Source organism: Sus scrofa, chromosome 1 (assembly GCF_000003025.6).
Source record: "Sus scrofa isolate TJ Tabasco breed Duroc chromosome 1, Sscrofa11.1, whole genome shotgun sequence".
In the NCBI taxonomy this organism is placed as follows: Eukaryota; Metazoa; Chordata; class Mammalia; order Artiodactyla; family Suidae; genus Sus; species Sus scrofa.
This window is the reverse complement of record NC_010443.5, coordinates 128229362-129288463: the sequence shown is the minus strand read 5'-3', so window position 1 is coordinate 129288463 and position 1059102 is coordinate 128229362. Positions and strand designations below refer to the sequence as shown.

General features: G+C 41.6%; 18 protein-coding genes, 1 long non-coding RNA gene, 1 other non-coding gene and 2 pseudogenes across 73 annotated transcripts; 9 read left to right on the top strand and 13 right to left on the bottom strand.

The window, feature by feature from the left end:
* Positions 17512-36969, bottom strand: PLA2G4D (phospholipase A2 group IVD). The gene is made up of 19 exons (XM_021097313.1): positions 36617-36969; positions 36301-36437; positions 35390-35521; positions 34655-34695; positions 34227-34269; positions 32815-32899; positions 32344-32480; positions 31316-31426; positions 31170-31207; positions 30874-31009; positions 30466-30602; positions 28743-28965; positions 22028-22145; positions 21601-21738; positions 21254-21361; positions 20955-21131; positions 20528-20694; positions 19678-19864; positions 17512-18663 (listed from the first exon to the last, which is right to left on the bottom strand). Exons 1-19 carry the CDS (start codon positions 36963-36965, stop codon positions 18437-18439), a joined length of 2691 nt encoding a protein of 896 aa, XP_020952972.1. The 5' UTR covers positions 36966-36969; the 3' UTR covers positions 17512-18436.
* Positions 70047-87896, bottom strand: PLA2G4F (phospholipase A2 group IVF). Of its 2 annotated transcripts, none has more exons than XM_021097299.1 (20): positions 87252-87442; positions 85787-85868; positions 85084-85220; positions 84867-84995; positions 84289-84329; positions 84026-84068; positions 83495-83561; positions 81173-81342; positions 80968-81081; positions 80725-80762; positions 80418-80553; positions 78662-78798; positions 78178-78400; positions 77065-77179; positions 76702-76839; positions 76497-76604; positions 74866-75060; positions 74459-74625; positions 73757-73943; positions 70047-73463 (listed from the first exon to the last, which is right to left on the bottom strand). In XM_021097299.1, exons 1-20 carry the CDS (start codon positions 87360-87362, stop codon positions 73243-73245), a joined length of 2559 nt encoding a protein of 852 aa, XP_020952958.1. In that variant the 5' UTR covers positions 87363-87442; the 3' UTR covers positions 70047-73242. The 2 variants fall into 2 exon arrangements, 1 of the variants encoding a protein (XP_020952958.1); XR_002345366.1 differs by having other exon boundaries at positions 73201-73463; positions 74459-74596; positions 87252-87896.
* VPS39 (VPS39, HOPS complex subunit) lies at positions 89704-144126 on the bottom strand. Of its 7 annotated transcripts, XM_013993126.2 has the most exons (27): positions 143906-144126; positions 134309-134374; positions 127670-127702; positions 127090-127154; positions 126751-126793; positions 125241-125335; positions 123633-123731; positions 123080-123172; positions 120647-120830; positions 116182-116302; positions 115951-116071; positions 112105-112234; positions 109415-109483; positions 103136-103278; positions 99082-99225; positions 98479-98620; positions 98252-98338; positions 97881-97954; positions 97444-97542; positions 96748-96865; positions 95886-96014; positions 94704-94806; positions 94430-94475; positions 93366-93515; positions 93057-93191; positions 92711-92802; positions 89704-91908 (listed from the first exon to the last, which is right to left on the bottom strand). In XM_013993126.2, exons 1-27 carry the CDS (start codon positions 143976-143978, stop codon positions 91833-91835), a joined length of 2730 nt encoding a protein of 909 aa, XP_013848580.2. In that variant the 5' UTR covers positions 143979-144126; the 3' UTR covers positions 89704-91832. The 7 variants fall into 7 exon arrangements, with proteins under 7 accessions (XP_013848580.2, XP_013848582.2, XP_013848581.2 ...); XM_013993128.2 differs by lacking the exon at positions 109415-109483; XM_013993127.2 differs by lacking the exon at positions 127670-127702.
* TMEM87A (transmembrane protein 87A) lies at positions 146296-190076 on the bottom strand. Of its 2 annotated transcripts, none has more exons than XM_005659710.3 (20): positions 189830-190076; positions 188503-188563; positions 185398-185483; positions 181809-181922; positions 178978-179031; positions 178835-178879; positions 173846-173963; positions 169186-169247; positions 168213-168396; positions 166869-166968; positions 163850-163943; positions 163002-163073; positions 160124-160232; positions 158922-158980; positions 158081-158184; positions 150286-150359; positions 149345-149406; positions 148632-148687; positions 147815-147845; positions 146296-147556 (listed from the first exon to the last, which is right to left on the bottom strand). In XM_005659710.3, exons 1-20 carry the CDS (start codon positions 189986-189988, stop codon positions 147515-147517), a joined length of 1686 nt encoding a protein of 561 aa, XP_005659767.1. In that variant the 5' UTR covers positions 189989-190076; the 3' UTR covers positions 146296-147514. The 2 variants fall into 2 exon arrangements, with proteins under 2 accessions (XP_005659767.1, XP_001929255.2); XM_001929220.5 differs by lacking the exon at positions 163002-163073 and adding an exon at positions 162314-162382 and having other exon boundaries at positions 189830-190054.
* GANC (glucosidase alpha, neutral C) lies at positions 190151-267350 on the top strand. 10 transcript variants are annotated; one of them, XR_002345333.1, is made up of 25 exons: positions 190151-191065; positions 192544-192606; positions 194343-194520; positions 202780-202907; positions 209834-210016; positions 218903-218948; positions 221802-221868; positions 223880-223976; positions 225164-225344; positions 225574-225727; positions 234754-234989; positions 239352-239478; positions 241321-241400; positions 244012-244155; positions 245260-245356; positions 248407-248508; positions 250169-250412; positions 251101-251161; positions 252792-252856; positions 254814-254890; positions 257913-257987; positions 260833-260946; positions 262454-262566; positions 264606-264709; positions 265293-267350. XR_002345333.1 is itself a non-coding variant. In XM_021097209.1 (25 exons), exons 2-25 carry the CDS (start codon positions 191037-191039, stop codon positions 265400-265402), a joined length of 2814 nt encoding a protein of 937 aa, XP_020952868.1. In that variant the 5' UTR covers positions 190151-190378; positions 190776-191036; the 3' UTR covers positions 265403-267350. The 10 variants fall into 10 exon arrangements, 8 of the variants coding, with proteins under 8 accessions (XP_020952868.1, XP_020952875.1, XP_020952865.1 ...); XR_002345322.1 differs by lacking the exon at positions 251101-251161 and adding an exon at positions 264824-264897 and having other exon boundaries at positions 265293-265412; XM_021097209.1 differs by lacking the exon at positions 251101-251161 and having other exon boundaries at positions 190151-190378; positions 190776-191065.
* On the top strand, positions 195159-200260 carry LOC110256586. Its single transcript, XM_021071754.1, is given in 4 exon segments — positions 195159-195163; positions 195541-195863; positions 198294-198359; positions 198362-200260. Coding segments are annotated over 4 exon segments (723 nt in total). The 3' UTR covers positions 198691-200260.
* On the bottom strand, positions 265925-270230 carry LOC110261287. Its single transcript, XR_002345340.1, has 2 exons — positions 269906-270230; positions 265925-269290 (listed from the first exon to the last, which is right to left on the bottom strand). It is a non-coding gene; the product is annotated as an uncharacterized LOC110261287 (long non-coding RNA).
* CAPN3 (calpain 3) lies at positions 274956-328347 on the top strand. 10 transcript variants are annotated; one of them, XM_013993113.2, is made up of 24 exons: positions 274956-275571; positions 305067-305136; positions 307157-307275; positions 308723-308856; positions 309551-309719; positions 310531-310677; positions 312643-312726; positions 313604-313689; positions 315623-315700; positions 316456-316616; positions 317758-317927; positions 318550-318561; positions 319198-319406; positions 320085-320121; positions 321699-321716; positions 324210-324368; positions 325316-325393; positions 325748-325805; positions 325911-325975; positions 326448-326516; positions 326605-326683; positions 326887-327003; positions 327254-327312; positions 327709-328347. In XM_013993113.2, exons 1-24 carry the CDS (start codon positions 275263-275265, stop codon positions 327733-327735), a joined length of 2514 nt encoding a protein of 837 aa, XP_013848567.1. In that variant the 5' UTR covers positions 274956-275262; the 3' UTR covers positions 327736-328347. The 10 variants fall into 10 exon arrangements, with proteins under 10 accessions (XP_013848567.1, XP_020938571.1, XP_013848569.1 ...); XM_021082912.1 differs by having other exon boundaries at positions 274959-275571; positions 315576-315700; positions 324210-324323; NM_214171.2 differs by having other exon boundaries at positions 275040-275571; positions 324210-324323; positions 327709-328341.
* ZNF106 (zinc finger protein 106) lies at positions 331130-394499 on the bottom strand. 4 transcript variants are annotated; one of them, XM_005659708.3, is made up of 22 exons: positions 394336-394498; positions 375351-375436; positions 367657-367718; positions 361437-361637; positions 355607-357790; positions 353925-354555; positions 352669-352738; positions 350416-350570; positions 350271-350331; positions 349472-349810; positions 346674-347451; positions 346271-346326; positions 344258-344403; positions 343098-343232; positions 341362-341478; positions 338328-338519; positions 337799-337861; positions 336990-337109; positions 336125-336196; positions 335038-335109; positions 333433-333579; positions 332182-332775 (listed from the first exon to the last, which is right to left on the bottom strand). In XM_005659708.3, exons 2-22 carry the CDS (start codon positions 375402-375404, stop codon positions 332719-332721), a joined length of 5712 nt encoding a protein of 1903 aa, XP_005659765.1. In that variant the 5' UTR covers positions 375405-375436; positions 394336-394498; the 3' UTR covers positions 332182-332718. The 4 variants fall into 4 exon arrangements, with proteins under 4 accessions (XP_020952846.1, XP_020952857.1, XP_005659765.1 ...); XM_021097187.1 differs by lacking the exon at positions 367657-367718 and having other exon boundaries at positions 331130-332775; positions 394336-394499; XM_021097198.1 differs by lacking the exons at positions 355607-357790; positions 361437-361637 and having other exon boundaries at positions 331130-332775; positions 394336-394493.
* SNAP23 (synaptosome associated protein 23) lies at positions 399492-438999 on the top strand. Of its 11 annotated transcripts, XM_013993111.2 has the most exons (11): positions 399521-399600; positions 400588-400644; positions 401022-401172; positions 422030-422133; positions 422685-422726; positions 423148-423196; positions 424245-424362; positions 428830-428862; positions 434012-434170; positions 435447-435591; positions 437484-438999. In XM_013993111.2, exons 4-11 carry the CDS (start codon positions 422077-422079, stop codon positions 437547-437549), a joined length of 669 nt encoding a protein of 222 aa, XP_013848565.1. In that variant the 5' UTR covers positions 399521-399600; positions 400588-400644; positions 401022-401172; positions 422030-422076; the 3' UTR covers positions 437550-438999.
* Positions 442715-449327, bottom strand: LRRC57 (leucine rich repeat containing 57). Its single transcript, NM_001244811.1, has 6 exons — positions 449145-449327; positions 448948-449053; positions 448712-448850; positions 447158-447426; positions 443979-444164; positions 442715-443478 (listed from the first exon to the last, which is right to left on the bottom strand). The coding sequence occupies exons 2-6, from the start codon at positions 449029-449031 to the stop codon at positions 443437-443439; spliced, it is 720 nt and encodes a 239-aa protein (NP_001231740.1). The 5' UTR covers positions 449032-449053; positions 449145-449327; the 3' UTR covers positions 442715-443436.
* On the top strand, positions 449437-467913 carry HAUS2 (HAUS augmin like complex subunit 2). 2 transcript variants are annotated; one of them, NM_001243905.1, is made up of 6 exons: positions 449437-449543; positions 458260-458352; positions 459228-459297; positions 461232-461364; positions 463764-463872; positions 467153-467913. In NM_001243905.1, the coding sequence occupies exons 1-6, from the start codon at positions 449451-449453 to the stop codon at positions 467354-467356; spliced, it is 702 nt and encodes a 233-aa protein (NP_001230834.1). In that variant the 5' UTR covers positions 449437-449450; the 3' UTR covers positions 467357-467913. The 2 variants fall into 2 exon arrangements, with proteins under 2 accessions (NP_001230834.1, XP_020924021.1); XM_021068362.1 differs by lacking the exons at positions 449437-449543; positions 458260-458352; positions 461232-461364.
* Positions 469248-471697, bottom strand: LOC100624548 (annotated as a pseudogene).
* STARD9 (StAR related lipid transfer domain containing 9) lies at positions 479513-632089 on the top strand. Its single transcript, XM_021097164.1, is given in 35 exon segments — positions 479513-479662; positions 487158-487227; positions 489551-489667; positions 543197-543313; positions 544967-544999; positions 545088-545149; positions 546827-546939; positions 559413-559482; positions 560893-560965; positions 568683-568750; positions 569897-569994; positions 570393-570602; positions 570782-570879; positions 572540-572617; positions 573054-573125; positions 575585-575764; positions 579495-579546; positions 579877-580014; positions 580977-581059; positions 581198-581301; positions 590192-590382; positions 590811-591264; positions 596897-597171; positions 598009-603419; positions 603422-607131; positions 607313-607510; positions 607910-608093; positions 608479-608616; positions 627548-627665; positions 627819-627940; positions 628112-628176; positions 628328-628530; positions 628680-628759; positions 628989-629147; positions 629646-632089. Coding segments are annotated over 35 exon segments (13293 nt in total). The 5' UTR covers positions 479513-479615; the 3' UTR covers positions 629748-632089.
* On the top strand, positions 521428-523226 carry LOC102161038 (annotated as a pseudogene).
* On the bottom strand, positions 632908-647053 carry CDAN1 (codanin 1). Its single transcript, XM_021097154.1, is given in 29 exon segments — positions 632908-633692; positions 634270-634377; positions 634609-634790; positions 634960-635023; positions 635152-635259; positions 636388-636536; positions 636702-636780; positions 636972-637035; positions 637407-637565; positions 637820-637923; positions 638004-638137; positions 638354-638408; positions 638605-638694; positions 638946-639033; positions 640692-640858; positions 640969-641115; positions 641516-641636; positions 641935-642140; positions 642873-642948; positions 643628-643717; positions 644154-644263; positions 644447-644567; positions 644989-645067; positions 645150-645263; positions 645420-645589; positions 645768-645971; positions 646205-646380; positions 646382-646693; positions 646923-647053. Coding segments are annotated over 29 exon segments (3693 nt in total). The 5' UTR covers positions 647013-647053; the 3' UTR covers positions 632908-633566.
* On the bottom strand, positions 648370-798788 carry TTBK2 (tau tubulin kinase 2). 5 transcript variants are annotated; one of them, XM_021097126.1, is made up of 16 exons: positions 798386-798788; positions 770926-771061; positions 766854-767001; positions 757134-757245; positions 735880-735953; positions 728273-728413; positions 726397-726501; positions 711370-711435; positions 706858-706950; positions 705799-705924; positions 692202-692359; positions 682384-682600; positions 671959-672170; positions 669296-669884; positions 658037-659310; positions 649228-654994 (listed from the first exon to the last, which is right to left on the bottom strand). In XM_021097126.1, exons 5-16 carry the CDS (start codon positions 735889-735891, stop codon positions 654535-654537), a joined length of 3453 nt encoding a protein of 1150 aa, XP_020952785.1. In that variant the 5' UTR covers positions 735892-735953; positions 757134-757245; positions 766854-767001; positions 770926-771061; positions 798386-798788; the 3' UTR covers positions 649228-654534. The 5 variants fall into 5 exon arrangements, with proteins under 5 accessions (XP_003353431.1, XP_020952785.1, XP_020952781.1 ...); XM_003353383.5 differs by lacking the exon at positions 757134-757245 and having other exon boundaries at positions 648370-654994; positions 798386-798778; XM_021097122.1 differs by lacking the exons at positions 770926-771061; positions 798386-798788 and adding an exon at positions 751044-751132 and having other exon boundaries at positions 766854-766992.
* UBR1 (ubiquitin protein ligase E3 component n-recognin 1) lies at positions 814134-969153 on the bottom strand. 4 transcript variants are annotated; one of them, XM_021097089.1, is made up of 48 exons: positions 969013-969153; positions 956274-956611; positions 938938-939194; positions 935634-935712; positions 928866-928976; positions 919859-919989; positions 916162-916300; positions 915124-915186; positions 914779-914902; positions 914096-914203; positions 913362-913450; positions 911442-911540; positions 909623-909780; positions 900534-900633; positions 899487-899615; positions 896185-896365; positions 894685-894746; positions 894296-894406; positions 893243-893308; positions 892892-892993; positions 890105-890168; positions 886909-887033; positions 883898-883950; positions 882582-882684; positions 879766-879814; positions 879246-879400; positions 877347-877446; positions 876313-876422; positions 871677-871763; positions 870015-870196; positions 864354-864559; positions 860676-860769; positions 859460-859609; positions 856538-856635; positions 852956-853049; positions 851809-851957; positions 848905-848960; positions 847021-847117; positions 842067-842134; positions 840504-840654; positions 837440-837527; positions 835374-835507; positions 833825-833933; positions 831112-831168; positions 829064-829141; positions 818451-818621; positions 817058-817159; positions 814134-815375 (listed from the first exon to the last, which is right to left on the bottom strand). In XM_021097089.1, the coding sequence occupies exons 2-48, from the start codon at positions 956352-956354 to the stop codon at positions 815234-815236; spliced, it is 5262 nt and encodes a 1753-aa protein (XP_020952748.1). In that variant the 5' UTR covers positions 956355-956611; positions 969013-969153; the 3' UTR covers positions 814134-815233. The 4 variants fall into 4 exon arrangements, with proteins under 4 accessions (XP_020952748.1, XP_020952755.1, XP_020952750.1 ...); XM_021097096.1 differs by lacking the exon at positions 938938-939194 and having other exon boundaries at positions 969013-969139; XM_021097091.1 differs by lacking the exon at positions 969013-969153 and having other exon boundaries at positions 956274-957557.
* TMEM62 (transmembrane protein 62) lies at positions 982336-1018874 on the top strand. Of its 4 annotated transcripts, XM_021097051.1 has the most exons (14): positions 982345-982844; positions 983115-983226; positions 984680-984817; positions 987754-987799; positions 992574-992715; positions 995364-995488; positions 995639-995761; positions 999503-999658; positions 1003365-1003524; positions 1006949-1007062; positions 1009538-1009622; positions 1012844-1012948; positions 1014683-1014801; positions 1018028-1018874. In XM_021097051.1, the coding sequence occupies exons 1-14, from the start codon at positions 982665-982667 to the stop codon at positions 1018352-1018354; spliced, it is 1932 nt and encodes a 643-aa protein (XP_020952710.1). In that variant the 5' UTR covers positions 982345-982664; the 3' UTR covers positions 1018355-1018874. The 4 variants fall into 4 exon arrangements, with proteins under 4 accessions (XP_020952719.1, XP_020952710.1, XP_020952728.1 ...); XM_021097060.1 differs by lacking the exon at positions 1006949-1007062 and having other exon boundaries at positions 982336-982844; positions 1018028-1018871; XM_021097069.1 differs by lacking the exon at positions 983115-983226 and having other exon boundaries at positions 982735-982844; positions 1018028-1018871.
* Positions 983072-983143, bottom strand: MIR9838 (microRNA 9838). The gene has a single exon (NR_128525.1). It is a non-coding gene; the product is annotated as a microRNA 9838 (primary transcript).
* CCNDBP1 (cyclin D1 binding protein 1) lies at positions 1018930-1035353 on the top strand. Of its 2 annotated transcripts, none has more exons than XM_021097084.1 (11): positions 1018930-1019175; positions 1019396-1019455; positions 1019748-1019827; positions 1024327-1024408; positions 1025367-1025463; positions 1025637-1025704; positions 1026300-1026376; positions 1026943-1027223; positions 1029683-1029743; positions 1031240-1031286; positions 1031547-1035353. In XM_021097084.1, the coding sequence occupies exons 1-11, from the start codon at positions 1019067-1019069 to the stop codon at positions 1031656-1031658; spliced, it is 1074 nt and encodes a 357-aa protein (XP_020952743.1). In that variant the 5' UTR covers positions 1018930-1019066; the 3' UTR covers positions 1031659-1035353. The 2 variants fall into 2 exon arrangements, with proteins under 2 accessions (XP_020952743.1, XP_020952741.1); XM_021097082.1 differs by having other exon boundaries at positions 1018940-1019220; positions 1031547-1032033.
* On the bottom strand, positions 1034768-1056601 carry EPB42 (erythrocyte membrane protein band 4.2). Of its 3 annotated transcripts, none has more exons than XM_013993102.2 (13): positions 1056406-1056601; positions 1052507-1052692; positions 1051352-1051582; positions 1048617-1048735; positions 1047344-1047448; positions 1046310-1046487; positions 1045564-1045702; positions 1045192-1045295; positions 1043949-1044191; positions 1042319-1042618; positions 1039007-1039161; positions 1037809-1037942; positions 1034768-1036013 (listed from the first exon to the last, which is right to left on the bottom strand). In XM_013993102.2, the coding sequence occupies exons 1-13, from the start codon at positions 1056413-1056415 to the stop codon at positions 1035851-1035853; spliced, it is 2067 nt and encodes a 688-aa protein (XP_013848556.1). In that variant the 5' UTR covers positions 1056416-1056601; the 3' UTR covers positions 1034768-1035850. The 3 variants fall into 3 exon arrangements, with proteins under 3 accessions (XP_013848556.1, XP_020952703.1, XP_020952692.1); XM_021097044.1 differs by lacking the exon at positions 1056406-1056601 and adding an exon at positions 1055896-1055952; XM_021097033.1 differs by lacking the exon at positions 1037809-1037942.

The window sequence follows — 1059102 nt, the reverse complement described above, 5'->3', positions numbered from 1 at the left end:
TCTTTGGTGATAAGAATGTTTCTTTCCTTCAGGATAAGGAGAACATCTTCCACTCAGGAATTCTAATCTCTAGTCTTTAGGAAGGAAAAAAAGTTCTGCTCTTTTTTTAAGAGCCTTTAATTCAAAATAATCAATATGCAGAGCAGCGTATTTGAGGGCGAATCTGTTTCCTTTCGTAGCCACTATTTCTCTCTCTCTTTCTTTCTTCCTTCCTCCCTCCCTTTTCTTCTCTCTTTCTTTCTTTCTTTCTTTTTTTTTTTTTTGGTTCATTAGGGCCGCACCCACGGTATATGGGGGTTCCCAGGCTAGGGGTTGAATCAGAGCTGTAGCTGCCAGCCTATACCACAGCCACAGCAACACAGGATCCAAGCCACATCTGTGACCTATACCACAGCTCATGCAACGCTGGATCTTTAACCTACTGAGTGAGGCCAGGGGTTGAACCCACATCCTCATGGATGCTAGTCATGTTCATAACCCACTGAGCCACAATAGGAACTTCTGGCCACTATTTCTTAACAAGTCTAATTTCTGACAGGTCATTTTTTTTTTTTTTTATATCCTCAAGATATGCTTCTTTAAAAGATGCCATGTGAAATTTTAGTTATTCCTGGTTTTATTTTGTATCAGTTAGTCCTAAAAGTAATGCTTATTGGAAAGTGGATAAAAGACTGATTTTTAAAAATCTAATTATACTATTTTTTCCAGTTTTATTGCAATAGACTCGACAAATAGCTGTGTGTAAGTTTAAAGTATGTTGCTGTTCTTTTTTATTGCAAAAAGCATCAATAAAGAAAAGGCATTTTCCATGGTATGATTAAAATGGCATGATGCTTTGCTAGATGAAAATAATCATTTAGAATGTGGGAAGTCCTACAAGTGATAAAAACAGGCATCCTTAATTTCTGGGAGCAGGTTCTGTAAGGAAGAAAGCTTTCCAACAGGAAATTCCCCTTAAAACATGATGGAAGACAATATGAGAAAAAGAATGTAGGGAGTTCCAGTTGTGGCTTAGCAGTTAAGAACCCAACTTGTGTCCAAGAGGATTCAGGTTCAATCTCTGGCCTTGCTCGGGGGGTTAAGGATCTGGCATTGCCATGAGCTACAGTGTAGGTCACAGACGAGGCTCGGATCTGGCGTTGCTGCGGCTGTGGCATAGGCAGGCAGCTACAGCTCTGATCAATCCCTAACCTGGGAATTTCTGCATGCCTCTGGTGTGGCCTAAAAAGCAAAAGGAAAGAAAAAGAGAGTGTGTGTATATATGTATGCATGACTGGGTCACTATGCTGTACAGCAGAAATTGATACAACACTATAAATCAACCATACTCTAATTAAAAATAAATAAATTTTAAGAAGAGAAAGCCCCCTTAAGGGAGAAAACCATGAAGAGAAAGGGGTTGTCAAGTAGACCAAACATACCAAGCCATTCCATAATAATTTTCCCATTGGTGTTTATGTTACATTACATTCTGGAACTGGCTCCTTGCACAGTGAACTAGTGAGTCATATAGGGCAACACTGTGTCTTGAGATTTGGGGAGCTAAGGATTTATTTAATAGGTTTTAAGCTATTAGATTTTATCGCTTAAAAGTAAGCTAAGGATTTACTTAAAATTTTCCGTGCACCTGCAGGCCTCCAATTTTAGGGAACAAAAAAGAAAATGTTTGCCAACACAAACAGAATATGCAGAAAAAAATACATGTTGTTTAAATGAGCATTGGCTGTGGTCTCATTGTTGGGAACACTGTCTTTTCTCAAATATCTGTATCCAGTAGGAAGGACGAATCTAACAGAGTATAGCTGGGGGAAGTTATTGGGAAAAATCACATTGTTCCATATTTACTCCAGGAGCTTCTTCCGTCTGTAAAGGGCTCAGAGTCTAGCAGCACCTGGCAAGCCCCCAAGGCACAGTGGCTGTCGCCTGTCAGTTGTCGGTAGGCTCTCCAGAAGGCGCTTTGGTTTCAGGCAACAAAAACCCACTTCATTTTATTTGAAAAAAAAAAAAAAAGTGAGATGGGGCTTTATCGGAAGGAGCTGATTACAGCCAAGGAGACTAGGAGGTAATAATCAATTAGAGTATCTCCTTATAGGTCCAGGAACAAAGTATCAGGTGACATCAGGAGGCACAAAAGGCAAGGCACCTGTCCTGTGGTCCTGGATCCCCCACCGGACCCCCATCTCATCCCCCCCACCCACCCTGTGCACGTGGAGCAAGCCCGCTAATGAGCCAGTGGGGCTCATGGGCGGCAAGGGGTTTCCACAGCTCCAGAGCAAACTACTGGCAAGTTATCCAAACTTTCCGAGCCTTGGTTTCTTCATTTATAAGACAAGGACCAAGACGATGATGATGATGATGAGGGGCCTCATACAAGTGTGAGACTTAACACCTGCCTGAGAGTGGGCTGCCGTCAACGTTAATCCCTCTCCTGCCCAATACCATTACAGAAAGTGTGACTTCAGTAACCCAGCTTAATACCAGAACTGATTCATATGAATATTATAGACCTGTTGGCACCCTAAAGTGATCTCAGTATTACATGGCTCTTTTTTATTTATTTTTGGCTGCAGCATGCAGTGACTTGATGTGGGATCTCAGTTTCCAGACCAGGCATTGCACCTGGGCCAAGTCCTAACCACCAGACCACCAGAAACTCCCAAGAGCGATATTTTTGGCAAAAAAAAAAAAAAAAAAAAAAGATTATTGCCTTTTTTGGTCTTATCCCATGAATTGAAGGGCAGACATTTCCCTAACTTTCCTTCAAGAACGAGCTTTACGAGTGGTACACTTAGCACCCCCACCCTCACTCCTGTCCCGTCCCCCCTCCCCACGTAAGAATTCTTCATCGCAGAGCAGGAAATGGGACAGGGCTTGGCTTGAGTTAAAAGTTCCCTCAGTCCTGCAGCCAGAATGCAGACATAGGGAAAGGAAGATAGCTCAGGGCAAGCACAGGGCTGAAGCTGCAGTGCAGAAACTTTTTGGACCCTGCCACCCTGGCACACCAGGCCTTGGGGACAATGGCTGTGGGCTGGTGCAAGCATCATGCACTGAGGAACCCAGGGGGTTCTGAGCCAGGGAAATGGTGAGCAATGCCCCAAGGGAGACGAGCCTGTGGTGTGTGCCCTGCAAAGCCCTCTCAGCTTCATTCTCCGAGAGAGGCATGCAAGGGCAAACAAGGCAGCAGATTTAGGGGGGTTCCCCAGTCAGCCTACCCAGTTTGTCCAGCAGTGGGCCAAGAGAACAAGCCCAGAGTAGCTGGAGCACCTGCAGTTCGTCATCAGAGCTACAGGGCAAGAGGGGGGGATAGTGGCAGGTGCTAGCAGGGCCTGTGCTTCAACAGTGACATCATGTGGCACTGACTACACATAAAATAAACAACAAGGACCTACTGTATAGCACAGGGAACTATATTCAATGTCTTGTGACAACCTATGATGGAAAAGAATCTGAAAAGGAGTGTGTGTATATATATATATTAAATTTCTTTGCTGTACACTTGAAACTTTCAACACATTGTAAATCAGCTATACTTCCATTAAAAAAAAAATAGCGGAAACAATCCAAATGTCCATCGACAGATGATTGGATTCGGAAGATGTGGTATATATACACAATGGAATACTACTCAGCCATAAAAAAGGATGACATAATGCCATTTGCAGCAACATGGATGGAACTAGAGAATCTCATACTGAGTGAAATGAGCCAGAAAGACAAAGACAAATACCATATGATATCACTTATAACTGGAATCTAATATCCAGCACAAATGAACATCTCCTCAGAAAAGAAAATCATGGACTTGGAGAAGAGACTTGTGGTTGCCTGATGGGAGGGGGAGGGAGTGGGAGGGATCGGGAGCTTGGGCTTATCAGACACAACCTAGAATAGATTTATAAGGAGATCCTGCTGAATAGCATTGAGAACTATGTCTAGATACTCATGTCGCAACAGAAGAAAGGGTGGGGGAAAAAACTGTAACTGCAATGTATACATCTAAGGATGACCTGACCCCCTTGCTGTACAGTGGGAAAATAATAAAAAAAAAAAAAAAGAAAAAAAGAAAGAAAGAAACTTAAAAAAAAAAAAATAGCTCAAGAACTTGGCTGAAAGCAGGCTGTCCAGTTTCTTCTCCCCAGGACGTTAACGGCCAGGACCCTCTTCTTTGAAATAGAAAACATTCCTGGGTATTCTGTGGTCATCACTGATGGGAGAAATCCAGGAAGGAAAGACATTTTTTCTTTCTTTTTACCGCCACACCCACAGCGTATGGAAGTTCCCAGGCTAAGAGTCCAATTGGAGCTACAGCTGCTAGCCTACACCACAGCTACAGTGACACCAGATTTGAACAGGTCTACAACCTACACCGCAGCTTGTGGCAACACTGAATCCTTAACCCACTGAGTGAAGCCAGGGATCGAACTTGCATCCTCACAGAGATGACATCAGGTCCTTAACCCACTGAGCCACAATGGGAACTCCAGGAAAGACCTATTTCTGAGCTTGATTAGTTGGAGGCTCAAAGTCAATTAGATCAATAATTTAAAGGATTTAATCTCATTTTGAACCCCCAGCTAGAGGAGTGGTTGCACATTATTACTGTGGGGCCTAGTCATCAGCCCTGGTTTAGACAAAAACCAGCAACAACTTATGAAACCTTCTGACATCCAGAGGAACCCTCATCCCCTTCTCGGAGGAGAGGAACTCAAGGTGCTCACAGTTTCTCCGGGATTGGGTCCTCTTCCTCTTCCTGCTGCCTACCTCGGTGGGTGGCCCTGCCATCCACCCCATTGCTCAACTGATTAGTCAGAACTCCTTCAGTTGTAGGTACCAGGAATGAGCTTAGGCATCAACAGCAAAGTCTTGCCTCATCCATCTGGGAAAGATGCTGGACTGACTCACAAAATTGAGAAATGAATTACCTGGGAAGTGGACGAAGGAGAAAATCTGGGATTTGAAGCAGCAGGACATGTTCCCTGTCCTGCTTCCTCCTCCTCTTCCTCTGCTTCATTTGGCCCTGACATCAATCTCTCCTAATAGAGACTTCCCCCCTCCGCCTGCAGGGGATATAGCCATTAGCACCCCAAGCTTCGCAAGCCCCACATCATGGGAGGGGTCTTCTCACCAGGCGTCTTTATCCTATGGAAGGGCTCTAATCGGCTTGCTTGAGGTGTCTGCCCCTGGGCCACACACACACACACACACACACACACACACACACACACACCCGCCCCTAGTGTTGAGAAGATGACATACTGTGATAGGCCAGTCCTGGTCATACCCTCTCGCCCAAGGCCTCTGGACAGGGGTTGTGGGCAGAGAACAGTGACGGGAACTCTCACTTGCTGGGCACGAGCTGAAGACTAGTACAAGCACAGTCTACCCTGCAGATGCTGGTATCACCAGCATTTAAAAATAAACTCCCAAGTGGAGTTTAACCCACCTACAGAAAAGCACATGTATCAGAAGTGTGCAGTTCGATGAGTTTTCGCTATTGACCACACCCACAGACCCAGCACCTTGACGAAGAAACAGACACTATCAGTATCATAGAAATGCTCCTTATAGTCCTTCCAATCACCACTCTCCTGACCGCCAAGGGCAAGCACTATCCTGATTTCTAATATCATAATTCATTTGATCAATTTTGGAAATTTATATAAACGCAGTCATCTGGTATTCTTTTATGCCTGATTTCTTACACTCAATAGTATGTTTATGAAATCTATCATATAGTTTGTACAGAGTGTTCATTTCATAGCTGCAAAGCATTCCATTGCATGAATACACCAAAATTTATTTCTCCAACTTAGAGTCTATACTTAGAGTCTTTGAATGTTGCTCTGAATCATGTCCTTTGAATATACATGTAAGTGCTGGTTACTAATTAATATTTAAGGGCTCTACATGAGCTTACAAGCATATTTTGTGGAAAGGTTTGCAGAGCGATGAGGATGCTCTGCGCACATAGGGCCCACTTTTTCTCACCTTTTTGTCCTGGCAACAAGCATTTGGCAACACTGCCCTCTGGTGGCGATCACCTGAACTGAAACCATGGCTCGCAGAAGTGATCTCTGATACAATTAAGTGATACAATTAAGTGATCTCTGATACAATTAAGTATTCCGTATCCTCACAATCTGCATACAGGTCTGTCTCTAAAATAATGATTAAAAAATTTAAAATAACACTATTTATCAAGTACCTACTATGGTCAGATATTATGTCCCTCTTTTTAACTTTTTTAAAAAATTTATGGACGTATAAGTGATTTAAAAGGTTGTAATAGTTTCTGCTGTACAACAAAGTGGTTCAGTAATACATACACATGCATCCATTCTCTTTCATATTATGTCCATTCCTACCATAGAATATTCTATTTAACCCTACACCAAGGCTAAAAATTGGTTATCTCTGAGGTAAGAAAATAGACTTAAAGAAACTCAAAACTAAGAGTTCTCGTCATGGCTCAGGGGGTTACAAATCTGACTAGTATCCACGAGGATGCAGGTTCTATCCCTGGCCTCGCTCAGTGGGTTAAGGAACCAGTGTTGCTGTCAGCTGTGGTGTAGGTCGCAGATGTGGCTGTGATCGTGCCTTGCTGAGGCTGTGGCATAGGCCAGCAGCTGCAGCTCCAATTCAACCCCAAGCCTGGGAACTTCTATGCTGTGGGTGTGGCCCTAAAAAGACACACAAAAAAAATTGAATATACATGTAAATGCTGGTTACTAATTAATATTCAAGGTCGCTGCATGAGCTTTTTTTTTGTGTGTGTGTGTGTTTTTTTGCCATTTCTTGGGCCGATCGTGTGGCATACGGAGGTTCCCAGGTCGAATTGGAGCTGTAGGTACCGGCCCACACCAGAGCCAAAGCAACACGGGATCCCAGCCGAGTCTGTGACCTACACCACAGCTCATGGCAACGCCGGATCCTTAACCCACTGAGCAAGTCCAAGGATCGAACCCGCAACCTCATGGTTCCTAGTCGGATTCGTTTACCACTGAGCCACAATGGGAACTCCATGCCGCATGAGCTTAAAAGCATATTTTGTGGAAAGGTTTACAGAGTGATTGATGATGATGCTCTGGGCACGCAGGGTCCACCTTCCCTCACCTTTGTCCTGGCAACAAGCATTTGGCAACCCTCTGATTCAACCCCTAGCCTGGGAACGTCCATATGCCACGAGTGCAGAGCTAAAAAGCAAAAAAAGAAAGAAAGAAAGAAAGAGACAGAAAGAAAAGATTCAATACTCATCTCAAGGCACACAGACCAGAATTTGAACTTCTGCTCTCTCCCACATGTACCATCCCTCAGAATTCCCCAAATGGATGCACCTCAGTGCGTTCAGTACTCACTTAAGACCAGACTCCCCCTCCCCCTCCCTAGGGGGGCTGGGGTTGCAGAGGAGCAGGCGCCACCTCCTGGGCTCTCTGCTGGGAGGCATGTGCTTCTAGCTCCTCTTCTGCCATCTCCCTCTCTGCTGAAGAGGGAGGGACACTTGCTTTCCCACATCTGTTCCCACGAGGGAACACATTTTTGTGATTGGTAGAAGCCCGAGATGTTGACTGGTCATGCTGTACTAGCGGATGGATTAATACACCTAAAGGTCGAGAGTCTCGGGGGGAGGGGGGGTGGTTTCTCCATCTTCCGGCACCTGGGCAGCATAGGTCAGCCTGTTCTCTGCTAACTGCTCCAGGCCAGGTGTTAGGGAGGGTGACAAGCCTTTCCTGGTTTGTCGGGGACTTTCCCCATTTTTGCATTGAAATTCCAGAGTCCCAGAAACTGCCTCAGTCCCCAAGCAAGTTGACATCCCTTCTCACCCAAGTTGCACCACAGCGTCAGCTGTTTTAGATTCTCTAAGAGGATGAGACATGATTTAGGCCTCCTGGTTTGTGACACCTGAGCCAGTCAGCTGCCATCAGAGCTCTGCATCAGGAATGACCATCCCCAGGTGGGCTCTGGCAGCACGAGGCAGGACAGGGTTGGGTGGCTCAGCATGTTGTTGGGTTCTGCAGGTGGCCTGGGCTCTGGCTTTGTTGTATGCAGAGCTGCCAAATGAGGTATGGAAACTCCATCCTATTAACCACAAGCTGTGATAGCCTCCAAGGTATTGATCCTAAGTCTTCTATTTACTTTTAATTGACAATGTTTCATAACACAAAAGGATATCTATCATACACTCATATATGATGTAAAAAGTACTGAAATGTATAAACCCATGTACTCACCACCACTACTACCCCCGCTTGAGAAACAGAATTTTGCCAATGCTTTTGAAGCTCCTGCGTGCTTCTCTGGAATCATTACCTCCCTGTAAGGGTAAGAAGGCATTGGAATTTTGTGTTTATCATTTTCTCAACTTGTTATATGTTTACTACATACATATGTATCCCTAAATAATATCTTGTTAACTGTGGAATACTTGGGTACTGATCCACATGCAACCACATTTACTTTCCTTTTTCACTTAATGTTGTGACTTGGGGGGGTTCATCCACGTCAAGGTGCAAAGCTGGCAGTTGCTTGTTTCTTCCTTGCTGTATAGTAGTCCACTGTTTGAACATTCTATAATTTATATAGCTATTCCCCTATTGACAGACATTGAGATTTAGTTTTATGGTAACACAAACAGTGCTGCCACAGACAGGCTCTGTATGATTCCTGGTGCATGTGTGCACAGGTTACTCTGGGGTGTAGATCAGATCCTGACAGTCTTTACTGACCACCCAGTGGCGAAGGTCTCTTCTCTGGTTTGATTTTCCTTCTACCCCAGAGTGCTGAGTCCAAGACTCTCCATTAAGCCCTCCTTCCCTGTGTTTTATTTAAGATCCATGATTGTGAGCGACAAAAACCCCAACCCAGGTGAGATTAAACAAAAAAATGGGTGTCGGAGGTGGAGGAATGTGTGGGAATGAAAGACTGAGCGGTCGGGAGGGGGACAACTGCATCATCACTGTTGACACCGCCCAGCATCTCTCTCCACCACTGGGTCTGGAGACCTCTGTCTTGCCTCTACCCTCAGACAGGCTCTCCCGCTCTCAGTGCGGGTGGTAGCACTCACTTCAGACTCACAGCTGCCCAGGGTCAAGTCCAGTGGGAGAAAGCGCCTACCTCTGCAGCCCTGAGAAAGTCTCTTGGTGTCCCTCCAGCTGGTCACCTGCTCATCCCTGGGTCAGTCTCTATGGCAGGGAGAATGCAGTGCCCTGCTCCAAGCTGAGCCGCACGTCCAACACTGCAGTCCTATGCTTGTGGGCTGAGAGTGGAGAAGGGAGTTGCTTAGCTGGAAATGGGTACTGTTCCTAAAAGAAGGGCAATAACCACAAAGTAGCCTAAAACAGTGAGTGTCCAGCTCACCCTAGGCCTGCCCTGTGTCCCTGGACAATGTATGTTGAATCCTCGGTGTCCATTTCTTTATGTGTGTCTGAGAGTGATGAGCTAAGGGCCCTGTGACCTTGTCAGGCTCTGAGCTCTGACTGTGGCCTTTGGTTGCCTTGTGATCCTCCTCCTGTTTCCTCTCATGTCTTTTATGATCACACTCAGGTCTCCTACACGGTTGGTGGGATGTAAATTGGGTACAGCCACTCTGGAAAATAGTATGGAAGCACCTCAGAAAACTAAATATAGAGCTACCATATGATCCAGCAATCCCACTCCTGGGCACATATTTAGACAAAACTTTCATTCAAAAATATACATGAACACTAGATACTCATGTTGCAACAGAAGAAAGGGTGGGGGAAAAAATGTAATTGTAATGTATACATGTAAGTGTAACCCGACCCCCTTGCTGTACAGTGGGAAAATAAAAAAAATTATTAAAAAAAAATATATACATGAACCTGTATGTTCATCACAGCACAGTTCACAATAGTCAAGACAGGCAAAAAACCTAAATGTCCATCAACAGATGAATGGATTAAGTAGATGCAGTAAATATACACAATGGAATACTACTCAGACATAAAAAGAACAAAATAATGCATTTGCAGCAATATGGATGGAACAAAAGATTCTAAGTGAAATCAGAAAGAGAAAGACAAATGCCATATGCTATCACTTACACACAGAACCTAAAATATGGCACAAATGAATATATCTACAAAACAGAAACAGACTCAAAGACAGAAAAGAGACTTGTGGTTGCCAAGGTGGGGTCGGGGGGAGTGGGATGGACTGGGAGTTTGGGGTAAGTAGATTCAAACTATTACATTTAGAATGGATAAGCAATGAGGTCCTGCTGTACAGCCAAGGGAACTATATCTAGTCTATTGGGAGAGACCATGATGGACGATAATATGAGAAAAAAAAATGTGTATATATCTATACTATATCTATATCTATATATCTATATCTATATCTATCTGACTGGGTCACTATGCTGTGCAGCAGAAATTAGCACAACACTGCAAACCAACAATATTTACTAAAAATGAATAAATAAGTAAATAAAATCACAGATGGGCCGACCTCTGTGGAACTGCATGGTCAGCCTTTGCTGCTCCGTCTTCCAAGCGTTTCCCCATGTTAAGTTCTCAGAAATGCCACACTGCAGCTCTGAGCTCACCTCCACCAGCCCCTTCCCCTGGCCACACAATATGACTTCACAGAGGCAGCTCCCCTGCTGTAGGACAGTTTCTCAACCCAAGCCCATCACAAGGGCCAGAGTCTCTAAAGCACTTCATCTTGCCTTCAGGCTGCAACCTTCAGAATTTTCAATGGATTGTCACCACCGTTATGCCCCTGAATCTGACTTGTCACAGAATTTGATCATGTCCTTCCTTTAGACTGTCCCTGAGTTCCCCTCTCTCCTTTTTTCTTTGTCTTTTTCTTTCTTTCTCATGGATACTAGGCAGGTTTGTTACCACCGAGCCACAATGGGAACTCCCCCTCTCTGCTTCTTCCTTGCTCACTTTGATGAAGCCAGCTGCCATGCTGTGACCTGCCCTATGGATGGGCCCAGTGACAGGGAGCTGGAGACAGTCAACAGCCCATGGAGACCTGAGTCCTGCCAACAGACCCATGTGTCAACTTGGAGGTGATCCTTCCCCTCCAAGGAGCAGGCGAGGCCTTGAGCTTATCATGATTCCGACCAACACCTTCATGGCAGAGGGTCAGGCACGGCAGAGGAATCCAGCCACAGAAACCAAATCAGCTCCAGGCAACTCCTGTCAAGGAACAGAGATGATCTTGCTCCTGAGGCTTCCCATTTAGGGAAATGAATCTAAGTTTTCACCATTCAGAATTTTTTTTCTTCTGATACACACTGTATTAGGGTTTTTCTGAGAAACAAAAGAAAGAGAGGGAGAGAAAGAGAAAGAGGGTGGCATGAGGGTGGGGTGGGTGGGATTTACTTTAAGGAATTGCTCACACAGTTGTAATTCCAAAATCTGCAGGGTGAGCTGGCAGGCTGGAGACCCAGGGAAGAGCTGGCAGGATTCCCTCTTGCTCTGGGAGGTCAGTCTTTGTTTTATTAAGGCCTTCAGCTGATTGGATAAGGCCCATCCACATTCCATAAGGTAATCAGCTTCCATAAAGTCCAGCGGATTTAAATGTTAACTCATTCACAAAACACCTCCACAGAAACATCCAGAACACTGTTTGACTATCTGGACACCACCGTGGCCCAGCCAAGGTGACATAAAAGTAACCATTAGATATACTCTACAGCTGCTTAAATAAATGCCCTTCTAGTTCCAATTTATTAAGGGCTTTGCATAAATCCTGAGTTCGTGTTGAATTTTATCAAACAATACTTTCATATTACTATTCTCATTTGAGCTCTACATTGTGACTTACAATTGATAAGTTTTCTAAAAACCCTTCTTGCATCGTGGAAATAAATCCAACTTGATAAGAAAAAAGAAGTGTTTCTCAATTTACCCTTTGCTCACCATTCCAATTGCCACCACCCATGTTGGGCAATGGGAAGAGTGCTGGCCCTGTGCCAGGACTGGTGATGAGACAGCCTGCAGGGCCTTTCGGTCGTCCCTGGCCATCTCTGGGCCTGACTAGGGAGGGGCCCACAGGCCGCAGGCAGAGCCTTGCACAATCCACATGGAGCCTGTGGGTGGGAGCTGATAGCTGCCTGAGTCACAGTGCTCACCCAGATTGAGGTGGGGCAGATGGGGTGGACCTCCTGGTAGTCAGGGGGCCCAGGTAACAGCAGCTTGCGGAGGGTGGGGAGTGAGATGAACACTCATGCGCGCACACACACACACACACACACACACACACACACACACACACTCTCACACAGGACATGTGGCCCTGAGCCTGGGCCCAGCCCACTCTGGGGGCTGTGTGGCACTCCTTGGCTCTCTCTGGCTTTAGTGAAAATTCCTCCAGAGTTCCCATCGTGGCTTAGCAGGTTAAGGACCTGACCCTGTCTCTCTGAGGATGTGGGTTCAATCCCTGGCCTTGCTCAGTTGGGTACAGGATCCAGTGTTGTCACAAGCTGCAACATAGGTTGCAGATGTGGCTCGGACTCAGTGCCCTCAAGGTGAAGCTTGATTCAACCCCTAACCTGAGGAACATCCCTTAAAAAAAATTCCCCCAAAGGAACAAGTCTTTTTTTCCACTTGTCTCCCTCCTCACTCTCCAGAGCACAGGGGCTCTGAGTCAGCCCGACTTCAAGGTTGAGGGCACGGTCCTCCAGACGGCCAGGACTTCTGACCCCCACTTGAGGAGGAGCTAAGGGAACAGCCCATACAAGATTGCCGTCACCTCCGACGCCAGCTACAAGTTTGGGGATCCCTGGAACCAACCCTACTTCAGAGCAGCTGGCACCAAGACCACCCTCAGGTTTGATAATTTGCTAAGACAACTCAGAATTCAGGAAAGCTCTACACTTAGGATTATGGCATGTTTGGATTTATTTATTTATTTATTTTTTTGTAGTGAAAAGATACAAATTGAAGTCAGTCAAAGAAAGAGATCACAGGGCAGAGTCCGGGCATAGGGCTAATGGGAGCTCCCAGCTGTCCCCCCTCTGTGGAGTCACAATCAGCATTCTCACCTCCTGGTCCCAGTGTGTGACAATTGGCCTATTACCAATCAGGGGGCCTGAGACGTTGGTGTCCAGGGTTTACCAGGGTGCCACCACCTGCTGCCCGCATGGCTGACCTTCAACCTCCAACCCCCAACCCCTCTGGGAGGTCAGGCTAATAGCTTTAGTCCCAGTTCCTCTGGAGGTTGGAACTGACCTGCCTGTTCCAGAGGCCTCATCACAAATCATACTGACAAACTGTCCAGCAGCCAAAGCGGGCAAACAAAGACACTCCCATCACACAGGCCATTCCAGGAGCCAGCCCTCTCTACAGGTCAGGTTAATTCTTCACAATACAATAGGGCATGCTCCAGAATCAGTGCCCAAAGATGTGGGGTGGTGGGGCTGTTAGAAGCCTCACATTGATTTTAAAGCCTCCAGTTCCAGGTCTGGCTTTGCCACTTCTGAGTTTAGTGACCTTGAGCAAGTCGCCAAGGACCGCTGGGAACATTACGCAGGTGAACAATTTTTTTTTTATTGTCTTTTTAGGGCCACACTCCTGGCATATGGAAGTTTCCAGGCTACAGGTCTGCCAGGCTACGCCACAGCCACAGCTATGCGGGATCCAAGCCATGTCTGCAACCCACACCACAGCTCATGGCAACGCCAGATCCTTAACCCACTGAGCAGGGCCAGGGATCAAACCCTCATTCTCATGGATACTAGTTGGGTTCGTTAGGCGCTGAGCCACGATGGGTACTCCTAGCTGAACAAAATTTGGGTTTGTTGATACTCATTGCAACCGAGGAGGCTGCACACTGTGGGGAACTATGGGATGTCTTGGTAAGTGGGAGGCAGGAGGAGTTTATTGCAGGATTTGGGCTTGTGTGCGGTGATTTAGAGTGTTTAAAAAAAAAAATTAACAGAAGCCTCAGACAGAGTCGGGGAGGCAGAAGGGGGAGCTCTCCTGCTCTAGAATGATAGCAGAGCCCAACAGGAAGAAGGCAGATGTCTTTCCTGGCAAAGGACTCAGCCAATGAACAGCCCTGGACTTTACTGTAGCCTTCCCAACTTTCCTTTCCTCTCTGTAAAAGTGTCCTCCTCCCTTGCACATGGTTCACCATGGCCCAGAATTGCACTTCTCTGCAGATCCTGGATAAACCCATCTTCATTGGAGAAATAGCTGACGATCTGTTGATTTCAGGTCAAGAATGGAATGCTCAAGGAAGCAAAGTGTTGCTCTGGCTTGGGTGCTGTCAGAAAGTGAGGGCAATTCTGGAGTTCCAATTGTGACTCAGCGGGTAAAGAATCCCACATAGTCTCTGTGAGGATGCAAGTTCAATCCCTGGCCTTGCTAAGCAGGTTAAGGATCTGGCATTGCCGTGAGCTATGGTGTAGGTTGCAGATGCAGCTTGGATCCAGCATTGCTGTGGCTGTGGTGTAGGCCAGCAGGTGCAGCTCCAATTTGACCCCTAGCACAAGAACTTCCATATACCGTGGCTGCAGTCCTAAAAAGAGAAAAAAAGAAAGTGACGCTAATTCTATGACTAGGTATCTTAATTTTGATCTAGGAGGTGAGGGAATGGGAAATTCAACCCCACCTGTTATTCTCTGGAGAGGAGCTGGAAATTGAGTTTATAATCAATCATGCATATATAATAAAGCCTTGATAAAAATCCCGATAATAGGGAGTTCGGGGAGCTTTCAGGTTGATGAACACATACACATGGGGAGGGTGACACACCACAATTCCACAGAGACAGAAACTCATGCACTGGGAGGCTTCCAGACCTTGCCCTAGGTACGTCTTCAGGCTGTTCCTCAATATACAATAAACTGCTAAAGGTGTTTCTCTGTATTCTATGAGCCATTCTAGCAAATTATCAAATCCAGGACTGGGGTCACGGGAACCCTGATTTATAGCTGGTTAGTCAGAAATATAGCTAACCACCTGAGACTTGCAATTGACATCTGAAGTGGAAGCAGTCTCATGGACTGATCCCTGAACTTGCAGGATGTGATGCTCACTCCAGGTAGAGGGTGTCAGACTTGAGGTGAATTGTAGAACACTCAGCTGGTGTGGCAGAGAATTGCTTGGCATTGGAGAAAGCAACCCCTCCCACTCATTTGGTGACCACAAGTGTCAGAGGTGTTCTGTGTGAGAAGTAAAGGAGAAACAGGAGTGCTTTTTTCTCCTACTCAAGCCAGTAGCTACTACCACCGCCATCGCTGAAAAAATAAGAGTTTGTGATAAAATGGAAAAAATGTAGAATCAAAATAAAGACAAATAAAGAGGGAAGAATGTCCTGAGAAGAGGTCATCAGATGAGGGCCAGGGTCTGTCACTGTGATACCTACCTGGGCCCAGAGCAGCCAAAGCTATATATGAGTGTGTGTGTGTGTGTGTGTGTGTGTGTGTGTGTGTGTCCCCCTCCCTTTGAGTGTGGAAGATCCAGAGTGTAGTAGCAATATATAAACTGGATTATATATCACATGACCAAGTGAGATTCATCCCGGTAGTGCAAAGTTGGCTTAACATCCAACAAGGCAATTGTTGCAATATATCACATTAATAGAATAAAGGGGAAAAGCTACATAATTGTCTCCATAGATACAAAAATAGCATTTGTCAAAATTCAACACCTTTCATGATAAAAACACTCATATGATGAACAGAAGGGAATTTCCTCCACCTGCTGAAGGGCATCTAAGAAAAAAACAGTTTCCTTCCAATATTAAGCACAAGACAAGGATGTTTGTCTTTGCCACTTCTGTTCAACATTATACTGAAGGTTCTGGTCAAGGAAAAAGAAAAAAGAAAAAAAATAGCATTCAGAGCAGAAATAAAGAACCATCTCTATTTGCAGGTAACCTGGTTTCATATGCAGAATTTTAAGATAAAAAACAACAACAACAACAAAAAACCCAGAAAACTACCAGAGCTATTGAACAAGTTCAGCAAGATTACAGGATGCAAGATCAATACAAACAAAAAATCAATTATATTTCTTTATAATAGAAATCCAAAAATAACTTGATTGACAATAGCATCAAAGAGAATAAAATACTTAGATATAAACAAGTGTGAGACGTGTTCACTGAAAACTACAAAATACTGTGGAAAGAAATTAAACACCTAAATAAATGTAAAGAACATCACATATTCATGAATTGTTTAAGACAAAGTTAAGATGGAAATACCCCCCAATTCATTTACAGATTCAATTCAATCCCCATCAAAATCCTAGTGATATCCTTCGCACAAAGAGACAAGATAATCCTAATAATCACATCGAAATTCAAGGGACCCTGAATAGCCAATACAATCTTGAAAAGGAAAAAATTAAGTTGGAGGGGGTCACACTTCCTGATTTCAACTTACTACAAAGCTACAGTAATCAAGACACTGTGATATCAGCATGAGAATAAACAAATAGAGCAATGAAATAGAATCAGAGTCTAGAAACATACGCTCACATTTACAGATAATTGATTTTCAATGAAGGTGTCAAGAAAATTCAATGGGGAAAGAACAGCCTTTTCTTTCAACAAATGGTGCTGGAAAAACTGCATATCCACAAGCAAAAGAATGAAGTTGAACCCCTACTTCATATTACATACAAATATTAACTCAAATGGATCAAAGACCTACATGTAAGAGCTAAAACTATAAAACCACTAGAAGAAAATATATGTGTAGATCTTCGTGACCTTGGATTAGGCAATGGTTTCTTAAATATGACACCAAAAGCACAAGCAGCAAAAGAAAATATAAACTGGGAATCATCAAAATAAAAAATTTCTGTGCTTCAGAGGATATCAACAAGAAAAACTTGATATCCACATGCAAGAGGATAACCCACTGGATAACCCACAGACTGGGAGAAAAACTTTGTGAATCAAACAGCAAGTCAGAAAACATATAAAGAACTTTTCTAAATCAACAAAAAGACAAATAATCCAATTAACATGGGGAAAAGATCCAAACAGATATTTCTCTAAAGAAGATATACAAAAGGCCAAAGGTATGTGAAAAGATTCTTGACATTACGGACACACATGCAAGATACCACCTCACACCCACTGGGACAGTTATAATTAAAAAAAAAGACAGAAAATAGTAGGAATTGTCCAAGACATGGAGAAAGTGGAACACTCATAAGATGCTAACAGGAATGAAAAATGGTACAGCTACTTTGGAAAACATTCTGGCAATTCCTCAAAAGGTTAGCAGAAAATTAACATATGACCCAAGAATTTTACCCTTTAGGTATACATGCAAGAGTTAAAAATGCTGTCTGCACAAAAAATCATTTATGAACTTTTTTGTCTTTTCAGGGCTACACCCACAACATATGGAGGTTCCCAGGCTAGGGCTTGAATCAGAGATGTAGCTGCTGGCCTACACTACAGATCATGGCAACATCAGATCCTTAACTGGCTGAGTGAGGCCAGGGATCCAACCTGCGTCCCTCATGGATGCTAGTCAGATTCATTTTCGCTAAACCATGACAGAAACTCCTCGTATATGAACGTTCATAGCAGCATTATTCATAATAACCAAAAAAGTGGAAACAATCCAAATGTCCATCAACGTGAACAGGTAAAGTGTGGCAGAGCTACACAATGGAGTATTATACAGCCATAAAAAACAAGATGTCCTGACACCTACTACAAAGTGGATGAAACTTGAAAATATTATGCTGAGAGAAGCCAGACACAAAAGGCCACATATTGTATGATTCCATTTACTTCAAGTGTCTAGATTAGACAAATCTATAAAAACAGTAATTAGTGGTTGCCTAGGGCTGCGGTAGGGATGGTTTGAGGTTGACAGTTAAGGGTGAGGGGTTCCTTTTTGGGTTAATGAAAGTGTTCTCAAATTGACTACAGTGATGGTTTCACAACTCTGAAAATATAGAAAAAGTATGCATTGAATTGTATGCTTTAGACAGATATGGGGTAGGTGGTTTATATCACTCAAGTTGCATAAAAATAGTATAAAAGGAGGAGTAGAGGCAGTAAGAGGAACCTGTCAGGACATACTGTGACTCCTGTCACCTGAAATCTCTAGGGTAGACCATCCCGGCCCTGCCTGTCCCCGCTCCTGGTCCTATCCGCAAGTCTGGTCTTGCACCTCCAGATGGTGCCCCAAATCCATCCTGTTCAGGCGTGAAAAGAACTTGTGACTGCTTGGTCCAACCAGCTGTTCTATGCACTGGCCTGGTGAGGAGTTTATTTTCAGCTCCTCTCAAACCAGCTATGAAGGAGAAGGAGAACTAGGGGGTGTAGGGAGGTAAGACCAGCGGCAGAGGTAGCCCAGGCCTGGGAGAGCCCAGGAACTCCAGTGCCATGAGGGCCGCTGTGGCTGTGCCCGCTGCCGTGGGGTTAAGCCCCCAGCCCCTGGAGGGTCAGAGTGTGACTCTCAGGGTCCAGAGGCCCCCGAGCAGTCTCAAGTCTGTGCTTCTGGAGGCCTATCACTTGGGGCTCGGTGCTTCAGAGCCATCCTTAAAGCCTGCAGGATGGTGTCTTGGCTGTTTCGGATGTTGTAGTCACTGAGCTGCAGCAGACGGTCGAAATCTTCCTCCTTGTAGGTCATGTTGAATATGGAATAGGGGGAGGTGACCCCCGTGAGATCCACCTGGCCAGCCGGGAGCTCTGCAGGGCTGCGCTGGACACCTGACCAGGGGTGGGAGCAGGTTAGGCGCAGGGTCCGGAGGCCTCCACAGCTGGCAGAACTGTTCCACGCAACTGGAGCTCCACTGAAGGGGCTCCTTGCTTTCCTCCCAGCCCTCTGTGTCCTTTGCCCAGAACTCTAACTGTGGACAGCAGGATGCTCTTTTGAGATATGAAGCATGTGCTACATACAATTTCCTTGCAGCATTATAATTCTTCCACTGTTCAGGCCACCCCAGGTACCTATCTCACCTTTAGGGGGTCAGGTGGAAGCAGCAGAAAAACAAAGGCCACTAGGTTAGTGAGTAGATTCATACAACTCATGATGGAAGCATGAGTCTGAAAACCAAAGAGCTTTTGCTTTGCAAGAAACAGTCTCTGCTGAGAGCGAAAGAGAATTCCAAGAGGTGGGCTGAGTGGGGTTAGAATAAAGCTGGAGGGTTTGGAGTTATGGTGGGAACTGGAAAGCCAGGAAAATGCACAATGGCAGAATCAGTTTTTCCCATCAAAAGGAGGTGAAAGTCTGACCAGTGGGTGGGAGGTGAGGATTAGAAGGAATGTGCTGAAAGTTCAGATTTGGGGGTTTGTGGAGTAGAGGACTAGCTCCCTGAGGAAGGACCCTAGAGTGGGTTGAGATAGGATGACAGAGAGGCCAGATGTGATCCCAGATAGTTTTAGGGGAATCTGAGAGAGAGGGGTCACCTGGACAGTGACAGTGCCTTGATTCCTACAGCGCCTCCCCCCACCTCCCCCCAACCCCAGGGTGGGAGAGAAGAGCCCAGGAGTAGCAAGGGGCATTGGGGGAAGGGGAGGCCAGAAGAGCCTGGGGTCACGACACAAAGAACAGCAGTCCATTGACTTTGCAAAGAGAGGGCTCCTGCTGGGATGTGGGGATCCCCAAGAGGCCAGGGTACTGTCCCAAACTGATGGGATCACCCTTAAGACTGTCCTCCCTCTGCTGGCTGCAGGGGCACTGGGCAGGCCCAGGGCGATGCCTCTGGTGGGTGGGGTACTCACCAGGGGCTGAGTGGTCTTTGAAGGAGGCATTGACCAGCGGGAAGTGCAGCACGGCCGGGGCGTCGGGGCAGTCAGGGTCTAAGAAGAGGTGGCACTCCCTGGGCTGGCGCTGCTCCTCTGGGCTGGGATCCACACGGGGGAACGGCAGCCCCCGGCCCCGGCAGTCCAGCTCCATCTGCTGCAGCACCTGGCAGGAGGAAGGGGCCCCAGAGAGAGCCCGCTATTTCCCGGTCATCCCAGGTCAGTGCTCTAGAAAACGCGAGTACAGCTCCAGCCCAAACTGACTGCTCCGCATCAAGACAAGCGCGTTCTGTCCTGCTGGTGGCCCAGTCAAGCTACGCTGCACCACGGAGGGAAGCAAAGGACTCCGGTGGTCAGCAGTGTTGTTTGGCTAAAATCTTTCATGGGGTATAGACCTAACACCCCAGTTCCTACCTGGGATTGCTGTTTCTGGGTTATTCAATCTTAGAGCCTCAAGGACCTCAGTAGGGGACACACTTCTGTCTCAAAGCCCTACCCACCTGCTCCCCAGAGTTCCCAGGGTGCCCCGAGGGTGTGGATGTGGACAGGCCAGGCTTTTCCCCCACCTCTGTGCAGCTGTTCCTCTTGGGGTGGGCATGGCAAGGATGTGCAGCTGTTCCTCCCTGTCCACCATTCCAGGGAACCCAAGGCCCCAGCACCTCCACAGCCCTTCCCAACCCTGGCAGAAGCCTGTTGGTCAGAGCTTGTCACTTCTCTCTCTCTTCCCTTGGGACCCAGAAGATCTGAGCCACTGGCCCTGCTTCTCGCCCCTGGAGTGTGGTCTGGCTGGGCAGAGGCTCTGGGGTTCCCGTGGGGTGAGCAGAGGCACCTCAAAGGGCGAGGACAGAGAGTAGTCGAAGGAGAGGATGAGGTCCAGCCTGCGACCTGGCCGGAACATGGAGGGACAGCTGGTGTTGAGGAAGTAGCCGGCATCCACCAGGCAGAGCTGGGGCTCCTGCGGGGTCAGCTGACTTGGAGAGGAATCTGGCTGGCAGTCTGAGGAGGAGGCAGCGATAGTTAGGGGCAGCCATCCCAACATAGGTCACGCCCTCTGTGCTGCCTTTGCTTCCATGTCCCCTTCTTACTCCTGGTGTCACTCCCTGAATGTACACGTAACCCCAAGACCTTCCCCAAGCCACACCCCAGATGTGGATGCTATAAACTGACCCCCCTGCCCTGCTGCCAAAGCCTCTGTTCATCCCAGTCATGGTCCATTTCCACCCGGAAGCCCAACCTTGTCACCTGGGGACACTTACCTGCCCAGGTGGAGAAATCTTTCTGGGCACAGTAGTCCTGGTGCAGCTGGAGGCCCCGGAGGAAGTTGGAGCTGTGCTGGTAGAGTGGTCTGTCTGTCAGGAAGCCCTTAAACATCTGGGCCAGTGCCGTTCCAGGCTGCAGCCATGAGGAGGTCCTCGAAGAGGCAGGGGACTCCTCTGAGCCCAGAGAAACAGACACTGGTCCAGTGAGGGGCCTGGAAACACTTAGCCCTGTCCCCACCCCCTCTGAAGGAGAAGTGGCCTCATCCCAGGCTCCCCTCAGTGCCTCCCTTTCCTACCCAAGCTCCTGATCTTGTCCTTGATGTGCTGCTTCCAGGTGTCACCAGAGCTGGTGAGGTCATACCAAGCATCCAGCAAGTTCAAGGAGAAAATGTTACTCCAAATACCTGAAGGCCAAACCCCCAAGAGAAGTCAGCCCCTTGCCACCTATCCCTTGGAAACCAGCAGTTCCCAGCCTTGGGTGCAAATGGAAAATGGGAGTGGCAGCAGGCTGCCCTGCAATGGCCCTTCCCCACAGCCCACCCCCACCCTCACGGTGGGCTCTGCCCAGACCTGGGTACAGGTGTCACAGTCAGAGAGGCCTGGCCTGGGACTGGCCAGGGCCTTCAGAGTGAGCACTCCTCACCTTCCAGAAAGCAGACCCGAGACTCAGGGATCCTCTTCATCAGCCGCCCCATGAAGAACTCGGACCCGAAGAACTCAGAAGGGACAAAGGCTCCATACTTCAGGAATCCAACCTCGTAAGGGGAGAACTCGACCCACTCTATGCGGGCATGATGGGGAGGCAGGAGTGAGGACGGTGGGCTGGGGCGGGGGGTCCAGCTCTGACAAAGGCCAAGGATACTGCCCACCCAGAGACCTCAGCCTCCTCCCTGTCCGGCTGACTCCTGGGCTGACCAGCCCCAGTGCCCAGGACCACCACCCTTCCAGAAGGCTGACCATCTGTGTAGGAGTTTCCAGTGTGAATTCTCTGGGGACGCTCAGGGTGCAGAGGAGGAGTGCGTGCATGTGTGTGCAGGGGGAGGGTGGAGGGACAGGACTGAGGATTGTACCCTTGAAGTCGAGGGTCTGCAGATTGTGTTCTTTGACATTGAGGCTCAAATAGAGGGGTAGCGGGTTCTGGCCCCGCTCCAGCGCAGCTCTCTGTCCCGATAACTTCTGATCCATCACCTGGGGTGGGGACAGAGTTGCAAATAGGGTTCACCTCAAGCATCAGGGCCGAAGTGAGGTTGGGAGCACCCTGGAGGCAGGGTGGGTGCATGGGCTGGGAGGAGGGGGTGGAGAGGCAGCTGGCCCACTGGGATCTGGGTGGCCCGGGTGGGTATGCACATTTACTTTCTGCACCCGCCCCCCAAGTTCCGACCAGCCCCATACGCGGGATCGCCATGTAGAGCCATGCAGGTTGTGCCCTATCTGCAGAGGGTGCCATCCACGAGGACCACGGTGTCAGCAGTGAAACCCACCCCTGCGTCCTGTGGTTCCAGTGGCCCACGTTTATGGGCTGAAAGATGGAGGGGACATGGACCCTGATGCAAAGACACAAATATACATACACATGCACAAGTGCATTCCAGAAAGGACTCAGGAAACCCCTTCAGTGTACACTGTAAGTTTTGCTAGGGGCTGGGCTGTCTCTTCTAAGTTCACCTTGATGCCGTTCAAGTTTCAGCCCCTCCCAAGCACTTTCCTAAAATCCTCCCCTCCCCTCATCTCCTCCTTTCCTGCTTTGCACAGCATGAAGTTATACTCCACTGTTTATTCCTGCCTTCTGTTTCTAGTCTTCTCTCCCAAAGAACTCCAAGCCCCATTTTGATGGCAAAGACTGTGGCTTGCCTTTTAGGGGCGCCTCCAAAGAGCCTCGCCAAGTTCTAGGGGAACAGAGAGGCTTCCTTCTATCCCAAACCAGAGATGCAAAAAGGGTTCATCTCAAGCATCAGGAAGGTTAATGGTGGTGGCACCCTGGAGCCCTACCTGAAAAGGATCCTGCTGCCACAGGCCCTTGACTGTTTTTCACAGAACAGTACATGTACCACAAACATGCCACCTCTCTCTTAGGTTGTCTGAGCTGGAAGGCACCTCAATCAGCAGCTAGACCTAGGGGCTTCCCACCCCACCATATCAGCCTTTATCATTAGACCTGCTTAGAGTGTGTTAAATATACAGATTACTAAGTGTCTTCTGAAAATCAGCAGATGCCACTTAGGAACTTGCCTCTTTAAAAGTCTCCCCAGAGGTCCCATTGTGGCTCAGCGGAAATGAATCCGACTAGGAACTGTGAGGTTTTGAGTTCCATCCCTGGCCTCACTCAGTGGGTTAAGGATTCGGCATTGCTGTGAGCTGTGGTATAGGTCGCAGCTTCGGCTCAGATCCCGAGTTGCTGTGGCTGTGGTGTAGGCCGGCGGCTACAGTTCCAATTAGACCCCTAGCCTGGGAACCTCCATATTCCGTGGGTGCGGCCCTGAAAAGACAAAAATAAATAAATAAAAGTCTCCCCAAGTGGGAGTACCTGTTGTGACTCAGTGGGTTAAGAACCTGACTAGTGGAGTTCCCATCGTGGCGCAGTGGTTAACGAATCCGACTAGGAACCATGAGGTTGAGGGTTCGGTCCCTGCCCTTGCTCAGTGGGTTAACGATCTGGTGTTGCCGTGAGCTGTGGTGTAGTTTGCAGACGCTGCTCGGATCCCGCGTTGCTGTGGCTCTGGCGTAGGCCGGTGGCTACAGCTCCGATTCAACCCCTAGCCTGGGAACCTCCATATGCCGCGGGAGCGGTCCAAGAAATAGCTAAAATACAAAAAAAAAAAAAAAAAAAAGAACCTGACTAGTATCCATGAGGATGTGGGTTCAATCCCTAGCCTCGATCAGTGGATTAAGGACCTGGCATTTCCACAAGCTGCAGCATAGATTGCAGATGTGGCTCAGATCTGGCGTTACTGTGGCTGTGGTAGTTGTAGGCCGGCAGCTGCAACTCCGATTTGACCCTTAGCCTAGGAACTTCCTTATGCTGTGGGTATGACCCTAAAAAGACAGAAAATAAAATAAAATAAATAAATAAAATAAAATAAAATCTCCCCAGGTAGGGTTCCATTGTGGCCCAGTGGATTAAGACTCCAATTGCAGTGGCTTGGGTCACTGTAGAGGTGCAGATGTGATCCCTAGCCTGCTATGTTAAGTACGTTAAAGGTATGAATAGGTATGTGTGTTGAGGAGGGAGGGGGCTTGATGAATATCTGTGATTGCCCTTCTCAAAGTCTTCTCATTTGCCTGCTTTCCTACTACAGATGCAATTTCTGCCCTAGGAAAGGTTGGGAACAGGGTCAGCACATCCCTCTATCTACTCGAACAGTACCTGGTAGTCCTTTCCCTTTTAATAGCTCACCAGTAAGTGGTGGAGGCCTCTGGATCTCTAGTCCCCCATTTCCAAATGAGGGTGCCCAACCCTGCAGAAGGCCACTCTGCTGGCATGTGGGGATTGCGGAAGCTGGGTGCAGTGCTGGGGATGTGTTAACGCTGGTGATCTAGACCTTGTCCAGGGTGGGACTAAAGCATCTCCAAAACTTTTGTCCAGAGTTGAAGATAAATATGTAAGACCTTCTTAACTCAGGAAAAGATAGAGAAAAACTGTGTTTCTCCTTGAGGAATGATGAGCAGTTTCTAAGCTATTTAGTGCTTGCCAGCAAGAGAGTAATGACAAAAGTTCCAAGGAGATAGAGTTTCTGCTGTGACTCAGTGGGTTACAAACCTGACTAGTATCCATGAGGACACAGGTTCGATCGATCCCTGGCCTCGCTCAGTGGGTTAGGGATACAGTGTTGACCTGAGCTATGGTGTAGGTCAGAGATGAGGCTCGGATCTGGCATTGCTGTGGCTGTGGTGTAGGTCGGCATCTGTAGCTCCAACTGGACCCCTAGCCTAGGAAACCTCCATATGCCATGGGTGTGGCCCTAAAAAGCAAAAAAAAAAAAAAAAAAAAAGGGAAAAATTCCAGAGAGTTATTTGAGAAGTGCTGCCTATAATAGGTGTATTTTACAAGTGGGTTTTTGCAAAAGCTGAAGCAATATTATAAACATATGTAGACTAATTAAGTTGTTCTGAGCAAAGTTTCAGGGTATAGTATTTCTTTAATAATACTTAGTGGAATTGTGATTTGTTATGTATGGAGTTATATTTTCTGATAATTTAAAACAACTTTTGATACTGTAGACCAGTATAGTATAGAGTTAGTAAATACTTAGTTTTATCTAAAAACTTAAATTTGCAATCAACACTAAATTTGCTGAATAAAGAATTATTTCTAGAAGTATATAATGAATGTGAGTTTTAAGAGGTAAAGCATACTGACCTTAAAAAAAAGAAATAGTATATGAAAAGCTTTCATGTTGGGACAAAATTTTTAAAACCACATAGGTGCTCATTTTTAAGATTACATTGTTCAATAATACAAGGATTTTTATTCTTGTGAATTAATTTTTAAAAACTAATTGTCTTTTTAAAATGGCTATAAACTGTGTACATAAAACCATGCATTAAGTCGTTACTGGAGGATCAAATGGTAATTAAATATGTCTTCTTTATAGCCTAAGATCAAACTGCATTTTCTAGAACCTCATAAAGTGAACTGTTAAAACAAGCTTCCGGAATTTCCGTGTGACTCAGTGGTTAACAAATCCAACTAGGAACCATGAGATTGCGGGTTTGATTCCTGGCCTTGCTCAGTGGGTTAAGGATCTGGCGTTGCCGTGCGCTGTGGTGAGGTTGCAGACGCGGCTCGGATCCCGCGTTGCTATGGCTCTGGTGTAGGCCAGCGCTACAGCTCTGATTCGACCCCTAGCCTGGGAACCTCCATATGCCGTGGGAGCGGCCCTAGAAAAAGACAAAAACACACACAAGAAAATTAAAAATAAAACAAGCTTCCGTCACTTAATAGCAACAAATTGTTGCCGCCAAGCTGAAAAGTGAGTTAATACAACACAGCACCCTCAAAACTGAACATGAACAGTAGCTCCAAAGATACATAGGATATATTAATAAAAACATTTCAAGTAATGATGCTGGTTTTATAAATTCAATGCCATTTCAATAAAAATCCCAACAAGATTTATCATGAAACTTGACTAGCTGATTCTATTACATATATAGAAGGGCAAAGGACCAAAGGTAGCCAGGGTAATTCTGAGACCCAAAGTGGCAGATGGGGGTAAAATCTGCCCAGTCAGATACTGAGATATAACTAAGTAACTAAGCCAGTGCAGTATTAGCTCGGAGACAGAGAATGAGCCCCATTAGAAAGGAATAGAGAGCTTAGGAAAAGTCCTGTGCATGTATGATTTATTATATATTCATGCTGACACATGTTGACACATGACCAGAGTAATAATCCTAATCAGTGGAGAAAAAAATCAATAAGTGATGTTGGAGAAGTCTGCTATCCATATGAAAAAACAAAATAAAACTGAATTCCTGCTAACTTAATAAACTAAATTCTGGGTGGCTTAAAGCCCTAATTGAAAAAGAAATCTTTAAAACTTGTATAAGAATATATAGAAAGGAATTTTTTAACTTTCGGGGAGGGAAAGATTTCTCAAGGAACTCTAAAAGTACAGACCACAAAGAAAAAAATGACATGGATTATATTCAAAGTATGCATCAAAGTCTACTAGAACAGAGAAAGGATTATTATCCTGAATTCATAATGAATTCCTACAAGATATTTAAAAGATGAATAGAAAAACTGAAAAGAATTTGAGCAGTTTCTGCTGGGGCGCAATGGAATCAGCAGCATCTCTTCAGTGCTAGGATCCAGGTGTGATCCCCAGTGGCTTAAAGTATCCAGCGTTACCTAGCTGCATCTTAGGTCGAAACTGTGGCTTGGATCTGATCTCTGGCCTGGGAACTCCATATGTCATGGGGCAACCAAAATAAATAAATAAATAAATAAATAAACAAACCTTTTGTGTTTCAGATGTTTCAAATGTTTTAAAAGAAACTTTGTTCAGATAACTATATTGGTTAAACAACAATGTGGGGGAAAAAATCCTTATTAATTTTATTAGTTAATGCAAGACTCAGCAGTTAACATACTAAGCTTTCCTTATAGAAGCAATGTATAGAAGTTCCCAACATGGTGCAGAGGAAAAAAATCTGACTAGGAACCATGAGGTTGCAGGTTCAATCCCTGGCCTCACTCAGCAGGTTAAGGATCCAACATTGCCGTGAGCTATGGTGTAGGTCGCAGACATGGCTCGCATCTTCCATTGCTGTGGCTGTGGTGTAGGCTGGCAGCTGTAGCTCCAGTTTGACCCCTAGCCTGGGAACCTCCATATGCCGAGAGTGTGGTCCTAAAAAGCAAAAAAAATAAAAAAAATAAAAAAAAAAGTATAAACATTGTGTATGCTCAGTTTTGTCTTAATAATGTTAGGATAATAAAAAAGAAATAGAATAGCTAATGTTTAACGCTTACTCTATTCCAAGTCAGCACTGAGTGCTCAAAACAACCCTATACGGTAAGTACTATTCTCATTCTCATTGTAGAGATGAGAAAACTGAGGCTTAGAGAGGTTAAATAACTTGTCTAAGGACACATAGCTAGCCAGAGGCACTGGAATTTGAATCTAGGAATTCTGGCCCCAGATTTTTTTTCTTTTTAGGGCTGCACCTGCAGCATGTGGAAGTTCCCAGGCTAGGGATCGAAACTGAGCTGCAGCTGCCGGCCTACACCACAGCCACAGTCATGCAGGATCCAAGCCTCACCCATGACCTATGGCACAGCTTGTGGCAACGCTGGATCCTTAACCCACTGAGTGAGGCCAGGGATCAAACCCACTTCCTCAGTGACACTGTGTCGGGTTCTTAACCCACTGAGCTACAACAGGAACTCCCATAGTCTGTGCTTTTAATGCTACCATGAAGTTGAAGAATACATTTTATATTACGCATAAATAAAATAAAAGCTGTTCTGAGTGGGAGGTTGTGGTTAGCAGCTCTAAGCTATTGCATGTGGAGGGGATAATCAAGATCCTACTGCATAGCAGAAAAAACTACATTCAATGTCCTATTATAAGCCATAATGGAAAAGAATACTAAAAAAAGAGTATGTGTGTGTATATATATACACACATCTGCTGTACAGCAGAAATTAACACAACGTAGTAAATCAACTATACTTCAATAAAAAATTTAAAATAAATAAATAAAAGCTGTTTCAAAAATCTCACTGGTGGAGTTCCCATCATGGTGCAGTGGTTAACGAATCTGACTAGGAACCATGAGGTAGTGAGTTCGATCCCTGGCCTTGCTAAGTGGATTATGGATCCAGTGTTGCCGTGAGCTGTGGTGTAGGCTGCAGACACGGCTCAGATCCTGTGTTGCTATGGCTCTGGCGTAGGCCGGAGCCTACAGTTTTAATTGGACCCCTAGCCTGGGAATCTCCATATGCCAAGGAAGCAGCCTTAGAAAGGGCAAAGAGACAGAAAAAAAAAAAAAATCTCACTGGCTCCAAAAACAATGCTTAACTGACTTTGGCACTGACTGGTCCCTAGCTCTTGGGAGATCCAGAAATATCTGCTTCATGGCAATTAATTGAAGAATAACCTGGCCCAAAAAGCTGGCATCCCAAAGTTGGACAGACACTGCAGCATGGTGGTTTCCACATCTTTTAACCACTGGCCTCTTCTATCCAGCAGAAAATGCACACGTGTGTCAAGTAGCTGCAATGCTGCCCCAGCCCTGCCCGTGCACCCATGTTCCACCTCGCACATGCAGGAGCCCTACCTGACCGTGTAGCATGAACTCCAGCACCAGACCCCACAGGTCCACAAAGGTTGTGGGCTGGCCCTGCTCAGCCCGCTGCTCTAGCTCCTGAAGATAACTTGCCAGGCGCTCTGGAGAGAAGGCCTCCAGCTTGCTCTTGGTCAGGTGCTCCCGGGTATGTCTGATGGGTTCCTTGAGGTCCTTCTGTGACCACTCAGGGTCCCCGTACAGATGGGCCATTGTCCTGAGAGAACAAAGGAACATTACAGTTGGAGGCCAAGGCCCAGCACGGGTTGTTGCAACTCTATGTCACACCCTCTCACTTCTCCCAACAGGTGGCCCCTGCCACCAAGGCCACGCCTATCTGGAAAATTTCTTGGGGCTTTCTCATCTTCTTGATCAGCATTGTCCAAAATAAATAGAATGTGATAATCACATTTTGAAAAAGAGATCCAAAAAAATTAATTTTAACAATATATTTCATTTGATTCAATAACCAAAAATTACCATTTCAGCATGTAATCAACATAAAAGTTAATGTAAGTTTATGTTTTTCTCAAACTGTTTTCAATATTCATTGTGCATTTATTTATTTATTTGTCTTTTTAGGGCCACACCTGAAGCATATGGAAGTTCCCAGGCTAGGCGTTGAATTGGAGCTACAGCTGCTGGCCTACACCACAGCCACAGCAATGTGGGATCTGAGCCACATCTGTGGCTTACACCACAGCTCACGGCAACTCCAGATCCTTAACCAACTGAGAGAGGCCAGGGATTGAACCTGCATTTTCATGGATAATAGTCGGGTTTGTAACCCACTGAGCCACAATGAGAACTCCCTAAAGTCACATTTCAGTAAGACACAAAGGAATGAACCTCCAAGAGTAGAAAATCCGACCTCATCATAGGCAGGGTCGGGTGGAGGGAGACAATGGTGTCTTTAGGTAAAATAGCATCTCCTGACCTCAATTTCCTCATCTATACTATAGGGTCATTAAGAGAAACAGGAGTTCCCATTGTGGTTCAGCAGGTTAAGAACTCAGCTAGTATCCATGAGGATGCTTGTTTTGATCCCTGGCCTCACTCAGTGGATTAAGGATCTGGTGTCATCGCAAGCTGCAGCGTAGGTCATGATGTGGCTCAGATCTGATGTGGCTGTGGCTGTGGTATAGGCCGTGAACTGCAGCTCCAATTTAACCTCTAGCCTGGGAACTTCCATATGCCACAGGTATGGCCCTAAAAAAAGAAAAAGAAAAAAGAAAAAAATAATAACATTAAAATAAGAAAGACCACCCTGGAGAGCATAGTGAGGATTATATGCAGTAACAACCATTAAAAAAAAAAGAGCTACCAGCTTGGAGCTCCTAGTATGTGTCACATATGTTAAGTGTTTTACTTGGGCTGTCCCACTGCAGTCTATGGAGTAGGTACTATTATTACCCCCATTTTGGAGATAAGTCAGCTGAGAATCAGATAAAATAAGTTGTTCAAAGTCACCGAGCCGGTAAGTGGTGTTGCAGAAACTCAAATCCAGCTCCTTCTAGATCAGCTGTCTTCCACCTCTTCAGTAGTATGGCAGGACTTTGGGTCTGTTTCCTCCCTTTTGAGAAAGCCACTTGGCATCCATCAGACCACACTGCCCATACCCACTTGTCTTCCCCATAGAGAAGGTTCCTCTCATGTCCATTCCACCCCCTACCTGCGGCCTGATCATCTCTGCTCTTCCAGTCCCCAGGGTCCTCACCATGTAGAGCCCGAGATGCCACTGAAGTAGGTCACACAATCCAGGAGGCCCAGCTTCTGCAGGGCCAACAGGTGGCCGTAGAGAGAGGTCATGGCTCGGGCACCCCCTCCTGTGGCCATGATGCCCACAACGGGTATCTGGATTGCACAGAGACACAGGTTGGCTTAACACGGACAGGGGTAGAGCTGCCTCCTGCCTCCAGGGAAGGCACCTCCTGGTCAGGGCCTGTAGGAGTCAGGGTTAGAGCCAGCACCCAACTCCTCCCCAGACAGTGACAGCTCTTTGACTTGAACAGATCCCCAAAGAGGCTTCCCCACACCCTATATCTTCCCCCACATGCCCACTCCCCAGGGTCTGGAATAAGGCCACTGCAATGTATCTGCACCTATATCCTCCTGCCCCACAAACCTCATCTTCCTGCAGGTCACCATCCAGCTGCAGGACCTGCTTCAGGGCCTTGGCCACCACCTGCTTCCTCCTGCTCAGGAAGGCTTTCTCTTCTGCACACAGATCGAAGCCCAGACGCACGACCAGCTCCTTAGGGCTGTGGCAGTGGAGGATCCAAGGGTCAGGATGCACTGGCTGGCCAAGCCCACAATAACTGCCAAATAAACTCCCTAATCCCAATCCCACGGATCACCGTCTCCATATCCACCCCTGCCTGGTGACTACCCCTGTCCCCCTCGGATAGGAATGTCCCTTACCAGCTCTCAGCCTTGAGGTGCAGCTTCACTCCTGGGGCCTGAAATCAAAGCAAGAGACCCCACTCAGAATGCCCTAGACCCTGGGGGCCTTGGGCTCCTCCATCTCTCTTCTCACTGGGACCTCCCATCCAGCTGAGGCCACTTACATTTGTAGCAGGAACATCAACGGTCACTTCCTTCCCCAGGGCCAAGGCCCTCAGGGCCACAGTGAGGTGCTCAGCTGAGTTGCTTGAGTTCCAGCCATTGCTTTTAGAGCTCTGGAGGGAAAATTCATTCATTCATTCATTCATTCGTTCATGCACTCACTTGACCAATCCTTACTGAGTATCTAGACAGTGATCTGGACAGACACAGGCCCTCCCTGATAATACAAAAAATGTACAATATTGACAGTGGTTGTAAGTACAATAGTTACCATTGCTAATAATGACAAACATAATAGCTGACTAACTTTGCTATGTACCTGAAACTGACAGTGTTGTAAATCAATTATACTTTAATAAAAAATAGTATCTTATATTTATTTAGCATATTAATTGCTAACTTTTATTTATTTATTGTTCTGACTGAATTGTGTGCATGAATTTATAAAGAAACAGGTAATGAACTGGTGTTAGTAGATACCATCAAGGAAGTAGGCAGTGCGATGTGATATGAGAGTAAGCGAAGGTGGTATGTGGGGGCCTATTTAAGATGGAGGTGTCAAGGAGGGCCTCTGAACAGGTGCCACTGGAGCTGAGATCTGAAATAGGAAGTAGAAGGGAAGGAAGAGGAGCCAGTGGCCTGGGAAGGAACCACAGGAGGACAAGGAGAGCACTTGGTGTGTTGGAAAAACAAGAAGCGACAAACATGGCTCGAGCAGCACGAACAAGGGAAGCACAGAAGAAAATAAGGCAGCAGAGGTGGGCAGGGGCCAGGTAATGTGGGGCCTACAGACATGGACATGGGATTTATTCTAAGAGCATTACTGGAGGAGCCCTTGTAAGGTTCCAACAAAGACTGACATGGCATAGCAGCCTGGCCCCTCCCCCCGCAAGACCACCCACCCTAGGCCCCCAGTGACCAGCCCTGTCTGCCAAGGGTGTGCTACCTAATTGGGGGAGGCTGACAAGGCTACAGGGGCCTGGCCTTGGGAGAGGGAAGGCCAGGCAGAGATCTGTGGCAGCTGACCCACCCTTAGGCACCCACTCAGCTCTGCCTCTTGGGCTGCCATGTAGTGGAAACAGAAGGCTGAGGCTGTGCCTAGGACAGATGTCTGCGTGTCCTCATACGACCCTTTCAGCACCAGCTCCAGCTCCAGTTTGTCCTGATCTAGGGAAAGAGTGGGCAAGTCAGCAAAGGGGACCAAGAGCCTGGAACCCCAGCTAGGATCCAGGAAACCGGAGGTACTGCCCAGACATGGGGAGACCAGGTGACTAGACCTTGGCAACAGCACTGTGGGAAGGACTCACCCACAATCCCCATGGGACTCCCACCTCCTGTGCCCTCCCCCAGGCCCAGGGGACTCGCCTGCCCAGAGGAGACCCTTTGCACATGTGCTGAGTGGGCAAGGAGGAAGAGGGAGCTCTGCCCTGTGGCTCACCTCCTGCTCTACAGGTTCCAAGCCACCCCTTGCTCTCCCCAACATTCCAGGCAGAAACCAGACCTTGTTCTGAGCAGATCTCTCCTGTAGCCATGGCTGTGCTCCCCATGGCGTCTAGACGGACATCCAGGCGTGACAGCTCTCGGGCCTGGGGCAGACCATTTGTTAGACAGGGGGCTCTGTGGGGGAAACTGAGGTCCTCTCAGCCTCACCGTCCCAGATCCACCACCATGCACAGAGCCAGAGGTGGGGTCCAGAGTGAGACTAGACACAGAAACGCCTCACCCCACCTGTGATCCACTGCAACTGCGACGCCATGTATCCTGGAGCAGAGCCTCTCTGGTCTCTCTGAGGGCCCAGCACCCCATCCCCCAACCGGCCCTCAGACTCTGTTCTTTCCTCTGTATCATCCTCAAGCTGGAGGATGCATTCTGCTACAACTGCTCCCAGTTTATGTGAACCTCGGGTCCCAGGATGATGGAGAGGGTCAGAGAAACCCTTAACATTTTCACAACTGGTCTATCTCCTGACTGTCCTCCACGCAGCCAACTTGCCAAGTGAGCCTGCCGCATTCTCTCTGTGACGTGCGCCTGCTGCCCTCTCAGCTCTTGCTAATGACCTTCTCCCCCAGAACTGCTGAGTTCATCACCCAGCCACTGGTTTCCATCATCTCAGAGAAAAGGCAGCTGCCACAGGTGTGGAGGTTTGAAGGTGTTTTTGAAAAGGTAATACTAGCCCATCAAACAGGCATTCGTATGTCCCTGAGGGTGGGTGCCTGCTTCCATTCTGAGCTCTGACTGCCTTACTCACCTCATGCAGGGCCTGGCCTTGCTCTACAGTCATGCCTGTTGTGCTGGCTGGGAGCCTTACTTTGAGTAGAAAGTATCTAATTGTCGCTCAACTCCCCCCATGCCTGTCCATTGCAGCTTCAGGAGCATCCTACGGTTTAGGAGAGCTGACCATGACTGTCCACTGTCCTGAGGAAGAGCTGATGGACTCCTGGCTCCATCTCAAAGCTGCCAGGTTGGAGGCACAGCACGCTGCAAACTCCCTCTGAGGCTCGTTACCTTAATATTAAGAACCTGAACCTGGCCTGGCCTGCGTGCCCTCCTCACCACCTTCAAGGCTAAGAACTGTGAATTCAGCACACATGGACTTAACACCATCAGGAAGTGCCTAGAATTTGCCCAACACTCCCTCAGTCATCCTGCCACGGCCCAGAACGCCTCTTGGCAGAATCCTAACACCCACCTCTGCAAGTTCCCTTTAGTCCCAGGCCCCTCCAAGCCCTCCAGCCCCAGACTGCTGTCCCAGGCGACCACTTTAGTGAGGCCAGGTGGCCTTACCACAAAGCCCTGTCCTTTTCTTGTATCTTCCAGCCCACCCCTCCAAGGCAGCCACGCCCCATCCCCCTACCCAGTGTCCATTCTAGGGCCCCCCTCAGCTCCCCCTCACAGGCCTGGAGAAGTGGTTACCACAAGCACGTTGTTGGTGATGAGGGTTTCCGGGCAGTCTGACCTGGAAAAAAATCAAACCATCCAGAGTCCAGCCTTGCAAAGGCAAAGGCTTCCTGCACAAACATGCCCCCTTCTGGCTGGGGCTGCCCCCAGGTGGGGCTTCTCTGAGTGACCCTGAGTGTTCTCTAAGTCTTGGATGTGATTCAGGTGTGGGAGATGCTTCTGGTGCGTGAAAGGTGAGGAGAGATAGCGAGTAGGGCGGAGAAAACACCAGCCTTCCTCTACTCATTACTCTTAGGGGGTCTTCCCACCCCAAATGGCAGGGGTAGGAGATGCAGGACAGAAAATCTCAGCTGGACAGACTGATGGGAAGACCTGGGTCAAAGACATTTCCCTGAGAAAAGCCTGGGTCCTGAGACCTCCCTGGGCTGTGCCGCATTACTCACGTTTTCTCCATGAGGAATTCCACGTCCAGCTCCTCCCCTCTCTGAAATCAAAGATGAGCAAGCTGTCAACATACACATGTGTCTTGAGAGTTGACACATCTCCTTTACGTGCGTTATCTCATCCTCTCAAGCAGCCTCTAAGAGGCCCGGTGTTACAACCCTTGCCACTGTACAGATGAGGAAATGGAGTCTTAGGGAAAGCTGGGCCCCCTGCCCCAGTTCCCCGCAGCTAGCGGAGAGCAGCTGTCCTGCCCGGCAATGCCGAAGAGGAAGGAGAGAACACAAGGCAAAGAAGCTTGAAGATGCCCGAGGCCCTTTCCGTCTTCCTCCAGAAGGTGGGGGCTACAGATCTCAAAACTCAGGTCCTCCCCGCCCCCCTGGGGGCCGCCTCCTGGAGAGTGGAGATCTTCATCACCCAGGCCCTGGGCGGGTGGGGGTTGGGTCAGAAGCGGTGCGCAGGAGTGATGAACCCGCCCCCACCCAAAGGGTTGGTCACCCTCAGCCGTGTCTTGTGATGGAGGAAGTTTTCCATCACCCCAAACCTTCCTCCCCCATTAGGTGATTCAGCCGGTAACAGTCAAGCCTCCTCTCCTATCCAAAGGTAAATATCTCTGGGCGGGGCTTCCGGCTTTCTGCAAATGAGTTCAACGCGGCAGCGTCCTAACAGCTGGGAGAAACTGGGCAACTTCCTCAGCCTGGAGCTGCGAGGTGGGGCCGGTGGAGCCCCCCACCCACCTGGGGATGCTGGGAGAACGTCTTCCGCAGCAGCGTGCCAGGGAGGACTTCCGAGATGTCATAGAGAACCTTGAAGCAAGCGTCATCCTCCGTGACTGGGTCCTCGTCGTAGATACTCAGTTCCAGAACATTCTAGGGACCCAAGAGCCGCAACTTAGCACATTATTAACTCATAGCTCTGGCTCACACCTGTTGAATCCTCACGTAATCCCCAGGGTCGGAAGGGAGTACTGTGCCTCCACACCTTGTAATTCAAAGTAAAAGTAATGGTGAAGCCTAAAAGCAGTCGAAAGGAATGTCTGGAGTTCCCGCTGTGGTGCAGTGGGTTAAGAATCCAGCCGCAGTGGCTCGGTTCACTGCAGAGGTGCAGATTTGATCCCCAGCCCAGTGCAGTGGGTTAAAAGATCTGGTGTTGCTGCAGCTGTAGTGTAGGTCACAGCTGTGGCTTGGATTCAATCCCTGGCCCAGGAACTTCCATATCCCATGGATAAAGACACTAAGGGAAAAAAAAAATCCCCCTGCTAATTTTTGTTTTTATAAAGAATAAAATTGTTTCAAAGCGTTCCCCCACCCTTCCTGCCACTAGCTGCTCACCTGCTTTGCTGGGGCTCCATAGGTACTGGGAGTCTTCGTACATTGTGTCATGTAACCTCCCCACAACCCAGTTAGAAGGGACTCTCACTGCTGCCGCTGCACTGAGGGGCTTAGGGAGGCCCAGAGTCTTGCTGAAGCTCGGGCCACAGCAGCTAGTGGGCTCATATATTTTCCCGTACATCTAAGCTGAGGCACAAAGACACCCCCTACCCAGTTTCTCTGCCTGAGCCCAGGAGGACGGTGTGTTCTACCCCAAGAACTCTCCCTCCTCTGTGTGTAGGGGACAACCTGTCCTTGGTGGGTGGCCTGGCCTTTACCTTGACCTGACTCTGGATCAGGAAAGTGAAGGTCTCGTTCCATACAGGATGACTGCAGTTGGTGACTGTTTTGGTCTTAAACTTTGTTCCAGCTGCGGTTGGCAGCTGAAGGGTCACATAGGGGTCTGCCTCGCTCACTGCCAACATCAAGGGGAAAAAAAGAACGAAAGAAAAAAGAGCCTTGCCAGGTGCCTCCCAAGGCCCCACAGCCTCTGTGGGCAGCCCAGGCCAGCCCAGCCCCAAGGCACTTGTCTGGGCCTTTCCCACAGGACCTGGTCGTCCCTATACCCCAGGAGCCCAGGACATAGTTACTCACACAGGTCAGCCCAGCCCAGGCCCCGCGCCTCCAGGATCCTCACAGTGAGCCGCCAGCAGGTAGAGGCCTCCCCCTGGAGAAAAAGAGCAGACCATCCAGTCATCCTGCTCAAGAGCCCCACCCACTGGTGCCGAGGCTTCTCCTGAGCTGCTTGCTGATGCTGCAGGTGTTCTGGGGCCAGGTGGCCGTTGCCCACTTCTGTCCATGGGGCATGGTCTCGGGCCACCGCAGTCAGGGAATGGCAGGCCATGTAGAGGGTGGAACCTTGGGACCCCCTCCCTTCAGGGACAGTGTAGTGGTGGAGAAAGCGGGAAGCAGAGGACCAAGGAATGGCCACCACCTTGGACATGTCAGTTTGGGGTCAACCACCCCCAGAGCTCCCAGGGAGGGTGGGCCTGGGGTGAAGCATGTGACCCCACTGCCCAGCGTCCCCCCAGACCTCTGGACCGGAAGCAGACATGTGAATCCAGGAGGCTGAGCCCTGGGGAGCCCAGTGCCCCATGCTAGCCTCAGGTACACACCCCTACTGGGTGTGCATTAGAACCTCAAGGGCATCAGGCTGTTGGTGTTCCCGTTGTGGCTCAGCAGGTTATGAACCCGACTAGTATCCACAAGGATTTGAGTTCAATCCCTGGCCTTGTTCAGTATGTTGAGGATCCGGCCTTGCCCCAAGCTGTGCCGCAGGTAGCAGACAAGGCATGGATCCTGCGTTCCTGTGGCTGAGGTGTAGGTTGGCAGCTGCAGCTTCAATTCAACCCCTAGCCTAGGAACCTCCATATGCTGTGGGTGCAGCCCTAAAAAAAAATAAATAAATAAAAAAAGAGAGAGAGAGAGAGAGAGAGCATCAGCTGAGCAGGTGTTGAAAGTATAAAGATGCTGGCGAGGGCATGTCAGCCCACAGACAAGCCCAGGAAGAATGAAGAAACAGTGAGCAGAAGCTGGAAGAGGCCAAGAAGACTAGCGGAGTTGGTGGCAGGAGGAAAAGCAGAGGGCAGGTGGGGGTGAGGCTGAGTCTTGCGGGGATAGGGCCCTGGGGTAGGGGTACCCTCAAACCCCTACTGCTGAGGCCCTTGGCACTGCTGGGGTCCAGGGAGCCCTTGGGTGGGTTTCTGTTCTCCCTGAGGCCCCACTGGGTAGCTTCTTCTGGGTACCCTGCTCACATTTCTTATAATAAAGTCCTCTTGCCTGAGACACAGGCAGCACCACGCTCGCATGGTGGATGTTCAACATTGCATGGTTGGGAGACAGCGCTGTAATGAAACCAAAGCTCTTTCCCACTCTGCACCCTCCCATGACCAGTCTTATTCCCGAAAGTCTCGCCTCTCACCGGGAACCCGTCTCTCCTCTGCACAGGGACCGCGTGCCAGGGGCTGGCCCAGTGTCCAGGACCGGCTCTCTATGCCCCCACAGGGGAGCTTAAAGAACAGTGGGCCAAGGCAAAGCCAGTCAGGCTTATACCCCCACCCCCACCCCTCTCCCTGGGTCCCTGTGTCATCCCTGTCCTGTGGTTTCCTGCTGAGTATCTTTGTCATCCTTGTCAGCTCCCTGGCTGACATGTGACTGTCCCAGCAAGGCAGACTTGTTTCTCTCTTCATGAGGATTAATGCCAGTGACGCAGCAACATTTTAACTCTATAGGCCTTAAGCCAGAAGTTGTAGGTCACGGGGACTCAGTGACATTATAGACACCTGCCTCTGTTCCTCCCAGCACCCAGATTCCATCACCACCCACCGCAGAGACGGTGCTGGCTAGGACCTGGGTTCCTGTGAGGAGACGTGCTTCAATGCCCACTCTGAGCCAGGGGGGAAGGCAGAGGCGGCGCAGTCCCTCCCTCCTCAGGGCCAGGGCCGGTGGGCTGCTCTAAAGTCACTTGGGGCTATTGAGAATCGAGTCCCTGTTGCTCACTTTCCAGCCAGCACCATGCCCAGTTAGGTGCCCCTTTCCCCCTCTGATCACTGAGAGCCTCTCACCCACAGAAAGCCCACCATTCCCTGGAGGACACTTTTTCTAGGCTGAAGCCCCATTCTCCTCACCTGCAAGACCGCCACCAACACAGAGCACCCAGAGGATGGGCTGTGACATCATTACAGTGACTGGCCATTGCTGGGGCGAAAGCACGGAAAGGACGAAGCCAGGCTCCCCACCGGGTTGTCTGGATCTAAACCCTGATTCTCTGCTTCCTTGCTGTGTGACCCTGGACAAGTCACTAAACTTCTCGGTGCCTCTGTTTTCCCATTGCAGTGGGACAAAGAATAGGACCAACCCAACCCAGTGTTCTGAGGCTGAATGTGTGAATGCCTGTAGAATGCTTAGCAAAAAGTAAGCAGTTTCTAGATAATTGCTCTTGTTACTAATTATGAAGCACTTGTGTTTCTGGATGCTGTACTAAGCTTATTACATATTTGAACTTGATTTATCTTCCACACTCTTGCAAGATAGTTCTTTCATTTCCACCCATTTTATAGATGAGAGAATTGAGCCTCAGCAAGGTGGACTTGCTCTAGTTCCCAGAGTTAGTAAGTGATATTGTTAGGATTCAAACCCAGGTCTTCAAGGCCAGAGCTCCCACCCCTGTGTGGTTCTGCCTTCCTGGGACTTTGCTTCTTTGTAAAAGCCCTTTCCCCCTCTGCCCTATGAGTAACTAGACCTTAGAATATCAGAGATTTGTTTTAGACAGATATGATGATTGAGCCAACTAACATGTTAACTGATAGGATTCTTTTCTCCTGAGGGCTCTGGGACTCACCCTCCCTGTGGAAAGACCCTCCCACCTGAAATGCTGCCTTCATCACGACTGCCCCAGATGCCCATGGAGGGGCTCCCCAGCAGCGCCCCCCACCAGTCGGTTTTCCTACAGGATCCTGGAAGCACCTCTCTGCTGAGAGTCCCAGCAAACCCCGCCCCCGCCCCTTGCAAGGCCTCTCCTCCATGACTCAGTGCTGGCCCCTGCCCATCACGAGGGATGTGACCCAAGGAAGCTTGAGGGGGCTGCAGTCCTCAGAGGAACTATGACCATGAAGTCTTCGCCGAAAGAGGAAAATGCATGGGCTGCCTTTTCCCTCTACCGGGATTCAGTGACCCACCGTGGAGCAAAGCGAGGAAGTTGAGATATCAACCGGTGGAAGCTACGGCCACAGCCTTGGGCCCTGCACCTTCTGGGTCAGGCTGAGCTGATGCTCTCAGACAATGCAGGTGGCACTTCCCAGACCTAGTTCTGAATGCCCGGCCTGCCCTGCCAGCCAAGCTCCTGCTGCCAAGGCAGTCTCCAGTTCCCTGTACCAGCAGGAAGGAGGGGTGAGGCCGCTTCTGAGGCTTGCCTGCCCCGGGAGCTGACTTGAAGCTCTCAGGGACTCAGCTGGAACCATCAGGCAAGAGGCTTCGCTGGTGTATGGGCAAAATCGGGCTCCCAGGACCACTGAACCTTGAGCTTCAGTCTGGGCTGGGCCCAGAGCAGGCAGAGGGTGGGAGGAGAAGGATGCCCAGCCTTTTCTGAGGAGACGAGGAGGAAAGGAGGCACTTCGGAAAACTCAGACTCCTGACAGGAACAGCAGATGGAGCCAGGGCTGTCCAGCCCCTCTGTCATCCCTCTCTTGCAGCCTTGGGTTTCTTCCCACACCCATCAGGGCGTTCACACTGACATCTGCCTTGGGGAGGGTCCTCCAGACCTCAGGCCACATGCAGGGACAGCAGGTGTCCTGTGATGGAGTGGTCCCATCTGTCTTCCCCAGGAATCCCTGGTGCCTGGCCTGCCACAAGCAAGTCTTCTCCAGGAGCACTAGGATGAAACTGCATAAGGAGACCCAACTCCAACTGTGGGTTAAGTCTCAGGGCCAAGATCCAGGAGTCTGGCCAGTCTGTGAAGAAGGCAAATGCCTCACGACAGTGAGGTTGACCCACTTTGTGGCCACTGGGGCAGAAGGGGAGAACTGAAGAGTCAGTCCTTCTGGCCTGGTGAGGATGAAAACTATGGACAAAGGGGAAGCACCTGCCAGGGGTGAGGGTGAGCAGCTTGTAGGCCTCTTTGGCCTGGTTGCATCCCCCTAGCTCTTGGGCCCTGCAAATTATTTGAGGTGGATGAGGAGTTGGATTGTCAGAGCTCCCAAGACACACAGGGTGGTTCCTGGACTCCAGCCAGTTCCAGGAAGCCCACTGCCTGCAGCGGTGGGCTGTGGGGCTGGTGGGGTCTCCTTCTGTGACATGCAGCCACTGTGTTCTCTGACGTGGTGAGTGAGCCTTATGGGAGGAGAGAGAGGGGCTCTAAGGGGGCTGCTGCCTAGTTGTTCAAGGTGAGGACTGGTCTCCCCGGCCCTGGCTTCTATGGATGCTAATCGTCTGTCCCTCCCACCCCCATCCCTAAGAACGGATTCCCTCACCTTCTCTTCTGCCTCCTACCCTCAGCCTCTGCCTGGGCAGAGACCCCAGTCTTGGACCCAGGCCCTTCCCAGAGACCAGCATCACCTTGGTTTCAGCTCTGTCGAGCTTCTTGGAGTGCACCCTGGCCCCCAGCCCTACCCCATATGAGGCTCACAGGCTTGGTGACACTGTTACCTGGTGAGGATGGCCTGGTGGTCCCCTAGGCTTCAGTCTCTCCATGCCAACCCTTTGGCTCCACTCCAGGCCCAGCTCCTGCCAAGATGTCAGCTCTCTGGATGCCTGGCAGTGACGACTCCACTGGGATGAGACCGACTGTGAACCTGCCAGCCTCGGAGGAGCCACGATCCTATAAAGAGCCTGGGCCCCACCTCCAGGTCACTCCCTCAGCCCAGCATCTTCTCTTCCCCCAGAAGCTGAGTCAACCAGCATCTCCAGATACCTCTGGCAGGGCTCCAGGGCTTGCAGGTGGAGCATCCCTTCCAGAGCTGTGGTGTCAGGACAGCAGAGAGGGGTCGGGGGCAGGTCCAGGAATAGTGGCAGCAAGCTGGCTCCCCTGAGGCTGAGGGCAGAAGACAGGCTGGGGGCCAAGCTAGAAAACCCCTGCAGCCCAGCCCTGGGGAAGGAGAGGTGAGCACCTGAGAGCAGACAGGAGGCCAGGAGCTCTGGGGTGACAATAGGGCTGTCCCACGGGCGGGCACTAAGCAGACTCTGGAGACTGAGCTACAGAGACTCTGTACTCTGGTTCTGGGCCTCTCACCCCTTCCGTATAGCTGGTTCTAGGAGTTTAGAGGACTTCTGGTAAAATTGAATGGCAAGCTTTGTAATAAAGGTTAAGAGACCAGTCGGGAAAGTCTTATGAATATTATAGAAAAAAGCTTTGTGAAGTCATCCATTTAAACTATTCAGTATGCACAATATGAAGGGTTCTCTTGAAATGCCCTGAATTCAGTCATCTTACTGTCATTACATAATTGAACAATAGTAATTTGTTGTATGAAGCAAGTGAAACTGCTTTTTTTTTTTTTTTTTCTTTTTTAAGGGCCGCACCGGTGGCATATGGAAGTTCCCAGGCTATGGGTTGAATCGGAGCTACAGCTGCCAGCCTCCACCACAGCCACAGCAATGCTGGATCCGAGCCGCATCTGCGACCTACACCACAGCTCATGGCAACCCAGGATCCCTGACCCACTGAGCCGCAACCTCATGGATACAAGTCGGATTTATTTCCACTGAGCCACAACAGGAACTCCCAGGGGCAAGTGAAACTGAATTAATGGTAACTTACTCCAAATGGATCTAAAATGTATTATTACAGAAAGAGCTAGAAGAGAAAATTAGTAATGGTCTATGAAAAAGTGAAAAATGGGAGTTCCCTGGAGGCTCAGCAGATTAAAGATCCAACACTGCCACTACTGTGGCACCGCTTACAGCTGTAGCACAGGTTCAATCACTGGCCTGGGAACTTCTGCATGACAGGAGTGCAGCCAAATGAAAAAAAAAAAAAACAAAAAACAAAAAAACTTCAAAATGGGTATAAAATCTCATGAAAAAGTAAGGTAAAATGTAGAAAATGACAAAAAACAATTCATTCCAAAGCGGGTCATAGATGAAGCAGTGCACAAAGTCACCAGCTGGTGAGGGGCAGAACCCAGGATTATGCTCTCTGGACTGAAAGCCCTGCCCTCTCCCCAGACTGGACTCAGCCCAGCCTGGAGCCCACCCACCAGGACAGCCCCGGTCTTTGGTGGCCAGTCCCAGAGCAATCCTGGGACCACAGGAGTCTGAGGAAATACACCTCCCTGGGAACTGAATTCACATCTTCCTGAACTGATGCAGGATCTGGAAATACTCGCGGAGACTAGAGGGGCAGAACTGCAACTTCACTCTCCAAGTGATCCCTGGTGCCAGATCCCCACAGCCCTGGAGGACAAGGCCCCTGGGCTGAGCTGGCTGGACGAGGAGGGGAGCACGGTGCTGTTTCCCCATCTGTGCAGTGATGGTGTGGTAATGGCTGCACCTGAAGAAAACCATGAGATTCCTCATTCAGAGATTCTTAATTTAGGGCTAAGGCCCATGGATGGGATTCAGGGTCTTTCCCCCAGTTCCTGAAATTATATACAAAACTATATGGATATTCATGCATGTGAATGCTTCTGGAAAAGCGTCTAGAGTGGCACTGTCCAGTAAGAATTTCATGTGGCCTACATACGTCATACTAAATTTTCCAGAAGCCACATTTTAAAAAGTAACAAGATACAAGCAAAATGAATTTTAATAAACCACTTCATTTAACCCAATAGCATTACCAATTCAACATTTAATCAACATACAGAATTATTAAGGATGTCAATTGATTCAAAGAAGAATGCACAACCTGAGAATTATGAGTTCGTTTTATCCAAGGTCTTACTGAACTCTATAGCCCAGGAGAGTTATAACTCTATAGCCTAAGAGAGTTGCTTAGTAGCTCTGAATAAACTGCTCCAAAGAAGTGGGGGAGGAACCCATACATACATGAATTTTTGGGCTGGGAAATACATGTAATCAAGCATACATCTTGGTGAAAGATTACTGCTAATTACAAAGAACAGATATCTCATGGTAATGATTTTAGTCCTTTTCCGAGTATGGGAGATGCAAGAAACTGGGGTCACTGGAATTCTTCCTGAGGCAAGCATCTAACTATCTAGGGTTAGATAGAACCCCTTCATCCAAAGCACAGAGTGCCTCGACCTATTGTGTTTTTTGTCTTTTTTTTTTTTTTTTTTTAATTGTCTTTTTGCCTTTTCGAGGGCGGCTTCCCGCGGCATATGGAGGTTCCCAGGCTAGGGATCAAATTGGAGCTGTAGCTACCGGCCTACACCAGAGCCACTGCAACTTGGGATCCAAGCTGCGTCTGCAATCTACACCACAGCTCACGGCAATGCCGGATCCTTAACCCACTGAGCAAGGCCAGGGATTGAACCCGAAACCTCATGGTTCTTAATCAGATTCGTTAACCACTGCGCCACAATGGGAACTCCTATTGTGGGTTTTGTTTTGTTTTTTTTAATTCTGTATTCCTTTGAGAGTGCGGTGCTGGTGGGTGACTACAGTGGGTAGTGACTTAACCTCTGTACAACTGGATGAAGTGCAATGCTCTTTGGTCTTTTTTGTCCACAAGGAGATATTTTATGTATCTCTCATCTTAAGTCTTCCAGATCCACAGTGTCTTTTACACTTACTTTATAGCTTAACTCAGATGAGCTACATTCCAAGTAGTACCACACGTGGCTGGTGGCTACCTTGTTAGAGAGGGCAGGTCTTCAATGAGGCTGCAGAATCCTGCCAGGGTGAGAGGAGAGAGCTAGGACCCTCCCCTAGCAATTTGCCAAAGGTGCCAAGAAAAGATTTCACTTGAGCCCCAAGGTGGGAAAGAGGCAGGGCCAGGAGCAGGGAAGCAAAACTGAGGGCTTAAGTCTTGCGCATCTCCCCACCAAGACCCCAGAAAGATTGAGGCTCGGGGGGACATGATTGGGAGAAGTAAGTCAAGAAGGGTCAGAGTTCAGGGTGAAGTGACGGAAGAGAGGCCAAGGAGATTGGAGTGATCAGTCCAGTCTGAAGCAGGGCCAGAAGGCACAGCTGGCTTTGGCTGAGGCCATAGGTTGTCCATCTAGGCCAATGGCACCCTCAAGGGAGGGACCTGTCCACGGGGCCCAGCAGAGTAGGCCCTGCCCAAGCTGGAGGAGGTCTTGGGCACCTCCAGTTCCCATTCTGTCACCACTCTCTCCTCTCAAAATTTGCTCTATGCTCACAGTAAATGAACATCTATTTTTTTCATTCTGCATGCAGAGCTCATTTAATTTTCCCAAATGTTCTCTGCAGAACCAGCCCTCCCCTCACTCCAAGGCCCTTGGTTTGGGGGGGTGTCACTCCACCTCCAGCCGTAAGAACCCAGCAAATGGCTCAGACCAGGTGATCGGTTCACTGGACTCAGGACCCAGGCTGGTGCATGAGGTACGGAAAGAGGTGCTTCGTCTTTCCTCCTGGATGTGAACCCGGGAGGATGTGAAGCTGGAGCTGCTGAATGCAGCCATCTGTCCACCAGGAGAAGCAGGCCTGCCAGAAATGAAGCCAGTGATCACAGGTAGCACTCAAACTGTGTGCTGGCAGGAGTGGCTTTACAGTGAAGCTAATGATGCTCAAGACAGGTCCTGCCATGAGAAGACCCCAACAATAGGTTCTTGGGACCATTCAGACAGGTGAGTAAAATCTACAAAAGTCAGTGACTTTAATGACAGTGGTGAAGACCACTGCCTCCCATTCTTTTCCCTCCTCTGTTAGTATTGATACCACTGTGGTGTTTTGGGATCTGGCTAAGGAGAAGTTAGGTTAGAGATACATACGTTTAATTTCAGTTTGGTGGGACATAGTTATACAGTTTGCAGTCGGTTTCTTGTAGAGTGAAGTGGGTGCCAGCCATGCTGGTTTAGAAATAGTTTTCAAAATATGCCTACCACCCTCAGGGCCAATTCGTCTGGCATTGTGCAAGGCAGACAATATACTGTTGTCTAAGAAGACTAGGAAAAGACACAAGCTCTGAAACACAAAGACCAAAACCAGTCTGTGGAAAATTCATCCAATCGTGTGGAAAATTCATCCAATCGGACACACAAAGTCCTAAATGGAAGATTTAGTTTTCATTTGAAATGTGATCAAAACAGAAGTTCCCTCCTGAAGGAGATGCTTTCAATCACATCTTAAATGCTTTTTTTTCTTTCTTTCTTTATCTGATGGAAATGTCAAGAAATAGAAGTTATCAGAGTCCCCATTGTGGCTCAGTGGTTGTGGCTCAGTGGTAATGAACCCAAATAGTGTCCATGAGGATGCAGCTTCCATTCCTGGCCTCACTCTGGGCTAAGGATCCAGCATTTCCTTGAGCTGTGGTGTGGGTCCCAGATGAGGGTGAGATCTGGCATTGCTGTGGCTGTGGTGTAGGCCAATGGCTACAACTCCGATTCAACCCCTAGTCTGGGAACCTCCATATGCTGCAGGTGTGCTCTAAAAAGAAAAAAAAAAAGTTATCATAGTCCTGTAGTACAAGTAGCTGGCATACCTACGATAGCTCAGATGTGAGAGAAACTTAGATTTTACTTTTTGATGACTATCTTTAGTGTACTTAAGTTGATTTTTCTTATTTGTTTGTGTATCAACTGTAGATTTTTGGTTTGCAGTTATTCTGAAGTTTTGATATAAGAGTCTATATATATATACGAGATTGTTTTAAGTTGTTGGTCTCTTAATTGCAAGTGCATCTCCAGTGTCCTGCATTTGTACCCTTCTCTTCTCAGGATTTCTGATTTTGGTGGCATAATTGTGTGTGGATGATTTCGTATCTTTACTGTATATGTACCTTTACTGGTAAGCCTTGTCATTTGTGGAATTTTTGTTTCCTATTGTGGCCTTTCCTTTTCTGTCTAGAGAAGTTCCTTTAGTATTTGTTATAAAGCTGGTTTAGTGTTACTGAATTCTCTTAGCTTTTGCTTCTCTGTGAAGCTTTTGATTTTTCCTTTAAATCTGAGTGAGAGCCTTGCGGGTAAAGTAATCTTGGTTGGAGGTTTTTTCCTTTCATCCTGTTAAGTATATCATGCCACTCCCTTCTGGCCTGCAGAGTTTCTGCTGAAAAATCTGCCCATAACCTTATCGGGATTCCCTTGTATGTTATTTGTTTCTTTTCCCTAGGTGCTTACGAGATTTTCTCTTTGTCTTTAATTCTGGTCAGTTTGATTAATATGTGTCTTGGGGTGTTCCTCCTTGGGTTTATTTTATATGGTACTCGTTGCGCTTCCTGGATTTGAGTGAGTGGTTCCTTTCCCATGGTAGGGAAGTTTTTGGCTATTATCTCTTTGAGTATTTTTTCTGTCCCTTTCTCTCTCCTTCTGGCACCCCTATAATACAGATGTTGGTGCGTTTAACGTTGTCCCAGTCTTCTCTGAGACTCTCTTCATTTGTTTTCAATCTTTTTTCTCTTTTCTGCTCTGCATCCATAATTTCCACTCATCTGTCCTCCCGCTTGCTTATTCGTTCTTCTGCCTCCTGTATTCTGCTGTTAGCTGCTTCTAGTGAATTTTTTATTTTAGTTATTGTATTATGCATCTCTTCTTGTTTAAGTTTTATATCTTGCATCTCTTTGCTCAGTGTTTCCTGTAAGTTATCCATCTTTGCCTCCAGTTTATTTCCAATGTCTTGCATCATGTTCAGTATCAACAATCTAAAGTCTTTTTCCTGGAGGCTGAGAATCTCCTGAGCACTTAGCTGTTTTTCTGGAGTTTCTTCTTTCTCCCTCATCTGAGTTATAGTTCTCTGTCTTTTCATTTTTATAGGTTTTTGGTATGGTGACCTTCTTACAGATAATAGAGTTGTAGCCTCTCTTACTTCTGGTATCTGCCCCCCTTGTGGCTGAGGTTGGTACGGGGGCTTGCTGTAGGCTTCCTGATGGGAGGGACTGGTGCCTGCCCACTGGTAGGTGGAGCTGATTCCTATCCCTCTGGTGGGTGGGGCTTGTCTCTAGATGAGATTAGGGGCATCTGTGTGCCTGGGGCGGGGGGCGGGGCGGTTCTTTAGGCAGCCTGTTTACTGAGGGGCAGGGCTGTGATCCCACCTGGATTGCTGTTTGCCCTGGGTCTTCTCGGAACTGACGGGTGGGGCCAGATTTTCCCAAAATGGCCACCTCCAGAGAAAGGCACACTGCTGAATATTCCCAAGAGCTTTGCTTCCAATCTCCTTTCCCCACAAGCCACATTCACCCCTGTTTTCCCAGGAGGTCCTCCAAGAACTGCAGTCAGGTTTGACTCAGATTCCTATGGAGACCTTGCTTTGCCCTGGGACCCAGTGCACGTGAAGGTCTGTGTGCAGCTTTTAAGAATGGGGTCTCCGTTTCCCCCAGTCCTGTGGAGCTCCTGTGCACAAGCCCCACTGGCCTTCAGCGCCAGATGCTCCAGGGGCTCTCTCTCCCAGTGCCAGATCCCCAGCCCTGGGAGTTTGATGTGGGGCTCAGAATTCTCACTTCTAGGTGAGTCTCTGTGAAACAGTTACTTTCCAGTCTGTGAGGCTTCCCACCTGGGAGGTATGGGGTTGCTTATATCACGTAATTGCCCCTCCTGCCTCTTGATGTGGCCTTCTCTTTGTCTTTTGGAATAGGATATCTTTTTGAAAGTTTCTGGGTCCATTTGGTTGAAGATTGCTCAAGATTTGGTTGTAAATTTTGTTGTTTTTACTAGATTTTTCTTTTCTAAAATTGGTTACAACAAGGTCTTTTGTCCTCAATATGCTCATCTAGAACTTTGTCCCTCCCCCATCAAGGGCCGGAGGTGCTAACTAATAGGATGTAAAGAACTTGACACGGCTTGACTGAGGTTATGTCACAAAAGGTGATGCAGCTTCTCCTTAGGGGCTGGAGCCCTCCCACCGACAGCCACTGTTAACAGACGGCTAAGTCCCTGAGCTTCCACACTGTGATAAAGTCAGGCCACCCAGAGAGGCCAGGAGTCCTTGTCTATAAGTGCTCTCAGCACCAGTCCAGTCCTGGGGATGCATGAGCCTTCAGAGGCTCCCAGCCCTACTACTGAGTCATCTGCAGCCTGTGTCCTTTCTGAATTTCTGACCCACAGAATCTGTGAGCCTAACAAAGTGGTTACTGTGTTATGTCATGGAGCTTGGAACCCTCTGTTACACAGTCGTGTAATTAAATCAGAGGTTTTTTCAAATTTGGTAACAATCCTAAAGTTTTGCCTGCCACTACCAATGAAGAGCTATGAAGTGGAAAGAAATGATCAATATCAACAATTATTAACTATTAATAATTTAATAACTAAATTTTAATCAAACAGGTTGGGGGAGATATTGTATTCTATTTGCTTTAAAGAAAATTATATTGGGAGATCTCTTGTGGTGTGGCAGGTTAAGGATCTGGCATTGCCCCTGCAGCAGCTCAGATTGTGGCTCAGGCCTGGGTTCGATCCTTGGGCCTGGGAATTTCTGCATGCCATGGGCCTGACCAAAAAATAAAGAAAATTATATTACAAAGTTGCTGCTGAATAAAGAGGCAGTAAGGGACTATGAAACCAAACAATGAAGAAAAAGGAATAGAGGTTAATTAATAAAAATATTTTTCCTGAAGTTCCCTTCCTGGCTCAGTGGTTAAGGAACCCAACTACAATGATAAGGATTTGGGTTCGATCCCTGGCCTCGCTCAGTTGTTTAAGGATCCAGCATTGCTGTGAGCTGTAATGTAGGTTGCAGACGCGGCTCGGATCCTGTGTCACTGTGGCTGTGATGTAGGCTGGTGGCTACAGCTCCAATTTGACTCCTAGCCTGGGAACTTCCATATGCTGCAGGTGCAGCCCTAAAAAGACCAAAAAAAAGGATTAAAAAAAAAATTGTTCCTTTCAAATTTTTTGTGATAATTTGGCATTTGTCAGTCTTTTACAATTTGTGTTTTTACGTGATTTCTTTTATCATTCTAAATAAATATTCACTTTCTTATATAATTTTGTATCAACTTGTATAAACTTCAGGCTCCATAGACCATGGATCTAATCTGTGTGTCACACTGTTCAAAGCACTTTATATAACATAAATATATAACATTTTTATTGATTCCTCAAATCCTATGAGGCAGGTATTATTATTATCCTCACTTTAACAATGAGAAAACTCGGGCAGGAATCAGTTGAGGAACTTCCCCCAAGTCAACCCAGGCAGTGCTCTTCACCACCACTTCCAATATCTTCCCTCTGTGGCAGAAGTGCAGACAAGAGGGAGTACGAGAGAGTCCCTGGATCAAGCCTTGCCTGAAGGAGTAAATCTAGTTCTGGGTTTCTTATTTGGGTCTCAGCCCTTCCCCTTCTGTTTTAACTCTGGGAAGGAAGGTTCAGTCCCTCCCCTCCCTTTACCTTTCCCCCAGAATAGCACTCGATGACAATGTAATAGAGGAGAGGAAGTACTTACCAGGGTGGAGAAGGCAACAGAGCTGATACCCAGCTGCTTCTCAATCCAGGAAAAGCCCTGAAACAGGTTGTGGGACAAGTAGCAAGATGTATTGAGTGAGGAAGGGATGACACACACACACTTCAGCATTCAGCACTAATTATCATGTCAAGATCAAGGCACTGGCGGGTCTGTGCTCTTGCCTCATGAGGAAGTGGTTATTCATCCAGCTGGCAAGAGAGAAAGGATCATTTTCTGTCCATGACTGCTTGTGACCAAGCAGGAGAGAAGCATTTGCCCCTGCGCTCATTTCAGGGCTATTAGAAAGGATGAGCCTCTCTCTCAGCAAGGTGCAAGATGCCAACCAGCTAGTCCATTCATCCATCCAACAGCTATTTATTGAGTGTTTACCATGTCCCAGACAGAGAGCTGACTGAGTGGAACAGGCCTGATTCCCATCTGAGGAAGTTTCTGTCCAGTGTACAGTCTGCCTTCCTCTCCATGTTTCTCAGCCAAGGCAGCACATCAGTGTTTCAGAACCCAGGGAGTTACACTGTAGGCACTGGAGAGCTGGGGCGGGTGTCTGACCCAGAATAGTGAGTAGTTCCCAGGCTAGGGGTCGAATCAGAGCTACAGCTGCTGGCCTATACCACAGTCACAGCAACACGGGACCCAAGCCACATCTTCGACCTACACTGCAGCTCACGGCAACCCTGGATTCCCAACCCACTGAGTGAGGCCAGGCATCAAAACTGCATCCTCATGGGTATTAGTCAGATTCGTTTCTGCTGTGCCACATAGGTAACTCCAATATTATAAACAAATACTATCCAGCTAATTGATTTCTGTCTGGAGACAGTGGTGGCAAGTACATGAGTTTCAGGTAAGTTAAGAAAAAGGAGCAAATCTAAGAATCACTAATGGACCTGGACCAGTCTCTCTTCAGGATGCCTCTGCCTCCCCTAACCTGGCCTTCTCCAACTCTGCTGCGTCTCCCCGGCCCCCACTCTGCCCTCTGCCCTCCTGCTGTTTTTCTCTCTGATTCGTTTTTTCATAAATACATTGGAAATGTGTTCGAGCCTTGAGAATTTATTGTGTTTATAACTTTTATACTCTAGCTCATAATTTTAAAAAATTGGGCCCTTCATACATTTTCAAAACCCAAACCCAAACTAAACTGTTTTAAGCATGAATAAGGCCCTTTAATCATTTTTACTTCTATGGGTTGGTTTATCTCAGAAAAAAAAATCTAAATTCCAGTGGTGACAACCCCATGTCCAGAGTTTCAGGTATCCTGCTCTGTTTCCAGGAGTTCATGTGAAATCTATGCTTCTCTGTCCACCTGGCATTGATGCATCTGAAATGTGGTAGCTTTCCTGCAAACACCCAACCAACCTCAACCCTCCTGGGGACGGTAGGAGAGGGGAGGATCATGAGACAATAATTAGCTTGCTGGGGTTCAGGAGGGGTGTGGGCTACACCTCTGCCCACCTGCCCCCTTCCTGCAGCTGAGGAAGCAGCACCCAGGCTCCCCTCCAAGTGCTGAGGAGCCTTCCCACCCTCTGCTCCATGGAGGGGCCGCAGTGAGTGACCTGAGCAGGAGTTGAGAGCTGGAAGGGTGGCGGACAGGCCAGCCCCTCATCACACTCCCCAGTACCAGCTTAGCAGATATCTTGTCTCATGTAACAGGATTTAAAATATATACGTACATGTGCTTTTACAGTTTTGACCCATTCTCCTGTCTCTCTCCCCTCTCTTGACCAATGGCACCTGCTGTCAAAGCTTGAGGCAAGAGGGAAAAAGGAGCCTCCTTCTGCTGCAGGGCTTAGTGTCAACTCTCCAGAGACAGGGCTTGAAGGCTGACCATTGCAAGGAAAATAAAAGAGTTGGTAAATGTCAAGAGTTTCCTTTTTTTTTTTTTTTTTTTTTGTCTTTTGTCTTTTTGTTGTTGTTGTTGTTGTTGTTGCTATTTCTTGGGCCGCTCCCACGGCATATGGAGGTTCCCAGGCTAGGGGTTGAATCGGAGCTGTAGCCACCGGCCTACGCCAGAGCCACAGCAACACGGGATCCGAGCCACGTCTGCAACCTACACCACAGCTCACGGCAACGCCAGATCGTTAACCCACTAAGCAAGGGCAGGGACCCAACCCGCAACCTCATGGTTCCTAGTCGGATTCGTTAACCACTGCGCCACGACGGGAACTCCAAGAGTTTCCTTTTATGTGTCATGAGCAAAGCTTTGACATGGGTCTTGGGTAGAGAGCACTTTTATCTGCCCATCCAATTTAAGAAGAATAGAGAAAAGCCCTGTACTGCCAGGAGTGGAAAGGACAAGAGGTCAGTGCTGGGGGTGGAGGGTGCACCAGTGGGAAGGGATGAGACCTCTGGATAAGAATGAGTCTCCCTTTTGCCAACCCAGAACCTTCTGATCATGGAGAAGTTCTCAATCTTTGGTGGATCACAGTGGCTTGAGGGAGTGAAAAACAGGGAGAGAGAAACGAACTTGCTCAGATCACAAGCTGCATCTGAAAAAGAGCCAGGAATTCAGAACAGGCTCTCTCACACACATACACATACATACTCGTTCACACACCCCATTCAGCTTCCAGAAGAAGGAGCCTGTGTTTGCATGGGGTGGCAGCTATGCATCTGGCCCAAATTCAAAGAGCTGAATGTGGATAATGAGACAGGAAACTGTGCACACCTGCCAGGAGCAGTCCTGCCAGCCTGGGTCCATCACCCCATAGGCTTCAGGAGGCTGAGCAGTGAAGGTGCTGTGTTGGGAGGAGGGATTCAGGGAGGCTTCAGAGTGATGAGGAAGAGAAGAAAGGACAGCAAACCAGAACGTATGTGTACAAGAGTTCCCTTGTGGTGCAGAGGGTTAAGGATATGGTGTTGTCACTACTGTGGCACAGGTTTGATCCCTGGCCCATGAAACGGAGGAAGGTAGGAAGGGAGGGAGGGAAAGAAAGAACATGTACAGATGTAATGTTAGAAAGAAGTTACACTCCATGATTCTGTGTGTACCAGGATTTTGAACAGACAAAATTAACCTGTGGTGACAAAAGTTAAAATGCAGTTACCGGAGTTCCCGTCGTGGCACAGTGGTTAATGAATCCGACTAGGAACCATGAGGTTGCGGGTTCGGTCCCTGCCCTTGCTCAGTGGGTTAAGGATCCGGCGTTACCATGAGCTGTGGTGTAGGTTGCAGACGTGGCTCGGATCCCGTGTTGCTGTGACTCTGGTGTAGGCTGGTGGCTACAGCTCTGATTAGACCCCTAGCCTGGGAACCTCCGTATGCTGTGGGAGCGGCCCAAGAAATAGCAAAAAGACAAAAAAAAAAAATGCAGTTACCTTTGGTTGGGGTTCTTTTCTGGGAGGGAAGCACAATAGACTCTTTAGAAGTGATGAAAATGTTCTATATTTTGACCAAGATGGTAGTTGCTCCAGATATACACTTATGTAAATATTTATCCAGCTGCACATCTATGATCTTGCACCTTCCTGTATAGGTTATACTCAATTAAAAAGTTTTAAATAAACAACTAGGAGTTTGCAATTGGGGGTGAGGGCAGAGAGCTAAAAAGCAAGCTGATTGATGGTTCCAAACCCTAGAAAAGCTCAGGTATCTCTAAGGGTAAAAGTGTAGATGAACCTGAAAATAGGTTGATTGGTTTCAAGCTGGCAGAAGAATCTTCATTCCACAGATCTCCTGCCTAACACCAACAAAAGATGAAAGATTTACTCTCAGGGAAGAGGAAGATTCAAGGGCAATAGGCACAGCTGGGAGCAGGTAGATTGAGTCTACATACTGAATGTAAGTCACCACCTGGACTTCTTTACACTAAGAGTGTCGCAAGACATGTTTCTTTGAAAACTCCATCTTATCCTTCTTTACTTTATCCCATCTTCATTCATTCTTTACTTTATCCAATCTTCCTGCTTGGAAAAACAGTCACAGTGTTGGTAAATGACTTAAGCTTAAGAAATGTGCCTAAAGGTCAGAGTAAAAGCTTAACCTTTTACCAGCTAAGTGGCTTTTAATGTGGTAAAAGAACTTATATAATAGTAAACAAACCCTGTATCATCCACCCATAGCCACTCCTCACTTGATCTCATCTAAAGAGCACAATAAAAGGGTGTGGTTTCTTGAGGCAATGCTCTTGGTCCCTGAGACCTTGAGCCCCCCTGGTTCCCACCTTTACTTAAGATAAATGTCTCTGTGTCTCGTTTTATGTTAACTTTTTTCCTTAAGTTCTTCAGCACCATTCCTGCTGAGCTGGTCTCAGCATAAGAGTGCTGAGAGCCAACCTTATACCTCCCCTTCCAGCACTGTTGCCACCACCACCAAAGAGAACAGAGATTCCCTTCCAGGGAAATTGAACAATAAAAGAAAAAAAAAACTATCCCTATCTTAGGTAAGACTTGTACTATGCAGTTCTAGGTCCCCATCTGATCAACCTACAGTGAAGCCCCCACTCAATCAGGTCAGATTATCCCGTACAAGCCTTCCAGACATCACTTTATTGCTTTGCTCTTAAATGTGAACACACAGCTGGAAATCACCAATATGTGAAGAAATCTTCTAACATAATGACCAAAGAGCAACAATTACAAATCAAATAAAGAGATGCAGAGGAGACAGAGACAATAAAGATAGCTGGAGGAAAACTTTAAAAAAAAGTCTGCTGTACAGCACAGGGAATTATGTCTAGTCGCTTATGATGGAACATAATGGAGGCTAATGTGAGAAAGAATGTAAATGTGCATGTGTGACTGGGTCACTCTGCTGTACAGTAGAAACTGACAACACTGTAAACCTACTATAATGCAAAAAATAAAAATCATTTAAAAATAAAAATAAAAAAATTTTTTTAAAAAACTAATTAATCTCTTTCATGAGATTAAAAAAAAATGATGCAAGAACAACAGGGTGCCATGAAGTAAAATATTCAGAGAAGGACCCCTGTATGTTAAATATATGATGGCAGAAATAACTAAAATTAATAGAAGAATTAGTCAATAAAGTTGAATAAATCTCCTAGAAGCAAAACATAAATACAAAGAAATGGAAATAGGAGATTTAAGTTAAGAAAATTTAGAGAAGCATGCCAATATCTTCCTATTAGGAGTTCTAGGAACAGATAACAAAGAAAACAATTAGAGAAATTATTAAAGAAATAACAACAGAAAATATTGCAGAACACAGAAGTCTCCAGATTAAAAAGGTTCACTGAGTACACAGAGCAATCAACAAATAAACAAACAAAAAAGATCCTCACCAATACACAGTATCAAGAAATTTCAGAAACTTGGGAATAAAAGTGCCTGGAAGAAACATAAAAAAGTCACACACAAAGGGCTGGAAATCATAATGGAATTGAACTGGACACCAACACTGGAGGTTAGAAGACAAGGGGAAATAGTCTTGAAAATTCAGATAGAAATGATTTCAAATGTAGAATCTTATTTCCAAACTGTTAGTCCAAAGTGAGAATAGAATATTGGGATACATAAAAATGCAAGGTCTCAAATTATTTTTACCTTTCTCACAAGCTATTGGCACATGGTTTCTAACCTAAAAGTGCATGGGGATCACCTGAGGATCTTGTTAAAATGCAGATTCTGACTCAGTAGGTTTGGGGTGGATCCTGAGATTCAGCATCTCTAACAACTTCTCAGGTGATGCCAATGCTGCTGGCTCATGGACCACTTTTGGAAGTAAGGCACTAAAGGATGTGCCCCCATGAAATTGAGAGACTAAACCAAGATAGAAAAAGGAAGAGCATCCAGGAAATTGAGGAGCCAACATGAAACAAGTCAAAGGTAAAATCTAGAAGGAAGCCAAAGTGAAATCCAAGGACATTACCTAAAGGGCAACCAGCCCAAATAGAGACAACAAGAAAGTATCAAAAGAAGGAGGAGGATGAAGTGGAGGAAAAAATGAAATTGATGATGAGGTGACATATTGAGAGAAGACTTTCAATGCTAGTGGAAGGTTTGAGGATGAATTAGTGACAGGAACATAGAAATCTAAGCAAATGAAAAAGTGTGGCAAGTATTAATTTCAAAGAAAACCAAAACTTAAGAGTAAAAGAAATGTAATTATATACTACATAATCACAATAACATAAACAATAAATATGGACCAAAAATCATAACAAACATTGGGGAGTTGAGGAAGGGTAGGATATTAATAAAAATTGAGCCCTCATCTTTCATAGTAGGAGGTCATAAAAATCAAGAAAAACTGGTATAAGCATGTTGTTCAGAAATATGGAGGTAAATACCTAAAGAAACAACTAATGGAGTTCCTGTTGTGGTGCAGAGGAAACGAATCTGACTAGTATCCATGAGGATGTGGGTTCAATTCCTGGCATCACTCAGTTGGTCGGGGATCTGGCATTGCCATGAGCTGTGGTATAGGTTGCAGACATGGCTCAGGTCCTGCATTGCTGTGGCTATGGCAGGCAGCTGTAGCTCCAGTTTGACCCCTAGCCTGGAAACTTCCATATGCTGTGGGCATGGCCCTAGAAAGCAAAAAGAAAGAAAAGAAAGGAAGAGAGAACTAAAAGAATTCCAAGCAATTCCCTGCTGAGTGGGAAGGAGTGGGGAAGAGAAATAATGCTTTTTCATTATAAGCTTTGCAAAACTATTTGATTTTTTTAAATTAAGTACATGGATAACTCTGATCAAAATAAAAATAAAGAAAACTATTTAAAAACATGGATGCTTTGTCATTAATAATAAACCACTTATAGTACACATCACAACTTAATTGCCACTCTCCAGTGTTTCAGGACCCAGTCTTGCACACCACAGTTCAGAGGCAGTTCATTCCCTTCAGATGCTCAGTTCCAGGAGAGGCCACATGGCAAGAGATATTTGCAGAGAGAAAAATAGCATGTTCCAGAGATGGTTCTGAAACTTCCTGACAGCTAAGAGGATATCCAACAGGTTCCTGAATAAGGTAACCCTAAGCAGTGCCTACTTTTTCTAAAAGAGAAACTTTTCCTTCCTGGGTTTCCTATTTCACTAAGTAGCAGCAATGTCCATCCAGTCACCCAATAGATTAGTCAGGATTTTTTTCAGTTCCAGGTACCAGAAGCTAAATTCCAACTGGCTTAAGTGGAAAAGCAATTCTTGCAATCCCATGTGGCTCAGGGAAGGCCCTAGGGAAAACCCAGGTTCCAATCCTACCTTCAACATTCACCATCATGCTGCGATGTGGACAAGATAATTAAATCATTTTAAGATGGAGGTGATAATATTATTGTGAATATGAAATGCACTAACGTTTTAAAGTACTTTGGACTGTCTGGTGCAGAGCGAACACTCAATAGACACGGGCTATTACTACTATAAGCTATGGTGCAGGAATCACAACAAATCTGGAGGACAAATAAAAACGTCTATCCTGGACACATTGCAGTGTAACTGCAGAACATCAAAGATAAAGAAAAAAGTATCAAAGCCCTCAGGAAAGAGAGACAAGTTTCTTAAAAAGGATTGACAATTAGGCTGAAGTGGGCTTTTCATCAGCAGTCAGAAAAGCCAGAAGAAAGCAAAATATCCTCAAAATACTGAGAAAAAAAAGTGACAAATGAGAATTTTTAACTCAGCGAAACTATTCTTTAAGACAGTATTAAATGAAGAACTCATCAGATGAAAAACAGCTGAAGTTTACCACTAACAGCCCTCACCAAGCCCTTCTAAAGATTTACTCCAGGAAGAAGGAAATAGGACTGAGAACAAAGGATGAATGGGAGAAAAACTGGTGGGAAAATAAGTTAGTAAACATATGGCAAATGAAAATATTGTTTATACAAACAATAGTCATGATGATGACTAATATAGGGAATAAAAAAGAAAGAAGTAAACACAGAATGATGATCTATGAAGTAGGAAGATGTAACAGGAGCTAAAACATTCTGCAGACCTGGTATTGTTCTGGAGGAGAGTAAAGGAACTGATTAACTTTGTGAATTTAAGCAAACAGGTTAAAATTTAATAGTACTTATAGAAAATAATAGAAACATCACATAGATCCCAAAATAACAGAGAGAGAAAAAAAGAATCAAATAGAATTCAGGAAAACTTAGAAAGAGTGAATAGGAGGCACAAAATGAGATAATAGTAATGAATCCAAGTATTTCAATAATCACAATAAATATTGATGGACTAAATTCATCAATTTAAAAGCATAAATTTACTTTTCTATAAGATTGAAGTTTACCATAATAAAACATTTAAAAAGGGAGATCATCAGTGTAGAGTTTCTACCAAAAAAACCCACCTATGGTTGTTTTCAAGGGTACACTGAAATCATAAGGGCAAAAAAAGTTGAAGATAAGACATAAGAAAAAGCTATACCAGGCAAACACTGATCATAAGAAAACTGGTGTACGTAATAGATAAAAGAGACTTTAATGTAAAAGCCATTAGGGATAAAGATAATTACTATGGAAAGATAAAAAGAATAATTCACTAGGAAAATACGACAGTTTGAAACATGCATGTACCTAAATAATATCCCTGAAAATGTTCTAGTGAAAATTTGACAAAATTACAAAGATATTGACAAATCCACAATCACATCTCTCTCACTAATAAAAATTATAAAATATTATTAAAAATATAGAATGTTTGAGTTCCCTGGTGGCCTAGCAATTAAGGTCTCAGCATTGTCAGTGCTACGGTTCAAGTCACGCTGTAGCTTGAGTTCAGTCCCTGGCCTAGGAACTTTGGTATGCCATAGGTGCAGACAAAAAAATAAAAATAAATATTTAAAAACATATATAAGATGCAAATTATTGTATTTGGAATAGATAAGTAATGAGATCCTGCTGTGTAGCACTGGGAATTATATCTAGTCTTGTGATGGAACATGATGGAGTAATGTGACTGGGTCACTTTGCTGTACAGTAGAAATTGACAGAACACTGTAAACCAACTCTAATGGAAAAAATAAAAATCATTTAAAAAAATATATAGACGTTTTGAATAACAAAGTTAACAAGATTTATTTAAGGGCCTTATTTATATAGACCCCTGTAGCCACTACATTTAGAGAACATACAGTCTTCTGAAGAGCTATGGAAAATTTATGAACATTAATCATAAGTGAACCTTTATGCTAAGTCTCAAAAATTTTAAAGGAGTAGTGTAAGAGAAAAGAATAAACTTGACTTCATATTGGATCTATTCCTTTAGCTCTAACCTTTGTGCTCTCTTGCCTATGCTTAGTGGTTGGCTCTGCACCTTTGAAAAAGAATGCTGCCTATAGTCTGAAATATATCTAACAGCCATTTCTCAAGGCTCTGCCTCCCTGGCTTAAACACTTTTCATCATAAAGGAGTTCCCATCATGGCGCAGTGGTTAACGGATCTGACTAGGAACCATGAGGTTGTGGGTTTGATCCCTGGCCTCACTCAATGGATTAACGATCCGGCGTTGCCGCGAGCTGTGGTGTAGGTCGTAGCTCAGATCTCGCGTTGCTGTGGCTCTGGTGTAGGCCTGTGGCTACAGCTCCGATTAGACCCCTAGCCTGGGAACCTGGGAACCTCCATATGCCGTGGGAGCGGCCAGAGAAATAGTAAAAAGACAAAAAAAAAAGACAAAAAAAAAAAACAGTTGCAGAACAAAAAATAACACTTTGGAGGTTTACAACAATATCAGACCTGCGAAAGCAAAGGATGACCACATCCCCTCCAGAGTTTGGCTGGTACCAAGAAGTCTGCAACAATCAAAGCCCTCTTTCATTTTAGTATGAAAGAAGACTTTCATAGGCTTTCTTTCTTCTTTCATAGGCTTTCTTTTTTCTGTTTCTTTTTCAGCCACCCTTGTGGAAAATGGAAGTTCCCAGGCCAGGGATTGATTCTAAGGTGGAGCTGACGGCAACTACAGCATTGCTGGATCCTTAACCCAATGCCCCAGGCCTTCGATCTAACTGGTACCTCCAAAGAGACAAGTTGGATCATTAACCTACTGTGCCAGAACGGGAACTCCCTGAAGTCTGAATTCTAACTCAGGTAAATTGGTTACTTGGGACAATAACCTGTCATCTTCTCCGTCTGCTGGCTTTCAGGATAAAGTTGCTATTCCTTGCACCAATCCTTGGATTTATCAACGCTTTGGATTTATTGGCTGTCCAATAAGTACAAGCTTTGACTTGGCAACAGTAGTATATATAGATAACATCCTTTCACCAAGATGCTAACAAATTAGAAATCAATCACGAAAACATGTCTTTAAAAATCTGTGATTTGAAATTTTTAAAAAGCACATTTCCAAATGGAAACATAGAATAAGCTTACTTAAACTTCACTTTTTAGTACAGAAAAATTGCGACTAGTACAGAGCACTCACATACCTTGTGCCCACTTTTCCCTTCACCAATATTTATACATTATTATTAACGAAATCCATACTTCATTCAGACTTCCTTGGTTTTAACCTAGTATCTTTTTTCTGTTCCAAGATTTTGCATTACATTTAACCATCACATCACCTTAGCCTCCTCTTGGCCGTGACAGTTTCTCAGACTTTCCTTGGTTTTGACAACCCTGACAGTTTTGAGGAGTACTGGTCAGATATGTCCAGTACAAAAATGTCCCTTGACTGAGATCTCCATGACTATGCTATGGTTGTGGCTTTTGGGGAGAAGAATCACAGAGGTAAAGCATCATTTTCTCCATCAAGGGTATATACTGTCAAGGTGCCACATCACTGCTGCCATTGACTTTGATCACTGGGCTATGGTAGTGTTTGTCTGTTTTCTCTACTGTAATTTATTTTATTCCCCCTTTTCAAACTGTCCTCTTTGGAAGAAAGTCACTAAGCATAGCCCATACTTAAGAAGAATCCATCTCCCTTACAGGCGAGTATCTATATAAATCATTTGGAATTCTGCATTGAAGACTGATTTGTCTCTTCTCTCTCACTGACTTATTTATTCAATCATTTATTTCTATCAGTGTGAACTTATGGATATTTATTTATGCTTTGGGTTATATGATGTTATTTATTTTGTTGCTCAAATTTATATGTGTATTAATATATATTTAATATATTGTTTATGTATATACAAACCTGTGTGTATATACTTTAATCCATATATGTGCACAAATCCATAATTATTTTTATATGTATCTTTCAGTATGTATGTTAAGCTAAGCATATGTTCACACTCACAAAATCTCTGACTCTAATCCAGTACCACATACTTCATTTGTTCTTTTTAATGAATAATTAAAAAAAAATAACAACAACAAAAACAAAACTCAAGACCCAGATTGTTTAATGGCAAGCTTTATCAAGAATTCAAGGAATAGAGAGTTCCCTGGTGGTCTAGTGGTTAGGACTCGGCACTTTTATTGCTGCAGTCTGGGGTTCAATCCTTGGTGTAGGAACCAAGATCCCATATCAAGCTGCTGCACACTGCAGCCAAAAAAAAAAAAAGAATTCAAGGAACATAGACAATTTTAAATATGAATTTGAAAGGCATCAACAAAGACCAAAAAAAAAAAAGAAAAAAAGGAAAGATATCCCACATTTAATGCCATTCCAAATGAAATCCCAGAAACGTTTTCAATGAAATTTTGATAAGCTGAATCTAAAATTTATGTAGAAGGTCCAAATAACAATAATAGCCAAGACAATTCTAAAGAAGAACACAAAGGGGATTTGCCTTACTATAAATTAATTACAGCTGAGCCTTGGTGCAGGCATAGACAAAAGGACAAATATAACAGAATATGGAGCCCAGAAACAGCTCCATATTTGGGAAATTGCTATATGAGAAAAGTGACAGTGTGGCTCAGAGGAGAGAAAAAACTATTTATTAAATGGTGCTGGGGAAAACCTAACTCAGGCCTTATATTTAAAAGTAGAAAGTTTGGAGTTCCCATCGTGGCTCAGTGGAAATGAATCTGACTAGAAACCATGAGGTTGTGGGTTCAATCCTTTGCCTCACTCAGTGGGTTAAGGATCCCGAGTTGCTGTGGCTGTGGTGTAGGATGGCAGCTACAGCTCCAATTAGACCCCTAGCCTGGGAACCTCCATATGCCGCGGGTGTGGCCCCAGAAAAGACAAAAAGACCAAAAAAAAAAAAAAAAAAAAAAAAGTAAAGAGTTTGATATTTACCGCATCAGAATAAGGAAGGATTTCTTTCTTTTTTTTTTCTCTTTTCAGGGCCGCTCCCACTGTATATGAAGGTTCCCAGGCTAGGGGTCTAATCAGAGCTGTAGCCACCATCCTTCGCCAGAGCCACAGCAAGGCCAGATCCGAGCCACGGCTGCAACCTACACCACAGCTCAAGGCAACACCGGAGCCATAATCCACTGAGCGAGGCCAGGGACTGAACCCGCAACCTCATGGTTTTCTAGTCAGATTCCTTAACCAGTGAGCCACAACAGGAACTCCTAAGGAAGGATTTCTTAAACTAGAAACAAAAACCACACAAACCTTAAAACAAAACAATTATATACTCAATTACATTAAAATGTAATTAAAATATAAAACTTCTTAATAAAAAACACCTTCCAAAGTTGAAAAAATAAACCACAAAAGGTGGGGAAAAAAAAGAAAAAAAGAGGCACAGACTAAGGGAAGATATCTGCAAAATATTTAGCCAAAAAAGTATTAGAATCAAAAAATATCTTCATATATTTACAAAGCAGTCACGAAAACAACAACTACAAAGAACTGAGCAGAAAAAAATAGCAGAGTATATAAACAGGCATATCATAGAAAAGGAAACCAGGATAGCCAAGAAACAATAAAAAATATGTCCAATGCCACTAGTATTCAGGGAAATGCAAATTAAATTCACTACTTTGTACGTATTAGATTTGCAAAAATTCAAAACTCTTACAAGATTTTAAAAGGGTGAAATAAATTCAGCATTTTCCCTTCTCCTCTTGGGAAGTCCTCCAAAAGCAACAGGAGAAAATAATAACAGAAACACAAACTCCACCTTTGATGAAACAATTTGAATCCAAACCCACAAATTATCTGGAAGTACTGCCAAAAGCAATGAAAATTAAGCAGCAGAGGCAAGCAGAAGGGCAAGGATGCAGGCAATGGCTGAGCTCAAAGAGCTCAGAGTTACATACCAAGGTCTAAAACATAACCAAAGCCAAAATGAAGAATGGGGCACATGGGCTTGTGGCTGGAACTTCCCGGAAATTGGTTTAATTATGAGAAATATTGGAGGTAGGGCTGATTGAGAATTCCCAGAGACATGCCCCTCAAACACAAAGCTGAGTCTATTCCAGCACCTGAGCAGACCCACAGCTGCTTGTCTCCTTTAGCTGAGCAATGGTGAGTCAAGGAACTCATGCAGGCTACCCTAAGACATAAGGATGGTTCCTGCTGGGCACTAGTTGCTCAGGCCTCTCCTGGAGCCTTGAGATTAACTTCCTATAAATAGTTGGTATTTATATGAGAGTTCTGCAGAGAAACAGAACTAATCGGATGTATATATAGAAAGAGGCTGATTGGAAGGAATTGGCTCAAGCAATTACGGAGGCTGTAAAGTCCACAATCTGGGCTGGCAGACTGGAGACCCAGGGATGCTGATGAAGTCAGAGGCAGTCGGCTGGAGAATTCCTTCTCACTTTCGGAAGCCGGTCTTCTTGTTCTAGTCACTCCTTCAACTGAATAGATGAGGCTCCCCCACATTATGGAGGGCAATCTGCTCTAATCAAATTTAAGTGCAAATCTCATCCCAAAAACACTCTCCAAGGTGACACATGAAATGAATCATCACAGGGTCTAGGGTTCATTTCCTTAAAGGCAGAGTCTGAGGCAGGAGTTTGGATGCACTTGTTTTATAGAAGGAATCCTCTTGGGAAATGGGCAGTGATGGAAATAGAACAGGAAAAGTGGCTAAACAAACATGAACTCTAAGCTGCAGTCTAGCTTCAGGCTGATCCTTTGGAGACTTCTGCAGCACTTTCATGACACCAATGTTGTTTCCACTTTAAGCAAGGGGCCTGGGCTCTGAACTCCTGTGTCTGCTGGGTGGTAACTCTAGGCTACTCCAGAGCTGGGGGTATGACTGAGAACATCACTTTCCAGGTGGGGTGGTCAATTTTAGGTGTTAACTTGACTAGGCTCTGCTGCCTTTTGGTCAAACACCAGTCTAGATATTGCTATGAAAATATGCTATAGATGTAACTAATTTATAATCAGCTGACATTGAATAAAGAAGTCATGTGGGTGGGCCTCATTCAATCAGTTGAAGGCCTTCAGAGCAAAAACTGAGGCTTCCCAAAGAAGAAGGAATTCTGCTCAAGACTGCAACAGTGATTCTCACCTCTTGCCTGAGTTTCCAGCCTAATGGCCTATGTACAAATTTCAGACTTGTCAGAGTCCATAATCACATGCACCATTTTTTCTCTCTTTCTCCAACAGGTTTTAAACCCTCACTAATACATCAGGTGGGTGGGCTTTCATTTAGCCAATGGCAAATCTTTGGAGAAGGACTTACCTATGAGCCATTAGCAACCAACCCTCCCAGCAGCTGGAGGGAGGGTGCACTGGTCTGGTAAAGGGAATCTGGTAGGGCACCAATCACATCCACTACAATCCACTCCTGCACAGGCAGATCCACTTGCTTCCCACATTAAATTCACTCCATCCACGGACAGCTTCTCCAGGATTCTGGTCAGTCACAATTCCTGGGGACTCTCACAAGAGAAAAATTAGTGGAATGAACTACAGCTTGAACTGCTACAATTGATCCCATATCTGTAACTGATGCTGTCATCTTCCCCGTCCACACTCCCCCATCTGGGTTCTCCTCCCCCTCAACCAGCACTTGGTTGGTCCAAGTGGCTCCCATGGTAGAGTGTCCCCGACCCTCATGTCTGAGGGGTCTGGAGCTCAGGTTACTATGCTTTTATCAGACCGTGATTGCTATATGTGCACAGTTTACAATTTGTGTGAGAAAACCAAAGATCATCTGATGTCGGACACGCTCTGCCCTGCCTCCATGGTATAGCATCAGTTTTAGCTCCTGAGGATCAGAATCAGTTACTCCTACCAGTATGGTAGGTAATTCTTTCCTTTGCCTGCCGGTCCACCAGCATGAGTAGCCTGTAGTGACAAAGCAGCAGGCATAATTGTACGTTTAGTGGAATTCTTATTGTGTCCCCAAATAGAACTCTTCTCTCATCTCTGGAAACCAGGACCTCTAGACCCACAGAGCCTAAAGTTTCAGGAAGGGTGGGTCACACAGAGTAGTGGTAATCAGGGCCAGCCTATACCTCTTGGTCCCTGGACCCATGTATTCTACCTTTTATGAGGAAACTACCACGTAATGACCATTGACTTACGGTGTGTATTGCTTCTTTAAGATCATCCTAAAGGAGAGACTTAAAATAATCCCATCGTTAATCACAGGGCATATATAGAGTAGGCAGCATCTGGGACTGAGAAACAATCAGCTGACAACTGAAAAATTATCCCTAACTTTCCTTGGTGCCATGGTTTTCTCCTAGACACTGTCATTCTTTTTGTCTCAGGCTCACCTTGAGAGTCATCTTTCCATTTTCCTCTTCTTTGGACCAAGTGTCCCAAGTCCCTGTATTCTTATCCCTCAGAAAAGACTCACATTCTGACTCTCCATTCTCAAGGTTAGAGAGCCCCATCACTCAGTTCTTAGATTCCTCGTATTCTGTTTGTATCCATTCCCTTAACAATCCCATTCAGTCTATGGCTTTAAGCACCATTTATACACTGATGATTTCCAGACGTATAACTTCAGATACCCTCAATTCCAGATTCACATAGCCGTGTCATACTGGGGAGTCCTTCCTCCTGGGGATTTTTTTTTGTCTTTTTGCTATTTCTTGGGCCGCTCCCGCAGCATTTGTAGATTCCCAGGCTAGGGGTCCAATCGGAGCTGTAGCCACCGGCCTACGCCACAGCCACAGCAACGTGGGATCCAAGCCGCGTCTGCAACCTACACCACAGCTCACGGCAATGCTGGATCATTAACCCACTGAGCAAGGGCAGGGACCGAACCCACAACCTCATGGTTCCTAGTTGGATTCATTAACCACTGCGCCACGACGGGAACTCCCTGGCTTCTCTTTCTATCAATGAATTCCAGGCCCAGAAACATTGCATAAAGTAACATAGTGGAGTTCTGGTTGTGGTTCAGTGGTAATGAACCCGACAAGTATCCATGAGGATGTGGGTCCCATCTCTGGCCTTGCTCAGTGGGTTAAGGATCCAGCGTTGCCATGAGCTGTGGTGCAGTCGCAGACATGGCTTGGATCTGGGTTGCTGTGGCTGTGGCATAGGCTGGCGCCTGCAGCTCTGATTTAACTCCTAGCCTGAGGACTTCCATATGCCACAGGGGCAGCCCTAAAGGGCAAACAAAATAAAAAAATAACAAAATAGAGTCATATATATAGTATATATGCGAATATGTTAACATACAATTAAGAACATATTAATTCTACATAACATCTAAGGCAATTACACCTTCCTTTCTGTGTGATGCTTATCTACTTTGGCTATGTTTCTGTCAGATCTTTGGTCTTTTCTATTCTTGAACATTAAGAGTTCTTTATATGTTGGGAAGATCAGTCCTTCTTTTCAGCAAGTATTGCTGGGAAACCTGGACAGTTGCAGACAAATCAATGAAACTAGAACACACCCTCACACCATGTACGAAAATAAACTCAAAATGGCTGAAAGACTTAAATATAAGACAAGACACCATCAAACTCCTGGAAGAGAACATAGGCAAAACGTTCTCTGACATCAACCTTATGAATATTTTCTCAGGTCAGTCTCCCAAAGCAACAGAAATAAGAGCAAAAATTAAAAAATGGGACCTCATCAAACTGATAAGATTTGCACAGCAAAGACAACAAAAAGACAACTTACAGAATGAGAGAAAATAGTTTCAAATGATACAACTGACAAAGGCTTAATCTCTAGAATATACAAGCAACTTATACAACTCAACAGCAAAAAAGCCAACACCCAATGGAAAAATGGGGAAAAGACTTGAATAGACATATCTCCAAGGAAGATGTACAGATGGCCAACAGGCACATGAAAAAATGATCAAAATCCCTAAGTATTAGAGAAATGCAAATCAAAACTACCATGAGATGCCACCTCACACCAGTCAGAATGGCCATCGTTAGTAAGTCCACAAATAACAAATGCTGGAGGCGGTGTGGACAAAAAGGAACCCTCCTGCACTGTTGGTAGGAATGTAAGCTGGTACAACCACTATGGAGATCAGTATGGAGATACCTTAGATATCTATACATTGAACTTCCATATGACCCAGCAATCCCACTCTTGGGCATATATCCAGTCAAAGCTTTCCTTAAAAAAGACACATGCACCCGGATGTTCATTGCAGCTCTATTCACAATAGCCAAGAGCTGGAAACAATCCAAATGTCCATTGACAGACATTCGGATTAGGAAGATGTGGTATATATACACAATGGAATACTACTCAGCCATAAAAAAAGAACGATATAATGCCATTTGCAGCCACATGGATGGAACTAAAGACTCATACTGAGTGAAGTTAGTCAGAAAGAGAAAGACAAATACCATATGATAGCACTTATATCTGGAATCTAATAGAAGGCACAAATGAACTTTTTGACAGAAAAGAAAATCATGGACTTGGAAAACAGACTTGTGGTTACCAAGGGGGAGGGGGAGGGAGTGGAGTGGTTGGGGATCTTGGGGTTGATATAAACTATTGCCTCTGGAATGGATTAGCAATGAGATCCTGCTGTGTAGCACTGGGAACTATGTCTAGTCACTTATGATGGAGCATGATAATGTGTGAAAATAGAATGTGTACATGTATGTGTAACAGGGTCGCCATGTTGAACAGTAGAAAAAAAAAGTATTGGGAAAATAACTATAAAAAAAAAAAAGATCAGTCCTTTCTCCTGTGAAAGATTGCAAAAATTTCCCCAGTTTGTCATTTACTTTTTGAGCTTGTTAGTGATGTTTCTGTCATGCAAAAGGCTTTTGCATTTTTAATTTACATTTATAAATGTTTTCAACTTACTGTACTTGCATTTTGAATCATAATTAGAAATATCCTTAGGCCCACGTTTACTTCTAGTACTTTTTGGACTTCATTTTGTACCTCCCTGGCTGGTGAACCAGGACCAAGCGGTAGTGAGGAGGCTTTGCAGGGATGGGGGTGGGATGTCAAAATAGGGGTGGTCCTACCCCATAGGGAAGCAGATTTCTCCCTGCATCAGTCCACATCATAAACATGTTCCAGAACAGTCCTGGATCCCAGCCTGCTCTCTAGCTGCGGTTTTTCCCATCTACCCCATTCCTGCAGCCTTGAGCTCCTCCCAGCCCAGAGTAGGGCACTTTCACCTACTACTGCGTAATGTCCTCTGGGGCAACTGGAAACATCAGGACCTCAGGCTGGCACAGGCTATGACAGCAAGTCCCAGGTCACAAAACAAGAGGAGGGCAAGGGTTTATTGGATCCTAGGACCTCACCCTGCCTCTTAGTCCTGGATTCCCTGAGGTCAGCCTGACCCCAAAGCAAGCCCTCTCTGGAAGTCTTGATTGGAAGCTGCTTGTCTAAAAGCCCACTCAGGACTAAGTTTTCAGAGTCAAGGCCCCAGAAGCCAGACAGAGTCTGGGAATGAGAGAAGGAGCCTCAGGATCATGGCCCCGTCACAAACAGGCCCCCTCTGTAGCCAGCCTGTGGGACACAAGGAAGATCTGAGGAGGCAGTTTGCCCACAGTGGTTCTTGCTCAGAGGAAGGCACAGAGTAGGAAGGGGGCATCTAGGCCTAAGGTCATCAGGGACTTCAACTGAGCAGGCTACTCTGCAGGGACACCTGGGAGCTGCTTGCCAGCCGGGTGAGAACAGGGAGGGGTGCTTGCGTGAAGGCTGTGGCCTCAGCTGTTGATCCCAAGAGGCAATGCAAGAAGGTTATGGCTGAGGAAGGCCAGGTGGTCCCTTAAGCCTGTACTTCCCAGCCTGTCATGTTACAGTACCACGACGTACGAGTGTGCCACCCTAGGGTAAATGGACAAGTCTGCAGGGAACTGGGGGAGGATAAGCAAGAGAGGTACAACCCCACTCCCCAGGCCCTTCCAGCCACCTGGAGGGCTGAGGAACTCAAAGTGCCTCATTCAGGAATGTCAGAGAACAGCAGCCCTGCCCTTGGCTACCAACTCGCCCTGACACTCCCCTCCCACCCTGGCTCCTGCTCCACTTCAAGCCCAGCTCTTGACAAAGACACCAGGTCTCTAGGTGGTGGCACTAATAATTGTACAGGGCTGGGGCCTTGAATCTGCACAGCTCAGCAAGGCCAGGATCTCTGAGGAGATCAGGGTTCCACCCTCTGGGTGGCTCCCATGCTGAGGGCCTTTTTCCCCATCTTGTGGAGGTCAGCCAGCACCACCAGGAACCTCCGGTATAGCTAATAAAAGAAAGAAAGAACACACGTATGCACATGGGGGCACACAAAGGTAGAACACCTCCTTTCTGGCCAGGAGGAGAGAGGGAGAAGAGGAAGATTCATGGGGCAAAGAAAAGGAGTCCTGTCAAATTTCCCCAGGAGGCTAGATCCTTTCCCTGGCTTAGGGGAGAGATGGGGCCTGGGGACAGGTCAGTCTGGCCAGCATCGCAACCAAGCAGCCCCACCCCCAGCAATGTGGCAGAAACAAGCTCAGGTCTGAGCCAGATTCCTCTGAATGTAACTGACAGGATGGGGGAATGGTAGGGATCCAGTCATTTAGGACAAGCCAAGAGGCCACTACTTCTCCGCAGCTCAGAGCACTCAGCACCCCCTTTAAAAGAGCAACCAGCAAGTACTGACTGCACATAACACACCAGCCACTGTGCTTAGCGTGTCACGCACCTTGTCTCATTTCACCCCTCTGGCTCCCTGAAAATGGCCAGCAGCTCTCGGACCAAGAGGCTCCTTGCATATGTCAGAGTCCACTGGTCCCATATCAGAGTGAATGTTTGCTCAGACTGATGGTGCATTAGGGGACTAAAAAATACACTGGTGATTAAAAAAACTCAGATATTGTTATCAGAATAAAATTGTATGTGATGGAAACATATAACCTTTTTATTATTGAGGATAAACAATTGCTAATTTAATCTATGTTATTTCTTAAAAAGACAAATTCAGAAAATTTATGTTGGGGAGTGATCTTCGCCTGTCTTCTGTCCTTCATCTTGAAACTGGAATGCTCCTTTGTAATATTTTACTTACCTCCCACAACACCAAACCCATTAGATATAAATATAGATTAATAAATTCATAGCGTTATTTCAAGGCTCTGACCCATCTCTGCAACTGCATCTCTTTGGCTTCCTCTGCAAGTCCCACACTGCCACCTGAAGGCCACCATTGCCATTGCATGGCCATTGACCAACCCAGAGCTTGTACAGAACAGTCTCAGAGACGAGAAGACAACCAAGAATTACCAAATATACAAAGAAGGCCAAGCTCATGAAGGAGAGGCCACAAAGAACCTATCCCAAGGAAATCGTTTACAGAACAATCAGGAAAATGACATAAAATGCACATATTAACACCATCGGAAGTAAGGAGTGATGGAAGCATATTCGTGCAACAAGAACAGATCGTTTTGGAAGATCCAATTAGAGAACTTAAACAGGAAAATGTGATAGTCAAAAATTAAATAAAACCCCCCAAAAGATGCATAGAGGATCAGACAGGACATAGGTGGAGAATGTATATGTGAACCAGAAAATCATGCAAAGAAAATTTCCAGAATGCAGCACAAGTGAAAAGATAGAATGTGCAAAAGGAAACTGTAGGGATAGAGAGGATCGATTCATACATTTCAATATCCATTTATCAATATCCATTTAATAGGAATCTAGAAAGAGAGAATGAAGAAGAGTAGAGTTTTGATAAAATTGGAAAATAATTCCTTGGAACTTCAAAAAGACATGACTTTCGAAATCGAAAGAGCTCACTGGAGTTCTTGGCTCAGTGGTAATGAACCCGACTAGGATCCATGAAGATGCAGGTTTGATCCCTGACCTCACTCAGTGGGTTAAAGGATCTGTTGTTGCCATGAGTTGTGATGTAGGTCACAGGTGCGGCTCTGATCTGGCATTGCTGTGGTGTAGGCTGGCAGCTGCAGCTCTGATTCAACCCCTAGCCTGGGAACTTCCATGTGCCCCAGGTGTGGCCCTAAAAAGAAAAAAAAAGAGCTCACTGATTTTAAGTTCATACTTTAGAAAAATCAGAGTGAAACACGTGAAAATCCAAGACAGGGAAAACCCTATAATTTAGATAATCTTATCTACAATGGGACAGGAGTTTTCAGCTGACATCAGGCTGCTCAAAGGCAACATCCAATGCAAGGGAGCACAACAATCTGAGGAATGTGAAGCTCGAACCAAGAAATCTACCTTCATCCAGACTATAATTCATAAATCAGGACAAAAAAAGACAACTCCAGACATATAAGGACTCAGAATGTTTACAACCCTCCACTATAGACCTATTCAATTGCACACTCCAGGAAAGAGAAATAAACCCAAAGGGAAGATAGCAGGTCAAAGGAGAAGAGTCAGAAGGGTGTGTAAATACCAGCTCACCAGCCTGCCCATCCCAAGGGCCACTGGCCTTGGTGAGGAGGCAGGAGAGAAACAAGCTGCCCCCACCCTGTGCCCACCCACAGCACTGGCCCCGCTGCCTCAGTGCCCCCAGTCATGTCCAGTTGAAGGCCTGGGATCCTAGGCCAATACGGGATGTAGATACCTTCCTCCCAGCTGGGAGCTAGAACGAGGGTCTTCTTCCCAGAGTCAGGACAAGTGAGGCTTTGTCTCTTATTAGAAGAGAAAATGGGACTTTGGCCTTGGAGAGCATGTGAGAGAGAGAGAGAGAGAGATTGAGGCAGAGGCTGCAGCAAAAGAGAGCACTGCTGGCAGAGGGGAAAGAAATGAGCCAAGTGTTCCAGTGAGTGGTGAGTATGACAGGGCGGCCCCTGAAGGGCACCAGGTGGCTTGGCACTGGGTGGGGCCTGACGATCCCCATACCAGCCTGGTCAGGGTGGATCTCCCCTCCACAGACCTAAAGTCTGCCCATGCTGGAGAGGGTCCAGGTATTTGGAGGGCCCCGGTGCGTCAGAAGAAATGATAAACAGAGGGAGAGAGAGAGAGAGAGAGAGATCGCCCAGGTTGTGGGATTTGTTTGTGAAAAAGGCAGGAGTTTCCCCTGTGGTACAGCGAGTTAAGAATCCAACTGTAGTGGTTTGAGTCACAGCTGTGGCTCAGATTCAATCCCTGGCCCAGGAACTTCCATAAGCCTCGGATGTGGCCATTAACAAAAGAAAAAGGCGGGAACCCAGGCCCCAGTGTTCCCAGCCAGGGTCCCTCCACTTCTGCCCATCCCTGGCAGCTGACAGGCACTCACCAGCCACCCCAACTAGGAAGGACACAGACATGCTGGCTCACATCCACTCAGCCTCTGATAAATGAATATGCCCTCAGACATTTAGCTTCTGGGAATGGTGAGACCATTTGCACGAGGTGGCAGCTATATGACAAGAGAATGGCAAGCGTAGAGAGCGAAGATGAGTCATTAGCAGGGGGACCCAGGAGCTGGAGGCCAGCAGGGCAGGTTATCATCCCACAGCCTCTTGGAGGCTGAGCAGAGAAGGGTGGGGAGCTGTGACCAGGGACAGGGAAGCCAGAGGCAAAGGGGAGTTAGCAGGCAGGACCGGGGAGTTAGTGACCCAGAATGGCAACCCGTGTGGTCCCCCTTCGTTCCTGATAGGCCTTAGCACTGAATCCAGGAGTGGGGTGAGCAAAAGATGGTCAGGGCTGGGGCCATTTGCAGGAAGTGTGGATTGGATGGATTCGTCTTTGCTTCTGGTCTCGGTTAAGAAGGGTAACCTGCACCTCAGCTCTCACGGCGCCCATTCTGTTGAGGATCTGGAGACCTGGGCCCTCTGAGGTCTTTCTGTGTTTGGGGTGGACCCTGGGCTAGACTGTTGCCCCATTTCCCCTACACACTCCAACATCACATGAGCCCTGCTCACCTTTGCCTGACCTTCCCAAGAGCCCCTGGAGAGAGCCTCTCCTTCCAGAAACCCGTGGGAGAAGATCCCTGCCCCAGGTCCAGGCTGCACTCCTGCAGGAGATTCCCAAGGCCCGACAAGATGGGAAGCAGGAGCCCCAGAGGGTTCCCACCCCTCCCCCTAACCTAGCCCTGGTCTGGAGCCCACAGTCCTTCCTCTCTGTCACAGCTGCAGCCTGAGTCAGCCTCTAGCCCTGTCCGCAGCCTGTCGCCTGTCCAGAGCCAGTCGGAGGGCCTGCTTCAAGGTCTCCACATTGTTCAGAACGTTGTATCGACTCAGGGCCACCAGCCGCTCAAACTCCTGGGGCTCATAGGTGAAGTTCATCATGCTGTAGGGGGTGTCAGGCCCGCTGATGACAAAGTCCCCACAGGCTTTCTCCTCCGCAGTTTGTCGCTCCACACCTGTGGTGGGAAGCGGAGAGAGGCCAGGCTGGGGCACTCTGTGGCTAGGAGCTGCCAGTCCAGAAGTCCCCCTTCCCTAGGACATCTGGCTGGTTCTGTGGACTCTGCTTGGGCCCAGAGCTCAGCTCCCTCGCGCCCCCCACCCCAGGAGTAGCCAGGCCAATCCAGGAAGCAGTGGCCACCTCAGGCCCCCCAGGAGGCACACTTTGGTGTATTGTCTGGGGAACCCAGTCTCAGAAAGGCATCCTAGCTCCTGGGCCAGCCCCAGCCCCAGCCCCAGGGTTTCCCCTCACCTGGGGCCAGGTATGTGCGGAAGGTACGGTTGACCAGGGGGAAATGCAGCACGATGGGTGAGCATGGGTCCCCTGCCTTGGCAAACAGGTAGCACTCCTGGGGTTCCTTCAAGTCCTCAGGCCGCACCTCAATCTTGGGGAAGGGGATGCCTCGGTCCAGGCAGTACTGCTCTGTCTTCTGTAAGACCTGGGCGGGGACCCAGACCTGTGAGCTCCTGACCCTGCCTGGCCCCCTGCATTCACAAGGGCCCAGGCTTCAAGGCAGCTCTGCCTCCCGCCTTGAGCGGCTTCGGGCCATAAGAAGAGAACCCACCCCGGGTATGGAATGTGTCCATCACCCCTTAAGGCTTGAGGGAGCCGCTGGCTCACAGAGACTCCGTGAGGGAACCCTGAAGGTTCTGTTGTTACCACAGTAACAGAGGGACAGCAGACCTAAACCCAGGCCCAGATAGGAGCAGTAGGGTCCAGAACAGGGCTATCCTCTTCACCAGGATAAAGCACTCTCTTTGGTCTCCTTTCCTGACTCCCACCCTCTGCCATCACCTCAGCAATCCTCTTCCTCCAACCGGGAAGACCAGACTGCTGACGGTGTTTGCAAGGTGCCCACCTGTGGCTTAGAACCCAAGCCCCCCCAGGAGGCATGATCCCCACTCAGCCAAGCTGCCCCTCAACAAAGAACGCCCCCCCCCCTCCGCTTCTTACCTCAAAAGGGGCGTCCAGGGAGTAGTCAAAGGACAGAATGAGGTCCACGGCTCTCTGCGGCTGCAGGCTCAGTGGGAAGGGAGAGTTGATGGCAAAGCCTCCGTCCACCAGGTACAGCTGGTCTCGCATGGGAGTGAGCTGGTTGGGGAAGGCGTCCAGGTGCCTATCTGCACAAGGACAAGTGCTTCTCTTTGTGCAACCTCCTCTTCGCATCGGCAATGCCCTTCTCCTCCTCTCTGACACCCACGGGGCCTCCCACCCCAGCCCCCAGCCCTGCTCCCAGCATAGCCCTTCCCCCACCAGCCCCTGGGCAGCAGGGGCCCCACCCCCACCCCCCAGGTCAAAAGGCAGCACTGGCCCAAGTGAACCAGAGCCAGACGGAGGACCCCGCCCAGAACTGCACCCACCTTTCCAGGCCACAAACTCCTTGCCAGCCACATAGTCCTTGTGCAGGCAGAGGCCCCGGGTGAAGTTCAAGTTCTCGGCTGCGGTAAAGCGGGAGGTGAATATGTCCAGCACAGCCTGGGAGAAGGGCCCCTGGGGGGTGAAGAGCCTGGTTCGCAGCCGTGTGGGGTCGTGTAGCTGGAGCTTCTGGCAATCGTCTAGGTGAGGGTGGGACAGAGAAAGAGAGTGAGAAGTGGCACCCTCTTTTGTCCTGCAGTCCGTCTCCTCCATCCCCTCCTCCTCTCCCACTGTGCCTCCCAGGTCTCTGACAACTGCTTCCCAGAACCCCTTTTAAATGACTCTTTCTTCCACATTACCCATGTTTTGAAAGTTGCATGTGACACTGCAAGTATTAAACAATATCACATACTATTAAACAATAATTAATTAAACAATGTGCTATTCAACAATAGCACATACAACTTCTGATCAGAATCTCACCTGTTAAACACACTCTGAGCAGCTCCCATGTGCTATGTTGGGCACTGTGTTGGGCACGGGGGATGCAAGGGTGAACAAGACCCCGCCCTGGCCCTTCACAGCCTACTTAGGGGAGAGACACATAAGGAAATAATACATGGCCACAGTGCCCTCAGGTAAGGACAACATGGGAGGCGTACACAGTCCTGGGGGACCTTTAGGTCAGAACCTAAATCGGCCTGGAGGAACAGAGTGGACAGAGATGCCCCTGGCAAAACAGTATCTGAGTGGATTCCCTGGTGGCTCAGTGGGTTGAGGATCCAGCAATGTCACTGCTGTGGCTCTGGTCACTGCTGAGGTATGGGTTCCATCCCTGGCCTAGGAACTTCTGCAGCAAACAAACAAACAAACAAACAAACAAAAACAGCAGACCAAACCAACCAACCAAACAAAAAACCCTAAAAACAAAAAAAACAATGTCTGAGCTAAACTTTAAGTACTAAGCAAGAATTACCCAGAGAAGAAAAGTGGGGAAGGTATTCTACGCAGTGGGGAGCTCATAGGCCATTTACTGAGGGGGCAGAAAAGGAGCCCTGGGGTGGGTGGAGAGAGTATCAATGAGACACCTAGGGGTCCAGGGCTGAGTCGATTAAATGGAGCCCAAGCAGAGAATTAAAGGTTTATCACGGAACACTCACAACTCCCACTAGATTTTCTGCCCTATGCCCTCCCTACCCATCAGCACCCCCAGTGCTGCTCCCTCCCCACCCCTAACCACCTCTCTGCAAACCTTTGTGCATCCAGAGAACCTAAGCTGGAAGACACTGTCTTTTTTTTTTTTAACCCCCAAGGGCCAAAGATGCGACATATAGAAGTTCCCAGGTTAGGGGGTCAAATCAGAGCTGCAGCTGCCGGCCTCCACCACAGCCACAGCAACACCAGCTCCTTAACCCACTGAGTGGGGCCAAGAATCAAACCATGGATACTGGTCGGGTTCGTTTCTGCTGAGCCACAATGGGAACTCTTAGAAGTCACTTTCTTGGTACTTCACTGAATGCAGTGGGACCTCTGAGTCCTTTACTGCCCTCGCTGTCATTTCTCATGCCTCTGCCAGGGCCCTGATGCTGGAAAGAGGTGTGGGAGGTAGGGGGCAGGGCAGGGCCTCTGCACTCACCCGTGATGTTTAGGCTGCCTCTGTGCCAGTCTAGGAAGCCAAGGCCTGAGCCAGCGATCTTCAGGAAGATCTCATCCAGGCTGGCTGCAAAGGCGCTGCCCCATATACCTAAGGAGAAAGGCAAGTCCCCCAGCCCTCGCAACCCCTCCACCCCACATCAGGGCCCGGCGCCTGCCCTGTCCCCAGCCCCCCAGCCCAGACTCACCCTGTAGGTAGCAGAGCCTGGGCTCTGGCCGAAGCTGCAGCAGTCGCCCCATGAAGAACTCTGAGCCAAAGAGCTCCGTGGGAACATAAGCACCATACTTGGGGAAGCCGACCTCATGGGGGGTGAACTCGCACCACTCTGGGGGCCCAGAGCAAAGGGAATGTCACCAGGGGCTCCCCACCAGGACCCTGTGGGTCCCCCTCCCCACGGCTCTCAAGCTTTGTGGCCGAGCAGGAATCTTGGCCTTGCCAAGAGCAGGAGGCAACAAGCCCATTATGCTCCTAGGCTCCCACCTGTCCCCCGAGAGCTCTGGTGCCTCCCACCCTCCCACCTGCCGTTGCCTCCACCTGCACACCCAGACACCTGCAAAGTCTTCCCCACTGATGTTGGTACGGACGTTGATGCTGGCGTAGATGGGGTAAGGGTTCTGGCCCTGGCTGATGGCCTCCTGCTGGTCAGACAGCTTAGCAGGATTTTCCTGGTCAGGAGAGAGGGCCTTTTGGGAATTCCCTTTCTCCATCCCCATGGCCTGAGGCCTGGCACCCTGTGGGGTGTGGTGTGCCCACGAGTGACTCTGGTTGCTGAGGCCAGTGCTCTAGAAACAGCTCTCTAAGGGACAGCCTTTGGGCTGCAGCAGAGGTGAGACTGCTGCGGGGCCTATGCAATTCCAGGGGCATTGGGAACACCCTCCTCCCTTTCTTCCCATTCAAGAAATCTGTCAGAACCCAAGGATTTTGTATTTTTTTCTCAGCAATGAAAAATCACATCTACAACTGAGAGCCAGGCCCCAGGGCTGAGAACCTCAGTCAGCCCCAATTTCACCTCCCAACTCCTGCTGGACCTGCAGTTCTAGGATAAGCCACCAGGTGGTGCAAATCACGCCCACTGGGCCAAGGGGCTGCAGAAGTGTTCTGCATCCACTGCATTTGGTACACTTTCTTTTTTTCCAGGCCAGGGGTTGAACTGGAGCTACAGCTGCTGGCCTACACCACAGCCACAGCAACTCAGGATCCAAGTCAGGTCTTCGACCTACACCACAGCCCATAGCAACGCCAGATCCTTAACTTACTGAGCACTTCCTCATGGATACTAGTCAGGTGTGTTATCCACTAAGCCACGATGGGAACTCCTGGTACACTTTCAAAACACACCTGTACTAGGGCGCAACTGCTCACCAACCAAAACTGGTATTTCTGGAAGTGACGCCTAAGCACAGATGTGTTTTTTTCTTTCTTTCTTTCTTTGGCCTCACCCACAGCAGGCCTGGAACCGGGATTGAACCCACACCACAGTAGTAACCAGAGCCACAGCAGTGATAATGCTGGATGGTTAAGCCGCTGAGCCACAAGGGAACTCCCCCCAGGGGCCTCAGACCTAAAGGACAGCTTTGCAAATCTCAGATCTTAGTCTAAGGCTAAGTGTCGGTTGGGCAGGATGGAAAGGAGACACGTTATTACCTGCTCTTTCTTTTCTTACCTGCTGGCACAGGAAGTACTCAATGAGAAGGCCCCAGAGGTCAATGAGGGAAATGCTATGGCCACAGCTCTCCCGGATCCCAAGTTCCTGGGCGTAGTACTGCAGACGCTCTGTGGACATCGCCCCCATCTTACTGCTGCAGACCCGAGCCTGGGCACATTCGATGGGGCCCCGCAAGGCTACCTGAGACCAGGCGGGGTCCTTGTAGAGTGTGGAGATGCACCTGGGCATGGAGGGAATGAGGGACGGAGGGAGCACAGCAAGCGGAGAAGGGAATGCAGGTGTCTGTGAGTCACCCCTCCTCCTCCATCACTTGCATCTCCTCACCTCCACCACCCATCAGGGGCCCCGGGGATTCAGCCCCTTCCTGCCCTTCCTAATCCTTTTGGAGACAGGATCCCAGCTTCTCCCCACCAGCTCGCCAGGTCACATCCCTGCCCTTTCAGGGCTCTCCTTTATTCTGCCCTGTCCCCACATCACTTACCAGGTGGACCCTGAGACCCCACTGAGGTAGGTCACAGTGTCCAGGAGGCCAAGCTCCTGTAGCCCTGCCAGGCTGCCGTAGAGAGAAGACATGGCTCGGGTTCCACCTCCTGAACCCAGCACAGCCACCACAGGGACCTGGACACAATAATTGTCACCATAATATCTACCACCCTTTATCGTTTCCATGTCACTGCTTAGCATGTCTGAGAGCCTGACTTGCATTTTCTTGTCGAAATCATCAAAGCAACCCAATGACACCCCCACTCTACAGATGAGGAAACTGAGGCAGAGGAAGGTTCGATAATGTGTCCATAATCATAGTAAGTAATGGGCTGTCAAGCCGAAGCAGTGTGGCCTCAGAGATGGCTCTTAACCAGGAAAGCATGTACCTGGGAGGAACACTGCATTCCCTCAAAACAGCTAAAGCAGGGTCTCAATCTCAGCACTGCTGATAATTTTGGACCACAGAACTCTCTGTTGTGAGGCACCGTCCTGTGTGTCACAGGGTGTTTAGTGGCATTCCTGGCCTTTATCTAGCATTCCTCTCCCCTGTCCCCCAGTTGTAACAGTGTCTCTAGACATTGACAATTGTCCCCTAGGTGAGGGGTAGGGGGATGAAATTGCCCCCAGTTGAGAACCACAGAACTGAAGTGACAAAGTCCAGCAGGCAGCCTGAACCTGCCCCAGACATGAGAGGTGCCTGCTGGTATCACACCAGAAGCTTTTTGGCTGCTCAGCTTTCCTACACGAAGGTTTGGTTCACCCCACTCCAGATTTTGTTTCCTTTCCTTGTCCTTCCTTTCTTCTGTAGTCTTGAAAAAAATGCTCCCTGGCCACTGCCCAGCCAGGTCATGGTCCTTTCAGAGCACTGGAAGCGACAGAGCTCCCTGTAGGCAGGTCTGTGCCCTCTCTACCCTCCACCCACTCAGCGGAGATCGGGTACAGAGCAGGCATTACCAAGCGAAAAATCTAGGCTTGCTCAGCAGGTCACCGCTGGGCACAGGCTCTGTCTCCTAGTACATATGCAGCCAGGAGGAAGCCACGAGCTCATCCTGGATTTACCACAGGGTTCCCTTAGCACTGCCTTTCCTCCTGCCTCCCAGCCACAGGCTCATGAGGAGCCTCCACTCCCAAATCCCTTCGTTTACAATTATGGCCTCAACTGTGTCCTCCCCACATTCATAGGTTGACACCTGAGTGTGACTGTATCTGGAGAAAGGGTCTATAAGGAGGTAACATAGGCTATGTGAGCTCATAAGGGTAGGGCCTCAATCCTATAGCACTGGTGTTCTTGAAAAAGGAAGAAGAGAGATCCCCCCAAACCCCTGCACATGCACAGAGGAAAGGCCCTGTGAGGACAGCAAGAAGGTGGCCATCTACAAGTCAAGAAGAGAGGCCTCAGAAACCAATCCTGATGCCACATGATCTGGAACTTCCAGCCTCCCGGTGAGAAAATAAATGCCCAAGGCTTAAGTCGCCCAGTCTGTGGTATTTGGTTATGGCAGCCTGAGCAGACCAGCCACCTCCCCTGGCTGGGGCTGTTCAGCCCTCCTTACACATGGGGTCCCGACTCTCCCAATTGTGCCCATCAGCTTGGACACACTGGCCTGCCCCTTTCCTCCTCTGGTCCCCCACACTTCCCCAGTGCTTCCTGTCACCTCTTAGGCACACAGTCCTCTCAAGGAAAGAGGATGGGTGGCTGGGTGGCTGGGTTTGGTCCCAGTGATTCAGGGATCCAGTCCTTCATTCCATACCTGGCTACTGTCAGGAGCCTGGCTCAACCCCAGCACCTGCTGTAGGGCCTTGGACACGATCTGCTTCCTCTTGTCCAGAAATTTCTGTTCACCATCACAGAGGTCAAAGCCGAGACGCAGGTCAAGGTCCCCAGAGCTGCCTCAGATGGGGTACCAGGTGATTATTCAGTAGAGGAAAGCCCCCTGCCAAACCCATTCTTTTAGGAGCAGATACACGCTCCAGGAACCCCTCAGAAAGATGCCACGGAAACCACCCCCCAAACCCCAGCCGAGGCCAGGAGGCAGAAGAACCCCCACACGTGCTCACCTCATTTCTGCCTTCACATTCACAGCCACCTCCTGGCCCTGGAAGAGACAACAGCCCACCCCTGAGCGCACTGATTGGGAACCTGGCACCTGCAGCCCCAGTTGCTATGGTAACCCTGGCTCAGATGCAGACACCATGGCGAGCTCCCAGCTGACCTGACCCCCTCACAGGCCCTTTCCGCAGGCCTTTCTTGGTGGTCCCAGAGCAGACAGGGGGCCTTCAGGCACCCAGACAGAGCCTTACCTCCCCCAGGGCCACGATGTGCTGCTGCTCCTGGCCCAGGGCCAGAGAGGAGAGCAGGATGTTCCCCTGACCCAGCAGGCTCGTCTGGGCCTCCAGCTCAGCACTCGGGCCACTCTGCAGAGGAGAAACCACCCAAAGTGGAAAGGGGCCTCCTCCAGGCTGGCCTGACCCTGTCATCCACCTCTTCCTGGGCCCTGTCACCCACCTGTAGGACTGTGAGCGTCTCTCCCAGCTCCACATCCAGCCTGGAGCTGAGTGCTGCATTCACGTGGAAGGTAAACGTGGCTGGGAGGCCTGCCTCCCCTGGAGGCTGCAGAGGCAAGAGCTGAGGCTTCTCAGAGGCCCCAGGCACTGCCACCCGAATCTGCCTAGCGCCTGGGAGCAGAGGGCCCAGGTCAGTGCTGGGTGGGGGTGGGGGTGGGGGGAGGTAGATCATGATGGTGGCACCTGAGCAGCAACTCCCCTTTCCTTCCCCTTGGAAATGCTACTTATCGCCCTGCTCGCTCTCCAGCACTGTGTCCCACAGCAAAGGTGTCATGAAGGACACCTGAGGTCCCCGGACCCCTGGTCAGGACTGGGAGGTGGGGTGGGGGTGGGGCAGGAATCCCACAGTGCCTGGGCAAGGGCCCCTGCCCTGAGCTTGTGGGGCTATTGATTTTGAGACTACTAAAATGTAATTCTATAATTACATTATAATGATCCCACATTCATTATTACAGTAATTATCAGTATGCAACTGGTAGTTCCCCCTGTCTTGCCCCATTCCAGCGCTGTGCTTATCGCCTTGGGGGAGATTGGTGCCTGGAGAGAAAGCAAATAGACTGCACATTGTTTCTGAAGCACAAGACCTTGGGAGAACAAAGAGAGTTTGCAGGGGAGGTAAAAGCAAGAATTGGGTTCGTGGCACAGGGAGAATAGATGTGGAGGAGCAGAGAAGAGCAAGTCCTGACTAGGTGAGGCCAGGCTGCAAGGAGGCGGAGAAAGGCCTGTGGGCCCAGAAGCATCAGGCCTGCCCTGTTCCTGAAGCATTCTGGGGCACAGGTGAGACCCTGGAGAGAAATGGCTACGCATGACACTCAGGCAGAGGGGACCCAAGGCAGACCCACCAAAGAGCCCCAGAACCAAAACACCCCAGGAGCAGAGGTCCAAAAGGAATCCCTCTGCCTGCCTGCCCTTCTTAGTGGTAAATGAGATCTGGGGACTTGACATGATGCAGGGTGGGAGGGACTTTGAGAAAATTAGGAAAAAAGGAGTTCCTGTCATGGTGCAGCAGAAACGAAGCCAACTAGGAACCATGAGGTTGTAGGTTCAATCTCTGGCCTTGCTCAGTGGGTTAAGGATCCTGTGTTGTGGTGAACTGTGGTGTGGTTCACAGACGCAGCTCAGATCCTGCATTGTTGCAACTGTGGTGTAGGCCGGAGGCTGCAGCTCTGATTGGACCCCTAGCCTGGGAACGTCCATGTGCCGTGGGTACAGCCCTAAAGTGACAAAAGGCAAAAAAAAAAAAAAAAAAGTTAGGAAAATGGTATTTTGCACACCACAGTTTACAACCTGAGGTTGATCTGCACTGTTGACAGTCAGAAACAGAATCTGTGTTGGGGAGAACAAACAGGCCCCCGGCTGTCACACACTTGGGTCTGGTTCTGGCTCTGCCACCTACTGCCTCCGTGACCTTAACCAAGTTTCTTCCTTAAGCCTCGGCATCATGAATGAAAAGATCATGACAGTACCTACTTTATGAGGCTGTTATGAGGATTAAAAGATCAAATACTGTAAAATGCTTAGCCCCGAGCCTGACTCAGAGTAAGTGTGTAATATTACCTGGCAGGACTCAGCCTGTAGGCTCAGACTTCCAGTGTCGGAGGCGACCTTAGCTGTCACAAAGCCTCCATGCCCCTCCCACATCTGGACCCTCCTGAGTGGCTGCCTCCAGTGGCAGGTTGTGATGACCCCAATTCTTCACTTCTGGAAGGCTCACCCTTTGCCACGTGACCTTGCTCCCTCCACTGAAGAGGTCAGCCATATGCCTTGCCCTCCAACTGAGGGTCAGCCTTGTGCTCGTTTGGGCTAAAGAAAACATTAGTGTGTGGCTGTGACGTGACCAAGCACTTGCTTGAAAAGCACTGGCTCACTGGACTTGCTCTCTTGTGCCTCTGCTGATGCCCTGAGATCATTCTTAGGCTCCTCTGCTGGTCATAGGAGGTGGGTGAGGGACACGGGGAGAGCAGAGCTGGGCAGAACCAAACCCAGCCTAGATCAGCCAAGCCTCAGCTGATCACCAGACATGTCTGACGCTGAGATTTTGTGGGTGCTTTTTGTACCATAGAGGTTGGACTGATACAGCCTCTGCGCTTTGATACTTCCAGGAACAGGAATTCACTACTCTCAGAGACAGTCCATTCCATCCTTGGCCAGCTTGAAGCAGTGAAAAATTGAGAGCTTTCTGCTCCAGAGCCCTCTTCTTGAAATCAGCACCCCCCACCCCCCAGAAGAGAAGGCAAGACCCAAGGCCGCTGACCATACTCACCATAGCCTTGATGGGGGGCTGTCCCTTCTCCCCCGAGGGTGCCCTGGATTCTCAGACAGGGGTGAGCCTGCGGAAAGCAGAGGCCTATGGGAGCCAGACAGGGGCCAAGCCAGGAGGGAGGGAGGGACAGGTATCTGGGGCAGGGTCGAGCTCACAACCTTCCCAGAGCTGGTGCCTTATGAGCAGCGGTCTTCTGTCACAGCCCCCCTCCCAGGACTCAGAGGAAGTGGTCCCTGGTGTGAAAGGTGGAGGAATGGGGGGGCCCTGACAGTGGCTCCTTGACAGTCCCAGAAGCCAGGGGCCCAAGTGAGCAATGTTCTGTGCACAGGTGGGCAGGCTGGCCTCTAGGCTACTCCCTCACATTGGAGGTGGCTTCCTGCCCCCTAGTCCCTGGAGATCCCCTCCAGCACTGCTCCCCTCCGAGGAGGGGGCTGAGCATCCTTTGGAGGCAAGTGGCCATCATGGGCTCAGTTGTGGACTCCTCACTGCCCCCCAGCCCCAGGCAGCCCCAAGCTGGCCTCCCCTACTCACCACCAGAACCCCATTGGTGATAACTTCAGATGCGGGCACCTGGCTGCAAAGGAGGAGCGGCTCGTGAGACAACTGAATCCCTCGAGATGGCTGTTATATGTAACCAAAGTGGCCAGAACAGCTTGGGGGCATGGCAGGGTTGGGGGTGGGGGGCAGGCATCAAGACCAGGATGTCCCCTCTCAGGCCAGGCCAGCGCAGATGGCCAGAGCCGTGGAGGAGTCTCAAGGCACATGGGGAGGGCACGGGCTCCACCTGGACTCACCTGTTCTCCAAAACAAATTCCACCTGCAGCTCTTGGGAATCCTACATGGAGGGAGTGCAGGAGCACCGATTATCAAAGAGCCCCTATCATGCTGTACAGCACAGGGAACTATATCCAATCACTTGTGATGGAACATGATGGAACATGCTGCTTTGCTGTACAGCAGAAATTGACAGAGCATGTAAATCAAGTATAATTTAAAAATTAATAAAAAAACAACAAGCCCCCAAAGCCTCAGAACCCTCCCCCTGGCACTGTGCACAGGGGACCCAAAAGGGGGTGGCAGCATCTCCATGAGGAGCTCCATCTGTTCACAGCTGCAGGCAGGTGCTGTTCTAGGCTCGGGACTCAGCAGTGACCGAGACCCACCCAGCGCTCTGCCCTTGAGGAGCCATGTGCGGGCTTTACTCAGGGAAGAAGTATTGGAGGGATGGCTCTGTGGGTTTGGGGCTGCAGGATGGAGGAGGGTCTGTCCTGGAGGCATAGCCTGTGCTGACCAGGAGCCCTTCCTCGGTGCCCTGTGCTGGGGCTCTTCCCCTTGGGCTAGACCCACTGCTGGTGCAGCCGGGATGGCTCACCTGCTGGCTGAGTGGGAAGGTGTGTCTGTGGGGTTGGCCAGGCTTGAGGCTCTTCAGGTCAAACAGCAGCAGGGAGAGCTGGTCACTGCCCAGGACATCCTTGTCATAGAGGGTGAGCTCCAGGATATTCTGGGGCCAGGTCAGGAGAGGGGAGACTGAGGCAGGCACCCTGAAGAGACCTCTTCCTCCTCAGCCCCAGCCCCTCACCCACCCTCACCTTCACAGCGCCGTGGATCCGGAAGTAGAAGGTCTCATTCCACTCGGGGTCACTGCAGTTGGCCACCACCCTTGTCTGGACGGGGCTGGGGGATGCCGTGGGCAGCCACAGTTTCACATAGCAGTCAGCTTTGGACACTGTAGGTGGCACGGGGAGGGGTCCTCAGGCTCTAGCTCTTATTGCTAAAAAGGTTTCCTGGAGGAGGCTGGGGTTGGATGGGAAGGGGCAGGGGGAGAGAAGGCTGCCCTTGCAGCGGCAGGGCAGGGGATGGCCGAGAGCCAACGTCATCCTCTCCATCTCCACCAGTTATACCTTCCATTCAACTGACTGGAAATCCTCCAGTGGTCAGTTGAAAAGATCAGGTGGCAGCACAGACCATTGAGTAATTCCCAGAAAGAGCCTGATTCAGGACACAAGCTCCACCCATGCACAGGCATGCAAAGTCCTGGAGAGCAGATGGTAACTTCTAGCAATGGTGGGCCTCCCACACACACCCAGGCTGGCACCCCTCCTTGTGGGTCTCAGGGAGGAGTTGGTGGTCTGCATGCTTCCCTCACCTCCAGCTCCCGCCTGCCTGCCTCCTCATCAGAGAGGCCTCTGTTCAACCCACTACACACACACACGCTCAGACCAGTCTCTGCTGGGCTCTGGGGAGGCCCCAGGGAAAGGAAGGGAGAAAGTGTGGAATTGGGGGCTCACTCACGCAGGTCTGTGCCCCGGATGTTTCTGGCCCTCAGCACCTTCACCTGGAGGTCGTAGTACGGATGGGTCTCCTGCTGAAAGGACTGAACTCTGGAGACTCAGTGCCGGGAAGCTGTGTGTGGGGCCCAACCTCAGGTTTTCTTTGTCCTATCACAGAACAGCAGTCTGGCCCAGGATCACTGATATCACTGTGCCAGGGATCCGGGAAGACTTGGCAGGGCAAGCGCTGGGACTTGAGCATGTTGGTGATGAACCTGACCTTGGAATCAGTCAGGCTAGATTCAAATCTAAGCTACACAGTGGTCTAGCTAATTGGCCTTGGGCAAATTACTTCATTTCCCTGTGCTTTGGTTTCCCCGTCTATAGTGTGGGGGTTATAATGATATTCTCATAGGATTGTGGGTGAGGTTTCTTGTCTTGTTTTGTTTTTTATGGCTGCACCCATGGCACATGGAAGTTCCCAGGCTAGGGGTTGACTCTAAGCTGCAGCTGCCACCTACACCACAGCCACACTGAATCTGAGCCCCATCTGTGACCTACACCACAATTTACATAACACCAATTGCACTGGGCAAAGCCAGGGATCAGACCCACACCCTCACATATACTATGTTGGGTTCTTAACCTGCTAAGCCACAACAGGAACTCTGTGGTGAGCTTTAAGTGAGAAGTCATATAAAGTGCCCAGCATAAGCACTTCATACATATAGCCCAGATGTGCAGCTCCCTCAGACTACAGTGCTGCTGCTGCAGCTTGAGAGCTGAAGTGAGGGCTGGAGTGATGTGCTTAAGGAGATTAAGTATTAAAGGAGAAAACTGTGATTGATGACCTCACCCACTAGCTCCTGACAAAGCCAGAAGATGGCCCAAGAGGGGGCGGGCAGGTGAAAACAAGAGTCACTCAGCTGGTACTGGTCTGACGAGTCGCTAAGGAGACTGTAGCTTAGACCCAGGAGAGAGAACAGCAAACCGCAGCCTCCTGATCCCGGCCAGAGCCTTATTCCCCTGACCCCTCACCACCAACCCCCACTCTAGGGCCAGGGTAGGGCATTCTGGGCAACACCCCACCCCACCTGCCAGCTGCAAGTGTCACATGACCTTGCCCATATGCTCCTCGCCCTTCACTTCCTAATCAGGGGGTACTATTTTCAAGATTTTTTTTTTTTTTTGGCTGTGCCCACAGCATGCAGAGAAGTTCTAAGGTCAGCGACTGAACCTGCACCATATCTGTGACCTGAGCCACAGCAGTGGCAATGCCAAATCCTTAACCCACTGCACCACCAGGGAACTCCTCAAAATTGTTATTATTATTTGGCTAAACTCTCTAAGCTCCACCAGGTTATCTGGAGCAAACTGGTCACAACCCAGATTAAACCACAGTCTGGGGGCTGGCCCCAGTCTCCACCGGGACATGTGCTCCCAGGACTCCTCCTGTCCACACCCCTGGGGAAAGTCAGGTACTTTACCCGCCACAGCTTCCACTGAGGTCCTCTTTTCTCTCTCTTTCTCAGAAGCACCGCACCTAGGAGGGGCAGTCCCTTGCCTGTCAGCCACCTTGGCCAGAGTGTCCAGAGCATGGCCAGGCAGCCCCGCTCCCAGCAAGAAGCCCTGCCTGCGCTTGCGCAGCTCTGGCTACACTCACTGCTGGCTCAGGTCTGACAGGTAGCGCTAGGGTGGGGAGGGTGGAGCCAGCTGCTCAGCTAGACTTCTGGCTGGGGCTGGAGGTGGGGTTTGACCTGCTCCAGGAAGTGACTGAAGCCCCATTTCCTCTGGCAGGAAGGACTTTAGACCCTCTCCAAGAGGATGAGGAACTGGCACTCCGGTGCCCAAAGATCCTGGTTATTCCTGGGCTGCTCCCCAAAGAGCCATGCTTGAGACTTATCCTAGATGGTTTGATTTAGATGGTATGGGTAGAGCCCAGGTGTTCTTCATATTTCCAAGAAGGCTTTTAGGTAATGCTGACACAGGTGGTCCAGGGAACAGCAGCCAGAAAGTGCTGAGTCAGTGGCCTAGTCTCCCCCAGATGTCAAAACTACCTAAAACCAGGCATTTTTCCTGGCATTTCCATTGCGGCTCAGCGGGTTAAGAACCCAACACAGTTCCCATGAGGATGCAGGTTCGACCCCTAGCCTTGCTCAGTGGATTAAGGATCTGGTATTGCTGTGGCTGTGGTGCAGGCTGGCAGCTGCAGCTTGGATTGGACCCCTAGCCTGGGGACTTCAATATGTCTCAGATGCGGCCCTAAAAAGAAAAAAAAAAAAGCCTAAAACCAACAACCTCCAAACCCTACCTTCCCCACAGCCCTTAAGGAGAAATATGGAAATTTCTGCTTCCCCATAGTGGTTCACTGGACTCAAAGATGTTTCTAATCTTTCAGACTTCCCTCATTTTTTTCTCCAAACACTGAGAGGCTGCTGTGTGCCAGATACCAAACTAGGTAGGCCCTGGATCCAAAGCCGAGGAGGGCCCAGTCATGTCCTGAAGAAATTCAGACTTGTGACTCCCTATGGAAAGGGCCTATGCCCAGGCCCTTTCTGAACGAGTGGAAATACCTGGAGGATCCAGGAACAGAAGTAGGGATACAGTCAGGTGGTATCAATAAGGGGCAGGTACAAACCAGCCTGCCTGCCCTCAAGCTACTAGAGATAAAGGACTTAAGATCCCCTTTGACCATCATGAGCCTTAGGATGCAGATGGTGTGTAACGTCCCCTTTTCTGTGGACCGCCTAGGTGGCCAAGACAGGCACAGTTTCTGGAAGAAAGGATCTTGAGGGCAGTGAGCTGTTGGGAGATCTTCCCCAACCAAGACCCGATCATCTCCACTCTCCTCACCAAGACCTGAATTGGAGACTGAAAAAAATGACATCCTTAATAAGAGGTGATTCAGCTCCAACATGAACCCTGCAGGCAAGTTCAGACTAGAAACTACCAGAATTGCTGTTGGGCAGATTTCAAGGAGGAGGGCTGTTTCTGCTTAATTTGGAGCAAGAGACCAAGACCTCTGCTGGGGTCTCAGAAATGCAGATCTGTACACACACACACACACACACACACACACACACACACACACACACAGCCACAGTAGGGGAGCCGGATGGCGGGGGCATGGAGCTCGCTGGAGGCTTGGCATCCAGTGCTCCTGATGGATGTAAGTGCTTTCTGGGCTGCATCACTACCTCTCCTGGAAGTCATCAGCCCCAGGCCTCCCGAAAGTTCTGCCTCTTAGTTCCGTATGTTTTTCATTCCCAGAGAAAACTCAGGATGCCTACAGACAGCTCCTGAGAGGGGACGCAGAAAAACCAGGTCATCATTTTGAAGCTGGCCAAAGTGGGCCAACACTTCTCCACTTCTCAAACGTCCCCAGGTCCCTCAAGCCCACCAGTTTCACCCCTTCCACGCCCCTCCCAGTCACTGTGAGCTGCTGGAAGAGGCACGAGGCCCTAATACATGAAGTACAGGGGAAACAGTTTGGCTTAGCTAGAGCTGCAGTGGCCATCAGCACTTTGTGGTGCTGGAAATGTTCTATATCTGTGCTGTCAGTATGCCAGCCATCAGCCCCACCAGCTGTGCTGGACAGCAGAGATCAAGACACACATGTGTCCCCGATGTGGCTAAATGGGATCAGGGGCACCTCTGCAGCACCAGGATGCAGGTTCAATCCCCAGCCAGACACAGTGGGTTAAAGGGTCTGGCCTTGCTGCAGCTGAGGCATAGGCTGTGCCCGCAGCTCAGATTGGGGACTGCATAGACCAGGGGACAGCCAAAGAGGAGGGATAAAAAAGACACACATGACAGAAATGTTACACTGATTGTTCTTTTCTTAGTCATTTATGCTTTTCAGTTTTTAAACTATCTCTCATTGTTATTTTCATTAAATCCCACAGGAAAGGGGAAAAAAAGAGATCTAAACAGGCTTGGTTTCTTACGTCAAGATGTTTATTATGAAAGATCTTTGTCAGCCCTCACTACAGAGCTTTCATCTCTAGCCTCTCCACACCTCCGCGGAGGGCAGAGTCTAAGGAAGGAGGAGGGCGTCTGGGAAAACTGGGTCGTTTATGTATTCCAGAAGGGAAGGAAACACACATTCTTTACTGCTTCAAACACGTGTGCCACCCAGGAGGTGGGGGTGGGAGATAAACGGCAGGCCAGGCGGGCAGGGCGCATGGGGTGGGCTGGCCTGATGATTCTGCTGCTGCTCCTGGAAGAAGCTCCGTCCAAGCTGGTGCAAACTGGGCCCAGGGCAGCACTGCTTCTGGTGGAGGGTGTGACCAGTTGGGACATGGCTCTTGTGAAGCGCTGCCGGGCCTCCCAAACCTGAGCAGAGTCTCCCACTTCTGTGAGTGATGCCCTCACTCCATTCCTTCAGAACCTCCATGGAAAGCATGCCTGGAAGGGGCCTCATCTACACACCACCAAATCAGGCTACAACACAGGCCCCAAACAGCACAGTGCTGTGGTTTAATAAGTATCTTGGCATGTCAAGGACAGGCCACCAGAACAATGTCAGTATTGGGTGCTGTCACCCATCCTCACTACCATTAAGGACAGTAGGGCAACAAGATGGTGAATGTACAAAAGCCCAAGGAGGATGGCAGGCAGGGCCACTCTCCCTGGGTGTCCTCAGCCTGCACTCCGAGCACCTCACAAGCACACCTGACATCATGTCACTGTCAGTTCCTGACCTGATTATTCCCTGTGCGTAGCAGAGATCTACCTACAATATCCCAGCACAATTCTCCAAGCCCTGTGAAACAAAGCTGGGGAGCAATGGCCAAGACAAGCTGTAAGGAAGGGGGCTGTCACTGGCTGGAAAGAGAAAGGTGCCCAAAGCACAGAGCACCCGCTCACAGCCTGACCCAACCTGCCCTGGGTGGCTGGTGGAGGAAGCAGGAGCAGGAACTTGGGCAGATGTCAGCTGAGAGGTCACATACCCAGGGCAGTCCACCCTTTAAGCCACCATCACACTCAGGCCCAAGCACCTGAGAATGATGCTCTCCTAAGCTTCTAGGCACAGAGCATACCAAGGAGTCTATTTACAACATATCTGACAGTCAATGATCAATGTATCACCAGAGGAGTTCCCATTGTGGCTCAGTGGTTAATGAACCTGACTACTATCCATGAGGACAGGAGTTCGATCCCTGGCCTTGCTCATTGGGTTAAGGATCTGGCGTTGCCGTGTGCTGTGGTGCAGGTCGCAGATGCGGCTCGGATCTGGGGTTGCTGTGACTGTGAAGTAGGCCAGCAGCTACAGCTCCGATTCAACCCCTAGCCTGGGAACCTCCCTATGCCAAGGGTACGGCCCTAAAAAAGACAAAAGATGGAAAAAAAAAAGTGTATTCCCAGAAATTGGGACCTCCTCTCACTTCTCATTTGACCTTGTTTAAATTTATTAGTTATTCCCGGTGTCAGGAAAATGGGAGAGAAAGCCTGGGTAGAGCAGTGTCGGGAGGGATAGAGGAAGAAAATAAATAGAAAGAGGAGACCGGAAAATAAAAAGTCAGGTGGCGAGGCTGGTGGGGAGGACACAGGGACAGTGACTACAAAGTGACCAGCATTACCCAGAGGATGAGCCATTGGGCTTTTGCAGCCAGAAGAGCTCTGGCACTGCTTTCCTCATGGGACTCCAGGAAGCCGAGCTGAGGGCTCCGGTGAAGTCTTGCATGTATCTTAATAGAAAACTCTGAATAAACAACCCTGGGGTTACAAACACTTGAGACAGCTTCCTCACTCAGGTGATTGGAATGCAATGGCAGGACAGCACCCATTCCCACCGCCTCCTGTCCCAGCAGGTGTTAAATTCTCCAGAATTGTCTGTAACATAATGGTGTATAAGGTGTAACTAATCTCTTTTTCTATTAAAAATCTGGCAATGCCAGAACATGAGTCTGATTAATTCAGAGATGTTCCAGGGCGCAAGGTAGCCAGTAGTGTCCAAGTGGGGAGACACCAGGGGGTGGCAGCAGCCCCCGATTTCCAGGACTGGGGCCCATCCCCGCTCTGGGATAGCCAAGCTGTCCACTGCTTAAATCCTCGGCTTGCTGGACTCAGGTGTCGGCTGGGTTGACCTCTTTGGAGCAGAAGTAGTGCACGACCACTCCGTTGGGGTATCTTGCAAATGCACTGCAGGGAAGGCAAAGGACCCAGGATTAAGTGCTACTTTAAGACAGGGCTACTTCTTCCTGGAAAAGGCACCTTATGAGGAACCATCCCAGACACAGCCCACTCTACCCACAAAGAACAGCCTGGCCCTCTCTGCATTTATATAGCCACCATCTCTGTCAACTATCCGACCAGAGGACGAAGTCCAGGCCATTCGAGTGCATGGAGCTCTTACTGTCATCAATGAGCCGGCAGATGGGGCCAGCATACCAGCCTGGCTCAGCAGCAGCTCACTGAGGGCAGGCTGCTCATAAGAACAAGTTTCAGGTTAATTTTAAGAAGGATAGCAAGTCTTACTACAGAAAAGGACTCTTTCAGCACATTAAAAAAAAAAAAAAAAAAAAGACAAATCACTCTTCTTTGAAGGAAAAGGGATCTACTAGAGTATACGCCTTGAAATACAAGGATGCTGGCTCAGGCTTTTAGTCAAGTCATGAAGCAGCAGGCTGAAAGATCTTTTTTTGCTCCTCAGAGGCATATCGTTAAAAGACAAGGACTTCTTGCCCACAGACAGCTCTCACACATCCACTGGCTACATCACAATGTTTAGCGGCCAGAGGGGAAGGGCATTAAGGACAGGAAGTCAAGAGCCCCATGCCATACATTTCAAGCCTTTAAATTCCCACAGCCCATCCCCAATAGACAAGAGGGCCTGCCCTGCAGAGGCTCAAGAACTAAGAGTGGCTTGACAGCCAGCTCTTCAGTTCAAGGGCAGACATCCATCCTGGACATGACCTGCATCCCAGCTGTGGCTGAGGCTCACCTATTCCCAATTTTCTTCTTACACACCATGCACACCTTCTCCTCTGTGATGATGCACTTCACCTGCTGGTGTAAGATCCGCTCCTCCTGGACCTGAGAGCAGAAAGTTTGGGGGAGAAGCCCCACTGTCCAGCTGGCAGAACAGAAGGAGGGGCCGGCAGCATCTCACCTCCCAGCCCACAGAGCCTCCCCTCACTGGAATATTGCGCCTAGGTGCCCTGCTGGTTACACCTAGGCTTGAGCTAAGGCATAAAGGAGCACAAAGCTCTGCCTTTGTCTACAGGGAGTGTGGTTCCCGCCTTGCCCCGAGAAGTCCAAGGCCACCCTTGAGCCTGGAAGACTCCTACCCTCAGGAACTCTGCGTGGAGAAGGTTCTTGAGGACTTGATTGAACCGTTTCTTTTGCGCATTCTCTTCCAAGACCTTTTCCAGAAAGATGCGTATATCATTAATCTGAGTATTTGCTGGCAGAAGATTGATGGCCTGGGGACGGGAGAGAAAAGAGAACAGAGAAGGGAACAGGGTGAGATGAGATAGGAGTGTGACAGGAAATGCCTGAAGTCTTGGAGCCCTCAAAACCCCAGTCCTTCCTCCGGCCAATCTTCTCATTCAATGATCCCTGAAAGCACCCTCCATCTCCCCAAAATAACTCCTGACCTTGGTGGTGTCCAGTTTGCTGTGGTGCAGCTCGAGGACCTGCAGGGCAGCCTGGAGGTTGGCTTGTGGCTCCAGCAGTTCCAGCTTGATTGGTCCCAGGCAGTGGACACTGGGGGGTGACAGGTACATCCGGAGCAGGGACAGGTACACCTGTCTCGTACAGCACAAGCCACACATGTCAGGCCAGTAGCGACCCTCCCAGAGCCCCCCAATGTGACCACACCTCAAGGTGAGCCTCAAGTTCTAAAGGAACAGCTGTCGCGGAGCATTTAAAACTCATCACTTTCACCCTTTTAAAAAATGTAAAGGCAGTCGACTGAAGATGTCGAAAACTAAGGACCATGTTTTCCCTGAGAAAAAAATCAAATGCTTTGTATTTTGCATTATATGGTTGACAAAAGGCCAACCCTGCAAAATGACTCAGAGAGACCCCTCATTTCCTTGGGCTCTGAAGGCTGAGAGACCCCACCATGTATTAGCAGGTGACGGAGACCCCAAGATGAGATGCCATGTGTTCTGCTGATACCTGTACCACAGCACTTCTCAGCCTGGGCACTCAACACTCTGGGTCAGGGAATTCTGTGCTGAGGCTGTTGCCGTGCACTGCTTAGCAGCAACTCTGGCCTCTACCTCCTGGATTCCAGTAGCAACCCTCATCCCCAGTCACTGGCCACCATGTCTCCAGATATTGACAGATCCACATGCAAGCTAGACAGAGCACACACGTGCACCTTATCAGAACTCATCAGCTGTTCCCTCTCACCAGGCGGACCACAGACTTTATTATACAAGTTGGGACTCTTTTGAGGGTCAAGGGGCAAAGTAAAAGTAATCACACAAGAGCAACAGATGTCAGCCAGAACCATTCCAAGAAAACCAGGACCATGGTCACCCTGCCTCTCCCTCAACACACACATGCAAAGTCAATCAGCACCTTGAGCTACTCACTGTCCTATCTTAGCAGTTCATACCAGGGTCAGCTGTGGCCAAACCAGAGGGGTCAGCTATGCTAAGAGGGACAGTGCAAGGCACACATGCTTCATGCAGCCAGGCTCACTACTTACATCTTTGTTGCCATCTTTGTTTTGGTCATAATGCTTGTGGCAATACCTGCAAGGGAGAAAGTGGCTGTTGGACAAGGTCAAGTCTAGAGAGAGGACAGTGATGCTGCCTGCATGACCAGCCTGATGACAGCGAGACCGGGGGCCAGTTCCCTCTCCTCCTGCTGCAGAATGGAGGGGTGGCCTTCTTAGCTTCTCACACCTCTCATCTCTCTGGGGCGGGGGTATGGACGGACTCTTTTAGACCTTTGGGAGGTGGGTGACAGGGTCAACGTACTCTTCAGCCATCCTCGTGTCCTTCAGGATGTGGACATAGATGAAGAGAGCTTGTTCGTGTTTCCCCATGCGTCCCAGCAAAAGAGCACGCTCTTCTAAGAGGCCTGAGGGGGGAAAAGGAGCATGTGTAACCATCCACCGTCAGGCAGGCCTAAGGCTAGGGGCCAAGCTATTAGAGCAATGGAAATTGGGGAAATACAAAATTGGAAAAAGTATTTTTATTAGTTGGGATTTTTTTCAAGGAGAAAATTACTAAAATTTTTGTTTTGGGTGGGTTTTTTAAATTTTGGTTTTAAATTTTACTGAAATATTGTTGACTTACAATGTTCTATTAGTTTCAGGTATACAGCAAAATGATTCAGTTATATATATGTGTATATATATTTCTACATAGATATGTACATATTCTTTTTTAGAGTCTTTTCCATTATAGCTTCTTATAGGATTTTGAGTATAGTTCCCTGTGCTCTACAGCAGGTTAAAATTTTCAAAAGGGATGAGAGGAGGGAGCTATTTTAGGAGGTACTCTATCCCATCTTTTTGTGATCACTCAATAAATGGAGTAACAACACTCAATGATCAGCCAAGTGCACAAGCATTTGTGAGGTACCAGGTACTTCAGTGAAGGTAAGAAGACCCCTGGTCTCTGCTCTCATGGAGCTTACGCATCAGACAGATAGGTGTCTTTTACAGACAAATTATGCCCGATTACAAAAACTGCTAAACCATGAACTTGGCCAAGAACATGTACTGAAGCAATAAACAGGTTTCAACCTGGCTAACTATTGGTATGTGGTGCACACCCAAAAGAGACTCCTCTCAGTCATGGTACAAAAGTAGGCCTGCATCATGTGGTCTTGTTTCCCAGGCCTGACTTTGCGGAGGTCTGGGGAACCTCTAAAAGAGAAAGATCAGTTTGTTTGTTTTTGTGGTTTTTTTAGGGCCGTACCCGTGGCAGATGGAGGTTCTCAGGAGTTGAATTGGAGCTGCTGCTGCCAGCCTACGCCACAGCTCACAGCAACGCTGGATCCTTAACCCACTGAGTGAGGCCAGGGACTGAACCTGTGTCCTTATGGATGCTAGTCAGATTCATTTCCACTGAGCCACGATGGGAACTCCGGGAAAAATCAGTTTTTGCATCATCTTCTGCGAAAGTGGCTCTGGAACTAAGCCAGACACTCACCATCAAAAGGAAAATCACAGATGAGCCGGGCTGGATCATAGTAGCCAGAAATTTCCAAGAATAAGAGGAGCTTCCGTCGATATTCTCCCAGTTCTCCCTCTTCCTCACCAGCAGGGACTGGAGCTGTGCCTTTAAGGGAAACCAAGCTCAACACATCAGGAGGCTGTGTTGGGCAGCAATGGGGGGAGTTATCAAGAAAAACAAGGGGATGGGGTTCAGCGATGTCACCGCCATGATTGGAAAAGGCCCCCACAGTGGTTTCCAACTGGCCTTCTCTTGGTTATAGTCTCTACATGGCACCCAAACATCAGCTTGAGAGTTAAAAAAAAAAAGCAAACAAACTACTAGAGAGGCACTCAGACAAACAAACCTGTTTCTTTTTTTTTCTTTTCTTTTTGTCTTTTTGCCATTTCTTGGGCTGCTCCCATGGCATATGGAGATTCCCAGGCTAGGGGTCAAATCGGAGCTGTAGCCGCCAGCCTACGCCAGAGCCACAGCAACGCAGGATCCGAGCCGTGTCTGCAACCTACACCACAGCTCACGGCAACACCGGATCCTCAACCTACTGAGCAAGCGCAGGGATCGAACCCGCAACCTCATGGTTCCTAGTCGGATTCGTTAACAACTGAGCCATGACGGGAACTCCAAACCTGTTTCTTATCAGTGCAGTTGTCACTCTGCAGACACATCTGCTCCTTCCCCATCCGCCAGGGGTGCCAGCCAAAGAGGCTCACATGTGAGCTCCTGCATCTTACGGGCTGGCTTCCCAAGGCACTTCTGGCCCCCTGGGCCTGCAGAGAAGGTCTACTTCCCTACCCCACGCATGGCACCCAGGGCCACCCCGCTTCCTGAGGACTGGTACCTGCAGGGAAGGACAGGAGATATTCCTTCATCAGACCTTGCACCTTCTCACAGTACAGCTGGATCAGGCAGTTGTGGAACCGGGAGCCCGTCTCCTCCCAAACGTGGATGACGTGTTCCTGAGGTGAGACAGAGGTCTGCCAGTACCCTCTGTGGTGGGACCCAGCCCAGCCACCCAGGTTCCCTCACATTTTTAAGGCCCAACAGGTCCCACCCAGACTGTCCCCTAATTAAGTTGCACAGATTACCAGGGGACAATCTTCTAAAATCACTAGGACATTTCACAATACAACCCAGCAATACCAGGAATTATGTGCTTGATTTCCAAACTAGGCTCCTTTATTAACTCTGCCTCATCATCCTCCAAATCAGCCCATCTAATTAAAGTTAAATATTGGCATTCTGGTACTTAGGACTGACAGCATTGTCCTGTGGTCACAGTTGAGTCTGGTTGTACCAATGTGAGTTTGAAATGTTCTTCTCAAACATCTTTCTCTTCTATCCCTCTGTACATTACCTAGATTTAGGAAGTAGCATCAAAAAGGTCTCCTGGGACTCTGTCTTCAGAGGAGATTAAAAGAACCCTCTTCCTTACATCCCCTCCAATCCCCAAGGGACACAAACCCCAATCACTGACTCATGGAGTCCTGGATCCTGGCTTGGAAGATTTTTTAGTTCAGATCAAAAAATATCTTACCAGATAAGGAATAGCCAGACTCTTAAAATTCTCTATTAAGAAGCCAAGCACTCGGTCTCGTGGCAGAGACTCCACCTCTGGGAGGTCTTCAGTAAATATCTGTTGGAACAAAACCTGAGCTCCAGCAGCAGAACTATCTGACTGCAAGTCTTCCAAAGGCACATGTGCACCAGCGTAGAGGCAAGTGGACAGACAGTGTGGCAGGAAGGATGGGCATCTGCAGCCAGTTAGTGTGGGACAGACTAGGTCACGGGTCTCCTGACATCTGTCTACCAGGGCTCTTCCCGCTCCACCCTACTGCTGTCGCATGTTTCCCAGTCTTTGAAACACCAGAGAAGCTGCATGAATCCTTCTTGTCCCTCCACCACCACCACTGCCTTAGGAGAATCATGACCAACTGTAGTGCCAGATAAATCCAAGGGACCCCTGTGACCTACCTTCAGGCCATCCTCTGGAAAATCCCTCAGTACCCACACTGAGTAGGAAAAAATCAAGTGCAGGTTTTCTGTGCCTAGAGGGAAGAGTAAGACTTGTCAGCAGATGCAGCCCACTCTCTCTGCCCTCAGGACTGGGAAGGCAGGTGCCTGTCCAAGCACCAGCCACTCAGGGCTGTTGGGCTCACCAGGCTAGCCACACACCAAGGGGCAGTCATGGTTCCACCACCGGGCAACTTTCACCCCAGCTGAGGAACTCAGTTGGGTGAATACAAGGGAAGGAGGGGACTGACCGGCCAGAATCAGGAAAGGAGAGAGATCGGGTCCCCATGAACACAGCCCCTTCCCTATGCCTGCCCATCAGCTGGACTCACCCAGATGTTGCAGGTACTGCACTGTCCTTTCATGGCCTTTCAGAGGGGAATTTGCTTTCTTGGACTGGTCCACCAGCACCTGCAGAGCTGGCCATGAAACCCAAGAACAAGATCATGAGCCCCTCCCAGAAGGCGCATCTCCACACAGGGTCATCACACCCCAGGAGGCATACCCCGTCAACATGCAAGAGACCCTCCCCATCAAAGAAACCCCGTCCCCCAGCCACCTTTCTCGTGGAGTCCCTTCTTCTCATACAGGATGATCAGCTCACTGTACTTGTGAGCCTTCTTCAGCACGTGCTCACTCTCTTCGATGTGGCAGTGATTGTTCTCCAGGCGCAGCAGGGGAGCCACCAGGGCCACGTTCGTCTGCAGTGGAGGCAGGACTTCAGCAGAAACTGCTTCCCGGGGAGGCTCACCCTCACCCAGCCCTGGCCCACTTCCGGCAGGAATGTATGATAAGCAAGAGAGAGCAAACCACCCTCTTCCAGACTATGGTAGTGGCCTTACAGCATTTATGCTCTTTCACACAATGTGATAGGTGTTTTTTTTCCAGGGGCAAGGGGGAGAACAGGGAAGTTTTCTTTGGGGAAATACTGTCCCCTCTTCACCTTATAGCACTAACCTGTCTCAGCAGAGGAGACCAGCCTAATGTAAGATTTTGGGTCAACATCTCACCTTATCCCCTCAATTCCAAGAAGCTCACAGATGTCAGGCCAAGAGGAGGTGGTTCCTGTCATCAGGACTTCACACTTACTAGTGATAAGGACCCCAGAGTGGCACCTTCCCAGTTTCAGTGACTGGGGGATTGTGGGGACCTGAGAACTCACGTGCAGGTAGCACTTCAGCAGCGTGGTGTCAATGATCTGCAGCAGCTTCTTCTTGGATTTGATGGTAGGCGTGCCTTCCATGAGCGGGGAGGTGCTAGACTGGTGATCAGAGTCATTCAGCTTCTTCACCAACTGGCTTCGTTTCTGCCAAAGACAAAAATGTGGGGTCGGGAGCTCCCTTCATGGCTCAGTGGTTAATGAACCCGACTAGGATCCATGAGGACACAGGTTTGATCCCCGGCCTCACTCAGTGGGTTAAGGGTCTGGTGCTTCTGTAAGCTGTGGTGTAGGTCAAAGACACGGCTCGGATCTGGCACTGCTGTGGTTGTAATGTAGGCTGGCGGCTACAGCTCCAATTGGACCCCTAGCCTGGGAACCTCCATATGCTGCAGGTGCAGCCCTAAAATAGCAAAAAAAAAAAAAAAAAAAAAAAAGTGGGGTCAAGGGCAGGACTATATCTTCCTGTGTCACCTACCAGGCAATTCCAAAGCCCTCCAAATTAGCTCATACCTTTCCACTCTGATCTCACGTTGGCATTCAGTTTTTATCAGGGATCAAAACAGATGACCACCAAAATGCCAGATGAAATAATAACTATTTACTGGTATTTATTACCCTCCAGGCACTTCATGTATTTTCGTACTTTAAACCTAAGGCAAATGCAGGTATTATCACCCCCATTTTATAAGTGAAGAACCCAAGGCACAGATGTTACAAGGCACCTTGTGAGTAACAGAAGCAGATTTCAAATTATGGCCAGATTCTAAAACCCATGTTCTTTTATTTCTTTAAAAAACTACTTTATTGAGGTTTAAGTTATACACAATAAAATGTACCCTTTAAAAGTATACTATCAGATGTGTGTTGACAGATACATACATCTATGTAACCACCACCCTAATCAAGGAACAGAACCTACCCCAGAAAGTTCCCTTGTGCTCTTCCCAAAGAATTTCACCTACTCCTTCCTGCACTGATCTGATTCCTATCACTAGAGATTCCTTTTTCACCTATTCTAGAACTTCATATAAATGGAATCACCTAGTATGTACTATTTTGTGTCTGGCAATGCCCACGGTCTTACTTGTTCTACCATCTCTCTGGCACAGTGTCAGTACCAGTTGCCTTCACACATTCCAAGCATCAGTGGAGAAGGCTGGGAAAGAATATATGCTGGGAGTCCTAAAGTTATGATACTGGAAGTAGGAGTTCCCGTCCTGGCGCGGTGGAAACGAATCTGACTAGGAACCATGAGGTTGCGGGGTTGATCCCTGGCCTCGCTCAGTGGGTTAAGGATCTGGCACTGCCACGAGCTGTGGTGTAGGTTGTAGACATGGCTTGGATCCTGCGCTGCTGTGGCTGTGGCGTAGGCCAGTGGCTACAGCTCCGATTAAATCCCTAGCCTGGGAACCTCCAAATGCTGCAAGTGTGGCCCTAAAAAACAAAAAACAAAAAAAACCCCCAAAAACTGGAAGTAGAAGATATTTTGTGATGCCACACACTTGGGAGACTTTCTGCCTCAGGAATCTTTTTCACTTGGCACATGGGCTGTGCAACATGCAAAAAGAGGCGATATTTGTGTGTTCCCTGCAGGCTGCCAGCCACCCCTGGAGCCCTATGTCAAGGAAGTGCCAAGGCAATGGATGCCTGATTGGATCTGTGGGACACCCACTGAACCACTGACCCAGAAGTAGGTGGTGGGAAGCCAGCTCACAGTTCTCTTCTGTTTTTTTCTTTTCAGGGCCAGACCCGTGACATATGGAGGTTCCTGGGCTAGGGGTCCAATCAGAGCTACAGCTGCTGGCCTATACCACAGCCACAGTAACATGGGATCAAAGCTGCGTCTGCAACCTGTACCACAGTTCATAGCAACACCAGATCCTTAACCCACTGAGCAAGGCCAAGGATCGAACCCGTGTCCTCATGGATACTAGTCGGGTTCGTTAACTGCTGAGCCATGATGGGAACTCCCCAGCTCACAATTTTCTCGGGCCTATCAGGGGGAAACCCTCCAAAGCTTTGTAGAATACTTATGGGAAAAGTTAACAAGTTCTCTGACTCTGAGTGGGTGCAAATAATAACAAATAAATAATAGCCTTCTGCACAGAAATTTAGGGTTCAGAGGCTTCGATGGAGATATTAGTTTCAGTGCTGCCTGAAAATTTATCTGCCCATAACAGTAAATTGAAAATAATTTAAGTCTGAATACTCCCCCTAAAAAAACATGTCATAGAAGAATATTTAATGATAGGAAAGGACTTTCCTAACATATGGCTGAATGTTTTAAAAGTAAGCTGCATACAGCAGAAATTGGCACAACATTTATTATAAATCAACTATACTTTAATAAATTGTTCTGCTACATCATTAATCAAAGCACTATGTATTAAAAAGCAAGCTATATAGGGAGTTCCTGTTGTGGCGCAGTGGTTAACAAATCCGACTAGGAACCATGAGGTTGCGAGTTCGATCCCTGGCCTTGCTCAGTGACTTAATGATCCGGTGTGGCTGTGAGCTGTGGTGTAGGCTGCAGACGCGGCTTGGATCCCACGTTGCTGTGGCTGTGGCATAGGCCGGCGGCTACAGCTCCAATTGGACCCCTAGCCTGGGAACCTCCATATGCCAAGGGAGTGGCCCAAGAAATGGCAAAAAGATTAAAAAAAAAAAAAAAAAGTAAGCTATATAATGATAAATAATTTGATATTCATTTGTAATAAATAAACCGAATAAATAAATACACAAAAACTATTCACAAGTACATACAAAATTCTGGAAGAACAACAGTAGGAAAACCTTTTCTTTAGGTGGTAGAGTTACAGGTGATTTTCATTTTTGTTTCACACCTTTCTGTGTTTCCCAAATTTTCTGCATAGAGGAGGTATTTTTTCCAAAAATACGTATGTTCCCAAAAAGTTTGCTTTAAAAAACTAATTCTTAGGAGTTCTCATTATGGCTCAGCAGGTTAAGAACATGACATAATCTCCATGGGGATATGGGTTCGATCCCTGGTCTTGCTCAGTGGGTTAAGGATCCAGCATTGCCACAAGGTGTGGCGTAGGTCGCAGACGTGACTTGGATCTGGTGTGGCTGTGGTGTAGGCCTGCAGCTACAGCTCCAATTTGACCTCTAGCCTGGAAACTTCCATATGCCACAGGTGCAGCTACAGAAAAACAAAAACAAAAACTAATTCTTTTCTATCAACTAAACTTCTCTCTTTTGGGGAGATCCCATTGTGGCTCAGTGGGTTAAGAACCCAACATTGCCTCTGTGAGGATGTGGGTTCAATCCCTGGCCTCACTCACTGGGTTAAGGATTTAGCATTGCCATAAACTGCAGTGTAGGTCACAGATGCACGTCAAATCTGGCTTTGCTCTAGCTGTGATGCAGGTCCTAGCTGCAGCTCTGATTTGATCCCTGGCCCAGGAATTTCCCTATGCTGCAGGTACGGCCATAAAAAGAAAAAAAAAAAAAAAAAAAAAAAACTTCTCTCTTTTTAGTTCCTGTGGTAGCTTAGTGTGAATTTACCAGGAACTGAGTGTGTTTCCTGGTATTAGGATTTTGCAAAAAAGAGCTCAATACTATTGTTAAAAAGGGAGATAAAGCAGAACAAAAAGACCCCCACGCCCATCCGAGATTCTACAGCATTCATTTTTGGAAGACCTGTGGCATTATGGAAGGCCCTCAATTCCCTCCCATAGAGAAGCAGGTACTGGAACCCCCAGGTAAACTCTTCCATACATTTCTTTTTAAAATTATAGTTGATTTACAATGTTGTGCCAATTTCTGCTGAATAGCAAAGTGACTCAGTTACACACACACACACACACACACACACACATATATATATGTATATATATTTTATATACATATATATATATATACACACACCCATTTTTATATCATTTCCCACCATGATCTATCCCAGGAGATTAGATACAGTTCTCTGTGCTATACAGTAGGACCTTGTTGTTTACCCATTCTAAATATAAGTTGTTTACCCATTCTAAATATAATAGTCTGCATCTACTACCACTCACTTTTGTATCATACCTACCTGTGTCAGGTAGTCAATCAGAGCTAAGTGAGCCTTCTCCAACTCAGCCCCAGAGAGCACAGGCAGCGGGTTAGGATACTGCAGTTGCTTCCTGTAGTCTGTGGGTAGCAGGTCTGGGTACAAGCCCATCACATGGGTAGGATCTACATGGAAAGTAAACATGATCCCCAGAAAAAACACAACAATTTGAGGATAAACTAAAACAAGATTATTACTACAGCAAAATAAGTTCCAGACTGATTATTTAAAAGGAATGACTCAAGTTCATACAAACTACAGCTATACACATATATTTTAAGTAGTATTTATATGTATATTTCACTAAAACTTCTCAAAAACGGCATGACTCTATTTCAAGACATACACAGAACTGGAATTGAATATTCATTATCTCGCTAAAAGCAAGAGAGAAAAAAAATTTCCCAAAGAAAAATTGATAAGACACTGAAGTTGAAAGATCAAAAGGCTAAATAATTAAAAAAAGATGTCAAAAAAGGAACATAAGTAAAACAAAAAGACCAGGAAACAGGCTACAGAATATATTTGAAGCATAAAAGACTAATAGGTTGATTATATAAAACAAATTCACACAAACTGCTTAAAAAAAAAAAAGATTTCATTTGATTAATGGAAAAACTAACAAGAGAAGAATATAAGTGGGAAAGTGTTCTGCTACATCATTAATCAAAGCACTATGTATTAAAAATGTCAAAGGTAGCATTTTTATATGCACTTATTTTTTTATTAATTAATTATTATTTTTTGGGTGGGCATACCCACAGCATGCAGAAGTTCCTGGGCCAGGGATCAAACCTGTGTCACTGAAGTAACCAGAGCCACTGTGGTGACAACACCAGATCCTTAATCTGCTGAGCCACAAGGGAACTCCTTTATATGCATTTAATTAAAGTTATTTTTATATAATACTACCCAGTGCTTGTAGTAATGTGAAAATGAATCACTCTTATACTGCGAAGGCAAAAATATGGATACCTCAATCAGGAAAAAAGCACTCAGACCACTTCTAAGAGTTTATTCTCAGAAAACAATCCAAAGATGAGAGGACATGGGAAGTGGGGTCAGTGCACCCAGGGAAACCACAAGCTCACACCTACTCCAGCTCTAGCCATTCCATAAGGTAGCCCTAGCAGCACTTAGCACACCCCTGGAAACCCCCAGCCAGCCTGCAAAAGCTGGCCAGCATATGCCATATACACATAGAATGTTCCAGCACAAGCCCACACCTTCAAAACTAGGAGAGCTAACTGTTCTTACCTAATTCATAAAAACACAGAAAGTCAAACAAAACAAGGAGACAGAGGAATATATTCCTAACAAAAGAACAAGATAAAATCCCAGAAATAAAAACGTAAAGAAACAGAGATAAGTAATTTACAATAAAGAGTTCTAAGTAATGTCCATAAAGACGCTCAACAAACTAGGGAGGACTATGGAGGAATACAGTTAACTTCAATGAAGAGTTAGAAAATATAAGAAAGAACCAATCAGAGCAGAAGCATACAATGACTGAAATGAAAAATATACTAGCAGGAATCACAGATTAGATGATACAGCAGAACACATAAAGGATCTGGAAGACAGAACAGTGAAAATCACCTAAACAGAACAGCAAAAAGGGAAAAAAAATGAAAAATTATAAGGACAGTTTAAGGGACAACTGTAATGTTAAGAGTATAAACCTTCATCATAGGGTTCCCAGAAGGAGAAGGGAGAAAAGGGCAGAAAATCTACTTAAAGAAGTAATAGCTGAAAACTTCCCTAACCTGTGGAAGGAAAAAGATATTCAGGTCCAGGAAGTATAGAGAATCCCAAACAAGATGAAGTCAAAGAGATCCAAACCAAGACATATCATAATTAAAATAGGGAAAGTTAAAAATGAGGAGAGAATTTTAAAGACAGCAAGAGAAAAACAACTGGTCACACATAAGGGAACCCTCATGAGGCTATCATTTGATTTTCCAGCATAAATGCCAGAAGGGAGTGACATAATATATTTAAAGTGCTGAAAGGAAAAAAACAAAAAAAAATTACAACCGAGAATACTCTACCCTACAAGGTTACCATTCATAATTGAAGGAAGATAAAAGAGTTTCTCAGATAAGTAAAATATAATAGTTTACCACTGCTAACCAACCTTAAAAGAAATGTTAAAGGGTCTTCTTTAACTGGAAAAGAAATGGCCGTAACTAGAAGAAAAAAATATATGAAAGAGAAAAAAAAAATCTCACTGGTGAAAGCAAATATATAGTAAAGGCAGTGGAGCAGCCACTTTAAAAGCTAACAGAAAGGTTAAAAGACAAAAGTCATAAAACCAACTATAGGAGTTCCTGTTGTGGAGCAGCAGAAACGAATCTGACTAGGAACCATGAGGTTGAGGGTTCGATCCATGGCCTTGCACACTGGGTTAAGGATCCAGCATTGCAGTGAGCTGTGGTGTAGGTTGCAGACGTGGCTTGGATCCCATGCTGCTGTGGCTGTGGTGTAGGCCGGAGGCTGTAGCTCTGATTGGACCCCTAGCCTGGGAACCTCCATATGCTGTGAGTGCAGCCCTAAAAAGAAAAAAAATAAAAATAAAAATAGAACCAACTATAACCACAATAAGTAGTTAAACGATACACAAAGTGAAAAGATGTAAAATATGATGTCAAAAGCATAAAAATTAGGAGGAGAGGTAAAAATATATTGCTTTTTAGAATGCGTTTAAACAAGCAAATATAAGCTTAGAATAAACTGCTAATTTACAGACAGAAACATATGAACCTCATGGTAACAAACCAAAAACCCTACAATACCAAAAAATAAAGATAAAATAAACCAACAACAAAACCCACCAAAAACAAACAAGAGAATGGAACCCAAACATAATACTAAAGAAAATAAACCATAAGGGAAGAGATTAAAAGAAGAAAGGACCAGAGAAGAACTATAAAAACAACCAGAAAATAAATTTTTAAATGGCAATGAGTACATACCTATCAATAATCACTTTAAATGGACTAAATGTTCCAATCAAAAGACATAGGGCAGCTGAATGGATAAAAAAACAAAACCCATATAAATGCTGCCTCTAAGAGACACAATTCAGATCTAAAATGCAAAAGGAAATACAAAAAATGAAAACAAACAAACAAAATAAGCAAAAGAATAGGAAAGACAGTTCACGCAAATGGAAATGAAAAGAAAGCTGGAGTAGCAATACTCATACCAGAAAAAGTACAGTGGTTTTTTGGTTTTTTTTGGTCTTTTTGTCTTTTTTTTTTTTTAATACGTATTTTTTTTATTTACTTTTTTTTTTTTTTTGTCTTTTTGCTATTTCTTTGGGCCACATATGGAGATTTCCAGGCTAGGGGTCTAATCGGAGCTGTAGCCGCCAGCCTACGCCAGAGCCACAGCAATGCAGGATCCGAGCCGCGTCTGCAACCTACACCACAGCTCACGGCAACGCTGGATCGTTAACCCACTGAGCAAGGACAGGGACTGAACCCGTAACCTCATGGTTCCTAGTCAGATTCGTTAACCACTGCGCCACGACGGGAACTCCCTTTTTGTCTTTTTAAGCCCGCAGCCACAGCATATGGAGGTTCCCAGGCTAGGGGTTGGAGCTACAGCTGCCAGCCTACACCACAGCCACAGCAACGCAGGATCTGAGCCACATCTGCAACCTACACCACAGCTCACAGCAACGCGCAGATCCTTAACTCACTGAACTAGGCCAGGGATCGAACCCACAACCTCATGGTTCCTAGTTGGATTCATTGCCACTATGCCATGACAGGAACGCCCAGAAAAAGTACATTTTAAAACAAAGATGTTAACAAAGACAAAGAAATTGACAGTAATACAATAATAGTAGGGGACTTTAATACTCCTCTTAGATCAATGGATAGAAAATCAGTAAGGAAACAATGACCTTAAATGACACATTAGACCATACGGACTTCTTTATATATATATATACACAGAACATTCCATCCTCAAACTGCAGAATACATATCCTTTTCAAATGCACATGAAGGAGTTCTTGTCGTGGTGCAGTGGTTAACAAATCCGACTAGGAACCATGAGGTTGCGGGTTCGATCCCTGCCCTTGCTCAGTGGGTTGGTGATCCGGCATTGCCGTGAGCTGTGGTGTAGGTCGCCGACGTGGCTCGGATCCCACGTTGCTGTGGCTCTGGTGTAGGCTGGCAGCTACAGCTCCGATTTGACCCCTAGACTGGGAACCTCCATATGCCGCGGGAGCAGCCCTAGAAAAGGCAAAAAAGACAAAAAAAAAAAAAAAAAAAAAAGTCAAATGCACATGGAACATTCTCTAGGATAGATCACATGTTGAGCCACAAAACAAATTTAAAATTGAAATTATATCAAGCATCTTTTCTGACCACAAATGTATGAAACTAGAAACCAATTACAGGAAGAAAACTGGAAAAAACAGAAATAATCAAGATTAAACAACACTCTAGTAAACAACCAATGAGACAGTGAAGAAAGTAAAAGTATCTCTCAAACTATAAAAATGGAAACACAATTTTCCAAAATCTATGAGACACAGCAAAGGTAGTTCTAAGATGGAAGTTTATAGCCATATAGGCTTATTAAACAATCTAACTTTACACCTAAAGGAACTAGAAAAAAAAAAGCCCAAAGTTACCAGAATGATGGAAACAATACAGACCAGAGCAGAAATAAATGAAATGGAGACAAAGTAAAACAAAACCCTAAAACAAAACAAACAAAACCCAGAAAATGTCAATGAAAGTAAGAGTTGGTTCTTTGAAAAGATAAACAAAATTGATAAACCTTTAGCCAGACTCATCAAGACAAAGAAAGAGAGGGCCCAAATAAATAAAATCTGAAATCAAAAAGATATTACAGGAGTTCCCATCGTGGCGCAGTGGTTGGTGAATCCGACTAGGAACCATGAGGTTGCGGGTTCAATCCCTGCCCTTGCTCAGTGGGTCAAGGTTCCGGCGTTGCCGTGAGCTGTGGTGTAGGTCGCAGACGTGGCTCAGATCCTGCATTGCTGTGGCTCTGGCGTAGGCCGGCAGCTACAGCTCCGATTCGACCCCTAGCCCGGGAACCTCCATATGCCGCGGGAGCGGCCCAGGAAATGGCAAAAAGACAAAAAAAAAAAAAAAGATATTACAACTAATTCCACAGAAATACAATCAACAAGTGACCATTATGGGAGTTCCCATCGTGGCTCAGCAGAAATGAATCTGACTAGCATCCATGAAGATGCAGGTTTGATCCTTGGCTGTGCTCAGTGGGTTAAGGATCTGGTGTTGCCATGAGCTGTGGTGTAGGTTGCAGACATGGCTCGGATCTGGCATTGCTGTGGCTGTGGTGTAGGCCAGCAGCTACAGCTCGAATTCATCGCCTAGCCTGGGAACCTCCATATGCCGTAGGTGCGGCCCTAAAAAGACAGAAGTCAAAAAAAGAAAAAATAAATAAATAATTAAAAAGTGAACTATTATATGACCTTGCAATTCTAGTTCTAGCTAATTATTGAAAGAAAGTAAAAATACTAATTTAAAAAGATAAATGCACCCCAATGTTCACTGCAGCATTATTTTTTTGCCAAGATATGGGAGCAACCTAAGGGTCCATCAATAGATGAATGGATAAAGATGTACTATATATTTATGAATGGGCTATTAGTCATAAGAGAAAATTTAATTTGTCATTGGCAACAACATAAATAGACCTAGAGGGTATTATGCTAAGTGTGACACATTCTTTAACATGAATTAGCTCACGTGCAACTGGTTAAGTGGGAGAATGTTGTCAGTATGAGGCAAAAGCTGTATTGGTTGGTAAGCAATTTTCCCCAGCCTGTTAGTATTTTGATGTGACCAGGGACAAGTATTTTCACAATTAAAGAGAAACCTTAACTATACAGGGAGATCTAAAGAGCTGAAAATCCTACAAAAGTGCCCTCTTTTAGTTCAGTAGAAGCTAGTTAATTAGCAGCTTCAAGAACCAGTATATTTTCTATGAAGTTAAATCATCTGGGGAAGATGAGAATTAAAATGAAGCAAAGATGTTCTCCCCATATTAACTGTTTGGAGGTCTCACAAAGGAGTCTATACCCAGGATCGGATTTTTTTTTACTCTGATGAAACTAGTTTTTATTAGAAGAAAATATTGTCAAAGGAGAAAGCACAGCCCCAGGGTTTAAGGCTCTAAAGGACTATCATTACCAACACCAGTCGAAATTTATTTTAGGAGGATAATTATTTTTATTAGTGTTCCACTTACAAAGTTGTCTAGGTTTTCCAAGGTCTGCTCCAATGTTATTCTTCCCATAAATCCTGTTATTTTTCATATCTGTTATAGAATATAATGTGCAGGACCACATTCAAGGCATTAGAGTAAAATATGCCTTCATGTCAATACATATAAAAAACGGTGCCATATGAATATCCTGGCCATTAGAAAGGGATCCAGCCTCCCTACTGTAAACAAACAAAGGGATATTTTGTTAAGATATCAGTCTCATGTGTCAGGATCAGCCTGTCACTAGTAATCTGATGATCTCTGGACATATCAAGAATATCCACTTACAGAACCTAAGGACCAGACCTTAGATTGAGGTCAGTCAATGGAGGTGCTGCCCAAGAGAACCAGTCAATAGCCAGCTGCCCCCAGATGACATCACCACCAGCACACACCTCCTGCCACTGGGAAGGGTCCACTTGTGCCTTATCTTCTGTACTAGACTGCTCTTTGAAAAGCACAATTCCTGTCTGCTTACTGTTGCTTGGGGCCCAGCAGAGTGTACTGCACCCTCTGAGAGCTCAGTATATATTTGTGGAATGAATAAATTAAAAGGCAGTAGCTTCATTAAGATTGACCTAACAGCTTTATGATTGAAGTTCAAGTGTTGTCAGTACATGGGAAAAGGACCAAGTTATTACAGCAGATCTAGCTTATGATGCCAGTGTCTTCCCAAAGAGCTGATGGCACACTGAAGACAAATGCTCCAACTAAGTTCATTCTGAGGAAGGGTGCCAGGTATTCATGGATTTAAAATTATTCAGCTTCCATCCCCCTTCTTAAGAGGAACCTATTCTTTTTGGTGAGCTACCCCTCCTACACCACATGCCAGCTTGGTGGGAGAACAGTCCTAGGCACTTACCTTGGCCTTCGGAGGCAGGGGATAGCCACAACCTTTTTCCGCACCCCTAGTACAGTCAGAGGTAGTGAGACCATGACCTAGTCCCAGCCAATCGGATACCCTTGATCTTGAAAAAGTGATTTAAGGTTGACAAGCAGTATGGCACACACCAACATATATCCAACCCTACACACTTCTTTTATGCAATGACGATAATCCTCCAAGAGCTGGGGTCTATGCTCCCATGCCTTGAACTTGTAAAGCCTTTTTAAATCAACAGAGTATAGGAGAAGTAACCATCATAAAAGGCACTGAGGCTTCCTGCTTGGTCTCTTGGATTGCTCACTCCAGGAAAAGCCAGTGATTCTTCATAAAGACATTCAAACAACGTTATGGAGACACACCCTTGGACAAGAAGTGAGGCCCCCAGTCCACAACCAGCACAAACTTGTCAGCTATAAGAGTAAGTCCTCTTGGAAGTGGATCCTCCAGCCTAGTCAAGACTTCAGATGAAGGTAGCCCAGCCAGCAGGTAGTACAACTGCAACTACAAGAGAGCCCAAGCAAGAACTGCCCAGCTTAGCCCTCAAATTCCTAACTAACAGATACCAAGAGAGATAACAGATGATTTATTTTAAGCCACTAAATTTGGGGCTGGTGTTTGATAGCTAAGACAAACTGATGGGGAGCAATTTTTATTGAGGATGAAACAACAGGGGAGGTGGTAGCAGTGACAGCTAAGGAAGGGGCTGTGCCAGCAGAGGACTGCCCCTGCTGTCTTGGCTACAAAGAAATTACTGTCTGGCTCCCTGTTTCCTGCTGGGAGGGCCTCCAGAGTAACCTTGGGTTCTATCATTCCCAAGCCTGGTCCCCCCCTAATTTTGAAGGCTCCTCCACTTGCCATTCTCCTAATATTCCAAGAAACCATACTTGATTTAACCAGCTACTGCTTAACTGATCAGAACTGGTCTCCACTGATCACAACCAAGAACCTTCACGGATAAAGGGAGTTTCCATATTTTATTACTGGCCAAGGTCAAGGGAAGGTAGAAAAAAGGCGACACAAAGAGGAGGAAAAAAGAGGAGAGAAAGATATAGAGTCAAGCCAAGTATATATATAGCTTGATCTATAAGCAAAAATGGAATATACTCAAATGAAAAATTTAATAATAACAGCAAATACTTACCTGGCATTTATTAAGTACCACACACTGTTCTAAGCACTTTACTGATCTAAGCATTTTACTTAATCTTCACAGCAACACTATGAGCTGAGTAGTACTACTTGCCCTGCCTTACAGAGCAGAAAACTGAAGCACAGAGAGGTCTAATAACTCTGCCTGAGGTTAAGCAGTCTGACTCCAGAGCACCTGTTCTCCACCACAACGCTCTAATGTCTAGACAATTTTTAGGACACTGAGAAAAGGAAAGGCTTTGCAGCACCGCCCTATGTGGCTCTCAAAAATGAACTACTGTTGAATCCTACTAAGCTTAGGTCGGTGACTTTGGTCTAGAAAAGCATTCAGAATCTACTAGATGATCAAACACACATACATTGACTTGACTTTGTTACCTTCCTCTAACGGCAAGAGCAAAACATCCCAGAAAACTGGAGGTCTGGATGCATAGGTGAGACCAGAGACTGTAACATCAGAACTGTAAATATGTAGCCACGTGGCCACCTACAGGATCCTGCTATGTACGAGGATCAATTTGGCTGAGTGTAAACTTTCCCCATTCTCGGAAGTCTGGCATCATTTCTCCCTGTTATTTCCAGTTTCCCCTCCCTCGAGGTTTAAGTTCCTCATCCCAAGGCCGTGCCCACTTGTTACCTGTGCCAAGCTTAGCAAAGACCTGCATAGACTCATCAAAACGCTTCTGGCAGAAGAGGTTGAAGGCATACAAGTTCTTGATGTGATGGATCTGTTGCTGCTTTTCACTGTCAGAATCATCCTTCATTTCCTAAAAAGAGAGTAGAAAAGGTAAGAACTCATTCACTCAACCAGTATGTATCTGCATTTACTAGGTATCAGACAGTATCTAAGGCCATGCATATGCCACAGTGTACAGAGCAGTCCCACAGCTCTGCCCTCACAGACTGCCCTTACGTTCTAATCATAAGTAACTAGGCAATCAAAAGACAACAGGGTTTCTACAAAATATCTGACCAGTACTCCTGAACACTGCCAAAGTCCTGAAAAACAAGAAAAGACCAAGAAACTGTCATAGATCAGGGGACACTAAGAACCCATGACAACTAAATAAATACAATGTGATTTCTTTTTTTTTTTTTGTCTTTTTGCTATTTCTTGGGCCGCTTCCGCGGCATATGGAGGTTCCCAGGCTAAGGGTCTAATTGGAGCTGTAGCTGCCAGCCTACGCCAGAGCCACAGCAACGCAGGATCCGAGCCGCGCCTGCAACCTACACCACAGCTCACGGCAACGCCAGATCGTTAACCCGCTGAGCAAGGGCAGGGACCGAACCCGCAACCTCATGGTTCCTAGTCAGATTCGTTAACCACTGCGCCACGACGGGAACTCCCACAATGTGATTTCTAAATCTGAACCTGGGACAGAAAAAGGGACATTAATGGAAAACTTGGTAAAGTCTGAATAAAGTCTAGAGTTTAGTTCAAAAGCAAAAAATCAAAACAAAACAGGGAGAATGATGATGGAAGCGTATGGGAGAGGTATTCAGTCTAGTCTGAGTGGTGCGTCCAGGAAGGCTCCCAGGAGGATTGTGAGATACAGAGGACATGCTGGAGTTGGCCAGGCGAGGACAGGGAGGTGACAGGCAGGAAGAGAGGGAGAGAGGATGCTGCTGGCCAAGAGGCCAGCACATCTGCCAGGCCCGTAAATGTCAGAGAACAGGGCATGCTCAAGGAATGAAAGACATTTAACATAGCTGGCACAGTGGGGAAAGGTCCTGTTCAGAGTAAAATCCAAATAGATACAGCTGCTTATTATCTGTTTCTTCCTCTAACCTTCCTCACCCCCAACCCCACATCCTTTTTAATCAACCTTTACAACATTTATTTCTTCCTTCAAAATGTCTCTCCGTATGTTCCCTCCCTTTCTTTTCTGTTCTATTGCCGTCACCCTAATCCAGACCACCATGAGCATGATGTGGCCGCGCCTGGACTGAGGTCTACTTGGTGCTTTAAAGTCTCTCAAAGCCTGGAGCAGCCTCCTTATATAAGTTATTCCCAGATGTTCAAGCTACATCTTCTGTACCATTCAGGATGGGCTCCAAGCAGCCTGGAAATACTTGTTTCCACTTCTTTACCTTCCTAGGGCTCTGTAGCACTCCCCGTTTCCTGCTCCTCCAAGTCCTTAAAGGGTCCAACCTTAGGATGCCTTTTCCAGCTTAATACCAAAGTTTAGTATTGTAACTGCCTTCTGAAAGTTTCATTTATGCTCTCTGATTTATTTAAATAAAAGATAGGTTCTTTAAAAGCTAAGAGGATATCAAGCAACCTTCCTCATCACAGAGCAGAACACCTAGTAAATTCAAGCCTGGAAAAGAGAAGGGAAAATGGAAACCCACTTCCATCTTTTCTACTGAAGATTAAACAGTCAATCTGCAACAGAAAGATCACTGAGAAGACCCCAGACCTTCCTGTTGAGAAAAATAGATACTCAAAATACTATGTGCTACCTAGTACCCTTTTTGATAAAGTTTAGGAAGTAAATACATATTCAAGCACACAAATATACATAAAAGACTAAACAAAAATTTAAAGGGCAGGATAACATAAAATTTAGGAAAATAGTGTCTAGTGTCTATATCTAGAGGGTAGGCAGATGGGTGGGATGGGGAGAAGGTACAGGTTATAGAAGTTACTTTTGGGGGGCAGGAGAGTGAGTTCATGAGTATTCATTATTTCAAAAATGAAAATAAAATAATTTAGAGCAATAGATGAGTGGGAAAAAAATAGTAAGATGCTGAAATTATATGCCTCAACAAAGAAACAATCTTTATGGGATATTAAATGTCTGTAAATATTAAGATCGGATTTTTTTTTCTTTTTTGGTATTTTTAGGGCTGCACCTGTGGCATATGGAGGTTCCCAGGCTAAGGGTCTAATTGGAGCTATAGCTGCCGGCCTACACCACAGCCACAGCAACACCAGATCCAAGCCACGTCTGCAACCTACACCACAGCTCACGGCAATGCTGGATCCTTAACCCACTGAGCGAGGCCAGGGATCGAACTCAAGTACTCATGGATGCTAGTCGGGTTCATTAACCACCAGAGCCACTATAGGAACGCCTGGATTTTTGTTTTGAATCTATAACTTATACATCCAAAATAAATGTTGCTCTTTAAAAGTATCTACCATATATAATTTTAAATATACATATTTCAAAATTTATGACCACTGTTTTCCTTTCAGAAATAATTAATAAGATACTCTAGAAACTAAGTTTTCCTACTATTATCTGAATAAAAACCTCTTCTCTTTTACCAAATTAGCACTGTCTGGTTTAATGACTAAGTGAAGCTTGGAATGACTTTTAGTTGTTTCCTAAAATCAAATCCACCCTTTAGAGATGACAATAATCACCAGTGGGGATATTTAAATAAACAGACAGAGCTTGAAAGTCAAGTCCAAGAAGCATGCTGGCAATGGAAGCATCACTGAAGCAAGAGCATGGTCAGCACTCTGCAGTGAGTAACATCCCACACAAACATTCAAGGAGAGTGACAGTCACAAGAGTGCAGGCCTGGGAATGCAGCAACCTGAGGTGGGCTCAGAATACCTACTGAAGGCCTGCTTATCTGAACATAGGAACCCACCAGTGAAAGGGCTTTTGAGGGCCCTCCAGATATTGCATTCATCTGAACTGTAACCCTGACATCTGACTGTTTTGGTTTTTTTTTTTTTTTTGCTTTTTAGGGCCACACTGAGGCATATGGAGGTTCCCAGGCTAGGGATCTAAGCGGAGCTACAGCTGCCAACCTACACCACAACTACAGCAATTCGGGATCCGAACCACATCTGAGGCCTACACCACAGCTCACAGCAACAACACTGGATCCTTAACCCACTGATCGGGGCCAGGGATCGAACCTGCAACCTCATGGTTCCTAGTTGGATTCATTTCTGCTTTGCCACAATGGGAACTCCTTGTTATTCTTTACTTTTTCTCTTTTTATGGCAGCACTTCAGCATATAGAAGTTCCTGGGCTAAGGGTCAAAATGGAGTTGCAGCTGCTGGCCTACACCACAGCCACAGCAATGCTGGATCCTTAACAGGCGGAGAGAGGTCAGGGATTGAACCTGCATCCTCACAGACCCTATGTTGGATTTCTTAAGCTGCTGAGCCACAATGGGAACTCTTGATTGTTATTTTAATGTCTACATTGTCTTTAATTTTTCAAGGCGATACTATATCTATTAAATTATTTTACTGTCCTATTAATTCTATGAGATGCTATTATTATAACTGGCATTAATTGTACATTTGACAGATAAGCGAACTGAGACAGTGAAAGCATTTCGAGTTCCCTAGATATTTTATGGTGGGGGCAGATCCTGAATCCAAATCCCCTGACTTTTAGCTCTGTGATATTCCTCCAGTCCAAACTAAATATGAACATAAACTAAAATTACCTGCTCTGGAGAACAATGAGGAAGGCAAGCTCACACCCAAATCTCAGAAACAAGACTTACTGCGAGCTGCAGAGCCAATTCGAACTGCTTGTCCTGGAGAAGCTGCTGGATTTGGGTTGCCATGGGGACTGGAATGAGTCTCCAAACAAAATGGTTGCTGGCCACGTAGATAATGTTTGATCTGGAGAGAGAGTAAGAGGATGAGCAAAAGCGCCATGGCTTTATGGACACACAGAATACTTTAAGCTTTGGAATAATAGGGCAGCTACAGTAAAGAAAGCAGTTCCTTACCCTCCCGAGGTAATGAAACGAGGCCTTTGCAATTCAATGCTCTGGACCAGAAGCCTTGGCTCAAATGTTCGGATCTCTACGTATCGAGGCAACACTGCAATGATGTAGGGAGGCTGGTGCTCTGCACAAGAGAGAACATTCTGAGTTGTATTTCTGCTCTAAGGCTTTAGGTTTATGAACTGATTCAGCTTCTCATTTCTTAGCTGCATTTGGATCTCCAAATAGTCCACTAGTCCAATACCAAGATCCCATACTGTGATACACAAAGGAAAATGTCTTGTCTCAGCGACACTAAGAGAAATCTCATGCACAGAAAAGATGCATCCAGCTTTGTTCAGAGTGACCTGATCCCATTCCTGCTGTTTCCTTGAGCGAACTGGGTGAGAGCGTCACAGGCTCCTTTCTCATCAGTCACAAAACCAGACCAGACCAAGGCCAGCTGCAGCTGCTCCTAATGACACAGCAGCACAAGGTCACACAACTTCTTTTCTCATTCTTTTAGGAAGGTCAAGAAGAGGACAGTTTCTTTCTTCTTCTTTTTCCTTGAAATTGAAATTTCTGGCCAATGTTATTTCTGCTTTAGATTTTCACAGGGATAAGTCATAAAGCTTTACCTGATGCTCACCAGTTCACAGAGAAGGCAGCTGGATGGCATTCTCAGCGTAGCCATTTTCTTTTCTGTTTCTTTTGGCCACGCCCATGGTACATGGAAGTTCCAGGGCCAAGAATCGAACCCTTACTACAGACAGATCCTTAACCCGCTGAGCTACAGGGAAACTCCCAAAGAATATTTATGTGGCTAACTTGCTATAAATTTGTCTTCCTTGTTATTTATATTCTTTCTTTCTTTCTTTCTTTCCTTTTTTTTTTTGTCTTTTTTAGGCCTCATCCACAGCATATAGGGGTTCCCGGACTGGGGGTCAAATCAGAGCTGTAGACACTGGCCTAAACCACAGCCATGCCAGATCCAAGCCACGTCTGCAACCTACAATGCAGGTCACAGCAATGCCATATCCTTAACCCAATGAGCGAGACCAGGGATCGAACATGCGTCCTCATGGATACTAGTCAGATTCATTTCCGCTGAGCCACGAAAGGAACTCCATTATTTATTTTCTGATAAAAGAGTTTTTCAGGTTATATTTGAAATTTATACTCTAAATGAATACTGCAATAAAATTTAAAAGCCAAAGGGAACTCAGAAATGCGGAAACTGAGGCCTAAGTAATACCTTTATCAATTTGAATGCTGTTGTTATTATGTTGATATTTTTCATCTTACCAAAAAAAATAATTAAATAGCCCATGGTTTTGTATTAGATTCTTTTTTTAGGCTGGTCTCATTTTTAAAAGCTATTACAATTTTTTTACATGATAATTTGTATAAATATGTAAAATTTCTCTGTCCTTGTAAAATCTGGCCCACTTTTAATAAGGTCTAATTCAATAAAGAAGCAATCTGGAGTTCCCGTCGTTGTGCACTGGAAACAAATCTGACCAGGAACCATAAGGTTGCGGGTTTGACCCCTTGCCTCGCTCAGTGGGTTAAGGATCCGTCATTGCCGTGAGCTATGGTGTAGGCTGCAGACATGGCTCAGATCTGGCATGGCTATGGCTGTGGCTATGGCTGGCAGCTGTAGTTTCGATTTGACCCCTAGCCTGGGAACCTCCATATGCTGTGGGTGTGGTCCTATAAAGCCAAAAAAGAGAAGAAATCTACAATAAAAATCTTTTTGGTTGTCATATCTTATCATTTTTTCAGTCTCCCCAACTTTTTGACAACAGAGGTGGTCTGGATCTGTCTGCCTCTTCAACCTTGGCAGAGTGGCTGGTGTGCAGCAGGCATATAATGAATGGCTGACATTGATATGATTTGTATACTCAGCGAGCATTTACTAAGAGGCTGTGATATTTCAGGCACTACTCAAAGGGGACCAAGACATGAGCTCCTATGCAAGCAGAGGAGACAGACAACTCACTGGCCAGTGGGACAGGGAGGCTGCCCCAACAAAGAAAGCTGAAAGGGCGGTGGGAACACCAAGGGGGAAGTGACTAATTCTGCCTACGGGTCAGAGAAGACTTCAGAGAGGAAGTGCCACTGAAAGGCGCCTGGTCACAGGAGCATGACACTGGCTGGGCAGAGAAGAAAGGAAGAGGTAGTAGCTTGGAAAAAGGCACAGGGACAGGGAGGCCCTTCTAGAGCCTGGGAAAGTAGTGAGGAGGACAGCAGAGATATAAGCAGAGTTTAAAGTTACTCCATTCTAAGAAGGTTCATCTTCTTCCTGTCAGATGGTCCACTCTACCTAGAAAGAATGTCTTCGCCCCCAGTACTTTAAGGCACAAAAACGCTTTCGAGAAACACTGCCAAAGGTGCCGGGCACTGGCCAAGATTAAAACAAGAGTCAGAAATCCACTTCAGGAGTTCCCGTCGTGGCGCAGTGGTTAACAAATCCAACTAGGAACCATGAGGTTGTGGGTTTGGTCACTGCCCTTGCTCAATGGGTTAACGATCCGGCGTTGCCGTGAGCTGTGGTGTAGGTTGCAGGCGCGGCTCGGATCCTGCGTTGCTGTGGCTCTGGCGTAGGCTGGCAGCTACAGTTCCGATTCGACCCCTAGCCTGGGAACCTCCATATGCCGCGGGAGCGGCCCAAGAAATGGCAAAAAGACAAAAAAAAAAAAAAAGAAAGAAAGAAAAAAATCCACTTCCAGCGTATTTCACACACTTTCACCTCATCTCCCTCTTCTGAAGGGAAAACAAGGGTCCCTAGAATATCACAGAGCTTCTTGTGAAGCTCCTAAACATTCCCCCAATCCCCAAAATGTGTTAATATACATAATTTTGAGCCTTCTAAAATACTCCTTCTGGTCTATTCATCTCTAATCACCAGGAGAATAACCACCCTAGACCATGAGGCTTTTATCAAGACAATCTACCACTCAGGAATCTCCTGGCCACTCAGACCTTCTCCTGAGCCTCTAACAACTGGCCCCTCCTTATTCTTCCATAATCCAGACCATCTGTTTCAGCCAGCTCCATTGCTGGATGCCCTCTCACAAATCAGCATAGCTTCTGCCTTTCTGCTCATTGGTCAAACTATACTTTCTGCCTAGAATGAATGAAATTTTCCTTCAAGCCAGGTCCTAAACTCTCTGCCTGGTCTAGTCCAATCTTAGTGAAACTTCTTACTGACTAACTGAACAATGAATTTTCCCTTTCTAAACCATCAAATCTCAACTCAACACCTTAACCAGGCCCTTGTTTCATCTCTTTAGCCAAGATGTAATCCTTATGTCCTGAGCTAGAGGCCTTAAAGACAGCATGTCCTTATGTCCCCCAAAGCAGTAACTATTTCTTTTCTTTCTTTCTTTCTTTCTTTCTTTTGTTTTTTTTTTAGGCATATGGGTGTTCCTAGGCTAGGGGTCAAACAGGAGCTATAGCTGCTGGCCTTCGCCACAGCCACAGCAACACCAGATCTGAGCCATGTCTGTGACCTACATCACAGCTCACAGTAATGCCTGGATCCTTAACCCACTGAGTGAGGCCAGGGATCAAACCTGAATCCTTATGGATACTAGTTGGGTTTGTTACCACTGAGCCACTACTGGAACTCCAGTCACAAATGCTCACTCTTCCCAGTGAAAAAGAATTTCTGTGAGTATGGTCATATGCTTCCAGGCAATACCATCACAGAGAGCTGGGAGCCTGAGGCAGGTGTCAGAGCAGAAACACATAATGTGTAGGAGAGACACACCTGAATACACCCTGAGCGCTAAGCTAAAAAAACAAGAGCAGCAATTACCACCACGTCAAAGACCTTTGGATGTTGAGTTATACACATTAAAGGACTAAATAAAGAACTTCCAATACTTTCCAAATGTAGTCCATTTGGCAGAGGACACAATAAAACAATTAAAAAGAAGGTCAAAGAAAAGGAACTGAGAGGTAAAAATAGCATTAGACATTCACTTCCTGAGATGTACAATTCTATTACATGATTTCTCCTCTAGGGCAAAACCCAACTTCCTACAAAAACCAGAATATCCTTTTTTTTTGTTTGTGTGTTTTAGGGCCACATCTGTGGTATACAGAAGTTCCCAGGCTAGGGGTCGAATTGGAGCTGCAGCTGCCAGCCTACACTACAGCCACAGCAATGCCAGATCTGAGCTGAATCTGCAACCTATGCCGCAGCTTGCAGCAATGTTGCATCCTTCACCCATTGAGCACGGCTAGGGATCAAACCCACACCCTCATGGATACCAGTCAGGTTCTTAACCTACTGGGCCACAATGGGAACTCCAGGATATCCCATTTTTAATTATTCTAAAATATTTTTCTACTTACAAGAGGAACTGAGAGTGAATGACAGTGGAAACCACAGTCAGCTAAAGCTACCAATGGGGTTCCAATCTGAGGGTGGCACACAGCCCAAGCCCAAGGTGGGAAAGAGCAGTTATGGTGGTCTCACCCATGGCCACTGGAATGTCCGTCCAGTTGAGGGCACACTTCTGCGTGCAAATCCCCTCCTCATTGAGCACCACGGTGAGATCATCTTGACCTACGGCCACCTTTCCATCTGCCAGAGGTGCAACTAAGGGCTCCAGCTGTTTTCCTGTTGGGAAGAGCTCTTTGATGGACCCCTTTCCATCCACCTAAAGGGAGACACAGAGTGAGTCACCCAGCCTTCTCCAGCCAGAGGCATGAACACGATGGCATGGAAAAATCAAGTTAAAACTCCAAACCTACAGAAGCCAATAATATTCGTCATTTGGCATAAAGAAATATTACAGAGTTTGTTATGACAAATTTTGTCACCACAAGATATGCTTTTCTCTAACACAGAGAAAAGCATCTAGGCTGGCAACTAACAATGTCAAGTACTGGCGAGGATACAGAGCAAGTGGAATTCTCATGTGCTGCCGGTGAGGATGCAAAATGGTACAGCCACTCTGTTTTTTGGCATCTCATAAAGTTAAATACACACTTACCATGGAACCCAACAATCCCATTCCTACGCATTTGCTCAAGAAAAACAAAAACCTGCGTTTACACAAAAATCTGGGGGCAAATGTTTATAGCAGCTTTGTTTATAATGGCTAAAAATTGTAACCAACTTTGTCCTTCAACTGATGAATGGATAAACTATATGTAGTACATCCATACCATGGAATCCTATTCAGCCACAAAAAGGAATATACTGACACACACAACACAGATGGATGTCAAATGCATCATGCTAAGTGAATGAAGCCAGGCTTAACAGGCTACACGTTGTATGATTCCATTTATATGACATTGTGGAAAAAGCAAAACTGTAGCAGACAAAGGACAGATCTGTGGTTACTAGAGGCTGGGGTGCGAAAGGAGGGCTGGCTTCAAAGAGGCAGCATGAGGGAATTTTGGGGGGTGAGAGAACTGTTCTGAATCTTGATTGTGGTGGTGGTTATGAAACTCTAGACATCTGTGAAAACTCAGAACCGTAGATCCAAACGAATAAATTTTACTCTATGTAAATAAATGAGTATGTTTTGAATAACCTGGTCCTGAAGCAAGCTTTCCCGCCCTCAAAACACTGCACCCTCAAGAAGGTGATGGCCATATCTAAGGCAGAGAAATGAGAGCCTCCTCCAAATTGTGGCTCCGCCTCCTACCCCTCGCAGGCTTCTCTCAGGCACCTGTCTACCTAGTTGCTATGCAGTCAGTGGCACAGCAGTACTCACCTACAGGCCTGAGGTGCTGATGCTGATAAAACTGTGCTATTCCAAAAATAAAAATATGGAACCAAGATATTCACTGGATAAACAATGAAGAGCTAACACAGCACGGGGTAGGGAAGTGGGAGGTGGGGAGAGAGCTTCGAGGATTGCCAAGTCTGTTTTATGAGAGGGGTATGAAGCTGAGGAATTTATACTGTCCTATAAAATGAATGGTGCAGTAACCTTTTCTACATTTAGTATGCATATTAGAGGGTAAAACTACCAATGTCATGGATATTTACCATATAGGTTAAGAGAAAAAGCAGGGTATAAAACAATGTGTATAACACGATATTTTGGTAAACAGACACAGAAGCCCATTACCAAAAGGTTAACTGTGATTATTTCTGAGTGGGAGAATTATGGATAACTTGCCTGTCTTACTTTCCTTATCTACATTTTGTAATTTTCTACAATAAACACATGGCTTTTGAAATTTTTTAAAAAACTGAAAATAACTTTTACAACAAATATATTAAAAGATCTTGGGGGAGTTCACATCATGGTGCAGCAGAATCGAATTGGACTATGACCCAGGAGGTTGCGGGTTCAATCCCTGGCCTCACTCAGTGGGTTAAGGATCTGGTGTTGCCGTGAGCTGTGGTGTGGCTCAGATCTGGCGCTGCTGTGGCTGTGGTATAGGCCGGCAGATGTAGCTCTGATTGGACCCTTAGCCTGGGAACCTCCATATGCCAAGGGTGCAGCCCTAAAAAGCAAAAAATTGGGGGGGGGGCAGGAAACTCAAGACTTAAAAATACTTAAGTTAATACTACAGTTAGTATATAATTCCTGAGCTTTCAAGCCTCAAGACAGCAGTCCATCAGAATGCTATTAAACAGAGGCAAGCAGCCCTAATTATCTAGTCCAATAACTAGACACAGGACATGGATAATTCATTATATAAAGATCTGAGAGTTGATTCTGTCTGGCTTAAGTTACACCGACATCTTATTTGTGGAAGACGCTCAAAGCATGAAAAATACCCAAGCATACAAACACAAACCCTATTATGCCAAAGACTCTACTTAAGGCAGTCTCTTGACCTATAGTTCAGAAGCACATAAATTTACCTTCTCCCCCAGGTAAATTTATAATCACCTTCCCCAAGGCAAGCTGATGATATTTGCAAAACAGTTGAATTTTACCCTTATTAAGTAGTAGTCTCTCTTGAAGCCCACACAGATAGAATTTTCACACCAGGCCATGGACTTGGGTACATCTGGTACGCTAAAGTCCCCCTGAAGAAAGAGAGCAAGAGTTCAACTGGAAAGATGTTAAAAGAAAAAAAAAAAATGACCTTCTTGTTCTTTCACCTCCATTCTGCAAAATCACCCGCACCCTCATCTGAATACAATTTTATTAGCACAAGGCCAGGAAACCATCCATAATAAAAATATATGTCACCCATGAACTGGACAAGGCATATTTGGAAGAGGAGAAAACCCACTTTGAAAGAAATTAATCTGTACAGTTGTAGAATGATGTTACTCTAGCTTCTGAAGGCCAGGAGACGTAAATGTAGACAAGTGGGCACAAGTAACACCCAGGTACTCATACTAGCAGGGCATTCTTCTAGGGAGAACTCCAAGATGGAGCTCCTGAGCTTCATGAGAACTGAACAGTAAGTCTTTCAAGCTGTGGGTCAGTTTAGCAGCAGCTCCCATCCAACCCATGGACCAGATAACAGTGGACTTTTACCTGCAATTCATGAAATTCCCTGTCTTTCCAGAAATAGAGCTGCAGCTTCTTTTTCACGGCCACACACATCCGCAACACCTCGTCACCAGTCTCTGTGTGCTGGGAAGAGACACCCAGAGCGAATGAGGATGCGCTCATGATGACTCCGTAACTGAGTGACAACTGAATTAGAGGTTTTCTACCCTGAAATGGCTACTAATCCAAACATCCTATCATACAAGGTCACACTGCCAGACAAGTTGAGCCAAAGTACACTGGCCCCAGAAAATCTCATGGATGTTCACCATTTAGAGAGGAAAACCTACATAACTGCTTCCTCCTTTTTAAAAATAAACGAGTTCCTGTCGTGGCGCAGTGGTTAACGAATCCGACTAGAAACCATGAGGTTGCGGGTTTGGTCCCTGCCCTTGCTCAGTGGGTTAAGGATCCGGCATTGCCGTGAGCTGTGCTGTAGGTTGCAGACGCGGCTCGGATCCAGCGTTGCTGTGGCCCTGGCGTAGGCTGGCGGCTACAGCTCCAATTAGACCCCTAGCCTGGGAACCTCCATATGCCGCGGGAGAGGCCCAAGAAATTGCAAAACGACAAAAATAAATAAATAAATAAATAAAAGTTTCTTGCTTATGGCTGTCAATACACTCAGGGCCAGGGACCAGTCTGTGTCAGTGAAAGCAGGCCCACTTTCAATCCGTTAAAGGAATAGGAGGACAGAAAACATCTAGGTATAAAATGGATGCACCATCAATGTAGACCCTGAGTGCTTAAAAGTGATCAAAGCTGTGTAGAGGGGTGAGGCAGATTTTGAAGAGCGCGAGGATGATGAATTGGCAAAAGTCAGGAGAAATGTCTTTCCTGAATAATGAAAACTACCTAAAAACAAAGACAACCACAGTATGTTTAGAACAAGCATCAATTTTTCTTTCTTTTCTTTTTTTTCTTTTTAGGGTCTCAACTGCAGCATGTGGAGGTTCCCAGGCTAGGAGTCAAGTCAGAGCTGCAGCTGCTGGCCTACACCACAACCACAGCAATGCCAGATCTGAGCAGCATCTGCGACCTACACCACAACTCATGGCAACGCCGGATCCTTAACCCACTGAATGAGGCCAGGGATCAAACCCGCAACTTCATGGTATCTAGACGGATTTGTTTTTGCTGTGCCATGATGGGAACTCCCAGTTACTACCTTGATTTCCCATTACTGGTTTGTCTATGCCAAGTGTTTCATCTTTGGTTAGCTATCTCCTAAAATAGGGCTCTCTGGTGCTCTAATTAGCACACACACAAGGAATGTAAATGTTTCAACTTTGGCTCACCTATTAAGGAGGAAATTTCTCTAATACAATCCAAAATCAAATATTCTCCTTGGAATCTCTGCTGAGCTTTGATATCAATGTTATTCTTCCCATTTAATGGTAGGAATGATATAGGAAAGGCTGTATCTTTTTTTTTCCTTGGCAACGCCCACAGCATGGGGAAGTTCCCAGGTCAGGGATCCAACTTGAGCCACAGCAGTAATAATGCTGAAACCTTAACCTCTAGGCCACCAAAGAACTCTAAGAAAGGCTGTTATCTATTAAACACAAAGTCAGATTTCATCTTGCCTCCACTTACCTGGAGGTCACATGTGAACAGTGATGCTCCCTTTGCCTTGGAAACTGTGGTGATTTGTTGAAATGTCAGTAGGTCGTGGACATAAATATTATTTTCTGTTTGGAAAGAGGTAAAACACCAGTTAAATGATCAAAATTTTCTAGTATAGCCACCTTCAAGACAAAGAAAAAAAACAACTGTGTAACAACCAGAAGAACCAAATGGCAAGTGTTGGTTCAAGATGTACTTTCAGCTTCATTAACAATGACTTATTCTGGTCCATCAACAGTATAAAATATTTAGGAGGTCACTTAGTCATCTAAACTTGGATATTTTGTTCCTTTAAATTTGAACTGGCTTGAAAAAAAGAGTTCTTTCACTTCTAAAGAGCACTCTCATATTCTATCTTTCTCAAGTCTGGAAACTTGTGATGCAATATTTGTACAAGGAATTCCTTTCAAAGCTATATTTATATCAGGAGACTCCAGTAAGAAAAAGGAAGTCCCCTGTGGATTTGGTACAAATTTGGCAAGGATGTCTTGTCCAACAAAGCAAGCACAATAACTTCACCTGGGCCTCCTACCTCGTTTTAGTTGTATTCCTCTCTTGCCTAGAAATTAAGCTTAAATTGATTCTACCATTTAGGTCCTGGGCTGAACAGTACAGAGCAGGAGGCAAATTTCTAGTTCTGCTGCTTGTCAAGAAAAGGCCTCACTGGCTGCTTTCCATGAAAACACGGCTTTTCAAACCAGGTCTTGAACAGTCTGGCCCTGATCCCTCACCTGTCTCTCACCCTACACCCTAAGTCTGGTCAGATCTCAGCGCCTTTGCTTAAGCCATTTCCTCTGCCTACAATGCTCTGCTGACTTTGGTCTTCCTGTTGAAATCCCAGTCATCCACTGGACGATGCTGTCCCTCCCATTACTAATATGCTACAACACTTTTTATAAATATCCACTGTATCTTATCACACTGAAACATGCTTACTTTCTGTCATTTTGGTCTTAACAATCAGAATCTAAGTTTCAAAGACAGAAACTGTGTCTCATTCAACTTGGTACCCTCGATGCCTAGGTAGGACTCAACAAATATTTGCTCAATTACTGAGTGAATGAATGAATAAAGTGACACTTCTTGGAGAACAGAGCTCAGGATTATGGGGGATGCTGTTGCCTTTATTATCTGTGTGCCCTCCTGTATCTGGTTAGGAACGCATCAGTTTCAGGGTTAAGTAACAACTATCAAAGTAACCATGAAAGGGTTAATCAGATCATAGCTTTTTTTTTTTTTTTTTTTTTTTTTTTTAAGGCCGCACAGCATAGAGAAGTTCCCCCCAGGCCAGGGACTGAATTCAACCTGCAGCTGTAGCAATACCAGATCCTTTAACCCACTGCACCAGGCCAGGGATCAATCTCATGCCTCTGCAGTGACCAAGGTGCTGCAATCAGATTCTTAACCCACTGCACCACATCAGGAACTCCTTGCTTTTGTTTTATGACACATGAAATACAAATGCAACCCCTTTTCTTACCTAACAAGCTGACCAGAATCTTAAACTGGGAAACCACATGGATCTGGAAAATAGCAAATCATTAGATTCAAACATTTCTGACAAGGTTTAGCAAATGTTCATTTTAACTACAATACTTTTTTTTTAAGAGACTAAAAGGCTAATATCAACGACAGGGATCTGACATAATTACATCAAGCACAATTTCTGCTCATGAAAGAGGATCTCAGGTACATGATAGATGGACATTGATCCCAGCATAAATGGGAGGACAGAGAATACGAGGATGAATAAATAATGCTACAAAAGTTCTAGCTGTGATAGGGTCTCATGGAAGTCAAATATTCTTCCACTGCCTACCTGCTGAATCTTTTTGGAAAAGTTCTTATTGGATTTCTCTAGTGTCACTTCAAACCTGTTGCAACCTATGGGAAAGAAACACACACTCACATTTCCAAACACAGGGATACATGTAAAAATAAATACAAGAAAAAAGCTGCTCCATGCTCTTCTCCTACATGAATTGTAAAAAAAAATTCCTGAAAAGACTTAAAGTTGGAGATATAAAACAGCCAGCTGTCTTTACTGAGGAGAGTAAGCTGCTTTCAACTCCAATTTCAGAACAGAGGGTTTCATGCACCTTCACTTGGCATTAGCAAAAAGGACCACACCACAGAAGTTTACCGAAGCTGCAAGGTACTTAAAAGGATTTTATCTTACAAAATAGTACCTTGGCAAAGTATTTCACCAAAAGAAAAAAAAAGTGGGCAAAGTAAGAGTCAAATATAGGAGCCCAAGCAATGAAACCCAGCCCAAAGCATCCTTAGCTCTAGATAGACTAACTAAATCCCAGCGGCTACCCCATGTCCTGCATCACAGGATACAGCAAACACTCAACACCATCCCCAGAGCTAAAGCAGTTTAATGTGTCTACACTTACTGCCACTCTCAGGTGATGCTACATCTGCTGACACTGTTGCAAAAAAGGGGAAGAAAGTTACAGACTATAAAAACATGTGAAGCCAGCCTTGCTGGGATGAAAAAATATTCAGCATCAAGTTACCAAAGTAGGGGAGTGGGGGAATGAGGGATAAATTAGGAGTAGGAGATTAACATGTATACACTTCTAGATATAAAATAGACAACCAACAAGGACCTACTGTGTATAGCATATGAAACTATAATCAATATTTCATAATAACCTTTAAGGGAAAGGAATGTGAAAAAGAAAAAATACACAACTGAATAACTGAATCACATGCTGTGCACTTGAAACTAATACAACATTGTAAATGAACTCTATTTTAATTTTTTTTTTTTTTCTCTTTTTACAGCCACACCTGCAGCATATGGAAGTTCCTGAGCTAGGGGTCAGATTGGAGCTGCAGCTGCAGCCTATGCCAGAGCCACAACCACACTGATCTGAGCTGCATCTGTGACCTACACCACAGCTTGCAGCAGTGCTAGATCTTTAACCCACTGAGCCAGGCCAGGGATGAAACCCATGACCTCACAGAGACAACGTTGGGTCCTTAACCCAATGAGCCACCATGGGAACTCCATCTCTATTTTAATTTAAATAAAAAGTTTCACAACTTAAATGTCCATCAACTGATGAATGGAGAAGTTCCCATTGTGGTGAAGTGGAAATAAATCCGACTAGTATCCATGAAGATGCAGGTTTGATCCCTGGCCTTGCTCAGTGGGTTGGGGATCTGGCATTGCTGTGAGTTTTGGTGGAGGCTGCAGATGCGCTCAGATCCCACATTGCTGTGGCTATGGCATAGGCCAGCAGCTACAGCTCCAATTTGACCCCTAGTCTGGGAACTTTCACATGCTGTGGATGCGGCCCTAAAAAGAAAAAAAGAAAAAAAAAAAAAACAGTGAATGGATACAGAAGATATGGTACATATGTACAATGGAATATTACTCAGTCATAAAAAGAACAAGATAATGCCATTCGCAGCAACATGGATGGAACTAGAGATTATCATACTAAGTGAAGTAAGTCAGAAAAATAAAGGCAAGTACCATATGGTATCACTTAAATGTAGAATCTAAAATATGACACAGGAATTCCCCAGTGGCTCAGCGGGTTACGGATCCAGCGTTGTCATTGCTATGGCTCAGGTTCAATCTGTGGCCCTGGAATTTTTGCATGCTGTGGGTGCAGCCAAAAGAAAAAAAAAACTTTTTTATGACACAAATGAACCTATCTACAAAATAGAAACAGACAAGGGGTTGCCAAGGGAGAGGGGGTTAGCAGAGTCATGGAGTGAGAGGTTGGGATTAGCAGATGTAAGCTATTATTCACAAAAGGGATAAAAAGACAAGGTCCTACTGTATAGCACAGACAACTATATTCAATGTCCTTTGATAAACCATAATGGAAAAGAATATTTCAAAAAAGAATGTATAGGGAGTTCCCGTTGTGGCTCAGCAACTAGTATCCATGAGGATGCGGGTTCAATCTCTGGCCTTATTCGGTGGGTTAAGGATCCAGCATTGCTGTGAGCCATGGTGTAGTTTGCAGACACAGCTCCGATCCCATGTTGCTGTGGCTGTGGTGTAGGCCGGCAGCTGCAGGACTAATTCGAGCCCTAGCCTGGGAACTTCCATATGCTGCGGGTGTGCCTATAAAAAGCAAAGGAAAAAAAAAAGAATGTACATATATGTATAACTGAATTACTCTGCTGTACAGCAGAAATTAACACATTGTAAGCCAATGATACTTCAGCTGAAAAAGTTTCAGAATGAAAAAAAGTCACCTAGGATTCAAAGGAGAATAATTATTATAATAATAACAGCAGCTACCATTAACCAAGCAATAACTGTCAGGATGTAGATTTTAAAATTTATATATATTTTCTGTAACCTAACAACCACCCAGGACGTAGATATTATTAGTCTAATTTCGCATCTGAGGGACCTGACAGGTCAAACATTTAGGGAGTAGTCAGTGAGAGGGAGCCCAGAGGCATACTCAGGGCTGACTTTTCGTAAAGCCTGTGTGCCCGCTACCTGCCTCCCAGCTCAGGGAGAGATTGTCCACAACGTTGAGCAGGCAAGTCGGTGGAGATTCTGTGAGGCAGCCATAAGGGCCAAAGCCACCAAAGCTGGCCTTACTTCCTCCATGTGTCCCTCAAAAGAGGATTGAAGACAGAGCCCCAGAGTCATGGGAGATTCAGAAACCTGCCCTGTGCTATGTCATTAATCTTCTTAAGAAAAAAAAAAAAAAAAATCAGCCACTACTGCTTCACAAAGAGTTCTGTATCTGAAAAGGACTTTATTACCACTCTGCGGTCTCAGGAATCCTTCATAATTGTAAAAGGCACTGAGGACCAAAGCTTTTCCATGGATTATAGTTATCAATGTGTACCATAGCAGAAATTAAAACTGAGAAGTTTTAAAAACATGTAATGGAGTTTCCTGGTGGCTCAGAGGTTAAGGACTCAGCATTGTCATTGCTGTGGCTCACATCACTGCTGTGATACAGGTTCGATCCCTGGCCTGCGAACTTCTACATTCTGTGGGTGTGGCTAAAAAACCCAAAAAAAATATGTATTAACTGACTTAAACATAACAGTAATAAGCTCATTACATATTAGCATAAATAATATATTTTTGAGAATAATAACTATTCTTTCAAATTTTTAAAAAAGCATTGTTTTGTACTTTTATAAATCTCTTTAATGTCTGCCTTAATAGAATACAGCTGACTTTCACATCTGCTTCTGCATTTAATCTGTTTTGATATGTTCTTTGGTTGAGCTATATGACATTTAGTTGGAAAAGGGAGGAAAATGTTAATAGGCTTTTCAGATAATTGAGGATCTTCTCTGATGCTATACCAAAACTTGACAAATGGTGTTTTTTGCAGTCTAGAATCTGAAACCCATTAGTGACCTTTTCTGTTAAGTTATAGTCCATTAGTCTATTTTACACTTTGAATGGCTCTTTTATTCATGCTTGCTTTAGAAATTTCATGAATTGGAAAACAGTGGTTCACAGAGTCAGGCAGATTTTCCAAATGTTGAATTTTGTTGCAGGATTCAAAAAAGAAAAATCACATTATTATCACCCCCAATCTTATCAGAAAAATCCTTAAGTACTGAAAGGGGGTGGATACAAGTTTTCCACAGTTCTAATTTTCTCTTGAAAGCACTAGCTTCATTGTTAGTAACAAATATTGCCAGTTTTTTTTTCTTTGAAGTGACAGGCTCTCTTTGTTCATTTTTGAGAAAACATCTACTCAACAACCAAATGGTCTGAAAAACCAGTCTGTCAGTCATTCCTTCAAGCATAAATGATGCTTCATGAGAAAAGGGGTCAGTCACATGAGTACTTTTCCCAAGAAAGCCACTGTACTTCATACCTTGCACACAGCAGAAGTGCTTAATGCACACGTGCTATTTTATCACAGAGATTACTGAAAAGAAGTGTTCCTTTTTTTTTTTTTTTAAAGTAGCACATGGAGGTTCCCAAGCTAGGGGTCGAATAAGAGCTGTAGCTGTAGGTCTACACCACAGCCACAGCCACACCAGATCTGAGCTGCATCTGCGACCTACACCAAAGCTCACGGCAAAGCCAGATCCTTAACCCACTGACAGAGGCCAGGGATCAAACCTGCGTCCTCATGAATACTAATCAGGTTCCTTACCACTGAGCCACAATGGGAACTCTGAAAAGACGTGTTCTCAAAGGTTTTAAGATACAATAAAATTAATACCTTTTTACTGCCTCTTAAGTGACACTGGTTATTTAGAAAAAAAAAAAAAAAAGCACTGTGATTACAATGCTGGGAAAAAATACGACTGCTAGTACAGTGTGGTGCCAACAAGTTTGTGGACCACTGTCTTAAACTTGAGCTAAGGGGCAGAAGTTTTATCTAACATTTTTTTTTTTTTTTTTTTTTGGCCCTGCCCAAAACACATGGAAATTCCCAGACCAGGGGTCAAACTCAAATGACAACACTGACAACACCGGATCCCTAACTGCTAGACCACCAGGGGACTCCAGTTTTAGTTACCATTACTTTCGTAGTACCATCAGAGCAATGTCAATAAATATCAGTGAAAAAAATAGTAACATTTTAGTGTGATTGTGAACTTAGTTTTGAAGTTGTGGATCCTCTGAAAGTATCTTGGGACCTCCTAGAGTTAGAACCTGTCAACTGAAGGGGGTGGGGAGGGGAGGACAACCTAAAATTTGAGAATTATGTTTCATTCTGGGGACTTGCTGAGAGGACTTAAGCCTAGGAGACCGCTCTGAGGGACTGCTCCAAAGAGGTAAAGGGGGGAGTTCCCGTTGTGGAGAAGTGGTTAACAAATCCGACTAGGAATGATGAGGTTGCGGGTTCAATCCCCGGCCTTGCTCAGCGGGTTAAGGATCCAGCGTTGCTGTGAGCTGTGGTATAGGTCAGAGATGCAGGTCGGATCCCATGTTGCTGTGGCTCCGGCGTAGGCCGGCAGCTACAGCTCCGATTCGACCCCTAGCCTGGGAACCTCCATCTGCCGAGGGAACAGCTCAATAAATGGCAAAAAGACAAAAAAAAAAAAAAAAAAGAGGTAAAGGGGAAGCCAGGATATACAGGAGTTTTAAACAACCACAACAAAAAGCCAGGTGGTCAAAGTTCAGAAGATTATTGCTATTTAAGGAAGCTGGACATCTCAAGTTAATGAATTCAGGGCTTTTCTATATATGGGAAGATGCAAGAGTCTGGGTTCACTGAAATCATCCCTTTGATATGCACCTTAACCATCCAGGGCCAGAATCCTGTTTTTCTCCATCCTGAATCCCCTCAAGGTGCACAGTCCAGAGGCTGCAGTGGCTGATGGCTTGATGGCCACAACATCCTTTGTTTATTAATTTGGTAGGTGACTTTTTTCCTGCACAAGACCATATTTTGAGAACCACTGCTCCAGGGTGAGGCATCACTAAAGTAAACATAAAGTTGTGAAGACCTTAGATGAGATGTAATCTAAATCCTCTGTTTGGAGTTCCTGTCGTGGCTCAGCAGAAACGAATCTGATTAGCATCCATGAAGTTGCGGGTTTGATCCCTGGCCTCACGCAGTGGGTTAAGGATCTGGCATTGCTGTGAGCTGTGGTGTTAGGTCTCAGACTCGGCTCAGTTCCTCATTGCTGTGGTTAGGATGTAGGCTGGCAGCTGCAGCTCCAATTCGACCCCTAGCCTGGGAACCTCCATAGGCTGCAGGTGTGGCCCTAAAAGAAGACAAATAAAATAAAATAAAAATTAAAAATTAAAAAAAATTTTTTTAAATAAAAAATAAACCCTCTGTTTAGGACATGTGTAGACTGAAGCCTAGAACCCAAAGCAGATGGCTCAGCTCAGATCAGAGTCCAGGTCCCATTGATCCCAGTCTTTCTAGGACATCTAACTACTCTATCTCTCCCTTACCCCTGCTACAGGTTCCAAAGAAAAGGCTCTATTTCAAATATATATATTGAAAAGGCTCTATTTCAAATATATATATTGTCTTTCAGGGGCCTCACTGGCAGCATATGGAAGTTTCCAGGCTAGGGGTCAATTCGGAGCCATAGCTGCTGACCTACGCCACAACCACAGCAACAACAGATCTGAGCCTTGTCTGCAACCTACTGCACTGCTCACAGGAATGCCGTATCCTTTAACCCGCTGAGCAAAGTCAGGGATCGAACCCATGTCCTCATGGATACTAGTCAGGTTCATTACTGCTAAGCCACCATGGGAACTCCTCCACTCTTATATTAAGCTATTTACGATGGAAAGTTATATACTAAGTTGAAAGCTATGAAATTTTGCTTTTTCTAATATAGCCAAATAATGACATGTGGTTCAACCTTCTCTGGCATTAACAGCCAATTTCTAAACTCTGTAGCTCCAAAGTATAATATCTAAACATATCAATTTTCCATAAAAAGAATATAGAAATAAAACTAGAAAAAGGGAGTAGACTACTCTTTTCCCCACTGAAGTATGCTCTAGTAGAATAAACTTCAAATACTTTTATTTTCCTTCATTTTTTACTGACAAAGTAACATCTGATTGAAGCTTTAGTTCTCAGTCCTTGCATCTGATCTCAACAATTCTGTAAAATACTTTATAGAAGAGGAAACTACTCACAGTCATGTGGCTGAGCAGAACTGAAGTGTGACTCAAAGCCAGGTCCTCTCTCTCCTAGTCTACCCCTCAGAAGTTAAGAAGATCTTTTAAAACCAATGCCTCCTAATTTCTTTTCCTACTACCACACCATTTACATGAGAATCTTATTCCCAATGGCAATATTTTTTATTTCTGGCATGAGTCTCCAATAAGTTAGAAGGGAAAAGACATCCAGCCCCACCTCCCAGAATGGGTGGGTGGGTGGGGAGAGTAAAGGAATAGAGTCTTAAAAAAAAATGAAAACCCTGGAGATTCTCACAAGTTTCTCCCACTTTCCCACTGCACTACCACCAATCATTCTTTTAATGGTCTAGGAATAACCACTGATTTCACAGTTGTATACCAGCCAACTATCTTTTTCCTTTTTATGAACAGTGAGCCACTTCTTACTTGGTTCTGGAAAGATGCCACTTACCAACATCCTTCCGAATCCTATAGAGAAGAAGATGACCTTGTTTCGTTCCAACAAGCAGCCATTCCTCTGCAAAGAAAAGGTCAATGAGCTTTAGTTAAGATCCTATTTCTTTAGCTGGGGCTTACAATCAGAAACCAAAGGGTTGAGGAAATGAGTTGCTTTGGACAGTAGGTGTTTTGCAAAACTAAGGGATGTTTATATTCAAGAAATATTTGAGAATCAGCCAAATGAAAAAATATATATTGAACTAGACGAGACATATCAGAGAGTGGAAAATGTCCCTGGCATCACTGTTTCAAAACAAATGGAAGAAAAAAATGATGGAAGTTTATAAAATCATAAAATGGGTAGTATAAACATAAAACTAGGCATCTAATCTCAGAAGTAACAGCTAAAAGGCATCCTTTGAAGGTTTAATGATTTTACTGTAAGAAAAATAAGAAATGCCGTAGCATATTAAGCTTACAGAATGCATTATCTCAAAAGATGGTCTAACATGGAGAATAAACTTGTGGTTGCCAAAGGGAGGAAGAGGGAGTGGGATGGACAGGGAGTTTGGGGTTAGTAGATGTAAACTATTGCATTTGGAATGGATAAGCAATGAGATCCTGCTGTTCAGCATAGGGAACTATATCCAGTCGCTTGTGATGGAACATGATGGGGGATAATGTGAGAAAAAGAATGTCTATATATGTATAACTGGGTGAAATATGTATATAGGTGAAACTGACAGAACATTGTTAATCAACTATAACAAAAATTTTTTTAAAAAAGACGGTCTAACAGGTTAATAAATGTTGACAAAGATGTGAAGAAACTGGAACCCTCCTCACACATTGTTGACAGGAATATAAAGTGGTGCAGCACTTTGAAAAATGGTCTGACAGTTTCATAAAAGATTAAACACAAGTTACCATATGACCTAGCAATGCCATCCCATGGGCATACACACTAGAAATGAAAACATAAGTCCACACAAAAACCTGTATATAAACGTTTACAGCTGTATTATGCACAATAGCCAAAAGATGAAAACAACCCAAATATCCATCAATTGACAAATGGATAAACAAAATGTGGCATATTCATACAATGGAATATTAGCCATAGAAGCAATGAAGTGCTGATATATGCTACAATAGGGATAGAACTGACAACATTATGCTAAATAAAAGAAGCTACCTACAGCTTCTATTATTATTCTATTACAGCATGATTCTAATATATGCATGATTCTATTATATGAAAAGTCCAAAAGAGACAAATCTAGAGACAGAAAGATTAGTAACTGCCTAAGGCTGGTAGGCCTTTAGGGTAATGAAAATGTCCTAAAATTGACTGGGTCATACTTGCACAACTCTATGAATGTACTGAAAACCACCGAATTGTACACCTTAAATGGGTGTATTTTAAGGTACATGAATTACATCTCAATAAAGCTCTTATTAAAAAAAAAAAGGGGGATGTTCTAGGCTAGTGGTTCTTAAACTTCAGTGTGTACCACAATTTTCCCAGGATCTGTTAAAACAGATTGCTAGTCCTTGCCCTGGGTTTCTGATTCAGGAGGTGTGGAAGTGGGCCTGTGAATCTGCATTTTAACAAGCCCCCAAGTGATGTCGATGCTGTTTGTTCAGGGACAGCATTTTGGGAGACACTGGTCTGTGCTAAAAGTAAAAAAGGCTCTGAAAGAACTTAAATAATTATCCTGACAGATTTACATTAAATCATTAAGGGATGTTAAGCATGTTCAGATACTTCCTCAGCCTTTTGATGCTGGGACATAATGGTCACTCATTCCCTTCATAAACCCTTGATCCTCTGTGAAATGTTGGAAGAATGGCATAAAGAGATAAACTCTATTGAGCATGCATTGTGTTCCAGGAAAGAGCTAAGGACTTATCATGTTATAGCAACTATCCTTTGAAGTATGTCCTTTTCTTAGACCCCCATTTTACAGAAGAGGAAGTTGAGGCCTAAGGGATAAAAAACTGGTCCAGAGTCACTTAAATGGTAAGATGTGTAGCAGAGTCAGGACTCCAACCCCAATCTGTCTGACCCTTAGGCACATACTTTCTTGCACTTACTAGGGTATCTTGTCTCAAAAGACCAGGTGTTGGCCTGGGGCTGTCTGAAAGGCAATGATTATGCTTATCATAACAAGTCAGGAGCCACATCAGGAACATTTCTCCAAGTTGATGTCCTTAATCTTCCAGAAAAAGACAGTGACTCTGTCTTTTGTGTTTTAAAGTAAAGGCAGGACTCGGAAAGTAAGACCCAGTGAGCTCTCAATGACCTAAGTGGAAATCAGAAATAACACTAGCTCTGAGAGAACACTGGAGATTTATGTTGGAACAGGACATGGGGGGAAAAAAGCATTTAGCTCACAATGCTTACTTTGCAAAAGATATTATGTTTAGAACTTACAGTTATCACTGTATTGAGTAATTGATCCTATTCAATTTTTTGAAGACCCACTGATATTTCAGATATAAATAAAATGAAGTTGAAATTTTTTAAAAGATTTCATTTGTGACATACATAAACGTCTACAGCAAAAAGGCCAACACAATGTTCACCATCTTCCCCATTCCTCCCTCTCTACTCTGACCCCAAGCCCCTGCCAGTTTCTGTCTTTCTTTACCTCTTTCAACAGCCCCAGCTCCCACCCAGGTCTGCAAGGCCAATCAATTCTACTGCTCAAGGAACCCAGCACCAGCTCTCTCTGGGGACAGGCCTAGGCTGGTCTCACTCTGTGTCCTTCCATGTTTGCTATCAGTTAACTTAGAGCATATCTTTGATGCTGTCACACTGGGGCCTAAAAAATCCTCATGAAGCTGCACTACCAAAATATGAAACCAAACTCCTAAGTACGACTTCAAGAGTCTTTTCATTTTTATTGAAATGTTTATTTGCCAATAGACATTTCTTATCAAATGTCTACTCTATTGATCATAAAAAGGAATCAGATAAATTTGCTTAATTTTTTTTTTCTTTTTAGGGCCGCACCTACAGCTTATGGAAGTTCCCGGGCTAGGGGTTGAATCAGAACTGCAGCAGCTGCCGGCCTACGCCACAGCCCTGGCAATGCCAGACCCAAGCCACATGTGGGACCTACGCCGCAGTTTGTGGCAATGCTGGATCTTTAACCTCCTAAGGGAGACCAGGGATCAAACCCCCAACCTCATGAATACTAGTCAGATTCTTAACCCCCTGAGCCACAACAAGAATTCCTGCTGAAATATTTTTTAAAAATTGTTAACTGAAATTTTATTTGACCCTTCTCGAGCATTCATCTGGAGATGCAGAGGAAAATGCACTTACTATTCCTGCCAATTATAACAACTCTCTTTTAACTAGTAAAAGTGACAGGGATAAAGTAGGCACAGGTGGTTGCAGAAGTCCCAATAGGGGATCATAGATAAAGAGGGTAACCTGGGGGATGTTGGGAGACCACTGTATGTTCAAGAAAGCCATCAGAATAAGGCAGGCTTGCTTAACTAGTAGAGGTGCAAGAACTGCCTCAGGTCTTTGGGTTGGGGATGGGATGAGGCCTGCATTCAGATTCAGACCAAGGGCAAGAGTTTGAAGACCGCCCTTCAGCTGATTCGAATACACACCTTACCAGATACTAAGGAGGAGCTACTACTCTGGAAAGGAAGAGATGGGCTTTTCCAACCCCCACGCCCCTTGGTTAATAAAACTGTGGCCCACAGGATCCTCAGGCAGATCCTGCCTGCTTGCATCTCTAACAAGCGTCCTATCCTAATAAATCTGTTTCTTACCTATCACTATCTCTCGCTGAATTCCTTCTGCGTGGAGGCATAAAGAACCTGAACCTTAGTGAGTCCAGACATAGGATGAGTAACTCGAATTTAAAACTGTGGGTTTAAGTCCCAGTCTGGCTTTAGGTTGGGTTCGAGTTCTGGCACATGGGTTCAAGTCCCAATCTGTGTTCTGGCTAGGTTCAGGCCTTTAGTGTTGTCAGTTTCAAAAGCACCACACACACATACTCATTTCTAATCCTCAAACTCATAAAGAAAAATATTGCATCACCCAGACTTTGAATAATAACAGAACTTTGAAGAGGCTTGATTTGGTTACAAAAGCCAGTGGGGGCTCAGGTGTCATAGGCTGGGCATGCTCTATGACATGTCATCATATAACACAGCTGAGCATGAAAAACAGAAAACGAGACGCCTGTAGAGCAGGCAGAGCATGGGGTCGACAGTCCCTTCTGAGACTCAATCCTGCACATCAGAAAGTCAAACAAACTATACAAATGGGTAATACACACGAAAAACAAAGGCAAGTCAGCCCTAGAAAACTTTTGAAGGTCTAATCCTGAGCCACAAGGTTGAACTTGATTCCTCCTGGGAAGAAAGGCAGAGCCCTCTTCCTCACAATTACCTTAATGAGGCTCCATCCAACACTGCAAGCCACTCCCAACTCAAGTGACAAACAACCACTGCTGAACATGGCAGGGAGTACAGAGAGGAACAGGACAGTGGTCACTTCATTTCTCTGGGTCATAGGGCAAAGTACAGTGTTTCTCAAAGCATGAGCCCCTTATAACCACTATGGAAAACAGTATGGAGGTACCTCAGAAAACTACATATAGAACTACCACATGATCCAACAATTCCACTCCTGGGCATATATCCAGACAAAACTTTCATTCAAAAAGATACATGCATCCCTATGTTCACTGCAGCCAAGACATGGAAACAACCTAAGTGTCCATTGACAGATGAATGGATTAAGAACATGTGGTACATATACACAATGGAGTATCACTCAGCCATAAAAAAGAACAAAATAATGCCATTTGCAGCAATATGGATGGAACTAGAGCTACTTGTACTACTAAATGAAGTCAGAAAGAGAAAGACAAATACCATATGATACCACTTGTATATGGAATCTAATACATGGCACAAATGAACCTATCTACAGAAAAGAAACAAACTCAAAGACATGGAGAACAGACTTGTGGCTGCCAAGAGGAAGGGGGAGTGAATGGGATGGACTGAGAGTTTGGCGTTAGTTGACGCAAACTATTGCATTTGGAGTGGATAACCAATAAGATTCTGCTGTACAGCACAGGGAACTATATCCAATCACTTATGACGGAACATGATAGAAGATAATATGAGAAAAAGAATGTATAGATGTATAACTGGATCACTTTGCTGTAGAGCAGAAATAGAACACTAAATAAACTAAAATAAATTTTTTTAAAAAAAGCATCAGCCCTTGAGTAGCTGCACCAGAATCACTTGGACTTATTAAAAATGTACATCTGGGAGTTCCATGGTGGCTTTAGCAGGCAAGGGATCCAGCATTGTCACTGCTGTGGCTCAAGCTGCTGCTGTGGCATGGGTTCAGTCCCTGGGCTGGGAAACTTTGGTATGCTGAGGGAGCAGCCAAAAAAAAAAAAAAAAAAAAAAAAAAAAAAAAAAAAAAAATGAGCACATTCCTGAGCCCTGCTCCCAGAGATTCTGTTGCAATGATTCTGTGGTGGTGCCCTGAAATCTGCATTTTTTTAATTTTAATTTTGTAATTACATGAGACATTTACCTAGTTCCAAAGCTAAAACTAAGAGAAGTCCATCCTTGTCTAGTCCACCCTGGTCTCTTCCTTCTGCCATAGGTAACCCCTTAATCATTTTTATTTTTTCATTGGTTCTTTGGAAAATATAATTTAAAATGATTATGTACACATACATACTGATACACACACACACATCCTTACCTTTTTTGTAGGCTCAGAATATATATTAAAGTTTGAGAACCAGGTACTAGAATCAGATGTAATTTGCTGAATATGTCACCTTGGAAAAACTATGTAACTTCTCAGGTTCTTCCTCTACAAAATGGAATTATTATTTCATAACTGCTTAATACAGATTAAAACCCAATAATGGAAGCCATTACTACTAATTAATTAAGCAAATATTTAGTAAGTATCCATTATGAGTCAGGAACTGTTCTAAGCAATGCACATAAAGCTACAAAGAAAACAAAGTTACTGCTCTGAAAGAATTTATATTCTAATATGGAGAGGGATAATAATAACATACAGCATTGGGGGCAATCCATAAGATAAGGCTGAGTAAAAGAGTAGCACAATGGTGGATGAGGCAGTCTCTTTGATATAGAATAGTTAGGGAAGGTCTTATGTGACATTTCAACAGAGACCAGAATGAACGAAGGAATGAGCCATATAATATCTAGGACAAGCGAGTACCAGGCAGAGGAGACAGCAAGTGCAAAGACCCTGACCTAGTTACGTGCTTTGTGTGCTCATGGAACAAGGAAGACCTTGTGACTGGTACCAGAAAGAAGCAAGGGGTAAGACCATAGGAGATACAGTCAGGGAAGTAACCAGAGGCCTGAACATGATGGGCACTGCCAGTCATGGTAAGGACTCTGGAACTTATTCTAGTTGTGACATGAAGCTACTAGAGGGTTTTGAGCAGAGGAGAGATGTGTCTAGATTGAGTTTTCAAAGGATCACTCTACCTCTCTGTGGATAAAATACTGCAAATGGCACAATGGCAAACCCAGGGTCATCGGTCAGAACACTACTACAGTAATCACATGACAGAGAACAGTGCCTTCATCAACAATGGTAACAGCAGAGATAGAGAGAAGTGATGGGCTTATAGGTTTTTATTTGTTTGTTTTTTGGCTGTGCCTTCAGCATTCAGAAGTTCCCAGACCAGGGATTCAAGCCACAACAATGACAATGCCAGGCCCTTAACCTGCTGAGCCACTAGGAAACTTGGAGATTGAAGAATTTTTCAGGAGGTGGCGCAGACAAGATTTGTTGATGTACTGGATGTGGTGTATAAGAGAGTAACAGAAGAATAATTCCAAGGAGCAAAATAGAAATACCATTTGCGAAGATGTGGGATACAGGAGGACAGGCATGTTTTGACATCAACAACTGTGCTGGCCCATGCTACCAGATATCCAAATGAAGATGCTGAAGGGGTAGCCCAAAACCTACCACAGCATCCTGGTAGGCAATGGGCATTTCTCCTGTAGACTGGAGATCAAGACCAAAAGCTATCTACAATTTCAAAACTGTGTTTTCAGAAAGCACAAGTACAGGGAATCTTTACTGTGACAAAGTGGAGTTGGTGAGACTGAAGCATGTGTCCTACTAGTCTCACAGGGTATCAAAGTCAAGGATTCTGACAAGCTAAGTAAAGTGTGGTAAGCTGCTGCATCCATCCTCTTTATTTTTTTTCTATTTATTTATTTTTTTTATTTTTTTATTTTTTTTTATTTTTTTGTCTTTTTGCCATTTCTTGGACCGCTCCTGCAGCATATGGAAGTTCCCAAGCTAGGGGTCTAACTGGAGCTATAGCTGCCAGCCTACGCCTAGGCCAGAGCCACAGCAACGCCAGATCCAAGCCGCGTCTGCAACCTACACCACAGCTCATGGCAATGCCGGACTGTTAACACACTGAGCAAGGGCAGGGATCGAACCAGCAACTTCATGGTTCCTAGCTGGATTCATTAACCACTGCCCCACGACGGGAACTCCTTATTTATTTTTTTGACTGAACCTGCAACATGCAGAAGTTCTCCAGCCAGGAATCAAACCCATGCCACAGCAGCGACCCAAGCCACTGCAGTGACAATAGTGGATCCTTAATCCACTGAGCCACATGGCACTCCCTGCATCCATCTTTTTTACATCCTAGTCTGAATAGAATATCCCACCCTCCATCTTCCCATATTAGGCAGCATATGTCTCTAGAATCATTTATCTTGTAATCTGTTCATATTTGTCTGCCACTGTGTGTCTTGGAAGCACTGGCACTGTTTCTTATTCATCCTTGTCTTCCAGTCCCTAGCATAGAGACTGGTCCATGCAGGTACTTAACACATACTTGACGATGAGACAGGAGAATGAGCTTCTTTGTGCTGAGTGTCAGGTCTTTAATTTTTTCAATTTCTTTTTTTCTCTTCTATTTATTTTTAACTTTTACTGAGAGCATTTAATAACTGAAAATGAGATGGGTTTTTTATTGTTTTGTTTGTGTTTTTGTCTTTTTAGGGCGGCAGCCGCTTCATGTGGAAGTTCCCAGGCTAGGGGTCAAATCAGAGTTGCAGCTGTTGGCCTATGCCACAGCCACAGCCAACACCAGATCAGAGCTGCATCTGCAACTTTCACCCTAGTTCATGGCAATGCCATTTCCCTGACCCACTGAGCAAGGCCAGGAATCAAATCCACGCCCTCATGGATACTAGTCAAGTTTGTTACTGCTGAGCCACAATAGGAACTCTGAGGTTTTCTTGAAAAAACTGGAGGAAGCAGGATTCTCTCCTAACCCAAACAGCTAGGACAGTTTGCTGTAGAGGTGTGACTTTCAAGAGGCCCAGGGCTAAACAGTAAGGTCCTACTGTATAGTATAGAGAACCTGATAAACCATAATGGAAAAGAATATGAAAAAGAATGTGTGTGTGTGTATGCATAACTGAATTACTTTGCTGTACAGCAGAAATTATCACAACATCGTAAATCAAATATATTCAATAAAATAAATTAAAAAAAAAAAAGAGGCCCAGGGCTGCTAAAGGCAAGAGGGCACATATTAGCAAAATGTGGTAAAAGCACCTTACTGAAGAGGATATGAGAACTCTGACTGGGTGGCACTGCCTATAGATAATGAATAGGATGCGGCTACCACCAAGATTCCACCAGACCCATCCACAGGTACCTAGCTTAGCATAAGATTTAAGGATTCTGAGCCACCTTTTTATGGCCCTTGATTTCTAGGATCTATCTATACATTAACAGGAAAGATGGAAGTTCCTTCTCTTTGGTCTTCGGTTATCAGACACAAACACTCATAGATAGGAGCATAAAGTTCATAGTCAAGAGTCAAGGTTTATTTCAGAAATCAATTGAAATTCTGGAGCATTGCAAGTGAAAAGATGCTGACCCTGCTTTCTGCACTGGCCAATTCCAAGAGGATCATGCAAGCTTTTGTGGGTTAGATTTCATGACATCCTGGAACCCACAAGGGTTGGATAACCTGGGCACTTTGACACTAAAGCAATCAACCACTTGGTTAGATTAAGAGTGGAGAGTAGTAAGTTAGCTACAGGAATGTAAACTAAGCGATGAGTGATCACTAGGGGAAAAAGGCATACGTGTTAACTTATTCAATGCAAAAAACCGCCACTAAAACCAAAAAAAAACCACAAAACAATGTTGTCTTTCACCTGGAAAACACAAAAATCCGGACAAGTTCAAGCCCATGGCAGGCGGAGAACTTCCCACTGCTTTGTCCTCCCCAATTAAAGACTTCTTAGGGATCGAAATGAGCCAAAGCTGAGTACAATCAATAAGGAAACCTCCACCTCCAACCCTATACCGAGAGCAAGAGCATGTGAACGTCCCTAAAATACGTGGATCCCCGGCGACCACCCAAATAGCTCCACGACCCTCGTCAACAGTGCTTTGCCCTCCCCCTAACCCAGGCCCCTCTCGGACGGCGTCAGACCGGAGTCCACACAGCCAGTCGCCCGTCCACTTCCCTAGCCTCGTGAAAGGTCCGGCGCTGACCCCTTGGCTCACCCCAGGCAGCCAGACAGTCAATTTGCAGAGGCAGTTTTTCTAGGATCGGAACCGGCTCGAAGGCGTCGTGCATGGCGGCGAGCGAAATCGCCTCCGCGGTCTCACCCGCACTGTTCGGGGTCGGAACGAGGCCAAGAGAAGAGACAGGACCCCTGTTACTGGCCCGTAGACAACAGAGCCATCATCAACACCGGACTTCCTGTAGAGTGAAGCCCTCCCCTTCCGCAGTTGAAGCCCCGCCCCTTCCTCCCCGGCTTCCGGTGCAAACTCGAGGAATGCCCTGGTATCTGCGTCCTTTTTCACTCAGGAACAAGCTTCTCCATTGTGGAGCCTGAGTTAGCCATGGACTTAACGAGGAGGAAAGAGGATCTTAATATTAGAAATGTATAAGGCAGCATACTATGGTGAAAAATTCAGGCTTTGGTTATCAGACCTAGATGGGAGATCTGCCATTTAGGAAATTAGCTAAGTAGCTGTAATGTTTAAGAAACTTAATCTCCATGGGAGTTCCCTTCTTGGCTCAGCGATGAATGAATCCAACTAGGATCCATGAGGATGCAGGTTCCAGCCCTGGACTGGCTCAGTAGGTTAAGGATCTGGCCTTGTGGTGAGCTGGGCTGTAGGTTGCAAATGCTACTGAGATCTGGCATTGCTGTGGCTGTGGGATAGGCTGGCAGCTACAGCGCCAATTCAACCCCTAGCTGGTAACTTTCATATGCTCCAACTGCAGCCCTTAAAAAAAAAAAAAGAAAGAAAGAAACTTAATCTCCAGAAACCTTAGTTTTCTTTTCTGCAAAATGATGGTAGTTTGCATACCTCCTAGCCTTTTGAGCGATTAGCAATGCCTGACACTCTAAGCACCCAGTAATTGGTAGTTTTAATATTACCTTATAAGCCCAAATAGTTTAAGTACTTTACCCATATATTTTAAAGATTGTTCTAAAAGTGTGGTCCCTAGACCAGCAGCATCAGCTTCAACTGCGAACTTGTTAGAAAGGCAGTCTCATTCTCAAAAACTGGAGTAGGGGCGAGGAGGCGGTGTCCAGCAGCCTATTATTTAATAAGTACCCAAGGTGAATCCATGAAGGTTAAAGTTTGAGAACAAATGCAAGAATGATCTGTCATCTGGCAGTTTACCCACAAAAAAACAGCTATGTCATAAACGTAAGCATTTGGCTTAAAGCAAAATATAAAAGAAAAAGAGTGAGTCCATGATAGGAGCTGTAAAAACAAAAAAACCCAAAACAAAAACACCCTTGGTCACTTTATTTTTATACAGTGTCAGTTTCTTCATATGAAAATTAGGAATATTGTCCCATCTTTACCAAATGCTGTTTCGGATAATCAAATATTTTCAGGTAGTAAACATAAAAACTGTTAAAACTTTGTGTTGTGGCTGGTTTTCACTATAGAAACTGAACATCTTGAAAACTTAGAATTACCAGCTGCTGTGCTAGAAAGCCTAATACTTTGCTGTGCTGGAAGTTCCAGATCCAAGGACCAAGACCAAAATAGCAATGTAAACTTTAAAGTAACAGGTCAATATGATGCTATAAATTCTTTCTGAACCAATTCTAAGAACTGATGCACTGTAGCCAATCCTAGTAACACAAGAAGCCATAAAAGAAAGCAGAATTATCAGGTCCCAGACTATAGAATTTGTACTATACACTCCTGCTTAACACAATAGGTTTTTATTTTTGTTTACCTAGTCTCAAGTCAACATCTAGCCAGCCTAAAAATTGACCAACTATCTTGATGCATTATGACTATTACTCACTTGCTAAGTTTCACCGTGGGAAAAGAAAAGCAATTGGCAGTAATACCAACCTTCTACTAGTGGGTCAACCTGAGACTAGAGTCAGTTCTTCGTATTGTTCTTTAGATATACTGCCTAGATGATTTTTGTTGTTGTTGCTGTTAATCACCATACCAAACAGTTATAGAGAAATGTTACATAAATGTTAACACTTTCACTATAGTATGAGTTAGTGAAGATTGTGGTTGTGTGGTCACCGGTTTGAACAGAAAATAAGACAACTATGAAAACCATGGAAGGGGAGTTCCCATCGTGACTCAGGAGTTAACAAATCTGACTAGCAGGTTCAATCCCTGGCTTCACTCAGTGGGTCAAGGATCCAGCATTGCTGTGAGCTATGGTATAGGTTGCAGACGCAGCTCGGATCTTGTGTTGCTGTGGCTGTGGTGTAGGCCAGTGGCTAGAGCCGCAATTGGATCCCTAGCCTGGGAACTTCCATATGCCATGGGTTTGGCCCCAAAAAGCAAATAAATAAATAAATGAATAAAATAAAAACCATGGAAGGGAAATTCTACAAGAGAGTTTGGGAGAAAGAAGGGTCTTTAGGAAAAAAAGTGAGAAAATCTATCAATTTTGTTAAAATTTTTTTAATATTAAAAAGTGGTATGAACTTTCTATGCAGAACAAAAATCTTGGGAAGGCAAAACTGGACAAAACCATTCAAACAAATATAGTGCTTCAAATGAATCCCATCACCTTGTGATGTTTCTTATAAACAACCGCTGAACCAACACCAATACAAGAACAGTTGATCCTAAACAATGAGCAGCAGTCCAGGGCCTCCACACTATTTCATGCAGAAAAAATTGTTTAAGCCAGAAGGACCTGTTTCTTTTATATTAGCTCCCGCTTCTGAAGCACTGTAATCCCTTTAGCAGGGTGCTCACTCACATGCACTTAAGATGGACTGCCTCTCTGCATCTAGTGCAACACCCAGTGAAAGGCATGAAAGCAAACAAAGCACTGCCTAGAACTCCCGCAATGCCGTCCTTGGAGGCTTACAAAACAGTAGTTAAAAGTTCTGGAGTGTGCACCACATTGCCAGCAATGGGATGTGTCACAATAGCAGATGTCAAAAGAGTTAAGCTAATATTTCTCTCTAAAGTACATCTGAAATAGAAAAATCTTCAATATACACCATTTGTAAACAAAATTGCACTTGATTTCGCTTTTCAAATGATCTTAATTATACTGTAACAGTCTCTCTCTTTTTTTTTTTTTTTTTTGTTCTTTTAATCATTGATAGAACCGTGGCTCCTTAACACAAAAGGATTCTTTTTTTTTCTCAAAACTACGCCTGCAAGATTTAACCTTGGCTTCCCAGGAAATGCAAAAATAATTAACAATTTTCCCCATCACCTATTTAACTCCCTAAATAAATAAAAATTACAGGCAGTTGCTCCTGGATATTACATATTATGGCATTGATGTCGTAGTTCTTTAGGAGATGTTAAACTTTTTAGTGTGACAGATTAAACAATTTAAACATTATAGGAGGTTCAGGAACAACATATATAAAAGTTGCATAAACATCCACGTCAGGGTAAGGAAGAGAAAGGGGCATCAATGCTGCAAATAAAAAACTTGTAAGTTTTTCTCATCCTATGAACTTGTTTTCAATAGAATGCTCTCCTTGTTGCAAGACCTTTCGCCAGCTCCAATGCACAAAGATCAAGGAACAGATCAGGATGTCATTGCCTCCTTTAATCCCACGGAGCAGTGCAGAGACTGACACAGAAGCTGATCTCTTCCCAGTCACTAGCCATCTTCAACTGCGAATCTTCCCATTCCTACTCCATTTTGGACCTTTCGAAGTGCGTGATCATTCGTTCCTGGGGGGGCAGGGGTCGGGGGAAGAAGGTTTATTCTATGTGTATTAATTCAAATGGTCTACATTCCAAATATCTTTTACAAAGATGATCTCACACATTTTCTGTAAGTACTTAAGTTCATTAAATATTTACAGCAATGGTTCTTAACCATCTATGAAGATTCTGAAACACAAAGATGTCCAGGCCCTACGCAAGATTTAAATGAATGGAAATTTCTAGGCTACTGGATATCAAACTGCAAATAGTTTGATTACTAACCTCATCTGAATCCAGAAGGGCTGGAAGTGCTCTGCAGAGACAAAAACAAACTGAATGATGTAAAATATAGCCATAAATGGTTCATAAAGGACAAGAAAATAATGAGTGCATTTAAAGTTTTTATAATTATCTAAGATTTGCATTCCATTTCAGAAAAAGAAAAAGCAAATACAAAAAAATAAGACTCATACTTACTAGAACTATATGGACTTTAATAGGACCAATGTTTAATTAAAATTAAAGGCATGGAGGAGTTTCCGTTGTGGCTCAGCAGAAACAAATCCGTTGAGGTTGCTGGTTCGATCCCTGGCCTTGCTCAGTGGGTTAAGGATTCGGCATTGCCATGAGCTGTGGTGTAGGTCAGAGGCGGCTTGGATTCAGCATTGCAGTGCCTCTGGTGTAAGCCAGCGGCTATAGCTCTGATTCGACCCCTAGCCTGGACCTCCATATGCCATGGGAGCAGTCCTAAAGATACAAAAAAAAAAAAAAAACCCTACAGGAGTGGGAAGGAACTTGGAAATTTCAAAAGGATTATCTGATTTTAGGAAGATCTATAGCTAAATTTTTCAGAGCAGAAATGTCATCTAAATGAATAAGATATATTACTTTTACTTGTATATCAGTCCTAGTCTTTAATTATTTTTTAATGTCTTTTTAATATTTTTAAAATTATTTCAAGGAATTTAATCTTTGACTTCTAGAGTTAACTACAAGCATTCCTATTAGTATGTTCTTCCGTTCATTCATTTAAAATAATAAGAGTAACACTGACTTTGAAAAAGGCTATGGTCATTAAGGTAATGATTCAAATACTTACACATCTGTCACAGATGAAGGAACATTCTCTTCTACCCACTTTAAATCATCTTCCTGCTGAGAATATATTAATGCCAGAAGTTACTAAAATGCACCAAAAAATACATCTCAAGTAAGGATTTAAAGAGGTCACAATTTAATCTTTTGTCATTCTGAAGGAGTATAATCATGAAACGGGACTGCTAACAGAGAAGTCAAATAATGTAATTAAAAAACCATATAACCAAAATATAAAATATCTCACATCCTTAAAGGCTTTCTTCTCAAGAGTCTATTACCTAGAGTTCTGCTTCATGTAAGCTCTGCTCCTTAAAACTGAGATAAATTATAAAACCCTTTTAAAGGCATAGTGAATGCATAGTTCTTAAGAGAAAAAAAAGGCTGACTGAAAAAAATCTTGATCTTTACTACAAAGAAGATCACGTTAGGTTATTAATGGGGCTATGATTTCATTGATGAAAACCATTAAAAAGAATCATGAGACTGGTCTAGAACCTTTTCAGGACATAATAGTAAACCATCTAGTTAAAGATACTAGGTCCTAGACAGAATCTCTTGCTGTGTCTTATTTTTTAAACTGTTATGTAAATACATTAAGAGTTTTATAAAGTAAGCCTAATTCAGCATAGGTGAAAAAAATCATGAAGGCCTGTACATAACTGCTGAGCTCCACCAAGGGCTAGAGGACAGAGGAAAAAGAAAAGTCACACTTACTGCTTTGTTTACTTTACTATTTCCATTTGGTTCTTGTTTGGTACTTCTCATTTTCATTCCTTCTACAGAAGACAAAAAAAAATAGATTGGTTAACTCCATCAGGAGACCAGCAAAAATGTATTCAAAGATTTATTGACACTAAATTTATACTAAAGATAGCTTTCTCCATCTTTATATCTGTGCTGAGAAGTTCAAAGTTAGGTTTTCAGCTCATCTCCAGCAAGTAAACTGGATATTTATTTATTTACTTATTTAGCTGCACCCTTGGCATATGGAGGTTCCTGGGCCAGGGACGGAATCCTTGCCTCAGCTCTGATCTACACCACAGCTGCTGCAATATCAGATCCTTAACCCACCATGCTGGGCCAGGAACTGAACCAGTGTCACCAGAATGACGCCAGATTTTTAACCCACTGTACTACAGTGGGAACTCCTAAGCTAGATATATAATGTACCATTATTTATCGAACTTACCATGGTTTCAACTAAAGATCCATACCCTTACTTTCACTTCCCACTAATTTAACCACATACCAAACTGAAGAACAACATGTTATAAAACGATAAACAATGTACTTTATATCAAAGTCTCTTGGAGCTCCTGTCGTGGCACAGGGGAAACGAATCCGACTAGGAACGATGAGGTTGCGGGTTCAATCCCTGGCCTTGCTCAGTGGGTTAAGGATCCGGCATTGCCGTGAGCTGTGGTGTAGATCGAAGATATGGCTCGGATCTGTTGTTGCTATGGCTCTGGCATGGGCCGGCGGCTACAGCTCCGATTCGACCCCTAGCCTGGGAACCTCCATATGCCGCAGGTGCAGCCCTAAAAGGCAAAAAAAAAAAAAAAAAGTCTCTTGATTTTGATAATCTAAATGTTATACTTCATTTCTAAAAACCAGAAAAGAACAGAGCACAAATAAAAGCTGAATTTTATCATTACCAAAGCTTTCTTTCAGCATTGGTTCTTTTTGTTCATCCTCCTCCTCTTCCTCAGACAATGGTGAAAAGGCAAACCTAACAGAACAAAGGTAAAACAGAAAGAAAAAAATCAGAAAACTAAAAAAACTACTCCACTATCTGGATTTAACAGGACAAATTATGAAACCTCAACTATAGCCATTCAAAAATCAGTTCAATGAATAATAACATAATTCTTCCCCATCATAAAGCTCTTGATTGCCTACACTGGCAAGAGAAGCAAGACAGTATGATATTTACGAGTGCAGGCTCAGCCACAGACTACTTGTGATTTTAGACAAGTTGCTTATTTCCTCTGTGCCCCAGGTTCCTCATCTGTAGATGGGGATAATAATAGAACATTACTCATAAAGGTGTTGTGTAAAAAGCAGGTACGTTAATTCAAGTAGAGTGCTCAGAATGACAATAATCATTCAATAAATGTTCGTTTATAAGCATATGTATCACACAGGGGTAAGCAAATTCTCATGTAATTCAAAATTTCAGCCTTCAAATTGGTAGTTATAAGATGGAGAGCTTGGTCTTGTGTGCCCGAAGTAATTGAAGATCGCCATTTCCAAGTGGGGAGCTGAGAAGATGAGGGAGGGCCCAATCTGGTATATTTCAGTTTTCTTTCCTTCACAATTTGCAAGAGATTCAGCAAAACAGCTGGAGGAGAGGTAATTCTCAGAATGCTTTGGCTTTGAACTCATACTGCTGCCTATTTTTTTCCATTTTACTGCTGCCTATTATTTTCATTCTACCTTGTTTTAAAATCTCCCTTACCTGATAAGAAAAACTCTTAATAGGGAATACCTAAAACCTTTTAAAAGGTAATTAACAAAAATTACAGTAAATATAAAAGTCAATGTGATGCTTGAGATGCACTTATTTTAAAGTCAGAATAAGATAAAGAGGCCCACTCTCATTTCCTCTATTCAATATTATACAGGAAGGCCTAGCAAACACAAGAGTCAGAAAGAGACAAGAAGATTACTAATTGGAGATAATAACCAATCTAATGAGAAAATCTAGAAATTATTAGAACAAGATAACTTAGGAGGGCTGATGGATATGATAAACAAAAACAAAAGTATTCCTACCTTAAGTGGAAAAGCCTTAACTATTTTTTTAAAAGAGGTTGCATCCATAAGAGCCACAAAATTTTCAAAACACACTTAAAGTTACAGAACTGAAGCACTGAAAGGACTGAAAAATGGAGAGATATCACACTCAAAGATAAGGTTATCAAAAAGATATATAATTTCCCTCATTAATCCATTAAACTCAATTAAAATCCAATCAAAATCTGATAAGGGTTTCCTAAAATTAAACAAGCCAATTTTTTTTTTTTTTTTAAAGAGCAAAGACTCAGAGTTCCCGTCATGGCACAGCAGAAATGAATCCAACCAGGAACCATGAGGTTGCGAGTTCGATCCCTGGCCTTGCTCAGTGGGTTAAGGATCCAGCGTTGCCATGAGCTGTGGTATACGTCACAGACACAGCTTGCATCTGATGTTGCTGTGGCTGTGGTGCAGGCTGGCAGCTATAGCTCTTATTTGAACCCTAGCCTGGGAACCTCCATATATAGTGCATGCAGCCAGCATGTGCGGCCCTAAAAAGCAAGAAATAAATACATAAAAACAAAATTTGCAAATACATATATCTTTTAACCCAGCAATCCCAAGTCCACTGGCTAATATGTACTGAGCATCTGGTATTGTGCCACTGTGTACTGAAAATTTAACCTTATATACCCAAGGAGAGGTCTGGCCTTTGTTCTCAAATACTGGGAGGTAATCTCTGCCCCTGGCATGTCCTGTCTGATGGGGAGTATCTTTGGTCACCCACTTGGGCTTTGGCCACAAGACAGTCTAAGAGCATGACTTGTGATGAGGTCTCTATGGCATCACTTCCGATCTCCAGAGGAATTAGCAACTGAAGCAACTGGAGACTGAAGGTCAGCCACACAGGCAGTAGGTGATCCAGCCCCAATAAAAATCTCTGGACACCAAAGGCTCGGGTGAGTTTCCCTGGTACACTGCAACCTGGAAGATGAAACACTGTAACTCCACAGGGAGCAGACAACTTGACATGCTGCATTTGGACCTCTGCTGAGCTCTGCACTGTAAGTCTCTTTCCTTGGTTTTTTTTTCCCCCCTGTAGGACTGCATCTGCAGCACATGGAGGTTCCCAGGCTAGGGGTCGAATTGGAGCTGCCACAGCAACGCCAGCTTCCAGCCGTGTCTGCAACCTGCACCACAGCTCATGGCAACTCCATATCCTTAACCTGCTGAGTGAGGCCAGGGATCGAACCTGTGTCCTCATGGATGCTAGTCAGATTTGTTTCCACTGAGCCATGACAGGAACTCCTCCTCTTGGCTGACTTTAATTTTTAACCTTTTTCTGTAATAAGCCCTAGATATGAACATAACCGTGATCAGTGGGTTCTATGAGTTCTTCTGGTGAATTATCAAATCTCAGCTAGACTTGCAACTGGGGGTCAGAGGTAAGAACAGTCTTATGGGGACCATTCCCTCAGATTTTGCAGGGTGGCTAACTCCATGTAGCCAGGAATAGTTCTTTGCCCCCATGGAACTTACATCTGGTTTGGGGGGTGGGGGCTGGGGAGAGAAGGGAGATAGTAAATATTAAATATATAGATTTTAGATGATAATAAGCACAATGAGAAAAAAATGGGGCATGGAAGTATTGGAGTGTGTAAGAATAAATGCATGTAGCTTAGCCAGGACTCCATGGGGCCTTCCCAAAACAGATCCTCCAGGTCCTCTGCCTGTCTTTCCTACAAAGAAAAACTTTAGCCTCCAAGACCTTCCCAGAATTCCAAAGAATAAATTTAACCAGAAAAATGAGAGTAGTCAAGGGAGTTCCTGCTGTGGCTCAGTGGTAACGAACCCAACTAGAATCCATAAGGATGCAGGGTGCAATCCCTGGCCTCGCTCAGTAGGTTAAGGAACTGCCATTGCTGTGAGCTGTGGTGTAGGCTGCAGACTCGGCTCCGATCTGGCATTGCTGTGGCTATGGTGTAGACTGGCAGCAGTAGCTCTAATTCCATCCCTAGTCTGGGAACTTCCATATGCTGCCAGGTACAGCCCTTAAAAAGAGAGAGAGAGAATAGTCAAGCAAGACAAAATATGTTCAGCAATTAAACAAAGTCAAGGACCTTTAGTTCCCCTTCAAGAGCTATAGATAATATTCTGAGCCATGTCCTTTGAGCTGTTTTGCAGAGCCTGAAATCCCCAGCAGATAGAAGTTAACTGTATGCTGCCACAAACATAGACCCCAAATGGTTTGGAATCAGAGGGCTAACAGTGTTGACTCCAGATTACCTCACCACCAACCAATCAGAAGAATGTCCAGGAGCTGATCATGAACCCTAGACCACCCCATGTGACTCTGTCTTTTAAAATCTTTCTGAAAACCAAGAGTAATTAAGAAGTTTTTGTTTTCAGTTTGCTTTTTTCCTTTCTTTCTTTCTTGGGTGCCCCACTGTATATGGAGTTTCTGGGCCAGGGATCAGATCCAAGCTACAGCTGCAACCTACACCACAGCTGCATTAATGCCAGATGCTCTAATCCACTGTGCTAGGTGGGGATCGAACCTGCACCCTGGCACTGCAGAGACACCACAGATGGCACTACACCACTTAAGGAACTCCAAGTTCAGGTTTTTTTAAGCAAGCCTGGACTCCTTGCTTGGAGCCCTGCAATAACCACTATGCTTTCCTTCACTGCTGGGAGCCGTTCATGAAAGTCTGCCTTCTGATATGGTCAAGGAGACTGATGACCCCAGACTGCATGGCAAGTCTGGGAAAGCGACAGTCCTGCTGCTTCTTCTCTGTTCAGTCATACTGCCAATGCAAACTTTGGGAGCTGGGGAATTACAGCTTAATAAAAGATTCCAAGAAAAAGACCCAGGAGAGGGTAAACGTCAGGGATTAGTGCTTTCTCAGAAGCTGCAAGAAATCCCTAAAGTCCCTACAATTCCCCCTTTCTCTATCCCCCTTTCCACTTTGGGGACTGCCCCTTTCTAAGAAAGTCCCCAATAGAATGCTTTCTGATTACCAGTGCTACTGTGAGAACAATATGTTTAGGTTTGACAATAGGCCAAGACATGGGCCATTTAACCCCTATGTGTGAAGTTGTTTTCCCTACCAGGGAATAGTTGATAAATACAGTAGGCACTGGGCATTGACACGAGGAAAGCTGGTACAGTTTATACCTAGCAACTAAAAACAAGTTAGGAAAATATGGGGCTGCTGCAAAAGGCCAGCCAATTGTGAACTGATATGTCAGGTCTATTAGCTCTACCCCAAAGAGTGGAGATGTCACGGCCTCTATTTCTATTGTGATCTGCCCTTTTGATCTAACCACAAAGACTAAAAAGATCTTCTTTAGAAACCTTTGATACTATATAACTTTGCTAATGAAAAATAGAGCTAAACAAAGAGATTTCTATAGTTAACAAGCCTTCTCTTTCTGTTCCATAAGAATTAGGTCATAGTTATAAGTATATTAAATACTGAGAAGTCAAGTGGAAAGAACAAGAAAAAAAACCATTGTGAATATCCCCTTGATATGCAAATCATGAGGATATAGTTGGTGGATTGGAAAGTTAAAAAATATCACCAGATGTATGACGCATGCTAAGAAGAAATAAAAATTGTATATAAGCTTGGTCGATTCAATCAATAAACGAGCAGCCCCACACAAACGCTGGGTCTGTGTCCATTCCTTCGCCGACGCTGCCCCTCCTTCAGGAGGCCCTGGACCCGCTGGAGCGGGACTCTGGCACTTCACCACAATCCAGTGCCAGTAGACTGGCCTTATTGTACATGGGCAAATGGACCCAAGTTTGGTTCAGTAACATGTGCAAGGATATTTAATATATTCTTGTAGCTTATTCCTATTTTTTTGGCCCACCCACAGCATGCAGAAGTTTCCAGGCCAGGGACAGAACCTGAGCCACAGCAATGACAATGCTGAATCCTTAACCACTAGATCATTACGGATCTCCACTTATTCCTATTTTTAATACCCCTAAGTATAAGAGTTAACAGAGTAGGCCTTAAGAAGGGCCTACATAAAAGGATGCCCCATGGCTGATGTCCAGGAACTTGGCACTTGATCTGGTCCCTAAATGATTAAGGGTATATCACTGTGCCTAGACTGAATATGCAATTTATAATAAAATTTGCTTTGCTTCTGGGGATCTGGAATTTTACCGTATATTAGGTAGAGTGTGTTTATGCGACCAGCCCCCCCATAATAACCTGAGTGCTAAGTCTCTGGCTTCCCTGAGTATTTTTTGCTGCTGGGAAAAGAAGCATACTTGATGTACTTCCTTAGAGGAGGAAAAGAACATTCAGAAAACAAGGAAGTTCCTGTCATGGCTCAATGGTTAATGAACCTGACTAGTAACCATGAGGTTGCAGGTTCGATCCTTGGCCTTGATCAGTGAGTTAAGGATCCAGCGTTGCCATAGCTTTGGTGTAGGTCGCAGATATGGCTCGGATCCCATATTGCTGTGTCTGTGGCATAGGCCAGCAGCTGCAGCTCCAATTCTACCCCTAGCCAGGGAACCTTCATATGCCATGGGTATGGCCCTAGAAAAACAAAAGACAAAAAGAAAACACAGATTTTTCCATACTCTACCTGTGTCCTTTCTCCTTGCTAATCTCACCATTTTACTGTAATAAACCTTGGATCTAAGTACTTACTCACAACTATATGCTGAGTCCCATGAGTCTTTTTTTTTTTAGGGCCACAGGTGCAGCATATGGAAGTTCCCAGGCTAGGGGTCAAATCAGAGCTGTAGCTGCCAGCCTGCACCACAGTTCATGGCAATGCCAGATCCTCAACCTACTGAGCAGAGCTAGGGATTGAACCCACATCCTCATGGATACTAGTCAGGTTCGTTTCTGCTGAGCCACAATGAGAACTCCCACGAATCCTTTTAAACATATTGGTGGTCTTGGGGACTCTGAAACACTTGAGCTGGAAATAGTCCAAATACCCATAAATAGGGAAGCAAGTTAATTAACTTTATTACAGCTGTGCCATGTAATATACTGTCATCCATGAAAATAGATGAGTTTAATTTAAGCCAGTTGTCTTGGAAAGTATTTCCACAATGCACTGTTGAGTGAGTAAAAGAAGATTCCATATTTGAACAAGGAATAAAATGTGGAACAGCCTAATCAGATTAGGCTATTGACATGGGAATTACAGGCAGTGAGCACAATGTTTTAGAAGAAAAGGAGAAAGGAAAAGGGGAGGTAAAGCAAAACAATTTTTAAAAGACTGAAGAAAGGTGAGTTCCCATCATGGCATAGTGGGTTAAGGATCCATATGAAGCAACTCAGGTCACTTTGGAGGCATGGGTTCAATCCCTGGCCTGGGAACTTCCCATATGCTGTGGGTGCAGCCATTAAAAAAAAAAAAAAAAAGATTGAAGAAAGGAAAAAATTTTATGTACAGATATACTAGCAAGTAAGCAGAAGATGAACAGCTTGATGTAGAGGGAGGGGGCAGAAAAGGCTGGGAAACAGCTGCCAGAGGTGACGGAGCAGTGGGCCCCGCCTGGTGCGTGGGAAGACGAAGGTAGCAGATTTCAGTCTGACCCAGATTACCACCAATGGGGCAGTTGGCTGAGCCCATGGTCCCTGTGCTGCCTCATTAAAGGAGGGGGTAGAGCCACAGGCTTTGGGCAGCATCTGAAGAGCCATAGGGCTCCCACTTTTATTCCCACCCTAAGAGTTCTAGGAGCCAGCCTGCCCTTCAAGGAGTCACTGTGCACTTTCATCCTAGAATCCTGTCACACTGCAGTTGTTTCCTTTCTTCTTTCCTCCACTTGGGTCTTAGGAATGCCTCAACTTCAAAGACCCCAGAGTCTAAGGGCAGCTATTTTCCTTGAGCTGTTGTGAGATGGCTCCAGGAAAGCCTAATGGCAATGTTGGAAGGCTTCCTTTTGTGAGTTTTGTGGGGAAGGAAAGAGGATATAGATTATATAGAAAGAGGAGATATATATATATGTGTGTGCCTATAATATGACACTGGAATAAATCTATGAGAAGTCTATCTACAAAAAATAAATATATTGATCAATGTAAAGAAGGGTCACCAAACCCTTAGTTATAGCATCTCATCCTTTCCTTTCTTGGTGTAGTTGCATAATATAAGCCCTTAACTGTCTAAATGCACAAGAAGAGAGGGGAAAAAAAGGGAAACAAAGGCATGGCTAGTCACAAAATAAACACAGCCAATTCCTAAATAACTGAGATTTTCCTATAGGAACAAAGCAAACAAAGCAAATTCACAGTCAGTCACTTAAGTTTTCATTTTACCCTCTCTATTGTAACAAAGTAAGCTGAGCTTCTAACTACAGAAATTGTTCTTTCCTTTTGGATGCTAGTTAGGTGAGACTTTCATTACAACTGTCACATAACTATCCACCTCCCTTATTTACCCATAAAAATACTTACATTAACAGAAGATGTCAGAACTGAAAGGGACCTCACATCAATAGGTATCAATTCCCCCATATATGAAGATGAAAGAAAGGCCCAGAGAGGTGAAAACAGGCAGCATGCCAAAAATCAATTTAATAGGAGAGCTGAGACATGAACCCAACTCTCCTGATTTCAGGCCCAATGAGTATTATTTCCATTGTATGACATACCCCTGACACTGTCACAACACTAAATTGATGACATGGCTATTCAATGGTTAACAACATGAATAAAAAGTATCAAAAACCTCTGGTTGTTTGCAGATGGTCGCCACAGAACCATGATGACAAAGAGGATCATAGAGAATAGCAACCGCCAGATGGCATCGTCTACCCACAGCTCCCGCCAATCCTACCAAAAGGGGGAAAAAAATACTTTTATGCATTATCTTACCCCTTAAAGCCTCTGAAATAGAACGAAAACTATTTAGTCATTCAATTTATATTTACTAAGGGCTTGCTATGTGCTAATAAGCACTGTGCCAAGTGCTTGGGATAGAAAGTAAATGAACCTAATTTCTTTCCTTGTACTGTTCACTACTGTGAAAGAAAAGGTACTGAGTAGAGCACTTGTCAATGCTTCATTAGAGCTCTGAAAACCTTTAGGGAAGGGTTTTTATAACTTGGCAAGAGAAAGTAACATCAGGTTATTTTTTGTAATTTTCATTTATTTAGTTTTACCAAAATAGAGCCTAAGATGCCTCCAAAGAAGTGCTAATGGCCACAGTCTTTGTGCTCAGATCTTAAGGACATGGCTTTTACTCAGACTGGCATTATTCACACATACTTAATGTTTAGGACTCTTGATTGAGAATTTTTAGTTAAGGCAAGACTGGGTTATGACAGACCATGGTTATCACTTATAAAATTCTCTCGAGCTACTAGTATAGTTAGACCCTCTCTCCCCCAAACAAAACACAACAAACCTACCATACCAAGCACCACAGTAATGCAGAATACTCAGAAGAGATGCATTCTAATCCTCAAATCTAATTTTTTATAAGGTGCAAACCTTACTATCATCATCATCATCATCATTGTGTATAACAAACTGTATACTCTTCATAAATCCATGTGTTTGTAACTCACCGACTGACAAGTCACTATCCTGAACTTCATGGTGGTCCAGATGATAAACACGATAGATGCTAAGAGGAATTAAAAAACCAGATCAGCGTAAATGTTGCTTTACATCCCCAATTACATTCTCCAATTCTGGTTAAGTGGAATCACACACATCCCTAACCCCCAAACATCACATTCACTTTTCTGGTTTTTAACATATTTATTCAATACAGATTTACTTAACTACTGTACTTAAATAATAGTTTTGTTTACTATCTGATTACTTCAGTAACCCTGAGAATTGGAAAAGAAGATACTGGAAATAAGACTTTTCCCAGCATTATCAATAACAGACTTTTTCCCTTCCTTTATCCTTAGCACAGTAATGCTAATTTTTCTTTAGCTGGTCAGATGGAAAAAAAGGTTGATAAAATGACTATAAGACAAACACAATTTGTTGGTTCTAATCACAGGCTAGACCTCACTATTCCTGGTACAAGGGCCAAAAGGCCGGAAATAAGCCTACTCTGGCTATGTTCTACCTAATGCCTATATTTTACGCATGCTTAGTGACATACGTAAAAGGAATATAATGGTGGAGTTCCCGTTGTCACTCAGAGGAAATGAATCTGAGTACTATCCATGAGGATGCAGGTTTGACCCCTGGCCTCGCTCACTAAGTTGGGGATCCAGCATTGCGGTGAGCTCTGGTGTATACTGCAGATGAAGCTCAGATCCCTCGTTGCTGTAGCTGTGCTGTAGGCTGGCAGCTGTAGGAACTTCCATATGCCACAGGTGCGGGCCTAAAAAGCACACACAGAGAAATAAAGAAATATAATGGGAATGTAATCTGACCTAAAATTCTATAGCTATTTAATAAAACCAAATAAGCAAGTATTAAAGTCTTCTAAAAGGAATCCAAATGGTATATGGCACTCAAGCTAACTTGCCTCAAGAAAAAGAATGGAGACAGGATAGCAATATACTAAGAGCTGAAATTATACGCAATTAATTTTCAGTTAATATACTTAAAATAAGTGGTTCTCAATCTTTTCTGAACCACAAATGCCTTTGGAGAATGACAAAAGTTAAAGATCCCTTCCCTAAGTGAAATCCACAAATCTTTTCTACGTAATTTTAGAGAACCCACCCATGACCTCTTAGATTAAAAATCTCTGTTCTACATGGATCACATTTAAATATGAGGAAGAAAGTCCCCAGCTTACCTGCCACCGCCAAGATAAGCGTGTTGGTGAAATGTCGGTATAAAGAGAGTTTTACAATGTTCCTCCGAAGTTTTAATAGCTTCATTGTTTGAGTCAGACTAATAAATATGTGTTTGAAGGTCAAGGAAATCAACAGTCAGGAAAAAACAAAAGCTAGTAAATTAACCCTCACGTTACTAGGAGGATCTGGGGTCATAATGACAGAGCTATGGATCCCATAGGCCTTACAGCTCTCTTATTCTCAATCTCACAAACTCCCCAAGGTTAATAAGAAAGTCTGCATTTTCAATGAGATACTGAAGATGACAGAACCAGGATAACATGAGAACAGAAAAAAAATAAGGGAGTCCCGTCGTGGCTGCTCAGCAGAAAGGAATCTGACTAGTATCCATGAGGACACAGATTCGATCCTTGGCCTCGCTCAGTGGGTTAAGGATCCAGCGTTGCCATGAGCTGTGGTGTAGGCTGCAGACTCGGCTCAGATCCCCAGTTGCTGTGGCTGTGGTATAAGCCGGCAGCTGCAGTTCCGATTCGACCCCTAGCCTGGGAAACTCCATATGCCTCGGATGCAGCCCTAAAAAGACAAAAAAAGAAAGAAAATAAGAAAAAAGAAAAGAGGAAAATGTTAAATAGAGAAATAAAGAAGCATTTTTCTAAAAAACAAAAATGAAATAAAGACAGACAAATAGAAGAAAATGAAATGAAAATGAATAAGAGGCAAGGGAATATGACTTAGCATTACCTTCCCTCTTCCTTTAAGGTAAGCAGCTCTGTTCTCACAGTCCCAGCTAACTGAGGCTCAGGTCATAAATACACTCATGCCTACAACCTTCCAGAGTTCTACATTCAAACTACTTGTGCCATATGAATAAAACGGCCATCAGTTGCCTAATCAATGCTGAATTATAAAAGGACAGTACAATTAGAATTCACTGATGATTCTAGGCAGTTAGGCTCTAAAAGCAACGACTCCATTTTCAGAACATTATTCCCAAGTAGAAGCTGCCACAGAAGACAAGAAGGGAACTGATGACTACCAAAGAGGATATCTACTCTCATGTCCAACTTCCAGAATGAGCAAACACGAAAATGAGTGACTTGGAACTTGGTCCATGCTTTGACAGAGACTGAGCTGCTACCTAATCATTGGTTTATCTTACTTAGGGGTCCAGTCCCACCTCCCTCTCTCCACTCCTCCCAATTTATAGAGGGTCACAAAACACATCTGAAAAATAAGTGATCTAGAACAGCTTGGCCATTTGAACCAAGACTTCAATTTCAAAGATTTTGATATATGACAACCTACTCAAATTCACAGAATTGTAGTTGTGTTTACATTCAGCTTTTACAATCATCACAAGTCTATCGAGACAATAATATTGCACAGGAGCAGGGCAGGAGCAGAGCAGCCAGTGATTCAAAGTGGGGTGCATCAAATACCCCCATATCAAAACATATTAAAAAAGAAAATCCCAAAAAATAAAAATCCAAAAACTCAAATCTTTACTCCTATGGGCCAAGCCCCTAATAAACAATATTTAATTTTAAGAAGTGGGAGAAAAAAACTACTTAAATAGAAATTCATCTGTTATATGTTGGTTGACTTGGCCTGTAAATGAATCAATATTTATTTCAAAGAGTTGAAGCCTTCAGACAATCTCAAGTCAGGTTTTGAACAAGGATACAAAACATTTACCCTGTAAAGGTTTAAATCTACTAAAACCTACACAGAATTTTAAGAGCATCAAACAAACTTAAGTAGTTCCCAAAACAGAGTTTAAGAACCAAAATCTTTTCATAGTTTTCAAAGTATTTAATAATCCCCCAAAAGTGAAAGAAATGGCAGGAGCAGAGCATGCCAGTGATTCTAAGTAGGGTGCACAAATAAGTCCAAAGTAAAGTGAAATGTTCATTGAAAAAAAGAAAAGCCAGGAGCTTTTATCCTGTGCTCAGATCACAATCACCAATTTCTGATGCAATTTTAACAATTAAAAATAAACAAAGGAATGCTTACCTGAGGCCCCAGGGTGTTAGACTGAAAATACCCTAATCCAGACTAAAGGGTAATCAACAAAACTGGTTAAAAAAAAAAAAAAAAAAAAAAAAAAAACCTTGGCAGAAAGATCAATGAAAACCCATCTCCAAAGGGAGAAAACGGACCGCCATCAAACAAGCCAATGAGAAGGATATCCACCAGCACAGGGCAGTGTCTAGGAAAGCCAAGGGGATAAAGGCCAAGGAAGCAAGATCAGTCTGGGCCTGCAGACAAAGAAAAAGAGGTGGTGAAAAAAGAGATGTCTAGAAAGGAACAGAAAAGAAATCGGCAAATGATTCTGCATTTTTAATCATCTGGAGTGCTTTTGCATTTGAACTGAAAGAAAACAAGAAAGAGTAACATTTGGTGCCCTCGTCATTCTTCTCTTCTGACAAACCATCATGTAGAATATACAGCTGTACACATTTCACACAAATTGTTGATTATGATCTCAATACAATGAAACATGCTGCTAACTAACAAGGGACAACCACCAGAGTTCCTAGCATGCTAAGGTCCATATTAAGAAGCAACCACACCAAAACTGACATGGTGCTATAAGCTCCCCATCCCATCCTACTATTTCTAATTATTTTGATTTTAGCTCTATGTTTAAAAAGGCCCTCCGCATAATTAAAATCACCTCATCATTAATATACTAAGAATTACTGATTTCTAATATTGTACTACAATATATTTTTACAAAAAAGAGCTCACCTCAAAATAAGATGTAAGGCAAATACCTTATCTGTCCCCCAAACTGTGCTGCCTGCTTTCACAAATTTAAGATGCTATTTAAACAACCCTAATTACCCAATCGCCAGGGCGTTATTGAAAGGATATCCATAAAATAATACAGGCATCAATTGCTGAGAGGGCCAGGTTTACTATCAAAGCCAAGGGATAAGAAAAATGCTACAGCAGAAGAAGAAAATGAAATTGGCAGAGGATTAAAGTTGCTAAAAGTCTAAGGAAATTACATACAGAGAACAGTGTGGTTTGAAAACCAAATCTGTATCCATAAAGTATTTCACCTAAGGGATGATTTGTTGCAAAATTTATTGAGCCCAGTTTGAGAGAAAAGTCAAGTATATAGCATTTACCACCTTGAATCTAACAAGTTATTACAGAGAGTAATTTTTAAATAAATAGGAAAATAAATAGAATGACCTAAGGGGGTTCACTTCTTCACATTAATCCAGCTCTAATATAAATTTCTCCATCACTTACATCTCAGTGCTTTGGTTTCCTTTCCTGGCAAAAGGCATAATTATGTAATTCTCAAGAATTATGTGCCATTTTAAGAAAGCCTTTGAAATTTAAGTGCTGGTTAAGCAAAGAGCACTGTCACTTTAAAACAAAAATCCGATTAACCACTGTGTGCATGATTACAATGTTTGACACTTACACAAGAAGGGAGCCCACTGCTCCACCGCTGCTCCCCACCGAGGAACTAGTAAATAAGTAGTAATCTGAGTACTACAAGTGGGAAAGCATTCCCTGTCACATATTAAATTTAAAAGTTCTGATAGATTAAAAAGAAAAAAAATGAAATGGAGATCAATTTTGAAAACCAGAGCCAAAAGGTGCTTTAGAGGAATGATAAAGAAGTCCACATTTCCAATTCACCTTCTCAAGACAAAAACAATACATCTGAAATGACTACAAAAACTCAGATAAGCAATACTGACCCCAGTAACTCTGAGGACCCCTTCCATGCCGGAGAACAAAAGATAAAGGGCTCCTGCTACCACAACCTTGTGGAGGGTAACACCAAGGCGAGGCCTAAAGAGGAAGCAAAGACATAATTGAGTGCAAATGCAACTTAGCCTGAGACAGGCTAAGTAACAGAAACTCTATTTTGGCCTAATATAGGCCAAAAACTTAACAGAGGTAAGCCAGACATACTCGATTCACCTAAGGAAGAAAAACTCAAACAAACATATAGTCTTAAATCAAGACAGTGAATACCAGAACTTTAGACTTTGTCCTTGTTTGCTATATTTCTTTTTTTTTTTTTTTTTTTTTGCTAGCACCCACAGCATGCAAAGCTCCCAGGCCAGGGATCAAATGTGAGCCACAGCAGTGACAACACCAAATCCTTAACCACTAGGCCACCAAAGAACTCTACTTTTTGCTAAAACTTTTTATTATAGACAATTTTGAAACATTCACCTGCATAAAGGACCCCTATAAACCCATCATCCAGTCCCAATGGTCATCAACCAATAGCTAATTCTGCCCCACGCACACTTCCTCCACTTGCCACCCTCCCATATTATCCTGAAGCAAATCCTCAACATCTTACTTTTGATTGATATGTATTTCTGTATGCTTTTAAACAAGTACGGATTTTGAAAAAAACAACTACAATATCCTCATCAAATCTAAAAAGTTTAACAATTCTTTAATATATTGAAACTCAATAGATAAACTGAATGTTATCAAGTTAAAAAACCAACAAATATGAAAAGTGTATCTTCTGTTTCAAGGTAGAAAAATCTCAGATCCCTGATATTCAAAATACCACTGAATCAGAATCTACATTTTAACAAGATCCCCAGGTGATTCATTAGTGTGTTAGAGACATGCATGGCCTTAAATCACATCTACCTAAGCCTTTGCAATATCTGTTCTTTTATTTTGTTATACACTAGAAAAACTGCAAATGGGCAGGAATTTATCTCCCTACTGGTGTAACTCAGAAACCCAGAATTGGTCCTTGCATACAAGAGGCCATCAAATATGTTAAATGATTAATTTTAAATGAGGAAAACTCCCCTTCCCCTAACCCTAAAGCAACACTTATTCATTCATTCATTCACTGATTTATTTTGCTTTTTAGCGCCAAACCTGCAGCATATGGAAGTTCCCAGGCTACGGGTCGAATTGCAGCTGCAGCTGCAGGCCTAGACCACAGCTATAGCAATGCTAGATCCAAGCCGCATCTGTGACCTACACCACAGCTCATAGCAAGGCCAGATCCTTGACCCACTGAGTGGGGCTAGGAATCGAACCTACATCCTCATGGATACTAGTCAGGCTCGTTACCACTGAGCCACAAGGGAACTCCAAAACTCCTTTACATGAATGAATAAATTTAAAAAATATTAAATCCCCCAATTCTTCAATTCCACTTAAAATTCCACTTAAAAATAACTCTATACGTGACTAACTCCAATTCTTTCTTAAACTCACCCCAATCAAGCTTTTTGTCCTACTCCATTACCAAAACCATTATCCTTGGCCACTTCTCAATTTCCTCTGCCTTAATTCTATTTCATCTCACTGACTTCACTAATAGTTCAAGAGCTCAGTCCTTTCATCTCTCTGTATACATTCACTTCCTTGATGATCACATGCAGTCTCATGGCTTTAAATAACATCTACATCCTGATGCCTCCCAAATTTATACCTCTGCCTTAATCTCTCCCTCCTACTTTCCCCACATGGATATCTAACTGAACTCCTAATCTTGTCTCCACTCCCATATTATGCTACCTAAGATCTTCCTGACTCAGTAAACAATTCCATCCTTCCACTTGCTTAGACTGAAAGATGACATCATCCTTGATTCCTTTTCTCTTTCTTAGTACACATTTGATCTACCAGTAAATTGTATCAGCTCTACCTTCAAAATATAAGAATCTGACCACATCTTAGCATTTCATCCCCTGGGTGTACATACAGTTCCTTCATCAACTGGAGATCTTTGCTTAGATGTCACTAAGTGAAGCCTTCCATGACCAATATTATTTAGAACTACAAGTTCTAACTCCTGCCTAGAACTCTTTATACCCTTTCCCTGCTTTATCGGCTCCACAGTACTTATCACTGACATATTAGATATTTTACTCATGTATTTTTGTCCATGCATCACCCCTCCACAAACATAAACTCCAAGTCTTTTGTTCTCTTGCTATATATATCCTTTGGGCCTAAAATAATGTCTTACAGAAGGCACTCAAGAACGCTCTTTCCATAAAAAAATCTGATTTGCAAAAATATTTTGGAAGAGTAAAGTCATAGTAAGTTTACTCTAAAAGTTCAGTGTTTCACTGTCATTTGCTGCACTGCATGTTTTCATGCGTATGCTGCTTGAACTTTAAGCAGTGAAATGAAACACTAACATTTGTCTAACTTTTATAAATCTACAAACTTTCAGATACCTTTTTTTACTTCAGAACTACTTTTTTCTTTTGGGCCACACCCAATGTGGAAGTTCCATGCCCTATGTGGAAGTTCCCAGGCCAGGGACCAAACCCAAGCCACAGCAGCGACAATGCTGGATCCTTAACCCCACTGCGCCACAAGACAACAACTAGAACTACCTCTTTTTTTTTTTTTTTGTCTTTTTGCCTTTTCTAGGGCCACTCCCACGGCACATGGAGGTTGCCAGGCTGGGGGTCGAATTGGAGCTGCTGCTGCCAGCCTACACCAGGGCCACTGCAACTCGGGATCCAAGCCGCATCTGCAACCTACACCACAGCTCATGGCAACGCCGGGTCCTTAACCCACTGAGCAAGGCCAGAGATCGAACCCACAAACCTCATGGTTCTTAGTCGGATTCGTTAACCACTGAGCCACGACAGGAACTCCTAGAACTACATCTTATATCAACTCTTTCAGAACTACACTGGGAACCTGCAACATTGTTTCAATTAAATTAACATTTTAATTTGCTCTTCTATATAGGAAGTTAATACTTACTTGACAATGCCATATCCCAGACTGACTATGATGACCAAGGTTCGAGCCAGTGAGCGTTTAACAGCCGAAAGCAGCTCTGCAAGGATCAGGGCACCTTGGACTTTAAGAAGAAAGGGAGAAAGAGTGCAGAATGTAATCTAGGTTTGGGAAAAGGCTAATTCTAGAACCAGAATGTAGATTCCAAAAACTCTTCAGAATAAGCATTGATAATAGACCTACTTAAAAACAATACCTCTTCTGCAATGTTTACAAGCACAAGCTGGTATTACTTAGGATTTTATTCACGTGGAGAGCAATCCAGGTGTGCTCAATTTACCTGCTTACTACTTCACTCAAACTTTAGCAGAACACTTCACCCAACTTGAAAATTTTATAGCATCTAAGGAATATTCCTCTCACTTAAAAAAATTGTGAAATGTAGTTATACACAGAAAAGCACAAAACACACAGAGTTTTCAATTCATTTTCACATCTACTATTTTCAAGCCATTTCAAAGAGAAGGGGAAAATCTAATTAGTATATCTTGCAACCATTCATTAATAGTAAGTGGTCTAATGAGAGAACTAAAGCTATCACAAAATATTTCTGTACAAAACACTTTCTATCATTACCTACTCACCTTACTACACCATAAATACCCTCCTACTTTTTTGGTGTTACTCTATTTTACCAAATAGATACAAATCCCCATACCACTCACATTTTAACATCTTTGAAATTAAGATGTGTCTTACAATCAATGTCATCTTACAATTAAATTTACAGTACTTTCTTTCTTGGATGGATATAATAATAGTATCCTAAAAATCAACAGCAATTGATATTCAATAATAATAGTCCCCAAATGGCCAATACTGTTATAAACTTTCGTGAATATATTTCAGTAAAATTACTTTTTTTTCAATAACTATTTTTAAAAAATTGACTTTTTGTTAATTTACAATGTTGTGTTGTTTCAAGTATACAACAAAGTAATTCAGTTACATACAAATATATATCTATGTCTATTCTTTATCAAATTCTTTTCCATCATAGGTTATTACAAGGCATTGAATGTAATTCCCTGTTTTATACAGAAGATCCTTGTTGTTTATCTATTTTATAGATAGCGGTGTGTATGTTAATCCCAAACTCCTAATTCATTTCCCCCCTCAGTAAAATTACTCTTAAATCATTGAAACCACAAGTCAAGAGGTTAAAAACAAAGTCACAATCATACTGATTCTGCTTAAATTATCCTAATAATTAAATAACTGAAAAGTAAAACTTAATGACTGCTGACCTTAGAAAAAGTCTCACCTGCTAATCACTCATGAATTGGCAAACATTTTTTGATTACATACCAGATTCTCCTTTGTATCGGATATTCTGAAATTCTGCATAGAAGACAGCTTTCTCAAGCATTCCCAAGAAGATGACAGCACCGATCCAAAACTGAATTCTCAGGAGATCTCTCCAGTAGCAAGCAGACCATGCCAGCCACAGTACACCAAACAGGACATATACAATACACATCACCATAAAAAACTGTCATCCCAGTGGGTAAAAGAAAAAAAGAAGGATTAGGGCCAAGAGCCAATTTAGGTCAACATGCAGTCTGAACATATTACAAATACACACACACACATTACACTTTCTATTTTAAAAATAAATTATTTCTTTGAAGTTCAATTTAGATAGAAAAACTATCCCCTCTCGGGCAGAGGGAGACTACCTAAGAACCTGTCATCAAGAGTGACTGCTCTACTATATTAAAAGAGTTTTTTAGCTCACGGTTTAAAATAATTTAAATTAAGACAACACTGAAGAGGAAAAAAGGCATGGCAGGGTTAGGATATATATGACAGCAATGAAAAACAACAGAGTGGGAAAACTGAAAAAGAAAAACAACTAATCACAAACAAAAGAAATCTGAAAATAGATTAAGGATATTCTTGGACACAGACACACTGAAAAGGAGGAAGGAAGTATCGTCATTTACTTATACTAAGTGGGATTAGAAACTACAGGGTTTTAAGAAGTACCCCATTTTTGGATTCTACAGAGGACGTGGGAGATGAAATGATCTTTGAGGTAGTTTCCAACTCGAAAATTTCACAAGTCATTGTCTTCCCCATTTTACAATGGGAAAACGAGGCACAGAGAGGTTCACTGACACTCCCAACATCACGTTCCAGGAAGAAGTTAAGCATAGAACCACATGCAATATTTTCTGAACTATATGCAGGAACAAGTCTTTAATACTGCCACAAAACATGGACAATCTTTAAGGTTAAACTCATTTAATAGTCAGGTTAAGGAAAAAAGTTCACTTACAATCATCAGAGGATAGTCTTCAAGTGTGAGGTATTCATAGGGACCTTTCACTTCAACAGTCACTGCCAAAACACAGTCCTCAGAATTAATGAAAGGATGCAAACATTAAACAAATACCATTGTCTAATATTAGCTCGATTAAATTAATGAAAACTCCATTGGGTGATTTGCTTCTAATCATTTCAATCCTGGTGAATATTACATTTGTAAAGCACTTCCATGAAGTACTTTACAAATGTTCTCATAGTTCACGTTGTGTCCTGCACAAGCCTCCCTATGCCACTGCTCCAGTCAGTATCTTAGGTGGAAAAGCTTTGTTCCTATACTCTCGTCCTTTAAAGACAAAGCTGAGTGTATTTCCTCCACAAAGTCTGCTGAGCCGCCCAAATGAACTATTCCCCATCTCTTCTCAATTCCAAACACTTCGTACATATTTTTCCTTATAGTAACATTACTAATGTGCTTTGATAAGTACAGGACTTCATTCCTTCATGCTGCTGCCTTTTTGTCTTTTCTTTCTTCTCACCTCTATTTTTCTATTGCTTTTTTTACCTACTTCAATTTTATGTCATTTTTCCTAACATAGGAAACATACCATTTTCAAAAGGTGATTAATAACAACAAAGTATTTAAGGAAACAGAACAAATGCCAGTAACATCAAGAATCTAGGAGCTCCCATCATGGCTCAGCAGAAACGAATCTGACTAGTATCCATGAGGACACAGGTTTGATCTCTGGCCTCAGTGGGTTAGGGATCCAGTGTTGCTGTGAGGTGTAGGTCGCAGACACGGCTCGGACCCCACATTGCTATGGCATAGGCCAGCAGCTATAGCTCCGATTTGACCCCTAGCCTGGGAATCTCCATATGCCCTGGATGCAGCTCTAAAAAGGGGTTAAAAAAAAAAAAAATCTGAAAGACAGATTTGTCTTACTGAAGTAAACCTATGACTATTTTAAATTGTAACTGATAAAACTATTTGGATGGATTTTAGATATGATTAATAAATAAACCCATTTATCTGAGAAGCGACAGCTAACTCCACAAACTATTCAAAAATTTCCTACTAATTTTTACCAGACAAAAAGGAAAATCATCTCCAATATTTTTATGAAGAAAAGGAGCATTCCACAACACCAATTACAAAAACTTCATAAACTGGTTAGTAATCGAAACTTCTTAATAAAAGAGCAAGTAAAATAATCAGTGACTATATGTCACATTCTTTGTTTACTCTATTGCAGATGTCAACAAAATATAGCACATGGGCCAAATCTGGCCATCCACTTTTTGTAAATAAAGTTTTATTGAAGGAGTTCTCTTGTGGCGTAGAGGGTTAAGGATCTGGCATTGTCACTGCTGTGGCATGGTTTGACCCCTGCCTGGCCCAGGAACTTCCACATGCCTTACATGCCACCAAAAAATAAATAAATAAAAGTTTTATTGGAAAACAGTCACATCCACTCACAAATAGTCAACTGTATGACTATATTTACACCACAGTGGCAGAGTTGGGGAGCTGTAATAGAACATTTACTATATGATACTTTAAAAATAAGTTGGCTAATTCCTACTCTATTATACTACAATAGAACATAACATTTACAAAGCACTTACCATGTGACACATACTATGGAAAATATAGGAGATGGAAAGATGTACAAGATGTTTTCTGCCATCTAGTGGATTACCATCTACAAGGGGAGAGGGAGCTGGAAAGCAACAGAGAACTGTCCCCTGAGCCAGATCCAGAAGGATGTGTGTATTTTCCATGAGACACAAGTAAATAGCCATCTGGATAGAGGATATTACATGAACAAAGACAGGTGTGAAAATGCATGATCCATCTATCTATCTATCTATTTATTTATTTTGCTTTTTAGGGCCACACCCACAGCATATGGAAGTTCCTAAGCTAGGGGTCAGATCTGAGCTACAGCTGCTGGCCTACGCCACAGCCACGCCAGAACCAAGCCAAGTCTGCAACCTACACCACAGCTCATGGCAACGCTGGATCCCTGACCCACTGAGCAAGGCCAGGGATCAAACCCATATCCTGATGGATACTAGTCAGATTGGTTTCCGTTGCACCGCAAATGGAACTTCTGCGTGGTCTATTTAAAGGACATACAGTCTGAGACTGCACACACCACCACATAAGAGCATTTTGACACAAGGCAATAAAAGGTAAACTGTGATAATTTTGTAGAGTTTTATAAGCCTTGCTGTAGAACTGGATATTTTATAGGCAACAGGAAGACATCAAAGATTTTAATGAAGGTAAAAAGATGATAAAACTGTTTTAGAGAGAGGATTTTAGGACTTTCACAAGGTGTAGTTAAGTTTTAAGAACCATCTTCTTAGTTACAAACAGATAAATAAAACAAAAAGAGAGAGGAAACACAAAGGACATAAGCTGGAAAACAAGATAAACATCTCTATATATCAAACTGAACAAAAACTCAGAATATAGCAGTGCATGAGGCTGAATCTATGGTCATGCTGGACTCTGGGCCCCAAAGAAGGCTATAGTAGTTGGGCATGCAGCTCCTTGTGAGATCACTGAAACTAGTAGGTTTGTAAGATAAAGGGGGACCAGGGCCAGATTTGATGCATGAAGAGTCTAAAGTGGAGTACAGCAAGGTTTCTCCTCCATTCTTTTCAAAAAAAGGTTCAAAGTAAATGCTGGCAACTGCTACTTGAGAATGTTACTCATTAGAAAGCCACAGGGCTAGATGCAAGAGGATATACATAAGCCTTGGGTCCAGAAACTGCCAGATCACCTCTGGTCTTCCTAGATCTGCTACATCCCATATTACTATGGAGAATAAGACCCATCTCTGGATTGGGAATTAAACATTTAATACAAGAATCCAAAAACAGCAGAAGTTCAAAATTAAGCCAAATAAAATAAAGAATAAAGATAAAAGTAGAAATTAATGAAACAGGAAAATTAACAAAACCAAAAGCTGATTCATGGGGATAAAAATATAGTAAAATAGAATTCTAAAAAGGTTTAAAAATTGAAAAAGAAGGCACAAAAGCAGTAATAAGAATGAAATAAGGGGTTTTTTTTTGGTAAAGAAATAGCATTATTAACTTTATGCCAACAAACTAGAAATATTGGATGAAACAGATAATTTCTCAGAGGGGAATAAAATCTTATTCAAGGAAAAATAGAAAAACTATTTTAAAAATGAATCACTGTTCAAAATTTTTGTTGGGGGAAAAAAAGGATCATCAGGACAAAACACTATCATAAGTGAGTTCTAGCAAACATTCAAGGAATGGATAATCCTATCCTTACAAAAACTGTTAAACAAAATATAAAAATAGGGGACATTCTCCAATTCACTGTATGAGATAAGAATAACCTTAATGTCAAAACCCATAGAAGATATTCAAGAAATGAAAACCACAGGCTGATCTTACTCTGAACAAAGACAAAAAAATTCTAGACCATAGAACCCAGACACACGTGTGCATGCATGCGTGTGCATGTGTTTGTCTGTCTGTCAAGGCCAAACAGTGGCATCTCGGAAATTCAAGAACAGTTTAACGTTAGAAAACCAGTTAAGGAGTTCCCGTCGTGGCGCAGTAGTTAACAAATCCAACTAGGAACCATGAGGTTGCGGGTTCAGTTCCTGCCCTTGCTCAGTGGGTTAAGGATCTGGCGTTGCCGTGAGCTGTGGTGTAGGTTGCAGACGCGGCTCGGATCCCGAGTTGCCGTGGCTCTGGCGTAGGCCAGTGACTACAGCTCCAATTCAACCCCTAGCCTGGGAACCTCCATATGCCGCAAGAGCGGCCCAAAGAAATAGCAAAAAGACAAAAAACAAAAAACACTTAGTAAACCAAGACTAGAAAGAAACATCCTGAATCAAAAAGAAGAGTGTTTTGGACTCTCCTGGTGGCTCAATGTGTTAAGGATCCGGTGTTGTCACTGCTGTGGCATGGGTTCAATTCCTGGCCTAGGAACTTATACGTGCCACAGGAAAAAAAAAAAAAATTGAAAAATCTATAGTAAACATCATACTTAATGGTGAAGTATGACAATACTGCCAATAAAGTAAGGAATAAGGTAAGGATGACCATTATCAATGTTTCTATTCAGTATCTACTTGAGAAAACAGAAGGAAAGAAAGCTAAGGAGGAGAAAGAAGAAACAAAAAGAAACCACAGAAAATAAGACCAATTAGTAACTTACTATAAAATTCTAGGTAAGAGGTAATGACTCCCTGACTGGCTAGCAAGAGTGGAAAGAAGCACACTAAGAAAAATTGAGACATTAAAAAATTATCCAAGTCAATTAATTTAAAAATTTCCAAGTTTTGACTTGGCAATCAAGTTTTAAAAAGTTTAGCTTAGAATACTGAGAACATGATACTAATTAAAAATTTTAAAAGGAGGATCAAATGAAAGAAGATGAAATAAAGTATCTGTAATACATAATAAGAAAGCATATATGAAATGCCTAAGACTGTATCGCATACATAATGGTTGTAGAAAAATGTTAATTTTTCTCTCTCAATTTTTCTATGTCATAACATTTGTAATTAATTATTCCCTCCTCTAAATCACCTCCTTTAAATTCTGATGGGTCACTACCCACCATGTGACGCAACAGAAAATACAAACAATAAAAAGAAATGAAATGTACTTACTGGTAAAAAGACTACTTGGGGAATTTTCTTTTGATGATTCCTTAGAGGATGAAATGCCAACATGTACAATAAAAATGTATGGTGCATCTTGCCAAGTTTTCAATGGATCATGCATTACCTAGAGAGGAAAAAAGTCATCAAATCTTCCAGTCTTGAGAATTAAGAACACAGATTAAAAACACAATATGGGAGTTCCCGTCGTGGTGCAGTGATAATGAATCCAACTAGGAACCATGATGTTGCAGGTTCAATCCCTGGCTTCACTCAGTGGGTTAAAAATCTGGCGTTGCCATGAGCTGTGGTGTAGGTCGCAGGTGCAGCAAAGATCCAGTGTTGCTGCGGCTGTGGCTGTGGTATAGGACCCCTAGCCTGGGAACCGCCATATGCCGCAGGTGTAGCCATAAAAATGCAAACAAAACAAAACAAAAAACCACGATATGAAAATTTTGTTCCAGACGTGCCTGAAAACATGGTTGAGTCCTTCAGTTTTGCTCATTAAAACAATAACCTGCTTCTTAACAGTTCTTAACCTGCTGAGCCACAATGAGTACTCCAAGATTCCCATTTTTAAGTAAAAATAAACTTGAATACAGTCAAAAGACTAGAAGATAAATATGTTTATAGTCTATCAGTGTGTGGCAGTATTAGATGTTTACTTTCTTCCCTTCATTTACGTATTTGTTTTCTAAATCTCTGATAATAAGAAAAAACACAATGGATATTGTTTAAAAAAAAAATTAATGAAGCCTGCCATGCCTAACGTATTTTTAGGTTAAAATTCTGTACAACTATAATTAGGGCATGAAGAGTAAGTTAACTTCCAGAATGGCAGAATAAGGACCTCTGAAAGTATATTCACCTGTAAATGCAACAAAAACTCAGGCAAAAACCTTCAAAATCAACGTCTTTGGAACTCTGGAAATTAAAGACTTGCAACCCATCCTGGAAGTATTTCCTCAAGAAAAACAACAGAATCTCAGTATAAGAAAAGCAAGTTTGTAGTGTTTTGCTCACCAAGACCTTTTCTAAGCTCCCTGAAAACAAAGTTCTCCCAAATGTAACAGCTGTGAGGTGGGGTTGGGGGTAAGCAGTTTGACAGCCACTGGAAAACAAAAGTTTGGAGGTCCCCTGAAGCCCATTCACCAGAGGTCTTTGGTAGATGCTGAAAGTTCCAATTTCAGGGCTTATCTTTATTTTTTCTTTTATTGAAGTATGGCTGATTTACAGTGTGTTTCTGCTGTATAGCAAAGAGATTGAGTTATACATATATTTTTCATATTCTTTCCCAATATAGTTTATCACAAGATGTTGAAAGTAGTTCCCCATGCTATACAGTAGGACCTTGTTATCCATCCACACTATACACAATAGTTTGTATCACCTAATCCCAAACTCCCAATCCACACCCCACCCCACCCCCACAAATCTGTTCTGTTTCTGTTTCACAGATAAGTTCATTTGTGCCATATTTTATATCCCACATATAAGTGATATCATATGGTATTTGTCTTTCTCTTTCTGACTTACTTCACATAGTATGATAATCTCTAGGTCCATCCATGTTGCTACAAATAGCATTTTTCATTCTTTTTTATGGCTTTCCCAGACTAGGGGTCAAATTGGAGCTTCAGCTGCTGGCCTACGCCACAGCTACAGCAACAAAGGATCTGTGCCATGTCTGCCACCTACACCACAGCTCACAGCAACACTGGACCTTTAACCCATTGAGTGAGGCCAAGGATTGAACTACATCCTCATGGATACTATTCAGGTTCTTAACCTGCTGAGCCACAACAGGAACATTTTCTTTACCCATTCATCTGTCAATAGGCATTTAGGATGTTTCCATGTCTTGGCTATTGTGAGCAGTGTTGCTATAAACACAGGGATGCCCATTTCTTTTTGAATTACAGTTTTGTCCAAATATATGCCCAGGAGTGATCGCTGGATCATATGGCAACTTCATTTTGAGTCTTTTGAGGAACCTCCATAGTAGCTGTGCCAACTTACATTCCAACCAACAGTGTAAGAGAGTTCCTACTTCTCCTCACCTTCTCCAGCATTTGTTATTTGTAGACTGGCCATTCTAGACCAGTCGGAGTTGCAGTTTTGATGTGCGATTCTCTAATGACTGGTTATGCTGAGCATCTTTACTGGTGCCAGGTCTTATCTTTTACATGACCTAACTCACAGCTCATTCAGTGGGAAGGACTCTATACTCAAAGCATTGTCAAAAACACTCAGTAGCAACTGTGAAAGAGCAGAGCTGCCTGAAGTGACATTACCAGGTGAGGCCATTAAGAGGCTGAATAAAACCTTAAAAGGAAAAACTGGAAATGAGATGCCCATAAGAGTTTTGAAAAGCTCCAAAATATTCCTGGAAATCTAAAAGGCCATAGGACATGCAGGACAATGCACTGTGCCCAAGAGAGACCTGAGAAGGCCCTAACTGCTCAGCCCTGACCAACCTTAAGGCTCTGTTCAAGAAGTAAAACTTGGAGTTCCCTCTGTGGCTCAGTGGTTGACAAATCCGACTAGGAACCATTAGGTTGCAGGTTCGATCCCTGGCCTCACTCAGTGGGTTGAGGATCTGACGTTGCCGTGAGCTGTGGTGTGGGTCAAAGACACGGCTCAGATCCCACAGTGCTGTGGCTTTGGCGTAGGCCAGTGGCTACAGCTCCGGTTAGGGTTCCCTAGCCTGGGAACCTCCATATGCCGTGGAGCCCTAAAAAGACAAAAGACAAAAAAAAAAAAGTAAAACTTTTACAACCACTATGGAAAACAGTATGGAGGTACCTTAAAAACTATACATAGAACTACCATATGACCCAGCAATCCCACTCTTGGGCATATATCCAGACAAAACTTTCCTTAAAAAAAGACACATGCACCCGCATGTCCATTACAGCACTATTCACAATAGCCAAGACATGGAAACAACCTAAAAGTCCATCAACAGATGAATGGATTAAGATGTGGTATATATACACAATGGAATACTACTCAGCCATAAAAAAAGAACAAAATAATGCCATTTGCAGCAATAGGTATGGAACTGGAGACTCTCATACTGAGTGAAGTAAGTCAGAAAGAGAAAGACAAAAACTATATTGTATCACTCATATCTGGAATTTAATACATGCCACAAATGAACCCTTCTACAGGAAAGAAAATCATGGACATGGAGAACAGACTTGTGGTTGCCAAGAGGGAGGGGGAGGGAGTGGGATGAACTGGGAATTTAGAATCAATAGATGCAAACTATTGCCTTTGGAATGGATAAGCAATGAGATCCTCTGTACAGCACTGGGAACTGAATCTAGTCACTTATGGAGCATGATAATATGAGGAAAAAAATGTATACATGTATGTGTAACTGGGTCACATTGCTGTACAGTAGAAAACTGACAGAACACTGTAAACCAGCTCTAATGGAAAAAATAAAAATCATTATAAAACAAAGAAGTAAAACTTAAGCAGAGTTTTATATTGTGAAAAAAGCCAGACACAGACCATAAACTGTATGATTCCATTCGTACAAAATGAATAGAAGAGGCGAATCCATAGACAGATAATAAGTTGTTGCCTAGGGGAACAGTGGAATGGGAAGTAACTGCAAATGACTAGGTGATTACTTTTTGGTGTGATGAAGATGTTCTGGAATTAGACAGTGATTGATGGCTTCACAACTTGTGAATATACTAAAAACTTCTTAATTGTACGTTTTACAACAGTAAATTCTGGAGTTGTCATTGTGGCTTAGCAGTTAACAAAGCCAATTAGGATCCATGAGGTTTCGGTTCGATCCCTGGCCTTGTTCAGTGGATTAAGGATTCAGCATTGCTGTGAGCTGTGGTGTACGTCACACCTACAGCTCAGATCCCGAGTTGCTGTGGCTGTGGTGTAGGCCGGCAGCTACAGCTCCAATTAGACCCCTAGCCTGGGAATCTCCATATGCGAGAGCAGCCCTGGGGGGAAAAAAAAAAGACAAAAAAAAAACCCCAGTAAATTCTGAGGTATGTATGTTTTAATAAAGTTGTTATAAAATTTAAAACTTCAACCAGTCTTGTTAAGGTATGACCTAACACTGATAACTATCTTGTTTTCCTCTATGTACTTTTTTTTTTTTTTGTCTTTTTAGGGCTGTACCTGCAGCATATGTAAATTCCCAGGCTATGGGTCAAATCAGAGCTGTAGCCACCAGCCCACACCACAACCACAGCAACACCAGATCAGAACTGGGTCTACGACCTATACCATAGCTCATGACAACACCTGATCCTTAACCCACCAAATGAGGCCAGGGAATGAACCCATGTCCTGATGGATATTAGTCAGATTTGTTTCCACTGAGCCACGATGGGAACTCCTTCCTCTACATTTTTAACTGGCAAAGAAAGTTTCGAAGAATTAGTTACTGTGAATTAGAAAGTGAATTACAAAGGAGTTCCACTGTGGCACAGCAAGTAAAAGATACAGCATTGTCTCTGCAGCAGCAAGCATTCATTCAGCGCAGTGGGTTAAGGATCCAGCACTGCTGCAGCCGTGGCATAGGTCAACCCCTGGCCCGGGACTTTCATATACTGCAAGTACAGCCAAAACAGAAAATGATTTATGAAAATTTAAAGCATATTTATAGTCCTAAACCTTATTTCAATCTTCCAAACTCTTCCAAAGACATTCTATAAGATAATTTTAAATAAGAGTTTAAGGTTATTTCTTGAAAGTTTCTATTTATAAGTAATATTTATAAAGCGATAACTACAAAACAATATAGACTGATTGTAGCAAACATGGAAAATACAAAAACACAAAGAAAAAATAAAAATCACTCAAAATATCATCCAGAGATAACTATTATTTAACATTTTGGTGCAGAGCTTCCATTCCTAAGTTTCTTTTTTTAAATGTCAGCATAAGAATTCAAAATACAGAAATATTAAAAAAACTGAAATGTGTTCAATGCCTTAAATTCCCTACCACACTTACAGTTTTGTCTCCAGTAACGGTAAGATTTGTTCCATTCTCCTTAGACTTTAAACAAAAAAAATGAAATAAAAAAAAGAAGAAAAAAGAAAATTAATTCAGAATTTCGACTTTACTCAGAAATAAATAACAAGAAAAACAATTACCTCCTGTTTTTCTCCTAAGAGAGGCAATCGATGTATGAATTCCCCAGAAAAGCTCTATTAAAGAAATACAAAACAAAAATTCACGATGTATAATAGTAAAAGAAAAGCACAGCTGAAAATCCACAGAAATGGTTAAAGCAAAACATATTTATTATAACAGTAAACCTAATAACATGGCATTAACAGATAAAATACTTCCTTCCAATTAACCACAAACAAGCGAATAAAACCCTGCTGGGAACTAAAAAATGTCAAATCAAACTGGCCACTCGACTTTTCCATAAGGTCATACATATTTAAGAATGACAAAACCCTAGAGAGAAGATAACATGCTCAGGATAAAGACTAAAGGGATGTTATAGTTCCCTCTTTTTTTTTTTTTTTTTTTTTTGTCTTTTTGCCTTTTTCTAGGGCCGCTCCCTGGGCATATGGAGATTCCCAGGCTAGGGGTCCAATCAGAGCTGTAGCCACCAGCCTACACCAGAGCCACAGCAACTCGGGATCCGAGCTGCGTCTGCAACCTACACCACAGCTCATGGCAAAGCCGGATCCTTAACCCACTGAGCAAGGCCAGGGATCTAACCCACAACCTCAATGGTTCCTAGTCAGATTCGTTAACCACTGCACCACAACGGGAACTCCTATAGTTCCCTTTCTTTCTACAGAGTAGTAAAATGGGGCTCAAAGCTATAAAGCTCTAGATGAAGAAATGAGATCTGATCCTAAGATTCCAATCTCTGGAGCCCACTGCTCTTTTCAATACACACCCCATGCCCATACTAGTTACCTTTCTTACCAGTTATCAGCAGATGAAGCATTATTCCTCCTGAGGAATTAGGGCATGCGTTTCAACTCTATTACATTACACTGGAGGGGAGGAGACCTTATGAATACAGATTTATGCCAAAACCCTGGAAAGATTATAGCAGATCTAAAAGTACTAAGCCCTGGGCAACAGTATGCATACAACAGGACACTTTCCACAATCAAATCCAAGAAAGGCCAACCAATCCTCCTAGCTTGGGAGATAATTTTGGAAAACCTACCAAAAACCCCCTATTCAACCCCACATCGTGCCTAGCTATCTTTTTCCACCATTCTTCTACTATTTTAAAGGTATTTTCTTTTTCTTCCAAGTCCATAAAATCTACGTTATAATAAGAACTCAATCCTTGTAGTTCAAATATCAATTATTTCATCTGTTTATTACATAATTATTAAATTAAAGCTTTCTTATCAATAAACTTTACTTCTAGAAACTATACAGAAAACTTAGTTTTCCACAAAATCCTTGCCTCTTCAAGGCAAGCTGCTAAATATTCTGAAGCAGTATTTAAATGCAATAAAAACAAAGCAAAGGCTATAGTTAAAGTTAATTTTTTTCAACACCTATAAATATGTAAGTTTTTCTATCAAAATTCTGGGGTCAGATCCTGCTCCTAAGAAAAGGGAATTTTATATAAGTCCCTTGTAATCATATAAACCCCATTTATAGGATTACATACATGAAAGCATTAAAATACATAATATTGGAGTTCCCATCATGGTGCAGTGGAAACAAATCTGACTAGGAACCATGAGGCTACAGGTTCGATCCCTGCCGTCGCCCAGCAAGTTAAGTATCTGTCATTGCTGTGAACTGTGGTGTAGGCTGCAGACGTGGCTCAGATCCCAAGTTGCTGTGGCTGTGGCGTAGGCCGGCAGCTGTAGCTCTGATTAGACCCCTAGCCTGGAAACCTCTATATGCTGCAGGTACGGACCTAAAAAGTAAAAAAAAAAAAAAAAATGGTAATAATAAATAAATTAAATAAAATATATATTATTCACCTCTTTCCCTTTATTCAAAAAAAGATATAAAAATCAACCCTTTGATTTCAGGTCTATCTCAGTAAATTCTAAAAGTGCTGATTTTTCTGGGACATGTTAATGAAGTGAGATGACAAGAGAATTACAAATCAGGGGTTTCAGGAGTTCCCGTTGCGGCTCAGCAGTAACAAATCCAACTAGTATTCATGAGGACGTGGGTTCAATCCCTGGCCTTGCTCAGTGGGTTAACCCAGTGATGCCGTTGAGCTGTGGTACACATTGCTGTGCCTGTGGCACAGGCTGGCAGCTGCAGCTCTGATTCAAACCCTACCCTGGGAACTTTCACATGCTGCAGGTATGGCCCTAAAAAGCAAAAAAAAAAAATTTTTTTTAACTGATTAAAGGTTCAATAAAGAAAATCTGGTATATACCTACTTACAATGGGATATTATTTAGCCTCAAAAAGGGATGTATTTTTGATACATGCTATATACATGAACTTTGAAAACACTCTGTTAAAGAAGGCAAAAAATATTGTATGATTTTACTACAACAGCCAAATTCACAGAGAAAGGACGCAGAATTGTTGTTACCAGGGAAGTGGAGGTGAGGGCGGGACTGAGGGTTATTATTTAATGGTTGTGAAATATCAGCTGTAGGTGATGAGAAAGTTTTGGAGATGCCAATGGTGACAGTTGCACAACAATATGCATGAACGTAAAAGTCACTGAATAGGCACTGAACGTAAAAGACACTTAAAAATACTTAAAATGGTAAATTTTATGTTAAGAGTATTTTACTATACTTTTAAAAAATTGGGGGTTTGCTTTTTAAACACAAAGGAAAGTACATCCTCTCTTCGATGAGATTAATATTTAAGTGGCTGACTATGTACCTATCAGAACACACTTCTAACTTATTTCTGCCAGAAGAAGGAATTGAGGAATGGGAAACAGATGGCTTCCAAAACACCGACATCACATTTTCACCTCTTCTACTTCCCTTTGACTACTATCACACATTACCTGTGCTTTAAAGAGTTCACTGCAGTTCTGGAACAATTTTGATGATGTTTGATATTTCCCAGACAAGCCTTTTTTTTCCTTAAGATTTTCTAAGTATGTCTCCACTTCTTCTGTCTGAAAAAAATGAAGAAAATACCAAACATTTAACTTCCTTTTTACACGTAAGATATTTAAAAGATAACAAATAGATTGCCTATGACACAAATACAGTTTCGGATTTGCCATTTTAAAAAAATTAACAGCACCAGATAAAGACTCCAAGTAATAGTATTCAAGACTCTAATAGTATTAGACTCTAGAGTAGAGCATTCTAGTCTAACTCACAAAAGGTAGTTCCTCTAAAAATTCTAGGAAGACCAGGAACCTGTCAAGAGTCCAGAAGGTCTTGTCATAAGAAAATACATTTACAAGAGTTACTTGACTAAATTAACACCAATAAAAATATTTGTGCTCCTAAATAGATAAACTAGAGCACAAAAGTGCTATAGCCATTCACAGCCCACTAGTAATACTCTCAAAAAACTTATCATTTCTGGAGTTCCTGCCATGGTGCAGCGGAAACGAATCCGACTAGAAACCACGAGGTTGCGGGTTCAATCCCTGATCTCACTCAGTGGGTTGAGGATCTGGCATTGCGTGAGCTGTGGTGTAGGTTGCAGATGCAGCTCAGTTCTGGTGTTGCTGTGACTGTGGCGTAGGCTGGCAGCTGCAGTTTCAATCAGACCCCTAGCATGGGAACCTCCATGTGCCGCAGGTATGGCCCTAAAAAGACAAAAACAAAATAAAACAAAAACTTATCATTTCTGTAGTTTCATCCATCAATCAGTTCAGTGATTTTTCTTCCACACCAACATCCCTAATCTCATCCTGTTTTTTTCCTAAGCTCCAATTTCACATCTCCAACTATCTGCTTGTCATTTCCATAATTCTGGCACATGGCAGTCCAAAATAATTTTTAACTTCTTAACTTGTACTACCTACAAAGACTGAATCTTCTAAGCTCTTGACCATCCTACCACAAGTTTCAAACCTAAGAAGTTTTTAACTAAATTCAATTAGTTACCAATTAGGAAAAACAGATCAACTATATTCTGGAGATAGCATCATTTCTCTTTTAGTTGTTCAGCCCTGTAAGTCCTCATCATAGCAATCTTACCAAGTGCTGTATAACAAAAGCCAAACACAATCACAAACACTATAAAAAAGATAATGTAAAACTCTAATACTAGGCAGAAATTCAAAGGTTTAAAAAACCAACTGGAGGAGTTCCCTTGTGGTTCAGCAGGTTAAGGATCCAGTGTTGTCAATGCTGTGGCTCTGGTTACAGCTGTGGTGTGGGTTTGATCCCTGGCCCAGGAATTTCTGTGTGCCATAGACATGGCCAAAAAATTAATTAAATTAATAAATAATTTTTAAAAACCCAAGGGAGTGATGGACAATTTTTAAAGATTAGTCATATTATTTTTGAAAAGAAACCTCAAGAATAGTAGGGGAAATGTTAAAAAAAGAAAAGAAAAAAGAGAGAGGAAGGAAGGGAGGGAGGGAGGGAAAGAGAGCAAAAGGAAAGGAAAAGAAAGGAGCAAATAGGGGGATGGAACAGAATAGAAATGGCCTAAAAAATGTGCCTAGAAGCCATGTTTCTTCAATGTTCAAGTACAATGTCCTATGGCAATTCTGAAACTGCCCACGGGCAATTTCATGAGGTCTAAGAAGTCACAACTATTTTCATTTTCACCATGTACCTAACTGTACCAGCAGTCATTGTACTCTTCAGTCATAAAATTGCAGAAGGAAAAAAAAAGTCAGTTTTACATAAGAATGCCCTTGATGAAGCAGTAAAATTATTAATATCATTAATTCTGGACCTTTGGGTACATGACTTTTAAAATATTCTATCAGACAAAATAAGAAATATATAAAATACTATAAATGATTGACTTAAGGTAAAGCACTTTGCAACTGTTTTAACCTATAAGCTAAACTATTCGTTTTTCATTGACCTGAAAGAATGATCAACAAACTACAGTAATTCAGAATTGATTATTTGGGAGATATTTTCTTGAAAAATGGGCAAAGGGAGGCTGTCACATGGAGGAAGACAACTGACAGTATCCATTGTCAATGATAAAATTTGAACTTTCAAGCAAAAACTGGAATTTTGGAAAATTTGCATGTCCGTCACCATGAGGGTAATAGCTTCCAATACTTAAGGAGTTTCTGATGAGACCAAAAGGCGATATTAGCAAATGTAATTCTGAGGTAATTGTAAAATGAATTAATATTTGGAAGGTTTATATAATTCAGTAAACCAGTATTTTCTAAATGATCAATGAAAGAAAATGCAAAATCAGACAGGAGTAAAAGACCAAAGTATAAGACACATTAATATATTTTAACATAAAAGAGCACAAAAAAGTTCAATGAAATGGTTTCAGTTTCTACACTGCCACTAATCTCTAAAAAACTCCACTTGTTACAGCTGGGTATAGAATCAACAATATCCATAATTATTTCACAACACTATTAAAATCTCTTACCAGCTACCAATATCTGTGTGAGGCCCTATTTTGTGCATATACTTCAACCAAAATAAATATCACAACAGACTGAGTAAAGAAGGAGATAAAAGAATCCAGCTAGGAGTTCCCATTGTGGCGCAGTGGAAATGAATCCGACTAGGCACCATGAGGATGCAGGTGCGATTTCTGGCCTTGCTCAGTGGGTTACAGATCTGGCGTTGCTATGGCTGTGGCGTAGGCTGGCAGTTGCAGCTCAGATTGGACCCCTAGCCCGGAAACCTCCATATGCTGCAAGTGCAGCCCTAAAAAGCAAAAAAAAAAAAAGAATCCAGCTAATTTCCATCACACCAGATAGTAAACAAACAGAAAACAGATTTGCAAATACAAAATAACACCATGCTTCCTGTTTTTTTTTTAATATCTTTCATTTAAAAAATTACTTTTTCAAATATAATGGAAAAATGAAAATCACATAATTAAAATATATATGCTTTTTATATTAAAAAGCAGTGAGCTTATTATAGTTTTTTAAAATAAATATTTCTCTAGTTTTAATTTCTCTTTAATTTTTTTTATTTTTTGCTTTTTAGGGTTGTACCTGCGCCATATGGAAGTTCCCAGGCTAAGGGTCAAACTGGAGCTGCAGCCATCAGCCTACACCACAAACATAGCAACAACATACTGAAGCCACATATTAGAGCCAGACCACAGCTCACAGCAACTCCGGATCCTTAACCCACTGAACAGGGCCAGGGATCGAACCCACATCCTCATGGATACTGGTCCAGTTTGTAACCCGCTAAGCCACAACAGGAATTTTTTTAATTTCTAATACAGTAACCCACATGAACAAAGACTTTTGGGGGTTTGTAGTAATTTTTAAGAATATAACACAGTTCTGAGGCCAAAAAGTTTGAGAACTGATGGTACAAGTATGTCTGCAAATTGGGAAGCAAGATTCTAGTTTCAGCTCTTCTCCACAGCTACATGACACTAAATCTTCCACCAGTTTGGGACCCAATGATTTCTTAACACTAAAAAAAGAAGCCTGTGATTTTTATGTTCCATACCTTGAAGTTGTATATCTCATTATAACAGTCAGCACTTTTCAGATACCAGGTTATATTCAAAGATACGTCACAAGGTTCTCCATCAACTATAAAAGAAAAAAGCTTTGTGAATAAGACTATTCCCAAACAAGGATTTTTTCCTAAACTATTATCCACATCCTATTTATTTCCTGCTAAACTAAGACATTCAAAAGACCATCCCTTCTCCAAACGGAAAGTAATGAAGTAATAAATGTAAAAAGAACTGGATATTCTTCAGTTAAAAGTAAGAATTGCTGTTCATAGAAAGAAATAGCAGTTAAGCTGTTTTTAACCTTGAAACAAAATAAACAAAAAGCAAACCTGGCTGGGGAACAAAGGAATAGCAAAAGCCAAGATAAAAGATTAGATTATTCTCAAAACCAATCTCAGGGGACCTCATGAAATCACAGAAGCCTCATATAACTCACTAAACATAATTTAAAACACAATATTCTAGTGGACCAAAGCATTAGTCTAAAGACTTAGGAGTGTAAATCTGATTAGTTGTCTCAACTGGGGGAAATCAATATTCCCTTTTATATGTGATTCCAGGTGAGGAAGGGAAAACATACTAGAAATATCTACTTTGTGCAAATGTGACAAAGACAAGCATGACTGCATCTAGGAACCTACTTTTGGTTCTTAACAAAAGAAGCACATCTAAAATTATAATTTTCCCCTTTGTTTTGTTTTCTGAAACTAATTTTTATATGGCATAATTTTATAAGGCTCAAGTAAAATATACAAGAATTTGATGTGTTGAATTTATGGAAATGATAAAAAGGACACTGTAATCTTGTTATGAACTACTCCGTAAGAACCATACAAAGAGGGATTAAGTAAATAAAAGTGAGTAAGAAAATGCCTTAAACAGGAGATTTGCTGGGAAATGTGCCTCCAAAAATACTATTTACATTACAGACATTCTTTACAACTTTAAATGAATGGCTTTAAGAGGCATTAAAAATGGGTTCTGCCAATTTCATGGAAATCTATAGTATTCCATGCCCACAAAAGCATAAAATTAGAGACAAGGTTAAGTATGAGAAAACACAGAGAAGTAATATAGTGAAAGACAATGCAAATTTTAAGAAGCCACAAATCCTCCAAAAACAATGAAATGTAGACACTTCAAAATACGCAGCTTGGGAGTTCCCGTTGTGGCACAGTGGAAATGAATCCGACTAGCAACCATGAGGTTTCAGGTTCAATTCCTGACCTCGCTCAGTGGGTTGAGGATCCGGCATCGCTGTGAGCTGTGGTGTAGGTTAGACGTAGCTCAGATCCCTTGTTGCTGTGGCTGTGGTATAGGCCAGCAGCTGTAGCTCTGATTAGACTCCTAGCCTGGGAACCTCCATATGCCACGGGTGGGGCCCTAAAAAAGCAAAATATGCAGCTTGGGAAACAACCATTAGAAAACCAGTAGCTGGAGTTCCTTTCGTGGCTCAGTGGTTAACAAACCCGACTAGTATTTGTGAGGATGTGGGTTCAATTCCTCAGCGGGTTAAAGATCCAGTGTTGCCATGAGCTGTGGTGTAGGTCACAGATGCGGCTCAGATCCTGTGTTGGTGTGGCTGTGGTGTAGCCCAGCAGCTATAGCTCCAGTTCAATCACTAGCATGGGAACCTCCATATGCCATGGGTATGGCCCTAAAAAGACAAAAAAAAAGAAAAAGAAAAAAAAAGAAAAACCATTAGCCAAAATACAGATAAGAGGAGACTACATAATAAAAGGCTAGAATAGCAAAGAGGTTGTCAGGCTACTCCAAAATAAAAAATACTGCTATCCCTCAAAGCTACTCTTTATCTACTAAGCCAACTTCACAAGAAAGCCCAGTGTGTCAAGAGTAAGATTTGATTTAAATCAAACTTAAATCATTAGTCAGGAGATCATACTTCCATAGACGAAGTATATTCTTCATTGAAATTCTACCTGCCCCCTTCATCCCCATAGCACAAGCTCAACGAGATAAAGGGTTTTTCCTGTCACTGCCCTGCCATCTAAAACAGTGTCTAGCACATAGTAGGTTTTCTGTAACTATTTACTAAACGATTAAAAGAATAAAAGTACCCAACAATGACATAACTTTGCACTTTCATGGAAAGAAATATGCATAGCTGCACACATGGATGATCCGATCTTGAAATGAAGCTGCCTATCATCATTCATTCTCTAAAATAAAGCCTTGGAGTTCCCGTCGTGGCGCAGTGGTTAACGAATCCGACTAGGAACCATGAGGTTGCGGGTTCGGTCCCTGCCCTTGCTCAGTGGGTTAACGATCCGGCGTTGCCGTGAGCTGTGGTGTAGGTTGCAGACGCGGCTCAGATCCCGCGTTGCTGTGGCTCTGGCGTAGGCCGGAGACTACAGCTCCGATTGGACCCCTAGCCTGGGAACCTCCATATGCCGCGGGAGCGGCCCAAGAAATAGCAACAACAACAACAACAACAAAAAGACCAAAAAAAAAAAATAAATAAATAAATAAAAATAAATAAAATAAAATAAAGCCAGTTGCAGAAATAAAATACAGCTTTCCTTTAATACACAATGGGGTATTTTGGATTCAGATACATGGTTTTCCCACTGGACAGACTTGTTTTGTTCTACATAATCTCTATTTCCTGGTTATTATCTTTGAGCTTCCTCTTCCAAAGATCCAAGTAGTACAATACTCCTTCTGCAAACAAAAGCTTTACTGAACATATTTGTTCAGAGCCAATGGTCTGCAAACCTAGATCATGTGTCCAGTAAACATCTAACATGCACACAAAAGCAAAATCAGTGGTTCTTTCTCTGACTCAGGACAGATTAAAACACCATGCAGGCAATCAACCAACACAATCTGTCTAACTATATACTGTAAACACCAGAAAAACAAGAGAAGAAAATAAAGTTCACACAACTAAGTATTCTGAAGATTATTCAGTGAAAGGATCTTAGTTATACCACATATGTTTATTCTTAGACAGTGCTGGACTATTAAACTTCAGAACTTATGTTGCTCATCAGAGGTAGAAAACAGGTAATTTAAAAGTTTGAAGACCACTCAAAAACTCAATAAAACTTCATGAAATGCAAAAAACTCACATTTCAGGAAGATAGTAGTATTTTTGAAGAGGATCTTTCCAAAACTAAAATAATTTTTCCCCTGCAAAGATAAAGAAGAGAAAGGATAATTAGCATCAAATCACTTTAATCCCCAAAGCAGCATGCAACTGGTATAAAAACCTAAATTTATAAAATGTTCAAGTTAGTTTTCTTAACACACATACAAAAAATGCATAAATATCCTTCCTTTTAGTAAAATTCAACCATATCCAATCTGCAGGATTTTGAAGCTTGGTGCGGAGACATGATTTTTTTTCCACAGGCCATGAAGCAAGGACTCTGGAAGGAAGGCTCCTACAAATCCTCAGATAACTTAAATCTTCATGGAAGGTACTCTTTAATCGGTTCACTCCTTTTACTCACTGATCATTGTCTAGAATAACCAATCATTTCTTCAAACAAACTATTCTATGAGCAGATGGCCAAATTCAACTATCAACCATTATACAAGTAACAGTACCTAAAACCGAGAACCTGAAGATCTTCACCAACTGAACAAAAGCTATAATTCCTGCCATATCAAAAGCTCAAATAAGATTTGGGCATTACAACCAGTGAGCAGAGCAGAACAAAAAAGACTACTGTGATTTTAATAAGACTAATGACTTCTGGCATTTCCTGCCAGCTTGTGATTTATCAGCTCACAGGACTATAGCTCTTACTCAAAGGAGGTTTTAAAAGGGCCGAGGGTCAACCTATCTAGTTAATTTGTCCAGAAGAAAAACTAACTTCTCACAATAAATTTTAGAATACTGTTTCTTCCGTTTTGTCCACTCTCAAATTAGACTACATTTCAAATGCTTAGGCTTCCTAATCACATGGCAAAGCTTAGAATAACTATTTCAAAGTCCAAACGAAATCAAACAGCTTCACAAGTAGAATCATCTAGTAGCCAAAAAATGAAGAGGAAGAAAAAAAAAGATGTCTATTTACATATCCCTCTCATTCAACCCGGAGTCATAAGATTCTGCGAAAGTTCAGCTGAAAAGAAAAACCACTTTCCACATATACATCAAGTTTACATGCCTCCAGTCAAAGAAAGTTCTCTGACTCTGCTGATAAAGAACCGCTCCATCACCACTCTCCGTTTCGGAAACGACCCTGGCATTACTGCTAATCTACCCACAGAAGTGTGCGGCTTTCCACTCCAGGTAGGTGAGTCCACGTTAACCAAGGACACAAACGCTCCCGGCAGTCCCACCCCTTTGGAAGCGTACTTTGGCGGAACCTTCCTGGACCCCATGGGCCGCCGTAGCCCCACCCCCTTACTCTTCCAGGCTCAGTTTCTCCTTAAGTGAACACTCACCAACGATATCGGTATGCGCCACTTGGATCGGTCGGCAGCTGCCACGGATGCCGGTCCTACACCGAAATGTGACAGTGGGGACGTGGGAGCCCCCAGAAGAAGAAGAAGAATGACAGGCAACACCTGAAGCCACGCAGCCGACGCCATCTTCACAGCCATGGAGTGCCTACCCAAAGTATTTCACCTTCTTCCGGTTCGTCCCGCCCTCTTCCGGCTCCCCTCTGGGGGCGGGATCATCCGGGTCCTCAAAACCGCAGGGGGCGTGTTTGTTTTGCGACTCAGCAGCCCCTCCTTCAGGCATACGTCACGGCCTGGTGTGAGGCTTTGTACCTACTGCGCAGGCGTCATCTTGTTGTAACCTAGTCACCTTGGAGCGCTAGGTTCATCGCCAAAAGCCATCGCCGAGTCTCTCGACTCCTCTACCTTAAGGGTTTGGGGACCAGACAAGAACCCCGTGGGGCGTTTGGCTCTCTCCTCCTCCTGTTGGCCCCTGTCCCTCATTCCTTCTGAGTCCGAGTCAAATGCCGGGGCCAGGAGTCTAGGAAAGCCGTAAGTCTGGCTGCCTACTTAAAGTCTAGTATTGAGTTCTAGGTTTCCGGAGGTATTTAAGCAAAAACTGGAATTTAGCCGGGGTGGAGTATAAGCGATTCCTAAACTGGACGGTGTAACAGATAACTCCTTTTAAAAAACCCCTTCTGGCCCTTAAGTCTGTGATGTAGATGTTGGCCGGCGCACATCAACTTAGAGCAGCCACCCGGCCGGCACTTCCTACTCACAGCTAAAACCGGGAGAGAGTGGGTCAGTTTTCAGTATCTTTGGCGTGACCGTCACTGAGAAAGATCTGCAGAAGCTTCGCCCAAGTCACGCAGACCGTCTTGGTACTTCCTGGTTCTCAGTCTCAGGGTTTTCATCCTCTGGGTCTGAGTTCACGCCCCCTCTGTTGCAGAAACCTTTTCGGTTCCTAATGAAGGTAGTTCCTGACCAGCCACTCAAAACCAAGAAAACTTTGCCCCCAAAAAACTAGTAGAAAGACTAGTTTGGGCGTGGAAATCCCAGGAGCAGGTGTCAATTTGTCACTCCTTGAGAACCTGGAGCCCCAGAAACTTGACGGTGGTAAAGCGCTGGTGGTTATTTAGAAAGACAATCTAAGAGACCGCCTGGGGCCTTTGCCTGAGAGCTGGGAGCCTGGTGAAGTGACTGGGAAGCCATGGAAGCAGCTGGCAAAGAGGAAATCAGGTAAAATCCCAGTAGTCCAGCAGGAACTGACTCCAGGGCCCACGGAGGCAGGCAGAACCTGGAAACAACATTCTGGCTTTGAAGATTTTATTGACTTTGATTGCGCTTGTTTGCACGTTTGGTATTTGTACATTAAATTTATATCTTTTCAATTCTCCAGAGAATTAGGTGATATTAATAGCCCCGCATGAAGTATTTTCAAGATAGTTAACAAAACTGGAAGAATTGTTATCAGAACTCTTAACACATGAATTTCAAGCATGTTGCTTTCCAAATTCCGCTGTATACACCTCTTCCTGAAGCATTCCAGAGTATATTCTTCAAAGCTGGAAAGAATGCTAATTTCTCTAATCTTTGCACACTTGATCCAAAGAAACAGTGACAAAGACTCAGTGAAGGATTTGATTACTGCCATGATAAACCATGTCCAAGTGTGTTTGTCTGAGCTTGTTTTCATAATATTTTGAAATAGTATTCAGTTATAGCTTCCTACGTAATCATGGTCATACTGACTACAGATGTATTCACTGTGTCTCATGCATGAAAGTCAATGTGGGTTTTTTTTTTTTCATTATAGCCTGTAGTTGTTTTATTTTTTTGTCTTTTTGCCATTTCTTGGGCTGCTCCTGCGGCATGGAGGTTCCCAGGCTAGGGGTCTAATCCGAGCTGTAGCCGTTGGCCTACGCCAGAGCCACAGCAGCGTGGGATCGGAGTGGATCCTTAACCCACTGAGCAAGACCAGGGATTGAACCCGCAACCTCATGGTTCCCAGTCGGATTCGTTAACCACTGCGCCACAACAGGAACTCTGCCTGTTGTTTTAATCAGTATATATTAAATACATATACTCAAGTAGCAATATACATACATCTTGATCATGTTCTCTTCAGAAACAGCTTTTCTGGAAACTTGATTTTAAAAAACATTGGCCCCTAGATTGTCAGCATCATCTTAAAAGCAAAGGATTTTCCTTCTCCATTGGTTTCTATCCTTATTCTAGCACCTTGCACATACCTCATTATAGCATCTGTCAGGTTGATTTGTGATGTCAGGCTCCCAAAGAAAGCTTGAACACAGTCCTTGTGTTATTATGGCCCTAACGCATTTTTACAACACAGTGGTTTATGTGCCATGTTTAACTAGAATTAAAGAAGGTGCAGGAGTTCCTCTCGTGGCTCAGCAGAAACAAATCTGACAGTATACATGAGGACACGGGTTCGATCCCTGGCCTCAGTGGGTTAAGGATCTGGCTTTGCTGTGAGCGGTGGTGCAGGTTGCAGATGTGGCTCTGACATAGGCCAGCGGCTACAGCTCAGCTCTGATTCGACCCCTAGTCTGGGAACCTCCATAAGCTGTGGGTGTGGCCCTAAAAAGACAAAAATAAATGAATAAAACAATAAAAAAATAAAGACAGTACAAAAATTGGATTCACAAACCCCATGTAAAATAGGTTTCATAAAATATGGGGTTTTTTTTTAGTGTTGAAGATGAAGCTGTGGATAAAAACATTTTCAAAGACTGCAGCAAGATTGCTTTCTACAGGTAAGGAGAGGAAATGTATGACCTAAGTAAAAGAGTTCTGAAAATATTTCAAAACTGATGTTTATTAAATTTTTGAGAATAGGCTTTCTGAAGAAAGAGTCAACTAGGAAACTCAGTATTAAGGAGTTTATCGGATAGAAGACATTCACCTATACTACTTTAATGTGCTGTTGTATTTTATTATGTTCTTATTAATTATAATTAATTATATAATTATACATTATCATTAAAATTACTATATTAATAAACAGGTATTTTATTTTCAAAGTCAAAGCTTTTTTAAAGTAGTGTTAAAATTTTGAATCTTTGAATAGGTAATACTTTTACACGGTTCAAAAATCAAATAATATAAAAAGATACACATTGAAAAGTGTTACTGTCATTCCTGCCCCCTTCCACCCCATTCCAAATCTTTCCCTGTAAGTAACCAGATTTATTCATTTCTTATTTATCCTTCCAATATTTCTCTTTGTGGATGCATATATTCTTTTTTTTTTTTTTTTTTTTTGTCTTTTTAAGGCCACACCTGTGGCATATGGAGGTTCGCAGACTAGAGATGGAATTGGAGCTGTATCTTCTGGCCTATGGCACAGCCACTGCAACTCAGGATCTGAGCCACGTCTGCAATCTACACCACACCTACTAAGCAAGGCTAGGGATCAAACCTGCGTCCTCAAGGATGCTAGTCAGATTCATTTCTGCTGAGCCACAATGGGAACGCCAATGCATATATTCTTATATCACTGCCATTCTTATGCCAAGTAACTTTCAGTAGACACTCTTGTATAGGTCTTTTTTTTCTGCTTCATAATTATTCTGAAGCCCTCTACATGAGTATATGGATTGTCCTCCTTTTAGAGCTCTATAGTATTCCATTGGGTGGATTTTAGAATTTATTTATAAATTCTAAAATTTATTCAGTCTCTCGTCAGTTGCTATATGCTTGTATCTTTTTAAGATGTTTCTTTTTTTCCATTATAGTTGATTTACTAGACCCTTCGATTGTTTTCAGTCTTTGCTATAATGTCACTGCCACAGTGAAAAGCTAGGCATATGTCATTTTGTACACATGCAGGTATATTTTTAGGGTGAATTTCCAGGAGTGGGACTACTAGGTCAAAGAGTAAATGTATTTGAAATTTTAACTATTACCCGATATCCTTCCATAGAGATTGTGTCATTTTGCACACCCATCACCACTATAGGATTGCCTGTTTCCCCAGAGCCTCAAAAAATATTTCTTTAAAATCTTTTTTTTTTTTTGACTGTCTGCCTTTATGTGATCCTGAAACCGAAATCCCCAAAAGTTATACAATTTTCTACTTTATTCACACTATATAAATGAAGAAAATCGTATCATTTTAATTATGAACATGTACCTTAGAGGGAATTTTATAGTGAACTTCTGGTCACCTTGTCAAACCACTAAATTATGTTGGATAGCCACTAGAATTTAGAGAACTTCTATTACAGTGTACATTTCGTGGGAAGAGGGACGGAAGTCAACAAGCTAATAAATGTCAGCTATGAAAACTGCCCCACCTTCTCAATAAAGGGGACAAAGTACCATCCTTGAGCAGTATTATGTTGAACAGTTTCATTAGTATTCTTCTTTTTTTATTAAGACTCTTATTAATTTTGTTAGCACTCTAAAGTACTCCTGTTAGTGCTTTATTGAAGTACTAATACTGTCTGCCGAACTCACTATCAAAGTCACTTTTAATGACTTCCATAAGAATATATAGTCCTTTGGAGGCTGACAATCACCAGTGGTTCTCAGACATCTGTATACTCCGTATCTGTAGACGTCAGAAACAGCAGCTCTCCAAGAAGTCTACCTATCGGGCATTACTAGACTCAGTCACAACAGGCAAAGATAGCACCAGGTTCCAAATCATCAATGAAGTAGCAAAGGTAAGATAAAACTATTTTGTACAGAGAATTATTTATGTCTGTGTTTATTTGGGTTGAATGAAGTAAATTTCCACAAAGCCTAATTAAACTATGTATGCTTCAGAAGTAAACTCTGTGAGAGAAGTAATGTCATCTTTTTCATAGCTACACTAATACTACTTTAAAAGTCATATGAGAAGTTTCTACTGTGGCTTAGCAGTAACGAACTCAACTATTATCCATGAGGATGCAGGTTCGATCCCTGGCCTCGCTCAGTGGATTAAGTATCCGGCCTTGCCATGAGCTGTGGTGTAGGTCACAGGCATACATGGATCCTGCATGGCTGTGGCATAAGCTGGCAGCTGCAGCTTCAATTCAATCCCTAGCCTTGGAATTTCCATATGCTGCACATGTGGCTCTAAAAAAATAGCCAAAAAAAAAAGTTATATGAGTATCATATTTCTTTTTAAAAAACTAGTGCTGCTGCTTATACCACCCATTTTTTTCTGGAGGAATTTTCCCCCTTGCTTGGCATCTGTGAGACCTTTGAGTTCACAGCAGATGATACCCCTGAAGTCTTAGGTCTTTAACTGCTGATCTGAATCTCCCAAACTATACATCCCTTTGTAGCTAAGATTGATAGCTGTTTTTGGGAAAACATGGGGTAGCACTAATTTCCTTCCTAGAGAGCCATTTGCATGAAACCCAGCCAAACCCATGTATCAGGGTCAGCAGAAGCATTTGGTTCCAAGAAATGCCAGGAGTCCACCAGAGACCTTCCAGGAGTCAGTAGGCCTAATACTAGCAGTAAGACCCTTTCTTTTCTCATTTTTCCTGTCATTTGCTCATTTTCCTTCTTGTCTCCAATGTGTCTAACCCTAGAGAGCTATAGCTGTCCCATGGTCAGGGCAAGAATCCCTTTCCACCCTTGAGTAGGCTCAGTCTGTTGAACACCTGAATAATCCACTGTCATAATGACACATGCCAAAGCAGAAGGACTCTGAATCCCAGAATGGGCCAAAATGCAACTTCTTAATGCAGCTCATACCAGTGGATCCCTTCACATGGTCTTTTCAAGACTATAGGTCAGTTTCTTTATACATACCTCCCTTTGGGTCCTGAAAATGTGAGGGACAGTGCTGTTCAGGTCAGGTGCCAAGACCAGAGCACACCAGCTCTGGGTGCCTTCAAAGGAGAAGAAGCCACAGTCCGGGAGGACCCACAGGAGCTCAGCACAAGACAGCATGGGGCTCAGGAGGGAGCTGAGGAGCTGGACAAGCAAGGGCAATTTATGCAGAAAATCAGCAACATGGCTCCCAAGACTGAGAACCTTGAGGACCACTTGGAACAGACTCCATGCTCAGGTGCTGGAAATAACAGGGCTGCACGGGGAATCTGCGCACTGATCTCAGGCAAATGCATGTAATGTGTATGTTTGGGAAGATTCTAAAATTCTGAGCTCAACTTCATTTTAACATCTTCCTTGCCCCTTGGAGTTGAGATGACTAATAAGGACTTAGGCTGTGTGCCCTCTATCAGTTTGATAGGGACACCAAAGATCCAAACAGTAATTTCTGAAGTTGTCTGAACCTCAGACACATAGTCCTGCTCAGCTCACATAGTCAAAGAGCTTCCATTAGAGGTTGCTTTGGGGGTGAAGTGGTGCTTCATGGGATTTTTCACATTAGGATGTGGTATGGACATGGTATGGGTATGGAGATTTTTAATTTTATTTTATTTTATTTTATTTATTTATTTATTTATTTATTTGTCAGGGCTGCATCCACAGCATACGGAGGTTCCCAAGCTAGGGGTCTAATCGGAGCTCCAGTTGCCGTCCTGCACCACAGCCACAGCCATGCCGTATCTGAGCCGCATCTGCAACCTACACCACGGCTCACGGCAGATCGTTAACCCACTGAGCAAGGCCTGGGATCAAATGCACATCTTCATGGGTACTAATCAGATTCATTTCTGCTGCGCCACAATGGGAAATCCTAGAGATTTTTTTTTTTAAAGCTGCATACATCCACTTACTCAAAATGATAGCTTTTTATTTCAGGTTCAGAGAGACAGAGCCTAAAGTCTAAGGGGATCATATTCAGCTCACAGCTGCAGTTCTCACATTTCACTTATGAGACAGATTCTGACAAACCCAACACACTTAGTGCCTACCTGCCCCCACACCCTGAATGCAATAACTTTGTCATCAAGGTCTGTTGTTAATTTTTAAAATCCTTCTTCCCAATTTCCTTCCCCCAACTTGCCCCTTAATAAGCAACGAGGAAACAGAACCAAGCTTCATGCACCATTGTCCTAGCTCACACTGCCATAACAAATACCATAGACTGGGTGTCTTAACTGTGACATTTGTTTCTCACAGTTCTGGAATCTGGGAAGTCTAAGATCAAGGTCCCACTTCCTGACTTGTAGACTGCCACCTCCTTACTATACAGCTGACCCTTGAACAACACAGGGGTTGGGGGTGCTGATATCTCCACCCAGCAGAAAATCCAAGTGTAACTTCACAGTCAGCCTCACTATACATGGTTCTGTATCTGCAGAGTCAACTAACCAAGGATCATATGGTAGTATAGTATGTATTTATTGAAAAATGCCATGTATAAGTGGACCCACGCAGTTCAACTTCCTGTTGCTCAGTGGTCTCAACTGTATATTCACCTAGTGGAGAGAGAACTAAATGGTCCCTTCCTGTAAGGGCAGTAATCCCAACATAAGTCCACCCTCATGACCTCATCACCTCCCAAATGTCACCACTTTGAGGGTTAGGGCTTCAGCATATGAATTGGAGGGCTGGACGAAGAGGAGGGTTGGGGGAGGGGGGAATGACGCAATTCTTTCCATAGTAAACATGATGTTCCTGGGACACGGTAATGTTACAAAACAAAGTGTTGCCCTGTTGTCTCCAGGTCAGGACATCTAGATTTTGAAGAAAAGCTGGCTGCAAGTTCAAATGCTTCAGTTTTCTCACGTGGAGTCCTATTTCTGATGACAAAATAATCAGGTAGATATGTGATTAAAAACTTTCCAGAGTAGGTGTTCCCTTGTGGCTCAGCTGGTTAAGAATCTGGTGTTGTCACTACCGTTGCTCTGCTTACAGCTGTGGTGCAGGTTCAGTCTCTGGCCTGAGAATTTGCATGCTGTGGACACAGCCACAGCATTTTAAGCAACATGGATGGACCTAGAAATTATCATGCTAAGTGAAGTCAGTCAGACAATGAGACGACAACATCAAACGTTTTCACTGACATGTGGAATGTGAAAAAAGGACAGAATGAACTTCTTTGCAGAACAGATGCTGCCTCATAGACATTGAAAAACTTATGGTCTCCAGAGGAGACAGTTTGGGGGGGTGGGGGGATGTGCTTGGGTTATAGGATGAAAATCCTGTGAAATTGGATTGTTATGATCATTATACAACTACAGATGTGATAAATTCATTTGAGTAATAAAAAAATTTTTTAAAAGCTTCCAAAATAAAATGATAAAGGAGTTGTCAGTAAATAAAATGTTAACTGCTTTTGTAGAACTTTTTTTTCCTACTATCACCGGTTTTTTACCTTCAAGTGAAAATTTTACCTGGATTGAGAAACAAGGAAGATCTAATCACATGACATCAGAGTAGGGAAATGTATGCTGTCTTCTGAGTGTAGTTAAAAAGCTCTGCTAGCCAGGCTATCTGGAACAGATCTATCCTTGACCTACTTTATATTGCTGATTTTTATGCTTTTTCATGATATGGATGACCATCTGGCAAAATGTTTCTCTTCCAGCCTGTTTGCAGGTTTTCACCAGAGACAGCACTTCCAGCAGCGTCTCCAAGGACGCAGGGATATCTCTGAACAAGTACCTCTTGCCTCTTCATCTAAGCCTCAAGAAAATGGGACTGTGCCCAACCAGCCACCTCCTCAGCAGATGAGGAACAACTACCATTTGTTAACTAGGACTGTTTCTGCAGAAACGGCCAGGCACAGGCAGCTAACCTGGGAACTGGACAGGCTAATTGTCCTTGGGGAACAGGCTAATGCCCAGCATGAACTTGCCAGCATTCTCCATAGAGAATCAGTGCTTGCAATAAACCAACTAGCTGCCACAGTGGAAGGGGCACTTAGTGCCCTACAGCAATTTAGTAAACTCTTAAACCAGTCTCTGAATCCTGGGAAATATTGACCAATAGCTGAGAGAGGTCATTGTTCACTCTTCTAGGCCTTCAAGGTCAACTGTTCCTTATAGTATAATAGAGAGGCCTGGGCCAGAGGAAAAGCAAGATCTATCCATCAAGGAGAAGTTAATGGGGTCATAGTTTCCCTGCTTAATACCTACCACCATTTAAATGTATTCTGGGCTATTCTGTTAACTCAGTCACAGTCTCTACTAGTTTTGGGTGAAATTTCTTTAAGTTTTGTTTTGATATAGTTGTGATCAATCCACTGCTTGAGCATACAGACAACGCTGTTTTATCACCATGATTTTTATAACCTATCTGATATTTTTGCCCTTGTGGCCAAAAAAATTAGACTTATGGATGGCCAGCTACCAGGTTTTATTTTTAATGAGTAGGGAAGAAATAAGATAGGAACAGGTAATTTATATGCTTCCAGCTAAACCCATGCTGTCTCACATTATTTTAAATATTTAGTTATATATTTCTTCACTTATTTTGCATAAATCAATCTTGCTGCAAGTTGTACTTCTGTTATCTAAGTATTAACACTAAATAATTCTGAGTTTAAGGGTCTAACCTCTATAACTTAATGTATTTTTTTGCATTATTCTTTTTAATCTTCACTAATAGGAAGAGATTCAATAATTTATTTGTATATTATTTTAAATGTCCAGACTGGTCCCTGGAGAACAGGAATATCTAGGAACTCTTAATATTTTAGATAGGAGGATATAACATTCATGTCCAGACTTTTTGACAGCAAGGTATTGATGGAAGAATTAGGCAATAATTGGCAGTTAGGAAACCCAGGGAAGTGGTTTATAAACTGTCATCCACAGAGCTCTGAGGTTTCCATGGAGGTTTCTCAAGACTCATTGCAGGCTCCAAGCCCCTTCCTGCTGTCTTCAACCCAAGAAGCTTTTCTTATTGGACTTTTGAGAGTCCACTGTTGTTAAAAAAAATTTTTTTTAAGTCAATAAAAACAGCGTGAGCCAGATCATATGAGCAAATGTATACTAAGGTCCAAGGAAACTATGTGCTTAGAATATGAAGCTATGTTGATGATAATAAGAGATAAGAATGAATCTGGGAGTTCCCATAGTGGTGCAGTGGTTAACGAATCCGACTAGGAACCATGAGGTTGCGGGTTCGATCCCTGGACTTGCTCAGTGGGTTAACGATCCAGCGTTGCCGTGAGCTGTGGTGTAGGTCACAGACTTGGCTCGGATCCTGCGTTGCTGTAGCTCCGATTAGACCCCTAGCCTGGGAACCTCCATATGCCGTGGGAGCGGCCCTAGAAAAGGCAAAAAGAAAAAAAAAAAATGAATCTGAATATCAGCTTTGAAAAGGGTTACCTTTTGGCCAAATTGGCTTGCTTAATTAAGTTAGGATGAGAACAAAAGGGGGCTTTGACTCGGATTTTTTTGTGTTTGGTTGCATAAGGTCGTTATGGAAAAAAGCAGGCTTATTGCTACCTTCTCTCATATAATTAGGATTCTTTCCTAGGCAGCAGCCTCAAGAACAGAACATCCCAGACCAGTCTTTGGTTAAAAAAAATAAAGCATTCTATTTTACTAAAAATAGGAGGGTCTCTGTGTGCATAAACTAGATCCAAATTGTTAATCATATACGTAGGCAGACAGCCTGTGTGCCCTCTATGACATATGTGCTTCATCTTCTCTAAACTGCACTCTCCTTAAGAGTTTATCCATCTTTGGAGTTCCCGCCATGGCTCAGTGGTTAACGAATCCGACTAGGAACCATGAGGTTGTGGGTTTGATCCCTGCCCTTGCTCAGTGGGTTAAGGATCCAGCGTTGCTGTGAGCTGTGGTGTAGGTTGCAGACGCAGCTTGGATCCCGCGTTGCTGTGGCTTTGGCGTAGGCCGGTGGCTACAGCTCCAATTAGACCCCTAGTCTGGGAACCTCCACATGTGGCGAGAACAGTCCAAGAAATTGCAAAAAGACAAAAAAAAAAAAAAGTTTATCCATCCTTTTCACAGCAATCAGTACATCATAATATCAGGTGCCAATTAAATGTTAGGTGAATTAGATTTGAGAGAGCAGTGGAAATACATATCTAACTTGGGAAAGAATACATAACCTAACAGGATTTCAGCTTTACATTTTGGAAGCATTTTCAAATCTTAGAATTCTGATGGCACATTTGAAGTAATTCAAATATACAAAAGAATATTAAACATATAAGCAATGACTATAGTATGATTGGGGATGGGGGAAAGGGGGAGGTGCTGGCCAAAGAGTACAGACTTCCAACTATAACAAGACAAATAACTTCTGGAGATCTAATATACAGCATAGTGATTGTAGTTAGTTATATACTTGAAAGTTGCCAAGAGAGTAGATCTTAAATGTTCTCAGGACCAAAAAAGGGTAATAATGTGACTTGATGCAGGTGGCAGCTAAGACTATGGTGATGATCATTGTGTAATATCTAAGTATCAAATCAGCGTATACAGGAGGAGTTCCCATCCTGGCTCAGCGGAAATGAATCCGACTAGGAACCATAAGGTTGCAGGTTGGATCCCTGGCCTCGCTCAGTGGGTTAAGGATCCAGGCTTGCTGTGAGCTGTGATGTAGATCACAGACGAGGCTTGGATCCGGTATTGCTGTGGTTGTGGTGTAGGCTGGCAGCTGTAGCTCTGATTAGACCGCTAGCCTGGGAACCTCCATATGCCGTTGGTGCAGCCCTAAAAATTAAAAAAAAATAAATCAACATATACAACTTGAACTTACACAGTATGTCAATTATATGTCAGTAAAGCTGGGGAAAAATAATTTCTGTATGATCACTGCTATATCATAAATGTTTTAAGAATGTCTGTGAAAGCAACCACAGCGCATGTACAGCCTATTTACCTGGGCACTCTTCAGTGCCATGTCACTGTTTAAGTGCTCTGACTACTTTCCCATATTCTGAAGAAACAAGGTTCCAGTAACATCATTTTTGGGGGGTTCTTTGTTTTCATATTTTCGTGCTGCTTTGATATCTTCCCTGCTTCCTATATCTTGCTTGCATCACATTGTATCTGTTCTGTGTTATGTCACATAGCCTATAAGCTTAGCCTTTCATTTAACAGACATCATAGTAACAATGGACCCTGCCATAACCAGAATTTGGTATCACACCTGATGAAGGATTTGCAATCAAACATGTGGCTTGGCACACCAATTGAAAACTACTGTCTTAAGATATTTCTTTTATCTAGATGCCTCCTTTTGTAACCTATATCCAGCAATTTCTGCCCTTGGAATTTGTTTTATTTTTCAAATTCTATATTCTCTTTATAATTGTGTGCTGCTCTCATCTTCCATTGTAACTAAATTCTCCAGCCTCTTGAGAAAGTTCCTGAGAACTTATTCCTAGGTGTACAGGAAGTGCAAGAAGCCTCATTTATCCATGCTAGAGAACCCCAATGGCCATCATTCTCCATTCTGTTCTGTTGTATTTTGTGGCTTGTTGCCCTTGACCTTTTAACACCAAACTTTTTTTTTTTCTTTTTATGGCCACAGCCACATCACATGGAGGGCCCCAGGCTAGGGGTCAACTCAGAGCTACAGCTTCTGGCCTACACCACAGCCACAGCAACACAAGATCCAAGCCTCGTCTGTGACCTACACCACAGCTCACAGCAGTGCCGGATCCTCAATCCACTGAGCAAACCCTCATCCTCATGGATCCTAGTTGGGTTTGTTAATTGCTGAGCCAGGAAGGGAACCCCCACCAAACTCTTATTCTTAAGATCTCTCTAGTCTATCATAGATAAAGTAGGCCACAGGTCGCAGTTTTCCAAGAGCAGTTTCAGCTTATGCCTGTCATTCACTATAGAGACCCCTTTCACTCTTAATGGTCCTGGTCTGGACAAATCCTGTTTTCCTAGTCATAGAACACATAGGAGGTGACTAGAGTAGAGCCAAGCATATACATGTATAGACTGGGGAACTTTTTTCTTCATGATTGCCATTGTTCTCCAATTTGTTTGGCACATAGCACTTTTAACATAGTTTTCTAATTATCATAATTTGTAGAACTGACTTGGGTAACCCGTTGAAATTAATCTGGTGTGTGTTCCCAGGTTCCTCTACTGGCTGAAGTTTATGGTATAGAGGGAAATATTTTCAGGCTTAAAATCAATGAGGAAACACCCCTGAAACCCAGGTATGAAGTTCCTGATGTCCTCACAAGCAAACCAAGCACTGTAAGGTAAGCCAGGGAACACACTACTTTGGAAACACCCTTAATAATGTTCTTCTATCCTACTTTGAGTAGCAGCTTTTGTATGAGCCTCATATTTTATTCAAAGACAGAACTATTTGCAGAGTTAGTTTTCAGTTATTTGGGTATAAATTTATCCATGTTGGTGTTATCTATTCTGTTTTCTCCTCATCAGCCCTTAATTAAAAGGGAGAAGCAGAGCTTCTGATCCCTGCTCTTCCCCTTACAGAGTAAATAGTTTATCAAACCAGACTTTGGGAGCAAGCAGGTGAGCTGTTTAATTGACTCAGATTAGCAGCGAGGCTCCGGAGATGTAATACACTCACCGAAGTCCCATGCTTACAGTAATTTATACAGTTAGACTAACTCACTTTTAATTAGTCTCAGAAGTACAACATGCAATTTGACTTAGAGTCAGAGATAAATTAATAATCAGTGTCTAGGTGAAAAAAAGCCTTTGGGGATTAAAGCATTTTTCATGTACCTGCAGAATCTGTATCAGTTCTCAGCACATTTTCAGGGTTATTTCCACATGACTCTGTCAGTTTGTTAAATTTTTCATATTTATCTCACTTAGGAGATAGGAGATTATGCCAGATGCTTTAATTTTTCCTACATCATTATCATAGTTCTATGTAAAATAATTTCTTTTTCCCCTAAAAATCTGATAATAAGAAATTAATTCAGCTGTGGTAGAACTATCATAAATTTGTAATATATCACTGATCCACTATTATATGCCAAGAACTTGGGAACTAGGAATTTTTTGTTTGTTTGTTTTTTGTTCTAGTGGCTGCACCCACGGTTGATGGAAGTTCCTGGGCAAGGGTTGAATCTAAGCTGCAGTTGCTACCTTTGCCACAGCTGCAGCAATGCCAGATCCTTTAATCCCCTAAATTGGGATAGGGATTAAACCTGTGCCTCTGCAGCCACTGTAGTCATATTCTTAACCCACTGCACCACAGTAGGAACTCCAGGAAATAGGAATTAAAAGGAGACCATTCTCAAGGCTTTGCAGTTTGATAGATGAGAGTATGTGTATGTATCTGTGTATGTCTGGGTGACATTTCTTAACTATCCTGCACTATTCATTTTCGTAGTGGATCCTTTAACATTTTTGCATCTGGGTTCATAAGTAAAGTTAGCGTGTAGTTTTCTTTTTCTGTGTTATCTTTGCCAGGTTTGGGGGTCAGGGTAACATTAGCTTTGGGTAGTAAATATGGTATATTAGTTTTGCTTCTATTTCATCATCTTTCTAGAGGCCCTTTGGCTACTGTAGTAACTAGAAAGCTTAAAAACATTTCTCCATTTCCCAGATGTCCACGTAGCTAGTTTCTGATGTAATTCAGGTTCCACCAATTAGATGCACTTATGGTCATCTTGATTTCAGAACTGAGTTTCTCATTTTGCTGGTGTGTTTTGGCAGCTGTAGAGTGACTCCAGAGCCACTAATTAGGGCAGAGGTTTCTTGCTCTCTGCATTGCAGCTAAGGTGACATGATTCTGGAGCCCAGCAGTTGCCACACTGACTTCTGATTACACATCTTCCTTGATTCCAGCTGAGGTAGAAGTTCTGTTAGCTTCCAGTTATGCATATTGTTTTAAAGGCCATTCCTGGACACTCAGCCAGGCACCTTCCATGATATTGTAAGCTCCTAATTCCCCCCTCCCCCACCAACTCCGAATTAAGTCATTTATGTCCTGCTTAAAATAGCCAGAGTTGTTTCTTTTAACTACAGTTGAGTCTTGGTTGACATAGTCGTTGGTATCAGAAGTAACTACAGGCAATAGACCCTTAAGGATGGGAATATGAGCTTAGTTAGCTAATCTAGTTGGATTTGAAGGCAGTGAAGGCCTGGTTTTCTTTAGAGGGGAGATATTAGTGTTTGGGGATAATGTTATGAGTCTGGGCCCCCCTCCCAGACTCATATGTTGAAGCCCTACCCCTGCACCCTCCAGACCTCTATTCAGAGATAGAGCCTTTGAAAGGTAATTAAGTTAAAATGAGGTCATTGGGGTGGGCTTTAATCCAGTGTGACTGGTGTCCTATAAGAGGAGGAGATTAGGATACAGACAATATAGACAGAGGAATGACCCTATGAGGACACTGTAAGATGGCCATCTGCAAGCCAAGAAGAAAGGCCTCAAAAGAAGCCAAACCTGCGGACACTTTGGTCTAGGACTTCCATCCTCCAGAATTGTGAGAAAATAAATTTCTGATAAGCCATCCAGTCTGTGGGATTTTGTTATGGCACTTCTAGCAAACTAACACAACTAGCAATAAACCATGGCATTCTGTGGCAAAGTCATTAAATTACTACTGTGGTCAACTGAAATAGAGTACCTATTGAAAGCATGTCTCTGGCAGACCAAGGGATGGGGCCATAGTATATAGCATGGCTGTCATACAAAATTCAAAACTCTGCAGTGGCCTGACTGCTCTGGCTGCTAGTAATTTCACTGCAGAACTTGCAGAAAACAGCATTTTCAGAGTTTTAAATTCTTAGCTCAAGGTATTATCAAACACCTCATAGACTTCTATGACAATCCTAGAAGTCTCTCATATCTATTGCAGCTACAGAGTCCTTGTCACTGAAAATCAAATACAGCGTTAGATTCAGTGGTTTGCTGAATGGGACTGTGAGTTGACTTCACAGCCTCATCAGGTCTGTGAATTTAGAGCATCAACTGAGGAGTTCCCATTGTGGCGCAGCAGAAACAAATCCAACTAGGATAGGAACCATGAAGTTGCGAGTTTGATCCCTGGCCTTGCCCAGGGGGTTAAGGATCTGGCATTGCCATGAGCTGTGGTGTAGATCGCAGACATGGCTCAGATCTTCCGTTGCTGTGGCCATGGCATAGGCCAGCAGCTATAGCTCCGATTCGACCCCTAGCCTGGGAACCTCCATGTGCTGCAGGAGTGGCCCTAAAAACCAAAAAAAAAAAAAAAAAAAAGCATCAACTGAGAAAAGGTAGGGCACCTCAAAACTGAATAGCAACATTTGGGAAGATATGGGTGACTTAGTACCCAAACCTCAAAATTCTACTGACCCTCCAGTTTCAGCAGAGGAAGCTCCTCTCCTCTGTCCTTCAAGGCTGATTCTACCTTGCTTGGTCCCCTCGTGTTAACCTGACCTGAAATATGCTGTGCCGGGGCATTGCAGTGCTCCCATGCTTCACCCCTACCACCCTTCACTGCCTCCAGACCTACTATCAGAGTCAGACACCAGCATGCCTAGGGAGCCAATTACAGTCAAACCCAGGAGGAAAAGGCTTACACACTTCAAGAATTAGAAGATTTTATATTGGCGAAAACCTGGGAAATACACATAAAAATGGTTTCTGAGCGACTCCAAGACTGGAAAGAATGTAATGTTAAGATCACACTAAATATATTGACGTGGATACATATGCTAGAGAATCTAGATTTGATATGCTAGCTTGGACAGCTGAAAATGGTCTAATTATTTTCTTGGTTGGTTAACTATAACCTATACTCAGCTATGGACTCTGCTGAATGAAGTTGGGATATCAGAAGTTCCTTGGCATGGTGTAAAAGACCATAGACTTAGGGAAATAAATATAAAGTGGATACATCATATGCAACCAGCTCATCTATGCCCTAATTCTGTTCTCCAAAGGATCCAAAAATACTTCCTACACTGAGAAATACATTGGTGAGAGAACATTTGGAAAGCATTGTAGATAGTGAATGTCTTTTGTGAGCTAGATAATGGTGGGACTTGGTGCCATTAAAATGGGCTTCCTGATTTCAGTAGCAGAGATTCTAGATAGTAGAGTCAAAGCAGCAGCATTTGGTTGTTAGAGACAACATGGATGTGTTTTCATAATGTGCAGTAGGGCCTGTGTGGTACTCAAAATGGCTCAGCCCTCAGCACAGTGAACTGATGTATTCATCAAGGGGTCCATTAAACTTAAATAGATGGACTAAAATCCTACTCTATAGAGAAATCAAAAGAATTCTATTTAAAGTTTGATGAATGGTGAGATACAACCTCTCAAACAACAGAGTTAGTTTCCAGAACCCAAGCATCTTACTTGAGGGGGGAGGTCTGGAATCATGAAGAAGGATTCTGTAAGCATATAATATAATTACAAACTTTCCCTCCTAATCATCCCTAAAGAGGCCTGTGACCAGGTACCTGAGTGACTGTGCCCTAGAAAAAGAAATATTGAGACTTCGGTACTTTAAGTGCTACTTCTGAGTTTATGTAACTCCTCGAGATCCAAAACATCCTGAAAGTCTACCTGTCAAACTGGGGGCTGATGGAAGTCAGGTGATAAATAGATAAACAAAAGTTTGACCTTTCCATCTCACTGTGGACTCAGTGGATCAATAACACAATCTGTATTATTTTCTCAGTTTCTGAGTGTCTGGTTGGAGTGAGAAAGAAAATGAAAATGTTTAAATTCTATACATTTCTCAATGGTGAAAAGCTGAAAGAATTCCCGCTGAGATCAGGAACAAGACAAGGATGTACACTCTCATCACTACTATTCAACATAGTTTTGGAAATCCTAGCCATGGCAACCAGAGAAGTAAAAGAAAGAAAAGGAATCCAAATTGGAAAGGAAGAAGGTAAAACTATCACTACTTGCAGACGACATGACACTATACCTAGAGAATCCTAAATACCAGAAAACTGTTAAAGCTCATCAATGAATTTGGCAAAGTCACAGAACACAAAATTAATACACAGAAATCAACTGCATTTCTATATACTAACAATGAAAGATCAGAAAGAGAACTTAGGGAAACACACTCCATTTACCATCACATCAAAAAGAATAAAAATACTTAGAAATAAACCTACCTAAAGAGACAAAAGACCTGTATTCTGAAAACTATAAGATGCTGATAAAAGAAATCAAAGATGACACAAACAGATTGAAAGACCACCATGCTTTGGATTGGAAGAGTCAGTATTATCAAAATGACTATACTACCCAAGGCAATCTACAGATTCAATGCAATCCCTATCAAATTACCAAGCAACTTTTTCACAGAACTTGAACAAAATATTTTATAGTTTGTTTGGAAGCACAAAAGACCCAGAATAGCCAATGACATCCTGAGAAAGAAAAATGGAGCTGGAGGAATCAGGCTCCCAGACTTCAGACTATACTACAAAGCTACTGTCATCAAAACCCTATGCTACTGGCACAAAGACAGAAATATGGATCAGTGGAACAGGATAGAAAGCCCAGAATTAAACCCATGCACCTACATACAGTCAACTAATCTATGACAAAGGAGGCAAGAATATACAATGGAGAAAAGACAGCCTGTTCAATATGTGGTGCTTGGAAAATGGGACAGCCATATGTAAAAGAATGAAATTCCTAACACCATACACAAAAATAAACTCAAAATGGATTAAAGACCTAAATATAAGACCAGATACTATAGAACTCTTAGAGGAAAACACAGCCCACTCTCCAACATACACCACAGCAACATCTTCTCAGATCCACCTCCTAAAGTAATGACAATAAAAAAAAAATAAATGGGACTTAATTAAACTTAAAAGTTTCTGCACAGCAAAGCAAACCCTAAACGAAACAAAAAGACAACCCACAGAATTGGAGAAGATCTTTGCAAATGAATCGACTGACAAGGGATTAATCTCCAAGATTTATAAACACCTCCTACTACCCAATACCAAAAAAACAAACAAACCCATCAAAAAATGGGCAGAAGATCTAAACATAATTTTGCAAAGAAGACATACAGATGGCCAAAAAACACATGAAAAGATGTTCAACATCACATTAGAGAAATGCAAATCAAAACCATGGTGAGAGACCACCTTACACCAGCCAGAATGGCCATCATCAAAAACTCTACAAACAGTAAGTGCTGGAGAGGGTGTGGAGAAAAGGGAACCCTAATACAATGTTGGAAGGAATGTAAATTGGTGCAACCACTGTGAAAAACAGGATGGAGATTCCTCAGAAAACTAAAAATAGAACTTCCATTTGATCCAGCAGTCCCACTCCTGGGCATTTATCCAGAGAAAACCATGACTCGAAAAGACATATGTACTCCAGTGTTCATTGCAGCACTCTTTTCAATAGCCAAGACATGGAAACAACCTAAATGTCCATCGACAGAGGAGTGGATAAAGACTATGTGGTACATATACCCAATGGTGTATTACTCAGCCATTAAAAGGAAAGAAATAATGGCATTTTTAGCAACATGGATGGACCTAGAAATTATCATGCTAAGTGAAGTCAGTCAGACAATGAGACACCAACATCAAATGCTATCACTTACATGTGGAATCTGAAAAAAAGGACAGACTGAACTTCTTTGCAGAACAGATACTAACTCACAGTCTTTGAAAAACTTATGGTTTCCAAAGGAAACAGGTTGGAGGGTAGTGGGATGTGCTGAGATTTGGGGATGGAAACGCTATAAAATGTGGTTGTGATAAGCGTTGAACAACTATAAATGTAATAAAATTCATTGAATGATAAAATAAAGTGCACCTAAAAATAATAAATAAATTCTATACACCACAGTGTATATATTGAGTATATATTGAGCACTTATTATGTGCCAGGCACTGTGCCAGATACTTTATATGTGTGAGCTCATTTAATTCTCTCAAAAATCTCTATTTGTTATTTTATTATTTCCACTTTATAGATGCAGAAACACAGAAATAGAAAGATTGATTACCTTTTCCAAAGTTATACACCTAGTGTGTGGTGGAGCTCTGTTCAGCCCAGGCTCTCTGACACCAAAGCCTCTGCTCTCAATTACAGCTCTCCACTGCCTTATCTATTGCTCTGTCCCATGAAAACTGATTTAGTGATTTGAATTAAAGATTGCATTGAGCCATGAAAACCTGTTGCAACTTTTTTTCTTCCTGCTTTGTTTTCTAGGCTGATTTCATGCTCAGGAGATACAGGAAGTCTGGTATTGGCAGATGGCAAAGGAGATCTGAAGTGTCATATCACAGCAAACCCTTTCAAGGTAGACTTGGTATCTGAAGAAGAAGTTGTTATGAGCATAAACTCCCTGGGCCAACTGTACTTTGAGCACCTGCAGATTCCTCCCAAACAAAGGTACTTTTTTCATATTACTTGACACATAAAGAACTTAAGAAATCCTGATTGTAAATACCAGTAGCCTAAATAGATAATACATCACCATAGAAAATGAGTTTGCCTTATTTGCAAAATATTGTTCTGAGAAATTCCATCTTTTCACCTGTGCAGGTGAGTGCAGTCTTGATGACAAGAATGATTTCCAGACTTTTGTAGACATGACACTTTTAGCCCATCCTGTGTGTTGGACTGATGGCATTTTCTACTCTATATACATCCTTAACTAACGTCTTCAGAATTTCACTTTACCCCTTTATGATAACACGAGTTACCTTGGACTTGAATAGTTGTCTAGGAATTTTCTATAACCACTTGAACAAAGCTGTTTGTGTGTGGTTGCATGAATAAGGAGATAGTAGTAGAAGGAGATTCTTTTTCCATTTTTACAAATATTTTTAAATCCTCCAGTCTGTAGTTCTTTCTGTTTTTATCCTAATGATGCATATCTTGCAGAAAGCAGTCAACGTGTGATTTTTTTTCTTAATTTCAACTTATTTCTATTTAAAAAAATTTTTTGCCTTTTTAGGGCCGCACCCATGGAGGTTCCCAGGCTAGGGGTCAAATTGGAGCTGTAGCTGATGGCCTGTGCCACAGCCACAGCAATGCCAGATCCGAGCCACGTCTACAACCTACACCATTCGGCAACACCTGGTCCTTAACCCATTGAGTGAGGCCAGGGATTGAACCTGCATCCTCATGGATACTAGTCAGATTCGCTTCTGCTGAGCCACAACAGGAACTCCCTATTTAAAAATTTTAATATTAAAGAATCTTATCACAGAAATGTATTCATTGTAGGAAAAAAATAGAAAAGACTGTAAAGAAAACTTAAAATACCTATGATCTGCCACCTACTCCTCTAGTATTTTATGAATATTCTTCAATTACTTTTTTAACTGAAAATGGTAATAGTATAGCAAATAACTGTGTTTTGTTACTTATATTTAATTTATTATTTATCTACATTTACAACATTAATATTTAAAATATGTCTTCCTTTTAATAAACCCCCATTATTTTTGTTTTATTTGGTTTTAGAGGTGATATCTAAGTTGGTCCCTTTTGTTTTTTTTAATAAGCAAGTGGTACAAAGGTATATGTGATGAAGAGTCTCTCTCACCATTTGTCCTTGAGCTACCCAATGCCAGCCTTGAAAGTGATGTTTCCAATTTTCTGTGTATCCTTCCAGAGATAATTTATGCCTATACAATAAGATTGATATATTTTTTTGTTTTTTCCTTTCCTGATACAAATGATTACACCTTTACACATTTTTCTCTACCTTGCTTTTCTTTCTTTTACCAATGTGGTAGTCGGTAATTTCCTCAAAGCAGCTACATAGTTTTCAGTGTATAGTTCCACCATGATTCATTTAGCAAACTCCTTATTGATGGACTTTAAAGGTCTTTCTGATCTTGTTTTTCAACTACTTACATCATGAATAACCTTGTATATGTGTCATTCTGCATACATGCAAGTATATCCATAGACCAGAGTCACAGAAATATAATTTCTGATCAAATGTTTGTACATCTGTACTTTTGGTAGCTGTTTGCAAATTGCCTTCCATAGAGGCTGTATATTAGTTTACATTTCCACCATTTATATTTATATTTGTTTAGGAAAATTAGATTATACACCTGGAAAAAAATTTACATTAGATCCTAACCTCAGAACATTAGCAAAAATGAATTCCAGAAGGATAAAAATTAAACATAAAAAAACAAAAATAGGAGTTCCCATCATGGCGCAGTGGAAACGAATCTGACTAGGAACCATGAGGTTGCAGGTTCGATCCCTGGCCTCCCTCAGTGGGTTAAGAGTCTGGCATTGCCATGAGCTGTGGTGTAGGTCACAGACATGGCTTGGATCTGGCGTTGCCGTGGCTCTGGCGTAGGCTGGAAGCTATAGCTCCGATTCGACCCCTAGACTGGAAACCTCCATATGCCTCAGGTGCTTCCCTAAAAAGACAAAAAGACAAAAAAAAAAAGTAGTTTCCTGGTGGCCCAGCAGGTTAAGTTTCCAGCAGGGTTACTGCTGTGGCGTGTGTTTGATACCTGGCTCAGGAACTTCTGCATGCCTTGGGTGCAGCCAAAAAAAAAAAAAAAAAAAAGTTTTTTAAATAGCAGAAAATATAGAATATTTTTATAATCTTATTAGTGTAACAAAAACTGAAGAGCCATGAGGGGAAAGATTGATTGATTGGATTACTTAGAAAGTTTAGACTTTATTATAGCCACAAAGCCAAGACACAAATCAACAAAAAAATTGAACAAGGGAGTTCCTGTGTATTGTGGCACAGCAGAAACAAATCCAACTAGGAACCATGAAGTTGTGGGTTCTCTCCCTGGCCTCACTCAGTGGATTAAGGATCTGTCATTGCTGTGAGCTGTGGTGTAGGTCGCAGTCGAGGCTCGGATCCCGAGTTGCTGTAGCTAGGATGTAGGCTGGCAGCTACACCTCTGATTCAACCCCTAGCCTGGGAACCTCCATATGCTCTAGGTGCAGCCCTTTAAAAAAAAAAAAAAAAAAAAAAGCCAAAAAAAAAAAAAAAACTTAAAATGAAAAGGCAAGGGCTTGTAATTTCCTGTCTGGCATGTGAGGAACTCAGAAGTTGCCACAAACAAGAATGAAACATGAATCAAAAATTACTACTCAAAATATAATATAGACCTAAATGTAAAACCTAAAACTGTAAAACTTATAGACAACAAGGTAGAAAGAAAATTTTGACCTTGGATTAGGCAAAGATATTTTAGAGATTACATCAAAACTGTGATCCACAAAAGAAAAAAATTGGTTACATGGACATAAACAAAAGTAAAAACACCTGCCCATTCAAAGATGATATAGAGAAAATGAAATGAGTCATAGACTAAGAGAAAATATTTGCAAAGCATATATCTGATAAAGAAGTTATATGTATAATATTAAAGAACATTCAAAAGTCAACAAGAAAATTATCTAATAAATAAAATATTTAAACAGATATTTCACCAAAGAAGATAAGCACTTGAAAAATATGATCAGTGCCATTAGTCATCAGGGAACTGCAAGTTAAAACAACAATGACATACTACCACATACTATGAAAATGGCTAAAATTTGTCAGGCCAGCCACATCAAGTGTTGACAAAAAGAGTGACTAGAACTCTCATACAATGCTTCTGGGAATGTGAAATGGTTACAACCACTTTGGAAAATAATTTGGAGTTTTCTTAAAAAGATTAACATCCACCCACCATATGTTACAGCCATGACATAGATAGGAATTTTTCCACAAGGAATGAAAGTGTAGGCCCCTACAGATATTCATAGCAGCATTATTTGTAATAGCCAAAAACTGGAAACAGTACAAATGTCCATCAACCACTGAGCATGAACAAACTGGTATATCTATAAAATGAGATACTAGTTAGGAATAAAAAGGCATGAACTATTGAATTAGATGAACCTCAAAATAATTATGAACTTTGATCCAAAAAAATTAACCCAAAATATATTATTAAAAAATCCAATCAGCATGCTGTACAGTATCATTTATATAGAATTCTCAGCATGCAAAGTGGCTGCCTAAGGATGGGGGTAGGGAAACAAAGGAGGGAGAGGAATGCAAACAGAAAGGAAGAATTGCAAACAGACACAAGGCAACTTCTGGGGTGACAGGTGGTCATTATCTTTATTGTGGTTATGATTTCATGAGTGTATACATATGCCAAAACTTATCAAAATTGTACGCTTTAAATATGTTCAGTTTATTGAATGTCAGTTCTACCACAATAAAGTTTTTTTTTTTAAAAAAAGAAATACTGGAGAACAAAATCATTATAGTAAAAATGAAGAATGCCTCTGATGGACTTATTAGTAGACTGGATGCAGCTAAGGAAAGAATGTCTGAGTTGAGGATGTGACAGTAGAAATAATCAACTAAAAAGCAAAATGGAAAAAAGACTGGGGAAAAAAAATGAGAATGGGTTACCCAAGAACTCCAGGGAATCTACTGAAGATATAATATACAAATAATAGGAAGAAGTCTAGAAGGAGAATAAAGAGAAAGGAACAGAGGAGTGCTGGTCATGGCACACTGGAAACGAATCCGACTAGGAGGGTTCGATCCCTGGCCTTGCTCAGTGGGTTAAATACCCAGCATTGCTGTGAGCTGTGGTGTAGGTCACAGACGCAGCTTGGATCTAATGTTGCTGTGGCTGTGGTGCAGGCTGGCAGCTATAGCTCTAGCTATAGATCGGACCCCTAGCCTTGGTAACCTCCATATGCCATAGGTACGGCCCTAAAAAGCAAAAAAAAAAAAGCAAAAAACAAAAACAAAAAAAAAAACAAGAGAGAGAAAGAAAGGACAGAAGCAATATTTGAATCAACCATTAAAAAAAGTTTAAAATGAGTATAATTGATATATTAAGAAAAGAAAGAAATGGATTCATATAAAATGCTCAGTTAAAACCATAAAAGACAGGAGTTCCCTTCATGGCTCAGTGGTTAACGAACCTGACTAGGATCCATGAGGTTTTGGGTTCCATCTCTGGCCTCTCTCAGTGGGTTAAGGATCCGGCATTGCCCTGAGCTGTGGTGTAGGTTGCAGACACTGCTCGGATCCAGCAGCTGTGGCTATGGCATAGGCTGGTAGCTGTAGCTCCGATTCAACCCCTAACCTGAAACTTCCATATGCCATGGGTGCAGCCCTAAAAAGCAAAAAACAAACAAAACAAAACAAAACAAAAAAAAAACAACATAAAAGATAGACAAAGTGTAGAAGACAAAAGTGGAAGAGAACAAGGGCAACAAATAGAAAGCAGTAATAGGAGTTCCCGTGGCACAGTGGTTAACAAATCCGACTAGGAACCATGAGGTTGCGGGTTTGATCCCTGGCCTTACTCAGTGGGTTAAGGATCCAGCATTGCCGTGAGCTGTGGTGTAGGTTGCAGACGTGGCTCGGATCCCGAGTTGCTGTGGCTCTGGCGTAGGCTGGTGGCTACAGCTCCAATTCAACCCTTAACCTGGGAACCTCCATATGCCGTGAGAGCAGCCCAAGAAATGGCAAAAAGACAAAAAAAAAGTAATAAAAGTAGTTATTACTCTAGGTGTATCAATAATCATCTTGAACGTCAATGGTCTGAATATACTAATTAAAAGACAAATCATCACTATGGAACAACAAACAAGGTTCAATTAAACATTGTCTGCAAGAAACAGATGTTAAATATAAAGACACATATGAATAAAAGTAGAGAGGGAGAAAGACAACCATGCTAACACTAATCAAAAGAAAGTAGGAGTTGGAATTCCCTGGTGACCTAGCAGTTAAGGATTCAGCATTATCACTGCTGTGGCTCAGGTTTGATCTCTGGCCTGGGGAACTTCTGCATGCCACAGGTGTGGCCAAAGAAAGAAAGAAAGTAGTTAAATTCATTAATAGAAAGAGCTGACTTTAAAACAAGGAGTTATCAGGAATGAAGTTTACTACATAATGATAAAGGAGTCAATTCTCTGGAAAAAACACAACAACTTTACTATGTGTGTGCCTAACAACAGAGCATCAAAATAATTGAGGCAGGAATGATATAACTAACTGCAGGGAGAAATAGGTGAATCCACTATTATAATTAGAGACAACACCCTTCTATCAGAAATGGACAGACTCGGCAGAGACAAAATCAGTAAGGGCATATTCTAATTCAAAAACATTATCAGAGTTCCCATTGTGGCACAGCAAAAACAAATCTGACTAGTATCCATGAAGATATGGGTTCAATCCCTGGCCTTGCTCAGTGGGTTAAGGATCTGGCATTGCCGTGAGCTGTAGTGTAGGTCACAGATGCGTCTTGGATCCCACGTTGTTGTGGCTGTGGCATAGGCCAGCAGCTGTAGCTCCGATTTGACTCCTAGCTTGGGAATTTCATATCCTACAAGTGCAACCCAAAAAGAAAAACAAAAACAAAACCCACCATCAATCAACTGGATATGACTGGCATCAATAGACTTCTTCATCCAATAATACAGATTCTTCGGAGTTCCTGTCATGGCTCAGTGGTTAACAAATCCAACTAGGAACCATGAGGTTGCAGGTTTGATCCCTGGCCTTGCTCAGTGGGCTAAGGATCCAGCGTTGCCGTGAGCTGTGGTGTAGGTTGCAGACGCAGCTCAGATCCTGCGTTGCTGTGGCTCTGGCGTAGGCCGGTGGCTACAGCTCCAATCGACCCCTAGCCTGGGAACCTCCATAGGCCAAGGGAGTGGCCCTAGAAAAGGCAAAAAGGCAAAAAAAAAAAAAAAAAAAGAAAGAAAAGAAAAGAAAAAAAAACAATAATATACATTCCTTTCAAGCTTACATGGGACATGCACCAAGATAGACCATATTTTGTCTCATGAAATACATGTTAACAAACTTAAAAGAATAGAAATCACAAAATGCAGCTCTCAGACCACAATGCAATTAAAGTAGAAATCAATAATAGAAATATAGAAAATTCCAAAATACTCAAAGATTAAACAACATGCTTCTAAATAACACAAAGAAGAAATCCAAAAAAGAAAAAAAAATTAAACTAAATAAAGTGAAAGTACAACTTATCAAAATTTATGGGATGCAGCAAAAGCAGTGAAGAAATTTTGCTTTTCTAACATATGAATTCAGTGCTACAAAGATTTTTGTTGTCGTTGCTAAACTTAAGAAAAATAGAAGACTACGCAGAGAGTGGCTTGTATGTGTGTCCTGGACAGAGAAACTTCGTGAGCTGGGTTAATATTAATTTACATAGAGACTCAGACAGGACACCAGTTCCCTTGGGCAAAGTACTGGTAGTGACCAAAGCTCTTCCCTCTGACCCTCTCCTGAGAAACAGAGCTACTATCAAGACAAATTCATGTACACTCTGTGTGCCACCATGTCCTCAGCTCCTACCTTGAATGCTTTGAAGACCTGTCTGTAAAGCCAAAACTGTTGTTGGGAAGAGTTTTGCCTATGAAAGTCTTGATGATTTTAAGGATCAATCCATTTGCTGCTCTTACAACCAACTAATCCTGGTGACAGATCTGTATTTCCTGGTAGAATAGGCTAGAGCTGTCATACAGACCTTTGAAAAGTATTTTGGTCATCACATGAAGTCTTAGATTCACAACAACAAAAAATCCTATAGTGCATCCTTAGTCATGTTGACTTATGACATTGTGTGGTCACTGTTAGGGTAAGCTTAAATTCAGGAGACATAGGATGTTCATGTAGGTTCTGATAAGTTAGATTACATAGCCAAAATTTGGACATTTTTAGAGAATCTTGTGCTTTATGTAAAAACACTCCTAAGGGAAAAAAAGAATATCGTGATTTTTAAGATCCAAAGTTGCTCCTAAAAAGACAGTATCAATTAATGTACCTACTTTGTACTAAGCTAAGGATCCCATACTGTTCTGATCTCCTAACCTGGAAAAAGACATAAATACTGGATAATTAGACCTCTGGGACTGAATGATTGTTCTTCCAGGTTGTTATGTCACCCTACCCTAACAGCTCTAGCCTCTTCTACCAGGAAATACAGGTCTGTCACCAAATTATTTCACTCAAAATTTAGTAAAGTGTTTACCTCTGAAAGCTGTGGGAGTGTGCAGGGAGATAGATACATTTGACGAGAGGTACACAGGACCTCCAAAGGAACATGTCATTTCTGTTGCTTATGCTCACTGGTGGGTTCTTAGTCATTCAGTTTAGAATTACTCTTTAAACTCAGCACATAATAATATATACTCTTCTCTATGCATGCATTTGACACTAAAGAAAAAATTAATGTATAATGAGAATGAATAGGTAATTCACAGAAGAACTAAAAATATCTGTTAATGGATAAAAAGGTAGTCTACATCATCAATAATAGAAATTCAAATTGAAATGCATTATCTTTTCTAAAATTTTAGATTGGCAAAAGTTTGTTGTTTTTGTTTGTTTGTTTTTGGCTTTTTAGGGCCATACCCACGGCATATGGAGGTTCCCAGGCTAGGGGTCTAATTGGAACTATAGCTGCTGACCTGTGCTACAGCCACAGCAATACCAGATCTGAGCCGCATTTCTGACCTACACCACAGTTCATGGCAATGCTGGATCCTTAACCCACTAATCGAGGCCAGGGAACAAACCCACAACCTCATGGTTCCTAGTCAGATTCGTTTCCACTGGGCCATGGCAGGAACTCCCTAGACTGGCAAAGATTTTTTTAAATCCGTAAAGTCCAGCATGGAAGAAATAAGCTCTCAAATACAACTGTAGGTGTTAGAATAAGTTGTCAATCATTCTAGAAGACAGTGCATCATGTTGCTCTGCACTAGGGTAACAATGCCTGAGAGGAACTGTGTTCTACCTTCTTATGTTTTGTTTAAATATTATAAGCATGTATTACAATAATAATAAAAAACTGATACATGCATTTTAACTTTTTTTTTTTTAGGGCCACAGGTGAAGCATATGGAATTTCCCAGGCTGGATGTCAAATTGGAGCTACAGCTGCCTTCAACCACTGAGCGAGGCCAGGGATCAAACCTGCGTCCTTATGGATACTGGAGGGGTTCATTACTGCTGAGCTACAACAGGAACTCCCTGATAAATGCATTTTTAAAATGTTAACAAGAAAACTCAAATATATCTACATCTTTATAAGAAATCAAGCTATTAGATTAATGTCATAAATGTTTGTAAACTCTGTAACATTTTTATAATGATATTGTTTGTAATAAGTTTAAAGGATATAATTTATGGGATCTCAGACATTGAAAATCAAAATCTTTATCATTGAACAAAATTCTGTCAGTCTTGCCAGGAGTGAAACAACTTTATTTATATTAAAACAGAGCTACCAAGGAAAATGAGGAGGATGCATCAGTTGACACCACTCAGGTAATTTAGATTAAGCAATTTATCTTCTTCACTTTCATCATTATTACAGAGAATAAAATGGGTTCTGTTCTTCCCTTCTACAGATGAGTAATTGGCAAATGCTCTGTTACGTACAAATGGGACCACCTGTCTCTTCTGCTCACTTTATCATCACAATGATTTATTTACTCATTTGTTCATTCATGTATTCATTCCTAAAACAGATAATTCCTGAGTCCCTGCTTTGTGCCAGGCACAAAAAATTATTCTAGGCAAGGAGAATCAGCAGTGAATAAAGCAAATCCCAGCCTGTCCTCATGAAACTTAGAAGCTATTGGGGGAGTTCCCGTCGTGGCGCAGTGGTTAACGAATCTGACTAGGAACCATGAGGTTGAGGGTTCGACCCCTGCCCTTGTTGAGTGGGTTAACGATCCGGCATTGCCGTGAGCTGTGGTGTAGGTTACAGACGTGGCTGGGATCCAGCGTTGCTGTGGCTCTGGCATAGGCTGGCAGCTACAGTTCCGATTCGACCCCTAGCCTGGGAACCTCCATATGCCGCAGAGGAGCGGCCCAAGAAATGGCAAAAAGACAAAAAAAAAAAAAAAAAAAAAAAAGAAGCTATTGGGAAAGACACAACACTAATTAATTACAAACATGAGTGTTACAAAAGGATGCCATAGGAGCATACAACGAGGAACCTGACCAAGATGAGGGTCAGAAAAGACCTCCTGAAGGAAATAATTTTAAAGCTAAAACTGATGCATGAGGATATATATTAGCTAGTCAGAAGGTTGGGAAAAGAATATTCCAGGTAGAGGGAATTATATACTCAGCGATCATGAGTACATTTGAGAAATGTTGTATAATACAGAGACACACACATATACATATCTTTTAGCAGGAGAAAGGAAAGCAAGGGAAAAGGTGCTATATAACATGGCGAGAGAGAGAGGCAGAGGCAGTTCTGTGGAGAGTCTTGAATAATTCTTTTACTCAGTAAACATTTGTTGAGAACCTCCTGTATGCCAGGCACGTTGAAGGAGTTGATGATATATCACTGAACAAATCAAATTTCCCCATTATTATGGAGCTTACATTCTTGTAAGTCATGTTAACCTTGGTCTTTAAGGAAAGGTCTTAAGCAGCAAGGATGCATGGTCTGATTTCTGTTTTTAAAAGATAATTTTGGTTGACTTCTGAAGAATGGGTATTTCAGAAATCTCTTCATCCAAAGCCACATGCGTTTTTCAGAGAAGCTCTGACAGTAGCTCTGGCCGCCAGGAATGGTGAAAAATATTTCAAGTGCAGTAAGACAAAAGCTTTTTCCTCTTGAGAACTGACCCCTACAGATGAGTATAAGAGAGAGTAATTTTTCCACTTTCAGATAGGGAAGATAAGAACAATGAACACAGTTGTTGTGCCTTACACAGTTTTGTGATAATATGTTTGACCCACTTTTGGGAGACCTCTAATCAGATAGCTTAGATAGCAGTGAGTCAGACACCCCCTGCAAGAATCTAATGACAGCTATGAACCATCTCTGTAGAAAAAAAAATTTTTTTCATATTGTTTGAGGGAGTTTAAAAACTTTAAAGCCTATGTATACCTCAGGATAATAACCTCTAAGAATTCAGGTGTGATTTTTAAAAAACAAACACAGACTACTCACTTTAGAGAAGTTTTAAGTATGAAGAAACAACCTAGAAGTAAGGAAAGAGTTCATTTTTTTTTAAAGAAATGTGCTTTTCACATACACACACAGTTCTTTTAAAGCTTTTTCCATTTTATTGGAGAAAAGTAGATTTTCTTGAAGCTGGAAGTTTATAACTAGGTCAAAAGATTCTGAACCTGAGCAGTCCCCATCCCAGTTGACTCTCCACCCAGCACAGGAACATAGCTAGTAGCTAGCTAACTGAAGCAGGGGGAAAGTGCCCATCCCAGCCAAAATCTTTGCTTAGAGTCTCTCAAAAGAGACCCAAATTATTTGATTCTAAATGTTTTGTCTTCATGTGTAAAGACTGCATGTTTCAAAGGGCTTTCACATCATTTTGGCTCTTGTAAAGATATTCCTGTCAAGCAGTATGGCAGTTCCTAAAAAATTAAACATAGAATTACACTATGATCCAGCAATTCCACTTATGGATATATATCCAAAAGAGAAAGCGAGACTCAGACTATTTGTATGCCTCTGTTCATAGCAGCATTATCACAATGACCGAAAGGGAGAAGCCATCCAGCAATCCAAGAGTCATTGTCACATGAATGTACACACAAAATGGGGTTTATATATACGATGGAGTATCATTCAGCCTTTTAAAAAGTAAGAAAGTTCTGAGGCATGCTGCAAAATGGATGAACCTTGAAAACATTATACCAAAGTAAAATAAGCCAGTCATAAAAGGACAAATGAGTATGATTCTATCTCATATGAGATACCTAGAGTTGTCACATTCATAAAAACAGGAAGTAGAAAAGTGGTTGTCGGGAGCTGAGGGGAAGGAAGAATGGGGAGTTATTTTTTAGTGGGTGCAGAGGTTCAGTTTGGAAAGATGTAAAAGTTCTGAGATGGACGGTGGTGATGATTGCACAATAATGTGAATATACTTAATGCCACTTAAAATGGTGAAAAATGTCAATTTTATATTATGTATATTTTACCACAATAAAAATATATTCATGTCAGCTATAGGTCACAAGGTTGTTTAATGGGATTCATATAGAACATAGATCTAATTTGTTAAATGTACTGGTATAGTCTTTTAAAAGATGAACTCATTTCCTCAGTTTAATAATTTAATCAAAGAAATGCTATCGTGGTAACCACATTTGCTGCAATACATAAACTCACTTTGCTACCCTTTTTTGTGCCAACAGGAGAATCCAGAGGAACTAGGCCTGTGGGAGGAGAAATTTGGAAATTTTGTGGATGTCAAAGTTAATGGTAAAATTGAAACTGGTGTAGTGTTAAAATAGGTCTTTCCAAAATGGTAAATGTCTCTATCTAAAGGTACCTTGAGAAGTTCCTGTTATGATGCAGCAGAAACAAATCCAACTAGGAACCATGAGGTTGTGGGTTCTATCCTTGGCCTCACTCAGTGGGTTAACGATCCAGCGTTGCCATGAGCTGTGGTGTAGGCTGCAGATGCAGCTTGGATCTGGCGTTGCTGTGGCTCTGGTGTAGGCCTGCAGCTGTGCTTCCGATTAGACCCCTAGCCTGGGAACCTCCATATGCCATGGGTGCAGCCCTTAAAAAAAATAAATAAATTTTAAAATTTTAATAAGTAAATAAATAAAAGTACCTTGAGCTTTGGCACCTAAACATATGTCTTCTGTAAGGAGAACAGAAATCTCAGATTTGGGTCCCCTATTCTTCAGTAATGCACCAGAGAAATAGTGAGTGTCTGACCTGTGGGAAGTTTAAAACAGTTTAAAACAGGTATAGGCCTCACAGAGCTATGGTCTCATGGAAGGCCCTAGGTCAGCATACTGCTTGCACTATCCAGTGATTCAGACAGGTGCAAATTCCACATTTACAGCATTCTGTACCCCGCCCCCCCATTTTCCACATTCTATTTTTTCCTTGTTTTTACAGCCACACCTGTGGCATATGGAAGTTCCAAGGCTAGGGCTTGAATCGGAGCTGCAGGCCTATACCACAGCCACAGCAACAGTAGATCTAAGGCACATCTGCAACCTACACTGCAGCTTGAGGCAATGCCTGATCCTTAATCCACTGAGTGAGACCAGGGATTGAACGCTCATTCTCAGAGACAACATCGGGTCCTTAACCCACTGAGTCACAACAAGAACTCCCCAAATTCTATTTTTACGAGAGTCAAGTGACAAGAAACCAAGTTCTAGAGCTTCTTACCTCCAACATGTGCAGCCAGTGGTTCTGAACCTTTTCCAGGCCTCCCTATCATTCATGCAAGCATCATGTGTCCATCTACGACATTTCTTACTAGGCTTAGTGATGGTGGGGGGATGGGTGGGTCTAGATGGCTGGGAAAGAATTTGTCTCTTTAGGAGATAACATCAAATACTTTTTCCTTGTGTAGTTGGAAAAAATACTTTTCTGCTTCCTCCTCCCTAACCTGTAGAATAACAGACCTTCCCTAACTCCTTGAGAATCTCTATTCTAGCATCCTCTTCTATGGCCTAGTATAATGATCGAGACTGACATTGTGTCCAAAAATTGTAACTGGGGGGCCCTAGGGCTCTCCTTTCTGTAACATTATAATCTTTTTTTATCTTATCTATAACATCCCCTTTCCATAAACTCCTCCAAATAAGGACCATTTGATGTCAAATACGTTTCTCTAAGAGTGAATTTCAGCCAATGTTATCTTTCTTAGTTACTTTCATTTTCCCCATATTTCTAAAATAATTGTTAAAATAAAGGACTTTTGTTAAAGGAAATTTATTAATTTACAATCACAGGGAACTGGGGGGGAGGAGGATTTTGAGGAACAAGGAAAGTTTCTCCTGGTGTCCTTGACATTATAATTCTGTATGCGGTAAGTGTGAATGATCAGGCAGAGGACATGCAGTCTTTCATCCGGCAAAGATTAAAAATGCTCACTATCTTCTGCTTCCTAACGCAAAGAAGTATGCAATGTATTTCAGAAAAATTTAGATTAGGAAAAAATCTAGAATTTTGTAAACATATTTTACAGATAGAAAAGAGATTTACTATAAATAATGACACAGAGAACTTTAGCACATAGTCAAGGAAACATAACTAATAAGTGACCAGAACTTTGCCTTGTGCATTTTTGTATCCCCACAACACCTGAATATAACATCATACAGAGTCAGCGTACGTGATCAAGGCAAGCTCAGGTCTCTCGATCCTTAGTCAAGTCATCTTGCTACTCTTAGAGTTAACTGAATCTCCTTAGTTGATTGTCCCACTGAGAAGGAAAACTCAGTCACTGTCCTGGTCCCTGCAGGTCCTACGTCCATTGGTTTGGATTTCTCCTTGCATGGATTTGAACATCTCTATGGGATCCCACAACATGCAGAATCACACCAACTTAAAAATACCAGGTAAAGTGAAAAACAAGAATTCTTACCAGAGGCTTTGGTTTTTGGACTGGAAATGTTTGAAAGTAAAATGTGAGATGTCTGAGCCGTTGCTAATATGAGCCTCCCCTTTTCCTTTATGATATTGCTTGTAGATCTTTAAGTATTTTCCTTGAATGATTACTCAGAACAGTGGTTTTCAATTTTTATTTTTTGTTTGTTTTTTTTGTTTGTTTTTTTTTGCCAGGCCTGCAACATGCAAAAGTTCTCAGGCCAGGGACTGAACCCACAACACACCAATGACCTGAGCCACAGCAGTGACAATGCCAGATCTTTAACCCACTAAGCCACCAGGGAACTCCCTTATTTTATTTTTTTGGCAAAAATTAGACAATTATAAAAACTGTAATGTGGAACCCTAAAAATATAGAGTAAATAAAAATATGGAGCTGCTGTGGTTGAGTAGGGTGGAGTTCTTCAACACATTACCTCCCTGGGTTTTGCTTTTAGCTCTCAAGGCCTTTCTGAAGACCCCTTGGAAACACGCTGTGAAAATCACTGACCTAGAAAAAGGCTTTTACGAAAAATGGACAGTGAGCCAGAGAATGTAATCACCCTCAGGGAGGTTATTTCAGACTAACACTATTGACCAAAAAAATGCCAGAGGTATCAGAGGAAGTAGAACCAAATGAAACACAGTCTGATCAAATCTGCCAGGTTTAGGTGCTGCTTAGATAATAAGTAGACATAGTGACAAGTGAATCAGAAACTGTGTTGCTCTCACAGCAACCTGAGTTCTGTGCTCCCCACACCAATTCAGTTCCTAACTTTCCCTGCTCAGCACCGTAGAAGCATATTAGGACACTGGCATTCTGTTTTAGCAACAGAGAAATACTCACAAAATTTGTCAATTTATTGTGTGCTTACTATTGTGGAGGATTCACAGGAAACAGTCCTCACCTCCCAAGAGATATTCAGAAAAGATATCTCAGATATGAGCTCATGCGTGCCTAAAGTAGCATGAGGGGAAGCTAAAGCAGTCAACGGAGGGGAGCCATATCTACCCAGCCTGGGTCAGAAAACCTCTAGGGAAATGTTAAGAGTTGAGCTTTGAAAGATGTATAGGACCTAAGACTTTGCAGGGGAGAGTGGAGCTGTACTATTCGTTAATGTATACATGATGGTCATTGATAATCCTTTGTGTGTTTCAGAGATGGAGAGGCTTACCGTCTTTATAATCTAGATGTATATGGATATAAAATATATGACAAACTGGGCATTTATGGGTCAGTGCCTTATCTCCTTGCTCACAAAGTGGGCAGGACTCTAGGCATTTTTTGGCTAAATGCCTCTGAAACGCTAGTGGAGATCAATACAGAACCTGCTATAAAGGTGAGCTATATCTCATGGCTGCATGTCATACTTACAAAAGAAACAAAACCAGTGAAGAGTAATCATAGCTCTAGGTTTTCTAGTGGCAGTCATCTGCCACCAGAGTCTTCACAGTATAATCAGTGAAAATTATTGGTATGTAGTAAAGGGACAGACTATTACACACGTTCGGGTGTGTGTTGTGGGTTGGAAGGAAATTTTTCAGACCTTCATTCCATTCTTTTTCCAGTATACACTGACCCAGATGGGTCCAGTTGCTGCTAAACAAAAGGTCGAATCTCGAACTGATGTGCACTGGATGTCGGAGAGTGGAATCATTGATGTTTTTCTGCTGACAGGACCTACACCTTCTGACATCTTTAAGCAGTACTCATACCTTACAGGTATTTGCATGTGGAAGTACCCGTTTCTTATTCCATTATATTTCCTGTATCCCATGTATGATCACTGTAAGTTACTATCTGTTTCACACCATGTAGAATTTACAAACAATTACTCAAGCTTTTTAAGAAGCAAGCATTTCTGCTCTCAGACTCATCCCATTCAGCTTGGTTAAACATTCCACTGGGGCTTGAATTCTTCATTCTCTAATCCCTGATACTCACCATCTGTATTCCTTGGAGCCTTTAACCCCTGGGCTTTCTCTAACTTCATCTCAGATGACCAGTGTCTCAACCCAAACTCTTGTCTGTTCTCTTCTTCATTAAAACATACCACTAAAGCATTTTGTCTTTAAAAGATGTAAATGATTGGAGTTCCCTGGTGGCCTAGTGCCATTGGATCTAGCATTATCACAGCTGTGCCTTGAGTCATTGCTGTGATTCTGGTTCAGTCCCTGGCCCGGGAACTTCCACATGCTGCAGGTGTGGCCAAAAAACAAATGATAGAAAAGACTGTTTTAACTGATGCAGAAAAAGCATTTGACAAAATCCAACACTACTTCTTTTCTTTTCTTTTTGGCTGCACCTGTGGCATGTGAAAATTCTTCAGCCAGGGATCAAACCCATGCCACAGCAGTGACCCAGGAGGCTGCAGTGACTACATCGGATCCTTAACCCGCTGCACCACAAGGGAACTCCCCAATGCTATTTCATGATTAAGACTTTAAGAAGGTTAAGAATAGAAGGAAACTTCCTCAACATGATAAAAGGCACTTAAGAAAAATTCACAGCTGTCAAACTCAGTGGTAAAAGACTGCAAGGTTTCCCCTAAGATCAGAAACAAAATGAGGCTACCTACCTTCACCATTGTTATTGAACATTGTGGTGAAGGCTCCAGCCAGAGAAATTAGGCAAGAAAAAGAAAAGGAATCTAAATTAGAAAGGAAGAAATTATTTCTATTTACAAATGATGTGATCCTAAATAACAGTATTTCAAAGAAGTCACACACACACACACACACACACACACGCACACACACACACACACAAAACTACTGGAGCTAATACACATGTTAACCACAGTTGCAGGGTTCTTGATCAACACACAATCAGTGGTATTTCCAGCAATAAACAATCTAAAAAGTAATTGAGAAAATAATTCAATTTACAATAACATCTAAAAGAATGAAATCCCCAGGAATAAATTTAACCAAGGAGATGAAAGACTTGTATGCTAAAAATTATAGCACATTCCTAAATTTAAAAGGCCTGGGAGTTCCCGTCATGGCGCAGTGGTTAACGAATCCGACTAGGAACCATGAGGTTGCGGGTTCGATCACTGCCCTTGCTCAGTGGGTTAACGATCCGGCGTTGCCGTGAGCTGTGGTGTAGGTTGCAGACGCGGCTCGGATCCCGCGTTGCTGTGGCTCTGGTGTAGGTCAGTGGCTACAGCTCTGATTGGACCCCTAGCCTGGGAACCTCCATATGCCGCAGGAGCGGCCCAAGAAATAGCAAAAAGACAAAAAAAAAAAAAAAAAAAAAAGGCCTGGAGTTTGCGTTGTGGCACAGTGGGTTAATGATCTAACTTGTCTCTGTGGAGGCTCCTGTTAGATCCATGGTTAGATCCATGGTGTAGTATAGCATTGCTGCAGCTATGGCATAGGTCAAAGTTCAGGCTTGGATTCGATCCCTGGCCTGGCAACTTCTGTATGCTTCGGGGACAGCCTGAAGAATAAAGAAAAAAAGAATAAATTGAAAATAAATAGGGCTAAATAAATGAGAAGAAATCCCATGTTCATGGTTGGAACACTTAATATTGTTACCATTGAAAGTAATCTATAGACTCACTGAAATCCTTGTCAAAATTCCAATGGCCCTATTTGATAAAATGGAAAATCTCATCTTAAAATTCATATGGAATCTCAAAGGGCTCTGAATAGCTAAACAGTCCTGGGGGTAAAAAAAAGTTAAAGGAGACATACTTCCCACAACAGGGATCTTCTCTAGCCCAAAATCGTGGGAAACTAGAGGCTCAAATTGAAAGTTTGTGTAGAGAGAATGAATCTCTGCGAAAAGCAAGTGAACGTGATAATTACACACTAAGAATTAAGTGCAAAATCATAGAAGACCAAACTGAAACCATTGGAAAATTAAAAGAATGTTTACAGGAAAGAGAGGAACAAATCAAAACATTACATGAAAAGATCACTGAAATACAAAAGTGTACGCAAGAACAGCTTGATGAAAAATCTTCACAACTGGATAACGTAATTGAAAAACTAGAAAGACATAATGAAAGAAAAGAAAAACTAAAACAGCAGTTGAAAGTAAAGGAATTAGAACTTGAAGAAATTAGAAAAGCTTACAGTACACTTAATCAGAAGTGGCATGATAAAGGAGAACTTCTCTGTCATCTTAAAATGCAAGTAAAAGAAGTGAAAGAAAATTTTGAAAACAAAGAAAGGAAACTTAAAGCAGAAAGAGACAAAAGTATTGAACTGCAAAAGTAAGAATTAAGTCCTAAAGGATGCAATGGAAAAGCTTCATAGTATGGATGATGCCTTTAAAAAACAAGTTGATGCAATTGTTGAAGCTCATCAAGCTGAGATAATACAACTGGCAAGTGAAAAACAGAAATGTATTGATTCTGCAGATTTAAAGGTTCATCAGGTTGAAGAAGAAATGTGTGGACTTCTGGAGGAAACATGCAAGAACAAAAAAGCAATGGAAACAAAAATTAAGCAACTTGCTTTTGCTCTAGATCAAATTCAGCAAGATATGTGATGGTTCTGAGAACAAATTTAATTGAAATGGACTAGCAGACCTATTGTAAAAATGATTAAATATTGTAATAGTAGTAACTGCTATGACTTTGAAATGTCTCTTTCTATACATTTCATTCTGCTTATAGCTGATTATATTTTAAAAGACTTTTTGATCAAGTATTAATTGTATATGTAGGTTTTTTATAATAAATTGTTAATTATGTGTATTAGAAAACCTATCAAAATAACTAGACTTAAAACACTTTTCTTGTTAAAAAAAAAAGGAGACATACTTCCCAGTTTCAAAACTTACTGCAAAGTTAAAGTAATCCAAACTGTGCTACTAGCATAAGGATAGACATATAAGCCATTGACAAGGTAGAAGTGAACCCATACATCTCTGACCACTTGATTTTCAATAAAGGTTCAAGACCATTCAGTGGGAAAAGAATCATCTCTTAACCACATGGTACTGGGACAACTGTATATCCACACAAAAAAGAATGAAATTGGACCCCTATCTCACACCACAGACAAAAAATTAACTCATAATGAATCAATGGCATAAACATAAGAGTGAAAATCATAAAAACTCTTAGAAGAAAACAGGGGTAAATCTTCATGACTTTGAATTTGGCAATGGATTCTTAGCCATGACACCAAAAATATGAACAGAAGAAAAATTTAGATAAGTTGGACTTATTTAAAACTGAAAACTTTTGTGCATCAAAAACATTATCGAGAAAGTAAAAAGGCACCCTACAAAATAGGAAAAATATTTGCAAATCCCATATTTGATAAGGGTCTCAAATCCAGAATATGTGAAAATCTTAACAACAAAAAGGAACAGGTTTTTTTTTTGTTTGTTTGTTTTTGTCTTTTTGGTATTTCTTGGGCTGTTCCCATGGCATATGGAGGTTCCCAGGGTAGGGGTCGAATCGGAGTTGTAGCCACCGACCTACTCCAGAGCCACAGCAACTCGGGATCCCAGCCGTATGTTCAACCTACACCACAGCTCATGGCAACCCCGGATCGTCAACCCACTGAACAAGGGCGGGGACCGAACCTGCAACCTCTTGGTTCCTAGTCGGATTTGTTAACCACTGCGCCACAATGGAAACTCCCAAAAAAGAACAGTTTAATTCTAGGATGAGCAAAGGGCTCAAGCAGACATTTCCCCAAAGCAGTAGACATTTCCCCAAAGCAGATGTGCAAATGGATTAACAAGCATCTAAGATGCTCAACAGCATTAAGTATTAGGAAAATGTAAATTAAAGCCACAATGAGGAGTTCCTATTGTGGCTCAGTGGGTTAAGAACCCAATATAGTGTCCAGGAGGATGCGGGTTCGATTCCTGGTGTTGATCGGTGGGTTAAGGATCCAGCCTTGTCTCAAGCTGAGGCACAGGCTGGCAGCTGCACCTCGATGAGACCCCTAGGCCAGAAACTTCCATATGCAGCAGATGTGGCCATAAAAAGAAAAAAAAAAGATTTAAAACACACACGCAATGAAATACAAATACTGCTTCATAGCCACTAGGATAGCTAAATAAAAAAAGGAGAATAGTGTTGATGAAGATGAGGAAGAGTTAAAAACTCATACACTGCTAGTGGTAACATAAAATGGTTCATCTGCTGTGGAAACAGTTTGGCAGTTCCTCAAAAGCTAAACATAGAATTATCATATGACCCAGCCCGAAGATTAATTTTATGTGTCAGCTTACCTAGGTCATGGTGTCCAGATGGTTATACACTAGTCTCAATGTCTCTGTGAGGTTATTTTTTTCAGATGAGATTAACAGAGTTAAATCAGTAGACTCTGTGTAAAGCAGATTACTCTCCATAATGTGGGTGGGCTTCATCCAATCATTTGGAAACCTTAAGAGAAAAGGACCGAGGTGTCCCCTAAAGAAAAAAGAATCTGTCTTCAGACTGACTCCCTTTGTATTCAAACTGCAACTTCAGTTCTTCCCTGAGTGTCCAATCTGCTGGCTTACCTGCAGAATTCAGAGTTGCCAGCCCCCACAATCACATGAACCAGATCCCTAAAATCAATCACTTTTTCTTTGTGTATGTGTATAAATATGTACATACATACACACACCCTATTGATACTCTGCAGAACCCTGGGCATCTACTCAAGAAACTGAATAAGGACTTGAACAGATACTTGTATGCCAGTGATCATTGTAGTATATTCACCATAGCCCAAAGGTGGAAACAAGCCAAGTACCCATCAAAGATGAGTGGATAAACAAAAAGTAGTATATGTAGAAAATGGAAAATCACTCAGCCATAGCAAGGAATGAAGTTCTGATACATGCTGTAACATGGATGAACCTTGAAAGCATTATGTGAAATAAGCCAGACACAAAAGGACAAATATTATATGATTCCACCTATATGAAGTACCTACAGTGGGCAAATTCATAGAGACAAAAAGTAGGTTAGCAGTTACCTGGGGCTAGAGGGTGGGATGGGTAACAGAAAGTTACTGCTAATGCTTATAGAATTTCTGTTTGGGGTGAAATTTCTGTTAAAATTTTTGTAAAATAGCTAGTGGTGATGTTAGTACTACACTGTGAATGTAACTAATACCACTGTATTGTACACTTAAAAATAGTTAAAATCGGAGTTCCTGTCATGGTGCAGCAGAAATGAATCTGACTAGGAACCATGGGGTTTCGGGTTTGATCCCTGGCCTTGCTCAGTGGGTTAAGGATCTGGCATTGCTGTGACTGTGGCTTAGGCTGGCAGCTGTAGCTCTGATTAGACCCCTAGCCTGGGAACCTCCACATCCCGCAGGTACAGCCCTACAAAGCAAGACTTCACTTAGCAGTAATATGTTACATATATTTTACCACAATTTTTAAAAATTGATAACATACCCCCCAAAAAAACTCACATTGAATTGTATGCTTTATATGGGTAAGATGTATGGTATATGAGTTACATATCAATAAATCTGTTAAAACTCAAAGTAATGCAGCATCACTTCTGCTGCATTCTATTGTTAAAATTTCCTGAGTCCAGCCCATTTTCAAGAGAAGAGGAATTTGATTCCAGTTTTGATGGGAAGAACAAAGAATTTGTGAATATGAGAAGATACCCATATAGGAATAAGTACCATCAAGACCCACCTACATGAGTTCCCATCTTGGCAAAGGGGAAACAAATCTGACTGGGAACCATGAGGTTTCTGGTTTGATCCCTGGCCATGCTCAGTAGGTTAAGAATCTGGCATTGCTGTGAGCTGAGGTGTAGGTCGAAGACATGGCTCGGGTCTGGCATTGCTGTGGCCCTGGCGTAGGCTGGCAGCAGCAGCTCTGATTAGACCCCTAGCCTGGGAACCTCCATATGCCATGGGTGCAGCCCTAAGAAGACAAAAGACAAAAAAATAAAGACCCACCTACAGTCCCTTTCAGCATTTTTATTAGAATAAGCCTGACTTACAAGAAAGTGCTTCAGAAACAATGGATCTACCACTGAGGTCAAAGAAAGCTGATTTAAAAATTTATAGATTATCTGTTGACTCCTGAGGAGGATTTAGCCCAGTGATATCTCTCCAGTATTATACCATAATTCTCTGGCTAATCAATATTCAGTGTTTACATTTTTCAGATGCTCAGAGTAGCAGATGCTTTATCCATTCCACTTCCTCCCATGGAGATTTCCTCCCAGATCTCAGTGTGGACTGCTGTTTTCTAAGCTCCTTGCACAGCTTTCATCCTAGGACTTATCATTTTCTGGTGTTAAATCCCTCCTTTCTTGGATCCTGTGTTTCCTTTTTTATTATTATTACCTGTTTTTGTTTGGGTTTGTGTGTGTGTGTGTGTGTCTTTTTGTCTTTTGGATGGCACCCGAGGCACATGGAGGTTCCCAGGCTAGGGGTCTAATCAGAGCTACAGCTGCCGGCCTACACCACAGCTACAGCAATGCGGGATCTGAGCTGCGTCTGCAACCTACACCACAGCCACAGCCACAGCAGGATCCTTAACCCACTGAGCAAGGCCAAGGATCAAACCCGCAACCTCATGGCTCCTAGTCGGATTCATTTCAGCTGCACCAAGACGAGAACTCCTGTTTTTGTTTTTGAAGTATCTTCTGGTAGTTTCCTATGGAAGTGTGCGTTAGAGGTGTACTTTTTGCCTCTTTGCAAATATGAAAACATCTTTTCCTACTTTCACCCTCGTTTGATAATTTGGCTAACTAGATTAAAAGTTATTATCTCAGAATTTGAAGGCATTTCTCTGCTATCTTCTTGCTCCAAAATAGCACTGAATTCTGTTCCTTTGTATATGATCTTTTCTCTCTGAACTATCTTATCTCTTGAAATTTGTAATATTCTGAAACTCTTAAATTTTAGAATCAAATTCCTTGATAGAGACCTTTTAAAATAAACAGTGTGCTGCTTGTTCATTCTTGAGAATTGTATCCTTCAGTTTGGGAAAAGTCTTATTATTCCTTTTAAAATTTCTTCCCCTTTTTCTCTCTATACTGATTTTATAATCTCTTCTGTTTCTGAACAATTTTCTCTCTTCCAGGCCTTCCATTTATGCTATCGTATTTCTATTTTCTGCAGACTTTTCTTATTTAGCTTTTTAAATTAGAGTATAGGTGACTGCCAATATATTAGTTTCAGGTCTACAACACAGTGGTTCAATATTTTTATAGCTTCTACTTCATTTAAAGTTATAAAATATTGGCTTTATTCCCTGGGCTGTAGATTACATCCTTGAATCTTATTTATTTTATACATATGAGTTTGTATCCCTTAATCCTCTACCCTGTCTTGCCCTTCCCCACACTTTTAAGCACCTAGCTTTCCAGGAGCCTGAAATGTATAAAGGAGTTAAGAAACGTTTGTGTCCACTCTTACTACTCAACACCAGCATTCATTATATGGGGAAGGGAAAATGCAGACTCCTATCTTCTGATGGTCCCTTGTTTCTAATATCTTATACTTGCTTATGCTATCTGAGTCTTATTTTATGGTGCAACCTTTTTTTTTCCATCTCTCTGGAGATACAACATTTTGATGTTTACTTTGATTCCTTGTGTTGTCCCTGTTTTCTCATATATCCTTTTATTCTGTTTCCTTATGTGAGTTGCTCTCTCTAGCTTTGGAGCCTTTACTCAAATGTTGGATGATCTTTGGCTATCCATGCATATTAAGAATAAAGTTCTGCCTGGAAGCTCTATGTGCCTGGATGAGCTTTACACTGTCATGTCAGGTGGTGGGGGGAGTTCTCCTGTGTACTAGTGTTCTGAGAGCAGGGATGAACTCTTCTTGTTGGCATCCCCCTCAGAGGAACTCTGGTGAAAGCTTACCCAGCTTTGCTCAACAGTAACCATCCCTCCCCTGCCTGCTGCCTTTCAAAATTTTGTTGAAATTACTCCCCTCCTGTTCTCTTTCTTCTTGTGGTTTTATTCTTTTTCTTCCCCCCTTTTTTTCTGATCTTAGTAGGACTGTAGGGAGGGAAAGGAGATAAATGCAAGTGGTTGACTAGAAGTCCTCCATCTTATCAGTAAATGTTTTAGTAATAGTTTCTTAACAGTTCTTCTTGCCTTCACTCTCCCTTCAAATCTGCTACCTAATTTTTCTAAAACATAGGTCTGCTGAGGTTATAGCTTGCCAAATTTTTGAGACTTCCCACATGAGAAGATTTAGAATCCTTAGCCTGAACTATAGGACCTTTTACAAATTGATCCTCTCCAGGTTTGTTGTTTACTGGTCTCCCTCTGTGTAACCACCCTGGAATATTTGTTTTTCCCTAAGCTTATCATGTTCTTTTCTGCCTCTGTGTCTTTTCTGTTTCTTATGCCTGAATACTTTATCCCTTCCCCCTGTCTGATATGCTGTTACTTATTCTTCAGGTTTCAAACTAAGTGTTGTCATCTCTGTGAATCCTGTCAAGACTCCACATTTCACAACAGGCAGAATTTTTCAGACCCTGTGCAATCCCACAGCACCAGGCTGATGCCTTTAACATAGCAGTTCTATCTCAGAGCAGAGCAGTTTGTTCACATGCCTGCCTCATCAGCCAAACCGTCACTTTCTTAAGGGTAGGGCTCTGCTTTCCTCTTGATATTCTAAGTACCAGGCTCAGTGCTTAGACCCTGTAGACATTCAGGAGATGCTTATCAAATGTATAATTATGGCACAGCTTCCATGCCTGCCCGCTTGCATCTCTCATAAGCATCCTATCTTAATAAATCTATGTCTTGCCTTAAAAAATGTATAATTATCATCTCCCCCTTTTAGGCACACAAGCCATGCCCCCTCTCTTCTCCTTGGGGTACCATCAGTGCCGTTGGAACTATGAAGATGAGCAGGATGTAAAAGCAGTGGATGCAGGATTTGATGAACATGACATTCCTTATGATGTCATGTGGCTGGACATAGAGCACACCGAGGGCAAGAGGTACTTTACCTGGGACAAGAAAAGATTCCCAAACCCCAAAAGGATGCAAGAGCTGCTCAGGAGCAAAAAACGTAAGGTAAAATAAGCCAACACTCAAACCTTTTCATTACAAAGAACTTTTAAATGTTGCCTTGGCACATTAGTAGAAGAGAACCATCTGGTAAACAATGGCCATGAAAATAGAACCTTCAAGTGTATCCGTGAGGATGCAGGTTCAATTGCTGGCCTTGCTTAGTGGATTAAGGATCTGGTGTCACTATGGCTGTGGTGTTGGCTGGCAGCTATAGCTCCGATTCAACCCCTAGCATGGGAACTTCAATACTGTGCAAAAGAAAAGAAGAGAGGAGTTCCCGTCGTGGCGCAATGGTTAACGAATCCGACTAGGAACCATGAGGTTGCGGGTTCGGTCCCTACCCTTGCTCAGTGGGTTAACGATCCGGCATTGCCATGAGCTGTAGTGTAGGTTGCAGACGCGGCTCGGATCCCGAGTTGCTGTGGCTCTGGCGTAAGCTGGCGGCTATAGCTCCGATTCAACCCCTAGCCTGGGAACCTCCATATACCGCGGGAGTGGTCCAAGAAATTGCAAAAAGACCAAAAAAAAAAAAAAAATAGAAAAGAAAAAAGAAAGAAAAAAAAAAGAAAATAGTCTAACCGAGAGCTGGAAAGGAGATTGGCTCAGAGGTGGTTAGAGGGTTGGACTGTGGTAAGGATTCCTGTGCACACACCGGGGTTTGTGTGGTTTGAACTTCCTGTTGGCATCAGAGAAGGGAGCATCAGGGCCTGCTCTGCATGCATAGATGTAGGCAGAAGGGTAAGGGGTAGCAGTGAGGCTTGAAGCTCTTAACAGTCTCTTAACAGCTGTATTACACCATTTTTCCTGCTTGCTTTCCTGATGGACTCTATCTGTCTATCTGGTTAAGGAAAGAACTAAAATAGGAGTTCCCATCGTGGCTCAGTTCCCTTAGTATCCATGAGGACACAGGTTTGATCCTGGCCCCACTCACTGGGTTGCCATGAGCTGTAGTAGGGTCACAGACTCAGCTCAGATCCCCGTAGGCCGGCAGTTGTAGCTCTGATGACCCCTACCCTGGGAACCTCCATATGCTACAGTTGTGGCCCTAAAAAAACAAAAGACCAAAAAAAACAAAACAAAACAAAAAACAAAAAATTAAAGCTAGAAAATGGAAAGGGGGAGAACACATTGGAAAGTGTGTTATACCAGGGTGGTTGTGGTGGTAATAGCAATAATGAAAAGAGTGAAGGAGAAAAAATATGATAGAGGAAAATGGGGGCGCTTCATATGTATCATGTAAATGGATCCCTGCACTTAATCTCGCTCTGAGATTAAAGATGCCTTTTCAACCCATTCCACTGAGATTTAGGCCTTTCACGGGTGGTCAGAGCCAATGCTGTTAACTCCTAATTTCTCAATGAATAAACAGCTACCATTTATCAAGCATTCATTATGAGTCAGAGAGTACAATAAAACACATTATTCCTTCCAGTTGTCATAAAATTATGACATACATCTTTTTTTTTTTTTTTTTTTTTGTCTTTTGTCTTTTGTTGTTGTTGTTGTTATTTCTTGGGCCGCTCCCGCGGCATATGGAGGTTCCCAAGCTAGGGGTTGAATCGGAGCTGTAGCCACCGGCCTACGCCAGAGCCACAGCAACGCGGGATCCGAGCCGCATCTGCAACCTACACCACAGCTCATGGCAATGCCGGATCGTTAACCCACTGAGCAAGGGCAGGGACCGAACCCGCAACCTCATGGTTCCTAGTCGGATTCGTTAACCACTGAGCCACGACTGGAACTCCCCGTACATCTTTTTATATCACTTTTCAAATGAAGAAACTGAGGTTTAGAGTAGTTTTGTATTTTGCACAAAGGCATACAGTAAATAAGTAAGTAGCAGGGCAAGAATCTGAACCCTGGTCTGCCTGCCTCCAGAGCCTACATTCTTATAAGCAGTTATTTCTCAGGGCCTTCAAATGTCCAAGATGCTGTGCTAAAGATAAAGGGAATGAAGAGATAAGCTCCTTGGAGTCTTACAATAAGTGATGGAGAGGTAGGCATACAGAAACCACAGTACAGGGCAGTAACATGACAGTCAAAGAAAGATGGGAGCATCGGGGGGAGGCAGGAGGTGGACCAAGAGAAAGAAGATTGCATCCTGCTGGACTCAAGCTGGGCTTTCTGCATTTTTGATGAGCCCTGAGGATCGCGCAGGCTGGTTTGACCAAAAAGCAAGGCATGTACAAGGTCTGAATAGGTGGGAATCTGACCTTGTTGTAGGCTGCTTTGTATGCATTTGGAGACATTAAAAATTTTTGAATAAGGGGTTAATAAGCAGAATATACGAAGAACTACCACAACTCAACAACCCTAAAATGACCAGATTAAAATTTGGGAAAGAACTTGATAAACATTTCTTCAAAGAAAATATACACATTGCCAACAAGTACATGAAAAGATGCTCAACATCGCTAATCATTAGTGAAATGAAACTCAAAACTGTGGGGTACCACTTCATACCATTAGAATGGCTACTATCAAAAAAAAAAAAAAAAAAAACAAACCAGGAAACAACAAGTGCTGGTAAAGATGTGGAGAAATTGGAACATTTGTGCACTGAATGTGGAAATGTAAAATGCTGCAGCCCCTATGGAAAACAGTATGGCAGTTTCTAAAAAAATTAAAGGAAATTACCATATAATCTAGCAAGCCCACTTCTGAGAATATACCCAAAAGAACTGAAAGCAGAGACTGCAGCATAAATTTGTATGCCCATGTTCATATCAGCATTGTTCACAATAGCCAAAAATTAGAAGCAGCCCAAGAGCTCATTGACAGACAAATGGATAAAGGAAATGTGGTGTATACATACAATGCAATCCTTCCTTTTTAAAGGAAGGAACCTCTGACACCTGCTACACCATGGATGAACTTTGAGGACATTATGCTAAGTGAAATAAGTCAGACACAAAAAGACAAGTACTATATGATTTCACTAATCTGTAATACCTAGGGTAGTCAAAATCATATATAGAAAGAAGAATGGTGGTTTCCATGGGCTGGTGGGGAAGAAGAAATGGAAAGTTGTTTTTAATGGGTATAGAGCTTCAGTTCTGCAAGATGAAAAGAGTCCTAGACATTGACTATACAACACTATGAATGTATTTAACACTATTGAACTGTACACTAAAAATTGGATAAGGAGTTCCCGTCATGGAGCAGTGGAAACGAATCTAACTAGGAACCATGAGGTTGCAGGTTCGATCCCTGGCCTCCCTCAGTGGGTTGAGATCTGGCGTTGCCGTGAGCTGTGGTGTAGGTCACAGATTCAGCTCGGACCTGGCGTTGCTGTGTCTCTGGCATAGGCCAGTGGCTACAGCTCCGATTAAACCCCTAGCTGAGGAACCTCCATATGTCATCGGTTCGGCCCTAAAAAGACAAAAGACAAAAGACAAAAATAAATAAATAAAATAGGTTAAGATGGTGAATTTTATGTTATGTATATTTTACAGTTTTGTCATTTTTTCAAGTTTTTGAGCCATGAAATAAACTTTTAGTATGTAAAAAGATTTGAATCGATGTGAAGGATGATTAGAAGGTTATTCTGGGGGAGTTCTGTCATGGCTCAGCGGAAACGAATCCGAACCATGAGGTTGTGGGTTTGATCCCTGGCCTTGCTCAGTGGATTAAGGATCCAGTGTTGCTGTGAGCTATGGTGTAGATCACAGACGTGGCTCGGATCTGGCATTGCTGTGGCTGTGGCCTAGGCCGGCAGCTGTAGCTCCGATTAGACCCCTAGCCTGGGAACCCCCGTATGCTGCAAGTGTGGCCCTAAAAAGCAAAAAAAAAAAAAAAAAAAAGAGGTTATTCTGGCCAATTAAAAAGGCCAGTGGTTTTGAGGGCCCCTGACTGCAAGTAATGGTATGAGGAAGGGAGAAAGGGATGCTGGAGACACTGAGCCATGATCACAGCTTTTCTCAAACCTCCTTCCTGAATACGCCTATACCATTGGACTGGGGATTTTTTTTCTTTGTTTTTAATGTGCTAGTCTCTTTTCTTTAATATTTGCTTTTGTCAGTGTTATCTTATCCTCTAGATGTCTAGGAAGCAGGGCCCTTGCCTACTTAATGCTTTGTGTAAAGCGCCCAGCACCACAGAGGGATAGAAGCTTAGTAAATGTGACCTTAAGAACAGTATTGGTAGGGCAGCGAAAATTATGAAAAAAGATTGACCTGGTATCAATTTATATTCCCATAAGCACATGAAAGGTTATAGGTTTTACGGGTGTCTGAAATATTTCAGTAATAGTTGTAGTTGTTTTGAGTAAACTTTGAACTCCAAAACTATATGATTAAAACATATAAATAAAACATATGGCTCATATGAAACTGATGAGATCTTTAAACCTTTATGTCCTGACAGCTTGTGGTCATCAGTGACCCCCACATCAAGATTGACCCTGACTACTCAGTGTATGCTAAGGCAAAAGAACAGGGCTTCTTTGTGAAGAACCATGAAGGGGGGGACTTTGAAGGTGTATGCTGGCCTGGTGAGATATTTTATTTACCTATCACCCTCTGTTTAGTCACAATTATTGAAGGCTGCATGGCCATCACTCTAATTTCTTGTAGATGTCTCATGCCAGATTTTAGGTACCTTTCCTTAAAGATGATGGTATTACCTTCTTTTACATCTTGCATCTAACACCTGGTACAGTGTGCTTTGTATACATTTATAAGTCAATGAGTGAATGAAAAAAAAAAAACAAGCAAACCTCAATGACATGCTATTTCCCTAAGCAAACAAAAATTTAAAAATAGAGAATGAGAAAAGGAGAGGAGGAGAAACAAAGAAAAAGAGTCCTGCAATCTCTCTCCCTATGATTCTTCTTTGCCCTGTTAGGCCATAGTTTTGACTTCTCTCCAGACACCCCTAACAACTCTGAAGTCTTCATTTGGAAATTCTTAAAGCCTTGGTAGAAACTCCTCAAAGATTCTACCACATCACAGCATTCCATCACAAATCCATACACTGCAGAGAAACCCCATGCGTTCCTCTTCCCTTATACCATGTATAAACATGTCTCTGTTCTCTTTAAGAATGGTGGGATTCAGAGTTCCCATCATGGCTGAGCAGTTAACAAACTCGACTAGTATCCATGAGGATGCAGGTTCGATCCCTGGCCTTGCTCGGTGGGTTAAGGATCCAACATTGCTGTGAGCTATGGTGTCGGTCACAGATGCAGCTCAGATCCTGTGTTGCTCTGGCTGTGGCATAGGCTGGTGGCTACAGCACTGATTGGACCCCTAGCCTGGAAACCTCCATATGCTGTGGGTGCGGCCCTAAAAAGACACACACACACAAAAAAAAGCAGAGAGGGGTCACTCCAGGTCATCTACATCCTTACTAGGGCTGTCTGAGCTGGAGGGACAGGCTCTCCGCCTGGCCTCTGTGCTCCTGATTATCACTGGAGTCCAGCATTGCCTTCTTCATTCACTTCTTGCCAGATTGTGCCTCTGTTTTAGCTATTTTTATCTTTTTTTTAAAGATTCTTTTTAAATTTTTTTCTTTTTTTTTTTTTTTTTTTTTTGTCTTTTTGTTGTTGTTGCTATTTCTTGGGCTGCTCCCGCGGCATATGGAGGTTCCCAGGCTAGGGGTTGAATCGGAGCTGTAGCCACCGGCCTACACCAGAGCTACAGCAACTCGGGATCCGAGCCGCGTCTGCAACCTACACCACAGCTCACGGCAACGCTGGATCGTTAACCCACTGAGCAAGGGCAGGGACCGAACCCGCAACCTCATGGTTCCTAGTTGGATTCGTTAACCACTGCGCCACGACGGGAACTCCTCATTTTTTTATTTTTATTTTTTGGCTGTTGCATATAGCAGCCTGATGTGGGATCTCAGCTGCCAGACCCGGGGTGAACCTGGGCCGCAGCAGTGAAAGCCCTAATCACTAGACGGCAAGGGGACTCCCAGCTATCTTTTACATTTGATGTGAGGTGCCAATTGATTATCCAGCTTTCACATCTGATATTCTTTCTTTTTTTTAATTTTTTTTTTTTTTTTGTCTTTAGTTTTTTAGGGCTGCACCCACAGCATGCGGAGGTTCCCAGGCTAGGGGTGTAATTGAAGCTACAGCTGCCAGCCTACACCACAGCCACAGCAATGCCAGATCCAAGTCGCGTCTGCAACCTACACCACAGCTCACGGCAATACTGGATCCTTAACCCACTGATCAAAGCCAGGGATCAGACCCAGAACCTCATGGTTGCTAGTCGGATTAATTTCCGATGCGCCAAGATGGGAACTCCTGATATTCGTCTTTACAATACATCTTATCTTGAGAACTACTGTTCCTAACAGGCTGTCTGTTCTTCTGCCTCTATAGGTCTCTCCTCTTACCTGGATTTCACCAACCCCAAGGTCAGAGAATGGTACTCCAGTCTTTTTGCTTTCCCTGTTTATCAGGTTTGTGTTTATTCTTTTGCTCTTTCCTAGTTACTTGAAAGGATGAAATAAGGGAAAAAAGCGAGGAGCTCCTTTGTAGCACAGTGGGTTAAGGATCTGGCATTGTCACTACAGTGGCTCAGGTCACTGCTCTCTCATGGGTTCAGTCCCTAGCCCAGGAACTTGCACTTCCATAGGCCTGGCCCCTGAAAACGCTGATTAAATAGAACTACTCTGCTTCACCGAGTAGCTCTTGATAAATACCACTTGTATGAAAAGGCAAGGATGCCAACCATATTATAGACTTTGATAGTGCCAGAAGAGATGCCATGTGAATTACCAAATACACAAATCTGTGATTTTGACTTCTATTATGATAGACTCTATGATATTATCAAAGTACTTAATGATATAGATTTATTATCTTTTCAAGTTGTGTGAATTTTTACATAAACTAGTATTACATGATATATTTTTTTTAATTAATTTATTTTTTTGTCTTTTCTAGGGCCGCACCCACGGAATATGGAGGTTCCCAGGCTAGGGGTCTAATCAGAGCTGTAGCCACTGGCCTACACCAGAGCCACAGCAACTTGGGATCCAAGCCTTGTCTGTGACCTATACCACAGCTCACGGCAACACCGGATCCTTAACCCACTGAGCGAGGCCAGAGATCGAACCCACAACCTCATGGTTCCTGGTCAGATTCGTTAACCACTGCGCCACAACGGGAACACCCATGATATTATTAAAGATGATGACAATGATATATGTGAAGTATATATAACGTGACACTAAAAGTAAGGTGTAATAGGAGTTCCCTGGTGGCCTAACAGTTAAGGATTTGGCATCATCACTGCTATAGTTCAAGTTTGATCCTTGGCCTCAAAACTTTTGCATGCCATGGGCACAGCCAAAAAAAAAAAAAAAAAAAAAAGGTAAGGTATAATAATAATTCTTAAAATCATATAAGAACCACAGAGAGGACTGGAGAGGCCACTTCTGGAGCACTCTTTCCAACCAATAGGAGCAAGGCTAATAATGATACCTAATATACCTTGAGCTTGTGCTGTGTGTCAAGCCAAGCACTATGCTAGTCACTTCGTGTGCATTGTGCCATTTCACCTTCACAATAATTCTTTGAAGTTGGAACTGTAATTAACTCTAATCTCATAGTTGAGGGAATTGAGGCATGGACAAGTGTAAAAACCTGCTTGGAGTTACCATCGTGGCTCAGTGGTTAACAAACCCGACTAGCATCCATGAGGATGCTGGTTCCATCCCTGGCTTCGCCTTGCTTAGAGTTAAGGATCTGGCTTTGCCGTGAGCTGTGGGGTACATCACAGACGTGGCTCAGATCCCACGTTGCTGTGCCTGTGGTGTAGGCTAGCGGCTACAGGTCTGATTCAGCCTGTAGATCCCTAGGAAGTCAATCTTGGTCATGAGAAAACTACAGGGCGACAAGACCAAAAAAACCTGCTTAAGTTCACCCATCTAATCAGTGGTGGATCCAAGATTTGAACTCAGGTCTGTTTGTCTCCCAAGCCCATCTCTTTACCAGTAAACTCTCGTTTCTGAGCATCCTGTATTAGGACGTAGAAAATAACTCAGAGCAGGGTAAATACTTGGGCCAGTCTAGCCATGCTCATTTGCTTCCCTGTTGTCTATGGCCGCTTTCACATAACCCTAGCAGGGTTGGGTTATTGAAAATGAGGCCTTATGGCTCACAAAGTTGAAAATACTTACTATCTGGCCCTTCCAGAAAAAGGTTTCCAACCCTTGTATTAGAGGGTGCTAAAGAAGAACAGTCAAATTAGTTAAATATTTGGAAACCATACAGCCTTATTCACAGAAGTATATATGATTAGAAATAATTCACCGTAAAGAGTCAAAGAAAACAGGTAAGACCATCATGTGGGTGAGGCAGCAGGTGTATTCGGTGGTGTCCCAGAAGGCAAGCTAGGCCCTAGCTTGAGAGGATGTTACAAGGAGCAAGGCTTTCAGAAAACAAGGGGATGAGCTGCCTGAGGGCCTCCCAGTCATTGTAGCTATTGAGTCACATGCTGCAAAACCAGGGATTATGAAAAGGGATTGCAACACCATGTTAACTAGGTGACTCAACAGCCCCTTCTTACTCTGAATCCATTCTGTGTGGAACACAAACTATAGTCCATGCTAATAACAAACACGTATCTTAGCTATCAAATCTTTCAGAGCACTAGAGGGAAGGCGGAAGGAACGTTTTTATGAACAGCTAAACTGCCCTTAGTTAAGGGCTGTAGCAGATGGTGGATGATCTAGAGTCTAATTGTGAACATTCACAACTTCTCTGTAGGGCTTCTCCAGCAGGATCTCGGAGTGGACTTGCTGGGCAATGTGGGAATACAGCACAGCACTCTTTCCTTCATCAACAAGTACTTAACCAAGAACCCTCTGCGGTTCCAGTTGTTCTAGGTATTTGGAATTTATCAATGAACAAAATAGACAAAATTCCTGCCCTGTGGAACTTTTATTCTAACAGAGGACAGAGCATAGATAATAATAAATAATAAATTAAATGGAGTATGAAAGGGGAATATCATACACACCTTGTCGCCCTGTAGTTTTCTCATGACCAAGATTGACTTCCTAGGGATCTACAGATATCCTCTACATATGGAACGACATGAATGAGCCCTCTGTCTTTAGAGGGCCAGAACTAACCATGCAGAAGAACGCCATTCACCACGGCAACTGGGAGCACCGGGAACTTCACAACCTCTATGGCTTTTATCAGGTAGGACATCTAAAAAGAAGCCATGTGCCCTGCCTTTTGGGCTGAAAGTCATTTGCTTTGTAACAACTTTACCAGACCATTCATTTCTCTTTGTGTATCCTTTCTGACAACTGTGTCTTATCAGGTTGTAGCCAGTATAAGACTCATTATTTCCCCCTTTGCATCTTCTCCTTCTCAAATGAACTTGATGAATGATAGCATAGAAACATCTTCCTTGAGAGAAGCCATTAGTAAATCGCACTGGATACTACCTCAAAACTTTGACTGAAATAGGCTGTATATAAATACATAAACAAAGGCAATTAAAACGAAAGTTTTGAAATTTCACAAATGTCTAAATACAGCAAGTCTGATATTCATACCAGGGGAATAAGGTTTAGAACACAGATATACAACTTCAATAAGCATACTCTCTCAATGTAGAAAGCTTTCCTTTAGTACTCGCTTAGCCTTCTCAATAGAAAGTGATAGAATTGTCTTCCATTTGCCAGTTGCATCCAAAAAACTTGGCAATAACTTGCCCTAATTTATATCCATGCTTCCTATCTTCAGAATGTAACAGGGTTCCTATGGCTCTCCCACCAATTGCTGTTCTCCAGTGGGAGCTGCTGATTACATATAGCAGGGTTTTCAGATAGCATCTGTATACTTCTCTCACAATCTCTTACTATAACTGCAAACTACTTTATAGTTGGGGAGTTTTCTTATGTAGGCCAGGGCTGATCACTTCGTCTCTCTGAATCTCAGTTTTTTTGTTTGTTTGTTTGTTTGTTTTTCATTAACGAAAACTATCCCAGAGGTTATAAGAGAAAACCTTATAAAAATGCCTAGCAATAGTAAGCACCAAGTCAATGCTATTTTATTATTTACTATTATACATTGCTACTTTCATCGAAGAGATTTTTTTTACACTTTTGTGGGAGAATTAAAGTAGTTTCATTGCATCATGAAAATTATTTGGCAGATTTTTTGGCGGATTTTTAATATTTTTCCATTTCACATTCCCACCTACTATTTATTTTCGCCTGTAACATAGCTTACTGGGGATGTCTGTTCAGTGCCATAATCTAGTCATCTCTCTGAAATCTTTCTTTGACATTATAGCAAATGGCCACTGCAGAAGGACTGATCCAACGAGCTAAAGGGAAGGAGAGACCCTTTGTTCTGACACGTTCTTTCTTTGCTGGATCACAGAAGTATGGTAAGGACTGGCTCGTATAATCAGACTTAAAAACTCAAGCTGGCAATCTGTCTTTTTTGACCATCTGTGGTATATGGTACTACTGTATTGATGCCTTCCATTTCAGTAGCCATTGGTCAGGTCTTAGATTGTAGATAATGCCCTAAAGTAAGCCTTGTGTCCTGTGAGACAGAGTAAACCTATTGTTTGTTTTTTCTTTTTGGCCATTGCCCATGGCAGGCAGAAGTCCACAAGCCAGGTATCGAACCCATGCCACAGCAGTGACCCAAGCTGCAGCAATGACAATGCCAGATCCTTAACCACTAGGCCTCCAGGGAACTTCCAGAGTAAATCAGTTTTAATAAAATTTAGCTACTTGTTTCCTACTAAAGAAATAGCCACTTAGTTGTTGAGAGAATGACTTCAGAGTGTCTTAGTTTGCTGCAGTGGGTGTCCCTGATCCTATCTCTTTGGTTTATCAAAACCAGGGAAAATACACTTCTAATACATTCCTTCAACCACCTGTTCCAGTCAGTAATGTGGCTTAAAATAGACCTAGCTTTTGCCTGTGGGGTCAGGGTCATCTATAACTGGATCTGGTTTACTAGCTAATGCGGACCTAGTTCATCTAAACCACCCTGTGGCAGGAGGGCTATTTTAAGTCCCCTGACCTTGCATAAATAACCTGAAGCTTAGAGCCTTTATTGTACCATAGACATTATTAGGCCTCCTGCTCCACCCCTGAAAACCAGCCCCATTGGTACTCTGGAAAAGACCAAAATATTATCATCAGACAAAGATTCATGTACAGAGATGCTTACCACAGCATTGATCCTTAAAATTAAAAAGAAAGAAAATCCAAACATCTAACAGTAAGGGAATAGTTATAAAAGTATGGTATATTCACATGATAGACTATCATAAAGCTATTTAAAATAGTAGCCTTGGAGTTGCTTTGTGGCACAGTGGCTTAAAGATCCAGCATTGTCACTGCAGTGGCATGGGTCACAGCCGTGGCACAGGTTCAGCTCCTGGCCCAGGCTCTTCCACATGCTACAGGGCATGGCCAAAAAAATAAAATTAAAAAAAAAACATAGTTACCTTAATTGCATGAGAAAATTTTTATGACACGATAAATGAAAAAAAAAGGCAGAATGCCTATTTATATATTATCCTGCTTCTGTTAAAATGTGTGTGTATATATATGTGTGTGTGTGTGTGTGTATGTATATAATATACTCTCACACACACACACACCAATATATGTAGCTGGTAATCTGAACAAGTATTATACTGTGGTGATTATGAATGATTTTAATTTTCTTTTACTTATTCTTATTTTCCAAATTCTCTGCCAGTATCCTTTGTAATCACTATAAAAACCAAAGTATTTTAATGAAAACAGTTATGAACAGCAGTTTAAAAAATATAACAGAAGATATGCATACTAAGTAATCTTTGAGCTTTTAAATATGGGCCCACTGCCTAGTCTTCAGTACCCTGTGTGAAGTTGTCAGCTTTGCCCCAAAGTAGAGAGTAGAGCATTACTGGGCCAAGTCCTGTGCTGAGACCAGTAGCAGAGAGAGCTTCTGACTAAAGAATCATGTGAGACATGTCTGCATGTCTGCATGTTTGCATGAACTTTGTATCTGGGTAAGAATATTGTCCTGTGGGTTTCAAAATCATCATGTAAAACTATAAAGCATTTGAAGTCAAGGAGAAATTATGAGGTACTATTTTAAAAGAAAAGCCCCTTACAAGGACCTACTCTATAGCACAGAGAACTCAACTCAGTATTCTGCAATAACCTATATGAGAAAAGAATCTGAAAAAGAATGGATATATATACAACTGACTCACTTTGCTATATGCCTGAAACTAACAGAATTCTGTAAATTGAGTATATTCCACTATAAAATAAAAATTAAATTAAATTGAAAGAAAAAAGAAAAGTCCCTTGAAAATATTTTTCTTTGCTGGACATAGGACAGCCTAAATTTCTATGGAAGATTCAAACAAAAATAGCTACCAAAACTATTTTGGTTAAAGAAAGACAGAAATGTTTCAGGATTAATCTAGACTTGGTAAAATAAGGGTTTTTTTTTTTCCTTTTATAGATATCTTTAATGGTACGTATCTTCACAAGCTCTTATCAGCTATTCAGTGCACAAGGGCTCTGGCTTTAGAGTCAGACTGCCTGAGCTCCAATCCTGCCATATCACTGCCACATTTCCCACATCTGTAAAATAAAGTTAAACTGTGTTAACTGATAGGGTGGTTGTGATGATTAAGTGGAATATACAAGCAAAGTAGGATAACACCTGGCTTGGTGAGGGCTCTATTGTTATTGCCACTGTTAGTATGTCTCCCTTATATGGTTTATACTACTCCTCTCAAATCCTCAAATAGAGCATTTTTTAGGGGGTTGGGAGAACAGGCTTATAGATCCCTGAAACAGAATTGAGAATCCCAAAATAGTCCAACACATATGTGACTAAATGATGAGCAACAAAGTTGCCAAAGCAATTCAATAGAGAAAGGAGTTTTTTCCATCAAAGGTGCTGGAACCTGGGTATTTGTTGGGGGTAGGAGGGAGAACCTTGACCCTTAATTACCTCATACCATATACAGTAAATAACTCAAAATGGAATATAGATCTAAATTATAAAAGCTGAAACAAACAAAAAGCTTATAGAAGAAAACACAGAAAATGTTTGTGACTTTGAAGTAGGCAAAAATTTCTTAGAACATAAAAAGCATGAACCATAAAATTAAAAAGTGATAAATTGGACTTGACCAAAATTAAAACCTTATGCCCTTTCAAAAATATTGTTAAGAAAATGAAAGTTAAGCCACAGACCAAGAGAAGATATTTGTAATATACATATATATCCATCAAAGGATTTGTATCCAGAATAATATAAAGAACTTTTACAATTAAATATTAGAAAGAAATATTTTCCTTTATGTTAGTCTGTTACAAATTAAGAATCTACATATGCAATTGAGTACATGGGCTGATTTGTGATTTTTTTTTCTTGTTTTCTTTTCCTTCTTACTGGTGGCCAAAGGTGCTGTGTGGACAGGAGACAACACAGCAGAATGGAGCTACCTTAAAATTTCTATCCCTATGTTACTCACCCTCAGCATTACTGGGATCTCTTTTTGTGGAGGTAAGATAATATTCTCAGCCTTGACGAGAACAAAAATAAAAAGGGAGAGTGTTTTGTCAAAGCTGGTTACAAATGCCTTTTCAATAGCTGTTTTTGATAAAATGAAGAGGGTGAAAGCAGAGTGAAAGGGCCACTTCAGAGCTATCTGTGTCTTGTCTGAACTGAGGACAGTGAAATAAAATCATCAGAATGGCAGCCAGAGGGTTTCTTTCCCTCATACTTTTACTGCTCTCTCCTTAGATGCTCTTAATAACAGTTTCTCTTCTTGCCTTTTCAGGTAGAAAACATGACTTTTCTACTTGAAAATGAGAAAAATGGAGAGAACTACAAAGAATTTAGCAAGTCAGAAATCAGCCTTTCAGAAATCCTTTGACATATTTTAACTCATATGTATATAGCTGTTAAATATACGTGTGTGTGTGTGTGTGTGTGTGTGTGTGTAAAACAGTGAGGGAAGGCAGCTCTTTGGAAAGATAAAATTTATTTATTTAATTAATTTATTTATTTAGGGTTGTACTCGAGGCATGTGGAAATTCCCAGGCTAGGGGTCGAATCCAAGCTACAGCTGCCAGCCTACACCACAGCCACAGCAATGCCAGATCAGAGCAGCGTCTGTGACCTACACCACAGCTCATGACAATGCCAGATCCTTAACCCACTGAATGAGGCCAAGGATCGAAACTTCGTCCTCATGGATGCTAATCAGATTTGTTTCCACTGAGCCACGACGGGAACTCCAGGAAAAAGAAATTTACAATTAAAATAAGATTATTGGCTGAGCTTCCTTCCCTAAACTCCCTGCAGATGAGAGATCTCAGTATGCAACACAGCATGGTGGCAGATCCAGCTGCTCCTTGTTTTCTGTGAAACTAGAAGCATCTTAGCATCACTTCTTGATAGATGTGTTTCTCAATGGTATTGGTCTACATACAATACAAAGAATATATATCCTGCTTAAGGGCTAAGCATGAAATTCTACCTAAACCTCTAATTCTGATTATATTCTTCTCTTTAGTTCTTTCCGTAGTTCTTATCTTGTTTCAGTTGTTGCTTTCAAACAAAATCAATCACCAGCCCCCCACTGCACCACTAAATACAGACATATTGAATCAGGCTGACATTCTGCCATTTCCAGGTTACCTGGGTTCAGGACATACTAAGATATTGATTTTGCAGTTGTGCTCTGAAATTTTCTTTTTTTTTTTTTTTTTTTTTTTTTTTTTTTTTTTTTTGGCTGCAACCACGGCATGTGGAGGTTCCCAGGCTAGGGGTCTAATTGGAGCTACAGCTGCCAGCCTACACAACAGCCACAGCAACGCCAGATCCAAGCTGCGTCTGTACCCACTGAGCGAGGCCAGGGATCGAACCCTCAACCTCGTGGTTCCTAGTCGGATTCGTTTCCACTATGCCACAACAGGAACTCCAGTGCTCTGAATTTTTGACAGGAAAAGAATATATTCAAAGAGCATATTGTCAGATCCCCAAGCAGGCTGAGCTTTTTAGTATGTGCTCCCTAATTTGAGGCCACAGTTTTTTGCTGTCGTTTTGAGTGCACATACAGCACCTTTGCCCTGTCAGTCTTCAAGGCCTTATCTTACCTGTGAGCATCCTTGTTAGAAGCCTGGGTGTCTCACTCGGACTTTCTTTACTGACTACTCAGCGGATGTAGGCGGCTTCATTGGGAATCCAGAAGCAGAACTGCTAGTGCGGTGGTACCAGGCTGGAGCCTATCAACCCTTTTTCCGTGGCCATGCCACCATGAACACCAAGCGACGAGAACCCTGGCTCTTCGGAGAGGAGTACACCCGGCCCATCCGAGAAGCCATGAGAGAGCGTTATGCCCTCCTGCCCTACTGGTATTCTCTGTTCTACTCTGCACACGTGGCTTCCCAGCCCATCATGAGGTAAAAAGGCTTCACCGTTCAGGGGCCCCAGCAACCAGTCTCCACCAGGAGATCCTTTCAGCCTCTGGGAATGGAGTAATTACAATGATTGCAAGAGAGAAGCTTGGTGTTTGATCAAGTGTCAATCAGCTTATTGAGCACCAACTGTGAGCAGAGTCAGGCAGTGGAGGTCACAGAAAAACTAGATCAGCTACTTGGTGATTCAAGTGTTAATATTTGGTAGGAGACAATGAGATTTTTCAAAGGAAAAGGAAGTGACTTTGTAACTGAATTCATTCAGAATTTAACATATGTAGAAGAACAGAAGTTCCCTTTGTGGCTCAATGGTTAACAAATCCGACTAGGAGCCACAAGGTTGCAGGTTCGATCCCTGGCCTCGCCCAGTGGGTTAAGGATCCAGTGTTGCCGTGAGCTGTGGTGTAGGTCACAGATGTGGCAGGATCTGGCGTTGCTGTGGCTCTGGTGTAGGCCGGTGGCTACAGCTCCAATTAGACCCCTAGCCTGGGAACCTCCATATGCCGTGGGAGCGGCCCTAGAAAGACCAAAAAAAAAAAAAAATGTAGGGGAACAAAACTTGCCACCCCAAGATGTGTCTCTTTGGCTTGAGGATTATTTGGGGCTACTTGTTTTTAAGAAACAAAAGGCTCAGGAAGTCTTTCTTTTTACCTCCTCCTTAACTCCCTAAAAGAATTCAAAGGGCCTGGTCCAGGAAGTGCATTATCACTAGCGATATCTGCAAAGAATATGAGGTAAGCATGGGTAGGGAACGTGGGGACCAAAGTCCTCTCTATGTCCCATTGTCTCTGGCTGGCCCAGCAAACACCTGTTACCAAACATTTGTTTTTCCATCTCCAGGTGAATATCCTTTCCCGCTTTGATATCCCATACCCCACTCCTTTCTCCTTCTCTCAGGTGGCATATAAAGCCTCAATTGCCTATCTTGTCCTTAGGTGTCATATTTATGGAACCCCGTATGTACATAATTAAATTTAATTTTCTCCCATTAAACTGTCCCGTATCAATTTACTTTGTAGATCAACTAGGAGAACCTAGGAGGGTGGAGGGTTGTTTTTTTCATCCTCACACCCACAGGCATCCTTCCATGAAGTCTAAGCTCTATCTTACTGCAGGGTTTTCCCTAGTGTATAAATTATATTCTGGTTCTATTTTGAGGGCAGGATATGAATACCAACTCTCTGGGTTAGAGAACAGAACGTACAGAGACACACATAGTACATCAAGGCCTCCAGATCAGCAGGTCCTCAGCCTGACTCAAATCAGAATCACCTGGGGGAGTTCCCGTCGTGGCTCAGTGGTTAATGAACCCAACTAGTATCCATGAGGACATGGGTTCAATCCCTGGCCTTGCTCAGTAGGTTAAGGATCCAGCATTGCTGTGGCTGTGGTGTAGGCTGGCAACTACAGTTCTGGTTGGACCCCTAGCCTGGGAACCTCCATATGCCACAGATACAGCCTTTAAAAAAAAAAAAAAAAAGACAAAAGCAAAAATAGAATCACCTGGGAGCTTTGTGAAAATAAAGATTCCAAGGCCAAACCTCCAAACTTAGGTTAAGTTCCAGACATCTATATTTATTAGAAGTTCCCCTGGTGATTTTAGACATCGACCAACTTTAGACACCTCTGCTTTGTTACCTTGGAAAAGATAAGGAATGGTTTATTACAAAGGCTAGTGAATAAACTAAGTTTCTCTTACTAAAAAACACCTTATCCTCATGAAATTGAAAATAATACTAGAATGATTAAGTTGATATCCAGATACATAGATACTGAAAGTTTTATGATTTTTATAAGCCCAAATGCTTCCTAGTTAGTTGTGTGCAACAATAACAACAAAACCAAAAACCAAAACCACACGTTTCTGAAAGTTCCATAAATGTCGCCACCTTGAAAACAAACAAACAAAAAAAACTAATTCTTTTTATTTACATAGGATTAAAGATACATGAAAAGCAGTGACAGCATGAAAGAAATGGCACAGATTTTACAGCACTATAAAATACCCTTTTACAAATATTTACTTTGTTTTATACCAAACGTGTTAGGCATTTGGATTGGACAAAGCTCTGATTCTGCTTGTCAGAGTAGTATTCAGTGCTCAACAATGAGAAGGGGAAATTTCAGGTACCAAAATTCTCAATCTTTCATAGGACCATTTAAGCTAGTAGATAGCTTTTTCACATAAGAAAAATAGGCAGTAATCATTACAAGTGCTCATAAAATCTTGAATTATATGAAAAGAGTCTTGGCCTTTTCCAGTTTTCTTTGAATAGTGATAAAACTGAAAATATAAGTTATTGTATTATAATAAAACAGCTAATGGTGCTGAAGCAAAATTTCTTTTTTTTTTCCTTTCCTGAGGCCTCTGTGGATAGAGTTCCCTGACGAATTGGAGACTTTTGGTGTAGAAGATGAATACATGCTGGGTAAGCTTTTCTTGACTAATTGTAGTTATGATGAATACCGTAATTATGTTTTTCTTATTATATTTTCCAGTGTAAGAGCACTGAAAAAAAAAAAGCCTACTCTCAAGAAAGCCAAAAACAAAAATAAAAGGAATTCCGTCACCAAGATTTTTCGTGTATCACAGCTTTATTCTGTTGTCATGTAGCACTTCTCAGAACACGGCAGCTTCATATGAACCTATTCTATTTGTGGATGCAGTTTGGGATTCTTGTTCTGGGTCCACTTCTAAGCCTTATGATACCACCACAGGCAAGGGAAGTATTAAAAAGTAGACCAGATGGTGATCGTAAAGAACCAGAAGAGCTTATTTCCTGTGCGAGATAGGGATGTTTTAACTTCGTGTATTGTTTTGTTTTCAGTTGGCCTCTCTTTTTTTTTTTTTTTTTTTTTTTTTTTTGTCTTTTTGTCTTTTTGCCATTTCTTGGGCCGCTCCCGCGGCATATGGAGGTTCCCAGGCTAGGGGTCCAATCGGAGCTGTAGCCACTGGCCTACACCAGAGCCACAGCAACGCGGGATCTCAGCCGAGTCTGCAACCTACACCACAGCTCACGGTAACGCCGGATCGTTAACCCACTGAGCAAGGGCAGGGACCGAACCCGCAACCTCATGGTTCCTAGTTGGATTCGTTAACCACTGCGCCACGACTGGAACTCCCAGTTGTCCTCTTCTTTAACAAGGGTCAACCACGTTTGGAACATGGAAGTTTATCCGTTGAGGACTAGGGGTCAAGAAGCCAAGATGAGTGGAGCATTGCCCAAAAGGTGACTCGTGTTTCTAAAGAATGGAACCTCCCAAATGTAAAAAACCTGTCTCTTTAAGTCTCCACTCATCCTTAGGTCTCAGGTTAAAAAGCTGCTTCCTTGGAGAAAATTTCCCAGACCAAAATTGCCTCCTAATACCTAATTCCATCTACCTTAGTCAAAGTCAGTCCCTCTTATTACATAACTTTCATTCCATTTTGTACTTTTGCCTGTTTGGTATTTGTCTTAAGTGTAATTAATTTGATTTTTTCAACTCTATTTTTTAAAATTTTTTAAAATTACCGTTGATTTACAATGTAACTCTAATTTGTAATTACTTGCTTATTATCTGTCTTTACTGATGGTAAACTTCATGAGGGCAGGGACCAAGTCTGTCTTACTTGCCACTCCATCCCCAGGGCCTAGCACAATGCCTGGCACTCAGCAGGAACTCAGTGAATATTTGTTGAAATTAAAGAGAAAATTCATAGATGGATTTTTTTTTTCATCTTTTTGGGGTTGCAGGTGCAGCATATGGAAGTTCCCAGGCTAGGGGTCAAATCAGAGCTGCAGCTGCCGGTCTACGCCACAGCCACAGCAACGTCTGATCTGAGCTACATCTGTGAGCTACACCACAGCTCCCCACAACATCGGATCCTTAACCCACTGAGCAAGGCCAGGGAGTGAACCCATATCTTCGTGGATACTAGTTAGGTTCGTTACTGCTGAGCCACAACAGGAGCTCTCTGGATGGATTTTTACATATGATGGTACCCAGATCAAAATGAAATTAACAATCCAGATTGCCTTTGAGAGAATTATAGGTTTCCGGATGATATCACCCAAGGAGGAGGACCTGAGCACCCACGCTGACCACACTTCCAGGTCACAGTTGTGGGCTCACCAGGCTCAGAGTCACTTAAAGCCAACAAAAAAGCAAGGTTCCCCCTTAATCCTAACACACTTAAGTGGGTTAATGGTAGGTAATAATACAGTCCTCTTTGAGCACCTGTCTTCTAACAATGCATCTCTCTTTTGAATCACTTGTTCAACTCACCAAGATCTCTTCCTTCTATTCGGGTGGTCTTTGAAACCACAAAAACACACAATTAAAGAGAAGGGATGTTTTCAGACCTCCTGTAATGATATTCAACTTTATTTCTCTCCATTTTTCCAGGAAGTGCTTTATTGGTTCATCCAGTCACAGAACCAAAAGCTACTGTGGTTGATGTATTTCTGCCAGGATCAAATGAGGTAAAAGTAAATGAGAAATAGCCATATACCTTACATGTTTCATATCTCTTCCCTTCGAACTCGGTGGCTTAAAACGACAAAAATTTATTCTCTCACAGTTGATGTCTGAAATCACAGTGTGAGCAGGGTTGGTTCCTTCCAGAGGCTCTGAGAGGGAATCTGTTCAGGACCCCTCTCCTGGCTTCTGGTGGCTGCCTGCACCCCTTGGCCTTCCTTGGTGTGCAGCCACATCGCTTCAGGGTATCCTTCCATCTTCACAGTGTGTGTCTGGGTCTCCTCTTCCATCTTTCTTGTAAGACACTTATGATGATACTTTAGGGCCCATCTGAATAATTCCAGATAATCTCCATATCTCAAGATCCTTACTGTAGTCAGATCTCTGACCACAGAAGGTAACAGTCACTCCTTTCAGGGATTAGGAAGTGGGTGTATCTTTTTGAGGGGCCACCATTCAGTCCACTACGCTTGTCATTATTGATATGACAGTAACCAGACTTTTCTACAGAAGTTTCAAGATTTATGTTCCTCAGGAGTTCCCGGCATGGCGCAGTGGTTAGCAAATCCGACTAGGAACCATGAGGTTGTAGGTTTGATCCCTGGCCTTGCTCAGTGGGTTAAGGATCTAGTGTTGCCGTGAGCTGTGGTATATGTCACAGATATGGCTCAGGATCCACATTGCTTCGGCTGTGGCGTAGGCCAGCAGCTACAGCTCCAATTTGACCCCTAGCCTAGGAACCTCCATATGCCGTGGTGTGGCCCTAAAAAGACAAGAAAAAAAAAAAAAAGATTTATGTTCCTCTGCTTGGTTTCTCTAGTAATTTGTAGGTATGAAGGTGGGGGCTCTTTACAGAAGTTCCTCTCAAGTAGGAAACTGGAGAAAAGGTTAACTATAACAAGAGCAAAATAAATTGTCCTGCCAGGCATTTCTGCTGAGTTTCGAATTAGCTCCCTTTTCCAGCTTAGCTGCAGATTTCTATTAATGACCTATGATCATTGCAAGCACATTGTTGTGACTGGGTGACTTATTCCCTCAACACCATTGCCCAGAGTGTCCTGTGATTATTTTTCTTGCTGCTTCTTCCCAAAGCCTAGGTAGGAGAGACAAACCGTCTCTTGCCAGACCTTTCCCTCACTGGTAAGCTACCATGACATCACACTGTGTGAGGGAGCTATCTAAAGTCCCTTGCTGTCACCTTCCCCATATTTCTGTATGGCCCATTCCTTCTCCTGCAAGTCTTTGTCCCAGTACCTTCTCAGTGAGGCCTTCTCTGACCCCTTCTCTAAGATTACAAACCACTCCTACAGCCCCTGCTACTGTCCAGCCCTCCTTCATCCCTTATTTTTCTCCATGGAACATGCCATTTTAAACAGTCTATATATTTCCTCTTATGTTTTATTTATTATTCCTCTCTCCCACTAGAATGTTGGCTTCTTGAGGGCAGTGATTTTTATGTCGTAGTCACTGCTGTATCCCCAGCATCTGGATGGGCATCTGGCACATAGTAAGCCTTCTGAATACTTACTGGATGAGGAGCTTGGTAACTAAGCTCTGGGTCTGCTCTACAGCGGGTTTGGTACCAGTTGTACCTTCCCCGGCTGGGCTCTTTGAATATGGCACCAGAGCACACACTCTACCTCTCACTCCACTTACTTCTGGAAATGGTAGACAGGTAATCCCAAAATTGTGTTTGAACACTTTTTTTTTTAACCTTTCTTTCCTATCAGCTCTTTATATAAAGCTACTAGAATTCACCAGAGAAAGACATTATAAGAAAAGAAAGCCAAGACAATACTCCTTGCAAACACAGACACAGAAATCCTTCACAAAACATTAGCAAATTGAATCCAGCCAAAGGTAAAAACTTCATGGCAAGGTGGGACTGATCCTGTGGAATTAAGAGTTCACCGTAGCTAACAACAGTCAAGTCACAGCCCTCTCACATTCACAGCTGGACAGTGACAGATTCAGCAGTCCAGCTTTATAAAGGATGTGGCAATCCCAAGAGATGAATTTGTGACATAGACTGTGGCTGCCAGAAATTATATTGGACTAGAAGAGAGAAAAAGGTTTTGTTTTCATGCTGCTGATGATGGTATCTTAAGTATTAATCCCATCAAATGACTTCATAGGACCTTTTTGACACTTCAGCAAGTAAACCCTCTTGATAGGCATCTCAGATAAGAGCTTGAACCTCACCACTACATCGTACTCGGTTTTAAAAAAAGAAGACACTATAGTAGTAATCCAAGTTTCCGTTTGTTTTTCTCCAAGATCTCTTTCCTTGTCTGACCCTTTCTTTACTCACCTCATTTCTGATTTATTTGCCTGCAGTGTGTTTTTCTGCTTTGTCTGTTGCTGTTTTATCTCTTCCATCATCTTTTTTACTGCTAGGTCAATAAATTTTTAGAAGCCAACTGGAGTATAAAATCCATGAAGGCAGGAACTGTCTTTCTGTTCACTTGTGGGTACCCAGCACTGCTGAGCAGGGCACATGTTATGTTGTTCAATAAATAACTTTTGGATGGATGCATGGAAAAATGAATGGCCTTTTAGTCAGCTTCATCCATCGTAGTACTAGCTTAGTCTTTCGAGATTTTTTTTTTAGGGCCGCACCCATAGCATATGGAGGTTCCCAGGCGAGGGGTCCAATTGGAGCTACAACTGCTGGCCTATACCACAGCCACGCAACACAGGATCTGAGCCATGTCTGCGACCTACACCACAACTCATGGCAACACCATATCCTTAACCAACTGAGTGAGGCCAAGGATCCAGCCCGAAACCTCATGGTTCCTGGTCTAATTTGTTTCCACTGCGCCACAATGGAAACTCCTAGGATTTTTTTTTTTTTTTTGAAAGCCTATGTTCTTCCTAACCTCTCTACTCAAGGTTTTTCTTAATTATACTTATTTTGGCTTTCTGGTTATTTGAAATTCAGATACATGGATGTTTTATTGAATCATGAAATTGTGAGCAGAGTTGCTCATACACTCTTTTTCATTAGGGTCCTTTGCTTTTCAGGTCTGGTATGACTCCAAGACATTTGCTCATTGGGGAGGAGCATGTACTGTAAAGATCCCAGTAGCCTTGGACACTGTAAGTTATTTTCAGACTGCCATTTGTACCTGTTGTGCTGTATCAGTCTGCACAGGCTGTATAACAAAATACCATAGACTGGGTGGCTTAAACACCAGATATTTATTTTCTCCCAAGTTCTGGGGGAAATCACAGGGCCAACTATTTGGTTCCTGGTGAGGACTTTCTTCCTGGCATATAGACAGTCACCTTCATGCTGTGTCCTCACATGGCGGAGGGAGAGAGTGAGAGCTCCTGGGTCTCTTATGAGGACAGTAATCCTTTGGATCAGTGGCCTACTCTTATGACCTCACTAACCTGCATTACCTCTGTAAAGGCCCATATTGGGGGTTGGGGCTTCAACATATGAATTTTGTGGGGACACATTTGTCCATAGCATGTACCTTCATAGAAACAACCAAGGACATGAGTGTTCTGCATAATAACACATAGATGTAGAGACTGAACATAAATTAGTAGTTGCCGAGAACTAAAGGCTCTTTATATCAATAGAGCTATTAAAATGTGAGGGGGAAAAAAAGTATAAAAATAACATGTACTCTGATTTCACAGTATGGAACGTTAAGGACAAACAGCTCTTTCCCATATATTTACATTTGTATATCTAAGAAAAATGATAATAGTGAAAACAGAGTAAACACAGTGGTCACCACATACACTGAACAGAATATCCTTCTATACAACAGCAGAAATCATGAGTTTTTAGTTGAAGCTTTAGGCCCAGAGGAAGTCTGTGAGTTATGCTGTTAGACTCAAAGCAGCCCATCCAGACTGCATTTCTGAAGGGAAGTTTGTTCCTGTAGCTGAATCACAACCACTATCATGGGCCCTAAGTAGTATAAAGATTTATAAGTAGCTATCAATGCTATTTTTTTTTTAATTTCCCTATAATTATTTTTTATTTTTCTATTATATTTGGTTTACAGTGTTCTGTCAGATTTCTACAAAGTGGCCCAGTCACACACACATATGTATATACACACATTCTTTTTCTCACATTATCCTCCATCATTGATGCTGTTTTTAAAAATTCTCAGCAACAGTATGAACTCCATTATAAAGAAAATGAGGAGCTCCCATTGTGGTGCAGCAGAAACAAATTTGACTAGGAGCCATGAGGTTGCAGGTTCGATCCCTGGCATTGCTCAGTGGGTTAAGGATCTGGCCATGAGCTGTGGTGTAGGTCGCAGACGCGGCTTGGATCTGGCATTGCTGTGTCTGTGGCATAGGCCGGCAGCTGTACCTATGATTGGACCCCTAGCCTGAGAACCTCCATATGCCATGGGTGCAGCCCTAAAAAGCAAATAAAGAAAGAAATAAAATGATATTGGATGCAACTTCCAAATCTAGAAGAGACTTTGACATTCATCTACTCAAATCCCTCATGCTTACTGGTGCAGAAACTGAGGTTTAGAGAAGTTAACATACACGTCCAGGGTTGTGGCTAGATTATGGCAAAGCTGAGACAAGACCCAGGTCAACTGGACTCCCACCCCAGAGCCCATCCATGCTACTCACTGCCTCATCTGTGGAGGAAAAGAAAAAAGAAGAGATTGACTGATGAGGGTGGGAGGTCGATGCCACTGACTGCAAGTTGAGCAGAGGGTGGACATCCTGACTGTTCCACCCTCACGTCCAGCTTCATTTATATAGCAGTCCCCTTACCCATGCTTTCACTTTCCGCAGTTTCCATTACCTTTATCAGCCAACTGCAGCCCCCACCTGTGACCCAAAACATTAAATGGAAAAGTCTAGAAATAAACAATTCATGGGTTCTAAATTGCACGCCATCCTGAGCAGTGTGATGAAATCTCATGCCATCCTGCTCCATCCTGCCCAGGACATGAATCATCCCTCTGTCCAGTATATCCACACTGTATGTGCTACCTGCCCCATTAGTCTAAAGGAAAAACATTGCATTCATAGGATTCAGTACTATCCTTGGTTTCAGGCATCCAGTGGGAGTCTTGGAACATATCCCCCACAGGGAAGGGAGGACTACTTCATTATTGCTCTTCTCCCTGCTCTGTGATTCAGAAAACTTCCTTAGAGAGGATTGCACTTCAAGGCAGGAAACCTACTGGGCTGTCCCTGCTGGAAGTGCCATTCCAGAAGAACCATAAGTTGGGGCTATGCCTACAGCTCTGTTGTCAGGGTCACTTAAAGTGCCTTTGGTGGCTTCTGTAATTTCACAAATTTATCCTCAAAATTGAGTCAGTCATCCCCAGGAAGCCAGGAGCAAGAAGGGTATAGACAGAAGTCATTTTCCCCAAACCAAGAAAGTATTATCTTTTATAAACGTATACACACATATATCTGAGCCTGCTTGTACAGACAGAAAAATTCACTCTGTAGCAGAGCCCTAGAAATAAATTTGTTTATTATGTTGAAAGGATAATTAAAAATACAACACAGGAAAGGCTACTTAAAAGATAGGCAGAGTAGATAATAAATTAGTGAAGGGTGAGACATTTCCTTAATCATTAAAAAGTGAACCATCTTGGAGTTAGTTTTGTGAACTCAGCAGGTTAAGAACCCGACTAGCATCCATGAGGATGCAGGTTTGACCCCTGGCTTGCTCGGTGGGTTAATGGATCTGGCGCTGCCTTGAATGTGGTGTAGGACACAGGCGCAACTTGGATCTGGCATTACTGTGGCTGTGGTGTAGGCCGGCAGCTGCAGTTCTGGTTCGACCCCTAGCCTAGGAACTTCTATATGCCATGGGTACGGCCCTAAAAAGAAAAAAAATTAAAAAAAGAACCATCCTGTACAATGAAATATTTTTATTTACTTTGCAATTGCCTTACATAAATGCTCTGTCTCTGAAAGTGTTGCTCTATTACAGATACCAGTGTTTCAACGAGGTGGAAGTGTGGTACCAATAAAGACAACTATAGGAAAATCCACGGGCTGCATGAGTGATTCCCCATATGGACTCCACGTGGCCCTAAGCACTAAGGTATTTGAAAAATGTTACTCTTACACATCTCATTTGTTACTACTCTCTTTAGAGTGATAGCCTTTTGAGTGTGTAACACTGTGTAAAAGTGGTGAACCCTGTCTATGAAATAAGCGCTTCTGATATTTACCCAGAACGAAGCGTTGAATCATTGTCATCTTGTCTGACTTTTGTGGATTTGTTCTTAAGACTACTCTGAGAGCTAGAAACCATGGAAATGTCCCCTGAGGCATCATGACCCTTGGTGCTCTGCGCCTTGGCATTGATTACCACTGCACTGAAAGGCCATCGGGCCCTAGGCAGCCTGCCATGTGGATTAGCCCTGAATTTCAGTCTCGTGTAAAAGGGTCCCGTGTCTATGCAACATTCCAGGGACAAAGTCCCACACAACAACTTCTGTTCTCCTCCAATGACTCAAGCAACTAAAATATCCTTGGCTAAATGCCAGAAGGATCCAGAATTGATCTGTCCTTTTGAGGAGATGTTTGGAGCCAAGTGAGGCCTGTAGCCAATTCCTCCTCTCTCCATTTGCCAAACAGAAATTCCTACTCTTAAGCATATATTACAAAATAAATAAGCTTTCTTTTTCTTACATCTTTCTCTTCCTTCCATTTCCTTAGGCATGTCTTCTTGGGCTAAACTATGGTCCTTAGGCCCACATGAAGCCATGGAATAAATTCAAGAGACTTGAGGTTCATAGCATCAGGCATTGTCAGTAACAGTGAATTGTCATACGGAGTGCCGTGACCCTGTCTGCCATGCAAAGGCATCTTCCTACTAAAAGAAAGTAGGAACTAGACACCATTCTCTAAATGGAGGGTCTTCTAGAGATAGTTGACTGACCTCATCCATTATATACCAATTTTTTACTTTTAATCTGCTTCATTCCATGAACTCTTCTTGACCTGCTGTTGCATTCTAGGACAGTATTTTTGGAGAAGCCACCTGTGCCAGTGACTATACTTCATAGTTTTTGTTTGTTTGTTTTTTTGTTTTTAATTTATTTATTTAAGGCCGCTCCCGTGGCATATGGGAGGTTCCCAGGCTAGGGGTCCAATTGGAGCTGTAGCCACCGGCCTACGCCACAGCCACAGCAACTCGGCATCCGAGCCGTGTCTGCAACCTACACCACAGTTCACGGCACTGCCGGATCCTTAACCCACTGAGCAAGGCCAGGGACCGAACCCGCAACCTCATGGTTCCTAGCTGGATTCGTTAACCACTGCGCCACGACGGGAACTCCCTATACTTCATAGTTTAAATCTCTCAACAAGGCTTAGCTCTTTGTGTCCCTCTTGTGTGACTTCCGTATTCATGTTATTTCATAAATGGGTATTGAGTGTTTATATTGTATGCTGACTTTGCATAGCTTGAATATTAACCTGTGGTTGGTTCAACATAACTTTTCACAGACTTTTTTAAATCTATTACTTCCTTTAGGAGGTGGGCATCTTTTTCTGGAAAACTATGACATAAGCATATTCTCTGTCTGTGATTCACTCGCCAGGGTTCTGCCGTGGGTGAATTCTATCTCGATGATGGCCATTCCTTCCAGTACCTCCATCAGAAGCAGTTCTTGCACAGGAAGTTTTCGTTCTCCTCAGGTGTTTTGATCAACAGGTAATAGCAGCTAAAAAAGCTGTGTGCCTTCTTAAATAAATGATGCCATCTTTTTGCTATCCTCACATGCACAGCTGATATTTTAAGGTACTATTTACAGAAATTAACAGTGAGGGCCATTTGTGGAGTATTTTCCCTTTTTTTCAAATTCATTAACTGAAAAATAAAATTTTAATATAAACATACAAATATAATACACAAATACAGTTGTAATGTATTTATAGTACACAGTGTGATGATTGGATTTGATTGTATTCTTATCATTGTGAAAGTATTCTCATCATCAAATTAATTAACACATTTATTACCTCACATATTTAACCTTTCTTTCCCCTTTGATGTGGACACAAGTTCTACTCTCTTGGCAGATGTCAATTGTGCAATACAGTATCATCAACTATATTTACCATGTTGTACATTAGATTCTCAAACCTTATTCACCTCGTAACTGAAAGGTTGTATGCTTTTACCAGCCTCTCCCTGCTTCCTGCATCCCCAGTCCCTAGCAGCTACCATTCTACTCTCTGTTTCTATGAGTTCAGCTTTTCTTTTTTTACATTCCATATATAAGTGATACCATATAGTATTTATTGACTTTTTCAATTCACTGATTGTAGCCTTCAGGTCTGCATTTTGTTTGGTACTTTTTAATATTTTGTCTCTTTGTTGAAATTCTCAATTCGTTCATGCCTTGCTCTCTGACCTTGGTGAGCATCTTTATTTATGACCATTAGTTTGAATGTCTATCAGGTAAATAACTTATCTCCATTTCATTCAAGTCGATTTCTATGGATTAATCATATTCTTTTGTTGAGAACACATTCTCCCATTTCATTTTCCTTGACGTTGTGCATTGGTTTCCCACATTAGATAAAGCAGCCAGCTCTTCCAGTCTTGACAGACTGGCCTCATGTAGCTCCTTGTTGCTTCCCTGAGCTCCTTGTTGCTTCTCAGACCCTTGTGATCATCCAAGCTGCCACTTTATTCTCAGCAATTCCCAGGGGTTGAGGGTATGCTAAGACCCATCAGTGTCCCAAAGAGGCAGATTTTAGTCAGCTTCTGGATGCAGGCTGGTAGAAGCTGGACCCTCAGGCAGTATCTGGGAAAGTTGTGCAGTCAGATCCCTTCCAGGGAGAACCTGGGAGATGGATGTTTTTGTCTGCTCCCCCTGCACTGAGCCCGGGTGGTGGGGTGCGGCTTGCCACAGCACTGCCTATTAACAACTACTTCTTTATCTGCTGTAATTAACCCTGTTGGCTATCAGAGCTAGGTGATTTGGGGGCCCTTCCCTCAGATGGGAGCCTTAAAAGGTATGGCACTAGAAGTGTGATCCAAACCCCTCCCTCTCCCTGGAGAAGCTGGACATTGGGGATTCCTTCCCAATTATACAGGACTGTGCCAGGGGTGGGGATTGTATTGAGAAGGTGTCTCAGCCTCTCCTGCTTGTTTCGATGTGGGCATTTTCTCAGTCACCTGATGTGTAGGAATCACTCAGCTAGTTTCCAGATTTCTCTCGAAGGGATCTGGGTATATGTGGCTTTAGATTTAGTGTGTCTGTGGGAGGAGGGAAATCCAAGTGCCTCTTATGTTGCCATCTTGGTCCGGAGCCCCCAGGAGTATGTTTCGGTCACTCCATGAACATCCCTTCCTCAGTGTCTCCGTTTTCCTTTCCTTCCCTTTCTACATAATAAAAAAGAATTCAGTTTAAGTTCCCATTAATCCTATTTATTTCCTCCAGTCAGTCAGTAAGTATCTGATTTCTTACAATTTGATTGCAGTGTCCACGTCACATTTGAAACTTCAAGGTCCTTAAATTATGTCTCTCCAAATGGCTTGTGAAAGGAAGACTACTGGTTAGTGGGTCCTCAGCACCTAGAATCAACTTTTTCCATTTCTTCATCCTAGTAAATGTGACAGCTGTATGTTTTATGCCTCCATAGGGTAAGATGGGAGGCAAAGTCACCACTTGGGGACCTGGTCACCAGTCCAAACTCCCGTTCCTCTCCTTTTCCTAATGCCATTTGTTGCATCTGTTCCAGTTGTGCCGACGAGCGGGGTCGTTATTCCAGCAAGTGTGTGGTGGAGCAGGTCTTTGTCCTGGGCCTCAGGAAGCGGCCCTCTTCTGTGACTGCCCGCTCCTCCGGTGAGGAAACAGCCCATCTGTTTTTGTAAACATAGACGTATCTGCAGTGAAGAGATGATGAGTCTAAATCTGACATGATGTGCTTAGCCGAGCAGACTCTCCTCTTTCTGGCAGGAGTCAAATAGACTGATATCTAGAGAGAATGAGGCCATCCTACTTCTCTTCATCAGCTGGTCTTTCTGCTCATTGTAAGCTGTTAATACTCCTCTAAGGGAAATTATTTGGGACCTAAAATAATATTGTAGCTCCTCTGAATGTTTAAACTATAGATCCCTAAAGTCCTGGAGACACCTACTCAGCGTTTATGGAGTTTCTGAAAGGGCATAGGACAAAACATGTCATTTTGTACCTCCTGAATTTCTTGGACAAATCACTTTGTTCCTTACAATTTCTTTACAACCCGTCTTGCACACAAAAAAACGGGGTGTTTCATTTTTTAAAAAATTCACAGAAGTCCGTGGGTATAAGTGCTATTAGATTCTCCTATATGGGGTATAAGGTCTTATGACAGTCAGAAACATTTCAGATTCAAAGAAAAGATTTTTCTCTCCTACATATTCATCAAACATTCTCTTTTTTCTAGATGGTAAAGCTCAGCCTGTGGCTTTTTCATACTGTGCCAGAACGTCCACCCTGAGCCTTGAGAAGCTCTCACTCAACATTGGCAGTGACTGGAAGGTCCACATCCAGTGACCAAGCAGGGCACCTGGTGACAAGTGCTGGGAGCACCTTCCCAGGGCCTTTCATTGTGATTTGTGCTGTATGCTAACTTGTCTAGTCCGAGGTCATCTTTCAGTACTTAGCAGTTTACTAATGAACAATAGGTTTCAGATTTTTCGGATGTCATGTTTTTAGACGTGCTAGGAATACTCTTTGTGTCACACACCACCTCTTCTCCTACATGCAAGTGGCCCAGAGACATTCACATAGTTCATGCATCTTCCACACCCCTGGAGTCATGATCTGTGGCAGGCACTGTGGCCCATGCGTGGCTTCTCTCTGAGCACAGCTGGGTATTGGGCTTGCTTTATGTGAGAGGCGGGCCAAGCCCACCCTGTGGCCCACTTTCGGTAGGGCCACTCGTGCTGTAGCAGCTGAGATCAATCTCCGAGCAGACAGCAGCCCCTGGTGTCCCACCGTTATCTTTTAGCACATAGACGTGAGCAAAACAACCCTTTTCTTTTTTTTCTTTTTTTTTTGGTTTGTTGCTCTTTGGGGCCATACCAGCGGCATATGGAGGTTCCCAAGCTAGGGGTTAAATCAGAGCTGTAGCCGCTGGTCTATACCACAGCCACAGCAACTCGGGATCCCAGCCGCATCTGCAACCTACACCACAGCTCTTGGCAACACCAGATCCTTAACCCACTGAGCGAGGCCAGGGATCAAACCCGCAACCTCATGTTTCCTAGTTGGATTTGTTTCAGCTGAGCCACAAAAGGAACTCCAAAACAACCCTTTTCTGCTTGCACTGCATACACTGCAGCAATGGGGAGTTACTCTACCCTAGAGATTGACCTGGGAGCACAAATGATTCTTTGCCCTGTTGTGTTTGGGGGCCTCCAAGATTCCAAATTAATCTCCTTAAAATTCTAATTTCTTTATATTGATTGTTTTTATTAAATACCATCTACTAGCCAAAGAATATTTGTAGCATGAGTAAGGTATAATTAATAATAATAAACTAAATACTCATGTCCCCACCATCAAACCTTAGAAATAGAACACAGGGCTGGGACTAGGATGAGGCAGGTAAGGTACCAGCCTTGGGCACAACACTAAAGGGCATGCTAAAAATCACAGTAATCAAAATAAATGATATTTTAATGCAATATCTTTAAAAATCAGAAGTAATTCAAAAAAATCATGATGAACAAAATATCAAAATACTGGATTTAACTCTGTTTTGTTTGTTTTTGGCCGCACTGGTGACATGTAGAAATTCTCAGACCAGTGATCAAACTTGTGCTATAGCAGCAACCTGAGCCACAGGAGTGACAATGCTGGACCCTTAACCTGCTGAGTCACCAGGGAACTCCTGCTGGGTTTTACTCTTGCCTCAGACTCCAGGACACCTTGGCCTGAGCAAGAGCATTACACTACCCAGCTCCTCAGGGTACTCCCTGCTCTGAGACCCTGAGAATTCCTGCTGCCACAGAGTGTGCTGGAGCAGCTTCCAGCCCTCAGCACTCCTCCACTTGTACTTTTTCTTCTCAGGCTTCCATCCCTTAGCACCTTGCCAACTGCCACCTCTGTGCCTTCTGTTCCCTGGGCCCCAGTATCCACTGCCTTCCCTCTACCTTTACACCTCCTACCATCCATCCAGGCCCAGCTCAAACCCCACTTATTCATAGAGCCTTTCTAACTACCCTGACACCCTAGACTCCCCTTTACATGAGCCGTGATTTTGCCCTTCTCTGAAATGCTGCCCCACTTTTCATATGCACTCTGCTTAGCATTCTCAGGGATGGCCCCTTGGTGTTTCAGGTTTGTCTGTCTTATGCCCCTACTAGATTGTATGTTCTTCAAGATCATGTTATATTTGTCTTATATCTGCCAGAGCACCATTATACTTGGCTTTTAGTGATGATCGGCTTAATGGGCTGACTGATGGATTTGATTGATTAAAAAATTTGAGAATTGAGTTTGTTTCTGATTTTCTGACATAGGACTCTTCTCTCCACATAGAATAAACACTGCACAGCTCCTCATGGACACATGAATCCGTTGAGATTTGCACCAGACATAAGCACACATAAGACATATGCAGATTCCTTGCTCCTGTTTCTCTAAGTTTTGCATTCAAGAAGAAAGGAAGAAGCCTACAGTAGCTGAAGTCCTCTTTCCCAGCTTCAGATTTCCCTTGCCAACCTACAGTAAGGCAAATGATGGCTTTTAATAGTATTTAAAGCTGAGTAAGTAAGACCTATCTTCAGATTATGTCTATTCACCCACTTAAAATATTTTTGGAGAAAGGACTAAAATAAGAACCGTAGACTAAGTTGGTGAGGAACTGCTCTGTCTTGATCCAGAATGTACTGAAATGTTTAACGAGACACATTGAATGAAGAGAAGTACGGCCTGGGGGCTCTTAAATGTTCTCTGCCCTTCTTGCTTTTTCACCCTTTACCCACCTCCTACTGAAGCAACGGTCCAAAGAGCTACGTGGGGCTGGGTTGGCCTACAGTTACCTTGTTGTAGCTAATCCTCAATACGTTTTCTCAGGAAACTAGATCCTATGTGAGAAATGAGAATCATTTCAACAGAGGATATACAGCCCTAAAATGAATGTATAATGTGTCTTTCCTTGAAGTCTTAGATTTAAACGCCAAGGAATGAGTTGACAAAGCAGTTCAAAATAGAACTGCTCAAAAGAAGTATGGTCAAAGGTAGTTCATAAAAGAAATTGAAACAGGCAAAATAAGCATGAAGTATAGCATTCGGACATGTTAATACTCAAATAAATGGGGGGCACTTGATGGGCCAGCATTAAAATGAAAATGTCCAGTGCTGACATTGACATGAGACTAGGCATTCTCATGTACCACTTGTGGAACTATATATAATAAGCATAATCTTTCAGGATGGCAGTGTGGCAATGGCATCAAAATTTTATATTTGCACACTTTAACACAGCAGTTGCACGTCAGAAAAATTGCTCAGAGCTACTCATCGCACTGTGGCTTAGACTGTGGAAAATTAGAAATAAACTAAATGTCTTAATAGGGGATTGGTTAAATATAGCCCTTTCATACACTGGGATATCTTGCACCCATTAAAACAACAGTCTTTATGTATTGACATAGAAGTATGTTTTTGATAAAATGTTTACTGAGTGATTTCATTTAAGTAAATTATAATAAACAAACCAAAGTTGAATACATCCTGTACTGCTCAAAATATGAAGACCCTGAAAAACAGGTCTGAGGAACTGTCCCCGAGGAAGGAGGGACTAACTAGACATGACAACCAGTGTGTCACATTGGAACTGGGAGGGACATTATTGGGACACTTGGCAAAACTTGAATGAGATCTTTGGATTACATAGAAATTTTCCTAATTTTGAGAATTGTACTATGATTATATAACAGAATTTCCTTGGTTTTTAGGAAATACAGAAGCATGAAAGGATAACAGGCCATCGTAGTTCTTACTCTGAAATGGCTCAGAAAATTATTTACATACATATGCAAAAAAGAACAAAAATTAGCAAAATGTGTTAAAATGTTACAATTGAAAAATCTGGATGAAGGGTACCTGGGAACTCCTTATACTCCATGTTCAACTTTCTTGTAAGTTTTAAACTATATGCCAGGTCATATCTCCATAGATAGCATCTAATAACTTTAAAATGTTTAGTTTCTATCGCTATAAAGGCATAAAAGCTGTGGCACATAAAACAGGAGCAAACAAACGGAGTTAGGAATGAACTCCAGACCAAGAAAATACCTTTATTTTTGATGCAGCAGAATCTTCATCAGATCAGCTGTACTTCCCCTGAAAAGTGCTGGTGGCACTCTTCCATAGCACTCTGTGTGACTGACGGCAGGAGCTGACCAAGGAGGCTTCAGGAGGGCATCCGCACTAAGAAATAGAATGGAATACATATTTATGGCAGGCAATTATTTAGGGTGGATGCCCTGTGCAGTGTTCAGAGAAAATCCTTTGTGTGTTTTGGAAGCCCAGTTTGGTCACCTTCCCTCTTTTCCTAGGTCTAAGTCATCCAGCAGGTCATGGCTGTGATGGACCTGGGGTGGTCAGTTCCTGATAGGATCCCAGGACGTTGCTTCCAGTTTGACTAGGCACCAAGACATGCCCTGCCCCAGGAGCCGTGTTTCATTTAAATGGACCTATGGGGAGTTCCCGCTGTGGCACAACAGAATCAGCAGTGTCTCGACAGCACAGGGAGACAGGTTCGATCCCCAGCCTGCCATAGTGAGTTAAGGCTCCTGCGTTGCCACGATCACACAGTGGCTCAGATCTGATCCCTGGCCTGGGAACTCCATATGCTGTGGGGTAATCAAAAAAAGAAAATGGACCTCTAGGACTAATTATGTTCTAGGGTACAGCTCGCTTCAGGACTAAGTGAACTCCAGGGTCCCGGTCCTTTGCTTCAACGGGACCACGGCCAGTCCCATACTGGCCCATTCTCCCGAAGGCTCCCTAGAACGGAAAGCACAGCCTGCGCCGCGAGCTCACCTTAAGTCATGCTCAGCCTGTTAATCCCGGTTAACTAAAAGCTGCCTATCAGGTCGCTGTAGCTGTAAGGAAGACCACGATTCTGGAGTTTGGTCCGTGTGCAGAATTCCTTCGCATTTTCACGTTCCTTTCAGTACCAGTGTATCATCATGACAAGCAGCAGAAACACAGTCTAAACACATAAATATTTGGAGTTTAATGGGTTTTAGTTCATAATTGACCATCTTGCCTAAAAGCTTTCTTAGCAATAGGACTCCTATGACAACAGCAAGCATTCCACTCTGCTTTTAAGATTTCCGTCTAAAAGTTCCTAGACAGAAATGACTCTGACTAGTATCTATGAGGATGCAGGTTTGATCCCTGGCCTCGCTCAGTGGGTTAAGGATCTGGCGTGGCTGTGGCTATGGCGTAGGATGGCAGCTTCAGCTCCAGTTCAACCCCTAGCCTAGGAACCTCCATATGCCAAGGGTGCAGCTCTATAAAGACAAAAAAGAAGAAGATTTCCGTCTACCAAACCCTCTGAATGCTCTGCATAATTCCAGGGGTGGGGGAGGCACTCTAGACTAAAATAATTTCTCAGCCCAGGGGGTAGAAAGTCCTCAGCAACTCCACTGGAAACAGATTACCATACTAACCGTGAACAATAGAGGCCATATTACTTGCATTCCAGTAGAAATAAAGGAAACCTTGGCATCTGCTGGTCTTATGACCAGCCTTGCTCAAGACTGCAATGGCATGGCAAGGCCAGCCAGAATCAAACAGCTGCTACTTGACAGTTGTTTTCAGCCAGGCTAATGGTGTTAGATTCCACTCCAGTCCGAGCAAGGGGAAGGGAAGCCCTCTGTCTCTGCGAGGACCCAGAGATCTTCTGTCTCATTCACATTATTTGAATCTTGGTCATTCATTTTCCTCCTTCACTGGATAGCAGGAGACCTGGGGTTTATTTGGTTCTGTACCGAACTGACCATGTTACTTAATCTCTCTAGGCTTTAGTTTCCTCTTTTGTTCAAGAAACAAGATAATCTCTAAAATTCCGTGAGTTTCCTATGACTAAACTGTAAAAATACAGGGAGTTCCCATAGTAGCTCAGCAGTAAGGAACCCAACTAGTAATCATGAGGTTGCAGGTTTGATCCCTAGCCTTGCTCAGTGGGTTAAGGATCTGGCGTTGCTGTGAGCTGTGGTGTAGGTTGCAGATGTGGCTTGGATACTGCGTTGCTGTGGCTTTGGTGTAGGCCGGCAGCTGCAGCTCTGATTTGACCCCTAGCCTGGGAGTTTCCACATGCCATAGGTGTGGCCCTAAAAAGGCAAAAAAAAAAAAAAAAAAAAAAAAAAAAAATATTCCAAGTGTATAGGAAGGAAAAACAGTAACTTTCCAGAAAATCTGGTGGACACGCCACCTTAGCCAAGTAGTCAGGGTTGATATTACCTGTAATAAAACATCAATATCCCAAACCCTCAGATCTGATTTGATGAGAAGGGGGCATCACCTCTGTGATATTCTTCCCCCAAATCCTTAATTTCAGTCTGATCAGATGAAAAACATCAGACAAACTCAAGTTAGGGACATCCTACAACAGACCTGACAAGCACTTTTCAAAAGTGCCAAATTCAGTAGAGACAAAGACTGTGGAACCATCTTTGGAGGACACGAAGGAGACATGATAATTAAACGCAGATCAGATTCTGTAACAGAAGAAAAAAAACATTAGTGGAAACACTGAAGAAATCAAATATATCTTACAGGGGAGTTCCCGTTGTAGGTCAGCAGTTAATGAACCCGACTAGCATCCATGAAGACATGGGTTTCACCCCTGGCCTGGCTCAGTGGGTTAAGGATCCTGCATTACTGTGGCTGTGGTGTACGCCAGCAGCTACAGCTCTGATTGGACCGCAAGCTTGGGGACTTCCATATGCCACGGGTGCAGCCCTAAAGGACTATATATATATATGTAATCTTGCAGTTCAGTTAATAGTATCTTATCAACATTAATTTCTGAGTTTTGATCATTGTACTATTAAGGGAGGCTGTTGAAGGGTATACAGAAACTCTATGCTATCTTTGCAAAGCTTTCATACATTTAAAATTACTTTAGGCTTGGCAGATTAAGATCTGGCATCGTCACTGCTGTGTCTCGGATTCGATCCCTGACCTAGGAACTTCTGCATGCTGCAGGTGTGACCAAAAAAAATTTAAAAGTTTTTAAAACGGTGTAAAATGGCTAGCTCACTTAATGATATATAATTAAGTATTCTAATTATAAGGAAATGCATTGATTCCAAGAGTGTTGAATTAAAGAAATGTTGGTGGAAGACAGTGAAATGTAGTCATTAATTATGTTGTTGCTGCAGCAGAAACCATTCCACCTACAGATATTGCATGATGTTGGCTGAAACATGTTATAAAAACTAGTTCTTCTCCCTTAAAGAGGCTGCCAGGAATTGAATGTGCAGCTGTCTACATGCTTATTACTTGCCGTTCATGGGCTCAGATTGGATTTCTCACTGATGGTATGTTTCTACAGCTGTGCAGGTCCTTCTTGCCTTTGGACCTGCTAATCTAAGAAGGGCTTTTAGGCCACACAATTGGTAAAGCAAAATGAATCATAGCCCCTTGCAGTCTGCTTGTTCAATATTCCCATCCGGCTATGACAAGAGGCTGATGTCTACCACACACCAGCTTAGTTACCACAGATGAAGCTGGCTTAGCTGAGGAAAGATCAGCAAGTGTGTGGCCAGCAGACAGCTCCACCCCCAGGGGCAAATCAACCAAGATACTTTGATTGCCTTGGCAAAGCAATAAGAAGTGGAAGAAATTTTTCTTATGTAGGGAAATTTCATTTGACAAATATACAACATTTTTTTTGGCCACACCCATGGCATAGGGCCAGGGATCGAACCCACACCACAGATCAAACTCACACCATGGCAGTGACAATGCCAGGTCCTGAGCCCACTGTGCCACCAGGGAACTCCACAACACATTTATTAAAAGACTTCTGTATGCTTAACCTGAGGGCGGAGCAGGGACCCAGTTCCCACCGTCATGGAGCTTACAGTCTGTGGGCAAACAGGAGGCTCAATAAACAGAAACAGAAAAACATGGGTCAGTGCTGTGAATTTCAAGATGGTATAGAGCACGGGATGGGGACTGGAACATGTAATGGTGCACATGACAGTGGGGACAGGAAAGTCCTCCCTTTGCTTTCCATTCTATTAGTGCACTTGAGGGTTGAAGTTAGGCTTTACAGAGGCTCTTTCAGTGCAGGCAGATAGGCACACCTCTGACCAGACTCTGTGACCATGTGGTCCCTGGCAGATGCACCCATCCTGGAGCTATGCGCATGGAAGATGGCTGTCCAGTAAACACTCATAGAGTGAATGCAGATTTGCACACTGAGTGACTCTCACTCACCTTGATTTAACCCAAGAGTAATATTAACTTCGGTTCATCTCTAACAACATTTATTATATGCTTAAGTCAATCCTGGCACTATTTTAAATGTTGTATGCAATGTGTTTAATTTTTACAACTCTGTAACACAGTGACTCTCATTATACCCATTTTATAGGCAAGAAAACTGAGACCTAGGAAGAAAGTAAGAAGTGACTCACCTAGAGCTACACAGGCATAGCCAGTGAGCAGCAGCCTGACTTTGATATTTCTTTTTTCTTTCTTTCTTTTTTTTTTTTTTTTTTGTCTTTATAGGGCACACCTGAGGCATATGGAGGTTCCCAAGCTAGGGGTCGAACCAGAGATGTAGCCTACACCACAAACACAGGAACGCCAGATCTGAGCTGCATCTTCGACCTACACCACAACTCATAGCAACACCAGATCCTTAACCCACTGAGCAAGGCCAAGGATCAAACCTGTGTCCTCGTGGATACTTGTCAGATTCATTTCCACTGAGTCATGACAGGAAATCCCAGGAGCCTGACTTTGAGCCCAGACAGACAGCTTCAATGCTGCCCTCCTCTCTCCTGCCTCCCCAAGAGTAGTAGCAGAGATCCTTGGGCATTCCCTTAGAGGGAGGGAGAACAGGCTGATGGTTCCCACAAGCCACAACTCCAGACACAGGGGTCCTCAAAGCTGCTTCCCCAGGGATCGTGGGCCTGGGTAGTACTCCCTATTTCTGCTGTCACTTTCCACCTTCTCTTGTAGCCTCTAGCCTTGGGCTGAAGGGAGGGTTACATGGCAATAGGCAGGCCCGCAGTGGGGGACTAGCCTCCACTCAGCCACACCTGGAATATGGCCGTCTCCTTACAGCCTGGGTAGAGCTACCAAGAGTAGAAGACAAGGTGGAGGCCAGGCAGGCAGTTCCCTTCCTCAGAGCTGCATGTGATCTCCTCCAACAGACCTGAAGCCAACTCTTCGGGTATGACATGCTGGAACTCGACAGCCGACCTGGTTCAGTATCCATTTCCAACTTCTGACTCAGATGCCTAATGTGGCACGGTGGAATAATCTGTACTCAGGTGCACTTTTTTGTAGGTGATTTGGTCCCAGTGTTTGTGCTGGGGGTGGGGAGAGACAAGAGATGGCTAGGTTGGGTGGGCAAGAAGACACAGGGATTTTTCTCAACTGAGGACTCTGCTGAGTGGCATTTTCCACCCAGACAGTTTCACTGAACGCTGACCCTAGAACATTCTAGAAGAGATGCCAAATCCAGTTGAATAATGTTCTGATATCCTAGAATTTTAAAAAGTAAGAACACGTGTTCTCAAAACTGCCCAGAACATTCTCCTAGAATTCAGTATTTCCCACTCACCCTTGCTGGCTGTTTTCAATACTGTTCCCCACCAGTTTGGTGGCCAATAGTTTGACAGGCTGGATAAGCACCAATTCAATAATGTATCCATCATTCTTTGCTAATTCTCAGTGTCAGCCTTAAATGTTCCCCTTTCATTTCCTGAAGACAACAGCGCTTAAGGGCAACACAGCTGCACTGCTAGCCTCTCTCTTGCATTCGGACTCATGATATTTCTTCATGGCTATTTTTGGTTTTCCTGGCTCAAGCTGCTTCAGGCCACTGAAACACAACCCTCACTCCCTTTCTCTCCTCTGGCATGTACGCTGCTGGTAGGAGCCCCCCAGGGAAAAACTAAAAACTGCAGCCGAAATCCTTTAGGGCTCCTTCCTCAGGAAAACTGATGACTTCTAGATCACAGCTCAAGTTTTAAGACGGACGCAAGCTGGACAGTCTTCTGATGGGCTTTAAACTTTGAACTGGATGTGGGCATTTTTTTCTCTGATGACAGAATCACTGCAACTTCCCCTTTGCAGTTGCTTCCTTTCCTTAAAGGTAGCCGTATCTTGTTTTCTTTAAAAACCTTTCCCTTCCAAATTTGCCTGTCATGCCGACTGTCATTAGCGCGTCTATGGCCCCACGGACAGGGGCCGAGCCCAGGTCCCCAGGACCGATGCCCCAGGCGGCCCAGGGCAAGGGCACGGAGGCCGGGGTTGGAAACCCAGGTGGTAAATACTCAGCCATCATCAGCCGCAATTTTCCCATTATTGGCGTGAAAGAGAAGACATTTGAGCAGCTTCACAAGAAATGCCTAGAAAAGAAGGTTCTTTATCTGGATCCTGAGTTCCCACCGGACGAGACCTCGCTCTTTTATAGCCAGAAGTTCCCCATCCAGTTCGTCTGGAAGAGACCTCCGGTGAGTAGCTAACTGGTTGCTGCTTGGGTTTCCCCTCTGAGAAATCTGCCCCCTCAGCGCCTTCTGAAAGCTCTGCAGGGCCCTGTCCTCAGGTGAGGAGCAATTCTCTGTTCTTTCTCGCTTTCTGAAAAACAAAACAAAAAAAAAAAAAAACCTTGCATTAATTGGAACTCAGGTTAATTCCCCCTATAAAATAAATAGTCCTTTCCCACAACAAATTCCAAACTGCAATTTCCAAACAAATCCCCAGACTCCCACCTGGAGGGTAATCCAGACCTATCCCCTCCATTTAAGTAACTTTTTATAAGAGTCCTTCAGTTTCTCATTGAAGGGCTAAAATCGTGATGTTCTTTTTAGTTTGCTAGCAGCCATGCCTCTGAAATACAGAGCCCAGGGAAGAGGAGAGTGGCAGCAAAGACGGCTTTTTTCAGGCAGGAAACTATTAGGATTAGAAGAAACCCTAGCAATCGTTTGCATCCATCACCTCCCATATGAGGAGATAAAGACCCACCAGAGGGAAATACATCCAGGGCGCCCTCGACAGCCCTGATGGAGAAACACTTTCTCTTTCAGGGACTCTTCCAGAACCTCTGGGTTTCATTTACAGTCAGGTACCAGGGGGAAGTCACATTCCCCTGGCTCCCTTCTCTGATCACACCTCCAGTATGATTCTTTTTTTTTTTTTTCTTCTTCTTTTTTTTTTGGGCCGCACCTGCAGCATATGAAAGTTCCCAGGCTAGAGGTCGAATTGGAGCCATAGCCACCGGCCTACATCACAGCTCACGGCAACACTGGATCCTTAACCCACTGAGCAAAGCCAGGGATCGAACCCATGTCCTCATGGATACTAGTCAGGTTTGTTACCACTGAGCCATGATGGGAACTCCTCCGGTATCATTCTTGTTCATAATTGAAGAAAAATGTATTGAACCTGGGTTAGAGCCAGAAACCAAGCAAGCAACTGAGGACACAGCGTAAATGAAAAAAAAGAGCAATTCCTGCTCTCCTGGAGCCTAAAGTCCTGAGGGGAAGACAGGCTTTGAACCAGGGCGATGACTATCAGAGCAGGTTCAGGGTGCTCTGGGATCTGAAGGCAAGGGAGAGAAACCCTCCTGAGGAAACCATTCCAGCTCAGCCTCAGTGCTCCTCATTAGCTTAACCAGGTTACACTGAGGCCCAGGGCTGTTCAGAAGCCACGTGTTTCTCTTTGACAGGAGATGAAACATCCAACAACCCTGGGCTCGCCCTGCCTATTCCACGAGGGCCCTTTTCCTCTCCAGCCCATGACTGTCCTGAGGACTCTCAGTTTAGAAGAGAACTAGAAAGAACTTCATTCTCCAACCCCATCACTGCCCCCGCTGCTAGAACCCACAATGGGACATGTCACATCCCTGCGGAAATAATTTCAGCGACACCGTTCTCCCCTCCCCCCACACCTTCATATTCCTTCAAACTTCCTCCGCGGCCTCTGGGCCCTTCCCCAGCCAGCCCGGCCTCCTTGCCTGTCTCCCCCTCGCCCCCGCCCCTGCATCCTGGCACTTGCAGCTGCCTCACGGCCTTGGCTTGTGCTGTCTCTCTGTCTGTCTGTGGTGCTCTTCATGTCTTCATCTGCTCCTCCTCTCCCTCGCCGCAAATCCCTGCTCAGGCGTCACTTCTTTCCCAGCTCTCTCCTGTCTGTCCCCATGGGCTGAGAGCAAGGAGCACTCCTGTTCCTCCTTGGACCCCCTCACCCAGCAAAGGGCCAGGCCCTGTAGGTACTCAGCGGCTGGTGGTGAATGAAAATCCACACTGGAGGGCGCTGACCGCTCAGAGAGGAGGTCGGCCCTGCGTTCCCGGGTTGGCAATTCCGGAAAGCCTTTTCCAACAGTAACGCAGAGAAAAAACTTACTGCTTTCAGTGAAGTCGTTGGTGGATTTTAGCCTTCAAACCTAGAACTGCATATTCATAAAAACATTTTAAGGGTCTACTATGCTCTAAGCACTAGGTCAGTCCTGAAATTGTGTCAGGGTGATATGAGGGGCACCAGAAGGCCTGTTCCAAATGTCGCTCCCACCACTGCCACCATGCAAAATCCTGAACCATCTACTGTCAGGAAAGGTCCTGATAGCACGATAGCACAAAGCTCATGCTTGGTTAAAATATTATTTCCCCTGGGGTTAAAATTAGGGGAACATGGTTTGTTGGGTTTGTTAGCATAAATTAGAATATAGAATTAGGGATGGTCAGAGTTGGAATATCTGGGGATGTGGTCCAGCCCTTTCACATACAGGTGCAAAAATTAAGGTCTAGAAAGGGCATAGAGCTTATCTACAGTCACACAGCAAACTGACTGAAATTGAAGTACTGCAGTAGCTCTAGAACTTTCTGAAAGGTAAATCCCTTCTTGGAGACAGGAGTTTTTCATGCACTCCCTGGATGCAGTGATCTTTGGCAACCTTGAACAGTGTGAAAAGGGGACTACATCCTATGAGAGGCCCTTCCTGCTTTTACTATCAAAGGCACAGAGTCAGTGAAAAACAATCTGAACTTCTCTTCATAATCAAGTATACCTATTACAGTCAGATAATGATGATGATGAAGGGGAGAATTATTCGTGGCCAACTATGATTCTTGTAAAGATAACAGGCTGCACTTTCAACCATGTCCTCTTAAAAGAAGAGAGACCCTGCAGAGTTCCCATTGTGGTGCAGCAGAAATGAATCCAGCTAGTATCCATGAGGACGTGGGTTTGATCCCTGACCTGGCTCAGGGGGGTTAAGGATCTGGCGTTGCCATGAGCTGTGGTGTAGGTCACAGACACGGCTCGGACCTTGAGTTGCTGTGGCTGTGGTGTAGGCCGGCAACTGTAGCTCCTATTAGATCCCTATCCTGGGAACCTCCATATGCCGCGGGTGCGACCCTAAAAAGCAAAAAGTAAAGAAGACCCTCACCTGTTTCCTCTTGTGCCCTCTCCTCACACGCCTACAGAGGGGTCTCACTGCCTTTCCTCCTCTGTCAGGGAGCATCCTGCATGGCGTTTCCAAGCCAGACAACCTGATTCCTTTCGCCTTTCCTTATAGCATCTATTTTTAGGATCAGAAAGAAAACAAACCATACACTATTTCCCAATTGTTTAGCCAATTTTTCTTGATGAAAAACACCCATGCAGGAAAGAACGGCTCTAGAACAGGGCTTCTGGGAGACCGATGGCTCTGTTCCAGTATCAATGGGGACAGGTGTGTGGGGAGACACGTGTTTCACTTCATACAGTGCAGGCTGCAGGCACACAAAATTCCTGGCCTCTCTTCTCTCCGCCAACCCCCACCCCAGACTCTGGGGTGGGGAGAGGGATTTGTGAAGAGAACCTGACCTGTGAAGCCCAACACTTTCCTTCTTTTTCCCTCCTGGAACAAGCTACCTACTCCCCCTTGAGGCAAAGTTTTCCAGAGGCAGTTCCCCATGGGGAGTCCTGCAAAGGTTCTGGGCCACTTGCCACAACTACTAATAGCAGTGCTAACCGCCAGCCTTGACTGAGAACTCATCACATGATAGAACCTATTCTAAGTGCTTCCATATGTTAGCTTATTTCATCTCTACAACAACCCTGTGAGGTAAGTACTGTTATTGTCCCCACTTAGCAAATGAAGAAACGAAGTCTCAGAGGGATAGATAACATGTTGAGATCTCACAGTTAGTAAAGGGTATAGCTGGGATTGGAACCCCTCGCTTTAGAACCCCAGCTCTTAACAATGAAATCCATCTAATTTTGGGGTTTAGAAGCCAAGATCAGATTTATGAACAATAAATGTGGTATTTGGGATTCTCGCCTGCTCTACACTTTTGTCTTCTACATCCATGGGTTCAAAACTCTGGCATGGAAATGAGGTGTCACTTATTGGGCCTCCACAAGCCATAACAGGAATTGGGGCTCAGGGTTTGACCCCTGGAAGCAGCAGCCTCTGTGAGCTGGCATTAGAATAGCAGAGTGGCTGAGACACGGTCCCCACCACCACCATTGGGGTCAAGTACTGGCCCTCCTACTTAAGGCTCGGGTCATCTTGGTCAAGTAGTTTTCTCTTTGCTGGTCATAAGTTCCCCTCTGAAAAATGAAGGATAGTCCTAATGAAAGGACCCATCTCCTAAGCTTGTTGTGAAGATGGAGTTAATCCACACTAAAGGCGTACAGGTGCCTGGCCCTTGGGGGAGGGCCCAGTGAACACGGACAGCTCCCAGCACCACCTACATCCAGCTCCACAGCCTCTTCAGTGAGGAAACCTCAGAAATATCATTCCAGCTTCATTTGTGTCTAGACCAATCAGGATACTAATCACAGCAGTGTACCTGAGTACTTTATTTTTTTCAGGTTTAAGGTTTTGTGTTGTTGTTTTTAACTCAAATTGACCCAAAGCAAAAGTTAAATTACAAAGAAAGAACAAAGTACATTATGATATAACACACTAGGAGTTACAGGAAAGCCTCATCTAAATGAATCAGTGCAGGAAGTTCCCTGGTGATCTAGTGGTTAGGACTTGGCACTTTCCCTTCTGCAGCCCAGGTTCAGTCCTTAGCTGGTAACTGAGACCCCACATCAAGCTGCTACGCACCACAACCTAAAAGGAAAAAAAAATTAAAAACAAATGGAACTTTTAAAACAATGAATTGAGAGTTCCCATCGTGGCTCAGTGGGTTAAGAACCTGACTAGTACCCATGAGGATGTGGGTTCGATCCCTGGCTTCATTCAGTGGGTTAATGGACCTAGTGTTGCCATGAGCTGTGGTGTAGGTCGCAGATGTGGCTTGGATCTGGCACTGCTGTGGCTATCAGGTAGGCTGGCAGCTGCAGTTCCAGCTTGGATTTGACCCTTAGCCAGGGAACTTGCACATGTCATGGGGAACGGCCCTAAAAAAGAATTGGTCCAACCAATATGAGGATATGTGTGTGAACCATCCCCTCACAGGCAGGCAACTGTTGTAAAATGTGAGTGTATCACACGAGTATGGAGGTGACCACATAAAGGGGGTTCATGCTGGGCTGGGGTACTTCATCACTTACTCAATGAATGGTTATGACAACCTGGGAAATAAAGGGGTGACCAAATTCTGCCACTTTTCCATCTCTCTTTGTCTTGTGCATTCCAGGTTATTTCTCCACATTCTGCAGTCACTCAAAGTCAGGGGCAACCTAGATCCCTTTTGTTTTTGGAGGGAGGAGCCATAAGGGGCCAGCTGCAGGGCCTTGTGCATCTGGTACCCCCTTACCCTTTGGAAGGAAGGATCTCCAAATTGCTCCATAGCGATCCAAAGGCCCACAAGGAAGTTCTCTCTTGGGAGGTAGCATCTCCTGTCTTGGTGCCTCTATGTAGTCTAACACTTCCAGACCGGAGTCCTCCCATAGGAAAGTTGACTCACATCCTCTTTTGGCGCAGGGCACAAGGATTCTGCACAGAGGGTTATGTGCTGACCCTCCAAGTTAGCTCAGCTAAGGCCTGCAACGGCCAAGACTCATGACATGCACCTTGGTCCCAAGCCTCCTCTGTCTGGGGCCTTGGCAGAGTCGCTGCCATTCCGTACCTTCCATCTCACTCCAGCCCCGTCCTAACCTGGACCACAGAGAAAGCATCCACTCGATTGGGAGCCAGGTTAAGACAGACTTCAGTTTAAATTTCACTTGATGGATAGGGCCTCAGTGTCTCTGAGCTCTGCCGGGAGAGGGAATTTCCTATTAGGGCCTCCCATTCACAGCTCTGAGTTGAGGTCAAAACTGCATCATTGATACACAGCCACCCCTAATGTATCCCCTCAACTCTTTGCCTAGGAAATCTGTTTGCCCTTCCTCCTCTGCCCTCCAAGCTCCTGGGGCTCAGAGCTGGGACCCTATATTTTTCCCTGAGCCATTTTCTGCTCAGCTTTCTTTGTTTCCTCTGGCTGTTGGGGGGTGGGGGAATTTACCCCCTTCCCCTTATCTCCAGATCCAGGACCTTGCAATTTGCTGGCCACGGCTGGTCCTCTAGCCATAGGCTGCCTATTTACCTCTTCCCCTCAAATCCTGTCCCCATCACTCCATGTCTTTAGGGCCTGACCCTTTGCTAGTTCGGAGCAGGGTCTCAACTTCACCCACGTTTCTCTGGTGGACGCCCTCTCTCTTCTTAGTATCACTACAACCCCATATCCAGGTCTGCTCTGCCCTGCCCCATTGGCCTAAACCAGCTCTCACCCTGCTCTTCTGCACTCCTTGGGGCAGCTAGTCCCCTGTGCCAACACCTAGACCTGAAAAACCTCTTTGCCTCTATACTCTGAACAGTTGACTTTATTTCCTATAGTTGCCATGCCTGGAAGCCTCTTGAAACACACTTTTCTAAAGGATAGAGTTTAGATAAGTTTCCCAGGCTGTAACTTATCATGAACTGTATTTTACCAAGTCTAGAATATTTTGATGCTGGTACTTTTTTTTTTTTCCAGGGCTGCACCTGCAGCATATGGGCATTCCCATAGGGGTCAAATCGGAGCTGCCCCCCACAGCCACAGCAACGTCAGATCAGAGCCGAGTCTGCAACCTACACCACAGCTCACAGCAACACCGGATCCTTATCCCACTGAGTGGGCCAGGGGGCAAACCCGCATCCACGTGGATACTAGTCGTGTTCATAACCGCTGAGCCACAGTGGGAACTCTGTTCCTTGATCTTATCAGAGGGTATACACAGAAAGTCATGACCACTACCCAGCTGCATGCAATTGAAGGCAGCTTTCTAACGAAATATGTATCACAATTTCAGAGATGTTAAAATACGAGGGAGAAAAGGGCCTTTTAATTGGACAGATAAGACCCCTTTCACAGTTCTGCCATGTCCTGCCTACTCCTCTTCCCAAACCATTTCTTTCTCCCGCCTGCCTATCAGCCTGGACCCAACCCCACCAGCTGGGCTTTGCTGTGCCTGTCTGATCTGGTCTCCTGCCCCTTCCCCAGTTCCCACCATCCAGGCAGAACTAACTTCTCCCCTGTCCCAAGATGTTACAACAGACAAAATTTAAAAATAAATTATATCCTTCAGGTTAGGTCTTGTCCTCGCGACAAAATTATCTTTGATATTTGACACATACTTATTCAAATGTTCTTCTGTGTAAATCTTTAGCATGGCTGACTCTTCACCTTCTTGCTTCAAGAGGAAAACACATAAAGAAAAAGTAGGGAGATTCTTGTAATGACAGAAAGGGGGCTGTACATGGTTGTTTTCTAGGGGAGAAAAAAGGAAAAAACACGGCTGATTTACTTCCAAGAGCTAGAAGAGAAGCCAAAGTATGGTGGAGAAAGCAACAGGGCAGGAAGCCACCCTCTCCTTGACCTGACCCTCAAGAACTTGTGAAACACCAAAGGCACATGTGAAACTTTTCTTGGTAAAGGGTGGAAGTTAGTGTCTTGATTTACACGGGCAGGGTTGAGCCAGCACACCCGGAAGTCAGCATGTGGAAAGTGCAGGAGTTGGGAAAGAGCAGCATAGAGAAGCAAACTGCTAGGAACTCACTGAACTCTGCAGGGGGTGAGGAGGCTCTTCCCTTTCAAAGGCTATAAGTGGGTGTTCAAGATCTCCAAGAAACCCTGAGGCCTCGGCTAACGCCTGGGAAACATTCAGCTTAAGAGAAGCTGACACTTGCTTTACCAGTTTCATCCAACATTCAGGTTTAAATAAGCACCATCAGAACTTTTACAAGTTGATTGTGTACCCTCAGAACACCTACCACATATAATAGTATAAAAACTGCTATTAAGGAGTTCCCGTCGTGGCGCAGTGGTTAACGAATCCGACTAGGAACCATGAGGTTGCGGGTTCGGTCCCTGCCCTTGCTCAGTGGGTTAACGATCCGGCGTTGCCATGAGCTGTGGTGTAGGTTGCAGACACGGCTCGGATCCCGCGTTGCTGTGGCTCTGGCGTAGGCCAGTGGCTACAGCTCCGATTGGACCCCTAGCCTGGGAACCTCCATATGCCGCGGGAGCGGCCCAAGAAATAGCAACAACAACAACAACAACAACAACAAAAAGACAAAGACAAAAAAAAAAAGAAAGAAAAAAAAAAAAAACTGCTATTAAAAACTCCTTATAGGAGTTCCTGTTGTGGCTCAGCAGTATCCAAGAGGATTTGAGGTTGATCCTTGGCCTCACTCAGTGGCTTAAGTATCCAGCATTGCTGTGGCTGTGGTGTAGACCAGCAGCTGCAGCTCTGATTCAGCCTCTAGCCTGGGAACTTCATATGCCGCAGGTGCAGCCCTAAAAAGCAAAAAACAAACAAACAAACAAACAAAACTCCTTATAAATCATAGGACTGAAATCTTTGAGGGAGTTCCATGGTGGTGCATCAGGCTAAGGATCCGGCATTGTCACTGATGTGGCTCAGGTTGCTGCTGTGGTGCCGATTTGATCCCAGGCCTAGGAACTTCTGCATGCCTTGGGTACAGCTTTAAAAAAAAAAAAAAAGGTTTGGGAACTACTACATTCTGCCATTCCAAGTAGATGGGCTTTTTTCCTAATGTGAAGGTTTTGAAGGTAAAACAAATGCCCCTACCTTCTTTGTTAACCTGTGGTTAGTACCTTTCACAGTCTGAAAGTTCATCCTCATTTCTAGCCAGAACTCTTCCAACCACAATTTTAGCACGTTACATCTGGCTCTGATCCAGAAGACAGAGAAACAGTCAGCTGATTTCTTCTATATAATATTCTTCCTATTCATGAAGAATATGCCATCCTTCCTTAAGTTGCTACAGATCAAATAGTCGTAAAACTAACTACCCCATAGGTGTGACTTTCCCAATGCTTTGGATGTCAGTGCTGTGATCCATGGACAGCCAATCCCTATTCAGGGTCACTTGACCTGAGTTACTCAATTCCAAAAGAAGAAATCCTAGGTTGGCACAAAATAAAAGTCACTCCATTCCAATGTGTGATGAGAGGGAGGGAGCAGAGCTACAGAAACACAGAGGCTGAGTGCAGTGAGCTTCTCTCAGGGGTGTTAGCTTTCCAGTGAGCCTGTCATCTTCTGTCAGTTTTTGTTTGTTTGTTTTTGTTTTTCTATGTTGGCCTCCCCATGGCGAATAGAGTTACTGGGCCAGAGATCTGCTGTGCAACCCCAGATTCTTTAGCCCACTGTGCCAGGCCAGGGATTGAACATGTATCCTGGCGCTGCATAGATGCCACTGATCTCATTGTGCCACAGTAGGAACTCCCCGTCAGACAGTTTAGAGAGAAGTGGGATCCCTATACAAAGAGGAAGAACTGGGGCATGGTGCTGAGTGGTTAAGACAGCTGGACTTAGAACAAAATAGACCTGGTCTGAACCATGGTTCTACCAATAGCAAGTCACACAAACCTTCCAAGTTTCTCTTCTGTAATGTGGATGAGGATATTCTTATCATGTGGCTGTTTTGAGCTAGTAGCCATAAAGTCCTAGCAAGTGCTCCAGGTAAGGCAGCAATTACTATTAGGACAGGCAGCAGAGGACAGGAGCATAACACAGTGATGAGGTGCACAGGCTTTCAACTTAAATTTGATTCAAATCCCAGCTCTGCTGCTTACCAACGTGACCTCAGGCAAGTTAGCCATCATTCCTGAGTCTCGGTTTCCTCACCTGTGGAAAAAAAACTCTTACTTTCCTAGAGTTGTTGTAAGGATTAAATGAGATACTGTGTCTAAAGATGTGTGGTTCTGTTGCTGCACTCTGTTGTGTTCCATTGTGTCAGTAAGTCTTGACATCTAATAATAGAGCAAGTCCTCCCAACCTGTTTTTCTTCTTCAGTTGTTTAAGCTATATCTGGCTATTTGCCTTTCCATCTAAATTTTAGAATAAGGGTGTTGAGTTCCACAAAAAAAAAAAAAAAAAAAAAAAATTTATCGGGCTTGCATTGGATTAATCTAGGAAGAAGGCATATCTTGACAATATTGAGTCTCCTATCCATGAAGAAGGGATATCTCTCAATTTTAATGGGTCTCCTTTAGTATCTGTCAATTAAGATTTTTTTAATGATTTTCTCCATAAAGGGAGTTCCCGTCGTGGCTCAGTGGTTAACAAACCCGACTAGCTTCTATGAGGATGCGGGATCAATCCTTGGCCTTGCTCATTGGGTTAAGGATCTGGCATTGCCGTGAGCTGTGGTATAGGTTACAGAGGTGGCTCAGATCTCATGTTGCTGTGGCTGTGGCTTAGGCTATAGCTCTGATTCCACCCCTAGCCTGGGAACCTCCATATGCCACAGGTGCGGCCCTAAAAAGACAAAAAATGATAATAATAACTTTCTCCATAAAGGTTTTGAACATCATTTGTCAGATTTATTCCTAGGCATCTTTTGTTGTTGTTGTTGCTATTTTTATAATTGGCATCTTTCTTGAAATGGTACTATATTTCTCAAATATAAACATATGCTATATTTACTATACTCTTAGTAATTCTAATAATTTGATTGTCGATGCCAAGTTATTTGTCTACAGAATCTTTGTTTCTGTAGAGTTAGGTCACTTGCACATAATGACAGGGCTCCCCAGTACATTATGCACAACTGTATTCAGCAGCCTAATTCTTGTTTCATTGTACTTGTGAAACCCTTTAGCATAATGTTAATAACTAAGGAGATAGCTGGCATCTTCATCTGGTTTCCATTTTTAAAGGGAGTATTCTTCATGTTTCGCTGTTGAACAGATTTTTGTATAGATTTACTTGTAGAAACAATTTATCATTAAGGAAGTTCTCTATTCCTGCTTTGCTAAGTTTCTTTTAAAATCGTAAATGGTGGTTGAACTATATCAAATAGTTTTTCTGCATTTATTAAGAAAATCATGTGATTTTCCTCCTTTAAACAGTTAATATACAGTTACCTTAGTAGAGTTTTCCAATAACGACCCCTTTCGTTCTTAGAATAAAACAAACTTAGAATGGATTCTCTTTTATATATCACTGAATTTTGGTTTACAAATCCTTTATTTGGGTATTTGCATGTATAATCATTAGTGAGATTGGTTTGTTATTTCCCTTTATGCTGCTGTACCGTTTTGGTTTCAAGATTATATTAACCTCCTGGAGTTCTCATTGTGGCTCAGCAGTAACAAATCTGACTAGTATCCATGAGGACACAGGTTCAATCCCTGGCCTCGCTCAGTGAGTTAAGAATCCGGCGATGCTGTGATGTAGGTTGCAGACACGACTCAGATCTGATGTAGCTGTGGCTGTGGTGTAGGCTGGTAGCTACAGCTCCCATTTGACCCCTAGTCTGGGAACTTCCATATGACTTGGTGTGCTCTACAAAGACAAAAGACAAAAAAAAAAAAAAAAAAAAAAAAAAAAGATTATAATAACCTCCTAAAATGAGTGGGGATTGTTCTTTCTTCTATTCTGTGAGGGAGATTGTGTAAGATGGAAATGATGTGTTCCTCAAATATTTGGTAGAATTTTGCCAGTATTTTTTTAACGAAAGATTTTAATCTATTGATGCAACCTCTTCAATAATAATGGAATCATTTGAAATTGCTTTTCTTCTTAAGTTAGAGGTAATATTTATTCTTCTAGGAATATTTAGTGACCATCTTTATCTCTAAAAAAAATTTGTTTTGCTCTGAAGTCCATTACATTGGATATTAATTTATGTACACCAACTTTGTAGGTGTTTCTCTCGATTTTTTTTTTCATTATTTTACTTCCAACATTTCTATGTCCTGATGGGGTGTGTTTTTGCTTTTGCTTTTGCTTTCTTTTTTTTTTTTGCTTTTTAGGGCCGCACCCACGGCACATGGACATTCCCAGGCTAGGGGTTAAATTAGAGCTACAGCTGCCAGCCTACACCACAGCTCACAGCAACAATGGACCCTTAACCCACTGATCGAGGCCAGGGATCAAACCCGCAACCTCATGGTTACTAGTTGGATTCATTTCCACTGCACCACGACAGGAACTCCTGGGGTGTGTTTCTTATAAATTGTGTATAGCTTTTTTTAAAAATCCAACCTGAAAATTTTTGCCTTTTAGTTGGAGATTTTAGTCTATTTACATTGATTATAAGCATTGATATACTTTGAGTTTATTTCTATCATCTTAACCATAACCTTTCTGTCTGTGTTGCTTTTGAAAATGTTCCTTTTTTGCTCTTTATATCCTTTTAACTGATTAAAAGTGCTTTCTCTCATTTTTTTTTCCTACTAGTTTGGAAGGTATTGACTATTTATGTCTTTTCAGTGGTTGCCCCAAATTTTTAGCAAACATATTTATCTTGACAAGGCCTGAAATATCAATAGTACCATTTTTCTCATAAATAAGATGAGAACTCCTCTTCTGGGAGTTCCCATTGTGGCTCAGTAGTTAACAAACCCGACTAGTATCCATGAGGTTGTGGGTTCGATCTCTGGCATTGCTCAGTGGGTTAAGGATCCAGTGTTGCCGTGAACTGTGGTGTAGATCGGAGACATGGCTTAGATACCCACGTTGCTGTGGTTGTGGTGTAGGCTGGCAGCTGCAGCTCCAATTCTACCCATAGCCTGGGAACTTCCGTATGCTGTGGGTATGCCCCTAAAAAGACCCAAAAAAAAGGATGAAATAAATAAATACTCTTCTTGTAACCAATCGGCCATTGTTGTTCAGAATTTTAGCTCTAGCTTAATTTTTCAACCTTAAAAAGTAGAAAATACAATATTTGCTTAGATTTACACACATTAAGACAGTTTCTTTGCTTACTGTTCCTTCTTGAGTCTTAGACTTTCCCTTCTATAATGTTTTTATTTTTTTCCTAAAGTACATTGTTTGCGTCCCCATTGTGGCTTAGTGGGTTAAGATTCCAACTAATATTCATGAGGATGTGGGTTTGATCCCTGGCCTTGCTCAGTGGGTCAAGGATCGGGTGTTGCCATGAGCTGTGGTGTAGGTCGCAGATGTGGCTTGGATCACCTGTTGCTGTGGCTCTGGCGTAGGCCAGCAGCTGTAGCTCTGATTAGAACCCTAGCCTTGGAACTTCCATATACCCACAGGTGTGGCCCTTAAAAAGACATACCAAAAAAAAGTACATTGTTTAGACATTCCTTTAGCAGGGATCTATTTATTATAAGCATTTTCAATTTCTCTTTGTGTGAAATTTACTGTCACTCAAAATCATTTTCTCAAGTAATCAGCCCTGGGTTGATTCTCAGTACTGTCTGTCCTCTGGTTTACACTGTTGGATTGAAATCAGCAGAATATCCTAATTGGTATCCCTTAATAGGCCACCTGCCTTTTCTGATTGCTTATAAGATATGTCTACAGCATTCTGCAATGTTGTGTTTAAACATATATTTCTTAATATCTTTCCTGCTTAAAATTCATTGGGATCCTGGATCTGAGGATTGGAGTCAATAATCAATTGTAGAAAATCTCTTAGAATATTACTTTTCTCCATATTTTTTATTATCTTCTTCTAGAACTCTAAACATACATTGAGCTTACCTTGCTCTATTCCATACATATCTTAACCTCTTCTCTTTTTTTTAACCTCTTCTTTTTCCTTTTCTAAAAATTTCCTACCTCTCTGATTCTCTGTGTGGTGTTCTGGAAGATTTTTTCTGCTCTATCTTCCAACTCACTAATTCTCACTTTAACACCACTTAATCCAATTATTGAATTATTTGTTGAACATTAATTGGATACTGCTTCAAAAAACAAAAGCATCTAGGAGTTCCCGTCATTGTGCAGTGGTTGGTGAATCCAACTGGGAACCATGAGTTTGCGGGTTGGATCCCTGTTCTTGTTCAGTGGGTTGGGATCTGGCATTGCTGTGAGCTGTGGTGTGGGTCGAGGGCTTGGCTCGGATCCCAGGTTGCTGTGGCTCTGGCGTAGGCCAGCGGCTGGAGCTCTGATTAGACCCCTAGCCCGGGAACCTCCATGTGCCACAGGAGCAGCCCTAGAAAAGGCAAAAAGACAAACTGTATAAACTGAACAAAATTATTTACTTCTTTTTTTTTTTTTTCTTTTTGTCTTTTTACCATTTCTTGGGCCGCTCCCGCGGCATATGGAGGTTCCCAGGCTAGGGGTCTAATCGGAGCTATAGCCACTGGCCTACGCCAGAGCCACAGCAACTCGGGATCCCAGCTGCGTCTGCAACTTACACCACAGCTCACAGCAACGCCGGATCCTTAACCCACTGAGCAAGGCCAGGGATTAAACCCACCACCTCATGGTTCCTGGTCAGATTTGTTAACCACTGCACCACAATGGGAACTCCTGCAAAATTATTTCTTTAAAAAAACTGACCTTAAAAAATTATCTTGAGCTATTATAGTATCCTATAAAGCTAATGTCATGGTTTCAAACACCAGTGAAAATAGATTACCCAGTGTGCTTATTGAAATTGCATAATCCTATTGATATAATTTTAAAATAAATAAATAAATATAAATAAATAAATAAATTGCAGCGTCCCAGACCTCTACCAAGAGGTCTTAAATGTTTAGGTCTGCGGTGAGCCCTGGGAATCTGCATTTTAAACTGGCATCCCAGGTAATTCTGATGCAGATAGTCCAAAGACCACATTGTTTTATCTGGCCTTGCCCAGGGCATGTGAAAGTCCCCAGGCCAGGGACTGAACCTGAGCCACAGGAGCAACCTAAGCCGCTGTGGTGCCAAAGCCAGATCCTTCACTCGCTAAGCCACCAGGGAACTCCCAAAGACCACATTTTGCAAAGCACAGACTAGATGAAAATGGACAAGAGTGAAGAGCAGACAGGGAGACGGCATCCACCCTCCACCCATGGGCAGGTTGCCAGACCTGTGTTGCCACCTATCTCAGCTCCCTGCATTTGCACTGGAGCTGCCCACTTGAGCGCTGTGAAACTTCTTCTGGTAAATATAATTCTGACATACATTTATCCTCCTTCCCCATCCACCACATTCTCTGCCTCAAAGGTTCTGAACTCACAACCATGGATGTCTGTCCACTGCCACTGGGACCCACTCTGATGGGGACTTTCATTGGGAGTCAAGCTACCTACTCTCTGGGTCCCTCTCCCGGATTAGATTAAATGGCCAATCAAGGTCTTTGCAGGGATGGGGCAGGGACATGGGGAGAATGAAGGCTTCATTAACCTCAGACAATGGCCTGGAGCAGATTCCTCCTATGCATTCAGCAGCCTGTATAGGATTAGTGTATACAGCATGTTTTGATGGCCCCATGTTATATCCCATTGGCCGCCAGGGTTGAAGGCATGAATGCCTTTTGCTGAGGCAGGGTAAGCCTCTCTGTAACTATATTTTCTCTTTTTAAAGAAAGAATCCCAGCAAGGCTGATAGAGGTAGGCTGAAGGACTGCCGGCCTTGTGGCCTGTCCTGGGGCTGTCTCTGGCTCTTGCTCCCCTTGCCCGCTCCCTCTTTGATGGGCATGGTGTCGCCCCTTGACCATGGGCTCAGGGGCCTCCAGGCAAAGCTGCTGACTCTGACCATGGCCTTTCTCTGGGCCGTGTTCATTTGCATTGCGCTGCTGAGGGTGGAGGAGCTATATAGGCTCCAGGCCATTCACAGGAGGATTAGGCCTGGACTGAGGGCGCAGCCAGAGAGAGGCCGCAGTAAAGGCCCAGCTCTATGCCCTGAGCAGTCACCATGCCCTACCTGCTGCCAGGATTCTTCTGTGACCGAGTGATCCGGGAGAGGGACAGGAGAAATGGGGAGGGCACCGCCACACAGCCCCTCAAGTATGAGGGGCAGGATTTTGTTGTTCTCAGACAACGGTGCCTGGCTCAGAAGTGCCTTTTTGAAGACCGTGTGTTCCCAGCAGGTGTTCAGTCCCTGGGCTCCCTTGAGTTGAGCCAGAAAACCAAGATGAAGGCCATCACGTGGAAAAGGCCAAAGGTAGGGATGGGAGGGACAGGGCTTCAGGAGATAGCTCCTGGGGGCAGGAGGTCAAGTAGTCCAGAGCCTGAAGCCATGGACCCCAGGTCTGAGCAAATGGCATATCAACTTTTTCCTGCCCATGTGCCCCCCAAATACTTCCTGCTTCCTCCTGAAACCGGAGCTGTTCTTTTCTATTCCTGAACTAGAGATTCTTTAATACTTTATAGAGCCTTGAGACTGTAGCTATTTTTAAGCGAGCTAGTACACTGACTGTGTTCATAGTGAAATAGTAAGGAATGACTGACTGTCACACCTCTTCTGAGAAAAGCTATTCTGAGGGTGGGAGAGTGGAATGGTTAAGAGGACTAAGGTTCAGGGTTTCCAGAAGAGTTTCGTGGAAGGTGATGAACAGGGGATTGCAGGAGGCTGGAGACCTGCCTTCTTAACTTTTTGCCTAAGGCTGGCTCATTAGTGATGTGTGACTTCTGTTTAAATAGGAAGGTCCGTGCTGGTGCTGACCGGCCAGGCTCCTTATAGGGAGAAGCGTTGGCTCAGGATAACTTACCTCCTGGGCAACTGAGAAACCAAATTGTTTTGGCTGCATTCAGCTACTCTTTGCTTCTCAAAGTGTGGGCTTTGGACTATCTGCATCAGAATCACCTGGGATGCCAGTTTAAATACAGATTCGTAGGGCTCATCCCAGACATCTGTATTTCTGTATTTAACTATCTATATAGTAAGTGACACTTGAGTTCATACTGACTTATACCAAAGTATTTCTCCTTGTGTGTGTGTATTGTAAATGGATTTTTTTTTCAAGTTCCATTTGTTCGATTGCTAGTATATAGGAAAACAACTGACTTTCATATATTAATGTTCTACGCAACTGTGCTATACTTGCTTGTTAGTTCCAGAAAGGTTTCTTTTTTCTTTTTGTCTTTGGTATTTTCTCATAGACAGTTACGTCATCTGGAAATAAAACAGTTTATTTCCTCATTTCTAATCTTTATAAATTTTATTTACTTTTCTTGTTTTATTGCATTAGCTAGTTCAGTAGGATATTGAATAAGAGTGGTAAAGGGAGACATTTTGACTCGTTCCTGATCCTAAAGGGAAACTACCTTCTTTCTTAACATTAAATATGAAGATAGTGGCAGTTCTTTAAAAAAGTAAATTTTCTTTACCAACTTGAGGACATTCCCTTCTATTCCTAGGTGGTTTTTTGTTTTTGTTTTTTCATTTTGGAGTTTTTGTTTCATTTTGTTTTTTGCTTTTTATGGCCACACCCTAGGCATATGGAGATTCCCAGGCTAGGGGTCAAATTGAGGCTACAGCTGCCAGCCTACACCACAGCCACAGCACACAGGATCCAAGCTGCATCTGCAACCTACACCACTGCTCACGGCAACAACAGCTCCTTAACCTACTGAGAGAGGCCAGGGATCCAACCCGCCACCTCATGGATACTAGTCGGATTCGTTTTTGCTGTACCACAATGGGAACTCTGCTTTTTTGGTTTTGGGGTTGTTGTTTTTTTTTTTTTTATCATGAATGGGTATTGAATTTTGTCAAATGTTCATTCTGTATCAGTTGATATGATCATATGATTTTTCTTCTGCCTGTTGTGGATTGCAGTGATTGACTTTCAAGTGTTGAACTAGCCTCACATACCTGGAATAAATCCCATTTGTCTACAGTGTACAATTTCTTTTACATATTGTCATTTTTGAGTTACTAATTTTTTTTGAGGATTTGGTTTATATTGTCATAAGAGATATGGTCTGTAGATTTCCTTTGCAATATCTTTTTCTGGTTGGCTTATTAGGGTACTATAGAATAAGTTATGAAGTGTTCCCTCTGCTTCTATTTTTCTGGAAGATATTGTAGAGAATTGGTGTCATTTCTTCCTTGAATGTCTGGTGGAATTCACCAATAAAATCATCTGGGTTTGGTGCTTTCTTTTTTGGAGGGTTTTTAATTATTTATTACATTTCTTTAATAGGTATAGCCCTATTTAAATGATGTTTTTGTCCTTGTGTGGGATTTTGCAGCTTGTGTCTTTTGGGAAATTAGTCCATTTTATCTAAGTTACCAAATAAATCTGTGGGCATAGTGCTATCTGTAGTTTTTTGGGTTTTTTTGTTTGTTTGTTTGTTTGTTTGCAGGGACTGTAGTATGTCTTTATTATTTTTTAGTCCATGGGATGAAGAGTGGTGATCTCTCCACTCTTCCATTTAGCAACTGATGTTGGTAAACTGCATCTTCTCTCTTTTTTTCTTGGTTAGAATGGCTAGACAGGTATTGATTTTACTGACCTTTTCAAAGAACCAGATTTGGGTTTTATTGATTTCTCTATTGCTTTGCTATTTTCAATTTCAATGATTCTGCTCTAATCTTTTATTATTTCTTTATCTGCTTGCTTTGGGCTTAAATTTTTCTTCTTTCTCTATTGTTCTGAGGTAGGATATTGATATTGATATTGATATCAGATCTTTCTTCTTTTCCAATACATGCATTTAATGTTACAGATTGCCCCTCTAAGTACTGCTGTCACTGCATCTCACAAAATTTTTTTAAGGGGATGTGGATCAGTTATTACCCCTTTATTGCTGTTTTATTTTTAAATTTTTTATTTTTTTCATCTCATAAATTTTGATGTTATGGTTTCATTTAGTTCAAAACAATGTTTAACCTCTCTTGAAATCTCTTCTATGACTTGTGTGTTTAGAAGTGTGTTGTTTAGGAGTTCCCATCGTGGTGCAATGGTTAACGAATCTGACTAGGAACCATGAGGCTGTGGGTTCGATCCCTGGCCTTGCTCAGTGGGTTAGGGATCCGGCGTTGCCGTGAGCTGTGGTGTAGGTTGCAAACGCGGCTCGGATTCACCGTTGCTGTGGCTCCGGCATAGGCCGGTGGCTACAGCTCCAATTCGACCCCTAGCCCGGGAACCTCCATATGCTGAGGGAGTGGCCCTAGAAAAAGCAAAAAGACAAAAAGACAAAAAAACAAAAAACAAAAAACAAAACTTTCTAAGGAGTTCCCGTCGTGGCTCAGTGGTTAACGAATCCGACTAGGAACCATGAGGTTGCAGGTTCGATCCCCGGCCTTGCTCAGTGGGTTAAGGTTCCGGTGTTGCTGTGAGCTGTGGTGTAGGTTGCAGACAGGGCTCGGATCCCACGTTGTTATGGCTGTGGTGTAGGCTGGCAGCTGTAGCTCTGATTAGACCCCTAGCCTAGGAACCTCCATATGCTGAGGGAGTGAGTGGCCCTAGGAAAGGCCAAAAGAAAAAGAAGTGTCTTGTTTAATTTCCAAATAATTTGGGATTTTCCAACTATCTTATTGTTACTGCTTACTAATTTCATTCCACTGTGGTCTAAAAATATACTTTGTATGTTTTCAAGTCTTTTAAATTTGTCAAAGTGTGTTTTATAGCCCAGAATATGGTCTATCTTAACGACTCTTCCATGTGATATTGAGAGCAAAACGTGTATGATGCTATAGTTTGGTGGAGAATTCTTTAAATGTTAATTAGGTTGTCTGCTAGTGCCCTTCACGTCAAATATATCCTTACTGATTTTCTGCCTACTATCTATAATTACTGAAAGAGAGGTAATAAAGTCTTCAGGTATCATACTAGACTTGTCTGTTTTTCCTTTCAGATATATCACCTTTTGCCTCATGTCTTTTGACACTGTTGTTAGGTGCATCCACATTTAGGATTGTATGCTTTCTTGGAGAAAGTTTTCCTTTATCACTGTATAATGCAGCTCTTAATTGCTGACAATTTTCCTTGTTATGAAGTCTGCTTCATAACAGAAATTGATACAGCTACTCCAGCTTTTCTCTTTTTCATGAGTATTAGCAGGGTATATTCTTTTCTAGCTATCTGAGTCTTTTTATTAAAGTGATTTTCTTGTAGACAACATATAGATGGGTCTATTTTTTTTTTTTTTTGACCTCACTAGCAGCATGTAGAATTCCTGGGCCAGGAATGGACCCTGTGCCACAGCAGTAACCTGAGCCACATCAGTGATAACACCGAATCTTTAACCCACTGTGCCACCAGAGAATTCCTAGTTGGGTCTTTTAAAAAATCTATTCTCACAATCTCTATCTTTTCATTGATGTATTTAAGCCATTCACATTTAAGTGATTATGCTATGTTTGGATTAGTATCTACTATGTTTATAACTATTTTCTATTTGTTGCAATTTTTCCTTGCTTTTTCCCTCTCCCCTTCCCTGTCTTCTCTGTTTTAGTTGAGTATTCTATATGATTTCATTTATCTCCTCTCCTAGGTATATCAATTATACTTTTTTAAAAAAAAATGTTAATAGGGAAGTTTCCATCATGGCTCAGTGATAACAAACCCCACTAGTATTTATGAGGACTCAGGTTTGATCCCTGGCCTTGCTCAAGGTTAAGGATCTGACATTCCCATGAGCTGTGGTGTAGGTCGCAGACACAGATTGGATCCCCTGTTGTGTGGCTGTGTGTGGTGTAGGCTGGCAGCTACAGCTTCGATTTAACCCCACAGCCTGGGAGCTTCCATATGCCACGAGTGTGGCCCTAAAAAGACCCACACACAAAAAAATGTTCATGGTTATGCTAGAGTTTCCAATATACACTTACAACCAATCTTATTTCACCTCAAATAACATGTACCATTGCATGTGTAGTCTAGTACCTTATAATAGAAAATTCTCAATTCCTCCATTTCTTCCCTCATAACATTACTGTCATGTATTTCATTTATCCATAGGCTATAATTATTCAATACACTGTTATTATTATTACTTTAACCAAAGTTGCCTTTAGATTAAGCATAAGAAAAATAAAAGTTTTATTTTACTTTCATTTATTCCTTCTCTAATGCTCTTCCTTTCTTTATGTAGGTCCAGGTTTCTGATTGATACAAATTTCCTTCTCACTGAAGAGCTTCTTTTAACGTACATTTCTTGCAAGGCAAGTCTTGTGGAAATGAATTCCCTGTGGTTTTATTTGTCTGAGAAAGTATTACTTCTTCAGTTTTGAAAGATAAATGCTCTGTATATAGAATACTACATTAGTGGGGTTTTCTTTCATCAGGAAAAAATTTAGATATTCAAATATTTCAATCTAATCTTTCTTGTTTGCATAGTCTCTGCTAAAATTCTTGTTTTTATTCCTCTAGAGGAAAGATATCACCCCCACTCCCCTTTTCAAGGTCTTTTCTTTATCTTTGGTTATCTGCAGTTTGAATATGATAGGCCTAAGGATTGTTATATTTCCTTTCATTTTGCTGGCAATTATGCCACTGATGTGCTCTAGGTTTCCTGGATCTGTGATTTGGGATCTGTCATTAATTTTGGAAAGTTCTTAGGCATCATTGCTTCAAATATTTCTTTACTCTCTCTTCTTTTTTTCCCCTCCAGTATTCCAATTATGCATATGTTGCACCTTTTTAATTGTCTCATAGGTCTTGGATGTTCTACTCTGTTTTGTTGTCGTCATTATTGTATTTTCTCTTTGCATTTCATTGTAGGAAATTCCTATTGTCTTATCTTTAATCTCACTGATTTTTTTTCTTTGTCCATGTCTAATCTACTGATATGATCATCAAATACATGATATAGTGGGTTTTGGGTTTTTTTGGGGTTTTTTGGTGTGTGTGCTTTTTAGGGCCATCCCCATGGCATGTGAAAGTTCCTAGGCTAGGGGATCAAATTAGAGCTGCAGCTTCTGGCCTACACCACAGCCACAGCAACACAGGATCCCAGCCATGTCTGCAACCTACACCACAGCTCACAGCAATGCCGGATCCTTAACCCACTGAACGAGGTCAGGGATTGAACTCGTGTCCTCATGGATACTAGTCAGATTCATTTCTGCTGCACCACAATAGGAACTCCATTTGGGGTTTTTTGTTTGTTTGTTTGTTTTTTGCTTTTTGCTTTTTAGGGCCGGACCTACAGCATATGGAAGTTCCCAGGCTAGGGGTTAAATCAGAGCCACATCTACGACCTACACTACAGCTTACAGCAATGCCAAATCTTTAACCCACTAAGTGAGGCCAAGGATCAAACCTGCATCCTCACGGATTCTAGTTGAGTTCATTGCTGCCGCCACAATGGGAGCTCCCATGTTACAGTGTTTTTTAGTTCTATCATTTCCTTTGGATTCTTTCTTAGAGTTTCCATCTTTCTGCTTATATTACCCATCTTTCCTTGAATATTATGTACTTTTTCCATTAGCACTTTTGTCATACTAATAGTTATTTTATTTTTTTTTTTGCCATTTCTTGGGCCGCTCCTGCGGCATATGGAGGTTCCCAGGCTAGGGGTCCAATCGGAGCTGTAGCCGCCAGCCTACGCCAGAGCCACAGCAACGCGGGATCCGAGCCGTGTCTGCAACCTACACCACAGCTCATGGCAACGCCGGATCGTTAACCCACTGAGCAAGGGCAGGGACCGAACCCGCAACCTCATGGTTCCTAGTCGGATTCGTTAACCACTGCGCCACGGCGGGAACTCCCTAATAGTTATTTTAAATTCTGAGTGATAATTCCTTTCCAAGATCTATGTCACACCTGAATCTAGTTCTGATGCTTCCTTCACCTCTTCAGACTGCTTATGCTTGCCTTTTGACATCTCTTGTAATTTATTTCTGAAAGACAGACATGTTTTGTGTAATACAAACTGAAATAAATAAGCTTTTAGCGTGAGGATTTATGTTAAGCTGCACAGAAATTGTGCTGTGTTTGTTCCTAATAGCTGCAGGTGTCAGAGGCTTCAAATTCCTTTAATATCCTTGTTTTGTCTCCTCGCTTGACTTTGGGCTTTCCCAAATACTCTTCATTGGAGTTTGCATCTTGCAGCTCTTTCAGCTGTAAGTCACTGTTATTACACTGGAGCCCTGTTGATGAGGTGTTATGATGAGGGAGGGGAAGTGTTCTATAATCTTATGATTAAAGCTGTCTTACCTCTTTTTAAAAATGATTTTTATTTTTTCCATTGTGGTTGGTTTACAGTGTTCTGTCAATTTTCTACTGCACAGCAAAGTGACCCAGTCACACACACACATATACACATTCTTTTTCTCACATTATCCTCCATCATGTGTCATCATAAATGACAAGATATATTTCCCAGTTAAAGCTGTCTTTTTTCTTTTTTTTTTTTTTTTTTTTTTTTTGTCTTTTTCTAGGGCCACACCTTCAGCATATGGAGGTTCCCAGGCTAGGAGTCCAATCAGAGCTGCAGCTGCCAGCCTACACCACAGCCACAGCAACTCGGGATCCAAGCCACATCTGCCAGCCTACACCACAGCTCATGGCAATGCCAGATCCTTAACCCACTGAGCAAGGCCAGGGATCAAACCCAAAACTTCATGATTCCTAGTCGGATTCATTAACCACCGAGCCACGATGGGAACTCCAAAGCTGCCTTTCAATGGGCCTATCTCTCTGGGCTGTGACTTTCGCACACTTCTCATTGGTACAGCTTTTCCACTTCTTAGATGAGAAAGAAAGGCTGGAGGGTGCTGGAGTGGGAGTACTGCCCATTCCCAAACATAAGTAAGACTCTGGAAAAGTCTATCCCCACGTAGAGAGGATTTTTCTTGAATCTCCTCCATGAGAATTTGGAGAAATTTTGGAGGTAAAAACCATGAAATTGGGTGTGGGGGGAAATCCTCTTAAGACCGTGGCCTCCAGAAGTTTCTCACTCTCATGCCAAGTCCACACTTGGCTTCCTGGAATTCATCAAAATTACCGTTTAAGTGTTCCTCCCAGTTTATGGCTGAGGCAGCTTCTGTTCCAGATAAGCAAATCTTGGCTCTAACCCTTTGGTTTCACTTGTGTCCATATTTCAGGGTGGTCGATTGCCCTGCAACCTCAGTTCTCTGATGGGTCTAAGCAAAGTCATTGGCTTTCAGTTTATTTGGCTTTTTCTTATAGTAAGGATAGGAGTGATGACTTCTAAGCTCTTTATATGTTGGAGCTGAAATCAGAAGTCCCTTACACATATCTATATTAGCCCACCCTATTAAATATATGTTGTTTATTTTATAAGGCACATGATATGTTAGGACAACACACACACATCATTTAAAACAAATAAGAATACTTACCAGAGTTCCCATCGTGGCGCAGCAGAAATGAATCTGACTAGGAACCATGAGGTTGCGGGTTCGATCCCGGGCCTCACTCAGTGGGTTAAGGATCCATCATTGCCGTGAGCTGAGGTGTAGGTCACAGATGCAGCTCGGATCTGGGGTTGCTGTGGCTGTGGCGTAGGCTGGCAGCAACAGCTCCAATTAGACCCCTAGCCTGGGAACCTCCATATGCCACAGGTACGGTCCTAAAAAGCAAAGAAAGAAAGAAGGAAAGAAAGAGAGAGAGAAGGAAGAAAGGAAGAAAGGAAGGAAGGAAGGAAGGAAGGAAGGAAGGAAGGAAGGAAAGAGAGAGAGAGAAAGAAAGGAAAGAAAGAAAGAAAGAAAGAAAGAAAGAAAGAAAGAAAGAAAGAAAGAGAAAGAAAGAAAGAAAGAAAGAAAGAAAGAAAGAAAGAAAGAAAGAAAGAAAGAAAGAAAGAAAGAAAGAAAGAAAACTTACCTAGGGTTGCATGTTCAGAATGTTTTAATGATGGGAGTTATACGATTTTTTAAAAAATGTTTGGAGACACTGTGCAAACCACAATACTCAGAAAATGAGGAATGGTCATCTGTTGCTAATTGCTGGGAATCCATCATTGACAGATCTAGTTTCCATGTTACATTATAGACAAAGGAGTGACTGGAGGTCTTAGGTCCCCAAGCTAAAATGATAGAGCCAAGACCAGTTACCCTTTCTTCATGCAAACCAAGAAAAATAGGTCTCAGACATTCCAGGGGATGTTTACACAGTGGTTATAAGTAAGGAGAGAGGGAAGTCAGCAGTGGTGGTGGCAGCAAGGCGGGCAGTATCTAGGCAAATCAGAGCTGATGAATTAATCCTCAACTAGCTCAGTAACTCTCACCCAATCAGACATCTCTCATGAGGACAAACAGTTGAGGGTCTCTAGGCTGGGGGTTTCCTGGAAGGCAGGCCAGGATGATTTCCTATTTGTCCTTAAGTCCCCTAGGCCTCTACATACTGGGAAGCTTAATTAACATCTAGTGAATTTAGCTGAGATAGTGCTGAATGTAAGTGACATATTGGGGAATCTCTACTAAGGCACAAAACGTAGCACCATTTAAACACCTGGACCTCCAAACAGATGGAAAAGAAGTCAATGCATGTGCTACCACCTTTCCAAGGGGGTCAGCCCCAGAACCGGTGGCCAGTGGAGGATGAGGCGTGTGTCTCAAGCTATAGACCCAAAGAGAGGAAGCCACACCTGTGACAGTGAAAAAGTGTAGCTAAAATTCTAGTATTTGAGTCACTTTATAACATATTCCTTATCACAGGGGCTTAGTGAAATGTCTCAGCTGGCAAGTAACAGAGGCCCAACTCAAATAGGCTTTAACCCAGAAAAGTTCATATAACTTGAATATTCAAAGGTGATGACACACACAACCCAAGCCTCAAACCATGTCACCAAGACAAATATTATCTATTTGTCCATCTGTCTAACACCACCATCCTCTCTACCCACTGCTCCATCTGAGTCCTCTGAATTGTCTTCATTCTCAAGTTGGCTACCTTCACAAAAGGGCAAAGATGACCATCAGCATCTTCAGGCTGACTCTCTACAAGCTTAGTAACTCCAGCAGAAGAATATATTTCTTTCTCAAGAGTTAGAGCAAAAGTCTTGGCCCATAATTCATCGCCCCAGATTTTGTCATGCGCCCATCCCTAAACCAATCACTCACACTCTTAACTGCCCTTAAAAGCCATCTGGAACTGGGAAAAGCCCACAGGGGAAGCCCATCAGAACAACGTGGGCTGACAGTAGGGTTGCTCCCCAGGGGAGAAATGAGGTATAATGCCAGGAGAAGGGGGCAAAACACAGGGGAGACAAAAATAACATGTGGACTATAATTGGTTTCTTTAAGAGGAAGGAGTCTTGTTTGGAATAAAGAGTTTTATATTTTCTTAGGGGGAAATGGTTTTCAAAGATCATGATCTGGGAGTTCCCAGTGGCTCAACAGGTCTAGGATCTCGGCATTGTCACTGCTGTGGCTTTGGTCACTGCTGTGGCACAGGTTTGATCCCTTGCCCTGGAACTTCTTCCGCATGCCATCGGTGCAGCCCAATAAATACAAATAGGAGTTCCTCTTGTGGCACATCGGCAACAAATCTGACTAGTAAACATGAGGATGCAGGTTCAATCCCTGGCCTTGCTCAGTGGGTTAAGGATCCCGTGTTGCTATGAGCTGTGGTATAGTTCGCAGATGCAGCTCAGATCCTGTGTTGTTGTGGCTGTGGTGTAGGGCCAGCAGCTATAGCTCCGATTTGACCCCTAGCCTGGGAACTTCCACATGCCATGGGTGCAGCCCTAAAAAGCAAAAGAAATAAATAAGTAAATAAAAATAAACACTACATCCTGGATGTGGATGTTCTTTTTACTACTAGATTTTTACTGCTTTTTTTGTGTTTGTTGTTGTTGTTGTTGTTGTTATATTTTGTTTTAATGCAGAGAGATAGGGAAAATTTTTTTAGAGAAACAAAAATAAATCATGAGTTACATATCCAATTCAACTTTAACACTGCAATTTTAACATTAAGTTTTTCAATTTTATAATTTTACATATTTCCTCTTACACTAAACATATCCTGGTGCCTAATGACACTAAATACATTCTTATTTACTTTATCCTGCATGTCAAAGTTTTAAAATAATAACAATATTATTTTTATTTACTATGTTTCATATTTATCTACAGTTTGGGGTTTTGACCTTAGGATACACCCCAAAAGGACTAAACAGTCAAAATTTTATATTTTAAGTCAATGGGAATAATTCATTTTAGATGTGTGGTCATGCCACCAATTTGATAAGCAGTTAGGTTCCTTTGCTTCAATTTGCTTTCAGTTTTTATAGATTGCTTTTTTTTTTTGTCTTTTTAGGACCACACCTGGGGTATATGTAAGTTCCCAGACTAGGGGTCAAATCAGAGCTGTAGCTGTCGGCCCACACCATAGCCACAGCAATGCCAGATCTGAACCGCATCTATGACCTACACCACAGCTCATGGCAATGCCAAATCCTTAACCCACTGAGCAAGGCAAGGGATCATACCTGCATCCTCATGGATGTTCAGATTTATTACTGCTAAGCCACAATGGGAACTCCTTTCACAGACTGCTTTTTAAAACTATCTTGAATTTTGCCTTTTAATTTTGTAAAATTTCCATGGTTCCTAAGTCAAAATTGTTCTCAAACAGTTATATTCAGTGTTTTACTTCTGTCCCTATATTCACCTCCTTAATCCTTCACTCCCCTTCATCCTTCACTCCCCTTAATCCTACACCTTTTTAAAAATTATTGTTTTTGTACTAGTGGCCTCCAGACCCTCCAGTCCTAAGGACTAAAAGTGTTAACCCCTGTGATACTGCCCTGTTACTTCACCATCAGTCAGTCAGAGAACTGGGCGTGAGCTGAGTACATACCCAGACACCCCCCACAACACACACACACAACCCTCCCCTTGCCTTTACAAATGCTGTGCTGAAACCCTTTGAAGAGCTCAGTGTTTCTGGGCATGAGCCACCTGTTCTCCTGGCTGGGCCCTGCAATAAACCTTTCTTTGCTTGGAAAAAAAAAAAAAAAACCCTCAAACAAAAATATATATGTTGTTTTGGGTTTATCCTTCTACTAAGAGTTTCGAGTGGGAGGTGTGTGGGACATGGTCAAGGTAAGACTTCCCCTCTAATAGGAGGGAAAGATCCCTGAGGGCTGAGTTCAGGGAACTTCAGCTCACTTGAGGGTATCGGGTGATTGTGATGGAAAGATGAGGTAGAGGGGCTGGGTCACAGGGACAGCAATGCTCCTCGAAGCTGTGAAGAAGGGTTTTAAAACCAAAGCACAGGAGCTCCTGTTGTGGTGCAGTGGAAATGAATCCAGCTAGTATCCATGAGGATGATCCCTGGCCTTGCTCAGTGGATTGGGGATCTGGCATTGCCATGAGCTGTGGTGTAGGTCATAGATGCGGTTCAGATCTGGCATTGCTGTGGCTGTGGCGTAGGCCGGCAGCGACAGCTCCAATTTGACCCGTAGCCTGGGAACTTCCATAGGCCTCTGGTGTGGCCCTAAAAATCAGGAAACAAAAACAAAAACAAAAATCCCAAAACACAGAATCTACAATTATTTCTGAAGTTAAAAGACAAAGCATGATATATCTGAACAAAAACAAGAGCACCCTCTGTTGGCCACTGTTGGGATGAACATAATTGGTAGTGCCTGGATTTGAAAAAGGTTGGGGCCTGGGGAGCTATGTGGGTTAGCTTGAATGAAAAAATGCACTCTTGGGAGTTCCCATTGTGGGGCAGCAGAAACAAACCTGACTAGTATCCATGAGGATGTGGGTTTGATCCCTGGCCTTGCTCAGCAGGTAACGGATCTCTCATTGCTTTGAGCTATGGTGTAGGTCAAAGTTGTGGCTTGAATCCCATGTTGCTGTGGTGTAGGCCGACAGCTGCAGCTCTGATTCAACTCCTAGCCTGGGAACTTTCATATGCCTTGGGTGAAAGTTGGGTGCAGTCTTAAAAAAAAAGAATAGAAAAGAAATGCACTTTCCAACAGATGGGGAAGTCTTAGAAGCCCACATTGAATTTACTCTTGGCTCTTCCCAGCTCTCAAGTCCCGTGGCCTTTGGGACATGTGCTGATACTAAGCACCTATGTTACCACATCTTGAGAAGAAAGATCCTATTTTCCCTCCTTCACCTCTTTTCCTGGCATAGAAGAAAAAAAAAATCAAGAACCTTGTTTTCTGGAGTTCCTGTCGTGGCGCAGTGGTTAACGAATCCGACTAGGAACCATGAGGTTGCGGGTTCGATCACTGCCCTTGCTCAGTGGGTTAACGATCCGGCGTTGCCGTGAGCTGTGGTGTAGGTTGCAGACGCGGCTCGGATCCCACGTTGCTGTGGCTCTGGCGTAGGCCGGTGGCTACAGCTCCAATTCAACCCCTAGCCTGGGAACCTCCATATGCTGCGGGAGTGGCCCAAGAAATAGCAACAATAACAACAACAACAACAACAAAGACAAAAGACAAAAAAAAAAAAAAAAGAACCTTGTTTTCTATTATGCCTTTTCCAAAGCCCTCCCAGAAATGACACTGCCCTAAGGCTGAAGATACATCCTTACTCAGACAGTATATCAGTGTGAGGGAGCAGGGTGGAACAATGAGAATAGGAGACATGTATCTGGCTTTGCTTATTTACTAGCTGTGTGTCCTTGGGAAAGGTTTCTTAACCTTTCTGAGACTTGGTGTCCTTATCTAGAAAATAAGAATGACTATATCAAATTCACAGGGGGTTTTGGAGGCTTACATAAGTGATGAATGTAAAACTTTTTTTTTTCTTTTTTTTTTAGTAGCATCATGCAGCGGCTTAAGATGGGATCTTAGTTCCCAGACCCGGAATTGAACTCAGGCCAAAGTGGTGAAAATGCCAGGTCCTAACCACTAGACCACCAGGGAACACCCCTAAAACTCCTGATACGTGACACCAGTACTACAAAATGGACCTCAGTAAATAATAGCTACTACCACTATTATTTCCTTTTTGTTTTTCACAGGAAATTTGTGAGAATCCCCGATTTATCATTGGTGGAGCCAACAGAACTGACATCTGTCAAGGAGACCTAGGTAAGAAAGTCCCTCAGGTCACATCTAGCTGAACAATCAAGGGGTGATTAAAAGGTGTCATCCCTTTACAGGAAGAAAAGGATAATAATCTGGGTTTTTGTTGTTGTCTGTCTTTTTAGGGCCTCACCTATAGTATATGGAGGTTCCCAGGCTAGGGGTTGAATTGGAGCTACAGCTGCCAGCCTTCGCCACAGCCACAGCCGCGCCATATCCGAGCCACATCTGTGACCTATACCACAGCTCACAGCAACACCGGATCCTTAACCCACTGAGCGAGGCCAGGGATCAAACCTGCGTCTTCATGGATGCTAGTCAGATTCGTTTCTGCTGAGCCACGACAGGAACTCCTTGGTTTTGTTTTCAATGAATTTGGAGGGAGAGGGTTTTGGTAACATTACCCTCATTTGTCTAAGTGCTGAGGATTGCTTCATTTAATCTTTGTCCCTCACACCTTTCTCATTGGTTCTTTGCATCACAGGAGATGTGCCTCATTCCACAGCCTCCTCTTCAGGGCACTTACACACCCCACTCAGCAAGACAAAAGCCCTGCTTTTAGGGGAACCCCCACCTTCCTTAAAAGGCAGCTCTGAAACTGTCCGTGTACAACACACATCCCTTGGGCACACAGAATCTCTATGCTCACAACTGCTTCTGTAACTCCAACTCTTATTTAAATTGCCCCAGAATTGCTCCATATTAAAGGAGTCTTAATCATGCTAAGTGAAGTCAGCCATACAATGAGACACCAACATCAAATGCTTTCACTGACAAGTGGAATCTGAAAAAAGGACAGACTGAACTTCTTTGCAGAACAGATGCTGACTCACAGACATTGAAAAACTTATGGTCTCTGGAGGAGACTGTTTGGGGGGTGGGGGGATGTGCTTGTGCTGTGGGATGGAAATCCTGTGAAATCAGATTGCTATGATCATTATTCAACTACAGATTTGATAAATTCATTTGAGTAATAAAAAAAATCTGAAAAAAAAAAGTCTTTCAACAAAGGTGACATTTACCCTGTGGATGACAGTCAGTTTTCTACCAGGTTAGTTAGCTTGGCTGCGTCACCAGACCTTCCTCTGTCTCAGCCTCTTGTTCGGAAAAGTATTACTTTTGGTGTGGACTGCAGGAAAGTTCTGTGAAGTAAAGTTGGAGGCGACATCAATAGATTCAATTTAGAACTTGAGGGGAAAGGACAACCAAGACCAAATGAAAAGAATTTGTTCCCAGGAGCACAGGATGAGGAGGTTGGGGATAGCTGAGTTCCTGCACTCAAGGGAAGGCTGCCTCCAGAGCCTTGGGCAAGCTAACAATCTGGGCCTTCTAGTCAATACACTGTTTCAAAGGAGAGGCCGGCTGCTTGGGGTGAGTGGTGGAGGAGGGACTGTGGCAGCTCTCAGCCTCCCCTCTGCAGTCTCAGAAATGCCAGCACATCCCACACAGCACAACAGAGGCTTTGCATAACAGCCTGTGCTGTTAGTGTTCCAGGCCTGCTCCTTGGGCTTTAATACATGTGTGTGCATGCGTGCATGGGTGCACACACACATACACACACAAAGTGTCCCCTCCAACTACCAACTGGCTTTCCTTACAATATAAGTTGGCTGAATGGATGGCTCTCAGAGGCCCAGTCTCCACCAAGGTCAAAAGGGGAAATGGACTCCCATTGCAAAGGCAAGGGGCAGGCAGGTTTAGAAAGAATGACCCAGTTACAACCACCTACGGCTCTGTCTCCACTGAGGTCCAGTAAGAATGTGAGCTAATATTGCAGATAGAGGAGTTGCCTACAGCCTTCAGGAAAATCAGTCAAGTCAGTTATTTTGTTGATCACCTGGTCCAGGGTCTGCTGTCAAACTCCTTCCCTGGGTTGACACCTCTGTAAGGCCAGTTCTGGAAGTGGGACAATGACCGCCAACTGAATGCCTTCTCCAAAGAAGTGCAGCAGCTGATGGGGATAGGGTCTCTTTCTTCCCTGGAGGTGCCGGCCCTCCTGTGACCTGTGCCACGTGTTTGCCTGCAGGGGACTGCTGGTTTCTGGCAGCCATCGCTTGCCTGACCCTCAACAAGCGTCTGCTTTTCCGAGTCATACCCCATGATCAGAGTTTCACCGAAAACTACGCAGGGATCTTTCACTTCCAGGTGAGGTCATGAGACTGTAGCTAATAGGGCCAGCTGCCATCCACAGGTCTCCCAGCCTTGACTTCCCAGTGGCTCTAGGAAAAGTTCCACCCACCCTCCCTGCCATGTGGGCAGCGATTCCCTTCAGGCCTCAAGCCTGTGAGGAAGCAGTTATTTATTTTTTCCTACCCCCATTCCTTCCGCTAGGCCCCAGGAAGGCCCAAAGATATCCTGTTTGCTAGCCTGCGGGTCTATTTTTGCCTCTCCAGCTGGCTGGCTGCTGTGTTATTACCGGCAGCCCTTCTCAAGTTAGTCCCTAAGACAGCCGTGGGAATCCAGAGGGGCTTTAGGTTGAGAAGTCCCATCCACAACTGCCACTCCTGACGACCTGTGTCCTTTAAACCCCAAGGCCAGCCTACACCATGTATACTACTCACCCCTTCTAGGCTGCGGTAAAAAAAGTTCAATTAATCTGGAGACCAAACTTTTGGGTTGGCCCAGAAATGAGACTTTTGGTTCCAGAATCGATCCAGCCATTGGCAACGTTCTGGATCTAAATTGTCCTGGCAAAGAGCCAAACCCCGTGCTGGGCCAGAACAGAAATGAGCTTCATGTGTGGGCATCTAGCAGACACCAGGGTTCTAAGGCTTCCATCTGTCTCCAGCCCTGAAGGCTCCTAGTGTCCTGGGACTGACCCAGACCGTCAGTCGATCTTGTATCCCAGGACTGAAGGCCTCAGAAAAGGTCTTCTCTGCAAGTTCAGAATCATTGTCCTGATGCCATCTGAGTGCTGGCAAGACAGGTGGACCCTGAATTTTGTTTCCTCCCCATGCCATCAAGCTGCTTTACAAGGTCTGATATCTCAAAGGCCATAAATGCAAAGACCAGACAGATGTTTGTCCTCTTGTCCATAGGAGAGAAAATATCATTAAAAGAATCATCCATAATTGAGATTATTAGATAGTGTTCCTGCTTCAGCCAGAGTCGATTTCCTCTTCCACATCAATCCTTCTTCAACAGCAATTTCTACCTTTTTTGTCATCAAGAAACACATAAGTTGTACATCATCTTCACCTAGACCAGTAGTTCTCAACTCTGGCTACACATTAGGATCAGGTGAGGTACCTAAAAATACTGTACTGAGGCCCTACCCCAGATCTATGAACAGGAAAAGGAAAATTTCAAGCCCTCAGATACACTCGGAGCACCTCCCATCCCCCCTACTGGGTGGACTGTATGGAAGAGACAAAGTGGTTTGTAACTCACTTCCTGCCCTTGAGGAGTTCACAGTCCATTTAGAGAAAAATTCACACACCCCAAACCCAGAATAATATGAACACAGCACCAAGATGCAGAGCCAAAGAGATGGAACTGCTTTGGGATGAGCGACCACTAAGGATGTGGGGTAGGAACACATTTCCCAGTGGTAATCTGAGGATGTGACTCTGTGCTTGACGCTTCCGAGCAGTTCTGGCGCTACGGAGACTGGGTGGACGTGGTTATTGATGACTGCCTGCCAACTTACAACAATCAACTGGTTTTCACCAAATCCAACCACCGCAATGAGTTCTGGAGTGCTCTGCTGGAGAAGGCTTATGCTAAGTAAGGCAGCCCTTTGGGATGCAAGGCAGGGCTAGAGACAAGGAAGTGGACTAGAAAATCCAGTGAGGTCTCACTCACAAGAGGAGGCGTGTTACATGTGTGTGTTTGGGAGTGTGTATGTGTGTGTCTTCAACTCTGATACCAAGTCAGAGAAGATCAGGCCAACGGAGCAATGACTAAAACCACAGACGAAATGAGACGTGTGCAGGAAATACTTAGCCTCCCGTAGTGAGCTCCTTAATTCTGCAATCGTGGTGGCATTGCAAGTCGTGGATCTGAGCCTTGTATCTCTAGTGCTCAGCTCCCAGAGTCTTGCTTGGCTCAATCTCTTGAGCTTGCAATAGACGAATACGCTGAATTTAGAAGCCCCACCCCAGCTACTAGTGGCCTTAATGGAGCCCTATCTAGGGTTCAGGGTGTAGTGGAAACAGAGCTCTCAGGAAGTGAGAACAGCTGGGTTCCAGTCGCAGTGTTTCTCCTCTCTGTTTCCTTAGCTGGTCACAGTCTCTGGAGCTCAGTTTCTCCATTGTTAAAAAGGGGAATCACAGTACCTATTCCAATAGCTTACGGGGTTACTGGAGAATTGGATGAGGAACATCACAAGACCCAAGGGTAAAGTTCTGGCGATAGTGGTCCCTGGGTCATGTTCCCTGGAATCCTGCAACCCCAGGCTGGTCTTCATCCTCTCTCCAAGGCTCCATGGTTCATACGAAGCCCTGAAAGGTGGAAACACTACAGAGGCCATGGAGGACTTCACAGGAGGAGTGACAGAGTTTTTTGAAATCAAAGATGCTCCCAGAGACATGTACAAGATCATGAAGAAAGCCATCGAGAGGGGCTCCCTCATGGGCTGCTCCATTGATGTAAGTCTGGGGGTGGGGGGCAGGGGGCTGCCAACTGTTGGGAAGCCTTACCCAGTGAAGAGCAGTGCAGGACTTTCCTCTGGGACCGAGTGAATGTTTTGTTTTAGGAAGCAGGAACTGGCTCTCAACCCTAAAAATTGGGAATTCCTCAAGGGAGAGGAGTTTCTGGGGATCTTCAATAAAGATATTGAGCAAGGACCCTGCAAGCCTTGGAGTTAGGTGTACATAGGTCCAGAGGCCTATGTCAGTGTTTCTCAGCCCCTGCATGCCCCCATTCAGCTGGCCACACACTTGGCTATGGACCTGAGCCCTCCAGTTCCCTAAGAAAGCCTCCCAGCCATTGAGCTTTGCTTGCATCTCTTCTTGAGACACAGGGCTTTGTGTGGTAATCCCAAGAAGCTCAGCCTGCAGCCCCTGCTCTCAGTGCAACAAAGAGGTAAGAACTGAGGCCAGAGCCAAGGATAAGGGGATGGCAGCCTGGCCAGGAGACACACCTTCCTCGGGGGCTGCTTCATGTACAACAGTCCTGGCAATTTCCATTGCAGAGAAAGGGGCCCAGGCAGAATTCCTGTTCCTCCCCCTCCTAGTACACCCAGTAGACGGGGCAGCATGGGAAGATCAGCCAGCGGATACTTTTCTTTCTGCATCATTGTTCTCCACCTTTTCTCCATTCATGCTCTGCTTCTCTCTCCTCTTGTCCTTTGTCTGTCCCTTCCCTTCTTTCTGTCCCCTTCCCTTTCTGTCACCCTCCTTTGTTTGCTCTCTCTCTCCCTCTCTTGGACTGTCCCCTGTCTGCCCCATCGGGCCTCAGGATGGCACAAACATGACCTATGGAACCTCTCCTTCTGGGCTGAAAATGGGGGATTTGATTGCACGGATGGTGAGGAACATGGACGAGTCGCGGCTCAGGGACTCAGACCTCATCCCTGAGGGATGCTCAGATGACAGACCGACCCGGGTGTGTACGCCTCCAACAGTCTGGGCTGACCATCCCTGCCACCTGCATGACCCAGCCCTGTTTGTGTGATGTCAGACACCCCCGCCTCAGCTACCAGTGCCTCACACACACACTCCGCCTGGGGTCTTCTGAGGGTCTGGGCTGGGGCAACCTGCATGCTCCAAGACTCCTGGGAAAGGTGGGAGACAGCATTTGGAGGGAATCTCTGTCAGAGTTCCTCTGGGCTTCACGGTCCAGGCAGTTTCTCTGGTAACAAATGAACAGGCAGAAACACAAGAGAGAATTCACTTATTTTTAAGTATTTCTCTTCCTCTAAACATTCATTTCTGTATCCAGTACATATTTTTTGAGCTCCTACTAGGCACCAGGCATTCTTCTAGCAAAGAAAATTCTCTCCCCTTTGTTCAGGATTCTAGTGAACGAGCCAAGTCTTCCCTTCACAGATCTTATATTCTAGTACTTTCAGAAGTAATAAGTGCCAAATGGTAACGCAGAGAGGAAATTAACCCTTTTTAAGGATAATAACATGTTATATGTCCTTTTAGGATTTTACTACGCATACACTTAATCTAAACTTTTATTTTAAGAATGCTGTCACACTGTATGTACCTCTTTGCAGCATACTTTATATTTCAGTTAGCTCTATATGCTTAATGGACCAATGAGAATAGTATTCTTTTTGTATATTTTTTATAGTACTCTTTTTATATTTTTAATAGTAATTTTATTACTATTATTTTTGGCTGTGCCCAAGACATGCAAAGTTCCCAGGCTAGGGATAAAATCCTCACCACAGCAGCAACTCTCACCACAGCAGTGACAACACTGGATCCTTTAGCCACTTAGGCCGTCAGAGAACTCCAGAATTATATTCTTAATGTGTCTCCTATAACATTTTTAGTGGCTGCACAATATGCCAGCATACAGATATCATCATTTATTTACCCAGTACCTTATTATTAGGAAACTAGATTGTTTTCTTTTTCTGCTCTTAGCTATTGTTTTAAAAGGTTGGAATGGACATCCTATTAGATACATCTTTGTGTCTCTCTGTGATGATTTCCTTAGGACAGATGGCCAGCAGTGGAATAGCTAGGTATGCATAAGTAATGCTACAAGAGTCCTTTTAAGCAGCTTGAACTGGTCTAGAACTGAGAGATGTGTGACTCTCCTGTTCCCTCCCTTTCTACTCATCATGATCTAGGTCCGATAAAGGCGGAAATCTGGAAGAGGCTAGGATGCCAAAAGCCCTGGCCTCTCATCTTGAAAAGGACTCCAGGATGTTCCTCTTAAAGCTGTCATGTTATCAGGCAAAGTGAAGCCACAGGGTCCATCTAGGGTTCACCAGGCTTTAGGAATCCTAGCCCTCTGCCAAGGATCTCCTGTGGCAACAAATCTCAAATGGAAGAGCTACCCCTATTCCCTGAAGCACGGTCATGTCTGAGTAGAACTTGCCTCTCAGAAATCTCTCCCTGGGCACTATGACTTTCGATTTCTTGAATATCATGTTCTAGGAGGGTGTGGAGGAGGTGAGGGGTATAAAGATAAAAGGTTAGACCTACCTGTTTCATCTAACCCCTTTTCTTAATCCTTTTCTCTTCCAGGAATTGTTAACCCTGGGTGGGCTCAAGGGAAGGGGAGGCCAATCCAGGTCAGCTTCTATCTGCCCTCTTCCTCCTCTGAAAGGCCCCAAGGGATCCAGAAAGGAGGGCTAGGCACACTGTCACCCAGCTCGTGCCCCAGGCTCCATCCACAGTGCTCCCCGATGGTCAGAGGGCCAGCTTGAGAGAAAACACTGCCTGGGCTGCATCTTCTCGGCTCTCTTAAAGGGCCAGTGAGGATCTTCTCATGGCATCTTCCAGGATGTGAAGGAGTCCTTGTCCTCCCAGATCCCAGGACATGGACCAGTGTGAACTTGGTTTCAGACAGCACCCCCTGACGGCCTGTCTGGTTTTCACTCCACAGACAATTGTTCCTGTTCAGTTCGAGACAAGAATGGCCTGTGGGCTGGTCAAAGGCCACGCCTATTCGGTTACTGGGCTGGAGGAGGTAAGCCTGGCAGGGCCTGGTGGGACGGGACTTGAGGGCTACTTGGACGACCTTTCAAAGTCAGGATGTGGCTTCCTGTGCCCTCCACATCTGCAGAGTCTGCCTCCACTCAGGCACTCAAGCCCAGTGCCTGGGGTTGGAGGAGACCACTGGGACTTGCCACAGGATGGGGCTCAATTTATGTTTGATTTTAGTGCTAAACAGCAATTGCTCCAACATTTCCAAGGAGCCAACAGAAATCACTTTGGTATTACAAAGCTGATTTCATGGGCTCTTGTGCTGCTTGTTTTTCATGGTCAGATAGTTATGATGTTTTGCTCCCATTGGGATGTCTGGCCTTCGCTGGGTCACACTGGAGACCAAAACCTCACCAGGCTTCTGTGCACAGTTGGGCAAGTTGTTCCCTATTCACAGGGATGGGTAGACAGGGACAGTCATCTGCCGTGGTCCACGAGGCAGATGGGAGGAAGGGGCATCTTCTTCTGATTGATCCATCTAGAGGGGACGTTTTCTGTAGCTCCGCAGTCAGCAGGGTGTTATTTCCCATTCATGCAAAGACACCTAATACACTAGCAAAGCCCTACATTACATGCCCCACCTCCTACCCCAAAGCTCTTCATGGCCAGATGTTCCTTGAGAAAATCATTTCTTAGAAAATGGCAAGGTGATGGCCCAGTCTGACTTCTGTGAACTCAGGTTCTGCCCCATCACCCTGCCTTTCCACAGGGAGCTTCTGATCAGTCTCCTTGACCAGGGCCAAGCAGGACATCCCCAGTATGGGATTCTCTCCCCACTCCCACCCCAGCCCTCAGGGCAAGACAGCAAACCCCTTTCCAGAAAGGACCCAGAGTGAGAGAACTTTTTCTCTTTGCTCAAGGCCCTGTTCAAGGGTGAAAAGGTGAAGCTTGTGCGGCTGCGGAACCCCTGGGGCCAGGTGGAGTGGAATGGCTCCTGGAGTGACAGGTAGGTGAGGAGACCCCACAGGGAGGGAACAATGGAGCCTGGGGCAAGGCTGGGTTAGGTACCAATCCACAAGAGTACTACAAATGCTTGGTCTAAAATTATCCTTAACACCAATGATCCACAGAGGAGAAGTGGGGCTGTCGGCTCCGGAAAAGGGCAGTAAGATCAGAGCCAGGGGGATTCTGGGATCCGGAGAGCTCACATGGCCACTGGCTGAAAAAGAAAGATTCTAGAAATGGGCTGAGCAAATCCCTGCTTCCTTGGTGCACAGTGTGTGCCAGGCCCCATGCTACTGTTTGGGGACTTAGAAATGAATGCAGAGACTTAGACCCTGACTTGTAGGCTTTCAGATCCAATGGGAAAGACAAACACTAATAATCACTGATATAAATGCTAAGGTAAGTGTCACAAAGAGGGAGCCCCTCCCCTGGCTTGGATAGGAAGGCAGAAAAAGGGTACCTGGAGAGGGTGGCATTTGACCTAAGCTCTCTGCTCGGGAAGGCCCTCGGTGCCCCATCAGTGGGCCACGCCTCTGGCCCGAGTCACCCACAGGGATCCTCGCTGTGTCCTCCAGTCTCAGAAAGTGGTATCCGGCCTTAACTCACTTTCTGCCAACACCTCTGCTGCAGGGACTGCTGACAAGTGGGGCCCAGCCTCGATCACTCAGAGGGACTCCCTTTCCCCACTGTGTCCCTCCTGCCGGTCTTAGGACTCGCCATTCCCCTCAGCATTCCCTGCTTCCAAGCACTTCCTCAATCCCTTCCCTCTCCAGGGACAACCCATTTAGTTTCACTCTCCTCCACGTGCCTGAAACACAAATGTGCTTTATTTATGTCCTCCTCCTTCGGGAGAAAGAATGTATAAAGCTGCCCAACCTTTAAAAACACAAAACAGGAGAGTTTTGTGGGGTGGCAGGGTGGAAGGAGAAGTTGACATGTTTGGGCTTTCTCTCCGTTACTCAGACAGTCACTTTGTAGATGACGAGGACTGTTCTAAAAGTTTTTCATGAGTGATTTTATTTCTTGCTCATCACAGCCCTGTGCATAGGTGATATAATCATTCCCCTTTTGCAGCTAAGACAGAAGCAGAGCAAAGGTGAAGCGACTTGCCCAAAGTTACAACTAATATTATTACATTGAAACCCCAGTTTATCTACTTCTAGAGCCCAGAGTATAACTTTTAAAGTGTTTACGAATGGTTAAAGAATCAGCTCGGAGTTCCCGTCGTGGCTCAGCAGAATCAAAACCGACTAGGAACCATGAGGTTTCAGGTTCGATCCCTGGCCTCCTTCAGTGGATTAAGAATCTGGCATTGCCATGGGCTGTGGTGTAGGTTGCAGACACGGCTCAGATCTGATGTTGCTGTGGCTGTGGTGTAGGCTGGCAATTGTAGCTCCGATTGGATCCCTAGCCTGGAAACTTTCATATGCCACGGGTACGGCCCTAAAAAGAAAAAAAAAAAAAAAAAGTATCAGCTAGAAGAGTCCCCGCTATAGCACAACAGGATCAGTGGTGCCTTGAGAATACTGGAATACAGGTTTGATCCCTGGGCTGGCACAGTGGGTTAAGGATCCAACATTGCCATAGCTGCAGTGTTGGTTGCAACTGTGGCTTGGATCTGCTCCCTGGCCCAGGAACACTGTATGCCATTGGGTGGCAAAAAAAGGAAAAAAAAAAAAAAAAAGAACCAGCTAGAGAAGAGTCAAGCCCTTATAAACCATTTAAGGAGCTTGATCTTAAACCTGAGGGTGGTAGGAATCAATGACTGGATCTTACACTGAGGGTATCAGATCAGATTTGCATTTTAATGGGTCACACTAGCTGAGATGAGTTATTCTCTAACCTTCTTCCTGTTTCTCTGATACCTCCTGCCCTAACCTATACCAGGCCTTCCCTTTCTTCTTCCTTCTATAACGCCTCCATTGTCCCTCTAGTTGGAAGGACTGGAGCTTTGTGGACAAAGATGAGAAGGCCCGTCTGCAGCACCAGGTCACTGAGGATGGAGAGTTCTGGTGAGTCCAAGACCCAGGAAGACCCTGAGGGGTAGGCGATTGGGTAGGGGCTGAAACCCTAAACCTCAAACCCCAGAGGCCATCAGGTTGCAGCCCTTGGGACATCTGGGCTCTGTTCATCTCCAGCCAGTGGCCCCGGAAGATTGAGGTTTTGGGAGGAGCCCGAGAGTCATGGTGATGACTGTGCCCAGGACCAGGCCAGCACGATGTGGCCCCACCCTCTGCCATGCACACTGCTTCAGCCACTTGCTCCCGGCCTTCATGGTGCCACTTTCTAAGCCCAGGAAGCTCTACTTACTGTGCTCATCCAGTGCCACCCTTACCCTCACTCAGATCATTTCTGCTTAGCCTTCGAGTCAGATTCAACTTTTCTTCAGGATCCCCTTGTCTTCCCTAGGACTGAGATGAATTTCTTTGTGATACTCATCACGTTTAAAATTGCTTGCTTAATTGTCTGTCCTTTCCCATCTGTGTCTCTTTTCCCTGTGCCTGGCACAATGCCTAGGACCCAGTGGAGGAGCACACAAGAAACATTTCAGAGAACTAAACTGCTGCCAAGCAATCCCATCAAGGACACACGAGTTTGAGTCTTTATTTCAAGAGATACATCAGAAATGACCCTAAAAAGGAAGGACAGGGCTCTCTCTAGGTCCATGACCAAGTTTCTCTGGATTATTTCATTGTGCTGTGTTAGCCTTGGAGTCTTACCTTTCCCAGCTTCCCATATGGGTCTCTCTTTCCTTCCAACTTCTCAGGATGTCTTATGATGATTTCATCTACCATTTCACAAAGCTGGAGATCTGCAACCTCACAGCTGATGCCCTGGAGTCCGACAAGCTTCAGACTTGGACAGTGTCTGTGAACGAGGGCCGCTGGGTGAGGGGCTGCTCTGCCGGAGGCTGTCGCAACTTCCCAGGTGGGAGATGCTCTGAATGAGGGAAGGGTCCAAGCAGAACAAGTTCCAGGCAGAATAATATTAACCAGCATTTGCCGAGTCTCTACTAAGTCCCAGACAGACATTACCTTATGAAATAAGCCATCCCTATTTGACTGAGAAGGAAACCTTAGGAGAAGTTTTATATGAAGGGGCTGGTAACAACTTTTAGGCAGGTTATTGTGTCAGAACAGGACCGTGTTCATGATGCTGAGATGGGACTGGAGGACTACTAGCATCTATGGCAAGAGTTCAAGCCAGGGAGGATGAAAGCCTAGGCCAAGTTGGGAGCAGCAGAGATGGGAGGATGGGACAGGTTAAGGGGAGAGGATGTTGGGTGATGTGGAGAAGGAAGAAGGTAGAATGACACTGGGTTTCCCAGTTTGAGAACCTGAGTGGATGCTGCCTATGATGCAACATGAGACACCTAAGAAAGAAAAATCAGTGTGTTGTATGTTTTTGGCGGGGTTGGCTATGTCTTTGCAGGGAGGGAGCATGGGATATGGGAAATGGGATTTCTGAAGCCCCTGCAGAATATCCAAGGGAAGATGTGTGATAGTGGACTGGCTGCATAGATAAGAATGGTACTTGGCTCTATGACAGTGATTCAATACATATTTGTGGAGGGAAAGAAGAAAGGGTGAAAAGAAGAGAGGAGGGAGAGAGGAAGGAAGGAATGGAGGGAGGGAGAGAGGGGAGAAAAAAAGAAAGGACAAAGGGAGAGACAGATTGAGGCTGGGATCTACAGCTCAGGCATCATCAGAGTGTCGGGAAAAGTTAGAAAGTGGACAGGGTGAGAGAAGAGGCCCAGGAACAAACCCCAGGGACCAACAACGCTGAAGGGGCAGGTGAGGGAAGTGTAGCCATCTGCAAAGAATGAGAATGAAAGTGCAGAAGAGGAAGCCACACAGCCCATCAGCACAGCTCCATCTGTATAAAGCTATAAAGGCTACCACCCCCAACACACCAAATAACTAGACAAATGCTGGGATCATATTTTCCATACATACCTGAGCACCTATATGCTGGGGGGATAGAGATAAAGAGGTTCCCTCCATCTCATCTCCTGGGCTGCCCCCTTCAAGAGGCAGACCTGAACATACCATTCCTTTGGGGGGCACAGACACTTTCTGGACCAACCCACAGTACCGTCTGAAGCTCCTGGAGGAGGATGATGACCCTGACGACTCCGAGGTGATCTGCAGCTTCCTGGTAGCACTGATGCAGAAGAACCGGCGGAAGGACCGGAAGCTGGGGGCCAACCTCTTCACCATCGGCTTCGCCATCTACGAGGTATGCAGTCCCTAACTGGCTTCAGGCTACCTTTTCAGGGAGGAGGCTTTCATGGGGCTTCCCCAATACTCAGTGACCTCTCCCCCAAATCCCCAAACTCCCTTTATCAGGCCCCCTTGTGTCAGAACCTCTTAGAAGTTTGTAAGAATTAAAAAAAAAACTCATCTAGGGGAGTTCCCGTCATGGCGCAGTGGTTAACGAATCCAACTAGGAACCATGAGGTTGTGGGTTCGATCCCTGCCCTTGCTCAGTGGGTTAACGATCCGGCATTGCTGTGAGCTGTGGTGTAGGTTGCAGATGCTGCTCGGACCCCGCGTTGCTGTGGCTCTGGCGTAGGCCGGTGGCTGCAGCTCCGATTAGACCCCTAGCCTGGGAACCTCCATATGCCACAGGAGTGGCCCAAGAAATGGCAAAAAGACCAAAAAAAAACCAAAAAACAAAAAAAACAAAAACCATCTAGGGAACGTGAAGCAGGGCCAGGGTTGTCAGGTAGGTACAGAAGGAGCCAGATGCCTGCATTCACTCAGCAGTTGCTAGCATTCACTTCTGGCAAGCTTTTTGTCCCCCTTCAGATCTGAAATCCACAGAACCTGAGCATCTTCTCCTTCTCTTTCTCCCCAAGGTCCCCAAAGAGGTATAGAAGCGGAGCAGCCAGCTGTGTGTGCAGTGCCACCTGGGGTCCTGTGTCTGTGACACATCGGGAAGCTCCTGAGGGGTTTGTGGGCAGGACTGTGGTAGAAGAGGGCCTTGCCCCAGTCACTCAACTCCAGAGCAGATCCTCAGGGTGTGACATGGCCTCCTGACTACCACCCCCACCACCTGCCCTTTCTCCCCTCCCGCCAGAGAGGGAGTCACACACTCACACACTGAGTCACACACACACACGTCCTGAGGGTGACTGCCCTCTTTGGGTTAGAGGGATTGCCTCCCTCAGACCTAAGCCACAGCTCCACTGCCTCGCTGGGGTCCTATCTCAACCCAGAGGTGATCTGGAGCTGACCAGCGGCAGTTCTGGTTAAGTGGCCCTGAGCACAGGATGCTAAATTCGACCTTCACTTCTGATCACAACCAGAAAAGGAAGAGGGTATGGGGTAGGGAATTCCAGGGCTGTTGAGCTATTTGAGACCTTGGGAATCAGAAGCTGGTAGATCCTGACTGTGAGAGGGTTGACCAGGCTGTAACAAAGAAGGACTCCCCAGAGGAGGGCTGTGAGCAGGACAGGGTGTCCCTCCTGAGGGGCTCAGGTCCCTTGGGCTCTTCTCTCCCTCAGATGCATGGAAACAAGCAGCACTTGCAGAAGGACTTCTTCCTGTACAATGCCTCCAAGGCTAGGAGCAGAACCTACATTAACATGCGGGAGGTGTCCGAGCGCTTCCGCCTGCCCCCCAGCGAGTACGTCATTGTGCCCTCCACCTATGAGCCCCACCAGGAGGGGGAATTCATCCTCCGGGTCTTCTCCGAAAAGAGGAACCTCTCTGAGTGAGTCCCAGCCTGGCTTTCCCCGCCTGTTCCTAAGAGCCCACATGGCCCATTCCAGAGACTGGAGGCACGAGGCAGCAGGACAGGTCTCCTCCACATCCATCCATCCATCCCACAGATAGTTACTGAGCACCTACTATGTTCCAGGCTCTCGTCTTCTAGACACTGAGGATAGAGCAGTGAATTAAACAGAAAGAAACACCTGCCCTCATGGAGCTTGACATTCTAGCACACGACAGCAATGTACAGGAGGATCTTCAATTTAGATAAATGATAAGGAGAAAACATAAAGTGGGGAGAGGGAGAGGAGCAATTAGGGGTGACTGAACTTGTAGGTAGAGTGGCCAGGGGAAGTCAGCAAGGCCACATCCTGCCCTCTTGGTCACCACAGCATAGGCTATGCCACTTGGACCTCTGTCTCTAAAAGAAACACAAGGTCCGTGTGTAGGTGGCTGGGTCCTGCCTCTGAGGAAATCTGGACAAAGCCAGCAAGAGCCCCTGGGTCTGCACTTGGCTGCAGGGGATGGTAGCCACAGTGTGGGATGTCAATTCCTGGGGTTCTCTTGATTTTGGTCCCGACTTGGCTCCAAGTAGCCAGGTGACCTGAGCAAACCCCCTCTGTGCTTCCCACTTACTCCTGGTGACACTGAGACCCTCTCACGTTTGTGTTCCTCACAGGGAAGTTGAAAATACCATCTCTGTGGATCGACCAGTGGTGAGTGGTTTGGTTCTTACATGGGAAAAGGCCCAAGGCACAGGCTTTTGGTGGAGGGAAAAGTGGGTATGGGACGGAGGCACAGGAGTCTGAGTTATTGAGTCTGAGTCTGCAGTTACTCCGTGTTACTGCAACTTCTGTTTGGCATGGCCTGACGTCACAAGGCACTTATGTCCTGGGGCCATTTAGTCAGCCCAGGGGCTAGAAGGACAAGAAAATCCTAGAAGGAAGAGGGGTTTGAACTGTTAGAGAGAGGGATCAAAGCCACAGGAAGGGACGACAAGAGCAGCAGCTAATACTGGATTATGAGCCGGAACCCCACACAGAAGAAAAGCAGCACTACACAGGGTCTGGAGTCAGCATCAAAACCTGGGTCCCCCACCTGCCAACTTGGCACAACCTCTCTGACTCAAGTTTCCTACTCAGTACAATAGGGATGATAACATGTAAGCCTTGCAAGGCTTCTGTGAGGTTGGAATCAAGGAGATCGTGTACATGAAGGGTCTGGCACATCACAGGCCCTCATGGTGGTTACTGCTCGTTTTACATCTGACCACGTACTGCTCACATGTGCCATCTCACTCCATCCTTGCAAGGTTTCTGAGATGTAACCAGGTTGTTACCCCTGGCTTTCAAGTAAAGAAGCAGAGGCTCAGCAGGGTTGAACAGCTCCCCTGAGTTCACAGAGCTCATAAGGGGAAAGGCTGGAACTCACATCCAGATTCTCAGTGCCCAGGCTCAGGCCCTCTCCCCTACCCCATGCTGAGGCTTGTCCCCAGGGGTGGGAGGCCCAGCGTTAGAAGCAGACATCTGGTGTGTGTTGCGGTCTTCTTGTGTGAGAGTCTTATGACTGCCTTGGATGGGCTCTGGCTAATACATTGTCCCTTGTGCTCTGTGGGTGTGTCCTAGGCCAGTAAGAGGACAGCAAACGCCCCACTGAATTGTCTGCTGCGTGGTGACACTCACGGTTTTCATCCTGGCCCTGTGCCAGTGGAAGATTTCCCAGTCCCTTCTGAATTATCACAGACCTTGGTTTTAGTATTAAGTGCATGTAGTGCTATTCTTATCATTTGGACGTCGGTGATCAGGGTATTCATCAGGAGTTGCAAACTCAAAGGCTTATGGGAGCTGGCATGTCACCTAACTGAGAAGAGCTGGCAGGTGTGGGGGTTTTGGGCGTCCCTACACTCATCTACTTGCCTGTAGTTCTCAATTGACACTTGGCTTCACTGTCGGAGGGAAGACTGGTGTGGCGGTGACTGTGGCAATCTGGAAGGTGTGGAGAGCTGCTGCTCTTGACTCCCTGGATTGCTGTCACAGGGGGTCACAGAAGATCCCCTTCCTTGGCCATGTCCAATGAAGGAGTGAACTATGAAAACAAAGCCGTAGCAGCTGCCTATCTCTGGCCTGGAGAATTCACCCTCCAGCTCCCTTTGGCTCCACATGACCCAGATTTTCTGAATCCTGGGACCTCACTTCACACTGAGGACCAGGTCACAGGAAAGCCAAAAGCCGCTGGGTTTTATGGAAATTGCCTTTCACTTAATCTGCATTTACCATTTCCTTTCCTTGTGCAGAGAAAGAAAAAAACCAAGGTGGGTGTAACAGGGTGAGTGGGCAGAGAATGGAATGTGTGTGCGTGCGCATGCGTGCACTGGACTTGCCTCCTCCCCAGCCCTCCGCCTCCTTCCCTGAGCTCCTGTTACAGCTATGGGTGTGCGGCCATGACAGCGAACACTTGCCAGGTGGAAGCTATGCACCAGACACTCTTCTAGGTGCTTTCCATGAATTAACTCAATCCTCACAACTACCCTATACGATTGGTACAGGTAGACCTCGGATATATTGCAAGTTCAGTTCCACACCATCACAATAAAGCGAACATTGAAATACAAAGCGAGCCACAGGAATTTTCTTGGATCCCCAGTGCATATAAAAGATATATTTGCCCTATACTGTTGGCTATTACTAGCGATAAATAATAAATGTGTTCAGTACCACTAAAACTAAAAAAAAAAAAAAAAAAATACATACCTTTATGGCTAAAAAATGCTAACCATTCTCTGAGCCTTCAGCAGGTCATAGTAGTAACATCAAAGATCCTTGACCGCAGACCACCGTAACAAATATGGTAATAATGAAAAAGTTTGAAATATTGCAAGAATTACCAAAGTGTGACACAGAGACACAAAGTGAACAAATCCTATTGAGAAAATGGCGCCATAGACTTGCTCAACATGGGGTGCCAGAGACTTTCAATTTGTAAAAAATGCAGCATCTGCCAAGCACAATAAAGTGAAGCACAATGAAACGAGCTGTGCCTGTATTATATTATTTCCATTTTCAGAGGAAGAAAAGGCACAGGTAGACTGACTGACTTGGCCAAGACCACATAGCCAGTAAGTGGCACTTGGTGGTCTGGCTCCACAGTCTGGGCTCTGAATCACCAAGCTATACTATTGGCCAACCAGTGAAAATGGGCCTGAAGTAGGGGTCCTGCAAAAACCAAAAGGAGCCCCTCTTCTTTCTCAGAAGTGGGTTTGGCTAAGCTAAGCAAGACTTGATTCTTGGGAATGGCAAGGTGTTCTGTTCCTCAGGGTACATTGAGAGAGCTGTGTGAGGTTTTCCAGGGAGAGTCGGGGTCTTGTGATGCCAGTTGTTTGCTTTGTAGCTGGACAGCTCCTTCTCCCTCCTCTATTTCCCCCTGCCTGCTCCCCATTCCTTCTTTCTTAGCCTTCTGGGAAAGGGGTGGGAGAGGACACCCAGAGGGGCTGTCACTGCCAGAGCTCTTGTTCCAGGTGAAGCCTATTGCAAAGCCCCTCCTAGACAGTGACCTCTCTCTCTCTGAACTAAGCCCCTCTAAGTCAAGTGCCCTGATGGACTGGACTTGCTCACACATCCAGATGGCAAAGGGGAAGAGAGCTTCACCTCACAGCCCCAGGAGAGCTGCTCAACTTGACTGTTTCGAGGGGGAGCAATAAGGAGAGCTACCTGCGCAGCTTCCACTTCTGGGTCTTAAGGAATAGCGCCTCCTGGGTGCCCTGGTTAAGACCCCTTTGCTGTAAGGATGCTATTGCTCAAGGTGACAATGTGTGCTAAGAGCCTCCCAGGGACCTTGTAGCAAAGCTTTCATCTGAGACCACGGTCACTCTTTCCCTCAAGATTATGGTTGTAATCAACTCGGTCCTTGCTCCATTCACCCCATAACTTCCCTATGGTCTCCTAGCCTTCCTCCTCTGGCTATCCCTGTGGGATGTAAGCACCAGCCAGTACTGGTACAGCATGGCAGCTGCTCTCCACCCTGTTGTATCCTCCTCACTTGCATGAGCATGTTGGCAAATACCCTTGATATTTGGGTAGTATCTTAAATGTTTTTGCAGCACAACTTTACATTCATATCTCGTGTGATCCCCACAAGAGCCCTATGAGGAGGGCAAAGCAGGTTTTATCACCCCCATTAACGGATGAGTCAACTGAGGCCAGAGGCTATTTCTCTTAGGTGAGAAGCAGAGCTGGGACTCCAAGCCAGTGTTCTGACCTCACATTGACCGTGCCACTAATCAGGGTCCTTTTTCCAATCTGTCTTCTGCAGAGTCTGACAGGTTCCTTAGAGGTGCCTAAGAAGCTGCAATGGTGATGTGGGGTGCTAAGAGAAAAGAGCCCTGCTCTCTTCATCAAGCACAGAAGCTCTGTTTTTAATGGCTTCTGGGGAAGTTTTATTTGAAGGATTTCCATTCAAAAAAAAGAAAAAAGTCTATATAATACCCGAAGATCAATGTACTACATCATGCTGCCTTTTTTTTTTTTTTTTAACATTCTGTGCATTTTCCACACTAACTACCTTGTGAAATCCTCATAACTCTACCATGAGGAGATAGGGAACTGAGGTCCAGAGAGACTGAGCATTTTTCCCCCACACAATTTCTTAATGGCAGAGATAGAGCTTGAACCAAGGTTCAAGAGCTCCCAACTCTGCTCTTTCCCTCTTCACTGGATGAAGCTGCTCCAGGAGCGAGGCTGCCCATGTCTCGCTCAGCCTGTAATCCTTGCTTCCTTCCTGCCCCTCCCCAATTCCCTTCTCTCTCCAGCCCATCATCTTCGTTTCAGACAGAGCAAACAGCAACAAGGAGTTGGGTGTGGACCAGGAATCAGAGGAGGGCCAAGACAAAACAAGCCCTGATAAACAAGAGAAATCCCCAAAGGTTTCTGAGCATGTGCATGAATGGGGTAGCCAGCACACAACTGAGGTCTATGTTCTGGGGGTGCATGGGGGTTGGAGGGGCTGCAGGGGGTGGGGTGTTCCTTTAACATCTAGGGGTCTGGGTTTGTCCTACTGACCTCTCTTACCAAGTTCCCCTAACGCTCTGGGATGCTGCTTGGGTGAATGTCTTGGGGTTGGCTGCCATACCAAGTGGGTCCTAGGCCTGGGAAGGACAGGCTGAGCCTCTGCTGGAGCCTGTCCACCCAGGACAATGAAGGAAGTGGGATGCAAAGCCAGCAACAGAAGCAGCTTGAGAGTACTGAGACCGAACAACTATTTCCTAGTTTCACTAACAAAGGGAGGATGAAGAATAATACCAGGAAAGGAGGCTGACACCAGAAATGAAGTCCTCTAGAGCCCAGGGGAGGGTGTTAGACTGGAGTGGAGAGAAGGGGTCATATAAAGCTTAATGGAGGTGAGGCTAAGAGGTGAAAGTCCACAGATAGATCCAGGGACATTATCCTGTAGTGCCCATGCAACAGAGTGGGGGTCCTCTGACGATGTGGTCTTGAGGACAGAGGCGGCTGGAGGTGTCAGAATGGTCTGGCCCCCTTTGTCCTGCTGGGGCTGGTTTGGTTGGGATGGTCAGGCTCAGAACAGTGGAGAAGGTACCAGCTGGTGGGGATAGCTAATCGGGGGAGAGGACCAAGGGGGCTATCAACATGTTTGCACAGCTAATGTACCTCCTCTGGCTGGGACGTCTGAGCTGGGGAGGTATGGAGTGAAAGGTCATTGGGGCCTGGATGAGTCTCACTCCAGATCATCTGGTTCAGCTAAGAAAGAAGAGCATGTGCCCTGTCCTCAGCTCCTGCTGCCGCCTAAGGCTGTTTTAGGCATTCTGATTCCTTTGGCCCAGAAGGAACTTTCCTCTTGGGTCTGTCTAATCTCCATGGTCCCCCCTTCGCCAACCAGTTTTCCTTTGTCCTTCCATAGCCAGAGCCCAGCAACACTGACCAGGAAAGTGAGGAACAGCAGCAATTCCGGAACATTTTCAGGCAGATAGCAGGCGATGTGAGTACCTCCAGCCCTAACTCTCCTAGACACTCCTTTCCTTGATTAACAGCTTGATTTGCCAGTTATCTCACTACTGGTCAGCAGAGCTCATTCTGGCTTTTGGTGGAAACAGAAATCAAGTCCACAAATCAAGTCCTTGAGCTTTAGACCAACACCTCCACTGGGTGGCTCTGAGCTGCCCACTGCAGTTGAGACAGCTGAGGGTGCAGTGTCTTCCTCAGAAGAACCCCCACTTCCCCATGACAGAAGAGCCTTGACAGGGACAAACCCCAGAGCGCAGGCATGTTCTGCAAAGCCTGTGCTCCATCAGCTGCTATATTCTCAAACCCTCTCTTTTCCCTTCCTCCTCAGGACATGGAGATCTGTGCAGATGAGCTCAAGAATGTCCTTAACAGAGTGGTGAACAAACGTGAGTGGTTCACACTCTGGGGCTGTGGCGGAGGGGGGGGGCAGCAGCAGGGCAGTATGTGTCATTATCTTAATGTGGCTCCTTGCTCTTCTCCACGCCCCCCAGATAAGGACCTGAAGACTGAAGGGTTCACATTGGAGTCCTGCCGTAGCATGATTGCTCTCATGGATGTATCCTTCCCACCATTCCCTCCCCAGCCCTCTCATCAGCCCCTGTGCAGCCTCTGGGGGCTAGAGCAACAATAATGGGGATGCCCAGCCAAGCTGAGGGGTTCAAATTCGTGTCTGAGGAAAGATTTAAGGAGACCCTAAGTCAGAATGTCCTAGCTGCTGGTCTGAACGGGGCCATTGGAAGAGGCAGGGTTGGTAAGAACACTGGCCCCTGCTCTTACCTCAGGCCTGGGGTTCTGCTTAGGACTCTGCACAACAAAAGTTGTCCTTAGGAGAACTCCCTGGGTTACAGCCTAGGGAGGCCCGGTGGGGGTGGGGGGGTTGTTAAAATACCAGGATGGGGTGGTCAGTGGGAAATCCTGGGCAAAGCCCTCCTATGGGGCTACCTTCCTGGCAGAGCCCCCGAGAAAGCCCTCTCCCAAGACATGAGGATTTTGCTATGTGCCCTGTAGCCCTGACCTCCTTCCTCCAGACAGACGGCTCTGGAAGACTGAACCTGCAAGAGTTCCACCACCTCTGGAAGAAGATTAAATCCTGGCAGGTGGGATGAGAGAACGAAGATGGGAGTGGGGAAGGGACCGACGCAGAGATTCAGGGTGTGATCTCTGTTCTCAAATTTCTATTGCCAGAAAATTTTCAAGCATTATGACACCGACCAATCCGGCACCATCAACAGCTATGAGATGCGAAATGCAGTCAATGACGCAGGTGCGGGGAAGAGGGAGGTGGCCAGAGTGCGAGCTGGTGGGAGCAGGAATGGGAGGGGGACTGGGGCCCCACTAGAGAGAGGACCGAGAAAAGCTTCTCGTTTTCCTCTCCCAGGCCCCACAGAGTGACCAGGGGACAGGGAAGAGAGCAAGTAGGCCTGAGGACTCCAAGCCTACTTCCTCCTCCCTGTGTCTCACCCACAGGCTTCCACCTCAACAACCAGCTCTATGACATCATCACCATGCGGTACGCAGACAAGTACATGAACATCGACTTTGACAGTTTTATCTGCTGCTTCGTCAGGCTGGAGGGCATGTTCAGTAAGTGGACAGCTACCCTTCTGCTCTCCTGTGCCCCTCCTGCAGCGGCAGCTGTGGCAGCGGGCATCTCTGCCTGATCACCTTCCAGTCTGCTCTGGGATGGCGAAGGGAGGGTTACTGGTGATACCCTGCCTGGCTGACTGCTGTGCTGGAGGACAGCACTCAGCCCCTGGTCCTCTTAGGACAACGTAGAGTGGGTGGAGTGGGAGTGGGCCTGTAACTGGCCTCTGGCCTGTGTTCTTCCACACAGGAGCTTTTAATGCCTTTGACAAGGATGGAGATGGTATCATCAAACTCAATGTTCTAGAGGTAAGGCCTAATAGAGGCAGTACACTCCCCCTGCACCTTAAAATTTGAGGTGGAGGAGTCCATGAAGACTGGACCCCTGTGTGCTGCTCACTTCCCAACAGTGGAGGAGGGATGGAGTGGGAAAAGAACACAAAGGAAGCTCAGGTCAGCAGGGTGTGGCTTGTAGGGAACATGTACCAGGGGAAGGCTCCAATGAGGCCTCAGTTCCTAAAATGACTTTATGCAGGAAACCATTTACCTTCTAGGAAAGATCCGGGGAAGGATGCAGTAATCTGCTGCTTCTCAGAGAATTGTCCCGTGTTGCCAAACTGGGGCTGTCCCTTCCCTCCATCCTGTTAGACCCCTAGGGCTGGACTCTCATTCCTTGCCTTCTGAGCCTGGGACTTCCTCTTTCAGTGGCTGCAGCTCACCATGTATGCCTGAACCAGCCAAGCTGGCCTCATCCAGGGCCAGGCAGAATCGCTCAGGATTTCAGTGTCACCCAACAGAGCTAGAGCCCTTACCTCCAAGGACACGGCAGCTGCACCCCCAGCAGACCTTCAGGCGCCTCATCGGTCTTGTTCTTCCTCTACTCACTGCCCTGTCAGTCTCAGGGCATCTCTCATCTTGTCATGCCCAGCCTGGCCCTTTAGTTAAGGAATGGAAGGAGGGAGAACAACTGTCCCTCCACCACCTGGACACAAGGGTCTCTGTCTGCCTCAGTGAGCCAGAACCTGGTGAGAACTTTGCTCGGAGTGGCCTCAGCTCCAAAGCCAATGCTCCCCTAAGCTTGCCCTAGGCTGTTCGCAGAAGCATTTGCCAATGGCACTCAGCACTTCCTGGTGCTGGACCCCTCTATCACTTCTGCGGTCTCCCACCCCTGGGACAGTAACCCAGTAAGCACTTGGTTCTTCTGCCTGATTGTTTCAGGATGAGCCTGCTCTGCAGTAAACTAGCTCGGGGCAGAGGGCTGGACACAGTGGGTTACCTGACTCATAAGTTTGGCTGTATTCTAAAAAAAAGGTGATCTAAATAAAGGCACACGTATGGGTGGTTTGTCTGTGTTTTGTTTTCTCATATTTGGACACCAGCCATAGCAGGGCTGAGCAGCTCCAATCTTACCCATCAGGTAAGAGCCCTAGTTTCAGAATACACCAATGGAAAATACACACATACACAAATAAATCCTGAACCCCACTTTAATCATGCCTTTTGCTACCTCTTGAGCACAGGAAGTACTCGAATACTTTCCAAGATACATGAGGAAAGGAAAAGGAATAGCTGTTGGTGTCTAGAACATCAAGACAAAATGGATCACCTGTAACTAGAGAGGCCAGTTACCTGAGTATAACGGAACAGAGATAAAGTTTTTAATCCTCGTTCCTCCACTAATATGACCTTGAAAAAATCCTTAAATGTAGCTGTTTGCCAAGCTTATGTGGACCATGGTCTATGGTTTTATCTATAGTCACCTTGCATTTTCCACCCAGTTTCCTTGTTCTCTAGACCAACACGGTGAAGAAGGGTTTGGCTATAAATATGCAGATAAGGTAACAAAAATAAACAATTAGTAAAAGTACTTTATTTTCCTCTTATATTTGCTTCATAGCTTGCTTTACAAAGTTAGGAAGTTCACAGCTTTATACCAAAATGTAAGAAGGCTAAGCTATTTGCTTATAAACATTTTTGCAGTCAAGTATCATCTAATTTTATTATTCTAACCCAAATTCAGTTAAGAATTAAAAAAGAAAAAACAAATGAACAAAAAAAAAAAAAAAAAAAAAACCCTTATCAGACACCAAGGGTGCTGGAACAGCTCTAGGGCATATATTTCTCTTACGCAGGAGAAAGATCTTTAACAGCCTTTCCTCCTTGACTCCCTCCTCTCCCAATTCAGGTGGGCTACTCTTTGAATTTAGAGGAAATCTAGGAAATGTTAGTCACCATGTGACCCCACAGGGCCACATCTTGGGGGGTGGACATGAGCTAAGAGGTTACTGTCTGATGAGTAGGAGGTTTGGTTGACATCAGGATTTCCCACCCACTTGGATCTGGAACTCAGTATAACCCAAATCACCTCTACCACTGCTTCTATGCCTAACCATTACACAGCTTCTCTGAAATCCTGAGGATCCTGATGATTGGGGCAGGGTTAAAAATCACTATTTTAACAATTTGGCAGACATGGCCTTCTTAACAGTTTTAGGGGCTCTCCTTTAGGCAAGAGGAACACAATTTAAAAGTCAAAATTTCTAAGTATAAAAATTGCAGTTATTTGAGCAGACCAGAGGGTATGTGCTGTTTAAATCCCACTTCACAATATACTATGATTTCCCCTCCAGTGAATTCTCTTCCATAAAATATACCAGACCACTCTGCTAAGTGTTGTACACCTACTCCCACCAAATCATCCACATACCTAGTCACTAAGTTGTCCACTGTATAGTCTACCAAAAAGAAAAAAAAAAACCCTTTGTTAGGCAAACAATCATTGAAACAGCAATAATGCTGCCTATAAATTATAGGTATGTCAGGAGCTAAATACTCAACTGCTAACTCTTCTGAAGTGGGGGGAAAAAACTCCCCGTTAAAGCAGAAGTGTAGTAACAATAATATTCTCTCCAATTCAAGTAACGGCAAGTCAAGATACTTCTTTGTTTGCATTGTGTTTAACTGCTTGCTTGATACCAAGTAGAGTAGTATGCCAACATTTTGAGCCTGATTAAAAACTTCAGGATAAAACTTGAAGTGACTGATAGTTCATCAGAACAAACTGCTATTAAAACACAAGCATATGGAGTTCCATTATGGCCCAGCAGGAAGGAATCCAACTAGTAACCATGAGGTTGCAGGATCCATCCCTGGCCTCGCTCAGTGGATTAAGGATCTGGCGTTGCCATGAGCTGTGTTGTAGGTCACAGACACAACTCAGATCCCACAATGATGCGGCTGTGGCTTAGGCCAGCAGCTGCAGCTCCAATTTGACCCCTAACCTGGGATCCTCCATATGCCTCAGGTGTGGCCACAAAAAAAAAATAACAAAAAACCACGAGCATATGCACACAAAGGGATTTATGCTATGGTTATCTTGGCTTTGGCTGCTAGAAGTAGATACAAGTAATTAAAAATAACATTCTAAAAATGGCCTCCAATTCCTTATGACTTGCACTTTGTCAGGTCATGTAACAGTTCCTTCTTTAGTTAAGTACTAAATACCAGAGCCAACACCGGTGTGTACACGTACAAGGAGCCTCCATAACTGCACACACAAAGGCAGATAGACTGTGCACGATACTATCAAAATTAGGCTCAAATCAGTTTTTACTAACAGTCTGTTCATACCTTCAAGGGTTCCCCATGACTGCCTAACACCTCACATACCCGATTCCTGCTGTACAAAGGCTCCATCGCGCTCATCTTCTCAGATATGTCCTTAGGCAGGACAGAAGGGGACCTATGCAACAGAGCACGCAAGCCCTTCTCAGCACACTGCCCAGCCAACATGGAAATGCAGGTTCTCTATAGCCCAAAGGACAGAAGTTGAAGAATAAATCCAAATCTACTTTCCCAGGAATCACCATTCCCAAACCCACAGAACACCTTAGCTTCTCTGGTCACCTGAACAGGAAACAGTGTGAGAGATGGGAAAAGCTGCTTGCTCTCAGAAAGAAATAGCACAAATAAACTTTATGCAACCGGATCTTTTCTGTCCTCTCTCAAGCATCACATCACGCAAGTCTCAAGAATGTAGTCAACACACGGGATCTCCTATTCAGAAAAAACAGAAGTAGACACCCTGTAGGGCCACTCCTTATCTAGATGTAGCTCCTAGATTCACTTTTAACATTTTTTTTTTTTTTTTTTTTGGATCCAGTAAGAAACACTGAAGCCTTTCCTGGAAAAAAAGAACACCTCTTAGTCTTGCACACAATTCCAGGGGATTTGCACACCCCTGAAACCTGTCTACAAGGTGAAGTCGCCTTGCCTAGTGAAGACACGTGAGTGGAAGTATGTGTGCTAACAGAGGTGGAGAGAAACCTGATGCTCTGTAATCCCAGGAAAGAGTAGAGGTCATGTTTGAAGCTTGGTATGCGATGAAGCTGGGCTCTTTTCCCTTTTCTTCTCTTTCTCTGTAGAATCTTTCAGTTTTGAATCTAGAAACAAAAGGCTGGAAAGCACCACCTCAATGGCTTCTCAAGAGTCCAGAGAAAATCCCAAAACAAAGCCACCTCACGAAAGCTTTGTTCATCTGGCTGCTCTCAATGGACAGGCAGGGTCTTTCCCTTCACCCGACTCCACTCCCCTTCCTTTCCGGCTGGCGGGAAGGTGAAGTCAAGACACTGGTCTTTAAGACGCCTGCTTGAGGCCTTAAAAATGTATTCAGATGCTTTATTCTGACTCTCCCACTGGGTACTATGGGTGGGTAGAAAGCACCCTGTGAGCCCAGAGGAAGTATCTGACAGCTGCCATCAATCTAGGCACAGTCAGAGAGTAGGGGAGAGAGGGGTCAGCAATAAAGCAAACTAAAAGCTTCCAAACCCACAGCCTGCCGGGAGAGTCAGAAACTGGAAAGAGAGATAAAGGCTATACCTCCAGTTTGAACAGCCTGCCAATGCCTGCTGTGAGTGTCCACATCTAACAGTGAGACTTCCAAGTAGACACGAGGCTGGTGTACTGCACTGAACGGAGCACTCTAGCAAAACTTGCAGAGGTTTAATAGGAAGTACCGTAGGTAAGGACTTGTCATTATGTGATTTGTTGTCTGAGTTCCTAAAATATAATCAGCAGAGCAGTTACTCCAGCTGTTAAAAATCTACTGTGTGTCCCTTTAGCATTTAAAGCCAGCACTGCCCATCTGCAAAGTAAAAGAATACTGAAACGCACTGCACATAATTGTTAGGAAAGGAATCTATTTGCTTCCAATTTAAAAACCCAGTTGTTACAATTAACTGACTGTAATAAAGGACAAACCAAAATTGATCCTAAAAATCTAGCATTTGAGCACATTTATACTTTAAAAAATCTGACTATAGGTTTAAACCATCATAAGAACACAAACTAAAAATCACAAACTGAAATCAACAAAATATACGTTATGATTAGGGTCAAATTGGGTAACCAATTAAGATGTGTTTCTTTAATAAACATCTGGAGAACACTAGTAGCATCAATTATTATATGCCACACTGTCCCAGAGGAGTATGGTTCCTTAAAAACCTGTTTAAATCTGACAAACCTCCAGCAAGAACTTAAAAGTATAACCTATCATCCCATAGAGCTGCCCAGACTTATGCTAGGTGGTAAGCCTGGCTAGTAACCACTTTCTCTTCCCCTCTTTCACTGAGGAAGGGAAGACACTGGCCTATGTAAGGGGCCAATGTGAAATTACTTCAACTAAAGACTTCCCAACATGGGAGGCAAAAAACTTCATGAATCAATTTTGCTGTCATCCTCAGCATGCCGTTCAATGTGTCCTGCAGCATCCTAGGAATAAAGGGAAAAGGGCCCATGAGAGAGAGAAAGGTAGCAGGACAAGAGAAAGCCAAAGCCAAGGACAGCTTCATGGGTACATGCTATGATCCATATATGCAAGGCAGTGAGGACCTAGCACTTTCCTAATTCACATGGAACTATGCCCTTAAAGATGAGTTCTTGTCTTAACACAAGAGCAGTGTAACAAACCTCTGGGTTCAGTTACAGGATTGGAAACATGTGAAAACATTCTTTTTAGGCTCTTTTCAAAAACTACTGAGGAGTTCCCATGGTGGCACTGTGGTAACTAACCCGAGTGGTATCCATGAAGATGCAGGTTTGATCCCTGGCCTCGTTCAGTGGGTGAAAGATCTGGCATTGCCATGAGCTGTGGCGTAGGTCACAGATGCAGCTTGGATCCCAAGTTGCTGTAGCTGTGGTGTAGGCTGGCAGCTGCAGCTCTAATTAGGCCCCTGGCCCGGAACTTCCATATGCTGCAAGTGCGGCCCTTAAGAGACCAAGAAAAAAGGGAGGGAGGGAGGGAGGGAGCGAGAGCCTTGTATCTCTCTGTTCACTACAATCCTGTTTCTAATAAGGCAAAAAAGATTTATTGAACTCTGCTCTGGGCAGTCATATGATCCCAGACTGACCCCAAAGCCAATGATGTACCTGTTTGGATCCTTTCCTAGCAGTAAAAAAAGCATCACAGTTCTTCCAGCGACATTTCAGAGTCTGAAAGTTTGGATTTGTATGGTCAGTCAGCAAGTGTTGTTTTAAATGGTCTATAACACCAAATATCAGAGCACAACCATGCCACTGGAAAGAAAAAGAATGAAAGGGTATGTTATAAAGAGCACAGGAAACATGCAATGAAAACAGCCCTCATATGTATCTCATAAGCCCCTAATCCTTTTTTTTTTTCCCCCCCAAAGTGGCTTGATGTGGAATCTCAGGTCCCAGACCAGGACTGAACTGAGGCTGCAGAAGTGCCAGGCCTTAACCACTAGACCACCAGGGAACTCCAACAACATCTATTCTTTATTCTTGGCTAGAAAATTCAACAAAGTCAGAGGCAACCAAATTAATTATAAATATAATGAGAAACCTTGAAGAGACTGGGAAGTCTTTTGACACTTCAGCATTTTGAGAAGGTAAAGCACTAAGGCAAGCCATTACACCATGAGATAAGGAAACTATTACTGATAGCCAAGTTCCACATAATTCAATTTAAACCATACTTATCCTTGGAGTTCCCATCATGGCGCAGTGGTTAACGAACCCGACCAGTAGTAACCATGAGGTTTTGGGTTTGATCCCTGGCCTCACTCAGTGGGTTAAGGATCTGGTGTTGCCATGAGCTATGGTGTAGGTCACAGACTCGGCTTGAATCTGGCGTTGCTGTGGCTCTGGTGTAGGCTAGCAGCTACAGCTCTGATTTGACCCCTAGCCTGAGATTCTCCATATGCCACAGGTGCAGCCCTAAAAAGACAAAAAAAAAAAAAAAAACAAAAACATACTTATCCTTATCTTTCCATCATAAAATGAGTTTCTTAGTCCATTTATTTAAAAAAAGCAAAGCGGAGTTCCCGTCATGGTGCAGTGGTTAACGAATCCGACTAGGAACCATGAGGTTGCAGGTTCGATCCCTGGCCTTGCTCAGTGGGTTAACAATCCGGCGTTGCCGTGAGCTGTGATGTAGATTGCAGACGAGGCTCGGATCCTGCGTTGCTGTGGCTCTGGCGTAGGCTGGTGGCCACAGCTCCGATTAGACCCCTAGTCTGGGAACCTCCATATGCCGAGGGAGCGGCCAAAGAAATAGCAAAAAGACAAAAAATAAATAAAAAAAGCAAAGAGCTGGAGTTCCTGTTGTGGCTCAGTGGAAACAAATCTGACTAGTATACATGAGGACGCAGGTTCGATCCCTGGCCTCACTCAGTGGGTTAAGGATCCAGCATTGCTGTGAGCTGTGGTGTAGGTTGCAGATGTGGTTCAGATATAGTGTTGCTGTGGCTGTGGTGTAGGCCCGCAGCTGTAGCTCCAATTCAACCCCTAGCCTGGGAACCTCCATTTGCCATAGGTGTGGCACTAAAAAGCAAAAAAAAATTTTTAATTTTTAAAAAATAAAAATAAAAAAATAAGCTTATTTGTCCTACATGGAAGGCAAAAGCAGACACTCAATACAAAAAGGATAAACTGATGATAATGGAGATCTATAAGATGGCCTAAGGTTGAGCAATATCTAAGTCTAGTGGCAAGAACAGTTTCACTTCTTACCCAGCAGCGGTAATTCTGCATCAGATTCAGCCTCACGGCCTGAATACTGCCGTCATAACAGCCAGTATAAATCTAGAGAAAAAGGTTTATCACATCAGACCAAAGCTACAGAACACAAAACAACACACACACACAAAAATCCTCAAAATAATAGTCAAAGCTACCAGTCAGTAGCTGCCACAACATGAAAAAATAAACCTAAACCCAAAGCAGCCCCAGAGTACCACAATAGGGAGGTATCTTCTAGCTCTTCAGTCTGGCATTTGAAACTGTGCTCCTTAGAGTATCACTCTGGGGACTGCAGCTGAGAGCAGCAGTGGGGCTTAGGGGCATGGGCTTATACTTTAACTGGTGAAGCTCTGGCTTCTAATGGGCATTACATATTGGGCATCCATATTTCAATGGAACAAAAGGTTCACGTGCTTAAAGTCTGAAAAACATCCACTTCGGTTCAACTTCAAAATTTAAAAATAAAATAAACCAAGGATTAGCAGGGTGAATGAGTTAGCTTCTACTTTTAGGTCTGCTAAAATTATGCCACACTGCCCAAATCTCCTGATTCAATTCCAGTGTACTGCTCAGATCATAATGTACTGCTCTGAAAAATGCATTACTCCATTTCTTTAAAATATCTTAAATTTACCTTCTATTTAATGGTATTATATTTTTACTGCAATTGTCTTAGATCTTAATAAAAAATGAAATACTCAACAGCCTTACTAGGTTACTTCTCAGTATTAAAATACCAAGAGATAACCCTGCTGTATAGCAATGGGAACTATATCTAGTCACTTATGATGGAGCATGATAACATGAGAAAAAAGGATGTATACATGTATGTGTAGCTGGGTCACCTTTCTTTATAGTAGAAAATTGACAGAACACTGTAAACCAGCTATAATGGAAAAAATAAAAATCATTATAAAATAAAATATGGAGAGAAAGACATTCAATAATGAGGTATATCAAAAACGGGTGTCATTTTTGTGACAAGTGACAAGAATAAACACTTAACAGTTTGTAAAATTTTTAGCAAACACATTCAAAGATTCAAAGGCAAACATGTGACACAGAATATTATACTCACCATACTTTTATGGATGGTCATACACATAATCATGTCTTTGTGTCCTCCATAAACTTGCAATCGATCATGGGACTGAGGTGGAGGGGAAAAAAAAGAGAGAATTAAGGTTATGTATACTTTGTAGTTAATAAGCATAGTGCTTGAAGGCCTTTGACAGGTTTAAAATTACATCTGAGGTACCAGGCTGAAGCACCAGTAGCATATTAACAGAAACATAATTTAGCAGCAACCTTTCTAATAAATCCTCCTCTCTCAGGGAAGAGCTGGGAACTGGAAGAAATAAAACCAATGTCTGTTTCATGTCAAAATCTCAAACTTGAAATTGTACACAGGAGAACTAGACAGGTGTTGGAGACTACAGCTGCTCTCCAGAAATCATTAACTTTTTATTTCTTTTTTTAAGGGCCATACAGGCAGCATACGGAAGTTCCCAGGCTAGGGGTCCAATCAGAGTTCTAGCTGCAGAGCCTACACCACAGCCACAACAAAGCTGGATCTGAGCGGTGTCTGTGACCTAACACCACAGCTCACAGCAACACCAGATCCTTAACCCACTAAGCAAGGCCAGGGGTCAAACCCATGTCCTCATGGATACTAGTCGGGTTCATTAACTGCCTGAGCCACTATAGGAACTTCCAGAAATCATTTACAATTTGACATCTGTGAGCCTGACCAGGTATCTCAGAGCAGTGTTTCTGAAAGTGCTGTCCAAGCACCAGCTGCTTCAGAATTATCTAGAACACTTAATGCAGAATGCAGATTCCTGGATTCCACTCCAGTCTTTCTATTTAAGAAAAACCAAGACCATTTCCAAATAGACAATCTCCCCAAATCATTCAAGCAAAACACTGGATCTAAATTCTACCTGTAATTCATAGACACGAACAAATTTATCCAGGCAAGCCGTCACCATCACTTTTCCTAGGATATTCACCACAGTCACTGCATGATTGTGACCTTTATAGATCCGCACAAGCTCACCAGTCTGCATCAGAACAGAGGGAGAAGGCACTAGATTGATCTGAAAGATTCCTTCTGACTTTTGATATTTATGATTCTGTAAAAGTCGTAATTCTGAGACTACCTGTAGCTGTGCAAATTTTAACAGAGGAAGTACTCCGACAAGCATTGTTATATATACAAAATATATGCACTGTATTTTGATAGAGAACCTAGTGTCATAGAAAGAAGGGGCTACAGCTCCGTGTGTATGTATTTTATAGCTTTCTAAGTATTTTCACTTTTATCATTTCACAGGATCTGGACAACAAGTCCCTGAGGCTGGATCACCCCCAGGCTTACAGACCAGGGAACTAAGCTTCAAAAGTGGCCTCTATGACCTGAAGAGAGTCTCTTGGCTGTTTTCATTTGTGCTATTTTAAACTACCTATCATATCCACTCTCTTGAAGCCTCAGATGCTCAATTTATCTCATGTTCAAATGAGGCATTCAAACTAAACCTTATATAAACTTTGAATTTGTCTCCCACTAAGAACTATGATGAGGTCAGAATTTCTGTGGTGCTCAGTGTTATCCAAAAGCTTACTACGCACAGGGATTATTATTAAGTCTTTCACTAGAAAAAGGGCTCAATTTAAATTGCAAGAGGTCTGAAGAGTCCTTCGAGCTTTAACCACCATTCTATTAAAGATTTCTTTATGCAACACAACTTACATGAATGTTGTGGGCGTGGACTGACTGATCACTAGAACCACTGAACACAAGGTCATTCACCACCTTAAAGAAAAAAATTCAGGGAGTTAGAGTCAGTATAAGGTTCTGAGTTTCCTTCAATTTGCAATGCACATTGATAAGTTCTACTTTCCATGATGAGCAAGAATAAGTTAAGTTTCTCAGATAAATTTTTTGAATTGAAACTTCAGTCCTACCACTATGTACTCTGATGAACTGGCAAGGTGTTATTGGGTTTGTCACCTCTTCAGAATGATTACGAAGTAGCCTAGAAGGCATTAGAGTATATCTACATTCTACAATGAGATACACTTTTGTTTCTCAGTTAATATATTAAAAAAAAAATAATATGTCCCATTTTGATCCAGGCATAAAGAAAAGGACTGTAATCTCCTTGCACCTTTCAAGATGACTGTGCTCTACAAAAGGCATTAGACAACATGGGAAATTTCATTCAATCCTTTCTATTTGTGCCAGACAATGAACTCCTGTTCTCTTGCACTATACTTGCCTTCATGCAGAGAATGGTTTTGCTGTGGCCCTCCAGAGTTCTAAGGAGCAGTCCGTTCCGTGCATCGCGTACACTGATGGTACAATCATAAGACCCCACAACCAGCAGCTTTCGGGCCCCTTCCTGGGCTGTGGCAAGACAGCTGACAGCCCGAGGGCCATGGCATTCAAAGATTTCAAGTCGCTTGTTGTTCTGAAAATTAAGTTACTGTTATATGAAGTAAAAGCAATTTAACTGGAAAAACTCAACATCAACTAACCAAAATCACTACCTTTCTACAAACTCTAAACCCTAACACCCCTAGGTACTCACATCCACTCCCTATCCCTACCCCTCAGCCCCTGCCATTCCCATTCCAATTCTCTGTGCTCATGGTTTTTTTCTCCCTCATTCCAGTGGGGACAGTCTTACATTATAAACTCAATTCAACCTTCAATCCACACTATAATTAGAATTTGGTTCTCTTTTTATGTCCTCTCTCACTTCCCTGAAATTAATAATGAATGATGAAATTTTTTTCATATTTGAATATATTTTCTTTCCATGCCATAGACCTAAGAACTCTGTTTTTTGTCACCTAAAATTTATGCTTTCTCTTTGTCATGGTGTTTCAAAAATTCTATTGAGAACTTCTCAGACAGAGTTTCTCATTCTCCACCTTTCTGTTATTCTAACAGTCTTCTGATTTCTGGTTCTATGTCTATCTCTGACATCATTTAGTTAAACTACAGAATACAGAAGCCTTTATATCAGTCAGAGTGGCATGGCCACATCCTGAGTTCCCATTTCTTTACTTCAGATTTTAGACTTGCTTCCTTCATCCCTAAACCAGTCTTGTTCATAAAGGTACTTTAGGTGCATGCATGGGATAAAACTCCCAGGAGGAGTTCCCGTTGTGGTGCAGCAGAAACGAATCCAAGTAGGAACCATGAGGTTTCGGGTTTGACCCCTGGCCTTGCTCAGCAGGTTATGGATCCAGCGTTGCCGTGAGCTGTGATGTAGGTTGTAGATGCAGCTGGGATCCTGCACTGCTGTGGCTGCGGAGTAGGCCTACAGCTATAGCTCCAATTGGACCCCTAGCCTGGGAACCTCCATATACCATGAGTGTGGTCCTAAAAGAAAAAAAAAAAACAAAAAACCTCCCAGGAACTAAGCAAGAACAGCAGCTGGGAGCCTACAGAGCTGAGCATCAATTTCGACCATCTTGGGATGCTGGGGAGACGGACCAGTGGAGTTCAGGGCACAATGGTAGGTACACCCAAGTAAAGTCCTGGCCTACTGAGCCCTAGGAAGCACTGCATTTCAGGAGTATGGGTAAAACAGGAAAGGCCCAGCCCTAACAAGACTTCAAAATTCACATCTCTGCAGAACCTTTCAAATCTGTCTCGAAATTCACCTTCACTGGAGCTTTTCAACCATTTGAAGACCTTTTCAAAAAACAAAAAGACTACTCCCATTTGAATTTGTCATCATCTTGCCCCAAAAGTCTTGTTCTTAACTTCTATCTACCTTTGATTACATCAATCTCACAAAATATTAGAGAACTGGGTAATTATCAAGTTTCATCCTTTAAAAATACCTTAAACCTATTTTTTCATCTTCATTTCTATTGCCCTAACCAAATCTAATCTAGGCTTTAGCACTCTGCATTCGGAAAGCAAAAAGCTTCACTAATTACCCTTCTGTGATCTATTCATATCAAATGAACTGAGTAACTTGGTACTTGATTATATGTGCTATTTTCTTTTTACTTAATTTTAAGCTTCTTCTTCTTCTTTTTTTTTTTTTTTTTTTTTTTTTGGTCTTTTCTAGGGCCACACCTGCAGCATATGGAGGTTCCCAGGCTAGGGGTCTAATCGGAGCTATAGTCAATGTCAATGCCAGAGCCACAGCAACATAGGATCCCGAGCTGCATCTGTGACCTACACCACAGTTCACAGCAACGCTGGATCCCTGACCCACTGATCGAGGCCAGGGATCGAACCTGCAACCTGATGGTTCCTAGTCGGATTTGTTTACCACTGTGCCACAATGGAAACTCCAATTTTAAGCTTCTTAAAGGCAGAAATCATGATATATTTTCTTGCATTCCTTATAAGTAGGCCCAGCTAGCCAGTGGCAAGAGAGATAGTAGGTGCTCACTAAATGTATGAATGATAATATATAATTAGGCGTAACGTAGAAAACATTCTAACACACTGTTAAAAGATGACCAGAAGGCTTTGGGATAGAATACTACAGCAAACCAGTAACCAAACCTATCACTTCCACCTCCAATTACATCTTTTATTTATTCTCTTCTTGTCACCTTAGTCTAAATTCATGTCAGTTGCCATAGCAGAGCCTCCTAGTCTCCCTGCTTTTACTAATACCAGAATTTTCCAATCTGTTCATTCAGGGTGACTTTTGCTAAAATACAAATTGGATCATGTCTGTCATACTTTAAAGCTTACAAGTCTGACTACATTAATAAGGCATATAGGGCCATCAAGAACTGGCCCATATTCACTTCCTAAGCCTCATCCTGGGACCTAGCACTCGATAGTGCTCAATAAAGGTTTGCCCAACAAGTGGATTTGTCTTTGTCTTAGGAAAGAATAAGGCTCACAGGCATGAAGGCAAACTTTTGACTTAGTTCAGTTTATAGAACAGGCTACCCTCATGAAACCCTAAATCAGTTCCAAACCACTTCAATGTCATACTCAAAGGAATTTCAGCTCATTTTTCATGGCGTCATTTTTAAAATGAAATAGACTAGTTTAACCTATGACTCATTATCTGGCCCCAAATCATCAGGCTTGGTTTAATTTAGTAGAGTCACATTTTTGTCCTGGCACACTTGGGCCTGAGCAGACAGAATGCAGCATCTTGTTTCACTTACAACAGAAGATAAGTTTTTGAGGAGTGGCTCATTCTGTTGCTTTCTCATACACATACAAAAACAGGAAAATGTCTGCATTCTACTTCTTCCCACACACACTCACACTATTTTCAAGAGGCATGGAAATTCGGCCTTCTCTCCTCAGTCACTAACCTTTATGTTAAAGGTGACTACAGTGCCATTTGCCAGTCCTGCGTAGAGAATTCGCCACCTACTGTGGAGGCAGAGAACGCGGTCTTCCAGCTGTAACTGCTCCAAACACTCTCGTGTCTGATAAAAGTACACAACACCTGATCAGCAGAGGTTAAAGGCAAATAAAATGTAAAAAAATCTTCCTGAAAACTGAGTGTGAAATTATTTTTATGAGGACAAAAATGTAGCATCTTCTGTTGTAAAAGATTAGATTTTTTTCTGCTTTGAAATATGTGGCCAAAGACACTCAAGCTGTTGGTAATATAGTAAACAAATATAAGTTCTAATAATGTTACCCATGTTTCTAATTTGGAATGTGCAAATTCTTCAAAGGGCCCTAAGAACTGGGTTTTAGCTTCTTAACTAGCCAAGATAAAGTTAAAGATGCACCTGATAGAGTATTCTTGGTTCTAGTCTCACAGACATAGAGAGCAGACTTGTGGTTGTCAAGGGTAAGGTGAAGGGAGAGGGAGGAACTGGGAGTTTGGGGTTAACAGATGCAAACTAATACATTTAGAATGGATAAGCGATGAGGTCCTGCTGTATAGCACAAGGAACTATATCCAATCTCTTGGGATATAACATGATAGAAGACAGTACGGGAAAAAGAATGTACATATACATATGTATGACTGGGTCACTATGCTGTACAACAAAAATTGGTACAACACTGTATGGAGCTCTCCTGTTGCACAACAGCTTAAGGATCCTGTGTTGTCACTCAGTGGCTTGGGTCACTGCTGTGGTGAGGGTTCAATCCTTGGCCCAGAAACTTCCACATGCCACAGACGAAAGGAAGGGAGGGAAAGAGGAAGGAATTGGTACAACACTGTAAATCAATGATACTTTAATTAAAAAAATTAAAATTTTCTTTATTTTTGCAAGGTTTTTTTTTTTTCTTTTCTTTTTTTAGGGCTGCACCTGCAGCATATGGAAGTTCCCAGGCTAGGGGTCGAAAAGGAGCTGCATCTGCCAACCTACAACACAGCCACAGAAATGGCAGATCCAAGCTGCACCTGCAACCTACACTACAGCTCACGGCAATGCTGGATCCTTAACCCACTGAGCAAGGCCAGGGATCAAACCTGCATCCTCATGGTACTAGTCAGTTTCATTACCACCAAGCCACAAAGGGAACTCCTCTTCCTTTACTTCGTGTTCCTATTATCACACATAATCAATCTATATATGCTGAAACCTTAATGATTTAGTATTATAAATATAAGTTCGGCATCAAATAATTAAGTCTTTTAAAGTTAAGTATTCATATTATTCACCTATGTGTTTTTATGCAAACAATTTTCTCTTATTTTTCCCAACACATTCAGAAAATTCTGTCTCAGAGGAAATATCTACATCTAGGGCTTCAGGTTTAAAACACTTAAACATTTCTTTTTCTATCTAGTATTAATTTTGGCATATGATGTGAAAATAAAAATCACGAGTAATATTTGTTGAAAAGATCAAGGGAGATACATCATTAATAGGAGTAAGTGAAAAGATAATGGTGGAGAGAGACAGAAAATGTGGTTTACATCTAAGCCTCATTTCTACCAAGGTTATACAAGTGTACTGAAATAGGCTGACAAGCAAGTAAGTGAGCAGACTGAAGCATCTGTCTGTGTCTCCACTCTATAGAGTAAATACAGTCAAAGCACTTCAAGATTATTACTTTCAATTTCTCTGGATCCACTCACCTTAACATTATAGCAGCGAATAGTGTGATCACTAGAACCAGTATAAAGGGTGGCACTCTTCCCAGAGGTCTGAGTAACCAAGAGGCAGTTCACTTTGGAGGTATGGCCCTCAAAGACACCAATGCACTTCCGACTCTAAAGTCAAGCACACATCAGATCATTACTTGTGGATACAGATGGATAACAACACACTTCCTCAAAAAAAAAAAAAAAAAAAGTGCTGAGCCAAATAGGCACTGTTGCATTGTTGTATCCTCAGAATCTAGGATAGTGCCTGGTATCAAAAGATGTTCAGTAAATACCTGTTTACTGAATGTCCCGCAAATAGTCACTATACCTGCAAATCTATGTTAGCTGAGCCACACCAAAAAAATATCTAGGGCAATTCACCATAAGACAAATCAGAATTTTAATTAATGCCTGGGGCGGAGTTTCCATCATGGCGAATCCGACTAGGAACCATGAGGTTGCAGGTTCGATCCCTGGCCTTGCTCAGTGGGTTAAGGATCCGGCATTGCCGTGAGCTGTGGTGTAGGTTGCAGACACAGCTCGGATCCCACATTGCTGTGCCTCTTGGCACAGCTCTTGCCAACGCAGGATCCTTAGCCCACTGAGCAAGGGCAGGGATGGAACCCGCAACCTCATGGTTCCTAGTCGGATTCGTTAACCACTGAGCCACAATGGGAACTCCAAAAATGCCTCTTCTTATACATCCCCAATATTCATTCTATTCCTCCTTTGCTATATAGCAGCTATATGACTGACCTTGGCACCAACTCCAGGGCTGGGACCTGACTATCCCCAAGCCTACTGTTATAATTCCATCTCCTTTTGCCAAGTAACTCTTCAGGAAGGAAAACACAGGACCATATTTTGGTGGTGGGAAAGCCATGAAACTCCAATGGCTCCTGACATCTATCTGTGAGCAGGAGGAGAACTCACTTTAGGAAGTAGTGATACCAGAGAAGGCAGAATGGAAAGAAAGAAAGAAATTAAGTCCCCAGTAACCCCACTGAATCACTGGATCAACTGTATCTAAAGTTAGTCTAAAGCCCATTCCATCTCTCAACAGCAAATAAATTTCTATTTAAGAGAGAGCAGGGTAGAGTTTCTGAAACCTGCAACTAAGCAAAAACATTCAAAGTGATCTATCAACTTACCACCAGATTATAAACACGGACAGTTTTATCTGCTGAACAGGTATACAGTAAATTTCCAAATATCTGAATTGCATTTACTGCAGCCTGGTGCCCCTCAAAGCTCCCTTCTGTGGGTTCATCATCCTCTCCTGGCTCTGAGGATATTTCTAAAAAACAAGAATATGTTTCAGAGATGCGTCTGCTTGTGTCTCAAAGATATAAAAAATTAAAACCATCTTGCCATTCTCAATGAAATTGGTGGATATACAGGGTATTATGCTAAGTGAAATATGTCAGACAAAGACAAATACTGCATGATCTCACTTATATGAGGAGTATAAAAAACAAAATAAACAAAGCAGAAATAGACTCACAGAAACAGATAACAAAGAGATGGTCACCATAGAGAGAGGTGGAGGTTTGGGCAAAATATGCCAAGGGGGTTTGGGCAAAATATATGATTTTCAGTTATATAATAAATAAATCACAGGGGTATGATACATAGTATAAGGAAGATAGTCAAAAATAAGTAATAACTTTGGGAGTTCCCACCGTGGCTCAGTGGCTAATGGAACTAACTAGCATCCACAAAGATGCAGGTTGGATCCCTGGTCTTGCTCAGTGGGTTAAGTATCCAGCATTGCCGTGAGCAGTGGAGGTCACAGAAGAGGCTTGGATCTCGTGTTGCTGTGGCTGTGGTATAGGTTGGCAGCTGAAGCTCCTATTTGACCCCTAGCCTAGGAACTTCCATATGCTGTGGGTGTGGCCTTGAAAAGGGAAGAGAGAAGTAGAGAGAGAGGGAGAGAGGGAGGGAAGGAGGAAGGGAAAGAAAGACAGTAAGGAAGAGAGAAAGAGAGGGAGGGAGGAAGGAAGGAAGAGTTCCTTCTCAACACAACCCTCCCCTCCCCAGAGCCAACCAAAGCTTAATGTAGTTCCCTTGGGAATTCCCATCGTGCCTCAGCAGTTAATGAGCCCCACTAGCATCCATGAGGATGCGGGTTCGATCCCTGGCCTTGCTCAGTGGGTTAAGGATCTGGCATTGCCATGAGCTGTGGTGTAGGTTGAAGATGTAGCTCGGATCCCAAGTTGCTTTGGCTATGGTGTAGGCTGGCAGGTCCAATTCAATCCCAACCCTGGGAACCTCCATATGCCATGGGTTTGGACATAAAAAGACAAAAAGACCAAAAAAAAAAAAAAAAAAAAAAACAAACTATATATATAGTTCCCTTGGTATTCAAGGGGGACTGGTTCTAGGATCCCCCACCCGCTCCCACATATCCAAATTCACAGATGTTCAAGTCTCTTATAAACAATGGCATAGTATTTGCATATAACCTACACACAGCCTCCTATTTACAACAGACCCTTGAACAACATGGTTTTTGAACTATACAGATATACTTACACACAAATTTTTTTTCCAACAAATGTGTATTACATGATCTGCAGTTAGTTGAATCCACAGAGGTGAAACCAAAGATACAGAAGGCCAACGATACTAATTAATTGAACAGATAAGAAAGATGGGAGTAAGAAACTTAAATGCCAGGATTTGAGGATTTAGGGATACCGTAACTGCTGGTCAAAGAAGAATGATTTGACCATCATTCTTGGTGATAAGCCCCAGTAACCACCCTCTATTCTATAAGCATATTTAAGTAGATTTGAACTCTAATTTTAATACTGACAAAACTTTTTTTTTCTGTCATTAATTTAAATAAAACGGAACAACCGGAGTTCCCGTCGTGGCGCAGTGGTTAACGAATCCGACTAGGAACCATGAGGTTGCGGGTTCGGTCCCTGCCCTTGCTCAGTGGGTTAACGATCCGGCGTTGCAGTGAGCTGTGGTGTAGGTCACAGACTCGGCTCGGATCCCGCGTTGCTGTGGCTCTAGTGTAGGCTGGAGACTACAGCTCCGATTAGACCCCTAGCCTGGGAACCTCCATATGCCGCAGGAGCGGCCCAAAGAAATAGCAAAAAGACAAAAAATAAATAAATAAATAAATAAATAAATAAAACGGAACAACCAAATACCTGAAGAGTTCTTTGATCCTTTCATGGAAGAGATCACAGTCTGAGTTTCTGCCACACTACAAAATAATAGCAAAAGTCTTCTTAGCATCTGTATGAACAGGACAGGGAGTAATACTTATACTTTCCCAACACGAAAGATTACTCTAACCGATTGACAAAATAGCAATATATGAGATCAGTTTTTCCATCTGTATGAAAGGCAATAAAAGTATAGTAAATATTTACAACACAAATGAGAAAGCAGAAAATCTCCATTGTTAGGGTTTAAGTCTTCCATATCCATAATCCCTACTGATTTTCTATATATGATTCTTTTAGAAATTCTGATTAATAACCAAAAGTCCATTTTTTTAAGACAAGAATGTTGAAAGCTGTTCCAACTGGACCAACACAATACCCTTACCTCACAGGGACGCCATCTTCATAGCGAGTGCCAATCTCACTGGTAGAGCTAACTTCATCACAACCAGAGCGAGAAGTTTCTAAGTTTCGCTCTGTGGGGTTCCAAATATCCTTTTTAGATGGGCTGTCTGGCTTCTCTTCTCCAGATTCAGAAGAATCAATGGCTACCACTTCTAACTGAGGATTAGGAATTTCTAGGACTTCCAGAGACGAATCACTATCTGGTTCATCCCTGACACTCTCCTGCTCTGGGCCAGTTCTGCTATCTTCCCAGGTAGAGGTTGTCACTTTCCCCCCTTTAGCGGACTTGGCAGTTTTTACTTTCCTTACAGGTTTAGCAGTAAATACATCCTGTTCAGTGTCACTGTTCTCAGGAACATGGGCAGCCCGTAGAGTTTTCTTCTTCCGAAGTTTCTTCTTTTTCTTGTTCCCCCTAGTTTCAGCTGATGTCAGAGTGGACTCTGCCTGGTGGTCTGGCTGGTCAGCTGGAGAGTGGGGCTCTTTCTCTAAAGGGGTTTCTGAAGCAAAGGATAATCTTGGAAAAGAACTGGTACAGGCTTCAGACCCACTGTTGCCTTTGGTTGGCTCTTCACCTTCTTTATTTATGCTAGGAAGACCAGCTGATTGGGAAGAGGGGGTGTTCCCTCTGTTTCTGATATTTCCTTGCTCCATGGAAAACTTCAGTTCTTGGCTAGGCTCATGGAATCTTTCTGTTAGCTCTGATAAGGACAATGCTGTAGTCATGACTGGATAAACTGGACAACTGTCACTGATCTCTCCTGAATTGAGAAGGAAAAAAAATTATTGCACCTTTTTTGTGTCTATTTATAGTCAGAAACTGCAATTATCACTGACTGAATTTCTACCAAATTATGACAGTTCAATATGTTAACTAAACCATGACTGTTAAAAGTTATCTCACCTCTGAGCGTCCCATAACGTACACAAATTTTTACTACAGTACTTATATACTTAGCCTTGCATTAATCTCGCAAATAACATGCATGTCTTATTCCTTACAAAAGCTCCTTTTATTGCCAGGGATTGTTTCTTTTGATCCTTTTGCTTTCTTGTTTGAAATGTCCACATATTTAACAATGTGTTGTATTCTTAGTAAACATTTACTTAAATATCTACTTAGCTGAATGCTTTCACCTTTATTCCTTATAAGTTTCATTGTGCATTTTACCTGTACATCATCCAATTTAGTTATATACTAGTAGTTTAAAAGTCTGCTAACTTAAAAATGTCTATTTTCAGAGTTCTTGCTGCGGTGCAGCAGGTTAAGGATCCAGCGTTGTCTCTGCAGTGGCGAGGAATCTGACCCCTATCCAGATGTAGTGGGTTAAGGATCCAGCATTGCTGCAGCTATGGCATAGGTTGCAGCTGCAGCATAGGTTGCAGCTGCAGCTTGGATTCAATCCCTGGCATGAGATTTGCCCTAAGTGGTGGGGGTGGAGTCTGTTTTCTTTCAGTTAGTTATTTCATGTCTAAGAATTTAAAATGATGAAATAATCACAGACATGTTCAAAGATATATATAACACTCAAAGAAAATTGTATAAATTATTGTATATCCAGATTATTTTGTAACTTCTGAAATATTATGCAACTAGTAAAATAATGTTTTAGATGGGTTCCTTTTATGACACCAGAAAAATGATGATAATTAAGTGGGAAAAAATGATTTGTCCTTTGTATAAAGTCTCCATGTAAACACATAACATTTATAATTTAGGAAAGACTGAAATATATAACAAAACTACATTTTTATAGTTTCACATTGTCAACAATGAACATCAATTACTTTTGTAATCAGAAAAGGAAATCTAATAAAAGTTATTTTTGAAAAAAAAAAACCACTAGTTTAAAAGAACACTAAATACTATCCGTATAAAAGTAACATAATTCAATGTGAAAGATAATATAAATTTGATATAGATATCAGTGATCAGTGTTGCAGCAGGTAGCAAAATCTAGGGTGATTCTTCAGACTTTTTTTTTTTTTTTTTTGCTTAAAAAAAAAAAATCACACAATGTAAGTTTGTTTGCTTTTTATTTAATTTTCAATACAGCACCATTGTGGTTATGCAAACTGCAGATAAAGATTTTAAGTAGCTTAGAAGTTATACTAATATGGTAACCAGGTAAGAATTATTTTATGAAAAGAGTAAAAACCCTAGCTATTTCTTAAAACCACCCAAGTTCCTATTAGATGATTCCAAAACCCAAAGCCTTTCACCATGGTCACCTGCACGCTTAGGCCTTTATTAATCTTGGTCTGTACTTGAAATGATAAAGACAGTTAAGTGTTGAGAAACTCAGAGGATGTATCTTATCTATAAAATTGACTGAACAGCTTCAACAACGTTTATTTCCCCCCCACAAAAAAAAAAAAAAAAAAAAAAAATCAGCACCAATCCTAATAAATGGAACCTGTCAGGTGCTAATCCAAAGTCAATTTAGTAATCTTACATTAGAGAAAATTAGAAAAAAGTTACTGATATTTAAATAATCCTCCTAAATAAGAAAACTTCAAGAAAAACTGTAATAACTTCAGGAGGTTTTCTGAGCCGCACCTACAGCATGCAGAAGTTCCTGGGCCAGGGCTGGAACCCACGCCACAGCAGTAACCAGAGCCACAGCAGTGACAACACCGGATCCTTAACCCACTGTGCCACCAGGTAACTCCAAGTAATAACTTTAGTTTTAATGGGCAAGTATGACATTACATCACTGATAGGAAATTGTCCAAGACCCACCATAGGGTTGCCCTTAACCTAGAGAAAAGTTTACATACTATTAGCTTGCAGTAATTCCTTGGACACATTGCAAGCAGAGCCTTGTGACACAGCATTAACATTCTCATCTTGTTCAGGAGACATGGGTTCTTGTTTAATCTGAACTGATGAGTCTGGAGCAGGAATACTGCCGTGGCCTTGGAAAGTAGATGCGATTACTTGGAGAGGGGCACCAGTGGACGATGGAGACACATGGGAAGATGGAGGCTCCAGGAAAACTGGGGAAAAAGGATTCGGCAGCAGTGGGGCATCAGCAGACGTTTGAGGTCTAACGTTCCTTTGTTCTCGAGTAAGGGTACAGGGAACCTGGTCTGGACGCTCAGAAGGTTCATAGGTTTCTAAAATGGCAAACACACATACGAATGCAAAAATGTTTGTCTGAAAATCAGCCATTCATTCCTGAACCAATTTGTATTTTTAAAGATTACAAGAGAATTTTAAAGACCCTCATAATTCTTCAAAATAGATTGTTATACAAGCTATACAACCACCAAGGATACCAACAGAACAGGCATTAGTATTCCCATTTTTCAGATTTTAAATGACATCCAGTGTCAAATCAGTACTAATGGAAGAGTCAAAATTTGAACCCAGGTCTTGGGATTCCTAACCCAAGACTCTTTCTCTAACATATCTCCATTACTAAGCACTTTGGGGCTGTATTATGTACAGAACTATGAAACCAAAGAGACATGAGAGAAATCATATTAACTTTTTCAGGACTATTTTAATTCCCCTCTACAGAGAACAAAAAATAACAAGTTACAGGGGGTCTGATCCATCAAATTCTCTGAATACCTTGTAGTCCCTGTAGAATCTGTATTCTATGGGTCCTCAGGGCACTCATCTCCATAGTTATCTAAAAATAAAGTTATTTTGTTAAGCATCTGAAATCCAACTTCAAGATGATCCAATTTTCATTAAACCTTCCATGTGCTGTTACCTGCTGCTTGAGCATAAGTAGCCTCTGAACTTCAACATAAGCGGTCTGAAGTGCTGCACGGGCTTGTAGAAGGTTGTTATCCAGGCACTGCAATGACTTGCTTAGCTCTTCCTCCCTTAAAGAAATATTCAGCAGCTGGTCAACCTGAGAACGTTCTGTCAAAAGAAACCATAAGGTTCAGTTTAATAATACAGCTCCTCAGAAGATGGGGCTACATTAATTATCTAGGATAAGCCTTTATTTTCTTTCCAGTAAGTCACTGGAAGGAGACTCATCAAATTTCACAAATCATGTAGTTAAGCCTGATGTGTCAGAGCTAGAAACCAAGCCTCACAGGTTCAAGTGTACTACCACATGGTACCATCTTACCAAATCACCATCTTTTACCATGACCCTTCCAAGCAAAATCTCTGCCCTAGGCAAATCAACTCTTGTAGGTTTCATTTCCAGTCTTCTTTCATCTGCTACCCTCTTTACTCAAGGCTTTTGCTTAGATTGGGCCCCAGACCTGAACTGCCTGCACTCTCTTCCCGATTCATATTTTTCTAGTCTGTTAATTTAAAATAGTTCTCTTTATTAGAGAAGACATCCTGAAGAAAATACAGTACATGCAGGAGATCCCTGAGTTCACTGTGGCTCAGCAGGTTGAGAAACTGACTAAAATACATGAGGATACGGGTTCACTCTCTGGCCTCGCTCAGTGGGTTAAGGATCTAGCACTGGCACAAGCTGCGGCATGGGTCACAGATGTGGCTTGGATCTGGTGTTGCTATGGTTGTGGCTTAGGGTGGCAGCTGCAGCTCTAATTTGACCCCTGGCCCAGGAACTTCCACATGCAGCAGGAGTGGCCCTAAAGAGAAGGGAAGAGAAGGGAAGAGAAGAGAAAGAAGGTAGGTAGGAAGGAAGAAGGAAAGAAAAAGGGAAAGGAAGGAAAGGAAAGGAGGAAAGAAATAGTTTATTCAAGTTAATTTTTATTTTTTTTAAGAGCCACACCAGGCTAGGGCTTGAATCAGAGCTGCAGCTTCCTGCCCACACCACAGCTCACAGCAATGCCAGTTCTTGAGCAAGGCCAGGGATTGAACCTGCATCCTCTTAGATACTAGTCAGATGCGTTTCTGCCGAGCCACGATGGAAACTCCCATTCAAGTTACTTTAAATAAAATGTTCTACCATGTCTATGCATTTGTCATCTTTGTCTCTTTCCCATTCAATATGCTAAGACCTTTCACCTAAAGTCCAGACCCATATATCCAAATGCCACCCTGATATTTCCAGGTAGGAGTCTCTAAAGTCCTTTAACCCAAGGGATCCAGAAGGTAACTCACCTTCTTCCTCTACCCTCAACCTGCAATTCTCATGGAGTTTCCTACCTCTACAAATAATGCCATCATCCTCACAATTGCCACAGCCATAAACTGGGGTCATCCTTGACTCCTACCTTAGCAATCACACCCAATCGCCCCAAGTTCACCCAATCTCTTCCTGCACTAGCCCTTACACTGAGGAAGGTTAGAGTCAGTGGAAAGCAAGAGTCGTAGAGCTTATCACTCAGGAAGTCACACTAATAATTTCTCTCCTTAACTCACATGAGAAAAGCAACCAAGACGCCTCAAAAATAGAAAGTGAGAGGGAGTTCCCATTGTGGCTCAATGGAAACGAATCTGGCTAGCATCTATGAGGACACAGGTTCAATCCCTGGCCTTGCTCAGAAGGTTAAGAATCTGGCATTGCCTTGAGCTGTGGTATAGGTCGAAGACTCAGCTTGGATCCCGTGTGGTTATGGCTGTGGAGTAGGCCAGCAGCTACAGCTCCATTTGGACCTCTGGCCTGGGAACCTCCATATGCCATGGGTGCAGTCCTAAAAAGACAAAACAAAAACAAAAACAAAACGAAAGTGAGAGAAATGGCTATAAATGACCAACAGAGACAAAATTTTTACTATATGTCCTATTCCTCTCCATCCCACCCAAAAGGCCTGGTGAGACATTCTGGCTTTATACTGAACTCAATTTGTCCAAAATATGTATTAACTTTAGCTTACAGGTCTAGGAGGCATCATGTATTTCTTCTCTAATTTCAGCTGGATATGGAAGAAAATCAAATTTTTTCTATGTCCTTAAGCAAGATAACAAAAATATGAAAAATAAATAAATAGGCGATCAGTGTTTGATAAACTACACTTGGTGTCAAGTTTTAAAAAGGCTGAATTGCTGTAAGAACAATTTCTTTTTGCCAGAATATTCTATACTCTACCTTTCTTTCCTTTAATTTTCCTTCTTTTGTTTTTTCTCTCAAGACTTGGGAGTTCAGGAGAAGACCCATCCTAAGAAGATAAAGAAAACTGAATATTAAACATGTAAAGGCCATTATTGGGGTTTATTTGGGTTTATTGGGAGGGAAGAATCAATTCTAAGATCATCATACATTATTCTTCATTACTGCTACCATCTCTAACAGGACAGTAGGGGTCTCATGCATATGGTATGAATTCAAATATTAGTTGAATGAATGGATCTGATTTAAAAAAAAAAATCCAAGGTAAATTACATTCCTGGCATCCTAGAGGTGGCAAAGCCCACAGGGCTTAGGCAAAGCATTTCACCTGGGTAAAAGCTAGTAATACATTACCTGATTTCATAATTTCTACATTAGAATTCAGCAAGAAGATCTTCAAAACAAAAAGCTCAACAGTCTCAGACTAGCCTCAAGGTAACAGCTTTGTCATAATCCAACAATGCCCACTACAGCATCTAGCTCAAAGAGGCAGAGAGGTGGGGAAGTTAAACCCAGGTTTAGAACCTATGCCTCTTACTTTGTTATACTGTCTTGGAATTAAAGGAAATGGCCCATTTTCTCACAGTGCCAAACTCCAGACCATAGTACCACCAGCAACTCTTTCTTTTTAGAAAGGGTTCCACAAAGAGTTAAGCGCAACATTAGAAACAGAGGCGCCAAAAGAGAAGTGTCAGTGAAGTAACGGACCGGGATGGGTAACTGAAGTACAAAAGATACCGAGTGACAGGGACTAAGACTATGCTCACACACACGTACTCTCATGGTATTAAAACCTCCTCGGGGATAAGCCTAGTAGTCCCGGGGGCTGACAAGCACACATGCCCAACCAATTCCACACTAGAGTTTCCTTCTTCAGTAGCAGTACAGAATGTATCATGAAAACAGATAAAGTTACAGCTGAAGATATGGCTTATTCCTTGGTCAGTTGATACAAAGAATCATTGGCTTAGAGACTAGTTTTAGAGATGACTTCATAGTTTCCTAGTACTGTACATTCCTATTCTATTACACCTAACTTAGTAGAGCTACTCAGTGAAAGAATCCAGGAGGATAAAAATATGAAAGTAAGAATAAGAACCTCAGAAATCTTCTATTCTGGAATAGGGAGAAGCACATCCCCAGATATCCAAGAAAGATTAAACAGTTAAGTCTTTCTTATTATGGCCAAGTCACCACATAAAATGTTCTACAAACAGCACAAGAATCATACTTACCCCAGTGGCTCTTCGTTTTTTTCTAATGCTCTGGCCATCATTTTGTTCAGCACCAGAGGTACAGCTACTATCTGTGGCTGCATCTGCCAAACTGGAGATTGCAAGGGCTGAGGATGCACTTGATGACAAAGAGTTTCCTTCTCCATTACTCTCCTGGGCATTGTGATTTTCTGAAGGTGATGTGGAGCTCTCCTGGCTGTGCAGGTCTTTCGCCAAATGCATCAAAGGAATCGTACGGTCAGATGATAACTGGGCACTATGTCGCCTTTGAGTAGCATCATATTCAGCCCTTTCATCTATTCTTAGGGAGGCAGCCAGAGGTGTGACTTCCTGCTTAAGGACCATGGTTGTTTTCTGACTCTGTGTAGACCTCAATGAGTTATCTGGTGAAAAAATCTGCTGGGGCTCATTTTCTTTGCCAGTACTTTCCTCACTGAAGAAGCTATACACAGAAGCCCTATCCATGATCACACTACTCTCCGAAAGGCTTCGTTTCCTTGCCAACCCAGGGGATGAAGAAATGGAAATATCTTCCCACTGGAATCCTTCTAGATTGGACAGATCAGGCTCCCCATCCAAATCCAAGTCTTCTTGTTCATTTTGAACCAGAGGCACCATTTCTATGCCAAACCTCAAGAAATAAAAAGAAAAAAAAATCATAAATCAGACATAGTTGGGAAAGGGGGAAACCACTTAATGTGCCCAATTCTGTTTGGCACTGAGGTTACAAATACAAACAAATAACATGGTTTCTGCCCTCAAGGAACAGTTTAGTAGGAGTTCCAAACATAAAGTATGTAATGCTATTATAAGTATTATAATGTAATGAGTTCTAAATTAAATATTTTTTGTGTACAACTATATACAAAGGGGGGAGTAAAACTGAAGATTTAATGTGGAGTTCTAAATCAACGATAATAAATGTGTAAGTTTTAACAGCAAATAGAAGACAAACAATAATGTTTAGTGAGCATTCACAAGCAGGAGACACCATGCTAAGAACTTTATAATCTCAAGGATACAAGTTATGGGAATAGAAAAGGGGGCATAATAATTATGTTATTTCAACAAGGATAGAAATTTAAGCCTGGATGGCTATACAACTGTAACACAGCAGGATGATTTTCAAGTAGCAAACCTATGGTAAAGGCTGCTTTACCATTCAGAAAAGTTTAGTGCCTCAACAAAAGATGAATAGCCAAACTACTACATAAGTACTTCAGAGAAAGTATTTTGTGATTATGAATATAATGTCCAGAGTAAATACAGAAAGATAAGCATCTACATGTTCTAAGTAAAATGCAATGGAAACACTTACACCTAAAAGTCGTACCACTGATTAAGATCTACAAATAGATACAGATTTACAGACATACTTTTTTATGCTGCGACTTTATGGCCCCATCACCAAAATGCCGGATTTCTGATGGTTTTTTCCTATGTCCCCACCTCATTTCTCAGAAGCAGGTATGCTTCTTTTTAACCTCAAGTCCTTGCTAGGAAACACTTTATTTCATTTGTTACAGAGTAGGAGTCACTCTTGGATATTTAAACCAGACATCTACAACGTATATTTTTTGCAAACATTTAATTAAATTTAACAAGTAGAATTCTCTTGACCAGAGTCAAAGGGCAAGTTTAAAAGAAAAAAAGAGAAATGGAAACTGAAAAGAAGCACACACCTGGGTAAGCCTTTGCCTAGTTCTTGCTTTTTCTTGGTTACTTGCTGAATGACCTGTTCCCAGTTGACATTTCTCCGAGATGCATTTAGAATCTGCCGAAGGGTTGGCTTGAGTCCAGATTCCTTCTCTGTCTCACTCTTTCGATGACCACTGATATTGCGAATGCGGCGAGCACTATTGAGGTTTGGCTCAGGAAGGTGTGCTCCAGTTTTGCTCTTTAAGCTAATGTGCCGGGTTAGATCTCTCTGGAGTGAGGCAGGAAAGCCAAGCTTACTTAGTTCAGGCAGGAGGGGACCTGAGGGCTGACCTACATCGCTTTTTTGAAGCTCGGCATCCAGGCTGGTACTCTCGAAGCCTTCTGTTTCATAAGATACATGAGGTTTAACAGGGTCATCAACCTGTGCCTCTGCTAGAGAGGTTTTCAAATCTAGCAGTAAGCCAGAGTGTGGGCTGGTTATAGATGTCATTTCCAACTCAGATTCTTTCTGGTCAACTGTTGAGTTACATGGAGAGGTGGATGGTCTTCTAGATGTTTTCAGGTTTTGGTCATCCCCCCTTTTCTCATCAGCAGCATGAGTACTGCAGGATAAAACTTCTGTAGTTACAGAATCCAAGGTTCCAATTTTTGTTCCATGCTTTTCTGTGTCAGATATCTCTCCATCGCTTTCATCTTCTGATGCGTGTACTTGAAACTCAATCTTCAAAGATCCTTTTTCAGACTCTTCTACATTCCTACTTGCTTTTGCATAATTCCTGGTGCTTTTAGAAGTGCTAAGAAGTGGATTCTGCAATGATTCGTGACACTGTAGCACCTCTTTGGCTTTTTGTAATGTATCACTTAAATTTTCATCAGGATCTCTTTGGATTCCTGATGTACTTTTATTCCCTTTTAAAACACGAGGACAAGAACCCTGCGATTTGGATATTGAAGAAGAACCCTGATTTTCTTCCACAATGGGTTTGTCCAGGGGATTTGAATGTTCTCCAGGAAAGGAAGAATTTGTTTTGGTGGTTTTGGAGGCATTCTTTGAATCTTGTTTTTGAGAAATTGATTTAGTGGCTGGAATTGGAAGGAGTGGGGATTTTAATGATGGTGTTTTATTTGATTTATGTTCTTGTTCAGGTTTTTCTGTAATGGGACTTTCCCTCACCACCTCATAGGAAGCAGTGCAGCTGGAAGTGGCTTTGCGACTAAGAGACCCGGTATGTTTTTTTTTGTGTGTTTTCAGCATTGAGGGATTATTTGTTTCATCAACTTGGGGGTCTTTTGTTCCTCCAGTTATGAGGCTAAAATCAAAGAGAGGCTTCTCTATCACTTCTGACTTGTTACCAGTGACTTCTTTCATTCCTGATTGTAAATCCAAAGTCTTCTGGGAAGGGTAAGGAGTCCAGCGATGGAGCTTTTCCCTTGCTACACTGCCATTCTTCCCACCAATTTTGGAAGCTGTATTATCTGTTTGTTTAGTGGTTTGGCTTTCCAGCTGCTCAAAACTGAAGTCAAGTAAGCCTTCTGAAGGAAACCTATCACTTGTAAATCCTTCAGAAGGACCTCTGTATGTGGCAACTGTACCAACCTTGTCATTTTCTTGCCGCTGCCAACTGTATCTCCCTTGACTGTATTTGCCTGACTTAGATTTCTTATTCCATAACATAGTCATGTCCTCCATTTGACAGTTAGAATTTCTGTTTCTGCTTGGTTGAAATTTGTCTCCGGGGCCACTGTAATTCCAACTATTTGCACTACGTCCATTGGATTTCCAGTTTCCGTTACTGCTGTTCATATGCCAACTGGAAAAGCCACCTGTTCCTTCAGAATGCCAACTGGAATTCCTTCCTGCACCATTATGATTCCAATCTACCATTCCACTACTCGAATGCCAACCACCTCCAGAATTACTATGGTTGTGAAACCAGGTTGAGGAGCTTCCTGCAACACCCTTATGCCACCCGGAACATCCTCTTGGTCCACCACTATTCCTCAAAGAATGTGGGAAGCTGTTTTTTCTAGTATTATTAAAGCCATCTTTCTCCCATTTCCAGTCCCGCTGAGGAGGTCCACGGTGATGCCACGATGGCTGACTGAAGTTCTCTCTGTCTTGGTAAGGGACTCGGTCTTCTCGTCTCCTTTGGGGTCGCCTGTCATCAGAGTTTATTTCTTGGCTGCTATTGGAAGGTTCATCTTGTCTGAAAGAAAAACAGTCTTTCATTAGTGATTTAAAGGCGTTCTTATGGTCCCTTTAAAGGCATAACCCGCCAAATTTACCCTTCTGCTTCTCTCCTCTGTTACTTAGAATATGTAATAGAGTCTATTTTTATTTGAAATAGTGGTAACTTTCATATCTTTAAATGATATAAACTTATATTTCACAACTTACTGATTTAGAAATTAATATCTTATGTCTCCTATCACCCAAGAAATATTTAAAACTTGACACATTTATACTATCCTCCCTCTCCTGCTTCTGTTTTTCTTGGCATATTCTGGGATTTTGTTCCTATCATGCAATTCTTATTTTGATATTATACAACTTTCTGAAAATAAGAACAAGTACATTTTGTAGCTATGGCTAGCTATCACAGTTAACACAATTTTTAATTTCAGGTGGTCTTAATACCATGATTCCTTCAGTAGTTAGTTCCTTCTGAAAAACCCAGTTTCTTAAACTATTTTAAATGGTAAGATTTTACTTTGGAAAATCACTTTCATTAATACTTTATCAAGTACACATTCAATGACTGTTAGTAATAGAAGAACTTTTAAGCGTAGTTTCTGTTCCTGAAGAGCTTACAGCCTTAGCTACGGAAATAAGACCACAAACAAGAGTAAAATAGCACTTGTCAGTAAGTAGCACCCATAATAAGTGCTATAAGGAGCTCCATGAGCTACAAGTTTTTATAAAGAAGTCACAGATAGGAGTTCCTGTCATAGCGCAGTGGTTAACGAATTCAACTAGGAACCATGAGGTTGCGGGTTCCATCCATGGCCTTGCTCAGTGGGTTAAGGAGCCAGCGTTGCTGTGAGCTGTGGTGTAAGTCTCAGACGCAGCTCGGATCCCACGTTGCTGTGGCTCTGGCTACAGCTCTGATTCGACCCCTAGCCTGGGAACCTCCATATGCCACGGGAAGCAGCCCTAGAAAAGACAAAAAAAAAAAAAAAAAAAGTCACAGATATATGAACTATTCATATTAGACAAGGAGCCCACAGAAATGTGAACGAATTTAAGCAAATAACACAAGAATAAGTGCAAAAACTTTTGTGTGTGTGTGTGTCCTTCTAGGGACGCACCTGTGGCATATGGAGGTTCCCAGGCTAGGGGTCGAATCAGAGCTGTAGCCGCCAGCCTACACCACAGCCACAGCAACGCCAGATCCAAGCCACATCATGGCAATGCCACTGCTCACTGAGTGAGGCCAGGGATTGAACCTTCGTCCTCATGGATGCAGGTCAGATTAGTTTCCAATGAGCCACGATGGGAGCTCCTCTTTGTTTTGTTTTGTTTTTTTTTTTTGGAAAAAACATTTTTCTCTACAAAATGCCTATGGTATGCCTAGCTCTGTGCTTAGCATGTGGTAGGTGCTCAAAAAATTGAATAATACTAGTTAAAAGTTATTAAGTGCCTACTGTAAGATTATCTTGCTTAATTTCCACAACCCTGTGACAAGTATTCTTATCATTCCTACTTTTTTAGATAAGAAAACTGAGATTTATATAGGTTAAGTAACTTGCTGAGAAGAAAACAGCCAGTAACTGTTATTGCAGATTTGAAACTAGGCAGTCTGACTCTAGAGACTACACTCTTAACCCCTTGGCCTTGAGAGGATGAAAAATCTCAAAGTTTCTGCAACTGGGTTTTCTCCTCTGATCTTGACTTAAATCTTAAACTCAGTACTGACTAACTGGCTTCAAAAGTTTCTAATGTCTGTAAGATTTTGGATATAAATTGGAATTTCTTCCTTTTTCACAACATAGAATTAAAAGTTAATTTACCTAAAAGTTCGAAAATGCACTTGCATTATGAATTACAACCATTTCTAAATAGGAGACCCTAAGATCCCAAGTGACAAGTGTTACTACAGACAGTTGCAAGATTTTTATATCACCATCAACCAAAGTGCTTTTTTCTTGTTTCTAAGCAGTATGAAACTTTTAAAATCTAAAGGGATTACTGACTTGGCTCTACTAATGTGATCCAGATACATGAGGAGAATTAGGCCATAAATGAGTCACAAAGTAAAATTCCTAGATCATCATGCATTGGCTAGGTTGGGGAGGTGGGGTGGGGGGAACAAAAGCATGCAGCTAATAAATCCACAGCCCAGAAAGAACAATCTAATTAAAAACTTCAAGAAGGAAAAAAGAAAAAACCTCACAAAGAAATCAGTAAGTGATTTTATAAATAGGTCACCAAAGAGGCATGTTAAAATAATCAAAGAATAGTAACTATGATATGAGTGTCTAATGTACTGAGAAGCTCTTTCACTCTCTGACTTAATGTTTAATCATTTACACAGATAAGCTAATAATGGCACAAGAGTGTAGAACAAAAATAGAAGTTAGTCTCCTAGAGGTTCCAGCACTCTAAAACAAGAGTAAACCACAGCTATATTGAAAGTAGTGAGAATGTCACTTGAAGGATAAGCACCTAAACAACTTAAGAATCAAATTGCTACATACATTTTAAGACTAATAAGAAAGTCTCTTTCAAGGACTTGCTCAAAAAACTTTTAGCAGACACAATAAAAATTACTTCTCTTTTATATTCAAATCTCTAACTGAAAATGAAATACAGACCAGGTATAACTAGTATTCAGAAAGGATCTTTAAAAATTTTTGAATTTGAAATGTTTTTCATCATGTCCTAGGACTTAAAAAATTACCCCATCTCATAAATGTATCTCTTTTATTCATACCTAAAATTTTCTGCTTCACTGATTAAACACTTTAGACCATAAATCAGTAAGGGTGAAATACAAAAGGCTAATACCTGAATTACATAGATATGAAATTACATAGTACAAGCTATAAAACTTATATTTGCTGAGATCATCTTGACACTAATTTAAAATATAATAACAAAGGGATAAGTGAAATTTGGTAGAAGCACCATGTTAATTCACATCCAAAAAATAATTTTTTCCTAAGGGATGAAGTAAGAAATGCTATATAATATACTCAAATGAAGTTTCTTCGCTAATACCTTTCCACTAGAAAATCTGGATACCAAATAATAACAATTTATTGGTGCCAAAAATATTTGGAATAAAAACAGTTCTAAACATAGTTATCAATATGGTAAAAAACTTCAGATATGTAGCAGCTGTAGCTAGCTTTTATGTAGGGTCAATACTGAGGGTTTTTTTTTTTTTAAGCAGTTAGTACAACTGTTTAAGAAAGTATTCCGCTTATCCTTTTATGAATAAGACAGCAAATTCAAGATAAACTTTATAATTAAGATAAGTCTGAATGCTATAGGCTGAAAATAGTAGAAATGTAAATTGTATTCTCTACTACATTCTGTTTCATATAGGCTTTTTAAAATATCAAAATCGGAGTTCCTGTCATAGCTCAGTGGTTAATTAATCTGACGAGGAACCATGAGGTTGCGGGTTCCATCCCTGGCCTTGCTCAGCAAGTTAAGGATCCGGCATTGCCATGAGCTGTGGTGTAGGTCACAGATATGGCTTGGATCCCGAGTTGCTATGGCTGTTATGTAGGCTGGCAGCAACAGCTCCGGTTAGACCCCTAGCCTGGGAACCTCCATATGCCTCGGGTGCAGCCCTAAAAAGACAAAAAAATAAAATAAAATAAAATATCAAAATCATTACTCACCGACTTTGTTCATCCCTTTGTTTTATTAACTGAACGAGTTCCTTGTCAAAATAATCTTCTTCCTCTTCTTCTCCCTTTCCATCATCTTCTCTTTCCTGGGCATCAACGTTATCTTTGTGCAACTGGCCAGAAATGTGCTTTGCATATGCGGAAAGACCCACTTCTGTGACCCCGCACACTCGGCACTCATGACTACTGTCCCTAGGGAAAGAGGGAGATGAGGGACATTCAATTCTCCCCACTGGCATGACACACTCACCAGATCTGTTACAGTTTCCTCTGAAAGACACTGCACACTTTGGCACAGTGAAAAATTAGTGCTAATCAGTTTCAATGCTCCTTTCATCACTTTCAATAAGTTTGCTCATAAGTTACTTTTGGAATGAATTAAAGATTTTTTCCAGCAATCAAGAGGCAATACACTTCAGAATAATGTAGTTTAGGAGGAGGAATCTTCTTGAATTGCTGTACTTAAAATATTGCCAGAGGAAACATGGTGAAAGGGGAGGCAGGGCAGGGGGCTCAGAGCAAACAGAAGTTGCTCCAGAGCACACCCATGGTGCCAGCTGCACTCAGAACGCCTGGCCAGGCGCTTACATTTAATCTCTGGCACAAAAGCTTTCTCCCAGTGAAAATTAAGGGTGGAGAAAAGATTAGGCGGCGTAGCCAATCACAACCCAGTAACTAAATCGGTAACTAAATCGGAACAGCTGGAGCTCTGCCTGGAATGTGAAGATTCCGGACCCTAGGGCAAATGATAGGAGTAGTCTCAGCAAACTTTTTTTGGTCTGGATGATACATGTGATCTACATTCTGCTTCAAAAGGGCTTTATTTTAAAGGGAATGGAAAGCATTTCAGTTGTAGGAAGTTAACAGCTGTGCTAGGCAAATGGTTTTTCTCAGGTTTCAGAAAAGAATACCATTAAAAAAAAAAAGAATACCATTAAGAGAGAAGCAAAACTAAGTTCTCAGTTAAGATAACTGGGCAAAAGGCTTTTGCTTCTTTTACTTTACACACCTAATTGTATATCTCATACTTGGCCAGTTTAAGAAGCCAAAGTCTTGAATCAACGTCCAGAGCTATAGCAAATGAATAATCTCACTGCCTTTTTGGCTTCCTAAAATCTCCGATTGGCTCGGCTGTCTGTGCAGTCATTGACACATCTGAACATGATAGCCACATGTGTAATGAGTGGACAATAATATCCACTCAATAATCCAAACTGGCCTAACTCTATCATTTTATAATTTGTTTGGGGTTAATACTAGTGGTATTTCTGCACTTCCTATGCCATTCTATAACACACACACACACAGACATGCTGTCTTTGCTAATACAAAGACACACAATGCTGCTCCATCTTCCCCTCACATATATCCATCCAGACATGGGCAGAATTCATATCAGCCAACCAGAAGAGACTTTCATAATTAAGCACTTCATTTACTATAAGATGGTTTCTGTTACAGATCATCTAAACATCAACAAAATAAACAAATAAACCATACTGATCAGCTACTAAATTTCGGGGAGCATATGGTTAATGGTGACAAAGTATAAACAAATAACGCCCAGTAAGTTAAACAAAACAAAAAACACTTTTTTTTTTACTTGTAATAATCACGAAAAACACTTCAGAGAAACAGAGAAAATTAATAAGTTTCCACCTTTTTTACTTTGTAACTATAAATGTTCTGGATGTAATATATCTTTGACATTAAGATTCATTTTAATGAGTTCTGGCCAGATTTCCTGAAAACGTCATTAGCCAATTACCCCAAATATCAATATTCTAATTCCATCTAATCCTCCAGGAACTTAAACTAATTTCACCGAGAGTTTTCCACTCTACTTACTACATTTACACACGTGAAAAAGAATTCTCAATTTTCTGCAGTTTACCAGGGATATACACACTCCTCTCAAGCAATTAGAATTACAGTAGTTCATTCAAAGTGAACGTTAACTTGCAACAGAAAGCAAGCTTTTTCTCACAGCAACACAAAATAAAGTAGAAAATGTATATATAAATATAAATCTATCCCCAAAGGGCAGCAATCAGAAGAATCCAAAGACTGTAACAAACTTAGAAAACATAATTTACACTATAACAATGACTCAAATCAACTGGATTTTCTGGTTAGAAAATCTTTTTGGCTTTAAATTCTTTAATAAAAATGTCTTAATCCACTTTTCTACCTAAAAAATTTCAGAATGCTAAACTGTATTATACTGCAGTACAAGGGACATCATTCTAAAAGGTATTCCTAAATAAAATCCCTGATTTTACCCTTACTTCTAAAATGCAAAAAGGAGTTTCCAATGTGGCCCAGCAAGTTAAGACCCCAACTAGTATCCTTGAGGATGCAGGTTCAATCCCTGGCTTCACTCAGTGGGTTAAGGATCCAGCACTGCCACAATCTGCAGTGTAGGTCACAGACACAGCTTGGATCTGGTGTTGCTGTGGCTCCAGCATAGGCCGCCAGCTATAGCTCCAATTCAATCCCTAGCCAAGGAACTTCCATATGCTGCAAGTGCAGCCCTAAAAAAAAAAAAAGGACATAATCAGAAGGCAATGCTCACTTTTTAAAATATTAAAGAAGTAGTGTAAAATAGACAGTAATTACCTCTGTTAAAAATAAATATCCATAATCATAAATCCACACATTTTGCAATTTCCAAAGCACAAGTATATGTTGGGTATGTATCAGACACACACACACAGATTTCTACTTTCACTGCAAGAAGGAGTATTAACCATAATTCTGAAGTTATTTGATAGAAAAATATCTCAAGATCCTACCCAGAAGGGTACAGGCAATAAATGCAACATAAAAGTTAACACTGAAAAGCTTTTATCAAAGCATAGAAATCCTTAACATTTTTCCTACAAATCTAGTTTTGTTTTTTTTTTTTTTTTCAAAAAAAAGATAAGCTTTACAAGAAATTTCAAAAGAGAAAAGAGAGAATCTACATTTATATAGGGAAAGAGAAGTATAAGTGAACCACATCTTGTGAAAATTCAAGTGTGTTTGTGTCTGGTGTCAAGCATATTTCCTGTCGTACACACAATATGCATTCATGCTTCCACATAGGGTGTTTGGGAAACCACATGTTTTTAAAAGTCAGTAGCAAATTAAATAATATTTTAATGATGCTATGTTCCAATTCTTTTTTATCGGAGCTATAGCTGCCGGCCTATACCACAGCCACAGCAACATGGGGTCTGAGCCATGTCTGCTATCTATACCACAGCTCACGGCAAAGCCAGACCCTTAACCCACTGAGCAAAGCCAGGAATCGAACCTGCATCCTCATGGATACTAGTCGCATTTGTTTCTGCTGCATCACAACGGGAACTCCCAATTCTTTATCAAATAACCAGTGAAAACACTACTTTGCATAAATATATAAAGTAATTGTTGAGAAAAAAGTACTACTTCACTTCTTGACTAATAAAGGCAATAATTTTTCTCAGAACTTTTAACAGAGAGCCCAAATTAGCTTCATCCTGTTACCACACAATTTCCTCTCATGTGTGAAAGGCAAAGCCTTCAGATATTCTATCCATAAGCTCTTCCTTATTAAGCTTGCTCTAACTATACCACAACAGCTGGTGGATAAATTAAGGTTTGTTCCCTTTTAATAGCATCAATCTGTAGAAACTACTTACAGGCCATAGATCTGAACAAACACATTAGGAAAAAATAGTGAAATGCTTCAGATGGCCACAACTGTGAACCAAATAAGGTAAGTAAGTTACTTCCCAATCAAACTTGCATTTAAAACCTAAAATACGCTCTCTAAATTTCTTAACCAGATCACAACCAAAAAGTATAGTGATACAAATAAAAGCCAAACAGAAAGCCTTAACATGAGAAAATCAGTAATTAAACATGAAGTCCAGAGGAAATAATCACAAACTGAGGACAGGAAGAAGAAAGATAATGGCTGATAACTATTTGTCCTTTTGGTACAAATTACTGATGACTGTCATGACAATAAATGTCCCAAGTCAGTAAATGATTTGAGATTTTGTCCTTTTTTTTTTTTTTTTTTTTTTTTTTTTTTGTCTTTTTGCCTTTTCTAGGGCTGCTCCCACAGCATATGGAGGTTCCCAGGCTAGGGGCCTAATCGGAGCTGTAGCCGCTGGCCTATGCCCACAGCCGCAGCAACGATGGGATCCGAGCTGCGTCTGCAACTTACACCACAGCTCACAGCAATGCCGGATCCTCAACCCACTAAGCAAGGCCAGGGATCGAACCCGCAACCTCATGGTTCCTAGTCGGATTAACCACTGAGCCACGATGGGAACTCCTTGTCTTTTTTTTATATATAGTTCTGCCAGTTGTTTTCCTAGCTACCTGCTTGGCTTCTCCCTTATAATTTGTTAAAGGCCAAGAAAACTGATAGCACTGTATCTAAAATATGAGGAAATAAGTGCTTTCCTCTAAATAAAATGAGTTTGGGTGCAAAGGCTGACAATGTCAGCTCAGAGGCTTCTAACGCTTATTCCTTGATTATTTAACTATGCTCTAGGAGTTCCTCTATAGTGCAGAGGGTTGAGGATATAGAACTGCTGTGGGTTTCATCCCCGCCCTGAGAACTGCCACATGCCACAGAAGCAGCCAAAACAAAAAGAAAAGAAAACCATAAAGACTATGTATGCTCCAAATAAATGAAAACAGTAGACAAACTCTCCATTACACAGTTAAGTTGATGAGTGGAAGAGAGGAGAAATAAGTTCCAGAACAAAACATACATGCCATGTGGTTCAGCTATGTTAATAAGATGAAACAAAATATGAGTGTATATAAAAATATAAATTTATGTATACACACAAAAAAGAGATTTGGGTAGCTTATATACCAACCTGTTGATTTTCCTCTAAGAGAGGAATAAAATAAGGTGCAGTGGGAGGGTAGAAGTGAAAGGACCTCTACCTTTTTTTTTACTTTTTATGATTCTGTATAACTATGAACATGAATCTTAAGTTATCAAAATTTATTTTCTTAATGTTTTAAATAGCTGATTAGTGATCTATGAATAAAATAAGGCATTAGTTTTAGAATAAAATGGGCTTCTCTCCTAATGACTAGATTTACTGACCTCATTTGTTTTGTTTAATTTTATAATATAGTACAGGTCAGTAAGTAGTCCAGGAAAGGTAAATTCCAGAAGAAAGTCTGTTGGAAATAGGATCAGGTAATTAAGATAATCCACAAATAAGTAATCAAGGGTTGACCATATTTCACAGATTTTCAATGATAATAAGTTAAAAATCGTGTGTATATATATATATACACACACACATACAATATAAGGGCTCTCCACACAAAATCTCAGTAAAGCCTCTTTTACATAGTTGCCAAGGCCTAACCTTCACACAGTTAAGACCACTGAAAAATTCCACTAATATGCTAAACAGGTGTCTAAAGGTTAATCACATATTAATTTGCCCACACAACCTAAAACTGTATTATTTAAAATATAAATACTGTCAAATGGCTTAGGCTGGTACCCTGACCAAGCCTTGTAACCATTATTCATGGACTAAGGTATAAATTCCTAATTTCAGTTTACCAAAGTTTCTCTGTTCCACATGCTCAAAATTTCAAATTGACACATCTAAAACATCAAAAGAGGAAACTTAATTGGAAAAAAGTATGGAATATACATCCTGCTACATTTAATTTTTTAAGGTGCTAATTTATTAGATTTTCTTAAACTTTTTGAACATCAATTCACAAAGTAACATTCTTAAATACTCAAGGTTTATATATCAATTTTATTTACAGTAATGAGATTCAATGCTATTTAGCAGACTTTGGACTTCTTAGACAATTCCAGCAGCAGTAAAGGTTTATGGCATGCAATAATTTGAACAAAGTTGAGACAATAATATGAAATGTCTTAGATGCAAGGTTGGTGTGTCAGAATGAAATGGTTTACTAATGAGAGAACTAGCTCATCCCAACCCACCTTTGTGATAATCTATTTGCTAGAACTGTGAATTCTGCACATTTGAGATGCACAAAGATTTATCCCTTTTCAATGGAAAAAAAAGACCTACTGTACTTGTTAGTATTTCCAAAAGATAGTTCTATGTCATAAGACAATATTAACTTATGACAGATTACTATACAATAAGCTGACAGGCACAAGCAGCCCTCAGACCCCCCACACCCACAAGTTTATGGAAGACAGCCGTTCCCATACCTGCCCTTCAGGTTTTCAAGTTCCCTGTGATGCAACATGCTCCGCATGTGTTCATCCATCTCCTTCAAAATTAAAGAAAGCAGATTAAGGGGATTGCTTTGAGGAAAAAAATTCCTCTGTCCTATTCTATCAACAATTGGGGCTCAAGCTCCTTGAGTCTAAAGTGTTTTTTGTGGTTACTCTTCTCAACTCAATACTGAAATCAGTCATTAATTATTTAGCTGTGCTTTTGACATACTTCATTTTTTAGTAAAGGAATTAAGAAAGACCTCTAGGAGTTCCCGTCGTGGCTCAGTGGTTAATGAATCCAACTAGGAACCATGAGGTTGCAGGTTCGATCCCCGGCCTTGCTCAGTGGGTTAAGGTTCTGGCGTTGCCGGGAGCTGTGGTGTAGGTTGCAGATGAGGCTCGGATCCTGTGTTGCTGTGGCTCTGGTGTAGGCCGGCGGCTACAGCTCCGATTGGACCCCTAGCCTGGGAATCTCCATGTGCTGCAGGAGCGGCTCAAAAAATGGCAAAAAAAAAAACACCTCTATAAGCGGCTTCCCAAAAAGGTTACAAAGTATACTGTACTTAGGAGGTCAAAGATTAAATAATAAACAAGTAGGTTAAATTCTATCCTAATGTAAGGACTTAAATTCATTAAAAACAACAACATGGGAGTTCCTATCATGGCTCAGCAGAAACAAATCCAACTAGTATCCGTGAGGATGCCAATTCAATCCCTGGGCTCACTCAGTGGGTTAAGGATCCAGCGATGCCGTGAGCTGCGGTATAGGTCACAGACATGGCTCAGATCTGGCATTGCTGTGGTTGAGGCATAGGCCAGCAGCTGCAGCTTCAGTTTGACCCCTAGCCTGGGAACCTCCATATGCTACACATACAGCCCTAAAAAGCAAAACAACAACCAGCCTGAAATCACATAACTTTTCAACTACTTGGCTATTTTTCTCCATACTCTTTCCTCACTCGACTGAGAGTTTCTCAAGATTAAGTTACAACTATCATTCATGTCTTGGCCATGGCCTGACATACAGTTATTAATATCTGTTTAATAAAGAGATGGCTATATCAATTCTAGACAGAAGTTACAGATATAACAAACTTTTTCGGGAGTTTCCGTCGTGGCGCAGCAGAAACGAATCTGACTAGGAACCATGAGGTTGTGGGTTCGATCCATGGCCTCGCTCAGTGGGTTAAGGATCCAGCATTGCCATGAGCTGTGGTAGAGGTCACAGATGTGGCTCAGATCTGGCGTTGCTGTGGCTGTAGCGTAGGCCAGCAGCAACAGCTCCAATTAGACCTCTAGCCTGGGAACCTCCATATGCCAAAAAAGACACACACACACAAAACCCAAAAAACCAAAAAACACAAAATTTTTCTGTGGTAGATCAAGAAGTTTTTAAAAAATGCTTTGAACACAGCAGTTCGATCACGCCTGCACCTTCACTGCCCAATCCCCCTCCCCACACCAATGACTTGTTTGGTTCCAATGAAAATTTGTTTTCAAACTTCTAATGAAAAGTTTGAAAATGGACTGCATTCTCTCCTCCCTCCACCCCATCCTTGGTGAGAAAGAAAAAAATCTGCAGAAAGAGCTTCCACTTAAAAGTGAAAGTGGAGTTCCCTTGTGGGGTTAAAGGTGTGCTAAAGCTTGGGTTGCTTCCAGCCCCGGGAAATTCCACACGCCAAGGCCAAAAACAAGGTGCAAGTGTGCCACACATATACACACACACCTCAAAAAACTCAAAAAGTTGTAAATATCTCTTTTTGACACCAACGTACATGTATGCCATAATTAGAGAATGGTTACATAATTGCTTAGTATTACTATTAACTGCACCCTGTGTGCTAAGTGCCCCAAATATTTTCGCATTTGAACCACAAAACACTGCTAAGGGAGTAGTACTGACATCATAAGGCCACAAGGAGAAACTAACTTGTTTATTCACTAAATATTTATCAAGTGCTTATTAGGCGTCAAGTACAGAGTTAGACATTGAAGGGAAAATATTCAGTCCTACCCTCTCAGAGTCAGTGATAATCCAGTGATGAAACAAGACTAAACTCTAGCAGATCTGATATCAAAACCAACATTTCAAACACTGTGTAACATTGCAACATTTACTGCACTGAGACTTTATTATATACAGTTCATTTGTTAAAAAGAATACAACAACCTATTCTTTAAGTTGTCTAGGAGTTCCCTTGTGGCACAGCAGGTTAAGGATCAAGCATTATCACTGCAGCTGCTTGGGTAGCTGCTGTGGTGTAGGTTTGATCCCTGGCCCAGGAATTTTCACACACCATGGTCCCATGGTTGCAGCAAAAAAGAAAAAAAAAAAGTTATCTACACACAGCATGATACACAGTGTTACGATTCAAAACACTTCCCTTAAACGGTAATTATATTGAGGATGATCATCCTTTCCTTCCCATCTCTACAAATGCTTCATTCAGAGGGAAAAGCTTTGCATGTGACCCCTTCTAGCTACAACTGATTGGCTATTAACCGAATGAACACTGAGGTGAAAACTGAATTGAATTAGTGACAGGATATAAAATGAAAAAAATCCATGAACAATATACAACACCTGCTCAAATCCCTATGCTTCCTATTGTTTAGTTTTCATTCCTTGTTGTTCAGTTTTTCCTTGGATTATTTTTAATGTATGCAAAATCTCCTTTTTCTTTGAGCTAAGTTTAAGTGGGTTCTGTTTCGTGCAGTGACGCCATTCTTAACCAGAACAGTATTAACTGAAATGAATGATTTTTCTCTCATTAAAAAAAAAAAAAAAAAAACTAATTCTAGGAGTTCCTGTCATGGCAAAGCGGAAACAAATCTGACTAGGAACCATGAGGTTGTGGGTTCGATCCCTGGCCTCTCTCATTGGGTTAAGGATCCGGTCTTGCCGTGAGCTGTGGTGTAGGCCGAAGACACGGCTCAGATTCTGTGTTGCTGTGGCTCTGACACAGGTCGGTGACTATAGGTCCGCTTCAACCCCTAGCTTGGGAACCTCCATATGCCGCGGGTAGGCCCCAAAAAGGACAAAAGACAAAAAAAAGACGAATTCTATATTCTATTTCAGTAAAGATGTTATCATTCAAAACTAGTTTTGTTTAGAGTTTCTGTGTAGTGGCTCAGCAGTTAACGAACCCACTAGTATCTATGAGGACTCGGGTTCAATCCTGGCCTTGCTCAGTGGGTTAAGGATCTGGTGTTGCCATGAGCTGTGGTATAGGTCAAAGATGCAGCTCAGATCTAGTGTTGCTGTGGTTGTGGTGTAGGCCAGCAGCTACAGCTCCGATTCGACCCTTAGCCTGGAAACTTCCATATGAGGCAGGTACAGTCCTAAAAAGACAAAACAAAACAAAAAAACTAGTTTTGTTTGTTTGTTATTTACTGCTGTGCCTATGACATCTGGAGCTCCAGCTAAGGCCTATATCACAGCTTGCAGCAACACCAGATCCTTAACCCACTAAGCAAGGCCAGAGATCAAACCTACATCCACACAGAGACAATATCTGGTTCTTAACCCACTGAGCTACAATGGGAACTCCCAAAACTAGTTTTAATTTTTTTTGTTGTTTTTGTTTTTCTAGAGCTGTGCTGCAACACATGGAAGTTCCCAGGCTAGGGGTTGAAATTGGAGCTGCAGCTGCTGGTCTACCACAACCACAGCAAAACCAGATCTGAGTCACATCTGTGACCTTCAACACAGCTCAGGGCAATGCCAGATCCTTAACCCATTGAGCGAGGCTAGGAATTGAACTTGCATCCTCATGGATCCTTGTTGGGTTTGTTGCCACTGAGTCATAATGGGAACTCTCCAAAACTAGTGTGTTTTCGTTTTTGTTTTTTTAGGGCTGCACCCATGGCTCATGGAGGCTGCCCAGGCTAGGGGTCAAATCAGAGCTGTAGCTGCTGGCCTACGCCACAGCCACAGCAACTCGGGATCCCAGCCACGTCTGCAACCTACACCACAGCTCACAGCAACGCTGGAGCCTCAACCCACTGAGTGAGGCGAGAGATCAAACCTGCACCTTCATGGATACTAGTCAGATTCCTTTCCATATCCAAAACTAGTTTTAATGAGACATCTGATTGTCTAAAACACTTTACTAAGCTTTTTCTAAATTTACATGTGAAATCCTCACCCATTCCGTTTCAAGAAATGAATGCAAATAATGAGATAACTGAGTTTTTAAAGTAACTGAGAAAGATTCACAGGCACAGCCCCAAGAGCATACCTACTCAGTTACAAAGTACCTTATACTAGTATTATGAGAAAGATTCACAGGCACAGCCCCAAGAGCATACCTACTCAGTTACAAAGTACCTTATACTAGTATTATGGGGTTTTTTTGTTTGTTTTTTTGGTTTTTTCTTTTTTTTTTTTTTTGTCTCTTGTCTTTTTAGAGCCACACTCCACAGGATATGGAGGTTCCCAGGCTGGGGGTCTAATCAGAGCTATTGCTGCTGGCCTATGCCAGAGCCACAGCAACGCGGGATCCAAGCTGCGTCTGCGACCTACACCACAGCTCACAGCAACGCTGCATCCTTAACCCACTGAGTGAGGCCAGGGATCGAAGCCGAAACCTCAAGGTTCCTAGTTGGATTTGTTTCCGCTGTGCCACGAAGGGAACTCCTATGAGCATTATGTTTTTAAAAGGAGGGGGAAGAAGGGGGAAAAAAAGATTTGGGATTGAACAAAGTTGGCAAACACTAAGTAACACAAAAAAAGTTTTTAGGAGTTCCCGTAGTGGCTCAGTGGTTAATGAATCTGACTAGTATACATGAGGATGCAGGTTCAATACCCAGTCCTGCTCAGTGAGTTAAGGATCTGGCATTGCCATGTGCCCATGAGCTGTGGTATAGGTTACAGACGTGGCTCAGATCCTGAGTTGCTGTGGCTGTGGGGTAGGCTGGTAGCTACAGCTCTGATTTGACCCCTAGCCTGGGAACCTCCATGTGCTGCGGGTACCGCCTTAAAAAGACAAAAAAACAAAAAAAAAGTTTTTAAAATATTTTTAGACTCCAGGTCTTCTCAGACTTTCAAAATTTAATAAGCATCAGGATACTCGGGGATATAATATACAGCTATCCTTGACCCTTTTTTCCTCCATAGTATATTTGAAAAAACTAGGGTTATAGTAGTAAGGAAAATTAGAGGAAAGCACTGCTTTAACATAAGTTTTTCACAGTCTTATCTAAAAATAAGTATCAGAGTTTATCCCTTTTAATTAACCCATTCTGTTAATTTCTTAGACCATATCTTAATACCTAAATCACGCCATTCCTTTGCTTAAAAACCTATAGTTGGCTTTCCCTAAAGCAGAAGTAGATAATCTCAACCCTTCATTTAACTTTATTCTAAGTATGAAAAGACGAAACATGTTTTAACACAGAATAGAAGAAATTCCAGAGCTCCCATCATGGCTCAGCGGTAATGAACCCAACTAATATCTATGAAGACTCAGGTTCAATCGCTGACCTTGCTCAGTGCATTAAGGATCTGGCATCGCAGTGAGTTGTGTAGGTTGCAGACATGGCTCAGATCCTAAGTTTCTGTGGCTGCGGTGTAGGCTGACAGCTACAGCTCGGATTTGACCCATAGCCTGGGAACCTCCACATTCAGCGAGTGTGGTCTGAAAAAAAAAAAAAAAAAAAGACAAAAGACAGAGTAGAAGAAATGCAAAAAAAAAAAAAGACTTAAAATGGCATAACTATGAGACTAACAAGATAGGCTGGATACTCTATACAATTCTGACAATATGTCTCTGAGTATCTGCCTATCTACCTCACACCTCAATTTCCTATTTCTTATCTGAGAGTAGCCATAAGGAATTTTTATTTATTTTATTTACTTATTTTCTATTTTTTGTCTTTTTAGGGCCACACCTGTGGCATATGGAGGTTCCCAGGATAGGGATCCAACCGGAGCTACAGCCACTGGCCTATACCACAGCCAAGACTGCGAACTACACCACAGCTCACGGCATTGCCGGATCCCCAACCCACCGAGTGAGGCCAGGGATCGAACCTGCATCCTCATGGATGCTAGTCAGATTCATTTCCAATGAGCCATGATGGGAACGCAAGGAATTTTATTGAAAATCTGCATAAACCCTGCCTAAATTTTTAAAACTCAAAGAGTAGTTCTTTTACTTTTGTAAAAGGCAGCAGGTATATTCTAAACATAATTTAAAAATCTTAACTGATTTTTCCATCACTAATAGGAAAAATATTCTTTACCCTAGCCTAATAGATGGATCATAATCAAATCCCTCAGTCTGGCAGGCAACACTCTTTATCAGCTGTCTTCATTTAAATTACAATTAAGTTGCAGTCCTACTATTCTCAAGATCAAACTGTTTTAATCAGATAAGCTGTCTTTTTTTTTTTTTTTTTTTTTTTTTTTTGCTTTTTAGGGCCATTCATGTGGCATATGGAAGTTCCTAGGCTAGGAATCCCATCAGAGCTGCAGCTGCCAGCCACAGCCACAACCACAACAACACAGGAATCCAGTGGTGTTCGTGACCCATATTACAGCTCACAGCAATGCTGGATCCTTAACCCACTGAGCAAGGCCAGGGATCAAACCCACATCCTCATGGATACTAATCAGATTCACTACTGCTGAGCCATCACGGGAACTCCTCAGATAAGCCTTCTTACCAACCCTTAGAACTGTTATACTCCATTCTACTTCTGTTATCTTTGTACATATTTTTCTCCCACCTAAAACGTCTCTGCTCAGAGTTCCCATTGTGGCTCAGTGGTAACGAACCCGACTAGAATCTACGAGGACGAGGGTTCGATCCCTGGCCTCACTCAGTGGGTTAAAGATCCAGCAATGCCATGAGCTGCAGTGTAGGTCACAGATGCAGCTTGGATCCCGTGTTGCTATGGCGTAGGACACACTGGACCCCTAGCCTAGGAACTTCCATATGCTGCTGAGGTGGCCCTAAAAAGCAAAAAAATAAAATATCTCTTCTCCATTGCCTTTAAACCATTTTACTCCCAAACATCTTTCAAGATTCCCTCAGAATTCCCTAGCTAAGCTTGCTCATGATAGTCTTCCCAATTCTCTGAATTTCCAATGACAAGAACATCTTAAAAGCACAGGGAAAATATTGCTCAATATTTAACCTAGAAGCACTACTTTGAAAAGAAGGATATTTAAAAAAAAAAAAAAAAAAAAAAAGCAAAACTGTTAAGACAAATTGCAGCCAATTTCCATAAAGCATAGGAAAATTCTTTTGGTGCAAAAAACATGTTTTTTCTTTGAGCAACATCCCCACCTTGTGGATGTCTAAGGATATAGCTAATATCATTGCCACTGCTGCACTTTTCATAAGCACATACAGAAAGAGAATGCCGATACCTATCAGTTGCCTTAGCTAATCAGAAAGTTGTTATCATCTCAACCTGAATTTTAATTTATTTCCTCTATAACTGGTTACTAACTAAATTTCTCATTATCTTACTTTAGAGTAGCCTCAAATTCTGGGTAGAGGTTTAATGATACAGTTACTGGCTTCATGAGAAAGTAATGAGAAAGAAATCAATGAAATGAGACTAAGGTTTACGAAAGAAACATAAACAGGATGTTAAAACCTTTCACCCATCCACAAATTTTGTCTATGACAAAATGTCATAAAAGCCTCAGATTCTCCCTCTTCTATTATTACCTTTTTTGAGCTGTACACAGTGTTGCACAATATGCATTTTCGTTCTCGTACCATAGTGACCAGATCTGAAGCACTCAACTTCACACCTGCAATGAGGAAGTAACATTTAGTAACCTTTTCTTCCCAGATGTCTTCTTAGATTCCTCTTAACATAGCCCCAAATACAAGCCCTGCATCTCCCTCACCCCTACCTTCCTCCTCCCCCAGTCCTCCCATCTTGGTAAATAAAAATTCCAATTTTCCAAGTACCTAGGACAAAATCTTTGGGAGTCATCCTTGATCCCCTCTCACCCCATACTGACCACCATCAGCAAATCCCACCAGTCCCACCTTGAGTATATCTAAAACCACCCGTCACTGCTTAGCACCTCTATCATCTTATATGGCAACAACCTACTGACTTGACTCTACTTCCACTCTTGTCTATCCTCTCATGGTCTGTTCTCAAATTAGCAGCCAAAGATTCTCAGAATAGGATTCTCTTAAAATTTAAGTCCAATCATTTCACTCCTCTGCTCAGAATATTCCAATAGATTCCCATCTCACCTACAGAAAATCCAAAGCCAGAGTTCCCTTCGTGGCTCAGCAGAAATGAATCTGACTAGCATCCATGAGGATGCAGGTTTGATCCCTGGCCTTGCTCAGTGGGTTAAGGGTCTGGCGTTTCCGTGAACTGTGGTGTAGGTAGCAAACATGGCTCAGATCCTGAGTTATGGTGGCTGTGGTGTAGGCCAGCAGCTGTAGCTTCGATTCGACCCCTAGCCTGGGAACCTCCATATGCCTAGGGTACGGCCCTAAAAAGACCAAAAAAAAAAAAAAAACCAAAGCCCTTCTCCATGATCTGTTTCTCTCCCTCTGACCCCATACCCTATTACTCTCCCTGTACTGCCCCATTCACCACATTGCCCTCCTTGCTATTCCTTGACCCTACCAGGGATTCTCTCACCTTAGGGCCTCTTTCCTATCTCTCTGCCTGGAATAGTTTTCCTTAAGATGTGCTTGTGGTTCTCATGACTCACTATCTAATGTTTTGTTTTAGTTTTGGTTTCTTTATGGTCACACCTATGGCAAACAAGTTCCCAAGCCAGTGACTGAATCAAAGTCGAAGCTGCGACCTGCACCGCATTCTTAATCTACTATGCCACAATGGGAACTCCTCACTCTCTCGTGTTGCCTCACTGGGGAGGCCTTCCCTAACCTCCTATAGAATAACTATATTTCCTCCCCCCATTTCTTCTACTCCCCTATTAGGCTGCTTGAGTTTTTACTTTCTAATAAGCACTTTGATATAGAGTTTCCATAGACAGCCACAACATGATCTCCCAACCCACATGCTCTACTCCAATATGACACTGTCACCTCACCCATCAAAAGGTAGAGCCTGTTTTCTCTCTTCGTGAACTGTTTTGACCAAAACAATGCAATCAGAAATGGCAATGGAATTTCTGAGGCTGAGCCTTAAAAAATCTGCAGCTTTTAGAGTTCCCTGGTGGCTCAATGAGTTAAGGATGCAGCACTGCCACCATTGTGGCATGCGTTTGATTCCCTGGCTCAGGAACCTCTGCATGCTGTGGGTGTGGCCAAAAAAAAAAAAAAAAAAGGCAGTAAATAAGCAAAATTAAAAAAAGAAAAGTCTGCACCTTTTACCTTTGCACACTTAGAACACTCCCTCTTAGAACCCAGCCACATGGAAAGGCCAAGAGGAAAAAAACTGAGGTCCTAGCTAAGCACCCAAACAACAACTAGCACCATATGACAGCCATGTTGAGTGAGTAGGTCACATTGGGTGTTCCAGGTTCAGCTGCCAATGAGGGATTCTAAGCGAGACAAGCTGAAGAACCATGCAAAGAGGCCCTTTCAAGCCATAGAATTTTAAGACTCAACAGCTATTTTAAGCCAGTAAATTTTAGAATAGCTTGTTAAACAACAAGAGATATCTGAAACAAGCATCCTTTACTACCTGATGTAACATATATTTGTTATTCTATTTCCCACAATTGAATACTGGGGTCTGGATTAAGACCAGAGGTTCTCTATTCTATAAGCACTAACATACTTTCCTCCTATATACTGCAAGGATGCCCTACATGAGAATTTAATTGTACTCCCCAAGTAGAATTATTTTCCCTCCATACATATAACACCAAACTCTAACAGATTTAACTGCTTTCTGGCCTGGGTTTATTCCTTAGGGGACTTAACATTGTGAGGTAATGAAATTATAAGCTACACTGTTTTAATCTATAACCCCTAGACAACATAGCAGAAGGACCAATGAGAAAGAGGCCTAAGATTCTCTATTTCTCTTGTCACTGAGCAGTTTCCTTGCTATTGCAACCCAGTCCGTACCACTAATGAATGTCTGAAATAACTATTCAATAACGAAGAACGAAACACCAAAACAAGATGGTAAGGTAAAATTTTGGACATTTGAGAAAGCTGAATGTCAACTAATAAAACAAGGAAATGCACCTTTATAGATAGGTATAGTATTATTCATGCTGCCAGTATTACCACTAAATAATACTATCCTGGAGTTCCCGTTGTGGCTCAGTGGTTAACGAATCTGACTAGGAACCATGAGGTTGCAGGTTCGATCCCCGGCCTTGCTCAGTGGGTTAAAGATCTGGCGTTGCTGTGAGCTGTGGTGTAGGTTGCAGATGCAGCTCGGATCCTGAGTTGCTGTGGCTCTGGTGTAGGCCAGCGGCTACAGCTCCGATTAGACCCCTAGCCTGGGAACCTCCATGTGCCGAGGGAGTGGCCCTAGAAAAGGCAAAAAGACCAAAAAAAAAAAAAAAAAAAAAAAAAAAAGGGCGAATCAAAACCATAACTGCTAACAAAGTAATCAAAAAGACCTTGTATTTACAAATAATGAGCTGGTATGATTCCAGCTAAAACTTTAATTTCTAGGCGAATGATTTCCATTAAGCTTTCTGAAATACTGAAATTAGCTCTCAGCCTTCTATTTGGGAAGCACTGCTCTCTTTATAAGTCTTAACAAGGACGAAAAGTCAAGAAAATGAAACTATCTAGCTCTGTAACCTCAAAATGCTTGAGAGGTTACATTATACAAGTCAAGTAAACATAACATAACATACGATACTGCTGACCTCACTTTATTAACCATCTTACATTTTTTTCCCATATCACTTAACTTTTTTTTAGGTTTTTAGTTCTATTATAGTTGATTTACATTGTTCTGTCAATTTCTGCTGTACAGCAAAGTGACCCAGTCATACATACATACACATACATTCTTTTTCTCACATTATCCTCCATCATGTTCCATCGCAAGTGACTAGATATAGATCCCTGTGCTTTACAGCAGGATCTCATTGCTTATCCACTCAAAATGCAATAGTTTGGATCTGCTAACCCCAAACTCCCTGTCAGTCCCACTCTCTCCGCCCCCCGCCCCGCGTCGACAACCGCAAGTCTGTTCTCCAAGACCATGAGTTTCTTTTCTGTAGAAAGGTTCATTTGTGCCATAGATTCCAGATATAAGTGATATCATATGGTATTTGTCTTTCTCTTTCTGCCTTACTTAGTATGAGTCTCTAGTTCCATCAATGTTGCTGCAAATTGCATTATTTTGTTCTTTTTAATGTCTGAGTAGTATTCCATTGCCACATCATTTAAATATGATACCAATTATCAAATATCTCTCCAAATAACTATGAGAAGTATCTGTGATATTTATTGATAAGTCTAAAAAATCCTATAGTAAATACCTTTTCTCAACATCTTAATTACTATTCCTGTTAGTGCAATTATCATTCCTATAGGCAGATGTATACTACTGATTCTTTTCTTTCAGATTTTCATATTAGTCACCAAACACTGACAGATTTCGATTTTTTTTTTTTTGCTTTTTTTTTTTTTTCCTATTTTTGGGTTTTTTTTGCTTTTTAGGGCCACTCTCGAGGCATAGGGAGGTTCCCAGGCTAAGGATCAAATCCATACGGCACAGTCACAGCAACATCAGATCTGAGCCACATCTGCAACCTATACCACAGCTTTTGGCAACAATGGATCCCAGACCCACTGAGCAAGGCCAGGGATGGAACCTGAATCCTTATGGATATTAGTCAGATTCATTTCTACTGTACCACAGCGGGAAGTCCCTAATTTTTAAATTTTTATTTACTCTTCAGTGTGATAAACCTCCATGATTTGTACCAATTCTTCTCCCTTCACCCGACTGCTCTACTCACTAAAGTCTCCTGTCTTGACTTCTGTCCCCAATATATTAGCAAGTTCTAAACCCAAGTAGTACATCAGAATCACCTGTATAGCTTATTAATAAAAAGAAACAGCGATGTGTAGGCAGAGTATAGAATCTCCAGACACTCCATTTTGTACATCATCATGCTCTCCCCAACCTAATATAAGGGTAGCCACTCAAAGTGACAAACTGATCAGCAAGACTGCCTTTCAAGTTACCACTGTCTTATAACACTATGGTCTATCTCAAACATCAGTGTTAGACTATTTCTCTAAATATTTAGGTAACCCAAGGCTGGAAGACACCTGTTTAGCATAAAAAAATTTTATTTGAAACATTGTCACATTATCCTATCTTACTGTTAAAAATAGCCTGCGGAGTTCCCATCGTGGCACAATGGAAAAGAATCCACTAGGAATTCCATGAGGTTGTGGGTTCAATCCCTGGCTTCGCTCAGTGGGTTAACGACCCAGTGTTGCCGTGAGCTACAGTGTAGGTCACAAATGTAGCTTGGATCTGGTGTTGCTGTGGCTCTGGCGTAGGCCGCTGGCTATAGCTTCAGTTGGACCCCTAGCCTGGGAACCTCCATATGCCACAGGTGGTGTGGCCCTAAAGAGACAAAAAGAAAAAAATAAAAATAAATAAATAAATAAAACAGCTTGCTATATAAGAACAGGCTGTTTGAAGGTAGCCTGATCTTCCTGACTTTATCATGAGGTCCTTTTATATACCTCATAATACTGGTTACAATAAACACAGCAATACTTAAAGATATTTGAACTCTGACATACTTCAAGCCAACTCAGATTCTATATGACAATAATAAACACTGTGAAACACTGATTAAAAAAAGCTTCTTGGTTTGTTAGGGTTGGGGGGAGTGGTACTCAGATTAGAACCCCTTTTCTAAATTCCACAGGTAACTTCCTGTGTCTCCACCTTAACTGACAGAAAATTAATGGATTTCTGGTGAGCAAGACAGTGCAACAGAGAGACAATATTCAGTGATAGAACATGTTTTTGCCACTACCCCTAGGGAGCCCAAAAGGTTAGGGATCAAAGACGTGACTGACACTTCTGAAAATTCTTCACTTTCCTAGAAATTTCAAGGCTCCTAGCTAAGGAATGAGTTTTAGTAATCTGACAATGGAGGTTAGTAAGTATTTTGGGACACATCAACCTATAACCACAATTTTCAAAGGCTTATTCTGGGTAGCTGCCCTATTTTCTAGGTCTAAGTTCTGGCTGACTCTTGTTCCCAAGGCAAGTGATTGGTGGTTTCCTGCATCCAGGATTTTCTTTTTTTTTTTTTTAAGCCCACATCTGAGGCATATGGAAGTCCCAGGCTAGGGAACGAATTGGAGCTGTAGCTGCTGGCCTACACCACAGCCACAGCAACTCAGGATCCGAGCCTCATTGGCAACCTACACCACAGCTCATGACAACATCAGATCCTTAACCTATTGAGCGAGGCCAGAGATCGAACCCACATCCTCATGATACTAGTCAGGTTGTTTCCACTGGGCCACAACGAGAACTCCCTACATCCAGTATCTTTGATAGAGCATAAGTTCACAAGTATTTTACTCCCTGGCATTCCTACTTTTAATATTATCTGCCCTAACACAACACTTACTAATATAGATATAGATATATACCAACCACTCTCTATTAGCAAGCACAGAGCTAAAATAAAGACAGCAAATTAAGGCTGTGATTCAGGAAAAGGAATTAAAACTCAAACATCTGGCAAATGAAGCTGTTCATACTGCCCATCACCAGGCAAGGAAACAGACAGGGCAGAACATGATCTGATTCCTTACCTCGGAATTAGAACTACCGTCAGGTTCTAATTCCTCACTCAATTCTGGACATTAGCAAGCATTATATCCTAGAGGGAAAAATAACTGAGAAAGAACTAGGACAATACCAACCCTAACAAGGTAATAAAAATACTAGCAAAGGAGTTCCCGTCGTGGCGCAGCGGTTAACGAATCCGACTAGGAACCATGAGGTTGCGGGTTTGGTCCCTGCCCTTGCTCAGTGGGTTAACGATCCGGCGTTGCCGTGAGCTGTGGTGTAGGTTGCAGACGCGGCTCGGATCCCGCGTTGCTGTGGCTCTGGCGTAGGCCGGTGGCTACAGCTCCGATTGGACCCCTAGCCTGGGAACCTCCATATGCCGCGGGCGCGGCCCAAGAAATAGCAACAACAACAACAACAACGAAAAGACAAAAAAAAAAAAAAAAAAAATACTAGCAAAACTTAACATCATATAACAAAGTCATAAGCCCAAAGATAGCTTGTACAAACACTGTTGGGGTTTTTTTGTTTGTTTTTTGAGGTGGTTGTATATGGAATTCCCAGGCCAAGGATCACATCTGATCCATAGTTGTGACCCAAGCTGTAGCTGTGGCAATACCAGATCCTTAACCCACTGTGCCGAGTCAGGCATCAAATCTGAATCCCAGCACTCCCAAGATGCTGCCAATCCCACTGCACCACAGCGGCAACTCCTATAAACACTGATTTAAAAGTTTAACTTGGAAAAGTTCTCACTGTGGCACTGTGGGTTAAAGATTCAGTGTGGTCTCTTAAGGCTCAGGTCACTGCTGAAGCACAAGCTTGATCCCTGGCCCAGAGCAGTGGGTTAAGGATCTGGCATTGCCAAAGTTTTTGGGCATAGGTTGCAGCTGCAGTTGAGATTTGATCCCTGGCCCAGGAACTTTCCCATGCTGCAGGCGAGGCCAAAAAACAAAAAAAAAGTTTAACTTGGGAGTTCCCTGGTGGTCTGGTAGTTAGGACACGGCATTTTTTTCACTGCTGCAGCCCAGGTTCAATCTCTGCTCTGGGAGCTGAGATCCTACATCAAGCCACTGCACATGACAGGAGATAAAAAAAAAGAAAAAAGAAAAAAAGGTTTAACTGGGTAGCCTGCTGTATTTATTTAACAGTTTAAAAGGTGTGCATTCTTTTTTTTTTTTTTTTTTTTTTTTGTCTTTTTGCCATTTCTTGGGCCGCTCCTGTGACATATGGAGGTTCCCAGGCTAGGGGTTGAATCGGAGCCATAGCCACCGGCCTACGCCAGAGCCACAGCGGGATCTGAGCCAAGTCTGCAACCTACACCACAGCTCACGGCAACACTGGATCCTTAACCCAATGAGCAAGGCCAGGGATCAAACCTGCAACCTCATGGTTCCCAGTCGAATTCGTTAACCACTGAGCCATGACAGGAACTCCAAAAAAGGTGTGCATTCTTGTAGTCAATATCATTTATATATATTTCCAAACAGCTGCAAAGACCCACACAGTAATTTAAAATTCTGTGACGTGAATTATAATCAATGCAAGCTAATGACTAAGCCACGCCAACTGCTCAAAAAGCTTTGTTGTTCTCCATGCATCTTATTGCTAACAGCACGTTCAATAATCTTCACCCACTATATACAAGTATGACTACAATAGCAACAGTTTTCAGTATTTCTTCTTTTTATAGAATCTTTTAAATTCAAGGGTGACTACATCACAGTGTTGGTGTATACAGTAAAACATTTACCTTAATAGTTTTAACTGATGTTAACAGTTTTCTAAATGCCTCTGTCCTTTACTAAAAAAACCATTAAGTCTCTGAAAAGGTCAACATATTTTTTATTAGATTTTAAGGAGGAATTTATGTACCACTGAAGTAGTGGTTTTGCAAATTATGGAATCTGCAAAAATCTCATATCCCTATAAATGTCAAAAATGTCAAAAGTCTAATGTTTATTAAAAGCTCACAGGAGTTCCCACCGTAGCTCAGCAGAAACAAATCTGACTACCATCCATGAGGACACAGGTTCAATCCCTGTCCTTCCTCAGTGGGTTAAGGATCCAGCATCGTCATAAGCTGTAGTGTAAGTTACAGAAGCTGCTCGGATCCCAAGTTGCTGTGGCTGTGGCTGTGGCATAGGCCGGCAGCAGTAGCTCTGATTCGACCCCTAGCCTGGGAACTTCCATATGCCACAGGTACAACCCTAAATAGACCAAAATAAATAAATAAATACTCTCATGCATACTGTGATTGTGGCAGTGATATATTCAAAATCTTAGCAATGCAGTAAAAAAATACACTTACAAAGAATTAGCTCCTGTTTGGAATTCCCGTCATGGCACATCAGAAACAAATCCGATTAGGAACCATGAGGTTGCGGGTTCAATCCCTGGCCTCGCTCAGGGGGTTAAGGATCTGGCGTTGCCATGCGATGTGGTGTTGGTTGCAGATGCGGCTTGGATCCCACATTGCTGTGGCTGTGATGTAGGCCAGCAGCTGTAGCTCCAATTGGACCCCTAGCTTGGGAACCTTCATATGCTGTGGGTACAGCCCTAAAAAGACAAAAAGACAAAAAAAAAAAAAGAATTAGCTCCTGTTCAAAAGTACAGTATTCCACAAGCTTGAAAAAGTCTTACAAGGCCCACTTGATATGATCCTTCCTAATGTGTACTATAGAAGTTTGAGCTTCTTTCCCCCTTGATCTCTATGCACCAAACAAAATGGCATTTTCAGTTTTTCCCAACTACCATGCTCCTGCCACCAGGCTTTTTCTTATCCTGGTCCTTCTCTGTAGAATGCTCTTACTCCTTTCTATCTAGCTGACTACTCATCCTTCAAATCTCAGGCCAAATGTCAGATGCCTGAGGAAGTATCCCCTGACCTTTCAGACTAGCCACTCTCCTAAAATCCAGGACCTTCTTTATACCACTTGTCACAACTATGACTACTCCTGAGGCAGATAGTAGAGCAGCAGTGCTCAACAATATCAGATCAAATCTTTTTCCTAAAACCTTATGGGAATTTTCATTCATACATAAATATGAGGGATTATTAGAAGAAGCCCCAGTCTTGGAGTTTGCTCCTGACCTGGCCTAATGGTTAAGGATAGGGTGTTATCACTATTGTGGTTCCGGTTCAATGCCTGGACTGGGAACTTCTGCAACCCGACTCAAATGGCCAAAAAGAAAAAAATCCGGAGTTCCCATCGTGGTGCAGTGGTTAACCAATCCAACTAGGAACCATGAGGTTGCGGGTTCGATCCCTAGCCTTGCTCAGTGGGTTAAGGATCCAGCGTTGCCGTGAGCTGTGGTGTAGGTCGCAGACACAGCTCGGATCCTACATTGCTGTGGCTCTGGTGTAGGCCAGTGGCTACAGCTCCAATTAGACCCCTAGCCTGGGAACCTCCATATGCCGCAGGAGCGACCCTAGAAAAGGCAAAGAGACAACAAATGAAAAGAAAAGAAAAAAATCCCCAGTCTGCTTCTCTGTCAGCTTCCCCAATTGTCACCACACAACTATTTTTCTTTAAAGATATTTTTAGGAGTTCCTGTGTGGCTCAGCGGGTTAAGAACCCAAATGGTATCCATGAGGATGCAGGTTCTAGTCCTGCCCTTGCTCAGTGGGTTAAGGGTCCAGCGTTGCTATGAGCTGTGGCATAGGCCAGTAGCTGCAGCTCCAATTGGACCCCTAGCCTGGAAATTTCCATATGCCGCCAGTGCAGCCCTAAAAAGGCAAAAAAAAAAAAGATATTTTTATATCTTTTTTATTGTAAATATTTTATAATACCTCCTTTAGCATAACTTCCTTATATAAAATTCAGAGCTACTGTAACTTACACTTAAAAATGTTTAAATATTGTGCTAACTCTAATAAAAAAGAAAATTTATCATAAAACAATATATATTTCAACATATAAATGTTTTGGTATGATAAAAATAAGATATAAGACTATGAATGGCGGGAGTTCCCATTGTGGTGCAGCAGAAACGAATCCAACTAGGAACCATGAAGTTGTGGGTTTGATCCCTGGCCTTGCTCAGTGGGTTAGGGATCCGGCGTTGCTGTGAGCTGTGGTGTAGGTCACAGGTTCGCCTCAGATTTGGCATTGCTGTGGTTGTGGTGTAGGCCGTGGCTACAGCTCTGATTAGACCCCTAGACTGGGAAACTCCACATGCTGCGGATATGGTCCTAAAAAGCAATAAAAAAAAAAAAAAAAAGACTACGAATGTAACAGTTACAAATACAGACAGATATGTATATATCATAAACACATATATATATGTTATAACAGATATGTATAAATATATCTATGTTATATTGTTGATAAAAATACCATGAATAATATTGCTGTCTGTAATACGATTTTCAAAAATGGTGACCAACTCTTGATAAACTTTCTGAAATAACGAAACCTCAATGTTTTGATTTACATGATAACTATGTTCTATTAAAAAAAAAAAAAAAAAAAAAACAGAGGAGTTCCCATTGTGGCACAGCAGAAACAAATCTGAGTAGTACCCATGAAGAAGCAGGTTCAATCCCTGGCCTCCTGCAATGGGTTAAGGAGCCAGCAATGCCATGAGCTGTGGTGTAGGTCACAAACAGGGTTCAGATCCTACATGGCTAGGGCTATGGCTGGCAGCTACAGCTCTGATTGGACCCCTAGCCTGGGAACGTCCATATGCCATGGGTGCAGCCCTTAAAAAAAGCAAAAAATAGGAGTTCCCATCATGGTAGAGTGGTTAATGAATCTGACTAGGAACCATGAGGATGTGGGTTTGATCCCTGGCCTTGCTCAGCGGGTTAAGGATCTGGCGTTGCCGTGAGCTATGGTGTAGGTCGCAGACACGGCTCAGATCCCTCGTTGCTGTGGCTCTGGCATAAGCCAGCGGCTACAGCTCCGATTAGACCCCTAGCCTGGGAACCTCCATATGCTGTGGGAGCAGCCCTAGAAAAGACAAAAAAAAAAAAGCAAAAAATATATTTATATACTCTGCATTTATACCTAAAGCAAATTTGGTTCTAGGCTCAGATAGTCATAAATGGATTTTCCAACTATGTCAAAAATCCTCTGGAACATTTGAAGGTGATTCAAGATATGGAATTTTTTTTTTTTTTTTTAGGTCCACACCCACGGCATATGGATGTTCCCAGGCTAGGGGCTGGATCAGAGCTGTAGCCACCAGCCTACACCAGAGCCACAGCAATGCCAGATCCAAGGCACCTGCAACTTACACCACAGCTCACAGAAACGCCAGATCCTTAACCCCCTGAGCAAGGCCAGGGATCAAACCTGCAACCTCATGTTCCTAGTTGGATTTGTTTCCACTGCACCACAACAGGAACTCCTGAAAAATTTTTTTTTTACTGTACAGGGATGTTCCTTACACTGCAGGATATCCCGATCTGCATCCACTCAACTCAGTGTCACCCTCCCAATCATTTTGAAGCTCCTTCAAATTTCCAAACCTGAGGAATGATCCTTAACACATCACTGAAAATCAATGCAATAGAGTAAAGGAAGAAAGCAAGATCTCTATAGCCAAATTACTTGGGTTTGAAACCCAGCTCTATCACTTAGCAAGTGTGCAATCTTCGGCAAGTAATTTAATCTTTCTGTGCTTCAGTTTCCACATTTATAAAATAAAAATATCAGTATCAATGTCAGAGGGATGTTATGAGGAATTAATAAGAAAGTCCACACAGTGTTTTGTACAAAGTAAGTACTAAGCCTTTGTTATGTTTAGCTATTAGTACAATTATTAGTAAAATTACCACCTCTACCAATAGAGTGTAAACTCCATGTCAGCCGGCAGGAATGCCTGTCTTGCTCATCATTCTATTCCCATCTCCTGGAATATCATCTGGTACAGAACCGGTATTCAATATTTTTTTTTTCATCTTTTTACCATTTCTTGGGCCACTCCTGTGACATATGGAGGTTCCCAAGCTAGGGGTCAAATCAGAGCTGTAGCCACCAGCCTACACCAGAGCCACAGCAATGCCAGATCCGAGCCACATCTGCAACCTACACCACAGCTCACGGCAACGCTGGATCCTTAACCCACTGAGCAAGGCCAGGGATCGAACCTGCAACCTCATGGTTCCTAGTCAGTTTTGTTAACCGAGCCACAACGGGAACGCCAATATTTTTTGAATGAATGAATTAGATCAGGGAGTATGTTTGGAATAGATACATAATTTAATAACTGGAGTACAACCTTCAACAGTATTATTATTTTACATTATACTACTAAGACACTTAGATGAACGTCAGAATTTACCCTGATGACATATACACATGTAGAATATCTCTAATGGGACACTTAAGAAACTAGTAAAAGGAGTTTCTGTCATGGCTCAGCGGCTAATGAACCCAACTGTCATCCATGAGGTTTCGAGTTGGATCCCTGGCCTCAATCAGTGGGTCAAGGATCTGGCATTACCCTAAGCTGTGATGTAGGTGGCAGACTCGGCTTGGATCCAGTGTTGCTGTGGCTGTGGTGTAGGCCAGTGGCTACAGCTCCAATTGCACCCCTAGCCTAGGAACCTCCATATGCCATGGGTGTAGCCCTAAGAAGACAAAAAGACAAAGAAAGGAGACAGTCATTGCCTCTGGGAAAAATAATTGAAGACCTGGGTGGGAGTCAGGGATTTACTTTTCTCTATGAACTCTTTTGTGCTCCCCCAAATTTATGCAGTAACACACATATACAGCTGACATTTGAACAAAATGGGCGTTAAGGAGCTCTGACCCTCCTTTCAGTCAAAATCCATGTAGAATTTGTAGTCAGCCCTCCTTATACATATTCTACCAACCACAGATAGTGCAGTACTGTAGTATTTACTATTTTTTTTAAATATGCATATAAGTGGACCCATGCAGTTCAAAACTATACTGTAAGAGTGTATTACTGTTCTTAACATTTTTTAAACTTTTTTTTTTAAACCCATAATTTTTTTAAACCTAGAAGACATGAGGCCAAGAAAAAAAGACTATACAGTGTTTCTATGTAGAGAACTTATCTGGAGCTCCAGAAATCATCAAGAAGTTTGACATTCACATATTTTGAACTTTCAAAATGGCTCATTACAGGTTATCACACCACATTGATCAATCCCTATTTACTGATACTCCAAAAAAGTCTCATACAATTGGATATTGATTACCTGTCTAGAAAGATATGAAGAAGGAACAATAACAATTTTACCTTTATATACTAGTTTATGGTTTACAAAAAATGGTGGGAAAAGCATGACCTTGGAATTAGACAAAAATATCTAATACATCTATCTCCTTGGGTAAATTTTAATCTCTCCAAAATTCAACCTCTCTTCTATAAGAACAATGCCATCAAGTTATCAGGGTTTTAGTTAAAAAAAAAAAAAAAAAAGAAGAAGAAGAAGACGCAAGTTATTGCAGTGAGTTTTGTCTTTTTAAAGCTAACTATATTTTGCATAAACTAGTTTCAAAATTCTAAAGGTACAAAAGGGCCTACAGCTGGTTTCAAGGGGTGAAATGCAAGTTTACAAGGGAGGACTCAAGAATTATCACATGAACCCACTAATCAATCTCAGCATCATTATGGGGAAAACTAGAGTACTAGCCCAGTACATATAGTTCCCAAAGTGTTTACCTGAACTAATCAAGTTTTTTTTTGTTGTTTTTTTTTTTTTTTTTTTTGTCTTTTTGCCATTTCTTGGGCCGCGCCCGCGGCATATGGAGGTTCCCAGGCTAGGGGTTGAATCGGAGCTGTAGCCACAGGCCTATGCCAGAACCACAGCAACTCGGGATCCCAGCCACGTCTGTGACCTACACCATAGCTCACGGCAACGCTGGATCCCAAGGCCAGGGATGGAACCGCAACCTCATGGTTCCTAGTCAGATTCGTTAACCACTGAGTAAGGACAGGAACCCCCTGAACTAATCAAGTATTACCTCTACCTTCCAGTTTACAGTAACATGATAAATGATAACACTAGGTATCAATCAGATAAATCCAGATAACTGTACTAATCTCTTCAACTTATGACTGAAAAAAGAAAAGTGAAAGGAAAAAAGAAGTTAACTTCTAGATTTAAAGACTTCAACAGACATAACAGTCAAACGCAATACATAGACTTCAATTAGAAAACAGATCAAGGAGTTCCAGCCATGGCTCAGTGGTTAACCCCCGACTAGCATCCATGAGAATGCAGGTTCGATCCCTAGCCTCGCTCAGTGGGTTAAGGATCGGGCATTGCTGTGGCTCTGGTGTAAGCCAGCAGCAGCAGCTCCAATTAGACCCCAAGCATGGGAATCTCCATATGCTGCAGGTGCGGCCCTAAAAGACGGAAAAAAAAAAAAAAAAAAGGAAAATGGATCAAAAATGAGTTCTCTTGTGGTGCAGTGGGTTAAAAATCCAATGTTGTCATGGCAGCGGTTTGCCAATCCCTGACATGGGAACCTCCACATGCTGCAGGCTTAGCCAAAAAAAAAAAAAAAAAAAAAAAAGGTAAAAACAGACAAGAAAAAGGATAATTGGAGGAAATTTTAATAAGGATTGGATGTTACATGATATATAAAATGTATTGTTGTTCAGTGTGATTATAATACAGGGTTATGCAGGAAATGTTTATTAGAGATACACTTAGGGGTGAAATATCAGGAATAAAACTGTAAATATAGCAAAATACTAACAGCTTTTGAAATCTGAGTCATCAATTTACACAAGGTTCAATGCAGTATTTTCCCTACCTTTCTGGATGTTTAAAAGTTTTCTTAATTAAAAAAAACCTTATATGGCATTTCCACTGTGGCAGTGGGATTGCCAGTGTCTCTAGAGTGCTGGGACACAGGTTTGATCCCCAGCCTGGCACAATGGGTTAAGGATCTGACCACAGTTGCGGCACAGGTCGAAACTGTGGCTCAGGTCTAATTCCTAGCCCAGGAAACTCCATATGCCATAGGGTGGTCAAAAATAAATAAATAAATAAAATAAAATAAAATAAATAAAGTAAAATAAAATATAAAAAAGCTTGTAGAGGAGTTCCCATCGTGGCTCAGTGGTTAACAAATGCAACCAGGAACCATGAGGTTGTGGGTTGGATCCCTGGCCTTACTCAGTGGGTTAAGGATTCGGCGTTGCCATGAAGTGTGGTGTAGGTCAAAGATTTGGCTTGGATCCTGAGTTGCTGTGGCTCTGGTGTAGGCCAGCGCCTACAGCTCTAGTTAGACCCTTAGCCTGGGAACCTCCATATGCCATTGGAGCGGCCCTAGAAATGGCAAAAAAAAAAAAAAAAAAAAAAAAAGTTTGTAGACAAAATTATTCCACTCGCACTCCTGTTTCCCAGCTAACGTCACCTTATCACTGTTAACCAGTTTCTTATGCATTCTTTCAGAGACAGTCTATGCATATACATGAAAATACATATACTTTTTTAAAAACCACAAATGGTTGCCAACCAGAACATCCACTTTTGCCTTTTTTTCCACTTAACATATCTTGGAGATCACTCAATATTAGCACATAGAGGGCTGGCTCATTCTTTTTTTTTTTTTTTTTTTGTCTGTTTTTTGTCTTTTGTTGTTGTTGCTGTTGTTGTTGTTGTTGTTGTTGCTATTTCTTGGGCCGTTCCCACGGCATATGGAGGTTCCCAGGCTAGGGGTTGAATCGGAGCTGTAGCCACCGGCCTACGCCAGAGCCACAGCAACGTGGGATCCGAGCCGCGTCTGCAACCTACACCACAGCTCACGGCAACGCCGGATCGTTAACCCACTGAGCAAGGGCAGGGACCGAACCCGCAACCTCATGGTTCCTAGTCGGATTCGTTAACCACTGCGCCACGACGGGAACTCCTGGCTCATTCTTTTTAACAGGTGCATAATTTCTTTAACCAGTCCTCTACTGACAAACACTTAGAAACTTTCATTTCTCTTTTTTTTTTTTTTGCTTTTTTTTACGGTCACTCCCAAGGCACATGGAGATTCCCAGGCTAGGGGTCAGATGAGAGCTACAGCTGCAGGCCTACAAAATAGCCACAGCAATGAGGGATCTGAGACACGTCTGCGACCTACACCACAGCTCAAGGCAATGCCGGATTCGTTAACCCACTGAGCAGGACAGGGATCAAAACCAAAAAACCTCATGGTTCCTACCTAGTCAGATTTGTTTCTGCTGCGCCATGACGGCAACTCCAGGAACTCTCATTTCTTGATAGTCTTTCAGATTAAAAAATCAATGATGAAAAAAATCCCTGACTATAAAGTTTCAATGAGAGATTTAACATGCTGGATGTACAATTGGAGTATTCATATGTAACCCGTTTACCAAGTAATTCATTTGATATACGATATACAGATTAACCCTTTAACTTCCCATTAAAATAATCCAATCAAAAATTGGAGTTCCTGTCGTGGCTCAGTGGTTAACAAATCTGACTAGGAACCATGAGATTGCAGGATTCCTGGCCTTGTTCAGTGGGTTAAGGATCCAGCACTGCCATGAGCTCTGGTGTAGGTTGCAGACGCGGCTTGGATCCTGGGTTGCTGTGGCTCTGGTATAGGCCGGTGGCTACAGCTCCGATTCGACCCCTAGCCTGGGAACCTCCATATGCCGCGGGAAGTGGCCCTAGAAAAGGCAAAAAAACAAAACAAAACAAAAAACCCACAATATGGAATTCCTGTCATGGCTCTGCGGTTAACGAATCTGACTAGCATCCATGAGGACACAGGTTCAATCCCTGGCCTTGCTCAGTGGGTTAAGGATCCAGCGTTGCCGTGAGCTGTGCTATAGGTCGCAGACGAGGCTCGGATCCTGCGTTGCCGTGGCTGTGGCATAAGCGGCAGCTACAGCTCTGATTTGACCCCTAGCCTAAGAATCTCTATGTCTCAAGTGCAGCCCTAAAAAGCAAAAAAAAAAAAAAAAAATGCAACATGTATACTTCTCACTGAGCCTTTCCAGATCCCAGAACCAAATCAGCAAGCACCTACCATTATTCTTTGCTTTTCTTGTACAGCAGCCCTTAGATTACACGTACTCTAATATATAAGCACAATAACCACCACTCACAGTTTTTCCTTTTTAAATATCTTCCTTTCAATCAAAGCAATTGGTTCTGATGAACTAACCTGATCAGCCTGCACACCCCCTAACTCCTTCCAAGCCACTTTGAAGTTCTCTTCAAAAACCATCTAGTTGAGGAGTTTCCCTCGTGGTACAGCGGAAACGAATCCGACTAGGAACCATGAGTTTGCAGGTTCAATCCCTGGCCTCACTCAGTGGGTTAAGGATCTGGTGTTGCTGTGAGCTCTAGCGTAGGTTGCAGAAGAGGCTCGGATCTCGAGTTTCTATGGCTGTGGCATAGGCCCGCAGCTGTAGCTCTGATTAGACCCTAGCCTGGGATCTCTATATGCCACGCATGAGGCCCTAAAAGGACAAAAGACAAACAAAAAAACAAAACAAATCTAGTTGACAGAACACTGTAAACCAACTATAACCAATAAAATAAAAATCATTTAAAAACAAACAAAAAACATCTAGTGATGTAGGAGTTCCCATTGTGGCTCAGTGGAAACAAATCTGACTAGTATCCATGAGGATGAAGGTTCCATCCCTGGCCTCGATCAGTGGGTTAAGGATCCAGCATTACAGCAGTGTTTAGGTAGCAGATGGAGCTTGGATCTGGCATGGCTGTGGTGTAGGCAATTCAACCCCTAGGCTGGGAGCCTCCATATGCCTCGGATGCAGCCCTAAAAAGACCAAAAAAACAAAACCAAAAAACATCTAGTTATCTTTAATTAAGGCTCCTACCATTTTCCAGATTCATCTGTTAACTCTAGAAACTATAACTATAGCATAGTTACTTCTCAGCAGAAGTACTTACAATATCTAACTTGATGTAACAAGAAAAAGATGAGCTTTGTCATTGTATCTGATTTTCACGACTTACCCTAGTTAGGCTATCTTGAGCCAAGTACCATCAAACTCTCAGCGACCTCCTCTGAAATGTGCTCCAAAAAACCTACCTTCCATTACAATACCTCATTAATTTTTTTGTGACAGACCTGAGTGTATCTGGCACATGCGTAGTAAGTGCTAAATAAATCCTAGTTGAAGCTAAACATTATTTTCCATTGTTTCATTCACACCAAACTTAAGAACAGGGCTTGAAACAAATTTTAAGACTTCCTATGAGGCTTAGAATACTATGAGGTTTTTAGTAAGTGCTCAAAAGTTATTCTGGTTTGAGTAAATTCGATATGAACAATTACGGTGGATAAAGATTCGTTTGCTAGGTAAGATAACTTCTCTTAACTAGGATGCGAGTCCCAAAATGCTAAAAGCCATAGAAATCTTAAACTTCCTAACAAGATGGCTTAATCCGACTCTCAAAAATAAATTGAGGAGACTGAAGGGGGCTCCCTTCAGTGAGGCGCAAAGCATTTCCTCTCCATAATTATGCACTGAGATTTGGATTAAATATTTACACATAGTAAGCATTCCATAATCAGTAGCTATTATTAAGATGCATCCCACAGGGAAAACGGAAGGAGGAAAAAGGAGGCTGTCAGTCACGAGAGGTCGAAAAGTGTTCGTGGTCTGAGACCTGTAAGCCTTAAAAGAGCACTTGGGTCTCTGGGCTCCCTGCGGCCTCCCGGGGTGGGAGGGGCGCAAAGGAGGTCAGCGGCCTCTCCTAAAGGTCAAGACTCTGCAACCACGTTTCCTGCTGGAGCTCAGAACAGAGCCGGAACGCCCCCGCGAGAATATGTACCCCAAAGCAAGAAGCACCGCCTGCCCGTAAATCTCGCGGGCTCTGCGAGAGGGGACTACCCGGCGCCTCCGCGCCGCAGCAAGCAGGAGCAGACACCCGCAGCTTCCTACATCCCATAGCCTCCCTAAAGTGGCAGACTAGAGGGTCCCTGGGCTCCGATACACCTCTGCGCAGCCCGGCCATTCGGTACTCATACTCACAGCAGATCCCTCTTACTCCATCAGGCCGCCGAGGCCCCGGCGAGGGAGCTCGCCTGACGCCCCCGCCACCGCCTTGGCTTTGGGTCCGGCAACCCGCTTCGGACCCACTCCCGCCGGGTACCACCTCTGCCTCCGCCGCCGCCGCCGCCGCCAGAGCGCAGGCGCATGGTACTGGCGTCACACTCCTTCCCCCGCCCCCGGCGGTCAGCTTTTCTCAATAACCTAGCTTTATTTGAACACAGGAGAGTGAGCAACGGACACAGAGGAACGAAGCTTTACTCCAAAAGAATGAAAGACCGAAGGCGGGCTGGCTTATGGAGGAGTTAGTCTGCTGCACAGGACGCTGCTGTAACCAGCCTCCCTCGTTTCTTTTTCATTCTCTTTGCTCTTTCTGGGCCTTCTTCTCGTCTCTACTCTCTTCATAAGTCCCCACTATTCCGTGACACTGTCGTGGCTAAGTTTCAATCACTCCTGTGTAAAACTTACTGAAGCTTAATGGAAGACGCAAGAGCTTTAGAACAGACACACCTGAGTTCAAGCCGAGCTAGGTACTAGTAATTTGTGATTTGGGAAAAATTATAAGTTCTCTTGAATCTCACTTTCCTCAGTTAAAATTAGGATACTGATATCTCTCAAGGTGTTGCTGGGATTGAATGACATAACATAGATCCAGCGCTGTCCCTGAAATGGTGCCTATCGCAAAGCAGATAATCTAACATCAATGATTATATTATTAGTACCTAATGTATTTACCTTCTTCAATAAACTCAGCCCATATCCATTCCTTCAGGGTCTTATTTTAGTGACGAAATCTAGTCAGGTAAACAAAGTTACATTAAGGTTGACAATGATGTGAATTTCCTATATTATTGAACTTCTAATAAATAGCTATGTTTAAAAAGACCTTGAATGCTTCACATCAAAGTAAGCAGCTCCCTCCATCTCTGTGTAAGATTTACTTCTGGAGGATTGAGGAATTTATTCCAATTCTGTATTTGTGATATCACAAGTCCTTTAACTACCAAGGTGTGCGGGGTATGCTGCATATTCTTTTTTTTTTTTCTTTTTACTGCCACACCTGAGGTATATGAAGTTCCCCAGCTAGGGGTCAATTCCGAGCTGCAGCTGTGACCTACACTGCAGCTTGCAGCAATGTTGGATCCTTAACCGATTGAGTGAGGCCAGGGATGGAACCTGCATCCTCACAGAGACAACACTGGGTCTTTAACCAGCTGAGCCACAACGGGAATACCCTTCTCCCTTTTAAAGGTGTGCAGTGAAAGAACTGCTTTCTCCTATAAGCTTAGGGCCATAGTACAAGAGAAAGCTTATAGAAGACCAAGGTCAGCTGTTGGTGAGCATCAAGGTAATCCTAGATCAGGGTTTTTCAACTACGGCACTATTGATATTTTGGAGATAACTCCTGTGCTTTGCTGTGCATTGTAGCTATGTAGCAGCATGTCCGGGCACTAGATGCTATAGCAGCTCCCCTTCCATCCCCTACCTCCCACACATACACACCTGCCATCTTGACAATCAAAAATATCTTCAGACTTTGCCAAATGTCCTCTGGAGGGCAAAAATGTCCTTGGTTGAGAACCATGGCATTATACCAGTGAACATCCCAACTCTAAATGAATTCAACCCTACATTTTCTCCACTTCTCCTCTCAAGAAGTGATTACTGCTTAAGAAAATCACACAGGAGGGCAGAAATTGGTGAGCTCATTTTTACCAATCTTTTATAGGCCCTCAATGCAGCTTAGCAGTCACACTGCTTTTCTCTGGTCAGTTTGCTCCAGCACTTTCTACAACAATATTCCAAATCCTTTCCAATTTCCCTAAAACTCCTAACTCTATCAGCAGATGACCTAGTCTCCTACTTCACAGAGAAAAGAGACCATCGGATGAGAACTTCTTTAACTTCCTGTTACTAAACATACAAATTTACAAATACTCCCTGTCATTAAAAGTAATCTTAGTGGAGTTCCTGTTATGGTGCAGCAAAAATAAATCTGACTAGGAACCATGAGGTTGCAGGTCCGATCCCTGGCCTTGCTTAGTGGGTTAAGGATCTGTCATTGCCATGAGATGTGGAGTAAGTCGCAGACTTGGCTTGGATCCTGCGTTGCAGCAGCTTTGATTCGACCCCCAGCCTGGGAATCTACATATGCCATGGGTGTGGCCCTAAAAAGCAAAAAAAAAAAAAAAAAAAAAAAGACACTGCTGAGGAGGAGGGGGGGAGTGGGATGTACTTGGGAGTCTGGGGTTAGTAGATGCAAACTATTGCATTTGGAGTAGATAAGCAAGGAGATGCTTCAGTGTAGCACAGGGAACTACATCTAGTCACTTGTGATGGAAGATGATGGAGGATAATGTGAGAAAAAGAATGTATATATGTGTGTGTGTGTGTGTGGTGTGTGGTGTGTGTGTGTATGTATGACTGGGTAACTTTGCTGCACAGCAGAAATTGATAGAACAATAAAAAAATATAATAGGAGTTCCCGTCGTGGCGGCGCAGTGGTTAACGAATCCGACTAGGAACCATGAGGTTGCGGGTTCGGTCCCTGCCCTTGCTCAGTGGGTTAACGATCCGGCGTTGCCGTGAGCTGTGGTGTAGGTTGCGGACGCGGCTCGGATCCGCGTTGCTGTGGCTTTGGTGTAGGCCGGTGGCTACAGCTCTGATTAGACCCCTAGCCTGGGAACCTCCATATGCCGCGGGAGAGGCCCAAGAAATAGCAAAAAGACAAAAAAACACACACACACACACACACAAAAAAATATATATATAATAGAAAAAAAATAGGAGTTTCCATCATGGCGCAGTGGAAATGAATCCGAATAGGAACCATGAGGTTGTGAGTTTGAGCCCTGGGCTTGCTCAGTGGGTTAAGGATCCGGCATTGCCATGAGCTGTGGTGTGGGGTTGCAGACTTGGCTCAGATCTGGCACTGCTGTGGCTGTGGTGTTCCTGTGGCTATGGTGTAGGCCAGCAGCTACAGCTCCAATTGGACCCCTAGCCTGGGAACCTCCATGTGCCAAGGGTGCAGCCCCAGAAAGACAAAAAGACAAAAAAAGAAAAAAGAAAAACCTAAAAAAAATGTAAGGAGATATTCTCTTTTTTCCTCCCATCAGTGCTTTGGATTGCTTCTACTCTTACCTACCCAAGATCTTTACCTAATGACTAGCACTTCTCTTTGAAACTTTTTCTCAGTTGTGTCTTCCCTATCAGGCAGTTGGTTGGTTCTGTGTGTCTCAATTCTAACAACAACAAAACAACGGAAACAAAAAACTTTGACTCCTTGTCATCCTCTTTCGCTCCTCCCCTCAAGACCAAACTTTCCAAAGGCATTCTACAACTTGACCCCATTTCTGCATCTCCCCTCTCTCTGAACTATTGCATATGGAGGTTTCCAGGATAGAGGTCAGATGGGAGCTACAGCTGCTGGCCTACGCCACAGCCACAGCAATGCAGAATCCGAGCCACGTCTGCGACCTACACCACAGCTCATGGCCAGATCCTTAACCCACTGAGCAAGGCCAGGGATCGAACCCATAACCTCCCGGTTACTTGTCTGATTCATTTCCACTGCACCACAACAGGAACTCCGCAGTCTATCTTTCAACCTCATCATTCTATCACATGGTTTTCGCTAAGATCACCAATGACTTCTGTGTTACTAAATTGGAAGGATATTTCCCAGGCTTCATCTTCCTTGAACTTTTAGGAGTACACAAACTCCTGTGAAAGGTTTTTTATTTCCAGCACTGTGCTTTATTCTTAGTGATGCCTGGAAGCATTTCCAGATCTGCTTAAAATCTTTTTTTTTTTTTCCCTCTTTTTGCCTTTTCTAGGGCTGCTCCTTTGGCATATGGAGGTTCCCAGGCTAGGGGTCCAATTGGAGCTATAGCCGCCGGCCTACGCCAGAGCCACAGCAACTTGGGATCCGAGCCACGTCTGCAACCTACACCATAGCTCACTGCAATGCCAGATCCTTAACCCACTGAGGAAGGCCAGGGATCGAACCTGCAACCTCATGGTTCCTAGTCGGATTCTTTAACCACTGAGCCACGTTGGGAACTCCTGCTTAAGATCTTTTGATATTCTCAGTGATCATGGTAAAGTGAAAAAATGCAAGATCTTCTAAGATCTAACTTTTTTAAAAAATTGTAGTATGATTGATTTACAATGTTATGTTAGTTTCATGAGTACAGCACAGTGATTCAGATATATATATTACAAAATGTTGGGTATCATTCCCTGTGTTATACAGTAGGTCCTTATTAGTTATCTATTTCACATGTAGTAGTATCATTGCCAACTTTTTTTTTTAACAGCTGCATCTGTGGCATATGAAAATTCCCAAGCCAGGGGTTGAATAGGAGCTGAAGCTGCAGCCTGCAGCTCCAGATTCCTGGGGCATCTGTGAAGCTGCAGCAAGATGGGAGGATCCTTAACCCACTGAGCCAGGCCAAAGATTGAAACTGCATCCTCACAGAGACAACTGTTAAGTCCTTAACCCACTGAGTCACAGCAGAAACTACATCATTGCCAACTTTTAAAAACCCTTTCTCCCCTTCACCGGAAGGCGGCGCGCTTTAAGCCTCTCAAGTAGGATGAACTGCAAGGAATTTCCAGAAGGTGTTATGTTGTTCTTGGCACACTCTGTTCTCACAGTCTGGAAACTCCTATCTCCTTCCATTCCAAATTTCCGGGGGAACTCCTACTTAGCCTTCACGATTCAAAAGTCACTTCCTCCGGGAACTCTTCCAGATACCCTAAGAATAAAGCGCTTTGTTCACTGTGCCCCAACGGCGCCTCGGATTTTTCATATTCCAAGCACTATATTCTGTCCACTACAATTTGTTTACATATCTATGTCCCAGTCTAGGCAAAGGTCGGGGAGGCATTCTATTCGTTTTCTCTTCCTCAACATTCATCTCGTACATTGCCTGGTACACGGTTTGCCCTCGGTAAATGTTTATTGCATAAACACTTTCCATCTTGGGCGGGACCCGAATTGTCGGGTTAACCGGTGAGTCCCCAGACTCTTCGCCTGCGTGGCAGGGAGATTTAAACCGCCCCCCCGCCCCCACACCAGGGTGATTGGCTCCAGCTGCAGGGGTGTGTCCGCGCCCGCCGCGCCGGAGGAGCGCGCAGGCGCGCAGGTTCGGCGCGCGCAGGCGCAAGAAGAGAGCAGTTGGAGAGTCCGGCCTGCGGGTGTCCGATCTGCTGCGGCCGGAGAGGAGTGGCCGGAACTGCTTGGTGAGTCTCCAGGAGTGGGATTGAGGGAGCTGGCTGCCGTGAAGATTGGGTTCATAATCCCAAGGAGAAAGTGTATATCGTGACAGTTGAAAAACTGGTGGGGTCGGGCTTGAGGGGAGGAGGGGGCGCTCTGGCCCGAACTGAGCCGGTCCGGCCGGGCTCGAAGACGCGAGGCTCCTGGAGACTCTCTAGGGGTCAGAGGAGGAAGGGTGGAGGGATGTTGGTTCTCCGGACTTTCCTTGAAACCTAGCAGAGGTAAACTCCCACTCCCTGACTTCTCACCCTCGCAGTTGTCGGGATTAATAGACTTTATGGTGGCCACAGTGATCAGATTAATTTTCAACTACCTGTATGAAAAAGGTTTCTGAGATTCATGGCATTGGAGAGTCCATGCTCTCTAGGAAAGTCTGTACTTGGCTCGCGGCTTCACTGAAGACAAACGAAGGAAAGAGTTATTAAAAGTAAAATTCCACGGAGTAAATGGTGGTGGTGGTGGGGAAGTCCTGGAAAGTGCTGTTTCACCTGGAACTTTTTTTCATCATTAGTCACCACAATGCTAGACAAGGCAGATGGGGGTCAGAGGCAACGAAAGTCGTCAAAATTGGGAAAAGAAGATGAGAAGAGAATATAAATTTTGCCTTTTGCTACTTGCCCTCTCCTTTGGGGAGGGCTGGAGGCGATTATGGATACTGGCAGCTTATGACAGTGTTGCCTTAGCTTCCTGAAAATAATGTAGCTTCTTAGTAGAAGGTATTTCAAGAATTGAGAGTGATATTATTCCATCTGCCCTGGGACCTTAAAACTGGTTTGCAGATGTTCTGGTGAAATCCTGCAGGTTTGGCCAGATGGAAATGGTTCTTCCACTTTCTTGGTTAGCCTGAAAGATACCACGCTTGAAATTCATGAGACATCTTTAGCAAGAATACTTTGACATTTAAACTTAAAATATTTCATAGTAAAATTTTAAAATATTATTTCTTCCACCAGCAAATTTGATTCCTAAGGCATCCACTAATCACCTGCCTTTCATTCCTTTGGAAAGAGGTAATGAGAAAAAAACACTTTCATATAAATATTAACAAATATTAGGAGAAAACCCTCTTCCTATATGACCATGCTCCTTTGACAGGCCATGTGAAAGTAAATTAAATGATCATGTAACTTAACCCACAACTTAGATATCAGTGTTGCTAGGGATCTTTTTCTAGGTGCTTGTGACATGTAAATATGCCCTAGAGAATTGCTATTATCTTAGTTCCAGAATAGGAATGGCTTATTGTGTCATTATGTTTTTAACAATATTACACACTCTTTCCTATAAACAGAATTTCTGAATGCTTCTTAGTATTTGTTTCTTTTACTCTAAATTAGCTTTAGTAACAAGCTCACTGAACTGAAGGTCACATCTTTTTATCATTCAGAACCCACCCTTGAACCAAAAAGAAAGCAAACAAACAAACCTAAAAACAGACCCTGTTGCTGATGGGACAGCTGTTGTTACTTCCCTTGGTATGAACCATACCACCATCATAAAAGATTTCCAAAGTAATAAATATGTTAACTACTAAGCACGTACGTATTGCTTAAATAACAACTAAAATTTCTTTTTCTTGCTTTGCGCTTTGGAAAATAGTGCTTTGGGCCTAATTGCCTCTTTTTTTTAAATAAAATGAAGATTGGATTATCTAAACTCTAAGGGCAGAAGATTCCAAAATTCTGTGAGCCTTGTGATGGCATTCATTGTTGTGACATAATTCTAACAAACCAGATGAAAGTAGATTAGAATAGCAAAAGGGAAAAAAAGGATGTTCACTCTTTGACATTTTTGTGAAATCAACTGCCTTTGTTTTGTTTTCCTCCTGTAGTTGCTATTTCTCCTTTTTTTTTTTTTTTTTTTTTTTTTGCTTTTTAGGGCCACTCAAAGTATAAGGAATTCCCAGGCTAGGGGTCAGAATGGAATCAGAGCCACAGCTGCCGGCCTATGCCACAGCCACAGCAACGCCAGATCCGAGCTATGTCTGTGAGCTACACCACAGCTCATAGCAACGCCAGATCCCTAACCCACTGAGTGAAGCCAGGGATCAAACCCACATCCTCATGGATACTAGTCAGATTCAGTTCTTCTGTGCCACAACAGGATCTCATCTATTTCTTGAACATTCTGGAAATCTGATTTTTAGCTGGATTTGTACTCTAATTATGTATATGTTAGCATTTATAATATATGATGTTACTTGCATCCAAGAGTGCTGAACTTTTCATTCCAGAACCATGTTTTGTTTCCAGTTCTGTAGATTGACGGGGAAGTAGATGACAAGGACTGGTCTTTTCTTTGTCTTGGTGAGTAGGGGTGTGGAACAGATGGATCCAGTGCCTCTAACAATTGGAGGAAGTGGATTGTGGAGCCAGGAAACAGCATCTCCTGTTCTTTTGGTAATATTGAGCATTAGAAATGGGATTCCATTTGCAGTCATTTAAAGTTCAATTGGAGTTCCTGTCGTGGCTCAGTGGTTAAAGAATCCAACTAGGACCATGGAGTTGTGGGATTGAATCCTGGCCTTGCGCAGTGGGTTAAGGATCCAGTGTTGCTGTGAGCTGTGGCGTAGGTTGTAAATGTGGCTCGGATCCCACGTTGCTGTGGCTCCAATTCAACCCCTAGCCTGGGAACCTCCATGAGCCATGGGAACGGCCCAAGAAATGGCAAAAAAAAAAAAAAGTTCAATTACGTTTTGGTTTTATTGCAATTTAGATTGAATTGCTCCTAAATTTTTTTTGCCTTTTCGTGCTGCACTCTTGGCATATGGAAGTTCCCAGGCCAGGGGTCAAATCTGAGTTACACCACAGCCACAGCAATGTGGGATCCAGGCTGTGTCTACAACCTACACCACAGCTCTTGGCAATGCCAGATCCCCCACCCACTGAGCGAGGCCAGGGATTGAATCCACCACATGCTCATGGAACTAGTCAGATTTGTTTCCACTGTTCCACAACGGGAACTCCCAATACTAAATATTTAAATCACTGTTCACTGTATTTTTCTGGAATTCCCTCATCTTACTGATTTTTTTGAGTTCTTTGATTTAAAACTTGTTTAAAATTTATTATGACAATGTTTTGATAATTAGGTTTCTTCTTGATGCTTATAAAATAAAATCAAAACTTCTTGGTGTAGTATACAAGCCCTTCATGACCTATCTCCTGTCTGCCTTTTTTTTTTTTAGGGCCAAACATGTGGCATCTGAAGTGGTAGTTTTTTTCTCATTTTGCATTTTGCTGTTCTGACTGGGTGATTTTCACTGTCTGTCTTCCAGATCCTTTATATGTTCTTTTGTATCATCTAATCTGCTATCGACCCTTTCATATACATATATATATATGTATGTATGTTTTTTTTTTTTTTTTTTTTTTTTGTCTTTTTGCCTTTTCTAGGGCTGCACCCTCGGCATATGGTGGTTCCCAGGCTAGGCATCTAATTGGAGCCATAGCCACTGGCCTATGCCAGAGCCACAGCAACACAGGATCTGAGTCACGTCTGTGACCAACACCACTGCTCACGGCAATGTCGAATCCTTAACCCACTGAGCAAGGCCAGGGATCGAACTGCAACCTCATGGTTCCTAGTCGGATTTGTTAACCACTGCACCACAATGGGAACTCCTATTTTTTAATCAATTATTGTATTCTTCAACTCTGATTGGTTCTTATATTTTCTAACTTTTTGTTGAAGTTCTCACTGTGTTCCTCTATAGTCCTCCCTAGATGTTGAGCATCCATATGGTCATTACTTTGAGCTCTTTTTTTTGTTTTTGTTTTTAGGCCCACACCTGTGGCATATGGAAGTTCCTAGGCTAGGGATCTAATCAGAGCTACAGCTGCTGGCCAGTCATTGCCAGATCCTTAACCCACTGAGTGGGTCCGGGGATTGAACTGCATCCTCATGGATACTAGTTGGGTTCATTTCCACTGAACCATAGCAGGAACTCCTGTGGCATTTCTTTAATAGTCTATCTAAAGTCAGGAGTTCCCTTTGTGGTGCAGCAGAAATGAATCTTACTAGTAACCATGAAGTTGCAGTCTCGAGCCCTTATCTTTGTTCAGTGAGTTAGGGAACCAGTGTTGCTGTGAGCTGTGGCATAGGCCAGCAGCTGTAGCTCCGATTCAACCCCTAGGCTGGGAACCTCCATATGCCGCGAGTGCGGCCCTAAAAAGACCAAAAAAAAAAAAAAAAGGAATAATAGTCAGAAATCAAAATATTTTTAGAGTTGGTCCTACTTGGGTTTTGATTCTCAAATCAAAATTGTGAGAGATGCTTAATGATTATTATGAAAAATTGTCTTTTTTTTTTTTTGGTCTTTTTAGGGCCCCATTCATAGCATATGGAAGTTCCCAGGCTAGGGGTTGCATTGGAGCTGCAGCCGCTGGCCTATACCACAGCCACTGCAATGCAGAACCCGAGCCCTGTCTACAACCTATACCACAGCTCATGGCAATGCCAGATCCTCAACCCACTCAGCAAGGCCAGGGATCAAACCCGTGTCCTCATGGATACTAGTTGGGTTCATTACCGCTGAGCCATGATGGGAACTCCAGCTCCTGAATGTTTTTTGTATAATTTTATTGAGCATTACATTCTAGCAAAGTTCTAAATGCTGTGAATAATTAACTTGATCCTTAACACAACATTTGAAGTAAGCATTATATCCTCATTTAATGAGAAAACTAAAGAACAGAGAAGTTAAGTAATAGAATTTTAAACCTTGATGCTTCCAAATAGGGAGCGCTTAATCAGAATACCATATTGCTTTCTGTATAAACAACAAGAATGCCACTCAGTCTACTGCAGGGGGATATTCCTTTCTAGGGATCTGAGTGCTTTATGTTTTCCATCTATGGCCTCTGACTCCTCATATCAGAATATTTGAGGAGTTCCCATTGTGGCGAAGTGGGTAATGAATCTGACTAGGAACCATGAGGTTTTGGGTTCAATCCCTGGCCTCACTAAGTGCGTTAAGGATCCGGCGTTGCCATGAGCTGTGGTGGAGGTCACAGACTTGGCTTGGATCTAGTCTTGCTATGGCTATGGCTGTGGCATAGGCCGGTGGCTACAGCTCTGATTAGACCCCTAGCCTGGGAACCTCCATATGCCGCGGGTGAGGCACTAGAAAAGACAAAAAAAAACCAAAACAAACAAACAAACAAAAAAAAATGAGAAGCTAACCAGAAGTGTCTTGGATGGTTATGGTGAATATTTTACTCGGTCATGGTAAAGCCTTAGCTAGTCATCCCCACCTCAAAGTATTTCCCTAACAGATACCATACTTATGTCTGCCAGATTATGTCTCTCTCTTCCCTAGAGAATGAATGGTACATTCTCGATCCTACTTATCTTTCGTATAGATCATCCCTTTTCTGTTCCCACAGCCTTTTTTTGGACATAGTCCATGTAATTGATTATAATAACATTCAGATCATCCTCCTCGGGATTATACATTGGTCACTGGGGGTAGAATTGTGGAATTTCCAAGGCTCAGCAGGACTGGGAAACTAGGAGATGAACATCAAGTAATTAAGTTATAATAAGTGCTTCTGTAAAACTGAAAATTTCGGGAACTCCTGATCTTTTTGATTAATGCTTTTTAGTGGTACTTTCTCCCTCAGCGGTCTTGAATCATACGTTTTGGGAGTTCCCATTGTGGCGCAGTGGTTAACAAATCCGACTAGGAACCATGAGATTTCAGGTCCCATCCCTGGCCTTGCTCAGTGGGTTAGGGATCCGGCATTGCCGCGAGCTGTGGTGTAGGTCGAAGACGCTGCTTGGATCCCACATTGCTGAGGCTCTGGTGTAGGCTGGCGCAACAGCTCCAATTAGACCCCTAGCCTGGGACCCTCCATATGCCACTGGAAGCGGCCCTAGAAATGGCAAAAAGACAAAAAAAACCCAAACAAACCATGTGCTTCATAGCTCTTTGAAACCAAGATATTTAATAGATATGGTTCAGTGGTATACTTCTTGTGTTTGCATAGTTTTCAAGCCTTGGTATAAGAATAGTTAAAGTTGTTCCTGTAGAAGGAAGTAGAAAGGAAACTTGAGAGAGGAAGTAAAAGAAGGAAACTAACATTAGCATAAATAAGACTTCCTCTCATCTAAATGCCTTCAGGAAGAGTTAAATTTCCTAACCAGAACATGGATTCTTTTTGGCCAGACTGGAGTGCTTTAAGTATTTTGGAATACCGTGCACCCATACTTTGTGAGTATACATGTGAACATTTTTTCTTCTTTCCTTCCTTTCTTCTTTGCATGTGAATACTTTTTATGTTTCATACTAAAAATGGAATCTGAGTGAAATATATTCTTAAAAAGAAAGTAAGCCCTTTTATGCAGTGACAGTCTGTCTGAATTTCTGCTTCGTTCTCAGTATACTAACTTTTCTTCCATTCTTTGCGTTTATTCTCCATTATTCATCTTCAGCAGTCTTCATTTGGTAACTAGAATGGCACCTAATAACAGCATGAGAAACCATGTCTGAGCAAAATATTCACCCCAACCATCCAAGTATTTTGGCTCTGATTCTGAGTTTATCTAGAAGCTTTCTGATTAGTTTCTCAAACATTTGAACTAGGAGTCAAACGCCACAGGCAACATAACAAATAACATGAATAAAAATACGCAGTTCATTAATAATTGTCATTTAATGAGTCTACTCTGTATTAGGCACTGTGCTAAGCACCTTATGTACCTATGCACTTTATTTCTGAAACAACCCTGAGAGGTAGAACTGTTATCCTAAAGAATAGGGAAACAGAGACTTGAATAGGTTAAGTAATTTGCCTAGGTACCCAAGCTAGGATAAACTCAGGATCTGTCTGATGTCAGCATTTATTATGAACCACTACATTATGGTCATTCACAATTTCTTAAATTTTCTCATTTTATCTGAAAGTAGTAAGTTTAGTCACAGGAGAATTAATAACTGAAATTATATTCAGCCCAGCTGTGCTTTGACAATAGGTCAGATGGTCTTAGCCTCAATGCTAGCATGACTGTAGTCCTGCAGAGGCAGAATTTATTTGCATGAAACAACTGGAAGTTTAAGTGAAAAGGAAAACTATATGTTTGGAGGCAGTAGAGAAGAATGTTTTATTTTCCATATTCCAAATACAGTATAACATGAAATTCACATTTCAAAAGAAACAAAGGCAATTTTCTTGGCATAAAAATATGTTCCCTTACTTGATAGTAGATACTTGAAAAATGTTTGTGGAATGTATTGAGAGAGATGTATTCTAGGACTAGGGTTCCTTTCTGCCACGCCTTCAGACCAGGCAGGCTGCTGACTCCTCCTTGCTCTCCATCCGTTGGCATTAGGCAGTTTTCAGCTCTCTTGGAGAGGTCATCATAGCTAGATGGTAGTTTTCAGCAGTTCTCTTCTGACAGCACTGGCCTGTAGTTTCCCTCTTCATTTGGACCCTAATCTATCTTGTTCTCTTAAGACCACAGTCCTGTGCTTCTCCTTTTCAGATACCATCAAGTCTGTTCCAAGAAGTACGCCCCACCCCTGCCACTTCCCCATTAAGGATTGTGTATTTTAGAGAGAGCCTAATAGTTGCATATTATTCTCTTAGCATAAAGTTGGACTCGATGATCTCTGAGGTTTATTTCTATTCAGAGATTTCTCTGAGATGAGAAACAAACTTTGTTCATAGATAATTGGTTAATTAAGCAGAAATTTTTATAGGCTAGTGTTTTCCAAATGGTCATTCATGGAACCCTGAATTCTTTGAGATTAATAAAAGTATTCTCGGAAGGAAGGACTTTTTTTTCTGCTGCACTCATGGCATGCAGAAATTCCTGGGCCAGGGATTGAATCCATGCCACAGCAGTGACAAGGACTGGGTCCTTAATCCACTGTGCCACCAAGGAACTAGGATCTTATTTTTTTTTTTTTTTTTTTTGTCTTTTGTCTTTTTTGTTGTTGTTGTTGTTGTTATTGTTGCTATTTCTTGGGCCGCTCCCGCGGCATATGGAGGTTCCCAGGCTAGGGGTCCAATCGGAGCTGTAGCCACCGGCCTACGCCAGAGCCACAGCAACGCGGGATCCGAGCCGCGTCTGCAACCTACACCACAGCTCACGGCAACGCCGGATCGTTAACCCACTGAGCAAGGGCAGGGACCGAACCCGCAACCTCATGGTTCCTAGTCGGATTCGTTAACCACTGCGCCACGACGGGAACTCCTTATTTTGTTTTTTTGCCCCTTTTTAGGGCCACACCCATGGCATAAGGAAGTTCCAAGGCTAAGGGTAGAATCAGAGCTACAGCTGCAGGCCTAGCCACAGCCACAGCAACTCGGGATCCAAGCTGTGTCTGCAGCCTACATCAGGGCTCACCGCAGTGCTGTATCCTCAACCCACCAAGCAAGGCCAGGGATCGAACCTGAAACCTCATGGTTCCTTGTTGGATTTGTTTCTGCTGTGCCATCACTAGGATTTTATAGTAATCTACATTACTTTGTTGTGGGATCAACAAAGTTCACAGATTACTTCACTGCCTCAGGATTTATTTCCAACCAAGAATTTAAGGAGCCAGCCGGTCTATAATGTGAGGATAAACATAAACACTAACTAGAAGAAGGAGTTCCCATTGTGGCTCAGCAGTTACGAATCTGATTAGTATTCATGAGGATGCAGGTTTGATCCCGGGCCTCCTCGCTCAGTGGGTTAAGTACCCAGCGTTGCCATGAGCTGTGGTGTAGGTCTCAGACGCGGCTCAAATCCTGCATTGCTTGGCTGTGGCGTGGGTTGGCAGAAAAAAAGGAAAGAAAACTTGGAATTTTGTCCCTTTAGGGAAAGACATATTTTCAGAATTCCGAGAATCTGGCATGAAAACTTTAATGAAGAAGGGCTTCAGGTCTGTTTCTTAACATGGTTGTTCTGTCCTGTTTTCTAATCACCATTCTTCTTCCTGGAGAAGAAAGGTGGTCCATTTGATGTAAAAAATAAAAATAAAAAAATTAAAAGTTTTTTATTTCAGTGATGCCTACTCTATAGCCACTACCATTTATTTTAACTAAATCCCTTAGATTTTATACTACGGCAGAAGATTGTTTGGCATAGGAAAAGCTACAAAATTAATGTTTTCCTTCCTGTCTTCCTTTTAATTCCTATTTATACTTTTTTCTTTTACTTTAGTATTCTTTTTTTTTTTTTTAACTTTTTAGGGCTGCAAAGCAGCATATGGAAGTTCTCAGATTAGGGGTCGGATTGAAGCTGCAGCTACCAGCCTACACCATAGCCAGAGCAATGCCAGTTCTGAGCTGCATCTGTAACCTACACCACAGTTCACAGCCAGATCCTTAACCCACTGAGCAAGGCCAAGGATTGAACCCTCATCCTCATGGATACTAACTCGGTTCCTTACCACTGAGCCACAATAGGAACTCCACCTTAACATTCTTTCAAATAGTTTTTTTCCACCTTTAAGTCTTTTTTAAAATTTTTTCACTTTTTTAAAAGTTGAGATGTAATTCACATAACTTAAAATTCACCATTTAAATATGCCATTTAGTAGCTTTTTATATATTCATAGGGCTGTGCAGCTATCACCACTAATTCCAGAACCTTTCCATTTCCATCCCCCCACAGCAATCCCATACCTCCCCCAACCCTGGCAACTGCTAATATACTTTGCCTTTATGGATTTATCTATTCTAGACACTTTGTATAAATGGCATCATACAGTAGAGGGCCTTTTGCATCTGGCTTTGTTCACTAAGTATAATGCTTTAGAGGCTCATACATGTAGCATATAACATTCCTTTTTATGGTTGAATGATATTCCATCGTATGGACTTTTGAGTTTTTCCCTATTTTTTTTAATTGATGATATAGTCGATTTACAATAATGCTTGAGTTTCAGCTGTAAAACATAGTGATTCAGGGTTTTTTTTTCAAATTATATTCTGTTATGAGTTATTGTAAGATATTGACTATAATTCCCTGTGCTATACAGTAAATCTGTGTTGCTTATCTGTTTTATGTCTAGTAGTTTGTATCTGATAATCCCATGCCTCTAATTGCTCCCTGCTTTCCCTTTGGTAGCCGAAAGTTTATTTTCTATGTCTTTGAATCTGTTTCTATTTTGCATATAGATTGATTTGTATTACTTTTTAGATTCCACATATAAGTAACATATTTGTCTTTATCTGACTGATTTCACAAAGCATAGTAATTTCAAGGTCCATCCATTTTGCTGCAAGTGGCAATATTTCATTCCTTTTTTATAGCTGAGTAATATTACATTGTGTGTGTGTGTGTGTGTGCACACACCACATCTTCTTAAATCAGTGGTCTGTTCATGGGCACTTGGGGTTCTTCCATGTCTTGGCTATTGTAAATAGTGCTGTTGTGAACATTGGGGTATGCCTGTCTTTTCAAATTAGAGTTTTCATTTTTTCCAGAGATATACCCAGGAGTAGGATTGCTGGATCATATGGTAGCTCTAGTTTTAGTTTTTTAAGGAACCACTATGCTGTTCTCCATGGTGGCTGCACCAATTTATGTTCCCGCAACAGTGTGTGAAAGTTCCTTGTTCTCCACATTCTCGCCAGCATTTATTATTTGTAGACTTTTTGTTGATGGCCATTCTGTGAGGTGGTAACTCATTGTAGTTTTGTTTTGCATGTCGCTAATAATTAGTGATGTGCCTCTTGGCCATCTGTCTGTCTTAAAAGAGAGAGAAATGTCTATTTATGTCTCTGTTTAGCCCATTCTTTTTGATTTTTTTTTTTTATTATTGATTTTTATGAGCTTATTTGTATGTTTTGGATGTTAACCCCTTGTTGGTCGCATAATTTGCAAATATTTCCTCCCATTCCTTAGGTTGTCTTTTGGTTTTGTTGATGGTTTTTCTTTTGTTATGAATAAGCTTTTAAGTTTAATTAGGTCCCATTTGTTATTTTTACTTTTATTTCTTTTGCCTTGGGAGACAGACAGATCTAAGAAGATATTGGTAATTCCTATTGTGGCTCAGCAGGTTAAGAACCTGACATAGGAGTTCCTGTGGTGGCTTAGTGGTAATGAACCCAACTAGTATTCATGAGGGCACAGGATCAATTCCTGGCCTTGCTCAGTAGGTTAAGGATCTGGCATTTCTGTGAGCTGCAGTATAGGTCATACCCTGTTCAGATCTGGGCATTGTTGTGGTTGTGGCACAGGCTGGTGACTGCGGCTCTGATTTGACCCCAACCTAGGAACTTCCATATACTTCAGCTATAGCCCTAAAAAGAAAAAAACAAAACAAAACCCGACATAGTGTCTGTGACTATGCGAATTCAATCCCTGGCCTAGCTCAGTGGGTTAAAGATCTGTCATTGCCACAAGCTATGGTGCAGGTTGCAGACACAGCTTGTTTTGTCTGATATGAATATTGCTACTCTCACTTTCATGTTGTTTTCATTTGCATGAAATATATTTTTCCATCCCCTCAGTTTTAGTCTGTGTCTTTTGCCCTAAAGTGAGTCTCTTGTAGGCAACATGTCGCGGGTTCTTGTTTTTTAATTTAATCTATGACTCTGGTCTTTTTTTTTTTTTTTTTGTCTTTTCCAGGGCCGAACCTGCTGCATACAAAGGTTCCTAGGCTAGGGGTCTAATTGGAGCCATAGCCGCTGCCCTGTGCCACAGCCACAGCAACGCCAGATCCGAGCCACGTCTGTGACCTACACTACAGCTCACAGCAATGTGGCATCCTTAATCCATTGAGCAAGGCCAGGGATCGAACCTGCAACCTCATGGTTCCTAGTTGGATTTGTTAGCCACTGAGCCACAACGGGAACTCCCGACTATGGTCTTTTGATCAGAGCATTTAGTCCATTGACATTTAGAGTAATTATTGATCAGTATGTACTCATTATCATTTTAAACCTTGTCTTCCAGTTGTTTTTGTAGTTCTCTGTTCATTTCTTCTTTTAGTTTCTTCTTTTGTGGTTTAATGGTTTTGATTTGTTTGTACCCTGGATTTCAAGTATATTGACCCATGAGTATATCTGTTTGTTTTGAACTGATAATCATACAAGTTCAAGTCCCAAATTTTTATTCTCCCTCCTCTATATTTTGTAATTTCGATGTCCTATTTTACATCTTCATGCTTATTCTTTTGCTGTTAATTATAGTTATAATTGCTTTTATAAAATTTTTGGATTGTTTTTTAATCTATATATTGGCTTATCTAAGTGATCTTCAGTTCTTTTATATATTTGCCTTTCCTGTTGTAATTCTCCCTTTACTATAGCTTTTGCTTCTTTTCCATTTAGAGAATATCCTATTTAGAGAAGACCCTACTTTTTTAAACTATGTTTAGCATTGCTGTATTCTTTTAGTTTTTGCTCATCTGAGAAATTCTTTATCTGTCTGCCTTTCTATTCTAAATGATAATCTTGCTGGGTAGACTATTCTAGGTTACAGGTTTTTCCTTTCAGTACTTTCTTTTATTTTTTATTTTTGTTTTTGTTTTTAGAGCTGCACCTGAGGCATTTGGAAGTTCCCAGGTAGGGGGCAATTTGGAGCTATAGCTGCTGGCCTACGCCATAGCAATACAGGATCTCAGCCACGTCTGTGACCTACACTGCAGCTTGTGGCAATGCCAGATCCTTAACCCACAGAGTGAGGCCAGGGATCAAACCTGCATCCTTGCAGATACTAGTCAGGTTCCTAACCTACTGAGCCACAACGGGAACTGCCCTTTTCAGTAGTTTGAATATATCATGCCACTTCCTTCTGGCCTGCAAAGTTTCTGCAGAGAAACCAGAAGATAGTCTTATAGGGTTTCACTTTTAACTGATTCTGTTTTTTTCTTTCTCCTTTTCTTTAACTATGCCATTTTAATTATGATATATCTTGGTATGGGTTTCTTTGGGTTCATCTTGTTTGGGACCCTCTGTGCTGCTGTACCTGTGTCACTTTCCTCTTTACATTTGGGAAGTTTTCAGCCATAATTTCTTCAAATACGTTTTTCAGTCCATTTCTCTCTCTTTTATGGAACCCCTATTATGTGTAGATAGGCACATTTTCCATAGATCTTGAATGTTGTTTTCTTTTTCTTTTCATTTTTCTTTCTGCCTGCTGTTCTGGCTCAGTGATTTCTGTTATTCTGTCTTCCAGATCACTTACTTGTTTTTGTGTCATTTAGTCAGCTATTTATTGTTATTAGATTGCTTTTTATCTCATCAATTGATTTATCAACTTTAGACTGGTTCATTTTTGTAGTTTCTAGTACTTTGTTAAAATAATCTGCATTGCATTTCTGGAGTTCCATTGTGGTGCAGTCTGCTTTTTTTTTTTTTTTTTTGTCTTTTTGCCATTTCTTGGGCCGCTCCCGCAGCATATGGAAGTTCCCAGGCTAGGGGTCGAATCGGAGCTGTAGCCACCGTTCTACGCCAGAGCCACAGCAACGCGGGATCCAAGCCGCGTCTGCAACCTACACCACAGCTCACGGCAATGCCAGATCCTTAACCCACTGAGCAAGACCAGGGATCAAACCCGCAACCTCATGGTTCCTAGTTGGATTTGTTAACCACTGCACCACGATGGGAACTCCTCTATCAATCTTTTTTTTTAAAGTTTCTTCACGTAAATTTATTATTATTATTTTTATCAATCTTTCTTAATTCAGATCTTTTTTTTTCTTTTTACAGCCGCACCTGCAGCATATGACGATTCCTGGGCTAGGGGTCAAATGGGACCTGCAGCTGAGGCCTACACCACAAGCCACAGCAATTCGAGATCCAAACCACATTTGTGACCTATGCCACAGCTTGTGACAATGCTGGATCCCTAACCCACTGAGCAAGGTCAGAGATCGAACCCACATCCTCATGGACACTATTTCCAGTTTTTAACCTGCTGAGCCACAATAGGAACTCCTTAATTCGGTTTTTTTTGTTTTGTTTTGTTTTATTTGCTCTTTACGGCTGAACCAGCAGCATGTGGAAATTCCCAGGCTAGGGGTTGAATCATAGCTACAGCTGCTGGCCTATGCCACACACAACCACAGCAACTTGGGATCCGAGCCGCATCTGCGACCTCCACCACAGCTCACCGCAACGCTAGATCCTTAACCCACTGAGAGAGGCCAGGGATTGAATCAAGTCCTCATGGATACTAGTCAGGTTCGTTCCTGCTGAGCCATGACTAGAACCTGAATTCCTAATTCAGTTATTTTTATTACCACTTTTGAATTCAGGATCTGATGGACTGGTGAGCTCTGTTTCATTATTTGTTCTTTCAGGGGATTTCTCTTGCTCTTTCAGTTGGGAGTAATTCTTCTGCCTTTTCATTTTACTTTCTTTGTCTCTGTGTTTCTCTATAAGGAGAATCAGTTATTTGCTATGGTCTTGGAGGGGTGTTTTCATGTGGTAGTGTCCCTGTGTAGATTGTGTGTGTCCACTGTCTTTGGTGTGAGCATTGGTTATTGGTTTTTGTTTGACCAAGCACATGGCATGTGGAAGTTCCCTGGGCCAGGGATTGAACCCTCACCACAGCAGTAACAACCAGAGCTTTAATCTGCTGGGTAATGGGCCACCAGGGAACTCCAAAAGGAGTCTTTTTTTTTTTTTTTTTTTTTTTTTTTTTTTTGCTGACCCATGAGCATATGGAGGCCCCAGGCCAGAGATCAGAGCAGACCTAGGCTGCAGCTGCAGCAACGCCAGATCCTTTACCCCGTTGTGTCAAGCCAGGGATCGAAGCTGCGTCCTGGCTCTGCAGAGATGCCACCCAGCAGCTGTAGCTGTGATTTAACCCCTAGCCTGGGAACTTCCATATGCTGCAGATGCAGCCCTAAAAAGCCAAAAAAAAAAAGAAAGAAAGAAAGACTGCCTTCTTCCTCATTCTTCGAGTGGATGTCAGGCTTACCTCACTAGCTCTTCCTCACATTGGGTAAGAGAGTGTCTGACCCTGTGAAGTCAGATTAGGACTGTCATAGTGCTTATTCCAATCAGCAGAAGGGTAGTAACATGTGCTAAAATATGTTAAATTATCTCAGGTTTTCATTTAACGAGGATCTCCTACTTTGGAATGTCATCTTCCCCTTAAATCCCTGTCCTTGGTCCTAAGGATCATTGTCTTGCCGAACTTGAATGCAGGCCTCATTTTATCTTTCACTTGAGGCATATTTCATACTTTTATTTGTGGTTTTCTAGTTAAGCAAGATCGCTTAACTGATGGCTTTCTTGAGTGATTATTTACTTATTTGTTTATGTTTTGTCTTTTTTAAGGGCTGCATCTGCGGCGTATGGAGGTTCCCAGGCTAGGGGTCTAATTGGAGCTGTAGCCGCAGCCACAACCACAGCCACAGCAACACCAGATTCGAACCACGTCTGCAACCTACACCACAGCTCAGGCAACGCCAGATCCTTTACCCACTGAGCAAGGCCAGGAATCGAACCCGCAACCTCATGGTTCCTAGTTGGAACCATGACAGGAACTCCATTAACTTGCAGTGGTCTTGCAAAGTTCCCATGGTTTCCCTCTTTACCTATGGACCCCTACTGGGACTTTCTATATAGCTTCCTGTGTAACTATCCTATTCTATCCCTATTACTTATACTCTATATTTTACTCTATATGTCTTTATTTTTTGCCAGTACATACCTAGTACATTACCAGCCTAACCCTGTTTTGTTCAAGGGTCAACTGTACTTTTCTTTGGGCAAAGCTACTACTTTGAATATCTTGATAGCATGGCTTTCTACTCTCCATTTAATATGTGTAATAGCAACTAAAAACAAATACTCTGTGTACAGTCTGCTGTTTTTCCTCCTGGCTCTACTGTGTGAGCTCACAAAAGTTGCTTAACCTCACTGTTCTTTAGTTTGTACATCTGTGAACTGTGGGATTAAATCGTGTTTGCTTTGGTCTTATTGTTTGTGTGTCCTTCCCTCCAAAATTAAAAGTTAAAATCCTAACGTAATAATGTGATGATGTTAGTAGTTCAGGTCTTTGGGAGGTGCTTAAACTATGAAGGTGGACCCCTCACTAATGAGATTAGTGTCTTTAAAAAGAGACCCCAGAGAGCTCCTGGCCCCTCCCACCATGTGAGGATGCAGCAGGTTTGTGTGAGCTCTAAAACACCAGAGAGCCCTCTCAAGAACTTTCAAAACACCCAGTCTGTGCTTGTAAGGATGAAATGAATGTGTGTGTGTATGTATTTGTATATTTGTAAGTATTTCTTAGAATAGTATCTTGCATGTATAATGCTTTATAAGTATTAACTATTATAGTTACTTTGAGTCCTCTCAATCCCTTACCCACTACCTAGACTTTAAAAATCGTTGAGTAGAGATTATGTAAAAAGTTAGCTGCCATTTAAAATTGGTGTATTTTTGAAATTTTTTCATAATAGGAAGTTGAGAAAGTAGCATAATGACCTTTCATGTGTTATTCACCCAGCTTTAGCAGTCGTGGCCAACCTTGCTCCCTCTATACACCCACCCATTTCCCCACCTCCAAATTATTTTAAAGCAAATCCTACAGGCTCTCATTTAAATAGCCTCTAATTTCATACATTTTCTTTGAATCCCTGAGGGTGCTGATTGTCTGTAGAATTAGAGAACCAGGATACATTGGAGGTGAGGGGCCATGACAGGAGACTGACTGTATTCCTGAACTCCAGGGTGGGGCTGTTGTAAATTCTCTATTCCAGCTCAGTTGTCTGCTTCTTTATAGGATCTTCTTATCCACTTATTATTTTGCCATGAAAGTACTAAGAACTTATTCAGACCCCATTAGAACCCATTCCTAGCACCTCGTGTGAAATATGTTTCCCACCCAGTCAAACCATTACAAGGGCCTTTGCTCTAAACATCTTTTAGCAGGACATTTAGGACAGATTTTTCTACTATATTATTTCTATACTTTCATGGTTGGGATGGGTGATCATCAGTTAGTGGATGGAAATGTTGCCATAGATTACACTTGCTGTGAATATGTGCCAACTGGAAGATCTTTCTCAAGAGAGGCTAAGGATTGGGAGTTCCCATTGTGGCTCAGCAGGTTAAGAACCCAACTAGTATCTGTGAGGATGCAGGTTGGATCCCTGGCCTTGCTCAGGGGATTAAGGATTTGGCATTGCCGCAGGCTATGGGGTAGGTCGCAACTGTGTCTGGGATCTGGTGTTGCTGTGGCTGTAGTGTAGGTTGGCAGCTGCATATCTGATTCAACGCCTAGCCTGGGAACCTCCATATGCCATGGGTACGGCCTTTGAAAGGGGGGAAAAAAATTGGGAGGCTGAGAATTGATATTATGGTTATAAAGTAGGGTCTATAATTTATTCTTTGTCCTTAATTTCTCCAGCCTTATAAATCTGTTTTCTTGGTTGTCATAAGGTATCATATTTTTCTTTTTTTTGGTCTTTTTAGGGCTGCACACCATCCTTGGTTTCATAGTAGATCCAGGCTTGAATAATAGATCTGCTCTTGACTGACTCATTTACCTTGAGCAAATTACTTGCTTAAACTGAGCTTTAGTTTCTCCACCTCTAAAGTGGTATAACAAATAATGACATATACAAATACTTAGTAGGCTATATGACATGTAGTATGTACTCAGTGAACATTTCTCCCTCCCTTCTCCCCCCATCATCAAGGTTTATGATAGAAATTAAGAAAGGCAAATTAGGGAGTTCCCATCGTGGCACAGTGGTTAACGAATCCGACTAGGAACCATGAGGTTGCGGGTTCGGTCCCTGCCCTTGCTCAGTGGGTTAAGGATCCGGCGTTGCCGTGAGCTGTGCTGTAGGTTGCAGACGAGGCTTGGATCCCGCGTTGCTGTGGCTCTGGCGTAGGCCGGTGGCTGCAGCTCCGATTGGACCCCTAGCTTGGGAACCTCCATATGCCGCTGGAGCGGCCCAAGAAATAGCAAAAAGACGACAAAAAGAAAAAAAGAAAGAAAGGCAAATTAGGAGTTTACTAGTAAGCCCAAATGAACTATAGTAAGGGAAATATGGTATAGAAGCACTGAGAAAAATATGGCATTTTCATCTCAAAGGCACACAATTTGCATAGTATATTAGGTTCCCAGGAGCATTGGGAAAATGACATATTTAATCTATTAGATTCTATCTAGGAAAAAAAAGTTTAATGGGATTTTTGTACCAAGTGATGTTTCATTTTTCTTCCCCTCCCCATTCTGTAATTCTCTAACATTCTGGATAGCCTTTCCTGACTCCCTGAGAAAAACTTCTGGAGATAATCAATATGAATAAAACTATATAGCTAATTCTAAGTTGCACCTTGCCTGACACTTCTGAGCAGTTTAGTTAAGGCTAAAAGAGCCTGGGGAGTATTATTCTTTGTCTCTTTTGGCCTTCCTCTTACAATTCTGCTTTGTCTTTGTCCCATTTACTGTAATCATGTGCTCAAATCCCTGTTAGATAGCTCTGGCCTGATATCAGCATGTCAGACATGTGAGAACTTTACAGATCTGTTTCTTGTCTTGTGTGTCATCTGCTCAGGGATGAAAAAAAAGAAGTACTAGGCAGCACTTTGAGTTCCCTGAAAGGGTGTGGCCTACAAAATGATATCATTTGCTATGCCAGGAATGACTCTTCACATCCACTTCACAGCTGTATCTGCCTTTTTTTTTTTTTTTTCTTTTGGCTGCACCCATGGCATATGCAAGTTCCTGGGCCAGACCTGGAACCGAAGCCACAGCAGCAACCGAGCCACAGCAGTGACAACACTGGATCCTTATTCTGCTGAGCCCCAGGGAACGCTTATATTTGCTTTTTTTGGATAATTAAAGGCAGGACTCTTGGAATCTTCAAGTTTGACAGGTCAGTTTTGCATCCAAGCCTCTCTTTGAACCTACATGAAATTTTGCTCATATTTACTAAGAGAAATTGCAAATATTGACTTGTAATTGGCAAGAATCACCTCTTGGAGTAGAATTACAAAATTGTACAATTTGAGGAATCTGAGCCTCCTTACTCCCAAAATATCTTCCTCCCCATAGGAAAGTGTATTGGAAAACATGACTAGGGATACTAATTCCACATACTAATTGGTTAATGAGTATGGCCTTTTTTTTTTTTTTTTTTAATCACTTTCTGCTCTTTAGGGCATGTGGGAGTTTTACATGAGAGGGATAGATAACTTTGGAGCATACTCCCTGGGAAGGACAGACTTTGAAATGTTTCTTGTTGGGGCGCTAGGAAGTAAAAGAGAAGCATAAGGCTGCCTGGGAAGGCAGATGTGAATATTAGAGAAAGGAGGGATGTACAAGAAAGGTGAGAGGGTAGATAGCAACTTCCTTTTCTTTTTATAATTAGAATTATGAAAGATTGACAAAAGAGAACTATAGCATGAACATGTGTGATTAAAGCTAAAGTCTCAAACAATTAGCAAAGCAATAAATCATATGGTTCTATTTAGGCATCTATCAATGAATAGTTCTTAATTTAAGAAAGACCTTTATCTCTTGACTGTGTATCTTATATATCAGCCTTTTGCCAGAACTACAGTCCTGTTATGGCAGGCAAGACATGAGATTAAATTTTCAACTTTTAGTAACAGTAATTTTAATATTAATAATAATTTTATGAGCCTTAATGTCTTTAATCAAGCCTAAAAATCTTAATTAAATCTTGAAACAGCTGCGGCAGTGGAATTATAAACAGGACTCTTAATGTAATGCCTTCCTGTCCTGGGACTATATGATATTGCTGCTTTTTGTTTAGATAGGTCTTTTTTTTTTTTCAGGGCTGCACCCACGGCATATGGAAGTTCCCAGGCTAGGGGTCTAATCAGAGCTATAGTTGCCAACCTACACCACAGCTCACAGCAACACCAGATCCTTAACCCACTGAGAAAGGCCAGGGATCGAACCCTCGTCCTCTTGGATACTAGTTGGGCTCATTACTGCTGAGCCACAACAGGAGCTTCCTGTTATTATATAGTTCTAGTAAAAGTGTTGTTAGCTATGGATGCGACTAAAAAGATCTGTATGTGACTAGCAGGCCATTCCAGATCATAAATGTGTAATGGCAGTTTTTGGTTTGTGGATCTATTAGATGTAGCTTTGTTTCTAAGATCCTCTTCAAACACTTAGAAAGTACGCCTTGTTTTTCTACTTATTTATTTATTTATTTTTCTACTCATTTATTCATTCAGAACACATTTACTGGAGTACTAGCTGTCCGATCCTGTTAGGTGTTAGAGGTACGAAGATAGAATCCTTGCCAAGAGTTCAGTCTAGTGCAGTCACAGTTAACAAGGTTTCCTGTTTGTCAGTGAATGCACTCCATGGCACAATTTCTCAACCTCAGCACTTTGACATTTTGAGCCAGATAATTCTTTGTTTTGGGGGCGGGTGCTGTTCCAAGAAGTATTATAGGATGTTTAATAGCATCCCTGGCCTCGACCAATTAGATGCCAATAATACTACTCCTCCCCTCCTCCCAACCCCCCAACTCCTGACAATCAAAAAATTCTCCATACATTGCCAAATGTTTCCTGGGGATAAATGCAGAATGTAAACCAAGGGCTTTGGTAAAATTGGTTTTCAAAAATTTAATACAGGAGTTCCTGTTGTGACTCAGTGGTATGAACTTGATTAGTATCCATGAGGACACAGGTTTGATCTCTGGCCTCACGCAGTGGATCCAGGATCCATGTTGCTATTTGTTAGCTGTGGTATAAGTCGCAGACATAGCTTGGATCCCAAGTTGCTGTGACATAGGCCAGTGGCTACAGCTTCAATATGACCCCTAGCTTGGGAACTTCCATATGCCACAAATTTGGCCCTAAAAAGACTAAAAAAAAAAAAAAAAAAATTAATACAAAGCTAGCAAATGTAGGAGTTCTCTTGTGGATCAGCAGGTTAAGGATCTGGCTTTGTCAATGCAGCAGTTCAGGTAGCTGTTAAGGCATGGGTTTGATCCCTGGCCTGGAAACTTCCACATGCCACAGGTGTGACCAAAAAGCTAGCAAATGTAATGAAAACAACCTAGATAAGTCATACAGTGCATTACTCCAGTGACTGCTCAAAGAGGAATACTACACAGCAGTATCACTGTTGATAATTAGAAGGCAGGACTTCACTAAAACAACAAACAGTACAGTAGTTGGGAAGGGAGAGTCTACTTTTAATAAAAACTTTAGTTTTGGAGTTCCCGTCATGACTTAGCGGTAATGAACCTGATTAGTATCCATGAAGGATGTGGGTTGCATCCCTGGCCTTGAGCTGTGGTATAGGTCACAGACACTGCTCAGATCTGATTGCTGTGGCTGTGGTGTAGGCCAACAGCTGTACCGATTCTACCCCTAGCCTGGGAACTCCATATGCCACAGGCACAGCCCTAAAAACCAAAGAACAAAAAACCAAAAGCTTTTAATTATTTTCTGAGCTCCTTGTATCAACATTATCCTTTTCTTGTTAAGAATGAAGCATTTCGGGAGTTCATTGTGGCTTAGGGGTTAACGAATCCGACTAGGAACCATGAGGTTGCGGGTTCGATCCCTGACCTTGCTCAGTGGGTCAAGCTGTGAGCTGTGGGGTAGGTCACAGATGCGGCTTGGATCCTAAGTTGCACTGGCTGTGGTGTAGGCTGTGGCTACAGCTTCGATTAGACCCCTAGCCTGGGAATTTCCATATGCCGCCGGTGTGGCCCTAGGAAAGACCAAAAAAATAAAAAAGAATGAAGCATTTCATTTTCTCTGAGTAGCCTGGGCAGCTGATACATTTTAAGATTTTTTTCCTGTGTTCTTCAGGCACATGAATTTGAATTTTGTTATTTGACTCATGGAGTACTACCTAGCTTAGACTTCTTCACCTTATTTAATACTTTTCCATATTCAGACATTGTACAAAGTACGTTGTACCAGACGGCATTCATTTATTAGTTTCTTGCAGCTTGTCTTTAGTAATGCCTGCCTTTTCAAAACTTAGAGATCACTTTCCTATTAGAAACAGTGCCTCACTGGAGTTCCTGCTGTGGCGCAGTAGGTTAATAATCCTGCAGCAGCTCAGGTCACTGCGTAGGTGCTGTTTTGATCCCCAGCCTGTTGCAGTGGCTTAAAGGATCCAGCATTGCTCTGGCTGCAGTGTAGTTTGCAGCCATGGCTCTGATTCAGTATCTGGACCAGATTCAATACCTGGCCTGGGAACTTCCATATGCCTTGGATGCAGCCATAAAAAAGAAAAGAAAGAAACAGTGCTTTACTGGAAGTCCTGAAACCTGAGTTTAGTTTCATCTCTGGTACTAACTAGCATTTAAACATTTAATTACTGTCCCCCCAGCCTTAATTTCTATAGATAGATAGATATAGGTATTAAATAGATAGAGACAGGCTGTTTTACCCTGTTTTCCAGATACGTATTCTAAATTCTGTAAATAACCCACTCTGCTCAAACAGACTTGTTTTGTGTCCTTATTCTTAACAGAATATCTACATTTCGGTTTCTGCACCTATTAAGAGTTTTAATTCATCATGGATAATCTGTCAGCAGAAGAACTTCAGCTGAGAGCTAACCAGGTTACTGATGAGGTAAGTGTTGTACTTAGAATAGGCAGTGAATTCTCTTTTAATTTTCACAGTGGAAGGATGAGAGGACCTTCTTAGAAGACCGTTTTGGCCTGTTCCCAGTCTCTTTATATCAAAGAATGCATTTATCCTAAAGTGCCATTACTAGCTCCTTACTTTTAACTCACCAAAGTATTAAGTAAGTGAAAACAATTTGTATGATTTTTTTTTCTAAGATAGTTGTTACTGAACAGTTATTTGCAACAAAGATATCCTGGACATTAGTTTTAACAGAATTTTCTAATTTCTGTCTACTATACCTAGGTTTCTGCTTACATTAAATATTTATAAATCCCATTAACTAACTTCACCTTCCAGATTTTCTCTTAAGGAGCACCTGGTAGGAAGAAAATAGCTAAAATTATAGTGACCAACTTGTTTTAAAGTGGGAGATGAATGGGCTGGCAATCTTTAAAAATAGGGTCGCATCATAAATATGGCTTGTAATTAGATTTTTTGTAGGAGAGACAGGGGCTGCATGTTTTAGAATACTAAAACTCTGTATTTTTTCCTAGTCTCTGGAAAGTACAAGGAGAATCCTGGGCTTAGCCATTGAGGTAAGAAAGCGTTTAACCATCAAGTTAAGTATAGAAACTGTATAGAAGAAATTCTAATAGCACAAGTTGGAATTTTTGTTAAGAGTTAGGAGGGCTTGTACCAGTAAATTTGATTATTTGAAACCAGCAATTGCCAAAATTGTCAAACCATGCACTAATGGGTTTTAATTTTTCTCGTCAGTATTGGAATATGGCGGGGAAGGTCAGTTCACCATGAATTTGTGACGTAATTAATTTGTGGGGGTTAATATGTTAAACTGTGTTGGTTTGGGGAGATGAGTTTTCTCTGTAGCTCTAATCCTTAGAACTTAGGTTTCTAATGATTCTCTTTTGATGTTTTTCAGACCTTGTAGATTTTGTTTCTATTGGGTTTTCGTTGTTGTTGTTTTGTTACGCTCTCAGCTTTTTTCCCTTCTTTTAGTCTCAAGATGCAGGAATCAAGACTATCACTATGCTGGATGAACAAGGGGGTGAGTTGCAATCATTGGCACAAAATCTTGATTTAGGACGACAAAAAACCTTTTCAGATTAATCATGTATAAAATTAAGCCTTTGGGAGTACCTTCTCTTTGTAAGATAAGAATGATGTGTTCCTTTCTTTCTTCTGATTTGGATTATAATATCATGTTTGTTGCCTATTTGAAGTAGAGGCCACAGTGCCCATTTGTTTACCAAATATTTGTTACACATAGCAGGGCTTATTATATATATTGGTCATATGTGTATTAGACTTTATGATGTTCTTGCACCATTTTCAGAAATCAAGTCCTTAAACAGGTCTAGATTCATGTGGGCTTGGAAACTTTTAGTGTGATTTATTTGGTCCTGAGAAATCTGGTCCAGTTTTTATTAATCTTATAACAGCCCTCAGGTTTCAAGCCTATTCAATGATAGAAATGCTGGAGATAAAAATTAAATGAATAGAGGAGTTCCCATCATGGCTCAGCAATTAATGAACCCAACTAGTATCCATGAGGACACACACGGTTTCAATTCCTGGCCTCACTCAGTGAGTTAAGGATCTGGCATTGCCGTGAGCAGTGGTGTAGGTTGCAGACACAACTCGGATCTGGTGTTGCTGTGGCATAGGCCAATGGTTACAGCTCTGATTCGACCCCTAGCCTGGGAACCTCCATATGCTGCTGGTGTGGCCCTAAAAAGACCAAAAAAAAAGAAAGAAAGAAATGCTGGATCTTGTCTGGTCAAAATACACTTAATTTGGTTGCAACGGTGATCTCTAAACCAATCCTCACATGCTCTTATTATACAAATTTCTTTAGAAAAAAATCTTTCCATTTTTTTCAGAAAGAAAAATGGTCAGAGGCAAAATGCCTCAGAATCAGTATGTGAAAGATTGTTTTCATTTTGGACAGTATGTGATACCTTCTGGCACGATACAGTCACCATGATGGGTTAATGGTAGATTCAAGGTTAAAATTTTCTATTCCATAATAATAGTGTATTCTGATTGGGACCATGAAAATAATAGAAAGTGTAACTTCCACAACTTATTCTTAGAACAACTAAACCGAATAGAAGAAGGCATGGATCAAATAAACAAAGACATGAGAGAGGCAGAGAAGACTTTAACAGAACTCAACAAGTGCTGTGGCCTTTGTGTATGCCCATGTTATAGGTGAGTTGATAAATCAAGACCCTTCTCAAATAAATCTAAAGTGAGAGTGCGCGCGCACACACACACACACATACCCCCCGCCTCCATGTTCCGTAATAAGTGTGACTGGGCCTAAATAAGGAACTTTGTTAGATCAACTGAAGCTCTTTCTCCTTCAGGCAGAGAATTAGATCCTGGCTTTAGAAGATATATGAGAAGGAATGGCATAAAGTAAAAACTGTGTAAATCTACTGCTAGATCATGTGATATCAGCTGAGGCTAAGGATACAAAACTGATAAAAGTTGGTTTGGAGAACATCCTACAGGAGAGATAGGACCTGAGTTGGGCTCTGGATGATTAGAATGATCTGGATGAACATGGAAGGAGTGGGAGACATTTCCTGTGGAAGATTTAATGTAAATAAAGATTATGAAGGAGCTTGACCTAACCATACTACATGATTCATAAAGATGATAAGTGGAAAATAAGATATAAGTAGGCAGTAGAGAAGCTTGAATGCCAGCCTAAGGAGTTGATTGATTGGAGTGAAGTACATAACTGTACTACCCTAGGAGGCCAGTTAGGAACCATTTGTAATCTGGGCCTGTGGGGTATAACGTTTTAATCAAGATTAGAGAGAAAAGTGTAGATCAAAGAAAATTCACTTTAAATCAATTAATTGTACATCAGACATGAAGGAGGAAGAATCATAGAAGACTCTGAAGTTTTGAAGTCCAATAAAGTAGGAGATGAAAAGTCTTCAAAATGTTTACAGTGTATGAGATTGTATTTGACATAAAGGAATTCATTCTATTTGGTGACTTTATTATGGATATTTAAATTCTTGGAGTTTTCATTGTGGCTGAGCAGATTATGAACCCAACTAGTATCCATGAGGTTGTAGGTTCAATCCCTGGCCTCGCTCAGTGGGTGAACGATCCAGCGTTGCCGCAACCTGGCATTGCCGCAACCTGCAGTGTAGGTCACAGTTGCGGCTTGGATCTAGCATTACTGTGGCTGTGGTATAGGCCGGCAGCTACAGCTCCAATTCAACCCCTAGTCTGGAAACTTCCATATGCCGCAGGTATGGCCCATAAAAAAAAATAAAGTACTTTAAAAAAAAACCTCTCAACTTGGGTAAAACAGACTCCATAGTGTTGACAAATATATGTATTCAGACAAGGGTGACCATGTCACCCTTCTTCTCTGCTATTAGAAGAAATTCATCTTTGTTTTAAAAAGTCATTAAGAAAACAACTTTGAACTTTATCCTTGACTGAAATGACATTGTCTGGAGACCAAATGACTACCTTTTCTGCTGAGAGTATTCATTTTTTAAAGAGCTTTGAAAGCATTAATACTTCCATCCAGTTGTCTCAGCTGGTGTGGTAAACCAGGAATGGGATACAAAGGTTTAGAGACTCAGCATTTGTATTCCTCAAAGGAGTTAAGAATAGAGGAGGGTTTGTTCTGTCCTACTTTGAGATAAATGTTTTCATGTGACAGCATTCTCTGTGCCATTTCTAGTAGAGAAAATAGAGTTAAATTGTTTGTCGGTGGAAGTTCCTGACATGACTCATTGGAAATGAATCCGACTAGTATCATGAGGCTGTAGGTTCAATCCCTGGCCTCACTTGATGGTGTAGGTCACAGGCATGGCTCAGATCCCGGGTTTCTGTGGCCAGCAACTGCAGCTCCAATTCCACCCCTAGCCTGGGAATTTCTGTATGCTGCAGGTGCAGACCTTAAAAAAAAATTGTTTGTTGGTCAAATTTAGTGTTTATTTTGGGCATAAGAAGCTAAGAAAAACAATTCTCTTGATGTGTTCAGACCTTGGTTGACTCTCTCAAGGTGCATATTTTAATAACTATGACCTGTCAAATAGGGTTTAGTGGGTTACTTTAAGAATACAAGTTAGAAATGTACAGATTGTTTAAACTCTTTAACTGTGTTTTGTGATCTTACTTGTGCTTTTCTCCTCTGTTCTGTGTATCTTGGAAGAGAGCAGAGGAAAAGAAGCAAATTAATTTCCCTGAGATAGATACTAAGAGAAGGGCCAGAAAAGGGGATTCCTCCTTAGTACCTAGAGCAAAGTATCTCTGAGTCAGAGGTTGATGCATAGGAAGAGCAGTGACTCCTCAGATAGTCTGATATCATAGAAAATGGGAAATGGAGCTATAGAAGTATTAATTTTATTTTTCTTTGTGTGCCCAGCTAAGCATAGGCAGGATTTTCTTGGACACTGATGCAAGCGAAGGTAGACATCTTCTCTAACCTCAGCAGAGCCTTTACCTAGTGGGTCAAGAGAAGAAAGCACTTCTTAACAGATGCAATCAAGTTGTTCCTGTAATAGGACCGCTGTTCCCTAAAGAGGAGAGGGTAGTTTTTCAGTTTAAAGATTCTGATTTTAATTACCTTCCCTCCACCTGTCTCTCCTTTACACCATTGAGCCCTTGCCCTCTATGGTAGCTCTTGTCTTCTTTAGCTTTACTTATTTTCTTTCCTGCCCAGGTCCTGATCTTTGTAATCTTATCTGCTAATCTGTGTTTCAGTTAGGCTTATCATATAAATAGCTTTAACATGAGTTTCTCAAAGGCAGAGGCAGTTCTTAATTTTCTGTATAAATCTAGTACTAGTTCGATGGTAATAACAACTCAGCCTCTTCTCTGCCCTTTTGAAATCTAAAAAATTCTCAAAGCCGAAGGTTTGTTTTTTTTCAGAATGTAGTATCATAACTCATTTATTAAGCTATAAGATGTAACTGGAACTGAATCTATTTAATGATCCTTATCACACTTAGTGTAAATGTTAACCTCTTTCACTACAGAAATATTGATATGTGTGATTATGTGGTACTGCTCAAAATGTATCACATCCAGGGGTTTGAATGAGAGTTTGGGGCCTATAAGTTGATATAGGCTCTTACTATCCTGAGCACTTTAAATTCAATCTTTACAGTAACCTTAATATCAGGTATATGTTCTTGATAAATTATCACCATTTTATGTATGAGGAAACAGAGGCTCAAAGAGGCTACACTAGCAAGTGGAAGAGCTGAGATTCCAAACCAGGCAGAGCCCTAGTTTATAACTATGTGTGACATTGCTTGACTCTGGCAAGAAAAGAATGAATCTTTTTATTGTTGCTCTTGTTAGGCCTGTTGTTATATAGAAAACCTCTTGAGCAGATTTGTTCTTTGAGTTATGTTTTTGTGTGTGTGTGTCTTTTTAAGGCCATACCCTCGGCTTATGGAGGTTCCCAGGCTAGGGGTGGAATCAGACTTGTAGCCGCTGGCCACAGCCACAGACACAGCCATGCCAGATTCAAGCCGCATCTGCAGCCTACACCACAGCTCGCAGCAACACCAGATCCTTAACCTGAGTGAGGCCAGGGATCAAACCTGAGTCCTCATGGATAGTAATCAGATTCGTTTCTGCTGAGCCAAGACGGGAACTCTGAGATTTTTTTTGTTCAGTAGTATTGACTGAAGCTACATCAGCAAATCTTTTTTTTTTTTTTTTTTTTTTTTGATTAGACATGGAAATAGCTTCACTTAACAGAACCCTGTATTAGAAGGGAATTTTAGCTAATTTTTTTTAGGCTTTCGTACTTTTAGGGCTGTACCTGTGGCATATGGAGATTCAGACTAGGGGTCCAATTGATGTTACAGCTGCTGGCCTAAGCCACAGCCACAGCAATGCAGGATCCGAGCCACATTTGAGAACTATACCACAGCTCATGGCAACGCCAGATCCTTAACCCACAGAGTGAGGCCAGGCATTGAACCCGCAACCTCATGGTTCCTAGTCGGATTCATTTCTGCCATGCCATGACGGGAACTCCATAAACTTAGCCATTTCTTCTTAAATGACTACTAGAATTTAAAAACAGAGAACCAGGATTAAAAATTGTGAATTAATGTCATTCTTTTAGCCTGCTACTATTTGAATCCTAAAAGCAAAATAGCATAGATTCCTGTCAGTAACTTTGATAAGTTGTAATTCTAATTAACAAGAGTTTAAAAAGAAGGCAGGCTTAAAATGGAATGCCTCATAATAGTAAACTGCCTTGTGTCCCAGTTTAACCATTCTCACACAGGTATTCTTCTGTCTTAACTCTCCTCTTTTCAGTCTGTGCTTAAAATGTCAAACACAATGGAATGGCACATAGTTTGAAGACAAATTGGTACTTCGACCTCTTATTAAACAAGTTCAGAACTAGCACTATAGGTTTTATATTTATTGAGTCTTATGTCATATTAAGTTGTACATATTCAGCTCTGATTGGTTAAAGTAAATCCTGAAGTACTGTATTTTAGTCAACAATTGAGTATTTCCTCCTTCCTACTCTCACTGGAGATACTACACATTTGCCTTCTCTTCATGTTAGTTTTCATAATTTTAGAACAATATCATCATTCAGACATTATTAAGAAAACTGAGGTATGCTCTGGTTGAAATAGTTTTCTTGTTTTTCTTTTTATCTAGATTCTCAGATGTTGGTTGTTTCTGTGAAACCAGGCAGGAATTTTAAATGCATTATGTTTTGAAAACTCTAAGCTTGCTTTTGTTCTATTTGACTGGCATTCACTACTTTCTGCATTTCATTTTCTCACCTAATCTCTTCCTTTCTAATCTGCTTACTAAAAATGAAGATTTAACATCAGAAGCCGGGCTCAGTAACTGATCAAAGGAAACTTTAAGGTGCAATCTTGTGGCGTGACTTGGGCTGTTAACCTGCTATCTAAAGGTGATGCTTCAAATTGCTTTTCTGTGCATGTGCATGGATTTTGTGAGTGGTAGAGACTGCCTTGTGTGTGATGTAAAGTGAATTTGTCCTTGATGAGTGCTGTCTACTGGAAGATGGACTTGACAAAATGATCTTAATTTATAATATCACTCTTTGACTAATGGCTCTGATGCTAAGTTTTTGCTAAATAACACTTAAGATTATAAAAGTAGGAGTTCCCGTGGCGCAGTGGTTAACGAATCCGACGAGGAACCATGAGGTCGCGGGTTCAATCCCTGCCCTTGCTCAGTGGGTTAACGATCCGGCGTTGCCGTGAGCTGTGGTGTAGGTTGCAGACGCGGCTTGGATCCCGCGTTGCTGTGGCTCTGGTGTAGGCCAGTGGCTACAGCTCCAATTCGACCCCTAGTCTGGGAACCTCCATATGCCTCGGGAGTGGCCCAAAGAAATAGCAAAAAGACAAAAAAAAAAGATTATAAAAGTAAAAACACACCTGAAGTTTCCTAAGAAATTTTAAATAGGTTGATCTTTGTAGAGAATTACTGCATTCTGTTCAAAGGTAAGGGAATTTAGGTTCAATCCATCTTTCCATGGACTTTGATTTCAGCTATCTTCTCTTAAGTTTCCCTACTCCTTTTGGTTCTAGATCAAGATTTCCTCTACTAAAGTGTTGCTTCTAATGATTTTGATTCTCTACTATTTAGGCCACTACCAAATTGAGGAGTTAATTGTCAATGTAAGTCATCTTAAATGCCATTTGGAACAAGGTGGGATACTAATTTAAAATGTTACTATATCCAGTATCTCCTTTTTTTAAAAAAAAGAAGGGTTTGTCTTCTTTAATCTATGTTATAATCTGTTCCATAGTAGCTATTATGTCATACGTTAGCTTGCTATGGTTTCATATTGAATTAATACAGAGCTAACTAATCTTAATTTTTTATGGACATTAACCCTCTAGTCAACTCTCTGTTTATTATGTTTGACTCCTTAATTTTGGATCTTTATGGGAACTATGAAAAGTATGGTTAAATGGTAGCAAATTAAGTGTTTGATTTCTACCCTGTGTCTTTCTCTTTTTTTCTTCTTTCCTGTAACCTGGTATTCTCTTTTTCTCTCTTTCTCATACACACACACACACACACACACATACTATTTACTTGATCCCTTTTCTCCTTGATAAGAAAGAATTATAGCTTTCTTTTTGCTGTTTTTATTCAGTTAGTACTAATGTTGACAACCAAAACTCAAAGTGTTAAAATTGCAGTTGTTAAATTGTGATTATTGTTAAGTTACTGTTAAAATTCATATCCTGATACTCGTTTTCTGTATTTCCAGCACTTTCTTGAATTAAGGGATATTTCAAATTCTTGTTTCACTAATGCCATTTTTGAAGGTGATATTTATATGAAAAATGTGGTAAAGATTATTACTCTTCAGAACTGACAGTCAAGGGTAAATCTATCTAGATAGAGTTCTTAATTGGTTAAAATCTATCACAAATTTATCTAGCATTTTATCATGAAATCTAATTTCTTCCCAAAGAGGCTGTAAATTCTATTATGCAGAAGAGTTCTGTTGCAAATCAGAACCATTTCTTTTTTACTTACTATAGACCAAAACCAACCCTGGCCAAGAAGTCTTTTTTATGTAGCTAAATTCCAACTATATTTAGTTGTCTGTAGATCTCAAAACTAGGGAATGTTAATGGGCTAGAAGAATAAACATGCCATTTGGTAATGTGTACACTTAAAGGGATGAATTGTTAACGAAGGATCAGGTTGAAGTTCTAACCAAAGAACAAAAATATTTGTCTAATGCTTTATAAAGCAACTTTACATCTATCATCAACAGCTCCGTGAATTATTAAGTATTGTTATCTTAGTTTTACATATAAGGAAAAGATGCTCAGAGATGGAATTTTACATAAGGTTCTATAACTACTGAATGACAGGTCTAGGATTGAGACTCATGTCAATTTATTGTAAGTCTTGTGGTTAAAAAAAAATCCTTTGTGAATACTTAAGACTACCAGAATAATCTAAAATATCCCTTCTACAAAAGATTGGAAGTCTCATAGAACAGTGTTTCTCTTCCCTGATTGGGTAGCTAAATGACCTATTGATTTTAAATAAAGCAGTAGTTACAACAGAAGATTCCCAGCCTCCACCCCATATACACTGAAGCAGAATCTTCTGAGCATAGCCTTTGCATCTATATATTCAAAAGCATCCTGGTCATTTTGGTGCTCAGTCAGGTTTGGGAAGTACTACTTTTTAAAGCATTTATAACCTTTTGAAGGAATAAAAATTAGATTAAAGCCATTATTATTTTTATTAGGTACGCAGCTGCCTGACAGTGCCCTTAAAAACAGGTAACTGAGGGTTTTACAACTCAGTTGGAGAAGCTGCAGAATAATGGCATGCGGCAGGATGTTGAGCAAGCAAAAGGCACTACCTGGAGTAGAGGAGCTGAAAGAGACATGAATGTGTCAGGATGAAGATATGAAGTCAACAGCATATAAATATCACTGCTTTGTAAACATGCAAAACATGTCCTAACTCCATGAAAAAAAAGTGCAGGATTTTTGTTTCCCCAACCCTTTTGAAAGTAAAATGACAGCTCAATTAAGATTAGCTTTTTGGGAGTTCCCGTCGTGGTGCAGTGGTTAACGAATCTGACTGGGAACCATGAGGTTGCGGCTTCGATCCCTGGCCTCGCTCCGTGGGTTAAGGATCCAGTGTTGTCATGAGCTGTGGTGTAGGTCACAGATGCGGCTCAGATCCTGCGTTGCTGTAGCTCTGGCATAGGCTGGCAGCTACAGCTCTGATTGGACCCGTAGCCTGGGAACCTCCATATGCCGTGGGTGTGGCCCTGGAAAGACAAAAAAAAAAAAAAAAGATTAGCTTTTTGTACCTTTTCCACTGGATTTTGGAAGAACTTCTTTGAGGATCCAGTCCTTTTAAAGGGAGAAGGGTTTGATAACCAGTTTGACTCTTTGTTTATAAACTATGCCTTAATTGAACCTTATTCACAATATCATGTTAAAACAATGTGTTTCCATTTTATGCTCCTTATATCTAATTAAAGGAAGAATTCTCAGAAGTTGAAGGAATTTGAAATATTCTTTTTTTTTTTTTGTCTTTTAGGGGCACACTGGCGACATATGGAGGTTCCCAGGCTAGGGGTCGAATTGGAGCTTTAGCCACTGGCCTACACTAGAGCCACAGCAACACCTGGCCACAACAACGAGGGATCTGAGCCGCGTCTGTGACCTGCACCACAGCTCATGGCAGCGCTAGATCCTTAACCCACTGAGTGAGGCCAGGGATCAAACCCAAATCCTCATGGATGCTAGTCAGGTTCATTAACCACTGAGCCATGACGGGAACTCCGGAAATGTTATTTCTTAAGGTTAAGAAGGTTGGAGCATATATATATATTCACTCGTTAGACCAAGAACCCACAAGTCCTGTCCCAGCCTGGTAACACTGCCAGAAGCATCATGTCTTATTATTTAGTGACTTTTGAATTCCAGCCCTCACTCTTTGACCTGTTTTACAATCTGACATTCTTATAAAGGCCCCACCTACCTTATATCACTTCTATTAATATTTCTGGTTAACTTTGTGGTGAATAATGCATTGTTTATTTTGTTTAGTTGCTATTACTCTGCTTCTGAATTTTGCCTGAGACCCATCTTATTAACGGAGAATACATGTAAATGGGTTTCTACCAAACTAACAGATAATTATGTATATTCATTTAAATAATATTCATCCCACCTTGTTCCAGGAATAATTTAACATGGCTTAATAATAGATAGATTAATTAATTAAACATAATAGCATGAATAGGAAATCAGTTGCAAAGAACTTAAAGTGGAACCTGGAAAGGCACTTTGAGAACTAGCTCTTCAGTATCCATTGATTTATTTTTTCAGCACTTCTTAACCCAAACAGTAGTAGTAGTACCCTTTTCTGTAGCATTGGTGAGTAAGGTCTAAGATTCCATTCTAAGTTTGCCAAAAACAAATCCTCACATGATCCTATTAGGAAAGAAGCCATTGTTTTCATAACATCCCTCCTTTGCTTTTGCAATTTCAAAATTTATTCATTAAATATATCATGTGGAATGAATTAGAAACCAACATTATAACCATATACTACTTTTTGTTTATAGAAAAGCAAAAATTAAATTTTGTGAGTAGAGACTGTACCTAGCTAAATTATCAGTTAAAGTTTTATATGTGTTTTTATTTTCGTAATAGCCTTTTTAAATGAAAAAGCCCTAAACCAAAGGATTTATAACTGGCACCAGGGTACTCATTTATTGGCTGTTTAATTTGGAAAATATTTCATGCCTCTTCTTCATGATATCTGTTTCTTAAGAAACTTTTTTTTTTTAATTAATGCAAAATTCTGACTTAAAAAAAAATGGACCAAGGGGAATTACTACAGTTCAAGTGAGTGGGCAGCTGAAGTCTAAGTATTGCCCACTCAGTCTTCTTTCTCTTCCATCTTTCATCAGCCTCTGAGATGCGTCCAAGGAACCCTTAAGGCATCCCAGAGCACCTTTCCTAAGGAATTTTTTCCCTAGTGTACAGTACCCTCTTCTGGAGAGTGTCAGAAACTAAGGGAACATGAAAAATAGTAATTACATTATGCTATTTGCTACCTGCTTAGCGAATATTTGGTGGAAGTAGTTTAACTTTAAAAAAAATTTTAATGTCATCAGACTTAAACAGTTCATCTTTTTCCCATACCAGATTGTGATAGAGCATAGTATGGATAATCTCGATTTAGCTGTGTGTAGCATTTATGCTAAGGGTGGTAGGCCATCACCAAGGTAACAAGCACGAATAATGACAGTTCTCCTTCTTCTGCTTTTCGGTATCTCTCTACACTCCTGTCTCTCACACAGGACAAAGAACTTTGAGTCTGGTAAAGCCTATAAGGCGACATGGGGTGATGGTGGAGACAACTCTCCTAGCAATGTAGTATCTAAGCAGCCAGGCCGAGTGACAAATGGTCAGCCTCAGCAAGCAGCCACAGGAGCAGCCAGCGGCGGATACATTAAACGGTATGCTAGCTCCTCCCAGTATGTTTACCCTTTCCCTAAATGAATAGCTCTTTCTGGAGGATGGGTATAGTTATGCATGAGTCCTAACTCATCAATTAGAAATAGCATTTATTGGAATTCCCCCCGCCGTGATGCAGTGGGTTAAGAATCCGACTGCAGCAGGTCACTGCAGAGGTGTGGGTTTGAAATAGCATTCATTCTGTTCTAAAATTTGCCTTCTGACAAAATGGCCTTCAGTGATGAATTAACTTTTCTATATAAAATACATTTCTAAATTATTCAAGTAATCACGTTTTACTTCTGTAAATACAAAGACGTGTTTTAAAATGTATCATCCAGAGTTCCTGTCATGGCTCAGTGGTTAATGAACCCAATCAGGGTCCATGAGGACGAGGGTTTGATCCCTGGCCTTGCTCAGTAGGTTAAGGATCTGGTGTTGCCATGAGCTGTGGTGTAGGTCACAGATGCGGCACGGATCCTGCATTGCTGTGGCTGCGGCATGGGCCAGCAGCTACAGCTCTGATTCGAACCTAGCCTGGGAACCTCCATATGCCAAGGGTGTGGCCCTAAAAAGACAAAAGACAAAAAATAAATGTTCCCATGTGATGCAGTGGGTTAAGGATCTGCCGTTGTCACTGCTGTCGCTCTGGTAATAGCCGTGGCATGGGTTTGATCCCTGACCCAGAACTTCTGCATGCTGTGGGTGGGGCCAAAAAAAAAAAAGTGTCATCCAGAGTAGGAGTTGACCAGATCCCTATAAGGATATCTGTAAATGGTCAGTTAGTAAATATTTCAGACTTTACAGGAGTTTTGCAACCTATTTCAGAGCAGTGATTCTTTAGACTTAAGCATGCATCAGAATCACCTTTGAAGTTTAATAAAATGTAGATTGCTAGGATCCCTTCCAATCTTTGATTCAGGAGATCTGGAGTGGAGTGTGAGAATGAGCATGTTTTTTGTTTTTATTTTGGCTGTGCCCATGACATGTGTGGTCAGGGATTGAACCTGCACCACAGCAGTGGCAACTCTGGATCCTAGGCCACCAGGGAACTCCCTAGAGTTGTTTCTTTATCTTGTCTTAAGGGCTTTTAAGATATTGCACTCTCTTGGGTCAGTCTTTGCATTTTTTACTATAGAGTATTTCCCAAAAATGGTAACCTGCATTCCTTGGGTTCAACACTTGCTGAGGTCATTTTGGTTACTTATTTTTATGAAAACTAAATCACCCCATAATTCACCCCAAAGTACTGAATTAAATTTTTTTTTTTTGCGATAGTATAACAAATGATGCCAGAGAAGACGAAATGGAAGAGAACTTGACTCAAGTGGGCAGTATCCTAGGAAATCTAAAAAACATGGCCCTGGACATGGGCAATGAGATCGAGGCTCAAAATCGACAAATAGAACGGATCACAGAAAAGGTAAGAGCTTCTTAGTGCCACAGGAAAATGAGACATCCAATACAGTGTTTTAGCAATGGACATCTGTACTGGATACTTTGGGGAATAGGATAAGATCTTATCCTCACAGGTCTTAACAGTTTTGATGAGGCAGCAGGTCTAACACATTGAAAAACAAGAGTTGGAGTTCCTGTTGTGGTGCAGCGGAAACAAATCTAGTATCCATGAGGATGCGGGTTTGATCCCTGGCCTCCCTTAGTGGGTCAGGGATCTAGCACTGCTGTGAGCTGTGGCATGGGTTGCAGACACAGCTCGGATCCCACGTGGCTGTGGCTGGTAGCTACAGCTCCAATTCGACCCCAAGCCTGGGAGCCTTGGGTGTGGCCCTAAAAAAAAAAAAGAAAAGAAAGAAAAGAAAAACATCAGTCAAGTCCTCCTCTCTCACTCATTGTTCATTTTGAGACTAAGACCTTGGAATGAAGTGCCTTTATTTAAAATTTCACTCATGAAGCTTACTGTCTTCTCTAACTTTTGTGTGTGTTGTCATTTGTTTTACTTTCCCCTTAATGAGCACGTAAGCTTTTGGAATTTTATTTTGTTAATAACAAATTACTAAATTTCTAAGTCCTCGTGTCGTAAGTAGGTAAAAATCACTTTTGCAGAATGGTTCCTGTGGGGTGGACACAAAAACACAAGATAGAGTCCTATGAGTAATGAAAAAGTATGATTGCTATTTTTTACTTCACATGATATAAAAGAAACTGAAATTAAATTATGTTCAATATTTGGTTGTGTCATATCTAAAAGCTATTCTTACTTCTTGTTACTTCATTAAAATCTCTCCGTTAAAATTTGGGTTAATCTTTTAAGCCTGGCTCTATTGAATCACTTATGATGGAGTTCATTGAGGCAAACAGTGGTTCATAAGATGGTTTTAATGCTGTTATGTGTGTTTAGGCTACATAGTAAACCCATCATTTTAATTCACATATTGATGTGGTTGGTAATACATCTGTTCCAAACATCTTGGGGCAGGTTATTTCATTCTCTGAGTTAGACCCAGGGTAGCTCCAGATGAGATTCTTTTTTTTTTGTCTTTTTAGGGCTTCACCAAAGACACGTGGAGGTTCCCAAGCTAGGGGTCAAATCGGAGCTACAACTGCCAACCTATGCCACAGCCACAGCAAGGCAGGATCTGAGCTGGGTCTGCGACCGACACCACAGCTCATGGCAACACCGGATCCTTAACCCTCTGAGCGAGACCAGGGATCGAACTTGCATCCTCATGGATACTAGTCAGATTCATTTCTGCTGAGCTATGACAGGAACTCCTCCAGATGAGATTCTGTGTTCAGTTCAGGAGATTCCCACATGGTCCAGATCTCCAGCAGAGAAAAGCATTTTTATATTTTCATTGCATCTAAAATGCCATTTAATATAAGATGCATCCCAGTTTCAGACATATTCAACTATGAAAAAAGATGTTACAGAGGGAGTTCCTGCCATGGTGCAGTGGGTTAAGAATCTGACTGCATCGGCTTAGGTTGCCATGGAGGTGCAGGTTCAATCCCAGCCTGGTGCAGAATGTTAAAGGATCTGGCATTGCCGAAGCTGGAGCTTGGATTCAGTCCCTGGCCCAGGAACCTGCATGTGCCATGAATGCAGCCATTAAAAAAAAAGAAAAGAGAAAAAAGTTACAGAATTCTTGAAATACTGGCAAGTTCTTCTCTTATACCTTTGTCATGTTTATATATCCAAGTAGTTCTAAACGAGTTTGATATTCTATCACTTCTTACCCAAAATGAGTTTTGTAATGTGACTATCTCCTGAATTTTTCTAAGTATACGAAATTTAATGTTTATTAGAGCAGCTTACCTTGTGAAGTAATGCTGGTATCTTTCTCTTTTTTTCAGGCTGACACCAACAAAGACCGTATTGACAATGCCAATGCCAGAGCAAAGAAACTCATTGACAGCTAAAGTTACTGCTGTACTTCTTTATCATATGTTCACTTCCCTAGCTCCTCCTTCAAAGTCATTACCTTTCCAAAGTTTGAAATTTTGGTTCCACACTTCTAATCGAGAGAGGATGTGGAAGAAGATCTAGGAGTAACAGCCCCCCTATTATTTTTTTATTTTCTCTTTTTCCCTTGAGAGTAGACTCCTGCTTAGTGTTCCATCTAATATTTTTTCTCAGTTCATACTCTGAGATTGGTTTTCACACGTCATATGTAGTGTTTTTCATCCCTTCCATTTACTTTTAGCAGGTTCTTCTGCTTTCAAGATTTGGAAATGCTGCCAAAGATAGCCATGTAAAAGGGAAGCTGGAGGTATTGGGGGCATTCATGAGGAGGAGAGGCAAGAGATAAAAGGTTGTTATCTCAGTAAAATCTGCAGACCCTAAAGCAAAAAGTTGCATAACCACAGTGAAGATCTGGTTCGGTTTCATTTTTATTTAAGTTGCAGTTATTGCCAGTTTAGGTTGATGGTTAGTTTTAGAACTTTCGAAACAATGTTTTGGTTATACATCACAACTTTGCAACCTCTGCTCCAAAAAAGAATAGAGTGAGTTTTAATGTGAGCTTAATTTCTGAACTCTTAGTGATTCATATATGTACATAGATTCTATGATCCCATTTCACATTGCACCATATAGGAACACATGTATAAATAAATGGCTTTTTACTTCCATATTATTAATAGTATCATGGTCCCATCATAGGCCTATTAACCTCATAAATTTGTCATTAGTCTTTGAAGAAAAAAATATGTAAATATGTATGTATAGCATAAGAATTTCTCTCTAAAGCAGGGTTTTAAATTTTTGGAAAAGTCTGACAAAGTATATCACGTGAATTCAGATTTACCTCAATGCCAAGAATTATGTTTAGATAGGAAAAAAATAAACTTGTTTTGATCTCAGGTAGAAAATAGTTAGGTTGCTTTAGGTTTTATGTAGCTTTAGACTTTTAAAAACTAGAATTTGTGCTGTTTAAAAATGATTTAGAAAATTATGCATTTGGTTTACTTATTGATGATTGCACTATCGTTCTCTTACCTTTTGTATTGGACTTGCAGAATCACATTTATTTAGATCCTCAGCAGTGTTATAAGAATGATTAGTATTTGTCACTGTTTATTTAAAAACTAGCTTCTGCATACTTCAAAACTATTAATGTGGATTGGTTTGACCAATAATCACTCTTTGATCCTTACGATTAAATTTCATAACTAACTAATGGAATTGTTCTTTCAAATAAGTAATATGTTTCTGTGACTTCTTTTTTGGGGAGATGGAAGGCAATAATTTCATCAGCTCCTAGTTGACAAACTGAGTAAAGCGAAAGTCCATCAATCAAAAGGCACTCCAGCACAGAGCTGCCTTTAGCACCTTTCCCATTTTTATTGGAAATACAAGAATTTTCCCTTCTATGATTTGCCATGAGGTTCATTTTAATGACTTATTTTGAGTCTTTTATTCATTTGAGCTCGAAAACACTAGTAACTGTAAGGATAATGTTATGAGTGAAAACTACAACCCACTTACTGGAGGAGATAAGAGTTAAAATGGGAACTTTCAAAGGCTGAGAGGGAAAATATTTAAAGTGAGATTTAATCAGGCCCCCAATAATGACAGCCGTTATGCTAAAAGGAGTAATTTTGCAAGTGGTAGCATATGTATAAAATAAGAAGGTATAAACTTAAATGCCCTCCCTAAAAGCATTAAAAAAAAAAATTTAACACTATTATAGCTAAAAGACATGGTTCTAAGGATACCAATATGCTGTTCCAACAATATAATTGGGAGTTCCCGTCTTGGCCCAGTGGTAATGAGCCTGACTAGGATCCATGAGAATGCAGCATTTGATCCCTGGCCTTGCTCAGTGGGTTAAGGATCAGGCATTGCCATGAGCTGTGGTGTAGAACACAGACATGGCTTGGATCCTTCGTTGCTGTAGCTGTGGCGTAAACTGGCAGCTATACCTCCAATTCGACCCCTAGACTGAGAACTTCTATTTGCTGTGGGTGTGGCCCTAAAAAAACAACAAAAAAAAAACCCCAATATAATTAGAAGTGTGAGCTAAGGCACTAAATTGTATTTACACTCTAGTTCTGCCACTTTCTGGCTCAGTGACTGTAAATCCAATTCTGCTTGCTCAGTGACTGTAAATCCATTTCTGCATCTCAGTTCCCTTGTATGTAAATAGGGATTAATGATTCCTACCTCAGAGTTGTTGCAAAGACTGAATGTATAATGTGTTTAAGGCACTTAGAACAGTGCCCAGCAAATGTAAGCACTTTCTAAGTGATAGTTGCTGTTCTTTCTAGAGTGGAACTCTCTATTGGGTCAAAGAATTTGATGTAAGACCACTCCGGGGAAACAGACACGTGTATCATGCTTAAATGGGTCTTCAAAGCCCATCCATGGATCACAGGTCAGACTTTTTCAAAGCTTTTAATACTGAGAGTAGAGGAATAAGGACCTAGCAATTAGGCTCATAATGCACTAGAAATAGAAGCTGTTGACTTAAAACCCTTTCTGATCTTTTCCTGTAACACTATCTGGAAACTTGTTTCTGTTACTTTTGAAAGATGGTAACTGAAGTGGTTAGTACAAGCTCTGGGGTCTGACCATCTGGGTTCAATTTTTGGTTTAACTCATTTACTAGTTTTGAGACCTTGAGCATAAAACTGACCTATGATTAAGGAGTATCCTCCACAGAACTTAAAATTTTTCTTTTTTTACAATAACCTTCCGGAGTTCCCTTCATGGCACACTGGAAACAGATCTGACTAGTGACCATGAGGGTTCAATCCCCGGCCTTGCTTGGTGAGTTAAAGATCCAGCGTTGCCGTGAGCTGTAGTGTAGGTCACAGACGTGGTTCCGAACTGGCATTGCTGTGGCTGTGCTGTAGGCCAGCAGCTGTATTTCTGATTAGACCCCTAGCCTGGGGACCTCCATATGCCGAGAGTTCGGCCCTAAAAAGAAAAAAAAATAAAAACAAAACCCACCAGTAACCTTCATCTTCAAATTTCCAGACTTATAATGACAGTGATCTTTATTCCCTATAGTTGTGCCTGTTTTTTTCATCCTTCAAAATTTTAATTCATCCTTTGTTACCATACCTTTTCATGTCATGTGTGGATTATGAGTCACTCCTTAAATTTCTACTTCCCAGACATCCTATACTCAATTGCATTTAGAATTGGTTTCTTTAAATGCTATTTTTTAGGTTACTCTTGTACTAATTCTAAATTATCCCATTTGCATTCCTAATCATATTTATAGTTCTCATATATTCAAGTTCTTTCTTCTGTAGTCATTTATTTTTCATCCTAGTGTAGTGTTTGGTCCAAGTCTTGCATTTCTGTACAGCTTACTAAATTCTATTTTAATGTTTTACCGATGAAATAAATGGGACCTTTTTTTTTTTTTTTTTTTTTTTTTTTTTTGTCTTTTTGCCATTTCTCGGGCCGCTCTCGCGGCATATGGAGGTTCCCAGGCTAGGGGTCGAATCGGAGCTGTAGCCACTGGCCTACACCAGAGCCACAGCAACGCAGGATCCGAGCCGTGTCTGCAACCTACACCACAGCTCACGGCAACGCCAGATCCTTAACCCATGAGCAAGGGCAGGGACCGAACCCGCAACCTCATGGTTCCTAGTCGGATTTGTTAACCACTGCGCCACGACAGGAACTCCCAGACCATTTTTTGAGTCTTACCATGTCATGGGCACTATACTAAATGCTTTTTATATATCTTTTCACCAAATCCTTATAATGTACCTGAGAGCTAAGAGGTATTCCCCATATTATATAGATGAGAGTAAATTGCTTAAATTCATAAAGCTAGTAAACGATGGACTTTGGATTTAAACCAAGATCTTTCTGACTCCAAGGCCCATGAACTTACTCAGCATTCTACACTGACTTCCAAACAAGCCATAAAAGAAGGCAGGCAACTTAGGACTGGTGGACCACTAGAATCTACTTTGTAATCTCATATTTAAGTCTAAATACTTGTGTACTATGTCTTTGGGCATATTACTTTATTTAGTCCATGCCTTCAAGTAGCTCAGTCTGTTAAGAGACAGATGAATACAGAATGTGAGAAGTGCTACCCTAACAGATGGAGCAGTTAATTCGGATTAGATATCTAAAGAAAGGGGCTTAGACATAGGGAAGGGCAAGTTAGTAAGAGAGGGTGTTCCTGGCTGAGCACACAGTGTAAAGACAAAGGAGAGAGACACTGAACTATGGGTTTAAGGAGCAGAATAATGTGGTATAATGGGGCAGGCAAATGAGAGCAAAGAGGATATCTGGAAATAAGGCTGAGCCCAAGGTGTGAAAGTTAGCAGTCACTGATTCTCATGAGGGTGGGGATTTTATAAACTCTAGTTAATAATTAAATGTCTGGGGACAATAAGTTGTTTAATTTGTAAGTTCTAATTTATTAAATAAGTACTAATAAAGAAATGCTAATTGTTCCAGTAGATCAATAAGATTAATTAAGCATAAACAGTTTATAGAACAAAACTCAATTGATGATGATAAATTGGTACTGCCATCCCTCCCCAAATTGTGACAGAATTAACATGGGAAAAAGATTCCTTAGACCAGATTTAAGGTCAGAGAGACTTTCCTCATATTAAACACTAGGTTCTTGTGATCTCGTGAATTAATAGTTAAACTAGGTTTTGGCTAAGACAAAACTTTAGAAAACAACAGAGTGGTAGCCTTCTAAATGTTCATCAGTAACAATCTGAAATCATCTACCTTTATACCTTCTGTGTCTCTTACCAAGCATGGTTCCAGGACCACAGAAATGTTTATCAGTCACTTGAAGGCGGTTTGCTACTTTTGCAACTTGAACAAGAACATGAAACATTTCTTCCTAATCAGTTTACTTTCAAAGGGCTACTTGCAGCTTAAAGTTCTCCTGTCTTCTTCCTTGAAAGGATTAGCCTTTCTTCCAGCCATAGTTCATTAAAAAATCTTTTATTATATTCCCTCATTCAGAGAATAAATTTAATAAACATAAGTTGTTGTAAAATATTGTAGCAGTTTTTTGATAGGTACTTTAATTATTTGAGTTATAAATACAAAAAGATTACCAGAAATAAGACACTGTTTCCAACAAAGCTTCAGGAAAATCTTGATTATTAAAACCCTTGTATCTTACAAGTTTTGCATATATAGTTTTAGCTCTTCAGAGCCCTCTATCAATAAGGCACCTGCAATAGTAAAAAATTTGCTACTGCAGCCTTGGGGAACATCTCTTAGTGTTGTGTTGTTGCTTCTCTACAAAGTACACTTTTAATCAAAAGAGTCATGTGTTTACATACATCCTAAATTCCAAGTATAAACATTGCAATTGAATTGATGGACTGGAATCTTAAATTCTTTAACCATAGCAGCCTCTCACAAATTATTTGAATTTCATAAAAATATAAAATGTTAACACAGAAGTGGAATGGCATCTGACTTTATGAAAGCTTGCACATAGGAAACACATGAAATTTCAAGCTGTTGTGTGAAGCTATTCTGGTACCAGGCAGCATCCTCTCACTGTATAAATAGCAACTAGCTACTGGGTTTCTTAAAGCCAAACTAATGATGGTTTTGAAGATGAACATTGTCCTTTGCCCTATCCATGACTTAAAATGGAGGACTCTTCCTGTCTCTTGATTCCTTTTAGCTTATTTGAGATAAGCCCTGGGAAGGAAAACGATCAGAGTGAAACATAACCTCCTGGAGGGTTATCTCCTTACTGCAGACATCCTTGACAGCAGGAACCTCTGATTCTGCCAGATTGCAAAAGGTTCCAACCAGTGTCCTTTAAGGTTCCCATGTTCCTGGAGAACATCACGCAAACTTCTTCTTGGTGGCCGTGAACCTCTCCATGTACTAAAAATTATGAAAGAATATATATTTTATTTTGCCATGAGCAAATAATTAACTTATTGGTTATCTAGGGTTTTATATGATTTTTTCCTTTAGGTTTTTACTGGATATGGTCCATTTCCTATAAAATCTACATATTCTAAATGCAAATTTTTTTAACTCAATGAATTTTACTACATTTATAGTTGTACAATGATCATCAAACCTCTAAATGCAAATTTAAAGCACATGATTTTATGGGTTTTTTTTCCCCTTTATATCTTAAGAGGAAACCTATCAAAAGATAAAGATGCTTGATAATAAGCTGTCTAGAGACAAGTAAACATCTTGGTACAGTACCACTTGGCTGATTCTCAGAACCCGCCTCCACAGTGAGGAAAAAATCCTATTGACATAAACAGGATTATACAGACATCCTGTACCTAAAAACATTTGTGTGGGTTGCTTCACCTCTCTCTTCTCCAGAGCAGTGACTAGAAATGCAGCAGTATACTGATACATACCTTGTCATAGCCTTCTAATTCTCGAAGTTTTTTTATTTCAAAAAGGTTGCCTTCCACAGCAAGCAGACAGATCTGGGAATCACTGAGAATGCTCTGTGGGAGCATACTGAGCTCAAGGCAGTTCTCCTCCAGACGGAGAACTTTAAGGCGAGGACAGCAAGATATCTTCACTGAAATCTGAGATATCTATTGAATAATTTCAAAAAATATAATAGGAAAAAGTATAAACACTATAATTTTTTAAACTGAATTATCACTTTTTTTTTTAGGGCCACACCTATGGCATATGGAGGTTCCCAGGCTAGGGGTTGAATCAGAGCTGTAGCCTGATTGTTGTACTTAAGTAGTGTGCTTTGGAGTTCCTGTTGTGGCTCAGTGGTTAACGAATCTGACTAGGAACCATGAGGTTGCGGGCTTGATCCCTGACCTTGCTCAGTGGGTTAAGGATCTGGTGTTGCTGTGAGCTGTGGTGTATGTAGGTTGCAGACATAGCTCGGATCCTGAGTTGCTGTAGCTATGGCATAGGCTGGCAGCTACAGCTCCGATTAGACCCCTAGCCTGGGAATCTCCATGTGCCACAGGTACGGCCCTGGAAAAAACCAAAAAAAAAAGTAGTGTGCTTTTCCTCCTATATTTTGAATTATTCCTGATTTTTGGCTTCCCTTCTTGTCTCTATAGACGTTTTTCAAGCAGCAGTTCCTAATATTTAATATTCAGTCTTTCTAAACTGTCTCCTAGAAAGCTCATTCATTCTTAGTCTATCATTTCTGTTAAGCTTTCTATCTACACTCACATCTGCTCCCTCTATTGCACTTCTGTCTTTAATTTTTAGTAAAATACTGGATGTTTCACCATCAGAATCCACTCAGTGTGCCCATTCGCAGTAGCACCACTATTTAGGCCTTTGAGTTCAATACCAAGCAGTTATCTTTGACTCATTCACCTCTTCTGCCCTTTAAATGACCCAAGTCAGCAAGTTTTTTTTTTTCTTTTTTCTTTTTAGGGCCGCACTCATGGCATATAGAAGTTCCCAGGCGAGAGGTCGAATCAGAGCTGTAGTTGCCGGCCTACACCACAGCCACAGCAACACCAGATCCAAGCCATATCTGTGACCTACACCACAGCTCACAACAACGCTGGATCCTTAACCCACTAAGCGAGGCTGGGGATCAAACCTGCAACCTTATGGTTCCTAGTCGGATTCATTTCTGATGCACCACAATGGGAACTCCTAAGTCCCTAAGTTCTATTTACTCTGATGGTATCATCTCAGACCATCACCTGGGACCTAGTTAAAAATGTAAATTCTCAGGAGTTCCCATCATGGCCCTAAAAAGCAAAATAAATAAATTCTCAGATGCTACCCCAGACCAATAGAATCATAAGCAATGAGTGTGGCAGTCCAGTGATCTCTCAACCAACTCCCCCAGTTATTCTGATGCACACTATAACCTAAGAACCGATTTAAGGCAGCATAGGTGAACATGGAGTAAGTGTTCAACTTTCTTTACAAGTTTTTTTTCCTTTTTTTCCCTAACATTCAGAATTTTCCAAAAAGCTAAGAACATACAAGAATATCCACTTTAAGGAAAAGATAAAGCCAGTCTTCTCAAAGGCTGATTGGAATTTCATCACAATGTAAGGTCACTACAATATAGAACAGTTTTGTCTAATAAAACTTATTGTGGAGTTCCAGCTGTGGCACAACGGGATCAGTAGCACCTCTGGAGCACTGGGACGCAGGTTTGATTCCTGGCCTGGGTTAAGGATCAGGTATTGCCGCAGCTGTGGCATAGGTCACAACTGTGGCTAGAATCTGATCTCTGGCATGGAATTTCCCTATGTCTCGGGGCAGCCAAAAAAGAAAAAACTCACTGCAATGATTGGAATATTCTATATCTGTGCTGTCTAATACTGGAAGCCACTAGCTATGTATGGCTACTGAGCACTTGAGATATGGCTAGTGGCAACTGAGGAACCAAATTTTTAAATCTAATTTAAATGAATTTTAATGGCCATGTGGCTAGTGGCAGACTGTAATGGACTATGCAGATCTAGAAGCATAGACACCAGCGAAACTAAAGACTACCTAGTCTTACTGTGATCAATGTTTAATCATTTGTGCCTTATGTATAGCCCAAAGATGTTTTTCCAGTCAGATACATATTAACCAAAGAGCTTCTAAAATCATGGAAACAAATTTCAAACATTACAATTAAAGCTGTCCAACAATGAAATGGAATTTTTCCAGAAATCCTATCACTGATGATTTTTCAGCAAAAGCAGGACACACATTTGACAAAGACGTCAGAAAAAAGACAACTGAATGACCTCTGATGTTCAACTCCGACAACTTATGAGTTTAAGCTTCTTTTCCACACTATCTTCCTGACATGGCTTCTTGCTAAATGATTAGAGATATATCTGAGGACAATTGGAGGAAGTCCTCAAGGTTTATGAGACAGAGGTTTAACTTTTGAAATTATCTCACCCCATTACCCATCCCACCCTCCCAAACGTACACAATAAAGAGTTCCCATTACGGCAATGGGAATGAACCTGACTAGTACCCATGAGGACGCAGGTTTGACACTTGGCCTCGCTTAGTGGGTTAAGGATCTGGTGTTGCCGTGAGATGTGGTGTATGCCTGTGGCACAGCTCCAATTCGACCTCTAGCCTAGGAACTTTCATATGCTGCTGCAGGTGCGGCCATAGAAAGCAAAAACAAAAAACAGGAGTTCCCTTCATGGCACAGCGGAAACGAACCCAACTAGGAACCATGAGATTGCGGGTTCAGTCCCTGGCCTTGCTCAGTGGGTTAAGGATCTGGCATTGCCGTGAGCTGTGGTGTAGGTCGCAGACACAGCTCGGATCCTGTGTTGTTGTGGCTGTGGTATAGGCTAGCGGCTACAGGTCCAATTAGACCCCTAGCCTGGGAACCTCCACATGCCACGGGTGCAGCCCTAAAAAAGACCAAAAAAACCCCCACAAAACAAACACACCCTATGTCTCAACAAACGTCATAATACTTTGGGCTTTGAAATTAATACAGCCCAAAGAATATACCTTTGCTCTAGCCTTAGACACCCCTCTCCATGATCACAGTTTAGAAAACAATTGGTTATGCAAGAGACTATAAACCCACACATGCTGTAGAAAAACCCCTTAAACTCTACACCTGGTTCTGGTTGAGGTTGAGTTCGATGACCTGCAGCTCCCCTACTATGTCAGGTATGCTCCGAATCTGGTTCTTGGAGAGATCCACTACATCCAGGTGCCGTAGGCTACAAAGCTGGGGTGGTAGTGCTCGCAGCTGGTTCCCAGAGATGCTCAGGGTCTTCAGGGCAGACAGTTGCCCAAAAGTAGATGGCAGCTCTCTTAAGTGATTGTTGTTTAGACTTAGTGTCTCTAGCTTTTTCAGATGGCATAACTCATCAGGAAGAACAGCTGGCAAAGAAAAATGTAAAAATCTGAATCTGATAACAGCTGAAAAGCACTTTTGATGAAGTATATAAAAACTACATGGTAGCTGTTACTCCTCTTGTTAATATACATAGGAATTTTTGGAGTTCCCTATTGTGGCGCAGCGGAAACGAATCTGACTAGGAACCTTGAGGTTGTGGTTGCAGTGTTCCATCCCTGGCCTCGCCCAGTGGGCTAAGGATCCGGCGTTGCTGTGAGCTGTGGTGTAGGCCGAAGACGCAAGTTGGATTAGGCGTTGCTGTGGCTGTGGTCTAGGCCAGCAGCTGTAGCTCAAATTTGACCCCTAGCCTGGGAACCTCCATAAGCCAGGGGTTCAGCCCTAAAAAAAAGACAAAAGACAAAAAAAAAAAAAATATATATATATATATATGTATACATATATACATATGTATAGGCATTTCACATGTTGTGCCATTTTTATACCTTTTTACCAACATAGTCTTCAGAAGGTGAGGATCAAAATGCAGGAAAGTGGAGTTTCCATCGTGGTGTAGCGGAAATGAATCCTACTAGGAAACCTTGAGGTTACAGGTTTGATCTCTGGCCCCTCTCAGCGGGTTAAGGATCTGGCGTTGTTGTGAGCTGTGGTATAGGTTGCAGACGTGGCTCAGATCTGGCATTGCTGTGGCTCTGGCGTAGGCCAGCAGCAACAGTTCCAATTAGACCCCTAGCCCAGGAACCTCCATATGCCGCCGGTGTGGCCCTAAAAGGACAAAAGACCAAAAAAAAAAAAAAAAAATGCGGGAAAGCATTATGTGTATAATGGGCTCCTTTTGTGAAGGGGCCACTGCACAATCCCACAGCAGTTTTGTGGGATTTGGAACACCCTCCCCTTTCCATCCCATCTGCCCTTCCAAATCAGTAGCAAAATTAGCCCTGCCTACATTACCTCCCAAAGACAGTCCCTTTCAAATCCAAATTAACCCCATCCCCAACAATACAATACCAGAGGAGGCTTATAAATATAATTACAACAGATAGAAAGCTTCAAGGACTCAGACATTCTCCCTAGTCTTGAGCTCCTGAACTGTTTCATAACAACAATCAGCTTGTTAGGAAAAAACCACCCTTTTTTTCCCTTAAGATTCTGATATATTTATTTGAAAACTAGTTTTATAACATTATAATCACACTCCACACTATATTCCAAGAGAAAAACCACCCTCTTTAACACCTTATCACTAGCAAAAGCTTCCCCAGGAGCAAACCTCCCCAGGCGCAAAAGCCTCCCCAGGCGCAAAAGCCGTACTCAGTCTGTTGTTGTTCAAGGAGAGGCTCTTCAGTAGAGTGAACTTCCCTATAATCATAGGCGGTAGACTCTCGATCTTGTTGCTGGACAAGTCGATGGTCCTGAGATTGCTTGTCAGCTTCTGCAACTCTGAGGGGAACTGATGAAAGGGGTTCACAGCGCAGAGAATCCTTTAACTTCCCCGCCCGCCGTCCCTCTCCCTTTAAATTCCCTGGTCCGAGTCCTTCCAGTCTCACCTCGGTCAGCCCACGATCCTTAAGCTGAAAGACACCAGTTTTCTGCGCGGTTTCCACATGAGCACGGAGGGCACTGTTTCCCATCCTAGCGCCACTGCTCAGGTCCCTGTGGGAAGGAAGCGCAGCTGTCACCGCTCGGTCCAGGCACCCAGCCACCCGGTTGGCCTCCCGGCTGGGTCTGAAGCCTCAGCTGTCACCTCCTGCGGATCCCTGGATCTTGGGGGCCAGCCCAAGAGTGGCTGGGAAGAAAGAGCAGAACACCAGGCCCTGCCGATTTTGCAGCTCTTCCGAAACCAGCCGCCGCTAGGAGCCTAGGGAGGATCCGGAATCCCGGAACTCGCCTCCTACCCCTCAGCTCACAGCCGGCTGGGTGGAGAAAGAACCAGGACCCGCGCTCGCAGGGGATGAGTTCCCCGCCCGGGAGGAAACACCCTGTGACGTCATCGAGCCGCGCCGAGCGTTCCACTCACTCTCCGCGCCACCCGGGAAGGTGTTGCCCAGCCATGGCTGCCGCTAGCCCCTGGGACCTGGCCTCCGCGCCAAACGCTGCCGGGCTACTGCTGGGCCATTTCGTAGCTTCAGGGTTGGTCACTCAGGTGCGTGGGGGCTATGGCGTCATTAAGGGGGTGCCCAAAGTGGTGACAGAAGATGGCTGTGAGGTGGTGGTGGTGGTGTTGGCTGCGGGAGTGGGTGTGAGGGTTAGCTGGAGGCTGTGCTAGGTTCGAGGCAAGTGGAGCTCCTTGCGGGCGGCAGAAGTGTCTAGTCCGCTGTGGGTTCTGCAAAATCTTGATTCTGAGAAGGTGTTTCAAGTGTCTGGCGAGTGAGTTACTCCAGATCATTTCATGGGCGATAATAAAGATTAGTGTTCCCCGCTTTTTTTCATTCAGTGATACCGCCTGTAGATTGTAATGGGTGGCGGGGTTGGGAAGTACGGGTGGGTGCTAAAACATAAATCTCCAAATAACGCTCGTTTGTGTGAAATATTGAGGCATTACGGGAGACGCTGGATACAGGAGAGCGGCAAGGGAGGCATGCATCTTTAAAGGCCAGGGGAAAAAAATATTGGCGAAGAAGACCCATAAAACCTTGGAACCTGAATGAAGGAAGGTGTTAATTTTGAGAAGAGAAGAGGGAGACTAGCTCAAGGGGGTGGTAGTTTTAGATTCGGCAAGGAAGCGCATGTTCGCAGGTCAAAGGGAAAGAGCCAATGGAGGGAGAAATTGAAGATGTGAGGGAGTAATGAAATAGAAATAGCAGATGTGACAAGGGAATGGGGAAAGTGGGGTTAAGAGAAGAGAAAGAAATTTTGAGGTAATGAAGAAGTTGAGAAATTTCACTAAAAAAGGAAACTGAGAAAAATAGGTAAAACCATCTGCAGAGATTAGCGGTATACACATGATGGAAGATTTGTGGGAAATATGCAAGTCTTTATACCCAGAAGAGTCATTAGAGAATTCTATTATCTGCTTAGAGTAATTTTAAGATGCAAAAACAAAAACCTAAGGAGACCAAGAAACATGTCCAAGTCACTCAACTAGCGAAGTAGTTAGATCCCGATGCTCTCCCTTTTCTGACACATCATATCATCTCTAGGATGACTTGTGACACTGTCTTGAAAGAGTTTAAACTGTTGAAGAACTTGAAGACCTAGTAACAAGACTTTTTATGGATTTTGGGGAAAATGAGTGGAAGTAAGGAATGCATTGGAAAGTAGACAAAACATAACCACAGCACTCCATAGTTCTCACCTTCCTCACTTCTCTCCTGTGTTTTCTTTCTGCCACGTTGCATAATGCTCTCACTAGTGTTGTCTAGTTCTGTACCAAAGTAATTTGCAAAGTTCATGCTACAAGATTTGGGATTTATCCCTTTAGAACGTACTGGTGGGAGATAAAAACACCTAAACCAAAGGAGTAAGTCTCTGGTGAGAGAATTGGGCTGCTGTTAGTGTCCCTCAAGTAACACTGATTAGACAGTTACCTCTTTTGCCTACAGGTAATATCTGCCAATCCATGGCTCCTTAAGCCCATCTTACAATGTTATTTATTGCACAGCTAGACCCAGTGAGGAAACTTTTGTAGATTTGTAGCATGATTTTACTTTAAGCAAACTTTACATATAAAACCTACTTTTATTACAAGGATTTATCATTGATCTTTTCAAAATGAGCTATTATATGACTGCTTTAAACAGTGTATTCCTTAAGTGCACATCATCCATGTGCATTAAAAATTAAGAGTGATGCTTAAAATTGATATGATACAACTCTTATAGAATATATAGCTTGTGTAAGTTTTTTGTTGTTGTTGTTTTGATCTATTCACTGGAGAATGATTTAGTGAAAGAATTTCTAGGGATAATATGGGATACTATTTTGCCTTATGTCCTAGGACTGCTTCAGAGGCCTTACATCCTAGATGTTATTCTGGCAAGCTTGAGTCACAGTGCCTTGATCAAAGTCCCCTCTACTGGCAGTGCATAGGATAAGGATCTGGACCTAACAAAAAACCCCTCAGGATCTCTTCTTTTTTTCCCTTTTTCTTTTTTTTGGCTGCACCCCTGGCATGTGACAGCGCAGGGACTGAACCTGTACCACAACAGCGCCCAAGCCATTGCAGTGACAACATTGGATCCTTAACCCGCTGTGCCATAAGAGAACTCCTATTTCCTAATAGAAAGAATACTACCCTCCCCACACATACATATATCATCTATTTTCTCAGTCTGTGCACTGATCTTCTCTGCACCCACCCCCATTTTAAGGTCTCTCTGCTATACTACTTCTCTTTAAAAAAAAAAAAAAATTGAGAGTTCCCATCACGCAGCAGAAACAAATCCAATCAGGAAACATGAGGTTGTGGGTCCAATCCCTGGCCTCGCTCAGTGGGTTAAGGATCTGGTGTTGTGTGAGCTATGGTATAGGTCACAGATTTGGCTTGGATCTTGTGTGGCATAGGCTATGGCATAGGCTGGCAGCTGTTGCTTCGATTCGACCTCTAGCCTGGGAACCTCCATATGCGGCAGGTGCGGCCCTAAAAAGCCAAAAAAAAAAAAAAAAAAAATTGGTCACACCTGTGACAGATGGAAATTTTCTGGCCAGGAGTTGAACCCAAGCTGCAGCTGCAACCTACACCACAGTTTCAGTAATGCCGGACCCTTTAACCACTGGACCAGGGATCAAACCCTCACCTCCACAGCAACCAAGCCACTCCAGTTGGATTCTTAACCCACTCACCACAGCAGAAGCTCCTATACTGCCTCTCCCTTTTGTTTTTTAACTTATTTTTTTGTCTTTATTTATTTTTTGCCTTTTGAGGGCCGCATCTGTGGCATATGGAGGTTCCCAGGCTAGGGGTCTAATCAGAGCTCTAGCCACTAGCCTATGCCACAGCATAGCAATGCCAGATCTGAGCCTCATCTGCCATCTACACCACAGCTGATGGCAATGCCAGATCCTTAACCCACTGAATGAGGCCAGGGATTGAACCCACAACCTCATGGTTCCTAGTCAGATTCATTTCTGTCTCGCCACGATGCGAACTCCTATTTTTTGTCTTTTTTAGGACTTCAACCTTTGCATATGGAAGTTCCCAGGCTATGGGTTGAATTGGAGCTGTAGCTGCTGGCCTACACCACAGTTTATAGCAGTGCCACATCCTTAACCTTCTGAGCAAGGCCAGGGATTGAACCTCCAACCTCATGGATACTAGTGGGGTTCTCTATCGCTGTGCCGCAGTGGGAACTCCCTGCCTCCTTTTTAATATACCCCCCCCCTTTTTTGTTTTCTGTCTTTTGTCTTTTAAGGGCCACATTCGTGGCATATGGAGCTTCTCAGGCTAGGGGTCCAATCGGAGGTGTAGCCACTGGCCTATGCCAGAGCCACAGCAACACCAGATCCAAGCCGCATCTGCGACCTACACCACAGCTCACAGCAATGCTGGATCCTTAACCCACTGAGCGAGGCCAGATATGGAACCTGCAACCTCACGGTTCTTAGTTGGATTCGTTAACCACTGAGCCACGACGGGAACTCCAATATCTCCCTTTTAATAATTCAGTATGGGGAGTTTCCATCATGGCTCAGTGGAAAAGAATCAGACTAGCAACCATGAGGATGTAGGTTCGATCCTTGGCTTTGGCTCAGTGGGTTAAGGATCCAGTGTTGCTGTGGCTGTGGCATAGGCTGGCAGCTATGGCTCTGATTCAACCCCTAGCGTGGGAACCATCATGTGCCAAGTGTGTGGCCCTAAAAAGACCAAATAATAATAATATTAATAATAATAATTCATTATGAAGAAAAGACAGAGGATGTAAGCTTTTATTTATGTATAAATATATTAAACACATAATGTAATCAGATTTGTGTTTTTTGTTTTTTGTCTTTTTAGGGCCGCACCCAAGCCATATGCAAGTTCCCAGGCTAGGGGTCAAATCAGAGCTATAGCTGCCAGCCTACAGCACAGCCCCAGCAACACCAGATCCTAGCCACATCTGTGTCCTACACCACAGCTTATGACAACGCCGGATCCTTAACCCACTGAGTGAGGCCAGGAATTGAACCTGAGTCTTCATGAATGCTGATCAGATTCATTTTTGCTGAGCCACTACGGAAACTCCAGTGTTTTTATATTAAACATAAATGTCCTGGATTTCAGCTTCTTGTTTCTAGCTGCAGAGTAAACACAAATACCTTAAACAGACTAGCAGTGGCATGAAAATATGTAATATATAATGGCAATCATCAACAGTGAAGACTTGTGTATTCCCAATCTTTGAATTTTTTTTTTTAAGGTGTAGGTCTAAGTCACATGCCTCAAATAGAATTTCCATTTAATAGAGGAATTTGACTGCTCTTTCTTTCCTCTCTCTTTTTTTGGCTCTCCCTTTCTTAAAAATTCGTGTTTACCCTCTTATTTCTGTTGCATATTCTTGGCTAAGCTCCATTACCCTGTTGTTGAACCCAAGAGTTTAGTAGTTTACAAACGTGCAACTAAGATTAGTGTATAAACATGGAGGGATGGAGCAGTACCAGAGAGGGAATACGTTACAGTAAGAAATGGGAGATGTTTTACTTTCATTACTTTCCACCTAAGAGAGAGAAGAAAGAAAAATACAGTCATGTTGATATGATGAAAATGCAGATTAGATGTATTCTTACTTTAGCACTGATGCACATGGGCAATGTAAAGTTGAACTAATACTTAACCTACATACTCTTCAGTTTTGCCATCAGTAAAATATCTTGTGTTATCTACCTCATTGTACAGCCTAACTAGCTGTCCAGTCATGTGAAACAGAATCCTTCAAAGTCAGTATTGACTTGACTTTATCCTTTGTTTCCCCACATCGGCTAGGACTTACTGTTTTTCTTTTTTCTCTTTTTAAAAATTAAAGTATGGTTGATTTACAATACTCTGCCAAACTAGGACTTATGAATTCCATCTTCCCAGAAACTGATATCTCTGACTTCCTTTCCTTTTTTTTTTTTTTGTTTCTTATTCAAATGAATTATTTGTTTCTTGGTTTGTTTGTTTGTTTTTCTTTTCAGGGCTGCACCTGTGGCATATGGAAGGTCTCAGGCTAAGGGTCAAATTGGAGTGCTTTGGGGTTTTTTTAATTGAAATGTAGTTCATTTACAGTGTGTTAGTTTCAGGTATACAGCAAAGTGATTCAGTTATACATACATCTATATAACTATTTTTTTTTCAGATTCTTTTCCATTATAGGTTATTGCCAACTATTGAGTATAGTTCCCTGTGCTCTCCAGTAGGTCTTTGTTCGTTACCTGTTTTATGTATATCACGGTGTATATGTTAATCCCAGACTCTTAATTTATCCCTTCCTTTCCTTTTTAACTGCTACTGACGTAGTCTGCAGCTTCACCTTCTCACCGGTAATGCTATAGCAGCCACCTTTCTAAATATCCAACCTCCAGTCCATCTACACTAGTTTTTTTGTTTGTTTGATATTGTTGGCTAGTTACCAGAGTAGGGGTTTTTTTCAGTGTTGTGAAACTGTTTTTAAAACTTTTTGTAATCATCCCCAGTGGTAGCTCCATACTTATTAAGCAGTCACTTCCCATTCCTTCCTTCCCTCATCCCCATTAATTTTGTTTTCCATACTACCCCCATTTATAGTTCTAAAATATATATAGGAGTTACCATCATGGCGTAGAGGAAACAAATCTGACTAGGAACCATGGGGTTGTGGGTGTGATCCCTGGCTTTGCTCAGTGGGTTAAGGATCCGGCATTGCCATGAGCTGTGGTATAGGTCACAGACACGGCTCGAATCTGGCGTGGCTGTGGCTGTGGCGTAGGCTGGCAGCTGTAGCTCTGATTAGACCCCTAGCCTGGGAACCTCCATATGCCACGGTTGTGGCCATAAAAGAACAAAAAGACAAAAAATATATATATGTATGATCAGGTTACTTCATAGGAAATCTGAATTGCTCTCATTTTCTGCATTGTGATTGCATATCATAGCTGTCAAGATCTCCCATGATCATGTAGAAAACACATTTCCAGATTCATCTTCCTCTTTTTCTCACATATGTTAGTGCTAATTGACAGTTTCTGAGCATTTGTAATGTTTAGTTCTTTCTGTCTAGAATACATTTTCTTTCCCATCCATCATGAGTTTGTTAAGGACAGAGAGGTTGTTTCATTCATCCTTGAATCTTCCTCTTTCTAACTCATAAATATTTGTAAAATTATTGGTTGGAGTTCCCGTTGTGGCACAGTGGTTAACGAATCCGACTAGGAACCATGAGGTTGTGGGTTAAGTCCCTGGCCTTGCTCAGTGTGTTAAGGATTTGGTGTTGCTGTGAGCTGTGGTGTAGGTTGCAGACGTGGCTCAGATCCCGCATTGCTGTGGCTCTGGTATAGGCCGGTGGCTATGGCTCCGATTCGACACCTAGCTTGGGAACCTCCATATGCTGCGAGAGCGGCCCTAGAAAATGCAAAAAAAAAAAAAGAGAGAGACCAAAAAATAAAATAAAATAAAAATAAAATACTGAAGGCATTTTAAAAAAAAATTATCATTGGTCAGCAAACTTGCTATGAAGGGCCAGAGAGTAAGTATTTGGGACTTTTCAGTCCATAGGGGTGTAACTAGGATGTTATAGTGTGAAAACAACATGAGATAATATATAAATGAGTGAGAGAAGTTGAGTTTCAATAAAATTTATTTTTGGGCCCTGAAATTTGGATTTCATTTAATGTTCATGCATCACAAAATAGTTTTCTTTTGGGTTTTTTTTTCCTCCAACAACTAAAAGATATGAAAACCATTCTTAGCCTTTAAGCTATACAAAAACTGTCAATGGGCTGCCTTTAGTTCATAGGCTATGGTTTCCCAATACCTGGTCTATATGATATCTGAAGTACTTTCCTGTGCTAAGGAAAAGAGGAAGAGGATAGAAAAAGTTATGGATGAAGCCAAGGGTGAACAAGATAATATTTGTTCTGAGATAACCTGCAATTTAAGAAAACAGTATAACATAGAATGAAAGGATAAAGAGGAGGTGGGGGCGTTCCCGTTGTGGCACAGTGGAAACAAATCCAACGAGGAACCATGAGGTTGCCTCTTCGATCCCTGGACTTGCTCGGCAGGTTAAGGATCTGGCGTTGCTCTGGCTGTGGCGTACTCTGGCAGCTGTAGCTCTAATTTGGCCCCTAGCCTGGGAACCTACATGTGCCACGGATATTGCCTTAAAAAGTTAAAAAAAAAAAAATGTAGGCAGGGTTTTGAGGGGAGAGGTAGGTGCTTTTTAGAAGAATAATTTTGCCTGGACAAAACATCTCTTTATCCGAGAAAGTGAGAATGTAAAAGGAGACAGTATGAATGATTTATAGCCAGTAGAGGTCATCATTCAATCAGGTGAATGATTCCATGGCCCAGGAAGTGTTTGATTTTAGCCCCAGGAAGGGCTGAGAGAATAGGTTTCAGTCATTTGTGTAGAAGTGATTCTCCAACCTCAGCCTTAGAATTCTCTGGTTAGCTAATAGTAATGCCAGTCAATTGTGTATAATACTTTGGAAGATAGTACAAAGTGATTTTCTTGTTTTTCTTATTTGAATATTTGGTCAAAAGATTTGTGATAGTGGAGGTTTTAAAAACAGGAAATACAGGAGTTCCCTCATGGTGCAATGGTTAATGAATCCAACCAGGAACCACGAGGTTGCGGGTTCGATCCCTGGCCTCACTCAGTGGGCTAGGGATCTGGCCTTGCCATGAGCTGTGGTGTAGGTCACAGACGCAGCTCAAATCCAGCGTTGCTGCGGCTGTGGGCATAGGCCGGCAGCTACAGCTCCGATTAGACCCCTAGCTTGGGAACCTACATATGCCGAGGGAGCAGTCCTAGAAAAGGCAAAAAAAAAAAAAAAAAAGTCCATAGACACAAGAAGGGAAGCCAAAAATCAGGAATAATTCAAAATATAGGAGGAAGAGCACACTGCTTAAGTACAAGAATCAGGCTCTGATTCAACCCCTAGCCTGGAAATCTCCTTATGCCTCAGGATCATCCCTAGAAAGGGCAAAAAGACAGAAACAAACAAAGGAAATACACATTGCTACTATCCTACTCTTTTTCATTTTTCAGGGGCAGTGTTAGACATAGTATATCCTCATATTTTATTTATTTACTTATTTATTTATTTTTTGTCTTTTTGCGTTTTCTAGGGACCGCAACCTCATGGTCCCTAGTCAGATTCGTTAATCACTGAGCCACAACGGGAACTCCTATCCTCATGTTTTAAATACGTGGGCATATGAGTCCAGTGCACACAGAACCTTTTTCTTTTTTTTTTCTTTTTTTTTCAAAGTTATTTTATTTATTTTTCAGGATCTATTTTTTTAAATTACTCAATGAATTTTATTACATTTATAGTTGTACAACAATCATCACAACTCACTTAAAGCATTTCCATCCCAAACCCCAGGCACATCCCCCCACCCTGCAACCTGTCTCCTTTGGAAACTGTTAAGTTTTTTCAAGTCTGTGAGTCAGTATCTCTTCTGCAAAGAAGTTCATTGTGTTCTTTTTAAAGCTTCCACCTAAGTGATAGCATATGATATTTGTGTCTCACTGTCTGGCTAAGTTCACTTAGCATGATAATTTCTAGGTCCATCCATGTTGCTGCAGATGCCATTGTTTCTTTCTTTTTAATGGCTGGATGATATTCCATTGTGTATATGTACCACATCTTTATCCACTCCTCTGTTGATGGACATTTAGGTCCGTTTGCATGTCTTGGCTGTTGAGAACCTTTTTTCTGACATACTGCTGCTTTCTCTGTTTACTTACCAATAGGAAATGTTAAATATATCTAAGAATTCAGCTTCTTGCTTTGTGAACTTCTCCAGACAACAGCACATCACAGATGTTCAAGCTGAAATCTACCAGGTAAATTATGTTGGAGTTTTTACTTTCTATATCTAGTGTGGGGAAAAAAACCTTTTTTTAAAATCATTTATTTATATATACATTTTTTTCTACTGTACAGCATGGTGACCCAGTTACACTTCCATGTATACATTCTTTTTTCTCACATTACATGTCCCATCATAAGTGACTAGACAGTGTTCCCAGTGCTACACAGCAGGATCCCGTTGCTAATCCATCCCAAAGGCAACATTCTGCATCTATTTACCACAAGCTCCCAGTCCCTCCTACTCCCTCCCCTTACCCCTTGGCAACCACAAGTCTATTCTCCAAGTCCATGATTTTCTTTTCTGTGGAAAGGTTCCTTTGTGCCATATATTATATTCCAGATATAAGTGATATCATATGGTATTTGTCTTTCTCTTTCTGATTTACTTCACTCAGGACGAGAGTCTCTAGTTCCATCTATGTTGCTGCAAATGGCATAATTTTGTTCTTTTCTATGGCTGGGTAGTATTCCATTGTGTATGTATACAATATCTTCCTAATCCAATCATATATCAGTGGACTAGTGTTGGGAAAAAATCTTGATTGGTTCCAAAGCAATTTTTCTTGCCCATTGGACAATGTCTAGCACATAGCTATATAGGCATTTCTTTGCAGTACTAATAGTAGTAATGCTCATAGTAGTAGTTAGGAGTAGTAGCAGTAGCAGCAAAAGGGCTTGAACACCACAATCAAAAGCTTCAATAAATCCTTGGGGCTCTTGTAACAAATCATCCTCCTGCTCCCCTAACTACTCCTGAGTTAAAGACTGCCCATTTTTATCAAAGTTTAAGCCTTTACTTCAGGCTATTTTTTGCATAAACTAAATGTTATCTTTGTTCCTAATGTAGAAAAACCTGGAAATTGAGCTCCTACGACTAGAAAAAGATGCCGCAGATGTTGTCCATCCTTCATTTTTGGGTAAGTGGTTTAGTTAAATGAGTAATCATTGGAATTTCAACTTTTTCTTGGATTACTTTAAAAAGCACCAAGCTATAAAATTATGATAATTATTTTAGGTATTATCCCAAAGCTAACAAAGTCTGCATTGTTATATGCTCAAAGAGAAGTCCTGTTGGCTTAACTATTGTAAATAGCATTAAAAGTAAATGAGGCAGGAGCTCCCCAGAGTCAGTAGAGCTTAAACAACAAAGGCTAAAGAACTTTCCAGGTTAGAGGATGCTAAAGGGACATGACAGCTAAAGTATAGTATAGTCGTGAATTAAACATTAGAAAATTTTTTGCAATATAAAATGTAAAAAAAAAAAATTTTTCTATAAAGGACATTTTTGGGCTATTTGGTGATGTTTAAATATGGGCTGTATTTTTTTTTTTCTTTTTCTTTTTAGGGTCACACCCTCAGCATATGGAGGTTCCCAGGCTAGGGGTCTAATTAGAGCTACAGCTGCCAGCCTATGCCATAGCCACAGCAATGCCAGATCCGAGGATCTGGATACAGATCCAGCAACGCTGGATCTTTAACCCACTGAGTGGGGCCAGGGATGGAACCTGAAACCTCGTCATTCCTAGTCGAATTAGTTTCCTCTGCTCCACAATGGAAACTCCTGGGCTGTATTTATTTATTTGTTTATTTTGCTTTTTAGGGCTGCACCCATGGCATATGGAAGGAAGTTCCCATGGTAGGGGTCTAGTCGAAGCTATAGCTGCCAGCCTACGCCATAGCCACGGCAACGCCAGATCCGAGCAGCATCTGTGACTTATACCACAGCTCAAGGCAACATCAGATTGTTGACCCACTGAGTGAGGCCATGGATTGAACCTGCATCCTCTTGGATACTAGTCAGGTTCATTTCTGCTGCACCACTACAGGAATTCCTAAATATGGGCTGTATTAAATATTGGTAGTACTGTACCAATGTTAAGTTATCTGAATTTGATAATTGTAGTTAGATAAGAGAATGTTCCTATTTTAGGAAATACTTGCTGAAGATTTAGGGGTAAAAGTTCATTACGTCTGCAACTTACTCTCAAATTGATCAGCAAAAATATATGTATGGGTGTGTAGAGAAAGGGGAAGAAAAGGAAAATGTAGCCAAATATTACAGTTGCTAAGTCTAGATAAAATGTATATAGGAGTTTGGTCAGTGAACTATTCTTTTTTTTTTTTGTCTTTTTCCCATTTCTTGGGCCACTTCTGTGGCATATGGAGGTTCCCAAGCTAGGGGTCTAATCGGAGCTGTAGCCGTCAGCCTATGCAACAGCCACAGCAACACGGGATCCGAGCCACATCTGCGACCTACACCACAGCTCATGGCAACGCCTACACCACAGCTCATAGCAACGCTGGATCCTTAACCCACTGAGCAAGGCCAGGGATTGAACCCGCAACCTCGTGGTTCCTGGTTGCATTCGTTAACCACTGAACCACAATGGGAACTCCAGTCAGTGAACTATTCTTGAAACTTTTCTGTTACATTTGAATTTTTTTCCAAATAAAAATTTAAAAGAAGAGGAATTGATAGCCATCAATTGAATTCTGGGGAAAATATTGAAACAATATTACTTATAAATGCTTTTTAATATTCATGTACAATATCAGAGGCAGAGATGGGAAAAGAAACTATTTGAAGAATGCGACTCTGGCGATAAAAACGGAACCAAGAGCAGAATTGAAAAACACAGAGAATTTAGCAGTAGATTTGATTGTCTATAGGAAAAGTAAGAGAAAATAGTTGAAAATGAAATTGGTGGCAAAGATAGCAAAGATTAAAGATAGCAAAGGGGGATATTGAGGAGGGAAATGATGGGATTAACTTTTGACATTGATGGTATTAGTGATTTCAAAACTTACTTGTCCTGTTGCTAACTATAACTACTGCTCCTCGTTTGTATAGCTGAGAAGTGTCATGCTCTGCAAAGCATGAATAATCATTTGGAAGCAGTGCTGAAAGAGAAGCGGTCCCTCAGGCAAAGACTGTTGAAAGGCACGTGCCAAGAAAACTTGCCAATTGAAGCTGTTTATCACAGGTTAGACTAAAAAGTAGACATTAACAGTTACACATGTTTTCTGAGGGTAGTTTTTGTTTAGTAGATACTTATTTCTTTATTTTCCTTTTTAGGGCCACACGTGTGGCATATGGAAGTTCCTGTGGCTAGGGGTTGAATCAGAGCATATGCAGGCCACTGGCCTACACCACAGCCACAGCAACAGCAACACCAGATCCCAGCCATGTCTGCTACCTACACTGCAGCTCATGGCAATGACAGGTCCTTTAACCCACTAAGCAAGGTCAGGGATCCAACCCACATCCTCATGGATTCTTAGACTCATAGTTATTTCATCGCATACTTTGTTAAACAGTATATGAATGATTGGATCTGTTAACATTTTATTAATGCTGATACATTTAGCCAGAAAGAAAAACCTTTACTTTTTTGGAGTTCCTGTGGTGGTGCAGAGAAAATGAATCCAACTAGGAACCATGAGGTTTTGAGTTCCATCCCTGGCCTCACTCAGCAGGTTACTGATCCTGTGTTGCAGTGAACTGGATCTGATGTTGCTGTGGCTTCAGTGTAGGCCGCCAGCTGTAGCTCTGATTCGACCCCTAGCCCCGGAACCTCCATATGCCAAGGGTGCGGCCCTAAAAAGCAAAAAAAGAAGAAGAAGAAGAAAATCCTTTACTTTTAAGAAATTACAGCAATGGTGAAGAGAAGGCATTCCTTTTGCCCATTGTGTTGGGAATTATAAATAATGATTTAATGAAAGAAATTAGATCTATAACATACAGTAGGGTGTGTAAGAATCATTTTTATTCTGTGTAGAGTATTTATTGTAACAGATTGATTCTTGCATTAATGTTGCCTCTATATAAAAATTCTTTTGGGGGATTTTAAACAGGGACAGATGAAAACAATGTCAATTAAGAGAAGAATAACAGGAGTTCCCGTCGTGGCTCAGGGGTTAATGAATCCGACTAGGAACCATGAGGTTGCAGGTTCGATCTCTGGCCTTGCTCAGTGGATTAAGGATCCGGTGTTGCCGTGAGCTGTGGCGTAGGCTGCAGACGTGGCTCGGACACTGCGTTGCTGTGGCTGTGGTGTAGGCCAGTGGCTACAGCTCTGATTCGACCCCTAGCCTGGGAATCTCATATGCCGCGGGAGCAGCCCAAGAAATGGCAAAAAGACAAAAAAAAAAAAAAAAAGACTATCAGTTCTGAGCTCATCTCTGCTGTTTGTATGCCTCAAAGCCTTGGGCAAATGATTTAAGTTTTTGTCTGTTTCCCCATCCATAGAATGAGGATGCTTTCTGTTGCTTTCTTTTTCATAGGAGTATGGCAAGTATCAAATTGAAGATCTAGATTCTTACTAATAATAATAAAATTAAAAAGCAGGCATCTGGGGATCTGATTGCTAACTTTCTCCATCAGTGCCTCACTGACCCTGAGCAAATCAATATTTTCTCTTAAGCGTTAGATCTTTCATCTTGTATTAAAATGAGATATACAAATCCCATTCTTGTGGATATATTCATATCTATTCAGTACAGTAACTACCATTAATGTGTATATTAAATAATATTATATATATCAGAAGAACTGAGTGATGATTTTAAAGCATTTTGCAAAAGCAAAGATTCAAAGTAGTTTCACGTGTAGGCTATTTCAGTGAAGTATATCTATCCTTATTGTCTTCACCCTTCACTGAGAATGAGTAGATGAAACAGAGGTTTTACCTAGAAAAATTTTTTTACTTATGTTAGAAAATTATTAACATTGAGGTTTGTGTAACATTAGGTTGGGTTCCAAAATGATTATTGGAGTCCATTTTGGCTGATGTTATGGATATGGCATTGTCACTGCCTTGATGCAGGTTCAATACCTGGCCTGGGAACTTCTGCATGCCATGCGTGCAACAAACCAAATATGATTAGTGTCGTCTCTTTCTGTTTTTCTGTTTGGATGGCAAGTTAATTCCTGCTTAAAGTGAAAGCAAAGGACCTTTTCTATCACTGATATTTCCTTGAATAAAGAAAGATTGCTAATGGTTCGTTTGGTAGATTGTAATTCCCTTATTTCATAGTTAAAGTCCTAGTTAAAGAGAAAAAAGATAATACAAAATAACTAAACTGAAAGATAAGTTAACTTCTGAAGTTCCCATTGTGGCTCAGTGGGTTAAGAACCCGACTCTTATCTGTGAGTATATGGGTTAAATCCCTGGCCTTGCTCAGTAGGTTAAGGATCCGGTTTTGTCACAAGTAGCAATGTAGGTCACATGTGCAGCCTGGACCTGGCTGTGGCTGTGGCATAGGCCAGCAGCTGCACCTCCAATTCAACCCCTATCCCAGGAACTTTCATATGCTGCTGGTGCAGCCCAAAGAAGAAAAAAAATTCTAAAAAAAAAGTTGACTTTTTTTCTCCCTCCTTCAGATATATGGTACATTTGCTGGAGTTGGCAGTAACTTTCATTGAGAGATTAGAAAGCCATCTGGAAACAATTAGAAATATCCCTCATTTAGATACAAATCTAAAGAAAATGGTGAGTATTTCCAATAACACTTAAGTGCCTCATCAACTTCTTTCACTTTTAGCTATCTTTAGTTCTTTTATACTAGAATCTCAAATGTATGATCTCATTTTTTTTTTGATGGCTGATATTATGAGTGAATTTTTTTGTTTGTTTGTTTTGTTTTTTGGTTTTTGGTTTTGGGTTTTTTTGTTGTTGTTGTTTTTTTGTTTTTTTTTTTGTCTTTTTGCCATTTCTTGGGCCACTCCCGTGGCATATGGAGGTTCCCAGGCTAGGGGTCTAATCAGAGCTGTAGCCGCCGGCCTACGCCAGAGCCACAGCAACGCGGGATCCAAGCCACGTCTGCAACCTACACCACAGCTCACGGCAACGCTGGATCATTAACCCACTGAGCAAGGGCAGGGATCGAACCCGCAACCTCATGGTTCCTAGTGTGCCACGACGTGAACTCCGCGAATTATTTTTTAAATCAAGATGCTTTTTCTTCTTTATATCATTTTTCTTTAGAAGTTATTTTACATTGTTTTATTCCAGTATTTTTAAAAAATTTTTATTATAGTCAATTTACGATGTTCTGTCAATTTCTCCTGTACAGCAAAGTAACCCAGTCATACACATATATACATTCTTTTTTTCACATTATCCTCCATCATGTTTCATCACAAGTTCCTTGGCCTATAGAGCAGAATCTCATTGCTTATCCACTCCAAATGCAATAGTTTACATCTACTAACCCCAAACTCCCACTCCCTCCCACTCCTTCCACCTCCCTCTTGGCAGCTACAGGTCTGTTCTCCATGTCTATGAGTTTGTTGCTTTTCTGTAGATAGGTGTATTTATTGCCATATATTAGATTCCAGATATAAGTGATATCATATGGTAATTGTCTTTCTCCTTCTGACTTACTTCACTTAGTATGAGAGTCTTTAGTTCCATCCATGTTGCTGCAAATGGCATTATTTTGTTCTTTTTTTATGGCTGAATAGTATTCCATTGTGTATATGTACCACATTCTTTTTTTTTTTTTTTTTTTTTTTTGCTTTTTAGGGCCACACTTGTGGCAAATGGAAGTTCCCAGGCTAGGGATCATATTGGAGCTGCAGCTGCTGGCCTATGCCACAGCATCACAGGATCCAAGCCTCATCTGCGACCTACACCACAGTTTATGGCAGTGCTGGACACTTAACCTACTGAGTAAGGCCAGGGATTGAACCCCCATCCTCATGGATATTAGTTGGATGCATTTCTGCTGTACCATAACAGAAATTCCCATATGGTAGTTCTATATTTAGTTTTCTCAGGTACCTCCATACTATTTTTCATAGTGGTTGTACCAAGTTAAATTCCTGTTTTATTCCAATATTTAATAAATATGTGTTATCTTCCTTGGGCAAGGGACTATGCTATAGGTATCATGAGAAATAAACAGGTATAACCAATCACTGCCCTCAAATTATCAAGATTTGATGGATATACTATAAAGTAGAAAGTATCTTATACTTTCTTTATAGCATAGTATAAAGAAAGTACAGTGTATTCATACTTGCACAATGAATATAGCAGAGAATTACAAAGAAGATGCTATCTGTTAAGCACAGCAAGAGAGGGGATTACTTTCCCTTTATGGAGCTTGGGAATAGGACAGGAGGTAGGAATACTTCAATAAAGTTTTACATAGGAGTTAGTAGTGAACTGAATCTAAAAGAATCACTGAAATTTGGATGCACATCAGAAAGAATATTTGAGCCCAAAGCAGCAATGTGAGGAAAGATATGAAAATCAGAGAGCACGGGTAGTTTGAGGGAAGACTGGTACTCAACTTTGACTGATGCTTAAAGGTATTGAGAAGGAGATTGACTCAGGGTTTGTTTATGCAATGCCTTGAAAACCAGACTAAGGAGTTTAAACTTTGTCTAAGTCCTGGGAAACCATTAAATATTTTTTGTTTTGTTTGTATTTTAGAGAAGGACACAGAGAAGTGGTTTGATCATAACTTAGTCATGGAGATAGAGTAGGCTGAGCCTTGCCACTCAAAGTAGGTGCAGAGCATCAGCATCACCTTGAAGCTTGTTAGAAATGCAGAATTGCAGACCTCATTCACCTTGGACCTCCAGAATCTGAATCTACAGTTTAACAAGTTCCTCAGGTGATTCCTATGCACATTAAAGTTTGATGAGCTATGGGTGGAGTTCCCTTCATGGCTCAGAGGTTAACGAATCTGACTAGGATCCGTGAGGATGCGGGTTCGATCCCTGGCCTCACTCAGTGGGTTAAGGATCCAGTGTGGCCGTGAGCTGTGGTGTAGGTTGCAGATACAGCTCAGATCTGGCATTGCTGTGGCTGTGGCATAGGCTGGGGGCTGCAGCTCCAACTTGACTCCTAGCCTGGGAACCTCCACATACTGCGGGCACAGCCCTAAAAAGCGGAAAAAATTAAAAAAAAAAAAAAAAAGGCTATGGGTTAGAGCACTAGGCAGAGGAACCAAAGGCAGAGAAGCTTAGAGAATAAATAGTCATTCTGATAAAAGATTTCAAGCATAGGATTAAAAAGGATTTTGGAGATCAGATTTCTAGCACATGGCTACTATTTGAACAAGGGACACATCCAAGGAATGAAGTTTCTAACCTTGATGACTTGCAGATGAGTAGGGTCAAGAGATTAGTTTTTTCACATCTTGCACAGATAGTGTTTAATCACGCTTTGTTGAACTGTAGTTATATCGAGTTTGAGATGTTGCTTGTGCATCCAAATGGAGATTTCCAACAAACTGAAATATGGGACTGAATTTTAGGATATTGATTCAGGGTCCTCTGTATTGAGCTGATAATTGAAGACAAAGAAGAAATGAACCCACAGAGAAAAAAAGGTGTGCATAAAAAGGAGGAGAGGAGTTCCTGTTGTGGCGCAGTGGAGGCAAATCTGACTAGGAACCATGAGGTTTTGGGTTCAATCCCTGGCCTTGCTCAGTGGGGTTAAGGATCCAGCGTTGCTGTGAGCTGTGGTGTAGGTCGCAGACATGGCTTGGATCTGGCATGACTGTGGCTGTGGTGTAGGCTGGTGACTACAGCTCTGATTGTACCCCTAGCCCGGGAACCTCCATACGCCGAGGGTGTGGCCCTATAAAGCCAAAAAAAAAAAAAAGGAGAGCACACTTTTAAGAAGCTTTTGTGTTAAGGGGCTAGAAAAGATCAATTCTTAACTTTTGGTATCATAACTATTTGTGATATAATAATGATATATTAATGACAGACTTGATTTCTCTCCTGTTTTCCCTTTCTTTCAAATGTTATAGAGCACAGCTTTAGCAAATATGGACATTTTGGTGATGAAGACAGAAGAACTGGCAGAAACTATACTCAAGTGGCGAGAACAACAGAAGGAAGTTTCCTCTTGTATTCCCAAAATATTAGCTGAAGAAAATTTTCTTCATGATGTTATAATGCCTCCTTTACCTTTTACTTCCAAAGTTAAAGTCCAAACTGGTAACACCAAGTGATTATCAACTGGGTATTTTTGTTTAATTATATATAGTTGTGTGAAGTCCATTTCTAGTGAGTTATGGTATTTATAGACTTGGCTGCTAGCATTACTCAAAGAGCCCTCTTTGTAGTAAGATTCCAAGTTCATTAAGACCAAACTGAATTTTCCTTTGTTTGTCATATATTTTTCATTTCACTTTTCATTAAAAAATATAGCTATGATGATCTGTTAACATGAGTGCCTTAACCATATTGTAGGCAGCAGACTTTATATGATGTTTTTTAAAAAATGCTTATTTCTGGGAGTTCCCTTCATGACTCAGTGGTTAATACATCTGACTACCATCCATGAGGAAGCAGGTTCGATCCCTGGCCTCGCTCAGTGGGTTAAAGATCCTGTGTTGCTGTGAGCTGCGATATAGGTCACAGATGAGGCTTGGATGCTGTGTTGCTCTGGCTGTGGCGTAGGGCAGCAGGTCCAGCTCCAATTTGACCCTTAGCCTGGTAATCTCTGTATGCCATTAGTGTGGCCCTAAAAAGCAAAATAAATAAATAAATTTTAAAAATTAAAAAATGTTTATTTCTGAATTAGAAGAGTTTTGAATTTGAAAGTATGTTATTTATTCCTGCAGGATTGTCACTAAGTGTGCAAAAAAGAGTAGCATAGCCAGCCCAACTGCTGTCCTTTGAAAGGCCTTCTTGTAAAGTTGGTACTTGGCTGGCATCTGGGAACTTAGATTTCAAGAGGGTTCCCTCCACTCTCACCGATAAGAGTTGCTCACTGTGACTAAGGTGTTTATACAGGTTTATGAGAACACTTCCTTTCTTCCTTGTAGTCTAAAATTTTGGTACATACACAGAAGATACCAATGTGACTAGCCCTCGGTAATAACCCTGGTAATGCTTCTTTTTTTTTTAATTTTAAAAATAGTGTTCTTGGAATTCCCGTCATGGCACAGTGGAAATGAATCCAACTAGGAACCATGAGGTTGCAGGTTCAATCCCTGGCTTCGCTCAGTGGATTAAGGATCTGACGTTGCCATGAGCTATGGTATACGTCACAGACATGGCTTGGATCTGGCGTGGCTGTGACTGTGATGTAGGCCAGCAACTCTAGCTCTGATTCGACCTCTAGCCTGGGAACCACCATATGCTGCTGGTGCAGCCCTAAAAAAAATAAAAATAAAAAAATAAAAATTAAAAAAAATTAATGCTCTTTATTATAAATTACAGAAATATTTCTCTTTTTTTTTTCTTTTCTTTTCTTTTCTTTTTTTTTTTTTTTTTTTTTTTTTGCCATTTGTAGGGCCGCTTCTGCGACATGTGGAGGTTCCCAGGCTAGAGGTTGAATCGGAGCTGTAGCCGCCGGCCTACACCAGAGCCACAGCAACTCGGGATCCGAGCTGTGTCTGTGACCTACACCACAGCTCACAGCAACACTGGATCTTAACCCACTGAGCAAGGCCAGGGATCAAACCCGAAACCTCATGGTTCCTAGTCGGATTTGTTAACAACTGAGCCATGATGGGAACTCCAGAAATATTTTTTTTGAATAAATATGTGCATAGTTTGACTTGGATTGGTATTTTGTTGAGTTCTTCAAGCATCTCCTTCCTAACAGCCTCCAAGGCCTGGGTGGACGAGTCAAGGGGAGCAAACTGGAGAGGGAAACTTTATAAAAGACAGAGTGACTGAGGCAGATTTTAAACATTATTAAAAAGCACAAATAAGGAGTTCCCGTCATGGCACAGCAGAAAAGAATCCAACTAGGAACCATGAGGCTGTGGGTTCGATCCCTGGCGTTGCTCAGTGGGTTAAGGATCCAGTGTTGCTGTGAGCTGTGGTGTAGATGGCAGATGCAGCTTGGATCCCACGTTGCCGTGGCTGTGGCATAGGCCGGTAGTTACAGGTCCAATTAGACCCCTAGCCTGGGAACCTCCATAATCCATGAGTGTGGCTGTAAAAAGAAAAAGGACCAAAAAAGCCCCCACAAAACCCAAACAAAATAACAGAAAAAATCACAGCTGCCCCATCCAGCCCAATACCTGTCACAGAAAAGTTTGTTTGTTTAGTTTCCCCCCCAAAAAGAACAGTTCCAGGTAATTCCATTGCCACCACATTTGTGTAAGTTTTCACTGATCAGTGGTATTACTGAGTGGGAGCAACTTGGTAGCAGGGTCCAGGGGGCTATGAGGCCTGGTGGCTCTGCTCTGGCCAGAGCCCAGGCACCACTGACCGACCACTACCAACTGGGCTGGCATCTTCCTGCACTCACCTCTCCAATTTCTCCCACCAAACGGTAAGTGGCCTATGGGCACCCCTCTGAGAAATCCTTGGCTTCTGCTTGGATTGGCTGAGTGTGTGGCTTCTCCTGTGCCAGTCCCTATCCATGGGACAGGGAGCATTTAAGGCAAGTCTAACCAGATATAGTCAGGGATTACAAAGCAGAATGCCCCATCTTCTCTGTCTGGGGTCTGGGGTCAAAGATGGCTCATCTCCTTCATCCTAACCCACCCTCCAGGTGGTGAAAGGGATAGGATATGTGGGGAAAGAACAATGGGCCAGCCGGCTCCCCCCTCCAAATGCCACTTCTGCCTTAAAGCAGGGGAGGCCCTGGGCACTAGATGGACTTTGAGACCTGTGTTTCTGTTTTCTGTCCCAAGGTGGGGGGGAGGGGCAGCAGAAAGTTTCGTTTCATAACCCCTTGCCCTTCTGCCCAGAGCCAGGGGTGGAGAATGTAACCACCCTCCTCATCTGGGCTGGGCGGTTTGTGTGGCCATTTGCTTAGCCAGCCTGCAGTGCTAGGCCCCTGAAGTGCCCTCTTTCTCTCGTCCACCCTTTTCCAGGCCCAAGACCTGCTCAGGTTTAAAGCTGTTTTAAACCAAGTCAAAGAGCAAACAAGGTCCATTGGAAAATCGGAAGATTCCCAGCAGTTCTCACTAGTTCAGCATTCAGTGTCCCCTGTTTGCAAGCGCAGGGGGGTCGAGGAAGCTAAGAGGAGGGAGAATCCACTGTGGTGCTTGATGTGGTCCCCCGGGCCAGCTGGCTCCTCTGGAGAAGCTGAAATCACGGAGCGATGCTCAGATAGCTCTCTGCCTCCCCTCAAACACCTTCCAGGTCCCCACGACCCTGTTCTGCAGTGGGGAGAGCTGTAGGTTAGGGCCTATCCACCCTCTGGCTCATCCAGAGCTTCAGGATTCTCACGCCTGGATTCTTGTGCTTGTGCCATGTGCTACAGAGGAGAAGGGACCCTGGCCCCTCGCCCCGACCTCTGCCCTTTGCTCCTTAAAGAGGGCACCATACTGGTCCAGGAACTCTCGAATGGGCCCGGGCAGCTGGGGGACCTTCTCATAGGAGTCCAGGTGGCCTCTGACTGTCTTTCGACAGAAATGTTGGAGAGGGGTTGGCTCAACACCGGAGGGATCTTCTCGGCCCTGGAGTAGATGTAATAGGCTCTTGGACGGGCGCGGGGAGGGGGCTCCCAGGGAGAGGGTGAGCCGGCGGCTGTCAAGCACCTCGAAGGAGGCCAAGGAGGAGGGTTTAGTCCGAGGCGAGGAGAAAGAGGGGGCGCCGGAGGGGGGCAGATAGTGATGCATTGGCTTGAGTACGCAGTCGAATCGGGCACGGGCTGCGTGCTCCGGAGGTAACCCTGCAGCAAGAAACTGGCCACCTCGCACTGGACGTGCAGGTTCTTGATCCCAGACTGGGTCTTGACGCTGCGCGTAAGAAGTGGCGCTGGTTCGAGCTGTGGCGGATGAGAAAGGTGCTGGCGGGCTAGGCGCTGAGCAGCAGGTTCGCCTCGCTTCGGGTTACGGCGCTCCAGTAGAAGCCGCTCTCCTGCAGCTTGCGCACTGCGTTCACCACCAACTGGTACTTGCTCTTGGAGCTGAAGGTCTTGAGGCGCAGGCTGGTGTCCGGGGGCCGCTCATCCCAACCGCGGGAAACTTGTTGTTGGTGACCCGGGCTCAGGGAGCCAGTGTGGATCTGCGCGGTGGTGGCTGCAGCTGCTCGGAGGCCTCCTCACAGCGGATGCTACCTCATCCCGGGCGGGGCTAGCCCTAAACCAAAATCCCTGGCCTTCGGGCTGCGCCTTCTGTGGTCCCCAAGGCGCAGAGGTGGAGCTGCGGCCCGCGGTGGCCCTCTCCGGACCCAGAGGTCGGTGACCGTGAGATCCACAAAGAGGCCTTGTGCGCGCGCCCCTCAGGCTTTGCTGGCGGGCCCCGCACCACCCTCTGTGCGCCCCAGGGCCGGTCGGGCGGAGGTTGGGGCGAAGCGGCGGCAGGAGCTGGGCTGGAGTCTTGGCAGTGGCGGCGGTGGCAGAGGAGCTGGGAGTCCAAGTCGGAGCCCTGGCATTGCATCTTTAATGAGCTCTTGTGGTAGACAGCATTTCACACACGTCACAACTCAGTTGCTGGGGGAATTAAGCTTATCCTGTGGGGATCCACTGGTCGAGGACTCAAAGCTTGTGCCTGGTTTCCCCCAGACTTTGTCCCCCATTGCTCTTTTGCTTTGTATGCTTTCGCTGTAGTAAATCATAGCCATGAGTACAATGATATGCTGAATCCTATGAATCCTTCAAGCATATGGTCAAAACTGGGGGGTGGGGAGGAGGTCTTGGGGACCCTGACACTAAGCAATTCCTGAAGGTGTTCACTGGCAGCCTTAGGAATGGGCAAAGAAGGATTGCAAAGAAAAGAAAAAGGCACATCAGGGTAAAACTTTTAGAGGTTTGATGTTGGAGACCACTGAACTGCTGAACTCTGCAGAAGGCAAACTTGGTGCACCTGCAAAAGCACAACAGACTAAGGAATGCTTAGGATGGCAAAGCCAGATAAGCATATTTGCTAATGCACAGTTCTAAGGTACAGGGTCTCCTTCAAAGACAAGATAAGGGAGCTATGCATAAGCAGCTGCACTATGTCCTATGGATAGGCACTTCCTTGCTGGTAGTTTCCTTTGTTATTCACTAGGAGATATTTTTGTCACTGCCTATGCCTGATTTTGCTAGCTAACCTACATACATCGCCTTCCTTAATAAATTAGTGTGTGCTAAAACCTAGGAGTCTTTGTTCTGTGGAATAGAGTGCCTCCTGGTCCCCCACTTTCTAAATGTAAGAGTCTTGTGTGTTTTGCTATACCACGCTGTCCCTCTTTCAGGGTCTCCTGTTGCCCTGCAGCACTGGATGTGGCAGTTTTACTTTACGAATTGCTATCTGAGATTATGCATATAAAAGGGAGAGGTACACAAATACTAAATCTCAGGATGTATTCATTTACATCAATAGTACAACTGCCCTTGGCTTCACACTTGGGGTTTTCTTTTGCCTTAAAATGTATGCTTCAATATTTTGATACTGTTGCATTCTCTATATCACCACATTTCACTCATCCTTATATTCATCACACTCTTTAAACTAGACCTCAATATAGTAGATGAGTTAAGTAGCTTTTCATAAGGAAACAGGATCATTACCAAAAACAACTCTTTTTTTTTTGGTCTTTTTCGGTCCGTACCAGAAGCATATGGAGGTTTCCAGGCTAGGGGTCTAATTGGAGCTGTAGCCGCTGGCCTTTGCCAGAGTCACAGCAATGCTGGGTCCGAGCCACGTCTGCAACCTACACCACAGTTCACAGGACCTCACGGCAATGCTGGATCCTTAACCTACTGAGAGAGGGCAGGGATCGAACTTGAGTCCTCATGGATGTTAGACGGGTTTGCTAACAGCTAAGCCATGACAGAAACTCCTAAAACAACATGTTTTGAATCCTATTTTGCTGCCTTGGCAAGTGGCATATAGAATGGTGGTCATAACTTTTTTTTTTTTTTTTGGTCTTTTTGTCTTTTAGGGCCACACCCATGGCATATGGAGGTTCCCAGGCTAGGAGTCCAATTGGAACTGTAGCCGATGGCCTACTCCAGAGGCACAGCAACTCGGGATCCGAGCCATGTCTGCAACCTACACCACAGCTCATGGCAACATTGGATCCTTAACCCACTGAGCAAGGCAAGGGATCGAACCCCAGGGATGCTAGCTGGGTTCACTAACTGCTGAGCCACAATGGGAACTCCCATAACTTCTTGAACAGTGCCTAACATTGCCTAAACACTAAGCAAAAATTTTAGTTGTATTTCATTAGAAATCTGTTCACATCCAGCTTTGGTTTTTACATCTTACTAAGTTTTTCTTCATGTGATTTTATGTCTGTGGGTATGTATGTGTGTATATATATATTATCATGTCACATGTATCACGATTATTGATGTACCTGGTTATTTTAGTTTTTATTTTTAGTTTTTTGTCTTTTATGTCTTTTTCAAAATAAACAAACCTGCAATTTCATGCTAAAATTTTGTCTGAATCCTATATGATTAAAAGGACATACTCTCTATTTAGTGTACATAGTTAAAGTGTAAGCCTGCAGGCTGATTCACAAAAGCTTGAGGTAAGTTGAGACTGAGACCTACTACAGAGAAAAGCTAATTTAGTACTGTGCTAGAGCCAGTAACTTCAGGTCAATTTTTTCTCAGTTTCTAGACATCTGGATAACCCCCCCCCCAAAAAAAAGCTCTGAAATGTCTTTCTGCTTACACTAGGAGGTGTGTGAGACTTGCAAATTCATTTCCAACATAAAAACTATGTCACTTTATGATGATTTCTGGAGGAATAAAGATGCTGCCTGGTTTTTCCAACATTTTTTCTTATATTATTCCTTGCTCTGATCTATGTCTTCCAGCCTGAGCACTTGTTATCCTCCCAAACCTTAAATAAAGTTAGAAAAGTAGTCTGAGGAATAGGAAAACACAAAGGTTTTCTTGACATACAAAACTAAGAGTTGAGGGAGGTCCTGCTGTGGCTCAGTGGTAACGAACCCAGCTAGTATACATGAGGATTCAGGTTCAATCCCTGGTCTCACCCAGTGGGTTAAGGATCCAGTTGTTTCTGTGAGCTCTGGTGTAAGTTTCAGAGGCGGCTTGTATTTGGCATTGCTGTGGCTGTGGCATAGGCCGCCAGCTGCAGCTTCAATTCTATCCCTAACCTGGGAAATTCCATATGCCATGGGTGTGGCCCTAAAAACCAGAAAACAAAAAAAAGCCAGAGTTGAAATAAGACTAATCAATGTATTGCAGAATCTTCTGAGATGTCTGTAAAGCAAATAAATTTACATATGAGATTTGTTCTACAATTGGGGGAATCCACTTATGTAATTGCTTTTGTTTTTTAAGTTAGTATAATTCAGGGAGTTTCCATTGAGGCTCAGTGGTTGTCGAACCCGACTAGCATCCATGAGGACTCCTGTTTGATCCCTGGCCTCGCTCAGTGGGTTAAGGATCGTGCATTGCCGTGAGCTGTCGCAGACCTGGCTCAGATCTGGCATTGCTGTGGCTGTGGCATAGGCCAGTGGGTACAGCACTGATTGGATCCCTAGCCCGGGAACTTTCGTATGCTGCGGGTTCGGCCCTAAAAAGACAAAAAAAAAAAAAAAAAAAAAAAGAACAAAAAAATTAAATTAGTATAATTCAAGATAAGTAGATCACATACTAGAGTTTCTTTAGTTTTGTCTTTTCTTTTTCCTTTTTCACTATTTCCAAGTTATATTTACCCCTCTCCTTTTGGAAAAAAAATCTCATAAACATATGCAGGAAAAGATTTACATTAGGATGTGGTAAAAGCAGGAGTTTCATTAGCAGTTTTATGAACTTTTCCTGGGAGACTACAGACCTCTGATGTTGCTATACTAGAATTTATGGTAACAAAATAGGAATCAAATACCTTACCTGAGGCTTTGAATTACGTTATTAATGTGGAAGGCTAGTAAAAGTGAAAAGTCAGGAGTTAGTGGCTTAGCAGTTAAGGATTCCATATGGTCACTGCTGTGGCTCAGGTTCCGTTACTGGCATGGAAACTAATGCATGCCATGGGTGTGGGCAAAAAAAAAAAAAAAAAAAAAAAAAATGTGAAAGCTCATTCATTTCCTCAAAGTTTGAGGAATCTTTTGTGGGACATAAAAATTTTCCTTGTTCAATGAAGTTTTACTGAAAAAACTTTGCTGGATGGGAGGTTTTCTGTAGATCACCTGAAGTTTGTTTAGTGAATTAACTGAACCCAAGGTCGGGTGGGGGGGCGGGTCATCAGAACCTCCAGTCTGTAGCCTGGGCTTGTGACTGATGTCAGTGGTGGAAGGCAGTTTTGTGGGACTGAATTAACCTTTGGCATCTGATTCTGTTTCTGAGCAAATGGTATCAGAGTTGGGTTGAATTGTAGGACACCCAGCTAGTGTTGGAGAATTGCTCCATGATGTGAGGAACCCTCCTACCCCCTCCCTCCCCTCATATTGGTAATTGAATCCAGAACCTTTAAACTCCTAATGAATTGATCATATAATTAATTTAGAGGATGATCATTAGTGGCTGTAATAGCACAAAAAGACAGGTGCCACTTGATTTAATCAAAGCTCTGGATTGAACTAGTAAGTTGCAGAAGAAAATTTAGAGGATAGAAAAAGATTTAAATATCACCATAGGGATCAATCTGTAGAACTAGTCTGTGAGAAAACAGCCTGGTTGCTTAAACAAATAAATACCAGGGTTGGGGTGGAGGAAGGAGAGGGACAAGAAAGCTACTAGATAAAAGATTAAAAGACATATTAACCAAATTGTATTTAGATCCTGATTCAAACAGAGATTGTTAAAAAAAAAAAAATCAATCAGGGAGTTCCTGTTGTGCTGCAGAGGAAATTAATCCGACTAGGAACCATGAGGTTGTGGGTTTGATCCCTAGCCTCGATCAGTGGGTTAAGGATTTGGCGTTGCTGTGAGCTGTGATGTAGGTTGCAGATGCAGCTGGGATCCTGAGTTGGTGTGGCTCTTGCTCAGGCTGTTGGCTACAACTCCGATTTGACCCCTAGCCCAGAAACCTCCATATGCTGCAGGTTCGGCTTTAAAAAAAAAAAAAAGAAAGAAACTGGCGTCTTTGATTATGATAATAATATTATGGTCTTGTTAAAAAGGAAGTCCTTGGAGTTCCCGTCATGGTGCAGCAGAAACGAATCTGACTAGGAACCATGCGGTTGCAGGTTTGATTCCTGGCCTCGCTCAGTGTGTTGAGGATCCGGCGTTGCTGTGAGCTGTGGTGTAGGTCGAAGACAAGGCTTGGATCTGGCATTGCTGTGGCTGTGGCATAGGCCGGCAGCTGTAGCTCCAATTCGACCCCTAGCCTGGGAGCCTCCATATGCCGCCACTACGGCCCTAAAAAGACCAAAAAAAAAAAAAAAAAAAAGTCCTCATCTTTCAAAGGCACACATTGAAATATTTATAAATGGTATAATTAAAAATATAGAATACTGTTATTCCAACTTCTCCAACCTGAAGATAGAAATGTATTAATGCAGCAATACTTTCCCCCTTAGCTTTACTGCGATATAATTAACATATAATATTGTAGGAGTTTAAGTTATACAGTGTGATTATTTCATCCATATATAAATAACATTTATATTGGCTAATATATCCTTCACCTCACATTTTACCTTTTTTTTGTGTGTGGGCGGTAGTGATGAGGACTTTTAAGATTTAGTCTCTTAGCAACTTTCAAGTGTACAATACACTATGTCAACTACTGTCACCATGCTGCACATTAGATTCCCAGAGTTTATTTGTCATATATCTGGCAGTTTGTACACTTTAACCAACATATCCCCATTTCCCCCAACCCCAGCCCTGGCAGCTACCAATCTACTGTTTCTATGAATTTTGACTTTTTAAGATTCCATATATAAGTGAGATCATACAGGATTTGTCTTTCTCTGTCTCAGTTATTTCACCTATCCCTGTTGTCATAAATGGCAGGATTTCTTCTTTTTAGTTGTTGAATAATATCTCATTTTATATATATGTATATATATACATATATATAAAATCATTTTCTGTATGCATTCATCTTTGATGGACATTTAGGTTGTTTCCATATTTTTGGTAATTGTAAATAATGTTGCCATGAATATGAGGGTGCAGGTATATCTATGACATAGTGATTTCATTTCCTTTGCATATATACCCAGAAGTGGGGGATTGCTGGATCAGAAGGCAGCTTTGTTTTTAATTTTTTTTTTTTTTTTATCTTTTTGTCTTTTCTAGGGCCACATTTGCAGCATATGGAGGTTCCCAGGCTAGGGGTCTAATCAGAGCTATAGCTGCCAGCCTATGCCAGAGTCACATCAACGCTGGACCTGAGCCGCATCTTCGACCTACACCACAGCTGACGGCAACGCTGGATCCTTAACCTACTGAGCGAGGCCAGGGATCAAACCCACAACCTCACGGTTCCTAGTCAGATTCGCTAACCACTGAGTCATGACAGGAACACCTATTTTTTTAAATATTTTGAGTAACTTTCATACTGTTTTCCCTAATACAGCCGTTCTTTCCACTGCAGAGCAGTGCGTAGAGGAGCCATGCAGAAGACTAGGGTTCAGGTCAAGTTGAACTGTAGATCAGCTGTCCCAATACCCTGGGGATGATCTTTCGAATGAGAGTGAAGACTGGATTGGTAAACTACGAGTGGCGCATGTCTGACGCACTAATCAAAGGCATTACCATGACTCTATTACTATCACTGGAGCACTTAAACTTCCTCCTGACTGGTCCCTCTTGCACTTCCATGCTTATCCACTCCTCAGGATAGTCTCAAAACAGTGGCCAGAGTAATCTTTTAAAAATATAAACCACATAATTTTACTTTTCTCCTTAACACTTTCCAATGGCTTTCCACCTCACCTAGAATAAAATCCAAAGGCTTTACCTTGGTCTCATGCTCCCTTTATGACTCTCTGCCTCTGCCATGCCATTCTATCCCCATTGGTTTTCCTGCTGTTCCTCTAACATTTCAGGCTTTCTTCAAGTTCAGGGCCTTTACATGTGCTTGTTCCCTGTGTCTGAAATTGCCCTTCCACACAACAGCATGACTCTTCTTTTACATCCTTAAGATTTTTCTTAAGTGTCACATTCTCCACGAGGCTTTCCCGAGGACTTCCAGGGCCACATTATCTACAGTTTCAGCACCCTCTTTACTTACTTCCTATCCCCTTTCTGCTTTATTTTTTCTTTAGCTAATCTCATACACATTTTACTTAAATTGCTTCACATATTATTAGTTTCTCTCACCAAGCTGCCTGAGGTCAGAGCTTTGCTTGCTCTCTTCTCTGCAATGAGCCTGGTTATAATAGGTGATTTCTTAGGAATTACTCATTAGATACATAAAATTAATACCTGCAAGTTGCCCCCCCCAGTTTATTCAAACCTGTTTGTCACCTTATCAATAAGGCCTTTCCTGAATATCCCATATAAAGCAGCACCTTTCCCCCTACATACACACACAGAGACCATTACCATACCTCCTTGCTCTCCTTTTTCAAAAAATCTCATTTAGCACCATTCAAGTTACCATATAATTGTGTATTTATTCTCTCTTCCCTTCCCTGGGGATTCTAATTTCCACGAAGCCTGGGGCTGTATCCTCAGGGCCTTAGAACAACTTGACTCTTGGCAGGCAGTAGCTATTTCTTGGGTGAATTAATGAACTAATTCTATCTGGTAATATACCCTTCACGATCACAAACTGTAATGGTGGCTATGAGCTTCCAGTACAATCTAGAGAAGCTCTCCAGTAAGCGTTCTAAACTCCTTTAACTCCAATGCCCCGTCAAAGAAAGACCATGCTCCTTATAGAGAACTGCAAAAACATTTGTTGCCCATTTCATTTCCACCCTTAAAACTTAAGAATTGACAGCTCAGGCGAACGCAGCGAATAAAAATATTTAGCAAATTATTTTGTAAATTGTCTGGCGTTCACCAAACTTAACGTATTTACTTGACTCACTACCGCCGTCCACAAAGGGAGAACAAGTTAGTTCCTAGTAGGCAGGGCAGGCCCCACCCGGCCAGGATCTGCGCCTTCCCACCCGCGGGGCTCAGGATTGGTCTAGGCTCTGCAGTCAAAGCCGGGGTCAGGCAGCGGCGCGCGCGGGCGGGGTCGTCCCCGTGAGGCGTGTGGGCGGAGCGAGGCGGGGCAGCCCGCGCGTCCTCCCGCCCACGGAGCTCAGGATTGGCCAAGGCTTGGCAGGCACCGCCCTGGTCGGGCAGCCGCTGGCGCATGGGAGGGGCCGTCCCGTGAGGCGCGTGGGGCAGGCGGGGCCGGACAGGGTTGGGACTGGGCTTGGGGTTGGGGCCGGGGATGCAGCAGCAGGGCGGACCTGTGGGGTTTGAGCCGTGGCGGAGGGATGGCCAATGTGCGGGTGGCCGTGAGGGTCCGGCCCCTCAGCAAAAGGTGAGTCTGGGCGGGAGGGAGAGCCTGAGGCGTCAAAAGAGCTGAGTCGAGATTGAGGAACCCGCCTCTCTCTCAAGAGATTCTGGCGCGGCGAGATCAGACACAAAGTGGTCCAAGGGGCCAGCGTCCGGAAACTGTAAAGCCTGGCAGGACCAGGCCTCGCTTGGGTTGAGTTTTCGATTACTGCCCGGCGGGTAGTGGTGAGTGAATGGTCTCAGGGTGGTCTGCCCTGTCTGCGTCCCTGGAGTCCTGCCAGCAGGGGTTTTGAGGGACCGCGGCCCAAGTCTTGGTGATGCACGAATTGGGCCTTTTTCTCTGGGTTTGCTGAGAAGGGCTGGCAAAATGTCTCTTGGCGCGTGAGGGAGCCGCGGTCTCCTGTCTCTTCTCGGTGGCTCTGGAGTATCTGTGAGGACTGAGGCAGAGTTGTGTGTGTTCCTGCCTGCCCAGGGGTTTCTCTGTGAAGCTGTGGAGGAAGGCATGAAAGGGAAAGAGGCTCAGAGGGGTCGTGATTTCATTCTGTGCCCAAAAGAAGATCTACGACTAGAGGGAAGTCGTTTTAACCCTCATTGTAGCCAGTGCCCGGTTCCTCATGGCTGAATGTGACCCTGCACTTCTCAGCTGTTAAGGCATCCACTGCGCGGACACACAATTTCTTTCCCTTTTCACTGATTTTCCTCTGATAGGTTTGGAAATTCAGGGAGGGCTTCTCAGAAGGGTTGGCGTTTGAAGCTAGTAGCTTTTTAAAGAGCTAATAGAGTTTGCTGACAGGTGCAGAAGATGTAAAGAGCACAATACTGAGATCTAAGGACTTAGGCTGTTAGGAAACAAGAGTTTCGGTTGAGAGGGTGTGTGGAGGGAGGTGAGTGGTAGGAGATAAAGCTGACAATGTGTTTTGGGACCAGAAAGCACATATTGGAACCATTTGGGAGGTTTAAAATTTTCCAGGACATAAGTTGGCTGGAAAATTGGGCCGAAGGGTCAAATCAGGCATAATCTCCCATAACAGAATTTGGTACTAGCAGGGATTATGTTTGTCCTGATTGGTGGTGATTGGCTTTGAAAAGTCATGGAATTGACAGAATAATGAGGAAAGCAATGAAATGAGGGAAAGGAGCAAAAACTGAAAAGAAAGAAGGAAAATACAAAAGAGGTACAATGAAGAAGGCAGGAAAGCAAGCACGTGTCTGAACTGCTGTGTTTAATATTGGTGCATGGTTTATGACATCTGGTTTCAGCCTTACAGATGTAGTGGCTCAGGGTCGGTGGGTTTTCGTGGGTACAGCTGCCACTCTCAAGATAGCCTCTAGCTGATCCTCTTCTTGTGAAACTGTTCTTCTGGGTCCTCAGGATAACAATACTGACCACTCCTAACAGTAAGTTCTCAGTTCCTTGGAAACTAGGAATTAATAATAGCATGGATTAGTTTAAGAAAATGCTGTTGAAATTAAGTTATTTGCAGCCACATGGAGAATAACATATTAAACAAAAGAGGAGGGAAAAGAGGGGCACAGAAGTTATTTACTTTTAGCTCAGGTTAGGAGCCTTGACCCTTCAGCAGGGAGTCGAAGGTCAAGACTGCAGATAGCCAGGTGTAAGCAGTTATTAGCAGGCTGCTGCTTCAGGAGCAGATGATGTCAATAAACCCCAGCCAAGAAGTTGGGACCACTCCTATCTCCTCACAGAATCATATACAGATGCAGCTACGTTTCAGGGTTTGTTAACTTCCACCGTCTTTGCTGAAGCTCACTGGAGCATACAGAATCTACTGATTATGTGGTTTGTCCCAACCTTCAAACAAGTCATCGGTACAGACTCAGTTAACAAAGTCATTGGCTCTCATGTGGTACCTGGGAAGAAATCTTAGAGATTATGTGGTCTAAGCTTCCATTTTTTTTGTTCTTCTAAATGAGAAAAGGTCTTATTTAAGATCTAAAAGTAGGTAGAGCAATGAAATGAGGGAAAGGAAGATTCCATTTACTAGACCAAGCTGCTCCTTCCTGAGATTAGAGAAAAGTTGCACTTCTTTCTCAAATGTCTATTTGCTCAGAGGACACAACAGACCATTGGTAAAATGATAATTATGGGAAATGGATTTAGTGCCTTCCCTTTTACCTCCCAGTTGTTTTCCATGATCAGAAAGTCCGTGTCTCATTAAAAGATGCTGCCCCTTGTCTATACAAATCATTCATTGTTGAGAGGACATATTTTCTTTTGCCAAAACTTTGGGCTCTGGAACTCTCCCCGCCGCCATGCCCTGTCAAAAGTTACTTCTCATGTACTATATTCCTTTTCTTTCTTTTTTTTCTTTCTTTTTCTTTTTTGGTCTTTTTGCCTTTTCTTGAGCTGCTCCTGCGGCATATGGAGGTTCCCAGGCTAGGGGTCTAATTGAACCTATAGCCTCCGGCCTACGCCGGAGGCACAGCAACGTGGGATCCAAGCCACGTCTGCGACCCACACCACAGCTCACAGCAATGCCGGATCCTTAACCCACTGAGCAAGGCCAGAGGTCGAACCCACAGCCTCATGGTTCCTAGTCGGATTTGTTAACCACTGCACCACAACGGGAACTCCACTATTTTCCTTTTCTGTACTCTTTCTTTTTAAATCTGCAAAATAGTGTAACAGCTTCAAAGGTTTTTTTGTGAAGATTAAATGAAAGGATACATTAAAAAACTTAGAACAGAGCCTGGCTCATTTTAAATGTCCAGTAAAGTGCTAGCTGTATATATATATATATCTTTTTTTTTTTTTTTTTTCTTTTTGGCTTTTTGCCTTTTCTAGGGCTGCTCCTGTGGCATATGGAGGTTCCCAGGCTAGGGGCCCAATCGGAGCTATAGCCACCGGCCTACGCCACAGCCACAACAACACAGAATCCGAGCCGTGTCTGCGACCCACACCACAGCTCATGGCAATGCTGGATCCTCAACCCACCGAGCAAGGCCAGGGATCGAACCTGCAACCTCATGGTTCCTAGTCAGATTTGTTAACCACTGTGCCACCAGGGGAACTCCTGTATAATTTTTTTTTTTTTTTTTTTGTCTTTTTGCTATTTATTTGGGCTGCTCCCGCGGCACATGGAGGTTCCCAGGCTAGGGGTCCAATCGGAGCTGCAGCCACCGGCCTACGCCAGAGCCACAGCAACGCAGGATCCGAGCCGCGTCTGCAACCTACACCACAGCTCACGGCAACGCCGGATCGTTAACCCACTGAGCAAGGGCAGGGACCGAACCCGCAACCTCATGGTTCCTAGTCGGATTCGTTAACCACTGCACCACGACAGGAACTCCCTGTATAATTTTTAATGGCTATTTTTATTCCTCTCTATTCTTAGCTGTCTTTTTTTTTTTTTTTTTTTTTTTTTTTTTTTTTTTTTAGTTTTACAAATGAGGTAAGAAGTGGATGGCTTGGTTATTTTCCCTTCTAGGATAGTGATTCTCAAATTATAGTATACATACAGTCTACCTGGGGAGCTTCTTATAATGCAGCTTGTAAACAGGAATTCAAATGAACTAACCTCCCCATCTCCCATAATTCTGATGAAGGAACCCTGTGGGCAACACTTAGAGAAACACTGTCCTAGGAGTAAATGTGTAACTGAGGATTTATCCTTGTGCAAAATCTTTAACCCTAAAGAATGAATGCCTTTTGGTAGAATTCACCACCCAGAGGTAAATTGTAGTGGCACCACTAGGCTTCCTTTGAGCTCTGTGAAGCCAGCTGCCCAATTGTAGTTGGTGCTCTTTCTTTCTGTTCATTTTGTTCTAGAATATTTTGGAACTACTAGGTTACCAATGGCAGTAGTTCAGGCAGGGGAGAAGCAGCCTCTCACCCACCTGTAGTGTCACATCGTTCTGTCAAGACCTCAGGTTTAGGACATATACATATATATTGGCTGCTTTATGCTAAAGAATCCTAGATGAATCCTCAAGAAAGGGCACACTTTAAAAAAATTAAGTAATAAATTTGGAAAAGTTATTTCATGTTTTTTTTCTTCTTTATTGTCCAAATTCCTGTATATTTTATAGTAGGTGGAGGGATAATAAAATCTACCTTAAAATGCAGAAAGGAAAAAAATGTTATCCTTTAAAACATTAATACCTGAGCTGAAAGGTTTTGTTGAGCTGAGGGCTTGGAGTAGGGATGCAGTTTTGTTTTGTCTTGTCTTTTGTCCTTTTAGGTCTGCACCCACAGCGTATGGGGGTTCCTAGGCTAGGGGTCTAATCAGAGCTATAGCTGCTGGCCTACACCACAGCCACAACAATGCCAGAGCCAAGCCGCATCTGCAACCTACACCACAGCTCATGGCAAGGCCAGGGATCGAACCTGTAGTCAGATTCATTTTCGCTGCACCATGACAGGAACTCCGGGGTTCAGTTTTATGATGCTGGGGGACAAAGAATATCTCTGCTGCCTTAAGTGCTATATAATATGAAATGCGAAAGAGTATGAGGGCCTTGAGGTAATTTAAGTAACGTAAATGTCATTACCTGGGAGAGGGATTTTTTTTTTTTTTTTTTTTAAATCCAGGGCTTTATCCCAAACTTACAGGTTAAAAAAAAAAATCATGGAGTTCCTGTTGTGGTGCAGTGGAAATGAATCCAACTAGGAACCATGAGGTTGGGGGTTCAATCCCTGGCCTTGTTCAGTGGGTTAAGGATCCGGTGTTGCCATGAGCTGTGGTGTAGGTCGCAGATGTGGCTTGCATCTGATGTTGCTGTGGCTCTGGCATAGGCCAGCGGCTATAGCTCCAATTAGACCCCAAGCTTGGGAACTTCCATATGCCGCAGGTGCAGCCCTAAAGAACAACAAATAAACAGCCTTGCTCCCTCTAGGTGAGATCCAGGAAGGACAGTGTGGTGTTAGGCTCATAGAACTGGCACATCCTCCACTAGATGGCAATGGCTTTGAAAGTGCTCCCCACCGCCCTTTGTATCCATGGGATGACTTTTCCCTGAAGATTAGACCAGAAACCAGGTGACTACAAAGATTACAAACTTGACAATTTTAGTATTAGAAATAAGTTTTTTACTGACATCGCTCTGAAGGACTATGTAATACTATGATGAAAAGTGTGGGTTTGGGAGTCACACTGCCTGGATTGAAAGTCAGCTCTTACCACTTACAAAACAACATAACTTTAGGCAAAATACTCAGTCTCCCTGCACCCCAGTTTTCTGATCTGTAAAATACAGACAGTAACAGTACCTACATCACAGAATTGTTCTCAGAATTAGGTAAATTTTAATGTAGCTCTGATTCGACCCCTAGCCTGGGAACCTCTGCCATGGGTGCGGCCCTAAAAAGAAAAAAAACAAAAAACAAACCAAAAAATACCCTTAAATCTAAAAGCCCCTGTCTGACTGTGTGCCCCTTGCTACCTCTGCCTCCCCAAATCCTTAGGGTCACATCCTGGGAAACCCGAGAAAGGATAAAAATGAGACTGAACGTATTTTCTCAACTCTTGGGTCCCAGGCTGGAAGTAATTTAATTGATAACTTTCATTGTAGTGGAAAGAGTGTTAATGAATTAACTCTCATCTATTAACATCCTGGCCTGGAGCTTTTTATATTGTGAAAAGGGTTTCTTATTTACTGGAGTGTATGCCAGTCATTTTTGGCTGAAGGTCTGGGTCACTTGGATTACACCCCCTGAAAGTGAATTTAGGGCTTGGCTAATTGTTAGCAGTGTTACTACATAACTGTAATATAGGAAGGTTCTTAAGGATCTTGGTTCTTACTCTCATTTAAGAAGATGGGAAAGGATTTAGCAAATATGTTCTCAGTTCTCAACAGAGAGGACTCCAAAACCTTTTTTGTTATTTTCTGCACTCATAATCTCAGAAAAAATGAGAGGTGATGCCATGCTGTGTGCTGAGCTGAGGATACTCTCCAGGATATCCAAGCCTGATTTCTAAACACACGACTTTCAGACAGATCTGTGTTTATATTTCAGCTCTGCTACTGCTAGCTGTGTGACCTTGGGCAAGTTACAGAATTTCTCTCAGCTTTAGCCTCCCATCTGTAAAAATGAAGATAAATGTGTCACAAGGTTGCGTTAGGATGACTGCGTAAAACAAAGTACAGTATATACTGTATTTATATTACAATACCTAGCACATAGAGGGTACCCAGTAATGGCAACTCTTTGCAGTTCCCAAGCCAAATTCTAACTACCAGAGAAGCACATCAGTGAGGGACGGCTTGATGTGATGATTACAGCGATTTGTAGAGATGGACACCTTGGTTATGGAAATAGCTGTAGGGAAACATTTTGTCCCAATAGCACTGGTGTCAGCTTTTCTTTTTTCTCTCTCTTGCTTGCTTTTCTTTTTCTCTCTCTTTCCTTCTTTCTTTTTCTTTCATTCTTTGTCTTTTTAGGGACACACCTGTGCCATAGAGAAGTTCCCAGGCTAGGGGTCAAATCAGAGCTCTAGCTGCCGGCCTACACCACAGCCACAGGAATGCCAGATCCTTAACCCACTGAGCGAGGCCAGGGATTGAACCTGCATCCTCATGGTTACTAGTCATATTTGTTTCTACTGAACCATAATGAGAACTCCCCAGCTTCCCCCTCTCTCTCTCTCTCTCTCTCTCTCTCTCTCTCTCTCTCTCTCTTCTCTTTTTTTTTTTTTTTTTTTTTTTTTTTTTTTTTGTCTTTTTGCCTTTTCTAGGGCTGCTCCCATGGCACATGGAGGTTCCCAGACTAGGGGTCCAATCGGAGCTGTAGCTGCTGGCCTATACCACAGCCACAGCAATGCGGGATCCGAGCCAAATCTGCAATTTACACCACAGCTCACGGCAATGCCGGATCCTTAACCCACTGAGCAAGGCCAGGGATTGAATGTGCAACCTCTTGGTTCCTAGTCAGATTCGTTAACCACTAAGCCATGACGGGAACTCCGCAGCTTCTCTTTTCTTGTTTGTTTATTTGCTTTTTAGGGTCACACTTGTGGCATATGGAGGTTCCCAGGCTAGGGGTTGACTTGGAGCTACAGCTGCTGGCCTATGCCACAGCCACAGCAATGCCAGATCCAAGCCATGTCTGTGACCTACACCACAGCTCACGGCGATGCTGGATCCTTAACTCACAGAGTGAGGCCAGGGATTGAACCTGCATCCTCACGGTTACTAGTCAGATTCGTTTCTGCTGTGCCATGATGGGAACTCCCCAGCTTCTCTTTTCTTGATTAAGAAAAAAAGACAGGAGTTCCTGTTGTTCAGTGGAAATGAGTCTGACTAGTACCCATGAGGATGGGGGTTTGATTCCTGGCCTCATTCAGTGAATTAAGGATCTGGTGTTGCCATGACCTGTGGTGTAGTTCAAAGATGCAGCTCGAATCCTGCATTGTTGTGACTGCTGTAGGCCGCAGCTGAAGCTCCAGTTCAATCCCTAGCCTGGGAACTTCCATGTGCCACAGTTGTGGCCCTAAAAAGCAAAAAAAAGAAAAAAAAAAAGGCAATATTTCTTCTCATATGGATTTGTGTCTTATTTCTAGGGAGACCAAAGAAGGGGGAAGAATTATTGTGGAAGTTGATGGCAGAGTGGCAAAAATCAGGAATTTAAAGGTAAGCCTGAAATGGTTCTCCTTTTTCTTTCCAGTGAGGACTTAGTATTATTAGATGGGCTTCTGAGATGAAGGTGTGGATATAAATGTGTTTAGAGAGGGAGAGTGGGAGGGAGAAGGGCTTGTGAGGGGACTGTGGGAAGAGCTTTGATCAGCCACAAATCAAATATAAAAAAGCAGGAGTTCCCGTCGTGGTGTAGTGGTTAACGAATCCGACTAGGAAGCATGAGGTTGCGGGTTCGGTCCCTGCCCTTGCTTAGTGGGTTAACGATCCGGCGTTGCCGTGAGCTGTGGTGTAGGTTGCAGACGCGGCTCGGATCCCGTGTTGCTGTGGCTCTGGCGTAGGCCGGTGGCTGCAGCTCCGATTGGACCCCTAGCCTGGGAACCTCCATATGCCGCGGGAGCAGCCCAAAGAAATAGGGAAAAAAAAAAGCCCCCCCCCCCCAAAAAAAAACCAAAAAAAAAAAAAAAAAAAAAAGTAGGAGTTCCTGTTGTGGCGCAGTGGAAATGAATCCGACTAGGAAGCATGAGGTTGTGGGTTTGATCCCTGGCCTCGCTTAATGGGTTAAGGATCTGGCATTGCTGGGAGCTGTGGTGTGGGTCGCAGATGCAGCTTGGATCCTGCATTCCCGTGGCTGTGGCGCAGGCCAGCAGCTGTAGCTCTGACTTGACCCTTAGCCTGGGAAACTCCATATGCCTTGGGTACAGCCCTAAAAAGTAAATAATAATAATAATATTAATAATAAATCAGAAAAGAATTGCAGGGGATGTGGCTGCTGCAGCCCAAGTTCTGTCACATAGGGTGCAGCTGTTTTGGAACCTGGTCAGGGGCTGCTTTGAAAGTAAACACCAGGGGTGTTATGGGGCTGTGGCCATTGTAAATCATGTTGGGGAAAATCCATGCATATATTTAACTTCTCTAACCACCAATTAGACTTTGATACCACTTCATGTCGTAGCATTACTGGGGATTTTGGTGTGTATCTACTAATGCAGGACTCATTTTGGCCATAGGGAGGGCCAAGGAAGAGACTTGAGATCCCAGAAGAGTCAGTCACTAGCCTGAGTCTTGCTACAAATTCTGTTTCAGAGACCTCTGAGTCATAATTGTACAAATACTGGGAACTTCCTCCTCCATGCTTCACCCCCTCCTAGGGCTCATTTCCTCCATTTCGTTCTTCCGTTTCCCAGGCCAGCGGAAGTAAAAGGGTCTCTTTCTTTCTGGGCCTTGGGCAGTGGAGAGGGACAAGGAAGCTGGCTGTGTGACTGCTGCTGTTGTCAGCTAGCAGGTGGTACTCAGCATGCCTGAGAACTGAGGAAGCTGACTTGCAGAATAAGGGTTATCGGGACCCAGGCCCCCCAGCCATGCCCACTTTTGTATTACTCCTGTGACGTGATCTGTTTCATTTTGTCAGTAGCTCTCTGCTGAAAGAGAAGCCTGCCAAACTTTCAACAGGAGCTCCCCGGGGACGAAAGGCCTTTTATTCTCTGCTGTCTCTTATTTATATCTCTGTTGCCTAATCTCTTCAGCTGCTTTGTTCTGATAGCTCATAGTTTTGGTTCTTAAGAATAAGTTCTGCCAAGATTAAACTCTAATCTGCCCCCTGCACACCTCACTGGCTGCTTACTTCCTTGAGGTCATTTATTCACTAAGAACCTGTGGACAGCCTCATTCTCCTGTAGTTTATGGTGCCTCATTCAAGGGGTTGTTTCTCCTTGTCCACAGTCTAAATTTCAAATAGTAAGATAGGCATTTCTGTGATAATGCCATTCTCCCCATTACCTGGTTGTCCAGACAGTCTCAAGCTCTGAATCTGCCCTCATCTGCCTTGGGTAGTTGGATTGGTCCTGACCCTTGTATCCAGCATGCTTTCACACTCACTGAGGGTGGATACGCCAGGGACCTCTGTGAAAGCCGTAGGCTGATAGAGCCTGTCAGACCCAGAGACTGAATTACTCATGCACTTCCGCTATCCTCTGCAGAAATACTTAGAGAAGAAATGATAGTGATAAGAAGAGGCTCAGAGAGGGAAAGGCTTTTTCTCCCGAGCTGTCTCACATCTCGTAGGGTTGGTTCATATATGGGTAGATATGCAATAGTATGATAGATGTTTAATTCTCTGGGGCTTCATTGTATCTAACAAGGTGAAGACAAAGTTTACTCTTTTTTTTTTTTTTTTTTTTTTTTCTTTTTTAGGTAGATACCATAAAGAGCCTCATGACCAGTCCAGGTTTCTCTAGCTACAGTAGAGAGGAACCAAGTGTTACTGGCCAGATTCTGATATTATAGTAGAGAAGACACTGGATCCTATGTTTGATTTTAGGTGGATGGTCGACCTGATGGCTTTGGCGACTCCCGGGAGAAGGTTGTGGCTTTTGGCTTTGATTACTGCTACTGGTCAGTCAACCCAGAGGACCCCCAGTATGCATCTCAGGATGTGGTAATGTCATTTTTCCTTCACTCTCCCCAGGTCTTAATATCTGGATAATTTACTGGGAAATTAACATGGAGTCTGGGCTTGGATGTTTCTTTCTTATGGTAGTTTGGTCAGAAACTAAGGATGTTTTGATCTGAGAAGTAGTGGGAGGCATCAGTTGTAGAAAGAGCAAAGGAGATAGGAAAAGACTGCTGGCTGGGGGCATGGAGGTTGGTTAGTGTCCATTTAGGCTTAGGCCTCAACCTGATTCAGATTCAGTAAGTTCAGGTGATGTTCTGCTTCTTGTGTAGGTGAATGGGTCCTCCTCAAACCTGACCTTGTGTTGTGTGTAGCAGAAGGGCCCAAAATTCTAGAGACTGGTATCTTCTTTGTGCTTATGCTCCTACGCTGAGTATAAAGGGTTGCACAGCTAATCTGCCAGTCTGTAGGGTAGCAGCAGCAGAGGCCGATTCTGCTGATCTGCTGAGGGTTGAGAGGACTAGCCGAGGCTTTGCCGGCTAACACTGTGGGTCACCCTTCCTGCTGCTTAGCTCTCCCACAAGTTTCCGAGGCAGCAGGCCTGGCCAGATGAGCCTATAGGACTTCTCTCTGTTTCTGTGAAGCAGCAGCATTATCCTGGTTGGAGCACTGTCAAAGGTCATGCGTTTAGAAGTTCCTGCAGGATTGATGGTGTCTCTGGAGCACTGCGACACAGGTTCGATCTCTGGCCTGTCATAGTACGTTAAGGATCTGGCATTACTTGTGGCATAGGTTGCAACTGTGGCTCAGATTTCATCCCTGGCCCAGGAACTCTGTGTCCTGAAGGGTTCCCAAAAAAGAGAAAAAAAGAAAAAAAAGTCATGAGGTAATGCATTTAGTCCCCATGATGACTGGCAAGCCTTGTCTCATTCAGTTCTATAACTGCTGACAGTAGCCTTCATCCCAGCAGCCACCAGAGTCCTGTCTAAAATTGGAAAAATCATTAATGTGGCCTTTAATATGTTCTTTCTTACATGCAAAAGAAAAATACTAGAGGACTATGTCCTTAGGGAATTGCATTGAAAATGGAACCCTAGACAACCATTACTGTCAGTCTACATGGCTTTGAATAAAAAGCCAAAGTGTGTTTTCTGCTAAGTAGTTCAGCCTTTTGTGTAACTTTTCCTAATTATGCTAAAGAAACAATGTTATCAAGTTTGAGTGACTTAGAGGACAGCATAGGCATACCTGGTTTTATTGTGCTTTGCTTTATTGTACTTCACAGATAATACATTTTTATAAATTGTAAGTTTGTAGCAACCCTGCATAGAGCAAGCCGTTCGGTGCCATTTTTCACAGCATTTATTCATTTTGTGTGTCTGCGAAATTCTCGCACTATTTAAAACTTTTTCATTGTCATATTTGTTATGATCTGTGATTTTTTATGTTACTACTATGACTCACTAAAGGTTCAGATGATGGCTAGCACTGTTTAGTAATAAAGAATTTTAACTTAAGGTACATTCATTGTTTTTTAGACATAATGCTATTTCACTCTTGGTAGAATATAGCATAGCGTAAACATAACTTTTGTGTACACTGGGAAACCGAAAAATTCATGTGACTGGCTTTGTTGGAACATTGGCTTTATTGTGTTGGTCTGGAACCAGATCCGTAAATATCTCCGAGGTACACCTGTACTGATTTTTCTGCTGATGCAGACTTCTGAAGACGGTTGGATAATTCTAAACCATGAAAGTATAATTCCTCATCCTTCCCTTTTGAGAGGAGTATGTGGAAACAAGACCCTAGACCTTGTGGAATATGTTGTTTCTTTGGGTCCCTTCTATTATAATTTTTTTGTGGTCACAGTGTGTTTGCTGTGAATGTTCAACAGAAAAGGGCAGTGTGGATATTACCTGGCCCCTACCAAGTCTTCTCCATCCTGTGGGGGATGAGGGCACTGGCAGGTCCAGGCTTGTCTTGTAGCCCTTGACTTTGATCCCAGCACTCGGGTGGGTATGAGGTATCTGGTTATTGGTGTTTGTACTGTTCCACGGAGGTCCTCCAAGAAGAGCCAGGAAAGGAACTGGCTCTCAAATAAGAGGATGAGACTCCTCAAGTAGTGACTGTGTGTGTGGCATAGAAGGCAGTGGTCTTTCTATTAGCAGAAAGTGTGAGCATTCTTTTTTTTTTTTTTGCTATGGCATATGGAAGTTCCTAGTCTAGGGGTCAATAGGAGCTGCAGCAGCCAGGCACAGCCACAGCAACACAGGATCTGAGCTTTGTCTGTGACCTACACCACAGCTCACGGGGCCAGGGATCAAACCCGCAACCTCATGGATCCTGGTTGGGTTTGTTAACCTCTGAGCCACGAAGGGAATGCCAAGTGTGAGCATTCTAATGGCTCCTTCAGTCCTTCTTGGCCACAGCCTACCTATGACTGTTGTGTACATAAGAAACATTAGTTATTTTGTATACTACTTAGCAGGTAAAAAGTCTGGGAAATGTGTAAACAAAACAAAACTACATATCTATATCTACCTATTTATACATCAACAAGCTTGGGTAGAATTTTGCTATGAAGCTCGCATTTCACATTTATGTAGCTTAAATGTATAAAAATAATCTGGTGAAAAGCCAGAAGCCCATAAAGGATGGGAACTCATGAATTTGAAGTCTGATTTAAAGTTCGATGAAAGGATCAAACAGGATTTAGACCGGAAGCCTGTGCAGAGAGATAAAACCGGTGTCTCCTGAGGTTTATTTTGGCTGTTTATTAGTTGTCTAAGGCCCTTATTGGTCAGGGCAGGAGAGGGAAGGAAAGGGAATCTATGTCACAGGCTGTAGAAGAGCCAGAGGTCCCAGACTGATGGCAGGACTCATACCCAGAAGATTTTGTTGGAGGGACCCATGGCTTTGACATAGAAATTAGAGCCCAGACTTAACCCTAATCATTATGGCTCTGAGGTGAGAAGGGGTAGGGAGGCAGATTGTCGTAAAATCATAGGGCTTGGCATAGGAAAGAGTTTAGATGTTATCCAGTTCATCCGTTACCAAAGTATAGCGATCTTCTATACTGCCTTTTGATACGGGGGGGGGTGAAGGGAGAGGGGCCGGTCTTATTTTTTTTCCTTTTTTCTTTTTTCCGGGCCATACCTGTGGTGTATGATATTCCCGGCTAGGGGTTGAATCAGAGCTACAGCTGCCGGCCTATCCCACAGGCACAGCAACACCAGGTTCCAGCTGCATCTGCTACCTATTGTCACAGCTCTTGGCAGTGATGGATCCTTAACCCACTGAATGAGGCCAGGGATCAAATCTGCATCCTCATGGATTCTAGTTGGGTTCTAAACCCTCTGAACCACAATGGGAACTCCAGGGGCCAGTCTTACTGAAGTATAATTTAGACACAGTAAAATTCATCATTCAGTGTACAGTTCTGTGGTTTTGACAAACACCGTTGTGTAGCTTACACCCCAATCAGTATGTAAAACAGTGTATCATCTCCCAGATTTCTTCACGTCCCTGGAAGTCAAACTGTTCTCCTTACCGCCAGCCCCAGGCAACTGCTGATCTGCTTTCTTTCCTACAGGTTTGTCCCATGATGTTGTATAAATGTAATAAAATAATAGGTAGTCTTTTGAGTCTGGCTTCTTTCACTTAGCATGGTGTATTTGAGAGTCACCTCTGCTATTGTGTGTATCAGGTCTTATTCTGATCTTTATTCAGACTTATTTAAATCATCTTCTTCCCCAGAGAAATCATGTGGCTTTGGGTACACTGATTCTGACTGCAAAGAATGAGGGACCAAGTCTCTGAGGGACTGTACCTCCTTTTGTGAAGGAAGGGGTGTCATCACCCTCTGAAGTTACAGCGTTGATTTCAGAATATCCAAATATCTAATGGAAAAATTTCCCCACTGGCCTTTGGGGGATTTTGAACATCATAAGCCTTTGTTTGATGGGTATTGATAAGAAGTCACATATTCCATGTTGGTGCTGCTCCTCTTCATAGTCTCTTGGGGTGTTAGAGCTTAAAGGGGAACTTAGCAGTCATCTAAGCCAGGTTTTCCTAACCTCAGCACTATTGATGTTTTGGCTGGGTGATTCTTTGTTCTTGAGGGGTCTTCAGAGCAGAATATTCAGTAGCATCCCTGGCCTCTATCCACTAGATACCAGTAGCAACCCCAATTGTGACAACCAAAAATGTTTCCAGACACTGATTACACCTCTAGGCCAACCCCCATGTGTTCCAGATATAGCATGTAACTTACATGGGCTTGTACTGGCCATTAATGCCCAAGTAGTGCTAGACTCATGCTTGCTGGGGAGGTCTTTGCATTGTATCACTCTCCTTCCCTCTCGTTCTTTATTTTATAGCCTTGAGATAGGTTCAAGATTAAAATTCCTTATTGCTTTAGGATTTCCCAGTCCTTAGTGGTGACATACTTGAACACATAGATCAAGTGTCAGCAAACAGGAGCCTCTAGAGAACAAGTCAGCTACTATAAATTCTGCTGAGAGGCAGCTTCTTGTCAAATATCTACAGACTCTAAGTATATATCATTTCATCTGATTCTCTTCCAAAATCTATTAAACCTGTATTATTTACCCCATATTATAGTTAAGGAAACTGAGCCTCAAAAAGTTTACAAGACTTGCCTGAGTCCTTTAGCCAATAAGTGGTGGAGCAGGGATTCAAACTCAAGATTGTCTGGCTCCAGATTGTGTACTTTTTCCACTAAGCCTCTCTGACTCTCAGAGTTAAATTTCATTTAGTCTACTAGTGACCTGATCCTCTCTTTATGCATATTGCTTGATTTAATCCCTTCAACACCTGCAAGATAGATTTTATCCCTCTTCTCTAGTTGAGGAAATTTAGGCTTAGGGAAGCTACACCATAATCTGCCCAAAGTCACACAATAAGAAAATGAGTCTCAGAGTTCCCATCCTGGTACAGTGGAAATGAATCCGACTAGGAACCATGAGGTTGCAGGTTCGATCCCTGGCCTTGCTCAGTGGGTTAAGGGTCCAGCACTGCCATGAGCTGTGGTGTAGGTCACAGACATGGCTCAGATCTGGCATTGCTGTGGTTCTGGCCTAGGCCGGCGGCTACAGCTCTAGTTAGACCCTAGCTTGAGAACCTCCCAAGTGCTGTGGGTGTGGCCCTATAAAGACAAAAGATAAAAAAAAAAAAAGAAAAGAAAATGAGTCTTCTGCAGGATCATCTGAATGTGAAGTTCATATTCTTTACTAAACTACAGTGTAAAAGGAAAAAAATAAAACTCGGGATATAGGCAAAGAAAGAGATGGAAAATTTGAGGAAGAAGAGAGAGGGTGAAGGGGAAAGAGAGAAAAGTTATAGTGAATGGGAACTGGCAGGGGATTATACCACTTGACTTGTCCATTACTCATGACTCTGGTGTCATCAGCACCCCATTCTTTTTTTTTTTTTTTTTGTCTTTTGTCTTTTGTTGTTGTTGTTGTTGTTGCTATTTCTTGGGCCACTCCCGCGGCATATGGAGGTTCCCAGGCTAGGGGTCTAATCAGAGCTGTAGCCACCGGCCTACGCTAGAGCCACAGCAACACGGGATCCGAGCCGCGTCTGCAACCTACACCACAGCTCACGGCAACACCGGATCGTTAACCCACTGAGCAAGGGCAGGGACCGAACCCGCAACCTCATGGTTCCTAATCGGATTCGTTAACCACTGCGCCACGACGGGAACTCCAGCACCCCATTCTTAAGGGAGGTTGTTATTGGCCTAAATTGTGTTTTTAGTCTTTGTTAGTGTTTAGACTTGCAGTCAAGGCTTTTCCCAAAAATTGACCTGCATTTTATCTGGTTTGAATCTATGTTAAAGTTAATCGGTTTCTTCTCATGAAGTTAGACCTGCCTTTGAGTTTAGGCACAGACACTTATGTGCTGGCTTACTTTGGACAAGTTACTTAACCTCTCTGAGTCCTATAGTTTCTTCACCTTGAGGAAGAAACAAGTAAGGATGTAAAGTGCCCAGCCCAGGCTCTGCCACTAGAAGTTGAATAAGTGAGGTCATGAGCATTGTGGTTTGGGTCCCTGTTGTAATTACCATAATCACAGTACAGGAGAAGCAAGACTGATGCTTCTTGCTAGGAGATGAACTAGATTTGAAAATCTCTTCTTGGAGTCTGCTTGTGATCCCTTGTGAGACTGGCATGCTCCACTTGGAAAGTTAACTTCCTTCCTTTCCTCCTGGACAGGAACAGCTGTTGGAGCAGGAGTCCTATGCCCAAACATTATTGTGTTTGGGTGATTGTATGTTTGTAAAACTTTCCATAAGGAGCATTAGCTCAGCTCTACCCACCAAGGACTGTAAGTGGCTGTCAAAACAAGTGCAGACTGAGTCAACAGAAAGCACGTCAGAAACAAAAAGCTACCCAGCCCTTTCCCTGTGGAAAGTAATTGCTTCTATTCTCCTGGGAATCTTTATTTAAAAATTCTCTGTTATTTGGCTAAAATGCATACCTAAAAGGCTTCTAGCTTTTGCAGATAAAAAAAACATGTGAGCGAGGAGATTTCCTCCTCACAACCATCAAATCTGAAACTGAAATTATAGCAGCAGTGTGAGTGTCCTTGTGTTACAGGTTCTTTGGTGAATATTTTCTCCAGTTCCGAACTTTAGTGTGAGGATGTTAGGATTTAGAGAAGCTTCAAATGAAAATCCCACACCCCCCAAATGATTAAAGGACTGGCTGCAGGAATACCTCGTGTGCATTCTGCATGTGGTGATTTAATGAAGGACTGTTGTTTCGGAGACAGGGAGACAGGTGATAATAATGCTTGGTAAGTACAGAATATGATGATTTTAACAGTTTAGGGAGCAGTAGCACCAACTTGTCTTTATTACCATTGGGATTAAATTGCAGAGGATTGTATATAATTAGGGCATGAAGGGTAACTTGTGCAGAAATTTTGAATCCTGATATGTGGTAGCCAAATACTTTGATTTTAGAATTCCAGAATGTTGGTGTTCAAAGAAATGCTAGAGACCCTTATAATACTTATTTTAAAGATGACTGCCTAGAGAGACAAAAATAACAGTTTTTTTTAATATATGTATATGTGTATATATATGTGTGTGTTTATGTGTGTATATGTATACACACACACTCTTTTTTTTTTTTTTTCCTTTGTGGCTGGTCCAGAATTGTGCTTGATGTTGCAGGGAAATGCCTGTTGCTTATTCTAGTGATGGGGCCCTGAATTGCAGCATAAAGGTTCCTGCAGGGCAGGAAGTGTGCTGCTTATTAGCAGAATCCCAAGGAAAGAGCTTGTTCTTTGTAATGGGCCATTCCCTGGCTCTGTACTCCATCAAGATGAGGAAATTGCACTATTGCCATCTAGTAGTATGGGGGAGTATTGAGCACCTGTTACTACTAATGTGACCGTGCTGCGAGTAGTTACTGCTGCCACGGAAGCAGCATTTCTGTCTGGGGACCACACCCACTGTAAGATGAAGACAAGTGATCCATGACCTTCTGCCTCAGAAAGTAAGTGGGGTGAGGTGGAAAGGACCTACTTTCCTTGAACTTGGAGTGTGAATGAAGGCTTTGGGGAGATAGAAGAGGGGTGGAAGAGCTCCTGAAACTGAGGAGGGGCCTTGAAGGTGCAGGAGGAGGGGAAAACATGAGAAGAAACTAAGGGGAGGAAGTTCCTATTGTGGCTCAATGGTAATGAGCCTGACTAGTATTCGTGAGGATGCAGGTTTGAACCCAGGCCTCATTCAGTGGGTTAAGGATCTGGAATTGCTGTGAGCTGTGGTGTAGGTTACAGACAGAGCTTGGACCCCGAGTTGCTGTGGCTATGGAGTAGGCCAGCAGCTGTAGCTCCAATTCAATCCCTAGCCTGGGAACTTCCATATGCTATAGATGCGACCCTGAAAAGAAAAAGGAAAAAAAAAAAAAAGAAAAAACAACTAAGGAATTTGAGAGTTCACAGAGGGAGAGATGCTGTTAGGATTATATCACTTCTTACAGTAGATACTGTTATGTCTGATTTGGGTATGGACACAGGCTCAGACAGGTTGAGGAGCTGGCTTTAAGGTCTTAGAACCAAGTGATGGAACCAGCACTGAAACCTTTGACTCATTCCAAAGTCAAGTGCTCATGTGCTGCCACACATAACTCTGTTTATTTCTGAATTTCCAGTGCTGCACATCTTAAATGATCAATTAATGGTTATTGGATTGATCATCCAATTTATGGTTCCGTAGATGAAAGACAAGTTAGGACTCTGCCTTCTCAGATCTTGTTGCTGGTTCTGAGAAGGCCTTGCAGTTGGCCTAAGTTAGAGAGCCACAGGCCTCTGTGAGTTTCTCTGTGCATCCCCTTCCCTAATGCATGTATGTGCCAGGGCAGCGGGGGAGCATGTGGGTGTTAAAGCATTTTCTCATGAATATTTGCAGAACTGTGTACATTCCATCACTAGTGCTATTTCTTCCCAGCCAAGATGAAGACAGAAGTAGAAGGAAGAGAAGTTTGTAAGAAAAAAGCCTTTTTGTGCAATAATTGGATGCGGCTCTGCAGGCATGAGTGGGGGAAGGGATTTAGCATGAGTGTTTCATTTCAGTATGTTCCCTCTGCCAACAGCACAGCTGCTCAGCTCCGTAAGCATAGCCAAGGGCTGGATTTTAAAGGAATAAGGTCATTCTTTTCACCTCATCTAACTTATTTTTTCCCTCTCTCTAGAAACTTGATTATGGGTCTTTAAATAGTAGCTTTTAGGTGTTCCCACCATGGCAGAGTGGGTTAAGAACCTGACTGCCGTGACTTGGGTCATTGCAGAGGTGTGGGTTCAACCCCTGGCCTGGTACAGTGGGTTAAAGGATCCAGTGTTGCCATAGCTGCGGCATAGGTCAAAACCAGGGATCAGATTCAGTCCCTGATCCAGGAACTTCCGTATGTTGGGAGTGTGGCTATTGGGAAAAAAAAAAAAAAAAAAAAAAAAGGTAGTTTTTAGGCCCATAGAAAAATCTGAAGAACGGAGTCCTTGACAATGCTTTCTATTGGTGCTGGGTGCCTGTAATAAAAATGAACAGCAGAAACTAGAGAGAGCTTTTAAAATGAAAAAGTTTGGATTCTTTTTCTCCTCTGCGAGCCAAGGTTTATAGGAATTCTGGTAATATCTGGAGTCCTTGAGATTTAGGCTGGAGAAAAGAGTCTATCTGTAGGGGAGGTATGCCCAAAGTTTGGTAGTCAGCTGGAGACCTGGGACAGCCTAAACATAAATATTGATAGAGGTCCTGTGACCGTTGTCCTTGACATTCCCCAGAAGTTCTCTTGCTTGCTTCTGCAGTGCTGAGAAATTGTCCTGTACTCCATCCCCCTTATACTTGAAGTTGTCCTGGATTTAAAAGGCTTGTCAATTAATAGCTCAAAGAAGAGAGGCCTGATGATGGAGATGATCACTTTGAAGGTCTTTGGAAAAACTGGTTCAAAACATAATCTGGATAAGAGGATACCAAATGAAGAGCAGCTCTTTGAACAAAAGGTCTTTGTGTCCACCACAGCAGACAGGTGTAGACAGGCAGACTGGTAACAGTGGGCTTCTCCAGAGGAAGCCACCTGGTCCGCATTGCCAGGTGTTAAATTCTTTCCCACATATTGGCATAGTTAGTCTGTGTTCAAGTCCCCACTCAGCACCTTTCAATGGTCCTCTGTTTGGGGGAGCCAGTCCAGCCGACCAACAAAAGTGCAGTGTTCTGAAAAGGGTTCAGAAAGTGTGAGGAGAGAAATGGGACTAGTTTCTAGCTCTGTGCTCAGCAGAAAGCAGGCAAGTGCATAAATTGTGTGTCAGCAAATCAATTATCAAAATATTTTGCTATGAAGGCAATACAAACTAACTGGACAACATTCAAACAGTATGGAATGGTAAAATGTAAGAAGTAAAAACCCCTTCCCTAATGCTATAAAATTGGGTTGTAATAATCATTGTACAACTATAAATGTAATAAATCTCATTGAATTAAAAAAAAAAAAAAAACTCTTCCCTTCCTTCTTTCCCATGGGTCTCATTCTCCAGAGGTAACCACTGTCTGTAGTTCCTTTGGTATCCTTTCAGGCATTCTCTAAACATAAGTGAGCATATGTAGCATGTCTTTTTCTTTTTTTTCTTTTATTTGGCTTTTGTCCTTTTAGGGCTGCACTCGTGGCAAATGGAGGTTCCCAGGCTAGGGGTCTAATTGGAGCTGTTGCTGCCGGCCTACACCACAGCCACAGCAACACCAGATCTGAGCCGCGCCTGCTATCTACACTGCAGCTCACGGCAACTCGGAATTCTTAACCCACTGAACGAGTCCAGGAATCGAACCTGCAACCTCATGGTTCTTAGTCGGATTTGTTTCCACTGCGCCATGATGGGAACTCCAGCTTGTCTTTTTCAAAACAATACAAAGGGGTTTACACTGTACATACTATTTTTCAACTTTGTTTATTCTAATCAACTTATCTTAGCCCTAATTTATTTGTAGTTCCTATAGTTCTGCCATGTTGTCTTAATGCTATATAGAATTCCATTGTGGATTTCCCGTTGTGGCGCAGTGGAAATGAATCTGACTAGGAACCATGAGGTGCGGGTTTGATCCATGGCCTTGCTCAGTGGGTTAAGGATCCCGAGTTGCCGTGAGCTGCAGTGTAGGTCACAGATGTGGCTCAGATCTGGTGTTGCTGTGGATGTGGTGTAGGCTGGTAGCTGTAGCTCCGATTGGACTCCTAGCCTGGGAGTCTCCATATGACTTGGTGTGGCCCTAAAAAGAAGAAAAAGGAAAAAAAAAAGAATTCCATTGTATAATCTATTGTAGTTTATTTAGTTTTCTAGTGATGGACTATTAGGGTATTTCCAGCTAAATATATAATATAGGGAGTTCCCGTCGTGGCGCAGTGGTTAACGAATCCGACTAGGAACCATGAGGTTGCGGGTTCGGTCCCTGCCCTTGCTCAGTGGGTTAATGATCCAGCATTGCCGTGAGCTGTGGTGTAGGTTGCAGACGCGGCTCGGATCCTGAGTTGCTGTGGCTCTGGCGTAGGCCGGTGGCTACAGCTCCGATTCAACCCCTGGCCTGGGAACCTCCATATGCCGTGGGAGCGGCCCAAGAAATAGCAACAACAACAACAACAACAAAAAAAGACAAAAGACAAAAAAAAAAAAAATATATATATATATATATATATATATAATATAGTATATTGTTATGTGATCATGTAATTATATAATTATAATCACATAGTTATAAAATTCTGCTGTTATATAATATATATTATGTTTCTGCTAATCTCTGTATACTGGAGTGGGCATCTTTGTAAGTATAACTGTGAGATAAATTGCTGGAGGTACAGTTGTATGTTCAGAGATTATGTATATATTTTTTTTTTTTTTATTTTATTTATTTATTTATTTTTTTTGTCTTTTTTTTGTTGTTGTTGTTGCTGTTGTTGTTGCTATTTCTTGGGCCGCTCCCGCGGCATATGGAGGTTCCCAGGCTAGGGGTTGAATCGGAGCTGTAGCCACCAGCCTACGCCAGAGCCACAGCAACGCGGGATCCGAGCCGCGTCTGCAACCTACACCACAGCTCACGGCAACGCCGGATCGTTAACCCACTGAGCAAGGGCAGGGACCGAACCCGCAACCTCATGGTTCCTAATCGGATTCGTTAACCACTGCGCCACGACGGGAACTCCCGAGTATGTATATTTTAAATTTCAGTAGATTGTTTTTGTCTAATTGCCTTCCAAAAAACTGTACCAATTACACCCTTAACAATAGTGTGTCAGGGGAGTTCCCATTGTGGCGCAGTGGTTAACAAATCCGGCTAGGAACCATGAGATTGCAGGTTTGATCCCTGGCCTTGCTCAGTGGGTTAAGGACCCATCGTTGCCATGAGCTGTGGTGTAAGTTGCAGACGTGGCTCAGATCCTGAGTTGCTGTGGCTGTGGTGTAGGCCAGTGGCTACGGCTCCAATTGAACCCCTAGCCTGGGAACCTCCATATGCCACGGGAGTGACCCTAGAAAAGACAAAAAAACAAAAACAAAAACGAAAAAACAATAGTGTGTCAGAATACTTGGCCACATTCCTTGTCAACACTAGGTATTATCAAGCTTTTAAATCTTCGCCTATCTTATAGATAGAAATAGTCTTATTTTTGACTCTTACTGTAATTGAGATTGAGCATCTTTGTATGTTTCTTGGCCAGCTGTATCTTTTCTTTCCCATAAATTATATGTTCATATATTTTTCCCATTTTTCTATTGTATTAGTCATCTTTTTCTTATTTTTAAGACCAGTTAGAATATTAAGGAAATTGATCCATGTCAAAGATGTTGCAAATGTTTCCCCTATTTACTTTTTTTTTTGTTAATGTCTTTTGAGGGCTGCACCCACAGCATATGGAAGTTACCAGGCTAGGGGTCAAATTGGAGCTGCAGCCACCAGCCTATGCCACAGCCACAGCCACAGCAACTCAGGATCCAAGCCTGGTCTGCGACCTACACCACAGCTCACAGCAACGCTGGATCCTTAACCCACTGAGAGAGGCTAGGAATTGAACCTAAGTCTTCATGGATACTAGTTGGGTTTGCTACTGCTGAGCCACAATGGCAACTCCTCTATTAATTTTTGTTATGATTCTGTTTATGATAATTTTTTCCCTGAGTCTCTCTGTGTGTGCACATGTGTGCTTAAATGTAATCAAATGTATTTTTTTTTTTTTTTTTTTTTTTTTGCTTTTTAGGGCTGTACTTGCGGCATATGGAAATTCCCAGGGTAGAGTTTGAATTAGAGCCGCAGCTGCCGTCGATCTGAGCCTCATCTGCAACTTATGCCACACACAGCTCGTGGCAATGCTAGATCCTTAACCCAACGAGAGGGCCCAGGTATTGAACCCACATCCTCGTGGATACCAGTCGGGTTCGTTACCACTGAGCCACAATGTGAACTCCAAATTTATTGATCTTTATGGCTTCCCGGTATGTTAAGCTTAGAAAGGCCTTCCTTTCTAAGATTATGAAAATATTTGCCATTATTTTTTTCTGGCATGCTAATGAATTTTTCTTCTTAATAGTTAAAAATTTGTTCCCTTTGAAATGTTTTGGGGAGTTTCTGTTGTGGCGCAGTGGTTAACAAATCTGACTAGGAACCATGAGGTTTCAGGTTCAATCCCTGGCCTTGCTCAGTGGGTTAAGGATCCGGCATTGCCGTGAGCTGTGGTGTAGGTCGCAGACTCGGCTTGGATCCCATGTTGCTGTGGCTGTGGTGTAGGCCGGTGGCCACAGCTCTGATTGGACCCCCTAGTCTGGGAACCTCCATATGCCATGTGAGGGGCCCTAGAAAAGGCAAAAAGACGAAGAAAAAAAAAAAAAAAGAGAGAAATGTTTTGGTGTAAGAAATGAGGTGAAGCTTCAGCTTTATTTTTTTTTCCCCACTTAGCTAGCCAGCTGTCCCATTAACACATATTGACACCCATCCTTTCTCCACTGATATGAAAAAGCCACTTTTATCATTTACTTAACTGTTATATATACTTGTGCTCTCCTTTTTTTTTAAATCACTGAATGAATTTATTACATTTATAGTTGTACAATGATCATCACAATCCAGTTTTATAGAATTTCCATCCCATGTGGTCTCTTTTAAAACTATTTTGTTTCATTGATCTCTTTGCATTCTTGTGCCAGAAACTGTTTCAGAAGTTTTCAGACATTCGTAAAAGCACATACCATTCTGTTTTACTATTTTTTAGAATTGGATAGGACTAGTCCTTTCTCATTTCTTTTTCAGGGTATCCTGATTGTTTTGGTTTTTGCTCTTTCCACAAATGCCATGTACTTCCCTCCTGCTTTTGGTCATGCTGACTCCTCTTTCTAAAATACATTAAAATATCTCACTTCTCCACTTTCTGTCATTCAAATGCTGCTAGTTCTTTTTTTTTAATCTAGTGAAGAATTTTTTATTTTTGTCTTTTTTGTCTTTTTCTAGGCCGCACCCATGGCATATGGAGGTTCCCAGGCTAGGGGTCTAATTGGAGCTGTAGCTGCCGGCCTACACCAGAGCCACAGCAATACCGGATTTGAGCTGCATCTGCAACCTACACCACAGCTCATGGCAATGCCGGATCCTTAACCCGCTGAGCAAGGCCAGGGATCGAACCTGCAACCTCATGGTTCCTAGTTGGATTCGTTAAACACTGAGCCATGACGGGAACTCCTGAAGAATTTTTTATTATCTTTATTTTTTACTGAGGTGTAGTTGATTTGCAATATTTTATTAGTTTCAGGTGTGCAACATAGTGATTCAAATTTTTATAGGTTATATTTCATTCAAGTTATTATAAAATATTGGTTATATTTGCTTATTCAAGACCCACTTAAAATGTTACTTTCTCCTTGAAGTTCTCACCATCCCTTAGATTCTCATGGTATCTTGTTACTCTCTTATAACACTCTTGGTATTAATTAAAATTAATGTTCTTTAGGTATATGACTTAGCTTTTACTTTAGACTGAGTGATCCTTGAAGGCAGACCAGGCCTAATCTATCTTTGAATACCCGACATTTCCTAGCATAGTGACATTTCATTCATTAATTCAGTAGGTATTTATTTATTTATTTTGTCTTTTTAGGGCTGCACCCCTGGCATATGGAGGTTCCCAGGCTAGGGGTTTAATCAGAGCTGTAGCCACTGGCCTATGCCAGAGCCACAGCAATGCCAGATTCGAGCTGCACCTGCAACCTACATCACAGCTCACGGCACAGATCCTTAACCCACTGAGCAAGGCCAGGGATTGAACCTGCAACCTCATGGTTCCTAGTTAGATTCATTTTCACTGCGCCACGACAGGAACTCCCTAATACAGTAAGCATTTAAGAAGCAACTGTTGGAGTTTCCGCTGTGGTGCAATGGGATTGGCAGCATCTAGGGAGCGCGGGACACAAGTTCAGTCACCAGCCTGGCACAGAGGGTTAAGGATCCGGTTCTGATCCCTGGCCTGGGAACTCCATATGCCAAAGGGTGGCCAAAAAAGAAAAAAAAAAAAAAAAAAAAAGAAGCAGTCATCATCTGTAACACAATGAAGTTGAGTGCTGTGGAGAATATGGAGTGATATAAGATGTGCTTCCTGCCCTCAGAAAGCTTACAGTCTTAATGGGAATAATAAACATAACAATAATATATTTATCAAATATATATTTATATTTATTTATTTATAAGTATTTTTAAATAATAAAAAATAATCAACAATACTAAGATTCAAGTGTTAAATGAGTGGTACTTACATTAAGTACTTTGGGAATCCTGGGGAATAACACTATCCATGAGTTCAAGGGAGGTCATTTCAGTCAAAAGGAGAGGTCTAAGCAAAGATTAGAGGGCAAGAATGTACAAAATGTGTTGCAGTGGGTTAGGTGGTGCTAGTCCAAGGTGAAGCTAAGAGGATGTAGCTGTCGTGTCCATCTCTCCAAGTGTTCCAGGAAGCCAGACTCCCAAATTCCATCTTTGTACTGCTCCAGAATCCTAGGGGATATGGAGGCTAATCTCAGATTCTCTGGTATAGTGGTAGAGTGGCCTCAGGAGCATCCTGTATACTTAGCTGGGTCCAGCAGGTACAAGCCATGTCATATAGGCCATGTAGATATTTTACTTGAGAGGAGGAGGTGGAATATACTGGGTTACAAGGTTACAGAAATAGCATTCACTCACCATTTATCTGTTTTATGCCAACATGTGCTAGGTAAACAGATTGGAAGTGTGTGTGTATGTGTGTATGACAGAGACAGAGTTTTGCTTAGTTGCTTTACCTCACTTGATGTAATACCTTTTCTGTTGATCAGATTTTGAACAAATCTAATGTCACATTCAAGATTTTTTTCCTAGAGGTTCTAATAGGCTATAGTGCCCGTACTGTGTCTTCGTGCACTCCCATTGCTTAGACACCATTGCCTTCAAAGGAAAAGTTTCTAAACTTTGGTTTGGGGCCATGTTATCTCCATCATTCCTGCTCTGTCAAGAGTCTGCCCTGGGACATCATACAGATCTGTTTTGTTTCCGAATGGTAGATGTGTTCTGATTTCTTTCTTTTCTTTTTTTTTTGGGGTGGTGGTGGTGGTGGGGAGCTGCACCCAAGGCATATAGAGGTTCCCAGGCCAGGGGTCGAAGAGGAGATATAGCTTCTGGCCTACACCACAGCCATAGCAACACCAGATTTAAGCCTTGTCTGTGACCTATACCACAGCTCACGGCAATGCGGGATCCTTAACCCACTGAGCAAGGCCAGAGATTGAACCTGCGTCCTCATGGTTACTAGTCAGATTCATTTCCGCTGAGCCACAATGGGAACTCCAGAAGTGTTCTGATTTCTTGTAGAAAAATGCCTTCTATGAGCACATTACTGCTTTTTTCTTGTGGATGCGCCCACTGATCTTTACTAAGGACTATGTATGTCCAGATATGACCTTCTAGTGAAAGGAAGAGGACATGCTGCCTACTCTTTGGGAACACAAGTGTAGAGAGCTAGGGGTGGTTCTGCCTTGCTCCTCAAAGTGTGGACCTTGGTATTGCCTAGAACTTGTTAGAAATGTGTATCTTCAGAACCTAAGTCAAATGTACTGAATCAAAATCTGCATTTTAAAGAGATCATCAGATATGTGTGCACATGAAAGTAGTAAAATTAGGCAAGCAGATTCAGATTTAAGAGGTTTGGGTTGGAGCTTAGACACTACTGGGCTGAGGACTACACTTTTAGTAACAAGATTCTAGAGTACATGATAACTTGTACCTTAAATTATGCAACTTTGAATTGATTACTGCTTTTCCTAAGGCCCAGATAACTGTGTATTTGCTGTAAAATGTAGATTATTCCCTAATCGACATTTATGTTACTTGTCGGTCTGGCTGACCCAAGAAGGAAGCTGTGTTAGATGCTGACATATCCATTTACTTATCTGCCATCTCTGGTAAACTTAGATGACTTGTGGTCTAGTGAAACAAGCTTTATATTATGTGATTTTACATAGCCTCAGTTGGAAGTTCCCATCATAGCTCAGCAGTAACGAACCCTACGAGTAACCATGAGGACCTGGGTTTGATCCCTAGCCTCCATCAGTGGGTTAAGGATCCAGCATTGCTGTGAGCTTGGTGTAGGTTGCAGATGTGGCTTGGATCCTGTGTTGCTATGTTTGTGGCATAGGGGCGTCAGCTGCAGCTCCACTTTGACCCCTAGCCTGGGAACTTCCACATGCCGTGGGTATGGCCCTAAAAAGCAAAAAATAAAAAAATTAAAAAATAGCCTCAGTTTTCTTATCTTTCAAGAGGGAGTGATAATCCCCACTTACCAACACACAGGAATATTGTTGGACCAAAATAAAGTATTAGGCTTGAAAGGACTTTGAAAAAATCACAAAGATTAAATAAATATCAGTTGGTATTATTACTACTACATTCTCTGATGTTTATTTACCAAGGAAGAAATCTCTTTACAGATTTCTGTATGTTGCCAGTGAAAGTAGCTTTTGCTCTTAATTCTTTAATAATAATATTTTTCTTCTAAAATACTGTAATTTATTAATTAAAAAATAGGTAGCATATGCACATGGCAGAAAAATAGTCCAAAAGGATGTACAGTGAAAATTACATCTCTTTTCTATCTCCAGCTACCTCTTTCCCCTATTCTGAGACATTGTTACCAATTTTTTGTGTATATTCCTTGATATTCTATGTAGATCTAAGCATGTAGCTATATATTTCCCTTTTTTTTTTTTTTTTTTTGTCTTTTCTAGGGCCGCACCCACGGCACATGGAAGTTCCCAGGCTAGGGGTCTAATCGGAGCTGTAGCCGCCAGCCTATGCCACAGCCACAGCAACTCGGGATTCGAGCCACACCTGCGACCTACACCACAGCTCAGGCAACACTAGATCCTTGACTCACTGAGCAAGGCCAGGGATTGAACCCGAAACCTCATGGTTCCTAGCCGGATTCGTTAACCACTGAGCCACTACCTGTATAGTTCTTCTTTTTTAAAAAAATGGTAGCACACATATGTTATTCTGCATCTTGTTTTAACATGTATTTACTCAGTTAATACATCTTGGAGATATTTCCATATCCATCTATATGATTACCTCACTTTTTTATGATCATATAGTAAAATTCTGTGTGAATGTTATTTGCTACTATGAATTTTTAAACTATGTCTTTATATTTACAGTGAATTTCTTGTAGGCAGCATATATGCAATTGGCTCTTGTTTATTTTCCTCATCAGAACATCTTTACCTTTAATTTGGGCTATTTAGACCATTTACATTTAGAGTAATTACTAATATAATTATGACAGTCATTTTGCTGTTTTTTTGTAATTGACCCATCTGTTCCATTTTTGTATTTTTTCTACCTTTATTTGGATTGTTTTTTATTCCATTTTATTTTTTTGTAGGTTTATTAGCTACAGCTCTTTGTAACTAGTTGCTTTAGGGTATACAGTATACATTTCTAACTTATCACAATCTTTCTTTAAGGGATAATATACTACTTCTCACATAAAATAAGATACGCTAAAATATTTCTCTCTCTCCTTTCTGCCTTTATACTATCAAGTCATACATTTTGTTTACCTGTGTTATGAACTCCATAGTACATTGTCAATAATTTTGTTTAAACAGTAAATTATCTTTTAAGGAATTTAAATAATAAAAAAATCTTATGTACTTACCTATGTAGTTACCAGTTCTAATGCTCTTCACTTCCTTTTGTAAATCTGTATTTACAGATGGTGTCATTTTCCTTCTATTAGTATATTCTTTAACTTTATTTCAGCTATCATATTTTGGGCCCTGCAAAGATGGAGACTGTTTGATTTATATCTGACAAATCGTATACTGTCAAGTCTGGTGTCAGCAGATGATCCATATTGGTTTGGAATTTGCTCTATGGACTCAGTAGAGCAAATTATAATTTAATATTTGTTTCCTAAACTAAAGGCAGTGAGTGCCTTTGACAGGCATGGTGATAATATGCTATGGCTTCTAGAACATGTCCAAGAGTCTTTCCGTTACATCCTAAAGATAAACTAAATAAAAAATTGATAATTTACTCTGAAACATTTTGGAGCATTTCCAGTTATAGGTCTTAGCTATCCAGTGTCCTTATTGCTGGAACAGGAGTTTGACTTTGTATTTTCTTTTCTAGGCTCTGAAGCTAGGGGTTGTCATCACTGTACACTGGCTCTAATTAGTCAGTGATTCTTATATATAAGAATTCTTGCCTTCCAGCAAAAATAACTTCTTTAGAATCCTGAGCAGTTGTGGGAATGAAGGGAAACAGTCTGTTTATACCTTTATTCTATTTGCTTTTACCTGTTTGGCCCCATTTTTTTCTCACTTCTTCCTTAAAGTAACATTAAATTTGATGTGTCTTTTATTTGTGAAAGTTCATTAGGTCAATAATATGTGATTTTTTTTTTTTTTTGCCATGTTCATTCATTCGTTCAACATACATATACTGAAAAATATGCCAAGAATTTGGCTAGGCACTGGAAATAACCAATAAGAACTGGACATTGTACTTTTCCATGAAAAACAGTTCTTGAGAGTGACAGATACATAGAGGTAATTACTTAACAGTGTAGTAAATACTGTAATAAACATTTTTTGGTTTTTGTATTTTTGGACACGCCTGTGTCACGTGGAAGTTCACTGTGCCACAGCAGTGACAATGCTGGATTCTTAACAAGAATCCACCAGGGAACTCCTATAACAAACATTAAAAAATTTTTTTTGAAAATTTTTTGCTTTTTAGGGCCACAGGTGTGGCATATGGAGGTTCCCAGACCAGGGGTTGAATCGGAGATCCAACTGCTGGCCTATGCCACAGCCACACCAAGGTGGGATCTGAGGCACGTCTGCAACCTACACCACAGCTCACGGCAATGCTGGATCCTTAACCCAGTGAGCAAGGCCTCATGGATACTAGTCAGGTTCATTTCCGACGAGCCACAATGGGAACTCCCATAATAAACATTTTAATCAAGCATTTGAAAAAACTTGAAGAGGGAGGTGGGCCTTTTTTTTTGTCGGGGGTGGATAGGGGAGTTGTCAAAAATCTAGTCCACAACATGATTGCTCTTTTTAGGATTGAATGGGGTTGAAACCTGTAGTTCTGCTTTCAAAAACTGGGAAGAAAATTTCTTCTTGACTTAAAGGTGGTACTTCACATACATGGATTTAACTACACAGCTTGGTGGGTTTCCAAAAACATCAGTGACTTTTCAAAGCACCGCATGAATCATTCAGTAATCCTAACTTGGCACTCCCTCCAGGTTTCATTCTAGATACCATTTAGTCATATGAAATACGTATATGAATCATTTGCTTAAGGCTGGCTACTTAGCATAACAACTTGATTTACAGTCATTATGAGGGAGCTGGGTTCAGTGAAAACCTCTTCTCTCTGCAAGAAAGGCAGAGTGGATGGTTTCTCATTTTTCAAGTATGAAACAGGAATATGAGCTATTTATAGACTTACTTCCCGCCATAGACTGAGCACAATAGGAGCCTGAAATCAAATGGTGACCGGATGTGCCCAGGCATCCTCAGTTTGTATTTAGAAGTTGGAAAAGGCAGAGCCACTAGGAAGTTGGTCTCAGAGCAGAAACGGTTGGACTCACTCATAAGATGATCATCTGTATACAAATAGCCCCTCCTATCTGGTCCCCAGGAGCGAAGAGGTAAACAGAGGCATGTGCTCCAAATTGTTTTTCTTGCTTCTCTTCCTCAAAGTGGGAGATTATTCCTTTGTTAGTAGTTTCATTTCCCAGCTCTTGTCTCTGTAGTTAGGCAGTGAGAGAAAGTACAAATGCTTTCTGGGGATATGTGCCCAGTTGTTGTAGGAGGAAGAGTTAATGTGACTTCCATGCAATTGGTGGAGGTAGTGGTTCTTCTCAGATGAGAGCTGACAGGAAGTGGAAACCCTTAATTACTTTTTTCCCCGCTTTACTATTCCTCCCCTATTAAACTAACCCCATCTTATTTGTGGTGGTGTTATGGTTTAAAGCACAAACATGTAGTGGTTTCTGGCTGGTACTGCTTTTCCTTTTCTCCCATGTTAGAGATTTTGAGAAAATAGAAGCAACTTCCTCCTTCAGTAAGCATCTGACAACATTCCTGTGCAGTTGAGAGATTTGATTTCAGGGTTTGGAAAAACTGTGCTTTTTTTTCCTCTGTCTTTTTAGGGTCGCACCCATGGCAAATGGAAATTCCTAGGCTAGGGGTTGAGTTGGGAGCTGCAGCTTCCAGCCTAGGTCACAGACACAGCCACACCAGATCCAAGCCAAGTCTGCTACCTACATCACAGTTCATGGCAACGCTGGATCCCTGGCCCACTGAGTGAAGCCAGGGATCAAACCCACATCCTCATGGATACTAGTCAGATTCGTTACTGCTGAGCTACAATGGGAACTCCTGTAGTTGTGCTTAATTTTGGAGAATGTTCTTGTGACCGACTCCCTTAAGTGGCAAGTAAGAAAAGCAAATACCACTTGTTGAGAACCTTCTCTGTTCCAGGTACTGAACTGAGTTCCTCAGTCATGTTATTCACTCTTGACAGCAGCCCTGTAGTTATCATCATTTCTATTATACAGACTTGAAAACTGAGGTTCAAAGAGGCTGGGTAACTTGTCCAGGGCCACACTACAAAGAGGTGGAGCCCTGAGTGAAACCTATATCTGCTGCCTCCAAAGCCCTTGCTCTTTCCATTACACCTGCTGTGTGTGTTAACTCCTCCTGACTGTGTGTCTGCCCCTGATAGTTGAAATAGGATGTGAAGATGTGAATTAGCTGGCAATTAGAAAAATCTGGAGTGTTAAACTTTACATTTCCTATAGAAAAGGACCCAAGAATCATAACAAGGAACACGAGGTTTTAAAGCCTCCCTGTTGATGCCTCTCTCTCTCTAAGGAGAACACCAACCGTTTTAAATTTGAATCTGACGCAAGTGCTTGTGTACAGGTGCAGTCAAGGTGTTTACTTCTGAATAGCCCTAATCGACCCAACCACTTTCTTAGATCCAATAGCTCATACTTCATTGCAAATTCTGCCACAGGGGTGAGGTTTTGAAGTGGACTTTAAAAGTGATGAAATGTGTTCAGACGTGCCTATGGAGGAGCCTGGGGTCTATGTACTAACCCTGCTAGCCAGTGTGCTCCTTTCCTTCTTGGCATAACTCAGTATTGCCTGGTACCTCTTTTCTGAGTAGGTCCTTTCTCATCTGTACGTTGGGGTGTTCAGTTTCATATTGTAGAAGGAAAGAGTGAATGTAGGAGCTCTAGATTGAATCCAAAGAACCTTTTTTTTTTTTTTTTGTCTTTTTAGGATTGAACCCGTGGCATGTGGAGGTTCCCAGGCTAGGGGTCTAATTGGAGCCTTAGCCTCCGGCCTACACCACAGCCATAGCAACGCCAGATCCGAGCCGTGTCTGCGACCTACACCACAGCTCACGGCAATGCCGGATCCTTAACCCACTGAGCAAGGCCAGGGATTGAACCCGCAACCTCGTGGTTCCTAGTCAGATTCGTTTCCACTGTGCCACGATGGGAACTCCCCCAGAAGAATCTTCATATATGTTTTTGAATCATATGAAATCCTACATTTTTTTCTAGTTTTGTCCTAAATTCCACCAACTTTAATTTCAAAGTGTTTATTTTTCAGCGAAGATGAACCTCATCTGCTCAGTGTCTTCTATGTGGAATGAATCTCTTAGGTGTTCCTCAGCTCTGTTAGGGTTTTTAGAGCCTTATTAACTATGCTTCATTGAAAATCAGTCCCAGGTTCCTGAGTGGCTATCCATGTTTGTGTCAGAGCATCTCTTAGTTATCACTGGCAAGTAATTGTTGAGCCGAATGCTCATCACTGTCAGGTCTCTCTTCCATCATCTTATTTTTTGGTCTTTTGTGGCACTTTATTAAGGTGGCTGTGACAACTCCAAGAAACACCTTTGTTCCAGGGCTGTTGGCTAAGGCTGGAGCCATGCCTTGTTATTTGGTTGGGTCGACTTGATGTAAGGGGCTGAGGCACAAGGAGTGCTAGGAGACGAGCATGGTTAGAGGTCTTCTAGTTTTAACAGACAGCTGTCTCTGCAAACTACACAGTCTTCAGGGCTTGAGGAGGGAAGTATGGCTCGAAGGAGGAAGGCCCCTGCTGGGGGATGCATGATGCAGATGCTGTTCAGATCAACACAAAACTGATCTCTTTAACTAGACCTTGAATTGCTGAGAATGACATGGGCTGGTGGAGCCCCACTATGAAGTTGGAACTGTCTTGGGGGGGCCCAGCTCATCTGCTTCTCCCACATTAAGATTAGTCTCTTGAGACCCATTCAGACTAAACAATATTAGAAACAGGAAATTGGCTCCTAGCAGCATGGTTGCAGGAAAACTTTTTCCACTTAGGCAGGAATGAGAGTTAAAAACAGAAACTCCAATCTCTAGGCTTGTTTTCTTCTTATATAAAATTGGTATTAGCAATTCCAACAACTTGAAGTAGCTATGCCCCACAGACTGCCTCTCAGAGTGCTTGCTGCCCTGGCCCCATTAGAGAAGGTGGTAAAGAGCCTGGTCAACACATTAAAAAAAATGTGGAGACAGCACTACATGGAGGATACTGAGCTGATGTTCATCTTGGCTGAAGATCACATATGTGGAATTAATGCAAGCAGCCCACAGAGACGACCTAGACAACATTCATTGTTGAATTTTATTCAGCATACATTTATTGTGTGTGTTCTGGATGGGGTGCAAAGATTATTTTTTCTCTTACTCAATCAGTGGTAATTGAGTGTGTACTGTGTGTCGTGTGTGGGTGCCTTAGATCTGTGGTGTTCTTTTATCCCTTTAGTACCATAGGGGCCTGCTCAGGTTTCCTTCTGATAGTCAACCCAGGGCATTGCCAAATCTAGGGGTTCAACTCCTGGGACTTTTGTTTTTTAATGTAATTTGTTGGTGGGGGTGGACAGGGGACCTTTTTGGAAGAAGGGAGTGCGGACATGAGGACAAAGAGGAAGCTGAAAGCTATTGAGGAAATGTTCTTCTTCTTTGCCTGCTGTGATGTCACTCTGCCTAAATAGGCCAGTGTTGAGGAAGGCCTCTGAAGCCCTCACTGTCACCCCAGCCTCTGTTCACAACCCCTCCTTTGTGTCATGAACAAGCTTCTGCAGTAGAAGAACCCGGGTGGTGTAAAGATTCTTTAGCAGATGCGTATCATTATGTTTTGCTGGTAAGGAAACAGAACTACTCTTTTGGAAACTTTTTTTTTTTTTTTTTTTCTTTTCAGGGCCACACCCACAGCATGTGGAAGTTCCCAGGCTGGGGGTCAAACCAGAGCCACAGCAGTGTAGACCCCGAGCTGCATCTGTGACCTACATCACAGCTCACGGCAATGCTAGATTCCTGACCCACTGAGCGAGGCCAGGGATCAAACTTGCATCCTCATGGATGCTAGTCAGATTTGTTTCTGCTGTTTAAGGGGAACTCTTGAAAAACTGTTTAAATTAAAATATACATATGAAAAATTGCACATATTATAAGTGAATAGCTTGGAGTTCCTGTTGTGGCTCAGCAATAATGAACCCTACTAATATCCATGAGGATGTAGGTTTGATTCCTAGCTTCACTTAGTGGGTTAAGGATCCAGCATTGCCATGAGTTGCAGTGTAGGTCACAGACATGGCTCCAATCTGATGTGGCTGTGGCTGTGGTGTAGGCCAGTAGCTGCAGCTCTGATTCTGCCCCCTAGCCTGGGAACTTCCATATGCCACAGGTGTGGCTCTAAAAAACAAAAAATAGAAAATTAAAAAAGTGAACGGCTCAAATTTTCTTTTTTTAAAAAATTTATTTATTTTTTTTTGTCTTTTTATGCTTTTTGGGCTGCATCCAGGGCCTATGGAGGTTCCTAGGCTAGGGATCGAATTGGAGCTGTTGCTGCCGGCCTATGCCAGAGCCACAGCAATGCCAGGTCCGAGCTGTGTCTGCAGCCTACACCATAGCTAACGGCATCTCAGGATCCTCAACCCACTGAACAAGGGGAATCGAACCTGCAACCTCATGGTTCCTAGTCAGATTCGTTTCTGCTGCACCATGATGGGAACTCCTCAAATTTTCTATGCACCTGAACTTTTACAAGCTGAGCATACTCACATAACCAGCATTCAGATCATGAAATAGAGTGTTGCCAGCACCTCAGAAGTCCCACTTGTGCTTTATTAAAATATATTTTAAAGTTCTTACCTGGGGCTTTTTTCCAGTGAATGCTCTGAGGTCTTGAGAGGCAAAGTAATGTTGCTACCTAATAGCTGAATTTAAGAGAGGGTAGGCAGGCCAGACACAGCACTGCCAGACTTTGTTTTCAACCTTCCCTTCTTTTTCTGACTTGCAGCTGTCAGTGTCCTATTAACTTTTTCTAACACCCAGCCCTGGGCTGGTTTCTAGCTATAGAAATGCATTTCAGTTTGTTCTTTCTTTGTGTTAAATTTATAAAATACACTGAAAGTGAAAAAGGACATTTCTTTAACAGATCGATATGTCATGGAGAACACTTCAAAATAGAGTAGATCAGTGCGGTTTCAGTATGTGTACTCTTTGGTACCATTCAAGTTGCCCTATTTATTAGTTGTATGTAGGATTGTATCACAACCCAGCTTTATGAGTTATTACCCACATGCAGAGAAAACTACCCTGGCAAGCTTCTCGGGAGCTGTATGCCTGCGCTTTGGCATAGCTCCATTCTTGATCATATGACCCACATAGGAATGGAAGGTATATATATAAAGGGAACCAATAAGAAGAAAGGTCATAGAATTAGAATTTTGTAAACTGGAAAGCGTTTTTTGTTTTGTTTTTTTTTTCTTTTCTTTTCAATAAACCATTGTTCAGTGTTGTTTTTAGTCAAGATTATGGACTGTAGTGCCACCCTGCTTAGGTTTGATCCCCGCCTCTGACATTTACTAACTGTATGAGTCTTGGCAACTTTCTGGACCTCCCTCTGATTTAATTCCCTCATCTGTAAAATGGAGATGATAATAATATTTACTTCATGGGTTATTGTGAGGAGTAAATTATTATTACCTTTTTCTTTTTTTAGTGCCACACTTGTGGCATATGGAAGTTCCCAGGCTAGGGGTTGAATCGGAACTACAGCTGCCAGCCTATACCACAACCACAGCAACGTGAGATCCAAGCCATGTCTGTGACCGATACCACAGCTCAAGGCAACTCTGGATCCCCAATGTACTGAGGCCATGGATCGAACCTGCATCCTCATGGATTCTAGTCGGATTGTTTCCTCTGCACCATTATTAATACGTGAAAAGTGCTTTGGAAATTACCAGGTACATTTCCGTAGCGAATAAGTTGTTACTTTAACATCTATCATGGCACTAGACTGGAAACTCTGAATCACTTTCTCTCTTCCTTTCTTTCTTTCCTAAATGCAAATTAGTATGGGATTGTGATGGGATATAGAGTTTCCTCTACAGGAATTTTCTTTACAGCCAGCTTTGCTTGCACATGTTTATTTCACAAGATGAAGACATCCATGGCATGGGAGAGAAAAATACCACAATTTTTTTTCTTTTTTGGGCCGCACCTGCAGCATATGGAAATTCCCAGGCTAGAGGCTGAGTCAGATCTGCAGCTGCTGGCCTACACCACCGACAAGCCAGATCCAAGCCATGTCTGTGACCTACACCACAGCTCACCGCAGCACCGGATCGTCTAACCCACTGAGTGGGGCCAAGGATGGAACCCACATCCTCATGGATACTAGTCGGTTTTGTTACTGCTGAGCTGCAGTGGGAACTCCCACAATGAGTTTTTTTTTTAAAGCTTAGTCTTTGTCTCCTAGAGATCCCCTCTGTGGTGAGGTAGAACTACTGAAAGCTTCTATCAGTTTCATCCTATGCAGGTGGCTGATGTTTTCCTTCTCAAAATAAGGTCTCCAAATTAACAGCGTTAAGACTACCTGGGAAGTTGTTAGAAATGCAGATTCATGGCTCTACCCCATACCTATTGAATCAAAAATTCTGGGGGTAAGGCCCATCAAACTTTTTTCAACAGTCCTCCAGGTGATTATGATGTATGCTAAACTCTAAGAACCGCTGCTTCCTGTTTGTTTCTATTTGTAGACAGGTGGGAGCATAGTCAAATTACATATTGGGGGAGGGATTAGAAGTTGAGAAACACCTGTCTTAAATGAGCTAACTTTGCAGTGTAGTGTTCTCGTTTCAAAGTGCTTTCATGTGTATTGTCATCATTGCATGTATTTGCCACAAAATTGTTGTGGTATGTACCATTATTTCTACATTTTAGAAGGGTTGATAAAGACTGCTGTGATCCAATAAGTTGTAGAGCTGGAACTTTGGAGTGTTCTTTGTCCAAATCCTGGCCCCTGTCTGTTGTAGCACTGCGTAGCCTTTCCATCCTGGAGCTATGGCTGGGCTGTTTCCAGTCTGGCTTCCTTAGTAACAGGCCTTGAGATAAAGAATTATGGGAAAGTCATTTATCTGGACGTATTGCTGGGAAACAAGTGGTAGGTTGGGTGGGGAAATGAGAGCAGCAAGGGAAGGAGGACGCCAAGCAGCTCTGCAGAGGTGCTCTGAAGACAGAGTATAGAGTTTCCCTAACTGAGAATGTATTGAGTTTTCCTGCACTCATCAATCACTGGTAAAGACTGCCTCCTAAAAACATCTGGCTCTCAAAAGGAATTCCAGTAACCTGAGGGCAGTCCTCCAAAAAAAGAAACAGAGGGACACAGATGCTGACTTTTGGAAGTTAAAGCACACTAACTGCCTGGTGTGCATGAAAATGATAAAAGAGTGCAAATGTGTATAGGCATAGAACATTAACAGCACCTGCCTATACCATCAGAGCTGATCCAGAAGACTGCAGTAGGGAACTAAGGAGTGATGAAATACATCCTGGTCCCAGAGTGGGCTGTGGCAAAACTGCTCTGTGTATCCTGTCTCCCAAACTTCCTGGATGAGCCCTGCCCCCCGTGCAGTTACTGATTACGTCCCATAGTCAGTAAACACTGTCTCCTGTATTTTCTGCATCTATCAATGTGGACATCAAGAATTGATACTCATAATTTTGACCCCAGGTCCTGCTATTGCAAAATCCTTAGACATAGGTGTTCCCATTGTGGCTCAGTGGGTTAAGAACCGAACTAGTATCCATGAAGATGCAGGTTCAGTTCCTGGCCTTACTCAGTGGGTTAAGAATCTGGCATTGCCAAGACTTGCAGCATAGGTCCAGGCGCAGCTTGGATCTGGCATTGCTGTGGCTGTGGTGGAAGCAGTCCACTGCAGATCTGATTCGACTCCTAGCCTGGGAACATCCATATGCCACAGATGTGGCCCTAAAAGGAAAAAAAAAAAAAGAATGAAATCCTTAGACACTAAAGAAGACTAAATCAAACAATTTGAAGCTTTTTTTTTTTTTTTTTTCTTTTCATGGATACACTTGTGGCACATAGATGTTCCCAGGCCAGAGGTCAAATTAGAGCTACAGCCACAGCCTATGCTGCAGCCTGTGGCAACCCACTGAGCAACGTCAGGGATTGAATCCACATCCTCACAGAAGCAGTGTGGGGTCCTTAACCCACTGAGCCACAATGGGAACTCCAATTTGAAGTTTTAATGTAAATGACGTTGACTTACTTTCTCACTAACCAATGTATCAGAAATGTTTTTTTAATAAGAAAGTTTCATTTTATGATCATTGAGGTAAAAGTGGCTGAGGCTTCACTATGATAGTCATTCATACTGCTCACTAAATATTCATGGCTCTTCATCTCCTCTTGCATGTTAGAATTTCCCTTCCTGGTCTCATTGTGTGAGGTGAGGCCATATGATGAACTCTGTCTAGTATATTTTAGGGAGACATGATGTCGGAGCTTTCAGTTGCAGGAGCATAATCTTCCAAAGCCCTCTTTCCTTCTGGCACCAAGATAAGTAACGCTGGAGATCTGTAGTTCTATCAGAGAAGCTGCAACCATCAAGACTCTCTGCTGACCACACGAAGCATGAGCCAAAAATAAATGTCTGTTGTTTTAAGCCACTATGCTTTGGGGATTTGCTTCTGTAACTCAGCTATGCTTGTTCTGACTGATGTCTCTTCGATGTTGAGCTTATTGAGTGACTTTAACTTTGGTACAATATCAGTTACAGTAAGAAAATAGGTCAAGGTGATCTATCCATGTATTTCCACTTTATTTTTGATGATAAATTATTTTAGTATATTTCAGAAGGCTGTTCATGTATGCAGGACTTTTTAATTTTGCTTCTTTTTTCTTTTCCTTTTGGAACCCACAAACTTCAAAACTATTTTTGAAGATGTTGGCTCTTAAAAGGGCTTTTGCCCTACAGCTAGGGATGACAAACTATGGTCCGTCGGCCAAAGCTGGGCACTGCCTGATTTAGTAGAGTTTTACTGGAATATAGCCATGCCCACTTGTTTATGTAATGTTTATGGATGCTTTTTACTGCAAAGCTAGAGTTGGGTAGTTGTGACAGAGACCATATGGCCCACAAAGCCTAAAATATTTGCTATTTGGCTCTTAATAGAAAAACTTTGCTAACCCCTGTCTTATAGTTCTTTAATTATTAGGAATGGAAAGATTTCCAGATGATTTGCCTCAATTGTTACAGATACCCTAGCTCTTGGAAATTCTGTCTGATGGAATGAAGGTGTTCTCCTGGGTCTGCAATGTCCCTTTATCTTATATCCTCTCCTGAGGGCAGTGAAACAGCTTATCCCTCCTGGATTCTGCCTGTGAATAAACAAAGACTTCCTTGCCCCTGTTAATCAGACTATTTTCCATGGTCCTGTCCTCATTGTCTCTGTGCCGACCAGCTGCTGGGCAAACTGCTAACAAGTACACTTGTCATGTGACTGCTGCTCAGTGATTCTCCTTTGTGCTCGTTGCTGTTGACAATTGAATTTGCCATCATGATCGGGCTTTTTCAAGCTGCATGGAAGGGTGGTGATCAGGTTGTCTCATGTGATGGGTCATGAACGTGAGGCTATGTGAGGAAATAGGAAGCTGGAAACTGCAGTCACACAGCCAGCCCACATGACAGTGGAACATTATTCATTACTGCTCAGAATTCAGCAGTAACTGTAGGAGGCCAACGGCAGCTCCCTCTCTCCCATTCAGAGCTCCCCAAGAGATTTGATCCTGTCTGTTGATCTTTATCCAATTTGCCATAACCTTATGAGCATTCCTCTTTGGGGTCATCTAATAATGGTTGACAGCCTCTCTTTTGCCTATATGAATATGCTTGCTTTGCTTGGGGTCTGGTCATATGGGGCCTGGTAAACAGGGTTAAATGACAAAACATGGCAAATTAGGATCAAGGAATCACTCGTGGTTGGCTTTTTAGAAGTGATTGTGGGAATGGCAGGAGTCTTCAGATTCTATTCCAGTAAATCCATCTTTCATCTTTTCTCACAGGATCCTGTCTATAGAATCCATCTTTTTGCAGGGAGAAGGGAAGCATTAGAGCTACATACCCATCTATCTGGCTATGAATTCCTTGCTCATATCCAGAGAGTATGAAAGCTGCGTATGGGACCTACCAGATCTCACATACCACTTGGACAGCTGTCCATGGGAACATTCCTTAGCAAAAAAAAAGCATTGTTAGAAATAGCAAAATCTTGTATAAACAAAGATGTGTGTTTTAGTGATCTTAAAACTCAGTTCTCCTTATTCCTTCAGGGAATATGAGTTTATGTTTCTCTGTGTCGGGAGTATGTGTATCACCTCTATATGAGTATTTGCTGCTATGTGCAATTTTTTTTCTTTACTTTTTTTCTTTTAGAAAATTTCTATTACTTATTTATTTTAAATTAATTAAAAAAATTTTTTTTTTGGCCTTTTTGTCTTTTCCAGAGCCGTACCCGTGGCATATGGATGTTCCCAGGCTAGGGGTCAAATCTGAGCTGTAGCCGCTGGCCTACCCTAGAGCCACAGCAATGCGGGATAGGAGCTGTGTCTTCAACCTACACCACAGCTCACGGCAATGCCAGATCCTTAACCCACTGAGCAAGGCCAGGGATTGAACCTGCAACCTCATGGTTCCTAGTCAGATTCATTTCCCCTGCGCCACGATGGGAACTCCTCTTTTTATCTTTTAATAGAGGTGTTAAAAGAGTTGCATTCAGTAGAGAGGGTATATTTTAGGGTATGATACCAGAGGGACCCTAGACTTTCCTCTTTAACACCCCATCTCCTTCCTAGATGAAAGGTGGTGAAGTATAGTGATTAAAAGTATGGTTTTGGAGGAGTTCCCCTTGTGGCTCAATGAAAACAAATCTAACTAGTATCCATGAGGATGTAGGTTCACTTCCTGGCCTCACTCAATGGTTAAGGATCCCACCTTGTTGTGGTTGTGTAGCCTAGCGGCTACAGCTCTGATTCGACCCCTAGCCTGGGAACCTCCATAAGCCATGGGTTCGGCCCTAGTATGGTTTTGGAGTTCTCATTGTGGCTCAGCGGAAACAAATGTGACTAGCATCCATGAGGACGTAGGTTTGATTTCTGGCATCACTTAGTGGGTTAAGGATCCAGCGTTGCTGTGAGCTCTAGTGTAGGTTGCAGGCATGTCTTGGATCTGATGTTGGTGTGACGTAGGCCAGCGCGTACAGCTCTGATTCAACCCCTAGCCTGGGAACCTCCATATGTCGTGGGTGCGGCCCTAAAAAGATAAAAAAAAAAAAAAAGAAGTATGGTTTGGAGTTCCCTGGTGGTCCAGGGTTTTAGGATTTGATATTGTTGCTGTTGTGGCTTGGGTTCAATCCCTGGTCCAGGAACTTCTGCATGTTGTAGTCATGCCCAAAAAATTATGGTTTATTTCTCAGATTTCTCTAGATCCTGGGCTAGTTTCTTTATCTCTCTGTGCTTCAGTAATCTATTTGTAAAATGGGGATAATGATACCTACCTCAGAGTTGTTGGGAGTACTAAATGAGTAAGTAAATATAACGTACTTAGAAGAGTGCTTAGCAGGTAATAAATGCTACATACTGTTATCTCTTATTATTTTCTCTGATACCTGATCACGATCTTACCCACATAGAATGATTTCTCCAATCCCTTTTCTATTCATGACAGTGTGTCCCTCTATCCTTCCCAGTAGCATGTGCCTTTAATAGGGGGCACTATGAAGTTACAGCTGACTCAGATGCGTTACTCTCATGGTGAGAATGTCTAGTGTTTTACAGGATGGTGGGGAAGATCATTTGGGGCACAGTGTGCCAGGAGGTTGTAGAGTCAGGGGAAATCACATCCTTAGAGAATATCTAGAAATCTGAGAAATACTCAGCTTGCTTCCATTCCTAGCCCCAGATTTTCTTAAGAAGCTATAGGGTTTGCTTAGCCTCCTGTGGAAACCTGAGCCAGGTCTGTAGCTTTCTACTGTTTTCTCATTACCATGTCCATCTAGGAGAATGCTAATTCACCAGCTGCCTGCTTTAACAGATTCAAGAACAAGGGGCACAAGAGTATAGAAATGAGGCCATGAGGAATACAAGTTAATGTGGAGCTGAGGAAAGCTAGGAAGGATGACCAGGTGCTGAAAAGGAAAGCTGTAAGCTTGTTTACTGGTGCTGCTGCTTCTCCACCGCCGAGAAACTGGAATAGAGTGCTGTAAATTGGTCTGTTGATGACACTGTCTAAGGCATTCTTAGCAACAGTTTGGACAGCCAGCTCCAGGTTACTCAAGCTGCTGGGAAACTGCCCTCTAGGCAAAACAGCCCCCCACAGACAACATCATCTAGGCTGGTTTAATTCCAAAATTTATGTCCTTCTTGGGCAGAACTGAATGTAGTCCTGTTCAGTGTGAATTTGCTTGGGTGCTCACTAACATTGCTTCCAGGACATGAGAACAGACTGGGGTCATGGTAGATGGAGGTGCTGTCCCAGCATTCATTCCTCTGTTGGTATTTCCATGCTTACTACATCAGTGAAGAAGCTGTATGTGCTCTAGGAAACACTGCAGGTGATGGTTCATTTTTCTAAGACTTGGTTATTAAGTATGGTGTGGTTGATCCACTAGTGAGTCTTCTTGCAGTTCTTAACATTTCATCTTTAGCATGTGGGTACTTGTTTTTTTTTTTTTTTTTTTGTCTTTTTTTTTGTTGTTGTTGTTGTTGTTGTTGCTATCTCTTGGGCCGCTTCCGCGGCATATGGAGGTTCCCAGGTTAGGGGTTGAATCGGAGCTGTAGCCACCGGCCTACACCAGAGCCACAGCAACGCGGGATCCGAGCCGCGTCTGCAGCCTACACCACAGCTCACGGCAACGCCGGATCGTTAACCCACTGAGCAAGGGCAGGGACCGAACCCGCGACCTCATGGTTCCTAGTCAGATTCGTTAACCACTGCGCCACAACGGGAACTCCCAGCATGTGGGTACTTGTAACACCTTACCTGGACACTTTCAGACTTTGGTTGCAACAAGAGTTGTGCACCCCTCTTAGAGGCTGTTGAGCAAATTCTTCCTACTTAAGTTTGTCCTTTGCATCATGATGCTCCAGAACTATTAGCAGATATGTGGACAATGTTAAATATTGTAGCTGGCTGCCAGCACTAGATACAGCAAGTTGTGAATCATGGATTAGTCCCATTCCTCTTAGGCATTCTTGCAAAGGCAGACTAAGACACAAAAGGAAGCTCTTTGGCCTGTGACTGACTATAAAAGTGGTGGAACAGTTGAATAGATCATGTAACAGATCGTTTATTGTGGCATAACAGAATCGTTCATGAACCTCTTAGCTATAAACAATAGTAAAATTACCCTGGTTATTCTGGATGCCATTTCGGATATCTTCCAGGCTGCTGAGAAGCTAGGTGGAACTGAGACACTTGGTGTAACTAAAGAATATAGTAGTTTGGACAAAATAAAATCTTTATAAAACTGTGAAAATGAGTCTGTATACAAAGCTTCATTAAGCTTGATTGAGAAATGTTTACCATAGAGGAAGAAGAATATCAAAATATTATTCCAGAAACTACCTCTGAAAGCTGTTCCAAGTTCAGGATGGCATTCCTGGGACCATTAACTTTTAGGCTGTACAGCTGAGGCATGAATTTGTTATACTAAACATGTACTGTGTGGTTTGTCTATTTCTCTACTGAGAACTCTTTAAATGTGATTTGTTGTTGTAGCACCTTTTTTTTTTTTTTGACTGCCCCGTGGCATGTGGAGCTCCCAGGCCAGTGATCATATCTAAGCCACAGCTGTGGCAATGCCGGATCCATAACTCACTGTGCCGGGTGGGCAATCGAACCTGTGTCCCAGTGCTCCCAAGATGCTGCGGATCCCATTTCACCACAGTGGGAGCTCCTGTAGCACTTTTATAAGGAAACTGTACTTGAACAGTTCTAAACTGTATATACTATATATGAAGTTTCTCCTTTCAATGAGTCTCTAGAATTCTTCCAAATCTGGCATCATTGTTAACTTCAAAGTTGCTCTCTAGGCACAGGTTCATTTGTCTTAAGGAAAGAGGACTTGACATTCCTCCAGAAAAACTGAAAAATAGCTGTCTCCCCATCAGGACTGTAAATGGTCACTGTAAATGGCTTTTCTCAGTGGGTTTCTTATTTCTGTGTGGAATTTCATACCTTGCAGTGTCCTGGAAATAAAGATTAAATGTCACCCCTTTCTTTATTTCAAGAATTAGGAAAAAAACGGCAGTGGTAGCTATGAGTCAGCAGACAGTCAGGATCTAGAGAGCGTTCAGGAGAGGCCTCAGGCTTTGCTGCAGTTCTAACAGAGGAAGTTGGACTTTATACTTTGAAATACTTACAGGCAAGGGTTGGAATGGATGGATTCTTGGGAGAATCCAAGATGAGGGGAAAGTTGGCATTGATCAGTCACACTTCTTGGTATATACCCAAAGAAGTTGAAAACTATATGCACACAAAAATCTATGCTCAAAATATTTATAGCACCTTTATTCATATTTGCCAAAATTTGGAAGCAAACAATGTATCTTTCAGTACCTAAATGTGTAAATGATGGTACATCCAGATGATGGAATATTACTCAGCATTGCAAAGAAATGAGGTATCAAGTCACGGAAAAAAAAAAAAAAAACCATGGAGGAAACTTAATGCGTATTACTAAGGGAAAAGAGCCAATGTGCATGATTCCAACTATATGACTCTCTGAGAAAGGCAAGGCAATGGAGACAATAAAAAGAACAGTGGTTGCCGAGGTTTCATGGGGAGGGAACAAGGGATATCTAGGTAGATTATAGGGGATGTTTTTAAGGCAGTAAAATTATTTTTTATGATACCATAGTGGTTGCATGGCATTATATACTTGTAAAAATTCAAAGAACTGTGAAAAACAAAAAGCCTTATTGTCAACTATGAACTTTAGTTAGTAATAGTATATCAATATTGGCTCATCAATTGTAACACATGTAGCACCGTAATGCAAGATGTTAGTAATACGGGAAACTCAAGAGAGGAAAAGAGGCTGAAGGCAACGTGGGATCTGAGCCGCGTCTGCGATCTACAACACAGCTCACGCAACGCCCAGTCCTTAACCTACTGATCAAACCCGCAACCTCATGGTCCCTAGTCAGATTTGTTAACCACTGAGCCACGACGGGAACTCAATTTTTCTGTAAACCTAAAACTGCTTAAAAAAAAAAATAGTCTTTTAACCTAGAAAAAAGTTAATAGATTAGGGAGAAAGTATTTTCAATGCATATGGCAGATAAAGGGCCAATGTTTATAATATACTAAGAAGTCTTTCTTTCTTTGTTTCTTTTTTTTATGGCTTCACTCATGGCACATGGAGGTTCCCAGGCTAGGAGTTGAATGGGAGCTATAGCTGCCAGCCTACACCACAGCCATATCAATTCTGGATCCAACCTGTATCTGTGACCTACACCACAGCTCATGGCAAAGCCAGATCCTTAACCCACTGAGTGAGGTCAGGGATCGAACCCACAAGCTCATGGTTCCTAGTTGGATTTGTTTCTGCTGCGCCACGATGGGAACTCCAGAAGTCTTTCATATTGACAAAAACAACAACAACAACAGCAACAACAACAACAAAACTATCCAATCGAAAAAACAGGTGAAAAATATGAATAGACCCTTCAGAAGAAAGCAAATTCAAATGGCCACCTCTGCCAAAAAAAGAATGATGAGTTCAAACTCACTGTTATTACAGTAACAATGAGATAGGAGTTTTATTGTTCAAACTAAGAGCAGTTAAAAAGATTGCTGGTGGGAATATGGAGAAAAGGGTTCTATCATTGTCAGTAGAAATGTAAATTATTATAAGCTTTTGGGAAAACAGTCTGTCAATATTTATGAAAATAAGAAATATTTTAATCCTTTGACCTACCGATTCCATTCCTGACCTGAAAATGAAAACAACAATACGTCAGGATACATGGTCAAGGATATTTATTGAACCATTGTGAGTAGGCATAGAATAGTAGAAACAAATGATTGCTCATCTATAGGGGAATGGTTGACTCAATTTTGGGGCATTTATACCATGGAATATATTGCAGATGACTTAGAAGAATTTCCGTGAGATGGTGCTGACTGAGAAAAGGTGTATGATAACATCTCATTTTAAAAGAAGTGAACAAAACCCATAAATATGTGAGTGAGTATGGGTGCACTTAAGATTATGACCATGGGAAGAAGAAGAAATGCCAGTTGTTAACATGTTCCCCACAGCAGGGGGTTAATGTATGAGGAAGGTGAAGAGGAAGGGAAAATAAGGGTAGCAAAGTAAAAGGAAATAAAGCATCCACCCCCCCCCCACAGCATGAATGCTATCCCAGTTATTTTAAATTAAGTAACTATGGCTGTAAGTCTATGCATGAAAAAAGGAAGAGTTATATCTATGAGAAATAACCTGTATGTACATGTTATGTTATGTGATAAAAAGAAAGTTGCAGGTTGATGTGTATTATATGTGTCTATTTCCATAAAAACAAAAAACTGTATATCCGGAGTTCCCTTCGTGGTGCACCAGAAACGAATCTGACTAGGAACCATGAGGTTGTATGTTTGATCCCTGGCCTCGCTCAGTAGGTTACAGATCCAGCATTGCTGTGAGCTGTGGTGTAGGTCACAGATGCTGCTCGGATCTGGTGTGGCTGTGGCTGCGGCTGGTGGCTGTAGCTCCGATTTGACACCTAGGCTGGGAACCTCCATATGTTGCAGATGTGGCCCTAAAAAGCACATGCACACATGCACACAGGAATCTGTCTTCCCACCTAGATAACAATTGCATTGGAAGAATATGTCTAAAATAACTGTTTTGGAACTCTGGAATCTATTGAATGACTTGCCACTTCCAAAGAAGACTTGGAGGATAAATTGAAGTTAATTTCAATTTCAGCTCTCAGCACAGTAGCAGCTACCCATTCTCTTTCTCTAGCCAAGTGGCCTGCAACTGTGCACTAGTCCTGGAGCATCTTACACATGGCTTGCAGAAGTCAGGGTGGGCAAAATGGGACCTGATTTCCAAATATCAGGAATCTGTTCTGATTGCTAATTGTTGTATCTGACTACAGAAATGTAGACAAAGAAGTAGGTGGCTGTCGTTGCAGTACTTCACGTCCCTCCCATCCTACCAAGTGATTTCCAGGGCTTTAAAGAGCCAAAACCCCTTTTCCCCTCTACCACCCCACTTCATTTTTCTCTTTTCCCCTTGTGAGAGCCAGACATTTAAGACTGGGACATTTAAAAACAACAAAATATACAGGAAAATTAGAAAGCGACCACATATGCCCAGGGAAAGGCTCAGAAAGGACTTGAGAATGCTTTAGTTTTATACCTCTATCTGATGCTCAGCACAAAGACAGCCTACAACAATCAAAACACAAAAACAATTTTAAAAAAAAGAATAACAAAAAACATACCATGGAGAAAGGGAATAATCTGATTTCCAGAGTGACTCCATAGTTTGGTTCAAATCTCCAGTTTTCAACAACAAAAAAAATCACAAGGCACACAAAGAAACATGAAATTATGGCCCATGCAAAGGAAAAAAAATAATCAATAGAAACCACCCCTGAAAAGGATCTAAAGGCAGATGTATTAGACATAGAGTTTTAACTGTCTTAAAAATGGAAAAGGAACTAAAGGAAGATGTGGAGAAAGTCAGCAAAAAAAAAATGTGTGAATAAAAATATGGTCATTTCAGCACATGCAGAAAAAAGCTTGTAACCAAATTCAGCATCCACTTATGATAAAAACTTTCCACAAAGCAGGTATAGAAGAAACATACCTCAGTGTAATAAAGGCTGCATATGACAAGCCTGCAGCTAACATCGTGCTCAATAATGAAAACCTGAAAACATTTCCTCTGAGATCGGCTCACTCTTGCCACTTTTATTCAACATAGTATTGGAAATCCTAGCCACAGCAATCAGACAAGAAAAAGAAATAAAAGGAATCCAAATTGGAAAGGAAGAAATAAAACTGTCACTATTGCAGATGACGTGATACTATACATAGAAAAATTCTAAAGTTCCTGTTGTGGCCTAGCAGGTTAAGAACCTGACATAGTGTCGTGAGGATGCAGCTTCAATCCCTGGTCTACCTCAGGAGTTGAGGTTCTGGTGTTGCCACAAGCTGTCACAGATGTGGCTTGCATCTGATATTGCTGTGGCTTTGGTGTAGATATCAGTTGTAGCTCCAATTCAATCCCTTAGCCTGAGAACTTCCATATGCTGCAGGTGCAGCTGTAAAAAGCAAACAAAGAAAAATCCTAAAGATGGAGTTCCTGTCGTGGCGCAGTGGTTAACGAATCCGACTAGGAACCATGAGGTTGCAGGTTCGGTCCCTGCCCTTGCTCAGTGGGTTAACGATCCGGCGTTGCCGTGAGCTGTGGTGTAGGTTGCAGACGCGGCTTGGATCCTGTGTTGCTGTGGCTCTGGCGTAGGCCGGTGGCTACAGCTCTGATTCAACCCCTAGCCTGGGAACCTTCATATGCCGCGGGAGTGGCCCAAGAAATAGCAACAACAACAACAACAACAACAACAAAAGACAAAAAAAAAAAAAAAAATCCTAAAGATGCCACCAAAAAACTACTTGAACTCATCAGTAAATTTGGTAAAGTTAAAGGATACAAAATTAATATACAGAAATCTGTGGCATTTTGTATGCTAACAGCAAACTATCAGAAAGAGAAATTTAGAAAAATCTTATTTACCGTCACATCAAAAAGAATGAAACTAGGGGAAAAAAAATCTAACTTAGAAGGTAAAAGACCTGTACTTGGAAAACTAAGACAGTGATGAAAGAAATTGAGGACAACACAAATAGGTGGAAAGTTATACATGTTCATGGGTTGGAAGAATTAAGATTATCAAAAATTTCCTTACTACCCAAGGCAATCTACAGATTCAATGCAATTCCTGTCACAATACTAAAGGCATTTTCATAGAACTAGAATAAATCTTCTTTTTTTTTTTTTTGTCTTTTTGCCATTTCTTGGGCCGCTCCTGTGGCATATGGAGTTCCCAGGCTAGGGGTTGAATCGGAGCTGTAGCCACCAGCCTATGCCAGAGCCACAGCAACGTGGGATCCGAGCCGAGTCTGCAACCTACACCACAGCTCACGGCAATGCTGGATTGTTAACCCACTGAGCAAGGGCAGGGATCGAACCCACAACATAATGGTTCCTAATCGGATTCGTTAACCACTGCGCCACGACGGGAACTCCATAGAATAAATCTTTCTAAAATATGTATGGAAACAAAAAAGACTCCCCAAAGCCAAAGCAATTTTTTTGTTTGTTTGTTTTTTTGTCTTTTCTAGGACCACTCCCACAGCATATGGAAGTTCCCAGGCTAGGGGTCCAATCGGAGCTGTAGCCTCCAGCCTACACCAGAGCCACAGCAATGCAGGATCTGAGCCAGGTCTGCAGCCTGCACCACAGCTGAGCTGTGTCTGCAACCTACACCACAGCTTACGGCAACGCTGGATCGTTAACCCACTGAGCAAGGGCAGGGATCGAACCCGCAACCTGATGGTTTCTAGGTGGATTCGTTAACCACTGCACCATGACGGGAACTCCAGCCAAAGCAATCTTAAGAAAGAAGAACAGATTTTGAGGTATCATGCCCCCTGATGACTGACAATACTACAAACCTAAATGATTGAAACAGTATGGTACTGGTCGAGAAATCAGCCACATAAATCAATGGAACAGAATAAAGAGCTCCCAAATAAACTCACACATTTATGGTTAATTGATGACAAAGGAGGTAAGAATATGCAGTAGGGAAAGGACAGTCTCTTCAGTAAGTGGTGTTGGGAAGCTGAACAAACACATGTAAAAGAATGAAATTAGAATTTTTTTTTTCACATCATATACTAAAATAAACCCAAAATAAATTAAAGACCTAAATTTAAGGCTAGAAAACCATAAAACTCTTAGCAGAAAACTTTGCTACAATTTATATCAGAAGATGTTTTGCCTGTGTTCTCTTCTAGGAGTTTTATGGGGTCAAGTTTTATGTTTAAGTCTTTGAGCCATTTTGAGGGTTGTTTGTTTTGTATGATGCAAGGGGGTATTCTAGCTTCATTGATTTGTATATGGCTGTCCAACTTTCCCAACACCACTTGCTGAAGAGACTGACATTTCCGCATTGTATATTCAGGCCTTCTTTGTAGAAGATTAATTGACCATAGGTGTGTGGGTTTATTTCTGAGCTCCATTCTGTTCCATTGATCCATATATATATATTTTTGGTGCCAATAGCATGCTGTTTTGGTTACTGTAGCTTTGTAGTATTGTGTGAAATCTGGGAGATTTATGCCTCCTGCTTTGTTCTTTTTCCTCAGGATTGCTTTGGCAATTTTATGTCTTTTGTGGTTCCGTATAAATTTTAGATTATTGGTTATGGTTCTGTGAAAAATGTCATGGGTAATTTGATATGGATTGCATTAAATTTGTATATTGTTTGGACTGCATGCCCATTTTAACAATGTTAATTCTTCCAATCCAAGAGTACAGTATTTCTTTGAATCAGCTTCAGTTTCCTTTATTAATGTTTTATAGTTCTCAGCATATAAGTCATTTACCACTTTGGTGAGGTGTATTCCTAATTTTTTGGGGTTTTTTAAAATGCAATTTCAAAAGGGATTGTTTGTTTACATTCCCTTTCTGTTATTTCATTGTTAGCATAGAGAAATGCAACCAATTTCTGTATGTTAATCTTGTATCTGGCTACCTTGCTGAATTCAATTATCAGTTCTTGTAGTTTTTGTGTGGAGTCTTTAGGGTTTTTCTGTATATAGTATCATGTCATCTGCAGATAATGACAGTTTTACTTCTTCTCTAACAATTTGAATACCTTTTATTTATTTCTACTGATTGCTGTGGCTAGGACTTTGAATATTATGATGAATAGAAATGGTGAGAGTGGGCATCCTTGTCTTGTTCCAGATTTTAATGGGCAGGTTTTCAGCTTTTCACCACTGAGTATTATATTTACTGTGAGTATGTCATAAATAGCTTTTATTATGTTGTGGTATGTACCCTTTATATCCACTGTCTTAAAGGTTTTTATTATGAATTGATGTTGAATTTTATCACATGTTTTTTCTGCATGTATTAAAACGATAATGTGGTTTTTGTCTTTTGTTGACATGCTGTATCATATTGATTTGCATATGTTGAATCATCCTTGTGACCCTGGGATGAATCAAACTAGGTTGAGGTGTATGATATTTTTTACATGTTGTTGGATTTGGTTTGCTAACATTTTACTGAGAATTTTAATTAATTAATTTACTTTTTTTCCTTTTTGGGGTTCATGGATGGCATATGGAAGTACCCAGGCTAGGGGTCGAATTGGAGCTGCAGCTGCCGGCCTACACCAGAACCACAGCAATGTGGGATCTGAGCTGCACCTGAGACCTACACCACAACTCATAGTAACGCCAGATCCCTACACCACTGAACCAGGCCAGGGATCAAACCCTCATCCTCATGGATACTAGTTGTATTCATTTCCCCTGCATCACAATAGGAACTCCTATTGAGAATTTTTACATCTATATTCATGAAGGATATTGGCCTGTAATTTTCTTTTTTGGTAGTGCCTGGTTTTGGTATCACGGTGATTATGACTTCATACAATGTCTTTGGGAGTGTTCCTTCCTCTTCAGTCTTTTAGGAGAGTTTCAGAAAAATTGGTATATGTTTGGTAGACTTTGCCTGTGAAGGTATTTGGTCATTGACTTTTGTTTGCAGGGATTTTTTTTTCTTTTATTTTAAAATTACATATTCTATTTCACTTCTAGTGATTGGTCTGTTCAAGTTGTTTGTTTCTTTTTGATTCAATTTTGGTGGGCTATGTGTTTCTAGAAACTTGACCATTTCCTCTATCAAATTTGTTGGCATGTAAATTGTTCATAATATTCTCTTAAGATTTTTTCTTCTGTGTTATCAGTTGTGTTTTCTCCTCTTTCATTTCTTGCTTTGTTTATTTGGTTATTCCCTGTTTTCTTATTGGTGAGCATTGCCAGAGGTTTGTAAGTTGTTTACCCTTTCAAAGAACTAGCTTTTGGTTTTATTGATTTTTTTTGTAGTATTTTTTAATCTCTATTTCCTCTCTGATCTTCATTATTTCCTTCCTTCTACTGACTTTAGGTTTGTTTGTTCTTTTTTTCTACTTCTTTTAGGGGTTGGGTTAGATTGTTTATTTGAGTTTTTTTTTAATTTCCTGTATCACTTCGAACTTCCCTCTAAGAACTTTTTGCTGCATCCCATAGTTTCATATGGTTATGTTTTCATTGTCGTTTAGATAGGCTCATTGTAGATCAAGACAGTGTTTTAAATATCTTTCAAATCTCCCAATGCACTCTATTCAGTGCTAGGTCCCTGTTATGGATTTAATAAATAACTTCCTGCCCCAGTTCTGGGACCTGCATATCTCAAGACTGTTCCCCTGCCCCCCTTACTTCCCCAGCCCTGAACAACGATTCTTTCTTCTCTCTCTTCCTTAGGTATGACATAGGTTTCAGTTGACCTTATTCATGTTTACCTGCATTTCAAAATTTTGTTGTAGTTTCTTTCTCCTCCTGTTCCTTGGAAACTGTTTAAACAACAATTTCCATGGTATGCAGTGCATGGATATATATGATATGAATAAATATGGGAAATAAATTTATCTGTAGTTCAGAGTATAAAATGGAAAAGGCAAATAGGAAATCTAGTTTTATCTGTCAGTCAAATATATATAGCCTGTTGCCTGTTTTTTTGTTTTTGTTTTTGTTTTTGTTTTAAATCTGCTTCAAAAGACCAGAAATAGGACCCAAATGATGTTGATTAACTCCTAGGCAAGCTTTTAGTGGGAAGGGACTCTGAAGATTTATGCTGAGCACAGACCCAAAGATGAATGACTCAGAGTAGCATTGAGGGACCAGCTTGATGTTTATGATGAGTGAATAGTATTTCCTGATAATTTGTGGGGCTGTTTTGCAAAGCTGGCACAGATGAGGCCTTCTTTTTCTTCCTAGGTAGGTTTCATGCACTTATAATAAGCTACTGCCAAGTGGACAGTGTGGCTTAGATAGATTTGTATGCCTGAGAGGTAGAGCTGAAGCATGCTTTCCCAATGAGAAATTAAGTAGACATTTCAAGTTAAAATAAAAACATTAAGTTATTTAAGTATAAATATTGGTGAAACTATGCTTATGAGTACCATAAATAACTAGAGTAAAACAAAAAATAAAAATAATTGGGCTTATTTCCTCATTCAAGTGTTCTTTTTTTTCAATAAATTTTATTGAAATACAGTTGACTTAGGACAAATATTCTTTTTTTTAAAATTTTTTATTTTTTTTGTCTTTTTAGGGCCACACCCATGGTATATGGAGGTTCCCAGGCTAGGGGTCCAATCAGAGCTGTAGCTGCTGGCCTACACCACAGCCACAGCAACATGAGATCCAAGCCGAGTCCATGACCTACACCACAGCTCATGGCAATGCTGGATCCTTAACTCTCTGAGCAAGGCCAGGGATTGAACCCACATCCTCATGGATACTAGGCAGATTTGTTTCCGCTGAGCCACAGAGGGAACTCCCAGACAAGTATTCTTAGTTACTATATTTATATCAGAATTTAAGACCTGAAAGGGATATTAGGTATTATCAGGAATATAGCAAAAGTCTGAAAGAGTGAACTACATACACCAAAATGTTAACAATGGTTATCTCTAAATGGTGGGAATATTTTTATCAGCATTTTCTGTTTTTTTTTCCCCTATTTTAAAGATATTTATTTATGTAATAGAACATTATAAGAATAATTCTCAGAGTGATACTCAGATGCTAATCCTTATAAGTAAAGATATTTTCTATTACTTCATTAAATGCAGTGTTACTTAAGTCGTAACCAGAGCAACTGAAGTGACCACGCCTAATCTTTAGTCCACCGAGCCACCAGGGGACTCCTCTTAGAATCCTTTTATTTTAACAATAGGAGTATAGACTAAGGGAGATACATAACATTTAAAATTCATTTAAATATAGTATATTATAGGCATTCCCGTCATGGCACAGTGGAAAAGAATCCAACTAGGAACCATGAGGTTACAGGATTGATCTGTTGCCTTGCTCAGTGGGTTAAGGATCCAGCACTGTCATGAGCTGTGGTGTAGGTCACAGACGTGACTCAGATCCTGTGGTGGTGTAGGCTGGCAGCTCTGATTCGACCCCTAGCCTGGGAACCTCTATGTGTCGTGGGTGCGGCCCTGAGAAGCAAAAAAAAGAATATATTACAGAATTTATGGAGTTCCCATTGTGGCTCAATGGTAATGAACCCCACTAGTATCCATGAGGATGTGGCCTCGCTCAGTGGGTTAAGGATCCTGCATTGCCATGAGCTGTGGCGTAGGTCTCAGAAGTGGCTCAGATCTGGCATTGCTGTAGCTGTGGTATAGGCCAGCATCTGCAGCTCCAATTTGACTCCTAGCCTGGGAACTTCCATTTGCCACAGGATCAGCCCTAAAAAAAAAGGAGTTTCTGTGGTGGCTCAGTGGTTAACGAACCCAACTCGGATCTATGAGCATGCAAGTTTGATCCCTGGCTTCACTCAGGTGTTAAGGATCTGGCGTTGCTATGGCTGTGGTGTTGGCCAGCAGCTGTAGCTCCAGTTTGACCCCCTAGCCTGGGAACCTCCATATGCTGCAGCTGCAGCCCTAAGAAGCAAAATAAATATATATATATAATAGAATTTAAGGCCATTTTCTTAAGTATTTCTTAAGTAAATTAATAAAACTGGTTAAGAATCTTTTTGTGTGTGAAAACCTTAGTTTATAATAGCATTTTTAAATAATAGAAATGTATGGGTCAAAAGATACAAATATCCAGTTATAAAATGAGTAAATTATGGGACTATGGCGTACAGCATGGTGACTATTGTTAATAATACTGTAATGCATATTTGGAAAGAGCTAAGAGAATGGATAATGAAAGATCATAGCAGGAAAAAAATTTGTAATTATGTATGGTGATGAATGTTAATTGGACTTGTTCTGGTGATCATTTTCCAATATACAGAAATAGTGAATTATTATGTTATATACCTGAAACTAATATAGTATTGTGTTATTTATACCTCAATTTTTTAAAAATCCAAGGAAAAAATGAGGACTATATGAAGCCTTTTTGTGGGAAAGTATTAAGGGTCAAGAACATGTATTTTATTGGCCAAATAACCTCAATCAGGTATATGATTTTCATATTTTAAGAGGGAAATAATGATCCGTAGGCCCTAGAAACCTACAAGATATGAAGAAACTTTAAATTGTTTTTACTTTAGTGGCTTTTTTTTTTTTTTTGGTTCATCTAGTGCCATGCCTGTGGTATATGGAAGTTCCCAGGCTAGGAGTCAAATTGGAGCTACAGCTCTTGGCCTACACCACAGCCACAGCAATGTGTGGTATCTGAGCTGCATCTGTGACCTATACCACAACTCAAGGCAACACCAGATCCTTAACCCACTGAGTGAAGCCAGGAATCGAACCTGCATCCTCATGGGTCCTAGTTGGATTTTTTTCCACCCTGCCACAACGGGAACTCCTACTTAAATGCTTTGTGAAGACTTTTTTTTTTGAAGTAAATTTTTAATAGGATGGATGGCAGAAATTTTTCAAATGTTTCTGGGTGGGAGTTCCTGTCGTGGCTCAGTGGTTAATGAATCTGACTGGGAACCGTGAGGTTGCGGGTTCGATCCCTGGCCTTGCTCAGTGGGTTAAGGATCCGGCGTTGCCATGAGCTGTGGTGTGGGTCGAAGATGTGGCTCAGATCCTGCATTGCAGTGGCTGTGGTGTAGGCCGGTGGCTACAGCTCCGATTCGACCCCTAGCCTGGGAAACTCCATATGCCTCGGGAGTGGCCCTAGAAAAGACAAAAAGACAAAAAACAAAACAAAACAAAACAAATGTATCTAGGTGAAATTGGGACAACTATGGTATCTGTATTCAGATAGTCATTTTCTTAAATAAGTATGTGGTTCTTTTAGAGTATATGGGAGTACCAGAGAGAAAATTAACTCTTTTGAGTAGTCTATATACCAAAAAATAGAAAAAAATAATGTGTGGTTAAAAATTTAAAAGACAGCACAATAAAAAACTGTTCTAAAAATTTGACATGTATCAAGCCAGTTAATTCTCTCAAAAACTGTGAGTTTTAGGTACTTTTTAACCTCCCTTTCACACGTGAGGGCACTGAGGTAAGGTTATTTGCCCTAAGAACCAGGTTTTGGACCTATTAAGTTGCAAAGCCTATGTTCTTAACCATTAAGCTGTAACTGTAGCTGTTTAGAGGAAAGAAATCCTGAGCCCTTCCTCCACCTTCAGGCCCCATTAAGTTATATTTCACATGAATACTCTCTCTTCAAATAACAGACCCAGAACCCTACTTTTCTGTAGTACTACCACAAGTTTGGAGAGAGGATAGGTCAATAGATCCACAAATAGTATGAGCTATACCTCACCATCTCTGTGCAATGAGAAATATAAGTAAATACAACTCTGGGTCACTTGAGGTTTTCCTAAGTAACTAACAGCATTAGTGAAAACACATGTTTGAATAGTTTCCAGAGTTGTCTGGAATTATTTTCCAGTTTAAAGATTCCTGCTAACAGATACAGTTAATTTTTAGATTTTTTTTTAGATTTTTTTTTTTTGTCCTTTTGGCCACACTGGTGGCATCTGGAAGTTTCCAGGCCAGGGATCAAATCTGAGCTGCAATTGTAGCAATGTCAGATCCTTAACCCACTGCACTGTGCTGAGGATGGAACTGACACCACTAGAGACAAGCAGGATCATTAACCCACTGTGCCATGGGGGAACTCCAACTTTTAGATTTTTTAAACTAGCTTTTTTCTCTCCTTGAAATGTCCTTCTTATTTCTTACTCATTGAACAGTTTCTGATAGCTGCATTTGAAATCAACATTTCATCATTTTGAGCCCTTTCTCATCCTGAATTGAAGTCATGGTTTTTTGGGGGGTTTTTGGTTTATTTGTTTTTGTTGTTGTTGTTGCTGTTGTTTGGCCACACCTGCAGCATGTGGAAGTTCCTGGGCTAGGGATCAAACCTGCGCCACAGCAGCCACTCAAGCTGCTGCAGTGACAACTCCAGATCCTTAACCTGCTGAGCCACAGGAAACTCCAAAGGTGTTTTTGTTATGAGTCTACTTGGGACTGAGAGAACACAATATATAGTAGAAAGAACTACAGAACTACCAAAAAGCAAGCAACTGAAAATAATCTATCAATGAAAAATTTCTTTAGGGAAATACAGGGCAACCATTATTCTTGGACCTTTAACAGTCATCATGAAATCTCCAGACACATGGTTGATTCTCCCTGGTTTTAAGAAAGGTGTATCTGATAATATTGCTGATATTGGGGAAATTCATTCCTTCATTTATCCTGTTGACCTTCTTCTTAAAAAATAGGCTGTATTTGTTAGAGCAGTTTTCGGTTTACAGAAAAATTGAGCACAAAGTACAGAAAAATCCCATATATATCCTGTCCCCCGACTATCAACATCGCACATTATAGTGATACATTCGTTGCAATTGATAAACCTCCATTGACTGATACATCATCCAATGTCCATAGTTTACTTTAGGGTTCATTCTTGGTTTTGTACATTTGTGAGTTTGACAAATGTATAGTGATATGTGTACACCATAATGGTGTGATATAGGGTAATTGCACTGCCCTAAAAGCCCTTTGTACTCCACTTATCATCTTTCCCTTCCCCAACCCCTGTCAACCGCTGATCTTTTTACCATCTCCATAGTTTTACCTTTTCTAGAATGTCATAGAGTTGTAATCATACAGTATGTAGCCTGTCCATATTGGCTTCTTTCACTTAGTAATGTGCATTTAAGGTTACTCTGTTTTTCATGGCTTGATAACTCATTTCTTTTTGGCAATGAATAATATTCCATTGTCCGGAGGTACCACCATTTATTTATCTAGTCGATGTGGTGAAGAGTATCATGATTGCTTCCAAGTTTTGGCAGTTATGAATAAAGCTTCTGTACACATCTGTGTGCAGATTTTTGTGTGGGTTTAAGTTTCAGTGCCTTTTGGGTAAATAGCAAGGAGTGTGATTGCTGCATTTTATGGTAAAAATATGTTTAGTCTTGGAGTTCCCGTCGTGGCGCAGTGGCTAACGAATCCAACTAGAAACCATTATGTTGTGGGTTCAATCCCTGGCCTTGCTCAGTGGGTTGCCGATCCGGTGTTGCCGTGAGCTGTGGTGTAGAGTTGCAGACGTGGCTCAGATCCCGCGTTGCTGTGGCTCTGGAGTAGGCTGGTGGCTGCAGCTCCGATTAGACCCCTAGCCTGGGAACCTCCATATGCCGCGGGAGCAGCCTTAGAAAAAAAGGCAAAAAGACAAAAAAAAAAAAAATATATATATATATATATATATATATATGTTTAGTCTTATAAAAAAACCCTGCCAAAATGTATTCCAAACTGGCCCGGACCATTTTTCATTCCCACCAGAAATGAATGAGCACGCCTATTGTTCCACATGCTTGTCAGCCTTTGGTGTTGTCAGTGGATTGGATTTTGGCCATTGTAATAGGAGTGTGGTGATACCTCCTTGTTTTAATTTGCAACACTGATGACATATGATGTTGAACATCTTTTCTTATGCCATCTGGTATATTCTTTGGTAGGGTATCTGTTCATATTTTGTGTGTGTTTTAATCAGGTTGTTCATTTTTCTTATTGACTTTTAAGACTTTTTTGGGTATATTTTGGGTATCAGTCCTTTATCAGATATGCCTTTTGCTAATATTTTCTTCCAGTCTATGGCTTGTCCTCTCATTTTTTTGATAATTTTTTTTAAAAATTCTGGTTCCTGGTTTTGTTGTCCTTAGGAAATGGTTATTGCTATGGATTTTGTTTTGGGCTTTAGGTGTTGTGAGTCTCAATACAGTAGCATCCAATGAGATGCCCCCTATTTAGCTAGTACTTAAAAAGACCGGAAGTACTGTATTACATAAAATTAATCTCTATTGAATGCTTTCTTCTATTTATATTCCACAAAAAAAGTTACATTACCCATTTCTCTTCCTAAACTGGACCCTCTAGCTTTATATTGCCTTTTGGTGATTTATTTTAGCTTTCAAACTGTTCTTGGTATTTATAGAGAACTCTTTCCTTCTGCTTCATTATAATATCACAATGAGAGTGGACTATGGTGTCATCTGGCTCTATTGTGCTCTATCTAGGGCTATGCTTTTTCTTAGAATTTATGATGAGCTAAGCCTCACAGTTCTTGAAGAATGGTAGCTGCATCTTAACAGCTTATGACAATTCCAGGTTTGGAGCCTACTGGTTTTGCCTGTTCAGATCTGTTAATGTTGAGTGAAAATGGTATGCTTAAAGATGTTTTTCATAGAAATTCAAGGTGATTATTTGAATTCAGATAAAGACATTGAAAAGTAATATTCTGTTTTCTTTCGTCACAACCCACTGAGCTCACCCTGCCTTGCTATATGTGAGCTGTGGGAGGAAATACCATATACACTAGATGTGGCCTTGGTCTGTCTGCACCTGTTTCCACTTCCTGCTGGGACACTATTAAGAAAGGTTGAGGACCTTTTAAGTTGGAACATGAATGACGAAGAGGCAGCCATGCAAAGATCTGTGTTTAAGTCTTTTTAAGCCAACATGGAAAATGCTATAAGGTGGTGGAGTAGAAGGACCTTGAGCTTACCTCCTCTCACAAACACACCAAAATCGCAACTAATTTCTGAACAACTATTGATAAAAAAAGACTGAAACCTACCAAAAAAGATATTCTACATCCAGTAATATAAAGAAGAAACCACAAGACAGTAGAAGGAGCACTCGCCATATTGTCAAATCCCTTACCACCTGGGTGAGCAACTCACAAACTGGAGAATAATTATATTGCAAAGTTCTCCTATAGGAGCAAAAGCTCTAAACATCGCATCAGTCTCCCCAACCTAGGGCTCTAGCATCCGGAGGAGGAGCCACTAGAGTATTTGGCTTTGAAGGCCAGCAGGGCTTGATTGCAGGAGCTCCACAGGACTGGGGGAACAGAGGCTCCACTCTTGGAGGATGCATACAAGATCTCACACTTACTAGGACCCAGGGCAAGTGTAGTGACTTCATAGGAGCCTGGGCCAGACCCACCTGTTGGTCTTGGAGGGTCTCCTGGGGAGGCGGGAGGCAGCTTTGGCTCTCTCAGCAGTGATAAAAGCCAGTGGTAGACATATCAGGTTGTGTTCATCTGTGAACTCTTGGTGGAAGCAGACATTTTGCTTGGGTCATTAGCACCAAGACCTGGCCCCACCCAACAGCCTTTTGGCACCAATACTAGGGGGCCTCAGGTCAAACAACTAACAGGCCAGGAACACGGTCCCACCCATCAAAAGACAGGCTACCCAGAGACTTCCTGGGCCCATAGCCACCTCTTGATACACCCGTTGACATGGCCCTGCCCATCAAAAGGCCAAGGCCCAGCTCCAGCCACCAGGGGGCAGATACCAGAAGCAAGACAACTATGATCTTGCAGCCGGAAGAACTGAGTCTGCAAACACAGATCAGAACCTACCCTGGGACCAGCTGGTACCTGGCCCTTGGGTGATGAGAGGGGAGTGCACTGCTGGGACACATAAGACATCCCTTACAGAGGGCCACTTCTCTAAGGTAAAGATGATTCAAGAACTTGGAAGAGAGTGTATGCTTACAGCGAGAAGTTACAAGAAGTTTTAAGAGTCAGAAAATAATGAAGAACAACCAGATTTGATGAATACAATAACTGAAATGAAAAAAAAAATGTTGAGTTTTGTGGAACACTTCCATCTAGGAAATGGATAGCAGCCAACTCAAGTGCCCTGAGGAAGAGAAATGACCCCTCCTTTTTTGGTCCCTGGAAATTTAACCCACAGATGACAAGAGGCAAAGTGAACACTGCCTGAATTTAAGCTTTCTAATGTAAAAGTGAATGAATGGAGAGGGGAAAGTACAGAGCTGGGAATGAGATTGGGGGACTGGGTGGCGATGGTACAAGGCCCAAATCTTTCACTGCTCCCTGGGAGCTTTTGGCCCTCTGAATATTAGCACTAAAAAAAAATAAGCAAAGAAAACATAAATATTTCACTGGCCAAGAAGTATAACTGCAGCTGCTAAAACAGAATGGGATAGTGTAGCCTTACGTTAGCAACGCCTGCCATCATCTCTGTGGTCCCTACCTACGTGTGTTACCTCAATCTTCACAACAAACCTGTGATATGTATACAAAATGATATGCATATAGCTTAAAAAATCTGATGCTTACAAAGTTTAAGCAGTGTTCAAGATCACACAGCTGTGAACTGTAAGAACCACATTCCAATTATCAGGTGGTTCATGGAGTTAAAGGGAAAGAGGAAAAATGGGCAGGAAACCATGGGACCCTAGGTAACAGGGAAGCCAGGCAAAGCCATGTCACAGAATAGTCTGATTTGAGCACCACACTGGCCATTTGTGTGCTCACGATGCAGTACTGTCAGACTCTTGATGCCAACATGGGGAATTTATCAACTGTTCTTTTGTTTTTGTGTCATTCTTTCAGAATTCAAGTGGGAGAATCTAATTGGCAGCTTTCATTTCACGTGTTAGTGTTCTAACCACCAGGAGATGGAGAGAATTATCTGGCCTCTTTAGTTTCTGTTGGGGAGGGTTGGGCCCTGCTTCCCACCAAGACTTATTGAAACAGAGATCCCCCCCACAAATAGGAAGAGTATTTGGATGCTGGGCAGCAGCAATACAAAGGATGAATGTCCACCATACCAGCCATGGTGTGCAGATGTCCATGTGACATTCTGCAAGGACTGGGTGAACTGGAAACTGCTTTTCCTATAAACCAGGCTGTTTTTCTTCAGCCCAGGGTCTGCCTGACAGAGTCCAACAGGACTTTCAGACACTACACAAAGTATAGGTTTTCACACCAGGATCTCTTGCTGTTTCTGATTCATTAAAGCTGACCACCAGAGAGACGAATGTTAGCAGAACCAGCTAGCTGTTAGGTCAGTCTGAGGAAGCAGCATAGAGAAAGGGAGCCCAGAGGGAAAACTCCTCCCTAACTTCTGGTCTTAACTGATCCTCATGTGGTGTCATGAGACCATTGAATTTGTGTGATATATTACCCAGCAATATCTCATTGTCGTTTTATCTGGTTAACCATATTAAACTTTTTTTTTTTTTTTGTCTTTTTAGGGCCACACCCGAGGCATATGGAGGTTCCTGGGCCAAGCATTGAATCAGAGCCCATACCACAGCCACACCAATGCCAGATCCGAGCCACGTCTGTGACCTACACCACAGCTCATAGCAATGCCTGATCCTTAACCCACTGAGCAAGAACCTGCATCCTCATGCATAGTCAAATTTGTTTCTGCTGAGCCACGATGGGAATTCCTAAACTTTTTTTTTTTTGGTAATAGGAATGAAAAAGAATTAATGTACATGGTCTTTCTTCACGAATTTGTTTGCATGTCTTTGCCCTTCACCCAGACTCTCTTTGTCTTAAGATTAGGGACTATGTTAGTTTTGTATCTTCAGTGTCTAGCACTGTGCCCAAAATACAGTAAGCACTTTAAAGAGCATCTGTATGAATGACCACCTGAACGAATTTTCCTTAGCAGTCTTTCTCTGAAATGGAATTGTTTCTCATAAAAATGGTGGGGAATTTATAGTCAGGGATGTTTGAAACATTAAAATTTTTTTTGTTTGTTTTTTGACTGCGCCCATGGCATACAAAAATTCCTGGCCCAGGCATCAAACCTGTGCCACAGCAGTGACCTGAGCCACAGCAGTAACGACAAAAGATCCTTAACTGCTAGGCCAACAGGGAACTCCTGTTTGAAACATTTTGTAATATTTTAGGTTAAAAAAATTTTTAAAGCTGCTTTGGGAAGGACCGTAGTGACTTGCTTTCTCTTTTTGTTCTTACAGGTGTTCCAGGATTTGGGGACTGAAGTTCTATCTGGAGCTGCCAAAGGCTACAACATATGCCTTTTTGCCTATGGGCAGACAGGTTCTGGGAAGACATACACCATGCTGGGCACCCCAGTGAGTACTGGGATGGGAATGCTGTATCTTTCGAAAGCCACAGCAAGCCTGAATCATGTGTGGTCCTTACCACTGAGAGAGAATGTGTGTTTCACAGTGAGCTTCAGTAAGATTTAATGGGTCCTATTCTGTATTATTCCTAGGCTTCTCAGCACTTTATTTTTTTTTTGTCTTTTTGCTATTTCTTGGGCCGCTCCCGCGGCATATGGAGGTTCCCAGGCTAGGGGTCGAATCAGAGCTATAGCCACCGGCCTACGCCAGAGCCACAGCAACACAGGATCCGATCCGCGTCTGCAACCTACACCACAGCTCACGGCAACGCCGGATCGGTAACCCACTGAGCAAGGGCAGGGACCGAACCCGCAACCTCATGGTTCCTAGGCGGATTCGTTAACCACTGCGCCACGACGGGAACTCCAGCACTTTAATTGAAAGGTAAACTTTGAATAATTAGCCCCTCTTTATTATATCCTGAAGAACCTTAGAATTTCACTACTCTCTTTGAAACAGACCTTATCAGACCTTCTGAATTTCTCATATCTTTTCCAAGTTTATCACTTATAGCTTTTTAACACCTTTGGTATAGATAAGTCCGAGACTGAGCCTTAGGTACTGTCTAGGGCTGTGTGGACATGGGATCGTGTGTGTTAGCTCCGAGTGTTAGAAAGAAGAAGGTGAATCAGGTCCTGAGATAGGAGCTCTCAGAAGTGTGTAGGACTTATGAGAATCTTCCTTTGTCATGGAAAATTAGTGGGTAGAGTTCCTTAAGAATACCTATTTGTTTTAGGTTTAAAAGTATCTGGTGAGATGAACTGGTGGAGCAGATGACAAATAACAGCACACTCAATAAAACAGCGTCCTTCTTTAGGACACTCTTCCTCCTGAAAGATGATCCCTGCCACCATGGGCCCAGCGCATTGCTTCCTAGATCCATGTTTAGTGTGATTTTTTATGTAAAAGAAGAACATGCCCACTCAACCAGGGGTGTTAAGCCCTTAACCTTGGTGTGGGTTAGCACTGGGTTCAAGATGAATAGAGAAGACTGTTCTCTCTAAATGTGAATTTTGTCTTTTTTTGTTGGGGGGGACACACCTGAGTCATATGGAGGTTCCCAGGCCAGCGGTCAAATCGGAGTTGCCAGCTACACCACAGCTCATGGCAATGCCGGATCTTTAACCCACTGAGTGGGGCCAGGGATTGAACCTGCATCCTCATGGATACTAGTCAGATTCGTTTCCACTGAGCCATGACGGGAAACTCCCTAAATGTGTATTTTGAACACCCATGTACTCTAGTTCTGCTGTGTGTGTGTGGTGGGGGGGGCAAAGGAGATAGGGTTCTGAGAGGGACCATGGAAGTCAAGTGGCTTTATCCAAGAAGCTATAACCTTTATGGCATGAAAGCAGGAAGCTGGGTCTGCTAGTTTCTCTTCTCTTCCTTCTTATGGTGGTGATCTGCCTCTCGTGTGGTACATTCCTCCCAGGAGAGGCTCCTAAAAGCACTGGGAAATAGCATCTTTCAAATAGCCTGGAAAACTGCCTGGAATGAAGAGGTTGGTGCAAGGAGCCCACCCTGCGGGTGGTGGTTCCTGGGGGTCAGGGGAGAGCCTCACAGTGAGTGAAGAGTAATGCTTTCCTTTCTTCTGTTCTCCAGGCCTCTGTTGGACTGACACCACGGATATGTGAGGTACAGACTCTATTTTGACCGGATCCTCTCAAAGTAGGTCTTCTTTGTGTACTGCCTTCGGTGAAACCCCAACCTCTGGTTTGTGCAGGGTCTCTTCATCAGGGAGGATGACTGCACCCCGCTGCCTTCCTCCTGCAGAATAAAAGTCAGGTAAGAACTGACAGCCTCTAGTGTCTGAAGTGTTTCTAGTTCAGCCCCAGATTCTAGCATGCTCTGCTGTCCTCTCTGCTTTCAAATCACCCAGAGGAAGCCACAGCAGAAGTATCTTGTAGTACAAGATGGAAAACATACTTAGATTTTAGGTTGCAGGAAAGTTTGTACCTAGCCTCAGGCTTAAAAAGCTGGTGTTTGCTGTGGACTGGCTGGCTGGTTTCCTTTTCTTCATTTTCTGTACAGTTTCATGTTATCTTTGGGGACCCCCTCTTCAAGCCTCTTCTGGGTTGTTCTCCAGGTCAGCAGTTTCCAAACTCTAGTTCCCAGACTAGTGCTGCCTTACCCACCTGACATTTTCATTAGTCTGCACTGTAAATGTTGGTGGAAGGTTAGCAGTTGCCCCTAATTTACTGTTATCTATGTTTTTTGTTTTGACATTCAACATCCTTATTTAAAAACATGAGGTAGGAGTTCCTGTTGTGGCTCAGTGGTAACGAACCCGGCTAGTATCCATGAGGATGTGGGTTCAATTCCTGGCTTTGCTCAGTGGCATAAGGATCTGTTGTTGCTGTGAGCTGTGGTGTAGGTCACAGATGAGGCTTGGATCTGATGTTTTGTGGCTGTGGTGTAGGCCGGCAGCTGCAGCTCTGATTTGACCCTTAGCCTGGGAACTTCCATATGCCATAGCTTGGGCCCTAAAAAAGCAAAAAAATAAGTAAATAAATAAAAATAAAAAAACACAAGGGGTTCCCTTTATGAATGAATGAAATGAATTGAATCCGACTAGAATTATGAAATGAATCCGACAAGTAACCATGAGGTTGCAGTTTTGACTGACCTTGCTGAGTGGCTTAAGGATCTGATGTTGCAGTGAGCTATGGTGTAGGTTGCAGACATGGCTTGGATCCCATGTTGCTGTGGCTGTGGTGTAGGCCGGCAGCTGTAGCTCTGATTCAACCCCTAGCCTGGGAACCTCCATATGCCACGGGTGTGGCCCTAAAAAGCAAAAAATAAATAAATAAGCAAAATAAAATAAAAAACATGAGGTGTATGTAATTCACATAATTCACAAACCATGTAGTTCATACTTTTAAAGTATATAGTTCGGTGATTTTTTTTTTTTTACAAGGTTGTTCAACCATCATTACTATCTAATTCCATAACATTTTCATTACCCTAAAAAGAATAAATGTCCTTTTTAAAAATTAAATCATTGTTGGGAGTTTCCATTGTGGTGCAGCAGAAACAAATCTGACCATTATCCATGAGGATGCAGGTTTGATCCCTGGTCTTGATCAGTGGGTTGAGGATCCAGCATTGCCATGAACTGTGGTTTAGGTCACAGATGTGGCTCAGATCTCGTGTTGCTGTGGCTGTGGTGTAGTCCAGCAGCTATAGCTCTGATTCTATCCATAGTCTGGAAACTTACATATGCCTCCAGTGTGGCCCTAAAAAGCAAAAAAAAAAAAAAAAAAGAAATCATTGTAAACATTATTTTACTTTTTTTTTTTGGCCACAAATTCTGAAACAGACTCAAGGACCTGGCGTGACCAAGGTCTCAGGGTGTCAGAGTTAGAACTAGAAAAAGAACTAGGACCTTGTGATTCTTGGCTTAGTGTTTTCCCCACCTTTTTTTCCAAATCTAATTATATGCCTCTTTCTACATGTCTCTAGCTTCCTGGAAATCTATAATGAACGAGTGCGGGACCTGCTGAAGCAGTCTGATCAAAAAAAGTCCTATACCCTTCGGGTCAGGGAGCACCCAGAGATGGGACCCTATGTACAAGGTGAGCCACTGGAGGTCTGAGACCAAACTGAAGCCTGGGAAGCTGTCCTCATGGTCACAGATTCACTCGCCGAATGCTAATGAATACGTAACTATGTTCCAGCTGCAATGCTAGGTGCTGAATTGTACTAATAGATAGAAAAGACAGTCCTGCCCTCCCAAGCAAGCTTAAACTCTCACTATAGGGATGAATCAGAAAACAAGCACTAATTACAGTTGTGATAAAGGCTAATAAAAAAAATAAATAGATACAGTGACAGGAAAGAACACTGAGTGGTGTAGGTGACCCATCTGCTTGGGGTGGTCAGGGAAATCTTCGAAAGGAGGAGGAGCCCATTGTGTGAGGACAGGTGTGTAGCAAGGGGAACTGTGTTTCGGATACAAGCAGCTGCATGGCTAGAACCCTGAAGGAAGGGCCTGGTGGTTTCCAAGGAGGCCAGTGTGTCTAAAGCTTGGTGAATGAGGGGGAAAGTGGCATGAAATAGGGTTGTGTCTGTGGTATCAGATCTAGCAGGGCCAAACTAATTCCCAGGTCCGCCAGGCTCCTTTTTGGGGTGTCTTTCCATTGCTGCCAATAGTCAGGGAAATGGGGAGATATCAAATGTGGCGCAGGGTCTGCACTGCTTCCTCATCAATCACTGATGTTTGGTTGTTGGTACCATCTGTCTTGTTCCATTAGGCTGGGTGTTGCTATTCAGTAGAAACTCTTGGGTTCTTTCATGAGGGGAAGCTTTTACTCTTTTGGGCCACCTGCAGATTTTACGCTCTGATCCCCTTGACCATATGCTATTTAAATTCTGACCATGAGAGGGCTATGAAATATCAAGAGTTGGTCTCTGATTAGCTAATCAGATCAGAGTGCTAATGGATGACTCAGTAGTTTGCCAAGCACCGATTCTGCTACCTATGTCTTTCCCCAAAAGTTCCATCATAATTGGCTGCCTGGAAATGACAAAAATACCGCTTACTTTGCTGGGAGCCAGTTGGCGTTTCCTCTGTAAAACTCTGGATACACATTTTTGTGTAAAGCAATACTCTGAAAGCAGACCATGAGTTGATGCAGTAGTGCCATAATTTCTCATCTCTTTAATTATTTTTACCTTAATATATTTTTATGTTTTAGTGTCTGGCCTGGGGGAGTAACTAGAGGAAACCTCAGACATAGTCCTTATGTCCTCACTGCACAGAAGAGAAAATGAAGTCCGGAAGAAGTTAAGGGATGTCCCCAAAGTCGAACAGCTAGTTGGAGCAGGGTTGGAACTGGGAACCTCGTGTAGGACTAGAAGAGAAGAATGGAACAGATCCTGTACATGGTGGGGGTGGGGTGGGATGGGGACCTATGATCATAGGTGTTTTTTTTGTTTTTTTGTTTTTTTTGTCTTTTTTTTTTGCCATTTCTTAGGCTGCTCTCGCGGCATATGGAGGTTCCTAGGGGTCTAATCGGAGCTGTAGCCCCCGGCCTACGCCAGAGCCACAGCAACGCGGGATCCGAGCCGCGTCTGCAACCTACACCACAGCTCACAGCAACGCCGGATTGTTAACCCACTGAGCAAGGCCAGGGATCGAACCTGCAACCTCATGGTTCCTAGTCGGATTCGTTAACCACTGTGCCACGACGGGAACTCCAGATCATGGTTTTTTGATTGTCACAGTACCTGAAATCCAGAGAATTCATGCAAGGTCATACAGCCTGGGATACATGCCCAGGGTCAGTGACAGGATCAGGTTAAAATCTCAGGGCCCTTTTAGATGCCTTCATGAAGTGAACCCTTGTGGCAAGGGGGGAGGGTTGGTAGGAAACAATTAGAAATCATCAAAAAAAAAAGTCTCTTAGATCCTTTGGGTTACATGCTTCTTAAAGTTGGTCTGAACCTTTGCAAATCATTACATTTCTCCTGTTTCTTAGAGATGAACCATGAGCTCAAATAGGATAGAACTAGCCGTAGAACCCAAGACCCTGAATGGTCACATTAACTTAACTGTGTTATTCATTTACTACCCTCTGATGGCATTGCAGCAAACTTTTTTTTTTTTTTTAATTTTTAGCACCTCACCTGTGGCATTTGGGAGTTCCCAGGCTAGGGGTCACATCAGAGCTGCGGCTGCCAGCCTATGCCACAGCAACGCAGGATCCAAGCCACATCTTCAACTTACACCACAGCTCACGGCAATGCCAAATCCGTAACCCACTGAGGAAGGCCAGAAATTGAACCTGACTCCTCATAGATCCTAGTCGGGCTTGAAACCTACTGAGTCACAATGGGAACTTCAGCAAACTTGTTATTTTTATTTTTTAAAATGCTTGCTTGCTTTATTCATTTATATTATCTGCCTGTCTGTCTACCTTTCCTTCTTTCCTCCTCCCTCCCTCCTTCTTTCCTTCCTTCCTTCCCTATCTTTGGGCTCTTACATTCTGTGAATATGACTCCAAAGCAAAAAAGCATTTCTGCTTTGAAACCAATTCTACAGGAATTTATTGAGTACCTGCTGGATACCTATACTATTCAGGGTACCATGGGAAATATGAAGATATAAGGACTTTAAAGAACTTGTAGTTCCAATTCAGAACTGTGAGCTGGAACTTGATAGCTACCTAAATCCAAGAAAAGGGATAGCCTCTTACTTTCCATGAAAAAGTTTATTAATTAGATGACAGATTATTGAAGTATGAAATGAACAGAGCCCTGCCCAAAGCAAACATGAGAGCCCAGTGGTTACAGGGTCTAAAGTTCTATCTAAGTGAGACAGACGGTTGTTATATTTTTGCTTTGGCCTTTATCTTAACATATAGGGTTGGGTATAGAGCAGGAGGTATTGGAGATGGGTAGTTGGGACTCTGAAAAAAATTATTTTGTATTATTTTTGTACTTAGTTTGCAAATAACAGGAGTATTTTGTTTTTTAATTCTTATACTTTTTTCCCCTTGCCTTTCTCACTGACTAGGACCACTAGTGCCATATTAAATAAGGGTGTTATTTTTACAGTCTTTTTTTTTTGGGGGGGTCCTCTTTTTTTTAGGGCCACACCTGCGCCATATGGAGGTTCCCAGGCTAGGGGTTGAATCGGAGCTTTAGCCACCTGCCTACGCCTCAGCCATAGCAATGCCAAATCCAAGCCGCTTCTGTGACCTGTACTGCAGCTTATAGCAACACTGGATCCTTAACCCACTGAGCAAGGCCAGGGATCAAACCTGTGTCCTCATGGATACTAGTCAGATTCATTTTCCCTGAGCTACGATGGGAACTCCAAGAGCATTAACAGTCTTTAATAAGTCTTTAGTCTTGTTCCCAAGGGAAGGCTTCAGCATTTTACCATGATGTTTGCAATAGCATTTGTTGTTATTAGATACTTTTTATCATGCACTTTTCAAACTGTTGGAAAGGACTAGTTTTGTTTATTTGTTTTTGTGGGGGTTTTTTTGTGGGGGAGGGAGTTTGCCACATCCATGGCATGTAGAAGTTCCCAGTCCAGGGACTGAATGCATGCCACAGCAGTAACCTAGGCCGCTGCAGTGACAGTGTCAGATCTTTAACCTTCTGCTCCCCAAGAGAACTCCAAAGAACTAGTTTTTGTTTTTTTTTTTTAATTTCAGTCCATGGCAAACCAATACTTTGATAAAATAAAGATGAATTACTAGAAAAAAAGAGAAAAAGATATCTTAGTTATGACACAATTCTTCTTTATTAGATTCAAAAGATATAAAACTACTCCATCATATTTTTGTAGAAGTTTCTAACACTCTCATTTTCTGTACCTAGCTTATCACACATCAGTAGCAGTTTTGAGAACTGGCCCCAGTCTGTGCAGTAACTTGGAAAAGCACTTCCTTAGCAGATTAAGGGAATTCTCTTTTTATGTTAGTTTTATGAGTCTTTAAAATTTTGTAATTTTGAAACAAATCAAACTTTTGAAAAAGTTGCAAGCACATGAGTTCCCATTGTGGTGCAATAGGATTAACAGTGTCTCTGTAGTGCTAGGATGCAGGTTCAATCCCTGGCTCATAGTATAAAGAACTTTTTTTTGTCTTAAACAATTTGAGAATAAATTGCCCACCTGATGACCCTTGATGATTTTATGGTGTTTTTCTTTCAAACAAGAATGTTCTCCTGTCTAGGTTCAACACAACCATCCAAATCAGGAAGTTAACTTTGACACATAACTACCCTCTGATCTTAGAGCCCTTTTAAGTTTCACTAATTGTCCCAGTAATTGTCTGAGAGTTAAGAGTTGCCTTTGGTTGGGATGTCTCTCTGGTGTTCTGCATCTGGAAGATTCCTTGTTCTCTCTTGACTTTCATGAACTTGACATCATCAAGTGGTGCACACTTTTGATTTGTCCCATTACTCATGATTTTTTTTTTTTCCACTTTTTAGGGCCACATCCTTGGCATAGGGAAGTTCCCAGGCTAGGGGTCCAATTGGTGCTGCAGCTGCCCACCTACACCACAGCCTCAGCAACGATGTGGGATCCAAGCTGCATCTGTGACCTACACAACAGCTCATAGCAATGCCGGATCCTTAACCCGCTGAGCAAGGCCAGGGATTGAACTGGAGTCCTCATGGATACTAGTCAGGTTTGTTACCGCTGAGCCACGACAGGAACTCCCATTACTCATGATTTTTAATTTCTTCATTTAAGGTGATATCTTCTTCACTCTGAAATTACTATTTTCATTTTGTCATCAACAAGTATTTTGTGGGGGTGGTACCTTGGAACCATGTATGTGTCCAATACTCACCTAACTTTCAGTTTATTTATTAACTTGTTTATGCTGGCAGAGATTCATGATTTCTTATATTAAATGAGTCACCTTCTGTTACTATTGTTTTTTATTTTCATGCTCCAGTTATCCCAGATTTAGCCAACGGAATCCTCTTCTTGTTCACTTCTGTGACATTTTAGCATATTGCTGTCATTCTTTGAGTACTTACTTTCTGACATGACATGTTCCAGGCTTATCTGCTTTCCCAGGGTCAGTCTTGGAATCAGCCATTTCTCCCGGGAGCCCTGCTCCTTTTTATCAGAGAGTAATATTTGGAAGCCAAGATCTAGGTGCTAGTTATACTCATTGCTTTTCAGATGTTGCAACTCCTAGTCCCTCTGAGTGGACAGAGCTAGGTAACATATGTTCACACCAAAACCTGGAGATGCAGTCCAACACAGCAGGGTTCATTCTGCATTTCTCCCTTTGATATTCCTTTCTCTAACAGTGGAAATGCTTCTTTGATTCCTCCCCTGCCCCATGTGTAATTAGTCTCCTTGTCATTGCTGTCCTGTCTCTTATGTGGATGACATCCTGTGCTGGGTCATTCCCCTTGCTACAGGAAGCCCTGCCATGCCTGCAGTCCAGTGCTCCAAGCAGGCTGCCTGTCCCCCCCACCGCACTATGCAGGTCCTTTTCATACCGCTCTTGGTCTCAGTTTCCCTTTGCTGGGCCACTTCCTCACCCTGACATAGAAGCCCTGTTTACTCTCTGTGGGTCCGCCTTTCTCACCTTGTTTGGGCTGTGCCCTCTCATGGCCCTACACACTGGCAGTCTGCTCACCTTCCCTGGGCTTCCATGCCCTGTCTGGCTCCCTGAGTGGGAATGCTCTGCTCAGCCCACTGTTGCTGACCTGCCACGCATATTGGCCCCTCCTCACCCCAGTGTGGTGCCAGGCCTTCTCTCTGCATGGACACCCTTCTCACTCCTCTTAGGCTCTTCACCCTGGTGTCGTTGCCTGCCTTGCTTTGCTTCACTTAAGGACTTAAGGACTAAATTATTCAGGAAAGGGAAATGGAAGGGGTACTAAGAATTTTTTAATATAAGCAACTACTGATTTTTTTTTTTTTTAATTTTTATGGCCGCACCTGTGGCATATGAAAGTGCCTGGGCTAAGGGTCAAATCAGAGCCACAGCTGCCAGCGTACACCACAGCTTGTGGCATTGCCAGATCCTTAAGCGACTGATTGAGGCCAGAGATAGAACCCTCATCGTCATGGACATTATCTCAGGTTCTTAACCCGCCAAGCCACTACAGAAACTACTAGCTACTGAATTTTTGCAAGTGCTTTTCTATATGCAAATGTGCCCTTTATCCTGTTAATATGGTAAATTATGCTGATTTTTGAATGCTGTAGCAATCTTGCATTCCTGGCATAGACCCAAGTTCATTGTGATGTATCATACTTTTTATATTTGCTGGATTTGTATTTCTAGTGTTTTGTTTGGAGTTGTTGCATGTATGTTCAAGAGTGAAATTCTGAAGAAAAAAAAAAGTGAAATTCTGTAATCATCATCTTCCTTGCCCTGTTTCTCTTCCTCCTCTTCTTTTTTTTATTACTTGAATGAATTTATCACATCTGTAGTTGTATAATGATCATAACAATCCATTTTCACAGGATTTCCATCCTATAACCCAAGCACATCCCCCCACCCCCCAAACTATCTCCTTTGTAGACCATAAGTTTTTCAATGTCTGTGAGTCAGTATCTGTTCTGCAAAGAAGTTCATTCTGTCCTTTTTTCAGATTCCACATGTCAGTGAAAGCATTTGATGTTGGTATCTCATTGTATGGCTGACTTCACTTAGCATGATAATTTCTAGGTCCATCCATGTTGCTAAAAATACTGGTATTTCATTGCTTTTAATGGCTGAGTAATATTCCATTGTGTATATGTACCACATCCTCTTGATCCTTTCCTCTGTCGATGGACATTTAGGTTGTTTCCATGTCTTGGCTATTGTATAGAGTGCTGAATGAACATCGGAGTACATGTGTCTTTGCGAGTCATGGTTTTCTGTGGATAGATGCTCAGAAGTGGGATTGCTGGATCAAATGGGAGTTCTATTTTGAGTCTTCTGAACAATCTCCATACTGTTTTCTACAGTGGCTGCACCAATTTACAATCCCACCAACAGTGTACTAGGGTTCCTTTTTCTCCACACCCTCTCCAGCACTTATTGTTTGTAGACTTTTGGATGATGGCCATTCTGGCTGGTGTAAGGTGGTACCTCATAGTGATTTTTTTTTTTTTTTTTTGAAGCTCTAAGGGATAATCCATTTCCACGTGTTTTCCAGCTTTTTTTTTTTTTTTTTTTTTTTTTGTCTTTTTGTCTTTTGTTGTTGTTGTTGTTGCTATTTCTTGGGCCGCTCCCGCGGCATATGGAGGTTCCCAGGCTAGGGGTTGAATCGGAGCTGTAGCCACCAGCCTACGCCAGAGCCACAGCAACGCGGGATCCTAGCCGCATCTGCAACCTACACCACAGCTCACGGCAACGCCGGATCGTTAACCCACTGAGCAAGGGCAGGGACCGAACCTGCAACCTCATGGTTCCTAGTCGGATTCGTTAACCACTGCGCCACGACGGGAACTCCTCATAGTGATTTTTTTTTTTTTTTTTTGTCTTTTTGCCATTTCTTGGGCCGCTCCCGCAGCATATGGAGGTTCCCAGGCTAGGGGTCGAATCGGAGCTGTAGCCACCGGCCTACGCCAGAGCCACAGCAACGCGGGATCCGAGCCGCGTCTGCGACCTACACCACAGCTCATGGCAACGCCGGATCGTTAACCCACTGAGCAAGGGCAGGGATCGAACCCGCAACCTCATGGTTCCTAGTCGGATTCGTTAACCACTGCGCCACCACGGGAACTCCCCTCATAGTGATTTTGATGTGCATTTCTCTAATAATGAGTGATGTTGAACATCTTTTCATGTGTTTTTTGACCATCCATATGTCTTCTTTGGAGAACTGTCTGTTTAGATCTTCTGCCTATTTTTTGATGGGTTTGTTTGTTTTTTTGGTATTGAGCTGCAGAAGTTGTTTATAAATTTTGGAGATTAATACTTAGTCAGTGGATTCACTTGCAAAGATTTTCTCCCATTCTGTGGGTTGTCTTTTTGTTTTGTTTAGGGTTTCCTTTGCTGTGCAGAAACTTTTCAGTTTGATTAGGTCCCATTTGTTTCTTTTTATTTTTATTGTCAATACTCTAAGAGGTGGATATGAGAAGATGTTGCTGTCCTTTATGTCAGAGAGTGTTTGGCCTATGTTTTCCTCTAAGAGTTTTATAGTGTTTGATCTTGTATCTAGGTCTTTAATCCATTCTGAGTTTATTTTTGCATATGGTGTTAGGGAGTGTTCTAATTTCATTCTTTTCCACGTGGCTGTCCAGTTTTCCCAGCACCACTTATTGAACAAGCTGTCCTTTCTCCACTGTATATTCTTGCCTCCTTTGTCATAGATTAGTTGGCTGTAGGTGTGGGGGTTTAATTCTCGGCTTTCTATCCTGTTCAGTGGTATGACTTCTGATCCCTGGTCCAGGAATTTCAACAAGCCACAGACATGGCCAAAAAAAAAAAAAAAAAAAAAAAGTGAGTTAAAATCTCCTGCTATGACTATGGGTGTCTTTTTCTCCTTTTAATTCTGTCAATTTTTGTTGTATACATTTTGGTACTTCAGAATTGGAATTATTAAATTTTCCTGGTGAGTTGAATGCTTTTATCATTTTGGAGGATTCCTCTTTATTTCTAGTAATGCTTTTGCCTTGAAGTCTACTCTGTCAGATATTACTATAACTACTCTAGCTTTATTTTCGTTAGTGTGGGCATTTTAATCTTTTTTATACTTTCTTCTTTTCTGTATCTATATGTTTTAGATGTGTTTTTAATAAAAATATTTATTTGGCTTTCACTTTGTTTCATCACAATTTTGATCTTTTAATTTGAGCATGTGGTCTGTTTATTTTTAATGTAGTTACTAATTTTATTTGGATATAACTCTGTTACCTTATGTTTCTATTTACGTTGTCTGTTTTATGTTCCTTTTTCTCTACTTGCATGACTTTTGAGTTGGTTAATTTTTACATTATCCCATATTTCTTTTCTTTTAGCTTACTGTTTATACATTGTCTTATTATTTTTGTAGTTGTCCTAGAGATTACAACATGGATCATTGACTTATCAAAGACTAATATTAGTTGGTACTTTTACTTCATCCCAAAGAAAGAATGTTGGAAAACTTGAACTCCATTTATCCCTTCATGACTTATGTGTCATTATTTTGGTCTAAATTTTTTTTTTTTTTTTCTTTTCTAGGGCCTCACCCACTGCATATGGAGGTTCCCAGCTAGGAGTCTAATCGGAGCTGTTGCTGCTGGCCTACACCACAGTCACAGCAACACCAGATCCGAGCTTTGTCTGCAACCTACATCACAGTTCATGGCAACACCGGATCCTTAACCCACTGAGCGAGGCCAGGGATCGAACCTCATGGTTCCTAGTCGGATTTGTTGACCACTGAGCCAAGACAGGAACTCCTAAATTTTTTTTTAAATCTACCTTCTGTCTGGTATTTTTTTTTCAGCCTCAAAAATAACTTTTAGTATTTCCTCTAGTGTAGGTCTGCTGTTTACGAATTCTCTTGTTTTTCAATTGATTGAAAATAACTATTTTTTCTTTGTTCTTGAAGGAAAAATCCACTAAGTATAGAATTTTAAGTTGGTGTATATTTTTCAGCAGTTAATTATCCCATTGTCATCTGCCTTCCATTATTTCTTTTGAGAAGTCATCTTAGTAAATCTTTTAGTGGTTTTCTCTTTGCCTTTGGTTTTTAACAGTTTACCATGAAGTACCTAGGGGTAGATTTTTTTAAAAAATTGTTTCAAGCTTCCTGAATCTGTGGTTTTATATCTTTTTATTTGTTGTGGACATTTCTTAGTATTACTTTTAACATTGCTTTTACCCACTCTCTTCTTTTGGAACTCAGAAATTACAGCTATGTTAGACCTAAGCCATATATATATATATATATATATATACCTTATGATTCTTACTCTCCTATATTTCGTATCTTTTGGCTCTCTCTGCTTTATTTTGGTTATGTGTTGACATGTGTTCTTGTTCACTAATTTTTTTCACCTGTGTCTAACCTGCTGTTTAACTTCTATATATTGAGGTCTTACTTTCACTTATAGTATGTTTCATTTCCCAAATCTACGTTTGATCCTTTTTATTATAGTCTTCAATTTTCTTTGAAATTTTATAATCTTATCTTTAGCTCCTTGAGCGTAATAAGCTGAGTTACTTTAAAGTTACTGTAATTCCAATATCTGGATCTTTTTTGGTTCTCTTTATTTTTTCCAACTGTACCTGTGGCATGGGGAAATTCCAGGGTTAGGGCTCAAACCCACACCATGGCATTATCTGAGAAACAGCAGTGATAATGCTGGATCCTTAACTCACTGAGCCAGGGAATTCCTCTTGGGTCTCTTTCTATTCCCTATTGTTTTTGCTGGGGGTTTTCATTTATGTTGCCAGGCCTGCTAAATGTGTCTGGTTTGTTAAAATTTTGTGCCAGACAATATTTACTAAATTGTTTATTAAAATAGTTTGGAGGCCTTGGAGTTCCCGTCCTGGGTCGGTGGTTAATAAACCTGACTAGTAATCATGAGGTTGCAGGTTGGCTCCCTGGCCTTGCTCAGTGTGTTAAGGATCCAGCATTGCCGTGATCTGTGGTGTAGGTTGCAGACTCGGCTCGGACCCCACACTGCTGTGGCTGTGGCGTAGGCTGGCAGCTATAGCTCTAATTTGACTCCTAGCCTGGGAGTCCTATGCCCTAAAAAGACAAAAGACAAAACTTTTTTTTTTTTGAGGTCTAGAACAATGATATCGTCTGGTAAGATGACTTAAATTTGTTTGTGCCAGGTTCCTATACGTACCAGTGATCCAGAATCACCTTAGTCCAATTTAAGGACTAAGAATGTTCAAAGCTGAGCTGCCATCCCTTCAAAGGCTGTTTACTTCTAATTCAACTTTATTCCTGTGTTTCAGTCCTTTGAGCTTCCAACCCAAAGAGATGGGGTACCATAGGGCCCCCTTTGGGTGGGCTCTGGACTGCAGTCTGTGTCTCCCTAGTCCTGTTAAGAGAACCCCTGTCAGCCACTTCTCAAGATTTGGCAAAAAAGGGTTTATTTTTCTGGGCCTCCATCTTCCCCCAATATATGGCCTGGAAAAATTTTACTCTCTGGTCACCCCTCTGTGTCTTCAAGATGATGTCTTTTATATTTTGTTTTTATTTGTTTATATTTTGTTTCTAAAAGTCTTCAGTGGAAGTGTTGTTTCTTATCTAGTTTTCCATTACTGAAAGCAGAAGGTCTCTATCTTTAATTCAATTTTAAAAATTCTTTCTATTATAGAGAATTTTGAACATTTTGAACAAAAATAGACCTCCATGTTTTACCCCATAACCATTGACAAATTCTGCCCTATCTACATTATTGTCCACATTCCTCATTCTATATTGTTTTGAGGAAAATTCCAGATGTCACATCAATTCATCTATAAATATTTTAGTATATAGCCCTAAAAGATATGGAGTGTTTTTTAAAAAATCACCCCTACAAAACTTATCTCATCTAAGCAATAGCAATAATTCCTTAATATAAAAAAATCCAATCACTGTTCAAGGTACTTTGCTGATTTTTATTGTAGTTGTATTCCGCTATGAGCCCGTGGAGTTACTTTGTTCCTGAATCTTTTTTTTTTTTTTTTTGTCTTTTTGCCTTTTCTAGGTCCATTCCTGCGGCACATGGAGGTTCCCAGGCTAGGGGTTCAATTGGAGCTGTAGCTGCTGGCCTACACCAGAGCCACAGCAATGCAGGATCCGAGTCACGTCTGCAACCTACACCACAGCTCATGGCAATGCCGGATCCTTAACCCACTGAGCAAGGCCAGGTATCGAACCCACAACCTCATGGTTCCTAGTCAGATTCATTAACCACTGAGCCACAACGGGGGAACTCCCCTGAATCTTTAATACAGAGATTCTCTAGCACGGTTGTGAAGGCCTTGTCTTACCCAGAGGGTAACCAGTCACAAAGATGGACTTTCATGCCCCTGAGCTCCTCTTGATCTATCTAAATCCTACTCATTCTATAGTGGCTAAATTCAAGTCTCATTTCCTTCATGGAGCTTGTCTTTACCACTCTAGTCCCCTCAGCATTTATTCTTTCCGCTCCCATGGCATGTGGCCGTATTATCATGTAGCATATAATTTCTCATGATTTCTCATGATCCTCTGTGGGAGGATAAGGATCTGTGTATGTCACACTGAGTCCACCATTTTGTGGGGGTACATAGTGCCTAATTCAGGAATTTTGTAAAGGGCAAATGAGGTAATATATGAGAACTTATAACTATATATAGCAAAATCGTAAGTAATTATTATTGTTATTCTTTTTGTTGTTATCATAACCAAGTGACTTCCAGACTCTGTGAGGGCAGAGACCTGTGTTCCAGGAGCCTGTCAATGCCTGACAGTAGGCTCCCAATAAACATTTACTGACTTAATTTATTATATGAATGAATGAAGTCATTCCCTCATTCTTGCTTATCAACTAATAAGAAATAGGATGATAAAGTTAATTACTTAAAGGAAAAGGTTAAACTTTGCAAAAAGTTTTATTTAATTTCTTTTTTCCTCCTCACAAATCTGATAGGTTTATCTCAACATGTAGTTACCAACTATAAGCAAGTAATTCAACTCTTGGAGGAGGGGATAGCAAACAGGTAACAGGTTTGTTTGTCCCTGTCATTCTCGCAATCTCATTTGTCTTTCCCATGTTCTCATCCCCCTTTGCATCTGTATATTTTCTCTGCAGCTCTCCACATTCACAGAACAGTAATGTACCCAGGGTAAGGGGCCGTGGCTAAGATTTAGTGCCATTCTCACTAAAGATGAAGTTGGAGTTTGTTCTGGATGTAATAATATTAGTCAGTAAGCCCAGTTAATTATTCTATGCTCTGTCTTAGAATACACAACTTCTCCTGTTTTGATCAAACAAAAGATTCTTGTCTGCACTGTCTGTGGTAGAGATGATATCGTTTAATATAGTTTATATATAGTTTAAAGTGATTGAGAAAACCATTTTTCTTCTAGTTTTGCATACTGTAAAGGTTATCCAAAAAGAATGTTTTGCATCTGCTATGAATATGTAAGTGCAGTAGACGCTTCTAAAAGTTATTGTAAATTATGATAATATTCCATATTGTTAGTTACTATGAAATATCCAGAATGTTATTAATATGTGCCTGAAAAAATTACCCTTTTTACCTGAAAAAAATGGGGCAGTTTAGAGACTTTTATTTACCCTATGGATAACAGGTCCAAGTTAATTGAACATGAAGGAAGGAATTTAAACTTAGCATTCTGCTCCTTGGCATTCATGAAACTCTCCTAGAGTCACTTTTGTATTGGCCTTCAGGATATCCTGAGTTCCTTGATCTTTAAGTGTCAGGCTTCATTTTGTCCTTTTTATCTTTGAATCACTGAGACCATCCTCTAGATTTTGACTCTTTTATTCAATTCTGCAACTCCTCTGAGAATAGAAGTCATTGGGTTGGTCTTAAACTGGAACAAGATTGACTTGGATTTAGAAGAAGGGAAAACTCTCCTGACTTGAAGGATTAACACTGAATGACTCGCTCCAGGAGACTATGAATTCTACCTGGCCTAAGAACGATGTTGATATAAATCATTTTAAAGCTCTTTCTGGCACTATAAGATTAATATTCTGTGTTAAACCATGACTGACCTTCTCTCTCTCTTTGAGGCTTTTCCAGCAAGCTCTTCACCTCTGCTTGTCTTAAATAGGTTTGTTTGGGGAATATTCTTCCACATTGATGACACTGTAGTATCATCTTTACAACTCTGACTTTTAGCTTCTGTTGCTTAAAAAGAGTTCTAATTGTGGTTTAGCATGAAGCTACTACATTTGCTTTTATCCTGAGATATCAGTACCTAAAGCACTGCCTCTTCCCTGTTTGGACCCCTCTCCTAACTATAACAGACTAAATATGGATGTTTTGTGAACCTCACTTGTCAATCTCAGACTAACATTTCTTGTGTTCCTCATAGATCTTAAGGATCCACCATGCATAAACAATCCTTCTCCTAATTTTCTTCCCTTCTACACACAGAATCACAGCAGCAACCCATGTTCATGAGGCCAGCAGCAGATCCCATGCCATCTTCACTATCTACTATACACAGGTTGGTTACCACTTATATTTGCTTGGAGGTCGTCTTTTCACTTATCTTTTGAGTACTTTCTATCTTCCCCCTATTTCTTTTTTTTTTTTTTTTCCTTCTTCTTCTTTTTAGGGCTGTACCTGAGGCATATGGAAATTCCCAGACTAGGGGTCTGGATTAGAGAATTGGAGCTGCAAGTGCTGACCTACGCCACAGCCACAGCAACACAGATCTGAGCACATCTGCGACCCACACTGCAGCTCTCAGCAACACCAGATCCTTAACCCACTGAGTGAGGCCAGGGATTGAACCCACATCCTCATGGATACTGGTTGGATTCTTAACCTGCTAAGCCACAATGGGAAGTCTTCTTCCCTCCTATTTCTTTTTCTTTCTTCCTACCCACCCCTTTATAAGTCCTCTAATAGGACCTAATATAAGGAGGACCTACACACAATCTACTAAGCTATACACCCAGAAAGGGTAGAGTCAGTTCTTAAAGACAAATCAAAATATCTTTGATTTATATTTTACTTTTAACATTTCAAATATTTTCATATCTGTATGATCAGTATGGGCATTTAAAATGAAAAGCAAGATTGAAATGAAAGTAAGCATTAAAATGAAGAAGTAGAAGATTCACTTCCATCATGATGGAGTGAGAAGATTGACACATCCTATCCGCTCAAAGCAACTAAAAACCTAGACAACACTGTCAAAGCAGCCATTTCTATACTCTAGAAATAGACCAAAGCCATATTGTAATCCAAGAAGCATTTATTCAAGAGAACTACTGAATTGCAGGTAAGAACAGTGCAAATGTGTGCTGTGGTCCCTTGGGCTGCTCCCATCCTCCCCACCCACATTCCAATGTCTGTTATGGAGGTAGTTCAATCAGAGAAGGGAAGGTGGCGAAAACCAGCAGCTCTTCTTGCTACCTGCTAGTGGACTCACTCGATTAGGAGCATTGTCAGTTAAAGTAGTGATCTTGGTGGCAAGCTAACAAGGAGATCTGTGTCTCTATTAGCCTGAGATTGTAGGTCTATTTAAGGCAAGAAATGAACTGGCAGATTATCTGGGGATTAAACAGTGATTTCTAGGAGATAATACTGTGATAGGAGACTTGATAACATCTTCACATATCCTAGGTTAAACAAAAACTGTGCACATATGCAACAGAGACTACATGGGCTCAACTTCCCACACTCCACCCCAGCCCTGATGACTCTTCACATATGTGCAGAGAAGACATAAAAGGGCCCTGTGGCTTGTGAGTACTGGGGTAAACTTAAAACAGCCCCAAATCTTAGTGCATAGCCCCATCTACATATAGATCTCTTAACAGAGATAAAAGTACTATTGACTCAGGGTGTTTTTAATTACAACTTCTGACCCATCTTTGGCTGAACATTAAGCCATGCAGACACAGGATAGCCCCCTAAAAGCCAAGCTTACAGTCAAAAACAATTAAAGGAAAAAAACGAAAGAGATCTCTTTGGCTATATGCTGTGACGGACACAGATTTTAGCGATTTAGTCCATGCAGATTACCAGACAAAACAACAACTACTACCAACCTCAAGAGGAAAAAATCAGAATCTAGAGTCGTTACAGTGTTATCTTAAATGTCTTTTTTTAACTGAAAATTATTAGACACGCAAAAGCAATCAAACAGGATATGCTAAGGATTAAAAAAAAGTCAATAGAAACTGACTCTAAGTGCTCCAGATGTTGGATTTGCATACAAAGACTTCTAAGCAGCTAATAGAAATATGTTCAGAGTTGAAGGAAACCATGTTTAAAGAATTAAAGGAAAACATGATGGCAGTGACTCTAGGGAATCTCAATAAAATGATAGGAATTATTTTAGGAGGGAAATTCTGGAAATGTATATTAACGGAAATGAAAAATTTACTAATGGGACTTAACAGATTTGTTTGTTAGTCTTTTGTCTTTTTAGAGCTGTACCAGCGGCATATGGAGGTTCCCAGGCTAGGGGTCTAATTGGAGCTGTTGCTGCTGGCCTACACCAGAGCCATGGCAATGCCAGAACCAAGCCACGTCTGCAACCTAAACCATAGCTCACAGCAACTCTGGATCATTAACCCGCTGAGCAAGGCCGGGGATCGAACCCGCAACCTCATGGTTCCTAGTCAGATTCGTTTCTGCTACACCACGGTGGGAACTCCTCAAGAACAGATTTGATACAGCAGAAGAATTAGTGAAGTTGAAGATAGACCAATAGAAATCATTCATTTTAAAGAAGACAGAGTGAAAAAATTAAAGTAAAATGAATAGAGCTGCACAGACCTGTGGGACACCAGTTTTGTTAACACAAGTGTAATGGGAATCCCAGGAAGAAAAGGGAGAAAGCAGGCATTATAAAAAATTGAAAAACAGTGGCCTAAAATAGTTGCCAAATTTGTTGAAAACTTAAGTTTCAAGATCTAAGAAGCTTAAGAACTTGAAGTAAAATTAACACAAAGAGACCCACACTTAGACGCATCATAGTCAAACTGTTGAAAGTCAAAGAGAAAATCTTGAAACCATCTAGAGCAATATGACTCATGATATACAGAAAAATAATTACGTAATTAGTGGCTGACTTCTTATCAGAAACATTGGACCCCAGAAGAAGAGTGCTGAATGGAAGTAAAACTATCAACCAAGAATTGTATATGCAGCAGAACTTACTTCCAAAGTTAGGGTGAAATAACTATCATTTTAAAAAAGGAAAAAAAAATTTATTGTTAGCAGACCTACATATAAGAAAACTAGGTGAAATCTTTCAGACTGAAAGAGAGTGATAATCAGACAGTAACTTCAGTATAGAGGAAGAAATGAAGGGTGCTGAGAATGGTAAATATGTGGGTAAATATAAAAGACAATGCAGGAGTTCCCATCGTGGCGCACTGGTTAATGAATCTGACTAGGAACCATGAGGTTGCGGGTTTGATTCCTGGCCTTGCTCAGTGGGTTAAGGATCCAGCATTGCCATGAGCTGTGGTGTAGGTCGCAGACATGGCTTGGATCCCGAGTTGCTGTGGCTCTGGTGTAGGCCGGCAGCTACAGCTCTGATTAGACCCCTAGCCTGGGAACCTTCATATGCAGCAAAAGCGGCCCCAGAAAAGGCAAAAAGACCAAAAAAAAAAAAAGACTATGCGAATAGACTCATTCTCATTTCTTCTTATGAAAAGAATAAGATTGTGTAAATCATACAGTAATTATAATGCATTATTATATAGCATATATTTACATTGTCATATATAATAATAGCACAAGGGAGTGAGGAAGAAAAGGAGATATATTGGAGCAAACTTTCTGTATTTTATAGGAATTAAGTTATTGTGTTTTGAAATTTATCACGATAAGTTATGATGCATATTGTGATCAGTAGAACCACAAGAAAATAGCTCAGGGAGTTCCCTGGTGGGCCAGTAGTTAAAGAATCTGGTGTTGTCACTGCTGTGGTGCAGGTCGCTGCTCTCGCTCGTGTTTGATCCCTAGCCCAAGAACTTCCACATGCCTCAGGCATGGCCCAGAAAAATAGCTCAAAAATACAGTTTAAAAATCAGAAATGGGAGTTTCCATTGTGGCTCAGCGGGTTAAGAACCAGACTCATATCCATAAGGATGCAAGTTTGATCCCTGGCCTCACTCAGTGAGTTAAAGGAGCCATTGTTGCTTCAAGCTGTGATGTAGGTCATGGATGTGGCTCGGATCTGATGTTGCTATGGCGTGGCGTAGGACAGCAGCTCTGATCTGACCCCTAGCCTGGGAACATCCATATGCCATGGGCGCAGCCCTAAAAGGATGGAAAAGAAAATAATCAGCAGAAATGAAATGGTACACTAAAAATACTTACATTAAGAGAAGGCAGTGAAGGAAGAACAGAAAAAACAAAAACACGAGATAATTAGAAAATAAATAGAAAAAGAACAGACATGATTCTGAACACATCAATAGTTACATTAAATATGAATGAATGTCCAAATTGTCCAACTGAATAAAAGCAATACTCAACTATATACTATCTTCAAGAAACACTTCTTTTTTTTTAATATTTTTTTTTATTTTCCCACTGTACAGCAAGGGGGTCAGGTTATCCTTACATGTATACATTACAATTACATTTTTTCCCTCACCCTTTCTTCTGTTGCAACATGAGTATCTAGACAAAGTTCTCAATGCTATTCAGCAGGATCTCCTTGTAAATCTATTCTAAGTTGTGTCTGATAAGCCCAAGCTCTCGATCCCTCCCACTCCCTCCCCCAAGAAACACTTCTTAGGGAGTTCCTGTCATGGTGCAGAGGAAACGAATCTGACTGGGAACCTTGAGGTTGTGGTTTCAGTCCCTGGCCTCAGTGGGTTAAGGATCTGGAATTGCCATGAGCTGTGGTGTAGGTCACAGATGTGGCTCGGATCTGGCATTGCTATGGCTATGGCACAGGCCAGCAGCTACAGCTCCGATTCGACCCCTAACCTGGACACCTCCATATGCTGTGGGTGTGGCCCTAGAAAAGACAAAAAGACAAAAAAAAAAAATTCTTAGAATCAAAAATACGTATAGATTGAAAATAAAGGATGGGAGAAGATACACCATGCAAATCATGAGAGAGCTAGAGTACTATATTAATGTAAAGCAAGGAAAAAAAAATAGATTAAGACATATGCTGGAGACAAAGAAGGACATTTCCTAATGATAAAAGGTCTGTACAGGAGTTACTGTTGTGGCTCTTCAGAAGTAAATCTGACTAGAAACAAAGTATGAGGACACAAAGGTTAAATCCCTGGCCTCGCTCAGTGGGTTAAGGATCTGGCATTGCCATGAGCTGTGCTGTAGGTCGCAAATGCAGCTCAGATCCGGTATTGCTGTGGCTTGGTGTAGGCCAGCAGCTCCATCTCCAATTTGACCCATAGCCGAGGAACCTCCATATGCCGCAGGTGTGGCCCTAAAAAGACAAAAAAAAAAAAAGTCTGTACATCAAGAAGATATAACAATTATAAATGTATGTTTTCTCAACAATGGAGCTCCAAAATATAAGAAGGAAAAGCTGAAAATTCAAAGGAGAAATAGACAATTTCATAACAATAGTTGGCGATTTCAACAGCACACTTTCAATAATTAGTAAAATAACTAGGCAGAAATCAATAAGAATATACGAGATTTGAGCAACATCATCCATCACTGTGACCTGATGTTTAAAGATACTCCACTGGATGGAACTAGAGACTCTCATACTAAGTGAAGTAAGTCAGAAAGACAAATACCATGTGATATCACTTATATCTGGAATCTAACATACAGCACAAATGAACCTTTCCACAGAAAAGAAAATTGTGGACTTGGAGAACAGACTGTGATTGCCGAGGGGGGTGGAATGGGATGGACTTGGAATTTGGGGTTAATAGATGCAAACTATTGCCTTTGGAGTGGACAAGCGACGAGATAGCACTGGGAACTATATCTAGTTACTTATGATGGAGCATGATAATGGGAGAAAAAGAAATGCATATGTGTGACTGGGTCACTTTGCTGTACAGTAGAAAATTGACAGAACACTGTAAACCAGCTATAATAGAGAAAATAAAAATCATTAAATAAAAAAATGTAAATGACACTCCACTTAACATCTGCAGAATACATTTTTAAGTGCACACAGAACATTCTCTTGGATAAACCATATATTGCACAAAGCTAAAGTATCCAGTTATAAATAAGCTCTGTGGATGTAATGTACAACAGCATGACTGTAGTTAATAATACTGTATTATTTATTTTAAAGTTGCTAAGAGAGTAGATCTTAAAAGTTCTCATCACAGAGGAAAAAAATTGTAACTGTGAGGTAATGGTTGATAAAGTTATTATAGTTTTACAATATATACATATATTATCATGTCATATGCTTTAAACTTATATAATGTGATCTGTTAATTGTATCTCAGTAAAACTGGAAAAAAAAAAGATAGTACATTCACATTTTCAAAAGTTATTTGCCTTAGAAACCAATACAGTATATAGGACTTTAGCTGGATTCTGATTCAAAGAAACAAGTTATTTTTTTATTTTTTTGTCTTTTTGTCTTTTTTGTTGTTGTTGTTGTTGCTATTTCTTGGGCCGCTCCCGCGGCATATGGAGGTTCCCAGGCCAGGGGTTGAATCGGAGCTGTAGCCACCGGCCTACGCCAGAGCCACAGCAACGCGGGATCCGAGCCGCCTCTGCAACCTACACCACAGCTCACGGCAACGCCGGATCGTTAACCCACTGAGCAAGGGCAGGGACCGAACCCGCAACCTCATGGTTCCTCGTCGGATTCGTTAACCACTGCGCCACGACGGGAACTCCAGAAACAAGTTATTAGTAAGAAATTTGAACAGTGACTGGTTATTTGATGCTCTAAGGAATTATTGTTAATGTTCTAGGTATACTGATGGTGTTGTGGTTATGCTTTTAAGAGCTTTTATCTTTGAGATGCACATTGTAATATTTACAAATGAGATTTTAGTGATTGGAATTGGCTTCAAAATAATGTGGATTAGGGGGAATAAGCAGAGGTGTAGGTGAAACAAGACTGGCCATAAGTTGATCATTGTTGAAGGATGGTGATGAGCACCTGGGGTTCATTATGCTATTCTCTCTATTTTTACCTACATTTGGAATTATCCCTAATAAAAAGGTTAAAAAAAAAAGATAAACTAATCAAGATAGTGTGGCATTAACGTTAAGATAGACAAAGAGATCAATAATTATGCCCAGGAGCTCTCTTCATGGCTCAGTGTTTAATGAACCCGACTAGGATCCATGAGGACACAGGTTCAAACCCTGTCCTCGCTCAGTGGGTTAAGGATCGGGTGTTGCCGTGAGCCATGGTCTAGGTCGCGGACAGGGCTCAGATCTGGTCTTGCTGTGGCTATGGTGTAGGCCGGCAGCTGTAGTTCCGATTCGACCCCTAGCCTGGAAACTTCCATATGCCTCAGGTGTGGGCCTAAAAAGCCAGAAGAGAAAAAAAAAAAAAAACTATGCCCCGTGAAAGAAGCCAGACATTGTATGATTCCATGTGTCTGAAATATCCTGAGAAGACAAATTTATAGAGCTAGGAAATCAGTGAGTAGTGGCCTGGGACTGGAGATAGCAATGGAGATGGATTGTAAACAGACTTGAAGGAATTTGGGGAGTCATTAGAAATGTTTTAAAACTGGATTTTGGTAATGGATGCACACCATTATAATAAAATAACAACAACAAAAAAATATTGAAAAATTTTTTTTTTGGAAAAAGGGGAAGTAGTTTTGCCTCTGAGGGATGGATGCCCCTGGATAGAACAGAGGCAGAGTCCTGCCCATCAGGGTACCGTGCTGTGATTGAGGTTGACAAGAGACAGTCTCTCGTCAGGGGACCCCCCCCCCCCACCTGCTTTGGATCTGTACTGATGAGGGCCAGAGCCTTCTGCAGGGCAGTCGAGCATTTAATTGGTAAATTGTGCTCAGCCAACTTTGTGAGAATTTGCCCACTTTGTGTGTGGAAGTTTTGCTCATAATTTTAATGAGGGGAAGGCCCAGGGTTTACTGATTGTATCTGTCAAATATTGAGAACTCATCTGGTTAGGAGAACATTACAATACAGATTTCTTGAGTGAACTGGCTAAAAGTCCAAATATCACCTTGGTTAGGAGGGTGTCTATGGGGAGAAGACAACACGTTGTTCCAAATGAGAAGCTTTACCCATATTTTCTCCCTTAGGCAATCCTGGAGAACAACCTCCCCTCGGAAATTGCTAGCAAGATCAACCTTGTGGACCTAGCAGGCAGGTAATTAGGATCTCAAGGCCAAGGGAAATGACTCCCTTGACCATGACCTTGTTCTCTCCCATTTTACAGGGAATAAACCTTTTCCAGCCTTTTACACATTTCAGTCGTCCTGAGAAAATTACAGCAGAAACTAATTGTTTGAATGCTAGATAAAGAAATTATCATTTTCCAGGGGCTGAAAAGTTCTGTGTCGGGGTTCTCAGTCTTTGCTGCCCAGTAAAATCTCCTGGATCTTTTAGAACTCCCAGTGCCCAGGTGGCACCTCAGATCGAAGAAATCAGATTATTAGTGGAGTCAGGGTGCATGCAGTGTATAACCAAGACTGAAAACCAGTGCTCTAAGTAGAGGTGACTGAGAATGCTTTTTTCCTTTGACCTAATACTGATTTTATGCAGCTCCATATGCTACTTTAAAAGAAAAAAATACTCTGGCATTGAGGAGAAAATACTACCTTATTTAAAGTTTTATTTTATTGGAATATAGTTGACTTAAAAAGTTGTGTTAATTGCAGGCATACAGAAAAGTAAATCAGTTATACTACCTTTTTAAGTATTAGGAGGAAACATGAATTGTGCTCATTATGTCCAGAAAGAAGAAACTCTCAGAAATAATGTGATCAGAAAAAAAGTGTAACATGAAATAAGGCAAAACTTTGTATTTTAACCCTGCTAAATAATTAATATGGTACAGTACTCCCTTAAACGCTTAAGTGCTTTCTGGAAGAAACTGTATCAGCCAACTGGAAGTGTGAATTTTTAATATTTCCCATTTACTTAAATAAGGAATTTGAAACCATTAATGACATAAAGCCATTAATATGTAAGATTAAAACCATAGAGAAAAGGGGAATTGTATATACAAAAAAAAAACTGTTCATATCATTACTGTAAATAAGTATTACATTTAACTCAAAGTGCCCTGGCAGACAAAAACAAATGTAATGAATTATTTCATTTTTACTGCCTGAGAAGCAGAAGAATGCCAGTTCATTACAAAGTGGTAACATTTATTTTTTGGAACTGAATTCTCAGAGAAATTATTTATGGGGGTCTTTTACATGATGTACAATACAGTGGGTGGTGTCTTTCAACAGCATTATATGGATAGGGTCTTCTCGTTTGCTTTTGTTTTCATTGACTGTTTTAGTGAAAGAGCAGATCCCAGTTACTGTAAGGACCGGCTTACTGAAGGAGCCAACATCAACAAGTCTCTCGTGACTCTGGGAATCGTCATCTCCACCTTAGGTATTTTCTGGGCCTGGATTATCAGAGTGGGAAGGAAACTTTGGAAGATAACTCCTATGTTTTCATTTTGTCAAATGGAGTAGGTACTTAAAAGGTTATTTTTGATAAAGTTACCCTCTGGTTTGGGGCATGAAAAAATTGATGTTTGTGGTGTCAGAACATAAACCCACATCCTACCACTCTCATTCCCAAAAGAAGGGAGACCACAAAATTGTGCGGCTTAAATATTCTATCTCTTGAGTCCAGAGACTAATTCAGGGCCCATGCTTAAAGCATCCTGTCAAGTGCAGAAAGAGATCAGAAGTATGATGCTATGTTCTCCAATCATTGCTTTGTTTGAATGCATTTGTTTCCTAATTCCTTTTTTCTTCCACTTTTATTATTTTGTGTCTTTTAAGCCCAGAACTCTCAAGTGTTCAGCAGCTGCCAGAGCTTCAGCAGCTCAGCCAGCGATGGTGGCAACAGTGGGGTCCCTAGCTCTCCTTCCGGGACCAGCAGTGACGGGGGACGCTCCCGGAGGCAGTCTTACATCCCGTACAGGGACTCTGTGTTGACCTGGCTGCTGAAGGACAGCCTTGGAGGCAACTCCAGAACCATCATGGTTGCCAGTGAGTGGGACACTGGAGCTGGTTCTATGCGAGGACTGGTGCTCTCCTTTAGAGGAAGGGCCACAGCCACCCATTTCATCAAGGGCCTTATACAGCGTGGGCCATGGCAGCAAGGCCAGTGGTCATGGGCTGGGTCAGAAGGGCTTGGAGGGTTCTTTAACTTTCTCCTTCTACTTCAGCCGTGTCTCCTGCACACACTAGCTACAGTGAGACCATGAGCACATTGAGATATGCATCCAATGCCAAAAACATCATCAACAAGCCGCGGGTAAATGAGGTGAGACCTTCATCTGAGGTCCTGGTCTGGTACAGTTTACACCAAGTTCTCCTTTCTTTCTCTCATTGATTTCTTTCTCTTCGTATTCACCCCAACTGTCACACTTGTCTCTGAATGATGAGAGAGTGAAATTCTGGCCACTCGAAGAAAAATTATTTAAAAGTTTCTGTGTTTACTGCGTTTATTCTGAGTTTATGTTAATATACATCTTTTATTTTTTTTCCTATGCAAATTGCAGTGACTTTTCTGTTTAGGGCTAAAAACTTTAGACATATGAATTCTTTAGTTTTGAAAACTGAGTAATGATGAGAATATTCCAAAAGTTCCTTACATGCTTTGCAATTTCAGTGAAAATTCTGGGACAGAAATCACAAACTGGGGGCCAGATAGATATAGCCCAATATATATGCCCTGACATTTATGTTACCTGCCTGACCTCCTGCTCTAGGGCACTGATTCTCAAACGTTAGTGTGTGTCAGAACCGCTTGGAACGTTCATTAGACCACTGGTGTGTCCCAGCCCTCAAGAGTTTCTGATGTAATAGATGTTGGTGGGGGACAGAATTTGTATTTCTTCCTTTTCTTTTCTTTTCTTTTCTTTTTTTTTTTTTTTTTTTTTTTTTTTTGCTTTTTAGGGCCGCATTTGCGACATATGGAGGTTCCCAGGCTAGGGGTCGAATTGGAGCTGCAGCTGCCAGCCTACGCCACAGCCATGGCAACTCGGGATCCAAGCTGCATCTGCAGCCTACACCACAACTCACAGGAATGCCAGATCCTTAACCCACTGAGTGAGGCCAGGGATCAAATCCACAACTTCATGGTTCCTAGTTGGATTCATTTCTGCTGTGCCACGATGGCAACTCGCAGAATTTGCTTTTTTTTTTTTTTGTCTTTTTGCCTTTTCTAGGGCCGCTCCCCCGGCATACGGAGGTTCCCAGGCTAGGGGTTGAGTCGGAGCTGTAGCCACCAGCCTACACCAGAGCCACAGCAACTCGGGATCTGAGCCACGTCTGCAGCCTACACCACAACTCACGGCAACACCAGATCCTTAACCCACTGAGCAAGGCCAGGGATCAAACCTGCAACCTCATGGTTCCTAGTCAGATTTGTTAACCCCTGTGCCATGACGGGAACTCCAAGAATTTGCATTTCTAATAAGTTCTTAGGTGAAGTTGACTCTGGCTCTGAGACCGCACTTTGATTATTTTTGTTTTCTTTTGTTTTTCTTCTTTTCGTTTTTCTTTTTTGTCTTTTTTTTTTGGTCTTTTTTTTTTTTTTTGTCTTTTCTAGGGCCACACCTGCGGCATATGGAGGTTCCCAGGCTAGGGGTCCAACCAGAGCTACAGCCGCCAGCCACAGCCACAGCCACATCCACTCGGGATCCAAGCTGCGTCTGCAACCTGTACCACAGCTCACGGCAACAACAGATCCATTACCCATTGACCGAGGCCAGGGATCGAACCTGCAACCTCATGGTTCATAGTCGGATTCATTAACCACTGTGCCACAATGGGAACTCCTGAGACTACTCTTTGAGAAGACTACCCCAGAAGTTACTCCCAAGGAGCAATCCGCTTCTTCCAAGCTAATTGCATGTAGCATCCTATAGCCATTGGGGGCCTGATATCAATTGCTGGTGACCGAGTTCTCTGTGTTCCAGGATGCAAATGTGAAGTTGATCAGAGAGCTCAGAGATGAGATTGGAAGACTGAAAGCCATGCTGCTGAGCTTCGAGCTGGTATGTGGGCAGTCAGGACTTTTCTGTCCTCAGGAGCCCCTTTTCCTTTTTGCAGGGGATCTGAGCCCTGCTTCATTCTATGTTCTCAGCGAGGTGACCCTTGTGGGGCAGGGGCAGGAGCAAAGATAGGACAGGGGTTACTCTGGTACCTGTGTGGTTTCAAATGGTTGGCACCCTCTCACTGTATCCTCTCTACCATCCACAGGGCATACACCTAGATGGCCCTTGTTCTGTATGTGAGCAGATATGGGGAAGGAGCCCTGCAAAGAAAATGTCCTTGGATTCTCCATCTTTGTAGCAACCTGAATGCAAATACTTAGGCTTCTGCTTTGTTTCTGATTTTAACCATTAAGTCTGTCCTTTATCTGCATCTTATCTTTCTTCACAAGAGTACAGGTGGGACCCACAAAGTACATCCCTCTCTTTATTTGCGCAGAGAAACTTCCATTCATTGAATGAGGGAAAGGAAGAGAATCTGAAGGAGCTGGTTCTCCAAAATGAATTGAAGGTGGGTGTGTTGGGGGGGAACTCACTTGTGCTTTATATCACCTCAGGAACAGGTCTGACCTGTCTCTGGCCAGGCTTTCTCCCTCGTCAGGACAGAGATTGTATCTGAGACATCTTTTCTTTCCATTGCTCCTTGAGTTGGGGGGGAGGTGTTTGTCCTGGGGTTCATGACTGTCTTTCTGAATCTGCTTTAATCTTTCAGGGGATCATGATAACTCCCTTCACATAAGGACAGTAACCTAGAAAAAAAGTTATTTTCCAGTCAGTAAATCAACCGACCAACATGTATTCATTGAGCACCAAATAGGTACTCAGCATGATGCCGCTGGAGATACGAAGACATTCCTGCCCTCAGGTGGCTTGTAGTCTAGTTGGAGTCATATTTAAAGAATGGTTAAGTGGGATAACTTACCGAGTTAGATGGAAGGAAGAATCATTATGCTTGGAATTGTCAGGGCCGAAATCAGTGCTGGAGTTGGAAGCAGACACCAGTCTCCAGTGCTGGAAATAGACTTTGAAGGATGGGTAGAGTCTGTTAGCTGGAGAGAAGGGCTTAGGCATTGGGGAGAGGGAGGGGTGACAGAAGCCAAGGCAGGGAAGTGAGAGAAGGACTGGTGTGGGAACAGGACTAAGCCGGCTAGAACAGGTGCTCATGGTAGAGAGTAGTGGAGGCAAGAGTGGGGCCAGTTTAGGACTTTTGACCTTGGCATAAACTGGATGACTCATAGCTTCTTGAACCAAGTTGACATAATAAGGGAATATATTGGGGAAATTAGCATAGAATGTAGGATGCATGTAGAGTGGAATGAGGATTGAATTCAGAGAGACCATCAAGGAAAGAGACTGTTGTTGTGACCCCGTGAGGATCAGGACAAGACTTTTGCAGAGATTAGAGAGATTAGATTAAATGTTGATTCCCAGAGGCATTTAAAAGGGGGAAGTTGCAGATATTATTTGCTGACAGGTTAGATTTCGATCTTGCAGATGAATGTGTCAGTTTCTAATATTCTACTGCATCATTCTATATATTATTAAAGTATCCTGGCTACATCAGTATTTCATTGCCCAAACTAAACTTTAGGACTACTGCACATATCCATAAGTTTCTCAAAAATCCTGTTTAGCTATATATGTTCTGATCTGGGGTTCAGAAAATACCATCCCTCTATAAGTGAGAGAGGAAATAGAAGAGTCATATTATTCCAGGTTCATTAGCATTTTTATTTTATACAGGCCAGCCAACCTGGACTTGAACCTGCCAGTTGCTGGCCTCATGACCTAGCACAGGTAGGAGTAAGTAATGAAGGCTGGCCAGAAGGGAGGTGTGCTCAGCAGTGTCTCCAGGGGGGGCTGTGCCCTGCCCCCTACCTCTGCCAGGGCCCAAACTACCCCAGCCCTTCATGGGTACCCCCTAGTTTTCAAACTTCAACTCAATGATTATAATGCTCAAAAGAATATTTCTAGGATCATAAAATATTTGTCCCTAAATTTGGCATGATTTCTTTTTCTTAAGTTTTTTCTTTATCAGAGAAGGACCTAGCTGAATCCATTCCTTTTCCTGAGCTTCCTCTGTTCCTACACTCCCAGGAGAAGCTTCTTCCTTCAGCATTAGTTTCCACCATAAGAGGAAATAAAGGACCCTATATTCAACATTGTTCCTTCACGTTTCCCTAATGGACTTAGTTTAAGGCTGCTAAGCTGTGGTGTAGGCCGGCAGCTGCAGCTCTTATTGGACCCCTAGCCTGGGAACTTCCGTATGCCACAGGTGTGGCCCTAAAAAGATTAAAAAAAAAAAAACAAAAAAACCAAAAAACCTGCCCCTGATCACAGTAAGATGTCAGTGTTCATTCCTGTTATTACTGGTTGTTGTTGGTTTTTTTTTTTAATTTTCTTTCTCTTTCTTTTTTCTTTATTTATTTTTTTGTCTTTTTTTGGGCTGTATCCATGGCATATGGAGGTTCCCAGGCTAGAGGTCAAATTGGAGCTACAGCTGCTGGCCGATGCTACAGCCACAGCAACAGCAATGTCATATCAGAGTCTCATCTGTGACCTACATCACAGCTCACAGCAACACCGGATCCTTAACCCACTGAGTAAAGCCAGGGATCGCATCTGAGTTCTCATGGATACTAATCAGGTTTGTTACCGCTGAGCCACAACGGGAACTCCACAACTAATTTTTTAAAGTAAGATTTATGGTGGTTTTTTTTCCTAAAAAAAAATACATGCTCATTGCTGAAAATAACATTTATTGAGTTTCTATTTATTAAAGTAACACTTGCCTATTGAGGAAAACTTAGAAAACACAGAAGGCTCACAGAGGATGTGCAAGGACCCCCATAGGGCCTTGAGTAGTAACTAGTAATGGAGGAAAGTGAGAAGCGATGCCATGAGGATGGCACCAAATGTTTGTCTGCTCCCTGTGCTGAGGGTCCAAGACCATCTCGTCTGTCTTCCCAGATTGACCAGCTGACCAAAGACTGGACCCGGAAGTGGGATGAGTGGAAGGCCCTTGTGGAGCATTACAGAGTGGACATCAACAGGAGGAGAGCTGGGCTGGTCATCGACTCCAGCCTGCCACACCTGATGGCCTTGGAGGATGACGTCCTCAGCACAGGTGTCGTGCTCTATCACCTGAAGGTGAGTGGATGGGCGAACCCCTTCTATCCTTGAGCAGCGGCCCCAGAGGTCAGGGAGGGTGAAGCCAGCAGTAGTGTAGGCCGCAGAGCTGCCCCCAGGTTTGCCCTCAGAAAGCTGGGCCAGGCCTGCCAGGCAACTGTGATCTCTTGTTTTTGTATGAATAGAGCCGAAGACTAGAAATCAGAACAATCCTTTGGTTTTCAGCCGCTGCTATCATTGCTCTTTTGTTCTCTGTGCCTTAATTGCCTCATTTTAAAGTAAGAATAATGGTGCTTATACTCATTTTTCATCATCTTTTTAGGGCCATGCTGTGGCACGTGAAAGTTCCCAAACTAGGGGTCGAATTAGAGCTGTAGCTGCCAGCCTACACCACAGCTCATAGCAACGCCAGATCCTTAACCCATTGAGCAAGGCCAGTGATAGAACCCGAGTCTTCATGGATACTAGTCGGGTTCATTACCACTGAGCCACAATGGGAACTCCCTGTTTTTCGCCTTCTTGAAGCACAGGAATGCAGCCATGGAGGTGAAATCTAACCTCAAAATTCCATCAACATTCCTGAGCGCTCTCCGAAAATACAGGCCGCTCATGGACGGCCTTCAGAGGCTAAGGCATCAAAAGATCAGAAACAGTTTCCTTCCAGTACTTCATTCTCACCTTCTCCTTCTCCATTTCTAGGTTTACCTCGGAAAGTAAGAGAGGAGAGAGGAAGCAGACAGGGGGCGCTTCAAGAAAGCGTGTGAGAGTCCAGATGGCTAGTGGGTGAGGGCTGACCAGGGTGTGTCAAGCAACCACCCAGAGAAAATAGAGTGCTTTGAAGGCCTTGCACAGGGACCTGGCTCCCCTGGTTCTTTGTCACCTGGAGGCCAGCTCCTCAGTTCTAAATGAAACGTTTTGAGTTAGTGATCTATAGTCGACAGAATCTTATATCCTGTCTTCATTAAAAACATGTGCCTACTGTAGAAGGGCAGTCCCCATGAATGGCTGACCATACTCTACGTACCAGAATCTGTATGCTCACTAAAAATCCAGTCTTCATTTTTCCTAATTGCCCTCAGCACGTTAAATTGACATTTAAGAAACAGAGCTTATGGGGATGTGTGATGCTGCTGTCATCCCTAGAGAAGTTAGGCTGCTAATGCTGCAGCGCACGTGGTGGGAGATGTCAGCGAAACTCACGTTTAGAAAGTCTGTCTTCTTAGGATAAGCCCTTAGGCAAGTTGTCAGAGACTGAGCCTCCCAGACAGAAAGTTAAAGTAGCTTCTTTTTTTGCCACAGTATAAATCAGCTCAAGAATGTGCCTCAGACAGTAGTGGCTCTTACCTTAATGACAGCTCTAAGCCCCAAAGGCTCTCAGTCCTATTAGTCAGAATCTCGGGGAGAGGTTGGAGGTCAGGTAGAGACCTAGTGAATTAAAATGCTCAGTATCTCAGTGGAACCAATCTGATATATTGTTTGGATGTGGAGTGAGCGAGGAAGGTAGACGTCAAGGGGCAGAGCTTAGGGTAGCAGAGGTTGAGGGATGATGGTGAGACTGAGCCGTAGGCAGCTGGCAAATGATGCTGGAGCACTGGTGCCCTTGCCGAATGCCCTGAGGGGACTGAGGGTGGAGTCAGTGAACCTGAGGGATGAGGTTTCAGTCCACTTTTTTTTTTTTTTTTTCCGTCTTTTTAGGGCCGTACCTGCGGCACGTGGAAGTTCCCAAGCTAGGGGTCCAATTGGAGCTTAACTGCCAGCCTACGCCACAAGCATAGCAACATAGGCATACCTCAGGGTAATGCCAGATCCTTAACCCACTGAGCAAGGCCAGGGATTGAACCCGCATCCTCATGGATGCTAGTTAGAATCGTTAACTGCTGAGCCACGGCAGGACCTCCTCAGTCCACTTCTAACCCTGGCATTTCTTCAGTTTTTGTACCCATTTTCCTCCTTGTTGTTTGTTTAGATCCTAGTTTGGGTAGTAATGTAACAATCACTCAAGATTCTCAGTTTTTATTTGCTAACTTAGTTCTAGGCCCAGAACTAGTTCCAAGCGATGGCCTGAGAGCTGTTTTCCCTTGAATCACCTTGGGAAGCACTGTGGATGGGGAGCAGGCAGCGGGAGGGGTGGGTGGAGCACAGGTTACTGCTGTCCTGGACTTCATCTTCATGATTGTCTTTGTGCCGCTGCACCTCCCCACTAAGGGGAACAAAGAGGCAGAGGGGGAGTTCCCTGGTGGCTCAGTGGGTTAAGGATCCGGTGTTGTCACTGTGTGGCCCAGTTGCTGCTGTGATGTAGGTTGAATCCCTGGCTCGGGAACTTCTGCATGACATGGGCATGCCTCCCCCACCCCCTGAAAAAACAAGAGGCAGAATGGGCAGCAGGCACCGGCACCAGCTCAGCCCATGTTAAACGAGATGCCAGCATGTTGTAGGGGAGGCTGTTGTGCACATCTAGAAGTTGGGATGTGCTGTGGCCTTTATCCCTTCGAGAGGAATGTGCCTCCTCATCGGGGCTGACCCGAACCCCCACCGAGCAGTCTTAATGCTTCTCGCTTGGGTCTGGCTGGTGGCGTCTGGAGACTGGCATCCATTGGCTTGTTCTATCCTCAGTGGATGAAGGGGAAAGCCTGGTCTCAGCCTGGTTGTGGGTGTGTGTGGAGCCAGAGCCCCTCTCATTACTTCCAGGCATCTTTCTTCTCACAAGCAATTTGGAGGGAGCTCCAGGGCCCTCCTTTGTGGCTGCTGACAGTGAAGCCTAGTGTGGAACTTCCTAGTTACTTCAAAAACATCAGTCACTAGGGAGAGGTTGGAAAAGCATGGACGCAGGACCCAGAGAGACCTGAATTTTAGCCAGAGTCCTAGTTAGTGTTTAGGCTCCCTGTGTAGCTTATCCACTATCAGCTTCAGTTTCCTCCTCTGTAAGGGGGATCATGACACCTATGTTTTGAGTCATTAGAGGATTAAATAGGAGGTGTCTGTAAAGCACTTGGCACAGTGCCCAGGACATAGATTATTCAGTAAATGATAAATACATATCTAAGCTTACATCTCTGTTGCTGTGGTGCTGCCTTCCTCACCCAGAGCCGTGTGGTCTTAAACTGCATGCATTTTGTAATCCAGGCCCCAAAGGCCCTGTCTTCCACTAACCCAGTGGTTCACTGATACTAACTCCAGTTTCCCCCTCCTCTGTTATACTCCTCTCTTCCAGTCTGTTTTGATTCTAGATGTGCTTTTCTCCTTTTTGTGCTTTACTCTTCTTAGAATCTGGTGTCTGTTAAACTTCACCTGTGGACCAAGAAGGTAAACATCCTGTTTCCCACACATCATCATAGAAAGTGTGTCTCTTTGAGACTGACTGGAGCAAACTTGGATCACACTAGCCTTAGCCTCTGGGAGAAAGCTATTCCCATCTGCCTACTTCATCAGACTAGAGAATCTCTGATTGACAGCCCGACTCCAGGCTATGGGACAGAAAGGGGCTGGCCAGCACTATTTGGACTTTGTAAAAAAGCTGGTGCTGCTTTGTCATGTTTTTTTTGCCCCCACCTTCTCAGGGGCTTCCTAGGCTTCAGAGTGAGTGGGCACAGCAGTCAGAATAGCCTAGACCAAAATCGAGAAGTGGTATGGAAAAGGATAGGGCGGGTGTGGGAAGAAGACAGTGATGACACTCAAACAGGTGGACTTTCCCTTGGGGGCAGGGCTGTGTCCATTTTTATTCTCATTAAAGTTGTTTCACTTTTCCCTTTAGGAGGGGACAACAAAAATAGGAAGGATCGATTCGGATCAGGAACAGGACATTGGTGAGTGACAGAGCGTACTGGTCTGACGCCTTGTGGCAGGTACTCATGCCTGATGGGTGTCTGCAGAGGAACCTCGTGGTGCCCTTGGAGGAAGGAATCCTCAAGGTCTGAGGGGTTTCTCCTCTTTTCCTGCCAGCCTATGGGTCTGGGACATGATCGGAGGAGAGCCACCCTGTGGAATGATCTGGATCTAGGTGGTTTCAGGTGGTGGCTCTTCCTCTCTTGTCATGATGTGAGATCTTTCAGATGTGGATTCTGATCCCCTAGAAAGAATGGAAGAAGTGTTTCTGTGGGCTGTGCCTCCACTCAAGTGACCCCCCTCTTCTGTAGTCCTGCAGGGTCAGTGGATTGAGAGAGACCACTGCACCATCACCAGTGCCTGTGGAGTCGTCATTCTGCGGCCGGCCCGTGGGGCCCGCTGCTCAGTCAATGGCCGGGAGGTTACCGCCTCCTGCCGTCTGACCCAAGGTAGGTCCATCTGCAGCCCTGCTTGTGCCAGGATGAGTGATAGACCAGCTGTGTTCTTATGAACCAGACCCAGAGAGCTCAGTGAAGAATGCTCTAAGGATGGAACACCCAGCCTCTGCACCCAGAGAGCTGAAGATTTTCTAATATTATCCTCTTCCTGTAAACACAGAAGTTCCAACTCCAGGGCTCCAGAGTGGAGAATGACTATCTGAATTTGATACCCATGTCTGTTAGCTTTGTGTCCTTGGGAAAGTCTCTGAGTTTCAATTTCCTCATCTGTAAAATGGGGATAATTAGAGGATCATTGGGAGGATTGAATGAGCTAATCCATGCAACATTCTTAGCAGTGTCCTTGGCACTTCATGAGCACTCATTGTCATGATTACTGTTGCTATTCCTACTAGAATTAACCTGTTCAGTCCTTTGAGGCTGAGCTTGGATACCCCCTCTTCCACAAAAGCTTTCCTTGCCCACCCCACCTGGAGCTCGTCTTGCTTTCCCTTGGATACTAGAGCTCCTCTAGTTCGTCTCATTAATTTGATGCTGTATAATATTCAGAGTTCCCGTTGTAGCTCTGCAGGTTAAGAACCCCACCTAGCATCTATGAGGATGTGGATTCAACCCCTGGCCTCACTCAGTGGATTAAGGATGCAGCATTGCTGCAAGTTATAATGCAGGTTGAGGATGCTGCTCAGATCCCGTGTTGCTGCGGCTGTGGTGGAGGCCAGCAGCTGCAGCTCTGATTTGACCCCTAGCCTGGGAACTTCCATCTGCTGCGGGTGTGGCCCTATAAAGCTCCCCAAAAAAATGCTGCACAATATTCAGTGAATACATATCTCATTGACTCAGCCTAATTACCAACTTGTTGAGGGCAAAACTTTGTCTCAGAGCAGTGCCCTGCCTGTAACATGTACTGAGAATATGAGCCATAGGTTGAAATCACATCTGTCTCTGTGCCACAGGAGCCGTCATAATCCTGGGGAAAGCGCAAAAGTTCCGATTCAACCACCCAGCTGAGGCCGCCATCCTTCGGCAGCAGAGGCAGGTGAGTGCTGAGGCATTTTCCACGAGGCTGCTGGCCTCTCAACTTCTTCCTGGGGCGGGGGGTGGATCGGGTTTGCCTGGGTCTGTTGGGGAGGGGGTGATGATGTCAATCTCACTGTGCTTCCTCCCTGGTCCGCAGGTTGGAGAGGCTGTTGGTGGCAGTGGCTCTCTGGAATGGTTGGATTTGGATGGAGATGTCACTGCTTCCCGGTTGGGTCTCTGCCCCTTGCTTTGGAAGGAAAGGTGGGAAATAGCTGCTCCCTCTGTGGTGGAACCTATTAGTTTTGCTTTTTTTTTCCCTAATTACTCAATGAATTTTATTACATTTATAGTTGTACAACAGTCACACAACCCAGCTTTATAGCAGTTCCATCCCAAACCCCTAGCCCATCCCCCCACCCCTCAATCTGTCTCCTTTGGAAACCATAAGTTTTTCAATGTCTGTGAGTCAGCATCTGTTCTGCAAAGAAGTTCATTGTGTCCTTTTTTTAGATTCCACATGTAAGTGACAGCATTTTATGTTGGTGTCTCATTGACTGACTTCACTTAGCATGATAATTTCTAGGTCTGTCTATGTTGCTAAAAATGCCGGTATTTCATTCCTTTTAATGGCTGAGTAATATTCCATTGTGTATATGTACCACATCTTCTTGATCCCCTCCTCTGTCGATGGACATTTAGGTTGTTTCCATGTCTTGGCTATTGTATAGAGTGCTGCAATGAACATTGGAGTGCATGTATCTTTTCGAGTCATGGTTTTCTCTGCATAGATGCCCAGGAGTGGGATTGCTGGAACAAATGGTAATTCTGTTTTAATTTTCTGAGGAATCTCCATACTGTTTTCCATAGTGGATGCACCAATTTACAATCCCACCAACAGTGTACTAGGGTTCCCTTTTTTCCACACCCTCTCTAGCACTTATTGTTTGTAGACTTTTGGATGATGGCCATTCTGGCTGGTGTAAGGTGGTACCTCATAGTGGTTTTGATGTGCATTTCTCTGATAATGAGTGATGTTGAATATCTTTTCATGTGTTTTTTGGCCATCCATATGTCTTCTTTGGAGAATTGTCTGTTTAGATCTTCTGCCTATTTTTGGATGGGTTTGTTTGTTTTTTTGGTATTGAGCGGCAGGAGGTGTTTATAAGTTTTGGAGATTAATACTTTGTCAATGGATTCATGTTTATAAATTTTGGAGATTAATACTTTGTCAGTGGATTCACTTGCAAAGATTTTCTCCCATTCTGTGGGTTGTCTTTTCGTTTTGTTTAGGGTTTCCTTTGTTGTGCAGAAACTTTTAAGTTTAATTAAGTCCCATTTGTTTATTTCTGTTTTTATTGTCATTACGCTAGGAGGTAGGTCCGAGAAGATATTGTTGTGGTTTATGTCGGACAGTGTTTGGCCTATATTATCCTTTAAGAGTTTCATAGTGGTTTTGCTTCTGAATTCATTACAATGTGGAGTGGGGAGATAAGTGTAGCAGTCAAGCCCTGCACAAGGCCTGGTCTGAACCAACTTGGGTGAGTGATCTTAGGATGCAGATGAGCTGCTCAGCTGGTGGCTGCCAGGGAAGTGGTCTTGGCCCTCATTCATTTCCTCTTGGTTATTGCAACTTTATTTGTCCCTAAAAGAGGGACATCATTTGATGTTTCCTGTGGCTACTTTCCCCTGTCAACAAGACTTACATGTGGTGTGTTTGTGGATCTCTTTGATGCTGCTTCTGAACCTACCTCCCTATAAACCTAGGCTGCCTATGTGTGAGCTTTGGGTTTGTCCATTAGCTTCCTGGGCTGTGGTTTCCTCTGAATTTTTGAAGTCATCGTGGGACTGAGAATGCTCTTTTCCTCATAACCAAGGGTCCAGAACTATGCATCTTAGGGGTGAGAACTCTAGGAACAGCATGAAAATATCTTAGGGTTCTGCCCTTTCTTCCACATTTCACCTTCCTTGTGACTGTGGAATGTGGGGTCAGAGTTTTCTATGTGATTTGTGGCAACTGCTCTTCTTCCTCATAGTCATTCTTCATCCACTTCTGCATCGACCCTCCCCTCCCAGTTCTAGATGCCTTGCAGGCTGGATACTAGTAGTAACAGTGGCGTCCTCCTGTTCGCTAAGCTGCACGTGACTTCTACCTTGGGAACTCTGTGTGGAAAATGGCAACAGGGGACTTGGTGCCTGTGAGAGCCCTGGTGTGGGGGGCTGTCCAGCCTGTGAGCACGGGGCACCTGGGAGGGTTATGATGGCCCTTCCCCTGCTTCCTTCAGAGGGATCTAGCTGCTCTTTGCTTAGGCCAGGAGCATTTGATGGCAGCCGAGGGTAGTGTTGGGTCAGGTGTTGGAGGTGAGGTGTTGGGTGGGGGCAGAAGTGCTTTGATGCAGGGAGCCTGAGCAGCAGGTGGGTGTTCACAGGAGTGCTGCTAAGGACCCAAGGACAATACTCAAGTCTAAGGGACGATGGCCCTAGTGTCGGGCAACTCTGCGCCCTGAGAGCTGACACAGGATGAAGTGTATCAAGACCCCACAGACTCAGGACCGAAGCCGGGGCTCTTGTTTTGTCAGAGTGGCCCTCCATTTTTTTTTCTTTTTTTTTTTTTTTTTATTTTCCCACTGTACAGCAAGGGGGTCAGGTGATCCTTACATGTATACATTACAATTACATTTTTTCCCCCACCCTTTCTTCTGTTGCAACATGAGTATCTAGACATAGTTCTCAATGCTATTCAGCAGGATCTCCTTGTAAATCTATTCTAGGTTGTGTCTGATAAGCCCAAGCTCCCGATCCCTCCCACTCCCTCCCCCTTCCATCAGGCAGCCACAAGTCTCTTCTCCAAGTCCATGATTTTCTTTTCTGAGGAGATGTTCATTTGTGCTGGATATTAGATTCCAGTGATAAGTGATATCATATGGTATTTGTCTTTGTCTTTCTGGCTCATTTCACTCAGGATGAGATTCTCTAGCTCCATCCATGTTGCTGCAAATGGCATTATGTCCTCATTCTTTTTTATGGCTGAGTAGTATTCCATTGTGTATATATACCACTTCTTCCGAATCCAATCCTCTGTCGATGGACATTTGGGTTGTTTCCATGTCCTGGCTATTGTGAATAGTGCTGCAATGAACATGCGGGTGCATGTGTCTCTTTTAAGTAGAGCTTTGTCCGGATAGATGCCCCAGAGTGGGATTGCGGGGTCATATGGAAGTTCTATGTATAGATTTCTAAGGTATCTCCAAACTGTTCTCCATAGTGGCTGTACCAGTTGACATTCCCACCAACAGTGCAGGAGGGTTCCCTTTTCTCCACAGCCCCTCCAGCACTTGTTATTTGTGGATTTATTAATGATGGCCATTCTGACTGGTGTGAGGTGGTATCTCATGGTAGTTTTGATTTGCATTTCTCTTATAACCAGCGATGGTGAGCATTTTTTCATGTGTTTGTTGGCCATCTGTATATCTTCTTTGGAGAAATGTCTATTCAGGTCTTTTGCCCATTTGTCCATTGATAGATTGGTTTTTTTGCTGTTGGGTTGTATAAGTTGCTTGTATATTCTAGAGATTAAGCCCTTGTCAGTTGCATCATTTGAAACTATTTTCTCCCATTCTGTAAGTTGTCTTTTTGTTTTCTTTTGGGTTTCCTTTGCTGTGCAAAAGCTTTTCAGTTTGATGAGGTCCCATGGGTTTATTTTTGCTCTGATTTCTATTGCTTTGGGAGACTGACCTGAGAAAATATTCATGATGTTGATGTCAGAGAGTGTTTTGCCTATGTTTTCTTCTAGGAGTTTGATGGTGTCCTGTCGTATATTTAAGTCTTTCAGCCATTTGGAGTTTATTTTTGTGCATGGTGTGAGGGTGTGTTCTAGTTTCATTGCTTTGCATGCAGCTGTCCAGGTTTCCCAGCAATGCTTGCTGAATAGACTTTCCTTTTCCCATTTGATGTTCTTGCCTCCCTTGTCAAAGATTAATTGACCATAGGTGTCAGTGTTTATTTCTGGATTCTCTATTCTGAAACAAATGATAATGAAGACACAACCTCTCAATATCTATGGGATGCTGCGAAAGCAGTGCTCAGAGGGAAATTTATAGCAATACAGGCCTTTCTCAAAAAAGAAGAAAGATCCCAAATTGACAACTTAACCCTCCACCTAAGCGAATTAGAAAAAGAACAAAAAAGTCCTAAAGTCAGCAGAAGGAAGGAAATTATAAAGATCAAAGAAGAAATCAATAAAATAGAGACTCAAAAAACAATAGAGAAAATTAATAAAACCAAGAGCTGGTTCTTTGAAAAGGTGAACAAAATTGACAAACCCCTGGCCAGACTCACTAAAAAGAGGAGAGAAAGAACCCAAATAACCAAAATTATAAATGAAAAAGGAGAAATCACAACGGATACAGCAGAAATACAAAAAACCATAAGAGAATACTATGAACAACTGTATGGCAACAAGTTTGACAATCTGGAAGAAATGGACAATTTTCTAGAATCTTACAGCCTGCCAAAACTGAATCAAGCAGAAACAGACCAACTGAACAGACCGATCACTAGAAATGAAATTGAAGAGGTCATAAAATCACTCCCTACAAATAAAAGTCCAGGACCAGATGGCTTCACAGGTGAATTTTATCAAACATATAAAGAGGAATTGGTGCCCATCCTCCTTAAACTCTTTCAAAAGGTTGAAGAAGAAGGAATACTCCCAAAGACATTCTATGAGACCACCATCACCCTCATTCCAAAACCAGACAGAGATACCACCAAAAAAGAAAACTATCGGCCAATATCATTGATGAATATAGATGCAAAAATCCTCCATTTTTGTAATGAAGTCAGGAGAGGAGGTCTTGTCTTAAATAGGTTCTGTTGGGAAAATGTACAGAGGATGTGTTTTTCCTGGAGTCCCGAGGCTCACAAAGAATGGCTCTTCAACTTAAGGGGCTGTAACTGTTGAGATAGGTTGGAGTTGGATAAAGCTGCCTTATCTCCTGGCTCTATGACAGAAAAGCTGTGTGGCTTTAGGCAAGTTACTGAGTCTCTGAGTCTGTTTGTTTACCTCTAATAGTAAGGATACTACCATCTCTCTCCCAGGGGTCCTCGTGATGTGGGTTGAAAGAGCAAGTGGAGTCCCAGTGCCCGACACCCCACAGCCCTGCTGCCAAGAGGCTGTCCTTTCCTGTCCTCCCTTCTCACCCCAGCAGACCTTCTACCCTGGGGAACATGGGTCTTTTCCTGCCTTTTTAAGGTCTTCTCAGGCTCTCTAGCCCTGTGGGCATGGACGTGACCTTTCAGTAACACCAAGAATGCACTCTTTCATTCAGAGGACAGAGGAGGATTGGAGAAGCAGGCTCTCTCCCCCTCGCTGCCTCCACTCTCAGCTCTATCTCCCGGAGCCCGTGGGCCGGGCCTCTCCTGCCCAGCTACCATCAGGGCCTTTGTGCACCAGCCCCTGGTGGCTGTGGGTGATGTGAGCTCAGGCCTGTGACTGGGCAGAGGGGCCTGGAGAAGATGTGAGAGTGGGGAGCCCAGCATGTTGTCAGTGGGGCTACCCATCTGGGCTTGTGGCCGTGTCTCCATGAGGGTTTCTCACCAGCACTTGGGCGGGGTCAGCTCCAAAGCCTCCCCAATTCCTGGTTTTCTTTCCATCCCCTTTCTCTCTGGAGGCATACTTCTCTGGTGGGGACCCTACAAAGCAGAGCTGACTCCAGAACAGGGGAAGTTGTCCTGTTGACTACTTTTTCTCCCTGCAGCAGTGATCTGGACCTGAGAGCAGTTTGCTCTTGACAACTGTTTTTTGGTCCGTGTTCTTGGCATTTGGAATTTTGGGAGCTTAACCTTAAGTGCCTAGAGCCCAGGCCTGTCACTGCCACTGTTGCCTCAGCGAGTAGGCGCCGCTACATTCCTGCCTTGGAAGCCTCCAGAGCCGAGTAGCCCAAGGGCATGGTGGGTCCTGGCAGCAGCTGGGGTGCCTGAGCCCTCAGGATAAAGGGCACCATCTGAGCAGGTTACCTTGGCCGCAGGTAACTGAAGACTGCCCTTGATAATCTCCCTGGCATGTAACATAAAGTCAGCATTTTCTTTCTTTCTTTTTTTTTTTGTCTTTTTAGGGCTACACCCACAGCATATGGAGGTTCCCAGGCTAGGGGTTGAATCAGAGGAAGAGCTGCTGGCCTACACCACAGTTTCAGCAATGTGTAGGATCCGAGCTGAGTCTATAACCTACACCACAGCTCACGGCAACACCAGATCCTTAACCCACTGAGCGAGGCCAGGGATCGAACATGCGTCCTCATGGATGCTAGTCAGAGTCATTTCCTCTGAGTCACGACAGGAACTCCCCGCATTTTCTTTTTCACCTACTTACTGGGAACTTGGCTGACTTGCTCAGCACAGGATCCATTTTCAGTCTGGTGGAGTGTGGCTTCTCGAGCGAATGTGCAGTGTGTGCGGGGTGGGGGAGGGGGTTCCTCCCAGACTGCCTCTCCTTGCAGGGCTTGCTGCTGCTGTGGAGGAAGCTGTATTGGTTCTGTGGAAGCTGACCAGCTGGCTTCCACTTTCCTGAGAAGGGTGGAGGGGCTTTTCTCTAGGGAGACGCAGATTGTAAATCTGAGGGTTGGTGGACAGACAGAGAAGAGAGCTGAATACTCTCAGGGAATTCAGAGTAAAGACCCCCACCCTGCCCCTTGTATCTGATGGTCTGGATCTTAGCTGGATGGGCTCAGGTTTGTGATTCAGCCATGGCTGTGGTCAGACACATACAGATATATGTGTAAAATGTTACCCATCAACTGCTTTTTCTGTTTGTGTGGTGCCAGCTGGCTTTTTATTCCAATGCTATACCTAGCCTTTGCTTTACCGGTGATGAAGGGCACCTTTCCTCTTTTCTATATATTCCACTGTGTGTGTTTGGCTTTCTGCCCACAAAAGCCAGTGCCTGCCTTCCTCAGGGCACACATCATGGTCCCTGGACCCACTGCACATTGAGTCCCCTCACAGCCTCCTTTCCAGAGAGGAGCCTGCTGATGTGTCGGCTCTACTCATGCCCCCTTCCATCTATTCCCTCTCCCACCATCCATCCTTCACTGTCCTCCTAAGGCTGCACTAAGAAATCTGAATTTCTTCTAAGATAGAGGCAGCAAACTTTCTGTGAAGGGCCAGATTATATTTTAGGCTTTGTGGGCTATAGGGTCCCTGCCCCAGCTACTCAGTTCTGCCAGTGTGGCACAGAAGCCCCCAGACCATCTGTAACCATGGGTGTTGCTATGTTCCAATAATTTTATTTACAAAAACAGGCAGAGGACCCACTTGGCCCATAGGCTATAGTTTGGTGACCTCTGCTTTGATACCCCCTAATTTCATTCTGCTCTACAAAATGGTAACTCTCCTAAGCAGAGTGGACCCTTTAGAGCACACTGCTCAGACCGTTTGAGATATGGTTCTAGTGTCAAGTCACTGAGTGGGTCTCCAAGCCTGAGAGCCATGGCATGCCGGGACTGGAATGAGGGCCGACGGCAGGCTAAGCAAGGATCCAGCTTCTGTGTCAGCCTCCTGCAGACCCTGACCCTCTCAGCCAGGACCCTGCAGTTGGCTCTTTTAGAAACCTGAATGGCAGGGATGGAGAGACCCTGCAGAAACAGCATGGGAGGCCCTTGCACAGAAGGCAGGGAGAGGTTAGCACGTGGGGAGAAACTGTCAGTCTTCAGAAGGTGACTCTGGGAGTTCCTGTTGTGTCGCAGTGGTTAACGAATCCGACTAGGAACCATGAGGTTTCGGGTTCGATCTCTGGCCTTGCTCAGTGGGTTAAGGATCCGGCGTTGCCGTGAGCTGTGGTGTAGGTTGCAGACGCGGCTTGGATCCTGCATTGCTGTGGCTGTGGCGTAGGTCGGTGGCTGCAGCTCTGTTTAGACCCCTAGCCTGGGAACCTCTATATGCCGCGGGAAGCAGCCCTAGAAAAGGCAAGAAGGGAACCTGGTGGCAGAGTAGAGCATGACTGTGTCTATAATTTTTTTTTTTTTGATGAAGGTGCTGGGGCCTCATGCAAGCCAACAGAGTCTGTTTCATATTATTGGAAAAGTCCAAGCATACTACAAATGATCAATTTGTAGCTGATCTTGTTTCATTTATATCTCCAATTCACATTCCCGACTCCTCCCCACTGGATGTAAAGAGATCCTGCACAGTTTTGTTGCAGGATTCTCATACAGGGAGACGAGACATGGAGGCTTTTTGCCAGGAAGCAGTGTTTATTCGTGCCAGCACTGGCTCTGCGGATTCATACCCAAAGGCTGAGCCCTGAATGCAGCGGGGCGCAGTCTTATATACCCTCTGTTATTTTTTTTTTTTTTAGCACTTTGGTCCCATTGTCCTTCTTATAAGGTAACATACATTCTATAAATTCTGGTTGGATGGTCTAAGCTACAAAGTTGCACACGGAAAGGATTATGTCATACTGCCACAATGTTGTGCATATGCGTGCACAGCTATTTGTGCACATTACCTTCCCTTTGTTCTGGGAGGGCCCCTACCACAGTTTCGCCAATAAAGGCGTCAGGGTATTTCTTTGAAAAGTATGCTTGAGTCTAAAACTCTTGAACCATCTTCCGGGGCTTGTTTACGGACAGCAGCCCTGGAGTGGAGACCAGCTCTCCTCTGGGCCCCTGGCTCACCACATGGGAGAGGGTTTCTGCTTCAGGGGATGGAGATACAGTCGTGATCTCTGAACTGAGAGGAGAGTTTTCCTCCCCACAATGTTTCTGGAGCTCCTGCTTTACTCTAGTTACAAAGATTTTCAACATACTTTTTTATTCTTTTTTAAAGGACAAAGTTTCTTGATTTAGCAAAAATGTTTTGTTTTTTAAAAATAGCCGCTTTACTTTTCCTGGTCATTTTCCTTGACCAAAATGAACTTGTGTTTCCGTTAAACCCACAATCTAAGAATATGCTAGTCTCAGGCCTCTTCTCCCCTCCTGCACTGTGACATCATGAGCTGCCTGTGACACTGTGCCTGTGTGTCCCAAGGGGCCGGAAACCCAAAGCTCTCTCCTGCCCTTTCGGATGCTTGGTTCCCTGGGTGGGGCTGAGGTCACTACCAGTGTATACTGAGCTGGGTTTGCATTCTTCCTGGTAACCCCAGCCCCTGTGACAGGAGAGCACTGGGAGAGCAGATCGACGAGGACCACCGGCCACCGAGGGCTAGAGAGACACCTCACAGGTCCCAGGTTCAGCAGCAGCATCGCTATCTGGGGGATGTGAGGCAGCGAATCCTAGTGGGACAGATTAGAGCCCAACAGGAACCGGAATTGGTCGGGGCAAGTGCCGGCCGACAGATAAAAGAGGGTAGGTGCCTGCTTCCCCTTCCCACTTCTCTATCTCACTGCTACCTAGGCCTTCTGTATTCTCTCCTTTGTTTTCTTTGTGATAAGATGGAATCTTTGGTATTAGGTGTTCTCTCCCCTCTTAGAGACCAGAGGCTCTTACAGGGGGCTGGGAGCCGGAATAAGCAAGCCACCTTCCTTGCTGCCCCTGGAGGTGATGCACCTCCTGCTCGCTTCTTCACACATGCAGGTTTTTCCAGGCTCTGCTGCTGGCCTGCCTTAGTCTGTGCCCACTGCCGTGCTGGGGTCAGGGGGCCCTGCACTCCCACCGCATCGCCCTGGCCAGCTTTTCACTGTGCAGGTGCTGCTATGGCCGGAGGTGCTAGAGTCCCAGCAGCCACAGGTAGGGAGGGAGGGCTGACCTTCTCTCAGGGTGTTTTTGGTTTGCAGACCATCAGTGGCTGCTCAGAGAAGAGACCTGGCTGCCACAGCAAGACCATGTAGCAGAGAAAGAACTTGAAGCCCCTGTGCCATCTGATTCGTGGTGCCAGACAGACCCTGAGACTCAACCATTCCCCCGGGTCCGAAGCCAGAAGAGGCTGGTGCACCCACAGCTCCTGCGGAAACACGCACTTCGGGTGGCAGAGCAGAAGGTCAAGTGGAGAAGGGCCTCCTTTCAGCTGGAGAGGATTGTTAAGAGGCAGAGGCTGCTGGAGGCCCACAGGAGGCCGGAGCAGCTCAGGGCACTGTGCTGGCTCCAGGATGACCACCCCCGGAGGCCCCTGTTCCAGGCCCCCAACCCTGGTGCCCTGGTCTCAGGGCCTCAGTGTAGAAGCACATGGACCAGGTGCAGTTCTTTGAGCCTCCGAAGGCCCTGTGGCCAGCACTCGGCCCAGCTGCGCAGGTACAGCCAGCAGGCGCGTCGGGAAGCTCTGGCGGAGGTTTACAGCCTCGTCATCTGGGCACTGATCTTTACTTCCCAGGACCTGAGTTTCCTTGGTCTGTGAAATGAACTTTTTCCCTCTTCTGCTCACTCTTTTTTCCCTGTGTTTGATATCTTCTGAGACTGTCTTTTCCCTGATCCCACCCTTGAGTGGCTTTGGTGGTATCTTTTTTTTCTTTTCTTTTTGCATATGGAAATTCCCAGGCTAGGAGTGGAATCAGAGGTACAGCTGCCAGTCTATGTATGCCACAGCCACAGCAACGCTGGATCCCCTACGCACTGAGTGGAGGCCTGGGATCAAACTTGCATCTCCATGGATACTAGTCAGATTCATTTCCACTACACCACAGTGGGAACTCCAGGTGGTATCTTCTTTTTTGTTTGTTTGTGTGTTTGTTTTGGTGGTCTTTTTAGGCCTGCACCCCTAGCGTGTGGAGTTCTCAGGCTGGGGGGTGGAATCAGAGCTACAGGTGCCAGCCTATGCCACAGCCACAGCAACTCGGGATCCAAGCTGCATCTGCAACCCACACCATAGCCCACGGCCATGCCAGATCACCAACCCACTGAGCATGGCCAGGGATCGAGCCCTCACCCTCATGCACATTAATCAGGTTTGCCACCGCTGAGCTACAATGGAACTCTGGTCGTATCTTCTGAGAGAGAATCTCAGCCTCATTTTCCATCTGCTCTAGGCCCTGACTGTCCACTTATGTCTCCCTGTGTGTGTCCTGCCACTACCTCCACCTCATATTGCCTCAAATGACGCTCCGTTCCCACACCCTTCCCACCTCCCCCTCCCATGCTCCCCCTCCCTGGGTCCTGTGAGTTTGCTGACCCCATCCCATGCTGAGCAGTGGAGCGTTGTTTGTGACCCCTGGGTGCCTGTTTGTTTTCTCCTTCACTCACATTTAGTCAAGGTGAGGAGGTGTTATCGCCCAGACTGCTTGGAGCAGAGGACTGTGTCTGCCTCTTTATATCTATGGCCCATAGTAGGTGCACAATTAATGTCTGTCAATGTTATGTTTGTTTGCTCACCAATCTGGTCTTCAGAGTACTAAGCAGTTTTCTTTTTAAAAACTTTTTATTATGTAAAAATTTCCAACATGCGCAAGGTTGAGAGACTTGTATCTTTGTCATCTCCATTCAGCAAATGTCAAGATGTACCATGTTAGCTTTGTCTCCCTTCCTTCCTTTTTCTGATGAAGTATTTTATTTTATTTTATTGCCTTTTTAGGGCCGCACCTACAGCATATGGAAGTTCCCAGGCTAGGGGTCTAATCTGAGCTGCAGCTTCCAGCCTACACCACAGCCACATCAATGCTGTATCCTTAACCCACTGAGTGGGGCCAGGGATTGAACCCGAGTTCTCATGGATACTAGTCAGGTTCGTTATTGCTAAGCCACAATAGGATCTCCAGATAAATTATTTATTTATTTTTAAAATTATTTCCCCAATACATTTTTTTTTCTACTGTACAGCATGGTGACCCAGTGACACACACATATACACATTCTATTTTCTCACATTATCATACTCCATCATAAGTGACTAGACATAGTTCCCAGTGCTACATAGCAGGATCTCATTGCTAATCCGTTCCAGAGGCAATAGTTTGCATCCATTAACCTGAAACTCCCAATCCACCCCACTCCCTCCCCCTCCCCCTTGGCAACCACAAGTCTGTTCTCCATGTCCATGATTTTCTTTTCTGTGGAAAGGTTCATTTGTGCCCTATATTAGATTCCAGTTATATGTGATATCATATGGTATTTGTCTTTCTCTTTCTGACTTACTTCACTCAGTATGAGAGTCTCTAGTTCCATCCATGTTGCTGCAAATGGCATTATGTTGTTCTTTTTTATGGCTGAGTAGTATTCCATTGTGTATACATACCCCCTCTTCCTAATCCAATCATCCGTTGATGGACATTTGTGTTGTTTCCATGTCTTGGCTATTGTGAACAGTGCGGCAATGAACATGTGGTGCATGTGTCTTTTTTAAGGAAAGTTGTTTGATATATGCCCAAGTGTGGGATTGCTGGGTCATATGGTAGTTCTACGTATAGATTTCTAAGGTACCTCCATACTGTTCTCTGTAGTGGTTGTACCAGCTTACATTCCCACCAACAGTGCAGGAGGGTTCCCTTTTCTCTACACCCCTCCAGCACTTGTTATTTGTGGACTTAGGAATGATGGCCATTCTGACTGGTGTGAGGTGATATCATGGTAGTTTTGATTTGCATTTCTCAAATAATCAGGGATGTTGAGCATTTTTTCATGTGCTTGTTGGCCATCTGTACACCTTCCTTGGAGAAATGTCTATTCAGGTCTTTTGCCCTCTTTTCCATTGAGTTGTTGGCTTTTTTGCTGTTAAGTGGTATAAGTTGTTTGTATAGTTTAGAGATTAAGCCCTTGTCAGTTGCATCATTTGAAACTATTTTCTCCCATTCTGTAAGTTGTCTTTTTGTTTTCTTTTTGGTTTCCTTTGCTGTGCAAAAGCTTGTCATTTTGATTAGGTCCCATTGGTTTATTTTTGCTTTTATTTCTGATACTTTGGGATACTGACCTGAGAAGATATTCATAAAGTTGATGTCAGAGACTGTTTTTCCCATGTTTTCTTCCAGGAGTTTGATGGCGTCTTGTCTTATATTTAAGTCTTTCAGCCATTTTGAGTTTATTTTTGTGCATGGTGTGAGGGTGTGTTCTAGTTTCATTGATTTGCATGCAGCTGTCCATGTTTTCCAGCAATACTTGCTGAAAAGACTATCTTTTTCCTGTTTTATGTTCTTGCCTCCTTTGTCAAAGATGACTTGCTTGTAGGTGTCTGGGTTTATTTCTGCATTCTCTATTCTGTTCTATTGGTCTGTATGTCTGTTTTGGTACCAGTACCACACTGTTTTGATGACTGTGGCTTTGTAATATTGCCTAAAGTCTAGGAGAGTTATGCCTCCTGCTTGGTTTTTTTTTTTTTTTTTTTTTTGTCTTTTGTCTCTTGTCTCTTTTGTTGTTGTTGTTGTTGTTGTTGTTGCTATTTCTTGGGCCGCTCCCGCGGCATGTGGAGGTTCCCAGGCTAGGGGTTGAATCGGAGCTGTAGCCACCAGCCTACGCCAGAGCCACAGCAACGCGGAATCCGAGCCGCGTCTGCAACCTACACCACAGCTCACTGCAACGCCAGATCCTTAACCCACTGAGCAAGGGCAGGGACTGAACCCGCAACCTCATGGTTCCTAGTCGGATTCGTTAACCACTGCGCCACTACGGGAACTCCCTGCTTGGTTTTTGTTCTTCAAAATTGCTTTGGCAAATCTGGGTCTTTTATGCTTCCATATAAATTTTTAGCTTGTTTGTTCTAGTTCTGTGAAAAATGTCCTAGGTAATTTGATAGGGATTGCATTGAATCTGTAGATTGCTTTGGGTATTATGGCCATTTTTACAATATTAATTTTTCTAACCCAGGAGCATGGAATATCTTTCCATTTCTTTACATCTTCTTTAATTTCCTTGATTAATATTTTATGTTTTTTATTTTTTTAAATTTTTTTGTCTTTTTGCTATTTCTTGGGCCGCCCCTGCGGCATATGGAGGTTCCCAGGCTAGGGGTCGAATCGGAGCCATAGCCACCGGCCTACGCCAGAGCCACAGCAACGCGGGATCCAAGCCGCGTCTGCAGCCTACACCACAGCTCATGGCAATGCCGGATCCTTTAACCCACTGAGCAAGGGCAGGGACTGAACCCTCAACCTCATGGTTCCTAGTCGGATTCGTTAACCACTGCGCCACGATGGGAACTCCATTTTTTTTTTTTGTCTTGATTAATATTTTATAGTTCTCAGCATATAAGTCCTTTACCTCCTTGGCCAGGTGTATTCTCAGGTATTTGATTTTTTGGGGTGCAATTATAAAAGGTATTGTATTTTTGTATTCCTTTTCTAATATTTCATTGTTAGTATACACAAATGCGCCTGATTTCTGAATGTTAGTCTTATATCCTGCTACTTGGTTGAATTTGTTGATCAGTTCAAGTAATTTTTGAGTTGAGTCCTTAGGGTTTTCTATGTATAGCATCATGTCATTTGCATACAGTGACAGTTTTACGTCTTCTCTTCCTATTTGGATGCCTTTTATTTCTTTTGTTTGTCTGATTGCTGTGGTTAGGACTTCCAATGCTATGTAGAAAAACAGTGGTGAGAGTAGGCGTCCCTGTCTTGTTCCAGATTTTTTTTTTTTTTGTCTTTTTTTTTTTGTTGTTGTTGTTGTTGCTATTTCTTGGGCTGCTCCCACGGCATATGGAGGTTCCCAGGCTAGGGGTTGAATCGGAGCTGTAGCCACCAGCCTACGCCAGAGCCACAGCAACGCGGGATCCGAGCCGCGTCTGCAACCTACACCACAGCTCACGGCAACGCCGGATCGTTAACCCACTGAGCAAGGGCAGGGACCGAACCCGCAACCTCATGGTTCCTAGTCGGATTCGTTAACCACTGCGCCATGACGGGAACTCCTTGTTCCAGATTTTGGTGGGAAGGCTTTCAGCTTTTCTCCACTGAGTATTATATTTGCTGAGTGTTTGTCATAAATGGCTTTAATTATGTTAAGGAATGTTCCCTCTATACCCACTTTGGTAAGAGTTTGTTAAATGCTTTTTCTGCATCTATTGAGATGATCATGTGGTTTTTGACCTTTTTTTGTTAATGTGGTATATGACGTTGATTTATTTGCGTATGTTGAACCATCCTTGTAAACCTGGGATAAATCCCACCTGGTCATGGTGTACGATCTTTTTGATATGTTGTTGGACTCAGTTAGCTAAAGTTTTGTTGAGAATTTTTGCGTCTGTATTCATCAAAGATATTGGCCGATAGTTTTCTTTTTTGGTGGTATCTTTCAGATAAAGTATTTTAAAGCAACTGCTAGACCTCATGTCATTTTTAATCCTACATCAAGTATACACTTCTGAAATATAAGGACTTTTCTTATAACTACATTGTCATCACACCCAACAAAATTAAGATGAAATTACTCTGTATAATCAAAAACCTGGGCCATATCCAAGTTTCTCCAACTGTTTCAAATATATATATATATATATTTATAGTTCATTTAAATTATGATTTTTAAATCCAATATGATTTACATACTGAATATGGTTGTTATGTCTTTTAAGCTTATTTTAATCATTTTAATTTTTTTCTTCATATCAAATTTCTTTAAGAAACTGGGTCAGTTCTGTAAAATACACCCCTGTATAGATGTGTTTCTTTGAATCGTTACAGCACTGGTCAAGTAGTTCTCATCCTCATGTTGCCTATTAACTGGAAGTTTTCCCTAAAGATATGATGACATTCAGATTCAGTTAAACATTTTTATAAAGTAAAGATACCTGGGGCTTCTTTGAGGGTCAGTACAATAGTCCACAGTTTCCTCGTGTACCTGGACAGCTTTTTTCTGACACCAGACATTATATCACATTAGGGACAGTGACATTGGCCTAATTTTAAGCCTCTTTTGGAGGAAACTAAGTGGGACTTTATATTCCCCCGTCAGTAGGTAGTAGGGGCCTCTTACTTTCCTGAGATGGCTTTCATTGTCTCCACAGTGTTTTCCTGAATCAGGATTCCTCCACCACGTTACCTCCTCTGCCTGACCCTACTGACCAATTATCAGAGAAAATCCCCTCAGAAGAGTATGTACCCCAAGCTGCTTCCTACCCCCCAAGGATGGTGCATTTCAGCAAGCATGCCCTCTGTTCCTCAGGCGAGGAGCAGCTTTGCACAGCCAAGAAGGGCCTGGTCAAGAAGAGAGCCTCAGCCCCAGGCACCTGCCTCACCACGAGCTCCGGGTCTGCCAGCGATCAGCAAATTGAGGGAGTGGGTAAGCAGCCCTACGCAGTAGCCCCGAGTTTAGCGTCTTAGGGCTGGTCAGCTCACAGGATGAACCAGGGGCCCTCACCCCTTCCACCCAGACCAGGAGGGCCAAGGGACTAGCTGACTGTGGCCACACACCATCCCTGGGCAAAAAGAAGGGAACCTCGGGCCCCACGAGGCTGCTACGGGAACCAGTTTTAGTTCCTCACATCCCTGTGGACCTAAACAGGCAGCTAGGAGTGGAAAGGCAGCCAAGACTTTCCGGGCAAAATCCATACCACCTTCTCCATACAGAGCATCACAAAGGAAGCAGAGGGAGTTCCCATCTTGGCTCAATGGTTAACGAACCAGACTAGCATCCATGAGGACACAGGTTTGATCCCTGGCCTTGCTCAGTGGGTTAAGGATCTGGCGTTGCTGTGAGCTGTGGTGTAGGTCGCAGATGTGGCTCGGATCCCATGTTGCTGTGGCTCTGGTGTAGGCCGGCGGCTACAGCTCCAAATGGACCCCCAGCCTGGGAACCTCCATATGCCGTGGGTGCGGCCCTAAAAAAAGATGAAAAGACAAACAAACAAAACCAAAAACAAAACAAACCCCAAAAAACCCCAAATAAAAGGCAGCAGAGGGTCCTGGCAGTTAGGGTCAGGGATGCTGCCCAAAAGTCCTCTTGTTTGCCCCATGACAGCCCTTTGAAGAGGCAGCACAGTGCAGGGAGACCCAGACACTGTGGCCTCACTCATAGATGCCAGCCCAGTAGTAGATCATGCAGGAGAAAAAACTAGTGACTTTCCTGATGCAGAGAGAAGTTACTCAGTGGATTCTCTCTCCCATGTCTGTGCCAAAGCCCTTACAGAGTCACTGAAGCTGGAGGAGCCCCAGTGGAAGGAGCAGGATCTCCCAGAGCCTGAGAACTCCGAAAGTGATGACAGCCAAATATCTGCAGACTCGCTGGCCGAGAAGGGGTACCAAAGCCCACAGGACAGCCCAGGGGACAGTTATCTCACCCTCGGCCGCAGCCACCTCAGGGCCAGGGCTCAAGCCTCTGTGAAGGGCTTCACCACATCCTCAGGCAGTGGACTACTCACCCAGACTCACAGGAGCTTTTCCCTCGATAGCCTGATCGGTGCTGAGGAAGAACTGGGGGATGATCAGCAAGAGGAGCCTTTTCTCAGTGCTGGTGCTGCTGACGAGATGCCCGCAGAGACTTTCTGGCACCTGCAGACCTTCAGTCTGCCAACAGGGGACAAGGAGGCAGCATGCAGGCTTGGTTCAGTTAGCCACAGAACCGGAGCCAGGCTGGACACTGTCCTGCCAGTGAGCGGTTCATTTTACCTGGAGCCCCAGCCCCGCTGTGAGCAGCCTGAGTTGGTGGTGGAGGCAAGCTCCTCAGAACAGGCTGTGCAGCTTTCAAGAGGGAGCCCTCTGGTGTCCATGGATTCCTGGTTCTCCTGTGACTCCAAGATCAATCCCAGCAGCCCCCCAGATTCTTTATGTCCAAGTCCTAATGGCCAGGATTTTCAGCCCTGTGGTTGGGAGAGGCCTGGATACTGGCGAAATATGGAGGCACTGAAGTCATCAGGTACAGAAACAGCCCTGCCCCACAGCCCTGGGGCTGAGCCACCCTCCTCTGTCAGAGGTGTGTACCCGGTCCCTGCTTCCAATTCGTCCAGGCTGTCCCTCTGGGGCTCTTCCAGGCTTCTGCAGCCAGGAGTTGAGGGCACCTTTCAGGCCAGAAGTGTCTCTGACCCAGCCCAGCAGGGCTTCTCTGAAGCATCCAGCTCGAGTGGGTCAAGCTTGTTGGCTGCCTCTGCCACCTCATTCACTTATGTGGGCAGCACCCGTGAGAGAGACTGGGCTGCCCTTCAGCAGAAGTACCTCCTTGAACTGTCTTTTCCTGTTTTGGAGGCCACAGGAGAGCCCCGGCCAGTCTGCCCCTCCCTCCAGGAAGACTCTGGTTCCCTGACCCAAGTTTCTGGCAGGGGAGGAGATGCTGTATTGCCAGTTGGTCCTGGGGTATCTGGCAGCCTGGATGTCAACAGTTCTCCTGTCCATCTGTCCAAAATTAGGCGTTTGAGAGCAGAGAAAGAACAGGACAGTCTGAGTGTTGAGGTAGAGGGTACTTCAGATTTCTTTACAACTAGTGAGAAAGAGGTGAGTTACAGTGGAGCTTATTCAGCAGACGTAGAATCATCAACTTCTGGAGCCACAAATGCCCGGGTCTCTGCAGCCGAGAGCAGGATAGAACATTCCATGATGGAAGCACCAGAAGTCAAGCAGAACAGCTTGGAGGTATCCTCTCAGAGTAGTGAGAAACCTGGACCGATAACTTCCTCTGATGAATGTTTTGTCCTGAAGAACCCTTGTCACCATATCGTCACCATAGCCACCAAAGACCCCCACTGGCCACAAGCAGAGCAATTAGGTCAGAACAGCCACCCCCCCTCACAGGACGAGAAGACAGACTCCCAGGAGAGCTCCAAGGAGGCGGGTGAAAGACGCAGCAGGCTTTCCTTCACCTTCCCGTCAGGGCCAGAGCTGTACCTCCATTCTGCTCCCTGGAATCCACTCCCATCTTCCCTGCAGCCCCCTCCCTTGGAGACCTTCTATGTGACCAAAAGCCGGGATGCCCTGACAGAAACCGCCTTGGAGATCCCGGCTTTCAGAGAAGTGAGGATACCTTCCCCACCTGCCAGGGAAGCCTGGGGCTTTAGCCATGAGCACCAAGTCCTCCAAAATGTTTACATGAAGAAAAAATCACCAGTGTTGTTACCGAATTCCAAGATTACCTCATCTCAGCAGGTCACAGAGGAGAGGCCCATTGATCTGACCACCAAGCAAGTCTGCAGAGAAAAAGGAGAAAGACCTGGAAATGTTGAAGAAGAAAGCCATAATTCAGTTTACTTTTTTGTCACTCAAAACAGACATTTTCTTCCATCTACCGAGATAAAAATAGGTGAATTTGAAAATGAAGCTGGAATTTTAAATAAACACAGGCTTCCAACGCTCAAGCCAGGAGAAAAGGCCTACTGCAGTGTTTCCTCAAGCAGCTGTGGGTCTAGAGAGCCTCTCCTTTGTGAATCAGAGGCAGATAAGGAAGAAGAGCAGGGGCAGAATGCAGTCTTCAGACAGTCCCAGGCCTTTGACACCAAGAGACAGTGTCCTTCTGGGTTCAGGTCTGATTTCATCCATAGAACCTTCAGTTTAGGCCTTGACAAGGACATGCAAGGGGAAGATGCTCTTCCCCTGAAGTCCAGATTGGTACATCATAGAGTAAGCAGCCCGGAGACCTCAGCCCAGGATGAGAGGCCAGCCCACAAGGGGGAAGGGAAGAATGAACCCAAGCTTCTTAGAAAAGCTCTCCATCCCAGAGACAGCTCCAGAGGGTTTAAGCTTCCACAGGCAAAGTCTGCCTTTGAAAGACTCCACTCAGTTACATGCTCTCAGGAAAGAAGCCTCGGTGAACGTATGGTCCCTGCAAAGCCACAAGAAACTTGGCTAAACCCCAAGGAAGAACCTCCTGGAAAGAAGCGCAATAAAAGAGTTAATAATGCTGATGAGATGGCTAGGCTAATTAGGAGTGTAATGCAGCTGGAAAACAGCATCTTGGAAATGGAATCCAGGCAGAGTAAGCAGCTGTGTGCGTCCTACACACTGGGAGTCAGTGGGGAGTGCGTGTCCCAGGACCAGAAGCACCAGGAGATGGCCAATGATGTACTAAGGCCAGGCAGCTCTGGAAACCACCAGTCCTTCAAGGATCAGCCATCTGCTCTAAGAGGGACAGCTGATGTCACCTTTGGGGACGGTGAAGCCGGGGAGGTGGAGGTTCACAGTAGAGCTGGGAAAGATCCCCAGGTGTGCGACGCCAGGTCTGTGAGAGGGCACACCTACCCAGCTGTGTTAGACAGCCCCACCGGGGACACTCTTGACCATTCAGGGATCTGTACAGTTTTCAGAGAGCCTACCGGCACTGGTGCTGATCCAAGGAGAACAAAAGCACCGGCTGGAGCTGTGTCATCGCAGCCCAGGCCTCAGAGGACTTCCGAGGCAGGCAGGCAGTCCTGTGGCTTGGGAAGTCTGGAGGCGCTGGAGGTTGTGAAGGGATTTCAGGAAAGCCAACCTGCCAAAGGCGTGTATAGCTCTAAGCAAGACGAGCTGAAAATTCAGGGCCGAATTGAAGAAATGGTTGTATCAAGAGGGAGCCTGCACGAGGGAAACAGAGTGGTCTCATTGACTCACAAACTCCCTGGGCCGTGCCAGCATTGGGAGGACACATTTTTCAGCCAAGAGAGCAGCCTGTTGCTGAGCCAGCCAGACTCCTGTACGGCTCCTCGCCAAGACCTGAGTAATACTTTGCCCTTGAATTCAGCAAGGCTGCCAAGAAGCTATCCTCATGCACCTGATGCTATAGGCATCCCTTCTGTTGTCTACGTGCTGGATCCCACCATGTTGAAAATGCCCACCAGCCCCTTGGTAACCGGAGTGAGGTGTCAGGACCAGAGTGGGGATCCTGGATGCCACGGCCCGCGGGGAGACATTGGAGGGGTCCCCTCTGTGGCACACCCTGCTTGGGCTGGGTCTGTGATATCCATGGCTGCAGGATCTCATGGTCAGTCCAGTGCACCAGAGAGCATTACTCTGGGGGCAGAGGGCAGGAGATCAGAAAGCACCAGTCCCCAGGACCACAGAGGGGACTTCAGAAGCACCTCAATGGGCTTGAGTAGCAGGGCAGGTTCTCCATCTGAAGCCGAGACAGCTGTACAAAGAGGACCAGAGAGAGCCAGCTCCCTGAACAGGGCCTCTGGCCCACTAGAAAGGAGGGCTGGCTGCCCCTTAGAAGAGGGGAGCACCCGAGGCCTGGTGATGAGCCAGAAGGCGGAGGAGGAGGCCAAGGACCCTGGGCCCACCTGTGGTTTTTTCTCAGCACCGGCGTCCCTGCGGCAGGTGCCTCAGCCAGAGCCCTCTGCCCGTCCACCCTCACGCCTGGTTGTTTTGGGAGAGATGGGACAGGCAGAGGCCCAGCGGAAGCAGCCTCATGATGTGGTGACTAGGGGCACAGTCCTTTGTTACAGTGAGACTTTGTTAGAACCTGAAGGTTCTTCAGGGGCCCCTGGCAGGCCTCAGCATCCACAGATGTCCCAGTCAATGTCAGACAGGGCCAGACATGAGGGGGAAGCACAGGGACTCCATGTGGCACCTCTCTCTGCTGAACCAGGACACCTGTCCATTGATGAGAGGACATCCGTCCTTCAGGCCACACCCCCCTCTACAGACAGCTTTTGCCCTCTGCTCAATGCAGACACTCACCCGGGGCCACAGTGTCCCTCACGGCCTTCTTCTCGTGCTGACCCTGCTCTGGGTAAAAGCCATCGTAACGGGAAATTGGAACATTTCCTGGGAGCAGGTGAACAGTCTGTATGTCACTCTACCTCTTTTGAAATGATAGAGCAAAAAGAAGCAACCAGAAGATCTTCTGCTGATCCTTTGGGCTCAAACAGTCTTCCTCCTTCAGCAGCTGTGGAGGAGGCCAGGAGGGTAAAAACAGAGGGAGTAGAGGCTGCCTTAGCTTCTCAAGCCCCTTGTGATGATGCTGGTGGGATTCCACGTGGGGGAGGCCAATCCACTGCCCATCAGGAGGCTGCTGAGGATGTGTCCTCTGGTGGTCAGGAGAGCAGCCCAGTCCAGCAAGAACCTGGGACTCTGGACAACATGAGGGAAGGAGGTCCTGGTAACTTCCTAATGTCTGCACAGGGAAGAAAACCAACCAGTTTGGAAAGTCACCAAGATGTCCAGAATCCTGGCAGCCTCTCAGGGCCTAACCAAGGCCAGGTCCAATGCCTTGAGCCTCCCACCGGCTTGGAAGGGAGGGTGAGTCCTAAGCAGGGTATTGTCCTGCCTGGAGCCCTGAGGGGAGTGGAACCCGAAGCTCCCTTGCAGCAGCGTGTGAAGCAGGAGGGCAGTGTCAGCTCTGGGCCGGCAGAGGACTGCAGGGCCGGCGGGGAAGGTCCCAGGCCAATCCCACTGCTAGCTCCCAGCCCCGGGGCAGTTAGAGAGGACACCCCACACCGATGCCTGCAGCAAAGCCCAGATTCTGTTGTCTTCTTGGGGAGCACTGGAGGCGGAAGGACCCTTGGTCCGTCTGGGGGGCTAGGAGGCAGCAAATCTCATCCTCCCCAGCACCTGTGCAGCCCCCAGCCCATTGCTTCCCAGGGCCATGCCTCCCCTTCCTCCGATTCACTGTGTTACAGAGGTGGTGACCTGGGCAGCTGGGCCTCCAAGGCTGCCCCACATATGTGTCATTCACCCTGTATGGAGCCTCTAGGGGCTGGGGAGTGGACAAGAGGGGAGAGCGCCATTGCAGGGACCCTGACATGCTCTTGGGACACGACCTTGAACCCAAAGACATTAATGTGGAGTTGGGGCCAGCAGACAGCAGCCCTCTGGAGCCCCCAGCTGCTGCTGCTGACCTGCCTCTGGCTCAGGGCTGCAGCTCCCCTTCTGCCCCAGATGTGAGGACAGGTTCCCTCAGCTGCTCAGTTGCTGATGGAAGCTCCAGGTCAGTTGGAAATCCTGAGAAAAAGCTTGAGGAGAGGAAAGCCAGCACCGAGCTTGAGGCTGCCGCTTTCCGCACAGGCAGGAGCTCTGAGCCACCCAGGGGGTTTCAGGACAGTTGTGCTGGTGGCCAAAGTGCACAGGGCTCTCAACCCAAACCACAACAGCCCTCAACAGCTGGTGGACAACACAGTGAGCCGCTGGTGGGGCCACAACATGGATGTTTGGGAAACACCATCAGTTGCCTTCCAGAGAAGACACAGCTTTCTACGGAGTTCAGGGATCACCGTGGCTTGGATCCCAAAGCCAAATATGTAGCAAAGTTTAAGTACATCCCCAGTCCCCAGGCTGACAGCCCCTGGGAGGAGGAGGAACAGCAGAGAGACTGGGCTTCAGGTGGTGGTGAAGACCCTGCCTGGAACAGGAGCCCCCCGCCTCCTGAGGAAGACAGCTCAGACATCCGTCACATTGGCGGTACAGGCAGAGAGCAGATGGCTGAGGCCAGGCCCCCTGTGTCCAAGACACTCTCATCAGGCTGCAGAGGCTCAGCCACTGTCCCCTTGGAGCAATGTGGAGCACCTCAGCCTGTGGCCCGGGTTCCTGCACAGGCCTCTTCTGGCGGGGACCAGCCAGCGCCCCACCACCGGTGCGCCCTTCCTGTGCTTGCTGTCTTCTCTGGCCCTGAACACTTGAGACCCCAGTTCTCTGTGATCAGCTCTTCCCAGTCACTTCAGAAGCTGAACTTGAGCGTGGAGCCACCTTCCCTCACAGATGAGGATGTGCAGGAGCCTAGCAGACTATGGACCCCACTTCCCGGGGGCTCTTCCTCAGGAATGTCTTCGGTGGCAAGACCATCTGTGAAAACTGAGGGCTGTGATCAGGGAGCCTCCGGTGATTTGGACAAGAGCACCGCTGATCCCAGGCACCTGCCACCTGCGCCCCCTCCTCACCCAGGGATGGCACATCCCCCGTGTGTGCCAACCCCCAACTTCACGGCCAGCCAGCTGTCTGGTTCTCTGGAACAGGCCTGGCCAGGAGAGCCAGAGAGACTGGGTGCCCAGGCCAGACCTGGGGAGCTATGCTCTGGAGCGGGCACAGAAGACCTGCTCTTTGGCTCCAGCGATATCCACCCCCGTGTCCTGCCCTGGCATCCCGCGGGGCCTGAGCGTGTTGGCTGGAAGCAGTGTGTGTTTGGCGGTATGGTCGATGTCTCCCGGGGCTGCAAATCCCAGTGCTGCAACACGGATGGCGTAGAAGGCCAGGACTCCGCATTCCACTCCTGCCCCAGTACCTGCGCCAGCGCCTGCGGCCTGGCCAGCACACACAGCACCGAAAACACCCAAGGTTCCCATCAGGCCTGGAAAGTGTGGGGTTCCTCGTTTGCCCTGGGGAACCCCTACGCGCTGGCCAGCTCTGGAGGGACAGCCCCCACCAAGGGCCCTAACAAAAGAGTCCAGTTCCTGGGCAGCCCTGGTGAAGCGGGCTGTCTGAGGAAGGAGCTGCCCTTGACAGAAGGAAGTGCTGTAGGTCCAGTGGATGAGGTTATGATGTTGTGTCCCTCAGAGGCCCATGGCCCTGTGGGACCGCCTGGGATGAGCACCTTGGAGCAGGGCACACAGACCCTGGGCTCCGGGCCCCACGGGAACCATCCTGCCATCTGCTGTGCCCAGTCAGATGCGGCCTCCTGGGCCAGCATGCACAGCCTGTCTCTCCGCCTCTCGCAGCTCCTACACAGCACCTCAGAGCTGCTGGGGAGTCTCTCCCAGCCAAGTGTGGCTGAAAGGGAGTGGAATACCAAGAGGGAGACTCCAGATGAGGCGCCCCAGGCCCTTATGATGGACAGCTGTACCCAGACCACCATGGATGAGGGAATCCAGACCGACCTGGCCTCACCACCTCTGCACCTCCAGGCCCCAGAGGCCAACCCTCAGAAGGTCGATGTAGTCCTCGAGGGGCTGGGCCCAGATATTTCCATCACATCGCAAGAAAAGGGACATGTCCTGGGGACACTTGAGAAAAGAGAAGCAGAGGAAACAGTACGGAAAACTGTGGGGCTGCAAGATCTTCAGGAAGAAAGCACTCAATGCAGGTCCCGGAGCCCTCTAGAACCCTCGTCCCACTTGAGCTTTTGGAAAGGCTGCTTTGGGCAGAACCTGCCTTCCCTGAGCCCCCAGGCTTCTCCTGATGCCTCCCCACCTCCCAGCTCCCAGCCAGAGGAACCCTCTTCTCTGGCTGGCAGCAGCCCTGGCACAGCTCTCCCCTCAAAGCCTTGCACCCACACTTTGGAGTCTCTTGGGGAGCCCAGGGTTCTGAAGAAGCAGGGCCTCTCAAGTGCCCTGCTGGTGGACAGGGCCTCCTCTCCCATCCTTACCCTTAGCGCCCACACCCAAGGGTTGGGGCTCCCCTCAGGTGCTTTGTGTCTCAGCACCCCCTTGGCTCATTCCCTTGAAGGCCACCAGAAGCTCATCTCCAGCCCAAGCCTTCCCCTTTATGCCCCCAGGCCTCCAATGGGTAATTCTCAAGCCACCGATGAGTCAGCTGACACTCAGAGAGTGGGGGCTCTGTGTGGAGAAGGCAAAAGTTCCTCAGAAGGGGGTGATCGCAGGCCCTCCCAGGAGGTGAGCTCCCAAGGCAGCCCACGGCCAAGCGCAAAACTCCAAGTTCGTTTCGTGGAGCAGCCCCCACGGGAGCAGCAGCAGCAACAGCAGCCGGGGACTACCACTGGGGGCCCCAGCAGACTGCGTCCTCCACCCACCAGGAGCCAGACTCACAGGCTGGCCCTCGGCTTCGGGCCTGAGGACACGGCCTCCCTAGAATGTGGCCCACTGAGCAGTAGGGGGCCGAGTCAACGGTGGAGCAGGACAGAGAATGGGTGTGTGAGCTCAGCATCTCCAGCGGAGCCACGGCCTGCTCTGCACGATTCCTTCTCCTGGGAAGGCCTCCAGCGCCACAGCCCCTGCCCTTTCTCTGAAGTGACTCATACTCCAGGGCTCCAGGGTTACATCTTGGGCCCAACTGAGGCCTGCCAACCTGAGGGGCCACTGCACCCCAGTTCCCGGATGTGCATGGACCAGAACCTGAGGGACCTTCCCATGCATAACAAATTTAGCGACTGGTGTGGGGTTCAGGATGGCTCTCCCAGGGAGCCAGGTGTGATGGATTTGCCGGGAACCGGGCGTGACTGTGGCTCTGGAGAGCAGGGCCAGAGGCCCGCACAACCTCCTGATGACCAGAGCCAGGCCGAGTGGTCCAAGAGGGAGCAGATCCCCCTGCAGGTAGGGGCCCGGAGCCTCTCACTCAGCGTGGAGCTCACAGAAGCGAAACTGCACCACGGCTTCGGGGAGACAGACGCCCTGCTGCAGGTGCTGCAGAGCGGGACGGGGGAGGCGCTCACTGCTGAGGAGGAGCCACGTACCCGGTGAGGGCCCAGCCTGGAGTGGGGCACGAGGGATGGGCCGAGAGGAAAGAGAATGGGGAAGGCTAACAGTTGTCTGTTCCTTCTCTCCGGCTCATCCTGGGATCTTCCTGCAATCAGAGATCTGAAGATGGAGAAGGGCGTTCATAGTCAGCTTCACTGAATCAATTGCATTTTCCCTCAGGTCAAAACAAGCCATGGAGAACCTGCCAAGGGAGCGGGCTGGGCCCCCTCAGAGCTTTCGTCGGACGCGAAGCCTCAGCCCTCAGAAGCAGCCGATCTCCACGTCCCACCAGGATCTCCTCACCCGGGACTTGGACCTACCCAGCAGGCGCCGAGAATACCTGCAGCGGCTGAGGAGGGACGTTGTGGAGACCACCAGGTATGGTGGGCCCAGAACCCTGTGGGGAGCAGGCTTTGTGTGAGACGAGTGCGTGTGGGGATCAGGGCCTGAATGTTAGTGTCTGGAGACAGGAGGAGCGATGCCAGGAGTGGGTCCTCCATGCCTGCGCACAGCCCAAGGCAGCCGTGGAGACTGAGGCAAAGGGAATGAGGAGGATGTGGGAGGGGCAGCAGGGGAGGAGGAGCTGTGATGTGCTATGTAAGCCTGTGGGCCTGGGCCTCAGGGTGGACGTAGAACCAAACCTGAAGACCCTATGGGCAAAGAGAGGGTGGGTCCTTCAAGAGGGTTGTTGTGAGCGGGCCTGGGGTGAGCAGGCCGGGGCCGTCACCCACCCAGCATATTAGGAGGCATCTCTCCACCCCTGTGGTTTTTACCCAGGAACCCACGGTCAGCATCAAGGTCGGCTCACCCTCCCTCTGACATAGAGCTGATGCTACAAGAATACCAGCGGGCCCGCGAGGAGGCCAGGGTGGAGATTGCCCGGGCCCGGGACCGACTGCGGGAGCGGACGGAACAGGAGAAGCTGAGAATCCGCCAGCAGATCGTCTCCCAGCTGCTGCAGGTGGGGAGTGGGGCAAGCCTCTGATTCGGGGGAAGGCCCGGGGCCTGGGGCAGACCTCAGACTGGGTCAACCACCCCTGGGGCTGCCTCTGAGTCTTGGAATGTAGCATCTGGAGGAGGGCAACAGACCCCTGGTGCCAGCTCAGCCTCACCTCGCTCCCTCTTTACGTGTCCCCCCCATCAGACCGGCTACTGCCCTGGGCCAGTCTGGGAGGAGGCAGCTTTGGTATATAGTTGGGGTGCAGGTGGGGGAGGCGTGAGGTTGAGGCAGGAGGCACTGGGAAGTGATGGGAGCTGGGGAGGTGAGAGAGGATGGTTTCCAGGGAGATGAGGGTGGGCAGAGAGGGTGCACCTGAAGCTGGTTGACAGTGATCTGTCCTTCCCAGGAAGAGGAAAAACTCCACACACTGGCCACCTCCAGCTCCCGGTGCACCAGCTCTGATGGAAGCCTCTCATCTGGTGTCACCTCCGGCTACAATAGCAGCCCAGCCCTGCCAGGCCAGCTCCAGTCCCCAGACATTGTGGTGAGTAGGCAGATGCAAGGCACGAACCAGGGGCTGGGACCACTGTGGCAGGAGTAGGGGAGGAAGCCCTGCCTCCCAGAGGCCACTGCTGACCAGGGTGCCCATGTACCATGGCCTTCTGTCTTCCCCGTAGCTTGTCTGCCTCTCCCCATTTACTCATTCCTTCAACAACTGCTCATCTTGTTGGCACTGAGCAAAACTGTTCTTTCCCTTAAACAGATTATTTGAGGGATAAACAGCATATTTTATTACTGTTGCAGTAAGATCTGTGAAGAAGGGGTACTAAGCCAGCATGAAGCAGGGGAGCTGGCCTGGTCTGGATGGTCAGCAAAGATGCTCCAAAGAGAATATGTTTAAACTGAGCCTGGAGGGCTGAGAGGTAGTTAACGCAGTTAAAACTGCTGTCGGGAGATACATGGAGGCTGGAGAAGAGCCTTCTAGGCCGAGGGCCCAGCACATGAGGCTCTGAGGGAGGAGGAGCTTGAGGAACTAAGAGAAGGTTCGTGTGGCTGGGATGTAACGAGCAAGGTGGGAGAGAGGACTGGGAAAGGCCAGGATCTGTAGGCTATTGAGAATTCTAGCCACTTTCTAATCCATCTGATCATAGTTCTTCCCAAAGCTACTGACAAGCTTTGTGGTAGGGAGGAGAATGATGAGATTGCCAGAGAAGGGGCAAAAGCAGCCCTGGCTTGACCCGCTCACGACCTTGGCAAAGCTGAGTGAGAGACCAGTTGCGTGGTTTAGGGTGCTGCCTTAGCAGAGGAGTGGACGTATGTGGAGGACTTGGTGGGGAATCAGAAGTTGGAGGCAGGGAGTGGAGGAATGAAGAACTGCATGCACTTTGGGCTCCAAGGGCTGGTGCTGTCCATGTGACGGGGAGCCCCCAAGGGGGCAGAGTTTGAGGGGAAGATGATGAGTCTCATTTTGGATTCACTGGGTTGAAGGTGTGTGTGAGAAATGCAGCGGAGCAGCTGGAAATCAGGCAGTTGGGATTCAGATCTGGAACTCAGAAATAAGATCTGGCTAGGCAATCAATCAATGGAAAAATGGGCAAAAGACCTGAATAGACATTTCTCCAAAGAAGATATACAGATGGCCAACAAACACATGAAAAAATGCTCAACATCGCTGGTTATAAGAGAAATGCAAATCAAAACTACCATGAGATATCACCTCACACCAGTCAGAATGGCCATCATTGATAACTCCACAAATAACAAGTGCTGGAGGGGCTGTGGAGAAAAGGGAACCCTCCTACACTGTTGGTGGGAATGTCAACTGGTACAGCCACTATGGAGAACAGTTTGGAGATACCTTAGAAATCTATACATAGAACTTCCATATGACCCCGCAATCCCACTCTGGGGCATCTATCCGGACAAAACTCTACTTAAAAGAGACACATGCACCCGCATGTTCATTGCAGCACTATTCACAATAGCCAAGACATGGAAACAACCCAAATGTCCATCGACAGAGGATTGGATTCGGAAGAAGTGGTATATATACACAATGGAATACTACTCAGCCATAAAAAAGAATGACATAATGCCATTTGCAGCAACATGGATGGAGCTAGAGAATCTCATCCTGAGTGAAATGAGCCAGAAAGACAAAGACAAATACCATATGATATCACTTATCACTGGAATCTAATATCCAGCACAAATGAACATCTCCTCAGAAAAGAAAATCATGGACTTGGAGAAGAGACTTGTGGCTGCCTGATGGGAGGGGGAGGGAGTGGGAGGGATCGGGAGCTTGGGCTTATCAGACACAACCTAGAATAGATTTACAAGGAGATCCTGCTGAATAGCATTGAGAACTATGTCTAGATACTCATGTTGCAACAGAAGAAAGGGTGGGGGAAAAATGTAATTGTAATGTATACATGTAAGGATCACCTGATCCCCTTGCTGTACAGTGGGAAAATAAAAAAAAAAAAAAAGAAATAAGATCTGGCTAGGGATATAAAATCTGAAATTGCTTTTATAAGCAAAATTTCACATAGTTTAAAAAAATACTTAATTTAAACAGTAGCAAGAGACAAAAAGTGTCAAGTGCATCTTTCAGTCCCTTTTGCCTCTAGAAGCAATCATCTATCCCATTCCGATGTATACTTGCCAAGATAATCTGTGCATCTATTAGAAAATATATATCTTTTAAGAATAGTGAAGGAGTTCCCATTGCAGTGCAGTGGAAACAAATCCGACTACTATCCTTGGGGATGCGGGTTTGATCCCTGGCCTTGCTCAGTAGGTCCAGGATCTGGCATTGCCTTGAGCTGTGGTGTACGTCCCAGATGTGGCTCACATCTGGCATTGTTGTGGCTGTGGTGTAGGCTGGCAGCTGTAGCTCCACTTTGACCCCTAGCCTAGGAACTTCCATATGCTACAGGTGTGGCCCTAAAAAGAAAAAGCAGAGGAGTTCCTGTTGTGGCTCGGCAGTAATGAACCTGACTAGTATCCATGAGGTTGTGGGTTCAGTCTCTGGCCCTGCTCAGTGGGTTAAGGATCCAGCATTGCTGTGGCTGTGGTATAGGCCAGCAGCTGCATCTCTGGTTTGACCTAGCCTGGGAACATCCATATGCTGTGGGTGTGGCCCTAAAAAGAAAAAATATTAAGAATATTGGAGTTTCCATTGTGACTCAGCAGGTTAAGAACTCGACTAATAACCATGAGGATATGGGTTTGATCCCTGGCCTCTCTCAGTGGGTTAAGGATCCAACGTTACTGTGAGCTGTGGTGTAGGTTGCAGATGCAGCTCAGATCTGGCATTGCTGTGGCTGTGGCTGGGAGCTGCAGCTCAGATTTAGCCCCTAGCCTGGGAACTTCTATATGCTGCAAGTACAGCCCTAAAAAGAAAGAAAGAAAAAAGAGTATGTATGTCTTTTTGTAAAGCTCATGAATACACACATACTATAACCATTTTGTCTCTTTGCTTGTTTCCTTAAAAATATTTTTTAGATATCTTGTCACATCAGGAGTTCCCGTTGTGGTACAGTGGTTAACAAATCCGACTAGGAACCATGAGGTTTCAGGTTCGATCCCTGCCCTTGCTCAGTGGGTTAAGGATCCGGCATTGCCTTGAGCTGTGGTGTAGGTCGCAGACGCGGCTCAGATCCCACGTTGCTGTGGCTGTGGTGTAGGCCAGTGGCTACAGCTCCGATTTGACCCCTAGCCTGGGAACCTCCATATGCCGAGGGAACGGCCCTAGAAAAGTCAAAAAGACACCCCCCCCAAAAAAAAATAATAGGGGTGTTTGCTATATTTAAACAATTTTCATCTGATTTGGAAAAAATAGGGAGTTCCCATTTTGGCGCAGTGGTTAATGAATCCGACTAGGAACCATGAGGTTGCGCGTTCGATCCCTGCCCTTGCTCAGTGGGTTGAGGATCCAGCGTTGCCTTGAGCTGTGGTGTAGGTCGCAGACGCGGCTCAGATCCCGCATTGCTGTGGCTCTGGCGTAGGCTGGCAGCTACAGCTCCGATTTGACACGTAGCCTGGGAACCTCCATATGCTGCGGGAGTGGCCCTAGAAAAGGCCAAAAGACAAGAAAAATAAAATAGATATCATGTCACATCAGTAAATCTAGTACTCCTTTTAACAGTTGAATAATGTTTTCCTTTTTTATTGCAATTTTTTTCTTTTATGGTTGCACCTGCGGCATATGGAAGTTCCTGGGCCAGGGGTCAAATTGGAGCCACGGCCACAGCAGCACTGGATCCTTAACCCTCTGAGTGAGGTCAGGAATTGAATCCACATCCTCACAGAGGCAATGTTGTGTCCTTAACCCACTGAGTCTCAACAGGAACTCCTTTTATGGTCTGTTTTTAAATATGATGTTTTGTATAGATAATATATTCGTGTAGTAGAAAAGTTAAGAAATATATGCATATCTAAAGATATTCAGGGAGGAGTTCCTGTCGTGGCTAAGTGGTTGACGAATCCAACTAGGAACCATGAGGCTGCAGGTTTGATCCCTGGCTTCGCTCAGTGGGTTAAGGATCCGGCGTTGCCTTGAGCTGTGGTGTAGGTCACAGATGCAGCTCTGACCCCGCATTGCTGTGGTTGTGGCATAGACCAGTGGCTACAGCTCCAATTAGATCCCTAGCCTGGGAACCTCCAGATGCTGCGGGTGTGGCCCTATAAAGACAAAAAGACAAAATATATATAAATATATATATATATATATTTTTTTTTTCAGGGAAACAACTGTTTCTGTCCCCCATCTACCTAGACCTATCCACCCAAGAGAACAGTTGTGGTTTGGGGGGGATCCCCAGGGAGCGTCCTTATATATGCAGAATACAGCCCATTATGCCACTCATACTTTTCACTCTGTATATCTTGGAGCTCCTTCTGCATAGAACACTGCACAGCGCCCCACTGTGAAGAAGCACTGGATTCATTTAACTGGTCCTTCACCTTGTAACTGATGCTGCAGTGATTCACTCTGTGCATGTATCATTTCGTACATGTGCAAGGCTATCTGTGGCATAAATTCCCAGAAGTGGACTTGCACGAAGAGGATGTCCATTTGGAACTGATAGATACTAGCAGATCTTCCCTCACGGATGTCCTCCTTTGTACCTCACCCCCAGTGGGAGGTGACAGTGCACTCCCTACCCACCCTCACCATCATGTGGGTATCACATGTTTGGATTTGCTGGGCCTTCTCTTCAAATCCTTTGCTCATTTCTCTTTTTTTTTTTCTTGCCAGTTTCCAGGAGTTCTCTTAGCAAGATATCCCTTTGCTTAATGTGAATTATAAATATTGTTTCCCTATTTCATCATTCTCTTTTGGCTTTGCTTATTGTGTTTGGAGCCATTTAGAGAGTTTTATTTATCTGTTTTCCCTTTATAATGTCCATGTTCTGAATCCTAATTAGAAATATATTCTTCATTCCAAAATTATAAAGAATTTTTCCTGCAGTTTCTTCTAGAACATGTATGGTTTTATTTTTCATATTTAAATCTTTGATCTATTTGGGACACACACAGGATGAGGTGTGGGTCCAATTTTATTCTTCCCAATGGCTGTCCACTTGTCCCTGTCTAGTCATGAGAAGTGTTTTGGACGCTCATCTTTGCCTCAGCAGTTTAAGATGAAAACTTTTCTTGTACCAACGCTTGTAATATAGTCTCCTACCCATTACTCTTCTTTTCTTGAGCTTTCTAGTATTTTCTTTCTTGTTTTTTTGTCTTTTTTTTTTTTTCTTTTAAGGGCCGCACCTGCGGAATATGGAGAGTCCCATGCTAGGGGTTGAATCAGCTACAGCTGTTGGCCTACACCACAGCCATAGCAATGCCAGATCCAAGCCACATCTGTCACCTACACCACAGCTCATGGCAATGCCGGATCCTTAATCCACTGAGCGAGGCCAGGGATCGAACCCTCAACCTCATGGTTCCTAGCTGGATTCATTTCCAGTGTGCCACAATGGGAAGTCCCTCTTGTTTATTTTTCATATGAAAGTTAGGGTCTCTTTCTCTAGCTCAATTATATATAAAAACTTTTTAGTATTTTTAATCAGGTCATATTAAATTTATAATTTGACTTAGGGAGAGATCACGTCTTATGCTGTGTAATTTCCTAACCAAGTTCCTTCATATGTCTCTCAACTTTCTTATCAGATTCATTCTTGTGTTTTATCTTTTTTGTTACTGTTATAATGAGTTTTCTCTTTCTTTATATCTTCTATCTGGTTGTTTTATGTATGAAAGGTATTGATTACTTCATATTAATTTTGTGCCTGTATTGTTTTTTGATTGATTTTCTAGATCTACCCTTATAAAGTAGACAGCAACACACGTAGCTATCTTAATTTATGTTTAAATTAATTAAAATTTTACTTCTTAAGTCACACTGGCCACATTTCACGTGGTCACTAACTGCATGTGGCTAGTGGCTACCATGGTGCATAGCCCTGCCCTTGATATTTTTTCAGGTATACAACCACATCATCTGCAAATAGTGATCATTTTACCGTTTCCTGATTTTTGTACCGTTATTGTCTTCCTCTTTTCTAATTAAATCGCCCAGTATCCTGGCATAAGTAAAATAATAAGCAATGACAGTGAGCCTTGCCATCTTTTTCTAGGCTTTAGTTGGAATGCTTCAAGATTTCCTCCTTTTTTTTTTTTTTTTTTTCTTTTTAGGGCTGCACCTGCGGCATATGGAGGTTCCCAAGTTAAGGGTGCAATTGGAGCTATGGCTGCCAGCCTACGCCACAACCACAGCAATGCCAGATCCGAGCCATGTCTGTGACCTACACCAAAGCTCATGGCAACGCTGGACCCTTAACCCACTAAGTGAGGCCAGGGGTCGAACCCGCAACCTCATGGTTCCTAGTTGGATTCATTTCCGATGCGCCACAATGGGAACGCCAAGATTTCCTCCAGTTAAGCTGAAGACTAGCATTTGAGCTGAGATAGGTATATTTTGCAATACTAAGGAAGTAGCCATCTATTCCTGTTTTATAAAGTATTTTTGTCCAGAATGTTTATTTCAGAGTCTCTGGGGATGAGTCTTTGATTGATTGATTTGGGGACTAATACTGAACCATTCCTACATTCCTGTAATCAGTCCTAAAATATATCATATACTTACGCATATGGTATCTTATTATTTTAATGTATTTTCAGAGTCTGCTGCTATTTTATTCAGGATTTTGTATTATTACTCATGAGTTTTTCCCCTGTAGTTTTTGTTTTTGCAGTATTTTCAGGTTTTGGTATCAATGTTATGTCTTTTTATAGGGGGAAAAAAGGTGGTATTCAGGAATAGTTATAAAAGTAATGAAAAACTTTCTTTTTTTTTAATATTTTTTTTTATTTTCCCACTGTACAGCAAGGGGGTCAGGTTATCCTTACATGTATACATTACAATTACATTTTTTCCCCCACCCTTTCTTCTGTTGCAACATGAGTATCTAGACATAGTTCTCAATGCTATTCAGCAGGATCTCCTTGTAAATCTATTCTAAGTTGTGTCTGATAAGCCCAAGCTCCCCATCCCTCCCACTCCCTCCCCCTCCCATCAGGCAGCCACAAGTCTCTTCTCCAAGTCCATGATTTTCTTTTCTGAGGAGATGTTCATTTGTGCTGGATATTAGATTCCAGTGATAAGTGATATCATATGGTATTTGTCTTTGTCTTTCTGGCTCATTTCACTCAGGATGAGATTCTCTAGCTCCATCCATGTTGCTGCAAATGGCATTATGTCATTCTTTTTTACGGCTGAGTAGTATTCCATTGTGTATATATACCACTTCTTCCGAATCCAATCCTCTGTCGATGGACATTTGGGTTGTTTCCATGTCTTGGCTATTGTGAATAGTGCTGCAATGAACATGCGGGTGCATGTGTCTCTTTTAAGTAGAGCTTTGTCCGGATAGATGCCCCAGAGTGGGATTGCGGGGTCATATGGAAGTTCTATGTATAGATTTCTAAGGTATCTCCAAACTGTTCTCCATAGTGGCTGTACCAGTTGACATTCCCACCAACAGTGTAGGAGGGTTCCCTTTTCTCCACAGCCCCTCCAGCACTTGTTATTTGTGGATTTATTAATGATGGCCATTCTGACTGGTGTGAGGTGGTATCTCATGGTAGTTTTGATTTGCATTTCTCTTATAACCAGCGATGGTGAGCATTTTTTCATGTGTTTGTTGGCCATCTGTATATCTTCTTTGGAGAAATGTCTATTCAGGTCTTTTGCCCATTTGTCCATTGATAGATTGGTTTTTTTGCTGTTGAGTTGTATAAGTTGCTTGTATATTCTAGAGATTAAGCCCTTGTCAGTTGCATCATTTGAAACTATTTTCTCCCATTCTGTAAGTTGTCTTTTTGTTTTCTTTTGGGTTTCCTTTGCTGTGCAAAAGCTTTTCAGTTTGATGAGGTCCCATTGGTTTATTTTTGCTCTGATTTCTATTGCTTTGGGAGACTGACCTGAGAAAATATTCATGATGTTGATGTCAGAGAGTGTTTTGCCTATGTTTTCTTCTAGGAGTTTGATGGTGTCCTGTCGTATATTTAAGTCTTTCAGCCATTTGGAGTTTATTTTTGTGCATGGTGTGAGGGTGTGTTCTAGTTTCATTGCTTTGCATGCAGCTGTCCAGGTTTCCCAGCAATGCTTGCTGAATAGACTTTCCTTTTCCCATTTGATGTTCTTGCCTCCCTTGTCAAAGATTAATTGACCATAGGTGTCAGGGTTTATTTCCGGATTCTCTATTCTGTTCCATTGGTCTGTCTGTTTTGGTACCAATACCACACTGTTTTGATGACTGTGGCTTTGTAGTATTTCTTGAAGTCTGGGAGAGTGATGCCTCCTGCTTGGTTTTTGTTTCTCAGGATTGCTTTGGCGATTCTGAGTCTTTTGTTGTTCCATATAAATGTTTGGATTGTTTGTTCTAGTTCTGTGAAAAATGTCATGGGCAATTTGATAGGGATTGCATTGAATCTGTAGATTGCTTTGGGTAGTATGGCCATTTTTACAATATTGATTTTCCCAATCCAGGAACATGGAATATCTTTCCATTTCTTTACATCTTCTTTGATTTCTTTGATTAAAGTTTTATAGTTCTCAGCATATAGGTCCTTTACCTCCTTGGTCAGGTGTATTCCGAGGTATTTGATTTTGTGAGGTACAATTTTAAAAGGTATCGTATTTTTGTATTCCTTTTCTAATGTTTCATTGCTGGTATACAGAAATGCAACTGACTTCTGAATGTTAATCTTATATCCTGCTACTTTGCTGAATTTATTAATCAGTTCAAGGAGTTTTGGGGTTGAGTCCTTAGGGTTTTCTAGGTATAGTATCATGTCATCTGCATACAGTGACAGTTTGATCTCTTCTCTTCCTATATGGATGCCTTTTATTTCTTTTGTTTGTCTAATTGCTGTGGCTAAGACTTCCAAAACTATGTTGAAGAGCAGTGGTGAGAGTGGGCATCCCTGTCTTGTTCCAGATTTGAGTGAGAAGGCTTTCAGTTTTTCCCCATTGAGGATTATATTTGCTGTGGGTTTATCATAAATGGCTTTGATTATATTCAGGAATGTTCCCTCTATACCCACTTTGGCGAGGGTCTTGATCATGAATGGATGTTGAACTTTGTCAAATGCTTTTTCTGCGTCTATTGAGATGATCATATGATTTTTGACTTTTTTTTTGTTAATGTGGTGTATGATGCTGATTGATTTGCGTATGTTGAACCATCCTTGTGAACCTGGGATGAACCCAACCTGGTCATGGTGTATAATTTTTTTGGTATGCTGTTGGATTCGGTTGGCAAGTAATGAAAACTTTCTACCTGTTGTCAAATTAGAAAGCCAGATGATGCCAGGACTTTGGGGATATAGGAACCCTTATAGGTTCTTACACCCCAGCAGTGTTTGCAGAGGTTATGAGGGAACATATATGAAATTGTTTATTAAAACGTTTTTTGAAGGGGCAAAGAGTTGGAAGCCATTAGAGAATCAGTCCATTAGTGAGAGAATGGACATGTACAAGAGGATACTGTGTAAGAGAATCTGCAGACTGGGTGGACATCCAGGCAGAGTACTGGATGAAAACACTATAAGACAGAGTGAAGTACAACATGTTACTACTAATTATATACATTAAAACTGTACATACACAAAACAATCCTTTTTTAAGAGTACATACAATTAAAAAGATATTCTCTAAAGACATCCCAGTGATTTAAGGTGCAAAAAAAAAGAGAATGATTTAAGGTGAATGGAAGAGGGAAGTTAGGGATGAGAGATTAAAACATTTTTAGAATTTTTAGTAATCTCTTTAAGAGATGACTCTTTAAGTGGGGCCTAATTATGCTGTGAAAATGACAAGGCCTAGTGTTTGGAAGGATTAGTTCTTTGAAAAATTTCTTCAGAGCTCTCCCGTGGTGCAGTGGGTTAAGGATCCAGTGGAAGGAAAAGAAAAAAGAAATTTATTCTGTGTAAAGTGGTGTTTTGAGATCAGGGGTTGGCAAACCCCTTTGGCCATATCTGGCTCACGGCTTTTTTTTTTTTTTTTTTTCTTTTTTTCTTTTGCCACACCTGTTGTGGCATGTGGAAATTCCTGGGCCAGGGATTGAACCTGAACCCCAGCAGCTGTGGTGACAACACCAGATCCTTAACATGCTGCGCCACAAAGGAATGTTGCCTCATGCATTTGTTTACATGTTGTCTGTGGTTGTTTTGATGCTCTAGTGGCACAGGTGAGTAGTTAGAGCTATTCAAATAGTCCACAAAGCCTTAGGCACTTACTGTACCCTTTACAGAAAAAAGTTTGCCAACCTCTGGTTTAGATTTTCCATCTCTTGTGGAGTCCGTTTTGATTCTAACTTGTTAATTTCTCCCTTTTAAAATAATTAATTCCTTTTTCCCATGATAATTTCTTAGTCTTGGTTCATGGTCAGTAATTTTGTAGAAGGTGTTTGCCTCCTGTTTTCTCATGATTAGATTGTGGTTATGCATAAGACCACAGAAACAACATGCCCTCCTCATTTGCCAGATAAAGCAAAGCAAGATACAGGATACCAGCTGAATTAGAATTTCGGAGGAACAACAAATTGTGTTGTAGTGTTAAGTATGTCCCATGCAGTGTCTCATCCTCTATACATTATATCCGAGGGTACGTGATATCGTTATCTTATTAGTGATGTTAACCTTGAAGTTACGGTGGTGGGTAGCTGTGATCTCTCCACTGAAGGTATTTTTCTCTTTATACACTTTTTTTTTTTTTTTTTTTTGTCTTTTTGGGGCCACACCCGCAACATATGTAGGTTCCCAGGCTGGGGGTTGAGTCAGAGCTATAGCTGCCGGGCTACACCACAGCTCAGGGCAATGCCGGATCCTTAACCCACTGAGCAAGGCCAGGGCTCAAACCCGCATCCTCATGGATACTAGTCAGGTTTGTTAACCACTGAGCCACGATGGGAACTCTTCCTTTTATAAATTAATGAACATCTTGGGACAAATACTTTGAAGCCATGCAGATATCCTATGTTTCCTCAAACTTTTGCCCACTTTTTTGTATCTTGCCTGAAAAAATTACTACTTTGGTGCTTTAATGGCAATTTTGAATTCTCCTCATTTCTTCTACATTTACTAATTGGGATATTTCTTTAAGGAAGTGCTATCCTTTCTCTCCCTATTTACATTTATTCAATTATTTATTTTGTTCAGTTTGTACTCATAAATATTTCATTCTGTGGGTTATAACCTAGTACTGTCATTATTAATTTAATTGCTCAGATTTCATTATTTGGAGTTCTTTCAGATTGGGTCCTATGCCCCTTTAACATGCCCATCCTTTCTTGAGCATGCCCTAACTTTAATTTGTTTATTATTTTGTTGTTGTTATAATTTATGGGTTTTTAGTATCTTCACAGAGTTGTATATCCATCAACAGAAACTATTTTGAAATATTCTTATTGCCTCCAAAAGGCTGTTAATCCCCAAACCCACCATTCCCAACCCTAGGTAAACCACTAATCTACTTACTTTCTGCCTGGATGGATTTGCCTTTTCTGGACATTCCATGTAAGTGGAATCATATAAGTGGCCCTTTGTGACTGGCTTCTTTCAATCATGTTTCCAGGGTTGTCTTAATATCCTACAGTGGCTATAACACATTACCATAAACACAGTGCCTTAAAACAACTGAAACTTATTCTCTCATAATTCTTGAGGCTAGAAGTCTGAAATCATGGTATTGATAGAGTCATGCTCCTTTGAAAACTCTGTGGGGACGGAGCTGTGTCTTGGAAGCACTGGGATGGAGGTTCGATCCCCAGCCCGGCACAGTGGGTTAAAGATCCAGTATTGCCGCAGCTGCAGCTTAAGTTGCAACTGCGGCTCGAATCTGATCCCTGGCCAGGGAGTTCCATATGCATTGGGGTGGCCAAAAATGGAAAAAAGAAAAAAAAAGAAAAGAAAAGAAAACTCTGGGGGAAGACTCTGCACCATGCCTCTCTCTGAGCCTCTGGTAGTTGCCCACAATCCTTGGCATTCCTTGGCTTGTAACTATCACTCCAACCTCACATGCCTTCTTCCTGTGTGTCTCTGTGTCCCCGTGTCTTCTTGTGGCCTTCTTATAAGCACACCAGCCATTGAATGTAGGTCCCGCTCTAATCCAGTAGGACCTCATCTTAACTTGATTATATTTGCAAAGACCCTATTTCCACATAAAGTTACAGTTACAGATAGAAGGGTTAGGACTTCAGTGTATCTTTTTTGGGGGACAGTAATTCACCCTGCAACAAGGGATCATCCACACTGTAGCATGTAGCAGAATTTCATTCCTTTTTATGGCCAATAATACCACGTTGTATGACTGTCATGTGTATTTGTCCATTCATCAGTGAATGGACATCTAGGTTGTTTCCACTTTTTGCCTGTTAAGAATAATTGCGCCATGATCATTAATGTACACATTTTTGTGTGGACATGTTTTTCATTTCTCTTGGGTATTCACCTAGGAGTTGGATTGAGATCATAGGGTAACTGTTTTGCCATTTGAAGAACTGACAAACTTTTTCAGGATGGCCTCACTACTCTGCAGTCCCATCAGCAGTGTGGGAACAGTGTATTTGTCCACATCCTGGCCAACACTTGTTATTATTCACCCCAGTGAATATCAAGTGGTACCTCATTGTGGTTTTGATTTACAGTTGTCCTGACGGTTAGCATCTTTCCATGTGCTTATTATACATTTATAAATTTTTCTTGGAGCAATGTGTTCTCACATTTTTTGTCTATTAAGTTTAAGAGTTCTTCGTATATTCTAGTACAAGTTCTCTATCAGTTATATGATTTATAAAAAAACCTTCATGATTCTGTGTGTTGTTTTTTCACTTTCTTGGAGTCATCTGAGGCACAAAAGTAATTTTGATCATGTCTACTTTATTTTTTCTTTTATTGCTTGTGCTTTTGTTTTCTTATCTAAGCAACTACTGGAGGCTCAGTGGGTTAAGAAGCCGACTAGTATCCATGAGGATTCGTGTTTTGATCCCTGGCCTTAATCAGTGGGTTAAGGATCTGGCATTGCCAAGAGCTGCAGCATAGGTCGCAGATGTTGCTTGGATCTTGTATTGCTGTGGCTGTGGCACAGGCCAGTAGCTGCCGCTCCAGTTTAACCCCTAGCCCGGGAACTTCCATATGCTGCAAGTGCAGCCACAAAAAGGAAAAGAAAAAGAAATTTTGCCTAATCTACAGTCCCAAACATTATGCCTATATTTTCTTTTAGTAGTTGTATAGATTTAGTTCCTACATTTGGGTCTTTGATCTGTTGTTGAATCACTTTTTGTATATAGTGAGAATTAGGGATCAAAATTTCCTCCTTTGCATGTGGATATCTAGTTGTCCCAGTACTATTTGTTCAAACAGCTGTTCTTTTGTCCCATTGAATTGTTTTGGCACCTTTGTCAGAGATGAACTGACTTATAGATGGGCGGATTTATTTCTGGATTCTTAATACAGCTTCACTGAATTAAATGTCTGGCCCTAGGCCAATACCATACTATTTTGATCAGTTACTATTTAGGTTTGTAGTAGATTTGAAATCATAAATTTATGTCCTCCAACTTTGTCTTTTTTCAAGATTTTTTTTGTCTATTCTATGTCCTTTGAGCTTTCCATATGAATTTAGGGATAAGCTGGTCAATTTCTGAAAAGAAGTCACCTGGGATTTTGATTGGGATTGCATTGAACCTGTAGATCACTTTGGGGAGTGACAATATTAAGTCTTTTGATGCATGAACATGGGATATCTTTCCATTTATTCAAGTCTCCTTTGTTTTCAAGTATTTTGTAGTTTTCAGAGTATGAATTATGCATTTGTTAAATTTATTCTTAAGCATTTTATTCTTTTTGATTCTAAGTGGGTGTGTTTTCTTAATTTCATTTTTGGCTTGCTCATTGCTACTATACAGAAATACAATTGATTTTTGTATATTGATCTTGTCTCTTGTATTCATTTATTTATCTTTATTTTTATTTTAATTTTATTTTTTACTTTTTAGGGCTGCATCTGTGGTATGTGGAAGTTCCCAGGCCAGGGTTCAAATCAGAGCTACAGCTGCCGCCCCACACCATAGCCACAGCAACTCAGGATCTGAGCCGCATCTGCAACCCACACCACAGCTCGTGGTAACACCAGATCCCTAACCTACTGAGCAGGGCCAGGGCTTGAACCTGCGTGCTAGTCGTGTTCGTTACCACTGAGCCATGACAAGAACTTCCTCATTTATTCTAATAATTTTTTAGTAGAATACTTAGGATATTCTATATACAAAGTTATATCATCTTGTTTTGCCTAACTGCCCTGGTCAAAATTTGCTTTTGCTTTTTAGGGCCATACTCTCGGCATGTAGAAGTTCCAAAGCTAGGGGTTGAATTGTAGCTGCAGCTGCTGGCCTACACCACAGCCACGGCAGTGCCGATCCGAGCCCTGTCTGTGACCTACACCACAGCTCATGGCAAGGCTGGATCCTTAACCCACTGAGTGGGACCAGGGATAGAACCTGCATCCTTATGGGTACTAGTCGGATTTGTTACTGCTGAGCCATGTTGGGAACTCCCCTGGCTAGAATCGTGAGCACCATGTTAAATAGAGGTGGTGAGAACCGGCATCCTTATTGAGTTGCTGATCTTAGGAGAAAAACACACAGTTTTTATTATTAGGAATGTTACCTGTGGGTTTGTCGTAAATAATTTTTATCGAGTTGAAGACATTTCCTTGTAGTCCTGGCTTATTGTTTTTATCATGAAAAGGTGTTGGATTTAGCTAAATTCTTATTCTGCATCTATTAGGAAGGTCATGTGGGTGTTCTCTTTAGTTCTATTAAAATGGTATATTACATCCATTTTTTTTCTATGTTGAACTAACCTTGTATTCCAGGAATTAAATCCCACTTGGTCATGGCTTATGTCTGATATATGTTGCTAGATTCAGTTTCCTAGTATTTTGCTGAGAATGCTCATGTCTGTGTGCATAAGGGATGTTGGTCTATAGTTTGTGATGTTATTTCTGGTTTTTGTATCAGGGTAATCTGGCCTCAGAGAATGAGTTGAGAATTGTTTCTGCCTTTATTTTTTGGAAAAAATGTGAAGGATTGGTGTTGGTTCTTCTCTAAATGTTTGGTAGATTTCACTAATGAACCTATCCCATTTTGAAATTTTCTTTCTGGGAATTTTTTTGATTACTAAATTTACATGTTAAAGGTCTATTCAGATTTTCCATTTCTTCTTGAATCAATTTTGGTAGCTTGTGTCTTTTAAGAAATTTGTCCATTTTGTCTAAGTTATCTAATTTGTTGATGTGTAATTGTTCATGGTATTGATTCATTTATATTTTACTTTTTCATAGATATAAATATCTAAAGTTAAAAATTTCTGAGCATGGAGTTCCCCTTGTGGCTCAGTGGTTAACAAATCCCACTAGGAACCATAAGCTTGTGGGTTCGATCCCTGGCCTCGCTCAGTGGGTTAAGGATCCAGCGTTGCCGTGAGGTATGGCGTGGGTCACAGACTCGACTTGGATCCTGCATGGCTGTGGCTGTGGTTCTGGCATAGGCCAGTGGCTACAGCTCTGATTAGACCCCTAGCCTGGGAACCTCCATGTGCTGTGGGTGTGGCCCTAGAATAGACCAAAAAAAAAAAAAAAGTTTCTGAGCACTGCTTTTTTATCCCACAGGTTGATATATGTAATCTATCTTTCTTTCTCTCTCTCTTTCTTTCTTTTTCTTTCTCTCTCTCTCTCCCTCCCTCCCTCCATCTTCCTGCCTTCCTTCCTTCTTTCCTTCCTTCCTTCCTTCCTTCCTCTTTAGGGCCGAACCCTTGGCATATGGAGGTTCCCGGGCTAGGGGTCCAATCAGAGTTACAGCTGCCGGCCTACACCACGGCCACAGCAATGCAGGATCTGAGCCATGTTCGTGACCTTAGACCACAGCTCATGGCAACTCCAGGTGCTTAACCCACTGATTGAGGCCAGAGATCGAACCTGCATCCTCATGGATAGTAGCTGGATTCGTTTCCACTGAGCCACAGTGGGAACTCCTCTTCTTTTTTCTCTTTACCTTTTGTTACAGTATTTCTACACTATAAATGGTCTTTGCATTCAGAATGCTAGTTCTTGTATTAGATCAAATGGACTCTGCTTACTTGCAGTTCTTTGGCAAACATTCTTTTTTCCACCCTACTGACTTTTCTTGTAATTTCTTCAAAAAACACTCAAGGTTCTCTGAGTTGATACTTGAAAATATTTATTGCCATTTAAGTGAAAGAACATCTGTAGGTTAAAATATGTGGTAAATATTTCCAATATATACCTGTTTACACTTTCAAATAATAGTATATAACAGAGCCTACTTGCCCACACTCTGCTTAACAGAGTGTTTATTAAGGGCTTTTACCTTTAACCTTTGCCAGTCTGACAGGCATAAAATAGTATTTCTTTCTTTTTTTTTTTTTTTTTTTTTTTTGGCTTTTTTCTTTTGTCCTTTTAGGGCTGCACCCGTGGCATATGGAGGTTCCCAGGCTAGGGGTCTAATTGGAGCTACAGCTGCCGGCCTACGCCAGAGCTACAGCAACGCCAGATCTGAGCGTGTCTACGACCTACACCACAGCTCACGGCAACACCGGATCCTTAACCCACTGAGTGAGGCCAGGGATCGATCCTGCAACCTCATGGATTCGTTTCCGCTGTGCCACGACAGGAACTCCAGTATTACATTTTTGTTTTAATTTGCAGTTCTCTTGTGTCTGAGATTGAGTGCCTTTTCAGATATCGAAGAGCCCGTTGGCTTTTTGCTCTGCCTGCCAGTGTTCTGGGTCCATTTCTCTGTTCTCCCTTTGTTTTTGGAGGCCTTTCTTTATATTAAAAAAAGTATTATCCTTTTGTCATCTGAGAGGGTAGTGTTTTTTTTTTTTTTCCCTAGCTGTTTGTTTTTATCTTATGGTATGTTATCTAGTTTTTATCAGTCTTTCATGGCCTCTGGATTTTGTGCCCTGATGAAGCAGGGATTTCTTCACTTGTGAGATCATTAAACATTTTTTTCCTCACAGTAATATTAAATTCTCCCCACCCTGTATATTTTGAGCCACAAAGCATAAATAAGTTATTCTGGCATGATGTATAAAGTGGGTCTGATGTAGCCTTTTCTTCAGATTTCGCATGGTGACCCCATTGTCTCAGCAGTATTTATTGATTAAGTGACACATGTATTATTTTTGGAAGTCTTTAATATAGCACTTGGAACAGATGGGATCATCTCCAGTATATTATAGAGTGAGAAGAGAGGGGCTAGGCCTGGTCTTGAAAGAATCCCAATACATCAACTTAGGTTTTTTTGTTTGTTTGGCCATACCCAGACCAGGGATTGAATCCCAGCTGCAGCTGCAACCTACGCCAGATCTTTAACCCTCTGTACCACAGGATGAGCTAAGAGAGGAAATGGGGAAGGAGCACCCAGAAAGATAGGAAGCCAGGATCCTAGGAATTCAGGAAGCAAGTATCTCAAGTGAAAGGGAGATGTTCAGCAAGATGAGGACAGGGACCTGTTCTCCAGGTCCAGCCACACCGATGTAGCCAAGGCTAGACTTGAATGGGTTCAGAAGGGAGTAAACAGTGGGAGATGGCAAACTGTGACAGCTGCTTCAAGTTTATCTATGAAGGACAGGAGAGCAAGCATGCCTGCAGAGAGGTTTTTAAAGGTGCGAGAGAAGTTTGCATGCTTAAATGCTGATATGGAGAATCGTCAGGAGAGAGAGCTGGAGGCACCAAGTGAAGGGAGATCATCCGTCGTGAAAGGTGCTTAGGAAGGCGGCACAAAATCTCAATCTTGGAGTTCCCTTTGTGGCTCAGCAGGTTAAGAAACACCACACAGTGTCCTGAGGATGTGGGTTCAATCCCTGGCCTCACTCAGTGGGTTAAGGATTCAGTGTCACTGCAAGCTGTGCTGTATGTAGCTGATGCTGCTCAGATCTGGCGTTGCTGTGGCTGTGGTGTAGGCTGGAAGCTGCTAGGGAGCCCAGGAACTTCCATATGCTGTAGGTGCAGACCTAAAAAAAAAAAGAAGCGGGTTAAGGATCCAGCATTGTCCCTGCAACAGCTCAGGTCACTGCTGAGGTGCAGGTTTGATCCCCAGCCTGGGAACTTCCATATGTCACAGGTGCACCACCCCCCACCCCCCACCCCCCAAAAAATCTGAATCTGCCTAAAGAGACCACTTGTATGTTGCAGCAGGAGGGAAAGAGGCAAGGATGGAAAAAGAATGTCTTTGCTCACCTCTTCTTGTCTTTAAAGGAGCACTAGGTTAGGAACTGATGATAGAAGTAGGGTGGTGGGTGCCTGTTAGATCCAGCAGAGGTCAAGGGGCTGCTTGAGGTCAAGGCGGGGCGACTGTATGACAGATCCAGAGGTTCATCCCCATCTGGCCCCAAATTAGGACATTTGGCTGAGCTGCTGTATCTTGGGGGGGCCAAAGGTCAGTCATTTCAGAGCCCATCATTTTTCCTTCTCATTCCACCTCCCAGTTGGTTTTGTTTGCTGCCCACACTGAACACAGCTCTGGCCACGTCCTCATTCCTGGTGCTACAGTGGCACAGAGGGTGGCCCACCACTGACCCCGGTACTCCATCCTCAGGCCCCAGTTCATTCTGATCCCTGTTGGAGCTCTCCCACAAGCAACCTTTGAGCGGGGGACTTGAAGGGCAAGGAGCCCTCCAGGGTTGGCGCCTGTTGCTGTTGACTTCTTCGGGGCATCCAGCCTCCAGCAGTCTCAGGGAGGAAGATCTTTCCACTTGATCCTTTATGTCAGAAACTGTTGGTGTCATTCAGAGGCAGAGGAGATGATTTTGCACTGGTTTTCCGGCGTGCTGCGTCCTCCCTCTCTCTGCCCTGGTCCTGAGCATCTTCTCTGCTGCAGGCGGACACAAACTCACCTGATTCCAGAGACGCCTGGCTCGGGGATGTGCGGGGCCGCTCTGCAGGGAGGAACAGCCAGCCGAACCTGGCCGGGGCTGCCTGGAGAAGCTTAGTCTACAGTGAGTGGGGAGTGGGGGGTGGGGGGCGGCTCAGAGCTACCTGCCTGGTGTGGGGACTTGGGGGCTGAGGTCTGCTGGATCCATGCAGGAGCCCATTCTTTTCGGAGGCCGTAATGCCCTTGCCGTCTCAGAGCCCCCACCTGTTCACTGCAGGCCGCAGAGCCTCCCTGGGCAGCTGGTGCTGTTCTCCCTCCAGCCTGTCCAGCCTGGGGACCAGCTTCTCCTCCTCCTACAAGGATCTGGCCAAGCACATCGTGGACATCTCGATGGCTGACGTGAGGTTCCCTGTAGCACTCTGCTGGGGGTGCGGGAGCAGGGCGGACGAGGGCTTCAGCAGCTCTCTGGCTCCACAGAAGGGGAATCCAGTGAACGTGGTCCGAGGGTCTAATCCAAGGGTCTGCTTTGTCCCGTGCCCACTAATTGGCGTGTGGTCCCTGTGTCCCCAGGTAATGGCTGCTTGCTCAGATAACCTGAACAACCTCTTCAGCCGCCAGGCAGCAGCCGGCTGGAAGTAAGTTCCTCTGCAGGCTCTCGTCCCTGCGGCCCTGCTCCTCTCCCTCCTTCCCCCCAGCGGGTTCCTTGAGTCCCTCACCCCGAGCTCTTCCTATGACCCTAGCACCCAGTCTACTCCCCCCTCTTCCTCACCCTTGGTGTCTCCCTAGCCATCAGGGTGAGGAGCAGGAGGTGCAGCTATACTACAAGGTGTTTTCTTCTACTCGGCATGGCTTCCTGGGGGCGGGCGTGGTGTCGCAGCCGCTGTCTCACGTGTGGGCAGCTGTAAGTGACCCCACCTTGTGGCCCCTGTACCACAAGCCCATCCAGACAGCGAGGCTGCATCAGCGGGTCACCAACAACATCAACCTGGGTGAGCGCAGGGACAGAGGCAGCCCTCTCGGGAGGCTGGGTGCTCAGGGCAGGTCCAGTGGGGTGTCAGGCTATGGAATGATGGGTGTTGGGGGCCCGAGTGCCATCTGTCCATGCACCTGCCAACTCTCCGCATCCCTGCCCCTCCAGTGTACTTGGTGTGCAACACCACCCTATGCGCACTGAAGCAGCCACGGGATTTCTGTTGTGTCTGCGTGGAAGCCAAAGAGGTGCCTGCCTTGCTGGTGGTAGAGGTGCTGGGGGAGGAACTTGGGCTGGCGTGTTGTGAGCAGCAGTCTTGGTGGGTGTCAGGTCCTCTGGGGGAGGGAGGGCAGGTTGGACAGGGTGGGGTGGCTAGAAGGCTGGCCCAGTATTGCCTTCCACGGTACCGACTGCACAGAAGCCCGTCCCTGGCTGTGCCACGTGGCACAGGCTGAACTCGCATTGCTCCGCTTGCAGGGGCAACTGTCTGTCATGGCAGCTCAGTCTGTGTACGATGCATCCATGCCCAGACCCAGCAAGGAGGTGGTCCGAGGAGAGATCCTGCCCAGTGCCTGGATCCTGCAGCCCCTCACTGTGGAAGGGAAGGAGATCACCAGAGTCATCTACTTGGCCCAGGTGACCCACTCCATGCGGTTGGCCATGCAGCACGCCTGCATTTGACCCTGGCCCCATGGGAGTTTTCTGTTTAGCTGTTCAACATCCTTCAGTGCCCAGGACCTGTGGCCTGAGAACTGGAGACTCGGGGATTTCTTGGGTCACAAATCAGTGGGGAGTCAGATCGGAGTGAGACAGAGTTGATCAGCTTTCTCTGAAGCTGCTGTTACGGCTGACATGCTCTGGCTGTTCCCGGGGTCCTCAGGAGGTAGATGAGCCACCGTGGCGCAAAGCAGCATCCTCAGTTTCCAGCCTGACCTTTGTCATTAGGAAGCCAGGCCTTTGCCTAGACCCAAACAGCAGGGCGCAGGGTGCAGGGAGCAGGGCTGTAGACATTTCAGTTCAGTGCTTCCCTGTGGCAGCACACAAGGGGTGGCTCCTTTACAGCTGAAGCATGCCCTGGGGTGCATTCTCAGGTCTGTTTGCCCCTTTAACTCTTCCCTCTTTGCTTTATTTCAGGTAGAACTTGGTGCTCCAGGATTTCCCCCTCAGGTCCTAAGTGCCTTCATCAAACAGCAGCCACTGGTTATAGCCAGACTGGCTTCCTTCCTTGGTAGTTAGCATCTCACTGTCAAGATGGTGCTCCAGGACGCCCCCGGGACACTGCGGCAGCTCTCAGGACTCTGTGTCCTGAGGCAGGAGCTGAGACTACCCGCTGTGGCAGACAGCACTCAGCCCCGAGCTGCCATTGAAACCCCGTCACTCTGGCACCTCTGCAGTATGAGGGGCCTGAGCTCCTGGCCGTGGCCGTCCAGAGTGAATGAAGCTCAACTCACCTTTTCGGATTTCTCACCTTTCTTTCCCGTCTCTGGGACCCTGTGGCAGACAGGCCACGCGAGGATCAGGACCGGGCCCAGCCAGGAGAGCTGGGGGACTGCAGTGCTCTGCCTCGGTGCTGCCTTAGTTTGGTGCAGCCCTCGGGTTGGTAGGGAAGTGAGTGGCCACTGGCGAGACCCTGCTCAGCATCTGCCTTCAGCGTTCAGCTCCACTGTGGGATGGAGTGTTAGGAAATAGCAAAACAGGAAAACAGTTCTAAAAAACAGCTGCACAAACCAGAACACTGATTTAGAATGTTTGTCCTCCTTGAATTTTTACCAAATGCTTTATAATTGATTTTGCTTTGCCCCCTCTACCTTTCCCTTGCAGGAGGGGACGGTTGTCTGGATCTTTGTCTGAGTCGGGAGTCCTGAGCCATGCTCTGTCATGGAGCCATCACTCCAGAGCTCAGGAGGGTGGGAAGGCCACTGTAAAAGCTGGTCGGATAGATGTGGGGTCAGGGTGGGGGCCTAGCTCTTTGAGGAGGGCTGGGGATGGAAGGACACCTCTCCTCTGAGAGATAAAAATTGTCCTGTGAAGGCAGGTGGGAAGCTCATGTACCTCCTAGAAGAGGTAAGTAATTTGTTAAGAGGAACCTCTCAGTTTCATTCCTTACCTCCCTCAGAGCCTTGGTCCCAGGCTTTGGTTGTCTCTTGTTCCACAGACTGCTGTAGCCACTTCTAGGATGGGATGGAGAATGGGTCGTTTTCTTGTACCTTGGCCTGGCTGATCTTGAGCTTTGAATATTCTGTGTGGTTACCTGGGAATGTGGGGACGGGAGAGCTTCTCAGCTTCAGTTCCTGTGCCTGGAATCTTTGGTGGAGGAGTGTGACCATATGGGATTGAGATGTGGTGGGATGGTAAATTTCTGAATAGTACAGCAGAGATTTATTTTTCTAAGTGTTTGCAGGATTTTTTTTTCTTACCTCATATTAAGTTATTTATATATTACTAAAGGTTTTTTTTTTTAATTGCTTTTAAACTTATTTTTCTGGTTAATTTTTTTTGGTACCACTTGATATATTTAACACCCTATTTATGTACTCCTATCTCTTTTCATATAAATCTCTTCCTAAGACCATTGATAGAAAAGGTCAGAACACTTGTGTACTTTTATTCAAGTGAAGACTGCCCTGGGAGAGCCTAAGTGTGTCATTTGAGCTCAGAATTCAGCCTGGAGATTATGATGGCAATAACTGCTCAGGGCCCAGTTTCAAGCTCTAAGAGTTTACACATATGTACCAAGTGTTTCCTATGAGCTCAGTACTGCTTTGAACATAAATAGCAACCAGATTAGTTGCCCAGCCATGGCCAGCTGTAGCCCAAATATGAACATGAGACAGAAGAGTCACTGCCACACTCAGTGGTGACCACAGTCCCCTGGAAGGAAGGTCTATAACAGTTATGCACCTCTGGGGCTTCTGAGGCAGAGCCTGCAGTAGGAATCTGAACATGTAGCTGCAGCATATGGAGGTTCCCAGGCTAGGAGTCAAATGGGAGCTGTAGCTGCAGGCCTACACCACAACCACGCCAGATCTGAGCCACGTCTGTGTCCTACGCCACAGCTCATGGCAACACCGGATCCTTAACCCACCGAGCGAGGCCAGGGATGGAACCTGAGTCCTCATGGATACTAGTCGGGAGCTCCAAAGTCAGGTTGTTTCCTCAGACTTTATTGTGCACCAGAATCACCTGAGGGACTTGTTACACCCCAGGCTGGCCCCTACGTTTGTATTTCTAGGAAGTCCCAGGCGATCCTGAGGTTGCTGGTCTGGGGACCACCCTTTGAAAACCACTGTTTTAGACAACTAGTAGCAGGTATGTGGAAAGGAACCTAAAAACTGATGAGTTCACTACTTCATTAGCTGCCTGTCTCTGTAATTCCTAAGGTATCTCACTGCTTGCCTGAAGTAGGCCTTTAAGGTTCACACAAGCCAGCATTGCTTCCTGCAACAGGCCTGCGCTGCTGGTCCCACCTCCTGTGAGGCTGGGTGTCTGTGAAGTAGCTGCTGCTTCCTGCAGGGCTCAGCTTCCTGGGACAGTGCTTTTGTTCAGCCTGATGGGTGCAGAAAGATAAAAGCATTTCTTAAAACTGTTTTGGCTCCCAGGCATTTAGAACTTTCAGATAAAGGCCTTTGAAAATGAAGATGAAGAAAAAAGGTTCAGATGCAAAAACTTAAGGAGTGATGGACAAGCTGAGGGGACGGGGAAGTTGCAGCCTGACTGGGCAGAAGCATGACTACAAAGTTGTGTGACACACCCCCATTTTTAACTTTCTGTGCTGACTGGACCTATTGTGAGTTAAGAGCTTTACCAAAGTCACAGCAGACCTCTCTAGGCCCCGAGCATCTAACCTCCCCTTCCTTGGGTTGAAGATCTCTTTGATAGCTGGGAATTTTCCCCATAATACACACACACACACACACACACACACACACACAGATTGTGCAGGGTGTGCACTTTAGGAAGATTCACTGAGTACCCTTGTCCCTCCCGTGACAAAGCCTGAACCTCTTACACACTGCCAAAGTAGAAAGACCATTAATTTTACAGGAGTGAATGCACATTATCAAGCTAGTGCTTTCTTAGTCAAAATAAGTGCATGGTTTATTGACATGTAGAAAAATTAAACACCTCAGCCCCAAAGAAAATAAGACTCATGAGAGCTGGTAAGCTGGTAAGGCATCCGGTAAGTAGGAGTTGTGCACATTATCCTAAACCTTCACAGGAAGTAGCACAGAAATCAAGACTGCTGGCAGCGAGGTAACCAGGGCTCCAGGCTCACATGATGGAACACCTAGGCACTGCTAAGTGGGCCAGCTCGACCTTGTCAACATCCACCTGCCACTTCGCCACCTTCCTCAGGGAAGAGTAAGGTGAAAATAACTAGACATGAAGCCCTTGGTACAGAAAACAGTTTATTTTAAAAAGCACTAATGTTCTGCCTGTGCTTGGCCCCTGGATGGAGCTAGAGTCAAGAGTGACTACCTGCACGGGGCTGAAGGCAGGCGGCGTGCAGGGTAAAAGGTGGGTTTCCGCCAGGCGAGCCCCACCTTATCTGTTGTACATTTTTAAGGAGATGGCAGTCCAGCTCCTGGTGGTAAAACAGACTCCGACTCCCAAGATTCATGTTTGAACTTAATCATTCAAGTCACTTGCCTCTGTCATGATTTCCCAAATCACAGAGCTCTAAGAGGTGCTAGGATAGCAGCAAGTGGTGCTCACAGGAGCCTCCCCACATCATTTCATTTAGTATCCAAGTTGTAAATGCCAACTCTTCTGCTCCAGGGCTGGAGTCTCTAGGCTTTTCCACTATAATCCTGAATCAGGTGACCCCTCCTTCCTCTGGGACTTGGGATGGCAAGCCTGCAGTCAGCGGGATGCCAGGCAGCCACCCTCTCCCTTCACGTGGAAACAGGAAGCCTGACAACAGACTTAGCTACTCCCACACCAGCAAGGGTCACAGTGGGCACTTGGAGTGGCTCTGGGGCCTTGTCTTGAGGCACAGTCAGGCTGGGTTCCAGCGCTCTGGTGAGATGCCCAAGGTAGGGCTACTTCCCAGCCCTAGCTCTGGGCCAGCAGAGTCCCCCGGTTTGGCTGCACCAACTCACAAGCTCTCAGCTGGGGCTCTGGCACTTGAGGCTCAGCTGGAAACAGGTTGAAGAGTGTTGCTAATTCTTCAACAAAATCCTGGAAAAAGCACAAAGATGACAGAAAAGGATACTTCACCCTTTCTACTAAAAATCAATCCCAAATATCTCTAGCTATTTTATTTTTTCCCAACTGCCTCCTACAGTGAAATGGACTTGAGACCTTGTCCCATTAGCACTCTAGGACATTCAAGTTCTGGCAGGGAGAGTGAATGCATCGGAGGCTCAGACTCAGAATCACCTGGTGAGTACTTCATATGCACGTTCTCTCTTCATGAAAAACCCTAGAAGGTGTAAGTTATTCCCATGTTATGGATGAATTACCTTGCCCCGAATCACAATAATATTAAGGATGAGCTGAAATTAAAATCCAGCTTATTCTGATTTAAAAAACGCACCCTCCCTAGGCCATGTTGCTTTCTAACTCCCTGCCTTGCCCTCCTCCATGGACACAGTCCTTCATGCAATAGCCACTTAAATGTGCAGGAGGCCCCCCACAGCAGCCACTCTGTTTCAGGGTGGGCCTCAAGACACCTGACAGTCCACTGAGCAGTAGGAAGCTCCCTAAGAATGACACCTGTTCTCTCTCCAGGTAGGAGGAGACGAGGAGTCCTTACCCCCGGCCACTGGGCCTCATGGAGGCCGCCCAGGCAGGCCTCTATCTCCATCCGTCCCATGAGACCCTTCTCCACCAGCTCCCGGAGCAAGAACAGCAGCAGGTCCCACTGCAACACACAGAGAGGAGGGGGTTAGGGCGTCCGGGAGGACTGCACAGTGACCCTGACAGGCAGGACAGAGCTTTGGGGCGGGAGGAGGTAGAGACAAGATAAAGTCTGAGCATGGAGGAGAAAATAAACACAGCCCCCAAACCAGCTGATTGCATTTGAGGTGAGGGTGGTGGGTATAAAACATGACTGAAGCCTCCCTGCTCCCAGCCGACCACTTCTCTGGCTCACCTCCCTCGGCCGAGTGTCTGCCAGAAGGCCCACATTTCTTGGGCTCAGCAGCAGCTGCAGCGGAACTGGCACCTGGAAGTCATCCTTCCACAGGGAAAGCAGCATGAGCAGGAGCCTTCGAGCCTGCCCTCTCTCTAGCCGGTGTTGTGCCGGGGGGCCCAGGACAGGAATTTGATCTGCAACTACAGGAAGAGAGGAAAACCAAGCTTTAAGTAATGGAGACAGGGTTATGTGGTCAGCCCGTGAGAGGAAGAAGAGCAGAAGAAAGCTCCATTTTCTAATCTTGCCCGTACCCAACCCTGAGAACTGGGGGATCTGGCAACAGAGTGATGTGATAAAAAGGAGCCATACCAAGGAGGGACGCTAACTCCACAGAGCACTTTGCCAGATGCTGCTCAGCAGGTGGGCACAGGAACTGTGGGGGAAAAGCAGGGAGACCCTGGACATTAGCGCTATCCTTAGAGCAGCGGCCCAGAGCCAATGCGGCTCTGGTTATAGGCACTGGACAAGGGTCTACAGGAAGAGCATCCTGCCACGTCTCACCTGGCGGCACTGCAGCGTCTCGCCCAGCTGGCCTAGGAGCCGCTCCAGATGCTCTGGGGAAACTCCCTCCTCAGGGTCCCGGGGCCCCACGGCCAGAGAGAGCACATCCTGGAGAAAGTAGGGGTGGGAGCAGAGTAAGGCTTCAGGCCAGGCTATGGCCTAGGAGGCCACAGAGAATGTGCCTTGGGGTAGGGATCAGCCAGTGGAAAGAGGCGGAAGGAAAAGGAAGACCGGGCCCTGGGGTTGAGTGACTGGGCCAAGGTGCCTTTAGACTTGGGGCTCGGGCAGGACAGCACAGCTGGGAGAAGCAACCAAGTGGACAACAGAGGAACGAGATGGAGCAGGTAAGCCGAGGGACGACATACTGCCAGAGAACTCGGGAGGTGTTATTCGTCTTGGGACAAAGACGTACACAGCTAATTCCCAGAGGGCATCTTACGCCGAAAGCATTTAGGGGAACTGTCCTACTTTGTACATATGATATTTGCTGTCCTTTATGGTATTCTGTTCATCTTCTCAGGAGAGCTGAGGTTTCAGTACAGAAATCCTCTGTATATACAAAACCAGTAACGGCTAGGGAGAGTTTTCTTCTCCCTCTTACAGACTCTAAATTTTAGCTGTACCTTCTTAGTCCCTAGTCCAATCTTTTATTTTCCTTTTTTTTTTTTGTCTTTTTGTCATTTCTTGGGCCGCTCCCGCAGCATATGGAGGTTCCCAGGCTAGAGGTCCAATCGGAGCTGTAGCCACCGGCCTACGCCAGAGCCACAGCAACACGGGATCCGAGCTGCGTCTGCAACCTACACCACAGCTCACGGCAACGCCAGATCCTTAACTCACTGAGCGAGGCCAGGGATCAAACCCCCAACCTCATGGTTCCTAGTCGGATTTGTTAACCACTGAGCCATGGCGGGAACTCCCAATCTTTTATTTTCTGACACTACTACCCCTGACCTGGGCCAGAGAGAACTAGTTTCGGACTCTGCCCCATCACTCAGCTCTGCCATTTTTCCTTTTCACCCTTTTGGGTGATTCAAATACAAAACTCAGAGAACAATTACTAAAACCATTCAATTCTGTTCTGCCCTACCTAATTCCACTCAGTCATGAATAAAATGGGAACTAGCTGAATAACACAGAAAACTGCCACACAAATACTGGAGCTGAGGGAGAAAGGAAGGAGGCCAGGAAAAGAGCAAGGAGAGGGAGGGGAGCCAAAGGGAGTAGGGAGCTGTGTACTTTTATCTCGGAGATGAGGTGGGAGGGGAGGGGAGCATGGTGCTCACAGGCACGGGAGCAGCCCCTCCGCTCCCCCCGGGTGGCCGACTCAGGACCCTGGGCTCGAAGTGTGCGACTCACAGCTGCCTTCACCTCCCTCCTGATCAGTGCTGCAAGTCAGAGGGAGGACAGAAGAGACATCACCGAAACAGCTCTGAATAGCCCACCATGCAAACCTATGCCTTCCCCATGTCCAACTGGCTCTGAGTCTTGTCTCCCCTGGTGGCCTCCGCCTTCCTGTCAACCCACTCCTGAAAAACTTGCCTGGCCCTTACCTGTGATGTTGGCTGACAGCCAAGCACAGGCTTTCTCTGTTGCAAGCCCCACGGCAATATTCTCTGCACTGCTCAGAACCTGTGACACAGGAGGACTGCAGAGTCAGGGGCTGGTCAGGGACAACGATGAGTGTCCAAGCCCAGGACTGACCCACCTGCCCCAGAAGCCTCACAAGCTCTCTCTCGCCCGCGCGCGCTCTCTCTCTCTCTCTCACACACACACACACACACACACACACACACACACACACAGGACTCCTTCCTACGTACGGCTGCCGGGGTCTCCTCAGGGAGCAATGCCTGCACGGCACCTGGGCTCTTCTTTTGGCAGAACCTAAAAAGAGACAAAGGTTGCTGATGTCTAGATATGTCTGCCTGGCTCAGAGAAGGAGATGTCCTGAGTGCACCAACCACCCCTGCCAGGAGGGCTCTGCCTCAGGGGAGGCACTCAGCCCTCCTACCCCACCCCGGATGCTGGGGGAATGGATACCCAACCACAGGCTCTTCCAATACCACTCTGGACTTCGGGTCCTAAAACCTCCCAAACCCAAGGTAAGAGCCTACAGAGCGGGCAAAAAAAGAATGAAAAAAGCAGGGTGGGGAGAAGACATGAAATAAAGGAGGAGTATAATGAGGGCAAAGGGACAGGAGAGTAAAAGCGAAGAGGGGAGTGGCGATGAAGGTCCAAACAGACTGGCGCCTTACTCCCGCCCCAGGGTCAATGCCTGGGCCCCGTGGGGGCACAGCTGGGAACACAAGATCTCCAACAGCTGGGCTGGGTCTCCCCCTTCTCGTCCCTGCGTCACCAGCTGCTCCTGAAGAAGCGACTCTGCCTGGCGCACCAGATCTGCTACCAGTGTGGCCCTACAGCAGGAACAGCAAAGTTTGGAGGTTGTTGGAAAAGCTGAACAGGAAAGGAGCTGCAAATTCAAGGAAGCCTAGTCAGAACTAACTTCTAAGAACATTAGCAATTTTAGCGGCCCTCCTGCCGCCTGGCCGATGTCCTCTATCACCCGCTCCCCCACACCCTCAGGCTGACTCTCCTCAGTCTGGCAACAAGGTGTTAAAAAGGGAAAAATGGTAAGGAAATGAGACTGGAACCCTCAACCCAGGCTCACTTGATATGCTTGACACAGTTAGAGCCAATTCTCTCTGCCACAAACTCCACAGTCCTGCGCAGGGATGGCGGCTGGTTGTGGAAGAAGGCTTGGGCCAGCTGTGCCTGCGGGGAGGACAGAGCACTGTGTGGAGTGCTCCCTTTCCCTTTCCCCTGGGTGACGCCCGCCTCACCCTGCCCCTTACCTGCAGCCCCTGGGTGGTCCGGGGAGGCTGGGCCCCCAGCCCAGTGGTGGTGGTGGGGGTGATTTTCCTCACGAAGCCCCCACTCCGCCCACTGCTGCCTGATACCCATGAAGCCAGCAGTTTGCGGAGCTCTCCTGCATCAGGGAAGCCCAAGCACTTAGTTCCAGAACCATCCCACCCTCCCAAGTATCCTGACTTTAAGCATTTGTGGAGTAGAGAGAATGAGGCAGCAGGGAGCGCCTAGGAACCAAACAATGTATTAGGGTGCTGGGCCCCCAGGGTGCCTCTTGGGGACTCACGAAGGGACAGGCCAAGGACTGGGATCCTCGGCGGGGAGACTGTATCCTCACCAATATAGGGGCAGCAGGTGTAGAGCAGGTGCTGGTCCACGACAGGCATGCTGTCCTGGGGGAGAGAACATGCCAGGGATGGGGAGGCAGGCTTCCTATCCCCCCAGCATGCCAGAAATGGGGCACTCAGGTGAGAGCATCACATAAGACTTTAGCCTCTACTCTGGCTTGTCTCCAGCTGGGCCACGCCAGGCAGCCTGCCTCCTTGACTCTTGTGGTTCCCGTGGTTCTGGCTGGATGCCCACACTTACCAAGCCATGCTCTGAAACTACTGTGTTCACCTCAAAGGCATCCAACTGACCATCTCCCAGAAAGAACAGGTCCTCAGGGACTGTGGGAATCTGACAAGAGATCAGGGCAGTGCAAACTCCAGTTAGCACTTTAGAGATTCATCACACCTTCTACCTTGTAGTTTCAGGGTTTAGACACCAGGTTCAAAGCAACCTTCCTCTCAAACTATGGCAAACCCTGGTCTTCCTCTGGACCTTCACCTTCTGGCTCTGCCCTGGTTCAGACTCAGACACCCTCCCTCTCTCCATCTCCAGCCACAGTAGTTACCCCCTTCCCCAATCTGGACCCTCACTCCACCAACCTGGAAAAGCCAGCCCAGGACAGCCAGCAGCAACAGCTTGTTCAGAAAACACATCTCCCCTTCACTTTCTTTTGACAAGACCAAGCTCCTAAAAGGTAAATGAGGGTGTGAACGGAGTCTGTGCAAAGAAAGAAATGGAATGGCATAAAAGAAAGCTATCAATGAGGAGATAATTCTCAACAGTAGACATAGAAGGGACTGCTGTCATGCAGGCAACCAGGTCTTACGGCCCCTCTCAGATCTGTATTCCTCTTAGCTGGGCCAATAGGAGCAAAGGAAGTAATTTAAAAAAAATGAAAAGACAACCCACAGAATGGGAGGAAATCGTTGCAAATGAAATAACAAACAAGGGATTAATCTCCAAAATACATGAAAATCTCATACAGCTTTATATCAAAAAAACCAAACCACCCAATCCTAAAGATGGTCAGAAGATCTAAATAGACATTTCTCCAAAGACAGACAGATGACCCAAAAGCACATGAAAAGACGCTCGACATTCTAATTATTTGAGAAATGCAGATCAAAACTACAATGAGGGATCACCTCACAACCCTCAAATGGCTATCATCAAAAAAGCCTGGAAACAATAAATGCTGGAGAGGGTGTGGAGAAAAGGGAACCCTTCTAAACTGTGGGTGGGAATGTAAATTGGTGCAACCATCACGGAGGTTCCTTAAAAAACAAAATATAGGAGTTCCCATCGTGGCTTAGTGGAAATGAACCTGACCAGTATCCATGAGGACGCAGGTTAGATCCCTGGCCTCACTCAGCAGGTTGAGGATCAGACATGGCTTAGATCCCGTGTTGCTGTGGCTGTGGTGTGGGCCAGCAGCTACAGCCCAGATTTGACTCCTGGCCTGGGAACCTCCATACGCCACAGGTGCGGCCCTAAAAAGTAAAAAAAACAAAAAAACAGAACTACAATATGAATATGACCCAGCCATCCCAATCCTGGGCATATATCTGAAGGGAACCAGGAAACCATAATTCAAAAAGATACATGCACCTCAGTGTTCATTGTAGCACCATTTACAATACCCAAGACATGGAAGCAACCTAAATGTCCATCAACAAAGGACTGGATCAAGATGTGGTACATACATACAATGGCTTTTTACTGGGCCCTAAAAAGGAAGAAAATAATACCATCTGTAACAATATGGATGGATCTAGAGATTATCCTACTAAGTGAAGTAAGTCAGAGAAAGACAAGTATCATTAGGAGTTCACTAATATGTGGAATCTAATAAAATATTATATAAAAGAACTTATTCACAAAACAGAAAAACTCAAAGATTTTGGTTACCAAAAGGGCAACACTGAGAAGAGGGATAAATTGGGAAGCTGGGATATAGACACACTACTATAAGCAAAATCAATAAGTAACAAGGACCTACTGTATGGCACAGGGAAATCTACTCAATACTCTGTGTTAGCCTATATGGGAAAAGAATCTGAAAAAGAATGGATATATGTATCACTGATTCACTGTGCTGTACACCTGAAGCTAACACAACATTCTAAGTCAACTGTACTCCAATAAAATTTTTAAAAAGTGGTGGGGGAGCAGTCAAAGTGCAATTAACCGCTCACTGTCTTTCCTTGTGGCCTGGCCTCTTCCCTAAGGGTCAGTTCTGGCTGTGCACACAGGAAACAAAGGCTGCTGGACCCTCTTCATAAATGGCAGCCTCAGCAACATTGCCCCGGTACCCTTTGCTCAAGCTGTGCCCTCTCTCTACTCACCGATGCAGGTGCAGCAGGAGGGTGAAGATGCTGCGGTAATAGTCCAGCATGGGGACAATGTGGTCTGCGAGGGAAAGGAACTCCACCAGCCAGGGCACCGTGAGCACTGCTCGGCGGGCCCGTAGCCCCTGTTGCAGCAGAGCCCGCACATCTAGGGCTGGGGGCACCTGCAGGGCCAGTGTCAGTCAGCAGGCATTCTGGGGGGCTGGGGAGACCCTTCTAATGCCAGTGCCTTGCGTCTCCTCCCAGCTCCCTCCTTACCAGAGCCCCCATTCACCTGGCTCCTCAGGGCCAGAATGGAGTCCTGGAGCTCACGGGTCGGGGGTGGTTCGGGCCCCCGGTATGGCAGAAAAGCCACAAAGCCAAGAAATTTAGCCAGAAGCCTCAGGCTGAGCAGCACCACAGCAAATTGCCTCCGTTCACCCTACAGGGCATCAAGAAGTAAAAAGTCCTAAGCATAAAGCTTCTAGAACAAAATCAAATCTGTTACAGATTTCTTCTTGAAAATACCCTTTCTCCACTAGGTCAGAACCCCATCATCTCCTATGTTCCGGTTTCTTTCTTTCTTTTTTTAGGGCGGCACTTGTGGCATATGGAAGTTCCCAGGCTAGAGGTCAAATTGGAGCTGCAGCTGCTGGCCTACACCACAGCCACAGCGACGAGGGATCCAAGCTGCATCTGTGACCTACACTACAGCTCACAGCAACATTGGATCCTTAACCCAGAGAGCAACGCCACGGATCGAACTCGTGTTCTCATGGATACTAGTTGGGTTTGTAACCCACTGAGCCACAAGGGGAACTCCTCTTGTTCTGCTTTCTAACCTGCCAGTCCACGTCTGACTCTCCGTCTTCATCACTAGGCTCAGGCTGAGGCAGGGCAAGGCTGTTGAGCTCCCGGATCTTCAAACTAAGACTATCCATGAGATGCTGGTTAAACTGGAAGCTATGAAGGGGAGAGGGGAGAAAAGGCACCAGAAGAGATGTAGGAAGGACCAGAATAGAGAAGAGGTGCTACACACAGAAAGGCTCAGCAAGGTGGACAAGGGAGGCCAAGGAGCAATGAGGTTACCCATGTGGGCTAAAGAATGAGAAGGGACATGGAGGCAGGAGGTGTGGGTTAGAAGGAGCCCCGATCACCCAGCCCCACCATGTTCTGCTCCAGGCCAAGGAGAGAAAACTTCTTCGAACATAAACCTTTCCTGGCATGTGCCCTCATTCTTTGCGTAACAGGGGACCTTTACCTGCTGGCACTTAAGATGAAGTCTCTGAAGAAGCCCTGACAGCCTGGGAAAGTGGGGGGTGGGCAGGGACCCCCGCTGCTCTGAGGGGCCACAAGCCGTTCCTGTAGGCGCCTCAGCCGCCCTAGCTTGTCAGCTCCAAGCATATTTAACACATCCGGAGTCTCACCCAAGACGGTGCCCCCAGCACCACCAGGACTCTGACACATCTAGGGCAGGGGGAAGAGGAGAGAAACCGAAAACCAGTTAAGTTTTTCTGGGAAGAACTGAACAAAATGAGGAGGAAGCAATGAAGCCAACCATGTATCATGTGTCATAAATACATTTTTTTGAGGTCTGGATTATACTCTTTTTTTTTTTTTTTTGGTCTTTTTAGGGCTGCACTCATGGCATATGGAAGTTCTCAGGCTAGGGGGTGAATCAGAGCCATGGCTGCCAGCCTACACCACAGTTCAAGGCAATGCCAGATCCTTCACCCATTGAGCGAGGCCAAGGATCAAACCTGTGTCCTCATGGAAACTATTTGGGTTTGTTTCACTAAGCCACAACCGGAATACCTATATTCTTGTTTTTACAGGTGAAGAAATTGAAACTTCAAGATTCAACATTTGCCTAGGGTCACAAAAGCTAGGATTTGAAACTGGACCTGTCTGAGTCCTAGGCCTGTGCTCTTTCTGTCACAAGAAAGGACAAGGGCAAGGAAGTCGTGAGAGGCTGAAGGAAAGCCAGGGAAGCAGGGGGTGCAGGCATGTGAGAGCATGCTCTGGCTCCTCTCAGGCTGCCCCAACATCAACCACCACCCAGAGAGCAGAACTCTTATTCAACCTCCAGCCAAGGGCCTTCCCACCCACCTGCCTGACCAGTCCCAAAGTGCCAGCCATATCCTGGCTGCCTATAATATACACTGTCCGCTGCAGATGAATCTCCTTCTGGGCTATTACCTGGAGAAGTTGTTTTTGGAAAAGTCGAACAAAATGGCTGTGGCTGCAGGCTGCAGAGAGTTGACTCATCATGGCTCTGAGGAATGAGAGACACGGATGGAGTTGTGAGGGAAGGAGGAGCAGAGGAAAAAGATCTGAGAGAACAAGCCAATCCTTGGGCCTTTCAGCCCTTTACCAGGGACTTGAGCAGACCTCTGCCAGAGCTGGCACAAGGACGTGGGAAAAGGCATGGGACACTTTCCTCAGCACGGAGATCCTTCAAGGCTAGAGATACATTTAACCCAACAAGGAATAATACCACCCCTCTCATCTTCCGTTACACCGAGTGCCTGTGAGTTTTATGACCAACATGGATGGTGGATCACTGGACAAGAGGATATTCTTTCTGCATTCTAGTTACCTAGGTATGCAAAGTGATCCGTGTTGTCAAACCAAATGATGGAGAAAACAGGTCAGAAAGGGTCTAACCAGTGACTTGGGCCAAAACTCAAGCAACCTGGAATAAGAGCGTTCCAAGCACTCGAAATCACAGAGCATGTGCAAATCATTTCTGAGTGGAAGGAGCTGGAGAGACAAATCCCTTCTGAGTAGAGGCAGAGGTGGCAGTAACTGGAGAGATGAAGGAGGACAGAAGCTAACAGCTGGGAGCTAGAAGGAGTGGGGCAAAGCCTTCCTCTAATCAGCTACCAAAGCACTGCTACACTGCTCAGTGTTGGAAGCAAGGAAGACAAGGTGACTAGTGTCTGAGCACCTACCTGATCCTGCTGCCCAAGCCCTTCTCAAAATCCCAGCCGGGCTCCTCGTGGCGGTCTTCCCACTCTCGAAGCACCTCATAAAATACATCCCTGACAGACACACAGGAATGCCTATCAACGGAGGCACAGCTGACCTGACTCATTCTCAGGAATGCCTTCCATAGCTCAGAACTGAGGCCAGGACTACCCCACAACCCCATTCCTTTCCTCTCCAAAGTGCTCTACATAACACTACCATCTGGGAAGCAGGACACCACACGCTTCACACGCTTCTGAGGGCAGTTAAAGCTGATCTGGCAATCTGGCCTGAGAACCCTGTGACTAGAGTCACAAACCTGTGAGAAGGCTGCTAAGGTCAGAGGTTCAAGTCCATGGATGGGCATGAAACAGAATGAAGCTAAGCAGCCCTTATGATATTTGCTAGGAATGGTCTGCTGGTGCTAACCTACCACCTGTTCATGCCAAACTCCTAGTTTTTATGAAAATGCTGCGTCACCCCTCTCCCAAAGTTCCCTTCTCTTATCACCTCTGTTTTTTAAAAGTATGAAAGGCTCGGTCACTGGAAAAGTTGGCACGATTGTCAGTTTCTGGCTGAAAGGAGACAGCTTGAGCAGACGGAGGCATCGCCAGAGAGACCTAAAAAATATGGCAGTGGCATTAGGGACTGAACCGGCAGGGTTCATGTGTAGAAAAGTTCATTCCCATATTCCAGCCCAGTTTTAGCCCATATGACACTAGAGTGGTGTGAACTGGGGTTCCTGGATTGAGTCTGGGAGAGGTCAGGTCCGGGCTAGTAGATGTCTAAGATGGGGTCACTACCTTGGCAACGCTGCCCTCATAGGCAGCTCGGAGGCGGCCTTGCAGAACTGGTGAGAAGCATAATAGCCGCTCATTCTCAGCCAACAGCTTCAGGGTCCCTTTGTCCAGGTGGGAAAGAATGCTATAGGGACAAGAGCACAAATGACTGGGAATGAGACAGACTGCAAACAGGAAAGAGGACACCTGCACACTACACAGCGCATTACCTGGACCATGGAGCAGGTACATAAGGAAAAATCATGGGCCAAGGATTAAAGATGATGAAGGCAAAGGGGAAGGAAATGAGATCTTAGGGAGCAAGGAACAAGAGAGCAGGGCAGAAACATTAGACATAAACCCAAAGGTCAGCTACCAAGACCACTGGGGGCAGTTTGATTCTCTCAAGAGCTAAATTCATAGCCTTGACATAAAATTCAAGGTTACATTTAGGAAAAGGTCCAGGGTCACTGCATCTGTGTCAAGCGCAAGCATGTATCCAAGTAGCCAGAGAACCAAGTAGACAATGGGAATAAGGCTCAAATGCCTCAAGTGGAGAAACTCACTGAAACTGATGCTCCAAAACCTGCACAGCAAAGAAGACACAATCATGGACACTCTGGAACAGCGGGCTTTCCAGGGAATCTACAAGGACAGTGCCAAGCTGCTGGTTAAAAATGATTCCATTTCCAGACCCCATTTCTCAAAAAGAGGCTGGTTCACTGACCTATGGGTCCTGGACTTGGTTCAAGGTCACTATCCTTGGCAACCACCATTCTCCGGGCAGTAAGAAGTTGAAGGACGAAGAAAAGCTCTAAGAAGAGGTTTGGTACCAGGTTCTCTGGATAAAACAAACAAACAAACAAACAAAAACAAACCTCCAGGACACTGAACACCATTCAGAACCCAGCAAGGTTCGGCTCTACATACCTTATCAATCTTTTTACCCTATAGTTCTACAAGTATCTCCATTCCAATCCCCTTTGCTCTTACTGACCTGCAATGCATGAAGAGTAGACAAGGGCTACTAGCTCCAGGCGCCGGCGGTAAGACACTCTGGCAGGGTCAGCAGGTTCAGCTGTGAGGTTTCCTGTCCGCATGGGGTGAGGGCACCCTGATTCTGGGGTTGGACAGGCAGGAGCAGATGACTGCTGCAGCTGCTTAGAACTATGGGGAAAGTAAAATGTCAGGAGCAGTCAGCCTAGCTTCCCCTCCACAGCCACCCTCAGGTTCCTTCAGAAACACATCCACAGCCCAGGGTTCCCAGGGGTCAAATCAATCATGGAGAAACCCTGCATATCCCCTATGGTGGAAGCTGACATCCCAGGGAGCGGCAAGGCCATACCGCTCCTTCCTGAGCATCTCCCGCTCCTCTTGGAGACTTCTGCACCCTGAGGGGAGGCCATGGCCCCAAGGGCTAGTGTCCAGGACTGAGGGTTGGGAACTGGGGACACAGTTGATTGGGGGTGAGGTGAAGCAAGTCTTGGGCTTGGAGAGTGACCGCTCTTCGCTCACCGGAGTTGGGTTGATCCTGCGTGAAGGCTTGGTCCTGCTAAGGAGTAGCCACAAGTTTTTCTCAAATTCTTTTTCAAGCATCTCCCCCTCCACCACAATCTCCACCACAACTTGGCCTCATTGCAAAACACGCTTCGCTATGGTAGTTATCTCTTCCAACCTTCTTGCCAATACTACGCTCTACTATAGAGTACCTAGCCTTAATTTACTGACTGCCCTAGCGGAGCCTTGCTACCACCCATCTCCCCGATGAAGGCTGATTCTCACCCTGCAGAGCCCGGAGGAACCGAGCCTACGGGAGGGAACTCCTCCAGGTTGCTGAGGTTTGGCGGGTCAGAGCGCGCGAGGCTAGGGCTGCTGGGGCTGCCGGAGCTCTTGGGCCTTCGGCCTCCGGCCCAGGGTAAGCTCTCCCCGCTGACTCCCTCCTCCAGGCCCCGGGGCCCGGCCTCCACGCTCGCGGGCCGGCCCCGGGCCCCGCCTCCTGCCCCCACGGCGGGCCGAAGGGGCCTCAGCTGCGGCAGCGCTCGAAGGCTCTGTCGGAGGGAAGAGCTGGCTGCGCGCTCCGCGGCCCCCCCGCGGCGGGCCCCCCGGCCTCCCTGGCAAGGCTGCGGAGGAGCCAGGGGCCTTGGCGGGGGTTGGGGGGCCCTGCGGGAGGACGCGGCTGCTCTGCTCCCTCAGGAAGTTCAGCAGGAATGGAACGAATTCCTTCCGTAGTGGCCGAAGTGAGCTCAGCGCGGCCGCCTCCCCGGGGTCATCCTGAGGAAGAAGCGGCAGTGAGCGAGAGGGTCAGCTGCCAGCCCGCGGCCACGAGCAGTACGGGCTGCAGGGCGCGCTGAGGCAGGCGGGCGGCCGGGGCATCGGCCCCTAGTTGGAGAGCACTCGGCTCGGGCTGACAGCCAGGCACCCCAGAAGAAGGGGACCGGAGGAGTGGTGTCTCCGTGGGAAGCAGATTCGGGCCAGGCTGGGGGCGTGTCGGCACTGTTACCTCCGAACTCTGGGCGCTGTGCGCGATCCACCGCACGGCGGCTGCGACCGACAGCTCCTCTCTCAGCAGCGACTCCAAAACGGCCGCCATCCCGGTTCGGGCGCTCGGAGGCGATTGCGCAGGCGCCGGCGCGCCACGGGCGGCCTGGGAGGGGCGGGGCCGGCGCCGAGGGGCGACCGTTGGGCCGCGGGGCGGAGGAGGCGGGGCCGTGGGCGGGGCCGGGACCGGCGGCGGCCGGGCTTCCCCATGCTGAGGCTCGGCTTGGGCCTTGGATCAAGGCCGCGGCTGGGCTTGCGGTTACCGGCCCGAGGCTCGGTGGTTTGCTAGGTGCGGCGCGCCGCTGTCGGTGAGACCGGGTCCCGGCTGCCCTGGGCCGAGGGCGACCTGCTGGCGCTCGGGACGCAGCCGCGGAGACCTAGGGCCCAGGAGAGCGGCAGGACGGTAAAGGTGAACAAGTCTCCGGGGAAGGAAGATGCCTATATTTACGATAAACACGTTCTTTTAAGAGTTTACGTTGTCTAGTTTTCAACCATCACCACCCTGAAGAAGTTACGAAAAAGTTAACTTCATTTTGACGTTGTCTTTCTCAAGGGCTGCGTTTTCAATCCCGTCCCATCCTGTACCCAGGCACTGTTTTTCCAGGATTCACCATCAAAAGATGGATGACTTAAGACTCTTTTAAGACTCAATTCTTGCAGGGGCGCTTTTTATGATCCTCAGCCCACAACCCTCAGAGTGCTTCAGGCCGTCCTGCACACATAATCGCCTACTATGTATTCCTCACCCGTTACACAAGGTTACTTATTTCAGCTACTTTGCAGTTGAGAAGTTAATAGGCACATACATGATTAGTTTCTGGGAGCTTGAGGTGTATCTTTATTTCTTATTCTGAAAAACAGGAGAGGGAGCTCTTTGGATAGTGCTCCTCACCGAGAAATCGAGAAAGGGAAACCAGGCAGAGAAAAACAAATGGCAGTAACACTGCAGGCCAATCCAAATCAGGAAAGGTGAGGCAAATCGGCCCACAGGAATGCCTCTAGTGAGTTCCTTTGGTTCTAAGGAAGGTGGAAAGGAGTGTGTGGTGGGAAGCAGAAATCACTTCAGTGCTATAGGTAGGATTCCTACAGAGAAGGAGAAATTACCTCCCCCTAGAGATAGAATGATGGCTTGAAAGAGAGCTTTTAACACGTTCGATTTTTACATGGGGAACCATCTCCCCCTATCCTCCAACTCTGGTTTTTGTCTGCAGGGATACTGAACACCTAGTTTCTATTCAGTCTAGTGCTTCTTTTTCTAGGTCACTTCTGGATGTGATACTGCATTTATAGTAACACTTTCTGCTCCCCCTTGATCTTGTAACCTGTGGTGCATTTGATAACTTTATTAAATTAGAAAAATTATATTTCCCACTTCTGAAATCCAAACCACCACACAAATAGAATTAGAGTTTGCATGCGGAATGAATATTTTATTACTAGATTATAAAAATAAAATACAAAATAATTTTAAAACAGAACTTAAAACACTGTACAAAGCTTTAATATGATACAAATGGGAAAATTAAATAAATAATTACACTTTTATGTACAGATGGCCTATACAAAAGCACTCCATGTTTCTGCCAATACTCTATGTCCTTGGTTGCCTGAGCAAAAATGCATAAAGAGGGCTACTTGAGGGTAAAGGGACACAATACAGTACCTTTGGAGGTATTTCAAAGAACAGTTTCTCATCACTCTGTGTCATGGAGAAGAAAGGAAGAAAACTGTGGAATTGTTAAAGTTCTCTATTCTAACTTACTGGTTTTGCTTGACAAAATTCCTCTGATTCGTGGGTCCATTTGATTTAACAGCTGCCAAGAGTTAATCTTTCAAGATTTAGATCTAATTCAAAACTAGATGTTTCCCAACTATCTCTTTTTTCCTAAAAGCTGTGAACTTGTAAGTAAATAACTTGGTTATTTTAGGAAAGGATCAGGAAGGGGTCAGGAACTGTGAACTGAGGGAACTCAAGCCCAGGTCATGTGTTCTTTTCTTTATTCAGTTCACCATTCCAGTTTCAGAGTCCCAAGTGGTACAGTGTTATATTTCCTTTAGCTTTCTATCTCTGTTTTTCTGAATGCTTTTTACTTTAGTAAACTAACTGGTCACTAGTTTAAAAAGAAAAAAAATCCCAAGGGCTTTCCCCTCCCTGGGTTGATCCCTAAAATAAATCACATTCAAGCTCTGGTAGATTTGTTTATCCCTTGTGGATCAGTGGAGAACACCCTGACAGACTCCAGGTATGGTTGAACGCTGCGCATGAATTTTTTTTTTAAGGATTTAAACCTTGTATTTCAAGGGGGGAAGAAAGCAACATATGGCAAGCGCAGTCTATATAAAAATTTGGTTTACCCAGTACTTTTAACTGGGAAAGTTAATACTTATGTACACAATATGAAACAATATTAAACTACTTTGAAAAGAGAAAATTTCCTATCATTAGTGTGTAAAATAATATATCATCAGCAAATTCTCTAGTTACAGGGACTCAAAGGTCTGCTTTACTGAATCCTGTTCTCTAGGTCAAGGAACCCAGAATTCCTGGCCCAGGGTATCTGAGAGACATGTCAATATCATCAGTGATACATCCTCTGCTCATACTATCACTTCAATTAAAGAGGCAGATTCTGTTCAGTTTTCACAGGGTAATGAAGAAAAAGGCTTCACTTCCTTTACATGTCTCCTTAAAACCAAGGATCTCCAGCAAAATCTAAGGAAATATTCAAGTCATTACTGAGTAAAGGTTTCTACTTGGCTATTCAGTATCTTGAGGTTGTGTATCACCTCAAGGTTACTTTGATCTTATTACATTCTTTAATTTTCTGGTCCAAATTTGCTTAAGGGGGATAATTAAACATCTAGTTTATGTTTTAAAAGTTGGAGCAGATAATCACAGCTGAATTAGAAAATGTATGGATGGGTCAAGACTTTAATAGCATCATTTCATGTCCAGCCAGGGATCTGAGATATGCAGCACCCAAACTCCCCTTTAATTGGGATCCTTGTCCCATGTCGGGGAGTTACTAAGAACTATAGGAATTCCGCATTTATCTCCTGCAGTTCTCTCTAGCAATGTTGGTAAATATCAACATGTGAGGACTACCATAGTGGTTACATGCCTTAATCCTGTAATACTTTTTGTATTAGAAGATAGATAAGTAACTATTCTGCAAATAGTTACTATTGATTGGTTCTGTAGACAACTATTCTGCAACAGAACCAAACTCAAAAAAATTAAAGTACAGTTGTCATCAACCATTCTATCTCCTTAGTGATACAGGTGCTGAAATAGTCCTCCCTTTAGGCAAAGTCCCAACACATAAACAGAAATGGACAGATTTTAAAAGAGTAAATGCAAATAACTTAATCCCAAAACACATCAACATGACAGAAGAAACAAACGGTTCCCTAACATATGCCACATTTTGATAGCTATAAAGGAATGAAAAAAGGTTTAAAATGGGAAAATTTTGATCTTTAAGACGAAATCTAGACTTATCTACAAATAAATGTATTTTCAAATAGGCAGAGTAAGATGCATTTTTTTCCACCTAAGCCACTAAATTCTGAATTCTGGATCCTGTTTCTCCTATCACCAATTTATAATGTTAGATTAAAAATGTAGTTCCTATAACAAAGAATCCTCTGCTCTTGAGGGAAAAAGCATCTGGTTTTAATTCAAAGCTACTGGATATAGAAAAACTAGTTATAGATTCAACTGTCTGTCTCTGGGTTTATAAAACATGCACCAACATTCTTCCTTGCCAGTTGAATATAAACATAGAAACATTCACTTAAAAATCTGTGGCCTGGAAGGAATCTCTGATGATTACAGAAGAACCTCAGGTTCCCATAGTGGCTAAGAGCAAAACATAAAGGGATACTGCACCCTAGTCCACTGGATTAGTAATAGCTGAGATTTGTTTAACATTTTAAAGCAAGTAATATAAAGTGGATAATGACAACAGTGGGTCTCAAATGACCATTTTGCTACTTATTTAGGGTTTGATTAACTTGGCAACTTAAAAAGCCAAAACATTTACTCCACAACATGCAACTTAAAAAAAGAGTAAATGTAACTATGCCACTGTCAGCAAGGCCAGTTGCACACCAAGTTGAGAATGAGAGCACCTACTTAAGATTTACCATTTAAAGATGTTTTATAATCTATACAGTCAAGTTAAATTTGATATGACCCAATCTTCCTTCTTTGTTCACTATAGTTAAAGTTAAATGCCTTTAAGCTGTGCAAAAAACTGCTGTGCGGAATTTTAATATTTCAAACAATCTGCACACCATGAAGATTTGGCAACCTAATTTAGGAAGAATGCTACCTACAGGGATTGAGCTGTTGCTAATTCCATCTTTTGCTCCACCCAAGTAATTCCAGAGACTAGTCAAGGGAGGGTAAGGGCAAGTGTGACTAGGTGACTAGCCATTTTGTAGTGAGAAACTAGGAGGCACTTGGTTTTCAAAAGATAATTTTTAACTTCAGCCCCATACAACTCTTAGTGTTGGTTGGCTTAACTTCAATTGATGGCCATGTCCCTTATCTTAGGTAGAATAACCAAACTAGTTTAAAATTACTTGGATGATCTATGTTTGTCACTGAAATATGAAACATGCCATCACTAAAAAATAAGAATTAAAAAATATAAAAAATACAGAACAACAACAACAACAAAAATCCCAACTCATTTGCTGTCGTTCTCTAAAATAAAACAATAACAAAAATCCTTGTGCCAAAAGTGCTCTGCTCAGGGCTGCCAACTTCTCTTTTTAGACTAAAACATTTAAAAGCTAAAAGCACAAACTATGCTTTTAAAAACCATAGAGTTTTTAATACGTAAGATATAATTAGTCTGTCTTCTTTTGAAAGTATCGGAGCACAAATATCTTTGGTTAACTCTTTTCCCTACATGCAAAATAAAATATTCTTACACAACAAGGGTCTTTCTGGATCTTGAGTTTGTCATTACCATTTAGAAAATGGGATAGATAACACAGTGGAAAAGCTGAGAGAAAAATGGAAGGAAACAAGAAAGAGAACATTCAGCTGTCATGTTGACATCAATGTCAGTTTTGATTGCTAGCAGAGAAATGCCAATAAGAAATTAACACACACACCAAAGTTGCAGCCTCATCAGCTTTTCAAATAGTTACCATGAGCTCTTTTCTGATTAGAGGGGTCAGGATTTAAAGCTGGCTACTTTTAGCACAATTTAGCTAACACAACAGAAAAAAGAAGATACTTTCTTAATTGCAGATTACTTCCCAGTACTCCTGCCCTCCCCCCAAAAGTGATGTGAAAAGAATAAAGCAGAATGGTAATTTTAAAGAGATTTAAAAAAAAAAAATTGTCAGACCCATGATTATCATCCCAGTTTATCCACTCTAACCATGACAGAATTATGTGATTAACATGACAAATCTCTGAACCAGTCTTATAAGCATTTCCTAGTAATTATTCCCCTATTAAAATTTTTTTAAATGAAAATTAAATAACCTATCTTGGCTTGTTGAAGATCGCCAACCTCTGCATTATACACAAGGAAGGCAAAAAGAATCTGAAGTGTCACATGCCAAGAACATATTTTCAGAAAATGAAGATAGGCAAGGCCCAAGTGTACTCGAGGCACACAATAAAAAGTATTTTCACCATCTGTGATCTTGAAATTACAAATGGAGAATGAGAAAGAATGAGTTTATATAAGCATATGTTTCTATATATATTTATAAGTATTTATATAATTTACCATGACGACATGCAAATAGTGTTATAGCAACTATTATACAATATAATACATAAAGATCAGTCTTCCAATATTACAGTTGCTCTAGTTAAACAGCAAATATGTCTTGTCTACTGCATTCCTCTGAAGTCTTGAAACCAGAGAGAAATTAAGATTTCACACTATGCTACATTTCTTATGGGAGACCATATATACCTCAATAGTGTTTTGAGTTGTTGGGTTTTTTTTCTTTGTTTGTTTTTTAAAAGCTCAACACAGATAAAGAGAACAAGAGAAGTTCAGTGCAGCTTCAGGGCGGCTTTGATGCAGCATTAGAATATGTTCACTTTGTGAGGAAGTATCTTTTTTTTTTTTTTTTTCCCAATTCAACCATTATTAAGTTTGGCAGCAAACACAAGGTCAAAGAGAAAGCACAGATGTTTGCTAGAAGGCAAATTTCAACAACAAGCAGACCAATCTACCTGACCTTAATAAGGTCTTTACAACACAAAAACTACAGAGTATAAAAGAGCTCATTTAAAAAATTGAGTATAATGTAACTTTGCCTAATTCCTGTTAGAAGAAGAGTAAGATCAGAACAAATATGATCCTCCTAACAGTTTTCTAAATTAAGATTACATGGAAATCAGGTCAAGAAGCCCAAATATTCAAATTAAAGCACAGGAAAAGCAAGTAATAAAACACTGAAAGATATATATAATGAGCCTAAATTTATTTTCCTCAGATACTCATTCCTTATTGGCTAAATGTATAAAATACAAAGTTTGAGAATTTTAAGCCTCAATATATTTAATTTCTAGTTTTCTTTCCAAAGCTCTAAAAGCATAGAGTCACATTCCCTATCAATGTACTTCCCTGGTATCATCCCAGAGGTTGATATGAGAAATCGTTGGTACCTAGAAGCCTTGAGGAAGCAAGGTCTACTCCCATCAGTGTTCCCCCCACAAGCAGGAAACTAACAGGAGAAGAGGGTTCTTCTATCCTGAGGGGCATTACCCTCACATTCCACCCCTCTCCCTAAAGCACAAAGTAGCTCTGTTTAGACTTTTCCTTGTTTTAAGTTCCATCAGTTATTTTTCATAATAAAAATATACTAAGAACTGTTGCTCCAAAGAGAAATACTAGGGGGTTCGAAAAAGTAATTTCAAATAAAATTCCAGCATGTGTTGCTAGAGCACATGAGAATGTACTGTTAAAATAGAGACTGGATCAGGTGAGAATCACTAACTTTAAAAAAATGTGTAATCCAGTGAGATAATAGGAATGAGGCAAAGTAAAAAGGTGTGAACTCTCAATACACCAGAGCAACACACAGGCCAAATGTATGTGAGCACTGGCTCCCCAGCAACGGGCTTCTTACACACTTGAATGTCGGAGCAATTCTGACTCTCCAAGGTCGGGAAGTTTTGAACTGAAAATATTAAAATGAGGAGTTTTCATTTTTGCTATATAATCTCTGAGTGGAGCCTTAAAAAAAAAAAGTAAGCTAAACCCCTTAAAATTCCATTCCACTTCCTACCTTCAACATTTTTGTATCGAAGGCAGCTAAGAAATGAGAGTTCATGTAATCAGTTTCACCTCCTCGGATTTTACTGGACTGCCCCTTCCTATGCAGAGGCATTGATTCCTGATCTGCTTGCTGCCTGCCTTAGGTAATTCCTTATCATATATTTTTATCTTCTTATAAATAATTTATCATGTTACTTTCTTTTGCAAGAGAAGATCAACACTGATTTTTTAAATAGACAGTACAGGGACGCACATGCATCAGGTTTAGGAGGAAGATCTCACACCTTTCACAGAAACACAGCCCAGCTCCTATCTGCTGAGTTTACTGGCTGACTTACTCTTCCCTGGGGGGGCTTTAGTGCTGGCCGAGTGGTGGTGGAGGCCACTGGATCCTTTCAGGCCATTCTTGCTGGGTTTGCAATGCTCCTGTTGGCAGGACCTCCTGGAGGAGGAAGATCCTGAGTGGCTGGGAGGCGACTTGCTTCTCCCCAGATGCGGGGATGAACTCCTCTGGTCATGGGGCCGTCCAGCCCTAGATGGTGAGGAACTAGATGTGCGAGGCAAGGAAGAGCTCCGAGGAGAGGCACTGGGACTCCTGCGAGGGACAACTGGACTCTTGGGTGGTGTTTTTGGATTGTGAGGGGATCCTGGGCTCTTGCACTGAGTAGTGCTCCGGGGTTTCTGAGATCCGTTTTGAAGAATTTGGGCCAGGCGAGAGAAAAGGTCTGAGTCGGAATTGCTACTCCCTAGGACTTTATATCTGCGGAGCCTTAAATAAAAGAACAGAGAATAATTATTTTCATTTAAATTCGTTTCAGGAGTTCCCATCGTGGCTCAGTGGTTAACGAATCCGACTAGGAACAATGAGGTTGCGGGTCTGATCCCTGGCCTTCCTCAGTGGGTTAAGGATCTGGCGTTGCTGTGAGCTGTGGTGCAGGTTGCAGACTCGGCTTGGATCCCGTGTTGCTGTGGCTCTGGTGTAGGTGGGCGGCTACAACTCTGATTCGACCCCTAGCCTGGGAACCTCCATATGCTGTGGAAGCAGCCCAAGAAATGGCAAAAAAGACAAATAAATAAATAAATAAATAAAATAAAATAAAAATAAATTCGTTTCAAGTGTGCCTAGAAAGCCACAATGTCCCAAATCATAATGTGTATAAGTCAAAATCAGGAAACAGGACACAGTTTCTCTATTGTATACCACGGACAAATTACTTAACCTCTCCCAGCTTTGAATGGGAATATTATGTCTCTAATATGGTCACTAAGCAGCCAAGTGCAGGGCAGTACAGTACTTAATTGGATGTCTGCCATATCCAGAAGCACTTACCTGTTGCTGTCTCCTTCCTCCTATAGCATATTTGCTCTTCTAATTTCAGGGTTAACTTAATGACATGTCTCTAGCATGTTAGCATATGAGAGAGAGTAAACCATTTTGTTTACGGCTTCTAGGACAGGAATTCTGCATACACTTCATACACTTATGCAAATATTCAACTCCACTAAGTTGTCAATGTGAACTGTACTCACCAACAGCAGGAACTACAGATAAAAATATTTTTCAACCTCATTTAAAATTTTTCAAAAGCAAAGAGAAGACACTGCTTTCTCTGGGCCTCAGTTTCTGCCCCTGACAACAGCCTGAGATTCAGAAGAACTGGGTTTGGGGACTGCCTGCCTCTCTTACTGGCAACCAAGCTTGGGCCTCAGAATTCCAAATCTAGAGAGTATTCATGTGAATAGCAATGTCTCCTCTATCCTAAGTGAGTTTCTGCACTGGCCTAAAATCTAATCAGTTTAAGAATTTAAACCTCAAAGTGCTGACATGCTACTCCTTATAGAAGGAAGTGAGAGAAGAACTTCCAAGTTGCAATGGCACCTGCAGGATGTGGGGGACATGTATAGCCAGCATCACCATCATGGGTAAGCACAAGTCACTGATTTCTCCCTCTGAATTTTCTCTCTCCTCTTCCTTCCCCACCATCTACTCTACCATGTTACTCTGACAAGTGACATGAAACTCATTCTGCCTTCATGGGTCTTATACTAAAACCTGAAGAATGGAACAAGATAATTCCTTTGTGCCAGGAACTAAGTGGGAGAGCTGAGATCCTAGATGAGTCTCAGGTTGGTCAGCTCTGTAATATATGGCACAATACCACATGTGCAGCTTTGTTACCAAATGCTACTTTTAGGAGATATGTAAAGTACTAAATAATACTTGATAATTAAATAATAAATGATAATTAAGATTTGTTATAGTCCAAAGCAGCTCAAAGCACAGATATACCATCTCTAATAGGCACGGATGCCAAGGAAAAGAAAAAGGTGGCATGAAAAAGACAAAGAAAAAAAGAAAAAAAAGAAACTAAACTTACTTTAGGTAAGGGTAGGAAGTTCTTCTGGGTAATGATACAGCTAGAACCTCACTTTAATACACTTCAGAAATCCATATATATATATATATATATATAAATCCATATATATATATATAAAAATCCATATATATCTCCACATATATATAAATCCATATATATATATATCCACATATATATAAATCCATATATATATCCACACATATATAAATCCATATATATATCTATATATAGATATATACTTTTTTTTTTTTTTTTTTTTGCTTTTTAGGGTCACACCCACGGCATATGGAAGTTCCCAGGCCTATATCACAGCCACAGCAATGATGGATCAGAGCCGTGTCTTTGAACTACACCACAGCTCATGGCAATGCCAGATCCCTGATCCACTGAGTGAGGCAGGGATTGAATCTGCATCTTCATGGATACTAATCGCGTTCATTTCTGCTGTGTCACAACAGGAACTTTGCCCAGGAAGGCACTCTTAACTGGTTCATCACTTCTCACTGTCCCTCTTCTTCAAAATATAATCACTCCATGGTCAATTACACATGAGACTATTTCAATAAACATGCATAACAGATAGTAAATATTAAAGCAATATTTTTATTATGTATGGCTGTATATATTATCAGATGTAGGGAAAACTATAGGAGTCTTTTTGTTTAATTCATTATAATCAAATAAATAGAATTGTTACCAGGGACTGTTCGTCAAATTATACACACAGTATTCTTCATTAGAATTTTACATCATAATGACATCTATTATAAAGGGACTATGACTAGACCACACTAACAAATTACCGAGTATCTAGTTAAAATGGACTGGGGAAGAGACAAAGCCTTTGCTTCATGCTAATAAACACTAAGCAAAGCTCTAAACATATTCTACCTGAGTTCCTCTTCCAAAAATCATGAGGCAAATATTTTATCATTTATCATTTTATAGATAATGAAATTGAGGTTCACAGCACTAGAAAGAGGGAGAACTAAGAATTAACATGGATGGGATTTCCTGTTGTGGTGCAGTGGAAATGAATCCAACTAGGAACCATGAGGCTGCAGATTCGATCCCTGGCCTCGCTCAGTGGGTTAGGGATCTGGTGTTGCCATGAGCTATGGTGTAGGTCACAGATGCAGCTCAGATCCCACGTTGCTGTGGCTGTGGCCTAGGCCAGCAGCTACAGCTCCAATTCGACCCCTAGCCTGGGAACCTCCATATGCTGAGGGTGTGGCCCTCAAAAAAAAAAAAAAAAAAAAAAAACTAACCTGGATCAAAACGACCCCTTCAACTACACTGTGCTTGGGAAAGGCAGGGAAGGAAGTACTTGATCAGAAGCAGGCAAAGGAGTAATGACACTGGTGACATATTATAATTAAGCAGACACAGAAATAATGCTACACACTTAATACTGGGAGAGCACACTGCATTACCTGGCTTCTACTCCAGGCCTTGTGGGTGGCTTTCCTGGTGGTGGTCGAGGCAGGAACTGAGATGAAGTTGAGCTATTGACTTGATCTGTGCTGATCCATGAAACTGGCCTTGGAATTTTGCTCTTTCTGGACTGGGAGATGATGGGTGTCAGAAAGCTGTCTTCAGCTGACCTGCTCAAGTGTGAATCTACAGCCAGTCTTGAAAAGGGAGTGAAGACTTGTTCTTCAGAAAAGGGAGCAGGAACAGTGGCTAATCTCTCCTCTAGCAGTTTATCAGAGGCACTTGAGAGGTCCCCAAGGAAAGACTTGAGTTGCCTTTTTTCTACCAGAAGCTTGACTAGATCTGGCTGATAAGCTTTCTTTTGGAGGAGCTTTTCTTTTGCAGAGACTGGAGAGGATGACTCAAAAGCCGAGTCTATCTCTTGTGCTAAAACAGGGATTCGGCTGTGTCTAGTTACAAAGGATGACCTAACCACATCCTTCCGGGATGGGGGACAATGATCACTCTCTGAAACAGAATGAAATAGTTCTCCATTTCTAGGGGCCATTTTCTCTCTCTTACCCTCTTGGTGCAAAAAAGTAGAGAGGTCTCCTTGATGACGTGGCAAGTCTTCACTCTTGAGGTCATCATCCTTAGATATCTTACTTTTTTGCATTGCTGCCATCTGGCCTATCTGTCCTTCGACATGTGGGTCAGTAACGTGCGGAGAGATTTCTGAAGTTCCAACTGCCAGAAGCTTCATTATCTCATGATTTTTGTCTTGATTTGGCACCACACTAAAAGTCTGTGTCTTTATCGCATCAAGAGGTTCAGCAGTAGCTGTGTGATCCCTTTCCACTGTTACCAAGTCTCCTGGGAGAGGGGCGATCTCAATATAATGCTGCTTTTTACTCAATTTCTCATCTTCATTATCTGACCCTAGAAGGATGCTTTTCCCTTCCTTTTCCCTAGGGAGACCCTCAAATTCCCCCAGAGCCGGTCTGTCATGGTCAGAAAGGTCCTTTGGTCCCAGGTCTTGGGGTCTGTCACACTCTCTAATATTGGGTAACACGTCATGACCAGTATGATCCATCTGAAGACCCAAGTCTGTTCTGCTTCCTCCACTAGGAGGTTCGCCCTCTATCACAACCAAGCCAGAGAAGTTCTCCCTTGGAGAGAAAAGTTCCACAGTGGGCTCCATAGGATGAAGGTCTTTCTTTTCTGGCTGCTGACCATAATGAAAGCTTCCTGAAGTCGACTGCGTAGATGCCACAGAAGGTCTAGGAATTGTAATCTGGTGAGAGGAGAAAAAAGGTTAAATGCAATAATGTGGAATTATAAATGAAGATGCATGAGTTGAGATTTAACACATCAAGTTCTAATCTTTTTTTTTTTTTTTTTGTCTTTTTGCCGTTTCTTGGGCCGCTCCCACGGTATATGGAGGGTCCCAGGCTAGGGGTCGAATCAGAGCTGTAGCCACCGGCCTACGCCAGAGCCACAGCAACGTGGGATCCGAGCCGTGTCTGCAACCTACACCACAGCTCACGGCAACGCCGGATCGTTAACCCACTGAGCAAGGGCAGGGATCGAACCCGCAACCTCATGGTTCCTAGTCGGATTCGTTAACCACTGCGCCACGATGGGAACTCCAAGAATGTCTTTTCTTAAAGACATTTACATCTTCATATTTGTTAAAAGTGATGTGTGAGGAGGCAGAGCATGTCAACCACATAAACTAGTAAGGAAAAAGGCTTTTTGAGAAATTAAATAAATCACTTTATGATGCCCCTAAGTTCTAATAAAACTATGGCAATTAGTCTGAATTCAAAGCAAAATGAGGAGTTCCCGTCATGGCACAGTGGTTAATGAATACGACTAGGAACCATGAGGTTGTGGGTTTGATCCCTGGCCTTGCTCAGTGGGTTAAGGATCTGGCGTTGCTGTGAGCTGTGTGTAGGTTGAAGACGCAGCTCGGACCCTGAGTTGCTGTGGCTCTGGCATAGGCTGATGGCTACAGCTCCAATTAGACCCCTAGCCTGGGAACCTCCATATGCCGCAGGAAGCGGCCCTAGAAAAGCCAAAAGAAAAGCCAAAAGAAAAAAAAGAACAAAACAAAATGAAAGTGGAGCTGTCATAGGAGATTTAACCTCTAGTCCAATGACACCAAGAAATCCAATTGGTTCCAGAATCAGAGAGGTTGTTTAGATCTTTTCTCTGTGTGTCAGGAATATAATTTAATTTAAGAACATGTAAAAAAGCTTGCCCTAAGCCCAGCCCAGGGAGAAAGCACCTAACTAATGGTCTAAGCAATTATGATATCGTAAGTCTGAGCAATTATGATAAACTGCATAGGAGAATGGAACCAGTGTTCAGAGACTGTCAGGTTAATCCAAGACAGGCTGGATTCAGACATGAATTCTCACAATAAGCCTAGACTGATAATGACCTATTGGTGCTGTCACCCTTTAGGAAGTCACCCCATACCTCTCTTTCATTCTATAATGTATTCAGGCAGATGGCAATTTTCTCACATTTTTTAAAGTGATATTGAAACCTAAAATTTGTACTTACTCTTCAAAATTTACTTTTTAAGATCTGACTGTGATGGTGATAAGAAAAGCAGATGTGAAATTATGTTAAATACCAAATAACAAGGGAGATGACTATATTTACATTCAAAATAAACCAATGGTCATATTATTACTATACGTAGCTCCAAGTACAAAAGCCACAAAAACTCAGCAGTATTTATAAAAATAACATTCCACTGGGCTTCTGAGATTGAAGCTAGGGAATCAATGTACTTCTGAGCCTAACTCAGCTAGACTCAGGATATAATGTACACACATGTATGGTTATGAAAAAAAGGGAGTATATAGAAAAGATGTGATCCACCAGACAAGAGTATTTCTTTTCTTGAAAAAAGTCTGAGCAATTATGATAAACTGCATAAATTACTGTCACATAATATTTATGTAACACTTTAAATTTATAAAATATTCCTAAAATCATTTTTATTGTTTCATTTCATATCTGCCTGGTATTTTAATTGAGTACTTTTATTAACACACATTTCATAAATGAAGAAAAACAGTCAGAAAAAAGTCAGAGGCAGGACTCGAAGATTTTGAAAATCCTGCACAGCATAGCCTATTGACATGTACTACACACTCTCAAATGAAGTCTGGAAAACCAAACCTGCAAAAAAAAAAAAACATTATCAAGATAAAAGGAGAAAAACCAAAGATCAATAGCTGCACATAGAGAATAGCACGCTACCTCTGAGTATAACTGAGGACACTCTACAAATAGACTAAATTACTGATCTCCAGGAAGCCATAAGCATCTTTTATTGAGTTCTATAATTCACAAATATTTCATTCAGGCATGAATTCAATCATTTCCTTTCCTCTGTTCTCGAACTGTATCAAGTATGCCTTCCTAAAGAATTAAAATATAACCCTAATGTTTTCTATTTCTTTCCTATTTCCTTATTTTTATTAATGCCTTGCACTGAATTTGACTAACATCAATCTCACTACTTTTTTAGTTCAGATAAAGCAGCCTCATTATTTTTTACATGTTTACAACTTGTCACACAGCAAGAGACAGTAAACTGGAAAACAACTATCTACATTTTAACTTACAAATGATCCTTTCCTTTTATCTCATTCAAAGATAGTAATGCTATTAAGATAATAAAACTTTGGGAAATTCAACATTCATACCAAATAGTCTCTCTTTCAAATGAAAGGAATGTGGTATATGAAGTAGCAATATTTCATTTTGGTTTCTGACAAATAATTTAGAAGAGATACAGGTATTACAATATTTTATTGGTTTCTACTATAGCCAAGAATGACTGAGTTATAGGAACAAATTCCTGGCCTATTAAAAAAATTAAATTTTAGGAGTTTCTGTTGTGGCTCACTGGGAATGAACCCAACTACTATCCATTAGGATGTGGGTTTGATCCCTGGCCTTGCTCAGTGGGTTCAAGATCCAGCATTGCTGCAAGCTGCGACAAAAGTCACAGATACAACTCAAATCTGATGTTGCCGTGGCTGTGGCGTAGGCCAGCAGCTCTTCCTCTGATTCAACCCCTAGCCTGGGAACTTACACATGCTGCAGGTGTGGCTCTGAAAAAAAAAAAAAAAAAAATTCAAATTTCTTTGGGCCATTCAAATTCCTCTATAGACTTCTTTTGTTTAAAGCATCTTTATTTAATGCTTTATACAAGTGTCAAAAATTATGACTAGGAGTTCCTGTAGTGACTCATTGGTTAATGAGCCTGACTAGTCCCCACGAGGATGTGGGTTTGATCCCTGGCCTTGCTCAGTGGGTTAAGATCTGGCATTGCCATGAGCTATGGTGTAGGGTGCAAATGTAGCTCGGATCCTGTGTTGCTGTGGCTGCGGTGTAGGCTGGCAGCTACAGCTCTGATTCGACCCCTAGCCTGGAAAGCTCCATATGCCACAGGTGCTGCCCTAAAAACACAAAAACACAAACAAAAACAAAACTTATGACTAAAATTAAACTACTATTATTGAACAATTTTTTTTTTTTTTGTCTTTTCTGGGGCCGCACCTGCAGCATATGGAGGTTCCCAGGTTAGGGGTCCAATCAGAGTTGTAGCTGCCGGCCTACACCAGAGCCACAGCCACGCAGGATCCAAGCCGTGTCTGCGACCTACACCACAGCTCACGTCAATGCCGGATCCTTAATCCACTGAGCAAGGCCAGGGATTGAACCCGCAACCTCACAGTTCCTAGTCGGATTCGTTAACCACTGAGCCTCAAAGGGAACTCCTGAACAATGTTTTTATGTACCAAATTTTTATTTCTATAAAGACAGTACACAGTTGTGGTAACATCTGAATATAAGGAGGCCATAAATGCTAACAGAATGTCTCACTCTCTCACTCTTTACCCCTACTGCTTACTCTTACCACGTTTATGTTGGTTACTTTTGCTAAAAATGACATTATATTGTGGTTTGGCTTATATAGATAGATCTGAGGGTGGATTTGGGGGGGTGAGGGATGGAGAGGGTGGCAGTCTTTGCTACAAAGATGGGTAAAACAGAAAACCTAAAGCTTTAAGACCTATGTAAATGACACGTAAAAGTCGTTTTTTCCCTTCCCCTGTTATCCTACCCCTCAGAGATAGTCATTATTAATAGTTTATATTTAACGGAGCTTAAAGCTATAAAATTTTTGTAGAGGTACTAGGAATTATAAATAAGTCGCAACTGACACCCAAAGAATAGAAGTCCCAGAAAAGACAGATTGGAATAAAAATATTTCTTGGCTCATCTGTAATTATATATAACATACAAGGCTACAGGATTTAACAGTCAGTTTTCAAATCCCTTCATACAATCTTGGAAGACATTCTGGGGGCAAATCTAGTCCAACTATCTCCAACTTCTATAATCTATAGATTTCTACCACAGCATCTGTAACACTTAAGTCAATAAGGAGACTCACTGGGCTTTGAATTCTTTTTTTTTTTTTTTTTTTTTTTTTTTTTTTTTTTTTGTCTTTTGTCTTTGTTGTTGTTGTTGTTGTTATTGTTGCTATTTCTTGGGCCGCTCCCGCGGCATATGGAGGTTCCCAGGCTAGGGGTTGAATCGGAGCTGTAGTCACCGGCCTACGCCAGAGCCACAGCAACGAGGGATCCGAGCCGCGTCTGCAACCTACACCACAGCTCACGGCAACGCCGGATCATTAACCCACTGAGCAAGGGCAGGGATCGAACCCGCAACCTCATGGTTCCTAGTCGGATTCGTTAACCACTGCGCCACGACAGGAACTCCCGGGCTTTGAATTCTTGACGACTAGCATTGCACCTGACACAGAGTAGATGTTCAGTAAATGTTGAATATATGAGTCAATCAACCACTGGATGCTTGGATTTCCTCCACGAAGCCTCTCCCAAGTGATAGTCCAGTATATTTTTGAACACGTCACAAATGGGCTTTTTTTTTACTTCCCAAGCTGGTCTATCCAATTTCTGGTCTTTTCTGACTGTTCACAGATTTAATTATATTATCATATATAATTCCAGAGATATAATCTCTTAGAAAAAAAACTTTCCTGTAATTATGATGACAAAACTTTCTAGATCAAAAATAGATATTCATGGTTAGACAGAGGACATCTGGCCACTGCCCAGTCAATGCACACGCATCTGCTAAAAAATCTACTTCCAGGGAGTTCCCACTGTGGCTTGGGGGTCAAGAACCCTTCTAGTATCCTTGAGGATGCGGGTTTGATCCCCAGCCCTGCTCAGTAGGTTAAGGATCTGGCATTGCCATGAGCCATGGTGTAGGTTGCAGATGTGGCTCAGATCTGGAGTTGCTGTAGCTGTGGTGTAGGCCGGCAGCTGCAGCTCCAATTTGACCCCTAGTCTGGGAACTTAAATATGCTACAGGTGTGGCCCTAAAAAAAAAAAATTAATTAAAAAAATAAAAGTGGTATGGTGATGCTTACTCTGCTAAAAAAAAAAAATCCACTTCAAGAAGTTAATCAGGTGGTAATCAAACCAAAAGTCCTTACCCTTCCACTTATTAAAGCATACATCTACTAAAATATTACATGAATAACCCATTTTTCAGTGGAGGCACTCAGTAACTCCATGAGCTTTCAGTCATTCCAGTTTATAAAAGGGCTCCAAATATTCAGTGGGACACTGGAAAAGCCACATGAAACTACTATTTCAAGTAAGTTGTACCACTGAAATGTCTCAAGTCTTCATTACAATTTTGACAGTTCAAGTTCAACACATTTTCTTGGACTACTGCCAAAGCCTCCTCACTGGCCACCCATTTTCCCTTACATGGCTCCCAAAGAGCAAATTACTTTCCGCCCTCAACCCTGGCACAGTTTCTTGTCCCGCAGCCCATACAACTCAGCACAAAAGGCCAAGACTATCACCTTTCTTTTGCAGCTCATCTTCAGCCCCCTTCATTTCCCCTAAATTCTGGACTGTGTAAATACTCCGAACTTCAGTGTTTCAAGCCTCTGTGCCTTTGCACATGCTGTGTGTTTTGCCTGACACTTCTGCATCTCCTTCTAGAAAACTTAATCCTCCTTCAAGGTCCTCTTATTTTTGAAATACTTCTTAACATTCCCAGAAAGATTTAAAATTTTTCTTTCCTCCCCAATTATGAAAATAATGTATCTTCACCACAGTAAATAAAATTAGAAATTAAGAGTTGAGAAAATTGAAACAAATATTGCACTCCCCTATAGGCAGATTTGTCTGTGTCCTTAACTGGGTACAGAGCTCCAGCACAATCACTTCATTTTGTTTAAGGTAAACTTTCAGATGTAGGACTTCACTGTCAACCTAACAGGTTGATGCCAACTGTTTATCCCTGAGCTACAGCATAAAGCCTGGAACTTAGCAGACACTTCATAGAATTGAAGGACTGAAAAAAAAAGAGTTAAGTCAATGCAATCAACTGCTGATCTTAATCTTATAGTACTGGTATTGTAATTCCTATAAATACAGTCAGAGAAGCAAGTCAATGAGCAGTCCTTCAGTATGTTGACAATCCCCTGGTGTGAGGAATGGTTGGTCTGTATGACCAATAGAATATAGCAGAAATGATGATATGCCCCTTTTGAAACCAGGTTATAAAAGACACTGTGGAAGTTCCCTTGATGGGTCAGTGGTAATGAACCCAACTAGTATCCATGAGAATGTGGGTTCTATTCCTGGCCTCACTCAGTGGGTTAACGATCTGGCATTACTGTGAGCTGTAGTACAGGTCACAGACACAGCTTGGATCCTGCATTGCTGTGGTTGTGGTGTAGGCTGGCAGCTGTAGCTCAGATTTGACTCCTAGCCTAGGAACGTCCATATGCTTCAGGTGCAACCCTAAAAAAAAAAAAAAAAAAAAAGGCACTGTACCTTCTATCTGGTGGAGGGTATTCTCTCCTCCCCCATCTCTGTCTCTCTTCTCTCACTGGAAAAGCCAGCTGCCATGTCAAGTATGCAGGGCCTACACAGTGAGGAACTGAAGCCTCTGGCCAACATCCAGTGAGGAGCCAAGGCCTGCCAACAACCATGTGAGTGGGCTTGAAGTGGATCTTCCCACCCCAGTCAAACTTTATGATGATTTCCCTGGCTGACAGCTTGGCGTCAGCCTTATGAGAAACTCCAAGCCAGAACCATCAGACTAAGCCACTCCTGAATTCCCAACCTTCAGAAAAAGTATGAAACAAAAACTGTTGTTTAAAGCTGCTAAATTTGGGGTCATTTGTTACAAAGCAATAGGTAACATACATACAGATGGTATTATAATTCCCCAGTCACATTTATACTGTTTCCAAAGGTATCACTAAAAGGAAGCAGTGCCTTTCTAAAAGACTGTCGAGAACCAAGTGATCATGTGGTGCAATCTGCCATGATGGGGCTTCTGTAAGGTACAACCCTTCCATTTCCACATTACAATTCAAGTCCAACCTTCTCCCTACCAACAGTGATTACCCACCACCATGTAAAACTACAATTACTGTCATTCTGGACCAGTAGTTAGACTTCTTTTGAAAGCAATTCAAGTTATTTTGTCTTCTCTACATTTGTTCATTACGCCAGTTTAATTTTGTCTTTCCATTTGCTAATCAAAACAATTTTTATCTCTCCTGTAAGCCAAAGCTTAGTCTTATTTCTCTCCTTATAAATCTATGCTGTTCATCATCTTTTTAGAAGAGATTAGTAGTGGGACAAATTCATAACTGTTTACTCTGGGGAAAAAAAATCTAATTTCCAAAAATAATTCCAAACCGATTTCTTTTCAACCTAGCAAATTTACCCATCTTTCAAAATAATTAGCTAAAAAATTTATACATGCAATTTGATAACTAGTGGTTCACGTATATAGATGAGGAAAGTCCTAAACAAGACTAACAAATCTGTACTAAGAAATAAAGAGAATTAGAGAGTGCTAAAGTTCCCATAGTAACACCAACTATACCTGTAACACAGATAAACTTTTGCTTTGCCTATTTTTAGAGTTCCTTCATATTTTAAGATAATAGGACATTTTCCTTTCTCACCACCATAAAAAAGAAACAAGGCTGAATGAAAAAGATATAAACTTGGAGGAGTTCCCATCATGGTGCAGTGGTTAACGAATCCGACTAGGAACCATGAGGTTGTGGGTTTGCTCCCTGGCCTTGTTCAGTGGGTTAAGGATCTGGCATTTCCATGAGCTTTGATGTAGGTTGCAGACGTGGCTCAGATCCCTCGTTGCTGTGGCTCTGGTATAGGCCGGTGGCTACAGCTCTGATTAGACCCCTAGCCTGGGAATCTCCTAGAAAAGGCAAAAAGACAAAAAAAAAAAAAAATAATAATAATAATAATATAAACTTGGAGTTCCCACTGTGGCACAATGGGTTAAGATTCTGACTGGAGGAGCTCAGGTCACTGAGGAGGCCAGGGTTCAATCCCTGGCCTAGACCAGTTGGTTAAAGAATCTGGCACTGCTGAAGCTATGGCATAGGTTGCAGTTGCGGCTCAGATCAGTCCCTGACCTGGGTACCTTCCATATGCCACAGCTGCGGCCCTAAAAAGCAAATAAATAAATAAATAAATAAATAAAATGCTTGAGCAACAGTGAGTACCTAGCAGAGTCAGAGAAATAATAATGGTACAGAATAATAGAGTCAAAGAAAAGGAGAAACTGAATCTAGGAAGGTAGAAAGAGGAAATGAATGGAAAGAGGAAGGTGGAGTGGTAAAAGAAACACAGGGAAGGGAAGGAGGCATTAGGATCTGCCTCTAGCCCACAGGGAACCTTTGTACAATTTGGAAAAAAGATGCCCCTCGAAGAGGAAACAGCCCTGCACAAAGATGCACAGTTTGGCTACAAAGTTCGGGCTAGATATCAGCCCCAACTTGGTCCCTTGGCTTAGCCAGTTTATGCAGTCAACAACCTGTGTAACTGTACAGTACAGTCCTAGGAAAGGAAGAAAGACCAACTATCTCTGATGAAAAAAGAGGTTAGTATTTATTTACCTGTTTTGAAGTACAGGTAAATTCTTCCAGAGCTGTACACAAAAATCCAATTTTGTTAACTTTTCTTACTGCTTTACACCTGCATATGGAAGTCTTTTTAACAGAAAACATTTCAACTTGGGGGACAATGTTGTCACAATTGAGCTGGAAGAGACAGTTGCTAGATGATTATGGAATTTAAGGAAACCTATGTTAAGGGCAAGCATACCTACTTGCACCTGAGGTTTTTACAGTTTCTTACTGCTTCTATATCTGGCTTTTGTTGGACTCACACAGTTACAGAGGGCATCAGTGCTTACTGATAAGACGCTTAATAGGCATCTCTAGATAAATTTCCAAATTGAGAGTAGAGCTTCCTCACAATGTTTCTTTGCAAAAGGCCTGTATCACAACTGCCTTCAGTCACTTGTTAAAATGCAGATTCCTGGGTTTCATCATCCTAGACCTACACAAGCAGAAATTCTGGAAGTGAGGCTGGGACTCTATTTTATAAAAATGGACATTAAAGCTTGAAAACTTTTTTTTTAAAGGCCACACCTGCAGCATATGGAAGTTCCCAGGCTAGGGGTTGAACTGGAGCTGCAGCTGCCAGCCTACACCACAGCCACAACAACACCAGATCTGAGCCGTGTCTGCAACCTATACCACAGCTCAGGGCAACTCTGGATCCTTAACCCACTGAGTGAGGCCAGGGATCAATCCCATATCTTCATGGATTCTAGCTGGGTTCATCACTGCTGAGCCATGAAGGAAGCTCCTGGAAAGCTATTGTTTAAGAGGAAGGTAAGATATGAGAAATTTCTGGGTGAAGGTTATGAAGGAGAAAGGGAACAAAAAGAATGAGACCTGGCAACAGTGTACAGTATAAAGTAAAAACCAGGAATGGTTATATGTATTCCTTCCTCACCACATTTATAATGTAGAGATCCAAAATGTGTAGAATAACAAAATTTAAAAAAAAATCATGTTATACACACACAGAAATAGTGCTTGTGGTCTAATTATAAATGTTATTCTGAAATTGGGTTATAACGACATTTTGTGTATTAGGCTGCTAAACGGACAGAAAACCTCACTGGAGAAATTTCACACCGGAAGACAGACTACAGAATTTAGTCCAGACATCACTCTGTACAACTATTTGCCAAACTTAGGCCTCTGCCTATGAAGCTTAATTGATCAACTACTATTAGTCTTTTCTTAATAGTGTCTTGAGTGAATGACAGAAAAATGATAAGAGCAAATCACTTACCGCTGTAAGGGGTCCCTCTGCTTGCGCTTCCATTGGACTTGTCGGTGTAACTGCAATAAACTGACCAGCAGCTCCAGCCTGGAGTTCCAGCCTATCTGTGTATTGTTCTGAAGCAGCAGTGGCTGGGCACTCTCTAGAAAGTGCTAAGATCACACCTGAGGTTTCCTTCTTTAAATGATCATTTTCTGCCCAAGGACCTAATCGGAGTTTGTCATCTTGAGGCGATTCCTCCAGGACTTGAAGTACTTCAGGCTCCTCATCAGAAGGGCTTCCAGTTGTCTTATGACCTAAAGCCTCATTTGTCCTAAAATCCCGAAGGTCCTGTTCCTTATCCACAATCACCCATTCTTTGGAATCAACCTCCTGCTTGCAGGAGCTCAGGTTAACAGCTACAAATCCATTGCTGCCACCACCATCTGCTTGCTCAGGGGTGTTGGCAGAGGCAGGCTTGGAAGCATCTGGAAGATATTCTTCATCATAGTGCCAGATGTGGTCAGTGCGGGACACAGAAGGAACACAAGGCTTATGCAGCAGAGCAGGGAGAAGAGCTTCCTTTCCTGCGCTGGAATCTTTCTGCATTTTCTCCAAGCTTAAGAAAATGAATACAAGTTACTCATTTGTCCTAGGGAAATACTTGTTATATTACCTCTAAGCTCTATGAAGATGAGAGAAACTAATATGGACAAAGCATAAGGAATGTTTCATAGGCTGATAATGCTCTTCTCCATATGTCATGAATCTGTTTGGGAACATGGAGCCCATGGAGGGAGATGTCTCTCCTGATGCTGGGCAGAGGAAAGAAGCCTAACCAGGCTAACCAGGTGTGACCCATTTCACCTTTGCTCTGCCAACTCAATCACACTGCCCTCTGCTCTCTCGGAGGGAAGTGGGGGATAACATACCAAGGAGCTTTTGGTCTGAAAGAAGTCCTACAAAAGGAAATGTGGAAGCTGATATACATCAGGCAAATAGGCATCTCATTTGTTTTATCTTCAGAGAGGTATAGAAATGTAAACTCATTCAGGCAAACCCCTTCAAAGGCAGGGCTTTCAACCACACCCTGCCCATTCTGCACAAAGAGCTCCACATAGCAGGGACGAAGTGACCTTGGTGGTTTGGGAGCTTCATCAGGTATTTTTGGTTTTGTTGAATTAAAAGGCGGCTGACACTGTACAAACCTCTATGCTGGCTGAGGGGCAAGCAACAATAATGTGTAGATACAAGCTTACACCACACAGCTGTGAAACTGAATGATTACTATATGAGGAAGAATACACAGCTATAAAGTACTATTTTAAATGGAAACGAGACTGGACTAGAAGCGGCTAAACTGTCTTCAGGCACAGTAACTACTACGTAGTCAAATACATGGCCCTTCTAACCTCATATTTCATTGCTAATAGCAGCCACCAGGGATGTACAGTGAAGGATGTGACTATTATTAAAGCCTTAATATTACTGAAGCCTTCTACAGTTCATAAATATGTCCTAAGTTCTTTTTAAAGTTTCATTTTAGTCTTCTGTTATCAAAATTGGAGGTACTGGGCCTCATAACCATGAACTACAAACAGTTGTTACCTATATATAGCTCTCCAAAGTTCCATCTTTCCTTCTTTCCCAGTAGAATGATCAACATTCATGTCTCTTTTTCCTATAGCACTTGAATTGAACTGCCTATAACTTGCACTTAAATTACTTTTTCCCCTACTTCAGGTACCTTCCCCTCCTTCTTGCCTAATGCCATCCTTATCATGCCCTCTGTAACTCTACACTGCACCTTCTCCATTCCAATAAAAGAGATAGGGCATTCCCATCCTGGCGTGGTGGAAACGAATCTGACTACGAACCATGAGGTTGTGGGTTCGTTTGATCCCTGGCCTTGTTCAGTCTGTTAAGGATCCTGTTGCTATGAGCTGTGTTGAAGGTTGCAGACACGGCTCGGATCTGGCATTGCTGTGGCTGTGGTGTAGGCCGGCAGCTGTAGCTCCAATTTGACCCCTAGCCCAGGAATATCCATATGCCATGGGTGCGGCCCTAAAAAGGCAGGGAAAAAAAAAAAAAAAGACCATCTTCCAAAAAATATCACCTCAAAATGTTCATCTAATTTGCACCTAGTGTTATGAAGATACCAGATTCCACTAGTCAGTTCTCAAAGCCAAAGACTGTATGTTATAGAAGTTATAACAATATGAGAAGACAAATCACATTAAGAATGAGGATAATTGGGAGTTCCCGTCGTGGTGCAGTGGTTAACGAGTCCAACTAGGAACCATGAGGTTGCGGGTTCGTACCCTGGCCTTGCTCAGTGGGTTAAGAATCCGGTGCTGCTGTGAGCTGTCGTTTGGGTAGCAGACGTGGCTCGGATCCCTCATTGCTGTAGCTCTGGCATAGGCCGGTGGCTACAGCTCCAACTGGACCCCTAGCCTGGGAACCTCCATATGCCGAGGGAGCAGCTCAAGAAAAGGCAAAAAAAGACAAAAAAAAAAAAAAAAAAAAAGAATGAGGATAATTAAAAACATGGATGAACATGCTCAGTCAAATCACTACTACAAAAATGCAAGCATTCCTTATTCAAAAACCTTTACATAATAGAAATGAATAATAATACTATCTTAGTTGCTTCCAAAAAAAAAAAGAAAAGAAAAACAAAAACTATTCTATACCAGGTCTCAAGAAACTTGTCAGTATCTGGCTTTGGCTCCAGTGCCAGACGTTTTTCTAGCTCAAAGCTGTGGATGGAACGTAACTTTCGCACCAATGGAACATCTCTGTCTGGCTGAGTAATCTCTGAGCGGACACGAATTGGTGAACCGAGACTTGGAGCATTCAGAATACCATTTGCTTGACCATGGCTGTTCTCTTCTTCAGTAGCAGCCTAGACAAAACATAAAAAAAAATTCTAGTTGCTAGACATTGTAGGAATCACTGAAGTCTCTCAAAATAATATAAGCAAATGACTAGGATTTTTTTCAGAAGATTAGGATATTCTAGTTTAATTCATTATATACTTGTCTATTAACCCTTTATTAAATAAGTTTTCTTAATTTATTCTCAAATTCAGTACTTAGTTTTTTATATTTTGGTGCAAAGATAAACAGACTAAAAATGTTTAACCATCTCAGTTTTTTGTCCTGTGTCTAACTAGATGCTTGCAGGATCCCATTCCAGTAAACTAAGATTAAAACCTGGAGAGGAAATTCTCTTTGAGACAAAGTTGTCTCACAAGAGATAGGAGAGATTGCCTAGCCTGAATACTCCCTGTCTCATTTCCTCTCTAAAAACCAACAAGAAAACCAAAGCTAGAATAATAAGGAGCTGGGTAGAGCAGAAGGAGGCTGAGCATGAGGCAACCCAGAGGGTTGGGGCTGCCTAAGGACAGATGCCTACAGCAGCATAATTACAAGGAAATTCAGCCTTACATGACAGTAGTGTGACAGAGGAAAGTCTGGATTTCTATTCTGATTAAAGAACTTCAGACTTCCCATCGTGGCTCAGTGGTTAATGAAGCTGACTAGCATCCATGAGGTTGTGGGTTCAATTCCTGGCCACTCAGTGGGTTAAGGATCAGGCATTGCTGTGGACTGCGGTGTAGGTCACAGACACAGCTTGGACCCTGCATTGCTGTGGCTCTGGTGTAGTTTGGCGGCTATAGCTCTGAATTGACCCCTAGCCTGGGAAACCTTCATATGCGGCAGATGAGGCCCTAAAAAGCAAATAAATTAATTAAAAATAAAAATAGTTTATGCTAGATTCAAAGTTTTTGATTGACAGTTATTTTTCCTCTGTTTTCAATTATTAGTGTTTAGAAGTTTACCGTTGTTCTAGCTTTTTTTTTCTTTGGTAGATGACTGTTCCCTTGCTACTTTTTAGCTTTTCTCTTTGTCTTTAGTGTTCTGCATTTTAATATGATATGTCTAGGCATATGCGTATTTTCATTCTGCTTGGGCTAACTTATGGCTTCCTGAATTTTTGATTCACAATTTTGTATCTGTTCTGGGAAATATACAACTATTCTTTACCTAAATAATGCCACCTCTTCATTCTTTCTGTTCTCTAAGACACCAATCAAATAAGAATTCATTAGTTCTTTGCTTTTTTTTTCTTTTTTTCTTTTTTTTTTGTCTTTTCTAGGGCCATACCTGTGGCATATGGAGGTTCCTAGGCTAGGGGTCTAATCAGAGCTGTAGTCGCTGGCCTATGCCAGAGCCACGGCAACGAGGGATCCGAGCTTCATCTGCAACCTACACAACAGTTCATGACAATGCCTGGATCCTTAATCCACTGAGCAAGGTCAGGGATCGAACCCGAAACCTCACAGTTCGTAGTTGGATTCATTAACCACTGAGCCACGACAGAAACTCCTCATTAGTTCTTTTATTCTGTCATATCTCCTTTTTATTTTATTTTACTTTATTTTTATTTTTAGGGCCTCACCTGTGGCACATGGAAGTTCCCAGGCTAGGGGTCTAATCAGAGCTACAGCTGCAGCTGCCAGCCTATGCCACAGTTACACCAATACCAGATCTGAGTCACATCTGCGACCTACACCACAGCTCATGGCAATACCAGATCCTTAACCCACTGAGCAAGGCCAGAGATCGAACCCGAAACCTCATGGTTCCTAATCAGATTTGCTTCTACTGCGCCATGATGGGAACTCCTAGCATAAACAAATTTTTTTTTTTTTTTTGTCTTTTTGTCTTTTTGCCATTTCTTGGGCTTCTCCCACAGCATATGGAGGTTCCCAAGCTATGGGTCCAATTGGAGCTGTAGCCACTGGCCTACACCAGAGCCACATCAATGAGGGATCCAAGCTGAGTCTGCGACCCACACCACAGCTCACAGCAATGCTGGATCCTTAACCCACTGTGAGGGGCCAGGGTACAAACACGCAACCTCATGGTTCTTAGTCGGATTCATTAACCACTGAGCCACAACGGGAACTCCGACATAAACTATTTTTAAAGAATAAGGCTGAAATAACAAAAAGAACAAAATAATGCCATTCACAGCAACATGGATGTAATTACAGACCATCAAACTCAGTGAAGTAAGTTAGAAAGATAAGGACAGGAGTTCCTGTCGTGGCGCAGTGGTTAACGAATCCGACTAGGAACCATGAGGTTGCGTGTTTGTACCCTGGCCTCGCACAGTGGGTTAAGGATCCAGCATTGCCGTGAGCTGTGGTGTGGGTCGCAGACTCAGCTTGGATCCCTCATTGATGTGGCTCTGGTGTAGGCCAGTGGCTACAGCTCCGATTCAATCCCTAGCCTGGGAACCTCCATATGCCTCAGAAGCGGCCCAAGAAATAGCAAAAAAGACAAAAAAAAAAAAAAAGAAAGATAAGGACAAATACCATATGACATCACTTAGATGTGGAATTTAAAATACTGCACAAATGAATGTATCTACAAAACAGAAACAGACTCACGGACATAGAGAATAGACTTGTTATCAAGGTGGAGAGGGGAGGTAAAGGATGGACTAGGAGTTGGGTTTAATAGATGCGAACTATTACATTTAGAATGGATAAGAGGAGGTCCTTCTGTATGGTACAGGGAGCTCTATCCAATTTCCTGGGATAGAACATGATGGAAAATTATATATATTTCAAAAGAATGCATATATATGCATGACTGAAATTGGCACATTGCAAATCAACTATAATTTTAAATTTTTTAATTAAAAAATAAAGAATAAAGCTGAAATAAATACATTTACAGCTAAGTAAAATTTGAAACACTCCTCTATCAAAAATCTCCACTAAGAAACCTCTAAAGGGAATATTTCAGGAAGAAAAATGATAATCCAGGTCTTTCAAAATTGCAAGGAAGTGGTAAGCATCTATGAAAAATCCATATAATCATTGCTTATATAAAAGAATAACACCACTAACAATCTAATTTACCTAATATCATAAAAAGAATTAAAAATAGAACTAAATCAAGATTAAATAATGATAATGTGGGAAAGACAGAAAACTAAAGTAATTAAGATCTACATCAAGTGTCATTTCACTCTGCCACATACACAAACATCCATATGGGCTGGCAACTGAGAATGTCACAAGAGATTTTTTATTATAAGAACAGTTTGCTCCTGGTACTGAAACCAAGCAGGGCCCCGTGAGTCTACTGGGCATACAAGCCTTTCTGTGTCTTCCATTTCTTGTTTTTAGGGAAAAAACCTCAGCCTCTGTGACCTTCCCTGATTTCCAAAGGGCAGGTTCAAACAGTTGCTAATCAGGGAATAGAGGGTATGCAGAGACCAGAGAGGAGCAATCAAGAAAAAAATAGTGCAGCTTTGGGGGCAGGGTCCTGGTCCCTCCTCAAGGAATATAGATAACAATATCTTTGAATTCTTCTATGGAACTAAAACCCCCAATGAATGGAAGATGTTAATGAAGCATTCTTTATTCTGGAAAGAAGACCACCAGACCACTGAACACCAGCTTTGAAAACAATGCAGGCATGCCTCTACCCTGATCTTTATCTGTGGCCCTATTTTTCACTCCCCAAGCTATAAAACCACCTTCCAATCTCTCCTAAGGGGGGCACAGTCTTTGAGGCATTAGCCTTCCATGACCCTCCTTTGCCTGGCAAAGCAATAAAACTACTTTCTTCTCCTTCGCCCCAAAATCTGTCTCCTCGTTTTCTATTCGGTCCCCGTGAGCAGATTCCTAGTTCCAGCAATAGTACCATAAAGACAGCCAGAGGTGACACTACAAAACTCTGACACTGAGTTCCTGACCACTTTTCACTACTTGTTCCTGATTACTATTAGTCCAGATAATGCTTATTCAACAGCCAGACCACAGGGCAGCATATCAATCTATATAGAGAAATGTTTTTGCAGATGACTCTCATGACTAAAAAGTATATTCAATGTTAATTTTTTAAATGAAATGTTTGAAAATATAGTGTATATTGCCCCCAAATAGGCCAAGCTCCTCAAATCATCACAGAAGATTGTTTTCAAGATGTATTTCTCTTCCATAAAGCAGAACTAGCCAACTTGCTATCAATCATGTTAACAGACTTAAGCCACAAGTCTCATTTTAAACTTATGAATTTAACCTCCTTCCCAACTAAAGCACTACAAAAATGTAGGAAGTACCAAAAACTGATCTGTAATTCATTACTCCTCCATCCCATTTATCTTCATCTTATCGTTGATGAAAATGGAAATGAAAGGAAACAGTAAAAACAAAGAGAAATTTGGGGATAATCTATCCCAAGATCACTAAAACTCATTTAACTCTGAATTCTTTATCACTCCCCATACTTACCAGTGGACCTGCTCACGATCCTAAAGAAGAAAAAATGATGTTACTTACTCAACATCCACTTTGTCAGCTCAAACCAGTGTGATGCTTTCCATTTCCAACTCTCATTTCCCCACATCCCTCTGAGACAGTTTTCAGAATGAACCCTCCTAGATCCACTGTTCTACACTATGAAAGGGCCCAGTCTTGTCACTTTTTTTGGAAAGACCATTAACTTCTGTTCTATAGATGTCTCTTCTTTTAGTCTCTGTGTCTGGTTATTTTTAATTTATTTTTTATTACTCAGTGAATTTATTACATTTATAGTTGTACAATGATCATCACAATCCAATTTTATAGGATTTCCATCCCACAACCCCAGCGCATCCCCCCACCCCCTAAACTGTCTCCTTTGGAAACCATAACTTTTTCAAACGCTGTGAGTCAGCATCTGTTCTGCAAAGAAGTTCAGTCTGTCCTTTTTTCAGCCTCCACATGTCAGTGAAAGCATTTGATGTCGGTGTCTCATCGTATGGCTGACATCACTTAACATGATAATTTCTAGGTCCATCCATGTTGCTAAAAATGCCAGTATCTCATTCCTCTTAATGGCTGAGTAGTATTCCATTGTGTATATATACCACATCTTCTTGATCCACTCCTCTGTCAATAGACATTTAGGTTGTTTCTGTATCTCGGCTATTGAAAATAGTGCTGCAATGAATGTTGGAGTGCATGTGTCTTTGCGAATCATGGTTTTCTGTGGATAGATGCCCAGGAGTGGGATTGCTGGATCAAATGGTAGTTTTGTTTGTAGTTTTCTGAGGAATCTCCATACTGTTTTCCACAGTGGTTGCACCAATTTATATTCCCACTAACAGTGTACTAGGGCTTCTTTTTCTTCACACCCTCTCCAGCACTTATTGTTGGTAGACATTTTGATGATGGCCATTTTGGCTGGTGTAAGGTGGTACCTCATCGTGATTTTGATTTGCATCTCTCTAATAATGAGTGATGAACATCTTTGCATGTGTTTTTTGGCCATCTGTATGTCTTTTCTGGAGAACTGCCTGTTTAGATCTTCTGCCCATTTTTTTTTTTTTTTTTTTTTTGCTATTTCTTGGGCTGCTCCCACGGCATATGGAGGTTCCCAGGCTAGGGGTCTAACCGGAGCTGTAGCCACAGGCCTAGGCCAGAGCCACAGCAACGCGGGATCCGAGCCACGTCTGCAACCTACACCACAGCTCACGGCAACGCCGGATCGTTAACCCACTGAGCAAGGCCAGGGACAGAACCCACAACCTCATGGTTCCTAGTCGGATTCGTTAACCACTGCGCCATGACGGGAACTCCCTTTTTTTTTTTTTTTTTTTTTTTTTGCTATGCCCATTTTCTGATGGGGTTTGTTTTTTTGGTATCAAGCTGCAGGAGGTGTTTATAAATTTTGGAGATTAATTCTGTGTCAGTTGTGTCATTTGCAAATATTTTCTCCCATTCTGTGGGTTGTCTTTTTGTTTTGTTTTTTCTGTTGCTGTGCAGAAACATTTAAGTTTGATTAGGTCCCATTTGTTTATTTTTGTTTTTACTGTCATTACTCTAAGAAGGTGGATCTGAGAAGATGTTGCTGTCATTTATGTCAGAGAGTATTTGGCCTATGTTTTCCTCTAAGAGTTTTATAGCGTTTGGTCTTATATCTAGGTCTTTAATCCATTTGGAGTTTATTTTTGTGTATGGTGTTAGGAAGTATTCTAATTCATTCTTTCCCATGTGGCTGTCCAGTTTTCCCAGCACCACTTATTGAAGGGACTGTCTTTTCTCTATTGTGTACTCTTGCCTCCTTTGTCAAGGATTAGTTGGCTGTAGATGTGTGGGTTTAATTCTGGGCTTTCTATCCTGTTCCACTGATCTATATTTCTGTCCTTGTGCCAGTACCATACGGTTTTGATGGTTGTTGCTTTGTAGTATAGTCTGAAGTCTGGGAGACTGATTCCTCCAGCTCCATTTTTCTTTTTCAGGATGTCTTTGGCTATTCTGGGTCTTTTGTGCTTCCAAATATACTTTAAAATATTTTGTTCAAGTTCTGTGAAAAATGTTCTTGGTAATTTGATAGGGATTGCAATGAATCTGTAGACTGTCTTAGGGAGTATAGTCATTTTGATAATATTAACTCTTCCAGTCCATGAGCATGGTATATCTTTATATATATTTGTGTCATCTTTGATTTCTTTCATCAGTATCTTACAGTTGTCAGAGTATAGGCCTTTTGTCTCTTTAGGTAGGTTTACTCTTAGGTATTTTATTCTTTTGGATGCAACTGTAAACAGGATTGCTTCCCTAATTTCTCTTTCTGCTCTTTCATTGTTAGTGTATAGAAATGCTGTCCATTTCTGTGTATTAATTTTGTATCCTGCGACTTTGCCAAATTCATGGATGCACTCTAAGAGTTGTCTGGTAGAGTCTTTTGGATTCTCTAGGTATAGTATCATGTCATCTGCAAATAGTGATAGTTTCACTTCTTCCTTTCCAATTTGGATTCTTTTTATTTCTTTTACTTCTCTGATTGCTGTGGCTAGGACTTCCAAAACTATGTTGAAGAGTAATGGCGAGAGCAGACATCCTTGTCTTGTTCCTGATCTCAGAGGGAATTGTTTCAGCTTTTCACCATTGAGAATGATGTTAGCTGTGGGTTTGTGATATATGGCCTTTACTATGTTGAGGTAGGGTCCTTCTATGCCCACTTTCTGAAGGGTTTTTATCAGAAATGGGTGTTGGATTTTGTCAAAGGCTTTTTCTATGTCTATTGAGAGGATCATATGGTTTTTATTCTTCAGTTTGTTAATGTGGTGTATCACACTGATTGACTTGAGGATACTGAAGAATCCTTGCATCCCTGGGATAAATCCCACTTGATCATGATGTACAATCCTTTTAATGTATTGTTGGATGTGGTCTGCTAGTATTTTATTGAGGATTTTTGCACCGATGTTCATCAGTGAAATTGGCCTGTAGTTTTCTTTTTTTGTGGTATCTTTGTCTGGTTTTGGTATCAGGGTAATAGTGGCCTCATAGAATGAGTTTGGGAGTATCCCTTCTTCTGCAATTTTTTGAAATAATTTCAGAAGGATAAATATTAGTTCTTCTCTAAATGTTTGATAGAATTCGCCTGTGAAGCCATCTGGTCCTGGACTTTTGTTTGTTGGAAGTTTTGTAATCACAGTTCTTGTGATTGGTCCGTTCATCTTTTCTAATTCATCTTGGTTTAGTCTTGGAAGATTGTACCTTTCTAAGAATTTGTCCATTTCTTCTAGGTTTTCCGTTTTTTTTTTTTTTTTTTTTTTTTTTTTTTTTTTTTTTGGCGTATAGTTGGCATATAGTAGTCTCTTATGATCCTTTGTATTTCTGTGATGTCTTTTCGTTTCTAATTTTATTGAGTCCTCTCTCTTTTTTTCTTGGAAAGTCTGGCTAAGGGTTTATCAATTTTGTTGATCTTTTCAAAGAACCAGCTTTTTGTTTCATTGATCTTTTCCATGGTTTTCTTCGTTTCTATTTCATTGATTTCTGCTCTGATCTTTACGATTTCCTTCCTTCTACTAACTTTAGGTCTTGCCTGTTCTTCTCTCTTGAGCTGCTTTAGATGTAAAGTTAGCTTGTTTATTTGAGCTTTTTCTTGTTTCCTGAGGTGGGCTTGTATTGCTATAAACTTTCCTCTTAGAACAGCTTTTGCTGCATCCCATAGGTTTTGGAGTGTCATATCTTTGTTGTCATTTGCTTCTAGGTATTTTTTAATTTTCTCTTTGATTTCTTCAGTGATCCATTGGTTGTTTAGTAGCATGTTTAGTCTTCACGTGTTTGTTTTTTGCAGGTTTTTTCTTGTTGTTGATTTCTACTTGTACAGCATTGTGGTTGGGAAAGATGCTTGATATGATTTCAATTTTCTTAAAGTTACTGAGGTTGGATTTGTAGCCCAGGATGTGATCAATCTTAGAGAATGTTCCATGTGCACTTGAGAAGAATGTGTATTCTGTTGCTTTTAGATAGAATGTCATATAAGTATCTATTAAGTCCATCTGATCTAATGCTTCATTCAGGGCCTGTGTTTCCTTATTGATTTTCTGTCTGGATGATCTGTCCATTGCTGTAAGTGGGGTGTTAAAGTCCCCCACTGTGATTGTGTTATTGTTGATTTGTCCTTTTAAGGTTGTTAGCAGTTGCCTTATATACTGTGGTGAACCTATTTTGGGTGCGTAGATATTTACAATTGTTATATCTTCTTCTTGGAGTGATCCTTTGATCATTAGGTAGTGACCTTCCTTGTCCCTTAAGATAGTCTTCATTTTAAAGTTTATTTTATCTGATATGAGTATTGCTACTTCAGCTTTCATTTGATTCCTATTTGCATGGAATATTTTTTTCCATGTTCTCACTTTCAATTTGTATGTGTCCCTAGAAGTGAAGTGGATCTCTTGAAGACAGGATATATATGGATCTTGTTTTTGCATCCATTCAGCCAGTCTATGTCTTTTGGTTGGGGCGTTTATTCCATTAAGATTTAAGGTAATTATTGATATGTGTGTTCTTATTGCCATTTTATTAATTGCTTTGGATTTGTTTTTGTTGCTCTTTTTTCTTCCCTTCTTCTCTTGTGGTTTGATGACTATCTTTAGTGTTGTATTTGAGTTGATTTTTCTTATTTGTGTGTGTATCAATTGTAGATTTTTGGTTTGCAGTTATTCTGAAGTTTTGATATGAGTCTATATATATCAGAGAGTGTTTTAAGTTGTTCATCTCTTAATTGCAAGTGCATCTCCAGTGTCCTGCATGTGTACCCACCTCTTCTCATGATTTCTGATTTTGGTGGCATAATTGTATGTGGATGATTTGGTATCTTTGTGGTATATATACCTTTACTGCTAAGCCTTGTCATTTGTGGTATTTTTGTTTCTGGTTGCAGCATTTTCTTTTCTGCCTGGAGAAGTTCCTTCAGTATTTATTGTAAAGCTGGTTTAGTGTTGCTGAATTCTCTTAACTTTTGCTTATCTGTGAAGCTTTTGATTTCCCCTTCCAATATGAATGAGAGCCTTGCTGGGCAAAATAATCTTGGTTGGAGGGTTTTTCCTTTCATCACGTTAAGTATATCATGCCACTCTCTTCTGGCCTGCAGAGTTTCTGCTGAAAAATCTGCCAATAACCTTATCGGGGTTCCCTTGTATGTTACTTGTTTCTTTTCCCTAGCAGCTTTCAATATTTTCTCTTTGTCTTTAATTTTGGTCAGTTTGATTAATATGTGTCTTGGTATATTCCTCCTTAGGTTTATTTTATATGGTACCCATTGCATTTCCTGGATTTGATTGAGTGGTTCCTTTCCCATGTTAGGGAAGTTTTTAGCTATTATCTCTTCAAATAATTTTTCTGCCCCTTCTCTCTCTCTTCTCCTTCTGACACCCCTATAATATGGATGTTGGTGCATTTAACGTTGTCCCAGAGTTCTCTGAGACTCTCTTCATTTGTTTTCAATCTTTTTTCTCTTTTCTGTTCTGCATCCATAGTTTCCACTAGTCTGTCCTCCACCTCGCTTATTTGTTCTCCTGTCTGGTTATTTTTTAAAACTATCTTCATCTTTTCCATAAAATACAAGATGAAGGTTAATTTATGATGTCCATACCTGAGTGCTACGAGCAAAATAAGCCAAAATGCTGCATTATAAATACATACATAACTAGCAATACAATGTTCTACTTTCTCATTCAAAATGACACTTTGCTACACCAATAGGAGAAAAATAATAAGCACACAAGATATCACTTCCCGTGCAAGAAATACATACCTTAAAGACCCCGAGCTTTATTTTATTTCTGTTGGCATCCAGTTCTTCCCAGACATCCTTCTCCTGTGGACGAGGGTGTCCCAGAGATCCAGGCAATTTATCTGGTGACACACCAGCAGGGATGCCATTCTCCCCATCACTAAGCTGTTCATCTGGAAACACCTCATCTGTATTTTCTCGAAGCAAGTCTCCTGGGATGGGAGTGGCATTGGCAATTCTGAAAATAAGGGATGAAAAAAACTTAAAAACACCAGATTGAAAAATTACTATGAGATTATCCTACATTTCATTTACAGATTTAAATGGTGAGGTCTATACATAATTAAGAGAGTAAAACAAAACAAAAAAACCTCAGAAACTTAAGGCATGCCAACTCTACTGAAATTAAACTGCTTTTTTTTTTTTTTTTTTTTTTTTTTTTTTAGCCACCCAATGGCATTTGGAGTTCCTGAGCCAGGGATCAGATCTAACCTACACTGCAGGTATGGCAAAGCTGGGTTCTTTAACCCACTATTCTGGGTTAAAGGATTGAACTCGTGTCCTGGCACTGCAAAGATGCCTATGATCCTGTTGTACCACAGTGGGAACTGCTAAAATTGTATTCTGACCAACAGAATTTTCAAGCTGATTTAAAAATACAAATTCCAGGAGTTCCCATCATGGCACAGTGGAAACGAATCTGACTAGGAACCATGAGGTTGTGGGTTCGATCCCTGGCCTTGCTCAGTGGGTTAAGGATCCAGTGTTGCCATAAGCTGTGGTGTAGATTGCAGACGCAGGTAGGATCTGGTGTTGTTGTGGCTCTGGCATAGGCCAGCAGTAACAGCTCCTATTAGACCTCTAGCCTGGGAACCTCAATATGCTAAGGGTGCAGCCCTATAAGGACAAAAGACAAAAAAAAAAAAAAAAAAAAAAAAACCAAAAAACCCAAATTCTAATACAGTAACTCATTGATTTAACAATTACTTCATTTTTTATTTTTTGCTTTAATTATTTTTTAGGGCCGAACCTGCAGCATATGGAGGTTCCCAGGCTAGGGGTGAATTTGGAGCTATAGCAATTAGCCTACACCACAGCCACAGCAATGCCAGATCCTTAACCAATGAGTGAGGCCCAGGATTGAAACCTCATGGATAGTAGTCAGGTTTGTAACCCAATGAGTCGCAACCAGATCTCCCAGAAATCACTTTTTTTTTTTGTCCTTTTGTTGAATCAGAGCTGCAGCTCCCAGCCCACACCAATGCCAGATCCTTAACCCACTGAGCGAGACCAGGGATTGAACCTGCATCCTCATGGATACTAGTTGGGTTAGTTACCACCGAGCCATGATGGGAACTCCCCAGCAACCACTTTAAAGGTTAGAAATATTTTGTCTATTTTCCAAAAAGCATTTGTGAATTTTAATAATTTCTATTCTTCACCCATTTTCCTTAGGGAATAAAAAAAACTATAAACATAAAAATGTTAAGTGTCAAAATGATGTAAGTAGATATCAGATCAATCATTTATGTTACATTTATGTTATTTTTTTTAATCATTTATGTTACATTGTTACATCAATCATTTTATGTTACTATGAATGGGAAAATAGGCATCTTCTCACTGAGCCACTCTAAAGGAATAAAAAAAACTATAAACATAAAAATGTTAAGTGTCAAAATGATGTAAGTAGATATCAGATCAATCATTTATGTTACATTTTTTAATAGAGTGAAATGTGCACTTGCTCTTTCACTTTTTACTAACTACCTATACATACAAGGCTCTAGGGATATGAACAGGAGAAAGGAAATTCTTGCTCTCTAGGGGAAACTAGAAATTCTTCAATTATACAGTTCATATGATTCTGTACAAACTGACCAGAAACAAAATAGAAAATATTAATTGGCACTTATCTACATATTCTTTCAAAGTAATTTCATGTCCTATTTACAGGGTTGGTCATTTCTCCCTTAGATTTCTGGCCCACGAGAGGCTTCTCTAGTTCTCAGTTATTACTTACTAAGTGATCAAGCCCCTGCTGCCTCTAATGTTCTATAACTCTACATACTAGCTGTTTTTTTTTTAATTTTTAATTCTTTAGCTGCTGTTGTTTTATTTTAATACTGCTGATTGAACACAACATTTAGCACAGAGTGAAACCTTTCCTTAGAACGATCTGCAGTGTTTAAAAGCAGAAAGATAGTCTTCAGTAGATTGTACTGACACATAAAATTACTATGAATGGGAAAATAGGCATCTTCTCACTGAGCCACTCTAAAGGAAATGGTCACATCCTGGCCCACGTGTCAAAAGTATGTCATGCTGTGAGCAGTGATTTCTCAGGGATTTTTTCCGACAGATTTCAGATTTCATGACCTTCACTACCACCTCTCTCAATGTTAATTGGGAAAAGCACAGATAATAGCTGCCAGGAAAAAACCCTAGAGCCTTCTACAGTATTGCCTGTAGTCTTGACACTGGGAACACAGTGAAAAGGTCATTTGGCCCACATTAGTTCAAATGAAAGTAATTAAAGTTCAGAAACAGACTACTTAGAAGATGTATTTTTCAGATACAAGTTCAATATTAATTCATATACCAATGTAAAGAATTACAATGGACACAATCATATTTGTGCTATGTGGTAAACCAAATGTTTCTTTTCATCTTTTCTTAACAAGTTTTTTTTTTTTTTTTGGTCTTTTGTTAGGGCCAAACTTGCAGCATACGGAAGTTCCTTGGGGTCTAACTGGAGCTGTACCCACCAGCCTACACTGCAGCTCATAGCAACACCAGATTCTTAACCCATTGAACGAGGGTCAGGGATCGAACCCACATTCTCATGGATACTAGTCAGGTTTATTACCACTGAGCCACAATGGGAACTCTCCAAATGTTTCTTCAAAGAATTCCCTCTACTCCTAAGGAAAGGGAATGGCAAAAGGAGGAATATTTGAATTCAGGAAGCTCAGCAGACTTGTTTCCACCCCGCCCTATTTTAATCACTTGATGTTCTAAATCCCTTTTCCCTAGGCCTAGCTATGATTCTGCTTTATTCCCACCACCCCAATTCCTTGGCATTTCTTCCTTCCACCTCCCAGGAAACACATCACACCTCTCCTTAGGAAACTGCCTCTATTTTTGCTCTCAGAGCCTCTTTCTTACATCATAAGCTTCAGTGTAACTTCAAGGATCACATTCATCTTCTTCACACAGGCTCTCACCCACATGACTCAGGTTCCTCTCTGCATTTATTCCTCCAGTTTTGGTCTTTGTTTAATTACTATTTTCTTTCTAACTCTGATCTAAATCTGGAGTTTGAGATATGGAAAGAAAGAACTCTTTCCCAGGAAAATTATTTTATGTTCAGGAACAAGAATGATGAGAAAGATATAAGTGAGGATATTACTAGTACAGAACCTGTGTTTGCAAGCAAGGAATAAACTACAGAAGATTAGGGAAAAAATGGAGACATACGGAAAAAGTGGACAGATGTCAAGAGAAGTAGTAAGATTGGACATCTTTTTCTTTTTCTTTTTTCTTTTTTTTTTTTTTTTGGCAGCACATACAAGTTCCTGGGTCAAAGATCAAACTTGTACCACAGCAGCGACCCAAGCCACTGCAGTGACAATGCTGGATCCTTAACCCACTGTACCATAAAGGAACTCCAGGACAACTTTTTCATGTGCCTTTCCCCATAATGTAAGGGAGAGGCTGGCAAATTAGGGCCTCTAAGTCAAATCTGGCCTATTCACCAATTTCTGTAAATAAACTGTATGCACACAGGCATGCTCATTCGTTTACATACTGCCAATGACTGCTTTAGTCCTACAATGGCAGTGGTAGTGGTGGGAGACAGCAGAGCCCACAAATATGTGTCTGGCCCTTAGTTAACAGATAAGGCCTTTTACCTTCTCGTGAACTTACTTTCTCCCTTTACTACAAACTAAGAGTTGTGGGACATAAATTATCATTCTTTCTCCTTAACACTGATTCTCTAGGGCTTTCCAGGTATTCTACCATGTCATTTGCAAACAGGAATAGCTCAGAGGTCTGTAAACATTTTCCTCATAGGGTCAGATAGTAAAAGGTAGATTTGTAGGTCTAATACTTCGCAGGTAAGATAGATGCTACAATTAGTAGGCAAACATATGAAAAATAGTCTCTAAGTATCTTCCCGCAAGATACTTATTACTCACAAAGGAAAAAATAGTAACTTTATAGTAGAGAAACCTGATTATCGACATTAATATCATCAATAATAAGACATTTTGACACTATATATTTCCTTATTTAATGCCATCAGTTTTCCTCTTATCTTGTCTTTAAATGTATTGCACAAATTCTGATATGTAGTGTTCTAATTATAATTATTTTTCTACTAACTTCAGTTTGTATTTTCCTTTTCACTCAAGAAGAGTTTAACAGGAGGTTTTAAAGTTTCCAGGTGGAAGAGCCTTTGATATTTTTGTTTTTGTTGGTAATTTCTAGTTCTATTACACTGTGATCAGATAATATTTCTGCTTTATGGAGCTACTTATATTTTCTTGGTGACCTGACGACTGGTCAATTTTTGTGAATGTTTTGAGTGTACTTGAGCAGAAGGCGCAACCTCTATCATAAGAGTGTAGATACTGGAAAATATGTCTAAGATCTAACTTCTTGATTATGGTATTTGTCTTCTATTTCTTATTCTTTGTTCACTTGAACTGAGTCATATATTAAAATCTCCAATTACTAGTGATTTTCTATTTTTAACTCTTGAACCTCCTTTAGTTATTGCTTCGTAAAAATGTTGTAATTCTGATGACAAAACATTAATAAATGCTCTTTCTCATTTGTGAATTGGGACACTTAGCACTAAAAAGTACACCTTCACCTTCGTAAATTTTAATGTGTTTTTTAGCTTGAATTCCACATTGTCTGATATCATCATTCTCTTCAGATTCTTTCCATCTTTCTGGTATATCTTCAACCATCCCTTTCTAAAACATGTTTTTTAGGTGCATCTCTTGTATCAGCGTATGTACACAGCTATATAAACAAACTAAAAATCTTTTTCTTTAAATGGATGTGCTCACTGATACTTATTGCTTTGACTGATATGTTTGGTCTTAATTCTGTCATAGTATTTTATAATTTTGTGTATTTTGTTATATCTGCTATATTTCTTCATGAGATGGGTATTCTTTAAATTTATAAATTTTGAGTTTCTCAGTTTTAATTGGTATTGTTTTGCTTTTCTCCTTCAAGGACTTGAACAATACAAATGCCATTCCTTCTCTGTCTTCCTTCCAATGGCATTACTTCCTCTCTAGCCCTTTTATTTTATTTACTTATTTTTTGTTTTTTAGGGCTGCACCCACGGCATATGGAGGTTCCCAGGCTAGGGGTCTAATCGGAGCTACAGCTGCCAGCCTACACCACAGTCACAGCAACTCAGGATCCAAGCCAAGTCTGTGACCTACACCACAGTCCACGGCAACGCTGGATCCTTAACCCACTGAGTGAGGCCAGGGATCGAACCCGCAACCTCATGGTTCCTAGTTGGATTCATTTCCACTGTGCCACCAAGGGAACTCCTCTCTAGCCCTTTGAATGATTTATTTATTTTCATTCCCTTGGGGCTTTTTCGCCACTAACTTTATTCAATGCCCTTTATTAAATTTCTGTTTGAGTCTATTTTTCCTTGTGCACTTTTTTATTTATTCCATTCTAAGACATCTTTTTCTTCCACTTCTTTCCTGAGTTCAGTCAACTCTCATTTCATTTCTTCCTCTCTCTTTTCCTTTTCCTTCTTTCCCTCTTCACACCATACTCTGTTTTTGTTCTTGGTTTTTAAATTTCTGATTCAATTTCTTAGTTTTTAATTTTGAGTCTGGTTATCCGTATCTTCAAATGCATGAGTATATTTAGTTCCATTTGAGGTTTTGCCTTATAACTGTCTTCTTCAAAATTTTTTTTCTGAGAGGACATTTTCTTAATATATATTAGATTGTCTTGATTTTTTGAAAGAACACTTTATGGATCTTTAAAATATTTTTCTTGGAGTTCCCGTCGTGGCGCAGCAGAAACGAATCCAACTAGGAACCATGAGATTGCAGGTTCGATCCCTGGCCTCGCTCAGTGGGTGAATCCAACTAGGAACTATGAAGTCGCCGGTTCGATCCCTTGCCTCGCTCAGTGGGTTAAGGATCCGGTGTTGCTGTGAGATGTGGTGTAGGTCACAGACGCAGCTCAGACCCTGCATTGCTGTGGCTGTGGTACAGGCCGGTGGCTACAGCTCTGATTAGACCTCTAGCCTGGGAACCTCCATATGCTGCCGGTGCGGCCCCAAAAGGATAAAAGAAAAAAAATTTTTTTTTCTTGTTCATTTTTGTGGTATTGGAGTGTTTTACAAGATTCATAGTTTAACTGGCCCCCTCTTCTGTCAGCATAGCAAAATCCAAACACTTGAGTGGGCTTTTATTTGGTCAGGGGAGCCGTGTATCTTCTGCTTTTATGTTTCTCTTTTCCTGTAGGTAATTAAATATTATTTCCATCCTTTTCCCTCTGTAATTATTAATTTATTGTCTTTTAGGTCCAAATTCATCCTTGTTGCCTATTCTGTGAAAGCGGATCTGTGCCCTTTAAATCTTTTCCTTTGCAGCTGTCATGGGAGCTTTGTAGAAGGCACTGAAGAGCCACTGCAGGAGGAAAGGGTTTTGCTTTGGGATCCAGTGTGCAGCTTGGCAAGCTACCCCAGTGTGCGTGGCTTTCCCCAGTGCTTGTCTCCTGCAGCACATAGACAACAGTAACAATTCTCATCCTAGAGTAACCCCTACTATCCAGAAGTTGTGTATCAGACTGACTCTAGTGAGACACCTCCAACAAATCCCTTTCTCTGGCACCCCAGAAGGTAAGGTTTTCAGCAAATTCTATCAGTGTGGCATCAGAGCAACCTCTCTGCCATCCAATGACTGAGGACATGTCCTCTCCAACAAAGTTAGAACTCAGCCCTGGGATGGGGACTGAGGGAGCTCTTCCCTAGATGCTTAATGCAGCCCTGTGAGTAGGAGTTGTACTTTATATTTGTGATTCCTGTATTCTTTACAGTTCTACCTCTTCAATCCCATGTTATTCCAATTTTGTGTCATGGGTAATATTTCTTTGTATCATCTTTCCCTGTCAAATTACTACGTAGTTTCTCTCTCTGACTGGACCCAAACAGATCTGCATTTTTTCCCTTCACCAGTCAACTGACAAAGGGGTATTTCTCCCTTCCGTTTTTTTTTTTTTTTTTTTTAAGTTTGTTTTATGTTTAGTATATTTTGTTTAGTTTTAGTTTGTTTCATGGCTGCACCTATGCCACATGGAAGCTCTTGGACCAGGGGTCAAAGTGGAGATGCAACTGTGGTCTACACCACAGCCACAGCAATGGCGGATCCTCAACCCACAAAGCAAGGGCAGGGATCGAACCTGCAGATCGAACTCACATCTTCACACAGGTAACTTCAGGTCCTAAAACTGCCGAGCCACATCAGTAATTCCTCCCCCCCTTTTTGTCTTTTTTTCTTTCCAGAAGCTATGTGTCTTGAATCATGCATATTTTTACCTCCTTGTAATTCATGATCTGATCTACCTGGACATTTTTTGGTATTTTCATTATTTAGATGTGTTTAGTCTTTCTGATGGTTTTAGATCAACATTAAGTCCCAGTGCTAACTTTCCTCTTCCCTACAGATTTTACCTATCTGCCTTCAGTAAGCATCATGGTGGGTGAGGCAGAAGCATTAGAGATATTCCACAATGCTTGGTGTTTTGTTTTTTCTCTTTTTACTTATAGTTATTTTTAATTCGGCATCCTTTGTCTTCAAATTATGCTGAGGACGCAGTTTTGTGTGGTTTTCCTTTCTTGTTATTCTTTCTTATTTTAGGAATAAACACTGGGAGATGGGAACTTAAAGTGTCTTCACCGATTTCAGCTACCAGGAAGTGTTATCACTTGGATTTTTGCATGTTTGGGACTTCTTTCTTTTTTTTTTTGGTGGGGGGGGATACTTGTGGCATATGGAGGTGCCCAGGCTAGGGGTTGAATTGGAGCTGTAGCTGCCGGCCTATACCACAGCCACAGCAACAAGGGATCTGAGCCGCGTCTGCGACCTACACCACAGCTCATGGCAATGCTGGATCCTTAATCCACTGAGCGAGGCCAGGGATCAAACCTGCATCCTCATGGATACTAGTCAGGTTCGTTAACCATTAAGCCATGATGGGAACTCTGAGACTTGTTTATTTCTAACAACAATCAAAATTGGAGGACAAAAGTATTAAAGCAAGAATAAAAATTTCTACATAGGCTTCAGCTCTGTCACTAATGTTTATCTAAAACTGAATGATTAGCTCAATGTTAGGATCATCTCCTTATTTTTAAAATGGGGTGGCTGGAGTAGGGCAGTGGGTCCCAAACTCAGATAAGCATGAGAAACATCTGATGCATATGGACTTCTCTGCCATACCCCTAGATGTCTGGGATGAGTCCTACAAATGAGTATTTTAAACAAACATCTGTGGTAATTCTATTGTAGCTAGTTAGGGTCTCACATTTAAGAACCCTTAGACTAGCTTAATCATGGATAACATCACCACTTACATGAGTCCATGTAAGTTTTTCCGATTCAATAAGCTCTAGTGATCCCAACTCAATACAAAAAAAAAGCAATGGATTAGTGATAGAGTTTCCCAATTAGCTCACTGTATGATTTTTCCCTCTTTACTTAAAACAAACAAACAAACAAACAAACAAAACATTTAAAACAACCAGAAGAGTTAAAAAAACAAAAGGGTCAGAAAAAAAAAAGATAATATGCCCCCAAGATTGAGAAACCAACAAAGCAACTGTATTTAATCCATAGAGAGGGAAAAAAACATTTTAAAAAACCACTAAAAAACAAAAAACCAAACAGATGGAAACACACTAACCTCTTCCTAATACACTTCGAAAATGAAATCTCTTTCATGTTTGGTTCCCACTAACCTTAAGCACGGATGGTACAGTTAGGTATAGCTGTGGCTTGTTCTTTCCAGGGCCTGATATATTCTTTGGTAGTAAGGGCAGCAGAGGCCCCCTCTCACTTTTGAAACCAAGCAGGGCCCTGTGGGGCTCCTGGGCACACAAGCTTTTCTGTGTCCCCCATTTCTTGTTTTTGGGGAATGGGTATTAGCCTCCATGACCTTCCCTGAGTTCCAAAGAGCAGGTTCAAACAGTTGCTAATCAGGGAAGAGAGGGCTTGCAGAGACCAGGGAGAAGCAGTCAAGAGACAACAATACAGCCTTGGGCAGAGTCCTAGTTCCTCCTCAAGGAATGCAATACCTTTGAGTTCTTGGGCAGAACTAAAACCCCCAACAAATGGAAGATGTTAATAAAGCATTCTTCATTCCAGAAAGAAGGATTGCCAGCTTTGAAAAACAATGAAACCTTGCATCCACCCAGATCCTTATCTGCAGCCCTATTTTTCACTCCCAAACTTTAAAACCACCTTCTATTCTCTCCCAAAGTGAGGGTGGGGGGTACGGTCTTTAGAGCATTTGCCTGCTGTGACTCTCCTTTGCCTGGCAAAGCAGTAAATTTAACATCAACAAGTCACACAAGCTCTAAGCTCCCATTTCGAGGTACTTTCTAGAAAAGTAAATGCAATAAAGGCATATATAAGATAAGTGTTAACTCAAGGAAATCCAGAGGCATCCCTCTGTCTTAGCAATTTGTCAACTGAAGGAATCTGGATGAAAGAAAAGACATTTCTGCTAATAGGAGGCATGGAGGAAAGATACTGCTGAACCACCTGTTGAGGACGTACCCAATTGCTGCGGGGGTCAAGCGGGTGTGCAGCTGAGGAGTGGTGGAAGTAGTCGTGGTTGTAAGGGAACCATCGGTGCCAGTCTTCTCCCAGTCAAAAGGGTCACTCTCAATTACTCCAAAGGTCTTGATGCTGTTGTCAAACACGGATGTGAGAAGCTAAATCACAAAAGGAAAAACCTGGAGTAAGCCAACAGTAAACATGGTGACTTTATTCTATAAGCACCCTAGACTCTTAAATTAGTAGTGTAATTTAAAAACAAAACCCAAAACCTCATGACATAAAAGGGGTAATCTGATTAAGGACTATACATGGATGATGATATTCGATTAATACTGATTTTTCTTAGTTGAGGCACTGGTTTGTAGTTGTGTAGGGTAATGTATTTGCTCTTGGAAAATAAGTAACAAACTGTCATACCTAAAACCCACTTTCCAATGGTCTGGCAAAAGAAAATGTGTCCTGTTTGTGTGCATTTGGATTCAATCATTCATGTGATCAATTTTTTTTTTTGTTAAAAAGGGGCATTTTCATATGGTTTAACTTAAATATGTGACCAGTACTGATGTTGGTATATCTAGGTTAAAGGGTATACAGAAGTTCATTGTGCTTTCTTCAAATGTTTTTGTGGGTTTGAAAATTCTCATACTGTGCGTGTGTGTATGTGTATGTGTGTACGAGAGTGTACATGTACGTGTGTGTACCCATGTGCACACGCACAAATGATCAAAAAGAAATTCACTGATATTTGATTTATGTATGAGTTCACTTTTGTCTTTAAATTCTAAACATCTAATATACTATTGAGAAAGATCTCACAAAGACCTTCCTTTACTATTTGACAGTATGCAACATTTTCAATTTTATAATTAAAACTGGATTAAAATCTCATCATTTCTCTTACTCTTTTAGGATCCTATTCTCAGAGATTTATCTTGTACATTTTCTGTCCCAGACGTGAAATCAGCACTTCTTCATTAGAAGATTTTTACAAAAGTCTGTTTAGGCTTTAAAAAGATTATTCTGGCTACGAAGTGGAAAAACATGCTTAAATGGGGTGGGAGCATGACTAATGAGAAGGCTACTGTCAACTGAACCAGCTTAGTAGCAGTGAGAGTGATAAGAAGTGTTAGGATTTGGTCACAATTTGTAGAGGCAACATAACCTCCTAATAGAAAGGATGAAAGCTGTGAATGTAAAGAAACAAGAATAATTCAGATTTCTGTCCTAAGTCACTGGGTAAATGGTGGTGCCATTTACTGAGATGGAAAGCAGTGAGTATGAGGTTTGGGATATTCAAATTTTTATGGAGTTGAGGGAGGAACAGGGAATATAGATACAAACTTGAGAGTCATCAGCATATAGATATTAAAGCCATATGACTAGATATCACCTAAGGAGAGTAGGTAGCAAGCCCTAAGGCTCAGGGCACTCCAACATTTAGATGGAAAGAAGATGAGTAAAGGAAACCAAGGAGTGGCCACTGTGGTTAAGAAACAGAGTGCAGGGTTCTAGACACCAAGTGAAAAAACCACCTCATCAAATGATGGTCAGTGCTATCAATAGTAAATTTATAGTTATTTCTGATTATTTAGTTGATGTCTTTCACCCAGGCTGTAAGCTCCAAGGGGCTGTTGCATGTCTGATCTTGCTCACTGTAACACTATGCCTTAGGTATACGAGTACCATATTGTGATGTGTACGAAACATTTATTTAGTCATTTAGAGAACCAAAAATATATTTCTTATAGATATTTAGTCTTTGTCCACAGTTCCTGGCTCACAGCTCCCAAAACCCTTGAAATTTTCTGAGAGGTAAGATCAATGGGAGTATTTTTTGTTACATTATTTGATCTCTAGTCTGCAGTTCCTGAAATCACTTCAGAGCCATAAATGTGAAATGAGTGTCTTGTTATTCATAACAAGTCCCTTTCCATCACAACTAGGTTGAGGATAATAAGGTGACTTTTGGAAAGCACCTAAGAACAGAGGCTGGTCACCATCAGGACCAACTGTGTGATTAGAGGGTTGAAACTTTCAGTTCTACCCCCTTGATCTCCAGGAAAGGGGAGAGGGGTTGGAAGTTGAATCAATAACCAATGGTCAATGATTTAATCAATCATACCTATGTAAGGAAGCCTCCATAAAAAAACAAAACCGGGAATTCCCGTTGTGGGTCAGTGGTAATGAACTCGACTAGTATCCATGAGGACACAGGTTCGATCCCTGGCTTAACTCAGTGGATTAAGGATCCAGTGTTGCCATGAGCTACAGTGTAGGCCAGCAGGAAGCTCCACTTCGACCCCTAGCCTGGAAGCTCCACTTCAACCCCTAGCCTGGAAACTTCCATATGCCACAGGGTGTGGCCCTAAAAAGACAAAAAACAAACAAATAAAAAGAACCCCACCAAAACCTTGGAGAGCTTCCAGGTTGGTGACCATGTGAAGGTACTGAGAGAGTGGTGCTCTTCGTGAGGGCATGTAGGCTCCACACCCTTTCCTCATTCCTTCTTATGTGTAGTTCTTCCATTTGGCTGTTTGAGTTATATCCTTCGGCTTTTTTTGTTTTGTTTTGTTTTTTGGCTTTATAGGGCTGCACCCTCAGATATGGAAGTTCCCGGCCTAGGGGTCAAATCAGAGCTGCAGCTGCCAGCCTACATCACAACCCCAGCAACACCGGATCCTTAACCCAGAGTGAGGCCAGGTATCGAACCTGCATCCTCTTGTATACTAGTTGGGTTCATTCCTGTTGAGCCAAAATGGGAACTCCCTGAGCTATATCCTTTGTAATAAATGGGAACTCCCTGAGCTATATCTAGTGGAAAAACTGGTTTCCCAAGGCCTGTGAACCACTCTGCAAATTAACCAAACCCAAGGAGGGGGCCATAGGAATTTAATTTATAGCCAATCAGTCAGAAGTACACGTGACAACTAGGACTTGAGAATGGTATCTGAAGTGGGGGACAGTTATGTGGGAATGAGTCCTTAACCTGTGGAATCTGTTGTGTAGGTAGTGTCAGAATTAAGTTGAACTACAGGAACCTAGCTGGTGTCAGAGAACTGCTTGGTGGTGTGGGGAAAAAAACATGTTGGAAATTGTGGGTACAGAATCCTTAAGTAGTATTCTAAAAACAATTCTAGAATAAATGTTTATTTATAATATTTACTGAAAGATTCACATGACTTTACCTTTCATTTAAGTCTCAAAGAAAAAAATAATAAATGCAGAAAAAGAAATTAAAAAGCTAAAAGGAATTGGAAAAGGCATGGTTATAAAACCTGGGAATTTTAATTTTGGTCATATTTTTGTTTACGTAAGTTATCTAGGTTACAGCTTAGACCTTCCCAAATTGTCAGAGGTAGAGGGCTACAGAAAACACAAAGGAGGAAAGGAAAATGGATTGAAACCCTGGTATGAGAATTTAGGTGGTACACCTTAGCCCTCTCTCCTGACTCTGGAAATCAGGTTCTCATAGGTTCCCCTGGAGTGAGATGCTTCTTTCCTGAAAGGTGGAGTTCCTACTCATGAGGGAGCACCTGCCCTGCTGTGAGAGCACTCAGGATGCTACTGCTAAATGCTGAGTCTGACCGGGTGGCAACAGGGATGACCCTAAACATTTTTACTGCCAGATGTCCTTTTGTCAAAAATTCTTTTCTTGCATTTATCACAGTATTAAATGTCTTATAAAATGTAGCATATGCCATTGGACAATCAAATAAGAAACAGTTTGTTACTATGATGGTGATACTCAAGACCAGCAGAAGGAGGCAGAGGGATGGAGGATAAAGTACAAAGAAATAGAAGGAAAGTTAAAAGTATTGAAGCATTAAAGGGACCTTACTGTAAACAAATGATCAGCCAATACTGAGCACTGCAATACCTTAAAGAAGAAAACATTTGTAATAGCAGAAAAAAAATTTTCTAATTCAGAGCCAGGAAGGCTCTGAATTCTCAACTTCAACAGATGGAATAGGAGAAACAGGACATATCAAGGACTTTTTTTTTTTTTTTTTTTTTTTGGTAACTGAATTCATTATATCACATTTGGCTAAAATAAGTAATAAAACCAGAAAACTCAGGAGTTCCTGTTGTGGCTCAGTGGTTAACGAATCCAACTAGGAACCATGAGGTTGTGGGTTCGATCCCTGGCCTTGCTCAGTGGGTTAAGGATCCGGCGTTGACGTGAACTGTGGTATAAGTTGCAGACACAGCTCGGATCCTGAGTTGCTCTGGCTCTGGTGTAGGCCGTGGCTACAGCTCCGATTGGACCCCTAGCCTGGGAACCTCCATATGCCGCGGGAGTGGCCCAAGAAATGGCAAAAAGACAGAAGAAAAAAAAAACAAAAAACAGAAAACTCAATTCAGTTATTCATTCAAACAGATTTGAGGACAATATAAATCTGTCACCTTATAAATCAAATATATATACACACATACGTGTGTGTGTGTATAATAAATAAAACTTGTAGTTTTCATCCTTTTCATACCCTAATACCACTGAGGATTAAAACACTATCTGATCAGAGCAGGAGAACACTGTACAGTAATTCTCAAACTGAAAAGGGGACAGAGCTAAAAGTGAAAGAAACTTCCACACTTCCCTCTGACACTTCTCTCTAAGAAAGCATGATCCATGTCTCTTCATTGAGAATCATTGGAAATCTAGTATACATCTGACTACTTTTATTTAATAATATATTACTGGAGTTCCTATTGTGGCTCAGTGATTAACGAATCCAACTAGGATCCATGAGGTTGCAGGTCCGATCCCTGGCCTTGCTCAGTGGGTTAAGGATCTGGCATTGCCGTGAGCTGTGGTACAGGTTGCAGATGTGGCTCTGATCCTGAGTTGCTGTGGCTGTGGCATAGGCAGGTGGCTACAGCTCCGATTGGACCCCTAGCCTGAGAACCTCCATATGCTACAGGTGTGGCCCTGAGAAGACAAAAGACAAAATAAACAAATAAATAAATAAAAATAAATTTTTAGAAAATACAAACTTATCTACAGAGTACAAGTTTCTCAAATTAGGGTAACATGCAGCCATATGTCAGAGAGAGTTTAAAATCCTTAGATAAATGTGGCACAGCTTCCTGGAGAATTTTACTCACAGGTAAGACGTATAATATGATATTTTATAAAACATTGCAAAGACATTAGAAAGCAAAATCCACAGGAACATTTAGGATAAATCAAGAAAATGCAGAGAAAATTTGCATTTAGGGCTGACACTTTAAGATTGTTCCCAGACCTCTTGAGAACTACTTTGCTGCATAAAGAGAAATTGATGAAATAGTGTGAGAAACATGAAAAGTATTAGCATCAACGGGAAGGTGAATCTCCCTTGAATGGAAGGAGGGAAGGAGACATTGGTGGGAAAGGGAAGACCTGGGGACAGTCTGGACAGGACAATGCAATACAACTTTTATTTATTTACTTTTTGCTTGTTAGGGCCACACCTGCGGTATATGGAGGTTCCTAGGCTAGGGGTCCAATTGGAGCTACAGCTGCCGGCCTACACCACAGCCACAGCAACTTGGGATCCGAACCATGTCTGTGACCTATACCACAGCTCACAGTAATGCCAGATCTCTGACCCACTGAGCGAGGTCAGGGATCCAACCCACGTCCTCATGGATAGTGGTCGGGTTTGTTTCCACTGGGCCAACAGGAATTCCCAATACTACTTTTAATGTGGCTGCTGTTGTTGTTGTTTGTGTCAATTTCCCTTCTACTTGCACTTATGAATAAGAGGTAGTCTGTTTTTCTTAATCCCAATTCTAATGGGATATACAATATAATGACAGACCCCCAACAAGTACATAAAAATCAGATACTATGTCCAGGTAATGAGATTCTGAATAATTTGGATTTTCTACTTTTCTATAATTTCCAAACTTCTATAATGACTTGTATTACTTTTATTTATTATTATCATTTTTTATTTTTTTGCTTTTTAGGACCACACCCGTGGCATATGGAGGTTCCCAGGCCAGGGGTCCAATCGGAGCTATAGCTGCGGGCCTATGCCAGAGCCAGAGCAACGCCAGATCCAAGCTGTGTCTGTGACCTACATCACAGCTCATGGCAATGCTGGATCCTTAACCCACTGAGCAAGGCCAGGGATCAAACTCGCATCCTCATGGTTCCTATTCAGACTTTTTTTCCACTATGCCACAATGGGAACTCCATGTATTATTTTTAATAATGAGAAAAAAATTTAAAAAATGCATTATCTAAAATAAATTATATACATAAGCATATGTAGTCTGCAAAAATACCTGGTACTAGCCCCACTCCCCAACCTGGAATATTCTTATTCTTTGCAGCAACCAGTTATCTGACATAGACATAATGCCTTAGGGAAACACCCCTTATCCTTCGCACAAATACAATTCAATAGCTTTATCAAATTTACTGCTACATGAAATCCCAGTTTGCCCTTTCGAAGAGCATAGACAAAGTCCAGTCTTTGCAAAAACAAGAAGTATTTGTAATGTGATACTGAGGACTGAGAATTCTGATTCCTGAATTCTCAGTTAACAAATGATAAATTAATGGATCAATAGAGCACTTAACCAACAGAGCAGAATAGCAATGCTGGCTTGCCTGATTCAACAATAGATTATTTAAAGCAAAAGAAATTGCCTCACTTCAGTGATAAGCAGATGAAATAGAGGAAAAGAAATGTACATGTCCCTTTTTTTAGGGCCGCACTTGAGGCATAGGGAAGTTTCCAGGCTAGGGGTCAAAACGGTGCTACAGCTGCCAGCCTACACCACAGCCACAGCAATGAAGGATCTGAGCCATGTCTGTGACCTACACCACAGCTCGTGGCAATGCTGGATCCTTAACCCACTGAACAAGGTCAGGGATAGAACCTGCACCCTCATGGATACTAGTTGGATTCATTACTGCTGAGCCACAACAGAAACTCCCACACATGTTCTAGATTTCTCTCCTGGGAAATTTTTGTCAGCATTGGTAGAGGGGAAAAAAAACTGCATTACACCCATCCTTTAGAGAACAGAACAACAACAAAAAAGAGATAGATTAAATAAAGAGAATAAGTTTTAAAAGCTGCAGAATTTTAGGCTGCTTTCACCATTCACATCAAGATATTAGGGCTACCTGACACTAAATGTCATCTGTTTCTTTCAGGTGCTCATCAGACAATAAGATAAACTGGTAATGTCTAAGCTTCTCAATGCTTTCTATAATGCTCAATAAAAAAGGTAAGCAGCATTTCCTTTTTGCCTTAACTAAACAAAGCACCATAAAAGGAAATAGAAGTCCTATTAAGAGAGAAGTAATGTTGAACAGAATACAAGAATGAAGAGAGATAATTATAAGCAAATGTAGCGTCACTGATGTACATGTAAAACCACTTATGTTTATATAATACTTTATAATTTATAAAACTATTCTCACAATTATCTCATTAAAATCTTAACAACACTGAGGAGTATTTCCACCATTTCACAGACAAGAAAACGGATTTAGAAAGGCCATACGAATGGTAAGTCCCCTGTACCTGCCCAGACTTGAGACCCAAGAAAGAGCCTGGAGACAGTGACGGAGACATGGGATCTTACCTGTTCCCAGCCAGAGGGTCCTGGAGCAACACCCCCACTGTGTATGGCACACAGGACATGGCAGCAATCTTTACTACTCAGGGGAGAGGGTAGCTACCATTTATAGGGGGGAAATGACATCATGTTGGCTCACCAGTTACCAGAGAAACCAGCAGCTGGGGGAAGTCTCTCAGCCCCTCAGATTAATGACCACTATGAGGGTAGATGTTTCCCTTTAATAAATTAGCAGGTAGAACCATTTTGGCCTAAAAATTAGAACAATCACTAGCTGGGGTAGGAGGCAAACACATTCATGTCAGTGGGGTATAGGAGAGGCAGGCACTGGTCAAACAGGGGATGTACAAAGAGCAAGAGAACAGCTATCTTGAGCAGCCTGACAGTACCAGAGGCAAGGCAAAAAAAAGTATAAAGTTGAAATTATCTCTGAAAGCCCCTTATGAGGCCCATAAAATACAGGACAGTAGTTGTACAACATAGCTGGTTTTTCCTCCAGCATTGGGAGAGACTTCTATTTCTTCAGATAAATGCATGAGGCTGTCTACATTTAGGGGGTATACTGTAGCTAAAAAATTACTTAGTTCTTTTAAGCATTAGAATCATACTCAGTGCCTAATTCTGGATGACTGGACTGGATGGTGTTAATAAGAAAAAGGCTGAGGGAACAGCACATTTACAAAGGCTGCACCATCACCCTCACCACAGGGCATGGCTAATGGAGCCACAGGGCAGGTAGAATCACAGACATGTTCATCTCCTGCATATGCAGCTGAATTTCAGTGAATCAAGTAAACATGGCTTTAGTTATATGTGTTCTGCAGTTATTTCAAATACTCACTGATTCAGACATACACGGAATGCCTACTATGCGGAGTGCAAGGCATGTGAGGGCGTTAAGTCTTGTTATCAGAGAATTTGCATTTAACAGAAGTAATACTTACATTAAGCAGATTTAATTCAATTTGGCAAACTTTCATTAAATGTCTATTATGGTGCTAATTTCTTGAGAAAAACTGAGATAAATGAGCAAGGTCCTGGCACTAATGCAATTTATGTAGTAAGGAGACTAAACAAAGTACTGCTATGACAGTTTAGCCTAAGAAATCACTACTGTGTGAAAGGAATCAGAGGAGACTGTGGAGAAATTGGCATCTGAGTAGGGTCTTCTATTTCACAAGACAAGCATGCATTATGGGTGGGGCGAGCAGAAAGAAGGGCTGGTAGTCCCATTTGACTGCATAAGCACAACTGAGAATGAAGGGGGGTGATTAAAGGAGGGAGAGCAGGAATTCATCCACTTGTCTTCATCTCCACTGCTCATATCCAAGTCAAGACCATCACTGTTCCTTGCCTCCTGCCCACAAGGGAAGACGCCAACTCCCCGCCTCCCTTAATGTTAGAATTGGGCCACTGTGAATTGGTTCTGCTCACAGAGGTATACGCCAAAGTGTTTACATCACTGCTAGGCCTGGTCTTAAAACCCCTCAGCCACCATCCACACTCACTCTTCCCTTTCCTGATGACTGTAAAAGCCATGGACTAAAGACAGCAGTGTCAAAATGAGTGGAGCCTGGATGTTCAAGTTACCACTTGAGAGATGCACAGGAGAGCAGCCCAACTTAACTATGCTGTTATGTGAGCAAAAAAATAAACCTCTGTGGTGTTATAACAGTGATTTTTAAAATATTTCTTTCTCACCAAGGCCCAGCTCAGCCTCTCTCAATACCTTCCTAAGTAGACTCTGATTCTCGTCTACCTCATTTCAACGCACACGACTGCAAAAGTAATCCTCTTCGAACACAAACTAGACCATAGCATCCTGTTTATTAGACTTCCAAGGCATCCTGTTGCACTTAGAATAAAATAAAACTCCTAAACAAGGCCTACAAGGTCCTGTATCTGGCCTCTGCCTTTCTTCCTAATCTCATCTCAAACCACTCTCTCCCCACATTTTCTGTGTTCTGGCCACTTTTCTTTCCATTCCTTTCTCGTAGCAGAGTCTAAGCACATATTCTTCCCTTTGCTGATAACCTTCTTCCTCTTGTTTTTGCTCTCCACATGGCCAATACAGTCCCCTTTTTTAGCGTCTGGCTTAAATGACAACTTAAAAGAAAGACCTTTTCTGATGCCTTATTTTGTGGGTGGTTCTCACTTTTATTCCCTAGCTCAGCCTCTTATTTGCTTCACAAGCAGTCTATCTACTATGCCTTTTGAAAAATTTAACTCTGCTGTTACTCAAGTCAGAGGATCCTAAAATGGCTCTAAGTCCCCCAATGCAGAGGCAAGCTTGCTGCATTTTGGTGTAATCTCTGTATAAACAGTCCTAATTCCTAAACCTGGAAAGTATACTACCAAGATTAATGAAGCTTGGTTGGCTTTGGTCTTCCTCTCTCTCGTATGCTCTTATGTTAGAAATGCTGTGGCAATATATGAACTGGCTGATATACATAGTTTATTTTCAGGCTCACCAACGCTATATATGTTTATGGGTTTCATTAGTCTTCTCAATTTGCTAAATGATGCTTAACACAATCTGACACTCTAAAAAGAAACTTTTGTGTTCTTATGTCAGGATCATGTGACCCTATTAATGACTAACAATTTCTGATAGTTCTTCATATAACTTATTAGTTCGTTCATTGTAATTTTATTAACCACTCATGTCTGTATTTACTTAACAATGCCTGCTATGTTTGTGGCCACTTCTCCAAGGAAGGTATGGATGGGGTAAACCAGAAAGAGCTTGAGCCGTTTTGAAAGACTCAGAAATATGTTCAGGTACCACTTCTAGGAGCATTCATTTTCCCAGGCAATGTGTCTAAACTAAGTCTCCCTAAGATGGGGATAACATGCTACCCATGTATTATTGTGACAATGCCATGTCATTATTGTGATAATGTGTTAAGGCACCAAGGATTCTTCTTTATCCAATCTGATGCTGCGGTCTTAGCTTCCCATTAACTAGTAACAGTGTCACCTACAGAAGGAAGTACTGTGGTGGAATTTAAGGTTGATAAGATTTTGCTAGGCACCCCTCAAAAACACCTCCCTTTCTCAAAATATTTTAAAGGGATTTATTTAAATTATATGGTGGCAACAACAGACAATGTTTTTATAGCTGTCTATGTTTCTGAAAGTGCTGTCCTGGCACTTTTTTAAACTTTTAATTTGAAATACTTAAAAGACTCATAGGAAATCATAAAAACAATACAAAGAAGTCACCTTTACCCAGTTTACCTCAATGGTAATATCTTAAATAACTAGAGTACAAGATCAAAAACAAGGAAATGACATTGGTACAATCCACAGAGTTTATCAAATTTCACCAGTTTCATGTGTAGTCTGTGTGCGTGTGTGTATGTGTGTGTGTGTGTAGAACTATATAATTTTACCACTAAAGGAGATTCATGGCCCAGCACTTGTCTTTTATAGTTGCTATACTCTTTCAAAATCTAATAATAAAAACAATCCACAGGTTCTACATCTGTGGATTCAACCAACCACATCAAAAATGGTTTTTTTAAATCTAGAAAGTTCTAAAAAGCAAAACTGGAACTTGCCACAAGCCAGAAATTATATGCCAAGCATTTACATTGTATTAAGTATTATAAGTAACCTAGAGATGATTTAAATTATATGAAAGCACAAGTTATATACAAATATAGCTATTTTATATAAGGGATTTGAGGACCTTGCATCCCCGGGGGTCTTGGACTCCCCTATAGATATCGAGGGTTGAATGTATTCATAGTGAGATATCTGGTTTAATCTTCACCATAATATCTTTACCTTTAGTTTAGAACATAGTATTTACGCACTCATGAGAGCTGATTCTCCTTGCATTTCCTGAGTAGGAAACTTAAACTAGGCAAACTAAGATTCAATTCAACTTTTCTAACATTTGTTGAAAATTTAGGTATAGCAACATGCCAGGATAGTGTGGATAAAAAAACAAAGTAATATATGGTTGTACCCCCCAGGATTTAAAAGCCAGTGGAGAAGGCAGACATAAATAAATACTAAGTAGTGACAAACTTTGGGTGTAATTTCCCAAAACACCTTAACACTTTCCAAAAGCAGGTGTCAGGCTTCATTCAAATTGAGACATGCATAAGAAATTCCTGGTAGAGAGCAAACAGCTCTTCTCTCTAGGTCTACACATTCTATGTGAGTGAGCACCAGCAGGTTACTTGGTAAGGTAAAGATTTACAAAACATAGATATTGAAAGTGAAAATGTAAAAAAGCATCATACACTTTGATTATAAAATACACTTTGGTCTTGGTTCAGCTGGAAACATACTATTATCTGAATACTTTGATATAGATAGGGAAGCAGTCACACTAAAGACTGGTATGGTTTTTGCTTGCTGCTGGAGTGGTTTGATTTTTGTTTTTAACTACATTGGTTGTTCAATATGGAATTTAAATTCTGAGAGAACAGTAATTCAACTCAAATTCAGAAATGAATTCCAAACTCTAAAATTAGCCACATAGACGGCATTAGTTCAGAAGAACGTTCAGATTCAAAGCAGAGAAATTTTTCTCAAAATGAAGACTGCAGCAGGGCATTGTGAGGAAAGCCAGAGGCAGAAGCTGCCAAGGTCAGATCTTTGCAGAACCTGTTATCACACTGATACTGGTCATCAGAATGCATCAGTCACCGACAACGATGTTTTTTGTTCCCAATCATCCTTCTTCCATCTACCCGCCCTCTACTCCCACTCACTGCTTACGAAGGACTGGGGAACAAGAAAGAATCAGAAAATGAAATGTTATGCCTCTTCTCTCTCTTCCAAAAATAAAAAATTACTATATATTTTATACTGTTACCAGGTGACAGAAACACAGAAAAGCCCTGAAGAGAATGTCCAAACGAAAAACTGGACAATAGTCATAGGTCTAACTTTCAAACTTTAGCTGGTAAACACGATAGTCTTCTTTAGATTGTAGGCTAAGTGGAGAATGTGATGAAAATTTTTTTTACTGTGCTAAACTTTAACACTTGCATGCAAACTTTGTCAATAAAAAATTTATTAGCATCCAAGGTGGGAAAGTTGGAACACTTTCCAGCTCCTCGTGAATCTAGTCTTGTATGTACAATTTCATTGTTTTATTGCAAGTGATATGAACTCTCTGCATTTCAGAAAATCCATATAAAACATAAACATGAGAACATATTCTGAAGTAACTCATATACAATGTAATTTTTCTATTTGTCTATATAGTTTATAACCCAAATAGATATATATAAAAGAACAAGACAAGCTCACCCACTTAAGGTCTCTAAGGACCAAGACTATGTTGCCTCTCTGCTTTATATCCTATTTACATATTATACAAAAGCTGCAGTGTCACAAAGAAATTGTTATTAAATGCAAAAAGTTCACTGTGCTGTAGTCTTCTAGTCTTTTGACACTAACAACACTTTAGAATGTAAAACTTCCATTAACAAGGAGTAAATCCAATGTGCTGTCCTTTGTAGATAAAAACGATACACTAAAATACTACTGTTATTATTAATTGATGTGTCTTCATTAATGTTTTCAGTGGTAATGATTATTTTGCATTAAGCTCTGACCAAGTTTCCCTGTTTTCAGAAATAGAATCTTCTGAAATCCAACTGGATGGGGTTAGGGATGCAATCTGTGGTAAACCTAGTCAACCCTTTTAAGGCCTCATTAACTGATGCTCTAAGGAAATGATTCACTGACCACAGACAAAATGGAGCCAATAATCTTCACTGACTGTTGTCCCATAGCATATTAACTTATTAAATGCAGCCCTCAAGCCCTCGACAGATACATTACCTTTGGACATTTCCTTCTGGTCAACAAATTCCAGAAGAGAAGAAACACATACATACATGCACAGACATGGACATAGAATAACAGTATTATTCTAGGGACCTCCCATATTCATTTATAACATCCTAAAAGGTACAAGGAGTGAAGACAGAGACTAAAAGAGAGAGCAGAATTAACCTAGAGAACTCACAAAGATGATTACCTGGTAGTCTGGTTTTGTAAAATAATCCAAAGAGGAGATGTGGTCCAGAAAGATGCTGAATTCTGGAGGGAGATGTTTCAACATAAGCCTGTGGTCATACCTCTCCTTAATAGAGCCTACTTGTTCCTGGGAAGTAAAGAGAAAAAGAACCAATGTCAATTTCTCTTGGCAGCTACACATTAAGAGCCTCTCAGTAACCATCTCAAGGGTATGTACTAGCAGCTGAGACAGTGGGTAATTAAATATAAAGCAAGAACTGAGCTCTTACTATAGCTAATAGCTTAATGCACACTGTCTTAAATGAGGGGAAAACTGTAACGCAGAACCAAAAGAGTAACACAGAGTTCTGTATCAGTGAATGAATAGCTCCCCAAAAGAAAGAGCTGATCTTAAGTCTGGTCTGGTTTTATTAATCAACAAATGTGTCTACAAGTTTCAAACCAAACAATATAATGTGAAATTAAAAAATTAAAAGCCTAATTGACTTATAAAAAAGAAAAAAGGGAACCAGTAAAAACAAAAACTAAGAGGTAGGGTTAGAAATTAAATAAGAAATGATAATTACAAATTATTCTTTTCTGTATACATAGAAAAAATCATAACATTAATTATATCTCTAATATCAGCTCATAGAAAAATACACATATTGGGATATAGTGAAAATGTTTGTAAATTTTAATTCTTATGCATAAGTATATTCTCAACCAAAGTGCCTACTCAGGAGAGGGAGTTCCCATCATGGCCCAGCAGAAACGAATCTGACTGGCATCCATGAAGGCACAGGTTCGACCCCTGGCCTTGCTCAGTGGGTTAAGCACCCAGTGTTGCTGTGATCTGTGGTAGACGCAGCTCAGATCCAGTGTTGCTGTGGCTGTGGTATAGGCTGGCAGCTACAGCTCCCATTTGACCCCTAGCCTGGGAACCTCCATATGCTGCAAGAGTGGGCTTAAAAAGACAAAAGATAAAAAAAAAAAAAAAAAAAAAAAAAAAAAAAGCCTAACCAGGAGATATTTTTATTCTTTCCCCTACCCAAACTGACATTTCCATTTCCAAAATTACCTTGTCCTTTATTTTTCTCCAAGGCAGCTGACCAACTACAAATTCCACCAACATGTAGAATAAGGACCAAAGGTCATCATGTCTTCCCATTTCCTTCATAACCAAAACAGAATTCAGTCATATTACATTACCACTCCTTGTGAGTACATTACATTGTCTAAGACCTAACCATTGTGTTTCCATCTCCCATAAAATTATCAGCTAAATGTACATATCTATATAGCTACCTAACAATCTACATAGCAGAACAGATATACTGAAAAGTTTTTGATGCAAAGAACACCCCAAAACCCAGAAATGGTGGAAAAATATAATTAACAGCCAGTTAATCAATGAATGAGTTCATTAAGAAGTAAAAGAAAGTAGTTACCAAAGGCTTGGGGGGAAGGGGGAAGAATTAGTTTTCAGCGGGTACAGAGTTTCAGTGTTGCAAAATGAAAAAGTTCTAGAAATCTGTTGCACAATAATGTGAATATACTCAAAACTACTGAATTATACACTTAAAATGGTTATGGTGGCAAGTTTAATGTTAGATGTTCTTTAAATTAATACAATAAAAAACATAAAGGAAATCTTTAGAGGCAAAATTTTTAAAAAGCTGGAAACATGTGAAACAAGCTAATACTGAAGCTTTGGCTTTGGGAGCATCTGTCATATGTTTATCAACAATGCAGTTGACAGTGTAAAAGCACTAAGCCTACACAAGACAGGAGTTGTAACTGAGACACTGCCCCACCTCAACCCTCACCACATAGCTAGGACCCTCAAAGGGCTATATTTACTGAAATATTTGTTAAGTATGTTATACAGCAATAATTTTTTTCTATAAAATTATTTCTATAAACCACTATCAAAGTAATAAAGTAAGTGATAAAAAAAATCTGCTCTAAGAATCTGTTACCATAGGCCAACCCCTCAACCAGATTTGGAGTTTAAATTTATATTGTTCATGTGACCCAGGAAACCAAGCCCAGAAATTAAGTATTTGCTGGGTGATCCTGTCCTCCAGTAATGACAGATGCAAATGAAACTCCTCTCAAGTTAAAAGCACCTTTAAATTCAGACCTCATAGAATCCTATAGATAAATTATAAAGAGCAGAAATTAGATATCCGAGAATTTCAAAAATGGAATTATAAGATAGATAATATGAAATAAGAATATTTAAAATGTTTAAATAAAAATAGAATCAAAGTCAAAAGAATGTAAGTATATTCTAACCCCTAAAATAGAAAGAACAATTACATATTAAAAAGGATCAAAAATAACATCTAGAAGTAAAAATATAGAAATTAAAAACTTAATGGATGCAAACTACTATATATAGAATGCAACAAGGTCCTACTGTAGGGCATAGGGAACTATATTCAATATCCTGTAATATTGGAAAAAATTAAAATCATGAATAAAAAATAGTTTTGGACAAAAAATACCCTGTAGTAAACTATAATGGAAAAGAATATGAAAAGGAATATAAACACACATATATATAACTGAATCACTTTGCTGTATAGCAGAAATTAACACAACATTGCAAATCAACTCTGCTACAATAGAACTGAAAAAAAAATTCAATAGATAAAACCCAATGGACAGGTCAAAAAGCTGATCGAACACATCAGAAGAAAAAAATTAATGAACTAGAAGAAAGATCTGAAGATATTATCTAGAATGCAAAACAAGAAACAAAAAAGAGAAAATCTGGAGTTCCCATTGCGGCTCAGCAGTAACACACCCGACTAGTATCCTCTGGCCTTGCTCAGTGGGTTAAGGATCTGGCGTTGCTATGAGCTACGGTGTAGGTTGAAGACACAGGTCCTGCAGTGCTGTGGTACAGTGTAGGCCAGCAGCTGCAGTTCTGATCCGAGCCCTAGCATAGTTCCATATGCTGTGTGTGTGACCCTACAAAGGGGGGGGGGCGCTAGAAAATCTAACAGAGTCATGGAAGATAGAACAAGAAGGTCTAAAATACATCAATTTGGAAATATAGAAATAAAGGTATAGAGAGAAAGGAAAAGAGGCAATATTTAAATAAAATAACATCTGAGGATCTTCCAGAATAGACAATAGACATGAATGTTCAGATTTAGGAAGCATAACAAATCTCAAACAAAAAATATAAAGAAACTCATACCAAGGCATATTTGAACATATCTATAGTTCAGCAAAGACAATAATATCAAAAGCAGTCAAGAACACATAAAAGGAAAATTAAATATAAAGTAACGACAATTAAGTGGTCAAAGGACTCAGTAGCAACCGCAGAACCAGAAGAAAGTAATTTCTTCAAAGTACTGAGATAAAACAAATAGTTACAAAGGATTAAAATGAGATAAAATAAAAAGAGAATCAAGTGCTTTGAAAAATCCTTGTATTGTCTGGAAATTATGTTAAAAGATTAAGATACCAAAAAAATAAAAATGGAGTGTATTAATTAGGTTAAGAAATTATCAAACCAGGGTCACAGAGTATGAAAGAAATACATTAGAATTATCTGGGAATCATTTTAAATCAGACAAGACCTCTCAAGTTTCCATTAATTGCACTCCTATATCACCACATATACTGATGACACTGCTATGAAGCTGAGTTACTGTGTAAAGCATTCTATTTCTCAGGTGTTTTGGGAGCAGAAAAGAAGGGTAAGAACCACTGCTATGCACTATTAAATTTCTCCACCCTGGTTAGATGAATAACTACTAATAAGGAGGTTAACAGAGCAACTGATAGAGCACTCTAGGCTCGAAAAGATTTTAGAAGAATTCTTTACTCTTTAGATTAAAAATTACATATATGGAGTTCCAGTCGTGGCTCAGTGGTTAACGAATCCGACTAGGAACCATGAGGTTGCGGGTTCGATCCCTGGCCTTACTCAGTGGGTTGAGGATCTGGCGTTGCCGTGAGCTGTGGTGTAGGTCACAGACACAGCTCGAATCCCACATTGCTGTGGCTCTGGCATAGGCCGGCAGCTGCAGCTCTGATTCGACCCCTAGCCTGGGAACCTCCATGTGCCACGGGAGTGGTCTTATAAAAGGCAAAAAGACAAAAAAAAAAAAAAAAAAAAAAGAATTAAAAATTACATATATATATATTAAATACCTTTCTATTAGCTATTTTGGAAATGTTATACAGCTATTATCATCTCTGAATACGTTTATGCTTAAAAGAATGTCCTATTTCAAAAATTCCAATGTGGACCTATTTTTAATAGGATTAACTAAAAAGCATAGTACTTGTAAAATTTTGTAAGAATCTACTTGGAGAATAAGAGCACTTTCTTTTCAAGGCAGAATAATTAACTAGATGCCATAAAATAAAGCAACACTGAATCTAACCAAAGCAGTTAAAATGTTTGGCAGAGTGCTACACACTGATAAAAATACTTTTCTGATTTTCAGTTTATAATCACATCCTAAGAAACCAAATTAACTGGAGTGTAGCATATTAAACCACAGCATTCCCCTCCTACTATATTTAGCATTGGTCAAATTTTAATTAAGTGAATTTGGCTTCACAGAATAAGAATAAGGTAACAAAAGATGAAGAAAAGGTTTCTTGGGATTTCCCATCGTGGCTCAGCAGAAACAAATCTGACTAGGAACCATGAGGTTGCAGGTTCGATCCCTGGCCTCGCTCAGTGGATTAAGGATCCGGCATTGCCGTGAGCTGTGGTATAGGTCGTAGACGCGGCTTGGATCTGGCATTGCTGTGGCTCTGGTGTAGGCCAGTGGCTATGGCTTCGATTCCACCCCTAGCCTGGGAACCACTATATGCCATAGGTAAGGCCCTAAAAAGCTAAAAAAAAAAAAAAGGTTTCTCTTTATTTTATCAAGGAATCACTTGTTAAATTTCTCAACTCCATCCAAACAAAATCAAGGACTGAGAGTCATAGTGTATCCACCTTTCCCTACTCTTAATTAAGTTTCAGGATGAGGGGGAAAAAAATCAGAACAAAACAAAAGGACCAAAGTAAAAAAAAAAAAGAAAGAGAAATTTAAAATATTTAACTCAAGAGGAAAGGTACAATTTACTAAGATGAAAATAAAAGGTTTAGGTTGTCTATACTTTAGATCTTGATGAAAACAAAAGGCTTGATGGAGAGGGGATATCAGAGATTAGATGCAGATTACAGATGCATGGTGATCTCCTATATTTCATTAGGTACTGATAGTATGAATTTCCAAATAATTTCTTAGATTAGAACTCACGTTTTATTTCTTCAAAATTCTGTATTCAATTTGTTAATATTTACCCATACCTAATTAAGGATACAAGATTCCCTATAGACATATATGTATACCTAGCTATTATGTTTTCTGACAAACCCAGTTTATTTTCTGTGCAGCTGCAACATCTACTGTCCACTATAGACCTTACCAAGCATTAGTACTACTAACATTTTTCCATCTGCTCCTAAGCACTTTCCACAGCTTTGTACTCCAATATAAAGAAGTCAGTTTGATTCAAGCCATCAGCATGCTCATGCAAATATGACTCTAGTTCAGATACCTACCCTGTTCCGATGAGCATTGATTGATGCATAACGAACTGTCCCTCGAAAGCCTGCCACAGCCCGAGGCTACAAAACCAAGCAAAGAATAACAAATGAGCTTAAAACAGCATAAGTTTCAGCACACTCAAGCCCATGAAGTACAACAGAGAAACATATGTCTTATTGTTGCAAGAAAACACTATTTAAATTTCTAACTTTTCATTGTAAAATTATAAAAATCAGAGAATATCTCTGAATCATGTTTAAAAAACCACTGGTAACATTTTAGTCATCAGTGAGTCCCATCTTTCCTACATACATTTTAAAATAAAGTGGCATTTATGACAAACTCTGTACATTAGAAAGCATTAAATGCTTTCATGTACCTTGAATCATGCAAGCAACACAGTATATTCATTAATATTCAGGCTCTGGTTATAAATAAGTATATTAAGACCATGAGAAGGAGTTCTCATTGTGGCTCAGCAGTAACGAACCCAACTAGTATCCATGAGGATGCAGGTTCAATCCCTGGCCCTGCTCAGTGGGTTAAGGATCCCCAAGACATCATGACTAACAGGAATATCTATTCTCAATTTGGTTGATGCAACTCTGAGATCAGAGATTTCTCCTTCTAGAAGAAAAAACTAAGAGGATAGCTGAAAGCTTACTATCAACTCTTTTCAGTAAGTAACATTTCAGAGGAAATGAATGTACTTTCATCCATTACCTGAGAAGAGCATTTGCTTACACTAAAATGTTTCTGTAACATGCAATTTGTCCAATTATTTTCACCCCAATATCTGTCAGAATGAAAATCCCTAGACCCATTATCACATCCTGCAGCCTAGACCATGGTTACCTGGGTACCTAGACTTGCCTTGATGGATTCTATCCAAGACAAGCCCAGAAGACTCTGTCCAGTTAAGAGTTCCCTGGCCTGGCTCTGATATTCTACCATGGAAAGGTTGAGATAAAGAGAGATTAGCTTGTCTAGTGAGATCTTGCTGTGCTCCATCAAAGAAATGATACCAGGTCAAGAAAATTCAGACACTTTATATAATGCAGAAAAGACAACTCAACCCATTTGAGGAACACAGTTATATTTGCAAATAATTTTAATTCAAAGCAGGTTATAATAAACATCAGCAGCAAAATACAATATACTATGAAAGCCCAGGAGCGGTAAGCATTAGTTCTCTTTGGTGGAAAGGAAGAAGAAAATGTCTTAAGAAAGAAGAAAATCTTAAAAATAAGGTGACACTTAACTGGGCCCTGAATAGGCAATCTCCTGAAACTTCCCCAGTTGATGGCAATTTGGCAATGTCTATCAAAATTGCAAATGCATAATTCTCTTTGACCCAGTAAGTTCACTTCCGGGAATTTATCTTACAGATAATACTTGCATATGTGCAAAAATAATGACATACAAATTTGTTCACTACATTAGAACTTATATCTTACAGATAATACTTGCATATGTGCAAAAATAATGATATACAAATTTGTTCACTACATTAGTACTTATGATGGCCAAAGACTGGAAGAAACTCAAATGCCCAATAATAGGCAACTGTTTAAATAAATTAGTGTACTTCTATACAATGGAATACACCTTGCAGCTGCAAAAAAGAATGAAGATGCTCTATATCCTGACATGGGAAGGTCTTACAGACACAGTTAAGTGAAAATAAGATAAGTGCAGAATGTACATCATGCTACCTTTTGAATCAAAAAGAAAAATGAGAATATCTATTTGTATTTATAGTATATGCAAAGAGAAGTTTGAGAAGAATACATTAAGGAACTGATTACAATATAACTACCTCAAGGTGAAGGGAGGGATAAAGGCAGTATGGGAAATGAGTGGATTTGGAATAGCAGGGGTGAAATGGTGATTTGTTTCACTGTTTATCTTTAAAATTTTTTCAAGTCAGGTTTATTGAAGTATAATTTACATACAATAAAATCCATACTTTAGGTACACACAGTTCTATGCATTTTGAAAAAACTATGTAGTCATGTAATTTACCACAGCAGTCAAGATATAAAATATTTCAGAGTTCCCTGGTGGCTCAGCAGGTTAAGGATCCGGTATTGTCACTGCAGTGGCTCTGGTTGCTGCTGTGGCACAGGATTGATCCCTGGCCTAGGAACTTCTGCATGATGTGGGTACAGCCAAAAAAAACCAATACAGAATATTTCTGTCACCCCAAGAGTTCCCTTAATGCCCTTTGTAAGTTAGTTCCTTCCCCTGACTCCTAGTCTCTGGTAACCTCTGATTTCTGTCCCCCCTCAGCATTTAGAATTGTCTGGTTTTTTTTAGGTTTAACCATTCTAATTTCAGTGTAATGGTATCTTACTGTGGTTTTAATTTGCATTTCCCTAATAACTAAAGATGTTCGGAATTTGTTAATGTACTTATTTGCCATCTGTACTATCTCTTCTTAATGAAATGTCTATCCAAATCTTTTGCTTATTTTTATTGGTTTAATCTCTTTTCTTACTATTGAGAGTTGCTTATAAATTCTGGATATAAAGTCTTTTGCCAGATGTTTGCTTTTGCAAATATTTTTTCCCAGTTTGTGACAGTTCTTTCTGTTGCTTAATAGTGTTTTTCAAAGAGCAGAAGTGTTTCATTTTGATGAATTTTTCTTTTATTTTTGTACAATATGAATATATTTTCAAAAATTATATTTAAAAACACCTTTAAATAAAAAGAAACTAAAAAGTGAGAGTGGTTAATAACCTAAGAGCACGTTTTATTAAAATAAATACCTAGAAGCCGAAGCAACCTAAAGAAAAAAGAACAGAGCTGAAGGTAGAGCCTCTGACTTCAGACGACAGTAGAAAGCTACAGTAATTAAAACAGCATGGTGCTGGAACCAAAAACAGACACACAGATCAATGGGACAAAATAGTGAGCCCAGAAATAAAACCCAAACAATTATGGTAAATTAATCTATGACAAAGGGGGCAAGAATATATAATGGAGAAAAAACAGTCTCTTCAATAAGTGGTGCTGGGAAAACTGGACAGCTACAAGTAAAAGAATAAAATTAGAACATTTTCTCATAGCACATACAAAAACAAACTCTAAATGGACTGAAGACATAAGTATAAGACCATAAAACCACAAAATCCTTAGAGGTAAACATAGGCAGATACACTTTTGACAAAAATCAGCATTTTTGTTTTTGTTTTTTTTTGTTTTTTTTTTTTCAGAAAAAAGAAACCTATGAATGGTTTTGTTTATTTATTCCACAGGGAGCTACTGAATATCTCTCATGCACCAGGCAGTATTCTAGGGGCTGGAAATACAGCAGTGAACAGATCAGCAGTGAACAAATGAGATAAATTCATGGAACTGCAGTTAGAGGGAAACACTTAAAAAAGTAAACAAGACATATTTGTCAAGATCAGGGCAATGACGACAGTGAAACTGGATGCTGTGAACCAGAGTGACATCCAGAAAGTGCAGAGTCAGTGCAGATCGGGGGGTCAGGTAGGGAGGAGAGAGCTGACACCTGAGTTATGAAAAGCCAGACATTCATGACCCGGAGGAAATATTCCAGGCAAAGAAGATGGAGAGAACCCAGAGTGTCCACTGACAAGTGAAAGGAGATGAGTGGGGAGATTTAGGCAGACAGATCACAACTTCTCCTCTAAGATCCGTCATGGAAGTGGATGGTTTTAAGTAGGAAAGCAACATCAGCTGACTTCAACATTTAAAGTCCGTCTGTTTGCGGTGTGGGAAGAAGACTGTAGGGGCCAGGAGGAACAGGGGGCACTTGGGAGACTGTAGCATCAGCCCAGATGAGAGGAAGAGAAGCTGAGATTAGGGTGGAAGGGGGGGTATAGAGAAGTGGACTGTCTCTGACATGTGGGAGACAGAGTTTGACAGGACTATTACATATTAAGTGCCTTCATTGTCCCACACTGCTTGAACTTCTATAAAAGATACAAAAATAGTATTATTACTGAGACTCTAATACCGGGAGTATTGTGTTTGTTTGGGCAGATAAGAATGTTTATTCACATGACATATTTATAAAACATATACTGATTCAAAATGCCTCCATGTGTGATACAGGGAATAAAGTAGGCAAGAAGGCTCCAGCGTGGGTAAAAGTAACAAGGAAAATTTCATGAACTTGAGATGGGCCTTCGAAGATACGTAAAACTGAAGGAGAACATTCCGCATTCCAAGTTGGACAAGCCAGGAACAAAAGAGCAAAAATCAGCATTTTTTTTTTTTTTTGGATGTTTCCTCAGGCAACAGAATCAAAAGCAAAAGTATCTAATTAAATTTAAAAGCTTTGCACAGCAAAAGAAACCACTAAAAACATGAAAAGACAACCTACTGAATGGGAGAAAAATATCTGTGAATGATATGACCAATAAGGTGCTAGTATCTAAAAACTTATAAACAGCTCATTCAACTCAATATCAAAAAAAGACAACCCAATTAAAAAATGAGCTGAAAACCTGAATAGGCCTTTTTCTTTTTCTTTTTTTTTCCCCCCAGATTCTTTTCCCATAAAGATTATCAGAGAACATTGGGTAGAGTTCCCTGTGTGTACAGCAGGTCCCTGTTAGCCAGTCACTGAATAGAAGACCTACACAGACGTCCAATAGGCACATGAAAAGTTGTTCAACACTGCTCATCATCAGAGAAATGCAAATCAAAACCACAATGAGCTATCACCTCACACCTGTCAGAATGGTTATCACCAAGGAGAGTATGAATAACAAATGCTAGGTAGGATGTGGAGAAAAGAGAACCCTCATATACTGTTGGTGGGAATATAAATTGATCCAGCCACTATGAAAAATATTCTGGAGGTTTCTCAAAAAACTAACAATAAAAGTACCACGTGACCTAGAAACTCTCTTCTTCTGTAAATATCCAAGAAAATGAAAACACTAATTTGAAAAGATACATGCACCTCAATGTTCACTGCAGTATTATTTACCATAGCCAAGATATAGAAGCAACCAGTGTCCATAAACCTATGAAGGTATCACACACACACACACACAGACACACACACACATACAGACACACACACAGAGGAATATTACTCAGCCGTTAAAAAAAGAATGAAATTTGAAAATTGCAAATCAACTATAATTTTACCATCTGCAATAATATGATGAACCTGGAGGGTATTAGACTAAGTGAAGTAAGTCATGCAGAGAAAAACAAATACTGTATGCTATCACTTTTATGTGGAATCTAAAAAAAAATGAAAAAAATGAATGACTATAACAAAACAGAAACAGACTTAACAGATGCAAAGAATAAACTGTGGCAAAAGGGGAGAGGGTCATGATAGGGATAGAGGAGGAAGAGACACCAACTACTGTGTACAAAATAAATAAGCTATAAGGGTATATGGTACAGTACAGGGAATATAGTCAACATTTTATAATAACATTAAATGGAGTATAATTTATAAAAAAAAATCAAGTCACTATGTTGTACACCTGAAATTAATACAATATTGCAAATCAACTATAATTTGAAAAAAGAAAAAATACCTAAAGATTTAAGTAAAAGTGAAAAAGAAAAAATAATTTGAGCCTTAAAGGACTGAAAGAATTACAAAAGGAAGAAGGAAATGCATTTTCAGTAAAAAGAACACAGTGAACAATGCAAAAATAGACAAAAGTACTGTGTTAGGGAAAAGAGTTTGGCATGATTGATGCAAATGGTGAGAGAAAATAATGGAAAAGTGGTTGGAACCAGATTAAAGATGGCCTTAAATATCATATTACATTGTCTGGCTTATAAGGTAGAGGCAAATAGAATTCATAAAAAATTTTTAAATAAAGAAGTAACATGACTGAGGAAGTGCCTGGATGTTTACTCTGCTGGAAGTACAAAGGACAGATTGCTAGGAGAAGTTAGGGAGACCAGTGAGGAAATTATTTTAATAATTCAAAGAAGAAACCACAAGACTAGTACAAGGACAGAAGCAGTGAGGGAGGCGACGAATGTTAGAGACAGAATGAGCTCCTAGGAGAATAAATCCAGAAAAATGGAAGGACTCTGGGTATAAGCCCAAGCCTACTGCTAACCAAAGGGAGAGGATCAGGAGGGGAAAAAAATCATGGAGAACTATGTAATAGAATGCTCAAAGGAAATAAGAAAACAGCTGAAATTCTGGAATGGTAACATTAAAATTTTTGTCTTAAGTAGGTCACTATTGCCCTAGGTACTGGAAGTTTCAGGTTAAGAAGGAAGTAGGAGAAAACATGGCATTCCAAGAGCTCAGACACAAAAGGCCAATGTGAGATGCCAGACGAAGGGCTAAGGAAATTGGGGCATCCTCTAAATCAGGAAGAAAAAAAAGAACATGCAGATTCAAATCATTAAATAAATAGAAGTACAACTCTGCAACTATAAGGCTCAAAGTAATATACAGATATATAGTAATATATATATATATTTCAGAACTTCTTTATACCTCACATTCCTATTACATCCTAACAAATACATCTTAAATGTGCTAAATAGAACAGGCTCTCAAAACCAACCATACAAACAACTCATTAGTGTCGCTTGTATAAAAGATACGATTCATCATTCTCTTTATAACACATTCTGGCTGATGACCCTATACCATAAGTTTGATAAGGAAATATACATTTATGTTCTGAGGGAGTTTGTGGTGATGGAACACTTTCGTATCCTCACTGTGGTGGTAGTTATATGAATCTACAGGTGTGATAAAATTTTATATACCACTTCCCCCCACAAGAAAAAGTGCATGTAAAAAATAGTGAAATCTGACTCAGATCTGTACTTGAGTTAATAATAGTATACCAATAATAATTTACTAGTTTTAACAGTGCACTACAATTATGTAAGATGTTATTACTGGGGGAAGCCAGGTGAAGGGTATATGATAACTGTACTATTTTACAATAGCTCCCTGAATCTGCTCCATACTTCCAAACAAGCATCCTCAGGTCTACAGTAGAGAGAAGAAAAGCAAAGCAAGGGACTTGTTAATGAAGAATTCAGAATGGAGGTTATTGCTGCAATGGCCACTATACAAGCAACTTAAAAACTAAATGAAATTTTAAATCCAGTTCCTCAATTGCTCTGGCCACAACTCAAGTGCTCAATAGCCACATGTGGCTAGTGGCTACCATATTAGACAGTGCAGATACACACACTTCCATCTTTGCAGTAAGCTCCACTGGACAGTGCTGCTTAAGGAAGGAAGAGGGATGTGATCAGGACGGGACCCCCAGCACACTTAGAAGGTGGAAAGGAGCTATTTCTTAACCTAGGTGGAGGCCATGGATGTTTTAATATTCTTCCTTAAATTTTTTAAATGTGTTTTTTTATACTCTTCTGGAGTATAAATATAGAAGACAAAAAAACTGAAATATTGATTTTTGCAGAAAACATGATGGCATATCTAGACAACCCAAGCAACTTAATACAAGTTTCTTAAAAGCATTAAATAAGCAAAAGTGTACTATATGAAAGAAGTCTACAAAGGCAACTTTTGATTTTATATTAGTGGAACAGTATAAGAAAATAATTTCAGTCATAATTAGGGTCCCAAAAGTGGAAAGTAACTTTACTTGGAATTTGAGGTTTTCTTTTTTTTTTTTTTTCAGTGAAGAAAGAATCAAGGCCTTTTACTTAGAGTGCAGAATGGTGTTGGAGGTTGAGGACAGAAGACAGCACATGAGAAATGGTTACCATGGAAAAAGAGAGAGTAAACTGACTAGGAAAACTGATTGCTGGGCTGTGCTGAAAGCTCATTTGATTATGATGGTAACTTAAGGTAAGATTGTCAGTACAGTTGTGTTTTTTTCTCCAGATACTTTTAACTGCTTGTTTAGAGATGGAGTTTAGTCTAAGAATTGAGTTTAACCTGGACTGGAGTCAGGTTAGCACATTGGAAGAGAGAGGGAGGGAGGGGTTGAGAGAATATCACTGTGGTTGAAGTTAGCCCAGGCTGAACAGGAGTTGACTTGCCCTTTATTTGCATATTAATAGCTAGTTCCTTTTAGGGGTTTTTTGTTTTCTTTCTTTCTTTCTCTCTCTTTCTCTCTCTCTCTCTCTTTCTTTCTTTCTTTCGCCTTTTTGCCCTTTTCTAGGGCCTATGGTGGCTCCGAGGCTAGGGGTCCAATCAGAGCTATAGCTGCCAGCCTACGCCACAGCCACAGCAACGGAGGATCCAAGCCTTGTCTGCGACCTACACCACAGCTCATGGCAACACTGGATCCTTAACCCACTGAGTGGGGCCAGGGATCAAAAGTCACAAAAGAACTTCAACGTCCAACACCAAATTTAAATGTCTCTGCCTGCTGTGTCCACATTCTTCCTTTTCGCAGTTACAGTGGAAGAAGTGTTTTTGCTCTAATTTATTTGTGCCAGGATTCCTTTCCCTATCACTTACTTGTTCCTGCTCTGTTCTACATCATCAATTTTTTGTTCATGTTTCCTGAATCATTACTACAGTACACAAACATGTTATAGCTGCCATTTAAAAAAATAAATTAGGGAAGGAAGGATTTTACTTCCAACTACTTCCCTGTTTTACCTACATTCCCTTTCTCCACTTCCTCTGCCCAACACTCTCTTTAACCTACTCCAATAAAGTCTTCATTGTTTTACAGAATCACTCTTATAAAGGTCAGCAGTTGCTTCCATTTTTGCCAAGTCCAGATGGTCGGTTCTCAGTTCCCACCTTACTTGATCTATCAGTAGTATGTGATACAGATAATAACCACCCCGCACATTTGAAGCACATTCTTCACTTGGCTCTCAAGATACCACATTCTCCTGATTTTCCTCCTACCTCACTGGCCAATTCTCCTCCCCACTCTTCTTAGCTAACGTGACCCAATAGCTCAGACTCAGAATCTCTTTTTTTATCTAACCTTTTCCCTGGCTGATCTAACCTATTTCCATTTTTAAAATTGCCGTTATTTTTAAACACTGGGAGCAAATGATTCTTAAATTTATATTTTCTCTAGCACCGATTTCTCCTTGGAGCTATAGATTATGACATCAAATCAAGTATTATTTCCATCTGGAATCTAAGAGGCATCTTAACTTTAAAAAACCAGAGCTCTTGTTTTCTCCTCATCAAATCTGCTCTCCAGTCTTCTTCCCTATCATGGTTAACAGCATGACCACTCATTTAAGACAAAAATTTAGAAGTTGTTCTTGAGTTGTTTTTTCTTGTGATTTTTTTTGGTTTGTTTGTTTGTTTGTTTGTTTTTGCTTTTTAGGGCCACACATGCAGCATATGGAAGTTTCCTGGCTAGGGATCAAACTGGAGCTGCAGCTACCAGCTTACACCACAGCCATAGCAACACAGGATCCAAGCTGCATCTGCGACCTACACCACAGCCCACAGCAACACCAGATCCTTAACCCACTGAGCGAGGTCAGGGACTGAACCCAAGTCCTCAAGGATGCTAGTCGGGTTTGTTACTATTGAGCCACAAGAGGAACTCAAAGAAGTCATTCTTGGTCTTCTTTTTCTTTTTGTTTTTTTTTTTTGTCTTTTTTTGCTGTTTCTTGGGCTGCTCCTGCGGCACATGGAGGTTCCCAGGCTAGGGGCCTAATTGGAGCTGTAGCCACCGGCCTATGCCAGAGCCACAGAAACTTGGGATCTGAGCCGAGTCTGCGACCTACACCACAGCTCACGGCAATGCCAGATCCTTAACCCACTGAGCAAGGCCAGGGATCAAACCCGCAACCTCACGGTTCCTAGTCGGATTCGTTAACCACTGCGCCACCATGGGAACTCCGCTCTTCTTTTTCTTTCACATCCAAATATCAAATCCAGAAAGAAGTCTTGCTAAATCCATATTTTTCAACCACGTTCACTGTATCACCTTAATGCCCTAGTGTGAGTCACCACCAATGATCACTGACCAAGGCATCAGCCCACTAACTTGTCTTCCTGATTCTACTCTTGTTCTCAATAATCTCTTCTTCACGGTGACTTTTTTTTTTAAAGCATGCCCTAAAAATTGAAAAACTGTTTTAGAATAGAAATGGGATTCAAGAAAGATATTCAAATCCAATAAACTACACAGAACCTAAGTTCTCTACCTGCCTGACTACCAATTAATGCAAGAACATTGATAAAGCCAGATTGTCTCCCCACAATTTCCAGGCACTTAATTTCTCATGCAGCTATGTTTTATTGATTCTGTTTGTCTGTTTTAGAAAAAGGTGATTTTATTTTTATTTTAAAACTTTTTAAAAAATCTGTCTTTTTTTTTTTTTTGTCTTTTCTAGGGCCATACCCAAAGCATAGGGAGGTTTCCAGGCTAGGGGTCTAATAGGAGCTATAGCCGCCAGCATACGCCAGAGCCATTGCAATGCAGGATCCAAGCCATGTCTGCAAGCTACACCACAGCTCATGGCAACACTGGATCCTTAACCCACTGAGCGAGGCCAGGGATCAAACCCACAACCTCATAGTTCCTAGTCAGATTCATTAACCACTCAAGAAAATGGGAAATCCTAAAATCTTTTTTTTAATTGAAGTTTAGTTGATTTACAATGTTGTGTTAGTTTCAGATGTACAGCAAAGTAATTCAGTTTTATATATAACTGATTCTTTTCCCTTATAGGTTATTACAAAATACTGAATATAGTTCTGTGTATTATACAGTAGGTCTTTGTTGGTTTTTTACATATAGTAGTATGTTTAAGTTACTCCCAAACTCCTAATTTATCCCTCCCCTAGCTATGTTTTAAATATAATCTACTTCTGTATATAACTCTATAATTAGCTTATTGACAGATCATGTAACAGATTATGCAACAACCCTGATCAAAATTTTCCAAAAGCTTCTTATTACACTTAGAATAAAATCCCTCTCTTTTCAGAATCATACACATTCTGGGGCCCACCAAACTCTTAAACTTCATCTCTCTCCACCTGCCCCTTCATTATGCTATGCTATGTCATGCTGCAGCCACAGTGGCCTCCCTGCTTTTCCTTAAATACACCAAACTCACTCTGACTCAGAGCCTTTGCACTCGCTGTTCCCTTTGCCTGGCATGAGCTCTTTCCAGATAATCACATGGCTTAGTCTCATGTGTCCTTCGACTCTCAACTCAATACCTCCTTAGAGAATTCTTTTCTAATACCTCTAAAATAGTCTCCCAGCCTCACTGCTCATCACTCCCTATGTCAATACCCTGCTTTCTGATTCTCTGTAGAATTTATCACGATCTGAAATATCTATTGTCTACCATCTGTCTTCTCCACTATAAGCCTCATTTTGGCATCCTTGTTTACTGTTGCCGTACCAGCACCTAGATCCATGCCTTACATATAATATTCTCATTAAATATGTATTTTGTAAATGAATAAACAATAACCTTGTAATATTCTAAAAACTAAAAACAAAGATACGTGAAACAGAAATATATTCAAATCTAATAAGCCATATGGGACCTAAATTTGTTACCTGCCTTGCTATCTATTATTGCAAGACCTTCGCTAGAACCAAAAAGATTATAACTTTTAAGTGCCTAAATTCTCATGTGCATAAATTTTAAATATAATTATTTATTGTATACAAGTTCATTATTATACATATAAAGCTCATTCAAAACCAGTGTTTCTACTTCTGTGCAATTAATCTGCTAAAAATGAAAATAACATTCAGTACCAAGTTAAAACAGAACTAAAGGTATATAAGTAGACATTAAAGAGCTGTAGTATGAGATCAACTGCCAGCATGTCAACATGAGGCACTCACTCATCTGACCTGCTCTCCAGTAAAACTAGTAAAAATAATTTAGACTGCTCCCCTTCTTTCCTCTCTTCCAGATCAGTGAGGGTGGCTCCACTGCAGATTGCTGCAGCCAAGAACAGAAGGCTCACTTCTTCCCCAGTTCTCAGCCAAAGGGCTTTCAGGATATAGAACCAGGACTTCAGCACTGCTCATCTTCTCCCAGCTGCCAGGTGCTGAAGAGGCCAAGTTGCAGGCCAGTGTGATAGAGGTGGAAGCTCCTCTCTTCCACCCAGCTTCCACACTGTGCTGGTTCCATGCCAGGAGAGGAAACCCAGAGGCCTCAAACTACCGCCCCCACCTCAACCTGAAGGCTCAGCTGTTAAGAAAGCCACTCAGAGAGAAGCTTGCCATGAACCTCACTCCCAAATCCAGAGCCCTCATTCAGAGATTTTGCCGTAAAAAAAGATACCTACTAATCTCTTCCTGAAAGAACGTATTTCATTTGCAACAGTGAAGTTAATTAAACTTAAGACCCCTCTTAAAAATATGAGAGGTTATAGTAAAGAGAACTGGGAGGAGATCTGCAGGCTGCCAGGTGAGAACCAGGGGGATTAACAGCTCAAGAGAGCTCTTCTAAAAAATATCAAACTCCAACCTCAGAAATTTTAGGACATACAATTTGACTGGATTAGTTTTTTAAGGAATTGACGCCTCAGGGTCAACAGAGCAATCAGTGAGCAATAATCCAGTTTTTAAACTGGATGAGGTCAGAGAAAGTACAGGAGTGAGCCCCACCAGCACCACTGTCTTCTAGAGTGATAGTGGGCAGGGCCAAAGCCACATCTCCCTCTGAGGAGCAAAGACAGAGATGTAACACTGTGTGTTGTGCACCTAGGGCAGGTGACAGCAGGGGCGGGGGGTGGGGATGGGGTGGGGTGGTAAAATAATCCAGTCAGTCACTAAACAAATAGGCAAGTAACATTAACAAGCCCTGGAAGGGAGGACCATTTATTATCTAAAATGTTCAGATTCCAACAACAACAACGAATTATAAGGCATGCAAAGAAACAAGAAAATGTGACCCATACATGTAAAAAAAAAGTAAGTAACAGAAACTGCCTATGAGAGTTACTAAATGTTTCATATAATGAGAAAAGATTTCAAAGTAGGCTTTACAGAACTAAAGGAAAGCTTACTTAAGTAGTAAGAGGGAGTTTCTGCTGTGGCTCAGCAGTTACAAAACTGACCAGTATCCATGAGGATGCAGATTGGAGCCCTAGCCTCACTCATGTGGGTTAAGGATCCAGTGTTGCCATGAGCTGTGGTGTAGGTTGCAGATGAGGTTCAGATATAGCATTGCTGTAGCCATGGCGGAGGCCAGCAGCTGCAGCTCTGATTTGACTCCTAGCCTGGTAATTTCCATATGCCTAGATAAGAGCGAGGAAGAAGAGGAAGAAGAGGAAGAAGAAGAAGAGGAGGAAGAGGAAGAGGAGGAAGAGGAGGAAGAGGAAGAGGAGGAAGAGGAGGAAGAGGAAGAGGAAGAAGAGGAAGAGGAAGAAGAGGGAGAGGAAGAAGAGGAAGAGGAGGAAGAGGAAGAAGAGGAAGAGGAAGAAGAGGAAGAGGAGGAAGAGGAAGAAGAAGAGGAAGAGGAAGAAGAGGAAGAGGAAGAAGAGGAAGAGGAAGAAGAAGAAGAGGAAGAGGAGGAAGAGGAAGAGGAGGAAGAAGAGGAAGAAGAAGAGGAAGAAGAGGAAGAGGAAGAAGAAGAGGAAGAAGAAGAGGAAGAAGAAGAAGAGGAAGAAGAGGAAGAGGAGGAAGAGGAAGAAGAGGAAGAGGAAGAAGGAGAAGGAGAAGAAGAAGGAGAAAGAAGAGGAAGAGGAAGAGGAAGAAGAAGAAAGAAGAAGAAAGAAGAAGAAGAAGAAGAAGAAGAAAGAAGAAGAAAGAAGAGGAAGAGTACACTGACAGTGCCATATCGCATAGCGACTTCAAAGAGAAATTTTTAAAAAGAACACTTCTTTTGTTTTTTTAGGGCAACACCTTCGGAATATATAAATTTCCAGGCTAGGGGGTCAAGTCAGAGCTGAAGCTACCTGCCTTCACGAGCCATGCCAGATCTGAGCTATGTCTGAGACCTACACCACAGCTTGCAGCAACAAGGGATCCTTAACCCACTGAGTGAGGCCAGGGATCGACCCCACATCCTCATGGATACTAGCTGAGTTTTTTGTTTGTTTGTTTGTTTGTTTGCTTTTTAGGATCACACCCGAGGCATATGGAGATTCCCAGGCTAGGGGTCAAATCGGACCTACAGCTGCCAGCCTACAGACACAGCAACGAGGGATCCAAGCTGTGTCTGCAACCTACACCACAGCTCACGGCAACGCCAGATCCTTAACCCACTGTGCGAGGCCAGGGATTGAACCCGCAACCTCATGGTTCTTAGGCGGATTCGTTTCTGCTGCACTATAACGGGAACTCCACTAGTTGAGTTCTTAACCCGATGCCCACTGAGCCACAGTGGGAATTCCCAAAGAACATTTCTGAATGGAAATTCTGGATATGAGAAGTACAATAACTAAAAAGAAGAATTATGAAATGTAGAAAAAGCCTCAGAATGCAAAAGACTCTTGATCCTAAAGGGTCAACAAGTGTATTCTTTCAAGACCACTCTAAATCTGCATCTAATATACATGTTTTTACTTGTTTCTTTCTTTTTCTGGCCAAGCCTAGGGCATGGGAAGTTTCCAGGCCAGGGATCAAACCCATGTCACAGCAGGGACCCAGACCACTGCAGTGACAATGCCAGATCCTTAACCTGCTACACCATAGGAGAACTCCATAATGTACATGTTTTGTTTTGTTTTGTTTTGTTTTTTAGGGCCTCAGCTGCAGCATGTGGAAGTTCCCAGACTAGGGGTCCAATAAGAGCTACAGCAGCCGGCCTGCACCACAGCCACAGCAACACAAAATCTGAGATCCGAGCCGCATCTTCGACCTTCGTACACTACAGCTCATGGCAATGCCAGATCCTTAACCCACTAAGCGAGGCCAGGGATTGAACCCGCAGCTTCATGATTCCTAGTCGGATTCATTTCTGCTGTGCAAAGACAGGAATTCCTGTATATGTTTTTAAAAGCCCCAACTTTCAATAGTAGAATTAACTCCATTCTCTACTGTAATCATAGAATCCATATGCTACTTCTTAGATGACTTCTGTTCTGATACATAGTTAACATTTCTTTAAAAAGAGTAATAGTATAAATAATAAGTTAATTTTTAAATATTTAACAATGATATGAAAAATCTTACTGGTCTGACGTCACCACAGGAATTGGTAAATTGTCGAGCCAAGCCAAAATCAAGCATGTAACATTTCCTACATGTACTAGGAAAGCGACCCATGGCGAAGTTCGACTAGAAAAATAAGGAAAATATACTTATTCATATTACACTTACTCCTTACATCTTATCCTTCCTTTATCTTATTCTTCCATTTAAACTCTATATAATACACATGTCCCAAATATACTATCCTAGTCAATTATGTTTACTGAATATTAACACATAATTTTGCTGTAAGTTCTGTTAATGCCTAGGATCAGATGAACTCTGAGCAACAAGAAATTTACATGATTGTATAAAATTACAAAAACACAACACCAACTTAACCAGAATCAGTACTCGAATTCCTTAAAATTCTGGTCTATGTCACTGTTTGAATGAACACTCAACCCCTACTTTTTTAAAATCAGAGGAAGTAGAAGTGAGCAGTATAGAATCCACAGCTCAGAAATTTCAAGGAATTTCCTATAAGCACCATTATGCTGAATTTCACTAAGTGTAAAAATTAAAATACAATTCAAAGAAACATTTCAAAACAGATTTAAGGAAAATACACTTGCATTCTTCCTTTAATAAAAGTAAATGTAATATTATATGACCACAGACTTGCAAAGATGGGTATATAAACAAGGGAATTTATAAAGTAGAAGCCAAACTGTTACAAGAATTGTTAGCTTTTATTTTAAAATAGTATTCTACTTAGGGAGCTTTCTTTTCTTTTCTTTTCTTTTTTTTTTTTTTTTTTTTTTGCCTTTTCTAGGGCTGCTCCTGTGGCATTTGGAGCTTCCCAGGCTAGGGGTCTAATCGGAGCTGTAGCTGCTGGCCTACGCCAGAGCCACAGCAACTCCAGATCTGAGCCATGTCTGTGACCTACACCACAGCTCACGGCAACGCCAGATCCCCAACCCACTAAGCAAGGCCAGGGATTGAACCCGAAACCTCATGGTTCCTAGTTGGATTCGTTAACCACTAAGCAATGACAGGAAGTCCTTATTTTTTTTTTTTCCTTAGGGAGTTTTCTGATCAAAATTGAAACTCTTCAGTCACCATGGTTCTCACATAATATTTAATTTGACATAAAAATAAGAGCAGGAGAAATCTACATTAAGTCTGACTCAACTATGCTAATTTTAGTTGTCATTTTCATGTAAACTATTTAATTTTAAAAATCATGTAGCAACAGATGGGTATAATTTCCAATGGTACCAACCAACATCGGATAAATTTATAGTAAATACAGCATATAAGAAATGGGTCATTTTCCCTTATGAGCAATGAGAAAATTAAAGCATATTTCAGTTGCAGAAATGACAATTTCTAAGAAAAAGAGAATAGAAAAGAATACTATATATTGGTACTATAGCACTCAGGAGAAAAAAAAAGCTCTTTCACAACTAATGGTTTATCATAAGTATAATTTGTTACTTGAGAAATTAGTTCAAATAACACAAACATCTAAAAGCAACATATGTATATATTCTTAACCAACATAAAGAACAAGAAATGCAAAGAATACCAATTTAGGTGTAAGGCTAAGTAATTAGTTAATACAATAGTCTAGCATTAATAATTTTTTATTTGGCTAGCATTAATAATTTTTAATTTGGCTGCTGAGCAACATTTTCACTGTATGAGAAAAGCTCCTGATTTTATACGTTATAGTTTGTAATTATTTTTAATTAAAAGGCACATTACTATTTTCTTCAAGTTATATTTTTGCTACAGAGATAAAATATTGCTTTATATTTAACAAAGAAAGCTACATTTGTAATTTGTGTTCCATCATAAGATTAAGAGTATCAAGCAAACTCATTCTGTGCTCTGGCAAGAAAAGGCCTCCTACCGGTTTGATGTCTCGGTGCAAGAATCCCACAGAATGGATGCTCTCAATAGACTCCAGAATCTGTCTACCCAACCGAAGAGTAGTGCTAATAGTGAATGTGCCCCGGGACTGGCTACGGCGTAGATCCGCCAGATTCCGACCCTGTAGAAACCAAATAAGCACTTTCAAATATGGTACTAAAAATGTTAGAAGAGAGGGCAATTATTCATTTACCATTAAAAACTGCTTTGACTGAAATAGAAAGGACTTTACCCAAACCATGATCCTCTCACTCCACAAAGAGAATCTCTTAAGGTAATTCATGAACATTTCAGACAAATTTAGGAATAACTGAAATTTCCTTAAATATATTATGTCTCTAAGTCATCATGTTTCCCTTTGTCACTGATGTCATAACAAAATATGGTCTTTTTTCTAAAACATTTTTATTAAAATATAGCTGATTCATAATGCTATGCTAATTTCTGCTGTACAAAATATAGTCTTGATTACTTAAAAAAGATATAAATAAAAAATATATAAACAGGGCAGTAATTACTCATTATTGCCTCACATATATTCCTATATAAACTACTTAACTTTTCTGTGTCACAGTTTCCTCATAAAATGGGGCCAATAATAGCTACTTCATAGTGTTTTATAAGGATTAAACAAGATCCATGTAGTGTTTAGAATACTATCTGGCACACAATAGGTACTTAATAAATGCTAATTATTGTTATAAGCAAAAATGACATGAAACAAACAATTACTTCTAGCAGCAGATAAAAGCAACAAATTTATCTAGTCTATGCAGATGTATTACATTCATGACAGCATTTAGTCCTTGCAGAACCTTAAATAGAATTTGTTATTCCTGTTTTACAGATGAGGAAACTGAGGCTCAGAGAGTTTGAAAACCTTAACCCATTAAGGTAAAGGTGCTCTTCAAATCTAAGTCTATCTGACTCCAAAGTGTTCTTTTGCCACTTCATAGTGCTGCTTTGCCCAGAAGACTCCTTATCGTGTAGGTGGGTAACAGACCCAGCAACTTGGGTCTATAAGGCTGCAACTCCACCTCTCAAAGGATGGAAACTAGCTCCACATCACAAAAGGATTTAAATATCCTGAAATTTTACAGTATATGTTTGGGATGAATACGATTATTACCATAACCTCAACTAAAGATAGCTGATTTGCTTTTGGAAAAGTAATAAATTCTTAAATTACTTAAATACCATTTAAAGTAAAACATTAAAGAGCAGTTAAGAAATATGAGAACTGAGGAGTTCCCGTCGTGGCGCAGTGGTTAACGAATCCGACTAGGAACCATGAGGTTGCGGGTTCGATCCCTGCCCTTACTCAGTGGGTTAACGATCCGGCGTTGCCGTGAGCTGTGGTGTAGGCTGCAGATGTGGCTCGGATCCCGCGTTGCTGTGGCTCTGGCGTAGGCCGGTGGCTACAGCTCCGATTCAACCCCTAGCCTGGGAACCTCCATATGCCGCGGGAGCGGCCCAAGAAATAGCAACAACAACAACAACAAAAAGACAAAAAAAAAAAAAAAGAAACATGAGAACTGAAAAATTATAGAAAACTAAGAAAACTTTCATACATCATATCTTCTTGAAAAATGTAGTTTTCCTATAGCATAAATTGGTAGTTATCTTTATTATTCTTTTTTGATGTTAGCAGAATTTATTTTATTATTCTTACATCCTCAGAAAATATAAAATGAGTGATAATCTAGAGCATTGAGTTTTATAATCCCTACAAGTACCTAATAACTCTTATTAGCATTTCAATCATTTTTTTCCTTCAAAAATTAACCTCCAGCCCACTAAGGATCCAGCATTGCTGAAGCTGTGGTAAAGGTCACAGCTGTAGCTCAGATCTGATCCCTGGCCCAGGAATTTCCATGTGCCATGGGTTTAGCCAAAAAAAATAAAAAACAGAAGAAAATGAAAAAGAAACATACTTAAAAGGGGAGAAAATAATATAATGAACCCTCATATACCTAATGCAGAATTAATAATTATCAGTTCATGGCCAACCTTATTTTACCTGTTATCTACTCCTTTCCTCCTCCCATGCAATATACAATGTCTCTCGTTCCACACATGTATTAAATTATTCTCATGTAAATTCCAACCATATAATTTCATCTACATATATTAAGGAAAGACATGAAATTATAAAATCCAACATGTTATAAGCAAGCAATTTTCTCAACATAAATCTGAACTGGAAATATCAGTATGAACCATAATACACTTTTTTTGTAAAAAAAAAAAGAGTTCCCCTCATGACTCAGTGGTTAATGGACCTGACTAGCATCCATGAGGTCTCAGGTTTGATCCCTGGCCTCGTTCAGTGGGTTAAAGATCGAGCATTGTTGTGAGCTGTGGTGTATTTCACAGACGCAGCTCGGATCTGGTGTTGCTGTGGCTGTGGCAAAGGCCAGCAGCTACAGCTCCGATTGGACCCCTAGCCTGGGAGCCTCCGTATGTCATGGGTGTGGCCCAAAAAAGACCAAAAAAAAAAAAATATATATATACACACACACACACACACACATATATAAAGATATATATATATATATATATATATATCTATATAAATCTATATGACCTGAACCCATCCACTTGAAAAGAATTTAAAACAATGGCCTACTCAATTGCAGTAGGCACCCATAGCATCTATATTGTGGTTTCTAAATACCATTTCACATTAAGAAGAATCAAGGCTTAATGGAGAAATGGCTGATTTCACCTCTGGTGCATGAAATATATAGAATAAACCTGGTACACAGTGTTGTACCTGAAAGTAAAGGTGCTATCCAAGTTCCCTATTAGAGAACCAATTCATTATTCTGAAAATTGATAATAAAAGAATAAAATATTAATCCTGCCTTTCTGTATGAAATATACATCAGGATAACCTAGTAGTTGGTAGAGTGCTTTTAAAGAATTTCAGCTAATAAAGAAATTATAAAATTACAATAGTACATTTTCAACCCCAATGAAGTAAGGAAGCTAGGCAGTGATTATTAACAGACTGATGAAATCAAAAAGAAAACTCACTGGGAACTTTAAAATGGATGAAGAGGCTGACAGGCCCTGAACCTGACAGGCACTGATCAATCTTACAACACAACTAAAAGAGGGACAACCAGACACTGCCTAGAGATATGATATAAAGAGGAAGCACATAACTCAACTTTGAAATATTCTGGCCAAATAAAACAAAACTGGAATCTGATCTAATCACAAGTTTATAGGAAATACAGGGGACAGAAGAACATGTTACATACCACCACAGGGAGACAGTAAAATTCAGAATACGGAAACGTCATCTTTTTCTCTTTCTTTCTTTCTTTTTTTTTGCTTTTTAGGGCCATACCTGTGGCACATAAAGGTTCCCAGGCTAGTGTTGAATCAGAGCGCAGCTGCCCGCCTATGCCACAGCCACAGCAATGAAGGATCTGAGCCACATCTTTGACCTACACCATAGCTCACGGCAATGCCGGATCCTTAAGCCACTAAGTGAGGGCAGGGATGGAACCCTCGACCTCACGGATACTAGTTGGGTTTGTTACTGCTGAGACACAATGGGAACTTCCAGGATATGGAAACTTCTGCATGACAAATGACTCTGTTTTTATCAGTGACAATGCAAACAACAATAAAAAGGAAAACTTAAAAAAAAAAAACCCAAAAAACTGTAAGAAAGAATCTATAGTTTGAAAGAGGCTTAAGAGATATACAGCCACCAAATACAATGTATGAACCCTGTCAGCAACCAGATTCAAGTAAGACAAATACAAAAAAATAAAAGAGAAGTTCCCTTGTGGCCCAGTCGGTCAATGATGTGGCTTGTCTCTGTGGCAGGGCTGGTTCAATTCCTGGCCCAGTGCAATGGATTAAGGATCCAGTGTTGCTGCAGCTGTGACCTACGTCACAGCTGTGGCTCAGATTCAATCCCTGGCCCAGGAACTTCCATATGTGGCAGACATGGCTGAGAGAGAAATACAATAAAGGCTATCTTAAGATTGACTTGATATTGATGCTATTATTAATATATTACTGTGTATTGTGGTTAGCAATGGGAAAAAAAGAATATTTGATTCTTAAAAACATATATTGATATACTTAGAGATAAAATACGCCTTAGATTTGCTTTGAAATCATCTGGAGAAGGAGAGGAAAGGGAGAGTACACCTCAAACAAGACTGGCCTTGTTGAGGTTCCTCACAAAACTAATTATACAACTACCATATAATCCAGCCATCCCACTCCTGGGCATATATCCAGACAAAACTACAATTCAAAAAGATACATACACCCATATGTTCATAGCAGCACTATTCACAATAGCCAAGACATGGAAACAATCTAAATGTCCATCCACAGATGAACAGATTAAGAAGATGGGGCACATATATACAACGGAATTCTACTCCACCATAAAAAAGAACAAAACAATGCAATTTTCAGCAACATGGATGCAACTAGAAATTCTCATACTAAATGAAATAAGTGAAAAAGAGAAAGACAAATACCATATGGTATCATTTATATGTGGGATATAAAATACGGCACAAATGAACCTATCTACAAAAGAGAAACAGACCTACAGACATGGAGTAGAGACTTGTGGTTGCCAAGGAGGAGTGGGGAAGGTGTGGGATGGACTGGGAGTTTGAGGTTAGTAGATGCAAACTATCACATTTAGAATGAATAAGCAATAAGGTACTACTGGATAACACAGGAAACTATATCTAGTCTCTTGGGACTGGCCATGATGGAAGATAATATAAGAAAGGGAAGGTATATATATGTATAACTGGGTCACTCGGCTGTACAGCAGAAATTGGCACAACACTGTAAACCAACTATACTTTAAATTAAAGGATCTGGTGTTGCCATGAGCTATGGTCTAAGTCACAGACGTGGCTCAGATCTGGTGTTGCTGTGGCTGTGGTGTAGGCCAGCGGCTACAGCTCCGATTCGACCCCTAGCCTGGGAACTTCCATATGCCATGGGTATGGCCCTAAAAAGATAAATTTTTAAAATTTCTAGAAGTTCCTATTGTGGCTCAGCAGTAATGAACCCAACTAGTATCCATGAGGATGCAGGTTCAATCCCTGGCCTCGTTCGGTGGGTTAAGTATCTGGTGTTGCTGTGAGCTGTGGTGTTAGGTCACAGATGTGGCTTAGATCTGGCACTGCTATGGCTGTGGCTCAGGCCAGCTGATGCAGTGCCGATTCAACCCCTCGCCTGGGAATGTCCATATGTTGCAGGTGCAGCCCTAAAAAGAAAAAAAAAATTTGAATGACAAAAAAGAATAATGAGAGTTTTTAGAAGAAATCAGAAATGTCAGTGGGAAGCTGAGTCTGAGCATATAAATTTTATCAAAATACATGGGGGAAACCTAGTAGTTATCTTCAATATGTCAAATAAGAGAGAGAACCCTTTAGTAGTTATATCAGCTTTGGTCTTGTCCCAAATCAAGTCAACCATAACTACAGAGATGGGGGGTTAATGATGGGTTAATTATCTTATGACAGGAAAAAAAAAATATAGCATATAAAGTCAAATGGGGAGTTCCCGTAGTGGCGCAGTGGTTAACGAATCCGACTAGGAACCATGAGGTTGCGGGTTCGATCCCTGGCCTTGCTCAGTGGGTTAACGATCCGGCGTTGCCGTGAGCTGTGGTGTAGGTTGCAGACGCGGCTCGGATCCCTCGTTGCTGTGGCTCTGGCGTAGGCCGGTGGCTACAGCTCCGATTCAACCCCTAGCCTGGGAACCTCCATATGCCGTGGGAGCGGCCCAAGAAATAGCAACAATAACAACAACAACAACAACAACAACAAAAAAGACAAAAGACAAAAAAATAAAATAAAAATAAAAATAAAGTCAAATGGAAAGGTTATTAAATGAGTCCATAGGAGTTTGCTAAAGGTTGTAAAAGCCACCATTATCTGATACTCACCACCCTCTCTTTTCCCAGACTAAAGAGCCTTTCCATTTCCAGAAAGTAAGATTAGGTAAGTGCAAATAAAACTAAATAAGCATATGCAAAACTAAGAGAAACTACAGACTGAAAGAGCTCCTGTCCATATTCTCCAGTCAGTAGGAGCCTAATGACAAAAGGAATTTTCTCTTATTGTGCCAACAATACTGGCTTCAGGCTTCCATCAAGCCCTAACTCCCATCAAGTCAGTCAGTCTCCAGCAAACCACAAACCTTCTTGAACTTAAGCTTCTTTGTTTGCAAAATAGGGATTAAACATGTTCTGTCCTCTTCAAGGGATATGGTAAGGATCAAATAAGATGCATGATAAAGCCAAAAGAAAACAATACAATATCATATGAAAAGTTACATTATTATTGGCTAAAGTGAGAGGAAGCAAGGTCCATATTAATGATCTAAAAAGGTACAGGGATAGCTGCTTCAAAAAACAGAACTATGCTGGCTCAAGGGTAGTGAGTCTCATGGCTCAAAGACTTTAAGGCTACAGTGTACAGAGAGATTAGTATCTATAGATCTAAATCAAACGCTGAAGAATAGTAGAGGGAAACAAGAAAAGCCACTGATGATAAAACGAAGCATTTAGGTTCAGATCCATAGTAGTGAAATCACTACCATGTAGTTACGTTGAAAGAAAATAAATAACCAAACACCCAAAACAAACTTTGCTAAAGATGAAGGGAAACCCTGAGAACTTTAAATCAGGCAGCAAGGGGAACCAGGGCTTTTACACTTTGATGGTGACTACAGTTTCAGAGCTGTGTGTGTGTGTGTGTGTGTGTGTGTGTGTGTGTTTGTGTGTGTGCGCGCGCGCGCGCGCGCGCACGCACACTCAGAGGAAAGACACTGTCAGAGAGAATGCAGTAATTTCCCTCTTCTCCTTACTGCAGCCATTACCCCAATGTTCCCTTTCTGAATTTCTTTTCTCTGCTACCTCAACCCAACTCCACTTGCTATCTAAAGGATAAAGAATAGTGGTGTTAATGATGACGAGAGAAAGATGAATGGCATTTCTCCCCTACTTCATCTTATGCTTAAATTTTCAAGCAAAGTTGATATTTACAAAAATGAAAAACTAGAGTCTTTAAGGTAAAGAAGGGTGGAGAAGGGATGGGGATAGGGTAAGACTCACGTTGTAACTAGCAATCCATGTGGGGATTAAAAACTACAATGATGACAATCAATGAAGATATGGATTAACTAAAATAGTTGACAAGGACAATCCTTCCATCTTTGGAAAAATCTGTTATCAAGTCTGTTTAAATAAAGTTCCATCTGCGCAGTATAAACTATCCTGATACCAAGAATACCTAATATTATTTGAATCTACCATAATTAGGTGCTTTGATCAAAACTGGACAATTTTTTTTTCTTTTTCGGCTACACTCATGGCATATGGAAGTTCCTGGGCCAGGGATCGAATCCAAGCGGAGCTGCAACCTACTCCACAGCCGCAGCAATGCCAGATCCTTAACCCACTGCACCTGGCCAGGAACTGAACAGGTGCCTCCTCAGAGACAAGCCAGATCATTAACCCACTGCACCACAGCAGAATTCCAAAACTGGACAATTCTAAGATACATTTTCAGAGTAACCTACCTGCAACTGCATCACCACATAGTTGAATCGATCATTCCTCCCACAGCCAATAAATCTACAAACATGGTCTTTCCCTGGATAAAAGAAAGAAAGAAAAAAGAAGAAAACAGTGGAAAGGGTTATACTATGGTTTCTTTTCTTAAAAACAAATACTTTGTTTTTCTTTATAGTATTTTATCATTGAATATAAAGGGACCTGTCTTAAAAACCTTAAGGACAGGAGATTTGTATTATTCAAATTTTCTACCCATTTCCCCCCATATCCTACATTGCTCCTTATGTAGTGAAATAAATGTCTACTAAATGAATAAACAAATGAATTAAAGAACAAGTGAATAATAATTTACTTAGGAAGGAAAGACGTATGAGGTCATATCAGATCACCTTGCCCAGACATGATAAATATGAAAGCACAGAAGAGCAAAAAATAAGAACTTGTTAGGAATACAAATCTTGAATTTTATATATGGCCTGCCATTCTCCATTATATGGCTCAGTGAGTTGTTGCCTTTCTGGCCCTCACTGACTTATATTTGCTGAACGGCATTTAACCTGAGCTGCATATCTGAAATCCAAGTAGGTGCTAAGTGGCAACGGTACAGAGGGAAGCAGAGGTGGAGCAGAGAGAGATCTAAGGTCCTATCCCTGATTCAACAAAAGTAAACCAAAGTCTTAAAAGAGGATCGGGACTGGTTGATACCAGGGCCAGAAGAGGACATCTGGCTGGAAGGAGAGAGAACAGAATAAGATGATGCTGGATAAACAGGCAAGTACCAGATGATGGAGGAGTTAAAGTGATGGAGGAGTTTGATTCTGGGGCTTTTATGCTTATCCTTTTCTTTCTTTCTTTCCTTTTTTTTTTTTTTTTTTTTTTTTTTTTTGCTTTTTAGGGCCACACCCGAGGCATATAGAGGTTCCCAGGCTAGGGGTCAAATCGGCTGTGTGCCACAGCCACACGGGATCCTAGCTGAGTCTGTGACCTACACCACAGCTCATGGCAACGCCAGATCCCCAATCCACTGAGCAAGGCCAGGGATCAAACCCAAATTCTCATGGACACTAGTCCGATTCGTTTCTGCTATGCCACCACAGGAACTTTTATGCTTATCCATTATGCCAGAAATAAACGAAACCAATTTTAAAGTCAAGTAACACCTTGTCAATAAATATTAAAATTAAAAGGTAAATAAAGATTATGACAAAACAGACAAGAAGACCTACTATGTGCCAAGTGCTAAAGTAGGCACTAAGAATACAAGATAAATTACATAAGATCCATGCCCTCAAGGAATTCACAGCCCAGATATATCAACAAAAATTGTGATACATTATGATGAGCTCTATCTTACAGACAAACTGCTGTGGATACACAGATGATAAGAAAATTTTGTTTATGAGGCTTTCCATGAGTTAAATCACTAGATTTTTTTTTCTTTCTTTTTTTTTCTGGCAGCACCTATGGCATATGGTCCTGGGGCACAGACTGAATCCATGCTACAGCAGTGACCCCAGCTGCTACAGTGACAATGCCAGATCCTTGATCCGCTGCACAAGGGAACTCCTAAATCACAAGATTTTAAGTATATAAGAAGAGCATTCTAAGAGACAGACACCCACAGAGTGTGAAGGATCCAAGCACATATGAAAGATGATTAATAGAATTAACAGGCTAAAGGCGGGATAAGGGTTAAAAGGTAGGCCGAGGTAGGGGCATGCTGAGACAAGAAAAGTACACTCAAGTCTTGCATACCACATAAAGGAAAGCAGTTTTACTCATTATTAGATAATGAGTGGCAGCTTGGGGTGGGATCTAGTTCAAAGATTTTTCAAGCATGAGAGCCACATGATTTGGCTTGTGTTTTGGAAAGGTAATGCTGTTCACCATTAGATGCTGATTTATGGAAGAGATGAGAGGCAGGGAGATCAATTAGGAAGTTAATATGGTACACCAGGTAAAAGCTGGAAGAAGGTTCAAATTAAAGCACTCAGAGTGAGAATTTAAACAGGAAAGATTTCAAATTAAGCTTTATGAGACAGACAGATTATGGAAGAGGGAGAAGAAAGTGAAGGAAGACTTTTAGGTTAAGCTAAGTGGATGAAGTAAACTGCATTAATATAAACCAAGACAGGATCCAGCATATCTTTTTTCTGATGACACAATCTCATCAGAATCTACCCTCAAAAGAATCCGGGATATCTTCACTGTTCCATACTCTAACACAATCACATAAGCTTCTAATCTCAGAAAGATGTAGCCCATCCTCACTGTTTCAAATTCTGACTTAAACACATCAAAATCTACCCTCAAAAGGATGCAGCACACCCTCACTGTCCCATAGTCTGAAATAATCACATAAGCATCTACCCTCAGAAGGATCCAGCTCATCCCTAATGTTACATACTGTAACACAAACAAGCATCTAATCTCAGAACGATTTATCCCATTTTAACTGTTCAAAATGCTAACACAGAGTTTTCCCTCAGAAGGATCCAGTAAAAAAATATACGCATGCGAGAACACGTGTGTGTGTGTGCGTGTATATTAACCAAGAGAAGAGGAGAGGATTTGGGGACTTTGCATAGGACATGCCAGCTGTGTTAGAAATTTAGGGGTTGGAGTTCCCATCATGGTTCAGGAGTTAACGAATCCAACTAAGAACCATGAGGTTGCGGGTTCGATCCCTGGCCTTGCTCAGTGGGTTAAGGATCCGGCGTTGCCGTGAGCTATGGTGTAGGTTGCAGACGCGGCTCAGATCCCGCGTTGCTGTGGCTGTGGTGTAGGCTGGCAGCTGAAGCTCTGATTCGACCCCTAGCCTGGGAACCTCCATATGCCGCGGGAGAGGCCCAAGAAATGGCATAAAAAAAAAAAAAAAGAAAGAAAGAAAGAAAGAAAAAGAAATTTAGGGGTAGAATTTAACAAGGGTCAACTATAGAAAGGTGTCAACTATAGAAAGATCTTCGGATTTTCAGTGGAGGTTGAGTTGATTGCCCAGATAAGATGGGTAGTTTGAGAGAACTGGATTGATGCCAGGACACCAACACATCAGGGAAAGAAAAAGAAACTGGTGAAGGAGATTAAGAAGGAAATGGGAAGCCCAAGGAGTCTTGTACCTCACAACTTCCATACTTCCTGTGAAGAATTAAGCAAAATAATCTCAAAAATGAGCAGAGCAGGGTGGGTTATGCTTGAAGAGAATGTCAGTAATTCAAAATAACTGCTGCAGAGAAATAGAAAGACAGAGAACCAGGTTCCCAAGTATGGAGTAAGAAGTGAGCCCTGGAGTTCCCGTCATGGTGCAGCGCAAACAAATCCAACTAGGAACCATGAAGTTGGAGGTTCGATCCCTGGCCTCGATCAGAGGGTTAAGGATCCGGCGTTGCTGTAAGCTGTGGTATAGGTCACAGATGCAGCTTGGATCCTGCATTGCGGTGGCTGTGTTGTAGGCCAGCAGCTGCAGCTCCAATTGGACCCCTAGCCTGGGAACCTCCATATGCCACAGGTGAGGCCCTAAAAAGCAAAAATAAAATAAAATTTAAAAAAATAAAAAAGAAGTGAGCCCTAATAAATTGTCATTCAGATAAGAATCCTGAGTACAATCCAGATACCAAAACTATAACAATCTTTGTGGTAAATTAGGTACTCGACTAGGTCATATCTAACTGGTAAGCAACTAAAAAACAAACAGTCCTACACTATGTGCTATTAGGTCTGATCATGACTCTCCATTCACAAAAATAGTTGTTCAACTTCGCACACAATAAGATTAGAGGTGAGGTCTAGAAATACTTCAAAATCAACTCAAATTTCTTAGGACAACCATTTTATAAACTTTTATGCACTCCCAGTACAAAAGATAGCTAAGTAATCTCAATGACACTTCAGACTAAGGTTATTTTATACAGAAGTGATGTCAAATCCAAGCCAACTCTCATTTTATTCCTATCTGATTAATTTTAATAGGTTTTTATAACTGTACATAAATGGCACCAGTACATATGTATGAACTTAATTTCAGCAATCTTGAGGCTACACTGTCTATGTCTGCTTGTCTGATGCCTAGACTCTAAGTACTTCAAGAGAAGCTCTGCACAGGGTACATAGTAAATGAATGATGAATGAATAAATATTTTACAATAGCGTATTAAAACATTATTAACATGCCACAAAACTCACTCTCTTCAAGTGTAAAATTCAACAGCTTTTAGTATATTCATAAAGTTGGACAACCATGACCACAATCAATATTAGAACATATTCATCAGTCCTACCCACTCCACCAAAAAACCCATAATAATTACTGTCCTCCCCACTCCCCACTCCTAACTCTCCCAACCCCATGTACCACTAATCTACTTTCTCTCTCTAGAGATTTGCCCATTCTGAACATGTCATAGCAATGGAGTCACACAATAAGTGGTATTTTGCGACTGGCTTCTTTCACTTAGCATAATTTATTCAAAGCTCATCCATGTTTTAGCACGTGTATTTCATTTCTTTTCAGTCTTGATAATATTCCACTGTAAGGATCTGCCACGTTTTAACCATTTATTGTCCCTTTGGGCTGTTTACACCTTTTATTGTTATGAAAAATGCTGCTATGAACTTTCATATACAAGTTTTTAAGTGGACATGTTTTTATTTCTCTTGGGTATTTAACTGGGAATACAACTGCTGGTCATATGGTAACTACATGTTTAATCTTAAGCAGTCCATAGGAACCTCTGGTTTGTTTTTCAAAGGAGCTGCAGTTTCATATGCCTACCAGCAACATGAGGGTTCTAATATCTCCATATTCTCACCAATTCTTGTTATCATTTATATCTTTTTAATTATAGCCATCCCAGAGGGAATTAAGTGGTATCTCATACTTTTAAATTACATTTCCATAATAACTAATGATGTCAAGCATCTTTTCATGTGCTTATTGGCCATTTGGGAAAGTGTCTGTTCAGATCCTTTGCTGATTTTTCAATTGGGTTATCTCTTTATTATTGAGTTATAAAAGTTTTTTATATATATTCAAGATAAAGTCCCTTATCAGATGTATGATTTGCAAATATTTTTTCCTATTCCGTGGCAAGTTGTCTAGTCACTTTCTTGATGGTGATTTTTGAAGCACTACAGTATTTAAATCTGATGAAGTCCAATTTATTTATTTTTCATCTTGTTGCTCTGTGGTTTTGGTGTCATACCTAAGAAACCATTGTCTAATCCAAGGTTATGAAGATTTCTTTTTGTTCTCTTAAATTTCTTTTAACTTTTTACACAATTTTTAAAGGTTACACTCCATTTACAGTTATTACAAAATATTGACTATATTCATTTTGTAGCCTACCTTACACTCAATAATTTGTACCTCCCACCCCAATATTCCCCATCCCACTGGTAAGTACCAGTTTGTTCTTCATATCTGTGAGACTGCTTCTTTTCTGTTGTTGTATTCACTAGTTTGTTGTATTTTTTAGATTCTGTACATAAATGATACCAGAGTAATTACCTTTCTCTGACTTATTTCACTAAGCATAACGCCCTTCAAGTCCATCCATGTCGCTGTAAATGGCAAAATTTCATTCTTTTTTATGGTTAATACTCCATTTGTGTGTGTGTGTGTGTGTGTGTGTGTGTGTAAACATCTTCTTTACACATTCATCTGGTTGGTAGACACTTAGGCTGAGTCCATGCCTTGGTTATTATAAACACTGCTTTTCAAATTAGTGTTTCTGGGTTTTAGGGGATATATACCCAGGCGTGGAACTGCTGGGTCACATGGTAAGTCTATGGTCAGTTTTTTGAGGAATCGCCACTGTTTTCCTCAGTGGCTATACCAATTTACATTCCCAACAGTGCACAAGGGTTCCCTTTTCTCCATATCCTCCCCAGCGTTTGTTAATTGTGCTCTTTTTGATGACTGCCATTCTGACAGGTATGAGGTGATACCTCATCGTGGTTTTGAATTCCATTTCCCCGATGATTAGCGATATTGAGCATCTTTTCATGTGCCAATTTGCCATCTGCATTTTCTCTTTGGAAAAAAAAACGTCTATTCTGCCCATTTTTTAAATTGGGTTGTTTGTTTGATTTTCTGTTGAGTTGTATGAGCTATTTGTTTATATATGTTGGATATTAATCCCTTGTCTGTCACATCATTTGCAAATACTTTTTCCATTCAATAGGTTGTCTTATGTTTTGTCAATGGTTTCCTTTGCTGTGCAAAAGCCTTTATGTTTAACTAGTTCCCATTTGTTTATTTTTGCTTTTATTTCCTTTATTTTAGGAGACAGATCCCAAAAAATATTGCTGTGATTTATGCTAAAGAGTGTTCTGCCTAAGTTTTCCTCTAGGAGTTTTACAGTATCTGGTCTTACACTTAGGTCTTTAATCTATTTTGAGTTTATTTTTCTATATGGTGCTAGAGAATATTCTAATTTCATTCTTTTACATTAGCTGTCCAGTCTTCCCAGCACCACCTACTGAAAAGATGGTTTTTTCTCCATATATTTTTGCCGTTTGTCACAGATTAACAGTAATGTCATGAAGACATACATCTACACATTCTTCTAAGAGTTTTATACGTTTAGGCCTTTGAGCCATTTTGAGTAAATTTTTATATATGATGTGAGGTAAATATCCAACTTTATTCTTTGCATATGTGTAACTGTCTTAGAAAGACATACTCCTCTTGTGTTTCTCCTTTATTCTCATTCCTCTACCATACTCACAACACTTCTCATACCAGAAACGTGGTCTTTCCATACATCAAGCTATTCTCCTAGACACCAGCTAAATGTCCTATTATTAAATTCAATTCTTACACTGTCTTCCTGGAGTTTGCATCAGATGCCCAGAAGGTAAGAGCTCAGAGTAAGATGGCCCCCACTTCAGATGTCAATCACAAACTCTAGATTGTCATCTGTACTTCTAATTAACCAGCTATAAATTGGGGTTCCCATCATCACCCCCTTCTTGAGTTTGAACTTACTAGAATGGCTTTCAGAATTCACCTATGTTCACCAGTTTATTCCAAAGGATAGATATGAACAAACAAATTTAGAGATGCAAAGGGCAAGTAAAGGGGCACAGAGTTTCCATGTTCTTTCCTATTACTCCACTCTCCCAGCACCTCCACATGTTCACCAACTCAGAAGCTTTCCAAACCCCACAATTTTAAAATTTTTGTCGAGGCTTCATCCCTGAGGTATGATTCATCATTAACTCAATCTCCAACCCCTGCACACTAGAGGATAGGAGGTAGGGCTGAAAGTTCTGAACTTCTAATCGTGGTTTAGTCTTTCTGGCAACCTACCACCATCCTAAAGCTATGCAGGAGCCCACCAAGAGTTGCTTCATTAAAACAAAAGACATTCCTATAACCAAGGAAGTTCTAAGGGATTTAGGAGCTCTGTGTCAAGAACCAGGGTTCTGACCAAATGTCATCTGAGACCAAATATTGGAACAATAAATGATCCTAGTACCTTTTCTTTTTTTTTTTTTTTTTTTTTGCTTTTTTAGGACCACACCCACAGCATGAGGAAGTTCCCAGGCTAGGGGTCTAATCAGAGCTACAGCTGCTGGCCTACGCCACAGCCACAGCAATGCCAGATCCGAGCTTCGCCTGCGACCTCATGGTTCCTAGTTGGATTCATTTTTGCTGTGCCACAATAGGAATTCCTTGAACTTTTTTTGTTAAATTTATTCCTAAGTATTTTATTCTTTTTGTTGCTATTACCTGTTAGTTTCATTTTTGGATTGTTCATTGCTAATATCTAGTAATACAAATGATTTTTGTATATTAATCTTATATCCTTCAATCTTACGGAAATTATTAGTACAGAGGTTTTTTGTTTTTGTTTTTGTTTTTTCTTGTTTTTTGGTTTTTTTTTTTAGTGTATTCCCTAGGATTTTCTAGATATAAGATCAAGTTATCTGCAAATAGAAAAGTTTTACTGGGAATTTACACTGTGGGTCAGCAAGTTAAGGACCTGGCATTGTCTCTGTAAGGATGTGCATTATTACATCCCTGGCCTCGCTCAGTGAGTTAAGGATCTGGCATTGCCACAAAGCTGTGGTGTAGGCCATAGACGTGGCTCAGATCTGGTATTGTCATGGCTGTGGTGCAGACTGCAGCTGCAGCTGCAGCTGCAATTAGACCTCTAGCCCAGGAATTCCCATATGGCACAGGAGTGGCTGTAAAAAGAGGAAAAAAGGAGTTTAACTTTTTTCCAATCTTTATTTCATCACATTTCATTGAAATAAAGTGCACTTTATTTCCTTAATTGAATAGAAGTGGCAAGAGAAGAAATCCTTGTCTTGTTCCTTATCTTTAGAGGAAAGAGTGCAGCTTTTTTAACCATATTTGCTGTGTGTGTGGGTTTTTTTTGTTTTGTTTTGTTTTGTTTTTTGTTTTTTAATAGATGCCCTGGATCAGAGTGAGGAAGTTTCTTCCTATTTCTAGCTTAATTTTTTTTTTTTAGGGCTGAACCCACACCATATGGAAGTTCCCAGGCTAGGGTTTACACAGCTCAGAGCAATGCCGGATCCTTAACCACCTGAGCAAGGCCAGGGATTGAACCTATGTCCTCATGGTTACTGGTCAGATTCGTTTCCACAGAGCCACGATGGGAACTCCATAGCTTGAGTATTTTTATCATGAAGGGGTACTGGATTTTGTTAAATGGGTGTTCTGTGTCTACTGATAATTCTGTGGTTTTTGTTCTTTATTCTATTGATTTTTTAAAAATTTTGGCCATGACTGCAGCATACAGAAGTTCCCAGGTCAGGGATTGAAGCCATGCCACAGCAGTGACCCAAACCACTGCAGTGACAATGCTGGATCCCTAACCTGCTGTGCTATCTGGGAACACCTGATTTTCATATTGAACCAAAATGCAATTCCAGGGATAAATCCCACTTAGTCATGGTATATTATCCATTGCTGGATTCTATTTACCAGTATTTTGCTGAGGATTTTTGCCTCTATATTCATAAAATACACTGGTGTCTTCTAATGTCTTTGCCTTTTTGGTACCAGAGTAACAATGGCTTCATAGAATAAACTGGGAATTGTTCTCTCCTTTTCCATTTTGTAGAAGAGTTTGTAAAAAATAGGTATTAATTCTTTTTTAAATTTGGGTAGAATTAATTCACCAGTGAAGCCATTTGAGTCTGGTCTTTCCACTGTAGGTAGGTATTTTGAATTATTTTTTCAATCTCTTTATGGAGTTCTAGTCATGGCTCAGCAATAATGAACCCAAACAGTATCCAAGAGGACATGGGTCCAATCCTTGGCCTGACTCAGTGGGTTAAGGACCCAGCGTTGCCAGGAGCAATGGTGTTGGTCACAGATGTGACTTGGATCCCACATGGCTGTGGCTGTGGTATAGGCCAGCAGCTGCAGCTCCAATTCAACCCCTAGCCTGGGAACTTCCATATGCCATGGGTGCAGCCCTAAAATTAAAAATCTCTTTACCTGTCATAGGCCTATTTAGATTTTCTATTTCTTCATGAGTTAGTTTCAATATTTTAAGTCTTTCTAGGAATTTGCTCATTTCATTTAAGTTATTTAATTTGTTGTCATGTAGTCCATAGTATTCCCTTATCATAATCTTTTTTATATTTCTATAAGGACAGTAGAAATGTCCCCTCTTTCAATCCTGATTTCAGTAATTTGAGTCTTCTTTTTTTTTTTCCAGATCCATTTAGCTAAAGGTTTGTTAATTTTGGTCTTTTTTTTTTTTTTTTGGCTTTTTGGCTTTTTGGGCTACACCCAAAGCATAGACGTTCTCAGGCTAAGGGCTGAATCAGAGCTGCAGCTGCTAACCTACACCACAGCCACGACAACACAGGATCCAAGCCACATCTGCGGTCTATACCACAGCTCATGGCAATGCCAGATCCTTAACCCACTGAGTGGGGCCAGGAATCAAACCTGCATCCTCATGGATACTACAAGGGTTCATTTCTGTTGTACCACAACAGGAATCCCATTGGTCATTTTTTTTAAAGAGCCAATTTTTGGTTTTTGTGGATTTCCCCTACTGTTTTCCAATTCTCTCTTTTGTTAATTTCCACTGTACTCTTTATTGTTTCCTTCCTTTTTCCTCCTTTGCTTTAATTTGCTCTTCTTTTTCTACTGTCATAAGGTTAGGCTACTGAACTGGAGATCTTTCTAGCTTTGTAATGTAGGTGTTTACTTCTATAAATTTCCTTCTACTTAGGCTGCGCCCCTTAACTTTTGGTACCTTGTAGTGATTAAGGAATCTGCAGAAAATCACTTTTGAATCATAGAAAGTAGGGTCATTAATGCCATGTATCATGCAGGATAACCTATTTTTTTTTCCTCTGTGATTGTGTGAGACACAAAATTGATGGAAAGAAAAAAGTAATGACCTAGAGTTAAATTTCCACTCTTCCACTTAATAATTATGGGACCCTAAATAAGTTTCAGTTTCCTCAGCAAAGCAATTGAAAAAAATTAAGTGAGGTAATATATTTATAAAGCATTTTCTTAATTAACTATTCAGTATTCATTCCTCCTATTAACAGCACCCCATTTTTCCTTGGGAAATGATCTTTCTCAATTGCTTATCTACTGTCTCAATGAGTTTGATTCACTCTTAGGAAAACTGGGCATTAATCCTCTAAGCCAGTCAGAATAATTTAGAGGTTGAGATCAGTTTGATGATGGGAAGAAAACTAGATATTCAAAACCTACAACAATCAATTATGATGTTACTCTAACAAGTATAATGTTTCAGGGATGTTCTAATCAGAGCAAAACTCAATACTTTCATATAATTATAAGAAGAGATGTTATTTTTAGAGAAAGAATATAGCTCCCTTCCAGTTGCTATCAGCAATCATCTCTCAACCATCAAAGAAACCAGATTAAGAATAAAGTTCACAATATGGGAGAGATAATTACAGGAATAAGTCAGATGGGCAGTCACATGCAAAAGAATGAAGACTAACTTCTATCATACACAAAAATCAACTCAAAATGAATGAAAGGCTTGACCATAAGACCTGAAACCACAAAACTCATAGAAAAAAATACGAGGGGTAAGCTCCTTGACAACAGTCTTAGCAATGATTTTTTGCACTTGACAACAAGGGCAAAGATGACAAATGCAAAAATAAACAAGCAGGCTACATTAAATCAAAAAGTTTCTGCACAAGAAAGGAGTTTCCGTTGTGGCACAATGGAAATGAATCTGACTGGGAACCATGAGGTTGTGGGTTTGATCTCTGGCCTCACTCAGTGGGTTAAGGATCTGGCGTTGCTGTGGCTGTAGTATAGGCTGGCAGCTGTAGCTCCAATTTGACCCCTAGCCTGGGAATCTCCATACACCACAAGTGTGGCCCTTAAAAGCAAAAAAAAAAAAAAAAAAAAAAAAAAAGCTTCTGCACAAGAAAGGAAACCATTAAAATATAACTAAAGCATATTCCACTTATGGCTCTTTCAGCTTGGTATAGAGGAAAACTGAATGTGCTCAAGACTAATCTCTATAAGCCACATGAATAATAACATAGTACTTACCTCAAAGAGTTATTGCACAAGTGAAATCAGCTAAGGTACGTCTAATACTTAATATGCTGCCTTGTGCACAGTAAATGCTAAATATATGTTCGCTATTATTGCCATTAAAACTTAGTGATTATGAGTACTGATTCTGGAAGAAGCTAAAATATTGGCTCTACTGACCAGGCTCACCAAGCATATGCCTCTCCCTGAAACCATCCATTCTGTCAAATCTGACTGTACTTCACTGGATCAGGTCAAATATATCCCATAATGTCACTGTCCACACTGTTCATAGGATAATATCCCCAAAGTAACTGTTTTTATCATTTGCCTACTCAAGAAATCATTAACAATAACACCTAGAGAAATAAAATGGTGAAGCTGGAATTCAAGATTCATTCTGCATTGCTTATCAAATCTCATTTCCTTCAGTTCAACAGGAACTATACACTCTGATGAAGTCTGTTTCTTTTTTCTCTCACAAATATTCTACCTTATTTTTTGCTCACACTATTTCCCACAACTTCACTTCTTCAAATCAAATACAGCTCTTAAAATCTAAATATCCCTGGGTAGTTAATATTAATGAATGAATTAATACTCAGCACTAGATTTTCAGATATTTAACAAGTATGTCACCTGGCCAGGTTCTGAAGGGGAAAATGTAAACAAGACAATTAAAATAAGAGTTCCCTGGAGGCAAATAAGAGCAATAGACTCTGATACACAGATGAAACTAGAGAAAGAAGAGAAGTCAGCAAGGCAGTGCTGATCACTAGGAGCCACAGACTACTGACCACAAGAAAACATAGAATGGAAACATACCAACAAACCAATTTTAGCTTTCTGCTTATGTGTCTCCTCTTAGAAATCTGCTAAAAGACAAAAGGAATCCTGAACATACACCAGATCTTTACCAATCACTCAAAATATCAACACTAATGCTTTTTCTTAATATTCCTGTTCCCGACCACTCTAACCCCATAGAGAATGCTTGTGGTCTATCACCAAGCTCTGTGCAAAAGAGAAATAATCAGTGATATCGTCCTCCCAAAAAAAAGACAGTAAGAAGTAGATTAATTTAGACAGAGATAATATCTGAAGATACTATAGGTAAGGTAGGACCTTGCTGGTTAACACAGATCTTTAACTGTGATATTAAGAAAGGATTTCTATACATCTAAGGCAAGTAGTGATAAACTCTTCTCTAATTGCCCCCTTTTCTTTTCTTAAAGGAATAGATATGCTATACGCTTAACTAAATGCACATATAACCCAAAGAATCTTTTTGTTCTTACAATTTCAGATGATCAGATACTACTCTTGCTTTCAATTCAAGACCTTAAAACCATGGCAGGTGGTGGTGTGGTAGTATACATCCTATCGTTAAATGTTCCTAAGAGTAAAATGTCATGCAAAAGGCAAACACTTTTATAAGACCTGCTGCTAGAGGAAAGTAAAGCAATCAGAGACGGGTATCAATCATTTTTCTTTTTAAATAAAAAAGCTGGTTAGCAATAAAGTGAAAAGCTGAGCTAAAAGTATCCCTAACCCACTAATGGAAATGCTCTGGAATTAAAAAAACGAATTACAAATTAACAGATAAGAAGATTCTGCAAAACTGGACTATTAGGCTGCTAAGGACACAATAAAACCAGCATTCCTTGTCCAGCTATCATTTACTCTTCATATTTTCTCACTCTCCACCAAAAGCAAACCAACCATATCCACCCTAATAATAATTCATGAAATATATGCACCAATGGGAGGTGAAAAAATACAAAGCATAGGTCCTGTCCTCAAAGTATTTACAATCTTATTAAAAGAAATAAATATTTACAAGACCAATACAGGCAGTACAAAATCATATTATAGCTTATAAAAACAAGGAATATGCATTACAGAGAAAGCAGTAGATTAATTAGATTAAAATGAATCATAGTTTGGAGCTTGATTGAGTTAACTTGACAGTGATTTTTTTTTTTTTAAAAAAGGGTGTCTTCTAAGGCAAGTGCCTAGGAAAAATAATTTAGACAAAGAGCCCAAGGAACAGGTTCCTTATGGTGAGTTCCCTTGTGGTTCAGTGGGTTATGGATCTGGCATTGTTGCCACAGCAGCTCAGGTCACTGCTATGGCACAGGTTTGATCCCTGCCTTGGGAACTTCAATAAGCCACAGGAACAGCCAAAAAAAAATGAGTCCAAGAAACAAAGACTCCTATCAGCACTCATTAGGATGCCTATCTAACAATCCCTTAGGTTCTAAATATCTCACCAGGAGCCAAAGGAAAAGGAAGGAGTCTTCAGTCTAGATAATGATCACAGGGAATTTTAACACTGAAACAAGACTATTTTATCATAATGGCTGATTTAAAACTAGCAGTCTTTTGGGAGTTCCAAGTTGTAGCTCAGCAGGTTAAGAACCAACTAGTATCCATGAGGACTCAGGTTCAATCCCTGGCCTTGCTCAGTGCATTAAGGATCTGGTGTTGCCACAAGGTGTGGCATAGGTCAAAGATGTGGCTTGGATCTGGCATGGCTGTGGCTGGCAGCTGCAGCTCCAATTTGACCCCTAGCCGGGGAACTTCCATATGCCACAGGCGCAGCCCTAAAAAATAAAAATAAATAAATAAATAAATAACTAGCAGGCTTTTATGATTAGAATGAAAAAAATGAGTATCATTTCATCATCCTACTTTATTTTTTCTTTGAAAGAGGAATAAACTTTTTAATGAATGGTGCTAAAAGAACTGGATATCAGGAGGGATAAAATTAAGTAAATAAATACATCTCATACCTTATTTTAAAAATGAACTCCAAAAGGATCATAGACTTAAAAATAAAATGTGAAAATATAAAACCTCTAGAGAGAAAAATAGAATAATATCTGTAGGACTTAAGAAGAGGCAAAGTATCCTTAGATTTGACAGCAAAAGCAAAATTCCATAAAGAACGATAAATTGGACATTGTAAAAATTAAAAATCTTTGCTTTGTGAAAGTATTGTGAAAAACTTACACACTGGATGAAAATACTAGCAAATCACATAATTCAAAAGAATCTGAAAAAGAATGAATATATGTATATGTATAACTGAATCACTCTGTTGTACACCTGAAACTAATACAACATTGTAAATCAACTATACTTCAATAAAAAAATAAAAATTAAGACAGGACTTATATTCTGAGTATATTTTTTTCTAGCTCGAAATAAATTTTAAAAAATTTTTATTATGATTGATTTACAATGTTCTGTCAATTTCTGCTGTACAGCAACGACCCAGTTATACACACACACACACAGAAACATACATTCTTTTCCTCACATTATCCTCCATCATGTTCCATCACAAGTGATTAAATACATAGTTCCCTGACATCATCCTATTTTATTAGCACCACGCTCTAACCAACTGAGCTAACTGGCCTTTGCCGACATTACACTATTTTAAAATTTACTAATCTATCAAAATGTATTATCAAATTTATGTAAAAAAAAAAGGAGAGAAAAAAATAATAGATTAAGAGAGCATGAGAGGCCCAGTATCTGCATAACAGGTATGCCAGAAGAGAGGATAGACAAAATAAATGGATGGAAATGATCACGAAAATAATTCAAGAAAACTTCCCCAGAAAAACTTACAGATCATGAGTTTCAATAAAGGACACAGCCTGGCACACTAGGTGAAAATACACCCATACCATGGTGTATCACAATGACACTGCACAACACTGGGGAAAAAGAGAAAAACAAGTTGCCAGAGTAACAAGAATCATAATGAGAATTATACTTCTCGACCACTATAATGAGTCTGAAGACAAATTTCTGAGGTAAAATCAGCAGTCATTCATTCTTTTTTATTAAAGAATAATATTCCACTGTATGAATATCCCACAGTTGATTTAGCCATTCACTCTCTGAAGGACATATTTTTGGCAATGAAGAATAAAGCTTATGGAGTTCTCCTGTGGCACAGTAGGTTAAGGATCCAGTGTTGTCATTGAAGTGGCTCAGGTTGCTGTTGTGGCTTGGGTTTGATCCCTGGCCTGTTAACTTCCACATACTGAGGGTGGGGCAAAATAAAGCTGATACACTAGTCAGAATGGGCATCATTAAGAAGTCTATAGAGTTCCTGCTGTGGCACGACAGGACTGGCGATGTCTCAGGTTTGACCCCTGACCAGGCACAGTAGATTAAGGATCCTGCATTGCTACAGCTGTAGTATAGGTTGCAACTGCGGTTCAAATCTGATCCCTGACCCAGGAACTCCATATGCCCTGGGGCTGCCAAAAACAGAAAACAAAAAAAGAATTCTACAAATAACAAATGTTGGAGAGGGTGTGGAGAAAAGGGAGCCCTCCTATACTCTTAGTGGGAATGTAAGTTGGTGCAGTCACTACAGAAAACAGTATGGAGGTTCCTTAAAAAACTAGAAGTAGAGAGAGTTCCCATCCTGGCTCAGCAGAAGCGAATCTGACTAGTATTCATGAGGATGCAGGTTCAATCTGTGGCCTTGATCAGCGGGTTAAGGATCTGGCATCATTGTGAGCTGTGGTATAGGTAGCAGAGGCAGCTCGGGTCTGGTATTGCTGTGGCTGTGGCATACCACCAGCAGCTGCAGCTCCAGTTCAACCCCTAGCCTGGGAACTTCCATACACCATGGGTGTGGCCCTAAAAAGACAAAAAAAAAAAAACAACCCCAAAAAACCCTAAAAGTAGAGTTGCCATATGATCCAGCAATCCCACTCCTGGACATATATCTAAACAAAACTATAATTCAAAAAGATACATACACTCATATGTTCACTGCAACACTATTCACAATAGCCAAGACATGGAACTAACCTAAATGTCCAGCCACAGATGAATAGAGATGATGTGGTGCATATATACAATGGAATACTACTCAGCCATAAAAAATGCCATTTGTAATAACATGGATGGAACTAGAGACTACCATATTAAATGCAGTAAATCAGAAAAAGAAAGGCAAATATCATATGACAGCACTTATATGTGGAATCTAAAGTATGACACAAGAACTTTTATGAAGTAAAAACAGATTCACAGACATGGAGAACAGACTTGTGGCTGTGAGACCAGGGTGGAGGTGGAGAGGGATGGCGTGGGAGTTTGGGCTTAGCAGATGCAAACTATAATATAGAGAAATGATAAATAACAAGGTATTACTGTATAGCACAGGGAACTATATTCAATACTCCATGATAAACCACAATGTAAAAGAATATAACTGAATCACTGTGCTGTATAGCAGAAATTAACATTGTAATCAACTATATTTCAATAAAAAGATAAAAAGAATAAAGCTAATATAAATAGTTATGTACATGTTTTTCCATGACTATAAATTTTCATTTCCTTAGGGTAAAAGCCTCTGAGTGGGACTGCTGGGTCACATAGTAAGTCCATATTTAACATATGCTAAGTATATGTTTAATTGTTTTCTAGAGGAGCTATACCAATTTGCCTCCCACCAGCAATGTGTGAGGGTTCCAGCTGCTCTACATTCTTGTCAGCACTTGGTATTGTCAAAAGTTTTAAACTATTTTAATATACATGCAAAGGTAACTCACCATGGTTTTAATTTATATTCCCCTATTGGCTAAATATGTTAAATATCTTTTGCTGGGAGTTCCCATTGTGGCTCAGCAGTAACAAATCCAACTAGTATCCATGAGGACATGGGTTCAATCCCTGGCCCCACCCAGTGGATTAAGGATCCAGCATTGCTGTGAGCTGCGGTGTAGGTCACAGATGCAGCTTGGATCTGGCGTTCCTGTGGCTGTGGCTCAGGCAGGCAGCTACAGCTCCAATTTGACCCCTAACCTGGGAACCTCCTATTGCTGAGGGTGCAGCCCTAAAAAGCCAAAAAAAAAAACCTTTTGGTGATCTGACTTTCCACTCTATGTCCTCTGCCAAAGCCCATTAAAGATTTTTAATTGGATTGTTTTCTTACTATTGAGTTTTCAGAATCCTTTATATATTATGAATATAGGTACTTTGAGAGTGATTTGCAAACATTTTATCCCTATATATAATCTGTCACTCATTCTCTCTCCTTTTTTTTTATGGCTGCACCCACATCAAATCCCTGCACCCAGGGATTGAATCTGAGCTGCAGCTGTGGCAACACTGGATCCTTTAACCTACTGTGCCTGGAAAGGATAGATTCCATGCCTCCACAGCCACCCAAGCCACTGTAGTCAGATTCTTAACCCACAGCAGGAACTTCCTGCCTTTCCATTCTCCTAATGGTGTCTTTCACAAGCCAAGCTTTTTAATCTGATTCAGTCCAATTCATCAATTTTTTTTCTAGCAGCACCTGCAGCATGTGGAAGTTCTCAGGCCAGGGACCAAACTAGTGCCACAGCAGCGACCTAAGTAACAGCAGTGACAGTGCCAGGTCTTTAACCTACTGAGCCACCAGGGAACTCCAAGGTTCATTTTTTTTATACGGATATCCAATTATTTCAACACTACTTATCAAAAAGGCTATTTCTGGGGAGTTCCCATAGTGGCTCAGCGGAAACACATCTATTTTCCATGAGGATGGAGGTTTGATCCCTGGCCTCGCTCAGTGGGTTAAGGATCTGGTGTTGCCATGAGCTGTGGTGTAGGTCACAGACATGGCTCAGATCCCGTGTTGCTGTGGCTGTGGTGTAGGCCAGCAGCTGCAGCTTCAGTTCAATCCCTAGCCTGGGAACCTCCATATGCCATGGGTGTGGCCCTAAAAAGACCAAAAAAAAAAAAAAAAGACTATTTCTTTTCCACTTTGCAACTTTGTTAAACATTACTGGTCATACCTGTGTATGTTTCTGGAATCTATTCTCTATTTCATTGATCTATACGTCTATCCCTTTCACAATATCACAGTCTTGATTGTGGTAGCTTTGTACTAAGTTTTAAAATCACGTCGTCTGAACTATATAAAAAATAGATAAACAGGAGTTCCTGTCGTGGCACAGTGGTTAACGAATCTGACTAGGAACCATGAGGTTGCAGGTTCGATCCCTGGCCTTGCTCAGTGGGTTAAGGATCCGGTGTTGCCGTGAGCTGTGGTGTAGGTCGCAGACGCGGCTCGGATCCCGCATTGCTGTGGCTCTGGCATAGGCCGGTGGCTATGGCTCCAATTAGACCCCTAGCCTGGGAATCTCCATATGCCACGGAAGCGGCCCTAGAAAAGTAGCACAGAGTACTAGCTCAATATCTTGTAATAACCTAAAATGGAAGTCTAAAAAGTAATATATGTATATATATACACATATATATACAGAAATACTTATAACTGAATTACTCTACTATATGCTTGAAAGTAACATGACATTGTAGATTAATTATACTTCAAAAAATATCAAGTAGTTTGACTTTTCCAACATTTTTTCTTTTTCAAACTTGTTTTAGCTATTCTAGGTCCTCTGCCTCACTAGAGATTTTCTAAAATCAGTTTCTCTAAAACTACAACAGAGCTGTTGGGATTTTCATTGCTATTGCTTTGAATCTATAAATCAATTTGGGGAGAATTAACATATTTATAATAGTGAGTCTTCTAATTTATGAATATGACATGTCTGTTTACTTTAATCCTTTTTGATTTTTTAAAAACAGGGTTTTAGAAGTTCCCATAGTGGCTCAGTGGTTAACAAATCCAACTAGGAACCGTGAGGTTGTGGGTTTGATCCCTGGCCTCCAGTGGGTTAAGGATCCGGCATTGCCGTGAGCTGTGGTGGAGGTTGCAAAGGCGGCTCGGACCCCTCACCACTGTGGCTCTGGCGGAGCCCTAAAGGCCAAAAATAAATAAATAAACAAAATAAAATAAAATCAGGGTTTTCGAGTTTTTGGTACAAAAAGCTCATAAATATTTTGTTACATTTATAAGTAAGTATTTCATTTTGGGAGAGCTATTATAAATGGATTTTTTTGTTTTTTGTCTTCTTAGGGCCACACCCATGACACATGGAGGTTCCCAGGCTAGGGGTCGAATCGGAGCTGCAGCTGATGGCCTACGCCACAGCCACAGCATAACTCACGTCAATGCCGGATCCTTAACCTATGAGCAAGGCCAGGGAGCAAACCCACGTCCTCATGGATATTAGTTGGGTTTGTTAACCACTGAGTCATGATAGGAACTCCCTAAATGGATTTTTTAAGTTCAGTTTTCAATTTTATAGCCAGTATACAGAAGTATAACTGCTTTTTGTGCGCTAACCTTGAATCAGTTATAAACTCATTTATTCCAGGAATTTTTTTTTTTGTGGATTCCTTAGAATTCTCTACATAAACAATCATGCCATCTGCAAACAGGAACAGTTTTATTTATATCCAATCTGTATACCATTATTTCTTCAAATATTTTTGCCATACCACGACCATTCTCTTCTCATTCTGGGTCTCTAATGACACAAATGTTATTAGACCTTATGACAGTCTCAAGGTTTCTGAGGCTGCTTAATTCTGAGGCTGCAATCTGTTTTTCAAATTGGATCATTCCTATTAATCTATTTTCAAATTCACTGACACTTTCATCATCTGTCATGTCCTCTTTGCTTATTACGCCAATCCATTTTTTTGTTTTTTTGTTTCCATTACTGTATTGTATTTTGTTTCCATTATTGTATTTCTCAGTTCTAAATTTCTGTTCAGTTCTTCTTTATATCTTCTACTTCTTTGCTGAGACTTTCTATCTTCCCACTCATTCCTGGAATATGATCATAATAGCTGATTTTAAGTCTTCCTGAGATAATTTTAACATCTGTGATCTTGGCACTGGCATCTGTTTCCCTTCTTTTTCCATGTGAGTTCAGATTTAACTGGTTCTTTTTGAGCTAGGTAATTCAAGATTGTACTATAGACATTTTGAATATTACCTTCCGTGACTCTGGGTTTTATTTAAGTCCCATGAAGAATGTTGGTGTTTTTGTTTTAGCCGGTAATTGACCCTGTTGTGTTCATACTTCAAGTTCCAACCCATCTTCTATAGGTTGTATTTCCAATTTCCATACAGTTTGCAAAGCTTCTGCAATTATACTGAATGGGTTCCATAATCGTCCCACGCAGCGTCCAGTTTGGGGCCTGGGGTAGTCTATCCTATAATTCAGTCCACAATGTTTCTGTATGCTGTTTAGGATCAGACCCACACATCCACAGCTTGGAAGTCAGCTCAGTAGTCTGTGGCCAACTCTAAGTGGTTAATTTCCCAAGCTCACCATTCTCCTGCAATCTTCTGGTGTTCTGGGGCTTCTCTTTTTCAGCCTTCCAGCAGAAAGCTGGGGCTTCATTAAGCCCATACTGCCATGTGCTTCCCATAATTGTGCCCACATCAGGGCCAAGCAACAGAAGAGCAGAAGGAGAAGAAAAGCAATGGGATTTGCCCCACTTTCTTGAGTCTATAGCTCCTCCAATTTGAGAGGGAGGAAGGTTCCCTTCCCTCTAAGATTTCAGAGTCCTGTCTGCCCCACTGATGCAACTGTGGCCACTGTCAAGGATTGCTTGAGGTCTGGGGTACAAGAGAATGAAGAAAGGGAGAAGAAAAGAGCAAAAAGAGGAAGATGTGGGATTGCCACATTTTCTCTGAGTATTAAGAGACCCCTTTCCTGCCCCTTGAGTCAGAACTCGTGGGCTTCTGGTGCCTTTTCTGTCCGTGTTAATAATGCTCATATCCAAGTTTCAGGATATCTTAAGTTCAGGCTGGAAGAAAAAAAATGGTACACTCACCGCTGGTTCAGCAGTACTTTGAATTCTGGTCTTCTTCCTCAGTCTGCTTCCTACTATTTATTTTTCAGAGTCCGCAAATAGGCACTTCAAGCATTCTGTCCAGGTTTTATAGCTGCATTCAGTGGGAGAGACAGGGTGAAGTGTGCTTACTCCATCTTATGTGGAACCAGAACCTGGACTACTGCTTTTCATAACAAACTTTGTAGAACTCATTGACTATTTAAATTATTTGTTAAATTTGATTATAAGAAATTAAAAATAAATAAATCCTGTAATAACCTTATTAAGGAAAAGAGAATAAGCAAAGTAATTAGGACCATATTTTTTAAGCATATAGACTTTTGGATATTAAATGCTTTGGAAAAATGAAGTTCTTCTTAATTCTACTTTGCTTTATTTCTTTAAATCTTATTTTACCTCTGAATTTTTATAAATACTGGGACTGTTATAAACTTTTTTATTTTTATTTTTTGCTTTTTAGGGCCGCACCCACGGCATATGGAAGTTCCAAGGCTAGAGGACAAGTCAGAGCTACATCTGCTGGCCTACGCCTCAGCCACAGCAATGCGTGATCCAAGCCGGATCCCTAACCCACTGAGCGAGGCCAGGGATGAAACCTGCATCCTCAAGGATACTAGTTACGTTTGTTACTGCTAAGTCACAAGGGAAACTCCCTAAATTTTTTTTAAAGAAGAAAAAAAAGGAGTTATCCAAAATATGAGACAAAGGAAGCTACAAACTGTTTGAGAAACTGAAAAAAAAAGTTCAGGATGACCAACATTCTGAATGTAAGCCCAACAGTTTCAAGAAACGAGAAGCTGGCAGGCATCAATTTTGTATGCCATGTTAAGGTGCCATGTTACTTACCTGAATAAAGGAAGGCCCTACAGTGTTTTGGCAATGGTTGGGGGATGACCTTATCTAACTGCTATGTTTGAAGGATCAGTCCTCTACAGAACATAAAGATGCATAGAAATAAGTCTTACTGTCTGAATCTATGGGGTCACATCAAGTTGCATAACAGTATATATAGTATGATTCCACATGGGGTTGAGGGTTGTGGGTAGGGAAAGAGATTTAATACACAGATACACGTACACGTACGCATGCATGCATGTACACACATAATATCATTATATATATCATATATATACTCATGATTATATACCCATATACCCATAAATCATATGATTTTTATATCTGATTATATGATTATACACATGTATGTATGTGTGTAAATAAACAGATAAAACAGATACTGAATGTTTTGGGAAAAACCATAATAAACTAGTTAACAGGGGTTAGCTTTAGAGAAGGAGAGTGAAGGACTAAAAGAAAAAAGCTTTCATTTTTATTCTTCTGTTTAAAATTTTTTTACCATGCAAATTCATACCCTTAAAAAGGGCTGTAAAAAAATGGAAAGAGATCTTATGCATAAACTAGATATGAGATAGATATAAGATATTAAAACAAGATATGTATGAATGAGCCTAGAAGTCAACAGCACTGTTCCAAGCATATAGTAATTAACATTCAAACACAGTTACAGATCTCCCCACAAATGTTATTTCCAATAATTTATAAAATAAGTTCACAACATAGAACAGCTTTTTAATTAATTTCACCTAATTTACCAGGTATTTTCAAGCATTCAGAAATGTGAAGAAAGGTAGAGTTCTTATTTTGAAGATATTTATAATTATCATTTAATTATATTTTTACCGTAAAAGAAATGTTAATGTTATTTATCTCAACTTCTTAAGCAGTGAAGTGTTTAAAAGGAAACAGCAAAAAATCCACTCCTTTCCTGCTCCCTCTAATTCCCATACCCATTCACAATGGCTTCTTGAGTTCAATATAATGTCAGACTTTCTTTGTACATATAAAGCACATATAAACATACACATTTACAAGGAAATACATCTTTACTCCTTAAAATAATCTAGATCTGTTCTATTTCCCACATGTCATTTTTCTAAACCCAAATAGAGTAATGAATAGACAAATCTCTAAGCTGGATATAATGTTAAATCTTCCAAGTTAGGAAGAGTTAAAATGGACATATTGAACAGATTGAGTTCTCAGTGACTGCCTAACACCCCTTGATGGAAAAGATGAACCTTAACCAGGGCAAGCAAAAGTTACTTTAAGGGGAAAAAAACGTACAGGCTGAAATGAACAAAAAGTAGATGAATAGTGGTTTTGTTTTTACAGTGACTTGATGTGTGGGATCTCAGTTCCCAGACCAGGGTTTAACCTGGCCACAGGGGTGAAAGCACCAAGTCCTAACCACCAGACTACAAGGGAATTCCCTTTTTAAAATTTTATTTATTTATTTATTTGCTTTTTAGGGCCACACCTACTGCATATGAAAGTTCCCAGACTCAGGGTTGAATTGGAGCTACAGCTGCCAGCCTACACCACAGCCACAGCAATAACAACATGGGATCCAAACCACGTCTGTGACCTACACCACAGCTCACAGCAATGCTGGATCCTTAACCCACTGAGCAAGGCCAGGAATCAAACCCGCATCCTCTCGGATACTAGTTGGGTTTACTTCTGCTGAGCCACAATGGGAACTCCAATTTTCTTTTAGGTGATAGGTTTATTAAAGGTTTAAAAATATACTGAGAGTAGTTCCCCTTGTAAAAAAATACATATAGGTCTAAGAGTCCAACTACTATACTCTCCCATAGAAGGAATTATCAGAGATTTTCTAAAAAATTCTTTGATGGAATAGAACCTTAAACAAGGCAAGCAAATCTGAAGTAACTTTCATAGACTCTTCTATACTGAACAGACCAGGGGTCATAACCCAGAAATTACAAATTTCTTATATTCTTATGAATCAGGGAAAAGAGGAGTCATAGTTTATAACAGTAGCTGTAAGACTTCAAGCAGGGAAAAGAGTAAGTGCAGATGATACTCTGTGATAGAAACCCTTCATCTTAGCTCTTGGCTTTTGCTCTGCAAGCTCCAAAGAGAAAATAGAATCTAGGACCCAATATTTCAGGGTTAAAAAAAAAACACTCCCAAATTTCAAAACAAAATCACAACCTCTTTATGGGCTATAAAGAAAAGTTTTTCCCTACATTTATATGGGACAAAAAAAAATGAATTCCTATTTCAACTGAGAATAAAAAAATTATTTGGTTATCAAACGATAGCATTTACTTTTTCACCTCAATATAAATAGGATTTTCACTTGCTTTCAGAGGATCTAGAGGAGAAAAACTTTTAAATAATTAAACAAGCTTTTGATCAATTATTTTCTCATGAACCTGGGCCACAGTGGTGAAAGTCTAACTACTAGACTACCAGGGATCTCCCTCAAGTTGGTATTTTGAAAGAGTACAAGAGATAAGATGATGTTGATCATTCACAGCATGAACTAAAGAGCTAAAATGGCACAGAAAGGCTGGACAACTTTCCAGTCACTCACTGACTTAAGAAGTGATTTTCCAGTACAACAAACTTCATTAGAATTAACTCATTATGGAGGGAACACACATAAGAATTAGTGAGAGGAATTCCCATCGTGGCCCAGCAGAAACGAATCCAACTAGGAACCATGAGGTTGCGGGTTCAATCCCTGGCCTCGTTCAGTGGGTTAAGGATCTGGCGTGCTGTGGGCTGTGGTGTGGGTCGCAGACGCAGCTCGGATCTGGTGTTGCTGTGGCTGTGGCGTAGACTGGTGGCTGCACCTCCTATTAGACCCCTAGCTTGGGAACCTCCATATGCTGAGGGAGCAGCCCTAAAAAAAAAAAAAAAAAAAAGGAATTAGTGAGAAATCCAATCTATAGAGTATCTTTAAGGTAAAACTATCTTTAAGCTTAGGTATTTATTTATATACCAACTGATAGCAAGTAAACAAAACATAAACTTTTAAAGAAAGACTAGGAAGACTTCCTTTGATGAAAAGATATAAATGTGAATTTTAGACATTTTATAATATTCTGAATTCCCAAAACATTAGACCTATACACATGCAAAGATTAAAACAAACAAACAAACAAACAAACAAAAACCAACCTTCTAAACAAAACAGAAATCATTTTCTGGAGGTCCCAAGTGACTATCTTTTATAACAATTAAGAAATGAATATCTATATAATAAGGTTTTGAGAAACTAAGCCCTGGTTATCCAAAGGTGACTTCATCAACTAATATTTATAACACTCTACAACAAATTATTCCAGAATCTTAGCATTTCTTTTTCTTACAAGAGAAAGTGTATTAAGAAAATAACAACCAGGAGCTCCTGTCGTGGCACAGTGGTTAACGAATCTGACTAAGAACCATGACGTTGCAGGTTCAGTCCCTGGCCTTGCTCAGTGGGTTAAAGATCCAGTGTTGCCGTGAGCTGTGGTGTGGGTTGAGGAAACGGCTTGGATCCCACGTTGCTGTGGCTCTGGTGTAGGCCGGTGGCTACAGCTCCGATTAAACTCCTAGCCTGGGAACTCCACGTGCTGCGAGAGCGGCCCAATAAATGGCAAAAAAGACAAAACAAAAAAAAAAGGAAAATAACAACCAGAAATAGGAGAGTTAATGTTATCTTATTCTCCCACATCTCCATTCACAAATGTATATATACTATGCTCAAATACAAAGCCATTTCCTGCTAGCATTTTGCCAAAATATAAATGTTAAGTTTAAATGTACATAATTCCTGCCCTTTTAGATAAATGAAATTTAACAGAGAGCACAAATATATTTTAAAAATACATTTATTTTAAAATAACATTGTAGGGAGTTCCCATCATGGCTCAGTGGTTAATCTGACTAGGAACCATGAGGTTGCGGGTTCAATCCCTGGCCTTGCTCAGTGGGTGAGGGATCCGGCGTTGCTGTGAGCTGTGGTGTAAGTTGCAGACAAGGCTCGGATCCTGAGTTGCTGTGGCTCTGGTGTAGGCCGGCAGCTGCAGCTCCGATTTGACCCCTAGCCTGGGAACCTCCATATGCCCTGGGAGCAGCCCAAGAAATGGCAAAAATAAAATAATATAAAATAAAATAAAATAACACTGTAAACATGTTGAAAAGACCACATAAGAATAAGGAAAAATCTAGTATTTATTTAAAACCTATGGAGAGAAGTGTGTTGGTCCAATTGCAATTAGTGTCCCAGTGCCTATACTATGATCTAAATTGCTTCCCATTACAAGGAAACCGGGCTTCTTGGAGAAAAAGTGTTCCTGATCCCAGCTATTGTGCCAGAAAACTTCAAGGAAAACCTAAAACATGTACTCTCCCAGAAAGCAAAAATGACATCAAAGGACAATGAAGTTACATCAGAAAGACAAGCAGCCCACTTGAAAGGGCTTCCACTAGCCAAAAAAACATGAAAAAAAAAATTTAACCTGAAAAGCATAATGCCTGCATCGGGTTGAAATAATATATACACCAACCCATGACCTCATGGTGATACTCAACAACATACTTGTCACATAAAGGCACAACTCATTATTTTGAAAATTGGTAAATAAAAGGGGAGAAAACCTCAAGTCTTTACCCTATCCTTCTTAAAATAAATGTATTTTAGGAGAAACAAGCAGCTGACGAAATAAAAGTTATACTCTGTTGACTAATTCCAGTTTAGAAATGTAGAAGGAATAAAAGAATCAGAAATCACCATTTTGCAACCTCTGTGAAAACAGTGGATGTAGACAACATACTCTTGCCAACAACAACATCATTAGGACACAATTCTCATTAAGCCTACAGGTCTAACTACAAGTTCACAGGAAATATGGAGACAGAGGAACATGTTAAACAGCACTACAAGGATACAATCAGCCAAATCCAGAATTTAAACTATTTTTTCAAAATAAGAACTTAATTTCTCAACAACAACAAAAATGGCCAGGCCAAAAAAAAAAAAAAAAGGTAGGAGAGGGGAGGGGGAACTCTAACAGATCAAGAGAGACTTAAGAGATATATTAATCAAATGCAATGTGCCTATCATGTACATGAATCTTGAACAAGTCAACTGCAAAAGGATGTTTTTGAGACAATGGGGGAAATTAAACACTGGCTGCTAGATTTTATATGAGATCGAGAAATAATTTTCTCAGGTGTTTATGACTACAGTGTTTATGTTATTAACAAAGGAGTCCTTTAATATAAATGATGGACTTTAGCTAATAATAACATATCAATATTAGTTCACCAATTGTAACAAATACACCACACTGGTATAAGATATTAATAATAGAAAAATCAGTAGATGGGGGCTTTGCACTTTTTGCTTAATTTTTCTGTAAACCTAAAACAGTTCTAATGAGTAAAGTCTATTAATTAAAAGAAGAAAGATTGGAATATGGGCTTCCTCTCAAATGAGATTCTCTAATCCATTCTTAAAACTGGTCACCTGAAGAGTTTCCAGTATCATTATCTCAGTCTTTCAGTAACCGAGACTTACCCACATTTTTCTAAGGTTATACATATATATGTGTGTGTGTGTGTGTGTATATATATACACACACACACACATATATATGTATGTGTGTGTATATATATATTTGGTAAGGAATAAGTGACTAAGACTTCCTATGTTCCAACTGGTACAATTTAATAGATTCACAAAATCATCAATCAACAAAGCTTCTCTAGGCAAAGGAATATCTGTCCAATTTTAATATATTTCCAAACACCACCCCATCTCAAACCCATAGATTCCCTAACTGGCTAGTAATTCATAACTCTGAAATAAAGAATATTCTCATTAAAAAAATTAAAAAGACTTTACATACTAGATAAAGATACACATTGACATATTTACAAATGATATGATGTCTAGGATTTCATTTCAAATACTTCACCTGAGTAGGAAAAAAATGTAAGATCCAGATGTAACAAGACTGACCAAATGCTGATACTTATACAGAAGCTGAGTAAGTACATGGACATTCATTACACGATTCTACTTTTATGTATATTTGAAATTTTTTTCAACCTACACCACAGCTCACGGCAACGCCAGATCCTTAACCGCTGAGCGAGGCCAGGGATCAAACCTGCAACCTCATGGCTCCTAGTCGGATTCATTTCCACTGCGTCACGATGGGAACTCCTGAAACTTTTCATAATAAAAAAAATCAGGGAAAAAAACTTAAGATTTGCTTGTCTCAAAGGATTCTAGACAAGTATCAAATTTTGTTAAGATTGGAAAGGAAATCTATCTTTTTAAAAAGTCTTGACGGTAGGGATTGCAGAATTACTAATGATCACATTTGAAATCACAGGACAAAGGTTTTTTTTCCCTCTTATACCAGTACTGGAGATAAAACCGTATTTATTAAAACAAACAAACAAAAGAGCGGTGTGGTGAGCTCAAGAGATAGAGCTCAAGAGATCACAAAAATGGAGAAGTGAAGACAGGGGAATGTCAGTATAAAATTTTTTTGTCTTTTTAGGGCCGCATCAGCAGCATATGGAGGTTCCCAGTCTAGGGGTCAAATCAGAGCTGTAGCCGCCAGCCTGCACCACAGCAAGGTGGGATCCAAGCCGAGTCTGCAACCTACACCACAACTCACAGCAACACCAGATCCTTAACTCACTGAGCAAGGCCAGGGATCAAACCTGTGTCCACATGGATACTAGTCAGATTTGTCCACTGAGCCATAACAGGAACTCCTAAAATATTTATTAAGATGGAGAAAAGACAGAGTTCCCTGGTGGCCTAGTTTTTAAGGATCTGGCATTGTCACTACTGTGGCAAGGGTTTGATCTCTGGCCTAAGAATTTCCATACGCTGTAGGCATGGCCAAAAATAAACAAAAAAGAAGGGACAGAAGAGAGAAAAAAGAATCTAACATACACAAGGGACAATTATCCCCTTTGCACAGTGTCAAAGCAAATAAATTGAAAAACAAAGGTCTGGAGTTCCTGCCGTGACTCAGCAGTTACCAAACCCGACTAGCATCCATAAGGATGTAGGTTCGATCCCTGGCCTTGCTCAGTGGGTTAAGGATCTGGTGTTGCTGTGAGCTGTAGTGTAGGTTGAAGTTGTGGCTCAAATCCCACGTTGCTGTGGCTCTGGCGTAGGCCAGTGGTCACAGCTTATGGACCCCTAGGCTGGGAACCTCCATTTGCCACAGGTGCAGCCCTAAAAGGACAAAAAGACCAAAAAAAAAAGAAAAGAGAAAAACAAAGGTTTGAAGATAGTATGTTGCTAGTATACATAATACACATTTCACTAACTTAACATAAATTAATTTACTAGAATTCCACAAAGACAGCAAAATCACCCTAGCAACTACCCAGTCGAGAATTTGAGGGTCCTAAGCTACATTGTGTTTTGTCCTCGCTGTTACACCAACTACGGTTATTTCCACCAATTACAGCAACTTCCTTTGCTCTGTATGTTAGTACTAAATTCCTTTTTTTTTTTTTTTTGTCTTTTGTCTTTTTAGGGCTGCACCTGAGGCATATGGAGGTTCCCAGGCCAGGGGTCCAATTGGAGCTGTAGCTGCTGGCCTATGCCACAGCCACAGCAACAGGAACCCAGCATCTGAGCTGAATCGACGACCTACACCACAGCTCACAGCAATGCCAGATCCTTAACCCACTGAGCGAAGCCAGAGATCAAACCCGAAACCTCATGGTTCCTAGTCGGATTCATTAACCACTGAGCCACGACGGGAACTCCAGGAATTCCTGCTAATACTAAATTCCTTTAGACACTAATGAATGTCCAATAACAATTTCAAAACCTTCTAGAGCTCAACAAGCTCATTTAATGTGCTTCTTACCCCATCTAATTTTGATTCAGATAAAACATTTAAATATCAATAATAACAGATTATGTCATAAAATGAAAACACAAATATGAATCAAACTAGCCATGTATTCAGGCATGTATTCATCATCACTGGACTGATGTCAGGGAAAAAGTTATTTATCCTTGTAGTAAAACAATAGGGACCAAGTAGTTAAATGGACTTCAAAAATGATGACAGGGTCAGAAAGAGGTTTTTGATGAAACTGAAGCTACTGAAATCAATACATAACAAATACTATTATTTTTAATCCATCATGCAGTGTGATTTGAAAGTAGCTTCCTTCATGTGATTAAAGCATGTTTAAGGAGTTCCTGTCGTGGCTCAGTGGTTAATGAATCCAACTAGGAACCACGAGGTTGCGGGTTTGATCCCTGGCCTCACTCTGTGGGTTAAGGATCTGACGTTGCCGTGAGCTGTGGTGTAGGTCACAGATGCAGTTCGGATCTGGCATTGCTGTGGCTCTGGTGTAGGCCATCGGCCACAGCTCTGATTCGACCCCTAGCCTGGGAACCTCCACATGCCACGGGAGCAGCCCTAGAAAAGGCAAATAGACCAAAAAAAAAGAAAGAAAGAAAGCATGTTTAACATCCAAAAACATGAGTAGAAACAACTCAGAGCTATTTACATTTGGCTATTTTTTTAAAAATGCAAATTTTACTGTAACTGACATTATGAAAGCACGTTCTCAAACAGAATGTTTCAGGTAATTCACTCTCTCATCCATACTCACCATAAAAAGGAATTCCCAAAGTCCAGTTATTCTAAGCAATCAGTATTTCTACAACTACAAGATGGTGATAAAATTTCCAACAGAAAACTGTTCAGCATGTTTATACAAGCTGAGACCAGAATATTCAATTGATAGAGAATGTAATTGAGGTTCATAAAGATGATAACAAATTATAAATTGTTTGGTGTATCATACAAAGCAGCTTACCTTGTAGCTTTTTCAGTACAGCAACCTCCATTTTCAGAACTTGTTTTGGTTGTTGAGCTGATTCCACCTTCAGTGCAACATTTTCCCTGGTAAGCATGTCCAAGGCATCGTAAATTTCTCCAAAGCCCCCACCCCCAATCTTCCTCAACTGCATGGGAAATAAAATAAAAACATACAAACAAAAAATTACTAAAGATTCTAATTAGAAACTCATCTTTTATATTGATAAAATAATATATAATTTGACTATCCCTATTAAAAGATCTCAATATTGTTAAATTAACTACATATATGACAAGAACAAATACCTAGACAAAACATCACAATCTTTTCCCACAGGTTTGTCCACAAAATCAATGAAGTTACTTCAGCCACAGTTTTGTTTTTGTTTTTTTTTTTCTTTTTAGGGCCACACCACCTGCAGCATATGGAAGTTCCCAGGCTAGGGGTCCAATCGGAGCTACGGCTGCTAGCCTACACCACAGCCACAGCAACGCAGGATCCAAGCCATGTCTGTGACCTACACCACAGCTCACGGCAACGCCAGATCCTTAACCCACTGAGGGAGGCCAAGGATCAAACCCGCATCCTCAGGGGTACTAGTTAGATTCATTTCCACTGAGCTACAACAGGAACTCCCTATTTCAGCCACAATTTTAAAACTGGGTCTACAGTCAGCCAGAAACATCACAAAAGACAACAGTATCTGAAAGTTTCACTTCCTACAAAAGCCCTTCAACAACCAGATTTGTCCTAATTCTAAGGCAATTTTTAAACCCATAAAATCTTTTTGCCAACTGAAATCTTATCTGGAACCTGACTGAGATGTGTATGTGGGGAAGCTGGAGGAGGGACAGAGACAGTCAGAGCCCAGCCCTCTCACCACCATTTACCTTCCCCTCTGAGGCACTGAACAGGCCCCACAGAACAGGCATAAAGCTCCTATTCTAAACTATCCTAGTGTTCACTATATATCCACATGAGCAAATTATATATAAATTCAAATCAAATTAAATACTTTCATCAAATAAAATATTCTTCCTGATAAAATGTGTTAGCTTAACTACGAACGATCAGGATCTTTGTCTGAGCTTATATTGTAAGCAAGTTGTGAGGAGCTAGTGACAACTAGAAGTGTAGAGCTGTGAGAAACAGGGGTAGGAGGGGAGAGATGATACAGTTCAAGCTAGACACAGCATGAAATGAGTTTTCTTCCACTTCCTGAAACTGGGTCTTCCTACCACATTATCAAACAGCAAGGATATAGAAGAATGTAGGAAGTCATCACTGAAGGTGCAGGGTCTCACCTCAAGTCCTACTTCTCTCTACACAGGGTCTGTACTGATTACTGCATCTAGGCTGATTTCTTTACCCCCTCTAAATTTCTACAGGAATTATTTGCTTAATAATTTAATAAATCATTTTACTAGGTTAAGTATCTCAGATATCACTTATATAATACACTGTACAGCTTTTTAACTCACACTGTTCAACTTTCCATTGTCAACATCCTAGCCTCCTGCAGTGAAACTGAGCTTCTTCAAAGAAAGGGCAACTCCTACTTTTTATTTCCCCTGTGGCATTTGGCAAGTAGTAACTATATAATTATTGCTAACAACTATTTATTACTTTGTAATATAGGAGCCATAATCCTTCTTTATTCTGGTTTGGTGATGGAAAGAGATACCATGAGAAACTCTGATACAAATTTGGGACTAAAAAAAGTTCCAAAACTTAATTTCAGTTAAATAAATTGCTCTTTGTTGGGTTCTGATTGGTTCTTATGATTATATTTTGTCCATTAAACAAAGCCTATGTAATTTTAAAAACTCAAACAGGGAGTTCCCCTTGTGGCTCAGTGAACTCAACTAATATCCATGAGGATGTGGGCTCAATCCTTGCCTTGCTCCGTGTTAAAGATCTGGCATTGCTGTAAGCTGCAGCATAGATCACAGATGCAACCTGGATCCTGTGTTGCTGTGGCTATGGCATAGGCCAGCACCTGCAGCTTATTCAACCCCTGGCCTGGGAACTTCCATTTGCTGCAGGTGCAGCCCTAAAGATGGAAAAAAAATAAAATACAAGTTACGGAGTTAATTTCTAAAAAAACAAACAAACACTAAAACCCTCATAAACAGTATCAAAAAGACGTATTTCTAATTATGGACTGTATTGCAAGGTGGCTGGTGTTTCAACTCACAAAAAATTCTACCAAACAACAATTCAAAACAACCTTACAAAACAAAAATTCCAGGCTAAAGTAAATGATTTTGCTCCTTGGTCTATTCCTACAATGTCATTTGGACAATAATAGAGCATTAATTCTTTAATTGAGCTTAATGAAGCCTGAAGACATCATCAGGGTTTATATGGCAAAGAGATAGAGGCAGTTTGGTAAGATGGTAGTATGAAGATTAGGGAAAAAATAGAGGTAAGATTGTGGCAGATTTTTTTTTCCAAAGATGGCCACACAATATTGCCCATCCTTTTTGCTCTTCTTCCATGTGACCTTGCCACTCCTCCATCAAGAGGTAGAGTCCATTACCCTACCCTCTTCAACCTGTGTGGATCTTGTGACTAATTTAACCAAGAGAATACTCTCAAGGGCCAGTGACCATGTAAAAAGTGTGTTCATCCTAAAAAGCCACACCTTGTAGAGGCCTTAGAAAATGAGCCACTAGTTTCGGCATAAGAGAAAAAGGACCCCAAGGCACAAAAGAAGCCATTTGGAAATGGACCCTCCAATTCAACCAAACCTGCTAGTGCCTCACAGCTAAGTAAGAGACAAATCACCCAGACAAATCACCCAGATGAACTCTGTCCAAATTCCTAATCCACAAAACTGTGAGCAAAGTAAATGACTGTACTCTAAATTTTGATGCAGTTTGTTACACAACAATAGATAACCAAAACACCATCCTTAACAGTGAGCCTGTGATTTCTTACTAATAATGCCACTATGCCTCCCAAATTTGGGAGATAGGCACCGCAGTACATTAGCTCTAATTATCAGGACAGAGCAGCTATGCCAGGTATAGCTTCATTTGTCACCTTCTGCTATATCTACTGGAGAACAATCAATCTCTATCATAGCACTTAATACAAAGCTCTCACCAAAGCAACACTCATGCCTGATTTACATAAAAGAGTAACAATTGTTAGAATCTCCCTGTACCAGTCCATGATGATAAGGTTCTTTTCTTATATGGACTCAAGTATATTTTCAAAACCTATTAATTTGCCTAATCAGTAAATACTGTACTATAGAAACAAAATTTTTTATTTGTAAATGAAGAATCTTCTTTGGGGGGGGGGAGTACTAGGAGGATGGGAGTAACAAATACACACTACTGTATAAAACAGATAATTAGAATTCCCATCATGGCTCAGCAGTTAATGAACCCGACTAGTATTCATGAGGGTGCAGGTTGGATCCTTGGCCTCCCTCAGTGGATTAAGGATCCAGCATTGCCGTGACCTGTGGTGTAGGTTGCAAACACGGTTCAGACCCCATGTTGCTGTGGCTGTGACACAGGCCAGCAGCTGCAGCTCCAATTTGACTCCTGGCCTGGGAACTTCCATATGCTGCAGGTTCAGCCTTAAAAAAAAAAAAAAGAATTAGAGTATAGGAACTTCCTGTTGTTGCTCAGCGGTAATAAGCCTGACTAGTAACTATAAGGATGGGTGTTCAACCCCTGGTCTTGCTTAGTGGATCAGGGATCTGGTGTTGCCATGGGCTGTGGGGTAGGTTGCAGATGCGGCTCAGATCTGGTGTTGCTGTGACTGGGAAGTAGGCCGGCAAGTGCATTTCCAATTCGACCCTTAGCCTGGGAACTTCCATGTGGCACAGGTGCAGCCCTAAAAAGTGGGGGGTGGGGGGGTGAAGAATTAGCATATAAACAGAACCTAATCCTACGAAAAGAACTGAAAGTAACTGCTTTAGGCATATAAGCAATATATGTATTATTTCCTAATAAAATGCTATTTTTATCAAGATGCCAAAACTTACACTTTTGTATGTACACACCTCTTCTCCCAACCCCACCCCTCTGCCTCCCTGATGTATGCTCACCACTTTCCATCTTTCCTTGACCAGAATTCCAACACTGAGGATATCTGGCTGCTCTCCTCCTCCACTCATTGCAATTCACTGATGTGGTAGAATGGCTATACAGGCAACCAGCTCCTAAGGGTGGTTTCCATTTAACCTAAAACAAAAGAAACAGGAGCAGTATGTCAGAGCTAACTAACACAACCATCCAGCACCAAGTAGCACTACTAATTGTATATATTAATTGGGTTGCTTTGCTAGAATAGAGGAGAAAACCCCACAAACTCAGTTTCTAAACCTATTTAGTGCATACAAATTTTTTTTAAAGTACTGATCTTTCCTGGAGTTCCCGTCGTGACTCGGTGGTTAACAAACCTGACCAGCATCCATGAGGATGCAGGTTCGATCCCTGGTCTCACTCAATGGGTTAAGGATCCGGCATTGCCATGAGCTGTGGTGTAGGTCGCAGATACAGCTCAGATCCTGCTTGCTGGTGCTGCGGTTGTAGCATAAGCCAGTGGCTACAGATCCAATTGGACCCCTATCCTGGGAACCTCCATATGCCGCGGTTGCAGCCCTCAAAAGACAAAAAGACAAAAAAATAATAATAATAAAGTATTGATCTTTCCATTACAGATGCCCAGTGAAATAGCCAGACATTAAAGATATTACATTATAATATATTTGTGTAATTATACAAATATAATTTACAATAAGACTGCTAGAATATAGGTCAAGCATGATGTCCATGGCAGTTGATCCAGACTACTACCCTTAGTTCAACATATTGCTAAGAAAAAGACCTAATTTACAATAGCTAAAAGTTTAACAGGATATAACTTAAAGCTTATCCTCAGAGCTAATAAAATCTGAATGTTATATAATGCACTAAAATGTAACAGAAAATAAACATGAGCCATAAAAAAGGATTGCTGGTCAAACCCAATACAATGGTATTGTAAGGAAAAATGATAATAATAACATGAACAGCATATCTGTAGAAAATGAAGATACTGCAGAAAAATACGGCCTAAAGGAGATAAAACTATGACCTAATATTACAGAACAAACCAAAAGACATAAGAAAAAGATACTGTAAAGAACTTAAAACATAATTAGAAAAACTCTTAAATGACTGTATAGCACTGGGAACTGTATCTAGTCACTTATGATGGAGCATGATAATGTGAGAAAAAAAGAATATACATATATGTGTGACTGGGTCACCCTGCTGTAGAGTAGAAAACTGAGAGAACACTGTAAACCAGCTATAATGGAAAAAATAAAAATCATAAAATAAAAAAAGGGAAAAACTATTTAGAGGAAAACAAGTGGAAGTGTTTTAGCTTGTACACACTTTGAATTTTAAAAGGTCAAAAAAAAAAAAAAAGAAAAGCTCTTAAATGAGATAGCTAGGCAACAGGAAGACATAAATGAGGTCTGAGTAAATTCAAAAAAGGATCAAAAATTTTTAAAATTGAAGACTCAAGTAGAAGAAATTTGAGAGAAAACACAGAAATAAAGGTGAAAAAAGAGAAAAACAAAAAAAATTTTAAATTGAGACGTTCAAAACAATAAAAGGCAAAGTAAATACAAAATGCATATTACAGAAGGCCCCCTAAAATAAAACCAAAGCTATGAAACAGAAAAAATATTAGCCACTATAATTCCAAAAATTTGCTGGAAATTAAAAAAGGACTAAATCTGCATGTTGAAATGGTATATACTACATTTCTGGGAAAACAACTCAGAAGATCAACACCTAAACTACTGAATTTCAAAGGGAAGGAAAAAAATCACTGGACATCTATGCAGAAAGTCCAAACTATATATGGGGGGGTGTGGGGGAATGACACTGACAACAAACATTGGAACGAACAGCTTATTGTGCATTTAAATATCCAAGAAAACATGAACCAAGCATGTTCTATCCAGCTGAACTAACCTTCGAGGCTAAAAGAAAATAGGAATACAGAGAACCCAAAGAATAGTGTTCCCAAGAAGTGCCCCTAGGAATTAACTACATAACAAGTATGAGACAATCAAGAAACTGTAAGAGGAGTTCCTGTCATGGCACAGTGGTTAATGAATTCAACTAGGCACCATGAGGCTGCGGGTTTGATCCCTGGCCTTGCTCAGTGGGTTAAGGATCCAGCATTGCCATGAGCTGTGGTATAGGTTGCAGATGCGGCTTGGATCCCATGTTGCTGTAGCTCTGGTGTAGGCTGGCGGCTATAGCTCCGATTAGACCCCTAGCCTGGGAATCTCCATATGCCACGGGAGCGGCCCTAAAAAAGGCAAAAAGACAAAAAAAAAAAAAAAAAAGAAAGAAAGAAAGAAACTATGAGAAAGGAAGGAAAGAAGGAAGGGAGGGAAGGAAAGGAAAGAAAGAGAGAAAGAGAGACAGAAAGGAAGGAAGGAAAAAGAAAGAGAAAGGGAGAGAAAGAAATCGAGAAAGAGAGAAAGAGAGAGGAAAGGACGGAAGGAGGAAAGGAAGGAAGAGAAAGAAGGAAATTATGGTAGAAGATACAGCATGAGAATCAGCCTGAAAAAGCGTAACAGCAATGAGAACCCTTGCCTCTAGATGGCAAACTCTAAACATCATTTGCTACTAAAAGAAATCAGGGCACCTTGGAGAAATGGCTTATTTCAGGTCTGGCAGAAGAAATTACACACAAGGTGAACATGGGGCATCTTGTCGAATCAGAAAGCAAAAATGTTAACAAAACTACTACAAACAAACCAAAAGGAAATTGGAGACAAGGGAAACAATTCTTATTTGCCAGAGATGAAACAATTTGAGCCTACAGAGAATAAAGACTGCAATGATTGGAAAACTTCAAAAATATAAACAACCCATGAACCTCATGACACTCAAAAAAAAAAAAAAAAAAAAAAATTTGGAGTTCCCGTCGTGGCACAGTGGTTAACGAATCCGACTAGGAACCATGAGGTTGCGGGTTCGGTCCCTGCCCTTGATCAGGGGGTTAACGATCTGGCGTTGCCGTGAGCTGTGGTGTAGGTTGCAGACGCGGCTCGGATCCAGCGTTGCTGTGGCTCTGGTGTAGGCCGGCGGCTACAGCTCCGATTGGACCCCTAGCCTGGGAACCTCCATATGCCGTGCGGGAGTGGCCCTAGAAATAGCAAAAGGACAAAAAAAAAAAAAAAAAAAAAATTCCTCTTTGGTCAATTTTGAAGGTTGCTAGAACACAACTCATTCTGAAAACGGGCAAATCGCTGGTTAAATGAATCTAGGCAATGATCACCTATAGCTGCTAAAACTGTAAGGTAAATAATGAAGAACTTCAATATAGACAGAGAAAGTTGAACTCATTGATCAACCTTAACATCACTAAAAAGTATGACAATGAAACATGAAGTGCTTCCCGATATGATTAACAACAAAATTTTTTCAGTACCACCTATGAAACCTCTTGCCTTCACAAACAAGAAACAGGAGTTCCCATCATGGCTCAGTGGTTAACAAATCCAACTAGGAGTCATGAGGTTGCAGGTTCAATCCCTGGCCTTGCTCAGTGGGTTAAGGATCTGGCGTTGACATGAGCTGTGGTGTAGGTTGCAGACACGGCTCAGATCCTGCATTGCTGTGGCTGTGGCATAGGCTGGCGGCTACAGCTCCGATTAGATCCCTAGCCTGGGAACCTCCACATGCCGCAGGTGCAGCCCTAGAAAAGACAAAAAGATGAAAAACACTCAAACAAAAAAAACCAAGAAATTGGGAGTTCTCGTCGTGGCTCAGTGGTTAACAAATCCAACTAGGAACCATGAGGTTATGGGTTCGATCCCTGGCCTTGCTCAGTGGGGTTAAGGATCCGGCTTGCCATGAGCTGTGGTGTAGGTCACAGACCGGCTCGGATCCCATGTTCTGTGGCTCTGGCGTAGGCCGGCGGCTACAGCTCCGATTAGACCCCTAGCCTGGGAAACTGTGTGCCTCGGGAGCGGCCCTAGAAAAGGCAAAAAGACAAACAAACAAACAAACAAAAACAAGAAACAAAAAACCTAAATTTAATTAAGTTTCCAGATTTAATTATCAGTTTACAAAAATAAGGGGACAGAGATACATGTTAAATGACAACATGAAGACACAATAAGCTAAATCCATGAAGCTGGAGATCCTAAAGAACAAAATGAACAACATGTAGACAACAAAATAATAAAACAATCAACAAAATAATCCAAAATAAATGTCTTGGAAAATAAAAAAGCTTCACATTATAAGAAATAACTATATATATATATATATATATACATACATATATATATACATACATACATACATATATATATATATATATATATATATCAATCTAAGGCAACAACGAGCAATCAAAGAAAATTAGGCATGTACTGGTTAAGAAATAATGGGTAATACTGTAAGGCATAATAGCAGTAGCTGTGTTTAAAAAGTCTTTCTCTGCCAGAGATGCATACACTACCAATGCACAAAATGATAAAAGGTCTCAGATGTGCCTTAAAGCTCTCTAAGAGGAAAAAGTTATTGTGTTGGGGTTAGAGGATTAAATGAGACAAGAATGACAAAATTTTTATAATTTTTGCAACTGTACGGTGGATATATGTAAATCCATTTATTATCTATTTCTGGGTGTGTCTACAATATCATTAAAAGTAAGACACAAAAGATGCATAGATTAAAAAGATCTAGAGTCCTTTTTAACAAATGGTGCTGAACAAGTACATACCTACATGCGAAAAAAAAAAAGAATTTGTACCCCTACCTAATATCACATACAGATATTAACTCAAAATGGATCAAACACCTAAACTTAAAAGCTAAAAATATAAAACTTTTAGAAGAAAATAGAGGCATAAATCTTCCTTGACCTTGGATTAGACAATGATTTCTTAGATATGAATCTAAAGCACAACAAACCAAAGAAAACAAATTAATTGGACTGTCAAATATTTTCAAATTTTATATATCAAAAGTCAACCTATATAACTGGGGGGAATAACTGTGAAATATATACTGTATATAATACAATTACATTATATATAATTTTATTAATATATATTATATATTGATGTATATTATTAATATATAATAATATATATTAATGTGATTGATATGTATTATATATTAATATGATTAATATATAATGTGATTAATACCCACAATATATAAAGAATAATTAAATAAAACAAAAATCAAATAATTCAATTAAGAAATAGGCAAAGGACCCGAATAAATATTTCTCCAAAGAAGAAGTTCCCGTCATGGCTCAGAGGTTAACGAATCTGACTAGTATCCATGAGGACGCAGGTTCAATCCCTGGCCTCGCTCAGTGGGTTAAGGATCCAGTGTTGCCATAAGCTGTGGTGTAGGTAGCAGACGAAACTCAGATACAGCACTGCTGTGGCTATGGTATAGGTCGGCAGCTTTAGCTCCCATTCGACCCTTTGCCTGGGAACCTCCATATGCCGCAGGTACAGCCCTAAAAAGACAAAAAAATAATAATTATAATAATTAAAAAATAAAAAGGAAATCCTGTAATATGCTACAATATGAATGAACCAAAAGAACATGGAGAGTGATCTAAGCCAGTCACAAAATATCAAATACTCCTGTTAGTCCATTTATATGAGATATCCAGAGTAGTCAAAATCATGGAAACAAAGCACAGTGGTGTTTACTAGGGGCAGGAGGGGAGGGGAAAAAGTGACACTGTTGTTCAGTGAGTAGAGAATTTTAGTTTTGCAAGATGAAAAAGTTCTGGGAATCAGTTTGTCAACAAAGTGACTAAACACTACTGAAACTGTACACTTGAAAATGATTAAGATGATAAAATTTATGCTATGTGTTCTTTACACAGGTAAAAAAAAAAAAAAAAAAAAAAAAAAGAAAGAAAGAAAAAAGCATGGGCCCCATAGAGAGGAATCTGGTGATAGTCAGCATAATAATATAATTTACATTTAAACTCTAACTCATAGGAGTTCCCATTGTGGCTCAACTGTAATGAACCAGACTAGTATCCGTGAGCACATGGGTTTGATCCCTGGCCTCAGTAGGTTAAGGATCCAGTGTTCCCATGAAGTCACAGCCACGGCTCAGATCCCATGTTGCTGTGGCGTAGGCGTAGGCAGGAAGTTGCAGCTCTGATTCGGCCCCTAGCCTGGGAACTTCCATATGTTGGAGGTGCAGCCCTAAAAAAGCAAAAAAAAAAAAAAAAAAAAAAAAAAAAATTAACTTTTAAAAAAAGTAGATAGTGGAGTTCCTACTTTGATGCGGTAAGTCTGTAGTGGCTTGGGTCTATGTGGAGGTGCAGGGTTCGATCCCCAGCTTGGCATAGTAGGTTAAAGGAGCTGATGTTGCCACAGCTGCAGCATAGGTCATAGCTGTGGCTTGGATTCAATCCTTGGCCTGGGAACTTCATATGCTATGGTGCAGCCATAAATTTTTTTTTAAAGTAGATATAATTCACATGCCATAAAATCCATCATTTTTAAGTATATAATTCAGTGGTTTCTGTATATTCACAAGGTTGTATAATCACCACCACACTATCTAATCCAGAATATTTTCACCATTCCAAAAAGAAACACTGTATTTATTAGCTAGCGCTCTCTGTTCTCTACTTTCCTTGATTCCTGGCAATCACTAAACTATTTCCTGTCTCTACAGCTTTGCCTATTGTAGGCCAAGTGATATCTGACAAAGATGCAAAGGCTATTCAACACAAAAAAAGAATTTCCAAGAAAGAATGTTGGAATAATTGTATATCCGTATGTAAAAAACTGAATCTCAATCTTAACCTCAAACCTTATATACAATGTATCACAGATCTAAATGTAAAATATAAAACATTTAGAAATAAACTTGTGAGAAAATCTTTGAACATGATTCCTAAAGCTAATTCATAAAAGAAAAAAAAGATAAATTGATCTTTATCAAAACTGTAAACTTTTACTCTGAAAGACACTGTTGAGAAAATGAAAAGACAAGCTACATGATGGAAGAAAATGTTTGCAAGTCATAATATCCAACCAAGGGCTTATATGTGAATATATAGAAAATGGTTAAAATTCAACAGTAAGATAGAACTATCATATGATCCACCAATCCCACTCCTGGGCATATATTCAGAGAAAACTACTTCAAAAAGATACATGCACCCTTATGCTCATAGCAGCACTACTCACAATAGCCAAGACATGGAAACAACCTAAATGTCCATTCACAGATGAATGGATAAAAACAGATATGGTACATAGGTACAATAGAGTACTACTCAGCCATAAAAAAAGAATGAAATAATGCCTTTTGCAGCAATGTGGATGGAACTAGAAATTATCATACTAAGTAGAGAATCAACAAGTGAAAGATAAATACCATATGATATCACTTATATGTCAAATCTAAAATATGATACAAATGAACCTTTCTATGATACAGAAACAAATTCATAGACATAAGAGAGCAGACTTGTGGTGGCCAAGGGGGAAGGGCTTGGGGGAGAGATAGAATGGGAGGTTGGGGTTAATAGATGTAAGCTATTATAAACAGCATGGATAAATAAGGTCTTAATGTATAGCACAGGGAAATATACTCAATATCCTTGATAAATCATAATGGAAAAGAGTATTAAAAAGAATGTATCCATATATGTATAAATGAATCACTTTGCTGTACAAAAGAAATTAGTATAACATTGTAGATCAACTATATTTCAATAAAAATAAATATAAAAAATTCAACAGTAAGAAAACAAATGACCCAATTTAAAACTGAGCAAAAGACAAACAGACACGTCACCAAAGAGGATACAGTGATTGTAAATACATGAAAAGATGTTTGACAACACTTGCCAGTCTCCAAAAGTTATATACTGTATGCTTATATTCGTCTGACATTCTCAACAGTGAGAGAGAAAAGATCCATGGTTGCCATGAGTTAAAGGTGGGATGAGGGTGTGATTATAAAGGGGTAATATGAAGGACTTTGGGGGGGAGGAGGAACTATTATGAATATTTACAAATACGATTATGAACCTATTACGATTATTATTATGATTATAGTGAGGGTTACATGAACCCATACCTATGCTAGAACTCAGAACTGCAGGACCCAAAAAAGTCATTTACCATGTTAATTTTTATTTATTTATTTATTTATTTTTATTTTTTGTCTTTTTGCCTTTTCTAGGGCCTCTCCCGTGGCACATGGAGGTTCCCAGGCTAGGGGTCCAATCAGAGCCATAGCCACTGGCCTATGCCAGAGCCACAGCAACACGGGATCCGAGGCACCTCTGCGACCTACACCATAGCTCACGGCAACACCGGATTGTCAACCCACTGAGCAAGGCCAGGGATCAAACCTGCAACCTCAAGGTTCCCAGTCGGATTCGTCAACCACTGTGCCACGACAGGAACTCCTACCATGTTAATTTTTAAAATAAATAAAATTTATAAAAGGAATATCCGCAATTATCTGAAAAGATGGTAAAACACTCCTTTTTCGAATGTGTATCTGTATGAGGCCATATTTTCTTCGTATGCTTCAACCAAAGCAACATATTGCAACAGACTAAACACAGAAGTATGAGAATCCAGCTGTCTTCTATCACACCAGATACTAGAAAGACTTGAAAAAATGTAAAACAATGCCACTTATTTGTTTTTCTGTTTTGGAAAATACTTAGCATGTAACAGTTTTATTATTTTAAAATAAATAAACTTAAAATATGTTTTAGGAGTTCCCGTTGTGGCTCAGCAGAAATGAACCTGACTAGCATCCATGAGGATGTGTGTTTGATCCCTGGTCTCAGTCATTGGGTTGAGAATCTGGAGTTGCTGTGAGCTGTGGTGTAGGCCAGAAGCTACAGCTCTTATTAACCCCTTGCCTGAGAACCTCCATATGCCACAGGTGCGGCCTCAAAAAAAATTTTTTTAATTAAAAGATTTTGATTTTAATATAGTAAATAGCATTAGCTATAAATCATGCTAAAATAATAAACAACTCTTTAGGGTCCTCAATAAATTCGAAGGTAGGAAGTTCTGAGAGCAAAGAATTTGAGAATGGCTGAATTATCTTAAACAGATCTATATTTAAATCAATCTATTGGAGTTCCCATTGTGGCTCAGAAGATTAGGAACCCAACTAGTATCCATGATGATGCAGGTTTGATCCCTGGCCTTGCTCACTGGGTTAAGGATCCATAAGCTGTGGTGTAGGCCACAGACATAGCACGGATCTCATATTGCTAGGACTGTGGCACAGGCCAGTAGCTGCAGCTCCAATTGGAACCCTAGCCTGGGAACTTCCATATGCCTCAGGTACAGCCCTAAAAAGTAAATCAATCTATTAATAATCTTGATTATATACAAAGTTATTTAAATGGGTAATCTTTTTAAAAAAAATCTACAGTCTGAACTTTTACCAATCGTTCTTTCAATAAACAAATATTTGGAGTTCCCGTTATGGTGCAGCAAAAACAAATCTGACTAGGAACCATGAGGTTACGGGTTCAATCCCTTGCCTCGATCAGTGGGTTAAGGATCTGGCATTGCTGTGAGCTATGGTGTAGGTCGCAGATGCAACCTGGATCCTGCATTGCTGTGGCTGTGGTGTAGGCTGGCAGCTGTAGCTCGGATTTGACCCATAGCCTAGGCACCTCCATATGCTGCGGGTGCGGCCCTAAAAAGCAAAACAAAACAAAACAAAAAACCCCCAAACATTTGATGATTACCCTGTCAAAAACTGTGGGAATACTAAGATGAATAAATCATGGTCCTGGCCTTTAGGACAAGAGGTACTCTAGGACAGATTTCTCATAGATGATGCTATTGACAGACTATCCACATGAACCTGAATGCATTAAGAGGAGACTTGTACAACTGGTTTGGAATTGAATTAATATTAGAAAATTAATGAAAGATACAGTACAATTACTAGCTGCAAAAACTAGTGTAGGAAAGGAGTTCCTCTGTGGCTCAGATGGTTAAGGATCCAGCATTGTCACTGCAGTGGCTTGGATCACTGTTGTGGCATGGGTTCAACCCCTGACCTGGAAACTTCCACATACTGTGGGCATGGCCTCCCCACAATAAAACACAAATTAGTGTAGGAAAGAAGGAAAAAGTACTTATACTATGTATCTAAGATAAATTTCATGGCTTAGATGTCAAAAGCATTTACAGTCATAATAACTTGAGTTCTGAATATTGTCCTAACCAAAATTAAAATATAACATTAATGCAAAATCAGAGGACCTAACTGTGGTAGGAATGAAACAGACAGGCAGTGAAAAAGCTAAATCCTCAACCTCCAGAGTGGAAAGCCAATAGATAATGACTAAAATTTTAAAATTAATCAGCAGTGAGCTCCCATTGTGGCTCAGCGGGTTAAGAATCTGACTCGTATCCATGAGGAGGTGAGTCTGATCCCTGGCCTTGCTCAGTGGGTTAAAGGATCCAGCATGGCTGTAAGCTGCAGTGTAGCTTGCAGATGTGGCTCGGATCTGGCGGATCTGGCGTTGCCGTGATGTAGGCTGGCAGTTGCCGCTCCAATGTGACCTCTAGTCTGGGAACTTCTCTATGTTGTGGGTGTGGCGTTAAGAAGACAAATAAAATAAAATAAAATAAATCAGCACTAATACAAGAATGTTCATCTGAGACATGGAGTTCAATACCAAAAGAATCAGCAAAAGTGCTAAAAGTGAATATTTTCACAGATTGGGAAAAAGGCAAAGTGGGAAGGCCAGAAGACTTTTCTTTAATGAAGTGTATAGAATCATTCAACTTTTTGAATTACGCTCATATTTAACTCTGATTAAAAATGAAAACTAGGAGTTTTCTTACAGTGCAGTGCATTAAGGATCCAGTGTTGTCACTGCAGCAGCTTGGAAACTAAATTTAGAATGCACCTTGTAGGAGCTCCCATCATGGCACAACAGAAATGAACCTGACTAGTATCCATAAGGATGCAGATTCGATCTCTGGCCTCACTCAGTGGGTTTAAGAATCCGGTGTTGCCATCAGCTGTGATGTAGGTCAGATCCCACATTGCTGTGGCTGTGGCGTGGGCCAGTGGCTACAGCTCTGATTCGACCACCAGCCTGGGAACTTCCATATGCCATGAGTGCAGCCCTAAAAGGATAATGTAAATAAATAAATAAATAAAATGTAACTTGAAGAACATTTAAACATGAATGCTCTTTTGGTTTGAATGTTCTTTTGGTTTTTGTGTTTTTTTGGCTGTGCCCATGGCATGTGGAAGTTCCTGAGCCAGAGATAAAACTCATACCATGGCAGTGACCCAAGCCACTGGAGTAACAACACCAGATCCCGCTATGCCATAGGAGAACTGCATATGTTTTAAGTTAGATACAAAGCAGTATATATGATCTCATTTCTATTAAAAAAAAATATATATATATATATTATGGATAGAAAAGAACCTGAACTCACATTTACTATTACCATTGGTTGTTTCTATACAGTATGATTATTTTCTTGCGGTGGATATAAATTTACTATAGCAAACATCTATTTTTACAATAAGAGAAATACTATTTTTAAAAGTCAAAAATTTCACGCCTGACCATGTATAGCCAAAAAAATTTTGACGAGGGGTGCCAAAACCATTCAATGGAGAAAGAACAATCTTTTCAACAAATAGTACTAGGAAAACTTGGTGTCCACAGCCTAAAAGAATGATACTGGACCCTTATTTTATAACATACAAAAATTCACTAAGGATGGTTCACAGAATTAAATGTAAGAACTAAAACTATAAAACTGTTAGACATATATATAGGCGAAAAGCTTTATGACACTGGATTTGGCATTGATTTCTTGGATATGACATCAAAACAAATGGAAAAAATAGATAAACTGAATGTGATCAAAAGTTTTTAATTTTGATGAAATGTCCATCAAAGAACACAATAAAGTAAAAAAGCAACCCATGGAATAGGAGAAAATATCTACAAGTCATATATTTGATAAGGGATTAATATTCAGAATATATAAAGAAATCCTACAACTCAACAAGAAAATAACAAACAACCTGATGAAAAAAATGGGCAAAAGCCTTAATAGACACTTCTCCAAAGAAAATATACAAATGATCAATAAACACATGGAAAAGTTATTTATTTTAAATAACACTACTAGCTACCCCTCAGAGATACCCAATAATTTTCACTGTCTCACTCTACATTACCAGTGGAAAGATCATGGAACAAAGCGGTATCCTGTACGGTCCTTCAAGACACTGATATAAACCTAAGAATACATCTGTTCCAATTAGGAACTGAACCCTCAGAGAAAAGCCCCAAATCCTATAAACTACCAAATTATACTAGACTCCTTCTAAAATGGCTCCTGATAATCCCTATCTCACACTATTGATCCCCTCCCCTTAAGTGTGGGTGGATCCAGTGACTTTCCTCTAATGAAAAGGATACAGCAAAAGTGACAGGAGTCATTTTCCAGATATAAAAGACTGTGACATCTACCCTGTTTATTCTTTCTTTCTCTGGCTCTTCCTACTTTCTTGCTCTGATGAAGTAAGCTGCCATGTTGCCTCAAGGAAAAATCCACATGCTAGGAGAACCTCTGCTAGCATATAATTCCACTTATAAAAGGTTTCAACAGCCCTCAGTACAAACACCCACCAAGGAACAGAATCTTGCCAACAACCACTAGATTAAGCCTGAAAATAGATCCTTCCCCAGTTGAGCCTTGTGATGACTACAGACTACCCTAATTGCAGCCTGTGATTGATCTTGAAATAGAGTGCCTAGCTGAGTTACACCCAAAATTCTGACCCACAGACACTGTGAAATAATAAATGTTGTTGTGTTTTGAGTAATTTGTTATGAAGCAACAGACAACTTACACACCCGGCTTCACTGGTACTGGGCAACAGTTTCTCAAAGTTGTGCAAAAAACAGAGGTTCTTTTTGATTCCACATCATGGATTATATCAGAAAAAATTAATGTAATTTGGCTAGAGTATAAATGCTGTCAAATAACTGTTTGGGATTCATTTTTTTCAGTAACACTAATAACTTTAAAATAATCTTGGTGCAAGAAAATGACGTCCTGCAAGAAGGAAATTAAATAAATTTCTCCTTGGCAATATCCCCAATGACTGAAAATAGAAAGTAAAGAGCATGCTAATGAATTCAGACAATGATGCTAAATCTGGAGGTGTTGCCAAAACAGACTCAAAGATCATCAAAATATGGATAGAACATACTAAATGGAGACTCAGCTTGTAAAATACCATGTGGTGAAAAATCATTTGAAACATCTGCTAGATAGGAAAAGATTGAGAAGAAAAACAGCCAGCAAATTAGTAAGTAAACACTGATAATCCCCTAGGTTACAAATTCCTTCATGATGAAGATCATACCAGATTCATTACACCCTCTGCCAAAATTAAAATGGTCAACTTTGCAGTTAATCAATAGATAGTTGGTAAAGCAATTTAATCAGCCAGTTGAAAATGAGACATCACACTGTATGTAACTTAAAAGTGATACAGGTTCACATATACAAGTATAACAGAAAGATGAGAGGAGAAATGAGAACTAAAAGGAGAATGAAAAGAAAAATGCTAAGAGATACAAAAGCTAAGGGACAAAAAATTGCATAAAAATTCCAAAAACATAACCCAGACCAAATCACACTTAATGAAGAAAACTCCCTGCAAAAGTTTTACCTGAGAAGTTAACACTTCAGTGCGTTTTTTTTAGCATAAGGAAACCCCCTCAAAATAGAGACTAAGACCAGACTACTTAGATTCAAATCCTTGCTTTGTTGGAGTTCCTGTCATGGCTCAGCAGAAACAAATCCGACTAGGAACCATGAGGTTGAGGGTTTGATCCCTGGTCTTGATCAGTGGGTTAAGGATCCAGTGTTGCTGTGGCTGTAGTGTAGATCGGCAGCTACAGCTCCGATTTGACCCCTAGCCTGGGAACCTCCACATGCCGCTGGTGCGGCCCTAAAAAGACAAAAGACCAAAAAAAAAAAATCCTTGCTGTGTAACCTAGGACCCATTACTTAACTTCTCTAGGCCTCGATCTCCTCATCTATTTTTTTAAAAAGGGGATAACAGCAGTAGCTATTTAAGGACTAAACATGATAATATATGATATGTGTAAAGTGTTTTATTCATCACAGTGCCTGCCACATTCACTATGCCCAATAAATGGCATTCACTACTTAATATATTATTTTGCATGCTTATTAACTACCAGAAAAGAAACAGTCATATTCACAGACATAATGCTGCCCAAAACAGTCCTTGTCCTGCTTGAATGTTGATGAAAGGAAATAATCATGTCTGCGTGGAAGCCTAGAATTTAAACTTATTATGCAACTACTACTTACCAATTCAAATAAAAATGTTTTTATCAGTACAATAATTACTCTACAACTATGATTACAAATTAAATAACAGCATTTGCACTGCTATAATTTTGCTTTTAAAGTTAACAGAAAAATTAGCTGATCAAGGAGTGCTCTTGCGGCACAGCAGGTTAAGGATCCAGTGTTGTCACTGCAGTGGCTTGGGTTGCTGCTGTGGCGTGGGTTCAATCCCCAGGAACTTCCATGTGCCATGGGAGTGGCCAAAAAAAGTAGTTGATTGAAAAGAGAATAAAAATAAACCAGTGCTATTTCTAGATTAGAAAAAGTATAAATTAGTTCCCAAATGTGTTTTGACTTGAAGCAAACTTTGAGTATCCATCTACATTAAAAAAAGGAAGCATTATCATAGCGAATATCAAAAAAAAAGAAATTACTTAAAAATAAAAAGATTCGTACACTACTAGTAGTAATATATTTTGGAAAATAGTTTTATATTATAAAGCAAAGCTGAAAATACGAACACTCTGACCTAGCAACTCTTTGCCTAGGTATATCTCTGAAAAACATTCTTTTCTCACATGCACCAGGAAACATGTATAAGAATTTTCATGTTGTAGATGCAAACTACATTTAGAATGGATAAGCAATGAGGTCCTACTGTATAGCACAGGGAACTTTATCCAGTCTCTTGGGATAGACCTCAATGGAAGATAATATAAGAAAGGAAATGTATGTGTGTGTGTATGTGTATGACTGGGTCACTTTGTTGTATAGCAGAAACTGGCATAACATTGTAAATCAACTATACTTTAATTAAAAAAAAAATTCATTGTTACACTGTCCATAAATGCCAAAAAATGGAAACCACCCAAATGTCCAACAAGAGGAGGATAAATTGTAACATATTCATACAGTGAGAAAACGTATTAGCTTCCTACTGCTGATGTAATACCACAAATTTAGGAGCAAAACAACACAAATTTATAGTCTTACAGTTCTGGAGTTAAGAAGTCCAGGCTTCCAATGGGGCTAAAATCAAGGTGTCAGCAAAGCTATGCTCCTTCTAGAGGCCCAGAGGAGAATCCTTTTCCTGGGCTCTTCCAGCTTCCAGAAGCTGCCTTCATTCTTTGGCTCATGCCCCCCATCCTCCATCTTCAAAGCTGGAGTAGTACAGTTAGCATTTTCAAATCTCTCTGACCTCTGCTTCTATCATCACATATCCTTATTTCTCTGGGACAAAATACATATGCCTCCCTCTTATAGGTCTCTCATGAGCACACTACACCCACCTGGATAATCAAAGATAATCTTCCCACCTCAGGGCTTTATTTAAATCACACTTGCAAAGTCCTTCTGCCTATGAGATAACATATTCAGAGGTTCCAGGGATTAGGAAGTGAATACATTTGGGGGACCATTATTCTATCTACCACAAAAAATATACTAAAATGGAGTGAAGAACTGATACTCTGAACTACGTGAATAAATCTCACAATAGACAATGAAAAAACTCAAGCAAGACAAAAGTATACATACAATGTAAGTCCTATATAAAGTCCAAAAATAAGCAAAACTAAACTATGTTAAATAAGGATGCAAACATAAGTAGTAAGTCTATATAAAGGAAAGAAAAAAAAGGACAATGATTTTTCATAAAAATCACAAAAATTAATTCCTTTGGGGTAAGGAAGAAGGGATGAGGCAAGGAAGGGTTTCTGAGACAGCGGCAATGTTCTTTTTCTTGACCACTTGGCCTTGTAGTTATTTTTTTTTAACTGTATACATGTTTTATGTGCCCTTACAGTTATTCTTTAAACTGTATACATATGTTTTACATATTCTCTTATAAAAAGAATAGTAACAGATAACAGTCATATAAACCAGAGCAGGGAAAGCTAGACACAGAATAGATTAGGCAACAACCATCCAGCAATGTAACATATAGCAGGAGACTGTCCCAACTATAAAATGGTGGAAAGCCAGTTAAACTGTGTTGAACACATGGCAGGAATCTAGGCTCACGGTAAAGAAACAGGCTTAAAAGTACATTAACAGTTTACAACATCTTCCTAATAAACTATAAATTTCTTGAGGTCAAAAGCAGAATTTCAGTCATCTTTGTATTCATAGGACCTAACACAACACCTACCACAGAACAATCTTTAATAAATTTTTAATGAATAGAAGAATGAATGAAATGTCTTTCATGTCCTAGACAGTTGAGTGAAATGGAATATTCAAGTAAATAACTGAAAGTTGACTTCTTAAATTTAACATACAGTCGTTCAATAAATTGTTAGAAAAATACAGAAGAATATAAAGAAGTATAATGCATAGTTTTGCCCTCATTGAGTTTATAGTCAAGGGAAGAAGTCAATTATTTCCAAATTATTCTTTGAGGTAGAACACATAATACAAAATCAGAAATTAATAGCAATTCGATGGATTTAAAATGTAAAATAGGGGATTTCTTGTTGTGGTGCAGTAGAAACAAATCTGACTGGTAACCATGAGGTTGCAGTTTGATCCCTGGCATCGTTTAATTGGTTAAGAATCTGGTATTGCCGTGAGCTGTGGTGTAGGTTGCAGACATGGCTCAGCGCCTGCAATGCTGTGGCACAGGCTGGCAGCTGTAGCTCTGATTCGACTCCTAGTTTGGAAACCTCCATAATCTGCGGGCATGGCCCTAAAAGTCAAAAAAAAAAAAAAAAAAGTAAAATACATAAAAAGTTAATTAAGGAGTTCCCATCGTGGCGCACTGGAAATGAATCTGACTAGGAACCATGAGGTTTTGGGTTCAATCCCTGGCCTCACTCAGTGGGTTAAGGATCCAGCATTGCCGTGAGCTGTGGTGTAGGTCACAGATGCAGCTCGGATCTGGCATTGCTGTGGCTGTGGCGTAGGCTGGCAGCAACAGCTCTGATTAGACCCCTGGGCTGGGAACCTCCATACGCTGCAGGTATGGCCCTAAACACACACACACACACACAAAACAGTTAATCAACATCAAATTGTAATATTGTTCATTTGACAGTGCGTATGATGAATCAGAACTGGAGAAGATTAACATGGGTTAGGATCATCATGCAAAGCTTCTTAAAGGACCTGGAGTTCCCTGGTGGCTCAGCAATTTATGAACCCAGCACTGACACTGCTGCAACTCAGTCTGCTACTATGGCACAGATTCAGTCCCAGGCCTGGCAAACTTATATGTGCAGTAAGTGTGTCAACAAAACAAAACAAAAACAGCTTCTTAGAGGATCTAGATTGCAAAATAGCCAGATATGCCTCCCATTTCCCGTAAACACATCTGTTTACATTGTGACCTTGCTGCATCTGCATAGAAAGGTAGAGTTTCTTTCTCCATCCTGGAAACTGAGGTTGGCCCTATGACTTACTTTGACCAATGGGACATCAGCAAGCATGATCTAAAAGCTTGAAAAGCACCTGTGCACTGAATTTGCCCTCTTTTGCTGGTTTTAGAATCCAGATAGTGAAGAAATCCAAGCTAGCTGACAGCTTCATATAAGTCAGCCCAAACAAGACCAAAAGAACCATTCAGCTGAGCAACATCAAACTGTCAACCCAGATAATAGTTAATAAATTATTGTTTTAGCCTGTGAACTTTGGGGTGTTTTGTCTCAAGATAAGAGGTAACTGACTAAGGAGGTAAGCAAAGGCACAGAAGAGGAAAAGCGCAAAACATATAAGTATATGGGAAAAACAAATGCATAAATTAGCCTAAGCGGAAAAGAGTTCTGATTGTGGAGAAAGAATACATAGACCCGAAAGAGTTCAGATTGTAAAAGTGAGGCTAGGAAAAGAACAGACTTAATTTAATTTCAAAAGAAAAGGAAGAACCACTGAAGGACTACAGAGCAGAGGATAAAAAGCAAGAGAAGAGAAATCCACATACAACTCCTATTATTCAGACAAGCTGAAGCAATAAAATTCTTCTACATTTGTTGGAACCTAGATAATTCACTAACAGATAACAACATGGTTTCATAAGTACCGTATATAGCTTGTGTAAGATTCTGCTCTTTAATAGAAAAATAGGAAAATTATTCTTACCTACAATTTTAATCTCAATGGGAACAGTGCTAGAATTAATCATCAGAAAAGCTTATGACATGTCTAAAGAGTAAGGAAAACACCCTCGCCTGGGAACCTCCGTATGCCACAGGTACGGCCCTAAAAAGACAAAAGATTTAAAAAAAAAAAAAAAAAGTAAGGAAAATATTTTTGAAGCTATATTTGGGCATATAAGAATCAAATACACAGATTTCTAATGACAGCACAACTGTGAAATGACCCCTCTTTGTTTAAGAGTTCAATACACCCACCAGATGACCTCAGCTTCCAACCACCACTGGGTAACAGAGGCCAGATTTAACTTCCCATCTTAAATGAGAAAAAACAAAATATATGAAACAATGGATTTTAGACACCAGACAACAGGCAGCACAGAACATGGATCCACAAGGGAAGGGAAATAAATGAAGTAAGCCTTAGGACTGCCCCTAGCTCACTGCCTGGGGAGTTTCCAGGCTGCAGCACAGGAATGAAAAACCCAGTGTCCAGCAGTCTCATTGAGTTAAAGAGACAGAGTTCAGAGTTTGAGGAAGGCAAGGCAAGGTAGAACACTGAAGAGAGCTGTGGAAAGGTCAAATTCTAGATATCTAGAGAGGGTTCACCCGGAAGCTTTGGCTGAATACTAATGAGTACATGTGTGTGAAGAAGTGACCAAGGCCAGGGAAAGAACCACTGAAAAGAGGCTGGCAGACATGCTCACATAGGGCTATGAATAGTTTGTAAAATCACCAGAGTGGAAAAGAATTTAAAACATCAGGGCCATAAATGCATCTATTTTCAAGTAACTTTATCCCAGAAAGAATCCCCAAAATATTTAAAGGAATAAAATTTTTTTAAAACAAATCCAGCATATAACAGTATGAAATCACAATGTCAGGCATCCAAACTGAAATTACCAGGGATACAAACAAATCAATAAAAACAGACCTAGAAATGGTACAGACGATAGAATTCGTAGACAAGACTTTAAAACACCTATTATAAACATATTCAGGAAAATAGAGAAAAGCATTAAGCACAATGAAAGAAACTGAAGATTTTTTAATGAACTTCTAGACATGAAAACTATGTATTTGAGATTTTAACAAATATGGTGGATAGGATTAACAGCAGATTAACCACTGTGGAGGAAAGTATTAGTGGAGTTCTCTTGTGGCACAGCAGGTTAAGGATCCAGTGTTGTCAGTGCAGCAGCCTAGGGCACTGCTGAGGCACGTGTTTGATCCCTGGCTGGGGACCTTCTATGTGCCCCTACCACAGGCCAAAAAAAAGAAAAGAAAGATTAGTGAATTTGAAAATATAGGCAAAGAAACTACCCAAAGTGAAACATACAGAGAAAGAGAGAAACCAAACAGAGCATAAGTAAGCAAAAGGATAACATCAAAAAGCCTAACATTCGTATACCTAGAGTCCCAGAAGGAGAAAATAGAGAAATGTTTTACACTTTTAACTTTGCTATCAGTTTTTTTTTTTTCCGGTCTTTTTAGAGCCGTACCTACGGCATATGGAGTTTCCCAGACTAGGAGTGGAATAGGAGCTACAGCTGCTGGCCTATGCCACAATCATGTCAGATCCGAGCTGTGTCTGTAACCTACACTATGGCTCACCGCAACACCAGATCCTTGACCTGCTGAGCCAGGCCAGGGATCAAACCTGTATCCTCATGGATGCTAGTCAGATTCATTTCTGGGGAGCAATGATGGGAACTGCCCATACTATCTTATATAAAGTTTCTCTCTGCTTTTAGTAGATGTTTGTTTGTTTGTTGTCTTTTTAGGACCAAACCTGTGGCACATGGAGATTTCCAGGCTAGGGGTCGGGTCAGAGCTGCAGCTGCCAGCCTATACCACAGACAGCAATGCAGGATCCAAGCTGTGTCTGTGACCTACATCACAGCTCATGGCAACACCAGATCCTTAACCCACTGAGTGAGGCCAGGGATCAAACTCATGTCCTCATGGATACTAGTTGGGTTCATTAACTGCTAAGCCACAACGGGAACCCCTTTTAGTAGATATTTGAAGTTCTGGATACATTTATTGGGCCCAGAGAGACTGCATGCTAAAAAAAAAGAAAAAAAAATTTAATGAAAAAAGTCTGATATTTTTTTCCAAATTATTATTATTATTATTACCATTATTATTATTTTGTCTTTTTGTCTTTTCTAGGGCCGCTTCCCACGGTATATGGAGGTTCCCAGGCTAGGGGTCGAATCGGAGCTGTAGCCACTGGCCTACGCCACAGACACAGCAACGCGGGATCTGAGCCACATCTGTGACCTACACCACAGCTCAGGGCAACACCAGATCGTTAGCCCACTGAGCAAGGGCAGGGATCGAACCTGCAACCTCATGGTTCCTAGTCAGATTCATTAACCACTGTGCCACGACAGGAACTCCAATATCCTTATTGTTAAAGTAAAAAATCAGATGTTTCAAAGTTATTGTGATTATTATGTATTTAGAATATCTGATTAATATTTAGTATTAATTATTATTATTATTTAGTGTTATTAATATTTAGTATTAATTATACTGATACTGATTAGTATTTAGAATATTTGGTTAATATTCCATAAGCATATTAAAATATAGTTAGACTCATTTCATATATCTCAAAAGTCAAAATAAAACATTTTTCACATTATACAAATTATTTAACTTATGTTTTAAAATAAAAAAGCTGAGGGGTAGACACAAGTTTACAAAGGCTACACACCAGCTAAGCTTTTCAAAATACCTAATACTACTAATGTAAACAAGAGAAGTAAGGGTCAAGAATAGGATAAACCTCAAGATTTTTTTTTTAACCCTGTAGCATTTTAGCAAAAGCATCTCCCCTAAAGGGCTAGTAAAAAAGAGATGAAGATATGTGAATAAACCTATTTGCTGACAGCAAAAGAGAAAGAATATTTAGTCACCACTCACACTTCAACTGTTCCTTCTAAACTTTCACAGGAGGTAAATTATATTCCAGCAGCATGGAATGTCTCTGGGCTCAATAAATATATTCAAGAAGGTAAAATATCTATTAAAAGAGAAACTTTACAAGTCAGTTATGGTTACAATTACCTACAACAAAACAGAAGTGTAAACAATCTGGTTCTCTTCTCCCTAGCTACTGATACTAGCAACACATAAACAAATTCTTCCCTTATAGAAAACCAATGTAACTTACACGGAAAGATTGTAGGGAAAACACTAAACAAGACCATTCCTTGGGTAAAATCTACTGTAGCCAGATCAACCAAACAAAGCATTGTCTATGATCCTCCCACTGAGACAAAGGAAAAAAAAATAAAGAAAACCTTTTCTGTAATGACCTTCATCATAATTGGATTTTAAGTATATTAATTTCCCTTTTTAAAAATAGCAAAACTAGGGGAGTTCCCATCGTGGTGCAGTGGTTAACGAATCCGACTAGGAACCATGAGGTTGCGGGTTCAATCCCTGCCCTTGCTTAGTGGGTTAACGATCTGGCGTTGCCCTGAGCTGTGGTGTAGGTCGCAGACATGGCTCGGATCCCGCGTTGCTGTGGCTGTGGCGTAGGCCAGTGGCTACAGCTCTGATTCAACCCCTAGCCTGGGAACGTACCCTATGCCGCGGGAGCGGCCCAAGAAATGGTAAAAAGACGAAAAAAAAAAAAAAAAAACTAAAAAATATATATATATCAAAACTGAGGCAAAGAGAGATTTCATAATCTAAGGTCCTATGATATGTTATTGCAGAGAAGAGAAAAGATTCAGACCTCATCTTGATGCACAATTAACAATTTTATTAATTTTTATTATATAAATTATTGTATTACATAAATTTATTAACTTATGAGGTTTGTGGCTATACTAGCCTTATTTTCCAAACCAAATATTAGAAGCCAGCATATGATAAAGGATAATTTTTTCTGATTTACACATAAGTGTATATATTTTTAAACTTACAAAGATATTCAAATTATGTTCTAGTTACATGTACATTTAATAACTCACCAATAAGCTTTTGGACTCTAGCTACAAGGAGTCTCTAACTATTTACCTATAAGGCCTCTTTTTGTAACCATCCATACCCTCCTACTGGTAATGTCCAGTCCTAAATTCTGAGGTTCAGAGACTACGAAATATAACAAGGAATTCTGTCAGCACTAAAGCAATTGAGGCCTTGGAGAACCCAAAGTAGAAACTCACATTAAAGGGAGAGGGTGGCCTCTTTAGGACAGATGTCTTCAAAGTGTTCTGGTGTTTAGAAAGGAGTTGTCTAAAGCTTTTTCAGGAGTTGTATAAACATTTAATTTTATTAAATATCTTTATTTTAAAACATTTATTTTTAATTGTTTACTTATAGCTATGACATATCCACTAACCTCTGAAACAGAGTAGGCAGAATAAACTGTGGTTGATAAAATACAAGACTACTTCCCTGAACCCACTTCCCAGACGGTGAGATACGTCAGTTAATATGTTGATGTAAGGTAGTCTGTGTTTTCCCTTCATGAAACTTGGAACACTTGTAATTCCTTGTTCTATAATTGTCTGTTCCCCCTGTATTGCAAGCTCCAAAAATAAGATCATTTCTGTCTTGTTTCGGGCTGAATCTCTAATCCCTACCATAGTAACATGGCAGATGCTTAATAAATATCTAATGAATTATTAAAGGATGAGGCTACAGCAACAGTCCTAAGGAGAGATAATAAGGATGGAAGAGGCTAAGTTAAGGTGGTTGCAGTAAAAATGAAAAGGAGAGAATTCATGCAGGTAGTGCCTCCCCCCACCCCCCCAAAAAATTAAAAATTAAACTGAGATTTTTGAACTTGGGTGACTGATTAAATAGTGATACCTTCATTAACAGAATTAAAGAAGTTAAAAAGAGGGCTGATTTTTGTCTTGGACATGCTGAATTTTTTAAGTGCTATACAAGTCCAGCAGAAATGAAGTCCTAATCTTGTTTACTATCCATTATACAATGTAGCTTCCAGATGATTTCTTCAAATCAAATTTCACACAAAACAAGGCTAACATTTTCTTTAGTTATTCATTTTTTCATATTTCCCTCCCCTCATCTCTGCATGATTCTGTCATTGTAAAATGTTGATAAAACCTTCTCTGAGAAATTTTAGAAACTGAGGCACTTAGTAGATCGAGGAAGAGAAAAAAAAAAAAAAAACAGGTTTCCAAACTTAATCCATAACATACAACACACATGAAAAACTAAATGTTAGACCAATATTGACAAAATATAGTATTACATGATCACAAGGCTAGAACAATGTCAGAGAAAGAATGTAAGATCTTTTTTTAAAAGAGGCAATTTCCCTGGAACTTCAAAAAGACAAAAATACTATAAAATAATGATAAAACATATTGGTAGAAACCAACATAATTTCAACAAAGATGTACATTCTCTTAAAAATATATATGAAACATGGTTAGGTTAAATTTTGACAACTTATCAAAGACAGTCAAGAAGCCACTACTTCACATTCTTCACCAGACACTGTAACAACTCAGATTCTTTTCAAAGTACACTTAATTTGTTTTTTTTTTTTTTTACAGTGGGAAGCTTTACTCTAATTGATGTGAAAGTAAATTGCTCAACACAATAAAAAGCAGCTGTCAAGATCCCCAAAATGAAGGGTCTTATATTACAAAGGTTAAAAAAAAAAATAGAAAAAAATCCCAAATGTAGACCAAAATTGATAAGTATTATAGGTTCAAGTATTAGAAACAGGAGTTCCCATCATGGTGCAGCAGAAACAAATCCGACTAGGAACCATGAGGTTGCGGGTTCGATCTCTGGCCTAGCTCAGTGGGTTAAGGATCTGGTGTTGCCATGAGCTGTGGTGTAGGTCGCAGACATGGCTCAGATCCTGCGTTGCGTGGCTGTGGTATAGGCCAGCAGTGATAGGTCCGATTGGACCCCCAGCCGGGGAACCTCCATATGCCACGAGTTTACAAAAAAAAGTATTAGGAACATATAAAATAATAACCATAGAGAAAAGAATCATTATGTTAAACTTAAACATAATGTATGTATGTACTAATCAAGAAGTCTTCTTAAAAACCACCTGTTTAAAATATGAAATTTTCTGGAAAAACTGATGTTGTTATGTAAATAATATACCTTCAATCTATATTTTAAACTCACAACCAGAGATCACTAGATATAAGGACAAAAACTTTTGAGTGGTAATGCGTTGTACTTGTGTTCAAAATTCAGCTCTAAAACTCAACTTTTTTCATAGTGGCTTAAAGGCTCATTTATCAAATATGTAAAAATATTTAACTTGATAGCATTGAGTACTTATGGGGGGGATCTACCACTATCATCACTATTGTTAACAATATTCTGGATAACAACGATAAAAAAAAATGACAAGACAGTAAAATATGTTTAATTTCATATTTCAAAACCTGTAAATATTGACAATGTCCTGCAATATTACTAATCAAGTAAACTGACATAGCTCCAGCTATATTTTGAGGGTTTCTCAAAAACCTCAAAGAGGAGTTCCCGTCGTAGAGCAGTAGTTAACGAATCCGACTAGGAACCATGAGGTTGCGGGTTCAGTCCCTGCCCTTGCTCAGTGGGCTAACGATCCGGCATTGCCGTGAGCTGTGGTGTAGGTTGCAGACGTGGCTCGGATCCCGCGTTGCTGTGGCTCTGGCATAGGCTGGCAGCTACAGCTCCAATTGGACCCCTAGCCTGGGAACCTCCATATGCCGCGGGGGCGGCCCAAGAAATGGCAAAAAGACAAAAAAAAAACAAAAAAACAAAAAAAAAAAACCCTCAAAGAAAGGAATACATATTGAGTAATTCTGAGTGACACACACTCAAACTGTAAAGAATGCCACATATCATTAAGATAATTCTTTTACAGTAGGTTTTTTTTTTAAGTAGGGAAGGAAGCAAGCTAAGCTGTCCATTAATTCTCATAGGCTATTTTGCTAATCAATTCGGCCTTCACTAGTTCAGTAATGCTCAATAAACATTTTTCCTTGTTTTATACTTTTTTCTTTCTTTTCTTTTCTTTTCAGGCAACAAACATTTATTGTCCCATGCAGGTTTTGAGGATTAGGAATCTGAAAGTGCCTTAGTTGGGTGATTACAGCTCAAAGACTCTCACAAATTGCAATTAAGTTGTCATTTTTAATACATTACTTTTTTAAAGTTGTAAACTCAAAAAAAAAAAAAATGCCCCCCAAAGTTAAATTCCATGATCATAGCAAAGTCAGCTCTGTAATCTTTGTTCAAAATGAAAAACCAACAATCTAGCACTATCACATTTTTTGTACATTTTTTAAATGTAAAATATCCTCAAAAGCTGTCTAAATTACACAAACTTCACTTCTAACACTACATTTAGAGATAGCTGAAGCACTGCATAATGGAGTTCAATTTGCTAAAGCAAATGAGACTAATCTCATGAAGATTTCCTGAGGCATCAAAATAATAAATATTTAAAAGTCAAAAGAAGTCACAAAATTCTTGAGTCATACATAGTACAACAGAGAATTCACTAAATTATGTATTAACCATAGTACAAGATAATGAGCAAGATATATAGCATTCTTAGCCTTCTACTGAAATCAAATTTATTTCAATTTGATATTACAAATTAAATTAATGAAGCTGAGGATTTCCATTTCTTTCATGTGTCTAAAACTGAAAGAATAAAAAGTATTTCCTAACATTCTAGCTAAACTTTCCTTCATAATCATGCTTGTGCCTTGATAAAAATGTACCACATAGGAAAACATAAGCTTCTATACAGATTCCTTTCAATATGTTTTCAATTTCAAAAGATCACAATATGTAATCCAAGTCCACACACCTGTTATTTGAAAAAATTTTAGTTAAGATGAATTCTTCAAGATTAGTCATATAAGTAATATTTGTTCTCAATACTGCTTTATTTAAAAAAGAACTATACAGTGTTCAGATTTAAAATCAATCTCCCATCACCCTTTCTACCCAAATGAACGTTACTCTATTATATTTAGCCAAAAGAATATAGTAAACACATCTTTGTGGCCCATCATGACAAATCAGTGTTAGAAACCAATGCAACTGTTATTAATGGCTCAGAACCAAACACTGTAACAAAAACACACTGAGTGGATACTCCGTGTGTACATGTGCCCATTCATAATAATGCAAACCTCATACATGCATTAAAAAACTTGCTTTCTATTTAATACCAAAACATCTTTACATGAACACAAATTATAACAACATTGCCCTTTTTGATGTTCAAAGAACAATTTCTAAAGCAAGGGATGAGAAGAGTTAATGCCGGATTGCTGCCACCTACCAACTTTAATTCAAAGCAAAGTACAACTCAATGTCATTTTTACCTTCTAACGCAGCCACGACTCAAATAAAATTAAGTTCACTGTGGATAAAGTATCCTGGATTCCCAATGGATTATTTACTTCGGATGTGCAGGTAAATACGTGTGGACTCTCGTCCCTCCCACAGCATCCCGGAGTGTCAACATCATCTTAGTCAAAGCCAACGACGAGCAAATCCTTCTACCTTGCACCCTAAGTACCAGAAAGTCAGGGCCTCCATTGCCGTTACTACACAACAGATTCTACAGTCCCATGCCCTCTTCTATCGCATTTGGGGGAGCCGGATGGGAAAGAACCGCTCAGGATATGCTGAGAATCCTGGATTTAGTCCTGGTACCAGACTCAACATGAATACAAGTGGTATGTGGGTCACCCACAGAAAAAGAAATAGAACGAAGCTTTGTGACCCTCGAAGTTCAGTGAAGACACCAAAAGCTTCTGGGGATACGAGGCACAACCCTTTGGGGAAACCGAGGAGAAGCAGGCGATCTCCGAGTTGGAGTGACTAGGTCTGGCACAAACCCAGGGAGTCTGCGACCCGGGAGTCTCTGGTACCCCTTCCCTCCACACCTGGGTCGGTCATTGGGCTAGGGGTGCGGCCGCAGGAGGGGGTTAGGAGTAGGGGAGGGCAGGGTGCGGAGCTCCCCCAGCTGCGCCCAGGGGGTCCGGGGGGGTGTGTCCTACCTGGGCCGTGGCAAACGCAGCGATTCGGGCGGAGGGTTCCGGTCCAGCTCAGGGCCGGGACCCGCAGGAGTCAACCCACAGCAGGCGGGACTGCCGCCGCCTGCCCATCCCCCGCCGACGACTGCGGCGGGACCCAGCGCGGCTTCGAGGGCCGGCCGGCCGAGTAGTCCCCTCGGGTACCGTCCGCGTTTACTGGCGGCGGCGGCGGCTGCTGCAGTTACTGCTGCTGCTGGCGGCCCTCAGCCGCTGCTCTAGTTTCAGCCCCTGCTTCTCCTCTTGCCGCCACCGCCGCCGCCTGGTCCCTACCGCTCCCATCGCCGCTGCGGCGACTACTGCAGCGCCCGCTGACCCGACCCGACGTTATTCTCCCCCGTCGCAACCTAGCACAGCCTAGCCCACCTGCCCTGCCAGTGCGCACGCCCACCTCTCCGCCACAGGTGCTGATTGGAGAACGCGTCCCGAGTCCGCCACATCGGTTGGCTGGTCCCATTGCCTATCACGAAAGGGGCGGAGAGTCAGGCAAAGAACATCTCCGCCCCCACCGGAGAATTGCCGCTATCTTCAGGTTTGCCTGAGAGGGCGAGTTACCGGGAAAGGAGCATCACAATGGAAGCGCGCGTGCGCGAGGGGATTCTGGACCTCGTAGTTCCAGCCTCAACGTCAACTGCCTGCCGGCCCAGAGAGGAGAAGTGGGCTTCTGGGACTAGTTGGCTCACAGTGGGGTCTTCCTAGCTCAACAGTTATCTTGGTTATATAGTGATGGTTGTGACGCCAGGGTTGGCCTTTTCTGAAGAAAATCGAAAATGCTTTCTCACCATACGAATTTCCACAAGCTGAGCTGAGGCATTGGGTCATGAAGAAGGGCCCCAAGTCGTGAGGCCCTGCCGTGCCACCTCCTGGCATGAACCAGCGCTGCCAGGATCTGGCAAATTGGCGTCTTCCCCAGAACAACCTAACATAAAGCTAATCACCGATGAGTGCTGGGAAAAGCCTAAAACTGTAAGCAAGGAGACAGAAACCTCCGGAAAGGAATATTAGCCTGGAGCCCGGCGTATCCTTAGGGTTTCCACAACTGTAGCGAACAAGATTTCATTCCCTTTTTGAAACATCACCACTGAAGGGTTCAGTGAGCAGCCCTGGGAGGTGCAGTATATGATTCTAAGCAAGAGAATGTGGGAGTCCGTAGAAGGCTTTCCAAAAAAAAAGGGAGGGGGGCGGAGCATTGAGGCTGTGTGGGATAATTTGTATTCGGTGTTGATGTATCAAGCTGTTTGGTAAAGAGGCAACCTTACGATTAAACCCCTCTCCCATCCTTACCCACCAACTTACAGAAGAAAAAAACTCCAAGAAGTTTAACAGCTTTCCTGGATCTACAAAACTATTTAGTGGCAGAACCAAAAACGTGCGTATCTTAAACGTCCCTTGTCCTATGCTTTTTTTTACTCAATAATCACAGTGACTCCCAGGAGTCTGCCATGGACTGAAAGATTGTGATGCATTACAACCTTCATTTGACTTTAAATCTTTTTCTTCACTCAAGTGACATCATGATTAAAGCTAATTAAGAATGTAGAAAGGTTAAATATGAATCCTATATTCAATCTCATAACTATTATTGAATCTGTTTCTTCTTGTTCGGGAAATGCCAGAGCCTCTTGACATTATTCGAAAAACAGCAGTCTGTCTTGACTAGATTCTTGGATAAAAAGCAGGACAAAATGTACATTAAAGGCAATTGATGATGCAGCTCATCTGTTCTATTCAAACTTAAAGAAGTTGCCAAATTGTTTTTGTTCCACTGATTAAAACCACAAGTTGCTTTTTGCATTACTTTGTCTAACAGAGTATAGTTCACTTCAGAGTACAGGCAGGGCAACTAATTTAAATCCGAAAGGATTAGTGTTTCTGTAAATACTTTAAAGTCAAAGAAATTTATAGGGGAAAAAATTTCAGATTCATTGAAATTATGCCTAGCACTAAGTGCCAACAGCATATGGAAGTTCCTGGGCGAAGGATTGAATCCAACCCACAGCTGCAATCTATGCAGATCCCCTAATCCACTGCTTCTGCCCTGTGCTGGGGATCAAACCTCTGCTTCCACAAGGACCCTCTGCAGTCAGATTCTTGACCCACTGTGCCACAAGAGGAACTCCCTGTATATCTCAATAAAGTTGTTTTTAAAAACTCTGCACAATCTTTTGAAAGATGAAACTCACAGTGGACTGGTGCTCAAGTGTTTCCACAACCGAGCAAACAGTCCTGTTTTTTTAATTTTTCATCAGTCTAACCAGTTTATTTTAAAATGTTACTTAATCCACTAAACAAAAAATATTTAGGGCCAATTAATGGCAACCACTTTGCTATGTACTTCGAAAACAAATATGAATAAACTCATTCTGTCTTGGAATTTCACAATGGGAGTTCCTGTTGTGGCTCAGCTGTAACGGAATCCAACTAGTATTCATGAGAATATGGGTACCATCCCTGGCCTCACTCAGTAGGTTAAGTATCTGGCATTACCTTCAGCTAGAGGGTAGGTTGCAGACATGGCTTGGATCCCGTGTTGCTGGGGCTGTGGTGTAGGCTGGGAGCTGCAGCTCCAGCTTCAATTCAACCCCTAGCCTGGGAAACTTCATATGCTGCAGGTGTGGCCCTGGGAAAAAAAAAAAAGCAAAAAAATTCGCAATGAATTAGCAAACATGCAAATCCTATTACAATGCATTGCAGTAACTGCTGTAATAGAGGTATATTATGTAGGATATATAGATGCTCTAGAACAGGGGACAGTAAACGAACTGTAGCATGCAGGCCAAAAATGGGGGGGGGGTCCTCTAAGAGCTCTTTAAGCCTGTATCAGCAGCATTCTGAAGTACATTCACAGCAAATATATTAACTACCTCAAGTGTTTATATTTTTGAAAACTCCATCCTTAATTTTACTGTGAAAGGCTTTAGAGTCTGTTGTTTTAATCTGTTGAATATCAATTTGTGTTTGATGAATATTAATTGTCCATAATATCAGGGATGATTGACACTTAATAGAACTAGTAAAGCTATAGAAGAAACTAAAAGTTAACTTGCATTTACAAAAGTAATTATAATTACAGCTACTTTTTTTTTTTTTTGTCTTTTTGCCTTTTCTAGGGCCGCTCCCGCAGCATATGGGCGTTCCCAGGCTAGGGGTCCAATCAGAGCTGTAGCTGCCAGCCTACTCCAGAGCCACAGCCGCTCAGGATCAGAGCCTCGTCTGCAACCTACAGCACAGCTCACAGCAACCCTGGATCCTTAACCCACTGAGCAAGGCCAGGGATTGAACCCGCAACCTCATGGTTCCTAGTTGGATTCATTAACCACTGAGCCACAATGGGAACTCCCTACAGTTACTTCTTGATCTACTTCCTATTTATGCCTAACTTTTATGAAATACAAAACGACTATACCATTAAATGTTAAGTTATAAAAGTTAAGTTTTATTCTACTAGAACAGTAGTAGCGTTCAGTCTTTTCGGTTTTCTTTTTGTTGCAAGGTCATCCATTAACAAAGCATCATTTGATACAATTTTCAGAAAGTGGTGAGGTGATGTTGTGTTTCCTGATGTGTGTCTGTGACAGCCTGGAAAAAGTTCAGTGACTTTAAATCTGGTTCAGCTATTAGTTGCTCCAAACCCTGGATGTCTGTGCAAGGGAGAATAATTTACTGGCAATGCTAATAGCGCACCCTAGTGATCACAGTATTCCACTGACAGCAATAGTGAAATAAAACAGAATGCTCTCTTCTATTTTGCTTTTTGTTTTTTGTTTTTGTTGTTGTTGTTTTGTTTTTTCTGTTTTAGGGCCACACCTGTGGTATAAGGAAGTTCCCAGGCTAGGGGTCAAATTGGAGCTGCATCTGCCGGCCTGTGCCACAGCTACAGCAACACTCGATCCTTAACCCATTGAGTGAGACCAGGGATCATAGCCACATCCTCATGGATACTAGTTGGATTCTTTTCCACTGCGCGCCACAACATGAACTCTCTACTTTGTCTTATTAATAAATACAAACTATCTGGTGACTAGGAATTTTTAGGTGCTGTATGAGATGGAGGATTAAAGAAATATAAGCTACGAGGCTACTTTGAATTATAGTTTTTGTGTATATGTCTTATTTCTTTCCATAAGCTCTAGAGGGATTACTTTTTATATTGTGCATTTTCCATACTTCACTCTGTAAATATTTATTAAATACACTAGTGGATGCAAAAAGTTAAATACTAGTAAATATACAAAAATACAAGTGCTCTCATACTTTTAATTAACTTTTTCCCTTTATTATTATTATTATTATTTTGTTTTTTTGGCCACATTTACAGTATGTGAAAGTTCTTGGGCCAGAGACCGAAATCATGACACAGCAGTGACCCAAGCCACTGCAGTGACAACACCAGATGCTTAATCCACTGCACCACAGGAGAAGAACTCTGGGCTTGCCTTTTTCTTTTCTTTTTTCTTGTTATACAGCCTCACCTTTGGCATATGGAAGTTTCCAGGCTAGGGGTCAAATCAGAGCTACAGATGCTGGCCTACACCACAGCCACAGCAACACCAGATCCAAACCACATCTGCAACCTAAAACACAGCTTGTGGCAACAATAGATCCTTAACCCACACAGTGAGGCCAGGGATCAAACCCACATCCTCACAGATACTAGTCTGGTTCTTAACCTGCTGAGCCACAATGGGAACTCCCGGGCTTGCCTTTTTCTGCATCTTCTGTATTAAGATCATTATGTTATATATTATATACTGTGACAATATACAGAATTAATTCAAAGAGCAATTAATTCAAGCAAATAATTTCAGCGAGGAGACTACTGCAACTGTTCTGGCAAAGGTGTAAGAAAGACCTATGATGGGGCAGCAATAGTGCAGGGAGCATTATTTTAAGCAACAATTGATGAGACTTAGCAAGTGATTTACTGCAGATGGAAAAGAAAATAACTTTAAAAAGGCCAAACTGCATGACCTGGAAAATGGTAGTAACTTTAGCAGAAATAGAAGATAGGAAGAACTGGTTTTGGGGCAGAGGATGAGTTGATTTTAGACTCTGTAAGCTAGAAGGTCCAAGCTCGAGGAAAAATTTGGAAAATGCAAGCCTGATGTTAAGATTGCACACATGGATATGCAATTCTTTCACCTACAGATGAAAGCAAAGCCAGGAAAATTCTAAAGAAGTAGGGCATCCACTCAGGAGGTGAGATAAAAGGAGGGCTAGGGCGAAAGACGGAAAGCCAAGAGCAAAGAAGGCAGAGTAGTAGAAAGATGCAGTTCTAGAGCTATTGAGGCTTTGGGTACGTGTCACAACTAAGTGAGTTATATTCTCCAAAAGTCTTCAGCTCAAATTCTCTGCTTTTGTCACTTCTCTCCTGCTTATAATGTCTTTGGGTTTTTATTGTTTTTGTTTTTTTTCCCAAATTGGTATGACATTATTTCACTATCAGCCAGAGGTAATTTACTTTTTTTCAGATTATCTATGTTGCTTATCAAAGGCCACATCAACTATTACTACAATTTAGTTAACCAGTTCTGGAAGATGCCAGAAAAAACTTGTTACCCGCCCTGATTTAGGCATGTTTATAAGAGATTAAGTTTCAATAACTAATATTGCATTCACTGAACTGCATTATTTTCATTTTATATTTTACATGGAACCCAATGGTTTAATTTGTTCCAAGTTATTTTTGTTAATAGTTTGATAACATCTGCTAAATGGCTTCTGGAGAAGAGTTTCCCCTAAGGGAAATGTCTGTCCTCAGAATGGCTTGAAATATGTGCATATGTTTATTAATTGGTTTACTGATATGGACTAAGTAGAGACAGACATTTTATCTTTTAAAAATCAATTCTTCTCCATTCCAGTTGCCACTTTCCTCACTTAGGTCACCACTTCTTATCTACATTCCTTCAGGAGCCTTCTAACTGGCCATCTAGTCTTCCCAGTGTCTTTTCTTCTTCCACATTATAGTCAGAGAGCTCTTTCTAACTGCAAATCTGACCACATTATTCATCTGTGGAAACATATGAGTGATTCCTCATTGCCCTGAGCATCACTTACAAAGCTCTTTATGCTCATTTTCCACTCTTGCTATTAAGAGCCAGTCTAAACTCCAGCCCATTCAGTAAAAGAAGAAAAAGGATAAATACTGGAAGGGAAAAGAAAAAGTACTTTATTATCTACACAGTAAATCTCAAACACATCTAAAGAAAAAGTATGAAAATTAATACTAAAATTGATACAAATTTAATTACAAAACAGAAACAGACTCACAGACATAGAAAACAAGCTTATGGTTACCAAAGAGGAAAGTGGGGGGAGGGATAAATTAGGAGTTTGAGATTAACAGATATAAACAGTAAGGACGTACCATATAGCACTGGGAACTATATTCAATATCCTGTAATAACCTATAATGGAAAAGAATCTGAAAGAGAATATATATATATACTGTATATATCTGTGTATATATATATATATATTATATGTATCTGTATATATATACTGTATATGTCTGTATATATATATACTGTATATATCTGTATATATATATACCGTATATGTTTGTATATATATACTGTATATGTCTGTATATATATACTGTATATGTCTGTATATGTATATATATATGCTGAATATATATATATATATACTGAATCACTTTGCTGTACATCTGAAATACACTGTAAATCAACTATACTTCAGTTAAAAAAAATGAGCCAGTGAGCTACAATTACACACCAGAATAGCTATGATTAAACAGACAATACCGGGAGTTCCCATTGTGGCTTAGCCGTAACAAATCCGACAAGTATCCATGAGGACTCGGGTTTGATCCCTTGCCTTGCTCAGTAGGTTAAGGATCTGGCATGCCATGAGCTGTGATGTAGGTCACAGACATGGCTTAGATCCTGCATTTCTGTGCCTGTGGCATAGGCTAGCAGCTACAGCTCTAATTCGACCCCTAGCCTGGAAACTCCCATATGCTACAGTTGCATCCATTAAAAAAAAAAAAAAGACAATACCTAGTGTTGACAACAACATGAAGCAAGTGGAACTTTGAAAAGACATTTGACAATTTCTTAAAAAGTCAAATATGACTCAGCATTTCAAATATATATAACTATATATATAACACCATATATATACACACATGTACCTAGTGTCCAAGAGAAATGAATGAATGCATATGTTTATAGTAACATACCTGTATAAGAATGTTCTTAACAGCTTTATTCATAATAGCCCTAAATTAGAAACAACCCAGAGGTCTATGGACAAGAGAAGGGGTACATTTTTGTGTATTTATATAATTGAATATCACTTAAAAAAAAGAAAAGACTGGCACATACAGCAACATAGATGACTATCACAAGCAAATGAACCTGGACACAAAGCACATACTATGTGATACTATGGGTGGACATATAAGGATGTGCACAAAGTAAATTTTTGCATTAGATGCTAATATCCATCCATTACAGAAGAAGTATTAAGCAAGTCATCGATATAACTGGCATTAGTATCCTTTGGCAACTGCCACAGTAGGCACACAAATGGAGAGAGAGAGGTTAATCATGGGCTCAGTAGCATGAACTTACCAAGGCTCTTAGAGCAGTCAGTAACAGAATCCACTGCTCTTATACACATGGCATTATTCTTCAAGGAAATCAAACAGCCACTTGGTGGCCAATTGATTGCACTGGGATGCTTCTATCCTAGAAGAGTCAGTGCTTCATTCTTTTAAGATTAGTCACTTATTTAGGGTATAATTTGCCTTTCTTGCCCAGAGAGCTTCAGATACTGGGCCCATGGCCATGGGACTCACTGGTCAAATTGCATGTTGCACCATTCAGGAGTCACTGGGCTGAATGTTGGACTGGCCCATGGAAGATGCACTTAAAGTGTCAGCTTAGAGGCATGCTGTGTGAGGGTAGACAGTATATGCACTGAATCAGAAACCTTTGTATGCTGCATACCTGGGATTCAGGAACCAAGCAACAGCTCCACTCAATATCATTCCCAATGATTCCCTGGACAGCCCTGTATTTTCTGTCACTACAAATCTAGGCTCTTCAGGCTTAGAGGTCTTGGTCCCTAAAAGCAGCTCATTCTTGCCAGTGGATGCAGTAAAGGTTCTACTAGACTGTAAACTATGGCTGCAGCCTGGACCTTTTGGACTGTATGCAACCAGGGACTAGCAAACAAGAAGAAAAATCACCATCTTGGCAGGGGAAATTGACCTGGATGAGCAGAAGGTGAGGGCAGCTGTTGAATAAAGAGAGCAGGAAGGAATATGTGTGTAATCTGGATGATCTACTCAGGTACTTTTTGATACTCCCTTGCCCAGCTGTGACTTAATGGATTGGCGCAGCAACTTAAAACTTTTGAGCTCACAAATCTCAGTACCTGCTTAATATAGGACCCAAGTAATACAGATTATGTTGTTGTATCTATCTTGGTTTAGTAGATGTTTGTTAAAGTCTCCTTTATTAATGTGTCTATTCATCCTTTTATACCTGTAGTTTTGCTTTATGAAAGTTGCTCCTCTATCAGAAGACATCCTCAGCTTGCACATTTCCTACATGCAAGATTTTCAGTTACCATGGTTTGATTAATACTCATCCTCAACAACAACAAATAGTTCCAAATTCATTTATGACATTATATTAACTGTGTTGTAACTGCATAAAGTACAAACTATGCAGCTAGCTTTTCAGTCCACAAATTACTAAATAACAGATGAGTGTCATGATAAAGTGAGAAATTATGTAACTCCTTTCAGAGTTGGTGATTGGACATTGCACAGCTGTTCACTTCAGGGACAGATAGCAAAGCATGTAGCTGCATTGTTTCTTTGTCTCCCAGTGATAAACCTATATGACATTTTACAAAAGTGGGTAATCAAAAGAAGGACTGGCCAACAGAAATTGAAAAGCCAGCAAAGAAACTAAAGTGATAATAATGCTAGAAGTGACATTCCAGTCAAATCTAGATGTTACAGAAGTAATACAGGAGTTATAGGAGTAGTAGTTAACTATGGAATTGTTGACACCACTGCTATTTGAGAGGCTGCATATCAGAGGAGGCTAGTGAACACGAACTTCAAAACAAGTAAGTGGTTATGATGAATGTCCCAGAAGAAATGACACTGCCAAAAATCTTCACATTAAAGGAACTCTTGGAAGGATTTCACAACACTGGAACACAAAGGATAAAGTGTTTGAAGCTGGTCCAAACTTAGTAACTTAGTAAGGACAATTTGCCAAGGCATAGAAAAGATGCTCACTCTACATCATCATAAGTTACACAAAGAGAAGGCAAACACTTTAGACATTATTTTCTTGATAAAGTTTTGGAAAAAAACTTAAATGTTTGATGTTTCTAATGTTAAAAGTTACATTGTATTATATAAATGTCTTACTATTTTCATTTTCCAACACATTTATACTCAACAGTAAAAGTTTGTTTTGACTAAAAACTTCAAAGGCCATGGAATAATTCTATCTTTCCCATTGATTACTAAGATTGCTCTGTGTGGTTTCAGCTTGCATAGCCATGCAGTAAGTAATTTACTACTATAAAGTGAGGACTGCCTGTATTTGGTTCCAGTTTCTCCACATCCTCACCAATACATTATCTCTGTCTTTTTGAAAATAGCCATCCTTGTGGGTATGAAGTCATATCTCATTGTGGTTTTGATTTGCGCTTCCCTCATGACTAATGCACATCTTTTCATGTACTTAACAGCAATCTGTACATTTTCTTTGGAAAAAAATTTATTCAAATATTTTGTCCATTTTTAAATTGGATTCATCTCTTTGATTTTCATCTGATTTTAAAAAACTGGTGAGTTAAGCCCATGTGTATTTATCGATTGATCTGAATGCTATTATACTATCCCGCTATATAGTCTATTTTCTTTGCCTTTTCCTTTTCTTGTTTTTGGTATTGTATTTTAGTTCCAGTTGTAAGCTTTATTAGTATCTTTATGTAATACTCTTAGTACTCTCTTTCTTTAAATACTGTCTATTCCTTCCCTAATATAAAAGCAATTTTGAAACTACTTCTTACTGGTCCCTTCTTTCTCATTATCTAGCCACTAGTTTTATCCTAGTGTTAAAACCAGGTGTTAATTTGTATCAAGTATTTATTTCTTGATTTGTTAGCTTCTAGTACTCTTTTTACTTCTAGCAAATACCATTAAATGCAGTCAGTGAGCTTATTTAACTTTCTATCTACCCACTCATCCCTTTCTTTCCATTTTCAGTCGGTTGTAATTATTTTACATTATCAGAAGATCTGATTTTGATTCTTTTATCCCCACCTCCATTTTTAATCTTAATTCTTACAGTTAAACATATGCATCACTCAACCCCCAGACCATATGCCAAAACTTCTACAACCATTTTGTGACTGAAAATGGTCTCTAGTAAATTTTTTATTTAACGATTTTATTTTTTTCCATTATAGCTAGTTTACAGTCTAGTAAATTTTTCAATTTAGACTCATGGGAAAAAAATATTTCCTGAGTATAAACATTTTACTTGGGTGGATTTTATACTTGGGCAGTTTGAATGGATATAAACACCCTTGAAAAGCCTTTTACTAAGTATCTTTAAATTGTTGCTCCTAAAAAGTCTACTGCCAATCTGACTTTATCTTATACATGACTTGCATTTTTTGCCTGGATATCCAGATTACTTTGTCCCTCTTGTTTTTAAGATCCAATGGCTTTACTAGGCTTGACTCTTCTGTTTTGAATTGTACAGTGATCTCATTTTCAATATTCCCCCCACACCCCCGGGGGAGTTTCTTTTCAATTTGTGTTCTGGTCTATTGGTTTAGTTTTCTTCAGGGATTTCAGTTAATACATCTTCTATATCTTTCACTTTACTTCAAATCCCTTTTATCTTTGATCTTTCTCTTTTCCATCTACATTATACATGAGGAGAGGGGAAAGAGAGACAGATTGGTTTATCATAGGAGTTGGTTCACAGTTATGGAGGCTGAGAAGTCTATCTGCAGTTTGCAAGTTGGAGAACCAGGAAGGTGGTGACATATTTCAGTTTGAGGAGTTCCCATCATGGCACAGTGGAAACGAATCCGACAAGGAACCATGAAGTTGTGGGTTTGATCCCTGGCCTCACTCAGTGGGTTAAGGACCCCAAAGTGCTGTGAGCTGTGGTGTAGGTCACAGATGCGGCTTGGATCTTCTGTGGCTGTGACTGTGGCTGTGGCCAGCAGCTACGGCTCTGATTTGACCCCTAGCCTGGGAACCTTCATATGCCTTGGGTGTGGCCCTAAAAACCAAACCAAAACAAAACAAAACAAAAAATCAATTTGAGTCCAAAGGCCTGAGAACCAGAAGTTTGGAAGTCTGAGAGCAGAAGATGGACATCCCAGCTCAAGAAGAGAGAGGGAGGAGTTCCCTTGTGGTGCAGTGGGCTAAGGATATGGCATTGCCACTGCAGTGGCTTGGGTTGCTGCTGTGGTACGGGTTCCAGCCCTGGCCCAGGAACTTCTACATGCCATGGGCACAGCCAAGAAAAAAAGAGAGAAGAAAAAAAACCGAAAGAAGAGAGAGGGAAGCTGTTCTTCCACGTTTTTGCTCCATTCGGGTCTCCAATGGAATAATGATGCCCACCCACATTGGTAAGGACAGATCTCTTTGCTTAGTCTACTGAATCAAATACTAATCTCTTCCAGAAGCACTGTCACAAACACGTCAAGAAATTACATCTTACTAGCTATCTGGGTATCCTTTAGGCCAGTCAAGTTGACATACAAAATTATCTGTCACAGGAGTTCCTGTTGTGGCTCAGCAGAAACGAATCTGACTAGCATCCATGAAGATGCAGGTTCGATCCCTGGTCTTGCTCAGTGGGTTAAGGATCCAGTGGTGCTGAGCTGCGGTGTAGGTTGGCAGCTACAGCTCCCATTTGATCCCTAGCCTGGGAACCTCCTTATGCGGCAGATGCGACCCTAAAAAGACAATAAATAAATAAACTATTACAGTTATATTTCTTTTTAAAATGAGATGGGTTTTCTGGACCCTTAGGAGGAGGTGCTTGTCCAATGGTCAGGGATGGGCCAAGAAAGCTTCCCTAGCCCCACAGCTGCAGGCATCCCTCCATTGTTGCTACTGTCAGACCTCAGATAGTCCTCTCTTGTGTTCACATCTTCAAAAACTGCATTTTACTAGTGTACTGCTTAATATATTACTCATGCACATGATCTGAACTTTTCTTTACCTACAGTATTGCTGCTATTCTCAGTCTGGTTTCTGTTTTGGGCACTTTTCCAGAGTGAGGCTCTTTCTCAAATGGAGGCAGTTTGTATTTTTTGTTTTTGTTTTCTTTCCTTTTTTGGCCACCCTGAGGTATATGGAGTTCCCAACCAGGGAAAAGATCCAAGTCACAGTTGCAACCTACACTGCAACTGCGGCAACTCTGGATCATTTACCCCACTGTGCCTGGCCAGGGATCAAACCTGCATCTTGCTGCTGTAGAGACACCACCAATCCCCTTGTGCCACAGGGGTAACTCCCAAAGGTAGTACTTATTGGTTACTTGGAGGAACATTGAGGACTTAGATTGTCACCACATTATTTGATCCTTTTAGGATGGAACAGTTTTTTCCACTCACCCTCAATTTAAAGCATGTGTGGACAATTCTCAGTCCTGATGGTCCATATTTCCTAAGGGGGGTTCTCCCCATTTGGAGGTTCAGTTCGGCAAATCTTACTCATTTCTCCTTCCACTTTCCATCACTCCCACTGCACAAGGCCTGCTGCTGTTGATGTTTGGAGTTTGTGTGCTCATGCTCAGAGTTCACAGAGATCCTCTATAATCTAGTTTTGTTGAATTTTTTGGTCTTTTCTTTTGCTATCCTGGTTAGTGTACATGATTTTCAGGAAGAGTTTGGGGGAGATTCAGAAACTATACTTTTAACGTGATCACGGGACCTAACTCTTTTAACTCTATTAATGGTGTCCTTTGCTGTACAGAAGTTCTAATGCTTTTAATGCAAATTGTGAACTTGCCTGGCTGTATGATTCATCTTTCCTAGTAGTGCCCAGCTACTCTAGTATAAACATGGAGAATAGGTTTTCTTTAGTGATCTCTCCCTACTAATTACAAGTGCCCTTGTATTTTCATCTCTCCACCTGCAAACCTTCACTGCCTTCCATGTTACCCTCCCAAAACATTTTAAAGCCTTAAAACTAAAACAGTGGCTTTTTCTTTTCTTTTCAACTCCAGGTACCCTTCCTTAAATGAAAGCTTACTTACAATCTAAAAATGAAATATCACAACTGTCCCAGTTTGGCACTTTTGCCCTTCTCTCATCGAATTTTCTCCTAGATGCTCTTTGGCAATTAGTCTCGGGTAAAAAGAAAGAGAGCTTTAAGTTTTAAGTGAAGCGTCATGGTTTAGAAATAGAATGCTTAAGACTCAATCCTGGAAGATTCTGATTCAGGATCTAGGGTCAAACTAGAAATTTGTATTTTGTTAATGCTCTCGAGGTGATTCTAATAAATACTCAAGTTTGAGAACCATTACACTAGACTTATACTGTCCAATATATAGTAGCCACTAGCCACACGTGACTATTTAAACCTAATTAAAATTGCATAAAAAAAAATCGAGGTCCTCAGCTGCACTAGCAATTGCATGGCAATGGTCACTATCATATTGAGCTACAAATACAGAACATTTCCATCATTGCAGTTTTTCTGGACAGTGCTCCTCTAAATAGTTGTCTCCACAGTACATAGGGTGTATACCCAAAGGGATGCATAGATTCACGTGCAAATACTCAAGTGGAAATATCCTATTTTTCAACTAATTTTAAAATCTCCATTTTGGGATGTTTTATGATGCACTTAATAGAGAACTGCATTAATAATTATATATATGTATGTATATATATACACATATATGTATATTATATGTATGCTTAAAATTATTTACTGATAAAGAGTGTATGGTCAAAAAGTCTGGAGACTATTACACTAAATACCTATGTCTTTTAAAGAATCTGTCTGGACTGATGAGGACAACTCTTAATCAGAGCTCCTTTATAGGTAGAGGTTTTATTTATTTATTTTTTGGCTGTTCTGGCAGCATGTGAAAATTCCCTGGCAGGGATCAAACCCACACCACAGCAGCGACTCAAGCTGCTTCAGTGACAACGCCAAAATCTCTAACGCACTGCATCATAAAAGAACTCCTAGGTAGAGTTTTTTATACTTCAAACCCAAACCCCCAAGCATGAGAAGCCCCTTTTTTCTTTTTAAATATACACATATAAGATATTTTATTTCAAAAAGCACAAGAACATTATACAAGTTTTAAATTTACATTTTGCAATAAAAGATATCAATATATGCATTATTTGTATAACTTTATCATGGATGGAATTTCAATTAGTGGTATAAACATGTTGCAGTCACTAAATATAGATTATCATCACAGTGAACCAAAATGCATAGTTGTTATGAAATGACAAAAGACAGTCACTAAAGGGTGAATGCACAGCCCATATACCAACATAATAAATTAATATTTAAATGTTTTTTTTCACTGTATCATTAAAATTCTTGCTAGTCCCTCACCAAATATTAGAAAAACACAATTTTGGAGCCATCCTGTTGAATCAGATCCTCCACAAACTACACTAAATAAAGTGACTTTTTGCTCATTTGAACGTAAACTTCATAAGCTTAAATATATTTGTTTGCAATGATGAAGGCAAACAAGTAGGGTATTTGAATATAATTAGAGATCCCTTGGGCTGGGGGCAGCACTGACAAACCTATGTTCACCTCTAGTGCAGAGATCGGAATCAATCTCAGTGAATGGAACTCAATAGCAAATGGGTTCTTTGGCAGTAAAGATCTGACTGGCCATTGCAAGGTAATTCCTCTGGCAGCTTGAGAGCTTAACCTTGGGATTTATGAAGTGGATAGAAAAAGACTGGAAATAAAAAAATCAGTTTGTCTTTGTTAAACTGGGGCCAATACATTAGGGTAGAAGTCAGCATATTCTGTGGCCTAAACTGGCTCAGACTTCCCAGTCAGATAATTCATCCAACAAAATTGCCTAAGAAATAAAGGAAGAAATACTCTGATCGTTTATCATATACTGGCAAATTTGACAAACTGAATACTGAAATTCCTAATCCTCACCCATCAATAGTTACAAATTGTTCACTGGAGGTATATCTATTTCTTGATCTTTCTGAATAATAACTGTCCATGTAGAAAATCATGATTGTGATTCTAATGCCTGTTCATGCCAATTCCTTACTGCGAAATCTAGAATTTCTTCACTTTACATGAAATACCAAAAAACTAAACCCGAATGTGCGTCATCAATCACTTTGCAAATATATTTCTATTTGCTTGCCTTTGCTGAGCAAAAAGAAGGTAGGAAAACATTTATACACATACAGGACCATGGTCACCAAAGGCAAAATAAGATGTTCTTTGAATTTATCTTTCAAACTCCTAACATTACCCCAGAGACAACAGCAGTTAAAATACAAGATTTCAATTAATCTTCTGCTTGTTGTTTTATAACAGAAGATCTTGATATAAAAAGTTAAAGCCCCAAACCAAGGAGTCTATCCACAGATTCAGGAGAGCTCTGTTATTTATAAACAAGATGGCTCAACCACAGCATGTTAGAACACAGACTACTGATCACATGGCTTTTTTTTTTTTTTTTTTTTTTTTTTGTGGATGGTTGTGCTAGTCATATAACCAGTTTATGAAAAGTTTGCACACAGGTAACAAATTAAGGATCTGTCTTTTTCAAAGACGAATAAAATTATAACAGAACTGGTTTAAATCTGATTGTTCTAATTTATAGCTGCCATGTTCTATTCATTGGAGGAATTTTCTCATCCTCATCTATAGATAGTTTGCATCAGAACTGCATCAGGTTTCTGAGTCAAATAGAGTGGTACCGTAATCAAGAGATAAGTGAACTCATTTTAGAAACTTGCCTTTGGGAAACAGAAAGTATAATTTCAAAATTCAACAAAGCTGATCCTCACTATCAGAGGTAAGGATTGCAGGTTCTTTGTCCCATCAGGGATGAATAATACATACATTGTCCTAATTCTTCTTGAGGTCTGCAGTAGGAAAACAAGCTCTTTCACACTGGCAGAAATTTGCCTTAGAAATGGAAACTCTGGCTATAAAGAAATTTAATTTAATTAATAGCTGAAACAGTAAGTGGCACATTAGGTTTAAAAGAGAAATAATAAAAATTTTACTTTTTGAAAAACTTTCTCAATTGAAGTATACTGCATGGTTTCTGCAATTCCTCTTTAGCTGCAAGGAAGACTACTGCAGATTATTAGAATCTTGTCAGTGATCCAGAAGCTAAACTAAACTTGGCGGGTAGGGGAAGAAACACCAAATACGAAATTGTGGAAGAGTTAACCAACATGTGAGATTACCCACAATTGCTTGATGTGACAGTTTATCGGGGGTACGAAATGGAATGGAACGGATTATGAAGGGAAATGAGTTCTCTGGAACTATCAGCAGAATCAGACTCTTAGGGTAAAGAAGCATTTCTTTAGTGTTCTGGAACATAAAACATTCACCTGTCCCCCTTTTATTCCTTGAAGCATATGTTCGTTAATTGAAAGAAATACTCCATTAAGGAATATTTTATTGATTTTTGTGAATCTGGACATGGGGCAAAAGATCCTCCCTCCAACCCTTCCCCAGCCCTCAGAAAGGTCTCCATAATTGTGAATCCATCTTCATACTTGATTGTCCCAAGGCAGAGTTGGAGTTCACAGTAACTGCCAGTTGAATCCAAACAACATTTGATTAGTTTCCTGGCTCCTAGCAATCTCTTCTATAATGCAGTGTTGCTGCCACACCAAATGAAGCTTCCGATACCGCTCTCGAGATAAATGGAGAGGGTTGCCCCTCCTTCAGGGGAAAAAAAAAAAAAGTAAGTTTGAATAAAATAACTGTCACATCTTTTTTGTCTAAATTAGTCTGAACCCTTGAGATGTTCTGAGAATTGGGAGGTAACACCAGAATAGGGTTTTAAAAGGTATATTTTTTCTTCATCATAGATCACTACAAACTTGATACATTACTTAGCTAATGAAGCAGAAACTTACTCCTTGATTATTCAGAAAAATAAGTCATGTATATACCATAGGCATTATGGGACCTCATTTAAATGGCTAGAAAGGCTTACTAACTTGAAGCCGCTTTGTTCTTTTTTGGGTGGTTAGACTGAGTGGGTCCTCAACAGCTTTTTGGCCTCATCTAGTTTATCCAGCTTTGATTTCTCATCTTGCATGGCAGAGGTTAGGTCTGAAGTGGAACACTAAGCCTTCAAATTACATGATGCTCCTCAGAAATCTTTATGACATAATAAATTTGCTGGTGATTAGCAAATATTTAAATAAAATTACTCTGTACAAACTCTTAACATTTTATAACAGCTAATCCAAAATGACTACTGTCTGTCGCCAGTGATGAGAACTGTAAGCTTCGCATCCAAGTGGCACTCACTCATGTGTCGAAGCAGGTGGGGTATTGTCATATTGCTTAACTAATTTAAAAATTTTGCTTCTTTGTACCTTTCTGGAACAACTCAGATGTCTTTTCCTTAATGACTAACTACAATTCACCATCTACCTTTTTTCTTCCTGAATTCAAAGACTCTCTCTACACTGGTCAAATGCTATAATAAAAACAAATTTCTGTACAATTAAAAAGGTTCCAAGCCTCATCTGCAAGCCTATTCATTCTGAATAAATTTTTTTTTTTTTTTTTTTTTTTTAGGGCATATGAGGTTTCCAGGCTAAGGGTCAAATCGGAGCTGCACCTTCTGACCTATGCCACTGCCACATCCACACCAGATCTGAGCCACGTCTGCAACCTACACAGCTCATGGCAACACCGGATCCTTAACCCACTGAGTGAGGCCAGGGATCGAACCCACACCCTCATGGATCCTAGTTGGGTTCGCTAATGGCTTAGCCACAAGGGGAACTCCCAAATAATATATTTCAAAAGAACAAAATTTTAGTTAAACAAAAAGAGTTTATGGTAAAGGGGATCTAATTTTTATCTATATGTACTCTGGGAACCACTGTGGCCTAACCTCCTTTTTCTCAAGCCCATGAGTTTCTAACTCCAGCAAAAGATAGAAAATTTCAGTATTCTGAGTGTTTTTGCTAATGCTTGGAAGCAAAGAAGGCTGATAGAGCTGGCTAATAAAAAGTTTCAAGTAGTGCAATGGAAACAATGAATAACCATTTTAAACTGAACTCCCTTACTGATCACTACAGATTTCTTTTATACATATTTCTTTTATATACTTATATATATTTTATATATTTAAGTACTTCTGAAGAAAGACTGATTTAAAATAATAGAATATTCAAACATTAGGCTGGCTGGGGTCTCTAAAATTTTTATTTTAGAGAAGTACACAGTTGTTGAAAATTATGTGTTACATTTATGGTGGCATCATATTTAATATTTTTAATTTTTAGCTATTTAATAGTATCTCTCAATATTTAGCATTAGCTTTTGTGTTTAAAGAGCTGTCACCATCCACATACTATGTGACTAAAATTAAAAACACTTACTTCAGGCCAGGGTCTGTTTCTCCATATTCATCCAAATAGGGGGCTGGGTAGGCACAGCCTCGGGCCTTACCTTCAACCAGGACCACTCTACACTCTCTGATTCTGAAGGACAAAACAAACAACAGGAAATATTAAGTGCATGTATGCGAGTGATAGGCACTGTGTCAAAGTTAATCTAGAGAAAAGACATGGCCGGTATCTGTTAGGAATTCAGTATGAAGACAATACAAACACAGATAAATAGACTAAAGAGTGTTTTATCTAAATAAAAGAAAATGAACATTGCTACTGTTGTTAAAGCTGTGAGAAAGGATCAAGGGATTCAGGGAAATGGGATCCGTAATAGTGACTGGATATACTCAAGAGAGGAAGGAGGCTAACCTATGTGAACCATAAGATACCCTGAAAAAATGGTGGCTGGGGTAGTTTCTGTCCTATTTCCTGACCTATAGCCTGGAGCGGGGGCAGGGCGGGGGGCTTAACAGAACAGAACCAAATCTACTAGTTTGATAATCTTGGCCAGAAAGAAGCTCATTTATGCAAAGGTCAAGACTTTTCTGGTTAGAGCTTCCAACTGTGCACATTACAAAGAATCACTGCCACCTTGAAGGTGCCTGAGACACTCACAGCAGAGAAATGGAGAAATGAAAAATAATGTTCGTGTACACGTATACAGAGGGGATAAGTACTCTAGTACTTAATAATTTTACTTATTACAAAATACGCAGTTGGAATAGGTAGTGGGTTTACTTACTTAGGTTCCCTAGAAGAAAATGGGTGTTTGGGTTTGGCTTCCATGCATTCATTCCCCATGTTTCAATAGATGCCAACAAGCAATGATTACTTCCTAGTGAGTGAGATGTTTGGGTTATGTAAACAGAAACTACATTACATGGAGAGAGTGGAAAGAAAAAGCACATACATCTACTTTGAATTTTCTCTCTCTCAGGAAACTTCCATGCTTCTTTCATAAACATGTGAGACTACTGTTTTGCTCTGTCATTTGCTGAGACATAGGGGAAAACGATGGCTGGTTGATAAAGGAAATGAAAATTAAAATGTTCAAAGGATACCATTAAGTAACCACTTACATGTCCTTTGAAAATCTAAGTTTCAGGACTCTAAACTCTTTCACTATACCTGAAGATAACACAATACCAGAGTAATCAATATAAAGTCTACACATTTGTTTAAGGTTTTCCACAATGAAAATGTCAACAGATCTCCTACTTTTTAAACTACTTTGCAATATCTTCTCAAATTCAATCTCATGTGAATAACAGGTCTATGCTCTAACATCTGACAGATCATATCCCACCAACATACTGTCTTGCATAATGGCTTCCAGACTGGATTCCAATTCCCTAAGTTCATTATGAAGCCTCCTACTTACTTCAGGAAAATGCAGACTCCAGCTCCACAGTGAAGTGCATGAAAAATGCAAGCCCCCACCTCTTCCCCATTCACGATTTCTTGGCAACAAATGTTCTGAGAACACAGTATGGCTCCACAGAAAAGACAGAGGACAGGGTGCTTTCGTTCATCATCTGAAGACCGTGGGCACCTCAAAAGGGAAGAAAACATTCAGTATGGTGGATAAAAAATAAAAGCATGACATAATCAGTTACCAGTGGATATATTTAGCAATGTCTTATATGTATTAGCAGTGTTTTCATCACTGGCTGCTTTGTAGCAAAGAAAGGTCTTACAACACAAGGAAACAATTAGATAATTCCTCTTTACTACTTCTCCTTAAGATAAGAAAAAGTCTTCTGATTAATCCAGAGTAAGAAGATTTATTTTTAGGTATACGATATTTCCATAAAATCTGTCACTTAAATATGCCTTGAGATTGAGATGTATTTACAGAATCCAGTCTTCATATGACACCATCTTTTTTTTAAGAATTTTTTTTTGGAGTATAGGTGACTTACAATGTTGTGTTAGTCTCAGGAGCACAGCAAAGTGAATCAGCCATACATACACATATATATCCATTCCTTTTCAGATTCTTTCTCCATACAGGCTATCACAGAGTACTGAATAGATTTCCCCGAGCTATACATATAGCAGGTCCTTGTTATCGATTGATTTTGAATATAGTAGGGTACATATGCCAATCCCAACCTTCCAATCCATCCCTCCCTGCAATATTTCCCCTTTGGTAATGATAAGTTTGGTTTCAAAATCTTTGAGTCTCTTTCTGCTTTGTGAATAAGTTCTTTTGTATCATTTTTTATTAGATTCCACATAGTAGTGATCTCATATCTGTTTTTCTCTTACTTCACTTAGTATGATAATCTCTATGTCCATCTAAGTTGCTGCAAATGGCATTATTTTGTTCTTTTTTTATGGCCGAATTAGTCCACACACACACACATATATATATACACATACATACATATATATACACCACATCACACACACACACATATATATACACATACATACATATATATACACCACATCATCTTTATCTAATCCTCTGCTGATGGTGATTTAGGTTGCTTTCATATCTTGGCTACTTTGAGTAATGCTGCAATGAACAATAGGGTGCATGTACCTTTTTGAAATATGGTTTTCTCCAATACATGCCCAGTAGTGGCATTTTTGGATCATATGATAGTTCTATATTTAGTTTTTTAAGGAACCTTCACACTTCTCCACAGTGGCTACACCAACCTACATTCCCACCAGCAGTACAGGAGGGTTCCCTTTCCTCCACACCCTCTCCAGCATTTATTATTTGTAGACTTTTTTTTTTTTTTTTTTTAAATTACAGCTGTACCTATGGCATGTGGAAGTTCCCAGGCTAGGGGTTGAATCGCAGTTGCAGCTGCTGGCCTACACCAGAACCACAGCAGCACCTGATCCAAGCCATATCTGCAACCTACACTGCAGCGTGAAGCAATGCCAGATTCTTAACTCACTGGGTGAGGCCAGGGGTTGAACCTGCATCCTCATGGACACTATGTTGGGGTCTTAAACCATTGAGCCACAGTGGGAACTCCTATTTGTAGACTTTTTGATGATAGCCATTCTGATGGGTGTGATATGATATCTTATAGTTTTGATTTGCATTTCTTTAATAATTAGTGATGTTGAGCATATTTTCATATGTTTTTTGGACATTTGTAAGATATGACCTATTTATAGTCAATTACCCCCTTTGGTTTAGTCAAGCCTCCTCAATGTTGGAGGAATATGACCTTGAAGATATACAATTGTTGTTGTTTTTTAATCACAATTTCCAGTAAGGGTTTAAACACTTTTCCCCCACTTCTTTGAAGTGTTGAGATCTTAGGGTTCAAAGGAGAGTCTGCAGTCTTTGAGTTGGTGCGCCCTTCCATCTGGGAAACACAGCTAAGTCTTGGGAAGGAAAAAGCGACAAAGTGGACTTGCCTGAACTAAGCAGTACTTTGAGATCTGGCTATTTGACAATGTGGCATGTTAGAGCCTTGCACTCTCTGAATTCAAGTGAAAACGACTATCTTTGAAAAAGAAGCTTGTGTTACTCTTATCTCTGCTGTATAATGGACATAGAGCAAACATCAATCTGGACAGTAAAAAATAAGTGCAACCATTGATGAGATCCAGTGATGTCCACAATGGGGTCAGAATAAAGAGCACCAAAGCAAAATCTCTACTAGGGTATTATCAGTTTATTTTCTGATGCCCAGTTTCTTAGGCAAGATAAGAAAACCACCACTGTCTACACAGGAGCAAAAGGACTCTGCATATACCATTCCTGTCTCCTTCAAATGAGGGAGTTATTTCAATTCCAGGGGGTTGCTCTTTTGGGATAAAGCCCACATCTTCTTTTACTTTTAGCACAGGATGGCTAAATTCCATCCCATAGAGGAAAATGGGGATGATGCCTAAAATATAGGTACTCAGCAGTCACCCTTCCACTCAGAGATGGCTGAGTCTTAATGGAAACTGGTAGTAATAAAAAAATTGGAAGAGATCTTATGATTTAATTTCATTTTTACTTGAAATCAATAAGTACTAATATCATCCAGAAGAATCTTCACTGTGATTAATGATTAATGCTTTTCTCAGACCCTTCCGAGAGCCAATAGTTTGATTTACTTCAAGGACTAAAAGATAACACTTAAGCACCAGGCTTCTGTGGAACCAATGTAGCCCTAAGATTAGGAAAAAAATCACTGAATTTGGAGCTGGATGAATTTGGAGCTTTAAAATCATCTAGCTAGGGAGTTCCCATTGTGGCTCAGTGGTTAACGAATCCAACTAGGAACCATGAGGTTTCGGGTTCAATCCCTGGCCTCACTCAGTGGATTAGGGATCTGGCATTGACGTGAGCTGCGGTGTAGGTCGCAGACTTGGCTCAGATCTGGTGTTGCTGTGGCTCTGGCACTGGCCGGTGGCTACAGCTCCAATTAGACCCCTGGCCTGGGAACCTCCATTTGCCACGGGTGCAGCTCTAGAAAAGACAAAAAGACCAAAAAAATTAAAATAAAAATAAAAATAAAACAAAATCATCTAGCTAATTTCTCAAGGGCTGAAAGGTAAAGCAACTCAACCACTTCTTTAGTTGGTTGACCTTAATCTTCCTGAGACAAGCAGCAAGGAACTGATAAGATCAAGTATAATTGGCAATGAGGCTGAGTTATGGGCTGCCCAAGCCCCTGGCTTTGTGGCTCAAAGCAATGGTTGTAACTAAATAATAGAACTTCCTTCATCATTCCATAGGGCAATGATTCTCAGAGTGGGCCAAAAAAAGGCTCTTCACTCCCTTAAAACGACCCTAATCTGCAATTTCTCTCTTTGGTTTCTTCAAATAGCAGCAAGTTAATATTATTTAAAAAAATTTTTTTTGTCTTTTTAGGGCTGCATCTGTGGCGTATGGAAGTTCCCAGGCTAGAGGTCAAGTTGGAGCTGTAGCCACCAGCCTACACCACAGCCACAGCAATGTGGAATCCTTAACCCACTGAGCAAGGCCAGGGATCAAACCTGTGTCCTCATGGATATTAGTTGGATTTGTTACTGCTGAGCCACAATGGGGTCTCCAACAGCAAGTTATTTAACACATAACTAAAGACTACTACTAAGTCACCTCATAGAGGAAGGCAGTTAACTGGAATTACTAATTGGTATTCTCTTATTTCCCCCCTTTTTTATGGCCTCACCTGTGACATATGGAAGTTTTCAGGCCAGTGACTGAATCTGAGCCGCAGCTGCAGCGGCACCGGATCCTTTAACTGACTTCGTTTTTTAAACTCAGCCAAAGATCAAACATGTACCTCCACAGCAACCTGAGCAGCGCTAGTCTGATACTTAACCCATTGGGCCACAGTGGGAACTCCACTAATTGGTATTCTTAAATTTGAATTATTTGTGTTTACTGAGAGTCCTGATTAAGTTTACTAAGAAGTTTAGCTGCTGCAATGCTTAGGAACATCTTAATTGAACTTCAGAATTTCTGCAATTTGAGAAAAGAATATTTTGTCACCAGTACATTATCAATGAAGGCTTTGATTTTCAGGCTGCTGAGATTCTTGCCTCCTAATTACAAGTTACTGCTATTATATGTCACCATTACCACTCTCGTTCACTACAGGTGGTTTGTGATGCCACCTGAGTGTCAAGGATACAGAAGAACAGAAGTAATTTTGGCTTATTATTTCAAGTTGATGCACTGTGACTCAAATATGAAATATTCGCATACCAATGGCTAGAACAGATATGATTTCTCAATTTGTGACATTTCACTGATGGTGTGAGTTCATTAATTTATGCTATTCAAACAACCTGCATCATATTATAGCAAAGTAAGTGTAAAACCACAATTATTGTTAATTTCATAAAACTTAATTTTGTCATATGTTCATCTGTTTAAGCTCATGTTGTTCTCTTACAAAAGTAACTAACAGGTAATTCATACATGGTGGTAGTAGTGAGCATGATATAGCTTGTTTCTTTTGCTTCTCATTAGTCTTTATCAGCCAGTATTTTTTAATTTGAAAGTCATCAGTGAAAGGGAAGAGGACAATAAAAGAAAGTTTGAGAAACACTGCTTCAGTGTAGTGTTTAATCCAACTGACGAAGGAGGAACATGGTGCCAAAAAAGGCTAAAATGTGTATTCCTCTTTTCAGTCCCCAGGCTTGAACTTGAATCACAGTGTTACCTGTTTCATTGTTATAATGGGCTTCCATATAAGATTGTGTCTGGGGGATAAAAGGGTTCTTCAGTGTTATTTCAGTGAATGACTGTGGTCATCACACTGTAACGCATGTAAAACAATGTTTAAACACACATGTACAGGAGTTCCCATTGTGGCTCAGCAGTAACAAACCCTACTAGCATCCATGAGGATGCGGGTTCGATCTCTTGCCTTGCTCATGGGTTGAGGATCCAGTGCTGCTGTGGCTGTGCCGTAGGCTGGCAGCTACAGCTTTGATTCAGCCCCTAGCCTGGGAACTTTCATGTGCCACACATGCAGCCCTAAAAAGCAATAAAAATTTAAAAAAAAAGGCATGCGTATAAAAGATATTTCTAAGAGGGCAATTTCCTTGGCAGGTTGAAAACAGTGTGGTTCCTCTACTGAAACAACTACTGATTTGGCAAAAACTGTCTTAAGCAATGATTTTGGAACTCTGAGTCTGGACAAATGCTTGCAGTGTTCTGTCAGGAGTGCCTGACAGAAAAAAGAGGCTGGTAAATTTCACTGAGTTTTGGTATTCTGTGTAGCGGTTATCACCACTATGCTGAGCCCCACAGCAGGTAGGTTTGCAGATTGGCAGCCCATAATCCTGGTGCAGTTTATGCCAGCATGTGCAAGAGGGACCTTGTCCTCAAAAATTAGGGCTGTGTTCAGCTCTGCCTGGCAGTTCACTGAGAGGTTGTCACACAGACTGGCTGTTGTTTCAACTCCCATGGGCTGAAGCAGCTTTCTTGATAGTGATGGTTAAGGGGATTTAAAGAGGTAAAATATTTTATCTTTTCTTCTCTCTCTTTCTTTCTTATTGGCTAGGTACAGGAATTTCTTTTTTTTTTTTTTTTCCTGTCTTTTTCAGGGCCATACCTGCGGCACATGGAGGTTGTTCTCAGGCTAGGGGTCAAATCGGAGCTGTAGCTGCTGGCCTACATCACAGCCACATCAACGCCAGATCCGAGCCATGTTTACGACCTACGCCACAACTCATGGCAATGCCAGATCCTTAACCCACTAAGTGAGGCCAGGGATCGAACCTGCATCCTCATGAATGCTAGTCAGACTTGTTTCTGCTGAGCCAAGATGGGAACTCCGGGGTCCAGGAATTTAAGGAAATCTCTGTCAGTTCACTGGCTAACCACAGAGATAATGGAACAGAGACTTCAATGAACACCCAACAAGGAATATAATCTTTCCAAAAATAATTTGAAAAAGTCACTAAAATAAACAGCTAACTACAGACTTTACCAAGTGAAAACGGCAATTCCTGGGAAGGGGATTTTATTTCCAGAATTATTACATTACAATATTCAAAATGTCCAGTTCTCAAGAAAGCTTACAAAGAAATAGGAAAGTATGGCCCATTCACAGGAAAAAAAAGAAACGTACAGAAATCATTCCTAAGGAAGCCCAGCACTGAGAGGTAATACACAAAGATTTTAACTCTCTTAAATATGCTCTGTGAGAGAACCCATTGACCAAAAAACTAAAGAAAATCTGGAAAATATATGAAAGAATAGGGAATATCAGTAAAGGAAAATTATAAAAAGGAAATAAAAAGTATAACAGCCAAAATAAAAAACTTATGAGAGGGGTTCAACAGTGTCTCTGAGCAGGCAGAAAAATCAGTAAATTTTAAGGCAGGGTAACTGAAATGACTGAGTCAGAGGATAAGAAAAAAAAATAAGAATGAAGAAAAATGAACAGTGCCTAAGGGACTACGGGACACCATCAAGCTTACCATATACACACATCATGCAAGTTCAAGAACGAGAAGGAAAAAAAAAAAGACCCAGGTGCCCCCTCCGATTATAAAAAAAATCTGAGGAAATAATGGCTAAAAACTCCCCAAATCTGTTGAAAGACATGAATCTACTTAACCAAGAATCAAACTGAACTGCAGCAGGATAAATCCTGAGATCCATACTGAGGGTCATTATAACCAAACTGTCAAAAGTCAGAAACAGAGAAGTTTGAAAGCAACCAGAGAGAAGCAACTCAACCTGTACAAGGGACCCTCAATAAAATTATCAGCTGATTTCTCATCAGAAACCATAGAGGCTAGAAGGTAGTGGGATGATATATTTAATGTGTTCAGAAGAAAAAAGCTATCAACAAAGAATTCCATATGTGGCAAAACAGTCTTTTAAAATAAGGGAGAAATTAAGATATTCTCATGCTAGGGAAGATCATTGTTAGAGGGCTTGTCCTACAAGAAATGCTAAAGGGATTTCTTCAGGTGGAAACCAAAGAATACTAATGGTAACTCAAAGCCATGAAAAAATATAGATAAGTGGTCAATGTAACTACATGTTAGTGTATAAACGTCAGCAGTATTGTAATTTTTGATACATAACTCCTTTTTGTTTCCTGTATGATGTAAAAGATATAATAACTATAAATCTATGTTAATAGGCACAAAGTATATAAAAATGTACTCTGTGGGAGTTCCCTTGTGGTCCAGTAGTTAGAACTTGATGCTTTCACTGCTGTGGTCCAGATTCAACCTCTGGTCTGGGAACTAAGATCACATATCAGGCCACTGCACACTGTGGCAAAAAAAAAAAAAAAAAAAAAAAAAAAAAAAAAAATCTGTGATTTCAACATGAAGAAGGGTGATAGATTTGTAAATAAAGAGTGTTAATGTATGTTATTGAAACTAAGTTGATATCAATTCAAACTAAATTCAGGTTAACTGTCATCCCTACGGAGACCTAGCAAAGTTGCAGGATATAAGATTAACACACAAAATCAGTTGTGTTTCAATATATCAGCAATGAACAATCCAAAAAGGAAATTAAAAAAAACAATTTCATGGGAGTTCCCCATTGTGACTCAGTGGGTAAAGAACTCGACATAGTTTCTGGGAGGATGCAAGTTTGATCCCTGGCCTTGCTCAGTGGGTTCTAGCATTGCTGTAAGCTGCAGTGTAGGCCTCAGCTGCAGCTGCAATTCGACCTCTAGCCCGGGAACTTCCATATGCTGCAAATGCGGCTGTAAAAATAAAAAAATTAAAATTAAAAAAATTTTCATTTACAATAGCATTCAAAAGAATAGAAAACCCAGGAATAAATTTAACCAATAAATTTAACCAATGCAATTTTTGCTGAAAATTGCAAAACACTAATGAATGAAATTAACGAAGGTCTAAATATGGAAGGCAGCACTGTTCATGGACCAGAAGACAATACTGCTAAGAAGGCAACATGCCCCAAGGCAAACTATAGATTAATGCAATCTCTATTAAAATTCCAACTGCCTTTTTTGCAGAAATGGAAAAGCCAACACTCAGATTTCAACATAACTGCGAATGGACTCAATTAGTCAAAACGATATTGAAAAAGAAAAAGTTGGAAGGTTCATATGTTACAATTTCAAAACTTACTACAAAGCTACAAGTTAAATAATTGTGGTGCTAGCATAAGGATATACATAGAGACCAATGGAACAAAACTGAGAATCCAAACTCAACATCTATGACAAGTTGATTTTCAAAAAAAACCCCAAATAAATAAATAAAAAAAATAAAATAAATGAAAATAATAAAAATAAACAATATAAATAAAATAATAAAAATAAATAATAAATAATTTTTAAAAAACACAAAAAAACAAAGTGGGTATCATGACTATTTATTAAGGGGCAAGAAGAGTCTTGAAAAATGGTGCTAGGAGTTCCCATCATGGCGCAGTGGAAATGAATCTTACTAGGCACCATGAAGTTGCCAGTTCGATCCCTGACCTCGCCCAATGGGTTAAGGATCTGGCGTTGCCATGAGCTGTGGTGTAGGTAGCAGACACAGCTTGGATCTCGTGTTGCTGTTGGCTGTAGCATAGGCTGGCAGCCGTAGCTCCAATTAGACTCCTAGCCTGGGAACCTCCATATGCCACGTGAGTGCCACCCTAAAAAAAGCCTAAATAAATAAATAAATAAATCTTCATGACCTCAGATTTGGCAACGAATTCTTAGTTTTTTGGGTTTTTTTCTGGCTGTGCCCATGACATGTGGAAGATTCTGGGCCAGGGATCAAACTCTTGCCACATGCCACCGGTGTGCATCACCCCTGACCCCACCAAAAAAAAGAAAAAGGAAAAAAAAATAGATAAAATGGATTTCATCAAAGGACACTATGAAGAATATCAAAATACAACCTACAAAATACACTATGAAGAATATCAAAATACACCTACAGAATGAGAGAAAATAGTTTCAAATTAAAAATCTGAGGAGTTCCCACCATGGCACAATGGGATTGGCTGTGTCTATGGAGTGCTGGGGTGCAGGTTCTAACCCTGGTCTATCACAGTGGGTTAAGGATCCGGTGTAGCCGCAACTGTGCATAGGTCACAGCTGTGGCTCAGATCCGATCTCTGGCCCAGGAATTCCACATGCCATGAGATGGCCAAAAAAGAGGAAAAAAAATCTGATAAAGGTTTAATATCCAGAAAATAAAAATAACTCTTACAACTCAACAACAAAAAAGACAGTCCAATTATAAAATGGGCAAAAAACTGAACACACATTTCTCCAAAGAACATATGTAAATGTGCAACAAGCACATGAAAAGATGTTCAACATCACTGGTCATTAAGGAAATGTAAATCAAACCACACTGAGCTACCATTTTATACCCCTAGGATGGCTTTAATTAAAAAAAACAAAAACAAAAACAAAAATAGGAAATGACAAGCGTTAGTGAGAACATGGAGAAACAGGAGCCCTCAGACATTCTGGTAGGAATGTAAAAAGGTGTAGCCATTTTGGAAGATAGTTTAGTAGTTCCTCAAAATGTTAAACACAGAGTTACCATAATGATCCAGCAAATTTACTCCTAGTGTAAGCTCAAGAAAAATTTAAATATATGTCCAAACAGAAACTTGCACATGAATGTTTATAGTAGCATTATTCACAAAAGTCAAAAGAGAGAAACAACCTAAATGTTCATCAATGGATGAAAAGATTAATAAACGCTGGTATATACGTACAATGGAATCCTATTTAGCCAAGAAAGGAACGAAGTACTGATACATCCAACTACTTGGAACTTCAAAGACATGCTAAGTGAAAAAAGCCAGACACAAAGGCCATCTATTATATGTTTCCTTTTATATGACATATCCATAACAGGCAAATCCAGATTTGTCTAAATAAAATAAAAATAACTAAATAAAAGCAGATTATTTAGTTACTAGGAAATAAGGGGATGGAGGGTGATCATTTAGTGGAGGCAAGGTGTTTCTCTTGGGTGATCAAAAAGTTTTGGAACTAGAGAGAGGGTAGTGGTTGCATAACATTCTGAATACACTAAATGCCAATGAATTATACAAAATTGTATGTTATGTAAATTATCACAACATTGTAAATCAACTATACTTCAATAAAACTTTAAAAAATGAAAAAAACAGGAGTTCCCATGGTGGCTCAGCAGCAACAAACTAGTATCCATGAGGACTAGGGATTGATCCCTGGCCTCACTCGGTGGGTTAAGGATCATGTGTTGCCGTGGCTGTGGTGTAGGCTGGCTGCTACAGCTCTGATTCGACCCCTAATCTGGGAATTTCCATACACCATAGGTGCAGCCCTAAAAAGACAAAAAAAAAAAAAAAAAAAAAAAAAAGAGAGAAAGTAAGAAAAGGAAAAAAAAAAGAAAAAACAAACAACACCCCACCTAAATTGTATGTTATGTGACTTCCACCTCAATTTAAAAAAAAAGACTGAAAATCACTGTTATAGAGGATATTCAGTGGTCAGTTTTAAAAAAAGTTGCCAGTAGTGGTAGTCTCTACCTGCAAGTTCAAAAAAATTTTATATAAATATTCATTCTTACCTGAAATGAGAAGCTTGATTTAGGAGGCAGCTATAGTCATCAGGAAGTTCTATCAAGCTATTTCTTTTTCTAGGGTACCTAGAAATATAATTTAAACGGCAATTTTCTTTAAGAGTAATAAGCCCAGATTGAAAAGAGACCAAGCAACAGAAGGAAGAATGTCTTAAAAATAACAAAAGCATTCATACTTGCAATCCATAGTTTCTACTGTTGACTAGATTAACTCCAAACTTCTCAGCCTAGAATTCCAGATCTTTCATTGTCTGGCTTCCTTTCCAAATCCAACTCCCACCATTTCCTAAGACTAAACTGTTCTAGCTAGATTTCCCTATGATCTAGAAAGGTAATATAAAGTAGTGGTTAAGAACATAGCTTTTGAAATCAAACAGATCTGGTTACAAATCTAAAATTCTCTGACACCTGACCAGTCACTCAACCTAATCCTGTATGATAAATATATTATACTTTCTCAATCATAAGGCAGGCACACTATCAATAACACATTTTGGTGGGGAGGGATGATGACATAAAAATTTCATTAAGAAATGTTAAATATGAATAATAGCCATCAAGGAGAGTGTGAGAACTCAGTAAGATACTAAAGTGAAACATAATGTACTTAGTACTTTACATATGTTTGCAGCTGTTAGCATTCATTCTCCCTATACTAATACAATAAAAAGCCTTGCATGCATGCCTTGGGGAAGGTCATCTAAATAACATGAAATTCTCTCCTCAAACCCTCATCAGTTCAAAATCTATAATTCTTTCTGTGATCAGCTAAAAATTATCTCCTCTAAGACTAACACTGCATCATTAAGAATATTTACTCTTTACATTTCTATAGCATCAACAGTATAGTCCATATGTAATTAATTATAAACTTTATATTGTCTTTAATTTATGTACATAATTATACTATAAATTACTCATGACCAAAGGATGTATGTATTATGTCTTTTAACTCTCCTAGACTATTTTAATACCATGCTGGGGAAATAAAAGATGTCTAAAAGGCACACAATGACTTAAACGCAAAACTGTGTGAAATTAATTGTTCTAAAATATGTACTACTCATCTGCTAATCTCTTCTTTTCTTGGTGATGTGAATATTAATGCATCTGAGCACAGGAGGTGGATCTATAATGTCTAAATCACTAAATCTGGGTTAAGGGGTAGACTGCATATGCACATCGAAGGCAAAGGTGAAAGGAGCTCAAGGGGTAAAAACAGATGAGAAAGGGAGGTGGCAAATGCACACTGTCTCACAGTGTTTGCTTTAGCCATTAAAAAAAAAATTTAGTACTGATGTCAGTATTTAAGGTTAGGGTTCAATTCCTTTCTTATTGACGCAAGTCAATTTGAATAAAGATTAGAGATTGTACATAACACAAATAACACCCTGGAGAGAGTGCAAAGAAAATAAGTATGCAGTTTTGGTCCTTGTTGAGTTTGCCATTTAGTGATTTATGGTGTTGGAAGGGACACATGCACACACACATATGAACACAAACATATGAGAGGATATTTTAGAAGCGGCTTCAGGGAGAAGGTAACATTTGAACTGGACCTTTACAAAGAGATGGGTTTTGATTTAAGCCATAACTTAAGGGAGATAGAAGGGCTGAAGAAAAGTTTTGTTGGGTAATCCCTAAGCATATAGGAAATGGGAAGGAAGGAATAGTTCTATTTATATCTAACTTTATTCGCAAAAGCAAAAAAAGTGGTTTACGTGAATATGTCATTATCCTCTCATTTTAATACACTAGCAACTCCAAGAAGCCACCTCCTCCTTGCCTTTTAACAGGTATGCAGTAGCTTAAAGAATGAGAGATGTTCATGTCAAACAATTTAAGAGGGAAAGGACAGTCATTTCAAGAAAACAACCAATTGTACAAAAATCTAATTTCTGGCAAAGACCTAACAGAAATGTAAGAAAAAATGTGCTCAGTGAGAATGAAGACAACAGAGTAAAAAGCATGCTCAACAACCAACTACTTTTGGAAATACAACTTGATGGGGAAGGATTGAGAAAAATAAAACCGACCTGACAATGGTGCTTTTTTGCTTCAAACAGTTTAGTAAGGCAGGGTCTGCACACCACCTGTACGGGCAGTGGAAAGAAAAAGCAAATGGGTCATCACAACGTCAGTGCAAATACTCATTAAGCCATCTGCTTCAAATCTCTCTGTTCCTTCTTTCCATGTGCCCTCTGTTAGACTTTTTTTTAACCTTGCATCTGCCCCCTTTCTTCTCTTCTCTTCCTTTTTGTGTCTTCCTATTTATTTTCCCCCTCTTTTTCATTAATTTCTTTTTTAAAGGGTTCATCTATTACTAGAAAAACTGAAAGCATTCTGAGTATTTTAACAAGAGGGAATTTAATACCAGGAATTGAAAATAATAGGGACAGAAGGGCTGAGGAAACAACCAGGATACAAAAGGGCCAGAGAACCCTAAGATTAGCCAATAAAAGGAAGCTACCACCCTTGCCAGGATGGAGGAACAAAAGAAAATAGTGGTAGTTTTGGTGCTCAGAGGCTAGTGCCACTGGTGAAAGACTTGTGTGGTGGGAACTGGAGCCAGGGAAGAGCTGTAGCCACAGGCAGAGAGAGGGGGTCTAAACACAGGCTTCTCTCTTCCTCCTGGCCTCCAATATCCTACCAGGTCCTCACACAGGCTGAACACAGGCAGAAACCAAGTGACAAGGGAAACTAGGAAATATAGTGGTCAGTCCCCTACCCTTCAGAGCAGAGGATGAGGAAAGGCTTTGAAGCAAGCTGAGCCAGGAAAAGTACAGACTTTTTGTTTCCAAGTTTGAATTTTTAACATTAATCCAGAACAGCAAGTTAAAAACATAACGACTCCAAGAATATAAAAGTAAAATTAGTATAACCTACTGTGACTGTACTCAACACAAAGAATGATACTGATTTTTTTTAATCTATTTGATTCATTTTTATCACACTAGAGATCAGAATACCTCATGAGAAATGTGGAAACACAGAAAAGAACTCGCGAGAAGAGGTTGAGAGCACAGAAAGAGGTGGCAGGAGAAAGGCAGACATTCACACAAATCCTGACACAGGCATGCAGGGCAAAAGACACTAATTAAATAAAAAGGTAGAAAACAGAAAAGACGAAAGGAAATTGGGGGTGTGATACTATGACCCATAATGTTAAAAAAGAGTCAACTAGTTCAAAATGGGGTTACTTGTGCTAAGCCCATGATCAAACCAAGACATAACACTTAACCTAACTGCAATTTCAACCTTCCCCAGGAACGAAATCTTTACCAGTCAGTCTTGAACTTCCCAGTCACCACCAGTAAGGTAACCTGCCTAAGAGAAACTTCTGTTCCTCAAAGGAAGGTACCTTGCCTGAAAGAATCTTTTTTTCCTTTATGACTTCCTTGTCCCACACCTCTCTGCCTGTACAGTTCCTTTGTACTTGGTAGATGGGATGCACCAACTAGATCTTCAATTTTACTCAGCTGAATTTTTTTTAACAATAATAAGAAATTTCTATTTGGTCTTGGAGTCAGTTCCTGGCATAAATGGGTCAGCACAACCTCAGGACTGAGGTTGCAAATGCTTTAAATTTTCTAAGTGATGTGAGGGGAAAGGTGTCTTTTGTTTTATTTGGACCTAAGGATAGCTGCCAGGAGAATTATCCATGTGACTACAGGGTTGAATCTTTCAGCCTCCCCTTACCTTCTACCCAGAGGAGGGAAGGGGTGCTGGAGGTTGAACAATTGCCAATGGTTAATGACTTAATCAATCGTGCTCATGTAATGAAGCCTCCATAAAACCCCACAAAGTCAGGATTTGAAGAGTCTCTAGGCTGGCGAACATGTTAACACAATGAGACGTTATTATTAAAATGATGTTACATGTCAATGTTATCTCAAAAAAAAAAAAAAAAAGAAAGAAAGAAAAGAAAACAGTGGTGGCAAAGATAGGGAGATTAGGAGGATAGAGAGTGATCAGAAGGGCCAGTAAGTAATGAGGTAGAAGTTTTAATGAAAGGAAGACACACTTCTCCAAGAGAAATTTTTTTTTTTTTTGGTCTTTTTAGGGTTGCACCTGTGGCACATGGAGGTTCCCAGGCTAGGGGTCTAATTGGAGCTATAGCCACCGGCCTACGCCACAGTCACAGCAACTCCAGGTCTGAGCTTCGTCTGCAACCTACACCACAGCTCATGGCAACGCCAGATCCCTAACCCACTGAGCGAGGCCAGGGATCTAACCGGAAACCTCATGGCTCCGAGTCTGATTCACTAACCACTGAGCCATGACAGGAACTCTTCCAAGGGAAATTTAACTGGATACACCTTTGATCTACCAAATGACAATTTTTTCCTCTTCAGTCACCCTTCTGAAATGTGTACCACCGCGTGAGATATGCTACTGTTGCAGCCCCACTTTGGGTTCTTTTGATACTTAACTGTGATGGCATGCCTACTGACAACATGACTTAGCCCCACCCACCCCTACCCCATACTCATTTAAAACTGAGATGAGATAGCATCTGTGGGGAAAATAAGAACAGTGAATAGCAGTCATGGTGGAACAAACAGAAACTGTAGCTGCCCACTGCTGCCAGTCTTATCCCTAACTCCTTAAGTATGTGAATTAGGAATCTCATCTATTTTTGTTACCCCTTTAATCAATGTTAATCAATCTAACAGCTTAGCAAATAATTTTAATATAAATATCCAAACTGTATAATAACCCAATGATGATATTTTATCCCAACAGTACCTCTGGAGGAGGGGCCTTATAGTATCCCAATATTTCTGGAAAAGCAGAAACAAATTTGTGGGTAAAGATAAATAGCTACAGAGTGCACTGTACTCGCTCTCTGCAGAATCTGCAAGAAAATAAAAAATACATTTAATAAGCACATTATTCTTAGTCAATCTACTAATAGAGCTTCTTCATTATTTATACTCATTTCTATCCTCTCTAAGAGTGTATTTTGTACTCCATAAAACTGTGGGTGACAAATAAGACACACTGATCCTTTTAAATCTGATCAAGTCATTCTCCTGATCAGATTTTTCCAACAGCAAACCACAAAAATAAAAAATACAAAAGTCCCTATTATGGCACAAAGCCCTACCTGATCTGCTCGTGGCTGCCTCTTGGACCTTATCTCCTACCACCCTCCCTCCCCTTGTTTATTAGGCTTCAGACACTCCTTTCTTCCATTCCTTGACTATGTCAAGCAAAGCCTTTGAGTTTATTGTTCCTTCTGCTTAGGAATACTCTTCCTTCAGCTCTCTACCCGGTTGAACCCTATCTCTTTCTTTAATGTCTCTTGCTCAATGTCTGCTCACAGAGAAGCCTCCATGACTATCATGGGAGGTACCCACTCTGGCCCCAGGATTCTCCATTCCCATGACCTGATTTATTTTTCTTTGCAGCACTTACCGCCATTTGACGTTATACTATATATCTTTATCTGTTTTTATTTGGTATCCTCCCAATAAAAGAAATGACTTGACTTTATTTACTGCCATATTACAGCATTGACTAGATGATATGATTTTTTAAAAAATGAAAACAACAGATCTGTACCGATGATCAGAACAAACCTAGGTCTAATAAATTCTCCTGAACTGAGTTTAAGATGAAGAAGCTGACAGACAGTAAAATAGACAAAAGGAGAAAAGGACAAAAGGAAGAACCTCTGAGCAACTTTAATGACGCTTCCAAAATGATACAAATCTTTTTTTTTTTTTTGAAAACCATACAAACCTGATTTTACCCACACAAAGTCACAAGGAAGCGTTCTCTACCCTAATACAGATTTAACCCAAGTAAAGGAAAAAAGAAATGATTCTGTTACTCAAGTACACATGGCCTTGGTTTGTCAAAGCAGGCCTCTTCCAGCAGCATTTTAATTCCTTTATAATAGTCATACATTCAAAATTCAAAAAACAGAGTATACAATAAAAATTTCCTCTTACCTAACCAAACAGTTCTCTTCCCTTAAAGGCAACCCATGTTTCTAATTTCTTGTACACCTCATCCATTATATTCTGCATGCAGGCATCCTATAAGCTCAAGTACAAAAACTGTACACAGATGAGAGCCACGAGTAGGTTTCACAGATTATGAGGCTAATCTGGTTTTTGGCCTCACCTTTTACCTAAACTAGGGCAGGGGCACACTTATTTGGAGTGAACACTTCATTCTTCACTGAGATGAAGAATGAAGAAGTGATTTCTCACCCTGTATTCTTGAAGTTAAAGATAAGAAAAAAAGTCTCTTATTTACTACTCTGTGATTTCATTTTCCTACTTACTGGTAAACAGATCTTCAGGTGGAGTTATTCCAAGTAAATAATGGAAAAACAATGCAGCACAGCGAAGGTAAGGGATGATGCCATTCTTCAATGAGACCCATAAATACCAGCCAGGAATACCACACCCAACGTAGCTAAGAAGCAGTAATTCCAGAAAAAACAGAATATTAATCAGGCTAAAACTCTGCCTAGATTATAAACACATCCCTTTTAAAAATACAGCTAAGCATTAAATAATTTTTATCCACTTAATTTTTAAACACAAAGTATTTAACTAGCTATAGCTTTAGTCTTTAAATCTCCTAACAGCTTCCTAAAGAAAACCACAAATCTTCCATATTTTACCAAGCAGATTTTTTTTTTTTTTAAGGGCTGCACTGGAAGCATAGGGGTTGAATCGGAGCTGCAGCTGCCAGGTTACACAACAGCCATAGCAACACCAGATCTGAGCTACGTCTGTGACTTACACGACAGCTGACAGCAATGCCAGAACCTTAACTCACTAAGCGGTGCCAGGGATGGAACCTGGATCATCATGGATACTAGTTGGGTTAGTTAACACTGAGCCACAACGGGAACTCCCCCATGTAGATTTTTAAGGCAAAGAACTACCTTTTTCTTTTTTCCTAATCCTTGTATTGAAATGTGGACCGAATGTACTTATCAATAACTAACCAAAGCAGCTAAGTTAGCTAAAAAAATAATAATAATACTTTCCTGATTTCTGTATTAAAACTGGTAATTTTCAGAGCTCTGAAACTAATCTATATGGTACTATAATCATACAACACAAAGAGTGACCCTTAATGTAAAACATGGACTTTAGTTAATAACAAAGTGTCAATGCTGGTTCATCAACTTAACAAATGTACCACACAATCACAAAAAAATGGAGGGGGAAGGGAGTAAATGGGAAAACTGAATTTTCTTTTCTTTTCTTTTTTTTGTCCTTTTGTCTTTTCTAGGGCCACACCTGAGGCATATAGAGGTTCCCAGGCTAGGGGTCTAATTGGAGTTGTAACCGTTGGCCTTTGCCACAGTCACAGCAACGCCGGATCCGAGCCATGTCTGCAACCTATACCACAGCTCATGGCAACAAGGGATCCTTAACCCACTGAGCAAGGCCAGGGATCGAACGCGCGCGCAACTTCATGGTTCCTAGTCGGATTCGTTAACCATTGAGCCATGATGGGAACTCTGGGAATTCTGTATTTTCTGTTCAATTTTTCTATAAACCTAAAATAGCTCTAAAAAATAAAGTATATCAACATAAATATACACACATATACAGTACCTAAATTAAAAAAAAAACTGACAGATGAAGATGATGAAAACAAAAAAGGGAACTTGGCCACAGGTGATGTTCAGTAGAGTACTCCTGTTACATTTTGGCTTCAATCTTTGCATTGTCAATGTATTTTACATATTACTCACAACAATCTTAAAAAACTTCTAATTAGTTAAGTGCATCAACTATATGGATTGCCTCAAAATGACAACCTATTTTTGCCTTTCTACATTTATTTAAATTCTAAATACTGCATATTATTAAATTTCTATCATTTTTTGCTTATGTTTCCAGAACAGTTAACAAGACTAACTAGTTTCAGACTCAGAAACAAATAAATCAGTAACTCTTATTTGCGGTTAATGGATAACAACAAACACCTTTAACTGATTTTTATTTTATTTTTTTGTCTTTTTGCCATTTCTTGGGCTGTTCCCGCAGCATATGGAGGTTCCCAGGCTAGGGGTCTAGTTGGAGCTGTAGCTGCCGGCCTATACCACAGCCACAGCAAGGTGGGATCTGAGCCGAGTCTGCGACCTACACCACAGCTCACGGCAACACCAGATCCTTAACCCACTGAGCAAGGCCAGGGATCGAACCTGCAACCTCATGGTTCCTAGTCAGATTCGTCAACCACTGAGCCACGACGGGAACTTCTTAACTGATTTTTAAAAACCGGAATTTAAATGGTCCAAAATTACACTGCCAAACAACCAAATGATGTGGAATTATAAAAAAACAATACTGAGATAGACTGGAGTAATGGACAGTTACTCACCCATTTGTATATTGAGAAACTTCTGCCAAGAAAGAAGATGCAGAATGAGCCTCTTCACTCTCTTCTTGAGTCTGTGCAAGGGGAAGGCCTGAAAAAGAAATTCTGAAAGATAAATCTATGACTCTGCTATTAAATTTATCAGCTATACCTCAATTTCATGGTTCTAAGATAATAAGCAATGTCAATTCAACTGAGGTTCTTTCCCTTGTTCTCAATCTGAACTATTGATTCTGAACATTTAAACTATTAAACTTTATCAGTATGTTAGCTGGAGAAACAAATAGGACAGAATCACATCCATGCAACATAATGCTTAATAAATATTTACCTCATTTAATATGACAAAGTAAATAAGGTCCTCTACCTGCTCTGAGTTCCTAGAAGTCTTAGCAAGCAGGTAGAAATTCAACTTCTAGAAAGGAAAACAGGTTGCTATCCTGTCTCCTTGCTCAAGCAAAAAGACATAAAAAAACAAACAAAAAAACTATGGGGGTCATTTTTCTCCATAATCTGTCCTTCACCTATGGGAGGACTATTCTAAACCTTTCTGGCAACTGCCAACTCTCCCAGTTAAGTTAAAATTCTGTGTGAGCCACTGAAGTTCTCTTTGCAATCTGCTGTGATGGATGGTTACAGCACATTTGAATATTACTCTCTTGTTTTAAAAAAGTTTTGTTTATATATTAATTCATCTGAAAGGCCACAATTAAAATTACCCTGATTCTCTGATCTTTTTTTTTTTTTTGTTTCCTGTGACATATGGAGGTTCCCAGGCTAGGGGTCAATCGGAGCTGTAGCCACCGACCTATGCCAGAGCCACAGCAACACGGGATCCGAGCCGCATCTGCGACCTACACCACAGCTCATGGCAACGCCGGATCCTTAACCCACTGAGCAAGGTCAGGGATCAAACCAGCAACCTCATGGCTCCTAGTCGGATTCATTAACCACTGAGCCACAATGGGAACTCCCTGATTCTCTGATCTTGAACATAGCCAGTTCTTTTCCCTTTTCGATTAAGGTCTCTTTAGAAAATACACTTTTTAAATTATTTTATTTTTTGCTTTTTGGAGCCACATCTCCAGCATATGGAAGTTCCAAGGCTAAGGGTCAAATTGGAGCTGCAGCTGTCAGCTTACACCACAGCCACAGCAATGCAGGATCCAAGCTGCCTCTGTGACCTACACCACTGTTCACTGCACACAGGATCCTTAACCCACCGAGCGAGGTCAGGGATCGAACACACATCCTCATGGATATTAGTTGGGTTCTTAACCCACTGAGTCACAACAGCAATTCCAGGAAATACACTTAAAAAAAAAAAGGAAAATAGGAGTTCTCACTGTGGCACAACAGGATTGGCGGTGTCTTGGGAGTGCTGGGATACCTGTCTGATCCCTGGCCTGGCAGAGTGGGGTTAAGGATCTGGCAGTGTTGCTGCAACTGTGGCTTAGTTCATGACTATGACTCAGATCTGATCCCTGGCCCAGGAACTCCATATGCCACAGGGCAGCCAAAAAAGAAAAAAGAAAAAAAAAAAAAAGAAAAAAAAAAAAGAAAATATATCATGAGCTCATCTTGATATTTCCAGTATTTGTATATGAGTCTTTTTTTCTTGATTTGAGGTAAATTTTATTTGCAATAAAATGCCCAAATACTAAAGGTACCATTTGATGAGTTTCGACAAATGCATACACCTATGTTAACAAGATCTTTTTAAATTAATGAACTTTATTTTTTAAAGCACTTTTAGGTTCGCAGCAAAGTTGAGTGCAAAGCACAGATTCTTCCATATACCCATTGTTCCCAAGCACCCACAATTTCCCCCACTATCAGTCACTCACCAGACCAGGCTATTTCTTACAACCTACAATGATATATCATCATCATTCAAAGTCCATAGTTGGGAGTTCCCGTCGTGGTGCAGTGGTTAACGGATCCAACTAGGAACCATGAGGTTGCGGGTTCGATCCCTGGCCTTGCTCAATGGGTTAATGATCCAGCGTTGCCGCGAGCTGTGGTGTAGGTTGCAGACGCGGCTGGGATCCCTCGTTGCTGTGGCTCTGGCATAGGCTGGCGGCTACAGCTCCGATTCAACCCCTAGCCTGGGAACCTCCATATGCCACGAGAGCGGCCCAAGAAATGGCAAAAAGACAAAAAAAAAAAAAAGTCCATAGTTAACACTAGGGATCATTCTATGGTGTTATACATTCTATGGGTTTTGACAAATGTACAATGAGACATATCCACTATTATAGTATTCCACAGAATAGTTTCCTTACCCTAAAAATCATATCTGTGCTCTGCCTATTCGACTCTCTCCCCTAACCCTAGTTGATCACTGATCTTTTTACCGTCTCCATAGTTTTGCATCTCCCTGAATGTCATATAGTTGGAATCATACAGCATGTAGCCTTTTCAGATTTGCTTCTTTCACTTAGTAATATGCATTTATGTTTCCTTCATGTCTTTTCATTGTTTGATAGCTCATTTCTTTTGAGCACTGAAGAATATTCCATTGTTTAGATGTATCAGTTTGTTTATTCACAAGGACATATGGGTTGCTTCCAAGTTTTGACAATTATGAATAAAGCTGCTATAAACATGCGTGCGGGTTTTTGTGTGGACATAGGTTTTCAGTTTATTTTGGCTGTTACGAAGGAGTGTGAATGAGGGACTATATGGTAGGAGCACATTTAGTTTTGTAAGAATCTGCTGAATTATATTTCAAAGTGGCATGGACTTCATTCCTAACTGAAATGAAAGAGAGTTCCTAATTCTGGGTTTATTCTTCCGTTATTTCATTTATAAAAAACATAAGCAAATATGACTACCTGTAAGCTTGTATATGCATAATACATGAAATAAAGGTTTATACTATAACTACTCTCCTGTACCCTACTCTACTTTTTTCACTTAATAATATATCCTGGAGATCACTTTTTCAATTGTTTCAATGAAACATAATACAGAACTTAGGAAAGTATGATTACAAGCATAATTAATTTTGCCAGTAAATCATGGGCAGATGTTATTTACAGTTAACAACTGATGGGAGCTTTACCTGTGTCTATGGTAAGAAGTATCTGAAACATGTGTGCCATGGTGATCAAATGGAAGAGATAAAGGTGGTTATAGGAAGAGCTAACTGAGGAAGGCTGCAGATCAACAGCATCATCCCAATACAAGGATGGGAAGGCTAACACAGCACCCACCTATGAGAGAAAATAGATATCAACATGGGTAACAACAAAGACCAACACAAATTAATCTCATAACTAAATATAAAGAACACCAGACACTGCTCTTTGTGTGTGCATGTTTTAATAACCATCATATTTTTTCTAATTATTCAATAGGATATTTTAGAACATAACATACCAAAAGTAGAGGACAAATGTCATCACCAAACAGGTTTATCCCTTTGCTGGGTCTACTTATTCTAGTTCTAGGTAGTGGTCTCAATACTGTGATTTTAGAAGATGCAACATTATAATCACTAGGGGAGTTCTTAAGATAAGTGATACACAGGCCCCATGATGCCAGTTTAACCAAATCATAATCTCAGCAGGCTGTGCTCGCAGTTACCAGCATTTTTTTTTTTTAGGGCTGCACGTGCAGTGTATGGAAGTTCCCAGGCTAGGGGCTGAATTGGAGCTACAGAAACACCAAATCCAAGCCACGTCTGCAACCTACACCACAGTTCATGGCAACGCCAGATCATCAACTCACTGAGCCAGGCCAGGGATCAAACCCGCATCCTCATGCACAGTAGTTTCGTTCATTTCCACTGAGCCACAACAGTATTCTTTTCAAGGTTTCCCTCATGAGAATCCAAAAGACAAGAGTGACAGTCACTGGGTAGAGGATACTAACTTTGCATCCATGCTCCCAGTCTCACCTTGGCTCTCTCTAGGGAATTTTTTTTGGGGGGAGGGGAGGAGAAAGGCACATTCTTTTTATTTTATTTTATTTTATTTTTTTATTACTCAATGAATTTATCACATCTGTAGTTGTCTCTAGGGAATTTTTTATGGGGGTGCTGTGCCCATAGCATGTGAAAGTTCCCTGACCAAGGATCGAACCCACATCATAGCATCGACCCAAGCCACTGCAGTGACAATGCCAGATCCTTAACTCACTGTGCCACATAAGAACTCCCTAGAGAACTTGTTCTGAAGGAGTAGAATCATCATAGGGATGGAAAAGCTGTGGTGTGCCAGCCTAGATGTGCCCATGGCCTGGTCACTATCCCAAATAACTAATGATTTTAAGACAGCTCATACTATCATTCATTGCTTACAAACAAATTGAGAAAAAGAAGGAGGGGGAAAGAATAATACATTATTAGAAACAGTTTATTTGTATACACACCACCTAAATACAATCAACTAAAATAAGACCTATTATAAAGTAAAGGGCTAAATGTGGTATCATCTTTAAAGTGATTTTGACTGTCTCAGTCAAATCTATAACTATTTGTAACGCAAATGGACAAAAGAGATTAAACTTCATAGTTTGAATATCAATAATTTATAATATTGAACAACGAGGAAAATCTGAATGAGGAAAATACATGAAATCATAAACTTGAGTGACTTTGAAAAAAAATTTACTGAACACTTACCAAAACATGAAACAGATCTATGGATAGAAGGCAAGGTGTATCATCTGATTTCAGGATGGGAAGAACAACTAAACAAAACAAAAACCAAAAAAAACTTTAATGTAATTCAGTTAGTAATAGAGTAATGTAGTTAAATATAATGGAAGATACAAACATCTAAAACAAAAATTTATCAGGGTTATAAAATACAAAAGCTGGTAAACTGGTACATCACATCTTTAAGATACAGGAACCAAAATTAAAGATTAACTCAACTGAGAAAAGGATCTAAAAAGTCCTAGATATGATTTAATGGTTGAAAGATAAGAAACAGGAGGAAAGGGTAAACTAGGATAACTAAGAAATTGCTCAATAAGTATTTGCTCAATGAAAGAGAATTACTTTCACACAATGTTCCCGAACAGTTCCCCCTCCACAACTACACATTTCTAAACATTCTGTGATGCAAAAATATGTGAACAAATTTGGGACTGGGGAGCAGGGAGAGCATGCAAAGCAGTGTAAGTGAAAGGAGAATGGACAAGAGACTCCTGAACAAAAACTAGATAATGGTTTATAGGGACTGATGAATGGAAGGAAATGCAGATAGCTCAAAAACTTCCTTTCTGACCTGGTCAGACTCCAAATTCATAAACCAGGGAAAGAATGACAAGGAAGAGAAATCAAGAATTCAAAACAACAGTAAGGGTCTTGACTATATCTCAATAAAGCTATTATTTGCTTAAAATGAGGGAAAGAAGCCTCTTCCCAGACTAGGTCAATTTCTTAACCCCTTATTCACTATTTTAAACAAAAACCATGAAAGTTAAGGGCATAGGCTTTGGAGTCAGACAGAAATGGGACCCAGTACTTCCTGTGATTACGTGTTACACGCACAGACTTGACTTCTCTAAAGAGACAGTGAATACAACATTGCTGGGAGGTTTGTTAACATGTGCGTTAAAAGTACTTATCCTGAGCTTGGCATACAGTAACCACTACAAATGATATTAATATTGGCTTTATAAAACTAAATTGATCACAGGGCTCTGCCATTAACTAGCTATGTGTTCTTAATACTCCACTTACTGTTTCCAGCTCTCACTTCCTCAAATTAAAAATTAAAAAAAAATTATTATAGTTGAAAAACTTTTGGTAATATTTCTGATGTCAGTTAACATGTCCACAACACCCCAATACTACCTATCTTATTTTCTTATCAGTATTACAAAGTATTTTGTTCCCAGGACATTTTACTAACTCCTAATCCCTTGTCCTGAATTTTATCACCTTTTCAGCCAAAAGAATACTCTTAGTGTCACCAATTTTTTCTAACAGGAAGATGTGGAAAAAAAAAATTTTTTTTTTGTGGTTCTAGTGAGAACACTATATTGTCACTCCCCTCAATGTTTAATTTAATTTATTAAATAATCAAATATTTTTATGTTTTTTTTTTTTTTTTTGTATTTTCTAGGGCCACACCCGCGGCATATGGAGGTTCCCAGGCTAGGGGTCTAATTGGTGCTGTAGCCGCCAGCCTTCACCAGAGCCACAGCAACGGGGGATCTGAGCCACGTCTGCAATCTACACCACAGCTCACAGCAACACTGGGTCCTTAACCCACTGAGCGATGCCAGGGATTGAACCTGCAACCTCATGATTCCTAGTCGGATTTGTTAACCACTGAGCCATGACAGAAACTCCTGGAAAAAATTTTTTTTCTGGCTGCTAAATATATTTATTTTTTAGAAGTCCTCTGAAATCAAAAGTTAATTTTTTGCATGCATATTTTCATTTCATCTCAGTAAAATCTTCCATTTACGCTAAATTAAATACTGCAGCAACACTTATATGATACAGTAAGAAAAGCATAGGCTTTATGGTCAAGTCTTGGGTTCAAATATTAGTTCTGCCTCTTACTGGTTTTATGATCTTAGTCATGCCACATAACTTCTCTGTGCCTCAATTTCTTCATCTGTAAATTGGGAAAATGATAATTTCCTTGAAGAATTGTGGTTAGAAGACATGATTATATTAAAAGATCCTTGTACAATATGTGACACATACATGGTAGCGAGCACTAAATGTCCTATTGCTATTGCAGAATCAACATATTAAAACAATATTTATCACTTTTCGCACAAAACAGCTCTCTGTTGTGGACTTCCCTGTTTCTCTCAATAATCTTGTTACTCATTTTAATTCAAATTCTTGCCTCCACTCATCCCAATTTCCTCTCTAATTTGTTTTCCATGCAAATATACGTTACCTCTAATTTTTCCTTTTCCAATTCAATCTATACAATATCAAATTAACTTTAGAGTACTATTGCTCAAAAAGTTTCAGAAATTCCCAATAACCTAAAGAATAAAGTTCAAACTTCTTACTGGGGCATTTACAACCCTCTGATTTTATTAGAACTTCATCTTTCTCTATCTATCTATGGGTACCACTACTCCTATCAGACTTGTCTATTTGAACATACCACACACTTTCCTACCTCCTCAATCTCTGTTCACCTTGTTCACTGGACTTAAAATGCTGTCTCTGTTCCCCTTAGTTTATTTTTATGGACCCCCTGTTAGAGGGAACATTTGCAGAGTCCCATAGTGATCTCTTCCTGTCTCAATTCTTAAAGCACATATTTTAAAAACATATTTATTTGTCCTACTTTTGAAGTACACATTTTTACCATATATCTGGCATTTGGCTACTTCATGAGTTTTCACAGAGGTTCTGCTCTTTTAATTCAATCAAAAGCTTTCTAATGGCAGAGACCATATCTTATACCTCTACACACAGTTTATAGCCCTAACACCTTGCAAATAAAGATGTTTCTGCTGATAAATTTTCACATGACAAACTTCAACATAAAGGCACAAAGATACATTACACAGCAAAAGCACATCGATTCCATTAGTTACTGCCAATTAGAAATTATGCACTACTATTTTGGTCTTTGTCATCTGTGACAATATTATTATTATTCTTTTTTTCTTTTTATGGCCACACCCGCAACATATGGCAGTTTCTGGGCCAGAGGTCGAATCAGAGCGGCAGGCCTACACCACAGCTATAGGAACACCAGATGTGAGCTGCATCTGCAACCTACGCCACAGCTTGTGGCAACACCAAATCCTTAACCCACAGAGCGAGGCTGGGGTTCAAACCCACATCCTCACAGAGACAAGGGCAGGTCCTTTTAACCTGCTGAGCCACAACGGGAACTCTTGTGATGATGTTAAGTAGTCTCTTTGGTGCTTATTTTGAGGTGTTTTAAAACATTATAAATCCCATAATGTGTGATAAATATAAAAGCAGGGAAACTATGTGGAACTGCTGGTAAAACAAGATATCTAAATTGTAACTGAAACAAAAAGAGATACCAAAAAATAAAAAAATTAAGCCAAAATATTACTATGCAAATAGGATAAACTGTTAACAATAGGAAGAGGTCCTAAAAACAAGAAGCACATGTAACATGAGCAAAATTCTGGGCCTGTGCAACTGACCAATAAGAGAAAAAGGAAATGAAAAAAGGAAAAAAAATTTAAGTGTATAGCTAATTAATCTACATTAATTAATGTAACTAATAGATTCCTATTAACATGAGGTTAATTCAGGAGTTAGCTGGAAATTAACTTGAAAATATAAAAGTATTTCATAGTGGAAGAAGTTATAATGAAATCTGTGTAGCAGTCTGCATGGAGCCATGGAATCCCCATGTCATCAGAGTGACAGAAAGCTGCTCAGGAAGAGCTCCTTAAGAAGCTTGGGGGATGAACAAGGAGGTAACTGACCTGTTTCAACAGACTTTCAAGGTAAAGCTGCTGGTCTCATTTGCAGGGGGTGGGGAGGGGGGGAGGGGGCGGGGAGTGACCTGCTAGATTGGCTAGGAAAAAACCATGCCTGGTTTTAAAGCTTAAAGAAACTGAGTGACTCTATTATTTGGTAGAAACATACGAAGGAAGTGCCAAGCTTAACCCCCTTTACATGTGACCAAAGTGAACAAATAGCCTTATAAACAGTCCTTTTTAAGCCTGACCTGTTTAGGTGCAAAGGAGTTCCTGTAGTACAAATATCCACATGGAAATGCAGATAACTAAAATGAAAGCCAATCCACTTTCAAAGAAATCATTCCACTACTGCATAACCTCTAATCCTTTTTATTTTCATATTAACTGAGAGCACCATATGAACTTATTTTAGCTTGCTAGAATCTACAAACAAACAAACCCAGCTGTTACAGCCTCTCTCAAAGAAAAAGGCCTACAGTTTGAGATTACTACACTTAGCATTTCTACTATTTTTATAGACCTTTAATACATACTAGAAAAATTAAACATATTTTTATGTCTTTTTTTTTTTTGCCTTTTCTAGGGCCGCTTCCTGCAGCACACGGAGGTCCCCAGGCTAGGGGTCGAATCGGAGCTGTGGCCGCCGGCCTACGCCAGAGCCACAGCAACTCAGGATCCGAGCCACGCCTGCGACCTACACCACAGCTCACGGCAATGCCGGATCCCCAACCCACTGAGCAAGTCCAGGGATCGAACCCGCAGCCCCATGGTTACTAGTTGGATTCGCCAACCACTGCGCCACGACGGGAACTCCCTAAACATATTTTTAAATGATCTGTCCACACTGCTGTTCCCTTTTCTAACCAGACTGAGATACAAAGATGTTAGTAAGTGTGGATGTCGGTTCAAAAAAGTTCCTATGTGAGTATAATGAACACAGATGACAACATTTGGAAAATACTTGGTTTTAAAAATAAGACTGCGGGTATTACAGGGGAGGCCATGTTTTGTTTTGTTTTATTTTTTGCCTTTTCTTTTCTAAGGCTGCGGTTATGAGTGCTCAAAATTAGTGCGGTGTGTTGTTTCCTAATAAAATACACTGCCAGAAATACAATGGGAAAATACATATAAATAACATATTAATAATAATTCAAAAAATAATTCAGAGAAGACTCTACCTGAAAGAAGACGAATCAGATGTTTCTGTATCAGCACTTGAGAACAGGTAATCCTTTGTGCAATGGCGAACTGCATTAATGCTTTCAAACCATTATGCTAGATTTTTGTAAAAGAGGAGAAGATAAAAAGATAAGGGAATATGACAGGCCAAAGTCACTCACTGTAAAAACCAATCCCAGTCTGCAAAAATTAGTGCAGACTCATATACTTTACGTTCTTTCAAATAAATTATAATAAATTACAATTATTAATACTTTTAAAATGTTTTATGACCTCACCGAATTTTTTAATAGATTTTCACGACAAAGAGGTATTTAAGATACAATCATCTCAGTTCTCTTCTAAGTACTCTTTTTTTTTTTTTTTGTCTTTTTGCCTTTTCTAGGGCTGCTCCCGCAGCATATGGAGGTTCCCAGGCTAGGGGTCGAATTGGAGCTGTAGCCACCGGCCTACGCCAGAGCCACAGCAACGTGGCATCCGAGCCACGTCTGCGACCTACACCACAGCTCACGGCAACGCCGGATCCTTTAACCCACTGAGCAAGGCCAGGGACCGAACCCACAACCTCATGGTTCCTAGTCGGATTCGTTAACTACTGAGCCACGACGGGAACTCCCAAGTATTCTTTTTTACCAGAATCATTCTTCTAAATGTCTGGCCTGTGCAAATAAATGTATTTACAGAAATTCTATAATGACAGCAGAAAAATCACTGGATTCAGAGAAGAGATCATCTGCTTCCCAGAAAGAAGGATGAGAGCTATAGGGAAGCACACTGTGGACTCCAAGTCCCCTGTGCAGGCTGTCAGAAAGTAAGAGGGAAATGGCTGAGAGGGGGTGGTCTAGGGAATCCTCAGCTGCCCAGTTTGTTTTTACAGAGCTTCTGAACACATTTTCTTTCTTTCTTTTTTTAGGGCCACAGCATATGGAAGTTCCCAGGCTAGGGGTCAAATTGGAACTTCAGCTGCCTGCCTACACCACAGCGACAGCAACACCAGATCTGTGAACCACTCCACAGCTTGAAGCAATGTCGGATTCTTAACCCACTGAAGCCAGGGACTGAACCCTCATCCTCATGGATACTAGTCAGGTTCTTAACCCACTAAGCCACAAAGGGAACTCCTGAGCACATTTCTTAGGTACTGTTTTTCAGGGTTCCCAACATTATGACATGCAGGTCTGAGACAGGAGTATAGTCAGTCAGGATCTGCCCATTAAGGAGTCATGGCTTAGATTTATTCTTAAATTCAGTAAAATTATTTGTCTAGAGTTAAGCCAGCATTAATACTTAATGCTACATGATGGTACAAAATTAGCTAGAAGGAAAAATGCAGGAGACTCAAGTTTTCTGATTTGGAAATGAACAGAGAAGGGGAAAAAAAGTAACTAAGAATATCATCAGAACGCTTTCTGTGAGTAACATTTAATCACAGGTTACTAATAAACTCTGCAAAGTGTGTAAGCCTCGCCTTTCAAGCTCCTGAAACTGAAGTAGCTTTTATTTTTTACTTTTACTTTTTTGGCTTTTTAGGGCCATGCATATGGAAGTTCCCAGGCCAGGGGTCAAATAGGAGCTGCAACTGCCAGCCACAGCCACAGCCACGCCAATCCAGGCCAGTCTGCAACCTACAGCAGAGCTCATGGCAATGCCAGATCCTTACCCCACTGAATGAGGCCAGGGATCAAACCTGCATCCTCGTGGATACTGGTCAGGTTCTTAACCTACTGAGCCACAACAGGAAATTTTTTTTTTTTTAAAGCAGAATTCTGGTAACTTTTACAGAAAAAGGAGTCAGTAAATACTTTTCTTTAATGATAAATTTACTGTGGGATTCCTATAAAAGCATACCATAAGTTACATTCACCCTATTGGAATATACATACCTGTCTATTTTGAAGTGCTCCAAACAAAGGTTTTCCTTCATCTCCCAAAAGGTTTTCTCAAAGAGTAAGAAAAACAAAAACAATAAATTCTGATTACTGATACAACTGTATACTTGGTTTCTATCTATAGATGTTCCTTAATTCCCTGAGGCCAGCCACAAGGGGAACTCCTCATATATCCTTTAACTAATTCCACTTCTGACCAGATGATTTAGACTCTTTCCTTTCAAAATTTAAGTCTATACCAAAATCGGCAAATTTCTGAGTGAGAGAATACTACAGAGGCGAATGTAGATCATTTAAAAATTGTTACTATAAATAATAAAGTCCTTGCAACAATCTATAAAGTATACTTGAATAAAACAAAGTATTCTGATTCATTTCCCCTTTTAACATCTCTTCTATATAAAAAAAAGTTTTAATGAAAAATGCTATAAAATTTGGTTGTGATGATTATTGTACAACTATAAATGTAATAAAATTCACCGAGTAATTAAAAAAAGAAAAATAGTTGACTTACAATATTATATTAGGTTCAGTATATAGTATAGTAATTTGATATTTTTACAGATTATACTCCATACAAAGTTATTACAAAATATTGACTATATTCCCAGTGCTGTGCATTAACATCCTTGCAACTAATTTATTTCATACCTAGTAGTTTGTACCTCAATCTCCTTCACCTATTTTGGCCCTACCCCTACCAATCTCCCCTCTGGTAACCACTAGTTTGTCTTCTATATCTGTGAGTCTGTTGTGCTATATTTGTTCATTTGATTTATTTTGTAGATTGCACCTATAAGTTAAAATATACAGTATTTGTGTCTTTCTCTGCAAAAAAATTTTAAATAATTTTTTCTTAGTCACAACTTACTTTGTTTAAAAATAATACATAAACAGGTGCAAGTAACATTATTACTCTTTTAGGTACAATTTTAAAAATTAGGTTTATAGGATAAAAGGAGAGGAAATTGTGAACAGCAAAAAACATGGGCTCAGAAATATATTTTGCCTTGTTGGCTAGGGTATTTATTATTAAATTACTCTTATTTTCAGTCATCCTTAGCAACAGACACATGTATGAGTGGAAGGCTTACTTCCTATTTTCTTTTTCCATTTTTAAATGGACAGCAATAAAAGATACTCTGTTTAGATTCCTCAGCTATTTCTCATAACTATGCCAGTGCATCCTATATATGTCTCTCCATACCCATAGGGAGTGAGGTAAGTTAACTGTTTATATGCTAAGAATACAGTACAGCATTATATCCATTGGATGGAAAAAGCCTTATAGCGAAAACAGTGTAACACTCTATTAAAGAAGATTCCAATTACTACCTTACAGAAACACATATGAAAACTCAGTCCCATTCTCCAACGAATTTCCCATCTATTCTATGACAAAACAGTGACTTTTTTTTTTTTTTTTTTTTTGGCAGCATCTACAGCATCCTGGGTCAGGGATTGAACCTGTGCCATAGAAGAACTCCAAAACTGGGACTTTTTATATAAATTTCTGATTCCTAATGCTTGTCTTCCCCAAAATAGTAAAGTGCAAAATACCTTCATTTGAAGTCTGAAGATAACAAATAGATCATGACTCCTAAAGAATGTTTTACATTTCCTATCAAATTGTTGAGGTTCTATTTAAACCTCATTTTTTTCTATTTCTCATTTTATTTAATTATAGTAAACATAAACCTGTGTATTTATCTTTCACTTATGGTTTAAGTCTAACAGGTTTAGAAATGACTTCTAAAATCTGTTCAGAGAGACAGATACTCATACAAAGGAAGGTTCTGTGAAAAAGTGGCTTCATGCTACTTAATTCAAATCATGACACAGTGTCTTGTCACAAAAATATATTTAAATGAAGAAAATGTAGTGGATTCATTAAAAACAACTACTAAAAACATATATTGGAAAGGAGTTTGAAACTTGCTTGGATAAAGACGACACGAAAGAATTACAATTTTTATTTATTATTATTTTTTGTCTTTTTAGGGCCACACTCACAGCACATGGAAGTTCCCAGCATAGGGTTGAACTGGAGCTACAGCGTCTGGTCTACACCACAGCCACAGCAACATGGATCTGAGCCGCATCTGTGACCAACACCACAGCTCACGGCAATGCTGGATCCTTAACCCACTCAGGGAGGCCAGGGATCGAACCCATATCCTCATAGATACTAGTCAGGTTCGTTACTGCTGAGCCACGATGGGAGATCTGAGAATTACAATCCTTAATTTTTTTTCATGTAGAACTCTATCCTGTGACTGCCAGCAGCAAATATACTAACTAAAGCTAAGCAAATCTTCACTGACACACTTTTCTTTCTTTTGTCCCCCAGTTTTGAGATACAGTTGACTTATAACACTGTGTACAGTTAAGGTGTACAACATGTTGATTTGATAGTTACACTTTTCTATAAGAAGCTTTCAATACTGCAGAGAACTTGATAGAGCCATCCCTTCAGACTTGCTTGGTTTCTTCCTGCTAATCTGTCTCTCCCTTTTCTGGTAATTTTTTTAGTGGACTATGGTTTATCTTTAAATAGTAGAAGAAATAAGTTACTTGGAATTTCTAGCTTGATTCTTCTTCCTTTACATTTTTCTCTTGATCTTCTAGTGTTTTAATTCTGCCACCTTTTGAATATAGCTTGATTCGTGCTGTCCCTTCCAAGCATTTTCAGTTTATGCCCATTTTGTAGTTAAAAGAGATCCATACAAAAAAATTATCAGACTAAGTGGCATCATGCCACACTAATCTACTGAAGTATCAACAGTCCTCAAACACGTCAAAGTATTCCACGCCATCAAGGAAAAAAAAGAATAATTTTTGGTCAAAGTTAATTCTGTTTCTATAAAACCTCTAAACCCCTTCTTTTATAGGCCTTACCAATTGCCTGGATAGTGAAAGCACATGTGCTCCAGGTCATCATGGGGATTCGAGGATCTGTTTCATCAGGAGGCATTTTCAATCCAATTCTATAAATTGTTGTGGCGAAGAGAATGACCATTTCCTTGATGCTATTAGAATATTTTATCCTAGAAATAAAATAAGAAAAATTTATATAATGATTTAGTAAAAGGGGGCTACCTACTCAGAAGTAAACTACCTTTGTCAACTTAGAGATAAATGCCTCTGTGAAGATTTTTTCATTAAGAAAAATGGGAAAAGCAGAACTCTAACTCCTATAGGTAGAAAAATATCTCTTAGAAAATGGTAACAACCCAGATAACTTCACTTCTTATGAAAGATACAGTAAATGATCACAGTAAAAAGGGTCCAGGTTCAAATTAAGGGTCAGACTATAGAGAAGGATTAAAATTCAGAGGAAACAGATTGTTTTAGTGTATGGAAAAGGGACTAAGAAGTTTTTTTTTGTGTTGACAGTGTGTGTTTGTGTGTGTGTGTGTGTGTGTGTGTGTGTGTATAACAATACATGTGCTAAGAGTGATGATTTCTAGTTTCCTGAACTTCTATTTGTAACAAGTAACAAGTATTTTCAGTAGCAATGCGTAAACATAAACAAGGCTCACAACTAGAAATATGTACCTAAGGTAATATTCGTTAAATAATAATGTTATGTTTTTCAAAGTGGCTTCACATAAATATCTTCAAATAACTTTATGAGCTAAGTCTGGAGGCCACTGTCTCAATTTTACAAACAAGAAAAATGAACTACAGCGAGGGTAGGGTGATCTGAGACATTTTAGAAGTCACAGAGCAACTCAGATGTGACTTTAACTAAAGTCTCTTAAATTTGGTTCTTATAGATTAGACTGTATAAAAATGGCATTTTTGCTGGTCATAGCATGGTTCATCCTAATACATATTACTTTATATCTCAAACCACTTAATTTCATTAATACAAAGAAAATTCTCGGGAGAAAGCAGTAAGGTAAAAATGGGATATAGAAAACAATTTTACAAATAAAGCAGGAAGGAAGGACAGGTAGAAAAATGGAAGGAAAGAAGGACTGTTCTTTGCTCTTATTTTCACAACCACTTACAAACTTCCCTTAACTGTTTAGATACTTACGAAGACTGAACTCCAAAACTCAGGATAGAATGGAACTCAAAAGTGGAATCACCCATTCCTTGATCAAATAAGAATGGAACTGTTGCATGTTCTCCTTACAAATTAAAAGTAAAAAGAAAGAAAAATCATGGGAGTTTAGTCTGACACACACGTTTCTAGCTTTTGCAAATTACATATGATCATCTTAGAAAATTTAGAAAATGTTGATAAGCAATAAATAATCATTCAAAAATTCTCCACCCAGATAACCAGATAGCATTTGGGTGATATTCTTTTTTCTCCATATAAATGTTACACATGTACATTTTTTTTTTAATGGCCACACCTGCGGCATATGGAAATCCCCAAGCCAGGGGCTGAATCCAAGCTGCAGCTGTGACCTACACTGCTATAACCCAACTGTGCTGGAGACTGAACCTGCAGCTCTGCAGTGACTCAAGTTGCAGCAGTCAGATTCTTTTTTTGTCTCTTCTAGGGCTGCACCCGTGGCATATGGAGGTTCCCAGGCTAGGAGTCCAATTGGAGCTGTAACCACCAGATCCGAGCTGCATCTGAGACCTACACCCCGGATACGGCAGCTACAGTGACCCCAGATCCTCAACCCACTAAGCAAGGCCAGGGATTGAACCTGAGACCTCATGGATACTAGTCATATTCATTTCCGCTGAGCCATGACGGGAACTCTAATGCCGGATTCCTAACTCACTGGGCAAGGCTAGGGATTGAACTTGTATCCTCACAGACACTATGTTGAGTTCTTAAACCCCCTAAGCCACAAGAGAAACTCCAAATCTGTAAATAAAACTTCCTTTTTTTTTTGCTTTTAGGGCCACACTTGCAGCATATGGGAGTTCCCAGGCTAGGGGCTGAATTGGAGCCACAGCTGCTGGCCTACGCCACAGCTACAGCAATGCCAGATCTGATCCGCATCTGTGACCTACACTGTAGTTTATGGCAATATCACATCCTTAACTGAATGAGTGAGGCCAGGGATTGAACCTGTATTGTCATGGATACTAGTCAGGTTTATAACCTAGTGAGCCACAACAGGAACTCCTCAAATATTTTTTTCTTTACCATCTTTTTTCTTTTCAGGACTTCAATGACAAAAATGTAGGATTAAAGGGGGGAATAAAGGTTCCATATGTGCCTAAGGCTACGTTGGTTTATTTTCTATCACTTTTCTCTATTTCTCAGATTGTATAGTTTCTACTCATCTAATTTCAAATTCCCTGACTCTTATTTCCCCTTCTCCATTCTACTACTGAGCCCTTCCAATTTTTATTTTATATATAGCATTTCAATTCTATTATCTCCATTTGGTTGTTTTTTAATAGTTTCTATTTTTTTCTGCTAAGAATGCCTATCTTCCCATTCATTTCATAAGTGTTCACCCTTACCTCATGTTTCATGATTATAGGGCTGCTTTAAACTTTTTGTCTGAAAAGTTCAACATTAGAACATCACAGGGAGTTCCCATCATGGCTCAATGGTTAACGAATCTGACTAGCATCCATGAGGACGCAGATTCGCTCTCTGGCCTTGCTCATCGGGTTATGGATCTGGTGTTGTTGTGAGCTGTGATGTAGTTTGCAGACATAGCTCAGATCCTGCGTTGCTGTGGCTGTGGCCAACAGCTACAATTCCAATTTGACCCCTAGCCTAACCTCCATATGCCATGGGTGCAACCCTAAAAAAGCAAAAAACCCAAAAAAAACAAAACTCAGGATTGGCATTTGGTTGACTGCTCCTTGAGAGTTGGTCAGATCCTCCTAATTCTTTGTATTTTGAGGAATTTTGGACCATATCTTGGATATCTTGAATATTACATGAATATATCTGAATATTATTGACTCCCATTAAAATTCTCTGGAAAAATGTACCCTTTTTGTTCTAGTAGGCAGTCAACCCAATTAGGTTGAACAAGTTCTGTTTCACTCGCTGTGAGTGGTGATTCTTATATTAGTTTTCAGAACTTTTGCTATGTTGTTTGTCTGCTAGTATATGTACTACTTAAGGCACTTGAGTGGTGGTTTAATGTAGCTTTGTCCTCAAAACTGTTGCTATGCTTCTTTGGGCTTGTTCCACACATGTGCAGCTTAGGGATGAGCTCAGGACTTGTGATGGTCTCAAAAAAAGGAGATACCCTGCTATAGCTCTCTCTTCTCTGGGATTTCTCCCATATTCACTAGCCCTAAGGATCCTTTCCCCCAGTTCTTCTGGTCAAAATGACAAGTTTCTCTCAGTTATAGTCCCCTGTGCTATCATGCAGGTTCATGTGACTAGGGCTAACTTTGGGGTGAGGTTGTGAGGCAGACAGAAAAAAAAAATAATAATGAGGATTCATCCTGCATTCTTTGGAGCATAGTAAAGCCCATTTTTTTTCTCAGTTCCTCTGGCCAGTAAGACTGGTTTTCTCTTGGGATTTAAGATGTCTATGTGCCAGCAATGGTAGTACAGCTCCCTGACTGGGGCTGTCCATGACAGAGACAAAAGAAGGGGAAAAAAAACCACAGCAGGGCCTCCTGCTCTGAGGGAAGCTTCCTTCCCAGTCCTCTAGCCAGAAAAATGGCATCTTTGCTGGATTTTTTTTTTTTTTTCTTTCCTTTAACTGCTCACGTCCATTGCATAGTTCTGTGACTCAGGCTACCCTGGGGTCAAAAACTGGAAATAAAGGAGGGAAAAAAAACCCAGGAAACTGCCTATACTAATCATTCTTCAGATTCTGACTTTCCTCCCCAATCTGCCTGCCATTATTTACTTTTCAGAGTTTTTAGGTAGTCTCATCTCTCAATTGTGAATAACAGATAGATGAGGTAATAATTTTCTTTTTTCTTTCTTTCTTTTTTTTTTTTTTGTCTTTTTGCCATTCCTTGGGCCGCTCCCATGGCATATGGAGGTTCCCAGGCTAGGGGTCGAATTGGAGCTGTAGCCACCAGCCTACACCAGAGCCACAGCAACACAGGATCCGAACAGCGTCTGCAACCTTCACCACAGCTCACAGCAACGCCAGGTCCTTAACCCACTGAGCAAGGCCAGGGATCGAACCTGCAACCTCATGGTTCCTAGTCAGATTCGTTAACCACTGCGCCACAACAAGAACTCCAGTAATAATTTTCAAATGCTTTTTTTGTTGTCATTAATATTAATACACATTAACAATATTAGCAATAATAATAGCTAACATTTATATAGTATTTACTATGTACCATGCACTGTTCTACTTTATATAGGATATCTCAATTCTTCATCACTGAGATAGGTATTATAATTATTCCCACTTTGCAAATAAGAAAACTGAGGCACAGAGAAGTTAGTAAGATCACGCAGATTAGTAAGTGATGAATCTAAGATTTAAAACCAAGCATTGTGACTCCAGATTAATTATTGTTTGCCTCCTGGTATGAAAAATTATTGAGTAAAATGATTTAAGCCAACTTAGCTGTGGCCTAAAAAAACCTTTATTTTCTGATATTTAACAAATCTGTATTTGCTAACCATACTTTCAGAGTAATAAGTTCTTTCAAAAGACTTTAAGACTTAAATCTGACACAGCTAAATATAAAATAATTTTAAGCAAACCTTTAGCATGTTTCACATTATAACCTCTTATTCTGGCTAGAACAGTCTGTATCCATCGTGCCAGCGTCAAAAGTTGAGCAAGCGCTTCTGTATTCTCACTGAAAAATGATATTTAAAAATAATTAAAGCCATTGGCACAAAGTCAAACTGAAAAGCTGAAGTTCGTATGGTCTTTCTCTGGATAAATGGCTATACAAAAAAGTCAAATTCCTCCAGATTACCTTCCTAGGTCAGAGAAACATGTGTGCCTAAAATGCAGTTTGAGGAGGGAAGAGAATTTTCAAAGCACAAAGAATAAGATACCACCCACATGCCCATCACCTGGAAATAAGGGCAATAAATGGAAATTACCACTCTAGCTGCTTAAGTCAAAAACTAGGTGACATCAATAATTTATCTGATTCCCTCATACCCCACATTTTAATCTATCAGCAAGTCTTGCAGGTTTTACCTTCTAAATATATCCCAAGTTTATCACTTTTTCTACCTCCATCATTACTCCCCAATCCAAGTTACATTATTTCTCACGTGGACCTTCCTGCTTCCAAAATGGTGTTTCACTATTGTCTATGTATGCATTATATAACAGTCAGAAAGCTCTTTTTAAAGATAAGTCAGATCATACCATTTCCCTATTCAAAATACTCTAATGGTTTCCATCACAAATAATACAATTCTAACTTCTAATCTTAGCTCATAAGCCCTTTTAAGATCTGATTCCTTGCTTGCTCCATTCCAAGCATACCGCCTTCTTGCTGCGCCTCCAATATGCTGATGTGTTCCTACCTCAGGGTCTTTGCTCTTGATACTGCCTGTGCATGGAATTTTCTTCTCTCGGAGAGTAGCACTGCTTGTCCTTCATTTCATTCAGGTCTCTATCCAAATGGCATCATCTCAGAGGAGCTCCCTGCCGACTCTATCTATAAAGAGCTTCACGCACTGGTCTGTCTCTGGCCCTTTATGCTGCCAATTTAGTTTTTCATAGTATTTCTCACTATTCAACACTCTGTATTTATATGTTTATTGATGGTCTCGCCTCTCTGTAACATAAATTCCATAAGGGCAAGGACTTGACCTGAACTGTTATTAACAACCAAGGGGGACAAGAAACAGTGCTATTAAAAAGGACAATAAAGTAGAAATGTGCTTATTGAAAGAACAACTGTGCGTTAAAATATACAAGGAACTGTGCCAAAATTCACATATCTGGGAACAAATGTAAACTAAGAATTTTTCAGTTCTTAAAAATAAAAGTATAAAAAGAAAACACTACAAAAACAAAAAACAAACCAAAAAAGCTGTATTCTGATTGGTTATGCCCAATTTTCTTTAAAAATACTAGCTTTGTCAAAACTAATAAAGTTTTTATTATATACTCTTAACTTTAGTATCTTAGGTTATACTCAGGTTGATTTTCTAGTAAAAGAGGTAAATATATTCAACTACACAGTTCAAAAGCCTCATAAAAATGTTATGTATAATTATGCAGTTCAGATCCTAAGTAACAAAATTGACACTACAGATTAAATGTCTCACAGGGTCTGAAGAGACCTAGTTCTAAGGATTAGTCTAACTTTAGAAAGGACTGCCAAGAAGCATCCTATTCTTAGAGATATCAAGGAAAGAAAGTGCTTTATAGCTCTTTAGAGAATATTCCTTTAGAGAGTAATTTACATGTTTAATAATTCTTACTTGGGCAACCACTGTGTAAAACAGGCTTGCACAGGCTAACAAGAGGTTGGACAGTTACTTTGTTTTACTATGACTTATTTTATCTTTGTCATCACACGTATAGTTTAGGTGAGCCTTTGGAGTCAGGTCTAGGTTCAAATCCTCAGTCTGTCCTGGGACAGGTAAAAAACTATTCACAGTCTCTAATTCCTTATCTTTAAATGGGAATAACAGTACCTATTTCATCAAACTATTTTGGGAATTAAAAAAAAATGTAGCTAGTGCTCGACAGAATGTCTAAAACATATGAGTTAGTCAAAAAATAAAAGAAAAATCTTTCTGATGCCTTCTTCCTGAAAGATGACATTCTATGTCCCAATATACTAAGTAGAAGATAATTTCAAAACTATATTTTTTAATGACATGGAATAATAGAGACAGAACAATACTTATTAATCCTAACCGCCAAATGTAACACCTTTGAACTCTTTTGTTGTGGAAACATGTAAAAAGTGTTTTATCTACAAAATCATTTTCTTTAGCAAAACTACCACTATAAATGCATTGAGTTTTAAAGAAACTGAAATAACAACAATAATAAATAGTACTGTTATTATCACATAGAACAGTTAAGAATACAGAAACATACAATTAATGTTCTAGTTGTCATAAAAAACCAATGAGTTTGCTGTTAAATTCTATTCAAAGATGGTCAGAATATAAAAGTTACAAAATTTATTCTAAACACTAAAAAACTATTCATACATGAATCTAGTGTTTTTATTTACTTCTTTAGTTAACATTTTTGTCCATATCTCTACAACTACAGCATTTGGATCTTGGGGAAAATAGAATAAAAATAATAATACAAAGACCTGCAGAGCAACCAAACTCCAAATAGCAACTCTAACGTTGGCAAAGGACTATAAGAAAGGAACTGGATCTTCTTTGCATCATTTCTCCTTCTGTGAGTGCTAAGATAAAGATCAAATTATACTGCTTTAATGGGTATTGGAAGACATATATAAAACACGTATATTTGATAAAAGAATATCCCAGTTAACTTAGAAGCCAAAACTTGGAACTTTTATTCACATTTTTAAAGTTGAATACGTTATGAAATGAAAAAGTTTTAATTAATTATAGCAAAAAAGAAACTAGTAATCTAATTAAAAACAGTCAAAATGAAAGGATTAAAGAAAAGTTAAAAATTAACCAAAACATAAAAATAAAACAAAAATTAAAACATACCTGTTTATCCTTTGAGGTTGTAAAGGAATAATGGGGATTACAGTATTGCACAGAGACTTGCAAAGAGGGCAAAGATATTCTCCACTCTCTAAGTCGAAAAGGTCAACATGAATGCGCTGCTGAGAGCTCAGCTGTACAGCTTCAAAGTACCTGCAAAATTCCAAGACAAAGTTTTACTCAAAATGACACATGGGAATTCCCACTGTGGCTCAGTGGTCAGTGAATCCGACTAGGAATCATGAGGTCATGTTCAATCCCTGGCCTCGCTCAGTGTGTTAAGGATCTAGCGTTGCCATGAGCTGTGGTGTAGGTCGCAGAAACAGCTCGAATCTGGCATTGCTATGGCTCTGGTGTAGGTCAGCGGCTATAGCTCTGACTGGACCCCTAGCCTGGGAACCTCCATATGCTATGGGTGCAGCCCTAGAAAAGACAAAAAAAAAAAAAAAAAAAAAAAAGACACACGAATCTTTGCTCTAATCTGTGTGAAAAAAATTTGGAATTTCTGCCACAATAAACAGCTTTATAATTATATGCAAAATCAACAAATTATAATTATAGAAAAAAATGCACATTCCTTGGGAGACAAACTGGAGCACACATCAGGGCAGAACAAATTTAAAACAGTTTTACAGAATTATAACTTGTCTCCTGCCTCAACAGCATGAAGATACAGTATAGGTGCTACCTCCCCTCAGTTTCCAATAACCAACTTAAGTAGCAAGGGCTATTACAGGAAAAGTATATATTTTAACCAAAAGAGTAAAACCGACACAAAATGTATCCTAGAAATTACATTTTTGAATTTTTATCTCTTCCAGAGAAAGAACTGGAATTTCATGCCCTACTCTATCTCAAAGGTACTTTTTACTCTATTTTTTTTTAATTATCAAAGTATAGTTGATTAACAATATTGTGCCAATCAGTCTGTTTTGAGGGGAATGAGATTTTTATAAAGATTACTATTTCTTTTACACAACTACTGATCAAGAGCAACTAATTTGCAGAAAGCAAATATGGTGAAAATTTTAAGTTGATAAACTTTTCACATCAATTTCTAAGGATGATACTATGATGAATATTATACAAACAAAATCAGTAATTAAAATCACTTCAATTATTCAAAATAGAAGACATAAGAAAACATGTCTTTTTGTGGCCTTTAGTGAACTTCAACATTCCTAGCTTCTTTTAAGAACATGTCAGAAGGACAACTTACTTCTGCCAGCACACTGCATGCATTACATGACCACAGCTTCCTGTGTAAGTTCCATGGGCCAAGTCTGAATCCATGAAAAGTGGGTCCAGGGTTTCTGACACACAAAGAGAAAATTAAGAGGTATATGTTCATCTGCCCCACAATCACAAAGAGAAAACAAAAAGAGAGGTTATCAGGTTTAAAATTCTAATCATAAACTTTCTTAGGAACGTCCAAGAGAAGTGTCACAATATCATGATAGCAGGATACATACATATATATATATTTTTTTAATTTTTTTTATTAAAAAAATTTTTTTTTCATTTTTGGCTGCCCTGCAGCATATGGAGTTCCCAGGCCTGGGATCAGATCCAAGCCACAATTGAGACCTAAGCCACAGCTGCAGCAATGCTGGATCCTTAATTCACCATGTCAGGCTGGGGTCTGAACCCACGTCCCAGCGCACCCAAGACACCGCCAATCCCGTAGCACCGCAGCAGATGATGTGTATATATATATTCTTTTTTTTTTTTTGCTTTATAGGGCTGTACTCACAGCATATGGAAGTTCCCACATGGAGAGCAACTCAGGACTTGAGCCGCATCTGCTCACAGGAATACCAGATCCTTAACCCACTAAGGGAGGCCAGGGATCAAACCTGCATCCTCATGGATACCAGTCAGATTTTTTTCCTGCTGCGCCACAACTGATATGAAAAGTTACCAACTTAAAATTTTCACTGTACTTGCTTTCCACAAACTAATTAGTTGCTCTGATTAGAGTTCATATTCTGAACTCCCGAGGGATATATATCCCTAATAGTAAGTTAAAAAAGGGGAGTTCCTGTCATGGCTCAGTGGTTAACGAACCTGACTAGTATCCATGAGGACATGGGTTCGATACCTGGCCTTGCTCAGTGGGTTAAGGATCTGGTGTTGTAGTGAGCTGTAGTGTAGGTCCCAGATGCAGCTTGGACCCTGCGTTGCTGTGGCTGTGGTGTAGGCTGGTAGCTGCAGCTCCAATTAGACCCCTAGCCTGGGAACCTCCATATGCCGTGGGTATGGCCTAAAAAGACAAAAATAAATAAAAGAAAAAAGAAAGAAAGAAAATATAAAGCTAGATTTCCAGGTCCGATTCTAAAATTAGTAGGGATTACTGACAACTTCTATTCTTGATTTGTATTTTTATTTTAACATTAGGTTTTAAGTTGCATTACCTTGGTTGTTGAAGTGATTTTCTGTGATCCAAACACAATTTACTTTTGCAGTTTTAAGAGTGATTTGACTGGATAATTTGAAGGGATATTTAGGGTTATCATAATCCCCTGGATAACCTGATTGGAGTCCAAACCTGATTTCATCATTTATAACTTATAACCTCTGATAAGTTACTTGATTTCTCTGTGACTCAGTTTCATCTGTAAATGGAGCCAATATTGGTACCTAATTCATAGGACTGTTGTGAGGATTAAGTGAGTAAAGATACATAAAGTACTTAATGCCTGGCACATATAAATATTCATTAAATATTAGCCTTTTTATCATTATTATTCCAAGGGTATTTTATTTAAAACAAATTTTTTTTGTCCTTTTTTTGTCTTTTTAAGGCCATACCTGTGGCATATGGAGGTTTCCCAGGCTAGGAGTCAAATAAGCCGGTGGGTTACACCGCAGCCACAGCCATGCCAGACCCGAGCCATGTCTGTGACCTACATCACAGTTCATGGCAATACCAGATCTTTAACCCACTGAGCGAGGCCAGGGATCAAACCCCCGAGTCCTCATGGATGCTAGCTGGGTTTGTTAACTGCTGAGCCATGACAGGAACTCCTCGAAGAGTATTTTAAAAACAAAGCAGTTAATGGGAGTTCCATTGTGGCTCAACAGTAATAAACCCAACTACTATCCATAAGGACGAAGATTCGATCCCTGGCCTTGCTCAGTTGGTTAAGGATCTGGCGTTGCCGGGAGCTGTGGTATAGGTCACAGATGCAGCTCAGATCTGGTGGTGGTGTGGCTGTGGCGTAGGCCAGTGGCTATAGCGCCAACTCAACCCCTAGCCTAGGAACTTCCATATGCTGCAGATGCAGCCCTAAAAAGACAAAAATAAATAAATGAAGCAGTTAACTCCTGATACAATATAAGAAGTACAATAAATTACCTAATTAGTACTCTAGCCAAGAAAATGTTTAACAAGAACCTAATCATATGGCAACAATTAGACAAGTTCCAATGTAAGACACTGTACAGGACAACTGGCCCGCAGTCTTCAAAAAAGTTATTGCCACAGGAAAAATAAAAAGGAAAAGGCAGGCGACTATTATAGATTAAAACAGATATAACAAAAACAACGTATGAAACATAACTGGATCCTAAATGGGAAAAAAAAATCAAGCTTGGAGCTCCCATCATGGCGCAGTGGTTAACAAATCCGACTAGGAACCATGAGGTTGCGGGTTTGGTCCCTGCCCTTGCTCAGTGGGTTAAAGATCCGGCGTTGCCGTGAGCTGTGGTGTAGGTTGCAGACGTGGCTCGGATCCCGCGTTGCTGTGGCTCGGACCTAGGCCGTAGGCCGGTGGCTGCAGCTCTGATTCGACCCCTAGCCTGGGAACCTCCATATGCCGTGGGAGTGGCCCAAGAAATAGCAAAAAAAAAAAAATTCCTCATTTTGGATTCCCGTCGTGGCGCAGTGGTTAACGAATCCGACTAGGAACCATGAGGTTGCGGGTTCGGTCCCTGCCCTTGCTCAGTGGGTTAAGGATCCGGCGTTGCCGTGAGCTGTGGTGTAGGTTGCAGACGCGGCTCGGATCCTGCGTTGCTGTGGCTCTGGCGTAGGCTGGCGGCCACAGCTCCGATTAGACCCCTAGCCTGGGAACCTCCATAAGCCGCAGGAGAGGCCCAAGAAATAGCAAAAAAAGACAAAAAAAAAAAAAAAAAAAAAAAAAATCAAGCTAAAAAGAGACATTTGGGAGTTCCTGTCATGGCATAGCAGAAACTAATCCAACTAGGAACCATGAGGTTGTGGGTTCAATCCCTGGCTTGCTCAATGGGTTGGGGAATCTGCCATTGCCATGAGCTGTGGTGTAGGTCGCAGGCGCATCTCAGATCCTGTATTGCTGTGGCTGTGGTGTAGTCCGGCAGCTGTAGCTCAGATTCCCCTAGCCTGGGAACCTCCATATGCCGCAGGTACGGCCCTAAAAAAAAAACAAAACAAAACAAAAAAGCAAAAAAAAAAAAAAGAGAGAGAGAGACATTTTGAAAGCAACTGGGGAAGCTGAGATATGAGTTTATTATTAGGTGACATTCCTGAATTATTATTATCTTAAATATATAATGATGATAGATATATAAAGACTATGTCCTTAGTTTTAGAAAACGCATTTGGAAATATTTAAGGATGAAATATCATGATGCCTGCATCCTACTTTCCAATAGTTCAGCAAAGAGAAATGGAGATAGAAAGATAGAGAAAATGAGCATTGTGGCCATGTGCTAACCAAAAATTTAAAAATAGACAAAGGAGCCAACCTGGCATGTAAAAACCTAGGTTGAATCAATGGGTAAATGGTTAAATTGTGATCTGACCAAATAAGGCTAAAAAATACAACCTCACTCCCAAACTTCTTTTAGATAGTCTTTTTTCTAATTACATAAATATGAAAAGAAACGCTCAAAAAGGTATTTATTAAATAATACATACCCCCTGAGAGTTCTATGGGTTTTCCCCTGTGCTGGGTTAAGGTGGTGGATTTCTGGACACAGGCCGATAATACCATGGCATTATTTTCTATTTTCACCTCTTGTTCTTCTTGGCAGAGGATGCATGTCAGCACCTCCTTTTCAGTAACAGACGGCCCCCGTTTAGGACCCAAAGCAATTCTAGAGTAGTCACTGACTCCTGGGGTGCTACCAAGAGAAACGACCAGAAATGAGGACACATGTTTTGGTTACTTGTCTTTATATTTTGGTAGATTTTGAGTAACTGCAGGGCAAGAACTTTAAGAATAAAAATAATGAAATAAAAATGATATTTAGCAATATTAGCTTAAAATCTTCCCCCCTGATTTTTCTGTCTTTTATCAGTTAATTTGCTTACTTAGAAAATACATTCTGTGTTACTAAGTGGAAAAAAAAAATGCATATGACAAAGTATAATGATATTATAATTTTATTTAACTTATTGTACCAAGAAGCTGGGTTATCTTTTTCTGATTATAAAAGTAAAATGGAGTTCCTGTCGTGACTCAGTGGTTAACGAATCTGACTAGGAACCATGAGGTTGTGGGTTCGATCCCTGGTCTTGCTCAGTGGGTTAAGGATCCAGTGTTGCCATGAGCTGTGGTGTAGGTTGCAGATGCGGCTCAGATTCCCCGTTGCTGTGCCTGTGGCGTAAGCCAGCAGCTACAGCTCCAGTTATACCCCTAGCCTGGGAACCTCCATATGCCATGGGTGAGGCCCCAGAAAAGGCAAAAAGACACACACATATACACACACACACAAAAGTAACATGTGCTTAAGAAATTTTGGAAAGTCTAGGAAAGTGTAAAGAAAAAATAAAAATCATTATAATCTCACAGCCTAGAGAAAGCCACTTATATATATCCTTCCAGTATGCTATTTATAAAACATTTTTATAAGTATTTGAGATCACACTACATATACAGTTTGTGTCCTGCTTGATTCACTTATAGATTAGCTGTTTTCTCCATGTTATTAAAATTCCTTCAGAAATATTATTTTTTTTTGCCACACCCACAGCATGCGGCAGTTCCCAAAGCAGGGACTGAACCAGCACCGTAGTTACAACCTGCACCACAGCTGTGGCAACAATGATCTTTAACCTGCTGCACCACGAGGGAAATTCCAGAAACATTATTTTTAATGGCGACAGAGTACTCTCACTGTATGTGTCATAACAGTTTTATCTATTCACTCTTATTAGGCTTTTAGTTTGTATTCTATTTTTGTTGCTGTTAAAATTAAAAACGTACATCTTGGAGTTCCCATTGTGGCTCAGTGGTAATTAACCCGACTAGCATCTAAGAGGATGCAGGTTCAATCCCTGGCCTCGCTCAGGTTAAAGATCCAGTGTTGCCATGACCTGTGGTGTAGGTCACAGACATGGTTCAGATCTGACATTGCTGTGGCATAGGCCAGCGTCTATAGCTCCAATTCAACCCCCAGCCTAGAAACTTCCATATGCCACTGGTGCAGTCCTTAAACAAAAAAATCCCCCCAAAAACATACATCTTAGTGATTTAGCAATTCTTGAGATGTACTCAATGTGTACAATAATAATATAATAAATAATAGCAAATACTTATAAGCACTAATTGTAATGTGAGGCACTGTTTCAAATACTTTAAGTTATGCTACCTCATTTAATACTTCCAATGATTCTATAAGGTAGGTACTATTATTACCTCCATTTTTCACATGAAGAAACTGAGGCCTAGAAATGATAAGAGACTTAACTAATGATTCAGCATTACGAAGTAATCAGGCCAGGATTTAACCCAGATGATCTGACTTCAAAGGCCATGGCTGTACAATATTGCCTTTGTATTTGTGCAAGAAACTCCCTGAAATATCGCAGGTCCTCCAACAAACTGGAAATATCATAAATGGTCATCATCAATGTAAGTGAAATTACATAATACAGAATGTTATGCAGTTTTTAAAAGGTAGGTCTCAGCTAGATGTGGTACCACCTTCTAGGAGGCATCCAGCAATATGTGGGTAAGCTTTACCTTTTGGTTATCATAAAGACTATTGGACTTAAGTGGATGAGGGGCCAGAGATGCTAAATGTTCTGCAATTCACGAAGCATGAAAAAGAACTGCTGCCCAAATGTCAAGAATGAGAAATACTGAGCTTGTTTTATATTTAAGAACATATATATACAGATTTCCAAGACATAGTATTAAATGAAAATGAGAAATTAAAGAATCAAACATACACAATACCATTTATGCAAATAAAACAAAAAGCTGAATGACATTATTTAATTTCTATAGTTATATATATTTATATGTAACAGCAAAAATTCTGATAAGCTATGGATAAAACTTATAACCACAGTATCTCTATGGAAGGGCAGAAAGGGATCCAGGGTCCAAGATTTAGGCCAGTGTTCAAATGGAACTTTAGCTTTATCGCTAACATTTTTTTTTTTTTTTTTTTTCTTTTTAGGGCCACATCTGAGGCATATGGAAGTTTTCAGGCTAGGGGTCGAATTGGAGCTGTAGCCGCTGGCCTACACCACAGCCACAGCAATGCCAGATACAAGCCGTGTCTGCAACCTACACTGCAGCTCACAGCAATGCCAGATCCTTAACCCACTGAGTGAGGCCGTGGATACTAGTCAGGTTCATTACTGCTAAGCCACAATGGGAACGCCCTCTAACATTTGATTTTAAAAATGAAAATGTGTTAATATAACTGTAAGTAAAATTTTGTTTTAAAACATGTAAGAGAATATATCTGTGACCCTGGGGTAGGAAAAGCCTTCTTAAGAAACAAAAAGTTAAAACTCTAAAAGATTGACAAATGTCTTTATCAACTTTGAAGACTTCACTATGGCAGGAGTTCCCATCGTGGCGCAGTGGTTAACGAATCCGACTAGGAACCATGAGGTTGCGGGTTCGGTCCCTGCCCTTGCTCAGTGGGTTAAGGATCCGGCGTTGCCGTGAGCTGTGGTGTAGGTTGCAGACGCGGCTCGGATCCCACGTTGCTGCGGCTCTGGTGTAGGCCGGTGGCTACAGCTCCGATTCAACCCCTAGCCTGGGAACCTCCATATGCCGCAGGAGCGGCCAAAGAAATAGCAAAAAGACAAAATAAATAAATAAATAAATAAAAGACTTCACTATGGCAAAAATTTCTTAATTGATGTTAAATTAAGCAGGGAAAAATATGGGAAACATGCAACAAAATTTAATATCCATAATTTTAAAAGGACTTCTACAAATCATTTAGATAAGAGTAAAGAACCCAATAGAGATGAACAAAGGATAATAAAAGGTAATTCTCAAGGCAAAATCTAACAGATTAGTGAATAATCATAAGAAATGATGTTCAACAGTACTAACCAGGGAATTTCAGAATGGCACAAATTTATAATTTTGGTTATATCAAATATTTTCAAGTACTGATAATTTTAAGTATTTGTGAGGATGAAATAAGCAGGCACTCTTCATACACCGCTAGGAGTAGGAACTGGTTAAACTACTTTGGAGGGTAATGTGGCAGTATCTATTAAAATTTTAAATAATTATGACCCAGCCCTTTCACTTATTAAATTCCACTCTTGAGAAGTACTTGTATACATGCACAAGGGGGCACATAAAAAATATTCTGATACATTATTTGTAATACAGAAAAATTAGGAAATAAAGGAAAAAAACTTTAATGTCCAAAATCTGATAAATGAAGTATTATAAATCCATACTATGGATTACTATGCAACAGCCATAAAGAATGATGTAGAATTTATACTACAGATCTAACAGTATTGACATGACATGCTTTGAGTGAAAAAGCAAGTTGCAGAACAAAAGTTATGGTAAAATTTTAAAAAGTCACGTTATTATTTACGTAAATATATTTATAAATGCACAGAAAGATGCCTAGAACAATAGTTATTTACTACAATAAGTATCTGTGGAGAAAGATGAGGAATGCAGAGAATGGTTTAAGTGGACTTACTGTGTTATATGAGTTGTTTTAAATGAGAACACATATGTAATTTTATGTGTACAATCAGGAAATAAAAATATATTATGAAAGCATTAGTGCCATTAATTAACTCAGTACATTTCTGCTTACATTCTCTTGTTTGAATAAACCATAGAGAAGTTTCTTTTTCATTACTTCCTACGTATTTTGTTAATATGTACCATTGAGAGGATGTGGACTTCTGCTTGTTTAAAGTTTTGTATTAGTTTCCAGTTTTATTACTACAGTCATCCAAAGATAGCCTACCTTCATTTTTAAAAAATATTTAAAATAGGAGTTCCCGTCGTGGTGCAGTGGTTAACGAATCCGACTAGGAACCATGAGGTTGCGGGTTCGATCCCTGCCCTTGCTCAGTGGGTTAAGGTTCCGGCGTTGCCATGAGCTGTGGTGTAGGTTGCAGACGCGGCTCGGATCCTGCGTTGCTGTGGCTCTGGCGTAGGCTGGCAGCTACAGCTCCGATTAGACCCCTAGCCTGGGAACCTCCATATGCCGCGGGAGCGGCCCAAGAAATGGCAAAAAGACAAAAAAAAAAAATATTTAAAATATAAAATCTATATTCTTTTTTAGCATACTCAGCTTCAGGATACAGACATATTAAATAGAGTATAATGTTCCTACTATTATTACAAAGCACAATTTCCTAAAAGTACCACAACACACATTTTTAAAGAGTAGTGAAGTCTGTTTTTAAAAATAAATTTATTAATAAAAATAAGTAAAAATAAGCTTATGAGGTATTTTCAATATTTAACTGGAATGCTTTTCAAAGTACCATCGTCTCCTCCCTTTTCTCACTGTATCTCCGTAACAGGCCACAAAGCACTGCTCTCAGAAAGTTAACTAATTTCCCCAAAAGCACATCAGTCACAGAAATAAAACACCAGATTTAATGGTTCCCATTCCAAAGTGTTCTCCATGACTGTAACTATAGGCACTGTCTTCTTTTTCAGAAAAAAAGAATAACTAAGACTATCTTTTTCCAGTGAATTTTTTTTCAGTCTTTAATAACAGCAGTCATTTTGTCAGAACTCCTAAAAATAATGAGGAATATATGAACTGATATATAAATGTGTAGCCAAAAAAGCCCATGCACAGCAGTTCCTGTTGTGGCTCAGTAGGTTAAGAACCCAACTAGTATCCATGAAGATGTGGGTTCAATCTCTAGCCTTGACCACTGGGTTAGGTCTCCAGCGTTGCCACAAGCTGGGGCATAGGTTACAGATGCAGCTTGGATCTGGTGTTGCTGTGGCTGTGGTGTAGACTTCAGCTTCAGCTCCAATTTGACCCCTAGCCTGGGAATTTCCATATGTCTCAGGAGTGGCTATTAAAAAAAAAAAAAAAGCCCATGCATATAAGATAACAGAAGCTGATTTCTATCTTTTCTGTTTCCCTCTTCAGGTCTTTCCGTGCATAAAGGTTCCCAACAAATTTCATGGCACACCTGAATGATTTATCAACATAAAATTACATCCAATAAGTACCTTAGAGGCTTCATCGTGCTCTTCCTAGCTTAAAAACAGTGTTATTTGTCTTACTTTAAAATATATTTTGAAAAACCATTTTTTAAAGTGAATATGTAATTTTTCCACTAAGAAAGTTGCTAATTTTTACTTTTGCTTTGTTTTACCTTTCTTCCTCCATAATGGAGTCTTCTTTCCCAGACATTTCTGATGTACTGTCATACATAAGTTTGTGAGTTTCAATGAAGTTTTTTTGTAAGGCAGACATCTGAGCCATGATCTTCTGACGATGTAGCCTAGCAGCTTCAGCTTTTCTTTTTCTTTCTGCCTTTTCTTTATCATGAATAATCTGGTTATTAAGAGATCACAAAAATTAGGAAAGATTTATTATTATTATTTTTTTTTTGTCTTTTTAGGGCTGCACCCACGGCATGTGGAGGTTCCCAGACTAGGGGTCTAATTGGAGCTATAGCTACTGGCCTGTGCCAGAGCCACGGCAATGCCAGAACCAAGCCACGTCTGCGACCTACACCACAGCTCACGGCAATGCTGGATCCTTAACCCACTGAGTGAGGCCAGGGATCGAACCCGCATCCTCATGGTTCCTAGTTGGATTCGTTTCTGATGAGGCATGACTGGAACTCCAGGAAAGATTTATTGTTAAAATTTAGGGAGTTCCCGCTGTGGCGCAGTGGTTAACCAATCCGACTAGGAACCATGAGGTTGCGGGTTCGATCCCTGCCCTTGCTCAGTGGGTTAAGGTTCCGGCGTTGCCATGAGCTGTGGTGTAGGTTGCAGACGCGGCTAGGATCCCGTGTTGCTGTGGTTCTGGCGTAGGCCTGTGGCTACAGCTCCGATTAGACCCCTAGCCTGGAAACTTCCACATGCCGCGGGAGCGGCCCAAGAAATAGCAAAAAGACAAAAAAACAAAAAACAAAACAAAACAAAACAAAAAACTTAAAAAAAAAAAATTTACATGTACTGTTCAGTCAGGCAAAATTTCCTAAAGAAAGCCTAGATTCAATCTGATGCCTCAAAATTAACATACAGGCTCCATCACATCACACAACAAACTACTCCTTTGGTTATTTCAATGATTTAACTTAAAAGGCCATGTACCTTAAATATCTAACAAACTGCCTTTTATATTCAATGCAGTACATTAAAAAACAAAATTAAATGATACAAAATTTTAATTTGTCAATCATTTAACCTTTGACATTTAATCAAAGCCAACTTGATGATGCTTAACAGTTACTCCTAAATGCACTAAGAATGACAACTTTAACATTACTGAGATGAATTGGTGTCCTTTTGTTTAACTTAAGTCCAGTGTTTTCCTTTCAGGAAAGACAGTTAATAACCACAAGTAATAATATTCTAATAATTTTAAGATTAGAATCATCAAAACCTAATTCATTATCATGGAAATTCATAATCTAAATATTACTTCATTTCATTGAATCTAAGATGCACCATTATCTTGTGTTCCACTAAGAATGCTAATTAAATAATAAGCCATGCATAATACATATTCCAATTTCAGATATTAAAATATTTCAAAAATTAATAAAATAAGGTATTTTCAACAGAGTTCCAATATACATCAATTTCTTCTGCTTCTGTAAAACATATATATTATATTGGATATTAGATAATTATGCGTCAAGTACCACTAAACCCTGTGGTATGGAAACATAATCAGCAAAAGAAGAGAGACACTATATGCTTTACAATAAATAGGTTCCTTCTAACAAAAAAGCAGCTCCCTTACACTAGTAAAGTTCAAAGACAGAGATGAACAGTCAACATTATTATAATGTTATTACCTCATCATTCTTAATAGATTCTGATCCTGATGTAGTTGCTACAATTAAACAAGATTTTTCTCTCAACCGCTTCACGGTATCAAACATCTGTGAAAAACAGATGAAATGTTAAAGAAGATTTGGTTAGACAAAACAGAAAAATTCACTCATCTGATTTTGTCATCATGTCTCCAAAGGTCTGACTTAAATATAAGATATGTAAACATAAATAGCTTAAGTTTGTACAAATGACTCCTGACTTTGATAAACACCTCCCCTAGTCGATTAGCAATCCAGCTAATGAGAAGATTGGAGAGAGCAGAATCAGCTGAATCAGCATGCAGGTGTGAGCACACCTCTGCTTCTGCTAGGGAAAAACACATTTTTAAAAAATAACATTTTTTAGGAGTTCCCATTATGGCAGAGCGGAAACGAATCCGACTAGGAACCATGAAGTTGCGGGTTTGATCCCTGACCTTACTCAGTACGTGAAGGATCCAGAGTTGCCATGAGCTGTGGTGTAGGTCGAAGACTCAGCTCGGATCCTGTGTTGCTGTGGCTGTGGTGTGGGCTGGCAGTTATAGCTCCAATTTGACCCCTAGTCTGGGAACCTTCACATGCTGCAGGTGTGGCCCTGAAGCAAATAATAATAATAATATTTTTAATGCAAAGATATGGACAGTGAGTATGGAAAGTGAAAGCTTTTCTTCCTGATGCCAGTCCCTCTTCCCCAAATTAACTAAATTAAAGATAATTAGGGAGTTCCTGCTGTGGGCAGTGGGTTAAAAATCCAACTGCAGTGGCTTGGGTCACTGCAGAGGTATGGATTTGACCCCTGGCTTGGAGCAGTGGGTTAAAGGACCTGGTGTTGCCACATCTGTGGTGTAGGCAGCAGCTGAGGCTCGGATGCAATCCCTGGTCTAGGAACTTTCCTATGACCCAGGTGCAGTTATTTTAAAAAAACAAAAACAAAAATAAAGATAATTAGTATTTCTTGGCAAGAAAAAAATGAAAATATATATTTCTTTATATTTATGTATATTCTTGTTAAAAAGTGATCCTACTATAAACACTGTTTCCTACTTTCTTTTTTCACATAATCATTTAATTTTTTTTTGGCTGCACCTGTGACATATGGAAGTTCTCAGGCTAGGGATCTAATGTGAACCATAGCTGCGGCAATGCCAGATCCTTAGTCCACTGCACCAGGCTGGGGATCGAACCCAAGTCACTAAAGAAACACCACCAGATCCTTAACCTACTGTGCCACAGTGGGAACTCCAATTGTTTATCTTAGAGATGCTCCCACAACAGCTTAGACAGATTTATCCCACTCTTTTTTTGCCCGAGTGTTATGGTTTTATTAATACAAATACAACGTGCACATGAGCTGTGTACTCACTTTCTTCACTGCACAACCTAGCACTAGGATTAGTGACCGCTGGCCAGCTAGGCTGCTCTTTCCACATGGCTTTGTGGTTCTCAGAGGAGACGTTGTAAGCAGTCTAAGTACACTAAAATTTGCTGCACATCACAGCACTTCAAGCTCCTTGAGGTTGTGGACCAGGAACCCCCAGAAGCCACCAGGCAGCATGTGCTTTGTTTCCTTGTTGTTCCCATCCAGATCTGACCCTTAAGTCTTCTGAGTGCCCCACTGTCAATGATTCTGGGTTCCTGCCAGTTACACTTATTCTTGACATACTGGCCTGACCAGTGCTGCATGAACTTCTTGGTGCTCTTTTTGGTGATCTTCGGCTTCATGAGAACGGCCATGACACTGAGTAGGAGACGGCTGCCACCTCCACAAGCAGTGCCAAAGAAAAGCTATCTCATTCTTTTTAGCAAATATCAAGGTTTCCAAAAGAGTACTGAACATCCATAAAACTTACTTAAATTTTGAAAGAGCCTCAGTCTCCTGCGGAAAAACCCCCACAAGGAACTTACGATACAATTTTACATTAACCATTTAGGTAAAATACCTAAGGTTTATAATAAGAAATACTTGTGCTTTTTATATATTTTGACAATGAACTTTGTTATCCTAATAGAAAAGGGACTTTCAGGAACAAATCTCCAACTTAGTCCACAGATATAAATACTGGACTAAATGACAGTTTGACTTACTTTTCTGAGGTATCATTGGTTTATAACATTATATATGTTTCACATGTACAGTATTTCTTTCTGTCTGCCTTTTTTTGCTTTTTAGGGCTGCATCTGTCTGTCTGTCTGTCTTTCTTTTTTTGCTTTTGGCTTTTTAGGGCAGCATCTGCGGCATCTGTGGTATATGGAAGTTCCCAGGCCAGGGGTTGAATCAGAGCTGCAGCTGCTGGCCTATGCCACAGCCATAGCAATGTGGGATCCGAGCTGTGTCTGCGACCTAAACTGCAGCTCATAGCATGCTTGATCCTTAACCCACTGAGCAAGACCTGGGGTCCTCATGGATACTAGTTGAGTTCATAACCTGCTGAGCCAGTTGAGTTCATAACCTGCTGAGCCACAAGCAGAACTCCCCTGTATGTTGTATTTCTACATTTCTAAATACTACAACATGCTCACCACCAAAAGCTTAGTTTGCATCCATCACCACACAGATGAACCCCTTTACCCATTTCACTCTCCCCTACTCCCTTCCCTCTGATAATCACAACTCTGTTCAATCTGTGTTTGTTTTTGTTTGGTTCAATCTGTTAATTAATTTAACATTCCACATATGACTGAAACCTACAGAACAGTTACCTACTTCTTTTGTTTTTGTTTTATATTTTAAAGTGATCATATTGGTAAGTTTAACTAAAATACCAAATATTCATGAAATCTATTTCAAGAGAAATCCTGATAATAACAGCATTATTTTATGGTTACATTTCAAATTACATAATGCTTATTTAAGGAGTATCTCCGATGAAGTAAGAACAAAGACTGACTGCTACAAGTACAAATCATGACAAAGATCTCCACCTGATAGGAATGTGAAAAATAACCACCCTATATTCTAATCATCAAAACAATATCTAGGGAGTTCCTGTTGTGGCACAGCGGAAATGAATCCAACTGGGAGCCATGAGGTTGTGGGTTTAATCACTTCACTCAGTGGGTTGGAGATCTGGCGTTGCCGTGAGCTGTGGTGTATGTAGGTTGCAGACACAGCTCAGATCCTGCATTGCTGTGGCTGTGGTGTAGGCTGGCAGCTGTAGCTACAATTTGACCCCTAGCCTGGGAACCTCCATATGCTGGGGTGTGACCCTAAAAAGCAAAAACAAAACAAAACAAAAAAATATCTAGCTGATAACATAAAAATATTTTAATAAATACAGTGAAAAGAAGATCCACAACCCTGCCTTCAAGTTTCCATGCAGAGGCCTTTCCATTACAGTTACATTCCTGTCCCCTCTCCCTACCTATTCATTCCTCCCCAAAGGCACTGCCCTCTACCCAACAGTTCAAGCTCCAAATTCAAGAGTCATCTCTGACTCCTTGATTTCTCTCATTCCTTTCATCAAATCTATCAGCAAGATCTACAGCTTCTACAATCACATTAACTTGAATCAGTCCAGCTTCTTGCCATCTGCATCCTAGCCTAGGTCATACTGCTTTCTCACCAGGATTACTGCAATAATCTTCTAATGGTTTTCCTCTTGTTCCTATAATCTACTTGTCCCAGCAGCCAGAGTGATCTTTAAAAATGTAGATCAAATTATGTCACTTAAAATTCTTCAATGATTTCCTATTGTCCTCAAAAATGAAATCTGCCACCTTACCCTGACCTATAAGACCTGGCCCCTGGCTGTTCCTCTGATCTTGCTGTCTGCCTTTCCCTCCCTCTCCCATCATGTTCTACTCACACTGGCCTTCTTTGTGGCCACCTTTGTGGCCCTCAGCAAAAGCTGAGTGAGCTTTTGCATCGCTGTTCCCTTGTTCTGGAGTACTTTTCCAGATTGCTGTTAGACTGGCTCCATGTCATTCAGTTTCAATGTCACTGTCTAAAAGAAGCCTTTTCTGGAGTTCCTGTCGTGGCTCAGTGGTTAATGGATCCGACTAGGAGCCATGAGGTTGCGGGTTCGATCCCTGCCCTTGCTCAGTGGGTTGAGGATCCGGTGTTGCCATGAGCTGTGGTGTAGGTCACAGACATGGCTCGGATCTGTCATTGCTGTGGCTCTGGTATAGGCCGGCGGCTACAGCTCCGATTTGACCCCTAGCCTGAGAACCTCCATGTGCCATAGGAGCGGCCCTAGAAAAGGCAGGAAGACAAATAAATAAATAAAAATAAAATAAAAGAAGCCTTTTCTGATTACCTGTCTTAAGTTACCCCATCCTAATCCACTGAACTACCCTGATGTTTTTTTGTTTGCTGTCTGTATGCTCCACAACAAGCACCTTACTTGTCTTGTTCAGAGTTTAGAAATGAGCATAGCACAGAGCAGGTATTCAACACTTGTTTACGAATAATGAAACAAATGCATAAATCCTAATTTATTAAAAAAAATCCCTTCACTAAAACATAGGGAAAACAGAATTACTAATATGAAAAATTACAACTGACCATTAAAATCAGTAGTAAATGATTTTATAATTGGCGAATACAGTAGTTTAATTTTAGAGGCAAGCAGGGGAAATATTTAAACCAAGATATGATCAGTTTATTTTTCAGGTTTACCTGGAGTATCCATGTAATCATATCCTTCTGGCCTTCTAACTGGGGAATTCCCTTGAGTTTTTCCAAAAGCATTTGTATATTCTGAGCATTCATGGCTGAACTTCCCAATCCTTTTTAAAACAAAAAAATTTGCATAATAAACAATATATTCATAATATGTTTAAGTTATAATTCAGTTAATGTTATTCACATTGATAACCAAAGTTTGCAAACCCTTAATTAGATTAATTTTTCAATGGAAAATCTGCAATTACAATAAAGTACTATAGTACTAAATTAAACAACTTGAAAAACCTGAATTACTTTAGGTCTCTTTTTTATATTTTCCATTGTGGCTACTAAGTGGAAAAGGGCTACCCTTGATGATCTGTCTCTTGCCTTTCCTCTACTTGGGTCACTGTCTAGTAAAAGTACTTACTGAGGACAAAAGCTCCCAAAAATATGAAAGTAGGAGCTGTCATAACCATAAACTGAATAGGTTTATGATGTATTCAAGGATCTAGAAAATAGTGTTTAAACAGAAAATGAGATGCTTTTCTCCTACTGGTCTTATAAATCAATGTTCCTAAAATGTGCTCTGAAAAAACTGTCTTAATCATGTAGTATTTAATAAAAATCTAATCTAAACCTATCCTGTTCTTACAAGTTGAAAGCAGTGCAAAACAAACACATTGTTATTCACTCAGACTTCTGCAATCATATTAAATTCAAGAACATGAGTATCATCTGTAAATGGATAGTGTGAATAATATGGATGATATAGCAGCAAATATTTGATAATATCTGAGATAAGGAATGAAAGAAACCATCAATGTATGCAACTCACTCCAAAAAGGGGGTGGGATCATGCAGTAAAAGGATTGTAGTGGGGATTAAAAAATATATTTGTATTACGGAAATTTTTCAAAACTAAAAAAGACAATTTCAGAATTTTCTGTTTTTAGGATTGACAGATTTAAACTCTATAGAGCTACACTTTCCATTAATAATTGGCAGTTAGCTGAAACTGTGTTGAAAATGATACTAAAACATACTTGAAGCCTTATGGTAAAAGTCAAATGTCACTTCTTCTTCAGGAGATTTCTGAAGCTGTTGCTTTTCTTCTAGTAAGCCCAATGCCAGAATATGAAATGCCTGAAAGAGGAAAATAGGACAAGATCTTTAAAATTGTGGTTCTTCAGGTAAATAAATTTTAAATGGAGATATAAAAATAAAAAATCTGACTGGTAAAAAATGTGCAAAGGTTATGAACAAGCAGTTCACAGATAAAGAAATGATACATATACATATGAGAAATGTTCAACACCACTTAAAATTAAAGAAATGTGAACTAAAACAAAATCACCCTATTTTTCACCTATCGAAATGGCAAAATTTTAGAGTTTTATAGTAAAATACAGAGCTAGCAAAGGTTCTGGGAAGCAGGCACTTTTAATCACAATGATGATTAGAAAGTAAATCAGGGAGTTCCCGTCGTGGCGCAATGGTTAATGAATCCGGCTGGGAACCATGAGGTTGCGGGTTCAGTCCCTGCCCTTGCTCAGTGGGTTAACGATCCGGCGTTGCCGTGAGCTGTGGTGTAGGTTGCAGACGCGGCTCAGATCTAGCGTTGCTGTGGCTCTGGCGTAGGCCAGTGGCTACAGCTCCGATTGGACCCCTAGCCTGGGAACCTCCACATGCCGCAGGAGCGGCCCAAGAAATAGCAAAAAGACAAAAAAAAAAAAAGAAAGTAAATCAGTGCTAATGTTTTGGACGCCAATTAGACAGTATCTATCAAAAAATGTATGGAGTTCCTATCATGGTTTGGTGGAAAGGAATCTGGCTAGTATTCATGAGGATGCAGATTCGATCCCTGGTTAAGGATCCAGCATTGCTGTGGCTGTGGTGTAGGCCAGTGGCTACAGCTCCGATTTGATCCCTAGCCTGGATACCTCCATATTCCGTGGGTGCAGCCCTAAAAAAAAAAGCAAAAGTAATGACCTAGTGTTAAAGAATTAGTATGATATATTCACTCAGGTATGCAAATATAACTGTACAATGATGTTAATTTTAGTGTTCTTTGTCAAAGACCTAAAAACAACCTAAATGTCTATTAATAGGAGACAGTTAAATGCATCATAAGATGTCCATATAATGGACTATGAATCTGTTAAGCACGAGGTAGGCCTATATGCACTAATGTGGGATGACTTCCAGAAGATAGAAAACTTTTAGGCAGGGCACTGGGAGGCAGGGAGAGAAATTTTAACTTTTGATTTCAAGTATATCTCTACAGGTTGAAATTTTTACTGGATATGTTTACTGCTGTTATACAAAATTTGAAATATACACAGTAAGATAGCATTTAGAGCCTCCAGACCAATAACATCCAAGGATAATTTAGCTAAGCAGGTTCTAAATAAATATTACAGCTACCAAAGGTGACATTATCAATTTATCTCTAATAAGAGTATCAAGAAAAAAAAATAGCTGCTTCCATTTAATGAGCTAATTCTACAACTCAATGAAATGACTATATTTAAACCCATTTGAGCAGTGAGGTTTACTCCTTAACTGGGAAGTGGGGTAATCCAAGATTCAAGCCTAGACCTGCTTGTCTTCAATCTTTATTATACTGTCTCCTTATAATACAAGTGAAATAAATGATACAGAAAATTGTTATGATAATTACATGCCAATTCATTATTAGCAGGAATAGGTTTTCTTCTTCTTCTTCTTTAAACTATAAACGATTCCCAAGAATAAGGATCCTAAAAACTTGAGGATGTGTCACTGTGCCATATCTAAGCTATTTTTAATGACCCTTAGGTCTCAGGTACTCTAGTTGTAGTTCTGACTGAAGCCAGTTAACCAGGGATCTTCTCCAGATCCTCAAGAATTCTATGAAGTAGCTAAAGTATCTGACATAGAGAAAAAATTTTAGGTATACATACCATCTGAAGCATCCCTTCAGTCCATAAGTTAGAATCTGGGTCTACAGCCCGCTCAAATATGGTCCTGAGAATGTACATCATAACATCACAATTGAGAAGGTTAACCACTTTGCTGAAAGCAGGGCAGAATTCAGGAGGTGGTGGTGGTGGTAATGCTAAAATGGGTCAAGATCAGAAGAGAAAAACAGGTACATTTTTATTTGGGTTATCTTACATGCTAAATTGCAAATGTCAGGATCACATATATTATATGCAAAACAACACATGATCTTCACTACCTTTAAAGCACTGAAAATATCAATGTCAAGGGAAATATAAGTCACTATGTAAGTCACCCAAAATAAACTCCACTTGTCAAAAATTTTAAATTCTCTCATGACTGATATAGGTGAATAAGAAACAAAGGGTTCTCTGCACTTAGCTGCATTAGCTGCCAGCTCTCAAAAAACAAAAACACTGTATGTTTTGCTAATACAAAACAGAATATAGTCAAAATGAGTCAATCCAGAATCTTTTTTACCTTCATCTTTGTTTTCCTGTTTTCTCCTTTTCTTCTGCATATGTTCAGCCTATTAAGAAAAAAAAGGTCTATTTTTAAATACTCTGCTTAACAAGCATGAAACCAGTGGAATACTTGGAAGCAGGCAAGAAAGCTCCACAAACCTACCAAATGACTTCTTATACTGAAACATGTTTTCAGATGCTACCTTATCCCAGAAACAAAATAGCTATCCCAGAGAAGGCCATTGCAAAATAGATGGGAAATATCCTTTATCAGCAATTTAGTCCCCATTCTTTCAGTCAACAATATTCACCTAGTGTCTATTATACACAAGGCATTGTACTATGAATTAGTAATTATTCATTTTATAAGGACAAAGCCAGATATCACCTTAACTAAGTGATCAAACTTACATCACCCCTTAATGGGACAAATAAACATTATGTGCCTAGTGATGTGATGTAATATATCACTTATGTAGTATTCTTGCTTCAAAATACTTAACTTAAATCTAATCATGAGAATACAGTCAAACATATGCAGAATAGAAGGTATTCTAAAAGACAACTCACCTACTATATAGAAATGTCAATGTTACAAAAGACAATAAAGTACATGATCTTTGATTGGATTCTCCTACCCTTAAGACAATTAAAAACAATATTTTTGGAGGAGCCATAAAAGACCAAGAATTGCCAAAGCAATCCTGAGGAAAAAGAACAAAGGTGGAGGAAAAACTCTCACAGACTTCCCACAATACAACAAAGCTACAGAAATCAAAACAGCATACTATTGGCACAAAAACAAACATATGGATCAGTGAAACAGAACAGAGATCCCAAAAATAAACCCACACTCCTGTGATCAATTAATCTTCAACAGAAAAGGCAAGAATATACAATGGAGAAAAGACAGTCTCTTCTACAAGTGTTGTTGGGAAAGCTGGGCAGGTGCATGCAAATGAATGAAATTAGATATTCCCTCATGCCATACATAAAAATAAACTCAAAATGGCTTAATGACTTAAATATAAGATATGACACATAAAACTCCTAGAAGAGAATATAGGCAAAACATTCTAACATAAATTGTACCGATGTTTTTTTAGGTCCATCTCCCAAAGCAACAGGAATAAAAGCAGAAATAAATGAATGGGACCTAATCAAACTTACAAGCATTTGCGAAGTAAAGGAAACCATAAACAAAATGAAAAGACAAACTAGGCACTGGAAGAAAATATTTGCAAGCAAAGTGACCCAGGGATTCATCTCCAAAATATACAAACAGCTCATACTTCAATAATTAAAAACAAATAACCCAACCCAGAAGATTTGAATAGACATTTTTCCAAAGAAGACATACAGATGGCCAAAAACCACATGCATAGATGATCCACATCACTAATTATTTGAGAAATGCAAATCAAAACTATAATGAAGTATTGCTTCACACTGGTCAGAAGAACCATCATTAGAAAGTCTACAAATAAAAATGCTGGAGAGGGTGTGGAGAAAAGAGAACCCTCCTACACTGTTGTTTGGAATGTAAATTAGTATAGCCACTATAGAAAAACAAACGGAGGTTCCTTAAAAAACTAAAAATAGGACCACCATGTAATTCAAGAATTCCACTCTTGGAAAACCCAGAGAAAACCAAAATTTGAAAAGATACACACACCCCAATGTTCACTGCAGCACTATTTACAATAGCCAAGGCAGGGATGCAATAAACGCCCATTGATGGAGGAATGGATAAAGAAGATGTGGTGTATATATATATATATATATATATATATATATATATATATATACACACACAATGGAATATTATTCAGCCATAAAAGAGAATGAAATAATGCCATTTGCAGCAACATGGATGCAAGCAGAGATTATCATACTAAGTAAAGTTAGACACTGAAAGACAAACATCGTATGATATCATTTATATGTGGAACCTAAAAAAAGGATACAAACGAACTTATCTGCAGAACAGAAATGATTCACAGACTTTGAAAAACTTATGGTTACCAAAGGGGACAGGTGCAGAGGGGGAGGGAGAGTGGACTTGGGGTTGGGGCATATGCACACTGAGGTATAAGGAATGACTGGCGAACGGGGACATGCTATAGAGCACAGAGAACTCTACCCAATATTCTGGGATAATCTACGTGGAAGAAGAACCTGAAAGAGAGTGGATGTGTATACATATATAAGCCAATCACTCTGTTGTACAGCAGAAATTATCACAACCTTGTAGATCAACTATACTTCAATAAAACTTTAAAAATAGAATGACATAAGTGAACTTATTTGTGAAACAGAAATAGACACATAGACACAGAAACTTATGGTTACCAAAAGGAAAAGGGGATGGGGGGGAGATAAATTAGGAGTTTGGGACTGGCAGATACAAACTGCTATATGTAAAATAGAAAAACAACAAGTCCTACTCCATAACACAGGGAATTATGTTCGATACCCTGTAATAAACTATAATGGAAAAGAATATGAAAAAGAATATTGTATAATATATATAGATATAGATGTAACTGAATCACTTTGCCATATACTAGAAATTAATACAACATTCTAAATCAACTATACTTCAATAATTTGAAAAAAAGAAATAATTTTTAAAGACTATCTTTGGTATAATTAGGAAAATCTGAATAGTGCCTACATATTAGATAACATAATTGATTTAATTTTAATTTCTTAGGTAAGATAATGGTCTCTAACAATGAGAACCAATGTGAAACTATAGAAAAACCAGGTAATTTTCTATGGAGTTAGAAAGCATAAAGTCTTATTTAATGAAGAGGATAACTTTCCTACCTTGCTATGCTGTGTTTTTGAGTAATGATAAAAGTACATATTGAAGTCTCTCAATGATTCATCTTTCAGTTCATAAACTCCATGGCCTGATACCCCTGGTTTCCTAAAAAGAGAGAAAATACAGAGATGAACTGCAGTGTCATTGAAGTACAGAGTAAGACAAATTAAGAATCTAAAAATTAATCTAAAAGTCAAAATCTAGAGGAAGAAAACATAATCTTATCTTATTCAGCTTGCTTAAACTGAAATGACAAATTTTAAGAGGAAGACTAAAAACCTAGACTGTAAGCCCAAAGTCCTGATAAGAGCTAAGCTGTGTTCCATAATTATGAAATTCAAATGAACCTGAAGAAGTTTATTTTTCATACTATATAGATCTGATCCCATGCCCTATTTAAATCCCTAAGGCTTCTTTTTTAGCCTGTGAAGCCTAAGATTGCCTATTTAAGTAAAGCCTGCATTGCCTAAAGGCAAATGTAAAGTAGTAGTAAGACATCATGTCTTTGCAAACTATAAATGAAAATATAGTGGTGAATCCTCTATAGAGAACTATAAGGAAAAGCCTCAGGGCCAAAAGGAGTAATACCATACTTGTTCTGCACATTAAACAGCTTTTGGTCTCTGTTGATGTAAGTGAAATATTTCATTGAGCATTATTAGAGCATAAAAAAGCTATACTCTACTTTTAAAGTTATGTGAAATTAGCAATTTATAAATACAATACTATAAAAAGAAAAATCACTATCAGTATCAATTTTTTTTATTTCAAGAATGAATCCACTTAAAATCTTATTTCCATTTTATATATCTCAAAGAATCAGAAAGTTACAAAATAATGTAAAGTCTACTATTAGTATAATACAAAATAAAAATTTAACAGAATAAATGAAGCCATGGCTTAGATATGATGGAAAAGAAACTATAGGAAAGATTTCTCTGTTTACTTATTAAGTCACCTAATATCACAAATGGGTATTTCTCATTCACCTACCAAAAATAATCACTTCTTCAACATACATGTACTAAGTACCTAGAGTATGGACTTTATTCTCACTCTTTCTGTCTGTACTCCATTCTTTTTTTTTTTTTTGTCTTTTTTTTTAGGGCCGCACCAGCAGCATATGGAGGTTCCCACAGGGGTCCAATTGGAGCCGTAGCCATCAGCCTAGGCCACAGGCACAGCAACGTGGGATATGTCTGTACCCCATTCTTATTCTTGAGAGTTCAGGGAAGAACTTCAGGGCTTCTACAAAGTATCCAAAGTACAAGAAAAAGACTGGTATCTCTCAGAATAAGCATAAATATTAAGTACTTACTTAAATGTGGCCACTTTGTTTATGACATTCTCTAAGCCAGTTTCATTATTTTCCTGTTAAAACAATATTTTTGTCATTTTTACCTTCATGTAACGACTTTATCTTCCCTTACAGTGAACTGAAATACTTTCAACAGCATTCCTGAAATGTTTCGTAAACGATTTAAAAAGATTAATTACCACTATTTAAAAATTAGATGTAAAACCAATGACCTTTGTTTTGAGGGACCAATTTTTTTTGGCCACACCCTCGGCATGTGTAAATTCGCAGGCCAGGGACTGAATCTGTGCCACAGCAGGAACCAGAGCCATGGCAGTGACAATGATAGATCCTTAGCCCCTTGAGCCACCGGGGAACTCCAGGGACCAATTTCTTAACAGAGGTAAGATCTATGTATAAACTGCTTAAGGAACAAATTTAATTTAAGTCTGCCCTCATATATGTATATACATACAACCAATAATTCAAAGAAAAAGCTTTTCTTTATGTAGTATGTTCTTCACACACATCATTTAAGCACATGCCCATGCTGTATTATTAAAATCAATGTAACAAAATAAATGGGATCTAGAGCATACATATATTAACACATATAGATGTCCAAATGTATTCTGACTTTTGGAATTATAATTTATTTTTTCTGAATGGCCTGAACCTTTCCCTGAACAAGGTATTTTTTTTTATGAAGTCATTTAAAAACAGGATAAAAAGGAGTTCCCATCGTGGTACAGCAGAAACAAATCCAACTAGGAACCATGAGGTTGCGGGTTTGATCTCTGGCCTCGCTCAGTGGGTTAAGAATTTGGCATTGCCATGAGCTATGGTGTAGGTTGCAGACTTGGCTCGGATCTGGTGTTACTATGGCTCTGGAGTACGCTGGTGGGGCTACAGCTCGGGTAGACCCCTTGCCTGGGAACCTCCATATGCTATGGGTGTGGCCCTAAAAAAAACAACACAGGATAAAAAAACCAAGGCAAGATACTAAAGTAAGCTCATAGATTCCTACAGTCTTGCAAAAATTGAGAAATTTACACAGCAGAAATGAACACAACATTGTAAATCAACTATATTTCAATAAAGAAATTTAGCTTACTTAAAAAAAAGTACTTGAGATAAACATTGAAACATTAGGGTATACACTAAAGCTTTTTTTTTTTTTTTTTTTTTTTGGACAAAGTATGGTATGTATATCACCACTGGTACATGAAGTTTTTTTAGGTGGTACATAGTTACATATTCTTAAAATTTTGAAGTTATTTGCTTATTTTATTTATTTATTTAATATTTGTCTTTTGTCTTTTTTTTAGGGCTGTACCTGCGGCATATGGAGGTTCCCAAGGCTGGGAGTTGAATCAGAGCTGTAACTGCCAGCCTATACCACAGCAACAGCAACTTGGGATCTGAGCTGTGTCTGCTACCTACACCACAGCTCACAGCAAGGCCGGATCCTTAACCCACTGATCAGGGACAGGGAGTGAACCCAAGTTCTCATGGATAGTCAGGTTCGTTAACCACTGAGCCATGATAGGAACTCCCTATTCACTTATTTTAATATTTATCAGGAAAAAATAATCTAGAAAATGTCAGACCTAATATTCCTTGTATTACTGATAGAAAGATGCCAAGGAAAAATGTAAATGACTTTAAAATGTATTAATAATTATGAAATTGATAGATGTGTAAAAATTATGAAGGTAACATGCTAAATTACAAAGTTTGAGAATCAGTTAACAATGAAATTGGAAAAAGATACAGATATTTTTGGGGAAAAAAGACCAATAGTCGAAGCTTATCTCTATTCTACTTCTCTAGAAAGCCTTCATAATACAGGTAAGTCTCATATCTTTTAGGAATCATTGCTCTAATTCATAATTAAATCTCAAAGTAAAAAATATGACTCAACCTTTAGAATTATTACTTCAATATCAGTAATACTGAACATAAACATCACCTGTGGTGACAGCACCCTGCAGGCCTCTAGTTAGAGGAACTGAGATCTAATGCAAGTTCACGCTGGGGGACATGGGAAGGCATCAAGCCTTCTCAAGACTACCAAGCAGCCTAGGATGCTCCAAGCTACCCTACCTTTCCTCCTTGCTTCACTTGGAGTCAGACTCATGTCAAAATCTAATGGTTCCCCAAGCCTTACGCAGCTTCCTCACCATTTCTCTCATAGTCATTGTTTCCAATAAAATCTTAAATGTTTTGTCTTGACATGTGTCTGCTTCTCAGAACACCCACACTAACACATGATCCAAATAGTCTTACTATTTCAGGAAGCCCCGTTCTCCTCTGGAGAAATCGTTTTTGGTCTTTTTAGGGCTGAACCTGTGGCATATGGAGGTTCCCAGGCTAGGGGTCTAATCAGAGCTGTAGCTGCCAGCCTACACCACAGGCACAGCTACGCAGGATCCAAGACGCATCTGCAACCTACACCACAGCTCATGGCAACACCAGATCCTTAACCCACTGAGCGAGGCCAGGGATCAAACCCGTAACCTCATGGTTCCTAGTTGGATTCTTTCTGCTGTGCCACGATGGGAACTCCATCCTTTGGAGAAACCTTAAAGTAAAAAAATCAAAGAGTTTTTTGCTAGAAAATGTTTCCTAAGTAGCCAGAATATGTCTAAAATGTTCCCTGATGTCCAAAAGCCAAGAATTAAAATTTATACCACCAAAAAATTAATGCTGATAGTTTCACCTGTGAAAATGCCTTAAAAAGATTTTCCTAAAACTCTGAAGTACCTTCCAATTAAAGGAAAAAATTACCCTATCTCTTAAGGATCCGGTGTTGCCATGAGCTGTGGTGTAGGTCGCAGACGTGGCTTGGATCCTGCGTTGCTGTGGCTCTGGCGTGGGCCGGTGGCTACAGCTCCAATTCGACCCCTAGCCTGGGAACCTCCATACGCCTCGGGAGCGGCCCAAGAAATAGCAAAAAGACAAAAAAAATAAAAATAAATAAAAAAATTACCCTATCTTGAAGTAAGAGTAAAAAACAAAATTGGACTTACATTCTCAGGTAAATTTTTGGCAATGGCACTATGCGGCATGGGTTCAATACAAAGCAAGTGAATAATTTCTCTCATTGTGACTTCTTCTTTAGTCACATTTCCCACTCCAGGTACATAACGCTCTCCTAATACAAACAATTAAGAGAAAAAGTAAAATAAAGTAATTGCTTTCCATTTAAATCTCTTCCCATCAAGAACATTGCATTAAATTAAATCTGTGAGAGTGACCAAAAATTATTTGAAGATGTTCCTAAATCTGAACAAGATACAGTTGCTGAAAGAGGAAGAAAAAATGAAGAGACCTGAGGAACAAAGGACTTTTCTTGAATTAAAACACACACACACACACACACGTATACACATACTCACACATTATAAACAAGGCCCCTCAATTAAATTAGCATGTGTTTCTAATCCAGAAAACAAGGAAGATGGCATTGAATGAGCAGTGGCCATCACGGAACAATACCTTTTCCTTCAAGATCTTTATCAATTTTGTCTCTACTTGTTATTTAAGAATGAACAAAGTGAAAACTGAAAAGCAAAATGCTTTATGTATTTATGGGTTAAATGACAAAAGAGTAAGATGTATCAGGATGGATGGTATTGCTAAAAGGCCCACATGAACAGGTTTCCATTTTTCATCTCAATTAACTACCAAATGGAGAGACAAAAAAAGCTACATTAACTATGAGAACTTCATGCACTTAATTCCCACTGGCTCAAGAAGGTTTACAATATTTGACCTTATGTCACCACTGATTTTCAACACCTCATCTCTACAAAGCCCTGTGATATCTACAAGAGTGTTGTTACAAAGATAGGAATTCTTTGCCTAACAGATTTGATGAATTCTAAAAATTAGCCAAAGAATGATATTTTATTAATTCACTTCCAACAGACTGATTCCTCTTTACCCTTGTAAAACTTTTGTAATTTTCTTTTTTTTTTTTAACCAAAATACTATCCCCTTGAAGTTTGATGCTAGAAAAGAACCTTGGAGTTCATGTAGATTACTTTCACATTTTACAAATTAGGAATTTGGGACCCTAAAAACGTAAATGTCATGCTAAGTGAAGTCAGTCAGATGGTGAGACATCAACATCAAATGCTATCACTTACATGAGGAATCAAAAAAAGGACAAAATGAACTTCTTTACAGAAGAGGTACTGACTCACAGACTTTGAAAAACTTATGGATTCCAAATGAGACAGGTTTGGGAGTGGGGAACGGGCTGCGGGTTTGGGATGGAAATGCTGTAAAATCGGGTTGTGATGATCACTGTACAACTATAAATGTAATAAAATTCATTGAGTAATTTTAAAAAAGAAAAAAAATGTAAATGTCATGCTCTCGACAGTTTGTAGCAAGGCCAAGACTAGATCTTCTGATTCCTAATTCAAATTTTACATTACTTCTTAATGTTTTCTCCATTATATAACAAGAGATTTTATACACACATACACACACTTTTAAAAATGTTGGCTCCTAGGAGTTCCTTCCATGGTACAGTGGGTAAAGAATTTGACTGCAACGTCTAGGGTCACTTCAGAGGTACAGGTTAGATCCCTGGCCCAGTGCAATGCGTTAAAGGATCAGGCATTGCCACAGCTGTGGCATAGGTCACAGCTGCAGCTCGGATACAATCTCATATCTGGTAACTTCCATATTCCATGTGGCCATTAAAAAAAAAAAGCTGACTCCTAAAAATAGGACTCTGCCAAGTATTAACTAAATATCAAATCACATAGAAGGAAATATCCAATGAATGTGAATAAACACAGTAACAGCAAAGTAATAATAGCAATAATAAAATAAAATAGTAGCAATAGTGGAAAAAAAGTAAAAATATAAAACAGCAAAAATACAGTAAAGCATTAGAAATTCTTGGGGTTCCCACTGTGGTGCAGTAGATTAAAGGATTCAGTGTTGCCACAGCTGTGGTATAGGTCACAGACGCAGCCTAGATTTGATCCCTGGCTTGGGAACTTCCATATGCCACAGTACCGCCAAAACGGAAAAAAAAAAAAAAAAAAGATTCTTCATATAATATTCCAGGAACAAACACAAAAATTCTCAAGTTTTTGTAATTTAATAAAGTATATCATCAACTTAATCTTTTACAGGTTTTTAATTTGTCCATTTTTTTCAAGCAGTTTCCTATGGAACACTCTGGAGTTATTCCAGGACAGCAAGTGCCTGGAAAATTTACATATCACTTAGCAATGAAAGTTAACCACACTTCTTACTGAAACAAGTAGCTAGTCCAGCAACTTGATCTCTGACAAGTAAAATAAATCCATGCTTTCAGATTTGATTAGAATCCTCAGTCAGACCTACTAATACCAAGCAGTGTCTTCTGCAGTAAAGTAAGAAACAAGAGACAGAATCAGAAGTGCTGAATTTTCACTCACTTGGTAAAATCAACAGACAACAATATAGAATACAGAAAAGTAAAAATATGACAAATACTTGCACAAATAATTTAATAAAATGACCCAGACCACTGTTACATTGAAATTTGAAATATACAAACATTTTTGGCACTCAATGTATAGTTATTTTCATCTATATTTCTAACAAGGATAATAATTATATCCCAGACCTCTATAAACAAGTCCAAATAATTACAAATCAGGTATTGTAAAATGAAGATGTAATAGCAGTGCTTTATTGTTTTTGGCTACGTCCATAGCATGCAGATGGTTGCTAGGCCAAGTATTAAACCTGAAGCACAGCTGTAACCAGAACCACAACAGTGACAACACCAGATCCTTAACATAATGAACCATGAGGGTGCTTTTTGAAAAATGAGTTTCTAAACATATCAATCACATTAGTCACATTAAACTCTAATATTCTCTGCAGTACTTGGGAGAAGAATAAAATAACTTACAGTTCTCAGTGTTCTCTATAAAAAGTAATCTTTTTTTTTTTTTAGTGCCGCACCCTCGGCACATGGAGGTTCCCCCCGGCTAGGGGTCTAATCAGAGCTATAGAGGCTGGCCTATGCCACAGCCACAGCAACGACAGATCTGAGCCACGTCTGCAACCTACACCATGGCTCATGGCAAACACCGGATCCTTAACCCACTGAGAGAGGCCAGGGATCTAACCCGAAACCTCATGGCTCCTAGCCTGATTCGTTTCCACCGCGCCATGACAGGAACTCCTCAAAACATGTTTTAATCTTACCCACAATATAGATGAGGACTTGAAGCATTTCTTCTATTAAGGTATTATATTGTTTAATCAAATCCTACAGAATTATAAAAGAAAAAATTAGTTATATAAGAAACAAAACACTGCATAAACATACATTTCTGGATCAGATTCATGGTCCAATCCATCCAGTATTTTCTTTTAGCAACAGAGAATTATAAGGTGAATAATACCCTTTTTTTTAACTTCAAATTCAACAAGGTTCCCAATACTTGGCACATAATAAGAACTCAATAACAACTATTAAATATTACTGTTGTTTTCATTACCATTATCATTTCATGTTATTCCCATTTAGCCTTAAGTCACCAAAGAAATTCTAATCATTAATTTTTCCTCTACTATTGGCTTCCTTCTTACCTGGGTTAGTGAAACAGTAGTTTCAAATAGATAAGTTATCAGCAGCTATGGTGAGAGTACTCTTTCCTAACACCTGTTTTCATTTTTGGTTGCACCCAGAGCATGTGGAAGTTCTCGGGCCAGGGATCAAACCCACAGCACAGCAGCAACCCAAGCCGCTGCGGTGACAGTGCCAGATCCTTAACCTGCTGCACCATAATGGAACTCTCATACCTGTTATTTAAATATTACAGTAAATTAGATATTCACTTTTTTCCCCCTTTTTTGGCTTCTACGTGGCATATGGAGTTCCCGGGCCAGGGATCAGATTTGAGCTTGCTATTGTGATCTATGCTGCAGCTGAGGCAACACCACATCCTTAAATCACTGTGCCACGCTGGCTGGGAACTGAACCAGGACCTTCGCACTCTAGAGATGCTGCTGATCCCTTTGTGCCACAGTGGGAACTCCAAATATGCTTTTCACTAAGTATAAAACATGACTAAAAATTAGCTTTGCATTTTATATCCTATCCTTTGGTCCTTTGCAAGTGACTTCTAGTTTGAAAGAATAAAATAATGTCATTCATAAATTCAAAGTAGTCAAAGGCTACTTCATAAACTGGTATTAAATATTAAAATAATGAAGTTTGATAAAACTTGAGAGACAAATTATAAACTGTGAAAAATGTACCAAGTATATAACAAGTGAAGAATTAATATCCTTGCTAAATAAGGAATTTTTACAAAAACAGGAAAAGGGTGAGAACAGGAACAGATAACTGACTACCAAAAAGGGAAAAAAAAGACCAATAATCATAAAAACATGGTCAACATCACTGACTGATAATTAAAGAACTGGAAGTGAAAATTAAACATCATCTTTCACCTACTGAATCAAGAAAGATTAAAAATACCAGTGCCATTACAGATGTATATATTGTTAAAGAAAGCTTAAATTGGAGTAACTTTTCTGAGAGCAATTTTACAATATTCAGTCTTAAAAAAGTATCATACTGTATTCTCCAGCAAATCCACTTTTAAGAATTTATCTTAACAAAATAATTAGGCAAGTATTTAAACCTTGAGGTGCAGAGATGTTTTATTGAGACCAAAAAACAGGAAAACCTCTTCAGCAATAGGACACTTAAATATAATGCATTCATATAGTACAATACAATACGGCCATTAAAAATCAGGACAAGACTTCACCTATGGCCTACAGCATAACTACACAGTGTTGTCTCTGCAACGGCTCTAGTTTATGGCTTGGTCACTGTGATGTACAGCAGAAACTGTCATAACATTGTAAATCGACTATACATTAATTAAAAAAGAGAAAAGGAGTTCCCATCGTGGCGCAGTGGAAACACATCTGACTAGGAACCATGAGGTTATGGGTTCAATCCCTGCCTCTGCTCAGTGGGTTAAGGATCCAGCGTTGCTGTGAGCTGTGGTGCAGGTTGCAGATGAGGCTCAGATCCTGCATTGCCATGAGCTGTGGTGTGGGTGGCTGATGCGGCTCGGATCCTGCATTGCTATGGCTGTGGTATAGGCTGGCAGCTACAGCTCTGATTAGACCCCCTAGCCTGGGAACCTCCAAATGCCATGGGTACGGCCCTAAAAAGACAAAAAATTTTTAAAAAGACAAAAATAAATTAAAAAGAGAAAAAAAGCACAATTCATAAAATTTTTAAAAATCATTATGTAAAAAGGAATGATATAGTTGTGTATCTACTTAGTAACAAGAAAAAAACCTAAAATATTTCATTAGGCACAGGAAACAAATTACAAAACAGTACATATAAAAGATTCAGGAGTTCCTGTTGTAGCTCAGCAGAAACTAATCTGACTAGCACTCATGAGGACGCTGGTTTGATGCCTGGCCTCACTTAGTGTGTTAAGGATCGCCTCTTGGCACATGGAGTTCCTGGGCCAAGGAGCAGATCTGAGCTGCAGTTGTGACCTAAGCCACAGCTGCAGCAACAATGGACCCTTAATGCACTGTGCTGGGCTGGGGATCAAACCTACATCCCAGCATTCCCAAGACACTGCTGATCCTGTTGTGCCACAGCAGGAACTCCACTTCTCCTTTCTATTAATCTACATATAGTCACCCCTCTGTATCCACGGGGCATTGGTTTCAGGATTCCTGCAGGCACCAAAATCCACATATGCTCAAATCCCTTGCATAAAATGGCTAGTACAGTCAGGATTCTGAATCCATGGATACTGAGTGCCAACTGTATTCTAATTTTTGTAGAGTATACATTTGTGTATATGTAGATTATATGCATAATGTATATATGTGCATGATTTCTGGAGATATATGTTAGTAAATAAAAGTCATAAATATGATTAAGATTGTTAACAATAATATTCTCTTTAGAATTAATTCACATAACAAGTTTCTTTCGCTTACCTGATCTTTTGTGGCTATGGTCTTGTTAAAAGCATCAGCAAGTTCATACCTCTGAAGTACCAGTAACAAAAACCTGTTGGGGTCCATTAAAGATGCACCAATCTGTGAAAAAAAAAAATCAAGTACCACAGTTCTCATTTATTAAATGGAGAAACATTCAGTCTCTAATAGGACTATCAAAAAAATTATAAAGTAAGTCTACAGAAGATAGACTTACTTTCTAAGATACAACATTCAACAGTGAGAAAAATTTAAATAATAAAGTTAACAATAATTACAGTATCTTCTCTTATTATTAGGACTCTAAGAAGGAAAGTTGAAATAAATACCAGAAGTGATTTAAATAAGTACCTGAAGCATGATGATATCTTTATCATACATTTCTTCTCTGCACTTAACATCTTGGTAATAAAATACCTGTAAAATGAAAGGCAGAATCAAAGCTAAAAGAATCATTTTATTTCAAAGAGAATTCTCAACAAAAAGTATTCTTAAGGAGTTCCCATTGTGGGTTAAGGATCTGACTGCAGAAACTTGGCTTGCTGTGGAAGCATGGGTTTGATCCTCAGCCAGGGAAATTCCATATGCCACAAGTGAGGCAAACAAACAAAAAAAGCCACAAAATCATTGTTAAAATTTTCTCTAAACTAGAAGCCCCATGAACTCCTAGTTGGCAAAAAATAAGCTATAAATCTATGAATAATTTTATGGGATTTGTGAAGATGAAGTGAGGAAACAGGGCATGAAAATAATTCAGAGTTAAAAAGGTACTATACTAGGAGTTCCCTGATGGCTTAGCAGGCTAAAGATCCAATGTCGTCGCTGCTGTGCCTTGGGTCACTGCTATGACTCAGGTTCAATACCTGGCCCAGGAACTTCTGCATGCCACAGATACAGCCAAAAAAAAAAAAAATGCTCTATACTGGTTGTTATCCTTAACATGCATAACAAGAATTTACTTCCCTTAAGTCTAAAATACCACTTCAATAAAAACAAACCAATTTCTACAATCATAACACCATCCAAGGCTTGTTTCCCCATCTTTTAGTAAAAAGAAAACTCCTCCTTATTTGCTCTAAAACAGAAGGGGAAATTGTAGGATAGTCTTCAATTAAGACAGGTAGTAGGAAAGAGTACAGGTTCCAGAGTAAGATAATCTTCAGAAAAGATATGTGTTAGTGGGAAGTTTATTGGTGGTACTACTGGCTTTCACTTAATCTACCACTCAACAGGATGAAAGAAGAAATGTCTATGAGGTCACTAGAACTTTCATTTTTGAGTTTATACAAGAGAATAGAACACAAAAACAGTTAGCAAAATCCAGGGACACAAGGTAAAATAGTGAAAGAAAAAACAGTCAGAAAATGAATACATTCATAATGTGAATATTAAGCCTTGTCATACCTGGCTAATGAGAGAGAGACCATTTCTTCGCCACATTTCAGCAACAACCTGGGCAACCAACACCAGACAACGCAAAGGATATTCCACGAGTACCTCTACTTGAAAATCCTCCTGAAACAGAGTGAGATCAATTGCATTATTTCTCATAGGGCTTGGATGTTATAGCACTACACATTCCTTGGTTTTCTCATTTATAAAATGGAACAGCTTAAACTAGATGACCCCAAGTCAACTATGATTCAGATTTCAATGTTCAAGTACATACATATAAAATTACTAATGGGGAATTATTCAGGTAGGTTACCAAAATATTCTTTTTCTTCCCATTCATCAAGCAATAGGTGTTTAGAAACAGGATATAAGTAAATCAACACTTAATAGTCACTTACAAAAGGCACAAATTCATGCAGTCTTGAAATAGCACCCAACCTGCTTAAACGCACATGAAGACCTAAAGGGTAAAAAAAGGAGAAAAATGAGAAAGCAATAAACCCAGCTAATTTGTTTCCTAGTTAACTCATCAAGTTTGAAAACTTGTGAGATCTAAATATACATTTGTGGAGTTCCTATTGTGGCTCAGCAGGTTACGAACCCAACTCCATGAGGATGTGGGTCTGATTCCTGGCCTTGCTCAGCAGGTTAAGGATCTGGCATTGCTGTGAGCTGTGGTACAGGCCAGCAGCTACAGCTCTGATTTGACCCCTAGCCTGGGAACTTCCATATGCCATAGGTGCAGCCCTAAAAAGACAAACTAAACTAAACTAAATAAATATACATTTAAGTTTAGAAATGATACTTTAGAACACAAACTTTTGATTTCTAATTTTTTTTTTTCCTTTTCCAGCCACACTCTCAGCATATGAAAGTTCCTGTGCCAGGGATCAAATGCGATCACATCTGTGACTTACACTACGGTTTCAGCAACGCCAGATCCATAACCCAATGCACCAGGCCAGGGATTGAACCGGCAACGCCACAGAAGCAAGCTGGATCATTAACCCACTGTGCCACAGTAGGAACTCCTGAATTCTAATTTTGAAACTCAGTATTACTAACATATTTAAGATTCTACATTGCACATTATATAAAAATAATATTCTGCCTCTTAAGAAAGGCTTGTTTTGCTCGACTACACATCAAAAAATGAAAACTAATCTAAGTATTTATTTTCATAAAAATAGAAGTGACAAAATCACGTCAATTATACCATATACAAAAATTAACTAAAAATGAATGAAAAGACATAAACATAGAAGCTAAAACTATAAAACCCTTCAAAGGTAACAGGGAAAAGGCTTCATAACACTGAGTTTGGCAATAATTTCTTAGATATGACACCAAAAGCACAGGCAGACAAAGGAAAAATAAGTTAGACAACATCAAAATTAATAACTTTTTTGCATCAAAGAGTACTATTAATAGAGTGAAAAGGCAACCCCACAGATAGGAGAAAATACTTGCAAATCATGTATCTGATAAGCAGTTAATATTGAGACTATATAAAGAACTCCAGCAACTCAACAACAACAAAATCTAACTAAAAATCAGACAAAGAACTTGAACAGACATTTCTCCAAAGAAGATATACATACAGCCAATAAATACAGGAAAAGATGCTCAGTATCACTAATCATTAAGGAAACGCAAATCAAAACCATAAGGAGATACCTGGATCTTTTGTTACCTGGGTCACCAGGTAAACAAGCACCCTTAGATAGATGTTATTGTGACAGCTCTCTGAAGGACAGTGACAGTGACAACTCTTAACTGCAACATCTGAACTGAGTATGTCTGTATATACTGATTATAGAGCAAAAACAGAACTAATTCTCTTATATCTAGAAAAAGCAAACCTAAAAGAAACTGGCAAAATTCAAACACTCACTCACCAGCAAGAGTCCTAGAGAGTGGCAGATGTATGCTTACAAGATCTTCGGATACTTTGTAGGACTTAGTTTCCAAAGTATGACCACACAATTGTAATACTGTTTTGCTACTAGATACGAAACTTGTACTGCACCTCATCACAGCTTTGTGACATTCTTTATAAGCCACTAGTAAGAGTTCTTCCTAAAAGGAAAATAAAAATGGAAATAAACTGACAAGTCGTCTACTTTACCATATCATTCAATAAATATTTTAAAAATAGGAGCACAGAATAATTCTATGCGCTGCTAGAGCTACCTTAACAGGATCTGCAAGCCAATAGTAAACATTCAGACAGACACACATACACACATTTAAAAGCAAAGTAGAAAATTGTAAGCCATGTAAATGGTATAAACTAACTACTGTAAGAGGGGAAAAAAAAGAATCACAAGCAACTGGGCATATATATTTGTAAAAGCAGCTTTTGAGTGGGTCTAAAAGAACACACAGAATATAAGTATTTGGAAAAGATGGTGGGAAGGTAGCATTTTAAGCAGAGATACAGAATAAAAAAGAGAAATATGGGGAAGGACAACTCCTGTTCAGGTAGTGGAAAAGAATTAAAAATTAGATAAATCAAAGGGTTTATGGTTAGAATTAATGAGCAATTAATCTGGAAATATGCCTCGACATTGCCATGTGAATTTGAATATACTGACAATACCTAAAGGACTAATAATGTGGTCAACACACTGCTTCAAGTAGAATCAATCAGTTTCAATGAAGATGATAAATTGGAGAGGGTAATGCTAGAAGACAAGGAAATCAACAGAAAGATTACTAAAAAATGTAAGTCTAAGGTGATAAGAGACTCAACTAGGGTAGGGGCAGTCAGGGCAAAAAAAAAAAAAAAATAAGCCCACAGGAAATAAGTTCGAATTACAAAATAAATTTAGGATAAGGAAAACTCAAATTTGGATGAATATGGCAGGGAGAGAGGTGTCAAAGATCACTCTTTAAAGTGTGTTTTTTATACTGATTTTCATCTTGAAAAAAGAGTTCTATAATCAATTAAATTTGGGGAATATCCCTCTTAGAAATTAGCACATTGATTAATTTAAGGATTTGAAAAGCTGGGTGTCTTAAAAGAATCATGTTTGATTTTATTCAATCTAGCATTTCCTAGTAAGAACACAAAACTTTTCCCCCCTCAAGAGTCTGTTAACATTTAACACACAGAACACAGTGGCTCTGAGATTTTCTGTACTGATGTATATAGATCATGGTGTCATGAATAGAACAAGGGAAGTCAAGAAGAGAAAATACAAGCTAGAAGTAGAAGGAAACGATGACAAGTCAATGTAATACATTCTGAGTTTGAAATACAAATGTAAGATCTAAGCAGTACTGTCTAGCACACAAATAAAAATGATACTATAGCTTGGGAGAGTTACCTTGTGAAGTTTTAGCACACATGGCCATATGGAAGTTCCCAGACTAGGGGTCAAATCAGAGCTACAGCTGTTGGCCTATGCCACAGCCACAGCCACAGCCATGCCAAATCCAAGCCACATCTTCGACCTTCGACCCACAGCTGGATCATTAACCCACTGAGCAGGGCCAAGGATCAAAACCACATCCTCATGGATACGAGCTGGGTTTGTTACCACTGAGCCACAATGGGAACGCCTATCTTATGAAGTTTTGATTAAGGTGGTAGAAATAAAAGATTTGTAAGAAAGACAATAGAATGAAAAATGTCTCATTTAGTAGGTAGAAAGAACAGGGCAGGGCGGGGGGAGGGGAAGGCAATCACTTTTTGGGGAGCCAAAAAATATGTCCTGTCCTTAACAGTCTATAAAGCTACTCTGCTAGATTAAAGTCTATTGTGTCTGTGATAGACTAAAATTGTGAATATGTAACCAATCACTGGTGTGGAGCAGAAGAGAAAAGGAAAAAGGCTTTTGTTCCTGTTGTTTTTAAAATTAGGAATCCTATGTGTTTATAGGCAAAAGAATGAAGGAGTGGGAAATACCAGAAGAGACAACTGAGGAAGCAGACTCCGGGAAGAAATAATATAAGTAGGGACCAAGAGCCTAGGAAGATACATTAGTTTTAGAAAGAGATTTAAAGTTTTAAAAAAAGAGAGAGGGAATGTGTGCACAAGAGACCGATAGCAAAAATATAGAGAAACTTAGAGAAACTATGGTGAGAGGTACAAACTGGAGAACATTGACTCAGATGATGTCAATTTTCTCAGAACAGAAATAAATGAGGTCATCTTTTCAAAAGGGAATCTGGGGGTAGAACTGTGCTATAAAGAGGTCTAAAATTATTGCTTAAGGAAAAACATTAGTTCTTTGTTTTAAAATTAATTTTTAGTTGTATTATTAATAACCATTTCTCTCCATGGTACAATGTAAGGTCTATAATGTCTTGTTTATCACATCACCTAGAATGGTGTAATGCCTATATTGAAGAACAATAAGATATAACAAATTGTGAGGACATATTTATAATAGTTACTCTGTTTTTTAATCAATTTATGCATTTTATGTTTTACTTATTTTCAGAGGGTATATTATTTTTGCTATTCTTACCATTAAGGTATTCCTTTTGTTATGCTATATAAAATATTTAATGGTATATAAGGCTTTCTTCTTTATAAATTTTAGTTGCATAATATACACAATTGTAATATAATGCTAATTTTTAAAGAAAAATTGAAATGTAATAGATAATACTAAATAGTAAAGATGAAAGCTATACAAAATGGGATAAAGTATAGAATAAATTTCCTTTTTGTCTCAGCAAAAAAAGAAAAATAATAATAATAATAAGCGTATTAGAGATATGTCATCTTCTACATAAGTTCATGTTGTATTCCTATAACCAAGGGCTAGTTTAAATATATGTATCATTTAATTTTTTAAAAAATTAATTTTTAAATGGTTTAACACACACAAGTTTCTTGATTGAATAAATACCCACCCCTCTCCATTGCTGGAACATTTAAAACCTATGTGGTCCTAATTTTCATATTATTAATATTTATGTCCAAGGAAATAAATTTATTTAATTACTGTGAGTCGTATTTATTAAATTCTACTATTCCAAAAGGTAAAAGAAATTATCCATAAAGCACATTTTCTAATTAAGTGTAAAAAACTACAAATTTAATATGAAAAATTCAAATATATAAAAACATTTTATACTTAAGTGATAAAACTTTACATCAAGACAGTTGCACCATAAAACTACGCTATTAATAAGCATTAGAAAATTTAGAAAGTCACTGATCCTACTAACAAATCTTACTTACATCACAAGCACACCACTCTTGGAACATGAGTAAAATATTCTTCAATTGCATCTGTATAGCAATGGCAGCCTCCCAGTCAGGATCTACTTCTATGTGTTGCCCAACCTGTCTTCTAATTTCTTCCATTCCCTACACGAAAAGAGGGATTAACATATGTACATAGAACCTCTTTGTTTCTCTACTGGCAAAACATAAAATCAACAGGATTCATATTCATAAATGCATAGTTTTTTGTTTGTTTTTACTTTTTAGGGCCACACCTGTGGCATACGGAAGTTCCCAGGCTAGGGGTCTAAGTAGAGCTACAGCTGCCAGCCTACACCACAGCCACAGCAATGCTAGATCTGAGCTGCACCTTCAACCTACACCACAGCTCACAGCAATGCCAGATCTCCAACCCACTGAGTAAGGCCAGGGATTGAACCTGCATCCTCATGGATACTGGTAGGATTTGTTTCCGCTACACCACAATGGAAACACCCCACGCATAGTTTTTTAACAATGCCAGATCTCCAACCCACTGAGTAAGGCCAGGGATTGAACCTGCATCCTCATGGATACTGGTAGGATTTGTTTCCGCTACACCACAATGGAAACACCCCACGCATAGTTTTTTAACATGGCTGTTAGAACTAGGTCAGAATACATGGATTCAAATCCTAACTCTGTCTCTTTACAGCTGTGTGACCCTGGTCAAATTATTTCTAAGCTATGATTCCCTTATAGTTTAAAGTGGGGATAATAACAGTAACTACTCATAGATTGCTAAGATGCTCAAAAGAAACAATGCATGCAAGTGCTTACTATAATATCACATGGTAAGCAACAATAAACATTAATAGTAACAGCAACAGTTACTGAGGAATTTAGAAAGATTGATAAAAGCCGGATCCATGAGGCAGTGTTTAAACTTTATTTGTATTTTGCTAGATTTATTCCTCCTCAAATAAAAAACATAATTTGTTAAAAATAAAACAAAACATGAAAGACTGGTTCAATTTTTAAAAATAAGTTTATCTTAACTGATGTCCAGAAGAACTATCATACCTGCATACAGGTAAGAATCTTCAAAAAGGATCGAAAACCTTCAAGGAACTGCATTCTTAATCTTTCTGTCCACACTGTGGGCTTGCTGATCAGGATATACCTATCATTTCAAGAGACAAAGAAACATTTCATTTCCCTATATTGAAGTAATTTTAAGGTTATTATAACTACAGACAATGTCAATTCATCAAAATTATAGACTCTAATTTCTTAGAATTCTAGGGCAGAGCTAGAATTTAATCAGGGAAATGTGAACACTCTGTGAGAGGCAGATGTCAAAGCTAAGCCTGACTTCTCCAGTCAAGTTAGTCTGGTTAAGTGACCTATGAGGAACCTAGCCTGCCACAGCTGGACAACCACAGGACAGATTTTCTAGAACTGTTCATACCCTTCACCCCAGGGGTCAGCTGAAATCCCTTCAGTCTCGAAGTGCATGTCAAAACTAAATGTGCAGGATGTATTTATGCTGTTCATGCAAACTATTTCAAAATATTTTGTAAATTATAAAATATTTTTGTGCATTAAAATTATACATCTTTTCCCCTAAAGCATGCAGTCATAAGAATTACAGAAAATTTGCCAACACATAAAGTAGTTTGGCCTGAGGGTTCAAAACTTTTATTGCTGCTCAGTATGTAATGAAGAGAGATTGGTACAGCTTTGTAGAATATTCTATACTGCTTCCTCAGAGCTATTCATTCCCGCTACCTGATATCAGCATGATAAATATACTACTTCTGGTGGATGGAGGAGGAGTGGGACTGTGGGGAGGTCAGGAAATTTGGAACAGATTTCCTACCTTCAAGTTTTCTAGCCCAGAACCCAGAAAAAGGATGTAAACACTTGTGTCATCTCAGCATATCAGAATATATTTGTTTTAAGAAATAAACAGTCTCATTTTAGCCTATCTTTATGAGACCAATACTTTTTTTTTTTCTTGTCTTTGTTGTCTTTTGAGGGCCACGCCCGCAGCATGTGGAGGTTCTCAGGCTAGGGGTCTAATCGGAGCTGTTGCTGCTGGCCTATGCCACAGCTACAACACCAGATCCAAGCCGCGTCTGCAACCTACACCACAGCTCACGGCAACGCCAGATCCTTAACCCACTGAGCAAGGCCAGGGAGCGAACCTACAACCTCATGGCTCCTAGTAGGATTTGTTAACCACTGAGCCATGACGGGAACTCCAGAGACCAATACTTCTTTTGGCTATAAAGACAATGACTATCTTCATGGCCGATGGGAACAATGTTTATTATGAAATGACTTCTCAGGAAGGAATCATTAACAATTATTAAAAATTATTTTGTACTGAGTCAACCCAAATCAATTCCTATTACATACCAGGTATTGTTAACATAAACGTGAACAAGACACCTTGCCCTTGAAGTTCAAAGGACAGAGGGGAAAACAGATACGTATACTGGATACTGCAATCCAATGTTAAGCTTCCCCGCAAAAAGGCACAAATAATATAGAACATAAAAAACAAGGCAAAAATATGGGGGAAATTTTTTTTCTTTGTAAAGTTAGTATGGACTATAGTTTAATTTCCTTCTTTCTTTAGGACAAATTAATATTGAAAGTCTACTAAAAATATAATAATTGGGAACTTATCAATGAAATAAATTTGAAATACATTAATTACATTCCAAATCTTTTCTTTAAAGTAAAAGTAAGAAAGGCTAAACTTTAAAACCTATCACAATGAATGACGGCCTCAAAGGTTGCCTGTTTTCTAGAGCACTGCTATTCAAATTATGGTACACAAACCAGAACATCAGTATCAATTGGAAGCTCTTTAGAATGCAGAATCTAAGATTCTAGTCAGATCTGCTAGGTAATAACCTGCATTTTAACAAGCTCCCCAAATAATTTTTCATATTAGTATTTGAGAAGCACTGATCTAGAAAGACAATTTACATTTCTAGTTTCTAATGATCGCATATAGTTCATGCCTGACTTCTCTAGCAGATCTAGCAAGTAAAGACGATGTGAGGGATAGGAAGAAAGGAAAGAGTAAGAAAGGAAAGGACAGAGTTCCTCATGGCTCAGTAGATTAAGGATCTGGCGTTGTCACTGCTGTGGTGCAAGCTGAGGCTGTGGCATAGGTTCAATCCTTGGCCCAGATAGGAAAGGAAGAGGGTAACTTGGATTAAGAATTTGCTACACACACACACAAAAGGAATTCCCATCGTGGCGCAGCAGAAATGAACCCGACTAGGAACCATGAGGTTGCAGGTTCAATCCCTAGCCTCGTTCAGTGGGTTAAGGATCCAGCGTTGCCATGGGCTGTGGTGTAGGTCGCAGACTCGGTTTGGATCTAGCATTGCTGTGGCTGTGGCATAAGCTGGCAGCTACAGCTCTGATTTGACCCCTAGTTTGGGAATTTCTGTATGCCATGGGTGTGGCCCTAAAAAGCCAAAAAAAAAAAAAAAAAAAAAAAAAAGAATTTGCTATACTTATCAGAAATAGAAAGGGAGAGGTTATAGTAATAAAAGGATAATATTCACTTAATAAAAGCAAGGTTCAACTGTATCTCTTTTCTAAGTTTCATTTCCATAGTATCTCAACAGATACCTTCCACAGAGTGACAAATGAAACTAAATTAATAGCAGTATAGTATTTAGAATGAGAAAGGTAATAATCCCTTCCTTTTACTCCACAGATCTCAGAGTACTGTGTTCATTTCTTTGTGTATACCTTTAAGTGGTTTACAGTCAACTAAAAACGAGTTCAGTAGAGAAGGACAACAATTTAGAAAAAACTTTAAATTTGAAACGGGTACATTTAAAGAAAATGATATACACCTTAACCTAATGAAGTCTTGGCAGATAGGCCTTTTGTCTTTAAATATTTCAAGTTAAATGAGCATTGAAGTTGTTCTGAGTGGACGGTTAGCAAGAACTATGGAATGAAAGCTACAAAAAGACAGAGATCAATATAAAATAAAAAACTTTGTGAAAGTTGGAAGGGTCCACTCAAAGTCTGGAATATACTGCTTTGAGAGAATGAAAATTTCCTGAGGCAGGCTGAAAAGAGCTTCTGCTAATACCAACAAACTTATTTCATGTTGAGGTACAGTCAGATAAGTAAGGTGAGACTATTGAGAGGTACAAAATTTGGAAAAATTTAGACTTTATTCTGGAAACAAAAGGCACTAAGTATTTGTAGTTATTTCTAACTCATTTAAACAGGGTTTCAGGAAAAAGTAGTGAATGAATAAATACATGGGAAAAGTACATAAAGAATGACAGGAAGATTTCTACGATGAGAGACCTGAGAAATGGGGCTCAATAATTATTTGTTAAAGGAAGGGTGTATGTGGTGTTTTAGGCCAGTTTTCAGAGAAGGCTTTGTTGTTCTTTACGTAGTCTATGAGGCTACATCATGTAGTGAAAGAAACATGAGTATTACAGATAAATACTGCTCTTCTCCAATCCAAACTCTGCTACTTACTAGTTTTGAGACTATAACCAAATAATTATAATCTACAAATACAGATTATATCACATATCTTATGAGAATAAGAATAAAATGAGGTAAAACAAGTAAAGCTCCTTAGTACATAGCAGTTACTAATAAATAACACAAGAGCTTTGTAAGAGCAGATTATGTGAGAAGCCTAGCACAATATCTGTTAAACAGGTGCTCAAAAGAATTAATTTTTCCTCTCCTTGTCATTAGAGATATCTCTATTTATGGAAGGATGTAGGAGAGCAGTTGTAAGCATCAGGAAAGTGGGAAATGTTTAAAGTTACCTTTCCAACTAAGGACCCTAAAGTTTTACCATAGGAGTAAATATCTAGGGATTTGTTACTCTAAATTATTCACCATAGAGAATAACTATAGTCAGAGATCCATAAAGTGTAGTACAATATGGTAAAAAATGATATGATTATGCACCACTTCTCTGAATACAAAAACAACTCAGTTGTAAAAATACTTCACAGTAATGAAAGCCACATTAAAGAGGTTTTTTTTTTCCTACACAGTAGACCAGGGGATGACACTGATTTATCACTAAGCTTTAAGTACTGTCATTTGGAGTTTTTGTGTTTTTGTTTGTTTTACATAACTAAATTATATAATTTGTTAACACACTAGCTAAATGGCAATTCATAACTGAACTCATCACCCTCTCTATAAGTACTAAAGATGTGAAAACCTAACAATTTACTAAATACTATATGTTATATTTGTATTATATGTTATAATCATACTTAGAAATTGAGGAATTTGAAAAGGGTTATAAGAATCTTTCTCAGTAATATTAAGGATCCAATGCATACTTCCAGAAGTCTGTCAAAGATATTTTTTTAACAAGACTAAACTATTTCCAGGTTGGTTTGGAACCAACCAATCTCTCTATACAAATGGAAATGTATTTCCTTTTAGATCCAATGATCCCAAATGTGATCTATCAGGTATTCCAACTTTAAAAGGAAATTCTCAGGGAGTTCCCGTCGTGGCGCAGTGGTTAATGAATCCGACTAGGAACCATGAGGTTGTGGGTTCGGTCCCTGCCCTTGCTCAGTGGGTTAACGATCCGGCGTTGCTGTGAGCTGCGGTGTAGGTTGCAGACACGGCTTGGATCCCGGGTTGCTGTGGCTCTGGCGTAGGCCGGTGGCTACAGCTCCGATTAGACCCCTGGCCTGGGAACCTCCATATGCCGCGGGAGCGGCCCAAGAAATAGCAACAACAACAACAACAACAAAAGACAAAAGACAAAAAATAAATAAATAAATAAATAAAATAAAAGTAAATTCTCAGACACAACCATTCAAATTCTATGGGCTGCTACAAGAGCAGTACTTAAAGGGAAATTCATAGCGATACAGGCCTTCCTCAAAAAAGAAAATCTCAGATTGACAACTTAACCCACCACCTAAGTGAATTAGAAAAAGAAGAACAAACAAAATCTAAGTCAGCAGAAGGAAGGAAATCATAAAGATCAGAGAGGAAATCAATAAAATAGAGATTCAAAAAACAATAGAAAAAAAATCAATAAAACCAAGAGCTGGTTCTTTGAAAGGGTAAACAAAATTGAGAAACATCTGGCCATACTCACCAAGAAGAGGAGAGAAAAAACTCAAATAAACAAAATAGGAAATGAAAAAGGAGAAATTCCAATGGATACTGCAGAATACAAAAAACCATAAGAGAATACTATGAACAATTACATGCCAGCAAATTTGACAACTTAGAAGAAATGGATAACTTTCTTGAGACTTACAGCCCGCCAAAACTGAATCAAGAAGAAACAGATCAATCACTAGAAATGAAACTGAGTATATAATAAAAACACTCCCTACAAACAAAAGTCCTGAACCAGACGGCTTCACAGGCAAATTCTCCCAAACATACAAAGAAGAACTTATACCCATCCTACTTAAACTTTTCCAAAAGACTGAAGAAGGAACACTCCTAAATACATTCTGTGAAGCCACCATCATCCTAATGCCAGAACCAAAGATACTACCAAAAAAGAAAATTATAGGGGAATATCTTCAATGAATACAGACGTAAAAATTCTCAACAAAATTTTAGCCAACCGAATCCAACAACATATGAAAAAGATCATACAGCACGACCAAGTATGATTCATCCCAGATTCACAGGGATGGTTCAAAGCATGCAAATCAACCAATATCATACACCACCTTAACAAAAGAAAAGTCAAAAACCACATGATCATTTCAACAGATACAGAAAAAGCATTTGACAAACTCCAACACCCGTTCATGATAAAAACTCTTACCAAACTGGATATAGAAGGAATATACCTTAACATAATAAAAAGCCTTTTATAAATCCATAGCTCCATACTCAATGGAGAAAAGCTGAAAGCGTTCCTGCTAAAATCTGGAACAAGACAAGGATGCCCACTCTCTCCACTTTTATTCAACACAGTATTGGAAGTCCTAGCCATAGAAATCAGACAAAGAAAAGAAATAAAAGGTATCCAAATTGGAAAAGAAGAGGTAAAATTGTCACTGTATGCAGATGACATGACACTTAAGAATTCCACACAAAAACTACTCGAACTGATCAATCAATTCAGCAAAGTAGCAGGATACAAGAATTAACATTCAGAAATAGGTTGCATTTCTGTATACTAACAATGAAATATTAGAAAATGAAAATAAAAATACAATATCTTTTAAAACCTCACCCCAAAAAATTAAATACCTAGAAATAAACATGACCAAGGATGTGAAAGACTTACATGCTGAAAACTATAAAATATCAATCAAGGAAATTACAGAGGATTCAAAGAAATGGAAAGATATTCCATGCTCCTAGAAAAATAATGTCATAAAAATGGCCATACTACCCAAAGCAATCTACAGATTCAATGCAATCCCTATCAAATTACCCATGACTTTTTTCACAGTACTAAAACAAACAATCCAAAAATTTATATGGAACCATAAAAGACCCAGAATTGCCAAAGCAATACTCAGGAACAAAAACCAAGCAGGGGGCATAACTCTCCCAGACTTCACACAATATTACAAAGCTACAGTAATAAAGACAGTGTGCTACTGGTACCAAAACAGACATACATTCTTTTTTTTTTTTTTTTTTCCCACTGTACAGCAAGGGGGTCAGGTTATCCTTACAAGACATACATTCTAATGGAAAAGAATAGAGAACCCAGAAATAAACCCTGACACCTACAATCAATTAATCTTAGACAAAGGAGACAAGAATATAAAATGGGAAAAAGACAGTCTTTTCAACAAGCGGTGCTTGAAAAACTGAACAGCCGCATGTAAATCAATGAAACTGGAATATACCCTCACACCGTGCACAAAAATACACTCAAAATGGCTTAAAGACTTAAATGTAAGACAAGATACCATTAAACTCCTAGAAGAGAACATAGGAAAACATTCTCTGACATCAACCTTACAAATGTTTTCTTTGGTCAGTCTCCCAAGGCATCAGAAATAAAAGCAAAAAGAAACCAATGGCACCTAATCAAACTGACCAGCTTTTGCACAGCAAATGAAACCATCAAAAAAAAAAACAACAAAAAACAGAAAAAAAAAACAACAAAAAACAAAAAGACAACCCACAGAATGGGAGAAAATAATTTCAAATGATGCAACCAACAAGGGCTTAATCTCTAAAATATACAAACAACTTACAGCTCAAGAGCAAAAAAACTAACAACCCAATTGAAAAATGGGCAAAAGACCTGAAAAGACATTTCTCCAAAGAAGATGCCAACAAACACATGAAAAAATGCTCAACATCACTAATTATTAGAGAAATGTAAATCAAAACCACTATGAGGCACCACCTCACACCAGTCAGAATGCCCATCATTAACAAGTCAGCAAATAACAAATGCTGGAGAGGGTGTGGAGAAAAGGTTACCCTCCTACACCGCTGGTGGGAATATAAATTGGTACCATCAATGCAAAAAGTATGGCGGTACCTCAGAAAACTAAATATAGAACTACCATATGACCCAGTGATCCCACTCCTGGGCATATATCCACACAAAACTTTCCTTGAAAAAGATACCTGCTCCCGAATGTTCCTTGCAGCACTATTCACAGTAGGCAAGACATGGAAACAACCTAAATGTCCATCGACAGATGAATGGATTAAGAAGATGTGGTGTAGGAGTTCCCGTCGTGGCTCAGTGGTTAACAAATCCGACTAGGAACCATGAGGTTGTGGGTTCAACCCCTGGCCTTGCTCAGTGGGTAGAGGATCTGGTGTTGCCATGAGCTGTGTTGTAGGTCACAGACATGGCTTGGATCCCCTGTTGCTGTGGCCCTGGTATAGGCCGGCAGCTACAGCTCCGAATAGACCCCTAGCCTGGGAACCTCCATATGCTGCAGGAGTGGCCCTAGAAAAGGCAGAAAGACAAAAAAAAAAAAAAAAAAAAAAAAAAAGGAAGATGTGGTGTATATATATTCAATGGAATATTACTCAGCCATAGAAAAAAACAAAACAAAATAATGCCATTTGCAGCAACATGGATGGAACTAGAGACTCTCATACTAAGAGAAGTCAGAAAGAGACAAATACTATATGATATCACTTCTATCTGGAATCTAATATGACACAAATGAACCTTTCCACAGAAAAGAAACTCATGGACTTGGAGAACAGACTTGTGGTTGCTAAGGGGGAGGGAGCGGGATGGACTGGGAGTTGGGGGTTAATAGATGTAAACTATTGCGTATGGAGTGGATAAGCAATGAGATCCTGCTGTGTAGCACAGGGAACTATATCTAGTCACTTGTGATGGAACATGACAGAGGGAAATATGAGAAAAAGAATATATATATATATGACTAGGTCACTTTGCTGTACAGTAGAAACTGATATAACACTGTAAAGCAACTATAATGGAAAAAATAAAAATCATAAAAAAGAAAAAAATATTAAACAACAAAAAAAGGAAACTCTTCATTCTTTTCAGGGAGAAAAACTTAAGAAGCCTCTGATGAATATCAATAACGTGGTTATATGTATGAAAAAAGAGTTAAAAAGAAATTCATATCAACAAGAACATCTAAAATATGCACCAAAAATCTATATAAGACAGAACCAAAATGCATCATCAGGGGAAGGCACAGTTAATTATGATGAAAATTCATTTAGTGACCCCAAAAAATCCTAAGTTCCTATAAGAGGTCCTTCCTCAGCAACTACTTTTTTTTTTTTTCTTTTTTAGTCACCTTACCCCATGGCATATGGAGCTCTCGGCCAGGGATAAGATCTGAGTCGCAACTGCGACCTACACTGCAGCTGTAGAAATGCTGGATTCTTAACCGATTGTGCTGGGCTGAGGAACAAACCTGCATCCCAGTGCTCCTAAGACACCACCAATCCCACTGCACCACAGCGGGTACACCCCTCAGTAACTTCTTTATTGACCTAGTTTTAACTCTATAAGAAGCTTTCACTTAAAACATTTATTGACATGAGAGTAAAAGTTCTTCATACTTGCCATCACTACAAAGATTCCAAAAAAACCAAAAGGATCAGAGGTTTATTTACAAAATAGAATAAGCACAACTGTGTTTGGCAAGTACCCTCACTTTTTGACTTGAACAACTTACTTTAGATCACATATTACTGCATATACTCTTCCCAATTTGTCCTGGCTGTAACCCTGAAAGTTGAATTTATTGTTCCTATCCAAGTACTCTGGTAAAACTTCCAGTAGAGTTTCAGTAATGACAGAGATAACATTCTGCTCCTCAATAAGATGTCGAGCCTGCAAAATACGTCAAGAATACTCTTTTTAGTATTAACTCATTAGAGTGAGGACTTTATTCAATTGGTTGGTAAGTTATTACTACTATTTTTTTTTTTTTTTTTTTTTTTGGTCTTTTTAGGGCCGCACCCATGGCACATGGAAGTTCCCAGGCTAGGAACTAGACCACAAGCCTAGACCACAGCCAGAGCAACACCAGATCTGAGCCGCATCTGAGACCTACACCACAGCTCACAGCAATGCTGGATCCTTAACCCATTGAGAGAGGCCAGGGATTGACCAGCATCCTCATGGTTACTAGTCTGATTCATTTCCACTGAGCCACAATGGGAACTCCCAGTAAGACATTTTTAATAAATGTTTGTTGAGCATCACAGTCAGTCCTTAGTCTCACAGAATAGCAATTTCTAAGAAATTACTTTCTAAAAGTAAAAATGCCCTATTCCTAACTAGAAAACACCTGTCTGAACACCCTAAGCCTATTACACAGGTTATTTACATGAATGTTTACCATTAGTGAGCAAAGTAGAACAGATATACTTCAAGACTTCCATCATATTATTATCTATTCTGACATTCTCCCCCTCACTCACAATCCAGTTTCTTTTCCCCATCCTTTTCTCTAGCCTTTGAAAAGAAAACACAGGAACAGAGTTCCTTTCACGGCTCAGCAGTTAATGAGCCCAACTAGGATCCATGAGGATGCAGGTTCAATCCCTGGCCTCACTCAGTGGGGTAAGGATGTGATATTCCTGTGAGCTGTTCTGTAGGTCACAGATGCGGCTTGGATCCCACATTGCTGTGGCTGTGGTGTAGGCCTGCGGAACCTCCATATCCTGAGGGTACGGCCCTAAAATAGCAAAAAACAAAAAACAAAACAAAACAAAAAGTAGGAAGAGTTAACCAAACTGTTCAGGAGAAACAGGAAAAGTAGTAGTATAAAAAGGAAGCTGGAGTTCCCGTTGTGGTTCAGAGGGTTAAGAACCCAAAAGTAGTGTCCATGAGGATGCAGGTTCAAATCCTGGCCTTGCACAGTGGGTTAAGAATCTGGCATTGCTACAAACTGTGTCACAGGGTTGGAGATGTTAGGACCCAGTGTTGCTGTGGCTGTGGTGTAGGCTGGAAGCTGCAGCTCCAATTTGACCCCTAGCCTGGGAACTTCCATATGGCACAGAGCGGCCCTAAAAAAGCAAAAAGAAAGCAGGCCTGTGGAAAGGCCTCCACTCTCCTCCCAGGCCTATGTTGCACCATGTCATGCAAATGCCTGACAGTTATACTCTCCTTGGGCTTTGTTTTATCTTGATCTAGGCTCCCCGCTGCCCAACCCCTAATATCAACAACAAAAACCTAAAAAACAAAAGAATAGCACACACAAAAAATCTTCTTGGTATTAAAAAGGCACTGCTCCTAACTTATTCTAAAAACTGAGAAACCAGCCCCAGACTTAACCTGCAGGGATCAGGACTTTTGGACCAAGACAGTGCCATCACTCCTACTCTGTGAGTTACCAGGTCCTTTGGCATCATTCAAGTATTATTCACATGCAGATACCACTGAGGCAAGTGGATTCTGAAAACTGTTTTAATTTTACTCACCACTAAATAAAATTCTTAAAAAACAAGTATTACTTAGAAAAACTGCAAAGACTAGTCAATACTTACCAAAGTAGGAACAGTAAACATCTGAACTGAGAGTGCAGTTACAGAGATACTTCTGTCATGATCGTCACTGATATAGTCCTTCTGGAGCTGCTTATAATACTGAAAGATACAATAATAAGTGGAGAAGCAATTATTAATGACTGAAAACTTTTAAAATTCCAATTTTAACAGACGCTACATTTGTTTCTGTGTATAAGATGGCAAGTACTATAATTCCCATTTATTAAGGGGAGATACTAAAATCAAAAAAATATACTAGAAAGAGAACAACAAACAAGAAACCAAATATGAATTCAGTTACTCAATGTAGCATATTTAGAAGTCAAAACTATTTAAAAAAACAAAGCACACAAACACACACAAAAGTAAAAATCACAGAGGACCGCAAAGGTGCAGTATATTCTTTCTCCAAACAGAATCTGGGGCAATCATTAGCAGATTTTATACCAATGGACTAGGGCAAGGACTGTATTAAAGTATTTAAAAACTGACATGACCCAGGAAACCATGCAACCATCAGAATCATTCCAGTCTTAAAAAGAATGGATGCTGGCTGCACATAACTTCTTATCCATACTGGTACATACCACCTGAAAATAAACTGTGATATACTGGGAGAACAAACATAATAATACATCTAGTCACATATCAAGCATCTACTACATGTAACTACAGTGTTAGATCCTTGACCTATGTATTTAATTTCATCCACTAGAACTCAAAGTTTAACGGTGTTCCCGTCATGGCTCAGTAGTTAATGAACCCGACTAGCAATGACAAGGCTGCAAGTTCAATCCCTGGCCTCGCTCAGTGGGTTAAGGATCTGGCATTGCCGTGAGCTGTGGTGTAAGCTACAGACGCGGCTCAGATCCTGCGTTGCTGTGGCTCTGGCGTAGGCTGGCAGCTATAGCTCCAATTGGACCCCTAGCCTAGGAACTTCCACATGCCGCGGGTGCAGCCCTAGAAAAGACAAAAAGACAAAAAGACACACAAAAAAAAAGGAATTCAAAGTTTAAGAGGTACTCATGGTTTACAAAAAAAAAAAAAAAAAAAGAATCTCAGTAGTGAGATTTGCTGTTGTAAAAGGGAAAATATTCATTTTGGATCACACATATGCCCAATATTCTATCTCTAAAGAGTTTTAGAAGAATAGAGTCGAAAATTCGAGTTGTCATCACCTTTTAAGAAACCAAATATCTTCGTTACTTTTGACAATCTACTTAGAAGAACCAGGAAGTGCAGGTAACTTATCCCAAAGTATCATTTACTTAAGACAATCATTATTTCATTCCCTGATTCCATCTTGGGTCCTACCTCTGTCCTGTCTTAAGTTTTAGAGAGTTGCCTGTAACTCAGAATGACAGTAAGCTAACGAGTATTTATTAGATACTTTTGTATAAGGCAAAATAGAAGATTAAAGAAGTACATGTTCTAACTAATCTAACTTAAGAAAAACACACAAAAAATATAACATTGTAAGGGATATATAGGAGATCAATAAGACAATATCAAAAAGCTCTAAATTTTATCTTTATATTCTAGCCTCAAATAGTTAAGCATAACTCTTACCCATCAAATTCCTGCCTCCTTTTAGCCCTGTTCCTTTTCTCTGCTATACCTTTCAACTAGTCACTTCTCTTGCTATACTTTTACTAACAGACAAATGATTAGGAAGGGTAAATACATATGCAAATGTGGTAACTTCCTATTACTTTGTCGAGGCAAATAAGAGGTCACTGTCCACTTTTCTCCTCTCCCAGACTACTGTTTCCTTACTATCAAACATGAAAACAACTGAACTTTTTGACAAAGAAATGAACTATAAAATTAAATTCTTGCTTCATAATTTTCCCTTTTGCTTCTATTATTTCACTTACAAAAATGGTTTTCTATTTGTTGATAGCTATAAAGAACAATTACCTTCACAAATTCCATAGCAAAGAATTTTTTGTATTCCATCTCCATAAAAAAACTGCTGAAGATCAATTCGTGAAGGATCTTACGGGCACCTATAAATCATTTTTGGGGGAAGTGGGGGAGTATCACCAAGGCAAAAAAAAATTCCAGCTATTAGTAGTGGCAGAATATTATAAAAGTATTTCACATGCTAAAAGACCTCAAGGACTCAAATATTAGTAGCATTTATTACATTAATATTTAATAGCTAGAATTTAAAATACATATACATAATGCCTTTTCCCTCTTCTGCATCCCTTCACCACTGTATCTTACTTTATTCTACTTCCAACTCTTGTCCATTCCTTTTGGTTCTGTTTCACTAAAAACTACTCTTACTCTGTACCTTCCCTCTCCAACCCCTTTAGACTTTCTCTCACCTTTTACTTTTGGCTATTCATTTAGATTTCAAAAATGAAAATTAACATAACTTTTATAATGGTGCTATTACTTGAATATATGTATATTCTTTTTTACTAGTCCTGACTAAATGAAAAAGCACTATAATAAAAAGGCAATAACCCTGGATTTTAACATTGTTTTAACAAAGAAAAATGCATATTGATTGGTTAAGATCACCTTGAAAGCATAATATCTTATCAAGTTCACTGATTTAATAAATATAAGAGATCACAACTCTTAAGGTCATAATCTTCCTTTGCTTCATGGAGAGCAGCATTAAGTAGAGATCTACCTACCTTTATAAAGCTTTGCATCCCAAAGCATTAACCTGCTTATGAGACAGGGATTCTCAGAGCCAGGTTCTTCTCTAAGGCATGCTTGACAAAAGATCTGTCTAAAGTCACCTACAATCAAAAGAAGTCACATAATTTTTATTCTTAGAGTATTTCTCGCAAAAGTACATTTCTATAACATACGAAAAAACTAACATTAATCCTCCCATACTTGATGTCAAGAATAATAATATTAATATTAAAGAATGGAGAGACAATAAAATACTATTTATAGCACCTGAAATGCAAACCTGAAAATTATCAAGACATAGTAAAAAAAAGAACAAAAAGATATTTTACTTTATACTCAATGACATTTTAAAATTCTATTTTTAAAAAGTATTTTATGGAGTTCCTGCCATGAAGCAGTGGAAACAAATCCGACTAGGAACCATGAGGTTGCAGGTTCAATCCCTGGCCTTGCTCAGTGGGTTAAGGATCCCTCGTTGCCATGAGCTGTGGTATAGGTCACAGACGTGGCTTGGATCTGGCGTTGCTGTGGCTCTGGTGTAGGCCGGCAGCAACAGCTCCAATTCGACCCCTAGCCTGGGAACCTCCATATGCTGCGCATGCGGCCCTAAAAAGACAAAAGCAAAAAAAAAAAAAAGTATTTTATGAAAAATAAGAAAAACAGGCCATATGCTTACTTGAATAACTCATAATTTTATTCATCCAGGATCCCAGACGCAAAGCAAATTTCTGATGAGCCATAACCTCAGAGTGTAATACTTCTACATGCAGTGGATGTTGAGAGACATTTTCTGAATGACTCTACGAAGAAAGGAATATTAAAAACAAACTAGTTTTTTAAATCCTGATTTAATTAAGTAATGTATTCTTCAAAAAGAGAAATCACATAATTGTTAATTGTTGTTCAAATCTCTGAGTCTAAATGCTCCAATCCTATCTTTATTTAGGATGTCAAACTACTTGGGCTCTTGTAATGTGCATTCCTCTTAAAATTCTCTTTTGACCATAATTCAGAAAATTACCTTAATATCTTCCTTTGCTTCCTGGCAAGCAGAAAAAGCACCTGTTTTAACAGCTCGACGACCCTAATTATAGACAAACATGACAATTAGTTAGTGGACTGACAATCCCAATCAGTAAGTAATATATAGCTCGAAGATCTAATAAAATCTTAATTATCATCATATGCTGACTGCCTAAAAGTCCTAAAACTGACAATACCTAGAAGATAAACATAAATGTTTTGCAACTTTATGTAGCTCCAGAAATTTCAATACTGCTAGCAGAGAATTTCTATTCTTTAGGATCCTAGATTTCCTGCTTGGCAAGTATGTCAGTTATTTATTCATTGTAGTATATTCTGTTTCTATCAGATAATAATAACTTGAGTTTACTAAACTCCTGCTTTATGCTTTAAATATTTTTCATGAGTGAAGTTAAATTTCCTCAACATATGTTTTGTAACACACTTGTGGTCCACTAGTGGGTTAGAGGTGTGGCCAGGATATTGATTCCTCAAGCCCTAGAATCACTATACTAATTACTAGTGATGCTTCTTCCACTGAACTACACTCCTCCTAAGGGTAAGGATTAGGTTAACATTCCGTCTATATACCTGAGGAACACGCTTTGGATGGGTATTGAATAAAATCTGAGCAATGCTCTCAATATTATTCTATAAATAGTTTTATTAACTAATGTTAAAATCTCAGAAATGATCAGCATTTCATAATTCATGAATGACCAGTTTTTCATAATTCATGCATTCATTCAGAAACAGACTGAGGTTGAGGTGACATCCTTAACTACTCTTTACCAAAATATTTAGTAACTTTCTAATTATTTAGAATAAAAGAGGAAAAGTATAAATAGTTATCTAAAACTATGATATACACACACAGAAAAATCAAGTTTAACCAATTTACTTAGGCGATAAGGAATAAATCAAGAGATAGTTGTACCTAACACAAAACTAAGTTTACATAGCAAGGGCTGGTCATCACGTAACTTCCAAAAAGCTGATGGAAAACAGCATAATAATTCAAATGAAGATCACGAACCTCTTTGTCTATGGCAGTGGTATGCAACTGGGCTTCTGCAAGCTCACAGTCAAGAGCTCTCTGTAGACTGTATATGACATGGTCATATGAATGGTGTTCATCATTGAAAAGGACACAGTAGTATCTATCATTTTTCTCTCTGTTTTTTTTTAAAAAAAGATAAATATTTAAACACTACAACCAATAAACAAAGTATGAAAAATAGGCTTAAATAGTACATGTCATCTGTTGAAACAATAACAGGTAGTTTCCTACATACAGGAAAGTACCACTGTAATACTGATACAGGGAACAACTTTAAGTGGTACAGTGCCATGGAATTTTAAAGCCCTGATAAAAGTATTGCTTTTTCCAATCTCCTAAGTCTCATTACTTTCAGAAGTAAAATATTATTCTCAGTTAGTGGTAGTATGTCTTTAATACTGTTCTTAACTCTGGCTAATCTTCTAGTTTGACAAAGGGAGAAAAGGCCTCAGGCTCAGACCTTCGAGAAGACAATAGTCAGATTTTATTAACATTTTTTTTTTTTTTTACAGCTGTAATTTTAGCATGTGGAAGTTCCCAGGCTAGGGGTCGAATCGAAGCTGTAGCTGAGGCCTATACCACAGCCACAGCCACACCCAATCCAAGCCATATCTGTGACCTATGACATGGCTTTCAGCAATACTGGGTCCTTAACTGCATCCTCATGAACCTGCATCCTCATGAACATGATGTTGGATTCTTAACCTGCTGAGCCACAATGGGAACTCCATATTTTATTAACATTTAGTTTGTACTGAATTTATTTTTACCTTCTAATTATTGCGATACTAGTTTTATAGTACACTTAAGTAAAAAAAAAAAAAAAAAAAAAAAAATTGTGTCTATTCAAAGTGCCAGCACTACCATTTGACTGTAAGACCTCAGACAAATCACTTAAGCTTTTAATCTTGCTGATTAAAACCTTTTCCATCTCTAAGAGCATAATATCTACCTTTTGAGAGTAGTGTGAGGATCTTCTAAAATATATGAAAACAGCTGTCATAGGCTACACAAATGTCAGATGTTATTATCAGTTTTAAACAGTTTACAACAATACACTTTTTAAAAATATTCAATTGATCCTTATAACTCTTCAACTGATGTTTTCTCAGGCCTCTTACAGCTTAAGAAATGGAGGCTCAAAAAGACTTCTCATAGTCCCAAAAGCAGTGAGGATTAGTATTTAGACCTATAAATTTGAAGTCTAGTGCTGTCTACAAACACAACGATATTTAAGCAATCCACCCTTTTTAGACAGGTAGACTGTTAGTATTATGTTTACCAACACAAACTTTTTTTTCTTGGGCCACACTCACAGTACAGGGAAGTTCCCAAGCTGGGGGTGGAATCAGAGCTATAGTTGCCAGCCTACACCACAGCTCAAGGCAACGCCAGATCCTTAACCCACTGAGTGAGGCCAGGGATCAAACTTCATGGATACTAGTCAGATTCGTTTCTGCTGAGCCATGATGCGAACTCCCCCAACACGAAGTTTCTTGAAGTGTTTAACTGATCGATCTATTTGAAATTAAAATCTTGGGGGACATAATCTCTGATGACCTTTATTTTTTCAAGAAGTTGATGCCCTAGTAAGAGTCAAAACAACACATTTAATGTCTTCAAATTAAAACTCTTAATTCTCTCTCCTAAAATACAAACGAACCCAATAAACTCAAAAACCTGTATTTAGATTTGAGATGCAATTTTGTGAAATTCCTAATATTACACAGGTAGAAAAATTCCCATAAGGCCCAAACTGTATTTCATGGAATCTCTTTTGCATCTGTAAGAGGAAATGAAATATTAATGTCACTGAAAAGACTTATGATTGTTAGAAGTTGCCAGGGTATTTTGTTTGTTTTGTTTTTGTTTTTGTTTTTGCTTTTCAGGGCCACACTTGCAGCAAGATGGAAGTTCCCAGGCTAGGGGGTCTAACTGGAGCTGCAGCTGCCGGCCTACACCACAGCTCACGGCAATGCTGGATCCTTAACCAACTTAGCAAGGCCAGGGATTGAACCTGCATCGTCATGGATACTAGCTGGGTTCATAACCTACTGAGCCACAAATGGGAACTCCCTAGAAATTGCCGAGTTTTAGCCAAAAAAAAACAAAACAAAAAACAAACAAAACTGTTCAATCCCTACAATTGAGATAATCCTAGATACCAAAGCACAGGGCAAAGGACTATTGCTAGAAACTGCAGGGAAGGAGGAGGCAGAGACTGGAGCAACAATACCTCAAGCAGGTTTATCGACCAACAAAGTGGCCACAGCACTAAGCAAAGAGAAGTGGGGCTCCCTACAGCTTAGGGAGCATAGGGAAAGGGGTAATTTCAATTTTTAGCACATTCTATTTTTTTTTTAAAGATTTTATTTATTTATTTTTTTTACGGCTGCACTTGCGGCGTATGGAGGTTCCCAGGCTAGGGGTCAAATCAGAGCTGTAGCTGCTGGTCTAGAGCACAGCCACAGCAACGCCAGATCCTTAACCCATGGAGCCAGGCTAGGGGTCAAACCCGCAACCTCATGGTTTCTAGTTGGATCTGTTTCCACTGCACCAGGATAGGAACTCCAGCACATTCTATTTTACCATAGTTTAGTGATGGAGTAAGAAACAGGGAAGATACAAGTTATTTTGTTATAATAGTTTCTCCAGCTATTTTTGTCTTGAAGCTTTGTGTGTCATTTTGTACAGTTACCACCTAACAGCTATCTTATTTTTACCATCAAAATTTAATCAAGAAAAAAGCTAAAGACCTGTACTAAACATAGATACTCTGTTCCAAAGTCCCACCTTTGTTTACAAACCTCTCAGTGAACCCAAAGATTGGTCCAGGCCAGGATTAAACCAGGCAATTTACCTCTCTACTGGGATGAATAGCTGCTAGGTCCTCATAAATTATTTAGAATAGGAGCCCTATCATAGTTTTTTTTTTTTTTTTTTTCCCCCTTGAAAATGAGACACTCCTGATGAGTTTCTTCCTTTGGCTTAACTTCTGTAGAGTGCCTAAGCAAAGAATTTCATATAAATGGATATTTTAAAAGTATTCCCAAGAAGCAATTCTCTAGAAAATTTTCACTATGATAGTTAAGCAGTAAATGACAACACAGACGTTCCAACACCGATTTTGCAATATAAATAACCACCATTAAAATTTTCCCTTTAATGCAAACTATTGCCTTTGGAATGAATAAGCAATGAGATTCTGCTGTATAGCACTAGTCACTCATGATAGAACATGATAATGCGAGAAAAAGAAAGCATATCTGTATGTGTGACCAGGTCACCTTGCTGTACAGTAAAAAACTGACAGAACACTGCAAATCAGCTATAATGGAAAAAATAAAAATCATTTAAAAAAAAATTTCTCCCTTTAGGTGTTCCCATTGTGGCTCAGCAGAAACAACTCTGACTAACATCCATGAGGACGCAGGTTTGATCCCTGGCCTCGCTCAGTCGGTTAAGGATCCAGCATTGCCGTGAGATGTGGTGTAGGTTGCAGACGCAGCTCGGATATGGTGTGGCTGTGGCTAGGCCAGTGGCTATAGCTCCGATTGGAGCCCTAACCTGGGAACCTCCACATGCTGCCTTTGATGTGGCCCTAAAAATACAATAAATAAATAAAAGAAAAGAAAAGAAAAGAAAATTTCACCCTTTAAAAAAATTTCCCCACCTTATCTGGAGTTCAGGAGGCAGTTCTTTTTCCTCTTCCCATATAGTCATTTCTACAATATATTTTATCACAGAAGGGAATATTCTCCTGGCCTGGGCAATCACCTCTTCATTCAATGGACAACGTAAGCTCTGCAAGAAAAACATAATACCAACAACTGTATATAAGTAAGTGGATGAGGAAGATGTTATTAATTTTACAATAATAATTTCAATGATTTTATTACACCATCCTCCAGGAATGAATTTAAGTTCCGCTCAAGAGATTGCTATCCACATCAGTTTGGCCAAGTTGGAGCTACAGGAGACAGAGAGGAAAAGAGGCAGAACCATGGAACACCCCACCACTGCCACCACTTCATGATTCTCTCCCTTTAGAACAATTGGTTATAGGGATTGGTTATTCCCTACAGCTTACAAAAACTTTTCTCATTAATTTGTTCAGCTGATCCTCATAGCCAACCCTATAAAGAAAAGCAGAGAATTAATGGCACTTAAAGGGTAAAGATCCCATCCAAGGTCAAAGAACCTATAAATAAATATAATAAGTAAGACTAAAATCTAGGTCTTTTGACTCTCATGAAAAACAATTTTCATTTCATTACAGAATACCACCTCCTTAATAAATAAAGGTTTGCACAAACCAATCAGCTTAAAAAATGCATCCAAATGCTCTATATTATAAACCATTAGAGAAATGCAAATGAAAACCACAATGACACACCCCTTCACACCTGGTAGGGTTATTATAATCAAAATGGCAGATAATAAGTGTTGGCCAGGATGAAGAAATTTGAACCCATATTTGATGCTGATGGAAATGTAAAATGGTGCAATTTGGAAAACAATCTGACAGATGCTTAAAATGTTAAGTTACCATATGACCCATCAAAGGTACTCCTAGGTATCTATCCAAAGAAAATGAAAATATATATCTGTACAAAAACTTAAAAACAAATGTTCATGGCAGCATTATTCATAATAGGCAAAAAGTGGAAACAACCCAAATTTACATCAACTGATGAATGGATAAATAAAAGCGTATATCTATATAATGGAATAGTATTTGGCCATTATAAAAGACTGAAGTATATGCTAAAAAAGCACTAAAGTACTAAGGTGTACTTATTTTTATTTTTTTGCTTTTTAGGGCCACACCCTCGGCACATGGAGGTTCCCAGGCTAGGGGTCAAATCGTAGTTACAGCTGCTGGCCTACACCACAATCACAGCAATGCAGATCTGAGACATGTCTGCAACCTATACAGCTCACAGCAACGCCGGATACTTAACCCACTAAGCAAGGCCAGGGATCGAACCCACAACCTCATGATTCCTAGTTGGATTCATTTCCACTGCACCAAGATGGGAACTCTTTTTTTTTTTTTTTAAGGTCTGTACTTTAAATGGGTGAATTTTTTTTTAAATATTTTTTTCTGTTTATTTAGCAACTTAAAACATGTTGGGCACTGCTTTAAATGCATTCTCTTATTAATTCATTTTATCCTCTTAACATCCTTGTTGCTAGTCCCACTTTACTGAAAATGAAATGGAGTCATAGAGGTTAGATAACTTGTCCTTGATCACACAGCTAATGGGTACAGAGCTGAATTTCAAATCCAGACAAAATGGCTGCAGAGTTAAATGGGAGAATTTTTAAACACATATGCAAGTTGTATCTTAATAAGCTGTTTAAACAAAAGAGTAAGCAGAAAATATAGCAGGCCTTAAGGCACACATGCACAAAATCCAGAAGAAATTCAGTATAAAGCTTTTAATATTAAACTCTAACTTACTTGCTATAGACTTTATTAATGAACTATATTTTATTCTGTGGTGACCAAAACATTAACCCATGCATTTGCTCTTTTGCACCTATTCTTTCTCATTCCCCAATGCTTTTAGGATTTTAATGTCTACTATCTCTTTAATATATAAACTTCCCCTGGAGATTTTGCTCAAAAGCTTTTACTTCCAAGTGACAAAAGTATTAACAGTAGTATTAATCCACTACATTTCTATTTCTTACCTCTTTTAGCTAAATATAACTTTTCAGGCTTTCAGAAAAGTATAATCTGAAGAATTAAAGGAATCTATTCATTCCATACTGTATCAACCAGAGGCTAAGTTCTTCAGAAGAGGTCTGATAAGTATATAAGAAACTTTCAGATAGATGAGTATAGCTTGGAAAATAAGTAGGTCAATTAGAGGGAACAAAGGGTTATAATCAAAATAGATTTTTATTAAAAATACCTTAATAATTAACCTAGAAATGTACTGCAGGACTAGAGAGAAACTGCTCTAAATATACTTCAAAAGATGTTGCCAAATGCTGGGCATGATGGGCTGATTAGTATCAGCCAGGTCTAATTACATTTGATAAATCCCTATTGTGGCTGGCACAAAGCCACACACCTGGCAGGGTATAGATTTCACATTCACAAAGCAAAGAAGAAACAAATGGTAAGTACATAGGACTGTTTGAGTGGCAACTGATTAATCATATGCTAGTCATAAGTGCCCTTCTCTCATGTCCAGATCATGAATCATTTCCAGAATATCCACATTTATCTTTAGAATAAGCATGAATGACCAATTACCTCTTAAATCTAACTCTAAATCCAAAGAAATACAAGATCAGGTTAGCACAGGACTAAATTCAGTGTTCTGAAGTCATACAATTCAGGAAAACCCTAAACAGACCAGAACCCCACAAGGTCGAAGGAGGAAGGCTAGTTTTAAAACTAGATGAGCAATTTAATTCCCAAGAATTTTTCAGCTACTTAACACAAAACAGTATGAAAACAGTTTTCTAAAATAAATTATGAAGAGGATATAAAAATCAAGCCACAAAGCCCTCTAACTATATGCTAAAATATTCTGATACCCTTTTAAAAAATCAGAGGAGGAAGTGGAAATAAAAAAATTAAAAGGGTTCTTCAAAAAAAAAAAAAACCAAAAAAGAGAACGAATCGAAAGGGTTAAAACTGGATAGAATGTTACATGTAATGGACATCTGGTGATATCTGACTAAATTTTTTATTTGTCAAATGAAGAAAAATCACCTGACATCAGGACTAGTAAATGAGTGAGAAGAGGCAATTTAAAGATAGTGCAGAATGATAAGGTATATGGAGGAAAAAGTTAATGATAGGTGAATAGGTAAAAAATATATGAATATTCTTAGTATTATTTTTATTTTTGCAACTTTTTGTAAATTTGAAATTATTTCCAAATTCAAGGTTAAAAGAAAACCATACTGGAGCCCAGATTCTAAAGATATGAATTTCAGGAATTCCCTGGTGGCCTGACGGGTTAAGGATCCAGTGTTGTCACTGCTATGGTTTGGGTCACCACTGTGGCACAGGTTCAGTTCCTAGCCCAAGAACTTTTATAAGCTGCAGTTGCAGCCAAAAAAAAAAGAAAGAAAGAAAAATCTCAATTTCAATTCCAACTACCTACCACACTGTCTGGATTACTATGACAACTTTGAAAATACTTCAAACCTGGTGGACCTAGGAGTTCCCTCTGTGGCTCAGCGGGTTACGAACCCGACTGGTATCCATGACAATGCGGGTTCAATCTCTGGCCTCCCTCAGTGGGTTAAGGATCTGATGTTGCCATGAGCTGTGGTGTAGATGGTAGATACAGCTCGGATCCCACATTGCTGTGGCTGTGGCACAGGCCAGCAGATGCAGCTCCAATTTGACCCCTGGCCTGGGAGTTTCTGTATGCTGCAGGGGTGGCCCTAAAAGGCAAAAATCAATCAAGTGGACCCAATTCATAACTCCTATTTTTTTTTGGTCTTTTGTCTTTGTAGGGCCACACCCATGGAATATGGAGGTTCCCAGGCTAGGGGTCGAATAGAGCTGCAGCTGCCAGCCTACACCACAGCCACAGCAATGCCAGATCCAAGCCACGTCTGCCACCTACACCACAGCCCAGATCCATAACCCACTGAGCAAGGCCAGGGATCAAACCCACAACCTCATGGTTCCTAGTCAGATTTGGTCCCACTGCGCTATGATGGGAACGCCTTATAACTCTTTTTTTGGCTTTTCCTGGCAATTCTCCTAATTATTTCTCCAGAAGAACTTGTGACTACTTTGTCAAGTTCCAAAACAAAATTTGGCAGTTCTTCTGAATGGGAATATTAATAAATTTAAAGATTAATAAAAATTAAAATTAATCTTAAAAATTAAAATTAAAGATTAATAAAAATTAATCTTTTAAAAAATAATCCAAAAGGAAAACTTTTTTTTTTTTAGAGCCACATCTGAGGCATATAGAAGTTCCTGGGCTAGGGGGCTAAATTGCAGTTGCAGCTGCTGGACTATGCCACAACCATAGCCAACACAGGATCCAACCTGCATCTGTCATCTATGCTGCAGCTTGCGGCAACGCCAGATCCTTAACCCACTGAGTGAGGCCAGGAATCAAACTTGCATCCTCATGGACCCTGGTCAGGTTCTTAACCCACTGAGCAACAATGAGAACTCCTTGAAAAATTTTTGAATCTTTCAATCCAAATGCCTTAAGATTTTTTTTTTTCTTTCATGCCCATAAGAGAACAGTTTTAAAGTTTTCTTAAAACAGAGCTGGCAGATTCCTTCTTGTTTTTTTCCTGGGTATTTTACCTTTTTTTTTTTTTTTTTTTTTTTGAAGCTATAGCAAATGGGATATTTCTTTCACATTTTCTTAAAGCTATTGCTTGTAATGGCATTCAAGAAACATTTGTTGAACATATTAAACAAGCTAATGATTTTTAACGTATTAGTTCTATAACCAATAACCTAACTAAACTATAATTTCTAATGCTTTTTCAATTAAATTTCTTGGGTTTTCCAGGTATAAATCACAACTATTTTGCCTCCTCCCTATTATTTATGTATTTTAGTTCATTATATTTGTCTGTTTGATTGACTTCCAAAGAAGTGTAAAATAACAGTAGCAATAGTGGATTTCTTTATCCTGTCTCTATAATGGGAATACACTAGTATTTCACCATGAGGCATGCTTACTAGCTATTCATTTGAAGTCAATAATCCAGGAAGAAGATGAGAATGTTATCAAAGAGCTACTTTCTCAAAAAATGCCAGGTGGAAACAGTTTCACAGGTGAATTCAAAGAAGAGTTCATTCCAAGAATGTACACGTGATTGTGTTACATTACTCCTTTAAAATTAATTTCACCAGATGTTTTATTCACGATTCCAGCATAATAATTACTAATACAACTGATTTATAAATTCTGTATTTTTTCAGATCTGAAGTCAGTATAATGTTGGCTTTATATAACAAATTTGGAAAATTTCCCTTTCCTTCTATTCTCAAGAATAATTTGTATGTGTTTTTTTTGTTTTGTTTTTGTCTTTTTGCCATTTCTCGGGCCGCACCCATGGCATATGGAGGTTCCTAGGCTAGGGGTCTAATCGGAGCTGTACCCGCCAGCCTACACCAGAGCCACAGCAACTAGGGATCCGAGCCGCATCTGCAACAACCTACACCACAGCTCACGGCAACACCAGATCCTTAACCCACTGAGTGAGGCCAGGGATCGAAACTGCAATCTCATGGTTCCTAGTCAGACTCGTTAACCACTGAGCCACGACGGGAACTCCTATATGTTTTTGATATCTGTTTAGTGTTTGAATAATTTTTTTATCATTTTATTAGGAACACTTTAAAACAGAGAAAGAGATATTAGTATAATAAAAATAATTACCTAAATTTATTATCTCATTATTTTTCCCTGTATGCTTCTTTTTCTCTCAGGTATTTTAAGGGAAAAAAATAATCATGATGTTTTGCCCCCTACATTTTTTTTTTAATTTTATGGGAGTATTGTTGATTTACAATGTTGTGTTAGTTTCAAAATTATTCAGTTATATATATACATATATCCATTCTTTTCCAGATTTTTTTTCCACATACGTTATTACAGAATATTGAGCAGAGTTCCCTGTGCTATACCGTAGGACAGGTCACTGCTGGTTATTTATTTTACCTATAGCAGTGTTTATATGTTAATCCCAAACTTTTAATTTATCCACCCCCCAACTTGCTCAAATTTTAAGTTTGTTTCTGAAATATGAGTCTCTTTCCATTTTGTAAATAAATTCACTTGTATCATTTTTTAATTATATTCCACATATAAGTGATATATATTTGTTTTTGATTTACTTAGTGTGATAATCTCTAGGCCCATCCAAATGGCATTATTTTTCCTTTTTTATGGCTGAGTAATGTTCCATTGTAGATATGTACTACATCTTTATCATTCCTCTGTTGATAAACATTTAGGTTGCTTCCATGTTCTGACTATTATAAACAGTGCTGCAATGAATACTGAGATGTGTGTACATTTTTGAATTATGGTTTTCTCTGGATAGATGCCCAGGAGTGGGATTGCTGGATCAAATGGTAGTTCTGTTTGTAGTTTTCTGAGGAATCTCCATACTGTTCTCCTTAGTGGTTGTACTAATCTATATTCCCACTGGTTGTGTAGGAAGTTTCTCTTTTCTCCACACTCTTTCTAGCATTTATCGTTTGGTAAGTGAATTCATACGTATTTATTTTTGTCTAAGTTATTTCACTTAGCATAATACTGTCCAGGCCTATCAATGTTGTTTCAAATGGCAAGATTTCATTCTTTTTTATGGCTAAGTACAATTCCATTGTGTATGCACACACACACATCTTTATCCATTCATATAATGATGGGCACTTAGGTTATTTCAATATCTTGGCTACTGTAAATAAGGCTGCAGTAAACACAGGGGTGCAGATACCTTTTTGAACTACATAAACTTCGTACTTCTTTTTTCTTAATTTCATCTTTGTATTATTCATTACAATGTATAGAATATATAATTTTTGTAATTATCTCATCTCCTGCAACTGCACTGAACTTATTTATTAGTTCTAACAATTTTTTAGTGGATTCCTTAGAATTTTCTATATACAAAATCATGTCATCTGCAAAGAGAGCTAGGAACACCCCACTAATAGTGCCACATCACACCAAGATTTGTAATGATGCTAACACTGATAACTGATTTCAGGTGATGACAGTATGATGCCCAACCCCCCCTCCACTGTAAAGATTCATTTTTTTTCCCTTATGACTAGCAAGTAAACTATGACATAATTTAGAACCATGTGAATACTGTTCCTCATCAACTCAAGTTTTAAGGGTTTTAGTGTCTATTAATGATCCTTGCCTAAATCAAGTATTTCTTAAGGTTTGCAAAATGTTGATTTTTCTTATTATCCCTTCTCTATTAATATTCCACTAAAAAGAAGAGCTTTAACCTCATGCTGGGGATACTTACAATGAAATACAATTCCTACTGAAAAGGCAGAATGAATGTTTAGTTAATTTCCTTTAATCACCATTTTTAGAGTAAGGGATTGATAAGTACATACCACTGCCATGGCAAAAAACAAGTTTTATTCTACTTAGCTCTAATACAAGTTTTACTTTTAGAAATTCATGGATTTTTATATATTGAGTATGATTCAATCAATTACAGTGGTTATTGATTACTGTCTTTTTGATGCACCAATTATCCAGCTCAGGTCAGTGAGGTTCAAGCTGGGTATTAGGTTCTTTTGACACAAACCCATCTTCGTAAGCTTATCTTATACCCTAACTCATATCTGGAACCAGGTATTTTTACAAGACCTGATTTCCTTTAGTGGGGAATGGTATTTAAGAGACCAAAATCTAAACTCTAGATTCACTGCTATCAGGAGCAGTTTAAAGAGTATAAAAACTATTCCTTGAAGTTTCAAAAAGGATTTCTCTGTAAAACTATTTGAGTGTGGCACTTTTTTAGGAAGGACTTTTACTTTTTTTTGTACCACGTTAATCATTTTTATTATAGTATAGATGATTTATAATGTTGTGCTAATCTCTGCTGTACAGCAAAGTGACCCAATCATATACATAAATATATATATATACACATATATTCCTTTTATTACCGTCCATCACAGTCTACCCCAAGAGACTGAATACAGTTCCCTGTGCTATACAATAGGACCTCAATGTTTATCCATTCTAAATGTAATAGTTCACATCGACTAACTCCAAAGTCCCAGTCCATCCTACTCCCTCCCCTCTCCCCCATGGCAACCACAAGCCTATTCTCTATGTCTGAGTCTGTTTCTGTTTTGTAGCTAGGTTCATTTTTATCATATTTTAGATTCCACATAACCTTTCTCTTTCTGACTTACTTCACTCAGTACGAGAAGCTTGAGTTGCATCCATGTTGCTGCAAATGGCATTATTTCATTCTTTTTAATGGCTGAGTAGTATTCCAGTATATATGTACCACATAAGAAGTACTTTCTTGTGACAACTTTTTAAATTTCTTCATTGGTTACTGACCAAGTTTTCTCTGTTTTTGAATAGATTACAGCACTTTATACTATCTGATAAAAGAATATAATATCAATAACTGTATTTGCAGAGTCATATAAAGACCCTTTCATAATTCTTCTGTATCTGTGAGTCTATGGTTATGTTCCCATTCTTCTTTTTAACTGTCTGTATCTGGGTTTGGTCACAATTTTTTTTCTTAACTGGGATGTATAGAGGATAATCAGTTTATTGACATTTTTTTCCTTTAAGCAGAGCATTAATGAATTTATGTATTAATTCTACTGCTTCCTAATTCATTATGTTCTCTTTCTATTAATAATTACTTCATTTGTTCTTTTAGGCTTATATATTGTTTACTCTTAATTATCAAGTTGACTGCTTAAAAAAAAGTATCCTGAGTTCTTTTCATTGTAAATTCATTCCTTCTTTAGAGAAATATGGAATATAATTATCAAGCCCTTAAATTCTTTAGAGTTGAATAAAACTCTACATTTAAATATTAGAACATAAAAATCAGGATTCTCAATGGAATTTAATTTAACTCATACACATAACATTTATTTCTATTTAATTTTACCAAGATTAAAATAGTTAGCAATTGAAAAATAACAATATTCTTACCTCTTTTGTAGTACCTGCTCTGCCAGGTTCATGACTTAAACAAAAAGGGCCAGTTTTCCATGCTTCAGTGTCTCCACAGTCACAAAATCCTCCTCCAGTAGAGGTATGCATCTGATAAATGAAAAATGAGTTTGTCTTGATTTTAAAACATAAGACAAAGCAAAGAATGATAAAGATGACTATATAATAAATACTCCTCACTATTTCAACCTTAACTGCCTTAATGCTACAGATGTATATCAATAAACATCTGAATTAACAAAAAAAAAAAAATCCTAAATAATCACAACCAAAACAGACCTTCAAAATCGATACATTTCTGAAACATATTGTTTTCAAACAATAGTTTTTAATATTTTGTACTAATGGAGAACAGATGGTGAAGTGTGCAAAAAATAACATATACAACACACAGAATGCTTGAGATTTTCTGATTAAAGAGAAAACTTTAACCATTATAGTGATATTAAGTACTTAAGAAATGTAAAATTTCATCTATATTGATTTCACACAGCAACTAAAACTTAGTCACCTTTTTCCTTTGAGGGTTTCTGTAAAAGAAATTATCTAAAATACACTAGGAGTTCCTGTCCAGGCACAGCAGCAACAAATCTGACTAGGAACCATGAGGTTGCGGGTTCCGATCCCTGGCTTCGCTCAGTGCGTTAAGGATCTGGCATTGCCGTGAGCTGTGGTGTAGGTCGAAGATGCGGCTCGGATCCAGCATTGCTGTGGCTGTGGTGTAGGCTGGCAGCTATAGCTCTGATTCGACCCCTTGCGTGGGAACCTCCATATGCCACAGGTGTGGTCCTAAAAAAGCAAAAAGATAAAACATACTAGTTTAGACAGAGAAGGATGACAATGACCTGAATTTTGAATTTTCCCCAAATCTTCCTCTTCCAAAGCATACAATTAGCAAGGAGAACAAATAAAACCTCACATGAACCATGTCTATAGCATTACTTGGAGACAAAAATACCACAACCTTCAAATAAGTTATTTTATCAGAGTTCATCACTTGCCTATCACTTTAAGCCTGTGGATGCTGACAATAAGACAGGGAAGCTTAAAAGATTCCATGAAAGAGAGTAGGGAGTACCAAGGACTTAAAGTAGAGACAAAAATAATATCCAGAAAGAGAAAGCCCCCCCAAGAAATTTTTTTAAAAAAGAATTTTAGAGTTTTCTTATAATACAGTGGATTAAGGATCTGGCATTGTCACTGTAGCTGCTTGGGTCACTGCTACGGCATGGGTTCAATCCCTGGCCTATGAATTTTCCACATACCCTGGGCAACCCCTCCCCCCCAAAAAAATTAGAAAGAGAAAGCCCAATGCCAAGGGACAAATACTGAATACAGGCTCGGACTTGCTGGTCCACAGGCAAAGAGGCTGAAAATAAGCAGGACCAGAAGTGGCAAATCGAAAGAAGCATTACTTTTGGAGGAAAATCAAATACATTAAAAAGAGATAGTAATCCCTTAAAGACGTGGCAGTTAATGAAAGAAGGAAATAACAAGGCAGAAGTTCCCATTGTGGCTCAGCAGAAATGAACCCAACTAGTATCCACCAGGATGTGGGTTTGATCCCTGGCCTCATTCAGTGGGTTAAGGATCCACCACTGCCGTGAGCTGTGGTGTAGGTTGCCGACACGGCTCGGATCCATATGTAAGTTTTCCAGGCTAGGGGTTGAATTAGAGGTGCAGCTGCTGGCCACAGCCACAGCCACAGCCACGTGGGATCCAAGCCGCATCTGCGACCTATACCACGGCTCAAGGCAACGCTGGATCCTTAACTTACTGAGCAAGGCCAGGAATCAAAACCACATCCTCAAAGATACTAGTCAAAGTCACCACTGCTGAGCCAAGATGGGAACTAGAAAAATATTTTTACTCTCATGTTGCAACAGAAGAAATGGTGGGGGAAAAACTGTAATTGTAATGTATACATGTAAGGATAACCTGACCCCCTTGCTGTACAGTGGGAAAATAAAAAAATAAATAAATAAATAAAATAAAATAAAGAAAAAATTTTTTTTTTTTTTTTTTTTTTTTTTTTTTTTGTCTTTTTGCTATTTCTTTGGGCCGCTCCCGCGGCATATGGAGGTTCCCAGGCTAGGGGTTGAATCGGAGCTGTAGCCACAGCCACAGCCAGAGCCACAGCAACGCGGGAGCTGTAGCCAGAGCCACAGCAACGTGGGAGCTGTAGCCAGAGCCACAGCAACGCAGGATCCGAGCTGCGTCTGCAACCTACACCACAGCTCACGGCAACGCCGGATCGTTAACCCACTGAGCAAGGGCAGGGACTGAACCCGCAACCTCATGGTTCCTAGTCGGATTTGTTAACCACTGCGCCACGACGGGAACTCCAGAAAAATATTTTTACTGTAGTTGATTTACATTGTGTTAGTTTCCGGTGTACAGCTATATATATACATATATTCTTTTTCAGACTCTTTTTTTCTTTTTTTATGAGCACACTCAAGGCATATGGACATTCCCAGGCCAGGGATTGATTTCATGCTACAGCTGCCTGCAAAAACACTGGATCCTTAACCCACAGAGCCACAGCAGGTACTCCTTTTTCAGATTCTTTTCCATTATAGGTTATTACAAGACAATGAATACAGTTTGCTGTGCTATAAAATAGGTGCTTGCTGTTCACCTATTTTACACATAGTAATTTGTATCTGCTAATCCCTAATGTATCTCTCTCTCCCCTCCTTTTCCCTTAGGTAATACTAAATTTGTTTCCTATATCTGAGTCTGTTTCTACTTTGTAAATAAATTCATTTGTATTATTTTCTTAGATTCCACATGTAAGTGATAACATGTGATATTCATCTTGCTTACTTAGTATAATCTCTAGGTCCGTCCATGTTGCTACAAATGGCATTATTTCATTCTTTTTCATGAGTGAGTAATAATAGAGGACTACTGTCTTTTCTGGCCACTCCACACTACGTGGAGTTCCCAGGCCAGGGATCAGATCCAAGCCGCACCTATGACCCACACCTGCAGGAACACCAGATGCCCCAACCCACTGTGCTAGGCTGGGTACTGAACCCAAGTCCTGGTGCTTGCAGTAGTGACATGCCACTGATCCTGCTGCGCCACAGTGGGAACTCCAGCCAACGCCTTCTTTATCCATTCATCTGTCGATGGACATTTAGGTTGTTTTCAAATCTAGGCTATTGTAAACAATGCTGCTATGAACATTGGGTTATATATGTCTTTTTGAATTAAGAGTTTTCCCAGATATATGCCCAAGAGTGGGATTACTGGATCATATGGTAACTCTATTTTTAGTTTTTAAGGAACTCCCATACTATTCTCCTAGTGGCTGTATCAATTTACATTCCCACCAACAGTGTAGGAGAGGTCCCTATTCTCTACACCCTCTTCAGCATATTATTATGTGTAGACTTTTAAATGATGGCCATTCTGACCTGTGTGAGGTACTACCTCATCATAGTAGTTTTGATTTGCATTTCTCTAATAATTAGTGATGCTAAGCATCTTTCCATATACCTGATGGCCATCTGTATGTCTTCTTTGGAGAAATGTCTTATTTAGATCTTATGCCCATTTTTTGATTGGGTGTTCATTTTTTAGTTATTGAGTTGAACAAGCCGTTTGTATATTTTTGGAGATAAATCCCTTGCTGGTTGCTTTGTTTACAAATATTTTCTCCCAGTCCACAGGCTATCTTTTGGGAGACAGACCTAAGAAAACATTGGTATGATTTATGTCGGAATGTCACTCTTCTAGTTTTACAGTGTCATGTCATATTTAAGTCTTTAAGCCATTTTGAGTTTATTTTTGTGTATGGTATGAGGGAATATTCTAATTTCATTGATTTACATGCAGCTGTCCAGCTTTCCCAACAACACTTGCTGAAGAGACTGTCTTTTCTCCACTGTATATTCTTGCCTCCTCTGTTGAAGATTAACTGACCACAGATGTATGGGTTTATTTCTGGGATCTCTAGTCTGTTCCACTGATCCATATGTATGTTTTTATGCCAATACTATGCTGTTTTAATTACCTTAGCTTTGTAGTATTCTGTGAAGTCTAAGAGGGTTTTGCCTCCAGCTTTGTTCTTTTTCCTCAGCGCTGCTTTGGCAATTCTGGGTTTTCTGTGGTTCCATATAAACTATAGGACTATTTGTTCTACTTCTGTGAAAAATGTCACAGGATAATTTGATAGGGATCACATTAAATCTATAGATTGCTTGGTTAGTATGGTCATTCTAACAATATTAATTTTTCCAACATAAGAATATAGGGCATCTTTCCATTTCTTTGAAACATCTTCAATTTCCTTTATCAAAGTTTTATAGTTCTCAATGTGTTAAGTCTTTCACCTCCTGGGTCAGGCTTATTCCTAAGTCGTTTTTTTTGGGGGGGGGGTTGATGTGATTTTTAAATGGTTTTTTTTTTTTTTTTTACTTTCCCTTTTTGATATTTCATTCTCAGTCTAAAGAAACAAAACAGATTTCCATACGTTAATCTTGTATCCTACCTTACTTGAGCATTTTTTAAAAACTGAGTTGTTCATTTTCTTATTGTCGAGTTGTAGAGTTCTCTGTATATTTTGTGTACCAATTCTCTCAGATAGATGTTTTACAGAGCCTCTCACCCAGTCTATGCTTTGTCTTTTTACTCTCTCTAAGGTCTACACTTTTAATCCAGTAAGTCCATTTCTGAGAACCAACCTATCCTAAAGAAATAATCCTACCTACAGAAAAAATGATTTACATATAAAGATATTTATAGCAATACTGCTTAACATTTTTAAAAAAACCTTTTCAATTTATTCTCCCACCAAAAGTGTTCTGTTCTCTTTCTACTCACTTTTGATGGATAACATATTAAGGTTTACAGTCATAATTTTTTATTAGTTATACAATAGCCTATCCTTCTGATGACTCAAAGCTTCCTGAATAAACTGTGTTTAAGAAGAGCTCTACTAAAACCTAAAGATGATAAACCTAAGGATGCTCCATGAAATAATGCTTTGTTGTGGCACGCAAACTGGTTAAGCATTAAATACTCCAAGGCAGCTTAGGGAAGAAGTTCCCAAAATTTAACAGGCAAGTTTTTATTAGTCCACAGAAAAATCAGTAATGCAAGGAATGTGGTAAGCTCTTTCATAGAAATATTCTTTATTCTGAGATTATCCTACTTTCTTATAATTAAAATTTCTTTTTCTTCATAAAATGATAGGAGATGATAGGTATTTTTTAGTTGATGTTCATGTGCCCTTTTTAAAATTAAAATCTTACTTGGCCAAATAAAAATCTGAAAACTCTACCTTACCCGAAGTCTTTTGATACTGTACTAGCTCACAAAATCCCAAAGCTTGGCACACAGACTTAGGAGTCTTCAAATTTAAAGAATCAGAAAACTCTGGTCTTGAGGCTCCAGTATTTCTCCTACTTAACATCCCAATAAAAATGAGAAGAAATTAACAACTTCTTTCTTATCTCTACTTCTCTACTTCTGGCATTCTTTCTTGGGTTTTTCAAACTATAACAAATGGAGTCAACTGGGAAATACGGGATACAAGCAATAATCAACTTGGGATATTCCGTCAGTGATTAGCTTTGCAATCTTAGGAAAACATTTTAACCACACCATATAATGAGTTCCTAGATCTGTTTTTTCTTGTGCACAATAATAGTAACACTATAACCCATCACTTCCTGAGATAGAAGCAGTAATACTGAGGCCAATCTAAAAACACAAACCACACTTTCAGCTCTATGGAAGACATAGTCTACATAATTTTAAGATGTTATTTATATTTACATAGGACTTTTTGAACAGTGTAAGTACAAAGAGAACCATCAGTTATATCTAAGCCCAGAGCCAATTATATTATTTAAAAAATAGATTTCAGTTCAAAATAACATGATAATCTAAAAAGGCAACAGGAAAGATAAAAGCTCTCAACCACATTAATAATTAAGAAAATTAAATTAAGACCATAACTGACCAAATTGGCTAAAATTAAAAAGGCTGGCAACACCAAATCTTGCAAGAATGTGGAGCCATGTGAACTCTAATATAATGCTGGAGAACCTATAAATTCGTATGACCACTTTGGAAAACTATCTAACATTATCTACTAGAACTCAGCAATTCTATTCTAGATATATAGCCTGGAGAAACTTCTGTATATTTATACCAAAACACACAAATAAGAATGTTCATAGCAGAATTTTTCATAATAGCAATAAATTGTAAATAATCTACATAGCCATATACAGTACAATAACAACAAGGGTGATTAAACCTTAAAAGGTAAATGGACAAATACAGTTATAAACACAATGCTGAGTAAAAGATATTCAACAACAATAAAAAGATGCAGAATGACTCCATCTATAACAGAGTTCAAAAATAAATTAAAACTATTCAATATGATTTGAATTTGGTAATAAGCTAAAAGAGAAACCAAAGAAATCAAAGAAAACAGAGTAGAGAGGTTATCACAACAGGAGAGAGAAGGATGGTGATCCAGAAGGGACAAGTGGGAAGCCTCTGAGAGAGGCAACGTCTTATTTCTTACCTAAGTAGTGTTTTATAGTTATTCTTTAAGCTGTTCATATGCTTTATACAATAATCATATGATATGCTTAACCAGAGCGAAAGGTTCACATAGCAGAGCTGTTACAGCAGGAATTTAAGTACCAGTCAGGTATTTGAACCAGCTGGCCATCAGACTCCTGCTAAATCTGGAGATTTTATGATCTATTTTCATACCTTGTAACGATGATTTTTATGAACACTATTCTGGAAGCAGTCCATACAGAGTACACATGTTGGATCAATTGCACAGTCCCTGAAAAAGATAAGATTCCAAAACTTAGATGATTCCCACTGATGCTCAAGGTATGACTATAAAAAAATGTGAATGAGTTTCCTATTCAATACACAAACTGTATAAGAAAATAAATTGAACTCCAAATAATTTTAGTCTCATTTTACCCATATTTGAATGTGTAAGTTTGGATGTTTGGTTTTGTTTCCTAAATTATTCTCATTACTTTGAACTTACACTTGGCTTCAAATTGTTAAGTTATAATTCAAAATTAATTTTGTGAAAAGTTATAAGCTTTTTTTCATTCCTGCATCATCTTATCCTATTAGAGTTACAAATACATTTTATAGACACTGACTCTACACTGGTAAATGATGGTTGGTTAAAGACAAAATTTATTAAAATGTAAGCAACAGAAGGGCAGGGATTTTTTTTTTTTTTTAATATGTCCCAAGCACAGAAAGCAGTGCCTGGCACATGATAGGTACTCAATGAATATGTACTGAATAAATTAAATCTTTCTTAATCTCTACTCTAATAAAAGCTTTTAAAACATATAATTTTATTTAATATTTTCAGGGAGACATTAACAGTATAAATTAGTACAAAGTACAAAATTAATTTTTAAGATACTTAGAAAAGTTGAAGAGATGGGAGATGGGACTGTGAAGTTTTTTTAACGATTTTTTTTTTTTTTTTTTTGCCCACACCTGTGGCATACAGAAGTTCCCAGGCCAGGGATCGAAGCCCAGCCACAGCTGTGACCTACGCCACTGTGGCAAAGCTGTGCCAGGCTATGCTTAACCCACTGTGCCAGGCTGGGAAGTAAACCTGTGCTACTGCAAAGACAAAGCAAGATCCTTAACCCACTGTGCCACAGTGGGAACTCCATAAAATGAATTTTTAAAGGCAAATAAGAAATAAAGATTGCCTAATAATATTCTCTATAATATGATCTACTAACCTATTTACTTTTTTTTTTTGTTGTTGTTGTTGTTGTTGTTGTTGCTATTTCTTGGGCCGCTCCCGCGGCATATGGAGGTTCCCAGGCTAGGGGTCGAATCGGAGCTGTTGCCACCGGCCTACTGCCAGAGCCACAGCAACGCGGGATCCGAGCCGCGTCTGCAATCTACACCACAGCTCACGGCAACGCTGGATCGTTAACCCACTGAGCAAGGGCAGGGACCGAACCCGCGACCTCATGGTTCCTAGTCGGATTCGCCAACCACTGCGCCACGACGGGAGCTCCTACTAACCTATTTAGAGCAGGATTTCTCAGCCTCAGAAGTACTGCCATTTTGAACTGGTTAATTACTTGCTGGAGATACAGGAGACTATCCTTTGTACTACGAATGTTTTATTAATAACCCTGGCCTCTACTCACTAGATGACAGTACAATTCCCCTAGTTAGGACAATTAAAAACGCCTCCATGATTCCTGTTGTGGTCAGCGCACCCAACTACTATCCATGAGGATGTGGGTTCAATCCCTGGCCTCCCTCAGTGGGTTAAGGATCTGGCATTGCATGAACTGTGGTGTAGGTCACAGACGCAAATTGGATCTGGCATTGCTGTGGCACTGGCCCCACAGCTTCAGCTCCCATTTGACGCCTAGCCTGGGAACCTCATATGCCACAAGTGCAGCCATAAAAAGGGAAAAGAAAAAAAAAAATGCATCCATGACCCTTTTGGAGAAATGAGGTTTACAATGTCTACTATGATTTATTGAAACTGACTGGGCTTCAGCTAAAAATATATAACAATGGAGTTCCCCTCGTGGCTCAGTGGTTAACGAATCCGACTAGGAACCATGAGGTTGCGGGTTCGATCCCTGGCCTTGCTCAGTGGATTAAGGATCCGGCGTTGCCATGAGCTGTGGTGTAGGTTGCAGACTCGGCTTGGATACCACGATGCTGTGGCTCTGGCATAGGCCAGAGGCTATAGCTGCGATTCGACCCCTAGCCTGGGAACCTCCATATGCCATGGGAGTGGCCCAAGAAATGGCAAAAAGACAAAAAAAAAAAAAAAAAAAAAAAAAAAAAAAATTATATATATATATAAATTTATATATATAAAATAAGATAAATGAGCCTTCCTATGCTATATAGCAAAAGTGTACACAAAATAGAAAAGCTGGAGTTCCCAGTGTGACTCAGCAGATTAAGAAACCTACTAGTATGAGGATGCAGGTTCGATCCCTGGCCTCACTCAGTGGGTTAAGGATCTGGCGTTGCCATAAGCTGCATCACAGGTTGCAGATGCGGCTTGGATCTGGCAGCATCTGTGGTATAGGCCAGTGGCTGCAGCTCCGATTCAAACCCTAGCCTGGGAACTTCTGTACGCCACAGGTGTGGCCCTAAAAAGACAAAAATAAAACAAACCAAAACCAAACAAAAATACAAAAGCTGACTTTTCTCTGAGAAAAGAATAAAGAAAGGTAGCACCTTCTAAACAACTATTAACCATACATAAACCAGTCAAGGCTAGAATTACAGTGGAGCAAAAAACAATTCTCTGTATTCATAAAATCCAAAATTCACACTCCTAAACTACTTCTAATAAAGGGCAAAAACTACCTCTAATCAAGGGCAAAAAAAATAAAATAAAATAAAGTGCTGCTAGGATCTAAAATTTAAAAGTTTCAGGCAACAGTAAAGAATAGAAACGTTCTCTGTGCTACCATGCTGTTTAAGTTAACTGCTCTCACAGAAGGCAAAAAAAGTCTAAAGCTATTTCCAGTTTCCCTATCACTGGCATCTTCTATTCAACTGAATTACAAATGCTCCTATATGTCTACAACCATTTGACACCAAATCTCACTTGGTGGCCAAAAATGACTGATACGACAAAAGACTATAGACTTTATTTATACCACTTGTTGTAACAGCCACTGATTTCTTAAGAGAAATGCTGCTTTTGGTTATAGAATCCTGCCCTAACTCTGCTAGGGAAGTATTCAGAATTTTAAAATACATGTGGCCCCAAGAGTTTCAAACAAAAGTGCAAGGACTACATGATAAACAAGGCAAAGGTCTATCACTTACATACTTTTAGAGAACAGGAAGAAAAAGTGAGAGAACGGTTTAAGTCATATATTCAAAAATAAGCTGTATTAGCAAAAACAGACTTATGAGTACATAATAAAAACAAAGTTAATTAGTAAAATTAAATGTATTATAAATAGTAATAAAGGTACAAAATACTAAGTTGTACTCATAAACAATCCTGTACATTTCTAAATCTTACCTACAAGAATATGTTGTCTCTCCACTTTTGAAAACCTTCCCACAGAGCTGAAATGCTCCACTGTGTTTCAATTTCTCTAAACAAATATCTGGATCTTCTCCAAATAAGTACCATTCCAGTGGGGTGAATATTGACATTTGTATACTCTCCTCCTGTTTTTCCAAGTCTGGGTCCATTTCAGCAAAATAAATTTCTGGCACCAACTGTGCCAAATGGTTCAAAAAGGAAGTATAGAAGTCAACTTGCTGATCCCACCACTGAAAAACAAAACAAAAATTAAACTTTGTTACAAGTTCTTTCTTAGAGATTGAGGGGCATAAGTAACTGCATCATTCTGCAGTTTCAGGGAGTTCCCTGGTAGTCTAATGGTTAGAATCTGGCACTTTCACTACTGCAGCCTGAGTTCAATGACTTTTTGTTTTAAAGGCCTTGGAAATAAGTGGTTGCCCACATGCAACAGATACCTAGAAAAAAGAAGCACAGCTATAGTAGATGAAAATTGCTTTTCCCTTCCGAAGTGGCCAATTCTTTGTGTGTGAAAGCGATTCTATTACCAGTCAGAGGCTCTCCACACAAAGCATTCCTCATACTAGCAGTTTAACTATTTTTTTTCTTCCAATTTTATTGAGAGATAACTGACATAAAGCACAGTTTAATGTACAGCAAAATGCTCTGACTTACATATATCATGAAATGCTTATCACAATAGCTTCAGTAATATCCGTCATCTCATAGTAACACAAAGTTAAAGAAACAGAAAAACAATTTTCAGGGCAAACGTATTTGTTCCTCAGATAAACTCAAATGTGTGAAGAGACACATATACAAGTATTTCATTTGCAGTATTATTTATAATACACTACAAACAACCTAAATGTCCCATAAAAAGAGTTGCATTCAATGCAACCATTGTAAAAAGGGGTGAGGGCACAGATCTGGGTCCTGATATGGAACATTCTTCGAGTTATATCGTTAAATAAAAAAACAAAAGGTACAGAACAGTGAGTGTGGTATGCTACCATTCATAAAAGAATGAAAAAAAGGAGATACATCTATATATGCTCACATATGAGTAGAAAATCTCTGAAAAAACTCAAAATAAATTGTTAACAGAGAAAAGAGCCCTACATTTATTTTTCACGGTACACTCTTTACTATTCCAATTTTGTAATATGTATATTATCTACCAAAATCTTTTTTTTGTGTGTGTGTGTGCTTTTTAGGGCTGCACTCGCAGCATATGCAAGTTCCCAGGGTAGGGGTTGAAGTGGAGCTGAAGCTGCCAGCCTATGCCACAGCCATAGCAATGAGGGATCTGAGCCATGTCTGCAACCTACACCACAGCTCATGGCAATGCAGGATCCCGGACCCACTGAGCAAGGCCAGGGATTGAACCTGCATCTTCATGGATACTAGTCAGATTCATTTCCACTGCACCACAATAGGAACTCCTATCAAAAATCATTTTAAAGGAGTTCCCATCGTGGCGCAGTGGTTATCGAATCCTGCTAAGAACCATGAGGTTGTGGGTTTGATCCCTGGCCTCGCTCAGTGGGTTAAGGATCCAGTGTTACTGTGAGCTGTGATGTAGGTCGCAGATGTGGCTCAGATCCCGCGTTGCTGTGGCTGTGGCGTAGGCCGGCAGCTGTAGCTCTGATTGGACCCCTAGCCTGGGAATCTCCACATGGCACGAGTGCGGCTCTAAAAAGCCAAAAAAAAAAAAAAAAAAAAATCATTTTAAAGCTTTTTCAATCTACACATTTTATCTACAAAGTTATTCATAAGAGGAAAAGAAAACCTCCTAAAACCCTGAATGTCCGTCAACAGTGGAATAGTTTAAGAAATTGTGGAATTTATCATTTAGCCCTACTTGCCCAAATGCGCAAAGATATATATCCCATGTGTTCACTATGTCACTTGTAACTGTGAAAAAATGAAGTCCATCTAAATGTCTATCAAGGAGTTCCCACTGTGGCGCAGAGTAAACAAATCTGTCTAGTAACCATGAGGTTTCAGGTTCGATCCCAGGCCTCGCTCAATGAGTTAAGGATCTGGCATTGCTCTGAGCTGTGGTGTAGGTCACAGACACAGCTCAGATCCCTCATTGCTGTGGCTGTGGTGTAGACTGGAAGCTCTAGCTCCAATTCCACCCCTAGCCTGGGAACCTCCATATGCTGTGGGTGCAGCCCTAAAAAAAAGAAAAGAAAAAAAAAAAAAGTCTATCAATGATGCATATCCAAGAGTTGCCGTTGTGGTGCAGTGGTTAATGAATCCGACTAGGAACCATGAGGTTGCGGGTTCGATCTCTGTCCTTGCTCAGTGGGTTAACGATCCAGTGTTGCCGTGAGCTGTGGCATAGGCTGCAGACTCAGCTTGGATCCCACATTGCTGTGCCTCTGGCTTAGACTGGTGGCTACAGCTCTGATTCGACCCCTAGCCTGGGAACCTCTAGGGCGGGAGTGGCCCTAGAAAAGGCAAAAAGACAAAAAAATAATAAAAAAATAAGAAGTAATGTATATCCATACTATTCTATGCTGTTAGAATGCTAAAAAATACTATAGACTGAAAAAAGCAATTTTTAAATAATATAATTTCATTTTTATTTAAAAAAACCTATATTATTTTTACTTTAAACATTTCTACACATTTTAGTTTCCTAATTCAACATACATACATATACATTTATACATATACTTTCTTAAACATAGAATAAGGGTCTTGTTAGAGAAACATCAAAATATTAACAGTGACTACATGAAGAAATGGAACTGGGGAGAGGATCGAGGAATTTTCAGATTTTACTTTAAACAATATTATATTGATTAACCTTATCTGACAAGTGTTAGTATTTTTACAATCAAGGAAAAAAACTAAAAAACTTTAGGACATATACCCATTTTAAATGACGTCAAGTAGTCTCAAAGTATCTCCCCGAAGATACTTATTAACTACAAAGGACAAAGACAGTAACTATAAAGTAAAGAAACTTTGCAGATATCAACTTAACCAAGTGATTAAGATATGTACCACCAAAAATAAGAACTATTGCTGTCAAGAATCCCTTAATATGATGCACTGAGAAGAATATAACATTTTTTGTGTTATTCTTGCCAAAAATGTATAACCTCATTCCAACTGTGATAAAAATCAAGCCATCAAAACATCAAGTTGTGGAGCACTGCACAAAATAACTGCTCAATATTCTTCAACAGTGTTAAGGTCATGAAAAACAAAGACCAAAACACTGTTACAAATTGAAGGAGATGATGGAGAAACCAAGACACTTACAAACTGGATGAGACAAAGGAAAAATAACTAAATGTAAGGTGGGATCTTCCATAAGATCCTGGAATAGGACTTTAGTAGGAAAACTGGTAAAATTTTAAAAAGGCCTATAGTTTAGTTAGTATCAATTATTAATTTCTGGTCCCTAATAATTGTGTATGGTTATGTGAGATGTTATTAGGGGATGTATGTATGATGGGTACAGAAGAAACGCTTGTGCTATTTCTGTAAGTTTTGCGAAAGCCTAAAATGAGTTCAAAATTAAAAGTTAGATAAAAAAAGCTGTCACTGAAGATGTCTATTTCCATTTAATAGAAAGGTAAAAAAGATATACAGAACATTAAAGTAGGTTACAAAGCAGTATGTACAAAATCTTACTTTGGTTAACTATTAATACATATTTTATTTATATATACACATATTTTTTAATATGGGGAGAAAATATTAACAGTAGTGGGTGATGGGATTTTAGTATATTTTCATGGAATTTGTATGTTTGCATATGTAGTATGAGTAATATCCTTATACTGATCCTATATCTTGGGAGCAATTTTTTTTTTTTTTTTTTTGTCTTTTTGCCTTTTCTTGAGCTGCTCCCGAGGCATATGGAGGTTCCCAGGCTAGGGGTCGAATCAGAGCTATAGCTGCCAGCCTACACCAGAGCCACAGCAACGCGGGATCCGAGCCACGTCTGTAACCTACACCACAGCGCACAGCAACGCCAGATCGTTAACCCACTGAGCAAGGGCAGGGATTGAACCTGCAACCTCATGGTTCCTAGTCAGACTCGTTAACCACTGCTCCACAACAGGAACTCCGAGAGCAATTTTTTAATTGTAAAATTTAAAATATTTTACTAAAAACTTTTTAGAAAAACCTATATCTTCCAATTCTGTAACCCGAACTTTTCTATAATACTCACAGACCAACAACTTGTGACCTCCACACATACCTGACAACAACTATATCTAGCAGATGACATTTAACATTCTATGGTATACTTAAGTTTCTTCTCTTCAAATGATACTTCAAAAAAATTTCGTATATCCAGCACTATACACCAAACAAAAAACTTTTCTGTCCTATCTGTCCTTTCCAATTATGGAAAGTATAGATCTAGTTTTTTTTTTTTTTTTTTGTCTTTTGTCTTGTTGTTGTTGTTGTTGTTGCTATTTCTTGAGCCGCTCCTGCGGCATATGGAGGTTCCCAGGCTAGGGGTCTAATCGGAGCTGTAGCCACCGGCCTACGCCAGAGCCACAGCAACGCGGGATCCGAGCCGCGTCTGCAACCTACACCACAGCTCACGGCAACGCCGGATCATTAACCCACTGAGCAAGGGCAGGGACCGAACCCGCAACCTCATGGTTCCTAGTCGGATTCGTTAACCACTGCGCCACGACGGGAACTCCAGATCTAGTTTTCATTCTAGTTTTTCAAGAATGTTTTCAAGAACACGAGAAACTTGAGAATCACCAAAAACCAGCAGTCTCTTCTGGTTCAAGTTCTTCATTTAAAACTGAGTCACAAGTAAAAAGTAAACTGACTTGTCTGAGACTGAATACTAACTACCAGAGTCAGGAACGAATGTATCCTAACTCCCAGAGTTCAGTGCTCATTCTACTTAACCATATACAAATACATAATTATACTGTTTATTTATTTATTTAATGGCTACACCCATAGCATATGGAAGTTCCCCGCCAAGGACTGAATTACAGCTATGACTGACACTGCGGCTGCAGCTGCAGCCGCAGCCATGCCAGATCCTTTAACCTGCTGCGCCCCATGGTGGGAACTCCAATACACAATTCTTTTAAATTTACCCTTAAAGAGTTGCTCAATTTCACATGTGATAATCTGTGTGGGAAAAGAATCTGAGAGAGAATGGATATGTGTATATGTATGACTGGGTCACTTTGTTGTACAGCAAAAATTATCACAATTAATAGTAAATTAACTATGCTTCGACAAAACAAAACAAAACAAAAAAAATATGATATAAGAATTCCTCAGGAGTTCTCGTCCTGGCTCAGTGGTTAATGAACCCAACTAGCATCCATGAGAATGTGAGTTCCATCTCTGGCCTGGTTCAATGGGTTAAGGATCCGGTGTTGCTGTGAGCTGTGGTGCTGTGGCCATGGTGTAGGCCAGCAGCTACAGCTCCAATTAGATCCCTAGGCTGGGAAGCTCCATATGCCATAGGTGTGGCTCTAAAAAGACAAAAAGACAAAAAACAAAAATAAAACCAAAAAATCATTCCTCACATATTCTGAAAGACAGGAAAATAACAATTTATGTAGCTGGCAAAAGTATTGCTGTTAGCTGAATATGAGTGTATAAATAATTTTTACATGCCAAATATCATTTTAAGAAAGAATAGGTAGCTTTCTTGAAAACTCTGTCTTCCATTAGCTCTAACAATTATAGGGTAGCTCTAGGGCGATAGAATGTAAGAATAAAGTGGCTGGTTTATTAAAACCTGATGCCAATTTCCCCATATGTTTTAATAAAGGAATTTCTCAAAGGTGAAAAAAACAGTAAAACAAAACAAAACTTTGCCTTCTCTTCAGTTTTTCCCTCCAAATGAAACCTCTTGAGCTAACAACTGCCTAACACTCCTGGATACAACTAAATATTCTCAAAGTATATCCCCGTTATTACATGTCTCATTCTGAGGAACTAATATCTTAAAATGTTATCTTTACACTATTAGTTGATTTGGACAGAATGTCTGGGTATCAATGACTTAAATGCCCTCTCCACTGACCTTACCACTAGCTCTCTATCCTCTCTCCCACCCCCACCTTAGCTATTCCTTAAGGCCTATTTAGCTCAAAGCCCATCTCCATGAATACTTCACTGAGTAATCGAAGAAAACTTCTCTCCCTTGTAACTCCAATACGGCACCTACTAAAGAAGGTACTGGTTCAGTACTTATACCTCTGCCAGGTAACATGAGTTATCTTTAAATGTGTACATCTAGCCTCTTCAACCAGACTAAGGGAAGGAACTTTTCTTCCAAATCCTTGTATCCCCACTAGCCTACCATAAGTACTTAACAAAAGTTCTGTCATTGCTGAAAGTTAATGGACTTCTTTCCAGCCATAACAAAGCAAATGATAACATTTAAGCCTTCTAAAACTGTTTACAGAATTCTTATAGGAGATAAAACACAATTATACAGTTTCACAAATTTTCTCCCTAGATGATGGCCACAGCTACAAAAATTTTTTTTCCACTAAGATTTGTCTTTTTTTATTTTCCAGATAAGAAAAACCACACAGGATGTATTTTACTGGGTGACATGTCCAGGAATTACTAGTGACTAGAGTAGGTTTGATTTTCTTTTTTGTTTGGTTTGTTGGTCTTAGTATTTGCCCCAATTTGAGACAGAAACAAAATTAAGAACTTTTAATTTTAAAGTTCAGGGGAAAGGAGTTCCTGTCGTGGCTTAGTGGAAATAAATCTAACTAGTAACCATGAGGACACAGGTTCAATTCCTGCCCTCACTCAGCGGGTTAAGGAAAGGATCCAGCATTGCCGTGAGCTGTGGTGTAGGTCACAGACAGGGCTAGGATCCCACATTGCTGCGGCTGTGGCATAGGCCAGTGGCTGCAGTTCCGATTTGACCCCTAGCCTGGGACCCTCCATATGCCACAGATGCAGCCCTAAAAAAAAAAAAAAAAAGAAAGAAAGAAAGAAAAAAGAAAGAAAGTTCAGGGGAAAAAACGTTTTCTTCCCAACATTTGGAGTTAAGGGAAGGCTTTCCCAATTCACTATTTTGTGAAAACAAGTTCTCACAACATTTAAATTCCCAAACATTCCAAACATTTTCCTCATCCCCATGGAGATTAAAGCTATGTTCCCAACTCTGACTCAGGGACTTGGATACTCATCTGGGAACATCAGTCTGAAAATTTCAAGTGTAGTAGGTTCCTTTTGTTCAAATCACAACTTGCCTTTCCTTAGACAGCTGATGGCTATCTACACAGCCTTCAGAGGCCCTTTAATTCTGTTTCTAATTCCCATGTTTTAAAGGTATAATAAAACCTGGAGACTGTAGAATTATTCATAACAAGTAATGGATTAGTAAAGGGAGCATCTCTAGGCACCAAGAAATCTTTTGTTTATACTAAGTCTTCCTGTATTACTATTTGAAAGAGTCATGAAATTTATTTATTTATTTATTTATTTATTTATTTGCCTTTTGTCTTTTTAGGGTCACACCTGCGGCATATGAAGGTTCCCAGGCTAGAGGCTGAACCAGAGCCACAGGCCTATGCCACAGCAACGCGGGATATGAGCCATGTCTGTGACGTACACCACATCTTATGGCAACACTGGATCCTCAACCCACTGAGCGAGGCTAGGGATCTAACCCACAACCTCATGGTTACTAGTCGGGTTCCTTAACCACTGAGCCACAACAGGAATGCCAGATTCGTGAAATTTAAACAACAAAAACCCTCACGCACTTGCTTATCCCATAGGGAAACCCTGTCTATAACATAATCTGCTAATCAGCTCCCTAAGTTTGTCTGAACATTACCTCTAAGCCAACTTCCATTCTTACAGTTCATGATTAAACCAAAATCCACCTTCCTGTACCTTTTATCCTATGCTGCCTGAAATAATCCAATACAATTTACTCTGCTCTTTCACCCAACAACCTTACAAATAAATGAAGATAAATATTATGTCTCTTCTAAGTCTCTTTATTCCAGGGCTAAACTGGAATGTAGAAACTAAAGAAATTTGTTCACTTCTAGAAATGAAACTTAGCCATCCCTAATGACATATATCCAGATCATTCTCCATGCTGATTATTCTTTCATGGAACATGCACAATATACCTCTGTGCAGAGAAGTGGGAATGTTTATTACCTTCCTCAGCTGGGACAATGAATTGCTTTAAAAGATCACTTTTTTTGACAACCGCATCACATAATGACCTAGGGAGTTTGGGGACACCTAAAACCCTTAAATTAGCCATATAAAAGAGACCTAGTCCTATACACAAAAACAAGTCCTAGGAATAAGGCTTTATTTTCATGACAATTAAATATCACCTTGTTAGGTTTTTTTTTTTTTTTTTTTTGTCTTTTTGTCTTTTGTTGTTGTTGTTGTTGCTATTTCTTGGGCCGCTCCCACGGCATATGGAGGTTCCCAGGCTAGGGGTCGATCGGAGCTGTAGCCACCGGCCTACGCCAGAGGCACAGCAACGCAGGATCCGAGCTGCGTCTGCAACCTACACCACAGCTCACGGCAATGCCGGATCGTTAACCCACTGAGCAAGGGCAGGGACTGAACCCGCAACCTCATGGTTCCTAGTCGGATTCGTTAACCACTGCGCCACGACGGGAACTCCACCTTGTTAGTTTTGATGTAATATTTAGCCTAAGGAGATTGTATGTGTCCTATAACGTATCAGTCCTCTATCTGTTAAGCCTTGTGTTGTTTGTAAATATGATGTCTACCATGTCTTCATGGCATTGATAAAATAAGCCAGAATCAAATAGTCATTGTGACAAACAAGGCTCTCTCTTACCTTTGATAATATACATATAAGCATGCTGTTACAATTTAGTTTCTGAAAGCATCCCACCCCTCCTAAGCCATTCTCTTCCTTTTTTATAGGACTACAGGTTTGTGCTCTAATTTCCTAAGCTCTCCTTGAAGTCTCTAGATGAATGAAATCTAGTTTCCTACACTAGGGGGTACATATCTCATATTCTCTTTCTTCTATATTGAATACATATTTCCAAACCAACTAAAATTCTTTCTTAGATTGTAAAGCAGAGTATGTATATATAAACATAAATGCATAAATTAACATATTTTTCCTCCTGTGGCTAAAGTCATTTCTGGCACATCCAATAATACCAAATGTTCAAAAGACTTTTTTTTTTTTTTTGTCTTTTTGCTGTTTCTTGGGCCACTCCCGCAGCATACGGAGGCTCCCAGGCTAGGGGTCAAATCGGAGCTGTAGCCTCCAGCCTATGCCAGAGCCACAGCAACGTGGGATCCGAGCTGTGTCTGCAACCTACACCACAGCTCACGGCCGGATCGTTAACCCGCAAGGGCAGGGACCGAACCCGTAACCTCAGGGTTCCTAGTCGGATTCGTTAACCACTGCGCCACGACGGGAACTCCTCAAAAGACTTTTAAAAAGGTAGTCCATCAAGACACATTAAGTGGCTATAGTCCCACTCCTCCAAACAAATCAAAGTCTTCATTGTGAAAAATGGCATTAAGTAAACTATTAGAAGGAGAATTACATTCAAGTGATTAACAGCAGACTCCATTATGGACTGGGCCTATGTCATTCCTGGATAGCAAAAAGGCACTTAGGAAAGCAAAATAACTCCAAGAACTTAGGGAGTTATTGGGTGAAACAACATTAAAAAAAAAAAAGCAGGAGTTCCCATCGTGGCGCAGTGGTTAACAAATCCGACTAGGAACCATGAGGTTGCCGGTTCGGTCCCTGCCCTTGCTCAGTGGGTTAACGATCCGGCGTTGCCGTGAGTTGTGGTGTAGGTTGCAGACGCGGCTCGGATCCAGCGTTGCTGTGGCTCTGGCGTAGGCCGGTGGCTACAGCTCCGATTCAACCCCTAGCCTGGGAACCTCCATATGCCGCGGGAGCGGCCCAAGAAATAGCAACAACAACAACAACAACAAAAAAGACAAAAGACAAAAAAAAAAAAAAAAAAAAAAAGTGGAAAACATGCACTAAATGCCTTAAAAAAAGACAACCTCAGAGTTCCCATTAGGCTCAACAGGTTAAGGACCTAATGTCTCTGTGAGGACGCAGGTTCACTCCCTGGCTTGGCCCAGTGAATTAAGGATCTGGCATTTCCATAAGCTGTGGCATAGATCACAGATGCAGCTCAAATCTGGTGTTGCCATGGCTGTGGTATAGGTCTCAGCTAAAGCTCTGATTCAGCCCCTAGCCTGGGAACTTCCATATGCCACAGATGCAGCCATAAAAAGAAAAAAATTAAAGATAAAAACACTCATCAAATAATTATTGTTTCTTCAACAGGAAGCATGTTAACTCTGAGTATCTTAGAAGAAAACAGAGGGGTGTGAGAAAATCACCTGGGAACTAAAGATGTCTTAATAGTTTGTTTTAAGCCATCCGAGTTAAAATCTTAAAGAAAACTGTGTCATGGAGCACAGTGTATGATTAATACCTTCAAAGAAATCTGAGGTAACATTCAAAGCCAGCACACATGAAGAAAGGATGTCAGGACACTGCATTAGTTCATCCTGCATCACTGATCTATGCACATATCTACCCAGACAGACTCTCCACGAAGTACTGATGACAAAAAGCCCTTTATGTGCAGGACAATGTCTGTTATTAAACATAAGCAGTCAGTCTCAAGCACGGGCTCATATACATTAAGTTACTATTTTTCCCTAGCCTCTTAGAGATAGTAGGGCTGATACTATCATTCTGACTTGCAGTTTTAAAACTTAACTTCCTATCTGACTCTACGGAATTTGGTACTGAAAAGCAGAATTTTCCCTAACTGTCTACAATAGAAATTAGGGAATGCTGATAAAAAAACAACAGGCACTAGGCTCTATTATAATCTGGTAACAAAGCCCTTAAGTCAGGACTCAAGAGACCTTGGTTTTCATCCTAGTTTTCTCACTCTAAGTGTGTTCTTACTATAGAAAGCTGGGCTATGGCCTAAAATAATACAGCCAAAAATTTCTGGAGTCTTCTTCCAGGTCAATGGTTAAGGATCTAGTATTGTTACTGCTGTGCCCCTGGTTACAGCTGTGGCAGGAGTTCAATCCCTGGCCTAAGAACTTCTGTATGCCGAGGACATGGCCAGAAAAAAAAGGTTTCTAAGAAAAGTCACCTCCACTGAAAAAAAGCATATAACTTCTCACTCTTTCCTCTACATCGCAATACATGAAAGTCAACTATCAAAAGATTTTATCTTTTAAAGATTCCCTACATACTTGAGATTGTAGATAATTTTTCCTGGATTTTCATAATGATTATTGCACAAACATAACAATATTAAACTTTAAAAAAACAAACAAAATCCCCCAATTTGGGCACAAGATAACTTGGGGTAATGGAGATGTTCTAAATCCTAATGTAGTGGTAGTTACACAAGTGTATACATTTGTCCAAACTCATCAATCAAATAAATGAATGATGCATTTTATTGTAAATTATACCTCCATAATGTCGATGTTTTTTAAATCATCCCAACTAAATTTTAAACTTTTTAGTCTCATTACCTCTTTCTTCCTTTCTTCCTCCCTTTCTTTTTTTTTAATGGCAGTACCCAGAGCATATGGAAGTTCCCAGGCCAAGGATTGAATTCAAGCCACAGCCGCAACCTACACCACAGCTGTAGCAATTTCAGATTCTTTAACCCACTGTTGCTGGGCCTGGGATCAAACCTGCACCTCCATAGTGAACCGAGCCACTGCAATAGGATTCCTAATGCACTGTGCAACAGCAAGAACTCCCAGACTCATTATCTCTTAACTTCCTCAACTCCCATTACCTCCACCTCAGCTTATGTGTCCTCATTCAATCATTCACTGAAATTCATACTTTCAATAAAAAATTTGAAGCAGGGAGCTCCTGTCAATGGCTCAACAGTAACGAACCCAACTAGCTTCCATGAGGACAAGGGTTCAATCCCTGGCCTTGCTCAGTGGGTTAAGGATCTGGCATTGCTGTGAGCTGCAGTGTAAGTCGCAAATGCAGCTCGGATCTGGCAGTGCTGTGGCTGTGGCATAGGCTGGCAGCTGCAGCTCTGATTGGACCCCTAGCCCGGGAACCTCCATATGCCACAGGTGTGGCCCTAAAATAAATAAATAAATAAAAATTTGAAGCAATGTGCCAGAATCTGAAGGTACAGATGTAAATAAGAAACATTTCACACTCTCAAGAGTTTACTGTCTAGAAAGAAAGACAGACAGTAAACAAGCAATGCTGAGTATAGCCTCAGACATGCTGCATACAAGAGAAGTATGGACAGGGTGCTGCAGGAATGCATAGTGACACACCTAACCTGGCTCTACCATCAGAAAATCCTGATGTGCCCCCATGTTCTCAACCTCCAAAATTCCCGTTTCTGACAATAACCTCCAGTCCTCCCACTTATGTCAATATTACAACCTTTAATACTTCGAATCTCACCATCTGCCCGAGAATTTATTTTGGCTTTTCTTACCTCCCTGTTCATCCTGGACTCCAAGGTTAGCCACTACTCTTCATTCTCTCCTCCTATCCTCCAACCACAACCTTCCTCCCTCAATCACTACCAATTTTGCTAAAATAAATCACTGAGTTTGATTCTCAGTTTTTCACTAGGAGTACGTAAATCTGCTATATCAAGCATATGCCAGGATACATCAGTGAACAAGTCAGACAAGATCCTTGCCTTCACAGCACCTACCAGAAATTAGGTAGAAAAAAAACAGACATTTAAATAAATAAAGACGAGTTCCCATCATGGCTCAGCAGTAACGAGCCCAACTAGGATCCATGAGGACACAGGTTCGATCCCTGGCCTCACTCAATGGGTTAAGGATCTGGCATGGCTGTGAGCGTGGTGTAGGTCACAGAGATATAGCCAGAATCTGGTGTTGCTGTCACTGTGGTATAGGCCAGCGGCTACAGCTCTGATTTGACCCCTAGCCTGGGAACTTCCGTGTGCCATGAATGCAGCCCTAAAAAGACTAATAAAATAAATAAAGATAATACAGTAATTACAGATTGTAATAAGTGCAGTGAAGGAAATTAACAAGGTGCTTTGACAGAAAATGATAAGAAGAAACCATCTTTTAACAAAGTAAATATCAAAAAAAGCAGAGGAAAAACACGCTAGGAAAAAAGAACAGTAAGCAAAGGCACAGACTCTGAAAGAAGACAGAGTTTGGGCTTGTTTTAGAAACTAAAGTGGCTAAAAGCCAATGAGTAGAAAGTAACAGGAAATGAGGGGAGATGCAGGGGCCAGATCAGGCAGGATACTGAAGAACTTGTATTGAGTTTAGACTCTTATTCCAAGTAGATGGGAAAACACAGGATTTAGACAGGTGGTTGACACAACCTCATTTAGTCTTAGAGAGATTACTCTGGTGGCTCTGTGGAGAATGAACTGGAAAAGAGCAAAAACAGAAGCTAAGAGATCAGTTAAGAGGCCACTGCTGTTGCCTAGGCAACAAATGGTGGCTAGGACTAGAGAGGTGGAGTGGAAACAGAGAACTGTTTGTGTTTAAGACCTATTATGGAAGTGTCATCTACTGAGACAAGGATAACAAAACTTGATCTGCCGCTCTTCTTTGCCCTCCAAAAACCTGGTCTTTGCTGTCAGTTTATGACACAACCACAGCCATGAATGCTTAAGGCAAAAACTGAGTATCCAGATGTCACCTGTTTCTTCCAATTTCCCTTATGCCTAATCCATAAGCAAATCTATTTCTACCATACTTCCAAAATTTCTCTCAAACCCATCCACTTCTCTTCATCTGCAGTGAAATGGCTCTAGTAAAAGCCAACATCAACTATGGCTTGGTTACTATAGTAGCTTTCTAATTGTTCCTCCGTTTGAAACAGTTTTCAGACATCCAAGTGGATCAAGTAGGCAGCAGGATATGTGATTCTGGAATTCAGAAGTGAGATGACCTAGAGAGATAAATTTGGGAACTGAACGAATACAGATGGTATTTAAAGCACAGAATTGGATGAAATCACATGGGCAGGGAGTGTAGACAGGGAGGAGAAGAGTTTAGTACCATACCAGGAGGTCTTTTGAGATGAATTTAATAAAGAGAATCCAGTTAGGGAAGACAGAACGCCAAAGTTCCGTGAGACGAATCCACATACTACGAGTTCCCAATTTTTCTCAGTCTTCACTTTCTGGATCCAATAAGCCTCCTCCCCTAGAAACCACACTACATGACTCTCATCTCCTACCTGCTTGGCTGCTCTCTTTCTGGGTCCTTCCTTGCTTCTTCCTCCATTGTCTATCCTTGAAATTCAATCATTACTATCTGCCCCCTCCTTCTCCAACTCTTCGTCCCTCTCTCTGTATGCACATGCGTGTGCGCGTGCACACACCCCCACACACACACACTTTGCTCCTCAAAGATCTTATCTATCCCATAACCTCAACCATCAACTTTATACAAAGAACTTGCAAATGTCTCTGGCTAAGCCCTACTTTAAACATGGCCCATAGACCAGGACTTCTTTCCCAGGGCATGCTTGTAAAAATGCACATCCTCAGACCCTGCCCCAGACATACAGAATCAATTCCCGTAATGAGTCTTTAAGCAATGGTTCTTCTAATAAATGTCGAATAATCCATACCTATCATGTCACTCTATATTGCATGTTAGGTGATGTCAGGAATTTGAGACTTCATGCCTACCGACAGCAATATGACAGAAAAAATGATCCAGGGTCTAAGAACAAAGTCTGATTTAAGGATGACAGAAACTATAATAACCAGGGACAAGACTCTACAGGAACTGGTGAAATTTCTTAAATCTCTGTAACTTAGCAATATTTACCATTTTTGTTTTCTCTGCCTCCCAATGGTGATTCAAAATCATTCAATTGTGGAGTTCCCGTTGTGGCTCAGTGGTTAGTGAGTCCGACTAGCATCCGTGAGGACACAGGTTTGATCCCCAGCCTTGCTCAGTGAGTTAAGGATCTGGCGTTGGGGTGAGCAGTGGTGTAGGTCACAGATACAGCTCAGATCCCACACTGCTGTGCCTGTGGCGTAGGCCAGTAGCTTCAATTCCGATTAGACCCCTAGCCTGGGAACCTTCATATGCGTGGGTGTGCCCACCCTCCCCAAAAAAAGTCATTCAAATGTTAAAGAATCTCTGAGCTTGTTTTGCTTAATGGAAAAGAAAAGATAAACTGGAAAGCCAATACCTTACTCCACTGCCAGGATAAAGCTGAAGATGATACTTTTAAAAAGAACAGGAAAGGAGGAGTTCCCGTTGTGGCTCAGTGGTTAACCAACCCGACTAGCATCCATGAGGACACAGGTTTGATCCCTGGCCTAGCTCAGTGGGTTAAGGATCTGGTGTTGCCATGAGCTGTGATGAAGGTCACAGATGCGGCTTGGATCCTGTGTTGCTGTGGCTATGGTGTGGGCCAGTGGCTGGGCAGCTCTGATTGGACCCCTAGCCTGGGAACTTCCATATGGGTGGCCCTAAAAAAAATAAAAATAAAATAAATTAATTTTAAAAAAAAGAATAGGAAAGGAGTTCCCACTGTGGTACAGTGGGAATGACCAGCTTGTTTCTGTGGCAACACAGGTGCACTGGTTAAGGATCCAGTATTGCTGCAGCTGTGGTATAGGTCGTAACTGCAGCCAGGGTTCAATCCCTGGCCTGGGAACTTCCATATGCTGTGGGGGTGGCCAAAAAAGAAAAAAAGAAAAGAAAAGAAAAGAAAAGAAAAGAAAAGCAGGGAGATGTCTGGGGTCCTAAACTAAATAGAGATCCAAGAAAAAAGTGATCAGGAGGCTTGACAGTCACAGGTCTTCATTCACTTATATCACCCGATTTTGTATTAAAATTTGAGCATTTACCTTATCTGTTCACTAGGGGGGGAACTGCCTGAGGCTATTACACTTCTCTAGTTATCTAGTATCTTGCAAAACGCAAAGCCTTGTCCAAAGAAATCTAATGTATCTTGAAGAGTTTGCAACAAAATTCTAGCTGGATTCCTGTACCGTTATTTCCAATTCCAAGTAAGTAAAGTCCAGCCTGATAAAGTTTTACCGTACCAACTGGGAGAAATTAATATATCAAAGCTTTAAATGAACACCAGTCATCTTTAGCACTACAAAATTACAATAACACTTCTAACCACAGCACAGTTTCTCCACTCCTTCAGACATAAAAAAGCACAGCTTTACCTTAAGACTGGATGCTTCAGCTGCTTCTAATGTATTGCTTTCTTCTGACTTCTTACTATCTCAAACAGATGCATCCTCCTTCAATATAGTGAAGTGAGGCTGAACTGCAACTTGGGGTAGAGGACGACCGCAGTTGCAGACCCCCTCCCTACCTATTTGTATCCCCCAGCCAGTCTCTCCAGCCTGAGCATGAGATGGCCTTTTATTTCTGGGTAAAACAATGCTCAAGGGTCTGAAAGGATGAAATACTTCAATAATGCTTTTATTAAAACTACAAAGAAATTTCGGAAAGAGGTGTATATCCCACACTTTTCTGTATGCAGCAATAAAGACAAATTGATAAAACCGTTTACATCATGCAGAGACCAATATTTGAATACTACCTATATAACTCCCTATTAGGTGCCTGGGGACATCCAGAATATCCTCTGTTTTTCTCCCACCTCTTATCCTCCTCAGTCAGCTTTCTCCCTGTAGTCAGACTAGATTCAAATTACTATCTATCTTCCCATTTTTTTCAAAATACAAGGGCAAAGTATAGATTCCAGTATTATTGGTATCACTCTGACTTGAAATGTTTGAAAGTCTCTTCATCTTTAGAAAGCAAGGGCAGATGACGAGTTTCTCCACTGAGGATTAGGCCTGAGTTCTCAAGACTACTACAGCAAAGACTACAACTCCTGCACCCAGGATCTTGTCAAGTTGACAGTTGGCAGTGGCCTATCAGGCCCCACCCAGCCAGCAAGGCAATACAACACTAGGTGCTGCATGCTGGACTCCTACCGTCAAAAGGGGTTAATACTGCGTCTATTGAAAAATGGTTCTTTCTCCAAACCCCCACACCAGACCATCTAATAATATCACCAGTTTTTTTCTGCTTCAGGATAGAGACATGCTTGAATTCGTCCCGACTAATAAATGACAAAGTCATTACAGTCTGTAGACTTGGCCTACAGGAATCTGGGTGATGACTAACTTTTTATTCCGTGGCTTCCTTCCAGATCAAAACATACGACTCCCCCTCCCCAGAGCCGCCATAAGGGGTGAAGCCCCACATCCTCCTAAGCACGGTAGGAAGGGACTTGGGGGCGGGGGGGGGGGGACAAAAGGAACTAGCCTATGGGGACTTACAGACGCCAGCCGTTGAGGGGTCTGGGGCAACTCCGTGCTGACTTCCATCCTCTCTGCGCCCCCAGCCTCCTCCTCCGCCATTTTGAGGGAAACGGACGACCGCAGTTGCAGACCCCCGGCCGGAGGCAAGCGGAAACCTGTGGCCGGTCCCAGAGACGAGGGGCGACACTTTTACGACGGCCCCTGAAGTCGGGTTTGACGCAGAATCGTAGAGCGGCTTCCGGTCGGCTTCCCGGAAGGAGGCGTCACGGCCGGTGGGGCAGTACTCTTTTCTTCCAGCAATTTCTTAGTCACAGTGATCAGTGGCTGACAGGTTGTATATCTGGTTTCGGTTACTTCTGCGAGGTAAAAAGCGAAGTCAGCGTCCGTTATGAAAGGAAGAAAACTGTCAGGGCTAAACGAGAACCTGCTCTGGCTCGCTTTCTGGTGGAGTTGTTGTTCTGGTCTCCTGACGTACCTGCATGGATTACCCAGAGCCCACAAAATGAAAAATAACTCAAAGATAAGCTAGCTCTAGGAATGTAGCCGGTGGGCTCTTGCAAGTACGCACAAGAAAGCTTTGGCCCTAGCAGCTCTTTGGAGAGGTGGTGAAGAAGTAACAAAAAATTGGAAACCTAGTCATTCATCAGTAAAGACGAAATAAACGTGGTACATCCGCATTGTAGAACATCATTCAGTTCTTTAAGAGGGGTAAAGGCAGATCTATGTGTAAAGATAAATTAAGCGGGAAGAAAAAAGCGGTCAATTGCTACAAACTAGTTTGGCAATTACCTACATTTTAAATGTAAAAGAGTCTGAAAGGAAGAGGACAAACTAATAATATCTGTGAGGAATGAGAGAGGAGGGAGGTGGTCAAGACCTACTTTAGCTTCATCTGTATCGTTTTAAATTGTTTACGAAAGAAGTAATATTTAAATGTATTTTTTTTTACAAAAGTAAAAATATATATAATACAGTTCTCAACACTCTGGAGAGAAGAAATAGTAGTTAACTATTTGGGAAAAGATTGTCAGGTCTTTATAGTATATAAAAATAATTCGTAATGAATTGAGGCATTAGGAGTTCCCGTGTGGCGCAGTGGTTAACGAATCCGACTAGGAACCATGAGGTTGTGGGTTCCATCCCTGCCCTTGCTCAGTGGATTAACGATCCGGCGTTGCGGTGAGCTGTGGTGTAGGTCGCAGACGCGACTCAGATCCCAAGTTGCTGTGGCTCTGGCGTAGGCCAGTGGCTACATCTCCGATCGACCCCTAGCCTGGGAACCTCCATATGCCGTGGGAGCGGCCCAAGAAATGGCAAAAAAAAAAAAAAAAAAAAAAAAGGTGAAGCATCAACTGCTTAAAAAAACAAAGATATAAGTAAATATATCTGTATAGTATTGGGATGAAGAAGGCTTTTTAAATTATGACAGGAAAAAATATATAGACACACTTCACAAACTTAAAAAAAAGTAAACCAAAGGAGTTCCCACGTGGCTCAGCAGGTTAAGGATCCAGCGTCACCGCTGTGTTTCTGGCTGGAGTCATCCCTGACTCGGGAACTAAGCAAGCCTTGAGCATCGCCCCCAAAAAATGAAAAAGTAAAAACTGGGAAAAAGTTTCCACAACATTCATGATAGACCAAAGAAGACTATTCCAATAAAAAAAATGGACAAAATACATAAATACTCATACATTTTTACAATATGCGAAAAAAACCTAACTAGTAAGCAAATTCAGCAAAAATGAATTCCACTTATTGCTTGTAAATTTGGTAATTTTTTTTCTTAAAGATAATCACCATTGTTAAATTGAAACTATACTCATACATTGTTACCTAAAATGCAAGTGTAAGTTGGTAAACCTGTAGCAATATTTAAGACCTTTTTAAAAAAAAAACAACAACAACACAGCAGCTCCTACCCAGATACAAGTTCCCTGGCTAGGATCAAATCCTAGCGGTAGCTGCAGTGCCAGGTTCCTTAACCCACTTTGCAGAGCCGGGGATCTAATTGGTGGTAGGTCGTTAGTGGCCCTGGCTGCTGCAGTGGGATTCTTAACCCACTATGCTACATCAGGAATTCTTTTTTTTTTTTTTTTTTTTTTAATTCATACTCTTTGGCCTAGCAATTCCATTTTTAAGACTGTATCCTAGAGGAGTAAGTCAGGATGTAAGTGAAGTTTTAACTATATCATTGCTGGCAGTGAAGAAAAATTAGAAACAACTCAAATGCCCTCCATAAGGACACTGGCTAAACTTTAGTCACACATACAATGTAATGCTCTGCATGCATTAAAAATATTATAGAACATTGGTTCTTAAAGTGTGATCCACAGACCCGCTGAGAGTTCCCAAGATTCAGAAAGTTTGTGAGGTAAAAAGATTTTATGGTAATTGTGAGGAAGTTATGTGCCTTTTTTTTTTTTTTTTTTTTGTCTTTTTGCCATTTCTTGGGCCGCTCCTGGGGCATATGGAGGTTCCCAGACTAGGGGTCTAATCGGAGCTGTAGCTGCCAGCCTACGCCAGAGCCACAGCAACGCAGGATCCGAGCCGCATCTGCAACCTACACCACAGCTCATGGCAACGCCAGATAGTTAACCCACTGAACAAGGGCAGGGATCAAACCCGCAACCTCATGGTTCCTAGTCGGATTCATTAACCACTGCGCCACGACGGGAACTCCTATTCTTTTTTTTTTTTAAACCATGTTGGTATTTGTAATTACTGTTGCAAAAGCAATGGTGGGTGAAAATGCTAACCTCGGCACAAAATAAGGCAGTAGCACCAAAATCAACTAATCCAAACTCCCCAGCAATTTCTTCACCACCATGCTCTTGCGGTTTAAAAAAAAAAAAAAAAAAGGAGGGAGTTGCCTTTATGGCACAGCAGAAACAACTCTGACTAGGAATCATGAGGTTGAGGGTTTGATCCCTGGCCTTGCTCAGTGGGTTAAGGGCCTGGCGTTGCAGTGAACTGTGGTGTAGGTTGCAGATGCAGTTCGGATCCTGAGTTGCTGTGGCCCTGGTGTAGACATAGCACAGATCTGGCATTGCTGTGGCTGTGGCGTAGGCTGGCAGCTGCAGCTCCAATTAGACCCCTAGCCTAGGAAGCTCCATATACCATAGGTGCGGCCTAAAAAGCAAAAAGCCAAAAGAAAAAAGAAAATAAAACTTTCCACAATTCTAAAATCTAGGGATATCTAAGAGTAATACATTGGTGATTAATATTCTTCATTAAATACCTAGGTGTATTTGTCTTCCAAAATAGAATCATACTGTTTTAGTGACTCGCTTTTTCCACCAAACAATATATGTATAGTCAGTATCTTCCCAAGTCAATAAGAATGCTGCTACAACAGTGGCTCTCAAATTTTAACCTCAAGATCCTTTTATACTCTTAAAAATTGGGGACCTTAAAGATCTTCTGTTTATGTAGGTTATATCTGCTTATATTTACTGTGTTAGAAACTAAAATTGAGGAGAAGTTTAAAATACCAATTTGTCTAAACAATTACCAGCCCAATACATGTTAACATAAATAACAGTTGTGAATGAAAAATAGATTGAGAAATAGCTTTCCAAAACATAAAATATTATTGAAAAGCATGGTAGTGTTTTACATTTTTGTAAATCTCTTTAACAACAGAGAGCTGGGTTCTCATATCTGTTTCTGCATTCAATATATGGTGGTATGTTGCTTTGGTTCTAGTACATTAAGAAACTCTGGCCTCACACAGATACATAGTTGGAAAAGGGAGGAGTATTTTAATAGTGTTTTCAGATAATTGTGGATATTCTTTGAAGCTACACCAGAACTGGGTTGATAGTGGAACATTACATTCTGTTGGTCTATTTAGCAATTAAACAGGTCTTTTACTCATGCTGGATTTGAAAACATCCTGCCTTTGTCATCTGGAAATATTGGTATGTGGAGTTATACAGATCTTCCAAATGTCAATACTTTTCATATACAATACCCCCCCCCACATTTTAATATCCCACCATATTCTTGGGACTCACTGTGGCAGACATAAGTTGCCACAAAATGTTCACCTAAAAGTCTGAATTTTATTGTAGACAGAAAGTGTTGTTTTCCTTGAATAGAAAGGCTTCCTTGTTCAAATTTGAGAAAATGTCTGCCAAAAACCTGTCCGAATAATCCTAGAATATCTGTCACTTGTTTTAAGTAAATAGGATGTTCCATAAAGTTTGGCTAGCAACTCACGGAAATGCTTCTCAAGTCAAACACCACACTTTTGTATACAGCAGTAAAGCTGTATGTGTGCTTCCCATGTTATCACACTGAATATTTAAAAGACTCAAAGGTTGAGACCTAGCAAAATTAATAATTTTTGCTGTTTCATTAAGAGCACTGTTAAGGTTCCCAGGCTAGAGGTCAAATCAGAGCTACGCCACAGCAACACAGAATCTGAGCCTCGACTGCAACCTACACCACAGTTCACTGCAATGCCAGGCCACTGAGCAAGGCCAGGGATCAAACCCTCAACCTCATGATTCCTAGTCAGAGTTGTTTCTGCTGCACCATAAAGACAACTACTCTTCTTCTTCTTCTTTTTTTTTTTTAAACCGCAAGAGCATGGTGGTGAAGAAATTGCTGGGGAGTTTGGATTAGTTGATTTTGGTGCTACTGCCTTATTTTGTGCCGAGGTTAGCATTTTCACCCACCATTGCTTTTGCAACAGTAATTACAAATACCAACATGGGAACCTCCATATGCCGAGGGTGCAGCCCTAGAAAAAGGCAAAAAGACAAAAAAAAAAAAAGAAGAAGAAGAAGGCAAAAATCCGAGGCATATGGAGGTTTCCAGGCTAGGGGTCGAATCGGAGCTATAGCTGCCAGCCTACACCACAGCCACAGCAACACAGGATCTGAACCATGTCTGCGACTTACGCCACAGCTCACGGCAACGCCAGATCCTTAACCCACTGAGCAAGGCCAGGATTGAACCCTCAACCTCATGGTTCCTATTTGTATTCATTTCTGCTGCGCCACAACAGGAACTTCCAGTTTTATTTTCTACTTTATATATTTTCTAGTTTTTCTTACATTAAATATTTATACTTTTAAAAAATGTTTTCTTAATCTACCTCTCTTTTAAAATACTAGATAGATAGATTATTCCCAATCTACCCAACTCAGAATGCCTCCTTAAGGAGTTCCCTGGTGGCCTAGTGGTTAAAGATCCAGCATTGTCACTGCTGTGACAGAGGTTTAATCCCTAGCCTGGGAACTGCCACAGGCCCATCCCCACACCCCAAAAAATCTTCCCTGATCTAGCCAGTTGTGTTGGAATCTTTCTCTCCTCTTGGAGGAACTAGTAGCTACATAGCTCTAATTTGTTAGTTCTTTAAGTGCAGAAACCAAGACATATACATAGAGATGTCAATACTATGTTAAAAATTTTAGATGCATTTTAAAGCATAACTCTGAAAACAATCCTGTGATGTAGCTCTTATTATGACCATTGTACGATCAAGGAAATTATAGCTTCAGCGAGTGAGGTTGCTTTTTCAAACCTGCAATTGCTAAGTAACAATACCTGGATTCAAAATCTAGGTCTGACTGGCTTTAAAATTTGTCCATTTAACCACCTCACTCTCCTACCTCCTATTAAAAAAAAAGATTCTCTTTTAGCATTTTCTATGTTATATTATGTCTATTATTAAATAAACAAAAATGTTCATCAAGTATCTGGCACACATTTAATATCCTAGTATGTTTATATTAGACACTTTATAGGGCATGAACTAAATAAAATATAGACTTATGAATTATTATTGCCGTCTTCAGATATAGACCAAGGCGTGGCTTGGCCTACTTTGGGATTATGAATTTTTTTATTCCTATGCAAAGACATACTTCTTTTTGAAATTAACATTGGTTCACAGTAAATTTTGTGAGTAAATAAGCTACAAGGTCATTTTTCAGGAGCCATTTTACATTTGAAATATTATCAACAACTAATACTTGCTGGATGCCCCAGGATGACACAGTCAGTTGTATCAACCATGCTCCGAATTACGTTTCCTTAGACTCATGGGTTTTGCTGGAGGTTTATAAGCCTGGTTACACATAAGGATCACCTGGGAACTTTTTAAAACTTCCAGTACCAGGTCTCACTCTACTGAGTCTGATTTAATTAGAAAGGGGTGGGACCCAAGTGTTGATTTTTTTAAATTTTAGACCTCTCCCAAGTGATCCTAATGAGCAGAGTTGAGAAACCCTGAGTGATTTCATTTTAACTAACCTCATTCTCTGGGATATTTTCTTACTTGGAATGATAGTAGTGCTTATATGATTCCTCCTGTGGGGAACAAACCCTTGATATTCCTCAAAATTAGGGAAGAGCAACCTTCCTAGTTGGTCTCCATTTCCACTTTTGTTCACATAATCGTCTGTTCTCTGCCAGACTTATTCTCTCTCTTTTTTTTTTTTTTAATTTTCTTTATAGGGCCGCACCTGCAGCATATGGAAGTTCCCAGGCTAAGGGTTGAATCAAAGCCGCAGCAACTGGCCCATACCACAGCCACAGCAATGCCATGTCTGAGCCACATATGCAACCTACACCACAGCTTGCGGCAACGCCGGACTCTTAACCCACTGAGTGAGGCCAGGGATCAAACCTGCATCCTTGTAGATATGGTTGGGTACCTAACCCACTGAGCCACAATGGGAACTCCCTGTCAGAATAATTCTTAGATATGAATCTGGACATGTGACTTACTTAGCTAAATATATTAGATGATCACTCTATAGCATAAAATTTAACTCTTAAGGATGGCATTCAAAGCCCTTCTCAACCTGGCTTGAAATGATTTTTGCTAGTCTTATCTCCCTTGCCACCCCTCATCTTAAACTGTCCACACTGTTTTCCACACACCATAAGTCTCATTCTTCTGTACTTTTGCATAGGTTAGTCCCTGGGCCTAGAGTGTTCACCTCCTTAACCACAACTCTTTCTATGAAGGGATTTCTACCTATTCTTTAAGGGATCAGCTTATACATGACTCCCTCTGAGAAGTTTTCTGATTCTTCCATTCTCCAACAGGCAGAATTTCTCCCTCTAAGGTTTCATTGCTTTAAATGGCTCTGGCCCAGCACTTATCATGTAACAGAGTTATTTAAATGCCTGTTGACCCTGCTAGACTGTGAGCTTGAGAGCAGGAAATCTGTCTCAGCTTTGTATTCATAGCATACAGTGGCTGCCTGCCATATCATGGATGTTCAATACTTCCAGAAAAAACTCAGAAAAGACTAAAATACAACACTGATATAAATCGTTGTAATTGAAACTTATAAATTGTTCTTAATAAAGTGTTTAAAAAATCAGCTCACAAAATATACATTGGTCCCACAATAATTTCCAAATCCAAGTTAATTATTACAGGCTTCTTCCTAGGGATCTTAAGAGTTTTCAGCCTGAGATCTTAATAAAATGCAAGTTATATTTGAGGAGATAACTTCTTATCAGATTACCTTCCACTAGGGCTAATTTAACAAATGCCTGAAGCCCATTTATATGGAATTGTACATGGTGTTAGAGGTCGGTTTTCAAAAGGAAAATGACTCTGAAGCAAAGATTAGCAAACAGGCACATTAGGGAGATTTCTTGGAATCATCACCTGCAGGAAGGGGAGAGGATAGGAAAGAAACATGTTTGAGCTGAGGGAGAAGCTGAGCTGCAATGCAATCTGAATGATGACCTCAATCAACTCCCTGGGGATTTCTGAAACTGGACTAACTTCGAGAGTAGGGGCCAGGGTGGGTAGGCCTTTATACTTTCACATTGATGACTGAAAGGGCTTAGGCAGTGAGCCCATGAGAAAATCCATTAACCCTAAAAGTATTATATCATTTACTCCCATCTTGTGAAGCAATGAGGACTATAGTCCTCAGTTTAGAGATAACAATAGGCCAAAGAGTTTAAAAGGTTTGCCCAGTCATACAGCTAATAAGTGACTGAGCTGGCTTCAACCCACATTTGTCAGAGGTTCTTAGAACACTACATTGCCTGAAAAGTATGGTTTCAGCGTGAAACTAAGGGGTACTCCTGGAGAAGAGATAACAACAAAGGGAGGGCAATAGTAGTGGGAAAATAACTATGAATAAAGTAATAAAAGAAAGGACAGTGACCCCTAGACCCTATTTAGGCTGATTTAATCATGTGGATATAAAAAACCGGGGGACCCAAAAAAAGGCTGTGTGGGATTTAAATGGATGTGCTATTTTTTTTTTAATTTTTTAAAAATTGATTTTAATTAATTTTTTTTTTAGGGTCGCACCCACGACATGTGGAAGTTCCCAGGCTAGGAGTCGAATTGGAGCTACAGCTGCCGGCCTACACCACGGCCACAGCAATGCCAGATCTGAGCCATGTCTCACAGCAACGCTGGATCCTTAACCCACTGAGCAAGGCCAGAGATCGAACCCACATCCTCATTGTTCCTAGTTGTGTTCGTTAACCACTGAGCCACGAAGGGAACTCTGTGGGATTTTTTGCTTGTTTGTTTTGCTTTTTAAATTTTTTTTCCATTATAGCTTGTTTACAGGGTTCTGTTAATTTTCTACTGTACAGCAAAGTGACATCTTTACCTAAAATTACAAAACTGCCTTATTGTTTTGTTAAGGCCATAACTGAAGGTCGAGAATGAAAAAGATGATTATAACACAATTATTGTTACTTTGGGGGAATAAAAAAGAAAAGCAGAACTGAGTGAAAGAAATAAGGGAGTTCTTGTTGTGGCTCAACAGGTTAAGGACCTGATGTAGTCTCCATGAGGATGCATGTTTGATTCCTGGCCTTGCTCAATGGGTTAAGGATCCAGCATTGCCACAAGCTCTGGAGTAGGTGTCAGCTGCAGCTGTGATTCGACCCTTAGCCAGAGAACCTTCATATGCCACAGGTGTGGCCATAAAAAGAAAAAGAAAGAAATGCAGATAAAATGTGAAGAAAGCAAAGACTTATTACCTCTGTGGAAGGGCACGTGGAGTTTGATTATAGGAGAATCTAATGACCTTTCAGGTGAGAGACAAAATAAGGAGAAGGGGAAATGAGAAGGTAAGAGTGAAAAGAAGGGGATGAAGGAAAATTAGTGGAAATATAGAAGATAACTCTTAACATGATGAGGAAGAAAGGGGAAAGGAATATGACATTAATTTATTATTTATTTTCAGACTTAAAAAATATGTGACACAAGTAAACTTACTTAAGGTCCTGTTCTTCTCATAAATATGTATGTATAATTTTTGTCACACTAATGAAAAGGCAGGAAAACTAAAATTAAGTGACATAGTTTAGCAATCCCAGGAACTACTTTACCCCAGAACCTATAGTAATCATAAAGGCAAAGATATTATAATTTATCTTATGCTATATCACTTAAATTACACAGCCTATTCCTAGCCATCCAGTTTACCAAGAAACCAACATAGATGAAAATCTTTCTTTGAGGGTACAAAGATGCTTTCAAATTAAAGATAATTTGTCTTGTAATAGTCTCATTCCATATCTTATTAACTATATCAAGATTGTTTTGTGGGTGCTTTTTTTTTTTGTATTTGTATTAGTTGCCTTCTTTTTTTTTAATTTTTATGGCTGCACCTGTAGCATATCGAAGTTCCCAGGCCAGGGATTGAATCTGCGCTACAGTTTCGACCTGTGCTGCAACTATGGCAATGCCAGATCCTTTAACCCACTGCATCAGACTGGGGATCAAACCCATGCCTCCACAGCAATCTGAGCCACTGCAGTTGGCTTCTTAACCCACTGCACCACAGCAGAAATACCAAGGTTTTGTTTTTTGTTTTTTCCCATTTTCACTGTAGGTTTTTCCGGAATGGACTAGTAGTGTTTGAAAAAAATAGGTCCCCAAATACTGCATTTCAGCTATGAGCTTTTTGTTTTGAAGTTCAAAATAATTTATATGCAGTTCCCGTTGTGGCACAGCGGAAATGAATCCGACTAGGAACCATGACGTTGCGGGTTCGATCCCTGGCCTAGCTCAGTGGGTTAAGGATCTGGTGTTGCCGTGAGCTTTGGTGTAGGTCGCAAATGTGGCTCGGATCCTGCGTTGATGTAGCTGTGGCGTAGGCCAGAAGCTGCAGCTCTGATTGGCCCCCTAGCCTGGGAACCTCCATATGCCTCAAGTGTGGCCCTAAAAAGCAAAAAAAAAAAAAAAAAAAAAAAATTATCTTTGAATATAGTCACCTCCATGTAATGAAAGATACCTTTTTTTGTTCATAGAGGTTCAGAGTAATTTGATAAAATGAAGGGATTTTAAGGCAATAATTTTCTAATAGCTTACAGTGGTAGCCAGCAAACTAATGTTGTCTCAATACTTATGTTTGTATCACCCTGCAGAAGTCGCAGGCCAGGGATCAAACCTGCACCCCAGCAGTGACCCGAGCCAGAGCAGTACAATGCCAGATTTTTAACTGCTAGGCTACCAGGGAACTCCCTGTACTTACATTTTTAAATGGTCATAAAAGTAAAAGAACAATAGTATTTTGCAGCATTCGAAAGTTATTTGAAATTAATGTTTCAGTGTCAGAGTTTCTGCTGTGGCACAATAGGTTAAGAATCTGACTACAGTGGCTCTGGTGTCTGCAGAGGCTTGGGTTTGATCCCCAGCCTGGCACAGTGGGTTAAAGGATCTGGCATTGCCACAGCTGCAGCATAGGTTGCAGCTGTGGCTCAGATTCTGTCCCTGGCCTGGGAACTTCCATATGCTGTGTGTGCAGCCATTCAATAATTTTATTCAGTGTCCATAAGTAAAGTTTTATTGCAACATTGCCTCTTGTCTCTGGCTGCTTCGTGCTGCTACAGCAGAGCTGAGTATTTGCTACAGAGACCAGATGGCCCACAAAGCCTGAAGCATATGTTATCTGGTCCTTTATAGAAACTGTGTCTACCCCTGTCATAGAAAATGATATAACTCTTCTCTGAATTGAAATTACTTGGTCACACTGAGGTCAACTCTGAATATTGACTTAAACTAAATCATGATACAACTGTTTTGGGAGGATGAGGTCCGGAAGTATGAATGAAGGTAGTCCTTGAGGGCATTTCTTATGGTGGTTGTGAAAGAGGGTTTGTTCCTTAGTGGGAGTTGGTAAGATATCACTTAATCCTGAAGGTCCAAAAATTTCAGAGACTTGTTTAGAGAGATATGGAGGTTGATAATAAAAGAGTGAGCTCTAAAATTGAAAATCTTCTCTGGTAGGTATGAATGGGGAGCACTTGGGACCCAACATTTTCATAGGAATAAACACCTGTTTCTTAGATGCAAAGTTGTTGAAATATCACTTCCTTAAATTGAATACGTGTGTAATTTTGAGTGAAATACAAATTATATTAGAAAATAGTACCTTGAAGGGAATCAGGATAGATCATCCCCAAATAGGCCATTTTAGATTAAGGATTATTTTGAGCTAAAGGCAATTCATAATTAACAGACATAGGAAGGGCTCTCTGCCCTTATCTGCCCAAAAGCAGGGCATAAATTTTCTTTTGTGAAGGTGACATAAATTTCCTGAGTTCCTGTCGTGGCTCAGTGGTTAACGAATCCGACTAGGAACCATGAGGTTGCAGGTTCAATCCCTGGCCTCGCTCAGTGGGTTAAGGATCTGGCATTGCCGTGAGTTGTGGTGTAGGTTGCAGACACGGCTCGGATCCCATGTTGCTGTGGCTCTGCGTAGGCCAGCGGCTACAGCATCGATTAGAGGAATCTCCATATGCCGTGAATTTGGCCCTGGAAAAGACAAAGACAAAAAAAAAAAAAAAAAAAGACAAGAAAACAAAACAAAACAAAACAATTTCCTCCCTCTCTCTCCTGAATCAGATTGAGGAGAGTGGCCTTATCACCAGAGACAGAGTCAGCACCAAAATGAGCCTGCATAAACAAATCTTACTAAAAACAAAAAACAAACAAAAACAAAACAAAAAACCCCTTATCTTCCATTAGTTCTCCCATATATTTCCTAGTGACTTTCCCGCAATTGATCTCCCTTGAAGCCCAAGCCCTTTAAGAAAGGTGTTTTTTTTTTTTTTCTTTTTCCGTTTTTTGTTTTTTTGTCTTTTCTAGGGCTGCACGCGTGGCATATGGAGATTCCCTAGGCCTCTGGGTTCCTAGTCAGATTCCTTAACCACTGAGCCGCGGCGGGAACTCTGGAACTCTGAGAAAGATTTATAACTCCCAAGTCTAACCGCTTCTGTGAGTTACCTCTTTTTTTGTGAACTGCTCTGCAAGTGAAAAATATTAATAAAGTTGTATTCCTTTCTCCTGTTAATTTGTCTTTTTTCAATTAAACACAAAGACCCCTAGGTACTGAACCTAAGAGGGTAGGTGAAGACTTTCCTTCCAGTCTCTGAACGTTGGATGCCTTAGTCCCATTAACAGTATTCCTGACAGGAGAGCTCAGGTCTCTCTTCACATACCTGCAAAGCCTGGGATGGGCAGGGAGGGCTATTATTCATCCAGAGCTCCTAACTCATCTGAATAGAGAAAATAGAAGTTTGGTCTCTACTGAGTCCCTCCAAAGTACCTGGTCTTGATTCTTTCCGGGCTGCCCTACTCACCTCCCAACTCCATCCCTAAGCATTAGTACTTAACCCCAACAGCCTTCTGCGCCTAGGAATTTGCCTGGCGGTCCTTTAATTTGGAACGCCACCTCTCTTTGTGCGCCCACCAGTGCCACCCCAGGCACTGCCTTAGGACCCCAATGCTCCAGCTCCCGCTCACCACCACTGGCTTCTCACTCTCTGACATCCAATGCTCAGGAGGTATCATCATTTCATGGACGTAACAGCGGTAACAGAAGGGACAGGAGAAAATTGGCGCGGTTTATCGTCCCCAAGGGAACCTCCCCACCACCGACTGGGGCGGGGCTTTGAGGGGGAGTGGCCTGCGGCAGAGGGGGCCGGTTCCACTCGCAACACCATGCTCCGCCTCCATAACATCCCGGAAGGGCTGAAGCTTTTGCTAGGATGCGCTCCCCCAGGAGGTGGAGCAAACTGGGTACTGCCGCTTAGTGTCCCTCTTGTGGCTCAAACTCCTGACCACCGTGAGGAGTTTTTCCATGCCCCATGTGTCCCCATCTTTAATGAGGGTTATCCCATGGCTCCACAGCCCACAGGACTTGACTAAACTGTCAAGACTAAAAGAGAAACATGGCCAGGTCCCAAATTCTTGGATAATAAGTTGAATTTGTTCAAGATTATGGGGAAAATAAATATATTTTGTGTTAAAAAAAAATTTACTCCAGAAAATTGTGAAAAGAAAAAATTATGTGCTGACACCTTGGATAAATATAAAGGTAATGTTTATGTTTATGTATGTACAAATTAAGCATCTAGGTTGAATTGAAGGTTTCTACTTGTAAAAATTGTTAAATTATTTTTACAGTTTTAATAAGATTATATTCCAGCTTCTTGTTATTTAAGAGTGGTTATTCTTAGCCTTTTGTCTTGTTCATTGACTAGAGTGCCTGGATTGTCTCAATTGAGCCTGGCATGTTCCTTGCTAAGCAATATTTCCTTTTTAATATTAGGGACTGATTTTCATTTTGCTTAATCTTTGTTTTGTTGGAAATGTAGATACTGGAAAGCACTTGAGCATGATTTTTTGGTTTTGGGGGGGCGGTTTGGTTGCACCCCCATGGCATACAGAAGTTCCCAGGCCCATGGTTGAACCTGACCCACAGCAGGGACAAAGTGGAATCCTTAACTGCTAGGCCACCAGAGAACTCCAGAAGTGATTTCTTTTTCTTTCTTTTTTTTTTTAGTGCTGCACCTGCAGCATGAGGAAGTTCCCAGACAAAGGGTAGAGTCAGAGCTGCAGCTGCTGGCCACAGACACAGCAACACTGGATCTGAGCCACATATGCAACCTAGACTGAAGCTTGGGGTAAAGCAGGATCCCCAACCTCTGGATGAGGCCAGGAACTGAACCCACTTCCTCATGGATACTAATCTGGTTCTTAACCCTCTGAGCCACAAGGGGAACTCCCCAGATGTGATTTTTAATGCCAGCAACCTGAATGTAACAGGGTTGGAACACAGATGTCAAAATGAAACACGTTTGGAAACAAATCCAATATACCCTCTGCAAATTTGAAAAGACATTATGACATGGGGAATGCTTAGTGGTTTGATTGATGGTTATTTGCCTTGAAGTGTTTGGTAGGAAATTTAGCCCACCTTCAGAGGGAGAAACACAGCTTTTCTCATGATTGGTTTAAAAAACAAAACAGCACAAAACTAAGCTGTGTTTTGTGCTTACTAATGGGAATATAAATTTTAAAGAAGTAAACAAAGAAAGAAAATGGCAGAGTGGTACCACTGTCCTCATTATCTTTTTTTCTTTTCTTTTATTTTTTTGTATGTTTGTTTTTTTAGGACTGCATCCATGGCATATGGAAGTTCCCATGCTAGCAGTCTAATCAGAGCTGTGGCTGCTGGCTTACACCACAATGCCAGATCCGAGCCATGTTTGCAACCTACACCACAGCTCATGGCAACACCGGATCCTTTAATCCACTGAGCGAGGCCAGGGACTGAATCTGCATCCTCATGGTTACTAGTCAGGTTTGTTACCGCTGAGCCACAATTGGAACTCCCTGTCCTCATTTTCTGATTCAGTTTCTTCTCAGCTTGTATTCCTGTTACTTGTCCCAAGAGTGCTGGTTTCTAAGCTGAGGAAAAGGGTGCTATCTGTCCTCTCAAGGAATCTGTGAACCAAAGCAGACTAATTTAAGGGCAGATTCCATTTGAAGAAAGAGGTTCTTATATAAGCTGAGAAGCAGTGATCGTTGAGGTCAATAGGGTCAAAATCAGGATGTGGAGAGAGTGATCCCTTTAGTCTTGGACTAAGATCATTCCCACAGCTGTGGAGGGATCAACCCTCTGTTAGAACCAGGAAACTCCCAAGAACGTGATAAAGTAATCAGGGTTTTGGAACCAGGAAATTCCCAAGAACATGATAAAGTAATCAGCACTAGTTTTGGAAGAATCAGTCTTTGTATCAGAGATTTCATTTCTGGGTTTGGCTTTCACTTCTTGGTTTGTGGGGGTTAGCTTCATTTTAGAGATGAGGATTTCCACACTTAGGAAATTACTCTTTTTTTTTTTTTGTCTTTTGCCTTTCCAGGGCTGTACCTGCGGCATATGGAGGTTCCCAGGCTAGGGTCTAATTGGAGCTGCAGCTGCCAGCCTACACCACAGCCACAGCAATGAGGGATCTGAGCCGGTGTCTGCAACCTACACTACAGCTCATGACAACGCCGGATCCCCAATCCACTGAGTGAGGTCTGGGACCAAACATGCAACCTCACGGTTGCTGGTCCAATTCGTTTGCTGCTGCGCCACGATGGGAACTCCGGGAATCACTTCTGAAGTGAAACTCATATTGCTGGTTCAGATTGCCTCCTAATCTATGAGTCAGACATAGATTAGGAGGCAAAAGAGTCCTGGGCCTTAGGTCTCAGCCCTGGATCAAAGGGTTTCATCTAAGGGTCCTGCTGATCAGAGAATCCTGTCCTTGCTGGTGAAGAGACACAGCAGCATTTCAGCTATAGTGGAGGGGAACAGGGTGTGGGGAAAGAGGATTAGACGAATAAAGGATTTGTCAAAGGTAATACAACTGTGAAGAAATTGAGTTAGGGGTAAATCAAGATCCGTAAGACTCCAGGAATGTGCTCTTATGCGCAGGAGCCTGGGCATGGAGACATGGAAGCAATTGGGAAGGAATAAGATTGAGGGCTCAAGGAAAAAGGACTTTGTTCAGGCATGCAGGAAATATCTCAGTGTATCAGGAGAATAAAATCTAGTTTGGAAATAGACGAAGTAAATGATTCCACCAAGTCTGTAAAAGTAGTTAAATGACTTAGTTTGTAGCAGACTATGTCAATCCTGGGATTCAAGTGGTTTGATGAACACATTAAATAAACATGAGCAAACTTATTTGTCTAGGATCTGGGTAAATTTTGGGAAGAAGACCCACTCTGGACCCATGATGGTTTGAGCACCTGTCATTGCAGCTTACCAACCAACTATATATTCTATACAGGCATGTTCTTCCTTTAAAAAAATTTTTTTTTGAGCATCATTTGCTATGAACTGTGCTAGGCGCTTTGGAGAAAGGGTGACAGTGTTCCAATAAAACTTCATGTGTGGACCCTAAAATTTGAAATGTGGAGATGAGCTCCATAAGAGCAATACATGGAACACTGTATTGAGATAAAAGTGATAAAAGACTAAAGGAATCCCTAGGTGCAAAGTGAAAGCAGATACCCAAACAACAGCTATGCACCAGAGGTGAACAAACAGGCCAGGTTAAAAGAAGTCAAAAAGCTCTGGGAGAGGCTGCTTCTGAAAAATAAAAATGACAGAGTACTTAAGCGGTTTTAAAGTGTCAGGTAGAAGTTCAGACAACTAGAGAAGAGTCATTAGTAATAAGAACTTGGAAAAACAAACGTATTTAAAAAAAAAAACCAAGATATTCATCAATGTAGGAAAATGAGTTGTGCAAAATAAGAATGGTTGTCCTAGAGCACAGGATAGCAAAATATGGGCCCTGGTCTACTGGCTGCCTGTTTTTTTACAGCCTCAGGGAAAGAGTAGTTTTTCATTTTTAGGTGGTTGAAAAATAAATCAAAAGAAGAATATTTCATAATACATAAAAAAATACGTAAACTTCAAGTTTCAGTGTTCATACGTAAAGTCTTACTGAACAGCTGCCACCTCATTCATTTATGTATCGACCCTGGCTGCTTTTTTATAACAAGAGGGTTGAATAGTTGTAATAGAGACAGTCTGGTCCACTAAGCCTGAAACATTTACTATCAGGCCCTTTGTAGAAAAAAATTGCTAACCAAACACAATAACAATTTTTTTTTTACATGGTCATTGTTAAAAACTCAGAAAACATGGATAAACAAAAAGAAGAAAATGCAAATAACCAATAAGTTCATATAATCTCACTATCCCAAGTAATCATTGATAGTTTGGCATATACACTTCTAGGCTTTTTTCTGTGTGTGCACAAGAGTGTGTGTGTTTGGGTATAAAATGACATTAAACAGTACAGCTTTCTAAAATACTTATTATCATGTTAATGTATTTTCCTAAAAATTTATTTTAGGGTTACTTCATGGAATTCAGCATGTCTGTTTTTTTGTTTGTTTGTTTTTTGTTTTTTGCTTTTTAGGGCTGTACCTGCAGCATATGGAGGTTCCCAGTCTAGGGGTTGAATCAGAGCTATAGCTGCTGACCTACACCACAGCCATGCAGGATGCGAACCTACGCCACAGCTCATACCAACACTGGATCCTTAACCCACTGAGCGAGGCCAGGGATCAAACCTGCAACCTTATGGTTACTAGTCAGATTCGTTTCTGCCACTCCACAACGGGAACTCCCTGTGTCATTTTGTTTTTAAGTCTCTTACAGTGGAACATTTTCTATGGTCTGTTTCCAATTTTCTCCAATTTTGCTTTAATAAACATACTTATTGGTAAATTTCTATAAATGTCCATATTTTTCCTTAGAATAAGTTGTAAGTAGAAATTCTAGGTTTAGTGCACATTATAATTTTTTAAATATTTTGATGGATAAAATATGCATTTATTATATTTTTATTAAATGTCTCATAAGAACTTAGTAGTAGATATTTTACAATACTAAAGATTACATGTAACATATACACAAGTTCAAGAATGACTAACATTGTCTCTGCCACCAGCTTAAGAAATAAAGACTAACTTTTTTTGGCCATGCCCATGATATATGGAAGGTCCAGGGATCAAGCCTGTGCCACAGCAGAGACCCTTGCCACAACAGTGACAATGCTAGATCCTTAATCCGCTGAATCACCAAGGCTAACTTTTAAATATTCAAAAAATCATAATGTGACCAAAGTATGATTGACTGATTGACTCATTCTGAAGTGTCTATCTTTTATTTTTTCTGCTTTTTAAAATATTTATTTATTCATTTATTTATTTGTTGTCTTTTTAGGGCCACACCCTTGGCATATGGAAATTCCTAAACTAGAGGTCTAATCAGAGCTGTAGCCGCTGGCCTATGCCAGAGCCACAGCGACGCCAGAGACAAGCTGAATCTGTGACCTACACCACAGCTCATGGCAACACTGGATCCTTAGCCCACTGAGAGAGGCCAGGGATTGAATCTGCAACCTCATGGGTCCTAGTCAGATTCGTTTCCACTGCACCTCGAGAGGAACTCCTTTTTTGCTTTTGTTTTAGGGCCGCTTCCATGACATATGGAGGCTTCCAGACTAGGGGTCCATTTGGAGCTGTAGCCACTGGCCTACACCACAGCTACAGCAACACCAGATCTGAGGTGCCTCTGCCGCCTACACCACAGCTCAGGGCAATGCTGGATTCTTAACCCACTGATCCAGGCCAGGGACTGGCCTGTGATCCAACCTGCAACCTCATGGTTCCTAGTCAGATTCATTTCTGCTGCGCCATGATGGGAACTCCCCAGTGTCTCTTTTACTCAACCATAAAATGGCCTTATAAATATCATGTCATTTTACTAGTGACATAATATCTTCTAAAATTTTTCATTTTTTTGTTTTTAAAGTTTTTTTTTAGGTTTTTATTTTTTTCTAAAACTTCTAAAAAATTTTGCTCATTTTATTTTTCATTTTTCTTACACTTCCACATTTATTTTAAAAAATTTATTATTTATATTTTCTAAATTGCACAAAAATAACAATAAATATACGTTATGTTTATGATGTATGTTACATGTTAAAAAATATAACATAGGAGTTCCCATCGTGGCGTAGTGGTTAATGAATCCGACTAGGAACCATGAGGTTGTAGGTTTGATCCCTGGCCTCGCTCAGTGGGTTAAGGATCTGGCGTTGCCGTGAGCTGTGCTGTGGGTCTCAGACACCGTTCAGATCCTGCGTTGCTGTGGCTCTGGCGTAGGCCAGTGGCTACAGCTCCAATTTGACCCCTAGCCTGGGAACCTCCATATGCCGTGGGAGCAGCTCAAGAAAAGGCAAAAAGACAAAATGAATAAATAAATAAAAATAACATAAAATTTGCCATTTTAATTTTTTAAGTGTACACTGTGTACATTTTTGTTGTTGAACCCCAGTTCATGTGCCCAACATACAGTGAGGCCAAACCAACCAGAATACCAGTTTGGAGTGAAGAAAATTTTATTGCAAGGGCCAAGCAAGGAGAGCGGGTGGCTCATGATCAAGAGACTTGAAATCCCAGAAGGTCTTCAGGGAAGAATTGTTAAAGGCAACATCGGAGGGCTGCAGGATGCATGATTTTCTTCTGATTAGTTGGAGGTAAGGTAACAGGGAGGTGTTTTAAGAATGTCATCACCAGACTTCGGATTCCAACCAATCTGGGGTCTACAGGCCTGTGCTCAGCAAGGAGTCACCATCCTCCACCTTAGGATGGCCTTAGTTCCTATTGAAGAGCTCAAATATACATGTTAGATTGTTATTTAAATCCGTTGAGGAGGAATTAGGACTGCTTTATTGCTGTACTATTTTTTCTTGACTGCTTCTCTTTATTTCTGCATTCTCTCACTTCCCTAATTAGTAACTGGATCTGCTCTTTGGAAGTCAGGGAAGGTCTAGGAGATGAAGCCTTTCTCTACAAACAAGAAATGGGAGGACACAGAAAGGCTTTTGTACCTGGGAGGAACCTGCAGGGCCCTGCTCAGTTTCACCCTTCCCTTTTCTTTGATACTCCTCAATCTTGAGGGAGAACAGGTGCAGGACAAGAAACAGAAAAAAGTTTTAGTTAGAGAAGTTAATCATAAACTCAGCAGAGGAACTTGGCTTTAGGGGGACTCAATTACATTTTTATTTTCTAATTTTTGTTTTTTAGGGCTGTACCTGTGGCACATGGAATTTTCCAGGCTAAAGGTCCAATTGGAACTGCCAGCCTACCCCACAGCAACACAGGATCCAAGGTGCATCTTCGACCTACATCACAGCTCATGACAACAGTGCATCCTTAACCCACTGAGCGGGGCCAGGAATCAAACCCACTCATGGATGCTAGTTGGGTTCTTACCAGTGGGCCACAATGGAAACTGCCATTTCAGTATTTTTTGTGTGTGTGTGTCTGGCATCTTTTACTGGTGTAATGTCCTCAAGTTTCGTCCAAGTTGTAGTATGTGTCAGAATTTCTTTGATCTCTGATTTCTTACTTTTGCAGGTGTTTCAGGTTTGTTGTTAGAGAGCCCTATCTATATGGATGAAATTCTCCTCAAGTTTCTGTTTTCCTAAGGAGTAAAATGAGTGCTTCTTAAAAAGCTTTAAAAAGTCTGGTACATGGGAGTTCTCATCATCGCTTAGTGGAAACGAATACGACTATTATCCATGAGGATGAGGGTTCAATCCCTGGCCTCGAATAGTGGGTTAAGGATCCGGTGTTTCCGTGAACTGTGGTGTATGTTGCAGACAAGCCTCGGATCCTATGTTGCTGTGGCTGTGGTGTAGGCCGGCAGTTGTAGCTCTGATTCAACCCTTAGCCTGGGAACCTCCATTTGCCATGGTTGCAGCCTTGAAAAGACTAAAAAAATTTTTTAAAATAAATAAAGAAAATATAGTATATTCATACGATGAACTATTATTCAGTCCTACAAAGGAAGGAGGAGTTGCCATTGTGGCTCAGTGGGTTAAGAATCTAACCTAGTGTCCAAGAGGATGTGGGTTTGATTCCTGGCCTTGCTCAGTGGGTTAAGGATCTGGTGTTGCTGTGGGGGTAGCATAGGCTGGCAGCTGCAGCTCTGATTCGACCTATAGTCCGGGAACTTCCATATGCTGCAAGTGCGGCTATAAAAAGAAAAAGGGGGGAGGGGAAGGAAGGAAATTCTGACATATGCTGCAACACAGATTAACCTTGAAAACCTTGCTAAGTGAAGTAAGCCAGTCACAAAATGACAAATATATGATTCCACCAATATGAGGTACCTAGAATAATAAAATTCATAGAGACATAGAAGAGAATAGTGGTTGCTAGTGGTAGGGAGGAGAGAAGGGGAATTAAAGTTTAATAGATACAGCATTTCAGTTTGGATGCTGAACAGTTCTGAAGATGGATAATGGTGACAGTTGCACAATAAAGTGAATGTATTTAATGCCACTGAAGTGTACATCTAAAATTTTTTCTGTTTTGGATACACCCTCAGCACATGGAAATTCCCAGGCCAGGGATCGAATCCAAGCCAGAGCTTCAATCTACACCACAGCTGCAGTAACACTGGATCCTTTAACCCACTGTGCTGAGCCAGGGATTGAACCTGAGTCCTGGCACTGCAGAGATGCTGCTGATCCCGTTGTGTCACAGTGGGGACATGATTAGGAGCAATCTTTTTATGTTGACTACATATTTCTCCCAGCAAAAAAATCTGCATATAGTTTGGCTCCTCCCCTGATCTTCACAGCAGTTCCTTAGAGCTGTCTGAGAGGCTATCTCCTGGACTATAGTTCTCAGTAAGGTCTGTGAATAAAACTGAAACTTACTGCTCTTACATTGTACAGGTTTTTTTTTTTTTTTTTTTTTGTCAACAGGTGGTAAGTTTTATCTGTATTTTATTACATTTAAAAATAATCTAAAAATTTTTTATATACGCAAACGACTCTTTTAATTATATCACTTCAGCTGTGATATAATTAATAGACGGTGATAACTGATAAAAAGTTCTTGAGCTTGTCCTATAAAACAACGGATGTGGGAACAGTTTGTTAAAATCCCTCTGCTTGTAAACTGCCCTCACTGATTAAGGTTGCTTTCATTATTTTCTTTCTTTCTTTCCTCCTTTCTTTCTCCCTCCCTCTCTCCCTTCCTTCTTTCATTTTCTCTCTCTCTCTTTTTTTTTTTTTGTCTTTTGTCTTTTTAGGGCCGCATCTACAGCATATGGAGGTTCCCAGGCTAGAGGTCCAATCAGAGCTATTGATGCCGGCCTGGGCCAGAGCCATGCGATGCCGGATCCTTAACCCACTGAGCGAGGCCAGGGATCGAACCTGCAACCTCATGATTCCTAGTCGAATTCGTTTCCACTGCACCATGACAGGAACACCTATTTTTTTTTCCTCTTATTTGTACACCTTCCCGGCTTCACACAGCTCAGTTGTTTCACAGTAACATGGAGTCAGTTTTTGCCCAGGGCATGGTGATGGGGCTGGTTGAGGTCACTGACCTCTTAAACTGGGCCTGGCGGGTGTGTGATGAATAGCTTCTTGATGTCAGAGGGCCAGAAAACTTCACTCTGTCATCATGCTAAGCGCTTCCATTTTCAGTATTCAGAAACATGGAATCCAGATGCACCTGCACAGAACACCAATTACCTCGACTTTCCCCCACCTCCAATCACCTTTTCCTGTCCCTAAGACTACCTGCTTATCCCATAAATACTCTAACCGCCTCACCTTCAGAGAGACAGATCTGAGACTTGTTATCCCATATCCTCGCCTGGCTGCTTTGTGAATAAACTCTTTCTCAGCCATAAACCTCGAAGTCCCAGCATTTGGCTTGCGTGCAGAGCAAACAGATCACAAAGTGACTTCACAGAACAATAATTTAATAGTACAATTTTGGATTTCTAAATGAGGTTAGTATAAAAAATAGGGATCCGAAGATAATTTTTAAATCTCATGTTTATCAGTCATATAGTTCATTTCATGACTATTAATGACAATGTACATTGATAGTGAAAAGTCCAAGTGATAAATTCTCCATTGACTTTAGTTCTGGGAAAGTTTGTTTCATGGTGAATTGCTGCTTGCTATCTTTATGAGATGACAAGAAATCTACCTTTCTCCTTTGACTATCAGGAACTGAGAACCACCTCTTATGCTGCTTTGCAGTGATTAGCTGGTCAAACCAGTATTTCCCTGTAGAAACATTAACCATCGCTAAATAAATAAATTCTTGTTTCTACTCACTTTGAGAACCTTGAGTGATTCAGCTTGGTTACAATTCAGTGTTTGATATTCAGATTGCTGGCCTGTGTGACTTTAAACCATGTTTCTCTGTCCAAGATGTTTTTATTGCAGGTCTGTTCCTATCGTCTATCACATGGCTTCTTGTCGCATTCTACTTATGGAAAATCATTCTCATATCTTTGAGGTAGGTTCCTCCAAAGCCTCTCCAAGTGTTTTTTGTTTGTTTGTTTGTTTTTTGTTTTTTGTCTTTGTAGCGCCGCACCTGGGGCATATGAAAGTTCCCAGGCTAGGGGCTGAATTGGAGACCCAGCTACAGGCCTATGACGCAGTTGAAGCAATGCCAGATCCAACCTGCATCTTTGATGTATGCCGCAGCTTGTGGCAACTCTGGACACTTAACCCACTGAGTGAAGCCAGTGATTGAACCTGCAACCTCACGGATACTATGTCAGGTTCTTAACCTGCTGAGCCACAATGAGAACTCCCCAAATGCATTTTTATATGCCACATTATCTGTGTTTTAAATCAGATTATCTCTCAACTATACTTCAATAAAGTTTTTAAAATTGAAAAAAAAATCAGCTTGCCTCAATTGTGTATTCCATATTTGAAGATATCCATCCAGATGTTTTAGACAAAACCAAAAATTTATTCATATGGGTAATGCTCTCTACACATACACTATAGCCCTAGTTTTTTTCATCACTAGGATTCCAAAAGTTAGCACTAACTTTTTTTTTTCTTTTTTAGCTGCTTAAGGAAGTTCCCGGACTTAAGGAAGTTCCCGGACTAGGGACTGAATACAAGCGGCAGGTGCAACCTATGCCACAGCTGTGGCAACAACAGGTCCTTAACCCACTGTGCCACAGCAGGAACTCCAGCACTAACTTTTAATTATCTTTTTTCCTTCCCTCAAATATCCATTCAGCTATCAAGTTCTGCCTTTAGGAGTACCTGCTATGGTGCAACAGGATCGGAGGCATCTTGGGAGTGCTGGGATGCGGGTTTGATCCCCAGCCCTGCACAGAGGGTTAAGGATCTGCCGTTGCCACAGCTGTGGCTTAGCTGGAAACTGTGGTTTGGATCTGATCCCTGGAGCAGGAACTTCATATGCCGTGGAGCAGCCAAAAAAGAAAAAAATAAATAAATTCTGTCTTTGCAGTCCTTCCTTTCTAACTCAGTGTCTCTCTCTCCCATCTTCCTACTTTAAGCCTTTGTAATTACCGACTATCTGGATGTCAGTCTCTTCAGGCCGCTATAACAGAATATTGCAGACTGCGTGGTTTGTAAATAACAGAAATGTGAGAAATAGATTTCTCACTGTCCTGCAGGCTGGAAGTCTGAATCAGGGTGCCAGCATGGTCAGGTTCTGGTGAAGGCCCCCTTTCAGGTTGCAGACTGCTGACTTCTTGCTGTGTCTTCATATGGGAGAAAGGGCCAGGGATCTTTCTTAGGTCGCTATTATAAAGGCACTAATACCATTCAGGGGATTGGAGCCCAAAGCCCCCACCTCCAAATACTACCAACATGTGAATTTTGTGGGGACACATTCAGACTATAGCACAGTATTAGTGCAGTATTCTTTTAACGTGACTCTCTGCCACACCCCTCTGTTCAGTTGGTTCCCCATGCTGTTGCCAGATCCATCTTCACTCTTGGCATTTATAGGGGCCTTCTTCTATGTGGCTCAAATAAGTGGTCTGGTCTAATTCTTCCAGGCATAATCTGGTCCCAAGGAAACTAAACTACAGTGTCACTCTATCAGTCCCTACCTTCCACCCTCACACCCCCCATTTGCCAAAACCTGCAGATGCTTCGGGTCTCAGACTTGGTCCTCTGTACCCACAGATTCCGCATCCTCATGGTTGATTAAATGCACAGACACCAAACCCCTGGATAAGGAGGACCCTCACTGTCTCTCCAACATGACCTACATTTTCTCACCTTAATGCTTTGGTTCTTGTTATTAGGTCCTAGTGGAAAGTGCTTCTCCCCACCACACTCCCTATCTCTTTCACTCAGAGATACTATCCATACTTTTTATGCCACTTCCCTAAATAAACTTTTCCAGATTTTCTCCAAAGATGTGATCTCTCCAGGTTTAACCTTCCTCTAGTCTTTTATATCTCAGTGTCTCTTGCAGCAAAGGGCATATTCATCTCAAACCCATTTGTGTATTTCTCTCTGTTAACATAAGCTTGTAAGACAGTGGACTATAGCTTTTTAGCTACTTACCATTGTTTCTTTATGTTTTCTGCTTAGATCAATATCTTGCATTCTAACGGTACTCAAAAAATATCTAATGAATTGAAATTGGTATAACTTCAATACTGGCGACATATCCTAATAAAATAACTCAAAAAAGGGCCCTATTTGTATAAAATTGTTTATTCAGAGTAGAAATATGTTTATTCAGAATATTTTTCCAAGACATGTTTATTCAAAAATGTTTATTCAGGAGTTCCCATCATGGCTCAGTGGTTAACGAATTCGACCAGGAACCATGAGGTTGCGGGTTCGATCCCTGGCCTCACTCATTGGGTTAAGGATCCGGCATTGCTGTCAGCTGTGGTGTATGTCACAGACGCGGCTCGGATCCCAGGTTGCTATGGCTCTGGCGTAGGCCCGCAGCTATAGCTCTGATTTGACCCCTGGCCTGGGAACCTCCATATGCCCTGGGTGCCACCCTAAAAAGACACACACACACACACACACACACACACACACACAAAAGACAAAAATGTTTATTCAGAACATAAACCAAAAGTTTAACAATAAGGTAATGCTTAGATAAAGTAAGGGCAAGGCCCAAACATAACTTTTCTTGTACCTAGCCCTTAGAAAGTATTTTAAAATTTATTAAATGAATGGTATAACGCTGTACTATAATATTATGTAACCAAATGTGTGTGGAGTCAGGTTTAGTTAAAAAAAAATTCACGAAACAGATTACATGTACAGAAAAACCTACGGAGTGACGCTGTTAATAGTCAGAAGGGGCCAGATAAAGCCATCTGTCACATTTGTACAGCAGTTTAAAAGGCGTCCTCATACACACTTTGATTCTCACAACAACCCTGTGAAGTACGCTGGGGAGGTATTATTAACACCGGTTTACAGGTAAGGAAACCCACTCACAGGTCAGGAGTGATTGACTAAGGCGGAGCCAGGACGCTGGCCTCCGCCTTCCAGACCGGGCTTCTTCCTTGCCAGCCCTAGGCAACCGCCAGGGCCTTTAGAGTCTCAGTTTCCTTTTCTTCCCCGGCATTACTTTAGCAAACCGAGCTCAGAGACGTAGGCGGCCGGCAGGTGCACAGCGAGGTGCAGGTGCTGGAGGCACCGCCCCAAGCCCTGCGATCATAGAGGCCGGAAGTGTGACCAGAGTAGCTCCTGAGGGCGTCGCTCCGCCCAGGTCCGGGAAGCGAGGGCCGGGCCCCGGCGGGGGAAATGGCAGCAACGCTGGCCATCAGGGTGGTCGCCGGGCTGGCGGCCGCGGTTGTGGCGGCGATGCTCCTGGAGCACTACGGCCTGGCCGGTCCTCCCTCATCACTGCCGCAGCCGCGCACCCCCCGGAGCCCGCACCCTGCGCCGGGCGCCGGAGCCAGCAACATCTTCTGGGGTCTGCAGGTGACGTAGCTGGAGCCCAGGTGGAGGGTGGGTGGTGCAGGGTTGGCACCCGGCGGTGAGAAGCCGGTGAGACGCCAGCCATTTCTTCGGGGGCGCGGCTCGCCGGACTGGGCCCAAAACCGGGGCTGGAAGGCACGGTCCTTCCCTGGGGGTTAGTGGATGCACAGCGTCCTTGCCTCCCCCTCCGCCCCGCAAGAGAGCCGCTGGGTCGCCTCTGCCCTTGCTGCCTCTTCCTGACTCCGGTATCTCTTTAATACCTGCTTTTGGCAGATATCCGACATTCACCTGAGCAGGTTTCACGATCCAGGCAGAGCTATAGACTTAGAGAAGTTCTGTTCTGAAACAATTGACATCATTCAACCAGCTCTCGTCCTAGCAACAGGTAGGGAGGATTGCTGTGCTGTCATGTTATTCCGCGGTCTGAATGGAAGCATGCTAGCCAGGGCTTGTAGCTTTTTACTTTGGGGACGTTAGGAAAACTTCAGCCACAGCCTCAGGCGAATCCTCCTGTAGAAGGTATGGGACATTATAATTTCCTTTGCCTACGGATAACTGAGTCAAGATCCAGACAAAATGACTTGCCATAGCTAGGTTTTTTCCAAGCGGTAGAAACAAGGGTCGTGATTCTCATGTTAGTGTTCCCTCTGCTGTGTATCCGAATCTATTTGTTGTTTGTTTTTGTTATTGCAGTTGTGGATTTAAAAGAGAATTAGCGAAAACTCTAACCAGAGACCGAAAGTTTTCCTCTTCCTTCTCCTCTTCTTCTTGTTCTTTTTTTTCCTCCTAACTTTCCCATTTTCTTTACAGTGTTAATCTTATATTGTCACTTGTTTGAGGCTTCAGGTAACTCAGGACACTTTTTTTTTTTTTTTAATCCCTTGGTACTTCTGTGACTTGGTTCCCCAGAGTGTTCAAACACCTAACCATTTGCTCCCCACTGTGTTGGAGAAGAAACTAAAGGAGCATCTTCCTCTCACTTGACTGAAATACCTTCGCTTTTGAGGAAGACCTCAATTTCAAGTGTCTGTTTAGTTTCCTAGAAATTTTAGTATTTCATTCTCCGGACTACACCTTCCAGATTGTTTCTTGCTGTAAAAATAATACTTAAATTACAGATCCTGTAATTTTGGGTTTGGAAAATAAGGTCGCCATAGATATTAGGCATCTGCCTAAAATGTTGGAATTTCTTATTAAAAGAGTTCATTTTATCAGAGTCTCATGATGCACTGCTCTCTTTAAAGATGTATTTTCCACAGCCCATTTATAATATCACAAGAAGGTAAATGTGCACTTGCTAACATATATATATATATATATATATATATATATATAAAGCCCTTGCTGAGAATCTTATTTATTTATTTTTATTATTTTTGCTTTTTAGGGCCACACCTGCGGTATATGGAAATTCCTGGGCTATGGGTCGAATAGGAACTGCAGCTGCCAGCCTTGCTACAGCCCCAGCAATGCAGGATCCAAGGTGCATCTTCAACCTACACTGCAGCTCACAGCAATGCTACCTGCACTGTGACCCCATGCTGCAGCTAGCATGGGGTGGATCTTTAACTCACTGAGTGAGGCCAGGGATTGAACCTGCATCCTCAGGGATACTAGTAAGATTCAATACTGCTGAGCCACAATGGGAACTCCAAGAATATTATTTTAGATGGCTTGCTTTGGATAGAGATAAGACTCATAAGTGGTTATGCATATACATACTGTGTACTTTAAATATCTTTGTTCTTTGATGTGCATTAAAAAAAAAAAAAAAAAAAAAAAACCTCCCAGCCCAGGTTTATTTTGCATTGTGATTCAATTCGTATGTAAATCTATAGGAGACCTGACGGATGCCAAAACAAAGGAACAGTTGGGATCCAGGCAGCAGGAGATAGAATGGCAGACTTACCACGGTATTCTTAGGAAGACAAGGGTAATGGAAAAAACCAAGTGGCTTGATATCAAAGGAAATCATGGTAAGTGTCAAATCCTGGTTATAATTAAGACTAGATTTCCTTTTTCCTTCAGGAGTCTAGATTCTCTAATTTAAATTGTAAAATGATAAAATGGAACGTTGTAACATAAGTTTATCTATACTGGATACCACAGCTATGAAATACAACTATACTATGTGATTTAAAAATTTCAGATGTCACTGTTAGACCTTGAGGGGAAGGTTGGTATGGTCTTTTTCACATGGAAGAAAAGCTTAGAGCAAAATCCATGCAAGTGGACGTTTAAAAAGATAAAATTTTGCTAAGAGAAAGAAGCCAAATCCTTAAGTCTACATACTGTATAATTCCATTTATATAACATTTAAGAAAAGGCAAAACTGTAGACAGAGAACAGATTGTGGTTGCCACGCATTGAAGATGAGGGGAGAGGCTGACTCTAAAGAGGCATCATGAAATAATTTTGGGGGGTGATAGAACTGTTCTATATCTTGATTGTAGTAATAAATACATGACTAGATAGTTGTCAAAATCCATAGAACTGTACATCACAAAGATTGAATTTTGCGGGTATATTCATTTAGAAATTACAATTGCAAATATATTCCTCTATGTGAGAGAGAAATGGATAGTCCCTTCCCATGTTTTAGATTATGATTGTTGTGTTAGTAATGAAATAAACTATTTTCTAAGAGTCCTGATGGTAGATTTCTTTGTTTCATAAAGATTGACCTTCTTATTGGTTACTCAAGTACTTCATTTGTCTGCTTCAGTTAATTATTCATTGCTGATGAGTACCTATTTATATGTTTTTAAAAAGCTATCTTTTTAAACAGATAATTATATCTGGTGAAATACACACCTCTTAGTTTGATAGGAAAATGCCCTCTTTATAAATACAATTGACCCTTGAACAATGTGGGGATGGGAGCACCAACCCCAGGTGGTCAAAAATAGTATGTACTGTAGTATGTATTTATTGAAAGAATCTGCAGGAATTCCTGCTGTGGTGCAACGGGATTGGAGGCCTCTTGGGAGCTCTGGGATGCAGGTTTGATCCCTGGCCTGGCACAGTAAGTTAAGCATCTGCCATTGCCACTGCTGCAGCTCAAGTTGAGACCGAGGCTTGGATCTGATCCCTGGCCTGGGAACTCCATGTGCCGTGGGGTGGCCAAAAAAAGAAAAAAAAAAAAATCTGCGTATAAGCGATTCCATACAGTTCAAATCTGTATTGCTCAAGGGTCACCTGTAATTCTTACAAAGCTGCTAGATATTGTAAATTAAAAACAGGATATCCGGCATTCTCATCATGGCTCAGTGGTAGTGAGCCTGACTAAGATCCATGAGGATGTGGATTCGATCCCCAGCTTTGCTCAGTGGATTAAGTATCCATTGTTGCCCTGAGCTGTGGTGTAGGTCACAGATGCTCCTGGTATCCCACGTTGCTGTGGCTGCAGCACAGCCTGGTATCTGTAGCTCTGCTTCAACCCCTAGCCTGGGAACTTCCATATGCCACAGATGCAGCCTTAAAAAAAAAAGCAAAAAATGAATAAATATAAATGGGATATCTGGGGAGTTCCCTCGTGACGCAGTGGGTTAAGGACCAGGCATTGTCACTGCTGCTGTGGCTCACATTCTGATACTGGCCCAGGAACTTCTGCACGTTGTGGGCATGACCAAAAAAAAAAAAAAAGGGATATCTGGCTTACAACTTTCTCTGGCATGTTTACATTTCCTTTTTTTCCAGGTCTTAATTTGAGGTACAGGCCAAATTCTTTTGCAATAAAAGGCAAATCTAGGGGATATTCACTGGTGGCTCAGTGGGTAAAGGATCCAGTGTTGTCACTGCTGTGGCTTGAGTCACAATTGTGGCGTGGTTTTGATCCCTTGCCCCAGAACTTCTGCATCCCACAGGTGTATCCAAAAAAAAAAAAAAGGCAGAAAATCTGTGTATATTAGAAAAAGTTTTCCAAGTGAAACTACTGACATATTTCAAGTACCAAATATCAGATGAAGCCATGTGATTAAATAATTTGGATAGTTTTTTGGAGTTCATAATCATTTAATTTGACTTATAAAGGCATAAATGCTTATGGTGTGTGTGTGTGTGTGAATCTTTAAGATTTAACTATAACAGAGTTGTTCTCTTAGTAAGAAGATTATATGTATGATAATTTTTTTTTTTTTTTGGCCTAAATTGGACTTATGGCTTCCTTTCTAAAGTTATTAGAAATGCAGTGGTGGAATTCCCTGGTGGCCCAGTGGTTAAGGATTTGGCATTGTCACTGTGCTGTGGGTCTGATCTCTGGCCTGGGAACTTCTGTATGCTGTGGGCAGGGCCAAAAAAAAAAAAAAAAAAAAAGGAAAGAAAGAAATGCAGTGGATTCTTGGAAGTCAAAGTTGGTAAACAGTTTTAGCTATTGCAACCAGGCAATCAAGCTTTATGAAATCATTATATTTCCAGATAAGTATTCTATGATGTCCTTAACCTTACTCCTTACCATTATATAACCCCTTTATTACTGAATCTCTTTTAAGATTTAAGAAGAGAGGGGCTTTGGCCCTGTTATCAAAGTCAGCTGCTGTTCAGAAGCGCTTGGCAGTGGGTCTATATATCAAGCATGAATCTAGTCCTTGGCAATGGATCTATATATCAAGCATGAATCTAGTCCTTCCTGGCTTCCAAAATCACATGATTAAAAAAATTGGTTTATTCTGAGCAGTACATAATTCAAAGTATTTATTATTCTTCTGTATACTAGGTACCTTAAATAATTTCCAGATAATCTGAATTCTATTAAATAATCAAGTGTTAAAAATTAAAATTAAATGCCATGCTAATTAATTGGCATCCTATCATCTAAAGTGTTATTGAAAGAATTGTCATTTTCTTTAGTCATTGACCTGCTTGCATTTTTCTTTGTAATGTAGATGATGTTTGCTCTTTTCTTTTTAATTAGATGCATTCAACATTCCAAGTCTGGAGAGTGTTGAGAATTATTACAGGTACTGTAATGCACAGAAGACAGATCACAATGCAGAGTCCATGTTATAAGGAGTGTGCAGTCAATTCACTGAATGGGCGAAAACATTTTTTAAACAGAAAATTTCTGTATAAAGAATCTCTGGTAATTTTAGAAAAGGAGCCTTTTAATTTATTATTATTTATTTAATTTTTTTAGTCATTCAATTTTTTGTCTGCTTGGACTTCTTTCCTGTAATTCTTTTTATTTCATATATTTTAATGCTTTTGTTGACTAGTGGTACTTTTAATATTCTACGTACTTTTTTTGTGCCATTAATGCACAGCAAAAGTCATTTAAATCATAACTTGTCAGCCAGAGTACTGGGAATTTTAGGAATGCCTAGATAATGATTCTCTTAGCCTCTGGGGTGGCTGAAGAGCCTAGGTGGTCACTCCTGACTGCTTTGCCCTTTCACCCCAGCAGGTCATACACATATAAAAAACATTTTTATGTGCCATGAATATGCAAAAGACTGTGAATGCAAACAGATCTTTGAGTTAGAAAACTAGTTCTCTAGTTTCAATGTGTTGGAATTTTTCTTTTGGCTGTAATTTCACTTTCTGTTCCAGGATATTAAGTAGCTTTGTTCTACATTATCAGTAAGCAAGTAGGAAGTATTAAGAGCCCATTGTTAGTTAGAAAGTAAGAGAGATACAAGAGGTAGTATTAAAAAATATGGCCTTGGGAGTTCCCATGTGGTTCAGCAGGTTAATCCAGCATTGTCACTGCAGTGGCTCAGGTTACTGCTGTGGTATGGGTTTAGTCCCTGGCCTGGGAACTTCTGCATGACATAGGTGCAGCCAAAAAGTAAAAAAGAATATGGCTTCTGCCTTCAAGTAGGTCTAGTTAAGGGAGATAAAAATTTAGCAAACAGTCAGAAAATGAAGGAATGACTAATGAAATGGTAGATTATTTGTTACATATAATTATCACTGTGAGGGGAGTTCCTGTAGTGGCTCAGCGGTAATGAACCTGACTAGTTACTATCCATGAAGATGCAGGTTTGATCCCTGGCCTTGCTCAGTGGGTTAAGGATCCAGTATTGCCATGCACTGTGGTGTAGTTTGCAGACATGGCTTGGATCTGGTGTTGCTGTGGCTGTGGTGTAGGCTGGCAGCTGCAGCTGATTCAACCCCTAGCCTGGGAACTTCCATATGTTGCAGGTGCAGTCCTAAAAAGCTAATATATATATATATATATATATATATATATATATCTCACTGTGAGAAATTAGAAAAGGCAGAGGTCAGCATGGAGTAGACATAGAGTAGACTTTATTTTTTATTTTTATTTTATTGGGATATAATTGACATATAACATTGTGCAAGTTTAAGGTATACGGTGGTTTCGTGTGATATATTTATATATTGCAGTACAATTATCACCATAGGGCTGGCTAATATCTCTGTCACATGACATAGTTATCACTTCCTTTTTGTGGTGAAAACAATTAAGATCTAGTCTCTTAGCAACTTGAAGTTTATAATACAGTATTGTTGACTGTAATTACCATACTGTGCATTAGATCACCAGAACTTACTTATTTACTAGTTGCAAGTTGGAGAAGTCTTTGTAAAAGAAGTGAAAATTGCATCTAATCTTTTTTTTTTTGGTCTTTTTTGTTGTTGTTGTTGTTGTTGTTGCTATTTCTTGGGCCGCTCCTGCGGCATATGGAGGTTCCCAGGCTAGGGGTCTTCGGAGCTGTAGCCACCGGCCTACGCCAGAGCCACAGCAACGCGGGATCCGAGCCACGTCTGCAACCTACACCACAGCTCACGGCAACGCCGGATCGTTAACCCACTGAGCAAGGGCAGGGACCAAACCTGAGACCTCATGGTTCCTAGTTGGATTCGTTAACCACTGCGCCACGACGGGAACTCCTGCATCTAATCTTAAAGATGGGTAGCATTTTGGGAAGTAAAGGATTCTGAGGGGTATATTTTAGGCAAAATGATCAGCATAAACAGAGCTTTAAAAGTTAGAATGAGGAGTTCCCTGGTGGCTCAGAGGGTTAAGGATCCAGCGTTGTAACTGTTGCAGTTTGGGTCACTGCAGTGGTGGGGATTTGATCCCTGGCCTGGAAACTTCTGCATGCTACAGGTGCAGCCAAAAACAACAAAGCAAAACAAGCTAATGATCTTTTGTGGGCAGTAAGGAAACTGCTATTATCAAAATAAAAGTTTATATTGAAGGACTTCCCATGTTCTATAGCGGTTTAAAGATCTGATGTCACTGCAGTGACTCAGGTTGCTGCTGTGGGGAGGGTTCAATCCCTGGCCTGGGAACTTCCACATTTCCACATGCCTCTGGAACTGCCAAAAAAAAGTTCATATTGGCAATTAGTATGATATTGGATAGGTAGTGTGGAGCCAAATTATGGAGGTCTCAAGTGACAAGCACAAAAATTTAGATGTGGTGGGTAGTAGTTTGTAATCTAGTACAGATTCCTAGGGAGATAAATAACATAATGAAAATAGTATTTTATTCAGGACAGTCACACAACAAAATAGGAAAAAGGTAGAGATAGAAAAAGGGAGAGATTGGAATTGTGTAGACCAAATAGAGGAATATTGAAGTATTTCAGCCATCATATGGAAGAGGCCTGAAGTAAATAGAAGACATACCTGTCTGAACCAAGGTCATGGATATAAGGGATAGTGACATCAATTTGAGGGTGAAAAGTCAGAAAACATTGGTTAACATATAATTCGAGTCACTAGGAGTTTCCGTCGTGGCACAGTAGTTAACAAACCTGACTTGTATCCGAGAGGACTTGGGTTTGATCCTTGGTCTTGCTCAGTAGGTTAAGGACCCGGCATTCCTGTGGCTGTGGTTTAGGCCGGTGACTTCAGCTCCAATTGGACCCCTAGCCTGGGAACCTCCACATGCCATGGGTGCAGCATTAAAAAGACAAAAAAAAAAAAAAAAAGTCATGCCATCAAGGACCATGGTTCTCTTAATTAGAGTCACTGTACTTGGAAGAGGAAGTTGTCCTCTTTTGGTAATGTGAGAAAGGAAAATGACAGAGATGAAAATCTTTCATTTGTTATTAACTGTTTGTATCTGATGGTGACTATGGGAATGGGCTTATAAGACATTTTCAAAGAAGAGTTAACAGGAATTAAGTTCTGAGTAGTTATTGGGAAAGTAAAATTATTAGTCCCTTTAAAGTTTCTTCTTATTTTTGTTTCTAACCATGTAAACTTTATCAGGATTTAATAAATGATGGTTTGCTAGAGATAGAGACATTACAGAAATATCAACGGGAAGGAAAAAATCTTAAAGTTTTTTTTTTTTGTCTTTTGTCCTTTTAGGGCCGCACCCGCAGCATATGGAGGTTCCCAGGCTAGGGGTCTAATTGGAACTGTTGCTGCTGGCCTATGCCAGAGCCACAACAATGCCAGATCTGAGCCTGGTCTGTGACCTATACCACAGCTCACAGCAATGCCGGATCCTTAACCCACTGAATGAGGCCAGGGATCGAACCCGCAACCTCATGGTTCCTAGTTGGATTTGTTTCTGCTTGTGCCATGACGGGAACTCCAGAATCTTAGAGTTAAATCTTTATTGCTAGAATGTCCCAGAGATGCTAAAATTCAGAATTCAAAAATGATTTTGACTATTTTAACCTCTGCTTTCAAATAGTTGGATTTCATTTTAAGTGGTTGGATTTTAATATGTCCAAAATGTAGGAGAGGAAACAACATATGTAAGATTACAAGAGCCTGAAGAATAGCTGAAAACAAAGTAGGAAAAATATAAATGAAAATTTTAATGAGGCAAAAAACACTGAAATAGAAATTTTAAGAATACTAAGAAGAGAGGTAATAGAACTATTTAACTATTAATTGTAATAGCTATGACAATATTTTTATTTGTGATATTTTTGATGGCTGTTGTTGCTTAAAGATAGCTCCCTGGTAGTACATTAAATTTCAGAAGTTTATTTGTATTTTTTTCACATGGGCTCTTAGGTAAGACATCATATAAGACACTTAGATATTTTCTTATAATGTTCTGACATTTGAGTAATAAAGGTATGGTCCCAATATAAGCTCTACTTTGTTCCACATTTATTCAACAAATACTTAAGGAGTGCTGACACTGTACTCTGTTGCCCATCCCTTCTCCCTACCCTCACTCTCCACCTTTCTGAATACCTGAACACTGCTACTTAAGGTGGTGAGGTCTTTCATTCCTGGATATGGACCCTGTGTATGTTATCAGCATAGTTTTAGGAACTGAAAAAAGATTTTTCTCCTGACTTGGTGACTTCATCTTTGCAAGGCTTTTTTTTTTTTTTTTTTTTTTGTGAGTTAAACCAGTGCAGTTCTGTTTCAAGAGGTAAACACTTTTGTATCTCACTACACCAAGAATTCTGCTAGGTACTTAGTAGGCCCTCATTAACATTTTTAATGATTGATAAGTACCGTTTCACCTGATGCTGACTGATCTTTTTAAATTGTTTAATGGACTGCATAAAATAGCCACCTGCTTCTCTGCTTTGCTTTAGTGACCTTGTGCTTGGTTATGGATATATTTGCCTGAGTCATTAGAGACAATGGGGGAAAACCTTTATAATTTCTTTTAATCAATTTACCTATTGTGTATCTAGTTCAGTGTATTTCTCTGTCGGATCATGAAAATTTCCTTTTCAAAGGGAGGCAAAATATTGTGTGATATTAGATAAGGAATTTAAACTCATTCTGTCTTTTTATGATTGCTCTAAAACTTTCCTGTCTTGTGTTTTTTAGGAAATATTCTGCCATACGTAGGGATGGCTCTTTCCATTATGTCCACAGTACTCCCTTTGGCAACTATTCTTTCATCTCTTTGGATGCCACCCTAAATCCAGGACCTAAGAGACCTTTTAATTTCTTTGGAATTTTAGATCAGGTACAGTAAAAATGTCACTTCATTTCTCAGCTAAACTATTTTATTTTTTCTCAGATATATGTGGCTCACTTAAAGTTATCCTCAATAAACAAATTCTTATCTAGAAATGCTTGAAAAAAATTTTACTGGTCACAGGTATGGCTAGAAGAAATTATTGATTACTTCAACCCTATCATTGCTATCCCTGTTCTTGTCCCAGAATCTGGGCAAGCACTACCTCACATTTTACATTAATTCAGTAAACATTTATTAAATATGTACTCAGTGCAGCAGGCGCTTGGGAAGATGCAGGGCATACAGCTTTGTAACTACCTGATATGTTCCCAAATCCCCACAGTTGCCATTTTTAACTAATGATCGCTAGTTTTTTGGTAAGAAAAGGGCAACCATTAAAGTCAATAAATAAGTTTCTTTTAGGAGTTCCTGTTGTGGCTCAGTGGTAATGAACCTGACTAGTATCTGTGAGGATGTGGGTTCGATCCCTGGCCTTGCTCAGTGGGTTAAGGATCCAGCGTTGCTGTGAACTGTGGTATAGGTCATAGCTGCGACTGAGATCTGGCATTGCTGTGGCTGTGGTGTAGGCTGCCAGCTGCAGCTCTGATTCTACCCCTAGCCTGGGAACTTCTGTATGTTGCAGTTGTGGCCCTAAAAAGCAAAAAAAAAAAAAAAAAAAAAGAGTTTCTTTTAAAGTTTCATAAGCTCAGTGAAAACTATTGCTGGATTAAAACTGTCTGGAAAGTCATGTCTGAGAACCTCTAATTATTTCTTGGTATAGCAAATGTCAACTCATTAATGAACACATGACCATATGCAAGACCTCTGTGCCCATATATAAGAATACAAGGGTGATATGATTAAAGCCCTGGCATCCTAGAATATTTAATCTACTGGTGGGGTTTAAGACTCATACAGGAAAAATTATACTAAAAGGCAGGATTTGATAAGTGCTGAAAGATTCAAAGTGATATGAGGGTTCAGAGGAGCTTGAACAGAATATTATTAAATGCATTGTATTGTGTTAGGCATTTTATATTTTTAAATTTTTGTTTATTTATGTCTTTTAAAATTTTATTGGGGTATAGTTGACTTACAATATTGCATTAGTTTCAGCTGTCCATATCAGTTTATGTATATATAGATTCATTCTTTTTCAGATTCTTTACCCATATAGGTTATTACAGGATATAGGCATTTTATTTAATGAAAGTATGTTTTGTTTCCTATCTATCAAATGTCTTTAGACAGTTGATTAACTCATTATTTTAAATATAAAATAAATATTATATATATATTTAAAATATATACCTCTTAGAATAGTGTTTTTAAGGGATGGGTTAATCTGAACGAAAAGCAGCTGTTTGTAAAATGCAGATTCCCAGGCTTTGCCTTAGACTTCCCACATTAGAAACTCTGAAAGTAGGGCCTAGGAATTCACTGCTATAAGTACATCACAGATAGTATTAATGTATATTTATAACTGTGCAAGTTATTTTAGATATCATCTGTATGAGCGGTGATTTACAAGAGTAAAAGGCACTTATTTTAAATATTTGAAGACTTTTTTGACAGATGTATGTACAGGTGTAACTGTTACCACAATCAAGATGGAATACTTCCATTACCCTAGAAAGTTCTCTTGTGTAGTTAATCTTTGCCTCCATTCCCAGGGAACCACTGAATGGTTTTCTATCAGTATAGATTGGCACCATTCTAGAATTTTATGTAAGTGAAATCATACAGTATGTACTCTTGTGTCTGCCTCCTTTTGCTTAGTATGTTTCTGAGACTCATCCATATTGCTGTGTGTATCCTTTTTATCTTTGACTAATATTCCTTTGTAAAGAAACAAAGGAATTGCAATAAATACTGCAATTTGTTGATGATTTCTAGTTTTCGTCTATTAAGAGTAGAGCTGTTGTGAACATCCAGGTACAAGGATTTCTGTGGATATATGTACTTCTTGTTTTAGAAATATAGTTTCAATGTCCTTTTTATTTTTAAATTTTATTCATTTATTTATTTTTGTCTTTTTAGGGCGGTACCCGTGGCATATGGAAGTTCCCAGGCTAGGGGTCGAATCTGAGCTTTAGCTGCCAGCTTATACCATAGCCACAGCAATGAAGGATCTGAGCCACCTCTGAGATCTACCACACAGGTCATGGCAATGCTAGATCCTTTAACCCACTGAGTGAGGCCAGGGATCACACCCATGTCCTCATGGATAATAGTCGGTTCATCACCCCTGAGCTGCAACGGGAACTCACTCAATGTCCTTTTTATTAATTACACTATGGTATATAGGATTGAAAAGGTTAGTTGTTCTTCTTTATTTCCATAAATGAATTTATAAATAAATAAATGTAATTTAAAGATTATTCTTTATTTCTCTTTCCTTATCTATCAAATGGGAATAATCCCTGTCCTAGTTAGCACAGAGTTATTTTAGGATCAAATGAATTATAATGTAGGTGAAAACAGTTTAAAATTTACAGAGTTCCATACATTAATTAGTCATTAATTTGTGGAATTTAAGCCCTAGACATAATCTACTTATTATTATAAAATCTCTAGAAAGTAATATAATCTGTTGATATTAAATTTCAGCCTGAGCCCTAATTAAAGCTACTTCTGTTTTTCTTCCACTTCAGAAACAGATGGAAGATCTTTTATTACTGGCCAAGGAAAGTAGTTGGAGCAACCACAGTATTTGGTTTGGACACTTTACAACATCCACTATACTTTCTCCATCACCGGGGATTCGGTCAGTAATGAGGTGAGACTTACTTTCAGAATCAGAATCAAATTTTTTTTTAAATTCTTGTGTGTTGCTCCACCTATCTTGCTTTCCTGAAGAGGTCGTTTTATTAGTTTGACCTCACAAGTTATCCGTGTTCATTCATCTCATTTATTTTTCATTGGTCAGTTCGGCTACAGCTTATTTGTGTGGGCACCTCCATACGCTCGGTGGGCTGATGCCTGTTTTGCACACTCGTCACTTCCAGGGCACTTTGGAACTTGAAGTGGGAGATTGGAAGGATAACAGAAGGTAAGGGAACTATCCCACAAAATATGGCTTATACGTGTAAGCTTTGCTAAAGCAATGATAGTTTTCTTAGTGCTCTCATGAGTGACCCGAATTAAGGAAAGACTTGTGATAGCTCTGTGTTTTTATTTATTTTATTTATTTATTTTAAAATAAGTTTTATTTTTTCCATTATTGCTGGTTTACAGTGTTCTGTCAGCTCTGCGTTTTTGAAGAAGTTTATGTATCAGGCAGTCTTTATTGTTATACAGAAACCTTGTTTGCCATCACTGTCCTATGCTGGATTTTTATTTATTTATTTTTTTTATTTTTTATTTTTTTTGTCTTTTGTCGTTGTTGCTATTTCTTGGGCCGCTCCCGCGGCATATGGAGGTTCCCAGGCTAGGGGTCCAATCAGAGCTGTAGCCACTGGCCTACGCCAGAGCCACACTATGCTGGATTTTTAAACACATCCTCTAGGAAAGAGTTTTCAAACTCCAGTGTACATGAGAATGATGGAGAAGCTTATTAAAAATAAAAATTACCAGGCCCTGTCTCTAGAGATGTCTATGTTGATCTGGGTTAGGACCCAAGAAATTACTTTTTTTAAAAAGCCCACCAGATACTCAGTGTATCATACTTTGAGAAACACTGGGCTAGAAATATGTCTTTTCCTCTGAATTTTATATCTGCCTTTTTAGTTATTGCTATAAGATGTTAATGATTTAAGTTCTTCACATAGATAGTAGTTGGTTTTATTAAAGTGTTTTTAAAAATTGTTATTAACATTTTAAAATTTTAGTTGATGTAGAATATTATGTTACAGGTGTACAGTGTAATTATTTAAAAATTTTAAAGTTTATGCTCCATTTGTAGTTATGATAAAATACTGGCTATATTTCCGGTGTTATTCAATATATCCTTATAGCTTACTTTATATGTAATAGCTTGTACCTCTTTTTTTTTTTTTTTTTTTTTTTGTCTTTTCTAGGGCCGCACCCACGGCACATGGAGGTTCCCAGGCTAGGGGTCGAATCGGAGCTGCAGCTGCCAAGTCCACGCCACAGCTACAGCCACGCGGGATCTGAACCGCGCCTGCAACCCACACCACAGCTCACGGCAACGCCGGATCCCCAACCCACTGAATAAGGCCAGGGATCGAACCCACAACCCCATGGTTCCTAGTCGGATTCACTAACCACTGAGCCTCGACAGGAACTCCAGTTTGTACCTCTTAACCCTTATCTCTGTGTTGCCCCTCCCCACTCTTCCCTCTCCCCACTGGTAACTGATAGTTTCTTCTCTGTATCTATGAGTCTCTTTCTTTTTTATTATCTGCCCTAATTCGTCGTGTTTCTTAGATTCCATAAGAAATAAGTGTATATTTATACACTTATAATTGATATCACATAATATTTGTCTTTCTCTCTCTGACTTATCTCACTTAGTGTAATCCCCTCCAAGTCTGTCCATGTTGTTGTAAATGGCAAATTTCATTCTTTTTCATGGCTGAGTAGTATTCCATTGTGTGTGTGTGTGTGTGTGTGTGTGTGTGTGTGTGTGTGTACATCTTCTTTATCCATTATTCTGTTGATTGATGGACGGGTTATTTCCATATCTTGGCAGTGTACATTGGGGTACATGTGTCTTTTCAAGTTAGTGTTTTCATTTGTTTTGGATGTACCAGGAGTGGAAATGCTGGGTCATGTGGTAGTTTTAGGGTTAATGTCATTTGAAGAGAAAACATATCTTATTTATCAAAAGTACACAGTATAGTTAAATATATATTTATTAAGAAGAACAAAATCTCTCTCTTTTTTTGTTTTTTTTTAGGGCTGTACCCATGACATATGGAGGTTCCCAGGCTAGGGGTCTACACTACAGCCACAGCCACACAGGATCCTTCACCCACTGAGAGGGGCCAGGGATCAAACCCACATCCACAAGGATACTAGTCAGGTTCGTACTGCTGAGCCACAAGAAGAACTCTTGAAATATATATTTTGAGAATAACTATTTAAGTATAATAGTTTAAGTATAAATAAGTATCATCTCATTTTTTAAAATCGATTGCTGTTTAACTTATTTGAATCCAGTGCTATGAAGATATGAGGTAACTCAGTAAATATTTATTGAGCTGAATATGTTATCTTTCTATTCTTAACTACAGTTGACCATTGAACAACACAGTTTGAACTGTGCAGGTCCATCTATATTCAAACTTTTTTTCCACAAAAGCCTTACTATTGTACCATACAATCCATGGTTAGTCGAATCAATGGATGTAGAACTAAGGATATGGAGGGCGTACTGGGAAATTATATTCAGGTTTCTGACTGCTTGGGGAGTCGGTGCCCCTAACCCCCACATTGTTCAAGGGTCAACTGTACTTCCATTAATTAAAAAGCATCTTTGTATCTTGGAAGGTACTTACTTATTTCAGTTGGCTTTTCTAGAAACTGTATAAGAGCTGCACTTGAAGTCTATAATTGGTTGGCAACTATAATTGCTTTGAACTAATTAACCTGTCAATTCATGATTGTGAGGCTGTGGGCTGGGCTGGAATTGCCTTTTACCAGGTAGCCTTTCTAACTCTTGATCAGTTTCTTTATTTTTTTGTAAATGCTATAGTTCCAAGTTAAGTGGTGTTAATTATGGAACCATTTCCTTTCTTTCTTTTCCCACCTGCTCTCCTGTGTTCCAACCCTGGGTTTTATCTGGAGTTTGTTTTACTGAAAGAACCTAACCTCTACCTGCCCTTATAAACATTTAAATTGTGTTAGTGCAATAGAAGAGTTTTTTTAAAAGTTAGTATATTAGTAATATTAGGCTAGACTTTGTTATGGATGCAAATAAATCCAGAAATATCAATGGCTTAGCACAACAGATGTTTGTTTTTTCACTTAATGTAAATTGGTGTGAATCAGGGCAACTCTCATCCAAGCGTGACAGGGATTCATACTTCCTCCGTCTTATAATGCCACTATTTCAATGCCTCAATTCCAGGGCAGGGAAGACAGTACAGAGAACACATACCCACTCTTAAGTACTTTGGACCAGAAGTGTGATACATGTCACTTCTGTTCACAGCCCATTGGCCAGAACTAGTCACATGGTCCCAACCTAATACCAGGGAGACTGGGAAGTGCAGGGGAGCACGTGGAGTATTTGGTGAGCACTATTATTTCTGGCATAGCTAATCATTTCTCTCCTCAGTTCTAAAAGTTAGAAAATACAGAACTTTGGTTACTCTTTAATGAATACTTGTACCTTTCATTGTGCACTTAGAAAACCAAAACCACTTAACTTTTGTTATTTTCTTTGACATAATAGAAATAAAGGTTTAAAAGAATTAAAGGTTTCTAATTGTATGCATTTTAATATTATGTGTAGCATTGTTGATGGGATGAAGAATATCAGATATTATCAGGCTTATGATGAATGTTTTAGGTTCAAAATAGTGTTAAAGTATAACAATTAATTGAGTTAATTCAATAACCATTTATTTAAAAATTAAAGAGTACATGTTATGTCCCAGGCATTGTCCTAGGACAGTGAAAATTCATTGCTTCAGTCAGATCCTAGTTGTGACAGATGTGAAGTATAAGTGATAGGAGCAAAGGAAGAAAGAGAAATAATATGATTTACACTCATGATCTCAGAGAATATAGTTTTATATTTTTACATTTGTTTTGTATACATCATCCTTCAGGCTGTCTTACAATATGAAGTGACTAAATTACCCCATTGTCCTCTGGTCTCTAGGTACCGGATCTTTGCTTTTGATCATGACCTCTTTAGCTTTGCAGATTTGATCTTTGGCGAGTGGCCCGTGGTTCTTATCACCAATCCCAAGGCTCTCCTCTATAGTTCTGCTAAACATGAACCACTAGAAAGACTCCTTTACTCAACACACATCAGGTATGTAGCAGCTTTTCAGAATTTACTTTCAGTTTGATATTGATAGAGAGTAAGTCATTGTGATTGCATTCTCACGTGCAAGCTATGAGATACCCTACTTTCATTTTCTCAACCATCTAACATTATATAAAGTTAAACTGCCTATTGTTTCATTCCCACTCAGTGAAAAAATATATATAATTTAAAAATTTTTTTTTAATTTATTTTTTGGCCACACCTATTGCATGTGGAAGTTCCCAGGCCAAGGACTGAACCTGCGCCACAGCTATAAACCAGAGCCACAGCAGTGGCAATGCTGGATCCTTAACCCACAGAGCCACCAAGAAACTCCAAAAAATATATATAATTTTTTAAGCTACTGAAATAAAAAAAAATCAGAATGCATAATCCTGCCATTGTTATTTTTGTCTTTTATTCCAGCCTTATTATATGCGTGTTTTTACATTGCTATAATCATAATACACCTATTCGTGTCCTACTTTAAAAAATTTACATCATATATCAGAAGTATATATTTTTTCATTTTGTTACACAGCCTTTCAAAAAAGCAAAAGCTGGAGTTCCCGTCGTGGCGCAGTGGTTAACGAATCCGACTAGGAACCATGAGGTTGCGGGTTCGATCTCTGCCCTTGTTCAGTGGGTTAACGATCCGGTGTTGCCGTGAGCTGTGGTGTAGGTCGCAGACGCGGCTCAGATCCTGCGTTGCTGTGGCTCTGGTGTAGGCTGGCGGCCGCAGCTCCAATTCGACCCCTAGCCTGGGAACCTCCATATGCCATGGGAGCGGCCCAAGAAATGGCAAAAAGACAAACAAACAAACAAAAACCAAAAAAGCAAAAGCTGTATAAACCTTATGGAATTGAAAATTCATTTGGCATATGAATTAGTATAGATAAATAGAATCTATATTCCGTGTATAGAATGGATAAGCAATGAGTGGATAAGCAATGAGATCCTGCTGTATGGCACAGGAAACTATATCTAGTCACTTGTGATAGAATATGATGGAGGATAATGTGAGAAAAAGAATGTGTATGTGTATATATATATTATATATATATATATAATATATGTATGACTGGGTCACTTTGCTGTACAGCAGAAATTGACCACATTGTAAATCAACCATAATAGAAAAAATAAAAATCTTAAAAATAAATAAATAGAATCTACATTAGCATTCCTTTTATAAAGAGACTTATTATAACCTTTTGCAAACATAAGGGCACTTGTTTTAACATAGTCTTTTAAATTTTATTTTGAAAAGTAGTATAACATAATAACCTTTGGAAAACAGTGTAATGAGATTATAGTTGTACCCTTGTCCCACCTCCGCAGCTCCCAGTAGAGCCATTATTACTGTGATTTTCCTTCTCAGGCATTCTCCTTTAGGCTTGTTTTTGTTTTTTTTTTTTTGCCTTTTTGCCATTTCTTGGGCTGCTCCCGTGGCATATGGAGGTTCCCAGGCTAGGGGTGGAATTGGAGCTGTAGCCGCCGGTCTACACCAGACCCATAGCAACGCGGAATCCAGCCGAGTCTGCGACCTACACCACAGCTCACGGCAACACCGGGTCCTTGACCCACTGAGCAAGGCCAGAGATCAAACCCTCAACCTCATGGTTCCTAGTCAGATTCGTTAACCACTGAGCCACGAGGGGAACTCCTAGGCATGTATTTATATAGTTGCAATTCATATGGCACAGACTATTCCAATTCAGCTTCTCTCTGAACAGGGAAAATGCACCACAGTTTGTCTAACCATTTTCCTATCTCATTGGTGAACTTTTATGATTTTTTTTTTTTTTTTTGGTCTTTTTCTAGGTCCGCTCCCGCGGCATATGGAGGTTCCCAAGCTAGGGGTCGAATCAGAGCTGTAGCTTCTAGCCAACGCCAGAGCCACAGCAACGCGAGATCCGAGCCACATCTGCAACCTATACCACAGCTCATGCCAACGCCAGATCCTTAACCCCCTGAGTGAGGTCAGGGATCAAACCCACAACCTCATGGTTCCTAGTCGGATTTGTTAACCACTGAGCCATGACGGGAACTCCTTGATTTTTTTTCTAATTTGAGCATAAACATCTGATGCATATAGATTCTTCCTTCATTTGAATAACTGCTTTAGTTCTGGAAATGAGATTCTAGGTGAAAAATTTTGAATTCCTTTGTGACTATTGATAAAGATTACCTATTTACTTTTGTTTTTGCAACTAAAATCATTATTCATTTTCACAAAATTGTGGCAGAATATACATAGCATAAAATTTACCATTTAATAGTTTTTGGTGTACATTTCAGTGGCAATAAGTACCTTCATGTTGTTGTGCAACCCTCACCACCATTTATCTTCCAAAAGTGAAAGTATACCCATTCAGCAATAACTTACTATTCATCCCCACTGTCTCTATGAATCTGACTACTCTAGATTCCTCATACAGAGGAATCATACAGAATCTGTCTTTTTGTGACTGGCTTCTTTCATTTAGCATATGTCCTCATTCATTTTGAAGCATGTGTCAGAATTCCCTTCCTTTTTAAGGCTGAATAGTATTTCATTGCATGTATACACCACATTTTGTTTATCCACTCATCTGTTGATAGTTTTGCTTCCATCTTTTTGCTGTTATGAATAATGCTGCTATGAACATGGGTGTAAAAATATGTGTCCCAGTTCTTGCTTTCAGTTCTTTTGGGTATATATTCAGAAGTGGAATTGCTGGACCATATGATAAATTTATGTTTAATTTTTTTAGGAACTACCATATGTTTTCTGTAGTGGCTGTGTCACTTCATGTTCTCACCAGGAGTGCATAACATACCTAACTACTTTTTTTTTTTTTTTTTTTTTTGACTGCATGTATGGCATGTGGCAGTTCCTGGGCCAGGGACTAAACCTGTGCCATAGGGGAACCTCCCCCAATTACATTTTAAAACAGATACTAATTTATAATGTCACTAAGCAATATGAGTGCCTGTTTCACAGCACTTTTATCATTATTGGGTATTGTACTTTCAAAAAGATTTACTAGTTAATCTTGAAAAAAGGGTACCAGGCTAGTTCAATTTATTCCTTTGGATCAGTAGGTAAGTAGAACATATATCTCTTGGTCAGGTTTCCTGATAGAAGCTAGATATCAAATTTAGATTTAGCATTGCTTCTAATTTCTCACCTGTTCAGGTTTTCTGAATTATGTAACTTCAGAAGCTACATCTGTCTAGGAAGATACCAGATCATATACCAGATCATATGAATATACAGCCATACAATGTAATGGTCTGCTTTCTAGTTGTTCCTTGGTTTCTCTGGGGAATTGGTTCCAGGACCCCCTGTGAATACCCAAATCCACAGATGCCCAGGTCACTTATATAAATGGTGTAATATTTGCATATAATTTACAGACATTTTCCCGTATATTTTAAATCATCTCAGATTACCCTTAATACCTAATACGATGTAAGTGCTATGCAAATAATTGCCGGCACAAGGCAAATTCAAATTCTCCTTTCCGGAACTTTCTGGAAAATTTTCTTTTCTGAATATTTTCAATACATTGTTGGTTGAATCCATAGGTTCCACACCCTAAGAACCCATAGATTAACTAACGGAAGGCCAACTGAATTACATCTTTTCAGGTTATAATAGGGTTATTCTTCTTTGTAAAAACAATGCCAAATACCTAAAAACCATGCATTTATGCTCTCATTTTAGAGTCTTGGCCTTTTCCTTATCCTCCATTACTTCTGTGACAGTTAAGATTGATGGAGTTCATTTAGGGCAAGCCAGTCATTTGTCTGGTCCTATTTTCATACTAAAGTGGAACCCAAGAAACTACGGTAATAAGACACATAACATAGAAGTAATCGTCCAGGTAAGTTACTAATTTTCTATTTGCTGTGTAAATGATTAGGCTATAACCTTATTGAACTCCAGCTTAGCTTGTTTGTTTTTAATCAGCTGATAAGGTGAAACTAAGTTAATAAAAAATTTGAAAACACTGGGTTTTAATATGTTCTGAAATGGGCACTTGGGGTAATTCTACTCTTAGACTAAAAATTGGACAGAGGACCTGAGTGGGCAGCTACTGGCTACAGTCTCCTCTTTTTTTTTTTTTTTTTGCTTTTATTTTTTTAATTTTTTAAAATTCATTTTACTATAGTTGATTTACAACGTTCTGTCAATTTCTGCTGTACAGCAAAGTGACCCAGTCATACATATATATGTATGACTTCCATCATGTTCTGTCACATGTGATTAGATATAGTTCCCTATGCAAAACATTAGGACCTCATTGCTTATCCCTTCTAAATGTAATAGTTTACACCTATTAACCTCAAACTCCCAGTCCATCCTGCTCCCTCCCTCTTCCCCTTGGCAACCAAAAATCTGTTCTTCATGTCTGTGAGTCTGTTTCTGTTCTGTAGATAGGTTCATTTGTGCCACATTTTACATTCCATATATAAGTGATAGAACTAGAGTCTTATATCAAGTGAAGTCAGAAAGAGAAAGACAAATACCATCCCCTCTTTTTAATCCCTAGGGAATTTTTTTTTTTTCCTTTTTTTTGGCTTCTCCCAAAAGAAGAATAGAACCTGAGTCACAGCAATGACAGCACCGAATCCTTAACTGCTAGGCCACCAGGGAACTCTCATTCTTTTGTTTTCTTCCAACTTTGGCCAGAATCTTTTAATAATAGGAGTGCATTCCCCAGTATACCCAGTGATAATAGAATAGGTCAGACAACATGGCTTTGATTGCTGTCTCCAAGGATTGGAAAATTGTGTCACTATTTTGAAAGCTCAATTGAACATTAAATAGGGAGCCTGGTCCCCTCCTTCATCAGTGGGAAAGTTCTGTCCGGGGTTGATTGATTGACTGATTGATTTTGGCCACATCTGTGGCATATGAAACTTCCTGGGCCAGGAATCCAACCCATGCCACAGCAGCAGCCTGAGCTGCTTCAGTGACAACACTGGATCCTTAAATCGCTGTGCCATGGGAAACTCTGACTATAGATAAGTCAGAGAAAAATCTGTGAAAGAAGACATCAAAATATTATATTTTACCTATTCACTATACTTATACACTGTGTTGGTATTCATTTGTAGGTTCTGAGCAGCCTAGTAGCAACTAAACCCTTAGATCAGTTATCAGTGTGGTTCCTGAACTAGCAGCCTCATCATCACCTGGGAACTTGTTAGCAATCCCATCCCAAACCTATGAATCAGAAAATCTGGAGATGGAACCCAGCCATCTGGTTTCACAATTTCTCCGGGTAATTCTATTGTGTACTAAAGTGTGAGACCTAGAATTTAAGATTATTGTGCCTACGTGGCCAATTTGAAGAGTAGACTAGAAATCTCTATATCTCAAAATGAAGGAAAAATCTCTGCTTTAATTTTTTTTCTTTGGTCTTTTTGTCATTTCTTGGGCCGCTCCCGCGGCATATGGAGGTTCCCAAGCTAGGGGTCTAATCGGAGCTGTAGCCACCAGCCTACGCCAGAGCCACAGCAACGCAGGATCCGAGCTGCGTCTGCAACCTACACCACAGCTCACGGCAACGCCGGATCGTTAACCCACTGAGCAAGGGCAGGGACCGAACCCGCAACCTCATGGTTCCTAGTTGGATTCATTAACCACTGCGCCACGACGGGAACTCCAAAATCTCTGCTTTAAAACAAGAACTTATTTAAAAAAAAAACAAAAACCGAGAACTTATAATTCAAAGAAAGACCATTTGAACAATAAAAGTTTGATAAACATCAGTACTAGTTCTTTTTGCTATTTACAACTTTTTTATGATAGCAACTTTAAATATATGAAAGAGATACTATAATGAATTCACATGTATCCTTTACTCTAGATTATCATTTTATGACCAATCTTATGATGAATCTGTACCCCTCCACTTCTCTCTCCTCCCTGCACCATGATGTCATTTCGTCTTTAAATATGACAGCATTGCTGAAAGAAAACTATTTTAAAAAACATAAACATAATACTGTATCACACCTGAAATATAACCATAATTCCTTAATACCAAAATATCTGGCTAGTATTCAGTTTTCCTATTTTGGCATATATATATTTATACACACACACATATACATATAGGCATACACACACACATATATATGTGTGTGTATGTATATATTTTATATGCCAGTGTATATATATTATTTGGTTGATTCAAATCAGAATCCAAATAAGGCTCAAATATTGCATTTAGTTGATTTGTCTCTTTAGTTTCTTTTAATCTATAGGTTCTCTCTCCCCTCTCCTTTTTTTTTCCCCTCCTAGCAATTTGTTTGCTTTGGAAACTAGGTCTTTTATCCTGTAGACTTTCCATATTCTGGATTTTTTCTGTTTACATCCATGTGGTTTCATGTAGCATGTTCCTCCACTCCCTCTTAGTTTCTATAACTGGTACTTAGATTTTGAGGTTTGATCAGATTTGAGTCTGTCTGCTCTTAGGCAGGAATGCTTCATTTGGTGTTTCATATTTTTATCAGAAGCCTGTAATATCTGATTGTCTCTCTTTTAATAATGTTAAGATTAATCAGTGTTTGTAGACATGGCTGGCCCTACTCAGTGGTGTCCTAGAAATTTTAACAACCAGCTTGAGGCAGGCTTCAAGGGGCCACCCTGACTGGTAGCACCTCCCTGATTTATACCAATTTCCATAGTATAAATATCTCTACTGTGGCTGGTTTTAAGCTATCAACACAGCTGGTCTGCAAAATTCCTGAAAATATAGCAATTGGTCCTTGTGGATCAGTCAAGCTGGAGAGAATACATTGTGATACATGCTGAAACTTCCAGTTCAAATCTAGAATTACAGGGTTTAAAAGAAGTTTTATTTAAAGTGCTAACAGGAAAAAAATCAAAAGTAAGTGGAAAAAAAATGTAATTATTCTGAGATAACTGACAGGAGTTCCTGTCGTGGTACATCAGAAACGAATCTGACTAGGAACCATGAGGTTTCAGGTTTGGGTTCAATCCCTGGCCATGATCAGTGGGTTGGGGAACTGGCGTTGCTCTGAGCTATGGCGTAGGTCACAGATGCAGCTCAGATCTGGCGTTGCTGTGGCTCTGGCATAGGCTGGCAGCTGTAGCTCCTATTAGACCCCTAGCCTGGGAACCTCCATATGCCGCGAGTTCGGCCCTAAAATGCAAAAACCAAACCAAAACAAAACCTGAGATAACTGACAAAAATTATTTTGGAAACAATCTTGGAACATGGCACGTATTTTAAATATATATGAGGGCTGCTTGTCTGCTGTTCTTATAACTAGGATTCTGCTGGAAGAAGTAAGAGTGTTCACCACGTTTTTTCTGCTCAGAAGGACATTCATCTTAGATTTGATCCTCTGGCATCATTTATTCTCCTTACTGACCACTGCATTGTGGTGAGTAAATTCAACTAAATGGTATGTGTGTTTTTACTAGATTGGGTAGGTCCAAAATCATAAATAATATTATCATGTGATGAGAAAGCTGAACCTTATAAAGTTTAGTTAATTATTTGTCTAGAGGAATAAAATGACTTTAAGTTGATTTGAATTAAAACAAGTGAAGGCATAGACAAATAATACCTATTTTGGGACCTGTTCTAACGAATGGTATAAAACCAGGATAACTAAAGGAATTATAGGAATTGTGCTAAATTGGATTAGGATCTTTCAAAAATATTTCTTCCTACATAAATAATACATCCTTAATATAGAATACTTGGAAAATTTAGAAATAAAGTACAATCAGCCCCACATCATTCTTTGATCATGCTAATCATTGTAACCATTGTATTTGTCATTATGATATGCTATATTTGTTTTTCTCTTATTTATATTTGTATATATATGTTTTTGCTTTTTAGGGTTGCATCCATGGGATATGGAACTTCCCAGTCTAGGGGTCAAATTGGAGCTACAGCTGCCAGCCTATGCCACAGCCAGAGCAACAATGGATCTGAGCCACATCTGCAGTCTACACCACAGCTCACGGCAACGCCAGATCCTTAAACCCCTGAGTGAGGCCAGGGATCGAACTCACATCCTCATGGATAATAGTTGGATTTGTTACTGCTGAGCCAGAACAGGAACTTCATTTGTATATATTTGTGTGTGTGTGTATGTATATATATATATATACACTTTTTTTTTTTTTTGGTCTTTTTGCCTTTTCTAGAGCCGCTTCCCTCGGCATATGGAGGTTCCCAGGCTAGGGATCTAGTCGGAGCTGTAGCTGCCGGCTTACACCACAGCCACAGCAACACGGGATCCGAGCCACGTCTGTGACCTACACCACAGCTCATGGCAACGCCATATCGTTAACCCACTGAGCAAGGCCAGGGATCAAACCCGCAACCTCATGGTTCCTAGTCTGATTCGTTAACCACTGCACCATGACGGGAACTCCTATTTGTATGTATTTTTAACATAAACTGGTAATGTACTTTTCATTCTCTTTTGCTATCTGATTTTTTCCACTCAGGAATTTGACTATTTTCTCACATCAGTTTATATTTTATTATAAATGAAGCTTATTGGCTGCATTGTATTGTCATAGATATACCTTAATTTATTTAACCACTTCCCTATTGTTGGACATTTGTTTCTAATTTTCCCCTCTACTATAAAAATACTGCTTATAACTAAGTTTTTTCATATATTAGCTTTTTGGGAAATTTCTGGAAATGAATTGTTGGATCAGAGAGTGTATGCCTCATTTATTTTATAATTATACAAATTTTAAATTATTTATAATAGTCATTGTTTTTGGTCTATCCCCCCCAACCCCCCATTAAAATATAAGCCCCATGAGGGCAGCAATCTTTGTCTTTTTGAAATGCCTAACATAGAGTTGGCCCTTACATAAATATCTCCTGAATGAATAAATGGGCATTTTGTGTTTTGTTTTGTTTTTTAGTTTTTAATATACACTGTCAAATTGTCTTTCAGAGAAGCTCTGGCAATTTTACTCTTATTTACCTCAGATATCACCTATCCTGGGTATTGACATAAAAGATACAAAAGGTATATACATCACAGTGCTGAGAAGAAAATTTAAACCCCCTTTAATTTCACTTCCCAGAAATTGCTTTAGCATATATCCTCACATACTTGAAATGTGAATTCATTATTATTTTAATTTACTTCTATTACTTGTGTGATTGAGCTTGTAAAAAATATGACTAATGGGCATTTTCATCACATTTTTACAAATCCTTTTGTATCATTTATTTATTTTGGGGGGGAATTTTTAATAGTCACCTGGATCAGGCTTTGGAAACTTTGATATACTTATGAATCCTCTGGGATTGTTAATAAAAGGCAGATTCTGATTCAGTAGGCCTGAGATTCTGCATTCCTACCAGGCTCAAGGTGATTCCAATGATGATCTGGGTCCCATACTTTGAGAAATAAGAACCTAGGTTACACATCTCTTTACCGTGATTTAATCTCCAAGTGAATGACTTATTGATGGAGAAAGCATAAGGAAATGCAGTCTCTGCTCAGCCTGCTGTGTACTGAGTACTGTTTTTTTTTTTTTCACTCTTATGCAACTTTAAATAAAACAGTACAAATTATATTTATCCCAGTATGATGAGGGTAGACTATTTTAATTTGATCACTTTATATAATCATAAAATTACTTAGTTTCAGCATTGTTCCAAGTATCCAAATCTTGAAAGAATGGTGCTGAGGCAACATAATAATTTTTCTTTGGTGGATCAGATGTTCAATTCTCTTTGACCATATATTTTTCTTATATAGACATTTTTAAACTAATGATGTCATTTCCATTTTTGTTAATGAGGCCATTTTAAAAAGCTGCAGCTGTACCCATGTGTCTGTTCCACGTTAACATCTATTTCTCTGCAGGCCCGGGTTGTTTTTGTGATGATTGTGCTGATCCAGCTCATCATTCTCATTACTTTCAGGTTTCGAGCACATCCAGAGCATAAAGGTTAGCACCATAGTTCCTTTTATTCTTAGAAGACTTTAGTGTATCCCGTAATGTCCTCACTATCACCAAGTAACAAATAGCACTGCAAATTATCTTTGCCTGAAGCTCTGTGAGGTGCATCCTTCAAACTATCCTGCTCCCCTCAAACCCTCTTTTCCATATCATTTTCTCCAACCTTTCCAGGTCATAATGAGCTCTTGCTTCTCTGAATCTCAATAGGCCTTCCTGAGGATTAAGCCTGTGCCTAACTAGCTAGTCACCTTGCTGTGCATAACCACTTTATATGTATACATTCTCTCCTCAGTCAGACTATAAATTCCTCAATACAGGAGCTCTTGTTTTCTACTTTGTTTTCCACAGCACCCAGCACTGAGTTTGTGCATAAGAGACAACAAATCTTGTTAAATTAAATTTTCCATATCCCTTCCTGGCTTGGATGAAATCCCTGGAGTCAGGAACTGGTTGTGGGGGAGGGGAGTATTATAGTAATGAGTGAACAGTAGCATGGTTAATGAATAGGCAGTATACATATCCTCCTGAATGTTTTCCTGCTTATATATATTTTTAAAATTTTTGTGAAAAAGTTCAAGAAGCATTATTGCACACATATATTTTCCTGCACATAATGTTAATAAACAAATATTTGAGGAAGGGCCCCAGCCTCATGACGTGGGAACACCAGTATTTTTGTATAGTTATTTAAAATTTACAACATATTTTTATCTATGTTATCTCAATCCTAGAAACAATCCTGAGAGGTAGATGTTATTGTTCCCATTTTAATGATTAGACAACTAAGGACTGGAGAAGTTATGTAGGTTATCCAATATCTCATAGCTAATAAGAGATGGACCCCAGGTCAGATCTTTTATTTAAACAACACTTCCCAACTTTGACTACACTTTAGAATCCCCTGGGGAACTTTTAAAAATCTGTGTCTACACAGCCCTCTTAGTGTTTACACAGAATCTCTGGGAGTAGGAGCTAAGTGTCAGTCATCCTCAGGTGACTACAATGCACAGTCAAGGCTGAGAAGCATGGCTCTGAGGAAGGTAGTATTTCTCAGTCCTGCTGCTTAGAATCACCTGGGTTGCTGCTTGACTCCCCTCTTCCCAGGCCAATCAAATCAAAATCTCTGGAAGATAAGACCTGGGCATGAGTATTTTCTAAAAGTGCCCCCAGATGGAGTTCCCACTGTGGTGCAATGAGATTGGGGGTATCTCTACAGTACCAGGACTCAGGTTCATTCCTGCCCCAGCACAGTGGGTTAAGGATCCTGCATTGCCACAGATGCAGCGACCTTTGTGTCTGATTCCTGGCCTAGGAACTCCCTATGCTGTGGGGTGGCCAAAGAAGAAAAAAAATTTCCCCTTGGTTATTTTTTTCTTCTTTTTTGCTTTTTAGGGCCACACCCACAGCATATTTAGGTTCCCAGGCTAGGGGTCGAATCAGGCTAGCTGCTGGCCTACACCACAGCCACAGCAACACTAGATCTGAGCCACGTCTGTGACCTACACCACAGCTTACGGCAGTGCTGGATCCCCAACCTGCTGAGTGAGGCCGTGGATTGAACCTGCATCCTCATGGATACTAGTCAGATTTGTTTCTGCTGTGCCACCAGGGGAACTCCCTCCCCTAGGTTATTCTAATGTGCAGCCAAAGTAGAGAATCAGTGCTTAAAGCACAGCTGCCTCTAAGGCTAAAGGATGATTTATTTTTATTTTTATTTAATTTTTGTCTTTTCTAGGGCCGCACGCACAGCATATGGAGGTTCCCAGGCTAGGGGTCTAATCGGAGCTGTAGCCACTGGCCTACACCACAGCCATAGCAACTCAGGATCTGAGCTGCGTCTGCAACCTACACCACAGCTCATGGCAACGCCGGATCCTTGACCCACTGAGTGAGGCCAGAGATCGAACCTGCAACCTCATGGTTCCTAGTCGGATTCGTTAACCACTGAGCCACGACAGGAACTCCCATGGATGATTTATTTTTAATGGATAACAATTATTATAGGTGGATTTGTAGATTAATAATTTGAGAAGTACCAGACTAGAACAAGAAGGAAGCTGAGAGAGGAATGAGGAGCAAGTGTGCAACCCACAAAGTGAGAAAGGTCATGTATCAGCTTTGAAATGACCTGTCAGGCTGAACAGTGTTATAAAATGCATGTGCTGGCCTATTGGAAAGACATGCTATTTACCTTACATCAGGCTGTTTTTCACTCAGGCCAGTCGTTTGAATAGTTTCACCTCTAGCATTGTTCAGTGTATGCTGAGCTTCCCATCAAATTCACTGGTGTGTGACCAGCCACAGACAGGGTGAGGATCTGTGGTGCTTTAGTCTGTGGCCACAGAACAAAACCCTTGTGCTGGGGCTTTCTGGCCCTGCATTTTAAGAGATGTGAATTTGGAGAACTTTGGGGATCTCTTCCAGTTGGAGTGAGAGGGTAGCTGTGTGAGTTCAGATCTGTATCATACAAGAGAAAAGAGTATTTGGATAGATTCTCTTACTTAAGATTAAATTTTGAGGGAGTTCCCATTGTGGCTCAGTGGAAACGAATCTGATTAATATCCATAAGGTGACGACAGTAGGTTCGATCCTTGGCCTTGCTCAGTGGATGAAGGATCTGGTGTTGCGTAAGCTGTGGTGTAGGTCACAGACACCAGGCTCGGGTCTAGTGTTGCTGTGGCTGTGGCGAAGGTTGGCAGCTACAGCTCTGATTCTACCCCTAGCCTGGGAACCTCCATTTGGTTCCCAGGTACAGCCTTAAAAAAAAAAAAAAAAGACAAAGATTAAATTTTGATATTTCTTTGATATATTTTGATATAACTTATGAAAGTTTTACATTTGGATACTAAATCTTATGGAAAATGAGACTTGATCCTCCTTTGAGCACAGGACTATATTTCAAATCTACATGAAGATAAAATAGTATAGTCCTCTGGCGGGTGTATCTATTTTCATTCACTAAAAAAATGTGTGTGTGTAACAATTACATCACTGCTTTGAACTACCTACCTTCTATAATTCTAGATAAATTGGCTTACCAGGATTCCTGTCAACTTCTGAATTTAAAGTGGTGTCATCTGTATAATTACCGTATGACAAATGAGTTGCTGAAGATGTAGTAGACAACTCATGGAAGTCTTCTAGAAAATATTATAAAGAACTTGAACTTTGCATCTGTACACTGGATTTTTCAATTTTATTCTGTTTAGGGCCGCCAGGATTTGTAAATTTGACCTCATTTTCCCTTCACGTCTTGAGCAAAATAAACATCTTCTACTATTCAGTGTTGTTGCTGACCCTATATACAGTGCTGGGTAAGTCATTAGGAAATCTGAGTTTGTGGAGAATTCTGGCAAAGAATATAATGAGCATTTTGACAAGAGAGTCATTTAGGTTCTTGAGAGCATAATGGCCAGCATATGTCTCCTTCTTAAGTCATTTCCTGGGACATGGTCTTGGGAAATAAAGTTCTTTTCTAATTTAAAGGACATTTAGTTGACACCAAGTTAACTTCAGGGTGCTGAGAAGACTGTGACAGAATTAGTATTTGTACAGAAACCTAATAGAAGTTCAGTTTAAATGCCATCTCCTCAGAGCAGCCTTTTCAGACTACCTTGGAGAGGTTCTATCCTCTATTACACTTTTTGTTTTCTTCATTACATTATCAGAATTTATGATCATCCTCTGTGTCTACCGTCTCTCCCCTCATTAGATTATCCACTGATGTCTACTTTGTTCCCCTCTATGCCCAGCTCTAAGCACAATGCCTGGTATGTGGTTGAGTGACTGTTTATTAATGTGTGGTTCCTAAAAACTTAGCTCAGAAAAGAGACACTGAGATAATCAGTGGGTTCAGGCATAACTGAGCTCTTCTGTTGCATGAATTATTATATCCATACTGTAAGAAATCACTTAGTCACTTATGGAAGCAGAAAGCACTGTAATCTTTTAAATCTTTTTATTATTGTTCCTTAGTGACTATGAGCCATTTAGGAGTAGAGTCTGTTTCCTACTATTAGTCCACCTTTGGACTTTTCTTTCCTCATTAGTTAACTCCTACCAGAGAACAGAAAGTAGTTAAAGAAAAAATATGACCCTTAACCATCCTGTATAACAAACTATGGCAGATTCCCCTCTGGAGGCTGGTTTCCTTGTTAGAAGATAGGGTGAAGTGGCTTGTCTTCCACCAAGAGGCAAACCAAGTGATTTGGTTCATGGCTGTAAAAGAAAACATTAGAAGGGGAGTTGTTCTATTTTTAAAAGCTGAAACTTGAAGGGAAAACACTTTTTAAAATCAGTATGTCTAATGGAGTATATATAATATATATCTGAGAAAATTACCTATGACTTTTTAAAGTCAAATTCTACTCTTAGCAGTGAATGATGGTATTGCAATAGAGTTCCAGAAGCCTGCATACTGAGAAGGGGCAGTAAGTAATAACAGGGGGAAGGGAAAAGTCATTCTTGCATTGCAAATGAAAAATTAAAATAAAGAAGCAAGTTAAACTTTGTACATGTTAACCCTGAGTAGATAGCTGATATATAAAAATAATGGGGGTGGGTCAGCAAGGAAAGGTTAAAATATACTCATTAATATTAATAAGAAATAAAAGAATCTATATTTTATAATGATTAAAGTGGTTGAAGGCTTATTGCTTAAAAGAGTAAATCTCAGTTATTTGGAAAATTAATTCTGGTATCTATGGAGTACCTCTCTGGTCTTAAAGGAAATGTTTACTGCATTACTACTGCAACAGAATCTTCTAAAATTTATGAAGGTACTTCAGTCTGTTTCTGGAATCTATTCCAGGTAGAGCACATACTCAAGACACTTTTATAATCTAGAGAAATGTGGAGCAAAGAAGCAAATAATTGGTTAGCTAGGATACTGGGTGCAACATAGAGGTTAGTAAAGAAGAAGAGCTATGCAAATAAATGCTTATAGATGACTAGTCTCATATTTCATTATTCTTATAAATGCAACTTATGATGTATATAATCAAAGTTCTGATTATTTAGCCTCCTTTCCTGTTCGTTGCCTCTTTCAGGACCATGGTTTGTTGGTGAAATCACTAAAGGCAAACTGGGCTGCTGCTTTTCCTTTGGGATCTTTGTTGATGGACATTTCCTACCAGGCAGCCTAACGTTTATATTTGGAATTCTCCAGGTAAGAAGTCAGAAATTCAAATTAAGAACATCTTGGCCTTGGTGGACTAATTGTGTAACAGTTATGAGTTAAATCGAGAATCCTAAATTAAACACCATAGGTCATGCTTCCTAATTTACTAGCAGGGCAGTATTTAGTATCTGATGTTTTGTTTGCTTTCAGAGTGCTTCCTTAGCTCTTTCTTCCACCTCTCTCTTATAGACATTTAAAATAATAGATTTTTGGCAGGCAGGTTTATAAGAGGTACAAGAGATTTTTGTTTTTGCTGTTTGCTTCATTGTACTTTTTCATTGACAATGATAGAATAAATGATAGTCTTCTAAGTAAACCAAAATTGATTATGATAATGAAGAAGGAAGAAAGGAAAAATGGATAAGAAAAGTGGGGAGTTCCCACTACGGCACAACGGGTTAAGGATCTGGCACTCTTTCTGCAGTGGCCCAAGTTTGATCCCTGGCCAGTGAGGTGGGTTAAAGATCTGTCACTGCCACAGCTGTGGTGTAGGTCGCAGCTGCAGTTCAGATTCAGTCCCTGGCTTGAGAACTTCCATATGCCTCTGGTGAGGCCAAAAAAGAAAAAAAGAAAAAAAAGAGAAGTGAATTCAGTTACCCAATAGGAGCTTTCTAGTGATGTCTTAGTGGTACACTTGTTTGGGAAACATGGATATATTAGGTTAACATTGGATTAAGATTCCTTTAAAAGAAACAAACATACACCAGAAACCCCTGATCTATAGCAAATCTCTATAAATTGGTTTGAAAACTATTTACTGGAGTTCCCGTTGTGGCTCAGCAGTAACAAACCTGACTAGTATTCATGAGGACCCAGGTTCGATCCCTGGCCTCGCTCAGTGGGTTAAGGATCCAGAGTTGTCATCAGCTGTGGTGTACGTCACAGACCTGGCTCAGATCTGGCGTTGCTGTGGCGCTACTGTGACGGCTGCAGCTCCGATTAGACCCCTGGCCAGGGAACTTCCACATGCCACAGGTGCAGCCCTAATAAGACAAAACAAAAATGCATTATTTACCTAATATTTATTGCTTTCACTTAATGGGGCTAGAGAACCAAAACCTGAGGTGATGATCTGAGGTTTTGAAAGAGATCCAAAAACGTTGTCAAAATGAGATAAGAGGGCAGTAAAACATGATCAGCAGGATTAAAGACAAATAGGGAAGACCTCTGCCTAGTGAACACGGACCACAGGCCAGAACGTTTTCTATATGGCAGCATTTCATTTGTGTGTAGATCCAAGTCTTGTTCAGTTTTCTGTTATGTAGATGGAGGCTGTCTCTCAGAAATACTCTTATTCTGAGTAAAACCTGAGCCTTACCAAAAGGTGAGCTTATAGTCCCATTTTAATAAATAGTACACTAATAGTGGAATTTATGTATCCTCTAGGCCCATGGCTCCCAAATCCATTATGTCTCTGTCCTATACCTCTTCTCTGCACCTCATATGCCTGTTTATCCAACTGTCATTTCTCATCTTCCTTAGCTGTCTAATAAGAATCTCAATTTAATACTATACCTCTGACAGGACCTTTATTATTATTTTATTATTATTTTTTTTATTACTCAAATGAATTTATCACATCTGTAGTTATATAATGATCATAACAATCCAATTTCATGGGATTTCCATCCCATAACCCAAGCATATCCCCCCACCCACCAAACTGTCTCCTCCAGAGACCATAAGTTTTTCAATATCTGTGAATCAGCATCTGTTCTGCAAAGAAGTTCAGTCTGGGAGTTCCCGTGGTGGCGCAGTGGTTAACGAATCCGACTAGGAACCATGAGGTTGCGGGTTCGGTCCCTGCCCTTGCTCAGTGGGTTAACGATCCGGCGTTGCCGTGAGCTGTGGTGTAGGTTGCAGACGCGGCTCGGATCCCGCGTTGCTGTGGCTCTGACGTAGGCCGGTGGCTACAGCTCCGATTCAACCCCTAGCCTGGGAACCTCCATATGCCGCGGGAGCGGCCCAAGAAATAGCAACAACAACAAAAAAGACAAAAGACAAAAAAAAAAAAAAAAAAAAAAGAAGTTCAGTCTGACAGGACCTTTAATTTTTTATCCCTCAACCTATTCCTCCCCCTGTTCTTTCCAATTTCAATAAATTATTCAGGATATGTCTTCTCCAGAATGTATCTCCAATTCTTCCCCTTCATTCACATTTATACCTAGCTCATCAGCAAGTAGCACCTTGTTTGATCTACCTCCAATACATGCCTTGAATCCACCTCTTTTCTCTATTACTTTTACCGCCACTCTTGTCATAATTATTTCTTGCCTGGGCTACTGCAGTCACCCCCTAACTGGTTTCCCACTGCTGCTCTTGCCTCCCTGTTGTCAGTTCGTCACAGAGCATGCACTGCGGTCCTTTTAAAATCTTATCAGCTCACACACTTCTCAACTTAAAAGGCTTTAAGCAGATCAGTAACATGATCTGGGTCCTACTGACTGCCCCAGTTTCCACCTGACTTATCATGTTCCAGGCCCATTGGCCTTAAATAGGCCAAGACCTCTCCCACCTCTATCTGGGCTTTTCATTTGTTTCTTCTGCCTGGAATGCACTTCCTTCCACTTTCTGTCCTTCATGCCTTAGAGAGCCCATTTCCCAGTTACCTTCCTGTGACCCAGTTAGTTTCTTATTGAATTTCCCACAATCTGCAATTATCTTTCCCTTCCTTTCTGGGGAGGTTTCTCTTCTGCCTGTTAGAATGTAAGCTTTACGATTCATCTTTTCCGACTTGTTCACAAGCATGTCCCTTGCCTAGAGCCTAGCACAGTGCCTGCCATATAATGGGTGCTTTGATGAATGAATGATTCATGTAGTGGTTGAACTTGGATTATAACTTAAATCTTCCAATTTTATATTCCAGTATTCATTATGCTACTTCAAATAAACATATAGGAAGAGAAAATATTGATACCCTATCCACCCTCACTCTGCCTAAAAAAAAAAAAGAGTATTGTATATACTTAAACATTATTTGCCGCTTTCACATAAATAAAATGCCTTTAATGTGAATGAAAGGATACAGGCAAATAAACAGCTAACTAAAAATTGCAAGTGTTATAAGCAAGTGTGATTGAAACATAATGAATCAGATTGTTAACTCCCAAGAGAGAAAGCAGTATATTTTTAGGAGCCACCAATAATGTGTTAGTGAGACCCAACTCCTCCAGGACTTGCTCATAATCTAATGGTTCTGTTCTGCTCTTTCCAGCTGGTGTTTTTTAACATCCCCTTGATGGCTTACCTGTGTTGGAGTTTGCTGCAGCGGTGCTTTGGTCACAACTTCAGGTCTCATCTCCGTCAAGGAAAATACTTGAAAATTATACCTGTTCATCTACTTATGTTACTGCTGTACATCTGGCAGATTTATTCCTGCTACTTTCTTCATATGACATATGGCACTCTAGCTTTATTATTCTCCCCTTTGCGGACCTGGCTGACACTGGTGACACCTGTTCTCATTCGTTGTGTGTGGACACTGAACTCCACAGAGCTTGGAACCTTCATAGTGCAGTTAAAAAGCCACCTGAGTTCCTGAAGGCCATGTCTCATCATCCAGCTCTAGCCCAGGCCTCTGCCCCCCGAAACAGGCGGAAGGCCAATACTAGTAGGCAAGCTTCAGGGAGCTGCTGTTTCTTGGCCGCCTGGGAGGTGGGGGGATTCCCCACTACTGATTTCCTGCATAATGGACTGCAGGAAAAAAATCTCTAAATAATGCCATGATTCCTTCCTTCCCTAAGAAGGCAGAAGGTTGATTTACTTTTGTGAAGAGAGAGCCCTAATCTAGGAGATCCACAGGGCAGGAGCTGGTGTGTTTGGTAGTATGTGAACCCAGTGTTTTTTTAACGTTACCTCATGTAAAGTACCTAGCACAGTGTCTGGAACTCAGCAGGGGACAAGGGCGCCACCACTTGAGGGGCAGGGAACCAGTGCAAACTTGGGCCTGACCCTGACTACCCTTGATTAGTTCCTGGTCCTCTTTTCCCACAGGGTTCTCTGCTTCCTCTGTCGGAGGTGTTTGCCACTAATCAAATAAATGAATAATGAATAAGAAATAACTCTGCGTCGCCTTGCGTGTGTGGTCAGGGCCCGGCGCGGGGGTGGAGTCACGTCGGGGCGGGGCGGGCGGCTTCTCTTGTTGCCGGAAGCGAACCCGCATCCGTGACGCCCGGAAGTGGAGTGGCTACTGCTGTGCGGCTCAGGCGGCTTCCGTGGCAGCTAAGTACGCTGGCTCCCAGAGTCCTACTGGGATGGCGAATGCAGCTCCCCCTGATGCTCCAGTCCCCACCCTGGCTGTGCCTTTGGAGCAGCTCCGGCACCTAGCAGAGGAGCTTCGGTTGCTCCTTCCTGGAGTGCGGGGTGAGCTGACACAGTGGAGACGGACCCCCACAGGGACCGGCGTGGGTAGGGAGAAGCCGGGCCAGGGCGGCGGCGGCACCAGGGAGCGAGGGATGGGGGAGTCGGGGGAGGGGAGGGCGGCAGGGCCCGGCGGGAGCGGAGGAAATGGGGGCCTCAGGTAGCGCCGCTTACCTCTGCTCTTCCTTTTGCGGTGGCCCGGCCCACACGCCGAACCCACTAGTCGGCGAAGCCCGGGAGACTACCAAGGAGTTTAATCGGGAGACCTTTTGGAGAAGATTCAGTGAGTGCCTCTCTTGTTGGAGACTGCCATCTCTCATCTCTTCAGTTGTCCCTGTCCCTTTCCTTCCTGCTTTTCCCCGGCCTGTCCCCTCTGTGGGGATACCTCATCTTACCCATTCTCGGCATCTCTGAGGTTGAGATTTAAAACACTGATTTTTGGAGGTGTTTTGAGACGTCTAAGCCGGCAAGGGTGGAGAGGGAACGTGTTATCTTCACAGCCCGTCCAGCAGCTGCAGCCTTATCCGTTTGGCACTAACATACTGGCTTCTGCCTCCTCCTCTGACTCTTCCCAGATGAGGCAGCTGTGACAGTGTCCACGGAAGCCACTACTCTGACCGTAGTCTTTTCCCGACTTCCACTGCCATCTCCTCAGGTGGGCTTTACTTTTCTGGAATCCTTGTAGTGCCTCTTTATTCTTTAGGAATCCTTTCATTTTCTTTCATGTTTTACACTCAAAGCAAGGGATTTCTTTCTTCCTTCCTCCCACCCTCCCTTTCTCCCGGACTTCCTTCTTTCCTCCTTTCTTTCTTTCCTGCACCCGCAGCTCTCGGAAGTTCCTAGGCCAGGAATCAAACATGAGCCACAGCAGTGACAACACCAAATCCTTAATTGCTAGGAGATCAGGAAACTCCTTAGCGTGGAATTTAGTTTTCTCATCTGTCAAGTAAGATTGCATATCTTATTGACTTCATAGGAACATTAACCTCAAGAGTTCTCATATCACAGGAATATTCTGAAAACCAAGTTGTCAGGTGCAGTACTTGACATGGAGTAGGCAGCTCTTCTAAACATTGGTTCTTTTTTTGTGTTTGCTTTTTAGGGCTGTACCTGTGGCATATGGAAGTTCCCATGCTAGGGGCCAAATTGGAGCTGCAGCTGTCAGCCTATGCCACAGCCACACCAGATCCAAGCCAGTCTGAGACCTACACCACAGCTCATAGCAACGCTGGATTCTTAACCCACTGAGCGAGGCCAGGGTGAAACTCGAGTCCTCATGGATACTAGTTGGGTTTGTTACCACTGAGCCACAACAGGAACTTCAGTGAGTTCAATGAGGTTCAAAATGAACCTCAATATTGGTTCATTTTGAGGTTCATCCTGGTTATTTCCTTTCTGATAATTTTTTATTTTAAGCACTTGCTATTTACTGGGTGTTTTCAGATACATGATCCCTATTTGACAGATGAACAAGCAGGCTCAAAGGCTTCGGTTAAGGTAGATAAGTAGGGGTGCTAGGATTAAAATTAGGTTCTGGGATTCTCTTGTGGCTCAGCAGGTTAAGGATCTGGCATTGTGACTGCTGTGGCTCTGGTTACAGCTGTGGCAAGTGTTCCATCCCTGGCCCAGGAACTTTGGCATGCTGTGGGCCCAGCCAAAAACAAAAACAAAATAAATTAGGTTCTGTCTCATGTCTAAGCTACACCTATTCTGTTATACTACAAAACACCTTTTTTATATTGAATTATTTTTTATAATTAGTAACGATGAATTAGTATAAAATTCAAAAGATATCAAAACCTAAATTAAGTGTGCTGAAAAGTTTATATCTCCCCTCGCTTATTCCTTTTGTGTTATTCCCTATATATACTATGAATATACCCACTTAACGTGTATGTGCCTACTTCTTCTTATGGTAAAATATCTTAAACATTTTTCTGGACTTTCCTTTTTTTTAAAAAAATTTAACAACATAGCTTGAAAATTGATTTTTAGAAGTAGGTATAAAGTTGCTCAATTCTTTGTAATGGCTGTGTGATATTCAATAGTGTGGATATAACTATAGTTTATGTTTGTCTTTTTTTTTTTTTTTTTTTTTTGGTCTTCTCTAGGGCTGCACCTGCGACATATGGAGGTTCCCAGGCCAGGGGTCCAATTGGAGCTGTAGCTGCCAGCCTACAGCACAGCCACAGCAAAGCCAGATCCAAGTTGCATCTGCAACCTCCACCACAGCTCACAGTGGAGCAATCCTTAACCCACTGAGCGAGGGCAGGGATCAAACCCGCATCCTCATGGATCCTAGTCGGGCTCCTTGCCACTGCACCATGATGGGAACTGCCAACCATAGTTTATTTAACCAGTACTGTGTGGACATTTAAGCTGTTTCCAACTTGTAACTGTTATAAACAGTGCTGTTCTAAATTGCCTAACACAATCTTTGTTTATATCTGTATATCAGTAAAAATTCCTAAAAATGGAATTGCTAGATAAAAGAGTGTATGCTTTAGTGTAAAAACCTTGAAAGTAAATATTGTTGGCTGTGGCCAGGTATGCTCTATGTCCAGTATTTCTTGAACTAGTTAAACTTAATTTAGGAATAATTTTATTTTAAAATGGTGTATTCATTGCCTTATTTTATTTTTATAGTCAATACTTTAATTCTCTTAGTCTGTATATCTAGATATTTTGAAATGAAAAATTTTTTTTTCATTTTTAAAGATTTTATTGAAGTACAGTTGATTTACAGTGTTTTGATAATTTCCGTAGTACAACAAAGTGATTCAATTATGCATGTACACACACTCATTCTCTTTCAGATTCTTTTTCCACAGATTATCACCGAATATTGGGTAGAATTCTGTGTGCTATACAGCAAGTCTGTTGCCAGTCATTCCATATATCTCACTGTGAATATGTCAATCCCAAACCCCCAGTCCATTCTCCCAGACTTTTTTTCAGTCTGAGAGTCAGCTTCTGTTCTATGAATAAGTTCATTTGCATCCTTTTTTTTGATTCCATTTATAAGTGATATAATATGATGTTTGCCTTTCACTGTCTAACTTCATTTAGTATGATAGGTTCATCCATGTTGCTGCAAATGGCATCCATAAAAAAAATGAAATAATGCCATTTGCAAAAGTATATATATTTTTTGTCTTGTTTTTTTTTTTTTTTTTTTTTTTTTTTGTCTTTTTGCCTTTTATTGAGCCGCTCCCGTGGCATATGGAGGTTCCCAGGCTAGGGGTCGAATCAGAGCTGTAGCTACCGGTCTACGCCAGAGCCACAGCAATGTGGGATCAGAGCTGTGTCTGCGACCCACACCACAGCTCACAGCAACGCTGGATCCTTAACCCACTGAGCAAGGCCAGGGAGTAAACCCACAACCTCATGGTTCCTAGTCGGATTCGTTAACCACTGTGCCACAACGGGAACTCCATTTTTTTTTTTTTTTTTTTTTTTTTTTTTGTCTCTTTAGGGCTGCATCTGTGGCATATGGAGGTTTTCAGGCTAGGAGTCACATTGGAGCTGTAGCTGCTGGCCTGCACCACAGCTCACGGCAACACTGGATCCTTAACCCACTGAGCGAGGCCAGGGATCAAACCTGCAATCTCATCGTTCCTAGTCAGATTCGTTTCCTCTGAGCCATGACGAGAACTCTAGTACTCTTTTTATATGGAATTATTTTTACATATTTTTTCTTTTTATATTAGTAATCATGTATCAATATAAAAGTCAAAACATATCAAAGTTAAATGTGTTAAAAAGTTTATATCTCCATCCCCTCTTCATATGTATATGTGTGTGCGTGTGTATAAAGCTGAGTCATTTAACTGTACACCTGAAACTAACACAACATTGTAAGCCAATAAAAAAATTGATTTCTTCAGCAAAAAAAGGAAAAAAATATTATTTTGCTGCACCTATAGTAATAAACTCTCTCTCCTTACATATCTCAGAGATTTGTGTTGAAAATGAGAATTGTATGAGAGTACTTTAAAAGCATTGTGGAAGAAAGTTAATCTTTATTTCAAAGGGAGTAGTAATATTACCTTATTTTTCTTATCTACTGAGAGTCCTTTCTTTCAAATACACTTAGGACTTGTTGCTAAAATTCACAGCTAGTAAGATTCCACGAGGAGGTAGAACAGAACTATTTTTCTGTACATGCTCAGGCCAGTGTTTTTTTTACTCACAGATGAAAAATTAGAATATGATTTTATTTGAATCATAATTGTTTTCTTAGGATTTTGGCAGGTTAGTTCCATTGAAGAATGGTTTTGTTAATTCCAGTCCATACGGAATGGTATTTTTATGAAATTATGGTTTGGATGTTGAAGCAATGTCAAGTTGCCATAAAAGTTTCTAAATACTCTGAATCATTGTACTTACCCATCCCAGACTGGTAACAGACCATTTATGGACTGGCATCAATCCGTGGAGCCTATTTTGCATAGCACTGGCTTAGAATTTAGCAGAGAAATGAGGACAAGGAAGATAAGAGAAAGCCAATGTCTGCATAGGAGGAAAATAGTCAAAACTGAGCATTGTAGAATCCATGCTAATGACCTTTAGATATATTGAGATTCTATTAGGATCAGACAGACAAAGACAAAGAGGCAGAGAGACAGATAACTGCTTAACCATCTAAGATAGGGTTGGCAGACTTCTTCCATAAAGGGCTGGATAGTAAACATTTTAGGCTATGCAGGCTAAGAACTCGACACTGCCCTTATAGTACAACAACTATAGACAGTATGTAAATGAAAGAGTGTGGTTGTGTCCCAGTAAAAGTTTATTTACGAAACTGGCAGTATACCTGATTGGGCCCAAGGGCCCTAATTTACCAACTCCAGGTCTAAGATACAGTGACTATCTTAAAGCAGATCATGAGTATCTTGGGATATAGAGTATCAGGAATAAGTTTTTCCTGCTCTTTCTTAATGTCTTATTGAGTTGTCACCTCAGTAACTGGTGTTCAGCGAACTCCTCTCTGGTATGTGATGAGAATAGCACAAGGCCTAACTTATAATAGGACTTCAGAAAATGTTTCATGATGCTATACAGATGTTTGTGCTCTTCCACGGTAGATGGGCTGACCACCATGATCTAATTCATTTCCCTTTTTCATTCTGAAATTGGTTCATCACCTCCTAGGAAACCCAGAGATTCTGTGAACAAGTCCATGCTGCCATCAAGGCAATTATTGCAGCATACTATTCGCTTCCCAAGGATCAGGGTAAGCCTCTCTACAGACGTGAGCATTTGGTTTATGGGATAGATGTTTGCTAATATGATAGCTTATGTCCTGACACTTGTACCTTTACCGCAATTTGGTCATGTGATATAACTTTCTCCCATAAAATTCAATCAAAGTTTAAATTTATGACATAAGTGATCTCATAAGTAAGCCTTTGTGCTAAGATACAGATGGTCTCTTCCCATCTACCCTGATTCTAAGGTTTTTAATTCTCACAGGCTCCTCTCTCTCCAACCTGTTATAACCACCACAGATGCTGGCTGGATATTAGGCATACCCAGGCCACAGCCATCCCCGGGCTTCTCCACCCATATTACATCACATCCTATTTCTATCTCCTTTATAAGTTAAGAGGTCTCCAGCCTCCCCTGTATATTCATGCCTTCATTATAATCATGCTGCAATTACTATTTTTCCTTTTTGTTGCCCTGTGACATATAGAATTCCTGGGCCAGGGATCAGATCCAAGCTGCAGTTGTGACCTATGCTGCAGCTGTGGCAATGCCAAATCCTTAACCAGCTGTACTGGCTGGGGGTCAAACCTGTGTCCCAGTGCTTCAGAGATGTTGCCAATATCCTCATGCCACGATTATAAATTGAGTACATGTCTCATGGATCTTCAGGGCTACTCACATTTTTTAAACTTGAAGTGTTTTATCCACAATTGTCAAGGAACCACTGTTTTTAATGATTGAGTACATGCTGCCATGGAAAGATCTTGTTTCAGATCTCTTTTGGAAAATACCAGTAAGGAATGGTGGGAGGAGCAAGAAAATGACATTGGGATATAAATAAAACGTGAGTTTTGGGTTGGCACTCCAGTTAAAGCATGTGGGTGCACATTACCTCAAATGCTATAGGACTTAGACTCTCAGGAAAGCAGATGGTGACTTCTGGAAAGAAGGCCAGGCTGCTTAGTCATTGGTTTTGGCTGCAGGAACCACCTTGAGAAAGCTGGTAAGGAGTGCCACTCTTGACATTGTGGATGGCATGGCTCAGCTTGTGGAAATGCTCTACGTCACTCCAACGCAGAGGTAGTGATGCCACGGTTTGGGTTATCAGTTAATGGGGCTCCTTGCTTCTGGGAGGGGGAAAAACTCATTTTAACAGTGAAGTTACTGATAGCTGAGAGTAATGACCAGTAGGAAGACCTTTTTCAGACAGGACCTTAGGTTATTGATTCATTCTTATTGATTCATTTCTCCAGCCCTGAGAACCTCATTTCCTACAACAGTGTCTGGGATGCGTGCCAGAAAGTGCCTAAAATCCCAAGAGGTGGGTGAGAATGGGAAGTGGGCATTGACTCTGCTGGCCAGAGCGGACAGACCTGTCATATCTAGCTTCCAGTTTTGTAATATATATGTATTTTAACTTAATAAAGAGCTTAGTGGAATAGATCTAGTTTATCAGCAATTTCAAAAAATAGGTATTAATACTTTTTACCAGTCTTTTTAGCTCTCATACGTCTAAATTCATACTTCATGATACTCTCATACTTCAGACACCTTCTGGCTATGGCTCTGTCTCTTGTTGAATGAATGTGGTTTGCTCTTCTGGTGCTGATCTGGGGGGACACTGAAGCGGTTCTGAAGTAGAGCCCACTAGGCTAAAAGCAGTAGTCATCCAAGAGGACCATGATGAGAAACATCATGTGACCATTTTATTTCTTCTTGTGGGGAAAGACAAAAGGCTCTTTAGCTCTCTGTCTGGGTACCCAGAGGATGTATGTGAGAAGAATTTTATGTTCAACTGCTGCTCTCATTGACTGTCCTTGGCGCTCCCTTCAAAGAGAATAGTTTCTTGCTTTTTGCAGACTTAGAATTGTTGGGTTTCTCCTCTAATTTTAGTGCTCCTGTTTCTTCACTCATAGATAACAAAGCTGCAGCCCTTTCAGTATTGACCAAGAGTGTGAATCTTGTAAAGGATGCACATGAGGAAATGGAGCAGGTGAGGGGACCTCTCTCTTTGCTGGTCATTGGAAGGCACCTCTGTGACTAGTAGATGAGCATTGGTTATGAAGAGAGGAGTGGGTGTTCCCATTGTGGCTCAGCCACAGTTGAGAACCCTCAGTTAAGAACCCAACTAGTATCCGTAAGATGTGGGTTCCATCTCTGGCCTCGCTCAGTGTGTTAAGGATCCAATATTGCCGCAAGTGGCTGTGTAGGTGGCAGATGTGGCTCAGATCTGGCGTTGCTGTGGCTGTGGCATAGGCCAGCAGCTGCAGCTCTAATTTGACTCCTAGCCTGGGAATTTCCATATGCCACACATGTGGCCCTTAAAAAAAGGGGGGGAAGAGAGAGAGAGAGGTGTCCTGAGTATCAGTCACATAGGTCCCATCATTCCTGTCCTGTGATTGGTACCAGGAGAGTCAGAACAGCATTTATGAAGTGATTCAACTCTGTAGCCATGAGTGTAGTAGCTGGCTGAAGTTTGGGGACAGGGTAGGCATAATGCTCAAAGTACAAATGATTTTTTTTTTCTTTTCTCCTTGGCATTCGCGTGATATGTCTTAGGCCGTGGAAGAATGTGATCCTTACTGTGGCCTTTTGAATGACATTGAGGAGGACAACTCTGACAACCATGGAGATGAGGAGGGTATATTGGGATGTCCAAACAATCAGGACTCATATTGGTCCGAGGAGGATCAGGAGCTCATAATCCCATGCCTTGCGCTGGTGAGAGCATCCAAAGCCTGCCTGAAGAAAATCCGGCTCTCAGTGGCAGAGAATGGGAAGAAGGATCAGGTGGCCCAGCTGGATGACATTGTGGACATTTCTGATGAGATCAGCCCTAGGTAAGTGTGATGTCCACTTGAAGCAGCCAAGCAGCAGCATTCTGAGCTCAGCTTGCACTGTCACCCCCCTATTTTTTTCCCAATTCTTATTTTGAAAATGTTCAAACCAACAGAAAAGTTGAAAAAGTATTGCAGTGAGTACCTCTATCTCCATCTAGATTCACCTCTTGTTCACATTTCTTCTCTTTTTTTCTTTCAGTCTGTTTTGGTACTATTCTTTTTTAGTCCCTTTTTCCTCCCCCCAATAAATGTATTTATTTTTTCTTTTTAGCAGCACACCTGTGACATTATGGAAGTTCCCAGGCTAGGGGTCAGCTGGAGCTGCAGCTGCTGGCCTATGCTACAGCCACAGCAATACCAGATCTGAGCCATGTCTGTGACCTGCACCAAAGCTCATGGCACCACTGGATCCTTAACCCACTGAGCTGGGCCAGGGATCAAACCTGCGTCCTCATGGATGCTAGTTGGGGTCATTACTGCTGAGCCACAATGAGAACTCCTTTTTAAAAAAAAAAAAAATCTGTTTTAAAATTTAGAGTATAGTTGATTTATAATATTGTGCCAATTTCTGCTGACCCAGTCACAGACACACACACACTCTTTATCTCATGCTATCTTCCATCATGTTCTATCCGAAGAGATTGGATATAGTTCCCTGTGCTGTATAGTAAACCTCATTGCTTATCCATTCTAAATGTAATAGTTTTCATCCACCAACACCAAATTTCCCCATCCATCCCCCTCCCTCCCCCTTGGCAACCACAAGTCTGTTTTCTATGTCTGTGAGTCTATTTCTGTTCTGTAGATAGGTTCACTTGTGCCATGTTTTAGATTACACATATAAGTGATATCATATGGGATTTGTCTTTCTCTTTCTGACTTGCTTCACTTATATGAGATTCTCTGTTTGCATCCATGTTGCTGGACATGGCATTATTTCATTCTTTTTTATGGCTGAGTAGTGTTCCATCGTGTGTATGTACCACATTTTCTTAATCCATTCATCTGTCGATGGACATTTAGGTTGTTTCCCTATCTTGGCTATTGTGAATAGGGCTGCTGTGAGTGTACGAGTGCATGTAACTTTTTGAATTATGGTTATGTCCGGATATGTGCTCAGGTGTGCAATTGCTGGGTCATATGGTAGTTCTACATTTAGTTTTCTGAGGAACCTCCATACTGTTTTCCATAGTGGTTTTAACATTTTACATTCCTACCAACATTGTAGGAGAGTTCCCTTTTCTGCACAGCCTCTCTAGCATTGTTATTTTTAGGTTTATTAATGATAGCCATTCTGACCAGTGTGAGGTGGTGGTGTTCACATTTTTTTCTGTATTAATTTATTTCTCTATAATTAGATGTAGCATTTTTATCCCTGAACCATTTGAGAGTAAGTTGCAGATATTGATGACATTTCACCCCTAAATTTCAGCATGTATCTTCTAAGAACAGACATTCTTATGCTTTTTCTTCGTGTTACATATAAGAAATTTATCACTGAATATAACAGCATTACCTAATATTTACATTTCTCCAGTTGTCTGTAAAATTTCTGACAGCTTTTTTCTTTTTTTCCCCTTTTTGGTCTCTTGCAACTAGAATAGTCTCTGTCCTTTTTTTTTTTTTTTTTTTACTTTTTTTTTGTTTTGTTTTTTAGGGCTGCACCTGTACCACATGGAGGTTCCTAGGCTAGGGGTGAAATTGGAGCTGTAGCTGCCGGCCACAGCCACAGCCACAGCAATGCAGGATCTGAGCCATATCTGCAACCTAGACCACAGCTCATGGCAACGCCGGATCCTTAACCCACTGAGCAAGGCCAGGGATTGAACCTGCAACCTCATGGTTCCTAGTCGGATTTGTTTCCGCTGCACCATGGTGGGAACTCCATTTTTAACCTTTTTTGACATTGACATTTTTACAGAGTCTAGATCAGTTGCCTTTTAGAAAATCCAAAGGTCTGGATTCATGTGATTGTTTTCTCATGATTATAGATTATATTCAGTTTAAACATTTTTTGGCAAGAATTGCTTTTCATTGCATTATATCAGGGAGGCACATAGTTATTAGTTTGTCCCATTATTGGTGGTCCTAAATTGATTGCTTGGTTAAAGTGGTGCCCATTTTAGTGGCATTCAGGGATGAACCCTGCCTGTGTCAGTTATTAAATTGATGGTTTCAGATCCTCATGTTTTTAACTGAATTAATCACATTCCATCCTAATGGCCAAGGGAGTTTTTTTCCCTAGCTCTTTCGTGAAACAGGGTGTGTATGTATTCAGTAAATACCGGTCGAATTGGTTATTCATTGGTTGCCCGGTTTAAGGAACCGATAGATATTTCTGAGTTATTTTCTCACTAGTTGCATCCATAGTTGTGTATTAGAAATCATTTAGCTGAGCTTTTTTTGTTGTTGTTACTCTTTTTGGGGTATTAATGGTTATTTTTGCTTTCTGCCCTTAGTGTGGATGATTTGGCTCTGAGCATATACCCACCTGTGTGCCACCTGACTGTGCGACTCAATGTAAGTACTGGCTTTGAGGGAGTAGCCACAGACCTAACTGATAGAATTTCAGTGATCACTAGTGTTTCCTTTAAGCTATAGGGAATGTATTTCTTTGTTATGCTTGGTACAAGTACAACAGTAGTGTCATAATTCTTACATATGTTTGTACTTGATAAATATTTGCTGAATTTGAATTAATGAGCTCTAGTAGTACTCTCTTCCATAACCACTTGGGTAATTATTTAGAAAAACCTCGAGACCTTAGAAAAATGCTGCTTTGAAAAGAAAGTCTTAATTGCCGCAGTGCTTTAGGATTCTCTCAACCTGAAATCTCAAGTTTCTAATTTCTGCTATAGGCCAAAATAAGTGATTCAGAAGCATGCTCTGGGAATTCCCTGGTGGCCTAACAGTTAAGGATCCAGCATTGTCACTGCTGTGGTGCAGATTCAGTCCCTTGCTCAGGAACTTCTGCGTGCCACAGGCGCAACCAAAAAACAAAAACAAAAAACACTTTGCTTTAATATCAATACATGTGTGATTTAACCACGAAGAGTCAATCTCTTTATAAAAATCTGATTTTATTATACTTTCAAGTCCTTGGTTCTGTGCTCAAGTTCTATTCTCTTATTTTTATAAACTTTAAGTTCTTATCATTTTATTGGAAAGAGAAGTAGAACTGCCAATGGCTAATATTTTACCATTAGATGTATCAGCCCTTATTAGATAAATTAGTGGAAGTTAAAGTTATCAAATGCATCTTCACAGTGTACAGACACCTTGGAGTAGAATAGGAATCCACATCTGCAACCTTCATCACAGCTTGCTGCAACACTGGATCCTTAATGCACTGAGCAAGACCAGGGATCAAACCCACATGCTCATGGATACAAGTCAGGTTCTTAATCTATGGAACCGCAACAGGAACTCCTCTGTTTTATTTAGAGGAACTCCTCTAAAACTATTTTAAATTAAAAAAAAAAAAAAAAGCTTATGAAGGTATTACAGCAATGGTATTAATAAGATTTTGCTAAATAAAAAATAATCCATGATCCCACCATCCTAATCTAATCAGTCATTTTTGTTTTTGACTGTTTCCTCCAAGGTTTCTTTTTTTTTTTTTTCCAATGAGTTTTTATTAGTTGAGTCTTAAAATATTTTTTCTTTGGTTACACCCTTGGCATGCAGAAGTTCCCAGACCAGGGATCAAACCCACACCATAGTAGTGACCTGAGCTGCAGTGGTGACAATGCCAGATCCTTAGCCTGCTGCACCGCAGCAGGAACTCCTTAAGATATTTTTTAAACTTCTTTTTTTTGGCAGTGCCCAGAGCATGGGGAAGTTCCTGGGCCAGGGATCAAACCTGCACTGCAGCAGTAGCCCAAGCTGCAGCAGTGACAATACCACATGGGAACTTTAGGAGCTCCTTAAAATATTTTAACTCTCCTTTTCTTTTTTTATTCCTTTCATTTTTATGGTAGGGCTCAAAGTGAGTAACTTCTTTGTTTTTTTCCTAGGCTGCAAAACTTGTATCTGTTTTAGAGAAAGCACTGGAAATTACAAAGTGAGTATGAAGACTTCTTCCCAAATAGCTTTTTGAGAATAAACCTGTCCAGTCATTCTTAACTCCTTCACCCCCATTTTGAGGAGTAGGAGAAAGTGGGTATAGTGTTTTCTTTCATCTTCACTTGTGAAATAGCTGAGTGTCGGCAAAGAAACTTGCTTTTCTTACTGTAGTTTTCCCTGTGCTCTCTGTTGGGGATAGGTTTTCCCTTGACAGTCAGTGTAAATACATTTAATTTCTCTTTCCCATTCCATTCACAGAGCAAGTCATGTGACCCCACAGCCAGAAGATAGCTGGATCCCTTTACTTATTAATGCTGTTGATCATTGCATGAACAGAATCAAGGAGCTCACTAATGAAGTTGAATTATGAGTTTTCAGGCTCATTCGTACTCTTCTCTGTCCCTTTCCTACTATCTCAGCCAAGCTCTGATGTCTGCTTTTAGAGTGGGGCTAGGATGCTTTCTAGAACAAAACGGAGTTCCTGTCTATACTTATTAATTAAGAGACACTATTACCAAAGATTATTGATTAGGTCATACTAGTAATTATTTATAAACCATTTAAGTATGATATATTTTTCTGTGCTAGATACAAAAGATAATTGTATGAGTGTTTGTTCTTGAGTTGCCTCTCAGAGATTCCTGGGGAAGCTGCCCTTTTTGCAGTAAAGTGTGTCATTTCTTTGTTAAAGATGTTGATAGTGTCAGTAAAATGCTTGGTGCCAGTAAAATGCTTGATTAACTGAGGTACCCTTCCAAAGTGTCTTTCTACCAGAAATATGTGGGTTGAGACTAGAATATTGCTTTTGTTTAGGTTTTTAGGTCTAAAGATCTGATTCTGATCAGAAACATATTTAGAACAAAAACACTTTATTTAGAGCAGATGCCTCCAAAGGCCTTGTTAGTACTTCAGCATGTTTTATAGTTATTCTCACCAGCAACTTCTCCTGAATATTATTCCAGGTTAGGTTACTCAGTGGCTCTGAAATTATTTTTTGGTATTGAGCTTGTGAAAATTAATAGGGGGAAATCTTGTGTAAAATAGAGTTGAAAAAAAAATTTTTTTTTAACTAAAAAAATTAATTAAAAAAAATTAAAAAAAAAATGGAGTCGAGAGGCCAGAAGGGGGAGCACTCATGCACTGCCACTCTAAGTAACAGGAAAGACTGAATTCCTGATAGAAGTGATGTGAGTTGCATCTCCTGCCAGAAATTGACTACCCCAGCTACTAAGGCAGTGGGAACCCCTCATCACCCAGAACTCTCGCTTTCCTCCGTTTGAGCAGTTGTTCAAAACAGCTGCTCCCAACTTCCTCCTTTGTGGTGGCTTTTACTATAACCTTCTTGACCCTAATTGCAGTTCTTTGCTGTTCCAGAACAAACCCATTTTGCTGATAAAATAACTGCCTCTTCTGTTTTTTATGTTAACAAGCTCAGTTATTAAGATTTGTCCACCTTATTGAACAGCCTTGTTTTCCTTATGCATACTTAAATTGTTATTGTCTGTTTTGTATTATGTGTCTCCAAATGTAAGCACAATTTTTTTTTTTTTTTAACAGCTGCACTTGCAGCACATGGAAGTTCCTGGGCTAGGGGTCAAATATGAGCTACAGGCTGGGCCCTACACCACAGCCATGGCAACTCCAGATCCTTAACCCACTGAGCCAGGCCAGGGATCAAACCCTTATCCTCACAGAGACAGTGGTGGGTCCTTAACCGACTGAGCCACAGCAGGAACTCCCAAGTACAAAGTTTTTATAAGTCAAAAATTTTAAATGTCTGAGAGTTTATATAACTTTAAGGGCCTCTTTGGTTAATCCTTTTGCAAAATCATTAACAGACAATAATATTTTTGCATCAGTATGGAAGATCACATCTTGGAAAATAAGGTATACAATACTGCATATTTTAGTGACCTGCCTTAGACCTTATGCATGTATTACTGGTTTCCATACTTCTAATGCTGGTCCTTTGTCTTGTATAGGTGTACTTCATCACATCCGCCCTTCTGACATCCCCTTGGTCTCTTGAGATATAGTCAGTAACAGCAGCTGTTTTTTTTTTTTTTGTCTTTTTAGGGCTGCACCCATGGCATATGGAGGTTCCCAGGCTAGAGGTCGAATTGGAGCTGTAGCTGCTGGCCTAAACCACAGCCATAGCAATGCAGAATCCAAGCTGAGTCTGTGACTTACAACACAGCTCATGGCAACGCTTGGTCCTTAACCCGCTGAGTGAGGCCAGGAATCAAACCTGTGTCCTCATGGATGCTAGTCAGATTCATTTCCGCTGATTCATTTCTCCCCAACCCCTTCTTTTTTTTCCTTATATTCATTAGTTTGTTGTATTTTTTAGATTCTACATGTATGTGATATCATACAGTATTTATCTTTTTCTGTCTGATATATTTCACTTAGCATAATACCTTCCAAATCCAGCAGCTTTTCTTTTGAGAGACTAGTGTGTACTTGGGGTTGAAATTCCTTAAGTCCAAAGAGATTTTGTGTGGGTTTTTTTTTTTGTTTTTTGTTTTTTTGTCTTTTGTCTTTTTAGGGCCACAACCCTCAGCATTTGGAGGTTCCCAGGTTAGGGGTCTAATTTGAGCTGTAGCTGCCGGCCTATGCCACAGCCACAGCAACACCAGATACTCAACCCACTGATCAAGGCCAGGGATCAAACCCGCAACCTCATGGTTCCTAGTTGGATTTGTTTCCACTGCGCCACTACGGGAACGCCCAAAAGTTTTTTTTTTTTTTTTTTTGTCTTTTTGCTATTTCTTTGGGCCGCTCCTGCGGCATATGGAGGTTCCCAGGCTAGGGGTCTAATCGGAGCTGTAGCCACCAGCCTATGCCAGAGCCACAGCAACGCAGGATCCGAGCCATGTCTGCAACCTACACCACAGCTCACGGCAACGCCGGATCCTTAACCCACTGAGCAAGGGCAGGGACTGAACCCGCAACCTCATGGTTCCTAGTCGGATTCGTTAACCACTGCGCCACGACGGGAACTCCCCAAAAGAGTTTTAATTTACTTTTACAAAGTGCCATTCTGTATTTTTTTTTTTCATTTTTAAAATTTTTTTATTGTGAGAATTGCAATGATTTTTCATTTTTTGTTTATTGATTTTGCTTTTTATGGCCACACCCACGGCAGATGGAGGTTCCCAGGCTAGGGGTTAAACTGGTGTTACAGCTGTCAGCCTACGCCACAGCCATAGCAATGTAGGATCTGAGCCGGGTCTATGACCTACACCACAGCTCATGGCAACACCAGATCCTTAACCCACTGAGCAAGGCCAGGAATCAAACCCGCAGCCTCCTGGTTGTTAGTTGGATTTGTTTCTGCAGCGCCATGGTGGAAACTCCCCATTCTGTACTTTTAACAAGTATTATAAAGAACTAAAACTGAGAGTACCAAAGCAACAAAATGTTAACCAAAAAAAACCTAACTTTGTACAAAAGGAGTTCAGTTTTTTTTTCTTTTCTTATAGGGCCTCTTTTCTATATACTTAATAATTGTGTATTTCTCTACTGACCAAATTCATGTTATTATCATCAGACTTAATTGTGCTATATTTAATATTTGATGATATTTAACTCTAATAAGGACTTATCTATGGCGGAATCTAGAATATCATTCTGTGCTCAGGTCTTATGTTGTATATTTTATAACTTTGTTCAGTCATCTTTGGCTCTTTAAGGATAATGGTCAGGAATGGCACCTGTCAGTGTAATCTTAAAATGACTTTACTAGAAGATGGAGTTCCCTTTGTGGCTTAGTGGTAACAAACCCAAGTAGTATCCATGAGGATGCAGGTTCAATCCTTGGCCTCACTCGTTGGTTAAGTATTTGGCGTTGCTATTAGTGGTCTAAGTTGGGCGCAATTCAGATCCTGTGTTGCTGTGGCTATGGCATAGGCCAGCAGCTGCAGCACCAATTTGACCCCTAGCTTGGGAACTTCCATAAGCCACACATTCAGTCCTAAAAAACAAACAGCAAAGGATTACCTAAAAGATCCCGTTTTTAGGTAATAGTGTCCCATTTCATCAGAAATATAAGAATAATTTAAATGTTTGGTTGTTTTCCTTACATATAAATTAATGAATGTGTTAGGGAGCAGTAAAATGGTTAAGAAAACCCTGAACTTGAAAAATCTGAGTTTATTTATTGGAGTACCTTTACAAAGGGGGCTTTTTTTGTTTGTTTTTTGTTTTTAACCACACACACGGCATGCAAAAATTCCTAGGTCAGGGAACAGCAGTGACCCAAGCTACAGCAGTGACAATGATGGACCTTTAACTCCTTGTGCCACCAGGAAACTCCACAAAGTCTTTTTATTCCTGAAGCCCATTAGTTTCTCTTTTAAGCAGCTAGTCTTCATGGGTGCCTTGTGATAGAAATGAATATCTTTCCTATTGATTTCTGGGACTCTGATTTTGTTCTCCAACTCTTAGACTCATCCCGGAGATTCATTTGTCTGACAAGCAAAGTGTCTCTTCCCAGCACATTTGGTTTTCAATTGTAGATTCAAAGGGGTTGTTGGGGGGAGCGATGCGGAGCTGGAAGTTTAAGCTGGAGGTTCAGGGGCTACTACAGTGATACTTCTGAAGTTGGTTAGGTTCTGGAACATGTTGCAGTCCATTTCCACTGTGAGCCTCTGGAGCCCCACGTGCATTGGTGTGAACTGGAGTTTGGTGCACACGGTGCGTCCAGGCTGCACTGAACTTAATCTAAAATAAAGGAAAAGGCAGGTACTAGATCTGTCCCAGGGTCATTGCTTTCCTGGTCCCAGTGACTGATTCTACCCTACTTGAAGAGGTGGGATGAAGAAATAGACATCCAAGTACCTTGCTGTTAAAACAGGTTTGAAGGCAGGAGTCTCCTATGATGAGCAGTTGTATGATTGAGAAGAGAAACATCCCATTCTAAGGGCTCCTGAGTTGCCTCTGTTGTTTCTTTTATGACCCATGACTTCAGTCTGGGCCCATTCTTGGTAATAGTACTGGGGTGTTTGGGAAAGCTGTGGTTTTGGAACCCTCACATTGCTAACTCCCCTGGGTGTGGTGGACATATTGAGAAGATGTCAGAATGTCCACAGGTGTTTGGAGCCCCCTCAGCAACCTCCTGGCCACCTGTGGACCTTATGGTGAAATGAGGGAATGATGCAGATTTCCTTTGAGGAGCTTTGCCCCACAAATGATCTTTGAGACCACAGAAGCCTGGTTAAATGTTGGCAGTCTCTCTCTTCTCAACTTATGGACAAGAGTGACTCACTGAATTGCATGAGGCCGAGGCAGTGGCCCAACAACCAGACAACCTGTCAGACCTCAGGGGCAGCAGGAGGAGGCATCATGAACTATGAACTATACGTATGTATTCACCAGAGGAGGGGGGACAATGAATGAAGATACTTGCAACATCTAAAAGCAACAAAGGACTAATAACCTAGACCAAACAGGGATCTCCCACACATCAAGGGTAAAAGGCAAGAAGCTCAGAAGCAAAGCGGGCAAAATTAGGAACAAATTATATTGAGGAGGAAAGGGAAAAGGCCAATAAACATATTAAGAGTTGCAAATTAACAAAGGGTGGGGGAAAAAATGTAATTGTAATGTATACATGTAAGGATAACCTGACCCCCTTGCTGTACAGTGGGAAAAAAAAAGAGTTGCAAATTAGAAAAATAATATTATCTTATTTCTCTCAGACTAGAAAAAATGGATATTCCCAAGAGTGAGGGGATGGTAGGATGCTGAGCCTGTGACTGAGCAACTCCATTCCTGGGCATGACACACCCCCATACATACAGGGTCCCAAGCAAGTGTATAAGGGGCCAAGTGTGACGATGTTCACTCCAACAGGATAGGTGGAGGCACTCTGGGTGCCCATCACTGTGGAGTGGTGTGGTAGCAAGTGGGGGATGTGTGTGATGGGAGGATTATGTAGCAGAAGCAATGGACTTGACATAAGTGGATGCATCTTAAACATAGTTCGGAATGATAAGAAGAAGAAGACATAACATCACTTTTTTAAGTTAAAAATACAGGCTCATGTAGCGACAGTACACATTTTACACATTCTTAAAAAGGCTGTAAAGAGTGGTGGTGGGAGTAGAGTGGGGAATGGGAGGAACACAAGGGAATGTGTAAATGACACGGTGTATTGTAGTATCACTAGTAGAATGCAGCACTCTGGCCACACTGAGGGCAGCCTAGCTTCCCTGTGATAATTGCTCTCACCCAGCCCTGAACCCCTCGCCTGCATTCACCAGCAGTACCTGGACTCTTGCTGCATGACCAGGGCAGCAGACAGTGTCAGGTGCCCAAGGGGCACACAGCCTCCCACACCCCTGCAGCCCTGTAGACGTTGGTGACCCCAGGATGAGAGAGGCCCTAATACTCTGGTTCAACTCTGGCGGGTATTTGTCTTCATGAACACAGCCTAAAGACAGCTATTAATCTTGGATCCCTGCCTTTCTGACCATTTGAGAGGTTTCTGTGGGATGAGAAGCTTGAGGTCTCTTACCTGTAGCTCTTCTCTCTGTAAATGAGGCCCCTTCCGAAGATGGAGATGACACAGTCATTCAGGGGAGCATCTAGGGTGTTGTGGATACTGACTGAGGCCGTTAGGGGTTGATGCTGCACTGCTGTCTCTGGCATCTGTGGGAGATGCCAAGAGCACAGAGCTGCAGTCACTCCCTTCCTCTCCTGGCCACCCTCTCTGTACCCTCCTTGGTTACTCTCCTGTCTCTGCCATCCTCACCCAGGCACCACAGCTGACTTCTCTACCCCTCTGCCTGGTCTTTCTGCATTTACTTTCCCCCGTGACCCATCACTGACCATCTCTGAAGGTGCCTTTCCTTCACTCATTGTCTTCAGAATTCACTTTCACTTGGCATTCAGAACCCTTCAGGGTCTCACCCCCACCTACCACCCCCCACCCCAGGCTCATTTGTTCTTCCCCTCAATAACAGACATCCCAGCCCCAGCACACCCCTCAGGCCCTCTTCCTTTGGGCCCCTTTACTCAGTCTTCTGCCTGTAATTTTTCCCCCACCTCTGCACTGAAAGCTTACCTATTTTTCAAGGCCCAGCACAAATGCCACCTCCTCCATGAAGTCTTTCCCAAACCCACCACTTGACTCCACTTGTTTCAGAGTGACCTTGTACCTCTGTTACAGCACTGACATAGAAGACCACATGTTGTGTCTCCCTTACCCAAGTCTCACCTCCTCCAGAGCAGAGACCAGGTCACATTCATTGTGGTCCAGATGACATGTGGAAAGAGGACTTGACCAACAGCCCTAAGTCTCTAAAATGTCCCATTTTTCTGATTGTGGGCATGATGCTCTCTGGGACTGTTTCTCATCTGAATAATGGGAACTGTCCACCTCCCATGACTTTTGTATTAAGCAAAAGGTGAAAATACACACATGTATAAAATGGTAAATAAACATAGGCTATTATTATTCCTGTAAGTATGGAGGCAGCAACTGGGAAGACGCCCAATTTTAGAAACCTTAATCAACTAAAGTTGGAAGATTTAAACCTTAATAGCATAGATAAGAAACCATTTCTTTCAAGAGATGGAGCTCCCAACCCAGCCTTTCCTGGTAGCTCTTCAGCACAGTCAGCTTCTCTGAAGCTTGAGGGGCCCTGTTCCTTCTGAATTGGGGACCTGAGTAACAGCAAATGCTGGCAATTTGGGTAAGGACTGGTTCCTACCTCGATGGCAAGTTGTGGCCTGCAAATGGCGATGTCTTTCTGATCAAAGCAGGTAAGCGTGGAGTGCGTTGCCATGGCGGTGAGTCTGAGCAATGTATTCTCTGGTGGGTTTTGTTCAAAATTGGAGAAGGACAGGAAGGAGTGTCTTTTCTTAGCTGAAACACATGACTGGTGGAATCAGTGCCAAGGGATGGGTGTTTGCACCCCTAATAACTTCACACATTATACAAAGGAGTCAGGACCTCACTGAAGCCAGAACAATGCCTCATTCCTTATAGCAATTTCTGATTTGAACTCACTCAAGAAGCCACTTGTCACCACCAACACCCTCGGGTGACCTCTTCATCAGTGCAGTGGAAAGGTCCCTGGAACTAGAACAAGTGAAACTCTTGGGGCCTCAGTTTCCTTGTCTAATCATAATGTCTACCTGACAGGATGGCTTGTGGTTAATGAGACAGTGCATGTGAAGTGCTGGTCTCAGACCTGCCACTAAGCCATGGCTGAATGTGGGCTTGCTTAGTCTCCCCCTGTTCTCTGCTTCTGCCCTTTCCCTTTTGCAGAGAAATGAAGTAATCCTTCGTCTTTGAGGAATCCTGGTAAGCTCATGGTCTGATCCCCAACCTATAGATATAGACACCTACCCCTGCTGTCACCCCTCCCAGGTGGATGGACTGTCCCCTCTTCCCCTTCCCAAGTCCTGTCCTTTACTTTTTAAATCTGTGTCCCATCCTGACCCCACCGCTGCTTAACTACTGTAACTTTGGCCAAGCCATTTAACTCTCTGTGTCTCAGTCTCCTCATCTATAAAGTGGGTTTAATAATAGATTTTGCCTCATAAGGTCTTTGTGAGGATAAATGAACTAACATATATAGAACACTTAACATCATATTTTCCAAAAATAAGTGCTCCATAAATGTGAGCTATGTTGATTCTAGTTGCCTTTGATTTCCCCAAGGGTTGCACTATCATTTATAACCCATCTCTCCTGAGGCTTCAGTCTTTTTTTCTCTACTTATTCACAGTATGTAAGCAGATTCTGCTCTCTCTCATCTTAAAAGGAAACAAAGAACACCCTCCCTCTCCCCAGTGTCTCTGGCTGACTACTACCCACCCAGCCTCTCTGCTTTTTTCATCCATTCTTCCAGGAAGGCCTGCACATCTCGGCTCGCTTTCGCCATTGCTTCTCTCTGTCAGTGGATGCTTTTCAGCCTTGAACTGTTGTGGCCTCTCTGCTGACCTTACTGGGCTCCCCTTTCCTCTCTTGGCCTTTTCAGTGTCTTACTCTGCTCTCTCCCTGACTGCTGCCTACTTGCTGGTGCTGCCTAGGTTTCCTCCTCCCCAGTCCCCACTCAGGCATTATCTTGAATACCAGGTCTGGAGTTCCAGCTGCCTACAGGCTGCCTCAGCTGGAAGGTCTCACAGGCTTTCAAACCCAACGTGCCACAAACAGAACTCATCCTCTCCCCACAAACCTGCCCTCGCCCATTTGCCCTACTCTAGAGGAGCACCCAAACTGGAGTCTCCCCGCCCCCACCCCACATACACAAGCGCAATCTGACCCACCTCTTTAGTATGACTTCATTCAAAACGTGCTGCCAGTTTAGTTTGTCCTTCCTTTCTTGGCTCGATTATTACAAAAACCTTCCAACCTCTAATCCAGTGGTTCTCAACATTAAATACATGCTAAGAGTCACATGGGAAGCTTTATAAGACAACTGCAGTGCCAGGCCATACCCCAAATCAATCACATCTGTGAGGCCCAGGCATCGGTACTTTTAAAGTTCCCTGGGTGAGTCAACATGCAGGCAAGGTTGAGAACCACATAATATGACCCCTTCCATTCTTCTCTAGAGTTCTTTTTTTTTTTTTTTAAATGAATTTCTAAACATATCAACACCCTTGGTTAAAAACTTTCACCTATTACGTGAGAATGAAACCCAAACTCCCAGCAGGATCTACAAGCCTCTTCATGATTTGGCCCCTTCTGGCTCTCACACCCCTCCCCAACCTGACCCCGCCTCCACTCCTCACCTTCTGCCCTTGGAGGGACTAAAGGCAGGGGGCCGTCAGGGGCTGCTGCAATCCTATAGACAAGCTCTATTCCACTGATTCTATTGCCTACGCATTGGAATAACCCAAGGATAAAAAATTTGGTGTTTGGGTCAAACTGTGGAGTTTCTGACTTAATTGGTCTGGGATGCAGGGTGAGCATCAAACTTCTCCCAGATGGTTCTCGTGTGCAGCGAAGTTTCAACAACTTCTCTAGTTGCAACTGTAGGATAACATAGGGAGCTTTGAAAAAAATACCAGTGCCTAGATTCCATCCCAGACAATTAAATAAGAATCTTTGTTGTTGTTGTCGTTGTCTTTTTCGGGCAGCACCCAAGGCATGTGGAGGTTCCCAGGCTAGGGGTCAAATTGGAGCTGTAGCTGCAGGCCGACATCAGAGCCATAGACGTGGGATCTGAGCCACGTCTGCACCTACACCACAGCTCACCCAAGCTCATGGCAACACTGGATCCTTAACCCACTGAGCGAGGCCAGGGATCGAACCCACGTCCTCATGAATGCTAGTTGGGTTCATTAACTGCTGAGCCACAACAGGGACTCCAATAAGAATATTAAAGAGGGAGTTCCCGTCGTGGCGCAGTGGTTAACGAATCCGACTAGGAAACATGAGGTTGCGGGTTCGATCCCTGCCCTTGCTCAGTGGGTTAACGATCCGGCATTGCCGTGAGCTGTGGTGTAGGTTGCACACGCGGCTCGGATCCTGCGTTGCTGTGGCTCTGGCGTAGGCCGGTGGCTGCAGCTCCGATTCAACCCCTAGCCTGGGAACCTCCATATGCTGCGGGAGCGGCCCAAGAAATAGCAACAAAAAGACAAAAAAAAAAAAAAAAAAAAAAAGAATATTAAAGAGGAGGAAGAACCTGGGCCTATGTCCCTTTTAGGAAGAACCTAAAATGCCCATGACTCACTTTTCTCTCCCATGCTGTTGTGTTCATCCTTCAAGATCCAGGGCAGTGCTCCAGCCTGGGTGAGATGCTCCCCTACCACTGTGCTCTGTTTACCTTAGCAAACACTTACACTGCTCCGTGGTCTGTTTACTTACACAACTGCAATCATGGGCATTTTTCCTCTGTGTGAAGCTCAGTAAAGAATAAGAGAGAGGGAGAGAGAGGGAGAGAGAGAGACAGAGAGCGCACACCTGTGGCTAGAAGCCATCTCTTCAGATCTGCAGAGGGTGCTACATGGCTGGTGCCTGCCTGGGTGGGAGCTGGGTGTGGAGTGTCTGGGGATGGGGGGCGAGTTACCCGAGTTGGCCTCGACTGTGAGGAGAAACTGATCCTTCCAGAGTGTGGCAGCAAGGACGCCATTGTAGTACACCGCCTGCAGCCCGAGTGCCAGCTTCACTTCCTTCTCATAGTCATTGGGGTTTATCAAGTTCACGGAGATTCGGGCATCCCCTCCCAGAGGTAGGGAGCTGGGCGCTTCCAAAAAAAAGTGGAGAGGATCGCCAGTCTCGAGACTGGGAGGATAGACGTCACGGACTTTCCCATGTTTCCTTCTGTTTTTCCAAACTTTCTCCAGCACCTTTTTTTCTTTAGGAGATCCTGAAAAACGGAATAAACAAAGCAGGCCTCTTAATCAAGCAGGTGTAGACCCTTCTAATAAAAGCCCAGGATTAAGATTCGTTTACCCACTGCTGCTCAAATGTCAAAGTCACAAGAGCTTTGCAAACCTCTAGGGCCATTTTTAGCTTAAAAGGTCTGTGTTAGGCAGACCCACCACAGGGACAGCCTATCTCTTCTAAGTCACTCAAGGCCCAAGCTCTTCAAGTGCTATTGATTGGCCCCTTGAACAGTTAGTATTGTACAAGTCACACTGTCTCTGAGGCAAGTTTTGCAGGCACTTGAATCTTCCTAAGTGAAGGAATTTGGACTTATTCCAAGGGCAAGGGAGGCTATGGAATATTCTGGAGTAGGAATATTCAGTAACAGTATTACATTTGTGTCTTTGGAAGCTCATTCTGGAAACTCTAATTTGGAGATGAAATAATGATGGAGAGATTGGGGGTGGGGGTCCACTTAGGAGGCTGCTGCAATACTGTGGACAAGAGAAGATGAGGCCCTGGGTGATATATAGCCAATACTGTGGGGAGGGGATGGGTTGTGAGGGTTCTGTGGGGTGGTGACAGGGATGGCTCAAGGACAAATGGGTGGACGGTGATGGGCTCCATTAACTAATACAAAGGGAAGAACAGGTTGGAGGCCCTGAAGGAGAACAAGAGAGAGAGACTTTGCCTGGCAGCTGGGCTTGGTATTAAGTGGGCTCCGTTCTAGCTATGTTTCTCAGCTGGGGACAGTTTTGCACGCAGGGGACATCTGGAAATGTCAGGAGGCATTTATTTATTTATTTATTTATTAGGGCTGCACCCATGGCATATGGAAGTTCCCAGGCTAGGGGTCAAATCAGAGCTACAGCTGCTGGCCTGCACCACAGCCACAGCAACATGGGATCTGAACCGCATGTGCGACCTACACCACAGCTCATGGCAATGCTGGATCCTTAACCCACTGAGCGAAGCCAGGAATTGAACCCACATCCTCATGAATACTAGTTGGATTTGTTAACCGCTGAGCCGTGAAGGGAACTCCTCAGGAGGCATTTCTGGTTGTCACTGTTGGTGGTGGTAGTGGAGGGAGAGCTGACATCTAGCAGAGAGAGACCAGGAATGCTGCTAAATGTCCTATGATGCACAGCTTCCACAACAAAGTTATCTGGTCCAGAATGTGAATAATGTCAAACAGGGTTGAGAAAGCCTGTTTTCTATGATGGGGAAAGCACTGCACCTCTCTCTGGCCTGCATGTGTCTGGCTCATCCCTTTCCCTCTGTTGCTATTTCCAGTGCTGAGAAGCCCGGGGCCCTTTCCTGTCCGTTACCTTCAGGATACTTGTAGTTCTGTGTGATGTCTTCACAGCGGTCACTGGCCACAACTTTGGTGCTAATGTTGTTGCCACAATACTTAGTGTTGGACTCGGTCAACTCCAGTGTCCCATCCTCACGGCACTTCCAGACCACACATGAGGCGTTTACAGAGGCAAAAATATCCAGTACCGCAGGGGTCAGCCCCACTGTCCCTTCCTTGACCGCTCTGACTGGGACCAGATCACATTCCCCCAAAACTGAGGGAGAGAAGCATTGGTAAGCGAGAGGAACCACACCCAGATCCTGACTTGGGTCAGAGCTGCACCACCTCCTACGTTCTATTGTCCTTCCCTTGGGATCAAGGTCAGAGGTGGGCACTAGGAAGGTGAAATTTCTGAGAGGGCACTGCCGAGGTGAAATTCACTTTTTTTTTTTTTTTTTTTGCCATTTCTTGGGCCGCTCCCACGGCATATGGAGGTTCCCAGGCTAGGGGTCTAATCGGAGCTGTAGCTGCCAGCCTACGCCAGAGCCACAGCAACGCAGGATCTGAGCCACGTCTGCAACCTACACCACAGCTCACAGCAACGCCAGATCGTTAACCCACTGAGCAAGGGCAGGGATCGAACCTGTAACCTCATGGTTCCTAGTCGGATTCGTTAACCACTGCGCCACGACGGGAACTCCTGAAATTCACTATTGAGTGACAATGCTTTTTGGTCATGGCCTATGACAGAAGCTCTTTCAGAAACTGGACAGCTAAGTACCTCAGGGAAGAACAGTTGCGACCAGGAGTTCCTAAGCCCGCTTAGACTATGGATGTGATAGAAATGGGTTGCCTTTATTGAGTCGTTATTATGTGCCCACCTCTGTGAGGGTTCTGTTTCTGGGAACAAAACAGCTGTCCTTTATGTGGCTCCTCAAGATTCCTTCCCTGATACCCTCTTCATCCACATCCAGAACCTCAGGAGTCCCACTCTATAAGCTGTCTTAAGACCCTCTGCCCTTCATTGAGATCATCTCCCTTGCCTGTTGCTCTGAGGGGGTAGATTCCCCTGGGCCTGGTGGCCACGGTGGCTGACACCTTTGTTCCCTTGAGTCCGTGGGCATGAGGTCAGCATTCCCCCAGCCACTGTCATTCCTACTGCATCTCCTGTTTTAGGGGATACAGACCCCCTTTGGATTCCTGGCTGTCCCTGTTTCCCCTCAGAAGGACTCCTTGTGTTCACACAGCTCTGCGCTGGCTTTACCAGACTTTACCTCTAACTCCACTGGGGGCACTAGGGTGCAGAATCTGCCATCCGTCATAACCCTGGGGCAGAGCAGGCCGTTTCATCCAGCACTCCGTGGATGTCTGGAAGATCCTGAAGGGAAGAACTCAAGTAAGAAAAAGAGTCCTGAAGAGGTTGTAGAAATGACAGAGTCATTACTATGGAGGCGAGAGGAGGCTGTGTAAGAGCAGTTGCCATGCTCCCAGGAAGGGGCGTGCATGCCAGGACCAGCCCTAATTAGCAGTGTCCAAGGAAGGCCTACTCTCAGCAGGGCCACTCAGGGTGGGAGGTTCCCACAGGTGACACTTAGAGAATTTGGGGCCTTCCAGGTCTGGGCCCGCATTCCCGTCAGGCTTCTCACCAGATTCTGCCTCTCTGGCCCTCTCCATTCTGAAGGCCCTCCTTGCTGTAGAACTCATCCACCAGTAGGCTCCCACCGGTGCCCTGGGCTGAAGTGAACGTGGTAACAACTCGGGCAGGGATTCCCAGGCCTCGCAGCACTACGTGGAAAGGGGCAAAATCAGGGTATCAGAGAGGCCTGGGTTGAGAAGGGCAGTGTGGCTCGTGTTTTCAGTGTCTCCTCTGGACACTGGCCACTTTTGCTGTCTTAAATGCCAGGTGACATTGTGGAAAGAGAAGGGGCACAGGCACTGGGAAGTTAGAACTGACACCCACCACACCCAGGCCAGATCAAGGCTGAGAAATGAGGTACCTAAGAGTTAGACAGCACAGGGAGGCTTACGGGATACACAACAGAGCACTGGGGCTTGCTTTTCTGGGGCCGGGACAGGGGAGCTTCAGGGAGAAGTGAATTTGGGGGCAGAGCTCACCGGATGATCCCAGCTCTGCTGGATTAGGAAAAGGAGCTGAAGCTGGTTGGGAGGAGGTAGCCAGGATGAGGAGCTGGCTTCTTGGAAAGATGATGCACAGGAAGCAGTTATGGGTGTGATGAGAGTGGGGAAACGCTGCAGAGAGCAGGCAGGGCCTGCTTTTGGAGGTTCTGGCCAACATGGGGTGGGGGATACGGGGCAAAACCCAAGAGTCAGAGCAGACACTGTGCAGTAGCTGAGCTGATGTGTACGTGCAGCAGGCACGCTTGCTCTATACCTGTGCAAGTGACAGCAGCCAATACCCAGGCCTGACTCTCGTACACGGGTCTCCCTAGGCCCGTGAGCCACTGCCGCAGGATGGGTGCGCTACCCCGGCGCTTGTACAGCAAGGCCTTTTCCTGGGCAGTCTGGATCTGCGAGGTGGGCAGCACACTCTTCTCCTTGAGCACCTGCAGCTGTTTGGGGAGATGTGTGGATGTTATAGGGGAGCAGGGGAGGGGGGCTCATTTTCCTTTATGTGGTGATCAGACCATCATGGATGGGAGTCACCTGGAACTTGTTAAACCTGCATGTTCCTGGGGTCCACCTTTGCCCATGGGGTTATACCCTCCAGGGATGACACCTGGTGCAGGGTCCTCTTCAACAAGCCCTCTGGGGTTTGAGGACCACACTGGGCACATGAGCAGCAGGAGGGCTGCCCCTTGCCAGGTGCTTTCAGGGCTCCTTCCCCTGCCCCACCTCCGCCCGGCCCAATGCCTTGAGAGTGTTTGCACCTGGGGCCTCCAGGCCCTTGCATCCATGTCAGAAGCTTCCTCCTCCTCATGGGCTGGGCCTGCTTCCTCCCTACCTCTCCAGAAGGGAGGATGGAGCCACATGAGGACATGGAAACATGTTACCCCTGCAAAAGGACTTTAAGGACGACGAGAAAGCACCAAGCCACCTTCATGGGAATCGTTTAGAAAAGAAAACAAGTTCCTTGGAGCACCTTAGGTAAGAAGGACCTAAGCCCCAGGGTTGGGCTGGGGGACGGGAGGCAGGGGGGAGGAGTGCTCTGAGCAAATCCAGGCCACTTTTAGTTCTCACTGGCTTGTGTCCTGAGGGATGACACCTCCCTGTGCTTTTCTCTGCCCTGTGGACACTGTTGTCCGCCCCTCCTCACTCAGACCCTTCTCCAGGGACTGTCCCCGACACCCTGGGAGGAGGGGACCATTTGTGATTTGAAGATGCCCAGGGCCGTAGAGGTGGGGCTGGTTTGTGGGAAGAATGCTGTCTCATCGCCCCCCTCCCCGACTACGACCCAGCCTCACTCACCAATGTGCCCAAGGTGTGGGCCACATGCACAGGATCTCCCCACTCCTCCACCTGCTTGTTCACGCTCAGTAACTTCAGGCTGAGGTCAATGACATCCTCCTCGAACTGCAAGGATCACAGAGGGCTGTGATGGAGGGTGTCCAGCTCAGGCTCTCCTCCCATATGCCAGCCTGTTCCCTCCTCCTCCAAGACTCAGGCTCCACTCCTTCCTGCCTTGTCCCACTGGAGATCTGTTGGCTTTTCGCTCCCTCCCCTGGGGCCCCCTGGTTCCCTGTGCCGGACACTCCAGCCCTTTGCCTGTTCTGTTGCCTGTCTCTCCTGAGTGTGAACTCTTGAGCACAGGGCGGTGTCCTTTCCTTTCCTGTCCCCTCTCTGTTGTTTTCCATGTAACTTGCTCCCACTCTCCTGACAGAGCTGCACTGCATGGGGAGGAAACCACTGCAGCCTGCTTTTGAGGACCCTGCAATTAGGAGTTGGGGGGTACATGTAGCCATTTAGATTACTTAGAGCTCAGCAACTAAGGAAGCAATCACAGTGGGAAGATTCAGTCTGCCTCTGGGGGTGGGGGAAGCCTTTCAGAAGGCCTTAAAAGATGGGTAGGGAGTTCCCATCATGGCGCATGGGAAGTGAATCCGACTAGGAACCATGAGGTTGTGGGTTCAATCCCTGGCCTCGCTCAGTGGGTTAAGGATCTGCCGTTGCCATGAGCTGTGGTGTAGATCATAGATGTGGCTCGGATTTGGCGTTGCTGTGGCTGTGGCTGGCAGCTGTAGCTCCGATTCGACCCCTAGCCTGGGAACCTCCATATGCTGTGGGATGGCCCTAAAAAGCAAAAAACAAAAAACAAAAAAAATAAAACAAAACATGAGTAGGAGTTTTCCAGAGAAAAAGGGAGGGAGGGTAGTACTTGCAGAGGGAATAATCAGCCTGCATGTTCAGGGGCTGGAGCATGGGGTGGCTCTTGGGAAAGGGAAGCAGTGGCCTAGCTGTGAAGGGCCTTTTATGTCAACCCAGGGAATTTGGTTTTTATCCTGTAGATGGTGGGGATTTAACAGAGGTTTGATTTGCATGGTCTTTTAGGAAGATAACTCTGGAAGTTGAGGAGGAGGATGGTCTAATGTGGCCCTGAGGGAAGAGAGGCACCATGTGGCTGAAATTGCCTAAAGAAATGCCCTCGTGATCGGGGCTTTGGGACTTGCCTGCTCTGTTTGGCCTGAGCCCTGAAGGTTATGGGGCAATCACTGTCTTCCTGCCCTCCCCGGAGCCCCCATACCTGGCCAAAATCCCAGGGCATGGCCTCGATGCAGTCAGCTGTGCCCGTGAAGATGAGGCCGTTCTGGTTCAGTACATATTCGCTGCATTGAGCCTTATTCCCCAGGAATACAGCATCCTCTGGAGAGAAACAGGCAGGAGTGAGGGTGTGTGGAGTGCCAGGCCTACCCTCCACCTCCAGGCCTCTGCCTGCCTGCTCAGGCCAGATTTGGCTGCAGGCCTTCCCTTCTGATCCAGGCCTGGTGGGGACCGAGGAAGAGCACCCTCTTTTCACTCCCCAGTGGAACCCAGCCTTTCTGGTGAAAGTGGGGAAGCGGTCAGAGTCCCTGGGTCAGCTCCGGTGGCCCTCATAGTCAGCCAGCACAGGAGAGGCCAACCTTAAAGGGCCTACTGGTGCCCAGAGATACTTGCAGCCCTCGGGCTACCGGCCCGAGAGAGAGAATTGGGCCACAGCCCAGGGAGCTTCCCACGGGCCAATCAGAGCTGTTGACAGGGGTGAGCAGACAGGAAGATGAGACTTGTGAGACAGGTCAGAGGGGACGGTGGGGCCATGTGGAGCAGCAGCCAGACCACTGGTTTCCACCCAGGGTGTCCAAGTGGGCCTGGGACTCCCATGGTCTCTCCCGGCTTCCTCTCCTGCCGTCCTCATCCAAGGGCCTGGACTGGGGAGCATGAGGAGGGTGGGGGCCTTAAGGAAGCCACTGCCCACTCTAGGAAGCTGGGAGCAACAGGGTAGAGGGGACTGCTCTGCTTGCCAAGTGTCTCCTTCTGCCTGTTGTGGGGGATGTTGTGGGGTGGTTAGACTGGTTCCAGGGGAGTACTCTCACCCAACCAGGATGAGAGTACACAAAGCAGCAAAGGATGAGATATTAGAAATCAGGAAGCCCTGAAGAACCTGGGGCTTAAGATCACAGAACTATGTGCCCAAGGAGCCCTGGACCTCTGCCCCTCTGTTTTGAGTACTGCCCATAAAGTCAGTTGGATGTCACTTCTTTGGAAATTGCTTCAAACTGAGGTGTTTGGCCCAAAACTCTGCAGGCTTTGGGAAGTACATTATCAGAGCACAGGTCGCACCCCCTGCTCTTCTCTGCCCCCCCCCCCTTTTATAAAGTTTCCTGCTTATGAATAGGCCTCCAGCTTTCATTACAGGATATGAATTTTCCTTTCAAATCCAGGAGAAGCCCATCACCAAGGATGCTAAAATGAGACCAAATCCCAGGTAATCTCTGAAAATCTCTTCCCTCCCAGATAAGCAGGGCTAAAAACTCACCCCTAGCCAGTCAGACACCCTCCCTGCAACACACTCAGAAGTACACCCACATAGAGAGGCCTTCTCTATGCAGTCCCTACAAGCTGAGCATGGAGGTGGGAATCCTGGCACAGGGTCAAGGCTGTGAGCTCCCTAAGAACCAGGCTTTGTCCCAGGATTGTCTTTGCTATATCTTTGTTCAGATTGTCAAGGGCTAGCTACGGATGTGTGCTCAGAGCCAGCGAAGCAGATACACTAAAGCCTTGGCTTTGGGGGGAAACAGTTTGAGGGTCTTGCTGTCTTTGTGCAGAGAGCCATGGGGCCTCCCCCAGCTGAGGGTGCCCTGAGTCTTCACTCACTCACCTGGGGCAAGGGTTCTTGGATGGACACTAGTGCCCACCCAATGTTCCACCTGTCACCCCCCTTGGAGCAGGAACAAAGGGCTTGGACTGAGGACAGGCAGGGCCATCTGAAGGAGGGGGTGCTGGAGAACCCCAGCCTGGGCAAGGGAAGTGGATACAGGCACCCAGTGGGATTCAGGGGCCACACAGAAAGGGTGTCAGGAATGGGGGGGTCCAGGGATAGGGGCTGCAGGAACCTGGGAAGATGTCTTCTACTGCCCCTTGTCCCCAGCCCTGCTTTGTCCTCTTTGGGTTCGCAGTGAACTCATGAGAGAAAAGGATTTTCTGGGGTAGCAAGGACAGGTAAGCCAGAAGAAGCTGTCTTCCATTCCTTCAAACACCCCTTCACAGAGCCCAAAGAATTAAGGTGTAGGGTGGCAGATTCAAAAAGGAGAGACAGACTCAATCTTTGGGCTGGGAAGGAAGAGAGGATGATCTCTTGGTTCCCGTCGGGGGCATATCAGTCAGGTCTGCTGCCCTTTCCCTGGCAGTGAGGGCTGAGCTTTACCCTAGGTAGCCACTGGTTGGGCCGAAGGAGGCCCCCGGCCCCCAGGAAAGCACCACCCTCTCCAGGCTGCTGAGCTGTGGGAGGCTGGCTGTTTGATTTGCCGCTCAAACTGGGAGGGGTCTGAACAATTCAAAATTCTGTGTTCTTTTTGTTAAAGAGGGTCCCCCAAATTTTAGAAAGACAGACAGACTGAAGACAGACTCTGGGAGCCCAGGGAGGGAAGAGAGAAGCCCTTCCCCCAGGTTGCCTCCATTCCTGAAGCACTTTGCTGCTCTGGGCCCCTGTCCTGTTACACTAAACGGTAGTTTCCCATGGTCATTTCAGTGGGTCTCACTCTTTTGACCAAATAGCCTGAGCCAGCACCAGATAAGCCTCTGCTTTCAACAGCCCCTGGCTGCTTCCCATGCTAACACAGGACCCTGGGTCTGAGAGACCGTTCATTCAGGGAGCAGGTGCCACGGTGGCTGAGAGCTGGTGCTGTCCTGGTGGGAACTGTCTTCTGGTATCTGCAGCACTCGAGCCTCAGCTCCTAGGACTTAAGTCCTGGGCAGCCCAGGCTGGCCCAGGTCCAAACTCACCTTGACTCCAGGGGTTAAAGAGGAGGGTGAACTGGCCCAGGCATTGCTCCCTGCCTGAGGCCTGCAGCAGAAGTGAGTAGTGGCCAATGACAGCATCTGCGGGTGTGGTCACAGAGATGGTCCAGGATTGGTCATCTCTCTCCTTGACCCTTGCACTCCATGACTTCGCATCCCCCAGACTGGAAATTGAGAACGTGGCTTGGGTCCTGTTGTCCTGGGAAGGCTGCTCTCCTGCAGTCACACGGAGGAGCATCAATCACTTGGACCTCTTGGCCACAGCTCAGAGTAACAAAATGAAATATCACAAAGGTGGAGCAGGGGAGAATTAGTTTTGGAGGAGGAGAATGAAAACTGCCCAGCCAGAAATGGGAAGCCGTAAAGGGTGATGGGAGAGCATGGTCCTCAACTCCCATGGACCGACATCTAGAAGAAGTTCATAGTGTATGACGTTCATGTAGCAACAGTACCTCCTTTGCAGGGTCCACGTGAGGTCTTTTTTTTTTTTTTTTTTTAACATTTTATTTTATTTATTTATTTATTTTTGTTTGTTTTTGTTTTTGTTGTTGCTATTTCTTGGGCCGCTCCCACGGCATATGGAGGTTCCCAGGCTAGGGGTCCAATTGGAGCTGTAGCCACCGGCCTACGCCAGAGCCACAGCAACGCGGGATCCGAGCCGCGTCTGCAACCTACACCACAGCTCACAGTAACGCCGGATTGTTAACCCACTGAGCAAGGGCAGGGACCGAACCCGCAACCTCATGGTTCCTAGTCGGATTCGTTAACCACTGCGCCACGACGGGAACTCCCACGTGAGGTCTTAATGAAATATTGCAGGTAAAGCCCTTGGCCTTATCTGACATGTAGTACAGATTCAGCAAGTAGTAGCAATTAAATGTTGTATTTAGCCTAAATTCCATTCAGGCTTTTCCAAAAAACATACCGTATTTGCAACCCAAAGGAAACACTTAGTGATAATGCTCAACTTCTGAATCATAATAACTGCTGCTTATTACACATATTACCTCATGTTCACAGGCGCTACTGGTGGGCAGGCCTTCTTTGAGGCCCAGGTGCCCCTTGGTCCCTTGAGAGGGAGCTAGGGAAAGATGCCCCCCGCCTCTGTCCTCCAAAGAGGTTGAGGCCTGCCCTACTCACCAGTTTGTGCCACGAGGACTATCTTCTTCATGGTGCTCAGGAATGTGTGGACTGGAGCCTGGAAGTGCAGGCTGATGGTGAAGGGCTGCCCCCTCCTCACTGTAAGACGCTGGGAGCTGATGTCTTGGGTGTGGTGCTCGGCATTGTTTCTCGCTGCCTGGAAGTCACAGCACTTGATCCCTAGGCCTGTTGTGGAAAGGATGAAGTCATGGAGACTAGGTCAATGTGACAGTATCAGTAAAAGCAGAGACCTTAGTGTCAGAGACACCAGGTTTCAAAGTTGCTGTGGCTCAATGGGATTGGTGGCTTCTCTGCAGCTCCAGGACGCAGGGTCGATCCCCAGCCTGGCACAGTGGGTTTAAGGATGTGGTGTTGCCATAGCTGCAGTGTAGGTCTGAAACTGAGGCTCAAATCTGATCCTTAGCCCGAGAATTCCGTATGCCAAGGGGCGGCCAAAATAACCCCACAAAAAACCCCACAGAAATTAAGAGACATCAGGGTTCACATCCTTGGCTCAACTTACTAGCTGTGCCACCCCAGGCAAGTAACTTAACCACTCTTAGCCTCAGTGTCCTCTTCCTTAGAATAACCATCCCAGAGCTCCCATTGTGGCTCAGGGCTATTGAAACTGAGTAGTATCCATAAGGATGAGGGTTCCATCCCTGGCCTTGCTCAGTGGGTTAAGGATCTGGGTTGCTGTGAGCTGTTGTGGTGTAATTCTCAAACGTGGCATGGATCCTGCCTTGCTGTGGCTGTGGTGTGGGCCAGCAGCCTCAGCTCTGATTTGACCCCTAGCCAGGGAACGTCCATATGCCATGGGCGGTGGGGTCCTAAAAAGACAAAAGACCAAAAAAAGGAAAAAAAATTTTTTTTAAAATTTCCAAGAGAATAGCCATCCCTCCTTGCAGGGTTGTGGAAAGCCAAAAAGATAATGCATGTAATACACTGGGCACAGTGTCAGACAGAGAGTAAGTCACATTAAGTAGAACTATTACTGTTATTATTAATAAGAGCAATGCTTGTTCTCATGGTTGACTTCCTTTTCTGGTCCCAATCCAAAAGCAATAACTAAAACCCACAATATTGCTCCCCCCTACTCAGTCTTTGCTGAGAACATAATCAGATAATTTTCAGAACTGGTTTTAAAATCACTGAGTCTAACCATCAAACTCCTAGAAGAAAACATAGGCAAAACACTCTCTGACATCAACATCATGAATATTTTCTCAGGTCAGTCTCCCAAAGCAATAGAAATTAGAGCAAAAATAAACCCATGGGACCTCATCAAACTGAAAAGCTTCTGCACAGCAAAGGAAACCAAAAAGAAAACCAAAAGACAACTTTCAGAATGGGAGAAAATAGTTTCAAATGATGCAACTGACAAGGGCTTAATCTCTAGAATATATAAGCAACTTATACAACTCAACAGCAAAAAAACCAATCAATCAATGGAAAAATGGGCAAAAGACCTGAATAGACATTTCTCCAAAGAAGATATACAGATGGCCAACAAACACATGAAAAAATGCTCAACATCGCTGATTATAAGAGAAATGCAAATCAAAACTACCATGAGACACCACCTCACACCAGTCAGAATGGCCATCATTAATAAATCCACAAATGGCAAATGCTGGAGGGGCTGTGGAGAAAAGGGAACCCTCCTGCACTGCTGGTGGGAATGTAAACTGGTACAGCCACTATGGAGAACAGTTTGGAGATACCTTAGAAATCTATACATAGAACTTCCATATGACCCCACAATCCCACTCTGGGGCATCTATCCGGACAAAACTCTACTTAAAAGAGACACATGCACCCGCATGTTCATTGCAGCACTATTCACAATAGCCAGGACATGGAAACAATCCAAATGTCCATCGACAGAGGATTGGATTCGGAAGAAGTGGTATATATACACAATGGAATACTACTCAGCCATAAAAAAGGATGACATAATGCCATTTGCAGCAACATGGATGGAGCTAGAGAATCTCATCCTGAGTGAAATGAGCCAGAAAGACAAAGACAAATACCATATGATATCACTTATAACTGGAATCTAATATCCAGCACAAATGAACATCTCCTCAGAAAAGAAAATCATGGACTTGGAGAAGAGACTTGTGGTTGCCTGATGGGAGGGGGAGGGAGTGGGAGGGATCGGGAGCTTGGGCTTATCAGACACAACCTAGAATAGATTTACAAGGAGATCCTGCTGAATAGCATTGAGAACTATGTCTAGATACTCATGTTGCAACAGAAGAAAGGGTGGGGGAAAAAATGTAATTGCAATGTATACATGTAAGGATCACCTGACCCCCTTGCTGTACAGTGGGAAAATAAAAAAAAAAAAAAAAAAAAAAAAAAAAAAAAAAAACCTTTCTGAAAAATAAACTTTTGGACATTAGGAAAAAAAAAAAAAAATCACTGAGTCTAGGGAGTTCCAGTCATGGTGCAGCGGAAACAAATCCAACTGGGAACCATGGGGTTGCAGGATCAATCCCTGGCCTCGCTCAGTGGGTTAAGGATCCAGCATTGCCGTGAGCTGTGCTGTAGGTCAAAGACTCATGGCTTGGATCTCGTGTTGCTGTGGCTCTGGTGTAGGCTAGCAGCAAGAGCTCTGATTAGACCCGTAGCCTGGGAACCTCCATATGCTATAGGAGCGGTCCTAGAAAAGGCAAAAAGACACACACATACAATAAATCAATAAATCAATAAATTAAATAAAATACAATAAAATAAAATTACTGAGTCTAATCCTCTTGTTTCATAGATGAGAAGAGGGAGGCCCAGAAAGTAGAACCAACTCATCTGAGGTTGCATGTGACTCTTGCATCTAAAGGCTCATAAGACCTACGATTCCCATGGCCCAGAAAAACCAGACCAGGAGGTGGCCCGTTAAGTATTAAACATTCTCTTAGGCTACCCTCATTCCACAAAGAGGACTTGGAAATGTTCTAACAGATGCCCTTGAGTTTTCTGTATCCTCTGCTTCTGCCTGTTTTCTTGCTTAATGTCTGCCTCTGTCCCTTTCAGTTGGACTCCTGACTCCTACCTCCCTTCTCTCCCAACCGCCTTGAGGCTCTGACACCCCTGTGCTTTCCCAGATTTATCGTCCAGAGGTACCACGACCCAGTGAAAAGAGTCATGTTATGATGATCCTAGGATAAGAAAATAAACAGATTTAACTACCATCACCCTCTTACCACCGTCATCACTATGGACCAGTTTACCATCAACAGTCTACTCTATTGCCACTCCACAGCCACACCACCAGTTTCACCACCATGGCACTGCCTCCTTTCCCCACCATAACCCACCACGATCACCTCCACTGCTGCCAGCACCTACTGCTACCTTCCCCACCAGAGTCACAGAACACTTACCTTCACCACCACCCAGCACTTGTCACCCCCCTCACACCTCCATCAGCAGCAGCACCCATTTACTCTCTCCCACCACAGCCCTACCATATCACCTCCACCACTATCAACACCCACTCCCACCTGCCACCCTAGTCATACCATCATCACTCCCACCACCATCCTACTTCATTTTATTTATTTTTTTTGCTTTTTAGGGCCACACTTGTGGCATGTGGAAGTTCCCAGGCTAGGAGTTGCATTGGAGCTGCAGCTGCCAGCCTATGCCATAGCCACAGTAATACAGAGTCTGAGCCGCGTCTGTGACCTACACCACAGCTCAAGACAATGCTGGATCCTTAACCCACTGAGTGGGGCCAGGGATCAAACCCACATCCTCATAGATACTAGCCGGGTGGGTTACCATTGAGCCACAACAGGAACCCCACCATTCTACTTCTTTTAATGAAAACATGTAATGATGGAGGAGCTACAGACAGTCCAGTAAGCCCCATGGAGAGCTGCTTGGCTCACCCTGTCCCATGACTGCAGGCTGCTCGGATCCACTTGACCACAGGAAATGCCTGTCTTGAACTGTCGCTCTGAGCTCTCTCTCTGAATCTCTCTTCCAGACAGAAAATGATGAAGGCACTTCAGTTGGCTTAAGAATCTGTAAACAGCATTTCCTTCTGTTCCTCCTATGAGCTTCCCCACATGTTTGTCTCTCCTATTCCATCCCCACTGGTATCTCTTGGACCAGCTGCTGGGAGTTCCCCTTTTGCATTTTATCTCTTATGCCAGGAGGCCCAAGCAGGGGTATGCCTGGCAGGCTGGAGTTGGGGGTGGGGCAGGGGAAGAGTCACTGGCTGGAGAAATCAGGTAAACTTCGGAGCCCCCCCTGCTTATGTGGCCTCAAGAGACCCTCAGAGATGTTACCTGGATAACAATGGAAGGAGGCCCATATCCAGCTCCAGACTCAGGCCCTAAATATACCACGGGCTGCGAGTTACTAGATGTTCATGTGCCATTTTGATAATATAAAGAGAGAACATGTGTGTCTGGGCTTCATCTGTGTGAAAGAGATTAGGAGGTAGAATTTGTTGGTGAAAAAGAAATGTTTTAAAAGCAGAAGCAAGAGCTCTGACTCTTCCAAGGCTGCCAGGTCTGGGACACTCTACCAGAGAAGATTTGGAACTCTGTTAGGACTTAGGGCCGATGTCTTTCCTATTGCTACCTGTTTAGTCAACTAGGAGATGATGTGCTCTTTGGTCCACTCTGACCTCCCAGGTTTTATCTGGGCTTCTGAGACTGTTACCAGAAGCCCTTTCAGGGACAGCTGGCCTGGCCTGCAGATGTACAGCATATGTATAGAAGGATATAAAAGAAACTACAAAGAACAGTAGTTGCCTGTGGGGAGGGTGACTGGGAAACAGGGTAGGAAAGTGATTTCTCTGTTGTGTATACTTTTCAAACTTTGAACCATTACCCATTTGTAGAATCTCATTATGTGAAAAAAAAAGTTGCTGCTTCTCACTCCCATCAAAAAAGATTCTTCATGAGAAATGAAAAGGTGGATTTTTTTCATTATTTGAAGACGATATGATTTTTACCTGGGAGATGGGAATCTATTACAAATGGTTACAAAAGAAAAGACAAGGTAGTAAGCTGTTCTTAAGTTTAATGCATTCTCAATAAAAATGCTAACAAGTTTTTTTCTCTGAAATTGGAAAAGCTGGTTCTAAGGTTTGCAAGGGAATTTTTTAAAAAATCTAAAATATGATCTAAAAAGATCTACAAAAGGTCTACATTTTAAAGATCTTTTAAAGATCTAAAAAAATTCTAATGAAAAATATGTTATCAGGGTTCCTAGATATTAAAACATATTGTGAAATTACTATACTTGAAGAAGTGTGTAGACCAAAATGTATGCATTACATGTGTGCTAAATATGGTGCTTCGAATCAGTGGAGAAGATAAGGTTTCATTAGTAAACAGTTTGGGGATAATTAGCTTGCCAAAATAAAGTTGGTTTCCTACTTTGCACCATACACCAAAATAAATTCTACACGGATCAAAACTCTAAATATAAAAAATTAAATCCTAAAAGTTCTAGAAGAAAAAAGACCTTTTTTTTTTTTTTTTTTTTTTTTTTTTTTTTTTTTTGCTGTGCCCATGGCATGTGGAAATTCCCAGGCCAGGGATCAAACCCATGTCACAGCAGTAACCCAAGCCACTGCAGTGACAACACTGGATCCTTAACCGCCTGAACCACAGGAGAATTCCAAGAGACTTATTTTTATGGAGAAGGCTTTTTAACACATTACACAAACTCTAGAAACCATAAAGAAAAGATTGATAAATTCGATTCCTTAACAATTTTTACATGGAAGAACTTATAAACAAAGTTAAAAGGTATACAAGTTCGGGAAAATGTTTGAAACATATTACAAAGGGTTACATTACTTTCCTTAATATAAAATGTGCCTGCAGATTAAAGAAGAAAAGAACAACAAATCAATAGAAAAATGGATGAAGCGTTTAATGAATAATTCACACAAAAAAAGGAAATTCAAATATTTCTTAAAGGTGTTTCCACTGTGATGCAAGGGGATCAGGGTCATCTCTGAAGTCTAGGGATGCAGGTTTGATATCTGGCCCCATACAGTGGGTTAAGGATCCGGCATTGCCTCAGCTGCTGCTGCATATGTAACAACTGTGGCCCCAATCTGTTCCCTGACCTGGGAATTCCATATGCCATGGGGTAGCCAAAAATGAAAAAAAGTCTCTTACATACATGAAAAGATGTCCAGCCTCATTTAATATAAATGCAAAATAAAACTACCCTGGGATATAATTTTTTTCACCTATCAGATTGGCAAAGATAAAATAGTTGGACAACTTTCTGAATTAGTAATGTTTTGGAGAAATCATGACTCTTTCATTGTGCTGGTAGGAGTATAAATTGGTGCAGCTTTATGAAGGACAATTGAATAATATCTACCAAAACTTTAAATGTTTATATGTTTGAATCAGTCATTCTACTTCTAGATGTTTTATCATCCAAATAACCAAATGTGTAAAATGAAATTTATACAAGTATGTCCATTGCCTTGGTAATTGTAATAGTAGAATTTTGGAAATTACCTGAATGTCCATAAGTGTGGTAATGGATAGATAAATATTGGGGCATGCATTTAATAGAATACTGTACCATACCTCTATAAAAAGAAT

Excerpts from the sequence above, each read along its gene's own strand:
- LRRC57 (NM_001244811.1), bottom strand. The coding sequence starts at position 449,031 with ATGGGAAACAGTGCCCTCCGTGCTCATGTGGAAACCGCGCAGAAAACT. Across the intron at positions 448,851-448,947 it reads AGGATCGTGGGCTGACCGAG|TTCCCCTCAGAGTTGCAGAA; the intron begins GTGAGACTGGAA and ends CCCTTTCATCAG. Across the intron at positions 443,479-443,978 it reads AATTAGAAGGCTATGACAAG|TACATGGAGAGGTTCACGGC; the intron begins GTATGTATCAGT and ends CATAATTTTTAG.
- HAUS2 (NM_001243905.1), top strand. The coding sequence starts at position 449,451 with ATGGCTGCCGCTAGCCCCTGGGACCTGGCCTCCGCGCCAAACGCTGCC. Across the intron at positions 449,544-458,259 it reads CTTCAGGGTTGGTCACTCAG|GAAATGTTAAATATATCTAA; the intron begins GTGCGTGGGGGC and ends ACTTACCAATAG. Across the intron at positions 458,353-459,227 it reads TTCAAGCTGAAATCTACCAG|AAAAACCTGGAAATTGAGCT; the intron begins GTAAATTATGTT and ends TTCCTAATGTAG.
- VPS39 (XM_013993126.2), bottom strand. The coding sequence starts at position 143,978 with ATGCACGACGCCTTCGAGCCGGTTCCGATCCTAGAAAAACTGCCTCTG. Across the intron at positions 116,303-120,646 it reads GGACATTCCAGTGGCCATGG|AGCACCAGCCTCCCTACATC; the intron begins GTGAGACCACCA and ends TCTCTTGTGCAG. Across the intron at positions 116,072-116,181 it reads CGTTTCATTACCTCGGGAGG|ATCAAACATTATCTACGTGG; the intron begins GTAAGGAACTGC and ends CTCTCTCTCCAG.
- ZNF106 (XM_005659708.3), bottom strand. The coding sequence starts at position 375,404 with ATGGTACGAGAACGAAAATGCATATTGTGCAACACTGTGTACAGCTCA. Across the intron at positions 367,719-375,350 it reads CTGTGTACAGCTCAAAAAAG|GAGATGGATGAACACATGCG; the intron begins GTAATAATAGAA and ends TTAATTTTGAAG. Across the intron at positions 343,233-344,257 it reads TCCGTGTTTATAATCTGGTG|AGTCGGAAGTGCATTGGTGT; the intron begins GTAAGTTGATAG and ends GCTTGACTTTAG.
- CAPN3 (XM_013993113.2), top strand. The coding sequence starts at position 275,263 with ATGCCGACTGTCATTAGCGCGTCTATGGCCCCACGGACAGGGGCCGAG. Across the intron at positions 308,857-309,550 it reads CTGGAGAAGGCTTATGCTAA|GCTCCATGGTTCATACGAAG; the intron begins GTAAGGCAGCCC and ends CCTCTCTCCAAG. Across the intron at positions 313,690-315,622 it reads AATGGCTCCTGGAGTGACAG|TTGGAAGGACTGGAGCTTTG; the intron begins GTAGGTGAGGAG and ends TTGTCCCTCTAG.
- EPB42 (XM_013993102.2), bottom strand. Across the intron at positions 1,048,736-1,051,351 it reads CTTTAACCCCTGGAGTCAAG|AGGATGCTGTATTCCTGGGG; the intron begins GTGAGTTTGGAC and ends GTTTCTCTCCAG. Across the intron at positions 1,039,162-1,042,318 it reads CACAGTCGAGGCCAACTCGG|CTAAGAAAAGACACTCCTTC; the intron begins GTAACTCGCCCC and ends CATGTGTTTCAG.
- TMEM62 (XM_021097051.1), top strand. The coding sequence starts at position 982,665 with ATGGCAGCAACGCTGGCCATCAGGGTGGTCGCCGGGCTGGCGGCCGCG. Across the intron at positions 995,489-995,638 it reads GGGATTCGGTCAGTAATGAG|TTCGGCTACAGCTTATTTGT; the intron begins GTGAGACTTACT and ends TTCATTGGTCAG. Across the intron at positions 1,007,063-1,009,537 it reads TTACTGACCACTGCATTGTG|GCCCGGGTTGTTTTTGTGAT; the intron begins GTGAGTAAATTC and ends ATTTCTCTGCAG.
- TTBK2 (XM_003353383.5), bottom strand. The coding sequence starts at position 770,994 with ATGAGTGGAGGAGGAGAGCAGCCAGATATCCTCAGTGTTGGAATTCTG. Across the intron at positions 728,414-735,879 it reads ATGTGGTGATGCAGTTGCAG|GGTCGGAATCTGGCGGATCT; the intron begins GTAGGTTACTCT and ends TGGTTTCTACAG. Across the intron at positions 682,601-692,201 it reads TTGACCCCCGCAGCAATTGG|AATTGCCAATGCCACTCCCA; the intron begins GTACGTCCTCAA and ends CCTTATTTTCAG.
- UBR1 (XM_021097089.1), bottom strand. The coding sequence starts at position 956,354 with ATGGCGGAGGAGGAGGCTGGGGGCGCAGAGAGGATGGAAGTCAGCACG. Across the intron at positions 851,958-852,955 it reads AGTTTTGGAGTTCAGTCTTC|GATAAAATATTCTAATAGCA; the intron begins GTAAGTATCTAA and ends TTTTATTTCTAG. Across the intron at positions 837,528-840,503 it reads ACTTCTTACCATAGACACAG|GCCTTCCCCTTGCACAGACT; the intron begins GTAAAGCTCCCA and ends TTTCTTTTTCAG.
- PLA2G4F (XM_021097299.1), bottom strand. The coding sequence starts at position 87,362 with ATGCTCTGGACACTCTGGCCAAGGTGGCTGACAGGCAAGGGACTGCCC. Across the intron at positions 84,996-85,083 it reads GGATCCACGGCGCTGTGAAG|AATATCCTGGAGCTCACCCT; the intron begins GTGAGGGTGGGT and ends ACCTGGCCCCAG. Across the intron at positions 78,401-78,661 it reads GGGGTCTCAGGGTCCACCTG|GTGCATCTCCACACTCTACA; the intron begins GTAAGTGATGTG and ends CTCCATGCCCAG.
- GANC (XM_021097209.1), top strand. The coding sequence starts at position 191,037 with ATGGAAGCAGCTGGCAAAGAGGAAATCAG. Across the intron at positions 225,728-234,753 it reads GCAGTACTCATACCTTACAG|GCACACAAGCCATGCCCCCT; the intron begins GTATTTGCATGT and ends TCCCCCTTTTAG. Across the intron at positions 244,156-245,259 it reads ACCTCTATGGCTTTTATCAG|CAAATGGCCACTGCAGAAGG; the intron begins GTAGGACATCTA and ends TTGACATTATAG.
- SNAP23 (XM_013993108.2), top strand. The coding sequence starts at position 422,077 with ATGGATAATCTGTCAGCAGAAGAACTTCAGCTGAGAGCTAACCAGGTT. Across the intron at positions 423,197-424,244 it reads TATGCTGGATGAACAAGGGG|AACAACTAAACCGAATAGAA; the intron begins GTGAGTTGCAAT and ends ACTTATTCTTAG. Across the intron at positions 434,171-435,446 it reads AGCGGCGGATACATTAAACG|TATAACAAATGATGCCAGAG; the intron begins GTATGCTAGCTC and ends TTTTTGCGATAG.
- PLA2G4D (XM_021097313.1), bottom strand. The coding sequence starts at position 36,965 with ATGTCCAAGGTGGTGGCCATTCCTTGGTCCTCTGCTTCCCGCTTTCTC. Across the intron at positions 36,438-36,616 it reads CCTGGGCTGGGCTGACCTGT|TGAGCGAGGCAGACCCCTAT; the intron begins GTGAGTAACTAT and ends TGATGTTGGCAG. Across the intron at positions 21,132-21,253 it reads GGACAAGATCAGGAGCTTGG|AGGAGTCCCCTGCCTCTTCG; the intron begins GTAGGAAAGGGA and ends CTCTGGGCTCAG.
- CCNDBP1 (XM_021097082.1), top strand. The coding sequence starts at position 1,019,067 with ATGGCGAATGCAGCTCCCCCTGATGCTCCAGTCCCCACCCTGGCTGTG. Across the intron at positions 1,019,456-1,019,747 it reads GACCTTTTGGAGAAGATTCA|ATGAGGCAGCTGTGACAGTG; the intron begins GTGAGTGCCTCT and ends GACTCTTCCCAG. Across the intron at positions 1,024,409-1,025,366 it reads TTCGCTTCCCAAGGATCAGG|GAACCACCTTGAGAAAGCTG; the intron begins GTAAGCCTCTCT and ends TTTTGGCTGCAG.
- TMEM87A (XM_005659710.3), bottom strand. The coding sequence starts at position 189,988 with ATGGCTGTGAAGATGGCGTCGGCTGCGTGGCTTCAGGTGTTGCCTGTC. Across the intron at positions 158,981-160,123 it reads GCTTATCTTGGCGGTGGCAG|CATCTATCGTGTTTATCATC; the intron begins GTAAGCTGGGGA and ends AATTCCTCTTAG. Across the intron at positions 147,557-147,814 it reads CCCTTCTGGATTCAGATGAG|GAACGAATGATCACGCACTT; the intron begins GTTAGTAATCAA and ends CTGCCCCCCCAG.